The 1,080,912-nt window shown below is 35.9% G+C and overlaps 65 protein-coding genes, 3 long non-coding RNA genes and 1 other non-coding gene across 126 annotated transcripts; 32 read left to right on the top strand and 37 right to left on the bottom strand.

Annotated features, from left to right (window-relative positions):
* Window positions 1–3,954: 3,954 nt before the first annotated feature.
* LOC135682868 (homeobox protein Dlx2a) lies at window positions 3,955–15,336 on the top strand. Of its 2 annotated transcripts, none has more exons than XM_065197947.2 (3): window positions 3,955–4,684; window positions 11,371–11,661; window positions 12,559–15,335. In XM_065197947.2, exons 2-3 carry the CDS (start codon window positions 11,397–11,399, stop codon window positions 13,014–13,016), a joined length of 723 nt encoding a protein of 240 aa, XP_065054019.2. In that variant the 5' UTR covers window positions 3,955–4,684; window positions 11,371–11,396; the 3' UTR covers window positions 13,017–15,335. The 2 variants fall into 2 exon arrangements, with proteins under 2 accessions (XP_065054019.2, XP_065054018.2); XM_065197946.2 differs by lacking the exon at window positions 3,955–4,684 and adding an exon at window positions 7,251–10,924 and having other exon boundaries at window positions 12,559–15,336.
* Window positions 15,337–17,132: 1,796 nt separating this feature from the next.
* LOC135682863 (ubiquitin-associated and SH3 domain-containing protein B) lies at window positions 17,133–27,095 on the top strand. Its single transcript, XM_065197940.2, has 8 exons — window positions 17,133–17,271; window positions 18,008–18,217; window positions 20,600–20,653; window positions 21,283–21,469; window positions 24,065–24,260; window positions 24,591–24,763; window positions 25,143–25,345; window positions 25,835–27,095. The coding sequence occupies exons 2-8, from the start codon at window positions 18,114–18,116 to the stop codon at window positions 26,991–26,993; spliced, it is 2,076 nt and encodes a 691-aa protein (XP_065054012.2). The 5' UTR covers window positions 17,133–17,271; window positions 18,008–18,113; the 3' UTR covers window positions 26,994–27,095.
* Window positions 27,096–28,722: 1,627 nt separating this feature from the next.
* Window positions 28,723–29,597, top strand: LOC135682871 (putative peptidyl-tRNA hydrolase PTRHD1). The gene is made up of 2 exons (XM_065197949.2): window positions 28,723–29,021; window positions 29,361–29,597. Exons 1-2 carry the CDS (start codon window positions 28,767–28,769, stop codon window positions 29,529–29,531), a joined length of 426 nt encoding a protein of 141 aa, XP_065054021.1. The 5' UTR covers window positions 28,723–28,766; the 3' UTR covers window positions 29,532–29,597.
* Window positions 29,598–30,396: 799 nt separating this feature from the next.
* Window positions 30,397–34,455, bottom strand: LOC135682869 (ORM1-like protein 1). Its single transcript, XM_065197948.2, has 3 exons — window positions 33,990–34,455; window positions 32,125–32,276; window positions 30,397–31,125 (listed from the first exon to the last, which is right to left on the bottom strand). The coding sequence occupies exons 1-3, from the start codon at window positions 34,236–34,238 to the stop codon at window positions 30,990–30,992; spliced, it is 537 nt and encodes a 178-aa protein (XP_065054020.1). The 5' UTR covers window positions 34,239–34,455; the 3' UTR covers window positions 30,397–30,989.
* A 68-nt stretch (window positions 34,456–34,523) lies between these two features.
* On the top strand, window positions 34,524–44,440 carry LOC135682865 (UBX domain-containing protein 4). Its single transcript, XM_065197943.2, has 11 exons — window positions 34,524–34,690; window positions 36,586–36,635; window positions 37,871–37,926; window positions 38,567–38,595; window positions 38,796–38,914; window positions 39,322–39,561; window positions 40,519–40,787; window positions 40,988–41,090; window positions 41,625–41,756; window positions 42,492–42,679; window positions 43,292–44,440. Exons 1-11 carry the CDS (start codon window positions 34,606–34,608, stop codon window positions 43,425–43,427), a joined length of 1,407 nt encoding a protein of 468 aa, XP_065054015.2. The 5' UTR covers window positions 34,524–34,605; the 3' UTR covers window positions 43,428–44,440.
* A 420-nt stretch (window positions 44,441–44,860) lies between these two features.
* LOC135682867 (dnaJ homolog subfamily C member 9) lies at window positions 44,861–47,298 on the bottom strand. The gene is made up of 2 exons (XM_065197945.2): window positions 46,674–47,298; window positions 44,861–45,409 (listed from the first exon to the last, which is right to left on the bottom strand). The coding sequence occupies exons 1-2, from the start codon at window positions 47,250–47,252 to the stop codon at window positions 45,191–45,193; spliced, it is 798 nt and encodes a 265-aa protein (XP_065054017.1). The 5' UTR covers window positions 47,253–47,298; the 3' UTR covers window positions 44,861–45,190.
* Window positions 47,299–47,351: 53 nt separating this feature from the next.
* Window positions 47,352–64,419, top strand: LOC135682864 (stAR-related lipid transfer protein 3). The gene is made up of 16 exons (XM_065197942.2): window positions 47,352–47,762; window positions 49,714–49,794; window positions 50,204–50,281; window positions 51,647–51,709; window positions 53,655–53,741; window positions 54,255–54,309; window positions 54,882–54,927; window positions 58,798–58,850; window positions 59,233–59,300; window positions 60,295–60,387; window positions 60,569–60,628; window positions 60,871–60,966; window positions 61,476–61,555; window positions 62,055–62,159; window positions 63,050–63,143; window positions 63,600–64,419. The coding sequence occupies exons 1-16, from the start codon at window positions 47,517–47,519 to the stop codon at window positions 63,699–63,701; spliced, it is 1,407 nt and encodes a 468-aa protein (XP_065054014.2). The 5' UTR covers window positions 47,352–47,516; the 3' UTR covers window positions 63,702–64,419.
* Window positions 64,420–66,154: 1,735 nt separating this feature from the next.
* On the bottom strand, window positions 66,155–87,123 carry LOC135682862 (reversion-inducing cysteine-rich protein with Kazal motifs). Of its 5 annotated transcripts, XM_089113300.1 has the most exons (32): window positions 85,025–87,123; window positions 84,148–84,206; window positions 83,557–83,651; window positions 81,812–81,877; window positions 81,501–81,546; window positions 81,196–81,311; window positions 80,353–80,386; window positions 79,742–79,800; window positions 78,895–78,988; window positions 78,252–78,272; window positions 77,829–77,893; window positions 77,462–77,554; window positions 76,935–76,977; window positions 76,750–76,820; window positions 76,408–76,479; window positions 76,053–76,080; window positions 75,524–75,587; window positions 75,067–75,214; window positions 74,841–74,905; window positions 74,355–74,515; window positions 73,887–74,056; window positions 73,170–73,320; window positions 72,737–72,841; window positions 71,500–71,584; window positions 70,897–70,986; window positions 70,158–70,219; window positions 69,561–69,661; window positions 68,796–68,934; window positions 68,431–68,526; window positions 67,209–67,327; window positions 66,917–67,006; window positions 66,155–66,445 (listed from the first exon to the last, which is right to left on the bottom strand). In XM_089113300.1, exons 3-32 carry the CDS (start codon window positions 83,557–83,559, stop codon window positions 66,236–66,238), a joined length of 2,667 nt encoding a protein of 888 aa, XP_088969426.1. In that variant the 5' UTR covers window positions 83,560–83,651; window positions 84,148–84,206; window positions 85,025–87,123; the 3' UTR covers window positions 66,155–66,235. The 5 variants fall into 5 exon arrangements, with proteins under 5 accessions (XP_088969426.1, XP_088969425.1, XP_088969423.1 ...); XM_089113299.1 differs by having other exon boundaries at window positions 83,557–84,206; XM_089113297.1 differs by lacking the exon at window positions 83,557–83,651.
* Window positions 87,124–88,445: 1,322 nt separating this feature from the next.
* Window positions 88,446–99,631, bottom strand: LOC135682866 (uncharacterized). Its single transcript, XM_089113301.1, has 13 exons — window positions 99,441–99,631; window positions 98,341–99,027; window positions 96,919–97,063; window positions 96,362–96,452; window positions 94,069–94,754; window positions 93,322–93,419; window positions 92,914–92,982; window positions 92,075–92,208; window positions 91,610–91,726; window positions 90,529–90,559; window positions 89,605–89,667; window positions 89,015–89,070; window positions 88,446–88,529 (listed from the first exon to the last, which is right to left on the bottom strand). Exons 1-11 carry the CDS (start codon window positions 99,570–99,572, stop codon window positions 89,653–89,655), a joined length of 2,205 nt encoding a protein of 734 aa, XP_088969427.1. The 5' UTR covers window positions 99,573–99,631; the 3' UTR covers window positions 88,446–88,529; window positions 89,015–89,070; window positions 89,605–89,652.
* Window positions 99,632–100,648: 1,017 nt separating this feature from the next.
* On the bottom strand, window positions 100,649–129,564 carry LOC135682587 (E3 ubiquitin-protein ligase mib1). Its single transcript, XM_065197548.2, has 18 exons — window positions 129,400–129,564; window positions 117,179–117,406; window positions 116,348–116,513; window positions 115,123–115,360; window positions 113,688–114,074; window positions 113,112–113,222; window positions 112,773–112,889; window positions 112,343–112,487; window positions 111,985–112,079; window positions 111,026–111,133; window positions 110,300–110,457; window positions 108,400–108,520; window positions 107,038–107,310; window positions 106,522–106,694; window positions 105,270–105,501; window positions 104,658–104,769; window positions 103,193–103,258; window positions 100,649–102,032 (listed from the first exon to the last, which is right to left on the bottom strand). The coding sequence occupies exons 2-18, from the start codon at window positions 117,393–117,395 to the stop codon at window positions 101,785–101,787; spliced, it is 2,967 nt and encodes a 988-aa protein (XP_065053620.2). The 5' UTR covers window positions 117,396–117,406; window positions 129,400–129,564; the 3' UTR covers window positions 100,649–101,784.
* A 3,942-nt stretch (window positions 129,565–133,506) lies between these two features.
* LOC135688268 (uncharacterized) lies at window positions 133,507–135,890 on the bottom strand. Its single transcript, XM_065205045.2, has 2 exons — window positions 135,622–135,890; window positions 133,507–135,085 (listed from the first exon to the last, which is right to left on the bottom strand). The coding sequence occupies exons 1-2, from the start codon at window positions 135,757–135,759 to the stop codon at window positions 134,078–134,080; spliced, it is 1,146 nt and encodes a 381-aa protein (XP_065061117.2). The 5' UTR covers window positions 135,760–135,890; the 3' UTR covers window positions 133,507–134,077.
* Window positions 135,891–148,725: 12,835 nt separating this feature from the next.
* LOC135682148 (extended synaptotagmin-2) lies at window positions 148,726–175,926 on the bottom strand. Of its 2 annotated transcripts, none has more exons than XM_065196903.2 (26): window positions 175,733–175,926; window positions 173,578–173,927; window positions 173,407–173,448; window positions 171,255–171,392; window positions 170,303–170,379; window positions 169,820–169,886; window positions 168,682–168,771; window positions 168,162–168,217; window positions 164,551–164,671; window positions 163,683–163,782; window positions 162,793–162,863; window positions 161,970–162,055; window positions 161,127–161,175; window positions 160,701–160,790; window positions 160,176–160,244; window positions 159,393–159,467; window positions 158,718–158,804; window positions 157,934–158,083; window positions 157,151–157,182; window positions 156,622–156,648; window positions 155,659–155,739; window positions 152,130–152,258; window positions 151,424–151,529; window positions 151,079–151,128; window positions 150,364–150,410; window positions 148,726–149,031 (listed from the first exon to the last, which is right to left on the bottom strand). In XM_065196903.2, exons 2-25 carry the CDS (start codon window positions 173,881–173,883, stop codon window positions 150,383–150,385), a joined length of 2,127 nt encoding a protein of 708 aa, XP_065052975.2. In that variant the 5' UTR covers window positions 173,884–173,927; window positions 175,733–175,926; the 3' UTR covers window positions 148,726–149,031; window positions 150,364–150,382. The 2 variants fall into 2 exon arrangements, with proteins under 2 accessions (XP_065052975.2, XP_065052976.2); XM_065196904.2 differs by having other exon boundaries at window positions 173,578–173,900.
* A 4,638-nt stretch (window positions 175,927–180,564) lies between these two features.
* LOC135682149 (SH3 domain-binding protein 5 homolog) lies at window positions 180,565–191,980 on the bottom strand. Its single transcript, XM_065196905.2, has 7 exons — window positions 191,791–191,980; window positions 188,374–188,436; window positions 187,814–187,945; window positions 185,523–185,687; window positions 183,754–183,884; window positions 183,004–183,046; window positions 180,565–182,198 (listed from the first exon to the last, which is right to left on the bottom strand). Exons 1-7 carry the CDS (start codon window positions 191,863–191,865, stop codon window positions 181,908–181,910), a joined length of 900 nt encoding a protein of 299 aa, XP_065052977.2. The 5' UTR covers window positions 191,866–191,980; the 3' UTR covers window positions 180,565–181,907.
* Window positions 191,981–194,474: 2,494 nt separating this feature from the next.
* LOC135682345 (ras-related protein Ral-a) lies at window positions 194,475–196,839 on the top strand. Its single transcript, XM_065197206.2, has 2 exons — window positions 194,475–194,757; window positions 195,568–196,839. The coding sequence occupies exons 1-2, from the start codon at window positions 194,656–194,658 to the stop codon at window positions 196,060–196,062; spliced, it is 597 nt and encodes a 198-aa protein (XP_065053278.1). The 5' UTR covers window positions 194,475–194,655; the 3' UTR covers window positions 196,063–196,839.
* Window positions 196,840–196,979: 140 nt separating this feature from the next.
* On the bottom strand, window positions 196,980–202,710 carry LOC135682346 (uncharacterized). The gene is made up of 5 exons (XM_065197207.2): window positions 201,008–202,710; window positions 199,963–200,061; window positions 199,014–199,091; window positions 198,729–198,767; window positions 196,980–198,066 (listed from the first exon to the last, which is right to left on the bottom strand). The coding sequence occupies exons 2-5, from the start codon at window positions 200,003–200,005 to the stop codon at window positions 197,786–197,788; spliced, it is 441 nt and encodes a 146-aa protein (XP_065053279.2). The 5' UTR covers window positions 200,006–200,061; window positions 201,008–202,710; the 3' UTR covers window positions 196,980–197,785.
* A 162-nt stretch (window positions 202,711–202,872) lies between these two features.
* LOC135682340 (uncharacterized) lies at window positions 202,873–209,006 on the top strand. Of its 3 annotated transcripts, XR_010515684.2 has the most exons (9): window positions 202,874–203,073; window positions 204,397–204,681; window positions 205,075–205,197; window positions 205,449–205,660; window positions 206,098–206,401; window positions 206,701–206,921; window positions 207,208–207,250; window positions 207,787–207,813; window positions 208,455–209,006. XR_010515684.2 is itself a non-coding variant. In XM_065197200.2 (8 exons), exons 1-8 carry the CDS (start codon window positions 203,019–203,021, stop codon window positions 208,509–208,511), a joined length of 1,281 nt encoding a protein of 426 aa, XP_065053272.2. In that variant the 5' UTR covers window positions 202,873–203,018; the 3' UTR covers window positions 208,512–209,005. The 3 variants fall into 3 exon arrangements, 2 of the variants coding, with proteins under 2 accessions (XP_065053272.2, XP_065053271.2); XM_065197200.2 differs by lacking the exon at window positions 207,208–207,250 and having other exon boundaries at window positions 202,873–203,073; window positions 205,452–205,660; window positions 208,455–209,005; XM_065197199.2 differs by lacking the exon at window positions 207,208–207,250 and having other exon boundaries at window positions 208,455–209,004.
* A 637-nt stretch (window positions 209,007–209,643) lies between these two features.
* Window positions 209,644–223,137, bottom strand: LOC135682337 (cleavage and polyadenylation specificity factor subunit 2). Of its 2 annotated transcripts, none has more exons than XM_065197191.2 (23): window positions 222,986–223,137; window positions 221,625–221,834; window positions 220,986–221,145; window positions 220,500–220,605; window positions 220,231–220,360; window positions 219,900–220,015; window positions 219,503–219,591; window positions 218,767–218,865; window positions 218,163–218,230; window positions 217,331–217,385; window positions 216,774–216,941; window positions 216,256–216,362; window positions 216,027–216,141; window positions 215,528–215,628; window positions 214,940–215,003; window positions 214,030–214,066; window positions 213,638–213,692; window positions 212,991–213,078; window positions 212,568–212,708; window positions 211,634–211,825; window positions 210,993–211,073; window positions 210,289–210,342; window positions 209,644–209,882 (listed from the first exon to the last, which is right to left on the bottom strand). In XM_065197191.2, exons 2-23 carry the CDS (start codon window positions 221,771–221,773, stop codon window positions 209,790–209,792), a joined length of 2,268 nt encoding a protein of 755 aa, XP_065053263.1. In that variant the 5' UTR covers window positions 221,774–221,834; window positions 222,986–223,137; the 3' UTR covers window positions 209,644–209,789. The 2 variants fall into 2 exon arrangements, with proteins under 2 accessions (XP_065053263.1, XP_065053267.1); XM_065197195.2 differs by having other exon boundaries at window positions 223,020–223,122.
* Window positions 223,134–234,289, top strand: LOC135682343 (phytanoyl-CoA dioxygenase domain-containing protein 1). 2 transcript variants are annotated; one of them, XM_065197203.2, is made up of 11 exons: window positions 223,134–223,290; window positions 225,975–226,115; window positions 227,085–227,160; window positions 229,184–229,231; window positions 229,471–229,526; window positions 230,430–230,492; window positions 231,495–231,516; window positions 232,028–232,153; window positions 232,750–232,866; window positions 233,275–233,401; window positions 233,959–234,289. In XM_065197203.2, exons 1-11 carry the CDS (start codon window positions 223,228–223,230, stop codon window positions 234,011–234,013), a joined length of 894 nt encoding a protein of 297 aa, XP_065053275.2. In that variant the 5' UTR covers window positions 223,134–223,227; the 3' UTR covers window positions 234,014–234,289. The 2 variants fall into 2 exon arrangements, with proteins under 2 accessions (XP_065053275.2, XP_065053274.2); XM_065197202.2 differs by lacking the exon at window positions 227,085–227,160 and adding an exon at window positions 226,819–226,894.
* A 493-nt stretch (window positions 234,290–234,782) lies between these two features.
* LOC135682339 (actin nucleation-promoting factor WAS) lies at window positions 234,783–243,359 on the bottom strand. Its single transcript, XM_065197197.2, has 11 exons — window positions 243,132–243,359; window positions 242,425–242,565; window positions 242,012–242,098; window positions 241,070–241,169; window positions 240,443–240,520; window positions 239,657–239,801; window positions 239,188–239,230; window positions 238,448–238,637; window positions 236,970–237,454; window positions 236,429–236,528; window positions 234,783–235,286 (listed from the first exon to the last, which is right to left on the bottom strand). Exons 1-11 carry the CDS (start codon window positions 243,246–243,248, stop codon window positions 235,234–235,236), a joined length of 1,539 nt encoding a protein of 512 aa, XP_065053269.2. The 5' UTR covers window positions 243,249–243,359; the 3' UTR covers window positions 234,783–235,233.
* Window positions 243,360–243,440: 81 nt separating this feature from the next.
* On the top strand, window positions 243,441–553,705 carry LOC135682338 (aladin). 2 transcript variants are annotated; one of them, XR_016144695.1, is made up of 19 exons: window positions 243,441–243,574; window positions 244,249–244,385; window positions 244,887–244,939; window positions 245,428–245,513; window positions 246,599–246,645; window positions 246,876–246,942; window positions 247,577–247,608; window positions 252,076–252,141; window positions 252,457–252,540; window positions 253,715–253,835; window positions 255,405–255,526; window positions 256,856–256,916; window positions 257,572–257,662; window positions 258,025–258,118; window positions 259,126–259,193; window positions 259,749–259,830; window positions 260,196–260,280; window positions 260,934–261,718; window positions 553,692–553,705. XR_016144695.1 is itself a non-coding variant. In XM_065197196.2 (18 exons), exons 1-18 carry the CDS (start codon window positions 243,458–243,460, stop codon window positions 261,072–261,074), a joined length of 1,554 nt encoding a protein of 517 aa, XP_065053268.2. In that variant the 5' UTR covers window positions 243,441–243,457; the 3' UTR covers window positions 261,075–261,796. The 2 variants fall into 2 exon arrangements, 1 of the variants encoding a protein (XP_065053268.2); XM_065197196.2 differs by lacking the exon at window positions 553,692–553,705 and having other exon boundaries at window positions 260,934–261,796.
* LOC135682334 (uncharacterized) lies at window positions 271,141–279,957 on the top strand. Its single transcript, XM_065197184.2, has 2 exons — window positions 271,141–274,374; window positions 277,759–279,957. Exon 1 carries the CDS (start codon window positions 271,420–271,422, stop codon window positions 274,372–274,374), a length of 2,955 nt encoding a protein of 984 aa, XP_065053256.1. The 5' UTR covers window positions 271,141–271,419; the 3' UTR covers window positions 277,759–279,957.
* On the bottom strand, window positions 280,935–290,610 carry LOC135682344 (uncharacterized). Of its 3 annotated transcripts, XR_010515686.2 has the most exons (10): window positions 290,464–290,610; window positions 287,309–287,583; window positions 286,838–286,883; window positions 285,520–285,648; window positions 285,141–285,200; window positions 284,847–284,962; window positions 284,452–284,533; window positions 284,077–284,164; window positions 283,550–283,649; window positions 280,935–282,940 (listed from the first exon to the last, which is right to left on the bottom strand). XR_010515686.2 is itself a non-coding variant. In XM_065197205.2 (8 exons), exons 1-7 carry the CDS (start codon window positions 290,476–290,478, stop codon window positions 284,455–284,457), a joined length of 720 nt encoding a protein of 239 aa, XP_065053277.1. In that variant the 5' UTR covers window positions 290,479–290,610; the 3' UTR covers window positions 283,432–284,164; window positions 284,452–284,454. The 3 variants fall into 3 exon arrangements, 1 of the variants encoding a protein (XP_065053277.1); XR_010515685.2 differs by having other exon boundaries at window positions 283,550–284,164; XM_065197205.2 differs by lacking the exon at window positions 280,935–282,940 and having other exon boundaries at window positions 283,432–284,164.
* LOC135682348 (uncharacterized) lies at window positions 291,905–302,489 on the top strand. 5 transcript variants are annotated; one of them, XM_089113209.1, is made up of 3 exons: window positions 291,905–292,212; window positions 299,105–299,169; window positions 300,751–302,489. In XM_089113209.1, the coding sequence occupies exon 3, from the start codon at window positions 300,797–300,799 to the stop codon at window positions 301,463–301,465; it is 669 nt and encodes a 222-aa protein (XP_088969335.1). In that variant the 5' UTR covers window positions 291,905–292,212; window positions 299,105–299,169; window positions 300,751–300,796; the 3' UTR covers window positions 301,466–302,489. The 5 variants fall into 5 exon arrangements, with proteins under 5 accessions (XP_088969335.1, XP_088969334.1, XP_088969336.1 ...); XM_089113207.1 differs by lacking the exon at window positions 291,905–292,212 and adding an exon at window positions 297,696–298,112; XM_089113206.1 differs by lacking the exon at window positions 291,905–292,212 and adding an exon at window positions 297,696–298,112 and having other exon boundaries at window positions 299,105–299,338.
* Window positions 302,620–309,995, bottom strand: LOC135682333 (uncharacterized). Its single transcript, XM_065197182.2, has 2 exons — window positions 309,855–309,995; window positions 302,620–308,624 (listed from the first exon to the last, which is right to left on the bottom strand). The coding sequence occupies exon 2, from the start codon at window positions 308,605–308,607 to the stop codon at window positions 303,919–303,921; it is 4,689 nt and encodes a 1,562-aa protein (XP_065053254.2). The 5' UTR covers window positions 308,608–308,624; window positions 309,855–309,995; the 3' UTR covers window positions 302,620–303,918.
* Window positions 311,970–316,491, top strand: LOC135682335 (major facilitator superfamily domain-containing protein 6). The gene is made up of 2 exons (XM_065197186.2): window positions 311,970–313,608; window positions 314,318–316,491. The coding sequence occupies exons 1-2, from the start codon at window positions 311,970–311,972 to the stop codon at window positions 315,214–315,216; spliced, it is 2,538 nt and encodes an 845-aa protein (XP_065053258.2). The 3' UTR covers window positions 315,217–316,491.
* Window positions 316,324–341,044, bottom strand: LOC135682336 (signal transducer and activator of transcription 5B). 4 transcript variants are annotated; one of them, XM_065197187.2, is made up of 28 exons: window positions 340,881–341,043; window positions 340,035–340,131; window positions 339,623–339,676; window positions 337,468–337,557; window positions 333,269–333,370; window positions 332,641–332,722; window positions 331,841–331,884; window positions 331,405–331,485; window positions 330,911–331,059; window positions 330,448–330,499; window positions 330,116–330,225; window positions 329,584–329,652; window positions 328,905–328,970; window positions 328,541–328,582; window positions 327,659–327,698; window positions 326,362–326,415; window positions 325,516–325,557; window positions 324,931–325,005; window positions 324,348–324,440; window positions 324,066–324,204; window positions 323,460–323,515; window positions 323,040–323,134; window positions 322,347–322,483; window positions 321,808–321,874; window positions 321,457–321,539; window positions 319,821–319,881; window positions 319,408–319,447; window positions 316,324–317,707 (listed from the first exon to the last, which is right to left on the bottom strand). In XM_065197187.2, the coding sequence occupies exons 1-28, from the start codon at window positions 341,009–341,011 to the stop codon at window positions 317,486–317,488; spliced, it is 2,373 nt and encodes a 790-aa protein (XP_065053259.2). In that variant the 5' UTR covers window positions 341,012–341,043; the 3' UTR covers window positions 316,324–317,485. The 4 variants fall into 4 exon arrangements, with proteins under 4 accessions (XP_065053259.2, XP_065053261.2, XP_065053262.2 ...); XM_065197188.2 differs by having other exon boundaries at window positions 317,593–317,732; window positions 340,881–341,044; XM_065197189.2 differs by lacking the exons at window positions 337,468–337,557; window positions 339,623–339,676; window positions 340,035–340,131; window positions 340,881–341,043 and adding an exon at window positions 337,610–338,397.
* LOC135681914 (translin) lies at window positions 346,418–352,152 on the top strand. Its single transcript, XM_065196564.2, has 6 exons — window positions 346,418–346,580; window positions 347,209–347,299; window positions 347,459–347,558; window positions 348,726–348,841; window positions 350,033–350,112; window positions 351,709–352,152. Exons 1-6 carry the CDS (start codon window positions 346,500–346,502, stop codon window positions 351,946–351,948), a joined length of 708 nt encoding a protein of 235 aa, XP_065052636.2. The 5' UTR covers window positions 346,418–346,499; the 3' UTR covers window positions 351,949–352,152.
* On the top strand, window positions 353,861–360,959 carry LOC135681913 (beta-2 adrenergic receptor). Its single transcript, XM_065196562.2, has 2 exons — window positions 353,861–355,068; window positions 357,030–360,959. The coding sequence occupies exon 2, from the start codon at window positions 357,333–357,335 to the stop codon at window positions 359,058–359,060; it is 1,728 nt and encodes a 575-aa protein (XP_065052634.2). The 5' UTR covers window positions 353,861–355,068; window positions 357,030–357,332; the 3' UTR covers window positions 359,061–360,959.
* Window positions 361,099–377,781, bottom strand: LOC135681912 (aspartate--tRNA ligase, cytoplasmic). Its single transcript, XM_065196561.2, has 20 exons — window positions 377,409–377,781; window positions 375,913–375,997; window positions 375,144–375,173; window positions 374,576–374,633; window positions 374,194–374,286; window positions 373,468–373,570; window positions 372,323–372,425; window positions 372,131–372,205; window positions 371,681–371,737; window positions 370,948–371,059; window positions 370,401–370,448; window positions 369,740–369,826; window positions 368,952–369,043; window positions 368,575–368,630; window positions 367,857–367,925; window positions 366,520–366,597; window positions 366,059–366,182; window positions 364,306–364,417; window positions 363,943–364,014; window positions 361,099–361,272 (listed from the first exon to the last, which is right to left on the bottom strand). The coding sequence occupies exons 1-20, from the start codon at window positions 377,681–377,683 to the stop codon at window positions 361,181–361,183; spliced, it is 1,821 nt and encodes a 606-aa protein (XP_065052633.2). The 5' UTR covers window positions 377,684–377,781; the 3' UTR covers window positions 361,099–361,180.
* On the top strand, window positions 367,350–367,421 carry Trnae-uuc (transfer RNA glutamic acid (anticodon UUC)). The gene has a single exon. It is a non-coding gene; the product is annotated as a tRNA-Glu (tRNA).
* On the bottom strand, window positions 382,357–408,472 carry LOC135681997 (SWI/SNF complex subunit SMARCC1). Its single transcript, XM_089112957.1, has 32 exons — window positions 408,257–408,472; window positions 407,589–407,664; window positions 405,844–405,887; window positions 403,126–403,211; window positions 402,347–402,428; window positions 401,136–401,228; window positions 400,582–400,651; window positions 400,088–400,157; window positions 398,997–399,072; window positions 397,283–397,363; window positions 396,790–396,879; window positions 395,685–395,753; window positions 394,807–394,819; window positions 393,964–394,084; window positions 393,447–393,492; window positions 392,250–392,280; window positions 391,692–391,751; window positions 391,189–391,211; window positions 390,642–390,802; window positions 389,892–389,963; window positions 389,426–389,539; window positions 388,851–389,004; window positions 387,983–388,062; window positions 387,403–387,442; window positions 386,952–387,008; window positions 386,483–386,618; window positions 386,042–386,164; window positions 385,391–385,531; window positions 384,458–384,738; window positions 383,863–383,997; window positions 383,347–383,680; window positions 382,357–383,094 (listed from the first exon to the last, which is right to left on the bottom strand). The coding sequence occupies exons 1-32, from the start codon at window positions 408,365–408,367 to the stop codon at window positions 382,490–382,492; spliced, it is 3,675 nt and encodes a 1,224-aa protein (XP_088969083.1). The 5' UTR covers window positions 408,368–408,472; the 3' UTR covers window positions 382,357–382,489.
* Window positions 399,398–431,843, top strand: LOC135682306 (uncharacterized). Of its 2 annotated transcripts, XM_065197144.2 has the most exons (12): window positions 399,398–399,520; window positions 417,193–417,335; window positions 421,367–421,498; window positions 422,521–422,655; window positions 423,051–423,197; window positions 424,184–424,327; window positions 424,547–424,690; window positions 425,149–425,526; window positions 427,190–427,342; window positions 427,959–428,144; window positions 429,851–430,204; window positions 430,874–431,843. In XM_065197144.2, exons 2-12 carry the CDS (start codon window positions 417,236–417,238, stop codon window positions 430,957–430,959), a joined length of 1,959 nt encoding a protein of 652 aa, XP_065053216.2. In that variant the 5' UTR covers window positions 399,398–399,520; window positions 417,193–417,235; the 3' UTR covers window positions 430,960–431,843. The 2 variants fall into 2 exon arrangements, with proteins under 2 accessions (XP_065053216.2, XP_065053217.2); XM_065197145.2 differs by lacking the exons at window positions 399,398–399,520; window positions 422,521–422,655 and having other exon boundaries at window positions 417,127–417,335.
* On the bottom strand, window positions 429,512–436,646 carry LOC135682307 (uncharacterized). Its single transcript, XM_065197146.2, has 3 exons — window positions 435,999–436,646; window positions 432,120–432,840; window positions 429,512–429,939 (listed from the first exon to the last, which is right to left on the bottom strand). Exons 1-2 carry the CDS (start codon window positions 436,311–436,313, stop codon window positions 432,154–432,156), a joined length of 1,002 nt encoding a protein of 333 aa, XP_065053218.1. The 5' UTR covers window positions 436,314–436,646; the 3' UTR covers window positions 429,512–429,939; window positions 432,120–432,153.
* Window positions 445,320–450,896, top strand: LOC135682310 (uncharacterized). The gene is made up of 7 exons (XM_065197149.2): window positions 445,320–445,468; window positions 446,270–446,363; window positions 446,667–446,803; window positions 447,313–447,400; window positions 447,592–447,704; window positions 448,237–448,363; window positions 449,306–450,896. The coding sequence occupies exons 1-7, from the start codon at window positions 445,320–445,322 to the stop codon at window positions 449,366–449,368; spliced, it is 771 nt and encodes a 256-aa protein (XP_065053221.1). The 3' UTR covers window positions 449,369–450,896.
* On the bottom strand, window positions 454,487–480,218 carry LOC135682311 (uncharacterized). 2 transcript variants are annotated; one of them, XM_065197152.2, is made up of 7 exons: window positions 479,810–480,218; window positions 473,511–473,610; window positions 472,134–472,273; window positions 471,481–471,565; window positions 470,507–470,577; window positions 468,784–468,910; window positions 454,487–455,314 (listed from the first exon to the last, which is right to left on the bottom strand). In XM_065197152.2, exons 1-7 carry the CDS (start codon window positions 479,977–479,979, stop codon window positions 455,297–455,299), a joined length of 711 nt encoding a protein of 236 aa, XP_065053224.1. In that variant the 5' UTR covers window positions 479,980–480,218; the 3' UTR covers window positions 454,487–455,296. The 2 variants fall into 2 exon arrangements, with proteins under 2 accessions (XP_065053224.1, XP_065053223.1); XM_065197151.2 differs by lacking the exon at window positions 454,487–455,314 and adding an exon at window positions 466,881–467,888 and having other exon boundaries at window positions 479,810–480,213.
* Window positions 457,212–467,584, top strand: LOC135682309 (uncharacterized). Its single transcript, XM_065197148.2, has 7 exons — window positions 457,212–457,590; window positions 459,936–460,035; window positions 461,381–461,514; window positions 462,097–462,181; window positions 462,721–462,830; window positions 464,320–464,446; window positions 464,922–467,584. Exons 1-7 carry the CDS (start codon window positions 457,424–457,426, stop codon window positions 464,985–464,987), a joined length of 789 nt encoding a protein of 262 aa, XP_065053220.2. The 5' UTR covers window positions 457,212–457,423; the 3' UTR covers window positions 464,988–467,584.
* On the bottom strand, window positions 482,731–489,127 carry LOC135682308 (carbonic anhydrase 12). The gene is made up of 7 exons (XM_065197147.2): window positions 487,201–489,127; window positions 486,606–486,629; window positions 486,319–486,497; window positions 485,758–485,892; window positions 485,119–485,211; window positions 484,399–484,465; window positions 482,731–483,757 (listed from the first exon to the last, which is right to left on the bottom strand). The coding sequence occupies exons 1-7, from the start codon at window positions 487,313–487,315 to the stop codon at window positions 483,555–483,557; spliced, it is 816 nt and encodes a 271-aa protein (XP_065053219.2). The 5' UTR covers window positions 487,316–489,127; the 3' UTR covers window positions 482,731–483,554.
* Window positions 489,267–504,168, bottom strand: LOC135682312 (leucine zipper transcription factor-like protein 1). The gene is made up of 12 exons (XM_065197153.2): window positions 504,055–504,168; window positions 503,024–503,148; window positions 501,555–501,749; window positions 499,951–500,017; window positions 499,288–499,362; window positions 493,892–493,957; window positions 491,975–492,067; window positions 491,616–491,681; window positions 491,117–491,176; window positions 490,948–490,992; window positions 490,413–490,516; window positions 489,267–489,567 (listed from the first exon to the last, which is right to left on the bottom strand). The coding sequence occupies exons 1-12, from the start codon at window positions 504,055–504,057 to the stop codon at window positions 489,543–489,545; spliced, it is 924 nt and encodes a 307-aa protein (XP_065053225.2). The 5' UTR covers window positions 504,058–504,168; the 3' UTR covers window positions 489,267–489,542.
* LOC135682539 (protein unc-45 homolog B) lies at window positions 507,134–510,275 on the top strand. Its single transcript, XM_065197472.2, has one exon. The coding sequence runs from the start codon at window positions 507,241–507,243 to the stop codon at window positions 510,094–510,096; it is 2,856 nt and encodes a 951-aa protein (XP_065053544.2). The 5' UTR covers window positions 507,134–507,240; the 3' UTR covers window positions 510,097–510,275.
* LOC135682318 (uncharacterized) lies at window positions 517,598–532,852 on the bottom strand. The gene is made up of 7 exons (XM_065197162.2): window positions 531,991–532,852; window positions 527,576–527,834; window positions 526,833–527,116; window positions 522,990–523,172; window positions 522,087–522,256; window positions 521,348–521,560; window positions 517,598–520,021 (listed from the first exon to the last, which is right to left on the bottom strand). The coding sequence occupies exons 1-7, from the start codon at window positions 532,390–532,392 to the stop codon at window positions 519,724–519,726; spliced, it is 1,809 nt and encodes a 602-aa protein (XP_065053234.2). The 5' UTR covers window positions 532,393–532,852; the 3' UTR covers window positions 517,598–519,723.
* LOC135682313 (cadherin-23) lies at window positions 543,674–598,105 on the bottom strand. Of its 4 annotated transcripts, XM_065197154.2 has the most exons (36): window positions 597,739–598,105; window positions 592,838–593,066; window positions 580,621–580,853; window positions 579,867–579,994; window positions 579,263–579,482; window positions 578,671–578,948; window positions 577,516–577,635; window positions 576,971–577,127; window positions 575,555–575,757; window positions 574,799–575,001; window positions 573,780–573,888; window positions 572,348–572,497; window positions 571,302–571,727; window positions 569,994–570,343; window positions 568,487–569,456; window positions 568,061–568,210; window positions 567,439–567,700; window positions 566,619–566,779; window positions 565,365–566,303; window positions 564,752–564,914; window positions 564,302–564,541; window positions 563,528–564,123; window positions 562,472–563,007; window positions 561,388–561,559; window positions 560,983–561,227; window positions 560,185–560,510; window positions 559,831–560,038; window positions 559,063–559,276; window positions 557,606–557,737; window positions 556,180–556,251; window positions 555,333–555,506; window positions 552,303–552,497; window positions 550,376–550,526; window positions 549,337–549,729; window positions 548,632–548,867; window positions 543,674–547,421 (listed from the first exon to the last, which is right to left on the bottom strand). In XM_065197154.2, exons 1-36 carry the CDS (start codon window positions 597,944–597,946, stop codon window positions 545,436–545,438), a joined length of 11,535 nt encoding a protein of 3,844 aa, XP_065053226.2. In that variant the 5' UTR covers window positions 597,947–598,105; the 3' UTR covers window positions 543,674–545,435. The 4 variants fall into 4 exon arrangements, with proteins under 4 accessions (XP_065053226.2, XP_065053228.2, XP_065053229.2 ...); XM_065197156.2 differs by lacking the exons at window positions 592,838–593,066; window positions 597,739–598,105 and adding an exon at window positions 591,167–591,909; XM_065197157.2 differs by lacking the exons at window positions 592,838–593,066; window positions 597,739–598,105 and adding an exon at window positions 588,307–589,181.
* A 13,741-nt stretch (window positions 598,106–611,846) lies between these two features.
* On the bottom strand, window positions 611,847–614,327 carry LOC135682320 (uncharacterized). The gene has a single exon (XM_065197165.2). The coding sequence runs from the start codon at window positions 613,419–613,421 to the stop codon at window positions 612,063–612,065; it is 1,359 nt and encodes a 452-aa protein (XP_065053237.2). The 5' UTR covers window positions 613,422–614,327; the 3' UTR covers window positions 611,847–612,062.
* A 149-nt stretch (window positions 614,328–614,476) lies between these two features.
* Window positions 614,477–630,103, bottom strand: LOC135682319 (acidic amino acid decarboxylase GADL1). The gene is made up of 17 exons (XM_065197164.2): window positions 629,945–630,103; window positions 626,547–626,731; window positions 625,976–626,212; window positions 624,767–624,857; window positions 624,325–624,431; window positions 623,917–623,962; window positions 623,034–623,103; window positions 622,141–622,220; window positions 620,591–620,645; window positions 620,159–620,275; window positions 619,944–620,008; window positions 619,343–619,421; window positions 618,740–618,892; window positions 618,149–618,198; window positions 617,678–617,729; window positions 616,881–616,970; window positions 614,477–615,402 (listed from the first exon to the last, which is right to left on the bottom strand). The coding sequence occupies exons 2-17, from the start codon at window positions 626,710–626,712 to the stop codon at window positions 615,229–615,231; spliced, it is 1,632 nt and encodes a 543-aa protein (XP_065053236.2). The 5' UTR covers window positions 626,713–626,731; window positions 629,945–630,103; the 3' UTR covers window positions 614,477–615,228.
* Window positions 630,104–633,519: 3,416 nt separating this feature from the next.
* LOC135682323 (uncharacterized) lies at window positions 633,520–653,277 on the bottom strand. Of its 3 annotated transcripts, none has more exons than XM_065197168.2 (7): window positions 653,044–653,277; window positions 651,469–651,551; window positions 647,829–648,149; window positions 646,085–646,135; window positions 644,951–645,069; window positions 644,013–644,052; window positions 633,534–634,555 (listed from the first exon to the last, which is right to left on the bottom strand). In XM_065197168.2, exons 1-7 carry the CDS (start codon window positions 653,160–653,162, stop codon window positions 634,449–634,451), a joined length of 840 nt encoding a protein of 279 aa, XP_065053240.2. In that variant the 5' UTR covers window positions 653,163–653,277; the 3' UTR covers window positions 633,534–634,448. The 3 variants fall into 3 exon arrangements, with proteins under 3 accessions (XP_065053242.2, XP_065053240.2, XP_065053241.2); XM_065197169.2 differs by lacking the exon at window positions 633,534–634,555 and adding an exon at window positions 641,815–643,180; XM_065197170.2 differs by lacking the exon at window positions 651,469–651,551 and having other exon boundaries at window positions 633,520–634,555; window positions 653,044–653,236.
* A 233-nt stretch (window positions 653,278–653,510) lies between these two features.
* On the top strand, window positions 653,511–657,257 carry LOC135682327 (uncharacterized). The gene is made up of 2 exons (XR_010515683.2): window positions 653,511–654,844; window positions 655,315–657,257. It is a non-coding gene; the product is annotated as an uncharacterized LOC135682327 (long non-coding RNA).
* A 2,573-nt stretch (window positions 657,258–659,830) lies between these two features.
* On the bottom strand, window positions 659,831–669,445 carry LOC135682326 (sorcin). Of its 3 annotated transcripts, XM_065197174.2 has the most exons (11): window positions 669,308–669,445; window positions 665,847–665,888; window positions 665,252–665,293; window positions 664,553–664,600; window positions 663,622–663,691; window positions 663,239–663,282; window positions 662,877–662,945; window positions 662,420–662,498; window positions 661,145–661,258; window positions 660,683–660,741; window positions 659,831–660,129 (listed from the first exon to the last, which is right to left on the bottom strand). In XM_065197174.2, exons 1-11 carry the CDS (start codon window positions 669,326–669,328, stop codon window positions 660,103–660,105), a joined length of 615 nt encoding a protein of 204 aa, XP_065053246.2. In that variant the 5' UTR covers window positions 669,329–669,445; the 3' UTR covers window positions 659,831–660,102. The 3 variants fall into 3 exon arrangements, with proteins under 3 accessions (XP_065053246.2, XP_065053247.1, XP_065053248.1); XM_065197175.2 differs by lacking the exon at window positions 665,252–665,293 and having other exon boundaries at window positions 669,308–669,406; XM_065197176.2 differs by lacking the exons at window positions 665,252–665,293; window positions 665,847–665,888 and having other exon boundaries at window positions 669,308–669,407.
* Window positions 669,446–669,473: 28 nt separating this feature from the next.
* Window positions 669,474–674,738, top strand: LOC135682322 (protein FAM221A-like). The gene is made up of 6 exons (XM_065197167.2): window positions 669,474–669,586; window positions 670,714–670,887; window positions 672,394–672,652; window positions 673,151–673,325; window positions 673,910–674,058; window positions 674,503–674,738. Exons 1-6 carry the CDS (start codon window positions 669,477–669,479, stop codon window positions 674,626–674,628), a joined length of 993 nt encoding a protein of 330 aa, XP_065053239.2. The 5' UTR covers window positions 669,474–669,476; the 3' UTR covers window positions 674,629–674,738.
* A 147-nt stretch (window positions 674,739–674,885) lies between these two features.
* Window positions 674,886–681,416, bottom strand: LOC135682325 (metaxin-2). Its single transcript, XM_065197173.2, has 10 exons — window positions 681,271–681,416; window positions 680,588–680,641; window positions 679,840–679,883; window positions 679,503–679,575; window positions 679,155–679,228; window positions 678,511–678,603; window positions 677,644–677,682; window positions 677,054–677,176; window positions 675,686–675,762; window positions 674,886–675,124 (listed from the first exon to the last, which is right to left on the bottom strand). Exons 1-10 carry the CDS (start codon window positions 681,317–681,319, stop codon window positions 674,971–674,973), a joined length of 780 nt encoding a protein of 259 aa, XP_065053245.2. The 5' UTR covers window positions 681,320–681,416; the 3' UTR covers window positions 674,886–674,970.
* Window positions 681,411–689,261, top strand: LOC135682317 (GTP-binding protein 4). Its single transcript, XM_065197161.2, has 16 exons — window positions 681,411–681,540; window positions 682,250–682,308; window positions 682,749–682,860; window positions 683,509–683,612; window positions 683,901–683,984; window positions 684,339–684,391; window positions 684,588–684,651; window positions 684,993–685,185; window positions 685,501–685,723; window positions 686,273–686,485; window positions 686,793–687,093; window positions 687,555–687,645; window positions 687,905–687,994; window positions 688,375–688,515; window positions 688,643–688,709; window positions 689,006–689,261. The coding sequence occupies exons 1-16, from the start codon at window positions 681,490–681,492 to the stop codon at window positions 689,089–689,091; spliced, it is 1,932 nt and encodes a 643-aa protein (XP_065053233.2). The 5' UTR covers window positions 681,411–681,489; the 3' UTR covers window positions 689,092–689,261.
* Window positions 686,147–718,249, bottom strand: LOC135682314 (GATOR2 complex protein MIOS). Of its 2 annotated transcripts, XM_065197158.2 has the most exons (38): window positions 717,100–718,249; window positions 714,342–714,378; window positions 713,930–713,997; window positions 713,649–713,728; window positions 713,156–713,208; window positions 712,517–712,575; window positions 712,240–712,309; window positions 711,782–711,812; window positions 711,130–711,179; window positions 710,683–710,784; window positions 709,809–709,909; window positions 709,316–709,366; window positions 708,740–708,804; window positions 704,386–704,459; window positions 703,846–703,917; window positions 703,209–703,283; window positions 702,701–702,741; window positions 702,369–702,434; window positions 700,950–701,033; window positions 700,425–700,497; window positions 700,071–700,094; window positions 699,715–699,780; window positions 699,176–699,220; window positions 698,691–698,772; window positions 698,351–698,416; window positions 697,779–697,924; window positions 697,375–697,469; window positions 696,592–696,663; window positions 695,890–695,955; window positions 695,062–695,134; window positions 694,684–694,730; window positions 693,907–693,998; window positions 693,634–693,675; window positions 693,058–693,176; window positions 692,059–692,108; window positions 691,728–691,821; window positions 691,305–691,416; window positions 686,147–690,748 (listed from the first exon to the last, which is right to left on the bottom strand). In XM_065197158.2, the coding sequence occupies exons 1-38, from the start codon at window positions 717,199–717,201 to the stop codon at window positions 690,646–690,648; spliced, it is 2,748 nt and encodes a 915-aa protein (XP_065053230.2). In that variant the 5' UTR covers window positions 717,202–718,249; the 3' UTR covers window positions 686,147–690,645. The 2 variants fall into 2 exon arrangements, with proteins under 2 accessions (XP_065053230.2, XP_065053231.2); XM_065197159.2 differs by lacking the exon at window positions 699,176–699,220 and having other exon boundaries at window positions 717,100–717,577.
* A 744-nt stretch (window positions 718,250–718,993) lies between these two features.
* On the bottom strand, window positions 718,994–736,951 carry LOC135682150 (zinc transporter ZIP10). Of its 3 annotated transcripts, none has more exons than XM_089113199.1 (9): window positions 736,409–736,951; window positions 730,087–730,662; window positions 727,700–727,880; window positions 726,263–726,432; window positions 725,913–726,059; window positions 725,351–725,611; window positions 724,489–724,714; window positions 722,406–722,596; window positions 718,994–721,573 (listed from the first exon to the last, which is right to left on the bottom strand). In XM_089113199.1, exons 2-9 carry the CDS (start codon window positions 730,504–730,506, stop codon window positions 721,445–721,447), a joined length of 1,725 nt encoding a protein of 574 aa, XP_088969325.1. In that variant the 5' UTR covers window positions 730,507–730,662; window positions 736,409–736,951; the 3' UTR covers window positions 718,994–721,444. The 3 variants fall into 3 exon arrangements, with proteins under 3 accessions (XP_088969325.1, XP_088969326.1, XP_088969324.1); XM_089113200.1 differs by having other exon boundaries at window positions 736,423–736,951; XM_089113198.1 differs by lacking the exon at window positions 736,409–736,951 and adding an exon at window positions 736,149–736,402.
* LOC135682154 (uncharacterized) lies at window positions 728,110–735,511 on the top strand. The gene is made up of 3 exons (XR_010515670.2): window positions 728,110–729,043; window positions 733,964–734,078; window positions 734,958–735,511. It is a non-coding gene; the product is annotated as an uncharacterized LOC135682154 (long non-coding RNA).
* Window positions 736,952–737,099: 148 nt separating the features above from the next.
* On the bottom strand, window positions 737,100–753,712 carry LOC135682151 (26S proteasome non-ATPase regulatory subunit 11A). Its single transcript, XM_065196909.2, has 16 exons — window positions 753,565–753,712; window positions 750,423–750,524; window positions 749,771–749,898; window positions 749,274–749,345; window positions 748,974–749,031; window positions 748,035–748,146; window positions 747,577–747,637; window positions 746,890–746,911; window positions 746,575–746,639; window positions 745,917–745,993; window positions 745,603–745,726; window positions 744,368–744,415; window positions 743,221–743,298; window positions 742,533–742,568; window positions 740,804–740,855; window positions 737,100–737,337 (listed from the first exon to the last, which is right to left on the bottom strand). The coding sequence occupies exons 1-16, from the start codon at window positions 753,665–753,667 to the stop codon at window positions 737,195–737,197; spliced, it is 1,281 nt and encodes a 426-aa protein (XP_065052981.1). The 5' UTR covers window positions 753,668–753,712; the 3' UTR covers window positions 737,100–737,194.
* Window positions 753,713–753,726: 14 nt separating this feature from the next.
* On the top strand, window positions 753,727–759,879 carry LOC135682152 (uncharacterized). Its single transcript, XM_065196910.2, has 9 exons — window positions 753,727–753,882; window positions 754,184–754,316; window positions 755,163–755,196; window positions 755,442–755,475; window positions 755,891–756,013; window positions 756,739–757,061; window positions 757,795–757,852; window positions 758,170–758,241; window positions 759,117–759,879. The coding sequence occupies exons 2-9, from the start codon at window positions 754,186–754,188 to the stop codon at window positions 759,335–759,337; spliced, it is 996 nt and encodes a 331-aa protein (XP_065052982.2). The 5' UTR covers window positions 753,727–753,882; window positions 754,184–754,185; the 3' UTR covers window positions 759,338–759,879.
* Window positions 759,880–761,271: 1,392 nt separating this feature from the next.
* Window positions 761,272–771,966, top strand: LOC135682153 (uncharacterized). Of its 3 annotated transcripts, none has more exons than XM_065196913.2 (10): window positions 761,272–761,387; window positions 762,453–762,498; window positions 762,611–762,666; window positions 763,112–763,171; window positions 763,380–763,415; window positions 763,791–763,966; window positions 769,642–769,810; window positions 770,232–770,377; window positions 770,985–771,156; window positions 771,385–771,964. In XM_065196913.2, exons 2-10 carry the CDS (start codon window positions 762,453–762,455, stop codon window positions 771,451–771,453), a joined length of 930 nt encoding a protein of 309 aa, XP_065052985.2. In that variant the 5' UTR covers window positions 761,272–761,387; the 3' UTR covers window positions 771,454–771,964. The 3 variants fall into 3 exon arrangements, with proteins under 3 accessions (XP_065052985.2, XP_065052984.2, XP_065052983.2); XM_065196912.2 differs by having other exon boundaries at window positions 761,299–761,406; window positions 771,385–771,965; XM_065196911.2 differs by lacking the exon at window positions 761,272–761,387 and adding an exon at window positions 762,053–762,166 and having other exon boundaries at window positions 771,385–771,966.
* A 742-nt stretch (window positions 771,967–772,708) lies between these two features.
* Window positions 772,709–816,933, top strand: LOC135681926 (dynein heavy chain domain-containing protein 1). The gene is made up of 63 exons (XM_065196579.2): window positions 772,709–772,844; window positions 775,221–777,242; window positions 777,712–777,886; window positions 778,499–778,717; window positions 779,616–779,738; window positions 780,204–780,260; window positions 780,653–780,757; window positions 781,176–781,277; window positions 781,473–781,670; window positions 782,344–782,514; window positions 782,762–783,019; window positions 783,813–783,908; window positions 784,501–784,635; window positions 785,297–785,389; window positions 785,729–785,860; window positions 786,275–786,506; window positions 787,160–787,366; window positions 787,873–788,077; window positions 788,353–788,501; window positions 788,804–788,932; window positions 789,405–789,628; window positions 790,085–790,342; window positions 790,580–790,681; window positions 790,837–791,136; window positions 791,331–791,468; window positions 791,766–791,886; window positions 792,798–793,021; window positions 793,398–793,649; window positions 794,101–794,353; window positions 794,859–795,024; window positions 795,664–796,008; window positions 796,876–797,059; window positions 797,442–797,540; window positions 797,777–798,044; window positions 798,437–798,696; window positions 799,281–799,534; window positions 800,130–800,380; window positions 800,703–801,052; window positions 801,296–801,388; window positions 801,706–801,871; window positions 802,162–802,676; window positions 803,065–803,331; window positions 803,988–804,133; window positions 804,596–804,866; window positions 805,427–805,549; window positions 805,676–806,159; window positions 806,441–806,641; window positions 806,993–807,126; window positions 807,651–807,750; window positions 808,035–808,435; window positions 808,680–808,805; window positions 809,078–809,348; window positions 809,677–809,828; window positions 810,179–810,277; window positions 810,565–810,660; window positions 811,512–811,668; window positions 812,122–812,318; window positions 813,214–813,408; window positions 813,761–813,867; window positions 814,060–814,254; window positions 815,034–815,296; window positions 815,565–815,839; window positions 816,524–816,933. The coding sequence occupies exons 2-63, from the start codon at window positions 775,276–775,278 to the stop codon at window positions 816,812–816,814; spliced, it is 14,127 nt and encodes a 4,708-aa protein (XP_065052651.2). The 5' UTR covers window positions 772,709–772,844; window positions 775,221–775,275; the 3' UTR covers window positions 816,815–816,933.
* Window positions 816,934–818,634: 1,701 nt separating this feature from the next.
* LOC135681927 (dynactin subunit 2) lies at window positions 818,635–872,631 on the bottom strand. 8 transcript variants are annotated; one of them, XM_089112946.1, is made up of 21 exons: window positions 872,497–872,631; window positions 869,791–869,856; window positions 869,049–869,145; window positions 868,414–868,478; window positions 862,698–862,793; window positions 862,009–862,068; window positions 860,162–860,182; window positions 859,297–859,335; window positions 859,075–859,115; window positions 858,555–858,618; window positions 858,190–858,252; window positions 857,720–857,785; window positions 857,086–857,130; window positions 855,738–855,815; window positions 854,941–855,012; window positions 854,584–854,646; window positions 853,492–853,531; window positions 852,311–852,402; window positions 847,813–851,684; window positions 846,649–846,811; window positions 846,498–846,558 (listed from the first exon to the last, which is right to left on the bottom strand). In XM_089112946.1, exons 1-19 carry the CDS (start codon window positions 872,527–872,529, stop codon window positions 851,589–851,591), a joined length of 1,197 nt encoding a protein of 398 aa, XP_088969072.1. In that variant the 5' UTR covers window positions 872,530–872,631; the 3' UTR covers window positions 846,498–846,558; window positions 846,649–846,811; window positions 847,813–851,588. The 8 variants fall into 8 exon arrangements, with proteins under 8 accessions (XP_065052654.1, XP_065052655.1, XP_065052656.1 ...); XM_065196582.2 differs by lacking the exons at window positions 852,311–852,402; window positions 853,492–853,531; window positions 854,584–854,646; ... (13 more) ...; window positions 869,791–869,856; window positions 872,497–872,631 and adding exons at window positions 818,635–819,551; window positions 820,162–820,283; window positions 821,104–821,245; ... (7 more) ...; window positions 831,124–831,342; window positions 839,859–839,985 and having other exon boundaries at window positions 846,501–846,558; window positions 847,813–851,593; XM_065196583.2 differs by lacking the exons at window positions 852,311–852,402; window positions 853,492–853,531; window positions 854,584–854,646; ... (13 more) ...; window positions 869,791–869,856; window positions 872,497–872,631 and adding exons at window positions 818,635–819,551; window positions 820,162–820,283; window positions 821,104–821,245; ... (7 more) ...; window positions 831,124–831,342; window positions 839,859–839,981 and having other exon boundaries at window positions 846,501–846,558; window positions 847,813–851,593.
* Window positions 872,523–894,693, top strand: LOC135681932 (uncharacterized). 6 transcript variants are annotated; one of them, XM_065196595.2, is made up of 4 exons: window positions 872,528–872,658; window positions 873,712–874,022; window positions 880,788–881,091; window positions 881,421–886,276. In XM_065196595.2, exon 4 carries the CDS (start codon window positions 881,473–881,475, stop codon window positions 882,475–882,477), a length of 1,005 nt encoding a protein of 334 aa, XP_065052667.2. In that variant the 5' UTR covers window positions 872,528–872,658; window positions 873,712–874,022; window positions 880,788–881,091; window positions 881,421–881,472; the 3' UTR covers window positions 882,478–886,276. The 6 variants fall into 6 exon arrangements, with proteins under 6 accessions (XP_088969076.1, XP_065052667.2, XP_065052668.2 ...); XM_089112950.1 differs by having other exon boundaries at window positions 872,523–872,658; window positions 880,788–894,693; XM_065196596.2 differs by lacking the exon at window positions 880,788–881,091.
* LOC135681937 (protein lifeguard 3) lies at window positions 880,661–949,572 on the bottom strand. 4 transcript variants are annotated; one of them, XM_065196601.2, is made up of 13 exons: window positions 949,200–949,572; window positions 946,549–946,562; window positions 945,830–945,894; window positions 945,434–945,487; window positions 944,909–944,959; window positions 944,267–944,306; window positions 942,600–942,637; window positions 941,784–941,829; window positions 939,968–940,009; window positions 939,402–939,491; window positions 938,705–938,752; window positions 935,721–935,882; window positions 880,661–880,797 (listed from the first exon to the last, which is right to left on the bottom strand). In XM_065196601.2, the coding sequence occupies exons 1-12, from the start codon at window positions 949,459–949,461 to the stop codon at window positions 935,727–935,729; spliced, it is 906 nt and encodes a 301-aa protein (XP_065052673.2). In that variant the 5' UTR covers window positions 949,462–949,572; the 3' UTR covers window positions 880,661–880,797; window positions 935,721–935,726. The 4 variants fall into 4 exon arrangements, with proteins under 4 accessions (XP_065052673.2, XP_065052675.2, XP_065052674.2 ...); XM_065196603.2 differs by lacking the exon at window positions 880,661–880,797 and adding an exon at window positions 918,923–918,945; XM_065196602.2 differs by lacking the exon at window positions 880,661–880,797 and adding an exon at window positions 925,600–925,872.
* On the bottom strand, window positions 906,577–910,377 carry LOC135681931 (serine protease 23). Its single transcript, XM_065196592.2, has one exon. It carries the CDS (start codon window positions 908,823–908,825, stop codon window positions 907,596–907,598), a length of 1,230 nt encoding a protein of 409 aa, XP_065052664.2. The 5' UTR covers window positions 908,826–910,377; the 3' UTR covers window positions 906,577–907,595.
* Window positions 910,427–923,097, top strand: LOC148958266 (uncharacterized). Its single transcript, XR_016144665.1, has 2 exons — window positions 910,427–910,720; window positions 915,445–923,097. It is a non-coding gene; the product is annotated as an uncharacterized LOC148958266 (long non-coding RNA).
* A 1,932-nt stretch (window positions 949,573–951,504) lies between the features above and the next one.
* On the top strand, window positions 951,505–953,479 carry LOC135681929 (arylsulfatase B). The gene has a single exon (XM_065196588.2). It carries the CDS (start codon window positions 951,557–951,559, stop codon window positions 953,084–953,086), a length of 1,530 nt encoding a protein of 509 aa, XP_065052660.1. The 5' UTR covers window positions 951,505–951,556; the 3' UTR covers window positions 953,087–953,479.
* A 1,618-nt stretch (window positions 953,480–955,097) lies between these two features.
* On the bottom strand, window positions 955,098–963,368 carry LOC135681928 (coiled-coil domain-containing protein 148). The gene is made up of 11 exons (XM_065196586.2): window positions 963,208–963,368; window positions 961,684–962,449; window positions 961,386–961,530; window positions 960,937–961,143; window positions 959,911–960,051; window positions 959,078–959,196; window positions 958,241–958,358; window positions 957,918–957,968; window positions 957,721–957,810; window positions 956,485–956,624; window positions 955,098–955,415 (listed from the first exon to the last, which is right to left on the bottom strand). Exons 1-11 carry the CDS (start codon window positions 963,269–963,271, stop codon window positions 955,406–955,408), a joined length of 1,851 nt encoding a protein of 616 aa, XP_065052658.2. The 5' UTR covers window positions 963,272–963,368; the 3' UTR covers window positions 955,098–955,405.
* A 13-nt stretch (window positions 963,369–963,381) lies between these two features.
* LOC135681930 (KRAB domain-containing protein 2) lies at window positions 963,382–968,342 on the top strand. 3 transcript variants are annotated; one of them, XM_065196590.2, is made up of 5 exons: window positions 963,383–963,670; window positions 964,510–964,650; window positions 965,535–965,633; window positions 967,055–967,448; window positions 967,909–968,342. In XM_065196590.2, exons 1-5 carry the CDS (start codon window positions 963,416–963,418, stop codon window positions 968,340–968,342), a joined length of 1,323 nt encoding a protein of 440 aa, XP_065052662.2. In that variant the 5' UTR covers window positions 963,383–963,415. The 3 variants fall into 3 exon arrangements, with proteins under 3 accessions (XP_065052663.2, XP_065052662.2, XP_065052661.2); XM_065196589.2 differs by having other exon boundaries at window positions 963,385–963,670; window positions 965,436–965,633; XM_065196591.2 differs by lacking the exon at window positions 964,510–964,650 and having other exon boundaries at window positions 963,382–963,670; window positions 965,436–965,633.
* Window positions 968,343–968,614: 272 nt separating this feature from the next.
* On the bottom strand, window positions 968,615–974,163 carry LOC135681935 (serine/threonine-protein kinase DCLK1-like). Its single transcript, XM_065196597.2, has 3 exons — window positions 973,597–974,163; window positions 969,374–969,910; window positions 968,615–968,869 (listed from the first exon to the last, which is right to left on the bottom strand). The coding sequence occupies exons 1-3, from the start codon at window positions 973,879–973,881 to the stop codon at window positions 968,687–968,689; spliced, it is 1,005 nt and encodes a 334-aa protein (XP_065052669.1). The 5' UTR covers window positions 973,882–974,163; the 3' UTR covers window positions 968,615–968,686.
* Window positions 974,164–977,853: 3,690 nt separating this feature from the next.
* On the bottom strand, window positions 977,854–1,059,295 carry LOC135681938 (semaphorin-5B). Of its 7 annotated transcripts, none has more exons than XM_089112941.1 (27): window positions 1,059,203–1,059,295; window positions 1,042,283–1,042,386; window positions 1,039,417–1,039,640; window positions 1,026,777–1,026,872; window positions 1,014,814–1,014,971; window positions 1,004,113–1,004,206; window positions 998,294–998,339; window positions 995,354–995,413; window positions 994,035–994,133; window positions 991,602–991,695; window positions 990,753–990,875; window positions 988,701–988,780; window positions 988,285–988,317; window positions 987,468–987,579; window positions 986,691–986,748; window positions 985,707–985,839; window positions 985,219–985,403; window positions 984,768–984,841; window positions 984,272–984,351; window positions 983,785–983,832; window positions 983,008–983,084; window positions 982,419–982,493; window positions 982,198–982,250; window positions 981,680–981,820; window positions 980,989–981,219; window positions 980,418–980,609; window positions 977,858–979,466 (listed from the first exon to the last, which is right to left on the bottom strand). In XM_089112941.1, the coding sequence occupies exons 4-27, from the start codon at window positions 1,026,824–1,026,826 to the stop codon at window positions 979,018–979,020; spliced, it is 2,745 nt and encodes a 914-aa protein (XP_088969067.1). In that variant the 5' UTR covers window positions 1,026,827–1,026,872; window positions 1,039,417–1,039,640; window positions 1,042,283–1,042,386; window positions 1,059,203–1,059,295; the 3' UTR covers window positions 977,858–979,017. The 7 variants fall into 7 exon arrangements, with proteins under 7 accessions (XP_065052676.2, XP_088969067.1, XP_088969066.1 ...); XM_089112940.1 differs by lacking the exon at window positions 1,059,203–1,059,295 and adding an exon at window positions 1,044,504–1,044,535; XM_089112942.1 differs by lacking the exon at window positions 1,059,203–1,059,295 and having other exon boundaries at window positions 1,042,283–1,042,404.
* Window positions 1,047,775–1,053,240, bottom strand: LOC148958265 (uncharacterized). Its single transcript, XM_089112956.1, has one exon. The coding sequence runs from the start codon at window positions 1,053,238–1,053,240 to the stop codon at window positions 1,047,775–1,047,777; it is 5,466 nt and encodes a 1,821-aa protein (XP_088969082.1).
* LOC135681941 (uncharacterized) lies at window positions 1,053,942–1,055,485 on the top strand. The gene is made up of 3 exons (XM_065196611.2): window positions 1,053,942–1,054,132; window positions 1,054,416–1,054,683; window positions 1,055,085–1,055,485. The coding sequence occupies exons 1-3, from the start codon at window positions 1,054,057–1,054,059 to the stop codon at window positions 1,055,389–1,055,391; spliced, it is 651 nt and encodes a 216-aa protein (XP_065052683.2). The 5' UTR covers window positions 1,053,942–1,054,056; the 3' UTR covers window positions 1,055,392–1,055,485.
* A 3,183-nt stretch (window positions 1,059,296–1,062,478) lies between the features above and the next one.
* On the top strand, window positions 1,062,479–1,069,309 carry LOC148958264 (uncharacterized). The gene is made up of 2 exons (XM_089112955.1): window positions 1,062,479–1,063,311; window positions 1,064,943–1,069,309. Exons 1-2 carry the CDS (start codon window positions 1,062,693–1,062,695, stop codon window positions 1,065,194–1,065,196), a joined length of 873 nt encoding a protein of 290 aa, XP_088969081.1. The 5' UTR covers window positions 1,062,479–1,062,692; the 3' UTR covers window positions 1,065,197–1,069,309.
* The last annotated feature ends 11,603 nt before the right edge of the window (window positions 1,069,310–1,080,912 follow it).

Below are 1,080,912 nucleotides of genomic sequence, written 5' to 3'. Positions count from 1 at the left end.
TCCATTTCAGATAGTTGTAAAGTGGCGTTCACGAAAGAATGCGTTGCAATTAGCAGCAGAGAATTCTTGGCAGGAACTCAGGAATGTCGAAGATATTTTCTCTTTGACGTAGAAAGCTTATAGAACTCTTGAAGCCCTATACATAATATATTTATCTATAGAGTGAGATAACTTTATTAAGATAAAATGAAAGACTTTGAGAACGGGATAAGATGATTTCATATTTCATAATTTGCACTTTTTAATAATTGGGTTTGTTTGCTATATATGATAAGAGGCTTCGTCCATCGTTATCCATTTTTGACAAACTTGGTGAATATATGTAAATTTGTCTTGTTTATTATTTGGCAATATTTATAGCAGGAATTTCACTCAAATCTTGCAACACTCAGTAAGCTTATGTCTTGCTGTAACCAGCTAGAGGAATTTATTGAGGTCTTCTGTTTGGCAAGAAATCGAAACCATTCTTTTAGAATTCATAATTACAATTCCTGGTTTGGTTTACAGATTTATTTTTTTACTTGTCTTGGAATCATGATGAAATAATATATCTTGTTAAAATCAAATCTTGCAATTGTGAATCTTATCAAAAAGTGAAAATGGGCGTCACCCAATTTTGGAAAAAGTCAAGGGCGTTGCCAGAAAAATATGGGACCACGCCCATATTGGAACCCACTCAAATTTTTGTCTAGATCCGCCACTGGCTGGGACCAAGTTATTCTGGATCTGGTTTCTTAATCTAATTCCTAAAAACATAATTACTCGTTGTACATCTTGAAAAATGACCGATTTTTTCAATCAAATTCCGATATTCAATTTTATATATGTCTTCAATGGTAAAGACATAGCAACAAAGCTAAATATATTTAAGGGATTACTAAGCACAGTTACTTAGAGAATGACATAGTAGATTTCTGTCCACTTTTGCCTCAAATGAAATTTCATTTGCTCAGCAGGAAAGTGCAGAAGGAGAGTCGCCAGCTCTCTGTAGGAATCACGAGGTGAGGTCACATCGAGAGGAAGGATCAGGAGGACACTGCTCGATAAGCATAAGCTTCTCAGTGTCCTATAAATTACCTTCGGATACAAATATAAGAAATATTATTTTTTTGAAAATCATAAGAGATTTTTCTGATGTCGATGACCGACACCAAAGATATTTCTGAGTTTTTAAAAAAATTGATTTGAGAAGCGATACTATTGAATTCTCCAGGGGTGTCTGTTATTTTAAGAATATTGTTAATAAGAGCATACGGGCTAAGAATCATCCAATTTTTTTAAGGAATTTCATAGAAATTTTGCTCAGCCTCAGCTCACATATTTGTGTCTAATTTTTCAGCAGTCCATGTTTTACGATGTTTGTAACAGAAAACGACATATCTGGTTCTTCAAAAAAGCATGTAGCCTGCCTGGGGCGTACGCGATTATCTTGGAGCAACATGCCCCTCGTACATACTAGCAATCAATCAAAATGAAAATTGGCTTTTTACAACTTTATCTTCTAAGTGAAAAAAGCGCAAACTCACGCAGAGCACAAACACAGCGCCATCCAATTCAATTCATTAATTCAAGCGATAGTAACAGTTAATTACAAAATGGGTGACCTTAAAGCAAGAATAGAGTTCTAAAGTTATGATGTCACAAAAATATATTTTTAAAATTTTTTAAGTTGGATCCCATAACATGAAAGAGCATCATGAAGTACCTGTAAATTTGCATAATCAGGCAAGTGTATTACGAAATGGCAGAGATATGGCCACATGTTTATTGGTTCTCTCCCCATCAAACCTCTGTATTTTGGTCTCTGTTCATAACTTTATGAACAGAGCCAAAATAACAGTGATTCGTTAGCAAATTTAAAATCTTTCATTAGCCATATCTCGACCGATTTTAGACATATTTGTCCAATTTTGCGTGGTATAAAATATTTCATGGTGATCTTTTACGCTATGTGGTTAAAATTCAAAAATTCTAAAAAAAGGTTTTTGATGACGTCACACTTTAGAACTCTATTCTATCTAGCTTATAGGCAATTGACAGATCCGTCATTTTTTCATTGAAAGATGGCTTGAGTCCCTTGAGTACCTGTCGAATGCCTTTAAGATTGAAATTTCACGAATAATAATACCTTGGTAGTTTGATACAATAACAACCCCCTTTTTACTGCCCCCCCCAGCCCCACAGAGCTTACGTCTCCTCTGCTAAAGAAGATATATCGATAATTACAGTGCGTCAGTGCGTGTGGTATCAGTTTTGAAAAATCTCAATTCTGTGGAAAAATAGACTCTGTTGTATTGCTCTTTTTAAAAAAAAATTGGCTTGACTTTATATTTGCTTTCACGAGTTAGTAATTAGATAGTCAAAGGGCGCCGCAATATCAGAGCTGCTGTGTATTCACATTAACTAGCTCTGTCTGATTGTTTCAAACCTAACCTTGATAATAACAGGAAGTTTTGTCAAAGTTGTAGTTATTTTGTTTGAAAAGAATCTTGACACTGTAAGAATCTTGTCTTGGCCCTATCTTTTTTAAGTGTAATAACTGCAATTCAGATACACATAGCATGTAGCACATGAAATTTTTGCACTTGCAGCACAAAATGCTATCAACTCACAGTTGTATTTTTAAATTAGGTCCTTTTACAGTTTTTGACCTAAAATTCAGTGAAAACAATTTTTTTTCTACTGTCATCAAACTGTGATTTCCATGGCGTTTATAATGAAGAATCAGATCGTAAAAAATGCGGTATTGCCAGTACCTATTGCTGTTAAGGCCTCTCTAGGGAAAAATCTTTTCCACGTATGTTGTTCTCTCTCTGGTTGGTTGCCAGAGCCTCCGTGAAAAGAGGTTCGCTGAAAGAGAGGCTCAGGCAAAGTAGACCTTCCATTGTTTTCAACGCACTTGTTCACTGAGGCCCTGGTATCCAGGGTACTCTTGAAGTTTGCCTCTACGGGACAATTGGAAATCATCTTAAAGTTGGGAACCTTGACTAGAAAGGGCATTCATAGGTGATACTGGGCAACTTCCCGGCTCTCTCTAGCTGCAATATCTTTTGACTTACCAACTAACAAGCTAAGAAAAAAACTATGAACCCATTTGATGGGTTTTGCTGATACGTTCCTCCTAAAAGAATTACAAGCGAAGCTTCGTCAATTATCAAAAGCTGGAATTGCGGCAGCAAAACTTTGCTTTATTCTGAAACGCCTTGAAAGATGACCATTGCCCACCAAGAAAACACGCGTTCGTAAAAGTCTTTTATTTCATCTCGCTTCAACTTAACATGTGTATGTGTTAAGAGATAGCTTGATGTCAATTAAAAACTTTATTTCTTGTTTAGAATTAAAAGTATTATTGCTCCTTTTTAGAGTAAAAACTCTATTACTGCAATTATTCTAATTAAAAAAAAGATATAGCAAGAAAAAAGCTAAATAACTACTCTCTCATAACAACATAAGTTGATGATTATAATTCAATTTGAACCAAATATAAATCTAGAGCGGGTACACAAAGAGTTAAGACTGCGTACTGTTCCAATAGCGTTCCTAGATTTCCCCCCACCGTCTCAAAGTCATAGCGATACCAAAAGCATGCGTAAGAAACAGCATATATTTTGCTGACTATCGACCATCGACCAGGTACTATAATGGTTTTTAAGCTGCGCTGCGAAAGAGAGTTTCATTGGTTCAAGTCATGCTATGGCCAATTTCAATTATCGAATATTTACTTCGCGCAACAGATAACATTGGCCTTCCATCTTTTTATGGGTCGAAACCCCCATTTTGATATTAGTGATGCAGATCGAGGGGCGATTCACTCCTGCAAATAGCGTACGAGATTTTGCCTAGAACAAAAGGATTTCTGGGGATTTTCGGATTATCCAAAAGGTGTACGAGATTTTCTTAGAGCGATTCGCCCCTCGATGCAGATTTTATTCAGAAAACCTAAGGCTCTGACCTAGGTTGTCAGATCAACAAATGATGATGTCATAAAACCTTTTTTTAGAACTTTGACCACACAACCAAACAGAACATAACAAGACCCCTCTATATGTGCAAATCAGCTATGTCTCTTTTAAACTGGCTGAGAAGCAAAATAAAAAATTCGCACATTGAATATTCTAACCTCTGGAACAATTTACAAATGGACCTAGAGCTTTTCAATTTGGGGTTCTCTCTCTGTCCCATTGTGGAGAGGACAGTATCTAACTTGGCTCCATCTCAAAACCAAGTGCTAGCAAACTTCAAATGGTCGACACTGCGAGTATGGCATATTTCAAGGTAAATCCTTTAAGCAAACTGTCTAATTACAAGGTCTGAAAACCCTTCCCGTTGCGGTTGTTATCTTGCGCGCGTTTGAAAAGTCAGCGATCATTGCGATAAAGCAAACGAAAGCATGCTTTATCTGCGTTTTTCGCTTGATTGCCGATTCACGCGACTATCGCAGCTCTACTGTCTTGAAAGGAAAATCTCGTTTTTAAGCTCCGCCCATACAAAGAAATCAAGCAATTTAATTTTAAAGCAAAAGCAATCAAAAGACTGTTTAGTCAACGGGAAACATTTTGTCGTGAAGATATTGAAACTTGGTACAGCGTCTTGGAAGAATTTGAGCCAAGCAAGCTGAAAACCCTTCAGCAGTGTTGACCAGTGGTATCTTGTTTGTCAGCGTATCAAATAAGAGTGTCTCTAGGTACGTAGACGATAACAATTGCTCTGAAACAGATTAATTAAAATGTAATTAAATCGAACCAATCTTGTGTTTGACGTTAATTTAGCGGTACTTTAAAATAAAGAAGATGGATAAACACTGATTTCAGCGTTTATTATCAAATCCTTGCTCCAAGTAGATTTGCTTCAAATCAATCAACGTCAGATGGAATTTTGTCTGTCGTGTATTTTGATTGGAACTTAATTGCAAGTGAAAAAAGCCGACAGTAATCGATAATTGCTATTTTTACCATTGTTTTGAAGACAGTTAACCGTGGTACCGACCGTGGTTTTGGTCTGTGCTCCAATTCACGGTTACTCGTGACATGCTTGTTCAACAGCCTTTCAAACATTATTCAAATCGGATGCAATTTTCAGATACTGATACATGGCAGCTTTTTGCAAGATCTTGGGTGTTCAAAGATGTTTTCTCATTCTTTTCAACTGTGCCATTCCTAAAGATGTTTGATGTTAAAGTGTCATACTATTTATGTAGCATACAAGGGAAGGCCAAAAACGATGTTCCCAATTTTGTAACACAGCATATGACGTCTTCTTGCAGAAAGGTTTATTTGTCTATCCTTTCGTAGAGTGTCAGGTATCGGTTGCAATGGGCTGAATCTCGTGTACTGAGCTTGCTATCGTTGATACTGAGGTTGTCTACGAAAGCCATTGGAGACGTCTCCATGTGACGTAACTTCACTCCTTGAAGCGACCGAGCTCGAAAGATATCTTCAAAACACCATCTTAAACATATAAAAAAATTAATAGACTGTGACCGAATTAGATTGCATAGATGAGTTAAGGTACAACAAAGCTTATTTACTATACTTCTACGACTCGAGATAAAAACCCTCAATTCTGAACCATAATACTAAAAAAGAGGCATGTTTATCAGATTTCCCAGTACGTTCAATGATAAATGACTTTTGACATTCATGAGTGTAGCGGAGGCTAAACGTTTATGGGGGGTGTGTTCCTGAAGATCTTGCCCAAATATTACTACTGTATTGAGGTAGAGCTGCCCGAATGGAGGCTAAAATTCAAAACATTATACCTTCTGTATTTCTCCTACGACTAAGAACAATGTGGAACACCCTTATTCTTAGCTTTTTAACTGCATAGTGATAAAAATCTTGAGACCCGTATAAGCTATTGTTTGAGTCCTGACCCAAGCCATTGGCTTTCTGGGCAGCAGTTTAAACTTGCTCCCGAAATAAACCTTTATTCACTGACACCCCCCATTAATTGATATCTCCCAGAAACAAATGCTCCCCAACAACGAACAAACTGTTTAGTACCAAAATGTCTTCTCTGCTGTCAGAGCTTTTAGAATTTCTAGCAGATTTCAATGTCCAGGGTAGCTTTCAAAGGTTTTCAATTGATGAGAAAGGGATACCATTTAGGTCGTTCAAAACCAACAAATAGGATCAGCATTGCAACTTTGCAACATATTCGGGGCTAATGCTGCCACTTAAATATATTTTGTGGTCCTACATTTCAAATTAGAATTGTTCTATAATGCTTTAAATTCAATAAAACTGAAGCTGCATAATCCAATACAATTTACAGTATGGCGTGGTTTTTCTTTAATTGAAGGCTTCTGGTTTTTTCAAAGTCTTGGCTAGGTCAACACTGGTAAAACAACATCAAGACTGATTTCGTGGATTCATTCAAATGAATCACAGTGAGATAATTTACAGCTAGGATGCCCCATTTTCTGTTATCTTTACTTCTTGTAATTTCGTCATTTTTGAAGACAAGTTGAAACGAGTCGTCTATTCAGGGGTTTAGTTTTTATGCAAAATTTTGTGGAAAACCTTTGAAGAAGAGCTTTGAAAAAACTGTTTGATTGTAATTGCATATTTCAATTTAGTTGCTACAGTAAGTTAACAATTAATCAAGACGTAACAATGAGCATAGTAGCAAACAATTCCTCTGCAGTCTACTGCATATATGTTGGACACGATTAAACTTTTTACTCTTTTTGATACACTTTTTTCGTAGCTACTGAATTCCCAAAAAATTCAAATCCCTTCCCAGAAAATCAAGTACAGTTCAATAAAGGTATTGAAGCAACTTTAGATAAAAAGCAAGAGGTTTAGACCAGATGCTTGCACCATAAACACGGCACGTTTATTTAGAGAATGGAATTGGGCCTGGATAAGATCCCTGTCAAGCATCACGATCACGTTACTGTTGCTAAAGTGAAGTAATTAAAAGTCGTTAATAAAGATTTCTTGTAGCCCTTATCCTCCAGCTTCTGCCAGGCCTCAATGTAAGATATTTTCAAGAGGGGTTTCCAGGACCCATTTGCCCCCAAAGTGGGTGAGCCATTCTTAATTTGTTTTTATATTTGAAAATTTACCTACTAACCTCCCCCCAGGATGCCAAAAAAATTCCCCGTCTTTCGCAACGGAATTTATTCATAGGGGTGTCAAACCCCTCACGCTTCTATAGTTAAGACCCTGCCCCTGGCAACAAATGATCATTTCAAGAGTGATAGACAGTGATAGACTGGTATATGCTACCTTTCTAATTTTAGGGACCCAACCCAACCTTTCCCTGCTTGGTACACACAAATGCTATCACCTATTGCAGACATCAAAAACAAAAGCTTATCAGGTTATCAGATTTTAACATCATTAATACCAAAATGAAGTCTTTCAAGTGTATCTTGAAACAGGTAATATTTCAAAAAAAACATTAGATCAAAACATTTCCTGTTGTAAATTACCCATTGACTTTGAACGAAAAAAGATATCGCTTGTCTGTAGCACAGATAACGAAAAACAAAGATTTTAGTAGTCGTTAATACTTTGACTTGGTCTAATCTTAATCAGTTCTTACATGTTTTCAACGAATAAATTATCGTAGAAGATAGAAATATCATAGACCACCGAGCATAAGAAATTAGAATCTTGTCCATTGTGGTTCCGAGTATGTTTGATAATTTCCAACCGAAGGAGGTTGGGGATGAGGAGGGAAATGGGGGATGAAATGCTATCAAGATAAAATAAAAGAATTAGTAGTAAAAGTTCAAAGATAAAGTAAGAGTTCTGTTATTTTATCTTGATGCTATTCAGTGCTATTCGCTTTTCAGTGCTATTTTAAAGACTCATTGCTAGCAGCGAATCTTTGCGAGCGTAGCAAATTGTCCAGTCGACGATCCAAACAATGGCAGTAAACTTATACGGATTAACCAAAATTGATTTCAGACTGTCCTTATGCGTTTCAGAAAATGCATTACAGGATGCTTGCGTAGCGCAATGGCTCATTGTTAGCAATGAGTCTTTTAGGAACAGTGTTAAAAAATAGCAATTGAACCATTAAAGGGACATTTTTTCACCTGATGACCTAGCTAAACCTGATGACAATGTACAAAATACATATCCAAAATGAGGGCGTTGATTATGAATATTTAATCGCAGTTTTTGACTAGAGTAATGCAGTTTCTCCAGCTGTAACATTAGATAGCGTTGGCTAACACAAAGGATATCTTGATTTCAAGAAAGATAAAAAGGCAAAGATAATTAGTCAAGTGCGAGTTTATGGTATATTTTTTTTGTGGCTTTAGGGAAATCAGCTTCACCAGAACTGGAAGACGTGTGTTGGATAAAAAGTTTGGCGGGTTGCACTTTGCCCCTTCCCTACAGCATCTCTGATTTTTGATAAAAAAAAAGGCAAATGACCTATACAGCATCATCCTCTTGTATGAAATACTTGAAAACATGTTTCCATTCAAACAATATTTTCTAGTCACACTAGATATTTCTACAAATTGAGGCAAAATATGAATCCATTTATTGAATATCTTTATGGATTCGATCCATTTTGGAAACGATACAAATAAGAATATTATGCAAAACTTTTTTATCTTGAAACCTTTTTTTTTAATCCCTGAGCCGTGCTCATCTCTTTTTCATCGACTTGACTACAATGCTTGAAAACTTACATCTTTGATAACGCAACTCGCAAGCCGCAATCGCAGCAATGTTCTTTACTATTATATAGATATATAGTTATTTAGCCTTTTAGGTTTACACTTGAACAGACAAATACAAGGTTCTTGTAACAGAAAACACTGTCTTAAGTAGCCTCATGCTTCGATAAAAGAGCGGATTTTCGTGACGGATAGTGAGACTTGCGTAGTACATGCTGAACGGCAAATCGTGAACGGATTAAAATACAACAAATGAGCATTAAAAAATGACGCGGAAATGAAGTATTTGAAAATGATCTTCCTTGCCATATTGAGATGAACCTGTAAGAGAATATTCTAAAAAACGGAGAACTTTCAGTGTCAGCATTTGTCAAGCTGTTTTTCGTTCTTCCCTTTTCGGTATCAGTTTAGAAGTTTTTTGTGCCACACTCAAGAGCCCGAGCAAAGGGGGGGGGGGGGCAGTTGTCCTTGCAACTGAATCAAGTTCCCTTGAGGTGGGTGTTGTAATGGAGACGAAAGTCCGCTCCTTTCGAATAAATCAGGAAATGAAGACACCAACTCGTGATATGAGTACGTAATTGGCTGGATTGGAGGTTAATGGTTAAAGTATATCAACAACCGTAATCAAGGCTGTAATTACATAATCACGTGAGGTTAGTCCTACTACAGTGTAAGGGGGGGGGGAAGCAATATATTTTGGTAAAAAATGACAGTAGTTATGCTGTAATAATTAAAAGAATATTTTGCTGTAAACATAAAATAATAAACTTTGGCAGCGAGCAAATCAACGTTTACTGATTTCAGGGACAGGGGGGTCTTTGGTGTCTAAGTATGGCTAGGGATACCAATATTTCGCCCCGGCATACAGGAGCTCATCAGAGTAAAAAATCTACGAATAGCATTCATTTCTGATCATACAAATAAGTCAAGCTTTTTTTTCACTACTGAGAAACGGGAGCCAACACTACCAGCCCGTGCGGAACCAAAGATGGCGTGGCGTTAGGGAGGGTTGGCGTGATTTTGATATCGTTTGCATGATCTACATATTAGTGTTGAGCTTTTCGCATCGTCATGTTCAATGTTTTATCAACTGAGTGTCTTTCAGGTAATCTATTTCTTTGTCATTTCATCATAAACCTAAATATTGCAATGAAGCTTCCTCTACCTTTGAAATTCGTCCTGATCAACCAGACTTATTTCTTGTAAAACAAATTGGATATTTTAATAAGATTTTCCTGGATCTCCTTGGAAAAGCACCCCATCATTTGCATATATTAGAGTAAAGCACTGTTGCAAAATGTCTCACAGTAATGCAACTTTTGTTAATCGACTGTGCTTACTGTCCGTGTGAAAAAGAGAATTATAAAATGACAAACCAAAAGCAGATTTTAATCACTTTAGTTAATCCTGGCTCGATATGAAAATACCAAATCCAAGCAAATTTCAAATTCACAGTTGTTGTGCTTTTCACCATTACAATTTAAAGCTGTTCACATAATCATAATTAAACGTGATTTTTTAAAAGAAACTGCTTTTAGTAAAAAGTGAAAAAGTACTAAGTTTCATAACGTGGCATCCATGTTTTGGCGCTTTAGTACTAAAAGTTTCTTTGTTGGTTTTTTAGTTTGGGTCCTAAAATTGCCTTTTTATTCTGAAGTTGTACTTTTTGGAAGGACATAAACGCAGATCGTCTGGAAAAAGCCAACGCAGATTGAAATCGAAAGCATGCTATCTTTTTCCAAAGAAAAATCAACAAAACAAAAACTTTTGGACTCTTTCTTTAAAAATAAAAATCTTTCACAATCTTAATTTTTCTTGAGCCTAGTACTAAAGTTTCTTAAATTTTTTTGCATCCTAGAACTAGCATTAATAGAAAAATGTGTATTTAAAAACTGAGAATGCTTCTAGTACAAGTAAACTTGCATCTGAAAACCCGATTCAATCTCTTATATCTTACAATAAAATTTAACAAGCGGTTTAGCACGTTTTAGGCTGACGATCAACTACCTCGACTCTGTACTGAAACAATCGGATCTCCTCAAACATTATACGCACGTCTTTAGAAACGACACGAGCTATTTCAAAGTCATCATCAGAGCGTTAGTTGAGCGGCAGGTGATTACCAGAAAGCTGAAATATTTTGCGCGCTACCAAATCCGTTATTGTATCGCATGAATACAACTTAGTAATCCGCACGAGCCGCTCGTACTGGAAGACACCTGGGCTTTGAATGGCCTACTGTGGAATCCGCTCAACGTATGCGCCAAGCAAGTTTTGGTGGTATTTCAAAGCTTGTTTGCTTCATTTTCATCTGCCTTTTTCACCTTAGCTCTTTCTGAAACTACCGGCAATTATAAAAGACATTGTTTTACCTATCAAGTGCTATCAAGTCGGTTTTGCTAGATGAGACCAATTTCTTGTGACAAGTGAAGAGAATGGTCGTTAGTGAATAATAGCGATGTGGCATTTTTCACAAAGGAAATTTATCTGCTGTAATCTTTAGCTAATTCAACAAACTTTTTTCTTATTGCTTTCTGAACTTCAAGTTTCGATTCAGTGACACCTCATGCCGATATATACAATAGAGTGCACGCGAGTAAGAGTCTCGTTTTATGACAGCAGAAATTGCCAGCCAAAAAAATGCGTGAAACCATTGATCTTCCAATTAAAATATAATATTTTGTTGCAAATACTTTCCTGTCTATGAATCATTTATTTTCCTTTAGAAAAACGACGTATATATGAATCTACAATGGAGCAATTACCAGATACAAACAGATTTAAGTTCAGGACTGAGTGTACCATGGATACAAAATCTTCTTTGATGACATCATACGAGAGTAAAGAAGCTCACATAGGAATGAACTGTTATAGCCAACAGCAAAATGGGCTGCCAGCAATCAAAGAACAGACAGCAGTAAGAAGTTATGAGCAAGAGTACAAATCACAGAGCAAGCAGAGTGAGCTGAAAATGAAATCGCCATTAGGAAAATGCAGTTTGATGGAAGAAGATTGTGGTGAGTAAAATTTGTAATTTGCGTGCATCTTTTTAATGTTTGTCACGTCTCAGCATCTCAGTCATTCATTAAATCAATCCTTTGAATGAGCAAGATTTGGCTGAGACCAATAAAAGTAGCTTGACCATTACGTTATGAAGCAGACAGGCTTGCTTCATAACATTGTTAATTTCATATTAAGAGCAACAAAAAAGAGCATTCTAATATGTCTCACTGTCAAACTTGGTTAGGGCAGGTTCCTTTGCCTTTTGTCAATTTTTCCAGACCAAATGCAAATTTCGATAGCCTCCCCTAAAATGTTTGCTTCAAAGTCGCTGGTAATGAATCCAGTTGTCTAGAATGATTCACAAACTTCATAAAACAATTGAAAAGATAGTTGATATTGGTTCAAGGATCAACTTGTTTGGGGAGGAAATTCTTTCTTGAATCTCATTATCTTTCATTCAAATTTCATGATAAAAGTAGTCATGATTAGACTGATGTGCCTATAGATAGAATTGTTGCTGCTTTATTCAGCACTACAATTTATCACAACGGAATGTCAAACATCCCTCCCAGTGATCATCGTGACGTCAACCAATGTTTTGTGTACCCTCTCTAAAATCAAAGCATGCTAACAACAAAACTTGTGCAAGGCGTGGTGGAAGCATTTAGGTTGGGTAATCGTATATATTTGCTTCAAGGAGAGCTCAGATCACTGATTTCATGATAGCGTTTCATCGTTAGATTTAACGATCGTGCATGCAACTCCAGTTTATTTGGAGATGCTGCCTGTTATTGTGACAATATTTGATACTCTGTAGCAAAGCTGTACTTATCACTAAGCAATAAAAATAGCAATAGAAACAGCACAAAACGTCAATGAATCTCGTTTATAAAACTTATGTTCTTTTTCAGATGTAGACAAAGTGCAAGATGGCAGAGGAAAGTCGCAAAGAAAGCCTAGAACTATCTTCAACAGTTTTCAGTTAAGAGAGTTGAATCGGGCCTTTGAAAGAACTCATTACCTTTCATTACCTGAACGGGGTGACCTGGCACTGGCCCTAGGCTTAACCCAAACGCAGGTAAAAATTTGGTTTCAAAACAGACGCTCTAAGTACAAGAAACTGTTAAAAACAACTGGAGGGCAGGGATTTATGAATGTCATTCCAGACAACGCAGCAGCTTGGGAATACAGCAAGTCGATGTATGGCGGTCCACTGGCACATTTCAACGCAATCCCATCTCATGGTTCACAGATACAAACACCTGAATGGTACTACAAAATGAACTATAGTAGCCATGAAAATATGTATGGATACACTCCTAGTGAACACAGACAGTACAGTAGATCTGGCTATCCTCTGCATATGTAAAAAGCCGTCGTTTTCTTTATGCGCTTAAAGAACTCACTGCAGTGAAAAACCTGTGGGTAATAAAGAAGAAATATTTTTAATTCACATGCTTAGGTATACCTCCAACGATTTAGACAGAAAATTTGATTGGTAAAGTTGCCTTGGATATTACCCAACCCATGTCTTAACAAAGCCTGATATAGCATTGTTATAACAAGGGGATTCATAGGCGTTGCCTTCGGAGGATTCATCGTTAAATAATGGGATTTAAACCAGTTACTCTGTGTACGTAGGATGCTACAGCTAGGTATGGGTCGATATAAGGCAATTAATTCACCGAACGGTAGAATTTTTTGTCAGTTATTGTGGATACAACCCCTTATCTGTGTAGCGGGATCTTTATCGAAGAAGTGAGACGAAGTGAAAAGAACTTCGTTTATGTTTTCTGCTTCATCATCGAAATCAAAAGTCCTATAACTAACTACGTGCTGAAATATATATCCTTAAGTTAAGTGCGTCATAAGTAACACGATAACGAGGTTAATACTGAAAAGGAGAATATTCCTATTACATCTATACGGGCTTGCTGTCTTCAACACTGACCATCTGCGAACCCCATCTACGGTCTGTGTTCCTCAACTTATTAAGATCTGCAAGTTACACCATAGAAGTACTTTGTAGTAGGAATTAGGTTTACTGCTGCCCTCTTCTAATAAAAGAAAACTCTTTTGTATTGTAAGATCATAAAAAGCGACAAAGATATCTTCTCGTTGAGATCGGCATTTTTTACAGACATTTGCACCAAGAGTTCGGGTCATTTTATGTGTTACAAATATTATTTCTATAACTTAAGGGATTTGTGAAGACGGGCTAATACGCTTGTTTGTTAGGGCTCAATTGTGTCGTATAATTATATATGATTATGGCAAAATATCTAATAAATATTCGCTATGCTATTCTCAGTGGAAGAAAGCTAGGATGTAAGAAGGAAAACAATGGCGAATGTTTAACATACGTCACTCTTTAACAGCGACTATATTGGTAAACCCAAGATTTCCAAAAGACGATATAATAAAAGTCAAAACTCTTCCCCTTACCCGTTGGAGAAGTAACAGGGCTATCCGTGCAAATAACTTAAGTTTGTTTTTTAACAATGAGCTACGAGTGAGTTATGTCAATAGTAAAAATAAATTGTGGAAATAGTGTATTGGTAGGTGACTTTAATGTCATTCTTAACCATAATAACAGCTACAAGTTGATTTTCTTGTGTCTTTTTCTCCTTGAGACAATGGCTTTTTGGCATTTTATACTTTTTTACACTTTCATACATATTCAATATTTTCCTCGAGTTCCAAGGCAACTTTTCTTTCACAGCCGGCAAAACGTATTTGAAAGTGAAGGGGCCAAGATATCACAGTTTTTAAAGGGTTTGGTTAGGATGTACAGTTGGGTTATTATTCTGTAAAGTCTTATCTTAGAATTTTTTTCGGGAATAAAGTGCTTCTAACAAAAAAAGAACATTTGAAAACTTTCAAATTGTGCTGGTCAAAACGAATTTTTATAGAATAAAACTTTAAAGCTTTCGTTTTTAAGGGAATACTAGGCACAGTTACTTACGGAATGGTGGACTACATTTCTTTCCACTTTTGCCCAAACCATTTTATATTGTTATGCAAAAAAGTGGGGGCATGAGCCCTTGTCATTTGTAACTATCTACTTTGAAAGTTTTGATGCATATAGTATTAAATGCCCCCCCCCCACCTGCTGCTCGACAAACCCAAAAAAGTGAAATCCAACAATTTTCTCATACAGTTTGAGACTGTTATTTCAGTGAAAGATTTTCAATTGACTGTTAAAAGCAAGAAGAAAAAATAATTTTTTTCAGTTTTTTTTGGAAAAATGATGGAGCGACTTTTGCAGCTATGTTACAAAAAGAAATAGAATCTTGCTTAAAGGATTTGGAAAGATTTAGTCTTACCCCAGTCATGATCCTTTTATGCATTTATCTATTTTAACGTATGAGCTTACTACAATTTGCAAATTTCTTTATTTGATCTGATAGAATAAACAAGATTGCTTTTACAGGAGAAATTTCAAAATTGTTCTAAATCATCCTCAAACCGGACCGGTCCGGTAGAGTTTTATTCAAAACAACACAACACATTCTAGATTGAACTAAAAGATGAAATGCGATGGACATCCGAACCCTAGATTTAAAAAAAGATTAATTTGATTAGTTTGAACATACATTCGCAAGAACAAACAATTAAGATACAAACTCAATTAATTAACAACGCAGCACCAATATCCTTCATATGAACAAAAGATTTCTAATAAAATCAAACTTCAAGTCCTTCCCCTCTCACTTATCCTATTGAAGAATATAAGAAGTTTTTTTATTATCTCTCTGTCTATTTATGACAGTATATCTCAGGCACCGTAGCCTGTGCTCCAGAGAGCAAAATTGCGCACGAGGATTGAATTGGATTCTTGGCATAATTATCACAGATCTGTGTAATTATGCAAGAAGAAGCGGTCATATTGCAAGAGACGTTCGTGGCCGTGCGATATAAATCATTGAAGATGCTGCTGAGCTAATCATTTTTGAAAACTCCGTTGTGACCAAAGCTACTAAAACACAGCATATTGAAGGGGTTGTGTGAGTGTGTGAGAAGTGAGAACCGCAGGATAGGCTGTACGCCGGATTCTGTAAATCTTGCAATGAGTATAAAATAAATACGAGGATAAAATTCAGAAACAAAGCAAAACAGTGACAAGAATCTAATGTTATGAGAAAATTTTTCAAAATAAATTAAATCAAACGATCACTAATATTTCGCTCCGGCATACAGGGCTTTATCAGAGTAAATGAAACGAACCACGAAATTGAAAGGGTTGTCGGATCACTGTGATTGGGGGTGAATCTACAGCAGGAATCGAAGTAGAATTTACTTGTAAGTCAGTCGAGTCGATTTGTATCGAGTAGAACGTTCAATTTTGCATGGTAGAAGACTGTTATTAACTAGCTAGAATGTGGAATTGCTTAGCTAAAATTGCTAAAGATTTATGAAACATTTGACATATGTTAAGATAAGGTTGTCTACCAAAGTGGACTAAATTTTGGGCGCAAGGAAGGCTACTAGGCAGTGTATTGCGCTGGGAAACAATATTCTAGGCGTCAAAGTATTTCAGGCGTCATTGTGAAACGGTCCAACTTTGAATATGAATAAAAGGATACTCTGAATATGCATTCGTTTTTTTTCGCTGTTTGAATTTGTGAATTGTTACACGCTCTGTTTACGCAATTGCTCACTTTTGTCATGTAGATGCGGCATATTTTATGTATATTTATTTTTCTTAGAGATCCTGGGAAAACGCTTATACACGATTTTGCTCTCGGTTACACACATCCCAATGGTCCTTTATACAGGCTGAGCTAATATGCGGGGTAACAGGGTAACAATTTTTTTCGTACAAAACAAATGTATGTCGTAATCAGACTCCTCTCCTTCATGGTTCTAATCAACGAATGTTTCAATATTAAAGCGCAAGTAACTTGAACAAGCTACCAAACAAAATTATAAATTAATAAAATTACCACAAATACAAAACTGTTGTTTACAACTATGTTAGAAAAAGAACCTTTAATAATTAATAATATTTTATCTTTAATGACCATCAATTCATCATATTTTACTTAGCTTTTTAAATTATATCATGTATTGACTTGATGCTTAGGTTTTTACCATTAATTTTTGTAGGTTTGTAATTTTTTAGCGCACAACGAAATCCAGGTTTGAGCAGGGGGGGGGGGGGGGGTGGCAAAACGAATGAAAAGGGCACAAAGATGTTTTTCAAAAACATTTTTAAGTGCCAAAAATGGTACAGCTTTCATGGTAATTTAGACATTTATAAAAAGAATAAAACACATTGCACATAGTGAGAACTGAAGGAATTTTCTAATTTTTGTCTCTATCTCCTTTAAAGCGAATTCCAGTTCAGTCTCTATGAATATTCAAAGCTGATCCTAGCAATTTTTACATTTTTTAAAATCAAGGGGGAGGACGCCGGAATATCCTGTAAGAAATAGGAGAACTGGTCAATCGGTTGCCGCGCCATTTTTAAGCGGATTTGTATCCTGAGAACTCTAGTCCCCTGTGCTTGTGCACCCTGTGCAGTTTTCTGTGGTCGAAAGATTTCGTCATTAATTTTAAGATGCGCAAGAATGGAGAGAAATTATTGTTCAGATGATTGAGAAGATTTCTCGGATTAGAAGGTAAATCTTGTTTTTTTAACTGGTGACTTGGCACTACATCTACAGTCTTTGACTGAAGGCTCTAACTGTCCTTTCTTAGCACACTCCGATTAGGCCCTTATTAGCCCTTAGCACCTCTTCAATCAGAATTATGTCGATTCTAATGTCCTTTTTCATAAAATCCATGATAGTATTTTTCCAGAGATTCTAGCTCTAATATTTGGCTGGAATTCTTCCGTTTCGGGAATTCTCAAGGTAAGGACATAACCTCTTCCATTTTCTTTAAAGCTGACTTCGTGAGATCTATTTTAGTTTTGGTATACTTCCTTCAAATAAAGTATTAAAGAGCCGCGTCCGAGTGTTTTTCATTTGAAATAAGCTTCAAGATGCTTCTATTATTTACTGTCACACACACCTTTAGTAAAAGCAGCTCGCAATAGCTTTTCATTGCAGACATCAAAATTGGCCTGTTACACTTCTGGCTCCCCCAACCTATAAAGAATATTTAAAGAACTCTAGGGGGGCTAAGTATCAGATTTAGTGATGTAGGAGGACCATGGCTGTCAAAAATAATGGATGCATGTTATAGACCAAGAAACCTAATGATACAGTGCCAGACCAACGTCCATGGCAAAGAGAAAGCCCGAAATATAGTCTCCTTTTATCAAAACCGCCAGTTTTTTCAATATGAAAGGTTAAAATCTTTATTCTGTACTTACATGAAAAGGTGCTCATTCCTTCAATGCTTACATTTTAGGAACTGAAGTAACACAGTGAAAAACAGAAGCCTATGAATCCTGTGTGATCCTACTAACACTGTGTTACTGATCAGAAGGAAGGCAACATAGCAGAATGTTTGAAATATGAATGAAAAACAGGAATCCAGCAAAGTAAAACAAGACAATCTGCATTGGCACAAAAGTCTGTTGAAATCCTTAGAAGATGCAGGATTTCCCAAGGATAGAGCGTGAGTAATTTTTATTCCTTCTCAGAAGAAGTGGTGGCAATATTGTGTACGTCCCCATGCAAATAACTAATGACTTACATTTAAGTTTATAATGGCACAGACAGGGATTTCAGACCAGGAATGTTGACCAGGAATGTTGACCAAGTTGTCTTTTTTAATAATTTTTTTATGAAATCAAAGTTAAACTTCTCGGAGCTGGGAGGTGCTTTTTGTGAATCAATTGCTGTTAAATAGAGGCATTAAGAATGCATTTAGTTTCTAACATTATCAGGCTATTCTTTTGAGTGATTGGAGGAAAGGTTTATTAAAAGGCAAAATAATTGGGGGGTATGGGATGTTGGCTTTCCCCTGAAAATACTTTAAAACTATGCCCTTGAAATGCAAGAAATCTTTAATTATGCAAAGATTTCTCAGCAATTGTGAGCATCAAAAGTTTCTTGTAATATAGCAGCTCAAGTTAAGAGCAGCAAAATCTTTAAACCCAATTCTTCCTTTTTTACATCATACATCAATTGAAGTATCAGCATTTGTCAAATTCTCACAATGTATTAAGGCTTTATTTGCAATGAAAATGAACTCCAAAAAATGTCAAAACAATCTCTAACTTAAGCAATAAAATTGATACAAAATCTCATACATTCAAATCACAATAAATTTCAAGTTATTGCATAGGTGAATATCCAGAAGGGAATGCAAATACTAATAATATGCAGCAACAAAAATTTCCTCTTGCCTAAACATAAGTTTTTCAAAATTGGTTGTTTTCCCATGCAATGCCTTTGACAATGGAACATTTCACTTGACAATGTGCAGCATTGAAATTCAGTTGAAATCCAGTATATTTGTCCTCTATATATTTGTCCTGTATCGTTATTGACAGAGCATTTCTTAGTAAAAGTTCAATTTGACTCATTGAAAGTAAATGGGCAGAGATTTGTAGTGGCATGTTCTGTTCATTTTTCCACTAAACACAAAGCACTAGTCAAATGCATATTTGTGCAGACCAAGTTTTGATGACATTTCCTCCAATTTATTATCAAAATGATACATCAAAGTGTTCAGTAGAATATTTAGCAAGCTGTTCAGTGCATGCTCAGTGAAATGTGTAGTTCATTCATCCAGGGCTCTTTTAAACACAACATCCCATCCTGAGGAACATTATTTTACTAAATTTGGGACAAGGGCAATATAACACAATAAACAGTCAAAGCAACTATATTGTAGCCTGCATGCAGACTCAAAATTTTCTACCTGAAATAGTAGAGTCTGCGCAACAAAGTCAAAAAGCTTTGCCAGCGTCACTTCTATTTGATGAGCCGCAGTGTAAAGCCAACACCCACATAAAGTTTTTTGTTTTTGTCAGTTGTTTTCCTTTGAGCGGTGTTGGTTAAATTCTGGACGCAAACTGATGAAAGAGCCTGCACTTCCTACATCATTGTATGGTGTTTATACTGCATCACTTTTCTTATTTGCATGGCAAGGTGTCTCTTATGTGAAATTTCAATTTATACAGTTTCCAGTCAGCCTAGAATGCATTATAAAATTAAGCTTTAATCCTTGGGGGCAATCAAATTGAACAAAACACTACCTTGCATTCAAAATAGACAATATGAGGTTTCATGTAAGCAAGCATTTTATATAGATCCAAGGAATAAACAAAAAAGATTGGCAAGTTAAATTTGGAAGATACCAGAGTCAGAAGGAAACCTCACCATATTCCCATTTCATGGTTAGTTTTAAAGAAAATAAGAGGATGGGTCCTAAAACATTTGAAGTGCAGCAGTGGTTTAATAGGCAAAATCAATCAGCACCCAAAACCATCATCCTTGTGAAAGAGATCAACTCAAAGCTATCACATCACTAAGGCTCAAAACCTGTTATGTACTGTGAGGCAAGAAGCTAAAAGAATAAACCAAAGTGAAATTAATATACCAATAAGCATGCTAGCAACTATGAGATAAATGAACCACAATATCCCAAAATTTTCATTATGCAGTTATTGTTAGCAGCTGTAGCTGGCTTTTAATGAGTTCTGTGTGATATGTTGCATTTCATATGTAAGTTTTTGCTTTGAGCGATTATGATATTATATATCTTATATCTCTTTCAAGGCTCTCAGATTATAGAAATGTTCTTTAGTTCCAGTTTTTTTCATTGTTTAGGACATATAAATAATATTTGTCTGCTATTTTTCTAATTTGCTAATTATCAGGTAAAATAGCAGAATTACTGAGAAAAATGGCGAATTATTTGTGATTTAATAAATTTTGTACTCTAATGTCATGACTATCAGTTACCATGTTAAAATTATTGATTATACTTTATTGAAGAACATCAACAACCTTTCAATGACTGATAAATCCTTTAAATTTTTTGCCACAGTGAAAGAGCCATAATTGCATCAGGACAAAAAGATGCCCAAACAGCTATTCGATGGTGTGTGGATAATGGTTTTACCTTGTTTTTATAAAGGGATCAGATGTGTTGAAATATACTTGAAAACCTTGAATTTCATATTTCTCATTTTCTGGGTTGCTTATCTCCTATTTTCGCTATTTGTTTCATCTTGTGACAGTTTCTTATTTAATAATTAGAGAATATTTCTCTAAAGATCCTCATGACAAACAATTATTGTGAGATCTGTATAATACTTCTCAACAAAGCCAACATAAACTATTTAAGACCAAAATTTCTCTTAAAATAAACTAAGACCTTAAAAGTAAGTAAAAGGCATGATAACATTTGTTAGTGAAGAAATGGTGCAAAAATATTTAAGAAACCAAGTTTTCTTGGGACCTGAATATTTATTACGACTCTAATCCATTTATGAAATGGCCACATGCACCTTTGAAATGGGTGTTTACTTGACACGTTTTCAAATCAAACTGCTTTTTCTCCTGATTTAAATTTTTAAAAATTCTTTTACATGACAGAAAATACAAAAATTTTGCATGCTAATACTAGAGTTACTAGAGTTTATGCTTTATTGTTATTTTTAGTTTCCTTTTGGTGCAAAGTACATGGTATTTAAAGTCAAGTTCTGAATGCACCTTGTTTTTTCTCAGGTTGAAGTACCACAGAGATGATCCCTCGGTGCTGGAACAACCGTACAGGCAGTTTATTCTCTTTCTATCCCCAAAAGGGCCTTTTTGTGACAACCTTAATAGGTTCTGGTCATCATCTTTAAAACAATGTGGTCGTAATGCAATTCATGAGTGTTTTCCACACATTACTCTTACAAGATTTTTTCAGGTTTGTAATTTTATATTCATATGATAAATGAGGTATTTCAAGGATATATTTGATACTTCAAAAAGAGTGTATTGTAAAGAGTCAGGGAAAAACTTGTCATTTTAAAGTGCATGAGATGGCAAAACAGACTTGCATGGCAAAAATGTGACTATTAATTACTCTTGAAATGAAAAAAAGAATTAGAACTGCGATGAAAAACTTATTAGGAGGCACGTTCTTCCAAGGGTCAATACTAATGGCCACAGCATATCCGTCTACGTACAATATGATTCGTAAAATCTACCTAAAAATCAGATATATCAGCAAAGGAAATAGAAGAGAAAAAGCCGCTGAAGTGACTGGTTCCTTGCGCTTGCCCCACCTCTCAGAAGTCCCAATTTCTGCCACTGCCTTTTTTTGAAAAAATTGTTACTTTCTGAAACTTTTATATTTTCACCACTTTTTATATATGTTTACAGCTACACAAAGCAAAGTATGAAATACAACTGCCTGGTTGCTTTTTCAAAACCATCCATATGTTTAAATTGCATATTCGCGTTCTCGTTTTAATCTACTCTCACTTTCGTCCCTTTGAAATTTCATTTTCAATTGCATCCTTTTTCAAAGCAAACTTTAAAAGGACTACTTTAGGGTTCTAGTGGCAACTGCAATCTTAAGCTGGTCATTTCTCTGTGTGTTGCAAAAAGTCTTTCGCGGAAAAACGTATTCGCAAGGCGATCAACGGTCCTAAAACAAAAGGCTAGATCTTAGAAGACGGGGCAATAAATCGTCCAGAACTCCCAATAAAAACTGAAGAGAAAGGTCCTGAAATTAAGAAATATAATGTTTAAATTTAAAAGTGTAAAAATTTAGATTTTGCGATTTAACGAGTGAAACATAGCCTTTACTTTTGCGATATCTCGCTCAGGCAACGGCCCGTACATGTGCCTCTGGAAAGGGACTGTTTGAGTTATTATGTTTACAATCTGTACACATCCTCTCTAAGACAGTATGCTAAAGCAGATTTGATTAGCTGTTTGAGAGGGGTTAAACATTCAGCTATTGAAAGATAATTACAGTTGCTTTCATTACAAATTGAACTTGCAAACAACCCTCAGTACTCTTTGATACGATCATTGTCCATAGACATTTTGGAATCACTGTCAAGCTGTAACTTTGTCAAATTTCTTTTTACCCAGAGAGTTTTTAAAACCGCTTATTCTAATTGCATTTATGTACACGAGGAGCGAACTAATGACATTAAAAAGAGCTCAACAATGCAATTCTATTAAATATTTTTTATTTTTACTTCTTAAAAAATGCTTGTTTACTTAGCTGTGTAATGAAATTGCAAATCTTTGAACATAAAAATTCCTGGCTTAGACATCTCACATTGTGATACAAAATGCTTGTGCAGATTGTTTCTATTTTGATCTTCTTTGTGGAATTCAACTGCCAACAGAATATTTATAGAGGCTGCAATATCTTTAATCAAAACAACAAAAACCTCGATTGAAAAATACAACAATGTAGCGAAACCTTGGTTTTGTTTCCTTTTTTGCCATTGATTTGTTACTTGTTGTGTTTTATTTATTGCTAAATATAAATGATATAAATGTTGTTGACATAAACATTAAACAATATTTGTTATACAAATATTGTGAGTGCTATGTATGGAGGGAACTCGACGAATTTATGTATTTCCCCTTCGTATATGACACCAATGCCTAATTTAAAGTTTATATCTTGTTATAAAAAACCACAGCTCAAAAACCTATTGCACAAACCAACCATCCTCTTTTTAGAAGGTATCAAAATCAGACAATGCATCAAAATCTATAAGAAAAAAGTTGATTTTGATATTTGATTTTGATTTTGAATAAGTATAAATTTGCTAGCATTATATGCCGTGATGGCCTAAAATGTTTGATTTAAATGATTTTGCCGTTTCAACGACAGTTCTCTTTCGTCATTACTGTCTGTGTTTGCCTCTTTACTGACATCGTTCCTGAGTATATTGCGGCAAGGAGATTGATTGTTTTATATAGACTTATTTTGGGAATCTTGAATTGGTTAAAGTTTTGTTTCTTAGTCTGACACAAGATAACACAGTAAACGAGCTCATTCTAATAGTGATGATCGTACATCTAATAGTGTACTGCTCTTATACGATGTCTTCTTCTAGCCAAATCCACGATGTTAGGGATCATACATAAATGATGTTCTTGCAGAGGGGGGAGGGGTGTTAACGGTTTTGGTGATGGAGGTGACACTTTGAGAGGAGGGGGAGGGAGGGGTTTCCAGCTTTGATTATGTCACCTTGGTGAAAGTGGTACCATCTCCTCCAAGGAAAATTGCATTGAGCTATATCTATAAGGACTCAGACTCGAGTTGCTATAAGCATAAAGGAAGGGTTAGTACGTAGCAACAGGTTTATCTCCAGCAGGCCGGCTGGTTTATCTCTCATTTTACATTAAAAAGTATTTATGGATTATCGTTCATACATTTAAAGTAGAATGGTGAATGACAGACAATTTTTTCAAATGAATTTCCCAATGTTTTCATATTTTCTTAGTAAATTCATGGTTCTTCATGTTTTATACTTTTAATTCATAGGTAGAAGATTTTAGAGTCCCTCCACTGCTAGATTTTCTTGAAAATATAACAGAAAAAATGCTGCAAAGGATGCCCAGTTTGAAGTTATTTCCACACAAAAGTAAGGGGTATATGGCACTCTTTTTAGAAGAATCAGCTAGCAATTGGTTATCAGATTTAGTCAAAAGCTTTTCAGAAAGGGTTCATGCATCGTTAGGTGAGATGAGGTTTTTTCATCGACTTTGTAATTGATTTCTTTATTTCATCATGAAAATTTGTTTATTTCTTCCTTACACCAGTTATTGGTTGAACGCGTTCAATTCAAAACGAGAAAAAATTGTTTAAATAATTGAGTCAACAAACTCCGCCTTCCTTTCTACTTACCCCCCCCCCCTTTTTGCTTCGACAGGGCCTTGCTACAGGTCTCTAGGGTTCCCCAAACATCCATAACTAAAAACAGTATATTAGCTTACGTTTGATTGATGTATTATTACTCATGAAGATAGCCCTAAAGGTCTTGCTTACGCTTTCCTACTTTTAATTTTAGGTATAACGGCTCCAATTCATAGTGGACAATTCCATTTGACACTGGCCTATCAGTTTGACGAGAGCAAGCAGAATATTTTGGAACAGCTTGTGAAGAATATTGATCTTGATTTACCATCTGATTGGGAGTTGCAAGTTTTTTCAAGAGATGTACGCACCGCAAAGTCAAGACAGGTAGAATAGATTTTTTCAAAAAGATGTGCATTTTTAATTAGAACATTGTTTTACTGCCGTCGAGATTAACGAAAGAGAATTAGGATTTATGGGACATGCCTCAAACTCTGCCAACTGTCCATAAACCTCTCCCTCTAGTTGTGGTCATATTTTGAATAGCTGTTGCCTGTGTCCTTTCTAAATTGAGCATCTTCCGGGCTCATTACCAGTCTCACTACATTTGAAGGGGTCTTCTTTCAGATAACATTTTTCGAGTGATAGCCCGCAGGAAGTACTAGTAAAACATCCTAATGGTGGCGGTCTCGAACTGTTTCAAGTATAGGATTAATCAGGAATATCCTAACTTGGGATAAGTCAATGCTTCTTTTCTGTTGTATAGTTTCGTGCAGTCGTGCATCCATATGCTGCAGAGTCAAAGGGAGAAATATCAATGATCCATGGTCAGCATATTATTCTTGATAATGAGCAAGATGGATACAAGGGTTGGTTGAAAGGCACTTTACACGAGACTGGAAAATCCGGACTGTTTCCAGCCAACTACACCGAAAGATCTTTAGAATGGAAGTGCTGGACGTTACATTGGTAAGTTATATTGATGAAAATGGTGAAATTTTTCAAAAGAAGTCACGTGCAGCAAACACTCTTTCACAAGGACCTTGTTTTTAAGAGCCTTTAGGTCGAAGTTTTGGAAATAGATCTCCCCTCTGATAAAACCCAATCAGCTTGAAAATTCGCTGAAATTTGCTGCGGTCCGGAGTTTAAGAATGGCTGCTTTAAGGTCTATATGGGTTGTATTTTAGTTTTTTTTCTTCTAAGCAGTTTTCTGTAGCTCCTTCGGTTTGTTGATAATCTAAATGAAACTGAGTTGGATACTTAAAAGGTGAAATTTTGTCAGTTAAATTTCATTCTTTGCTTAGTTTGAGTTTTCCTGTTTTTGTTTTTGTTTTCAGAGGTAGTCAGTTATAAATTCAACCGTTTTTTAAACCCTGCAATCTGGTCATAAGTCAACAGTGTCCAGTTTGCCTTTTATTACCAAGACTTGGTATTCTTATAGCCGAATTTCAATTTTAGGTCTAGGAAGCTGCTACAAGATAAACAGGGAGAACGATCGGTCGATGCACGGAGCTACCCAACTCACGAACATGTCAAATTAAAGGCAATACCTTCAGATAAAGGGGGAAAGGCTGCACAACCTGCCTCAATGACGGGGTCGACTAAACATTTAGAGAATCCTTTGCGGAGTTCAGGCAGCGTAAGCATGCAGAAAAATGTTGTACAACAAGCGTCTTTGTCAAAGGCGAATTCCCTTCCCAGATCATTCAAGAAATCAAAGCCGCATCAGCAAACGCCGCATCAGCAAACGCCGCATCAGCAAACGCCGCATTTATATAAGCAACCAATGCAGCGAGCTCTGCGTCGAATTTTCGTTATAAGGCATGGCGAAAGAGTCGATGTTACATTTGGGCATTCATGGATTACCCAGTTTTTTGACGAAAAAGGTAGCTATCATCGTCGAAACTTGAACATGCCTAAGCGTTTGCCTAATCGCAGTGAAGGCCCACAGTCTTTCGTGCAAGACTCGCCCATCACAGAAATTGGGGCTTGTCAAGCACGACTTACTGGCGAGTCCCTTTTTGCGCATGGGATAAACATAACGAGAGTATTCTCATCGCCCGCGTTTCGCTGCATTCAAACCGCAGATGCTATCATGGACGCCCTGAATATTAAAGGCAAAGTCAAGATACGAAAGGAGCCTGGGCTCTATGAATGGCTTGGTTGGTGCAAGGGTAAGCTTCCTCGTTGGTTATCACAGGAAGAGCTGTTGACTTTTGGGATTAATATGGACACGAAATATGAGCAATTTATGACAGCTGACAACTTTCAAGTGACTGAGTCTACCGAACAATTTTATTATCGATCTCATAATGTCATGAAATGGATTCTTGATCACACTGGTAATGGCGACGAGAATATTTTGATTGTTGGTCATTCAGCATCGCTTGATGCATGCACCCGACAGTTGACCGGGCACCCTCCTCGTGTTCCAGAAAATTTCATTAAGATTGTACGTAAAGTTCCATACTGCGGCGTAAGTGTTATCGAAGAGACAAAGCCGGGCCATTGGTCATTGGTCCAACCACCAATTCCATCGCTTGTCCATAACGGCAACAGTAAAACGGATTGGAAGATGTTGCTGGAATCTGATGCCAAGGAACCATTAGCCGTTTAAATTTTTTAATGTAATCTTTGTAATCTAATTTTCGAATTTTTTTATATTGCAACGTTTTATTTATAAAACGGTAATTTATATACGTATTTTCAACATTTGAAACCCTTCAAACGTTTTTTTACTTGTCGTTCTTTATGTGACTGCATTCATTGACAAAAGCAATCGAAAATGCGTCAACAAAAATATTTCAGCTGAGTTCAAGTACGAAGCTTATAGTGTTGGTATCCTCTCTCGAATTGGACGTTTATCCTCTTCCTTGCAGCCTCAGTGACCAAGTCCAAGTGACCCAGTCTGTATACTCGCTAGACTACATCGTGGGAAGTACATCTCTAGACAAATTGGCAAACTTTTATAGTAGTTTTCACCCATAATCCTTGATGCCACTACATGAATATCAAAGTTACCGATATTTTTATATTTACAGTATGAACAGATGTGATTAGTTAAAGTTACAGTAAAAACAAATATTTTTAGCTTTTTTGTTATAAAAGCTATTTATTTTACTATTTTGATAATTCAGTTCATTACTATTTTGAATCATACAGTTCGTTAGATAGAGGACCTTGATGAAAAGCACTCTCAAGTGATTTAGGCTTCCTCTGTAAATAACCCTATTATCACTATTATTATTATTATTCTTGTTCAGCAAAAAAGTAAGGGGGCTATAGCCCTGCAGTCCCCCCCCCCTCCTCTGGCTCCGGCGTTGCTGATAAGGATTTCGAAATTGCCTTCTGCTTTAGCCATACAAATATTTCTGAATGTTAAAGTTCAATGGACATCTCATAAACTGGACATTGATTTTGCTCGTAAATTTGGTGCCTCTGATCCCCGTCTGACATCATACAACCGAGTATCGAGAAATGAGGTGTTAAAGGATCTATTTTCCAAAGAAAGTCTTCTCTTTTTGGCATTAATTGTTGAATCTCATACAAATGTAAAAAAAACCTGAAAATATTTATTAAATCTTGGGTTTTTATGCTATTGTATATTCGTGTAAAACAGAAAATCCAATATATTTTTTGATTAAATTCCCTGAGTTACATTTGCGACAAAGAGTTTATTTGAGTCAAATGATCCAAATTAGAGTGGGCGTTTAAAAGAACAGCGCGTAGGACAGAGCTTTTATCGCACGTGTCCCCTGAATTCTTCTTGTTTCAGGCTCTTCTTTCATGGATTTTGCTCGTCCTTTTACTGACACTACATTGTGCTGCATACTGTCAGTGTTCTCATTTTGCTTCGTGTAATTTTCTTAAACTCGCACGAAAATTTCCTCAGATTTCGGAAAATTCCTTAGATTTATGATAACCTGCCTTTGTGTAAAAGATATAGTCAAAACAACTTTGGTCATTTTACAAAAATATCAAATTGAGTTATTTGTATACATAAAATCCAAAAATTTCGGACCAAAATTCGTATGTAACTTTATTCGTCCGAAATCTAAGTTGGTTCGTCCGAAAGTTTTGTCTAAAAGTTATTTTTCCGAAATTCTCGAAAAAAATTTTAAAGACCTATTTGATGACTCATATCCTTTATCATATCCTTGACCCATATAATTTACTTTTGATTCAATGTTGTGTTTAGTTGGAAATGTATAATTTTCCTTTATCTTAAAAGAGTATAAAAAATTCTCAAAATTTTGAAAATTCCTTAAAATTTCTTTAACAATTGAAATTCCTTAAAAAGTTCCTTAAAAAGTTAAAAAATTCCTTATGTCAAGAAAATTTCCTTAAAAGTGAAAACACCGCATACAGTTGTTGTCATACAGTTCTTGCCATGCGTACAACTCTATTTCAATTGATTTCAATGCTGCATACACGGAGGACCCTACGTGCAATCAAAATGGCTTCCAGACTGGTACAGTATGTGGTTGTGAGAAGGGACTTAATGGATACTCTAAACTGGCCAACTGGGGCTGTGATTGCACAGGCATGTCACGCATGCATAGCTGCAATTCATGTGTTTTATTCCGAGGAGTCGACAAAAGAGTATTTGAAAGATCTACAGTCAATGCACAAAGTTGTTCTAGAGGTTGGTCTACTACTAGTCTCTAGCTTTTTCTTCAATTCTTCGAAAACATTCACAACAAAATCAGGCCTGAACATTTTAAAGACTCTGGAGTGAAATGACCAAAATTATAGAAATTTTTCTTCCTATAAGGAATATATGCTCTTCGAATCGCCGACGCCCAATTTCCTACCTTTACCCGTATCAGCTACTTTTTTTTGTTAGACGTATATAGCCAACACGTGAGCATTACCGAACTAAAATTGGTTTCTAAATTTATGGATTTTAATAAGTTTACACCTTTTTTCATTCCAAAGTATTGGATTGTTACTCTTCTAAAACCATTTCTTGGCTTATCCACAGGCGAAGGACCAAGAATCACTGTCAACATTATCAAGGACTTTGACAGATAATGACGTTGATCACAAATTATGGGTTGAACAGCCTGAGAATTTTCCAACATGTATTGCAACTAGACCTTATCCAAAGGATGCGATTCAAATCCACTTCAAGAAATTTAAATTATTTAAGTAGTTGCTATAGTAATGTTAACATTTTATGGTGCCACCGTGCTATCAAATATCAAAATATCAATTTTTAGATGCCTGTTTATGGGTTTCCATAGCTCTTAGTGTCTAATCCAAAATCCATGGGTATATGATTGGTTACATGACAAGGAAAGTGGCAATTGCACTCAAGACTATAAAGGGCTTGCTTGGGGCTTGGATGACAAAGGGTTTTAAATACCAACTTTGATGATAGTTCTATCAATTAGAAGTAGTGCATGAAGTAATAGAACCAGATGAAACCTGCTTTTACCTGTAAAATATTCAGTGGCTGAATATTCACATGTTACAAATTCACTGACATGTCAACTCTCCCAGTTTTGTCAGGATACTCCAAGTTTTGCTTAATTTCTCCTGTTATTTGAAATCTGCTCACTGTTTTCCCCTTTCCCAACTTTCTTAATGACAACAATTTTTTTAAAATGCCTATGAATTGTCAAAAAAGACTTAAAATTATTAATTGTTTCTCATGATTAATCTTGTGATACACTGTTTGCACAGCATAGTGTTTTACTGGTATGTTGTTTGTACAGTTTCAGCAAATTCCAGTGATCTCCCAGTTTTTGGTAAAATCTCAATTTTTCTTAAAAAAATTAAAATGTACAGGTTTGAAAATTTTAAAGTGATTTTAAAGGGAGTTTGAGTGTTTGCAAATTCTTTGAATACTTGATCCAAAACAGTATATTTATTTTTAACACATCTACTGAAAGTTTAGAAGCTGTTTTTTGATAATTTCTTAAGTGTAAATAGATATATTCAAACCGCCAAGCTCATATATAGTGGTAAGTTTTAGGTGATATAAAGAGAAAGCAACACCAAAAATAAACATGGTGTAAATAACAAGACTCTAAAAGTGAATCTAATAAAATTTTATGCATATCTTAGAAGATAAACTTAACTGGTGTTGATAATGTCACAGTAATTAAAAGCTGAATGAGTAGTTTCGATTGTTTAAAATAATTTAAAAAGATATGTCATAATACCTTTATTTAAAACAGTCCAGAAAACAGAGAGATAATACAAAACCCCTTTTTGCACGACATAATAGTTCATATTTTTTAAATCTTGTGGTACCAAAAGCTTTTATGCTTGAGTTGGGCAACTAAAAGGTTGAATGTTGGCTTTATAAATGTGTTATTGGAAAGCAGCATCACTTACTCAAAGTGCTGGTGGCAATAATTTATCAGAAATTTCGGGTTTGGCATTAATAGACTTAAAATGCAAGTAGATTTTGGTTGGCTATAATATCAAATATATCACAAGCCACAACTAGGTCCCAAAATATTGAGATAATTTTTCTCTTAGTTCCAAAATGTTGAGTGTCTAATTGCAGTTTCAAAGTTACTTCCAGTATTAGGAAATAATGTATCTAAATATAGAATACACAATAAATTGCAGTTTATGATTTTGTTTACAATACAACAGTTCAGTACTTGTTAATTCCAAATAGCCGGACCTTGTACAGTTGAGGCAACTTTGGTATTACTGCAAGTGCAAGCGTGCTGAAATTTAGAATAAAGTGCCATTGGCTGTAACCAGAGTAGAAGCTTGCCAATATGAACCTTTGTAAAGAGATACAAGAGAGTCAATAATACTGCATTGACTACATTAACTGCTGTTTACTCAAATTTGAAACTGAATGAGAGGAACATCAGACAATTATCAATTTTTGTACTAAAAGGCACAACATAATATTTTCATATAAAAATCATTTATATTCAAATTTACAATCCAAGAAAGGGCAAGCTTTAAGCCATGTGTGGTTACAAGGCAAATGCTACAAAAAAGTGAACAGTGGAAGCACAAGATTTGTTCAAGCTTGTCTTAAAAACTGAAGGTGAGCAAATTTGTTCAAAACTAACTCCATTTTCGATTTTTTTCACTGGCAACACAAAATTAAAAATGATTCATTCAGCTCTGTGTTCATACCAAAATGAAGAAATGGGAACATGGCATGATTTGCAATGGACTAACACATTATTAATTGCCTTTGCTTTTGTTGGTCAAACGGGGGCTGCTTTTGGTTTTCATTTGCTAAAGCTATTTTGTCTGTTTTTTCTCAACTTTGCTGAACAGAGCTGTAACCTTGTCACAGTTCTAAATTCACTAAAACGTTTTTATGTCGCACAAATACACAAACCTCTCTATGGTTTGTGGAAATTGCTTTTTTTGGAATAAAGACAAATGGGAAGATGTCATGAGAGAGCTCGGATAAATGCCTCAAATAAAAAAGGAGAATGAAAATAAATCATCCAAAGACCATCCAAACTTAAAAAATCTACATCTACAGCCAATTCGTCGGAATCAGAGAGTGATGATTGAATCTAGAAACTTGGCCTTGCAAGGGAAACATAACTATATATACAATGTAGCATTTGTTAAAGTTTTGTTAAGTTTAGTGCTTAAATAGAAAAAACTTTAATGTGCTGTGTTATGAAATAAATTTGAATCCTACACTCCACTGTAATCATGCGAGTTTTTTGCAGGGCACCTTCATTTTTGAAAGTGAAAGCCCTGAAAGCCCAGATGTAACAAATCCAAAAACAAACTTTTGTACTTACAGCACAACTGGGACGAACATCAAGAATTTTCTGGTGGTAGTGTACATCTCTCCATGATCAATTTGCTCCCAGTGGGTAAGGGTTCTAGCTTGGCCTTGATCAAATGTTTGGAATGGGGCTCCTTTCACATGGTGGAGCAAGAAATAATTTCCCTGAAATTTGATGAATTTATATATAAAGACAAATCATGTAAGTTTAAAAGCAACATTGAAAGATAATGAAAACATCTAAAAATCCAGTGAGTCCAAAGCTAAGATTCCAAAGGAAAGAAATTTCTAAAGAAAGAAAAATTTTTTAGCAAAATTTTGCTGAGATTCCAAAGGAAAGAAATTTCTAAAGAAAGAAATAATTTTCAGTAAAAACTTTGCTGATCCTATCAGATCAAAAACATTGATACTACAGGTTCAACCTTATAGGCAACTTATTGACAAAAAATGACTATATAAATGATTTACAGTTCAACTAAGAGCTTCCAATTTTCTCATTTGTAATTAATCAAAGAGAAAAAATAGGAAGTACCTACTCTCTAAAATAACTTTTTAGCAACAAGTATGAAAAGTAAATAAAATCTCCTCAAGCAACTAGCGTAGAGTCATTGGAAAATACTCAATTTTAAAAATTTGGTTGACCTTATATATTTCTTACCAGACCACAAGAACTGTCAATCTTTCATAAACATATCAATGTGGCATCCTGGAAAAACCAGAGCCCCATGACTTGACTCCAACATTAGTTTCCCAGCTTAGCAAATAAAATTCATTCAAGCACAAAACTTCATGCAAACTTGCAATATTAATTTTACAGAAATGTCTGTACTGAATGACAAAAAGAATTTAATTGAAATAATGGCAATAGAATATATTTATAGGGCAAAAATATTTCACGGAGGAACAATTTTAATCAAGGAAATTGTTGACAAGAGGGATTGACTCATTAAAAATTATATTGCTTTTTAAAAATTGCTTTTAAGGTATTGATTTTGAGATTGAAAATTTCCTAAATATATTTGTCCACATGTACATATATTTTCGGCCTGTGTAGGACATCATACCTACTCAAAAAATCATTTTTGAGCCCTGTCCAGGCATAGGATTCAACAAGGTCTAGTAATATCCGAGCAAGGACCATGACACTACTTGACAAGCATAGCTTCTCCATATCAAAAATGAAAAAAAGATAAAAAATAGCTCAAATGCCTTCCCTCCCAGCTGAAAGTGTGCTGTTGATGCCAGCCATGCCAAAATTATACCTGTTTTACAACCTATTATTTATGTGCCAGTTTTATGAATGTTCCTGCTGTCTTTTTATGCATCTAGCCACTCCATTTGCCACCATATGCATTCCATTCGCATTCCTTGTATTGCCAACATATCAGATTTCATTTGCAGTCGAGCAATATTTTTATAAAAGCTCTTCTTACACCAGTTTTTTCAAATCATCAATAAGTGTATAAAATAACTACAGTGGGTTACCAGTAGCCTGTACAAAGAAGCAATCTATGCCAATCTAAAAGGGTGATATTTAGAATTTTTCCTGGGGTTTTAGCTCCTATCCCCTCCCTCCTGCTCCAGTCAGACTTTTCTTGGAACACACACCGCAAACTTGCCAGAATTTACCGTATAATGGAATCACCTTCGCCAAAATCAAGGAATGCAAACTGGGTCATGTATATTATACTATTGGCATGAATATATGAGCATCACATGTTGCTCACATGTTGTAGCTAATAGTGTACTGTTGCTGGCAGCAACATGTAGCCAAAATCATATGTTTTCCTACCTGGCAGTAAGACTGAAAAATTGCATTATAAAACCCTAGTTAGGCCTAAATATGGACAGAGTAGAAATATTAGTTTTTTCAATTACCAAATTATGTATGACGTTTGTCATTGTCCAAGCCGTTGCTGTATCAAAGAATGGGACACTCAGCAGCACCAAATGCAAGAAAACTACGAGAATGAAGTACGTCAGCCAAGCTCCTTTTTCACTCAACCAGGTTTCATTTTGATTGTACAGACTATGAATATTATGTTGCTCTTTGGTGGTTTCCATCTCATCGACGTTGCCAAGCAAAATATTACAAGTCTTACTAGGCCTAGGCAAATATGGTGACATTAGAAAGGCTTCAATCTTTTCGTCTACCTGTCTGCATTCACAAATCTAGAAAAAAAAAATTTTCTAGGTATCTGTTCTTTTTAAGCAGTAGCAATATACTCCAAAATGAATGTAGGTTTAGCGATCCCAGGTAAAGACGGAACGAGACTACATGGCCACCGTGTTTTGAACTTCCACTTCACCTGACCTTCACACTATTTTCGGGTCCACTGGTACACTAAAGTTACTGCGCATGCTTATACTTTTTCTTTCACCAAACATTCAACAGGAGGCTGTTTTCAAGAAGAGGCCTGATTATAATGAAAGTTTTGGTGGTGGTGTAACGTAGTCTGTAAATTTTGATGAATGTTTGCTGAAAACAGTCAGAATGATGATCTGGTTCAATGGTCTCGTCGAAGAAGCTGTTCAGAAAGCCCTGAAGGAGAAAAAGATCTTCCTTGTTTATGTTGAGGGTGAGTTTTTGTATCAAAATTTGCCTTGGGATTACGAAAGGTAATTTTGTCTACAATAGCATACCTAACTTTTTGCTGACTGATTCTACAATATACAGTTGTAAAAGATGGAATCTTCCTTCCAAAAACACTTAAATTGTTTTTCTGAAAATAATTTATGCTCGGGATTTTGTACATATCCTCGTACTGTAGTGTACAGCGCATCACTGTGTGCGCCTTGTGTGTGCCCCAGCGGCTGGGGCCCAGCCTATCTGTTTACGTGTACAATTACTGACCAAATATTAGATTTGAATCCATATTGTTCTACTCAGATAAGGTTTAGCTTTAATAGAATTGGAGATCCCAATTCCTAAACTTGAAAGATGGCCCACTTTTTGAGGTGTCCAGAAGTATAAACTATGAACATTGACTTGAGTCTAATGCTTGTTATCCTCAAGCCTAAACCAGCATAAACGGATATTTTTAGAGGAGGTACAATGACATACACATGCATAGATGCAACTAAATTTCACATTCAAAAAATTTCAAATCTCAGAACCAATACTTTGTGACTTGGAGTCAATAAAAGCTTTGTTAGAAAGAAAATGAGACAATGATTTTGTTGTATAAAATTTTAGCAGTTAAAATGTTTTGTCAGTGGAACACTTTTGCTTGCATAACACATTTTTGTCACAAATAATGAAAAATTGATATGTAAGCAACAAGTTTTAGTGCTTGAATGAGTTTTATTTGCTAAAGGTTAGAGATGGATCAAAAAGTAACATTGATGTTGAGTCATAAGAGTACTTGGCTCTGATATTTCCAGAATGCCAATCTCTTCTCATTTGTTCCACACCATATTTTTATGACAAAATGCATGCAGGGCAGACAAAATGTATTAAGCTTGTTATTTTCCCATCCACAGTCTTGTATAATAACTTCAATTCTAGGAGTCTTGTTCTAGCATTTAGATGTAAAGTTAGGAACTTGAAAAAACAAGTACCAACAGAGTTTTGTTCATGTCATGGTCTGCCCCACAGGGAATGTCTTTTCCCTTTAATTCTTGCCAGAAGAAGAATATTCTATTAGAATCAGATTATAAGAAAGTGATGAAGAAGACCTTTTATAAGGCTTTTTGTTTTGGGCTGAAAAATGCTGACACATGAATTGCCCAGTACAGGCCTTTTTGTTTGATGTGAGCGATCATTTGTATGTCAGCACTCACGCAACCCCAACCATGCAAGGGTCTGAATCACAAAACAGTAAATTGTGAGGTATAAATATTTCATGAAAAAACATGTTTCCAGCCATCTTTGTGATCAAAGCAAGTGACATAGCCAGTATATCAAAACATAGAAAACACAATTAAGCTGAATTAACCAAATCTCAATGGAAAAATGCAATTATATATCAAATCCACGGTGAATGTTTAGAAATACTATTGGTGCTTAGTATTTGAACTACATTTGCCCTGGTAGCATCACCTAGGCAGTCAAAGCGTATTTAAAAAAGGTTTGGTACAACACTTAAACCATAATTTGGCAATGATGTCTATATGACCTTTCTGATGAACATAGAATTTATAAATTCAAAACCACATTTATATTGCATTAATAATCATTGTAACAATTCATTTTTATTTGATATTACCTTGTCCCAAGTTACCCTATAAATATAGATTATTTTGGTTTTTATAAACATTACAAGCCCTTTTAGTGCTGTTGATATTTATTATTAACATTTGTTATCTTTCCCTGGAGCAATTGCTTATACAAGAGAAAACACACAAGTGATAGCCCAATGGATTGGACTTTTTCTTACAAAATGGTCTGCCGGTATATGTTTGTTTACTTATACTTTTAAGCATTTGATCAGTTTGACTGGCTGACTTTTTTAAAGTATTTTTCCCAAATCAGGTGATGATGATGATTCAAAGAAAATGGAAACAACATGGAATGATGAAAAGGTAGAGCTTCGTTTTGTGCAATATTTTCAGATTTTTGGCTGGATACATTTGATAAAACATTTTCCAAATTACTCCTTGAATAGACTTCTGGTAGGCTAAAACAAATGTATGGGCTTTAGGTTTTTATGCTTCGAGGAACCATTGGTATACATTTTATTTGCAGAATTGATGACTGATAATGAGTAGAATATGAAGAAGTATTGCCTCATAAATTTCTAGGAGAACAGAATTATGACTATAACCAGCTCAGAGAATGAGAGGAGCTGGGAGAGTGGGGTTGAATCTGTTGGAAATGTAAAAGTTTCATTGTAATAGTGGTGAATCTGCTACTTATGAGGTTATTGCACAAAGCTTCTAGATGAATAGATCCAGAAGTGAATATGAGCATGTTACATTAAACCATTGTAAGATTATTCAGCCAAAGTGTTTAGATGTGACAGTATTGGTAGATCTCTCATTGTATTTACCCAACTATAGTTATCTGCTGTCCTAAAAATATATTTGTTTTGTATGGGGTGCATCCAAGTATGATTGCACATTATTTTATAATCTTATCATGCTTTTAATTGACAGTGTCTGGAGTTAAAATATAAACTTACATAATCCAGCTTTTTGTTTTATTTTTTTTGCTGATTTTGAAATTATTTGATGATCAAGAAGAAAAGTATAATATGTGAAAGTTGCTTTGCTACATTCTATCCTCAATCCCAAGTTACTTTCATTCCCACGCCTAGCTCCAAGGCAAGCTACCTCCCTTACCTCTCATCATCATCAAAAATGTATGCACTCTAGTAGTTTCCTTTCATTGCCTGTCCAAACAAAAATCTTTTCTGTAATGTTTCTCTCAATTTGATTAATATGAATTTTAGCTAAGAGAATTTTGGACATTTGTATTTTACCATCCCTAGTTGTTATTTTGGAGCCAATGTTGTGATCACAAAGAAGGTTCTTCACCAAATCACCAAAAGTATGTTTCTTGTCTGCCCAGGGGAAAGCAATCTGGCATCCTTTAACAGGGAAGCAAAACAAAGGGAATGTCAACCCAAAGTCATGTAAAATACTTCCAAAAACAGAGAGTGCTATTGCTTTGAATTGGTAGGGCCATCCGAAGTGAAAACCAATGCAACATCCTTTAACTCAGGCCTAATAGTGTTTTTACATATTAAATGTTTTACAAAAACTTACAGGCTCATTTATTACTATCAAAATTACAAGTCATGTTTGGTTTTGGATAGGTTTCATCATGTTGTTCTCCTGCCAAGTGTGTTGCTATCAGGATCAAAGCTGGGAGGTATTCATTCTCATTATTCATGTTGTTTTTGGTTTTTGTTGATAACTGTGATCATGCAAAAAAACTTTTGTAGTACTGGCTAGTTGTTCACAACCAATACCCATAATCACACGCATAATACATAAAGTCATTACATTCCATACTTTTGATTCCTTTAGCAGTTTTTGTCATTTATAAAGCTATTTGTACTGACTTGTCATTTGAAAATGTATCCTTGACCTCATTATAAACTTTTGGTTAGCTTACACTTGTGTCATTTGCTTGGAATTCCTCATTAAGCTACTTTGCAGCTAGCTTTGATGCAAGGGTCTTACTTGTCTCAAAATTGGATCTTCAATACCCCAAGCTTTTTGAGATTTGAAATGTTTCGTTCTCCCATCTCTGATGAATTGAGGAAAGATATTGGCACTAATCCAGCACACTTCACCTCAGTTATAAAGCTCATTACATTCTAGTGTCATTTTCTTGTTTCACCTTTAACCAGAATTTTTCATTTTTTCCCATTTTTCACAGTATTGCACAAAAGAAATTGAATTGTTATTTCAAGAAAAATTTGGTCAACTTACATAATATTTTTTAAAAATCTCATCTATAAATTTTATATCACGGTAAATAATTTAACTTTATGCTTGTTTTTCAGTTTGCAATGTGAACAATTTGCACAATGCTGTATCCTTTTCTATATGTAGCCTGCTGTAAAAATTGTAACAAGAATGAAGGTTGTCCAGTTATATTTGCATTTGCTTTGCTCTAGCATATCTAGCTTGAAATCTTGCTATTGCATAGAATCAGGAATAATAGCATCTGCACTTTTGCAGTATTTCAGGTTTCCGTTTTATATTATCAATTACCTTGACCTCACTGACCAGACCCTCTGCTGTGCATCCCATCAACGTATCTAATAAACGACCATGGTGTTCCAAAGGAAATAATTCCAGGATATTTGGACGTTCCCACTTTTCTGGAAAAAATAACACCTTTGTTTCAGGTAACAAAGTTAAATTTGCTTTATTATTATTATATGAGCGTATATTTCTTTCGGTATAGATATTTTAATTATTTATGATCTTAAAGACACCTTGTCATGATTCCTGCCAAATTTCTTTTTTTGTTAATAGTTTTCTAGCTATATGCAGTAAATACAACATATAATACAACTCTGCCAACAATTTTTGCTAGCAGTGGCCTAGTGCCCTTTCCTATTTGTTTACTTCACGAAAAAGGGATGATTTGCTTTACTAATATTGTGCCAAATTAATGACGTTATAGTGCCATATTACTGACGTTCATGGGACATAATGTGATTGATCATAAAAATTATTGCATGGAAACGTTGATCTCATAGTCAGTATCTTATCAATTACATTGACATCTATCAACAACTTTATTGTTAAGGAAACCGAAGATCACAACTACATTAACCCAGAAAATGTCGATTGCACTGGTAGTGAAACAGAAAGTGCACCAACAGCAACAAAAACTGAAGCTGAGAAGGATGCTGCCTCTGAACCAAAAGATATGAAGGAAATTGCGTCTCAAAATGATCAAAGTGAGGCAAGTTTACAAGACAGAGTGGCACGAGCTGAAAGTCTGATAGCTGAGAAAAGAGACAAAGAGAAACAAGATGAGCTAAAAGTAAGAGTAACTTTTCGCGAGAAAACTCTCTTCGCAAGTTAAGTTCTTGTCAGGTTTAAGTATTAGAATTAAAAAAAGGAGACATCCATAGCATATAAAATTAGTCAAAGTGTTGAACAGGTCTGATGGTTTCTTGATAATTTCTAATAGTGAATAGTTGTGCCTAGTTTCTTGTTGGCTAGTTATGTTTTCCTTACTTCATTTTTCGTGAATTTGCCTTTATATGCAGGCTTTTTATGCTCATTGATTGCTTGTCATCTGGCTGCATTTTGGTGAATCACGTTATTGGTGCCACGATTCGAACCATCCTTATTGTTTGTTAATTTCCATGTTACGCTACTGTCCAGTTTTTCTACCATGTACAGCAAACCTGGAAGAAGCTTTGCTTTCGTAAAAATTCCCGGAAATCTCATTTCATAGAATTTTCAAGGAGAACCTAAGAATGTTCTCCTTCTACAATTATCGAATCTTCATGGAATTTTGCCTTAAAGATTCCAATGTCATTTTCCCGGTCCAATTTCCATTAACTGCTTAGGGCACCTTTTTTGCAAACATTAATTTCTGTTCAGTTCATTCAGTTTTTGGAAAAACTTTGTTTGTGTAAGCGATTTATCGCCTTCTTCTTCTTTATGTGTCATGTGCTAAGGCGTTGAAGATCATGTTCCTCCAAACTTCTCTATCTTGACATGCTTGAATGAGATCATTTCCATTTGTACTGTTAGTCCATTCTTTGATGTTGCTCAAATACGACATCTGCCTCTTTCTTTTTTACCTTTTATTTTTCCGGGTAGCAATAGGTTGTCGATGCCTTTTCTCCGCATAACATATCCCAAAAATGTCATTCTTCTGTTTTTGATGGTCTGTAACAATTTTCTGTTTTTGATGGTATGTAACGATTTATTGCCTACATAACCTATTTTGAGCATATTTAGGAAAATACCGATACTTTTTTCCTAGGAGGAGAAGAGGAGAAGGAATGAGGGTCACCAATTAGGACTCGCGAAGAAAAATCGAGAAGATATAGAATCAAAGAAGTGGATTGATGAGCAAGCCAAAGCTAAGGCCGACGCAAAGGCAGCTCGGGACGCAGTCAGGCTGAAATTGGAACAAGACAAGGCAGAGAAAAAGGCCAGATACCAGAAGGAAAAAGAAGAAGAAAGAATGAAAAGAGACGTAAGGAGGAGAACGATTGAAGCCCAGAAAGCTCCCAAGCCCAAGGAACAAAGGTCTGCATTATGATCATCCTCTTTATTTCAAGGGTAGCCCTTTATTTTGATATATACAAAGAAATCTGGACATTAGGATTGCTAATCTGCTGTTAAGGTGAAACCTTTTTGCTCCTATAGTTTGAAGAACTAAACAGTTTTTGTTTGTATGATGAAAGAATATATATACTCTATTTGTGACTTGGGTTGTATATTTGTAGGAAAACAACAAGAATTCAATTTCGTTTGTCGAACGGATCGGCCTTAACCAGAGAGTTCCCATCAGATACGAGACTGGTAGATGTTGTCACATCGATTTCGCAAGTGAGATTTGCACTATTTAATTCTTGCTTTATTCGTAGATATCTTGTCTTTATTCATAGATGGCTTTATTCATAGATAGCACTATAGACAGCAAGTAATAAACGAATTCTTTTGAGCAAACCTTTGGCATTTACTAGGCATGTTATACTGTTTTTTTGAATGCGATTGCATCTATTAGCTCCGCCAGTACTTAAGAGTGTGTTGTAGGCCATACATTTTTCTTGTTCTTTGATAAGGATCTCTGAATCGGCCTTTGTTCCATTAAGTTAAGCAAATCATTTGATTTTTTGAAAGATCCACAAAGAGACTCATTAAGATACGATTTGAGAGTGACCTGTTAGAAAGGTGCAATGATTTTGGGTGAAAAAGAACCCCCGAGTAGTTCTATTTTGGCCAAAATGATACTTGTTTTCATGATGCTTATAATTTAGGGTCAGAAATTCGAATGAAATCAAGTTTAAATTTTGGATCTTGCGGTAGATCACAAAATATTTGAGGCGAACTGAGATAACCGTTATCTCAATTTTTTTTCAGGACGATATGATTGGCACTTCAAATATCACCTTGGCAACGGTGTATCCCAGACGACAATTCAGCACAAACGAATTGGACTGCACGCTACTCGAATTAAATCTCGTTCCAAGCGCAGCTCTAATTGTTATTTCGGTATGAATTCTTGGAATTTCTTTTTCATGGTAGAAGTTTTAGTTGCTGCATTGTATTTTAGAGGGTAACCGTACATATTTTTTAGCATCGTGACAACATTTGAAGTGATCAGAGTTTACTTTTCATAACTGGGAATTATTTTGCATTTAGAGGCATTTGGAATCCTCTCAACTTTGTATACGAAGAAGCATTTTCACCAACTGCTACACCAGTTGTTGTTTTTGAAAGCAAAGTGATTCATGCTCACAGAATCACTGAATCTAAGATTAATGTGTACCACCAGGTTTACTTATGAAAGGGTCATCAGATTATTAATTAGAAAATAGGACGGAAAAGCAGAAGCAGATCGTACTTGTCGTCCAACACTCGTCAAAGGCTAGCATACTAGAGTATAAACTTCGAATAATGTCAAAGGTTAGCAAATTATATCCAGGTTCAGATCGAAAGTAACATGAGAGGAAGAATGTTGCGTTTCATTCGTTGTCTTGTTTTCAAATGCACCATTCTTCCTCTCACGTTGCTTTTGATCCGTGTCTAGATATAAATATTCTGCTCACCTTTGGACATTATTCGACGCTCATATTCTAAAGAGTGTCGGGGGGTAAAATCCTTTAGTATGATTCTTTTCCTCTTTTCAGTGCTTTTTCAGTAGATGACTAGACAACAATAGCATTTAGAGTTAACATGCAACAAAACTTGAATGTTACATTCTCATATCAATTCTATATTTTGCAGCAATGTTCAAATGAAGGAACTGCAGGTCAAAATTCGTTGTTGGATTTCATCAAATTTATACTTTCGCCTCTAGTCGCAATTTTACTTTACATAAAAGCTCTGATTTTCGGTCAAGCGCAAGTGAGTAATACAACAAACTCGACGTCAAACGTTGCCCAAAAAGATGAAGGTGTTTCTCAGAAAAGCAGGTAGGTTTATGTTCATTTTTGTTATGAATTCCAGTAAGCAAGGCTGCTTAGTATGAAAATGTTATTACAGTCTTCAGTTTTGATGTCCAATGTTGATATATTCAGATTTTTATCCGAGGGTATGATAATGAAATGCATGAATGAAATGTCTGTTCAAATAGCATTATTTGCCGTGTTAATTTTAGGCGAATCAATTTTATTTTGCAAAGCAAAATTTATTTACTACCACTTTTTTAAGATTTTATATTGTCTATATCCCATCAGAGGTTTCTTTTACTCTAAAAGGAATTTGGATAACAAAGCCAAACTTTGCGGAAATTTTATATTCACAATTGTACCAACTTCTCATAGATTTCCTCAGCTCGCATGATGTTTTATAGATCAACGACAAAACGTTTTTTTCTACCCCACAACCTCCCGGCTCTACCTACCCCAGTCGCTTAGCGAGCCTTTTCGAAATAAGGAATTTCCGGCCTAACCTGCTTATTTACTCTGCAGTTCTCTTATCGCGGACCAGTGTTTGCTATGTCGATAGCCAGTGACACTTACTGAGGTAGGACTTTAGAGCAGAGCCTGTAACATTTTATGTTACCAGTCACATTTCTCTTATAGGTCCGACGACAAAAAGACCAGGGACAGTGCCACGGGGTACAAGAAAGAAGGGAATGTCTACCAGTTTAAGCAGGACGATTCTGATGATGATGATGAGAAAAAGACTTGGAATGGAAATTCTACTCAGCAAATGTGAAGCAGTTACCCGTCAATATAATTATTACCACCAGGGCCTAAAGCTAGCTAAATTTATCATAGATTAATAGTTTAATATACTTTACTCTCAATCATACCATGCGTTAACATTGTTTGTTCTCCTGAAATCTCGCACATTTATTGCAAGAGTAGTTTGCCCCTCTCAAGCGACACTGTGAAAAACAAATTGGTTAAATGAAATGGTAGACGTACTCAAAACAACTCAACTTATTGAATTTTCGTGTGTGAGCAACACTGTTACCATTTAATGTTTGTTTATTTATAGTCAGAACACCCTTGCGAACAAACCCCGCCCCTTAAACCAATTTATTTAAAAAGGATCCATGGTGACAAAGATGGGAATTTTTCTTCGTTTTCCTAATCTTTGCTGCTGCATGCCCCTGCTCACAAAATTGACTGAATGTGTTCTCTTGAAAAAACCTTATTTCTACATCATAACCGCCAAGTTTTGAAGAGTTTTCTCGAATACAAATCTTAGTCAAAAGCAATTAAAAGGTTCGGCGTTACATGATTGACTTGGTTGCCATCACTGAAATTGTCATTCTATTTCTTTGAATGGTTCTGGGTCTTCAAAATTGTTCTGAGAGACAAGTTACCCATTTTATAATTATTCAATTTGAATAATTACATTTTGAGATAATATTTAATAAGCATTTCGAGAATATATAGAATTACATAGATGAATATGCAGTTTCCAATTGTTACGAGAAAAGAAGACGTGAAGTTCTGCTGAGAAATTGAAAGAACAGAACTGAAAGTAACAATTACATGGCTGTGAGCAGGGGCATGCAGCAAAACTAAGCAAAACGTTTCTTCTGAAGAGGTTTACATTCCTCGACAAAATATTTGATTTATTCAGTAACATCTAAACGTTCTAAATTGTGAAAACATAGTGAAACGGACAGACGGAATTTGATAATTGCTGCGTTATTGTCAAACTAGTTATGAGGGTATCATAGATAAATACTCCTTATTTATGACTCCAGTTAACAACGGTTTTTCTTTTGAGGTTATTCTCGGTATAAACGTTATTCTCGGTAAAAAGTGAGAAATTTAAAAACGGAGCAAGCGCACTACAAATATATATTCAGCCAGAGAAAGATTACAGTGAGTCTCTAGACCATTAATATAAACCCTAATTGTAACGCATGGTTTTTTAAATGTTGGATTATTGAAATGCGCAGACCTTTTTATAAACATCAAATTTTGTTTCAAACCACAGAAACTAAAAGTTTTCATTCGCGTGTCATACGCATTCTTAGTCACGTGCCTCATTTTTGAAACTTGAAGCCTTGCATCGAAAAGACAATACAAATTGACAGGCATGTTTTTACATGTTCCGCGTGCCTGTTATAGAAGTTATCTTCACGAAATTGAACACATAGGAGATGTATTAATCACAGATGACAACAGTTTCATTTCAAAATTTCAAATAATAGAAATAATACCTTTTCAATTACAAAGGAAAATCGCAGAAACAGAAAATTAAAAAAAATTGAATGCTTACATATAGGCTGTGGCTTGAGAGTGTCACTTATGCGTCCTGTTGTATGATACATTAACAAACGAAATTTGGTCTTCACAACAAAATATTACACATGCCCAGAATAAACCATTTTATGGTACTGACACAATCTCAATGACATCAATGAACAGTGAACATTACAAGGAACATCATGTATTTGAAGTTAGTATGTTATGTCATGTGAATTTAAATTTCAAGTAGATCTTCCTACATGCCAATCATTTTTTAGCAGTTTTTGATTGTTTCTTTTTCCCTTTCCCTCCAGAGGCTTTTGCCTTTGGCTTGCTATACTTTGCTTCCAAATGTTTGAAAAAATTGTTTGCTTCATTCTCCCGGACTTGCTGCCTTTGCATTATCATCTTTGTTAGGTCATCCTCGCTGTTACCAAGACCAACTTCTTTTGCTGCCTCAGCTGCTTCCTCTGCCTCTTTTTTTGCCTGAAGATAAACATACATTAATAATGCTGCACCGTATGCAGCTAAAATAGTTATTGGAAAGAACTTGCTGGAAAATGGGTGGAAGCTAGAACACAATGTTATTTCATCTCCACAACCAAGCCTTGGACAGAAAACAATACATGATATTCTCTTCTCACAGCCCTTCCATATAAATGTTGTTTCAAGAGCTGTGACCAAAATAAATCTTAAAATATGAAGCCAATAATATATTAACAAATCAATTTTAAACCAGCCTTAAGAGAAGCAATAAAACAAAGACAAATATGAAGAATATTGGGCAATGAAATAGAGCTGGTCTGCGTATAAGGAGAAAAAGCAGGCTGTGTGCCAACAACTTCCACTCTGTGCCAAAGAAGTATAGAATTTTAGCAGGGGGCAAATTGCCTGAAGATGTTGATATCAGGGGGGGGGGCACATAAAGTAATGAGTTCCATTTTTATAATGGATTTAATCAAATGTAACAAAAGTATGCCTTAAAGAATAATAAAAATGTTGAACTTAAGGGTGTAGTTTCAAACATTTTCTGCTGGCTTTGCTTGCACTGGGCCTCCTTTTTGGCTTTTACCCCAGGTCCCATAAGCCTCTCAGTGGCCTTGTTGTGAGAAGGAAAGAGCCGTTGCTCTACAGCCCTGCTTGGCACACCTAGAATGTGCACAGAGGAGACTTTTGCATATTTAAACTTGCTTTGAAATCGCCCTGTTGTCAAAGACAAGTACAGGACAATCCAGACTACTGTGACTGTTGTTTGAGTGGAAGTGTGTAAGTAAAGTTGATTTTGGACACTTAATTGAATTTTTGCCAAATGTGTTTTCCTCAAAACATCTTTCATGTGATTCAGACCATTACAAGCATGTTGTTAACAAATAGCAACTCCTCTCTTGAACAGGCTCTTTATAGGATTTCAACAAAAAGCCATCAAGATTCCAAGATAATTGAAATTTCACAGAGAATTGGAACATGCTGGTCTTTTAACAGGAGCACAAGGTAAGTTTGAAAAACTCAATTTTACAAAACCTCCATTGACCTGTCCTCAACTGTTGCAAGCCAAACAAAAACAGTGTTGGCCTATACTCAAATTGCTGTGAAATAACATATCAAAGTGGCCTATTAGGGCACAACTTAATGAAAAAGGGGAAAAATGACTAAATTTCTTCCCAAATCAATTTCTCCCTGATTTCTCTTAGCCGACTAGTGATTTTCCCCGATAATTTAAATCCTTTGTAGAACTTTAGACTTGACCTACTTTCTTTCTTCTCTTCTTTTGGTTTTTGTGATCATCATTATCGAAAGCATCATACATTTTGACTTCTCCTGCCTTTATCCTTTCATTTATAATTTCCTTGAATCGCACATCATCTTCTTCATTGCAGCAAGGAACCCTTTCTAATATCATGTCCATATCTCCTTCGCATTCATCGTATGCTGTAAGAAGGTCTGCAGTTTCTTCTTCAGAAAACCGATACTTCGATTCAAATTCTTCAATATCTGCAATAGTAATCTTTTTGAACAAAATACGCCAATACGAGTCCCAGTTCCTGTTTTCTTGTACTAGTCCAAACTCTTCATCGATCTCACCAGACTCGTCGTACAAAGCCCTTTTATCTGAATTTGAAAGAATTGCGAAGACCTGACTTAAAGATTGGAATTTTCGGGTGGCCGTTTGTTTCTCTTCCTCGGTTACTCTATCTGGATGGACTTGCAAAGATATTTTGTAGTATGCTTTTTTCAAATTAGCTACTGATGCATTTGACTTTACGCCAAGTACCTCGTAAAGATTGCTCGTCCCATACAATTCTTTGATGCACTCAAGCAACTTCGCCATGTTTACTAACAAAATTTGGCGCGGAGCAAATCATTGGCGCGCGGTTATCTCCAGCCTCGTATTCATTTAACAAAACGAGACCCGCTATTTCCTCTTCCTAGTAAAGCTAAAGCTGACAGATATTGGCAGGTAGAGAAAAGGCCCAAACAGCATCAATTTTGAAATAGATGTGCTTTCAGAGACCAGGAGACATACATTATGATATTGAGTAGGAGCATGGCAATTGCTTAGTTAGGCTCAGGTGAAAAATAATCGCAGACAGAAATGAAGAATAACTGGGAACAGCAGCCGCTTTTAGGCCCTCACTCTGCCTCAACTGCTATGAGGTCGCCAAATGATGCATTTGTGAAAGATCTGACACGATCACTGGAAGATATAAAAAGGTCCTTGGATAGAGAAAATATTGGAAATGACGAAAAATTTGGACTGAGTCCTGTTCGAAGGATGTTCTGCTTGTTATCATTTTTTGATTTCCTTTTGATTGTCCTTTTGTGGATAATTTATGCTCAGGTAATTCAAGATTTTTGAATAAAAGTCCATGCCTAATGTCAGAGGTAAATCTTGTAGCATTTACAGTCAGCTACAGGGTATAGTATGCTCACACACCAAGGCAAATTGTAGCTGAAGAAACCAAACAGACATATTAAGAAAAACAACTGGTTGCTTGAAGATGCATCCATAAGGTCTGGTTTGCTAAAACAAATTAAACAATAATCAACAGCTACAAGTGCCAAATAAGTCCAATCAATAATTAGCAAAAGTAAATCAATAAACAAAGGCTAAAGATCATCTGCAATGTATGCAGCAAAACTGCAACAAGATATAGGATTAACTTACAAACAATAAGTCCTTTTGGTCTTAAAATTCCATACAAAGAGGGGACAAGACCAAGAACCAGGCCAAACTTAGCAAGAAACCAGGCAAAACATATCTAGAAACCAGGCCAACATTTGAAGTATACTACTCATCTCAGTGCATAAGGAAAAACAGAACTGTTCTTACTGATTTTATCTGTTCTTGAATCCCCAAGACCATATGCATGAAGCTTTTAAAGTTGAATCTATGGGAAGCAGGCTACCTCCTTGAACTGTAAAAATCAGGCACACTATTTGATAAACATCACAAACATGGTCAATCTATGTGACCTGACTGACACATAGGGATCAAAGATAAAGTCAGATCGACTTAAAAGTCAGTTAAAGTCTAAAGCAAAGATAATGTTTACATTTAACAAACAGTAGGTAAAAGCAAATAATGAATTCACATTTGTAACTATCAGTATGTCAAAGAATATGTGTATGTGCTGTTTGTTTATGAACAACATGAAAAAGTGCCTTTGAAAATCCCTTGACAATCAAAATATCAGTTGGTTGTGTAGGCAACATCAGCCAGTTCATTTTGTGATCATAGTGTACCATAATAATTTTCAAAGCAACTACAGAATTGAAGTTTTAAATGAATGTCTCATCTGTGAATGAGTGCTTGCTAATAGTAAGCAGCAAGTACCCTTTAATGTTGCATCATTTAGAATATCTGCCAAATGTCTGTTGAAGTTCTCCAATGCACATTATCTTTGGGAACAGTCTATATAAGTACCTTACACACATTCCTTGACATTCTGTCAGTTAAAGATACAAATCCATTATTTGCTTTTACAGGCAACAGGATTTTTTTAAAGATAATCAGTAATTAATTATCTACTAATTATTTGTTTTTACCTTTTAATTATTTCTTTCAAAACTAATAAACTTTTACCTGTACGCTTGGTACGATTTATAAGCTTTCTTTATGTTTTTTTGCTTCACTCAATTTTGTTCATGAAGAGGAGCACCATTTCCCTCTTTTAATCAGCACACATATATACATAATCTGTGAGTTAAGCTGCTGAAACACTTTATAGCATACCAGCTTGTGCACTTTGAGAAATATGCATAGAGATATGCTTTGTTTAAAAATAGGAAAAAAGTTGTTTGTCAGATTCTAAGAATCTTTCAGTCAGAATGTCTATAGAACAGTGAGCCCACACTTTGTTTCTTTGTTTCTTGCATTGGCAAGTTTATTTTGAAGATCTGCAACTGAGTGCCTGAAATCATGCACATTTTGCGGCAAATATGCTAAAGCATGCAGATGAGCAATATATTGCAGATGAGCAATATAGAAGAAAATTATGTATGGGCAATTTATTGCAGGTGTGAGACAAAGTTTCCAGTCTGGCAGTGAGCAGGAATTATGCAAAATGACAAAAAAACAATCAAATGCTACAAGAAATAAACTGGCAAATCAAAGAAATAGTTGACTAAACTAATGTTTTACTCTAGCATTCAAGGCTTTTTCAATGTAAAGATCATTTCTTGTGGGTCACTTGGCACTCCCCAGTTTGATTTCATATCAGGATTCTAACTAGTTGTACTGCAATTCGCAATTCATAGACTTTATGAGAATGATCTATTTGTTTCTATAGACAGCAATGGATAGTCTGACGAAAATGTTTAACAAAGAAGTTGAAGAGTACAAATTCAAAAGCTCACTCTTTGATTTTGTGGTATGTAGTTCAAAAGCTCTCTTAACTGATCAAAAAGCAATTCATATTTTTGGCAAATTTTATTTATACATTTATCAATTGTTAGGGTGATGTTTTGCAAGCACAAAATAATTTTTAGTGGGTAGGGTCATGTCTTAAGAATTGTTAAGAAGGGTCCTCTTGCCATGTGATCTTGCTATAACATGAGCCAATGCAAATATGTTAATGCAATATTATCTGAGAAGATTCCAACTCAAGGTTTCAGGCAAATTCTCGGAGTGGGGCAACATTTCTAAGATCTGCTTTTTTTTGCAGGAAATAAGACATTGCCTGAAAACACTAAAACTTTGTTTATTTCAGTAAATCTTTTTTCAAAGGTTTTTTATGAGTGTAACTAATTTTTATTTTGTTATGTTGTTTCCTTTGTTAGGTTCTGGCATTTGTTAGATGTATTCTTCTTTTATTCACATATGCACTTCTCAAGAGTAGCAAATGGTATTCAGTTGCAGTAAGTATTATAATTGTTTTGAAATCTGAAATTATTTAGCAGAGTAAAAACCGCATATGTATAATACATACAACCATAATGTGTCCATAATCAGTGCACCTTAGAAGAGACAACAGGAATTTGCAAATTCTATTAAGTTGATTTGGTTTTTAAAAGACAGCACAACAATTATATGTTATAAATAAAAAACTGAAAATCATGAAATTTATCCTATAAATAGTCTAGAATCAGAGACGTGACACAGTGTTGGATTTTTGGAACTGTTCTAAACTAGAGGCAATGCAGTTTGTCAAATGAATATATGTTTATAGGTCCAGGCTTTCGTTTGAAAGGTGTGCGATTGCACACGCATGCCCTGGCAAAATATCACACGGCGCCTTCTTTTATTTTGAGATCAAAAATTCTTAATAATTGGATTTGTTTGTTTTTGAGACAGGTTTAAATGTTTATCTTTCCTTGGTACTTTTTATTCATGCCACTTGAAAAAGGCTTAACACCTTGTCAGGATTGTGGGTTTACTGTGGGTAAAATTTGGACATAATCTAGAACTAATCTACATTTGTATGGATCATAGGACTAATCTACAGTGGAATCCCAATATTATGAAACCTGGGTATAACTAATTTTCTGGTATAAAAAAAGAATTTCTGGTCCTTTGGATTCTACCGAACCCCATACAAATTCTTTTGGTATAACAATGCTGGTATATAACAAACTCACATTATTACGAACCTAATTGTAGATCCCTTTATCATAATTTTCCTTGATATGACAAACTTTTCTATGAAACTGCTCTTTTTTCCAAAGAAAGCCTGTGGATTTAATTATAAGATCATAATTGCCAGATATTTCTTAAAAATTTGAGATTTACTGCTGCACCATGTTAGATATTTTTCTTTGTTCTTATTGTTCTTTGATCGTTCTTTCACCCCTAAATACAAGAGACACCTGCTCGATGTTAGAGACTAAGTAACTTTGGTATTTTGAATGAGAACTGAAGCATGCAATATAGGGTTTCCCTGATTTGAATGGAAAGATACCAAAAATTATCAATAGTAGTTTATGATATTGCAAATGATAGGCATGTATTAGCTTATCTGTAGCAGGGGCGGACACTTGTTCAAATATTGGGGTGGCAAGCCTATTGTTTTAATAAGATGACGTCACATTTCCCATTGTTTTAGAACAAAAGACCATTGTCCTCCAAAGTATTGGGGGGGCAGTCGCCCCCCTCGCCCCCCCTTGCCTCCCCCAAGTGTCCGCCACTGATCTGTAGTTATAATTCTGTATGCCTATTGTATATAAATTGATAAGTGATAATAAAATAAGCCTTTATTCACTTTTTATTGTAAATTTTTCCCTGAGGTGACAACAATGCTTTCTACCCTCATGGCCATTTTGAAAGTTGTGATGAATGAAGGAACAGTTGTAAGTTTCTTTTTAAAATTACATAATCAGGAAGAGATACAAAATTATCTGACCTTGTGCAATGCAAGAAAGTATTGGTCCAGCCAAAAAATTCAATATATAAGCATTAAAATCGTCAAAATCTTTTTCAAGCCTTGAAATTAAATCAGTGATACAGAACCAACTAGGTGAGTTAGCTCAAGTAGAGTTCTCAAGCATGACATGCTGAAAAATTGATTTTTAGATAATTTTTTGACCCTTGATCGCCCAAGCCAAAATAATGCAACAAAATACCTTTAAAAATTTAAAACAGACTGGATCATCTGCAAGTTATTTAATTTAATGCTATCATGCACAATGTTATGAAAAGTTTCATTTCACAAAGTATGCATCCTACATACAATTGCTATATTATTTTGCTTCATTTTCTTGCATTCTCTTGCGTTAAGATGCTCTGAACAGGGAATGAATCCCTTTCAACAATTTTCAAAGCTACATTTCAAACAATACAAGAATAACCCTGCTTTTGGTATTTTGCATGTTTAGCCCCTTCTCCTCCCTTAAGAAGGTTAAAGGAGGCTAGACAACATTGAATATAATTGTTGAAATGCTTAAAAATGTTGAAATGCCAATATAGGGCCATCACAACTGATTTCCTGCCACTTGTTTTGCTGTTTCAGGTAACTCTGCTTAATGTCACACTCCTCTTATAGTCATACACTACTAGGACAAACGTATTGCAACACCCTTATCAAAATGGCATCCAAAAAATTGAAGTTTTGTGAACTTTTAACTTTACGCTGAAATATTCCCCTCAAAAATAAGCATAAACATGCTAAACCAGGAATTTATTGAAGATTTCGAAAAACTTAGAGTTACAATATTAATGTGAGAAATTATACAGTTATAAGAAAAATATCTGCAGTGGTAAATTCAAGATATTGACAAGATAAGGAGCGAGTAGTTGTGATAAAACTTTGTAACTGGTCTCTCGACTCTAAAGATTTTGCAACTTTTGGTAGAAAATGATAGCAAAATAGTGAAAGTTTAGGAAACAACAAATGAATTTTTTAGCTCTGACTCTTTTAGCCTCGAAATTCTCCAATACAACTTGGATAATTTCTTGGGTACATTTAGGCCTATATAAATTGGTAAATCGTAAACTAGCGATGTGCGAGTTAATGCAGTGAAACATGTCAAAATAATGCATAACAGTTTTCTTGGTGGAATCAAATTAATGCTAGGAAAATGAGGAAGGCAGTCCTTTTCATAAAAAGCAATACATCCCCCATACAAGGTCATCTTAACTCGAATTTACCTGAAAATCTGCAAACTCTATGTCCTTCCTCGGCCATCACAAAGACCTAACCTTAAAATAAGTGAATATTTCTTGTTGCCAATGAAAATGATCTGATTTGAAATCCATTAGGTTCTCTAAGGTCCAAACCAAAACTGACTTAGAGAGTTTATTGAGAATGAAACAGAATCCCAGTGCATTTCATCAACAAATTCTGTGCATCGATTCCAAAGCAATTTTCTGCATTTATCAGAGTCAGAAGCATCTCCACAAAATGTCTGTTTAATTAAAAGTTACTTGAATTGCTGATTTAAAATTTTCAAAAATGAAAATGGAATATTCGAATTAACACTTCACTGAATTTGCAATTTTATTTGCGCGCCATTGGCTGATTAAACAATAGCTTAAGCTGACAACAACAAAAGTTATTGCGTGATCCGCCATTAATCACCTTCGCAGGTGTTGCAATAATTTTGTCCTGGTAGTGTACTTTTCTGGGAAATATTTAGTGTGACTATAAGCGTTGACTATAACAAAACTGCAGTTATGCTTCACCTACCACACAGAAAAACAGAAAAAAACCAATATTGCAAATTCAATGCACATCCTTTCTAGTGTATTGTTGTCTTTCCTAGCCATTTTGATCTTATTGTTGTATTATGCACTTAGATAAAGAGTGGACAACCAATGAGTTATTTAATAGTCATTGCCACATTTGTTATCTGCTGGTCGGAAGCCTGGCATTTTGATTTCCAAGTAAGTCACTCAAAGATTCAAAGTTACAAAGATTATGATAATCAAAATGTGTCTGATAGAAAATGATAATTTTTAATTGACTTTTCTTTGATTTTTCTGTGCATTACTTAAAGATCTTTTATTCTACCTTTAACCAAATAATGAAAAAAAATAGATGGCAAATATGCATTTCTGTGTGCTATGTTGATTTTTAAAAGTTATCATGTTAAAATTACTCTCATCTTTTGAAAGAAGAAAACATTTATTTCACACTAAAGAATTGTTTTCTGAACATAGAATTTTAATGAATTCTGCCACATTTTTCACATTCTATTGTTTCAAACAGTTTGCAAGGCCAGTTTAATATTCAATGTTGGTATTTGGAATAGTTTTTTTCTATCAGGTGCCCCTATTATTATAGACAGTTTCTGGATTGAAAGGCTACCATGATGTGGCTATCATATTGTGTTCTATGAAATGCTAGGGATTAGATTAGCTCAAAAGATGACATGAACTTTTATCTTTATCATCCAGGTGATACCTACAGAATTAAGACTAAGACGGGAAAATATAGCAAATACCCTCACAGGTAAATAATTCATCATTAGACTATAAGACCTACTTTTGTTGACAGATAAGTAGTGGATTTTCTGTGGCAGTGCCCTTCTACTTCCTTTCAAGAATATCATGGAATTTCTATCCTCTTCCTATAATCAATAGTTAATTTGTTTTTCTTAGGGACATTTAATGTCTGGCTTATTGACATTTATTTTATATTCAATCTTTTGTAGTAAAAATTGATGTTAAAGGCTTAATGTGATTCTATACTGTGATTCTATATTCTATACAATAGTTTTACGTGATTCTATACTGTTTAATGGTCTGTTGTCTAGCGCTTGATGCCATAAATACAACGTTACATGCTTAGATTTGTTAAAAACCACCACAAGGCAGATAAAATGGATAACATATGTATTCATTATAGCATCAAATTCATAAGCAGACAAATCTTTTGCTGAGAATTCTCACAACATAACAGCTGATTATTTCTACTACTTGAATTTTCATCTGCAATTCCCCCATATAATGATTTATTTTATGGGTAAAATCGTAAAGTTGCAGCCTCTTTGACAGGAAAACTTCTTTTTTTTCTGTCTCCAGCCTCAATACCCACATTACCATCAACTGTCAGTGACTGGCGTTTAGGGTGAGTGTTGCAGGCTTTATATTCTACGATTTTACTTCCACTAAACAACTCCAAATACCTAATCTTCATATTAGAAGGCGCTTCAATTTTTTTTTGTTAATGATATTTGTAAGTAGTGACTGTTTTATGGTCCTGATACTTTTTTATAAAAAATTTTTTTAAAAACAATATTAGATGTTGATAAACGTGGTGAAGACAATACCTAGACAGGCGCGGATCCAGACGGGAGCAAGGGGGGCAAGCATTCATATAGTAAAGGGGGCATGTCATATTCATATCGATTCTTCAATTGTTTGAAAACTATAATGATGATATCAGATAAAAGTTTCTGGAAATCTGCAAATTTTTGATTACCTCATTTACACTCATTTTTTATAAGAAACTGGCTACAAGAAACGAGTACTGGACAGTCAGAAAAAATTAAGAAACTCCAGTACTCGAAGCAAACAATTAAGAAACTATTAAATCGTGATAAAACTGAGAACAACGAAATTTTGTTAAACCCAAGAACATTATTGCCCTGTTGGTCTAGAACTTGAGACACAAGTGATAAAAATATCGTCGTTTCTAAAAGACTGAACACTCCAAGAACAGGCTGAACACCCCAAGAACGTGCTTTAATTTGAATGCTTTATTTTACTGCTTTGACAGAGTTAAAAAAGTACAAGAATATTAAGGCATCTATCTTTAGTTGATGTAGTCATGTTCATGCTTTGTAGCGTATGTGGCGGCAATTGCGTGCTTGGGCACAGACTAAACATTTTTTTTTCGTTTTTTCTCTTCTCCATTTTATTTTGCTTTCATTCAAATGTAAAAAATATGATTATTCGCAGCCATGCTAAGATTATTCTAAAGCTTTGCAAGACCCTTCATTTTTCATGTCAACATTAAAAAAGCGAAGAACTTTTGGAACCTAGTTATATAAAACCTTAAGAATATTTCCTTAAATTCTCTCTCATTAAAATCTATTTAGATGCTGTTTCTTGACATTTCTAGATTTACCTAACCTAAATTTTTCTTCCCGCCAACCATGGTGGCGGCCTTAACAAAGCAAAGCCAGAATAATTACATTTTGGCCCATCTTTAAATTACATTTCGCAGTTCCGGGATCCTGGATCTGACTTCATGCGCTTCAAGTCGACTTAACGAAGACAAATGTCCTAATCTAAAAATAGCACAGGCCGTGAAACAACGACCATGTAAATTTTGAAAACTCAGTACCTAGGGTATCAGAATTAAGTCCCCTGAACAAAATCCACATGTTTTTCTGGTTTTCTGGCTCGGCACTCGAAATACTTAAAGGCATTAGTCATGGCTAAAGCCCCCTCAGCCCCCCTGTGCCTGATTTGAAAAGTCTTTGTGGCATTTGAAGGGAAAAATGGGGGGAGAAGTTTTTAAATCTTTTTTAGAGAGCAAGATAAAAGAGAGAGAAAGAAAGAACCTTTAGAAACGGCGGAACAAAGAGTACTTACAACATCGTGTGTGCAGTTTGCTTGACAGCCAATCAGAATATCATAATGACTCAGCATTTTTGCAATTTGGGTATACGCTTCCTATTTACCATGACTCAATGCCTTTAAGAACCCCTTTCATAGATTCAACTCCATAATAAACTTAGTTCATAAGCCTGGTTCCCACTTGGTCGTTTGGGTCGTTTGGGTCGTTGGAAAATACCCAAACGACTGAAAAGACTCAGTGGAAACATACCTGCCAACAACCCAAAAGACCTGAAAGACTCAAACGACAGTTGTCACAAAGATAGAAAATTTTTTATCTCCGCGACCCCAAATACCCACGCATTAATTATTTTTGCAAGTGGAAGCCGACAAACGACTCAAACGACTCAAGCGACTCAAACGACCCACGCTTTAGTAACTATTTCTTCAAGAAAAGGGGATTTTCTTGTAACCGCGTGTTTGACTAGAACAAGAACAAGATTTATGGAAGCTTTATGGAAGAAATTCAAAAATACGAGTGCCATTATATCAATTACTTGAAAGAAATTAAAAATAAATACAAAAATATCAAATCATGGCAAGCTATTGCACTGAAATTTAGTGATCTAACATTGCCGTCTGTACAAAGTCACCAGAGGTAGAAATAGTTAACTTTGCAACATCAGTTGTTGTTTATCAAATGCTACCATCGTTCCTTCCACGCATGCCGCCAAAATTAAATGAGCGATGCATGGTGCAAGCAATGAACAGCATCAACAACAAAACGACTCAAAAGACTTAAACGACCAAGTAGAAACCAATGGGTTCCAACCACGTAGCTGTAGGTGTCGGCTAGGGGGGGGGGGGCAAACTCGAGCAAGAACCATACCTGAGGGGGGCAGGCTTTAAAACAAGAAAACAGATATATAACAAACAGATATATTTGGACAAAATCAAGGTCATGGAATTATAAATATGCCAAATTTTCAAAATATCTTTAGGAAAAACTGTAGCCAGAGGGGGCAAGTTGTTGTCAAAATGTTCATTGCCCCCTCTGCAGCTACGTGGCTGATGTGTTCTTTGGGTCGTTCGTGTTTTTCAGGAACGACTCTGACGACTCAAACGACCCAAACGACCAAGTGGGAACCAGGCTTAAGCAAACGCAATGCTGTGTTTTCACACACATGACGAACACAATAAGCAGTTATGACAACCCTTTCACCATTAGAACAATGAACGACTATTTCCGCTAGTTCGGTTTCTAGAATTCGACCATCATTGACCAAAATTATTTTCTTAGCCTAGACTTTCGGGGGGTTGACTGCTTCTTGGTGACAATGTATAGTGCCTGTGTCATATGCGTTTCAGTAACCTTATGCATTTCGGTGCGGCTACACAAACGCATGACAATTTTGGTTATGCAAAAGACGCACAAGGTGAATAGTCTACCTCTTCAACATGGCGAATCCAAAGGCATTGCTGCATATAATTAGAGAAATTTTTCTCAACTCTGAGGCAAGAAATGCGCAGAAATTGGAAAAATGAAATATTCGAAATAAAAGATGAACTTTTTGCAGTGACTGAATTTGAGTCGAAAAACATCAAACCACGACCTCTGAGAGTCAGGTAACATTCTTTAAGTCAGTAAACAGCGATTCTTCTCCTTTTCTGCTTTGCCCACTTTAGAGCTATTTACTGCATATAAATTTTATCTAAAAGATCTTTTTCATCGATATCTTTGAACGAAATGAGCCTTTCATATTTTGAATTGATTCCCCCTCCCCATTATTGTCAAATTGTAGTATATTTCCTTAATAACAGTGCACTGTTAGAAGGAATACAATGAGCATCTCCCCCCCCCCCAATATGAATTTCGTTCCGACAGCACTGGATTCTGCTAAGCCTTCTGGCTTCTCAGCAGCTTCATCAAAGCAATTTATAAGAAATTTATAGGCTGATGGCCCCCCAAAATCCCTGTATGAAAATGGGGGAAGAAGTTTTGAAATCTTTTGTAGAGAGCAAGAGAAAAGAGAAAGAAAGAAATAACCTTTTTAGAAACGGCGGAACAAAGAGCACTTACAACATCGTGTGTGCAGTTTGCATCGTGTGACACCAAATTCAGATTTGTTTCTAGATCCGCGCCTGCTAGATCAGACTTCGCACCTTATGCGGAGTTAAAATATTTATTATTGGCCATGATTTTTACCTGCCCAGTTCGTTAAAAATCACAATGAAAAGTCAACATGACATAAAAGTAAATCTTGCTTTCATACGACAGTAACCGTGAATTTTGGAGCATTGCTCACTGGGTTCACTCAAAAAAATAATTTTGGCCTAAAAGCAAGTACTTTGGGATGTTTGTATTGTACAACAACAGCTTACATTTATATATTCAGTGATGATTTTCTTGAATGATTTACATTTTAATTCTCAGTGCAAATTCAGAGTACCAGTCTTGTTACTCCCCTGGTGGAAGAAGTCCGAAAGGTAGTTCTTAATTTATATGATTATCCTTTAATATGATGTGCCATCTTAGTAATGTTTTGTTAAATATCGAATGGCAGCAACTAGAAACTATACAGTTTTAGCAGTTGTTCTTATGCCACTTATACTATCATTGCTAACTGGTAGGATTCTTGGTATTAGACGGCCCTGTAATAATATTTCACGGTCAATCGATAGCCTAAAGCATCCTCGAAACTTTCCGTAATTTAGAAGATATACTTTAATAGAAATGGCATTATTATTTGATATGGTAACTAGCCTTTGTTGAGCCAAAAATGTCGTTGTTTTTAAATCGACTAACATGTGAACTCAGCGAGATTATTTTTGCGACTTTAATCATTATTTGTTGGTTGTGCGTTTATAGAATCTGGAGATTCGGATTCGGACACCGTGAGCAATTTTTCGAGGGATGATTTCAATCGGAACTCAAAGGTACTACAACCTTTTTATACTAGGCTGCTTAACAATACTAGTTTAACATCAAAAGGACAATTTGGTGGCTTATTGTTAATATGTTTATTATCAAATTCCTATCTCGGATGTTTTCCATTTTGCTTTAGAGGGAAGGTGATGTACTCAAATTAAGGCATTTTTCGTTACATTCCCCGAGTGAAGTTTAGCCCCTTGAATCGTAGTCCTACTTTAAATAAGGTTATTTTCTAATTCATTTCATTCAACCGAAAATAACAACATTTATTTAGTAGCTAATTAAAACAGTAGTACTAGTCAGTTTAGCATTTTGCGAGTAAGCATCGGCATATCAAAAATAAATCAATTAACAAAAAGTATTAAAAGAAAAAATATCATCAACTTAACACAATATTGCTAAAGCTATAAAGACATTCTAGTTAGAAAATGAAAACCTAGACATAAGTTTGGCATCAAGTAAAATGAAAAATCACCACTACAGTACAGATACTCTGATATCCTTAGGGGAGGGGTGGGAGGGAATACTTATCCGCAAAATAGCTATCGACGTGTGAACTTAAAATTTCAGTACAGACTATTTATACTGACACAACTTCACGTGTGAAACAACTTGAAATCACTATCACGCTTGCAACACAACACTATTGTAACCTTCTTAAAGACTCTATTCTCTATCTTTCTCCTGGGACTAAATAAATTCAGTCATATATGTAATTTGTTTGTGTTTTGTATTTTGCCAATCATTCAGCGTGATATTCTACATCAAACTGAGGCAGATTTGAAATGGCTACCACTACCAGCTCCTTCTTATCATTAGAATCGATTCTCCCATTTCTTTTGCTTGCTGAAGATACACTACTCTATATCCCAAATTGTCAATATAGTTAGTTCTGCATTGTTTTACTAATGTCTAGGCAGAGCTTTAAACAAGCGTGTCATCTCACCCCTATGTCAACATGAAGTTACCGCTCTTGCTGTTCGTTTTTATCTTTATCAGCAAGGAAGACATATAAACCGCGGCAAAGAGGCAGTAAAACAAGTTCAGAAAATGCTTCACATCACAGAGAACTGGAAAAAAGAAAAGGAAGATGTGAGTTGCATTTTGTATTTTTAACATGTTGGTTAAAGAAGTAAAACGTAGTTTTTTTTCTTTGAAGTGTTTTCGTAATTCCTATTTTTTCAAGTGAACCTTTGAAAGCTCAAAAGAATGATAGTTCAGAATAGTTTATTGTCACTGCCAACTGAGTCACCCAATCCATTTTTATTTTCAGAATGGTATACTTGTGGAAGCAAGACATTTTGATGGCATTGGTAAAGTCTTCCGGTGCAAGGTAGTATTCAAAAATAAAATTTGTCTATTTGCTTTTTCATAGCTGTCGAACCTTGAAATCCACATCACCATGCAATATTTTATAACTCAGAATGAAACTTTACGTTGTGTACCATTTCCAATTAGACTACCAGAAAATTACTATTCAAAAAAGCTGTTTTGAAAGCAATCTGGATTATGAAAGTATTTCTATCATTCACATCAATGCCAGTATCTTAATTTCTTCTTTGTTGAAATTGATAGAGTCTGTTAGCGTGCCACTCAAGTCTTCTGTTCAACATTCTTTGGAACAACGTGGAAAGCCAACCCTCCTGGAATCCTACAGTTTCAGACTGCCAGGTAATGCAGGCTTTCCTCACCTCTTGTTTTCACATCAATGCTACCCAGTATTTTGTTACATTTTTGCTACGTGTATAATGTTATGTTTTGAAGTCATAGAACCAAGCTTTCGGTATGTGAGAAAGTTCTGTTACTCCTGGTCCAGCGAACCAGGAATCCGTTGACGGTTCTGAGGATGCTGGGAAAAAATTCCTAGGAGATGGGTAATCAGCTAAGAGATACTCCCTGCTCAGTATTGCATGGCCGGATATTACATTCATTGCGAGAATCGCTAGAGGGGGGGTTATTGTGTCTGGTAAACACTACACACGATGCTTCTCATACTACTGTGACTTCTAGATTCACGAAGCAGGATACACGGCTGCCTTGGCGCTTGAGCCGTAAAATGTTACAATTTTATTCCAAACTTAGGTAATATTTCTTAACTTTTGTCCACATTTTTTTAAGCTCATAATTGATGCTAAGATGGATATTTTAATTCATCAATTTGTGCTTGTTTGTTCTGTTAGATCATATCCGTCATAAACAAGAAAACAGATATTTGCTACGTTGTTGCAGCAGAAGCCGCTGGCGGGCTTGTTTCTTCGAGGTATTTGCTAAATCTTAGACCTTCATCGTCTTCTACAATTTCTACGTTTTATCTGTTACCAATCAGGGTGGACATGAAGAATCCGGATAGGTATCATGTTTTGCTAGATGTCATATTTTTCGGAGAGCGTTCCCTAACCCTAGGCGATATGTGATTCGTTGATGCAGTCAAAAATCTCCTCGACTTGTATGACACGAAGTTAATCGGATTATCCGAACCGGATTCCTCACCTTCACCACTAATCAGTTTATGAAGAAATCATTGCTAAGTATTCCATCATAAAAGCCCTGACATATTGTCAGTAATTTTTTGCTAAAAGCTACATTATACGCACATTTTGGCTTCTTATTTGTATATGATTGCTTTTTTACACCCAAGACCAAATTTTCTGTCGTACTGATTAAAAAATGTTTGTGTGAAGTTTACTCCAGCGATCTCTGTTTATTATTTTGAGCAAAATAATTTTGATAGGAGATTAAAATGATGATTATTTTTGTAGGGATTTTGTGTCAGTGAGGAGGTATGAAAAACAGGGAGGTTTGTTTGTGCTAGCTGGCGAGTCAACGACCTGCGATACTGTTCCTGCGAGGAAAAATATTGTGAGGTATACTCATTCTACTCAATTTATTCTGCTTACTTTCAAAACTCTGTATGGAATAGCATTTATTAAACGTGTCGTTCGGCGCAGTTACTTTCATTTGTTGTAACGTAAGTGTAATGTTGTAAATCTATTTTTGTCTGTTTTATGATTAACTGTAATTGAAATCAAATGGTCAATTCTTGTGAAGAGGCCAAAACTTTTTTTCTACACAATCGTATTGTTTTCGTTTTACTCAAATACAGAACCCTCTCGTTTTTGATCCAGCCACGCCCTCTAGCTCCCAGCTGACCCAACATTGGATCTGCTTTTACTATGCTAGTTAACTTAGGTCTAAACACGGTCCAGTCAGGTTTGGTAAAATCATTTAATTTAACTATGCTGGAATATCATTTTAGTTTAACTAACTTGAGCCTAGATAGATATATTAGAGTAAATGAGGCTTTATTAAAGGTTGAGATTACTTATAAATGAATTGTGTTAACATTTAAGCCCCGAATCCTTAACATTTCCCATTGGTTAGACTACAAAATAGACCTATTGTTACGTAAACAATCGGCAACGTGAGGGTTTTTCTTAATGTTTTCTAGATCATAAACGCGCGCGCGTTAACTCTGAACGGTTGATTGGCGGGACATAGTGACGGGACAAAAATATCAAGTCGAGGTCTCTGGAAATGTTTTGCTAGATGTCAAATTAGTATCAAGAAACGATACGAGTTTCCACTGCAACTTTAGTTTTTCTTAACCTACGATATTTCAATTCCGCCCTCAGCATAGCAAGTTTTTAGTTTGAATATTCTAGTGTAATTATGTCAGTCCTCAGATCGGCTAATCAATGAATTTTTGTCGACGAATGCCTATAGTTTTCAACTGTTTGTATTTTCTCCTTTTTAGAGGAGAAAATGGTCCTGGAGGATACATAATAAAAGTTATTCCTAATGAAGCAGATCGATGCGAATTCATCTGGTTCTTAAATACAGATATCAAGGTATGGAAAGAGAAATTAAATTGTCAGGTTTTCAGTAATTTTCTCATCATTTCAACCCCATGATCTGTAATGAGATTAAAGGAGGTAGAACTAGAATTATAATTTAATCGCTTTTCATTGCTGTTCTTTCCTCTTAAAACAACAAAGTCCACTTCAGTAGAAAAAATTGGGTTAAAAAAATTCTGTGAAAACAGTTAGTATTAAAAATCATCTGTGACTCGTATAAGACCATGTGAAAATATGATGACAGTGTAATATGTTAAATGAACTGCAAGCAACTTCAACACGAACACTTTTTATCATATAGATTTTACAACCCGTCCTAAATTGCCGCTTTATAGTTAGAAGACTAGGATTGGTACATAATGATTGCGAGGCTCCGTTAAAGTGCAATATAGCAGCTGCCTCTTTATCGTTATCCATCGAGAAAGCTAAACGTGCATTATTTACTTTCAGGGTTGGATTCCAAAGTCCGTAATCGACCAAACGATGGCTTCAGTCATGATCGATACTGTTCGAGCATTGCAAGATCATATCGAACGTATGCCAAAACTATAATTTGTTTGTTATCATTTGAATTTGAATTTATTTTAAATTTTTTTATCGATTTTGATACAATGTTCGAATTGAATGCCTTGATAATTCTGGCACTGGTGTTCATTACTTGCAATTGTGAAATTCTGAATTGATTTTAAAATTATTTACTTGATGTTTGATAGTTAAAGTAAAGCTGAGTATAGCAAAGTATAGCTTAAGGTTTACCTATGAACTGGCGGGGCTGATGAACTTAGGCCATTGTTTTAGAGTACCCAAATTTTGCAAAAATTAACGGATTTATGAGTCTCAAGAGCAATGAAATGACACTAAGCTACACATCCAGAACATTTTACAGACATGGCCCACAAAGTGGATGTCATATTCTTTAAGCTTTCTCGTCGGTAAACCCAAACTTGAAACAGGTCAAACCGTGTTGCACAGAAATCTATTAATAGTCTTACTGGAAAATAATTTGGCTCGATAATTGTTTGCAATTCTTTGAGTGATTAGATATTCGAAAGTACAAGTGAGTTTAAAATTGATTTATGAAATGTAAAATTTATCCAAATGTAGGTTGTAAATTATTTTTTAGAAGTTTTTGTTTGTATTTGTAAAAAACCGTTTGAGTTGATTCAAGACGGTAATTACCAATTTGATACCAAGAACTTATCTTTGTCTTAATCCTTAAGTATCTTTCTGCAACTTTGAAGTGTACAAACAATATAAATACTGAAGCAAACACGTCTTGTCTTTGTTTATAGCCTTTCGATACTGAAAAAAACACGCCTTGTTCCTGTTTATAGCCTTCCGGTACTGAAACAAACAAGTCTTGTTATTGTTTATAGTCTTTCGATCCTGAAGCAAACATGTCTTGTTATTGTTTATAGCCTTTCGATAATGAAACAAACAAGTCTTGTCCCTGTTTATAGTCTTTCGATACTGAAACAAACAAGTCTTGTTATTGTTTATAGCCTTTCGGTACTGAACCAAACAAGTCTTGTCCCTGTTTATAGTCTTTCGATACTTAAACAAACAAGTCTTGTTATTGTTTATAGCCTTTCGGTACTGAACCAAACAAGTCTTGTCCCTGTTTATAGTCTTTCGATACTGAAAAAAACACGCCTTGTTCCTGTTTATAGCCTTTCGGTACTGAAACAAACAAGTCTTGTTATTGTTTATAGTCTTTCGATCCTGAAGCAAACATGTCTTGTCCCTGTTTATAGCCTTTCGATACCAAAACAAACACGTACAGTCTCTGTTTGTAGTCTTTGGCTTATGTTCTTTAACCCTATCACCTTACTAAGACCCAACATTACGCTGTTTGACCTTTCGAAATGCTTACTTTATCTGCAGCTTGAATACTGATTAAAAATGTTAGACGCAAAAATCACAAAATTTCTTAACCCTATCGGTAGCCTTGCTCTTGTTCGAAAATTGAATATTGAGCTTTGTTGATGTTGAACATTAAATTGTCAACCTGTTTCTTAGGTCTGCTTTAAATATTTACAGCATCTACAAATATATTGATAAACAAATTTAGAGACAAAAACAAGAATTTTCTTAAGCCTATAGCCTTACTCTTCAGTCGAAAATCGAGTGCTTAGCTTTGTTGATGTCGGATATTCAATCTTGATAGAAACAATTCAAGTATGTTTCCAAGATCTCTGGAATTTTTTATCATCTGCAACTTGAATATTGATAAAAAGATTGCGACACAAAATCAGTAAATTTCTCAAGCCTTATTTTTTGATTGAAAATTGAATGCCCAGCTTTGGTGATATCCGATTTTATATTTTGACAGGAACAGATTAAATATTTTTGCAAGGTCTATTTGGAATTTTTCTATCATCTCAATTTTCAATATTTACAGAAAATTCCAGATACAAAATTACGAATATTTTTTTTGTTTTTACTAGCGATTGAAAATATTTCGAAATTAATGTTATTCCAACATAATTGGAAGATACACGTGTTTTCTTTGCTGTAGAGCTGCCCTCGCTTTATACTTCGCGATGGTCAGTTGTGTCTGAACGAAGGCTAGTCTACAATCAGCAACTTTCTACGGGACTTCATTAGGCGATTCCCCATCCCAGTACTTAATCAAACACTCTGCATTGTAACCATCCAGCATAGTTGTATTAGTGAGAGCTCAACAGGTATCGATTTATTGAGGGATGAAGCTGTCAACTCTAATACTGAAGTTCACTTAAATACGTAGTGCCCATAAAGGTAAAATGCTTAAATCTAATATCTTTCATTAAAAGAATTTTGGAGACTATTTCTTTGCATACCAAACAAATGCTTAAAATCAATGTATTTTCGCGTTGTGTCACTCTTTTTCTCAAAAACTTCTTTACGTTTTGTTACGTTATCAGAATTTAGATGATACAACATTTTTTTTACTTAAATTTCACCACTTCGTAACCAACCGTTTAAGCATTTTGTTATCTTAAGGATAAAAAAAATTTCAAATCTCGAAAAACTTTTAAAAAAATATATAAAATTTTGTACAAATATGAAATTCAATAAAGACATCTGTTAATAAAATATAGACATTATTTTGTCAAAATATAAACAACGAACAATGTACAAGGAATCAATAATAGAGCAGGTAATCGTCTTTTAGCTCTATTTGGGCTTTTATTTGAAGGATAAATAACAAACGCTGCCCTTGCGATTGAAAGGTAATAGTTTGTCGAAATCAAAGGACTTCTTGAATTTATCAAATTTGTAATTCTTTCAGCTTCTCTTTCACAAATTTTAATCTGTTTGGATATAAATGAGAAGTAATCAGAACAATGGATAAGATCAGCATATAACAATTATGGCAATAAAGTTTTGAAATGCTTTCAGTGCTTGTCCACTTGATATTGCAGGATGCACGTGGTACAAAACACGTGGTCGCAGGATTTGCGTGGTACAAAAAGGATCATTTTTATACATTTTCTGTAATATAGCTAAAAAATCGAGTATTGGACATTAGGACATTTATAGCAAATTCGATAAAAACAGTGAAATTTCAACCACTTAATGGTTCAAAAGCCTACTTACTCTTATTGCCTAACTTTCACTTTACTCGCAACCTTTAGATTCACCAAAAAATCAATCTCGCGGGCAGCAAAGCTGCCAAAAGCAAAATAATAAAGATTCTAAGGAATTGCCAACAAATCAGGTCTTCGCTGTAAGAACTCCCGATTCATTGCCAATGAAATCAAACTTGCCATAACTCGACATACCTGAAACATATTCTTCAGCTTCAAATTGGATTTTACAATGACAACAATATCACCTTCGATACTCAAATACCCTCGGATAATACATTCACTCTAAAAAAAAGTTTAAGTATATAAATAAGTGAAACATCGAGCCAGTTTTATGACAAAAAATTATTCAAATCACTGTAACGAAAAAGAATAGAATACCCAATACAATAATTAACAGTTAATAAATATATATATATATAATAATTAACAGTTTATAAATATGCTGATCAAGGTGCAAATATAAAAAACGATGCCTGTACATTACCACGAGGAGCTGAGTTGAAAGCTGTTCTAGAAAGTCTCTCACAATGACTGGCTTTGGGGATATCTTCTCGATATGGACTGCTGCATCCCTTTGGCTGTACAGTATACGAATCAGCGGTTCTAAAGTTAACAAAAACAGAATATAGCAAATGATTTTTTCATTACTTTGAAATACGTGAGGTAGTGATTTTATTCAAACAAGTGAATTAGTAGGTATGTTCAATTCAAGGAAAATACAATAAGATTTCATTTTACTTAAATTCACCAAGCGCTATTTTAACCAAACAGATACCATTCAATGATGCAGTACTATATGATCTACTGGGAGTGCGAAAAGTTCGCAATTTTGGTAGGTTTTCTCCAAACAGTTATTTTTTTCTTTATTATCCGAAGCATTTCTACAAAAGAGGGGATGAAAATGAATGGAAATTTTCAGCACCCGTTGTATCACCTCTTAAAGCGCCGGGGATAAAAAGAGCATGCGGAAAGTGCAGATAAAACATACCAACCAACGCTAATACCTCCAATTTCTGAACCACAAGGGACTGTTGCTTTAGGAATATCCCTTTTAGTAACACTACCTTAGTCCGTTTATTATGACCCTTATTTTATTTAATTATTGAGGTGGAGATAGATCCTCTTTTATTAAAATCAAATAGAGCTCCTAGAGAAAAAGAGAAAGAGAGAAAGAGAGAAAGAGAGAAAGAGAGAAAGAGAGAAAGAGAGAAAGAGAGAGAGAGAGAGAGAGAGAGAGAGAGAGAGAGAGAGCATCTGAAAGTTACAGCGTTCAATGTTTATGATTAACATACATCGGTTTATGAAAACGACCTTAAATAGGGGATGAATCAGTCTCAACTCGAATCTAACAAAACAATTAACCAAAGGAATTTTTCATGACCGAAGAAGAAAAGACAGAATGTTGCGCTGCCAATTTGGACTCTTTCAATTTATATATATATATATATATATATATATAAATACTTTCAAAAGCTCATGCACCGAGTGTAATATAAAATAATATAGATTTTCAGAAAAAACACTATCTCAGTAGCACTTTACAAATCAAATAGAGCTAACATATACAAAATCAATAAAATAGAATTAATACAATAGAGTTGGTACAATAAAGTAAATATATATTCTGCTTTGAAGCACTCCAGGTAAACAATACAATAAACAAAGATTTCTCATGTCAACAAGTAGAAAAAGAGATTCGAAAATACCACAAATAGGGCAACATCCGCCAATTGGTATATGAGTCTTGCAATTGGAACTCCCTTTTGTCGTGCATTTGATACTTTTGCAACGATCCCTTTTCGCTGTTAGAAAAAAGTGAAATTGCGACTTACTTAAGAGACCTAGCAAAAAATTGTTTCTGAAATAGTTAATTAAAACCACCCGTCCCCTAGAACAGTTGTACAGACGCGTAACCAACGCGTGTCGAAGGTACCTTGCAAAATTACTCTAGCTGAAGTTATGGAAACAAATCATATTGAAGACAAATACAAAAATTAAGCTAAGATCAAAGAATGATGAAATGTGTCATATAGAAGGAACGATGAAAAAATCGAAAATAAAATGCAATTACGAAGCTCGTCTTGATCAGTTACACACTGTCCTTTATAATCAACAAGAACCAGAAAATTTGCTGCATCGCAGTAGCTGCTATATGTTACTCCATCTACTCCGCAAACTGGAGCTCTATTGAACTTGCTATGGCAGCTTCCCTGTGAAACAGAGGTCACAGTGTTTGGTAAATTGGTTCTTATTTTGAGAGACATAATAGAGGCAAAATAGGAAAACACAATGAAGTTTACAAATGTATTAATGTCTATAGCTAGATTTTTACTTAGTCATCTGTAAGCATTCGAAACAAAGTCAATTTTTGTTACAAAAATCTTGTAAATTGCTTTGAGAATTAAAATTTTGATTGGTTAAAGTGATTCGTCCATTTTAATACCAAGCCCTTTCAAGACGGATGTTTTCTAAAGAATCTCATTGTATCCGGCTTGACATTGAGACTAAGAACGAACTTAGGCCTTAGTGCCAAGGTTTCCAACTGTATGGGTGCTATATATACAAGTTCTGGCGAGTTCTGGTCAACAAATTTTGCAACTAAGGGCAAGTTACCAAATTAAGCCAGCGACCAAGGGCAAATTAAGTAAAAAATTCCCTCGACAGAACTAAACTAAATGATTCTAAGCTACTGGTAAAATATAAATCTGATATTCGATTCTCTGCACCTGGCGACATTTGCTTGGGTTACTCTTTCCAAAAATGCCAAAGTAGCTTTGCAGTCCAAATATTTTTATGTTAAAAATGGGATAAAATGAATTCTTAAAGCAATGCTCACTTTGCAACAGTATTTGAAGAGCGGCTCCTCTTTGCACTCTTCAGTTTGTTCATAGTCCAGTAAACAAGGTTCAACCATCTCTAGCGTCTGTTGTGGTTGTACTGAAAAATTACATGGTTGCATTAAATACCAGAAATGCTTACATGCTTTTCTATCGCGGTACTTCACAGCTTTGCTATCTTAGTTATAATAAAATCTCTATACAAATAGTGCCACTGTGGGATCAGAATCACTGTTTTTTGTGGATAAATCTCCGTTGGTGTCCGTTGTTTGGAGGTAGTATATATTAATTCAGGCTAATATTGCCTATAAAATCATATAAAATTTTGTACTGCATGTAGCATTGTTTAGAAAATTCATAAAGGACTTGACTGAAAATAGCTTCATGAAATAAAATGTAAAAACCATTTAACTTAAACTTTGAATAATTTTTTGGCTTTTAATCCGAACCAGAGCTTCTAATTTAGTATAAGTATGTTTCAAATATGTCTGAAATGATGACGTCATACAATGTTGTTTATCTGGAAGAACATGCGATTGTATCTTGAGCTAACATTTAGTTCATAGGTGTGTTGATTAAAGAAAGACAAAGCTCACCACAGTCGTATTGTGGGCATACCAGAGTTGACAGCAAACACACTCTTCGATTCGGCATGCATCTAGATCATTGATACAACTTCAATTTTGATGCTTTGCAGAGGTATTGAATTGTTAGAATTGTCATTTCGCGCTTGGGGCATTGCTTCAGTGTTATTGAAGTATAATTTAGAATTTTTCAGACAAAGTGACGCAGATTGCCGTTAAGACTAGCAGGAGGAAAATGGAAAACTGTTGTTGACGTAAAGTTCTAAAAAACGGACCTTGAAGTGGTATTTCATTATTTTTATGCCCCATTTTCGATGGATCCTTGAGAAAATGAACAGGAGATCACAAATACTTCACAATCTGAAAATTGCTTTAAAAAAGCAAAAAAATTTTCTACATGCTTAAAACTTTTTCGTCTGACTTTCCTCAGAGTATGAAACTTCAGAATAAGAAACTTTCTGTATGTAGAATTTTTTTTGTTTTTTCAAAGTCATTTTCGAATACTTCATAGCTCTACGCATCACCCTAGTTCAAAGAAATTTAGTGCCTTGGGCATTGTCTATTCATACCAATTAGCAAACATTATTGCAAAATTTTTTTATTCATACCAATTAGCAAAGATATGTGAGAATCCCTCCCTTCTTCTAATCCCTCCTACTTCCCTTCTCCAAATTTGATGATTCAATAAGACATTTCTCAGAGATGACAATTTAGATATTCAAAATATAACAACTGATATATTGATACTTACACGAGTTTCGAAGGGCAAGGTGATGTGCTGCAAGAATTTTCAAGCATGCACGCGCCGGGAAGAATTTGTTCATCTTGCAACCCAGTGCATCTGAAAAAAGTAGAATTTTAAACTACGAACTAAGAAAATAAAACATCACTTCTATCTGTAAACTCACTATAAATATTAATAAAAGACAACTCGAGGCAAGCTTTTTATAAGAGCACTCTATTTTTCAAAAGCAGAACATTTAAAACATCGACAAGTTTTGAGTTACGCTCAAATTCATCCACAGAAGAAAATGTCTAGCAGGGAACAAAAAAACGTTGAAGCTCAGAAAGACGAGAATTAAGGATGTCATTTATGTACCAGAGCTACAAGCTAGATTTTTTGGAAAAAACATCATCTTGCTCATATAGCAGATGTAACTTAAAAATATCTCCCAATATTTAGATGCTACTCATAAAACTACAGGAAAAAGCAAAAAATGGTTTAGATTAGATCTCTACACAAAATGGAGCTTATACTAGACATGAGTCCAAAATGACGTATACCGTTGTTGCTGGCTGCTTTCAGCTTAAAAGCAAGATTAGGAAAATCCACTGACGACAAAGTTTTAGATACCTGGCATGACAAATGCTTGGATACGTCATTCCGTTTATGGCACATACGGGATTGTAGACATCAGAGTCACAGGCACAAGCAAACCCTGAGCAAATAAAAGAGTGCGTACAGTTGATTCATTGCACTGTCCTGGGATCTGAGAAATGATATTGACTTGTTAAAAAGTGGCAGAATCTATGGTAACTCTGTCTTCAAATAATTTTGAACATAGTCAATAGAAAGGACGCCTTGTTCCTCCTTTCTATTGACTATGTTTGGAAGATGCTAGAACAAATTCACTGTACAAATGTTCAGCTCAAGGACCTTAGGTTATCGTACCACTTTAAACGAGAGGTTATCCCCCCCACTATTTTGCAAAAAAGTGTTTTTAAAAGAATAAAAAAAAAGAACAGAAAAATAGAAATAGAAGAAAAGAATAGTGCGATAAATCCTTTTACAGTTTTGCTTTATTTGAAAGGAATAAGCCGGGGTCTAAGGTGCCCCATAAAGTGACGAAGTCAATCTAAGACTGGAATTATTCAAACGTGAACAACCATGCCTTAAAAATAGCAAAATGTTTGCAAAAAAGGACCGCAAGGAATATTCTGAAATGTATTTTGAGCTAGTCTAGAGGGCGTGGTTGCAAAGGTTTTCTGCTCGCTCACCAGGAAGCCTCCTCTTTGGATATTCCTAAGGCCCCCGACAACCTCTTGCCGGTCTCCCAATGTACCGCTAGCATAACGAGTGCCCTATAAAATCATAGGCATAAATTATCGTGAAGCCCTTCAGTGTGTTTTTCAAAAGTTGGATTTTTACTCTAATAATGTTATCAACTGTATTTATTTTCTTATTTGGTATTTAGTTGTAAGCTGAAGGGAGTTTTGTGTATAAAGAATATAAAATGAAAAAAAATGAAACTCGAGCCCCTCACTTTGAATTTCTTGGCGCCGCCCTGAGAGTGTCTTTATCGGAACAAGATTTTACTATTTAAGATATTACTGTTTTACAGGACTATGTTGTATGAAGATACCCCTATGAAATCTGATGACAAGAATGGTCTTGAATCTAAACTGAACGGTGGTCGTCAACCCAGAAAGGCCTGATAAAGATGATCCAATGAAAACTCTTGAGTCATTCTCATCAAAGGAAGCAATAGGTGCTATTACACCGCGTCTACCTGATGCTGGTACAATCCGAGATAATAAACAAAACTGAACATGTAGTTCCATGTAGGATACAGTTAAAATGCTTCTGGTACCTGCAAGTTCTTGACCTTCATTGAACGCAGAAATCTTTGTACAAATAACTTCACCATCATAACAAGTACAGATACTCCCATCTATGCTGAATGAGGATTTGTGGTCTGCAAGGAAATACATATGTTGGCAAAGGTATTGGCTCAAATACATTGGTTTATTTGAGAGTATTAAAGATTGTTTGAGTCTTGTATAGTAATACTTTTTGGCTATTTGATTGCTATCTGTGTATTAGTACCACTTTTTGATAATTAAAATTGACACATTCAAAATTATATACATTGGGATATATAAAATAATACACATAAATATACATTGCATATATGTAAAAATATCAAAGAAATTATAGAAAATCAAAGAAAAATAAAGATTTACAAAGCTAGAAAAGCTGTGAAAAGTTTAAAACGGGAATGACCTTGAAAAGTTTGCAAATACCTTTGAATCCATTTCGCACTTTGCAAGAGGCAGTGTGATGACATCCTATCTGAGTGCACGATGACGCACTATCAATATACTTTGAATGACTGTCATCGACAATGCATTGACAGACCTGGTAGCACGTCTTGCCGTTCTCTGCGACAGGGACCTACACAATAAACACATCAAAGTGAATGGAATGGATGGATGAATGAATGAATGAATGAATGAATGAATGAATGAATGAATGAATGAATGAATGAATGAATGAATGAATAAATAAATGAGTGAATGGATGAGTGAATGAATAGCTGGATGAATAAAGGAATGGATAATGAGCGAGTGAATGAATGAATAAACGAAGAAACGAAAGAATGCATAAGTGAATGGATGAATGAATGAATGAATGCATTAATAAATGAATGAATAGATAAATAAATAAATGTATGAATGAGAGATGGGTGGATGAATGGATGGATAATGAATGTATGAATGAGTGAATGCATAAATGAGTGAATGGATAAATGAAGGAATGAATGCATGAATTAATGAATGAAAAATGAATGAAAAAATTAACTAGAAAAGAATTGAAAATAACGAGAAGAAGAAAGAGATGGAGATAATGTCCTGTTTAACTTGAATTTAGTGACAAAAAAATATTGTTAACTTGCAAAAAAATTGATTATAATCAGTATAAATACAATATAATATCATATAAATTGACAAAATCAATACCTTAAAGAAGTCTAAATGCCTGATCTTAACATTTGGCGAGGATCGCAAAGCACAGCCAGGCAAGCACTTGTATGGACGACAACTCTCTGAATTCCTGCCAAAGCTGCATTCTTCGTTAATTGAGCAGACTTGTCTTTCTTTGCATGGATCATTTTGACACGGAAATGTGGCTAAAACAGTCGAAAACAGAAAAATTAAATTTAAGCAACACTGAATATGATTATAATGTCGACAGTGACAGATCAGAGGAATATATAAAAACTCTTGAAAAACTGTAATCGCACAATTCAGATCTTTTGCAAAAAAATCAGAGAATAAACAGTCGTTAAAAACTGTTTCTAGAAAGCTTGACTTGCAAACAATAGGTCAAAAAAGAATGAGATCCTAGAAACTGTCTGGTCAATAAGCTTGATTACGGCCCACTTTTCCTTGATTCCTTTTCTCAGATTTTAAGTAAACAGTACTTACCAAATTTGTCAATAGATTCGTTTCTCCCAGTGACATAGTTGATTGACGTCACACAATCAGTTTGGTCAGGGTTTGGCATTAGCATCATGCAGGTTTTTTCTGCTTTGCTGATCAAGTGACTTTGCTTCAGACATTTCTTTAACAAAGAAACACAGTCACTCCTAGGAAAAAGGGAAAATCAGATATTGTCAGCTCGGGTCAGCGAAACATCAAAAAATGTGTTTCGTCTTTGAAGTTGATAAACGAAGAAATATATGGAGATAGCGTTATTTAAGACTATAATACATTTTTAGCTACTTTTTGACATCAAAGAAATCAATCAAGGCTTCTAGCCAAGAAAAAAGATTAGGCAGCGATTAGAGGCGTATTTAGGGAAATTGCCGCTGAAAAGCAAATTGCATAACAGATACAGATAAAGATTACATATATATAATGTATAACAGATAAATTGCATAACGGTGAAAAATAGCAATAAACGATACTAACCTGCATATTTGATTTCGATTGGACGTTCTACTGCAAGGTTTGATCGCCAAAGTACATGCTAATGCCTATAAAAAACGTTTTAAACAATTCAATATCAACAAAAAACCTTTAAAACAAATTTTATCACAGCCAACGTGGCAACATTTCAGAAAATGAGGAACAAAACGAAAGTGATCACAAACAGAATTACAGACTTCTATTAATACGCCGGCTGGAGGATTCTTACCTTCCAAAGCTCGGGTTCACATGAAAAGATTTCTTTCGCGGAGGAGGGAAGAGGTACATACGAATGCTTGCCCTTTCGCCATGAATCATATATGTTCTTTGCAGCTTGATCTGCGACAGAATCGCACCTTCGAAAAAGTTCCAATGGCCTGCAAATTGTTAGCAAATTAGTAAAAATCATGATTTTAATATCATGAAATTACAATGATATAGAATAAATGACATAAATTTTCGCAACTGGCGGTTCTTGAATTATAAAATAATTTTTTGACTGCCATTTAAAAATAAATCTTCAGGTAGAGAAAAATTAAATAAAATGAAAAAAAATGACAATATCCAATTGAGTTATTTCTATCAAATATTTCTAAACAGCTTAATGTATAATTCTATAAAAAAATTGAAAGAAAGTTGAAACAACATCTAATTCCCAGCTTATCTTACAAGGAAGAGCAATATACCTGTTGTTGAAGTTTGAGCAAAATGATAATTTGTCTTTACAACCGAATTTGCAAGGCTCAAGGACTGAAAAGAAATGAATAATAATGAAGTTTTAACATCACGAGATACCAAACTTGCAAGCTTTGCACTCTCTTGTATTATTCTATAATAAAACATAAATTCTTGCCTGCTCATTAAACTGAAACTCAAAATCAAAGACAAAATCAAACAGCGATTTGGATGGCAACGTTTCACCCCAATTGGAGTGATGGAGTTGGCATTTGAATCTTTGGAAAACAGGTGCTTTAAAAAGCTATTTTATGTTAACCAGCTAAATATGTAGATACAAAAAACATCATAGAAAATAAAGGTTTATATTAGACTGGAAAGTGATAACTAAAACCACATTGTAGCACCATTAAAATCAACATTACAAAATCTACAAACTGGACTACAAGCAAAAGAGCACGATTCTTAATAGCATGCCACCATATTCTTTTGAGGAGGCCTAAAGCAAAATAGGTTTTAAAGAGCAAAAATGATACATACCATCTGCAATACACGTCGACAGCTCATACTAAAATTGTCAAATGAAGGTTTAAACATAAAACGGTCCTGGAAATAGTTCAGACTTTCAAAAAATTTTCTTTTGCAAAATGCAAGGGTGAATGACATTGAAGTCTTTAATTAACTTCTTCTATGTTTTCATCACTCAATGCACGTAAGAAGCTACTTCGAAAATATAAAAATTTGAAAGGTTGCCACCCGCCCAAACCTACTCGCAAAATGTAATGAAGAAATGAAGAGTTTTTAAAAGTTATCAACTTGAAGTAAATTCAATATTTTCCAGAAAACTTTTTAAATTAGCAAACAATTAGAGGAATACATACTTGCATTTCCTTACCTCTGATGGATTTTCCATGCATTGAATATACAGAGGGTCATCTGAACCAACGTATAGTGTTTTTGAAAATCCCTGAAAAATGAAAGCCGCTGATGAAAATGATTCGGAACTGATATGAATTGAGAACACACTAACCGGGTGAGTTGGATTTGAAGACATCAATAACAAAAACAATAAATAGAAGAAAATGGGAATAAGTGAAAAGATAAGTGAAAAGGTAAGTGAAAAGATAAAAGATAAAATACTAAAGTTACAAATTCTAAAGCGTTATATAATTCTAGCACCTTTATAATTTAAATATGGGTGAAAGAATAGTTCTTGAAATAAATTCTGTGTACATACTCGGCTACACCACGACCTGCAAGTACGGGATTTGGCGAAAACACAGCACTGATCTTGCAACGGACGCTCATCTTGATAGAAAATAATCATAGATATAAGACATGATTGAACTAGGAAAAACAAACATTTAATGAGAGAAGGGTGCAGAAATCATGGAATCGTACTTAGATAGTAAACATGGTCACCTTTACTGGAAACAACATCCAAGAGGCAGTGGTATAATTCGTCCTGTTGAAAGAGAGATAAATCGTTGGAAAACATCAACACAGCACAAGAGAGGCTTATCGAGCGGAATAAGGGATGCTTTTTATGTCTCGGCATATTAGGTTGTGTTCAGTTGTCTCTCCTTGATAGAAAGTTCTTGATAACTGGGTTAAATTCTAGTCAATTGTTAAGCACTCAAAGTACATATGATTGGAAGTACTTAGAATGGATTAATTATAAGACCAGGGCTACAGCTCTTGCTGGAATTCCTAGGAACGCCAAACGATTCAGTTTTTTTCGTAGCCTTATTGTTTTTTAGAGGGTGTTAAAGCACAGAATTCAGATGCATCAATTTGTAGAAAAACACATTCTAAGAAAATACAGTCAGCTCTATAAGACTTCTTGTTTGTGAAGACTTCTGTAAAATTTGAGGAAAATATGAACATGATCGCCCAACCATGGTTTGTAGTATCGATTCCATTTGTAATGAGTATTATGGGATATTTACCTGAGGGTTTGAAGGTCCACAAACTTTGTTAAGCTCTGGTACCAAATTCGATTCTTTGATGTTTCTAGTAAAGAGCTGTTGACAGACGAAATACTGCACTTAAATAAACTAGACATTTGAATCAGTTTAGATTAAAATAGACTTTAAAAGGATGAAATACGATCAATATCGAGCAAATATCAAAATCTATGGATTCGCTGATAAAGTAAAATTATCAAAATTACAGAAACATGTTGTAATTCCTCGTAATAAGGCAGATAGCACATTGCCCATCAAACAAATGCTCTTGAGATTATAACAGCATGTAATTTCTCTCTGATATTTAGAACTTCTCAAATAATGCAAAATAACAAACTATCATCCTCACCTTTCGACAACTTTTTCTACAAACAGCAGAATGTCCAAAAGCACAGCATTTCAAATACTTGCTGCCTTGAGAGAATTAAAAAAAACCAGTTGATATTGAAGTACTATTGAAGCAAGTGAGTTATACAAGCGAAATGCCATGAAAATCCCAGTTCTCATCTGCTTCAGTTTAACTATTTAACAAGATACCTAAAATAACAAATTATAAAATAAAATACAAAAAAAAATTTTAAATACATCAAAATTAAACAATCTTTATAGAAAAAGGTATTAAAATATTTAGAAACCCACAAGTGAACATTACAATTTGCATTTAGAGTAGCAGTATAAAAAAGTATTTTCAAAGTAGCTAAAAAAATCGATGTGTTTGAAAGATATGTTTAAAAAAAAATTATGAATTTTCTGCTACGTATTTGGTACAAACCTCGAATTCCCTCATAGTTATCTAAAATAAATTACAGCGATTTAAAAAACTCGAATAATTAAAACAAGAGCTTCAAGCAAAGCAAAGGACATTCGAAATAATTTATGCAAATTTAGTCATGTTTTAATCAAGGCAAAAAGGTTGGATCGTGAACGTGAAAATGTTCTGGGAAGAAAAAATAAAAACAGGCATTCAGCTATCTTTTTTTGACTTATTTGTGTCTTCTAACCTCTGATTCACTGAATATAGCAATTTTAATTTGTACCTTGAATGAACCCTTATTTCAAATATCCATATATGTAACTATATCGCATTGACGTTGTCTACTTCAATCAAGAAAATAACAGTGATTTTAAATAGAGATCTAAAGAATGTAGAAACATATGTAAAAAATATTATAAATTGTTAAAAACCACGCTATTTTATTTCTTTGCCATAAAAAATACCTGATATTGCATGTATAACGGCAACCCATCCGTGAATCAAATTTTATCAAAAGGAAAAATTATAAAAAAAAATTATTTTGAGATAAACACTTTGTTTGGTAATATAATATTTAAAACGATTATATAGTAAGTCTGCGTTCAAATACTTTGCAAAATAGAAACAATGAGAAGAAATCAAAATATCAAAGGCAATCTACCAAAAATACAGTTTGGGACCGAAGTAGAATTCTGGCAAAATTTATCAAAGGATGATTCCAACCAAGAATTTCCATTTGAGTTTGACATAATCACCTTGTGAAAAAAATCAATAATTTTAGTATCAGTCATTGACTGTTAATCCTAGGAAAGAAACCGCTAAACCCACGAAAGCTTTTTAAAACGTATATATCACTTGAAATTCCCAAAACGTATCGATTACCTTAAAATATCAAATGCTATGCCTTATAGACCTTATTAGAGAAGATATGGAAAGGTAGAGGAAGCGAAGAGGAGAGCCACAGACAGAGAAAAGTAGAAAATTTCTATTCTATTCTAATAGGAAGACTTAAGTACTAAGTCGTGGCATAATCCAAAATCTAATCTTTCAAAATATAATCCAGGTTGATCAAAATATCACAGCAAAATAAGTCCTTCTCATCATTCTTTCTCCAACATTCAATCCTCAGTTGAAAATCGTTTTAACGTTTCAATTTTCTCGGAAAATTTTGGAGATACTGCCCCTATGCCTTTTTCGGTGTCGGCCATTGCATGCAAAAGATATTTTAACACTGCATAGCACGCAAGGAGTAAAAAATTAAGAAAACCAAAAAGGATCTTGAGGCAGTCTTCAGTCAAGTTTTCATAAAAACAACATTTTCACCAAGGAGCAACGAGTAAAAACTTCTTGACGTCTAGAAATTAGCATTCATTTCCACGTAGAAACGTTACGCGTGTTTCAAACAAAACTGTTCACCTGAGATTTGTATTAAAGTGATTAAATCAAGTGTTAATGTAGCCGGTATTAAATTTGAGAGAAAATAAGGACAGGAAAAGAAAGAACGTCACCTCGGTACAGTGTGACTTGCACTCTTCTGTCTTTGCAGTACTGCAACACTCATTAGCAACTAAAAGATTTTTTTCTTTTCAAAATTCATCAACAACATTAACTGACTTAAAATTACAAACTAATAACAAAATGTGAAAATCATCTGGTTTGTCAGTATTGGTTCCTCTCTTCATAGATGAACCTAGTAACCTAATAGCTGGTTATTCGAGGAAGTGGCAATAAAATGAGATTATGCGGGCGGGGGCTGAAATGCGTATTAAGATTGGATTAGAAGCATATTAGGCACGTGAGGTTATACTATTACCCAGGCTCCCAGCAATGGTGGAGTACGGGGAGCCAGCACCAACTTTTTTGCAATACATGAGGACTTCGGTTAAACACCTTTTATAATGAGTTTGTAATATGTTTTTGTGATTAAGTTTCGAAAATGGGTTCAACTCCTTCATTACATAATTTAGGCCCTTTAGGAGAAACAGTGCTGAAACAAGTGAATTCTGTTTTGCTAAATTATTACAAATATCTGCCTTTTTCTTAAAGATAATACACAAATAAATGAAAGCTTCGCAAATCAAACTTCTTTGTTAGAAAAATCCTGTATTGAGACACTTACTTTCGTATCTATTGAGACAAGATCGGAGATCAGCCTATATCGAATTAAAGAAATCATGTTATAAATGAACCTGAAAGAAGGGTAATGGAAGATAGGGTGAATCAAAGTTCCTATGAAATTGTAAAAACTCTATTTTTAAATCGACGTGCTTTAGACATATTAGTTAAGCTTTAGACATATTAGAGCAAATAAGCACTCTCTGCCGGGATAAACAAGGAGGGGTACTAGTTCCCTCAATTCTTCGAAAACTTGGTCCTCGAGATTCATGTCAAGTCCATGAGCAAATTGATGATGTTTGGAGGGATAACATTTTTTTAATCCCAAAAAGCAGACATTCTTGTGCAGTCATTTAGATTAGCTTTACCAATTTGACTTTTATTGGAGAGACTGCTCAGCAAAAATGTGAAATTTTCAAAATTTGTCACAGAAAGCTAAGGCGGGATCAGATGTCAATTGTTTGTATTCTTTTAATTTCTAGACGATATGTAAACCACACAGCTCTAAAAGGGCTCATACGGCGCATTAAATAAAATGAGGGAAGGGGGTATTCAAGGATTCAATGTGGCGTTTCCTTAGAAAGATGTGGTTAGAAAGATATCTCCCCAATTTTGGCCGCTGGCACCCCTGCTGCTGGTAGCCACTGTGGTACCCTTGGTAGGATGAAAATAATAGTTTTAGAAAATTGGCTCTCTCAAAGACCATTTGGGAAATACCCTAGAAGATTTGCGAGATGTGACGACACTCTTAGATGCGTCTTTTCTAACGAGCTTCAGGTAGACAAAAAGGGGCGGGACTTTCATTGTTCGAGGTAAGTACTGAAAAAGTTTCTAAGGTTCATCAAACCTCTATTTGATGGCTGCAAAAACCTTTAGCGTGATTGACGTTTTCTTCTAGAAAGCATTCGACAGCACAAGAGGCTGTTCTTGCGGAGAAGCAACAGGTATTGTGTGCAAATTTCGCTAAAAAATTGGAGAAAAAATGTTATACGCATATGACCATATTCATTTTAAAAAAGGAGAAAAATAGAAGTTCTTTTAGAATTTCTTACAATAGAAAATTCAATTTACAAACATTTGATGAGGCTGGAGATTTTCTTTAAAAAAAAGTTTAGTATTGTCACAGCAAAAGGTGAGTAGAAAATATCTGACCTCTTGCAATTTTCCATGTTGTATTAATGCAACTCCAAAACTTACGCTAAAAAATAGATGACAAAAATTAACATAAATACTATCATTGAAACTTCTTGCGTCCCAATAATCAGGGAACATTGCCCACAATTTTAATGCAGTGTCCTTTTTGCACAAACCAGGAACTTTTGAGAAATATCGAGCTTCTGCACCAGAGAGCAATATTATGGATACCAATTACAAGAAGGGCAATAATGAAAAGCTGAAGTTGACTTTCTAATTTTTGAAAACAATTATAAAATAATAAAATGATGGATGAAATAATTTCCAACCTGACTACCAGAACAGGCTCGTTTTATTCGATTGTATCTGTGAAGTAAACGACCTGACCTTCCAGCCTAAAACAGGAAATCCTAAAAATCACCAAAAATTAAATCAACAACTGTCAAAGAAATGGATTCATCAATTCTCCGCACCTATTTAGGCATTTGGCTAGGAAGAGCCACTGCGTGTAGCCATGTATTTTGTAGGGACTGAGGTTGGGATGGGCTCAAGAAGGACCAACTCTCAACAGAGCCGTTGTCAGGGGTGTGGGTCGTGTTCTAATATTTGTTTGATTTGTCTGACAAATCGGAAAAAATGTTTCTGCTTCTGTTTCTCACACGCTGATGCTATTATTTGATGGAAATACGGTCTTTGAGGCCTTATCAACACAGGCAATAAGAGAACATCCTACAGTTAATGGCAATAAGCACCAATACTGTTCATCATTAATTCATTCCAAGCTCACTATTTTAATCATTTGGTAGATTTGAACCCCGTGCACCCCAAACAATCTATGCCTTTAACCATTCTGTTGAAAAATCTTTCAGCTGTAGCTCTCATCATGGAAACTGTTCAAACAATCTTGTAGAATTTAATTTCAATACTTCCTGAAATAGAAAGCATGTTTTAAACAAATTAGAGCATGTTTTAAATAAAGGTTTTTTAAACAAATCTTTCTAAGGGCCAAATACAAAGCCAGCCATAAAGGTATGACATCTTGGTGGAGTAGTGGCTGTCAAATGCATGATAAGGAGGAAAACAACCATTGTCAAGAAGACATAAAAACCTATGGCAACTTTGATTATTCTTAAAATACAAAAGAAATTGAGAATTTGATTCAATCACACAAGATAGTTGATAAAAAAATCAATTTAAAACCAGGACCATGGAAGCTTGGGCTAGGGGGATGGGAACTTTAGCCTTCCAAAAATAATCTTTCTTTTAGATTTTTTGAGTGTTTAGCCCTCCCCCCGAACGTTTTAGAATCCCTACCCTGATCAATAATATGCTCAGCAATCCCAGATTTAAAATACATGTTGACACTGATGATGCAACTTTGTTTGCAAAAAGGCAGGCCTACTAACGCCTTAAATGGAGCTTGGAGCACAACTGAGAGAGATACATAATACTGCCAATATGGCCTTGGTGATGCCAAAATAAGATGTAACCCCCCCACCCCTACAAGAAAATCAAATAAACAAAGATACTTCTCACTTTTAAAGCCTTGCTATTTTGAAGCAATTCTTCAATTTTGGGCCTCACTTTAACCCAGGTGTCTGCCCCTTCTAACCCATTTCTTTGCAGACCCGAACTGAGGTATTGTGAAATTATAGATATGTATTTTTATCAGGCCCCTTTTAGAGGAGCAGGGTCTTTAATTCTTGTTTTGAATATTGATGCTGATGACCCTATCTTTGACAATTCATAATGAAATTCACACAATATGCAAAGTTCAAAACTTTGATGGGCACCTAAAATAATCATATATTTAATGAGCCCTAGGCAAAGACTGAGATACAACTTTTTGTTTAGGGGGCCCGCCCTGATAAATAAAGTGAAAAATTGCTATATTTTACAAAATAAAAGTATATTACTTATAATGCTTAATTTTTGAGGGGGCCAAGGCACCAAGACTTCTATGGTATCTCAGTCCTTGGCCCTGGGCGCTGCCCCAATTAGTTGACTCTCACTTTTGCTGACCTTCACATAATGGGAAAAAAGAGTTGTGCAATGCTATTAAGGTTTGTTGTACCATGTGAGGTGACTCAGAATCGATTGGCACTCAATTCCATTACAGGGCCCATATCAACAACATGGCTGTCCTTCAACTATACTCTTCAAGTGCCTCTGTGCAAAGTTAAAAGAAAATTGAAATTGGTAAAATAGATTGGGATCTGCAATAAATTTGTATTAGATTGATTCTGGACACAGGGGGACACCCTTAGAGTCATGTAGCATTAAAAATTACTCCTGTTTATGATCACCCATTTTTATTCTGGGATAGAAGTGTTGTCATTTTGCTACTCAGTTAATCTGCCAAATACTGCTTTGTAATCCTCCATATTCATACCGAGAGTACTCCAATATGTTACTTGACTGAGAAAACAAATACTGTTTATCCGTATTCCTATACATCCAGGTCAGATGCTGGTCAGCAGGCAGGTTTATATTTATACTTTCACTAGATGACAAAATTATGGGACAAAAAAAAGTGAAAGAAAAAAAAATGAGTAGAAATTCCCACTACTGCTGTGTTCATATTTTCTGCAGCACAAATCTTTTCTAAAAAAATTACACAAAAAAGCTTCTTTTTAATAACAAAAGTAAGGCAAATTATACATACCTGTAGGCATGCCCGGTTGCAAAGTGCCAGGTTGGTTTGGCTGCAGCATCTAAAATCTGCTACAGGTAAAGAAAAGATACACAAGAGATACATTTTTTGTAGAATGACCTTTATATATCTTGCATTATTCCTTTAAACTATTCTTAACTATATTCATGGGCTCCGACAAAGGTTGAAAAGTGGGGGGGCCAAGGGAAAATTTAACGCCCATAACAAAAGATTTTGAAAAAAACTCTATTGTTTTCCAAAAAAGTGGGGGGCTAAGGCCCCCACGGCCCCCCTTCGTTGGAGGCCCTGATATTAATTCTCATATTAATTCTATGATAAACCTTAACTATATTAACATACAAAAAATGCCCTAAGAATTGATATGCAAACAGCAACAGTGTAAACTAATGTAAACAGAGAAAAAACCAACTTTAAAGTACAGTTAACCTTTTAGTTGTGCAAATTCCTTTGCCTGTAAAAAAACAGCTTGATAAAACAAAACAAACTTTTTTGATAAAATGATAAATGCATTTTCCCCTAGTAGTGTAAGATCAAAATGGAAGGGAAACGTCATTTTTGTAAGGAGGAGAAACGTCATTTTGATAATTTAAAATTCCTTGGATAAAATTTCAGGGAACTGTCGTTTAATAGCAAAATCCATTCTGTCTGTAAGGTTATTTATTGATATTCAAATGTTGATAAACGTCTTAAAAACAAACTGGTAAACCATGTTGCACGGTGTTTCCTATTTGCAAACTTACAAGTAGCATATAATCAACTTTTCTAGGATTGTTGATTTCTTTGAACAGTAGTCATAAATAACATCAAGATAAAAATGATGATAAAGAGTAGAATCTAAATAAAAGGAATAATATATAGCTGAACCAACCTTGGCTGTGACAAAGCAGTGCAAAATGCGTTAATGTAAAATATAGAGCGAAGGATGACAGCATGTTCTGCTTCTAATCTATCTTGGCTGTTACAAAAGCCTGAAAATTTTCGTTGGATCTCATTTCAACTTCGTCATTTGTACAACAAGTTTTGAAAAACCAAGTTTCTTATTTCCTCAACCGTTCCTGGCATACAGGAGATATTTTCTGAAGATGTGGGTTTTGTAGAAAACGCAAGAATGTCTCGTCTCTCCACAGCCCGTCAAACCCTGTTGTGATTTTCTATTATAAAAAAAACGGTTTCAAGCTGTGCATAAAACCATTGCCCCGCCTCTCGATTATCAGGCATTGTCTGTGGCTGAAAACTAATAACATGTCTGTGGCTGAAAACTAATAACAAACTTTGAAATGCAATTAATGCACTGTATGTTATTACACCTCTACACACGCGACAGGCCTATAATTGGTTCTGCAGTATATTGTGGATCGATAAAGGAGTAGAGCGATATCAACATTCAAATTTTTTTCAGAAAAGCCAAATTAATCCGAATAATCCAAATGGGCCACAATCTAAACACACAGTTCTTTGGATAGACACTACTATACTGGAATGTGCGGCTAGAAAAAAGAAAACGGAAAAAGAAATAGAAAAAAGAAAGAAAAATACATGAATTCCTTTGCGATAAAACAACTGAAAATTTGAAAGGTCCTTCAAACGCTTCTTGTAAGAGATATAAAGAATTGCCAGAAACTTCGTGCCAAATCGAACCCAAACTATGGTATTTCTCCAGAAAAAAAACTTTCAGCTCGGAAGTGACATAGAAAAGCAATGCTGCAATTATATTTATTTTTCTCTGGGCTGGCTCCACATTCAAAATAAAAAAATTAATTACTTTAAACTTTCGTAAAGCAAAAGCAATAATGATCTATAGCTGTATGTGAAAGATCCTTGGGACAAAGCACCTCGACTGCTAAAATCACCTTTTAAAAATTTGAGTTTCTAAAATTGAGAAATTATGCCACTGTTTATGCTTAGAAGTCAGTATAAATTGAATTATTAGCAGTTTAAAATAATGTTAAGCTTTATTACAGAATTTGATCTAAAGAAAGCTAGAAGCCTAGGATTAGAGCCAGGAGGTTCGGTTTGGGGTATGTGCTTCTTTTCAATGCAGAGAAGAACTCTTTGGTACTTTTTGCCATCTATTTTGTAGAAAATGCTTGCGAGGTGAGGTCACCCTTTGTTCTTTTCACAGCCTGGTCACTACACCCCTGGTCAAAGTTGTTGCTTTTAACAGCACTACACCCGGATTCCACGTGGTCTTCCTGGATCATTTACTCAGCTCAGTGGTATGGATCCAGGAGGTACACAAAAACTTTTGCAAACACACCCATTGGTTAGCTAGGGGGCCTCATAAAGTTATGAATTCCATCTCAGAATGAAAAGAATGGAACGATTGCAAAAAAGGACTGCAGAGGTATTCTGAAGTGTATTTTAAGCTAATCTGAAGGGTGTGGTCGCAGTACTTTTCTGCTCGCTACGTTAGCAAGGATCCTCGTCCAGTGTGCTCCAGGGCCTAAAAACCTCTAGGTTGCCCTGTCAATCCCCCACAACTATAAATATATTCGCCAATCATCACGGATTAAACATATGGACATTCAATTTAATGTTTATTAATTCAATGAAACGTTCGACACGTTCCATGATTTAGAAAAAGAGATTTTAAAAATATTTAAAATTGCAATCATATAAATAAAGTAATCTTCGATAACCATTTGAAACAAATTGTTTAATTAGGGTGATTTTCAAACCGTTTCTTTATTAGTCCATTGCATGGCATCACATCCGTTTGTCCGTTTCAATTTGCCTAGGAACGACTTCAGGACTTCATTTTCCAATATCTGGTCTTTCAACCTCAAACCACGATGGACAATTAACGAGCCCACCAAGGACAGAAAAAACTTTTTCTGGCGAAATCTTGTCCAATGGTTCACAACTAACTGGGTTGTCTGAGAATAAGCCTGCTTGGTGCTTTTCTGCAAGCATTGCACATTTGATCATTCAATTTGGTAAACTTTGGTACAGCTTACTTGTAGTTGCCCTGTGAAGAATTTAGCCAAATGGTGCATTAAGTACGACGATTACTAAACACAGGAACATTAATTATGAACTATCAAGGTTCGTCGTTCCTACGGAATGACAAATCACAAAATGAAATAAAATATGCGAAAATATGGGAAGATAATATGCTTAGCTATAATAACTGAAAATTTCGATGGTGTGCCTGAACATAAGTGTTTCAGTTTAATGTTCTTAAAAACTGTAGTAATTTAGAAATATAATCACTCACACTGATAGTTTATTTCTGATGGAATTGATATATAAATGGTTTTCCGTGCAGGCACATTATTTCTTCATCGATATTATTATTAAAAGAAACTTCTTGTGCCAATTCCCTGATATCTTCACTCGTAAATGAGTTCGTTGTCGACTGGGCAATGCGAAGAGATTCGGCCTAGAAAAAAAACTCACTTTATTGGCAAAGGTGAACATGAATCTAAAATGAAAGATGCAGAGAAAGAGAAATTTTGGTGTGAAATAACAACAATATAACAGATAAACTGGCATATAACAGAAATTTAAGCTTATAATTAATTTTTAAAACAATTTACAAAACAAACTTCCAAGGCTTCTCTTTTAACGTAAGAGTATTTCAGGATGTAATGTATAGGCTAAAGAAGTTACTTGCTATAAAACCGTTTATTCGGCTTTTAAAATGAAAAGTAATTGGTTCACTATTTCACATTGCAAAATCCCTATAGGTCAGGTCATCAAACAAAGCTATTCTAATCAATCTTTTCAAAAAACCTTTAGATATTCCAGAATTTTCAATGGCCGGTAGCATTCTAAAGACAAACTGTCCTGCTCTTCATCAGGTCGACAAGATATTTTATCTGCAAACGAAAAGTATTATTCGCAAAAAAATTTGCTGAAGTGAAAGGTGTAAAAATCAGACTGGCAACTCGAAGCCAAAGTTAAATAATGTCGAGAAAAGGAGGGTAGACCTGTTGACAATGGTTGCTAACAGCTAATATGGTTAGCAAATAAAATTGAGTACAAGAATGAAAACAAAATAGTTTGAGTATAATGGAGTAGTTTTCCAAAAGTTTCAATTTACAAGAAGAGACAAAAAGACTCTAGCACAATTCTTTAGTATACGGAACTATGTGTGCAGACAATCAAAACATTCCTAAAGAAACTTGTCAATATCATATTTTTTTTAACTTTATGCAATTATATGTAGATGTTATTGGAGGTGTAAAATCATTTGCCAAGAGAAAATTATATCTTATAGGTAGAATTATATTACATATCTTGATTGTAGAATGATTGCCATAACAAAGTCAAAAACTCACCAAGAACCTCGTCAAGCTCGGATACCCCGAAATCCTGGATGACTGGTGTCACTTTGACTATTTCGTAGACAGTCTCGTCTGTACTAGCATCTAGATAAGTGGCAAAGAGGTTTGACAAAAGTTAGATGACTAAAAAAGTTTATTTCACAAAGAATGAAGAAGTACAATCAGCCAGCATTGAAGATTTTGGATTAAAATGAATGCAAATTATATTGTCAACTTTCTTTTCGTTGGATTTTTCCTCATTTTGCGTTCTTCTAATACTCCGTCACTTCTCGATGCACAATGTTTGACCTCTTCAGTCACAAAATATTCCATACCTTAGAAAATTGCACTTCGTGAAATCAAGAAATTCCGTCGAATTAGTAAAAGATTATCGAACAAAGACATATTTAAGCAACATTTATAAAAAACATGATGGCGTCTGCAAGGTTGCCTTCTATCGCCCATCTTTCTTACTAAGAACAGGGTAAAATTCTAAATATCGATTGTAAGCGATCGTCTAGTTTGAAATTCTAAAAAGCAGCCAGAATGAAATGATAAAAGATTATTTGAAAAAAAGCAAAATATATTACTTTTCCTTTGGCGAATATGAAAACCATTGGCTGTAATTCGTCGGTCTACGAGATACCTAAAATACGAAGGTGGTTTTTGCTGATACTGAAAGAATATAAAGATACAACATGTCGAGAAATGCTCGCTGTGGAGCGATACATGGCGTTTATGGAATAGTTTAAATTCGAAGTGCGATAATTCAACTCCATAATTATTAGTGCATCAAATGTTTCCCTCTACAATTATCCGCGATTAGATTTGTAACTCAAACTTTCGGTAAATCGAATAAACTTCGTTTTCCCTTTGAAAGATTGAATCATCGAACGTTTATTGTAGATTTAAATATAAGATAAAAATATAAACATAATTGACTTTAACTTTTGCCAACAATCTACAGAATGAATAATTTTTTTCTTTCAATTACTAGAATAATACAATTTATGAAATTCAAAACCAGAAATGACGTATTTTTATCCAAGTTCTTTTCAAAGAAAAGAAAGGTAGAAATTCTGGAAGACAACTCAATTATTCGTAGTATTTGGAAGTGTCTGCTGGAAAAACCCTACAAGAAACAGCTTTAAAAATGTAAAATGTTCTAAATAGATTCTACCTTCCAGTGTCTGGAGGGATGCTTTCAAACCGAAGACTTCGAAGCTTTTCAAAATTTTTCAACCTAAGTGAAAGCAATCAATTTTTCATATTTCAGATTTGGCAAATACATTATCTCCTACCAATTGGAAGTTAATCATACTCTGATAATCTGTTTACATTCAATATATATGCGAAGAATGACTTGGATCAGGAAATATTGAAAAAAATTGAATAACCGTAGATGATAAATTTACATTAAAACTGGATAATCATCATAAAATTGGTACGCAGTGAAAAACTTCAAAAATCAATTCGGTGCTTTAAGGTGGATTTAGCAATGAAATATGAAACAATAAAAGAATGAATGAATGAATGAATGAATGAATGAATGAATGGATGAATGAATGAATGAATGAATGAATGAATGGATGGATGAATGAATGAATGAATGAATGAATGAATGAATGAATGAATGCAATGAATGAATGAATGGATGAATGGATGAATGGATGAATGAACGAATAAACATAGTCCAAACACAACAACATAGAACAATTAAAACATAGAGCAAAACGATGACTAAAGCCCTGATAAACATATAATTACTTCTGCCAAGGCATAATAATACAAAAAACCAGAAGATTGGCAAAGAGACAGCTTGATGAAGAATTGACCTCATAACTTGTACCCAGTATCAAGAAGAAACTTTCCTAACACTCTAGCACTCTAAATTTTCTCCTCTTAATCAAAAAAGTCTTACGATTAAAATGATAATTATGCAGGATTAAGATATTCTCAACAGGAATGGCATAGGTATCATTAATCCTTACCAAGTCTGCAATGGCATAGGTACCAAGTCTGTAAAAAGAAGTACAGAGCTTTCAACAAACCTTTGATCTAAGGGTATTGTGCAAGAGATTGTTGGCAAGACGTGCTTCCTTACCAATTCTCGGTAGACCAAATCTTCGCGAGCCCTTGAAGAAAAAAAATTCACGAATAGTTAACAATAAAGACAAAAGTCGTTTAAAACTTTTTTTCTAAAATTGCTATATAAAAGTAAAGGTTTGACATTGAGGGCAGAAAATTGTTTCATCGACACCATTGTTGATGTCTCTATTTTCAGTCTTTTTGTCTGGCGTTATGAACAGGACAGCAATGCATTACTATTTGTGCTTTGGTGCAGAGCAATTTTTGCCAACAATTGAAAACAGCTGCCTTACAATACTTGGCTAGAAACAGCTGAAAAACAGGAATAGCTACCAGTGCGTGTGGAAAATAAGACTTTTGAAGAAAATTGGGATTTAAAATGAAGAATATATCAGTAACTTTTTGATTTCTGGCATAGAGTTGTAGCATTCTCATTTGAAAGGGAGTTCCTTTTTATGTTTCTATTTTAACAAAAAAACTCAACTCAGCGATAGCCAACGATGTTATGGTTTTCAACATCTGTTGAAAAGCTGTATTTTTCTCTCGATTCTCAGGGCAGAGACAAGGAGAGAACCTTTGATGACGTTAAACATTTATATATTTGCACTATTTACTTCAAGCTTTTATATCGACTATCAGCTTACTTTTACTATTTTATATTTCCGCGTGAGTTACTCTCCACCACTCCACAGGCCTACGCCAGGGAGTGGACGTCTCTTTACACTAAGACCTGTTTCTAGAAGCTCCTTCTCGTAACTAACAATAATTCATGTTATCGGATCTATTATGCCCATATATGTGTGTTTTCGTTAATACCTGATATGGCATGATGACCTTGGCCTATGACCTTTCACGTGTTTGCATTGTTTCCTATACGAGGGTAGCTGGACTGTCCTTAACAGAAGTCTATTCGTGCAAAAAGACTTCAAATGATGATCTGAAGTCTCCCATAATGGCGACCAGCCGTGGTTGGTACTGTGCTTTCAAAATTGTGGAAATGTTTCTATCATTAGGTGTACTGATGCTTCGTATACTTTAGAAATGACTGGAGAGATCGCCTTGCTTTCTTATCAAACTATGAGTAAGTAAAAAAATACCTAAACGGATTGAAGAAGAACATCTTCCCATCTTGACCGATAATCCACGAATTCCATGGGCTTATTTTCCCAATGACACTAATATTCTTTGATGCTTCGTGGTTCGCGCAATCTTCACTATAAAAAGAATTCAATTGGCGTACAGAGAAACAACAAGAACATAAGTAAAGACAAATTTTAGTCCTTATTATCATTATCACACTTTACGTCTTAATTTAACTACATTATCATCATCATAACTTCATTTCGTTTTAATTTAATCAAGAATATAGTCGCATTCGAAGTAGTCAAAATAAAAATTGCTTTGTTTTGGAATGATTGCATAAAAAAACTGAAAACTTTTGTATTAGCCAAATCCAAAGACGCACAGCAAAATTTAAACAGATGAGCAAGTACTGCAAAACAAATATCAAGTTTGCAGCTGCACTTTGAGACATAAAATCGTTTGATTTCAACTTTGATTACCTTTCTGACAGCTCGTCCTCCTCAAAGTGTTTTCGAATGTCATGCAGTTTAAACGATAAATTGTAATCTTCAGCACGGGAGACATTTCTCATTGAAGCAGACTTATTTTGTCCAAGGTTCATTTTACTCTGCACCTAATGATAGAGAGAACTTTCGTTGTAGCACAAAACATGCAAAAAGGCTAGTTCGAATTAATTCCTTTCCAAGTAGTTTACTGACAATATTAACCTTTCATATTATGTAAGTAGGGGATTGCAATATATTCGGTTAAGGTAGTTTTTAAAGCTGGGCAGGGGGGTACTCCAAATAAGGCTGGGCAAGGAGGTCAGTCGGTTTCAGGGTCTTGTCAAATGGCTTCCAAACGGCCCAATTTAGATAATAACACTACCAGTTGGGAATATTTTAAGAAGTTGCTTCCTCATGGGAGGTATTTCTGATTGATTGCTGAGTTTAGATTTCGACTTACTACGAAAAATGAACAAGACTTTATCTTCCCGAATCAACGACAGTAAATGCGTAGCGAAGGAATTAGTCAAGTAAATGCAGAGCGAGAACTAAAAAATGTGATTGGTTTTTGTGCTACCAGTTAGGAAGGGGTATGAGTTCTCGCAAAAAATTACTGTGTAAAAAAGGGGCCTCTTTGTCCCTGACTGGAACTGGGTTATAAAAGGAGGTAATTTCGGTGTATGTATAAAAAATTCAAATTATTTGTTGTCAACTGAATATGTATTTCGGGATGAGCAATAAAAAATTAAACAGAGACATAAGTAAGAGCGAGAGAGAATGCAAATTCAAAAAATATTCAAGAACGAAAACAGAATCAAATCGCAGCAACCTACGCTCATAGACATTTTGGGGCCAAGTATCTTCTTCGGAGCTTTCTTATGCGGTTGTAGGATTATAAATGGCTGCAAAATATAATATAAAATAATAATATAGTTACTTATATCAGGTAGCCCTGTCAGCAACAATAGTACTAATATCAATAAGAGCCCTGCTACTCTGATAAATGTAAGTTTTAAAAATCTTAGAAGTAACCTTCTCAAAATTTTGAATCATCTTTTTTGTTTCTTTAAGTAAACATGAACAATTTCTGCACAGTTTGCATGGCATGTCACAACACAGAATTCTATGGTCATAACATATTCATAATTATAATCTTGAAAATATTTTTTTCTAGCTGAAAACTTAATTTATAAATATTCAAATGAGAAACAAAGCTGTATGATTGAATGTATGTATTTTACCTCTACCGGTGCTCCATTGCTGTCATTTATACTTGTGCCTCTGCTCCAACTGTCAAGTGATATCTGCTTCAGTCTAGACGCTGAAATTGTGTTATCTTCTTGTAGCAAAATATCAATTTTTTACGCTATCTGGTATTCATTCGTAAATAAATAAATTAGATATAATTTAAGTCTAGTTTCTCATATAACAAGTGTCAAAAAGCAAGAACCACTCATTTCCAACCAAAATATTTACTCAACGCAACCGGAGAACGGGTGGAAAAATTTGGTAGCGAATATTATTGGCGCAACTGAAAGATTTCTGGTAATCAGATCCACATCCAAGACAAAAGGACGACAAGAAGGCCATTGACATGAACAGTATAGTGCAGATAAGTTCAAATTTACTAAAAGAAAAGGAGCAGACCTAGTTTCTTTAATCAAGCTTGCGAGGTGATATAAAAAGATGAAGTTATCAAGTGCCCAGTTGACCTCTCTATAAGCATGGTTGTTTTTAGCAAGATCTTTTTTTCTAAAACTCCAAAAAAGTCAAGTTACTGACGTCCGTAATGTGGGTAAATAGGGTAAAGGACATTGTACAGGCTACAACTCACAAATTATGAATCTGATCAGAACATTTGTTGACAAGTCACCTAAATTACAATCTTAAGAAGGAGCAGTCGAAGCGTCAGTATCTTAGTAAAACAACCATTAAAGCTCCACCATCGCAAACAGTGACCCAGATTAAAAAAAACATCAATGTTTTACCTTGGGAAGAATTGACTAGAGGCTCATCATCAAAAATGCATTCATCTTCATCCACACTAAAGAACTCATCTAAATCACTTCCAGGGCCTCCTTCTTTCTGTAAAGCATGGCTATTCCCAGTTAATTTCTTCCTTGATGCTTCTTCTTTCCTAGAAGTTTCTCTTGAACCAAACAAAGGGATTGATTGATTACGAACAGTCATTGATTCATCACTATGATTTCCTAAAGTGTCTGATAATTCAGAGAATAATGACAAAGATGTGTCAATATCGCTGCAATTAGATTGGACATTTGAATTCGTGTTTGTATCATGATTACGCGATGACATGCTGTTTTCTTTTACAAAATTTCTGATGTTTTTATCACACATCTTATTAGCCTCGACCTCTTTGGTTTTTTGACGGTCATCCTTATCATCCTCTGTTAACTCGTCACTCCTTTCACATTCAGGATTTCTATCTAAATTTCCAATTTGCAGAACATCAGCTGGAAAATCTTTCGATAATTCAAATAAACTTCTTTCTGAGTTGGGTATTTCTGGTGTCGTTGGGAAATAGTTCTCTATCAAAGGATCGGATACTTCTGCGGAAAATGAAGGGGAATGGCTTCCTGATTCGGCGATTTCCTGAGTTCTCTTGATCGTCCCATCACTTTGATCCTCCAATGCCACGCAATCACCATCAGAACTGTGAAATTAAAAATTTGCAATAATTTCAAATCAAAAATCGTGGTATTATAAAATGACATTTGTGATTAGAAAAAGGGTGAAAAAGGAAAGAACTAAGTGCTTTTTCAATCGGCGTTAATCAAGTTTTCATCAAAATTTACATTTAAAAAAATGTTATATGATCGCTAACAAAGCTCTCTAAATATAAGATCACAGTTCCCCTGTACACCTTGGTTTTGTCACATTATTTCTATTTCAAAAATTCTTTCTTTACTGTCCCAAGAACCGGCAAATTCTGTGTTTGTTATACGGGACTTTTTTACCGGACCGGTATAAGACTAAATTTGACAATCCCCTAGGCATAGAGGAAACTTTTTTAATTCGAATAAAAATTTGCTTGTGTTTGTTGCTGTCCACATTCAGGGTATAAATTACTTGGTGTAATGACAGCTTGACAAGATTTCATTCAGGGGCGTGGCTACGGTGGCTGTAGGGGGATGTAAGGGGGCATTACATCTCTTATGCAAAGAAATTTCATTGTAAAAACGTAAAGCTTTTTTGCCATTTAGGGGTGCTTCGTCGGCCAACTTTCAGATACGTCGGCAAAGAAAAGATGGCTCACCCACTTTTTCGGCAAATGGGAAGCCCTCTATTCGGGGCACATCTCTTGTGCAAAAAGGTAGCGACGGTCCTTATTTCATTCGACCTTGCAAAATCCTTCTTTAACCAAATCTTTCTCAGACTGACCATTCATCCTATTTTCTTTTATGTTGACGAAAGTCTCGAGCTGTAGCATTTAATTTTCCCAGCAATTTACACGGAATAGAGTATGCCAATGTCATTTAGAATAGAGAGTGGTGGAAAATCAGCGTTGTTGTACAACGAATTTTGTCTCGTATTCATGTTTAATAATTTATGATCATCGCTTCTTGATGGTCGTCGAAAAATTAGAGCAGTTTAGTACGAAAGATTTGTCGCAGTTGCCGCGAATGTGAGAGAGTTGAAAGTGATTAATCCACCTTTTATAATAAATTCAGAGGAATTAACGTTAGTTAGCCATGCCTGCTTCTTGGTTATTCGAACAACACCACTGTGCTTTATGCCTTGACAAACATGTTTGTCTAGTCGATGATTGAATTAATGATCGAGAAAAGGCTAAAAAAATTTAATTAACGCCAAAATCTGAAGGTTTAAGAGAAACACACTTTGCTCCAGCTGCTGGCCAAAGGGGACGCATTAGAAGCTAGAAAAATATCAGAACCTGATGAGAATTTAAAGCAGGTATAATCGAGCTAAAAACGTGGGCATGAGTGGTAAACTTTAATTGTGCTTTTTCGTGAAAATAACGTTGCAGTAAAAGCTAATCTAACCCTCTTCCTGACATATAAAGTTAACCCAGTCTTGATTCGAATCAAACTAAATATATCTTGATGTGACTCATAAAAATTTCTATTCGTGAACATACTATATTTTCCTGCACGAAAAAATACCATGGCCTAGCACAAAACTTATGAATTTCTTAATATGTCTAAAAGCGAGAGACTTAAAAGATATTTCATGAAAATATGCAAAAAATTATTGATTAATGTAACAAAATTTATCAAATGAATTAGAACGTAATCCCACCAATTTTTGTTTTCGCAGTCGCTGATGTTCGTAATTGGTTTACAGTCTTCAAATATCGATCGAATCGTCTTCTTGATAATGTCGATAACCTCTTCCTGCATTTTTCAATTGATGTAAGTAAATAAACACAAATCAAGACCAGTTTATTCCTTATAGAAAAATAGTTTATAAAAGGTGCACAGGAAATTGCAGAAGCAAAAGAAATTAATTATTTTTAAAAAGACCTCAAAGGTCAAATTAAACTTCCTTCAGATAAAAGAGATTCATAAGCGATAAGATGGGCTGAAAGGCAAATGTGTGAATTACTATAATTCTAGAGTAAATATAATTCAATAATTTTGCATTAATTGTTTAGGAAAACAAAGAAACTTCGCAAATAATATTTTATCTCTAAGATTATTCCCTGGCTTTAAAACCATATATTTTTGAATAAAATTTTATATCTATACAAAAATTGTACATGCTTGCTCCTATACACATCTGTTCTACTTTAAAACATCATTTATTCAAGAAGCTGAACTTTGAAATGCACATATAAAACATACAAAAAAGGGTACTTGCCAAGTTTTCCAAAAGAACCAGAGATTTATTTGGCTCCATGTTGACATCAACATTTTCGTAAGGTACAGTAATTGCCATGAACACAGTCGGATATCTATTGGATACTGCAGCATTGAATTCAAGATATGTTGCTTTAATAACCTAGAAACTCAAACAAGTTAGCATAGAGTTAGTACTGTGATGCTTCAAATCATTACCAGTTTTTATCAAAAGGTCTCCTTGTCTCATGACCTGAATTTAAAACAATAACTGCAAGGTAGAACACATATTTTTCTTTATTGGACAGGTCCCACCAGAAAATTATTCTGGTTTATGACTCTATAATTTCTTAAAAGTGGAAGCATAGATTTTTCAATTTATTTCACCTGTTACTAAAAATTCTCAAAAGCAAAAAATTGTTTTTGAAAGCTAATCAGGGGAATTTTAGCTTAGCGTCTTGGTTGCTAAGGATACAGGCAAAACTGATTAAATCTGTTTCCCCTTTCTGTTATTTTCTCTAAGGATTTGTTCTAATCGATGCTAGACAGCATGCCCAGGGTAACCTTTATCCAAAAAGTAGGATATAAGAATGGGGCCAAAAGAAGTAAACAATCAAAAAGCAAGAAAAATGTGGGTCCTCCAACAAGCATATTTGAATAGTTTACAAAAGGTCACCCTGCTCATAAAACCAAGAGATTTCACATGTATCTTTCAAAACTATTTCATATTACAATATGAGTCCAAAGTACATTAATGACTTATTTGAAAAACCAAACAAAAGATATATATGATCTTAGAAACCATAAAACCATTAAGTATGGAAAGCATTGAGGTACCTAGGAACTCTTGTATGGACTGAACTGAATGAAAGAGAAAGGGCTAGTTCAAATATTGATAACTTCCTCAACTGTTTTAGACAAAAGGACCTTGAGGCTTTACTTAAAGACAAATTATGCAATGAACATTGTAGGCTCTGCAACTTTTCTTGAATTTTCACTTTGATATATTATTTCTAATAGATTAAGTTTTCTTTTTTATAGACTGTATGTCAATAGTGTCCAGAATTAGCAGAAATGCTAAATCACCTGACACTGTAATAAAGTTGTTAGTTATAAGCTATAACTTGTTGTAATCAAATGGTGCTTGTAAGTAGATGTATGTATCTTTTACATAGTTGCATGTAACTTGTATGTAGTTTTATGTAGATTGTATGTTGTTTTATGTACATTATATGGAGTTTAAAAGTTGATGTCCTTTGCCTTATGTAGTGGTATGTAGCTTGCATGTGGCATTACATAGCTTGTACATAGCCTGAAAGAGGATGTACATTGTTTTACAAATCGTGTCACAGCTGTCTGAGCTTCTAAGTCGCTTGTATGTAGTTGCTTATGCAAAACATAATAGAAAATGAAGTATACAATTAGATAAAACATACAAACCTGGCTAATGGTTTTGATCTCTACCAGCCTCTCATTAACAAAGACAAATGTACGGTCATTTGAAGCCCTGAACAAAGTCTCCACACAATCCTTTCTTGGCAGAAGAAATCTTATTGTGATATTTCCACTCTTATCTTCAACAGTTCCTTCTTTCATTTGGCCAAAACAAGCAGTGCCAAAAACAGAAATAAAAGAATCTTTAGTTGTTTGATGTTTTGATTTTTGCCATATAATGGATTTATTGTGTTTCAGAACAACTCTCAATTCTGGTCTAATCAAACCATATGAAATGAGCAGGTGCTCAATTTTCTTCAACTCTTCTTTGTTTTTTCTAACACAGCTATAAAATTGCCTTCTGACTGGAAGGTTTTTAAAAAGATTTTCAGCTATCATGTTCACGCCATTTTCTCTTGAACAAGGCCTAGTCTTGATAATACTGCCATTAGAATCAAGAAAAAACATCTTGCCAATCTGCTGATTCCCTGTTTTGGTTGAAAATGATAAATTGCTCACAGTAGCTAATGAATGGAGAGCTTCACCCCTAAAACCAAGTGTTGACAATGTTCTCAAACCAATATCATCTACCAGCTTTGAGGTATAATGGGGCTTTGCAACAAATTCTTCATCACCAACTGCAATTCCACAGCCATTATCTAGCACCTCAATTCTTCCAAGACCAAAGTTTTCCTTCAAAGGCAAAGATATATTGAACCTTTAAGCCCAAAATCATACACTGTATCAACCTAACACATATTATAGCAATCAGAGTCCATCCCTTCACTTTTAGCAAGGTTTATTTACTCTAACAATACTATAAAATAATAATGAAATGAAATGAACGTAGGTAAGATATGTTCAATTTTAAATGAAGGCATGTTTAACGCGACCCAAAATTCAGAGCATAGGGTCTTTTTCGCTTTCAGGAATATTAAAAAAGACGTGCATATTTCAGACGTGCATATTAAAAAAGACGCCCGTCGATGTTGAAAAGAAATGAAGAAACTCTGATACCCAATAATAGAGAGTCGTCAGGGTGAATCTTCAGGCTATATTACTGCATTTGCGCTCATCATAATCTACAATATTGGAATTATGCTTACCAATCTCACTTCAATATTAGTTGATCCAGCATCGATTGAGTTTTCGACAAGTTCTTTAACAGCAGAATAAACTGATGTTATAACCTGCGTGCTCGATATGAGCTGTATCGTCTCCTTGGACAACTTTTTCATGCTGGTAATGTTATGACCTCAACATTTAGGCCTACATATTCTTGGAACGGTATACAATTTCTTCCCGCCAAATTAGCGAGCCTCTTTTTCATTCATGACTGTGCCGTGCAATGCCGGGTTCAAATTGGTTCCAATCAGAAAAAATTGACAGAATCCCTAATTGTAGACAAAGGCGAATCTTAAAAGTGACAAAGGCGAAGGAAGAAGAATAACGTTGATTCTCCAGAATAAATTTTTTGCTATTTGCCTATTTTGTTTTATGCGCTAATGATGAGGGTATATTTCTCTCATTAAGAATTAGACTTTGAATGTTCTAGTAGAAATTTGAGTCTTGTTATGAGAAAGATCAAGGTATCTAATTTCAGGGTATCTAAAACATTATCTAAGTGTTCGTTGCTTATTTCGGGAAGTTTTGATTATATTTAAGAGGAAGAGGAAGGGAGGACATTGGCGAACGAGGCATATATCTGTTTAATTTAAGGCTTTGAATAGACTGTAATAAACATTTCAATTTCTTAAGCCCTTTTAGTTTCAATCCTGATTCTTTATTGCAGCACTATTTGAAAAATTTGTGTTGGAAAACTGACTGACTTTTGAAGCACATATGGACACGGTCTGAACTGGTCACTGAATGAGTTTGCTAATGCAATAATCTCACTCAATGGGATGGCACACTTTAGCGTGCGATGAGAGCAAGCCTTCAAATGATCTGCATGTTAAACCGTAGGCAATCGAAAGAACTTGCAAAACTATAGTCAATAGAAAGAACTTATCGTCAAAAAACGTTAGTCAATAAACTAAGGTCAGAAGTTCTTTAAAGTCTAATAGAGAATGTCTTTTCTTTTAATAACAGTGTGACTCCTGGTCTTATTTTTATGTTGATTGTGGTGAAACTGTGATAGTGAACCATGGCGGCAGTTTCAACAAGATTATTCTCTTGTAATGCGATTAATCTTCAGAATGATAATGGTTTGCAAGAGTTATAAGAAACTTCACTTGAGAGTATCATTTAGTATTCGTTGTTTCTGTAGAACCCAATCAGTTCATAAAAACACTAGACATTTTTTATCCAAGTTAAATATTTCATTCTTACATTGACTCTTATCGTTTTTAAAGACTTGAAAATCGGCTTTTAATCGCTCTGCTTACCAGAAATTTCCCCTTTACTTTCGTTGACTTTCAGCAATCCAATCTTCTTTAAATACAAGCTCAAGACAAAAAATCCAATATTTTAATTAAATGAAATTAATTAACAAAACTGGTACATGTCTAGCCACGATAATTTACAGATGAACTAAAGTTTTGTTCAAAATTAACAAGCTTTAGAAATTTTGCTAGTTTTAGGATTTATTCAACTAATGTTACTGATGCAAATTCGTTTTAATGTTCACCCTTGACGTTTTGCTGTTCAGCAAGTGTTGTCTAAACATGCTATCATGCATAAAGGAAATGTTCCTACAGTAGCGTCTTGATGAAATGCGTTCTTTCTTGTCTGTTTGTAGCCGTTAATTTTAGTATAATATGACATGCTTTATTGCTCTCATTGGCGTAGTACTGTAGTTTTGTAGTAGCCTTAAGCTAACCTTTACTCTTAATCAGGAATGTGTTGCTATCGAAATAACCAGGACGGGAGGGAAAGGTTCTTGCCAAAAATGTCGCGAAAAACAATAGCAAAAGTAGAGATAGATTACTGTTTGCCAATAACAAGGGGAGACCAGCCCCTCTGATTTGACTTCGCTTAGGGGGCGCAGGATACCTTCTACTGCTATGATCTTGAAATGAATCAAATTTTAATGAAAAAGCAAAAGTATATGTTTGAGGTTTATATCTTCGTTATGAGTAATATATACACTTTAAATTCAAATATTCTAGTTTAAAAATCAAAATTCTTGTTGCTTTCTCTACCAATTCAACACAAGAAAAATGTTTATTGTTTAGTGTACTCACGTATTATAAACTAAATACAAGACAAGTTTCATACATTAAAATGAATACTTTAAACTAAGTCAATCAAACCCCAAAGACAAATATTCCACCAAAAACCTTATATCTATTAATAACATCCTTATTACATTTAATTACATTATTAGTTAATTGATTAGTTCGAAAATACACCCATAGTACACCTCAACTGTTTATATACAATGATATCATAATGTGATAATCCCTAAAGTCTATATAATGGGTAAAACGTTGTTTGACTTCAGAATGTTCAAAACATAGGGATCTTCTTTTCGATAGGATCTCTGCAAATAGGGCACATCTCAAGCGACGGAGAGCAGATGTCACATGTTCCATGGCCACAAAGGAACATGACGTTCTTCTGTCTGTCAAGGCAAATTGTGCACGTGTTAACAGACTCGATTTCCTTCACCTTTGCCTCGAGGTTTTTCAAAGATGCCAACAAGTCATCATATCGTACCGAGTCTGCATCATTTGGTGCAGTCAATGGCTGCATGTCTAAAACCAAAGCAGAACATTCTCACCATTTCATGCAGTTAAACATAAGATAAATACAGAAACCGCAGAAGAGGGAGCTGAGGGGTTAAAGGATTAGCAACTCCCTCGAACAATTTCCAAAACGTACTTAAAACCGTGTAAAAATTGCCTTACTCTTGATTTCTATCATTTTAAGCCATTGTGTGGGTTGTAATGATGACATAAGAGGTGATTTGTTGCATTGTTAAGTTAACTACTGTGGGTACCAGAGCCACATTAATTCGAGCTATTATTGTATTAGCTAGTAGAATGTAATGTAGTAGCGTGGTGGCTCAAAACTGGCTAGGGGGCACACATTTTTGCTCCCCCTAGAGAAATATGTCCTTGGTACATCTCTGTCAGGCCTGAAAAGACTTCGATGTTAAGACCGATCAAGGGCTTTGTAAAGACCGCTACCATGGCAGCCAGGAAGAAACCTTTTTTGAAATATATCGCTTTAGGGACGGTCAAAAACTGCATTTTAATATCTACAGTGCACGTAGGTATAACCTCAATGAAGATGCTAGGAAATATTCACTTATTGCTATCATTATGTCCAAAAGTTTTATCTGTTTTGAATTGGTCATGACCACGACATGATAACAGTCAAGGTCTAACGAATTTTAGGAAGACGTTAAACAATTATACTTGAAAATGGTAATATCATACTACAAAAAATACATCGCTAAACAGCTTTGTAAATTTGATCGCTTAAATTTCCGATATGAGTTTTGTCTCGTATCCTATCCAACTTTTGTACAAACTAGGAGGGCAAGCTAGGGTAAAAAAATATGTATTGCAAAGCAAATAACATATAATTTTCAAATCATCAATTTACACTTTCTGTCATACGAGCGCTAATAGCTTGTGCATCATCGAAAGTTTACTATTCATGGTTGGAACTGTTGTGACCTGTAGTTAAGCTTTATAGACTAGTAATACACGGACTTTGTTAACTGTAGGCCCTTTAATCCCTCACATAGACTACCAAGTCCCGTATGTGGGGAACTGGGCCGAGCACATAATGATAATTAGAATGATAGGATATGACAGAAATGTAGGCTTACGAAAATTTTACAGTGGTTCAACAATCGGCCCATTTGATCTGATTATGATTAGATCTACGAATAGCTTTTACATACTTTTATCAAACTTCTGCCTGATCTCCATTTTGCAATGAACACATTTTGCCATTCTCCAAGCACATGCTGTAAATTCAAAACATTAATTATAAAAGAATGGTTTACTTACAAAATAAACAGCGCTATAAAAGAAGCCTGGTTGCCCCTGACAGAGTCTGGTTACCTGTCATCTTAAGATACATGTGCCAGATAAATCAGAAGGATGAAATTTGCCTTTTGTGATCTTTAACTGGTTTCTGTAACCGATCTAAAAAAAAACTGGATCGAGCTTCCAGGGGCGTCGCCAAAGAAGGGGGTACAGGGGTGCAATACCCCAAACATTTTGTTCGTCGGCACATTAAAGATTTTTGCAGGGCAAAAGAAATAATTTTTGTACTCACTCTGTAACCTTTTGCAACAATTGTAGCATATTTACATTTCTGTGTAGTTAAATTTTAAAGTATGGCACTCGAGTGAGTATAAACTTTGAAACAGGAACGCAAACATTAGCATGTAAAAGTACTTTTTTTTACCACACCTTAAGAAGTGAGACACGCCCTTTTTGTTGGCAAAATTTCAGAAGTGAGACACGCCCTTCCAAACAATTTTCTTGGCGTCTTCCCCCCCCCCCCCCCCCGCAAGCTTCTCCAGCCCAGCGTTGATTCCACCTTGTAGCGTCCATCTGGGGACCTCGCCGAGTTGTATGAGACTAAAGAGCAATCATGTTTCAATTCAACTTGCTTTTTAATAGCGAAATTTAAAATAACCGTTGAAACAAGAACTTGCAGCATTCATAAGTGACGTTAAACATTTTTGCCGCGGTATTTAGTTCATGAAAGAGATAATCCACTGTTAATTTTTTCTTAGGCCTGTTGCTTCTTAGATTACTTAATAATTCAATGATTAATGCATGGTTCACAGCGCTGCACTGTGTGTTTACCATTTCTACCCACGGCAGCCCTAAGTTTTAGGCGCGAGAGGTCTCAACATGGAGAGACTCGATCGCCTCCTCGTGCTGATGTAGGAGAACAATAGGTTGTTCGATCCAGTCTTTTTTAGATCAGTGGTTTCTGCATGCTTCATGACAGCAATGTCTACTTAGCTCACTTTTATTTAGATCACAATAAAGTCACCACATTGCTCGACTTCGTCATGACAAAATGCGACCAAACCTACTCAAGAATCTAGGAGTAGGTCTAGAGAAACTGGCCTTTTGGAGAAAACTGTTAAGTGAACGCCAGATACAGCTTATTTTGAGCTTTGAGATTTGTTTTGGTTTTTCTTCGGTGTTTGAGCAGAAGATTTATCGCTTAATGATATTTTTAAAGATTGTTGACGGTGTTGCAAAGGAACATATATACTAGCAGTAAAAATTATAAGATGTAGACATTGCTCTGTGAAAAATGTTCCTCTACACTCTAGAAAAACCCTGTGGTCAACTTGTTGACAAATCTTATTTCGTTCACAATACAGGGTTTTTCCATACCTGAGCAACAAACAACATGCTTGCACGGCTCAAAGAGAACTTCGGCAATCTTCTCATCACAGATTAAACAGTCAGAAACCGCAACCTTCTTTGAGTAAGACAAAACATCTTCCTGCAATACATAAAAGATTTTCATATTTCAGGGTATTATATGATTATTTAGAAGACATAAAAGATCTGAGAAAGAGGAAAAACCAAAAAAAATTCTTATTGATTCCTGTAATATTTGATATAAACATTTCATTATCCAATGACCACCCTTTACTTGCGCAACGCAAGCCGCAACACAATATAGGCTACGTCATATATTTTAGGCCTTCTTTCTATCTTTATCATTCATTAACCGAGTTCTGTTTTCACTACGATAGTTTTTTCTGTTAGCCTTTACAAACAATCTTGCTTTACATTACTTATTTTCATAACGTCTTTTAACGATCTTGATATCATTTATCTATCGCTTTTTCTGTCACATTGTTTATCTTATCACATCAATCATTTCATTAAACACTACAATGCGAATATTTTTGAAGAGCCACCTAGAATAAGATGATCTTTTAACCATCTCTGAATTAAAAATGATAAAAAAGTGCAAATTTTGAAAGCCAATCTTACCTCGCAAATGAAACACCTGCAAAAATAGCCGGCACAGTCCAAGCAAACGGCGATGTCACCACACGGCTCAAAACAAGCATCTGTGCCGTTCTGTCGGCATAATCTGCATTCTTGATAGCCAAGTGAGCCTTCTGAAGAGATGGAACAGTACTGGTTTTCGTTACTGTGACCGCTGCTCGAGATGGACTGCATACGATTTTCCGTGGCTTCTCTTCGCATGTAGTTGACGTACCTGTCACAGAAAATGCATATGCGTAGATAGGAATATTCATAGAAGGAGCGAGAAATTAGATTTTCCGACAAAAGTCTAATTACACCCTTTTTTATTATAAGAATAAAGAATATTAGAATATTGAGGCTCAGAATAATTGAAATTTGAGAACAATTTAAGATGATAGCTCAAGCTTCAGCAAGAATTAAATTTTTTGTTTATTTGAGCCTTTTTAGAATGCAAAACAAATGTGAGTTTCACGCTACATATCTTGAAATAAACGTATTTGGCCTTGAAGTCATTACCACTATGATTCAACCCGGTTATACATTCAAGAATGATTTAAGGAGTAATCTTACGCTAAAAATAAAAAAATTCAAGAATATTGTGGGTCAGCAAAAACGAGGTATTCTTATTAAAAAATGTATGCATCCAAAAAGCATGAAACTTCACCATAACATAACGACATTAGAACTGAAGTAAACAGTAGATGAAGTCTTACCGTTTGCTCAAAGTCAATTATCATAAATCATATACTACTACAAGAATTTATGGTCTTGTATTTTTAAAAAGGCATTTATAGCTACCATACCTTATTGAAAAAAATGCTTATCTCATTAAAAATAACGGAAGAAATCGTTAGATTCAGCTCTAAGATCCTTCCACTAAAATTCTTATACAGATCGTGAAGGCAACCAGAAGATATTTCTGACAAGATCAAAAGTTTTCCGACAGAATCACTGTTAAGCTTTAGGGGGCGGATTTTTGCTTTCTCTGAACCCCCTCCCCCCCCCAATTACACCACTGAATAAATGGCCTCTTTTTCAAGTTTATGTTCAATAGCTCGAAATTTGGAACAAGTTAACGAACTGAGACACACAGATAGAGAGGCAGTCAAACAAAAACAAGCAAAATGACAAAGAAACCATTCTGAAAGAAACGTTATTTCCCTTTTATGAGAAGTTATATGCCTTATCATGCGTTTCAATTAAGTTGGATCGCAATAATTACATAGCCTTTATGGTGCTTTATGGTACATACTTTTCATTGTATTTCTTTACAGCACTCAAGACTTCGGATCTTGGGCATGCACCAAGTGCAGTTAAACCATTTGCATTTTTCATGCCGACATCTGCTCCATTTTTTACAAGATAGCAACCAAAGACAATATCGTTGCTGAGCCACGTCTTCTTCAAATCCAGCTCTTCCAGAAGCTAGAGTAAACATGCTTAGATAGAGCATTTGTAATCAAACCAAGGGCATCAAGGATTAGAAATAGTCTTAAGTTGTTAATTTGAGAAAAAACATTTACTATGACGTCCAATTAACAGGACTCAACTGCAAGGATTGCAAGGTCTGCAAGGACTTAAGGTCAAGGACAGGGATAAAAAAAATGACAAGGACAAAATAGAGTAATGGACAATGAAAAGGACAAAAGAAAAGTACTAAAACAGGAGAGAAGGGACAAGGAACAAAGAACAAAGGAGAAGAAGATGATTTCTAATAACTCTCTCTATAAGATGTATCTTTACTTTGGAAACAAGTTCTTTAGATTACCTTCTTGATTATTTGTTTGTTCTCAATCCTTAGTTGATCTTTTTTGCCAATATAACGCTTCAGAGGAACACAATACCAGACATGCTCCCTCAAGGACTGTCTGTCTTGCGATGATATTGTCATATGTAACGCAGTGTTGCCACGCATATCACTTGCATTGATATCTGCACCGCTCTGGATGAGGTAGATTGCCGTCGCAAGATTGCTTGTCATAATGGCAATATGAAGCGGTGTGCGTTGATCAAGATCTCTCGAATTGACATCATACCCTGCCTAACGAAAGCCGAGTGGAGAAAGTCATTTTAAAAGTAGCAAACAAAGTGATTAGGGGAAAATATGGAGAAAGCAGAGATAATGGTTGCAACACCCTGAAGCAAATATTTAAGAACCTGATACCGATTGTTATTATACTAGAGAACTATCATATAGATAAATTACAGCACTGTTTATATACCGATAGGCTGCCGGTTTACAAAATGAAAAGAGCAAAGAAAGTTCTAAAAACAATGTATAAACTAACAAGCATATTGTTTTTAATTAGCGATGCTAGACAAATTGTTTCTAGTGTCAAGGTCTCCCATTTCACCAATAGGGACAACATATTATCGATATCGATTGTTGTGGATTTGATGAATTCCTAGTTGACATATCATGAGTTATAGGCCTATAATCAGTTGTTCTGACTTGCTGGAGATTTGATGTTGCTAAAGAATTATACCTGAAGATTTTTCGGCACCCTTCATACATCCGCAGGCTCACTAAATCTGACAAGTTTTTACAATTACTACAACATTTGAAAAACCAAACTTCAGTTACGATACTTTACTCAAATTGATTACTGACTTGTGTATAGAAGTTTAAATATTAATGTATTTCAGCTTGCTTTATTCTCGAAAAGTATTTTCACAACAATATTCAACTACCATGTACAAAGTTGTACTTTGGTTATATTAATTCGTGTATTGAACTTCAGATCTGGTGTGATTGCCAAATGTTTCTGCGAAATAATACTTTCTTCCCAATAGTTAATCAGTTTGTTTATTTATTTTCGTTTGTATACTTCTTGTGAATCTGTTATGAGATTGTTCGGTTTAAATATTCCGGAAATCATTATTTAGTATAACTACTTGGCAATGCTCCCATCATTTCTTGGTGCCTTGACCAGAGAATAGGTGGGTTAAAATTTGATTTTGCTTATTTTAAGTATTTGAGTTGGACTACGAATCGTTATATTGTAGTTTGAAAGAACTGTGGAGATCCACGCCAGGGACAACTATTTTGGCAGAAAGTAACGTTCCATATAACTTTTTTTGGCAATGTTTCTCATCATGGTATTAAATTGTTATGAAGATTACCACTTACTTCGTTGACCAGAAATTTCACGAGTTCGAGGTTTGATATTACAGCATAATGGAGTGGAGAAGGCCCGCTGCTGGGGCGCATCATCTGATTCGACATAAGCTTGAACAATATCTCAGTGCCACTAAAACAGAAAAACCCTACAGCACTCATCGAAAATTAAGAATATCATCCTCGCATAAATAATTGAAGCTAGGGGATTTCAAAGCAATGTAGACGAGGAAAAGCTTTGGGCAGGTAAGTATAAACTTTTTGCCAATTTTTATATTTTTAAACTCATTGGTGCTTGTTAGACACCTTGAAGATAATTTATATGCACGTGCAGTCCAAAACAACAAACCTGTCAAAATTTTCTTAAGTATAGTTAGGCCATTTTGTTAAATACCCCTTAACCCATTCATTGTTAAGCCTGGTTCCCATAAAATCGTAAGAGGGTCGGCGACGTTCTGCGACAGTCTGCGTCAGTCTGCGTTATTCTCCCGTCTTTATGGAAACACTTTCTTCCGATCATTACGACTGCGCCGACTGTGAATCGCAAGGGTCGGGAGAGTTGATATGAGTTCAACTTTCTCGACTCTTACGATTTTATGGGAACCTGGCTTTAGGATTTTCTCTATGTGTTCATTTTTGCTTATGATGATATATATTTAGCACAAGTTACATTGTATACGGCCTGTTCGTACGTCATATGGCCCGCGTCATAGCGTTACGTTAGCGACGTCCCCTTCCATTGTTTATTTTATGGGTGCGGGATTTTCCCAGCATTTTTTAGGCCTAGTCATAGGTAACTCATTCTTTACCATATGTTGTTGTTTTACCATTTGCGTAGTTTTCTATCATTTTTGCATACTTTAGATTTAGATATGTTTACGTTGCATGGCATCATTTAACCTAGCCCTTCCTTTTTCTTGTTATCGGCTAGTCACCATAATATTCGTGTATCACTAATTTTAGATGCCATTCGTACATATATAATAATTATATACAAGTTGTAGTTTAAGTTCAGTGAGATTGGGGCACGGGAAGCTGTTTGAACGAAACTCTGTCACTCGTCGTAAGGCTTTGGGTTAGGTTAGGTCCTAGTATGCTTCGTAGCTATGTTTTAGTTGTATCAAAGTGTCTGGGTTATAAAAACAGTGTATTTCTGGCGTTTTACTCTCTGGGTTCGTGACACAAAACAACAAACTAATGAGTCTTGTAAATAAAAAACCAAGAAGGCAAGAAGGCCGAGTTATCCTCGGCTTACTGAAGTCAATAAGACGTTACTGCTACGCTTTACCACACCCAAATACCTCTCAGTTAATGTTCTTATTACGATCTTTAATTTGTTCTATGATTCAAGGCTAAAGCTCAGTTCAGTTCAGATTGCCATAGCTCTAAGAGATCCGTAGACGCTCAATCGCCATATTCCGCGCGTTGCAGAAACCACGACACCAATTTCTGATGTTATCATCTTGGGCGTCCAACTCGGTTTTTCCCTTGCAGCCTGGCGTCTATAACATTGCACACTTAACTCTCTGGTCTACGTCTCCAGTGTGCATACAAGCACGTAAATTTCCGTTGTTTTATCGAGTTCAAAAACACTTTCAGATTTATTCCAATCGCCTGTCTGACCCACTCATTCGTTTTCATGTCAGTCCAACGGATATTCAGTACTCTCAAGGCTTAAACCACTCCAGTAAACTGATATAGTTCAATTAATAAATGTTCACTTGATAGGGCACAAAATGTGAAAGATGTACTGGTTTTCAAATGACAAATGTAAAGCGATGGTATAACCACCTACAGTATTCAATGGCATAGCCACCTAGAGAGAGTAATGGCATTTAATACACATGTGATATTATGAAAGAGAACGTTGTTTCAAAAAATCCATTTAAAATCATTAGCCAACATCACTTACAACAAACTTCCGCAAACAGAGGCGAATTGCAAGTAATCGAGGTTGGATTTTCCCGCCAAAATAGTGGTATCAAGGCGCTTGCTGGAAGTAACAACTTTGATGATTTCTTCATTTCCAACTGATAATGCATGATGAAGAGCAGTGTGCTTGTTTTTATCCTGTATAAATTTGATCAGTGGCCTTTAAAAAAGTTGGTCATGAAATTGTTGGCAGTGTAAATAGATAAACGGATACAAGATAGTCACCGTGTGGTGTGATCGCCATGATGTCATAAGAAAAAGTTAACCAATAGCTATGACAATTCGGTTTGCTTTTGGTCATTCCTTGCAATGGTGTCAAATGAAGCAGTTAAGTTCAAATGCAAATTTAATACATTTGATGTTGTTTTTCATCAACAAGGGTTTTCCGTGACCTGACAATTGATGAATAACGAGCTAGGAGCTGCGAAATCACTTTGAACAAAAGTGGAAGCAATCTGGTCCTAAATTCAGTTGGTTCCTTTCCTTTTTGCAATACACATAATGATGAAAAATCAGTACGATCAAAAAACATACAGAGCTCGGACAGCTTTCTCTTAGGTATAAGTAACTTGCAATTTCACTTCAATTAAATTTGAGACAATATGAGTGGATCTATATAACTGACACATAATATCAGTGTCCTACAGAAAAAGATCGACCTTTAAAAGTGAATAAAGGCCCCCTACTGCTCTACAAGGACTCTTACCAACACATTGACATCTGCCCCCTTGTTTATCAAATATGAAACAATGTCTTCTCTTTCTTCAAATATAGCTGCATTCAAGGGAGTCCCGTCCAAAGATGGCGTATTCACCTAAAAATAAGGAATTTACTTCCTTAAAAATTTTACCAGTAACTTCTTTATATAACACATTTCCTATACTGGGTAAAACAGCTGCAATGCAGAGGAAGAAAGAAAATTGTTCTCAAAAATAAGATGTTTACTAAAAAATAGCTCTGAAGCTTGATCAAGAATTCAGAGTGATTTTCGCTTCGAACTTTGAGGTGAAATGAGTTAAAAATTTTCTTTTCATTAAAAGAAGACATGCAAGAGTAATGAAAAAGTTTTTTTAAATCTTGATATGAGGTTTCATTTGTGAGCTGTTAGAAATGTCCACTTATAGTGACAGATTTAGAAATGTGACAGATAATGACACAATAATGTTTGCAAAAAGGTCTTAGAATACAGGAAAATGGCAGTGTGTCTAACAAAATCATAGTTGCAACAGAGAGGGTATTCAAAATGACCTGTAGGATAATTCCTAGCATTGCTGTCACATTCACTATCTGTATTGAATTGTTTTTCAAAATAAAACAGTTATTATTAATGTTAAAAAAATTGCTGATACTTTTCTTAACAGATTGCAAACAAAATGAGGTCATCAGAAAAAAAATCAAGTATTGAATAAAAACGAAAAGATATGCAGCAATCTTGTTGTAATCATTTTTCTTTGTTGCAGATCTTCAGTTTTGTGTAAAAGGAATTTTCAATTCATTGCTTCTTTTTCTTTCTATCTACTTTTTGGCAAATTTTCTTTCGAAATAGTTTCGAAGAAAATGTATGCTTGCAGCAGTCATAATATCTGTTGAATGGCGCCATTAAGATGAAAATCGATTATTGTAACCATAAGTGGACATTAAGTTACACTAATAGAAAACACTTACATCTTGTGGATTCGCGTCTAACATATCTTTTAGTTCTTGCAAATCACCACCTTTTGCTGCTTGTACTATTTTGAATTCATTTGACACCTCAGAAGCTGGAAAGATGTATGTAAAAAGTTCTTTACTGGTTTTAAGCATGCAATAATTTTGAATGCAATATGATGGCTGCAATGGAAGAAGCAACAAAGACAGTTTTGTCACGTGATATCGGAATTATCGCATTTCAGCAGATTTTTCTTAACAGCATTTTACAGATCCCCGTTTTCTATGTAAACAAGTCTCATTGCAAGACATCTTGTGCTCGAAGGTACAGAATAGTTTGATTGGTTAACTGGTTATGCTGAAAATTTGAACTTACATTTGCCAACAGAATCACCGGCAGCAAGTTGCTGGACTTTTTCATCAATAAAATCGCCAGGAATAACAACAGAACTGTGACCGACTACAACACGATAATTGCCATCAACATATGATTTTGTGATTTTCCCGATCTGCCCTATGCACTGTAAAGCGAATTGATTGAAATGAATCTTCGAGGAAACAATGATTTAAGAAGAAACTCAAAAACTATCTGCTCATTTTGCTTTATAGACTATTAACACATCTCTTCTGAACGTTAGATATGTGCTAAGTTCTTTCACGCTGAAAAAACGATTGGTAGTGCGAGTGCACAGTAATTTCTTACAGCAAACTTTTCCTTGGTATTTTACCCAATAAAGGCTATGGAAGAATTGACTGACTTCTGCGAACATCGACTTTCCAAATGATTTGCTCAAACAGTAGCTTACCTTGGCGATCTCCTCATTCCATTCTCCAATCTGAGAGGCAAAGCTCTTCTTTGCAATATTGATGTCTGAGAGAATCTTTATGCTGTCTCCCTCTTTCAAAATTTTTGGAGCTAATACCTATGAAATGGTAAAAGAAAAAATGTAGAAAGATCACAATTTTATTAGCCTGCGCGCAGATCCAATATTCTGAGGAAGAAAGCTATTACCTTTCTATTTTATCTGATCTAGTATTTTGTAGATTAATTCTATGATACTCCATTTTGAGTTTCAGAGTCCTCTCCCGCAAAAAAAGAACAAACTTTAACACATGCATTTGAGAGTGGACTGCACCATATTCACCTTTTTCAATACTTGAGGATGCAACGCCATTTTTGAGACACTCCCTTCCATGGTAACCATTATATCCCCCTTCTCTGTGATTGAATTAACAACTCCAATCTTTCCAATTTCCTGAAAAGATACATTTTAGCTTTATTGTCACTACAAGCTCTAACTTGAGATCCGTTTATAAACAAACAAATGTGTACACACATGCGATTCCAGTGAACTTTATGAAAATTTAGATTGACTTTTAGTGATTTGATTATAGATTGATTTGTCAAAAAATCATTTGAACAATATTTGATAGCAAGTTGGATTAAAGAACCTTCTTAGTCACGCTGTAAGAGTAGAACCCTTTTACTTGGTGGTTCCGGAACAATATTGATTAAATCTAATAGAAATCAAAGAATAACACTCAAACCCTGCCTTGCTGCAAATGAAGGTAGGTATACTGGGAAAAAGGGGTGTTGTCAGAAGGAAGCTGCGATTCGATCTCTATGATTCGATCTTCTTATTATTGGCCCTTCAAAAAGTCTTATAACTTCTTTCAAAATTAGCATGATATAGAGATTCCTGTAGAATCAGGATACCTACATCTGCCATTGCAGAATTCCAGCCACCATGCCCTGATTGAAGCGTCATAAATATGTCCTTTGGCGCGCTAATGCGCACGCGATCGTTGACCTCAAACTTATGGCTCTTTTCACTCATTTCATTTAGCAAGCTTAACTCTGATGTTTCAATGGACCGCTTTTCGTTGGAGTACGAAATGCTCTTAGCAGCCACAGCTTCAACATTCGAAGCTGCTCCTTGAGGAAACGCGTCCATGGGGAAATTCGGTGCAGCTGCTCCAACAATCATAGTAGATGGCCTCGCAGTCATAGCTGATGCTGCAAACATCTCACTCTTTTCTCCCAAAACTGGCAAGTGATGCTTGTAATAGTGCCCTCCTGCTGTAGGCTTAACACACTTCAGATCAACCTTTAAAACAGAAATATATCAAAAACAATCGAAGAGTTGTAGCAAATGAAAGCAGAAGTGGGAGAGGCTAAGTTTCTTGCTGTTTAGGTTCCCATCCAAAGTAAAAGATCCTTTGACTAACTTGATATTTCAATCTGGATCAACGTTCTTGCTTGTCCAATCGACAGGAATGAACGCCGTTTAGGGATTCCGGGGAACCTGGGAACTTCCAAATGTTTCCAGGGAAAAATAAATACAAATAGTAAAATTTCAGCTGTATGATTAGATAGCTAAACTGTGGCAATAGTTAGTATAAATGTAATTCAGAAAGCAGTACTTTCATGGAAGTTTTTGCAAGGTTATATTTGTTTCAGAAATTTTTTCAATTAATGCAGCTAAAGGAGTAATTCACAACATAAGTCCCATTTCTGATGGTATTTTGAATGAAGGAGGGTAGATAACTAATTACCCTTTTAATTAAACCACTCTATTCATTAAAAAATTTGCCAAAGCTTCGCAAATCTAAAACAGTGCATCCATCCAAAGAAGATTGAAACCACAAAGAACTATAGAGCAGATCCTTGTCAAAATATTCCTCAAAAACAGGCAAAACTAGTTAAACAAACGACAACGATAAAACTATTTCGTCAGGTGAAAAACTACCTTGAAGCCAATCGAATCGGAAGTTCCATCATTAGCACTAAATGGCGCTCAAAATATTGATTGCATTGAATCAAAGAGAGTGAAGATTAAGAAACTGTTAGCTACACAATGCTTTGTGAGGGCGCGATTATGTTTTTGGAGAGAGATCCATTTAGTAAAAACATATTTTGTCACTGAAAATATTGTCTGACGTGTTGAGAAGATGTCGAAATCAAAAGATCAATAAAATTCGACCATCGAGAAGAACTGTATTATAATCACATTACACCTGGAAAAAAAATGTTTTTACTCAAAGGCCCAGGGCAATAAGCGGGACATTGACTGGGTTAAGGAAGTATGAACCCCCTAAATAAGGGTAATCGGAAAGAATGGTAAACCAGATTTTACCTGGTAGTTGATGGCTTACCTTGCCGTTATGTCCAATGCGATAGACATTTGACAAGCCATTCCCAATCCACTGCACACGTGCTACATTTCTTCGGTACTTGCTGTGAAATTCCTGGATTTCTGTGACTTGGCCTACCTGCCCATCGCCACCATCCTGGTCGTCCCATTCCCAGCAAAGACCACGAACAACCATTGCTCCGGGGAAGAACCCAGTGGCTTCGACTTTCACAGACCTTGCCCGTGCGGGTAATGGGGTCCTGAAAATGGATCAAGCTTTATTGGATTTTTCAAAAACAGTTGTTGAAAATCCGTTGTATGGGACTTGATGCTATATAGAAAATGCAGTACACAATTTTTGTGTGTAGAACAGGGCAGCTCTAAGCTGTAGCTCCAAGCTGCCTGCAGGATTATGAAATTAAGAGCGGTAAATGAAAACCTTCTGTTTTTCGCGCTGAATGATCTTCAAAAGATAAATGTTAAACAAACATTGCATTTAAAATTCACAAATGGGTAAAACTACCAGTAGTAAATTCAAAGTTCTTAAAAAACTGCATTCTCTAACACCTCTTTCAAAATGGCATACACTCATTTTACTTTACTTTTGTTGAAATGGAGAAAAGCTTTTTCATAGCTACAGGACTCCCTCGGCCAATTGCGAGTTCTCTAATCAACATTTGAAATAAAGCTACTCTCTAAGCCTCGGCACTTGTTTTGGACTTTGGAACGTGCATCTCACAACTTTTGCTAAGGTTTAGTCACCTGGTAGCCAAATAGATCAAAGTAAAAAAGACTCTTTCACTAAATAATTTCATTTTTTTAATATTCTAATTAATCGAATCATTGACAAATCAACTAGTGATTAATTCAAAGCGCAGACTGTTCGAGTCATTTTACAAAAATATTAAATTCAAATTTCGAGTTGAAAGCCAAATTGTCCATGGACCCTATGTCACCTCTTCCCTCTTCCTCTCTCTCCTCTTCCTTTCTCCCCCTCTCCCCTTCTCTCCTTCATCCCTTCTCCTCTTTTTCCTCTTCTCCCCTCCTTCCTCTCTTTACTTCCCCCCCCTCTCCACTTCTTTCCCTCTCCCTTTCCCTCTCTTTACATTCCCGAAGTAGAAAAACTCGAGCAAAACACGTATGCCTCTTAATTTCTATGCGTAACTTTCTCTAGTCCCCTTTCTCTGTACTTGTTGCTCTTTGTTTCTATACAACATACAGGACGTAAAAGATAAAGAGGAACATACCCTTCATTGTCACTAGCATCAAATCGATCAAAAGCATGTTGCAGACTGTGCTTATCATTCATGTAACACGTGGTGCAAAGATTCGTTAACGGACATTCCTTGCAACTCCAACGAGTGCCAATAACATCTTTTAGGCAGACGTCGCAACCTACACCATGTTTTGATACTGTAAATAAAACAGTAACAAGTTTAATTGCTGATTATATCTGAACAGGGACCGCAGAAGCGGGGGCTACGGAGGATTTAGCCTTCCAAAAATTCCAAAATCATACCAAAATCGCCATGCTCTTGGTTTTAAGCATGTTTAGCCCCCTCAAAACGTTTTCGCTCCCTCAACCTGTAAAATGCTCCGCGGTCCATGAATCTAAAAGACCTCATTTCTGTGTTGGCTTTACGCTTCATAAAGAAAAAGAATTGGTAAGGCACTGACTGCGAAATTGATTGCTACAGGTTATTGTGCGATAAGTCAGTCGAAGCTGTAAGGTGATAGGTGTACAGTACAACAAAACTTATTTTTGATAGTCTAATGTCCTTCCAATGCAAAATAGTCAATCATAAAAGACATTGAAATACTTGTGGATTTTGTTTGAAAAGAATAATGGTATTTCAAACATATGAATAAGAGATGTTTTAATTCTTGAAATAGGTTTATGTTATCCTTAGACATTATTTCGGGTAGTAAACACAAAAACCCTTTAAAAATCGGTGCTTTACCGTTAACAATCCCATCTGTAACAGTTCGTTTCCTTCACTAGAGTTCTCATTTGTCAAATCTTTTATCTGATTCAATTATCTGAAGCTCGAGTTTTAAGTTCTTGAGTAAAGACTTACCAGCAGGTGAACAAAACACGAGAAGATCACAGGCGTTGTTTTCTCCACAACGGTACATTCCTTGGCCACCATGATCCCAAAGAACTTTCACACTGCCTGCCGGTGGGTGGTCGTTTTTTATTTGGACAACTGTTCCGAGCATCCCCTCCTCACCATCTTGATCACCCCAGATCCAATCCAAGCCACGGACAATTCGAGTTCCCAGTTCAACATGCATTTTTGCACCAACTAAAAAAATACATGTAGCTTAATATTCTGTTGGTGTTCGTTTTACTTTATTGGCAACGAAAGTCAATATCAAAGACTTTTTATTGGAGGAAAATGTGAAAAAGGCAAAGAATAATGAATTAGACACATGGAGCAGTCATCTTTCGGTTCAAGAGGGGCTTACAAAAAGTTCATGGATATTGATATTGCAGTTTCCACAATTGTAGACGAATGGGAAGTTAAAAGATTCACAAGAAAAGGTCGGAGCTGAATTTCATTGATTTGAGGCTAGTTTTCATTTTTTTTGTATTTCGTCGGCGACTGTCGCAGATGCTCCTCTGCGACCACCGCAAATCACAAAATCCAACTGAAAATTGTCAAACGGCGTTATGAAAGCATTAGGACGCAGTTCAGCAAATATATCCGTGCAAGGAAAGACACGTCAGGTTGTGGAAGTGATGATATCTCATTCACTGCAAAATTTGAACACCTTAAAGGCATTGAGTCATGATAAATAGACTGGGTATACCCTAAGTGCCAAAATCCGCCGAGTCATGATTTCCATGACTGCGATGCTATTGGTTGACCTTGAACTGGTCACATGAACTCACCTCGTACTGATTAACATAACAGTTTCCATCAATAGCAAGTTGTCAACAACGGATGCCAATATCACATGAAATAGCAGCGATCACGCCGAAACCAAATAACCCCCTATAGAGAAAGCCTATTTACCATGACTCAATGCCTTTAAATGGTTGAAAACATTCATAATTAGCAGAACAAGCACAGCCAATTTGTCAAAGGGGAAATATCAAAACAATCAACCAAGGCAGCACTCAAATCATAATCAATTTGTTGATTCTCTTTCTGGGGAAATTTGTTGTGAGGATGGCCATGACAACATTGCAGAGTGGACTGAATATGAGGAGGAGATGTCACAGGGACAAGGTGTAAATATTAGCTTGCAAATATCAACTACAGTGTCAGACAATGAAGCTGAAAGTACATCAGAAAGTACACAATCTCTGTCAATGAGAAGACAAAAAATAGCAACAGCTGCACCAATAAAAAAGGTTTGGGCGAAGAAAGAAACAGAAACGGCAATTAGAGAGAACCAATGAGGAATTGTCATTTATAATTGCAAAACTATGCGCATATAGTTTCAATGAAGATGCACTTGTTCTTACCTATTCGTATCTTAAGCGACAAAAACAAAGCGTTTGGATAAATAATACATACAGTTCTTTTCTAGAGGTCATATCTGGTGTACCCCAAGGATCTGTGCTAGGCCCCATCTTGTTTAATTTTATAGAAATGATTTATTCCTTTTGATAAAACAGAGAAATCTCAGTAATTATGCTGATGATAATACTCTCGCTTATTTCCCCAAAAACATGCCCGATCTTGTCAATATTTTGGAAATAGAAACCAGAGTTGCTTTAACCTGGCTAGAACAAAATGAAATGATTGTCAACCCTGAAAAATTCCATGCTTTATTGCTCAGAAAAACCAAACAAATACTAGTGGAGAACAGATGATTATCGGAGGTAAAATATTCAAATCTGAGGAGACCGTGAAGCTTTCAGGAGTCACTTTGGACTATAGATTTGATTTCGACCCACATATTTCAACTCTTTGCAAAAAAGCTGCAACACAATTAAATGTTCTCAAAAGATCAAAGAAGTTTATTGGGTTTCAAGAGAAAAAGATCCTAGATCAGAGTTTTGTGTTTTCAAATTTCTATTATTGCCCCTCGGTTTGGTACTTTCTATCTTCCAAATCATTGCAGAAGATAGAAAAGTTACAAGAACGTGCCCTAAGGTTTCTCTATAATGATCATAAACGTTCGTATAATGATTTGCTTCTTAGCTCGTGTAATTGCATGATGCACGAAGATTTTTTTGTATAGAAATACTTAGAACTCTGAATCATTTTAATCCACCTTTTAGGCCCTTTTATGCAGAGCGTTTTCAAATTACGCTTTTCAAATTATTCTTTGAGAAATCCAAACAACTTGGCCAATTTCAGGGCTAACCAAACAACTTTTGGGGCAACAAGATTTAAACCCATTGGACCCCAGATTTTGAATAGTTTACCTAGTGAACTAAAATCAGCAGAAAATCTGAAAGGTTTCGCGATTTTGATAAAAAAATGGGATGGTCTCAACTGCAGATGAAGTGCCTGTACCTGCCTACCAACTTAGAAATTTGATTCAGATCTTTAAACTTGTAAATTTAGAAAATATTCTTTTTTTCTTTTCTTTGCTCTGTATATTCGATTTTGATTAGTTAACTTGTATATACTTAAATAATGTATATATTGTTATCTATTTTTGTACATCGAATGAAAATAAAGTAACATACACACACAAGCCTTTATTATGCTGTCAAATGAATTCTAAATGGTACTGAGTCTATAATTGAAAATTATCTGTTCTTCATTGAGATTTTTTCCAGGGTAAGGTTTCCTCAGCCATGTCTTTAATCCAAATATCTCATCTGAAACCAAAACATGGAGAAAAATGAAATCCCCTACTTCTGTTTGAGAAGGGATAATCATATTGCCACTCATGAAAGCTTTGCCCATTTCTGAACTGTTGAAAAACTGTGCATCATTATCTCTCCCAAAGTTGCCAGTTTCAACAATTGTAAAGCAATATTGGGCATCATTGATGTTGGGTTGATTTTGCAGGTCACCTGACTTATAATACCCTTTGCCAAGTATGGAAACTTGTTTCTCTTAATGGTATGTCATTTGAGATCGGTAGTTGAACCGCTAGGCTCAATAAGGCTATAGGTGCGTTCTAGAAAACTGCTTTATTCAATTTAAAAGAATTCTGTCCATAGGGTATGACTACTTTTCTTGACAGGCTGTCACCCTTTCCTCAAAAAGGGAAAATATACAGAGCCTCTACACAGAACATGCAATACACCAATTCGTTTTAGTTCATTTTCACACTTTCGGTCAATCGATCTACGGCATGTACAAGAAATCAAACAAAATAAATCATTTGATAGATCCCTTGCTGGGTCGGCCAAGGAATCTTTCGCTTCATTCTTTATCGAGCCATTGGTTTGCGAGCAACTAGAATTCAAACCGTGCTATGAAATGTCCGGTTTCCGTAGCTTCGCTCCATCAGAACATCTCTATACTCATGCAATGATAATGATTAGCATGGCGGTAGAATCAAACTTTAACGTTTCTAGTAAAAGCATGAAGGCCTATTAGGCTCTGTTTCACCTCGGGCTCTAAGTCAATTTTATTCAGGCGTAAACCCTTGCCTTTTTAGTGTTCTCAAAATCTAAATTTTTTAAATTAATCTAAAATCTAAATTAAATCTAAAAATCATTGATGTCTATGTTTGCGCAGGATGATCGAGCAGTGGGTGCTTTTTCAGGTGATCCATCCAAGCATAGGACCACTTTAGCGTCCGCTTCTTCTTGGCTACTGATAAGGTCATTACTCACCAGGTTACTCACATGGTTAAATCTTACACTTCCATTCTCCGTAGAGAAGTAAATTTCATTGCGACCTACCAATTCCAAGCATTGCACTATGCTACCCACAATTACTTCTCATTATCAGCTTCTCTTATCACCGGTCTGGTTCTTCCCACTATATCTACCCTACTTTACCCGTTAGGTATATATTTTAAAATATCCATGTAAGCTGTTCATGTGTTTGAGGAATCTCCGTGAGTTTCCGTATGCTTGCCATCAGTTCGATTATAAACGCTGAGACATGTTTCTTGGAGGCTGATTTTCTCTTGGATGGGTCAATACCAAGCTAGTTTTCTTGAAAATGATTTATATTAGCTTGCTCTTATAAACTGTCTTTCGTTGAGAACCATTAGCATTTGCATTACTAACAGGCACAGTACAGAGGGGATAATCATTTCTCTTTTTGCTGATATCGCCATTAGTTTTTCTAAGATGTCTCTGTCAACTGCAACTGTTTTAACCAATTTTTTCTCTTTACTGTCGGCTTCTTTAAAGACCTATCAGATAAAACCAGTTCTAATGGAACAAAACTTCTCTCTTATCTAATCTTTCTCGAGCAAACCTTTCCTGTCGTGTTTCTCCTACCTTTCTAGTGTTTAGTGGGCCATTTCACTGAATTCTATTCACAGGCTTATCAAAACTTAAGGTGGATTTGTGTATTATTCTCTTATTTTTAGCAGGCGTACTAGCGAAGTGCTCAGTTTCAAGATTTTCAAAGGCCGTAATTATTTATAAAAGTCTTGAGGGGGGGAGGGGGGACTCTATATCTGTCATGTTTAGCAGTTTTCCCCATTGATGATGAAGGGTGATGTAATAAACCCAACAACGTGATACCCAAAAGATAAACTTTCCCGAAATAACAGCATAATGGCAATAAAATCACATATCCTTAAGATTTTTGCTGATGCCTTAAAATAGAATGGCAATCGTAAGGGTTCTTTAAGTCATTTTCTTCGGGCTCGTGTGGTACTTATCGTATTCACAGCCTGGTCTAAAATGAAAACCAGCCTTTATGAATAAGATAACACCGCTTATCAATTTGGATGTCACTGCGCAGAAACTCTTTAGAACACACAAGGCTACAAGGCAAGACAAGGGATGCGGGGATATGGCTGCGTTCGGCTCAATCTTTCCACTTACATCAAGCTAGTCCTTCATTCTGTTCTAAAGTTTATCGACCATACCATACGAGCCCCCAAAAACTCAGATAGAGCACCTATTGGAAAGCGATGCATGTCTCCGCTTGTAGGAACTGTATTGCTAACAAAATCAGCACTGCAAGTTTTCAAAATGGCGTAAGTCTGAAAATAGCTACTTCCCTTTTTTGACAGTTTTAAGTTTGTCCCTCCGCTGTTGCAATACTGGCTCGTTAAGTCATTTCTTATCTTCAACAAATTCTTGAGCCATTCACAAATGATAAAACTAGTGCCTGTTGGGAACGCTTCTGTTTTTCTTCAAATTGCGTTTTCTCCAATGTCCTTTATAAAGAGATCTAGCACTTTCTCACAGCTATATAAGTGGTTTTGGAAGTGGGGGTCGTGTCTTACATGTGCCCAAAGTGTCACACTTGATTTACACTTTTTTATTTTCTAAGAAACTAGGATTAGCAGTACGTACTAAAAGTTTCTCAATTTGGCATCCAAATTTTGACGTTCAAGTACTACAAATTTTTTAGCTGGTTTCTTTATTCGGGACCTAAGATTGCCCTAGTGTTTTGAGGTTGAGCATTTTTAAAAATTGTATAAACGCAGATCGTCAGGAAAAACCATGCAGGTCAAATTCCAAGGTAGCCTATATTTTTTTGAAGATGGGAATTTTACAGTTTCTTAATTTTTCTTGAACCTACAGTACAAAAGTTTCTTAATTCCCAGACCCATTGCAGTCTTCAGGCTAACCACGGATAATGTAAACTTCCAGCGTAATCTGTATGTTGAAGAGATCTTCTAAACAAGCTTTTCGGGACAGCTATTGGACCAGTCAGTCATATAAATATATTTCGAACTCCAGTTTGCTGCTTCAAAAACCAACGCTCATTTCACTGAGCCAAGCGGCCAAATGAAATGAACGTAGAATCTCCGGAGCCTTGCCTGTAATGATTAGATGCAAGCCAGGGCAAAATATCAAAAAACAGTTTTATCTAGTTGACTTAAGGATTATATGATTATTGATAGTGCAAATCCGCCTTTGCAAATCATCGCTAACCTAGCTGTGGGATACACAATGTGCACACAGATAGGCCCTGCATGTCCGCCATTACACTGCAAAACCTGAAACGCATGTGTATCTCAGCCCTTGCAGAAACTTATGCCCATGCAGAAACATATAGAACACCGGTACTTCACAGAGGTGCTACAAGTGGGGGATGTGACGCTCGTTCTGAAAGGCAGCAATGACGAAAAGTATCTGTCATTGCTTTCCTTGAAGAGAAAAAATAAAGAGGAGGCGGTGATTGTCTTTCCTTTTCTCAGATCGAAATTTTTCGAACCCTTCTTTGCATTGCAGCCTTAGCACGAGCTTTACCCAGTCCTATTCGATATGTGCGAGAAAATTTTAAGTGAAACGTTGGGTGGAATGTTGAATCGTTTGACCAGGGCTTAAGTACAATCATGGCAGAACATTTGTTCAACTGGCCGCAGCCGGTGCTGTACATGTGTCAAATTCTTGCAAACAGATATCTTATGATAAATTTCGAGACAGATTATGGAACAGCAGCAGACTAAGTGAACATCAGGCAAATGCAAATCAGTTCTATTGTCATGATAGAAGCTACATTCAAAATTATATGCTTGTGGCACACCCACAGTGGTGATTTCTATCGTACAAAGAAAGCACAGACAAGCTTTGCCATCTGTCTCTCTTTCATTAGAATGTGCAAATTGGCAGAAACTCTGAAATTGTGTAGATTTTGTCAAATGGATTGATGAAAATGTGTCAAAAATGCTGCAAAAGAATAAGTTGCCTTGTTCACATTTCAGAAAATTGACGTTCAAGCTAGCTGTTCTTAAATTTTCAAAACTTCTTATTTTCTCCTTGGAAGGTGTAAAGTAAAGATATCTAGATTAAAGCAAAATTCTACTGCAGAAAAAACATCGGAAGAATAAAGTGAAGGAATCGTGTCTTCATTAAAATTAGCAAATACTAAATCCTGTTAGCAATATTCTTTCATTCTTCCATTTGATACTTCCTCAGCCTCAGTATTTCTTTATTTTTGACCATTTTTTAAGCTATTTTGAGGTTAACTTATGAAAAGGCCAGAATAACGACATTGGTAGATACTTGTTGGGAAAAATAAGACGTCAAATCGGACCCCTTTTAACAAGGACAATTTTTTATAACACAAAAAGTGCATGATAAATATCTCAGAAAATCTTGAACAAATACTCGTGGACATATGATGTCTCAAAATTTCGTTGTTTTGTTGTTGTTTTTTGCAGTTGAGTGCTAGGGAAATGGCCACTGTTTCTGTTGTGTTGGGAATCTTTAATTGTTTCCGCCGTACATCTTTTTGTTACGTAATTTTTTGTGATCGTTAAAAATTAATCGTTTAATTTGCAGCTGGCTTTAGCTTTTTTCTATCAAGAATTCTAAAACTAAATACGCTATAGCTTAGATGTGCCAGTCATAGCGAAAAAAGACACAAGGTCATCAAGTTATGAAAGGCACTTACAATATTAATTAGTGTTTAATACAACAAACACAAAAGCAAAAAGAACACATAACAAGCACATGGCAAACAGTTACTGTACTTACACGAAACATTTTGTTAACATTAGCGTCAAGATTGCATCTTCCAAAAAGTAGAAGGTTACAGAGTGATCTAGAGTCCATATCCGAAACAGTGGAATTAGTGATCTTTTCAAGATGGCAAAAGAGATCTTGCCGCAATATGTCATACCTAGGGCAGTGCAGGAAAAAATGTTCATGATCTTCATTTGCCTTTCCGCAGCCGCAAAATTGTGCAGAAGTTTGTCTTCATTCAAATCGCTAAATTTAAAGCGAAGTTTTGTCAAATTACTTATGCCAATAATGTCATGAACATTAAACGTCGGATTCCTCAATGGTCTGATTATGGCTAAAAGTTTCCTTTTGAATTCGCCAAGGGAAGCCGCGCTTCTTGTCTCATCATCGGGCAGGTTCCATTCATAAAGTACATTATCGAAATAGGTATTTTAAAAACGACCAGTTCTTGGAATATTTGGATTGTATGTTCTTGCATATCAGAGATCTTTTTTTTTAATCACAATAAAAACAAAAACAAGAGAACTCAAGTTGAACATTGTTGAGATGGAGGCAAAAACATATCGTTATCGAGTTGCCTCCACACCCAACACCACAAATATTCCAGAACTTTGCATAATACAATATAAATAAACTATAAACACACAATACAGCACAATATAATACAATACAAAACAATACAATACAATACAATAAAATACAATACAATACAATACAATACAATACAATACAATACAATACAATACAGTACAATACAAAACAATGCAATGCAATGCAATGCAATGCAATACAATGCAATGCAATGCAATGCGTTGAGATTTCTTGTCAGGCCTAAAGACATATTTGGATCAGTTCTCTGATAAATTATGTCTCCATAATCCAAATGGGGTCTCACATATAACTTGTAAACTTGGTGAAGAACTTCCCTGGAAACATACCTAGAAAGATATTTTGGATGCCTATGCCCCTCCTTGCCTTTATAATCGCTTCACGAATATGACTTTGGAACATAAACCCAAGTGTTTATGTTCAAACTTCCTGTCAATTTCATCATTACCAAGAAAAAGTTAGCATGATGAGGTTTTGTCCTTTTGGCGGAAAAAATGACTTCTTCGCTTTTGCTGGCATTAAAGTCCATCTTCCATTGCCATGCCCATAAACGTATCCTTTCCGAATCCCTGTTCAATTGTTCAGCACTGGTGGCCCCATCCTCGACAACAGTAAAAGTGATTGGTCATCAGCAAATATTTTCACATCACTATCAACATTGTCGATTAATTCATTGATGTACACTAAAAAATAAAGGGACCAAGTACTGATCCTTGGGGTACTCCTGCAGATATTGTTTCCCATTGTGAATTTTTTCCATTTAAAAGAACTCTCTGTTTTCGGTCTCTTAGAAAGTTTCGAAAAAAGATGATAAGTTTTCCAAAAATGACATTGCATTCCAATTTGTAGAGCAGACCATCATGACATACTCTGTCGAAGACCTTTGGGAGGTCTAGAAAAATGGAGCGTGTTTCTTTGCTTGGAAGTGCTTCAAAGCCCAAGTATATCTTGTGCGTTATGGCCAGCAACTGATTTATTGTCGAGTCACCTGGACGGAAACCCGACTGATTTTGAGTCAAAGGTTGTTTTTAGTAATATGAAAGTAGAGTGAATCAAATAGGAGCTTCTCAAAAAATTTTCCAAAAATTGGCAACAATGAAATCGGTCGATAATTAGCTATGCTTCTTATGGATGGGACTTTCTTTCTTATGGATGGGAACGATATTAGCTTTTTTCCATACAGATTGGTAAATTCCTGTTTCGAGACATTTCTCAAAAATCAGCCAAAGCGGCTCAACAATTGAGGCATCGCAAATCTTGATCATAGCAATCGATCTATCACATCCGTGGGCTTTCTTTGAGTCCAATGATCGATTAGTTTGAAGACCTTTTCCCTGTCTATATCAACCTCTTCGAGAAGGGTCCTGCATCTGGGGCAAAAAGAAAGGAGACTGCTCCTGGTGGTCACTTCTGAACATTGTTGAACAAAGTAATTATTTAAAACCGTTGCTTTATTTTCAAAATTTATTAAAAACAATCCATCTTCAAGCAAAGGGGGAATCTTCATAACTTTTTTTTATTGACTAGTCTGTTTGGTGCGGTCCAGTATGCTTTGACACCTTGTGTAGGATCAGAAATTTTACGGCCTAAGTTAGAATAATAGGTCTCTTTTGCTTTAATTATCAGTTTTGGTATATTGTTCCGTACCCTTTCAAACAGTTCCCAGTCTCCTTGACTCCTACCCCTACTTATAAATATATTTGCTTCAGCGTGCCTTCATTCATTCCGCTTGACAATGCCGCCCTCGTCGATCGATTAAAGGCAGTCTGTCCACTCAATGATTGGCTAACATGAACAATACGCAATTTGCTTTGGCTGGCCCAGCTGGGGTAGTGGATGACATTTGAAACTGCAAGCAAAAATTTATCGGAAATGTCTAGAAGACTTAATTACTGGAATTGAATGATGATAATGGAAGCATTACCTTTCTGCTGTTAGCACATCTGTCGCACAAACCAAACAGAGAACAAAATTTTTCTAGCCACAGCTTCACTACAACGGCCATTTGATTCAAAGCTCTGGAATCAAAGTTGTTTCTGATTGGTTTAAATTGTTTCATTATCGATCAAGCTCAACGGCACGCGAATTTCGCTCCCGTGAAAATAAAGATGAGCACAATAGGGACAGACTGCTTTTAACCCTGCAGATTCCTTAGGCCACCCCCCTCAGATCACTTTTCGCTGTTCAACCATCTATTTTCAAATCTAGCACTCACCAGCTTATCCTTATATTGCTTCTTACACCTCACCTCATTGACCAAGTTGATATTTCATCTGTATTAAACTATCCCCGAATCCAGAAGGCGAAGCTATCAAAGCGCTTTACGTGCGTGTAGTTGACAAGTTCTGTTGAATTTGGTAAACGGTGCTTGAATGTTGAATTTGGTAAGCGGTGCTTTAGCTTTGAAAGTCAGAGTGCGACGTGAAGGAATAAATTGTAAACATGTATGAGTTCTCCTGATTTCAAAAACGACATGTTTTAACTATTCACGCATTTTACAGAAGACTGAGTTTTCGGCAATCTTTTTTGGATTATCTTGAGTCAAAATCAACTGTGTGATGTCATACACATTCTTTTTAGATTGGTTGTTTAATTCAGTTTGAGCATTTTCGAAGTTCTTCTAGCAGTTAGAAAGCCATCCAAAAAGATAGTTGTGCGCAGATGTACTGATTTTAAAACACTGGGTGAAAGTGTGTAGTAAGAAAGAAAGGAATTAAGGTGATGAAAGGGAAGTGGGACTATGAATGCAACAGAGTATAACAGTGGTGGGGTGATAGGTGGGTGCGTTACTTGAAGGATTCAGATGTATGGGAAAGAAGGAACACAATGAAGTGATCAAGGTCCCTAACTCAGGACCCTAATGACAACAGTACATATTGTACTGATAGGTTATCCTGTTAAAATATTCGATTTATTATAAGGTGAATCGAGAAGAAACAAAACAAGGGGAGTGTATCTGATGACACAGGGAAAAGAAAGCACGTAGCGAAAGAAGCCAAGGGAGAGTGGTAGAGGAAGATGGAGCAATAAAATACCGAATGAACGGTGAGGAGTAAAATACAAGAAGATAGGAGAAGAGAACAAAAGAGGGTGGGCGGTTAACACGAAATATGAAAGATCAATGAAAATTCTAGGCAGATAGGTCACACAGAGCTACATTATTATGTATAGAAGCGAAACGGCAAGTACATTTACAACAAAATATTTCGTCATGCCAAAATTTCTATATATAACATAAGAAAATATACCTTATTTATTTTGATTTTTTTGAAATGCTGTTTTACATAAAGAAGCCCCCTCAAAATATTAAAAAAGGGTTTGAGTCCCCAAACCCCCACGAAAACTTAGGAGCATTTAGAAGGAGGCATGGCTCTCCATTTCAAAAAATGAATAATGTGCTTTTATCTTGGCTGTTTTAAAAATCCACGATGCAATTAACTGTATAACTTTTTGCCAAGATCACAAGGCATGCAAATAAATTCCACATTTCTGCTTAATAGGTGAATGGAAATTTTTAGTGACAGGGTCTTGAAGGGACGAAGATGAATGGGCAAAGCACGCTCTTGGTTTTATCAATATATGGCTGGCTGAAAGCTCCACACTACATTTTAGTAAACAACAGGTTAAGCTTCAAGTATTTTTGAGCATGAATAATAAGTGAAGGGCAAAAACACTTGTTGAAAGACCAACGGATAGGTGGAAAATTCATCAATTTGTTTTGCTGATATATGGGTCGTTATATAGAAATAATTCAACCGATATCACTACTCAAATACTTCACAAATTTCCACGATATTTACCATTTTCCGTCGCACAATTCTGTTTATCTATAATTAACTTCACATGTTATTTCATCAATTAATAATGTTATTTTGAAGCTTTAAGCAAGCAGTTCCTATTTTTCTTATTTCAACGAGCAGATTCCAGACTCATAACACATGTAGCCTCTTCGTTGTCTGCTGGTTGAAGAAGTTTTTGGTATCTCTTAAAAAACATAACTAGAATCTTTCTTCGAAAGTGCAATATGCTATGCTGATGCCTCTTGCTTTTGTGCTGATTAAATAACTCAGTCCAGTCAAAAACAATACAGTATCCTCAAGATTTACATGATATAAAAAATTCAGGAAGAAGTGCATGCATTATAACCTTGAAAATTTCACCCACCTTGTGTTCCTGAAAGTTTCAGTAAGGCAATTCTATTTGTTTTGCAGAATTTGTGAGCTTTGAAAACTGTGATGAATTCCTAGCCGTACGAACAACTTGCGCGCACGGTTTGATTTGAAGACGAATTTCTCGGTCATACAAACGGCGAGGAACAGCTGCCTTAGGTACAGCCTAGTGGCTGAGAAGCCATATGTTCCTCTTGTGTTATTCACACGAACTACAGAGGCTGCTTTTCAAATCACAACTCTGATGGAAACAGCGACTGACAAACAAAATAACAATTCCCTTATTCTTGCATTCTTCAGTTTGATAGTAACAGAATGTAGATTGAACATGCCCAGATGAAACCTGAAATGGCGATTTTCTATTTACTAAGCATGGGCTCCGATGCAAGTTGGAAAGTGGGGAACCAAGGGAGATTTTAACAATCAAGACATAAGGATTTTTCAAAAGCTCTATTGTTTTGCAAAAAAGTGGAGGGGCCAGGGCGCCCCCGCCCCCCCCCCCCCCTTTTTGTCGGAGGCCCTGCTAAGACTATTTTAGTTGGGGAGCTGAAATTGTGTTCAAATCGTCTTAAAAATCCAACCTGCTAATACAGCAAAAGGACAAGCACTGTTCTAATTTGCCCCAAGTCATAGTAAAGCTTTTATTGGCTTTACAAGAAAGGTGATTACTTTTGATATAGGAAAAGCCGTAGGAAAAGGATAGAGAATTTTACGAAATTTGAATATCAAAATCTTTCCGAAATTAAATAACGCAGACTACTGAAAAGAAGGCAAAAACTGTGAATTCTAATATCTTTGAGATCTATCTTCGATTTTTTAACAAATATAAATTGAGAAAAAATTAGCAATTTTTTTACCTTAAATATGATAGATATTCCCTAAGAGTAAAAGTGGGAGATTGAAAGCAGAAAGAGTGCTTGCTACACTTTAAACAGAGACATTTTTTCTAAAGAGCAAAAGATATGAACAAGCTTTTAGAAAAAAAAACAAGAAAAAACTTTTTCAAAACAGCTTGAAGACCTTGCAGTCACAAGATTCTTATAGCCAATTTCTTACTAAAAAATGAGTGTATTCATCACTTAAGAACTCTATTAGGCCCTGGGCGCACTGAACAAGATTTCAGGACAATCTTCTGACAAACTTAATCTCTAGTGTTCATAGAGAAAAGGGATTAAGCTTCTTAGTAAACAAATGCTGATTTTCCAGTGCGGCCACCCAAATTGCCACTGAACCAAATTCACCAATCCTTCAAAGGTTCCGTCGTCCTGCCCCAGAGCAGGACGAACTCTAGAAAACGGAAATGATTAGCAATTAACGCATTTTTCTCACGCCAATACCCAAAGTCAAATCGTTCTTTTGTTTTAAACCACTTTGTATAAACCAAACAGCAAACGACAAAGATTTATGTCAGATTTTTGTGAGTTTTAAGATTGACAAAGATTTATGTGAGTTTTATGTCAGAAATCAGAGCATTCAGAGCCTTCAGGCCGGGTTACATGATCACTTTTTACCATCACTTGTTTCGATATTGGACCAACATGCTGAAAAGTGATCGTGTAACATACTAAAATTGTCAATTTTTGCTGTAGAATTTAATATGCTTATCAGGTGTTAATCTTCTATCATTGGAAATTTTACTCTAAACGAAAGCAGATTATAATCGAGTTCATCACTTTTTTCAAAGGAACCGACAAAATTTTACGTCATATAATGTTTTGATGAGAAGGGAACGGCCTAGAGTTTCGAGAAAAGAAGAAAGAGATGTGAATTGTGCTCAGAAACATAATTGTGCTCAGAAACATTTCAGAAACATAAGCAGAAAACGAATATGAATAATGATTTGGAGTAAATCGAAGAGCAGCACATTACAGAAAAATAAATGCAGTTTAATAAAATCAAGATTAAATAAGGAACTTTTATCTTGATAAAATACACTCATTTTTTATAAGAAACCATCCTCGACAGTGAGTACCCCAGTTTTTTAAGGTTCACAAAATTTTAGAACTCAAGAGTTTTTAGAATATTTCTATTTAATTCTCAAAAAACAAATGCCTCAATACTTTAAATTTGGTTTGCTAATCACTGTGTAGTTTTCGGCCCATATGATTTTGGCTAGATGAGATTCTATGGTTTTTCACCACTACCCTCGATTCTGCGCACCTTGTCAAAATGGCTATTTTATTTTATTCGACAAATTAAATGTGACGTTTGACGTAGACGTAGCGCCTTCTTCGGATCGCATACAAGTCGAATAAAATTGCACTGTATTTCGACACAGGTAAAATGTGACGTTTGATCCAGGCCTTATTTTCTTATCAGCCATATTTCCACAACATTCAATAAAATAAGTGAAACTTTTTCCTCATGTTCGCAAATAGAATCATACGCACTTTAATGGCTTCATTTACTCGGGAAGTAATCTAAGCCTAATTTTTGACGGGGACGTGCCATTTTGGTTAAAAATTTGGACCCATAATTCCGCAAATGTCTGAAATAATGAGACTCATAATTCCGCAAACATGATAAAAACTATACCAATAATTCTGCAAGGCAAATAAAAATTTTAAAGCACATAAAAATCATTAAACAGATTTTGCATGTCCTTTGCCCTAAAATCTAAATATTACACAGACTTCATAGCTTTATTTCTAACTGGTCATTCATTTTGTTAATGCTTAATATCCCTCCTAATTATTTGCAATATTTTTCTAAAATGGTACCCATAATTCTGCAATGTTGAGGTACCCCCTCCCCCCCCCCCCCCGAGCTTCATTCTTCTACATCTGCGTTACGTTATGGCTTTAATTAGAAAACCATGCGCAAAACAATGGTCTCATTAAATACAGGTGCGAGATACAGTCATAATGCTTGAAATTTTAAATCAGTAACAAAAATTTTCGTCAGATAAATTTTCGTCAGATAAACTACGTCACAATGTGCGGCTCTCGTTCGCCATGATTTTCATAGATCTTCCACTGAATCGTGAAGAAGTCATGGTCACGCGTTGATAACTGCATGTAAATCTACAGCAGGAGCTTTTTAGGATCGAAAAATATCAAATGTTTACAATGTGTCCATGCTGTGTCACGACCTTGTTTTGATCACCTGTGTAGGCCCACAAAGCTATGGCTTCCTGTTCCAGCTCTTTCCTGGCGTATAATTAATCGAAATTGATACTCATGCACAGGGGCGAAACTTCACTATTTTCATTAGGGGGGTATGAAGCTTAGTTGCCCGACGAAAGGGCGTGGCATGCTTGATGAAAGGGCGTGTCCTACATGAACTTCATTTTTAGAGCACATCGCCTCAAGGGCTGAAATCATCGGGAAGCCCGAGAGAGGGTCTTTAGACTTAGGCTGTTTGTTTTAAGTCAAAAAATATGCCTCTAGTTTTTTTGGTGTTGGCTATAAACATTTGTTTCCGAAAAGCAAGCATTTGTAAGGCCTGTCTTTTCTATAAAAGAAAAAAAGTCTTCACTTTCTAAATCACCTAGCTTTTAACAGAGCAATTCAAAAAAGAGATTGAAGTAGGGTCTCAATTTTATCAAAGTGGAACACCAAAACACAGCTTGGGAATTTCGGAATTTAGAAACAGCTACGCAGATTACAATGTTTCAACAAAAAAGAGCTTCAGTTGCATTCTCTGAGTTTCATTTTCAATTTTTGGTTGCTCCGGAAGCAATTTCAATATTTTTAGACACCCAAGCACAAAGTACGTATATCTAAATCATAGTCAATAGAAAGGAGGACTGGTCTGGAAGCCTATTGTTCTAACTCTTTGTTCAAAGATTACGTGGTCACGTGCCAAACTGAGTGCAAGGAACTTTCCCGCGCTAAGTCAAAAGATAAGGATTCATAAGGAAAACCGTAAATTTATGTTCGAATATTGTTAGAATGAACCGTTGTTTTTTGTAACTATGCCTGGAGCGAATTGCTCATTTCAGGCTGTCACACTAACCGAGGAGAAAAGTACGAAGGGATCGCGATATTTCGAGTCTCACAGCGGAGTCTTCCCAACTATGTCGCTTGGCGAGAGGTTAACAAAGTAGTAAAACATACGTACATACGATAGTCAATAGAAAGGAGGAATTAACATACGAAAATAAAGTAGTTGAATCATACGTACATCAATAGAGTTTTTTTAACTATATTTTTATTTTTCAGCAATTGATTTGTCTGAAAATTTAATGATGTAACCATAAGTTTTTTAACTTCCCAACACAGAACTTTTTTCACTGAGGATGTTCTTGCAAAGTGGTTCTTAGATCATAAAAAAGTGGTTCTTAGATCAAATTGACACTTCAGTAATTTATTTTTACAAAAGTACTATTTTTCTGAATAAATTCCCACATTCTTGTAAATGACAACCTCTGATAAACACCCATCCTTTTTTATTTCATTATGAATTATTTTATTAATGCCAATTCTATGATCTAGTGACTGGAAATATAGTAGTAACAACTTATTTTGGAATACAATTCAGGGAAGGTTTTGAACATAAAAAAGATATCATGTATTTATGATACATAGACTAATTTATAAACAAGAACCATAAAATTGTGCATTTACACAGATACATATAATTGTGTGTGTTGGGAAAGCAGTTAATTCCATTTATCTGCCTGTTTGCTGTGGGAAAAAAGTAACTTGACTTTGATTTATCTTTGCACTTTGTTAAACACCTGTAATATCTTTGTCTGATGACTTCTTTATACCTTTGTGTAATCCTTTTACTCGTTTTCTCTCCAGTTGTGTTTTTGTTTTTGTTATAGAAAAGGCTCTCACTCGTAGGTATAATTTGATCATATTCTCCAGTAGGCTTAAACTTGTCTCCTTTTCCAAGATGTGTGCATCATACTCTTTGATGGTATTGAACAAACTTGTTATGTTAATGTGCTTCATTAATTTTTGCGTTATTTCTTGGCAGTTAATGGACACCACATGGCTCTGTGTTTCTCTTCTAAATTCTTCTTCAACAAGTTTGAATAACTCAATAACTTCTCTCTTAACTCCCCATAAACCACCTCTAGATTGGCATTGGATCAATCTCTGAGTGGTAATATCATCACTCCGGCAGGAATTCAGCAATAAAAGCACACCCTGGACAGCTTCAGATTTAGAATCAGTTTTTCTGTTATATTTTCTGACCAGTGAGTGAATTACATAGCCAGCTAGGTATTGCAGCCCATCAAATTCACGTTCTGAAATTGGCTTGACCACAACAGGTTGCTGAACAGGTTTCTTATAGAATGCTAATATTTTATCAGCAAGTTGTGATGCAAGAATAGTGCACACAGGCATTTCCAACTGGCTGAAATATTTTTTGGCATTTTTGACAATAAGAGAATAAAATGCAGAATAGAATTTTTCTGCATCTCCATTTCTTTTCAAGGACTGATAAATTTTCAGAATTTCTTCTTTCAAGGAATTGTTCACATCTTCTGTAACATAAGCAACTGCAATACTGCGGATTTCGTCAGGAAAACACTCATCTTTGCTTATATCTTCTTTTGCTTCTTCAATAAAAGATTTAATGGTCACACTATCGAAACTTATGGTATCTCCTTCAGTCTCTGTTCCTGTTATTTCAGTGTGTTTCAGATCCTGATGTTTTTTCAGCCCTCCTTTGCTTTTATAACTTTTTCCACAGTGGGAACAACATAAACTTTGAGTTTTTTCTGTCTGCCAAGAAAAAAAGATTGGCAGTTTAGACTATTGACAAAAATATTTATTTTAAATTTCAAATTAGATAAAAATATACTTTTATTTAAAAGAAAATAGGTGATAACAGAAAACAGTTTCAGGCACGAAGTGTTGTATCTCTTCCAATAAATACCCACCTGTTCATAGGGTGGTCTTTATTAGAAACATTGCATATATCTAGCGTTTCAAAAAATGAATAAATCTCTGGGTATTTATTGGGGGAAATAGATACAGTTTGTTCGTACTCGTAAAAAACGTCTACCCGAGGCCTAAAGTCTCCAGCGGCTGACTGGCTTGGACTTGCAATTGATGATAGATTTAAACATTTTGACAACTCTGTTTCAAAACAATCTAAATACATTTCAAGTACAAAATATAATTAATATGATAAACAAGCCAGAGAGGCATTCCAAATATTATCTTCGGAAACTAAACATCCAGTCTCATGGATGTATGTAAATAGGCCTATTGAAAATGAAAACGTAATAAATGTTAAAAAATGTTCTATGTTTCACCTGTTGAGGATCTTCAACCAATGCATCATCGCATTGCAGTTTGAATTCATCATCATCCATGTACTCGAACAAAAAATCGATTGTTACCCCACTCAAAAAGTCTTCTTCATTTGTGGTGTTTCCACTGTAGAACGCCATTTTAAAAAACAACTTGCACTCAGTTTGACCACGTGACTGGATTTTGTCCGATCGCCGAGTTTCTAAAGCGCAAACAAAGAAAACAAAAGAGAGAGAACAATAGGCTTCCAGACCAGTCCTCCTTTCTATTGACTATGTCTAAATTCACCATAACAAAATCCCTCAAGCAAAGAAAAGTTTTTTATTGGAGGTATTTTACAGGTATACCTATCATCAAAGCTCAGTTTTCATGTTTTCGTAATCATGGATATTGTTCAGAAATAGAATAAACTCGAAAGATTTTTGCATTTCATATCTTAACTACAATTTCTTGATAAATTTTATATTATTTCCCGCTTGAACTGATTAAAACTTCCTGTTACTTGTTATGGGTTATTCAAATTTTTTAGTTAAAAAACTTTGGCGTCTGTATGACCATTTTCTAGCGAAGGGTGCAATACTTTCGACCCGTAAGTGTAAAACCTTAAGATTTTGGGGCATAACTCCTTATGGATATGTATTGTTGTGAAGGAGCAGCACGCGGTTAATCCTTCACTCTTTCCTAGACCTCGAAGTTGCATTAGTCATTTGTTCACGCCACGTTGTAATGAAAAGGTGTTCACGTTGGATCTTGTTTATTGTAAATAGTTTTATTATGTTCCTGTTGATGTTATGAAATGTTTAAAACCCAAATGATGTCTTCTTCAAATGCCCTGACCTAAATCTCTAAAACATGTATGATTTCATGAATGAAAGTTTCATACATTTGGAAAAGAAAATATTGATTGATTTTCTCAATAACTTATTCCGAGATGGTATATCCTCCATGCTTTGATTCATGATGCTTCTAAAACTGTCAGTGTTCTATGGGCTCCGAGGCAGGATGGAACGTGGGGGGGGGGGCTTTTCAAGGGAAAATTTAGAAATCACAACAAAAGATTTTGAAAAAAGCTCACTTGTTTTGCAAAAAGTAGGGGAGAGGGGTATGCACAGTATTCATTTCCTTCTCGCATCAAACACACTTTACTTTCCGTCTATACTTTTGCTGTCGATCAATACTTCAGACTTCATCTCGAGGCGAAGATAAACATGTGCACGTTGAGCTCCAGTTGAAAGCGCTGATCGGTGGACGGACGAAACACAGAAATGTATATATGTTGCTGTTCCTTGCCTCGTTTCTGTTTTGTTTTCCCAACTGGGAGGAGATTGAAAAAAAGATGGGGGAAAAGACTATGAATTAAAAAACCAACCTAGGGCAAAAAGTAGCAATAAAAGTGCGACTTAAAGAAAATTTCCAGATTTGCCCGACAGATACGCTGGCAGCCATAAATTTGCCCGACAAAATCTGCTTTTTTGAAGATTGGGGGGGTGCAGCACCCCCCCATACCCCCCCAGTAGTTTCGCCCCTGCTCATGCAGGGCCGTCGCTACAGACCCTAACCTTGTCGGCAAATCTTCGAAAATGTTAGTTTTGTCGTCAACCTCTTGAAAACTGGCAAATTTTCAGAAGAAAGACAGAGAATTTTGCCATTTTCATATAGATATTATCGGTTGTTGATGACAGCACCAGTCACAGTTGAAATTTATGATACCCTAACGAAAATCATTGAACTCTCTCGTGCTAAAGGCCAGGCGCAGTCTGGCCCGGGTGGCAAAGTGGCGATCCCAACCGGGCCCCCAGACATGTAAAGTAAAGAAAATTACGGGCCCTTTCTGCAAAAGTTGGAGTGGAGAAGACAGTTTTCATAAACTGGAAACTACAGTCACAGCTAAGGCCCCTAACATGCGTGCTGGCTACACAACTAAGCATCAAAATGAAGTCTGCGCGCAGGCCAAAGGGCCCCACTATGACCAACATCCACTATAAAGAAATTCTGTTTCAAATTTCGCACAAAGGCAAATCTGACCTACTTCCTAGAGAAATAATTTGAAACTGTATGTAGAGATCAAGGAGCTATTGTTTTTAGTTAGTTGTCTAGAGTCGCCATTGCTACATTTCTAGCTAATAATGACCTTCCACGCATGATCGAACGTTCCCTAGGAGCATAGGAAGAAAGTTGCGCAGGAAGAAAGCTTCTCAAATTGGGAAATTTTTGGAATCAACTTTGCGAAAGAAGCGAAATAGGAGCTTTGCAAGAACAAACTTTCGCGTTTTAGCGAAAATCATGGACTTTGCGTGAAAAACATTTCTATTCGATTGAGGTTTTTTTTCTATTTTTATTCCACATGATACCAGCAAAACAACGAAAAAGATGTAAAATTCGTCCAACAGCAAAAGGATCAACAGCAAAATTTTGTGGATATTTCACAAAAATAGATTTTCGCAAATTTAGTATTTCAGGAGTTTTTGCGTATCAATCATTCGTTTCTTCCCGTGAAAATTTCTTTCCGCGAAAGTTCCTTCCTTGAAAGTAGTAAGCAACAGTTAAAGGCCTTCCCCTACTACCAAGTTTTTCTTTTGTCTGAAACCCTCTGCAAGGTGCATATATATTAGGTTCGCTTGAAAATATTGCAAAAATTGTCAGACTAGGATTGTTATTTTGAACTGTTATTAGAGTTTCTTAGAGTTACAAAAATAACCATTGTTTTGCTGTTATTGTGCAGAGTTTAAGTACATACATAGAATCCTCGATTTAAATAGAGAACCACAACCGTCAATAATTGATTTGAACTGAGCATATTTTAGCCTTTTCTCGCATTAGTTGGTGTGGCTCAAAAAAGTTTATCTGCCTCACTCTGAACCGGGACCTTTTGGTTTGCTGGCCACCCTGCAGTTATGACACTGAGCAAAATTGAAATATAGCAGTTCGAGAAAAAATATTTGCGAGTTTTATCAATAATAATTATAATTTTTTGAGAACCACGCCCGTATCTGTTGCCACGCCCATTTTGTCGGCAAACCACTGGTTTTGCACCCCCCATGAAAATTTTCTAGCGACGGCCCTGTACTCATGTTGTTCTCCAGAAACGATGAACAACTAAAGGCTAAAAAATTGGTGTCTGAAATGCTCAAACTAAAAGCCGTTGGAACAGAACTGAAAGTACCATCACTTGCAGTGTTAAATTTGCGAACCGCCGTCGTTCGATTCGGTTTGAGGCGAGACCAACGAAATACACTGTGACGTCAAAATTGCGTCACAGTGTCACCAAACCGAAAACTTTTTGTCAGTTCATTCAATTCAACTATCGAAATGCAAAAACTTATATCTTACAAACTGTAAAAAATATCGAAAAACAAATAACGAATTCAGCAGGTTCAACTCCTTTAGATTAGCCAATAAAATGCAAGTGCAAAATTTGGCTGGAGAGGCCCTTTAAAATCATAACGATGGAGTTTTCAAGCAGAGTATGAAGCCTTATGTTTTCTTTACATGGCGGCAGAAGACTGAGACCTATAATATCTTTTTATTTTTCGAACTTCCGCACAACCAACTTGTGTTGGAGAAGATAAGCTTAGGATATTCTTTTATTTCTATAAAATAGACGACAAAGTATGGCTGGAAACATCTCCCTTCGTTTTCCAGCATCATTATCTATGCGAATATTCGCACCACCCAATTCATAGGACAAGAACACTTTTAGAATGCCGGTGGTCACTGGCCCAGTTTTTAAAAACTCTAGTACACTGAAATTTGTTCGAAATGATCACTGTCCGGCTAAAGAGTTGAGTGAGCAATATTTCTTACCTTTCTTCGTTTATGTGGAAGCTGTTGAAGTCATATAGCACCTTATATCAGGACTTATGAAGACGTAGAGCTAATCTCTCAACTCTTTTAGCATCTTTATATGCATTTGTTCTTGTATTTCGCAAAGACAGTAACAATCTTTGTGTACTTGTTTGAGATGGTAGCAGTATTTCGGTCTCCATTTGTCTCTTGGTAGATCTAAGGCAAACCAAACATTCGGCTGCAGCAAGCTCCAAGTTGTACCTGTTCAATTTATCTGCATTTAATAGTTCATCGGAGCTAACATTGGTCACTTGTGCCAGTTTCATACAATTAAGCTCTAACAGTCCTTCTGATGGCACCATCTACAATGCTAAGAGCCATTGACACAGGTGCAAGTGGATACGATAGCGTTGTCTTGAGATCAACACCTGCAACGTTCTTGTTCAAATGCACAACTTAAGGCCAAGAATGTCTCTCTAAAAATTGTGTTTTTCTTCCTTTAATCTTCAACTTAATTTTACTGACGAATCAATGATTAATTTTGTTGTAGAAAACAGAAGGCAATTATTTTCAAAGGCACTGTTAGGTTTTAACTTCTCTCGTGCTTTAGACAATCCCAACAACACTGTCAGGTGAACCCAAGCTCATTCGGAAGACCTCTGATAAAGGGGTGGGCTTTGAAAGAAGAGGTAACTTTTTGAATCTGGAATAATCACTAAAAAAGGGGTTTTCTACAACAAGTCTAGGCCAAGATTTGGCTACAGGAAGCTCTTTGCTGACAATATCACAGGATCTCAAAAATTTATTAGAAACAGCACCATCTCAATTTGCTTCAGTGCAACATTTGGAAGACAAGATTTTTGTATGTATAGAGGCTATTCGCACTTTTTGACTCATTATTATAAAAATAAGAATCATATAGCTTGAACTTCAGCCTTTTACAATAAGTACAGCTTTAGCCAAAATAGTGTGACAGAATCGTAGTGTAGCAGAGCAGGAACTCCGGTTCACTTTCTCTTTTATCTAGTATTATATTTAAGTAAAAAGGATATAAATAGTTCACAGAGAAGTCAGAGGAAAGGGGTCTTTTCTTAGATCCCAAGCTGAAGTAGAAAATGTCTTTAAGGAAATTTGAAACAATAAAACCATTTTTAGATGATCCGGTAGTTTTTCCTTTAGTGTTACTTATCAGTTAGTAATGAATACTATTGCATAGTTCCTATGGACGACAATTAAAAAATTAGCCCCATCAAAAGTATTAAACTTTTAGATGTCTATTCAGGGATAAAAATCACTGAAGATAACGCAATTTCCTTGTGAGAACGAGGCTTTTGGCCACCCTTTACAGACAAAAATTAAATTTTAAGCATTCATGCGCAAGGAATATGCTAAATCAACTTCAAAATTGAAATTTATTTCTTTTTAAACTGTTTTCTCGTTGATTGCCTTCATATACGCTAAGCGAAATTTCAAACACGAGAAAGAGGCTGATGGCCCTCCAAAATCCTCCTTTTCTCCGCCAGGCCTACCTTGTTCAAAATGGCGTTTACACCAAGGGACAGTAAAAGATATGAACCTCGACGCTGAGCAAGGTTTTCAAGCTCGAAATCCTCCCAAAGAAAATATAGCAAATGTTTTGCACAAATACAAAAGAAAAAGCTTTCTGGGTAAGGCCAAATATATGGATCCAGTTCAAGGAGGCTTTTTGCGGTTTCAAAAGTTTGGGGCTACCCGTCAAAATATTGATATTTGAAACTATTAAAAGACCTTCGGCATTTTTTTTAAACAAATACTCTAGATAGATTGAAGTTTTGATTGATGGTTGTTTTGCTTTCGACCAATTGCCATTCGCCAATTAAAAACAGAATTAATTTGCATAATAAAAGATTTTGATCATTCATGCGCCATTTCTCCACCTTTGAGGTGGTGTAATATTTTTGATACCCTTTGTGCTTGTTAAATAACATAAGACGAATTGGGCGTAGATGTAGCCTGCGTGCAGACTTTCTTTTCATTGCGAAGGAGAACCAATAAAGAACCGCTTCAAAGTTTTGCTGAATTTTTCCCCTCAAAACAGCAATTCAATTATCAAATTTTCCTTAAACCGAAAGTCGAAGGAATGGCGAATGCATTTTCCCGCCATAACTTATCTTTCCAAGCCCCTTCACCTCACAATTCTAATTTTGATATTGGTTATCTTAGGCCCGTGGTCAGTGTGAGCCGCCATGATCTACCGTTTCCATACTTTTGCGACCCCAGTCTACAAAAACAAACACATCAGAAAAAACAAACAAATGTTAATAAAGATGACGCTCAAATAAAACATCGTTTTTGAGTCACTCACACACTAAGCTCGAAATTGATAGCCTCAAAGCAGGAACCCCTTAAAACTCATAAAATAAAAGACAAAAACTTTGTTCGTATAATGAGTATAATTCAGAAAAAAATGACGATATTAAACTTTTGCAAACATTTTCTATTAACACGCTATTAAAAGTCGTTCCATAAACACAATTTTGTTTCTTGAAATTGGCTTCTTGAGATTCTAAATAACCATAAACTCACCATTTTCTTGTATGTTTGAATATTTGGTTTTCTATAATAACAAACTTTATAATTTTCCTTCCAAGTTGGATTGAATCATATTGTGCAAATTGACATAGCATTGCAAATCTAATGGGTAGGATTTTCTTTGAAGAAGAGTGTTAGATATCAATTTTATATGAGCATTACTCGAAGAAATACAAACGATATTAAAGTTTTGCATGTTTTCAGCATGTTTAGCCTCTCGAAACGGTTTAGCCCCCAAAATCTGATGATCCGCGTTCCTGATCGAAATGAAGCATGCATAATTTCAGTGTCTTACTCCCGAGAATAATGTGCGACTTATAGTGTGGTGGAATTACAATTTTACCCGGACAAACATAATAACTTGAGTACAAGGCTTATACTATCAGACTTGAGTAGAAATATAGACAACATTTGAATTAAACGAGGACTGCATCAATAAATATGCTCCCAAATTCACAAAGGCCTGCGTTGTCTTCCATAAGCAAGAAGCACGTCATTAAGCCATGACCTTACGCTAGCCGCTCCGCAGCGCTCCGTCACAAGGGCAGTCAAATATTAATTTACAATATTGTTAGGATTTGGAGGTAAAATGTTGCCTAAGCTCTGCCAAAACGAATAAAACAAACACATAGCATCATCACAGTGCTAACATTGGCGTTGGACCTAACACTTTCGTAAAACTGTCCCGAATCGATCGAAACTTGACAGAGTTGCTAGATTAAATGTACTTAACATTTTTCGGGGTGGGTCTTATTGTGTTTTCCTGATCTTCGCGAATATCTGAAGCGCCCCTCATGGCGAGCTCCATGCTTAAAAACTTGATTTGATATCCATGCAATGTTTGACTCTAGGTAAATTTATAGTTTGCCCGCCTTGATACTTTAGAATCACATACTTTAGCGTCCTCAAGTTCCGATAAAATATTTACAAGTTCTTTCTTGTCAAAAGAAATAACTTTTACTTGCCATATGCCCTTGTTTCTGAATAATCTTGTCAATTATACAAGCAGCTACAATCGGATGATTGTTGAAAGAAATTGAAGTCTTATCTCCTTATTTGCAATGCATTTCTTTTCAGCTGTCGCAGAGCAAAGTGGCACAGTTATACTTAGTTGCTAGCGTAACAGCGACGAACACTCTTTCGAACGCAAGTTCTTGAATATCTCAAAAAATGTTGATAATCTTGATCAGTGGCGTAGCGTCCAGGTTTTCAAGGTATTCAGTGAATACCCTGAGGTTTCTCAAAAAAAATATTAATACGACGTATAATTATAATAACTAAAAAATGTTTTGGGGCTATTGATTCTGGTTGATTTCGTTACCTTCGATATTCTTCATTTTGTACAAGTACAAAATATCAGGAAATTCATGGAAACAATAACGCTGCGAAGCATAGAGAAGCCGGGAGATCTTTGAAGCTAATTTTGAAGATTGAGCTACTTCATGTTGAATGGAGATCGGTCATGAATACGCAGTGAATATCCTAGTCGGTACTTTAACCAATCAGAATGCTCCTTTCCATGAATAATATTCGCCGTTAATCAGCTAAAACAATGGTCCTGTACGCTGCACGCTGTGAAATAAGCAAACAATGCCAATCCAAAGATTGCAAATTCTATATTAATTGCAAAAATGAAAGCCACTACCACTGTAATTTATGCAATTTTGTTGTGAAAGGTCTTAGAGAACAGACCAAGGAATTTCATCTAAAGTCCAAAAACTCTGCAGATGACATGGTTTCACAAATTTATAACATTGACAGTCAATTTAATATACTGTCAGAACGTAAATATTTCACCAAACCCCATCAACCTTCAGATAATTTCAAAACTGAAGTTAATGAGGAAAAATTGTGTGTAGCCCAACAAGACTTACAATAGCCACAAAGAATAAAGTTTCTACACCTTTATCATCAGATCCTGGAAATATTGTATTTAGGAGGTCCAGTATTTCACCTCTTTTTCATAAGTCTGTTGGCCATATATCATCTTTATCAGCTGAAGCAATATAATAAAACATCATAAAAACTATTTTCACTTCATATCATACTAGTTCGGTTGGTTTTGCCAGTTTTGTTCATTTCATTAAGTTCAAATAGAAAAAAAATTATATAAAAACTGTTTTCACTTCATATTATAATAGATCTGTTGGTTTTGCCTGTTTTGTACATATCAATAGGTCCAAATAGAATGACATTGTAAATGAACTATTTGCATTCATGGTTGCCAAGTGCTAGCAAATCCTCAATCCCAAAGTTTCTGAAACTCAATCCCAAATCAATCTCAATTTTTTCAAAAGTAGATTCCTTCGCACAGGTTATAGAAAGGGATAGATATCCTTTTGCAGCTTTGCCTTCTATATTTCCTGGGCAATGAATAACGCATTATTCACTGTTACGGTTGCTTAATTTGACATAAATAGTCTAGTTAGTTGCCATAAGAATTGAAATATAAGTATGAAGGCTTGAACTTGGGCATTGTGGAAATAAAATGTACTCTCCCTTCTCGAATATATTTGAATGGGAGACAATAACAAAAACAAAAGGAATATTATATGGCTTATATTTATAGAATGACAAAAGGAAGCACTTTACAATTTCAACAGATCATAAAACAAACTATAAATTTCACAAAATTTCACATTCAAGTCAATCATTCTTCATTTTGTGGCTCACTCCATGGACCAATTATAACAAATTATCCATTCTTGTCTGATAATCCCAAATGAAATCCCAATTTTTACTTTGAATACCAGATAACAATTTCTGATTCCAACGGCTTTTCCACAGTCCCAGTTTCGTGAAATCTGGGATTATATAATCCCAAATGGCAGCCCTGATCGGTGCGAGGAATAAGATTGAAGCAAACGCTAATACGCTTGCGCAGAAGTAGGGTTTTTTAATCGACCTAGGCTCCTGGTTACGCGGCCTAAGAATTTCCTTGTTCGTCTCTCCAACAAGATCTTTTTGTCAATAAACTTAACATTGTCAACTTTGATGATGCACTAACCAAAGCTGTATGAGAGGGGGTGTCCGGGAGTGTTCGGCCTCCTTCTACCTCTCGAAGAAGTGCTGGGCCCCCTCTTTTTCTGAGTAATTTGAAGTTAATATGACTAATTTTTGCCTAAATGACCATATTTGATTAAACCAATAATAGTTTTTACTTAGCCAGCACTTAAGTCCTTACAAGCCATAGAAGTGAAAGCGTGAGAAACCAAACTAACGCAAACATTTTTTACAAATAAAATATAGAGAAAATTATATGCCCTCCCCCCAGGCACATCGCACCAGCCTTAAAATGAGGGGGCTTAAAAGAGCGTGACTGAAGTTTAAAGGTCACGCCCTTTAGAACTTCGGGAAACGCCCTTTTAGAAGATACTTGCTTCTGTCCAATTATTATTTATACACAGTCCGATTCATATATTTAGCTTGAGGACCATTAAACAATAAGCCAACAAAGTTAGAAAATACAACTATCATTATACAAAATCAAAAACAAAGAAAATGTACAGAAAAGGGTTCCCAGTCAAATAGACCTGCTACTCTGCGCTTCAGTAAACTTTCTAAATATTTTCTAACCTATAATATCAAAAAAGTGGAGGGGCTATAGCCCCTGCTAGCCCTATGGCTGCGCGGTACCTGCCTCCCTCTCTACACTATTTGGCTCTACACCACTGACACCAACCCCAAAAATAGAAATATGGTCCCTAGAAAGAGGCATCACGATTGACTTTGGTGAAAGGGGCCCTAAGAGAGATCTCCCCGGCCCTTCTCTGACAGCTAATCCGCGCTTGTAAACAAACGTTAAAAACCTGAAACATAATATTAAAGTGAAACAAGTAAAACGAAAGATTTTTAGACCAAAGTTATAAATTTTCTAAGAGATGTTACCTTCTTAGCTTCAGAATCTAGCTTATCTCCCACGTTAATCAGGCTATCAATAATGAACGTAGGGATTTTAATATTTGGCTATGAGGTTTTTTTGAGCAGACTTAAAGTGGAAAATAAAATTCTAAAGCCTGACTGTCCATTAGAAAGAAAAAAGCTGATTTTTGTCTAAATATTTGTACAGCTGGTTGGAAACAAGCCTTTCAAACAACCTTGAAACAGCAGGCAGCACAGAAATTGGCCGGAAATTCGTTTGGATGGACTTGTCTCTACCTTTAAATATTGGAGCAACTCTCGCAGATTTCCAAGGCTCGGAGAATTTACTAGTTTCCAAAGAAGTGTTGAATATCGCTAAGGGAGACTTTGCTACATAAGGGAATGCAAGTTTTAAAAAGAAACTTGAGACGTTATCATCAAAAAGTGTTTTGTATTTTTTGTCTCCCAACTGCATCTTTTAGCTCCTGTTTCCGGATAGGGAAAAACTTGAACCTCTTTTTCTGGACGTTAATTGTGTAGTCCCCCGATAGGAGAGTATTGGGATTATTATCAATTCCACTTGCTAGGTCCTTACCCACAGAGCAGAAAAATTGATTCATACTTTTAGCAACTTCTTTTTTGCCAAAAAATACTCTTTTCCTGTTATTTAAGACATTCTATGTTAGTACTAGGATGTTAGACTTCTGGGATTCTTTTATTCAAAAGCAGGTTTAATATTCTTCAAGATTCTTTCATTCTACCTTCCTGAGAGATAATTTTGTTCGAGAAACAGTTCCTTTTTAACTTGACATTGAGGTTGTTTACCTTATTGCGAATATGCATAAATGAATCCATTAGAATTTTCTGACTTCGCTTTAATTGCAGGTTTCTTCAAACTACCTCTAAATCGTGTTAGTTTTTCTAAGTTCTTCGTTAATCCAAGGGCAGAAGAGAAAGAGGAGAAGGGGGCGGGTGATTTTGGCAAAAGAAAAAAGGATTTTGGCTACACCTTTTCAAAATTCCATGCCATACACTAAACATTGAGCTCAATAAGAAAACAACACAATACACCATCTCTGAGTCTGCGACGCCATGACACAAACCGCAATAAATACAGTATCTGCATATATCATCAAGATTTATTAATTTCTTTGTAACGCAAACAAGGTCAACTTTTAATCAACGAAATTCAGATTTTCATTCTAATTCTTAAAGTATTTATTCTATTCTAAAGAAAGTTCACGACCAAGAAGGGGAAGAACAGTCTCTATCTACCATGAATTTAGTTATATACTATCGAGCAAAAGAATTCTATCATGGCGTCGCAAATTCCGAAATTTCCTATAGCTCTTACCTTCTGTAATGGAATGAAATACTAAAGCGTGAGTTAAACCCGTTTCCCGACATGAAAAATTTTCGTAACCGAGTTCTGTGCGCCATTACACCGGCATTGGGTCTTTGCAGCGGTTCGAAAATCGATACGGTGATTCAGAAATAATTGTGCACCAGGGCCTTTTCAACAAACTAACAAGGGGCAATTGCACACTAGCCCCAGTGATTTCCATTGTTTAAGAAATTGAATTTTGTCCACTTTATCATAAAAACAAAGGTTTATCTCCCCAGTTGATTTCCCTGCGAAAAGACTATGAGGTTGAAAAAATCTATTACTTCTTTTTTCATGCAAGGACTTTTAGCAAGTTATTTTTTACTCCTTAACCATTAAAGTTAAAAAATTTATTGGAAAAGTTTGGATCTAGCCCTGAATTGTCCTATCTGAAGATTCGCCTGCTTCACAAAACTCCCGGCACTTCTGGGTGCTGTTGATACAGTGAAGTCTCAAAAAGGACTGTGTCTGCTTCAAATCAAAGATGTTCAGTGTTTAAAACGTCAAATTCGAAATGTCTTTGGTCATACGTTCAATTCAACTTTATTCTATCTGCATTCTCTAATCAATTCGGGCTGCATAAAAGTCTCAAAATCAAAGAGAATGAAGAATGACTGTCTAAATCTTTCGAGTTTTGTCTGCTTTCTGGTCATTTTCCCAGCAACAGAAACTCTAAATAGGTAAAGCATCTATGAATAATATGCTATCCACTTCAGAATTTTTCTCACATTTTTACCAAATGTTCGCTATTTTGACCAATGCAACAACTTCTGTTTTACCTGTTAAGAGGACAAAGCTAGTCTATGTGATAGTATAGAAGACTACTTGTCTAAATGTGAATACCTGAAAATTTTTGATCATGTTGGTGCAATTTTTGTCAATGTGATAGCAAAGAACATTTCTTTGCTTAGATTTTTGTAGTACAAGGCAGAGGACGAATCTTCTCCGTCTGATATTACAAAACAGTTCTATCCTTGGTGTAAACACAGGACATTCTTTGTCTAAGGTGAAGCAGAGGACGCTCCTTGATTGTGTGATTGTAAAGAACAATTCTTGTTTTAGTGTAAATACAGGACAATTTTTGGTCTGTTTGCTTCCGTTTAGGTGCTCCTGGTAAGCAAATTTGATGCTCTCTTCGTTTGCAAGTTCTTGAATAGCTACTAAATATAAAAACAGGGCAAGCTTTGTTTGGTAAAAAACCGAAGACTTTATACAGAACAACTTTGTTCAGGCAAAAACGATGAAATTTTTAGTCTGAATAAAAACATGTGGCATTTCTTCGAGAGGTGAAAACACAGGACACTTTATGACAAAGTGTAAGTTTCTTAATTTTATCTTGATATTCTGTGTTAAAACACAGGTTGATATTCTTGTGTAGCGACAATACAGAATTATTGTGTTATCAACAATAGAGAGCCATTTTGTCCCTGTGAAAACTCTTGTTTTTTGTCCCTGTGAAAACTCTCTTTTGTCGCAGAAACAATTATATAAAAGAATAAATCAATTTGGATACTAAGTTGATAATGAACAAAATGATGAAATCTGCATCATTTTTACTATCAATTAACATGGTATCACAGCATTCCTTTATTCAAATCTAAACTCAATCGTTTTCAGAGTAGATCTTTAAATAGCTTAATATCATTAGTACATTTCTCATATTACTATCATAAACTATATATTAATATGATTAAAAGCGTTACTAAAACGCACCAAAAATAAAACTGTCAAATTTTCAATACAGCAAAATTTTGTACAGTTAAAACAAGCCCCAATGTTAAAATCCTCGTAGTTAAAACCAGGACAGCACCTACAAGTTACAATGAAAATTTATAAAAAGGACTAATTACAAATTCAAGCCTTAGATTCCCTTTATTTGTTTTGTATAATATCAAGATAATTAATATTTACACATAAGTATTCATATTAACTGCATACACCTACGGCATAAGAGCGAGAGGACGCCAAAGAACCACCTTCACAGCCTGCTTGGCGGTGGAATTCTCCAACAGGAGTGTTGCAGAACTATTCAAGTTAACGAAAAATAGAACGGAGTGTAGCCGCGACCGTGTAGCCGTCAACGTCAAATAAAGACACGAAACTCAGAGAAGAATAAGAAGAAATATGGAAAATGGAAATATTTTCGCCAGACATTCCTATGTTAATAAAACCTCGATACATAGTGAAACACTTTCCGTGCGTCCGTCCGAGTATAAGATGTAAGATAATGTCCTGAAGTAAAAGTTATTAACGATGTGCCGATCGAAAGTAACACATAAGTGAAAATGGTGCGTTTGATTGGTTCGTTGTTTGCCACCAATTTGTGAACGTTTACATTTCGCAACGTAGAAAATGAGAGAAAACAAAATCTTTTGCTACTAATCTGAGTTCCGAACTTGGTAAAATCAGGCTTATTTTTCTAGAAAATGAATACACCAAAAGGGTCATTTCAGCCTATTTTGGAGATGAATATTATCAGAGGCCTATCTGAAAATGCATTTAGAAGTGTGGACGATGATCTCGTGGATTGACAAAAAGTTTTAGCATGTGACACAAAGCAACTAAGTGGGCGTCCTTTACCAACTGTTTATAGTCAAATTTGCCACATGAACACAGTCACAAGTCAATAAAACATCTACAACAGACAAGCTAAACTTATTGTCAAGATGGTGAAAGAAAGCTGCTTCAAAACGACAAAATAGTGAATCCAGCGTGAAAGGAGCGCTGTTTTAATACTAGTACTCTTTATTCTCGGGCCCTGCTCCCATTAATCCATTTGCTTATATCGCCTTTTTAGATTATTTCCAGGTCATTTTAAAATACTCCGTTTTCGAATGACTCCACTTTGAATATCGTTTTCAAGTGACTGTGGATTAATATCAAAATTACTCGGTTTCCGAGCGTATTAATGCAAACGCGAATTCCAAAATTGATTCATCCAGCACCGTAAAAGTGCGAAAACAGATCAGTGAGGGCAGGGCTTTGTATATTATTTTCAAAAGACGTGTTATGCAACTTTGATAATTGCTTTGAAAAATTGGAAAAATTAAGATATACAAAATTGTTGTTTCAGTACTCCAATCTCAACAAAACTATGGGGACAAATATTTTGATAAATATACAGAAACAAAGAGAATCATACCCTTTTGGATCCAGTCTGGTCAGTTTGGAACACTTTTCAAGCGGTACCTAGGGAAAAATACAATCGTAGGTGATCCGACAAGTGTGACGTCATATTGAAACTTCAATATCATCAAGGAGCTTCCGCAGAATCTTTAAATTGCCACTAAAAGTTTGAACATTTAAAAATTTCACCAATAAAAGCATTGTAGCATACAAAAGAGAACTTGAATTACTTTGGCGTTGATGGCGAAGGAAAAGGAATGGATGATGAGCTGGCCCTTCCTCTCGATGAGAACCCGTCTCGTGATTCCTACGCCTGGTGTTACAGAGAGCTGGCGACTCTCCTCACTTAAGTGAAAATTTGGTCATGTCATTTTCTGAGACACTGGAACAGTAGTCCTCAACTCAAAGTACTGAGCCATCCCCACATCTCACGAATCATTCCCGCGTTCACAGAATGACTTTCTTGATCAAATGAACTGCATTTTCTTTCCTTAACAATAACAAACGTAGAAATCCAGCAGCTTAGTCTTGACAAGCTGATTCTCATCTTTACTTATATTTACTGAGATTTTAAAAAACCCAAGGATTCAAAAAAATTTAAGCATCCTCCTTCTTGACTATGTTGATCATGATTTTTAGCGGATTCAAAGAATTAATAATGATATTGGAACCATAGAAATAAATTCTTATTAACATATTTTTATTTTGTTACAAAGTAGAAGTTCACTCACCAAATTTTCTCGCCTTTAAGAATGCCCATGTCTTGCAACCCCAATGTAATCTATGGCAAAAATGCAAAAGACGATAAAAGGCAGAGTGACAGACTGAGCAAGTATCAACAGCCAAACGTAGTGCATTTGGATCTACAACACTAAAGAATTAAAGGAATCATAAATGATAATGTCTTCAATATAAATGAAAAAAAAATTGAAATCTTTAGATTGTTGCACATTATGCAGTGATGACAATCCATGATAAAGCTTGGCACACTATTTTCCTTTGGCAATTATCTATTTGGACTAAATTCTTCTTAGATCAATATAAAAAGCATAAAATGACAGCAAGTAAACTTTTGCCTCTCCAATTGTTGTTTCTTCTTCCTTTTTCCCATTCTTTAGCTTGACCACGGTAACCTGAAGCGAACGAGCTTTAGCTTCATCGTATCCAATGAAGAAATCAAACCTGGAAAACAGTTTGTCATTCTTTGATTCTCATTTCGCTGCATTTTATTGCAAACCATACATTCTTTATGTCTGTTTGATTATAGGCAAATAATCACAAAAATTAACAGCGGCAAAGCTGCAAGGCTGTAGTGTCTACAACATATCTTTTTGTATAACTGGTAAAGTATAACCGGGAATCTTGCCAATTAATCAAATTTTTCGTATAATGTCTTCAAATCTTCAGCCAGGTTAGCCCTTCAAAGTGAAACTTTTGTTACCTATTTTACTAAATGAAATGCTTATCCTATCATGTATCTTTTGCATTCAATTTGGATTTCAAATCTGACTTTACATGTGTTTTGGGTTACATGGTTGAAGTCATTTACAGTACCCTCAAAAGCATTTTGCTATCCAATACTTGGAAAGACTTAAGAGAATTACTTTCCTCTGTCTTCTGTACAGAGAAAAACTTTCGAGTAACCTTACAGGGTAAATGAAACAATAGAAGATATCCATATGCTTAGTCAGTAAGAATTGCAGTTGCAAGCATACACATTTTTAGAGTGTCATTGTGGAGGCACTTTAAAAAGGAAAGCCAGAAATGGCGAGAATAACTTACTCTTGATCAAATCGCGGATCCTTCTCTTTCACAGGTTTTGTCTCTCGTACCCCCGCCTCACTTTTGTCCGGAAGAAACATTACTCTAACATAGGTCTCCAAAGCACCATCGCCATCATGAACTAAATCACTAAAATTAAGAGCATTAAATATTGGTTTTCAAGTAGTAGATGAAAGCTGTATATTCGATTTGCACATGTTAAATTGTTGTCGATTTACCAAAGAGCCGGGGCTTTAGGATTGAGCATGTCATTGTCATGATAATTATTTTAATCATTACATTTTTTCCAACACAGTAAATCGTCGAGCTGTCTGCTATAAGCCTGCCTCGAAAAAACCCCACCCTGGAAGAGAAAATTGCTAATCAGTCCTCCACTTCGAATAAGCCCCATCTCTACATGTCAATTTTTTCTTTTTAGTAAACCCAATGGAGATAGACAAAAACATTTTTTCCCATTGACGAAGGGACAGTCATAGATTTAAATATATACATCTATCAATATTTATGGACAAAAATACCTCTTTGTGCTTTGATTTATACTTTGGTTTGACATTTCGGAAACTTATTAAACAAAACTAGAAATGAAATGAACTTCAAAATTGTGAAAAACTACAGAACGAATTTTCGTATGGCAACTTGGAGTTGATTTTACAAATCCCCTTCGAATAAGCCTCATTCCAATGCATATTAAATTCATATGCCCCAAAAGGCTATTCCGAGATTTTCAGGTATAGGCACATTAAGCTAGTAGAAAACAAGCCAACATGTCAGTACTAACCAGGGGTGTAATGCTAGGGGGTCCAGGGGGCTGAGCCCTCCTTGTTATTGCCAAAATACCACCAATTTCTTCATTTGCCATTGTTTTTAGCAGCATTATGTGCAAGAGCACCCCTTGTTCTTTTGATAGCACTACAGCACTGGAACTAAGTAATACAGAAACTTTTTCTGTACTTGAACATTAAGATGAAATGAGAAGGTCAGCTGACACGATAAGCAGTACCAGAATTTCGTACGAAAAGCAAAACTAAAAGTACATTGCAGCAGCACTTCAAGTAATACAATGTGAGTTATTCTTACAATTAGGATAAGAAAGGTTAGAAAAAGAAGCTTTAAATGCCTAATATAATGGATTTGATGTTGCTTTGACCTGGTTGTTGTGCAGAACCTGTCTATAGGTCGTTGCTAGTCATGCAGAGAGCAGATGTTTCGTTTCACATACGAATAGCTCAAAGGAGGCATGGAACTGTGTCGGGTTGCGTTTCAATACGTAAATGCGAAATGACAGGAGAATATCATGGTAGACTGTCAGGACTCTTTTGCATGGAAGATTAGCAAACTACGCTGGCAAGTTGGCATTAGGGCAGAAAATAAATTGACTTAAAGATAATTATATCTTTTTAGCGCAAACTGTTTTCCCAAGGAAATACAGTTGCAAAATGCGACATGAGATTGCCAAATTGAAAAATTTTAGCTGCTGATAAGGCTAATTTGGGCATGTTTGTGTAGCCTCAGTGGAGAAGGCAGCTGCACCGATTCTGTAATTGCTGGGATATAAGTATGATTTATGGTGGAAAACACATCAATATTTTAAAGAGAGCACAGCAGTGTGATGCAAGCAGCTGCCTTTTCTCAAAAAAAATCAGCAGTGAGTTTTAAAGATTCAAGAAAGTAAATTGACCAACTTCCTATGACAATTTTTAAGGTTAAATGGAAAACCTATTTTACTGCTCAGTGCTTGAAAGCGCTTTCCGAATCTGTAGTGTCACAAAGAAGATAGCAGTCACAAAAGGTAAAATTGATCGACCAGGGTTCCGATAATGACAATTTTGTTTACATTTTACCTACTGTAGAGCCTCTACATCAATCCCTACAGCCCCATCTGATATGGGGTAATAAATATACCATATTTCGAGACAATCATGGCATTGATTTTCATGGCCCTCTAATATTTTTCGTCTTCAGCAGCATGCAGTGATTTACGAGTATTTCACTCCATCTTCTCTGCTATGTTCTTTGGAAGCATTTTCTTTGTCCTAATTTGCTTTTTGTCTATTTAACTTCACCGTCGTCATCGCACGTCATCTTATCAAATTACAAGAATTTCCTTGTTCGTGTCAAATGCAACAGTAAAAGTTTGCGCATATTTGTTGAACTACCGTATTTATTTAAGACTTCGTCGCCATTAGCCGTTGTTCCTTTTCTGACCAATGTGACAAAATTGGAAACACGTGACACTGCATAATATCTAGCTGACAGCTTCTTGCAACTCACTATACAATTAGATACTTGCAATGCAATTTTAGCTAATCTTATTCTTCACTTGATAATTTTTTTGTATCTATGGCATGATGTTATTGCCTCCCAAACTAAATCTAATGCTGATAAGTCGGCAAATTCTCTGAATAGTATATCGCCCTAGTTATAAATAAATCTAGGTTGGACTTGCACACCACTATCTTACGCACCACACCCTTTCCATTCTGTAGAACTTGTCATTTAGTCATGAACTTTTACTTCTGCGTTTGCAGAATATTAAACAGTTGCTCATGGCTCCTCTTTTAGAAGCTTTTTGACAGTATACGAAACGAAACATATGCATCATCACTTTCGTTCTTCCAACAGATGTAGAATTTTATCTTTATTTAGTTGATCCTATACATTTCTAGCTTTTAAAAACTTACATTTGAAATTGCGATGACGAAATCCTTTCGAGGGGTTAACGTACGCTCTTGAGCTCATTTAAGCACCCTTAAACCCTCTCTTTATATTCTTCTGAACATTCTTCGATTCAAGCATATGCTTCAATTAATGGGATATCGAAGAACATCACATAAATCTTCCGAGCAAAAGAGGACCTGAGAATATCACACTAAACATGTTTCTTCCTCACTATATTTGGTTGCAGTGTTGCCTCAAAAATATTATTGAGTTACAATAATTATAAAACCTTCCGTATTGCCAAATTTTGAATGAAAAAGAAATTTAGTATAAAGATTTACGTTTTCGTCTATTTCGTGTAATTTTGATGATTTGAATATGCTCTCTCGCAGTAATAGCTTTAAAAGTAAAGTGTTAGATAACTGGAAGCAAATATAGACCCCGATACTCTTTTTTCATCACATTTACACTGAAGCAAAAAGGAACGGATTTAAGTTTGAGCACGTTGAGCACATTTGAGTAAAAAGAACGTAACATTCATGTGAATCATGCGCAGGGGCGCGGCAATGACGTCTAGCATTTGCAGAAAGCCTTGCCCAAACACTTGATTAAGCCCCGTTTTATATCGTTACCAAAGAGTTCCGTTCCTGACCGTCTACACTAGAAAAAACAAAAACGAGCTCGCAACGGAACTAAAGAGTTTCGCATTTAGCGAAACAAAGGAAGAACGGAACGCTTTCAAAACTAGCACGGAACCAAGATGCCTAGTATTAACGCAAGGCCTATCTATCGTCGCTTTATCTATCAGACACGGAACCAAAGAGATCCGTTCTTTTTTCTGCAGTGTAAACGGGAACATAGAATCACTTACCGCACGCGGTGTATCTTTATGAACAGTTTGTTGCTATCAGAATCCCATCGTATTGATAGCTCGATCTCTCCTTTTACAGAGCTACAACAGAGTAATACCTTATATAAGAAGATTATGGAAACCTGCTTTATTAAGATACATACGATGTGTTCTGTTGTTGTGGTACCCTGGAGCTGTATCCTTCTTATACACCAAACCGAAAAATTGCCGCCCAGAGGGTTAAGAAAGGCCGTCGAAAAGAAAAACATAAGAGAACTACGTAAATAGCAAAGGAAAATTTATCTTATTATCGAGAAAGGTTTTCGAATTTGTGTCTCATTGTCAGTAGGAAAGATTGAAACTTTTTGGCACTCTTCATCGTAGAGGATAGGCAGGAAAAAATGATTATAGAAGTCAAAGAATAACGATTATTTTTACGGATACAGGGAGCAAGGTTTTTCTGCCTAGAAAATACGCCCTTTTTGAAGGCTTAAAAATGCATCAAGGGTCAGGAAGGGAAATTGTGCATTAATGATGCTCATGTGTAGGAAAAATAAAAGGTGCGATATACCCACAAGTATGTTTAACGCTTTAAATATACATTACAAGAAAACTCCGAATGGATTAGGATGCAACGCCTTTTCGGCTGGATTTGATAAATCTAATAAAAGTCAAAGGCGCATTAACTATTAATCAAACAGTACGTGTTCCTGAAAAATATGACGTTTATTCGGTGCTTCATGGGGACACAATGGACTCCGAAATTATTGCAAAACAAAAGAGCTGTTTACAAAACTAATTGCTGTGAGTCTTTAATTTGCTCTTGGAACCCCCTCACTTGCGTCGAAGCCCATAATCAAATGCCCAATAGCCCTACAAACCCCTCGGGGGGATAGGTATTAATGCAGAAAGACAAAACGATGTAATAAAGAAATTTAAATGTATGTTATAAAAGTCAAAAGTAAAAGCACTTAAATGCCATACCTGTCCCATTTACCGATGCCAGTTGTCCTAGAGAAAGGGGAGGACAATGTGAAGAGTACTTTTGTTAATGGTTTCAGACAGTCACACTACAGACTACAGACTACAACTAAAGGCAATCGCAGTGTATATAGTTGCAAACCAGGATAAACAGCTATATACCATCACAACTAGAGACTGATGACTATAAATAATTGCAACATATATCTAGAACATGACCATCGCACCTACAGACAGTAGAGGAACTATTCGCAATTATGTGTCATAAAAAATGTGACTATAGTTAAAGATCAATGATACAGGAGTCTTCTGAAGATTCGAAAGGAAATCTGAATATGTTACTTTCTCAAATTTAAAACTTTTTAAGCCTGAAGCTTTTGAATCAAGTGCAATGGAAAGTAATCTGTCTTTTGCTTTTTAATTCCAACACGTACCAGAGGACTAAAATTCCTTAAGATTTAATTTTAGTTTAGAAACTATGATTAAGATGAATGCATTCCTATGGTGTAAATTGACCAGTTGAAGAACTCACCCTGCAGTCTGCTTTTGAGATAATACCAAAGCCTGGGGAATAATGAAACAATCTATAGGTGTAGAAAAGTCAATGCCACTCTACGGAATACTGGACGTTTTGCTAATAGCATGGGCTCGATTTGCAGATCTAAATGTATTCTGGAAATTTAGATAGGGGAAGGTTTAAGAATAAATGTAAAAATATATGACAATGTACATTTGGTCTAAATCCTTAGGGTCGTTTGGCAGATCTAAATTAATTCTGGGATTGGCGTGCCTTGAAAGTATTCGTTGCACTGGTTGAAATACATCGTAAGGAGTTTTTCCTATGCGAGTTGACACTGAGCTTTGTAGACGTAGGTCACTTTACAGCAGCTTTTCAAGTTTTTGATAAATTGCCATAAATGCAAAACAACGAGAATAATGAGAATAAAAATCATGAGAAAGCAGAATCCCGATAAATACATTGATGGAGTTCATATCAGGGTGAAGACATGGGTTTCATGAAGTAGGCCTATTCATTAGAAGTTTGAAAGAGTTTGAAAACATGGAGATACAGATAGAGTAAACGAGATAACAATAAAGATCATTTATTGCAGCCAGCTCTTTGCATTCATGCAGGATTCGACATGTCTTCGCCAGACCTTAACATATTTCTAGATCACACTGCAATTCATCTGAGCGCCTCATAGGCCCTGTCATTCGAATAAAAATTGGCACTGGAAGCTGCAATTGGCAAAAATAAGTAAGAATTCATGAAGTTAAGGTCACAATCACTGTGAGATTTATATCATGAGAATACCTTGAGTTCGACAATCATATTCAACGTGCTGTTATCCTTAGCTGCAGTCAAAGTGAAAGGCTGCTTGAATCTCATCTCACGGTTCTTTAACAAGCGGTCAATTGGAAAGTCTAAACGGCCAATCGATTTATCATGCTTCCAGTCAAACACCTAGCAATAAAAAAGGAGCTCTAAGGTAAATACACAGAAAGCAAAACATATATTAGAAAAGATAATTTCTTTAGGCTAAATTGCCAAACTAAATGGAATGATTATGGCAAAAATCTTTCTTGTATCGTAGTTGCTTCTACCTAGCTCAAAAAGTTAGTTTTTATGACGCTGAGAAGCTGTGCTTATCGATCAGAACCCTGGTCCTGGTTCTAGGTGTGAGCATGAAGAGCTGGGATTCAAGAGGGCTGACAAATGCCCCCCCCCCCCCTTCCTCTAAGCGAAAGTTTAGTCATGTCAGTGTCTCAAAGCACAGAGACTTGGACCTGTAACCCGCGTACCTAGACACTGAGCCATCCTCACACATACCGTGGTGGTAGACTTTAGAATTTTCTGAAAAGGGAAGCAAAACTTTGAGCCTCCCTACAAATTTCACCTGTATAACAAATATTGTGACGGGTTGACAAATTTTTAGCAGGTCAGCATGGATAGCATATACTGAGTTTTATGTGTACTGATATCGGCTAGGTTGCCTATAGCCTATTGTGTTTCTAGTCTATGATTATAAAAGAAAAAGAAAATCGATGAACCTTTTCGGTGCAAAAAAGAATACTGGCAAGGTAAAAGCACTACTAACTTCGATGTTGAGCTCTTGCATTTTTGGGTCTTTAATAAGGAATTGAAACATTTCTTCCCAAACTGGTTTTGCGGTATCTTCGAGTTTCTATAAAAAAACAATATTTTCAGCAAATTCTTCTGTTGCATTACCTATCCAGCACAAAAACAATGACAGATGGAAAAAAACATAAACACAGCATATTGACAAAAACAGGACATGCAACGGGCAAAAAGCTAGCAAAAATAATTGCAAACACTGTTGTCTCAGTATCGAGACATCTGAAGCATATGTCCCAATTAAAAGAACGAAATATAGCGCTATGTTGAAATTAGACTTGCGATGGTTTTGAAGAATTGCTTTCATTAGGATATGAATTGATCATCATCTAATACTTATCGATTCACAATTTGATTGATTGACCAACGAACCAATAAAATACAAATAACTGGTCACGTGGTGAAAAATGATTCCTGTATTTCAGTCATACTTCAGAAGATAAGTTTGGTCGTAGATTTTTGTCTCTTTTCAGAAAGATCGTAATTTAAAAAGTCGATTTTCTGCCTATGTTTAAAGCAGTGCTTTTGATAGTCGTTAGAAAGTAATAATAACAAGTACCCGAACAGACCTTAGTGAAGAAAGCAGAAATAAGAAGAATAGAGAAAGCTGTATAGCGTAGCAAGAAAGCTAAATCACCTTCGATGCTTCAACCTGATTTCCAACTGTTACGGTGCAAAAGGGAGAGCTTGTGTCATCTTCTTTGTTAGTAACCTATGAAAAGCCAAAAAAACCACAGACGAAATACAAAAATGTTATCAAACTGATTTTGCATAAAAAAATTCCAACCATATAGGCTATGACAAACAATGTACAATTAAAATAAGTTCTTAGTAACCCATAGCAAACATAAAGCCATAATTTTCAGATGCTTCGTTTGATCATAGTAATGGTTTGATCTAGTTGTGTATAAACCAGAGTGAACCTACTAGTAGCGGAGCTTGGGTTGCAGCTCCCGCAACTTGGCAATTGCCTAAATTTATATATTACAGGCTAATTAAATTGCAAAAGTTGGTCAACTCTGCCAAAAATTTGTCAGCCTGTTTTATTTTCTAGCGCCCTTACACGTTAATTTAGTAGATCTCGGTATAAACCAAAGACTGATTGGTTTAATTGATGGACCAACAAATTTCACCTGTCATCATCTCGACCCATGCCTGAATGTTAACTAGATACGGTTAATCTCTTTGGTTGTACTTTACACACCACACACGATGGATTTTTCAAATCCCTGTGGACACCCATCCCGATTAATTTCATCAATTTTCATGTATTTTAAAGTAAGCTAAACACGTCAAAAGAATTCCATCTTCAGAAACATTGCTACATTCTATACAAACCAAAAGTAGGTGTCTTGTTATGTAAACACTAGCCTGATATTAACAGAAATTCTATCAAGATTTGCTTTTAAAAGGACCCTACCGGTAAATTCTTGGCTGAGTCAAGCTTCACAAACAAAGCAGCAGTTGCCAGCTCTCCATCTTTATCAGCCTTTGAAAATTAGTACTCTGATTAGAATCTAAAGCAGCCAATATTTACACAATTGAAACATTTAGAAGCAGTGCCTTCAGAACGAAATTCATATTGGAGAGGGGGGGGGGTGCCCGTTGTACTGCTTCCCATTCATTCCACTGCTATAATGGGAAATATAACAAAGTTTTAGAATTATTAGGAGACTCCGACGGCCCTGAGAAAACTGAGCTTACATTTGAAATTTGGGTATGCAGTTAGAAATATATCATTAGAGGGGACAGAGAGTTTTGCTACATCTGCACCAAAGTAGAGGGACTGAAATGAGGGGGCTGCTAGTGGTAGTAACACTATGGTACAGCTACTGACAGGAGATAGATTGTAAGAATATGAATTAAATTGTAAAAAGACATTATTTTTACTTCTTGTTACAGATAATGATAATTATGGAAAAAACTGAATAAACTTTTTGAGTACTTTTTGCAATTCGGCTGCCTTGCTACTCAGGTTAAACCAGTGACATCTGAGGTGTATTCTTCCAGATTTAACACCCTCTAATGGCAACCACTTGAAAAGAAAAGTAACATAATACAAAAAAGAAGAAAGTTTGTTTTTGTCTGCCATAAAAGTTCTATTTTCTATCATTTTATTAACGTATTGGTTCCCTCTGGTCCTGTGATAGCTAATGTCAAGGTTTTCAAGCATGCTTTAAACTTTAAAAAAGCCTATCTTGTCAATGTCAGTGTTTTACTTCACAGCCTTACTTGTGTTGGTAAGAAAAAAGTTTGTTTTCTTTCATAAATTGCTAGGATATCAGTAAATGAGATCATTTCAAGCAATTCCTCTTCTATGATTAGGTCGAGCTTGCAACAATCGTTCATTTAATAATTCTTTAAGACTTACAAAGTCTGATGACCCAAGCTTTGCAATCTTCTCCACACCAATTTCAGTCCTACGTAAAAGATAAAATTAAACCAAAATTTTATGGCCCAATAGATATTTTAATCCGATTTCTATAACACTAATTCTAGTTTAGATAGCCCCTTGAATTATAATACCCGCTATTCACTGGTTTGACAGTGACCTCTTTATGATAAGGAGGCTATGCGAGAGCATTATAAAAAACCAATGCTGGCACACGATGGCAATAATACAGATGGCCTCGCCCTTATCGCGTCAAAAGAGTGGATACTAAAGATGCAATTTTTCCTTTTGATTTGAAAAGCAGCAATGATACGCAACAGTTTCAGCTGCAACCAAATCCGGTGTGATACGCAACAGTTTCAGCTGCAACCAATAATTAATTCCTCAAACGGGACCGTCAAAATATAAATACCTATGGAACATACTAAATAATTTAGCCATGGGAAAGATGAAAGACAAACAGACGTAGCTGACTCATTACCTATGCTGTCTTTAAAAATAAATACCCTGATTGACTTCAGCAGGACGGTCAATTGCATGGTAATTCCATTTTAAAAGACTTGCCGCTAGCCTTCATTTATACCTTGTTTTATGAAAGATTTCAGTCAAACATGATTTTCTTAATGCAATTGAAAAATGATGCTTTTTGAATGTACATCTAACGATTACTCTAAAGATTTGGCAAAGTCGATATGAAATGAAACTGATAGAGAGTAGACCATGTTTCTAAATATGCAGATTCTAAACCATTATTAATTATCATGGAAACTATTCGGGGTTCAAGTAGTCTACCACGGATATTAATTTAGAAAAGTCACATACTGGCCGAGGCTTTCATCAGATGAACCAACGTCATGGTCAAAAAGTTGAAGTTTCAGCTTCCTTCCATGAATGCTCTCAACAAAGATCTAGGAAGAGCAAATATTGCAAATTGACAAAATGACTAAAACAGAGAATAGGGTGCCAAAGACTGCTAATGACCTAAACATACAGGATAAAAAAATGTAAAATGTCAAGTTCTACATATCAATAAGTTCTATTTTTTTAAACCAAATAGAGTTAAAATAAAATAACTACTTCAAAAGCGGATTCATTCTTTGATAAGTTTAGAACTTGAGCGCTGTTACACACTAACAAGTTGCGGATCAAGCTAAAATTTGGATCAAATTCGGGGTGCTTTCCTCTATTTCCTCTTAGGTTTTGATTCATATGTAACCTTTAAGGTAAATGGTACATAAACATTGCTACCATTATGTTGTCTTTGTGAGCAGTGTAAACGGACATCAATGAATATTTTTCTACATGTTTGACACAAAAATGGAGCAATGTGAAAATTTCTTGAAAATAAGCGTGAATAGTTATTTAAATTTTTCGTTTCAAACAAGAACGTTGCCTGACTTGCAAAATGCAGCAGTAAGATTCAATGATGGCACTGGATTGTGCAGATGTGGATTTACATTGATATCATAAATTAGCCAGCACAGATATTCTTAGATTCAACTCAGCAAACTGGCTCCATTCAAAAACACATTTTCTAGAGCATTTGTTTGGCATGGCGGGATTGGATATCATTTGTTTCTATAAACCGATTTGTTTACATCTGATGATTTTAAAACGCAGTTTCGAGTACTCAAAAGTCTTCTACCTCAAAAGTCTCATTCCAAGCAGGATTCAATGTTTCCTCCTTTGCTGCTGTCTTGAGCGTTTGAGTGCCAACTAGGATTATGAAAATGCAAAAAGTAAAAACTACAATTCCAAACAATGCAACTTTGATTGTTGAAAGGGCATGTGTCGCGTTAGCAGTTGGCTAATACAGAAAAAACATTTCGTTTTGTTTCATGAATTTTTACTGCCGTAAAAATTCAACCTCGATCCCATACTCTGTACTAAACAAACAAGATAACCGTATTGCGTTAGTTCACGACACATGAACTATAAGTAATATGGTCTCTAAATTTGAATATCATATTCATAACTAAGTCTTGAGATCTGAACGCAAGGCCCACCTTACGGCTAATGATGCGCTTTGAAGATTCTGAGCCACAATGAAGAAGGCAACAAAATCTTAACTGGACATAAATTTTGAACGTTTTGTCGAGATTCTACCAATCGTTAGGGTTTGTCGAGATTCTGCAAAAAACGTATCAGTTTTCTTACTCTTTTATAAATCTAGGCCGTGATGAAGACATGAAAGAGCGGAATTTAAATGAACCTAAACAGTGCAAAGACTTGAATTCAGTTTATTCACAATTTGATTTTGTTCTGAATGAAATAAACAGAGCACGTTCGATTCGTCAAACCAAATTCGATGTCTGAAGACGTTTTTCAAGCTTCGATTTGTTTAAAGACAAAATAATTCAGCCCAAATCGCTTGGCCAAATTCGACAAAGTTATACTGTATCATAAGAACTTAAATACGTACTTATGCAAATCTTTTTCATATTTTATCATAATCTTCGAATCCTGTATGACTAGAATTGGTGGACACTGAAAGACTTTTCTTCAGTGCAAATGGAAGATTGGCAAGAAACATACCAGTCAATATCACATAAGGATCAGACGTGTCTTTGCTGAAAACATTTGTGTCCTTCGCCACCAAATCTTCAGCTTCCACTACTTCAATTCGGAGTATTCCCTGTAAAGATTGAAATTGACTTATTTCTTGTAAAACATGATCTCATTCCATTCCAAACATATATATCTTCAATGCGGTTGCATAAAAATTTGGTTTTGATGTTAAAAGGAAGAAGTTACAAATTTATTCATTATTGAATTTACCGTGAGTATTACCTTAGAAATCTAATGAGCCATTTACCTTAAATTACTTCTACCTCAATGAAGAATGGTCAGTTAAAAATATGAAAATGACATGTATATTCAACAAATATTGTAAAAGTAAAATGCAACAGTTTTTGAGCCATGGATTATGTGCTCCTGCTGGAAAAATGTCTCGTACTCTAATAGGCAAATTTCTTTGTGAAAGGATGATATTGAGCAATATCATCGAACTAAAAATGCAGCTGAACTATCAAATCAATTTTACTCATTTTCAAACAAATTTTTCAAACAAAGTTAATCTAACAAAAATAATTATTTCTGAAAATTCTCCATCCTTCCTCCAGCCCATGGGTCAAAACTTTCAAAACCATCCTCAGAACACAAAACAAGAAGACCAAGATTGGGGAGAATGGAACTTTCTTCATTGACCTTTCTCATGATAGTCAGTTGTGGGACCCACATTTGTGTTTTCAAATTTTGCCAACCGAACAAATTTTTTCTCTAAATTTCACTTCTTCGACCACTTTCAACAGATTATGATAAATCTGCTAGTTTCGTGAACAGCAACAAAAAATACTGTCACAATGAATTCATTTCCTGTAAATTAGCATAAAAATTTACTTACATCAGGTAAAGGATATTTCAAGGATTCAAGATCGACATTTTCGCCAATTGGAATCTTGATGCGATTTGGCAGAACTACAAAGCTTGAGATCGCTTGTCTTACGCAACAGTGAAGAATGTCGCTAAGAAAGAAAAAGACTGATTGCTGAAAATGGATTTGAGAAAAGTGTATCCATATTTTGCTGCTAAAAACTCATCGGCAATAAATGCTTGAAAACATAAGAAACAATTTAAAATTGATATGGCATAACATCTTATTGTAACCCTTTTCAGAAGCCAAACGCTCACGGAGAATTAGCTATGACATCTTTTGAAGTCTTAGGTCTTATACTCAACAGAAAATAAATGGTTATGTAAGGACCACTAAGCATTAAATCTGAATCCTCTGACTCTGAAAATTTCAATCAAAGCCTGATTATGAGATGCTGTCATTAAATTTCTCTTGATTTTTGATAGCAGTAATAATTTAGATGATAACATCAGATGAAATAATATGACAAGGTGACCTTTGAAAAAGGTCTGCTGAAAATCAAGTTTGCAAAAGTCGATCAATGTGCACCAGAAGACGCAGCTTGCGATGTCACTGCTTTATCAACGTGTATGCTTTATCAATGAAATTATCTCTGAATATCTCCAAGTCTTAAAATCTCGTGGGGGAGAGATTAAGGAACAGCTGATAAATTATCAAAGTTTTATCAGATAACATACACAACATGCTTGATCGACAAATCTATACGAAAATCCTTAGGTTATATAACAACACTCGTGATTCACTCGTGATCGTAAAGGTTAGCCAGTAGGAATTATAAAGTGATACAGAAAAGAAGAGAAAAATCTAGGGATGAACCTTAGGGCTGAACAGCCATTATTTCAATCTTGGGAGGGGGACAATAATATCACATCTCCAGTGTAGCCAATATTACAGAGGTGTTAAAAAAGCATAATTATGAAACGCTCATCTGTAACTTTCTGTAATAGTTCAAGTAGCCGATTCTAATGCCTTCAAATAACAATAATTCACATAGCTCAACAACATAGTTCACTCTGATTACATAGCCGATCCCGACAACAAACTTCACACCAATAATACAGCTTATTTTAATTTCATTTTACTTTAGACAAGCTTAGATTCATATATATATAATATGTTTTTCAAACAGGTCTGTTAAAACAAAATTTAAATTAAAGTAATAACCTAAAAACAATATAGACGTATAACAGAAAAATGTCTTATTTAAACATCGTATGAAATAGAATGAAATAAGAAAAGAAAGGAAAAATAGATTTAATACTACACTCTTCACTCTCTTCTGAAGTGAGACCATTCCAGAAGTTCGCTCCATAATAAGAAAAGGCCTTTTGGCCATTTACCATTCTTAGTTCCGATATCTTGCGATCAATTTCTGATGAGTGCAGAAACCGTTCTTTATCATCCGTACATTTTATGAATAATTTTCTCAACTAATCTGGGACAGGTTAGCATAGCTGATTCTTTCTTACAAGATTAACAATATTTGAACAGCCAAGATTGTGAATGGGCGGGCAGCAAAAAGGTCATTCGGGCTACTTGTTACAATCCTTGCAGCTCTATTTTCGATTTTTATTCAAGGCATTGATTTTTGATTCACTACAATAGTCCTCAACAGAGCAACAGTAACTCAAATGTGCCTCGACAATTCCTCTATACATTTTGTTGAGTACATTGGTTAGAAGATATTTATTGAAATACTCAACAACTCCATCTGTTCGGTCTGGTTTGTGGTCTTAATAGTACCAACATGTTTGTTCTAGTATCTTGTACATACGTAATCATTTCGATTTTTTACTATTAATTGCAAAAGATAGAAGAGCATCAGGCTGGCTTTTGATCGATGGCGTTTTGAAGACGTCCAGAGAAAGTTTGACAGCTTGATATCAATGCTGCAGATTCAAGAGATCTGAGTTTAAGTCATTTTATATGTCACCAATGGAATTTAAAGAGAGAAAGAGAGAGAGAAAGAGATAGTCCTGTCATCAGCAAACATGCTGACTAAAGACTGAAGAAGGCAAATCAGTAATGTGATCAGGAATGAAAGTGGACAAAGACAAGAGCCTTTAGAAACTCCACAACATACTTCCTTCACATCAGAGGAAGTGCCAGGTATACTGTGAAGTTCTTCACCTTAATTCAAATATGACATAAATAAGGAATATTTTATGTGAATCATTATAGAAATCAATGAACCATTATATAAATCAATGAATCTTTATATGAATCAATGAATTCTTATGTGAATCAATGAATCAAGGTCGGTCAACTTGGAACAACTCGCAAGAACTCCTGTGATTTTTTATTACGATCGATTAAAAAAACACAAGAAAAATACAACTGCTGTGCCTATCAAGGTGGTAATGGACAATTTCGATGACCCTGTGTTCTGTCAATAGTTGCCAAACTATTAATACTAAAACTCATTCTGTTTTTGATAAATACACTCTTTTTATAAGAATAAGGCACAGAATCATGCAACATTTAATAAAATTTTAAGAAGATTGCTCAGTCTCAGCTCGCATTTTTGTGTATCATTTTGAGCAGTTGCCTGTTTTGCGATGTTCATAGCAGAGAATCGCGTGACTGACATATTCCATATTTTCAAAAAGCGAGGTTTCTATTCGAGGGAGGGAGATGTTCCTCAGATTGGAAAAAATAAGAATACTTTAAGAATATATTCAGGCTCAAAACGAAAATTTCTTAAGAATATCGAGGCTATATCATTCTTATACAAAAGTGTAAGAGTAGAGTAGTTCATATTAGTTGATTTTCCGTAATGTGAAAAAGGCTGACACAAGATAGACCTTTGATAGGATTTCAATTTTCATAGAGTAAGAAAAGATATCTTTGCAGAAAAAGACGGCTATTATAATCTGCGTAATGTAAATCATTTGCAACTGCTGGAAGTAAGGACGACAATATACGGTACAGAAAATATTCAGTATAGAGGTTGCCTTTTATGGTCTTTACTTCCAAGTTTTTTGAAAGACTGTCGCACAATTAAAGAATTTAAAAGAAAAATAAAACAGTGGAATTGCGATTCATGCACCTGCAGATTGTGTAAAGTTTTTATCAAAGATTTGGGGGTTTTAGATTAATTAATTTTGTCTGGGTATTGTTTTTCTTTGTAAATTATAATGTATTTTCTTTTAGTTCTAGTTGGCCTCAATGAGCTGTTATTTTAGCTATTTGAATTATAAAGCCAACTATAAATAAATCGATAATAACAATAATAATGGAAACATTTCATTTTCAATTCAACTTAAACTACAACTACAAATCTCACTATTACAAGGTAATTTGCAATTGGCTAGCCTGGTTTTACAAGAAAAAAACTATAACAATCGTAAGGTAAAATGAAAAACTGAGAAAAATAAAATAAAATAAAACAACTAAAGTTAAAAAGGATGTAATTCCGGATTTGTCCATGGCTTATTTTTGCAACAAAATATGAAGTACGTAGCTAATAGTAATAATAATAATAAGAGGGTCTTCGTTTCACTCGCCCATCAACTGTGATTGTGATATTTTAAGAGGACTGTTAATGAGAACGAATAATTAGTTTAAAAAGAAGTGATTACCTGAGACCTGGGACGTCAAGTAGATTCAGGAGGTCGGTCAGGTCGAAATTTATATCCTAAAAACAAATCATGAGTATTTAGGCGTTACAATGGATAAAAATCTGGCGCGACGACAGCATTTCTGAAGCCTGGGGCGAAGGATAAAGATGGTACTGATGATGATGTTGTAAAAGTTTTCTTTAGATTACGAAAGTTGCATGTTATATAATTGTTAGCACCATTCGCAATGACGGAACTCAATGACGTTCTCTCTTTTTCCCCTGTGAATGGTGCATTTGACTTTATAATTGGGGTTTTAATTGAATAAAAATATCCGATCCATAAAAATAAACCCATTTTAACAATATCTACTCGATAGCAACTATAAAATGTTTGAAATTTCATAGAAACACCATTTTTAAAATTCTTTAAAGATATTCATGAAATATATCACTTAATACTTAAGCAACTAAACCTAAATGTTTCTTTCAAGATCTTATTTAAACTATTTCTCAAAATTCTTTTTAGCTATTATGCATACCGGTATGTCGAGGAGATACAATGACATTCCACCAATCAAAGGAGGCTGGGAAACCAGTGGATTCATTTCAAAACGAACCTTAGCACGAACCTACGAGAAAAATAATCAACCAGAGCAATAAACATATGCAACTCACAAGATTTTAACAATCAATTAAACCACTCAGTTGTATACCACGTCAAATATATACCACAACAAATATCAAACTGTAAAGTCAAGGGAAAACAAAGTGCTGTGGCTTTTCCCCAATACAAATAACAGTGTCATCCGGGGAAAGAAAGATATCACGGCCCACAGCCACATGCCAGAGGAAGATTGCAGAAACAAAAGGAAATTAAGGAAAGTGGCCGAAAATTTGGAGACTTTAGGAAAATGAAAAATCCTATTGCCTTTGGGCTTTCAAAATGCAGTCAGGCAAAAATGAAAAATAAATAATAATTATAAACTTTTTGTTTGTTAATATTAAATTAGCTACAGAACTGCTTTGCACTGTAAAATTTAGGCGCAAACTTTCTATAACTTATATAATTAAATTATGACACGCATTCGTTATTAACTGACATAAGGATGCTACTTCTTATCTGTTCCAAAAGTATCCATAATTTAAAACAAACTACAATTCTTAAAAATGTTTTGGAAAAACAGAGTTGCAAGAAAAGGGGTTAAAACTAGTTGAGTTTTATAGTAAGCTTTTTTGTCCGGAGGAAGATTGAGAACTTCTCTGGACTCTGGTGTCAACTTTTTTTGCACCAAAATAACTTGGATTAAGACATATTTGTGCTAGAATTCTGAAAAAAACGTTTCAAGAGAGTTTTTTGTTAATGATTTTAAAGAAAAATGGTGACAATTGTTAGAGGAAATATCTTTGCTGTTTAAACAGATTTGTATTTTATAAACGCACATATAAATTTTCACAGAATTACGATATACAAGATTGCTTCATCATAGACTTAAATAGCTTGCCAGAAAACAACTGCTCATTTATGGGTTTAATAACACTGTTTTGAAAATGATAAAAATGCGAAAAATCACCAATCAAAGCCTTGGTTCCTATCAAATTTTATTACATACATAACGTGCCATGAGAAAAGAAACTTCGTTAAAAGACTCTTGTCAACAATGATGCATGAGGACTCACTTGAATATTCGTTATTCCAGCAGATATCCCTTTTACTTTTACTTTCACTGTTGCATCGCCAGCATATCTGTAACAAAGAACAGGCCTGAATTCTCAAGGTTCATAATCAAGAAATACATAATCATTTGAAAGTACAAATGCAAAGCTCGATAGAACTGCGAAAAAATCATAAGCGTACTAAGCAAGAACGAAGGTGACTTTATATGACGAATATACCTATTTAGATTGCTTCAATTGCTTGATATTCGAGGAAATTTTATTATTATGATTTTAATGATATTATTAATCATTTGAAATTCCAAGTATCATCTGTATATTTTTAAAAGAATATATGGTAAAACATCACTAAAGTAAACATTGGTAATTTGCGATGGCAATAATGAAAAACTGATGTCAATTTTGCGAATAAATGCAGATATTTCCATTTCGATCAACAAGGCAAGCTTTATGTTCATCGATTAAATTGACATTTTGGCAACTGACATCAAATCACAGTCCAGGATGATTTCAGATCTTTCAATGTTCTTGGAGTAAACTTTGATCCCACCAAATCTAGGAGCCTGTCAAGGTAAGGTGTGACGTCATCACTAAGTAAATCTTACAAAATATCATAGTTAGCATAAGAATACACATTTTTTTTGTCAAAGCAATCTAAAGAAGGAACTACATGTTCGAGATTTTGCATAAAGTTAGATTTAAAGACACAGAACAGATGAGATAAGAAGATCATTTATTCAAAACTTGAGAAGGGAAGCGACGATAAATTCTGTTGTTCAGTCGATTAGAAAATAATGAATGTGAAATGAACGATGTTATGAAAGCTGAGCTTTAAGAAAAGGACAGTTGGGTTTCAGTTTCATTTTCTCACAGAAGGTAATCATCTGTCTAGACATATGGTTAAGAGTATGATAGCTACATTAAAGGAGCTGAGACAAACGTACAATCTCTCTGTCTCATCTTTACATGGAATCAAACAGATTATAGTGGGGATGACAAGATCAAGAAAGTAATCATGACTGTTTACGGTGGTTTATAACAAGATCGGTCTTACATATGACGATATACCTCAAGAAGGAAATGATTGAAAATAATTTTGATTTTGTACAAACAAATTCAAAAGAGACAAGCATGTGTAAGACATGAAGTTGGATTTTTACCGAATTATACTTTGAAGGATCACTGGAGAAAGATACGTCTCTAATCATGTTGTGGTCAAGCCACCGATTTTTTTTCAAAATTTAATTTTGAAGATAATCAACATCACAAGCATCAAGAAAGATACACACAGAGTACATTGTGGATCTGATCATGTGTTCAGATTGCGCGAAAAAGACTTAAGAAGATTTGAAAGATTATTAAAGATGTTAAACAATTAATATATAAACATATAAACATACCACAGTTGTTGCAGCTAAAATAAAAGCTATATACTCACCTGGTCACCAAGATGTATTTTTTCAAAATAGAACGATTTGATGATACTGGGAAGCTTTTCTTGTATTTTTGGCTCAACCTTCTCCTTTAGGATCTGTCTCACCATCTTGTCAACAAAGGGCCACATTTGGGCAATGATCTAGAATAAGCATTGGCCTAATTAGATATTATTGAAAACTAATTAACTAACAGCAAAAATTTACTAAATATAATGTTTCTTTTCCATAAATAATACTCGGGTTAAAGGGCAGATGCTCGTCATCAATGTATGAAATGGTTTAAACTCATGCCTCTTGAAAACTATCCTTGACCATACGTAAGGTACACATGCAAAATTTGGAATAAAAGCTTTCCGAAGGACTAAAAGACTGAAATCATGTGGATCAAAATAGGCCAATCAGAAACACAAGCACATCACTGAGGTTGACCAATCGGTGCCGCTTGCCTATTGAGAGTGTTACCAATGGAATCCTAAGATGAAAACGAACTCCTTTTGTCTACACACTAGCGGTTTTTCGTGCTTATGTAGATAATTCCAAAACTGCTAGGTTGAACGACGATCGGGCTTTACCAATAATCCGAAACATGTCGCCATTATAGTTTTTTGCACAATCTGGGTTTTTCCAGGAAATGCTGCCTGATAGCAGAATCGCAGGTTTTCGTTGTACTTTTAGATCTGCAAGACCGAGGTGGCTGTTCTCTTTGGGGACGAGTTTTGTTTCTAATACTAGGCGGAACATGTTGTTTTATTCTATCCTCCAATCTTTGGGTAGTGCGTCCTACGTAGCCAGAAACACACTGGCACGTAAATTCATATACAACGGAACTTTTTGTGTGGCAGGGACGCAGTCCTTTTGAATGGACGGAAGGGCCTTTTTCGTACTATAAACAACACGTGGGTTGACTGCAAAGAAACAATTTGTAATGGCCTGTTTTATTTTACATTCAAAACGTAGGGAACTGTCACCGATCCAGGGTAGTTTTAGATTGACCGGGCACTTTTGAGGACCAAATTTTACGTCAGCCAAGAAATTTCCTATCTTCTCCTTAATGTAAACTGAAATAACGTCCTCTGGATAGTCGTTCTCCAGAAAGAGCTTAGTTAGTTTTTCAAGTTCCGATGTGTTTTGATGAGGCTGATTTTTCTTTGTTTTGGGCAAAACGAACTCCATCGAGTGTATAACCCCGAAAATGTGGGTTTACGGTATACACTAGTGAGAAATCCAGTGCCAGATTTTTCAACCAAAATATCTAGAAATGGCAAGGAGTTATTTTCTTCCTTTTCAAATATAAACTGTAGGGCTGTGTGAAGGCCATTAAGGCGTTTTAGGAAAGTATCACACTCAGCCTCTGTTTTGAAAATGGTATATGTGTCATCCACATACTGAAAATAAACACCTGGCTTTTGGTCGCAGTCAAACAAACGCCCTTCATGAAAGCCAACAAAGATATTGGCCAAGGCAGGTCCCAGAGAGCTACTCATGGCGACACCATCCTTTTGTTGGTACATTTCATTGTTAAAGCTGAATTCAACTGAACGTGTTGCAGTTTCCATCAGTTCAATGAATACTTCCTCTGGGAATGGTGGGCTATTAAGCTCGCTCCGGTACAAAGCGTCGGCACATATTTTGATGGTCTCACTCAAAGGGACATTTGTGAAAAGGCTGCTAATGTCAAAAGAACACATGAAAGATGTTTCGTTTTTGATGTTCAAGTTTTGCATGAACTCAGCGAACGTAAAGAGTTATTCAAAACATTGTATCAAGGACTCTTTTACGGTATTTTTAATGGGTTTAAAATGGGCGTGGTCCGGAAGATGGGGGTACTCAACTAGTTTAAACCCCTTTTCACAGGTACATCACAGAAACTATTGTTCAATACTGAATCACTTTCAGGCTTCTCTTTGATAAAAATTGCCTATTTCACTATCTTAATGGACCACAAATCTACTACCTCATCTAAGCAACAAAAGCCAAGAAACCTCCAGGGAGTAATTTTTGTGTAGCTCCAGCCAGACAAAAATTTGATTTTGTTTTTGCATGATTTCTTACAAACAGAATGTTTTAGCTAAGGTTCTTATCATAGTTAACATATTTCCAACAGGGTGCTTCTCTGTATTATCTAAAGCACTTGGAAAAATTGTCAAAAATTACCTCATTGAGCCATTCTGCTCGTTGCATATCAGGAAAATCTACCTAAAAATAAGAAAAATTTCAATACCTTAAATTTTAAATCGACAAAAAATATACCAAAGATGTTAAAACCTTCTAAAGTAGACATTTTATTAAATTGATTGATATTGTTATATGTAGATGACTACTTACCCAGGATGGAAGGTCTCGTCTCTGTATTAAGGCATTCTGCTCATTTCTTGAAACCTCTGCCAGAGACTTCATTCTTTTTTCCTTTTCTTTCTTGTTCAGTCTCCACAAAGCAAAAATCATTAACCCAATCAAAACCCAGACATAGTGCAATCCAAGCCATCCAATGGTCCATATGGCAAGTGCTGCAGCAACAATCTTGGCATGGTGAATTACAGCATTTTTTACAGTTTGACCATCAAAACCGGCATATGTTTCTCGTTCTTTCTTGGTTTCAATTGAGCCACTTTCATCTTCTTTGTCCAACATATCCTAATTCTGTTTTGCTTAAAGCAAATTTGTATATGTTTAATCTGGAAAGCAAGGAAAAAATTAGTGGACAAATGGGATTCTAAGTCTCCAAATCCTATAAGATGGTATTTCTTATAAAACCAGAAGTGCTGATACCAGACCAGACCTGTCAAGTTTCAATTTCAAAAAATGAATGTGTTTTTGTGAAAAGGAGGTAAATGTGTCAGACAGCTATGGGATATCAAGGCCTTGGGCAGGTCTGGAATCAATCTTGACTGTCACAGGGACAAAAGGGGGCCAGTGGCATAGCCCTTAGAGAATTTTTCATTGAGATGCCTTCCAGCTCCTTGTAAACATCAACTTCGAGTAAACATCCATTACAGGCAGCCTTTTTGCAGGATGCTGTGACCCTCAGTCAAATCATTCAATCCTTTCCAATAGAGCTAAAGTGTATATGTAGGCAAGAAACATGTTAAATATGTTGAAATAGCTCTATGATAAATATGACTCACTTAGACTGTCCAGATCTGTTATTCTCTAGTCATTTAACATTCTGTAGCTAGGCCTTATTAGGAAAGAAGACTTTTGCTTGGAACTGAAAACTGAAAAAACTGACTTGTGTAAATTGCTCTAGGGTCATTTCTAGATATAACTGGACACAGGCCCAAGGACATATGTCTTTAGACAACTATCCTTCAAACTCAGAATGATTAACAGCTTTTAGACAAGCTTTTATCTTTTAGTGAAGTTTTTATGAGAAAGTACCAGTAAGCAACCATATCAGACTGTGTGGTTTGTTAAAAAAGCCCAGCAGTGTAGCAGAAGTCTTGAAGAGATTAAGTACAAAACTCCAGCATCTACAATAATTAACAGGTTATAAACAATAAACAATTGTGTTCTCTTCAGGTCATTAAATCTCCATATCCTTCAAACTAACTCTTAATACCTTTTGTGAAGAGGAAATCTGACAGGTGGCTGCAATCCAGCCAAGTCTCATAAAAATGGATTTCAAATTCCAATCAGGTTGCAGTAAATGCTTAATGCGCACTAAAACAAAATCTTATGATAAATCTATCTGTATTTGTGGTTTTCACATGCATCACACAGAAATCAATCAGGGGTGGACACTTGGTCAAATAGTGGGGGCTAAAGCCTATTGTTTCGATAAGATAATGTCACATTTTCCCCCATTGTTTTAGATCAAAAGACCATTGTCTTACAAAATATTGAGGGCAGCCACCTTCTCCCTCACCCCCCCCCCAGGTGCCCGCCAGTCTTTGTATTGTTGAAAGACTTATCGAAATAGACTTTCGAGATAAAAAATGTGTACACTTGTAAACATTAAGGATCAAGGACATGTAAACATGAAACGTTGTAAACTCCGCCATAATCTACAGATTGGAAGCCTCAAGGCAAAGATAGGAGCAACCATCACAGATCAGTTACAGAACGAACCAATCCATTTATCGCAAAAACTTGCACTATTTTGCATTGCCCCCACATCCAGCCGCTGTGCATTTCCCGGTTCATTTTCTGGAAAAGGCGGGAGAACGGAGGAGGTTTGTTTTTGTTTCCATGTTCAATCAAATCGCCTGGCTGTGGAACAAACATTGAAATAGGAAGAGAAACTAGACAGGCAGTTTTTTATTTAAATGATCGATCCCAATACAAAGCTTAGATTCTCTTGTTTCGTACAATTCAACCAATTGATCATCGTGATTCTCTCAACAAGGAAAACATCAATAAACGAACAGCAACGTAGCTTCACATCCTTTGGCCTTCGCAAACTGTTTAGCTTGCAACAGAAATACCTCATTATTTCTAACGAAAAACAGTGGAAGACAATAGCCTAAACTTCTACACTTACCGAAACAGACTTGAAATGGAGAATATTACAATTTGAAATGGAAATCTCCTTTAGCCCAGTATTTCTGCGGTGAAAAGTCTTTACGATCACAAAACTTATTTACCAGCTGCGCAAGGCCACCGGTCTTTCAGCTTTTAGCTAGACAATGCGGTTGGCAGGTTACCGCTATAAACTATGACTTGCGTTGAAAAGCGAGTGAACAAATATTTATAGTTTAATGCGGTTGAAGAGTGTTGTTTTCGGTGGATCGACACGAGGCTAGACAATGTTTTGTTTTTCATGGAAATTTCAACAGGAAGCAGCTGCTACGCCAATGTGGCTGTCTTGGCATATAGTGTTGTTTAATTGCGATAAAACTTTTTATCGAAACCTCAATGTTTCTAAATGTCAACTAATAACAGACAATTCTTTGAAGAGTTAAAATTAGAATCTGTAAAAAAGTTTCTTGTCAGCTCTCTTTCAGTCGTATCAGGCTCTCTTCGTTGGATATCTAATTAGGGAGACGAAATACGTCAACAAATCAAAAATCGGTCATAACAATTTCCTTGTAGACAGCAAACATGACAATTGACAATAGATTTTAGCGAAAATATGTAATACAGAGCAGAAAACGCCAATAAAAAAACAGCTAAATCTGCAGCAAGAAAGAATTATAGCACATTTAAATGGGTGATATATGGATTCTGAAGTAGTTTTAAGGGTGAATTTCTTACTAGACGACTATTAGATGGATCCAGCTGTAATCACTGAACATCAGCAGACGATGTTAGTCTAAGCAAAGCAGTAAGTTTTAGCAATGATAATCCATTATCTTTGATTTTAGTAAGAAAAATATAAGGCCGTCAAGAAAGAAGACCTAAATTTTCCAGACAGTATTTTAAAGGCCTTTAAACGGATAAACACTGACAGGGCATAAAATAAGCGTGGATCTGACACACTTTGTGGAGTTGTAAATTAAAATTGTGGAACTGTAATTGTAGAAAGTGCGGATTTGTAAATAATGCATGTTCTTAAAAGTGCAGCATAAAATACCATTTGAAACGCCTAAGAAAGAAATGGGAACATTTTTTCAATTCGAAGTAAAGCCCAATCCAAGCTTTATGTATTGCACTCATTTTTTATAAGAAAATTGCGATAAGAAATAAGCAATGGACAATAAAAATGAATTAAGAAACTTCAGAACTCAAAGCTTCAGTATATGCGGAGAGAAATCAATTGCTCTTTCTGATATTGTTGCGTGCTATTTTGAAGTAAGATGGACTGTGTATACAGCTTTGATTTCAAGACATCATCTCAATTTAGTTTGCTTTTATGGTTTGCTTCAAAAAAGACACTGAGCTTAAAGACCAAGACCGAGATTATGATCTCCTGCCCGTAATGTATTTTGGGGTCTGTGATATCTTTCAATAGATTTCAGAAAATGTTATAAAGCAATTCAACTAAGGTGTTTTAAATTGGAGAAGCATTGGAAAGATTCCTCTCAAGGCTACAGCAACTGAACGATGATAAGCCTCTCGGTGGTAGCTGGGAGGAACATTCAGTCTCCCACTTGGTCCTCCCCAACTTTTTTGCAATAATAGATTAGAAAATGTTTTGAAAATTTATGCTAACGAACGCATTAGTAGCAGTTCTGCTGGGAACACGTTTTTGTTCTTTTTGATGGTGCTTTATCTTGTGTGATCAAAGATAAATTTGTATTTTTTCTAACTCGGTTTTGTATTTTTATGTTAATTGAAATATTCTCTAAATTGTAATTGTTTATGAATAAGGACAGATAGAAGCGAATATTTTCTGAAAGGAGTGTTTTCCGGTGTTTCTAAGGGCGTGGCCGTAAAAAAATTTAGGGGCAAGCCTTCTACGAGCTCGGCCTTCTAGTCCCGTTCCAGCCCCTCCATTATGGGCTGGTGCCAGTGTGACCTGATCTAGCGTAATATTAGCATAATATTGGGCAAAAATCGTCATTTCGCATAAAATCTAGCATAATTTGGAATCTAGCATAACTCTGGCATAATTCTGATATTATTTAAAAGAATCATTGTTTCCATTGATCCATTGTCTATCGTTACCAAATGGAAGCACTTTAAACCAGCATCTGTGGTTTCATTTAGAGGTAAATTGTGACTTTCCACCTTCAGGATTTTGTCAGTTTTGTATGGTTGGCAGCCACATATTTTGTGGTTGGCAGCCAAATGCAGCCAGCTAAACGCAGTATACAAAAAAGCTAATTTTTTGCTAATTATTGGGAGTGATACCGTAATCAAAATTTGCTCTGTAGGTTACAAAAGTTTTCACTTGCTTATATTAAAAACTGTCTGTTATATTTTTCTTTGTTTCAACATTCATCATTTGCAATTTTGAAATTTTTTTAAAAAGTTTTGAATATTATCTGTTCAAAAAGTTTTTGCTTCTTCGGCCAAATCAATTTGTGGCGGCCAAGGGGTTTTGAGAAACTGCCAAAATGGAGAAATTTGGCCATCAAACCATGAATCTAAATTGCCTTTTTGTTTATGAAGAATGAGTACACTGGGTTGTCAAAAAGGCCAAATTGCAACTCTGGCCACTTTTGATATTCTGAGCATGCACTAACCTCTTTCTCGAGCAGGGTTGCCTTGCTTTGAAATCTAGCATAATTTTTGTAAATCTAGCACAATCGTATGACAAATTTGGCGTACTTCCAATTATGAGATCTGGTGCGTGGTTTCTGCATTACAAACAAGATGGGTGTAAAGGTCATGCTTCCAAGCTGGGGGAAAAGAGAAAAGAAGAAACAAGCACAATTGTACATTAGTGAGATAAGAGTTTATTTGCCATCTGTAACGAGGTTTACGTTTATAGTATCAAAACTTTTTGAAGAACAGATTTGATGGCAAAGAATTTGATGAGCTGAATGCAGTTAAGAACTTTTCATAAGTAGAAGAGACTTGAGAAAGCTTCACCCAGCTTTTGTCCCGGACAAAATATTTCATTCAATCATGCATTAAATTTTGAGAAATAAACGAACAAGATTGCAGAGATCTGACAATGGCTCAGATTCTCGCAGCAAACCCTAATCCTGTCGATGTAGAGAGACTGATTCCCACCTACAACAAGATAGAGGCAGGTGGGGAAGGCAGCAAAGCTCCAGGAAAACCTAACAAATAGATAAATATTGCAATGAATATGCTTGATCTTGCAAGTTTCGAGTTATGAGAATAGGAATGATCAAAAGGTTCGAGTTTAGTTTGTAAGAGAAAAATTCAGTTGTACAGTGCACAGCACAGCGTATATAAGCAATTATATGTGACACTGTGGTGCCTTAGTTTGTAACTAAATATTGAGCTTACTAGACTAACCATGTGCAATTGATATAGTCCTTAAGTGCGTGGTTATACGCTACAAGAAACTGTTATAATGGGATCCACCCGTACATATTCACTGCGCTGGTATTGAACCATGAGGTCCCGTACAAACATAACAAGCAAAAATCGTTATGCAGTTAAGACTGGATTCTCCAGAACGGGTGATTCGTGTTTTGTCCTGGCTAGTCCTGGCTCTTTCCCAGCATTTAGAAAATTCTGGGTCATAAGCCTGTCATAAATTCCATGGTAAATATAACTGCTTTTATAAATGGGCTTCTAAAATACTTTGACTATCAAGGCAATTAAAATGTAAGCAAATATTGTAATGTTGTAAAAACATATAAAGTCGTTTTTGACGACCCTTAAACAAGTTGCTTGTGATTATTTACCAATTTTTCACCGGCAAAATAAATAGCAGGCTCTAAAAGTAAACAACTGGTAGTTTTCAGCAGTATTTTGTCATCCAAATCGCAGGTTAACGGTGGATGTTGAGAAAAGCAACAAGACAAAATGTGTTTCAGCTGTTGCAGGTGCAAGACTTACTTAACAAATCAACAAAAAGCTGAATTGCAATCAGGAGTGCATTTATCACATTTATCAGGAGTGCGTCAATGCAGCTGCTGTATGCGATTCACCTTAATTGGATTGACAAAAGGCACGTAAAAGCGAAGATAAAATTGTGGAAACAGCAGCTGTGTTTTTTGGTTACTTGCAACTTAACAAGATTTATACTAGATTTAGAGATGCCACAGGCTAAACGTTGTAATGACACCGATAGAATTAGGCAAATATATTTCATTACGCCTCTTTCAATGGGTTTGGAAAAGTTGTTAATGCAATTATGTTACAAAAGAATGAGTTCTTTTGATGGACGGAGTTGCGTGGCAGATCAGTTTCAATGATTATTTTCGCATACTAAATAACAAAACTAGCTGCATACACATTAAACAAAGGGAGGCTACAAAAATAATTTTGATTGCAAATTCTGAAGACACAAAGGTAAAAATGATTGCGTTAATGAGTTATATATGATGGCTAGCAAAAATCTTCAGATGGCATTAACACTTCAAAGATGCCCTTAAAAATATCGAGATATCTCAAAATACGGTTTCCTTTTAATTGCTTTGCAAAAGCAAACATTTCACAACATATTACTGAAAGATTTTCGTCTGACACTCTTCAGAGTATAAAACTTCAGAATCATAGGCGTAAACTTAGGGGGGGCTCTGGGGCTTCAGCCCCTCCTGACGAAAACCTGGAAAATAAGGAAATGCTTAACCAATTTTTAGATTAGTTTGTTATATTATTGGTTTCACGCATAAGATTTGTTGCATTAGATAATTGCATTTATAGCAAAATAAAGTATGACCTTATTCTGACGTTTCTGATGAAATGCTATGAAGACTTTTAACATATTACGTAACAATACTGTGGAATAAGCTTTTGAGCAAACATAGAAACAATGAAAAAGGACTCTTGATTATTTGGAAGTTAATGAAAATAATACTTTAGCTGTACAATTATAAGTAAAAATATAATTTTCTAATGGTATAAACAAACATGGATAACTTGAAATCATCCTCATCAAAATTTGAATTTAATTTCATAAGAAAATATACGAATTATAATTGACTAGTTAAAAAATATAGCATCATGTTCTGAAATCAAAATTTTACGACTAGTAGCATAAGAGCGTTCATAAAAAATTAACATGTGACACATTACTAACAGAGTCAACTAAAAGACATAACACATCTCAATCCGATTTGACTACTGACAAAGGCACCTTAAAATCACGCCACTGAACCTCACCTACCATGCTCCATTACAAAACTCAAGCTATAAGAGGGTGGTATCGAGATTACGATGGCCACTTAACGAATTCCGTTTTACGTTCTGTCACATCCGAACAAATATGCTTTTTTCAAACAACAGCAAAACATAAGGCTTTTTATCGAAACATTAACACACGTTTGTAAAACGATCTATGAGCTGAATGAATCAAAAGGGCGTTGCCAACTAAAATAAGCTTCCATTAAGGGACATTTGCACACCTTCATATTGATTGGAACATCCAAACAAAGTGCAAATAATATTATCAGAAAATAAATTTTCTGCAAAGGGGAACCTATTATTATTACCCACGACGGGCAGTCTCTGATCCTACATGTTTTCAATATGACAGGATTTCACAAATTGCGAAGAAAATAAGTCTTATCTATGGTCAAAGTCTTTTAACAGAATCTAGATGTTGGCCTGCCATGCAAAACAATGATTCTCTACAATTATCTAGCAGTGCCGTTTAGCTATAAATTTAATTGTTAAAAAAACGAACAGAAATTCTAATTCGAACAGAAAATCATAAAAATGTACAAAATTTAATAAAAAATAGGATAAAAATGATCGTAATCTAAAACCTTATCATTACTATAAAGATGAAAACCTTCTGCTGTATGCCTGATATTAACCTTTAAAATGCCTGCTTTTTTCCTTCTTTACATAAACTGCTAGTTTTGCTGTTAGGATTTGGAGTTGGTCGTTGGGGCAGTGGTATAAAGACCTTCCACGTGAAATGCAATAAACTTAGACATTTGCTATTATCAAAAACTATAATCGAAAAAAATAAATAACACTCTATCTGTTCACACTATATCTCAATGTTAAGAACGGCTACATATCTTTTTACAAACAAAAAGTTTTTGAGTTTACTTCATTGAGCGAAATCTACAGCGACAACGTGTTTATGTACTGCGGGAAGGAATCTAGAACAAAATATTTACCATAAGGTATAAGCACCATAACGATGAAGAAAACTCACGTTTAAAAACACATTTAGTCTAACTTTGATTATCATCAGCAACGTTGGCAGGATCCTCTCTATAACTGCTTTTTCTATCAGGTTTAGTCATATATTCAGTTAGTTTTTGCTTTTCTGTTTCATTCAACGATGCTTCATTCATTGACTTTCGAAAATTCTCATTTGAAGCGCCCTCTTTGCAATCTGAGCGGTGTTTACGTTTCCGATGTATCTCCTCGCTAATGTTCTCTAGATTTCCTAAAACTTCAGAGTATTGCTCCTTTGCAAAGCAGATACCTTCCCCAATTTTCTCAACACGTTCCCTTTGTTGCTGGAAATCAATAATTCGATGATCAGATTGATACAAGCAATGCAGATCGGGAAGTTTATAGCATATCAACAGGAAAGTGATGTGTCGCAATCACAATAATTGATAGATGCCATCATATTTGATACTTTTGCAACATATTTGATACTTTTTAATATACACCAGCTACATGAAAAAGATGGCACATTCTGGCCAAAAAATTTCAAATTAGAAAAGAGTCCAGGAAACACCTCAAATAAACTTGCCTGTTCTCCAATTATGAAACTACGATGTGGGACATGGTGCATAACAAGCCCAGAAAATTCCGGGCGACAAAAAATATTCAGCAATTTTGATTCTGTCAGGACATAACTTGATCATTATTAAAAATACTGATATCATTTTTGCATGTAATTTTGAAACATGAGGATGTCAGGAAACGTTTTTCATAAGATTTGAGGTGTTACAAAAAATTGGCGTTGATAAATCTTTGCATTTGATCGTTGAAAATATAAAAATAGGCCGTGAAAATAGCTTTGAAACGTCGCAATTCCCAAACATTGGAATTTATTACAATTACAATAGCTTGGATTGGGCTTGGATTGGATCATCCTATATTGGCTGACTGCTTTTAACTTTCTGTAAAAGCAATTGAAGTGTGATGCTTTTGATTGAAAGCCAGCAGCAAAGCTACATTACGTAATTATTTGCAATCTTCTTCAGTCATAATCTCGCCATTGTGGAAAGCAGGTTTTATCCAGGATCTGCTTATCACCACGATTTGATCTGCACTTAGAAGAAAATAAAATTACGGCTGAAAAGTTAATACCTCTAATCTGTTGTATAATGTGTCTTTTAAATCGAAGTAGGATCTGGAAAATGAATAAACATTATAAATTTTTTTGAAAGTCTTGTGAGATAAGGAATCCTAGAACTCGAGCATCAGCTTTTTCATCTTAAATTTGTCAAAGTTTGCAAACCAAAAGCCTACGTGTTTGAAATTAGGCCATGATTGGTTAAAAATTGAATTCAAAAACCTTATTGACTCTCGGACAACAAAACAAGAGTGCCAGCAGAAAAGAAACAACAGCTCAGGGACTTGAAACCCAGTACAAAATTTTAGCGGTTAAACAATTCACTATCACCTGGTCCCACAACAAAGATGGATAAAACCAGTTTTATGCAACTTTAAAAGAGAAGTGTAAACATAGCTGCAATTCATGAAAATATATGTCTACTTTTGAAGAAAGAGCATCCTAGAAACTCACAAGTTTAAGTTTTTTTGGTTATATGTCAGCCAGTTTAACAAAAAGGTAATGAGCCTCTTAACAGTAAAATACAACGTTTGCACAAGGAACAGGTGTCTCATAGGGAGCAAATTCTTTGATCGGTACAAAAGTGATCAATTTCTTAGATAAAGGAAGATTAAGCCTTTTCCGTATAACTATATCGCTTCTGTATAGCAAAGACAAGGTCAATTTACAATAAGTAAAAGTTAGGCTGATTGAATGAAAAAATGGCGAAATCAATACCATGTGTATGTACAACACAATCGCATTTTATTGTCTAATGGTAATACCTGGATTTCTTAACAGCCTTTTCAGCTTTCTTCTTGCAATTTTCTTGCTGCTTTTTTAAATCTGTATATATCTTCAAACAGTCTACTTTTCTCTTCTCGTATTCGTTTCTTCTATTTACAGCCTTGGCAAACTATAATAAAATGAGCATAAAAAGTCAAGCAAAGTCCCTTATATGCATACTTTCTGCACTTCCAGTGCTAGAATGGAATATCGACAACTTTGCTACCGATTAATTAAACCCAAGTTTGAAAGGGATTTGACTATCTGTTAATGCCATCTGTAATTGTCTTTTTTACACAGTAAATCTCTCAAAGAACAACCTGTTTTCAAGATTTGGACTGGTCAATTGTTCTGTTGTACAGAAGGAAGCTTTTTGGTCAAAGGTTCTTACATTAGCTCTGTATTTAAAAGGTATATTTTGCTGACGAACAAAGCCCGTTGTGCAGAGAAACAGTTATTTCTCTTCGTGAATACATATGGTTTGGTGTCAATGTCTTTTAAACGAAAAAGATTTTGTTTTCTCAGACTACAAAGGCTCTTACACACACGGTTCCTAATAAAAGAAGAAATTATGTCGTTTTTAAATTTATATACATGTTTTTCTTTGCGGGAATTCGCCGCTCTTCATAACCGTCAGAAAATTTCCAATCTCGGAAATGACGCAAGAATATAACAATTATAATTCAAAATTAACACTAAATGAAAAGAAAGAGTCAGAAATAAACACTGTAAGAATTTTCAGCAGTGATACAGGAATGGACTTCGGTAAGCAATAACCACTTTGAGAGGGAATATGGTACAACTTAAATAAAGTCAAATGATGGAAAGAGATAAGGTAATCTGACAATAGGAAACGGTATTACTCAATAACGTTTACAAAGAGATAAGGAAAACAGTTCTACCAGCGCAAAATCAAGATGAAGAAGAATGTATGGTCTTGTCGCATATGCTGAAGTGTCGGAAATAATACTGAAAGGTTCTTTAGATGGTAGGGGCAATAGAAGTTGAAAAAGGCCTAAACTGCCTTGAGTTTTTGTATTTATGTATCTTCGGTTGTTTATCCCCTATTTTATATGATGAAAACACCACATGTGGTTAAGCAAAACCATAATCTCATATCAAGATGAAAATGATGGATGTTTAGGAAAATACAGAAAGAGACGCCAACAACTTCAATATGTAATGCCTCCAGGGGTGTAGGTGTTGCACCGATAAAGCCAAAAAGTCAGAGTGACAAACCATTGCTTAAATTTGAAACAGAAGCAAGCCGCAAACAGGAAGCGCTTGGCAGCCATTTAACAAGCAGGATTTATTGGTATGTCGGAACAATATTGCTAGATGCAATTATGCAAGTGAAGATACAAGATTGTACGATGGAGATGTAAAAGCTTTCGCGACAAGCAGTCTTAGCAAGCTACCGAGCATTTTCTTCAAGAGGAAGAGAAAAATATTTAAATATGTTTATTCGAGAAATTAACAACAGTTGGGCAAAACCGATAACTTAGTAATAAAGATTATAATAAGTGTTTAGACAAAGATTATTGCACCTCTAAGAATTAGAAAATAAATCGTTATTCGTTATCCAATAGACCATTACACAGATTATGGCTACATAATTTCAGTAAATACAGCTGTCCTCGTAGATTTTGAAAGACTGCGCTATCTCTTAAAATCTTTTAATTAAAAAGGTCTGCCAATGAAGTAAAAATAAATCTTAACCAAAAGATCAGGGAATTAAGTAAAAAATATTCTATACAATCCTCACAACCTCAATATTTGCTTGATTAATTTCTTCCTGGACTAATGGATCGATAGCTTTGCTTTCAGAAGACAAAGCAACTTTTTCGATTTCACGGACTCGACTTTTGGCTTCTGAAACACATCTCTCCATATCTTCACACCAGTTTTGAGCCTCGCGTAGTTCATCTTCAGCCTACAAAAGAAAACAACCTTTCGTATGCAAAAATGAAACTTTTGATATTGCTCTATTTCTTTCTCTTCTATGCAGCTTTATTTTACAGCAGATATAACTCAGTCGGTGACCTATTGTTTTTGCTGCTTGCACTATTCACACAAGATAACTAATATATCAAATATGAAATAATATTGTTTTTAAATCTATGAAGCTAAAAATAATATATGTGCCAGTATAATTACCTTTCATCTTAAACAGGATTTATAAACACATGGTGGATAAACACAACCCCAAGCTCTACGACGATTCCTATGTCAGAAATCATCACCATTAGGAACCGTCTTCTATCATGACACACCACTTACACGTATCCTCAGACACCCCTCTCATGTCGCCCAATTCTATAACACCCATTCCACTCCTTAATATTATCCCTCGAGTTCTTTTATGTCTTCCTCAGTCTCGCTACTCCTCTACAATATCCCCTTTCTCTGTCTAACTTATTCATTATCCGTCTATAACACCACATCTCAAGAGCATGAAGATTTTCAATAAACGCTATATTGTAAGTCCAAATAGCAGCCTTAAAATCAAGTTGAGGTTGTTTTAAGCCAAAAAACTCTCTGAACTATCAGAAGTTACTTTTGCATTTCAAATGCTTCCACTTACTTCTTCGTTCATTTTCCATCCTAAGTAATCCAGCTTTTCAGTTGTCTAAATTATGTTATATGTTCTAGTTTTTTGTTACCTACATTATAATGTTTTATATTTAACTTATACACATATATTACATATTTAATTCTTTCTCGGTCGACAATTTACCCTTTTCTATTGGTTAATGCTTCTTCTATTAGGTATTCACTTTATACAAATTGCACAGAACAGGGGAATATTTTACAGCCTTGCCTCTTTTAATTCCAATATCTACAGAATCTCATTTGTAGTTCTTAACATAGCCATCTGTTTAAGAGACAATTCTTCTAATCTTTATGATGTCATATCCTACTCTGCCAAATGCCTTGGTGTAACTGACAAAACAAAGATAAATTTATTTATAGCTTATAAAGAAATTTATTTTATGATGTCGTACCCTACAAAGCTATTTTAATTAAAAATTTTGCAATAGTTTATGTTGTTCATATCCTTTTAAGCCAAGTTAATTTTCACTATTTCCAATTTAAAATAATGATGGAACCTATTTTCCATAATTGTTAGAAGAATTTTCACTGCACAAGAAAGGAGGATAATTGTTCTGTATTTGTCACAAAGTAGCTCTTAGCTATAAGACAAATATACCCTGCATGATATTCTCTATTCAGGTCAGAAAAATGCTCAAGATCTTATTCACAATTTCAGGTCAGAAATCCAAAATTTTGCAATGTCCAAAACCCAAAAAAAAAATATTTTATTCTTCAGACAGATTGCTATTCATTAGGGATGCCTATTTGTGTTTTTTTCCTCCAAAATAGATACTTAAAACACTCCTTCACATAATATGCTTAACTATAATTTTTCAACGTTTTTTCAGTGTGCTTCAGAGAGAACCCAAATATATTAAATTCTATTAATTTCTTGTATCCCATAAAGGTGTTAATAATACTCAGACAGGTTCCAATATTGTATGGATTGTTGGATCATAGTGCAGGGTTACCTGATGTCTGACATCCCATCCACTGGTCCTAGGATTACCCTTAAGTGTTTTGAAGGGCCAACGACCCTCCTTTTAAGGAGCTCTTTTAATCTAATCTGTTGACTCCAGAAGCCACAGTACTCAACAGCTTTTTTCATAAGTACTTACCAAGTCAGCCTTTGATCATAGTAAACAACACTGACTTAGTGGACCCCAACGCAGGTGGTATAAGCCAGGCTAACTGAAACTGCAAGCTAATGAAGGGAAGGGTTAATTTTCCATTGTTATCCTGTTCAGAACATGGCACTGCTCACAATATCATTATGACAAGAATACATTGGCAACTAAACAACATAAGACTGGGATGATTTGATGTCCAAAACTTAATATTTTAAAAGAGCCTCAAATTTATAATATGCGATCAAAAGGAAAATGCAGCCTAACATGGTACGGCTATTAAAGTGAGAGGCAAGTCCTGCAATATGAGAGTTAAAAATATGATACAATGAATCACCTTAAGAATATTTTCTTGCAGCTCAAAGTAAACTCTTGCTTTTCTAAGATTGGAGTCACCAACTTTTTTTGCACTGACACTCAAAAGGTCTAAGGCTTCGGTCACCATTCTTTGCATCAAAGCTTTTGCTTCCTAGAAATTTAATTCAAGTGACAAGATAATTGGCTAAAAACCACACAATTTCTACAAAAAACATTGACATTTGCTGAGCCTCAATTTTTTAAAAACTTATGATTCTGAGCCTTATTATTCTTAAAAAAAATTTAAAAAGAATATTTCTGCAACGTCTTTCTTTGCCAATAAAAATTGTAGAAACTGGAACAAACTTTAACAAATACACCTGGTGAGTATTTCTCAGACTTTAAATTTATGCTTTTCTTGTCATGAAAGTCTTCTTTCAAAGCAAATCAGATAGATAAAAATCAAACTTTTGAATTTGACTAATATTCTCAATTAATTAATTTTAACAACTTAAGCCTCAATTTTTTTATAAAATTTATGATTCATTCTGACAGAATTAGTGGGTACTAATAATTATCAGGTTTTTCTACAATGCTTACATCATACTCTGTCTCCAAATGATTGATTCCATCTGTTGCAGCATTTAGTTTTTCAAGTTCAAACTGAGAAGAAATAAATATGTGTTTCAGTACTCAACTAATTTATGAATGAGAGGGAGTGGTATAAATTATTCAAACTTATGCATAAATACCTCAGAATTCAAATTCATACCTCACAATAATCAACTATAGTCAAAAATTTATTGTGTGAAAGTGAAACAAAGAATATTTTGTTAATCCTTTTGAAGAAGTTGCAACACCAGCAAGGTTTGTAGGTCTTGATAATGATAGCTAGATTTTATAAAGTGCCCAATATTATACAATACTCTGTGGTGCATACAATAAGTAAGAGTAATAAAAGTAAGAAAAGTACAATAGATTAAAAAAACTTAATATTACAATCAATTGTCTAAAAATTACAGTATTTACAATAACAAGATATTTAAGAATTAAATGCTTGTTAAAACACAAGTTTTTACTGCCTTCTTGAAAACAGTAATGTTCTTAGATTGTCTGATGTGGAGAGACAAAGAGTTCCATGTATAAGGTGCAGCCAGGGGCGGCGCTTAGGGGTAATCAAGGTAATCGCTGATTACCCATTTTTTTCCAGAACTTGAAAAAATTATGCTTAAACCTAAACTGAAGTATTTTTATATTACGACCACAATGAATGTTATAAAGTCTTGATTGAACCTGTTGTGAATCGAAATCCATAAGGACAAGCTCGTCCAGGGGCTGTTTTACGGCGTGTTGACATTTAGATCTTCATTTGTTTTGGCTTTTGTTTCATGGCAGGCGATAATTATTTCTTAATCCTCTGACGCATGTTCTTTTTGTTCTATTGCTCAAACGACCGCCAGAACTACGAGAACCGCGAGGGCCGCGAAACTGCAAGGTAATCAGATCCCTGTTTGATGACCTTTTTGTTGTTTCTGTGACGTAGGTCTTATTGTGCTGATGGCTTTTGAACAAAGAGCGCCACGCAGCAACGTAATCATTCCGCAGTTTCATTACCTCGAGAGCAGTTCCCCATCCTTCATGATTAGTAGAGTGCTTACAAACGACTATCACTGGGGGTATTTTCACTACATTCTGAGCAAGAAAATCATGAACAGCGTTTGTAATTAAAAAAGGATGGTTAGCCATGCCCCAGAATAAAATAAAAAGGATGAACCAGTGAGTCTGTCTAAGTGTTTATTCATGGATATGTGGATGTAACAACAAAGAAGGAAGGAACATTTTTTATCGCTGGTCTCTTTGTGATGGGTGGTTTATCAACGGTGCGTTTAGAATTAAATAATTTATTTCAGGAATAATTGCCAAATAGGAAAGTTTTTTTTCATATTTTGATAAAAATTAAAGAGATTAAACAATTTAAAGAGGCTTGTAGTAAATTTAAAAAACTTTTCAAAAACTACTAATAAGTGTTCTCTTGGAAAATTATTGTCCAGAAAATGTGCAGAATCGTTTATCCTGGACAAATAAGTCTGCATGGAATCTTTACGTAGCGATTCCTGGTCATTCCTTTCAAGGTAAGCAAATCCACTTTTGATTACCTTGCCCTTTTTACGGCTCACGAAAATGGGCTTTTGGCCGATTTGAATAGGTCTGTTATTTCAGAATCGTTTACAGGCTCAAAACCTGTGGCATGAACTGTCAGCCGTTCACTGCAACTCCCAAACAGAACCTCAAGGCATTTGGTTGTTGTGTTGTGCGACGGAGTATTCTGTGGTTGTCAGCACAGAATGGGAACTCAGACATTATGTAAATAATCAAGATCGAACTTAAATAGGTTGGATGTTTAATGATGATTCTTTATTTAAATTTTAGATGAAAGCGCCTTTCGTACTAAGACGCTTTCGTGTTTTACTTCGACAGGGTACAAATGGCAGTCATCAAGCATCCCAAAACCAAATTCTACCCAACGGCACAGCTAGGTTATATCGATGTTGCTTGTGCATTAGATGAGGCAAGGCAAAGAGAGGTTGTTAGGCACAACAAAAATGCATCAAGATACGCATAAATGGTTCATAATTTGAAATTTACAATTGTTTTCGAAATTGCTAAAACAGTTGAACCATTAAGCATACGATTCTTCACTTTTCTTAGGGTTTTTGAAAAGGCGTGGTCCTGAAAATTTTTCTGGGGGCTCCACCCCCGGGCCCCCTGCTGGATTTGCTTGCTTTGCTCGCAAATTTTTGATTACCTACTTTGCGACGCTTCGCGCCGCCCCTGGGTGCAGCATATCCAATTGCTCTCTTGGCAAAAGTCTCTGTCCTAACTTTTGGAATTTCAAGAAGTGATAGCTCTGCTGATTGAAGCGCCCTGGGAGCTTTTTTACTGATCAGTAACTCCTATAAACAACCTGGCCCACTATTGATCATGCACTTAAATACCAGTAATGAAAGTTTGTACAAGATCCTATGCCTGATCGGTAACTAGTGTAACTCTTTCAACATTTCTGTGCCACTATCTCTCAAGCTCCTCTTTAAAACCAATCTAGCTGTAACATTTTGGAGTCTCTCCAATTTTTAATTGTGACATCATGTAGTCCAAATAACATCATGGCAGTAATTCTGAGGGAGGTGGCAAGACTAGAAAATTTTCAATGTCTAGCTATCTCTGAAACATTTAAATTGTTCAGCATGCAGTTGAAAATATCTTGAGATCAAGAAGTGTACACCCCCTGTGCATCTCTTCCATATTAATAAGAGAATTCTTCTTCTTCACAACTTCCAACCTCATCTACTTTCTTCCTTTGCCAGCAGTTGTGTGGCACAGTAATCTAACATTGTGTTGACAGACTTTTTGTGTCACACAAATATGTGAAAACTTGAACCTTGATTGGTGAGAATTGATAAATGATTTGCATCACAAAGAGCCCTGCATATTTGTCATGCTTGGAAATTATCTTGTTCATGGTCTAGAGGGTTTTTTAAATTATTACATTGTAGCATTGGGTTACGATCGACCAAGGTCGGTCCTGTGTAGATTGGGTAAAGAGAGCTAAATGAAGTAACGGTAAGGAGGAAAATTAAGGGTTACGTTAAAAGTGGTTGCCTGATTTCAAGACTGAAGATGAAAACTCAATTCTGAAAATCTGATGGTCTTCCGTGCGACCTGTGTGACACCCTGTATCCATCTTGAGCTGCACAAGAAACATATATAGAATAAATGCAAACCTATATCGCTTAAGACATTTTAGCATTTGACATCGAATGATCCAACAATAAAATTTTCAAGCCTTGCTAACTGTACTGGGCTAAAAGCTAATATCTGTGATAATATTATCAGACATTTCTTGTTAGTCTTAATAACATGATGAATATGGTGGAATCTATGCATTAATAAGTTCTGAAGAACCGCGAAGAAAGACTCGATTTGAATTAACTCAGTAACTCGTCGCCGCACCCTTACCTTAACATTTGGGTTAACTTCTGAGTTTGACCTCAGTTTTTCTTGGCTATCGATATGATCGACTGCAGTTGCCATTGATGGCAAAAAATCCGGGATGAAGTTGGTTGATTAAAGCAACAAATTACCACAATACGATCGAACCGAGAAGTAAATAATATTTTGGAGGGAATTTGCCCTAACTGCGTGTTGAATTGAATGGTACAGCCTCAGTCAGACACAAATCTCCCTATCGCTTTCTTGCACCAATCCCCACCCCCACCTCAACCAGTTATATTTATAGTTTATAGTATATACCTATATATTTGTCGCTCCCCTTTGAATAGGGAAATCAAAGTTCAATATGAGCACAAGATATCATAAGCCTAATCATAAAGGCGTAGAAACATGGGGCTTGAGGGGGCTGTAGCCCCCAGTTATCACTATCAGACAAAATTAATCACACTGCAGGCTCCATTTGGATATTTCTATGTATTTCAATGAAGCAATAACATTCGGGCAAGCCCCCCCCCCCTAAATTAAGCATCCGTTAAATATTGATTTGATATGCATATGATTTTATTTATTTACTTTTAATCTATATTTGCATAGCATTGTTAACGTTTTCCAGTAAATAATGATTTGTAATAGCCATTTCATTAAGAGTCATAATTTAACAGGGCCCTCTTTGCTTACGGCCCCAAGGGCAATTGTCCCTCTTGCTCTCCCCTCTCGGTGGGCCTGAAGGTTCATGATTTACACTGGCGTGACCAAGGTTGTGAGGTTGGGGGCAAAGTCGAGTGGGTGTTTCTAGAATGTGGGATCCGAACAATTTATGAGACCACGCCCATCATAATGCTTGAAATTTTGACCGCCAAGAGTTTGGGCGTGCCAATAGTTGGTTAACCAAACAAAACAACAGTTATCAATTATAGTTTTTGACTGTGGCTGGTCCTATTCATTACACAACTGGGATTTTGCTCCTTGGTTGTCCTGATAAAAAGAGGATCAATAATTATGATATTACCGTAGACTTTCAAGAATTAGCTGGACTGTTTTGACGTTAGAATGAAGGTAAATTTAATAAGCCAAGAGTTGAAAGTTTAGAAGACGACTAATAAAAACTCAATGCAGCCGAAATCAATTAATGAAAAGTAAATTTAAATGAAAATATATAGAGAATTCGTTTTATTTTTTACATCATGCTAAAGTGCCTATGAAATGAAATTTCACATATTATAGTTTTATTGATAGAAATTGAAACTTTTACATGCTGTTGCAATATAAAACGAAAATTCACTTGAAAATTTGCACGGGAAAGTTTGTTTTGGGGTGTTTAAAAACAATCGGTGCAAGTGACAAGCAAGAGAATCAATGATGTCACAAGGTTTGCAGTTGGTTCAGTCTTCACAACAAACACACTTACCACTTAGTCAGGACTGTTAGTCAAACAATAGTGCAAATTGGGATACCAGCATGAAATTTTGCAAAAAGGGGTAGCTTGATACGCTGGAAAAGATAGGATATAGAACCCAACTTAAAAAGCCCCTAACCGCGTAATTACAATATCTCTTTTGAAATTAGGTACAATAGCACGAAACTTTACAACAGGGAGCAGTTTGATACGGTACAAAATATAGGATATAAAACCTAACTGAAAATTGTCCCCTTTTTCTATTTTTAGACTGGGGCACTTTGCTCCAGAACCTTTAAATACAGTGTTATCGCATTTCAGTCGTACTTTAGTACTACGGCACAAAACTTTGCATTATAGGACAGTTTGATACGCTGAAAAAGATAGGATATAGACCCCGACTAAAAATTGCCCCCTTGGCAATTTTTATATCTCTGCTGAAAGGAGGTACAATAGCAGGGAACTTTGCAATAGGTGGCAATCTAATACGCAGAAAATAATAGGAAGTAAACCCCATACATTTTTAGCCGATTCCGCAAGAAAATTATCACCTCAATATATATCATTGAAATCAGCAAATTTTGCTTATAAAAAGTGTGCTTTTATCTAACCTTGTCATATTTTATTTCATATGCACTTTAAGATTGTGTAGTTTGCTTGTTATTTTAGCAACACAGTGAAGAAAGGGGGAGGAGGGAGGCAGAAATTGCTGAGTTTTGGTCAATAGTGTTGACCGTTCCAGCACATAATAAGTTGGTTGAGTTCATGCTGGAATCTACTGTCCCTCCTCAGAGCACAGATGCATTTGAGAGAACCTTATATTATAATGATCTAATACAATTGAATAGAATTAACTCTTTGTCAACACTCCACAATGTATGTTAAGAACATGCAAACATTTCCCTACCATATTTACGGTTGATGTAAAAGGTTGATTGCCCTACAAACAGACGCAAGATTAAGCAACATGTTATACTTTGTTGAAGAAGAACCTAGAGTTTTGTAAATCAAGGAGGACTTTCAGCAATTTTCTCTTGTTGTCTGTTTTATGGCCTTTGATTACCATTTAATTTTTTTTCGTTGTTTTGTTATCATATTCTCCATTTCTGCTGCTAAATTAAAACTTTTTTATTTTAAATGAACTATTGTTGCAATCTCTCTACATTCCCCAAGGTTTCCCCTAATTTTTCAACTTTCCCCCGTAGGTTTCCCCTACCCCATACAAATTCCTTATTTCGCCTGAACACAGGGAAAAAAGGGGCAGAAATCCATTAATCAGTGTGAACTCTACACCCGCTGCGAAGCACACCAACTGCTGTCGCTTAGAGTTTGTCTGGGCGTGGAAGAGAAACTGTGACTTGCTTTCCTTGTCGGGCTAGGAGATTGGGTAACGTCACTGATGAGCATTTCAGTCCCGATTTCATAAGAGGGAAGATTGAAACAATCACGGAAGTTCCAGACTAAAAAACTGCAACATGCCTCCGAAAGAGAAAGCCGGTGGCGTTCACAAAATCATCATGGTTGGAAGTGGCGGTGTTGGAAAGTCAGCCCTCACTCTCCAATTTATGTACGATGAGGTCAGTCATGTTTTTCTTACGAGTAAACATAGAAATGGTACATTTTATCACCCAGGTCGGTCTTTTTATTGTTTAATTACTTATAAGCCTGGTTGGAATTTCAAATGGACGTAGATTTCTATAACATATGCTTAGCCTATCAAAATACGAAGGCGACGCAGATACCTACTAGGCCGCTTTTCGTAACTATATGATGCATGACAACTTGATTCCACCGAAATTCTAGATTTCTACCGACTCTATACCTTACGGCAAAATATAGATTTATAAGGAACCATGTAAAAAATTATCCTCAACATTTGTTGCCCTGGAGACGACAAGTATTACTCAAGTTAATGAGTCATAAATCTATCGACCAAAGGCAGACGAGTTTCCGACAATTCTCTAAATGTGATGGTAAAATTTCAATTTAACATTTTCTATCATTAATTATACCAAATTCTAGATAAGATGAATGCCTTTTCGTTCCCCAGGAGAGGTTTTTTCATCTAAACTCAATTTAATACCTCCAAAAGGAAGTCTCCATTTCCTTTACAAACAGCCCCTGCATAAAATTTTCTGGTACAAAAATTTTACTAGGTATCTTGCCATGTCTAACAAAAAACATAAGTATCCTAGGTCAAACAAACTTTATACTATTTTGGTAATTTATAATTAATAACTCAGTCCTCTGGAATAAATGTTGTTATGGAACAAAACTAGGAAGTAGATATAGATAAGGCCATATTCATTTACTTCACATTTGTACACAGAATTTTGCCTTATCAGATTTCCTTCCTTTCAATGCCCACTGATTTACCCTTTTTGTAGTTTGTGGAAGATTATGAACCAACAAAAGCAGATAGCTACAGGAAGACAGTAACATTAGATGGTGCTGAGTGCCAAGTTGACATTCTTGATACTGCTGGACAAGAAGATTATGCTGCAATCCGTGACAATTACATTAGAAGTGGTGAGGGGTTTCTTTGTGTGTTCTCCATTTGTGAACCTGAGTCTTTCAGCTCCACCTCAGAATTAAGGGAGCAAATCTTAAGAGTAAAAACAGAGGACAGTATACCTTTTATTTTAATTGGAAACAAAGTTGATCTTGAAGAGAAAAGGCAGGTAACACATGATGAAGCTGAATCAACTGCAAAAGAATGGAATGTCCCATACATTGAAACATCGGCAAAGACCAAAGTAAATGTTGAAAAGGTCTTTTTTGATCTTATGAGAATGATCAAGTCCCGAAAAACAGACGAAAGCTCAAAGCCTGGAGCTAAAAAGAAAGGAAAAACAAAGAAAAGGAAATGTACAATTCTATGAAAGCTCATATGTGACTTCTTTACAAAGGACAGCATTAGTTTTTCATCATCAAGTGTGGTGGTGACATTTAATTTTGATTTTCAATATATGCACTAAGGCCAAGTCTGTGGTTGTAATTTTCTTACCATATATAAATATAATACATGTGAGTTTTGCTCAGAAACCCCATTTTGTAAAAATATAGTAATCCTTTATTATGTGGCATTGGCCCCTTTCATGTTGATTTATGTTTTAGATTTTTGAAATAAGACTATTGGTCATAAAAATTCACTCCAAAAAGTGATTTTGATATATAAGGTTTTTTCATCAAAGAAGCCATATATTGGCTATAACAAATTTCACCTATGGAATGGGATTGTAATTTTCTTACTGCTTTGGTGTTTATTACTGATTCAATTATAAAATTTTGCAACTTGAGAGTGCTATGCATAAGCAGACACTTGATTATTTGAAGAGATAAAATGCTGTGCTACCACAGAAGTAAATTGTGGCATGCATTTAGTTGCCTGAAGCAAAAACAGTATTTCCTATTTATCTTTGAAAAAGTTTGCAGTGTTTTTTAAAATTATCCTCACTACATGGTCATTTTGTACCTTCATTACAGTCTACACCGAAATTACTTAAGGTTTAGAGGATGGTGAGGTTTCAATATCAAAAGCTGTCTTTTAGCTGTCTTGCTCATGCTCTCTGTAGTTACATACTGATAAATATTTATTTGAATCTTATGTAATTACTTTAGTTTAGATCATAGATACCTCATTAAAGAGAAGAGTCTCATTTATCTTGTAATCTTTTTATACTCTCTATCTTGTTTTTTTTCCAAACAACATTGTTTACAAAAATAAATGAGTCTTCTCGTGGTCCTCAAATATCTGTGTGCTTTCCCTGTCCTATTTTCTAATTGTGATGCAGTTTATTTACAGCCCTTGATAACACGCTTTAAAGATGCTAGCCAAGTCTAGTGAAAATTGATCCTACCAAGAGACAAACATGTTTTGAATTGGTACTTTGCCACTTTCTTCTTTGTAAACATTTACCTTTTGACTCCTGATGTTGTTTAATTTGACAAAAAATTATTTGTCTACATTTACATATACACTTCAAAATATTAGCAATGGTTTGTGGAGCTGGACAGTTTCAAGGGATAGAATGACAAACACAGTTTACCATAAACTTTGTGTATATGTTTGTTAAATAAATTTTAAATATTGTGTTGTGTGTATTGTTAGTCATTTACTACAGCATACTAAATATTTTTTTATAGAAGAGTCCAAAATCTTTCAACTTCTAATGATCAGATACTCTCAAATGGCTTCTTGCTAAAAGTTTTTACCCTAGCAGCAAGAATTGAAGTTTGAACAACACTGTAAATGATCAGAAGAAACCAAGGACTTTAAACATCACAAGCACTAACATCATCAACTACCCCAATTCTCATGTAATGTAACATAGTGTAATGTCCTGTAATTTTCTTGTTACTGCCTTTTTTCTGGTTTTTACACTCAGAATTTGCCAAAACAATTTCTTTATCATTCTATTCATTTTCCCTTTTCTTTCATAGAGCCTTTCGTTACATTACCTTAACATTTAAAACTCCCAATGGAAGCTAGGCTCTTGGATCTACCCCAACCAAAAGAGCAATTTCAAAACAGATTCAAGTTGTGTATAGACGTGTAGGGATGCTCCTGACAAACTCTGCCTAAACTCTGACTTGAAACAGTTCTTATATAGAAGGCAAAGGTCCTGCTAGCTTAGCCAGATGATTAACTGCTAGTATCAGTGCTTTCTTTTGCTGCTGGTAGCTTGCCTCAGCATTCTTGTCTGCATTCATGATTATATCAGCAACCTTTCCCTCTTGCTTTTTGTATTCTTTTTTTCTCAAAGAATGGCAGCGTCTTAAGATTATTTCCAGAGTATCTTTACGGGCATCCATAAGGCTCTTTGGGCATTTAGGCACAAACTTTGTCTTTCTAATCTTTCCAATAGTTGCCTTGGCAGTTTTTGCTGGAAGTAGGAAATTGATTAAATCTAATTGTATATAATTTGTGCCCTTTTGGACCAGTTAGCTGTTCATTATACAAAATATAGTAGAAACAGACTGCAAGAACCGTAAAAGAAAAATTAATGTTCATTTGACTTTTTTGTAGCTGTTGAGTTCCGTCCATATTGTTGAAAACATAGAATGCTCCTTATTTCATTTGCAGAGTTATGCTTAGCGAAAAAGCATTGCTGGGGAGTTATTTCAAAACTCTTATTTAGACTTCAAATTAATAATTTAATCTACTGTTGATTAACTGCATACCCTCTCAAAACAACTAGCGAAAGTTCTGTCATCTCAGAAGACCTTGCATCCTATTTCGTTCTTTCTCTAGTTTCATGTGCTGTTTCAGCGAGATTCTCTCTGATTTTGTCTTGTTACAATTCTGTCATGATATAGTTGTGTACACCGAGTCCAATCCAAACAATGGTCGATTGTGCCATCCATTTCCTGAATTACTATGTCTGGAATTCCTTTTCTATTTTTGCAAGGTATGAATATGACAGGGATGTAATATTATTAGGGATAAATTATAAGGATGTGCAGAATTGTTCTAAACTGAATATTGAATCGAGTAGGGGCAGAAACTGACTCATGAATGAATGATATTAAAAAAGCAACTTCTTACCATCTCCTATTGGCCTTCCAAGAAGGTCTCTTAATTTTCCTGTGAAAGAAAAGCCTTTAGGTCAAACTCAGAGTAAAGTTGAATTAGAGGAGGAAGAATTTTCTCTGCAAATAAAAAAGAGAAATAACGATTTTACATTCTCACACAATTTTGGGCGCCAATCATGTTCCATGGATGCAAATCAGAATATCTGTCTTCTGTGGCGAATGAATTAATATGAAGGGACGGATCAAGAATATTACGAATGATAAACTATACAGTAGATAGAAAATTGAGTGAACTTACTAAATTCTCTAACATTGTTCTCTTGAACCAAAAAAGAACTCTCTTTTTTCTCCATTTCGACACATGATAACATTTTCACTATAAAGCAAAATTCATTGATTTTAGTATTTAGATCTGACTTGCTGGCACTGACTTCTGTTGCAATATTTTTCCTGCATTGATATTAACAAAAGGTTTGTATAGCGGAATGTTTATCTTTTAGAGGAGACCCATAATCGTTGCACATTTTGCAAAAAAATTCTGTTGGTAGTTGTAGAGTAGATAGTCTTTGACAATGCATGTAAGAGTTTTATTTTTCAAAAAAGGCACAATCAAAACTAGAGCCAGTGAAGACGTCAACCCTAGAATGAAATTGGGATGAAATTTTAAAGAAAGAAGCATAGTTAGGAAATATGAAAAACTTTGACTGAATACCACTTAACGTCTTTATTGCATATCTTTCAATGACAGAAGAATTTGAAAAAAGCTACTCAAAATTTATTCAAACGAAGATTAAACTGTAAAGCTAAAGGAGGTTTTACAGCCTCCTGTCACGGACGTCAAAAACATTACACACAAGACAATTTTTCTAGTTTCCTGTAATGCAAGCTGCATAAAGCAAGAATATGGTTTGATTCGCAATATGGGCATATCATTGTCTACCGTACCATTTTATCTTAAGAATTAAGTTGAGATTTCGAAAGGGCCTTTGTCGTGAGTGTGTGGGTGTGTGGGTGTGTGAGTGTGTGAGTGTGTAAGTGTGTGAGTGTGTGAGTGTGTGAGTGAGTGAGTGAGTGAGTGAGTGAGTGAGTGAGTGAGTGAGTGAGTGAGTGAGTGAGTGAGTGAGTGAGTGAGTGAGTGAGTGAGTGAGTGAGTGAGTGAGTGAGTGAGTGAGTGAATGAGTGAGCGAGTGAATTGGAAAGCGATGGTGAGGCAGTGTGTTTTTACAGAAAACCTATCATCTCCTTACCTAAGCCACCCACTATAAGCAGAAGAATACTGATTTTTGTCATATCACAGCGCTGATTCACATCACTGTTTGTTCATCACCATCTGCATTGGAAGCTATCTGCAACCAAAAAATAATTATATCGAATATTTTTCTAAATCAAACAGTCATTTGGAATTCAAATCATCAAACAGTGATTTAAGTTGCATGAATTATCATGCTCCGGGGCCTAGCTATAAGAAAACACTGAAATAAATGCACATTATTATCCTTATCAACAGAGGCGGATGCCATGGGATGCTGGGTTGTGAAAGCATCTCCGACCAACCTTTTCACTTTCATTCAGGGGCTCTTTATCCTATTCTAAGCTTATTGATCATCCTGTACGCCGTACGAGCCCCTATAATCTCATTGTTGCCTGTCCGTCTCTGTCAGTCAGTCAATAGCTTGTGTCCACTGGCCAGTTTTGAGGCACATTCTAGATTTGGCTTCAAGGCATGACCTGCCTCAGATTTTTATGGGGCTGTTAGTTGCTTTCCTTGTGGTGGTCACCGCGAGCTTCACCACCATACCACTGTTATCGGCAGAATACCTTGCGTACCAGAAACTCAGAGAGTCAGAATAAGTAAGAACTAAGGGGGATATTGCAAAGGAATGTTTTAAATTAGAATAAGTTGGCAATGATATGCTTTTTGCAAAACGGTTTTCAGTGAGAGTCACCATGCTGCCCTTCGTAGCCAATAAGGGAAAAGATTTTTCAGAAAATGTTACAACCCGTGAAAATGTCTTCAGACTTGCTGTACTCATCAACAAAAATCTATAATTTTCCTCATAAATATGAGCCAGCTATTTTAGCTATACCCTTAGAAAGAAAATACCAAATGGATGTGATTTCTAAGCTTTATGGATAATTCAAAGCCACGCTATTGAATTGTTTATAAAAGAAAGGGAGAAAACTTCTGACAGTCCAATATATGGTAAAATTAAAGAGGGATCGTTGGGAGAAAGTCATCTACATATTAAGTATACAAGATAAAAACTACTGTAAAAGCTGTAAAATACATACCGATTCTCTAAACTTGAAATATCGTCTTTGGTGTGTCTGGATCTCAGATGAACATGATCAATGTTATTGACTCCGTTTAATGAACCATAAGATGTTGAAATATGATCCGAAGGTAGCTCTAGCCAATTCAAATTGACATCACGTATGTAAAAAACATTTCATTGTTTTTGAAATATAAAATCTTTGCAAAAAATAATTTTCAAAACATAAATTTTTATTATAGATCTATGGTAACGACCCGTTTGTTTTTCATGCCCATTCTCCTACGGGTAGTCGGTCAAAGATCAAGGTGGATAGAAACTGCCCCGTATCATTCCTTACCAATAGCAAGAGATAAACTGTCTTTGTATACAATTACGGTTACATGGATATGATTATTAAATTAATCTGAGAACTTTTAAACTCATAACCTCGATGACCTGGTGATTCTTGTGCTGTTTATTCAGTTATAGGGGAAGCATATAAAACGCTTTTATTCCAACATTCTTTTACCTTGCTGGGTACAACAACAACATATATTGATCAGAAATTGAGCGGTCTTAACTAAAAGAGTATAAGCTTGTTTGTGAAGCTAGAATCAATCAAGAGTACTTTCCAGTACAGCAGACAAAATTGTGATAAATGTTTTGCAGTGACACACGCAAATATGAAGGCCATATACCAAATAACTGTTCATACTTTCTCAAGGAAACACACTCAAGCTCTGAAAACTTCTTTACAAAAACGATGTAACTAAGGCAGGGTTAGGGCCTATTAATTTTCTTTCAATAGCCTTTCATAGCCTTTTTTGCTTCATTACTCTTCCTTGTAGAGCTGAAATGTTTGAGTGTCAAGCTTTCTTGGCTTCTACGGCGACATTCCTTTCAACCCAATGGTGATATTATGGCCATGGAAGGATGCCCCCCCCCCCCCAATCACGTTCTTGACGAAAAATTCGGGTTCATGTGGGATACTTGACAAACGTTTAACGTGCCGAAAGCCCATGAAATGCTGTCTTGTCGGAAAAACTGTGAGCCTGTACCACCCTCCCTAACTTAAAACCTGAATTTTTACCACTGTTTTAACGCATGATAGTGTTATAGTGTAAACCCCACTATGTCTGTGTCAAAGTAACGGTATCATTCTCAAACTGATAAATGTTTTTAGCTGATAGATAACGCAAAAAGGCAGGCAAAGCGTAGTATTTTCGGCATTGTTATTAGAATTGACAGGAAATTTATACGCTTTGCTTTCAAAGACGAAATGGATGAAAGGGAAAACGTGACGTTTTGATATATTGTCTGAGCATTTTACGTTGTTCTTGGAGGAAAAGGGGGTTGGTATATGTAATTGGGAAAAGAAATACTCCCATTGGCGGTTCTTCTGTCCGCAACACCCAGTAAAGTTGCTGAGTTGGTAAGAAATTTTTCCCCAGTTTTGATGCATATGCCCTTAGCTTTGCCCTGAAATAAGGACTCCATTCCAACTGCAAAGAAAAACGAAAGTTATTGTGATGTAACATCTACAACCAAATCGTCAGACTTAGTCTAACATAACAGGAACACACTATCTTGATCCAACGTATCCTATCTTTAACATCATCGGGACAGGGTGTGACCGTGATACAACGAGACAGTGATACAATAGCATCGAAGACATAACATTTTACCTAAAGGTGATGTGCCGTCTTTTAATTGTATTAAAACAACAATGTTAGTTTTTCATTGCCGTTCTCGATACGAAATAAATAGTTTGCTCAAAATAATAAAGCCATTCATGGTTGTGACCTCAACTCAAGTCTGTGCAACCAAGCGCATAAGGCGTTTGGTATCGTCACTGCATCTGCACAAAGTTGCTGTAATTTTTTAAAATATTATTCTCCTAAAATTTTGAAGTATTCATCTTTTCAAATCTAATTTTTTTCAAAATGATGACGTGAAAAGAAGAATAAGATCTTGTTCATTCAAACTGGACCAACGCAGTGATTTTATTTTCATGGAAACTTGCTTAGTGCAGCTCTCTGGATAACACAATGGCAAGGGAGAAATGTCTGGTTATTTTTGTTTTCATAGTAATATCACAATTAGGTGAGTTACGTTTTTATTCAATATTAAAAAAAATGCACGCATTTTTATAGGAATAAGAAGATTTCGAATCGATTATCTTTTTGCTGCAGTAAAGTGTTATACGAACGTCCTGTTACAATACACTCTCCCCTTGTGCAAGAAGCATCCATCACAATATGAGGCAAACTAAGAAAAAGGCGCTGGTCTGCTAGCACTTACAATTAGAAAAATAACATAGATTTTACAAGCTTATTTTCCGCTAGCAGAGTATCTTATCGCTCAACCAGGCATCTTAAAATGGTGTTTTCAATCCCTTTAAAACCACCGTCTTTGAAAGTATATGATGTTATATGAAGTTACACATAAATCTTAACGTGATATGCAAATTAGGTAATAAATTAAGATAACAGATAAATTAATAAATTTATGATAAATTGAGCTATTCCCCTGATTTTGCAATCACCCGAAATCCAGGTTGGGCAACCTTTTCGATAGTTTGTGTCAGGAGAAAATTCATTTCATTCCTGACATTTGCTGTAAAGAAGGACCAGTTGCTGTTAGTGGCATAAAAGCCAATCTAGCCTACTATTAACAACAAACAAAAATAAAATGTTGGATAAGGGGCTAGCTACCAGTTCCAATGAAGATATCTAACCTAGTATGACAACCATTTTAATAATATCACCGCGACACAATGTACAATTTTACATATGTGTGTGACATACGCTACGTATGGACATGTGTGACAAATGACTTTCATGCCAGCAAGTTCCTCGTAAATGGAACGACTTTAGTCCCCTCTTTTCTTTATGGTAAGGCTTGCTTAGTAATTGCTTCAGAGACCATTTTGAAAGAGAGCTACTTTCACAAAAAAGGTAAGTAGCCTCTCTTCTTACGTACGTAAAAGAAGGAACATTGAGTTCCTATAGAAATAGGTGCTCTTACAATTTGTAAAAATGCTTTATCCGCTATGAATATAATAATTATATATAATTATATAATAATTGAATATAAAAATATAATAATTAGCAGGGACTTCTGAGTAAGAAGGCGGGAGAACTTCCAATTTCAAGCCGAAAGTTGTCTTCAAGGTACTTAAGAGCACGCAGAAGGTAACAGGACAATGTTTTGCAATACCCCCTCATTGCTAGCAGTTAAAGAAAAAAGTATTCATCTGTTTCAGTAAAAAGGGTCTCGGAATAGTTTGTGTTCTGTTAGCTACATGCTATTTCAGAACATTTACATTGTCACAAGATTATGATTTGTAATCTCGAAAGGAAGTAAATATTGCTACAAAAATGTAATTTTTCATGCATTTTACAAGCTGCTTTTTACTTTTCATAGTATTATCGACACCGCTGACCGTTGTGTCAGACAAATCTGGTGAACAGCAAGTGAAAGAAGCGTTGCGAAAAGCCGAACAGGAGGCCGAGAAGGCAGCCAAGGAGGGCAAAACGACAGAGAAACCAAAGGATCAAGGGACTAAGGAATCAAATATCCAAGGTCATAAAAATGAGATGCTCGAAGGAATTAATAACGATAGAGACGAGCAAGCAAATAAACGCATGAAGGCTATGGCAGCCAAACTGAACAATTTAGTGATGAAATTCCAGAGAAAAGTGATGGCAAGTAAGAAACATTCAAAGGAAAAAGTTTTGTGTCCTTTAAGTCCTTTAAAGTTTCAGCTTATATTTGGAATTTTAGCTTAAATTTCGACCAACCAGCAAATTTTCAAAAACCTGTCGCTAACTATCAGGCATTGCTTCCAGATCCCCTACAGTCTTTTAAACTAATCACCTTTCAATTGACTCTCTAAAACTTTAGCAAGGACTAACGGATGAAGAAAATTAATCAGAGTTTGAAAACCATCCCTGCTCCAAAAGATCCATCAGCACTTAGGTTGTTATTGTAAGCGTGCGGAGGCTCGTTGAATCAGTAGATTGTCTTGGTTGATTGTCTTGATCGTGATTCTTTATAATGATACTGTGATTTGAGTATCTAAATGAACCTCTCCTATTCTAGATAAATTGCACCGTGCCCTTGAACGAAGAGTTGCCTTAGCAAACGTTGGCAAAAAGAGAGGTCAAGCATCTAAATCTTCAAGTGTATCGCAGAAAAATTCTGCTTTGGATCTCAGTGGACTGGGTACAAATTTTATCTTCTTCATTGTTTGCAATTTTGATCAAAGTATGAGAGCTTCTATTGGTATATTTTTAGATGACAGAACATGCTCTTGACAAATTGCTGTTGGCCTAGCTTTAACCCCTCCAATTTCGGGAATGCCATCTAGCATATATAACATTTCTTTGGCGAAGAAATCTCTGTAACAAAAAACCTCTGCCTTGTATACATAATATTTTACAACAAGTTGACAAATCATTTTTGTTTGACGGTAGCAGATCCTTTGTCATCACCCAACAACCCCATGGCAACAGCTTACAAAGAGGATACAAGACTAGAAGACCGCTTAGCACTTGAGGCAGAAGAAGAAAAGAAAGTTAAAGATGGAGAAACATATGATGAAGATGCTGGATATGGTGACTCAATGAAGAACTACGCTGGAACGACCAGTCTATCCCCCAAGGAGCAGGCATCACAAGAAATGCAGGTACGGTATCACCAAGATGGCATGAAATAAAATTTATCGATATTTTCAATGTTTTGGAAGCATTTACTTCACGTTACTGTCTGTTGTAGCGAGCTGTCCATTTTTATGAAGTTACTAGAAGCTATGATCGCAGTAAATAATTTTTTCTATTGTTTGGGGGTCTGATAAAGGAGATTTTGCTGTATTTCGCTCTACAAAAGGAGAAATCTGCACAAGAGATCAACTGTATACTGTTATTCAAAAGATTTTTGATTGACATTTAGGTTATTACCTAATGATTCAGTGACGTTCGCAACTTAATCAAGAATACAAAATGATGCCCTATGTTAGAATATTTTAATCGGGGAAAAATCCAAAAGATTTAAGCAAATGGGATGCTTGTGTTTCTTGTTGTTTATTGCAAGATTCCTGATTGTTTGAATATATATCTACTTCAGCAATACAGTGCCCTGATATCATCAGAGAGTAGCAGAGAACTATCTCAAATCCAAGACGAAATCTCAAAAGCGACACAAAGCAGCATGGGGAAAGTTTCTGTACAGGGAGAGAACTTGAATGCACCCTTAGAATCCACATCACCTGCAAAAGGCCTCGATTTAGGAGGGCTAGGAAGTCTGGGTGGTTCAAGTTTTGCTGGGTTTGGAAACAATCTTGGAGGGCTTGGATCTTTGGAAAGTGGAGCAGCGCTAGGTTCACAATCACTCAGTCCACAGTCTCTCACAGGAGATTCTGGCTTACCAGGTAAGAAGCCTGGGGTTTACTGGCATCTATAGTATATTGTTGGTGTATACTTGCATTATGATCAAGCACCGTGTTTCATAATATAATAAAAACCCAATAACTCGAAGTCCCGATAACTCGAATCACTGATAACTCGAAGTCCCGATAACTCGAAGTCCTGATAACTCGAACACCTGATATCTTGGAACTCCGATAACTCGAAAATTCATTAACCTCGAACATTTCATCGTTCCCTTGGATGCTTCTGTTTTTGGGAACACACTGTATCGTCTCAATACTTCAATATCATACCTCACTAGGTTTAAACCTTGGCGGACAATCTGATGCAGCAAGTGTCTTGGGTGGATCGTCGCAAGACCAAAGTCTCGCAGGTGCAATCGACATAAATCCAATGTCTGGATCTCAAAATGCAGAACAACTGCCTGGTTTGTTAGGCGGAGGAGCAGGGCTTCAGGGTGCAAGTCAAGATGCGGGGCAGAGTCTTGGAGGAATGCCTGTGCAAGGAACGTTTAGCAAAAAGGTGAGCTGGAATCAAACATTATTTGACAGAAATGAGTAAATTAATTTTATACGTGAAGATGTCTGAGCGCAAAATCGAATTATGCGGATGTCTGGAGGAGAATTCTAATGATACCTGCAAACATTGCTGGTAATCTCCAAAAGCTTGAGTTTCCCTGTTATATTTTCAATTTTTTCCCGAATGATACTTTTGATCTCTCCCTCAAAACAACGTTGATAGTTTAGGCAAATTTAACACAAATCACAATGAAAAAACATACTTCATAATCTCCTACATCATTTTGTAGTAAACCAACATTGTTTGAAGGTGATGGCTGAATTCCACTTGACGTAAGTGCTCCAAGACTTTTGGCAATGATAGTACTTGGAGATTCTATGTGACGTCACAGAAAAGAGAAAGAGTAGAAAGGAAACTCCTTGTGGCACTGTTGTTGTATTTTATTTCATGGAAAGGGCGATAGACGAAAAAAAACAATTCAAACATTGTGAGGAAAGGCACCCTTCGCTATTCTCAACACAAACTTGCCTTGAGTGAGCTTCCTCAACGAAGGCAAACTGGGCAAGCTTGAATACATTCGAGCATGAGTTAGCAAAAGGCGTCGAGTAATTTAAATGGAGTTTCCTTTCTGCTTTTTCCCTGCTCTTTGGTAAAGCGTATCCATGAAATAATTCCCTGCAGAAGAAAAATAATTTGCAATGCTATAAGAATAAAAAAAGAAGCAATGTGTACACTTTTATGTGCTATGCGTACAAACTTGTTTAGGCATGTTACCCATGTTGTTTAAATATTAAACCAAAGCAAATTTTGTTACATGATCTTAAAGATAACGAGCAAAAATAAAAATTGGATCTAATTTCTTTTGCAGTCGAAAATCACAAAACAAAAAGCGAAGGTGAGTGTTTCCTGCAAAATTCTTTCACACAAGCCAGAATCGTTTATTCCAAGGGTTAACGAAAAATAGTTAATGAAAACAAACTCGGTAAAAAGGGACGATACTCTTCTGCTATTAATATCTTCTTTAGTCACGCATATAGCCCACTCCATATCCAATGAAGAATAGATATTGTTGACATACAAACAAAAATACCGTAAATCCTCGAATTGGCCCCCCCCTCCTTGAAAAAGCCTCCCTTCGAATAAGCCCCTATCCTAGAACCATAAATTGTCAAGAAGCCCCCCCCCTCCTCGAATAAGCCCCCACTGCTACCACAAATTCTCGAATCGGTCCCTTCCATTTGTTTATTTTTGCGATCTGAGGTTGCCTATGGTGTTTTATTGAATTACCATAACAAATTCATACTTTTGGCAGTAATTAATTAAATTGTCATAAAGAAATTCCTACTAAAATAAACGAGGTCTTTTAAAAATGTCTTCTTTATGTCTACAATAATTTTACAAGCCCCTCTCGTATGAACCCCCTTTGAATAAGCCTCCATCCAAAAATATCAAAAATTAACAAGAGGCTAATTCGAGGATTTCAATATGGTTCTTTCATTTAAGAGAAATCACTGAGCATATCTGAATCATTCACAGGCATCCAAGTCAAAGAGACGCAACACACATAAAGCAAAAAAGGGAAAAAAGAATTGAGCGAGATTTATTCCCAGAAAGCAGAAAACAAGGCAGTGAACTAAACACTATAAACTTCTTTGTATGCAGCCCTATACTTCTTAGAAGCCGCATTTTGTAACATTTTCAAGTAAGAACTAACGATTTGTAGATTGACAACTACATTGAATTAAACACATGTAAAAACTGTCTAGACCATGTAAAAACTGCTTCGATGAAGAATCCTGGTCTGGGCTAATTAAAACTAGAACCAAATTATTATCGATTCTTGCTTTACATTCAATTTTTTCTATCAATGTTTCTGGGGATTGGCATACTGTGTTCTGAAGAAAACTGTTGTTTTTTGATAGATCGTTCACGAATACAGAGTCTATATCGTTTTTAGAGGTTATGAACCAAAATTCATAATTTGCTTGCACGTTTAGAAAATTTATTAATAAAGCTATTATTACTTAAGAATATAAATATTGGACATAATTTGTACCTTAAACCCGAGATGCAATATTCTATTTAACTACAAACTATAAACCATATTTTTTCTGCTTCACGTCTCAAACAGTCTTAACATCGCGGTATGTTTGCTCATAAAGCAGCAGAAGTTGATGGTGCTTACGTTTTTAGGTTGCTTGAGTTTTTGGACTGCTTGGGGGAAGAAAAGAGGAAATGGAAAACTGAAACTTCTAAATATAGTTAAACAACTTCACATACTACAGAATTCTCTATAACAGCACCAAAACTACCGCGACCCATAGGCATTTGGAAACCTGTCGAGCAGTACACTTCTATTAGTGAATCACATTAAGGTATTTCAGCGATATTTGAGATCATTTTTTTCATCATATCGACTTTGAAGGGCATTTTTCCCACACCAGAAACCCTCATAATTCCACTTCCCAATCATTCAGTTTCCGAGTGCCATTCAAAATAGGATTTTTCGTTACTTCCATTAAAAATTTACAAATATTCATAGCAAAATTCAAGTTTAACACCCTGCAGCCTTATGTAACAAATATCGAGATTCTCGTGAAGGTATGAATTTAGGCCAATCGCCTCTTTAAAAATTCAGTTTGAAGATTCGTTAGGTGATGTGCAGGCTTGAAATTAGCACATAATCTTATAAAGAAAAGAATCAACAGCATTGAAACACAGCATACAGAGTCCGTGAATGTTTTAAAAAAAACATGCAGTACGGTTATTAACAAAATATTGTAAGACAGGTTTAAATAAACAACTAATAATGAAAGAGTTAAAAAAAATTCCCCTTTGGCAATACATGCAGTCTCTACACATGCCTGTTTCTCATACTATGGCGTACTGTTGGTAAAGTAAGTCCCTTATAAGATAGTAGTCTTCGCACAGGGCTCCAGAAAGTCCTATTTTTCCAGCCTCACTCTAAAAATGAATTAATTTCATTCAAAACAAGGCTATACCGTACTTGACCGATCACTAGAGTTAAACTAAGATTGATAATAACAAAGAGAAGGCCCAAGAGCATTTATTAAAAAATTAAAGAAGAATCATAAAAAATCGTAATCGTAAATTAAAGAAGAATCATAAATAAACAGCACTTTATTAACAAGAAAAACAGTAATTAATGCAATGGATTCCTAAAAACATGGAAGTTTCAAAACAATTTACAGTAGGATCAAAAAAATCAGTCTGGTTATAATGCGGCTAAATAAATGCAATCAAAAATAAGACTCTCGACGAATATATCTGTTTAATAAAAATATATCTGTCTTTAAGTAAAATATTGAAGAAAAAACGCAGAAAACAGTTTTCTAGAATTTCAACTTACCCGCCTGACTGCAATAATGTTATTACAAACGAGAACACCGCCGGCAAACTCAGCCTAAGAAACAAACAAGTATATTGCAGAGGAGATTCACACCTTGCAACGAAAAATACAGCAAGAAATCTCACGTCTGTGCGAGCAACTAAACTGAGGTAAAAATTGTCGTAGTTGCTTTTATAGACTAATGCCTCGGGACTCAATGCTTTATTAATATATAAGGCTCAAATTCTTTAAACAGGAATGTTTCCTCGTACAGGAAACAAAACGAGATATCTGATACAGTAAACATGGAATAATGGATAATTTGGAAGGCAAGCTAAATATCTTCGAAAGCTCATAAAAATGGATCACACAAAGACAAATATGAAGAGAAAAAAATTACATAAAATTCAAATTATCAGGAAGTCAAATTGTCGATAAAACTGGTTATTCCTTTTGCTATTCCTTTTGGCATTTAAAATAGAAAAACATAGAAACTGCACATTTTAAGGGAATGAGCATTTTTGGTCAGCACCTATGTATTCTCGTCTCTTACCTTTATGAAAGTTTAATAAATCCTATACTAGGCTGTATAATGTTCAAATGCAGTATCTTTGAGTCTAACCAAAATATTCTGAGGGTAAAACAGAGCTAGAATAGAGCTAGATCTAGTAAAAAAAGGAATTACTAGCATAAAGTACACAAAATTGTCGTATTTGACTTCTCACCTGAAATCCGGCTTTAGTTAAAACTTGCTTGAAGTCTGACAGCCTTGGCTCATCTACGAATACGCTTCGGTGTCCAGGCACCTATTGATAAAAGACTTAGATGGTAGCCTAGAACACTTAACAAGGATGTTCGATTCAAGATAAGATCCGTGAAACAATCAGGCACGTGTAAAGAGATAGATAGACCCATGAAATGGAAAATCAGGCACATCTGTAAGGAGCTTGCTACACAAAAAGAGGAGAATCAATCATCTGCTCGTCGACGAAATTCACTCTCAATAAAAACCACGCGAGGCTGTAACTGCCTTAAGCTTGATATTACAAAGAAAATTTCAACGAAAAATACATGATAGAAGTAATGAAAAATATAGCATGAAAGAAAAAAGGCCACCTCCCCAAGAATGGATTAAGAGGCTATTCCTGGGACAGTCCATGATGCCTTGCGAAGTAAAGTAAAAAGCTTGCTGAGCCTATTCCACTCAGAGCAGGGCATGGCTTTAAGGGTCTCCGATCAAATTTTCTTAAAACAGCCTTCTTTGATAAAAAAGAAACCTTTTCCTAGTAAAACCTAGTAAAAAGTAATAGTATTGAAGAACAAAAGACATGATACTGTAATATATAAAGCGAGCAATAAACCAGACCTCTTCAGACGGAAGTTGCTCCAGCACTGGAACTACATCCCTGCGATGATCATCATCCGTTTCCATTTTCTCATCCGATCTCGCGTCAATTTTAGAGCGTTCTATTACCAGTCGACCATCTACCCAAGCTAGCTCCGCTTCACGTGTCTGAGCAAATGAAAGCGAACTAACCAAGGAGTCTTTAAGCTTCACCTGCAAATGAAGAAAAGTATGAGCAATTCATAAAAGGATATTTGAACGTTAGGATATGGGGAAAAAAGTTATCAACAAATATATTGATATTGTGATCAGAAGTGAGGAAGGATCCTGACTGTTGATGCAGGGGCCAGACATGAATCTGGATTGGAGAGCGAGTAAGACACCATTGGTATCGTTGATAAGGCAAACCACTTGTGTAGATTCTAGTCAGCCATAACTTTGTTTACTACAATCTCTCAAATCTTCATTGTATTCTTTGAAAGCATTGCAATAAAATATGCTGCTGACAAATTGAACTTGTTACAAAGCATTTAAGGGTTGAGTGCTGCTAAACAGTTATTGTACCGTAAGCCGGAAGACGTTTTCCTTTCAGCGAATTGCAGCTACATGTGAAATAATATTCAAATCTAGCCAAACAGCTGTCCCATTAACAACATTTATGTACAGAGACCCACTTACGAAAGCAAAAAAAGAAGAGAGAGTATTTGCAAGAATAACAACAGGTTTCACATCCTACACCCAGAAAGTTAAGACACGATATTACTTTGTTGAACATATGACCCAAAAATTTATGAGTCGAAAAGTCAATAATCAGTAAAAAACAAATTCTCGAAAACCCAATAAAACATAGTAAATATACTTGAGCAGCAAACAAAAGGGTGAGTTAAAAACATGCTTTGCAGCGATATGACTAGGCTTCGAGAAAAAGGACTTTTCTAAAGAAGCCGAAAATTACCTGATAAATATGACTTTCTCTTGTAGCGTCTATCGTTTCGCCAATTCGAGGAGCAAACACCGTTCCTGACGTCATGCCTAGATTTTTCTTACAGTACTCCAAAAGATGTTCCGTCGCTTTTTCAGTTCCATGAACTAAAATCTGATTTAAAATTATGTCACTTGAATACTACTGTACATATGGAGAATTTCAATATTCGATAAAAATGGAAGCTTAAATAATGTATGGATGGAGACAGCAACGAACACAGAATGACATACATAGACTATAAGTACTATAGCAATATCAATTGGTTTTTTATGGAAACAACCAAAAAAGTAAATAAGAAAGGTAGGAAAATCAAACAGAAGTGTAAAGATTAAAAGAATCCCATTTATACGAAAAATTAAGATCAAGTAAAAAGAATAGGTGACGTCTAAGTACCAGTTGTCTTGGTTTTACCAGAGAAAGGATTCTTTTGATAGATTCACCATCAGACCTTCCTTCGAAATCTATATACTTTATTTGACATCTGAAAAATAACGGTTTTTGAAGGCAAAATAACAAGATTGTCAAAAACAATGGTTAAAATGTTTGAAGGGATCTGTTTTATTTATCAGATTAATACAATGAAAAAGAACATTAAATTTGTTTTGACTAGGCTAAAATATATGTTCCGAAGGCAGTTACCACAATGTTAGTAGTTGTGATATATTTTTCTAGGAGCGCCAGAAATTCAACTGGTAGTTTGGAATTCTTTGGAAAAACTTTCTCAGAAATGCTATAAAAATCAGCAAAGCCAATAGTAAAGAGTTTAGCGGAGGGAAGGGCGTCTCTTTTAGTTGAAAGTCCAATCTTTGGCCATGTTTTTTCACTGGAGAAACCAAAACCAACCCCACTCACTAATAAAAAGAGCCAGGCTTCGGTCGAAAATCAGTTGCCTAAATGATTTCCCAACTCATGTTTTGAAACATCTCTCAAGTTTTCATATTTTTCGATCACTCCTTCTTTGCGCAATACTCTCGCAAAGCCAAAAGCAACTAAATTTCAAAAATTGTGTTAGTTAAAAACGAAATAACATGAAATCTCACCTTATTTCAATCTTCTCTTTGGTAATAACACATTTTGTTGGAATCTTTGAAAGATCTGAAATTGAGGATAAATTTTTCACCTAAATTTTAGAGCAAAACAAACCAACTCCAAGTATATGTAGACAATTTTGCTGTAAGAAGTTTCCAATTTCCATTTTTTACCTATTCAATATACCAATGTGTGGATTACATTGATGTTGTATTGTACACACGATTAAGCACTCAAGGCAAATACATATTTCTCAAAATTTAGGCTTTAATATACGTACAGTGAACGTACAAAATTGAAGTTTTTTCGGGATACATTGAGTAAAAAAAGTTCCTCTTATACAATTTCAGTTCTTTTAAATAACTAAGATTACTTATTAAATTTCAACTTCTTCAATTCATACCTTTAATCGGAACTGATGTTTTTTCATCCTCTTCTTCCTACAAAAAGCGAGACTCAAAATGAAATAGCGGAGCTATGGTCACAAAGAGTCCAATAAAATTTTTCTACCAATGTAGAGATAGTGATGAGATATTCAGAGAAATTGAAAGAATGCGTGAATCATTTATAAAAAACAATAAACTGAACACATAATCCTGACTAAAAAAAGAATAAATATACACAAACAAAGTTACACGAATATCTATTTGAAAATGGCTTTGAAAAAAGGAAAAATTGTTTATATCATATAAATTTAGACGAAAAAGCTTTTAGCCAACATGATACAAAATGTTTGCTTTTTTCAAAGCCATTTTCAAATTCTGTGCCGCCAAAAAACTGTTCAAATATATGTTTCAGAGGAGTAGCAGGTACGTATTGTTCAAGGGGGACACAGTCCTTTTAAGCAAACTGATTGCATAAGAATCTTGTCATAGCTACTCCCAAGACCAAATGTTAGGAAATTATAGGGGGCGGTGACCATGCCCCAGATGCTACACATCTTTAAGTAGCTCTTCACTGTATATTGTTTGTCACACTCATTTCTTTTATTATCCTCTTTGAGCTTGATCGCCACATGCACAAGTGTTTTATCTAGTCTATTTACTCATTGAAAAGAGCGTGTTGATGGAACCTTCAACTTTCTTGAGTCAGAAAGGGGTGTGTCTAGGGCAGTGAATGGAAAATTCCATTGCAGTTAAAGACAGTCTGACTGTAGAGTTTTCTGTACTCAAAACAGCAAGGAAGTCTGTTTCTTTTTAAAAAAATCTAAATTTTTCCAGCTTTGATTAGCTCTTATCGACAATATTTCATCATTTACGAGTAAATGATAAATCATGCAGGTATTGTTTTCAATTGAATAAAATTTGCCATACATCTTGTACAGCAGTATCCTCTTCCATTGGTGTTGAATCTTGGATTAAGAAGTAATCTTCTGGTCTGTGAAATGACGGAGAAAACTCAAGACACATAATCACGAGAACTTATGAAGTAAAAGCAACAATCCTAAAACTTCAATATGTAAATATTAAAGGAATACCCAGCATCATGTGACTTTATCCATATCCAATAGCAATTAGATTATAATTTTCCTAGATTGTGGGATTATTGCTGTAACTATGACGATTATGCTTGCAATCTATCAAGCATTATGATAAGAATTTTAGGCCTACACTGATACAATGCAAATTGCAAACAGTAATGCATAAAAATATCCTTGCGAATAATGCATACTATTTACAACAGTCTTGTTAAATGGGCTTTGAAAGGAACTGCACATTTAATGGTGGGTGAAAAAATCTGTACTGCTTTAGATATGCTTTGAATCTCATTTCCGTACGGTCTGATTACAAATATACAAATTAGCATTATCTCAAACAACATAACACAATTGCTGCTCAAGCAAAGAAATTCAAGCCTATTTCTTTACCAAGAAGGGCTACAGTAACAACATGCTTTCATACTTAATTATTTCACCATAATCATCCCATTTTAGTCTTTCTTCTTTGAACGGAAACATCGGAAATGTCTTAGCTTGCTTGAAAAAATTTCCTTTTGCTCTTAGCTACAAAAAATAGAATGGATCAATGTATTTGTTTTCCAATGTTGCAGATACCATATGAAGGAGTCAAGCAGAGATGCCACTTTTGTATGCCTGGCTTCTGAGTACTATATCAATTGCTGTCAATTGCGTGTCAATACCTTAGCCATACACAAATTTTCAAATCAATAACATGTTATAGCAAAAATTTATAGCGTTGAGAGTGTATTAAAAATATTTTTGTCCGTAAGGGAAAAATCTTGTCCGCACGATTTTAACAGAAGCTCTTAGAAGATTAAAACAACTGTTGATCATCAGAACAATTCAAATTAAATTAGCAAATGGATCAAAATAGATAGGGGAAGAGTAACAGTTTTTTAAAATAACATAAATCAACTCCAACTAGAAATGAACGGCTTTACCTTGTCATCAGAAAGCATCAAATCGTATTTAGATTTCATTCCCATATTGATATTGTTTTGTGTATCCTCCTCCTCGCTTTCGCTGTCACTCTCCTCCTTATATTGGCTGGCACGTCTAAAAGCAAATAATCACGTGATTCAAAACAAGCTACCAAAAAAGGCAACGGAAAAAGGACAAAAAAGACGGTATATATAAAAAACTTCAAAAATAAAACAAACAATACATTACCTCTCAGCCTTTAGTTTCTCTTGTATTTTTTCTAATTTAGCTTTCTCTCGCTCAGCTTCTAAATATTTTTCTAATTCCTCTCCTTCAAGTTTCATCCGTGTTTTTATCTGCAAAGCATAAAGTCTTAATGGAAATTGAGGAAACAGAGTTTCAAATGAAACGTTAAGTTTGAAAAGCCTAATTACTTTCGCCAACGATTTTCAGTAACTGATGACATCTTTCTTTACCTAGCAGTTTTTAATTGCAGGTAACACCAAAAACTGAAAAATGAGGGCAGCACAGCATAGCGGGTGAAATCTTGATTGCCCGAGATGTCTCACCAACCTAGGTTTAATCTGTGAGCTAGAGTCCTGTGAGCTGATTGGCTAAATAGTATTGGTGAGATCGCTCAGCCAATCAAAATTTGGTCGCTATCACGAAATCCTTTAAAAAGCCAATTCGCTATCAGAAAAAATATCGTTGATAGAGCAATTCAAGGAATTAATTAAAAAGGAACAAAACAATATGCTGAAGCAGACCTGGATTTCGATAGATTCTAAATTGGGATTGTCAATAAGTTTTCTAGCCAAAGTTCCTGGAGGAGTAAGACTTGTAAAGATGATGCTATTGTTTGCAGAGTCAGCCCACTGTATAAAAAGACTTCTTGCAAAACCACAATTTAGATCCGCAGTGCTTGCTAGAACGACCTAAAGGGAAAGAACATTTCATTTTATTGCAGTACATAGGAAAGTAGCGAGATGCACACGAATGTATAAAAACGTGAGAGGGTATGGCAGGAGATCTTTAGAGATCTTTTGAAGACTTATATAAGAACGTTAAACGTGAGGTAATACAAGAAGGAACTTATTCAAAATAATACTGGTACATGTTAAGATTTATATTCGTATCTTACATCCTTGAAATACAACTAATTATGAATGTCACCTACTGTGTGGGGTGATCGATGCACTAAAGTACGAGCGCAGTCAACCAAAGAGAGAGTGAAACTCAGATCGATAACTGAATCTATGTGCTGTTAAGTTGTAATAAAGTGGCTTCTTGACTAATAAATTTTCGTTGAAAGAAACGGACTAACCTTTGGTGAAGACACCTTGTTGACATCTGCAAGACTATGACAGAGTGTGATATGTCTAGAAAATAACCAAAGCAATCAGCAAGTTAATAAAAAGGTGGCCTATGCAATACTGTACGACTTGAAATTAACAAAAGAAGAGATTGTAACTACTATACATACATCAGAATAACAGAGCATACACGATCACAACTTCTACAAACAAGTACTGTTTTTCTTAATTGAGCTCTCCCAGGAATGGACAAGCACCTTTAGTTAAATACCTTGGTTACTGGACTGGAGAAACAAGTCAGTAAAGAGGTCGGCAAAAAGGAGAAAAAGTCTAAAACACATTATGTTGTAAGCTGCAGGAAGCACAGAGGTTTGAAGACTTTTCTCAAAGGGCAGAAACCCCTGGGATAAAAGAGTTTGGCAAAGAATGTGCCCGAGGTTTAGAAAAGGAGATCGAGTCACTGTCGTAACATTGATGTAACAATAGTCCTGGATAGTCAGAAAGATTAAGAAACACAAGCATTCAAGCAAAAAACTAAGAATCAATTGAATTCCGAAAAAACCAGAGCTGCGAAATTATGTGAAAATCCATCAATATGGCATGCTGGGTGAACTTCACAAACAGAGAATAAAAATACACTTCCCTCGTCTAATTACAGCCTTAATCTCTGTCTAAGGCAGCAAAACTCGACAGAAATGTATCGAATATTTAAAAACAAAAGAGACATTGACGGTTATCGACGTTTACATCTGCAAAAAACATTTTTAAGAAACTAGAGCATTCAACGTCAACCTTGAGGGTAAGTTTCTTATAAAAAATAAGGGCAAAAGAATAAATGCTTACTTAAACTGGAAAGGGTTATTTCGCCCTGCTTCAAAGGTTTTCATCATACGATCACTCATCCATTCAACCTGAAAGAAGATGCAAAAGGACAAATTTAAAAAACCTTCAACATCAAACGACAAATAATGGAGAGGTCTCAACAAAGGATTGGTGGCAGATCGGTTAATTGGAAGCTTACAAAAGTGATCACATGCAAAATGCACATTTCAAACTCTTCATTAATCGAGGATCCAGAATTCCAAGAAGCTATTATGATCTGAGAGCTAACAAGAAGTTCAAAGAGCCAATCTTGTGTGGACAGGCGTCTGCCGTCTTCTCAATCCGAATTGTGTGAAACATCAGTACTCAAACTTAGCAAACTGATATATTAAACATAGCAAATTTCCTATGCTATCATTTTGTTTCACATAGGTATAACAAATTATATAACCTCTTCTTTCAAGTATAGATAGAAATAACACTGCTTTTGTGCAAGCTATTTTCATATTTTAAGTGCAAACGCCTACTATTACGATTAGCCATGATTTCGATTTGAAAAATAACAATACAGATTACTGAAAACTCAATTTGAATAATTTACGGAAAAAATCTTTAAGGGAAGCACCTGAGATTTTGCGAATTCCACTACGTTATAACTAACATTGTTGAGAAGACAAAGAGAATAGGCAAAAAGTCCAGATTCTTGGGTTCTCCAAAGCTGATCCTGGAAACAAAGTTAAAAGTGTTGTAATGAAAAAATAGTATAAATTGCGATTGACCAGAGCTTTGAATATGAGAACATTAAAATGTGAATTTAAAAATCTTCCTTTTTTCCGAAGTTGATCTACTCAGGCTTTATCACGGTGTTCACATACTCTATTTGTTTCAAAGACCAATTTCACGATTTAAAGTGTGGAAAGACATTTTTGAATCTGATAAAAATGTTGCGATATTTTTAATATAACTCAGTTGAAAGGATTATTATTATCTAGCAGTGGCGGACACTTGGTCAAATATTGGCGGGGGGTAAGTCTATTGTTTTTATAAGGTGATGTCACAGTTTACCTTTCTTCTAGAACAAAAGACCACCCCACCCCTCTCTCGCCCCCAGGAACCCGCCACTGCTATCCAAATATTAACGCAGATATACAAGTTTTAGTTTATTCTGTCTTTTCTTTGATGAAAGGAATCGACCTTTTAAACGAGGTTCTAAGATTTCCTGCAAGAAATAATGTTAATTGCCTATATGACAACAACTAGAACCATTCTCCTTATCATCATAACGTTTCTCCTGAATGCCTAATGACCCCAACAAGGTACATTTGGTCAGTTTGTGGCATGTGAACAAGAAATCCACTCACAAGTAGCTGTGCTAGCTCCAGTACCCGTCCAGCTGTATCAACTGCTAACAGTACGTTTCCATTTCTTCTCACAGCTGTGTGAATATTGTCTAAAGAGTAAAAATTAATAAGAAATTACATTCACCATTTCGAGTAGATGAATGGCCATAAGTAAGGGGAAAGGAGAAGGGAAACGGGAAGAGGGTAGACTCAAATTACATTGATTTACTGAAATGCACAAAGTTTTCAATAAATATAAGATTTTTTTTTTAATTATATGGTTGCCTGATAATTGTAATAAATGTGAAAATGGGAAACTTAAAGAATAAATCGTAAATTGTTACATTTTTAAAATATTATAAAAGGTTTGAAAATGTTTAACAATGTTATAAGAATAAATATGAAGAGCATCATCTACCCATTAGCTGAATGTCCCTCTCTTTCCTCCGTGCTTGTATGTTTAAAGCAGTGAAAGAGTCTGTTATCAGAAGTGATGGTCGACTTAGGGTTTCTAAAACTGCTCCATTGAGATGGCTAGAAATATCAATGGTTAAAAACAAACTAATTTCACGTAAAATTTAGAGGAAAAGAGACCAGAGGAAGTGTTGAATTCATTTTCTACAAGGTTTTTAAATTTGATTTCGAAGAGTGAAAATTAGCAATGTTAAAAAATACTTTCAAAGAGTTTTCTGACACAAATACTTTCCTGTCATAAAATTTTAATCTAAATTTGTAATCTAAAGCCCTACATTTCTTTTTTGTGATTATAGTCAACTGCATAGATGATGTCTTCTTCTCCTTCCTTCATAATTTTCCACATGGTTCCTCCAATCATGTGACCAGCAGCATATGGTGTGATACTGAGTCCATGGCCTCTTCCTACCAAAAACCATTGCATATAAAAGACTTGTGAACTGAATATTACATTTTTTCTAAGTTAAACAAACATATCTGGGGCAGAATTTTCTTGCTAAAAAATGTCACAAAACGAGAGTGAAAAGTATCCAAATATTCAAACCTTTTAAGCTAACATGCTGTGAATACTTCAACTGGATGATTTTTTCAAAAGCAGTATCGACATCATCAAGTGAAAAGAGTTCAAAGTCTTCTTCATTCTGATGTGACTAGCAAAAGATAATATGAAAACTAATGTTAGCTGCAGTAAAAATGATACATCTACCCTGGCAGTTTGTATGTAAAATAATTAAAAAGTTTATCACTCTTCTTTACTGGAAGAAGTTGTGATTCAGTCTTAATTGCCACACATGCTACTGATAAGATATCCTGTGGGCTCCTTTAGTTGCTCTTTCTTGCTTCCATACATGTTGTCCTATATAATGGACTTGAAAAATGTATAAAAAATGGCTTTCTTATTCTTTGCAAACTATGTTTTCTGCATTTTAAACAATGCACCTATATACAAATTTAAGCAAAAAACTTAACATGGTAGTTTCTATCCTACACAGGCAGACCTATATAAAAGAAAACACCAGAGTGTGAATACCTGGAAAAAATCATACAAAAACATCTGACCCATTTTATAAACTGGAATGGTTGCATAAATGGGACAATTGAGACCACATTTTCCAAAGACGTATGGGATAGCACCTAGATGATACAAGTCTGGCTGGGACAGTAAAACAGCATCTATTTGACCAATGTGCCTGAAAATAAGGAAAGAACAAAACATCTAATACACAAAATTTAACCTTGGCATGAAGATAACATTAAGATAACAGTGTAAAGAAAACACAACTTGTATCTGAAGGTAACATGAAGAAGCAATCAAAAACAATACAAATTCTAAAAGTAGATATATCGCAGTGCAAGTGTGAGGATCACAAGACCAGAACTATGCAATAGGCAATAATATAACAGAACAATAGTAAAAAGCATAATTAGCCATAAATATATAGAGGTGATCATAATAGATAATAATGAGTTCTTAAAAGGCATAACATTGAACACATATGTAATGTAAACATGTTCAGCTCTTAATTATGTTGTCAAAAATGACAACAACTATTTGATGCTCAAACTCTAACATGCCAGCAAATACCACCAAAGTTCATATTTTCAATATCAGCTAGAAGTGGGCAGTCTGTGAATGCATAAAACAAATACACAAAAGTGTAGATCTTACCATTTTATATTCTCAATAGAATCCATACTTAGAAGTTCATTCCATCCACAATCAAGTAAAAACCTGAATTCATCTACTTGCAGCAAATAGCAAAGTGGAGATTCATCTTGAGCACCAGACAGAGCGGTGAAGCGTATAATTGATGTCATGTTCTTATATTTTCCTTTGCCTCAACTAACAGATGTCAGTCTGAATAAAACCCATATATCGCTGAAAAAGATAAAAAATGCTTTTGAAATAATGCTACCAATTTCAGAAGACAGCAATGTTCTTTAGTGTAACAAATGTCCACACATTTGTCATCACAAGCTTGCAGACATTTCATTTATCTGAAATTACTTAAAAAATATTATTCCAGGAAAGTATCTTTTAGATGAAAAAAGAATGATATTTTTCCTGAAGAAACCTTTGCCTAAAATATTTGAAACAAATAAAAGGAGAAAATCAGAAAAGCTAAATAATTTCAAGTGATGGCTTTTTCCATTCAATTTGTATAGTTTTCTTTATCTTTGGTTGAAGGGGATATAGAAATATATCTCAAGTGGAAAATCATTGGAGTAAGATTCCTTTTACTTAGGTTTTTTAAAAAAGTTATTGGAAAACTGAAAGGGATGGTTCAGAAACCATACATATTTTGTCTAGGTTAAGGAACTTTTGTTTTACTTTGAGTTTTTATTTTTCTATAAAAATATTAAAAAAACAGTAAAAAAATTGGATCTGTTGTTTTATAAACTTCACATAGGCCCTTTAGATAAATTTGATGCAAAATAATGAAGTGAAGCAGGAAAGTGGTTTGCATCAAAATGAGAAGAGCGAATTTTCTGAATTGCATTTTGCAAGGTCTGTATGTTATGCTTGACAAATTTTGTACGTATAAGCACTTTCCATACAGGCCAAGAGCAAAAACTATAAGATTATTTGTGTCAAAATTGTATGATATATTTAATCATCAAGATTTCATGAACACTTTGAGGCATATTTTTGACACAATATAATCGTAAACAGGCACCACGGAGTAAGGAGGCTGGGAGGCTTTAGCGCCCCCTCCACTTTTTGCAAGAAATGCCAAATATTAAGTACTAACCTACCAGTAAAGCTTTTTCTATACAGTTTTAGCTCCCCTCTACTTTTCTCACCGCTCCGCGGTGCCTGTTAAAATGATTTAAATTTGCTGCAGTTTTTCTTGAAATGCCAGCTTCAACTCATGGCTATATTCATTGTTGATAAGCAAAGAATTTTAGACTGTCTTCATATCATATTTATATATAGCCACTTCATTGAGATGTTATGACCGATATTTTTGCTCTAGCAAAACCTATTGCTTGAATTGTGCTCTATAAAAGTAGCTTTTCTGGTCTTACACTTTTTGAAAATTTTCACTTTATTGGCAATTACATTCCCTTCTTCAGTCAATTCGCCAGCCTTTGACTTTCTTTTAACTTTCTTCTTTCATCGTAGTAGCATGTTCTTGAAATCACCACCGAGGCGCCATTACTGATAGCCTCGTTTTGGTGCTGATCTTTAACTCAATCAACTTAATCTCCCAAAACTGCAACAACGGGATTTGAAAAGAAGAAGACTTTGCTGATTGATGTGTTGATGTATGATTTCTGTTAACATTCTGGATTGGTCTCTGAAAATGCTATCTAAAGAACAAATTGACGAGGTATGTTTGAATTATCATGAATTTGATGCCTATTGATTATGTGAGACTTTAAGAAATATGCTGCAAAGAATTCGAAAAGTAACACCCTCTTGCAAAAATATGGAATGATCTTTCCGGAAGAAATATAAAATTCTCCATATACATTTTCATTTCAAAATTATATTCAACCTTCCTTGTTACAACTATTCAGTTACAACTATTTTGTTATGGAAATGTACAATACATCCTCTGAGTTTAATAAATATGTTCTTACTCCCTGTTACTTTGTTCTTTAACTATACGCTAGGGGGAGTTCCTCCTTTATTTTAAGAAATTGTGGTATGTTCAAATTAGACAAAACTTCTCTGTATATATTCTAGTTAACATTTAATACTTTTATATTAGATTTATTTATTATAATCAAGATTAAAACCTTAAATTTTTAATTGCCCCATTTTTGAAAAGAGGTGTATCGCAGTCCGGATCCACCCTCTTGCCTTTTCTTGAAAATTCAAAACATCAACAAAAATCTCATTCAATTTGAGTAATATTTTCAAAAGTTTTTATATCTTCAAGTCAAAACTTCAATTAAAAATTTTAAAAACAGAAATTAAAGCTATTTTTTTCTACAAATAGGCGATTACCTTTCTTATTAAGCAAAATTTTTAAAATTCAAAATGAATATCACTACCATTGCATTGATGACGATTTTTAAAAAAAAGTGAATGCAGCATGGATGTGCATATAGTCTCATGCATGGTAGATGTTGCTATCTTGAATTAATTTGTTTTGGATATCAGAGGAGACTCCTCCAATACAGCATTCCTTCCCTCCTGACCTGCTTACCATCCTTTGTGTCTATGGAGACTGAGTTACAGTCACAGAAAACAAAATTTCCCAGATGTTATCATGCCTGCTCTGTCTCCACTGTCTTGGCATGAGAAAAAACATAAACTCTCTCTATCTGCAGCATCAAATTTTTTTCTACCATTTATATAGGTCTTTAAACATGACTTCCCTTGCTTTTTGCACATATCATGTTTCTGTCTGTAATATTATCAAGTGACAACGGTTTAGGCCTTTCTTGTTGAACAAAAATATTTTCAGTGGAATCAGTAATAAATCACATATTGTTACGGTTAGTTTGATCCTTGATATCAAAATAATTCTTTCCCGAAAGAAATCTTGGCTATTGTCTGTGATAAAAAAGTTTGTTGTGATCACAAAACAGAAAATCATCAAATTATACCAAAACATGGGCTCCCAAAGTTTAAGTCTTGCCTTAATGAAAGAGCAGGACTTGAGATTCTGCCATTTCTGAAGGGTAGGAGTGTTATTGTTTTCTTCTATTGTGAATAAGGACCAAACACAGGGCTACAAAATTGTTGCCCGCTTAGTCCTGCCTACAAAAGTTGGGCAGGACTTGCTACTTGGCTACATTTCAACAATATGCAATTGAATATAGGATACTCAAAATTATGTTAGAGTTGCAAAGTGACACCCTGTGTCTCCAAAGTGGAAAATGGGCACAACCTTGAAGAATATGGGTAAAAAATAATAAAATAAGATAAGAGAAGCCTAGGAATCTGGTATAAAATGATTTCAGAACACGATTCAACTTTTTTCCTTTTTTGATAATTGCTACCTTTGAAAAAATGACCATCCTGCTGGCAGGACAAGCAGGACTTTTGGCTTTGCCACTGACCACACTTCCTATGTTATGTAAGGAAGAGGGTGTCATATTTATATATTTGCACAAAAATATGACAATTTCTTTTTGCATCCCATAGCTAACTTGCATTTTGCCGTTTGGATCAATAAAATAAAAAATCATCAGATATCAATGAAAGTTGGTTGTCCAAGAAAGATCAATTCAAAAAGCAAAAATTTCATTTAATTGTCTTATTTCCATTTCACAAGTTCCCTGTGTATGAGATTTTTGTTGTTGCTTACCCCCATTTAGTTGTTTATCATCATTTATCTGATCCAGACAATACGGAGTTGAAGTAAAACTTTGACTCATAGAGCCTCTGCAGCTATTTCAACATCCTGGATTGTATCTTTTTGAAAAGTAGCTTCATCTTTTTTTATTCAATGAAACATTCCTTAAAGACAGGGGCAGACACTTGATCAAATATTGGGGGGCAAGCCTATTGTTTTGATAAGGTGACATCATATTTCCCCATTGTTTTAGAAAAAAAGACAACTGTCCTCCAAAATATTGAGGGGTGACTGCACCCCTTGCCCCCCCCCCCTCCAGGTGTCCACCAGGTAAAACTTTGACTCATAGAGCCTCTGCAGCTATTTCAACATCCTGGATTGTATCTTTTTGAAAAGTAGCTTCATCTTTTTTTATTCAATGAAACATTCCTTAAAGACAGGGGCAGACACTTGATCAAATATTGGGGGGCAAGCCTATTGTTTTGATAAGGTGACATCATATTTCCCCATTGTTTTAGAAAAAAAGACAACTGTCCTCCAAAATATTGAGGGGTGACTGCACCCCTTGCCCCCCCCCCCTCCAGGTGTCCACTACTGCTTCAAGAATGTAACTAATTGAAGTTAATTTCTTATTGTCTTCTTTTAATACTTTCTGTTTTCTACCTCTTTCTTTGTTTCTTTTTTAAAAAATTATAGAGATATTTTTAACCTTTAAATTTAAAGCTTATTTCTTTTTACAAAAATGTTATGCTTTCCTTTATCAGTTTCACTCAAAAGGCTATTTGGTGCTGAAGGACCTGTTCACCCCTGCTGAATGTGATGCACTGATGAAAAGATGTGGCGAGTTTGTTGATGATTTTGATTTCAGTACACATCCAAAATCAGTTTTTTCAACAGTATCACCAGTATGTATGCAAACCATTTTCAACTAATCTCTTGTGTCTTTTAGAGCTTATATTGCGAAACTTTTCCTTTGCATCTTCCCTTTTAGAATTTGAATTCCTGAGTGCCACACCCCCACCATGTAAATGTATGTTGCTGTAGCACGTAAAACTTGGCTATCGATATGAGAAAATATTTGCAAAACAACCTTTCTTGGTCATTGAGCATATTTTGTCTTTGTTATATTATGGTGCCTGAATATAGTTATGTTTTGTGCAAAAGGTAGAGTTTTTTAGTAATGGGCTAATTATACTGTAGTAAGCATGTTCAGATACCTAGACTATAACAAAAGTGCAGCTATGCATTTCCACCAGAGCTATAAAATTGATGATATGTGAATATCGATAATCCAAGGTAGTAATATCTAAATATTACTACAAAATGGTCATTCCTCTTTGTCCTGAAAATGGTAGGGTAACTTTCTCCATATGGGCAGCTCCTTTCAATAAGGCAATGAGGAAATTGGTGTAAGTTTTTCAAAATACTGACATTTCTGTTTTAATGAATATTAAACATTTTAAAGTCTATAAGATTGCTATTTTAGTGTGTTTTATTAAGTATCTTTTAATATCACATTGATTTGTTGTATTCTATTCATTATATGAAAGACAGGGTATTATAATATATCCTGCAAATAATTATATTTGTTATAAAAATTCATTCTAGAAAAATGATGATTATTTTATGGCCAGTGTAGACAAAATAAGATTCTTCCTTGAGGATGGAGTTTTGGATGAAAAAGGTCAGTTGGAGAATACTGACAAAGTTTTTTATTTTATTGTGCAGTGGTAGCATATTAAATTTTTGGTGCGGCAAGATATTTAAATTTATCTAAAAATTAGATTTTTTGTCTGAATGAAGTAGACAAAAAAGGAGGCTCAGAAAATTCACTGTCTTCATTCAAGTTGCATTGCTATTAAAATTCATCCTAGAAACGTGATGATTATTTTATGGCCAGTGGAGACAAAATAAAATTCTTCCTTGAGGATGGAGTTTTGGATGAAAAAGGTCAGTTGGAGAATACTGACAAAGTTTTTTATTTTATTGTGCAGTAGTAGCATATTAAATTTTTGGTGCGGCAAGATATTTAAATTTATCTAAAAATTAGATTTTTGTCTGAATCAAGTAGACAAAAAAGGAGGCTCAGAAAATTCACTGTCTTCATTCAAGTTACATTGCATAATGATGTTTTTTTGTCCATAAATCAAGACAATTAATGATTTTTCAACTTTGAGATATGTTTGCTTTGCTTTGATAGAATATCTAACTTTTTGGTTCCTAAGTCTATGACATCTCAAAGTATGATATGATATGTTTCTGCTTTTCAATGCTTTTTTCAAAGTTTGTGGTACAGAAGGCTTATTTGACTCTTCAACAGAAATTACAGCTTTTAAAATTTAAAAAATACATGGCTGCTCATTTGAGTGAAGTTAATTTTCCTATTTTAAATGATGCAAATTTTTCATTGAAGTTGTCTATACTTGAAATGAAATTTATATGCATTGCTAGCATGACCAGCGCATTAATCCTCCTGGTGTGGTCAACAAATTGTTTTTAAGTATTATAACAATTGTAATATTGAATAAGTCATGTTTTTGTACTGAAGAAGTAGTCAAAATCATTGAAATAGGGATTATATAAAACTTCTCCTGATGTATATTCTCTGTTTGGGATTGTCTCTTTGGCAAAAAAGAATAATAGAGTTACAAAAAAATGTCTATGCCTGGTGATACCAGTAAGTAATACCAGTTCATCAGAGAGTAAGTTGCAGGTTGACATATTTTCGACATAGGACCATGTCTTGGCACAAATACCTCTGCAGCCAAAGATTTAAACTTTTTTGCAAGATAAAGCAAGGTGATAAATATTTTCCAAATTGGGACCAATATGAACCTCTCCATAGGAAAAAGTCACAAGTGATCTTGAAGGCCTTGTCCTTGATCTATTCCTGCCTAAAAAGATGTCAGAAAAGTGTCAGAATCAATTAGAATACATACAGCACCTTTCAAAATATAGTGTCTGGTGTTCCCCAAGGTTCTATACTAGGCCTAATTCTTTTTAACTTCTACCTAAACGACCTTTTCTATTTATTAAGATAACAGAAGTGTATAATTATGCAGATGACAGTATGTTAGTGCATTTCTCAAATGAAATCCTTTGCTAGATCTTGTAAAAATCTTAGAGAAAGAATCAAATGTCACTTTTCATTGGCTTGAAAGCAAAAAGATTATAGAAAACCCTGAAAATTTAATACTTTGATTGTAAAGAGAGACCGATCCGACACAAATGGCATACCAATCAATTTGAAAGACCACACGATAAGAACTTTATGCATATCTCTCGTTCATGAAGCTTGCAATATTGAAATTCATAAGACTTTGAAAAACAAAATCCTACTTTTAGACCTAATCAAGTTAGTTACATTTGGTACAAACAGTCTCAGATCTTTAGATCCCAAGGTGTGGAATAGTTTGCCAAACAAGATCAAATCCTTGAAAACTGTAAACATATTCAAACAATTGATAAAGCAATGGTCTGGCATTCAATGATATTGTAATGTATGTAGATATGAAGACTCTTGAAACCAATAATTCAAACAATTGCAGCATCATGAAAATCAGTTCTGTCAGCATAATCGAATGGGGGGGGGGGGGAGTTTTGGAATTTAGTATTTTATGAAATGTATCATAATCTTCATAAATTTTGTATTTTAGAATTTTTCGTAAATTTGTTTTTACATTTTTGTAAAAGTTAGAAAATAAGAAATTTCCGTAAATTTGCTAAATTTGTTTCAAGTTTTTGGGTGGAGTTTGAAATGTAGTAGTTTTATGACTTTGTTATCACTTTGTTATTCGAATTAGATTAGTTTCTTTTCATTTTGTAATTAGAAACTAGAATTATTTGTATTTGAATTATAATAAGATTACAACAGCAACAAAGACCTGCATCTATACTAATCATTGTACTCAATGTGGCTAAATGTAATTATTATTTATGATATTTCACTTTGATTTATTCTTCACATCCATAGGTAACTTAAACAGAAGCAAGCATCTGGCAATAAATAAAATGGGTCATGGTAAGCCATATAGCATGAAATACTTTAGGTGTCATGTCAATGTTTGCAGCATTTATTTAAAGTTTTGAAATACATGTGTATATGCTAAGAGAGTTTTGGGAAAAAATATTCAAAGCTTCCATTCTGATGATTCCAAGGTGCTATATGATAAAGTTAAGTTATTGTTAATGTATATTGAAAAATGTTATCAAAGTTGTTTGCTTTACTGAAACTAGTTCTTTTTCAACATTTCTTTCCAGGCTTCCACTATCTTGATCCCATTTTCAAAAATATGACTTTTGACAAGAGAATACAGGTGACATTTCAAGCTTGGTACCTGTTAAATTAAGAAAGCGCTTCTCAAATTTGTGATTCAATCATAAGTTAATAGCTATCGGGAAACAAAATTACTAGCACCTAAAGATAGCACATGTCAAGATGTTCTCACATATTGTAACTTGTAAATATTCTTGATGAAAAATGAAATTTATTTGGGTACAGTACCCCAAACAGTATCACACCTAGAAATTTTTAAATATCCTTGTATAGCAACACATTTTCGAACAATCAAATATATCCAATCATATTATATATGTTCAATTGAGTTGCTGTTTTGAAGTGACCAGTGTCTTTAAAGTACATCCTTGATTTCTTGTTCAGTAACTTTACAAGCTAGAAGAGTACTGAGTATTTTGACAGTTTTCAAAGTGTAGTTGTAGCCATTTCTTGAAGGTATTGCACCCTATTGCAAAAAATTGGTCAATGTGCTAACTTTAATTATTCTTCAAATCCTTTCTTTTGTGGTCTGATTTCTCTAATTTATAGTAGCTTCAATACATTTGAGAGAGAAAGAAAAAAGCCTAAGAAAAAAAACATGTCTGTAACTCTTCTGTAGTTGAAAATGTCAAAAATATTGATGAAAAATATCTTATGATTTATTTTATGTTTTTATTTCTTTTGTCATTTAACTTAATCTTATCAAGTTCTTTTTAAGGTTTCAAGTATCAATGGTATTAAGAAATGGATGACACCACTGCCCCAGTGTCAGAATTATGTTACCCTAATTTTGTATAAAACATAGCTCCAAAAGTCTGTCTAGGTTAAAAACTGTTTAGTTTGCAATTTGTTTGCTATATATCAAATCTCACTTGTGCTGTTAAATAATTTTTAGATTATTTGATAAATAAGTAATGTAATATCCTTATGTATCTTTTTCCAGAATATAATCAAGTCCCTTGAATTTAAGAAGCCAAAGATTCCACAAAGTATGTACATCTTCAAGGTATGAGCACTTCTGTAATTAGGAACCTTTGTTTAGACAAATTAATGTCATATCCAAATGAATAAAATTTTCTTTAGTTATTAGATTTCTGAAGGCAGTGAAGGTGAAAAAGTAGATTGTTCTGGTATTGTGACATCCGAATGTAAAAAGAAGTTTTGAACTGTTTTGACTGCATTTGGAGATTCCAAGCAGTTTCTTAGAATTAAGTTTACAATCCCTGCCAGATGTTTGTTGCTAAGAGTGAATGACCTTGGTTACAGGCCGTTGCTAAAATCATTGACCCTTTACTTCCATTCAGGCATGCTCCGATATGCTGGTGACAATTTTAATCAAAGAAAAGCTTGCATGAAATCTAAACAAAGAAATTTTTTTGGATAATAATCAAATATATTTTTGTCACAATAGGAAACGTTCAGAGATTTATATTTTTGACAATTTTTTTTTGCTGAAGCTATTCACTTGAAATTCAGGCTATGCATTTTTTTATTTAACTGTGTGCAAATATTTATTTAACTGTATCCGATAGAAAGACAAACACCGCACCCCCTCTCCCTCAAAACAATGTTTGTTGCAGAGTTTAATATCATAGATAAATTTATCTTTTTTCCGATATCGTATCTATCAGAAAAGAATCCATTGAACTACACCGAACCTCGTCTCGTTGCATATAGTGTTTCTAAGACTTTGGTGGTATAACGACTATTATTTGTATAGTAGGTACATAAATACCTACTTTTTATTTCCTAGCCATAGAATTTTGAGCACTTAAAAACTCATTAAAAAGATCACGATCTTTCTATTGCAAAGATGATTTTTTCAGTTGCAAAGAACGTGGACATGTTTTTAATTCGTCACAAATATCCACAGAGCATGAAATACTTTAGGCAGAGCCATGAATTCCGAAGTAACTTTGTCATCCAAGTATTGATTTCCTTGTCATCAATGACGTAACACTAGCATATTTCATTGTCATACATTCAGATATTTTCGTATTTTTTCTAGCAACCTAAAATTGGCGGAGTCGGTGAGAAATTTATTTAATTGTAAGCTTTATTTAAATGCAAAATTATGTTGTTTGATATATCATATTCGTAAAATTTTTATTTTCTTAATATTATGACAAACATTAACTGTTGCAAAAGTTCATATAAACTGTTTTTCTATGCTTTTCAGAACAGTATAATAGGAGGAGGCAAGCCAGGGGCAGGGCAGGGGGCAAGGCAGGGGACAGGGCAGGGGACAGGGCAGGGGACAGGGCAGGGGACAGGTCAGGGGACAGGGCAGTGGGGCCGCACTTTTCAATGAGATATGATGTTGATTATTCGTATTGATATAAAAAACAACTTTGAAGGTACAAATCCTGCTGTGTGGTTTCACCTCTGAGCTATACAGATACATATTGTAATTCTTGAATCGTGAGTTAGAAAGTCATTATGTGTTATAAAGCGTTGTGTCCTTATGAGCCTGGATATGAAATCGGCAGCTATATCAAAAAGTTAAAAGATGTCCTTTAGTAATGCATTGTTTTCTTTTAGTCACCCCGCACCAAGATGCGACGTTTTTGATGACAATACCCTCGAAGGTGGTCGGGGTATGGATAGCCTTAGAGGATGCAACGCTTGAAAATGGATGCTTGTGGTTTATACCTGGCTCTCACACAAGTAAATTTCTTTCAATCTTAGCTTGCTTTAATTAAACGCAGGGTGCAGTTTTGCTTTGCATTTAGTCTTAAGGAATTGTTCTTTACTAAAGTGCACATTAATGTGGCCAGGGAGGGGATAGTAAATTTGAATCAATATAATAAACCAATATCTGGTGAGGTATAAAAGGAGATACCAATCCAGTAAAGGCAAGCTCAAATTCAGGTCCTCAATTCAAGGGGTCCATTACGCGGGAATGCGCGGGAAACGATCACCAGGCACAATTACACGTCCCGCGCAGCTTTCCATTTAATTTCCCCTTCACGGCAGGATCATTATGGGCTAGCATCATCTTGCGCAGGCACCTTTCATTAAATCGTTATTTACAAATTGCTAGTTGTAATATAAAATTATCTAAGAAAGTTTTCTTTTGTCGTCTTAAAATTTGTTAGGTCTCTATATCAGGGGCCATTTTCAGGGATTGAGTTTTACGGGCCATCCTCTGAGCTGCCTTGCATTCAATTAAGGTCTTCCAACGTTTATTACCATATCCCAATCCAGTCATTGTTTTCGTTTGGAATATATGTCTATGAAAATTGGAATAATTTCTTTTACAGAGCAGGTCACACGAAAGATGATAAGAAACCCGGAAGGTACATCTCCACCAACTATATATGTTGGGAAAGAAGAGGATTACGACATGTCAAAGTTTATTCCTGCTGAAGTCACCAGAGGTATTTGTTCTCTTGTGTTTACGACTCAGTGTCGTGTTTTAAGAATGGTGATTTCGTAGTGTTTATCTTTGCTGCACAAGCAATGACTGTTCTATCTCTGTCACAAAAGCAATTACTTTGATTATCGCATATGTTGTCACTATTATTCACTTTAAAATATGAATTTAAATATTTTTCTGGAAAGAAATTACTCAAAATTTCACCAAAACCGTCAATTAACTAACATCATCTTATGATTTACTTTTTACGTCCCTGTGATAAAAGACCAATCCTGTAGTAACAAATTATCAGTTTTGAAATTCAGTGGTTAGCTTCGTAGATTTTCATTAAAGCCTAACGTTAGTCAAGTTTTAAGCTGCTGCACGAAAAATGTTTGATGTAAAATGAGAGCAATTTTGTAAATTTTAGGTTCATGTGTTCTTATTCACGGAGAAGTTGTTCATAAAAGCGAGCAAAACACGTCCGATCGGTCTCGACAGATTTACACATTTCATATCTACGAAAGCGATCAAACAGAGTGGACAAAAGAGAATTGGTTTGTATAGAATCCTCTTCAATGTTACAATACATAGTCCAGTGATTTACCATACTCAACCGGGCCTAAGGGGAGTGGACCGTAGTGGTTTATTCCCATATTACACTTGCGTATATTGTCATTATTTGATTTATCAACAGTTATTCTATTCTCAGAAGTTAGCCGTATGAATAGCACGCCTCGTTTCGAGAGCCTCCAGGGCTAAAATATGACACAACATCCCTCCTCTTTTCCATGCCAGGAAACAAACTTTGTAACCAACTTCGTAACCAAACTATCTAAAATACTAAGCAGCCATGGGCAGATTCATAATTTAACATAATTTAATATATCACCCCGATTGGCTTGCTTTACGTTCCATGGCTGCATCGAATCACATTCGAAATCATTGCTAAATGTTCTTCGCTTTTACACAAATTTTTAACAATTTTCATCCTGTGGTGGAAATTAGTTTATCTGTAATCTTCATAAAATTTATAACAAAATGCTGATATCTTAAAATTGCTATTGTTTTATGTGTTGTGTTTCTCTAAATATCTTCTAAATTTTTCTTACAGGCTTCAACCCACAGACGAGCATCCTTTTCCATTATTATACACAAATGAAGACTAAGGACAAACCTTCTCCAAACAAGGACCCATTGATTCGCAAATTTTCACAATCTATAATAAAGCTTTTAACAAATTAAAAAATTTTTTGCAAAAATTTTCCCTTTTATCTACTTTTTAAAGTACCATTGTCTAGGCTTTGTTTCAGCTATTGCTTAACTTAATCACACAAAATTTTTATCGGTAATAAAATTGAACAGAATTTAGATCAGCTTCTAAATAACTGAATATCATATTTTCGCTTGTGGCTAGTTTCGTAGATTATTATATAGGTTTTTCATATAGTTTTTTTCTGTTTTCGGAACAACTTATCTTGCGTTTGTACATAAGGTGAAAAAGAGGATAGACACTCGCTCGGTCCTAGCAATTGTCGTCAGAGTGCCGTAATAACTCAAGAACGATTGCAATGATGCCATCACTGCAGAGGCGAAAGGGGCGTTGCCTTTCATTTTGAGATCTAGAGATTCTTGCCTACACCAACCTGACCAAGTTAGGTGGAAAGTTCAGCTCGATTAGCGGCCATTATGAGTGGCGAATCTTAGAAAGTACTAAGAAAGTACTAAAAAGAAAGTGCTAATAGCAGCTAGCGGTGAATTATGTTACTGCAAATTTAATCAAGGAAACGTAGACTAGAAGCTTTACTGAAAGGCCAAATGTATAAATTTGCAAATTAATAAATTCGACAAGACTCTAACAAACCATTCAGTATTTATTGTCGAAATCTAGACTCTGCAGAAACACCAGAGGTACACATTTTGAATCAAAGTCGGCAATGCTTATCCGGTGAAGGAATTGCTCATTACAAACAATTTTTAAAAATCATTACACATATTAGTTTAAATTGTGCATGCACATTCATCCATATTATGTACTCCATTCCTACTTAGAAACTGGCTGTGTACTCTTGATTGGCTCAAAATTTCATTGGGGGCAGTTTGGCAAAGCTGTATTATTGCCAACATTCACACCTTAGCTGTGCCATTTCTGTCGGGCAATTGGGGAACTGTAACCCCCCCCCCCCCGCATCCCCACAAAAACTTTCTTCAGCTTTGCCTCTTTTCTCTACCTTCTCAGTAAGTATCCCATCACTTCTAAATATTCTTATTACTAATCACAGTTTATTTTTATGGATATATGTAAGAGAAAGTAAAACGATATACAAAGGATTTATTCAAGTTATTCAAATTGTTTCTCTCAAGTTTTTACTAAGCTTGTAACAACCAACTAGTCTGACCATTCGTCATCGAAATCGTCCTCTTCCTCATCGTCATCTTCATCTATGGTAAAATATAATGATGATTAAATCAGAGTTAATTTAACGAGGGACTTTTAGGCTTTAACTAATTCGCTTGGGATTGTTATTATTTCTTATTCATTATGGTCTCTTGTGCCACGACTCCTCGCGTTTTTCTTGTATCTTCTCTACTAGTTTATGGGCAATGCATGGAGTCCTTCGACCTCCTGAGGATTTGATTTGTAAAACTAGGGTAAGATGTGTGTTTCGTGGCGTTTTCATTCCCTTGGTTAATCTAGGGATGTTAAAGGTTGAGGACTGGCATTCACCTTGCATGGTGAAGCCTCAATAAAACTAGGCTGTTTGTTTTTCAAGCCCTCCTTCCCTCATTTTGTTTTTTATGTGAAATTCTTTTTCAGTATAGCCTTGGGTGTTGAGTTTCTTTTACGACATCGTACCTTTAGGCATCTTTTATGCTATTTAGCGTTTTTGATGCTTTTAGGTAGGACTGGTGCATCGCCTATTAGTGGGGAAAAGAGGCTTTTCCTGTCCATTCCTTCCAAATTATCAATCAGATTTTGGGGTTATAGTAGGTTGAGCGATTTGCGCCGATGCACCAACAGCCTAACTCGCTCTCGATGATGTGGGAACGTAGCCTCATGACTTACCTTCTGATGTCTATAGCAGTTTATCTGAGGGAGCTTTATGCCCTTATTTTATCTTGATATTTCATTCCTGAGTTAGTAAATTGACGTGATTTAAAGAAAAACTCAAAACTCCACTTGAAAAAACGCACACATTGCGTATTCACTACGGCATAAATTTCGATATGATCAAAATTAAATATTGCGATACCAAACAAACAAAAGTTGCTACTCGGTAATTCAGGCCTGATGAGAACTGGCTTGATGCGATCTGCTGGAAATCATGCCCGGACTTGCGTACCTATAATTATCGTCGAGGTACAAAATGCTCAAGTAAAACTATTAAAGATAAAGAATACAACTAAGTACTTACGCTTGCATAGGGCTTCGCATAAAAAATAAGGAAATGGTGGGTTCCTATCCATGAAAAAGGCATATTTCGAAGGGGTTCAGAATGACTTTTCAGTTCCACTGATTTATCGAGGAAAATTTGAAGAGTGTTGAAGCAAAATAAGGGGAGGGGAGTGTAACTGCATCTCACCTGATGACTGAATATGCTTTTGCCTGTCTTGCAACGCCTTCATTAAAGCTCCTGCCATTCCAACAGGCTCTTCTGTTGAAGCATCATCATCATGGGAAACCTGAATAGAATAGTTCATTTCGTTAAGTAAAGCACTAAGTAGAGCTGATACAAGCTAGGAGAAGGTTTTTGTTAATTCAAACTTTGTCGCATGCGTTAACAACAGGTAAAAATCCTGCTATGTGATTTTCTTGATTGGCACATTATGATAGAAACTGCCCCTACACAACGCTACCGATAAAATTCAGAGAAAAAAGATTTGAAAGCAGTTGGGTCATCTAAGATTCACTGCCGATGATCATCTATTAATCTCTCGAAGAAATCTTAATCATATAATTCAATAAGGGTATGGTATAGAAATACAATAAGGGGTATCATCCAAATGTATTGAAAAGGAAGTACCATCTTGTATAATGACTACATGAACAACGCACATATTTTGTCGCCAAAAGGATTGATTGATTCAGGGTTTATCATGCTCGAATATTCATAAATTTCATACCGCTTTAAGCTCTTTTCCTTTTCTAATTGCATCTAAAAGAGCATCTCTACCATCAACGGAAGTAGACTTTCTTTGTTCATTGTCAGTCTTCTTTAGCTTTGCCCCCAAATGAATCTGGTCCAAGAGAGCACCTCTTCCGCTTCCTCCAGAGGGAGCTGGGGCATTGCTTCTGGCACCACCCATTGCAACCGGAGGTGGCGGGGGTGGACATGGGGCTGGTGGTGCTGCAGGAGGTGGTGGTGGCGGAGGGGGGGCACCTCCACCCATTGGTGGTCCACGAGGTGGCTGTGGAACGCTTCTACCTGGTGGGGGTGGTGGAGGAGGACCACCACGAGAGGGTGGTGGTGGTGGTGGGGCACTAGAGCCTCTTGAAGGAGGTGGTGGTGGTGGAGCATTCCCTCTTGAAGGGGGTGGTGGTGGTGGTACACCGCGTCCTGGAGGTGGTCTTGGCGCCCCACGTGAAGGTGGCGGCGGTGCTACAAGACCTAAAAATAGACAGTAAACATAAAAACTGGAGTAAACATCAAATTTTTTTAATTTTAATGTGCGCAAATTTACAGTAAGTTCTAGCCATAACATGAAAAAATGCAATAAAATGCAGCCATCTGGTGTTTAGTGGCGTAGATATATTCCCAGAGCTCAAATCAAAACCTGACAGATCAACGTTTGATGCTCTTCAAATCTTAAATAGATTCAATGAATAAACTGTTATTTACAAAGTATCTTAGGGATTTTATCCTGACCTTCCTGATGCATCCTGTACAGTTATTGATGGATTAGACTGATAGTATTATTATATGACGCATTAAGAGCTCTGACGCTTACTTATTCATTGCAATTTTTGAAGATTCAGATTACAAAAACTCGAGCAAATGTCATTATATTTTACCGTATTGCTCGGTGTATAAGTCCAATTTCTAGTTCCATAAAATACTTGTGAAACGTAGTGGCATAATTTTGTGAAAAATTGCTCCGTGTTCGTAGGTGTAGTTTAAAGAAAAATTTATGCAAAAGAGATTTGAACAACTTTCGATGCAGGAGTGAAAACTGCATTTTTAGAATTAAAATTTAATGTCGTTTTTGTCAGCCAAAACTCAAAATGCAAAAACGAATGAAGTAGGAAGCGAAATACGAGACAAAAGCTGTGGAATAAATAGAGTAACTCTTTAATATAGAGCAGCACAATTTTTTTCAACCATTTCCACAATAAAATATTAAGCAGTCGCAATTATAACAGCAACGTTTGTTATACGCCGGGCATTGCTAAAAGTCGTGAATTTCTGAACAAAAATTCAAGGTCAACTTATATGCCGGTTTGACTTATACGGCAGGTCGACTTGTTCGCTGAGAAATACGGTACTGGTTTTACAGTTTTCACGATTACTCGCTTTTTTAGCTTAATATAAAGCATAAACATTAGACACTGCAGGGGCCTTCTGTTTTTGTTCTATGCTTACAGATCTCCAAACAATACTTACTATCGTCACGTGATGGTGGTTGGGGAAGTGGTTTAAAACACTCCTCCATTTCTGCAGCAGCTTTCTCTATGCCTCCATGCTTTTCCACAAAATCATAAATGAATTTGGAGGTCTCTTCATCCTCCAATTCTTTTTCAGTAATACCAGCACTGTCAAAAAGTTTCTTCCACTTTGGATCTATGTTATTAACCTGCAAAGACAAAATCTTTCATTAGCAAATGTTTCTCAAGCGGTCCTTTCTAAGGCAAATCCTTTTATAAGTTTTGGCTTTTTGATGCTGTAAAGAATAGTAAAGTTCAAAAATCTGTCATCAGTTAAAGGATACGCTACTGACCTTCCACAATACCCCCATTTCAAAAGCTCAGGAGCAAAAAGTATGACCAAGGGCACTTATAGCTATGGAACAGTATGCCAAATTATTCTCCTGGCTGGAGACAGGCAAAATTTGTGTCGCACTTTGTCCAAGAGTGCTCTCCTTATAAATGGTAATACAAGTCAAAAACTATAAAATTTGCATTCACAAATTGTTTTTTCGTTTCAAAATCCTGGCTTTTCTGTTTTATATTCTACTAAAATGACATAATGAAATACCCATATACTTAGTTCATGCAATATGCTTCCAAAACAATACTGTCATAAAATCACAAGGACCATTAAAGATGACATCATACAAGCTGGAGAATAGGGATTGGAAGAAATCAAATTTGCAAGATTCAGCAGAGTAAAGTTAAAAATATTACATCAAATCCTCCTTTTGGGTCCCAGCCAACATGCCCTACATGCCTGAAAAAATGACAAAAATGATTAAACTAATCAACAGAAAGTTAATATTTTGATCATTTAGCAAACTAAAATCGAGCTTTACAGAAAGGAACATATGTTTTGTCAAGCCAGGTTAAGGACTAAGATTCAAAAGCTCCAACCCCTACAAATGAAACAACAAAAAATTATTTTAATCAATTTAGTCATACATTTCCATATCTGAAAAAAGATAATATCCTCAAAGATGGCACTTGAAAAAAATTGTTATGATAGAGTAGAATGTTGGCTTTTGGCAAGTTAAAATGTTGGCACATAAGTTGAGAAGGCGAGGCAGGCTATTTTAACAATATTTTGTAGATAGGCAATAGGCTAAAAGCATCTTTAAAAAAGAAGAAATGAATGGATCTTTAAACTTAGCTTGAAGTAAGATCTATCTACTATCGGTACCTGAAATCAGAAGGTAGACCAATGTCTGCTTTTGAAAGTTTTGTTTTCTTCTTTTTGTCATTTTTACCCCCTTTCTTTTTGCCTCCTTGAGAGGATGTTACACTTTGGGCAGGTGAAGGACTTCTTGGTGGTGGCTCCGTATTTGCTTCAAGATTTATAACAAATGTATCTAAGATTGCTTTGAACATAATTTTAAAGATGACCCAAGATACCAAAACTAATTATATAAAAACATAAACAATTTGAACAATTGCTTTGTGGTACAGAACTTGAAAATGGCTTGAAAAAAGCAAACATTTCACAAAATATTGCTAAAAGCTTTTTTGTCTGACACTTCTCAGAGTATAAGATGTCAGAATAAGGATCCGAAAGAACATGATGGAAAGTATATACCCAGTTGTGGATCAAAATAGGCCAATCAAAAAAATGCAAGCACATGATTGGCATGGTTGTCCAATCAGTGCTGATGCCTATAGAAAAATTACCACTGGAGTCCAAGAAAAAAAAACTTCTGTTTCTGCCATTGGGCAAAGACAACCCAGATTGTGCAAAACTCTATAATGATGACATGTTTCAAATAATTGGCAGAGTCCAGTCGTCTTTTCATCTAGAGTCATCTTTTCATCTAGAGGTTTTGGAATCGATCTTCATACAAACCAAAAAGTTGCCATTGTGTAGACATAATGAGTTTGTTTTCTCTCTTGGACTCCAGTGCTAATTTCTTTATACACACGCAGCACTGATTGGATAACCATCCAAAAAGATTAAGAATTTTCAGGTACTTACAATTTATTGGCTTCAAAACATTATCATTTCTGTCTGCCAATGATGGTGGAGCTGGAGCTTTGCGGGTCTGTTTCCTGTCTGTAAAATACAATAGTATTCTATGTTCATTACTTAGGACTGAATTTTAGAAAATCTAGCTACAAAAGAACATGTTTTGCTTTCTCAGCAATTAAGGGTAAAATTCTTTAGATATTCAAGAAGAAGTGAGACATTCTCTTTATTTAAAACCTGACAAATTGCTTTCTTAATTTTCTGTTAAACAAAAGAACAGCAATACAATGATAAAAGGTCTTCATAAAGTTTTACTCATTTATAAGAAGCAAAAGATATAAAACTTGTTATTTGCCTTATGTGACTGTCAATACTTTGGGCAGAAAGAATCAACAAATGTAAAAATGGGGCATGTAACATGAATTAAATAATAGTATTGGCAAGCAAAATAAAACAAATATGAACAACAAATCAGATCAAAATCAAAACATGTTGTACATACACGCAACAAGTCTACTTTGGTTAATCAATTGATAAAAAAGAATATCAACATTACATATTATTTACCTGTTCTTAAACTGGGAAAGCCTGCTAACATTTAATAATTTACCTGTTAACATATTAATAACATTGTACCTATTTTCCTTTGTTCCCTTGCTTTCAATCTGTCCTCTAGCCTGGCCCTAAACCTGTCTGCTTCCCTTTCACTTGCAAAATTGAATGCTGCATTGCATGACTAAATGAAAATATATTGACTCATGTATACAAACACTACCCAAAAAATATATATTGAATAAATTAAAATACAAATGTGTGTGTATTACCACAAAATCTAGTATAAAATGTAACATGAATATATTAATGTTTTTTGTGGAGCAGTTGAGCATTTAAAAGCTAGATGCTCTCTCATTGGTAAGATAAACTATGAAGAGAGTTCCCTCTTGCCCTCCATACAATATAGCTTATTCCCTTGTTCCCCATTTGAATATTGTATTAAAGTCTGTATTATTGTAGAATTAAAATTTCTTTAATGTTGTCTTATATTCTTGTTGTTTAATCTTTTATTGTGTTATTCTTTTTTATGATGAATTGTATTGTAGTTGAATCTTAAACACAAGCTGATGCATAAACATAAGCACTTCCTGGTGTTTAGTTAGCTCAGGTACAGAGGATCTTCCAATCATGAATAACTCAGTTAACTAACTGAGTTACAGCTGCTCAAATGTATTATAATAACAGATTTTTAAAAATACTCACAAGTGAACCTATCACCTTTTTTCATGACATTTGAGTTTTACTGATGTAAACAGTAAACAAAATTTTAACAGCAAATAATTAAGCAATAATTTCACTTATTGACAATACATACCCAAGAAGTTTTGCTAAGATAATGATTTGCATGAATTTCAGGAATTCAGAAAAATCCATAGAATCAGGCCTATTTTTATGAAATCAGTAAACATGGAAGACATTGTGCTGCCTATTACAGATCAGTCTTCAAGAAAAAATACATAATTTTCAAAAGTCTAAGGAGAAGAAACAATAACAATTTACAAAATAAAATCAAAAGGAACTTACATCTGCTTCAAAAACATGAAAGTAGGGACAAGCAGCATGATAAGTAAAATTTGTGTACAGTTCTTGTTCCCATACCACCATTTTACTCTAGGGGATAAAGTATTAGCTTTATTCACCATTATTTCGTGATAAAAATAGTTTCTGAAGCAATGAAACTTAACTTTCAAATTTAAATGCTGGGTTAAAAAACTTATGTACAAATACACTATACAGTTTACAACTGAGCACAGAAAAAAAATCTACAATCAGTAGTATATTCGTAAAGTTCACAATTCTGATAATACTAAAATATTTTTTGGTTTCATGGCAGATAAAACAGGGGAGATTAAAATAGCTTCTTTTATCAAGCTAGCAAATAAATTAAAACAGCACATTTGATTGTCTAATAATATAAAACAAATCACAAACTTTACCAATAAATCAACAACTCTGAGAAAGTAGGTTCTTTTTCCATTATCCTTTGATAATGTGGCAACCCCAACATGCTGCTTTGTCCACCTATCTCTATCTGTTGGGACTGCCATATAAACTTGTACAACAGCAGTAGCAAGACTCTGCAAAGATATAAACGAATGATTAAACTCAGTAAAAGGAAATGCTTAAAATTATACCCTTCTTCAATTAATCATCACAAACCTATATTTGAATACCACATTTTCATTGAATAGCACATAATTTAATACAACACGACTGCCTCAAGAACCAGAATAAAGGTTTGATCCAGCATGCCTTTTACTGTATATACCCCCTAAGATACTCAAGTGATCCCATCTGTTTACTCAATGAACTAAAGAAATGAAACTTTCAAAGCAATATAATGCAAGTATCGAGCGATTTTGTGTTCGAAGCCAAAGGCACCGGCTGGAATTCGCGTCTTTACCTGATCAGAGCCTTCCCAGTAGTTCCCTGCGTTTCCCCCCTTCCGCGTTCGAAACAGCTTATCACCATGCAGTATTGGCTAGAAATCTATGTTAGAATGAAGCAACTACAAAAGCCCAAAGTGGGCTTAACTAAGTCAAAACTGATAACTGACGGTTCACATTGCTTCTTCCTGTGATACAACAGTTAAAATTTGACAAAAAAAATAAAAATGTCGTCGACTCTTGTCTTATTTACTCACAAAGCATCTTTTTCCGATTATATCAAATACTTCTCTGTTCTCATTGTCAGTCAGTAATTCCGAGGGTGTATTAACATTTTCGGCCCTAGCACTCATTGTTCCACGACGATCAACCATCTTGCAATTAGAATACTCTCCTCTAAGCAACTTCTGGGCTTGGTCCTTTAATTCTTCCGGCACCTGAGTCTCAAGTTCCAAACACCACTGAAAATGCGAATTGACGTTGCTGTTGTTCAATATCATGAAATTAAATTGAATTCCCAAATCACAGGGACCCGAGGCAAGCAATTTAACATAAGGAAGGCCCGCGGAAAATTAAATTCGCCATGAGTTGCTTTCTTGGCACGCCTGCTCCTCAGATTGAAAAATCGACCATCGGGGAGCAAAACGGAGAACTTTTTAATGAAGATGTGAACAAGGTGAAAGGAAAGAAGACCACCCGGGTGAGCAATTGATTTTTAAGTGTACTAAAGCACAAAACTTGATCCCTTATTCGACAAACATAGGGAAACTTTTAGGCCAGTTCTACATTTTTGCTTAATAACACGGGACCTTTTAGTGCGTTTTTAATACCCCTATAAAAATATTAAGTGTCTGAAAAACTTCTAGTAGCATCTACTGGGTAATAAATCTTAATGGTAAGTAGCTAAATAATATTGAATCCTTTTTGAAGTTCGCAAGAGTTATTATCCACGGGGGATGAGCTTGCAATGCTCCCCCTCCCATGACCCATGCCCTCTTCTTATTTGTATATTCTAATGATAGGTATTCTAACAAAAGCTTCACGGTTCATTTGAATTTCTCATCATCTTTTATATAAAATGGCTTTATTTGAAAGCAAAATCCCATCCTCTCCCATGTAGTTTTTACTTGTAAGCTTATGTTTGCTGAACAACTTTGTCTAGTATTTAGGCAATTAATCAACTTCTTAGTTCATACCTGATTAAAACTTGATATTGAAATAATTTGTATGATAGTTTAAGACAAAAAATAATTTTTGATTAAAAACATAGGGCAGAATATACATAGTAATGACCCTTTATGATTATAGAATGAAAATTAGCAAAAATTTCTGGTTTTTCTGTGACTTATTTGTTGTTATTTTTAACTCCTAAAGGCAAGGTTTCAAGAATATAGAAGATATGACTTAACTGGTACCGCCTTGAAATCTCCTCAAAGTTTAGCCTGTGATGTTGGGAAGCCTGCTTTTATACAGAAGGATGATGAGTTCCTGTCAAGTCTATGGAGTAGTTGGTATGACAATTCATTGAAGTTCAAATCAGATAGATTAATAGATTCTGTTTCTTGTTTTACAAAGTTAATCCCAATTAATCCCACTGTACATAGAAATCAAACAATTTATCAAAATGATCTGCTAGTAAAAACTTTGCAACAGCAAACAGCAAGGAAAAATTAATTGAAGATCAGTTGTGCTGAATCACTTTGCCTATTTTTTAGTGCCTCAGACTATTTATAATTGCAATCAAAGTGATTAAAGCAATTAGAATCTTTTTGTAAGGCCAAATCAATCCAGCCTAAGAGCTAATATGAAATAAGTTTTATTTTATAAATTATAGCTACTAGAAAGCTATGTTATTTATATATAACCCAATCAAGTAGAGAAATGTTGAGACATTGAAGGTGATGAAATATATATGTGTTATATGCTAAGCAGTAGAGAGCTTAACATGGATTTGTAGCAAGTAAAAAATGTATGTCAAGGATAGACCTAGCTGATGCTCTTGCTTCTTTCAGGGAAGCCTCTGGTTTTCAAGGTGTTTTTTCTCATCTGTCAGAATCTTCAAAAGGTCAGGCTTCCCCTATACTTTTTATATGGTTTTCAATTTGTGTTTTGGATTTTAGGATAATTGTAGGCTGCTTCTAAGAGTTACACTCTGGATGTTACCATCATCTTAAAAATCATAGACATAACAAAGAAGCAGCCTTTTCCAGGCATTTTCAAAAAAAGCTAGTTTGCTTGTTTAAAAAAGGTGTAATTCTCTGGAAAGCCAAAATAGTAGCCTTCAAAGGTTGTTTGTAGTAGTCCGGTATAACCCAAAGAAACAATATTATACCCCTGAAAATGGAAAATTGTTCAACTACATCAAAGTTTGGGTGAGATATAGCTATTGAAAGTTTTGAAACCAATTGTAATCTGTCTAATTATGCTGAAGATATTTTCAAACAATTGAACTATACAATTTTTTCTATTTGAAGCAAGATTTATCTTATTTTTGATTTGATTACAGGAAGATTATCAAGTTGCTAACAGAAGAAATTTTTGGCTTTTTTGTAGTTCCAAATTCAGTAAGATTAGCTACTCAAAGAATTCATCAGCTGCTTCTGCTACTGCAAAGATCTGGGGAGAATTTGTCAGCAAAGGTTTTTGCCCATTTTATTGGAGAATTGTACTAGAGGGAAAGGAATCATGAGTGTTCACTTTTATCACTATTCAAAGTGAAATTTCACTGCCATGCTTGTTTTAAAAAAAAGTACCTTGAGTGCATCGTTGCTAAAGAAATCATGCCAACAGGATATGGTGGAGTGGATTGAACCTCTAAGTGCTATTTTGAATTATTTTCTCTCAGAGCTAGGAAAAATAATCATTTTTTAGTTTGCCATCCAAAAAGTGCTCTTCACACTTTCAAATATTTCAAAATTATGCAGTAGAACTATAGATGGGAGTTTATATAACAGTTTTGTTGGGAAGTGATTGGCTTTTCAAACCCAGTTTTGCATTTTGAAAGGCCTGTTTTGTTTCAAATTGGAAATGAGACAGACTGCTGTTATAGATCTTGCTTCAATTCTACTGCTAGATCTCGATCATATAAGCTTTATTTTATTACACACATGTATGATTATAAAAACAGAAATATTACTGCATGGTAATATAAAATGATTGTTATATCTATGATTTTTATTTGTTTTTTGATAGAACAGAATATTGATGATTCTTAAAAACCAGAGTGCTTTATTTCACACAAAATTAGCTAGATTTTTTGTTACTAGAATGATTTTTTGGATAGGATATAAAGATTTGAAGATGACACAAAATAGAGGAAACATAGCATACTGAATAATTTTTTTGTTACACTCTTCAAAGTATAAATATTGGATGATGACAGGAAAAAAGTTATGTCCAGGTGTGGATTGAAAGTAGCTTGAGAGACACATTTGATTGGTGATAGAATCCAGCCATCTATTTTCAGCCATCTTCAAAATTTTTGGTACAAATAGCTTATTAGGATATAAAGAATAAAATAGCAAAGAAAAGGCTAACAAAAACAGGAATATGAAATATGAAATATAAGTCACTTATTACACTGAATTCAATATTTTCTCCATTTGAAATTTCACTGAGCTTGTGATATTAAATCTACTTACATAAAGAAAATTTATTTGATTCTGGCATCTATGTAACAGAAATTGCTATTGTGTTGCATTAATCAATTCTGCAACTGTTTTAGGAAGCAGGAGGCAAGGAGATAGATACCTGTAGCCTGATACCAAACAGGTAGCAGTGTTTTTCTTTTTTCCATTTCTGTCTTGTTACCTTTCAGATCAGCTATTTTTTGCTGTTATTTTGAGAAAATAAGGAAATTTGCTTTACATTTGTTAAGATGCGTGAAACCTTAAACATAACTGGTGGGGCCTTGTGTATCAGAAAAATATAAATTTAGGAATGTCATCTTGTACCTTTCACCAGTCAGTGGAAGGTGATGAATCTTTTATTATTTTTTCCAGATCAACCAGCGTTATCAAAGCTTTTGGTGTACATCCACAAATAAATTCATTTGCAGTTGCTTACCAGGTGAGTCACCTTAGAATTAAAAAAAACTAAATGACAGTAACTTAAAATTATGGGGTAACACACATAAGAAGTATAATGTGAAGATAATGTCATAGTAATGTCAGGAGTGGTGGTAAATTTTGTTTTGTTTCCAAATAGCTGCAACTCTTAGATGATTTTTATGGGGCCAACTAGTGAGATCTTTGCCCATATTTTCTAAAGTGGGCATCTTAACTTTTTGTCTACACTAATTGTCCCACTCATTGGATATAATATAATACAAATGTCTTAGCTTGTAGTTGATAGTTGAAATAAAGGCATAATGTTTGCAAATTATGGTAGCGAATTCCAGTTGGATTTAGCAAGAGTTCCAATTTAAATTTTCTGTTTATTCAAAGCAAGTCGCCAACTCCAGGGATTTTTCTCGAACCGCATTATTCTGATAGCGATTTCTGTAAGCTTGTGATAAGCTTAAGGTAGATATTGCAGTGCATGTTTAGTTCAAAAAGCAAATCTTTTAGACAAAATGGTCAAAGTTAATATCTATGATTCTTTGCGTCGTCGTTACGTTTTACATTACGAGCATATCAAGTCGATTTGAGTGGAATGAGAAGCATTTCGCGTTCTAAGCTAGGATTACAATATTTTCTCGTAGGATGATGTTGTGAAAATATTATCTGCAAGCAGGTGCAAAGCTTTGTTGTTTTTTTCTTTCTCGATGCACTTCTTAATTAAATGAAATTCCTATTCTATGAACGAACTTTTTAAAGGGTACATGTTGTTGCTTGCCTCAAAACTATTGAAATACAATAACTTTGCAGAATTCAATCCAATTCACAAATTTCATGCCTTCAAGCATATAAGCAAATGGATCTCAGCACCTTAAATTTGAAGCAAATTTTGTGGTTCTTTTGCAATCTTACTATTACTATAGGCAACGAGAAAAATAATATTTCTTTCGTGTCTTGCGAGAAAAATACTATTTCTTTCGTGTTTTACGAGAAAATACTATTTCTTTCGTGTTTTACGAGAAAAATACTATTTCTTTCGTGTCTTACGAGAAAAATACTATTTCTTTCGTGTTTTACGAGAAAAATACTATTTCTTTCGTGTCTTAGGAGAAAAATACTATTTCTTTCGTGTCTTAGGAGAAAAATACTATTTCTTTCGTGTCTTACGAGAAAAATACTATTTCTTTCGTGTCTTAGGAGAAAAATACTATTTCTTTTGTGTTTACGAGAAAAATACTATTTCTTTCGTGTCTTGGGAGAAAAATACTATTTCTTTCGTGTCTTACGAGAAAAATACTATTTCTTTCGTGTTTTACGAGAAAAATACTATTTCTTTCGTGTCTTACGAGAAAAATACTGGGTCATTCCATATCAAATCATCAGATATTTTTAAGATTTGTAACCCATGGTCTTAGAATTTCCTGATTTTTTTACCACAAAGAGCCATTTTGGAGAAAACAGCACATACAAAATTTCATCATTATATCTCTTACGGTTGCGATTTTGTAGCCGTTTCAAAAATGACCCGTTTTAGCCAAATATGCCACACCCAGTTTACCAAGCGATGGGCGGGGCTTTCTATCAATAGCTGTAACTTTTCTATAGTTATCAATATTTGCTTGAAAATAATGTCAATTATTGATTTGATACTGTAGATTTCAAATATTGCATCAAAATCTGCCAATTCGCTAAGGTGAAGAAGATAGTCATATGTTAAAGGTTATCACTTGTTTTGAAAACATTCCCAACCGATGTATATAAATATTGAAAAAAAGTCCTGTAGCTGGAATCATAGCATTAGAAGCTTGCTATATTCTGAAAGTGTATTCTTTGGGCTATCAGAAAATGTTTAAGATTACAATTGCAATTGAAGTATTTTGAGTTAATTGCACCTTACAAAATGGGTATAATCTTGCAAGAATCGTGAGCAAAAACAAATTTGTAATTAAGGTAATATTGCATGAAATAAAAATAGCTGCTAAAAACATTGAATCAATCATGATTTCACATTCAGAGACAACAAAGAATAATTAAAAATGATCCCTAGCCATGGACAAGCTGAGATACTGCTTTATAGTCACTGTAGCTGAAGCTCTAAGTTTGACTGGTAATTGTTTTGGATGAATCAGTTTTGCAAAGCATGTAAATGTGATACCCAGCATATGTCTGATCTGCTTGATCATGTAAAGTTCTGAGTGGGTTCAGGTGGGTGCATGAAGTTCATTTGAAAGTCCCCTTCATCTTCATTAATGTCATAGCAACCCACCCGTCATTGTCATATAGGCAAGCAACATACTTCATCGTTCGAGTCCCAATGCCATTCTCTCCCTTCTTAGAAAGAAAAGCAATGTTTTCTGCAAAGTCTCTGTCATCAGAAAATTACTTGAAAGTAATCTTTTCATCTTTAAGTAGATAAAACTGTGGTGTAGCATGCAATTTTGCTTGTTCCAATGGGCTGACTGAATTTCATCTTAAAGGTAATGTGTCCATATAAAAGGACTGCGTATGCCCAACTTGTCAAGCCACCCATCAAAATAATGGTTTGCGATTGGTTAGTATTCTTGCGATGCCAAACTGCTCACATGAAAAGCTTACCTCGCAGCAGTATAGATAAACAAAACGACCGTAATGGCTGGGGCGATGACATGAAAAATCACATGTTTCTAAAAATGCCCGCAGAGTCGCTTGCCTTAGTTGGACACATTCCCTTTAATTGAAAAATTCATAGTTTTCGGCAAAGTCAGCCAAAAAACAATCATCTTCATTTCTTCCTTTCACTTAAGGTATTTTGACTGCCATTATGTAAGAAGAGAATGAGAGGTCAAAGCAACAATACACTTTACCAGCAGCTCAACAAAATGGCAAAACTCAAGAACCTTGTTACTATTTTTGATCTTCTAGTGTTATCACCTTGCTGAAATAGAACATCACTATCACCATCATGTAAACACTGATCAAGAAACCTACTAAGTACAGACGTCCCTGAACAGTTGCCTCGTCTGTGCGCTATACATTGCTTACTGTCCTTGCAGCAGACAGTCATGTCTATCATATCTCTGTATGTCTTGTTAATGGCAACTGGAATTAATAAATTTTGATATGTAGTACAACCACAAACAGAATTTTTACAATCAGTTTGTTACACTTAAAGATGAACAGATTGTTTTCAAGTAATTTTCTGATGACAGAGACTTTGCTGGAAACTTTGCTTTTCTTTCTAAGAAGGGAGAGAATGGCATTGGGACTCGAACGGTAAAGTATGTTGCTTGCCTATATGACAATGACGGCTGGGTTGCTATGACATTAATGAAGATGAAGGGGACTTTCAAATGAACTTCATGCACCCACCTGAACCCACTCAGAACTTTACATGATCAAGCAGATCAGACATATGCTGGGTATCACATTTACATGCTTTGCAAAACTGATTCATCCAAAACAATTACCAGTCAAACTTAGAGCTTCAGCTACAGTGACTATAAAGCAGTATCTCAGCTTGTCCATGGCTAGGGATCATTTTTAATTATTCTTTGTTGTCTCTGAATGTGAAATCATGATTGATTCAATGTTTTTAGCAGCTATTTTTATTTCATGCAATATTACCTTAATTACAAATTTGTTTTTGCTCACGATTCTTGCAAAATTATACCCATTTTGTAAGGTGCAATTAACTCAAAATACTTCAATTGCAATTGTAATCTTAAACATTTTCTGATAGCCCAAAGAATACACTTTCAGAATATAGCAAGCTTCTAATGCTATGATTCCAGCTACAGGACTTTTTTTCAATATTTATATACATCGGTTGGGAATATTTTCAAAACAAGTGATAACCTTTAACATATGAGTATCTGCTTCACCTTAGAAAATTGTCGAATTCTGATGCAATATTTGAAATCTACAGTATCAAATCAATAATTGACATTATTTTCAAGCAAATATTGACAACTATAGAAAAGTTACAGCTATTGATAGAAAGCCCCGCCCATCGCTTGGTAAACTGGGTGTGGCATATTTGGCTAAAACGGGTCACTTTTGAAACGGCTACAAAATCGCAACCGTAAGAGATATAAGGATGAAATTTTGTATGTGCTGTTTTCTCCAAAATGGCTCTTTGTGGTAAAAAAATCAGGAAATTCTAAGACCATGGGTTACAAATCTTAAAAATATCTGATGATTTGATATGGAATGACCCAGTATTTCTTTTGTGTTTTACGAGAAAAATACTATTTCTTTCGTGTTTTACGAGAAAATACTATTTCTTTCGTGTTTTACGAGAAAAATACTATTTCTTTCGTGTCTTACGAGAAAAATACTATTTCTTTCGTGTTTTACGAGAAAAATACTATTTCTTTCGTGTCTTACGAGAAAAATACTATTTCTTTTGTGTTTTACGAGAAAAATACTATTTCTTTCGTGTTTTACGAGAAAATACTATTTCTTTCGTGTTTTACGAGAAAAATACTATTTCTTTCGTGTCTTACGAGAAAAATACTATTTCTTTCGTGTTTTACGAGAAAAATACTATTTCTTTCGTGTCTTAGGAGAAAAATACTATTTCTTTCGTGTCTTAGGAGAAAAATACTATTTCTTTCGTGTCTTACGAGAAAAATACTATTTCTTTCGTGTCTTAGGAGAAAAATACTATTTCTTTCGTGTCTTACGAGAAAAATACTATTTTTTTCGTGTTTTACGAGAAAAATACTATTTCTTTCGTGTCTTACGAGAAAAATACTATTTCTTTTGTGTTTTACGAGAAAAATACTATTTCTTTCGTGTTTTACGAGAAAAATACTATTTCTTTCCTGTCTTAGGAGAAAAATACTATTTCTTTCGTGTCTTAGGAGAAAAATACTATTTCTTTCGTGTCTTACGAGAAAAATACTATTTCTTTTGTGTTTACGAGAAAAATACTATTTCTTTCGTGTCTTGGGAGAAAAATACTATTTCTTTCGTGTCTTACGAGAAAAATACTATTTCTTTCGTGTTTTACGAGAAAAATACTATTTCTTTCGTGTCTTGCGAGAAAAATACTATTTCTTTTGTGTTTTACGAGAAAAATACTATTTCTTTCGTGTTTTACGAGAAAAATACTATTTCTTTCGTGTCTTAGGAGAAAAATTTTATTTCTTCTTTCTGTTAGGCTGAATGATTTTGAGCCAATTTTGAAAGACAAAAAGCAAAATGATGTGACATGCCTTGCCTTCAGGTATCCTCTTATGTTTTGACTTGATAACCTTAAGTAGATGTAAACCCTTCTGCGAAGCAAGCTTTTTTTTCATGCTGTTAGAAAATGGAACTATGCAATATCACAGAATTTATATCTATTTTTCTATGGTGGATAATTTGTCTATAGTTAGAAGTCTTTACAATCAATATTCTTTTTAAGGAAGGTAAAATACGATAAATCCTTAAACAGTCATGCGATTTATATACCAGTTATGCTAATTGATGTCCAAGTAACACCTTATATTGCAACGTCTTTTCGGTTAACAGTAGATTCTATTCCTGTGCTTTCTTTTAGGCCGATGTCTTCTGCGCATATTGCAGTTGGTTGCAAATCTGGCATATTATTTTGGATACTGGATCCAAATACCAGCGGTGTTAGGTGTGTAGTCAGCACTTTGTTTCTGTTTGCCGTAACAGTATTTTATGCAATAACTGCTGATGAGGCCAGTCTAGGAGCAATTATCATTTCCAATTGTATTACTTCATTTCGAGGAAATTTTGAAGGCAGTTATGAATAGATAGGAGTTATGAAGGCAGTTATGACTTCTAATTTGAGTTTTAAAAGTTTGTATTTAAAGACAGAACAGATAACATTTATTTTTTTCATAGATTTACTCTTTGCTGCTGGTTAAGAAATAAAATATGAAAGTTTGGAGAAATTATGATCACAAACATGCGAAAATGGGATAATTGAAACCAGGTTTTAAACTTCATTGGCGTATCGTTTTGGACACAAATTATTTTATTAAAACGAAGGGGAGGGGTTGAAAACGAAGAAAGCTTGATTAAATGAAATTTAATCACGTTTAATATGTGACAGGGTACGCCTTTTAGGTGCCCCTTGGGCTTTTGTTTTTGGGCACAGATTGCACAATTGTGGAGTTTGTGTTTATTGTAGCAGTGCTCGAGTAAGCTTTACATTGTGTTTTTATACGGCTTAAGCAACCAGCGTGCAAGTGTGCATTGGCTTTGGGTATATATACTTTGTCTTAGCACAGTTTCATTCTCACACGTTGCACGACAACTTGAAGTTGGACTTTGGAGAGGAAAGGTTTTTCCTTTGCGACCCTGCCCACCCAACCCTTGTCTAGAAATTTTCAGGGGTTTTTATTTACATGCATGTTGACTTTCTACTTATTTTCGTGCATTAGTTAATGGCCGTATGGCTTGCGACTTTTTGCATGAACAAGGTGCTGCTAGTCGGCGGAAGAAGGCCATTGTTCTTCTTCTCAACCCCCTCAAAAACGGTTGGGGTTTTATTTATGGCCGTCTTTGCGATTGGCGCACCGACAGCCCAAAACTAAATGGTTCGAATGATGAGAGAACACCACCTTCAGTCTTATGATTGACAATGGTAAAACATTCTGAGGACCATCCTACCCTTATTTGCTAATGGTTTTTGTTTAGTAACCTGGAACAAATATTAATTGAGAAAACCCACCAATGAGGACTGCGCGTCCTGAAGCTACATCACAACCAAAATTACGACAAAACGTAACTACAGCCACAATATGTAATGTGATGTACATATAATGATTTTAAACTTTTTTTAGACCAGGGGCCAATCAACATAGATTTTTATCACATGCTGGACATCATCCAATCACCTCTCTCTCCTGGAGCGGAGATGGTCATTTGTTGGCATCAGGATCTTGCGCAGACTCCTCTGTCATAGTAAGAGCAATCTAAACTGCAATCTGTCTTAGCAATGACTCTCAGGTTGATTATTAATGATATTATTTAGCCAGATATTGTGTTAAGAAATCCAATGTAGTTACAGTAAGTACCCGCATATAAGAAAACCCTTTGTAAGAAACAGGCCTTATTTTCTTCAAAAGGGGCTCATTTTATAAGAAAAAATTTAGTCTTGAAAATAAAATGTTTCTTATTTTCAATTATAAAAAGTCATGTTTTGTATCTATGCTCTAGGGTGGTTATAGTGTGTGTATTCTACTGATATGAAAAATTATACTGTAGATTATATGTATTAAATACTACTACGAGTAATATTGAATACACATTAGTACCTATTGGTAAGGATCTTAGACCCTGATGATGAAAAGTCTCTGTTAATTAGAAAATTTCTGAGGCCTCAGTTATAAAAAAGCGGTTTCTTATATGCAGGTACTTAATGTACTTCAAATTATCTACAGAATCTCTGACCATGGCCCCAAATTCGAGTCCTATACTTAAGTATTCTTTGAAGATAGCGCGGAAAATCGGAACAATAGCATACTTTGGCACTTTTCGCCCACCTCGTCGGTATGAATCACTTTAGGTAAGCATAAATTTATATCCAGACATGGATCGAAAGTAACATGAGAGGAAGAAATGTGGGTTTGATCGGTGTCCTGTTTTTGACCAACTGACAGTCGCTAATGTCTTATCTAGTTGAAGAATCTAAGAGCGAAAACGAACTTTTTCTGTCTACTGATATCGGTTTCCTTTGTTTTGATGAAGACAGATTCCAAAACCGCACCATCAGTTTTGTAGAGTACCCTTAGGTGTCTATAGGTGTCTTATGTTTCAAAAAATAAATTATTTTTTATCTAAGAATCTTTAAATTAGGGTTTAGGTTATGGTTAGGGTTAGGAGGTTGAATGAGGACGAAAGAAGCAAACAAATTATTAGATAGATAATTTGATGCAATAAGAATCCCTTGGTACTGTGATCTTAAGCTTCGTCGGAATCAATGAGTCGCGTTGTCACTACCATGAAACTGTTTGAATTAGGTTTTGGATAAGACCTTGATTTATGTAATATCAACCGTCAGTTTTTTGTTAAGTTATAATCTGTTCATTTTGAATTGATTTTTGTTATTAGCAGATTCGCTCGTATAAGGTCTCAAACGTCTTGCGTGTAGTTCCACAAAGCCAAAACAATCGGCTTGATTTTCAAGCACATCATGACAATTTTTCATGCCTAAAAACATCCCCCATTGCATGTAATGTCAGCTGTCTCAAAGGGAAGAGACCCCCCATTACGCAATCGTTCTACTTAGAACCCATTCCCCTACATTTACAGATGTAACAAAATTCTGTTCTGTTATATCTAAACAATAGCCTTTGATAGTCTTGTGTATTACTTTCATATGACGATGTTATTAAACCTATATTTTTCTTATGATAGGAGACCCTTTCTGCAGTCGGAGTAACTTGCGAAATCCTTGTTTCTTTACCAAAATGTATTTTTTTATTGACCTGTTATTTCCTCTGATATTACTGTTGTGTCTACTTTGAACAGATATGGGATATATTCACTCAGAGATCAGCTGCACTGAGGAGATATGGGCCAGGAACTGGATTTATTTGTTGGTCGCCATTGCAAGATTGCCTGTTTGCTTCTACTTTGAAAGATCTATTCAGGTAGCTTGGTTTTTTGCCATTAATTTTTGAGAAAATAGTCTCTGACTTGTTTACTCCGAATAAATATTTGTTGAAATTTATGAATGATTAATTTGATCTTCATGGTATATACGAAAAATATAATATTTTTGCTGATACTAGTAACATCAGTAATTGGTTATAATTACAATTGTACATATGTAGAGATCTTTAGAAAGAAACGCTGCTTGATGATCGCGTTAAGCTTGAAACTCGAAGTAGCTTCTTAGAACCATCCTGTTCTATACACCAAATAGTACGAACAGATCTTTAGATTATTTTGTGACTCCAACTTGTTTTTACCGAAAGTCTATTTTGTGCTGCAGATATTTTGCGAAAATGAATAGGAATATTCTATCATTGAAAACTATAAATACCGACATTTATTAATGCCTTTAAATTTAGTGAATCGATGACTTTGACCTTCGGCCTTTGACTTTGGGCCTTTGACCTTGAGTATTTGACCTTGTTTTTCCAAACCTAGGACTTTTCCTTATCGTGTGTAACTACTCAAATCTGTTTATAAAGCCAAGCTCCCTATACGATAGGCTACTCATTCAACCAAGCTGTCTATAAGATCAGCTAGTCATTCGTCCAAAACTCCTACATCCTTTCTACCATTAAATCGTCTGCAAGACTGCAGTAATTCATGTCCACATGTGCACTAAACTCTTAAACATCGTCAATAAATTTTAAATAGCAAAATCAAGCTTTCTCATACCAAAGCCTACATTTAGGGAAAATTGAAAAGAACCTTGTTCATCAGAGGTTTTTTATCATTAACTTCGTTTATGAATGCTCTGTGTCATCGTACATAGATACACATTCTCAGCCTGATTTTAGGGGACTTGCCTTTTGTCTGGTTACAGCTAAACAATTTTTTACCAAAGACAGTTCCGTGCTTATTAAGATTTTTTCAATCGAAAACATTCCATATTAGTTGGTTTTGTAGCACTTTTCATGTAAGCCTATTGATAGCTAAACACATATTCGCTCCCAACTTCTACTGCAATTGGCAAAAATTGTAAAGCTTCGTATCTTGCTTAATCGCCTTATGTTGATAAGCCTTTTTGGAATAAGTTAGCATACAATGGATTTAATGCAGATAACCTTTTATCAATCAGTTTAATCTGAACTATCCTGTCTTATTTACCATTCACATAAGCCTATCAATTGTTTATCAAACATGTGAAAGCTTGCTGATATAAATTCCAAATTGTTTACTGAAATCAACGAAAAAAATGCAGTATCTATTTAAATGCTTAACCAAATCACGAATCTAAGGTTTTATGTTACAATGCTTGTTTTCAGGATTTGGGATGTCAACAACTGGACATGTGAAAGATGGTCGAATTTGAATGGCAGGTGTAGGGTATGTCTAAAAAGCAATAATTTGTGTTGTAAGAAATAAAATCTTGCACTAAAGAAGCTTCGTTTATTAAAGGCATGCAGCCTGAAAATATATGCTTTGTATATAGTAAAGAGCATTTCGTCCTGATATCGAGAATAGGTACAAAATAAACCATTTTATTCATTCATTCATTCATTCATTCATTCATTCATTCATTCAATCGTTCATTCATTTATTCATGTCATTTATTATGTCATTTATTATGTCATCAAATTATCATGTCTCATTTTATCATTAAATTATCATTTTATCATGTCATCAAATTATTCATGTCATATAGTCATTTATTCAATCATTCATTCATTCATTCATTCATTCATTCATTCATTCATTCATTCATTCATTCATTCATTCATTTATTCATTCATTCATGTAATGATTAATTTAATCATTGACAAGGACAGACTTGAGAGGCAAGGATTTAGGGGTGTTGGATAATGATTGGATTTTGGTGTCTTCTGTTGCATTTTCATATTTTGATACACTTTTATAAGCCAGTAGGAACTCTTTTGATAAAAATAAAGGCATTGAGCATGAATCATATCTACCATTTTGTAATGTCCATTCTTATCAAATAGAATTGTGATAGATTTTTATATTAATAATTTATCGTCAGGTTGCATGCTGGAGCCCGTGTGAAAGATACCTACTGTTTTCAGTTGAGAATGAGTCATCGTTGTATTATCTCTATTTTCAAAAGCAACAAGGTTGGTAATGTCTTTAACTAATTATACCATTTTGAAAATACAGATAGCTTTATAAATATTGCATCAGACAATGCTAATAATAATATTTATGAAGAATTACCTTTTGAGAACTTTAATGAAACATTAGGTAAGCATAGGCTTTTAACCATATCCATTTCCCGCTTCTGCTTTCGTCCCAGCATTTTATGCCAATCGTCATTCGTCATTTTTCTCATGAAAAAGAAACAAAAAAACTTTTCTGTGTCTGAACTTTTGTTTCTTGCCACTTTCTCAAACATGTTTGGTAGGCTTCAGATCCCTCTTCTTTTGTTATTGTAGTTTTCTCTCATTGTTTGCAAAGTGTCCTAACTTGGCTTTTTTAGGAGCAACTGGTTTCGTATCTACATCCAGTAGCGTTGCCGTCAAATGTCTTGATTTCTCCGCATGTACTTGGGAGACCGACACGGGTGACGTAAGGTGAATTATTATTTGTTCCTTTGTTACTAGCTGTCTCATTGATTTACGAGTCCATTTTTCTGTAGTCCGTATTTTACTCCAGCTCTTCGCTGTAGCACCCTGCAAATTGATAGGAAACGTCTCAGTGAAGTTATTTTTCTTGCATTTTATGATCCTTTTGCAGCAGTAACGTCGTCATGCGTGAAGATGTTCCTTCACAGTTTTTAGACAATTGCTACCGAATCAGAAAATTTTCTGCCATGGAAATGGCTTCACACATTTTTTCTTTGGCTATGGGTCAAGCACATGCATTTCACAAATGGTTGAATGCCCCATATAATAGCTATTTCAATTTTTGATGCAGACCTTTGTACAAATTTTACTATTTCCATTTTTACTATTTCCTATTTCCAACGGAAGAGGTTTTGTATTCTAATGTTGTCTTATGTAATACTGAAGTTTTTTACATCACAAATTTTTTTAATTGTGTTTGACAAAGGCATGTGACATTTAACTCTATTATACTAAGATATTTTCATATTAATCGTATAAAAAATTTTGCAAAGGTAGGTCTTTTCTTACTCTGTTCTTTTTGTAACTCGCAGCTAAATCTTTTGTAGTTCCAAAACATTTAGCTCAGAAGTTTATGTTTTGTAATGTAGCTTAAAAATGCTAAAGTTTAGAATGTAATTTAGCTTTCAAATTTTCAGTTCCAGTGGAACTTTAACTACAAATCTCTCTGATACGTGTATGATTTCAGACTAGCAAGTAGAAGAAGATAAAGATAATTTTTCATTTCTTATTAAATTAAACTATAATTATTACATTGGTTATTTGCTATTGACTGGTTTTTAATGGCTATAACATTTTTTAAGTGCAAAATTTCAATTGTTGCACTCAACAAATTGCACATTGTTGTTTTTGCCAAAAAGCTTTACTTAGTGGACAAATTGACATGTTTGAATGTTTGCAAATAAAATGCAACAAGCCCACTTCGTCTTAGATTGATTCTTTTTCCATTATAACAGCATCGGAGGGACTCTACAGTCAATGGCCTGGGACCCAACTGGAAGTAGACTGGCAATTGTATTCAAAGGTATTAGACCTGCCCTTATTTAAATATAAGTCGTTGTTAAGTGTCTTTTGTTTTTTTAAACCCTTACCCTATCCTGAATCAATTTTCCATGTTACTAAATAAGGATCGTTGGCATGTAAGCAAAAATTTGACTGGTTTGTAAAATGACACTGATATAAGTACATCTATATAGTTTATTTTAACCTGGGTTAATTCTGTGGTTATGTGTACATACTTCCAATATTTTACATTGCAATTGTAGCTCAATTCTACCTTCTCGTACGTCTGTGACTTCCGCCGCAAGAACCAATTCATGTCCTTGCAGTCTAGAGCACGAATTATATCCTCAATGCGCATGGTTTTTGCATAAAGAAATGTTCATCCAGACTTTCGTGTTACCTCCTCGACAATCATATTGGCTAGCTCAATACACAGCTTTTTCAAAACCTTCAACTATTCAAATGTGCATCAGCCTTAGCCCTTTCATTATCTTTATTTCAAGTTTTCAAGAATTTATTTCAAGTTTGTTACTTTTTTACCTATTTTTGGTGAGGTGTGAAATTGTTCTAATTGCAGATAAACAAAATGTCAATGGCACACAAACACACATTGGTCTATTTCGCACTGCTTTAGAGCCAGTTTTTGAGATTTTACCTTGGTAAGTGCAATACATCTAAATCACCAACATCGTTGTTGGTGTATGTAACAGCATGGTCCTAAGTTGCTAATCGGAGTTTCGCGCTTAGTTCGTTCATCAGGAACAGTTGCCTAAACTATGCACTTTAAGCGTGTACAGCTCTGCCTATATGACATCGAGCACATAATGACCGACTGGTAAACAGTTTCCATTACATTGCCAATAACAACACTTAAGTGCACCATGTCCTTATTTATTAAGATTCTTTTCACGTAGCAAAATGCTTATCAAAATCTTCTTCATGGTTCTACATAACATTCCTCCTTATCACTTATTTTAACCACATCGATTTTCTTTTGCTGATGGATGATAAAATTTGTTTACAGTGGTTTTGTCACCGGCCACCCCAGCGAGACTCCACTTGCTATTTCCTTCTTGCCGAACTTTAATAAAGGCGCTTTGTTACTTGTGGTAAGTGAAAATTTTGCCTTTTTGCAGATTTTATCATTTCTAATATCTTTCTCTTTCACAGCTTTTCATATATTTTCTTGCTTTATATTTCGATAAGAATTCAACAACTTTTAAAGTACTTTTTATTGAAACAAAGTCGGAATAATCACCTACCCCAAAGTTCACAAATCATTGATAATAAAAAGACGCAAAAATCTCAAATCATTTGATTCCCTTTTCAAACTTTTTACAAATGGACGAAAGCAATTTAAATTTTAAATTTAACTGCTTTAGAGCCTCACTAGATTGATTAAGATTATTGTTTTAGACCATGCTTAGATGAAAGATAGTCTTACATTCGTGGTTGTATCGATTTAATTCTTTTAAAGAGTGAAACCCCTCCGATAGTTGTTCCTTATCAATAGTCTATAATTTTTTTTTCATTTTAATATATCTTCTAACAAATTAAGAAGATGACGTGACTATGGTATGGAAATTTTCCATTTAGGGAATGTTTATGTGGAGAACCCCCAATATGTCATCTAAATATTGGACCTGAAATCACACGTCTTAAAATAAGTCTTAAAAATTACAATTTCTTTACAATTCTATCATGTATTGTTTAGATTATTTGTTTGCTATTTGTTTAATTAAATACGTCTTACCTTTTACAGTGTTGGTCATCTGGGATGGTATCACAAATACCGTTGCTATTTTACACAGAAAGTATAACTGCAATTCCTAATCGAGAGCTTGCCTCTGACCGAAAAGACTACGAGGAATTTACAGAATTTTACCAGAGTGTGACAGAATGAACGAAAATGTCTCATTTGAAGCTCTGTTAAACTCGAGCATTTGACCTCGAGTGATAACAAATACGTAATGCTAGAAAATATTGAAGCGCCGGTAATCCCAGCAACAACCAAATTCTTCTGCGTTGAGCAAATCTTAGTTTATGCAAAGTGATAAAAATAATAATCCAGATACTTGTTCTGGAGTTATCGTTGTTCTTTTTAATTTATGAATTTTGTAAGCGCAGGACTTGAGGTTTCTATTCAGAAAGCAATTTTTTTAAAAGCAATTTATGATAAAAAATCTCAAGCTTTCATTCAGAAGGCTTTTCTAGAACTGCCGTAAGGAAAGATGGCGGCAATGTCCAATTCTAATCCAGCTATGTATTACCCAACCCCTTTTAATAGGAAATAATTCTTGCTATTACACGTTCCCTTTCAAAGAATTTACTTTAGGTGCGGTCAATTCAAAGGATTTCCAAGGAGTTAAGAAGTCTGACTGTGAAAAAAATTCGTCAATTAAGAAACTGTTGCAAACGTTATGTCAAGCCGCTATTACAAATGTTTTAAGCTTATACTTGTGAAAACATAATGATTTATGCAAAAATATTTGTGCACAATTCAAGTGTAAAGGTATGTAGAAGATATGTAGGGGATATGTAGAAGATGTGCGTCATATCTTACTTCTGTTATTTTATAGTAATACAATATAATTTCCTTTGATCTTCTGACCTGATGACTACTTACCCTCTTTCTTCTCATTTTCTTACTCCCTGTTATGCATGGCTTCTATGTACAGCTGTTGCATATGAGGTATGTTGACTCATAAATGGTGACTACATTCACGCTTTGATTATAAAACTTGACAACATAAATTACCCATTCCACAGAATCTTGGTCAAGTTTCCATCAATTTAATCCAACAGTATAAATCCTCGGTCTAAGATTATCTAGGATTCTTCCCGATTCGTGGTTTCTTGCGATTGTGACACTCGTCACTTCTGGTCACTCAACACTGCTCTTTGACATTCATAACTAACCACAATGTTCCTTTTTCATGTTGTTGATTGAAGCATAAATTCAGCCAACGCATTTAAGATTTTGTTACGGGTCAGGCCACAATTGTTAAACTGAAAATGAAGTCTATCTAACTTCAGTTAAGATCCAGTTAATCTGTGCTTTTCTTTTGAATCAAGCCTGCGAATGACGTACCAATGACGCCCAAACACCTCGACCTTTTCGTGGTTTTCTGCTATCTACACAATGTTTTGTTCCATTTTGAAACTCCAGTCACCAGTGACTGGCAACATTTTGTTTGTTTGAGTCACCAATCCACGCCTTGCCTTTATCAAATTTGAAATAAGTCCCTTATACACTACTTTATTTGTTTAAATCTCATTGATCTAAGAGGAAGCTAGTCCGCTTTTAGATCAGCGGGCACACCCACAGCTTAATTCCCTTCAAGTTCAGGTGTCCTTGTACAAGTGGCTCAGACCTCTCTTGTACGAGGAATGTTTTTAATGTTCAATCTATGTTTCAGTCAACTTAAATCCCCCCACCCATCCCCCCTTCCCCTATCATCAGATTCCAGACATAGCTGTCTTTATGTGGCACTTTCGAATTCTGTGGGATTTGGGAATTTCGCTTACGTATCTCGAGCACTTATTTTCGGTTTTTGAAGGAATTTTTAGCTTGCGAGGAGCCTTACAGCCAGGAGTGTCACACTCTGTGGTTAAAAGACGGAGGATCGTTCGAAGGAGGCCTTGGGTTCAATGGTTTAATCGAGGAAAAAATAAGATTTCTGTGCACCCCCCCCCCCCTTGACCTTTTTTCCTAAGATTCTATTGGGAAAGTGCAGTGTCGCAGCATCTGTTTTAGGGTGGAGGTAGAGGGCGAATAATTAGAACAATTTTAATGAAATATATGTTTACGCATGCGCCATTTTTCTGGCAGGACTTGCGTCGTTGCTAAAAAGTGTAAAATGCAACAACGCTTGAAGACAAAATGGACTTGAAGTGCATTCTTGTTCACTGAGAATGTACGCTTACATAACAAACGAAACGTTTTTATCAAAACTCTTATCTCCATATCAAAACGAGGCTCTTGGACTAATAACCAGTGAGGTGGCTAAAAATTAGTATTCATGATTCCTGTACTGCCAAGAATAAATTTAGTTTCTTCTTTTGCAAAAGAAAAAATAGGGTCACTCAACCTAACCTTCCTTCAGCAAGCTTTTAAGGTGCCCCATTTCAACTTAAACTCCTCTCTTTCTTCATCGATATTCTCATTGGCCTTCTTTTCAGCACGTTGCCCTTTCATGGTATTTACCAAAGTTGACAATGTGCTAGCCTGCGTGCAGACCCAGAGCCTCTTCTTTTAAAGTATACAAGAAGTTAAATGTTTTGTTCTACGAAAATGGGATGCATCAAAGGTGATGGCACAGCTTTCATCATCATCACAGAATAATGAAAAAGAACTTTTTCCCTATTCTGTGCCATCTTCATAGACGTTATCATCACAGACGTTACATCATCATCCTTTTCATCATCATTCGTCACCTTTACTCTATGGCCACCATTCTGAATGAATTGTGCAACACGCTGGACCTCCTTGTTTATGTCTAATCCAATCCATTCAAGACAAAGCTCTTTGGACTGGTGCGTTAAGTTCAATTTGCCCAAAATACAAGATCACGTGAGGCACCTTAAAATAACGCCAGTCCCTTTGGCAGCAACCTATTAAAACATTTCAATGAAGCTTGATCAAGTAGGAATTATTTTTTCCTTATTCATTCCGAAAGGAATTAATGGTTTGTATTTTAGCTTTAGTGGTATCTAGTGGTTCTAGGTGCCAATAGTAATCTTATTCATTTCCTCGACCGAAGAAAAACACAAACCTGCTTATTTTAACAAAGTCTAGTGTGATAATCCCTTTTTCGCAGCGACTCTTGTTCCTTATAATGCTTTTATTTGCTTGAGTCATATGAGAATCAGGCAAAAAGTCAAGCAGAATGAATAGTTTATTCTGTCGTCTTTTTATTAAAAAATTTGTCACATTTGACTTCCGAGTGCTCTTTCAAGATTTCAGAACTTATCACAAGCTCACAAATGATTTTTTCTATTAAAAAGATCAATTTCAGACATCACATGATATGTAAAGTTGAGCATACAGAAAAAACAACATGACCACGTTTTTCGAATCAGTGAACACAGACCTTTAGGTAGAATCTTTTCTTCATCAGCTTAATTATACTGTTATTATTCTATTCATAATATATATTCTACTTATTACGTTAAGTAACTTAATATCAAGGGAACATTTTTCCAAAGAGCAAATCTGAACCGTTTCAACTAATTCAATGTGAAAAGCTGAAACACAGAATAGAGAATTACTATTCTGTGGGTGAACGGTCCTTTATTTCCAGCAAAGCCTTTTTCTAGATATCTAACAAAAAAGGTTAATAATTTGGAGAATGCTGTTATATCATATGAGAGAAAAGACTGCATAAGGATTAAACCAGAAAGCTCTCCCCATCTTTTATCAACCTCGTATGTATAGTCCCCCTTTAGGTTTTCTGTACTAAGTAAGAAGCAAACGAATACACGATTTTTGTACAATCACATATAATCAGAAATTGTAAGGAACATTTGTTCTTTTAGACATGGTGCGAGTTGCTCTCAGTGGCGGCGCAAGCCCCAAAAAAGTGGGGTGGACAATGAAGAGGAGGAGCTGATCAAGGGGTCGGGGCGAGCAACTGTTGCACACCGGGTGAGAAATTGTGCTCGTTACTGATAACTATGTTTGACTTATTTTGTAATCCTCAATGAAAAATTCGATTTCATTGAGTAGAAGAGTTCAATTTCATAGGCCAAGGTTTACACACAAAAAGCTAATATCAGTGTCATCAGAGTGGTAACTTTTAGCTAGCTGTGGTTTTAAACTTATTAACGAGGCTTGCTGTGTGCCCTTTCACACGATGAAGCTGTGACAGGTGAGGCTGCAACTTTACTATCCTTACAGCTTAAAAAATGTTTGGGTACAAGCTTTAAAGTTATTTACAACAAGGAAAGAAGGCAAAGACTACACTTTAAGTACCAACTTTTTGGCATGATAAAGCTGTGTTTTATAGATCATCTTCATTATAGTTTCTCACTATTTACGAAACTGATGATCCAAAACACCATACTCTATGTCAGCTAAGATCTTAAAAAGACCATCAAAATGAAAAGAAGTTCCAATCTCAGAGAAGAAACTTACATCCTCCCCCTAATTCCTTTGCCCAGTTTCGAAAAAATTAGAAAATCAATCTTAGAAAAGTGGAGTGAACTTGTCCATCCCAGTCCACCCCCTGGCGCCGCCCCTGGCTGTTCTATTTCTTTGATGCTTTTATTTTGCATGATCATCTGCATAGTTTAAACCTTGTTTAGCTCTCTTTTGCGGGAAACTGAAACTCCTTTCATATATCAGAGCACATGGTTTCGACAACGTTTCAGCTTCCAATAATGTAGTTGACAACCAGGCTACAGGGTTCCCAAATTATATATACCCAATCCGATCCTTGGTTTTATTATTCAAGAATACATGGTCGTTGGCTATGGAGGACCTGAGGACTACAAGTCCCCTTTTTAATGCATGATTCAGGGGAAGATCTTCAGTTTCTAAAATCAAAATAAGGCTCGCTATAACACTGTATGTAAAACAAATTTCAGTCTCCTCGTCGGCGTGGTTGGCTTTATCGTAATTGATAGCACTGCCAAATTAAAAACGCGTGTTAAGGTAAAGATACATGTGCATTTTGTTATATATCTTCCAACAATAGTTGTGAGTCCTAGCGCTATAAAGATTGTTAACCCAAATCTTAAAGTTAACAGAAATAATTATTGTCCACATTGTTTACAGGTATATTGTGCGTTTCTGCATGGACTGGGAGTTATAGGAATATGCAATTCGCGTGCCCCAGTGTAATGGTGGATGTCTAGGGCCTAGCTGTGAGTACCTTCGAAACAGCACATACAAAAATCAATAAGCCTCTAGATTTCTAAGATATAAAAGGCCTCCAGAAACAACCATTACACTGCAATTCACGAAACGCATATGCATCTCAGCCCATGGAGAAATTCATGAAACACGTGCATTTAGCAGCATACGTGAAGAGATTTTTTTACATTTCCTAGAAATCCTGATTAAAGAAGACATCAGAAATATACCAATCCACCAAGCAGCCTCGGAAAAATGCCCTCATTTTCGCAAAACAAAGCCTTTTGTTACATAAATCTAGGTAAACTAGGTGTTTACCTTAATTATTTGTCACATCCTCTCCAGTGGCGGGGTGGCTATGTTTTCCCTGGGGTGGCCACGTCGATTTTTGCGCCCTATCTATATATCGTCACAGAATATCGTGGTTATATAAAGCATGTGTTTCTAGAAGGGAAATCGATTTTTGCAACTTGAATACAAAATTTCATAAATAAAGTTTGACTAAAAATGCAAATATGTATGGAAAAGTTATGTTATCCTAACATTTGACCTTCTCGATCGTGGTTCGGTAAAATATCAAGCTATTTTGAATTGGCTTATAAGCGTGTCATCGCATATATGATGTATGATATACAAACATGGTTCAAGTTTGTTATTCTTTAGTAGTTATTAAATAGTAGTTTTTTCAACAACTTGAAAGTTTCAAGCATTGAATCGCACTATTGAATCGGACAGAGACGGCTGCCACAAAATTGAATCTGGGGTTGAGCTAAGGATCAAGTTTAGTGACAAAGGAGGACCCACCATGGTTGGGTCCGACGCGGAAGAAAATTTTTGAAATCAAGCCCTCTAGAATGGCTAAAAATTTATCTCCCATAATAAAATTTAACAAATCACTACACCGCTCAGAATAGACAGTTCAACGATGCTCGGAAAGACATTGATTTTTTATTTTTTTAAAAAATTTGGGAAGGGAGGATTCATGCGTTGGAAAAAGAAAGAAAGGGTGCCCTTTGGTTCACATCGATGTTAATAACAAGAAGCTACTGTATTGATTGCCAGGGTGCATTCCATGTACTTAGGCCCGAAGATCTGTGGCGTTCACTCAGGCTTTTTGGCGTTCCGAGTACAAACTAATAGAAAACATTTTTGGCATACGTAAAATCTTCGTTAGTTGGCGTGCTAAACATGAAGCCACGTACATAGTTAAAACGAAAACATATGAAACAAATGTTGATTGGGTCATGGCAGCACAACATGCTTCGATTGTAGAATCTCGCGTTATTTTAGATTGTTCACAGCAAGTTATAGCGAAGTGTTCTACCCGTGTACGATCACTTTTGATGTTCCTAGCCAAATATTACAAGCAAACAATTTTGGCGCCCCCTTATCTTCATTTGCGCCCCTATTCAGGGGGGCCATGGCCCCCCTGGCCCCCCCTGCCACCACGCCACTGATCCTCTCTCACATGCAAAGTTCAAGATTTCTCTGCTGGATTCCTACGTATTTGATTTTTTTAAAAGTCAGTTCATAGCATTTTCTATGTCTGCTTATATACAGCTCGGATTTACTCTTGGCATACTTATTTAGATCCCAAATTTTCAAAATTCATCGTTCGTTGGATGATTGTGAAGTTTCTAATTGATATCAGTGGCTTTACTGTCCCCCACCAACCAGGTGTGCAAAATGAGAGGTTTTTACGGCTCTTGTTCTCTCCGAATCTTGCCTATTAACAAACTTAGAGATTCTCATTTTAGAACTGCCTATTCATAACTTTCTGGTTATTAAAGCAATGTAGTGCTTATTTTTTCACAATGAAAAAATATATTATGAAAATATTTGAAGATTCAAGAACTGCAATTGCCAATGCACACATACGACTGGGCGTGGTCAGGAAGCAACAGTTTTATCACCGTGAAATCAAATTAAACATATGCTACTGCAGACGCCATTAATTAGCATTCATGAAAGGTGCTTTAGCGATTTATCTAAATTATAGCGGAGACCTGTTAGGTCTCTTTTATAATCGCAAAAAAGCTAGTCATTGCTTTATGTCCATCTGTAGCCTCTATCGCAAGCTCGCGGATTTCGATCAATGATGCGCAGCGAAGATGTAAAAGATGTCTCTATGCTAATGAAATCTTTTTGCCATGCCGTTTTATGCTGCTTTCCTAATGCGAGTAGTATTTTTTGTTCTATGTTATATTCTGCGTTTTAGTGGCTTACTAAAAGTGACTGGACGTTTTGACTGCATGAAATTCCCTTGCAGTCTTATTGATATTTTGAGCTTGGTTTATTGAGAATTTCCAACGATTTTTGATCAGCTTTAGTTATATCGTCAGCTTGTGAGCCCGTGCAGAGGAAAAAACTGTCAAAAGTTAATGGTTATGTTCACCATGTTTAATGTCGGCGTTTGTTTATGATCCATTTTTAATTCTAATTACAACTAAGATCATGAATAATTCTACACAGTGCCTCAAATTTGTACTTAACCTAATTGTAAAGCTTTGTCTGGTCAACTTTAGTATTTCTTGTAATACTGCCGCCTGGATTTTGTTTTAGTTGTAAACATTAGGAAATTTTTAAAATACACATTTTTTATCAAAGCCTAAAATTGCTTTCAAAATTGTCGCAGAGAAGTCTGTCAGCGAAGTATTATGAAAAGCACCGTAATTCTTTAGATATTGAGCTTTTTGTAAGAAAGAAATTGTTAGTTCGTTGAAATTTCTTAGGTTTTCCAATGGTTGAAGGATTTTTTGTACAAAGTTCGCTGAAATTAATAATATGGCGGCACAGGAGCCATTGATGGAGAAAAGAAGTGAAAAGAGGTCCTATGACGTCATAAAATCTATTTTATAATTTCCAAGTTTTCAACACAAAGCCTAAAAGAACTAAAAGAATACATTGAAAGTGCGAAATCAAAAACCAGTAGAAAAAATTGAAAAGAGACGCAATTATTTTCAAAAAATCACCATATACATTTATATACTCATACTACATTATATATGATCATTATATCTGCAAATAGATGTTTTTAAGATATCTATCATATATACTCTATTCGAAAATTTCAATGAAATGCATTAGAACGGACTTTTAAACAAGAAGTTTTATTTTGATTTTAACTTAGTAAAATAGCAAGTTTGATACATGGTTTTAGACTCGAGCACACGACTGTTGCAAAGGGGCTTAAATAAGGACAACCAAAAACTTGGGTTTTGCTAGTAGGTTACTGATTGTTACCTGGTTCATATCTTTTAGAATCAAGACTACAGTGACGTATTAGCGTGCTCATGTTGCCATGTCTCAGCTGATTTGCTCTTTGAAATCATTTTTTTTTATCTTCGAAATACTATCTAAGATACCTGAATTTTCAAAATCTGGTCCGAGGAGCACCAAAGTATGAACGATTCCGTTGGAAACCACAATGAAAGACAAAGAAATTTTAGTTAGTCGGTTATCATTAAAATTTAACTTTGAATTATTTAAAAATGATATACTAATTATATTTCTGTAATACCGTTAAAAGTCCAAAAAGCATATATTTAAAGCTATTGGAGCATGTAAGGATGCAAATTCCATAAAATGAAAAGCTTATTTCTGCAGACGTTTTGTTGATTTTTATCATAAATAGTTAAAGAACTTTTTAAGAGAACTATGTTGCAAATATAAGATGATAAGCATTTTTTAGCAAATATAGTCATGAATACGTCATAAGCTAGAGGACCTTTAACGATACAATTTTATGATCGGATTTCAAATTCGCTTAAAAAGGCAACAATTTCTAATCTTTAGAATTCATTGATTTCAACGGAATATTTACTTCTTTGGAGCTTCTTTTTAGCAAAATTTTGATTTTATGAGCAAGTTATAGCCTTTTACATTAGTTTAGTAATGTCAAACGATTAAAGCCCGAGCCTTGTCTGATTTAAAATTCCTAATTTCATGTAAATATTTTAAAAAGAAAAATTGGAATAACGCATCCTCTGAAGCTCCAGAAGAGCTAATTCTTTTGGCAATTTGTTCCCAATTCATGTTATTATTGTTTTAAATTCTTTGAAAAGCTCACTTTGGTATTCAAACGAAGGAATACGATTTTTGATAAAAACGGCGAATCATACGATCGTTTCTTATCTGTTATTTTTTATTAGAATAACGGCATCCTTGATGGCTCTAAAGGAAATAACTCAATATTTTTCTGCTCTGACATGTCTTACTTAAACAAAATTCCCCACTCTTGTGATTTCCAATGCCGATGAATCCCATGGGCTGGGTGCTTTTGGTACAGTTAAATATAACGCATTAAGTGGAATAAGTCTTCCTTATGTGCCCCAATCCAAAAAATTTTTGCGTCAAGATTTGGGCAACTTCTTTCGTCACAAGTGTACAAAATTTCATGAAAAGAGCACCACGGGATGAAAATTTATATTATATTGAATATTTCAATCATATCACTAGTGGAATTTGTCCATCCTTTGGGGCTCCTAATTTCAAACCTACATAGCCTACGATCAGAAACTGCTTTTGGAATCAGGGAAAAAAGCATGGAATATTAAATCCTTTGTTAATATGATGGAACTTGGGTTTTATATGGCAAGTACTTGCTTTGTCACTCAAATCGTGTCTATAAATTTGTTGAATACAAAGACACTTTTTGCCAAATTGAAAAAAACACTTACCATTGTTCGTTGTTTTTCGATGCTATTATGCTTTTCGCGTTCTGTTATTCTGTTGCTATTCGTCTGTCCTTTCAATTTTTCCTGGTATTTTATTTCTTTAGTTTTGTTGAGTTGTTCTTAGCTTTTGGGCAATTCTCAGCCTGATCAATTTATCTATCTGGGTTGTTGGTAAAACAATCGTATATGTTATTTTTACCAAGCTAGGTTTTCCTGTCAAGGAAAATTTTAGTGTTGACAAACTTAAAACTAACAATTTAAGACTTTTGTGAAGGTTAAAATAATTGATGTTTTCCCCCGTCTTTAACTCATAAAAAAGACAGCTCCCTTCGGTTATTTCCGAGATAAGAACACAAGAGTAACTTGAGGAAAGGCATTTTATCAAAAGGAAATCAGTTGCTATGTCGGTCGTCTGGTGTGAATCCGGATTATTTTGGGTTTTAATCCAGTACTGCTTCACGTCACAATCTGCACTTTGAAGGAAGGAAGGTTGAATGAAGACATCACTGCACATGGTTGTGTGAGGAACCAGGAGAGAAAATCGCGGCACAGATTTCCTTGATACTGTGAAATAATTTGCAGAAATGTGTTGTGGATAACTCGCAGTTGTGGATATTTCTTGGCTTTAAGTGCGCACCTATTGCGAATTAGGAAATCGGTTGACACGGACGACCAATCATTATATCATGGCCTAAGCTCGCTCGAAATACCATCAAATGGCGACCACTTTCGACGGCAGCACTAAGAATAATGCAGATAAGTCCATTTTTATCAAAACTCTTAAAGACCCTCACATCCATAGGATGCAAGGGTTGCTTAAAAAGATAAAAAAATCTACTTTGTCACGGCCGAAAACGATCGTAACACAGGAGGATAAACATGTCGCTTCACCCGTAAACAGCAAGACTCCAACTGCCAAGCAAAGCACCGAAACTGACGAAGAGAAGTTGCTGCGTTATCAGAAGGATATTAAAAGTGCCTTACAATACTACAAGGTGATATTTGACAAGAAATTTCCCGAGAAACTGCCGGGCACAGCAACTGTAGTACTCGAGAGCATTGTTAGTATAGAAACCATTTTCAATGCTTGTTTGCACTACTCGAAATTGGTAAATGAAAGTTTTGACGATTTAGAGCCAACTCGCGAGACTCTACATCGAAACGTCACGAATCTCATTCGACTTTCAGATGATGTTTTGTTTGATTCAAGTTCGAATTTTCTCCCGGATAAAAACGATGCTTTCCGAGCCGTAGACTCGGTATTACAGTCATTGAATAACTTATGTGAAGCGATCCTACCGCGATTACAGAAACTGCAAGTGAACGAGGAATTGAAATCCTATTGTCGGTCAAATTCCACACATTCTAGCTCCAACTCACTCGATGATTTGCTAGACTCGCAAGATGAAGGGACACCGGGTAGAAAGTCACGTAAAACTTCGAGTAGTTCGAGCCAATTCGCTGTCAACGGTAGTGCGTCACTATCTGACAGACCAGCGTCACAAAGGAGCACTGAACGAGACTCAGGTTTTGCAAGTGAGATGAGCAATGTGAGTTTAACTGCAGAGAACAGAACAGATGATGTAGCCCCAGCTAAACCACCCCTACCACGAAAAGAAGATCGCTCTTACTATGGCAATCAGCCTTTCCCAGGGCAAAGTCATATAAGAAAGACATCAAGTAACCCTGTGACTCTTGAAACACCATTTTCACCAGTTCATTTGAGACCAAGGCCAAGCTCAGACTTCCGTTCTGGCAGTAACCACAGTGGTCAGTTCTTGGATGTAAATAAGCAATATAGTTCTTTTTCAACTTCTGTATCAAGTTTGAACAGCAGTAAATCATCTTTTAGTTCAGTGGAAGATTCAACGGCAATAAGTCCAAGAAGGAAATACCTTCTTCGGAGGTCATACCTTTCTGAAGCTTCAAGAGATTCCACTGACTCGATTGCTGAGCAAATTGACTTGGATCAAGTTGGCATGAGAGATGAATTCTATGCTCAAATACAAAAGTGCTCTGAAAGGTACGAAGTGCTCTATGGAAGCCACTTGTCTTTGTTTCCAACTGATAATGATGAAGAAGACATTTTTGGTACTGATAAACCTGCAAGAGACTCACTGCCACCAGTTCCTCCTAAACAGAGAAACAAAAAGTCAATGAGCAACTATCTGAAGTACTTTGACATTGACAAGTATGGTAAGCCTTCAAAAGGGGACCGACCTGCTTCATACTATGATAATGTCAACTGCCCTGTACCAAGTGCATATAATATTAATGGAGAGCAGTTCATCAAGGCTCTTGGCAATAATGAGGAGCCTCCTAAACTACCACCCAAAAAGGGAACATACAGACGTAAAACCATAAATCATGGTCATAGCACCTCACCCAAGTTGCGAAGTGATAGGTTGTCAACACGTAGCTTCAAAGCAGACTCAAGGGGTAGCCACAGGGAACTGAGACGAAGGGAGTCAACAGCTACCTATGAAGAAGATAATGTACCTGCTCTGGATTGTACTGATGTACGGAAATTTTTGATTTCCAAAGATGACAGAAATGGTCCATTGCTTGTTGGAGGAACTGTGGATGGTTTACTTGTTTTTGCAACTGAAGCTGAGGTGAAAAATAATATATTTTATGAAGCTTTTATTGCAACATATAGAACATTTATGTCTCCAGTTGACCTAATATGCAAGCTGTTGTACAGAGCAAATCGCTTCAGAGACAAGGGAGAATCATATGCGTCACATGGAGCATTGTCACTTTTGATAAGAATTATTGATGAAATGTATGAAGAGCTGGACAAATCTTTATTTGACCAACTAAGGGCAGAAGTTCATCGACTGTTAAACCGAGGAGAACTCGAAGTTGCAAAATTGTTGAGGGACAAAATTGTTAATTATTGCCTCAAGTTGCAAGAGAAATTACAAACAAAAAGCATAATTACACTTGAAGTTGGAAGCAAATATTCACTGTTAGATTTTCCAAGCCTTGAACTTGCACAACAGATGACTCTAGTGGATTCAGAGTTATTCATGAAGATTGGTCTTGCAGAGATTTTAGCATGGGGCAAGGAGCAAAATGAACTTGTAAGCCCAAACCTTGCAGAATTTATTGAGCACTTCAATAAAATGTCATATTGGTGCAGAACTCTCATTTTGAAGGAGGCAAAACAGCAAGAGAGGGAAAAGCTGTACAAGAAATTTTTGAAAGTGATGAAGCATTGTCGACGGCTCAACAATTTTAGCTCTTACCTTGCCATATTATCGGCCCTTGATTGCAGTCCTTTGAGGAGGCTTGAGTTTCCTAAACCACTGACAGATTTATTGCAAGAATTCAATTTGTTAATTGATAGTGCATCAGCTTTCAAAACTTATCGCCAGGCACTGTCAGAAGCAAAGCCACCTTGCATTCCATATTTAGGTCTTATACTCCAGGACATTACTTTCATCCATTTAGGAAATCCAAATGAACTTCCTGATGGCAAAGTAAATTTTGTTAAAAGATGGCAACAGTTTAATGTCCTTGACTCTGTGCGGAGGTTGAAAGAGTGTCAATACGACTTTTCAAAAAATGACAACATCATGGATTTCTTCAGTGGCTATGATGAGTATTTATCAGAAGAAGAGTTGTGGGAAAAATCACAAGAGCTGAAGCCAAGAAAAAAAGCTTAGGTATGTTGCACTATTTTGCTTTTTTATATCAAGAGCACCTACATTTATGTGCTGTAAATCCTTTATTGCCCTCTCCCCTTTGTATAAATCTCCTGGGAATAAGCTCAACCTTAAAATCAGCCTTCATTTTAACATGCTGATAAGCATGCTTTGAAAAAGCCACTATGGGCACCACTTAATTGAGATACAACAGAAAAAAACCAATAGTGCATTATAGAGAATTAAAACTAACATAAACAATTCATTGACAAAGGGACTTCCAAAGACCTTGAACATGTCGATGTTTTCAGCCGATATTTTCTGTGTTTATTTATATTTTGCTTTGATATTTTAGGATAATGCTATTAAGTAAAATCGCAAATGAAACAGGGGTGGATCCAGAGCAAATTTGAAGGAGGGGCAGTTGGTAGTGGGGGCGCTGAAAAATTTTCAAAAATTGGCTACGAGAGTACGCTGTATACAACAATTTCAGATACCTTTTTAGAATAAACAACATAACTTTGAGGTAATCCTTGAAGCAAATTAACCTATCAGTCCAAGAACATTTTTCATTTGATTCTCATTCTTCAAAAGGGGCGCACAATTTCCAAAAAAGGGGGCCAGATTTGCTTCAATTCGTTGAGGGATAGGCAACTGCCCCTAGTTACCCCCCTTAAATCCAACACTGAAATGAAATGATATTAAAAATCATTAAATGGGCTGTTTGTATGGCAATTTGGATAATACCCCTCTCAACCCCCCCCCCCCCCAATTAACCCCAATCTAAAACTGCCTAAATGATGAGGCTCCCAGGGGGCTTTCTCAAGGATTGTAGGTATATCAGTTGCTCATTGGCCTGATTTATAGTTTTTGATTATTTCCAAAGTACTTGCTTTATACTCGATGTTTGTAATCACTAAGCACAGCTAAAAATTCTTGTATGTTCTAGGAGGTTAGCAAGTCTGTAAAATTATTTTGGTCATATCTTAAAAGTTTGAGAAATAATTTCAGTGGGTAAAACTCTGCCCTTATGGTTTTTCTACTGGTTTCTTTTTGGTATGAATATTCTATCTAACTTTTGTTTATATACTTTCCAGTTGGCAAATACAATCGTCTGATTTGTTTTTGTCCTCCTTTTGTAATGCTGATATTTAAAGTTGTATGTTGTGAATTATGAAGCTGGAAGCATATTTTGAAACTCTCTTTTTGGTGGCTGGAGATATATTTCAAAAATTAAATCAAGAACATGCTTTCTTTGAATACTTTTCATGATATCAGGCTCATAGATTTGCAAATTCCTGTTGTATTGTTTTGATAGTGAACTGTAATTTTTCAGAGTCAGTAAGCTTGTCATTTCATGATATCAATTCCTGTTGTATTGTTTTGATAGTGAACTGTAATTTTTCAGAGTCAGTAAGCTTATCATTGTTGGAAAACATTATAATAACTTTGGTAAACATGCAATAATTCTAACTTTCAAGGAAAAACAGACTCTGAAGCTTGTTTTAGTTTGGCAAGTGAATCTCTGGGTGTCATCAGGCAACTGTACAATTACTGCACTGCTTTATTGTATACAGCACTTTACTGTGATATTGTATACAATACTTTACTATGATATTGTATGCAGTACTGTCCTGTACTATTTTATGCAATGTTGAACTGTAATAATATTGTTAAAAAAACTGTACTGCAATATTATATGCAGTATTGTACAGTAATATTGTTTCAAAAATACTAAAGCCAGAGGATGACAGGATTTTTTTGTGACATCAAATTTTGTTTTCTATTATTTCCCATCGTTTTGAGAACTGATGTATAATTTATCATGTATTATTAGACTCTGTTGCTAAACTATAAAAGCCAGCAGTGTCGGGACTACTTGGAAGCTTGTAAGATGTTAAGACAAGCAATAAAAAACTAAATTAGCAAGGGGGTTAATGTTTTAAGATTTCCAATAATGCCAGTTGCAAAAATTTCAATTTCCCATGAAGCTTTTTATTGATCACACCCCTAATGGTAAAAATCCTTTTTTTCAAGCTTTTGTCTCAATAAAATGACCCTTAAAGTGGTAGCACTCCATCTGTATTTTTACTACTATTTAAATTTTCTGGCTATCATTCTCCCCGTTGTTTATTGATGAGTAAAGGTAGGGCTATTCAGTTCCTCGCTTTTCCAAAGGTCCTATGCAACTGTGGCATTTTTATGTAGCATGTAATTTGTTATGTACTTTTTGCATATCTTATTCAAATACAATCAACTACAACTCGACAAAATCTTCCGACTGCCTCATGGCAATAAATTTGACATACGCCCATGCAAGCTCGCATATACGGTTCTCCGACATGTGGAAGTTAAGATAAGGACATCTTTCGATGTTCATGCTTTTCTTGTTGATTCACTGTCGTAGGAAGCCAAGCCGAGCTGTGCACAAGGAAGTCACTTGACATGGAGTGCCGACCATGTGTTCTGAACAGCTTTCTCTCTGATTAAGGGTGTTTTTGTAGTGATATTGCGCTGTTGTTTTGCAGTTATATTGTAAAGTAGAAATGTCGCTGTTATAAGCTCTTATAAGCCTGTTGCTTAAAGATGTCGAGAACAAATGCAAGGCCTTTGTCTGGACTGTTTGTTGTCTGCTCGAACGCTTTTTTCATTTGGCAACAGCGAATGTGGGAATTTTCTCTTTTGATTTTTGCTGTCATAGCTTAATGGGATGTTGATAGATAATTTGTTAGTAGATCTTATAGTTATTCTGCTGAATTAGCCAATGATTATCCAGAAAAACTGGCCATCAATTCCAAGCACGTTTGGTTTTTTGTTTTAGCTGTTTATTGGTTTAAGATTCAGTGTGTGGGCTCTTGTTTTAGTCATGAATCGGCGTTTTGTGGCGTTTGTCTCTAAAATAAGTCTTGATTCGCATTCAAAACACTTTAATTATAATGTGAAGAGATGTTTTCATGTTTTCATCGTCCATAAAGTATAAATGATTTTGCATTCCTTTTTATCAGGCTACTAAATTATGACACCGCAAGATTCCTCCAACAGTCAAATTCTGCCTTTTGATCCAATGCCTCTCCCGTAAAATGTATGAGATGTTATGTTTAATGCAGTGAATAATTTAGTATCGGTATTTGAAATATTTAGTTTTGTATTTGCTTTGTACATAAAAAGACAAAAATACTGCATAACTTCATTTTCGGGAATTTCTTGCCTAACCAGAAAAAGGCAATGCTTAGTTGTTTTACTTTTTTTGTGTCTTATCCTAATTTTCCCCGTTCTTTCTATAATGAAACCCACTGCCTTAAAAGCCATTTTCAAATTTTGTAGCGCCTAAAAACTGTTCAAGTTTAAGATTGATCTCTTGAATGGGCTAACTTCTTTTAACCTTTCCTTTTTTCTTTTTTTCAGAAGCATGCGATCATCCAAACGCAGTAATGGATGCCCAACAGCAAACCATTTCAGTGGCCATGTTAACGAACGCATCCACTGCGCCGGACTGGTCACACTAAATTTGCAGATGGTTCACCGTGTTCCTTGTGGTATGGCGGTTCTCAGTGCGTAACATTTCAAATGTATGATCGATATATCACCCATCGATTTAGAATAATACGCTTTGGATATTCTTTATCAAAATAAATACTGTTTCATATTTTGGGAAATAGATTACCTCTGTAAAGTTGGGTAATGTATCTTTTGTCTTTCTTAGGTTTGCTTAAGTTTTTTATCGCATGTCCCACCCAGATTTGTGTTTGTGGTATGAGAAATATCCGAAAATGAGCTGCAAATCAAGTTTTAAGATTTTCATAAACAATTCAAAGTGGATTGTGGGATGTTTATCCGTTGAAGCTTGTGAATTAGGCTTTTGATGAAGCCGTTCTAAGACATCTGTAGGTATGCTATATTTTGAAGTTGTTGTTGTAAACACATTGCGATGGACTAGACTTGACGTATCATTTTTGTAAAATAAGTCATATGTTCGTTATTGAGGTGTAAAGGCAGGGAGCAGTTTGGCTGTATTTGTGAGGCCCAGATACCCACTGATTAACTTTGCATTTTATAGATCTGGACCGCTGCACGTTTATTAGGAAATCAATTTGAATTATGTAAGTAAAGCTACTTACACGGCATATTGTCATTAGATGGGCTCAGGTCTGATAAGAGGCCTTTCATACAGAAAAGTCGATTTGTCATAATCACGTAGGAATTTCGATGCATGTACTCAAATCAGCTCTCTGTACCAAGTTATATGTCATTGTTTTTTAATGAAATGACAAATTAATATTGCCTGGGAATTTTTTACACAACATAAATGTATAATGGATGATTTGTACACTGTGGTGCTAATTATTTATTTATTTGAAGCTACGGCTCGTGAAGACTGTTTCAAATTCAAGGAACCCAACCCATATTTTAGACTACCATATCTAAACTATCTTCGGAACTAAGACTACCAACGGTATCTTTGGAACGCTTCTCAATCGTGCCTACTTTCAAATCTCAAGATGGCCTAAGTTTTCAAAAGAAACAGTACTATTAAAACTTGCCGTAGCGGATCCTTTGGCCTCCTTGTTTTTCACCCAGAATGTTTTCTTCTTTACCTTCTTCTTTAACTGTCGTTTCATTCTCTTTCGACGTGGTAGCCCAGCCAGTTCTTACATTTTTACCGTTATTGTTAACAGCAGTGTAATAATCAGTCTGTATCGGTGCTCTGTAACCTTTACGCATATTTTGTCCCTTAACCCTCTTTATTCCATCAGAACTAGTGGTCAACAGAAATCATCAAATTGTTTACTTGTGCTCGACAGATATTAAAATTCTAACTAATAGGGTACTAAATGTTTTTCATACGAAGGGTCTTTACACGAATTGATTTTTCACCCAAGAGCTTGTCCCAAGAGCAAATGAAGGCATATTTATAACACCTGTATGGAACTAGAAACCAGTCTATTGTTGACATCACAAGTTACATCTTATAATAGAAGTATAAAGAAGTAATAACATAATTAATTCTGTTAGAAATAAAAACCTTAAATGAAGCTTATCTCGTGTACTTATGCGCATGTTTAGGGCTTCAATCGATCACCAAAAATAATCACAATGCAGATCATTGTGTATTCCCAACACTACCAAATCTTCAAGACTGATACCCAAAGATCATCGGATAGACCTCCGAAGGTTTCCTCTCCCCTCCTGGAGTATAGTATTCTCTTTTGAAGGCAATATTAAGTTAATACGATTATGATCACTGTATTTTTGTGTTAATATGATACAAGGAGGCTCTCTCACCCTTTGTTTTGTTAAGGCCCGTATCCCATCATGCACTGTTTAAAAGTAAGCATTGATAGCAGACAGCAAACTGATTGGCTATTTCGAATATTGGCTACTACTGATTGGCCTCATTGTTGTCAGTCGGCTAGGATTTGATTGATGCCTCCTTGCAGCCATTTTCATGTGTCAGCCTACTTGCTCGTGGTGTCAAGCAAATACAGAATTTATTTCCTGGATTGAGTGATTTTGTTTATAGACTGTCTTGAAATAGAATTTGTAAATAAAGTTTACTAGCATGTAGTTGCTTTAAATTTTGGGCATAGCATTATTTATACCTCTCCGCGGCTTCTTTTCTTGTTTTCTTAGCTTGAAATTGTACGAAAGACCAAATTAACTCATACGTTATAAATACGGAATGCACGAAGCAAACACATCTACCGAAGTTGTAGAATTCACTTTAATTAAACATTCTTCGTTACAATATAAATTCACAGTTAAGTTTGTAAACTAAAAAAAACAGAGCATATCGAGAACCAGGCGCTAATATTCATAATCATTGATAAACATTTTCATTATCAAATTCAAGAAACTCTTCACCCAAATAACAAGAAACATGCAGTAAATCTTGTCCCTTCAAAAAAATTGTTAATCCAAAAGTGTTTTAGTGTTGCACAATTCTTTTGAAAAAGCAAGCCTATAGGCTTGTAAAAACGCCAATGTTATTAAAAGTCAATGTTATTGACTCAAATTCGACACATTCTCCCTCCAAATTAGAGGAAATAGGCGATGAATTTTGTGCCTTGTAATGCGTTTGGAACTAAAAATCCAAAAAACCTTCTTGTAGGGCAGCTGTATGGTGGCCCATTAGTGCCACACGGTATTTTCTTGTTTTCAATCTTGTTTTCAATCTTGTTTTCATTATCTTCGCTTTTAATTCTAATTCTTTATTTCCATTTCATTTCTGATCCATTTTTATTTAATTCGAAAACTTAAAAAAAAAATTTTGAAAAGAAAAAAAAATTTAAAATTTTTTGAAAAGAAAAAAAATTTAAATTTTTTTGAAAAGAAAAAAAAGTAAAAGCAATTGGAAAAAGACAGGTGGCCCATCGGTGCCATCGCGAGAAGTGCCATCACTGATGCAAAGGAAACGTTAATTTTACGGGTAAAATAAAACACTGATACACAGTCCATACCAAGGGAATGCAAAATAGAGTTTTCTCCATTCCTGCTTTGAAAGTCTTTTTATTCTGAACTTCCACAAACACGAGAAAAGCGGTGTTGCGAAAATATTATTGTAGTGTGGCTCAATTTTTGTAAAAGATGAAGCCTACAGGCTTGTAAATTATTTACGATCAAATTAAACGAATTCTTTCTCCAAATTCAAGGAAATATGCAGCAAATCGTTTGCCTTGAAATACGAGGGGCAAATGTCGTATACCTTTCGTGAAAATCCTATTGTTTTATGTAAAAAATCCCCAGAAGTCCTTTTGTTTTAGGCAAAATTTCGTACGCTATATGCAAGAGTGAATCGCACCCCGTTGAAATAGAGTTAGCTTGTAATATTGCTCAATTTTTGTAAAAAAGTAGCCCTTGCAATATTAATAAGTTTTTATTGATAAATATTTTACAACGAAATCAACACATTCTCCCACCACATAAAAAATAAGCAGGAAATCGAGATTTACCTACTTTGCTTGAAAAAATATCTGCAGAGCTGCTGAATCTTTGCCAATACTCTTGCCAAATTGATCATTTTCTGGAAATTCATTCTTGTTTAAAAAATTGGTAAAACCTGGTTTGTTATAGAGGGAGCTAAGAGAATAGCATCGTAATCATTCGACCCAGATAATTTTTGCCCAGATGATTGTCTGTTTTTCCAAAGCTCGTGTTTGAATTCTGAATTTGAAGCAGTGGTAATTTTTTTAATTTTCATATATCATCGTTGACAGCAAGTAAACAGAAATGAAAGTTTTACATTATAAACTATAGCAACGAAGCTATGTCATAATTTTAGAATATGAACGCTTTTTGTTGCTTGCAACATGAGATTCTGCAACAGTCTAAGTTCTTGTTTCCATTCTGCAGCTTTCGTTGAATTGTTCTTATAAGTATGGACTCTGTGAAGGTATACAGAGAAAAACGGTTGACATTTAGCCCAATTTTCATCTTTACTAAGACGCCCTTTTTCGGTACCAAATAAAAGGGACCCCGTCCTGATACTTTGCAATGCAATGAAATACGGTCTTACTTCCTTCCTACAACTTCTTCCTTGTCTTGAGAATTTCAGAGATCGACTTGACTTACCAGAAGAAACTTCCCTCGCAAAAAAACTTTCCCGAAAACCTTCTTAGGCTTTTTTGAGAATAACTGCAAATCTGAAAGGCATTTTAAGTCCATGCTTGGAGTGAAAGATCACGGTTAGTGGAAAGCCATATTAACTAAACTGTTGTAAGATTATAAATATGGTTGTCTCTGTGACGAACCATAACATTGCATTTGCCTATACTTCTTTAAATTCGTGCGTACTTAGAAGTTATATATTCTTAATGTATTGTAGTGTATTCCTCAAACCTTTAATTTCTCATGTTATGTTTCATTTTGTTATCACCAAGCTAGACGAATCTTGCCCTTTTCGGGTCACGTATAACTTATTTATCGCTATTTAATTGTTGTGTTAAATAAATACATTTATATTTGATACCGAAAATTGATAATAAGACTTTCTGAAAATCACATCCATCCGAAATATTGGTAAATAAATTATATTATATGAAACAATATACAGCAACATTATAGAGGTTTGATTTTAAGATTCTTTCAAAATATGCGTGTAATCAAATAATAGTTTCGCCAATTCGGGCTAGAAAAAGAACTAAACAGGGATAACAAAAAATGGCACTCTGTCATCCGCTCCAAAATGCAAATTTGATTCGGACATTAATTTCTTCAACATTAAGTGTTTAGTTATTACAAAATCGGGATCTTCCTCTCATATCAAAATCTTCCTGGCAAATGAGACATCTTCAATTCTTCAACAAACCCTTCACAGGTGTATCCCAATTTAAAAAGTCTTAAAACAGATTCTCATTCACTTCCCACAACTCTTCTAGCAAATCTTCATTGAAAGCTTCATGGATTGATCACCGAAATCCTTTCAGAAATCGTCAGACAAATCTTGAAATTTTAGTAGGCTTCATTATTATATCTTCACTTTCTAGCAGACCATCCCTTCAAAGGTCTTCATGCTTAATCTTCAAAACTTCGATTCTCCACTATTCATTTAGATGTTTTCATATCTTCTCAAATATCTTCATTCTTCATGCTATGAAATTTATAAAGAACGTCATGAGAACAAAACAGACCTCAAATTCATAATAACATATTACTCCTCCAAAGGAAAAAACCCAAAACATTGGGCTAAAGGAATTCAACAAACTGCAAAGAAGACCACAATTTATCATAAAACAATTTTTACAGGAAAGAAAAACAATTCAAAACAGCATCCTGATAAGGTTTTGTTGGGGGAAAATGGAAGACCTTGTCTATTATGTCATTAAATTGACAGTAGGTATATATGGTAGATTTCAAATGATAAATTCTAATAATAAATGATATTTATTGACCTGATGGTTTTGGGAATTGTTCAAAATCTCTAGGCCTCAACCTCAAAGAAAGTTTTTACATACTATTTATTTTAATCTAACCTGATTGAAAAATAGGAGAAAAAATATTCTGTGGTAAAATAAGAACCAAAAGAATATGTTGGGAATAAACAAACATGAAAAGGCTGATGTCCATAGAAAGACTTTCCAGTAACTACTAACTGATAAAATTTCGCTCTTAATTAGCAAACAATGCAAACTACAAAATGAAAAAATTTAAAAACAAAACAAGCTGTAACAAAGAAATTGACTAAAATTGAAGTAATTACTTTGTGAACAGCAAATCTTCAAGTCCTCATCAAACTACTTGAAGATGCAATTCTCAACTTGATTTTCTTGGTTTTCAGAAAACTTCATTCATAAGTTGCTCTAAAGAATAACAGACTTAGTAAAAGCCAAGAAATATATAAAATTAAGACAACCTTTGCAATCACTAAAATTACAGAAACTTATCAGGGCTGAACTCAATGTGTCAAAAAATGAACTAAAAAGATTTATTTATAACATTGAGTTTTCAGTAACACACTGTCTGTGTATTCCCAAACTTTTGTGGGTGTAAACTTGTTTCCAGAGCATGCGTTTTAGAAACAAACCAAACTGGAAATAAGGATGATATGATTAGATTCAGATGGCATCTTTGCCAGAATCTTCCAATGATATAATATCACTATATCAGCTGAAACTACATCCACCACTGAAGTCCCCATTTATGAGAAACTACTAATTTTATACTGGATGTTAAGTCTGAGTGTTGATAGGCAGTTCAATAGACTTAAGTGTTAAATGTCTTAATAACCATCTAGAATTGCAATCAAAGTTTCAGCAAAAAGGACAACTCTTTGCACATCTGCTACAATCAAATAGCACAATGCTTGGATGATGGCCTAGAAAGAAATTAGAAAGTTGGTAAAATTTTGGTCTTTATTGATAAATAATCTACAACTTTAGGTATTTTAAACTAGAGTTCAGATTAAAAAAGGAGAGAAGAAAAAATGTCTCAGATGTAAGAATTTATGCTGCAGTTGACAAAAATATTCAACAACTTGAATTGTAAAATTTATTCTGACACTTCTGATTCATTTCTTCCCCTTTGCCATGTCAAAATGTCATTGTGCAACCAAGACTTCCCATACTGTAAGCTACTTGAGAATTGTGTAAAAAATTGGCTTACATTTTATCGTGATCTTGATCTTGAGTAGGACCTTTTGCGGTGTGAAGACCTGCTATGCTTTTCTTCATCTTCTTTACGACTGCTACGAGGAACAAAAAACCAATTTTTGTTTTAATTTACACTCAAATGCTCAAAGCCATTAAAATGTATACAAGCATGATTTCCAGTATTGGTTCAAAAAGGGAAAAAATCTTTATAAGCATGGAAAAGCACAATAGATCAAAAAATATAATCAAGGGATTTAACTACTGAGACAAGAAATACATCGAGCACTTGAACAACTATGCTGGCATTTATGGCAAAACATGTGTTGCCTTGGCAAAGGCTGAAAATAGTCACAAGTATGACAAAGAATTTAATGTGACTTTGGTTTCAATGCGACAATCTTCACATACTAGGTAGGTCTTCCCATATAAACTCCAGGTGTTGGAGTGTGTGGTCTCTGGGTGATTGAAAAATCCACTCTAATTCGTCTACCATCAAGCTCTTGCCCATTAAGCCGCTCTTTGGCCTGTAGAAAGAGAAACCATGTTGAAAACAACACACAGAAAGACAACTTTGATCTTCAAACAAAAATCTTTAGGTTGGATTTAATTTGATAAAAAGAGATGCTTACTGCATAAAAACCATTGTCGTTCAGCCTAAATAGATAGGGTACAAACTCTAAAGCAAGAAATATAAATACCAACCTCAACGGCTGAGTCAACATCCTTGAAATACACAAAAGAGAAACCTCTTGACCTTCCAGTCTGCAAACCAAAATGAAAATACAAAACTTGAGACAAAAGAAAAGCATAAAAGAATATTTCTTAAAAACAATTACACTTCTACAACAGCATTTTACAGAATGCTTTACATAAATATATATATATATCTGTCTAATATTTAACTTGATATGTTTTATGTACTGATGAAGAGATACAAGTTGAAGACCATTTAAATGTAATGTAAGTTCAAAGTAAGCTTTGGATTGCTATCTAATTTTCATACACCTAAATGGCCTTACACCATTATAACAATATTGAGTAGACATAAGGCATAAGAAAGTAGCTAAAAAGTAGTTATTACCGCATGGTCATAGACAATCTGGCAGGATTCAACCTCCCCATAGCGATCACACATTTCTTTAACTTCTCTTTCGGTTGTGTAAAGGCTTAGACCAAAGATGCCAAGGCACTTTCCTTCTGGTGGTGCATCCTATAAAATTTAAAATAATTACAAACAAAGGTGAATTCCTAAGAAAAGAATTCTATAACAAGTTGAAAACCATATATTATTCAGAACAGAAGCAAGTGAGTTGTAATTTTAAGTAAATATATATATATATATATCAGTCCTTTTCGTTTAGCGCGTGCGATTGCACCCACATACAACTGCACACGCGCAAGTTAAATTGCGCATGCTTTTCAACACACGCGCAAACAGGTGTTTTTGCAGTTTTCTGTTATCATCAATTTCCCATGGTCTCATGATTGTTTATCCTTTTCCCTTGTTACTTGATTAGCACTTTTGACCACAATATGAATTTTCCAATTTTAAAAAGTGATGTTTGGCTTTTGACTGAATGCTCCTTTCAACTTAGCATCTTGTCTTTTAGCTAAGTCACAATTAGCATGTTAAGTGTAATAACTGATTTCCTGTCAAAACCTAATTGTGCCCTGAGAGCAAGTAGCTGTTGGAAACAATTTTTATTTGCTCTTGTAACTTTGGAGAGTGACAACGACTTTCGAAAGATGGCTGCTAAGGGCAACAAAATCTGTTATGTATTGATTGAATTGAGTTCTTTCACGTATTCAAGTGGCTTTTACCTTTCTTGTTTCTTTTACCAATTTTATCAGGTTATCACTTCAAATTTTCTTACAAGTGTGATCACACACGCAAATTTGTTTACATGTGCCACACACACACGTAACTTTGCTCACAAAAAGGACTGATATATGTATGTATGTAAACTGGTTCTTACTGGTAAATTGAAAGATTCATTAGCTTTAACCATTAGATTAACTCTTTGTTATAAGAACAAACTTTTCAAGAACACTGAAGCACAATCTGCTTAAAAAAGAACATCATAAGAACATGACCAACCTAAGATGAAAAATTAGCAGAGAAAGACAGAGTTTTTAAAAATTTTCTTTATCAGCAAACCAATCTTTTAACTAAAAATATCACACAAAACTGAAATTTAGAAGTCTTAGAACAGATTGATAGTATATAGGTGTATATAAAAATCAATGTTGAAATAAGGAAAATTGAAGAACACCTTAAAAAATGTTGGGCCTGGGCAAAATTAATCTGGTTCTAATAAAAAAAGAGTGTAACTTTGGAATCATCTTTAAAAACTTTTTTGCGATTCATTTGAGTTTTTTTTAAGTAAATACAAACATACCCTGTCTCCTACATGCCTCTTTCTATTTGACATTGGTGATCTGCTCCTAAAGAAAAGCAAGATGAGTTAGAACTGTATTGCAATTTCAAATGAAGAAAACTTTAAACAAAATAAAAGTACAATGATAAGAAATTCTGACAAACAGAAACAAAATCCTTACTTGTTGGAGTTAGAAATATGAACTGGCAAATAAAAAACATATCTCTTTTAACAGATAATTATATTGAGTCTAAAGTTGCACAAAAAAGAGAAAAACAAGTCGCATTATTATCACTGCCAAACAGGGAAATTTCTCTTCAAAATCTTTTAGGCTCCATCAAATTGAGATTGATCAAATTAGTCATCATATCTGAGGTGGAATAATTGAATTGAAACTGTATAAATTACTGACTGGATAATGAAAATCATGTGTCATGACTGTATCAACTCAATCAATTTGTGGACACAATCCTCCTAAATAATGATTGTTACCTTCTGCCATAGTGGCCACCAGACCTTCCTCCACCATGTCTCCTACGACTGTAAGGTGACCTGGACCTTGACCTGCGATATGGTGACCTTGACCTACGGTGTGGTGATCTTGACCTGGACCTTGAGTATGATCTAGAATATGATCTGTTTCGCTTTCCTTTATATGACCGAGACCTAGATCTGCTCCTTGATCTTGAAAGTGATCTTGAGTAGCTTTTCCCCCTTGACCTTGATCTTGAGCGTGAATAGCTTCCAGATCTTGACCTTGAGCGACTCTGAAAATAGAATAAAAGTTAATAAAAAATAAACATAAAAAAAACAATCCAAACAATTGAAAGTGCTACAAATTTCAATGGTAGTCATTCATAGGCAAGCTTACAGTACTGAGGGGTAAAATATTAAGTTAGGAACCTTTTAGCATAAAAAATAACTTGATAAAGCATGATAAAAAATCTAGACAATATCAAAAACTACCATAAATAAGAATTTAAAGAAGCTGTTAGGTAAGTCTACAACTTTGTTCCAAATTCGAAAGCTGAAATGATGCACAAATCTGGCTGCATTGCTATCTAAAGGAAAAATGTGAACACCCATCATTTTTGCAACAAGTTTTGATTTTGATTTGGATTAATTTGAACTAAAAGTATTTTTGGGAAACTGATCAACAGAGCTACAGCTCAAAGGAGCAATGTGAACATAGTCTTACATGTTCCTTAGGACCCTGAGGCATTCTTTACTTTTTTACATAGTTTGATAGGGAATTACTGGTCATAAACTTTACCATGCAGGGAAGTACACTGAGTAGAGCAGTACACTGTCCCAGTGTAAATATGGTACTCTACAGTATTAATATAGAACTCTTCTTCTGTAGAATACAAACAAGATTGAATTGAATAGATTTCTTCATGACAAGGCCTCGGTTTCAGGATGTTTTTCCAGTGTAGGCTAAACTGGAAACTTTGCTCTGTGCCCATTTAGTATGCTCTACTTAATCAAATGTGCAAACATTTTTCTCTGTTCAAATAACCATGCTAATTTCCAGGGCAACAGGCTGGGATATTTAAGTTATATATATATCTGTTAATACCAACTCCTTTTTGAGCAGGTGCTTTTAATATATTTCAAAATCAAAATCCAAATAAAGTTATGTACTTTAAAAACCAGTGATTTCAGTGATTTGATATTGTGTTTGTGGAAAGTATAGAGACTTCTTAATTCCTTTTTTCCAATGGGGCTATCGGCAAGCAGTCAAAATGTATTCAGGGACCATCCTGAATACATATGCTTTGTTTTTGACTGACCTTGTTGTCAGTCACAAGAGATAACTGTGTGGCTAAATGAAGAATTTTGAAAGCGAATGTATTCAGAACATTTTTGAATACCTGGAGAGTAAGCATAGCTTCTGTTTTGGGAACCGATTACAGCTTAGACATTTGCAAGCTTCAAAGTCAGCTCAACAAAGATATTTAGAGCAAAAAGAATTCCTTTTGAAAAAGAGTACAGACTGTCTGTAAAAGAAAAAGCATTCTTGAGGAAAGTTGAGTAAGCAAACAGTAAAGTTGAGGAAGGAAACTTGTCTATATCAAGGGGAATTTTATTGATTTGCAGGGTTATTCTAACAATTAAATCTAGATGACAAAAAACCTTTTTTCTTCTGACTTTTTTAGTAGTTTCTTCTGGCTTTTATGCAGGCATTATCTGGTTATTTTTTATTTTTATTGCATTATTCAGTCATTGCTTCAGCCTGTAAACCTTTTGGTGCTCAAATGAAAGGTGCAGATTTGTGGCCACACACTATTCAGAAACCAATCTGAATACCTTCAAAATCCATGGTGCTTCTTATAAAGGCTTTGGGCCATCCTGCTATGTTTGATATAAGCCTTTGATTTTTGATTCGCCTGCCCCATTCTTGTTTTCACTGTGCACGCTAATTTCTGAATTTGAAAGCCCTGGAGTCCTGTGAACTTTGTTATGTTAATTATAGTAGCTTCAGCCTTCTACTATCAACAGTCATCTTATTTTCTTGGCACAATGTGTTTATTTCATTTTCAAATATTCAAATTGTTCACACTAACATCTGATATTGATGTGACCTATGTGGTGATGTCATCTGCATAAAAATGCACTTCTCCACAGTTGACACTATCAGCTAAATTATGTAGATAGAGAGTAGTCTAGAACCCAATTACCCAATAACAATCCTTGTAGGCCCAATAATTGTTTTCATTTCTGACTTTACAATTACACCATTGATTTCTTCATATTTCTTTCTTCCATATCTTCCAAATAGCTTGCTCTCACAAATACCAAAGTTTTCAGATGGGGCTTGCAAGTATTGGCTTGTCAACCAAGTCCCCTGCATCAATGAGTCATTTATATTTTTCATTAGTAGGTAGAGTCTGTATTTTTTTATTTTTCCTCTGTAATATGTCCTTAATGTAATGGTCTGAGGGTAGTTGTCAATTTTTCACCAAAGTATTGTTGTGGCAAAGAGTACAAAGTGGTAGGGTTAAAATTCAAAGGGATCTTATTGGTTCATGAATTGCTTACATAAATTATTATACCAAACAAAAATTTGCTTTTCTAAAACTTGGGCAACGTTGACGCGAAATAAGAATTAACATAGTTGAATTATTTCCATGAAAAACTTTCTGAACAAAGCAAAACTTTGAAGCACATGTGCTTAGGCCCTAGATTGTGTTGGCTAGAAGGTGTGTTTTTTTCTTTTTGAATGCCTGATTATTAAATTTTGGCTGCCTGTTTAGATTAGGCACCTTATCTTTAGTCATTGGATGTGCGATTCGTGTTTCAGGTGATCAGTTAGCTACAGCGTGGCGGCGACCTTTTCCAATGCCTAGGCCAAAGGAAAAAATGATACCAGTCTACTAAAACGGGACCGATATAATGTCCTTTCCCGCCTCAATAATCAAAGTATTTGTCAATAATAATAATACCATTTTACATATTTTATGACGTGAAATGCACTTTTGTATCCACATTTGCAGTGTCATTTGGACAACCATATCACCTGGAAACCCAACACATCAAAGAGTAGACAGCAAGTTTCAGCCTTGTTGGCAAGGATACCAGGATTTTCAAAAACTGGAAATAATAACTTAAGCATAGAATCGAATGATAATGTACAGAATACTTACATAGCTTCGTCCCATTTTCGGAAAAAAGGCACAACGCTGCGACCTCAAAGTTAAAAACACAACTCCTAGGTGAAGAAGCACGTTGCCCACAATGCCATGCGAATAGTAGACCAAGAGTCTGGAAACTAGCCAGTGATTTTCACTATTTTCATGGTTGAAGATGAGCACATTTAGGGGTGGTTGGGGGGAGGGGGGCAGTGAGACTAACTAACTAAAGAATTGACAAAGGTTTCAGAAAAAGAATGTTACACGAAGAATCCCCCTTTTTCTGTGATTAGTGTCCGGCTTTCTATTGCTTGCGGTTAAGTTTCGTCGTCATTTTTTTCACCAAGTTAAGCAGAGTTTTTTTATATGCATGACTTCTTCGAAAATGGGGAGTAGTATTGAGCTTCCTAAGCCCTCTAATCACCATTGTTTCTACTGGAAGAGAAAAAAATCCAATTTCAAAGGCTTAGCGCTTATTCTCCAGCAATGTATAAGCGTTTAGCTCAATTTCAGGCAGTATTGCGATCGCAAAAATACATTAAAAGAATGTATAATGGAACACCCCTCTGTGTTAATCCTGGCTTTTTAACCTTCGCTGCTACTGTGAAATAAAGATTTTGTACTTTGAAATATTCCCCTTGTATATCGAACTTACAGTACAAAGAGCTCCCCCTATTCCGAACTTCTTTTCTTGGACAATAAAAATCAACTCCTAGAGAACTGAAAACCTCTGTTAGCAATCTATTTAAAGCAATATTACTGAAAAACTTCTTATTTCGTGCAAATTTATCAAATCAAAGTAAAATAACTTTTCTCTAAACTTGTTCTTATCCAAACAATTTTCTTTAAGCTTTGGGAGAAAATACTTCAATTCAAGAATTTCGTTTCAAACTCCACAAGCAAGAAATCAAATGATGTAACCATAAACGATCGTCATTTCGACATTGATCTTTATTGCCTTGCCTTCATTCTTGATTCTGGATTCATGGGCTGATCTTAGATTTCTAGAGTCATGTGCACAGAACCAATTTATATCCTCGACACTGGATAATCACTTCTACTCTTGTGGGCCTTCCGATGTATCAAGAAATATCAAGAACGTCCTGGAGTAAAAGGTACCGACAGAAGCATTCAAAGCATAAACAACAATAGTCTTTTATGTAGAGGAAAAATCTTCTTTATTCCTCGTATTAGTTGCTAGAGAAGAGTGATGTGGACATTGAGCCGACTTTGGCATATTCATTGATTTCAGGTGGGGAGGGGTTAAGCCTTTGTTCTTTCGGAAAAGGAGCATTTATCCATTACCTTAAACAAAGAAGTGCCACCAGAGCTGGAGAGGCAGCTGCCCCCTCCCTCTCTCCTGCTTATGCTAAAATTCCCCTGGACACATGTGTAACATTGATTAAGGCTGCTCACGTCAGACAGAGGCTGTTAGCAAGTGTGTTCTTTATTTGTCTTTCGAGGTCGTTAAGTTATCATATTACAATGACATAAGTTCATGCTTATCCCAAACGACCACACTGTTTACTAATTATATTTGTAAATTTCAAGACTGGAACTGAGGGAAACTTGCCGTCAGTTGTAGAATTCTGCATACGTTTGGAGTAATTCTGCAGATAGTTTAAGTGACACGAGCGTCCGCTGTTTACATCAAGTTCTCGTCATTCGTATCGCACTTCTGCTCACGTAGTCAGCAGGTGCTAAGGGAATATTCTTTTTGGTGCATTGCCGTTAACAAGTTTGAAGATGCCTAACTATTCACTGGTAAGTTTCTCTTGCCTGGTTTGTTAATTGCTAATTTGCTAATTTGATGTTGCAAAGCTTTCAGATGAAGCAATATTTTGTAGGAAGTAAACTGGAAAACACGGGAGGGAAGCGATGACTTTTGAAACTGAATCACGCATGATTTTATTCTTCATGATTGCTAATATGCTTAAGTTACAAGATTATAAATAAATCAGCTTGGACTAAAGGATGTAGACCGTTAAGGCCTTTGAAAAAATCGATTTTAATTGTCGTTTTCGGATTCAAAGACTAACCATTATATAAATATTATGTGTACACTTTATTGACTGGCAAGGGTAAACCAACCCAGAGTGTTTTGGGAGAGAAAGGAAAAGAGGCGTGGAAAAACTTCAGCAAAAATTTGCTAGAAAAGTGTAACTTTTCGTGGGAGATATCTTGTTTTATAAAATTTGTTTTATAAAAATCAAAAAAGACAATTCTAACAAATTTGAATACTGTCAAGGAAAAGAAGCCTGGCGTCCTCATAACAAGAATCACAAAGCTTTTTTGTCACAGGGCTCTGCTTAGCTAGCGACTTGAACAGCGCATCAGACCGTTTCTTAAAACAATTTGGCGTTTTTCTTTTTGGATTCCCAGAAAACCGAAGAGGACAACAAATCATTATCAATTGTTTTGTAGTCTGGTTCCTTTGTGATATGCTGTGAAACCCAACGAATACCTTGCAGCTATACAAACCCATTTCCAGATCAGGTACCCTACTTCCTCCTTTTCCCAACCCATTTGACCCTCCCTTCCCATAGCCACACTTTACCCTTACCACTTCTCCCAGCCCTTCGTTCCCAGAGCCACGCCGTACCATGTTTATCTCACACTCTACAGTACTTTTATAAGCACTCCGTGTCGATTGCTACTTTTTGTTAATCGTTATAACATATATATTTTTATTTGTATTTACTAACGTTGGCAACCGTGATTCTGGACGCAGGATTGCGAGGGGCGCCTACAAGAAATGGACATACCGAATTAAAGCTCCGAAATGTCCTTTGTGGTTTTCTGGCTGATGAGCTGCTTTCTTATCATTTTCTGCCCATTTTCAAGCTAATTGCTCAAAACATACAAGAGGCACACACAACCACCCCCATCTGAGTTTGAGGCTGTAACCAGGTGATAACGACTCCTCCTTATCTCCTTTTTTCTCCTTTTTCCATTTTGGATTTTACACTTTTATTCACACATTGTTTTTTAGTTTTTACCTTCTATGCCTATCAAAACATGCTCTATTGATTCAAACTAAATCTCTGAAACTACTAAAACTCGTGTGTTCAAAGTCTCCGTCATAGTGATTTACACATAAAAGGCGTACAAAGAATGAAGTTAGCAAACAATTTGTTACAAAATGTCTTCCCAGGTCCTAAACTCTATTAGAGGAGAATTAGAATGAATTTATGAATGTAGTTGATAGACATCTATTTTGATAGTTATATTTTCTAATTTCCTATGGCCTCGTTCTTTTGTGTATTTGGCAACAAATTCGCTGTATTCCTCTTTTCAACTACATTTGATGTCCACTGTCTCGAACTTTGGCAGGAAATTTAATTTTGTTCGAGATAGCGGGTAATCGAGCTAGTGAGCAATTTTTCTATCATTAGCCCTATGCTAAAACGAGAAGAAGCGAAAAAACGATTTAATCAATGAATGCTTGAGAATGCGGGTATTCGAGATAATGGATGCCGTTTGTTCCCCAGAAATGCCTTCTTATACCATGTCAGAAAATAGAAAGAAAAAGTACAAGATCGATTTCTTGTTTGCCTTGACCTAGCCTAGAATGGTGTCCATATTGTAACCTATTTTTGAAATTCAAATTGCAATGGAATCTGTGTATTAAATAGGATTATGAGTGGCTGGAAGTAAACTCTGTACTTAACGTTCCATAGCCCCCTACACAGAAAATTGATCCCAGAAACCACATAACCGTAAACGTCATTTACTTGACTGTGTATTCAGGGGTCATTGCAATGTGCGTTGGCAGATTTTTGTTCTTGACACCGTAACATTCGGTGTGGGCGTTGCGATCACTCGCCAAAAGCACAGGCGGCTGCTTAGAGGAGATAAAAAGGCGTTGGAGTTGGCAGCTTTAGAAAAACGTGATACGCCATGCTGAAAAATACTTATGCATGTTTAGAGGCGCATTTACTGCCAAAATTAGTTCTTTATTATTTCACATTTGTTCTTAAGTTTAGTTTTTATATGTTAAGCATATTAAGTATGTTTAGTATTTGAATTTAGTATATTAGCTTTAATCAAATCAAAACTTCAGTTTCAAAACAATCAACTTTTAATTTACTTGTAATCATACTCTTATTGTAATCATAAAATTATGGTATGATTGATAAAATGCATGTTCTTGTAAAATATTTACATGCTTGATTTAGTTTTAATGCTATCCTTAAATTACCATGTACATTAAGATCGAAAACGTTTGGACGGAAAACTTCCTGCAAAACAACTTCGGACGAAATATTTACGGACGTATTTTCGAGAATTTCGGACAAAAAACGTTCGGGCAAACTCGTTTTGTATGATACAAAGATAAATGCCAAAATCAGCCATGGTTTTACGTTAATATGGATGTAATAGAGAAGCTAAGGAAAAACTAGACTTGAAAAGCTTAAAGCTGCATCATAGCCCATGCACACCAGTGGCAGAAATTCATTTTCAATACAACAGCCCACAAAAACAAGGACATTTGCCGACACATAACATTATATACCGGAAAAAGCGTCTCTTAACCAGCAATTTAGCAAAATCTGGGGGGGGGGGGTAATTTCCCACCACACCCCTGAAATTTCCACCACTGCTGCACACCGCCGCGAAAAAAAAGAAAGCTTGAAAAACCTCAAGAGCTAAGTGTTTATTTCTTTAAAGAGGTGACACGTCCTCGATGAAAAATATCAAGTCCTCGTGGGGAACTGAATTTGTTAGGAGTACAGTTTTGAAGATACCAGACCATAGTCGCAAGAAAAGCTGCACAGGAGTCCTTCTCTTGTAACTATCATCAAACTTAAAGAGGAGGTACCTCTGTCGACTCAAGGACACTTGTTTCTAACAACTAAGATTCGGAAACTAACATGGAATGCTGGATGCCGATAAAAACATTTAGCATTTTAAAAGCGTTACGAGAGAAATTGAAATTATGATTGATGGAGATGGCAATGATCGAAGAATCGATGATCAGAACGATGTTCTGCTGTTTACGATTTGACATGAAGGTTCAGATTCGAACCATAAAAAATCGTCGTGAAAAGCTAAAACCAGAAATTATTTGCATCGATGACTGAAATAGGTCCCTGCATCATGTGTTTTCATTCTAAATTATAATATTTTATGTACAAGAAAAAGGAAAAGATTATTATCCACTGCATTTCTTTGTGTTTTTCTCAATCTTTTGGAATTGGAAACTTTCGAACGAAAAAACTTTCAGACAAACTTAGATTTCGGACAAATAAAATTTCGGACGATTGATCCTAAAGTTTGATCGTCCGAAAGTTTTCGGTCTAAATGTAACATCTAAATTCTAGTCTCGGCCTCGATTTCACACAAACTCATTAAGTCAAGTTTTAATGTCAGCCTCTAATTAATATTTTTTTTCGCGCCTTCTTTCTCTCATAGTTTTGTACTGTAGTTTTTTAATACTTTAAAAAGTGCGCAGTCACATTTGAAAAGGATAAGTAATAAGGGCACACTATCACGATGAGGGGAAATTACTGTAGTCGGGAACAGCGGAACACGCATTATTACTCGCAAGGGCCGAAGAGCACATTACAGATTGAAAAGACCGACAAAACATGCTTTCGGGCAATATTACAAGCGCTGGCTAATAAGTTTTTACTAACTACAACACTTTGAAATTACTGACAATGTAAAGAATCTCAGCCTACAAAGAACTATAATAAGTAACTAATGGCAACCACAACAAAATCCTTGTAGAGTAGTAGAACAGGTAAACATGTAAAAATGCAACAGCAGGCAATTTTTTCTATTGTTTTAAAACATTTTGAAAATTATTTGGGGGCTAAAGCCCCCGGTTCCGCGGTCCCTGATTACAAGACCCAATTAAAGTAGGCCCACTTCTTCCACTGTAAAACCACACTTGTTCCACATTGAAAATACTCTAAAGATCTATTAACTCTGTGCTTATTAACAAAATGAAGTGCATACAGATGTATTGACAATGCGATTAAGATCCTGTAATAGTGCTCACACTTACGATAAACATTGAAATCTATCGTTATTAGTGATCTCATAGGCTAAAAATTGCACTTTTGCAAGGCTTTTGATGAACCTGAACAGAGAAGGTTAATCAAGGACTAACAAGGATATGCAGTAGAGCCACAGAAAAAGCAAACGGTAAAACAGGATTAAAAAACTCCAAGCTGTTGGCGTAGTGTGTGTATAGGGAGAGAGAAGGTCACGAAGAGCAAAGGACGTTGTTGCCAGGAGATAATGATAGAATTCGCTCTTTAGAATGCCAGAAAAATCCCATTTTTGACATGAATCAACAAAGAAACGTTTAAAAAAATGCTTGGGCTAACCTCTCACCTTTTGTCTTTTTCTCCTGCTTCAACAATCCCTAATGTAAAACAAAAATGTCAGAAAGCATTGACTGAATAGCAAATGAACAAATCAAACAATCAAGCAAAGGTCAAGCCTTTGTAAAGTGCAGCATGCGTTACTTGGACAAAGCTGTACGTGAGATACAAAAGAGTTTTAAGTGTATCGTCATAAGAATTTTATTTATAATTTCTTTAGTTTTGACTACAAAACCTGAGCGAAAATCATGAAACACCTCTATAAGTGCAAAATCAGCTACATTTGTTAAAAATTGGGTGAGCTACGGGCAATGAATGATTTTAAGTTAAGTTTGCTAGTAGATTAATTTTATTTCGCCTTGGCTCATAAGATTTGACTGGGAAAAAGCCTACGCTCATATGGGCATATCTCAGCCAATTTGCCAAAAATTTCACTGATATTGCACAATTAAATGTTTTCTAATGCTCTTTAAAGACCCTTGCATAACCGGTTGCGTGAGATTCTTCAAGACTATGAAGTCCAAATTCAAAAAATTCTAAAAATCTATTCATCACTAAAAAAGTCTATAGAAAATTGTAGCTACATACGTCCTAGACTTTCAGGAGGCAGCTTGGATCTCCTGCCCCCTTCCCATCGTACAAAACTATTAACTCATTGGAAAGTGCTCATTAGGTGCCGAATAAAGCATGCCACGATGCTTGTAGTTTAAACTTTTAAAGTCCATCGAAACACAAGTTTTTTCTGGTTGAGCAAATCATGAACAGTTTTAAAGTCAGAGGTCGTAGCCCAAAATATTCAGATACTCGAATTTTAAGAAATAATGACACTTGCGAGAACATTTTTGCTCCATCAAATATTCGACCATTTTCAAAAACTTGCAATAATTTTATTTGATAAAGAACTTGGAAATGCTTTGACAACATTAACTACGTTAGCATGTTGCTAAGATACGCTTTAAAGGCCTTTATCGGCGATTGGTCTTATGTTATATTGATTCATTATATAACCCTTTGCATTGAGAGTTGTGAATTAATCATATGAAATTATCTTATTGAATTTCTGCTGTAGCCATCAACGGTTGCTAGAAACAGTTAGAGTTACACAAGCGGTATTCATTAAAGATTCTAGTCCTAAAAAGTGATGCAAATTAAAATAAGCCACAAGAACTCAAGGAAAGGATCACAGTTGTCTGAACACATTAAAGCCGGTATAGACTTGCGCTCACTTTACTGACCCTTGCAAGCAACAAGCGATATCATTGACACTTTCAAACATGAATTGTGACAAAAATAGAGGCAGTTCATATTCCATGGTGTGAAAAAGCACAGGTACTTACATTCAAATATTTAGCCGGTACTTAATTTATTAAGAAATACAGTTGAAAAGGTTGCTCGTAGAACAGGCCATGGCAAATTTGACGATAGTGGTAATATAATCTTCTTTCCCGATTATAAGAATGCTGGCGAAAATTTCTCAGGTTCTTTTGTGCATTTTCTTTCGCTGCTATGTTTTGGACAGGACACATTTACACGTCTGATGATCTTTCTGCAACGTTCACTCATGCGACATATTCCTAATAGTAAAATCAGCTTTTTGATTTCGCAGATCTACAAAAGATATCAAAGCTGCTAACTGCATATCTGAATAGAGAAAGATTATATAAAATCTTTTGATTAAAGCTTTAGCCTCGAAAGCAAAGTAAATTTATTTGAAATTGCAGTGCTTTCAAACGAAGATTTATTGACAGAAGTTTGGTGATTTTTTGCAAGCGAAGTTTTTACAATGAATATTTAAAACGAACAGACCAAAATCAAGGCCGTTCTCGCCATGAAGGGTCAGCTTAACATAAAACGTCTTCTCAAGGCTGAAACAAGAATGAACGTTATTAACTGTGACTCAAAATTAGATTGACTCACTTGTGGGGAGCAAATTTTTGTTGAATAAGAAGAATCTAAACCATGATTGTTTCAAAGATAAAAGATTCATCATTTACCATGCTAAGACACCGTATAATTAATATTTCATCATCAGCAGAACAACACTGTTAGCAAACTAATAAAAAATTTAACGTCTTTTGACAATGACCTATTTGAAAACAGGCTGTCTAAATGATAGGATCTTCGATCAATGTTCACTGCCGATATCTGGATAAAAACATAATACGCGTTCAAAGTTTTTACCAGCCACAAAACCGCTAGTTGCATTGCAAAATGAATCCAAATGATAATCCACGTAATGCTGTATCCTAGATATCAGGAGGTAGCCAGTCTAGACAAAATAATTCCAGCTTGGTTAACCTCTTTACTGCTTTCATTTGCAGTTGAAATTACTTGAGATTGCCAAGAAAGAGCCTAAAAGACAGAATATAACTTGGAAACCTTACAGGTAGTTCTTAACTGTTACTATGCATTAACAGAACTGCATTGATGGTACAATCTTATTGCCGTTTTCGTGTCTTCACATAACGTCGTTTGTCAAGAAAAGCTTTTCAAATTCCGTCATCTATTCCTATAAGCCAGAGAGTCAAGAATAAAAGCAAAGCTATACGATAAAGGTTTGCAATTAGTATCGTTACTTGTTATAAATAGTCACTTACCATGATTATCCTAGGACAAAACTACGCTCTACTGAAACTTGAGGAAGGAATGGTACATATGAAAACGGAATAAATATATTCGTTTACTTTTTACGTCTAGGTAGTCCGTGATATTCTTTGAAAATTGGTCATCCGTGTAGTTGTAAATAAGATAAACCATTTGCCAGACTGACCGTATCGATTCAACGTAAGCATTTTAAACTCACAGTGCGACTGAAGACTTCTTCACTATTTCAACAAAGTAATGAGAGTTTAGATTCTATTATTTGAAATTTTGGTCGTTTCTACTTTAGTTGGGGTTGCTGTTGCTGCATATAAACCTAACTGTCCCCGGTTGAGCTTTAATTACATTGACGAATGACAGACAACATTAAAATCGAAAACATTCGGACGAAAAGGTTTCGGCAAAAGAACTCAGACGAAAAACTTTCGGCAGAACAACTTCGGACGAAAAATCTTTGGACAATGTTAGATTTTGGACAAATTCTTGATCAAATGTTCAGTTTTAATGTACAAAAAAAATTTAATGCAACTTTGCTTCTGAATAATGGATTCATACAGCTGCTTCCTATATGCTCCATAAAAATTTCTGTATCAATGAAAGAAAAAACGACAAATGTTACGCAAACAATACATTGAAGGCCAGACGGTTAGCAAGAGAGAAACGTTTCGTTCAAATTGCATCTTCGCTGTTGGGGAGTATTCTATAAATATTGTTTTTCTCTTCAAATATCATACGTCTATAACTGAAATGGAAATGATGAACTCTATTGTTTAGTAATGTTCTTGATATTCTTTAAGATTCGGACTGAATATACATAGAAAACCAGCCTTAATTATGTATTCAGATTTCACTACTTATATGAAATTCTAGGGATTCTGGTTTCAAAGCATGGTGAGATAAAAATAAGTTGTTTTCATTTCTTCTTAATCTTTTAGCAGCTTCTCTCTCGCATTTGCAGCAGGAATTGCGATCAAGATGATGCACCAGAAGTTAGGCCCTGGTTTTCATGGTGAAATGGTGAAAACAAAGGACAAGATTTAGCGATGATATTTACGTATCAATTTTCTGGCTGTTTAGGTCAGGAATTCTAATGTCCACTCCCGGGGAAACAATAATCAATCCAATTTTCTTTCTATGCTTGGTGTAGGATAAGAGGATAAATTCAAACTGTTGCTAATTAATTATATCAAAATGTGGCAGGTAGCCATGACAACGAACAATTTAGTGTCTGGAATCAATTACTTTTCAGACACCTCTTTTATGTTTTTCTTTGGTGCGTTTCAAAGAACTTTCTTTCCTCGCCACCTTTAAACTAGCAAGACAACCTGGACAAATTTGTTAATGATATTTTATCACCTGTTGATAGAAATTCAGTAAAACCTAAATGAGGATAACAAACGACGACTCAGTGGATGGAGAAAGTACGACGAGAAAACTTCTTTCCGCCTTTGGTTATACCAGACGCGTACAAGAGAAAGAAAGTGTGCTCGACATTGTCAAAGGAAGGGGAAAAAGTGAAGACCGAATTAGAGCAAAAGAAGATTTTCCATGAAATGTTCCGGAAACGATTCTCCCAAGAGCTTGGTTGTGGTATAAGTACAAAACAAGAGTGTTATGGGAAGGCCAATGCTGAAGACTTCTGTGTTGCCTGTGCACAAAGGGTGTCTTTGCAATCGTTTAAGAGGCCTTTAAAGGGAGGCAGAAAAGCGACTAGTCTACCAAACGATGCCATGAAAGGGTGCATTTGCATCTTATGTAAACGATCATTGCCACTCTCACCGCAAGGGGTGGGCAATCATCACATGGTCGTGGACAGAAAGACTGCTGAAGGAACTATAAACAAAACTCAAGAAGCGAAATTAGGACGAAAGGAGTATATGAAAATCTACGAGGGAGACAGGGACTTTCAAATAAGCTCGCTACATTATGATTCACGATTAGAAGCAACAAATTATAAACTGGAAGCAGAACAGTACCTGCCTCCGAGGGAAGTGATGAGAAGATCGGAGAGAAAATGTCAGCTGTGGCTGTTAAAGAATGAAGAACATTTGAAAATGGAAGCAAACAGACACAGGCCGTGATGCATTTTTGATTCGTGTAAAGTATGATTTCAAAAAGGAAATACACCTTGCATTAATTAAAAAATTTGAAAAAAGCCAGAGGGTTGAACATTTGCAAGAACGGACTAGGGATAGCAAATTAGTTGGGAAAGCTTGTCAGTTGATATTCGTTTTTCCAATGTGAGTACTATGGTTATAGGTTAATGTAGTACAGCAAAGGTACGTTAATTTATAAGTGCCCTGAATTTTGATCGCATTTAAGTTCATAATGAACATTCAGGAGGGTTTAAATAGAACGGGAAGTTGGGAAATTTTTATAAGCTTGGAATTACTCATTGGATTGGATACACTTTTTAGAGAATAATTCGATATTTAAACAATAAAATTAATCACATCCTAATTAGAACGTATCACTTACAAACACGTTCATTAAATAGTGGTAGAAGATACCCTCTTTCTAATTGTGAGGAACAAATGTCCAACAAAGCTAGATTTTGTAGCGGAGGTCCCTTTTATTCGAAAAGGTGACATTTATGCTCCTTCATTGCTACCTTATGTAGCAAAAAGCAAATAAGGTAAATTTTTAAGCACGCTAGTATGCTAACGCATAAGAATTGTAGCAATATAAATTAGCATGAACTAATGATATACACAAAGCATTTGTTTGAAACATGAACTTATTGTAAACATTACACAACGGGAGCGACAGGGAACCTTTACCTCTCATTTTGTACATGTTATGGGTCACCATGAAAAACTCCAAATAAGCAATTTGTATCAAACGAACAATTGTTAATTGTTGTAAATTTTCGTGTAGTGGTTATGCTTATGTTTATCGATTTTTTAAATGTAGATAAAATGAAGCTAATACAAATATCGAAAAAATTTCAGTCAAATAACAACTTTGGAATTTTCACTAATATAATCATTTTGTTTCAGAGGATACGACAAATGTAAATGATTACTTTCCCAGGATTAATGAGGAGAAAGTTTTCAGCATGGCCAGATGATTTCTCACTTTAAGTGAGATTCTGTTACCCGGGGCTGCCTTCAGCTTACGCAATTGATAAAAATTTACGGCATTGCTCAAATTTTTATACGCATGTCGTGTGCCAAAATGTAAGATATTTAGTTGTCCTCTGATGTGTAGGAAAATAAAGAGATTAAAATCAGATTGGTTTCAAAAACATATTTACAAAATTACATCAATGCATTTTAATGACACTGTCTTTAGCAGAAACATTTATTGAATACTATTGCAAAAAGGCTGTTATTCTACCAATAACGATGTTAACTTATACTAGCTTTAGAATCAGAAAAGTGACATACACCCATTTCATTAATTACTAAGTGCTGGCCTGCTGACAAGGGCCGTGACTGAGAGCAGATGGGCCCAGGGCCCTTTTAAGACTTTGTGGGGCCGAAAGCGGTTATTAGGTATGAACTCAGTTTATATTTACTGTTTTTAAATCAAATAATGAAATTTGAAATAGAATCAGAGATTTTGCAGTTTGGGAGCCCTACATAGAATAGTTGCCATCAATAGTAGCTGTAGCTTTATTACGGATGTCCCAGGTCATTTTCCAGGCCACATAGAGGCCGTGAACCAGCCTGCATGAAGACCTCAACAGAGGCTATTGGGAAGGGAGAAGGGGAGGGAAAAAGGATAAAAAGAACTGTGGAATAACAAGATAGTGTTTGAGCTGCAAAAGAGAAGGAGAAAGAACAAAGGTGCTATTGTTCCTTTTCTCTTCTTCTCCGCTCTCCACCTCCTATTCTCCACAGCTCCACCTCTTCTTACTAGGATAGTAACGGTTGTCTTTCCATAAATCCTTAAAACAATTTCAAATAAATTCTTTCCCTTTAAAACCTATAAATCATAATCTGTATCTAATATTAAAGGTTTACAAGCATAGTCAGGTTAAAAAAATCCCAGAGAAAGGATAGATCGTTAAAAAATTTAATTATGAACTTCATGAATAAAAGTAGCCTATAACATAAGTTTCCGAATTAAAACAATGCTGATACCAGGCCTAAAACATCGTTTCTGCCTATTAATACGAGTATTTACATTAAAAATCGACGGAAATATCACAAAATTGAATTTTAACCAGTAACTTAGCTCAACACATTGGGAGATGCTTGACTGCAAAACAAAATATAAAATCAAGATTCAGTCCATTTCGCTAGCAAATGACACGGCATACCAAGAAAAGAAACTTGAAAAATATATTTCTTTATCGCTTGCACAAGTTTTAGATGAAAATTTTTTTCATCATCTACTCTACGACCCGAAATGTCAGTTCTAAATAAGTTATTTTGTCTGTTGTTTTGTATCTAATTTAATTGCTATGGTTTTTTCTTGCTGAATAAGAACAATTTGTATCTTTAAAACTAAATTTTAAAGTTTAAAGGAGGTAGAACATGTCACTGAATCTAACACACTAATGTTCAACTAGTGACAAATTTGTCACCTATCCTTTCGGAATATACGGTTTCAAACATTTGAAGACCTCCTCCGCCATTCTGTCGTAGCCTCGTGGTGTCATGTGTAAGTGATCGTCCCAAAACAAGGCCTCTTGCTGCGGTGTTAATGAATGTCTGGGTAATCGTTTAGCTAAATCGCAGAACAAAATTTTATCTCTATTTTGATTGGCAAACTGTCGTAAAGCGTTATTAATTTTAGTCCTCATGGTCATCAATATTCTGTATTCAGGCCACACCTCGATAGCATTCTCAGGGACTGTTAGTAACATCGAGCGGGCGCCATAACTATGTGCAATGTTATGGAGTTTTTCAATGTCCTTGGTGATTCGTGGTTGCCAGACGCTTTCAAGTTGATTGAGAAACTCCTGATCATCAGCGAAATTCTTCACATGTAAAATGTCATTTGTTCCACCGAGAATGATAACCCAGTCGAAAACTGAATTATTGCCGAGTATTTCAGGCAGCCTGCTTACCATCTGTTTATGAGTCATTTCTCCAACAATGCCCTTGATTGTCGTCGATACAGGTATCCTTGTCGCATAAGAGATCAGTTGTTTCAAATGATTTCCATAGGGTGAAAATGCTTTCCCATGATTGTGGTAGCCGGCAGTCAAGCTATCACCAAAGCAAAGGATATTCATCATAAACTGATTATGAAGCTTAGCAGGCTTTGGAATTGGTGGTGGTAAGGGAGGTTGTTTAATTTTGGCTGCTTTCACAGTTGGCTTGACAGACTTTTTCTCGGCCTGGTTAGTCGGCAGTTGATCAGTCTTTGCTCCTGCTTGTGATGGCTTCCCCGTTGATGTATGTTGGCCTAGTGAAGATATGCCCAAAGCTTTAAGCCCTTTGATGATCAAAGCGAGGTTAGGTGCTGACGTGGTTTTTGGTTGAGGTTTCGAATGTTTTTTCGTTGACAGATGCTGTGCCATCGATGTATGATGTGCAGTTGTATGGTGATGGGTTGTCTGGTGAGGCGTAGGCCGCACCTTGGTAGTAGTCACGGGCTTCGTTGTTGGCGTTGTCTTAACTGTTGTTGTGGTTGTCGCGTTAGTGGTACTGGCGGATGCTTTCGCTTTTGTGGGAATCGATTTTACAGTTGTGGTCTGTTTTGTAGTATCTTGCAGCAGTTTTGAAGTTGTTTTCGTGTTAATTGGGCTTGTAGGCAACTGTAATGGTTTTGTTTGAATTTGCTTCATTATTGCTGGGACGAGTTGTGCAACCATATCTTGTATTGTCCCACTATTAATCGCATTTTTAGATGTATTTGTTTTCTCTTTAGTTTCGTTCATTTTGCTACTCAACTTCAGACCTTCTTTTCTATTTAACGTCGTGTTTGCCGCCTCTACAGATTTGTTAGCCATAACTACAGAAGTATTTGTAGAGCTCGCAAATGTCTTATCATTTGTTAAGCCATTTTTCATCATTGTTACATTTTTTATTTCTTGTTTCATTTCTGCCATCATATCTGCAAACTCAGCATAAAGCTGAGAACTGTCCTTTCGTATTTGCCCTGAACTTTCAGCATTTCGAGTCCTGTTTTCAACATTTTTTGTCGCGTTAAGTGCTTTTTCATGACTCACATCCAATTTCTTCTTTCGCTTTCTTTCCATCTTCCTTCGGTGCCTTCTATGATGTTTTGTTTTATTACTTGTAGATGTGGATCTTTCAACCCGCTCCTCTTCGTCCCCACTAAATTTTTCGTCTGTTCCACTCCCACTTTCTCCGTCATTATCATCGTCATCATCTTTGCTTTTCGATATCTTCTTTTTGTGTTTTCTGTGTCTCTTGCTGCGTCTGTCATGATGCTTTCTATGTCTTCTCTTATGGCCCTTCTTCGACGATCTTGACTTATGGCGACTGATATGACTTTTCTTTGACAAGGTTTTCTCACTCTTTTTATGTCCTTTTCTTTTGTGCTTTCCTTTTCTTCTTTTCTTTTTACTCTTCTTGGCATCATGTTCCTTTTTGTTTGTATACTGAATATCTGTTTTCTTTGTATGCTCTAGTCCTCCTTTGAGCATTTTCTCAAGATTTTCCTTCTTGTTGCAAACAATCAGATATAACCGCCGTTTCTTACCACTCTTCGCAGGTTTTAGCCCTAAATAACCCTGCGTTCTATAGAATGTCCTCCTACACTTGACACGGCGTTTATGCCTAGTATTTGAAGAGCATTCTGTCACAGCAAAGGTATTCTTTCCACTGCTCCTCCACAGCTTGTTCAATCCTATGTAATGATGATGGTCAAACTCTCTAAGAATAGCGCACTTTTCAAGTGACAGCTGCCCCTGACGCCAATGCTTTGGTTCTTCTTTACGCAAAATTCTTTTATCGAGTAGCTTTTTATCGTGACTTGATCCAACTATACTGTCTCTTTTATTCCCTTTAACTTCTTTCTTGCCATGCTTTTGTTTACCAACATTTCTCATTTTGTCCTGCACCTTTTTGAGACGACTTGCAATCTGATTCTTTTGCTTCATGCGTAGGAGTTTGTGCTGTACTATTTTCATAAACTTATGTTTGTTACTATGTTGACGACTTGTTTTTCGTTTCTTTGCTTTCGTTTTTTTCTCTCCATGAACTTTTTTTGAGTGTTTACTTTTACGCTGTGCTTTGTGCTTTGATTTCTTTTCATGATGGTGTTTCTTCCTTGAAATAACATCACGCGTAGTACCCTTTTCTTGGATATCTTCATCTTTCGATTTAATTTTTCTTTTGTGTCCTTTAGTGGTTTTCTTTTTCCTTAAATGCCGTAATCTTTCGCGCAGTCCGACGTAAACATGGTTGTGGCTTTCTTCCATCGCTGCAGTTAAGTTATCAGCAATCGACGCACTTTCTCCTGATCCACTTTCTCCATGACTCAACCCACTTCCAACTCCACTGCCACTGCCGCTCCCTCCTTCATCCACGTTAAGAGAACTAGCAGCATCACTGCCCAACCCTCCAATGGTAGCCATTGGAAGATCAGAGCCTTGTAAACGATAACCTTTGCCTGACTTCTTTCTTTTCTTGTTGCTTCCATGTTTTTCAGCTGCATCACCATTTGCAGCATGATTTTTCTTTTTGCCCGAATGATGCCTTTTTCGTGAATGATGTTTGCGACTTTCGTGGTGCTTTTTCTTCGATTTCTTTTTCCTGTTACTTGTTATTGTTTCAGTACCTTTAATAGTCGGCTTTGTCGATGTCGTAAGAGCTGTTGTTTGTTTGGTTGTTTTCATCGTCGTTGCTGTTGTCGTTTTCATCGTTGTTGCGGTTGTTGCTTTAGTTGTTGACAACGTTGTGATTTTTCTTGTGGTTGCTGTTGCTGGTATTGTTGTCGCATTTGTCACGGATGTTGTAGTTCTCTTCGGGGTTGTAGTCCCATTTGTCATTAAAGCTTTTGTAGTTGCAGCTGTCCTTTTTGTAGTGATATTTGCCAGAGTAGGCTTTTGTGTTGAAAGTCCTAAATTACTCCTTCCACCGTTGCTAGCTCCGTGGCTCCCGAATTTTTTTTGCCATGCTGAGAACAACGATGTCAAAAACGAACTATTGGTTGAATCAGAAACACGAGGACTTGACTTTGGCCTCACCGGTTTTACCGTTCCTTGCATACCTCGTAATGCAGGCAATTTACTAAACAGGTCTTTTAACAACTTGCTATAAGCACTGGGCATGGTCGTTTTTGAGCGAACCTGCTCAATTTTAGAATGTTTAAAAAATTCATTCTCACCCGGTTTCGAAATCACTACTTTCGGAATCAATTCAGTATGTTCAAACGCAGGAGGTAGTGCCTTGCTCAAATCGTCGTAGACAGGATAGATGCTATCATTCTTTTGACTTTCTTGCAAGTGATTTCCCAGAAATGGGCTCCGTGTCGTATACCTAGACATGTACCAAGCTTTCCAATATGGACTTTCTGTCGGGATACTAGAAGCCGTTGTTAACTGCAACCTGTTTTTTAATAAATTATATCTTATAGTCCGCCACTGCTCTAATTGATTTTCTCCACTTCCTTCAAAAACGTTATTTTTTTTCTTATTATCATTCTGACTGCGAAGGTACGAAGGACTAGGCGGTATAATGTACCTCTTGTCTCCCTGTACATCTTGCGGGTTTTGGTAGTTTTGATTCCATGGTGACGATAACCATGGCGGAAGGTGTCCTTGTTCATTTTTTGGCTCGAGGTTTGGTCCTAACATTTGTGTTTTCCATTTTTCATTGCTGGATAAGCCAGAATTTTCAGAAACGTCAGCTGTTTTAGGGCTTGTTTTCTTTAACAAATTTTCATTAGAATTTTCTTGATAGATATGATGGGCTTTTGTCTCATTTCGGTCATCTTGCATGGACTTCCAGGGACTTTGAGAAGAGTTGTTAGTTTTTCCATCATGCAGCTGTTGGGCCGTTTTGTGAAATCGTGTTGCTAAATAAACAACACTGAACTTCCAGGCGGCGTAAATAAATAACGTCACAAATATCAAAAGTACTGCGTAAAGTATTACGGAGTAAACAGTATTTTGACAACAAAAAAGACGGTACAAGCTGGTTTTCGCCCGCCATTTCAAATTAGGCGAAGGTTGCTGTGGAGCCTCTCTAGGCTCGTTTTTCTTAGGCCTGGTTTTCGTGTACTTTTTGTTCCGAGTCTTTGTGGCTGGCTCCTTTGCCTTAATTGTTTCTTCTTTCAATGTGGAGTGCTTGACCATTAACACTCGTCGGGATCCTGAAAACATAAAACATAGCCGTTAACGAAATACTTTTGCCGTTACTAAAAAGTTGTTATTCTTGAGAGAATTCACTAAGAGAGGAGCTCATGTGTGCTATAAGATTATTGACCCATTTTGTAACACAACAAACACGAATCTACTTGACTGTTAGGCTTTTACTTCAGGGACGCCGGAGCACAGAGGCGCAATGGAATGGCTGTCTCATTGCTCTAAAAATGTAGCCATTTTCATTATTTCACTACCGTTTGTCCTTTTTCTTGGCGCTTTTCTCCCTTGCCGTACACCCCCCCAGTTTTAGACTTTGCTTACAAAGGACCATTTGTGTACAAGTTTAACCAGCTTTGTTCCAAAAGTAGAAGGCTAAAAACTGCATTCACACTTAAACGACTTAGATAATATTGTTCCATTCAGAAAATTCAAACACTTCTAAAAATGAAAGAAAGGTGGAACGGTGCGGCAGTGTCCCGTTATGTTCCCTTGTCAGTAGTCTCAGCACTGAACAATTGCTTTTTCTCATTGTTTTGGTTGCTTTTTGGACTGTTGAAAAATGTTTCACGGGAAATCTGCCATAAAAGACATGCATATATGCAAACCTATTGTTCAATATTACGGGTAAAAAGTAGAATGGAACGATTTAAGTAATTGGGCTTCACCAACTTTTTCAAAATAATATTGTTTTTAAGAATATTTAGGCTCAGAGTCATTGAACAGTTAACAATATTGTAAGAATAATGCAGTTGCCTGTTTTGCGATATTAATGACATGATTGGCCATTCTATTTATTTTTCCAAAGTGCCTAGTTTTCATTCAAGGATAGGCAATGTTCAACTGAAACAATATCAGATTCTACAAAAATAAGAATACTTTTAAATATATTCAGGCGCAAATGAATTTTCCTATCGAGGCTGAACAAAAGTTTTTAACATTCTTATAAGGATGGTGTAAATTCAAAATAATTGTCAAATTAGTCTTAGAAATTCATTCCTGAAAAATGCAAAACATTATATTCTTGATACAAAAGGAAATTGGCAAAAACTTCTTTGAATGGTCAGAAATAGCTTATCATATTTATAAAAGGTTGCTAACAAACAATATAATTTCTGTAGTAAATGTATTTCTTGTAAAGAGGCCTCAACTAACTGCTAAATTGTCCCTGAAGTTCGATAACTCAACAACAAGTGTAAAAAATGATAGAGTCAGATGCTTGATTATCATGTGCAACTTACATGCCCACAGCCTTGTGGCGATGCTCCACTTTTCTCTCTTTCATCCGGTAGAGCTAATTCTGCAAGCTCTTAAAACCACATAAACACTAAAATATAATTTTAGAAAACCTAATGCAAGCCATTGAAAGCATTTCACGTCCTCAGGTTTTCATTTTTATAAGAATTGGTTAATCTTAATTGGCAAGCCTCGATGTTCCTGGCCAGGAAAAGAACAGCGATTTTCGCGCGTCTGCAGCCGTTTTGGCAGTGTCGTCAGATCCTTTGCAGACGTTTCCATTCATGTTATTCACGATGTGGCCATGGTAACAATGAAACCTGTCGACAGAGATCATTTGCGACTTGAAATACTTTGAGCATCATTGCGAGGGTAAGTTCTCGATACGAGAAACGGATTCAGCTGCATAGCCCCGTTTTCAAATTATTCATTTCATTCTGACGAGCTGTAATGTTGTTCTATCTAGCCAACATTTTGCGGCCTAGAATTACTTAGTTTACTAATTTTTCAGAATGTACTAGAACATTGTGGAATTTTTGGGAAACAGCTCTTCCCTGTCACATTTTGTGAAATTCGCTAAATCTAAATTTTGTGCGAGAAAATATATTATTTACACTCTACAAATATCTTAAATTTTGTTTGTGTGGATAATAAGGACAGCAAAAAGAAAGCAGATTAAACTCGCAAGACGATATTGAGAAAAACGTCGTGTTAGTTCAATAAAGCAACTGTTCCAATTTGACCAGCAATTCAAGCAAAGAATATGAATAGGAAAAGGCCTCCTGTAGGTACATTGAGCCACAGCTGGTCGTATAAATGAACCATTGTTGTTGATGTTTAGGCCAACTGGTCACCTGCAGTTTATGGTCAAAGATCATAGCCGCTTATTACCTCGTTAGAGGGAGAAAGCCGAGACAGCTATGCATCGTGTTAGATAGAACTAGGTTAATGTTTTTCGGAAATTAGTAAAATCAGCCAAAACTTATTATTTGCAAGTGTATTGGAACTTTGTTTTGTGTTTAAGACACACCTCCCATCATTGCATCAAACTCATGAGAAATCAATCTCAAGTGTTGTTGATAGATAATGTTTCTTGGAATGAAATTTGAGGCACCGTCTAACGCTTCTCCTGAAATCAAACATGATCAGGTACAACGTAATTACTCCAGTGCAGAGTTTAGGTGTATTTTGTTGTCTCACGTATAGGACTAAGGAATATCAAAAGTTGGATCGTTAACACGTGACTTTTTAAGGTTTCTATTGGCTAATTCAAATGCACTCTAAACTCGATTGGTTGACTGGGCCTCTTTAAACAAAGTAATTGAAATCCACTAAAGGCCGACAATCGTAACGGGTAATGTGCCTTTGAAACAACAGGTACTGTAGCACAACACACATTTTGCTAATTCAAAATAACAAGAAACCCATGGAAATTAACAGTTTAATATTGCCTATGGAAGTGAATGAATATAGACAACACATTTGGAGCAAGCGGAACAATTAGTGTGGAAGCTATGCTAGTGAGCAAAAATGATGACATTTGAAGATGAAGAAAAAAGTATATACAAAATCAAAGACGTATTTTCATGGAGGGGAAAAATAACTGCTTTATTCGAGCCGGAATTTCTATCCAAAGTAAATCTCAGTGTTCAAATTGCTAGCCGTATAGAAGATTGAAATCACTGGTTTTGAAAAGCTGAGCAAATACCTGTCAGTAGGATATGCTGAAATTCGCCTTAAAATAACAAGTATTTCTGGAAAAACAGGAATGGCACGATTGTGCAAGTAATTACAAATCAAAGGTATGATATCTTAGAGATGATCTCTGTTTGATTGCTGCTTTAAAAGCCGCCCCAGGACGGAAAGGAAACATTCGATGACAAAATGGCCTACACATAACGGAAATCAGCATAAGGCCTACATATCAAAGTCTGAAGCATTGAAATTAGTTGATGGTAGCCTAGCTAGCAGCAAAGCGGATACGTCGTTGAAACTTACTGGCAAGAAATTCACTGTCATTCGTTGAAAGGAAAATATTTGTTGGCTGAATCTTTTCAGAACGTTTATTTTCAAAGCTTTTTGTAAATTTCAACAACGGTAGCGCTGTATTAATTGCAGGTATGTTCAAATCTACCAATTTCAGGCCGATGGATAGAGGCTCTTCAGTAAGTTTAATGGAACAAAATGAAGAAGATAGAGAATTGTCTTCTTATTCAGACGAAAATGATACTACCAATCTATCGAAGATTTATCATTATGAAACATCAGAAGACGTCGATGAAGAAGCAAATGAAGAAAAAAAGAAATGTTGTCCAGAATTAAACAGAGGGTTGATTGTATACAAAGCCTTCTATTTCTTATTCTTCGGTGCCATTGGAGCACTTTTTCCTTACTTGGCAGTGTTCTACAAACAACTTTGGCTCTCTCCTCATCAAGTTGGAATCTTGATAGGCCTAAGGCCATTCATACAGATGTGTGCATCACCTCTATGGGGTGTTCTTGCAGATACATACAATGTCAGTAAATGGATCCTGCTCATGTCAATTGGGGCTTGGTTAGCCTCAAATTATAGTATATCATTGGTCAAGCCTTCACAGTACGAGCCGGGCTGCTCATTGAATTTGACGTATTTGCCCATGATAGATGACGTCGATGATCAAGATTTTAACTGGCCGAACATCGAGCCAGTGGTTTTAAAGAAGGACAATATTTCCAAGCCCGGATTCGGTACAGACGAAGATGAAATAGACAGGTTAAGACATTTTGGCGATAAGCAAAACGGTAAGCCTAGCTTTGATAACAAAGATTATGATGTACCCGATGAGGACTTGGAAAACAGCTTGGAAGACGAAGGAGTTAGTAGCTACAGGGACGATGGAAGACTACAAGCTGACGAAATAAAAGGCTATCTAAATGAGAAGGTGAAAACGGCAGAAGAAAGCATAAAGTCATCACTATATGAAAAACAAACAACATTAGATAAACAGCTCCTTAAGACGCAGCTAAATAAAGATAAAGATTCGCGGCTTAGCATAAATGAAACATTAAACAAGGATATCATAAACAAGCTCAGTTTAAATAGAAAGCTAAACAGCTCAAATAAGGAAAGTAAACAGAAAAGAAATGGGAAAAATTTTGTGAAACTTCTTAAGATTATGTTCCATAGAAACAGAAGACAGTCTCATCAATCAGAAACAAATTCAAAATTTCATGATAAAAGCAGTATAAAAACCAACAAAAATCCATACACGAAATTGAAGAAGATGGAACCCAACCAGGTATTAGGCCATTCAAACGAGAATGCAACTTTGTTGCCAAAAAAGAAGAAAAGTGAAACTGGATTACTCGGTGATAAAGTTACCGATGTAAGGATGCGTCGTGCTGTGGTAGACCTCAAAGGCGACAACGATAGCCCATCTAATGATGATTTTGTTGATGAAAAATCAGATGAGTATATGCAAGATGTATTAAACACTAACAAAGGGGGAGAGTATTATGCAGAGAGCATACTGCCCAACCAACGAGTACTAGCGAAGGAGGGTTTGCGTGAAGAGTTTGATTCACTAAGAGCAGCTGGTGAAGTATTTTGGCCAGTTTTGAATAGAGCTGATCCTACAAATTCGTCAGAGATCGTAAATGGCGCGCAGAGTATCGAGACAACAAAGATATTCAACATATTATTGGCAATAACAATATGCGGAACAATCCTTTCATCTCCAGCTGCAACACTGTCAGATACAGCAACCCTTCAAGCTTTAGGTGAGTTAACGACAGTTACTAGAGAAGTTAGTTAGCATTACCTTGCTGCTGAGCTTCTGCCTTTACGTACTGTATGTATATGCATTTTTGTAACAGTTGAACAGAAAAAGGCCCAGAATACAACCTTGTGTAACACCTAACTAGGGGGTGAATTCGAATCGATGCCATCTGTTTAGAGGCACTGTGTCCCGTCAGTCAACCGTTCCGAGGTCATCGAAATTGTCATTAAATGGTTATCGAAATGCGTAAAAAAATGCTGCATTTTAATGAACAATTAAAAACGATTTCTGGAAACATGTAGGTTACAATTTGTCAATTTTTTGCACGTCACTATGCATAACAACGACATTGGGGACTAATCGGTCGTTTCTTTATTTACACTAGTAGTTAAGGTTCATTAAAGTGATACTTACTAGTGACGTCCTAATCATTCTTTTAACTGTCAAAAACCTTCCAAGCCACCAAAATGTTCCTTTGGTAAGTGGACAGTTCTATCACGAATATGTAAGCATTATCTACATTTTTGATTATGTTAAAACATGGAAAACAAGAATTCTGTTAATTGAACTCCGCAGAATGTTCTAAATTTGCTGAAGTCTAGCTTTAAACAAAAGTTTTCATGAAAAGAGAAATACCAAAAAAACTCACCAATCTGACTCTTGATTTGATTTTTTCATACTGTAAACAAATTTTGTTTTCTCTTCTGCAGGAGATGATAAGTATCGGTACGGACAGCAGCGGCTTTGGGGGGCTTTTGGATGGGGTATTGGAGCATTCATTGTGGGGGCAATTGTCAGCGTCACACAAGAGATAAACTTATGCGCAGATCCAAAACACATCGATTACGTGCTTTCGTTCTATGTGTATGCAGTTGTTATGGTGCTTGCTTTTATTTGTGCCATGTTCTTCAGATTTGACCCGGTAGGGGATGCGTCATACCGCGAGTCGTTTTGGGAGGCGTTCACGTTATTTGCCGATTGCCAGCATCTTTGTTTTATACTAACACTTTTATGTTCTGGTACCGCAATGGGATTCACACATACGTTCCTTTTCTGGCATCTTCACGACATGGGAGGAAGTCAATTTCTGTTCAGTATTATCGCAGCGGTACAATGCACATCCGAGGTCTTCATGTACTTTGTCTCTGGCTATTTGATACTCAAAATAGGCTGCGACAGTGTACTTTATATAGGCATACTGGCCAATGTTCTCAGACTGTTTGCTTACTCGGTAATAACCCAGCCGTTTTACTCTGTGCCACTAGAGATTCTTCAAGGCATTAGTTCAGCATCTATTTGGACGGCAGCCGTGTGTTACGTTGGACTAAACGAAGGCGTCCAGGTAACACTTCAGGCCATTCTCCACGGAATCTATTGGGGTTTAGGCCACGGAGGAGGCGGTATGCTTGGAGGAGTGGTCGTGAGTAGCATGGGCTCTAACGCAACATTTATCATATTTGGGATATGTTGCATTGTGAACTTGGCAATGCTTCTCATAATGAAATATTGGAAGAAACTATTCGAATTCTTAAGCGGATACACAAGTGTCGAGACTATTCCCTCTGGGACATATATATTGCTGGAAAGTCAGCGAGCTGGAAAAGGATAGCAATGTCATGGAGCTAGAAAATATAGTAAAAACATGCACCATAGTTGTCGTAAGTCTAAATGTAAATAGGTTGCCTTTCTTCAGAAAAATTCCCGCAATAAATCTTCAAGGATATGCTAGCTTTGAACAATAGAATAAAAATTTGAACAAATGTGGATTAGAATTTTATTAATGACAAAAGTTTGTTTTGCGAAATCGAATTCGAAGTCGGAAAAAGGCAAATAAAACACATGACGATAGACAAGCTTGGAGTTAACTTCGTAACAAATGTGACGTAATAATTCCACTGAGCATACCTAAACATCAAGCGAGAGTAAAATGATTTTTTCTGTTGTCATCTCATTTTCTAAAAGCCTAAATGAATTTTTAGCGACTTGCACGGTTCTTTCCCGAGACGAAAAACCACGTATACGATTACATTACCGAAATCCCCAATACTGAGAGTCAAGATTTATAACAAAATTTGAAATATTAGTTGGTTGAGAATCTTTGTTAGTGTCGGTGGTTTTCAAAGAAAATTTTAAAGTGGAAGGTCGCAAAAATTCCTTCCACTGCCATTTCCAAAAGTCGAAGGCATTGGAGTGTAATTCGAATTTGATTTGTCTATTCTGACTTTCTAAAATCAAGCCCTTCTACTTCGTCTTCCATATCTTCTTATGTTGATCATGTGACATCTCGCTAAATTGAGCTGGCCCGCTTGCCAGGGCTGAAAAAATATCGCGATCCTATTTAACTTGTCAGCCGGCTTCCTTGATTCAGCATTCTCATGTGATATAGCTCTGAATACTGTTAGAACTTATCTCACTTTCAACTCATTTGACCAGGACAAGTACTTCAGAAAAGGGCAAAGCCGTGTATCCATGGTAAAGACATGAGGTAATCAAAATCTGAAACATTGTCGGGAAAAACGTGCGCCCATAATAATCACACTGGGTATGAGTGACATTGCAAAAAGATGAACAATCTTAAGACAAATTGCGACATAACGCAAAGCAAAAAACACGAATGCCAAAACTGTTTGCGCAAAACTACGTTTTCTTCTTTATTGCACCCGTGAATAGGGAAGTAGTTTCATTTAGAGAATGCTGCTAAGAAAAAACACTTCAATCATTCTGATAAGAAATCAAAAACTTTCATACACAGCTTTATGGCAGCTTTATCTACAACTTTTTATTCCAGAAATGAAAATAAAAAAATTAAAAAAAACTGCGGGTTTTGATAATACCGGAAACGAGTTACAAGTGCAGTGATAAAAATAAAAACTATAAATCCATAGATGCACTATTCTCATTTTTAAGAGAGACAAGCTCATCTTCTTCAATACATATCAAGTCAAAGCATAACTTTAAACTTATTTCAATGGACACAGTCTGGCCATGCCTCAGATATTTCAGGAAAGATTCCCTGTTTTATGACGAAAAACAGTCTCTCTTTCAAACCAACTAAACTATACAAAACTACAAGACAGAGGCTATTAATTACCTTTCTAAAAATTAAACACGTTTGCTGTCTGAAGCAACTTGACGTTTGTATGAAATCAAAACAAAGTTTATAACGAATATCAAAATCACGTGATATTTAATGTGGAAGGGCAGAAACGAAATCATATCTCTGTGGGGGATCTCTCAGCGGTATCTTTGTTGTTTGTTAGAGGTGAGGAGAATAATGTTCATTGGCTAGCCTCGTTTTCGGGAAAGGGCAACAGGCTATAAAAGCGACTTGATCGTACCTTCCTCAAGTTTCATTGTGCCAAACAGTATTTGACTGACTGTGTGGGAAGGCGTTAGCACCACAAATTTGTCTGCAATGATCTTCCTCAAGGAAGACAAACTGGGTAACATTGAAAACATTTGAGCATGGGGTAGCACAAAGCGGCAAATTCTAATGATCGGAGTTTTCCTTCTGTTTTTCTCCTATAATGTAATTCAACCAAGTTTTGCAACTCTGTACCACAGATATTTGATACGAAAACATTTCAATAATCAAAGCCTTTCATTTTTAGTCGCAAGGCACAATTCTTTTTTCGCAGGAGGAAATCAGGTAAGGTTTCCTAAAGTTATCAGATGGCATATTAGAAATACTTCGGTTTATGAAACCATGAAATTCCTTAATGAAATTCCAAATTGTGTTTTGCGCCTCAAAAGACAAAGAAAAAGTTAATAATTATTATATCTTTATCTACCATTAGCTTATAATTTTATGAGATACAATTCCCAAATCGAACTTTTTCTAATATTTAATAGAATGGTTTCCATCGTGTTGATTGGGATTACTCCAGTTCCAAGTTGCGGATAAAATCTTCCACACTAGGCGAATTGCCATCACCGTTAGCCAAAATATCTTCAATGAAATGTTGAACAGCTGGTTCGTCATAAATATCGGCATTCTGGAACATGGCATCGCTGTCCCCAGATAAATTCATCATGGGATTGAACCTGTTTATCAGTTGCGACTCGAGCATTTCACGAGAAGGAGGGGAGGGAAGCGAGTCCTATGATGGAGGGATAGCATGGTTACTAGGAGAAAAGGACGGAACGCTCTTTAGTGTGAAATAAGGCCACAAAAAAGCTACCGCAAGAAAAAAAGACGGTGCCACTTGCATCTACGAGTCTGAGATCGGGTAAATGTTAAGCAACGTGAAAGTTCGTCGCTGCAAGCTGTAGGCAAGAACGCAAAAATACATGTCCTTTAACTCTCATGATGAAACAGAAGTATTAGGACCTGATAAGAAGTATTATTTTCCTATCACTTAGCATACGTTACAAGATTTTTTTTATCATTGGGACATTCTCACTTTTAATACAGGACAAAATGTATATAGAAGCAATTTTAGTCCCATGCATTTATGAAGCCGCATGGCAATTTTACAGCTATTGAATGTCTGAGGTAAAACATGGAGTTAAAGAAGTCTATCAAATGTTGGAGCTATAAGTCTATACTATTTCCTATTATCTTATCTCATGAAAACCATGTTACGTAAACTCTGCGTGTTAGGGTGCGAGTAATGATCTTCTTTAGGGGTAAAAATTTGCAAATAATACCAGGAGCTATACATGGCCATTTTCATGAAAAACAGCGAAAAGCTATAAGATTGAATACTACTCTTTGAAATAACTATGAACGGCAAAAACATGGCAAAAAGACTCCACTTTTATGTATTGATTGTCTTTGGAGTGTTTGAAGACCGCAAAAGGTCATATAAGATCTGTTATAACTCTATTTTCAACACCAACTATTTTTACTTCCAACTGCGTTTTAAAAGAAAAGAAATGACTTTCCTAAAGACACTAAATTCACACCTTCTAGCGTAAATATATATTGAGTAAGTTTTTGAGTAAGAAGAAAACATCGATGTCAAATATAAGATTTAAATCAATGAGATTTAATTTATAGGTGTTGTTTACCTTATTGCGATGAAAAATACCAAGTCATTTCATGACCGTATCGCTAATCATTCAACGTATGCAATTTTTAATTGCTTGGAAATTTGCTTGGTTGAAAATAACTTCTAAAACTATCCGTCTTAAATAACACTTGACTTAATTAAATTGCATTCGACAATATAGCTGATAAATCATTAATTCGCGAGATTTTTACTTCCCTCACTTCGTGCCGAAGAACAACAATAAAAGACATTCCCTTAATAATCACACCTGACAGTTAATAGTCTTATTTTTATGTTTGTTATATTTGTAAGATTACATTTTGATGTTGTTTCACTCATTTTGAACATTTTTGAAGCTTAAAATTGCAATACTTCTAATTAAGTTGGAGCATGGCTGTGATTCTTAATTCATTTCTAAAATGTAGCAGTTTCAAGCCTCCATAATCAAACCGTGTGTTACTTGAAAGTTCGTAGCTTGACCTGCCACAAACCCTCGCTTCTGAATCACTTTATCGATGTTCTGATCCGTTGTAGCGGCACAACACCACGGCCAGTGTCGGATTAAGCCTGAATTGGGCCTGATACTGCAGCAGAAAAGGGTCTTCTTTTAGGCCTTTTCAGCTTTAGAATAACTCTTGTCTGTTTTATCTAAGCCTATTGCGGAAAGGGCCTAATGTTGCAGCACCAATTGCACCTTGCTTAATCCGGCCCTAACTGCGGCGAGAAGTGGGCGTCCTTGCTCACACCGGTCAGGAAAGTGACTAAGAAACAAAGCTTGTGGCGAGGGCAGTCTGTTCCCTACTTACCATTCTTGACGCTGCCGGATGCTGCTGCTGCTGATTGCAACTGAAACAGAAAAAATACATTCAATGTATTAATTGCCCGGTTTGTGTAATGACAAGTTTGCAAGCATTGGAAGGCCTGGCATAGCCTTATATAACCAATAGCTAATCATAATGCGACACTGTAAAAGAACTGATGATCGAAACAAAGTTAGCTTAGCATTTTGCTGTTATGAGTATGGGAAAACAAGCAAATCATCATTCTAGAACAACACGCACAATTTTCATCATGAATATCATCTATTTAGAATCAATGTGGTCATTAAAATGCGTTTATGTAATGAAAATGCCTAAAGGAAAAACAAAGCGAAGTTTGAAATGGACATTAAAGCTATCAAAATAACGCAAATCTAAATATGAGTGAACAAAATCCTTACTTGATTCTCGCCATAATGCTGGCCATGACATATCCATCTGGGCCAGGTTCACGCGGGTAGTCTGTTTTCAAAAGAAGGACTTTGCATTAACAAAGCAGCATCTAAACATGAAGTAACAATGAGGAGATCGCAGCTGTAACGATTAGCCTCTAAATTTCGTTAGGTTGAAGAGATACCAAATTCCTTGTCTTTGATGTTGTCAGAAATATCAACAATAGATGGTATTGACATTGATAGTGCGAGGAAGATAGATAGAACATCTAGTAGTGACAGGGAAAATTGAAGGCAAAAAGAGCAGAGGAAGACCACGGCTTACATATATCTCTAGCCTGAGCAAATGTACTGGATAGAGGGGAAGTGGAATTGCTTTGTAACACCAAAAACAGGGCAGTGTGGAGAACCATGATCGCCAACGTCCGGATCGGATAAGGTACCCACAGAAGAAGTGCGAGGAAAAATCTCGCAGGAAAACTTTAGCAATTTTTTCCTTGATATGTTTCACATCATATCATGTTTAGTTTCTTTCCTTTCAAATTACCTTTTTTCCTATTTCGTTATTGATCTTTCCTTTAATTTTCCTCGCTAAATTTGTAACGGTTTTTGCAGGTACCTCTTAATTGACTACTAATAGATACTATTCGTAACTGCCAATAACAAATACTGATGGCTCTGACATCAAATAATTTGGTGGGAACGACTCATTACAAAGAAAGGAAGAAATTGCTTTTCAAAGCTTTTGCTTTTCAACGCAAAAAGAAACAAAGGAGATGATTTGGAAGGTGTTGCAATACTCTAACGGGATAAAAAAGGCATCATCAATGCCGCAGTACTCTTTTCCAAGCGTTTTCGTATATGTGAGTGGCGTATGTGGTGATGTAACGGTGAGCGCAGCTTATAAGAAAGGGCTTTTAGAAGCAAGGGCGTTTTTGAGAGAGGCGCTTATTTGAGTCTAGGTGTTTACTAGAGGAAATAAAGCAATATTTGAGTCGAGGTGTTTACTAGAGGAAATAAAGCAACATTTCATGAGTCTTTCCGCATCACGCCCCACTTTCGCATGCACTACTCGCTAATAAAATGTCTTCAAAAAAATTGAGGAAGAAAAGTTGTACCATAATGCATAAGGAAATACAGCATTTTCAAAAGGCATAAAATTACTACCAAAAATTCGTGCCGCTAATGAACGACTTTTTAGTCCAGCACACTTCAGAAATATTCCACAAGACAATTAATGAAATGTGACACACTTTATGTTCGGGATTTGAACCCTCCTGGTGGTTTGCAGTCCAGAAAAAAATCAGGCTTTCTTACAAAAGTGTCACACAAATAAGTATATTAAGAAAAGTTTCAAATTTTCAGTATGACCGATAAAGGTTGTTTATCAATGTTACTAAGTAACCGAGAAGAAGTCCTGAAACAAGTATGCAGAATAGGGTGAACTTACGGGTGTAGGACTTTGAAAAAACCTTCCCAAAAAATGAGAGATTCACAAAGAAATTGTCCAAAAATCAACAAAAAAAGTAAATAAGGGTTACTTTTTGGCGTTATCAAAGAGGGACTCAGCCCCTACGCAACCTAGCTCTAAATCCATGGGTAAACTACCAAGATAGCTACAAACTTCGTTGTGTTATCTACTCACAGTCTTGTGATCTGAATTTTCCAAACGCATGCTCCTTCTCAACACCAGGATAGACGTATTTCAACAGATCCAAATCAAAGATCCTTAAAAAAAATAATAAAACGGCGATAGAAACAGAGAATATAGCGAGTCATTCTTTATACTGGAGCACTGGGTGTGTGACTGGAAAAATCATAGGGATGCATGAATCATTGCTGGGATCAAGAGATTTGAATACTTGGATGAGTTTGTAGGCTAAATTCAGATTATCATATGAGGGGGAGATCTTTCCTATTTTAAGAACAAGTTCTGGAATTTCAATATAATTTTGCATAAAGAAGAAATTAGTGTTATCATGAGAGCTTTTCATACCTGTCTGCAAGAGATCTGATGTTGAAATCCTTCGTAGTCCACGGCTGCACATTCCATATATCAGCGCCTAGAATAAAAAAAAGGCGCAGATTCATTTTAAACCGAGTCCAGAAGAAGTTGAAAGAGTACGGCTGACAATCGTGAACAGAATATCAAAAGCAAAAGGATTCGTTCCGTGCATTGCTTTCAATTGGAGAACAGTTTTAAAAGTTTTGGCTCATTGACAAGAGAAGGGTTAACAGCTTTTCTACGCCGTTTTCTGATGAACAAGGTTTCGAGTAGTGGCATAGCAAGGGGGTGGCAAGAGGGGGCGGACGCCCCCCATCCAATGGCAAAAAACTTCTCTTTGAAAAAGAGCGTTTTCTGATGTTCAAAAGGGTGTGGTCCATTAATTTCCCCCTGCTCAACTCGCCTTTGCCCCCTAAGCTCACCATTCTGGCTACGTTACTGGTTTCTAGCAGTGTTCATTCAAGAATAAAATAAGCTTTTTCCACGTGAAATCCACGTGAAAAAATAAAACAGCAGAAAAAAGGGCTCACCTCCCCCTTCTTTCTCAATAACCCAAGCAATGCTGACCCCTCCAACTTCTCCGTCACTGAATCTTATTATAAACGTCCCAACACACATGTCATTCAGTTTCTTGCGAGCCTCTTCTCTTGACATGAACTCAAGATATCTAGATGTGGCAAAAAACAAAGTATAAAGCAACAACTATTTTTCATCAGGAAATTTGTACTATTTTACAATAAGCCTGGGTCAAGGGTCTACATTTTCAATGGTAGCTAGGGTAGGGGGGGATCCTTCTGATCCTCTCCAAGTAATTCAGCTCATGATAACTATGGTAAAATGTCGGATTAAACTTGATAGTATAGACAAGTCATTCTGTACAAAAAACTTGACTGTTTATCAGGAAGTCTATGAAGAATATCGACATTTGTCTCTTTGGAAAGGTTCCATGTCGTTTCATAAAATAGTCTTGTACATCTCTTTGTCTTCTTGCAGACAGGATGAACTAAACTGAAAGAGACCTTTACTATGCCTTTTATGCCATCAGGGGTCATGTAAAAAGAGATAAACACCTAGATAGGGTGTTGTTTTGCAGAGTAATCCAATTAATCCTTTTCATTAAACTCCTGAGAACATTGAATCTTTTCGAAAGTTTTCTGTCTTTTTTTACTGAATAGAATGACTGGACTTAACATTCAGAAATACAAAACAAAAATGCAAATCACCCCTCTTTCCAATGATCTTTAAGATGCCTTTTCACCACCTCCATTCCTGAATGAAACCATTCCCAGAAAGTAAAATTGCGACCCTTCAACGGCTCCTAGCAACAAGAAGCAAACCTTAAATCACAACAAGTCTTGGATAATTAAAAACATATTTACAAAGGATTTAACAATACCGATGTTGGTTTCTAAACAAAGTAATGGTTAATGTAGTCAGACCCCCGAGAGCTTTTCTGGGGCCTAGGGCAAAATGAAAGATGAGGCCCGTGATGACGGTCGTTGAAACTGTGATAGTTATCGTTATTCTTAGAAACATTGCCATAATATTTTGAAGTCCATATAAGACTCAGCTCGAATGCCTTTATACAATACTAAAAAGTATCTTTGCTAGCAAGCAAAGGCTTGAAATAGTCTGGTTCTTACCTTATTAAATGCATGCCAAGATACCTTCTTACGGCTGCTTTGGGATTTCTCACAATCTAAGATGCGAAAACTCAAGATTCAATAGGAAAAAGGTACATGCAGATTAATTGTTTGATGAAGACCTTCTCAACTAATACTGAAATAAATGGTCCTCAGATTAAGTGCCTCTCTAAGGGGAGGGCAATTTTAGGGCACAAAACAATCTGTAGACGCAAAAATCTGTGGCCAAAAAGACTTTTGCATCAGACTGTCTTTGCAGTCAATTCCCGCTTACGAATCCTACAAAATTCAAAAGCATGAAACTTTTGTCTTTAAATTTAGGAATTACGCTTGTATTCCTCTCTGTATAGGCAAATCATATGGCAGAGACAGCGATCCGCCGGAAACAACTGCCATAATCTGCTACATGGTCGAAGTCATTCGAACATTGCGTTATTCGTGTGGCATCATCAAAGCTTTCCGGAATCAGTCGTTTGACAAAAATCTGAATATAAAATCGTGATCATAAGATACACTTATCTCACTGACTGCAAACCTGACACCGTGAACAAACAGAAAATGTTGACATTCCTAAAGATTTCTGCTAAATTACAAAAAACAACATACTTTGAAACAATTTCGAGCCTAGATATTCCAAATGCTCTTCTTTCAAGTCACACTCTGTCGTCATTGCCCATCTTGCATTAAGAGCGAAGGACATTTCATCCCAGTCGACTTCCTCTGGCACCTCGAAAGGTTCTCGGTCCTGTTGAGTCCGGCACAAAAATCTTAATACAATCTACGATGTTGTCAAATGAAAACTGTTCACAAAAATTGCATCTTTAGAATCAAGGGCCATATTTGGCCACAAATTCTACTAACACACATATACCATTGAAAAATACCAACCGGGTTTGAAAAAAAGTTGTCCCAAAATATCGTTGCTTCAGAATTTGGGCCTTGGTTGCCATGCACAACAACCACAACTGGTACAGACATACACTAAAAGAAAAATAGAAACAGAAAATAGATAATTGCGATGGTATCTAAGAATTAGCAGAAACTATTATTCTCGCACGTATAAATAGTACTGTAGCGACAGACAGAAGGGCAATTATTGATCAAATTTGGCTAGTCGTTTTAGTAGTGTTTGAAAAATACCTAGCTATTTAAAGGCATTGAGAAGTTTGGTTGAGAAAACATTTCAAGGCAACCAGTTAAAATGAGCTCAAGTTATTGGCAAACTTGATAGCAAATACGTTTCAGCACAAAGTTGCATACATAGCTTAACTACAGAAATAAGAAATATAATACGAAATAAGCACTTTAAGTTTGCCTATACGATGTTGTTCAACATGTATTGATGTATCCGGGTATCACAGCTGATGCACTAAACAAGTTCACATAAAATTGAATGTTTTCCTACCAATTAATACCAACACAAAACAAATAGAAATTGTTCTCATGCTCAATTTTGATGGAGCTTCCTTACCATAACTGGAAGCTTTTCTCCTCCAATTGTTATCGCTGCAGAGAACACCAAACAGCTTTTCGCTTCTAGCACAGACTGAATTGAGAAAATATTCACATAAATACAGAGATGGAATCAGGCAACAATTGCAAATTTGTTCTACTCCGACCACAGCAACACATAAACGCATTCAGTAAAAATATTCTCACACCAAAATTCATAAAAAAGAAGAATAGTAGGGTGCAGTTGTACACTGAACAATTTAAACATCATCTAGTACTAAAATTTTCGAAGATTAATGATACAAAGATCTAGCCATCGATTACGTCATTATTGTGACAAACCACTCCCATTTTTAAGGAGCTGGTCGTTAGAACTTTCAGTTGGTCGACAAAACATTTGTTGTCAGTAAGATCAGTGGACAAAATAAGAGGCTTTTTTCGTCTGCTTCTTCATAAACTAACTTTTCATGACCCTCTCTCAGATACAGCCCCCTGTCTTGACAGTGAAGGTATGTCACAGATCATCATCTCATGAGGACTGGGCAATCAAATAGCTAGAAAAACAAACGGTTAAAACGGTTGAAACGGTTAAAACGGTTAAAACCTCTTGTCCTTTTCTGTCCTGACGCTTTATTTTCTTCAAGGACTAAAAGAAACAAGAAAAATTTTGTCACCCTCAAATGATTTATTCTTTAATAAATGGTCAACAAAATACATTTGAAGCTTTAAAAAAACGTTTTTCGCAAAATTTCCCTGCTTTTCCATCACAACTAAAATAAATAAAGATCATTAAAGATCCACCTAATGAAAAACGATTTAAGGAGCACACGCAAAATAGACTCAATTGTGTGCTTCTTAAAGCACTTTTTATAGATATACCATTGCAGTCAAAATTTTCCGTTTAAATATTTCTTTGTTCCTCAAAATGACGCGATTGGGAAAATTTATAGAAGAATACAGATGAAATCAGTGTCTGCAAGAAAAGGGTCAAAAAAAGAAAACAAGTATCGGTTCTTGAATTCTCATGACTTAATTTTATCAATCGTGATATCCACTGAATGCCTTTAATCACATCTCCTAAATCATAAGTTGTTGAATTTCAAATTCAGCCTGTTTGACATCATGTCAATTGTAATGCAAAATGTATTTGTTGTACTTTTTCTCCATCAGCATCCAAAGGTAGCTTTTAGGACACTGAGAAGCTTATGCTCATCGAGCAGTGTCCTGGTCCTTCTTCTCGGTGTGACCACACTTCGTGATTCCTACGCCTGGAACAACAGAGAGCTGGCAACTCTCCTCACTCTCGGTGAAGGTCTGGTCATGACAGAGACACGAACCCAGACCCTCTAATCTATAGTCCGTGACCTTAGCCTCTGAGCCGTCCTCGCACCAGTAATTGAAGGTATAGGAGAAACACGACAAAATGAATAGTTTGGAATGAGGAACTTACCAAATTTTTAAAGTCTGCATGTAGCGCATTCAATTGCTGGTCGTACTCCATTACCTAAGAACGCAACATAAAGTCAGCTCAAAGCAAACATACAATACCCGAAGCATATCCTACTAACAATTAGTAGCATAAAAGCTCGAATCTTTCTTGTTTAAAGTATATTGTCTGGTAATGTCACCTTGAAATGATAACGCCAACAAATGCTAGCACTTGGTGTAAAATTTCCCTACACAATATTTTCGATTGCTGATATAAAACTGCTGCAGAATATCAAAAACTAAACGTTGGCTTGGTTATAACTTGATTCGATATAAATATATTCAAGAAGGGTAGCCCATCAGCTAGTGGTGATTTTGAAGGTGCATTCAGTCTAAAATACAATACATTTCTAAAGATGATTCTGAAGAAAAAAAAAGTCAACTTTCTAGTAAAGCGCTAATTACAATATAATTGAATATGAAACATTCAAGTATTCAAAAATATTTTCCTAATTCAAATTCTTCATCTAAAATGATTAGAATCTTTGATTTAAAAAAGGCCTTTTGAAACATAAATCGACGATGCCTGTTTAGCTGAAGGAGAATTAGGATTTACCATTTTTGAAGCTCAGAATAGGGTTTACCATTTTACTTTCAGTCAACGGACAGTTTTTCATATAGCATATGCTTGTATTGAAGTTTGATTGTCTAAAGTTTAAAAACTTAGAAGGGACAAAAATTGTTTCAGATGAAACTTTTCACCCGCAGTCGCTAGCCACAGTGAAATCCCTTAAATAAATATGAACTGACATAAAACCAACAAAACGTAAATGTAGACTAAAAATTATATTTCTTAATTCCAATTTACAGTCCAAAACTGAGTACAAAGAAGTTTTCCTGTTAAAAATTGTTCAAAATGTAAGGTGAATAGGGCATTCATTTATAATGTATTTCCTTTGGCTACCTAATATCTTTTCTCAGGTCTTAATCGAAAGCCAGCCTTGTGGAATTGTACTTTGTCTCTTGGCTGGTATCATCAGCATAAATTGTCATAAATTGTCATGATTTATCTTTTGTTGAAAGTTTTTAACACCCACGGGTGCAGATCTTCCGTGTCAGGCCTAGCAAAACTTTTTTCGTGTATGAGAGAAACTACTTATTACCCCACGTACCTGCATTTTTTGGGCAAGCCAATTAAATATTACCCTTGGGTTACCATCATAAACAGATAACTGATTGACGCTAGTGTTAACAATTATTGAGCGACGCTCTAACAAAGCTCGCTTGAAATGTCATAATAAATAGCAAAGTCAACTCACGCTTCTGTTGTTCAGAATTTCACCACAGCTACCAGTATCTCTATTGAAGATAAACAAATATTTATTACAGACCTGGTAAGTGTCCTGGTTTTTAATCTAAATCTCCCGGTTTTTAACAAAACTCCCCATATTCCGGTACAAGTAATGTCGCGGTAATACCAGTAAAAACTTATTTCCTGAATGATTTCAAGCGAGCAGTTTAAAAGGTCTATCCTAGACTTTCACATAATAAAAATTCTTTGAAGTTTGGAAAATTATCTGTAATACCAAAATAGTAAAAAGTGGACGTTACGACGTAAGATATAACGTTTAAAAGTTGAAAAGAAGCTTTCAATTCGTCAAGTATTTTCAAACAATTCGTCAATTCTTCTCCAAAACGTCAGGTTCTTTCTGGAAAAATTAAAGCCCTCCAAGTTATTCCGGTTGCTCGGAAATCTCGAACATAGGCTCAGTAACGATTTCAAACGACAATCTTTTATGATGCAAAATATAACTGATAATATATTCCAATTATTTGTTTTCTTGTGTGACTTCATTTGACAAACGGTTTTTTAGCTCCTCATAAAAAGGGTTCTGGATACATTCACAGAGACAAGAGTTCTTTGATGGAGCTATCACAAGATTTTGATAAATCGGCAAAATTATTAAAAACTAAAAACTGAACGATGAAATATAAAAATCAAGCGAATGAAGCCTTTATTATTTTTGGGGTCCAACAGAGTAAAATTCATGCTGGATGGACATTGAAGAATGATTAGCGATTGCAACCAATCAGAGACAGCGTTGGATGATTAGAAACCTTATTGTTTAAATCAGCCAATCGTTGTGTAGATATATTGCCTTAAAAGGCATAGCAAACATTAATGAAAAATACAAGCATACTCTATCGTCTTTCCATGGCATAGCTCTTTGGCTTGCTTCTCACTAAAATTTAAACAAAATAGTTCAATGTTGATGTCAGTTCTGTTTATAGTACTATAAGAGATATCAACAACATTAATTCACTTCAAATCGAACAAACCCTTAAAAAATATGTTACAATACATTAAATTTTCGCACATTGTCATTAGTAGCTCTCATTCCCCATCTCTCATATAAATGATATTTCACATGGTAAGAGTTTCAATATTGTCCAATTAGATTTTCATGATAGGTAACTCTTTATATCCAATATTATTTTGAGAATAACAAGGTGTTCCAAGAAATATAAGCTAGGATAGAAGATTAAATAAAAAAAACGATCTACCTCAAAATGGTTGTAACAACTTCTGGGCAGTTAAGCTGCAAATTGAGCTTGGTACCAACCAGCAATCTTAAAGAAAAAACATATCAATAAAAGGTGTCGTAATAGTTAGATACAAGGTATGGTACACATTGGAACACGAAACTTTAAGCAGAAAAAAGTGCCAAATACCACGTCTTATAAAATTGCTTTTGGAAAATCCGACTTTAGATAAAAAAAACCTGAAAACAAGCATTGAATACTTCTAAAAGGGCAAAATTTGTTTAATCTGTTGCAAATTAATTGAGATATGGCCAGTTAAAGAACTGGGATTCGCAAAGAGATTTCTTTTACTTTGGCCTGGTTTATAAAGTTTCGAAAACAGAAAATTAAAATTATTTCACAGGAAAGATGCTGTGCTCATTCAATCATATCCCAAGCAATTTGCACACAATAAACCGGATTTGTCTATCTAAAAGTATTTTATAGTGCTCCAAATTCAAAAACTATAAAATATCTTTGTGACGTCACGAGTTCGGAACTCTAAAAAGAAGAAATAATATAACTAACAATATAAATAACGTAAACGAAACGAAGCAATTAGAATGAAGATAATTCCTGTTTTAATGAATGAAACAACAAGCAACAAGTAGGCCGTCTTGATAAATTTTACAAAATTCAACAAGGGTAGAATTTCGCATACCTAACAGACGCTTGAAATTTTGTCTGGGTTTTCAGAACCTGTGGTGGCTGCTTGTCAACAATAAATGACCTAAAATGGGAAGACATGACATACAGGATTAATTTAATAGATGAAACACAAAAACACCAAGCAAAGGGAACGATACACTTACAGTGTGGATAGAAAGAGGGTGAGAAAGGTGCAAAAAAATTGATATGTTCTTTACTAATTAAAAAATAATTAAAGAAGGTCAAACTTACACAATTTAGTTTTTTACATTAATAGATTGAATGGAGACGAAATGGGAAAGAAATACGAAAGTTTGCTCTGAAGAAAAAATATGATTAACTGAACCAACGATAATAAACAAAAAGTATGCAGCAAGCCAAAAATATAAACATGCGAAAATTCCAAACCTACCATTACTCACCATTAGCAACACTTTACCAAGAAAACATTGCTACTTTAAAGGTGGTCTCTTAGTTAGCAAGGGTAAAGACAACTCATGTTCTTTTTCATGCACGCAAAGGAATCGTATTTCAAGAAAGCATACCTCTGGATTAGCTTTGTGAGGCTTGATACTGCGTCTGCTAAAACCCTTTCGGTTTTATCCTTTTCATCACCATTCCTTATAATTGGTAGAGCATCAAAAAGTAACTTGAACTGCAAGACAGAAATAAAGTGCTCAATGTAACGTCAACCTTTCCAAAAGTCACCGTTCTTTGCTTTCCACATTTAGGCCATAAGTCAAACATTAACAGACATTCTATATAAAGCCAAAAATACTCTGTCCTTTGTTACAAACACCCATCAACCAACTCATGCATGCCTCGCCTTACAAAACTAGCCATGAAACACAAACGAGTAAAATTTGTAGTGGAATACCTGCGTGCACAGTTGGTACATGGACCACAATGTGTCTGTTAAGGCTTCAAACCTAAAATTAATACAGAGATAAGAAGCATAAATAGATTCTGCCAAAAGCTGCCAATTCATCAAGCTTTAAATATGAAAAAATAACGGAAAAGTTGTAGAGTGGTTGAAGCAAATAAGAGTTTAACAGAAGTAGACCAAAAAGCAAAATTAAAAAAGCTAATTAAAACAATTTCATAAATTAAAAATTAGTTCTCTTTTTCACTCTAAAATAGACGATATATCACGAAAACTTTATTAGCCAAATAGAATATCAGCTAGAATATGATGATATATCACACACATTTTATTAGCCAAGGTAACTTTACATCCTTCAGATTTGACAGACTCACACAACTTCTTATATCAATGCATTTGATATGTTTTTTTGCTAGAATATAATTGCAGAGGCAAGTAGGTCAGTCCTTCGACATACCAGTTTTGCAATTCGTCAAGTGGGTCTGGCTTGTCTCCTCCACTGAGTGACTTTTGCTGATTCATACGCCACAAAAACAATTCTTGGTAAACCTTTTGGGAAACCTGTTCTATCTTCAAACTAAGACTTTCCAGCTGTATAAAAATCGCCTAAATGAGAAAATAATTTAATGAAAAGCTACTTATCAAATTTAGAACAGCGTAGTACAAAGCAGATAATAAATACTGTTAGAGAGATGACACTTAAAGTGAAATGATTGTAATAAATAGTTCATTCGAATATGGGTCCAGAAATGAAAAAGGACAAATGAGCATCACATGCAAACTTAATATCCAGCAATACATTCAAATGGAAAACAGCTGTTAACAACAGGCTCATAGGAAAACAATTGTATTATCTACCAGTATTTATTCCGTATATCATTACAAGACTATAAACAATTCTGCAGTAATATAACACTTTCAGTATAACAGTACCAATTGTCGAAAGCATACCTCACGGTCATTGAGGATTTCAAGGGCTTTTTCTTTCAACATGTTTTCAATATCAGCTTTCCTCTTTTGCAGTATAATCATCTAAAATAAGTGAGAAAGATATGAAATTTTTTATTATAGCAACAGGAGGCTTACAATTTTCTATAATTTATTTAGTTATTATTAATACTGTTCTAAATGGCGTTTTTTGCTGACAATAATCATCTCTGCCTTAAAGGAATTAAATGCTAATAAATATTTCTCTGACAAGGAACATTTTAGATTTAGTAACAACAAGGGTTGAAAAAGGTAGCAAGGATATCTAACAAGAGGCAAGTCTCACTTAAATTTAATAGGTATATTCTCAGAAAAAGAATTGAAAGACAGCCTCTATGAATAAATCAATTAGAATAACAAACAAATGTGAAAAAAGATGAAAATTTTCAGCATCACTAACCTGGTCTTTAGTATCACGGCGCTCTGTGGCCTTGCTGATTTCCACTAAAAAATCGATATCAGTCATCTCAATGACGTTTCAAAGAAAGGAAAGCGTTTTCTAAGAAATTCAAATGAAACGTTGCTTCTGAATGGAAAACACAGGAAAGGACACAAACTAGATATAATTGAATGAAGTGAGATGTCAAATAATGTGAAATGTCTTCTTAAAAAATTAAATGAATTGATATCTTCAACTGATGACTGCTTAGGTCGCTACTGCCACTAACAAAGGTGATGATAATTGACACTGATGAAGATTTGATGATTATTATCATTGTTATCATCACCATGAAACAACAACATGGTTTCTCTTCCCACAGTCAACCAGACTGCATGTTCACCCTAGAGAACTGGTTTCAGTTTTCTAGATATCACGAGAATCATCTCCGTTTCATGATCTCCAAACTATCCAGCAGAAATAAGTCTTGGAATAATCCCAAACTTCTTCAATTCTAACGATTTCTCCTACTGACCACTTCCAAAACAAACCAAGGACAAACAAAAATTTTTGTGTGCTTGTAACAATCTTTTATTTGTAAACCCAGCTAGCCAGCCAATTGCAAATCATTTTTGTAATTTTGAAATTTGTAATTGCAGTTAAAGTTGAATTGAAAATGGAAAGTTTCCATTATGATGAGTATGACGATTTGAGATAATGATTATGATGATAAGCATGCATATATTATGATGACTGATGGTGATTTTAGTAAAGATGTTGATTATGACAATGATCTGAACATTTTCTAGCCAAGGACATACCATCAACTTTGCATATCTCTTGGTATCGAATGACAAAATCTTCCTGTTGCTGTTTATAGTTTTTCAAATCCATGTCAGTTTTCTGCAAAAAATTAAGCACAAGTAAATTTCAATGAAAAAAGGCAATGATATGTTAGAGCTGTGTCTCAAAATTTCCTTTAAGTCAAAACAATATTCTGATAGTTAATTAAAAGCTTCATACAAATCATAAAGAACCCCTATTAACTAAGAAATATCAAATATCAGCTTTAATAATTTGCCCATCGTGACAATGCTATCAACAAGGTTACTGTTTATAATACATGGGGATAAGAAGTAAGGTAAAAAGCCAAGGAGTTTGTTTGATTTGGAGCACTAACGTCAATTTTCAAAAGGAAATTTAGCCACCCCCTCCCGCTTGGAAGAATGTTGGTTTACTTAAAACAAAGGAAGATATTAGTGAGGCTGTTTTTTATTGCAACTTGCATAATATTTGTCATGTTTTTGGCTGAAGGGGGCGCAAGTAATTAAAATTGAGAAAAAAATAAAATATCAAACTACAACGCAAACCTAAAGATGTTCCGAGTATTTTTACAGGCATTATCGATGCAATTTTTAGCAGAACTACTAAAAGGCAGAAATCAATTACCTGCGCCGCAGACTTGAGATCGTCAATGAATCGGCCAATATCTAAAATTGATGGGCTTTCTGGTGTTTCTATCTCCATCATCGGCGATTGCACGCTCATCGGCTGCAAATAAACATAATGGCTGAATTCCATAGCTATGCCTTTTCGCAACAAGTTAAACGATCAAAATGGATCATTTTCAGTAGTATAACATTGCAGCTCGCTATAAAGTTGCTGATATAGGTAATAGCTTGATATTGCATTGAAAATTACAATACACAGCGTCTCTAGCAGAACGTTTCATTCACAAGGGCCCTCTCTTTGAAAAAATTCGCAAAAAAGTCATTGTGTGGAAGAATGATTCGAATCAGCAGCGTGACTATTTGTTAAAGGAATTCAAGCACAGAATAGTTCAAGTTTGCGTTTTCTAAGAAGGAACTTTTATACTTATAATCAGTTTAAACTATCATCCAAGCATATAATGCCTATTGTTAACCTACTGTTATCGCAATAACTCACATATTTTGGAAAGTAGAATAAAAAAACCTAGTTGAACTTACTGATTTGCCTATTTCGATCCCTAACGGGATATATAAATTTCCAAACTTGGCATTTTGATCATAATCCGGACGTTTTATACTCTGAAGAGTGTCAAACAATTTGGAAAAGCCATTAACTTTTCCTATTTGCAGTAGACTTGCTCCAAGTCTATTTCATACTTGAGAAAGGATCATTTACTTCCCTCCTTTGGACTTCTATAGCAACTCCCCATAGACTACAGCTAACCAGTTTTAAAAAGGGTTGTGCAGGGCCCACGCCATGAATTTCAAGGTTGAGGGGCTAAGTTCTATAAATCGAACTTGAATTTAGTGCTCAAAACAGAGCCTCTTTGGAAATATTTTAGCTCGCCTAGACCCCTCCGCCCCCCCCCTCCCGGTAGCGTGGACCCTGCTGTGGGGTTGTTATCACCTACGCGAGGCTATCTGCACTAGCAGACATTCCTGTCAGTTAGATAAGGATACTATGAAACAAGAAAATACACAACCAAAAGAACTTTTGAGTGCGTCATTTGGGGGAATCATACAATTGAAGCTGCCTCACGAGAAAAAGAGTTTTCCTTTCCTTGCACTCCTTTGGTTAATCTACAAGACCCTCTACCTAAGTGATATTCATTTTAAAGACCGGGTGCGCCTCTCAAACTGTGCCTGTCGCCTATCGGAGCTGTTATCAGGGGGGGGAGGGGGCTTAAAACGAGCCAAAGACACTCAAGAGACATCTTTGTTTAGCCTTGAATCTCTGCCATATATAACAAGATGGGATACAGTTTCACTAAGGAACAAACTCTTGCATTGCTCTTAAAATGTGCTCTTAAAGAAATCAAGACCAACTCTGCCTATTTGTGTCGTGTCAAGTCAAACAATTGATCGGACAAGGAAAAACATATCAACCAGTTATGAAAGAAAATACAACAGAATTGATACCTACAGTATCTACATGAAAATTGGTTGATAAGCCTAGCTTTCAAACAAGCGACCTTTCATGATGGTGGCCTGCTAAATATTTCAAAAAAGTTCATGCTGTTAATTTTTGAAAAGCACCTTGCAAAATATAAAACAGTTCCCCATACAGATGATACATATATACTAGAGGTTTTTTCTCAACGACAACCTTCAAAAAAGGAAAACAGCTTCTGATCAAAACAACTCACCCTATATCGACGGATTCTCCTGAACTTCATTTTTCTTAAAAATTATGTCACTGCTCGGGTGTTTATAACAACTTGGCAAAAAGCCTTCTGATATTAGAATAAGCAGGTTGATATAGGAAGTCGCACTGCAAGTTTTTAAGGACGCTGCGAGGGATTAAGGAACCAAAGCAGGTGGATGTGGAAGAGATTGTCAATTGCGGGCGAAGAGGAACTTCCACAAGGAACTGCAAACTATTTTCGTTTCATTGCTATCTTGGATTCGTATTTGCGACGACATTAAGCGGGATTTCCAACATCATATGAATAATTTAGTCGATCAGTTCACAACAGTTACAAATGAATAATCATAATAATGTTCACAATCTTAGAAATCAACACCAGAAGTCGAAAATATGATGAATGAATCGTCTTTCAGTCGCGACCAATCATAATCATGATCAATATCAACAATAATGATTGTATGATAATGATGCGCATTTTTGTTCGAGAGTGATGCTCTTGGACTGCAAAGACGGGGATACCTTGTTCAACCGAAGACAAGCTTTACACGTATTTTAGTAAATTATATTGTTGACTTCGTTTTGTTCTGTTTGTAACTTCTGTCAGAAGCTGCTTGAAGTATACAAAAGTTATTTGTAATTAGGTTTTTGATAGAAAATGAAATTCTGAAATTCAACAGAGACTCATAATCCAAGGGAGAGGGATGGTTCATTGAACAGAAAACTTTCAAAATGGCTTTAAAAAAGCAAACATTTGAGTAAACTAAAGCTTTTCGTCTGAAACTCTTCCGAGTTTAAAACGTCAGAACGTAGATCTAAAACTCTACGCTAGGAGATATATATACCCAGTTGTGGATCGAAATAAGCCAATCAGAAACGCAAGCACATGACTGTGGAGGTTGCCCTGAGAAGACTTCCAGCATTTTTCTCAACGCAACAAACTTGGCAATTTTCAAGCCGCCTTCAAAGGGATAAGACAACCATGAAACTGATTTATTTTTTATTTCAACAAAGCAATCCAAATGCCCTACCAAACAACTTGAGTTTTGCTAAAGGTAGAGGACAAAGTAGTTTCACAAAGATTGCCTGGTATTTTTCTTGGAGAATGAATAGCTCCCGAAGGTTGGGTAAATGCATGGGTTTTTGTGTTATTAAGGTGCTTATTTTCAGGAAGTGATGTTTGGGAAACGATGACATATACCCCGGTCAAATGGAATGAATGGATCTCTTTGTAGCGACGAAAAGGGGCTATGCCCCGAAAGGGGCCCATGCTTGAAATTTACGCAATTTTTTTCTTTTCTAACGATTATGAAACAAGGTATATTTTTCTTATGCATCTAAGGGTAAGGATTTTTCCTGTAAGGTCTCCTAAAGGCCTGAAAATAAATATCAAAGTATTTGAAATTATTTATGTGTTATTTATGTTTAAAACCTCTTTTCGACGTACTCAAACTCAGGAATGATGTCTTAATGAATGACATGGCTGTGCTGAGGTATTGAGAGTGATTTTGCTAAAAAGATTGACTTTAATGATGCTATCGAGGTTGTTGTCTTAAAAAGCTCGTACGTGGTACTGTAAAGGTTTTGCAAATTAATGGGTGACAGTTTGAAAAAAATTTATCGGAGCGAGAAGGACTCAGAAATTGACTCATTTTTATTGCCAAGTAGATAATTTTTTTGAGCAAATTGGTAACACTGCATTCATACTTACTTTGTATAAATGCCAAAGGTTCGTGAGAAAGATTTAAAAAAGATGTCAAAAGATAAACATTTTAACCACGCTACAAAGCAGGGTGTAAAGCCCATTTTAACGTTCAACTTAAGAACAAGGGCGTTTCCAGGAACGAAAACAGGGCGGAGCCCAAAATTGTTTGCGTCTTCGGCCAAAATTGGGGCTCGTCAAGGCTTCTGCCCCGAGGCCCCGAAGCCCGTCCAGCCTAGCGGCGGCCCTTCTTGTACTGCCTCTCTCTGTTCTTGTACTGCCTTTCACAATTTTAAATATTGTGGCTGTAAACCCATGAAATACCCTTTTGAATTGGACATATTGCTTATAATTGACGACCAAACTTTTTATCCTACAGCTCCTCCACTTAGAAGCAAGAGACGCAGTCCTTATAACGGAATATTGTAACGCGAGAAAATGATGGCTTTGGAAAATTGGGCGATACCCAGTCGTTGTCCAATCGATTTGTCCTGGATTCATAGGTTTGATTTGAATCTTGCCCTAAAGAGTTCTAAGCGTTGATGAAACCATTCAGGAAACAAATAAGCTGCCTTTCTTTTGAATAAATCAGCCGCAGATATGTTGCTAAGCACTTTTGATATTAAGTTCGGTCAAGGTTTAGCCAGAGGAAAAGCAGACAATAATTTTACTCGCTTAGCAAATTCGAAATACTTTGCCAGAAAGTGAGGCCAGAGTAAGTTCTAGATCCATCAATATTCAGAAATATCTGAGAGATCCTAAGATATAACAAAAGTCTGAAAAAGAGAAAACTATTGAAGCCTAGCCTCACCTTTTCAGCTTTAATGAGGAGGTTTTGTTCGGCTGTCAGTATTTCCTTTATGGTAAGGACTAAGGACCAAGGGTTGTTTTGATATAAATCCTACAAAAAAGAAACAATTCTCAAGGAAATTGAAAAATATTAATTGACTTACTTTATTCTCCGCAGACTTCTCGTTTTTAGCATCCTTAATCATCGTGAAATCTAATTTCTTAAACCAACAATATATGCTTAGTGAACTCATTGAAGTAACCTACACAGTACTGACTAAAGTAGATATACACACAGCGCCTTATATACAACATTGCAAGCTGCTTCTGAGAATCCAGGAGGGTTTCTTAGTAATAAAAGACTAATAGAAAAGAGATTTGAAAATTTATGTTCTCGTTGAATATAAGCCGTTTAATCATATTTTTAACTAACTTCTTCAAATTTTTCAAGCTATTGTTGCAGTGTTTATAAGCCTGAAATTACTAATCAAATGCAGATTTTTTAGAGAAATGCGCAAGATAAAACCAATTGACATCATCAACACAAAACAAAGACACAAAGGACGAGACCTCAACATCATAATCGAGATTTAAAATTTTCCTCAAATTGCACAATTACTATAGATTTACCCTGCAAGCTATATTTCTGCCTTATCAACTGTGTCGCGTTCATAAACAATAACAAATTTCGAAAGAATGAAAGAATTGAGTGGAATCGTGAAAGACTGAAGACAAGAAAACATTCTTAGAAAACATAAATATTCACGGAATCCCCATAAGAAATTCTTGGAAAACATTTTGACTCATGACTAAATTATAAGGTTGAATCTGCACATTGGAAATCGCCCTAAACAATACTCAAAATGCAATCAATAATTTCATTCATTTCTGAACAGAAAACAAAAGTTGGATTTTGTGTTGAGCCATACCTGGTTGTTATGTTTGGGGATTCCCCTACCGACAATCAATATTTATACAAGGTGGAAAAAGTGTAGACTAACTGAAAACAATCCAGTTTGAACTTAAGCAAACCATAAACTAATTTGATGATTTGCTTTAAAAATCCTTTTGTATCTGGTGACTAAGAAATTTTTCCAGTGTAAATGTATTGCCATTTGTTTACTGAAAAAAGTGATGATAGAAAAAATTCACTAATGTTTTGAATCAAAGAACTGTTACTTTTCAAGAAAACAAGCTAGTTGATTAAATTTAATCAGAGCATAAAGGAAATGAAGAATTTAAAGCTGTTTGGGGCTCTAAGAGGATCTGAAAAGTCCCACTATTATGCAAAATGCCCCAGTTAAGCAAATGCCCCAGTATGATAAGGAAGTCCATGGAACCAAGAATATGTGCCCAATTTATTGGCCCCATATATTTGGGGTACAGCTTATTGACAGTATACTTTATTAACAGTTACAGGACAACAGGGACATGAAGCCTGCCCTTGTAATATTACTATTTCCATTAGTTTAATTTCCTATTTTCTCATATATTTAGCATTTGGCTCACATTTACCTTGACTCATGTATAGCAGAGCTAGGGAAATCATTGTACTCTAAAAAGTGATATCAAAGTACTCTAAACATTTGTGATTGGTGATAAGCCAAGCTTAAATGATATTGGAATCTTTACAAGAAATAATTCCTTAAAAAAGAAACTGCTATTTACTAAGGTTTAAATTGAAGAAGCTAAGGCTTAAGGAGGTCAAATTCCCAGAAACACCATGAATTTTATGGATTTTATTTTCCTTTTTTAAAATTTTGGCATCAATAACTTTGAGAGCTAATGTAATATAGGAGATAATTTCATTTAGAGACATGTGCCTTGTCAATCATTGCAAATAAAGACAGGCCTCAACTGCAAATGTTGGGAAATTTTTTCAAAAAAGCTACAGAATATAACTCTGTTAGCTGCAAGACTTCTGGATTTGAAAACAAAACCCACATTACCATGCAATCAAAACTAAAAAAATTAAAGTGCAGTAGATTAAGATACAAGGATGAACATTAAATCATTGTATCTGCAATGTGGCATCAAACAATAAATATTCCAAAAGCAAGACATTTGTGGGGGAGGGTAGGGTTAAGAAAAATTGTTTAAACAAAAATATTCACCACAAATAATAAGAGGATGCACTTAAGTCAACTGCTTTGATCAAACATTTCAGGAAGACAAACCTTTATTTGCTTCTGTAGGTCTTTAAACCTCATTTGAGTAATCAAGTCATGAGGCTAATGACAAGAGCAAAAGCATAATATTTTATTCAAAAATATAAAAGGAAAGTTTAAGTAATACACTGCTTTTTCTATTATTGTTAATGCAATAAAAATAGAGGTTGCAAGCTTGAAGGCAGTGCACAGATTCAAATTTTACCAAAATTACAAATATGTAAATAATAAATTTTAAAATGTATTGAAATATATATTAATCTAGAGGTATATTACTGAATAAGATGTTAATAGATGTATATGGCAATTTGACCTAATACAATCAGATACATAGCAATAAGTATATGTGTGTCTTGTGGAAAGTATTAAGATATTGACATGGAATTGACTTGCAAAAGAATTAACATTATGTCACATATACCTGCTGTTGAGATTTTTCCCCTAACTTTTTGATTAGTTCATTCACAAGACTCTCTGCCTCTTGGGTATGTTCTGGTATGTTCTGATCAAATATACTCCTAGAAAAGCAATGCTTGGTTTAAATATACCTATCAAGAATGTGAAAGTAATAATTAATATATTTTTGCCATTCAAGTCTTCATCATGCTACAGAATACAATAGTTTTAAATAAAAAGTATAATTTTGGAATTTCAAAAGGTTTCTCCTATGCTATTTCAATTTACATCTTGAAAAATATTTTCAGTTGAATGACTGAAGAATTCTCACAGAGCTACCCAGGCCTAGTAAATTTGGAATTACATCTTGCATTGTAAACTTTAAAAGTATCAGCACACTCTGTATCACAATAATCACTTTCTCCACATAAACGGTCATCTTTTCTTAACAATGTCAAGGCTAATTTATAGTAGCCTATACTTAAAAAAGAAATAGTGTAGCTTTGTGGTTTTTCTTATAAATTTATCTGCATAATCATTAAAACCTGCTGGATTTTACCTTAAAAAATTTGATTATTTTCCATTTCTGATTATAATAAAGACAACAACTTTTGGGAGAGAAAATTTTGGCTATATAAAATTGGACAGAAATTCAAATAAAATTCAAATTAGGTTGAAAGGCAAACATTTCATATAACTTAAAAAATTTATACATATACATTCTATGCAATGTTGCTATTGTACTTGAATTATAAATTTTTTTAATTTGCTAGATTTGTCCTTGAGCTTCAAGGAAGATACCGCCGCAAGGCGCACTTTAGGCCACCCAACAAAATTCTACGCAATGTGTTCAAAAGTTAGCACTGCATACCATGACTGCGATTCAATCCATTCAGCAAACATCCCTCTCACTTCTAAAGGGAAATTATTACTCCCATAAATTTCTCCAAGCTTTGTACGAGCCTCATCATCGAGAGTTTGGAGCTTGTTCCAGAGCGCCATCTTTCATCTCTTCTGAGGCGGCAAGGTGGGGATCGAAATAACGCATGCGCCAGTATCTTCATGGAAATCAAATACGTCACCGATGATTTCCCGGACTCAGGATATCCCCTTCCAGTCCAGTTTGTTCAGTTTAGTAAAGTTTAAAATTCTGTTTCATACAAATGCCATAACCAGATTTTTGTAGAATGATTTAAAATTAAAAATCATAAAAGTGCGATAAGGAAATATAGACTAATAAATTAACAGCTTCAATGCTCAATGGATAAGTATCGAAGAGAGAGTACGCGACATGTTCAGTCAGTGGAGGATTGACTAAGTCTCTGATAATTGTATTTATTTTATCTAAAGCGCAATATCAAATTCCAATAGTAAATTGCATACGACCTAGAAACATAAATTAACAGCATGCAGTACATCTCTAATAAAAGCAACGGTTGCAAATAACAAACAGCAGTGTAATATATGCATATAAAACACAACAAAACTGTTTTTATTGGTTTTTGCAACAGACTCGGTATTAATGTGTATGGGCAAGTATTTTCGGGTTGCATACTCAACGCTTTGTTCTGAATTCTGCTTATTATTGCTGCAGCTTATTTCTAGAGAAGTGAGAGATTTTTCTGCTCGATATCTTGGCATGATATCACAATATGTCGATGAGCCTGTGTTCTACAAGAATCGAATCCTGTTTAACATAGGTTCTAGAAAAGTCTATCTTAAGTGGCAACATGATTCACACTCAAATTGAACGCTGGGATGACCAAAGGGCAAGATGCAGGCTTCAGTAAAGAGAGGGTATTTGAAAAGTGATTCCTGGCTTCTACTAAATCTTCAATAACTCTCATTTTATTTCGATTTTCTTTAATAATTACATTATTTCAATGAATCTCTTACAAAAGATTGAAGTCAAGGTCACTTTTATAAAAGAGTACACCCTCTTGAACCCCCTCCTCATCAGAGGGCGAGAGGGGATGTTGCCCCCGCGCCCCTCTCTTCGACGTCCCTGACACTCAACCAGAAAATGAATTTCATTTTCAATACTACTAGACTTACACATGTCGCAGATTCTTTTTATACCTTCAATGGTTGATGGAATATTTTAACAAACCCTGGTTTGCTATAACTGGCGATTGGAATTTTTCCATTTCAATTTTGGTTGCTCACTCAATTTTGGTTGTTCAATTTGGTTGTTCAATTATGGAATTCACTGACTCATGAAGATTTTGTTAGGTTTTTTAAGAGAATTTTCTAAAAAAAACTTTGCATTGATTCGCACTATTGGTTTTCTTAAAATAAATATAGCAAGTAGAAATTCTAATCTAGCAATTTCTGGTACTAACTATTAATTCGACAAGGAAGTTTCCTCAAGTGGTTTCCCTAATCAATTGAAGTTCTTACATTGGAAAGAGCCAATTGACGTCAAACATGACGTTAGTAAGTACAAGGAGCCAATAAGCGGAACTACGAGGAACATCTTTGGAATAAACCAAGTACCAAAGGCTCTAATAATTCAAGAAACGTTTGATAAAAAAATTGCAAAGTTGTAGAGAATCAGAATTTTAGTTGAAAAACTTAAAATATGCATATTTTGGGTATAATTCACCAGGTAAACTTGTAGATAGCCTCACGCTCTCCCATTTACACAGGAAACGATAAGGTGCAGGCACGCCGGGAGGGGGGGGGGGGGGCTGGGGCTGTAGCCCTCCACTTTTTCACCAAAGTATGCTATCAAGGTTGTGGCATCAAAGGTAGTGGTGGCAACCTACGTAAGGAACCTGCCCACGTTTCTAGAGCTATCCCCTACCACTCTAAAACACCCCTGAGATATGGTGTCATTAGTTCCAAGCTGCTCAACCCACCACCTTGTGCAGAATCATTCTTGCTTTACCTTCGACCATCTTTTTTTTAAATTGACTTGCCCAACTGCTCCTTCCTTTCAAAGCTAAGACAAGAAACTAAAGGAGAAACTTTAGGCACCACACAAAGCACCAAAACTACTAAGCAGTTCATTCGTTTCCTAATTCCTAGAAATTCAAACAACATGACATTTGATTTGGCTAGAGTTTTTCGGAATAAATATGCTTACTTGACAAAAGTATTAGGACGATTAATAAGAGAATGAGAAGCAATAAAAAATTTGGGTCTAGCGTTTCATTTGTTTGCTGAAACTGCAAGTCAGTTTGGTTGCAGCAAGTCTACGACCCATGTTATTTACAAAAACAATAAGTTAACAAGGCAGACAAAAATTCAAAGAATGGTAGGCCAGAACAAGCCGACTATTAGTTGGGTCTAATGACGTCAGCAAGCTGGCGTTGTGTATAAATTCAATTAATGCTGAATATTTTGTCAAATTATTTGTGGAAAGCGCCCAAGCAAATACGGAAACAAGTAACGATTCTTTGCAAAGACCATTCATTTCTAAGCAAGACAATCCAAAAACAAAAACATCATGGTCTTTCAATAACCCAGTCAAAGTCAAAGCCTTGATGTAATTGAAAACAACTAGCTTTCATAAAATAATCCAAGAAATGAAATCTTCTAAGGCCAAAAGTAATCTCTTTTAGGATTTTCTTTAGATTTCCTCCTGTATCCGAAGATATTTCGTTGCAAAATAATTTCAGTGAGTTTCAATGCAAATGGTGGCTGCCCAGTGGCGTACCCAAGGGGGGGAACAGGGGGGTCCGGACCCCCCCCCCCACTTTTCTAAAGTATGGTTCTCGAGATTTGTCCAAAAACGATGTAAAACTCATGGGGGGGGGGGTAGTATACTGTATGCTTGTGTCAATAACAATTGTAAAATACTTTGCTATTTACCGTAGCTAAAATGAATCAAACAATGGGGGAACATTTTGCAAAAAGGGCGTTTCCCCACATTTGCGAGTGTTTGAAGGGCGTGGTCCAAAAAAATTTCTCCAGACCCCCCCACTACTACAGCCCTGGGCAGGGGCGAAACTTCACTATTTTCATTAGGGGGGTATGAAGCTTGGATGCCCGACGAAAGGGCGTGGCATGCTTGATGAAAGGGCGTGTCATACATGAACTTCATTTTTAGAGCACACCGCCTCAAGGGCTGAAATCATCGGGAAGCCCGAGAGAGGGTCTTTAGACTCAGGCTGTTTGTTTAAAGTCAAGAAATATGCCTCTAGTTTTTCTGGTGTTGGCTATAAACATTTGTTTCCGAAAAGCAAGCATTTGTAAGGCCTGTCTTTTCTATAAGATAGTCTTCACTTTCTAAATCACCTAGCTATTAAAAGAGCAATTCAAAAAAGAGGATTGAGGTAGGGTCTCAATTTTATCAAAGTGGAACACCAAAACAAAACACGGAATTTAGAAACAGCTACGCAGATTACATTGTTTCAACAAAAAAGAGCTTCAGTTGCATTTTCTAAATTTCATTTTCAATTTTCGGTTGCTCCGGAAGCAATTTCAACATTATTAGACGCCCAAGCACAAAGTACGTATCACTAAATTCACCAAAACAAAATCCCTCAAGCAAAGGAAAGTTTTTTATTGGAGGTATTTTACAGGTATTCCTATCATTAAAGCTCAATTTTTGTGTTTTCGTAATCATGGATAATGTTCAGAAATAGAATAAACTCGAAAGTTTTTTGCAATTTAAATCTTAGCTACATACAATTTCTTGATAAATTTTATATTATTTCCAGCTTGAACTGATTAAAACTTTCTGTTACTTGTTACGGTTATTCGAATTTCTTTAGTTAAAATACTTTGGCGTCTGTATGACCATTTTCTAGCGAAGGGTGCAATACTTTCGAACTGTAAATGTAAAACTTTAAGATAATTTTGGGGCATAACTCCTTATGAATGTATGATGAATGTTTCATACATTTTGAAAAGAAAGTATTGATTGACTTTTCTCAACAAAGTATTCCGAGATGGTATATCCTTCATGCTTTGATTTATGATGCTTCTAAAACTGTCAGTGTTCCATGGGCTCCGAGGCAGAATGGAATCACAGCAAAAGATTTTGAAAAAAGCTCTCTTGTTTTGCAAAAAGTAGGGGGGAGGGGTATGCACAGTGTTCATTTCCTTCTCGCATCAAACACACTTTACTTTCCGTCTATACTTTCGCTGTCGATCAATACTTCAGACTTCATCTCGAGACGAAGATAAACATATGCGCGTCGAGCTAGAGACGAAAGCGCTGATCGGTGGACGAAAGACAGAAATGTATATATGTTGCTATTCCTAGCCTCGTTTCTGTTTTGTTTTCCCAACTGGGAGGAGATTGAAAAAAAGATGGGGGAAATGACCACAAATTCAAAAACCAAGCTAGGGCAAAAAGTAGCAATAAAAGTCCGACCTAAAGAAAATCTCCAGATTTGCCCGACAGATACACTGGCAGCCATAAATTTGCCCGACAAAATCTGCTTTTTTTAAGATTGGGGGGGTGCAGCACCCCCCATACCCCCCCAGTAGTTTCGCCCCTGGCCCTGGGTACGCCACTGTGGCTGCCTAGATTGGAGGTCATCTGACAAAATATAGAATAAAGCAAATGCTACTTGTCTAAAAGTATATTTTCTACAATTTATTAAATTTATGTTTATTTTTACAATCGGGTAAAATTGCCATCGAAAATCTCAACCAGCAACCTCGTTATGTTCCACCGATTTTATATGTTTTTCTTTGAGCAAAGGATTAACAACATTTGCTTCGAGACGATCGTCCTGATACTTTTGTCACGTAAGTGTATGTCCACTTGGGAATAAATATCATGCAAACAAAGCATCTGATACATTTCGAAAAATTTTGATAGCAAGAAGATCCAAAACGACAGAAAAGAGTCTATTATACAATTGGATTCCCAACAAATTTACTCAAAATCAGATAGCAACTTGTTTTAAATTGAACCGTAAGTCATGTTACCTCAGAGGAAAAAATATAATTTGATTTACATTGTAAAACATTTACATAGTCAGAAAAAACATAATTTGATTTACACAGCAAAGCGCACGATGTGAAATTTTTAAACCTGTTCTCTCTACCAACATATACTTCAACTATATTGTCTCCACCATAAAATTTCTCCATTTGCTGCACTTTCTCAACTCTGTAAACTCAAATTTCGTGGCCAAATACACTCATTTATTTAAGAAACAAGGTCGATGATGAGTACTCCAGTTTCTTAATGTTCTTGAAATTTCAATACTCATTGTTTCTTAATTATGAAGTTATGAGTGATGTTATGAAATGTTCGTGACCTTTTTTGTCACGTCAAAAGATTCGCTTTATACTTTGTGTCTTAAGTTCTTAGGCCAACAGGGCAATCATGTTCTTGGATTTTACAAAATTTCGTTGTTCTCAGTTTTATCACGATTTAATAGTTTCTTAATTTTTTTTGCTTCGAGTACTGAAGTTTCTTAATTTTTTCTGACTGTCCAGTACTCGTTTCTAATAGCCAGTTTCTTACTAGAATATCACAATTCTTATGACGATGTTGTTGTTGTAACGATATCAAGGCGGGAAAATGGCGGCAGATGAATACAATATCCAATCTATATTTCAATCATTTAGGGAGTACTTGAGTACTGAACAACAGAAAAGAGAGGTAATCACGAAAAGAAAAATGCACATGCTGTTATTGTACTGTATTAATGCTTATGTATTTGAGGTCATTACGTATTTGCACCCAAGTGCGTCACGCGAAACAGTTTATTCTAAGTATCTAGAGAATATGGAGATAAAAGCGATAGAAAAAGTTTTCATGGTCGTGCTAACTTGACATACAGGGACGGATTTAAGCAACAATGATTGGGGGGGGGGGGGAGGGGTGTTAGACACTAATTGGATTTTGCTTGGTGCCGCATCCTTCAAGTCAGTGATCATAATGGAAACGCCCATTGTCAAAATTCGGTTTTTAACTTTAAGGTAAAGAAGATAAAAAGATAAATAAAGTAAAATCTTGACGTTATTTTGTTACTACTGACTACAATAAATGATTTTAATCGAACGGAAGCAAAATCTACCAAAGGACACAGAAATATTGGGGGTGTTGCACCCTAACGAATTTGTTCGATTCATTTCCAAGCATAGTTTTGCATTTTGAATTGCCCCCTTGGCTGATGCTCACCCCTATCATACAGCTGTAAGGTTTTTGTAATGAAATAAGTTTATTTTGATCACCATAATTATAAATCTATAGGAAAATATAATGAAAGGGATATTGCTACTTGCAGGAGATAAGAGAGGCAGTCAAGGAGCTAGAGGAGACAGCCAAAGAAATGTCAGCCACCACACAGAAAATTCACCAAACAACAAAAGAAACTGGTATTCCTGAACAATATATCTTGTTGTTAAAATACAACAAATGCTTACTCTGAATTTCTGCTACCATTTTAATGGCTCGTTTTTATGACACCAGCTAAAAATACTGTTATAAACTTGTTGAATGCTGTATGATTTGCATAAAAATTTAATCCCTTGTAGATATCAAAGACATTTGCAGCAAAGTTAAAGAGAATTTTTCAAAATGTCAGACACAGATACAAAGCCTGGATAGTAAGATACCAGTTGGACAATACTTTAGGTAAGATTTTTAAGCACTTTTGCAGTGTCTTCATTCTTTAACCTTTTTATTCTGATAAAAGAATCATTTCTAGTAATAAAAAGGCAAAAACTGAAAGGTTCAAATTGATTTAAATGGTCTCAAAGTACACCTCAAAGGAGGGCTCTCTGTAAAGATTTTACCAGGTGCATATAGCTGGTGGTGCACCTCCAAGCAAATTTTTTATTGAGGCACTTGATTCATAACTTCTGGTTTTAAATCATATGGTAAGAGGAAATATCAGTGCTGTCAGCTTTTCCCTGCAATTTTTAAGCTTTTTGGTACCAAAAATTATGTAACAATTGTCTTTCAAGTTTTATAGACACCCACAAATAAAATTTCTATTATTTTGATTCTAACATTAGATTTGTAATAGTAATGTACTGAACAAGCATAGCTGGACTATAAACATGTTTTTAATCTAAAAATGTCTTCCTGTAATGATAACAGTGGCTACACAGATTTGAGAAGCTCTTTCTTCACTAGAATAATTAGAATCAAATATGGCCAAAGCAAACAAAAAAATTGTTTAGCTTAATAGGTATCATCTGTTTTCAAACAAACTAAGAAAGTACCATCAATTTTTTTGTTATGCCAACATTTGTAAACAGAAATTTAGCTGCCATGTTGCTTCGCAAAACACCTTGAAGCCTTGAATTTGTTTACAGAGTTTTCGACACCTGCATCAGTCCATTGTTTATCATTAAGAAAAACATCTACCAATTTGATTTCAAAAGGAATGGAAGTTTGTAGGACAGTAGAAGTATACACATTGTTAAAATTTAAACAATATGCACATTAAAATTATAATGTTAAAATCAAACAATATTCTTATTGTAATAAGAATATCAATTCAGTTGACAATTGTCTTTCCCTAGATCGGTCTTTTCTTAGAGAGAATGAACAAATATAAACCTGTTTAACCTACACATCTATTGATAGGCAGCCAATCACAATAGAATTATGTTCTTTGGTAGAGCTAAATGCCAATTCAAATTGAATAGAATTTTAAATTAGTTATTTGTCTGTTGACTCTTATTGTAATTAGTGTCTTTTAATTATTGTAATTAACATCACTGTTTAAATTGAAAGCAATAAATTTGTAGGGTTTTATTCTTGCTGCTGCATTAATTTAGATATGTTCTCTAGGTACTGTGACCAATGGCGAATGACAATCCAGCGGTTGGCATTTCTGTCTTCCTATCTGGTTTATCTGGAACATGACCGACTGCCTACAAGAGAGGAAGTAGCTGACAACCTTGGTGGTATGCCAACTATGATATTTCAAGTAAATTGTTTTGGGCTGTAAGCATTAACAGGAAAGTACCAGCAAATTTTGCCTAGTTTTCTATCTATTTTGGTATTTTAAGTGCAAATATCAAATATTCTTTTACATGCAACACTACTTCTGTTACTTTTCAGGATTTCCTAAATTCATCTTTAAGGAAAATTGATGCTATTTTAAGATGGGGGGCCTTCTCCTTGATAAGTTTACCTGATTTATTTGTGTATTTTATTAATTTCTTTAATCAATATATCAATTTTTGTAATACTGGCTAACATTCTTTGTCTTGTTGTTCCTAGTATAGTTATTTCTACCTAAAATTTATGTAGTGGAATTTAGAATATTTACAACTGAAACTTAGATCTAAGTCTTTGACTTTGCAGTAAAGGATAAAATTTTAACAATTATGAAAATGAATTCTTATAATAAATTAAGTTTTATAAGTCTGTATAAGTTTTATAGCATTGACCCTAACCCTCTTTTCGTTTGACACAGGTGAAATGAATTCTACTTTTAAGTTTTGCTCGGGAATAGTGGAATCATAATATGTTTAAGCATAGTCCATTGGCTCTCCATAGTCCATAAGCATAGTCCATTGGCAGGGCTTTTTCAATTGACTATGGTTATATGTTTTATGTTTCCACTTTCTTGGGTCATTGTAAAATGTTATGGTTGGAAGGAATGGTGCTAAAGTTGTGATAATTTGCTTATTCATCATTACCTGTTTCATAATCAAGTACTTAATCCAATCAGTGTCAAAAATGGTGCTCAAATTAAATTTCCTGTTATTTGATATCAATCTTTCTTGAAAAGGTCAAATCAATCAAATTCTTAAAATTTGAGGCTTTTCATTCAAGTACCTTTTGTGGGCGTTCAAAGTTTGATAATTTCAAACTTTTGATAAGGTAATAACATATGCGTTTCAGCAGCACCAAAAGTTCGGTTAGAAGTTTTCTGCACCCTGCTTTTTCTCCATATTTACAAAGAGAGCTTCTCCTGGCTTTCTAAAGATACCATTCAAGATAAATTTAAATACATTCTTTATTTTAATCTGTTCTTGTTTTGGTAAACAATTTGGATGGAAGGGCAAAGACAAACCATTTTTTGCTTCAAAATGCGTAGGCTTTAATAAAGCAGTTTATACCACAATGACTTGTTTACTTGTTTTTAGTGAGACTGGAGTGGAAGGATGGTTTTTTCCTTCATCTTGATGACTATCTTATTGGATTGCTGCTCCTAGCAAATGAGTTGGTAAGTTTTCACTAATAAACACATAAGTTACAAAATGGAGCCAGCATTTTGAAATTGAGTTCAGCCTCAATTCTCTGTTCAGCCTGATCTTTATTTTTCATCAAGTAAATCCCCAGATATCTAATCAAGTAAATCCCTGTATTGAGGTACTTTATTTAGCAAGCAACAGGCCTTGCTCTAAGTAAAATGAAGGTGCTCCATAAAAAGAGCCCCTTAGAAACTCTAGGCGCTCTATTGCGCACCTCTAAGTAAATTTCCTTGAGAGCATCCTTCGAGAGCTTCATATCGAGAGCTTCATATCAAAAGCTTCGGAAGAATGTTAAATATGAAATTCAACGGTGATACCAGAAAGCACCATAACATGAAATAACAAAACATGCAACAAACACTATGTTAATGTAAATATATAAATATAACAGAACAAAGTCGCAAAATTGTTCAGATTTTTCTAGATATGTAAGTTGCCATCATTCGATTGCTTCTATCAGTGTCAGTACCACTACTGTTATGTTCAGTTTCACATATTGCTTCATCAAAACGCATGGCTTTAAATCGAACATTTAACTTTGTTTCCTTTTTTCATGTTATCCATTCTATAAGAAACGCTAGAACATTTACTACTCGCAAAAGCAAATGAAAAATGAAAAGCAATGCGACGGAAACGTGATCGCTGATTTGCACAGGCGATTTCAAGTTATTAAGACAAACAGAAAATAATATATACTTCAGTAGAAGATTAACGCTTGCTCGAAAATCAAATAAATCTGCCGGAGAATACGCTTGATGGCCTGTGTCCTTGATGGTTCTTAGAGGGTTATTAAATTAAAAATGATATCGAAAACCCAACGTTGAATTTGCTGAATTTTTCTCAAGGGGTAATCTTACGCAAATCAAAATATTGCGGTCTGTTGGGAAGATTGTTTATGCTTGATCAAGTTGATTCAACAAATTCCAAAAATTTATTTTGCTCCGTGTTAATATTGTTTTTACGTTTTGAGGGGCTCTATAAATTGCTCTCCAAGGCTTTTTTGGGTGCGCTCTAGGCGTGCGCGCTCGATCGAGCGCCTTTCCGGGCAAGGCCTGAAGCAAGGTGCTGTCATATTTTCATATAAAAATCTTCACGCTTAAAATCACTGTATAAGGACATGAAATATACGTGGAAGTTATTGCTGAAGATAATAATACAAATATAGACTACACCCCAAATTAAGCTGTACCAATACCACTAGAGGATATGTTATGAACAGAGAATTGATTAAAATTTTATTTGGCTTTAGCTTGCCAAGTTACCTTTCCAATTATTCTTTTTTTCTTTATCCCCCATGCCCCCAGAAGCTGGTTCAGATTTCTAATCAGAATTAATAAATTGAATTAGCCATTAACATTATCTAAATTTATACAATAGTTAGAAATCATTTGTTAGAGAACAAACAGAACAAAGGTTCCTCATTGTAAAACAAATTCTTGTAACTTCTCCGTGGCTCTAAAGATTTATTTTTTAGTCTCTCTTAACAGACCTTATCATGGTTATAAAAGCACATTACCACAATTCACAGCATATCACCATAATTTTTATCTATCATTTCTTTATTTTAGTCTCGACTTGCTGTCAACAGTGTAATATTAGGCAACTACAGAAGACCGTTTGCAATAGCTGCTTTACTTTCAGAGCTTGATGCTGCATTTAGGCTGCTGAATCTAAAGAACGATCCACTGCGAAAAAAGTTTGATGGACTAAAGTACGATCTTAAGAAGGTTGAGCAGGTTGTTTATGATTTAAGTATCAGAGGATTAAACAACTTCGAAACAGATCAAAAAGATGATAGTTCTAATTAAATAAAAAAAGAACTGTTACCATGGGTCGCAAATAAAGGAATATATTTTCAGTTGTGCACAGTCAGATGATTGTTGGTAAAATCAGAAAAAGTGACTAGTTCACGATCGCTTTTGATATTGGAAAGTAAAGTTTAACATATTTTGTAGTTTTTAAGTATTTCTCAATGACAGACAAAAGAAACATGTTTTGTATTCATATTTATTGCAATAGTCTTAAAATTCATTTTATATATATCTCGGTTAAAAGAGAGTCCTTTCATACAAAGTGCAAGAAAGGCATCAATTTATTATGGGCGGGCAAAGTTACAGTATCAAATGCGCAAAGTCGCAGTTCATAGCAAAAGCAACTTGAATAGTTGCGCAAATGGCAGGGTAGCAACGCTGGAGTATCCTGCCTACTAGTTAAACTAAATGTATGTTAATGAGACTAAACATTCCGGGTCAACGCAGCGCACAATGCAACATAGACTGGCCTAAGCTATCCAATACCCGAAATGTATGATTTGAAATTGAAACTTTTAGATTTTGGCCAAAAAGCTGTGGCCAAAAATATCCCCGTCAAATTTTATTTGTTTTTCCTTCACAAAAGAAAACTCTACGCTCCTGACATGACACCATGTATGCCCTCTATCAAGGTATTCTATTGCATGAATTGGATTTGATGAATATGGCGGTAGAGACTCAGTCGACAAACGTATTTATCCGCTTTCCCAACTACAATAGCTGTGCACCGTAGGTTTAACGATCTTGTTTACCAAAACCTTTAGCTTATCATTTATTGCGCCAATCCGTCTCTGTTTCGGTTTACAGTAATCTCCTTTTCATGCTCTATATTTGTCAACCCTGATTTCAAAGCAATACAGAACGCCGGCTACATATCCAGCGAGGATTTACCAGGGGGCCGTTGCCCACCTTATGTAGGCTCTGGCTTCCCTGTCGCGCAATTGTCCTTTGCATTTCCATTTACCGACTGAAGATCGACTTTGTGCGGCTAATATTCTTCTAAAGTGCCTCCAGAGCGGTTTAGCGATTGCTTGATAATTTGATTAAATCGAGAATCATCCGCTTTGCAGAAAACTACGAGACTTGTAAGCCCCTTAATTGAAAATATTTGGTATTCATTAGGAAATGCATGCGATAAGTTTTTGTTTGGAACTGTCCAAACATCAATTCCCGCCAAAATCTGCTTATTCTTATGCACAAAGTTTTTCATTTCCAACATAGGCTTGCTGTAATCTCCTTCAAGAAATTTGGCCAGATCCGTCTAATAAACGAATTACCTTTCATTGGATACGTGTCAGTTAGAACGTGACACGATATTTGGGTTTGACTCTGGGTTTGACTGTCCACCCAGTGGCGCATCTAGAAATGCACTTCGGGCGTACGTTTAACATTACTGTTACGTGATCAATCTTAAACGGAATCGAGGGAGCTTTAACCAATTATAAGAAATCAATCTCCTTAGGTTAAAATGATAAAAAATCATTCCGTTGGTATTGAGGAATAACGAACGATAAGAGAATGTTTAGGTGTTTACAGATGCAAAATACTCCTCGGTTAATTTTCTACAAGACTACAAAACATTTCCTGACAATCCACAAAACACTCTTATAAGAACCAGTAAATTTAGGTTCAGGCTGACTGTTCTTAATTTTTTCGAAAATCTGAGGCTGGATTGTTCTTAATTTGTTCTTAAATTAAAAAGGTGTAAGCAGTACTATTGCTAGCTTTTTTGCTCTAAGGATGTGTTCAGGCCTCACTTGCCAACAAAGTGAGTGAGACAGCCTTAATTTGCTGACAAATTTGAATATTCACCGAAAAAGCACCCACACCGCTAAAAATCCTCGATTTTGAGAAAAAACGTTGTTCAAAACTGCATTTTGCAGAAGCTCAGCCTCAGCTTGTTCTTAATTTGTTCTTAACTTTTGACCAGTTTGGAGGCTCGTGTTCTTATAAAATTGTTCTTATAAAAAGAGAGAGTGTATTTTACGAAATGGTTGTCGATCAGTTATTGGCGGGATTGTATAAATCTTCCGAGGTTTTTGGGGTATGGAAACTTGAACTCGAGGGTTTATGCCTCTTTCCAAACACATTACAAGATTTTTAGATTAAGGTTTTTCTGGAAAAAGATTTTGTCAGTCAGAGGCGAACGAGACCTTAATGGAGTGTTGTGCTCCTCGCTTGAACCCATTTCCACCTTGGTTAAGAACAGTGTACAAAGTATTAAGAGCATACAGTTTCAAGCTCAGAGTCACAGTACCAGGTGCTCGTTACAACTAACGCAACACAAGATAAATTAGGCAAAATTCTTTCATTTTCAAATACATTTGCAATAGCATTTGTGAGAATGAGATTATTTCGTTGACAACAAGAAACAAAACATTATCAAAGAGTACGGTTGCAATTATCAAGCGGTTTGGTCACAAAAATTTTATAAAGCAGGCCGAACAACCTCAGCTGATTTGGTTTGATTGTGCTAAAAATTGTCATTGTGTAAAGATAACCAACGCACCAGGACAGAAATTAAAGCTTCGAAGAAAGCTGCTAGTGGATTTGGCAGTGGCGTTGCAATCGATGCAGTTGTACGCATATCAGTGTATGTAAGGACAAAGTGGTTTGCCAGAACAAGCAATGAGAGCAGAGCATATGATCGAAAGCAACTGCTAGCTGTAGACAAAGTTGTGAGATAACAGAGAACGCCTACAGCAGAAAGCAATGATCTGTAGATAATTCCTGGCGTGAAAAATGGTGTTACAACATTGAGCGAATGAAAGATTAAGTAAAAATTGTGAGGCTGAGAAAATGGATTTTTTCTAATGCTCCGATTGTTTGAAGAGGGTCTGATTCTGCAACGATGAAGTCATAAAAATCTATATAGTGATCATCATTATTTATCCGGCTAACGTACCATCTATGTGAGGCTGTTTTCTACATGGCACGCCCGTTTCTATTGGATTAGAGCGTCACCCTCAACAGTATGACATTTAACTGGTGTCGCTTAAAGTAAGACGATACTGGCGGTGAGCAGAGCAAATAGTTGCTAAAGCAAGTAAAGATCTATCGAATTCAACATTTCTACGACGTTAAGCTTTTATCATTGACAAGTCAACAATATCTGAGGTAAGAGTATCTGGATAAGCATTCTTTCTGTAACATGTGGTTAAAAAATTGCAGAAGCAATAGCAGCCAATTTGATAGGTGCAGCACTTCCGAAATGAGAATAGAGGGACATCTTAAACTTAATAATACCTTTTTCAATGTTAGTTTTACCATAGTCTAGACACTAAAATACACTGACATGAAGCAATTCAGGAGAGGTTGCACTATGAAGTTTATCGACTGTAAGCATTTATTTTCAAGGTACTGATTTCTGATGAACATCTTAAAGTGATTCGCATTTTATGATGTCTTGAGTTCATTTTGAAGCAAATTCGAAATGTTTCGACCTAGAAAGCTAAATAGACTTTATACCTCAATTTTTAGTTTTGACCTTAGGAAAAAAGAATCATTTTTCGAATATTATAGCTAGTGGATAGTGAGAGGAAAAAGTTTTTCATAAAACCTGGGTTCAAGTTGTGTAAAATTTTGTCAATTTGAAGTTTCAACATCGTACTAAAGTAGAGCCAGCGTTTGTTAGGAGATTGATGAAGAATAATCTGTGTGCGCTGAGAATAGGGCCCTTCATTGAATTTTACAATTTATTTTGAATTGCATTCCTGCAGAACAACCAGATAAAAGGGCATCAATTTAAGTGACAAAGGCATGACTGAGTTGAAAATAACTGGAATCTACCGTGTAGTCATAATTCCTAGGAATCGCAAATATCACTCTCCAGATACACTGGAACAATCTGGTTCCCGTTCGATATCCGCTGAACGTTCTCCTAAGATCTGGTAACACTAGATGGTGAAAGAGATTGCTGTATCAATCTAGGATTCCTTTTTCTTACTATGAAATTAACGCTACCCAATCACTGGAGTTCCAGAGAGGTACAGTTCTGAAAAGAAATATTCAAGTATGAAGTGTGTTTCGTACACAGTTGTCCATAATGCACTGATGTTAAAAATAATGTGGGGAAGAAATTGCTTTTTGTTAAAAAACAAAATAAACTTCAAGAAATTAGTAAATCTCGAAATTCAATCCAATCAATATTCGTAACTGAATCTATAATTCCAAGAGGTATTACTTGGATAAAGCAAATGTGCCATGGTACAATACAAATCTGTTATGTTCTTTCACGAAATGGCCAATTTGCAGAAAATTTGAAACTGCTTGTATAGCTAGATTTGGTATTGATTGTTTTACGTATGTGTGGGAAGCACTTTGCAGTAAAAATTAACTGTAGATGCGTGGATAACAAGAACTAGAAGGTAATACAAGCCCTGTCCAGGTTTAGAGGGGCAATTACCCTCCAGCCATTGTAAAAGCTTTTTGTTCTAGACAATAAACGATTTTAAACATTTCCCCATTCCCATTATTCATCTAGTTGCAAATTTGGTCCCTCGTTTCAATTGAACAGAGCAGGAAGTCACTTTTTTGTCCTTTTTGCTCATTTGGCACATGCCCCCGTCCCCTTCCCAGAATTTTATCGTCGGTCCAGCATTTGAAGTCACGTATTATGATTAGAAAATCAAGGTTAAGATCTAAAGAGATGAGAACTTTCGAAGGACTTGGCAAAGATGTTGTTAAACATCAATAAACAGAAAGAATTCAATGCATCAGAAAAGTTCAACATCATTTAGTTAATATAAAGTCGGTTTTTGTAGTCGAATCTGAATTAAAAAATGCATAACAGTCTTCTTAATAAAACTTAGGCTGCATTCCAAAAATGCAAAGTCAAACGTGGCGGCACCAAATGAAATGGTGTCTGGAGCGTCTACCTGATGTTTGGATTAAATGTCTAAATCTGGTTATTGCCGGTGCCTTGGGTTACAAGCCAAAGGCGTCAAGCCTGCTACTAAAGCAATCAAAATGGGATTTTAAGCTTGGTAAAACCAATACATCTTGTTTACACTATTCCATTTACCATTTAATCTTTTTTTTGTTGTAAAACCACTGACCTGGACTTTAATTTTTACTAGGTTGTGTTTTTCCAACGTTGGTAGAAAGGACAATGTATTGGCGGCAGCCTACTCGACACAGACAGTGCCATGGAACACAAGCATGAAAATCGAACAGAGATCAAATATTTGAAAAACGCAAACGAAGGCAATACGAGTTTATATTCCAGTCATAATACAGATATCAGAACATTGAACATAAATCTTTGGTTCTAGGACAGTAGCAATTGTGGACTAAGTAAAAAATTCGAACGCCAACTACAGAATTTATGAGTGACAATTTTCAGGAAAAACCAGCCAAGCCAATTGCTATTGAATATTAAAATGGAGATGTTGAGTAACTCGTCAAATGGGACGACAGAAAAAAACCTTGCATCTGTGCAACGTTCTACCAATGTTTACTACGGATTGAATTTATATGACTATATTTTGATTGCTATAGCTGTTTGTATAGTAATCATGAACAGTTATGTTGTTTCAGTGTTTTTTCGTAAAAAAAACTTGCGAAGGAATTCAAGCCTGCTCTTACTCAGCCTGGCATTGGCAGATCTTTTTACAGGACTGGTCACTGTTCCTCTTATAATAGCAGGGACTGTATTAAGACAAATCGACTTCAATCGGTTTATAATTGTGTTTCTGTTAGGCGACGTAGCAACTGTATTATCCGCATCCCTCACTATTCTAAGTTTATGCGCTATAACAATGGACCGTTACGCGCGCCTTTGCTTTCCAGTGCGACATTTCGTGTTACTCCAACGTCAACGAGTCATAACTGTATTTTGTATGATTTGGGTTGTGGCCATTTCTTATTCTCTGATTCCATTTGCCTGGCTTTACATGATTCTGCAAGATAACCCATCAGAAGAAACATACGAAGCAGTTATATCACACGATACAAGATACGCAACTGCTGGAGCCATCATCTTCATAGTGCCAGTGTTGGGCCTAACTGCTGCGTTTACGCATATGTTCTACGCGATTCAAAAGCTCGGTAGCAACGAGCGCAGACGATCAATTAGGCAATATGAAGAGTCATTGCGGCGCAAAAGGGAGCGGAAAGCAGTTATTATATTTGTACTTATGTTTGCGGCATTTGTCATCTGCTGGGCACCATGGATCATACTTAGGCCCTTTAGTGATGACGTCTTCTCCAAAATCCCGGTTCACTTCCTAAATGTGGCTATGCTGATTCGGTTTCTTACATCTATATTCAATCCACTTATGTACACGCTTCAAGAAGCTGAGTTTTCTCGGGCATTTATGTTAGACAAGAACATATTGGTGGCCTTTTTTCGATGTCAGTCTTATAATAGCAGAAGGGGGACTTTCTCAGGGGAAACGGATAGTTTTTACAAGAGATCGTTCCTAAAGTCGAGTGGAAAAGGTAGTTCGATACATAAGGATGAAAGCCACCATGAACCTGCGAATATTGTGTACTCACCCGTCGTTCACAATGGACATTTGCATCCAGGCGATTTGCAACGTGAAAATATAAAGCTTCAGTCACTGAAACAAAGAGAAGTAGAGAACGATCAAAACCTTCTCGACTTTCCATACGAAGGCACAAAGCTTTTACCGCAGTTAGTGCTGCGTGAACCAAGCCTGGTGAACATATCTGCTGTAAATGACCCATCTGGAGAAGAAAATTCAATAAATGCTGATGAAGTCAGCGGTACAACTGACAGATTCAAAGCCCAGATTGAGTTACCAAAAAAACTTATGACTCAAACAAGCATATACGATAACGTAGAAAACATCTCGAAATGTGATGCCAAAACTGAATCAGTAATGTTCAAAGCATCGGAGGACATTCTCACGTTTAAAGACTGGGGCAATAATGAAGCATTTACTGATGAAACCGAGAAAATGCTACAAGACGGTTGGGTCTTTGGCAGTGGGGACTGCACGACAACGCATAAACCATCACTAGATGCCCATGTGGAGAATATCAAAAATGACAGGACGCAAAAAACTGCTGAGCTACTGAAGATTTCATTCATAGGAAAATTATTTGACGCTAACAATTTGCAATCTCAGGTGACACGAGCATAGAACGAAGGAGACAAAGGTAGCAATTATAAAATGTTTGTAAGATTTTGCTTTTGTTAGAGAATACTCTTCAGGTTCTTCGTGTAGGAGTAAACTGGCATAAATCACTTTATGTCCATTAGTGACGATAGAAAAATCTTTTCTCGGGTATGAGTAATTAATGAAGTTCATATGAATTTATAGGCTGTTTCAACAATGTTGGAAGGAAGTGCTAATAAGCTACAAGGGGCGATCGTACATTAATGCTTCTTAAAAAGAATTTGTATTGCAATTACACCATACTGTTGGATTTTACAGAAATATAGAAAAAACAGTCCAGAAAAGACATCAAATTGGCAAATGAGTTTTTACCTGTGAACCGTCCTAACTTAATGGTCAATACTTTGATGCCCACCTTAATTGATTGATACCTGTATGAAGGAAACAAGTCATCAAACGTTTGATCGTTTTCAAATGTTTAACAAAAAGTATATAACATGATCAGTTATGAAGCCCTTTCAAAAATCAGTTATAAGTGTCCTGATTAAATGTGATCTACTTTTAGATTGTTTTGCTTATGATGCATTAAACATTGTAGAATCTCTAAGCAAATTATAGAGTTGGAATAATAATCAATCGTATAATCTACAAAAATTGTCATCGAACTACAACAAATGCTTACCGTAGTTTTATACAAAAGTGCTTCTGAAGATACAACATCCATTTTTTGTATTTATCTTTTGAGCATGTGGCCGTTTTGTAGAATATATCTACTGATTTGATAACAAATAAATAAATGTAAATAAAGTGAAATAGGGTTGAAATTCCAGTTTCTCCAAAATTAAATTAAACCAGCTAAACCTCCTTTTCCATTTCGCCTAATAACACGACCAAAATATTTTACGAAAGTCAAATTTAATGCTAAAAACTTTTAACGATCACCAAACACCAATTACTATCCCCTTGGCCCTGTCTGCGGATAGAACAGAGACACGTCTATATATTTAGGGATGCACTCAAAGAGATCCATCGTTAATAAAAGTCTGTCCAAGAAAAGATACCGTAAAAGCTCTATTAAGTCTCCCTCTCTATTAAGTCCCCCTTATCAAGCAAAAACTTTAAATAAGCCCCCTCTATATTGAGCCCCCCTCTCTATTAAGCCCCCCACTTTAGCCTTTGATGTCAAACATAGAAAACATGTGCATTTAGTGGGTCTCTTGAAGGGTGTGATGATAATAAGATCGTGTGCATTAAATACGGCCTATGTAAAGTCTAACTTGTGTGACATAGTAGTCAGTTGAAATTATTTTGAATATGTCCAAGGGTTGGTTATCAATTTATCCTGGTGATGTTGATGAAGATGAGGACCTTATAGTAGATTGATTAAACTTTCGAAGCTGCTAGCGAAGTTTTCTGAGAACATTTGTATGAGGTTTTTATAAAAAAATAGACAAGGGCATTTTTGAAACATTACTTACTTCAAGTTTTTAATTAGCCCCCTCTCTAATAAACCCCCCTCTAGGACTGAAAGATTTTACGGTACCTTCGAAACGCAAAAAAATCATATTGATACTTTTTCAAAAAAGAGAAGAATTGTTTTTATGAAGATAATCAACTTGTTCTTATCAAGTAAAGGCACCCTTGAAATCTGTTTTTTATCACGTACGTGGCGAAATTACATACAGGCGCTGATCTAATTTCTTGCAATTTTTTTTAAGGCAGTTGGCGATAAAAAAGTTTTTTTGCCCCTAAGTAAAAGCCTTTGCTCTTTTGCAAACGTCCACTCACATTGATTTAAACAACTTTTTTGAAGAAAATTGGGTGTGAAATAGATGGCTTCAAAAAGGGTGCAGTACATGTGGAAGCTACATCGCAAAGCTTGAGGGGTGTTTCACTCTTTCATAAAAGCGTACGAGAGTTTATAGAGCAAAAAGTTTTTTAGGGATTTTGCAGGATTTCAAAAACAGAACGATTATACTCGTACATATGATATGCCCCTCGTGAAAGCCTACCTTAAAACAGCGAGAAAAATCATGAATGCAAAAAACGCTGGAAAGCTATCTTCTTCCATTTCACAAAATCTATTCAGAATCAACTACATTAATGAAATTATGGTTGATTTTCAAAAGCAAAGTCACGAGTCTTCATGGTGTTAGACGCTTTGGATCTCGCGGGAACATCGATGTCTTGCGAATGTTTCCCAGGCCAAGATAGAGCATGAGAACTCTCTCCAAACCTTCAAAGAAATTAAATCACATATGAATAGCTAGTAACAATTTCCTGTCAGAAAAAAGAAGCAGAGGGCAATATCGAAAAAAACGAAAGTTAAATACAAAGTGATTTTCTTAAAGCCACTTTCGCCACTGGTATGTTTGGTGATAGCTGTATTCTACACGAGGAGGAATGGGCTGTATTTTGTATCTTCATGCAGTACGATATTACGTCTGTTTTGAAATTACAGTCGCAAAGCATGTCGGTTGCACAAGAGCCTTTAATAATACCCCAGTGTCTACAAACTAATATAAAACTACTTGACGTATAAAACTAATTGCATTGATGTCTTACTGAATTGGAAGTTAAATTTAAGGCTATTATCAAACTTAATGTTACCTTGCGGTTGACTAAATTGGACTGGAGTCTAATCAAATTATCGTTAAAATAACTTAGCAATGGCGGGTAGGAAGCAATTAAACTTATATGTCTTTGAAATAAATAATTTCCTCAGCTGGGGCTAGGTTAGACATATTAGTCGTATTAAAATTATATCCAGTGGGTAAGACACTGAAGGAAAACTGTCTTGTTAGGTAAATCGATTGTCAGCTACACAAGTAATTTAATAAAAGAGGAATATACCGAAAAACATAAAAAAAAGCATTAGTGTAAACAGAGTGTGGTTTATCAGGGCCGCATTTACGTCTGTTGGGGCCATGGGTCCAAAGTTGCACTTGGCTAAACATAATCAAACATAATCAACCAACTATAAGGTACGAATAAACTTGTATCCATTTCGCATTTCAGTACATTTCAGTGCAAACTTTTAGATGATTTTATTGGGGTTTTAAACTCCCAGGACATCATAATCTGCTGCCACTAAACATAAGGAAACAACGCGCTACTGTGGCATTGTGGACCTTAGTTCACACTCTTTTTATTTACCCTTTTCAGCATTGTGAAACATTTTTCATTGGAGAAACCTCTGTATGACAAATTGAGCAACAAACTAAGTGCAGTCATTGTATTGGGGGAAGCTCCAGCCAGGACAAGCGAAAGTTTCAAAAGCCCTGGGGTAAAAACAAAATATGAGGCCCCCTGCGAGCGGAGAAAGCAAACACAAGATTGAAATCAAGAGCACTTAAAAGGCTTTTAAAATTTTGCACGGAGCCCTCTAAATCGAAGAATTTTAGGGGGCCCCTGGGCCCATGGTTAAATGCATCACTGCGGTTTATTCTTTAATAAAAGCGAATTTCATCTAACAATATCAACATATGGCATTAAGCAACATAAAGTGATTCGCATTAGCCACAAGCGAGCAAATACTGCTTCGCCTATTATGTATGGATACTCATTGTAATGAACCACTACAAAATCTTGCATGTATATCGCGTCGTTGGATCTCAAAGGAGAATGTTTTAATGTTTTCTAAATTTGGTTCAAAAGAGTAGTTTTATTTTTCTAAAATGTTTGTGTTTCTTAATCTCAGAATACAAGAACACCGATAAATGAGACAAATTAATGAATTACATTAATGACAAACATAACTGTGTCTGGTAAACCTGATACTACAACAAGTATCGTGTGTTTGATCACATCGACCACTTGGCACCTGAAATGGTGATGGATCCAGAACAGCTGCATTGAATATAAGTTCATTTCTTATGTCTATATGGTGTTAACTTTTTATTCTCTCTTTAAGTGTATTTGACAAATATCTAATGGCAAGTGGATCACAACAGCTTCAGTTGACAGACCGAAAAGAACCGCAGTTTCAGAATTAAAAATTTAAACGCCTTCTATATTATTTCATTGTTTGAGAGGCTCTAAGAAGGTGAGAGCGTGAACTTTTTATCATACAGCTATAAACAATACAGCGATTAATAACATATAGACCACTATCACCAATGCTTTACAACTCACACCAGGCTTGACACTAATCTATTAAAAAGACTGGATCGAGCTTCTATCGTGACTAGTGTATCGCCATCCGAGAAGAGGGCCCCAGAACAGCCCATACGAGTAGAGGGCCTTCTCTATCAATCCTAGCAATGTTTTCAGCTGCTTTGGCCTTTTTCTTTTTCAGCACTCATACCACACAGCATTGTAGCTCTCGCATATCCATATCATTCAAGTATTGATTTTGAGGAATGTCGTTCCCCTTTTGTTTAAGGTGCTCTTTCCTTTGAAATTGAACGGGCTTCAAACTTAGGTGTTTCAAGACAATAGGAAGCTCGATCCAGTCTTTTTTATAGATCAGTGGGTTTAATCTATTAATGACAGATACAAATTAATAAAGACAAGTGAGAATCGTATCACTATTTGTTGATTCGAACTATGATTACACCGAGATATAATGTAAGCGAGTGACAAGACAAGGACAGGACTCGCCCGCGATCAATGACATTTGTGCTCTATCAACTGAGCTGGCCAGCTACGTTTTCAAATCTGTACCCAAACCCAAGCCACTCACACACAATATCCCCCCCCCCCCCTCTTTACCAACAGGGGAGCCATTGCAGCATCTGTCTCAATGAAGACAGAATCTTCCACGAGGGAGGACTTTCCACAAAGCAGGGAGGAGGCCCCATTAAAGAGTGCATTAAGCTCTGGGATATCCATAGATTTTTGACCTAATCATGTAGGAAAATATCATTTCCAAGAACTAGGTACACTAAAAAATATCAAAACTTACCTATGCCACCTCCACCATGAGGACCACAGCCGAATCTGAATGAATCAATGTACGATTTGATTTTATCCAGTTCTGAAAAAAAATTATGTATTTAAGAACCGAGCAACTTCTATTTTACAATATAACGAAGTCTAAAACCTTCCAGAAAGACAGGGATCAAGGAGGATGAGGAGGCGTGCAAGAAAGGGAATAGATCTGGCTCATTTTCCAAACCATATCACTTCCTACAAAAGAAATGGTAACTATTCATTGTTGCAGGTCTTAAGAAGAGGCCTTTGCAACGTACATGCGAAATATAGTTAGGATACCTTTGACATTTTGCAATTGCAAACAAGAGAAGACAAAAAAGGCATCAAATCCTACCTAGTCCATGATGAAGAGCTCTTTCTGTGAGAAGGTCTGGGTCGTGAATTCGTTGGGCACCAGACAAGATTTCTTCGCCGCGCATGAACATGTCATACGAGTTGCTGTACATCTAAAATTTGAAGAGAATCATACAAAAACTGGTAGTTGAGCCCACTTATCGGTGCTCGAGCCATTCTGGCACTATTGGCTTTCTTAAAAAGCGGTGACAGCATCCTGTTTCAAATTTCTCACTTTCTAAGAGCATTTCCAGGAAAAAGACAGGTAAAGCGGGGCATAATTTCCACCCTAGGGAAAAAGATTTAGTGCAGTACCAGATGGATACACAGACTCTGGTTGCTTGGTGGTGGCTTGTAGAACAAATTTCAATGAAATTTAAATCCTTTGATTAAACCTTTTTAACGGATATGAATCGATTACCACGCCACTAAGCTATGCTATTAATACAAAAATTCCTTTCTCATCAGACAACACGTCAGTGAAATGGGATTTGAAAATTTTACTGGATTCATTTTGAATAACTTTATTCGCTGCAATTACTAAAGATATTCGTGCAGTAAATTGAAATTCAAGAATAGATTCACAAAAGCCTAGTCGACAGGTAGAAATTCCTGTACCTCGAAAAGAAGACAAACAAAACCAAAGCACTTTTCTGCCATTGAAAACAAAATTTATTGAAGTTCCCCCAATGATTAACTGGCTGAACTTTTTTTAAAGTTGAAATAAACCTAGCATTTCTAGAAATCTTGACAATAGACAAAATCATTGAACTCGCACGACATTTCAAACCATTAAAGTTCATCAAACGTTGTTTAAATAATGTAGAATGAGGGAAATATCCACGTTGCATGTTAAAGTGATATGAAAACAGATAAAGAAGAAATATTGAGACTTATGTTCACTCATATCGTTCTAAAAACAAATTCCCACCCGCTGAGAGTGTTTCAGGGAGCAGCCTTCACAAATAACACCTGATTTTATCAAATCATTATTACAAACAAAATTGGACAGAACTTAACAGCTACACCCTAACATCCCTACCAGTGGCGGACACTTGTCGGGGGGGGGGGGGGGGGGGACGGGGGGGGGGGGACGAGGGGGGGCGACCGCCCCCAATACTTTAGAGGACAATGGATTTTTGTCTTAAAACAAAGGGAAATGTGACGTCATCTTAATAAAACAATAGGCTTGCCCCCCCAATATTTGATCAAGTGTCCGCCCCTGATCCCTACTACAAGATTTGGTCAAATAGTACCAAGAAAATGTTCTAACTACACTATCAACAATGCAATTTTCATATTGTACCAGGCCTCTGGCCAAGTCTTGTATACGGCCTAAAATTATAGTGTTAAAACCAAATCTGAGCTTAAAAAAGTTGTATAATCATGTTTGGAGAAATGGCATCTATCAGTGTACTGGCGTGCATATAGAAATACAAAAACAACTTTCTTTTGAAAATACTTAACGAATTCAAGATTTACTAGAAAGAGATGCAACGACAGAGAGATTCAAGAACTGACTCGAGGCAATCAAGATGCTTATTCGATTTATCACCGTCTAGTTCTAAAACTTATTATAGATTTAGCATAACTAATTAAAACATTTGCAATCACCATTTCAAGAAATAAATAATAATTGTTGGGGAGAAAAGAGGTGTTTTTTGACTTTCCCGCAACAGCGTGCACAAATTACTTTTAAATAGTAAAAGACGTTTGATGTTAGTCTCAAAATTGACTCAAAATATAAATATTACCTTTGAGGCTGGATCAGGCATTGTGTAGAATGGTCTTATTGCCAAAGGATATTTGTCAAGTATGTAGAAATCAGTACCATACTTGGCCTTCACCAACTTCCCAAGAAATTTCTCATTTGGAGTGCTAAAACAATATTAATTTTTATTAATTTTATTGCATTTTTTACAAAAAGAATGGTAGAAAATAATTCGGGGTTCAAAAATCTCATTAATTCCCTTAAGAGTTTTGTTTTGGAGGTATTGTTGACAACAAACAACTTTTCAATCTTAAAACTTGCTTATAATGTTTATTTTGCTTTATGCTTCTAAAGATAAATTTGCATTTCATGTGAAGGTCTCTTGAATTCCCAAAAATATTGAATTACAGAGACTGGGCTTCAGGATGTTCCGTCGTATAACGAAAAAACTGCAGCTATACATTTTATAAAATTATTCGGTAACTCTTTAACTCCAAGACATACCTCAAGTCGTCTTCATCTCCCATCTCGATACCATTTTCTCTCAACATTTGCACTGCATCTTTGAATTCAAGAATGAGGCTGAAAGGGCAAACATTGGAACCTCGTTAATTTCTTTGATAAAAAAAGAGTAGCAAAAAAGCTTAAAAGCATGTTTCCTCATAACAAACTCTTTTATCGAAACTCACAGGTCAGAAGTCCCACGTAGAACCTTATTTAATGCCAGGCGGATTGAATCAGCTAGCTTATAACATAATTACTTATAAATAACAATAAAGCTAAGTTTCCCTCGAGAAATTAACCTGAATTTCGTTCCAGAATAACTTGAGAATATATTTAGGCACACAAAAATTTAGGTGTTCTAATAAAATGTAAACATAAGAAAAATATTCATATATCTAATGAACTTTTCTAAAATACACGCGAAAAACCTGAGAGTTTTTATGAAGAATATGTGCAATTTGTTTCCGTTCATCATTTAAATGTGTCCCGTGAAACTGATCGAAGTGATTTTGAAAGACATAAAACTTTAAGTCACATGTTTTTAGAACTTAAATTTTTTCATTGAACTTCAAATTAAAGAACTTTTTGAGATCTATTTTTAAAATGAATTCTTGTTTTGTATTCATACTTAATAATTACTAACGCCTAAAGATACTCGCAGACCTTACAAACTTAAATGGCAGCGATTTTAAATGTTTGGTCCAACTAAACCTGCAGGTCAGACAGAATCCTGGAGCAACAATATACCTATTCTTATATCAGTTACTGTTGCAACGGAGCAAGCTAGCAGCCTGAAAACCAATCCACTTTATTCTCAACACATCGTCGAGTCCCGTGTGGTCTAGTGGTTAGGATCCGGCGTTTTCACCGCCGTGGCCGGGGTTCGATTCCCCGCACGGGAGTTCATTTTTCTCCGCACTAATCAAGTTTTGACAATAATATTTTCCAATAAACCGTGAAAAGAAACCAAGAAAATTTATGATAAATTGTTATTTACCGGCTTGGCTAGGCTTGGCTGACATACTACATTTTGTAGTTATTTTGAAAAAGCACGGAAAAGCGCAGATATTTTGTTTTGCCAAAGGTTTTATTTGTAGTCATTGAAACAAATACTTTCAAAATTTGGAATGAATATTTTTGGGTGCAGGGGGACTTGAAATGGTTTCTGCTCGACCTTTTGGCGCGACCAATGCTAGGTCTCTGATTATGGTTTTTTACCATGGTAACACGAGAAAATTAATTATTCAGCGGACAAAAATAACGACTTTCAACTTTCGCTTGCTGTGATAGACTTGCTTGAAATGAATAAAAATTGCTTGAAATTATGAGATAGTTACCTTGGCTCTAAGAACTGGAAAGGCTCAACTGGAAATTGTTGTCCAACTTTGTTGATTTCGTCTGAATACCTGAAGAAAATAGAAACTCCAAAATTTCGATTTTGTTAATGAATTTAAATTATTTTCCTTCGTGCGGTAAGAATTTTAATCACTTTCTAAAAAAACCTTTTATCTGTCTAAAAAATACAAATTAAGATTTTGTGTTCGCTAAGGTAACACGAAGTGGCGGCACCAGATGTTAGGGAGGAAGCCAAGTTTGCCAACACATAGTGCTCATGACAAAATTTGGCAACGGAATGGCAAATTTAGAAAAAGAAGGAGATCACAAAGTATATTTTGCCAAAATAAAATCCTCGTCCAATCATTTTCTCGGTGGATTTTGATTCTTTTACTGATTTCTACAGTATACAGGTAGAATAAAATCAACATTCTGTTACTTTGTGTCAGGATAAACTAATACAAAATTTGAAGCAGTTGGTAAAGACATCGGATATATATGTAGTAAGGAGTCGGATAAAAAAGTAGTAGGTACAAATAAAGTTGGGGAGGTCGCCAAAACAACGGCCAGATGGAATTCAGCGTGTCTGGGCAGCTACTTAAAAAGCTCGACTTCTGCTACTGGCCTAAGTACGTCACTGAAGCCAACAACCATTGTCAAAATTGTTGAAAAACTTAAGCAACGCTAAAGCTTTTTTAGAAAAAACAGTCAGGCACCAACCTATCTCTAAGTCCTTTGAAAATATGTATGAAGGTATCTCCAATCATTCTGAGGACCTACGAAGAAATTTTTCGGATATTCCACAATTAAGTCAATTATTTGAAAATGTCAATTAGGTATGTAAAATCGTGACATTATAAAATATGAGCAATCGAGAATTAGATACAATACTCCCTGGAATTAATCTTAAAGTAGACATAACAGGATTATTTTGATAACGTTTCAAGATCAAAATTTCATTTTAATGATTCTCTCTTGCGAGGCTTACAGTGCGCATCTCGCAGGAGACGCGAATAGCCCGAAATGCAGTTCACCGAGTCTCCTTATTTGGAAAGAGAGAAATCCATTGGTACATTTTGTCAAGAAAGGTTCAATACCTCGTGATAATGTTCGTAGAAATTCATTTCCAGATCAAGGCCCACAAATTCACAGAGATGGCGATGAGTATTACTGTCTTCTGCTCTGAACACTGAAACAAATAGATCATCACTAGAGAGTATGAAAATCCCTTGAAAATCCAGCAAAATAACAGGTGACCCAAGTTTATCATCAGTATATGTACAGGATAAGTTAGATAGTTAGATAGTTAGATAGATAGATAGATAGATAGATAGATAGATAGATAGATAGAGAGAGAGAGAGAGAGAGAGAGAGGGAGAGAGAGAGAGAGAGAGAGAGAGAGAGAGAGAGAGAGAGAGAGAGAGAGAGAGAGACAGAGAGAGAGACCGAGAGAGAGACCGAGAGAGAGACCGAGAGAGAGACCGAGAGAGAGACTGAGAGAGAGAGAGAGAGAGAGAGAGAGAGAGAGAGAGAGAGAGAGAGAGAGAGAGAGAGAGAGAGAGAGAGAGAGAGAGAGAGAGAGAGAGAGAGAGAGAGAGAGAGAGAGAGAGAGATACAGAGAGAGAGAGAAAAAGAGAGAGAGAGAGAGAGACAGAGAGAGGGAGAGAAAGAGAGAGAGAAGGTTTGGCCACGAAAATGTAGAGACTTGTAACACGCAGTAACGGGTCTTTTCCTCGTTAAACGAAAATTTGGTCTTAGCCTGTTGAAGACAATCTGTTTGAAGTAGTGATAAATCTTTTATGGTTGAAAGGGCCATTGACTCTCCGTGACACCATGTCTTCTCATTGAACCCTACCTCATTACAACAAAAGGGGTAGATAATTACCTGCCCCAATAGTAAAGACTCGTTCAAAGTCAGCCGCTATTGCCATTTGCTTATACAGCTGTGGAGACTGGGCGAGGTAGGCGTTATCTAAAAAGAATGAGTTAACTATTAGCAACAACAAGAAAATTCCTGAAATATACCTTATCGTGATGATAAAACATGTAGAAATCAAAACCAAGTGAACGGAAATACTTTCTTCTTTCTCAAATAAAAAGGGGCTTGGAGCAATGTCTTGAAAAATAGTAAAACAGAGTTCTTTGAGTGTAATAAAAAAATTGAGCAAATCACTATTGGACATTCACGAAAATAGAAGAATGCAATCAAAGTGGTGAGATGCATTTAGAATTGACTCAAGTGATTATCAACTACCATACAATTCCTTCTGGTAGACACCTCAAAAAAGCACTTACTACTTTTTTATGATCGAAACTTGGTACAAGTAACCTACAGACACTGGATACATCCTTACAACCGACATTCATTAGTGTTCCAGACTTTCCAGTTATAAAGTTAAACAATATTTACCAAACGTAGATGTCTAAACAAAAACACACTTGGAAAAAATGTCAACGTGGAGGGAAAACCGTTCTCTAATACATCAAGATGTGGCCAAATATTGCGTTGTGTGATATGTGAAGACGTTTAGAAATTCTCTACTTACTCTTGAAATAGGACACAGTGAAAACATTCGCACCACCTTCGCTAGCAGCTGCAAAAATCAATTAAAGCAAAATTTACACGATTTAGAACATTAAAAAACTAAACTGGAGTAACAAAAAAATTGCTTTAGTGTATAGCATATGAAAAAATTGCTCAAAACTAAGAGTTGAATTTTAGAAGAGCACTGCTCAACACACCCAAGCGTGTACAGCTATTATACGGCACTGAGCACTATTAAACAGCCCTGTAACTAGCAATCTTCATAATTTATTTTTTCAAACTAACAACGTTAACCAATGCTAGTAACTTGCGATCGCCCTAACCCAGCGGTAATTTTTTCGAATGGATATTTGGCATAAAAATTCCCCTATAATATTATTTAATTGCAGTATTTCTTGATAACGTTAAAATATTACTCTGTAACAAATGAACTATAACTCATGTATACAGGTTCGCACAAGAAAAAGCATTGAGTCGAACTTTTTAAAAAAATTTGCATATCATCATGAGACATTTTCAATGTAGACAAGAAAAAGCAAGAGGCACACCTGAAATTATCTTTGGAGTGTGAATTTCCACGAAATTCTGGCTTCCAAGATACTCTCTAAAGAGCAGGCAAACAGCACCCTGCAGTCTGTATAAGGCTTGGTTTGTGATTGTCTACAAAAGAGGATTGAGTCGAGCTGTTATGTCATTGGCTTGTTTAAGAATTAACCAAAAACCTACTAAAATACAAAACTTTGGCTTGCTAAAAAGAAAAAAAACTATTTTTTGAACAACGGTAAAATGTACTTTTAATATGGAATAGCTAATCAACTGTACATGAAACGGAGGGCATCTACGATGCAGGCCTTACCTGTTGAGACAAAGAGCCTAAACATATGTCAGGAAGCATATAAATGTAATCCCAACATCTACCTTTCACCCTTACCACCATTCAAACTTGCAGTATAAGTACATTTAAAGCAGAGACATACTAATTTTGGGGTAAGGGGGCACACAACCTGAACAATGTTTGTTCAAGGTTTCAGATGGCGATCCACTAAGATTGTCCTTGCAGCAAAAGGGACTATTCAAAGAATTTCTTTCCTGACAATTATATTTATAATCATGAAAAAGGAATTGTCACTTATTCACCTTGTTGTTAGTTTTATGCATTCGAAAGCAAGAAATTTTTCGCTAAAACCAAAGTTTTACATAAAAGGTAAATGCAGGTTGAAAACAAGCCCCGCTCTAATCCTTCAAATGTAAGATGAAGAAAAGAACTGAAATGATACTCACTCTTAAATCAATAATCCTGTTATCAAGCCTCGTGTCTTGGTTGACATGTGCCAAAGCCTAGATCAAGAAAATATCAATAACTTCAAAATATAAATATAGAACAAAAATTATAAACCAAGGAGTTCAACCTTGAAAAACCCAATGCAGAGGGCCTAACAGAAATGAGCAAATTAAACAAACCGAAAAGATGTAAGGATAGAGAGCCACCCTGTAAAAGTTGAGAATACCGCTCAATTTCCCTTCGCCTGTGTAATATTCAAACTAGAAGATAATAACTGTTCTCAACTTATTGGGCTCATGAAGCATTATCAGTACTCTGATACCACATTGCCCAGCACTCAGGTTTAACTATTCTAAAAATCACTGGGGTAGTAAAAGGGATAACAAATAAGGACAAAAAACACAAAATTGCTGATAGTTTAAACGAAATGAAAACCACAAAATTAAAACCTCATCTGTTTCTGGCCTTGAAGCATCTTCTATCAGCAATGGCAATCTTGGACTTGCAGCACTTATCACAAAGATCTAAAAAAAATTATGTGAACTAAGTAATGATATTCAATTGCAGATTCTAGGTTGCCAAATATAACAGATAAACATATTAATGAAGTAGTATTTTGTGATGTCAACTATTAAACACACCTTTTCCACATGTACTTCTACGTCATCCTGTGAACAACTTTGGACTTTTGGATCAACAGATTTAATGACACCTTCAACATCAATGATTGACTCCTTTGTAATACTGTAAGGATAGCAATGAGTGAATAATAATTAGACTGAAAAAAAATAACTTATAATCATAAATTCGGACTTTGGAAACCGCAGCTTGATGAAAAAATTAAAAATTAGTACCAAAACAAAGAAAAAAGACAACTTCTCTGGTATCAGACAATTCCTTGTTGTACAATTAAGTAGACAAGTTCATTATATTGAATTAACTTAGAGATTTTGACTCTAGCTAGAGTCATCTTCATTATATTATTACAGGCAAAAAAACAACTCTAAATATAGAAAGGTTAAACAAAGGGGATTGTAAATCATGTGATAAAGTAGTAAGGTATTAGCTAGGGTCAAAACGTTTAATTTACTTTAATATAATGGACTTGTCTATTTAATTGTACAACAAGGAATTGTCTAATACCGGATTTGTCTATGTATCGGGTTGTCATAGCTGTAGCTAGAAGTTGTCAAATGTTCCAAACATTATGTCTTTTTTCTTTGTTGTAGTACTAATTACTAAGTTATAATAAAGGTTAACAATGGTCTTACATTTCATAACTGGAGTATTATGAGTTTTAGGGTCTGATAATGAATAATATTGTCACCAAACATCACATGGTATCATTCAGTTGTGTATTCAGGTTTGGAGTCTTCTTGTAAATTATATAAAAAGCTAAAAGAGCTTATAAACCTGTGCCAAGTGCCATATTATTATTATACAAGATTGCATCGAACTAAGAAGAACTGATAAGTAAGGCACTAAATAAAACATAGGACGACAGTTCAACCAATCTGTAAAAATTCCTTCATCTGAAATACGCTGTTGACACCTGACAATAATGACTTAAAAAGGCCAATGCAAAGAACTTAAAAATATCAAAAGTATTCCATCTTATTAAGCAAAGGCTATTAACAAGAATTGTAGTGCACAACCAACAGCAACTTATTTAAACCCATACTTAAATATTTATGTGTCACAATTTACAAATAGTAGATAACTGTTTTAACTCAAGCCTCCTGGAAAGTTGAAAATACACCTGGCATAAAGCATTAAAGGCACTTACTTGGTGGCAAACTTTACCATCTGTTTGCTGATAGAATCACCAGCAGCCACAATTACTTGGATACTGTACTGTTGCTGTCTAAGCACAATAAAGCACTGCTTGCCTAAATAAAAAAGAAGGCAATGCTGTAAAAATAAAAGAAAGATGATCTTTCTACAGGAATCGAAACATTTATTTCAGACCAGTAAGAAATTGCTTTTGGGTATAAAAGTGCATACATTTTGAAACTACTCCTAGTTGAAAAAATAACAGCAGAACCTCTAGTTAAATGATTTGTAGAGACATATACACTTACATAGTTTACAAAGATTTCAGTAACAAAATGGAGATCTAAATGCACCTTACAAATCACTTTGTAATGGTAGGCAGTTCAACTTTTTTAATATATAGATGCAATGTTATGGTAAACCAAAATCTATTCCGCAATTGAGGTATGCCCCAAGTTGTACAATATCAGCTATTTTTCTGATGAAATAAGAAAAAAGCTTCCTGGTTATATAAATGCTAATGTCTATAACATATAATACTGTATTTTTGATGGCTTTGAGAGGGCACTTTTTCAAGTGAGGGGCACTTTTTCATGATAGGTACTTTATAAATTTTTTGCCCTTTCGCTCAGTTTGTCATTAAAAATAATTCTTTGTGAGTCTAACAGGTTGAGCTTTTATTTCAAATATCATCCTTTGAAACTGGATACATATCATAACAGGACGTTTTCATCAATACCTGCTCCTCTGCTTGTGTGAAGTCTCCCTCTTACCAAGATCTTTTTACCAGCTTTATCAAGTGTAATTTCATTCACTTTCGTCCAAACACGGTCTAAAATGAAAAGATTTTTTAAATGTGTACTAGGGAGGCTACAGTTCTTTGTTAATTGTGTACCAAGGAGGCTACAGTTAAATATAACTTTTAAAAATTAAGAAAGAAAATTAGATATAAACAAGCAAAATTATGATGCAATATGAATTGAGCCCTCAAAGATCAAAATTTTATGCAGACAGACCACAATCAAATGGAAATTTATGTGCTATGAAAAGGAAACAAAGAGCTAACATATGCCATTTAAAACAAAAAAGACTGCATATGCTCTTCAAACACAATCAAATACCTGATTTCATTTGAGATTGAATCAAAGGAGCTAGGCCATAATTGTCTTTGGAGATGTCCTGCAAGGTTTTATATAGAATAATAGCATTGTTATATATGTAAAAAGCAATAGTACAACATATATTTCCAATGGCAGAACATGGAAAGAACTAATTCTGCTGCATGCTTGAGCAAACATTTGACCCTTATGAACAAAGACAGCTAACCTAAAAAGACCAATTTTAACACATGAGTATATATATTATTACAAACCAATAACAAAAAGTAAAACATCATCCTATTTGTTTTTAATTCTCCAGCTGGCTGTCATGTTGTGATGTTCAAGCCCTGCAAAATCCTAGCATACATAAGGCATTAACAAGTGTTACGAAATTCAAATTTCAGTTCTACATAGAACAAGTTTGGCTGTTACAGTTCAATATTCATTTGAACATTCCAGGTTATTATTGCATTTATAAGATTTCAAACAGTAGTGGAATTCAGAGTAGCAAACAGCTCTGGACATGTAAACATAATTTATAAAAAATAATAGGAATATGTAATAGTAGAAACATCAAAAAACATCTTACCTCACCGGCTGCTTGAGCTTCCTCTGCAGCCTGAAAAAATACTGAAGTTAATCACATCTTCATAGAAACTCTGATGTTTATATAGCTTTTGTCAGACATATAATGTCAGACATTCATGAGTTAAACTCAAGAAAAGTTCTGCTCCATACTTACATGCATGTGCATATAGATTAAACCTGTATGTTACACCATTGAAAATGCAAACAATATTGAGAGAGAATTTCATAAATTGAATGAAAACTAGATGCAAAAAAACTAATTGCCAAATGTGGATGCATAAAACATGAACAGTAGGTGTTGTTCTCTACCAAAAAATAGAGGGAAAAGGTTTGCTATATGATACATATAGTATTACCTCAAGTATTTACTGAAATACTTTGAAGATATCCTTCATTAATTATCATATGTACCAGCTTAATGATATTTTTCATAACAAATGTAAGGGAGGTGATGAAAGTATAGACCGTCTAACATCCTAAAATTTATCATAGAGATTGTCTGCTTGATTTGGAACTAATATTACCCTAAAGTGTAAATGAAAGTCTTAAGCGTGACATATTTTCAGGGACAAGTCTCTATCATGTGCAAGTTAACTTCCGGACAAAGTTTGTCAAGCTGAAATTCCTTTTACTTAGTGTCACTCGAAATATAAGCTATTACTTGTGGACATTGTCAGTATCTATAGAAATGGTAATTGCCTCAGAAAAAAGCCGCCAGTACATTATGGTATTAATAAAGAATGATATTATTCCATGTTACATGATAATACCTGTTTTGCTTGCTTCTCTGCTTTTACTTCTGCCTTCTTCTTCTCTTTTTCAAGTTTCTTCAAAGCATTTTTCGAGAGAGGTTTTCTAAAAAAGAAACAATATAATTCCAATCAAAACCAGAACCATACAAAGTTGAAGGCCAGCCTTTTGTTTCACACAGGCAACCTCCCTCGCATTTGCCAATCCCCTCATCAAACGCTTGGGCTTTTGACCTCCCTTGGGGCAGGAAGAAGATTTAGGGAAAAGTTAGTTCCTAGTTACCTCAGTAATCAGGCCCTGCGGCACAGGGGTGGCCAGGGGGGCATGGTCTCCCCACCTTTTTGTGAAATAAAATATTAAAGTCAACTCAAATTATTTTAGATAGATAAATCTGTAGATTACAACAAACAGATTAAGCCAAAGTCCATAGTTGTGAAGCAAAACTTTTGCCACGATTGGGGGTAGATAGGGTAAAAAGAAACTTTCCTTACATTGTTGGTCCCTCCAGTTTAGAATCAGTGGCACAGGCCCGGGTATTATAATTTGCCAATCTCAAACAGTTTATGCTTCTTTGAAAAGGTATAATTTTGCTGATTTACACAGAACTATGAAGTTTGAGCATATAAGGGATACGGAATTCAAAAATAGATTCAAATCCAATATATCTTTAAAGCCTACACAACTCAAATCAAAAATGAAAACCCTTTTACAAATGCATCAACCTTTGGGAGCGATATTATTTACTTTTCATTGTTGATGTTTGTTCTAGTCTTATTTAACATACAGAGAAAACGGAGCCAGTGAGAGAGACAGTGTGTTGCTGTATAACTTTGATCTGAACTGAACTAACTGACTGACATACAAATTAACATACATATATACAGAAATCTAATTTCTGACTAAGGATGAGTTAGGATGATGTAATGATGATGCAATGGAGAAGGAAAAATCTAGACTTGGGAAGCAGTCAGCAAGATATAGATGAGTGAACAAGCCGTGAATGACGTAAGTGGATGTCATGGTGATGGCATGATCAAGAAAGGAGTAGGAATATGGCCTATCTTACAATACTAACTTCACTACAAACCCCCTAATATTTGTCAATTATCTATGTAATTGGAAATTCATGATAGATGGTGACATAAGGGCACATCTAAAAACTATATATATTCAATTTAATTATGGGAAATCGGTAGTTATGGCGCACCTGACATTTTTGGGATAATATTGCGCACCCTCACTTGAGGTGCGGGGCTATTGGCGCGATCAGGATCTTGTAAAATCGTTCATATTCTGCAAACTGGGTTGAAAGTATAACATTCTTTACGTTCAACCCTGATTAAAATTAAATCAACTATATAAAAAATTAAATGGAACTAGCTTAAATATACATTGAATAGGCTGTGAACAAAAAACATGCAAAATTGTTGAAGGTTGTAAAACTTTATAATAAAATAGAACGAAAATACGATGTGATTTCGCAAAAACGTTTTTAAAAAAACAGCTTAAGGCTTACCCATTTTCATCTAAGGGCACATTACTGTCTTCATTTGTCGACATTTTGGCAAATTTCTGGAAGCCTGTCCGCAGGCTAATGTTGAGGGCGGTGCTTTTGCGGGGCTTTGCTATAGAATGCAACGAACCGTTCAGCCGACCCTCTGCAACGGGAATAGTTCGCAATTTACAGCAGGAATATCGTACACAGGTTTGAGCTCTTTGGAAAATATTCCTATGTAAAATTTCTCCCAGTTGAAAACACGCTCTTGTAAGTCGGTGCTGAGTTCCTAGCATGCAGAAAGGCTCGTCAGACTTTGCTAGAAGCTGTTCCCGTTCCAAGTTGAGGTCTAAAGCACGGGGACACGATCGCTTAGGCCGTAACCCCGTTATCGAAACAGCTTCATTTAAAGCAACCTCGTGTACAAAGTGGCTATCTTGAAAACATGGAATGTGGAATGTGGGAATGCTGGAATTTTGGAAGTGCTGGAATGTTGGAGTGTGTTTTCTAAAACCTAAATAACAACATGCCTACGAGTTTAGTTGTAAAAAGTTTTAGGTCAATAGTATAAGATCTCATTTTAGAGGAAGGTGCTACCTTCCAAGACCTAAATTTCAAGGTTTATGCAAACTTTTGCCAATAAACAGACTTAGCAATTTCAAACAACTTTATGTTGGTAGTTTAGTTTGTTGGTTGAATCAGTCTTTTGTATCTACTGTATTTTGCATACCCTAACTTGAAATAAAGGAACGAAAAAAATCACAATGATTCTTCCACATTAAAATCGATAACCTTATGACGATACAAACAACTGTTTTTACAATTTTTTGATTTGCATCACATAAACTTAAAGATCTCTAAATGTGTGAAATCAGTTAAATGTATTAAAAACTGGCTGAGATATGGCAACTTGGGCACAGGTAGGCTCTTTCCCCGTAAAATAACTGCAAATTTTATCTCTGCTCTAAACTGTGGCTGGAATTATGGGGTTTTGGGGGGCTCGCCCCCCCCCCCAATTAGCGATGTCGCCGGAAAATTCGGACTTTCGTCGGATAATAGACAACTGTTTAAGTTGTCAAAATTACTCCAAGAAGTCGTTCGGAAAGGGATTTTAAGCTAATCTAAGGGCGTAATTGCCAAATTTTCTGCTTGCTTCGCTCGCAGGTGATCCGCATTTTCCCATTTTACCCCAGGGACCTCTTAACCTCTCTGTGCCCTTTTTTCAAAATTTGAACATAGCATAGCTGATAAAATATTAGCCAGTGCTAAAAAAATCAATCAAACTATATATGACCAAAATCAAAACTGCTTGTGAATTGTATATTTAATTTCAATTCCGTAAAGATTAGCCGAAATTTCCCTCGGATTCTTCCGAATAAAAGTTATTTTCAAACATATTTTCCACTGACGAAAACAAGATAAAATGCATAAAATTAACGTAAGACTTGTCAAAAGTGTGATCGGTCGACCTCTTGTATCATCAATTGCCTTAGATGATATATCGATCTTGATTTTAAAGGTCATAAATGAATTGTTCTCTTGCTACTTTTAGGGTCCCATCAAATAAACATCTATTTTGATCCAAATGTGCAGTTTCTTTAAAATTAGGCATGATTCAAGATGTTATCTTGTCGGAAAATCGTAGGCCTGCCCCCCCCCCCCAAATGAAAGCCTGAATTTCAGCCACTGCCTCTAAATTTGATTAACCATGCTAAAAAAGCAGAAAACTGCAGTTAACTTTCAATTTAAAGGCACTGCGTCCCGTCAGTCAACGGTTGTTTATAATCGTGAAAAGATTGCGAATTTTGTAGTGCCTTCATTATTTTTAAGCATACCTTTTTAACTGACATTTTAGAGATAATTCGTGATGTTCTAATAAAAAAATATGGTACAATATCAAAAGTTCTAAAATTAAATTTTATGGCGTCACACTTCACAACGCGATTATCGCTACACGCCAATCCTGGATGCTTCAGAAGTTTCCGAGGGGTGAATCCAGAGCAAATTTGAAGGAGGGGCAGTTGATATTGGGGGCACTGAAAAATCTTCAAGAATTGATGACGACAGTACGCTGTAAACAACAATTTAAGACTCTTTCACCTGATTTTCATTCTTCAAAAGGGGCGCACAATTTCCAAAAGAGGGGCACCAAACCTACTTCAACTCTTTGAGGGAGGGGCAACTGCCCCTAGTTGCCCCCATTAAATCCGCCACTGGAAGTTTCGAAACTAAACAAGGAAAAGTTTCAAAACTAGACAAAAGAAATAACTTAATCACGCTTGTGTATTTAAGGGAACACAATGAACAATTTCTTGAGTTAGTGGAAGGCAAAAATAACGGATAAAAGTCATTTATTTTTTAAGTCTAGCAATGGGTAAATCTGAAGTATTTTTCGTCAATTTCGGGAAATCGGTCGTTTAAAAGTGGAGGCATTGATCATATGATCATATCAGTTCACGGTTTTGCATGTTAGCCTGTGGCTATGGAAAAAACTCGTCTGTTTCTCCTAATTGGCAGTCAGCATGGGCTCCTACAATGGCTGAAAAATGGGGGCCCAAGGGAAAATTTAACAGCCATAGCAAAAGATTTTGAAAAAGCTCTATTGCCACCAGGGCCGCCTTCGTCGGACGCCCTGGTCAGAACTTGTTGAAATTATGTGTATCAGAAACATGTGCCCTAGCCGATAAACAGGATCTCTCTGCTTTTGAAAGAAATAACCTAAATAAATACGGTATTTATTGGGGGTGAATTTGACTTGTTAAGTCAGTGCTGCACGGCCTGACCAACGCTGTAATAAAGCTGTGGTTTATTTTGGGGGCTTAGCAAGAAATTAACAGAAACCTAAGAACATTTTGTATATTATATGCAATTCCATAAGAAGACTAGCCTTAAAATTGGCGAAAAGATAAGAACATGAATGAATCTGTTAATAGGTTTTTTCTTCCTTTTTTTCACAATTTCTTTGTTATGTTGTCAGATGTTCATCAATATAATACAAGGCTAATACAAGGTTTGTGAGAATGGTATCTTCTGAGACAGAAAAGTACCTTGCATTACGGTTTAAGGTCTGTCAGATATTCTGGTGCAAAATCTTGGAACAGCATTCCATTTCACACTAAACGATCCCCCTCTGTGATGATTTTCCATCGTCAAAAAAATTACAGTTTTTCTCTACTAAACATTAGTAATATCTACCGAATATTAATTATCAGTCTATCAGCAAAACCAGCTCTTTGGATTATTTAACCTCTGATATTTGATCCAACAAAACATTTTCTGACTGAATAACATCATATGATCTTTTTAAAGGGGATGCTCTCTACTCGATTAGTTTATCTAATGAGAAAACCCCTTATTCCCATCCATACAAATTTCTACCAATTTTCTCTAATTATCGAAAGTAATTTTCGGTCTTGCATCTTTTGTAATCTTGTTACCTCTAACGTCTTTGTTATCTATTGTTGTTAAATGATTTTCGTAAAAAGTGGAATTTTAAAATGAAATGAAACTGAAACATATTAAGAAAAACCCAGGGCTGATAATTGGTGAACATGCATGTTCTCACTTTTGATTTGACCTGTAAAAATTCCCAAAAGTTATTCTTAGGCAATCTAAAAAACTGCACCTCAGAGTGGAGGCCACATTTTTTTACTGCGAGGGAGTCAAGCCCCTAGTGTTCAAATTGCACTCATAGTAAAAAACCTAGAACATCGTATAAACATGTTGCCATTCCCTCATAGTACTTCTATTTTAAATAGACGTCAAAATTTTATCATTGGTTCATAAAATTAACAATGACCCCGATTAGGGCAGGGCCGAGTCGAGAGCCAGCTCAAGCCCAGGAGTGATTCACAAAACTATTCTGTGACAACGACCTTCAGTCTCTTGCAGAATCAGGGAATGCACCCTTTAGGTACAATTGTTGAAAAGATTCTGAAGGATTCTTAACAAATTTCAATCGTATTAATGGATCATGGACTCGGTTTTTCTGTGACAATTTTACAGGTATTGACTTCATACAAGTAGCTGAAAAAATACTTTTTCTGCGTTGTAAATAGATTTTTTAGCAATCTGAGAGTAACAAGGCATAACCATATGGGAGTTCCATACCTTGATTTGAGAAACAATTTGAAGCTTGGTATTTATGCATTGCAAGCTATGTGCTACCCAGTGGCAAAAACAATTACTTTTGTGATCATCAAAGAAATAAAAAAAAGCTATTGGTATTCTTGTGTAAACACAAAATCTACTACGATCATATAAATGACGCTAAGACCATTCAGACAAGGATTCTTCAAAGATCGAGCTGAGGAGTATATGACGTAATAATTTAGCCCAATGCAAATAAGAAGCTTGATATTAGTAACAGAATAGTTTTGTGAATCACTCCTGGGCTTGAGCTGGCTCTCGACTCGGCCCTGCCCTAATCGGGGTCATTGTTAATTTTATGAACCAATGATAAAATTTTGACGTCTATTAGTAAGAAGCTTGATATTAGTAAGATTATCTTTCTTGATGAATCCGCAAAGGTGGTTCTCACAAGCACCCCCCACATCGCCCCCCACATCGCCCCCCCCACACATCGCCCCCCCCCCCACATCGCCCCCCAAATCCCGAGTTGCAAATTGAAGACTGTATTCAAGCGGCAAAAAAGGAGATGCACATTCCCTGCTGGACCCGGAAGAGCTCGCCGGTGAATGGCCGCAGTTTTGCCACCGATTCAAATATTCAAATATGAAATGTCCACTACAAATTAATCTTAATTAGTTCTTTATGCCAAACTTGTCCCTTATTGAAAACCAGCTTGTACTTGTTGGAAGGCTTAAGGCACTGTGTCCCGTCAGTCAACCGTTCAGAGTTAACAACAGGCTTTGCAGCGCATTTATGATTGAGAAAACATTTAGCCTTACGTTGCTGATTGGGTACATAACAATAGGTACACAGTAATATGTAAAGACAAAGACTGGAATAGAAAAAGTTACTTTTGATTATAATCTTACCTGTTAGTCAACAATGTCTTGCTAGCACTACGTTTTAGACTATGATCTAAAGTTAAAGAGTTGAGAACAATTATTATGGCAATGTCAATTATATATATATTTTTACATCTGGGGAAAGGAAGGCCCGTATTGACCATGCTGATACTGTCCGGGTCCCATGTTCATTGGTGGTCCACCTTGCTGCATCATGTTCATACCTGCTTGCATCATCGGATTGTTTTGGTTTGGGTAGGCTGGGGGTTGCATACCCTGTGACATCATACCCATTTGTTGATTCTGAAAGCCACTGGCATATGAATATTGCGCTGAGGTCCCTGGTGCAACAGACAAACCACCCGACATTGGGCCTGGGACCATCTGATTAGGATTAGGATACCCCTGGGATTGCATTGGGGGTCTCCGCTGTTGAGGCAGCCGCTGTGGCCCTCCCATATTTGGGACGCCAGGTGGGAACTGCTGCATTTGCACAGGGTTAGAAGAAGGCGGTTTTGCTTCCTGTGGCATCAAGTTAGGTGGTTGGTCTGTGACTCCCCCGCCACTTTGGAACATGGGGTTCGTTTGCGATATTGCAGGGTTAGGCATCATTGATTCCTGCGATTTTGAAAGCTGTTGTTGTTGAGCCTGCTGTTGTTGTTGGTGATGCTGGAGCTGTTGCTGTTGTTGCGACTGAGCCTGTTGTTGTGATTGTGGTTGTGATGTCACGGGTTCTGAAAAGGAACAACATGATTCAATATGTCTCCTTCACAAAAACAATGACTTGTATCGAATAATGATTCAAAACAATAAGACCGACACTTTGATTTTTTGGGAATTTTTGCTTGACAAAAGAAATAGATCTGTCTGCTATTTTAATTCAAGTATCAAAAAGTCTCTCTTGCAAAATACATAGCAGGTTCTCGGACACAACATCATATATTTCATTTTTTACCAAATTATGAATAAAATCCAGCTCTCTCTACCTGAAACTTTATCAGGAGCTGAAAACGGAGAACTGAGTGACGTAGGCGTGCTCTTGGATGATGCTACAGATGCCACGGGCAACGAGTCTCTTGATTCCTCCTTCTCAGTAGCTGGTTTAAGTCCTACGGGTTCCGAGGCAGGCTTTTGGGTCTGCAAGGCTGTTGAGTCCCACGTAGAAGACGTCGCAGCCGGGGCGTTCGTGAGGACAGCAGCTGGTGCTTGGGGGTGGCTTACTGACTTTTCTGCGTTTTTTGCCGATGTTTCTGACATTTGAATTTGTTCCATGAAGAACTGTTGTCTTTCGGCGAGCAATTGCTGCCTCTGCTGTTCAAGCTACGAACAAGTAACAAAATTACGTACGGGATTGTGTGCCACAACATGGTTTGGAAACAGAAAATGCAAAGCGGAACAACTGACCCCCGCCCCCACCCCTTCACCTGTTGGGAGAATACTACAAGACCAGGAAATGAAGTACTTAAGCCCGCGGGAGAAATAAATGCAAAGAAAGTACTTACCAGCTCTCGTTCTCTTTCCATTATCGTTTCAAGTTCTTCAAAATGGCGCAGTTTAATTTCTAGCTTTTTCATTTGTGTCTCGACCAGCAGTGCAACCAAACTCTTGATTTTGCGCTCCTCTACTTGTGCAAGGTGCTTAAAAATGGAGATATAATATTGTATAAAACAATATGCATAATGAACAGGAGGGAAAGGAACACACATGAAATAAAGAGATGAGTTTTAAATAGAATAAAAGAATCTGATATGATTGAAAAAGACACACCATTGCAGATGAATGACACACCAAGAAGTATACAAGTATAAAACACACAAATTGTGGATTGATAGCTGATACATATAGTAGATGTAAGATTCAACTTGCTTATAGCCAGCAGTTGGACGTGCTAGGAAGATCGTGAAACGATCGTCTCTATAATTGCAAACGATTTTGCTTTTAAAAAAGCTGTTAACAGAACGGCAAAATAAAGCGAAACTCAGAATTAAAAATCTCTTGGATGATGGAAATCTAAGCTGCACTGAAATACGTTACCTGGCTAGCATTTGTATTGTGGAAATATAAGGTGAGTTTTTTGTGAAAAGCAACTTTACAAACCTTCGCCTTTACAGCGGCCGAACTCAGCGCAACCGAAGCTGCTGTCTTGATGTTTCCATCTTTCAGTTCATCTCTCTTCTGTAACAATTCTTCCGACCTTTTCGCTAGCTCTGGAGATATTTCTTTAGGTTTTTTCTCTTCTTTTTCTTTCTCGTCTTCATTTGGCATCTCTTCATCCTTATCCTCATTTTTAACGGCACTTTCTTCTGGATGGTCAACCCCATTTGTCACAGTCTCTCCGCCCTCTTTGCTGGAATCACTTGTAGTTTTTGAGTCTTCATCTAAGGGAAGTGAAAATACTACCAAGTCAAAACAGGCAGTCATGAAGTAGTACTTCTGTCAGAAACATGAATTTATTTTAGCCGGGACTATAAACCCCATGATAGATCTCGGACTGTAATCCAGAACTTTAGGCTTCTATGTTGTTGCTATTGTTATGCAAATAAGTAGGGACCGCATGAGGAGTTGAGTTTAGTTTTTGTAGATTGCGAGAAGAGAGAAAGAAAAAGCCTTTGGAGAGGTTTGACGATTTAACGATCATTGGCCGTGACATAACAATTTGTAATAATCTGCTCAGTATGACTTTCGAATAGCAAGTAAATGTGAGCAAGTCATTGTAATAAGACTTTATTTCAAACCAAAGACTTCAAATTATTTTTGCTGGCTACATTATTCCGACTAAACATGTTCTCAGTTGTTCAATTTTTTTCCTCTTTCTTTAATAGTTTGCGAAACGCCTGCAGTATACGTTAGTTAGATTAAAGGTAATTTTTGCAAACTTTTTTTAAAAAAAACAAAGTTGTCTAAAATTAGGAATCGGTATCAAACCTTAGTCTGATACATTCTTTTGCCAAAACTATTGATTTCTCAAATGACTAATGGCAAACGATTATCAGATAAAGTTGATAACGAATCAGGTAAAGAATGATTAACCTTTTTTCTTTTTGCTGTCTTCTGACGTAGTTTCAGCTGTTTCTGGTGCATTTTCACCATTTTCAATGGGCTTCTTTCCTTTTGTGAGGTGTGCGTCGATCAAGCTACTTGGAATCTCTTCTTTTAGGCGACTGAACTCTTCTGCAAAGAAAGAATGAAATGACGGCTCCCTTTATTTTATTACAAACAAAACAAAACGACAAGTGTTTCTCAATACAGGCTTTTTCATTACAATATGTGTTAATACTAGCAAGTCCTCCTGTGCGGAGAAACTGCATATAACAAAGATAACATGTTAAAGGCGCTATGTCCTGACGTAGTTCGATGACCATTTAAATTCACATTGGTTGGACTATACAAAAGACTTATTCTGAATGTTTTTTCAATCATAAACACCAAACAGAGCTTGTTGTTTACTCTGAGCGGTTGACTGACGCGAAATAGTGTCTTTAACACTGTCTGAACTATAAATTTTTCAAATATCACATTGCTGTACCTTACAGGGAAACGTCAATGAAGTTGTTTAAATGAAAAAAACATAGCTACGATCTACTAAATGTATAAAAAATTAGAATTGATCCGCAGCTTCCACATAAAAACGAGCAGAGACAAAACCAAGGTATCATAAATAAATAACAGAACCACACTTACCAATAGCAGCCTTCGCAGCGGCACTAGCAACCCTTGGGTCGACGACAGAGGCAAGAAATGCCACTGTTGACATGATAGGATTGCCAGCTTGGCTAAACGGAATTGGTTGATACGATAATGGGCCTACGCAAGCGAAAAAGAAAAAATCGTCAACTTATTGTCCCAAACATACGAAGCAAAAAAGGGCGATTTGAATTGAATACTAAATTGTTGAAAAGATGGTTTAACGCTTGTTTGCTCTTATTTTAATTACAGAATATCGAGAAGAGCAGCGGATATAACAGGTGTGCGAATAAATATAACATGTAATAAACAGTGTTTTTCGCCTTTCGAATAGTTTAGGAAACCATAATTTCTCAAGCTGATAAAAGTTCAGTTAAGAAGTAGCTCTTCAACAGAAAATTCCACCAGATACAAACTGAGTGTCTATAAACTCTTTACCAAGGAAACTGGAGCCCTCTTCGACGTATGGATCTTCAATGGGAAGACGTAAAAAGTGCAAGATGCATTCGTCTTGCGTTCGGCTCCCAACGTGCTCTGCTACTTTGTTCCAGTCGTCTTTGTACAACTCGAGGCCCTGCAATCGTACAACTTGCTTAAACAACAGATAAAATATTTGCTAACAAATAAAACGACAACATCAGCTTAGTTGCAATGTGTTCTACCAATACACAAGTTTTTTGTAAATAGTTGCTGGCGTGTTGGAAAAAGCAATCTCTGATGGATGTTATCACTAGGAAGGTTCGATGAAATCATTGCAGCAGCCATTCAGAAAAAAACACATTCTTGAAACAGAAAATATCAGGTATATCCAATATTAAAGAAACTAATTAGGTATATGTTGATAATAAAACTTAGCTCAACATTAACTTGGCTTTTTAGCGATTATTGTTATAAAATAAAGTTTTACCTCTAAAAGCAACAGCGTTTCTTGGTCCATCCATTCTTTGTAGGCGGCTGATTTGCTCTATGATATAAAAGATATTAGATGAATCACAAGTTCCATTTGAACTACATAAATGGATTCTTCTTATAGCTTTTTTATTTTTAGATGAAAGAATTACTCTGTATAAACAATATTATTCTTATCGAAAATTAAGAAGTTAACATATTAATTATTCAGCATTCGCATCAATTTTCTAAGAACTTTCCTTTTTCAATTGTCTCTTTCTGCTTATCGAAGGAAATACACTTTTTGAGTCTGGAATTTTCATAGACTGACATTATTAGATGTCAACATATAGCTTGTGAGTAGATGAAAGTTGAAGCACATCAAGTACTCGGACGTCTACTACATGCGACCGACATTCGGTAATGAAACATTATAAAATAGAAAAATATATGTATACAGATAAACATACTTTAAGATTTTTCTTGGTCAAGTAAACATCAGTTCTCAGGCTAGAATGAAAAACCATCAAAAATATGAATATTTATTGTTAATTCAATGCAAGCCAATCTAGACACAAAAAAGGCCTCAGATTTCCAGACTGGCAGTACCCAACAAACAGTAGTATCTATTTCTATTCGCTAATTTCCGTTTATATATGCATCTCCTTCCTCCTTTTACAAACTAATATGAATATTTCTATGAACTATTATTTTAAAAAGTACTAAACCATCTGCCCCTTTTTCTCTGAGTTGGCAAGAAAGTACTTATTGAGTTCTTCAAGTTCCACATGCATAATCATTCACATATTAGAAGTCAAACAAAATTGAGAGATGAAAAAGTCTTGTTTTAGACCGGCAAAGTCAAATTTCCAATGCAAATCATATATGTCTTACCGCCTTGATGCAGAATAATTGCATGGGGACATAGAAAGCCTTTAGAAACTGTCTTACAGGTATGGATGTTTCTGCCTTTTAGGTTATGTCAAACCCACGCCCTTGCTTAATGCAGTCAATTCCTATAGTCCTGTACCTTCCAAAGAGGAGACTCACCCGAAGTTGTTCCCATCTTGTACTTTAGTGCCATTACTGTCTTTATCAGCTAAGTTTATTAATTGCTGAGCAGCCGAAATCTTAAAAAAGTGGAGAAAAATTACATGAAGATCACCGTCAACTGTCCTTCGCTTTGTTGGCAATAAAATCAGTAAGGTCAAAAAAGGATGTGATAAAACAAAGAAAGTTTCTATACGACCATGGAGTTCTAAAACACTTGGAAGTTTAAAGATACTAGCCAAGGAGCGAGCAGTCGCATGCGCAGGTACTAGCCTTTCTCTCAAACTCGACAACTCCTACCGAAGAATTTTAAAAATAGATAACAGAGAGTACTTGCAAATTTAAAACTCTAGCGTTGAATAGCTGGTATCGAGCCATGAATAAAGAGAAACATCTCAAGGCTAGGGTAGTGACTAAAAGGGATCCACAAATGTCTCTATCAGGAAGGAACATTACAAGATAAGGGGCACATCAACTGTTATTTTACATCAAGTGCCATGTTGCCAAAAAATGTCAGATTTACAAAATTATCACGATCACTAAAATATGCTTTATATGCATGCTTAATTTTAACTTCCTTCTTAACCTTTGAGTAGCTCAACATTTAGACCATCCACATTGGAAGGGCCTGTGCTGCCAAATAAATTCTTAAAATATTTATTGTTGAGGGTTTTCATAGCATTTTTAAGGCTTTGAGAAAATTTGCTCCTTAAATGTGTCGTTCTAAGATCCCGTTTGGAAGGGAGAAACAGGCTTTACTTGGCACCAGTTCTGGTACCAAATGGAGTCAGTTTCTCTAGTGTAAACAGGATCAAACATACAGTCCTGTTAAACAAATACCAGTATTGTGCAATCACTGTCAACTCACAGGAGGCTTTGATCCACTCAAAGGCTGTAGGCCGGATGGTGTGTCGCATAGGACATGAAAATGAGAAGTCGGAGGAGGTCCCATTGGCAGCGGCCTGTTGTCTGCATCTACTTGATAATTTATAAGGCCCCATTGCTCCAAGAATGCATGCACCCTGTTCAATAAAGGGAAAGCAAATATGATCAGGATTACTGTTTTTTGAAGGCAATCATTATATCTTCAATATCGTCTCCTTTCTATGACGACTGCATGAAAGACATACAGCACAAAAGCGTTTTAAAATAATTTGCTTGCCAATATGCTCACTCATTACTGAATGCGACACTGCAATTTGAATAATCTGGAGATATTTAAAAAACAAATGCAAGACTTGTAGCAATAGCCTGCAAAACGAGTCTAAATAACTAGTAATAAAGCAAAGAGCACGAACAAAGGAGTGTAAACAACTGCAGCTTCCTAAATGTATTTTTCTGGAAGATTATTGGTAAAACCAAACAATCATTTCGTACAGCAAAAACAGAAATGTGTAAATATAGTGTATTGTGTGAAAAACAGGAGACAAATGGAATATTTACCTAACAATGGCACAAACATCACCGGCAAGGTTCCTCCTTGCAGCTGTCGCCGTAAAGTATTCAGTTGGGTTCAGGCGATAGGTATCAATCATAAAATTTCTCGATGCGAAATATCTACGGGGAAATGCATGCAATTCAGCTTTGAAATTTGTATGATTAAACTAGATGGCATAAAATAGAATTAGGCTCATAATTTCAAAATTGTTAATGAGTTATAAAGTCATTAAAATAGTCAAAACACGGTGATGAGGTCAATTATCTACTTCATGTTATTTCTCTATAAGCAAACAATAAATGTCCAACGAAGGGTTAAATTCTAACAATTTCTTTATGAAATCCATCACATTAAATTTGAAAGCAAATAATTTGCAAATGGACTGCATAAAATTACTTGTAACAAAATAGCTGCTTACTCTATAGCAAGATTGAAAGAAATTAAAATGATCTTTGTAAGAAGGTATCTTACATTTCAGGAGTCTTCGATTTGTTTTTTCCATTGAAAAACTCAGGTAATGCTCTCCGCTCAATTGCGTGTATACTATAAAAAAGAAGCATAAAAAATGTTTCTTATACTTGAGAGAAATGTTGGTGAATTTGAAGATTTATTAATTTGATATGCAACAGGAAAAACGTGAATGAAAAAAGAAATTGAATTAACAAAAAGAGAACAAATAAATCCGAATATTTCAAAAAAATATCATGGCTTCGGCCCATATCTGTGGAGCAAATTAAAGAGAGCCATCAAAGGGGGTGCCAACAATCAACCAATTCAAAAGAAGTATACGAAGAATGGACATAGAAATTCTTTTAGACTGTAGTCATTTTCATTTCTTGGTTTTGCACTTCAATTTGACATGCCACGTATTTTGAGTTGTTGCAAAATACAAGTGGAGTTAGTACAATATCTTTACAAGATATGTAACTAATTTTTGTGCGAGAAATAGGTACTGCCATTGAAAATGACAACTGCCACTCATTTCCTGATATGAGTGGCTTGGTGATGACGTCATGAAAAACTGATTTTAGAAATTCTTAATTTTGACCATACAATCTGATTGAGAACCTTGAAATACCTTTAACTATATATAAAAATAACAATTCAAACATTATTGTCCAAATTGAAAAATTAAAAATATACATTATCATGAAGTCACCAGTTTACCACCGCGGTGAAATAGTAAAACTTGGCGATGAAATAGCATGACGTCAAATGTACCTGCTGTAATCGAACCAGGCAGCATAACTTGGAATGATAATGTGTCTTGTTTGTTCAGGCAGGTTGTCGTCATGTGGCACCTCAGGCTCTCTGTTTACAGTCTCGTTCAGCTTTTTGCTGTCCTTGCCATCCTGTGACGGGGCAGGTGACGCAGCAGCCATCTTAAAACGACCAGAATAATAATGATATCATAAAGGTAGTAAGTAGTATTACATGTGGACAGTTTCGACCGTAGACAGAGTGATTCATTTCAAAACATAGTGATGACTACTATGATCACGAAAACCTTTAAACTCAGAAAGATTAGAAGTCGCTAAATGAATTAAAGAGTCTACATTAAAACGTTTTTCTGGACCAGTAAAGTTAAGATCCCTTTGGTTACTCGTACTTAATGGACCAGTAGAGTTAAGTCCCTGTTCTTGGTTGCTCTCAGCCAAAACATGGAATACTAAAGCGTCATTCTTAATAACATGTTTAAAATTAAAGTAAACTCGAGGCATTTCATGTGTAAATCAGCTTGTAAAAATTTCAAAGACAAGGGTATCACCTCCTGATCTTGGTCTTTGGTGCCTAGAAGACAAATTGGAAAAATTCTACCGAAATTCAATACAATCTAAGACAACAAACAAATGCTTCCCATACATCTAAGCCTGCTTCATGGATAGCAAAATACAGATTTGCTACTTCAGTGAGACTCTTTGTTAAGCTCTATTTTAACTCGAAGCAAACCTCTGTCACAACACAGCCTCATTGAGCCTATTTAAACATTTTAAACTATACACTACGAGAAAGCATAATCATTAATAACACTAGAAGACACGCGAATGTTCGACAGCGAACGTCAATCGTCAATCCAGGGAGAAAAAGCACTCACTTAAAATGACAGACTGGATTGCGTTGTATGCAAAAGATTTTAACAAAGCAGGAAATAACAAACCTAAAGTTAATATTTTCCTAAGTCAACTTCTATTTAACGTTTTCTTTATTCAGACATTGCTTACAAATTCATCGACGCTTATTTACGAGGTCCAAAAAGATGAAACATCAAACCTTTACTCGGTGTATTACTTGAAATGTCTTCCAGAGTATTTTGCTTGTTGATGTTTGCCACTGAAATGAATAAAAAAATCTTTTCACTGCAACTTATCTTAAAAAATCACACCATTAATATACTGGATCCCCTAGCATTATCATAATATGTCTTAATAGCGTACATAAGCCAAAAGATACCTATACGAAATAAATGGCCCATTGAAGAATGAATTGACTTAAGTTTAACTAACTTTAATTGGATTAATAAACTTCATAAGCGCAAAATGATATTTTCACTATTCAAAGCATATCAAACTTTGAAATACAAAACGGCTTTTTACTTCTCGAGGTTTAAAAAACAAATTTCTATCGCTGTGAGCTTAGCGTGAATGTTTCTCTCAACATGATCAATGAAATTAGAAACAGGCATTTGAAAAGAGATATTGCTGGTTCGAATCAATACTATTTTGTTTAACAACAAGATGAAATCAATCTTAAATTTTAATAAAACACGAAAGTATTAGTAATTGTTACAAAAAGTCATTTAGATTATAAATTTGTAAAGAATTAGCGTACCCAGGCCACTATCCATTTCTTCTTTCGTCACCTAAATGGCAAGAGATAGGGGCGTAACAGATCAAATCAAGGCAAGAGATAGGGGCGTAACAGATCAAATCAAGGCAAGAGATAGGGGCGTAACAGATCAAATCAAGGCAAGAGATAGGGGCGTAACAGATCAAATCAAGGCAAGAGATAGGGGCGTAACAGATCAAATCAAGGCAAGAGATTGGGGCGTAACAGATCAAATCAAGGCAAGAGATTGGGGCGTAACAGATCAAATCAAGGCAAGAGATTGGGGCGTAACAGATCAAATCAAGGCAAGAGATAGGGGCGTAACAGATCAAATCAAGGCAAGAGATTGGGGCGTAACAGATCAAATCAAGGCAAGAGATTGGGGCGTAACAGATCAAATCAAGGCAAGAGATTGGGGCGTAACAGATCAAATCAAGGCAAGAGATTGGGGCGTAACAGATCAAATCAAGGCAAGAGATAGGGGCGTAACAGATCAAATCAAGGCAAGAAATTGGGGCGTAACAGATCAAATCAAGGCAAGAGATTGGGGCGTAACAGATCAAATCAAGGCAAGAGATTGGGGCGTAACAGACAGATCAAATCAAGGCAAGAGATTGGAGCGTAACAGATCAAATCAAGGCAAGAGATAGGGGCGTAACAGATCAAATCAAGGCAAGAGATAGGGGCGTAACAGATCAAATCAAGGCAAGAGATTGGGGCGTAACAGATCAAATCAAGGCAAGAGATTGGGGCGTAACAGATCAAATCAAGGCAAGAGATTGGGGCGTAACAGATCAAATCAAGGCAAGAGATTGGGGCGTAACAGATCAAATCAAGGCAAGAGATTGGGGCGTAACAGATCAAATCAAGGCAAGAGATTGGGGCGTAACAGATCAAATGAACTATACATCAATGGAGATTATATTTCGACAAAACGAATTGGTTCACTGCTAAAAATACAAATGTTTTTCAGATTTTCCAAACAACAATTATAGTAAATACCAGGACCTTTTTAACATACAAACTGGGGGCAATTGCTCTTCCAGCCCTAGTGACATTCAATTGTTTTAAACAATAGGCTATTGTCCTCCTCTCTATCTAAACAAAAGCATGCCCCCGCAGCTAATTTCCCTTAGAATAGACTATAGTAGGTATATTAACTCAAAGAGGATTGTGAAAACAATATTTTGGGACACTCACATTTGGGACAGCTTCGGGCTCCGGTAGTTCATTTGTGGCATCATCGCTGAAAGAGAGACAGACATTTATGAAATCAGCGACAAAAACCAAAGCAAAGTTCGTATCAACAAAGGATCCGTTATGCATTCGAAAATAAAATACATCAATTTTTCAGCGAGGACAATCTAGAAGTATTTCCGATAGAAGAATTTCGATAGAAGAAAGGTGGATATATAGGATGAGATACAAAATTTGAATTGAGGGAAAATGTATCAAGCATGGAGTGCGGTGATTCAAGTTCTCTGAAAATTTCTGAAAATAGAGAGATTCTGGGTGTAGAAAAACATTACTAAAATTTCAGTTGATGATCATTTCAGGAAAAGGACCATCCCATCGAAAATAGGAAACTTGAAACGTCGAAAATAGAAAAACCGGATTCTAAAGCAATATGAATAAGCCCTTTCATTGCCCCTCATCTCAAAAGAGCAGCATGAGCATTTATTATTGGGCTCAGACATAAAGAAAAACAATAACTCACTGATCCTCATCTCTTTCAGGTTTTTCATCGTCTTTCTTCTTTGGGCCTTTCTTTTTCCTTTTTCCTTGCTCCGGTGATGGAGAAGGCGAAGCTTTGCGTTTTCGAAGTTCCTTCTTCTTTTCTAAAATAAATATTAAGAGATTCTGGTGAAAGAAGTAACGCCAATAATACTGGCAAGTCTCGATCAAGCAGAAAAAGACCTTTCATTCAGAAACAACTTCAATCTATCAAAAACGTAAGCTATTTGACAAAATCCAACCTTATTTAAAAGGAAAAAACAGTATAAAGTTTTCTCTCGAGCAATCCTCGAATTTCTTATTACAAAAGGCTGATATTATTCTCTAAAAAGTTTGAGTTATTTTTGGATGAAATTTAAACCTAAATCTTATGCTATCATTGCCAACGAATTTTGTACGATTTCAGCTGACTTTCTCATTAAGGTGACTGTAACTGTGACACAATTAATCATAAAGATAGAGATAAAACCCCAGTCATAAGGATAACGCTGAAAATAAGCCAGAAAAGTTTATTTCTAGTTTCAAGCTTTCAACCACAAACTCACGGCAACTATAACCTGTAGTTTAACCAACTCAAGAAAATAAAATATTTTTCATAACTAACGATTATCTTACGGTTATAATTACATAAGCAAAGTAAAACAATGAAGAAACCAAGTAGTACGAAGGAACTCGTAAGTCAATAAGTAACATTACATTAGCATATCATTATCATATAATTATCATATCATTATCATTTCATTATCATTTCATTATCATATCATTAGCATATCATTATCAGGTTATTATCATTTCATTGAATATAACATAATGAAACTCTGCTTACCATCATTGTTGACCTGCAAAATATAGGAAAAAACAACAGTTTATAAAACAAGATTCATTCTTTTTACACCTTTCAACTTTAAATGAGAAGTAAACTATACAACAACAACTTCTTACGAGCTTTAGGCCTTACACCAATACAAATGAGTATTTTTCTTTTCCCATTAATAGAGACAAATACCGGAAGACTCTCCATGAGACTATGCTTAATATAAATATTACATCTCAAGAAAAGAGTATCTAATAAGCAATGTGCTTAAGTTGAGCTGTTAAACTAACACGTAAATTCACAAGAGTTTTGACTCAAATAAAGGCTACAACTGATAAAAGATCATAAAAACAGGGGCGGACACTTGGTCAAATATTGGGGGGGGGCAAGCCTATTGTTTCAATAAGATTACGTCACATTTCCCATTGTTTTCGAACAAAATATCATTGTCCTCTAAAGTATTGGGGGGCCGTCGCCCCCCCTCGCCCCCAAAGTGTCCGCCACTGCATAAAAACAAAGGGGTATATATATTTGTTTGTATTTGTTTCTACCTAGCATGCGAAGGTAGTTTTTAGGACACTGAGAATCTTATGCTTATTGAGCAGTGTCCTGGTCCTTCCTCTCGATGTGACCACACCTCGTGATTCCTATGCTGGAATTACAGAGAGCTGGGACTCTCCTCAATCTGGGTGAAAGTTTGGTCATGCCAGGGACTCGAAAACAGGCCTTTACAAGTCTGTTGTAAGAGGGTCTGTAGTCAGCGCCTCTAACAACTGAGCCACCCTCGCACCTGGCTAATTCATTTTTTTGCAAGTCAATATAATCTTCACTAATACCTTTGCCTTAATCTGCAAGTGCTTAAATTCTAATTCTGGCTAAACTGCTCTTACCTCTTCCGCGTTCGGTTTTCCTTTCAAACATTTTCGGCGCGTTTTTCCTGAAACACGACAAATAAAGCACTGTGACAATAACAAAAATTGAAATTATACAATTTTTAAGGCTGGGTGGTAGCTAAAAAGCCAACATAGCATGGTTCTGCTGTTTGCATTTTAAGAAAATTTTAATAGATAGGGTACGAAAAAATGATTCAGGGCACCTAGCCACTGGTTCATGAGCAAATAAATATTCATATTTTCAAAAAAGCATGTGGCTAGGTATGACGACGCGATTGCAATAAACACATAAATATACAAAAACAAGTTTATTCAGTCGTTTAAGATCTTTTAGCTGGCAGAACTTGGCCCCGAAATGAACAGACGAAATGGCAGATTTGGTTGATTACAAAAATCGAAGGTATGGCTAGAATCCTTGAGACACCTAAACAAAATATTCACAAGATTCATTGAGATTCTTTTTTTTCCTTTCTGTTAGTTCTTTAGTTTGTAAGTTCCTAAATGCTAAGCAGGGCCAAGTTCCTCTCGACGCGTTCACATCTCGTCTCTCCTACACCACGAGTTATAAGTAGCTAGCGATTTTCTTTCCTCTAAGCTTCATGAAACGAATCTAGCATGCTTCTCAAATTTCAAGATTAAGGCTCTTTATCTTGGGGGATGGATTGCAATTAAATAAAAACACAGCAGAAATCTAGACCAGACCCAAGTAGACCTACTTGCACAGCATATTACATTATGATAAAAATACTCGCGATATGTCGCCTTATGGTAGATCTGAACCAACCGCTAATAAAAACTTATAAAAAGGATTTTCAGCTTCATGCCGAGAAGAGAATTAGGAGCATAATTTCATTTTCATGCCAAGGCTGATTATCATTGCTTGTTAACTTCTTATTTGACAACGTAGATCATTTTCGCTTTACTATCAACCAACTTCCCACTGCTTTAGATTGCAAACACCTCTTAAAAGAAGTTGATAATAAAGAAAAGGTCCACACAAAAATTGACCATAAGTGAATCAGCGGCAGATTGCAGATTACATAGTATCAAAATCGTAAATTGGGTACCGTGAAGTTGAAGGCTAGGATTGTGGAATCAGCACTTTTGTATAGAGACAAAACAAATTAGTTGAAAACATTACCAGAAATCTTTTTGTGGCGTTTGTCCGCGAATAAAGTTGAACCTTACCTTGCTGGAAAAGACAATAGAGGTATTTCATAAATTTGAAAATTTTTGCGGCCAGATTTTAAAACACTATAATGATGAGAAGATAAATTCCTAATTTGCTCTTGAAACAGGATAAAAGAGCGGGAAGCTTGGAGCCAGCTTTTGATTTTCTCCGGATGTGGATAAAGATAGGGTTGCCTAGGAAACAGCAAGGCTTTGGACAGATAAAAGATAAGCAGGAAACCAATAACAAAATGGTGGTAAGCCAATGTACCAAAAAGAAATTCTTCAACATGGCTATGCAGGAATATATAAATTTTTTAGGAAAATAAGAAATGCAGATGGAAAATTGAGTCCAAGGCAATATCTATTGAAAAAAGAACAATTAGAAAAAAGTGTTAAACAGGCTAACAAATTCTTATATTTACATCTGGTGTCTCTATTTCATAGTCTTCTTCGTTCATCCATTCATTAAATAAATCTAAATCTGACAGCCATCTTGCATGTAACTAGAATAAAATAAAAAAATTATCACTTATTCTAAAATCATACAGATTTACTTTCGTTGTGCTCCATTACAAAAGTAAAACCTTTCTGACCAAATTATTACCAAATAATTATTACAAGATAGCATTACCAGTCTAGGAACATAAGGGGGGGGGGGGAAGCATTCCGACAAAAGTGTACGAGGCTTCAATTCAGTAGTTTGCCCCGGGACCATAAGCACAGGAATGCCAGCTATTTCCGCCTTAGGTAGTAGGCTCTTAGAGACCGGAACACCATCAACCCATAAGGAAACTTTAATTAAAAAGAAACCGTAGTGTAAACTTTCATTACTAAATACCACAATATAAATGTGAATTACTATTCATCATTATTATTATTATCTATTTATTTAAAGTAGGTGTATAAAAATAGCTAAAAAATAAAAGCTAATTCAAGCCTACTATAAAGTAAAATTGTTTAAAAATAAAAAATAAAAATACATATAAATCTAACATAAGAAATAATTAAGTATAAATAGATATATATATATATTTCACAATGTTTTTACAGCATTTTTGGCATTCACAACACAATTATCCGTTCAAGAACCCAACCTGAGCCATGAAAGGTCTACACAGTCTACAGTTGCATTCCTCATCGGAAGTGCCTGCCACAATCTACTCCCTAGAAACGATATCGTCTCTAAGCCATAGAACGTAGTGCGCGCCTGTGGCAGCTTCCCAATACATACGTACTGTGTTTTTCAATAAAGATATCCTTCATGAAAGTAGGATTGAGATCCCATTTTGTTTAATAAATTTCAATCATCAGCAATTGTAAATTCCTGATGTGGATTGGGACAGCATTGTCTATGAGTAATATTGTGTCAAAATCTGATTTCATATCTTTGTAAGTTATTCGCAATGCCTGTTCGTGAATACAATTAACTTTACTTTCAAGTGTTCTATCGCAGAACATCCAAACAAAAGGACAGTAGTTGAACTGGGACAAGCAGAATGCCTTCATTATTCTCTTTAGTTGTTCAGTATCAAGAAAGAGAGAGATTCTCGAGAGAGCATGTAGCTTTTGCCCAACCTTTCTGCAAATGGAACTCAATTGCTTTTTAAAGCATAATGCTTTGTCCAGAATCACTCCAAGCAGCTTTTCTTCCGTGCTTTCTTTTATCCTGACACTTCCGATATTTAAAGAATATCATAACTTTTATTCCCAAAGACCATTAGATAGCATTTTTGTCCTTATTTAACTTCATACAGTTGTTCGGAAACCATTCTGCAATTATAAGGGCATCACTCTTTAATGTTTCAATGATACTATCAATACTGTTGTCACAAGCATAGATAGTTGTATCGTCTGCATAGTTACACATTTTAGCATCATTCACAAATATGAAGAGATCATTGAGGTATATGTTAACCAGAAGAGGTCCCAAGACCGAGCCCTGTGGTACATAAATTGTGAAATGACAAGGGGCATAATGACCTCATCATATTTTCCGGATTAGATTATGGATCCATCCAAACTGTTGACAAACGTCTGTAGCCTGTATAAATGAATCGCAGATCAAAGAATTTGTTGATCATTGTAAGGCAGTTATTCATCGCTGAGATAAGTAAATGAAAAGAGAAGTAAATTTACCTCCCAAGGCTTAGATCTTTCAGGAGTTGGCTCGGGTTCTTGTGATACTTCAGATATGGGTACCCAAGAATCGTAACTAAAAATGAAATTATCATATAAATGTCTCGATCATATAATGCTGTTGGGTTTTTATCTGACAGGTTCGTCACATAACAAAATCGTATGCAATGGGGATATAAGCAGTAAAGGACTGCTATCTTACAAATGAGACAGCAAATAGATAGAAAAATGATATATCGAGCTAACAAAATAGTTGAATGTGCAGGAACATAAATAGTGAAACTAGATAAGATCTTCATCCCCTTCATAACAAAACACATATATCACATATCTTGGTTACGACACCAAATGACACAACCATTCAGGTCATCATGGAAAAAACAGAGCAGCTTCTTCAGTTTCGCATTACATCTCTCTAAAACAATTCCTCTAGGTCATAGCCCGAAACCACAACAGAAAGGAAGGATAACACTTTGAACTGAGGACGTGTCAGTTGACAATTTCAAGAAACATCCGGTCCTTGAGTAAGTTTTCTAGCTGATTTCGATTTTGAGAAATGAAATTAGATTTATGCGCTTCTACTCCCTAGCTTATGAATGGGTTTTAAACAGTGCAGAAAATACTATTTTATAAACGAAAAAGCATTGAAGGTGCTCAAGATACTCGTGGAATCTGAACTGATAGAAGTGAAAGCAATGAAGGTGTGAAAATTTATTCTAATGTCACAAATCCTCGATGTTCCTTGTCTTCCAGACATCTTTCTAAACAATAATCTACAAACTGTTAATATTCTAAACAGTGAAAGCCGCACAATACCATTTTCGATCGCGCACATGATGTTTTAATAATGACGTCACGACCATCTTGAAATTGCTTTTAATTACATTTTCTTGTTATTCTTCTGTCAGTTTTACTCATAAAAAACTCCATGCTCAAGATCTAAATAAAACTGGTTTCTAAAACCTTCCTGTGTAATACTTTAGTGACAAAAAACAAACTAGCGTAGCGGTAGAACACCAATCTTTTATTCGCCAATGAATAACTGTAACTGGATTATTGACTGTAAGTATGTTTTGACTGTCAATACTAACCTATCAGGATGGTACCACCAATGAACCAAAACTTGTTTGTCTCTTTTCACCAACGGACGTAGCCACTCCTCTATAATAAGCAATGAGCAAGACTTAATCTGCGGAGTCCATCAAATCGAGGGTAAATGTGAGAACTGCCTTTGACCCCATAGGCAGAGAGAGACATACACATGTCCTAATTCGTATGAATGCAACATTATACTGCTATTCGTTTGTCAGGCTCTTAAACTGCTGCTTCCCCAGTCATATTTCTTAGCAGCTGAAACTCTTGTAATCATTCTTGCCTTTTGTTTGAATTAGAAAACATTAATTAAGTCTTTAAAGTAAACTTATATTATAAAAACTGCTTAAGAGAACTTTGAAGCTATGGTTTATCAATCCTCCTGGGCAGCAAAACTTTAGTACTCTATACAATGGTTCATGGTTCCAATAATTTAAAACAGTTATAAAGAAGACATAATTGTCATCATGAAATGAAATTGAAACCAACAAACCTTCTGCAGTCAATGATGGTGCTGGATGTATAATATGTGTTGCTTTTTCTTTGCTGTCTACTAATGTTCCCTATAATATGCATAAACAGAAGAATGTTAATTCCAAAAAATTGGTGAAAATTTAGAAAAGGGGAGAAGAGCAATTAGAATAATAAATATAAAGAAAAGGGGAGAAAACAAGAAAAGACAAGTATATATAGCATAACTAATCTTTGAAAATTGAATCGATGTCTCAGTTAAAATGAAGTCTTCACATTATTCAAGCAACAAAACAAAACATCAATGGGAAACTACACTTGAGCAATAAGTTATTGGAAAATACAAATACAAAAAAACTGAAACTGTCAAAAAAGTTTGAGATCATGCTTAAAATAAACACAATATTAGCCATATTCAAAGTAGAATCTTTAAAGAAATGATTTTTTTTCTTTATACAGGAAATCAAGTTTCCTCTTTCATATAACACCATATTTCCTGGCAGAATCTTGTAAAAAGATAAAGGTGAAGCTAAAATATCTCCAATTTGGTCACAAAATAGATAGTCAGAAAGATACCTGATGTCTCTTAACTATATCTCTTAATTTTGAAGATTGCTTGGAATCCATTTCATTTATAATGAAAACTTTTGGTCGTTCAAGCAGTTTGTTCTACCAAAGGTAAGAAACATATTAATTATAACATATCATAAACAAATAAGAAAAGCTTATATCTTTTGTGATTAAATTTTTCAAATAAAAAAGAGCAATCAAGATGTTCTCAAAATAATCTGAAAAGCAAATTTACAAAATTTTGTTTTAGAGAAGCAGCCTGTTGCTTTAAAAATAGATGGTGCATATTCACTGAAAATCAATCATATATGTGATAAGAATTGCTTCTTTAAGATGTTTGAATGAAAAGAGCTGTATACACTTAGTGAATAAAACAGAGCAGTTCTACCATACTACTCTTACTGCAGTAGCTTCGGTGCTTAATGTGATCATCAAGCAACTGTTACAATTAAATTCTCTATGAGTGTTATATTACTTGGTTGTTATGTCCCTGGAGGCATCATTAAATTTCACTATTTGTAGCTGAAAATAAGGGTGCAAATAATTACTGGTGGTTAGATAATAGAAACCTATTTTGATGTTGGCATTTAGAAATAAGTTCAGTTCTTTTGTTTTGACTGGAGTTCTTACTAGAATTAATGATGGCAGGAATTTCTTCAAAACAAGGTTGATATAGTTTAGATTTGTTAAAAAAGGTTCCTCCCCTTTTCTTTCTGTTTAAAAATATCCCTTTTTTCTTATTAGTTCCCAAATAAATTTAGATAGTTCTGTACTGTTTTTGTACTTCTCATGCTTGTTGGATCTTAGATTGTTAGATTATAACTGTTTAAAAGTTTTTATAATCAGACCAATGTATGATTTATGCTCATTACTTTCTGTATTGTGTGCCTCATGCCTTTTGAATGGAGTGTGCCAGGCAAACAGCAAAACATACCATGCTGGGGTAGACAATAAGATAATATTCATAGGAAGAGTAGTTTTAACAGTTGCCTGATAATTCCATTAAACATGAAACTGTTAGTAGCAACTTAGAACCATCCTGTTATATACAGCAAAAGTGCAAAAATGTTTTCATGTTTAACGACAGGATTTGGTGCAATTGTATAATTTGGATGTTAAATATAATAAAAGATCTTCATAACTGCACTTTGAGTTAGAAAAGTGAGAATCTTAGGCATCTTTGCGTGACTTTGCATGAAAATTTTCCATAATATTACCTCTCTAAGAGTTTTTTCTATAGTCAAACACAGCTCAACATTTCTATCCATTCTTGAAGGTGATTGAAAGTCAAATCTTCTCCTACAATGCATAATCACAATATTTTCATGTATATATCATGAAAACTTAATATAGCAGATTTGCAACAAATAAATATATCAATATGTTTTGGCAGATTATCAGTTACAATGAATATAACCCATATGCTTTATGATTTCGCTGATGAGATAAAATTTAAAATACAAATCCCTTTCAGAAGAAATTTAATGCCAGCCTTATTACCAAGGCTTCTAAATATTTTATAGAAATCCAGGAAAAATCAAAGTTAGGATGCAACAAAACCAAGTGTAAATATATAAATTGAAAGAAGATTGTAAGCTAAAAATAACAAAAAGCAAATTTTAACATCTTTTTTTTATAGGGCAAAAATGACTGAAAGTATACAAGGTAGTTTTAAATCATAGTTCATTTAAACTGATAACAAATAAAAATAATTTGCCTATTTCTGTCTAAGCTGCAAAGAATTTCTGCCGCCAGAAAGTTGACAGCAATAAGGAGCATAAAAAAAGCTGAATTTTGTTACTGAATTCCCTGAAAATACAACATATATAAGGAAGATAATTTTTAGCTCTATGTCAAACACACAAGGAACAAAATACAGACTTGTGACTTTACAATGCAGAAATTATCAGTAAATGCTGAATATACTTTGTTCGGGGATAAAATATTGCTCATGTATGGTCATATCATTAAAATTGGATTCATTCTATACACTTACCATCCCTGATCAACTTTGAACTTGTAACATGCACCAATTATGTGACAAAGTGATCCACCAGATGAATAATCTAAAAACTGCTTCATCTGTGGGATAGAGAAAAAAACTGCTTTCTAAATGGCTCTTCTTTTATGTTACTTCATTTTACAAAAAAACTTTCTATCCTTATACATAGGCCTTGTGAGAAGAAAAAAGCAGCAGGGCTCATTAAAAGTATTTTGTGCCTGCGAGCTGAAAGCTGAGTAAAAAATGTGTCTGCAAGTAAAACAGGGTGCAACATATGGTCAGATATTGATAAACTGCGAATTTTCCTTTCTATTGAGTTCCACTCAGTACTGTTACACCATCTTAAATTAATACCACCGAGTTTTTTCTTACCAAATATTTCAAACGTTTGAAAATTCTTGTTTTTCACCAATGGAATTTCAAAAAAGCAAGAAGCCTTTCCCTTGATACTATTTTAGTTTTACTTTACATCCAATACATATCAATTTCCAGTTCATGATTTTCCTTCATCATCAACAAATAAGATATCCAGCTCATCTTTACTTTTTTCCCTTTCGCCCTTTACATCCAAAAAACTTTAGATCCATATGGGCGGAAATAATGCTTCTACTGGCTCTTCATAATTTCCACTAATTATGTCTTTCTATCGTTCTAGCAGTTCCAGTTAGACACCTCAATTTTCAACTTACACTCAATCAGAATTTCTAATCACCTCATGTGATTGCCAATCAAAAATATTGCGAACTGTAAACGCTTTCAGTAAATATTCATCCATGGGTTTTAAAAAATGAAATAAAAAAGATGTGTAAAAACCACACAACTCTTATTTGCATGTCTTTCTTATTTCATTTTTTTAACCCATGGATGAATATTTACTGAAAACATGTTATTCAAAAGCAAAGTCTCCTGAATAAGACATCTAGATAAAAAATTTAGGTGCCATTTCACCTATCGACCAGCAATTTTACTAAGGATTTTTGGGACCAACTAACCAACAACCACCTAATGACCTATTTTGGGTGTCACATGATCTACACCCCCAAAAGCTACACCCCTAACTGCATGTAAAACCTAACAAATAATAATTGCTGTGTGCGATATAAACTGATCAGTACATAAGAAAGAAAATGGGGTGGGCGATTTGGGTTATTCAAGCAGTCTTACCGTAAATCTTCAAATAAGCCCATAGGGGGCTAATTTGAAAAATGATTTTTAGGTGGGGGCTTATTCAAGGGGGGGGCTTATTGCAGCGTGGGGGCTTATTTAAGGATTTACGGTATTGGTATTATCGATTTCATCAAATAAGGTCATCTTCAATAAAGAAAGCTTTCCAATACTTTAAATGCTTCACTTTAAATTGAGAAGGCTATTGGTTCTATCTACAACATACTTCATCAGGGGCTAGCTTTAGCTTTTTACCTTCATCTCGTTAACAAGAGTTGTAAAATCTCAACATTACACAGGCTTTTTCTAATTTCAAAGTTAAAAATGTTAGCTGTAAAAGATTCTATTCCAATCAGGTTCCTTTGAAAATTTGTGTTGATGTAAATCGTATGAACTTTCTTCAAGGTGAATTCTTTAGAGGCGTACCTTGTAATTTTGCTCGTCATGCCAACTCATTTACTTTCTTTCCCTTACTCCCACACTATACTCAACACCTTTAGACACTATACTCAACACCTTCAGTTTAAAGGAGTGCAAGGGGTGTGTCACTTCTTCCAAGAGGTTTCTAGGATTTTTCGCAGAATTTTTCGAAAACAAAAGGGTTTTTGCCAAAGGTGTACGAGATTTTCGTGAAGTGATAAGCCCCTCAAAGGCATACGTTATGTTCGGAAATAGAAAGATGGAATAATTGTGAGTGGTCTCTTTCAGCATGAGGAGATATGTGATATGTGATATGCAAACTCGCGCAATTAGAGTAATGATTTTGGGTAAAAAGACTTGCAATTTTATCCTTTGAAATTCTATTTGACCTTTCAATTGATACCAAGAAAGATATTAAGAAAAAGCATGATTGTAAATTAAAAAAGGTGAATAAAATTTGAGTCAGAAAAGTGTCTGCAGAAATTCAGAAAAGTGTCTGCAAAGAGTATGAACTGCAAAGAGTATGAGCGCCCCTTGCACGCTTACAATTTTATTCAAGGAGGTCTGAAAAGCTGGCACTTGACAACCTTAGCACCCTCAACTTTCTAGGCCCTTGATTGAGCATCATCAAATATAACAAAATTTGGCTTTTTGTATTTAGTTTCTAGACAGTAAAATAGGCTAGGTGCTCGATCAATCAAATTTCTAGAACTTTCTAGACACATGAAGCGTTGCTTGATCGAGCTTGAGTGCCTCTCCTTGCAAGGCCTCCTTATACTACAAGGCAAATGCTTGCCATCTTGTAAGGCTTAATTATTTTTGACTTGTGAATAAAAATGCATTAAATGAGGTGGGACTTGAACTAAGATAAATGAACAGAAAATATTATCTTGTTGATGAATTTTCTTGTAAATAAGTAGAACATGGAGGGTAAAGCATGCATGTGCACATAAAATATGACATACTTGGTGGTTCAAATATAAATGACTGATGAATTAACAGCAATTCCTTGGTTTGAGGTCAAGATTTCTTCTGCATAAATGGTTTGAGAAAAGTTTAAAGCCTTGACAAAGTTTCATAAGAGTTTGAAAAAGCAACAAAATTATTAGTTAAAGGAATCATACTTACTGGTAATCTTGTTAAAGCTGGTTTGCTTACATTTTTGCCAAATGCTTCCTACAAAAACATCATATATATAACTGTCAAATAAAATGACTTTCAAAAAATTCCTCCATGTAGCTATTTGCAGTACTAAACTATCATTTAATTATTGCAAAGTCAATTTATTGACTTGGCTTGACTTGACAAAACTTTCAGTTGAAGTTTAGAGATAGATGCTGCCATCTTCAAAATATAATTGCAAGCCATTGATATTGCTAGAAGCCAGCTATATTTGAAGGGAGGCTACTGCATGAGAAAATCGGCATGAATTAAAAGAAAAGGTTGAGTCTAACAATAAATGCTTTTGCAAATTTCTCACTTTGCAATTAGGTTATGCATTAATTCTGCCAGCTTCATATGTAAAATAAAAAAGCTAAATACACTAGGGTATCAAAAGTATTGCACCACCTTGTTCAAAATGGCGGCACTTTTTGTAAACTTTTTGGCAGTACAAAACATTTGAATGCAAGAACTGGTTGAAATAGGCGTATTTTGTACCAAATTTCGGCGGGAAAAAGTTGCAAATTTTGCTGACGCCATAGAAAACTTAGTTAGAAATGTTTAAATTACGCAAATACATTTTGGTTTGTAAAAATGTAGACCATGCCTAAGGAAGCGAAATTGTCAAATGAAAGGCGAGTCGCTATGAAATATTTACGGGGAAGTGGTCTTCAATGTTCAAAAAAATGTTGACCAAGTTAAATGCAGCTACACAACAGCTGCGGTAAATCAAAAAGATTTCTCGAGAATGTTACAGTAGTAAAGAAACCGAGAAGTTGGTGACCAAAATAAATTTGATGTTAAAGGGGAAAGAATTTGTCGGTTTTATTTCAGTACGTACAGCACCAAGGGGCAGTAAAAGGCATGAAACCCAACACTGCGCAAGGTTTTGCAGCTCAAAATCCGTCCACAGAAAATATAATGAGTGTTTTGCACAAATACAAAAGAAAAAGTTACCCGAGTAAACGGAAACCATTTTTACAAATATTTATTTTCATACAAGAGAAATTAAAGTTTTGGCATAGCCAGAATCAAGTCCAATCTTTAACATCGCTAAAAAAGTTTGACTTCAAATGAAAAATGTTACAAACTGTGATCCAAATGGTCGTCCAAAAGCCAGAGAATCATTAATTGTAAGAATTTTCCAGGCCTATTACGAAATTCTACAAGAATACGTTGACCAAAAATGTGGATCCATTTCAAGGAGGCTTTTTGCGGTTTCAAAAGTTTGCGGCTACCTATCAAAATATTGAAATTTGAAACTGTTAAAGGACGTTTGCTACTGTTATTTTTTAAATAAAAACTCTAAATAGATTGAATTTTTGATTGGTGGATGTTTTGCTTTCGACCAATTGCCATTGGCGAATTAAAACACAATTAATTCGCATAACAATAGCTTTCGATCATTCATGCGCCATTTCTCCTCCTTCGAGGTGGTGCAATACTTTTGAAACCCTAGTGTACAAAAAATCTAAAACATGTTGACCATCATGTAAAACAATAAATTCAAGTACATGAATTATGATCTTTAATTGGCTTTTCTGCCTTCATTGTTGGTTTGATTGTATTATCCAGTCGATGAACTAGAACAATTTTATAATTCTCTATTTCCAAATCATATTATAACAGTAGTTACTAACTAAATCCATTGATACAGATCTGACATAAATTTCAATCCTGGCAAAATAGAGACAATTAAGATAAAAAATAACTTGCCTCTTGAAATTGCACAAGCTGTCCAGTCAAAGTAGCAAGGCTTTTGTTTGTTGGTGGATCTGCCTGTACATACTAAAAGTTAAACACAAATTGTAGCATTAGTTTATTCTATTACTTTTTATGCATCAAATGATATTGAAGTTTTAAAAAAAGGGACATAAACACATGACATATGCAATTCCAAAATCTTTTCTGCACTTTCATATATTTCACATGTCAGACTGAATGTAATTGGCGCACTTATTGGAGAGATGAGGCTCTTCCATAAAAAAGACAAAACACAAATGGAAAATTGTGGTGTTGAAAGTATCTTGATGCAAGCCCCAAATGTTGAAACAAAGATTGTTTTCTTTTGTTTTGTTGCATGTTCTTTCTAAGATTCTTAAAACAACTATATTTTTTGTCATTTCAACTAAAATAGGTTACACTCATAGCAAATGTTTCTCTAGCTATTTCATGATAATTATGTTTCATAGAGTCAGATTCATTTTTGTTTGAAAGTGAAAGCACAGGAAATAAAAAAAGGAAGACACCAAACTTGAGCCTTAACATAATTTTTGAAATTTCTGGACAAAAACCACTTGTTTTTCGTGTTATTGTTGGACTCGTGCCACATGATGAATGAAAGGGCCTAAAATCAACTTGTGCATAACAAACAGGTTACCTTTTTGTAATTTTTGATGAGATGAAGCCGCACAGGATCGAATAGCTCGATGGTATCCAATGCTTCGTAGTATTTCCAGTTTGTTCCACCATCCTTTTTTCTAACAGCCATGACTGTAACGTCAAAAAATTTGGCGAGAAACGTAGCTTCTGATAACAAAGAACACACTTTCACAGTAGATCAGCCATGTTGCGCAGATAGGGGACTGGTATCTACTCCGGTCGCTTCCAAGAGCGCGCGCTTTGAAGAGAAGGAAGGCGCAAAGAGGCTGAATCTCTTGCTTCCGACCGACCAACCTCCCACCTTTTTATTATTTCAATCTGGTGTACTGTGTACATCTTGAAAATTGGGCAACTTCTGCCATATGAATTTTTTATCATTTATTCCTGTAAGGAGATTACAAACAAGGACAGCGGAGCATGTTTTAGATCGAGGGGGCTAAAACGTTTTGGGGGGCTAGACAAGACCTGACCAATAGCAGGGTGATTATTGTATGGTTTAAATTAAATTTGGAAATTTTTTCGTAGCCCCCGCCTCTGCGGTCCCTGGCTACAAGGCAGTAGAAGAATTCGGGGTTTCCAGAGTTGACATCATCGGCTTGCGCCTCGCTATCTACAAAAATTTGCCAAAAAGAACCTCAGATTTGAAACGCATGTTTGGTCGCATTTTGCTACATTTTGAGTTCTAAGATATTTCTTAAGATTTCACCTATATCTACGGGATTTTATTGGAAGTTTCATCAAAACTCTTCATTTAGAAACAAATTGAGAAAAATCCTGGACCCACTCTCCTTTCATCTAGTGGTAAGATCTCCAGCCAGCACCCAGGACAAACAAGTCAAATTTTCTATTTCGTATGCGGTGGTTTCTTAATAATATTGTTCCATTATATTATAGCGTCCGGTATCCTCATAACCGCACATTTTTTACTTTGATTTTAACTAAACTTGAATTTTTTTTCGGCATTCAGTAACCGCTCCAGTCACAAGAAGTTTAAAGAAAGATGGTCATTTTTGTACATTCATTTTTTAAATGAGATTTTTATAATAAATGAGTACTGGAGATGCTAAAAAAACTTCCCTTCTGAAGATAAAAAAGCTAAGAAATAAACTGAAAGTGCAGATCCCTTAATTTTTTCCCCGCAGAAAAAATAACCCAAAAAATAGAATCAATGACATTCAAATCAGAAGACTCCTAAAAGGAATGAGTGTAAATGTTTGCAGTGTTCAGAAATTTACTACTCAATGTTGACCTTCTCAATTTCTTTAATAAATGAGCAGTTTAATCACGGACAGTAACAATGTTCCTTTGTAATGAAATGATATGCAGCTAGAATAAATTTCTTAGCAGTTCTTGAAAGAAAAACACATTGCTTATAACTTTATTCTCGTTCGACATGTTGCTGAAAACCACTTGAACTAATATTCCCCAGCACCAAATACAAGAGACGTTTTAAAAGTTCAATTCAAGTGGATGCTACTATTTTAACGAGTAAAAAGACTGACTCGAGTTTTAGCAAATATCAGTAGGTATTTTCTCATTTACCACAAGGTTCATTTAGCAAATATCAGTAGGTATTTTCTCATTTACCACAAGGTTCATTGTAAATTTTTAGAAACATTCTCAGCAACATACAAGCTTAAAAACAAAACAATGACCACACACAGCGATGGTACAGGGAAAGTACGCAGTTTTATTATTCCAACATTGAAAGCTTCATACTTTCTATAGAGGTTTATTTGGACAATTTCTATCCACAAAGGTTAATGCGGCTTTGACTCCTCTCACCCAATTTTTGAGGGAAACTTTTTCTCTGCAACTGCAAAGAATTTAATTAACCGCCTACCAAACGTAAATATGAAAATATCCGCTAACTGGACTTGAATTTAGGCCAAATCTGCGTCACTGTGAAGCTATAATGGACCCAGTTTAATTACAATCTCTTCTACTTTTTTGTGCTTTGCCCTAAAATGATGCGCATAAACTTTTAGTGGGCAGTTGAAAACAAACTTACAAGCTTTTTTCTTCAATAGATTATCTCCGCTTGAAGTTCCCAGTTCTCCGTTCTAGGGACAGACTTTTTAGTGATCATTGAAAATCTTTTGAAAATCATAATAAGTTTTAAACATTAGAACTGAGACTGTCATAAATGACAGGTGGATTAAGAAAAGTGGTTTTGTTTTATAAAAGCCAAACTGCTGTTAAAAATTATCACGTTATTTCTAAATAGTTGTGCTTTTTTCCGCTGTGTAAGGAATTCATTTCGATCTTAAGTCTCAGGCGCGGATCTAGGCCGGTTGCACAGGTTTCAAAAAACCGGACAAATTCTAAGAGCTATGTTTCTCTGTAAATCTTGAATTTTTAATCTAAATTTCAATTGCAACATTTGCTGCATTTCTCCCTGACTGACTAAAGTTCTTCTGTTTATATACTGAATTGAACCTTCACAAGGGTTTGACAGAGTTCCCAGCCTCCTACTTCATCTTTTATCTCAAAGTATCCAAGGAACTCAAAATCGAGGAAATCAGCAGCCATTTGATGTGACAGCTTGCGCCAATATTGTAACCGGTGCCCATATGTTTCCCTTATGCGAAAAAAACCGGTGGCTAAAAAGCATATTCGATATCGATATCTATAGCTCGAAAGGATGGACGCTCTGAAACAAAATGATACATAACGGAATACAGATGCAAATAGGAATCTGACGTTTTTCTATTTAGGGGACTAGATGTTTTTTCTCGGAAAAATTCATAAAAATTAGAATCGAAGTTGCAAGAAGAGGATCAAAGGCCGTGCTGAATGGAGTAAAATTCTGACATATTTGATGAAAATGTGTGCAAAAACACACAGGGATGTAATGGGATAAAGTACACCAAAACCGGTTAAAATTTTGGCTAGATCCGCGCCTGCAGTCTAGTTCTTTCTCTTATTACTGCAAATTGACATTTGAACTTCGCTCGTAAATCTGTTAAGATTCTGACGAAAGTTGAAGCCATTCTTTTACTATCTCGTTTGCCACACCCTAAAATTAAAACCTATCTTAATCCTATTGGAATCTAGACTTGCTCCAAGTCTATTTCATGCTTGAGAGAGGAGTATTTACTAAAAGGGAAGTAAATACTCCTCTATCAAGCACGAAGTAGACTTGAAGCGAGTCTAATTGGTGTCTGAATTACCATCGAATTTGTTCTTTAGCAAAGTAAAAAGCAGTCGAAGTGAATCGCGCAATTATGGTCAAAATCGAGGGGCAAATCACTCCAAGAAAATCTCGTACATTTTCGGTGGAAATCCTATTGTTTAATCTAAAAATCCTCGGGAATCCTTTTGTTTTAGTGAAAATATCGTACGCTATTTGCAAGAGTGAATTACCCCTCGGTAAAAATGCTATACAGAATCACAGTATCAGTTTCATTGGTATCATTCCCTATATAGACAATGCGCAGACAGGAATAACAGACGGGTTCTTTATGTCTCCAGCGAGTCTTAAAGGTTTCCCATCCTTGGACTGACATCAAGGGCCGCCGAGAAGGGGAGCAGGGAAGGGAAAATTCCCCGAGGTCTAGGTGGCCTCAAAATGTCTAAAAAAGCAAAATATTCCAAACGATTGCTAGAAATGACTGCAAGAGGGATTTTGCATGATCGCAAAAAATTTCTGTTTACTACGCTCGAGGAGGGTCTTGACTTCCTCCGTGAATCTCCATGAGCTGCAAATAACCACTTAACCTCTTATTCTGAAATACATCCCTATTTGTCTACGTTCCAAATGCCTCCAATAAAAAACCGCCACCTTTAGAAAAGGTAAATTTCTATCTAGTTTATATCTTTTTACGCTATAAAGTTTTATGAAATGGATTGAATGTTGTGAAGAATTTGTTGTTATATTTATCGTTATCATCATGCTTTTGTTACTATCGTTTTGTTCGTTTGAATTGAACTTTACATCAATAGGACTAAATAACTTGTTTAATATCACATACTAATTTAACCGCCTTTCAAATTATGTTACATTTGTTGAAATTTAATACAGCCCTCTGGCAGGCGAAACAAGTCTCGTTCTTCTGTTGTCATCTGAACTTCGTAAAATAATTCATTTGATATGTGAAACAACGCATAAAGTTCTCAACGTAATTTGCAAGTGATAATCAACAAAAATTAAAGAAAGTTTTGGTATTCTCTATCTGTTAGCTACAACTTTCTCTTAAAGGGCTTAACAGTTTCTGAATATGCTGCTAAATGTCTGGAAAGATTAAGCTAAAATTCTGTTGGTGTGGCGAATTACACTGCTATCTTCTCAATCCATCTATCTCAAGTGAACAGCACTACATCATAAAAAAATTGATTACTGAAAAGAAAAGGCTGAGAGTTTGGTTTGGTTGCATAAAATCATCCAGGATGATCCTGCTCACTGATTCTATGTCCCAACATAAAGCATCTATATTGGTTAACCGAGGACCAAAAAAGCACCTTTTGTGCCTTTCTCTTCTCCACATAGAGTAACACCATTCAAGCTGAAATATCCTACCATTGTCGTAAAAAGTTCTGGGAATCCGCGTGGGTCGTTGATGCTTGACAATAAGCTTTTGCTTGCATTTTACTTACAGAGCACTGCCTCCCATCTCGTGGATCTACATTCTGACTGGCCTGTAAAGCCAACAAATTTAAACACATATTCCTTGCAAAAATGACTTTAAAGAGGGAAATTCTGAGATCTTTGCTTGAATATTTGTAAAGTTGGGGAGTACTTATTTCGTTTGAAACTGGTTCTAAAGGAATCATATCTTTCTATTATTGTTACTTCTGAAGCGAGACAATTTTGCTTCAAAAAGGCTACAAAAACTTGATTTTGAAATTTCAGATTGCACCAGGGTTCCTATAAGGATCTCATAAGAAACCCAAATCGATCAAAATCTTTAAGAAACTTTTAGTATTGGCTCATAAAAATACATGTGCATTCAAGCACTGCTTACCAATCTCAAGAACTGGAGGGACGCGTCTACCCTAGTTCTCAGCAGAATCGATTTTGTATTTCGTCTAAATTCGATGAGAAAATGTTGGAGGAGGGGTAATATTTTGACACCGTACTTTTTGTGATGTTATCCTATGATTTTAAAACTGCCGATTTTCAAACAAAAGTTAGTCATAGGCGTTCCCTTCGGATAAAATTGGCGTTCTCTGTTGTTTTCTGGTGGTTAAAAGTGCGTGGCTTAAACTTTTTGGTCCCTCCCCCCCCCCCCCCACGGCTTAATGGCTGGCACCGCCATTGGACAGATGAAGCCCTTCGCGAGCCAAGTGAGCAGAAAAATTTTGGCGACCATGGCCTTTATTATAGCTAAAAATCCATTTGAGAATATTTTTTGCAATCATTTTCTTGCAATCGTTTAAAAAGCTGTACAATTTGTTATGTCTCACTAATTGTTTTCACAAGCTGGAAACCTTGAGGGCCCCCTAAACCTCAATGCCCAAGGCCAATTTGCAATCGACACCACCTTTCGGTAACCCTGGTTGTGATCTTTTTCTTGGTCATTCTAGATCTCGGCCCAAAAAGGTCACCCATTTGCTCATTTCGTATAGCACCTAAGCAATTCAAGGGCACTTTTTGATGATGCAGTTGGCAAAAACAGAATCTCGGTCCGCTGCAAAGGGGCAGGTAAACTGAATTTTGGAAAAAAGGGGGCACGTACCCACTGTGCTCCCCGGGCCCTACGCTTTTGCCCGAATTTAAGACATCCTGATGCCTTGACTGATATATCGAGCATTTGCAAACCAACATTGACAGCAATCTGAAATATCTTCAGCATGATCATGAAAGTTAAAGAGAACTCATCAACGAAAAGTTTTGTGGTCAAATTGCTTGGCAAATCGATTTTCAGTTCTTATCAAAATAGAAAATATTCACTTTTCTCTTGTATGTAGGTATCAAGAGATACTCGAAACCTATATTTAATTACCATTCAAAATATTGATACATATTGCTATTCCTTGAAAATCGATTTATGAAAAGGGCACATTGCTGCCACCGTGCTGCCCCCTAACCATTAAGGTAACGTGCTGCCCCCGCTCCGGCGCCCCCGAATGTCTCAAGAACGTGAAGGACTTTTCTATACAAACCCCAAAACGAGGGGAAATTGTTAATATTCTGTAGAGGTATAGAGGAGGCTCTCCTGCGAGCAGAAAATTCTTACGACGATGCCCTTGAGATTAGCTTAAAATATATTTCAGATGAAAATAAGTTAAGTTAAATTCTGGCTTTGCTTTGTTACTACTGACTACCAGCAAATGATTATTACGGAATGAAACAAAATTTACAGAAGGACACAGAGATGATCCGGAGGGGGGGTGTCGCACTCCTACATCCCCGCTAAATCTGTCCCGGGTAAGGGGGGCCAAAGTGCTCTTTTCATTGGAGTGCTCTTAAACCGGCTTTTTTATAGCTATCAAAGAAATTCAGAGACGCCGGAACGGCAAGGGGGCAGGTTTGAGTAAAAGGGCATTTAAAAAATAATTGACAGCTACTAACAATCTTTTCGTAACCGTCATCTTGTTTCAATTTTCTGTAATTATTTTGAAAATCGGCTAATTTTTGGCACTAGTAAAATCTTTACAAGTTTTGAGACATGTCGTCAGGAATAAGGCGGTACAGTCATGATTTCATACGAATTTTGATAATCGCAAACGGCTGGCACTTTGACCCCTTTGGCCCCTCCTACCAAAAGGCAACTGGGGCGGTTGACTCCCCGCCCCGCCCCCCTTACGGCGTCTCTGAAGAGACGACTGCAGTGTCTTATTCATGACGACATTTCTCAAAACTTGTTAATAGAATTTTTTATACTAGCCAATTTTCAAGATACCCACAGGAGATCGAAATAAAATGGCAGGTGCGAAAGAATTAGCAGAAGCTGGGAATTATTTAAAAATGATTTCAACCCTCTAATGGAACCAGCTGACCCGGACTCGTGTAGAAGTGATTTTTTTCTGAAGCGGGTTGACCTGACCCGGAGTGGAATCTAGCCTGAGCTCATGTAAACGGAGCATGAACCTGGCCAGCTCAGGTGCTGGGTAGAAAAAGTGAAAAGCAGTCAAATATAATAATCCCTCTTGTAATGGAATCCCGTGCAAAATTTCGCAAGTTAAAGTAACGGGTATTACGTTAGAGCCACTTTGGATGGCTGATCTGGTCACTCAATAAAGTCAAAGGGACGCCCACAGGATTTGGCGTCAAGTGTTCCTCAGAAGCAAAAAATACATTACCGACAGTTCATAGTCAAGTTACATGAATAACCCTCTAACTATTCGCAAGATAAGATAATAGATAGATAATTGGTAGTTGCTAATAGTTTAAATAACTATTTTCCCACTGTTGGAGGTGCAAGGCAACGCGCTTCATGTTGTTTCAACCTTTCCGGCCATAAGCATTGGCTCCGACGCAGGTTGGAAAGTGGGGGGGGGGGGGGGCAAGAGAGATTTTAATGATCATAACAAAAGATCTTTAAAAAAGCTCTATTGTCTTGCAAAAAAATGGGAGGGAGCATGCCCCCAGACCCCCTTCGTCAGAGGCCCTGATAATATGATTTGATAACGATAATGTTGTCAATCAAAGACGATAATGTTTTTTTATGACGATGATGACCATTGATATATGCGAATGAGTTTCGGATTCCAGCTGACCAATGATGTATGCGAATGAATTTCAGAAAAACTCTCATTTACAGCAATAATTATATAGTAAATTTTTATTTCATAGATGAACTATAAATTACAACAAATGCCAGTTTCCCATTGGGCAGGTTGTTGTTTATATTGGAATTTTCAAATAATTTGGCATCATGAACGCTGTCTGGCCAGCGGCACTCCACATCCATGAACTTTCCTAGGTAGTCACAGACTGCTTGCTGTTTGCACATTCAGTGAATACATTCCTTTTTTAGCTGTAGTAGACTTGGGAATTTAAACCAGGACAGATGATTGGAACATGTGTACCATAATTGCACCCAAAAGCCTGTATCATTCCAAATTATATTTCAAACTCTGAAACTTTTGTTCTTATTTCGTCTTCAGTTCTTGGTATGTATTTAGGCCCAAGAGACTGCTAAAGCTTCGCGAACTTTAAAAATTACTTTGAAACTGTGCATATGGCAAGCCCAAATGCATTCGCCGTCAAATTCAATGAACTAGTGTTTTTCAATAATACAAGGTGACTGCAACTTTTTTTTCTACTGCAAAGCACGATAGTTAGATGATGAAAAATTTGTGGAGATATAGGGACTCAATTGTTGGACAAGATCATAAAATTCTTCTCTTGTTAATCTAAGGCTTTTCTTCCAAGAATCCTCAGGTGCTTCTCCCTTTAACATTTTCAGCTGAGGGGCAAGTCACTCCAAGAAAATATTGTACAACCTCGTGAAAACCCTATTGTTTTAATTGAAAATCCCTAGAAATCCTTTTGTTTTAGGGAAAATCTCGTACGCTATTTGCAAGAATGAATCTAAAATTCTAAATTGTCCCTTGTTTTCAGCCACCATAAATCAGTGCTTTCTGGTCTGAACCACGATGCTCTCTTTTCTCTGAAGCCTTTTGGGCCCTTTTGAGTTTGCCCTTTTCTAACTTACGAAGGCTATCTATATGCCCGATTTGACGTGTATAAAATTGAAAAACGCACATTTTCTAAATGAAAGGAAGGTCTGGAAAAATGTAACAGCGAGTTCAAAATAAGAAAAGAATGTGAATGAAAATATGAAAAGAATGTGAATGAAAATGAAAAGAATATTAATATAGCATTGGGTTTCACACTTTATTAATTACGTCAATGTTTTGTGCGAAACAGAGGTTAGTGTCTTTAACATCCTATCAAAACGGAAGTGACTAAGATTGCTCTTGCTGTTTTTTGTTTTGGTCCGCTTGAATTCAGACCAATGGCTTAATCCTCATTATCTTGATCAGGGTTCCTTCTGACAGCGTGACCAAGTTGACGAATCCTACAGAAATGGCAAGGACGTTGTTGATTTTGGCTGTGTCGATTTTCGTTGTAACAAATGGCTTTCTTCTTCGAAGAAATCACAGAAATTGGAACGGGAGATTCCGAGGTTTGTAAGCGCGATATTTTATATTGTCTGAATCAGTTACTGCATCCTATGTCAAAAATCTTTAGCAAGTAAGCCAAAGGCGAAATTATCAGCTTGGGCCTTGAAATTCAGGAGATGGGTGATGCCGACATGGTTCTAACTTTTCGAATGCTCTGAAACGATTTTCCAACGCAAAGTTTGGATTTTCGGGGAGACCAGCCTTACAAAATATTTATTTCATTCATAGATAAATTAGTTTATTTTACAGTTCGTTTGACGTATCTCTTTAAGCCAGGGCCGCGGAGAGGATTTATCGTGGTTGAATCACGCTGGTGGCTATTACTTCTGTAGGCTATTTTGATATGATTCAAACAGATGAGACATATTAACGGCTCAAAGGATAAAAAATATAAACATCTTAGCCATACGTTAAGCATTTCGTTATGATTGCAAAAAAAACCGGTAACATGACGCACTTTTCGTCCGCCACTCTTTAGTGCATAAACGTTGAATAATGATCGAAACTAAGCTGATTTCCAGGTGTGGTCGAAAGTAACTTGAGTAGAAGAAAGACGCGTTTGATAAGAATTTATCCTTTTACTAATCAGCAACCACTAACCTCGCACCTAATTTAAGAGTCCAAGAGAGAAAACTAACTTTTTTCTGTCTTTACAAGTCAAGATCTTTTTCATGTAGTGTCGGACGAAAAGTGCTTTAATATGCTATGTTTCCGGTATTTCGTGCAATCTTCAAGTTTTGGCGTACCAAAACTCATTTGGCAATTGTTTATATTTTGATTTACTTTCATTTACTAAATTCAAACAAATCAGGTCCACTGTTGCAAACAGATTTACGTGCCACAGTTTTATTTATGTGTGACTCTAAGTCACCTTCTGCTGAGTAGTAGAGTTTTGGGAACCTCTTAAGATGAAGCACAACTGTTTTGAGGTAGATGCCATTCGATCTCGGTCAGAAAACCAAGAAACAAGAGAGAAAACCAAGCAAAGCGTCAGTACCGTAAATCCTCGAATTGCCCCCCTTGGAAAAAGCCCCCCCCTCGAATAAGCCCCCACCTTGGAACTACAAATGGTCAATAAGCCCCCCCCTCGAATAAGCCCCCACTGCTATAGTAAATTCTCGAATCAGTCCCCTCCATTTGATGATTTTTGCCATCTGAGGTTGCCTATGGCGTTTTATTGAATTGCCACAACAAATTCATACTTTTGGTAGTAATTAATTAAATTCTCATAAAGAAATTCCTACAATAACTTTTTAAGTCCCCCCCCTCGTATAAGCCCCTCCCACTCGAATAGGCCCCCATCCAAAAATATCAAAAATAAATAAGCCCCCAGGGGGCTAATTCGAGGATTTACGGTACATTTAGGGGGTTTCAAGAATTTAGGAGCTTTGATAGAAGGAAAAACAGGGCCAAGGTGCCTTTTTCTGAAAAGTACACTTGCTCAGCCTTTTGCCAGTCTTGAACAAATTTTAATTTTAGTTCCTTTTTAGCTTTTATGAACTCAAATTGCGTGAAAAAAGTTGTACTCTAGCAGCATGCTCACTGGCCATCAACCCGAAATGTGAATTAAAAAATTGCTCCTCCAAAATGGTTTTAGGCGCATGTATCCTATCCCAATTGGGAAATCTGTGTCCTGATAATTGCTATGAACATAGATTTTCTTGTCCACGTTAGCAAATTCAAAGACGAAAAGTGTGCAAGAGATTCACGAATTGCCGACGTTATTGGAGAATTCAAAATATATTCCATGTGGAAGGGAGGACTAGCGTTGATTTTCTAGAGGGGCGAAACGTAAAGAGAGGATAAAGGAATATTTATATGGTGTATTTAATGGTGCAAAGACTTTAGTGAAAAGCTGTCATTTTGATATAAGTATAGCTTTAAGAAACAGGCTTGTATAAAATCCGTAAAAGTCTCATTAGTCTAGTAGTCAGTGGCTGTCTCTGCCTAAAAATAGACGTTGTAAATTTCAAAACATCAGAAAGACTACTACAACACTGATACAAAGCAACTCGAAAAAGAAAATAATCAGGCCTCAGCTTCTGGAGGCAAATGGCCTAAGTGACTAATTGATGGATTTGAGATTTCAGTAAATTCGCTTGCTAACTTTGCCCACGGAGGTCTGGATGGTTGACCCACAAATAATTATTGAATGGATGACCGTACGTCACTTGATACGAGTGCCGGAACCTAACACAAGCACAAGCTTAACGCGGAAATTCCCCAAAACTCGGAATTTTTTAGTGACAAAGAAGTTCGAGATATGCAGAATTTATCAATTGAATTTGGAATAAGGAATACAGTGGGACTTCTGATGAATCAAATCAGTACACCCCTTAACGTCCTCTTCTGGGTAGTTCATAAAATTTCTTCACATCAAACTTTTGACCTCCGATTACGATCGAGTGTCTAAATTTTAGTCCCGCTACAGGTTTTAAAACTTGTGGTGTCTGTATTATGACATCCACAACGACATAAAATTAGAAAACTTATAAAGGATTTGACCACAAAAATCTTTGTACTATACGTAATTGTACTATACGCATTTTTATAGGGAATCTAGTTCGAGACCTAGTCCATGAACTTCCTTCTTTCTTGCTCTTTTCGATCAAATCGTAGTCCTCAAAGTTTCTTAAAGGTAATGTGTCCTTATAAAAGAGCTGCGTGTACCCAACTTGTCAAGCCATCTATCGAAAAAACGGCTTGAGATTGGTCAGTATTCCTGCGATGCAAAACTGCTCACATGAAAAGCTAACTTCGCAGCAGGGTAGATAAACAGAGCAACCGTAATGGCCGGGGCGATGAAATGTAAAATCACATGTTTTTGAAAACCCCCGCAGAGTTGCTTGCTTTAGCTGGCACGTTACCTTTAATAGTTCCTTAATTTACTTGCACATTGGGTGCCATGGAAATTGGTAACTGTACTTTTCTTTTTTGTATAGATTCAAACAAGTATTACACAATGAAACACTCGATAGCTGCCTTCATAGACACATTTATGTTATTTTTAATTACAAATAAATGGAACCGGCTTCCTAACTCTTTGTTGTTTGCAATGATAAAAATATTCAAAATTGGAAAATTTCTTAGGGATTTGGACTTGTACTAATGGTTCTTTATTTTTAAGCCTTCTACATGTAAGTTCCTTACAAAGTGGTTCCTTATAAAAAAGCGTGTATTGGCAAATGCCCCTCCATTCGTACATTTTTCTCACTTCTCTCCTACTCTCCTCCTCCACACTCTCCCGCAACATTCCATTTCCCTATCTGCTACTTGACGCTCTGGAACCCAGGGTACTCCACCCCTCCATCCCTAGTCACGTTTCTTTAAGAGAATCAACTGTTGTCCCCTTTTATTACAAGAAAGGCAAGACATCCAGCTGAAGCACTTTCTCTGGATATGAACTGTCTAGCTCACTAAATATTAAACATTTTGTACTCTTATTAGGATGTTTTGCAGTAGAAAAGGTAATAGCCTGATAAACCGGATTCATGAAAGAGCAATGAGAATAGCTCATGATGATTATGAATCAACTTTTGAACAACTTTTAATAAAGAATAAAACAATAACTTCTCATAAGAAAAATCTACAATATCTTGCTAAAGAAATTTAAATGAATGCCCATATTACTTAAGAAACTCCTAATTCAAAACAGCGGAGCCACATAAGAAAATATATGGATTTAATACCGTATCATACAGATGTAGCCAAATATGGAACTCGGTCCCAAACGAGACAAAGTACTTCCCTACTTTACAAATATTCAAGATAAAAATTTCAGAATTTACATCGTTTAATTGTACTTGTAATCTCTGCAAGGAATACGTTAGCAACATCGGTTACATTTGATTTACATTATATTTAGCGTTGGTAATTCAAATTAGTTGGTTTTTATTAGCTTGAGTATGCATAGCTAGAAATTGTACCAACCTTAGACAAAAAAGAATGAAAAATAATAGATTTTACACATTTGTGATTGTTAAAAGAATGGTGCAGGTAGGATGATGCATTCTCTATTTGAATTCACTCACAGGACGACAAAGGTGCTCCATTTACGGAACCAAAGCTGTTATCGACGAGCATGGACTTGTGAAGAGCTGTGTTTACCACTGTGGACCAAACCACCAAGAGGCCTATTCATACGTGTATGGAGAATATTGCAAGCGTGAGTTAACCTCAGTTTTGCCTGTTTTGTCTGATTAACTTTGGTTTAAAACCTTCAATAATTCAAACATTAATCAAATTGCTTCATGATAAACTTTCCTTGGATTCTAATTCAGTTTCGATTTGATCAGTTTTCGAAACTGCCCATGTTGGCAAGTTCACGAGTTTCAATACTGTGCTCTAGGCGATTCTCCTGAACATAAAAATCGAAGTCACCAGTATAACCTGAGGCAAATCTTCGATAGCCTTTTGATTTTCTCTGATTGTTGTCTTAGAAAATAGTTTTGTCAGGATGTGAAAGGCTCGCTGACCCAAACGACCTGGTTGAATGGCCAAGGCATTTTGATTTGTAAAAATAAGCAGATATTTATATTGGATATTTCGTTAGCAGAGCGTTAAGCCTGGTACTCACTGGACGATTATCACTATTACCACGATAGCGATTATCACGATAAAATATTCCTTGACAGTAGGATGCTCAGCTAAATCATATAGTCACTGACGCGTTAATCGTTTACTCAAAATGACTGTTCACAGAAACAAAAAATTCCTTGCTATGATGAGCGTTTTATACATTTAAGAAAACGTAGACAGAGAAGAGAATAGGTAAAAGATCGAGAGAAAAAGACGAGGTTGTAGGTCAGGGATATTTTGAAAAATAAAACTTCAGTGAATATCATGGATTGGCTCGAGAACAGCGACTGAAGGGCCGCGAATTTCATTACGGATATTTTCTCACAGCTTCAGAAAGTTTCTCGTCGAATTGAAATTTGTGCTAAAAAACGACAAAGCAAGCCTTCTTCTCTGCTGCCCTCCTTTGACAACCTGTTGCTTTTTTGACAAAATGCACGCAGAGGTGTTTCACTAGATTTTTGTCTGTTGATCACGTGGAGGGAAAAGTTGCCTTGAATCAAACTCAAAAGATAATTTCCCTTCTTGACGTGTGCCTTTAAGCTGTTACCTTGATATTTATTGGTCAGTTACCAGACCCAAAAGCCTGAATAAGCCCTTCCTTGTATGCAGCACTACCGCATGGATGTTTCTCCGGCGACTGTACTCGATGCGTCGAAGGTTTTCTTCGCCTCTTCGATCACGGCAGCAATCGATGCGTCTTGCATTGCCCCGATGGCTACGAGGAGCAATTTGGAATCTGTATAGGTATGGGCAATCTCGGCTTCATTCCAAGTATTTGGCCATCTCCCGTCATCGCCATGTCATTGTAACCTGTAAACGTTTCTTCGTTGCTTTGGTGGTCGTCGGTATCTTCATCGTAACCATTTTCGTCGTAATCGTCGTAGTCACCAGCTGTCGTTACCGTCGTCGTCTTATTCGTCGCTCTTGCCGTTTACCTTTGTATCGCATTTAACTGTAATTATTATTAGTTGTGATACCAATCGCCTCTGAAGTTACTTTGGCCCCATCATTATCAGCTCAACCCGAGTCATACTGGTTGTGTTGTAGGCATAGTAAAAATGTACTGTTGTAGCACAGAACATTGAATAATTACATGGATCATGTTATCTTTTGATTGAAGCAATGTTGATGCCTTTTAGAATTACCTTATGGCTGCAAAGATTCTGGCTGTACACAATGCAGAGAGGGGTTTTTTTATTTGCCGTACCCCCTGTTTTTTGGAACCAGATGCAAACGAGACTGCCCTAAAGGATACTTCAAAGATCACTCGAGAAGTCGATGCGAGAGTAAGTCTCTTTTCTAATACCAAGCCTTTAATAATTTGATACAGTTTCCATGGGGGTTTCGGGTGCCTTTGGCAGTAACATTATGAGATGTGCTTTTTTAGTTGGTCTGAATTCTGAGTACTTTAATACCAAGTACTTTAATACCTCCAATGCTTACCAAAATTACTAAGAACACTGAGCAATTTGCCAGTTTTTTTTAGTTTCGTTCCCAAATGTTACTGCTCCCACTATTCCTCCCTCTCTAGAGCAATGTTGATACTTTCAGCAAATATCATACAAAAATGGCTTTGAAAAAGCAAACATTATAACATAGTTAATTTTTCGTCTTACACTTATCAGAGTATAAAACATCAGAACGTAGATCGAAAACTCTACGCTAGGAAATATATATACCCAGTTGTGAATCGAAAAAGGCCTATCAGAAACGCGAGCACATGACTGTTGAGGTTGCCCAATCAGTGCCGTTTGCCTACTGAAAATGTTACCAATGGAGTCCTAAGATGAAAATGAACTCCTTCTGCGTTGTTCGAGAGCCGAAACCTTCAGTCCTTTGTTTCGAAACAGCACATGCGCATTAATAACAGTATTCGTACAGCTGTTCTGTCTGGGACCACACAACTCTTGAACTTCCCGCCAGGTCTTCAAGTGATAATGCGCGTGTGCAATTACCCGGAAACAAGGGATAGTGCATTTCTGGAAGACAGGCATGATCCATCTCCAGAACAAAGCGGCTTTTCATGATTAAATGTAGATAGATTCCAAAACTGCTATATGGAATGACGATCGGGCTTTACCAATTATCCGAAACATATACCGTAAACTTACATTTTCTGTCTGAAGGGCTGAAGCATTGATTAGATTTGGCGCAATTACTCTCGCATAGAAAGACAACTGTTTTATCTTTCGATAATTTCAGCTATCGAAACGAGTTAATTAAGGGGATATTTCTTTCATCGAGATTTTAATTTTTAAATTCCTAATTCAAGAAAGCAGACGCAAGGAAGGATGTGCAGATGTTCTCTGCTACAAATGTAACAATGGATACTACAAACACGTCGACGAAAACTATCACAACAGATGCGTCACGAAATGTCCTGAAGGATATGGACCATTTAATGGGCGTTGCAGAAGTAAGTCTCCATTTAGCCTAATTAGGATACCATGATGATAAATATAAAAAAAATTCATTTTTCGCACCACAATCTCTTTTACTTGGCACCGAGTGGACCAAATATGTTTACAACACAAAATGTCACTTTGTTTTTAACATGAAAATTCTTTGATTTATAACATTAGTTTAAGGTTTAATAGATCAAGATTAACATGGAACATTGTACATGCATTTGTAGGTATTCCAGAAGGGTGTTTAACTGCCAACTGCTCCGAGTGCAGAGATGGCTACTTCTATTATGAAGGAGCGGTCTTCTTTCAAAAATGCAGAGAGAGTTGTCCGATAGGATTCCATCCTGACCACAACCTCAAAGCTTGCATTCGTAAGTTGAATTTATAAGCAAGAATATTTCTATGTTTCAATATTGTTGGCAGTCATATAGGCACTATATATCCCATTCCATGTACAACATTTAATGCTATAATTGTATCACTGTTTATGCTCAGTGTACTGTGTTTTTCTAAAAATATATACAAGATTTGATAATTCAAACTGATGTTTCATGAAAATTGTTTTTGCACTGGTGCATGACGACAGATAATGCACTGCTGCCGGATTTGGACTATTGGTCTAGTAATAACCTGTGTCTATGTTTGTATGCCCAATGCCAAAACCCTAAACTTGCATTTTTGCCTTATCAAGTTTGGATTTATTTACAAAATCTGAAAATACTAACGGCGATCAAAGATGCTCCTTTTTTCATGAGTTCCTTCGAATTGTAATGGTTTGGATAGATAACCGGCAAAATATGGATTGTGCTTATTTGTAATCATCTCTTAGCATGTGGGGATGTTAACTGCAATCAATGCGATGAAGTCCCTTTCAAGTGCAACAAGTGTCGCAGCCCATACTCTTTGCTGATGGATGGCAAAGAAAGTGAAAAACACTGCTTTACAGCTTGTCCAGAAGGGTACGTGCGCTCGTTTGATTACCAAAAGTTTGTGTTTGTTTGTGAGTCAATTGAAGGTAAGAAAGAAGTAACAACTACAACAGAACCAGCCTACACCACAATTCCAGATACAACACCCCAAGAGGTTACAACTACAGCGGAACCAACAACTGCTCCAATTGCGTCGACATTGGAAGAAATCAAGACGAAAAAGCCAATTATAACAACAAAGGGACAAGAGGTGACAACAAATCCTACAACAGCTCAAGGTAGTACTTTGTTATATGAAATACATACATGAAAAGGGGTCCAACTTTTGGAGCGTTGATCGAATTAGTATTGGATATGATTCCTCAAGTGACCAAAAGGGTTTTTGGCGCTACACCCTGGACCAAAACCTTTCTGTATTTATGTACAAAACAACTTTAACATTATGGATAGAAGTAAAGTAAACAAGCAATTGAAGAAGTCACAGAGGAGGAAGTGGTCGAAGATCTCTGAAAAACTGATAAGGGAGCTGATAAACTTGCAGCATTAAGTAATAGAGCGTTCCAAGCCCTCTGCTACTAGAAAACTGAATGCGCTTTATTTCAAGCCTTTTAATTAAATTTTTCTTCAATGCATCTTCAGGAGGAGTGCAAAATGTTGCAAAATAGTAGCTCCCATAACACTACATCCCTGAGTCCTGGGTACGATATCGTGTGGTATTTTTTTGTATACAGTATCATGTGAACAGGTCTCAGGCGATATCTACACACAAACGTTTTAACCTAGGTTAGCGGGAATTTTTTAAATATAGCAAAAATCTTGAGATACCTCTACCTATGGTAGAAAAAGCAATTCTTAAATTTCCTGGCCCCTCTGTGAATGTATTATTGGACAAAAATGGTTTGCGTTTGAGGAATCTTTGCGTTTCCAAATGATTCAACTTTCAAATTGTTTATATGTTTGTATTTTCTATGCATGGAAAGTAAAGTTTTCATTTGAAAACATATTATTGTAGACGTGGCCTTGTAGTCAAAAGATTTGCGGTAAAAACTCTTGTACAAATCTAATAAATGATAATATTGTGGTCTTTTGAGAGGATGGTTTAAGTTTGATCAACATTATTTAAAAAACAATGTTTTGCTTCATGGCAATGTCGTTTTACATTCCAGGCACTCATTAAATCGTTCTCCGTGGTTGTTTTGATCGAGCGCCTTTCCGGATAAGGCCTGTGGAGTAAGGGTTTGTGGAAAACAACATGGGGTGCGGTACTTTTGTGACTTCTGTCAAACACAGCTTACCTAAAACTCTAAAAAGTGATAAAAATGGGCAGAAATGGGTCATATTTAGGTAGAGGTTGTTAAAACATGTGATTGAGATCTATGAAAGCATGCTTGTTGCTAAGAGACTTAAAAGCGTAGCTGGCATTGACAATTTGAATTTGAGTTCTATCTTGGAAGATCAACTACTGAAGCAAGATTTGTTATAAGACAAATCCAAAGAAATGCCACCAGAAGAAAAATAATTTTCTTGTGTGGTCAGAAAAAGTGCTTGATCGAGTTTCAACGGAGTGTTAAAATGTGGCTGAAGGAAATGATAAGGAGGAAAAGGATGGTGGCTATAGTGGTACTAGATAGTGTGAGCGGCACCCATGGGAACATCAGAAGAGTTTTATACTTGGGAGTCCAAGCACAAGGGTTCTGAATTTGCTTTTATTTGAGAAATTTTAGAAGACACGAACAATGTGGCAATATTTTGTCAATTCAAATGATTTCACTATGTTATCTATTTAATAGTTTTTAATATATCTTGGTGATACATTAGAATAGAATATATGAAAAATTTTGTCATTTCTTTACAAGTATAATATCTTTTTGTTTCTTTAGTCACTCCTTTACAAGTATAATTAACAAATGTTGCTAGTATCTTCTTAATTTTGATTCCCAGTCACAACAACAACTTTTCCACTTCCTGAGGGATGCAGTGATCAAGAATGTACACAGTGCTCTGTCGGTTACTACAGGCTGGTCACTCATGGAAAGTCTGGATGTCTTAAGTCATGTCCTGGGGGATTCTATAAATCAACATCAGAATGCCTTGGTAAGTTTTGCATGAAGAGTTTCTCTGTTTATCACGAGAACAGTTTTTCAGAAGACTGAATTCCTACCCTTGTGTCCTTGACCCCATTGAGTACACAAGACTTTGTGTAAAAACTTTGACTTCCTACAAGTCTTAGTTCTGTGTTCTGTTCACAGGCTTTATTTTTGAACTTCTGCTGTGAAGGAAAACCTTTTTTCTTCTGGATCCTGGCTTCCTGTCATTGCTGCTCTCCTACAGTAGTTGTTCAGAAACGGGGCCCATGAATGAAACTCAGAATGAAGACTTTTAGCAAGACAAGTAAGAAGCTTGCTTTTGAGTTTTCTGTACATAAAAACAGGTAAATACAAGTACTGTAAAAAATTATGCAGTAATTACAAACAACATGAAACATGAACAGTTTATTGAGATATTATAACTTGAATGTGCCTAAAGTATATTCAATATCACAGTTTCATTTTAAGGCATTTTAAGGACATACTTGTAAATACCAGGCCACTCTTTGGCACTAAAATATGTTCATTTAGCTTTGCCATTTACTGAAGTTTAAACTTTAATCCAAATAGTTTCTTTACTTTAATCTAAACTTTAATTATTTGGTGGGTTATCATCATTTTAGCATGTTCTGAGCCGAGATGTAGCTCATGCTCAAAGAGTCCTTTCCAGTGCGAATCCTGTAAAACAGGATTTTTCCAGTTCTCATCAAATGGAAACGAGACAGTCAAATGTCTGGACAAGTGTCCCTTGGGGTACCAATCTGTTAAGAAGAATGGGACAATATTCTGTGAAAAAGAGCCAATCCCAGGTAAATAAGAAAGAGCAGAAAGTGATATATTCTATGTCAATTTAAATGCTCACAATTATTGTTGGGGAATTTATATGTAGGGCAAAAAAGATTTGATTCTGGTTTAATCAAGCAGATGATAAGCCTGCTTTTTTTAACTTTTTTTACATGGATTGATTACAATCAAGGATTATAAGCTTGTTTACAATGATAGTTTATAAAAAGAAAGTTTATAAGCTGTCCTCAGAAACAAAAGTGGCACCTCTGTGAGTGGCAAATAGGTACTTTACCTCTGTTTCTGAAAACCAGGGTGTGTCCCCTGTGCCCTTAGTTTTAAATCTCTACATTTAAGTATCTACTTGAAACATGGAATTCAAAAAAAATTAAAGTTACTAATATTTCGCGAACTGTAAAGAGCTAAGGATAACCAGTGACATGGTTGTAGACTATACTGGGCACAAATATTGGCATCTTGCATTCATGGTCAAAGTTTGGGTTTATCAATTTTCCTTTTGAAGAGAACTGCTCCAAACGTAAGGTGCTCTTAAAACAAGAGACGATTCCAGTGAAGAGGCAGACCTTGAGTAAATTTTGGTTTTAGCATCTAGATGCTGGACATGAATTGCATTGTAGTCTTAAAATGTTTGATTTTAAAATTATCCTCCCCTTTATAAAAATCTTGATTGGAAGTTTATATTAGTCTTAGCTGAGTTGGTCAAAAACCAATGATTGCTTGCAGGCCAAGAGATTTGTTACAAACACATAACAAATACTTAAGTTCCTAAAAAATCCAGACCTGGAATATATTTGAACAATTTTTTGGTGGTACAGAATTTGAAAATGGCTTTGAAAAAAGCAAACATTTTACAACATACTAAAAGCTTTTTCTTCTGACACTCCTCAGAGCATAAAACGTCAGAATAGGTTCCGAAAAAACACGATGGAAAAATATATACCCAGTTGTGGATCGAAATAGGCCAATCAGAAAAACGCAAGCACAAGACCGGTATAGTTGACCAATCAGTGCTGCGAGCCTAAAGAAAAATTACCAATGGAGTCCAAGAGAGAAAACGAACTCCTTTTGTAAGGAGTTCGTTTTCTCTCTTGGTCAAGTTGGTCAAAAACCAATGATTGCTTGCAGGCCAAGAGATTTGTTACAAACACATAAATTCTTTCAAAGCCATTTTCAATATATTCGAACTTACATAAATGAACATGCAGGACTCTCATTTTATTATCGGCACTTCCTTGGCATGATAATTAAAGAGAGATGTTCTTCAGACCATGTGAGGATGGCTCAAAAGGAAGGAAAAGGACTCTCCTTTATCAGGATAGCTTCTCAGTGTCCTAAAAACTACTTTTGAGTGCTAGGTAGTAACAAACACACACAAATTTAAAAACTTTATTTCAGGTACACCTTTTACAATAGTACAGTGGCTTGGAGGGCTGCAGCCCCTTTTTTCCAAAAGCAACAGTTTTGTTGGAAATTTTTCAGAAATTTTATATCTTACATTTACAAAGAAGAAGGGAACAGAAAATCTTAAACGAATTATAGTCTGTTGTTAACTTATAAAATTGACTTAACAGGGAATATTTGTGTACAGTGATACAAAATTTTGTATTATGGGAAAGCAAATTCAATGGCATTATTTAACTAAGAATAAAAAAATCACATCTTATCATATTAATTCTTAGAAAGATTTTTGACATGGCAAAGTACCTTTCAGATTGTGCAATTGAAGATTGTGAAACTTGTGCTAGTCATGAACTGCATGGCTTTCACATTGGGTGCCTTGAATGCAAAGCTGGATACCTCCTGAAAAGAAACATTTTTAAAGATCAATGTGTTGCAGTTTGTCCTGACAGTTTCTATGCTGGAGTGAAACCAGGAACAAATATTAGTGCATGTCTTGATTGTGATGTACAATTTTGCCAAAAGTGCATCAAAAGAAAGAAGTGTGCACAGTGCTTTGAGCCATTTGTTTTTGACTTCAAGAAAGCAAAATGCACACTTTGCCCTTCAGGGACAATCTACAAAAGAATAACCAGGTCATGCAAATCAGTTATCAAAAAAGGTGGAGGTAAGTTTATTTAATGAAAGTATACATATATGGGGTGTTTATATGAAGATAAGCTGGCCCAATTGACAGAACTGGCATGCTTTGTTGAGGTTTTGCAATTATCTTGGGATCCTTTTACATTTCAAAAGTGTTTGGATACCAATTATAATGATTTGTCTTTACTTTTAAAAGTGTCAATAGTAGCTTTATTTTTTTGTACCCTTGTGAAGTATTTTGAAACACCTTGGGAGTCGTTTGTCGTAAATAAATACAGATGGTTGTTCAGGAGGAGTTCTCATGGGGAGGTTTTCTATGGCTTATGATCTTGGTTGTTACACCAATGAGCCAACCTGCTTGACAGGGATCTCACATCCAAATTGCAGTGGTCTTGACTCAGACTGCTAGAGGTAGGACAAAATCAATCTTGAGAAAGTGACCAAGCCTACTTGACGGGGCTGTAAGTTATGATTTAGTAAGTGGTCAGCAGCATATATAGTGGTGATTTGTTATTATTAAGGAGAAAAGAAGGTGCTATTCAAGGAAGTGCTCCCAGAGGATATGTGTTTTCTTAGTGTATATAAATATTTTTTCAGGCAGCCAATATTTCACCTGCATCATTTAAACCAATCTTAACTTTTTTTGCACTTGTGCTGTTAGTCTAAACAGCTGTATTTCCTCTTCAATTTCTAGGAAAGCCAATAACAATTGAAGGTCTTATTTCTTCCTCCAAGAAGAAGAAAATGGGGATCAAGAAAAAAACTGTGATTTATTCTTAAACTTATTGCTTGAGCCATTTTTGACTGAAATCAGCAAATACATATTTTTATTTCAACAACTTAACCTTTCTTGAATGCTTAATATTGTTGGGAATAACTCATTGTGTGCTTATGGAGTTTGATGGTGCACAAGAATGTTAAACATTATGCTAGACTACAACATGGCAACATTGTATTCTGCAGCAACTATAAAACGATTAAAAGTCTCTTGCAGTTCCCAAAAATAATTTAACAGTGTGTATGTGATAAATGAAAGCAAGTTTTGTGGGTCTACATATATGCTCTGTAATACCCCAAAGTCATGTTTTTCAACCAAAAATTAAGGGCTGATTTATATGCTGTGTTAAGATATAGGCTGAGAAATAAGGGAACTTAGAAGAACAAGGGTTTAAAACATCCAGGAACAGGTATTATAGAGGACCATAATTTCAGTCTGCCTCTAAGTTTTTGAGATGTTAGTGCTCACGATATTGATTTAATTATGACATAAAATTAACAATTAAAGTCAACAGTTCTTTGGATATGACCATCATTAGCAACTGACGGTGAAAAGTTTTAAAAAGAACAAATTTTCCTGGGTCAAAATTTTCTGGATTAAAGTACAACACAAGCACAAACGAAAATTGCATCCTGAATCGAACATGATAAGAAAATTTGCATCCCTATTCATTAGTATTCTATGTGATATTATATGGATTTTTAGCAGCACTAGGTATATACACGGTTTAGCATCAGTTGTGCAAGGGGTTTTACATTGGTTTCATAAAGTTGAATGTTAACTAATTGAAGAAATTTATGTTGGTCCTAACTGAATGAATTTATGTCATGTTATGCATTACCAGAAGGTAAATTGATTTTTTTAAACTGAAGAGGCAGACATTGAAGTTTTGCAATTAATTGAAGTTTGAATCAAAAATCGCAATTATTTGAAGTTTGAACCAAGTAAACTGATTTGAATGGATTCTTAATGGCCACGACAGGATAAAGAGTTTATTGAGTTGATGAAGGTTGGAAATGGACCACACAGAAGATTTTCTGCTTTGTCAGTATTGACATTTAAATTTACCTATCAAATTAAAAGATTGAATGTTTGTTAAAAATGTAAAATGAAATTACACATATTTAAAGATTGTATCCAACAAATTGTTGAAAAAATTTACCTAACATGGCCATTACTGCAAGATAGAAGAACCCCTATTCACCATTTAATTTCTGCCCACTCAGTTGTAGATCATGCAGGTATGTTAATGGTCCTTTTGGGACAACCTTGTTCCATGTATTACCAAAGTACCCTTGTTTCATCTGATCAAGAGGGCATTCTGCCTTAACAGCTGGTATAGCATACATCATGCAAAGCCATTTCCATAAATTTGGATATTCCTTTATATACTTGTGGTTCAACTTCATTCGTAAATAGTAAATTGGATCATGCCGGAAAATTGTTGGAAACAATCTTATATCAGTCAGGGTAAGTTGACTACCGCAAACAAATGCACTGTTTGCCAGCATGGCATCAAGCTTATCAAGTGCACCAAAGTATTCATCAAATGCATCTTCGTATGCTTTCTGGGATGATGAAAAACCAGCTTTATAAGCTCCATTGTTTATTTTGTGGTAGATCCAGTCATTGCACTCAGACATAAAAACTTTCTTTTCAGCTGGAATCAAGTTGATAGGATTTTTGGCAAGAGAAATAAAAGATGTTGCCAACATCTCAATTATTTCAGCACTCTCGTTGCTTACAATGGTTTTTGTTTTCTTATCAAACAACACAGGAACACTTGGTCTTGATGCATTCAAATCAGCTCCTACCATTTTGTAAATCTCAACAACTGTAGTTTTACCATTGACTGTGTCATTTGTACAGCTATCATACTGAATCTAAAGAAAAGGAGAATAGTTTCTATTAGTAACACGTTCATCTCAAGGTCAAGCAAATTATGCTCTGAATACAAACATTAAAGGCCAAAATTTCTGGGAACATTCCAGTCCTCTGGAGTACTTCTGAGTTTCTGTTGATATTCTAAAATGGCTTCTCAATAAAGGAATTGCCCATAGTGAACAACATGCATAAAAATGTCTGAATCAAAGAAGCAGGCCTCTCCGTGAGCATTTTAGCGGGCGCGTGCTCAAACGCGCGCCTCGCTTTGCTAAGGTGCGCGTTTTATCAAAAAAATATATTAACGTCAAAGTAGGCAAAAATGGCATGTTTTTGCATATAAATACTTTGTATCTAGAAATATCTAAAAAAACTACTTAATAGAGCACTAAAAGCAAAAAAACACATTATTGTTGCAGTTCGATAATGTCCAGCTCAAATTCCGATGAAGAATCGGAATCAGAAGAAATGGAAGAATCAAAATTCGTTCCATTGACGTACGATTCAATTGCTTTCCTGGCACTTCCTTTACAAAGAGGATTTGATAAAATAACGCTTTTGTGTTTTGAGCAAACTTTACACCAAATCGAAACCATCATTGTCTTCCCATTTCATTTTTCGGTCTTTGATCCACTAACTTCGTCCTTGCGATACTTGCGAAAGCAGATAGCTCTATGGCTTGACCCTTTGAATTACTGGCCATTTAAAAAACTTATAACAATCAGGAATCGCAATGACAGTTTATTGGTTATTGACCGGAAATATATTCAAGAGGCTTTAACTTGGCAATAACAATTTCCTCGAAAGAGGGATTAAAAGAAGCAACCGTTTATTTTGATATCAATCGATTTCGAATCCGCAAGGCTCTTGGTATAATAATTGTTCAAAACCAAAACACAAGGAGCGTGATTCAAAGAGTTCTTATAAACCAGGCGCGTGATTTATTGCGCGTCTCGGCAACGACAGGAGCGTGCCAAGGCGCGCGCGCGTGATCGGGCGCCTTAAACGGAGAGGCCTGAAGAAGATAATATTTTTAGGGAGAAATACTGATATTTTTGGAGATATTTTTGCACACCCAAAATCAATCATACTTTGCACCAGGGGCATGGTTGGAATTTTTGTGGGCTGGGAAAATCCAATTTTAGGGGCCCACTATACAATGTTTTAAAGGCACAACATTTTGATGCTAAAGGGATGCTTGAAAATGAAACACCAATCTCCCGAAGCTGTGAATATGAATCAACCATGCATAAAATATATGACAAAAGTATCCATTTCATTAACTTTGTTGTTGCTGCACCTTGTTCATAATTTAATCAGGCATTAGGAGGCTCAAATATTCATGTTGTATATGGTTGGGAATTTGTAGCAAAATCATTTTATTCAGATTCATGGTTTTTTGTAATCATTCATGCTTTGTATGTTTATATTCACACATTTTTTCATTCATATTCACGCTTTTTCATTCATTTTAAAGAGAAAACCTTGGATTTGTATCTGAACGTAAAAAGCGTGAATATAAAAAGCATGATTGAAAAAGACATGAATGTGAATGAAAAAATGTGCGAATTTGAATACAAAAAAGTTTGAATATGAACATACAAATTGTGAATGATAACAAGAAACCATGAATTAATAAAGTGAATAAAATGATTTTGCTACAAATAAGCAACCATAGTTGTACACTCAACAGCATCAAGCCCTCAAGGTTTTCTTGCATCATTCTTGCTCGTAATCTGGTTGTTACTAAATTCAATTTTGAACAAAGCTTCTTGCATTCCACTTGCATTACTGGAAGAGTAAGCAAATACTGCTTTACAAGGAACATATGGATCATTATGTGAGGTGCTGTTCAAGCTGTACCTATAAAGGATTCAAAATGTGCAAGGATTGCACTGCCAGCATGCTATTCCATATTGTCTGTCATTCCATATTGCCATGACAGTGTCCTTTTCCTCTTTGTTCACTTGCCTGAGAAAGGCTCTCCGTTTATTATTTTATTATCTTTCTGTCATATTCTTCTGGAAGAGTCTTGTCAAAGTTCTGGAAACAACTCAAGTTGATTTCTCAATGTACTGCAATCAACTATTCTTCTTAATAATCTGCAAATATTTTCCAATAATCCGTTTGGAAGACCATGCAGAATTATGTTCTTGGTGAATCTTTTGGGCTAAAAGCATGCAAAATCTTTGTACAATGCTTCATGAATTGTGAATCGCTCATTCAGGCTCTGTACCACATTATCCATCACAACATTTTTCTAAGATCTTTGAGAATTTCATGTTTCCCAAGGTTCAAAGATCTTTGAGGGGTTTGCTTTCCTTTTTTAAAAATTTCTCCCAGACATTCATAGGGTTGTATGATTCCTTGACAAATTGTGATGCAGTTTGTAGCATATCAAACATAACATTAATGCTTACCCATGTAACAATGACATCACTAATTTTAATATACAGGCATAGCACCAAATGTGAACATGACTTTTATTGATGCTGAAAATTTGAGATGACAATCCTTTGTGTATGCCATTCATGAATGCTGTTTCCTGAAGTTGATTCAGCATTTACTACCAAGGCTCAAAATTAATAAACAGGGGTTCTGCAATTAGGATGATGTGGGTGAATTTTTTCAGCAAAGTTGATAATAGAGGGGGTAACCGTGAGAAAAGTCTACAACAGAAAAGAAACTGTGTATCCTGATTGTCTCTTGTTGTCCATCACTTGTTCTATGTTGCAAAAGTGAGTGTTGCTGAGGCAGCATGGGAGCATAGGGCCTTGTCTTTCATGGGAGCACTTATCTTTTCTTTAAAATCTGATATTACTAGCTTAAAAATTATAAAAGTTAATGAAAAGACAAATATAAGGGGTCCACATGAAATACTTTAAGGGGCCTACCGGAAAATTTCCTGAGTCCCAGTGGGCCACCACGCCCCATCTCTGCAATGGCATAGGCCTCTATTTGATTATTTTTTCATTAAAAGGGGTGTACAAGTAGTTCAAACTATGAGTAGTTACAATCAGTGAATCGCACCTCGGCAACATGGGCTTCGACGCAGGTTGGAAAGTGGGAGGGGGATGCAAGGGAAAAATTATAATTCATAACAAAGGGGGGGGGCATGGTAACTGCAGGTCAAAAATCGACTTGCCGCCGTCTGGCTCACCTTCGTCCCTGTTGGCCAGTCAGCACCTTGAGGTAGGAATTGCCAGAATCCAGGCCCTTGCTCGTGGCTTTCGTCGGTCCTGTTTGGAAAACAGACATCCATGGAAATTACATCTTGCAAACCAAGCAACGATCTTGCCAAGATAACTCGATGGCACCAAGGGCAGTTGTAAGCAACGTACAAATGATATCGGTCCTTCTCTGCTGGGTATTTCCCATCTACTCCACCCACCCAGTCTCTGAAAGCAGCCTTGACTCTGACGAACTCACCAGCCTTTTTACGATCCACAATATCTGCTTGGCTCTCTTCAGTCATTATGAGACGACTTAACTGCTCCTACCAAGTCCTAATCAAAAGTTCCACACCAAGGATGTTCTCGCCCTTTCACCTGAATGCAAATTGCGCCTCCGCATAGCCCATTCTCACCCTTCTCAACATGACATTCTCTCTGAAATGGTCAGTGATTTGTTTTCTCATCAGGCACAGTCAAAATTGCGTAGGAAAACCCCTCGGGAAATCGGCTGGGACCGGTTTCCGCGTTTTCGATTTTCACCCTCGTTAGAAATCGGAAACGCGGAAAACGCGGAATTCTCATTCCTTCAAAAATAAGGTCTTATATCTCAATTCTTGAAAGAGCTTTGTTGCTTTGTTTATGTCTTTCCATTCCAGAAGCTTCAAGCAAAATTTCACTTTTCCGCGTGTTCCGCGTGTTCGACCTGGCCCGAGTTTCTTATAAGAAAAAAATGACTTTAGACTAATAAGAGCAAATATGAATGAAAATATCTGCATCCTTTCAAATGAACAGCACTTTCAAGGGGGCTGGTTCGAGGGGGCCACTTCAGGTGTAAAATAGAACTGTTGTTGGTTTTTCAAATTATTTTGCTATGGATGTTTTATTTTGCCTAAGCCCACCCCCATCACTTTCAAACCTGTATCAGACCCCACTATGAATTTTCAAGTAAACACTTACATAATTCTGTGCTTTATCACAAAGAGGGATAGGACCAAATATGGAAGAAAATTTTTTTCTTTTAATTTGTTATTTATAAGTAAGGCTAGCCTTTGTTACTCTGATGACCTATTTAAACCCTAAAAGGAGCCAAATAAGTTATATCTTTTAATTGTCAAATTTGTGATAACATTTCAACTTTCAGACAGGAAAACTAAAAATTTCTGGGGAAACAGCATCAAAAAGCTTTTTTAACATTAAACTAACAAACCCTACAAACCAATAAGATCTGTATCAGTTAATTTGGAATAATTCTCTCATTCCATTTAACACCCATCTGCTCCTATTTTTAAAGACTGTAGAAAATCATCATCTAAAATTTAAGTTCAATGGGTGAAAACATAAACATCTTTAAACAGCGCTAACTCGTAACATTGGAAGTGATTGAGACACTACCACACTGTTACATGTTTTGCATATTTTTTCCCTCTAGATACTGTCGACGAATCAAATCCAACAGAGAAAACTTCACTATTATGCATTCTACATTAGATACTTTTTCTTAGATCATCTCTAGTATGAAAAAACCTGACCGTGTTTGAATATATGATATTGGCCAAATAAGGCATGATTGCTTGATAACAAGGAAATTGGTATACTGTATTCTTACAAAGAGAAGGCTGCATTTTACAAGGGAAAAATTAGCAAAATGTCATTTGTGGCTCAATTTCTGTTCTTTAAGTAAGGTATTTAGGTGAAATTTACAATGTTTGAGCTTCAATATCAAATTTTTGAAACAGATTTCTTAATAAAATTTCTAGCAGGTATTAAAATATTCCAAATTTTTGTCAATGAAATGATTTAAGAGTAAGATAGAAACTGTCCTTTGGTGGCAGCTGTAATTTAGTGTCGACTAAAGAAACAAACAGAAGATGTGCTTAAGAAGATCATAGAAATGATCAAGGAATGTACCAAGCTTCATGACAATATTTCCACTTCAAGTGTTTGTGAAAAGGTTAACAGAGCAACCGGAGAATAACAAGCCATGAGGCTTGCGAAATTTGCAGCATTTGAAAAAATGTGACAGAGTAACTTTGGTTTTAGATATTTATCGTATCTATGGTCATTTTATTTTACTACTTTAAAATGTTTTTGCCTCCTTCGCTTGATATAATTTAAGAGCTTTCTATTTGATAATACACTTCACCGTTTTTTTAGACTTTTTGTCTGATGTATCCAAGCTTTTATCCTTGCAAGAATTCATTAGTGACAAAATCATCGAGGATATCATTACCATACTCATCTTTTTAAAAAATCTTTTAAATAGGACCAACTATGGAAAGTATTTGCAGTGGCCTACATTTTTAAAAATCCTTTTCTTTCAAACCCTAACACTATAAAATGTGGTATGTTTATGCATAAGACACTGCCACTTTGAACAGCACTTGAAAAATTAAAGAGAACTTCAAAATAGGGCAGAAAAGTGGACACACTTGAATTATACATATATTTTAAAGCATTGACATTGTGCAGAACTAGAAAGAATGTAAATCATCTAAGCTAGCCAGGAGTAATAAACAACAGCAACCAACAGATACATGCAGTTCATCTTATCATCTAAAAACATTTTGATTTCATGAGATAATCCCCTTTTACATTTTCGCAGTTTTCTTTCATCAAGTACTTTGAGAACTGCAAAAAGTATTGAGTTTAACTTGAAACACAATGAAAGAGAAATACAAAAAACACTTAAAGAAATTTAGAGAGCTTTCTTTATATATATTCTTGCAACAGTCTGTACAAAGTCTCATTCTCAGTGATAATAATTGTCTTTCGTCATTTTTCTAGAAGAAAATAAGGTAAAAATAAAATGCAAATCTTAAATTCTATCTAGGTAACTTGATACCTTTATTGAGTCCAGTGACCCAAAACATTTCAAATTCAGTCCCTTTGATTTGATTTTGATTTAATTCAAATTCTACTACATTTCTAAAAAGCTAGTTAGTTACATAAATTATAAATAAGTCAACTAAAGAACACAACAACAACAATGACAGTATTTAAAAGACAAAATGAAACAGAATTCTTAAGGATAATGCTTTGGTATATTGAAAAGGATAACTCTAAGATGCCATGTGTTGTTTAATTAATATATTAATGAAATTCCATTTAAATTAAGTTTTTGGGAGTTAAAGGGTCTGTCAATCCCATGGTTTACAACTGTATTGATATTTTTCAAGATATCACAATGAAAATGAAAAAAGTCTTACCTCACTGCACAATGATATTATTGATTGGGATATGAATGAGTTTTACAAAAAAACCAATGAATCCCATGATAGCAAAACCAATTGCTGTTGCAACTGCTATTTTTTGAAATTCTAGAAAATAATTGGAAGTGAATATATTGTAGAATTAATAACAAGCTTGCAAAATAAAAAAATTAAAGCATTAGATAATAACAATATTAAGCTTAATATTAAGCTATGATATTAGATAAACATATCTACATATACAATATTACAACAGGTTATGCCCATGTGACATTTAGCCACATTTATTTGTAGAAATTCCTCAAGAAAATCTTTAAGCTTCTGATTCCATTACAAAACAATGATTCTCATACAAGACTGATTTCATGTTGACATCAAGTTGTATGAAATATAAAATAATTACTAATGGAATAATAACATATGAAGCTAAACATAAATCTTAAAAAGTTGGTTGGTGGAGAGAGATGAGTGCTTAAGGCAACGTCACTTTTGGTGGTCACATTTGATAAAATCGCTTGTTTTTATCAATGGGAAAAGCCAATTTTTCATACTTTGTCAAGTCTGCTAACTATTAAAGTCAATAAAAACACGAACTTTCGATTAGATAAGAAGTTCTTTGTTTTGATGATGACAAGAAATGGTCACGTTCTCAAAAACGTGCCCGGCATGGTAAAAATAGTTTCGATTAAAAAATAGGGTTAGCATAATGGAACTCAAACCTTAAAAAAGAAAATTTCTTTGATAAACGTTAAAAATTAAAAAGACTTTCCAGTTTTCCTTCCCCTCCCGAAGTTACCGTAATGCTACGTAGCGTTTAAGACAATAATAAATTTCGGTTAGTTTCACTCACACGTTCAATTTATGAATCGAAATAGTTTAAAAGGATATGCCCAATACTATTTGAAAACAAATAAATCAATTCAAATAAGCCTTTTTTTAACTGGCTGGTAATCTATCAAAATAATTCCTACGAGTCACTTTTTAGGCCAGGAAATATTTCCTTTACCTTTACGGTCGGGTTTTGTACATCTTTTCACCAATCGAACTGAATCTTTGACGAATTCTTTGCATGGCTCCAGGGACTTTTGTACTTGATCCATTATAGCTTTGGTTTTTTACGGAAAAATGCTTTAGATAAAGAAAATTTTGCTTGTAAAATTTTCACGTATTTCCAGCTACTGCTACGTCACCTAACAAGGCTGTAAAGAGAGAACCTCGGTTTCAAATGACAATTATAAACAGAGACCGCTGACCAAAAACCGGATATCCAAAAACTTGTGCCTCTAAATGGAGAGGAGGTTTTCAGAGAAGCTAACACTCAGAAAAATTGAAGTCCAATAAAATCAACCTATAATGAAGTCGTTAGAAGTGGCAATAATTTTATTCTGCTTTGTTTTCACATTGATCCAAAAGACCGATGCACAAGCCTGCAGTCCTATTGACCAGTGTTCTTGTCGTATTCCGGACGGACCAGTGATTTCCCTATGGGATATTGATAAAAGGTAGGTGAGGGTGAATATGTTTAATAGATTGTAAAGGTGTAGGTGAGGCATAAATTGTAATCTTTTTCATAAGAACAGCAAAGGTCGATTTGTCAAATAGAACTATTAGAGAAGAATTATAAAAAATGACATAAAGAAGCTTGAAATACTGGAAATGCGTTTTCAAGCTCCTGATTTTACTGGGTTGGGATCCGGGGAAATATTTCTTCTATCCTGTTGTGTTCAACTGATGTTGTTGTGTTCTATGTTGTTGTGTTAGAATGAGAAATACGGTTGTAGGAGAAATTAAATCAATCACTATCAATGTTTGTAACAGGATGTAAGAGCTGTTCACCCAAAGTAGGCGTTACTGAAGAACTAGAGAGCATGACAAACAAACAAATTTCCTAAGGGCTACGCCCCCATATCAATCAGGATTAACTCCAAATCTGCCGTGGCCTTGAGATCACATACCCTGGGTACCAGAACCTGAGATCTCCATTCTCCTCCTGATTTCTTGGGCTCCGGTACCAGAGTTAGAGATCATATAGCAGCCCAAACATTTCCCTACAATTTCAAATAATCTCCCGCATTTTTTAAAATGAAGCTTGACAAGTCAGTCTATTGGCTGATGTTAAGTTTAGCTTTTATCCCTTAGAGCCATGAATGCCTTAGTAGATGTTTCCTTGTATAAATTTTGGTTTAACACTACTGAAGGCAACCCACATATGCATGTTTTGTTTTCTAAATGAGTTAGGAAGTAGTGGCTTGTTCTAAGAAGTTTATAAACCTTTTCAAATATAGATGCTATTTTTCTTTGCTCCTAGGTATGAAATTGGAAGTGTTGAGCCTGGCTTTTCTTATCTTTATCGCCCATGCACAGGCCGTAAAATAAAACTGTTGTTGGTTTTTCAAATTATTTTGCTATGGGTGTTTTATTTTGCCTAAGCCCACCCCCATCACTTTCAAACCTGTAACAGACCCCACTGTGAATTTTCAAGTAAACACTTACATAATTCTGTGCTTTATCACAAAGAGGAATAGCACCAAGTATGGAAGAAAATGTTTTTCTTTTAATTTGTTATTTATAAGTAAGGCTAGCCTATGTTACTCTGATGACCTATTTAAACCCTAAAAGGAGCCAAATAAGTAATATCTTTTAATAGTCAAATTTGTGATAACATTTCAACTTTCAGACAGGAAAGCTAAAAATTTCTGGGGAAACAGCATCAAAAAGCTTTTTTAACATTAAACTAACAAACCCTACAAACTAATAAGATCTGTGTCAGTTAATTTGGAATAATTCTCTCATTCCATTTAACACCCATCTGCTCCTATTTTTAAAGACTGTAGAAAATCATCATCTAAAATTTAAGTTCAATGGGTGAAAACATAAACATCTTTAAACAGCGCTAACTCGTAACATTGGAAGCGATGGAGATACTACCACACTGTTACATGTTTTGCATATTTATTTCCCTCTAGATACTGTCGACGACTCAAATCCAACAGAGAAGACTTCACTATTATGCATTCTACATTAGATACTTTTTCTTAGATCATCTCTAGTATGAAAAAACCTGACCGTGTTTGAATATATGATATTGGGCAAATAAGGCATGATTGCTTGATAACAAGAAAATTGGTATACTGTATTCTTACGAAGAGAAGGCTGCATTTTGCAAGGGAAAAATTAGCAAAATGTCATTTGTGGCTCAATTTCTGTTCTTTAAGTAAGGTATTTAGGTGAAATTTACAATGTTTGAGCTTCAATATCAAATTTTTGAAACAGATTTCTTAATAAAACTTTTAGCAGGTATTAAAATATTCCAAATTTTTTTCAATGAAATGATTTAAGAGTAAGATAGAAACTGTCCTTTGGGGGCAGTTGTACTTTAGTGTCGCACTAAAGAAACAAACAGAAGATGTGCTTAAGAAGATCATAGAAATGATCAAGGAATGTACCAAGCTTCATGACAATATTTCCACTTCAAGTGTTTGTGAAAAGGTTAACAGAGCAACCGGAGAATAACAAGCCATGAGGCTTGCGAAATTTGCAGCATTTGAAAAAATGTGACAGAGTAACTTTGGTTTTAGATATTTATCGTATCTATGGTCATTTTATTTTACTACTTTAAAATGTTTTTGCCTCCTTCGCTTGATATAATTTAAGAGCTTTCTATTTGATAATACACTTCACCGTTTTTTAGACTTTTTGTCTGATGTATCCAAGCTTTTATCCTTGCAAGAATTCATTAGTGACAAAATCATCGAGGATAGCATTACCATACTCATCTTTTTAAAAAATCTTTTAAATAGGACCAACTATGGAAAGTATTTGCAGTGGCCTACATTTTTAAAAATCCTTTTCTTTCAAACCCTAACACTATAAAATGTGGTATGTTTATGCATAAGACACTGCCACTTTGAACAGCACTTGAAAAATTAAAGAGAACTTCAAAATAGGGCAGAAAAGTGGACACACTTGAATTATACATATATTTTAAAGCATTGACATTGTGCAGAACTAGAAAGAATGTAAATCATCTAAGCTAGCCAGGAGTAATAAACAACAGCAACCAACAGATACATGCAGTTCATCTTATCCTCTAAAAACATTTTGATTTCATGAGATAATCCCCTTTTACATTTTCACAGTTTTCTTTCATCAAGTACTTTGAGAACTGCAAAAAGTATTGAGTTTAACTTGAAACACAATGAAAGAGAAATACAAAAGACACTTAAAGAAATTTAGAGAGCTTTCTTTATATATATTCTTGCAACAGTCTGTACAAAGTCTCATTCTCAGTGATAATAATTGTCTTTCGTCATTTTTCTAGAAGAAAATAAGGTAAAAATAAAATGCAAATCTTAAATTCTATCTAGGTAACTTGATACCTTTATTGAGTCCAGTGACCCAAAACATTTCAAATTCAGTCCCTTTGATTTGATTTTGATTTAATTCAAATTCTACTACATTTCTAAAAAGCTAGTTAGTTACATAAATTATAAATAAGTCAACTAAAGAACACAACAACAACAATGACAGTATTTAAAAGACAAAATGAAACAGAATTCTTAAGGATAATGCTTTGGTATATTGAAAAGGATAACTCTAAGATGCCATGTGTTGTTTAATTAATATATTAATGAAATTCCATTTAAATTAAGTTTTTGGGAGTTAAAGGGTCTGTCAATCCCATGGTTTACAACTGTATTGATATTTTTCAAGATATCACAATGAATATGAAAAAAGTCTTACCTCACTGCACAATGATATTATTGATTGGGATATGAATGAGTTTTACAAAAAAACCAATGAATCCCATGATAGCAAAACCAATTGCTGTTGCAACTGCTATTTTTTGAAATTCTAGAAAATAATTGGAAGTGAATATATTGTAGAATTAATAACAAGCTTGCAAAATAAAAAAATTAAAGCATTAGATAATAACAATATTAAGCTTAATATTAAGCTATGATATTAGATAAACATATCTACATATACAATATTACAACAGGTTATGCCCATGTGACATTTAGCCACATTTATTTGTAGAAATTCCTCAAGAAAATCTTTAAGCTTCTGATTCCATTACAAAACAATGATTCTCATACAAGACTGCTTTCATGTTGACATCAAGTTGTATGAAATATAAAATAATTACTAATGGAATAATAACATATGAAGCTAAACATAAATCTTAAAAAGTTGGTTGGTGGAGAGAGATGAGTGCTTAAGGCAACGTCACTTTTGGTGGTCACATTTGATAAAATCGCTTGTTTTTATCAATGGGAAAAGCCAATTTTTCATACTTTGTCAAGTCTGCTAACTATTAAAGTCAATAAAAACACGAACTTTCGATTAGATAAGAAGTTCTTTGTTTTGATGGTGACAAGAAATGGTCACGTTCTCAAAAACGTGCCCGGCATGGTAAAAATAGTTTCGATTAAAAAATAGGGTTAGCATAATGGAACTCAAACCTTAAAAAAGAAAATTTCTTTGATAAACGTTAAAAATTAAAAAGACTTTCCAGTTTTCCTTCCCCTCCCGAAGTTACCGTAATGCTACGTAGCGTTTAAGACAATAATAAATTTCGGTTAGTTTCACTCACACGTTCAATTTATGAATCGAAATAGTTTAAAAGGATATGCCCAATACTATTTGAAAACAAATAAATCAATTCAAATAAGCCTTTTTTTAACTGGCTGGTAATCTATCAAAATAATTCCTACGAGTCACTTTTTAGGCCAGGAAATATTTCCTTTACCTTTACGGTCGGGTTTTGTACATCTTTTCACCAATCGAACTGAATCTTTGACGAATTCTTTGCATGGCTCCAGGGACTTTTGTACTTGATCCATTATAGCTTTGGTTTTTTACGGAAAAATGCTTTAGATAAAGAAAATTTTGCTTGTAAAATTTTCACGTATTTCCAGCTACTGCTACGTCACCTAACAAGGCTGTAAAGAGAGAACCTCGGTTTCAAATGACAATTATAAACAGAGACCGCTGACCAAAAACCGGATATCCAAAAACTTGTGCCTCTAAATGGAGAGGAGGTTTTCAGAGAAGCTAACACTCAGAAAAATTGAAGTCCAATAAAATCAACCTATAATGAAGTCGTTAGAAGTGGCAATAATTTTATTCTGCTTTGTTTTCACATTGATCCAAAAGACCGATGCACAAGCCTGCAGTCCTATTGACCAGTGTTCTTGTCGTATTCCGGACGGACCAGTGATTTCCCTATGGGATATTGATAAAAGGTAGGTGAGGGTGAATATGTTTAATAGATTGTAAAGGTGGAGGCATAAATTGCAATCTTTTTCTTAAGAACAGCAAGGGTCGATTTGTCAAATAGAACTATTAGAGAAGAATTATAAAAATGACATAAAGAAGCTTGAAATACTGGAAATGCATTTTCAAGCTCCTGATTTTACTGGGTTGGGATCCGGGGAAATATTTCTTCTATCCTGTTGTGTTCAACTGATGTTGTTGTGTTCTATGTTGTTGTGTTAGAATGAGAAATACGGTTGTAGGAGAAATTAAATCAATCACTATCAATGTTTGTAACAGGATGTAAGAGCTGTTCACCCAAAGTAGGCGTTACTGAAGAACTAGAGAGCATGACAAACAAACAAATTTCCTAAGGGCTACGCCCCCATATCAATCAGGATTAACTCCAAATCTGCCGTGGCCTTGAGATCACATACCCTGGGTACCAGAACCTGAAATCTCCATTCTCCTCCTGATTTCTTGGGCTCCGGTACCAGGGTTAGAGATCATATAGCAGCCCAAACATTTTCCCCACAATTTCAAATAATCTCCCGCATTTTTTAAAATGAAGCTTGACAGGTCAGTCTATTGGCTGATGTTAAGTTTAGCTTTTATCCCTTAGAGCCATGAATGCCTTAGTAGATGTTTCCTTGTATAAATTTTGGTTTAACACTACTGAAGGCAACCCACATATGCATGTTTTGTTTTCTAAATGAGTTAGGAAGTAGTGGCTTGTTCTAAGAAGTTTATAAACCTTTTCAAATATAGATGCTATTTTTCTTTGCTCCTAGGTATGAAATTGGAAGTGTTGAGCCTGGCTTTTCTTATCTTTATCGCCCATGCACAGGCCTCAAAGAACCAAACTCAGTGTGTGATGGTTCATTGGTGTGTTTTCTCTTTTTATTTGTCACATTTTGATCATAAACTTGAATCTGTTGGGACAGAAAGTTCACCATCATACATCAATCATTGATGCATTGATTTTAAAAATCCAAAATAAGCCAATTTCTGGTGGGTTTGATGGTATGGTTTTGTGATTATGCAATAATATAATGTCTTTGGATTCAAATTTTTTTATTTTTAGCAGTCTTCAAGACATTATTTCATATTACCACTTTCTTAGAAAATTTCAAATTCATGTCCAATACTGACATATATAAAATGATGGGGAAATTATTTAATTCACAGGGATGCCAAGTCACTGAAAGTGATAAATCCAAGGTTTTGATTGCAAAGAAGCCAAAACTAATAGATGCTGGAAAAGATTCAGGTACAGGCCTGTATTACTTTACATACACAGGAAGCAAGGATCAAGAAACACAACAGTTTGTATCACTATTTAACTTTTTGGATGTTGCCATTGACAAATGGCATGTTTGTCCATAATTGCAAAAAGAGGTTTCACATTTTCAAATGTTGAGAAAATTAGCTTGAAAGTGAATAAGTGTAAAATGGTTATATTTACCAGGGTGGTGCTAGGAAAACATTTCGAGCTGCAAACACGGATATTCTATGTAACTGCCAACAAAGACCAAACTATTGGCAGAAAAGTATGAAATTAAATATAATAAATGCAGGAAGTAATGTAAAATATAATAGAAATGTGTAGATTGAATTTCAAGCAAATGTTGCATAAGTGAAAAATTCTGATAATTTTTGAAAAAGTTGTATATGTTTACAATAAAGGTTTTTTAAGTCACGTTTGAAATGTATTATGTCCCATGAAAATGGTTTTCTTTAAACGTAAGCCCACCCCTTGAACTCATTCACATTGTTGTCTAAATATCTATGAATCAATTTAACATTTTTTTGTAACAATAATATTATGTTTTAGGACTATCACCTTGAAAATAATTCTACAGTGCAGTGAGAATGAAGTTGCAAGTTTTACAAAAATGTTTGGTTGCCTAGCTGATAGCTGTGTATGTTATTGATTTGTTTTTTCCCTTTCCGTGTTGCTGATTTTGGCTGATTTTGGCTTTTTTGAAGGCATATTTACACATACACAATCAAGATACACATATTTAGACAGAAGAGTATTTTTTTAAATTAAAACAATTCAATTTGAGTGTTGGTGTGATCCAATATTAAAAAGTGTTCATTCTCATTTTAGATTATAACCCTGACTTCAAAATGTGCATGTCCAGGTCATTGCAAGGTTCCAAAAAAATCATCTGCGGCAACAACCTCTCACAAACTGAGCATTGGTTCAACTCTTTGTATTGTGTAAGTTTACTGTGCCCTTGTGGTTCTAGCCTGTGTTGAATGCGGAGCAGTGTTTTTTTTGCAGTTTCTGTTATATCAAAAATATTCCATAGACAGTTATTTATGTTCCATGTCAAATTAATGCTAAATGAAAACATTGTTTCATTTTATGAACTTCTCATTGCCTGATGCTTTTAATTTGATAAATTATTTTCAATCAAAACCCAATGGGAAGTCTCATCATTTCCCTGGACTTATGAAAATATTGCACAATAATCAATGGCTGATATTTTCTGATTTCAAACCCTCCACTGATATTGGTCAATCAATAACAACTTCCCTTCATTAAGAATTTCCAAAAATGAGCCTTTACCCCCTGTCAATCTGTTGAAAGGTTTTTGGCTATAAAAATGAGTAAATCCTGTATTTTAGTTGTGAATTCAGCCTACTTAGCATATTTCTTCCTCCATGCTCCCATTGAATATTCTGTTTTTGAAGTCTTCATGATATTAAAATTGATTTAATTTATTGCTATGCTTATTCACCCTTTCAGTCTACTTGCTCTACTTGTTGCATACCTTGTTTTTGGTTTGCTGTTAAACAAATATGCCTTTCATAAGGAAGGTTCAGAAATCATACCTCAGAAAGATCTTTGGTCTGGCTTTCCATCACTGGTCAAGGTATGTTGATATTTTTACCAATTTCTATGTGCAAAGGTTATAAGAGATTTAGGAATGTCTTGAGAATCTATTTTAGCATTGGGCTACCATGAATATCTAAATGTATCCGACTTGTAAAAGTATATGCGACAATAAATCAGTATGGAAAAAACGGAGCCTTAAATTAATCATCAGATATTCAAGGATCAAATGAGGGAAGTTTCAAGTCAATGTAATAAATGCTTTGGTCTTTTCTAACAATTGAAGAAGTGAATTTCCATCAGCTTCTTTCCTTCGAGTGTCTTGCCTTTTTCAATCGATTAAATGATTTAGAATTTGTAAGCTTGTTGAATGACAAACTCAATAGCGATAAAGCGACTTGTTTTATATTCTTGTTTTGGTTCAGGCGAGTGTAGTAAATTTGTATCGTCAGACTTTCGAAACTACTGCAAAACTTTGTTTCACATTTTCGAAAATAGACATACAAATAAAGCAAATACAGGTACATCTCTAAATTTGATTTTAAGGAAAACTGGTAATACAAAAAGACACATCGCTTTAAAGATGATCGATATTGGCATTTTTATCACGTTCTTTTATTTCTAGTCTGTTTCTTTTAAACTTCCATCCTTTTCATATTGAGCTGAGGCTTAACGCCTCTTTACTGGTAATCGGAATATCCTTCAAATTAATTTGTATAAAAAGTTTGTCCTCTAGCACTGTATTTTGATCTTAAAGATGTTAAAAAAGTCGAAAATCATTTCTTGAGATATTACGTAAAACAACCACTTTATCTGGTCTACTTTCCTAATGACATCAGTTTATGTTACCCTGCTTGGTTTTGCAAGTTTCAGATATTACGTTTGCATTACTTGGCATTGATTGATTCTTTGATTGATTGAAATGTAATTTACATGAAATTGATTGATTGACGTATAATACTTGGAATTGATTTTTTGACAGGACGGCTGTGTGTTCACTTTCCATAAATTGCGGAGAAAAAAGGGTGAATACCAAGAACTTTAAGGCTGATTGATGCCTGATACATATGGGGAATGCTCTGAGTTTTGCATATATTAAATGGAGATGATTTTGCTATTTTTTATCCTAATTTATACAAAAATGAAATTGAACATATCGATGCCACCAAAAAATTTTATATTTAGATTGTGCTTAATTTTTCAACCTTCGAAAAAAATTTTAACCTCGAATTGCATGTATTCTTTATCAAAGTACCACTACAGTTGCTATTGATCGTGAAGTTCTGATTTAGAAAATATTTTTTTTAATTTCATTGATTTTCTTAGCCTATCTTACATTTTTGACATTAACAATATTAAAGTTCGAGCTGTTCTGTAAATTCATTTGTTTGCTCAGTATTGATATTCTGCAGCAAAGAGCTATTCATTGTCATTTTGATTCTTGGTTTTAAGAAGCTTAACTTAGAGATGTTCTTTCAACAACTTCACGATTCAGTTATGAACAGTGATACCCCCCCAACGTTTATTGAAACCATTTACTGAATGTTGGGACTATTCAATGACCCTCCCCCGGTTCATTTTCAACCCCTGTTTAGTCGCTACTTCAGTGTAAGCTTTTTAGATAAAAAATATTATCCTTTAGTTACGTTCAACTTGCCTTATACCTCGCCTAGAAAGTTATTATCGTTTCCACCAATCAGCAGAATTGGGACGTAGAATAAAGGTAGTGCCTTTGTGATAATTTGAGATTAAATTGCTATTGAATTAACTCTTAGATTTAATTTATCTTTTTATGGTATAGTTATCTCATCCAACACAGTTTATTGCATTGATTATATTGTAACATTACATTGGAATATAATGTAATATCCACATAGAAAAACATGTAGAGAAATTTAATGAGCAATCGGGAGCATCCTCGACATTAGAAAATTAGCAGCTAAGCCTAGATGGTATTGATGTTGTTGTCAGCAGCATAGCCAGGGCTTCAATTCTGGAGGGGCAAAATAGCAGAACATTTTTCTTTAAGCTTATATCTGAGATACTATCCTATCTAAAGATAAATTCTCAGTACCCTGAATGCAATTTAAAGCCTGAGTAAGACAACACCAGATTTGTTGAACTATGGAATGTCAGGGGTTTGGGTGCCATGATGTTGAGGCAATCCGAAATGAAAACGAATCCGTTGTGTAACTTTTGCATTTACCCGACTTAGTGTCAAGAAGCAGTTCTATTCAAACTTTTATTCCGTAGTTTCACTGACAGAATGTAATCCAAACCCACTGCTTCCACAGTCCATTCTTCCATAATGATGCTAATAATGTTTTTGCTCAATATTCTTACTTGACATTGTGATTAAGAACAGGATTATTCTGTTGATACTGTTGATATTTTTATACTTATTAATTCTGCGTTAATTCATTAATTGAATTCGTTCAAAGCAAAATTTTTATATCGATACTAACTGAATGAATTCCAAGCATTTTAAATTAAATTTGCCGCATTTCTAATTTGTAAATTGTTCCTTTGATTAGAGAGAGAATCAAATCATTGTCTTCATGAAGAGTATATCCTCTACATTCTGTGATTCCATGTCTGCTTTTTGCCTCTTATTGGAGATGAAATTCTTAGTCCATGACTTTTCTAATAAAATGTTCTTCACGATTCTAATAAAATGGATTCATCATCTAGCTATTATTTCATAAATGTCTCAAGATCAATTTCGAAAATTTGTTCTTTATATTTTGATGTTGTCTTTGTTATTAATGTTAAATATGACTATACTTTTGATGATATTCTTTCTTGAGACTTTTTCAAAGAATAGATATTGAACCCTAAGTTCAGTTGTCGTATTTGATATAGCTATAGCAGAATTGCTCACGCACATTATTTCTATACTGTTCTACGTTATTTTGTGGAAATAAAGCTTACCTTTGAACCAGAGTCTTTTTATCAAATTGGCAAAATATTAAAAGATGATCAATATTTGGGTTGTGTTAATCTTAAATAGAAAAAAGTCTATAAAAGTGACAAATTTTTATTTTTAAATTTCCTGTTCATAACAGACCCTGATGTGGTAAACATGCCGAAGAGCTTGTGCAGATTAATACTATCTATAAACAGGGGTGCCGTCCTAAAAAGGTAGGAAGGGGGACTTTACTGCAGGCAAATTGAAGAGGCCACACCCAATATACTTGCATTTGTGAAACTCTTCGATGTGTATATGGAAACATTTAAACTATTCAATGACACAAACAGACATAAAAAATTGCTAAATCAATTGCTAAAACAGACAGATAAAAAATTGCCAACACAGAATTCGTCCAACCAAATATTAACTTACTTGTTTAGGGGGGCTTAGCCCTACAAAATCTCTCTGAATTTTAAGAAGGGGGGCTGAGTTCCCCCATTCCACGGTACCATAGCCTATGAAGTTGTATAGGTAATCTAGTTCTGATTTCTCCAGCATTATTTCTTTTATCCCTTAAACTATAATCATTTTTGGAATGTAAAAATACAGAATAGAACAAAGTCGACACATTTCGAAACAGATCGTATGTGACAGATTCTTAGCTAAGATGCCAACCAGCAGAAGAAGTACTATTTTCATATCATCTTTGTGGTGAATTGTTTTCTGGACAGTAATGCCCTTGACAATAATTTTCAGTTGGCAAAAGACGTCGATTTACGGCATCACTAGCAGCATTTCTTGCAATAAATCCAAAAGGGTAAATACCTGTTGATAAGCAAGGAACCAGTATGTTTCTGTCGCTGATAGAACTTATTTCAGAAGCAGTCAAACTTCTTTCCAACGAAGCACGTGGATTCAGTGAATAAGGGTGAAAATCTTCAAGCATCATGGCAGGCTGAAAATCTGAAACGAATAATTAAGTAACATTAAACATTCAATCCATCTTATTCAATCTAAAGTAATAATATTCAATCTGAGACAAATAATAATTTAACGTTGAAAAATCCTAATATCATACAGCGTAGTCACAAAGCAGAGAGTTTTCTAAGTGCTTTGCTTTATTTATTTATTTATTTATTTATTATTTGCTTAATACAAACAATTTCAAGCAGCTGCAAACACTTGATTGCAATTTTTCTTTGCAATAACTTAGAACATACATTTGTTACTCTTCTCGCTCTTTGGCAGAGCCAGGACTAATTGATTTTGATTTTAAAACAAGGGAGTCTGTTATATGTTGAGGCCACGCTAGTTACGTAGGCTCAGAATACTTCTACATATCCCATAGTTATTTTTAAGGTGCAGTGATAACCAATGTGCTTTGATATATCGGTTTTGCACACAGAGGTCAGGCGCGCATCCATAAATTTCAGAGGGCAGGGGTCCAAGACACAAAAAGGGCACATTTGTTTAGGTACGCCAAAAATTTGAGCAGTTAATAAATCTGTTAATATTGTACGCTAGACATGGAAAACTGATCAATAGAGAAAAATTGTGGTATATGGTTTATTTTGTGGTGTGGTTTATTCTTTCATTTTAATGTGTAACTATGTACATGATTTCTTCTCTCTGTCTGCCATCCAGTGCCGCCGAGAGGTTTAGGAGGCCCGAAGGGGGGACGGAAAATACATGATTCAGTTATGAACAGTGATACCCCCCCCCCAACGTTTATTGAAACCATTTACTGAATGTTGGGACTATTCAATGACCCTCCCCCGGTTCATTTTCAACCCCTGTTTAGTCGCTACTTCAGTGTAAGCTTTTTAGATAAAAAATATTATCCTTTAGTTACGTTCAACTTGCCTTATACCTCGCCTAGAAAGTTATTATCGTTTCCACCAATCAGCAGAATTGGGACGTAGAATAAAGGTAGTGCCTTTGTGATAATTTGAGATTAAATTGCTATTGAATTAACTCTTAGATTTAATTTATCTTTTTATGGTATAGTTATCTCATCCAACACAGTTTATTGCATTGATTATTTTGTAACATTACATTGGAATATAATGTAACATCCACATAGAAAAACATGTAGAGAAATTTAATGAGCAATCGGGAGCATCCTCGACATTAGAAAATTAGCAGCTAAGCCTAGATGGTATTTATGTTGTTGTCAGCAGCATAGCCAGGGCTTCAATTCTGGAGGGGCAAAATAGCAGAACATTTTTCTTTAAGCTTATATCTGAGATACTATCCTATCTAAAGATAAATTCTCAGTACCCTGAATGCAATTTAAGGCCTGAGTAAGATAACACCAGATTTGTTCAACTATGGAAAGTCAGGAGTTTGGGTGCCATGATGTTGAGGCAATCCGAAATGAAAACAAATCCGTTGTGTAACTTTTGCATTTACCCGACTTAGTGTCAAGAAGTAGTTTTATTCAAACTTTTATTCCGTAGTTTCACTGACAGAATGTAATCCAAACCCACTGCTTCCACAGTCCATTCTTACATAATGATGCTAATAATGTTTTTGCTCAATATTCTTACTTGACATTGTGATTAAGAACAGGATTATTCTGTTGATACTGTTGATATTTTTATACTTATTAATTCTGCGTTAATTCATTAATTGAATTCGTTCAAAGCAAAATTTTTATATCGATACTAACTGAATGAATTCCAAGCATTTTAAATTAAATTTGCCGCATTTCTAATTTGTAAATTGTTCCTTTGATTAGAGAGAGAATCAAAGCATTGTCTTCCTGAAAAGTATATTCTCTACATTCTGTGATTCCATGTCTGCTTTTTGCCTCTTATTGGAGATGAAATTCTTAGTCCATGATTTTTCTGATAAAATGTTCTTCACGATTCTAATAAAATGGATTCATCATGTAGCTTTTATTTCATAAATGTCTCAAGATCAATTTCGAAAATTTGTTCTTTATATTTTGATGTTGTCTTTGTTATTAATGTTAAATATGACTATACTTTTGATGATATTCTTTCTTGAGACTTTTTCAAAGAATAGATATTGAACCCTAAGTTCAGTTGTCGTATTTGATATAGCTATAGCAGAATTGCTCACGCACATTATTTCTATACTGTTCTACGTTATTTTGTGGAAATAAAGCTTACCTTTGAACCAGAGTCTTTTTATCAAATTAGCAAAATATTAAAAGATGATCAATATTTGGGTTGTGTTAATCTTAAATAGAAAAAAGTCTATAAAAGTGACAAATTTTTATTTTTAAATTTCCTGTTCATAACAGACCCTGATGTGGTAAACATGCCGAAGAGCTTGTGCAGATTAATACTATCTATAAACAGGGGTGCCGTCCTAAAAAGGTAGGAAGGGGGACTTTACTGCAGGCAAATTGAAGAGGCCACACCCAATATACTTGCATTTGTGAAACTCTTCGATGTGTATATGGAAACATTTAAACTATTCAATGACACAAACAGACATAAAAAATTGCTAAATCAATTGCTAAAACAGACAGATAAAAAATTGCCAACACAGAATTCGTCCAACCAAATATTAACTTACTTGTTTAGGGGGGCTTAGCCCTACAAAATCTCTCTGAATTTTAAGAAGGGGGGCTGAGTTCCCCCATTCCACGGTACCATAGCCTATGAAGTTGTATAGGTAATCTAGTTCTGATTTCTCCAGCATTATTTCTTTTATCCCTTAAACTATAATCATTTTTGGAATGTAAAAATACAGAATAGAACAAAGTCGACACATTTCGAAACAGATCGTATGTGACAGATTCTTAGCTAAGATGCCAACCAGCAGAAGAAGTACTATTTTCATATCATCTTTGTGGTGAATTGTTTTCTGGACAGTAATGCCCTTGACAATAATTTTCAGTTGGCAAAAGACGTCGATTTACGGCATCACTAGCAGCATTTCTTGCAATAAATCCAAAAGGGTAAATACCTGTTGATAAGCAAGGAACCAGTATGTTTCTGTCGCTGATAGAACTTATTTCAGAAGCAGTCAAACTTCTTTCCAACGAAGCACGTGGATTCAGTGAATAAGGGTGAAAATCTTCAAGCATCATGGCAGGCTGAAAATCTGAAACGAATAATTAAGTAACATTAAACATTCAATCCATCTTATTCAATCTAAAGTAATAATATTCAATCTGAGACAAATAATAATTTAACGTTGAAAAATCCTAATATCATACAGCGTAGTCACAAAGCAGAGAGTTTTCTAAGTGCTTTGCTTTATTTATTTATTTATTTATTTATTATTTGCTTAATACAAACAATTTCAAGCAGCTGCAAACACTTGATTGCAATTTTTCTTTGCAATAACTTAGAACATATATTTGTTACTCTTCTCGCTCTTTGGCAGAGCCAGGACTAATTGATTTTGATTTTAAAACAAGGGAGTCTGTTATATGTTGAGGCCACGCTAGTTACGTAGGCTCAGAATACTTCTACATATCCCATAGTTATTTTTAAGGTGCAGTGATAACCAATGTGCTTTGATATATCGGTTTTGCACACAGAGGTCAGGCGCGCATCCATAAATTTCAGAGGGCAGGGGTCCAAGACACAAAAAGGGCACATTTGTTTAGGTACGCCAAAAATTTGAGCAGTTAATAAATCTGTTAATATTGTACGCTAGACATGGAAAACTGATCAATAGAGAAAAATTGTGGTATATGGTTTATTTTGTGGTGTGGTTTATTCTTTCCTTTTAATGTGTAACTATGTACATGATTTCTTCTTTCTGTCTGCCATCCAGTGCCGCCGAGAGGTTTAGGAGGCCCGAAGGGGGGACGGAAAATACAATGTCTCTTGCGAGCGAAGCGAGCAAAAATTTTTGCCACCACACCCTTGCGAATAGCTTAAATCCTTAATATCAGTTTCTTTACCTATTTATTTTTTCTAGGTTTAAATCATCTTCCAGTGTCTACCTGGTACTTGAGTAGAAAAATCTTAAAAACAAAGAATTTAAAGCGGTAAATTTTGCCAGCATTTATTAAGTTTTGATCCTGGCAGAAATAAGCTTTGATATTGCAAAATTACCCAGAAAAAAAGGCGCAACCCCCCCCCCCCTTTGAAAAGTAGAAAAGAGGCTCAGCCCCCCGAGCCCCCTCCTCTACAGCCCTGGGCTGAAACAAAAAATAGCAAAAAAAACTGCAAACAAATCAAGCACTTTTTTAGAACTTCAATTCGAATTATACCTTTTCTAATGATGAATTAATCATTTTTCATTTTTTTAATATTGTATAGAAATATTTAAAGTTACGTGGATATAATCCATAAGGTACCAATCATTAAAATTAAGCCTAAATTTCTTTTTGCTTTTTATGCATTGCTTTTGACTTTTCTATTCCACATTTTTGTGTACAGTGTGAAATTTGCAGTTCAGTGGCAGAAATTATGGGGGTTTTGGGGGGCTCGGCCCCCCCCCCAATCAGCGATGTCGTCGGAAAATTCAGACATTCGTCGGATAATTGACAACTGATAATGCGTCGAAATTACTCCAAGAAATCGTTCTGAAAAGGAATTATAAGCGGATCGGATTTATAATTGAATCGGATTCTTCCGAATAGAAGTTATTTTCAAATGTAATTCCCACTGGCGAAAACAAGATAAAATGCAGAAAATTAACGTTACATTTGCAATCATGTTGTTATTATGAACGACTTGTCAAAAGTGCAATCGGTCGACCTCTTGTATCATCAATTTTTCAATTGTCTTAGATGAGATATCGTTCTTGATATCAAAAATCATAAATGGATCTTCTTGCTACTTTATTATGGTGTGGTTAGCAAAGATTTCTAAAGGGTCTCGTCAAAAAATCATCAATTTTTATCAAAATGTGCAGTTTCTTTAAAATTAGACATGAGATGTTATCTTGTCGGAAAATCGTAAGAATCAGAAATCCGTAGAAAGTTCTGGAACTTTTCCGGAACAAGGAGTCTAGCCCCCCGCCGCCCCTTTCATTGGCCCCGCAAATGCAATGCAATGCGGCGAGAAACTAGAAAACTAAAGTTCTGTCTTGTCTATCTTCACGTAAAAGATATCTCTCTACATTATTTCGTTCGACTAAGTCGCCTCGCCCTCGACACTTAGTTTGTTGACTGACTTACATATGATTTCCACATGACTTGTTCGCGCTGACAGAGACAAAGGGAAGTGAGGCTTTACAACAACTTGGATCAAAATGGAGGGTGCGCAATTTACGAAACTGTTTTGCATCGTATTTTTAACAATGCTGGGCGCGGAAAATATAAATACAGCAGAAGATTGCATCCCTGTAGACCAATGCAGCTGCAAGCTGAAAAGTGGGAAGTACATTAGCCTTTGGGACATAGATAAGAAAGGAGCTAGGTAAGGAACAGCCTGTTCCGAACAGGAATGGTCTGATTGCTTTACGCTGAAACATCCGAATCTCCTGCTTGCATCAACATTTAAATTTCAACGTTTCGAAAACAGGTGAAGGGACGCGACAGAAACGTAGAAACGTGTTGAAAAATTGGTGGGACACGCACGTATTATTAGAGCATGCAACCGGGCAAAAGTTGGGCGAGGGGGCGGACATTGCGAATCCGGATTGAACGTCTTGCTGCATCTGAAATGGGTAGTAGGGTTCCCAGCCTGAGCCTGTGATTTGTTAATACACTCCTCGACGTGTATGACAAGAGGTTAAATTTATTATCTAATCCGGATTCTCTTGTTCCACCATGTCCACGAAAACAGAAGGATTTCCGGGGATTTTCAGACAAAACAACAGTATCTTCTCCGAAGGTGTACGAAATTTCGATGAAGTGATTTGCCATCACAGCATTTCCAGCCCCAGCCACCCCGTAACGTTCTACCTGGGCCAGTTTTTTTAAGAAAATTTTTAAGTATATTAAACAAAGGTGATAATTTAGTTTGTATAATGATAAGTTTGATGATTTAAGATAAGAGGGTGGTCTGGTCTTTAAAATTTTCTTTAGGATGTAGACTCAACACGTCCCCACTATTCTAGTCAGATTTCACTCTGGAATAATTACTTTGATGTACTAATCGGTAGCTACGTTCGATTTTCATTAGTTAACATTGAAGATTTATGTATATATTGTTAGCTATTGTTTTATATCGAATTAAAATAAATTTACAACAACAACAACTCAAACATACCACAATGTACTGTATAAAAACATAAAAAACTACTCCGCAACAAAGTCAAGGAAGGCAAACTGGATTCAACCACAATTATGATACTTATGTTTAACAAATAATTACGTTTTATATCAAAGATAAATTTAAAACAAAAGCAAAATGCTCAGTTTCGATTATTCTATTGCACAACATTGTGACCTTTTTGCTGTCTTTCTAGTTGTTGCACTTGTTTTGCATTAGTACTAAATCTGCCTGCCTGCACAGTCCCACAACAAGTCCACATGCACCAATTTGAATTCACCTGCACACCTAGCCTAAATTTCACCACACTGATCTGAGTCTAACTGTAATCATCAACACCAATTTATTTTTTCCAAATTCTTATTAAGGGTAAATAAGGGTTATTGGTTACTAAGTTTGCAATGATGATTTCCAAAAATAGCTCTTTAAGTAAAAAATATGTGCTATATATATTTTTTATGTACATGACTACAAATATATCTGTTTGATGATTAATGGATTCAATTGTGCTGGGGTTTTCAGCTGTTTATGTTCGTACTTTAAAATTACAGTTTAATATTCTACTCATCAAGCATATTTTTGTCACTCTTGCTAATATGGGCATGCGCTAGCCTATATTTCAAACTGGATAGTCTTGATTTGAAATAGCATAATATTTGTAAATTTAGCAATTTCATCCATCATATCTTTCGATCATGTTGTTCATTGATCCCATAGATTTTTGTCCAAAATTTTATTTCTTTACGTGATTCAACTCTATTAACTCCACAGTTTGGCCTTATTTTTTGTACTTGGTATCAAATTTTTTGGTCATTTCTAAGTCTGACTGGATTGTACAATTTTTATAGATTTTTGTGGATCTCTGGATTTTTTATGATATTTGAGTGGATTTTTCAAGATTTTTGGCAGGGTATACAAAAGAAATACACTCTTTCAGTCTATTTTCCCAAAAATCCTGTTCTGCTATCACTTTTTGATTATTAGGAGTGCTACCCCAAAACAGTACTCCAAATAAGGACAGCTTAGAGATTTTAATTTAGCTAAGTGATATGGGAGCAAGAAAAACTTGCACAGGAGCGTTCTAGGCAAAAAAATTGTATAGCTTTTTCTGATTGTTGCAGGGGGGGGGCAAGGCTATGATGTGATGTGACAGGAATCGTTACCAGAAAACCACTAAAAAGCATGAAATAGCGTTCCACCTGCAGATATTAATTCTAAGAGTAAGGTTGTATTGAAAGGTAGTAAAATTGCTTCAAGGAGTGCATTTTCTAGTGAGTGGATTAAATTCTGTTTCATTAAATTTGCTTTCTTTGTTTGCTTAATCAACATCATATGTTTGTCACTTTTTTCAAGCACTTTTTTTATATAAAACATTATATACACACATAGCTATATTTAGAAACATACAGCAATTTGTTGTGTTTAGCATATCTCTTTACTCAAAGGTATAAGATATAGAAGAAAACTTAGCAATTTTAAAAGTCAAGACTTGAAATACAGATACAACTATGAAAAAGTTAAAATTTCATTTTCTTTTTCATCGAAAGTTACCCAGCAGAAGATGCCTTGTCTCGTACTGGCTTTAATTATCTGTACAGTCCATGTTCTGTGCTGAAGAAGACTGGTACTGAATGTGACAATGCTCTGGTAAGTGCCAAAATATTTATCATCTGCCAACCTGGAATGTTGTGTTTCATCTAACAATTGTGTTGACATGTTGGCAACTGGGGATGTGCTTATTTGGAAGATGTTCAGCAAATACATGTTCAACAAACTACCTTTATTTTTAATGTAGATATTGAGTACTTCAGTCTCTTAAGGCTTTGGAAATTCCAATACTCATTGTTTCTAAAGACTTTCTTAATTAAGAAGCTAATAATTTTAACATTCGGGGCCCTAATTTAATTTTTTGTGCTAGAAAAATTTCCAATAGAAACTTCAAGCATGGGAGGGTTTATGTGGCAGCAAACAGTGAGAATGGTTAATGTTTCATTGTTTTCAAATGCTCATGCCACTTTTTCAAGACATTGGGTACTGTGCTAATGCTTTTGGTGGATGAGGGAATTACATTTTGTCTGTCTTTATGCTTTTTTTCTTTATAATTTGAGGGAAGTTCTGTGTCTAGAGTTTTAAGCAGACCAGTCACCGGCATGGGTAGAATTTCACAAAATTGTGAAAATCTGAGTTTTTTCAGATTCAAATGTTTCTTGATGTTTTGGCTTGAGTGCTTAAGTTCCTAATTTTGAAAGGAACGTATTCTGAAAGTTACTTAAGATATTTCAAAATAAAAGCCATGCCTACGAATGACATGAAAATCACTTTGCAAACAAAGATTAGAAAAAGTGACCAATTAAGTAACCAATCAAATCAAGTAACTGGAAAATGAAGAATTACCAACCAAAGGCAATATCTATAGAAAATGTGTGGATGAAGAAAAGGTCACTGTAGCAGGCTGCTCGACGGGCTGCAAGGAGTTCTTGCGGCGAAAAGTCGATAAGAATGTAGCAAATATAAAAAACACCACAATACGCCGAGAATAAACAACAATAAATACACGTAAATCAGTGAAGGCTAATTTTTCGCCCGGGCATACGGGGCTTCATCAGAGCAAAATTTAACGGGCTAAAAATGTACACATTTAAAAGAGGCGATGGTGATGTCGGATTGGCTGATGTGGAATGGTGTGAATGCAGCTCAGTGGTGGAGGAGGGAAGGGTGGCAAATAAGAGAGCGTGGGTGGTGGTGGTGGAATGAAAATGTAATGGGGATGAAGTACTTCTATAGAACATCTTCCAGTTTTTCTATAGAAGACCCATGTAATCACCCATGTAATTTTTCTGTTCAAAGATAATACCGATTTTTTTACTGATAGAACTTCCGGCATATTTTTATAACTGATATAAAGGTTGTATATAAATTGTTTTTATTATTATTATGCTAACAAAACAGAAGCAAACAGAGGTAAAAGAACAGTGCATATGTGATTTTTTAGGTTTGCCAAAATGTAAACAGCGACAGTTTTGCCATTGCTTTGAAGCCTAAAGCTGTTTCAGTTGGTTATGATGTAGTATTAAAGCAGTACACATTCGTATATACGGGAACCTCAACGCAACTGTCTAAGAACAGGTTTGGCTTTTTATACTTCTCTTTGGTATTTTGCGATCTGCCAACATTTGTTTATATAAGGGAGGCCCTAGAAGGTTAAAAAATTGTTGGAGATATCGTTCTCGACTCGAAACAGTCAAAAGATTTTTAAAGCTCTACTTTTACTGCCCTCTAAATAGACTCTCTCAAGATAATTATCTTGTAGACAACCCTTTAAACAGACATTTGTTTCAGATGGTAAATTGGTGATAGCAGAGACAGAGATTCCTGGGGCACCCCCTTTTCATCCAGGCAAAAAATTGTCCGCACATACGAGACTTTTATCTGTAAATTAGTGGATAAGTTTTAATCTGGTTTTGGGTAAAACGAGCTTCGTTTGCCCAGGAATGAAATATTCGAGGGCCATCTCGACGGACAAACCCAAGTCGTTGCGCTGGTTCTGGGGGAGGGGGGGGGGAATAGACCCCTAGACATGTCGCTCTCTCATTTTTTAGGTTCTATGAGATTTTGTTGTATATTGCTCTTTCTCTGTAAAAAATTCTAGTTCCAGTTGCTATCAAAAGGGTCATTAGCATTGGTCCTACCTTTTTCTGCATTTTACAGGCAAACAACCATCAACTTGGCTTGTGACCCAAACATTAAGGCCCCTCTTCTTTCTGTCGTCTTGGAATCACCAGAAGGGGTATATGTAAGTGACGTTGCGTTATTTGTATTTCACCATTAGCGATGTATTATTTTTTTACTAAGTTAATGGCAGGCCTTCGGTTTGAAATGCTGATGACGCGCAGGGTTTCCGAGAGAATGAGAACCCTGCGAGCAGAAAAATTTTGCGACCACGCCCTTAAATTCGTTCATTCACTTGACATGTTTACTGTTTACGGGCATAATTTTGTTACTTTAAATTAATTTTGTTTCAAAACAGAATTTCATTATTAAAAAACCGCTATTGTGTAGACAGAAGGAGGTCGTTTTAATCCTTACGACTCCATTGGTAACATTCTCACTGGCGGCACTGATTGGGCAACCTCAACAGTCATGTGCTCGCGTTTCTAATTGGCCAATTTCGATCAACAACTGGTTATTTATATTTCCTATCGTAGAGTTTTCGATCCATGTTCTGACGTTTATACTCTCAAGAGTGTCAGACGAAAAGCTTTAGTATACTCGAATGTTTTTTTTAAAGCTTCTTTACAACTATCTCACCAGCCTGACTATTTTCCTGTGTAGGAGTTGACAGTAACAACTAAATGTGCTTGCCCTGGTGCTTGCAGCCATCTATCACCTCAATCAGCGTCGTCGTCGACTGGATTAAGCACTGGCTCTGTCCTATGCATCGTGTGAGTAATTTGGATTTTTTCAACGCAGCTGGGATTTTACAAGTGTCCTGTGACCCTTTTTTCGCTTCCTTCGTTTTCAAACTTTCTTCTTACTATCCACATTATTATCCATCATTTTTGAGTAAACACCTTGCTTTTAGGATGATTGCAAAGTGCAAAGAAACTACGTCATGACTTATACTTACGAACAATTCTTCCTTGAAAATTTCCTTTGAGAAGTTTATTTTGCTCGCGTAGATGGAGGTAGAGTGAGGAAAAATTACAATTTTTTCCTGGAAAAGTATACTTTTTAAAAAGCGGCCGTGCCCGTTTTTTAGCAAGTGCACTTGTCAAGTGGAAAATTTTCATATGCAAAATTTGACTCAATTGACTTAACAAATTTGACTCAATTCAAGAACCTTCTTTCACGCAATAGAGTGCCAAAGTTATGACGTCACAAAAATATATTTTCAGAATTTTAAAATTTTGACCATATATCCTAAAAGAGTATTATGAAATACCTCTAATTGTGCAAAATCTGTTAAATCTGTTAATAATTGGCTGAGATATGGCCACATAAGCTCAGGCTCTTTCCCCATCAAACCTCTGCAATTTGGTCTTGGCATTTTTTAACCAGGTCAGAACTGAGTCTGGTACCCAGGGTAGGATAGCAGTAATCTGTTCGCAAACTTGAAATCTTGCTTTGGCCAAATCTCGCCCGATTTTGAGCATATCTAACTGATTTTGCACGTTAAGGGGTATTTAGTGCCATTCTCTCAGAATATGTGGTAAAATTCAAAAAATTCGAAATTCGATTATAAAAATAGATTTTTGGTGGCCCCACACTTCGGTACTCTATTGCTTGTTCTTGACTGCTTAGGCTGCCACAAGGTGAATCTGGACTGATCAAGGAACATCAATGCCCTTAGAGGCAATGCAAAGCCGTGAAAGCCTTTGGAATACGTGACGTGTTAAAAAAAAGGAACATTAAGAAGACTTTGTTTGCGATTACAGAAATTCCAGGGGTATCCACGCACGAATAAAAGTTTCTTCTTCGTTAAAAAGAGCCATTTTTGCAAAAAAAATTTGCACGAAAAAATTGCCGCGTCAGCAAGCCGAGGCTAATCGAAAAACTCGGCTGGCCAAAACGATTGTCAGAGCAAAAAACTATTGTTGAGGAGAATTTTTGTCTTCAACACCAGCAATTAGAACTTGTCAAAAATAAATTGTCAAAAAACTTGTTGCTACTCTACACGGGCAAGGAAACTTTTCTAGGAAAATGGAAAGAAAAGATTGCTGGTGTAAATGCGGCTTTGGTCAGGTTAGTTAAATGCACGATTTGGTAGAAGCCGGGGGCTAGGTCCCTAGCTATTTCCCAATAGTTTTCTATTATCTTTAAACAGAATCTTTAAAAAGTAACAACCCTGTAACAACTCGATCCTTCCCTTCACACAATATTAATTCCGATGCCCATCAATAATTCGTTTTTTAACTTTTATGTTTGTTTTAGTCTTCTGGTCTTGGTAGTTGTTTATCTAATTGGAGGTGTGTTAATCAATAAATTCGTTCGACATGAAGAAAATTCAGAACTTTTTCCAAACAAAACGTTTTGGAAGGGCTTTCCAGTTTTGGTAAAGGTAAGTAAATTGTTCAAATGTGTCATGTTACTATGAAAAATTCCAACAATGTATTTATACCCAAAACAACAGGCAATCGAAAAACGCAGAAAATGCACAACCTTTCGATATATTAAATGCTCCTATATGCAATTTTTAGTAAATGCTTCACAAATTGAAACAGGCGCCCGCCCAGAGACCCTGTCTTCTCTTGTCCGATTGATGAGAAAGTTTACTGGTCGGACATTTGACTGTTCTTTTCAATTTTTGGTTTACCTGATAACATGTGTGTGTATCAAAACGATGAAAGGCCATATTTAACTGTTGAAGTTGGCTTTTACAAACAATTCAAGACAAACATTTTAGAAAACATATGGAAATTTTAGGAAATATTATAGGTTTTTAAATACAGACAGTAAAAGACATTTGGGCATAAAATTGTTTATACAATTTTGCACAGTCAAAGACTTTTTCTAATAATTTTCTGTTTTTGCAGGATGGTTGCATTTTTACATTTAGAAAAATTAGAGCTGGCAAGAGTGATTACGAAGCCATTTCATAGCATCAAATCTTTCTCTATCATGAACATTTTTAAATTAGCTGCCTGGAATATTGATTGCACATGTCAGTGATCTGATTCTAGAACTGTAATTCCAGAAAAATAAATCAGTTTCAAAACTCTAGTCTAATATCTCCGCAAAAGGCGAACAATTTCCTAGATAGGAGTTTAAAGCACTTGCTCTATGTGGATTCTGATCCCATGAAATCACAATTTCATCCAGGTGAAATTTCAGAAGTCATTTGACAGTGGTAGACAGGTATTTTGTACATAGGGGTACACGTGAGGGTATGTTGGGGGTAAGACCTCAATTGCAACCAACTATCGACGCGAATGGGCCGAATTCCCCACATCAGTTGATAATTCGCTTGGAGATAAATTCTTTGCAAAGCGACTTTTCACCAAAATTTGTGTCTCAATCAGTTAGTGGTGACTACCCCTACAATTCCTATAATTTATACCCCTGCATCGTTGAGGAATGTAATTCATAAAATAATTTCAATTTGATTAACTTATCAATCAACCAGAAGCTGTTATCATGGGTTACAGAACAAATGCTTCTTTGTTCTAAGGGACATCCAAAATGCCTTGTAGAGAAAGATCACACCATATGCTTTCTTTTGTAAAATCAAAGGCATTATTTAATTTAGTAAGTGCTTTAAGGTTTACAAAGTATTTTTAAAAGATAGTTTTCGAGAAAATCAGACTATGCAATTTGGTTGAATAAGATGAATCATTTTTTTACAATTTAATATGAAAATTTTTTAGTGAAAAACACAGCTTCAAAATTTTTTTACTTCTGCGTCGTTGAAATTCTTTCGCTGCTTCTTCTTCAAACAATCTGGCGGTATCAAGAACATACCAAGCGTATACACACTTTTTTATAAGAATAAAGTCTATAAGAATATTGATGCTCAAAATTGCTAAAATTTAAGAATAATGCCAGGCTCAACCTTCATCAAGACGGGGTTGAAATAATGCTTTTGGAATAGGATCGTATTTGTATCATTAGATTTTGCATTTTAATATCACATTTGTTGTTTTGTTTTTCCTTGTTGAAATTTATGATGAAGCAACACATCAAAAAAGATTTAAAATTTTTCTTTGATCTTAGGGCAAGAATAATTTAAGAATAATCTTAGGCTCAAAATCGAAAATTTTTAAGAATATTGAGGCTCGGCAAAAAATTTGATATTCTTATAAAAAAGTGTGAACGTGGTTTAATGTAGCCTGCTTGCAGCCTCTGAGTAGAGGCTGCACGCTGGCTAGGTTTAATGGGGCTTGACAGAAGATAGAAACTCGGTCCCTTCCGTATTGCCCTACACGCTTCGATAAGAGTCTAGGAAGAGTCTCTTCTTGAAAGATAAGAATCTCTCCTCAAAAAGTGAGGGAAAGTCAGTTCCTTAAGCTGGGTTTACATGATGGAATGTTCCTGGCAACTTGTTTCTCAATTGTAACTGAAAGGGGTAGACAATATTTTTGTAGGGCGTGTTACAGACAGCTACGATCAAGACAATTTGCTGCGACGGAGGCCGGGCAACTGTCTTGAGACTGGGGAGAGTCTGCAAAACAAAGGCGCCAAACCTGAGGTTGCAACGCAAGTTGTAAAAACCGGTGTTACACTGTGCGATGACCATGAAATCACCGGCAATCGTTGCATGAAGAAGAACTGAGTTTACTGTTTAGCATTAGCTTTACAAACTCCTCAGAACTAAACCCCTAAGAACTAACCCCCCCCCAGAACTAAGATCATCAGGCACTCAGCTCAGTTTTCAAGGTTTCAGGTCAATAACGTTACCAGTGAAAATCGTATTAGAGATTCTGCAGTTATAAATTTTATCCATATCACTCCATACAATTATATCTAAGTCATGTTTCAAAAACAGTATGACAATATCATGATAATAAAAATCATTGTTTACTACAATACAAGTCTAGACGCTAACCAGAGCTCATCCTCAGACTATATATAGAAAAGTTCTAATTCAAAGTCCGTCAATACCCAGTTGTTAATCCACGAGTTAGTATAGCAAAACTCAATTCAGAACATCTTGGCGGAACCAGATCGTCATCTACATTGGTAAATTTTAATTATTTTGCAATGGCCATTTCACAAAGGTTGACACTGAGCAGCAACTATAATTATAAACTTTGATATAAAAAACCTAAACTGATAGTTAGAAGATGCATGAAATACTATTTAACAAAACAATCCAGTTGTTTTGATTTCAAATGATGCGACCAATGGATACGAGTGAGTTGAAATTGCAGCAAACACATTACACGACAAATTAAAGTTGCTACACGACGAAGAAACACAACAGTTAGGGTTTTGGCCATAAAATGTTATCTATCTAATGATTCATTTCTAAACTATTGCCATTTGAAAAACATATCCCAAAATTACAATAAAAGATAACGGTTTTGAAAGGAAAGATAAAAATTGAAATTGGTACAAAAAATAAATGCCAAGGGTCTTCACATTCTACCTTCACAACTTTCAAGAACTCCAACCCATCATTTTTTTACCAAAATAAACACCAGCTTATCCAATATCGGATATCTAATATTCTACCTATTAATTCCATTATACTACGTTTTTAACAAAAAATATCTGTCTTGACAGAATTTATTTTCACAAGCATTAGGTACGTTTTTCGGAGTATGCATAAACAGATCACAATTAATGCTGGATGCAGCTAAATAAAGAAAAAAAGGTTCTCATTTAACAATGTTTGTAACCACCATATCCTGATGTAACGGAATACTGGTTTTGCATTCCGTTACAATTAATTTCACATTAGATCACACATTAGATAGTAGCCTAAAAAAGTTTCTAGATCATAATGTTTCATACTGTCCACCCTTTCCTCTGATTTTCCGATATGTAAATATGCTACCGTCCTGTAAAATATAAAGAGGCAGGCTTGACAAGAACATCCAAGGATGGGAAGAAGCCTTTAAGATATTGGATGCTCTTTGAATAGTCTTTATTTGTGCAGAGTTCTCTTGATAAAAAATGGATTGCGAAGTCAAGCTAAACTGTCTGTGATTTCCCCATGTTTTTCTGAAAACTTTATCGCTTCTTGTTCACCCATAGCTTAAAGATGTTACAAAAATTTCAAAGGTAGATGTAGATGCCTTTTTTTTCTGAAAATAACAATTCGGCAAAGGCATCGGGTATGTACATTGCGACTTGGATGAATTACGCGCGTTTAATCACAAACTGCCGCGCGACATGCAAACAGGCGTCTTTCTCAGCCTTCAATGTGGAAAAAATACTCGAAGAAAAGTTAGTTATTTGAGTGTGACAATTATCGAATGGCTTTGACAATCAGTGAACCATAGGTGCGTAGCTAGCGGGGGGTGAAGGGGGGTGTAACCCCCAATTCTTCATGAATTCGTCGGGAAGTCTTCGTCGGGAAGTCTTCGTCGGTAAATTTTTCTTTTTATGACCCTCCACCCCCCCTAGTCTGGAAGGTCAAGCGACGCCACTGGTGAACCAACACGTTGCTTTTTCATCGTATGATTCTCTCATATTACCCGGCTGGATTGATCAACTTGGCCTAACCCTGTTGGAAACAAATGAATTCCGGAAAGCTTTCATTTTGCGTCTGGCCAATTGACCAAAATTTCCAGCCTGCCTCAAAAAAATGAAAAGCCCTGTTTTTAAAGACCTCTCTAGCGGCTTTGATTCTTGACGAGACATTTCCACCACTAAGCTTTTATTGAACGGTAAAAACGCATAGACAAAAACCTTCAAAATAAGATATTTAAGTTTAAATAGAAATAAACGTACCTTAACAAGGCCTGGAAACTTTAGCCAGAAAATTCTTTGAGGTATTACATCTGACCCTTCTTTGTGGAATGCGAATTTATTTAGCAGCGTTCCGATCACCAAATATGCCAATAGTAAAGAAAAAAACCTTTAGAATGAAAAAATTAAGAGTTTAAAAACATTCCATGCAAAAGCAATACTGCATAAATTTTTCATTTACTTAAATTTTAACAACAAAATAAATTTTAGGACTATATAATGAAATGAAGTATTTATATCACTACCCCTTTTATTTAAATTTGCCAAAAGTTCGAACTAGTAAAGCCGGCTTTTCTAAGAGGACAGACAAAACATAGAGATCGAATAGTAAAGGCTTTGTTTGGGGATTTTCCAGGGACCCGGAAATTTTGTTCGAAGTAGTAAAAGTTCGAAGTAGACGAGATCGAGTTAGAGAGAGTTGATTGCATTGGGAATTATGCCGCGATTCTGTCATGGAGCATGTTAACCACAAAGATGAGTTTGTGGGGGGTACTGGGTGACCCATGCATAGCATTGACCATTTCCATCTCCAAAACAAGATTCTTAGATTTCATTCATTTTTATTTGATTAGTTACCGATTTTGATTTGTCATGGCGTTTATTTTAAAATGCAAATTTTGGATGCGGCGTTTAATAGAGGGTGGCGTTTATCAGAGGACGCCGTATAATACAAAATGAAAATGTGTCAAGTGAAAAGTGACAAGACAAAGTGCGATAAAAAAGATAAAAACAGACTTTCGAAAATGTTCTCTTTTCCCAAAAACATGTAATGATTTTTAAAATGGCTTTGAAAAAAGCAAACATTTTACAACATACTTAAAGCTTTTTCGTCTGACACTCCTCAGAGCATAAAACGTCAGAATAGGTTCCGAAAAGATTTAATCTACATAAAAACGACAAAGCCGCCATCGTGTAGACAAAAGGAGTTCGTTTTCTCTCTTGGACTCCATTGGTAATTTTTCTTTAGGCTCGCGGCACTGATTGGTCAACTATACCGGTCTTGTGCTTGCGTTTTTCTGATTGGCCTATTTCGATCCACAACTGGGTATATATTTTTCCATCGTGTTTTTTCGGAACCTATTCTGACGTTTTATGCTCTGAGGAGTGTCAGACGAAAAAGCTTTAAGTATGTTGTAAAATGTTTGCTTTTTTCAAAGCCATTTTCAAATTCTGTACCGCAAAAAAATTGTAATGATTTTTGTGAAAAATGTTTTAAGCTCACAAAATATGTGTTCACGTTATGTAAATGTCAAGGAATGTCACTGTCTCAGTTATAGTCCTCGTCTTTATGACATGAAAACTTTCACACCTATCGAGTATTAAACATGTAAACTATTCGTTATTTCTTGTTTGGACTGTTTCTAATGAACGCCACTTTTCAAGATGCGGCATTTAAAAGAGGGCGGTGTTTATTAGAGGGTGGCGTTTATAACAAATGGATAGCTGTAAGTGAGGCGTTTAATAAAGGGTGGCGTTCATAGAGGAAATACGGTACATCTTGAAGATTTCATCAAAAACACCACTTCAAATATCGTAAGATACTGTTAAAGAAAATAATGAAGAGCAATTTTCGAAAGCTTTTCTAATTATGAAAGCAGTTGATTCTACAAGCCCAGTTTACATTCAAACTCTGCTTGACAGAGAAATAAAAAAAGATCTAATTTTGCAAAAAGTGATTCATCTTATAAAATGCCTATATACTCACACTATACATAAAATTGAACCAGTGCTTAGAACGCTGGAAGGGCAGGCATATTTTGATGTCAACGTTGCTTCCTGAAATTGAAATTAGTCTCAGTAATGCTTAGTCGTCAAAAGGCAACGAGGAAATAGAATGTTTCTGGTGTTTGGTCGAAAGTAAGCCTCTCTAATATCATTTTTCTTATTCCTCCGGGCATCAAATTCCACTTAAAAGATTAAGGCTTTCCACAATTAGGCTCCATAAAGATTGCCAAAGATAGTAATGCAGATTAAGATAACCAAAAACACCAAAAGAAAATATGCTGAAGAATCTTTTAGCTTTGTTGAATTTAGATAAGGCAGATTTAACTCAGTTAACTGGCATTTGCGATATTCTTGTTGACAGTTTCATATATTTTAAAACTTGTAAGTATAAACTTCTACGGATAAGCTATGCAACACTTCACCCATAAACTCTCAATTCCTTCCAAAAACAAAAAGACAGTTTTCTCGACAAATCCATAACAAAATAATTTTTTCGTAGATATACTCATAGTTTCTTCGTATGTGAAGACAGCAAACAACTGTTTAGACAAACATGCAAACCCATTATAATCAAAGTATATGGCATCAATGCAAGCAAAACAGCTGTCTGGATAACAAAAACTAGTGATACATTCAGCTTTTCTTGCTGCTAACTTTCTTTACACAATGTTGATTTTTGTAAGTTTCTTACTTTAATCAGAACTTTAAGGGCTGTATAAACAGTGGTGGACACCCAGGGGGCAGGTGCAGGCAGTCCCCCCCCTAATATTTTGGAAGTCAATGGCCTTTTGTTCTAAAAATGGGAGAATGTAACGCCAACTTATCTAAACAATAGGCTTGCCCCCACCAAATATTTGACCAAGTGTCTGCCCCTTTGTTTTAACGTTGCAGTTGTGCTGTAATTCTGAGAACAAGCATCATAACAAAAGAGTTAAATACTTGGAATATACATACGTATGTAAACGCTTCAGTGTATTGAAAAGACGTGAGGCTTGGACTATCGGCCTTCTTATCACAATTCAGCACGAGAATGGTTTTACTAGAAGGTTAGAGAAACATTGAATAGAAAAAAGTTTTCCTTCTGGGGAAGAAAAATGGCCCTAAATTCTTAAAAATTCTGCAATTTTAACAACATGGTAAATAATATTGCTCTTGCTTTTGCCAGCATAAATTCTCAGGTGGTGTTGTCTCCTATACCTTTTCTTTCTACTTAAATTGAGAGTTTTCTTAAAGATTTGATGGGAGGATAAACTAACTTTGAACTCTGCCCTGACACTAACCCGGAGAAGACAAGCCATTGCCAACATGATGTTGAAATGAAGGAAATTTTGATGAGCCAACAGAAATTCTCCAAAAAAAGTTCATAACTTAATCCAAATTTCATAAATTCCACATTAAGCACCTCTCCTAACCTAGAAAAATGTAATAGAATAATACGGTTTGAGAGAACACACATTGTATTTACACACGTACATTTTGAAAAACACATGTTAATTTTGGTAGGTTACGTTAGAAGTTCAACAGTTTTACTGAAACTTGTGACATGAACTGTTCTACTGTAAAATTAAAAATGAGTACAGCTTTAATAAAAGAGAGAAAATGCTTACTATCTAAGGTTTTGACTACCAGTCGATCCACCAGTGTAAACAAAGGTATATTTGTCTTTTCTACTGTCGTACTTGCTGGCTGTGGAGTTTGGGTAGGCCAAAGCAATTGGGGTGGCTCCAATCAAGCCGCTTTGACAGGCCTATCATGCAAAAAAAAGTGTTAGGAGGTATCAGATCAACAATTAAACAAAATCGATGGTCTGCTACCGAGAATTCTTCCGAAATCCCTTGTGAAACAAGCATGACGAGCTTTTTTCTTCAGGGGATAGCAGATAAAAATATGGCAGGGAAAGCACAATTGGTCCTGAGCTAGCGGGGGATGGGAGCTCGTGCCAACAGAGAACTTTAGACTGACTGTGGACAACAAATCTCGCAAGGGACGTGGAGAAATGTAAAAAATATCCAGATCATCCGATTTTTTAAAAGGGGACTCCCAAGTCGTGATATTTCTCACAAGCGACGGTATCAACCATGATGGATGTTTCAGAAGATATAAAGCCCAGATTAGGATTCCTTGCCGAGTTCCTATGTTATCAATTTCAACAAGCCAATATCAAAGTTCAAGCCGAATATATTTGCCCTATTGAACGCCACAATTAAACAGACATCAAAAGTAATGGTGGAATGAAAACTTGTCTGTGTTTAAAACTCACGAGGAAAATTTAATCTCCAGGCCTAATTATTTTGTAGAAAAAAAAGATATAAAAAACGCCACCTTTTTTGCATTTTCTTCACAAAACATGCGTGGGTCTGCTTCCGGATTTACACCCAACCAATCAAAGGGGAAGGGTTAGCAGAAAAAGCATCTCTGCTCTCTTTCGTTTGATTGCTAAAAAATTTGACCAATCAAACGTCATAGGTTCAACAGATTACCCACTTTTTGCTGTTGATATTCAAACTTCACAATCATTTAAAGTATCTTAAGGCCTCTGAAGACTAGTCGGCAAAAAGTTTAAACGAAACGTTTTGTAGGCTCACCATGAAAATTAGTACAGTAAAGTAAGTGAAGTTTTTTAAGTATTTTTTCAACGCTTGGGATACTTACATACTATAAATTGCTTGTATTTTTTAAACAATCCATTAAGTCGTGGAAATTTGCCAATGGAATCCCTTTCTTGGACCCCACTACTGAACTGAAATATTTGTAACAAATTCTAAAGCCGTATATCTACACTATTACACTATTTTTAATTCAAAATTTCACAAACTACTTTTTACAAACTTTAATAGCTCAGTTCCATGACAGCCCAATAACGTAAATCGACGAGGAAACTATTCAGATTACATCGCCATGTCACGATTGTTCGGAGGCCTATGTATAGTTATGTCGGTATATTTTAGAAGTTAGGTGACTACATAGAATTGGCTTGTTCTTACCAACACATTAACACATTGCCCACTGGGTTTGTCTGCACTGAACGGTGTACAAGGGTTGTATTTAAATGTGGCTCCCGTCGTAGCTGAAATGACAGTGAACCTGCAAACAGAAAATATTGCTAAAATTAAAATTAAAAAAAGTTAAAAATTTAAAAATTAAAAAAGTCTCCACTTCTACAGTACGTCTTAGTATCTCTCCGTTTCCAGATCATTCCACTTTCGTACTTTTTGAACCGTTCACATCGGGGGTGCCGTCCTAAAAACAATAGGAAAGGGGCTGTGTTGTAAGCAAATTCAAGAGGCCATACCAATGACCACACCCTTACTACACCCAATATTCCTGTATTTGTGTCAAAGACTCTCCGTTGTGTGTTGGAATCATTCAAATGCTTCGATGAAACAAAAAGACTGATAAGAAATTGCTCATTTATGAGAAATTGCTAGTGAACTAATCCGTATTTGTGCACTCTAGTCTGAAACGAAAATGAATGTGCTCGAATTACTCAATTTTCACCCGTTTTCATATCCTTTGTTGGGACTCGTTTTGAAACTGAAAACGACTCATTATGACTCCGTTTTCGAATGAAACAGTTTTCGCTGTTCCCATTAAAAAGATTCGTTTTCAAATGACTCTGCTTTCGAATCCACTTCAAGCATCATTCTAGAATATCTCCGGTTGGGTATTAGATAAATCTGTTCTTGAGTGTATAATTGGGAAGGAAGAATCAAAAAAGGGATCAAAGAGTTTCGTTTTCGTACAAAAACGAAGTAATGAAAGGTAGTGTTGCCACATGGATCTTCCTGCAAGCAAAATATACGTTTCAGATTTAGAAACAAATTGCTTGGAAAATGTGTTTTAGGCCTACATCTTAACTTGGACAATTTTGGATGCAGAAGAAATTTTGAAGACATTTCTTTGATAAATTTAAAAGCCAAAGAGCAATAATAATACATAGTGTAAATCCTTATCTAACGATTAGCAAAGGAATTTTTTGGAAATAGGAAGTTTCTCTATTTTTACTTTGCGTTAGGGAAGGTGCGGGTGGAAATATATACTACGCTACGTATTCTGGCCGGAGTAAGTTACCCGTCTGCCCTTCTTTTGTAAATTCCATATTTTTGTAAATTTTGTAAATTTTAATGAAAATGTATTGCTAATGAACAGACTAGTAATATGTAATAAGTAATTGGTGTCGCGATGATCGACTGATGATCGTCCGATGCAAGGTTAGCTGCAGAAAATACTGCGAACTCCAATAAATATAAAAAGACCTTACTTATCTTTCATTTGGGTGCTTTAGTTAGAAGTATAGAGAGAAGCCTTCATCTATAAACTGGGAGATTTTATACGCTATTCACAATTTGCCGTTAAAAGGACACGTACAATTGATATGCAAAGAAGGCCAGCAAAAAGCTACATGCCTTATCCCGAATTTCCAACTACAAGTAAAACAGACCGTGCATGTCTTTATTTTATCACAATTCAGCTACTGTCCTTTAATTTGGATGTTTTGTGATCGACAGATAAACAACAGAATAAATAGAATTCATGAAAAGTCTTTGCGTCTTGCCTATGAAGACTATGAATCGAACTTTCAAACTCTTTTCGACAAAACAACTCGACGTCTATCCATGATAAGAATCTGCAGTTGCTTCTTACAGAAATATAAAAAACTTTACATAATCTCAACCCAAGTTTTATGAAAGAAATCTTTACTGAAAGAAATTCATGCTATAATCTTAGATACATATCCTGAATATCGCTATCAAAACCAAAAACAAATTGTTATGGTATAGAAAGTGCAACCTATATGGGATCCAAGCTCTGGCAAGAGCTTACAAATGACATTAAAAAATCTTCTCGCCTCGCAACATTTAAGAAAAAGATTAAAACTTGGAAAGATACAAAGTGCAACTGCCAAATATGCAAACCTTACGTTGCATAGATTGGATTCTTAAAATGGTTATCGAATAATTGTATATTTTTATCTAATGTGTAATTTTATTGTAAATTATTATCATCGCTGTATTTTGTACATTTGTAAAATTTGCTGCTATATATTTGTAAAACTTCTGACACCATTCGTTGTTTGAGCGATTGACCGAGCGAATAAACGACACGTTTTGACACACAAAATCAATTTCTTTTGTTCCATCCAAAGCTAAGACGTACTTTTACACAATATCGAAACTTAGGTACTAAACAGCCTTTCACAAGCACTGTTACGCCATTAAATTATATATATATGAAACGAAACCTCGAGTGCTTTCACAAGCCACTCGGGTTGAATGCCATCAGCCCTCTCTTAGCCTTTCCATCCATTACCGTTCTGTGTGTGTGTGAGTTAGTGTCTACATGTTTGATAGCAGTGGCCTTTCGCAAGCACCACGCTTCTCTCTCTAACTAACTAACTAACTCTGTTTCTCCGTACTCTACTTTATATAACAGCATTACAATATAGCAAACTAATATCAATAATTGCCGGTGTTATTGTCGGTATCTATCGTGCAATACGTAAATGAACTATTAGGAGGTGTTAGATATATTAGGATACGCGGGGGAACTTTGTAGAGCAAAAGGGCATGTAAAATATTACTATACCGGAAAACATGAAAAACTAACACGCGGCAAACTAATATATCCTAAACAAAGAGAAGCATGAACAAATATAAGCATAAACGCAAGACTGACCTAAAATGAAATAAGTACCTATATTACATACCTCCCTATCAAGGAAAATGAATCGTCCTCGATTCTTAAAGTGAATCTAATGAAAAATTAATTAAACGTCCAATGAATATTTTGTGTCCGTAAACTAGAAATCGACAAGTCCTGTGATTGAGATATTTGCCAGCTACTGGGTTTGACTATGCATCTCTGGATGGTATGCAGGGTGTTCGAACTGTCGTCTCGTGAACAGTTGTTCGTCGCCTTCCATCTTGAGGTACATGTCCTAAACTGATTCGTGAATCTGGGTTCTGGTCTGTTTCCAGCACCATATAATCCCACTCCTGTCACCATTGTAAAATTTTCTGCTGGTATATACATTTGTAAAACTTCTGACACCATTCGTTGTTTGAGCGATTGACCGAGCGAATAAACGACACGTTTTGACACACAAAATCAATTCCTTTTGTTCCATCCAAAGCTAAGACGTACTTTTACACAATATCGAAACTTAGGTACTAAACAGCCTTTCACAAGCACTGTTACGCCATTAAATTATATATATATGAAACGAAACCTCGAGTGCTTTCACAAGCCACTCGGGTTGAATGCCATCAGCCCTCTCTTAGCCTTTCCATCCATTACCGTTCTGTGTGTGTGTGAGTTAGTGTCTACATGTTTGATAGCAGTGGCCTTTCGCAAGCACCACGCTTCTCTCTCTAACTAACTAACTAACTCTGTTTCTCCGTACTCTACTTTATATAACAGCATTACAATATAGCAAACTAATATCAATAATTGCCGGTGTTATTGTCGGTATCTATCGTGCAATACGTAAATGAACTAGTAGGAGGTGTTAGATATATTAGGATACGCGGGGGAACTTTGTAGAGCAAAAGGGCATGTAAAATATTACTATACCGGAAAACATGAAAAACTAACACGCGACAAACTAATATATCCTAAACAAAGAGAAGCATGAACAAATATAAGCATAAACGCAAGACTGACCTAAAATGAAATAAGTACCTATATTACACATTTCGTATAATATTTCATCCATTCATTGTAAAAAAAATTAATAGTAGGCTTCAATTAGCTGTTATATTACCTATGTTAATTTGCCCTAGGTTAGTTAAATAATGCTATCAACTTGAGCATCCCCCCCCCCACTTTGAATTTCTTGGCACCGTCCCTGTTAACATGAGACATGCATTGCATGACTACAGATGCAGGGGATGGAAAAACTCTCCCCACAGCCTTAACATTGGAGCACACATCACCCCATCCCTAAAAATACTGCTGGTATTGGCTCTAAAAATCAGTTATCTGTCATCAAGGATTGTACACATCTTAAGGATATTTATGACTTTTGATACTTTTTAGAAAGATTTTATTGTTTTCTTACAAGGTTAGGTCACAGATTAAATATGCTCTACCTTGACAGTGGGGTACTGATTTAACAAAAGCTTTTATAGAACAAAACTTCCCACTGTAATGAGCCAAGCATCTGGTTCCTTAGGTGGGCTAGATGGTAAAGGTCACAGTTTGTAACTGAAAATGTACATGATTTACTTTCGGATTATTTATAATTACCTTTAAGGGATGCCAGAGCACGTGGGGGGGGCCTAGAAAAGTGGGGGGCTCCTTACATAGTTCATCGCCATTATCTTTGATGCCACAACCTTGATATCATACTTTGGCAAAAAGTGGGGGCTATGCCCTCTAGCTCCCCCCAGCTCCAGCATGCCTGCTTTTTCCTCTTTGTTTTACTCACAATCTAAAATCACTAATACATAAGCAGATTCACTGGAGCCTGCTATAGCAACCCATTTATCGTTTTGCCCATATGTCATATACAACATATCATATAAAAAAAGTAAACTCAACTTCAGGTGGGGACACTTAAAAGGGGTACCCCACTTTTGTCAATGGCAACTTAATTAGAAATATAAATATCTACTGTGTAAGAATAGGTCACATTTTTCATTTCTGCTTTCGAAAACAGGTACAATATTAATAAAATAAATCCGTCTTGAGTTTTTTAATACAGAAAGGCTGTGGTGTATTCCTTAATGTATATGAAAGAATGCCCAACTTCAAACTTTGTTCATGGGATTTGCCGAAACTAAGCCCTAACCTCTCCTTTCTTCATGCTGGTACTGCTGCTAACTGCTTCTGTTTTATATAAAGCCATCAGCATAGCATAACAGCTGATGTTTTAAAATAAAACTGAACTGAACTGAAAACAGCACTTTTTGATTTTTCAGCTACTGGGCATTAAAAGCATTCCAACTGCCTCAGGAAGAAACTAAAAATATATTTCTAGTTTAAGAGTGGAAATAAAATAGGGTTGTTTCAGTTCCTTCTTTAGTTTATGGAGTCCAAAGTTATCTTTGAAAAATTGTGTTACTTCACAAATGGCAGAATTACATTTTGGTGTTCTACAGGGATCTTTTCATTGACCTTTCCTATTAATAATTTGTATCAACGAGTTTCCGTTTGGTCAGAAAGCTGCCAGGTGAACAGGATCTCTTCTTCTACAAAGAGTATTAACGACTTGAACAGGACACCAAGAAAGCGCTTTTTCTTTGAGGAAAATCTTCAAACATTCTTCTGTCTAGTCTTAACAAAATTCATCCTTTGAGAAAATTGGGCATATCTATGTGGTACTTTTTCCTTAGCTAGATCACAAAGTACAGTACAAGATAAAAGTGTTCTCGATTGTAGGCACAAAGCTAGATTAAAGGCTTTATTTCCATTGATCTATACAATTGTTTTGGGTTTGATTTAGCTTTGATAATTGTAGAGCAACATCACAAAACCGCTTGAATATTCTATGTGTTTTGATTTAAGTGTGGAATTTGGTTACCACAGGAACATATTTCAATTTAATATTAAACCTACATTTGTTTTTAAAATTTATATTCACCCCATCAGTTTTAATGAATCTTCACTAAGCAGTCTTGCAGCTTACACAACAAATGTTGTGGAAACTTTGACTGCAGGAATTGATATAAAATACATCAGATGGGTGGTCTCAGGTTAAAAATTACACTTGAATAGGGGGAGGGGGTTCAGTCAAAAAAGTAACCTGTGCACCCCTATCCTAAATATATATGAGTATCCCCCCTGGGTTTGATAGTCAGAAAACCAGGGGCAGATTCTAAGCAAATTTGAAGGAGGTGGTAGTTGGGGGGGGCTGAAAAATTTTCAGAAATTGGTGACGAGAGTACACTGTCTATAACAATTTCGGACCCTAACTACTGACACAATGCTCTCTATTCCATTTTAAAGAAAAATTTCACAATAATTGTGCCAAACCAAATCCAAAAAGGGGTGCCTCTTGATTTTGTCAAGCTGATAGATCATTACATTCACTATCACCAAGATACATGTACTACAAAATGGAAAATATTTTGTGTATAGAGGTTGATAAAAAACTTATCAGAAAAAAGTGTCTCTCAAAAGTTTAAATCTGTTTATCCAGTTTTTGAAGTGTTGATACACTGCTCTCCGAAAAATGGAAAAAAATTCATTTCCAATTCCTTTTAGATACCTATATTTGGTTTATCGCATGATCTGCTTCAACATTCTTCAATAAACGTAGGGCCTAAAAACTGCCCCTTACCTTGGCGAACCCTTTCTGTCGATGGGTCTCAGTGATATCTTCCTACCATCGTCAAACCTGCATGAGCATGGGTCAGTTACTTTGCATTGTTCTTGTGCAAAAACAAATGCATTTCCAATCATTACTGCAAAACAACATTGCGCACAAATGTTGGATGCTGATAACCACATGTTGATTACCAAGTTGGGAGAACGCGTTGCTCAGTCTCTACTGAAATATGATCCCAGTCTTGCCCTGCCTCACATGACTAAATCAAGATTTGGATACATATACCAGGAAGCGATACTAGTGGACACCTTCAAAAAGCTGGAAATTGTGAATTGTGCAAAATTGGTTATTCTAGTAAGGAGACTTGTTATGTTCTGGTTCAAGCCCCACAACAACACCTATTCGCGTCGTACAGTTTTCGCGCGCAAATGAAGGGACTGTATAGAAACAATCCAAAATCATCAGTAGATACGTGCCTCTGAGGATTTTGCTCAAGGTTACTTTGCTTACGTGCTCCATTGAATGCAACTCACCTTCGGGGTTTGCCGGGGGCTAAGTCAAAGGGGAGCAGAGGAGAGGGGAACAAAGCCATGGCCAAGTAAGGATAACCACAGGCACCGCGGAGCGTTGAGAAAAGTGGGGGGGGTCTAAAAAAAGTGGGGAGGTAAAACCGTAAAAAAGAGGCTTTCTGGTAGTTTGATACTTAATAATTGGCATTTTTTGCAAAAAGTGGGGCTAAAGCCCCCCAGCCCCCCCCCCCTGTTCCGCGGTGCCTGTAACCAAACTGGTTCTTCTATATAGCCTATCCACTCTAAATTTCAAGGCCGAAAAAATCCCCTGCTTGGCCAATAAAAGATTTCAAGAATGAATTATATCATTTCTATTGTTGAAAAATATTGTCAATTTTTTTTATGTGATGTGTAGGCTGCCATTAAAAAATTAAAATCTCTTCTAACATATGCAGACCTTGTTTTTTCTTCTTTTCACCCATTCATATGAAATGTGATGACAAGCAACTACAAGCTTACATTTTGTGCACAAATTGAAGAACAAGAGCATATATTGGTTGCCATACGAAATAGTAAGCTGTGCTGGAATGAGTGTCGTAATGCAGAATGTCCCCGACCAAAAGCGGCCCTCCAAATTCGATAAAGCGTACCTCACTTCCAGAAACTTGTGAAGCTTCTTTAACTCAGCTTTCCCTAGTTCGCGAAAAAAAATTATCATTTTTAAATCTAGCTATTGTGTTTCACATGCTATACAGCGTTGGATAGGACTTTCTTGCATTCCGGTAATATGGGGGCCCGTCTCGTTTTTCCTTTTTCCAGATGCCTCCGTTGCACCACTGGGTTGGACCTAAGTAATTTAATTCGAGAGGTGGTTGTTCGAGTGCCAAAAGAACAAGCTTCCCTTTTATTCTTTAAAGCCAATACAAAGAGTCCTAGAAGGGAACCTTGTGCAAGGTCATGTAAATGTCCTAAATCTTAGTTCAATTGAAGTTTTTCGGCGTTTACATTTTTCACCTAGCTTCATGAAAAGTAACACGATATATTTTCTGAATAAGGGCATATGTAAGACAAATTTTTTGTTTAATTCTGACACAAAGTTCAGAAACTGTTGCATAGTTGTAAAGAGTAAAGATGTATTTGGTGGGCAGGTATGACAATAAATTTTGATCTTTCAGGGTTTAAAATCTCGTGATATGCTCGATAGCCAACAATTGGCTTGTACACGCTTCATCACTTATCACTCAAGAAAGCTATTCATTCACGAAAGCCTGACGTTTTGGTTTGCTGATTAAATTTCAGAGGAAAAGCGAAGAATAACAAACCCGATCAATTTATCAAAGGTTAGTCTTCTTTTTCTTCTCTTCCTCTATTTTTATGCAGAATTATCTGTTCAATTAGGTTGTCCACGACTAATACCTTGAATTTTGTTTGTTTATCAAAACTTGTCACAGATAACTTGTTACTGGAACAAGGAATAGCTTTCAATATGACTTAGCAACAAAGAAAGCCTCTTTTGAGCATGCTCTGTCCTCCACATTTTACGTGGCATTATATAAACTACTGCAAAATATTCAGCAAAATCAGTTATATATCAAAGACTTTTGCACTGAAGATAAAAGACTCAAATTTACATGTTATAAGCTTATCACGACACAAAATTTTTTGAAATGTTGTGAACCCTTTTTCTTGAATAAATTTTCTCTCAGAGCTCACAGAAAATCTCCACGACATTTAGTTTCATTTTATGAATGAAACACAAAATGATTACATTTTGATTCGTGGTTATCTTTGTACTCAAAACTACACTTTGTTCCTTCCCTCCCTTCTTCTTTCTCGTCAACTCCCAACCCCTTGCAAAATGGGAACTGGGGCGAGATCCCTAATACTTATCATAGCCATTTTACCACCCTTGCCATTACCAAAAATCCTTAATTCACCCTCGAAGTAAGACTTTGAATTTAATCCCCGACCTTCGAATATAAGCCCTCACCTCATAATTAGCCTCAACCCTGGGATGCCACTGTTACAGAGCATTGTGACGTAAAATCTACGATATATCGCATATTGAACAGAAAATGAAAAACTACACAAATGATAAATTTTCACATAAAATACCCTATATATTTGAAACATTATCCTCTAGAGTCTAAGAGCTTTAAAGAGTAAATCTGTTATTGTCAACGCCGATTCACAGAATTTATTCGTTTCTCAAAGTAAACATGAAAAAAGTGAAAAGCTTTTAATGCAATCTAGTTGTTTGGCAAAATTTAGATTTCTTTTAAAAGCCCCCACACTTCTTAAAACTCTCCCTCCTACAAAGTTGTCCCTATGCCTATCAATAAACAGTGCTAAACACCCCCCCCCCCCCCCCCATAATTATTAGCTCTCGGAGGGGGCATATTGCCTCGTAATGGTTCGTAAGCCTCTTACTCAAAAATGCAATTCAACTTTTTAACTTCTATATTTATGGGAGTATGGTCGGTGAGAAAGAGTTGCGCGTTTTTCACGGTATTTTTTATTTAAATGTGGATGGATTGACCTAATTTGTTTTGAATAACATCATCTAAGGCTTAACCATTTTTTGCAATTTTATCACCGATTTTAAAGAAGGAAGCCCCCAAAAAACATGCAGCAATTCAAGGAAGGAGGAGAGGGTACATTTCCTGGTAAAATCTTTGCCTTTCGCTACGCAGGAAACCTGAAGAGACGGATTGGGTACACAGCCATAGGAATTTATTCATGCACGATTTTAGCCATGATGGCAGGAATTGGGCTAGAGTATTATATAAAGCAAGAAAACAACAAAAAAGCAACAAGTATTACTATGAAAGCCCAATTTAAAGACAGCAGCAAAGACAAGGACGATTTATAGCATTTACCAATTTACTGAGAAGTGTGTGCCTGTTGTTTCTTAATGTTTGACTTCAAGTATAGTTTTCTGGTATTGCAGTGTTCCGGTATCCATCAGCTAGACCTGAATGTAAAAACTATCTTGCAACGGTAAACTTGCAGTGATCCTTCTCCTGAACATTCCTTGGACTGGCCTGAAATTGTCTGACATTTGTTGCACTTGAAAATCTGAGTCCTTTGTTTGCTTTAAAGACCTGAATGACTCAAGCTGATGGAAGAAGATTTATTTATTTAAATCATGAGAGCACATTAATAATTGAAAATTTGCAACTTATTTTTAACCTCAAGCCTTAATAAGAATATTTCATAATGTATTTTCATGGTCTCTTATAAGTTTTTTAATATCTCTGCAAGTTTTTACAGCACAAAAGCAAATCACGTACCTGATCTGCTGATATTTTTATTGGGTTATTCAAAATAGTCCAACTAACACATTCATTACATGGGGGTGATGTTAGTGAGCCAGTGTATTTGTAATATTTTTGTGTGTCATTTGGAAACAAAAATGCCAATGAAAATCCTGGTATTTCAGTTTCTTGTCCTGGTAAAAAAACAGGAGCAGAATTAATGAAAATTATTGTTATCAGGTCAGTTACACAGTTCTTAGTGCTGTAGACAGAGCTGTTTATATCTGGTGTAAAGAAAAGGAATATTCCAAGTTGCTAATTCAGGTTCCCCAATCAAATGCTTTTTCATGTATCTAATCTTGTGATTTCATTGAGTGTGAAACTACACACCAAAGCCAGCTCAACATCTTATGGTTATCATGATTGTAATTATCTATATCTGTAGAGCATTATAGTACATGGCACAAATTTCTTAAAAAGGTGTTTTCTTGTGGGGGATGCTTTTGGCTCAATACAAGAGGATCAGGGTAAAGCATGCTCTACCCAACTTTTTCCACCAATTCTTACAGTTGGTGCTTTTGACACCATTTTTCAAAGGGAAAAATCAAAGTAAGCTTTGAAATGATACCTTACTGAAACACTTACCAAATGATTACTTATTGCTATTTATTTTACGTGAAGGTATATAAGATTGGCAGAGCTATATTTATTCATGATACCAATAAATGATCCAAATTCAAGAAAATCTGAGAGGTTATGGTACAAGACGGCATTCAAGTGTGATCATTTCATATGGAATGACCCAAAAGCTAATTGTATAGTTTAGTAACAGTACCTGCAAACTGTACATTTTTCAAGTGGTTTATGATGTTTTTTAATCCGTCATGTTCTTCTTCTCCTACCTTTGTTGATGAGAAAGACGTGTTTGATTGCAATATAAATGATTGAATGCTAGAATGACAAAGTGCTCAAGAAAAAAGGTTGCAGTCTTAATTGATCCTTAAGGAAGGAGTTAAGGGATAATTTTTCTAAAAGTTCAAACACAAAAGCAATCTTTTGACATTTTCTGACATATTTGCTGCTTCAGAAGGAGCTGTAGTCTCCCCTAGCCACTGCATTCCTGCTAACCTTTGTTGGCTACCATTTAGAAAATGTATCATCCCTCTCACTGCCTTAGGTTGATATTTTGCCTAAGTATCTGGCAGTCATTATGAGAGGTCACCAGACAGGGCCTGAGTGGCAGTTACCTAGCAGCTCATTTTTGATGAAATATTGGCACTAAAAATTATCACACCCTGTAATTGAGGTCAAGCAAATATTTTTCATACAGGTTTTTTATTTCTTTTATCATGAAAATTGATGAAAACAAGTAAACATTATCTGATTGTTCTTTGATTATCAAACTTCAGAAATTTTCAGCCATCAGCAATTATTGTAAGGGAGTCTATTTAGCTTGAGTAAAAAAGACAACATAAAATGGCTATCACCATTGCTTGCATAACATTGGGGTGACAATGGCAGATTAGAGTAATAAAGATTAAAAAAGCAATTTCACCTCTACAAAAACTGCAAGAGCTTTAATTCCATCCAATTTATAAAGAACATCTTCATTTTCACTATATTTTATGTTTTTGTGCATGATCTGTATCTGGGAAATAAGAGCTATATGGCAGCAAACTTAAAGCATGTTGTTATGCGTTCATTATTCAATCTTTGCTAGTAGTTATTACACTCAATATGAACAAAGAATTCACTTCAGCTATGTGACACCCGATGGCGAAAAAGAAATTACGAAAGTTACATCATTTACAATCCTGGGTCAGTAGGGACAACCTGAGGTGGACTGGGGTGGACATATTCACCCTACTTTTCCCACAGGTTGATTTTCCAAATTTTGGAATCACTTAAAAAACCTTTGAGGAGTATGCATTGACAACAATATTATATTGAAGTTCTACAAGTTCTTTTCAAGAACCCATTATATTCACCATATTTACTTATACTCAGGCTTTTTCGTACACCATCATACAATGATATGGTTAAAAAAATGAAGTGATTCTAATTAATGAGCAACCATGGTAGGGTTTAGGGTTTTGTGATAATGCTTGATTGTGAAAGGGGGAGGGGTTGAAAACGTTTGGGGTAATATGTTGAATGATCTCATACTTGATAAAGCGCCAGTAGATGTACTTACCTCCATAGGAAATGCCCTCTGGTCAAGCAAGTGTTCAGATCCTCGGTCATCAGCGCTCCCCCAGTGAAGTACGATTGAAGTAGCTTCATAACAATTGCCATCCTCGATCATATGCATATCCCCATGCAAATCTACCTTAAAGAAAAGATCCTGGGTCACTTGAAATTTACAAAGTTTAGCCAAGTTCAACAATTTTAAATCGTAACCAAGTACTGTGAAACCCCAGTCACCTCCATCTACGTGAGCTCGACATACGTCTTTCCCTCAACTAGGCTTCGAATACTATAAACATACAATGAGAAACTATTAACTTGCAATATGATAAACCCTAATTACAGCAAAGCATACTCACGTGCGCGAGATTGAAACATCTTTGACTACCAACATCAAATTAACAGCTTCTTTAGCTTTCGTTAGATTTATACTTCAGATAAAATATTCATGTCGTTAAATCTGGTGCAAAAAGTCAAAAAGCTACCTAAAAGCAGCACGAAAAACAATTTTTACAGCAGAGCTCCAATTGCATTCTTGATTAATTATGGTATCTTTAATGTGACAAACCTTCAATGTATATCCTGTATTCCTTAGTCGAAAGTTGACGGTCTTGCCATTACAGTGGTAACCAGAAAACTTTAAATCCTCAAGAGATGGGTCGTATATGACGTCATGAGTGTCTATATTGATTGGGCTTTGATTTTCTCCAGCTGCAACTGGAAAATTCTTGTGCCAGTTTTCAGGACCTAGAATTGCAAGTAAATTCTATTCTAGTGGTAACGATAACTTTAAGTTTAATTCACAAAGTGAAAATGGAAAGTGCAAAGATTTTTCTATAATATGCATATACATACCAAGATCTCCACTGTAAGACCAATCTGCAATTGAAAAAATTTGATGTTTTATTTTCTCATTCATAGCAACAATGTGTCAAGGTAAAATGTCAATTCAAATCAAGAAACTAATACCAAAATATATATGTATTCTATGGCGATCAATATGATCAATAACAATTATTAAGATTTTCGTATCATTTAATTCTTTGTTGCCAAGGGGTGTGCGGCGCATTTTCAAAGTAAAAGAGGCCAGCACAATGAAGCTACCCTTACCACAACGCCCAGTCTTTGGGCCCATTTAACCAATTGCTAGCCGTAAAGTTGTGCAATGAAATGCAATGCAATGAAATGCAATGCAGCGTATCAAATGCAATGAAAATACACATTTATAACGGAGAAAAATGTTTCGGAAAAAATAAGACACGCATCTTTGTTTTAAAGAATAAACATTAATTACTACGATGGTTTATCAATATAAGGTATCAATATAAGGTTTTTCTAATATAGTAAGAAAGCAGCCTCATCCTGACAGCCAAAAAATCGTCAATTTATTCGATACCATGAGTTGGTTCCTTGTTGGTGAAGAAAAGGTACAATGGTTAGGATTGCTTACCAGACCCTAGGCTCAGACTTTTGCGTCTCCGTCTTTCCATTCTGCTAAACATGCGAAGGAAAACCTGCCTCAAATAGGAGCTCATCGAAATCAAATGCACGACAGCATGCAACATGGGTGCAAGTTACCACGTCAAGTATGGGGTCACCATCATGTCTGGCACAGAACTGGCACTTAACAACAAGAGTCACATTTATATTCCGGATAACTGTACTGTACGAATGCTAGGTTGCTGCATTGACAATCGTTGCGATCATCGAATTTGGTTAATGGGAATACGAATCAACGAAGCACGCGTTCGAATGCACTTGCTCAGAATAAAACAGTTAGCGGCCGCGACCGTAGTGAATTGAACAGCCATAAGCAGTTGCATATGGACAAGTCGGCTGAGAGTAGTTTGTTAAAGCTATGCTTGAGATTGGTCTAAACAAATCGGCGTGACTGCATATAGGCAATAATAGCCTTATGGCAGTTTCAAGAAACGATTGGAAATTTTGATCATACAGCAATGGCAGATAAATTGTGGATTGCTTGGGAGAATGAAGTCATGTCATATAAAGGAAGGAAACGTTTTTTTTGTCAAACACACCAGAGTTTTTTTACTATAGATGATGAAAAGGTAAGTATTGATTGGTCGAAGCAAAATGAATGCAGAACATCGTCTTTTGTATTGAATAACCTTGATCTTCAATCTTCAATCGTTAACTCCCAAAGGCTTTGCAACCAATCTGGAGCATTTACTCAAGGAGCATTAAAAAAAAGGAAAATTAACTCAGGAGTAGGATTAATACCATTTCCACCCAGCGCTCCAGTTAGTTTGATAAATAAGAAATGACCATAGTAACAAACCGTTACTCGACCAGTGTTGGACAGTTTAAATATTCGCACACCTCGTTTCCCTTGCAAAGTTTTCGGACATCTGTCTGTTGCAAAGTTTTGGTCGTTTATTGATGTTCCTAAGGTAGCTCCTCAGCCTGCTTGATTGGGAATTACCTACGTCTAAATCATCTTGCACTGTCTTTAAACACATGGTCATCAATAAAGCTTAAGCAGAAATGTATCCTTTTGAATTGAATCCATGTTTTCACTTTAGATTCGTATATAACGAGTCTTTCATTGTCACTGTGAGATGTTCGTACGGTTTGTACATAGACGACCTCTTAACGTAAGTTTATCAGGACAAACAGTAAAAAATCTTGTAAGAGCCTTGCTTTGATAACTTTCGCCCTGAAAGATTTCCCCCTTACATTTTATAAATTTCACGTCGTTTTAAAATTAATATCACAACCCATAATAGCGTCATGAAAACTTAAATATAACCTAAACTCTGGTCCTTTATTCGAATCTAAATTCAAAAATTTAGTACAGAAAAGTTTTCTAAACGAGGCCTAATGGCGCTTTGTCAACCACAACCAAGTTTACTGAATAAAGCAAGTTATGCACACGGATCCTGCCATTCTTTGAAAAATTAAAGCAATTTAAGTCTTTCCTTCCTCGGGTAAAGACGCTTCGGACAAAAATTTAATGCTTTTATGTAGCCAGGCCTCAGATCATACTGTTTCAGCGGGAAATATTTCGGTAGCTGCAGGGTATTTTTTAAGACGAATTTTCTCAAATCACTGATGGAAAAATTCAGCAACACTTAATGTTCGTAAAGGAAAATCAAATTTAGCGATCTAAAGTGATAAAGTGCAAAATAAGTTTTAAGAATTTTTTTAATTTGGATCACCTCACCTAGATGAAAATTACTTCTAAAGCTAAAATAACTTCTTCTCCTATCAAATCGTTGTAGTTCGGTTATTACTATTTAGGAGTATTCTATGGTTATCTACAAGATAATATGATCCAAATATTAAAAATTCTCAAGATATAACAGGCCCTGTTCTATACACCAAATGGCGTGAACAGGTCTGCCTATACGGTATCGAGCACTCTATGCAGACCGGTAAACATTTCATCTCTATATTTCATTCTCATCTATAATACATTTACGACGTCATCATGATTCGGACTTTCTTTTGAAGGAGAAGCAGTTCATGTTTGAAGACAGCAAAACTGAACTTCCGTTTCTAAAATATTAACTAACTGAAAATAATACAAAATTAAGAGGGTGCTCAAATTCAATTAATCGCATTGAATATTTTCATTGCTTTCTATGTGTTGAGAATAAACATTAAACATCTCCAGAAAATTGTACGCTAAATGTCAAAGGTGACTTGTGAATCGGCTAACTGCCAATATTTGAAGACATGGCCAGTAACAGCTGCAATATCCAATAGCCAGCCAAAAATAGAAGTCGATTCTTCAAAAACGGTTTAGATGCTGGTGCTTTAGCTCATGCCCTAAATTTCAGCGTTTGGCTCGTGCCTGCAAGAAAACAATATTTTAACTTTTAAACATATAATAATTTAGCACAACTTACAAGTTGTCGGTACTGCCAGATTTGAAGATGACGATAAAATGCATATGCTTCCACTATTTCGTATCATCTTCAAAAATTGCACAACATGTTTCTTGTTGTCATATGAACTTTAAGTGAACTGACATCAGTGACTCATGATATCACAAAGGAATGAGACACAGAAACTTTCTAGATGTCCAAAGAATGTCTTAAGATCACGAAAAAACTAGCTTGAGCGGATAAGAAATGCTCTTCTTTGCTTAGCAATTGTCACACTTTCACAATTTTGTTAAAGGCAAACTTATTTGGTCATTTTTATCAAAGTTGTTTCCCTATGGAGCTATTTTTATTGTCTGGTGCAAGATTCATTTCTAATAACATTTGTATGATAGAATTGAACAAGTTCGGAACTAGCCGCTACCCAAAACAGTGGATAGCATTTGACAAATTATTGGGATGGCAGGGCTGATTCCCCGAAAAAATTGCATTGCTTTTTCTGTTGCTCCGATTAAAAAGCCGACTTTTTTTCTTAAATTCTTGAAAAAGGTACATCCCCTTGCTATCCAAGCATCCAATACCGTAGAATAGGTACTTTTTCGAACAAACAAAGACTGTATGCCCAAACCAATAGGCACAATGATGAAATTAGTCAACATGGCAACATACCTTTTTCCAACGGACAAATTCAAAACGTATTGAGTTAAATTTCATTAAACATATTAATACGTTATTTCATAGCACGTCTGTGCACTCTTAACTGTACTTTGTATCTTATCTTAAATGAAAGTCATCAATCTAGCAAAATGCAAACCTTCTAAGTCTTGCCCGAAGATCTTTAATTTGCACATTCTTCGTCTCCAGCATCTTCTTCAGATTTTTATACTGAGAAGTTTCTGAAAATTTCTTATCAATTTCCTAAAAAAATTAATCGTATATTGAATAAGAAAGCATGAAAAATTTATTTTAGGAAAAAATACTCTTTAATGTTCATGGAATTCAATTAAGGAATATAAATGTAGAAATAAGATTTTGACCAAGGGTTAGAGATCAAGGGTTACTCTTTTTTTGAGACATATTTCTTAAGATTTATGCATTTTTGTAATGCCTTGCTTGTGTTTCATATTCACAGTGATCTCACAAGAAACCATGGCTTAAGAACAGGAGTCAAGCTTTAACACTGATATCAAAATCTGGAGCGTTCGTTTCCTTAAAAGCACAACTGTGTGCACTAGCAACATTATAAAGTTATATTGCCTACCGTTGCATCTAGCTTTAGCCAAGGAACTTCTTCAGAACTAAATCTAACGTGCATGAAATATAAACTATCATTTGACTGATTTAGTTACCTTGTTTAGAAGCTCAATTTCATGCTGAAGCGCCAACACATAGTGCTACAATAAAAAGTTGAAAATAATCAAAAAGTGTCAGATTTCAGTCAAGAAGGTTGAAGGGATGTCAATAATACGAGAATGAATCGTTCTTCAAAAGTAATGCTTCGCTGCAGGCATTCCTTACTTTGGTATTGGCAAGCTCTTCTTCGGTTGTCTTACATTTCTTCTTTGCAAGATCTTCCGCCTGCAGAATAAAGACATCTAATAGTGATCTGGTCACCGCTCATGCATTGAACAGAACTTCCTCTGTTCACAAATAACATATTCATGCTTAGTTGGTTTTTAAGGTAATCTTCAACGCCAGATGGAAGGAATAGCTATTTATGCGTATATAAGAAATCAAGGCAGTGATAAATCTAATTATACTTTAATCATACAACATAAGCTCAAATCGATAAGCATACTGAAGTCTGCTTGCACTTTTACATCTATCCTTTCAAATCAGCCTAGCTCCTTCTTTTGGGGGGTTTGAAAATTTTTAAAAACATTCAAGCATCAGGGATGTAAGAACTTGAATTTGCAAAGGAAAGTTGCTGAGAGAAAAACAAGCCAGCCCTTTAAAAAGAAAAAGTTGGCAAAGTGAACCCAAAGGATCCTGTAAAGAATACAAATTGCACACATACGTTTCTAAGGTCTTGATTTAAAGTAGCAACTTTGTCGGATAGATCTTGAATAGCGCTTTCGTCAACCTTGGAATTAAAGAAAGATTACGGTGATAGAAAATCACAAATTTGAAAATCTACCAGATTAATCATTGATCACAACACAATTAATTATACATTTACTATCAAAGACAAATGGTTATTTAAAATGGTTTTTCAGAGATCCAAAGCCACATGAACATATGGTAAAAAAATAAACAGTGCTCGACTGTCGAAATATTGAAATGTTCGTTATAAGACGCGTCCAGCTAGGCCTTGTATATATCGTCATGCTTTTTCCGTGACAAATATACTAAAATTATGAATCTTTTCAGACATACCTTAACCGATGAGCTACCTTTGGTATTCAAATCACTTCTTGCTTTGCTCAGATCAGAGGATAACTTTGTCTTTTCGTCAAGAGCATTTGACGCCTTAAATGAAGTTTTAAAAATTCAAGATAACTTTACCAAAATTGATGCTCTCAAGCAGATATTCTAAAAATGATGCTTTCACGTATTATTATAACACTGTGTTCAGGAAAAATTTAGGAAGTGTCCGTTTTGGCATTTTTTAACAGCCTATTCTCCCTATTAACATTCCTGAACAAAATGTTAAAATCTCATTTTCAATCTGTCGTGCATAAAATGAATACCTTCTTCTATAGTTTTTAACTTTGCACAGAAAATGCCCCAATCTGAAAACGCTACTGACGATTTCTGGCAAAAAACGCCAGTTTAATTACATCTTTACCAGGGATACGGAGAATAAAAAGTATACGACAAAACGATTATGAAAATGTGTAAAAAAGTTGTGAAATGTTACTTTTAATTTGTAAGAAAGAAACTAACCAAAGCTACGTGGAACGAAACACGAGGCTTCATGGCAAGATTGCCAAAAAACAACAACTATAAGTGGCTATACAGGCCAAGTGTACGTATTACTAATCATGGTCTAATGACAAGGTTATCCATCCAATTAAGTCCATTGACAAATAATGTGATTAGGTATAATTATCTAAGTCTAAACATTTGACAAAATTAGTTAAAAGGAGATAGAAATGATGTGATATTTTAGACATGAATAATCGTTGTTTGGGTGGGTGCCTAAGCCCAATTTAATTGGCGTTGCCAATGTCTGGGTCACATTATGGATGTTTGGCAGAAATCTGTCAAAAAAAGTTACTGTGCTAAAGAAGTAACGGTTCTGACAAAAATAAAACCAGAAAAGTAGAGGGCGAGGGACTAAAACCAATTGTTTCTTAATCATAATTCTTAACACAAGTACAGCTTCTTCAATTTCAATGTTTTATTCCTACCAGATAAGAGACAAAACCTTTGATAATGAAAGATAAATCTAAATATAGAATAAAATTAGAAATCCCTTGAAATAAAATTTCCACTACCGAAATCTTCAATCAGAATTTATATCTGGGAGATTCTTAACAAGGACACACCTCGCTTGAGGCCGCGAAAATGATTCAGTGGCAATCAACAATTAAATAAGAATGAATTAAAATGAATGAATATCATTCAGCTCGGAGACAGAATGCTCCAAAATGCCAAGAAAAAGCGACGAATTGTATTAACAAGGCGAACGTATCAGATAAACTTAACTAAGCATGTTCACTGAGTGGAATGTCCAACCCAGACGCCGCTGTAACTTGTTTATGCATTTAAATTATTTCATTTCATACATAAAAGACAAAAATTGTGTGCGGTTAATCGGTTTTTCTTCCCCTTAAAAATCTAAAGAAGAACATCGATGTGAAAGATAATGGAATGCTAAAATACTTGGAATACTTTTCATGTCGACCTACATTCAGGTCCCATTTCTGAACAAAACCGAAAGTATAAAGACTGGAAAACAAACAGTAATTTAAATGGCATGAATATTTTTTGCAAAATGTTTTTTGCCATTGAAAATATTTTTGTCATGAAAACCAAGAGATGACAGCTTGTTTACTGTTTAGATAATACTGCATAACCTATACAGCTACAACTCCTGCGAAAATTCTACGGAGAAACTTCGGAAAAAGCAAGGAACCTACTTCTAAGTTGTTGCTGGCTGGTTGTCGAGTTAAGTCTCATAAATACCAACCAGGAATCAATTGCACAACACCGAAAATAATCCAAAACAATATTCTTTAGAGGAGGAGAGGGGGATAACAACAATAACTTTAAAAAATCTACGGAACTTGGCCTTTAGCAGGTGACCCGTAGAAGTTTTCAATGTAGAATATTCTAACTGAATCTCACCTGCTTCTCCAGCATCTGAACTCTTTCTTTCAGCTTTACATTATCTTCTTGTAGCCTATTTATTTCCTGAAAGAAAATAGACATTCTTTAGATGTCACAAATGGCATTATGACTCCACAAGATAATTTTTGGGTACGGAAATAAGAGAAATCAGAAGGAAAAGTTTCAGTGGAAGTTTAGTGAAAGGAAATGCGATTCAACTACAAAGTTGTACAGACGGTAGAACATAAAGCAGTGGTGTCTAAGTTATTCTTAGAAAAAGAGAGGGAAAAGTATTTTCGAGGACTAATTTAGAAGTTTACTTTGTTTGTGCAAACTCTATCCAATACTTGGGACCCTAAGGTCAGTTTTCAAGAATAATTCAGCCATCTCCCCCTAACCTTGAGAGCAATGTTGGTTTACAATAAAACGACACTACGATTCACTGTACGGTTTACTATAAATAAGCAAGTACGCTTTTTTGTGTGACCTGTATAATATTTGCCTAAAGTATCAACAGTGCCCTTGGGAGGGGGGGGGGGGGGGGCAGTAGTAGTGATATTTTGGAACAGAGATGAAACAAGCGAACATGCAACGCAAATTGCTCGGTGATCCAAGTAGTTTTTCAGGCATTGAAGTTGCCACGAAAAAGATAAGGAAAGACAAAAACATTCTTTACTGCTAACGAGATTGAAATTCGTAAAATGAATAATGAATTATGAAAATAAAATAGCCCTCAAATGGGAAACATGCTTCTAAGCACCTTCTTAGACAATATTAGATATCATTTGAAATATTTCAATCTATGACCCAGAAGGCTTTCTGAAACCAGGTCCTCGATTGCTTTGCAACCTTTTTTTGCATTGTTGCAATGTGATCAAATATGCTTTTTTTAACCATGAGTTGATGGCTGCACTCCAAAAGATCTTCTTTTGCTTACAGACATTGATAAAGATATATGGTTAGTGATACGGATTGCAAGGGCACATGTTAATCACTATAGGCGCAGATATTTTAAAAGCCTCACCCCTTTAGTTACCGGAATTTCCTAAACCTAAGAAATAGTATGAGACAGTTCCCCTTGTCCTTAGACGTGGACTGCTACGCTTCTGCATTGCATTTTATACACAACAGACATAAATGATTTAAACAAAATTGTTTCTCAAATTCAAATTTAAACAAAATAATTTTTTAAAAAGCAATAGCAAGCCTATGAGACCAAAAATAGAAGCTGAAAAAGGCAGTTCAAATTAAAGATGAAGTGGTTACGTGCAGCAACTTTAAAACACAGCCCCGTTGGAAAATAATTGCAAGTAACTAAAGTGAAAGCAACTTCGTTTATTCTGGGCATCATAAAAAAATTTGAACACAGGCAGCTGAAATATGGAGTAGAAATATTACCAAAAACCTAATTTATAATCACAATCGTAGCTATCATGAACTTTACTATCATTGGAATAATTACTGATATTAATCACTTACTGTCACTTATAATCGTTAGCATAACCATCATAATCACAATCATTAGCATAGCCACTATATCACAATCATTACCATCACTAATAATCGTTAGCATAACCATCATAATCACAATCATTAGCAAAGCTACTCTATCACAATCATTACCATCACTAATAATCGTTAGCATAACCATCATAATCACAATCATTAGCATAGCTACTCTATCACAATCATTACCATCACTAATAATCGTTAGCATAACCATCATAATCACAATCATTAGCATAGCTACTCTATCACAATCATTACCATCACTAATAATCGTTAGCATAACCATCATAATCACAATCATTAGCATAGCTACTATATCACAATCATTACCATCACTAATAATCGTTAGCATAACCATCATAATCACAATCATTAGCATAGCCACTATATCACAATCATTACCATCACTAATAATCGTTAGCATAACCATCATAATCACAATCATTAGCAAAGCTACTCTATCACAATCATTACCATCACTAATAATCGTTAGCATAACCATCATAATCACAATCATTAGCATAGCTACTCTATCACAATCATTACCATCACTAATAATCGTTAGCATAACCATCATAATCACAATCATTAGCATAGCTACTATATCACAATCATTACCATCACTAATAATCGTTAGCATAACCATCATAATCACAATCATTAGCATAGCTACTCTATCACAATCATTACCATCACTACTATATCACAATCATTACCATCACTAATAATCGTTAGCATAACCATCATAACCACAATCATTAGCATAGCTATAAATAATAATCATAATCACTAGCATAATTTCTAATCATCAGCATAGCTACCATAATTACAACCGTCATTTATAACTTAAATCATTCAAGAGTTTTGAGACAGATTAACATATAATGATGGGTGAAAATGTGCGCTATCGGATGATCACCAAACCTTTTGTTGCAGTTGTATTAAATCCACGAGAATATCTTTCTCAGAGGCAGTGCAAGTGTCACTCATAAGCTGCATCATGCCGCATAGGTCGATAGAAAACCAAAACCAAGCCAACACAAAATAACATGACAATATCAACGAATATTTCTAAAATGGCCAAAGATATCTTGCTGAAAAAATACTTTCTTGACAGAGCGACTAAAATTTTCGTTTATTTCCAAAACATAGCAACAGGGTTAGTTCTGATAAATCTTTAATCATTCCGTTACTTGTTTTGTAAAGCTAGAATGGATAGAGTTTTTTGTGGAAGCAAGTCGAAATAGAATCATTGAAAACAGTTTGGTAGCAAAACACGAAATTTAAAACCACAACTGGGAGATAAGAGCAACAAAAGCCGCATTACATTGTAACACAACTTTGGTTTAATCATTGAAGACACGTGGTTGCTGATTCACATTACAATAGTCGATCAATTTGGTTTAGGTAAAGTTCAGTATTAACAATACTTGCTGAATTGTAGGTGGATAAGTCTTGTTATACCACGCTGTCCTTCTTAACTGGATGCAAGTAATGATGCAATTAAAACTGATGCAAATACAGAGCATCCCCTTGCTAACAAGGGTTCGTCGACATCATTGCGTGCATGGTTCCAACATTTGGCTACGCAATCGTGAACTGACATTTCAATAATTCGGGGCTCTCTTGTTTTCTGATTTTGGAAACAATCCCAACCCTTAGAGTTTCAATGAATGAAAAATAAGTTCCACAGGCTCAATTTAAATCTAAAATGTAATTACGGTCGTCACATACGTTGTTGCATATAGGTACTAGCGCTTCTACCTAAAAAAATTTCCTGAAGGCACACTTTTAGTCAGAAAGTTATTTTATGTGGAAGAGTATTGAGGTTTTTGAACCCTTTTTGCCAACAAAACATGGAAGCACCCAGGTTTCGAAAGTAGGCAATGTAAGAATGTCCACATCTCTTAAGTTCAAACTGGAGTCTCTGATCTCCTAACGAGGCAGATACCCTGGGTACCAGAGCCTCATGAATCCAGGGATAAAGTATTGCAGACAGCTGCGGTAGGGGTGTACCGGATCAGGATTTTCAGAATCCGGCCGGAACCGGATTTACCGGATTTCTTTGTGGAATATCCGGCCGGATTCTACCGGATAATCTGACCATTTATAGAATTTTAAGTAATAAAAAGTTTTGAGCCACTTTGCGAAAAAATGTATAGCGAGAAGATCAAAGAGACCTATTCAGGGTTGCCAGATTGAATTTACAAACGAAGGCTAGACTGGTGAGCAATTTAAGTCAAAATGCTCATAAAAAGGCCAAATCAAAAACTCTCTCAAGAATCCATCGAGCAGGCACTGGTTATATTTCTACGCTTGTGCCTGTTAGATAATTTCTTAATTTTGATAAGAATCTTACTTTTTTCCAAAACCCTTTGCTAATATCAAGATAATATTTAGGTTAGGTGATAAAATTTGAAATTTGGTTAACACTTTGTAGTTAACTACTAACTATTCTATGAATGTAGTAATTATTTATTAATTTTGGACGTCTGCTGAAAAGGCCAACAAGGTCAAATTTTTCCAGGCAATCTAAATCTAAAAACCAAAAATGAAAAATTTGGCCTAAAAAGCCGATCTGGCAACCCTGGATCAAATTTGTGAATTATATCATCCAGTCTTCCTGTTTCGTGATGACGAGCACTTTCATTTCAAATCTGTTTTCAAGGCGCTTGTTTTATCATCGATATTGTTTAGTTGTGGAAAATCCATTTTTGATCACTGTATGAAGGGAGTCTGACTTGGTTTTCCAAATTTTCTTAGTTTCGATTAAAGCTTTGGAAAATCCGGCAACTGGCCGGATTTCGGAAACAAATCCGGCCGGAACCGGATTTTCAAAAAATCAGCGATCCGGCGCCGGATTATCCGGCCTACCGGATATCCGGTACATCCCTAAGCTGCGGTGGCAAAGAATAAAAACTTTTTCTGTGACTATTTTGTAACTATTTTTCTGAGACAAAATAATGGAGACTCTTGTACGAGGCAGAGTAAGATTGACACAGTGATAGCTATAAACCTTGTAATTGTCGTTCAGCATTCTACACAATGATCGTGTGGTCCTTCTTTTTCATTTTATTCCAGCCATGACTTAACACCAATTCTATATGTCAACTTTATCTATTTCGATTAGATTTAGAAAAAGTATCTCGGTTAATCTGCCTCAAGAAGCAGAATGATGTTGGCTTCAATGTCATACTCTATATGCTGCGAAAGTCTTCAAATTTTTATTTTAAAGGTTTAGAAATTGGATATAAATTAGCATTTGCATACATAAAGCTGGCAATTAGAAATGTGAATCTAGCTTTTTATCAGCAATTAATCAAGATGACATCAGGACTAACATGTCTTTCTTAATATAAGTGAATTGCTAACTCTACATCACAGGTCAATCTATAGGCCCCCTAACTTTCGATATCTCATTTTGAAGGCACCAGAACAATGTTATTTAGGAATTAAACTTCAGAGGTAGATAGAGCAAGACCATAAGATAGACTACTGAGGAACCTATCATGGCTTGACCAGCTTCAGACAGGAGAAAAAAAGAAATCCTACATAGAGTTACATTTACAGAAAAAACAGCAAAACAATGCATGCATAAAGTAAATATAGCATGCATTGTTTTGCTGTTATTTTTACACATAAAGCAAGTATAGATATCGATTTATCCTTGGACTGTTCAAAAAGCTGATTACCAATAAAATAAAAAATGATTTAGTCTACAGGGATACAAAATCACAAGGATAACACAGTCTATTTGCTGTATTTATTTGTAAATAATGTATTTGTTTCCAAATCTAAGCCTAATAGGCATGACCTAATTTCCACTGGTATACAAATTGCAATGTTCTATAAACCAAAAAGCAGAGCAAAGAAATTGAAGAGAAAATCGTCTAAAAACCCCTTACCATTTGCAAAAGAGCAGTGTTTCCACCCTCATTCAACGGCTGTAATTTTGACTTTTGAGATAAATTGGGCGCTGTCTGAAAATGAGGAAAAATTTGCATCAATTTATAATACCTGTTGAAAATTAAAATATGACAGAACTCCAAAACATAAATGGCAAAAAATCAAACTACATCATCAGACAACCTTTTTGGCAATATTCAAGCGAAGAACAAAATTATCACCATATATCAAGAGTTGATGTGAATATATGTTTACTAGTCTACAAGTTTTAAACTAATATTAGTCTTTAAGTTTTATAATGCCAGCTCTACTTGAAAGTCCCATTCAAACCAAAGGCAATATCAATAATACAAATATATATATATATAAATATATTCAAAATTGCTTTCAATAGGCAGTTAACAAAACTTAAGTATAAGAACTATGAAATTACTTAAACAACAGTTCCATTCCACTGAAAATCATATAAAACCACATTCCTTCCCAAACTTTGGAGTTTCTGGGAAATCCCTACTATACTAGTTGGTTCTTTTCATTGAAGAGTATCATTTTCCCTTGAAAGATGCAGGCAATCACTGATATGGCACACTTCATTTTCATTACGTTTATTCATTTAAAGCAATGTACATTATTTATAGCCTTAAAAATATATGAGATCTTACCACTGCTTTTGACTTTGAAGCAGAAAATTCATTCTCCTCAAACTGAGCTATCTCTTCTAACAATTTCCTAAGAACATAAAATTCTCATAAAATTACTCTTGGAACAAAATACATTATAATGAGAATTCTCTTGAAATTACATTGGTTTGTGTTAATGACAAATAAAAATGCAATAGCAAAGAAGAATGCTTGCGCAAACATGTCAAGGTGAAGCTTTCAAACTCAATATTAAGTTTAAAATAAACAAGAGACATAAAACATATTTTTCAGAAACCCCCTACAAAGTGAGAGTGGTAGAGAAAAAAAATTACCATTCTGCCAAGGTACTGAAAGCTCACAGTCTACCCTCTACTTTTTTACCAGTTTTTACAGCATTTTGCTCCCAAAGAGCTGATAAGCTACTTCAGCCTACTTTTGTCAATTTATTGAGAATTCTTGCAATTTTTAGTCCCTTCAATTTGGTTGCTCAGAAGACTTGCAGAGAGCAAAAACATTTGCTGCACCTTATCAATCATTAGTTTCTTACTTGGCAGCACTATGTCAATTCCTGATATACCCTAAAGGTCTTTTCCTAGCCTAAGTCAGATCATCAAAGGTTATATCAAAATATTCTCTGACGTTTACGTTTACTATCTAATCAAAATTTTTCATTGCTTCTGATCTTCTTCTCAGGGCTTAAAAAATGACATTTTCAAGCCCTGCTTCTTATAAACAGTTTATGTAAACAAGCTAGTCCATAAATGCAGGTGGAATGGTTTTAGAATAATATGATTCAAATAATATATTTGCATCTAATGTGATCATCAATTTAAGGAGACAGAAAACTGATCTTAAATATTTCTCTTTCATTGCTGTCCACATACATTTCACCTCTCCCTTAGCTACTCCCTTCTTGCCTTTCTTTTCCACTTAGGCCATCTTACCTACCTTAAAAAAAGAAATAATTTCTGCAAAGTAACTTTTTGCAATTCAAACCCTTGAACAGTCATGCTCTGCTCAAAAATCTTTGAGGATAAGAGCCTTAGAGGATAAATACCATATTAACATCTACAATCATAGCAATTAAGGCAGGATTTCCACAAAGTAAATAAAATTGCACTACAGTTAAAATTTTTCCATGTCATTTTTACTTGTTTTTGCTTGTTTCCTAGTTGTTTCCTACTTGTTTTCTAGTTGTTTCTTTTTGTTTCCTAGTTGTTTCTACTCATTTCCCATTATAGTAACTTTGTTTTTGCGATTGACAGCCTTCTTCAAAATATTGTTGGCTTACAGTTTGTGATTAAAAGATTTTTGCACCACTTGATAAAGATGCAGAGACAGAGTTTTGGTAGCAAATTTATAGCAATTTTACAACTAGTTTGAAAATTTTGATGTTTTTTAGGTTCTTTTCTTCCAGTTCTTTAAAATACTCCTCTTTTGGTTTTTTTCTACAGGTAGAAAAGGTATTTTCTTACTTTTTCCCCTTACTCTCTTTCCAATATTTCTCCCTCTCTCTCTTCAAATTTCTTTCCCTCCCCTTATCCTTCCCTCTGGACAAACTTCCTGCAAAGCCTTGCATTCTTTTTCGTCTCTGTAGAAAAAGTGTAATAGATTTAATATTTTACCTATTTTCTAGCTCTGAGATATCAGCCTGCAGCTTCAAATGCCATTTTTCTGCTTGACTGAACAATTGTCTAAGTAGTAAAACATTAGTATGGGCTGCATTTGTCAGCTCAAGCTCAACATCCCCCTTGACAACACCACAGAGGCCCTCCAACATCTCAATAACTTCATCAATGGTATATGTGTCTTCTATAAGCCTGCAATTGCAAAGTTACAGTATTTCAACATTCAATGATATGAAATAATTAACAATAATTTGCACTGCAGCAATAGTAACAAAAAAGGAGCTTTATATCAATCAATTTTTTTATTGAGAGGTATCAGTAGCAACATGAAAACACAATTTCTTAGCCTAATTACTTATTGTTTACATGGTAATCTGTATTCAAAAAAGCAAAGTTTGAAAAAGCCCTTGAGGTCTGATTTTTTGAAAATGCAATTATGTTATATGAAAATGCATCATTCCTATGTAGACAAAAAGACATTCTAATTGCTTTTTTTGAGATAAAGCTGGAATCTTTTGAAAAGGTATCCAAATGTGGACTAAGCCTAGGGTCATGTTTGATACAACTGTTTGATACAGGGTCATGTAAGAAATAGAGAGCCTTGAGTTTTTTAGGAAATTGTTTAAAAGACTGAAAAGCCTGAAAATGCTTACAGAGGAATATTGCATTGAGTACATATTATATTTGTCAGTCAGTAACTCGTAAGTAGCTAACTAACTAACTAACTAACTAACTAACTAACTAACTAACTAACTAACTAACTAGCTAACTAACTAACTAACTAACTAACTAACTAACTAACTAACTAACTAACTAACTAATTATCTAACTAACTAACTAACTAACTAACTAACTTACTTACGAACAAACAGATTTGTATTAAGATAATGTAAATGCTTGTTCTAAGTTGTCAACAGTTAAGATAATTTTTTAACATTGGCAGAGAGAGAGGCATTTCAATACCTAAATTGTAACTTTAAAGACTGTGGACTTTTTTAGATCTTGTTTTGAGGGAAATCAGCATAGGATCATCCAAAATTTTGCACCCATGTCACATGCAAATTCTGATAACAGTACATGAAAGATCAACACGGGTGAGAGAGAACTAAAATCAAAAGAGGGAATCTTATAAATTTAGCAACTGTTTACTTCTAAAGACCTTAAATACTTTTCTAGGAAATTCCTCCAAGATCCAACAATTAAGAAATGACATAATTGCTGTTCTTAAACCATTGGTGTGTGATATATTGATTCTCTTCTTGGTTATTAGACAAAGAAAAACACTTCTTGCTAACTGTATAATTTGAAAAATACTTCTTTACTGAAATAGAAATCAAGACAAATTCAAATTCAAAAACTTTGGACATGAACTTCCTTGCTAAATATTTTTCAAACAAGCTTTTCTGAAAAAATTCTACCACCAGAGGCAACCATTATAAACTTTTTAGAACAAGCAATTGCTTTACCTGCTATCTTTGATGTCACTAAAACAGCTATCAACTGACTTGATTGTCTGTCCTCTATTGTACCTTGCAAAACGAAGGTAGTTGACAATTTCATTCTGGTGGTTTTCATTCAATCCAATTGAGCTCTGTATGAAATAAAACACATTTAGCCACATGCCAGTGATGTTATGTTTAAGAAATTTAACTTAATTTTGCCTTTAATTTTCATGTCTCAATATATCTAAAGTCATAGAAAAAGAAATCTACTAAAATTACCTACAATCATTGCCAAAAGATTGATTTGGAGATTAGAAAATATGCAGTGATGCTGGAAGCATGATGGGGCAAAGGGGGCAGACAAGGCATGAAGATGGTAATTAGGGAAATAAGTCATGTAAAAAGGAGGGGGTACAAGATAATATTGTTTATTTTAAAGAGTAAATTTTTGCTATTTGACATATTTCATATTTCATTTCTAGGGTTGCCCTTCAACAAAGTTGATATACAATAACATCTAATTTTTGCATCCTTTGATCAGACGAAAATTTTAAATTTCTATGAAGGTTCATTCTTATTCTTTTAAAAACAAACTTACAGTCTACAGTCAAAGGTAAATAAAAAATAGGACATCAATGCCTGCCTTTTGCTTAAATGTTTCTTCTTTGATTTAATTTAATTTTTGAATTTTTTAACAAATCAATAGAAAAGCAAAATAGTCAAGCCAAACATTTAAAGACAACTAAAAACTACATTTTTTGATATGCCTTGCTTAATCCTTCAACCCTCCCTGCCTCTTTGGTCGTTGGCAATACAACTTAAAAATGCCAAAACGTCACTTGTTCTTGGATAATTTCTAATCCGTTTGCTTTTTAATCCTATTAGATTCTTACAAGGGAATGATATAATTTAAGTGACTTGGTTTGGTTGACTAAGTATAGAATCTTCTAGAGCAAGACCAAAGGTTTGTGACCGTTATACAACAGCTATAAGCCTGCTGGATGTAGGCAAATGTGTTATTTAGAGATCAAGGTTGTGCAGAAATTGGTACCTACCATTTTGCGGTGGTAGAATGTTACTTCAGACGGAAGAACAGCTGCATGGGATTCTAACAACGTCCCCGGAAAATGTTTTGCCTGGGTAAGTGTTGCGGACTGTTGTTGCGAAGCACCTGCAAAAATTGTGAATGAATATTTTACAGAACAGCTTTGCAGACCAGCCTCCTATTCAGCCGATTGTTATGTGACCAAGTAGAGGCACGCAGGATAAGTTGAACGAACAACATTTTACAAAAAAGTATTGAACGTTTGTAAAATTTGAGCATAAAATGATGAGTAAAGGTTTATTAAATGTTTCGAAAATTTCTGGCAAGTTTAACAATTCTGGCACAAAATATGAAATGGTGCTTGGTAAACAGCTCGAAAAAAATAAACAGTTACAAATCAAAAAGAGGAAGGCCTAAATGAAGTCCCATTCACATGAATGATTTTTGCTTGAAACTTCTTTTCAGTTGAAGCAGCCTGCCATTCGGTTGGGCCGTGGCATTGGCAGAGTAAATGCAGTAGCTGGGGGGGGGGGGCAAAGGTGAGCTTAGCAAGGGAAAATTGGGGTCCACACCCTTTTGAACGTCATAAAACGCGCTTTTTCAAAGATAATTTTTAGCATTGGGAGGGGCAGGGACGCCGGAACGATCAAAGGGCAAGGGGACAAGCTTGAGTAGAAGGGCCTTTGAAAGAAAACTCCCAGCTACTAATTCTTTCTGCTAACTGCCATTTTATTTCGATCTTCTGTAGGTAACTTAAAAATTGGCTTACTTTTGGCATGAGAATTTATTTTACAAGTTTTGAGAAATGTCGTCATGAATTAAGCACTGCAATCAGAATTTCATGTGAATCTCTCTGATTATTACAATTGGGCGGTTTAAAGCAGAAGTGTAGTGCTAGGGGGGCTCAGGGGGGCTCACTTAAATGTTTGCCAGTTAGCAAAAAAAATAAGGACTGATTGAGTAACAAACTCGGCGTTAACTTGTTCTTTGACTCAAGCCATAGCATTAAAATAATGCGATGTGAATGATACTTCAACGGGGGTTGCTGCATCGTCTTAAAGATTCATTTACCGAATAATCTAGTTTTTTGCTTGCGCTGGACTGTCTAGTATAAAACACGAACAGGTAAGGTATTGCCTCATGGAATGAAAAATTGACATAAAAAAAAGTCAATAAAATGGCAAGAATTAGCCAAACATAATGGACGAATAAACTTCGAATATCAAATGGTTCTCAGAAAGGAAGGCAAAGTTGATGCAAAAAGAGAAAAGGACTAATCACTGGTTTCTTGGAAAGCAAATTAAAAAAATGCAACTTCTGGTAGCATTTGATTGAAACGGTCTTCGAAATGACAAACCTTAAAGTTTTGTGAAAAATACAGACAGCAAACCAATTTAGAGGATGATTACACAAAAATTAAAGGAAACCTTCTTGCTATGATTTAGCTGTAGCATCATGATTAAGATATCAAATTTTCGTATATAGAAATGATTCGCTTTGGCTTTATTTGTCGCTAACCAAGTTTTTCCATTTTGAATTTTTGATAGAAATTTGTACAATCCGATAGACGTTCAATGTATTCCGCATGTGAGCCAAAATTTCTAAAAATCGAATCTGTGCACCTTCCTTTCTAGTTTGCTATTTTTAGGTCTACCATCTTTAGTTTAAGTTTCAGTAAAGATAAGGCTTCCTCACACCTCAGATATTCTGTAATTTAAACTTACTATCCTTTATGCATCTTAGGTTAGTTTTCTTATAACTTTTAACTCTTCGAGAAATCTCTTGTGTAAATTACTGAAATCCATATCAGACAGAATTTTTATTATTTAATATTGAATTTCAATTAGTGCACTCAGCGCCATTTTGTAATCAACAGCTCAACTTTGCTATTAGTGCTACATATGTTATGTTGCTTAGAAATTGATCGATTATGATGAAATGCTCACTTGACCACGCCCTGATTTTCAGACCACACCCACCTGGGGCCCTCCAGGTATTTGTGGCCGGGTAAAAATTCTGAGCCAGTCCGCCACTTCTCTTGCCTCTCTTGCCCTTCCTATCAAAAGGCAACAGGGGTGGTTGACCCCCGCACCCCCTTCTCTAGCATCCCTGGGGACCGTCTGCCCCAGGGGCAGATCCAGAGCAAACTTGAACGAGGGCCAGTTGGTAGTGGGGGCGCTGAAAAATTGTCAAGAAATGGTGACGAGAGTACGCTGTATACAACAATTTCAGATCCGTTTTTGGAATAAACAACATAACTTTGAGGTAATCCTTGAAGCAAATTAACCTATCGGTCTCAGAAACTTTTTCGCATTCTTTAAAAGGGGCGCACAATTTCTAAAAAAAGGGGCGCCAGACTTGCTGCAACTCGTCGAGGGAGGGGCAACTGCCCCTAGCTGCCCCCCTTAATCCGCCACTGGTCCGCCCCCTCTTGCATTCCCCTCGCTGTGCTACTGAGAATCTTGTACTTGGGAAAATCCAGGGTGCATTCCATGTAGTTTACGCCGGAGATCTCCGGCGTGGACTTAGCTTTTTCCTCGGCGTAGCGGCGTGAAATTTGCTATTTGCGAGCCTTGGCGCATTGGCGTACGTGATAAATTTTCGCGATCGGCGTAGCAAAAACGGTACTTGTACAGAATACGTGAGCAGCCTGATTATATTGATATGGACAGTAAAAGCAATGCAAACTATAGATTAATCGAAAGCTTGTATGTTTTACAATTGGCGTAGCAACTAGAATAGGTTGAAATTTCTCTGGCGTGGGTCTAACATGGAATGCACCCTGGGGGAAAATTACACCCATTGCTCAGTTCCATCATGCGCGACAATGTTTTCATAAAGATAAATGCTTCTTCGGTTTCAATTTCATTGACAAATTACCTAACTGCATTGCTATCCAAAAAGAAAAAGAAGCTCAATGAAAAAGACAGAAGGGCGTAAAGATATTTAAAATGTTTTGTTTAAAAAATAAGAACGACTGCCTATAGTTTTTCGGACCCCTTTGATTTGTAGGGCTGCGGAAACTTCTGGAATCAATGAAATACATGAAATCAGCCAATCAAAGAGCATTCAATTCAATATGATATGTTTCCGGCCTAGCCATTTGGTTGTTTTTGTACAGAACTTTTAGAGGGGTGAGAGCTGTTGCCCACCTGGAAGTGAAATTTCGAAACACAAGAAGATTTCAGTTTCAAAAATGACAATCGATAACACTACAACAACCGTTTTATTAAAAGAACAAGGAAATACGCATTTTAAAGTCGGCGAATATGAAAAAGCGACAGAGTTTTACTCGAAGGCCATCGAAGCATGTGAAAACAGTGGTGTTTCGCAAATGAAGAATGACTTGGCTGTTCTTTACAAAAACAGATCTGCTTGTCATTTGAAGAGAGAGAAATTTGAAGATGCCGTGAATGATGCTACTAAGTCTTTAGAATTGGTCAAAAATGATCCTAAAGCGTTATTCCGTCGAGCTCAGGGAAACGAGAAGCTTGGGAATCTGGAGGATGCATTGAAAGATGCTAAAAATGCATATCAGCTCGAGCCTAAAAATTCGGCACTTCAAGATCTACTTCGGAGGATCACAGTCACGCTGCAATCGAAAGTGGGCAAAACACAGTCTACTGAAGGGATGGTACAGGAAATGATCCAGGCTATTTTGGATTCAAGCACAAAGGAGGAAAAGAGACAGCAAGCATTGAATAATCTAACAATCCTTGCACACCAACACGCAGGGAGTGGTGTGATGTATGAGACAAAAGCCCTTCAAAAACTAAAGCCACTGATATTTGGTGAGATTCCAAATGATGTTGTTTCATTTTTGAAAATGGTTCATGGACTGTGCAAGGAAAATTTCGAGAGGTCCATGGCAATGATGCAGCTGCTGCCTGTTGAGGAGCTGAGAAAAAGTTTGGGAAAGTTCACTGGAAATATTGATGTTGTTTCAAACTTGTTGTCTGTTGTTACTGAGGTCATTATAACAATGGTTGACTTTGCAAAGAAAAAGCATCCAATATCACCTGAAGATTGGGAGAAGTGGGTGATGAAGAATGAAAACAATGAAGCTGTCAAGGTCTTCTTAGAAGGTATGACAGAATATAAAGATCTTATGATGTCACTTACTGGGAACCTTACAAATCCTCATTTATCAGCAGATGCAAGGGACTGTACTATTGATGCATTGGTCAGACTACTTCCACTTCACAAAGCAATAGCAGATTTTGTCCTTGAAAATGGAGGTGTCACTAGTTTATTACAAGTAGCAGCATGCTCTGGAACAGTAAGAACAAAAGGGACACCAACATTAGCAGTGTCTGAAACAACTCACACACATGTAGCTGTTGCATTGTCAAATATCTACACTTCTATGGTTGTCATTCAAAAACAAAGAGAAAATTTCAATAGCCAGGCAAATACAACTATTTCAAAGTATTTTGACGAGTTTAAAGTTTCCCAAAATGTAAAAGGACTTGCAGGATTAGTGACTATTTTGGAAGGTTCACCTGAAACGGCTGAAGAAATTGCTTCAAAAGATTCAATTTTGCAAAGGGTATTAAAGTTAGCAGAGTCAGATGATATTGAAGTTAAAATTCTGGCTGGTGAAGTTTTGGCCTATGCAGCTAGTGTGAAAAAAATTTGTGTTGCACTTCGCAATGATGGTATGGGCATTTTGAAGACCCTTTTCAAATCAGATGTTGAAAGGCTTAAGGCTAGAGGACTTGTGTGCATGTCAAAGGTGGGGATGACAGGTGCAGGAAATATAAATGAACAGCATTTGTCTGAGGATGGCATATTGCAACTATATAATGCTTCGTTAAAGTTTTTGATGGACAAGACTAAAGATTTCCAGTTTAAGAAACTGGCAGTTGAAGCATTGGCATTTCTCACAATGGATGCAAACATAAAAGAAGACATGGTCACAAATACCAAAGCACTTGATGCCTTGTTTGAGTTAGCAAAGTCTGGAGATAGTACTACAGTTTATGGTGTTTGTAACTGTCTTGTCAACCTGACAAACAGTTTTGATAAGCCTGAGAAATTTGAGGAACTTGAGAAAATAGCAGAGTATGCACAGCATAGTGTTCCTAAGCTTGATGAGAAAGATGGTGAGGAATATGTCAAGAAGAGAATTTCTGTCCTTGTAAAAGCAGGGATAACTACAGCACTGGTACATTTGGTAGGAAAAATTGATAGTAATGCTAGCAAAGAATCAATTGCAAGAATATTTCATGGAATTGTTACAGAACAAGAAAACAGAGGAATTGTAGTTCAGCAAGGCGGGGGAAAAGCTCTTATCCCATTAGCCTTGTCTGGAACTGATACTGGAAAAGATCTTGCTGCACAAGCTATTGCCAAGATTGGAATAACAACAAATCCAACTTTAGCATTTCCTGGGCAAAGATGCTTGGAAGTTGTAAGGCCACTCATCAGATTGCTTGGACCTGACAAGAAAGGCTTACAACAGTTTGAAGCTTTAATGGCATTGACAAATCTTGCACAAGTTGGTGATGACATTCGCAGGCGCATCATAAAGGAAAAAGGCATTATAGGCCTAGAGGTTTTTATGTTTGAAGAGCATGAGCAGCTGCGTCTAGCAGCCACAGAATGCATGTGCAACATGGCAATGTGTGATGATATAGTTAAATTGTATCTTGATGAAACATCAACAACTGAAAGACTGAAACTGTTAGTTTTGTTTTCAGGAGAAGTAGAGGAACCAAAGCTGGTTCGAGCAGCAACAGGTGCTCTAGCTATCTTGTCAGCCAATGAGGAAATATGTGGTAAGATATTGACTTTCAAAAGTTCAATAGATATACTGAAGCAAATATTGGTATTTCAAGATTTAGAAATACAACACAGAGCAGTCTACATTGTTGCAAATATGCTGGAAAGCTCAAAAGATGTTGCAGAAAAGTTGATAGAAGGAGAAGTATTTGAAATTTTGCTAGCCTTGATGCAAGTTGAAGGAGAAGGAACCAAATCTGTGAAAGAACATGCAAAACGTGGACTTAAGGCAGCCCAACATTGGGGTCTTATCAAGGAAAATAAATAGAATCTTTTCAAAGGGATTGTTGACTTTTTTACCCTAATGCATAACATAATGACACACTTTAATAGTTTTGTATTTTAGTAGTGAAAACTGATGGTTGTTTTTAGCACTTTTTACCCATTGTTTCTGGAACACAGTTGTTGGAATATTGTCTAGTGTTTGACTCTATAGTTTGAAAGAAATGTCTTGAATATATGTTTGCAATTTGTTCTACATGGGAGCAATGCTGTCGAGAGGGAGATATGTAAATTCCCAGGGCCCAGGTCTCAAGAAGGGCCTGCAAAAAGTTTGCTGGCGCTGAAGCCCCCTCTCGCCCCTGCTACTACTCCTGAACAAGACCACATATTGTTTATAGCCCCAGGGCCAGAGCTTGCTCTCTACAGGCCAGCATAGGAGCACCAGGGCTTTAATTTTGTAGAAAGGGAAGCCAAAACTAAAAACCTGGGCCAAATAGTATATCCTGATTGGCTGTTACTTGAAAAGGTGTTGACATTTTCTATTTAAAGGTTTAGTAATGCTTACTTCCTTAATGTTCATAAGTAGCATAAAATAGTTTGTCAATTGCCTGTGGTAAGGTGCAAACATTCTTGATAAGATGATGCTAGGGGAACCAATTCAGGCTTTTGGCTTTGCAATAGTATGTTTTCACAATAATTGTTGGAAGAAAATTCCCCTGTAGAATAATACATGTTTGTAGCAATATTTCTGAATGCTCTGGATCGGCAGGGGCAGATCCAGAACAAATTTGAAGGAGGGGCAGTTCGTAGTGGAGGGCGCTGAAAAATTATCAGCAATTAGTGACGAGTGTACGCTGTATACAGCAGTGCAGACTCTAACTACTGACAGAAGGCTCTCTATTCACTTTGTAAGGAAATTTTCAAAATAATTGTTTTTTACTTTGAGGTAATCCTTGAAGTGAATTAGCCTATGAGTCTTAGAAACTTTTTCACGTGATTGTCAAAAGATGCGCCAGACTTGCTTAAACTCTGTGAGGGGGGGGGGGGGCAACTGCCTGACGACTGGCAACTTTGGGAAAACTGGGGGCAGTTCTTGGCGGGATTTATTTTATATTTCGTCTAAATTCGATGAGAACATGTTGCAGGAGGGGTAATATTTTGGCAATATGCAGTTTGTGATGTTATCCTATGATTTGGAAACTGCCTTTATGTAACCAAAATTTAGTTATGGGCGTTCCCTGAAAGTAAAAGAGCATTTACTGGCGGTAAAAAAATTGTTTCGTCCCCCTAGAGCCTAATGGCTGGCTCCGCTCTTGAGACATCAGCACTAGAATATTGTAAAAATTTCTAATCCAAGGGCAGGACCAACAGGAGATGAGTGGAGTGCTCAGAGAAGCGTTAGACTGAAAACGCTCTTTCTTAAAGATATTCTGAAAAACAGTAATGAAACAGTTTATCTCATCCCGGGGGGGGGGGGTTACTCCCATTATAGCCTTACAGGGGGGTCCAGCCTAAATGGTAGTATTTTTTGACAATAACCCTCAAATGGTAGCATAAAACAGATGTTATGTCCATGGTAGCATCCATTTCTTTGTGCTCCCTTGATCCTTGTTTGACAAATCTCTTCACAATTGACTGTTGTTGTTTCGAGAAAGATCAAATCTTGTTCATTATCTATAATAAATTGTAAGCTAAACTAAGCAGTTGAGTTATTATCGAAAATGGGCCATTTGGTAAGACCCTCAAACCGACTGGACCCCCTGTCAGGCCTTACTAGGAGTACAATTGTGTTTTTAGGCACAATTGCTTTAAAAGGTGCATTTCCCCGTGAACTTGAATCACTTATATTCAAAATTTTCTTCACCCTTCTGCGGCAACCATGGTACCGCCTCGGGCAGTAAATTGGCCGAGACGCATACTTACCACTAAAGAATTGAGCAAAAAATTCTATGTTTTCACATACATAGCCCCCCTTTCATCCGCCATTTCACGTTCTATACTGATTTGAACAGCACTATCTAGTCTACTATCAGACATTGAAACACAAATGTAGCTATTGATTATCAGGATGAAGATGAAATTGACACGAAACTTTTCGATGAGACAAAAAACCAAACTTTTCATGTAGGCTTTTAGATTTTTCTTCCTTCTAAGCTTTTATCATTTGTAACATCTGATTTATGAGAAGAAACAAGTGACGAATGACAACAAGAAGCAATCAGCATCAAAATGGTGTGTCCCTAAGAATTCAATTTTCCTGGCCCATTAAACCATTCCACCACAATTTTTTCGCTAAAATTTTCATAAGTGGATTCTACCATCTTACACCTTAAAATCTAAATGTATTTTTGGGGTTGAACTCAATGTCAAGTTTTTATACTCATGTTTAGCGTTCCATTGTTTTCACAGTTTAGTATGTCGTTTTTGATACAGTTTGATACGGTAGGGAGCGGTCGTGAAGGATCTCCTATATAGGGTGGTGGTGGACAATATTTGAATGGACCATGAAAAATTTCGCCAAACCTTTCTGGGGCTATAAAAAAATTTTGCTCATTTGTAAGGGGCCATAAAAATTTAATTATAAAAAATGATATTTTCCAAATTTGCAAATGACGAATATTGCGCACTTATGCTAACAATTTGCACTCTTGTAACACCAAATGTTGGAAAATGTTTAATAGAAATAAGGAAAGGAAGACGAAGTGAAAGATTAAGGAGCGCAAGGAAGATGATAGGAAAGTTATGTCGATTATGACTGGCAGGAGTGGCCAAATATGTGGCCGGCCGAAAATTTGGCCTGCTGCTGAAGTCGACCACATTACACTTTCGTGACAAAAGTATTAGGACGATCGCCTCGAAGCAAATGTGGTTAATCCTTTGCTCAAAGAACAGCATAGAAAATCGATGGAACATAACGAGATTGCTGGTTGAGATTTTTGATGGCAATTTTACCCGATTGTTAAAATAAACATACATTTTATAAATTGCAAAAAAGTAAACATTATAGACAAGTAACATTTGCTTTATTTTATATTTTGTCAGATGACCTCCAATCTAGGCAGCCACCATTTGCATTGATTCTCACTGAAATAATTTTCCAACGAAAAATCTTCGGATACAGGAGGAAATATAAACAAAATTTTAAAAAAGCTTATTTTTGGTCTTAGAAGATTCCATTTCTAGTATTTTTGAATGAAAACCGATTGTTTTCAACTACATCAAGGCTTTGACTTTGAGGGGATTATTGAAAGACCATTATGTTATTGTTTTTGGAAATTTATGTCACAATTGCAACCTAACAAGGTTTAATGTCTTGCTTGAAAATAAATAGTCTTTGCAGAGAATCATTAGTTGTTTCTGTACTCTCCTGGGGACTTTCCACAAATAATTGGACAAAATATTCAGCATTGATTGACTCCGCATACAACACCAGTTTGCAGATGCCATTAGGCCCAACCAATAGTTGGCCTTCCCTGGCCTACCATTCTTTTAATTTTAGTCGGCATTGTTAACTTATTGTTCTTGTAAATAACATGTGTTGTAGACTTGCTGCAACCAAACTTTCTTGTAGTTTCAGCAAACAAGTGACTCTCTAGTCCCAAATATTTTATTGCTTCTCGTTTTCTTTCTGGTCGTTTTTGTGTTTTCGGTATTGAAATTAAAACATTGATATTTTCAATTACTCCCTGACATTTTGTTACTTTTCTATCATAGAAAGGTAGGAAATAAACTGAATTTGTTAGGAATTGCGTTTTTGCTGACGCCATTTCTAGAATCCCGCCAAAACAGCAAGATTTGTTTAATCAATGTTAGAACGCTAGTTTTGGAGCCGCCATTTTGTTATTCATCGTCCTAATACTTTTGTCACGTGAGTGTAGTCGTTGCGTTTACACGGGGCCGCTTATGACTTTCGCAATGTGTCAAAAGCTTGGCGCAAGAATCGTTATAAAGAAAAAGCTAACAAAAGAGCTTCTCTCATTCGCTTTCTCTGTTCCCGTATGCTATCTTTGCAAAATGCTTTTTAAGGAGGATGGCTGACATATTTGCTATCAATGATTGGAAATTTGCGCCGTTTGCTACGCTTTTAGAATTGTTTTGAAATGAATCTTTCGACGAAAGTCGTTCATATTTCCAGCAAAACAAACAATAAGCAAAAGTTACAAACGAAAAATCATTAATTGACTGAGCGTTCATTGTCAAAAGATTTTTGTGTGTGTATTCTCTTAGCATTAATTTTTATGAAGTCATCGCCTAGTCACTCTGTTCGATTCAAGTTCATTCTAAGAAATTCTGGCTGCCAATGTGCTTTGATGCGTTCTATCTATTAACAATATCGTCGGTACTTTGGAAAAATTTATCTTTTCAGAACTTTGTAAAAATAATTTGTTTTTACGGATACTTTGATGATCGTTTGCTAAATATTCAACGCAAACCCGTCATTCTAATGCTGCAAAAATTAATGCCAAACTGGGAAAAGCACACCTGCAGTCATTCCCAAACTTTAAAACAGCGAGAAGCATTTCGGGCTATGGAGTAACGATATCCTCCTCGTAGAGAAAAATCTTCAAAATATAACATCTACAGTTCCAGCGTCATAGAGCAAGAGAGATACCATGATACTTAGTACTGATTGACAGCGTCAGGGAAGGCTAAAACTTTTAATCCTTCTTCAACGACCTCCTTATTGCGATAAGTAATCGCATTCGTGGGAATATACTCGAGATGAAAACGCCTTTTATCTTTCAGGCCATGCACTTTTTTGAACTAATGCGAAGGCCCATAATTTTTGAACACTGGAAACCTCGCGTGAATGTTTCCTAAAACCCTGATTAAAGATTCATGAGACGAGATAGACTGAGTGCAAGTTTATGTTATTGTATCTGTGATTTGTCCACATTTCTCCATCAAAAACAAGTATGATCTGGATGAGGTCACCAAGCGTGATCTCCTTTACCTGAGAATAACGCAGGTGATATACATGCTTGAGGCGATGCAACTTGACCCACTGAGAAGAGATTCGAGAAATGTTTAGAAAAGCGTTCAATTAGCATTGCTGAAAAGCATTGTCAAGCAAACTTATGAAAAAGGTGATCCCCTCTCTGGGGGAAGAGCCTGAGTACTTGAAGAATTTTATAAGTTCTTCCTTATCTGAAGAAGTGAAGTTTAGCATATAGCTTGTGATGAGCTGATAGGAATGAAAGATTGTTCTTTTTGGCAAAATTGAAGTAGAAAAGTTATTTCTAAAGCCATTGGCTCGTGAATTAATGGCTCACTCAGATCTCGATAAGCATAATTCTGGACGGACGTTGAAATATTTCCGACGACATACAATACATAGAATACATATCTATTTATCAGTTTCCATTTGCTAGGCATAGGTCTCGTGGCCCACTGTGCAACCAAATTTGCTTTATGTAGATGTAGTTGTTTTCTCGCTGAAGTGAAAGCGTTTTTCAGTAAAATTCAAAAGGTTACAACTTAAGAAATTAATTAACAATATCAACGAAACATGATAGCAAGGAAACCAGGCTACATGACACAATAATGCCAAAAAGTCAGTTTTTTCAACTAATAATCTTCTTTTTCTCATGGCTGCAAACTTTTCTAAAACCTCATTGAGACTTGGGCTCATCATATTTGACATACCTCTAGTAACATTTAGAATGCTCTTCTATATGAAACCAGTGGCGGATTTAAGGGGGGGGGCAATTAGAGGCAGTTGCCCCTCCCTCAACGAGTTGAAGCAAGTCTGGCGCCCTTTTTGGAAATTGTTCACCCCTTTTGAAGATTGAGAATCAGATGAAAAAGGTTTTGGACCGATTGGTTAATTTGCTTCAAGGATTACCCCAAAAGTTATGTTGTCTATTCTGAAAATGGATCTGTAATTGTTGTACACAGCGTACTCTCGTCACCATTTCTTGACAATTTTTCAGGGCCCCCAATACCAACTGCCCCTCCTTCAAATTTCCTCTGGATCCGCCCCTGTTAATGAAACCTGGTTTTTTCATCAAGGTTCCTCTTTTTGGTAGATGTTCAAATTTTAACAAATTCCCGTCGAAATGTTGAAACCTTCGGTCCATTTCTGTGCATATTCTATCCAGAATCGAAAAAGGCAGCACTTTGCTTGTAATTTGTACTCGAATCAGTCTCCATTTTTCCAGGTAGACATGGGCCTATATTTAAATCTCTGCCGCACATTCTGGTGTCACGGGTGCTTTGCTGATAGAGACATCTTCAGCATAAAGCAGAATTCTGAATATATATCTTAATTATCGTTTTTGCCAATTGCTTCATGCTTCCCACTGTATAGACCAGACGGAAATGGCGGGGAGTACCACTTTGGAGCGGGGAAATTTTGATTACCACTTTCGAGTTCTTTATCAACTGGTGATATTGAATTTTGATGGTAGACGGGGATTTTATCCGCTGTTTTTTGGGGGTAAAAGGGGGGTTAAATCAGGAGAGGTTTCTGCTTATCTTCTGCGAAGGAGAAACGTCGCTGGAATGACGTTTTTAACAAAATAAATCTTGTTTAAGCAGTGGAATTTGAAGGATAGCCAAGGGGGCCAAGGCTTCTTACCCCTTTTATTGCAGCTTTAAACTGCTTGCTTCGCACAAAAGTGGGGGGGGGCATGGCCACCCCGGCCTCCCCAGTGGCGCGGGCCCTGCCATAGTGCAAACGATAAGTGGCGTTTCTGACAGACGAAGAGCAAAGCAAGCGGCACTGGTAGCTTACCGAATCGAAGGAGAAAGATTATCTAGATTGGTGAAAAGTAATGTTAAAACAATAGGGAAGTTTGCATACATACTTGCCTCACTTTATGTTCACATCCTACATATAACAATCACTTCTTATATCGTCGACTGCATCGTTAGGGTCCACGTCAACATCGTAATGGCAGCTACTCGAACACACTCTGAGGGCGAATGGCCTATGACTAGGGCCTTACGCCTAGAAACAAGGTGGTATCGGCTCTAGTTTGTAGAGGAACTTGTAAGGCCGATTGATAGATTAACTGCCAGGAAGCAGTAAATATCCATCATCAAAGTTTTACTCTGTGGTTGCCAGCGATGAGAAATGGTCAAAAGGAGCAGTATCATGGAATTTATGCAATTACACCCCAGATGATATCCCACCGAACACAAATCGCTGAATTGGAAAAGTGAACATGGTTTAATCTTATTACCCTTGGGAGTCCTTCAAGAACTGGCAAAGCGAGAATATTGCAAATTCGACTCCTTTGGCATTTATTGGATGGTATTTTCCTTTTTTGACGCAGCTTATCCCCATGACGTTGGCAATCCAGCCAAATGAATATGAACAGATTCAGTGAGCAGTAAGACCTCAGTTTAGTCAAAGATTCTGTCATTGCATGTTCATTACTTCCCTCCCCCTCCCCCTCCCCCCTATTGAATCAATCTTTATAATTACAGATTAATCTTGAAACAATTGCGAAAAAGCTTCGATTAAACCATGTTCTGTTGGGTGAAGCCAACACGTTTGAAGGGGAAACGGGGATATGAAAACGTCACTATATACTGCCATTGCTCGCAAACTTGTAGAAGCTATTAGAGATGGTTGTGTTGCAGTTAACTGGGTTGCTTGACCTTATTTACCTTTAAATACTCATAATATTTGCTAACTATTCTAGAAGCATATTCATCGACTGCAGACGAAAATGCATCACAAAAAGTTCCAGTTTCACCCATTCTACATTTTCTCAAGTTCCTAAAAATTCTGCGCAGTTGCAGTTTAAAGATAGATCTAGCATCAGAGTCCAGAAAGGTGTTTAGCCTTCCCAGGGACAACTTCCTGACGTTGTGAAAACCTACCTTAAAAAAAACCCAGATTACTGAAAGATACTTTATCTTCATTAGTCCATTTCACGGTCTTCGACAGTTTGACCTCCATTTTGCTGGACTTTCAGGGCACATGTCGCTGCAATTTCCGAAAGGCGTCTCACTAGCCTCATTATTTATCCCCATCTTACTTTTGCTGGCCATCCAACTGGACATAGACTGAAAAAAAAACTACTCTAACTCTGAAATAAAGGAGGAAAACACCACAAATAAGGTTTTCAGATTTCATTTAAAACTTGTTTGTTGAAATCCAAACAGTCAATATACATACACTGATCATACATTACATTTGAGCGTTTCCATCGAACATTTAACTAAACAATTTATTTTTTATATATTTATTTATAAACTCTTTATTTTTCTGCTACAGAAGAAATTATGGCTTATTCCTAACAGCTAAGGGAATAAAGAAAATGCAGTGGCTGTATTGATTTAATTCTAAAGAATTATGCGAGTATCGTTGTATTTACTGCAATGCAGTATTCACTAGCATATAGCATATCTTTGGTGACGTCATAGATAGGATGTAGATTGGAGAGGCAATCACGTGGATATATACTTGCAAACGTCTTAGGAAAACAATATAAATACCACGATGGGATCGTCCCCCATTTTCATGTAAGAAAATCTTCTGGTAGCAAGATATATCACGGATTTTGAACAGTAATTACGGATTCATAAGCTACCCTTATCATGTTGGACGGCCTTTATCAAGAGCCATTTAATATAAAATGGGAAATGAAAAAAGACAAAATAGAAGAAAGGTGCGCTTTGGGTCTTTGCCTGGTTGGCATATAATAACCTTCATAGGGGTGTCTGAGTCCAATTTGAGGTTTCTTCGTGATTGTTTTTGACATCGTGCTTATTTGATAGACAATATTGGCAAGGAAGTTGGGGCCACGTGCAAAACGGCATAGAATAAATTAAATTCAGCACTCAGCTGTGATGTAATTTATGAAACTTTGAGCAATGTATAATGTATAAAGGACATAGTTTTTAAGTACTACTATATATAAACCAATGCCTGAGAGTGATTTGAGAATAGGCGGGGCTGTAGGATGGGGGTGGGGCTGTAGGATGGGGGTGGGATGGGCAATAATCTGTTTAATATTCTAATCTTGACTTCATAGATTCAATTTAAAAGAAATCATTTTATTGAATGAACAATACAGCAAAGTTAGTTTCTAAATTTTTCTAAAATTCACATAATCTCTACTCCATAAGAATGACGTGCATGTTACGAAAGACACGACTTAAAGATGCACTAACGTTTTTAATTAACCCAGACAAGAATCAGAATATCTATTATTGTATCTATACTTCATTTGATGATTTTGAATAACAACGATTATAATTATATAATAATCAAGATTTTTTTATTTACATTAATAATAAAAACTCTGGATGTATCAACATGACGGTACGAAAATGACAAGTTCAGCTGCTATCAGAAAGATGAACAGTGTTCAAGAAAAGCGTATTCACACCTCTTCAATAAAGCAAAAAAGAGGAAGGATGAAGGATGCCTGACGTGTCTTTATCTACACCAAAATAGCAATATCGGATAAAATTTGTAATAAATTAAACCGAAGACTTTAACAAATGCATTTCCAGTTATTTGAAAACTCGATAATTTTTAACTGTTATACCCTAATCAGAATATCTTCAAACGAAGAATTAGCTGCAGACATGCACACCGACTGGGGTGATCATACGCGTGTGTTATTCACCGCGCGAATCAGCTGTTTCTTCGAATACGTTGAATTTTGTTTCCTTCCACAGTTATACTTCATACAATGCCGAAAGGTTGCGTTTAACTCGGATGCCCGAGCATCATTCGAGGGTCCATGGGAAACTTTGGCATGTGTCCTCTGCAATGATAGTATGGCGTTGAGTTTCGATACATCATAGGTGGTGCGCGCGGCATTATCATTTTCCGCGGCCTAGGACGATCAAAGTAGAAATGTCTATCCGCCCGTAAGGAGTCCGCACAAATTCCCTCTTGCATATTTCGAACTTTATCAGCTAGAATTCGTATTTGTAAATTTGAAATGTCCACAAGTTTCATTCTAATCTTATTGAAGTCTGATGGAAGTCCAGTTTCTAGAAACCTAAAACAAAAATACACATTGAGATAAAAAGGATGTTAAACTGAATCAGTGGGGGGTGAGGGACAGAAACGATGAGAAATTTCTTGCTATCAAACTGAGGACTAACTCAGTATAGTCGGAATAGCATAAATGGAGCAAAATGTGATTTAGGAGGCAACATGCCGTTTTTTCTTACTTGCTGCATTATCTTCGAGGCATTTTCTTAGTTTAACAAAACCATAAATTGGAAAGACTGTAGCAAGTAACGGCCTACTATGAATTTATAGTGTCACTACCCTGAATCTTTTCAAGCTGTAAGTTTGCCAATCAATAAAAAAAGAACTATTTAGCAAATATACCAAGTGTTGCTCAAGGCCATGAGGAAACAACCCCCGGTGAAGAAGGACCAAATAAACAGCATTCATATGAGTTCATCAATCATGGATCACTGGTCACCGAAAGGCAAAGAATTTAACCTTAATGTTACATAAAAAGCTTATATTCCCCTATTCGGACGAACAAAATGCACCAACCATTAATACGCGGGCAGCAGGTTGATCGCCTTAATGCTACCGGCTGATTTAATACTATTGTCGATTTACCCAATCAACATGAAAGGACGCTGCGTACAGAACAAAGAATTCACAGGCAAAGCCAATCAGAAGCGTCTCTTGACTTTGTCCAGTAGAAATACTTAGTAACGAGATGAATATTCTAGAATCTTCTTTACACGGGTCAATAGCAATTACGCCTCCGACCTATTCGCATATATTCTTAATACTGTGTAGAGGTTAAGTACATTTAAAACTTATTGATAAACCTGATTTATCTCTATACACAATCCCTACTCGAAATCAAGAAGTATTAACAACACGCGATTCTTAGCCTAGGATTTTGGGGCTCAAGAAGAAGAAACAAACGATATTAACAAACAGCTTTAGAGATAAAATTCTTAGAAGGGGGATTCCTTTGCACGAAAGCTCCTGCGTCTATGTTAAACGCGCTGATTTACTGCATCTACCGCTTGTAACATTCCCCATACTTCACTTTGTTTATACATAAGAAACTTTGCTATGACAGTGTTTAGAAAATTTTTCGCGATTAAGTGTTTTATAAATTCTAATCTTTAGCCATCACCTGCACTTTATGTCTTTAGACTTCAATATGAGCTCAAATCTATCATAAAATCAATAACGGACAAAATCGTTGGACTTTTGCAGGTTTGATGAGGGCTTGTTAGCCGTTAGCACAAGAGTTTAATCCAATGCTGATACGAAAAGGTAGCTGTGTTTTGTCAAAAACGACATATTCAGTCAAACGGCCTTTAACAACGAGCCAATAATTTACCTTTGCACAAGGCATGCCACAGGGTCTCCATTTAGAAGTGGTACGGGGACTTCTGCAGAACACAAAGGAGGCCGCAGACTGTGGATGGCCGAATCTCCAAGCAGGGAGACGAGCCACATATTGTCTTTGAGCCAATGACTGAGAATTTCTCGCCTTTCAAAATACAATCGAAGCTTGACCCAGTCGTCGACGTGGCCCTTTTCAAGGTATTTTCTACGAAAAAAAGCAACAATGTATTAGGTGCTATGAAATTTCCCTAATTTTGCTACAAATCATTATCTTTATATATACTACACATATCTAAATATGCAATGCAACTGCCGAGGAGCAAGGTAAAAAGAAATAAACACGAATAGATATATATATATATATATTGATACATATATATTCAGAATTTGCCTGCTTCCCTGCCTTTCCTTAATTTTTCATCCGGGTCTAATTCCACCCAATCAATGACCAGGAATTGTTAAACGTTTCTTTAAATGAACACTTTGGAAAAACAAACTCAAGGATACTGAAGGTTTCTAGCTATCTAAACTAAATTTTTTGTAGAAATAGGAGGCCAATATACTTTTTGTTGAAAACAGATGACTGTTGCTCTTCTCTACATGACTAAGGAATAAAAGGGCTAGCATAATTACGTTTTCAGTTAGGGACCACGTCGAAAGAACCCCACAGTTCAACGCTGCCCCAGTTACGACTCCCGACTCAAGTTTATGTATATTAATTTCATAAATACCTGAAGCAGTCGTGTCTTCGAACAAGAATCGAAGATCGATGTTCCTTTCTGTACTGTGTCCCATGTTGGTTTTGCCACAACCAAACTTCGTGAAGACGTTTTACAAAACTACATGCTTTGTCCAAGAAATCTTTTACGGCTAATTCCTGCTCCCCGGCAACAAGTGAAAGCTATCAAAGAAAAATAACAATTATATGGCGGTCAAAAACAGTTTTGGACATCACGTTAACAGTGTTTACAATCAGTCGCAAAAATTCTCAAATTTATCCAAACTACGAAAGGCTTGCAAAAATTCAATTCTTGAGGAAAATGGTAGGCTATATTGTAATTGGCTTAGGAAATTAATATTTAGAAAATGTTTAACTCCTCTAAAACACCTCCACAACACTCCTTTGTATCTTTACAAATTGTGCTGATGCTTGATTTCCTTCTAAAAACATTTTGCTTTTAACATGTAGTAAAGCATGATATAGCTGTTGCTGGACTGATATAAACCTCTCAACTAATTTTTTTAGAGGTCATGATACTGTTTGACAGTTAAAGTGTACATCACTTTAGGAGAAAGAGATTCCAAAATGAACACTTAAAGGCAATCTGTCACGACGTTGATTGATAATAAGAACAAAGGGATTTTTTATTGTTTCCAGTCCCCTTTTAATCCATCGCATTGTAAAAAATATGGCGGAGCCCTGGAACTGTGTTTAGGCTATTGTTCCAGCTATTGTTCTCGTAAGCCAATCCACAACGAGACAGATTGCCTTTAACAGAATGTTACAATTAAAGATCACAATTGCAAGTTTGGAGAAGTCTAGACGCCAGTCTTGACTACAACCAACTAAGGGAAAACCAAACTACATAAGAGATGAACCCTTGTATCTTGACTTCAAAACATAATTACATTACCTCTTTGTTTACATAGTCTAACGCATCTCTGTAATCTTGTGCTAAAACGTCTCCATGTCTAGGTGGCCATAGCTTTAGGCTTTCTTCTTCTAGCCAGCTCTTGAATCTTCCACAAAACTCTGCATAGTCCTTAACAGTTTGGAATCCTCCCTTTAGCTGACCGTCAATATACATAGCAGTTATCTGCGTAAAAAAGAAGATTGTCAATTTAATTTACTAACAGATCCACTTGCAACTGTGTTAGTTAAATCTCACGTAACGCAAACTTAGCACAACGAAATAGGTTTGTAGAAAAATTAGATTAGCTGTAGAGTAGAAATTTTAAGGTTGGTAGAAAAATACACGATTATATGTTTAAGAAGGGAAATAACGGTCATCAAAGTTGACAGTGCAAAGACACGGAATAAAAACACTGCTTATCTTTGCCAGTTAAAATAACAGAGAATTAGTTAGAGATTTAGACAATATATTGTAAACTATATCTGACTTTTTTGCCTGCAAAGGTGCTCTTTTAACGGGTCATACCAGCTTTGACTAATATCTTACGCTCATCAACCATATTTAATTTTGTTTTTCATTAAATTAGGTTTTTAATTCAATCTCATTCTTGTATTCTACATTTTGAGAAAAGGAACCTTCTTATTTGATTTAATTTTCAACAAAACACAACTTAAAACTCAATCGCAATTTGTATCAAAGTCAAGAAGAGTCGACTGTAGAAATTATTAAAAATACGAAGCTAATAACCAACCAAGTCTCAACAAGAAATCGTGACCCTGAAACTTAACTATTAGCACAGGCGCTGAAACAGTGAAGGAAAATTGACCCGATTCTGTGAATGAAAATCTTTCAAACGAAAATTCACCGTACTGTGCACGAAAATACAAAATATCCTTTAGATTATAAGACATGAACCTCCATGCTTTTTCCTCAAATACGTCTAGACAGATAAAGATCGAGAGCTTGCTCAGATAAATTGTTATCCTAAAACTCTTATGGCTGTGAGAAAATTTAACAACGATTCTTTGAGCAATAAATCCGAAGATATGCTGGGATTTAGGGCGATCAGAGCTACACACACGAGGTTAGGTACTGGGAATAGCCCGAAAAACAACCAGGAGTACTTCATGTTACACATAACTGACTTACGATTCGTTCTGGATAACATGTCAGACAGTTTAAATAACGAAGGGTGTTTGGTTGACTCCATGAGGATAGTCATTGTTGAATCATGCATATATGCAAACAGTTTTTCTCCTGATGTGACCTCACATGAAGATTATCTGTTCAAATATTTGTCACAGTTGTACTTGTTATATAAAAAATTATCGTGTTTTGAAAAGAAACATATGATTTATCGAGAAGAAAAAATTAAGGAACGAAAATATTGGTAAAAACATGCAAGGGCGAAAGTCATTACAACTCGTGTCACGAGAACTTATTCAGACAGTTCGCTGGAGCTTGTTCGTCATTAGTTCACAACTAGTTTATAGCTTAATGGCTCAAGGGTTGCCCGTAACCTTCTCTTACGAAAACCATAATATAGCAATTGGCTCATTCGTTGAAATGAAGAGTACCGAGTACTACGTGAAAATTTGACAACTCGATTTCACGCAAAACATAAAAACCAGGAGAAAAAGTAAAAGGAGGAAAGACTGAATAAAATTCAAAAAGATCGTTTTATTAGAAAATTTATCTGAAATTGCTAATGAAAAACGCTATCGACTATTTGGAAATATGCTCGGTCGGGAGGACTGCGAATAGAGAAAGGGGAGACTGGCAATCACAAAAGTTATGATTTTGAAAAACTGTCTTGAAAAATTGTAACAAGATCCGGTTAGTGGTAGACTCGCGGAAAAGCCATAATACGGAAACCGATATGGAAAAGGCCTGCTATTATTTGAAAAAATTAATTATAATTAAAAAGTATTCCAAAAAGCTTTGGTTAGACTGCAAATGAATCGTCCCGAAATCAAAACTGTCTTTCAAAAACCGAGTTCTAACATGACAAAAAAAGAAAGGAACAAGAGTATTGATCAGCCTCAACCTTAGAAACTGCAAGAAATCCATCTTTTGAAGATAGGTTGATAAATAATAGAAAGCAGAACTCTGATTGGACTGTTCGGGTGGTCTATTTCATGCTGTCTTATGTTACGTTTTTGTGTTTCAAAAATATTGCTCTTTTAGCACTTTCTAATTAAGAAACCTTTAAAAACATAAAAGCTAGACTAGACTACTAATCCTAAGCTTAGTTTCTTGAAGAAAGCTCTCGTGGGCCTAAGGCTTTTGAAAAGTAAAATAAAAGTACAAGACATGTTCTATAACGAAAGGTATACAGGAACAAAGCAATACGACGACGAGAATCCAATGTCACGAAATAAATTTTCAAAATAAATTAAATTTAAGAGTATACTAATATTTCGCCCCGGCATACAGGGCTTCATCAGAGTAAATGTTCTATAACCTCTTGTGCCTTCATGGGCTCTCTAAATAAGCCTCACAGATAATGTTACTTTTACATGTGCGAACCATTTAAACAAAACGCGTTAAGTCCTAGCATTGTAAACTGGTTGGGAGAGATCTTGAAAACGGGACCGTCGAAGAACATTAAGGCCGTTAGTTGGCACCCACACTGGATCTACTTTAATCGATGCAAGTAAAAGCTATTTCTACAGGATAATCCAGAAGAATATTTTGCGTTGCAAAGATCACGACGAAGCTTGAAAAGATTATGCCCCTCATCAAGTTAATTGATGTGAATTAGCGCAACGGTGAATTCTCTTTCCTTTTTAAACTCGTTATTTATGCTGTGGTTACGACTATTTACATTATATAAATCTTTCACTCACAAAAGAAGTCTCGCAATACCTATGACTCAGTTTTAACGCAAATACGTCGAAGAACCTGGCGCCAGGTTCCATCGAAGATTTACCCTCCTTTGCTAAGCATCGATAAAATCAAGGTCAGGCATAAAATTCGGAACGGTTAATAATTAATAAGGAACAGAGAACAATGAACTCAATACCTTTACAATATTCAATCTTAACAACAGATTTCTCTTGTGGGAATAATCAGTTCAAAAATTTGCTTTCTATTTGGTGGAAACAAAATTATGATTTTCTTTCTAAACAACAATATGACATTTTTTGGTTTTAAATTATTTTCATTTCAGCAGTTGGCTTACAATGAAACCATTTATAAGCAACAGGCTTATCTATTGATTCAGTTGATAGATGACACCCTCGGGCCTATTCTTAACATATATTAAATGGCTGTTCGGTTTTCCAAGTTTCAAAGGCCGCCACAACGAACGATATCTGCAATTTCCTGATTCTTATTTGTGTGTTTTTTGACAATAAATCGCGGATTATGATTCACTGCTATTTACAAACTGCAATAAAAGAAATCTCTTCATCCAGAGAAATGTTGACTCGCAGAAACAACACAACGCCACCTGAGTCTTGTCTACCCACAAAAATGTGTTTTCCGTCTTTTGTGATCCATAAACAAAATCATTACTATACATTTGCTTCAACTATTACTATTATCCAATGACAGATTCGTTGACAGGTTCATTATTGAACCCAGGCCTTGTGACGCACAGGCCTAAAAAGATCGAATCTTACTAAAAATGGAAGATACTGTGCATCTGTGGATCATGTCCTAAATAACGAATGAATATCAACACAGGCAAATAATCACTACTATCGAATTTTGTTACCCTGAGATCCTCAGTGCCTGGTTCTAAAAATCTATGTATATTCAACTGGCTCGTGCTCTTAAACAAGCTATCCACGTAAGACTGTGAAGGAAATCAACTAAAGGTGGTTCTGTTTTCCTTACCTTGTGTAGCATGTAGACATAGGTAACTTTTGGCATATGCTCTGTAAGTGCTCGCAGTGCATCTCGGTTGCCGACATCCCTGTCTTCGAGGTATTGGTACCATTTCTGCCGTCGCGAAGTATGCAGTGACAGTCGATAATGCTCTTCTAGAGCTTGTCTATTTCTTAGGCATCTTTTTAATACATAGTTTTGCATTGCGATACGACCTCCGTGCTTTTTGACAAATACCGAGTATAATTTCGTCCATTCATAATGACAAAGTGGGAACATATCCGGCCTATCATCTAAATTTGAAAAGAAAAGAATATTTGTTACATATGCTTGATTTCCTAACTAGCAAAATCTATGAGTTAAACATCAAATGTGCGATTTGTGACTAGATTGAAGAACTACCATTGCTTTCGATGTTGATAGCCCAGAGAATAAAAGCAAAAGTTAGAGATCACAGAGGCCAAACAACATTAGAACAAAATCACTTGGAAGGTTACGTACCCCCTCCCACTACCCCCATCACCTGTAAAACGTCCCTAACAAAATTTGCCAGGAATTCCAGGCGAAAGGTAGAGAATGAGGTATTCTGACCTCTATTGGCGACTGTACTTTCTATTGTTAAAGGCTTTTAGATAATGTTTATTAGTAGGTTCTTACTGAGAAGTAGGCCTAGTCACTGAAATGCATTAAGACAAGGACTGTTCATTGCAAAGTAAACTGAAAAAGCAGTACATCGATAACCATAAACATACCAGATTCGTCAAAGTACATTTCCTCTAATTCCTCCTCGGTTATTCCCCAAATTGACTTTACTTGGCTAGCCGTCAAGTGACCGACAACATGACAAGGTGGTTCTGGGGTCATTAGATACCAAACAATGACAGAGGTTTTAAGCTGACTGACAGGCTTAAAAAAGTTCTGATCGTAACGAAGGGCATCAGCTTTGTAGAACATTTCGTACAAATAAATAAAGGAGAATTCTGGCCATCTTGTGTGGAGACCGAAATCAATCTGCAATGAAAAGGCCGAAAATGTCAAAATTTTTAAGTCATCATATGTTAAATTACTATCGAAAAAAATAGAAAGTAAAGAGTAATAGTAACAATAGTCATGTGAAAAGTAATAACAAATATCAAACACTTAGAAGTACAGAAAACCATGCCAATAATGTTTATAAGACTGTTTTAACAAATTCAGCACTAGTTTCCTACTATGGAGAAAAATTGATTCTAGAGGATCATCAGACAACAGAGGAGTCCCTTTATCTTGTTTAGCAACTACGTTGTTGCTTCACCAAAGTGGTAGATACAGGTTCTCTAGGCCTTGCATTCTTTACTGGGACTTCCACTTAACATCAAACATAATCTTTAATTGTCTAATAATCTTTATGTTTCATTACAGTTACAATCACTGGCGGTTTTAGAGACTGCGGGGCCCTTGTTCTTTACAATTTCCATCTTTTTTCTTAGGTGTGGGGCCCCTTTTGGCTATCATGGCACCCTGGACCCCCTTAAAACCGCCACTGGTTACAATAGCATTTTTGTAGGACATTTCCTGATTACAAGCTTCATAAAACCAATAGCCTTTGTAAACATTTGCTATCACTGGTTGAAAAAAGTGGGGCAACGTTTCCTAAAGAGAGTCCTCGTGTAGGATGGAAAACTCTGCGCACTATGTATACAATCATTTTGATTTATAAGAAACTAAACTCGTGATTAGAACTGAGCTCCTTAAATTTTTTGATATTGGAAGCAAAGGTTACGTAAACTCTAAATGGTGTAGAGTTAATTCTAAGAGACGCAAAAACGCAACATGAGAAAAATCTTATCAAGAGATAGAAACACCTAATTAGTCTAATCGAAATTTTTATTTTTCTATGTCATTGAAACAGGAAATACGTTGGTTCCAAGTCGTCAAAATCATTCCAAATCCAAACCTATCATTAAAACAATGTGTTTTAGAGCAGTTTATTGAAGATGTTGCGTGACATTTTGTTACAGAAACAGGGTTTGAATAAATGCAGCAGGACTTAGAACAGGGTCCTTTCCGCCTCTGTTTTTCTCTCTCCCGGCAAGACCGCATAGGTATAGCGGAGCCAATAATATAAGAAAAAAGCCAATCAGGGAGAGAATAGAGACTTTGAAATTGCAATGACGCGAAGTCGTTTGTGATGCGCGCTTCGTCAACAAGTTGTTGAACATAATCGACTTAACAAGCACCTCCTACCATTTCATGAACACAGAAATAAAAGGGTTGGTGTGTGAGACATATTGCCGACTCTTTTCAACTTATCTCCGCTCCTTAACACTTTGTGGGCAGTTTGCCAGTGTCCAAAGGAAAGAAGCAAAACAGATATTGAAACGACAACATTTGTCCTGACAAAAGGAAACAGCTTAGAGAGAAAGGAGAATCTTCTATTGTCAGCTTACCGTGGCTTTTGCTTTCTTCAAAGTCAATAGTAATAAAACCCATGAAATTGTCCATTATAGTAATAGAAAAGCATTATAAACTAAAGGCATTGAAAAGGATTACTCATAACGACGCTTAATTTTGCATGACCCTTGACAGAGAAAAACAAAACATCAACAACCTCGGAATCTGTAATTTTCCCCAAAATGAAATTAGTCCTTAAAGATGGGATTTTACGCGCAAAACCATTGTAATGATGATAACATGCATGGTTCGCCCACTTTCATCGACCCATAATCTTCCAATAATGGCGATTTTGGTATCCTTTTCTTTCTCTTTTGCTCTGTATATAAATTGCCTTATCAGTAACTCTTCCTTTGCTGGAGAAGGAGTTTACATAGTGCAGGGGGATTCCAGCTGCCGACAGTGAGGCGCACAGGCAGTCCATACGCACAACATCGAAAGAAGAACCAGAAACTTCTCCAAGCTTTCTCACTTGCTTCACAAAATACAAAGCAACTGCCAAGATAGATACTGCACATTCAAGTGACCCTCAAAATACATTCAATATATGTGCATTATTATATTCAAGTTGTAACTGGTGTGCATTTTATTTTTAACTTTGTTGACTGTTCTGTTGCAGTATTGTTAAACTTTTGTCTTTAAAATTCCTTCAAAACAGATCTTAAGAAATCCTTGAAAATAAAATAATGTAGCTCCGACACACAAAGAGAGACATCTAAAATGGCTATCTCAATAACGATTTTCTGTTCTTTAAGTGCCCATCTTGAAACACAACCTTTGATTCGTGTTATTTTCCATGCCTTTTGATTAATTATTTTCAGAGTAGCTGTTAGGAGGAGGGATAAAAACGAGCACAATGAAGTAAAATACTAAACTAGAAAACGCCACATAAGGTCAATGCGGAACAAGATTAATTATGACGTCACTTATGAAGACTTGAAACGTCACAACTGCGAAACATAATCGAGCAGTGATGCGTCGACTTGCATTGTTAACTATGGCGTCACTGGCGACATTATAGCTCAAAATGGCAGACATAGACCCATCACTGCCTAAAACCGGGGCATGTAAGACATGTGGCCAACACCGGACTGGAATACGAAATAATGTGCCAATTCACTTGATTTCAAATGTGCAACCAGTTGTATTTTAATTCAAATTTAATCAGGTATTCGCAACTTGAAAAATGCGTGTTTGCTAACCACCTTACAGAGGGCACAATTCCATAATTTACACATTCAGACCCATTGAATTGCCAATGCGGTCACTGGTGCTCAACTATTTAGTGATCAAATCTCCTTTGACACTGATGTAAATATAAGTCGCTGGTGCCTCATACACTCAACATCGTGTTGCGATATTCTTAAAGTCAGAAAAAGACTAAGTATGAAAGGGAACCGCGTTATATAAATATTTTATATTATAAGAAGATCTTTTCCAACAGCGCTTATCCTTGGCCAGAAGAAAGGACTTAAGTGATACACGACAAAACCCCGAACTACCGTTCGCCTCGCGTATTGTTATCTGAGAAATAAAGGCTTGTGGCCTTCCTCGGAGGCTTTTCTTAACGAAAAATATATTAGGATATACAAAGATTGCTTCTCTATAAACTCAACACTTATTTCAAATCTTTTTCTTCAAAAGCAAAGCTATGAGACCCTAAAATTTCCAGTATAAGAATCGGTCTGTCTTTGGAGAGCTGAAAACTGCTGAAAAGTCAACAAACTTGAAGTTGAACTGAAAAATTATTTGTCTCGACCGGTCTCGACAAAGCAAATCCCCTAAATTAGTTGCATTTACTGCAATGGTTTTCACATCGCAACCAGAGTAATATCATATGCTCATAGATACATATTGAATATAGAAAATATAAGCAAATGTAATGACTTATATGAGAGGCTTTAGATGAACATTACAGAAATAAAAATGTATTTTTAATAATAATAATTTTTTACTGTAAAATTTCAGATCCAAGTCATTGACATACACGTTTTAAGTGAAACGAATTTTCAAAACATCAAGTGATAAATTTTGCTGTTCATGTGAATCATCAAAAATGGCTTTTGGCAAACTGCGATTAATTTCCGATAATGTTTTTATGACAAAGATCTGTCCTTATTCAAAGGTTGGGTAAATTTACCTTTGCCTCAACTGAATTCAGTAATCTCCGTTTAGTATATGATCAGTTCGTTCAAACCATAGGAGTTTCTGAACGCCTTGTATTTTAGGTTTAGGTTACCATGAAAGGACTTAGCGTATCAATTTCCCTTGTCACGGAAGCAGCAAACTTGGGACTAAAACTTCTGACCCGTTTCCCAACTAAAAGACAGGCTTCATCGATCACATTTAACTAAAACTTTAAGGGGTTAATGAATGAAAATAAAGAACACCGTTAGTCGCTATTTCTCCAGAAAAGACACAAATGCCTGCTTGCTACCATATGCCTTTATTTGACGACAATTCTTTTGTTGACATCTGCATAGCGATCCTGCTTAGGCCCGGATCCCGCTTGCCCATAATCGTGGTTTTGCTAAAATCAACGACTATTCCGACCATCAAACTCCTAATGAATCTCGATAAAATACATATGAAATATTACAGTTAGGATCTTTTTGCAAGCATGGGCTTTCCGTGGGGATACATCTGAGAAGTATTCGTTAATAGGTGGTGGCTTGAGAAGGGTAACGAAAATTATTACGAAGACTAGGAATAATAACTCGGTAGTTCAACTTACCTTACATCTCTGTTTCCAAATTGTATCCATAACACATAAACGATGAAACTGTGTCGAAGTTTTGCTCAAATTTATCAAACCGAAAGCCGGAATTCGCTCTAAGATCAGAAGTAACACTTCTTCGCTTAAGTCACAAAGTTCTAAAGATATCTCTTCAATAATTTCTTCTTTTTCTACACATTCTGTTTCTGTTTGTGCATGACTCCTCAGTTTACAAGAACTCCGTCTCAATTTAGATGAAGTTTGTTTCCGTGACATCCTAGTTTCCGAAATTTTCCTCGGTGGTACAATACATTGTGGTATGATTCCATATCGTTCAACTTGCTTTCGGATTCGTTTCGGTCTTTGCTCATACTCCGATGAAAAATTCTTGCGTTTAGAACTCAAACTTCGTTCTCCCATCTCGCCCAGGATCTAGGCAAGCTATGACTGAATCACCAGGCGAGATGTCTGTTTAATCTTACCCGAGTAATTTATTGAATTAGGAGAATAATAAAAAGCGACCACTGTGAGCGTGTATAACTTGTTATTAAGCCTTGACAAAGGCTTTGCCGTACGTTTATCACCGTGCCTGTTATGGTTGGCAATCACTTCTTATTCTCTAAAACAATACGGAAAAAAAGAATAAAATTTCGGCGTTATTTTCACACGTGCATAGTTGTAGTCATCACGACCGCCCAATTATTCCGTGAGATGGTTTTTAAAACCCCTACAGCCCTCTAAATACAATACGAACGATGTAAATAAATTCCGCGCTATTTTCACACGTGCCTTGATTTGACAGCGCGGACATCTCCATTTAACAATCGCGAACTCCCCATTAAACCATGGTTATTGTATTGAAGAATCCCTCAACAATGGATTGGAATGAATACGAATTCCGCGCTCTTTTCACATGTGCATAGTTTCGCCATTGCGCATGCCAATTTCTCACCAGCTGGCACCGACGGGTTTCCTTTTCCAAACTTGTCAGCCTTATTTACTGTTGACTTTTCCGGGGGCGATGTCTTAATGTAAACAGCTACGGGTGAATGAATGGCGACGGGAAATTAATACGGGGGATTAGCAACATAAAGGCCATCTCACCCGAACAGAGGGAAACGCTTATTCTAACAGGATTTCGGACACGTACTTCTGCTTTCGGACAATAAAACTGGATTCTCAGTGGGAAGGCAGTGTCAGGAGGTCCGCCATTGCTCATTTCACGAAAAGGGAGTTGTTTAAAATTGGACCTTGGCCAAAATTGATGTAGATCACCAGATTGGAATCGAAGGGCGAGGGGTCTGGAGGGCCGAATCGCCGAAGCCCGAAACCAATAGAAACAGAGATAGAGAAACAAGGGGAATATACGGCGGACGATATACGCAGATACAACGTCAGATGTATCACTGTTTTTGCGAAAAACCTCTTTGACAGCATCCAACAGAGGCCTGAAACATTTGCCCGAACTCCAAACCCAACAAAAAAGTCCGGGGCTCAACTATGAGACATAAACTAAATTTACAGAAGTATATAGTTTTGACAGGGTTTGATGTTTTTATTTTTTGATAATCTGTGGTTCGGGTGTTCTAAATGCTTTTCTCATTTCAATATTGCTTTTACTACAACTGCATACTGTAAATTGGTTCTAGGCCACAAAAAATCCACATCAAGTACTTACTCCAGTTTCTTGACGCTTTGGGAAATTTCAATACCGTTTATTTCTTAAGAGTTTCTAAATTATGATGTCATTACTTTTGAAAATTGGGGCTCCACATTCACTTTTCATGCTCATGATTTTTCCATTAGAATAAAACGTTTTTGGGGAATGGTTTTCGAGGCTGCGAACAGCAAGACTCGATTCTTTTTATGGTTTCTAATGCTTGTGGCATTTCTGCCAATCAAGACCGCTTCCGTTCTAAAGCTGTACTTAGATAAGGAAAATATAATTATTTTGTTTTGGGTTTTTTTAAATTGAATTATTTCTTTGTTTTTATTCGAGAACTGAAGTTTCTTAATTTTTCTGATTGCTTTTCTGTACGAGTCAGTTAGTTATAAAAATGAGAACAATTTTTTGGCGGTACAGAGCTTGAGCATAAAGAGTATAAAACGTCAGGATAAGGGTCCGAAAGAGCACAATGGAAAATATATACCCATTTGTGGGTCGAAATAGGACACTCAGAAAAATCCAAGCACATGACCGGGAAAGTTGGCCAATCAGTGCTGCGTGCCTATAGAACATAGCCTGTGTCCCAGACCCCTCTACTTTCAAGTTAGGGGTCTGGAGCACTGGCACTTGCTGTACGTCTTGGCCGCATCTGCCCTTCTTGTCAAAGGTCATGTGCTTCATTGCCCCTATTACACTTTTGGTGCAGACATTATCAGCAAATAAAAAATCGAAAGTTATGTTGAGCAGTCAAACGCAGCTTTTGCCTAAGAAAGAAAACAGGTAAGTTTTCAAAAGGCTTTTTGGGTAGCTCCACTTTTCAGGGCAGTGGCGTGCTCCGACAGACATGAATGGGGAATTAAAGCGTGCCTTCCCTCCACTAGCTTACAGGTCCAGCCTGACCCGACTGGTACCACCTGGCAGGGTTCCCTAGCTCAGGGCTACGAGCGATGGCCAACGGCTTACTCGGCGGGAGACCGGCAAGGAGGGCGGATGAGCTACGGCTCCAGGGGTCAACGGCTTCGGGCGGAAAAACTCCTGGAAAGAGGGATGATGTCCCTTTAAAAACACTGTAGAGGTGGTTCTGGTGGCCCATCTCTACTATTAGCCCTTTAGTTTTATCTATGACCATGACAACAAACCAAAACTCAGATTTTGGGATAGTTGGAGGGTCATGGTAGCCAGCCAACCTTCTGATAGAAGATGGTACCTGATGATGATGATTAGTGCCCTTACATTCCTTAGTTATGCTTTAAACAAAACACAGCTCTGCTTCGCTTTCGCAAATTGGTTTAAAGAAGACAACACCATATCGATATTCCGCCAGACTAAAGGAACAGCCTGCTCATTTCCTCCTCAAAAGCATTTTCGTCGACGTGCAAAATCATTTCGAAAAGCAAATATATCTCGCGGATCGGTGTGATGATTTGCTAATTGTTGTGACCAAATTGTCACGAGGATGCAACGGGAGGTTATATTATCTAGATTTGAAATTCTTCTACGATATGGAAATCAATTTTGGGACGGTCTTCTGTAAACGGAAATGGCATGTCTGTTTTCATCACGGCCTGCCGTCGTCATCACTGCTCACTGCTACTACCATGTCAGTGCTGTCGGAACAAAATTTATATTTGGGGGGGGGGGGCTGCCCATTTTATTTAAGGAAACATACTACGGGCCTGTAAGTATTCAATTGTTTATCACGAGAAATCAGGTAAGATTGCTCAATCTATTTCTGTCAAAGCAAAAAGGAAATAAATTGGAAACATTGCCCCGTTGATTTTGTGGCTGAAATTGAAGCAAAGGCAGGAAGGGTATACTAGCCTGTGCTGTCGGAACGAAATTCATATTGGGGGGGGGCTGCCCATTGAATTCCTCCTCATTTTGTACATTGTTATAAAGGAAACATACTACAGTTTGACAATCATTGGGGGGCTCCAGCTCCCCCACCCGGTAGCTGAACATACTACACCAAGAGTGCAACGCAACGAGAATGAACAACCACAAACAGCAATGGCTAATATTTCGTCAGAGCAAAAGAGCCTACCCTACAGCCCTGAAAGCATAGAGATAGGATAATTAAAATTATCCTATCTCTTTGCCTGAAAGCAAGACAGCAACAACAACAATATAACTTTTTACATGCTGCTATAATGCATACAGTGACATCTACGTTATAAGAATAAGCGAACCCTATATTTATAGAACCCAGCAATTATTTGTGATGACAACCAGATTTCGCGACTTGCCCCCGGAGAAAGGCGAAAGTGTAAAGTTTGAGAAGCCTATGCTACATTGAGGAAAGACAAAAAGGTAAGAAGGGAACTTCCGATCCTTGGCTTAGAAAGCTAACAGACAAACCAAGGTTAGCAAAGATCAAACCAAGTGTTGATAATAAAGCACTGTAGGCATAGAGGTTCTGTTTGTGCAGTAAATTGTATGGTCGGAACAACTTGCAGAATTGGTGTGGGTTTAGATCGCCTCCTTCAATGTAGGCCAACGAACTGCACAGTAGCTTGTGAAGAATTTCCAAATAGGTTTTGGTTTGATCACACATTTCAGTAAAGATTTGTATAAGAACCAAATAAAAACTGCTGAAGCTCAATGTTCTTAAATTTAAGGCTCAAGTGTTCTAAATTTTGTTTTTATTTCAACAATGAATTTTCAGTAAAATGTTTTATTGTTTCTAAGGCCATTAATTAATAGTTCTGCGCTGTATGCTCTTTTTCGTTTTTTACTGTGAAATTTTCAAATGAGAGTGAAATTTCCAAAAACTCTTCTTTCTACTTCTTGTTTTTTATCTGTCATGGCATGTCTTTAATGTCTTTATGTTGCTCTTTTTTCTTGGCTTATCAGTGTCTTTATAATGTGCGTTTTTATAAAATCATTGAATTCGGAAGCCCAAACCAAGTGCAAAATGATATCGTGGTCGACCATATTCCCCCAGTGCCCTATGATGGATAAACAAATTGGGGTGTAGTTATGTTTAATAAACGTTTGCTTAAGACAATATCGATGAAGGGAATTGGTTATTTGAGACCAAGATTTGTGTACGTTATGTACGAACCGAAATTATCTGGTTCTTAGAAAAAATAATTTATTGTAGTTTAATCAACAAACACCCACAAATCTTGAAATAAAAAAAATGGTTCGGTTCCAAAAAACTCGTTATTTCCAATTTTTTTTAAAAATCAGATTGGCTGAATAAAAATATATTAGCAATAAATAAAAAGGGAATGCGCGCATGCAGTGCAGATTTCTTGAGGAAGGTTTATTACTCTGACGGTTTCTTCTAGAAATCACTAACAGATCTTGAAAGAGACAACAGACTTTTCTTGGGGCTCCATAACCAGATCTTCTTCTCTGTTACCCCCTTCTTTAGTTTCAGCTTCCCATTTAGCTTACTCTTGGTGATTTCTGCATTGGCCATTGCTTGTGCGTCCAGAGTTACGCCTTTCGTGTAAAAAATTCAGAAGCAAAAGCTGTTGTGGGATATTTGAAAAAGGAATGACGGAAAGATAGGCATAGATTAATTCAAGAAGACCTATTTCATTTTCAAGAAGACCATTTATGTTTCATGAACCTCAGTAAAATTTTGGAACGGTAAACTCTTGCAGTCGCTAGTAAACTGTACGTAACTTGCCACAAGAAAGAAGGAAAAAGATAAATGAAATTCCAACGAATTTGAAAGATGGGGTCCTTCTTTGGGGTTACATTTGAAGGTATGCCGTTGGAAACATTGATTGGCACAACTCGCCCAAGACACGCAGCCATCGCAAACGTTGTTCAATAGAACAAAATGATGCACGAGCGGACAAAGCGGGGGACTGGGGGCTGGCACCCCTTAAAGTCGCAAACATCGATAAAATGAACAGCTAATCGGACTAAATGCGGGATACACTAATGTAATGATGTAAACCTATAACAGGATTCGGGCAAGTGTCTTGTTCTCTACTTATTTGAATGTTACAGAGGGATATGCACTGGATGAATTCTGTGTGATAGAAAAGACAGGGCTTGGTGGTGACCATTGAGAGATGGGGGATAGGTTCCGATGACACTGTTGGTGAAGTTAAGGAGTAGTCAAGCTAAAATCCTAACTGAACATGAAGCAGTCCATTCGATATCAAAAGGCACGCAGTTTAACGTACAGAATGCAGATTGGGGAATCGTAGGATTAGAACCACCTGGAAGCCAGAGTCGCACTGAACAAGAAATGGAAGCACCCAACAGTGGAGGGGTAACGCGGCATTGTGCCGTTATGCTTCCTAAAATTTTGCGACTACACCACTGCCAAGGGAAGGACTAGAACCGAGTTGCAAGGAAGCGTAGGCCGACCCTCACAAGCCGTGGCTTCTCCCCGTTAAGAAATAGCCAGAGTCATTCCCCTTCACCCCCCTGGGAAGTATGATTTGTATCAATCAAGGTGATTGTATTCTTGTGGCTCTAATGAATATCGATAAGGACAAACGCACGTGTCGTTCAGTTTCATGAACTTGAATATCCTTGAATTGTGCTGACCGGTCTTGCAATAATGAGTGAAACCTGTGCATACAAAGCAGTGAATTGCCGATTTCAGGGAATGACAGGTGCTCCGTTGCAGTGAATTACATTGAAATGGGATAACTGGTGGTGCAAGGCTTCAATGCACAATGGCAATGTGTGTATATCGTTTAGGCAAATTATGTTTCAGATGAGATAAATCAATTCAAATAGAGGCGACATTGAAAAGAGGTGGTCATCAGGGACATTAGCGGCACTTCAAAGTCATTGCTAGGGTAAAGGCATAAAACGAGCATGCATTTATTGGGAATTTTGATATGCAAAAGCGGGTAAATAAGGACACAAAGAAAAATATAAACAAGTTTTAAAAACCCCACAAGAATGTTCTTCTGTCTTTCTTTGATCTTTATTTATATGACTCATACCGTCACGAGATAGCACTGAAGCCCCTTTACAAGCAGGTTTTTCCTAAAATTACAGGTCATTGCTCTGGAAAAGTGAAATCTCAATAACGTATCCTGACTGTACACGTGTCAGCAAATTAAGAAGTTAATTAATTTAAAGGATTCGTTCTCAGAATCCCCAACGTACTCAAGATATCGAGCATAGGCGTAGCGGGTGGTACATGTCTACGGGGGAGGGGGGTTAGTGTGCATCTTGTCCAAATATTATCGATGTGGGGAATAATGAATGCCCGAATGGAGTGTGCATGTCCCTACCTTTTCCTGAAAATGGGGGTAAAAGCCCTTCCAGCCCTATATCTACTACACCAATTGTATCAAATTCTTTTATGCATTCTAATAAGAAAAGGTAAACGGTCAATTTTGAAACATGTCATAGTCGATATTTCTAACGTTTCGATGTCATGTATCAAATAATCATGAGTTACACAATTAATGCTTTTGGCACATTTTGAAGAAAATTGGCATTCTGACACTTTTTCAAGTAGAACTCGATATTTCTGCATGGTAAAAAAGTTTTTAATTTTTTCGCAGCATTTTTCGTGGAGTTTAAATGGGTTTTCTTTTTATCTCTACCTTTATGTAATGGTATCAGGATAGACACATTTTTCTCTTTGGGATCTCGTCTTAGTAGAATTGTATTGGAATATATCTTAAAAACAGTGCTTCTCTCTTCTCTCCTTCGTGCAATGTTTGTTATGTTAAAAGGAGCCTTTGGGTATATCAAGAAGGTAATGCAATGAATCAAAAACCGAACGTCTAAAAATGGCAATTATGCTTCAATTCCATATGCTCATAAGCAAACGTCATGTCTCGTCGAGTCTGTGTGTCTTAAACCTGGCATTAGTTTGAAATTCAATACACAACCAAAAGGCTTTACAAGAAAATACTGTGGCATTTCAATAGATGACCTGCTAAAACGAGGAATTCAAGCATGATGAACTTCAAATGCTTCAAAGACAGGTTTAGGCCCAAAAGGCAATACCCACAACCTTGATATTTCTTTTCGATCCATCATGTTTTTGAAAGTAGCGATGGGCTCAATTTATAGGAGACAGATTTTTGTGGGTCTTCTAATACTGATTCCTGTCTTTCCTTTGAAAAATGACATTTTCAATTTTTTTAGAAGTGTAGCACTTGTCCTTTGAAAAATGGCATAATTCTGTTCCACTGGCCCCACTAGCCAGTGTCCTGGATATTCTTCATTGGCTAACATAGCACCAAGGGGGAATAATCTTTTTCCAGGATAGGGGTGCTCAGGCTAGGGTAGAAACCATCAGCTCAAAAAATAATTACTAGAGAAAAAGTTAACCTCAAACTGCAAAAGAAAGTTTGCTTTTTTCTCTGTTTTTTAAAAATTTCCCCATTAACGATACCCAAAAAAACAATTCGGAATTTCATGAACCCTACAAGTGATTGTACAATTGACTGATCCAAAAAAATAATCATTTTTCAAATTCAAGACCCAAAAAGTAACCCAAGCACCCCTATCCTAAAAGTTCACCCCTCTGGAACACAGAATTATATTATAAGCCCGTACCAAACATTTATTAAAGTCTAAGGTATACCTATTTCTAAGCTCGAAATTTAAAAACAATCTGGAAATTTGGTAAATAGTCATGTACAAAGAATCTGCGAGGAATGGATGATATCGAGATTATTAACGTTGGCAAGAAAGAACATAAAAATACTTTACAACGTCCATACGAAACCTACAAAAACCCTATATCTAACATTATATAAGAGAAGAGAGAGAGAGAAGAAGACCAAGACAAATGTGGTACACCAAGGTATGAGAACCTGAAGAAGAGTGCTCAAGACCAGCCAAGATGGGGATCCATTTTCGCCAACCTTGTGGAAAGAGAAGGCCCTATTTCCTGACATATACACAGCCGTTGGTATTTTTAACGTGTTTGTTATGTTTAGATCCACCTGTTGCTTGCATGCGTGCAAGCATGCATAGGAGGTCTGATCTGGCTCCCGAATCTACATAAAATAGTTTTCCATGCACCCTCCATCTCCCCCCCACCCCCCACCCCTCCAGAAACTTTTGGTGTGAGATTAGCTAAGAAGGAGAAGTAGAGGTACTCCGTTTGACCATGGCTCCAAGTTCCCATCTGTATAACGTCATAGTAGAAATAGTATATCTTGTATCTTGCTTCGAGGGATGCACCAGATTCTCGAAATAATTGACTCATCGAAGATTTGCTCTTATTCATCTAAAGGTGATGGGGTCAAAACATAGGGATAGATGAGTATCGTTTTGATGAACGGTGACAGAACTTTGTTAAGGTAGCGGAATATAATAGCCTTATCTCATAAACTCTTATATTTCAAATTTTGCGAAAAGTTCACGACAACAGTTAGGTTCTAGTGATTAAACAAGTATCATATTACATAGAAATGACATTTCACAATAACAGTAATCTTGGGCAATGGAATAAGGCGACTGGTAACTATGAAAGCAACATAGGGAGAGTAGATTCCTAAACAATGTATACTTTTTACTAACATCAAAACATATGAAACATCTTCTAGCAACAATCCTTTTAGGCGTGGCGCTTGAGACAAACATTCAAGGTTATGACATCTTTATTCAAGGTAACTGCCGACGGGCTTAAGCCCCCTTGCCCTCCCCCCGTACCGCCATTCCTGCACTCTAGGAAAAAAATGTTCTATAGCCTTCAGTTTGGTTTTAAAGAAAAGCCCTCTGCAGTTCATCCCGTTCTTGAGCCATGCAAGTCCTGATGACAACATTTATCAAAACCCCGTTGATAACAAACACCGCGTAGTTCTAACTTCAGCTTTTAGCACGAGTGGCCATTGTACACAAAAAGCTCTATCATTACGGGGCATACACAACTGGCTCTCTAGTCACTTAAAAACAGAACTCAGTAGACAGTAACTAAAAGCAAAATGTTCTAAATAAGCCAAGAGTGCCTCATGGATCCATACTAAGACCAGTTCTTTTTACCCTTTATCTGAATGATATCCCAAGTCAAGCATGTTAAAAAACTGGTTTTTCACATATGATATTAACTACTTGCATCACAACTGATACTAAACTTTTCTTGAAAACGCAAAATTACAAAAAAAGAAATTGGTAAATATGAACCCATATTTTGTCAAACTAAAGCAAAATATTCTTTAAGAATGCCAGAAATCATTTCATAATTTTGTTGTGTATTCAGAGGTATGTTACTGCCTTGAGACTTATGGGCTGACTAGAAAGAAGCAGTTTAAGGATTTGCAGACGATGGGAAATAAAATATCAAAGAACTTACTCTTCAGAGAACTTTATTGCTCGACTGATTACCTACACTAGAAATCTAACTGCCTAAAATTGAGATGCGATTCTGCAACTAATGCATCGAAAAAAGCAGACAAATGACAAGGTGCCACAGGCCCTAAGAAAACAAATATCACAGTATAATTTCATATGACTCGTTGGTACAACTTTTGTAGAGAAATACTATTGAAAAAAAGCAAAAATTTTGATAAAAATATCATTATGGTTTTTTTTACATTTTACCACATATAACCTCATTCTGTCACGAATAGACTGAGATGTGGTCTCATGAGTATACGCTGATTCATCATCGAATCACTGTGATTAAGTCTTGATTTTAAATTACAATGAACAAGGGCTAATCGATGTTGATGCTTAGGGCAGGATTGCTTCTACTGTAAAAAAGTGCCTTAATTTAAATAGATCAATTCGAGCTAATCAATTTGAGCCTTCAAAACAGATACTTTTAAGTAAAATTGATTGCCATCGTTTGGCTCATTGCAATCAAACGTCTCTGCTTTCATTTTAACTTGAAGTTAATACCTTGTGAAGGCAACAGTAGAGTTGAAAGTGATGGACTGCAAACGATGCCTTTCTCAAGCGATAAGAATGCAGAGGTCTTGGAAAGCATTCTTGAAGCTTTTATCTCTGTTTGTATTCTAATTATTTTACATTCCTTCAAATATATCTACACTTGTTTTCAGGTTAAACAGAAAACTCTTTTACTTGGTGTGATGGAATATATCAAAATTTTGATTTTTCGGATTTTATGAATTATGTATTTTGAGTATTAGGATTTAAAAAATAGACGATTAAAAAAACAATGTTTTCCCAACTTATGACCAACTTTTCCAATTGAAAGGATGTTCGTCACAAATATTTGGCAAATTTTTATTTACTTTCTAGCAAAATAAATGCAGGGGTCTCGAAACGATAAAGAAACAAAAAACAGCATTTCAAAACGATGCAACATCGAAACTGTGATGATTTCACAGCTATCTCTTTGCGTCATTTGACGGCAATTGACTCCACAGCAAAAACCACATTAAACACATATCGTTTTGCTTAATATTAACCTTTCATTTCAACAGACTCGCAGCATTAAAGATTTAGAGATTTGAAACTTTCTTTCTCCGAGCATCCGCGCGCTTTTCGTGATAAAGTGGTCAAAGGCACAGCAAGCCACTAGGAACAGGTGCAAGCAAATTAGGCCTAACTTTTCTGAATCTGGGTCACGGGCAACTCTCGCCAATATTTGCATAACAATGTTAGAAAGGATGACGAAGAGAACCTCAGTCGAGCTTTGGTTGCAACTAAATCAAATTTTCTAATCGGATATAAAAATTGCTCTGAAACTACATCAGGAGAGTTGACGGAGGGTGGGCAGAGGCCTTTTGATAATCTCACAATCAGAAAAAGTGTCGTTTCAAAGCCGAAAACGTGCACTATTATCAGGAACCTTAGATTGTCTTTCAATGACTTTCAACTGATTGTTGGTTTTGCAAAAACCTGACCCATGATGTGATGTATTCAATTCATATCGAATGAGGTGTGCAGCAACAGATCTCAGGAGCAGCATTGAAGATCTGTCGCAGCGCAGCAAAGTAGATGTAGCATCTGCAACACTGATTGAAATGAAATAGACACAGCATTGGGAAAAACAGCAATTTGGATGAAAAGCACTTTCTAGAAAGTTCCCTTGGAGAATAAACCAAGGCCTACTGTATTTTCAATGGCAAATAATATGGGTACATGCCCCATAGTCCCTACGCCCATTACGGCAGTATACATTTACCAGACATGGTGATTGATGGATCACGATGAAATAACGATGGCCTTTGACAGTATTCGAATGAGTATTTAGGAGCCTTTGCGAGACAGAAAAATACAACTTTTTTTATAAAAATCAAGTAAATCTAAAATCTATGAAGTGCAAAAAGTGTGTGTTTATGCAATTGAAAACGAGCTCAGTAGCTGTAACTTTCATAAGACTACAAATTTTAAAAAGCTACCAAACGTTTTGATACGTGTAGGGCAATATACTAAATAGGCAGCTCTTTTTGTTAACTTGAATTAACTTATGATATATGACATTCATGTTCTCCAATTTTTCAAAACAGACATAACTGGTTAGTTTTGAGTCCTAAAGCGTACTAGGGGAAAAAGATTATATTCAAGAACTTAGTGTGGATATCAGACCCAACTCAAGAATATGGCCGACAAAGTTAAGGGTTCAGGTGTATGGCCAACTTCGTCGTTGTCTAGGACCTTAGATATGACTCATGAATTGAAATTCAGCTCCAAAGAACGAGGCTAATTAAAAATTTCAACTTTAAGCTGCCTAGCAGTGCCCTATCACCTTATACGTCCATTTACAATACAATACGAAAATGACAAAATCAGCCTAAAACCAAACCAGTTGGTGCTGTACAACATTAATCAATCGAGATAATCGATTCAAGAAATTTTAACATTACTTTCCCCAAAAACCAAATCATCGATCAAATCTTGACAGCTATGGCTGAGTCAGACTTTTACAAACTGGCTAAGTCAATACGGAGATATTGCTTGAGTTAGCTCATTTCAACTGTTGAAACATTATTTGGTCAACGATTATGCATAGCTAAGATTTGATCAATGTTCTACGTATTGCAATAATGTTGTGCTATGTGCCTGATCTGGCAGTGCACACAGAACAACCATTTTCCCGGAGTCCACGATTTAAACCCTAAGCTTAATCTACTTTTTACAATAGGTTTTGCAATACTATTCAAGTAAAACATTACATATTAATTATTACAACAGTCAAGGATATTTTGCTTCTCAAAATTTGATAACTTTCATTTTTCAATTATGAACAATTCAAAATTAAAAATAAATTCTTTCATTTCTAATATTCCACAAAAATCCAAACAATGCAAGAGACATTGAAAAGCGATTTGTAATTAAAACAACTAACAAAACTACGTATCAAATGCACAAATAGCTCAAAGCAAAGAAGGAGACAAGAATTTCTTTAAAGACCTACTATGTTTTAACGTGAAATTGCTGCTTAAAGTGGTGTAATAGACTACCAAAAAGGAATATGCCTTAGCGAAAAGGAAATACTTGAATTGGGAGTTTTTAATGAAAAACAGAACATAACCTTCCATAAGTAATTGGAGTTTTTCCTTACAAAATAGGCCACCAAATTACACTTAATCAAAGACATTGGTCTTAGTTTGTATTTTGGAGAAACATCGTAGAGAAAACACCTGCAGAAGGGCTGCAGACACATCGTACAAGAAAATAAGCAACAACTTTCAGACTGGTTACACTATAGCGCGATGCTCTGGGTTAAGCGACGACTGGAATTTTTCTGACTAATGATCATGTCAAACGAATCCCCTTCTTTGCAATCTAATCACAGGAAATAAAAAATGTCTATCATCACAGCAAATAATTAAGATAATACTCTAAAACGAAAAAAATAAACCCTAAGCTTACTATCTACAAAATCAGCACCAAGCTTCATTGCAAGCAAGTTGGAGCAGTCCAACCAAACAGTTTAGCAATCAGAGTCACTGGGCACTTTGTTTGACCTGACTTCATCACCATACCACTGCACTTGGCTGTACAAAGGATTAGTTAGGCCAGGATCCTCACTGGTTTCAGTGTTGTCATCTTCGTCGTGAGTAAGGTTTGTAGCTCCATATAACGGGTTAGAAAACATTTTGCTGTGGTTATTGACCTCATTTTCATCTTCGCCGTACATTGGGTTTACCATGGCAACATCTGTGTCACATCTCTTAGCTATATGTCTCTCCATTGCATCATAATAGTTAACGCCAACATCGCCAGGAAATTGTGTCGCCTCCGCAGCGGCATTCCTACGTGCGTTTCGTTTCCTTATTCGTGCGATTAGAACAAATGCGACCATCATTAATAAACCAGCTCCACCGCCAATTAGAATGTAAATGTTGTTACCCTTAAGGATCTTGAAGCCACCAACGTCTCCCTCTTTGTCTTTCGAACTCTTTCCTGTTTCGGCTGTAATACCAAGTTCCTTGATCCGCTGGTAGGAAGCATCGCAATAAACCCAATATATCGAAGACTTTTGCAATCTGGAACAAGTTTTATTGACAGCCCTCAAGAAAGAATCTTGCGCCACAAGGTTATCTTTAACTCTGATAGCCAAAGGAAACAAAACATGCTTTGATTCAGAGAGAACATTTCTCTTCGTCTTTGATGACTTTAAGGGATACATAACAACATCAGTAGCCTTAAAGAAGCCTCCATTTGATAAATCTTCGTCGAGGTCAACAGCATAGTACGGGATATCAACCAATTTTGTTATAAAGCTTCTAAATGTGTATTTCCATTTGTTCTGCAACAGGGTATTTTCTGGAACTGACGTCGAAGGAAAAGAAAGTGTCACTACTTGGTTCTCAGTGGCACAAAGAACCTTTTGACCACCTTTATCTAAGCTTTTAACATCGGCATACCCAGGAGGGACGCAGACATTATTACCGCATGGATTAGGATTACAATCTTTTTCCAGTCTGTTACATACTAAGCCCCAGATACCTTCAGAACACGAACACGAAAATCCTGCTACAAGATCTGAACAGTCACCTTTCACGCACTCTTTTCTGTTGCATTCATTTATATCGATCTCACAGTTGCGACCCTCGTAACCATCGTCGCATTCGCATCGATAATTGTTAACGAGATCGAAGCATGTGCCATGCTGACATGGTGCTCCTGCACAGTCGTCAATATTTGTCTTGCAGCGATCGTCAGTGAACCCTGGTTGACAAACACACCTGAAGCTCATCAGCTTGTCAACACAAGTTCCGTTGTTGCTGCATGGCAAGCAAGTAGCTTTGGACTTGCATGCCTTGTCCGGATCATCGCAAAACTGGCAGCCAGCCTTGCAGTCGTCTATTTGCTGACAAGTGCCCATTTTTGGCTCGTAACCACGCAGACATCCACAGTTTCCGTGGGTGGTGTTAATGCGCTGGCAAAGCTCTTCTCCGCAGTCCAGGGTGCCCGTAAAACATGGGTCAGACCGTTTTACTTTAATTACGACCATTCCTTGGGCCGAAAGCGGTGGCACGCCATTATCACTAACATTCAAGCTTAGATTATAATTCTGAACTGTATCAAAATCAAGTTCTTTTTTAAGGGCTAAATAAGATACCTTAGCAGGTCCATGGGTCTCGACAACTTGGAATGTATCCCGCCAGTTCAATGCAGAAAAGGTCAAAAGTTGTTTGAATCCTTCTGGGTTATCGGCAAAAAGTTCTCCAATGTGTGTGCCAACCGTTGTGTTTTCTGGTACCTCGTTTCCAACAAGGTTCACCATACGGATATTAGATGGGAACTCGTTAACATCCGTGATTTCCACTTGGATGTCGGCAGATAAAGACAGACTAGGCTGGCCGTTATCAGTCACTTTTATGGTTATTGGGATGGTCTTGGAAGCGGGCAATGCCTCGTAGTCCAGCCGAGACGCGTTTTTCACGCGTAAAAGAACAGAATTCTCATTAATCTGCAAAGAAAAATTGGAAGTTCTTACAACAATTAATAAACGATATAGGTTTAATGTTTAAGTCCCAAAAAAGGACCTATTATGATTTTTCATTCAACAGTTAAGGCAAAATAGATTTTTTTAGATAAGGTTCCTCAGGAACGGGGTTGTTTCCACAGCAAAGGGTTCGTTACCTCAGCTAATGGGTCATCTCTTCAACAAAGAGTTTGTCGCCGCAGCAAAGGGGGTCGTCCTTTCAACAACAGGAGCGTTGGGTAAGATCAGTGCTATTTCATTCTTGCATAAAAAGCTCGAAGGGAGGGTCATACGCACTTATGGCCCACGAGCAATCAGATGGTCACCCACTAGAATGTTTCTTACAAAAATATGCATATTTTTCTTGTTTGAGAATGATAAAAACTGAAGGAAATGACCTTTTATCAGGTCAATTTATTGGGGAGAAAGTAAAAAAGTTAAGCAGTGTCTGGTCCCCTGAATAAGGATTTGCAATATTAGTGGTACTGCATTGACAAACGAAACTGCTCCTAAAACACTACATAATGTATCATTCGGTTGCCTGTTGATCGCGTTTAGCGTGAAACTCGGAGTAGCAACTTAGAACCGTCCAGTTCTATACACCAAAAGCGTTAATGTATCATTCGTGTATCGCCCTAACAAAAAGATGGACAGTCAAAACAAGTGGCAGAGAGATGAACGGTAAAGATGCCCTAGGATGGCAACCGATTCCAACGTTCTTGATGGTCGGATTTCAAAACTTTCGTTTGTTACAAACTTGTCAGATTCATTCAGTAATTTTTGATCATCAGGTAACTTTTTTGCTGAAATTAAAGCCTTGAACTTGTAGCAAAAAGGGACGTTGAGGGCAAATGTTTCGATTAAAGGAAGCTCTAACAAAAGTAATGGCACTTCGCAATATAAATTTTTTTCGTAGTAATAACTTTACCAGTAAGTAGAAAATAAGACATAATTTCTTGCGACCCCCGGTAGACTGAAATGAATTATTGACCCTCACTTTTTCTATTGAGAAAAGAAGACCCGATGCATATAAATTTGCTTGTCAGTTTATCAAAGACAAATTCAAATCACTGGTACTTTATTTTTTGGCTCGAATAGAAATAAATTTCTTCGAGAAGATGTCAGGAGTTGCAGCAGGTAGGACAATAATGTGGCGAATTAATCTACGGGAAATTGTACAGCAGAAAAGCATTACCATGAAAACGTCATCCTTGGAATACATTGTGTACGTGTGTTTCTGGCTTTTGTCTTGATCAATGCATGTCAGCTGCCCAACCACTGCTTCTGGTGGTGAATTCTCCGGTAACAAGACCCGACTTCCTCCATTGATCAAGATTTCTGTTGGTTTATCATTGGAATCAATAACAGCAATGCTTATCTGTTTTTGCACTGATAAAGCTGGTGAGCCATTGTCGAAGCATTGTACTGTTGCTGGTGGAAAAATCGTGTCAAAAGTCACAAAGAGGTGAGTGACATACTCTTTCCAATAAGATAGCAGCGGTGTCAACATACAGTGTATCAAAAAATTCAATATGTAAACAATGTACGAAGTAACATATCAAGCAAGAAATCTCTAGTAGGACGATGAAAGTAATCGAAATTTCTGATTTTTCTACGTTGTTTTACCAGATTCTAAAGTCAGCCTAGTGGCGGTAGAGCTCCAAACTTAAAAATATCCCATAATGGAAACAACGATGAGATTAGCAAAATTGGACACAGTCTTACAAGAAAGTATACAAATTTTGCAATTTAAAAAAACGTTTTTCACTGAAATAGCAATTTCCCGAAACTCCTAATCGCGGGGACATTACAAAAGAAGCTGAACTTTCTTTTCCTGGTCACAATTAGACTTTGCAATATAACAAGGAATTGTCAATAGGTGGGAAATAACAAAATATACCATTGATAACTGGAGCAGTCTCAAAATCCAAGGTAGCACTTCCCCTGATCCACATATCGACAGTATCGATACTAGCTCCACTTCTGAAGAAAAAGAAGCCAGGGTTGTTGACAACAGAGCATGAGCGAACTCTGTGATCTCGATCTTCGTCGATTACTTTAAGATTAGCCACGGCCCTGTCAGCTGTGTTGTTCTCTGGTACTGGATAAAGTGTGACGACAATATCAGATGGTGCATCATTGGAATCCGTAATGGTTATGTTGAAAGATTTTTGGAAACTCAGCGCTGGATTCCCGGAATCAGTCGCATTTATCATTATGCTGATTGATGCTTCTATTTCAAAATCGAGTTTTCCAGCTACGATAAGATGCATTCCATGTATCGCCAAATTATCTAGAAGCAAGAAGATATGTGTGAATTGCATTTCAAGCATTAATGCACCGACCAGTTTTTTTTAGTCGGTTATGTCAGGGAGAGACCTGGAGGCCTATATCAAAGCCCTAACCAGGGAATAGAAGGAGGGGATAAGAAAAGAGGGAGACGAGGTTAAATTTTTTGATTCTAGGTTGGAAAGAACAAAGGTTATAAGGGTCTGGGAAGCAAGAAGAGTTTATAGCGTTCCAAAATTTCCGAGTTCTTGGAAGGAAAGATAATTGTTGGACACTTTTCATGAATTTAGTAAGGGTCAGCAAGAGAAGAATTTGTCTTAGAGGACCAGGGATATTATCTTTGACCTACAAGAACTGTGAGTACATCCATGGGCAGCATCCCAACGCCGACGAGGAAGAGTTTGGAGAGACTTTGTTGGATATTGTTGGAATTAGAAGAAATATATTATTGGTGAAAAGGAAGAATTAATCAAATACACAAGAGATGCAATCGGGGACACTGACAGTCTTGCTACCCTGGGTACCAGAGCCATAACATCACTGGCGTGAACAGTAATGTAGTAGATAGATAGGATATTTTTAGTGGTAAAATGGAAAAGTTTGCATTTCCACACCTTTTTGCCGCTTGTGTATCTAGGGTATATCCTTACCTATATTGTTGATGAGGTTGAAGATATGAGTTTGTCCAGCATCTTCATCAACTGTGCTCAAAGTACCAACAATTGTTCCAGAGGGCGAGTTCTCCGCCACAGTTGTTGAAGACAGGGTGATATCTTGAGGACGGTCATTGACGTCTTGTATCTTTGAAAGGGAAAGAAATATCTACATTTAGGATATCGCGATTACCTTAAGGCAGTCATACTTAGTACTCAATGGTAAAAGCAGTTGAGTTGGCATCCTAATCTTTCCGAGATGGATATCGTCACAACGACAGGGAAGTGATACCAACGTACCCCGGGTCCTTAGCATCTTTGCCATAGAAAAAATTCCTGCAAAAATTTTATTTTTGTGGTCAAAGTTTATGCCAAAGCCCATAAAACCCTCAAACAAGACGCACTAGTAAAGCCAGAAAAAAGTCTTTGATCTCTCCGGATCAAAACTTTCTCTCTGGTTGTCTGGATAGTGCGTTAGGTCTGGGACGGAAATTTCGACTTAATATCACTAGATTGTGTAATATTGATGGGCTTGTCAATTCAAAGTAAATGATTTATCGTATTATCATGCTTGCAGTCTGACATGATGCTTAAGTATGATCTCGCCAGAGTTCCGCGCGTAACATCGAAGAATAAGATATCTGAATAATGAATGTCTTAGAAAGAAACAGTTGAATGATGAAGGGGATGACAGGAGCAAAGGTGGTTCAAGTCAAAACATCGCATTATGCTTTTTTCATTCGCTGTTAAACATCATCAAAGCTACACGCAGATATCAGCAAGCCACAGCGAAAAAGGAGTCTGGTTGCTCTCAAAATATATTAAATTTAAATTAACATCTATCTAAAAAACATGTTTGTGAAGAGTATTAAGAAAAATAGCTTCACTACCTAACTTTTTTATTGTATACAAGCCATTGATTACACAGTTCTTCTGTAAGATAGGCTCTATGTAAACAGCAGCATAACGACTTCTTAGTCTAGCGCACCTGTCTGGCATGCGTTTTCGCGGTATTTCAAATAGTGTCCTATTTTTCACTCATTTCCTAAGCAATTTTTAATCGTTTGATCCAATATCACACAAAGTTCTTATCAATTTACAATCATGAGGGATGCAAGTTTTAAAACCTGACACCGCATTGCCTAGAATGGTCGCCAAAAGAAGTTGGAACACAGAGATTGGGCTTGTAAAAATGTATAATTGTCTTCATTTTCCTATTTCGAGCGGACGCCCCCCCCCCCCCGCCTTTATCGTACTGAAACCTTGAAAATGTCAAGAAGCATCGATGAAGGAACCGGGGATGGCATAGGGGGCATGTGCCCCAACTCTTTAGAAACAGAGGCCAAGTACCTTTTTCAGCTCACGGAAGTGCTCCTTTTTGCCTTACCTTGGGAACAAGAGCCACATAAACTCACGCGCGTAAATAGAAAAAAAGGAACAGAGAAGCGTCTATATGTTTTGCCTACATATGTCCTACGCCCGCTTTTGAAGTTCTTCCATGTCTTTATCAACAAAAACTTCAAAATACGAAATTTTTCGTTTTTCAGGACTGCGGTTTCTTCCATTCAAAAATAATGAGAGACCCCCTCGATCTCATTATGCCCGCCGACACAGCACATTGAACTTATGAATATTATCATTTGCTGTAATTTCTATTACGCAAGACAATCCTAGAGGCCATTAGTCCTGCGTGTATCGAAAATTTCATAGGAAACTGCAAGGAATGAGGCTCTTTCGAAATAGGGAATCCCCATTCGACATCACAGGCTGACCAGCCCTGTGTAGAGGTTTTGGCAAACTGTTGAATCCCCCGGCTAAGATAACATCTTAAAAACGATTATCACTGTTAAGCCGCATTTCAAGGAGGTGAATGCGTACCATAGTGACTAAACTAATCAGGAACAGATGTCTGAAGAATACCTACCGTTATATCTAGGATTTGTTCTGTTGAAAGAGGAGGGCTTCCATTATCCGTAGCGCGAATCTTGACAGAGAATCTGCTCTTAGTCTCGTAATCGAATCGCTGATTGGTTATCAGTGACGCACCGCCAACCAATCGGAAAGCAGCTGAATCAAGCCCAGGCAATAAATCGATTGTCACATTGTCAACATATGTCAGCTGAAAAAAAAGATTAATTCAAATACAGCGAGAATAAGAACAAGGCATGTTTGAAAACATTTTTCGAGTTATTATTTCAAAATCAATGGCTGATCACCTTAAGCAGTTTCTGAATCAATAAAAGAAAGTATTGGCGTGAGAGATCTGATCAAAATTAAAATAAAAATAGGATAAGATAAGTTTAATGCTTATCATACGATGGATTAAGGACTGACAAAATACGACATAACAGAGATGGACCCTCGGAAGTCAGGGGGGGCCTAAATAAGATATTTTCGTTGTGAAAGTAAATGAAATCTGGCAGTACACCATGATGAATTATATGTATACTCTACGCCGAATGTATGCCGAAAATAATCACTTGCACGTCGCTAAGCCGAGAAGAAACATAACTCTATGTCGACGATCTTCAGCCGTACATATATGGATTGCAAACTAGGCAATACACCGGCAAAACACTGCAATTTTGAAAGATGTCGTAGGAAACGCAACTAAATTCTGCAATTGACGAGGAATATAATATTTGTGCTTATGTTATGAAGCTTAACGCCTAGAAGTTCAAGGATTTTTAATACACCAATGTCGAATAAACATTGTTTGTACAGAATCAATGAGCAAACAAGGTCTTCTCTTTATTTAGGTGTTCCTAGGTGTTAAAATTACAGCGATGCAGATTCTAGCTGCATCGCTGTAATCCATCGAAGGGCTTTATTTTTATGCATGTTTTCAAGGTTCTTTTTCATTTAGCATCTTGACTGGCAAAAATTTTCGCCCAGATCTACCCCTTTCTACTTCTACCACAACACTGTCTGTCGTTAACTAACTATTGGTTTTGAAACAAACTTAGTCAAAGTTATACAAATGCAAGCACAGCAAACACCACTCAGTATATTATTATTTGTAGCTGATTTCTGTTCAATTCCACAACTCTAACGTGGATACATTAGTACAGTAAGCGGAGAGCAGAAAAGGGTAAACAATGTCCCACTAGAACATTTCAAAACTCTCTAACATCATTGTTCTACATTTTATGCTGGAAAAAGCCTGCTATCGTGTAAACGAGAACAAACTGAAATCTTCATTAACAAACTACCATTATCGCAACTTCTCCTTTAAAATTAAGTTACAGGATCAATATTTTTCAATTTTAGCACGACTGTTTAATAGTGCTAATGAGAATGTGTAGTTTTGAAGATGTAGAAGATATAAAAAGAGAGCAATGGAAAGGAATAAAAGGAAACAAGGCAACTACTACATATCCGAAAACAATAGACGGTGAAACACAGATGACGAGGAATCACAGGACAAAAAATTAACGATTGGACATTGGACCAACTTCGAAACAAAAATATTTCACTTCTGGCAAATGTTCACGTATTTTGTTGTACTAAAAAAGGGTCAAAAGTAATAAAATTTTGCTTTGTTATTTTATCAAGCATGATGATGTGTTAGGTCATTACTACGTTTTAAAAATATTAATTGACGAAAATTCCAAATTGCGCAGCAGAACACGTCATTCCTAACTTGCTTTAAAACAAAACTTCCATACTTTTTCTACGAAGAAAATATTACATACGAAAAGATTAGAGGTTAACAGATCTTCGGTGATAAACTGGGAATTTCTTACGTGAAAATTTTTTTTCCTGCTGTTACTAGGCTGTTAGTTTGTAATAAACCAGCTTCAACTTAAAAATGATATCAGCTTAAATCTGTACATGTTCACTAGCAGAGTTTAAGCAGTAACGTCGAGAATGTCTATAAGATTTCTTGTAGACCAGATAGAGAAATTCAGATATCACAAAGCAGACAAAACAATGCTGCTCTACAAGGCTGTTTCCAAGCCCCTATTATCTTTACTATCAAACTTGTGCTTCTTTCTTAAAATGTTTTTGTAAATTACGAGACTCTAGTCGTTAGACAGTAGGCAACACGATTGTAAGATATACCTTGCAATGTCTCCGCTCTATTTCCGGCAAAAGCATGTCTTTAGAACTAGGTTGACAAGGTTTTTTCGGGAAAGTGCATTATGCTTTTTGCACCAAACATTATCAAATCGCCTTGGAACCTTCATGGTGACTAAGAATACATCTTTTTGACTTAATGCCAAATTTAAATCATGATCAAATTTAAATTGGAACCACGGGATTACAGGACGCTTTAAAAAGATTAGATTGACCGGTATATAGAATGACCTAGAATTTTAAGCATCACATTTTCGCCTGCTTTTTGAGCCTTTTGGTTCGGCAATCAACAGGAAGTTGCTCTCGTACGCTGGCACTTCCTAAAGAAAATGCTAACAAATTCATGAGCGGCGATTTGCAGTATACACAACTAACGGGCCTCCCTCTGGCCTACGTGGTGCAACAGCTGCGATTTAAAAAAAAATTCTACACTTTATCTCACAAACAATCGATTCTCATTAGAAAAGCATGTAATTGTTACTCGACACGACATTCTATTTGCGTCATAAAATTCTCTTTGCTATTGATTTCATCAGAAAATCGTAAAATTATATTCCTTTTTCATTCATTTCAGGGGGAATGTAGGGATAAGCGTTTTATGGTAACATTGTTTCTGTGGATAAAGTTGACACCGCACCAATAAAATGGGACATTGCATAAATGAAGGAAGTTCTGAAGAGTATATAGGCCATGGTTTGAACTGAGCACGATAGCATGATGACGATAATGATCATGATGATGATGATGATGGATGATGATTTGAGAGGATGAGAAGACTTGTAATGAAAATCAATGATGCAGTGATATGGCGGTTGATGGAAATCACGAGGCGAGAACACTAGAAATAGGAACAAAGTGGTGCTTCACAGCTCACCTCGTTGTCTGGGTCTATAGCAACGATAGTCCCAACAAAGGCTCCTGGGTGTTGGTTTTCCGGTACAGTCTTTGATGATATGTTGAAAGTTGGCCGTTCATTTATGTTCTGAACATTAATGATAAATGTTTTGGTTACGTTGTAGGGATTCACATGGTCCTCTTTGCAGGTTACCTACGGCGGGAGGAATAAGAAAAAAAGCTAAAACGAAACAAACTCAAATTTAAGCTTGGAAGAGAGAAAAGAGCTGTAATTCATACTTTGAACAATACTAATAAAACGGATGGGAGAAGCGTGTATATGCAATCGTCTAGCATATGCTTCACTAGCGAAAGCATTCAGAAATTCAAAATTGAAGAGCTGTAGAAATGCATTCATGTACGTGGTTACTGGTTTAGCCTAAAGTTCGTGGTTAAGTTAGGGAAGAGGTGCATAAAATTTTTTAATACGATAATCTTTGGTGGTCTACCATATAAATTGTAAATTCACTTTGTGGATTAACAAAATAGCCAGCAAAGAAAACCACTTTGAAAAACCTATCTTTCTTTTCTTCAAGAAGACATCCTGTCACGGACTGCTTCAGTAACGTGTTAGCAAGTAGCCTCTCAGTTGAGTTAAAAAATGTTTTGTTCTAAATACTATTAGACTTTGGATACACATAGTAGCTGTAATTGTTGCAAATTGTACTATGATATATTTCAACGTTGCCCTCTTTGTGTTCAACAATAGATTACAATTAGGATAAGGTCATTTCCAACTATGCTGAAGGACAACTCTCGTTCAACATGAAAATGAATGAAAACAGGTGTTTACAGTATCATTTGCTTTCTATGAAATCATGACAAACCTGAAGTGAAAAGGTCTGTTGTCTCTCGTAATTCACAGCACCAGAGACGATCAGCATAATCTTGTTAGCAATCTACAAGAAATTCAAGAATTGCAAAGGTTTGCCTTCCCATAATACGCAAGGTTCACATCGTTATCTTCAACCACGCTGAGAATATTAATTGTTTCGCTCCGGACTTCTAATAAGCATTTCTCACTTTTGTAATGGCGTTTGATGAAGCAAATTGCAATGCACTTTTCTTGTCCTGCTTTGAAATCTAGCAAATAGCAGTGTTGAATAGGCACAAAATATTCTGGAGCGTAGGGCACTTAGTAGACAGTTCAAATAGCAAATATAAGCGGGAGGCAAAATGGAGCTTGCAACAATTTTGCATAAATTTCTGGAACTGTTAGTCAAGGAAAGGTTTTCTTTTTAATCGAAGCACTACATTCAGACACTGTAAAGTTTCATTTCAACTTTTGTATGTTTCTAAATGAGCAAAATAAAGTTCCCGTTTGTATGGTATATATTTAGAAAAACCTGTCTACGATTCAATAGAAAACAATATATCTCGGATACTATAAAACCGAGCATCTTTAGGATGTAGTTATACAGAAAATTATTGTCGGAGTGAATTTGTTGTACTATCACGATTTTCTGCCAAGAAACTTTGAGTAGTTTATTATCATGTAAATCAAAAAATTGCCAACCCTGAGAATTCTCTTAAGCAAAATATGTGTCTGCTATGCTGAGAGGGTTCTAGACAGAGCTATTCGCATATCTTCCATTGACACGTTAATGAATCATTTTGGTTCTGTGCTTCACGTTTAATGCTTATCCACAACGCAATACTCATGCACGACGCAATGCTTATTCCAAACGCAATGCTTATTCACGAGACCACGACGCAATGCTCACCCACAACGCTCATTCACAGTCTTCTTTGAAGACCAGAAACAAACACAAAATCAACTTGATTTTGCAAATTTCTTTAGTTATTCCTAAGGGTGCCAACTCTGAATCTACGATGATTTCAAGCAGACCTTTTCTCTACGTCAACTCGTCTTTGGTTCGTATCAGCACAGTTTCGACATGATCGCACGCAAATATGAAACAGGCCCCAGTATCTTAAGGAGCCAAAAGGTATTTTACATCTCTTTAAAGACTCATTGCTAACAGTGAGCCATTGCGCTACGCAAGCATCCCATAATGCACTTTTAGACAGTCTGAAATCAATTTCAGATTAGGAAACTGAGGACGAGGAAGATGAGACAGAGCACAAAAACGATATTATCAGCGTAGTGAGTAGTTGCTTAGCAACTGCAACAGTAAAAACGTGCTGAAGTGCGCATATTTCGTTGCGCACATTACAAGCCTTCGAACCTGAGCATGCTATAGTGACAGGTTTGTATGAATATCAACAGATAGAGCCTTAAGCTACTCTTACCGTGAAGGGAATATCAGTGTTTGCTGTCCTATTCAGAACACAGGAAAACGTCTGCTTAGGACCAAATTTGTTATCAGGATCTACGACTGTCAAATTGCCGACGACTGTGTTCAGTGGTGAGTTCTCAACAACCTAGAATTCAAATATATTCATGTTAATTGACCTGACAGCTGTCTGTTTTCATCAAGGTTGCTTTTTTCTGATGACTTACTTCTCGTGATATGAAGTACGGTCAAAACGACCTACTTTGCATGGGTAGGGTCAAATAAATAGTAAATGATGATGAAATAGAGAAAAGGCCATATTTTCCTTTCTATGTAATATACTACTAACTGCACTGAGGCAGAGGATAGAATATAAAGTAGGTCTCAATACTCATTTACGCAAGCCTTCCATTCCCGCTGGTGAATTACTCAGTAACAACTTCTCATTCTTAACATATTCAACAAAACCTTCCCATTAGTTGAATGGTCCTAAACCCTATTCTCCCTTTTAATACCCCCTTTTAACTTATTTAAACCCCCTTCTTTTTTGAAATGTTCTCAATTCTTCTCTCCCTTTGAAATGCTCAACTTAGAAAAGAGAAACTATCTGAGAGAGCAATCTCTCTCAAAGTAGGGTCTGGGCTTTACTCTGCTCGGCTGTGATGCTCCCTCAAAGCAACTGTAAATGACCAGTAGGAAATACATTCATGTCACCGCAGCACACATTTAGATGCTTGAAAAATTAATAATGGATCCCTGTGATCCGATTAACGGCTCTTCATCACTAGCGCACTGGGATTTCATAAAGTTACATTGTCCACCAGGATAAAAAGCTCATCGGTTCTTCATTACAATCATATCGAAGTTTTTCTTACAAACACTGTCAATAGAGCATTATAGCCACGTGGAAAAGATGGTCAAGCTGCTACTTAAAAAGAATTTTACTCAATCGGTTCCGAAACTGTGAAATCTCATCATCACTCACAGGATTTCACCCAACCCGAAGCAGAGGTTCGTTGAATTAAAGAGCATTTCAAACAGCCATATGGGCCTGATTAGCGCTGGAAAGCAGATCTTTTTCATTAAAACATTCTTTTAATAACAGATAAGCGCAATCGTTTCAATCTCTTTAAAAACAACGGGCCTATACGTCTGAAAGGAGAGAAAGGCCTTATTTTTGTAAAATGCCCTGAGTCTCTTCCCTATATTTAAATCGAAACTCTTGAAAGTGGGATCGACAAACGATTCCAATAAATGTAATACCGACAATTTCATCAAAAGTAGCAACAAAAATGAAAACTGGTATAAATTTGTTGTTTATTTCACCATGTTAAGGAAGACTTTCGCCCTTAATTATAGTATAAAATACCGTGCTACTTGATATGTAACCTGGCGGCATATATGCAAATGTCTGGCTTGTTAGCCAGTGGAACCCAAAATTATTATTGCTAGGTTAGAGCACCAAGCACTTACCACTTGTCTACCACTCAAAATAATGTCTGTAGGAGGATGATTAACGTCACGCACATGGATCGTGACGGCGCTGGAGATGCTTAACGGGGGAATCCCGTTATCTGTTGCAAGCACCGAGATGTTTATAGCTTTGAATTCTTCATAGTCTATCGTTGATGATACTGATGATATTCTCCCTGATGAAGACTCAATTGTGAAGTAACCAGGTAGTTGCCTAGAAAAATTAAATATCAAGCTTAACAATCTTTTAACTGTAAAGATCGAAGTAACAGAGACATTGATTCATAGACGTTGATGTGTAATGTCTAAGGGACTGGCAAAGAGAGGGCTTTGGGATAAGTTTGAATTTTCTCTTAGAAAGCTAAAGCAAAGTCTATTTATCAGTATTTAACGCTTATATTTGCGTACCGTTATGATATGTGACTTGATTTTTGGGAAACAATTGGTGAAGAAAAATTATTTTATTTTCTTACTGGAGAAATCGATTCTGAAGAGGCACCGATTATTTAGCTTTTCCAGTTGTATATAGATGTCAGGATGAACTGAGAGCTGAATCTAGGCCTACACAGTCTTTACAAGTACGATGGTGATGAGTGAAGGAAGGATGTACCCAATTTTGTTGTGCTTCACAAAGCTACCAGGAAACGAAGCAAAAGATGGCTTGCATTACTTTGGCTGGTCCTTTAAAGTTATACTAAAAACCCTTTCGTTATACATCCAACAAAAATGATACTGTTCTTAAAATGTAAACAAGAAGATGTTTCTTACATCACAGTTTGGGCGCCATAGCCAACGATTCCTGTAATAGAGTAGGTATGCGTCTGATAGAAGTCCTCATCGACAGCTGATGCCGTTGCAACAAGCACGCCTGGCGCCGAATTCTCTTCAACTGTAAGAGATCCAGTGAAAAGGACAGACGATGGGCGGTCATTTCGATCCTGAACGTGGATGGTGAAGTTTTCAACAACGCTCAAACCTTGAAAATAATAAAATTTACTGGTTTAACTATGGCAAAGATTGTTAATTTTTCAATGATTAAAACCTCGTCAACGCGTAGAGGATCAAATAAGGCAGAAAAATTACATTTGGAAAAGTGCGTTTCAAATTCAACTCTAAACTCACTTCCTTGATCGATTCCTTTCACGGATATTGTGTACACATTTTGCTGTTCGTAGTTCAGCGGCCGAGTTGTTTGCAGAGAGTTTCCAATAATTTTCAGAGGCACTCCCCTGTTCATGATAGCAAAGGTAAATGTCTGTGGCGTGGTATCTTCGTCAGTAACAACGAGCCTTCCGATCGTCACTGGCCCGACATTTTCAGCCACTGACCCAGCAGAGAGGATGATGCTTGTTGGTGCCTCGTTAACGTCCAATATCCTAACAGTAACATCTTTCTCTATGCTTTTGCTCGGAATTCCGTTGTCGTCACATCGCAGTCTCATACTGTAGCTATGAAGATGAAGAGAGTATTGGTGACAAAAATGCACTCCTTCAAATTATAGATATAAACAATAGCTCCTCGAGCGATATGATTTAACCAGAATAATTGGGGAAAAATGCCAGACAGGATTTCCTTGAACAAAGTACAACAACAGTGTGATTGCTAAGTTGTCCAGAGACAAAACCACAGAACATTTCTCTTTTATAGTTTATTTTACGCAAGAAAATGGCAAATTTAGTAATCGTGGTCTACCAAAAATATTTGGATGTAAGTGGGGTAGAGATAACAGAAATGGTGCAGAAGGGGTGCAGAAGAGGTGCAGAAGGGGTGCAAATTACAAAGGATTGGAGATGAAAATAAAAGAGAAAATAAGATTGAAAAGTGTTAGGATGAGGAATAAATATGATGTGATTAAGTGAAAAGCGCATCCAGTGGCAAAATGAGCCAAGAAAATGAAAAAGACAGCAGAGAGTTACTAACCTTGCTTTCCTTTCGTAATTCAATTTCGCTCTTTTAACGACCAATTTCACATCATCTTTTACCTCAAATGAGGCTGACGTATCAACGATTACCCGGCACATTGCCTTTTGCCTTCCACTGAATTTTCCCTCGTTGTCTGGGTCATTAACAGAGATGTTGCCCACCAAAGTACCAACCGGACTATTTTCGTTTACGGATAAACTTGAAAGGCTTAATGAAGTTGGTGCTTCGTTTATGTCAAGAACCTTTTAAAAGAAACAGAAAGAAATCACTGTCTTTAGGCTACGTTTTTTTAAGCAGGCACACTACAGGCTTTGACTCCAATAGTCACATTTAGATAAGTATCGTTCAGTAAAGAAATTCATCTGTAAGTAGAAAAAGAAAGTTAAAGACAACCTGACTTACCTTAACAGTTAGATTTCTCTGGTAAGACATTGGAGGGTTTCCGTTATCAGTTGATTCAATTCCAATTGTATACGAGTTCTTGGCTTCATAGTTGAGAGATGCGTGTGGTGCGGTGTACAGCTTTCCCCCACTTATGACGAAAGGCACACTGCCATCATTTAGTATTCGATAACTAGAAAAATCATAGAAAAATCACAAATGCTTCCCATCAAACGGGTCATTTTGATGAGAGTTGCCAACATTTTCAGATGAATACTTGTTCAGTCTGCCCAAAGTCGTTGCGCTGTTTGTAAACTCTCGTGATACAAGCTGAATTTTTGTGTTCTATTCGTGTATTTGTTATAGTGGTTGCTTTGCACATCTTTGCATATTCTTATATTAGGCTTATTTTTTAAATAAAAATTCTCCAAAAGCTATGCCATTACCCGCATAGAATATACAATAATAATGCGATGTAAATAAAACATGCATTCTATACATGAATTGATTAGGGACCTGGAAGAAATCACCCGAAAAATAAAATTTTGGGGTTTGCCCTACTCCTTTATTTGTCAAAACTCAGTTCCACTCATTTCGTAAGACTGACAGGCCAAAGGAAACTACGTAAAGCATAATGTTTTTGCATAGATAACATTTAATATTTTGCTGTTCGTTTTGACATTCAAATTTGGACATTAACAAGAAATGGGTCTTTTTAAATCTATGATACGATAGAAAGGTTTCCCAACTAAACGTACTGTCTTCAAATTATCTATTTAGAGGCAATGATTTCAAAAACGAAATCCCCCCCCCCCCCTCCCCAAATGCATATGCTGGATAAAAGCATAAATGGATTGCATCTACCACGAATGAAACAACATAACCCATTGAACAATATAAAACCAGTCATTGAAATCAACTAGCCAATCAAGCCAGCCATCCAAAGCAATCAATCACCCAAATAACCAAAACATCTATCAATTTAATCAACCAATCACTAAACACCACAGATTAGTTCGCTATGATCAGCAAAACCAGCCAGCCTACCGTTGGTGAGTTCTAACTTAAATTGAACTATGCAAAACCAAACAGATTGATGACTTACCTGTAACTCTGACCAATGTCCTCATCAATGGTCTCGAAAGTTGCGATCAGCTGATTGTCTTCATTTTCGTTAACATATCCAGTATGAAGCCCATTTAACCATATATCACTTGGCCTATCATTCTGATCCCTCACTACTACGGAGAAGAGCTGTGAATGGTGCAACCCTTTGTTGTCCTCTACTCTTACTATGATCGTCTTTGTGCTGTCTTCTTCATAGTTAATAGCACCAGCCACTTTTATAAGAGCTGTACACACTGTATGTAATGTCTTTTCACTATCACTGGAGTTAGAGCAAGAAGCCGTATTGTCTACTGAAAACGTTCCATTGCCGTCATCGTCAAGGGAAAACCTCAGACTTTCAACCGCATCTTCATCGTAAGCATGTAAAGTACCAACAATCGTGCCTACAGCTGTGTTTTCGTTTACGCGAGGTAAATTTTTGGGGAAGGAAATCTGGCCTCTGTCTGAGGTGATTTCAATCTTTGTGGGAGCTTCATTTACATCTTGCACAACAATGACAAAATCTTTGGAAATCTACAAGTTAAAAGAAGAAAGTAATATCTGGTCCAGTCAACACAAGAAAAGGCGGAAAGCTCATTAGGCGCCGTAGTATTCTAACTAACGGATAAGAACACCTAAAAACCACTCGCTGTCTAAATAATACCATTTCATCAACGCCAGGGCATGTTAGTAGACAGAAATTTCTTATGGCATGAAACAAAACTTTTTTGCCTAAATGTTTACTTGCAAACTTGGAGATAAAGCATCCCCCTTCTTTTGCGCATGATTCAGATGCTGCTATTGGCATACCTTTGTATCTTGTAAATTACGATTTCTGTTACACCAAAACTGTATAAAATATTCTGCATTATTTCACGGTAATCGTGAAACAACAGTTCATACAACCAAATTTGTTCATGATTACACCGTTAAGACCCCAAATCCCCAAAAAATGTCGAAAGAGACAAACTTAAATACTGAATCTAAATCTCCTTTTTCACTTGCACAAATTTCCTCCATATTGCTCTTCTAATAAAAACAAGGAATAACTTACTGTCAGAACTGGGTTTCCATGGTCACTTGCTTCAACCGTTATTTTGTGTGTCTTTGCGTTCTCATAATTAGTGTCCTTCGCTTTGACAACAAAACCGTCACCGGAAAGTGCAAACCTTCCGTTGTCATCATTTGTCAATCTGAATGTAATATTCTGTCCATCTTCGTCATTCGCCGTCAGACTACCAATTTGGAAACCTTTGGTGGCATTCTCAGGAAGATAATTGGCTGAGAGTTGAATATCACGTGGCCTATCGTTGATGTCTCTAATGGAAATAGTGAGCGTTTTTTCAAAGCCTAGATTCGGGGTGCCGTTGTCTTCGGTTTTCACTCTAATATCAACGCTTTGCTGTTTCTCGAAGTTGATACGGCAGAAGTTACCTCCGTATGCAAGGCAATTCCTGTTGTCTACTGCTACCTTTAGCTGGTTGTTGTGGATACGGAACAAGCCCCCTGCATTATCGACCAAGCTGTATGTGAATGATTGCCCATTGTCAGGATCGTGTGATGACAAAGACCCAACGACCGTTCCGAGAGGGCAGTTCTCATCCACAATGGATTGGTCAAGTATAATGTCGTATGGCTGCTCATTTACGTCTATAAAAAAGGCAACAATTACAAGTACTAAGAAAATGGCAAAATACTTAAAAGATCGAAGTTAGTTCCACACATAGTTCCACCACACACAAGCACTCAATTAATAGATGGCAAGAAGTAAAGAGCAAGATTATTGATTGCAAACAAAGTGAATTCTATGACGTAATTGATAACATACCGGTTATATTGATTACAAAGTCCTGATCGACGAACAATGGTGGGGTTCCATCATCCACCGAGCGTATCTTCAGCATCCAGGAGGTCTGGTTTTCATAATCAAGGGATCTGCTTGTTTGTAGAATATTTCCAGATATCTCGAAGGGTAAATCAGAGTCACTGTTTGTAATTGAGTAGGTGAATGACTGTACATCAGATGATTCAGGATTTGTATTGTCTGGGTCGATTGTTGAGAGCATTGCTGCAAGAAAATGGGAATTCTTAACCCGATTAAAGGTCTTCAAAATCTCAGTGTATTTAGGCAAAAACTGCACATAAAAATCGAAAGGGGTTTCAGTGGACGTTTGATCGTGTGCGTAGAAAGCCTGTGCGCAGAGAGCGTGTGCGCAGAGACGAGGTTCATAGCAATACTTCATACTTTGCGACGTTCAATAAGTAAACATTGACAAACCTATTCCTCCAGGCGGCGTATTCTCAGGAATGACGTTACTGGATAACAGGATATTTGATGGTTTCTCGTTCACATCTTGAACTTGGATAACGAGCCACTTCTCCAAAAATTGCTTAGGGCTGCCTGAATCTTCGCATCTGATGCTTATGTTCATGTAACTTGTCTGCAAGAAATATTTTGTATTTTATGGATAAGGGATCCTCAAATGATCAGTAAAGTACACCGTAACTACGCCATGTACTGCAACAGAAAACTAGGATTATCTACAGAGGCATCAGCAACTTTTTACATATAATAAAACGGTTTCAATAGAGATCCTTAAGTGTAGGGATTCACGAGTTGGGGTCACTTAAGCATATAAATGTATCTAATATACAAAGATAGTGCTCTTATTTCTTTTGATAGACACAAGGCAAAAACATGTCTGATTATTGGGTAAGCGACATCTGGTAGCTAGTAGGTTCCAAGTTTACTACTACAGGTGCGACACAAACAATGCCCAGCGAAAATAAGCTGTATTATGCAATCGAATTTGTATGTAACGAGACAAACACTGTTTTCCAAGTGTAGAGTATATTACTACAAGGTTGTTTGTGAAAAAGCGTCCTTGTACCTTTTCGTAATCGATCCCGTTATGGGCTACAACAAGCTGCATTCCTGCAATCGTAAGAAAACCAGAGGCTCCGGAAGCAATAGCACATGAATGACTTTGCCAAGCACCTCGCGCTCCTTCGTTGTCTGGATCTGAGACTGATAAATTACCGATGCCAGTGCCAACTGGGGAATTCTCGTCCACGGTTGCTTTATCCAGTACTATATCAGTAGGAGCCTCATTTAAGTCTTGTACTCGCAGCTCTAATGTTCCATTGAAGCTCATTGGAGGCTGCCCTGAATCAACAGTGCCCAGTGTTATCATGTGAGAACTCTTATCTTCGTAGTTAAACCCATTGCCACGTGAAAGAAATAGGTACGTCTTATATATAGCATACATTTGTGAATTGTTGCCATGAACTGTGTACGTGTGAGTTTGCGAGCGATCTTCATCGATTGTTGTCATTTCGTCAACCATAGTTCCTGGTTGGTTCTCAGGAACAATAGCGTAGCTTAATCCACCAATCAGAATGCCAGTTGGTGCGTCATTTTTGTCAACAACCTTCACAGTGAACTGCTGCACGTGGAAAAGTCCCTCCATATCAATGGTTCGAATTATTATGTTGTAAACTGACTGAATTTCAAAATTCACATTCTTGTTTAAGAGGAGCTTTATCGAGCACATTGATCTTGCTCCGACCATTCCGGTTGTATTGCTGCATAAAATGTTTTTATCAAGGCTGAATGTACCAGCACCGTTGTCATCCAACACAAACCTTAGACTCTCTACAGGCTCACTATCATATGAAAAGATTGTTCCAATAACTGTGCCAATGGAAGAGTTTTCTTCTACTTCCGGATTGTCGTCCGGGAACTTCAATTTCCCGCCGTCATTTTTAATACTAGATTTAATTGGTGCTTCATTCACATCAAGTACTTCTATCTGGAAACTCGCCACAATCTGCAAAGGATCAATCATTGTTAATTGATTAGCAGAGTTTGAAAGTAAAATAATACATTTGACCCACAACCTTGAACTAGAAATCGAGGTAATAAAGTTAGAATGAGGGAAGCCTACGGAGAAAACCTGTTTAAAAACTGCCAATGATAATAAGGCGGAAATGCTTGCAGAATTGTATATTCCAGTACCTTTGTGAAAAACCAAGACAATAGAAGATATCCAGAACAATAGCATCGCCAAAATAAAACAAATTTTTACAGACAACAGTGACCCGTACAGATAAATAAGTTATAATTCAAATAAGCCCGAGCATACCTCAAGCGGTGGACTTCCATTGTCCCTCATTGTAACTGTAATGCTGTGTGTTTTGTTTGTTTCGAAATTCGTTTCATTCGTAGCCTTGTACAAATAGCAGTTACTATCGACACCAAATCTTCCACCATCGTTTTCCACCAGCAGGCAATTCAAAATTTGCCCTGTAAGAATCGTATAAAACCAAACCTATTAGCTCAAAGATGTCATGTGCATAAAAAGCTTATCTCAACCTAATCTCAGAAAAAGATCTGCGAGCAAACGCTCTGCTCGATATGGCGAAATATCAACCTTGGTGTTTTCTGAAAAAATCTCTTGATGAGATTTTCGACAGACTGGGCGGGCGATGTGCATAAATAAAACAGATGTGAAGCTGGTCGTCAAGAAGAGCAAAAACCGCCACCCAATCCCCCAACCCGCCACCACTTGTCCTATCTATCCAACGGGATGAGGAGATTACCACTTTAGTGGATCTTTATTCTTCACAAATCTGTGATCACTCACACTTCACCCAGCTAGGGATTTCAAAAGAGAAGAATAACTCTTTCTCCTTACACAAATTAAGATTTGTTTTGCTTTGGCTGGTTCCATAACAGATTCAATACAGATAAAGGAGAAGAAGACCTTGCTGACTCAATAATTCGAAATAGTGGTCTTCATTTTTTCTAGAGCACTCTAGATTGACAAGTAAATGTGACGCATCCATAGATAAACATTACCCTGAGTACATCAAAACATATTGTGGATATTACCATTTCAGGATCATACAGAGAAAATTCGAAACTAACTGCTATATTTCTACAAAGAGGCAATTGGAACATACCCTTGTCTTCATCCGAAGCAGTGAACCGTCCGATAACATAACTCACTGGAGCAGTCTCCGGTACAGTGTAATTAGATAACCGTATGTCACGAGGCTTGTCATTGACATTTCTTAGAAATATAGTTATATTCTTGGTAAAGGACAAGGAAGGCATCCCATTGTCAATTGTTGTGACCTGAATTGTATGACTTGCTTGCTCTTCGAAATTCAAACGACAAAAGGTTTTGCCATACTTCAGACATTCTGCATTTGAGACAGCGACCTAGGAAGAACAGCTCATTGAAAAAAAACAGAAAAATTTGTAATAGTAATTGATACTGATGAGTTTTACAACTGACCGAAGCTCGATGCTAATATGCGAACTTAAAGTGGGGGTGAAATATTGACTATACATACAAGCTACTCAAAACGTGGTTAGTGGTTTGTCTCAACAGCAGTGTCCAAGATTTTATAAGAAAACGTTTCACGTTTAGAAAAGAGTGACATTTTCAGGCAACAAATCTGAGGGAAATGTTTTTAAATTTGGAAAGTAATTGATAAACCTGATGTTTGGAATAGTTTAGACGAGTAATTTATGCAAAATAACGCTATGAAACGTGGTTATTGAAGTGATTTGGCCTACCTTGACAGAATCTCCTTCTATTTTGAACCTCCCATCTGCACTGTCCGCCAAACTGTAGGTAAAACGCTGATTTAGATCTTCATCTGAGGTGGTCAGGGCACCAACTACCGTGTTCTCAGCACAGTTTTCCGGTACAGTGTCACTTGATATCTAGTGGTTTTTAAAATAGATACATATCAGAATGCGTCTTTAAAATAACTTTAAATCAAGCCTTCAATAGAAAAGAAAATTTGCATTTGTGTGTTTAAACAGATTGGGTATTACCAAAGACAATACGTTGTTGTGAACTATTCAAACATTTTAGTTGTCCAGCCCATGAGATTTCACAACTTTTTCAGTTTGTAGGCAACAATCTTATTACGAATAGCCACATATCTATGTCTGGGTAAACCAATGAAAAATACATGGTGTCTTCAATAAACTTACTGAAATGTCCTTTGGTGCATCATTTTCATCTGTCACCTCTATACGGAAATTCTGAGCCTTGGTTAGTGCTGGATCACCGTTGTCTGTTGCCATTACTTGCACAATTAAGACTGGATCTGTCTCGAAGTCAAACGGTATTGTGCTGAATAACTGATTGGCAGTTATTTGGAAACGTGAATCGTTGCTAGGAACACTGTATATAAACGTCTGGCGCTCGGAGACAAGATTATCCGGGTCGATCGTTGAAAAAGTGCCAATGAGTTTATTATTCTGAGCATTTTCAGGGACTTGGTTTCTTGACAGTCTAATCACCGATGGTGGTTCATTTATATCATTGATGTTGATAGAGAAGCTCTTGGAAACTGACAGCTTCCCATCCGAGCATTCAATAGTAATCATTTGAACAGAATGTCGCTCAAAATTAAGTTCACCTGAACCGACAGCTAGATACAACTGATCCACTACCTTGAACCTACCACCAGCACTATCGAGCAGCCTACACGAATGATAACTTCTCGGCACGGCCAGTAACGCGTCGTCCGGGTCGGTAACAGTTATATTCGCCACAGTCGTTTCTTCGGGCGAATTCTCGTCAACGAAACTACCCGACAGCTGTATATCGGTGGGTTCCTCGTTAACATTCGTTACTCTTAAATCGACTTTCAACTGCACTGATGCGGCTGGTATACCATCATCTGTTACATTCACAGTCACCGTGTACAGTCGTTTGTTTTCATAGTCAAAGGAGAAATTCGATGCAAGTTTCAGCATATCGTCTTCCAATACAAATGCGCCATCGTTGTTTTCAATCAAAGAAAACTGGTGTGTCTGATTGTGATCTTCGTCGACTGCAAATAGCTTCCCGACCACTGCACCAGGACTGTTTTCACGTACCTCTTCATATCCTTTACCATTTATCAACAACTCTGATGGCGGGTCGTTGGTATCTTCAACGACGATGCTGAAGGTTCTGCGTTTAGAATATAAAAAAAAAGATTACTAGAAAATATGATTAAGATTATACATGCATAAATGGAGTACATACACCACGAAGACGTTTTAAAAAGAAAGTCTACCAAGTATAACGCATTCAAGTAACGCACTGAAGAACGTTCGAGGAAAATGCAAGAATATTCCAAACAAATGAAAGTGCCAACTTATGTGTTCTTTTCTAGTTGAAAAAGCCCTAACGTGAAGATATCATATGGAAGATCATAATGTTATCGTGTCAAATTCGGAAATTTTAGTCAGTCAATATACACCACTTCACACCCATTCTGCATCAGCATTGACTGAGCCAGAGACTGGACACTGGTATTTGGGTGTAACTCTAAATACCATAGGGGTGTCATCGTGCACTAGCGTTCATCCCATGTAGGCTTTATCTACGCCTTAAAGAAACTAAAACTCCTGCAGATTAAGTCTCTCGCAGCTTGAAAAGCTTACTGAAATGTCTTGATTGATGCATTACCGCATCTCAATTTAAATGAACGACTCAAATACTTGCCTGTGAATAAAATGTCCTCGATCTTCCGCTCGCATTGTTACTTTGTGCGATTTTGACTGTTCAAAATTCAAACTACCACTGACTATCAAATCGGCACTACAAACTGTTTTTGCATCATCCAAAGACACATTTTTACAGGTCTGACGATCAGCAATTTTAAACCTTCCACCAGAATTATCATCCAAAATGAGGTTAAGGCCAGTGGTAAAGTCGCTGTCGTAGGCCTCGAAAGTTCCAACAACAGTACCGGCAGGTGAATTTTCTGGCACTGATGGTTTAAGTGGGCTAATAGTTATGTTTACTGGAGGCTCATTGATATCAATAACAATAATTGTCAATTTTTGAGTATTCTGTAAAAGAGAAAAGATAAATGGTTGCTTACAACTCAATCCAACAAAAATTTCGAGTTGTCATTTAAACAAGCATCTTTTAAAAAAGACTAAGCAAAGATGCAAAAAACTGATGAATAATTGTCAATGTTGAAAACATAACAATCGACAAATTTCAAAATGATCTTCTGTTTAACTTTTCTAGCAATGGAAATATTTTGTCAAAATGTTTTGAGGCGAATGAGTTTCGTTTCATTTACAAGTGTCTTTTCATGATGTATCTGAGACAAGAATTACGGGTATCAATGTTAAGGACTGAGGAAGAGATCACGAACTTCGAAAGAAAAACAAATTATAGGATCACAGCAAGAAATATTGGAATGAGCAGCAATAAACACTCACAAAAATGATAAAAATAGGCTATTGGCCTTAGGGCTGCCGGATTGGCCTTTTTCAGACCAAATTTCCCAATTTTGGCCCTTTTTAGAGTAAAATTGCCTGGAAAATTTATTTTTCGTCTACTACTTCAATCTGACCGTTTTTAGCATTTTGAGGTCATTCATTTGTTTTATTTAAACTTGAACACCCTAAGTAGCAAACAAATTATGAATTGAAAGAGCACAACTGCACAGTGTAAACTCAAATTTCAAATATAATCAGTTAATCTAACGATCAGCAAAGGAATTGATTTGAAGGAGAAAGCTTCTCAGTTTCTTTCTCGAGCTTGGAAATTATCTAAAAGGCTCATTTATGGGAATATATACTTCACTGTGCGCAGTGTATTTTTTTGGGAATTTTCAAATTGGCCTTTCTATATGCATTTTGGCCAGAGACAGTGTCACCTGTCTGGCCTTCTTTTGTAAATCCCATCTGGCAACCCCGATTTGCCTTCGAAAATATTCGCCCGTATTTATTAGGGCCTTTCAATTTGTTTTTCCACTTTTCCATAAAAAAATAGCAACTGAAAAAAGGGACTTGCCGATGCTGGAGGTGATCCATTGTCCGTAGCCCTGACCTCAATCACATGAGATTTGTCAGTCTCGTAATCAATATCTTTTGATTTGACTACGCTTCCATTACTCGTCAATGCAAATTTTCCTCCATCGTCATTAACGAGGGCAAAGCGCATTGACCCTGCTTGACCCGCATCTTCATCGCTGGCAATTAACTGCCCGACAACAGTGCCATGAGGGTCATTCTCTTTGACTGTATTCTTGGAAATTCTAATATCATACGGCGGATCATTTCTGTTCGTTACAGTTATATTAAACATTCGCGTGATGTTAAATGAGGGTGTTCTATCGTCTGCACTCTCAACTTCAATCTGGTATTGCTTCGTACTCTCAAAGTTCAGTGGGCACTTTGGGCTACCTGAAGTAAGGCAGTTTCCATTTGACCTGGCCACCTGAAATTGAAACTTCAGTATTAGAAAGTTAATCAGTAACTGGAGAGCAAAAGAAACTCGACAATTCATTAACTTGGCAGCAGGAATTTGGCTTTCACTTTAAGGACAAACATAACATTTTCTTTATTTCTACAGACCAGAGGCAGAGACAATCTAGTAACCATTTGCTCAAACGGTGGAATTTGGTTGTATGTTGACTATGAGAGTCAGGTAATCACTTTGGGATACCTGAACAAGCTGCATGTTCTCTTTCCACAAGACTCAAAGGAAGCTGCCAATTCCTTGCCCTCTTACTGTATTATTATTGATTTTTGCAATTAGTAACTTATGCAGGCAGCTTCTATAACGAGCTCGTTGTCCACGAAGAGCATCTGTATTCACTGCAAACTCAGCATTGCCACAAAACAGGGTTTTTACAAATTAAATGGCTTGGAATATTAACAGCAAGACGACATTTATTACAAAAGACGCAAAAAGCCAACTTTGGCTGCGGGCAGTCTACCATTTACTATAATTTTCCGTAGGCATTTTACGTAGGGGTATGCTCGGTCCCTTGAACATCACGGAACCCATCTTAACGTCACTTTATTACGACACAACAACCAAGGCTGATTAGCTACCTCAAGTGTGTTGTTTTGAACCCTGAACATTCCATTCGCCGAGTCAATGAGCTTGTAAACATTTCTCTGTCCTACATCTGCATCGAGAGTATCAAGTACACCAACAACAGACCCCGCGTCGCTGTTTTCTGCAATCTCCGTGCTGGAAATCTAACAAAAAACAACGTACGTATTTTTCATCGTATGCAGGATTCATAGGTTAGACATTCTTAGTAATATGGCATATAATGCCGGGAAAAGCGCATACTTCAAAGTGAAATTTAGGTCAAGATTATTCTAATGCACATGCTCAGCTTATTCGACTGCCTCGGTTGAGAATAGATACCGCCAATGTGAGGCTCTCTCTTTAAAATGTATTTAACCATTAGCACTCATAGAAATATTGGAAATAGCTTTGAAAAAAGCAAACATTTAGTAAACTAAAGCTTTTCGTCTGACACTCTTCAGAGTTTAAAACGTCAGAACATAGATCTATGTTCTGACGTTTTAAACTCTGAAGAGTGTCAGACGAAAAGCTTTAGTTTACTAAATGTTTGCTTTTTTCAAAGCTATTTACAAGTTTTGTACCACCAAAAGAAATATTGGGCCCGGCAAACAAAAACGTAAACTGAAAATGTAAACAAAAATAGGAAAACTTAATATACAAAATGATGTGGCTAAACTTTTGAAAAGGTAAGTATGTTAAATATGAAATAATACATAATCATAACAAAGGTATAACTTTGATAATAAAAAAGGTTTATTTCTACCAACTTATAAAAAAGTTTTAGCAACTGAGATGATACGAGATAATTTTTTTACATAAGTGAAATCTTCAGGATTTATTCAGGATTGTTTTGTATACCCAAAGAAATTTATGTTGCGGGCTGACCAAAAGAGACAAGTAAAGTCTTAAGTTCGCCTCCTTTAGAGTTTATCTATTTATCGAATAATTTTGATTTTTTTTGTAAATCAACATTGATTTGGTTGGATTCGGTTCAACTTAAAGTCTATCATTGACGATCATGTCTGCAGATTATAGCAAACTAACAAACTATAAAGAGATAAAAACTATAAAGAGACAAAACGCGAAAGGTATGGTCTCTGGTTTCTTTGGAATATAACAAAATGTATATATATGGCGAAGTCCAGAGAGGTTTTTACCCTAGTATCGGGCAATACCCTCGTGCTGTAAAAGCTTTCGTCGCAAAAACAAAGAAAACAAGGCAGGATTGGGAAATGGGACTTTAGTTTACTGGGCTCTTGGTCCCGGGTGTATGCTGAACCTGGAACGATTTTCCGAGGGCGTTCGCGTTGAACATGGTTTTGGTTGAAAGCGATCACACAAGAGTACAGACAGCATACCTGGTACGGATCTACACTAGTCTGAGAAAATATCATTTTAGACCAACTTGTAAATCCATTTCTTGTAAATCAAAATACATGTACTTACAAGAATATCACTTGGAGGCTCGTTCACATCAGCAACGTTGACTGTAATGTATTTGGTGAAGGATAGTGGTGGATTCCCGTTGTCAGTACTCATTATTCCAATGGAGTAGCTACAAAGGAAAATTGTTTCCAATGTGAAAGTACCAGGCTGATGAAATGGTGCTAATTGCTATTATTTGGCAGCGGCGATTATTTGGCAGGGGCAGTTAATTCAGCAGGGGCGCTTATTACTTTTTGCTCATACCATGTAAGGGAGCAAATTTATTTCCAGTTTTTTCTAGTTTTTTTTCTGAGAACCACCATTAGCCACGAACAACCATCAGCAACTTCGACATGATGTACAAAATTGACTTTACGTGTGGCAATTACGTATGGCAAAATTACGTGTGAAATCATGTTTATAAAACCAACTGCACTCCTGTGCTCAAAGAAAAGTTTGACTGCAAAAAAGACGACCGAGAAAAAGCCTTAGGCCACGATAAGCATCCAATCGGAGTTTATAGAAAAAATGGAACCATTGTTGGTCATATTCTTATTGAATTCTCTCGTCTCATGGATTATTTTATGATAAACAAGGAAGGAAACTTTGTTTTAGCTGTGGTTGCCGGACCAAGAAAACGCAAAGTTGGACTTGTCGTTCCAGCGAATTTTTCAGCCTTTACTGACGATTTGAGGGTTGCCACTGTTCTCTCTGCAGAAATTTTGAAGATTAAAAAGAAATATTCTCATTTATAGTTGGTTTATACGGGGGTCAAGATCATTAAACGACTATGTTTTTTAGTAAATTGAAATACATGTTGACAATAAGATATGTTGTTTTTGCTTAATTCAAAAAAGCGCCCAGTCTTATTTTTGTATTAAGATTAGCGCCCCGTTTGTTTAGGGGCGCTTATTCAAGCAGGGGGTGCTAATTGAAAAAAATTGACTTAATCCCCGGGAGCTTATTCGGCATTGGCGGTTATTCGGCAAGGGGCGCTAATTTCGTCATTTACGGCAAGCAAAAACAATCAAAGCGGCTACCTTGTTGCATCAGTCTCGTAATCAAACGGAGTCCGGGCCAAGAGTTGGTTTCCAATGATAAAGAATTTTCCTTGCAAGAAACCATCAGATACCAAGACGTAAGTGTGATTGTCTTTGGAATTGACGTCAACAGAAGAAAGCAAGCCGATAAGTGTACCAGGTGGACTGTTTTCAAGAACAACATGTCTACCCGAGAGGACAATCTGGAATAAATTTGACAGAATAAAGAATTGGGGCGAAGTTATGAAATAAACGTTAATTAACATTGATGTAGGTCAAACAGCAAAACGGGATACAGAAAAAACTTGCCAGGAGAAACGGAGGGATAATGACATCTGCACAAAAACTTTGTGGTACAAACACACTTTGGGTATTCATTTTCCACCCCACAATGTATCGGTCGTCTGTCTCTGAAGGGGTGAAGGGGGTGTCTTGGGGCAGGGGGAGTTATGTATTGCATGGGTGTAGCTATGTGTTAAATTGGGAAGAGATACGTCGAAGAAATGCGTCATCACTTGTTTCACTGGGCCATGCTAAATGGGCACTTTTTAGATAAAAAGAGGGATTTTGCACCAAAAAAGGGAAAGCATTTTGTATAAGGGAAAAATCCATATCTCTGATATCGTTTATTTCACTATTCACAAAGAATGGAAATACCACAAGACCAAGCCCAGCCAATGAACACTGGGGGCTTGAGCCTCCGAAACGCTCATTATACAATTCAATACAACGAGAAAAAATTAGTTGTACGCTTACATCCGATGGTGGGTCATTGATACGTCTACAGTACGTTGTTTTATGTCCCGCTGACCAATCGCCATCGGCTTCACAAGATACTGAAGCTAGCCCTTTCAGTCGATATGTAGAAGGGCACCCAACAGTACATGTGGTTTGGAAAACAGAAGCACCATTTGGGCAAGTGAACCAGGGTTGTCGGCACACAGTTCCATTTGCTTCTCCTGTAAATTTCAAGAGAGCGCAAATATGAAACGCAGAATTCGCAGGTAGAGTTTAATTGTGATTTATAAAAAAGATGTTAAATAGCGTAACGGTAAACCAAAATATCCCAAATCGTGACCCTAAGCTTGCGTTTGAATTTTCCAAGCCTTATTTGCGCCATTCGTTAAAGTTAGTGTTCAGTTTTCAGCTTTCGTTATTCGGGGATCCTGATTTACGTAGGTTGCAGGTTGAAAAAATCATAGCCCTTACAGTCAAGCTAACAGACAATACATTTTCCCTTCTAAACTTCACTTGCATGTGCGGCTAGGGTATAAGAACTAGAATCTGCAATTTCGACAAATTCATCTAATTAAAGACTTCCGAGCTGAAAAGGCAGTAGAAAGATCAAAGGTGTAGAAATTTCAGCAAGCGTTTGCTTTGTAAGTAGAGGATACCGATCTTGCTTTTGAAGAAATTAGAAATGGTATGCGCACTTTCAACGTACCCCTTATACGGAAAATACACCCTTTTTATAAGAACAATTTTATAAGAACACTACCCTCCAAATTGGTCAAAAGTTAAGAACAAGTTACGAACAAGCTGTGGCTGAGCTACTGTAAAATGAAATTTTGAACAACGTTTTATTTCAACAACGAGGATTTTTAGTCATATGTGGGTGCTTTTTCGGTAAATATTCAAACATGGCGGCAAATGAAGGTTGTCTCGCGCACTTTGTTGGCAAAAGAGACCTGAACACCCCCCAGAACGAAAAGCTAGAAATCGCCTCAGACTTTCGAAAAATTTAAGAAAAATCAGCCTGAACTCAAACTACCCAACCTTGACAAAGTAAAGCTTTAGAAGAAATCCTCTATAAAGTTATAACCTTATAATCAGATCCTAGTTCATAAAAATACTATTCTAATAAGATCGATTTGTTGATGAAACTGTAGGTAAGAAAATTGGGCGGAATCATTTCTTACAAAAATATTATTTGCGTTCCAATCATGAACCAGCCAATGACTTCACTCGCACGTGAATCATAAATCTTTCGTCAAACTACAAAACTTGGTTAACCATTCAAAAGGTTATTCCGAAAACAGGATTCGATCGGGCATGTCTTCATGAATTATGTTTGCAAAATTTTGCAATGGACATTTCAGTAACATTTGAACAAATCATGAGATAGCGTACTGGCTTGTGGTTTAAATCCGAATGCGGGGCGCCTGTACTCACCTGGTGGGCAATAATCAGCGACTGGCCTGCCGCAGTCCTTCTTGTCACAATGGGTGCCATTGCGCAATTTGTAACCGGGCAAGCAGTAACATGACGCATCTGCTTCTCGACAAAGCTGTCCACAGCCACCGTTCGGTAACCCACAAGTTTTCGATTGCTGAAATAAACAATATGCATTATATTAAAAACCACGAACTGTTATTTCACTAAATATTTGCTAGATGCCATTGCTAAGCAAAAGAGGCAGTGAAACTTGATACCCTCACTTCTGACGTCACATACCCAAACGTTAGCACCCAAACGAAACATGACGCTTCGATCTAACATTCGATATGATAAAGGGCACATAAAGACTTTACGTAACCTAGAAAAATAATACTCTTTAACGTTTAGATTCTCATTGATTGCACAAATGCGATTTTTGCATGACAGCCTCCAGAGAAAAGAACATAGGATACTTCCAGAGTGAATTAAAATGCTCCATTTTTGTGCCATCTCTAAATATTACAGTACGGAAACTTGATTGGAACTATTTCAGCACCCACCTGTAAAGGGGGACAGCTGGCTCCATTACATCTCTTCGTCTGGATTACGTTTCTAAGTCGAACTTGAGTTCCATATGAGCAATTTGAGCTGCATTGTGCCCAAGCTGACCAACTGCTAACCTACAAAGTAATACTTAAAGCATGAAAAACAAAATAGATTCGAATGGATAATGGACTACTTCAGCATATATTTATATATTTACTTTGCGTAAGGCTCTAAAACATTGGGAACGTTGGGGTACAGGGTAAAAAATATATGTTTTAGACTTGGAAAAAGGGGTGGTAAATGCCAAAAATAAAATAAATAAATACCAGATTAAGCACATAGTAAATAAAGGAAGGTTTAAACGAAGTAGTAAACTATAACAGAGAAAAGTACAGAAAATAAAGCTAAAATAAGATACAGATACATCGGAAGGAAACAATTAAACTTTCGGTTGCACTGACATCATGATCATGTGAATCACTGGATGCTACAAGCCAGAACTTCATAGATTTAAAATTCAACTGAGTTTTCAAGCGAATAAGAGAAGCCGCTTTCTAAATTGAATTAATATTCTTGACATTGACGAAGAAAATCGTTAGGCCTTTAAGGCTAGGTGATGCCGCTATAAAGACAGGTGATTCCTTGGCAAATAGAACGCTCATGGAAAACGGTTACCGTGAGATCAACGCTAATTCTCAGGTAATCTCATATGAAACAACTTATATTTTGCGCAACAACCAACCTATAAAATTCGATAAAACTAAAACCGTAAACTACCTTTAAGTAAAGGGCTGAAAAGACTAACAATATGTGTAAGCATGTTGCAAAATATTCAAGAAAACCTACGGAACCTGAGCTTGCCTACAGGTGTACTTGCCTGTAAAGAGGTATAGGGATGTAGGCCCTTAATCGAGGCCGTCCAAGGTCACTGGACAGATGGCGCTACCGGTATTACTGAGTTCTCTAATAAATAAATAAAAAATAAACCCTAATAATGGAAGAGAAAATGAAGAGCCATCCAACTTCGAAGTTTTGAAAAAATTAAGAAAAGCTAGCCTGTATCTCAATTTAGTGGTTCTCAAATATAAAAAAAATGAGAAGCTTAACTATAGAATTCTAAGTCGATTTGTCAATACCATAAATTTCACATAGTTTTCAAGCTGACTGACCTGACAATCTCTGTTCTCTCTGTAGCTTTGACACTGCCTCGTTTCAGTTAGGTTCCCACATGGCACCCCACATGCAGTTGGTTGCCTCGTTATGGAGCGCGTTCGTTGCTGAAGACCGTTGCCACAACCAGAGCTGCATGTAGACCAACTAGACCACGGACCTAGCTGACAATCAATTTTCTGAACAACGGTGCACTGTTGGGCTTGGGATAAGACTGAGCTGCAGGCACCACCGCAACTGGCAAGGGTGGCCACTTGGCGTGTCCTTACTTGCGATCCTGGCGACCAGAGAACATTCAATTAAATTTACGGTACGTTTCGAACGGTACGTTTCGATAAAACTAAATGGTTTATAAATGTGCTTAAAAACACAACTGCAAGACAAATATCCGATTGATTGCTTTATCAAGAGAACTGCCCCCTTACCACTCAGAAGATATGTACCTTAAAGAAACCGTTTCCATTTGTGTTCCTTACAAGGTTTTTTTCGTTTGTTTTTCAGAGGTTTATTTGCTGGGACAGCATGCCTCAGATAAGCCAACTTATCATCAAGCTGGATTTACAAATTATCATCTATAAACCATATTCCTACCTTGGCCACAATTTGCTGAGCACTTTCCCCATGCAGTCCATTGCGACAGAGTACAATCAACCGGGCAGCAGCTATGAACGCAGTCCCTTCTGTCCGTTGTTGCTGGACAAGCGGAGGCACAGTATGGCTGTCTGACAATCGTTCTTGTGCGGGCCTGAGTGCCAGCTCCGCAAGACCCACTTTTCAGTGTACATGTGCTCCAACTGCTCCATTGAGAAACCTTACAATGATATGAACCGTTACTATCGCACTTCTACAACTATTTGACATATCAATAGGAAGCTACAAAAATAAGCCAAATTTTCATTATTTCCAAAAACAGTTATTTTCAGTTATGGTTTCCAGCTACAACGTTTGAATAATTGGATTGAGCTAAAACAAAAATAAAAAAGAGCTTTGAAATTCTAAAATATATAAATTCTAAGGCTGTTAATTATAGGGAATAAGTGTTTGGTGAGGTTCTTTGGTAGAATAGTTTGAACAAGCACCATACTGGTTCAGGTTCAGAACAAGCACCATACTGGTTCAGGTTATACTGAAAAATCATCATAACTGCTACATCGTGTAATTCACATTAGAAGGTTACGACAAAGCTCCCCCGAACCTGGCATTGTATAGGCACTGGTGTACATGCTTTTGATTCCTGCAATGCAGAACAGGTGCCTCCACAAGACTGTGCTCTAACTACAGTTCTGCTTCTAGCATGAGTCCCTGAATTCGTACTGCATTGACCTTAAAGACAAACAAAGGTCTTACATAATGACCTAGCGATGCAGCGAGCAAAATACATGCTCTGTTCAGTAGACAAATGAGATCGCCACCTGATAATGTGAAAGAAATTAGTAAACATTGGTACGAAATTATGATGTAAGCATGTCATGGAAGCGTATCAATAAACTGATAAGAGTAAGTTAACTAGATATGGAGACAGGCTCAACAATCTCCTGCAATTATCCGTCCTAAACTTTGAATTAACTATATGTTTTACATATTCACCACAGCATCAGTTATAAACAATACACAAATCCTTTCATGGTTTGCTCAGATTGATATTTCTTCTTTAACAGAGGCATTTTCTTTGAGCATTAATAATTATCTGCTGATTAACTCATGCAAAATCACTTAAATTGCTAGACGTAAGTTTCTGGCACATAAAGGTCTAAATATTGTAACAATGGTCTCATATGTGCTATTTAAACTTGTAGAATTCTCATTGCAAAATTCAGTGGATACAACTGCGGGCAGCTCACAAACTGCGCTTATTTAGCTACTTTTCCCGCACTGAATTGAAACGAATATAATATATGGCCTTCTGGAACTAATAAAAAGAAAATATGTAAACAATGTGGGGAACCAACCTGCGGGGGCTGAGCACGTCCCCCATACTGTCCAGTCACTCAAAACACAATTCCTCAGGCAACATGGTCCGTTGCACGTGTTGTACTGTGTGAGACCTGGGCAAGGGGTTCCATTGCACGATACAGCTGTCACAACTGTCCTTGTTCGTGATCGAACTCCCATTTTCTCGCATTGGGCATTGCATGACCCCCAGCTACCCCAAGAGGAGACCGCGCAATTCACCGGGCAGCATCTGGGACAGAAAAAAAATTTCATCAAAGAATGGCAAGAACTGTTTTCAGTGTCTAATTACTGAGTACATGGACAAGACAATACAGATCATCAACCATACACGGTACTTTTAAAATATGTGACACTCGGTGTTCCTTCAAGTACTAAAAACACCCTTTGAGCCTCTATTTATTTATATATTTTTAAAATAATTTTGACCATAGATTTTACAAGCATATTTCTGATTAAGATACATTATGGCAATGAACCAGACTGCGGAAATGTATGAAAAGCTTTTCTCATGGTCAGTGGAAGGGCAACACTAATTGCCAAAAAAGAACAGACAAAGAGAAAGCCTTGCAAAACAAAGTAATGTCATTTGTGATGATGTGATGATTTGTGATGATGTGATGATTTGTGATGATGTGATGATTTGTGATGATGTGATGATTTATGATGATGTGATGATTTGTGCTGATGTGATGATTTCTGATGATGTGATGATTTCTGATGATGTGATGAATAAAGATCCTATTTTAGACAAAGCTACATTAACATTGGAAAAGCGTAAATCACTATTTACTTGAGAAAACTGGCAAGCAAGCAACTGCATAACGGAATGAACTGAGGGCTTGTTGTCAAAGAGGTTTCAAAGAAAACCACCAGATATACGCACAAAGAAAAGTAAATGCTGGTTAAATAGAAACAGCTTTTTCTGCTTGATACCACGACATTGTTTATTTTGAGCTTAACTGGTGTATCAGCGAAAGAGGCTGACTGTTTCTAAAACGGGCACTTCACAGAAAGCGTAAGGCCTAAAGAGCCCTATCGTTGTGATGTATTTCAACTACTTTCTATCATGAGGATTAAAATGCAATAAATTCTAATACATCAGGTTAAGCGAGAAAGCAGATCCGAGCGGAGATATTTCGAGGCGGAGATATTTAACTATTTGTGCATATTGTAAACCATTATTATTTGAAAAATTTTTTTTTTTAATTGTTATTTTTTTATTCTTACTGTTATTATTCAAACAAAACTAATATTAAACTATCGTCATTTCACGTCAAACTGGGCACATGGCTCTGATAGCTTCTTCATGAGTATTTTCCGTGTGTCCATCAGCTGATCTTATAAATATCTTATGTTCTTCCCTGTAATGTAATCTTTATTGTTATTAATGATTGTATCTTAACAACTAGCATGACGTATCTTGTAATTAATTGATTTGTTGCTGAAAAAAAGTTTTGATTTGATTTGATTTGAGGCCCACAAAGCATGTCATAGCAAGGTTAAATTGAATTTGGGATAACGCAAGGACACACTGTCTTTCGATGAAGTGCTTTAGGCAAAGATAAAATATAAAAAACGCATGTGAAGCATAGAATTAATTATTCCGTTTGAGACAACAGGGTGTTTTGAGTACAACACATTTAAGCCCATTTTTTTAAGATGGGAACTTCGATTTTCGGGTACCAAACCGGCCACTTTCACAGGCAAAGTACAATGTTCACTGTAGAAGAAACTTTTAACTACACTTTGTGTAATAGGGAACGTTGTGATACACCTTGCAAACGTTCATATACTGCATATATCTTTTAGAGTCACATTATACTCTTTTAATGAACAACTTTTAGGAACATGAGCCTCAAAAAAGAATATACCTGCACCTTACCCGTCCATTGCTTTTTTCTACAGTAAAATATAATCTCGTGTCTAAATTAATTTACCGTGAATCCTCGAATTGACTCATACTTTTGGTGATAACTAATTAATTATTCATAAAGAAATTCCTACTAAAATATACGAATATTTTTATTAATGTCTTCTTAATATCTACAATAATTCTATAAGCCCCCTCTCGTTGAGCCCCCCCCCCCCCCCGCGAATAACCCACCATCCAAAAATTTTAAAGATAAATAAGCCCCTGGGGGGGGGGTTATTCGAGGATTTACGGTAGCTACAACCCCAAGAACAAATTAAGAACATCCTGCCTCAACGTTAGAAAGAGTGTTATATGTAAGAAAGAGTGTTATATGTAAGAAAGAGTGTTTTACAACTCTGTTCAATCCAATGACATCGAAACAGTAGAACATGTACTCCGACGCAGGTTGAAAAGTGGGGGAGGGGCAAGGAACATTTTAACAATCATAACTGAAGATTTTAAAAAAAGCTCTACTGTTTTCCAAAAAAGTGGGGAGAGCATGGCCCACCCTCGCCCCCCCTCCTCTTCGTCGGAGGCTCTGTAGAAATGGTCTTAACTTAGACCGTAGTTGCCGGGGCTTTGACAAAGATTGAAAGTTGGAGGGCCTAGGGCCATTTAATGATACGCAACAAAAGATTTTGCAAAAATGGCTATGCCCCCGTTACTTCGGGGTATAACCGGAAGCAAAGATGTTTCGGAGCAAAAAGCGTTTTCGTTACTTTCTGGCCGAAAACCTGTGTGTAGGAAATGATTAGGATTTCTGGCTTTGAGGAGAAGCTTCTAAAGACTGAGTCATCCTCTGTGGACGTAGAATATGCACAACTGCAAAAGCATTATTAAATTAAATTAAACGACTGCAAATACCTCTAAAGGTCATTGGAAATGGGGATAAAAATAGTAAATTTGAAATTACTAGTATGCTACCAAAAGCTTAAAACTTTACTTATAGACATCGAGGTATGAATCATATAAAAACATATAGTTGCTTGTCCCGGAAGCATTTCGGAGTTTGAGGCAGTGGCTATCAAAATTTCCGATTGTTAGCATACCTTACATATCTATTGACTGTTACTACGATGAATTACCAAAGTTGCTATGAATGAAAACCGAAGTCGCATTGCTTTAACATTCCACAGCGTGTGTCACAGAGCAACAGATCATTATAAAATTACATATGACCACGATATGATGATGATTCGGCATTGTTTGTCATGAAATGAAATTTGTGGTAATGTTTTTGAAATAAAAATGGCTCCCTTTTTTAGTCTTTATTGTTCTCCTTTTAAATGCGTTTTTTTCGTTGATCTTTAAAAATTTTTAATGGCGGATTATTGAAAATTGTGCCAAAGCATCAAGAATTCAGGTTAAAAGGTCTTAGAACGGTGAATGTTATGTTATGAATAGGAATATGTGTGGATAAAACATGCATGGAGAGACAGAGGGACGATACAATGAATAAAGGAAAAGAGAAGAGACAGTTGAGTTTGCACTTGTCGGGAACGAAAAGTAGACGCTCTAAAGATTCAAGGATATGAAAATGAAATTGCCAGGATACAACATTTATACCAAAAAGTATCGAATTCTGAGACACAATTGCAATTTTTGTTGCATTCTTACATTACATGGATGAACATTTATTGCATCTGAATGTAAACTTCATTCAGTTCCACTGCACGTCCGGGTTTGCACAGTTCGGCACATCGCTGCAACGTCCCAGGATCGGTGTTCTCAAGGGAGCTGACGACAACAGTAATAGCCAGCCCTTTTCTAATTGGATTGATGGATCAAACAGATAACTATATGGATTTGGAGGACCAAAACGAATAAAACGAGCCAGAAGGTTGCAATTAGTACACTAAACTTTAATCCCTCGGCCTTCCAGGATATTTTTTTCAATCACAAAAACTGAATTACAAACTGCCGTGTGAAAATACCTATTTTCATAACTTTTTGTATACTGTAATCATTACAGAATTTCTTCACTTCTTCGCGTGTTAAACTTAAACTCGGAAACATGTTGAAAGTAACATTCAGTTACAGGACCAGAGAGATTAATGATTATAAATGATGATTAAGTTAAAAACAAATTAAGTGTCCAGCTTTAAACGAGCTTTGGTGCGAGGTACTTCTGCTCTGACGAACCATGGCTCCCAGGGTTAGAGGGCCTTAGATTCGGAGAACTTTTGCCGAGCTCTATTGGTTGACATATAGTTCAAATTAATACAATTTGCGAAAAGATGGTTTTCATTTTTCAAAACGGAGTCAACACCAACACATCGTGGTATATAAAAGTAATGAATGGCACAAGATCTAGACACTTTTCAGGATCATTTCCCCGACATATTCTTACCTTCCAGTATCACAGGCCTGTGATTGCGATTGAGTTGGACAAGCAGTGCCCCCACAAGATGGATTAACAGAGACAACAACGCTTCTACTCTGCGTTCCCCTTCCACAACTACCTTGGCAGGAGCCCCAGTTGCCCCAGCTCCAAGAACAGCTAACAGGGCAGCAAACACGATTGCAGTCCCGACCTTCTGATAAATGATAACAGCCACCGCCACAGCTTTGCACTCGTGTGACATGACGTTGCCTTGTCTGACGTCCGGACGAGCCACAAGAATGACTACAGCCAGTCCATTGTGTCCAGTTACTAACTTCGCAGTTTTGAGCAGAGCATCGCCTGCGTCTTCGTCGTGATGTCCACCAGCACTCGGTTTCGTCGAATAATAACCCAGCGAGAAGCACAAAAAGAATCCAAAGAGTATTCCGATTCATTTTGCGCTGTAGCTTGAGGTAGCTGGGCAATTCACAATTTTTGACCCGCTAAGCGAGTCCCGCGATTAAATATTGGTCAGTATGCCGCTAATAATCTTACAACACTGACTTTGATGGGTATCTTTATGGTAATGAGAGATCGTTTACATAACAATCCATTGAAGTCGCACTATGCTGCGAACAATGAATGGCACACACTATGGTTCGACTTTCCTGACTGGGCAAGTAAAGCAAACATGACGTAGCACAAATCATTGCACAAATTTGCCAAACATCAACAGGGGCAGTGAGTTGGTTGCAAGGGGGAAATCTGCCAACACTGTTTCCGTAAATTTGAAAATTTCAATTTCTTATGGATGTTTTGTAACATCGTAACGTAACAGCAAGTACACCCTTTTTTATAAAAACCAGATAATTTTTGTTTAGCCTCGATGTTCTTATCATTTGGATAATTTGTGTATCGTGTTTTTTAAACATCGTTTTTATTTCTAAATGAATCTTTCTTCACCTACATACTAAAATTGTTTCCAAGACCACTAAAGAACAGTTTTGCGTGACATTTCTGGTAGCACGGTTGATTAGCTAATAAAAATTGGCTCTGTTTTATTACCTTCCAAATAAAATTGTTTTTTTCCGATTTGCGTTTACGAGCCTGGGTCGGGGCCAACGAGCACATTACAGATTGAGGGGACTTGAACCTTGAGCAGAACTTATGACGTCATATAGATCTGATAGTTGGCATGAATTAGCTTTTGCGTAGCAATTAGATTTTCAAGCCATACGCAAACTGTAAAGAAATTATTCATTTTATTCGTTTATTCATCTGTTTATTTTTTTTTATTTATTTATTTATCTATTTATTTATTCATTTATTTATTATCAACGTTATTTTAGAGTCGATGCTTGCGTTCCCTTCCGAAGTAAATGTGAAAATCAGGTGACCATTTGTGCAATGGGGTATTCCCAAACCCTCGTAGCTTGGGCTTGCACTTGACATGAAACAAATTTCTGCCGACACTTTCCAAGCGTAAAAATTAACACTTTAGTTAGTTCCGTACGCATTTTTCTTGCTGTAACGTGCTGTAAATAGTGGGTCCGTCATTGCAAGCAAGCGGCCTTGTTTCTTGCAGAGGCCTGTCCGCACAGATGCTTTGGTTCCAGTCAGAACACTAAATACATCGGTAAAAAGCTAAATACATAGGTAAAAAGGAACTGGCAAATCAGTCAGAGAGATTACCAGTCAGAGGAATTTTCCTGTTCTGTGGCTCGATTTCGAAATACACTCGTTTGTATCAAAATCAGTAAATTGAAGTTCAGGCTGGCTGTTTTTAATTTTTCCAAATTTTGAGGTTGGATTGTTCTTGATTTGTGCACAAATTATTAAGGTATAAGCATGTAACTGTTAACTATTGTGCTCAATGGGAGTGTTCAGATTTGCAAACAAAGTGAGTGAGCCATCCAAAGATTGAAAGTTTACCTACAAAGCACCCCTAGATGGCAAAAATCTCCTCGTTTTTGAGATAGGATTTTTAGGAGGTTTCACAATTCTGTTCAAAATTATATTGCCCTAGCCACAGCTTGGTCATTGAGGCTCGTGTTTTTATCAAAATAGTCTTATAAAAAAGAGCGTACCTAAAGTTGTCATCTGCAAAAATTTCTGGACTCCTTTAAATGCGTGGTTTCTTTATGATTTGCCTATTTTAGTGAAATTTAACAAGTTCAAATACACTCTTTTTTTTATAAGAACAATTTTATAAGAACACGAGCCACAAAACTGGTCAAAAGTTAAGAACAAATTAAGAACAAGCTGAGGCTGAGCTTCTGCAAAATGCAATTTTGAACAACGTTTATTCTCAAAATCGAGGATTTTTAGCGATGTGTGGGTGCTTTTTCGGTGAATATTCAAATTTGTCAGCAAATTAAGGCTGTCTCACTCACCTTGTTGGTAAATGAGGCCTGAACACCTCCTTAGAGCGAAAAAGCTAGCAATAGCACTGCTTACACCCTCTTAATTTAAGAACAAATTAAGAACAATCCAGCCTCAGATTTTCGAAAAAATTAAGAACAGTCAGCCTGAACTTGAATTTACTGGTTCTTATAAAAAAAGAGTGTACTTGCGATCTTATGGACGCTGATTACGATTATGCATAAAAATATAAAACATAACATATAGCATTTCTATACTGGCAAATGCCCGTGTCCTTCGGGTATTCTGATTAAACAACAACCTAGATCCCAGATCTCCTGACTCACAAGATTGTATGACAACGCCAGGTATGATTTGGCTTGTCTATTTTGAATGGTTTCAAAAAATCGTAACGCGGAAATGGGGGAGCAGATCCACCAAAAAGTTTCTTAGACTACACTCCTTCCTTTTTTTAAGAACAATTTTATAAGAACACGAACCTCAAAATTGGTCACACTAAAGAACAAATTAAGAACAAGCCGAGGCTGAGCTTCTGCAAAATGCAGTTTTGAACAACATTTTATCTCAAAAAAGGATTTTAGCCATATGTGGGTGCTTTTTTGGTGAATATTCAAACCTGTCGGCTAATGAAGGTTGTCTCATTCACTTTGTTGGTAAATGAGTCCTGACTTCCTCTCTAGAGCGAAAAAGCTCGCACTGCTTACACCCTAGATTTTCAGCCGAAAAAATTAAGATCAATCAGCCTGAACTTAAAATTACTGGTTCTTATAAAAAAAGAGTATAGTTCGTTGATGCTACCGTCTGACCCAACATTTCTTTATCTGCCCCTACAATTGATTTTAAATTGATACGAAAAAACGTCACGGCGAAGAAGACAATCGTTTTGCAAAAGAAAATGTGACTGTGGATAAAAAAGGTAACCCTTTCTCCTCTTCTTTTGATTCAAATCTAAGGGGTCCTAAGGCCTCCTAAGGACTTCATGCAAAATGGAATTTACGTGAAATGAGAAAGTGCGAGAAAGCATACTCTCCAACAAACAACTTCAAGACAATCTAAGTGTCTCACCTCCCAGTGTTGCATGCCTGTGACTGGCTTCTTGAGTTCGGACATGTTGTCCCCCCGCATGATGGATTACGCAACACAACGACAGTCCTGCTTCTACTTCCAGTGCCACAACCTTGACATGCACCCCAATTACCCCAATTCCAAGCACAGTTAACTGGACAGCATTTCCTATTGCAAGCTCTTGCTTCTGACAAATGGTAGCAGCTGCCCCCACAGCTGTGTATACGGGTGACGGAGCGATGCCTACTTTGCACCCCAGCGCTGCCACAGCTATAGCTACATGTACCCCACGATGACCAACCAGTTACTTGACAGTTTGTTGGAGAGCATCTTCGTCTTCTCCTTCTAGAGAGCCACCAACCTCTTGTGGTATCAGTAAAATACAAAAATACCAGGCAAAGTATGAAAAACGATGTCCTTACTTCCATCCTTACCACGGTTTCCTTGGAATAGCTGACACTTTGCACCTCGCTGTGAGTACACAGTCATGATTGAATAAAACACACTGTTATCAATATGATCTGCAAACAACTTGTTTTGCAATATGCACTAGATATGTTGTTTGTGCTGCTATTACGATCCAAGTGTAAACCATTGTGGAACCGTGGAAACAGCACAAGTGACAGCTTCGTTTCCTTGCTAGAGATGTACTTGGCATTCGTAAAATATGGCAATTCATGTTAGGGTTTTGATCAAGGCCCGTAGCCAGGGGGTTGCATTGTGGCAATGCCACCCCTGGAGCAAGAGAACACCAGTTGTTTGCCACCCGGAGAATTTGTCTCCAATTTTTTTTTTTAATGCACTTTTTCGTCGTTGGATTGTCATGACAATTTGAGACAAGATAAGTTTGGCGGAAGAATAACTGTTTACTTGGGGCATTTATTTCGAGACCCTGATACCTCCATACAAATATGTAGCGTCAATATTTCTGTTCTGGAGAAAACATTCGAGGAGTTTTCGAGGATTTGCACACTCCAAGCAGTGTGCAAATCTTCTCTCGAATGCTAACATTTAAAAATTTTCTAACTGAATAGAAACTAAGAGGATGAAAGTTGTTTAATTTCTGCTACAACCTTTTTGCTTCTTTGTTTCCACTAACTCTCCGCACCCCCTCCTCTCCCTCATAAAACTTCAGTTTAAACTTTGCCTGTATTTGCCACCCCTACGCCAGAGGGCTGGCTACGGGCCTGTTTTGATCTGCTGTGTATATGGAGTTCCGTTTGGCAAATTAAATTAATAAAATGAAACTTAACTATATTGATGCATCTTGAATTATTTTTTGCTTTTCTTCAATATCTATCAAATGATACCAATTTAGTGACGTTAGTTTTTCAATCACTTACAATACATACTAAGAATTTGTTTTTGTTTATCCTTAAAGATTATCTACCCTTAAAGACTTATTTCTTTATATAATAAAAGATTTATAGGCCGAAATAGCCCTTAAGGCTACAATGTTAATCATTTGTTGAAAATTTCATAAGCACAAATTGTTAACTTAAAATTATATACAAATTGCTTTAAAAATTTTATTGTAAGACAATTTATTAGGAAAACATTTTACTTCGAATTAAAATTGTTTATATTCAAAATATTCATAGTTAAGCTAATCATAGTTAAGGCTTATTTTTAGAAATTGCAATGGAAAACGTTTACTTTCTTTTTGATTGGTAATACTATGCCTGAAACAGTTCATTAGCATAGTTGATTAACAGCTAGCATTGGCTTTCAGCATTAGTGTGATAGTAAAAATTCAGGGCGTCCGACAAAGAAGAGGCCGGGAGGCCATGGTTTAGAACTTTTTTTTAAAAACAACAGTTGGATGTTCAAGTATTCCTTGCCCCCTCCCCCACTTTTCAACCTGTGTCAGAGCCCATGCCATAACCGAATTTCAAGGATTGATCCGAAAGAAAGCAATGCTTTACTTAGGGATAGCGATGTAGGGCTGCAGAGGGCTAGTTGGGACTGAGGGGGTCGAACCATAGACTATGGTCGAACCCTCCCGTCGATTTCCCGTGATTCTCTGAAAATTCTTTTGCAACGTTTTCTGATGAGGCATATAAATCCGTTGTAGATTTCACCAAAGTCCAGCAGATAACATTTTGGATTGGGGAACCATAGCGAGCGAAAAGGACCAAAAAGTAATTAATGCTATTAATATCCAGTAAAAATTGACATCTTTTGACAAAAAGCAATTGCTTTGCCCCGGCATGTTTCCCACAGTAATATGAGATGGTCAAGGAACAGCAGCCGATTTTATTCTCTGCACATTTGATAATAAATGTTCAAGTAATGAATTGATTTTCTTTTACATTCTTTTCTATTGTTGATAACTGTAAGGAGCGATCAACTTGTAACGCTTTCGTCCCTAAAGAGTTCCTGTCATTAGCGACATAATTTTGAGTGGAGCGGACATTAAAAATCCGAGGGCAGGAATTTTGCTGAAATTACATATAGAATTTAGTATCTCACCCTATTCTACAATAATAAGAATCTTTAAAAGAGGAAGGCTATGCCTTTTCAGACATATTTGAGTGTTCTTTTTGCCACCAACATTTTGCTACGGTCTCGAAGTGCGCGCTGTTTTTGATATTCACTTCTTTTTAGGGCCCATCGTGGTTAATGATTAATGTTCACGCTAACCCTAACCCAACCCTAACCCAACCCCAACCCAAACCTAACCCAAACCTAACCCAAACCTTACTGGCCCTATTCTTGTACAGAAATAAAGAAAATTTCCTTTGGTATCCTATTGTTGTGCCAAGGTTTAACCTTCTTCCTCAAAAGTTTCCGGTTTTCTTGGTAATCTTTGTCAATAAAAACATTCCTGAACGCAAACAAGAAAGGAGTGATCTCGTACCTTAGAGGCGTACATTTTTCCGTTTGGAATAAATTGTCAGGGCATGCCATACCACCACAGGATGGGGTTCTTGTTATTGTTGCATTTCGATGCCTGCTTCCTGCCACGCACCCACTGCATGCTCCCCAGTTGCCCCATGTCCATCCACAGTCGACGGCGCAACAGTTAGAGGTACATGCTCTAGTTTCCCTGAGCCTGTAGCATCTCCCCCCACAGGTCTGGTCTTTAATAATAGTACGCAACCTCTCTTGACGACCGCCACCTCCACACGATTGCAAGCAACCACCCCAGCTGGACCAGGCAGACAACACGCAGTCTACAGAGGTGCATCTCCGCCTCCTTCGTCTTGTATTCCACCAGGATCGGACATCGCAGATTAGAAATCCAAGTATAAGCAACGAAAGGAGCAATAAACATCCCCTTTTCATTCTTATGCTCCTTATAAAGACACTGGGTCGTTTCCAAATAAAATACAATCTAATTCCTAACCTGATAACTTAGGATTCCAATAGGGATTGTTGCTGTGACACCACTACCTTCTTTTCGCCATCATGACCACAGGCAAGCCTTTATCACCACAACATACAAGTATCATATATCGATGAACATTTGCGTTAGAACAGCTTGCATTCAAGTGACCTCAAAACCGATCTCTAGCTTTTCAAGCTCAAAAATGTTTATAAGAAGATTTACATAAGAACATGAACCTCGAAATTGGCCAAAAGAACACATTGAGAAGAAGCTGAGGCGGCTCCCAACAACATCTAACAATCAAATGTTAGATGGAACGAAAATGATTCATTTCGCCCATCAAGGCACTCGAAGGCACCTATCAATTGGCATGGATAATAGAAAGAAGAATTGATTTTGTGTTTTATGTTACATTCTATTATGTTGCCTTTTTTGGGTCCTTAAAAGGAGCCTTTTAGTACTTAGTATTTAAGAATTTGAGAAATTTTTAAAACTAAAATCAACAACAACAAATTGAGTAGCTAATTGTGTACTTCTCCAGGTTTCAGTTGATCATATAAATGCGTCCACTCTATGCTGTGCCTCTATGTGATTTTAGCAAAGAACCGATGCGGAGTAATGAAACTCCAAAACTTCATTCAAAAGTGAGGTTAAATAGATAGCACTATCGCTAACATTGATGACAATTTGTTTACATTAATCTCTCCCCCTTTCAGTATTGTCTCATTGAATTTAATATATGGCCTGATTTACACACCTCAAATGTGTAAAATTGTACCCATGCCCCACCAAGGACAACAGAGCATAGTACAGATTGAGGGGGCTAAAACGCTTTTTGGGGGGCTAAACATGCTAAAAAAAGCAGGGCAACTTTTTGTATGGTTTAAGTGCATTTTGGAAATAATTGGGGGTGCTAAAGCCCCCTCAGCTCTACCCCCCTTGCTTCCGCGGTCCCTGTGCCTCTCTGGAAAACCTCGATGTCCGGGGCAATCGCAGCATTTTAGAAAAAATGAAATTTGAAATTATTTGACCTCGTAATTATCGCAAACGTTTCAATCGAATCCGGGCTTAACGGTCGCAAACGGTTGCCTACAGTCTTTGGAAACTCCGCATAATTAGATGAACTTATATTCTTCATTGACCTTACATCAGCCACAAAGTCAGTTAGGAAGTCATTCAATACAGTTACAAACTACTCACTTGGAAGACACACATGACCTTGTTTGGGATCTGCTCGTTGGACAGGCTGTTCCTCCACAGCTGGGGTTTCGAGTAATTGCCAATGATCTTGTCTGCCGTCCATTGTTACCGCAACCTTGACAGGCCCCCCAAGCACTCCATGAAGACAAACAGGCGACTGGGCAGCAAACACGGTTGCAAGCTGCATTCTCTCTCAGACCATAGGGACAAGAGCCCCCACATGATGCACCTGTTATATAAATTTGGAAGAAATTAGCACTGGGAGGGGTTCTGAAAAAGTAGTCAAAAAGTATATTGCACTTAACTTGTAAAACTTGTTAGGTAGTGGCAGTGGCGCAGAGAGGGGGGCAGGGGGGGGCAATTTGCCCCAGGGCCTCGGCCTGAAAGGGGCCCCGAAATTATTCTGAAATTTTTTTAAAATGTCTTCTTTTGAGAAACTGAAAATGCATTTAAAGATATATTTGTTAATATCGAAAATGATGGCAGTAATTTCATTGGGTACGTTTCATTGAGTCTTATCCGAATTTAAGGCCTATCAGCTTTATTTATCGAGTCGGGGGCCCCAAGAAAAGCTGAATAAACCTTAGATCACATATTTTACGGATTAATCTTTTAAGCTGAGTTTCCCTGAGTTTCGCAAAATCGTACTTATTGGGGGAAGGGAGCCCTGATAAAAAATTAGGTAACCCACATAATCTTGTTTGAATCTATGGCCCGTTCAAGTGAGTTATTTTTGCATTTAGACTCGTTGCATAAAGCTATATTATATTTTTGGGGCCCCTTTCAGCAAACTAGCATTAATAAAGAACCGCTTACATTCAACAATGACTCAAGACAGACTATCAAGCCTCGTGACTCTTTCGATCGAGCACGAACTAGCAAGACAAATTGATTACGACAATATCATTGATCAATTTGCAACTGAAAAAGCAAACGTGCGCAAACGTTTGAAAAAATGGGCGTTTTCCATTTTATAAAGGGCGTGGTCTCGAAAAAAAAATTTATCCGACTCTTGGGCCCCAACCGGGACTTTGCCCCAGGGCCCAGGCCGCCTCTCGGCGGCCCTGGGTAGTGGTAACCCATACGCATTGTTAGATGCCACTTCCACATCAATGCTGAAAGCAAAGAACATATAAGGTTTATAACTGAAAGGTGTTATATTACAGCCCCTTTGAGGTGGACAGAAGTGAATAACGCACTGACAGCCAGTTTTTATCAGATATTCTATGAGTTCTTGGGTTTTACAAAATTTAAAAATGACACGAAAAGCCAAAATCTAGCGAATAAAGAAGAAACGAAAACATTTGCAAATTTTTGAATTCAAGTTGAATATGTCCAATGACAGACCTATACAAATTATCCTTCACTGCCTAGTTCAGTCGCAGAATTTATTAAAATGGCTGCTTGTAATTATTCTTTTAATTTTCAAAACGGATAATACATTGTGTCACCCATTGTAGCTCTCTCATCCACTGACAGAAAATTCGAGCGGAAGAAAATGGAGGATGCCCTTGTAGAAAGGGGACGAGAGGAGCCTTTCTCCACAGCGCTTTCTATCTTGCTCAACATGTCCTCTCCCTCTCTTGAACCGAGAAACATTAACCCAAGGCTGAGAATTGCACTTCTACTTGACTTCTACTTCATATAGAATTTTTTAAAAACGTAATATTTGTATTTGAGGCCCTGGGCACACTGGCTTCTGACATAAAATTCATTGTCTTTGTCAAAGAGGGAAATCAAGAATTCTTTCTCGATTAATAATGATGAACGAAAAAAACGTCTTTAGGGCAAGTGAAGAGGTTGCAAATAGAGTAGGAATCATAGGCTGGCTAAGCGAAAATGTCTCAAAATCTCAGTTTAGAACTTTTGCATTTTTACCGCATTACCTGAACAAGCACTACGAAAATTATTAAACAGTGCAATATCAAATGAATCTGTTACACATTAAGAGGTATTGTATAATGCTCACTGGGTCCAAATTAAAAAATTCTTGAAAAATAGATCTTGCTGACGTCATCATTTTGCACAACCATCAACCTCTATTGGATGTTTAGTCCTTTTCGTACGTTTCTCAGTCATTCCACTTAACGAGTTGAAGGTCAACGAACCAAACCCCGGAAATCTCGGAATTATTTAAGATGACGCAGTGAGGTTTGTCAGTCTAGATTTAGGATGAGGAAAAGTATTTACACCGTCAGTTACTACAAGTCACTGCAACAACTATCGCCGCAAGGCATAACCATCACAAGATCAGCTATCGTCAGTTATCACCCTACAACATTGCAAAACGTAACAATCAAATTATCAATTACTGCTAATTACTGTCTTTTGAGACCATCACACCAGAAAGAATAACCATCACAAAGTCAATTACAGTTATTTACCATCTTGAAACACAGGCAAAGAAAATAATCAAATAGTCAGGCATCACATGATTTTTTTGGGAGGAATTTTGATTTTTTTCTGGAAAACAAAGCACCGCTAAACGCAAATTCGACCCAATTCTAGTCAATCGAAACAATAACATGTACGAAAACTGCGCGCAACTAATCAAAGACAAATATAAACATTATAGAAAGTTTCAAGAAGGGAGCAACCTCTTCAAAAATTCTGATAAAAATTTTGTAAACTATAGATTAAGTTTAGCCAAGAAATATAAATGAAAGAAGCAGAAGATATCTTTTAAACTAGCTAAACAGGCGTTAGAAGAGGGGGGTTTAAAAATAGTTCTGTGAAGAAAATTGAAAACTGGTGTAATTTTTTTATAATCAAAGAATCAGAAGAACTATTTTGGTTTAGTGTATTGGGAGTAACCATCCAAGCCTGCATGTCATGACATCAGTTTTAGCTATAATTCCGGTTGAACGTATAAGGTTTGCAGTAACACAAGAAGGTTGCCAGCAGGAATGTGTTGCATCCCATCCTAGAGATGTATTGCGAAAGAAAGGATTGAGGAGTAACCACAATACGTTTTAAGAAAATACAGGGTAATCACCTAACATGGTTTGGTGACTATGTCGGTGAACACGAAAAAGTTATATCATAAAAGGAAAAGATCTGTGAATCAATTAATTCGGTGAAGAATTGTGTGTTCTTTTCGGCAATCTTCTGTTTATAAAAATTCAAGAACTATTTTTTCAACAAAACAGATGAAAACCCGGTGTTTACCAGTTCTGGAAACACATTTCAGGTTTCTATAAAGTTTTTCCACATCTAGGCTATCAAGGGCTGCTGGCTCTGCACATATTAGAAATCGGCTTCGAATGGAGTTTTTTGGTTTTTTACGTAAAAAGTTACAGTAAGTTTAATTAAACGATGGATTGCCTTAAAAGTTTTACCTACATCTAAGTAATTTTGAGCTTGAAAATTTTTCTAAAACTATGAAGGCCATCAAATCAGAGGCGCAATCAGAGGATCTTAAAAGGTTTAAAAAATGGATGAAAATGGGACCTCAGATTTTTTCTGTCGTGCGTATTTAAACCTAAATCCTAAGGAGGCTTAGTGTTGCATTTGAGATTTGAGCTTTGAAAGTTGCAAGCTACATCCAAAGCTCTTTAAACATACATTCTATTTAGAAAAAGAGTTGTGGACTGAATTTCTGGATTCTAATGCAAATATTCCATGAGAAACTAGAAAGCAAGTTATATTGGCGCAGGATTTCTATGAGGTAAGGTTGGCTGAAACTGGGCAATGTTGTCAGCCTTTCCATTGCCACTAAAATTGGAGAGTCATTTGAAAATGACAGGAATTAAACATCAAAATGGGATTTCAAGATGGCTGCAGACAAGTTCAATGGAAAGCCACACTTGATGATGGGGCGAATGTGAAATACCGTTTATTGACTTCAAAAGAAAGTGTTACGTCACTGAAGGAAAATTATGCGCTGCTAGCAGTTACACGGGGATATGCTTGATCGTATTTTGACTAAATGCAGAACTGAATGGGAATATTTCGTTGATGGGTGATGAAATTTGAATTAAACCTTGAATTTCCACAAGGGTTTCTGCTCGCCCTCCGTTAGATATTTTCTGAACTTCTCGGATAAATTTCATTTCTTTAGAGGCAATAATCTCTATTTCCTGGTTATCAATTTTCTGGCGCCTGACATTACAGGGCAATAATTCAAATATGCTGTATTCAAGTCTTACAACTACAATTACAAAAAGTCTAGAATTTTATCTGCATTTTCACTACCAATATCTGTGGTTTCAAAACGTCACAAGCATGTATGAATGTCACTACAAGAAGTTGATGGTACTCTCTTCCAGTCAGCTACGCGAAGTCGAATTTATCAGAGAGAGAAAGGGCCTTTTTGACAATCGAAAAGGTGGGTTTTGATAACGCAAAATAAAAACATGCAATATGCAATAATCGACTGCAACTATGAAAAGACAGTGTAGCCAGTATCGAGAAAGGGAATTCATGTCTGTTTGGGCCAAAAATCCGAGATTTGAAAAAGTTATGAAATGGAAACTGAAGAAGGCTATTAAAAACACACATACACGATTATGATATTTCAAATTAAACTTCAAACTACATTTTTATCAATATTTTGAAAAAAGTCATTAAAGCTGTTTTCGCAAGTGACACAAGATTCGATTGGAGTCTTTAATATCACTTGCAATGTTTATTTATCTTTAAAAATATGAAATAAACAGTAAATATGTGGTTTTTGATGCTTAAAATTGAAATCGGTTTGATGGATGAATTCCAAAGTTTTTAAAGAAAAACTGGATGGTAGTTTGCGTGCAAATTGTCAGAGCCAATCGCCTGAATCGTCGAGCCTAAATGAATCAATTTGTCAATCAAGAAATCCGTCTTAAACCGCTAAAACTCTAATGATCCAAGCACTAGAAAAAGCAGCAGTATAGAGAAGAATAAAGGTGACAAAATGGAGATACCTCGTGTCACATATCTTGTCCTATATCTAAATCCATATGATCCACAAGCATGGGAGCATCCAGACCATGAGGACCAGCCGCTAACGGCACAGTTTGATGGGCCACATCTGCGCCTACGCCTGCGTCTGCGCCAACCTTCACCGTGATCAAAATTCTGCATGGAGATAAGGATAGTCAAAATAATGGCAAGTACGAACTTGTTCGTCATCTCTTTTTCTTGCAAAACCGTAAAGTACTTTCAATGTTAGACAGTTTACTGAATTTGCCGACCGACAAAGAAGACAATGTCATCTGATGTATTTCAGCGCAACTCGTTTGTTTCTGTGTGCTTCGGTAGACCGAACATGCGAGGGTAATTACTTCCTTGTACGATCACTGCGAAGCGAATCAGAAACTAACGACGAAAGAGGCAGTGTCCCTTTGTGCACTCATCATTGGCTTGTCCATGCAGGAAGGATTCTATTTATAGCTTTGTATGTGCCTGTGCAAGTCCGAAAAGCCTATCGTCCAATGCACATACAAGTTAATACCACATATGGCATTTACAGATTAAAACACGACTGGAGATGGGACATTGCATGGTATAAAATGTCTGCAGTGTATCAACCAATGTACCACTGTGACTTCCAGTTCCTTCAAAACTAAGGTTTTCTTTCTGTTGTCTTGGCACTAAGAATAAGTTTCCACTTTTTTGCGGTGCATGAAAGGTTATATCATTGGCATTAAAACGGATCTTTAACAGAAAACATGAAAAATGAAAGAAATTGAAGAATTCCATCACTGACTCCCCTATTCAAGCAGGCCAGAGAATTCCATCACTGACTAAAATAATAGAAACCTGATGGACAAAGAACGTCTGTACGCCAGTATGACAAACTTTTAGTGAATGTAAAGACATATTATCGAAGAAGAACAAAACTTGAAGTTAGAGAAGTGGAACAGAAAAAAATAGTGACAACAAAACAGAAACTAGAAAGGAAGTTCAAGGAATTAACTTGAATGCTAACAACTAGACAGTGCATTGACACTATCGGTGCAAAACCGTTTTTCATGACAAATTTGCATGCATGTGTCTGGTCAATATCGGGCATTGAACTTGAAACGCAAAGCACTCATAAGCCATCGAATGCAATATTCATCCGTTCAAGGACTTAAACAATTCATTCGAGAATTTAACAACTTAACACTTGGCAGTTATTCTAATCGTGCCCAGACACGCTTCGAGGCCTTGCAGAACATGGCATACCGTAAAAACCAGACCCAGGATCCTTAAGTACTAACATCTTAACACCAGAAGGGTCTTCACCTCGATAAGACAATAGTTGATCGCAGTTGACTGTCATCATCGCACCAAGAGGACATATCAACTGTCAAATACGCTTTTGTGCCAACTACAGCGTTCTTCCGCATTCGAATTCTCTTGTTGGAGTCACCCATAAAGAAGAGACAAATATATCTCGCAAAATCTCCGCTTCGGAGCAGTTACTATAGCACAAACACAGAATTGCCAGGAAAGACGTCATGTACTCGGGCTAATTTCACTTAGGTTTGAATAAGTTCAACCAATCTCTCGATTTCTATCAGCTCTTTTGCGTTGCTTTTTCGAATTTGTTCCATTCCTGGAAGGTGTCTTTTGAATTTTTCGCATTGCCATAAATGTTCTTAGTTTCTTCATGTAATCCACACTTTCTGCAACTTATATTATCATATTTTCCTTTGTAGTTAGCTTTTAAATCGGTCATGTTTGGTTTCAATCTTAGTAACGTTGCTCCCTTTTTATGTTTTATATATTTTTTTCTTCAAAAATTGCCTTTTTTAATGAACCTCATCTTTGTTTTAACGCTATTTAAATTGGATTTTTTTTATTTTTTTGTTCATATTAGTCCATGTTTCACACCCATATAAGATTTTAGGGATAAGTACCCTTTCAATAAATTTTATGCTTAGTTCCATGCTTGTTTTTATTAATTGATAATCAATGAAGTTGTGCGCGTTGTACGTCGAAAATGAACAAAATTTGATAAAATAAAATAACGACTTTGTACAATAAATGAATATTTGGTACAAAGTTTCGAGCATAACTCTTCATCAGGTAAAAAAGAATAGAAGGAGAAATAGTTAAGAAGAGAATAGAACAGTAGATAATCGAAAGATAAACTATATGGAAGGTAGTAGGAATACGACGTAGAACGTAAGACGAGATGGAAATATGTGAGGGGGTGGAAAGCGTAAAGATAAGATAAGATGAAAATAAATAATAGCTGCATTAGGAAAGAAACAAAAATTGTTTATTAAGACCAGTAGGAATAAGAGTACAAAGATTAATCTTTAATCTTTAATTTTTTGAAATATCCTGCAGTGATATAAATACCTTAAAATAAACCTTGTACCTTAGTGATAATTGGTTGACAGAATGCAATTATAAAATGAAGGACAGAAAAAAGGGAATACAGGCTGATTCAAAAGTTTTATCAACAAAGATGACTTGATTTGCCAAATTTTCAAAAAACTCAGTCATGAGATCTAAGAGGCAGATGTAAAGGAGCACAACTAATGTATCAGGCCTCCTTCAGGGCCTGCGAAGGAGGGGGGCCGGAGGGTCCTTGGACCCCCTTTTTTTGCAAAACAATAGAGTTTTTTCAAAATATTTTGTTATGGGTGTTAAATTTTTCCTTGGCCCCCTCCACTTTTCAACCTTTGTCGGAGCCCATGTCCTTTTTGAGCTTGATTGACTTTCAGATCAAAAAAGGTTCCTAGCAAGCTGCTTCTTGCCTGTATTATGGCTGCAGAAATATCCAAAAACTAAATTTTGCAAAATATAAAAACTCTGATGTTTTGAAAACCTAATGTTGCTTTTTATAATCAATTATCACTAAATTTGCTAATACAGAGTCAAGTTTTGCTTCATAGAACTTTGCGGCTTTGTGATTGGTCCAAACCAAAAATACGGTATAGAAGTAGGTAGATACTGTATATAAGGCTTGAAGCGTATACATCGTATTTTGGTTCTGGTTATAAGGTAGAGATTCTGGTTTTGACATGGATCCTGTTAATTACAATAAATTCTAAGAGCCAAAATGGTAGAGACATTGTCTTTGCCTTTGGTAGACTGTTTGGTAAATTAACAGTGATATTCATTTTGTTAGACATGTTGCATTTGACTTAACAGTATTCATCATCCTTTACGACTAAGCCTGTCTAGTCAACTAATCATTTCTCTTTTACTTCAGTACACAAAGATAGTAACTGGCAAGATTCTGAATCATTATTGGACATCTTTTGATTTTCTTCAATTCTAAAATATTTTACCATGAACTTATTGATATCCATTTGATTCAGCTTTTGCAAAATGCCCAAAACTGCACTTAAACAGGCTTTTTAGCTACACATCAATATAATGTAACAAGCTACCATTGTAATGCATTGGAGGGTCAATCCACTGCCAAATCTCACATAACAAAAGACTAAATGGATTTCAAAGTGGTCTCACTTTTCAATGGATGCTTTTTTAATGTTCTGAATATCTGAATTTAAAAATACAAAACTGAGCAGAACTGAATTGAGCTTTACTAGTATTGCGAAAATTCAAACACTCTTCCTTCAAACAAAGTACAGTAAACACTATTTTATAAAAAAAGATAAGTCAATAAGAATATTAAAGGCTCAAAGCACCGAAATTTAAGAATTATTTAAGAATAATGCATGACTCAAGCTGCATCATTAATTAAATTTTTTGTCTATTGGAATTTTTTGGAAAGCAAAAAACAAATGGGAGTTTAACAATATATGTTTTGAAATAGATGTATCTGGCCACACTATAATGCAACCCAGTTACACCTTGTGTTCAAGGCCACTGAGATGGGGGCAAGGGGGCAAATTGCCTTGCCCCATTAAAACATTCCAAACGATTGCAAAAAACAAATGCAAGAAGTATTTTGAAGTGGCCGCAAAAATTCTTCGTGCAGAGGGCCTCGTCTTTCTGTTTTGCCCCCGAGCCTCTGAAACCTCTCCATGGCAATTTTTGATGAGATCTCGGGAGTGCACAAGCTATTACCAGGAGTGCAAGAGTGCATTTGTGATAAGTGTGCACATTTGAGTGTGCATCAAATTTCTCAGTGATTCTTGAGTGTGTGCATATTTTGTCTGGCACTTTTCCTGTTTACATCAATTTTACACCTCAGGGAATTTCATGATTAAGAGATGAAATATGCTTACCTACCACTACCATCAGTGGTTGTTATCCAAAATCCTAAAGGTTTGGCAAGTGAAGATATAATTGGAATAAAGAGGCCAAAAACTTTAGCATCCTAAGAGTATCATGAGGATGATCTTAAGGGCTACCAAGTGGGGGATAAGGGGGTAAATTGCCTAAGGGCCTCGATGTCTAGGGAAGATGTATATAGTTCAATGATAGAAATCTGTTTGTAGAATGGAAATAATAGTAAAATGTGACAATGAAACAATTGAAACAAAGTAATATTGAAACAACTGCAAAAGAATGACTGCAAAGAATATTTTGAAGTGTATTTCAAGCTAAACTAAAGAACGTGGTGCCAAAAATTTTCTGCTCCCTCCGCTTGCCAGGAGCTTTATTTTCAGTTTGGCCCCAGGCCCACTGAAAGTTTTTGGTGGCCCTGATCTCAAGTGAATCACTCCATTTAGAAAGACAATCTCATTTGCGAACAAATTTAGAAAAATTATTTTGCTGTATTTGAAAAAAACTTTTTAATTTGAGCCACATCCAAAAACATGACCAAACCATGCCCATCTTTTGGGTGAGCAAGAGTGCATCCATTATTTTACAAAAATTTCTCGGGAGTGCAGCTGCCATGGAATCCATACTGGAGATCCCTACTTGTACTGCTTTATATTAATTTGAGAATGATCTTAGACTTAAAATAAAAAGATTAAAAATATTTAGGCTCAGCATAACTTGGGTATCCTTATAAAATTAGTGTGTACAACCATCTGTTAATTTTCCTTTTTTCGAATCATAAGTTTAGTAAATTAGGCATACTCTGCCTTGTTAGTATGTTGTTGGGCAATCAGTAAGTTCAAAGTAATAGAGTTTACCATAATAAGAAAAATCTTGCAGTTGATGTAATAAGCATGATAAAAAAATATTTCTAGGGAGCCATGGCGCCCAGGGTGCATTTAATGTCAACTGTACGCCGAAGGTCCACCGGGGCATTTGTTTAGGTACGCCGAAAATGTAAAAGCAGTAAGTAAAACTGTAAACATTATTGCACCAGACAAAGAAAACTGATAATTAGAGAAAACTGTGGTGTGTGAGTCTATTTTACGTGCACTATGCAGGGCCTCCGACGAAGGGGGGGCCGGGGGGGCCGGGGGCCCACTTTTTTGCAAAATAATAGAGTTTTTTTTCAAAATCTTATGTTATGGGTGTTAAATTTTCTCTTGGCCCCCCCCCCACTTTTCAACCTTTGTTGGAGCCCATGCTATGTACATTACTTCGTATTTAGCATGCCAACTAACGAAAATTTTAGGCATACGGCAAAAAAAATTTATTTGTTTGCACGCCGAACGCCGAAAAAAACCTGGGTGCACGCCGAAGATCTTCCGGCCTAAGTTCATGGAATGCACCATAAAACACAATAAAAGTAGGCAACTATGGTGGATAGAGATCTTAATGGATAACTGTCTTAGGGCCAGCAAAAAAAGATATTGCATTGTAGCTTTAAAAATTCATACCTAAGTGAATTAGCCGTCTGGCTTCCTCAGACGAAAATTGAATTCAATCTTCGCGCCATTTCTTGGGCCACCTCAAGAAACGGCCATTGATCTACTTTGTCCCCCTGTGACTAGCGTCCTTTTATCCGGCTTTGAAGACTCACATTTCTGTTACTAAACACTTTTTTAAAGGAATATCTAATTTTTTGCTGAGCCTCAATATTCTTAAATTTATTTTGATTTTGAAAGGATTTGATAGCCCTCTCCCTTCACTTTCTCGCAGCAGTGCCGCCGAGAAAGGGGGCAAGGGGGAAAATTGCCCCAGGGCCTCGAGGTCTAAGAGGCCTTATAAAGTAATGAATTCCGTTTTACCATGGAATTTATTAAAAATAGCAAAATTATACCCAAAAAAGTAAAACATTTTAAGCTAATGAATTATTCTAAGCTAATAAAAAGGGTATGATCGCAAAAATTTTCTGCTCGCTTGCCTCGCAGGGGGCCATCTCTTTCCCTGTTGCCCCAGGGCCTCCAAGACTTCTCGGCGGCCAGTTTCGAAAATGCAAAGGTTGACATAGATAGATGTGAGCTAGAGAGAGATTGATTCTCAGACGTTGACAACGATTTAGATAACAACTCAGACTGTTCTTTAATCCTATCCAGGAGACAGCGTTCTGTCACAAAGAGAAAGATCATCTATGGGACTCCCCCTTTCTTAGAAGCATTTACGGGACATCATTTTACTATGCCATTATAATCGTCCTTTCTTAATTGCTTTAATTTGCCCGTCTCTAGTGAATTTTTTCAATGCATCGCGCGCTAATTGAATCTGCAGTTCTCGATCGACCAGGGAAACGAGTTGTTGAATTACATTTACCAGTTATCTGTGCAATTTCTTTATATAAGTTGGTGGCTGTAGTGAACATCAAATCATATTGTTATGTCATGAAATCATATTGCTTTAAGGGGATTTTGAGCAGAAGCATTTGAAATGAACCAAACATACAAGACTTACTTCAAGTGTTCGTTCTTGTGGCCACAGAGAAGCAGCGATTCTGTTCCTGTTCCTTCGATCGTAACTCTGTCATGTATTGGACTGCTGGCGTTTTTAAGTAACGCAGGGCTCGTTTACTGTCTAAGAAAGACCAGACAAACAAATACAACCGCTTTGAAGTTTATCATGGCCATGAGTTTCTCTGACTTACTCCAAGGAGCCATCGCGTTACCCGCCACTGCGATGGTGCTCGCTATCAGTCGCATTGACCAGTACTGCATGATGAAAGTTATCACACGCCATATGTTGTTTTTATTTGGGTACTTCTCTTTTTTCCTCCTTATGCTCATATCATTTAGCCGTTGGTTCAAGCTTATCCCTGATTGTGGAAAGAATGTTAGACTGACTTCATGCCATGAAAATATTATCATATTTATAACATTCTGCGCTTCAAATGTAGCTGCCTACTATATACCGTCAAACACGTATTCCTTTCGTTCGCAACTTGTGATTTGCATTGGCAATATGCTTCTTATTTTTACTCTTTTCACAACGTACTCCTGCTTGGTATGGAAAATACGACAAAGCAAAAAGATTCTGTCCGAAAGCTTTTCTAACGCCTCAAGGTTACAGCAAATGAAGACAAACACGAGGATCACACACACCATTTGGACCTTACTAGCGATGGTATTGTTTTCCTACTTACCTTTTAATACGACTGCTCCAGTATTAGCCTATTATACAGAGAAAAAGACAGAGTTTCTACACATGGCCACTATAACTGCATACAAATGGTCATATTATCCTATATTCCTCTACAGCACCTTAAATGCTATAGTTTTTGCATATACTAACGTAAGAGTTAGACGTTACATCTCCCACATAATATTGCCTCATGGAAGAGTCCAAGATGTTTCCCAGTCAGTATTTTAAGCCTGTACTTGATAAATGACACTGCGAGGTCCATTCAAGGAAGCCACCAAAAAGAAGAAAGGCAATTATGCAAGTACCTAACAGCTTCAAGAGTTCTTTCTCGTAGCCACAGAGAAGCGGCGATCATGTTCCTGTTCCTTTTTCAGCATTCCCAAGACTGCTGGCACTTTTGATTAATGCAGAACTCGCTTATTGTTAAAAAGACCAACAAACAAATACAACCTCTTTGTAGTTTGTCATTTCCATGAGTTTCTCTGAATTACTTCAATGAGCCAGTCCATCAAGTATGTTTTTTAGAATACTTGATAAAGTTTTCTTATATATTGTGCAAATGCAGTTGGGCAGAAAATCATTATCCTCCATAACCTCTACCCCTGACAAAAAATTAACCTTATGCTCACCTCTAAAAAAGGAATGTCTAAAAAAGCAGTAAATTTTCCTTGTAGAGTGATGGGTAACAAACAGAGGCTCTGAGAGGTCCCCCCTCTCTTTTAAGCCCCCCTCTCTATTACGCCACTCCTTATCAAGCAAAATTTTGAAATAAGCTTTCACTTTATTAGGCCACCCTCTGTAGCCAATAGCCACCTATGTCAAACAGAGAAAACATGCAGATTGAGTGGGTCTCTTGACGGGTGTGGTTTTGATAAGATCATGTGCAATAATACAGCTGAAGCTGACTAATATCTTTTTATCTAAAATAAAATAATTTTTTCCATGGCACGACTATGTAGGTTGGCTTCATATGCCATTTAACATTGTTGTCACATCTCATTGTTTTTCAAAGACTCCAAGATAACCCTTATATGGTAATATCCAATGATCGAGGTCAAGTTTCTAAGTCATGTAGTTCTGTCATAAAATGTCATGATCACCAGAGACGCCTGCACAAGATTAAGGCAGGAGGGGCAGTGTTGGTGCCGAGGGCAAATCGTTTAGTTTTTCTATTTACATTATCGTGCATTCCTAGGTGGGAGGGGGGCGAGGGTGAGGTAGCAGAATAAAATATTAACTTGAATATGTGCCACCCATACAGCTGGGATTTTTACCATCAAAGATTTTAAACATAAAGAAAATGTTGACGAAATTATCCATAAATGAAAATGATTATTAAATGGCCTTGTCATTCACTATTCACAATATTTGGTTTTATAAAAATCATGGCTGTTATAAGTGGGCTGGTTGTAAAATTTTGATTGCCCGCTAAGTTTTTATACCGATTTATCCTCCTTAGGTTCCTGGAGTACTTCTGAGGGTACACATCTTTTGTTTATCATTAATTACCTTTGCCGCTCTCCCTCTTGTGGCTGACCTTGTCACAGACAAACTTTTCATTCTCTGCATTTTTGTGCTAGTGTTTACATCTTTCTAGTATTTTCTAATAGATATTAAACATAACGAGAGTAGTCGAAGTGGTCATCATATTTCAGGGCACTTCTTGCCCCCTCTGCCCCTCTTCGAAGAGGGCAGGAGGGGCAGCTGCCCCTGAGTAGGCGCCCCTGATGATCACGAAAAAGGCAACCAAACGGAATTTCCTGCACATCATCAGCACGAGAAAGAAAAGAGGCTTTAGCAAAGGATTTCATTCCAGGTTCATAAACTTTATAGTTTTTAACGGAATGAATCAGAATTTTAGTTGTGACTCTAGGTTTTACAAAATTGTTATGCGTATGCAAAGATTCCTAATTGCTAATTTGACAGAAAAATAGAACATTGGTTAGTTTAAGTTACCAAAGAAAGTAAAATTATAGGGCTTCGATTCCAAATATTGCTATCCAAAGTAAAGAAATCTACTCAAAGTAAGCTTATTTTTTCAGAACAGACTGTCCAATCTCTTCTTGAAGGCATAGGCAATAAATACCTTGAAAGAAAGTAGCCAATCAATAGGCTGAAAGCTCGTTTACTTTTGAAAAACTGCGTCTTGCATTAATCTTATGCCACAACTTTTATTTTATTCTATTTTGACAATACTAAAAAAACACTTATTATAAAAACTGGAAAAGGTTCAGGTCAAACAGATCCTTATATTTTGAAAATGTCACCTCACAAAAGGGGCAGATAACTCTTTTCAGGAAATATTGAAGCAAAACCCACCTTAGAATGTGGAAACCACACCATCAGGCTCCCTCAACCCATGGGATTAAAAGCTATTTTCAAAGATAGAGATATATTTTTTATTTTAACTTTTGTATGCATTTTGTGGTTTATAAAAATAATGATAATTTGAAGTTATAAGAAATGAGATGCTGCCTCAAAAGCTTGAGACATCACAATCAAAAATGGAACTCAAAGCAACGGTAAATAAAACTACATCAAAGAGACCAGCTCTAACCATTGCAAGCCATAAAACAGTTGGCCCATCTTCAGCCCTTCAGTTACAAATTATGAGTTTCGTTAATTCGCACTAAATTTTGGATCATAACTTCATTGCAACACATAACCTAGGAACTACAAGGCAACACCTAACGTTTTAAGTAGCGTAACAAAGGCAAATGCGAATTAAATTAAATGAAAAATTTTTTCTAAGAACTTGAACAGAGGATAAAACTTATTTTGAACAAAAGCTGTTAAAAGGAGTGATGTTTAGCTTTTTGCATATAGGCAAATAGTAGTAGGAAGCTGTGCGGCAGCGTTTGATCACCAGAGATATTTTTACAATCAGTGGCGGAAACAATTGCGGGGTGTGGGGAGGAGGGGGTAAATTACGTCATTTGTCGGAAAATTTTCTTGTTTTTGTGGACATTGCCCCCACCCCTCGACCTGAAAAATGAATTTTCACCACTGTTTACAATTGCTTGATTCGTTTGGCCAGGTCATAAAACATCGTCCAACAATGTTGGGTAATCTTTTACGGATGTTTTATTCATTTAGCCAGGCCTTTACAGACCAGGCGGAGAATAGGGGAATGGTCATCCGAGAGCAAAATTCATGGGACCAAATGCTTTTATTCACTTCAAAGGTGCTGATTTTCAAAAATCGATGTTATACGGGGATTTTAGAGGCCATCAGCCTCCTTTTCTTGTTTGAAATCTCGTTTTTGCGTATCTAAAGGTAATCAATGAGAAAATAGTTTAAAAAGAAATAAATTTCAATTTTGAAGTTGATTAAGCATATTTCTTGCGCATAGATGCTTCAAATTGAATTCTTTTCTGTTAAGGGTGGCCAAAAGTTTCCACAAGGAAATTGCGTAATCTTAAAATTTTTATCCTTGAATAGACATCTAAAAAGTTTAATATATATATGATGGGACCAATAACTGTCGTCCATAGGAACTATGCAGCGGTATTCATTACTAACTGATAAATAACACTAATGGAAAACTACCAGATCAGCAATCGTTTCAAAGTTCCTCAAAATCGTCACCTGAGTTGGAAGTTCTTGTTTACTTCAGCTTGGCTTTTCGAAAGTTCCCAGGTATGTTTTTGGTACTAGGAAGCCCAATCGAAGCATCAAATCACCTTGAAAATCATAGCGATTTAGACTGCATGCAGAATATGAAGCCTTTGGTTTTCTTTGCATGGCAGCAAGAGATTGAGATGTGTGATTCCTTTTTGTCTTTCAAACTTCTCACTAAAATTTTTCTTTATTTTCTATAAAGCACACGACAAACTTCGCTTAATCATTGCCCGGCTTGTTCATTCTCAATCAGTTGAGTACCCAAGCTCACCCGAGTGCAGGGGCGGACTGGCCGGTCGGGCAACCGGGCGAGCATAAAAAGTGATGCAACAAACAACTTTGGGGATACCCGCAAACTTATTTTTGATTTTCGAGGCCCTTTCCCGACAAATTGGCCCGAGCCCTAAATTTGGAGACTGTCCGCCCCTGTCCGAGTGATCTAAAAAAGACCCTTTCCTCTGACTTCTATGTGAACTTGTTATATCCTGAAGTTCAAGTTATATAAAGCTTATTTTTATAATAATGAGTCAAAAAGGAACACATTGTAAAACAAAACTGCCAACATTTCTTTTGTAAATTGCAAATGACCTCTATACATACAAAAATCTTGTCTTCCAAATGTTGCACTGAATCAAATTGAGATGGTGCTCTTTCTAATAAATTTTTGAGATCCTGTGATATTGTCAGCAAAGAGCTTGCTGTAGCCAAATCTTGGCCTAGACTCGTTGTAGAAAACACTTTTTTAGTGATTTTTCCATATTCAAAAACGTACCTGTTCTTCTAAAGCCCACCCATTTATCAGAGGTCTTCCAAATGACCTTGGGTACACCTGACAGGGTTGTCGGAATTTTCTAAAACCTGAAAGGAGAGAAAAAACCTAACAGTGCCCTTGAAAATAATTGCCTTCTATTTTCAAAAAAACTGGAAACCATGTTGTTGCAACCTTCAAGGATTCGTCAGTAAAATAAAGCTAAAGACTAAAGAAAGAAAAAAAAACAATTTTAAGAGAGACATTCTTGGCCTTAAAGTTGTGCATACGAACAAGCATGATGCAAATGTTGATCTCGAGACAACCCTATCGTATCCACTTGCACCTGTGTCAATGGCTCTTAACACTGTAGATGGTGTCATCAGAAGGACTGATTAAGCTTAATTGTATGAAACTGGCACAAGTGACCAACGTTAGCTCCGATGAACTATCACGTGTGGGTAAATTGAACAGGTACAACTTGGACCTTGCTATAGCCAAATGTTTGGTTTGCACTAGATCTACCAAGAGATAAATGGACACCGAAATACTGCTACCATTCCAAACAAGTACAAAAAGATTGTGACTGTCTTAGACAAATACAAGGGCAACAGCATATAAAGATGGTGAAAGGAGTTTAAAAAGGTGAAATTAGCTCTACGTTTTAACAAGTCCTGACATTAAGGTGCTCTATGACTTCAACAGCTTCTATATCGAAGAGGAAAGGAAATAATTGTTGTTTAATCAATTTCAGCTTGCTATTAAAAAGGATCATTTTCAACTCTTTAGCCGGACAGTGATCATTTCAAACAAATTTCAGAGTACTAAAGTTTTAAAAACTGGGCCATTCTAAAAATGTGCTTGTCCTATGAATTGGGTGGTGCCAAGATTCTCATTGATAATGATGCTGGAAAACGAAGGAAGATAATGGACATAGTATCATTACTTGGCCTGCACGCTTTCTCTTGCTATAACTATGTTTCCAGCCATACTTTGTCGTGTATTTTATAGAAATAAATAAAATATCCTAAGCTTATCTTCTCCAACATAAGTTGTTTGTGCAGAAATTCGAAGGAAAAAATGAGATCATAGATCTCAGTCTTCTGCCGTCATATAAAGTAAACACGAGGCTTCATATTCTGCTTGGAAACTCTATCGCTATGATTTTAAAACTTGCTGGTGGTTTGATGTTTCAGTTAGGCTTCCTAGCAGCTATATCATGGTTGGGATTAATGAGGATTCGTTCATCAGATTGATACTTGTCACAAAGAACATATCTGGGAGCTTTTCTTGAAATAAACTTAAGTAAAAAAGAGTTTTGCATTTAGATATCGTGTGCAGTGACCCAGAAGATGATCTTGAGGTGCTTTGAAACGATTAAACTATGTTTAGATGGTCCAGTAGTTTTTAATTAGTGTTGTTTATCAGTTAGTAATGAATAACGCTGCATAGTGGCGGCTCTTGCTAATGGGCATCTGGGGCAATGCCCCCTCAAAAAGATTCAAAGGAAATCTATGATATTCATATTTAATTTTGAAAGTAGTCTTACTGTGGTTAATTATATAAGTTTGTATCTCTTCTAGAAAAAGCTCCTTGCTATCCCGTCTCGTCCTTAGCCTCGCTTCTGGCCCGCTAGTGCCTTGAGCGATGATGCCATTTTACGGGCAAAGTTTTTTTTGCCCCTAGCCGACATGCGCACAAGCTAATTTTCGACCTCGAGCATTGCGAAACGCGGCCTGTGATTGGCTTATTTGGAGGAATTCAGGGCAAGAAAAATTTTGCCCATAAAATGACATCATCGCTAAACAACAACTACATCTATATATGCCTTTTCTTCTGCGCTCCATGTCCATAACGATCAACATCGAACCATGAATAAAGGGAACAATTTGCAAACTCGACCTTTCTATCGATTATCGCAATATTGATGGTCTGCCCTCCCAACTGTGAAAGTCACGAGCCGCCACTGATAGTTCCTACAGACTACAATTCAAAATTTAGTCCCATCAAAAGATTACGCAATTTCCTTGTGAAAACGAGTCTTTTGGCCCCCTTAACAGGCCAAAATTCAATTTTAAGCATTCGTGCGCAAGAAATATGCTTAATTAACCTAAAAAATGGTAATTTGTTTTCAATTAAACTGTTCTCTCATTGATTACCCTCATACAGGCAAGGACAAGGGTTCAAAAACGAAAAAGAGGCTGATGGCCCTCTAAAATCCCCGCTTAACATCGATTTTTGGAGTCAGCACCCTCGAATTGAACAAAAGAACTAATCCTATAAATTTTGCTCTCAGACGACCATTATTAGGTTTGCTTACATTTCAGAGGTAGTCGTCAAAAAATGACACCGTTGATGGTATAGTATGGATTAATATTCAATTCAATACAAATTCAAATTTGCTCATAATAACAGGCACGCGTCCGCTCGTGTGGTCGCGTGCCGTAAATTCAAAAAAACAAAGTTGGCAGTTTACATTTCGAAATATGAGACGGCAATTCATTGTCTATTTACAGTCATCGAAAATCAGCTGTTCTGTATTTTTTCGTGTCCAAACAAGCGTTCAAATCAAAATGGAACAATTTGATCAACTGGTTTTTCGACGATGTTCATTTTCCCTTTCATCAAAAATAAATCTTTAACCAAGGCAGCTTTCTCAGTCTCAAGTTGCTTGATTTGCCGTGCCTGTCCTTCAACCATCTTCTCTAAAATCAACGTCGTTGTTGATTTGCTCGGCGAGGAAGAGCACTGGCTGCCCTCCTTTTCTTGGACACCTTGCAAATGCTTGTTATAGTAACTAATTGTGTCTAAAGATCTTTTGACATCTTCGTACCTAAACGAATCCCAACTATCTTTCATTTCTTTCACCTTTGTTTCTGTGTCGCTCACTGTTTTCCCCAGAAAAACCGAACGACGTAGATCCATCCTGTTCTGCTGCAACGTGGATATTTTCCTCACGTACCAATCTCGCGTGTTATCGACTGCATCTAAACATTTCTGCATCATTCGTATCTTTTCACTAACCTGGCTAACAATCTTGTCCAGGCTCGTCTTTCTGAACCCTTGGTATTTTGGGTCTTCAAATCTTTTTGAGATTTCGTTAGACCTCAAGTCTTTAGTAACATTTTCCTTCTGTCTTGGGTTTGTTTTGAGATAGGAATAAGCAGCAAGAAAACTCCCGTCATTAGCTGTGCCGTCCAAATTCTTTGAAGTGTAGTCCACTGTATCACTAGCGCTGATGAAGGAGTCTAAAGCTAAAGACTTGCGAGCTTTTGAGTCGCTATACGTATCTGTTGAAACACTCGTAAGCTCTTTCGATTCATTCACCGTATCTTCATCTTCAATAAGAGGGCTGAAAAAAGTCTTTCTGGTTTCTCGTAAAGGACGATTGGTAGGTTGCAAGACCTTTCTTCCAGCGTAGCCAGCAAGGCTCGTGGATCTTAGCACTGACCTGCTATCAGATTTTACCTTACGTATGAGGGTCTCTAAATTCGTAGACTGATTCCCAAACGACTGGGTGCGTTCGCATGCCTTCAATTTTGTACCACTTGACAATTTCCTGAGGCGCTCGTTTTTCGCTCGGCTCACAGCCATCTTCATCCCTCTGATGAAACGCCTAAAGTTGAACATGCCATTGGGAGGGATGATCTGCTTCAAAGAAGAAATGACATTGGCACTTGAAACGCCATACTGATTTTTCAAGAACGTGTCATAGCCTTGCTCGTTTGATTTCCAATGCCTATCCAAATCTTCAAGAGATATATACCCCGTTTGTCCAACATCCAGATTTGTGAAAATCTTGTTCATGTATTCCAACAATTCAGGAGCAAAATTCTCTTGGCCTGATAAAGAGTCACCATTTAAACTCTTGTACTTAAACGAATCCACTCTCAGAAGACTGGAATTTGAGATCACGTTCCAACTCATTTTGAACGTTCTTCTTAGCGTTGGTCGCGTGTACTAACTACAACGCCCAACCTCTTTTGAATATAAAACGTTTTTCTAAATTACCGGCACGTGCCAATAAATTTTTCGCACGCCTATCAGTCGGAAATCGGGTGAAAAATTCAAGCAGCACCTGGCTCCTATTGAAATCAAGACCAAAGACAAGATCGTATTTATGAATAAAAATACAACAAGCGCTCCCAGGGGCAATGTATCAAAACAAGCTGAACATTGTGATGGCACCCAAAGACCGCAACGCGACACCAAAAGCCAGTTGAAGTAATCTTTAATAACAACGATCAAAATTGGATTGATTTTACATCTTCTAGCTGAAGAATATGCTGCTAAGGTACAAGAAGGATTTGCATAACATTTCAGCCTCGCAAGAGAGATCAGAATTATCCAAGGCACGTGTCTCCAAGACCAACGAAGGTCAGAACGATAAGAAAGAATTCCGGACAATAAACAGACCACTCGCAGAACGCAAACTTTGGCCCCATACATTTTAAAACATGATAGGCGTACACAATTGTGGCTTTGGGCAACCGGTCACCAGGGACAGGGAAATACCCGCCGACAAAGGGGGCGGAAATCGACGTACTTGAGGTCAACATAGAAAGACATGTAACTCAATAATTTGAATAAGCCTCCGGGAAGGGGGGAACTTGTTTAACACCAATAATGGATTTTGCGAACAAAATTTTTATCCCAATAATAGGATAAACAATTTTGGGTTCTTAAAAACTCCTCATTCCTCCCGGATAAGTCTTCTTAGTATGTCTGTTAAGACTTCACATCCTTGCAATGTGTTTTGTTTTAATCTGTTTGGAAGTACTAAAGTCTTTTACGAGTTTGACAGTTCGACTCGAGTCCTTAGATGCTTTTGTACTAGGATACCGTTGCTGATAAGCCGCCCTTGACTATTCGTATTAAAACGAAACCGAGAGAAAAATTAAAAACCTCCTTTAAATAGAAGCTAAACTTCCATTGCCATATCACAGCTAAAACACAAAATGTAGAAAGGCCATAAGAGAAAATTTCGTTTGAGATTACAGTTTCATTTATATGGACTGGTATGCACTGGTATACATTGTTTACTCGTGCAAGATAAGAAATACAACGTCAAGACACAAACTAAATTCAACAATACTGTTTGCATTATGAGACAGATTAAACTAAAATAATAACCCCTATAAAAATTTATTCGCTGTTTGAAGTTTTTTTATCTTGAGGAATCGCAAAATATAGAGAAATAAATTCTTTAGATAGTACAATATAGGTGATTATGGACATTTTGTTGGAGACCGCGAACAAACCCTCCAGAAAATCAGATTTTTGCCACGTATAGTTCTATCCTTAAAATTCCTGTAGATCCACATTTGTAATACATTCAGAATGATAAATTCTGTAATAACAGGACGAGACACTTATCGTTCGAAAATGACTTCCTTTATCAGTCTATTAAAATTAGAAAATATATATATACCTTCTAATCAACATTAACTCTTTGGAATTCAGTACCAAAGACAAAATTATAATACAGAGATTTAACATTTTTTGCACTGAGATCTAACACCCTAAGCACACGGGGCCTTATAAATAAAAAAATTCGGGCAAGTAAATACCATAAAACGGCCACCTGATACGATAATAACAAAAAACAAAAAACCCCTTTACATATAAATTTAAACATTATTCAAGTCATGTTTTTTTATAAAAAATGTGAACACTCTAGTATGCATTAATGTTTGCACTCTTTTATCAGCAGTTCCCCAGCCTGGAGATACAATTAAAGATCTTTACCGAGTCTCTCGATTTCATCAAGAACGAAGTCCATATCCTCATGAGTAACAACCGAACTGATCACAATCATGCGAAAGAAATTCACATGGTCTTTCAGAGGCTGGTATCCAACCATCATTGATCCTTTCAGAGTCATCCTCTTCTTTATTTCTGGTGGTATCTACAAAACCAAACGAATTATTTCATTAAAATGTTTTTTTATAGAAAAAGTTACATGAGTGGTACCATTTAGATATAGTAATCTATCTTGATTAGAAACACCTAGAAAATTGTTAGTCAGATAGCCGATTACTATTATTATAATCAAATCTAAAGTTCTTTTAATTATTGTATAACAAAGTGGTGTATAACAGACTAGCCAATTACACATTTTCTAACAAGAGTGAGGTGTATAATTGAAAAGTAAGTTGTGCTATCTATGAAATGAAGTTTCAAAATTAAAGTTATCATTTTTATTATCCTTAACAGTCAGTCTCTTGTATGTTGGCAAAGCAAATTAATTTATGTAAAGCTAGTTAACGCCAACAAATTAAATTAAAAAACATTAATCTGCAACTTTTTCACTTGCAAATACCCTAAAAATCTAAAATTACTCTAAACCTTCAATGAAATATCTGCACAATATGCATAAAAAATTGTTATCCTTCATTTTAGTTCAGAAAGTATTTTGGGTTCTTTAATTTCCTCCGGCCACAAAAAGTCCACAAAAAGGTGACCTCTGTACTGGACACTTCTCTATTTCATAAATTGTAGTTTTTTACTTAAGGCAACTAGAATGATTTTTCTTCAAGTTATAGCAAACAGTTCTCTCGGAACAAATAATTTTAATAGAAGTGTGCTTCAGATGGTTTCTCATTTTCAATATTTCAACCATTAGCAAATGCAGATAGGCTAGATTCATAGGTAAAAATCTATAATTCAACTTTTCTAGATCTGAATAACCATCTTTGTACATCAGTCGCAGTTCAAGAAGAAAGTTTTCACTTCGATTTGAACTATGGTTAGTATTGAGAAACTAACACAGTGTTTTGCAGAACTGCTCGATTTTCACAAAAATAGTCATGAGGACAGAGACAGCAGTATATCAATAACAGAAAGATGTTTTGCAAAAACATAGTTGTAAACTTCAAAAGGGAGTGTTTTATTACAAAAAAAAACATTCTTATATCTTCTTTGAACATTATCGCCCAGAACAAAAATGTTAAACGTACATTTATCATGTTGGGTTTTTAACAAAAGACTATCAATTCCATGATTAAACTTAAACAACCTCAAGTAGCAAAATTTGACCAAATACAAATAAAAAATTTTCAATTCGAACGCATATTACGCTGCCTGCATGGGAGCAGAGACAGTATTTTCAGAGAAGAAAAGTGAGCTACTTTAGAGTGAATAAAAATAAACGAGACTTTTTCTGAAACATATATTTAAAAGCAGGGATTATGCAAATATGGATAAGTAGGGAATAGCGTTTTGTGGACATTACGCTAAACCAAACACTCATTTGACAGCCTAATTGCAGAGAAAAGTTGAATTGGCACTTTTAGAAAAACAAACTCAGTTGAAATAGCCCAAGTGAAACAGCATAGGTGAAAAAGTACAGATGAAAGAGTAGAGGTGAAGAAATAGGAATCTTACCTTGTGGAGCCGTTGCATTTTTTCTGGTCCATCTGGCATGTTCGTAAGACTTGGTGGAATATACCGAAAGCAAACATTGGTGCACTGGGGCTGGAAAGACAGAATAGGCAACACAATAACCCTTCAATTCCATACTATAAATAAGGCTGCCTTGCAACTCGTGCAAATTACTAATAAATATCTGTACTAAAAAACAATGAATAACTCCGAAGCAATCATAATAAGAGCCTGTTGCTTCTAGTCCTAATAAGGTATGAAGAATTTTCTTAAGAGGAAACAATCATTAGAAATTAAGCTTTTTAATAGTGGCTGGTTTTTTACAAGAAAAAGGCCTGTATGAGCATTAGCTATGTTGGATTTAGAAAGCTTCAGTGGTTACATTATTTCATATAACTGTGCTACTAAGAAAGTAACATTTATATTTAAATGAAAATCATTTGCACATACCTAGATTAAAAGTAATGGTTGGTTGATAAAAAGGAGATCAGAGAAAGGCCCTAACCATTGAAAAACATTTTATTGGGTCACATCAAGTATTGGATACAAAATTTCAATGCTGAAGGTACTTCAAAAATTAATTTAAAAGAAGGAAATAGAAATAAAGAAAAACAAATCACTAGCATACAATAACAAACACAGAGCCAAGATGTTTAAAGTGTACCAATGATGTTATTGTGGGTAGCAAGTCTACCAAAGTCATCTAACTGGGCAACAACCCCTGACATGCAGTTACAACCATCCTACATGAAAATCAAATAGCTTTCTGTAAAAAATAACATTCAAAATTTAGAAATTACCTCAATCAACAACTCAAATCCATCTCTCCTCTTGATTTGTTCTGCCAGATATCTACAAAAATTATTATGTTAACAAAATTCATGAGCATCCTGCATAAATCTGCAACATTTTTGGCTTAACAGTAAAAACAGCTTCACATAGTATTATATTAATAAAGAAGTCTAAAACATTGAATTTGCTTAAATATTTTTTCAAAACAACAGAAAAATAGCAACAAAGTTATTCAAGCCACTTAAGCTAAAAACCATTGAAGCATTGTTGTTGTAAAAACACATATACCGTTCAAAAGTTTTTGGAGAAATTGTTTGGGAGAAATTGGCTGTCATGCAGAGACTGTGTGGAGTCATCAATGAAAATACAGCCAGCAAATTTTATTGTACTGCATTGATATATTTTACCTCTAGCTAATGTAAGCTATAAACTGAGATAAAACTTTTGCATTGAGCAAAATGCTGGCTTAAAAACAATACCTTGAGTTATCAAATGCTCTGTCAATATGCTCCTCAAATCCCCTAGTGCCCTGAAAATGAAGTAAACAGATATTTATTTATCCTTTTCATTGCAAGCCATATGACACTTGATCCCTTGCAAACAAGCAGATTCAGAATAAAGTGACTAATCAAAAAAGATTATTTGCTCAAAGAGGGAAAGTATTGGGGTACCAATGTGAGTTCATCTGCAAGCTTACTGGATGCTGTTAAGTAAAAGGGTCAGGAAATGATCATACCCATCGTGCCTTAAAATCTACTGTTACCTCTACAAGATATTTTCAATCAAAAAGAAATAATAACAAATCAAGGAAACTGATTGGGAAAAAAATCAAGAAAGATAAAAGATTGATCTGAAATTAGTACAGTCAGAGAGATGTCAAAGATTTCAAAACATTTATGGAGACCATTTTCCAGCTTTTTTAGCTTATCAACACAATAGTGGCTTTGCCATCTTCCTTTTAATAAATCCCAGGATAGCATTTAGAAAAGTTTTCAAATACAGAGATCTACATTAGATAACTGTGTACACATCAGCCAGAAAATTTGACAGTACAGAAAGAATTGCTTTACCTTTGCTTTCCACATCAGCCAAAGCTTGAAGGCATCATTGGGCCTACCACATTGGAATGTTTTATCTCCTGTGTCCCAAACAGCATTGTATAATTTTTTGTCTTGCTGGAAAAGATACTTTGCCCCTGCTTTGTTGCATTGCTGAAGAAGACCCTGTTAAAAAAAGTTAAAGCAAGTCATGAGCAAGGACTGCTAAATAGAGAAACACAACAAAATGAGTCTAAACTAATCCTTGAATTGTTTCATATTCAAGAAACTGTGTTCTTTCTTACATCTTCATACCTTTTATAAAGGTTTCATCCTTATATTAAAGATAAATATACAGTTGAGGAAAGAAAGAAATTTTCATGTAATGCTGTTCCTTATATATAATTCATAAATTTGACTCACTGTTATCTAACTTCATCTGTATCAAAAATGTTTATCATTTCTTAATAATTTCATGCTTCACTGCCATAAACTCCTTTTAATATTCTGACAGAAAATTAGCCTCAAGTTCCAGTTAAAACTTTTATATTGGACAAGCATTAATTTATATATCTATAGCTATTATACACACATCTTTATACACAGGAAAATATGTCAAAATGAGAAAGAACTTACATGTTCCTTAATAAGAAGCACAGAGCATTGGACTGGTACTGACATCAATTTATGAGGATTCCATGTTGCTGAATCAGCCCTGGAATCAAGAAACTACAGATTAAACCTGGCTGATATTAAATAAACTTATCACACAAAAGTTGCAAATAGATGTGATACAGCTATCAGACAGACAATTTATCTAAGGACCTTGATGTAATAGATATCAAAGACTGCAAAATCTTAAAGAAAGTTAAATATGATATAAATATAATATGAACAGAAGCCTCAAAACTGGTCAAAAGCACAGATTGACATAAATCAAAGAAAAAAGCTCATTATATATATCAACAAATGATGATTTTTTTCTGAAAGGATGATTTTAGTCATTAATTCTAAAAGAATAGATAAGTCAGTTTTACTGCAGAGATGCAGCCACAAAAACATATTGGGGAGTCAAATGGATTGAATCTTAGGAATCAAAGCATCATAAAGGTATTTTAGCAACTTGTTGGGGGCACAGTCCCCTTGCCTTATTCTCTAATATCAAAGGAAAATAGTCTACAGGCATTTGTCTATAAGAATCCTCAAAATCAAAGAGTTTGTTAAAATGAAAGCAAACCTTTCTATTCCTTTCAGAAGATGCTTGTATTTTTTTGAAAGTAAAGCACCTCCTCCCCAAGCAGCCTGAGGTAAAAACAGCATAAAATAAGCAAAAATACATTTATAAACTTACCAATACAATTTTACTCCAAGAAAGAAAATGAAGAAAAACAAGTTAGAAAAGGCCAACTTTTATAGAATATAAATTGTAGAAAAATTATATTGATAACTCACATCAACATGAAACCATAGGCCAAATTCAGAACAAATATCAGCAATTTCTTCAAGTCGATCAAAAGCACCCGCAACTGTTGTGCCAGATGTTGCACAAACATAGAAAGGTCTTTCTCCCTATAGAGCAAACCATCTCTGTTCAGTGTCTCAATTTCCATGTTTATTAAATTTTATTGTGAAAAGCTTGTTCAATTATGAATTGCACTTTAAAACTTTTTCAAACAATTGGTACAAATTTCTTCATTTAATGACTGTATGTACATAAAAAAGAATAAAACATTTTAAGTATGAAAAACATAAACACATGATACGGTGAAATTTTGTGATTCCCTGTAACTTAGAACTAAGAGATATTACAGACAATTGTCAAGAATAGACTTTTAATCAGAAACAAAAAATTCATTTCAAAGTTTGGGAAACTGCAACACTAACCTGCGATTGGCTGCTGATGATTTGTGCCCTCAAATCTTCAAGTATCATTTTGCCACTACAATTTAACCATAGAAATTAAAGATATCATTTTAAAGTTAAAAATTTAAAGTGAAAACAATCTGATTTGCAATTAAACCAGCCAAATCGATCTATTACCTCCTAAACCCAAAAACTTAGCCAAAAGGAGCTGAAGCTCCGTGTTTACTATAACAGGAAACAGCAAGAAACAACTTTAAAACGAATACAAACGAGAAGAAACGATAAGGAAACAACTTTAAAACGATTTGTGACTTTTTAGAAACGACTAGATCTCCAAAACGAGGCAAGCTTATCCATCCACGTGGGCATTGTCATCTTCGTTGCAGTGGCCTAAGTGTCCAGTCATGTCGTTCTCCACCCCAAAAGCTGTTGTCTTAGATGAGGTTACGGAAACTCAATGACAATGCTTATTTATGTTTCTACTACGCTAATTTTAGCAAAAGAAACAGAAACTAAAAGAACAAACTCCAATATACTAGAGGAACAAGCTGTATAGGTTGACAATCTACTGCTTGAACAATGTTTTGTTTGGGAGCCTTACCCTAAAGCCTCTATAAAGTTTCAGTAAGTTCCTAAAGCAGTTGAATTCAGGGGGGGGGGAAAGGCTTGATTATTAGCCGAGAATTTAAATTGCTTTATTTCGACCTTCCCGGTAGTTGTTCCATGTTAATCCCAATGCCAGTGAGATTTGCTCTTACAATGCTGGCACTTCATATCAGGCTTTCATAGTTTAATTCCTCTTACAAAAATACCATATCAACATCTACTATCATAGTAATTAATGCAGGATTTCCACTAAATAAATAAAATTGTTCCCCAGTTAAAATTTTTCCAAGTCGTTTCTACTTGTTTCTACTTGTTTCTTAGTTGTTTCTTACTTGTTTCCTAGTTGTTTCTACTTGTTTCCTAGTTGTTTCTTACTTGTTTCCTAGTCGTTTCTACTCATTTCCTGTTATAGAAACCATGCTGAAGCTACCCTTAACAAAGTTGATGAATAAATATTTGCAGCACCAAGCAAATGATATAAATCAGGCTACAAATTTGGATTGGATACTCTTCCTGTCAATTAGTTAAAGGAACTATGTCATGGCTTTGTAAAAATTCTAGCAATGGACTCTATCAATGTGAGTTTCAACCGTTATTTTTAAGACTGAACACTTAAAGAACAGACTGAACATCCCAAGAACATCCTAAGAAACGCTATAAAATCCCCATTAAGCGACTGAACACCCTTTATAACAATTGGCATATCATTCAAAAATAAATGTGATAGATTGAAGAGAGAGCCTTTATTATTTGTTTCCTTTCATAAAACATACAATACAAACTAGACTAAAAGTGATTGATTTTCCAGCTTTTTTAACTGCAATACTATTGCAGGCATCTGTCTACACAGGTGATATACTGGACACCTGCCAATATATCCTGGCAAATATTGCCACATTTAAGAAGGTTTAGTGGTACTTAAAGAAGTATTCAATGAGAAAAATGAGGTTTCAAATAGTACTTACTTTTCATCCGTTTTTATCTTCTTTACAGATTTGGTTCCGAGGCCAAGGGTGGCAGCTGCCTTCATTGTGGAGTAATGTGCCTACAAAAAGATTTTTCCTATTGACTGATAAGCAGAAAAGCAGAAACTTCATTCAGAATACTGGCAGCTGGCAGCATCTTAGCTAGAACCACTGTTGTGCAAGATAAATCTTTAACATGTTCATGACATGTTAAAAATTTCTGATTTTTTTAACCAAAGATTCTTGAGAAAAAATATGAATGAGAGCTTTTTTCAGAACAAGCAGTTTCTCTTGCAGCTTTAGTTGATGGATAACAAGACTTTGTTTGGAACATGCTTTCAGGCAGGACAATGTGAGCTCAAAGCATTTACATATTCCTGGTAGCCATGAAGTTTGAATGGAGAACTTTTGGACCTATTATGGTTAAGTCACCTTTGTCACTTAATATCAAAGGAAAACATTACCTACTGTGTAAACTAACCTAGATGTTTTCAGCTTTAATTGGTTTTCTTTTAAACTTTATATTAGTCTCACATTTAGGGCAGCAAAACAGAAAAGGAGAATCAAAGATTTATATATTGCATAGGCTGTGGATAAAGATGTTACGTATCTTTCTGTATCTTAAATTGCTTTTTTAACAAATTATGGTACGTGCTTGCTTATGCTTTGGTTGTTTTCCGATATCTATCAGAGTTTTTTTTCAATTGAGTAATCACATTTGATAGAGTTACTCGCTATTTTTGGTTGACAATCTAAGTTATCCTAAACCCATAGTATTTTTGTTTGTTAGACACTACTAGTGATATTCTATCTTGATATATGAACATTGAGCAACTGGTTATTTTACCCAGCAATGATTGTTTCCCTAACGTCAAATAAAGCAGATAACACACCTCCTCTGATGCAAAAAGTGCTAGCCTTGGCATTCCAAACAGACCCTCTTCCTTGATGTTTGGGTTAAACCTAAGAGAGAGGATAGGTATTAAAAACTATACCAAAAAGAGTTGAATCATTGTACCCCTTGATCAACACACAGAGGTATAAGACAAGAAATTCTACTTACCCAAGGGCCGACATAATATAAAAGAAAACAGAACAAACATTTTAGAATTAAATAACGTTCTCAAAACTAAAAACACAATTCTTTTATAATATCGTCAGTAATAACATGGTTGACATGCATAAAATTCTTGAATATAAGGAATTCTGATTTTGAAATATTGTTTAGCAAAATCAATTTCTAAACATACAAATAGAGCCAGACAAGAATTTTCTTAGCAGTAGATTCGTTTTCAGCCAAAAAAGGTTGAATTGCAAATTATTTTGCCAAAAATGGATTGTTGCATAGCATAAAGAGACAGTGATCAAGAAACATATTTTTGTATTAAAACATTTTCCAAAGATTTGAATCTGCAAATGAATGATCAATTTAATGAAAATATTGTATTTTAAGCCCATATTTGTCAATAAGAATTTATGACCTGGGCACCTTTTAGACAGAAGAAAAAGTAAAACAGTGAGCTAGGGTAAAATAAGAACAGATAGAAGTAGAAATACATTAAGAAGGAACACCACAAAGAACTTCAAATTCTTCCCATAAAAGAGTCTCTAAGAGCATCATAGAACCTTTCGAGGCTTTATTGTTTATCAGAACAAAAAAGTGACAAGAGCGGAGTAGATAGGTTTAAAGAAAACACAAGGAAATAGAAAGGGTAAATAGTAAAAAGAGTGCCTGAGCACTGTTGTGTGGAAACATCTAGGTACCACATATCTTACTTGTATCTGGCAACGTTCATTGATTGCATGTTGGAGATGGAGCCACCTAGCAGATAAGAAGTCAGTCAACAGTGAAACTTTGTTTTACAACAATCGGTAACATGGAATGTAGGTTACTGGTCAGGAGCAGTAAGCAAAACAGCAGTAGCTATAGATGTAATTAGCTGCATTTTGATTTCTTTAACTTTTCAGTTTTATTTTCATAAATACAGATTGGAGGTTGGTAAAAATAATGAAAACAATCTATCCTACAACCAACAAAAACTTGTACGTAATGAATGATTTCAAAACACAGCTATGATAGGGTAAAGTATGTAGCTAACTCCATCACCAGTAACTCTACATTCCATGTTCAAAGGTCAGTTAATTCATTTTCATACATTTACAAGCTAAAAGTATTATCTTTACCTGGGAAAAGCATTCCATCACCATTTTTAAAACCAACAATTTCCAACATCTTTTTCAGAACTGATTTTTCCATAGTTCCAAACACAGGTGACATCTCATATGTATACCTGTGATTAAACATAAGACAAAAAATTACCCATTGAAGGCAGGATATGAAATTCACAGGGGATTTCCTTTTAATGAACGAGTACTGACAGAGCAAAACATTGTTATACGCCTTGAAAGGATCTTGATAAACACAGTAAGTGATGATAAGGAAGTGCTGAGGGTCCTCGATGTGGAAGGTCCAGAAAAACTCAACTTTTGCCTTGGTTGGAAATGTTTTTAAAATGCAAATTTTGAAAATAGAGGAGGCCATACCCCCTGCCCCCGACCATGATGCCCCTGGCAGTTCCATATCATTGACAGTTAGATATCTAATTCAAAAAGAGGCTAAACACACATGGAAGTATTGGCAGTTGTTCCAATCCACTGTCCCATAAGTCCAGTTATATCCAGTCCCGCAAAAAGTTGGTTGAAAAAGTGTGGATGACCTACAAAATCAAATGCAATTACTTTTTAAACACTCAAAAAATTAGAAAACATTCCTAACATAAAAATAGAAGACAAGATAAAAATTGACATCTGCAAAGAAAAACTCCATATCCTTGTCAATACTAACTTTTAGCACAAAACAAATAAGTAAAAGGATTACCAAAATATCAAAGCAATCAAAAAGTTGAAATATTTTTGGCATTCTTTCCCCTTTTTAAATATGACTCATGGGTTGAATTTGCCTTATCAATTTACAGCTTCATTGACATTTTATGACAAGAAAAACTAAGCATAGAATCTTCATTGAAAAATGAGATCCTTTTCAACTGTAACATAAAAGCCAAAAAGTTTTAAATGTTCTTTTGTCACACTCATGTGTATTTCTATATACATGCTCACTCCTATCAGTATTGTCAGATGTGCGAAATTGTTGGTAACCAAAGACTTCAGGACTTCACTGCCAAAGTCAGCCAGCCAAAAAATATTAAAACTCAGATAAAATTTCTTTAAATGTGTGGAATATTAGTTCAATAAAAATGGCTTTGCACATTCAATTGACATACATTTGGATTTTTTCTGTTGTCTGTTATTTTTAACTTTGTTTCATCACTAGAAATTTAGACATGATAGCAAGCAATTCTTGTAGAAAAATAGTTTATTTGCAATGCATCTTTTTGGTTTTTCAGTTTTGACCAAAAATCAGCCAACTTCTGCTTTTTCAGCCAAATCGATAATTGACAGCCAAGGGCTTTGAAAAAAGCCAGAATGAAGGAATTTGGCTGTCAAAACATGCAAATGGCAGCCCTGACTCTAATGCGAACCAAGCTTAAACAGTGAAGCAAATTCCCATAAAGAAGAAACAGCAAATCTTTTAACACTAATATTCTGAAATAAAAGCATAATTGTATTGTAATTGAAGCTGCCATTGTATTTTTGTAAACTCTCTTTCACTGTAAAAGCTCTATAAAGCCCCCTCTCTATTAAGCCCCCTGTGTGTGTGCATTGAGTGGGTCCCTTGATGGGTGTGATGGCGCATTGGATGGGTGTTAAGTTTGAAATCCTCTTTCGCTAACTTACAACACACATGGTAATTTATAAACTTTAAATGTATAATTACCTGTCTTTACACTCAAATCAAGGGCCTTTTTTGATACATTCAATAGCTCATTTAAGTTTGCCCCATCATCCTTCACCTCAAAGTCAATTTCCTTCACAACATCTTCTGGACTTCTAAAGTCTATAACTTTTGAATCTCTATTATATGTTTCATGAATAAAATTCGTGAGAATCTCAACAGTCTTCTGGATAAACTCATCAGTAACTTCTGAATTTTCACCACTCCATGGCAGCATATCTAGTAAAAAAATAAGAATACAATCTAGTGATACAGTTAATTTTTACCAATAAGCTACAATTTATCCATTTAGTAAACATATTGACCAGGACTTTTTATTTTGTAAGGCAGGGTCATATCCCATGACACTTTTAATGATGTCCAGTTTCAAATTTCGCAATGCATTCAACTGCATTTTTCTATATATAGCCCTTTTAAGTCCAAGAGGTTCCCATTTCAGCAAAGGAGAACAATGTATAGAAGAATGACCAAGGTACCTCACCTATATAAACATTGAAACATCTCATCTTCTCTATTTCTTAATAAATAAATTAAAAAGAAAATCACATCAAACCTTTAAATGTTTTTCCTTCAAGTCCTTCACATTGATTGTGACTCTTGATTTCCATTTTAAGTTTCTTTGCAAGAGATCCATTTTCTTCTTGCGACATCATCAACGATGTTCCATTTCCATGGTTAACTCCATTACCATTGTACATTTTCCCATTAGCTGCTGACATTGTTAAGAGCTTTTTTGTGCTGTGAAAATGAAAAAACTTTGTTAATAGAAGTTGCTTATTTTTCATTTTGGTTTTATTTTGCCCAGGAAAAATTTATGATCAGCAAAATGTTGTTAGTTCGTAGCACAGAATTCCATTTCTTAGGCTGCAGGCTGGTGTGTGTTTCACACAGGGTCATCTTAAACGAATATTTATGATTTTGTTAGAGTATCATGGCATAATTTGTCAATATTGCTGTTTTTTAAATTTTGCAGTATTTTGCTCTATTTAGTTTTGTTTCATCTTGTTTTGCTGATTAAAATAAGCCCTGCGAGTGTGGTGAGTCTTCTTTGTAACAATAAGCATTCCTACTCTGTATGTGATTTCTGTATGTGATATTATTTTGGTGTTCTGAATCAGATTGGCCATCCCTCTCAATAAGGTATGGTCATTGTAAATTATTAAAAGGGATTTATTTCCTGTTCAAAGCACCTTAATGCGAGAGAATGCAAGATAATGAAGCAAAATAATAAAGGAATAGTATGTAGCAACTCTTTATAGTATTGCGCTTGATAGCATGAAGTTTTTAGAATTCATACAGTCTAGAGTGGGAAAACATCAAAACAGAGGAAAATGTAAACAGGAAAATGAAAAGCCAGAAAAATCAGGGGGAGGTATGGCCATGTCCCCCTCCTTTTTTTGCAAAGGAAGCAGTTTAGAAGGTGCACTGAAAGGGGAAAGAAGCCTTGACACCCCCCCCCCCCCCACTTTCATTTGTGGTGTGCACACTGAGAGTGAAATAGCATAGCATAGCGAAGCGAAGCAGATGAGCGAATTAGCATTCAGAGAGTTTGTATTGAAATCAATATGCCTGTTCACATCAAGAGAGAGTGATAGCGACACAAGCAAGAAGATTACTTCTTGTGTATTTGCTCGCTGCGAACGGAAAGGAATAACAGCAATGGACGATGATTTTACTGTTGCCATACAACCGATTAGTAACTGGGAATAATCTGATGATACTGGCCTTTAACCAGTGGCATACCCAAGGGGGAATAGGGGGGTCCGGACCCCCCCCACTTTTCTAAAATATGATCCTCAAGATTTGTCCAAAAACGATGTAAAACTCATTTGCTTGTGTAATAACAATTGAAAAATATTTTGCTATTAACCATAGCTAAAATGAATTAAATTATGGGGGAAAATTCTGCAAAAGGGCGTTTCCCTGCATTTGCGAGTGTCTGAAGGGCGTGGTCCAAAAAAACTTCTGGGGGCTACGCCCCAGACCACCCACAGTTACAGCCCTGGGTACGCCACTGTCTTCAACCAGACCAGTATGAAAGGACATGGCCTCATATTTGGGGGAGGGGTGACCATCAATAATTGCCAACTGTACTTTATTTGGGAAGCAAAACAATGGACATCCCCCACCAATAAAAATTTATTTCCGACTACAATAACGAATCAAACGTAGATGACTATGTTCTGAATCTGAAATAGCCTCGTAATTTCTCAACTGCGGCACCAAATGACGATATTCACCAGATAAAAGCAAATATTCATGAAAATCAGGTCGTGCCTCTTTTATTTCGTGAACCCAAAATCGTCTTCGTTTTGAAAATAGAGAATATTTAAGAAATCAACTTTCAGATAAAATAATTCTTTTTGTTTTAAATCAGCAACTGCGTCATCAAACTTCACTCTGCAAAACTGTTCGATTCGCGATTTTTCGCTCACAGCATGTTGTTCCGTTAGCTTCTGTTCGCCCCTGTTCGCTTCGCTTCTCTTTTTCGCTGCAGTGTGAACGCAGCCTGAGGCAGTTTAACTAAAGGGTGTTCTTTGCCAAGATTTTCTGATCTCTGCGCTCGACGGGGGTTTCGCCTCGAATTTTGTCGTGCCCTGGGCCTTTTAAACCTTTCGCCTCGGCAGCAGTTGACACTTGACACTGCCAACTCGGCACTGGTTGCCTGAACCAGGGTTGCCAAGTGCTAGCAAATCCTCAATCCCAAAGTTTCTGAAACTCAATCCCAAATCAATCTCAATTTTTTCAAAAGTAGATTCCTTCGCACAGGGTATAGAAAGGGATAGATATCCCTCTGCAGCTTTGCCTTCTATATTTCCTGGGCAATGAATTACGCATTATTCACTGTTACGGTTGCTTAATTTGACATAAATAATCTACATAGTTAGTTGCCATAAGAATTGAAATATAAGTATAAAGGCTTGAACTTGGGCATTGTGGAAATAAAATGTACTCTCCCTTCTCGAATATATTTGAATGGGAGACAATAACAAAAACAAAAGGAATATTATATGGCTTATATTTATAGAATGACAAAAGGAAGCACTTTAAAATTTCAACAGATCATGAAACAAACTATAAATTACACAAAATTTCACATTCAAGTCAATCGTTCTTCATTTTTTGGCTCACTGCATTGTCTTTAGCAGTGCTCAAGGGGTTACATAACAGTCAATTTGAGCAATCCATGGACCAATTATAACAAATTATCCATTCATGTCTGATAATCCCGAAAAAATCCCAATTTTTACTTTGAATCCCAGATAACAAGAAACAGTCCCAGTTTCGTGAAATCTGGGATCCCAAATGGCAGCCCTGGCCTGAACCAGCAGCGGTTTTAGGGACTGCGGGGCCCGGGGCCAAAAACATCTGCGGGGCCTTTGTTCTTTATAATTTCTATGGCTACCATAAACGCCATGGCCCCTGGACCCCTCTTGAAACCGCCACTGCCTGTAATGGACGGTCCAGCAACGAAATTTTCGAGAAAAACGTAACAAAACTCTATGAACCCTCAAAATTGATACACTTCTGCTATTATTTTAGTCAAGCTGAGGTTTTTCGTTATTCTGCTGTGACGTTTTAAAACAAATTCAAAGGATTTTCTTACATATCAACAGCAGGTCGGTATGCGTACCATACTCAAAAGAAAAATACTACTAGAAGGAAATAAGGAAGTTTCAAATGCAACAACAACTAAGGTTCTTGCGTAACAAGCATCATTTATGTATTCTTCTATCGGTCTGGAATTTCTTTAGTGTCCTCAATATCAATTAAGTAATGTATACTATACTACAGCCATGTATATAGTATTAGCGTACAGGTATTTATGTCTTCGTTCCAAAGGTCGCAGCTTTGCTCAGGATTAGGCCTAAACACTTGCTTGCTACCAAGTTTTGCTAAATATCGATGGAAAAAACTTAAATAATGCAAAAAAGATGCATGGAGACATACGTGATTCTGAATTAAGACTTTCTTGATGATTCTACTCTTCTGACCCTTACCAAAGATCTGACGTGCTTCTGTCCATTTGCATGAAATTGGGAGGATTGTTCTTTATATATCCGCCCTTAAACATCTGCGCACGTTTTCAGTAATTTCCCAGCTAAAAATTTGATCAAACAATAGTGTGATCAGTTTCTTGCAGCGCATGTGATCAGTTAGCCTGCACCAATGGAAGCGCCTAGATGCCTGACTGAAAACACTGGCCTACACCAGTGCCTTTACGAACGCCGCAGCAAGAATTTTTTTAAAAAATCTTAAAACTTCGTTTACCAAATCAATTTATAGCAGGCCCTATTTTATGGAAATGTTTCAAGACCACAATTTAAGAAATAGAGGCTGTATATGAAGCATGGAATTTCAAAATATCGACTGCTGCCGCAGAAAGCGTTTTTCTTTATTCGCATAAAACAAAAATATTCAACACAACACGATTACAACTACATATGTTTCTATTATAACCTATTAATTATGGTCAGTAACAAGGTCGACCACAAGAGGGAGAGCGGCAAAAATAATAAATGATAAGCAAAAGATGTGTGCCCTCAGAAGTACTCCAGGAACCTAAGGAGGATAAATCGGTATAAAATCTTGTTGGGCAATCAAAATTTTACAACCAGCCCATTTATAACAGCCATGATTTTTATAAAACCAAATATTGTGAATAGTGAGTGACAAGGCCATTTAATAACCATTTTCATATATAGACAATTTCGTCAACATTTTCTTTATGTTTAGAATCTTTGATGGTAAAAAACCCAGCTGTATGGGTGGCACATATTAAAGTTAATATTTTATTATGTTACCCCACTCTCGCCCCCCTCCCACCTAGGAATGCTCGATTATGCTAATAGAAAAATTCAACGATTTGCCTTCGGCACCAACACTGCCCCTCCTGCCCTAATCTTGTGCAGGCGTCCTAGAAGCTCTGTAATTCACACTTATTTTAATATTGAAGGACACACTGAGCCAAAAAATTCAAAAAGCGCAGGGTTCTTATAAGAGCAGGGGCTATAAGATTTTTGAAAAATTAATAATGGGGGAGTCCATTTATTGGGGGCCTTAGAGTAAGCTGATTAGTTTCAATTATTTCAGATTTCAGAAATCGACATCAGGTTTGCCTTTTTATTTCTTCTGATCCTTCTCTCTTTGTAGGCATCATCTGCTTCCGGAAATTCTTTAAGGAACCATTCTTGCTCCTTATCCAAAACAAAGCAGCTGAAGTAGGGTCAAATTCTGATACGCTTGGATTTTGGCATGTGTTGGATTTTGTTCTTTTTTATTACTTCGGACCCCTGTGGTCAGTCGAGGAGAGGGAGTCAAGAATCGAACATACACGGAGCGGTCACGCAGGGAGTTGTGTCCTCATTTAAACTCAACGAACGGTTTTTTAGCAATTACGAATCATACATTGTACTATCGAGTTGTGTAAGTCACCCAATTGGTTTATTTTACGATATATAGATAATATAGCACTTTGGGGCATTTTTCAGCTTGTGTCTGTTCAGCATCATTATCAATGTGTCAAATTGCCCCAGTGTACCCATTTTCATGCTAGTACCACAATTTGCACAATTCATGTCAAATACGGTGCTTAGAGCCTAGACTATGAAGGTAAAACCTAAATTCGAGAACTGGGTTCCAGTACCCCATTCTAAAAATGCATCAAGAGGTAAGATTGTCAATTACATCTTTTCGTATTACTTTTCAGTTTGTTGAAAGAATGGAGAAAGCTACATTTCATATTCATATAAAAGAGAGTAATTATTTAGAGAAGAATGCCTAAATAGAGACATGGGTACCAATTTCATATTTTAAAAATAGCATAAAGGGGCAATTTTTCATTTCCTTTTCTAAAGATTGGCCCATTTCGAGGACTGGGGCCAGGTACCCCAGCCTAAAAATAGCACTTGAGGGCATTTTTCGGCTTGAGTCTGTTCGGCATCGTCATCAGCGTGTGAAATTACCCCAGTGTACCCATTTTCATGCTGGTATCACATTTGCACTATTCATGTTCTAACAGCCCAGACTATTTAGATTAACCAATAAAATAGTGATGTCTGCAAGATAGCCAAATATTCAACAGCATGTTTTAAGGCCCTCTAAGGGGTATTTAAAATATGAAATAAGTGCGATTTTTTGAGAAAAATATAAATATTTAGGTTTTTTAGCTTTGAAATATGATGTAGAAAAAGCCCCTATTTACGGAAGTCACGTGCTATTATTGCGACATAGACGCTCGTCGAATCATGCGCCCTATTAAACTCATTATTCTGGTTTGCCCAGTTTCAAGTAACTCGTTAAAATAACTTGTTTATATCCTGTTTGTTGACTTGTTTATGCCTGTTTTGTTGATATTGCTATTACCAAAGAATAGAGATTACTATTACCTACTGCTATTACCTATTATATGTAATCTCTATTCTGTGCTATTACCTAGTGCTATCCATATTTGGTTATCGTAAGTCTTGTGTACGCTGGTACCACCCCTTTCGCGCTGTTAACTTTATGTTTTTTGGTAGTAATTTTTATGTTAGTATTCTTGTCACGCCGTTAGATAGTTAGGATGTTTTCTCAGTAGTCAGTCGATTCTCGTAGCCGAAAGTAGAAGACATGCCGCGCATATAGACGTTGTTAGAAGCTTTCTGAGGTCGTAAGTCCTTTGACGTTTCTCTTTTATGTCCATAATTATTTGTGAGGCTCGCAGTAGCTTTACACTACACTACTTTTTCCACACTCCCCGCGCGGGAATGTGATTCAACATAACAACAACACGGAATAAAATGAAACAAATTAATTATACTGATTATTGAATTCTTAGTGCAGCCGCTTAATCTCAAAAAATGGACGAATTGTGTGCTATGTTTAGACTGGGGTACCTGTACCCAGTCCTTTTTGGTCTTCCTCCATATCTTTTAAACTATGCAAGTCATAAACTCGAAATTTAGTTTTCTGACGTACTTTAACATGCTAAATAAGATGAAATGAAGAGCCCACTTTGAAAATACCCCCAAGAGCTATTTTTAAACTGGGGTACCTGTACCCAGTCCTTTTTTGCCTTCCTCCATATCTTTTAAACTGTGCAAGATATAAATCTGAAATTTAGTTTTCTGGCGTAATTTGACATGCTAACCAAGATGAGATGCAGACCCTATTTCAAAAATGCCTCCAGAATCTATACTCATCAGACAGCGTTAAACTTCTAGGCATCACAATCGTTGCTGGTCTTAAATTTGACCAACATATCAAAACCCTATGTCATAAGATAAATCAAAATGTGAAAACATTTTCTAGGGTGGCGAACTCCCTAGATATAGGCAAGGCAAAATTACTTTACAATTCCTTTCTGCTATCAAATTTCAACTATTGTCCTCTCATTTGGACTTTCTGTGGAAAGCAATGTAATAAGGAGATCAGGGCCGTCGCTAGCGGGGGGGGGTGCGGCATAGAAAATTCTTGTCGGCAAATTTTCTAAAAGTAGAGTTTTGCCGGCTTTTACTTTCTCAATGCGATAGCTTTAGCAAAAAGTTTGGGTAAGATGAGGATAGGACCAAAAAAGTGTCACCAAAAAACCCTCAGCAATTCAAAATAGGTACAGATGGCGCTATGGGTGTCACGGAGGGGCAAATGTCCACAAAAAATTTCAAATGACTTCCTGTCGGCAGCCGGAGTCTAGAATCTAATGTCCAATATCCAGGGCGACTTAATTTCTACCTAAAGTTTGGGGACAAAGTTAATTGAAAAACTCTGAACGTTGATCCTGTAGGTACTGGAAGCCACTGTAAGCAGGGCTGCTGAGGGGAGCAAGGGGGCAAAGTGCCTCAGGGCCTTGAGGTTGATGGGGCCTCAAGGAGTAATGAACCCCATTTTAAGAATGAAATCAATGAAACGTAGAAGAAGTATGCCTAAAAATAGTTAAAAGTTTTAGACGATTGCAAAAAATGACTGCAAGAAATATTCTGAAATGCAATTTAAGACAATCTAAAGGGCGTGGTCGCAAAAAATTTCTGCTCGCTCCGCTCGCAGGGGCCTCGTCTTTCGGGTTTCTTTCAAGGCCTTCGAAACCTCTTGGCGGTCCTATTAGTAGGATCTACTCATGCAAACTAAGTACCCACAGTCACTCGAAAATTGAAGCGATGATTGACTAACGAGAACATACCCATTGATAATCAAAATCAATTGCGTCAAAATACCACACCCAAAAATTGAAATACCTTATGCCACGCCCTGTTTTGTCGGCAAATTTGTGACTGGCACCCCCCTAAGTGAAAGTGATTAGCGACGGCCCTGAAAGAGATAAATTGAGTACATAAACGTGCACTACGCGCGTTGTTTTGTGATAATGAATCCACCTTTGAATGTCTCCTCGCAAAGAACAATGAAATAGCCATCCACACCAAGAACTTACAGAAATTAATGACAGAGATATACAAATCATTAAATAAGAGTCCCTCATTCATAATTTGCGAATAAAAAATACGCTGCAACTTTCGTCTACCAAAACGATATCATTTGGGATAAACTTATTGGCATTCCGGGGGAGCATTCTCTGGAACACCTTGCCTGATACGATAAAAAATGTGGAAAACGTATCTAAATAGACAAATGTAGCTGTTAAATATGTAAATAGATAGATTAATATCATACTCTTCTCTTTTTATGTATATAAATAGCTGGTATTAATAAGTTTTACATAATTATCTATGTATATTAAAGGCATCAAGTCGTGGTAAATACTGGTTCTTCGCGGGGGGTTTGTCTGTTTCCATGTGATAAGTTTGTTTTCATGTGATCAGACATTCTTGGTCGACAGCGAAAGTCATTTGAAAAGCCTTTGTGGCATTTGAAAGGTACAAATGGGGGAAGAAGTTTTGAAATCTTTTGTAGAGAGCAAGATAAAAGAGAGAGAAAGAAAGAACCTTTAGAAACAGCGGAACAAAGAGTACTTACAACATCGTGTGTGCAGTTTGCTTGACAGCCAATCAGAATATCATAATGACTCAGCATTTTTGCAATTTGGGTATACGCTTCCTATTTACCATGACTCAATGCCTTTAAGAACCCCTTTCATAGATTCAACTCCATAATAAACTTAGTTCATAAGCCTGGTTCCCACTTGGTCGTTTGGGTCGTTTGGGTCGTTGGAAAATACCCAAACGAAAATAAAGAGGTTATTGTTATTATTATTATCAACATTTGACAATTTCGAAATATTTTGCTTTGGTAATTTTGAAGTATGAAATAATTGAAAGATATCATCATGAAATATGAAATAATGTCATCCCCCTTATAGAGCCTCATAGGTGGTCAGAAAATTGAAATGGTTACTAATAAAATATACTTAGGTGTTCAGATTGTCAAGTAGACTAGGACAAACCAAGATAACACTGTTATTTTATCTCGGACAAACAAACTGACAATGTTAAGACAAGGCTAATCGAGACTTTGGACTTATTAAGTATTCAAATAGATATCTTTCGTCCGATCCAGTCAACAAAATGCATATCTTCCAAGAAATGTACTCAACAAAATGTATAGAGGAATTGTTGAGCAGCATTCGAGTTAATGTTGTCCTGTTTTAGCCTTTGCAGTGGACCAAAAATCAAAGCCTTACAGAACATGCAAAATAAAGCTGCAAAGATTGTAACAAGCAGCCCTTACGATCTTCCTGCTACTCTGCTCCCTGTCCAGAAAAGTTCCCTTCAAACCAAAAACCAAAAAGACACTTTCAGACCAAAAAATAACTCAAGATTTTGCAAAAAGCCCAAGAAAAAGTGCAAGATTAAATTCCAGGGGCATCTCAATGCATTATTATAAAATTTTCACTCACGAAAATAATATTTTTGACAGTGCCCAAAATTCGGGCAAGAAGCTAGGGGGGCAAAAACTGAAGCTTCAAGTCCTTTCACAAAGGAAAATCCTTAAATAAAATCTATGAAGGATAATTCAAAAATGGATTTATAGCTTACTCTAACGTCATATTAGAAGATTTCTTCCTTCTAATAGATGTTACTGGCCTGTCAAAATGAATTCGAAATGAGTAAAAAGTTCAGAATTGGAAAATAATTGCAGGAAATATCATTATTTACGGTTGGCCAGTTCCAAGCAAATTATCACGCCTAGCGTTGATTGTTTTTAAAATGACGTAGGCTAGTGACAGCGCATTTCGGAATTCTCATTTGGCAAAGCTATGTTTGTCAATAATGTATGACATTCATTTAGTTATATTTAATTGCAGAGTCAGGAAAATATTACAGTCTCACGTCCACAATAGAAGCTACTATGACACACCCAAACCACGCCCACTTTCTATTGTTTTCTGAGGAAGGTTTGTTTTTGTCTGGAGGAGGTTTTACAGCTTTTCTGGACTCTGTTTAATTGTATCATCGAGCTAGCAGAAAAGAGTTCTAGTCTAGAAGTTAATTAGACACAACCGATATAAGGCCAGGGTTTTCAAAATAGCCGTAATCCAATTCAATATTTTGTCTACTGACAACCACGCATGATGGAGCATACTGATCAGAGACCCCCGAATCCGAAATGCTCTGCATTGGGGATTAGCTGACAAGCTAGCATAATATGTCCAGATCTGCAATATTGTGTAATATAACTACATATAATAGAAAATTCAGTTGTCATACAATTAAACACCTTTATGAAGTATTTTTATATAACCTTATTTAGTTAGAAAGACGGCGTGGAGTCACAGAATAGGAATCAGGCAGAAGGGCAACTCTTGCCAGTCAGGTGAAGCCTTACCACTCTAGCGCATGCGTTAACTTACTGTATGTGAAGATTAGTATGTAATTTGCTTGGAATCTATCGGAACAAATTGGTCCTGTCCCGAGTGAGTCTGGTACCCAGGGTATATGTCCCCTTAAAGCTGATAGTTTCCGTCCCCAGCTCTGGTCCTTGAGTGATTGGGCTCTCCAAAAAAAGTTTTAAATTGTCAGACCCTCCGGTCTCCTGGAGAACTAGGGAAACACCCTTTTAGATACTATTGTTGAAAAGTTTTTAAGCGTTCTTAATAAGATTGTAGATAATCATTGCATTGATGAATCAAGAATATTTTGACATCGTTTTTCGCTTTGATAAACATACAGGCGTTGATTCGATATAAGTAGCTGAATGAAGTAGCTTTTTGTGTTGTAAATAGAACTTGGAACAAGGGATTATTGTAGGCCCTTTCAGAACAAGTGCCCCGGATCTTTTGCCCATCCTTATCCCCAGGGGCGCCGGAAGCACGGGGGCAGCTGTCCCCCCTGCCCTGACTCTACGGGGGCAGCGGGGCAGCACTGTGCTCTTGTGAAAATGGCACTGTGTTTTTGCGAATGGAATAGGGAGATATAATATTAGTGTGGTTTCGAACAAAATGAAAACAATTAAAAACTTCGGTGCATTTGTTTTGAACTTATGTGCAATAATGTTTTTTTCGGCAACACTCTAAAATGTAGGAAATTACTGTAGAATAAGGTGAGTGGCGTAACGGAATCATCTGGGGTCCTAAGGGAAAACGGAGATGGGGCCCCTTTTAACGGACTCTAGTAGAGCATGTCAAACACTAATGAAATACGCAATACTAATTCAAGTTAACTAGTAGAAACTCCAATCAATGCCAACAGCCCACGGGGTGAGGGGGGGGGGTTAACTAAGCCTAATTTTGAACGGGGACGTGTCATTTTGGTTGAAGATGTGAACCATAATTTCGCAATCATGATGAAAACTATATCCATAATTCCGCAAAGCAAACAACATTTTTAAAGCGCAACATAATCATCAAACAAATTTTGCATGTCATTTGCCAAAAATCTCAATATTGCACATATTTCATACTTTCATTTCTAACTGGACATTCATTTTGTTAATGCTAAAACTCCCTCCTAATAATTTTCAATATTTTTCGAAAATGGTTCCCATTGTTCTGCACATATTTCAAAAACTGATGCCGATAATTCCGCACTTTTCAGGCATGTTAAGGTACTCATAACACCTCCCCCTACCTTCAAGCATGTTAAGGTACCACACCCACCCACTCCCTCCCACCAAGCAAAAGCCTAAACAACAGACTGACCTTTTAGATTAAACGTCTTATCGGTACCAAAGTATTATGTTACATCATTTTTTGTTATAATTCTAATATTAGTCATTGAAAATGTGCCCTTTTTGAGTAACTGCCCCCGCCGCCTCAAAATGCTTCCGGCGTCCCTGCTTATCCCTCCTCTCGACACCCATGATCCCCAGTCAGGCTTTTGACTATATCTTCTTTATAATGTTTATAATATAGGACCTTTTGAGATTATATACATCCATTTGCTAGATGATTGAATAATTGAAGCTATAGTTGAGACTTTGAGCCAAGGCTTCTAATAGCATAAGCTTTTCTCTCTCGTCTTGAAATGAAGTATTTATGAATTTCCAGATGCAATTTTGAACAAAGCATTGTATGGTTTCACTCGTGAATGCTTGGTACGATTATTTGTGGCCCAGTGCAATCTAAATCCAACATTCAAGCAAGACCATCAATGACAATTAAAAGCGTAATAATACACTTTATGTGGCAGATTACATTTTATCTATTGAAGTTAAAAGGTATAAACCCATGAAATTAGCCTTTCGTGTTGGTGGAACAATTAATCATGCCATTGTTGTTTTTAGGTATGCTACGTTCTACCCTTCTATATCAAATCTTTCTTGATTAAAACATTTGGATAATTCATATATTAACTGCTGCCCTTTAGAGTCAAAAAAGCGATGAGTTGGACATTAGATAATTTTTCAAGTCTATTTGCTAGAGTCGAGGCTAGATCAAGATAAAGTTGTGGACAATGTATGGGCCAAAAGAAAAGAAATCATTTCTATGGAAGAAAAAATACTTGGCTGCTTTGCTGAAAAAGTGAATTGATTAGAATGCCGACAGTGGCGTACCCAAGGGGGGGGGGAATAGGGGGGTCCTGACCCCCCCACTTTTCTAAAATACGATCCTCGAGATTTGTCTAAAAATGATGTAAAACTCATTTGGGGGAGGGGGGGTGCAGTATACTGTATGCTTGTATCAATAACAATTATAAAATACTTTGCTATTTACTGTAGCGAACACTAATCAAATAATGGGGGAAAATTTTGCAAAAAGGGCGTTTCCCCGCATTTGCGAGTGTCTGACGGGCGTGGTCAAAAAAATTCTGGGGGCTCCCCCCCTACTGCTGCAGCCCTGGGTACGCCACTGAAAGCCGATTACCATATGTTTAAAGCCAAAGCTAAATTGTACGATGAAATGGTACTATGCTCTTCTAGTTGAGTTCCAGAAATCTTACTTTATTTTTTCATATCAAAAATTTCATAATAATATTTTATATTTTTTCGAGAAAAAGCATCAACTTGCATGTTTCGTTAAACGCATTAAGCATTATAAGCATTAAATTTTTGTTTTTTATATTTTTTCTATAGGCTGCTCAGCTTTCCTAAAAAGCCCCTCCTATTTCACATTCCTAATAACCCTAGACGAGGCTCATTTCTTCCTACGTTGTGAGTAACGCGTAAACCCAAAATCAATAATTACATATTGGTACAATTTGCCTACAGAAGTAAATGTTTACTGTGAAGCGAAATGAAATTATCTTACATTTTCAACTTTTCAAGCTTCCAATTGACTACCAGAGTTTCTGAGTTTTTGCATAGTGGTTTTTGAGAGTCTGTTTTCGCTTAAGATAATTTTCACTGCATAGCCATAGCAAATGTCAGCAAATTTTTGGTTAAAACTATTAGAAATGATTGATTCCCAAGTTCAGTCAGTCCCAAGGACGTGTTAAAAACATCCAACCGTTTTTGAGAACTTCCAAATTGACTTTTTGTTTGACAGTTGGGGCGCCCTAACAACCCTCTCAACAGCCCGGTTTTTGAGATATGCTGGTATTCAAGTCTAGAGGAAAAACATGACTTTTGGTAGCTTTATTTGATTGGGCTGGGTGATAATGAAACAGCATTGCTGACATCTAATTTCCAATTATTCATCATGACGTTGGTTTACAGAGATTCCTATTATCTTATTATGCATATGGTAACTGATTGTTAGTGGAACAGTAAAGCAAAATTTAAAGCTTTTTCTGTAAATAATTAATATATGCCTCATTTTCAATGGATAGAGCTTAATTGAATGAAAACATTTTCCTCCGCTATAATTTGATTAAAATGCAGAGAAATATGATCGTATGAACGTGTGAACTACCATTATTCTGCTTTTGGTCGAGTGAATGTGGTCGGCTAGCCAGTATGCAGCTACTGCCTTTCTTTGTCGCGATTTTTACTTTAACCTCCATTTTAAATCCATATGGGGCAAGAAGTTTCTCTATTGGTATAGGAGGACAATTTTTCAAACGAGACAAGATCAAAGTAAGTCATTTTTTTGCATTGATATTACCTTCGCAAATGTCAATCTATTAAATCTCATTTCTTTCTTTCTCCATTTCTTGAGGTGTCAAGTCACAGGCAGAGTTTATCGATTAATGTAGGTGTGTATTTGAGTATTGGTTCTGAGTGTGGAAGGTTCTTGAAGTATCGCCCCTCTTTTTAGACTTTGATGACTTATAAGGAATGGAACGGAAACCCGTTCATAACCGTAAGTACCCAATAACGGTCGCTTGACGGGCGCACTTTTAACCAAAATTCATGATAAAATATTTGATAAAAACTTAAGCTTACTTTTTACCGAAGATTCTGAGAAGAGGAAAATATAAAAAGTTAAAATGTTAAAACTGATCTGAATCCGAAACAGCGAGATCAGTCATAGCAAATGAACAATAACAAAAAGCATAGACTACACAAAATGACAGGGAAAGCAATTCTTGGTTGTAATCGTATAAGGGCAGTGCTAATTAAGAACCTATACAGTTGTAATTATGAAGTCTATGAAAGGCTATTGAAAAATGCGTATGAAGACTGACTGAAGAGGGGGGCTTGCGGGCTGCTCCTGTCAAATATATGACAAACCTTGTTCTCAATGCTATCAAGATAGGGGGCGTGTGATACCTTGAGAAAAAACCCCGTTTTAACAAAGAAAAGTTATTTACCATCTAGGGGTGCTTTGTCGGCGCCAACTATTCCGTTAAAAGGGATCTGGAAACCCCCCTTAAGAACAAAATCTAGCGACAGACCTGCTTTTTCTATCATTTTAAAAACGAGAAATTAAATGGGAACACTTGTATGATCAATGCTTCTTTAAGAAGGCTGAAAGTTGACGAGAGGTTTTCATTCTTAGTAATTTTCACTTTATTTATTATTGATGACATAACACTATAATCTAGTGCAGTACTTTTCCGAACAAAAAGGCAGTCATGTAACGCGTGCACAGAGCTGTTATAAAAACATCCTCGTTTCCATTTTCAGCCTCGTTATAATGTAACTAATGACGCGTTTGATGAGTATCTGAATTTACAACATGTATTTCGACACCTTGTCAGTTAAGGACTTTTATTGACTATGAAACTGGAAACATAGTCAAAATTATTTTTGCGTCGTCGCGCTTTTTTTATCAAGATTGAAGATCGTATTACAACCTTTATGGGGGGAAGGGGGGCAGTTTCTGGTTCAAGATCAACCAACATCCACTCGGCTGGTGGCTTTTCAAAGCTCTTTTACCTTTATAAAAGTTCTTACATAATTTTAGACTTCATTATCATTTTCACTTCATAATTTCTCTGGGCTAGGCCAATTTCAGTAGAATTTTTCTTTCCCTTCACAGTTCGCAATATCGGGCTTTACCTGACATATCTTAAAAAGGATCAAAATGCGAATTTTGAAAGGACGTTCACCAAAAAATACACTTTAAATTTTATAAAAATTTCATCAAATTGAGAATCTGTAGCAAAAATAAAATACTTACTTCTAAAGAGCTACTACAGCAACACTTCTAGAAAAACATTAGATTAAATATTAGGAGTATCAAAATATCGTTTAAACGTAACGAAAAACAGTGAACAGGCCTTGGTCCCACCAAGTTCCACTCTATTTTTAAAGACAAGTGCAGGGTCTCCGACGAAGGAGGGCGGTGGGGATGGGGCGCTATGGCTTCCTTGCTTTTTTTGCAAAAATAGAGCTTTTTCAAAATCTTTTATTATTGGTGTTAAATTTTCCCTGGCCCCTTACTTTTCAACCTCTGTCGGAGCCCGAAAACGGAATTTTAGTACAAAATTTGACAATTAAATAACAGCTCAAAAAGCCTTTTGTATTACAGTGTTATAATATTACTCGAAAAACAACATCATTTTGCAACTTATTTTTTAACAAGAGGCTACGTGGCTAGAGGAAACGAAGCAAGATGCTCAATTACTCATAGGTTTTAGAAATATTCCTGATTGAGCTGTCATTTAGGTCTGGGCTGGCCGTTAAATTGAATTTCAAAAGTAGATCTACTCTGACTGGAAACAAGGGCACTTGCAGTAAAAGGGAACAACGAAGAAGGTGCTTTCATTCTTTCCCAGTATTGTCATAGCTATGTGTACACGAGGACAAAGACGCATATTTTCAGGGTTGCAACGGGCTAGTCCTCAATTTCAGCCACACTTGATAAGCCAAGATTGAGTTTATGAAGAAATTCAGTCTTAATTACTGAATGCTATTTATAAGGTTGAATTGCTCTGATTGGAGAGTAATGTTATGTGGTCAATGTCATATGACTATGCCAGGGAAAAGGGTGTCATTATGCCAGGGATGGATTTCATAGGTTTATCATATCTATTGGTTTAATTTTTTCTTGTAGCATCGACAACATGCTGATACTTTATCTTTTTTTGGGAAAAGCGCGAGGATGGATGATAACAAGCGGAGAAGATATAATGGAAGCCTTCTCAGTACGCTGTTGAAGAGTTTTATCGGAGAAAGCTCCTTCACAGAAGGAATGAAGAAGGTGTTGAGGCGAAGCTCCACACGGATAAAGTCAACTGAACGGTAAAACGAAAACTGAGAGAATAACTGAAGAAAAAGAGATCGATAAGGAGATGTAGGACCACAACGAAGACTCTGTAACATTGCTTTTGGAAATATGCAATTAGAATGTAGATTTTGACTATTGGGTGTCCAGGGTTCTTCTAAAGTCATCTAAGTTGTGAAATAATGACAATATAGTAAACGAAAAATAATTTGTGTCGGGTTATGCTGTAGTTTCAACGTAACTGATCCTTGACTGCGGCATTTATGCTGAAAGATATGACAGTGTAAAAGATAATGGCATGGCAGAAGTAGCCTGCGTCGCAGACCTTCTTGCTAAGCACCTTATTCTTCTTTAGAATATGGTCTGCGACGCAGGCTAAGGCAGGAGTGGCAGGTCAGAATGTGCCTAATTGTGTGTGAGATGGTTGAGCTTATGAGAAATGTGGGTGTAAGGAGCGAATATTTTAAAAATCCTGTCTGACCGAGACTTTGCTCGCAAGCAATCAAAATCTGGAAACAAATATCTTTTTAGCAATGTTTATCAGCATGATTTTCAAGCCATTGCAGGCTAGCAAGTAGATATCGTGTTGGGAAGGATATTGAATTTCAAATAGCGGAAGTTCTGGGGCTTGGCACAAACTTGCCATCACACTTTTCAGATTGTAATCGCCAGAGTTTTGGGAAATGAGATTGCCCACACCATTCTCTACTACGAAACACAAGAATTTTGCCGAAACAAATGTCTATACTACATTAAACAAATGGCATTCAATCTCCTCTCTATGTTTGCAAATGCTCGTAGTAGAAGGACACAACATTAAGGCATTTTGAACACCGACATGAACGTCTTACCAAACGAAGATTAATGTGATTTTTCAAACCCCTGGGAGTATTTGGCTCTTAGAAAGTTTATGAAGCTTGAATTTGACAATGTCAGAAAAAATGAACTGGTTCCTAAAATGCAACAAGATCCACTAAAGTTCAGTATGGTATAAATTCTGCAACTTTTATGTATTTTATAGACCTTGTTTAATGATAAAAACAATTTTTTTGATCAGGCAAGAGAATGTTTTTAAACAAAAAAAAACAAAATACTTACCAGTTTCTAATGACTCTGGTGACAGCAACTTTGAACTCATCTACAAATGTTTTGCATTGATTATAAAAGGAATTTCAAAAATGTATTAAAACAAATTAGGATATATGCTAAAGGTCTAAATGCTTTGGTGAAGAGAGATTTTTAGGAAAAAATCTTCTTCCATACATGCTTTGTCTGGATTTCCTTCAAGGGTTTACAGTATCGAGACGTTATAGAAGGATTATTTATTAAAAGGGAAAGTATGCTTCTATTTGTCTTTTAGGTATTTGCAAGGTTTTTTGGACCATTTATGCAAGTTTTTAAAGATTTTAAGGCTTTTATTTAAAATAATTTTCTTTTGAAAGAGAGGCAAGTCCCTGTCTTTTAAGATTTTTATGCCTAATTGTTCTTGGATATGTAAAATTTTCTGGAGACTAAGACATTCTAACAATGTGGATCATAACGGTGTTCATGTTTTTCAAAGCGGGGGTTACCGCGCACGAAACAACTTGAAAACAAGAAAAAAACAGGTATGTCCAGTTTCGTAGATAAATAAATGAAAAAAGGCCATGTACAAATGCCGCATATTTGTAGTTTTAAACAATTAGTTAACAGTTGATAAACTAATACTACAATGTAGAAAGTAAATAAATATTTGGGCTCCGATAAAACTTGAAAAGTAGGGAGACAAAACGTGGGGTATACCAACCCTTCATCATCTTTCCCTCGTCGGCAGAGGCCATGAAACGTAACTTTCGGTCCTTTTGTAGCTTCTTTTACAATCATGCTAGTTGCGTTTTGCACCACATAAAATAGCAACATCGCTTCCTAGCTACGCTTCATAACTGGTTTTTCACCACAATAGTTCCTATCCCTTGATAAACTTTTACTGATTTAGAATAAGTTGTAAGCAAAAGAAAAATCATATATAAATCATTTATACAGCTATAGGTACTTACATTTACAGGTTGCTTTTTCGAGCTCAATTTCCATTTTAAGAGTAAAACAACCGCAACTGCACCAATGGCTACAGTACCAATGGTTATTCCAATAATTTCATGGATACCGAATGAGTGAGCTGCCAAAGATATAATGCATGGTTGTTTTTTTATCTCCTTTTGTATATATTTTCAGCAAAAATGCTTAAAATACAGCACAAGCTATTATTCTCTACAAATCACTGCGAAGTTCACAAATTAATGTGAAAAAAGTAAAACGGATTTAACTTTTTCACACTTGAATATTAAAGAAACTAAGTTGAGACATGGTTGAGAGATTAATTTCTACATAACTATTTGACTATTCATAGCCTCAAAAGACTGTTACTCTCAACTGCCTAATTATTGAATGAGTAATAATTATGAAAGCCTTTCTATACAGTCATCATTAAGGGGGTCATTGAAAACATGTTTGATTGGGTAGAGCAATTTATTGATTGCAATAACAATTGTATAAGATATTTCTTATGCTTATTCCTAACCCTGAATACCCAGAAATAAAAGAGTGAGGTAATTATGAAAGACTAAAAATTGGTGGTGAAGTTTTGCATATAAATTATTGTAACCGGCCCCCTCTTTAATATGCATAGGATAGAAAGACAGTGGGTACGTGGCCAAATGGTTCTGCAATGGTTATTCCTACAAATGCATATTTCGGTAAATGTCTAAGCAAGTAAAACTAGTGTACTACCTACAAATCTATGGTCTAAATATTTGTATTCTATGACGTCATCACGACGTCATATTCTTGTATTTCGCTAGATCTCGTATCAATATGACTATTAGGTAATAAAACCTATAGGAGGTTGCAATTTTAGGGATCGTGTTTACGTTTCTTTCTTAATGGCTGTGAGGCAGTTTCATTGGCCTATAAGTATGAGAAAACTACATTGGTTAGTTGTTAGTTGGCATAATTTACCAACTTTAGCAAGAGCCTTTTGTTTTTACGAGCAGATTTTTGTTCCGACAGCGTTACTTTACGCAAAGATGTTATAAAACAGTGTATATTGCAATTGAACCTTTTTCAAAATAAATTTACAACAAAATAAATTTCTAACTTCAGTTTCGCAAACGCTTTAATTGAAGGATACTTACATTTCGTGTGCTTGAGAAACGAAGCTGGTGACCCTGTGCCTGCTGATTTATCTGAAATTTTAATAAAAGTTTTACTTCTGCAGTTTCAATCAAAGCATCTTTGTAATGGGTAGCTTTACGCTGTTTAAAACGATTCTAGGACATAGGACATACTATAAGTTCATAATAGTAGCTACACATTGATAAATATAATTCTAAACGTGACAACCACTAGAGACATTCTTTTCCAAGAGCATTTCTTCTTTTAATTCAAAGAAGTTTCGCCAGGGGTTCTTTTTTAGCGTATTTGTATTATTCTCATTTGGGTGTCAATTGTCATGCTTCAGTTTGGTATTTAAGTTCTTATGTGCCATTGGGAATAATATAGAAAAAAGGAGTTCTGTAGTTTGGGCTTCTGCGCGAAAGTATTGGTCCTTTGACTCAGATGGGTGTATTTAATTGCTTTGGATCGGAATTATCGTGCTTACTTCGTATGCTGTTTCCATGCTGTTCTCTTCTATAATTAATAACTAATAATTATAACTAACAACTAATAATAATCAATAATATAGGAAATTAATTATTATGTACCCGAAATGTCCCTCGTGGGATTCTGGTTGATGAGTTGCCTGGATACAAATTTCATGTTATTTTCTGTCTGGCCCAGGATAATCTGATCTACAAGATTCAAGGGGCAGTTATACCCGTTCCCTGGCTGAGCTTGAAGTTGTACCCAGGTGGCTGTGACTACTGCCTCTCCCATTTTCCTTGTTTTTTTCTTAACAACTTGCTTTTTCTGTTTTTATTAAGCTCTATCAATTTCTGTTTTTACAAAGCTTTACAAAGCGTCTAAATTTTTCACAACAAGGATTGAAAACCACATAACGTCAAAACCATCCAGTAAAATTACGATGTTCCACGCAGCTGTCATAAATTTGCGTATTTAAAAGCATTTCGAGCAATTCAACTCAAATATTCAACTCAATTCGGTGCCCAACTAAAGTAAGGTCTAATCATCAATGTACGGACCTGGTAAGCAATTTATGTTAGGCAGAAAATACCATTCGCGTTTTGAAATAACATGGCTGTTTGACACTTCATTTCATGATGCAAAAATAAAGCACTGCAAAGGTTCCAACTCTCCAGATTAGTGCGGAAGTCTCCCACTTTGAGACTTATTTTCCTGCTCTCCCGATTTCAAACTCCCGCTCTCAGGAATTTTTTTATATATCTGTAATCAAATCATATCTTGAAAAAATATTGAGCAAAAATTGAAAATTTTAAACCATAGCAGACAGGAAATGCACACTTTTCTTTGGTTCAGACGTATTCAGTACCGTGAGCAAGGGTACATCTTGTTTACCCAATCAGATGTGTTTTACATGTAGGCCATTCAGCCAATCAGAGGCCGCCATTCACAAGTAGCCTGTGTCCCAGACCCCTATTCACAAGTTGCTACGTTTTACGGCGTTGTGACCTGCGCTTTCTGTGGGAATTTAAATAGAAAAAATACAACCCCCCCCCCATTTTTTGGCGACCAAAATATGCTTGGCTTCTTGCAACAACAGGGTTTTAAAGAATTGATTATGGCAAGACCTTACTTCTGTGAAATTTTCTTTTGCATTTTTGGGGATGGACCAAAATTCTATATTTTGATTGTATTTGTTAAAAACTCCCGTTTTTCAATATTCTAAAGATGGAATGTCTGGCACTGTTAATAACTGTTGCTTATCCTACCTTCTTTCTATCAAAACGTGAGACATACCGAATAGAATTATCCTCTGTGTGACGTTAGCACAGCTGCGACTCAGCATTGATCCAAGACACGTGACAGATATTGACGTTTCGTTTGCAAAAATGTACCTTCTTAAAGAGATGGTTAGATTGTAACTCCCTTCAACCAACGCAAATTTATCGATTTTAGCCACCTGCATCTTATTTGAGTCTTTTAGAACCGTGAGAGAACTGTGTCTAACAAGGTAACCATCTTCGAATGGCCTAACAACACATGTCAACGTGATGTTGTCGGAGCCATTTTTTACTGGAAATGCTGGCTTGGCTATAAAGATTTCCAGATGCGGCGAATCTTAAAGAGAAAGAGAAGAATGCTGTTATAAGAACAAACAATTTTCATCAATAACAGTCATCAAAAATTGACATATTTTTCTCTCTCAGAATACATCTAACATAAACGTTTACAAGTACATTCTTTTTTATATAAGAAACTGACTATAAAAATTAAGAAACTTCAGTACTCGAAGCAAAAAAATTCAGAAACTATTAAATTGTGATAAAACTGAGAGCTACGAAATTTTGTAAAATCCAAGAACATGATTGCCCTGTTGGCCTAGAACTTAAGACACAAGGGATAAAAATATACTTCCCACATCTGAATACAGCATCAGAACGGAAGCGAATTTTTTGACGTGATAAAAAAGGTCACGAACATTTTATAACATCATTCATAACATCATAATTAAGAAACTCTTAAGAAACAATCAGTATTAAAATTTCCAGAACATTAAGAAACGGCGTACCGGAAAACAAGGACCCAGGACCTTAAGGCAGGACCCGGGACCCAGGACCCAGGACCCAGGACCCAGGACCCAGCACCCAGGACCCAGGACCCAGGACCCAGCACCCAGGACCATATATGTTTTCGATGGTGCACTCGTTGTTTCATTTATAAGAATGCCAAGTTATAACATCACGTGACAATTGTCCATAAAATTCAAAAGTTTTAAACATCGAACAGAAGACTGCACATCATAGTAAGGAGGAATACTACAAAGAATACAGCTGATTCTCATTTTTGGCCCTGTGTGAAAAACATTTGCTGTCTAGGTGATCAGAAACTTTTCCAATTCATTGCTGCTACAAGTGTTCAAAAGTGAAACTAGGCGAAGTGTCGCCACTGTGCTGGTCTCCACTTTTTTCTTTCAGAACAAAAACGCTTTCAGAAAGAAAAAAAATTTTTAAACTTTTTTCAAATCAAGATCATGATTTCTGATGCATGTTTCAGCAGGCAATAAACATACCAATAAGCAGCCATTCCTGCTTCTAGAGCAAAGAAACTTTTAAATGCCTTATCATTCCTGCCTTTAATGTCTAGCATCTTTTTGAATATATCAAAATTATTTACGCTTTGACGGCTTGTTAATGATGTGGGCTTACTAATGATGCACACATTTAGTTTAATCGAGTTTTCGTTTTTCCCACAAAGCCAGAAATAGAAATCAGATTCATTTCTGCATTCATTAGAAGTATTCCCCCTTACAACGTCCTGGGTCTTTGTTTTCCGGTATGCCTTAGGAAACCGGAGAAATCAACATCGACCTTTGTTTCTTATAAAAAAATTGAGTGAATTATTCTATTTAGGCATTGTGCGACACAGAGAAGATTCGCTGACATCATCACTTCAATCGATGGCCTCGTTTAAAATAACTTTTCCGTGCGAAATTTCAGATACTTGATTCGAGTTTGATTTTATACTTTTAAAACGCTCCGCTATTTCATCTTTATATAACCTTTTATATCAACGTCAAAGAAATCAAAAAGAAAGTTTTAGAAATGTCATAGCTATTCTTTGGTGGCAGATTACAAGGTAAGTGGAGACGGAAGATAAGAGGAGGTTAAGAAGGGGAACAAAGGAAGTGCCTTTGTTTTTCTTTTCTCTTGTATCCTTGTGGCTGTTTCTATCCTTCTAAACATCTAAAAATCTTTTTTCTTTTGCCTGATAAGTGAAGTGGAGTCCAAAAATTTAGAGACAGTGTCACGAAGGAGTTCACTATATTCTGATTGTAGAACTGATTTCATTCTATTTAATTATTCTTGACGATCAGGTCTGTCGGAAAAGGGATCGAAGGGTATATGCCCCCGACACACTTAAAAAATATTAGATTCTTGAAAACTTTAATTCAAAATTTTCTGCTATGGAATTATGATAAGCTCTCAATCCCCACCATGCTCGTTTATGGATTTTATACACTTTCCTTTGTTGAGTCGACCACTAAAGGAAATACGTTAGAGTCGGCACATTTTAATTGGGGTACATATTTGAATTGTGTATATATTCTAAGAAATTTTCTTTCCTGCTATCAAAGTTAAGATGATTATGTTTGGAGTTCAAGCATGATACTATTTATCTAATGTTCACTTTTTGACAAATAAACCTATGACTCACTTGATTTATGCCAATTAACCTATAAATTTAAAGGCCTAAAACCGCGACTTGGAAATAAACAGCTTCCTTAAAGTTCTCGTCTCCGCATCTTATGAATTCCGATATTTTGTAATCGTGTTTGGGCTCTTGGTAAAGCACAGGCAATTTTTTACAAATATTGTGAGAAAATCAGAAATCATTCTGACGATATTCAATTTTTCTTATTACATAAGATCTAAGCAAGATTCAGACCTTGAGTATAGGCGTTCAGTAAACTAAATTTCGAGTTAATTTTGTATGTCTTAGAAAGCGGGAATGTTATAGCAATAATTGATTGGCTTCTCAACTTGGGTTTGCTTCCATGATTATGATACAAAGTATGAAGGCTTAAGGTGATTGAGGGCCTAAATATGAGTTAAAAGAGCGTTAAGAAAATCTTTCCCAAACCAAAACTTGAAGGACGGCTTCAGAATGAATGCAAACACTTTAGATAACCTCGGGTTTTTAGTGCCAGCTACTTTAGTTCTTAGGGGTTCGATCTTAGGGAAAATTAAATATAAACCCATTTAACAGTAATGCAATATTTTTCTTAGTTAGAGCCGCACCCGGCAAAATTAAAATCTGGTACCTTTGCCATATAGATTGTAGATTTTAATAGAGCTTTATAATTATTTGTTAATGGAGTATGTTTGTAACCATGTAACATCCAGTATCGATTCTTTAAATGATTAGAGGTGGCATAATGAGAAAGAACATTATCACTCAATCATATTTCCTTTACTGCGTTCGAGGTCCAAGCCAGTCAACAAACAGTAAAGCTCTATTTACACTACACAAACTAACCCGGGTTCACCCAGGGTTAAACTAGCCCGGTTTACTTTTTCGTAGTGTTAATGCAACTAACCCGGGTTCACTCAGGGTTAAACCAACCCAGTTTAAACTAACCGGGTTAACTTTTCAAAAATTTAATCTAAGCGCGAAACTGGGGCGAACCCGGGTTAGTTTTTATGATGAGCATCCGCTCTCCTGTTTGAAACGAAAAGGCGGCATTTTGACGAACTATCAGGCATGCGTGTTATTGTTAACCCAGTTTTGCCCCAGGTCAGCGCTTACACTATAAACCAAAACCAACCCGGGCTAACGTAATCCGGGGCGAACCCGGGTCAAGTTGTGTAGTGTAAATAGGGCTAATGATTGTTATTCTACACCATAGGTTTTGAATAGAAAGAAAAGGTTAACCTACCGTAATCTTTGATACATTCAAGAGAGCTCACAAAGTTGTTTTGCTGGACCAGTAAAACAAAGATAATTGCAAAGGCCATCATTCTAAAATAAAGAGTAACGTGTACAGCCTTGTTCTAGAAAAAATTTTTGACACTGCTATAAACTTCACCTGTGTGAGCAGATCGAAAAAAATCAGCATAACTACTCATCTAAATGTAACAGAGCTGATTCAAAAGACATTGAATAAGCTCACTCATTGCAACTATAGTGCAGGGTATAATCTTGTCAGTACCTAAAGGTAGTGTTATTAACTTGGGGCGTGCTAAAATGAAGAATTAATGAAAATGACGAGAAACTTTTCAAGAAATTGCTGTAAAACATTTGTTCTCGGCTCATGCATGCGCGAGGTCAGGATAGTGCTGCACGCTAAAATTTTCTGATTGAACACCAAATTCAATAAATCGCTATTAAAGAAACTTAAATTTGCACGCAAAATGAATAGTAAAGAAAGGTTTGCACGCAGAATTTGCACGCAGAATTTGCCCGCAAAATGAATAGTAAAGAAAGGTTTGCACGCAGAAGTTGCCCGCAAAATGAATAGTAAAGAGACGTTTACTCAGCAGACAGGAGCAGTGGCAAACAGAGAAATGTGCAATTGTGAAAGAAAGGGTTGCGTTTGCAAAGCTACGTTCTTATAAAAAGAAATGTGTAGTTGAAGATTCGACAACACTGCTTTCAATTTCTGTTGGTTTCGTTCAGTCACGCCTATGCAAATAAGTTCAGTTTACTGTCACAATCTGCTTACAGACAACTTCTCACGCAAAATTTGTCTAGTGTACCTTTTTGGTGTCATTTTGGCGATGGAAATTTCATTCGCTTCCGAAGTAGGTTATCTTTTTACCTTCGAGCTTTTGATAACCGGAGATTAAGCAAACTTTGTTTACTTGCCAATAATCTCTCTTCTGATGTACCTGCCTATGTACATTTACTTAAATGAACACGTAGAGAAGATGTAAAGGAATTTTCATAAAATATCTCAATGGCATTAATCCATTTGTTATATACTGTAGTGATTCCATTCATTCTAATTTTTCCTCACCTATCGCCATCCATTTCTACTCTGTTTATTTTACCTACAGTAATTTCTTCACATCACTACCTCATCACTACACGCTACGAGCATATCACTATGTCAACATTTCCTCTCTTTTGTTTAGGCCCTCATCAACCCTACACATCTACCTAAATCTTTATTCATAAACTATTCACACTTAGCCTAGCCCTTCCTTTCCCACGCTACCTTATTTATTTTACGTAATAAATCACCGCTTATGTATATACCTTTCCAATGGATTTTTAGTTAGTTAGTTTTCATTTCGCTGGAGAAAAGACACAAAAACACATCAGATTTGTTTTCATTGTGTCGATGGCCTAAGGCAGCGTATAACAAGAATCAAGATCATAAAGATAAAGATCGGTGAGATCGTACAATTATAACTTATTTATTAATAGTTCATTGTTCCTGCACAGCCACAATTTGACCTATTAAAATACCTAATGCCTTCAAAAGTGTAGAAAAACAGAAGGGACTTACTTAGGCCATGATTCAATTCCACATGCCATCTTAACATTGCGAACGATATGGTGCGAGAATCCTTCCCCGTTCACAATCATGAGTACATACCTGAATTCCAGCGTAAAGTAAATGTACATTCAATATTGTCTTTAAAAATGCACAAGAGACATGTGGACCTATAAGGTAATGAACGATCCTCGACTTGCACCGCAAATATTTGCGTAGACATGGAACTGTTTCTTGGAATTGCTTTGTTCTAAAACAATAGGAATTGTATAGGTTTCGATCAAAAACCATCAATTCTTCATCCCAGTTTGTTTATATGCTTGCTCTTTCTAGCGACTAGCTTTTGCGATAAAAGGCGTCTGATAAAGGTAGAGCCAGTGTTTCTAGTTTGTAAGAGGTGATACATCACAAAATAGCTTAACATCGCGTGAAATGATATGTACATGCAGGCCCGTAGACAGCTAAACTGGATTGGGGGGGGGGGGGTGCATGGATAGAAATATAGCTTTTTCTATACCTGCCTTACGAAATTTTTTCTATACCTGCCAAGCTGCGCGTATAAGATCTTCAAGCACAATCTTCGCAAATTATTTGGGGGCATTGCCCCCCAGCCCCCCAGTGTCTACGGGCCTGACATGTCCATTTACAGAGGTGAGGGGAGGCGATGGAAAGTGAATAGAGGCAATGGGAGGATACCAAATTTGTTTTTCGGAGAAGCGGGAATCACAGAGATCGGGGATTGAAGTTCGAGAATCGGGCGAATCGGGTTAAAAATGTAGCAGGAATTTGGAAATCAGGGGACCTATAACGTTTTATCGTCTGTTCCCAAACTCTATAGGGGGGGGGGGGCATTTAAATTACGAATAAAAATCATGCCCGAATAAAAGTCATCTCGATTTATATTTGCAAACTATGTACTTAAATTAAGGTTCAGTGTGAGTGCAATGTGGTACAGCTAGAGCAGTCTCAGATAAAGGAAGCAGGGGGTAAGAATAAACGAATCCTCGAAGAGAATCTTCAAAACTCGAAGAGAAACAGCAGTTTGTCTACCACAAATTTCAGTCTTGGGGCCTCTGATGCTTAATATATACCTTCATTACCCTTTTATACTAGTGAGACATTGAAGTTTGTAACTTTGCAGATGAAGCAACAATCTATGCTTGTGATAGCAGTATCGAATGTGGCATCAAAACATTAGAGAGAACAATGAAAAAAAAAATGAAAAAACATCGCCAGCTTGAAAAAACTGGGGTGGACAAATACAAATTTTCTCGGCCACGCCCTTCAGACTCTTGGAAAATTCTTTTTTAGTATTTTTTATCTATTTTGAAATATTTGGACAAGCAGATTTCTCAAGCAGCATTTTCCTTAACGGTGGCCTTTTTGCCATTGCAAAAATCGAAATCGAACTGATCAGCCCAACTCACGTCCACCCCAGCCCACCGTAGAATCTTTTATGGTAAAAAATATTTAAATATGACAGTATAGTAAGGTTGCGGCCCCTTATCCATGCCCTCCCACCACTAATTGTGAGTCCACTCTTGGACCTTGACAAAGAAACACATCTTACACCCTGTTTTAGTTCGGAGTATTTTAAAAATTCATGAACTTGGAATAGGTAGTTTAGGATCCCGCATTTGCTATTCGTGCTAGTGGCGAAGAGATCATTTAACTCAAGAACATGCGTGTCATCTTGATAGCCGTTTTACAAACATATCTTGTTGCAACCCTGATTTTTATTGTAACAGAAAATGACGTCGCAGCATTTTCCACAGGGCTAGGAGGGCAGTTCTTTGGAAAGAAAGAGCTCAAGGTATATAAACATTCACTATTTCACTTCTAGGTAAATCCATAATTAGTTCATACTTATTCATTTGGCTTATCATTTGGCGTATAAAAATTGATCAATACAATTTAACTCTTGACTGCAAATGGCAACGGAAGATTGAGACAAATCATTATGTAAACAGCAAATCCGATCCCCTTCACATTTCTTGTTATCGAATGTGAACAATCATTAAAGGTCCAGCATGAAGGCAGTAGTAGATCAGTGAGTCTTTAAAAGTTTACTGTTTCCTAGAAGCAAATTTAAAATTTCATGGGACTTGTTTTGAGCAAAGAATTAGCATTCGTGTAGCGAACGTAAATACAAAGCTCGAATATATGCTTAAATTCAAAGTAGGAAGCAATAGATTGAAAGAAATACTGATTTTGATGAACTTGCCATCACATTCCTATACAGGATTCCAGGAGAGACCTCACTTTCTTCCCGTTGTTTCCCAGGTTCCAAAGAAACCGAGTTCAAAGCCGGAAAATAGGAATAGAAGATTGAGAATAACAAGTACAAAGATTTCGAGAAGATGTCAAGTTGCAATGCAGCTATTCTTACGGGGACTTCTCGGTGAAGATGTCAACATTGCAGGCAAAGGAAACTTGGACAAAGCATAATCACATTATGGTCTGAAAATGGTGATTTCGGATCGTATCATGCCCAATTTGTTAGTCATGGATTACTGATTTAGAACCTCATTGGTGTAGTATTAAAATTTCTCCATAAAAATCTGGTGTTGAATGTGATTCTAAATTAGATGACCTAAAAAGTCTGATTTGATCGGAGTACATTTTAATTGAGCTGTAACTCTGCAAGGCTCGAATACTGAAAATAATGGAATCTCATGAATCGGTACGTAGATGTTTTGCGCAGCACAGTATTAATAATGCTCAGGGCAAATGATGCACGTGTGACCTGTCTTGTATTTGTTACTGGCTAGCCTCCCAAGGTAGGTTTGAGAGCCACTGAGAAGCTATGCTTATAGAGCAATGTCCTGTTCCTTTCAATTTGACCATACCTCGTGAATTCTACGCCTGGAATCAGAGAAACCTGGCGAATCCCTAAGGGAAAGTTTGGTCACGTTATTGTCTCGAACTTTTTGATCTGTTGTCCGCGACGCTAACCACAGATCTTCATATATGACATAAACTCCTTTTTACAAGAAAGATTACATAAGGACACGAGCCTCAAAACTGGCAAAAATTTGAGAACAAATTAAGAACACGCTGAGGCTGATCTACTTAAAAATGTTATGTTTAAGCAATGTTTCATCTCAAAAACGAGAAGTTCTTGCCATCTAGGGTTGACTTTTCGATGCATTTACTAACTTTTTAGCAAATACAGGATATCTCGGTCATTTTGCTGGCAAACGAGGCTTGAGAATCTCTCTAAATTCAATAGCTACCAACTGCACTGCTTAGACCCTATTAATTTAAGAATAAATTAAGAACAATACAGTCTCAGTTTGTCGAAAAAATTAAGAACAGCCAGCCTGAACTTACATTGCAGATTTCAAAAGCAAACGGTTCTTTTAATTATACATCGGCCAGTTGCGAGAGGTGTTTTCGAAAATACCTCAACAGAGAGAAGCTCGCCTTTACAAGGGAAGTATTGTCTGTAATGACCCAATTCGAGGGCTGCGTACAGATTTTGCAAGCTTTAACAATTTACTGTGAATAAATAAAAACCCAATATTGCAGAAATTGTTATGAAATAATGTCTAACAACACTTATCTGGATGTATTAACACCAGCCATCTAATTCTAGCCTAACATAAACTAAAATTATGGCAACATGCTAATTCTTTCCCCCAAAGAAACAGTAAGAAACCGAATATAGTTACCCAATATTGATAAATTTTTCATAGTATTTGAAAACATCATGCAAGCTAAACTTTTCTAAAAAGACTCCTTACGGTTTGAAGGTTTAATGAAAGCAGTGGCGGAGATAAGGGGGAGGGCAACTAGGGGAGGTGCCCCTCCCTCACCGAGTTGAAGCAAGTCTGGCGCCCCTTTTTGGAAATGGTTTGGCACAATAATTGTGAAAATTCCCTTTAGAACGTGAATTGAGAGCCTTCTGTCAATAGTTAGGATCTGAAATTGTTGTATATAGCGCCCCCACTACCAACTGCCCCTCTTTCAAATTTGTTCTGGGTCCGCCCCTGAATGAAAGTACATCTCTAGTCTAGTGCCAAATTGACTTTGTAAGTACCCTGCGTACCAGAGCCTCGTTGAATGAGATAGTCGAGCAGTGGTCAGCGCTGACCTATTCCCTCACTGAGGCTCTGGCACCAAGGGTACTTTGTAAGAAACATAATGTCGCAAGTTACTACAAGTTCAACGTCAGTCCAATCACTTTATGCCCAAATACACCCAAAACCTTAAAGGTATTTGATACAGATAAAAGTGGCTTACAGCCAATCGACGGTTGACCAATCGAATTGCGCAGGGAGAATACCATGTGAACAGTTTACGCCTTTCTGTAAATAGGCGAAATCCCAGCGCAGCGCAGTGGCTCAAAATGGAGGATGAAGTTATGGCTTCGTCTCCACCAGAGACTGTCGAGAATCACCAGAGAATCGATCTATCGTTTCAAAATCATCAATATCGGTTGTCTGGAATCTTCGAGCAGCCATTTTCTCACTTAGTGTCTTTGGCAATGGTCTGAATTTTTCCCTTTCACGTGCTCTGACTAATTTAGTCTAAGTCATTTTTGAATTTGCTGTATTTATGCATGTCAAATGCGTTTAATTGAATCACAAGCAATTATGATTCGATCTAAAGCTGAAAACGTGCTTCTCGCTAGAAAAAGCAGCTGAAAATCAAACTTACGTTAGTACCAGAAAAGACTTCTGTGACATTAGCAAATATAAGAAATTAAACAATTTCTTGTGTATAGAATAAAAACGTAAAAACATTATCGTTACTGTTCGATTTCCCTAAAAATCAAATGAAATAACAAAACCGTCACCTTAATTGAACTTGAAAAACATCATAAAGACATGGCTGTCGTCACTTGCAAACAGCACAGCTAGGAAACAAATTAGCAGTGGGCAGATTTAATGAATGTACATTTTCGGGTTGTAAAAACGAGGTCAACAAATCATCCGGCGATAGATTTGTAGTTCATGTAGGCCGTTCGAAACGTTTACGGGCGGGATTTTTCAGAAAGGGTCAATCGACACGAGGAAGTGGAATGCCAGATAGTTTGAGGTTTGCGTGGCTGCTTTCGATGCCAGCGTCAGCTGTAGTTTTTATGAGTATCTTATGAATCATAAACGTAAAAGATTGCTCTAATCATGAATAAAAGTCTTACATAATCCACCATAACTGTTCTTTAAGGCAATAAATAAAGTGATTATTGTTTATACAAAAACTAATGTTGGCACAGTAAAAGAAACCAGGCTTGGCAGGGAATCTCAGGCCTCCCAAAGACGGAAGGCCTCCCAAAAAGCAAGCAAGCAAGCAAGCAAGCAAGCAAGCAAGCAAGCAAGCAAGCAAGCAAGCAAGCAAGCAAGCAAGCAAGCAAGCAAGCAAGCAAGTAAACAAGCAAGCAAGCAAGCAAGCAAGCAAGCAAGCAAGCAAGTAAACAAGCAAGCAAGCAAGCAAGCAAGCAAGCAAGCAAGCAAGCAAGCAAGCAAGCAAGCAAGCAAGCAAGCAAGCAAGCAAGCAAGCAAGCAAGTAAACAAGCAAGCAAGCAAGCCAGTTTGTGCAGAAGCAATACTGAGGGCCCTTGATGCTGATGTAAATTGTCTAAGTACACTTTTCCCGCAAATTATCGATTGGGACTCTGGCAGCCTTTGCCATACAAATGAGAAAATTTTAAATCAATATGTATTGTAAATGAAGAAATGATACGAAGAAGGAATGACATTTTCTTGATACAGGAAACAAAGGATTTCACTCCGTAAACAACAAAAGTCTAATAGGTTTGAAATCAAGATCAAGTAGCCCATTCCCCTTTCATAAACAAACTGAACGTTTGTGAAATGAAAAAATGATGGCACAGAGCGAGAACATCTAGGGCTTTAGTGATCTGCTGGGGTTAAAACTGGAAAAAGTGGGCTGATGCTTGTGAAGGTGACCATTAATGGACCAGGTGATATGAAAACCGGAATTATATTAGGACATTGGCCATTAGATTGACTCCTTTCATTTGACCTAGGATTAGCGCTGTCCATTTCATTATTCGGTCTAAAACCTTACGGTAATTCGTTTATTCAGCGAATATGAGCGTGGCAAACATAGGTGTGGCAGGGTAGGGTAAAAAACTACCCACATCTGAAAATGTATTGTCATTTGACGAAAATAACCAATAGCAATTAGTCATAACTCTTTGATCAGTCAGACCTGTTGATTGTTTTGGTTTTATTATTGATACAGTATTTGATCAACCCTTCCGTGCGCATTGTATTCGTGTGTATTCGCAAAGTACTATTTTTATAATTTCAAAAGGTATGGTGCATAAGTATTTTGAAAACATACATGCTATCTTTCTGTCTATGCAAACGATAACCACGTTCAGATATTCTTTTTAAAAAATTAATGTTTCCTCAATCTTCTCAAAATAGCAGAGAGGCTAAAATCAAAATTGAGCTGATGCGAGCCCAATGGCATACATTACTTCTGACTAGTTTTAAAATAGTCGTTTTCCAGCATTTTGAAGGGTGAAGTCACAAAAGTGTCCCAAGAAAAAGCCCCCTGACCTCCACCCGTTAAGCTCGCTCTACTCTCCCTGCACCCAAAAGCCCCTCGCTTTATATTCATAGGTATGATAGCGAAATGCTCAGAGAATTTTCGGGTTTACAGCACGTTGGGATTCATGAGGACCTTTTCTGGACATGTTATGGAACTCTGGCTAGTAAACATACCAAATATTTTTGGAACTGTAATTTTTTGCGAGTCAAACTAGACATTGAGCGATAAACGTAGTAAGCTTGGAGAAATGCTCACAAGGAAATCTACTGAATGAACAAACATCATATTCCTGATAATATTAGTTATTCAGTCTTAAAGAGGTATAAATCAAGATAAAGTACACAGACTGTTTCTGAACATACAAGGTTCTAGCTTTGCATACATGCTTGTACATTTTCTCGTTACCGAAGCCACCCTATTTATCATTCAAAATCACATAATCAGTCAAGAGGAGTCCGGTGTCTTCTATCTCCACCGAAAATATGACAAATAAGAAATAAATGCTCTCAGCTAGTACCAACCAATCAGCGGCCTGCAGCTGACTCAACAGTACATTGATACTTGAATGAACTGTAAAAGGAAAATGGCCAAGATGATTAATTTGTCAAAAAAACTTAACCGCCACATTCAAATTTGGAGATTGATGCCTTAAAAATTATTCCCTCCTCTCTCCGGGCAATGAAAATTATTTAACAACAAACGTTTATAAAACCATGCTATTCAGGTAGACGAATAAGATATTGCTGAAGAAAGAGTTGTTTATACAGTCAGAAAGATAACAATGGGACTTATGAAGACCACCCGGTTATCATAAATTGTTTCTGTATTAATAGCAAGGGGCTGAAAACATACAATAATTAATTCCGGGGCTGGAGGCTGGGGGCTGGGGGCTGCAATGATAAAAAAGTTATAGCATTCAGGCTCCATTCGGGCAAGATCTATACTAAGCCCCCTCCCCTGCTCCTCAAACGTGTACCATCCGCTACGTCCAAGCGGAAACCAGCCCTTTTTGCGAATCCAAAATCGTTTAGAATAACATAAAACCAGTTCGTAACGGCAAAACTGCGACCTGATATAGCTACAGGCAATTTTGCGATTAAATGGCTCCAAAGTGCTGGCTTACATCATCATATGTGAACTGGGCGTGTCCTGTTTGGGTTGCATCACGTCTTCTGAAATGATCTGAAGGAAAGGAATAGAAAAATGACAAAGACCATGACGCTTCAAAATTTCAAAGTTTTGAATAAATAGTCTGAGGTCACAATTTGTATGGAATGAGCAACTCAACAAAGGCAATACACTATAATAGCAACGAAGTCTTCTAAGTTCTTCTATCAAACAGAAAACACAAGATCCGTTGAAGGTTTTTAAAACTCGTTTTATAAAAAAATGATGGAACCCTTGGAAAGGGCGGAGGGTAGATTACATTTGATGTATATACAAAGCAACTTGGGTATTAAAAAATTACAGGATTTGCGTTTCACGAACTATTATGACAAAAAAATCAATTTAGCAACGACTCTAGCCTTCTGTCATCAAAAGGTGACGAAGAAATCAGCAAATGTAGCGGTAAGATCTTACATACCTGTCATTAACCTTAAACGAACAGCAATGGCAATGAAATTGTCAAATGAGATTCTTGAATCTGTTGAATAACGCTTGACTGTTATGTTCAAGGCTTGAGGAGACAGATTGTAGCCTACAAAACAGAGAATGAAAGATAAAGGATGAGAAAAAGATTAAGTAAACATGGTTAAAAAAACAATAATTGTAAAAATTACAAGAAAAAGACAAATTATATACCCAGCTATTCCGAATTTCTGATAATCTAATGCAAAAAACAGCAGATTCAAATTTAATCAAACTCAAACAATTTTGCCGAAATTCTTGCCTAGCGGAATCAATAACGTCACTACCATATGTTCATAAAATTTCCGCTGCATCAAGTTAACAACAATTACTGCGTATTGCTGAGACAGTCACGCGGTCACAAGGGAGGAGGCGCTCTCTAAAAGTTGATTACTGATTGGTTTTTCAAAAGCACACACCTAGAGGTTTGAAAGAAGATTTCTACTCCGTGCCAGGGAATTCCACGTGCTTTAAAAAACAAGTAAACGACCAATCACACATGCCATTCACCTTAATGTTAACGCTTAAAGTCATAAATACTCTGCTCTTGGTGTTTTAGTAGACAGGTTGAGTGTAAAAAAATACAAGTAGTACTTCTCGATTCCATAGAAAAATGGAAATGCAACCTTATTTCAAATTTATACTGGTTTGATATAAATTATTCCCAAAATGACTAACAAACAGTGGAAAGAGCAAGTAGAATCAACGAAACAAATATAACTGTCATAACAACCATCAATACAACCAGTTCCGAACCTCCATCTCTGGAAAATCAACTGTCACAGTCAATTTGCAGTTAAAAAAAATTTTTTACAACTTAACAACTGTATCTAATTTTCTCTGACGATTTCTTTTATTTATCATCTATCCATATCATTCCGTCTTTCTGACCTTCTCTCCGCATTATAACGCCTATTTTCCATGACTATAAACAAAACAACTGAACCACGACACATGACGTAATCAATATTGCCTCGATTGAGTAGCTTTAAATGTTCTGCCGCAGATACAGTTCTGATTCTCGCATCAAACGCACAGTTTTGGACAGGGTCTCAAACACTTTTTTCTCTTCTCGATGTTTTATAGTTTCGTAGCTTGTGGAGGATTTCCAAATTCAACCGTGTCAGGAATCTTCATTGGTTATCTCTATTCCCTTTTTATTCCTAATTAACAATCCAAATAAAACAATCTGAAGTTAGCTTCATGTTGCGAAAAAGCCAAGTTCACTCACCCCAGCTCTGTATAGCTCGGTGTAGCTCATGAGGTTCCACCGTTCCAGACCGATCGGAATCATACTGATAGAATGTGCCCTAAAAATTGATTTTGACGACATAAGTTTATGTTCGTGCATAGAAGCACAGGTTCAGTACATGACTGTCCTAAAGGAACACATTTGAGATGTTCATTAATGCCTTTCTTTCAATTAAATTTTCAAGTCATTCCAAAATTGTGTTAGCAGCCTGACGAGCGCAGCCCACATGTTTCAGAATCAATCTTATAAAAACGAGGCAGAAAAGCCTGACAATAACAACGTACATGATCCTGTTAATAACGCTTGTAAAAAGATATCTCGATACATAGCAGGATTAAAATAGGTATCAAAGGACAACTGCAGCAACTAGAATACTGTAGTTATCCAACATTGCAATATTGCAAAATGGCCGACATAAAGAGAGTAAATAACCAACCCTCCACTGATTGAGGCAAGTCCACAGCTCTTTGAACTCGTTGAATCCCATTTTACCACTGTAATCTCTCTGTTAGCATGTCAAGGAAATCAGAAATGTGTTGACTGAAAGTTGCAATAGGTTGAAAAATATTCCTGCAAGCTAAAAAAACTTGTGGGAATCAAATGTGGACCAAGAAGTGTCTATAAAAAGCTTGAAGCATGACGCATCGGCCAAAGAAACTACACCATGCCTAATCTATAAAAGAAACATGCAAAATAATCCCTTGCAAAATAAAATTCAGGGGTGATTATCTTGCTTTAACAACATGCGGTATTCATTATTTACTAGCTTTTCTGGAAAAGAATCAGTGAAAAAGATACATCCAGCATACTTATCATAATCCTGCATGTTTCCAAGCTGAACACTAAAAAATAAAGTACTTTAGTTCAATACTGCAACAGACAAATTCTCATTTCTTTCCCATATAAGAGCTGCTTTTACAAGAGGGAAGAATAAAGGGAGGGGGGAGGGTTGGTGTCTATGATTGGTGTTTGTCACAATCAAATGTGAAAGACAGGCTAAAATACATGCAAGGGGTTAAAAAAATTAAAACAAATAGCGAGGGGTTCAAATTCCAGAGGTGTGGAGTCTATCAATTCAGGACTGCAGGTAAAAGCCCCTTCAATAAAAAAACTGAATCTGAATCCAAACCAGTAAATCAAACATTTAAAATGCCATAAACACTACAAAAAGGTAGACAAACTTTGATAGGTTCCAGCGATTCCAGACTGAGTTAAACATCTTTGCAGTTCCAAAGCATCAATCTGTTGATCCTAAGGTGCAAATAAAAGAACAAGATGAGACAAAAAAGTTGTAAGACCAAACATATGAAGATGCTTCAATCCTAGTTCAGTGTTTCAAGTCTCCACAAGACATGTTTGTGGAAAATCCTAGTTTGATGAGCAATGGAGAAATAAAACATCACTCAAAAAACTGTACAAGCTTTTGTAGAATCTCATGCTCTATGTCAATGGGACTTTTGAATTGGATGAGACGTGCTTTAAATAGTTAAGAAAATGATATTAGCTTTTCAATGGGGTTTCAGTAAATCTTGATATCAGTGGCATATGCTAGAAGGACTGGGGTGCGGTGAAGCCCCTAATTCTTCATTAGTTAGTCCTATTCTTCAGATGGTCCACACAATTCTTAGTTGGTTGATCAAATCTCCTATAGGTAGAGGTGGATAATTACTTTCTCTGTTTTATCCATACCTTGGTCAAAATTTTACCCAAATGATCGACCCCCCTCTAGCCTGGGAGAACAAGCTACGCATCTGCTCAATATGCTGGAATGAGCTTGCTAAATGGAATAGCTATTGGAGGTTTAGTGGATTTTATTGAATACTTTATACATTACTTTCAACTTACATAAAATATTTGTACCCTGAAAAATGGAGAAGCAAAAGTAATGCCTAGACAAAAGCTAAGGTGGCAGAATTTTTGAGGAGATTTATAGTTGCTTAATATCAAACTTGACCGAAGAGATTCATATCAAACTTGACCGACTTGCAATTCGTATTTCCCCAGCATAGGTTATCTATATTGCCTAACCACAAAAATTTTTTTTCAGGTTTAACATAACACATGTTGCAAAGATCAGTCAAATTACAAGGAGCAAGCTAAAATTGCACTTACAGCACCAGCAACTGCTGAGAAATAGCCCCAGAGTGGGTCTGCGCCACCCTACATGAAACAAGTGACGATAAATAATTAAGTCACGATACTATTTCTTGAGATTTAAATGGTTTTTAGGATGCAAGATGTACTGTACTATACCATGAAATGTCACATGCAAAGAATTAAATTAAAACATTACTGCTGATATTGGTATAAAAAAAGCAAAAATAGCTTCAAGCATCTGATTTCATATTACAAGATTCCTTGAAAGCCTTGGCAAGGAAAAATATTTCACTAAAACATGTATTAGAGAAAACATAGGGAATAAAGTGGCAACAATACTGGGGAAAAAAGATTTAAACAAGAATTTCCCTATCCTCTCGCACCATTTGTGCCATTTTCCAACTACATTTTGATATTCCCCTCCCAAAAAGGTCTGTCTACTTTTGGGTAGCTTGGCTTATCTTAACAGTTGTTGTAAAATGGTCAGATGCTTGAAGCTTTTTTGAAATTTACCAAATAATATGTTTACTACAACAGACAACCATACAGAATTGATAGAACACATCTGCGTTGAAACATTTAAACATAATAATTCCTGCTCTGCAAACAAATAAAGGTTCTCTTGCAGTTTTGTGTGGATCATTTTGTGTTGAGAAACAGGTGAAGTAAATTTATCCACTCATAATACTGACAATTGTTTCTTAATTTACATACAGGGAATTGTCCAGGGTAACCTCCAGGATATCCACCAGCCATCTAATCAAAATGAGAGTTAAGTTTGATAGGACAAAGACACACCAGCAGCATAATAATTGACATTACAAATTTAAGAATAATTTAACATTATTTATACAGCACGATGTTGTCCAAAAATAAATTAAGAGCACATGAAACTTAGAAAGGTACTTGTAAAATGTAAAGCATGTAAAATATTACACAAACACATGACTCACAATAAACTTTTTCTTCAGCCAGGAATCTTATTAAAATCAGAGACCTTTTCTGCAAAAGACTAGGTAGGTCCTTTTGGAACTATCAGTTTCATAATTGGCATGGTAATTGGGATAAGAGGACCCGGGGCAAAGGCTAAACAAGACTTTAGGGTAGGAAATTTGCAAAAAAATGCCTATCAATAGAAGAAAAATTGCACAAATGGACAAACTTTATGTGATAAATGTCAGCAAGTGTCTTTATTCTCAATCACTCTTATCTTACTGTAGTGACAAAAGTTTGAAAATATGTAAGAACAATGTACTTGAATAGAAATCTTCAGAAAATCAATAGAAAAGATCTCAAGTGCTCAACATACAGGTTGTCCAGGATAACCTCCTCCAGGATAACCACCAGGTGCCTAATTCGAAAAACATAATTATCCTTCATAAATATGAATAATGGTATGACAAGGAATTCTTTTGAAACTTAAGGTCGTAAATTTTAGCAAACAACTGACCATTAAAGCATTATCTGAAATGTTACTGGCGAATTCTTAAGTTTTACTTTACTTTTTTATGAAATACCCCTTGCTTTTAATCAAATTTTGCACCCCATGAAAATTATTTCAATTATATATTATGACAGCTCACCAAATTGCCTCATTGCAGGTTTTGCTTACCAGAAGCTTTGGCTTCATTTACTTAAATTACTTTACTTGAATTTCAAATTGCAGGTAGTAAGCAATAATTCATGCAGAGGAACGGTTTGCCTTTTTATTTTTATACAGTTTTCATGTTTTTATCTAGAATGTTTAAAAAGTAGGCTTTAGGTCAGTAAGCAGCAAAGCTTATCAGTCAGTGACTCAGCCATTCCTTTTGAGCTGCAAGCCTCATGTTGGAAATGAGATAAAGGACAACGTATAGGCCTTAACACAACCTATGGTCCCATGGGTTTGCTTTTAATCACCCATCCTCAACCAGGTTTTGACCGATCATTCTGGCTTCCCTTCTTTTTTCTTTAATTTCTTATTGCTTTTCCTTTCTTTAATCATCTTCATAGCAACTCTGGAGGGCATAATCACTCTTCAAAATCTTGTATTATTTTTGCTAAATTATTTTGCTTTCAAGAAACTTGATTGAGACTTCCTCCAAAATTTATTTGGTTTGTAAAAACCTCATACACTTTTTCTAACAGTAATACCTCCCTCAAGCATGTTCACAAGAGTATAAGGCTATTAGGTCTTCATAAAAATTGCGAGGCCTTCCTTTAAAGGTCATTGCATGCCTTTACTTTTCATGTGGTGTGATTACCAGCATGACTGAAATTGTGCAACCTTCAAGGACTATTGTCTTTGAAGATACCATTCAAAAATAGAATGTTCATTGAGAAAAGGTTGGTTTGACAACAGTTAGTAAAAAGGAAAATGAAACTGAGTTATGATGATAACAACACACTTGAATTGATTACCGGACCATTACTTGATTTTCAATTTTTACTTTCAAGTGCAAGAAATTTAGTGCTTAGGAAGAGGCGTCCTGATAACACACATCCAAAGGATCTATGTCCACAAGATCACTTTATCACAAATTAGTTAATTAGAATAATCCATGTTACTCATATTTTTCAGATGAATATTCCAACATTTGAGCTATTTTGAAAATTAGACAGATAATAACTAGTTTATTTATTTTCATACTAATCCTGTAGTACAACACAATTCAAAATGAATGGAAACAAAAATGGGATTACAAATTATATATACTTCCAGAATTAACAAGCTTTGACTGTTGTAAAGTGTGATATATATGTGATTTCTGAAAATTCAAGATTTAATTTGGGTATTTAGCTGGAATACTGTTTATAGCAGTCTGTGCAGCAGAATTTTTTAGATATTGTCTCCAATTTTCCTTTACACTCAACATTTATTATATATGCTTATTATGTTAATGGGCTTACAATTTAAACAACCAAGCAAAATACATAAAATTATAAACTAAATACACATATAACCATGAAAAAAATTCATCACATCAATAATAAAGATGCAAGGAAATTGCAAAATTTTAAAAAAATGCAAAAACTAAGATATTAGACAACAGATATGTTTATAAGTCTAGTACATAATTCACTGAAAAGATAATGAATTCATTCAGCCACGAGAGATAAAAGAAGGGAAACACCTTGTGTCCTAAAAGGTGTAGAATCTTTATAAGGTTTCCTTTTCTGATGTATACAAATATCACATGCTCTCTGGAGGTTTAAACAATGGTACAGGCATACCCATGTTTAAAGGTGAAGTGACCATTCAGTTAACAACAGGTAAGCTTCATGGCCCATCATTTAATTTACCTGTTTCTTCGTGTTACAAATTTCAAAGGGTAAAAATGATAAAAAATAGTGCTGTTTGAAAACACATTGAAAAAGAAATACAGATTTTATTTAACCATTTGTGGTTTTATATTAAATATTCCAAATGTTCTCCCATATAGGGTTTCTACAATATGAACCTATAAAGAACATATAAATTCATTTGTTAAAAAGCTCTCAGCATGCATTGCCAGTTAAAGCAGGATTTTCTCACATTGCTTTGGACGATGTTATGATTCTAATAGGTCAGCAGGAATCCCAGATTTGGTTGTTTTTATTTTTGCAGGTGTGAATAACTCACCTCATTAGTTTATAGCAAATATCATATATACTGCAAATGGCCTAGAAGTTGATCAAAATAAGAAAAATCAATGTGTCATTTTTGTTGAAGTTCTCTTCAATCTCTGAAGTTAACAATTTTGTTACCATCTCTTCTCAAGATACATGTAAGCAGATCCTGAAAATGAATTGAACTTTGAGGGGAGCAAATCTTTATTAGTGGTTATGAAGTGACCCACAGTTTCCCTCAGCTTTGGGATGAGAACATGAAGGAGAGCAAAGTGTTGCTTGCTTCAAAAAAGGCATACTCTGATTTGATAAACCAAGAAAAAGGGATACCTTTGCCATATGTCGTTCATTGAGGAAATAAGTGACCTCTGTACCTATGAAGCAATTCACTTTCTTTGCAAAAGAAAAAATAGACAGTTAGGAGCACACCCAAGTTTACAGAACTCCGACACATCTGGCCAGGAAAATATTTGCCTTTTATACTTGAACAGCTAGCTACACCATGCTGGAAGCATGTTGAATTTTGTGGATGCAAAACCATTGTAAACCTATGCAAGGTTCATGTTTGGGGGAAGGGTACGCTGGAGTCGCAATTCTACGTTAGTCAAGTTTAATATTATTATTATTATTATTATCACATCATGTTCATTGATTGCAGGTACTGGAAACATCTTTTTAGACTGGATCAGTCACCACGGAGCAGGGAGGGCTGGGGGGCTTTAGCCCCCCACTTTTTGCAAAAAATGCCAAATACTGAGTATCAAACTACCAGAAAAGCCTCTTTTTATACGGTTTAAAACCCTCCCCCCCCCACTTTTCCCCCCACTTTCTTTAGACCCCCCACTTTTCTCAACGCTCCGCGGTGCCTGAACTGGATGTTTTATTATTTGTCATGAAAATGATCACCAATTTGAGGACAATACTGCGATAAAATTTAATTCTTTCCACCGTGCTGTCAATCAAAGATTTATACATTTACAATATTTCTTCTAAGCATACACTAAGTTTTCATTCTACTTCACTGAATGCTCGCGAGTTCGTGGCGTCTTAACACAAATGACTAACTGATGGAGCGTTCATTTACAACAAGCGTGCTACTTCATATCGGATAATATAGCAATCTTAACAGTTAAATTCTTACTCTACACATATCTGCTTAGTTTGGTAACATGAAATACTCACGCCATAGCCAGGATATGCCATTATTGAAATGCTATTTCCTCAACCTCTATAAGAATATTGCAAACGTTGCACTCTGAAGAAAGGATGGAATGGACAAGGAACAATTTCAAACAAACCCAGGGCGTAGTTGTAGTCTCTCATCAGACAGTGGCCTCGTTTTCCAAACTCCATGACAACCAAAGACCTGCGCTTCGTTATTAAAATGGCGGAACATCAAACTACCTTGAAAATTGACAGCTATGGTGCTGCATCCATTGATGCATATCTTGAATATAAGAGGTAAATAACAGGTCAAACATATTAGAGAGTACAGCTATGCTCATGGCGTTCAAAGCAAATTGTTTAGTTTTAATTTATTCTTATGCTAAAAATAGACTTAGGCCTACTATCGGTAATTATGTAATTATTATATAATTCATTGTTACATTATTCATCATAAACACTAAATGGATTAAACAATATTTATACTTCAGAGGAATAGGTAGATCAGATTGCAGCTGGCTAGCATCCGTTACGTATACAACCATTATATGAGAAACAGACAGACTGAGCTGTTTTGAGAAAAATTGATAAAAATTACAATGTAACAGTTGTTGAATTTCTGGATTGGTCTGTTTTCCAGTTCTACAACAATAGATATAATTAATGGTACGAAAACCTATGACAGAAAGTTTGAGATATAATATAATAGCATTTGTGTTTCTGATAAATAGAGAGAATCACAGATTTTGCTGAGAGGGTTTTATTAAAACTTCTAAAATCTGAACGGAACAGAGTTGCAAAACTCAATGAGATAGATTAATGAGTAAGACAAATTTGAGCTGATGTTATAATTCGGAAAGAAACAATTTATATTCCTTTTGTTTCCTTGCATTGTTAGTGTCAATATTTGTTTCAAAGCTGATAGGTAACTTGATGGAAAGGATACTGAGACACATTTATCAGGGCTGTCGAAGGAGAAGCTTGTGGGATTGAAGCCCCCCAATAATTGTCAAGCTGTACTTTATTCCCTTCATGACAGGGTACTGAATTGGAAGCAATACAATGAGCAGCTCCCCCTCAATATGAATTTCGTTCCAACTGCACTAGTTTATATAAATTTATCAAGGCAATTTTTTCAAATGTTAAAGTTATTGATGAAGTAAAGCAAGGAAAATTGGCAACAAGAAAGAAAGGAAACACGAATGGGGTAGCAGGAAAAGTCAAGATAAAATTGAAATGTTATCAATTTTGCACAGGAAGATTTTTTACGACCAGTTAATGAAGTTTTGGTTAGGTTTTTATTTCCATGTTCTTACCAATAGGAAGGACGTTTTTAAGGTTCAAGAGAGTAAAAATGAAATAGTTGTTTTGTAGAAAAAGGAAAAATAGTTGTTTTTTGGGATAAAATTAATGTTCTTTTGTAGAATTGTTGGTGATGATGATGGGGGAGTTCACTTCACACCTCAACAATATGAAGCATACAAAAAGAAAGTTATCCCACTGAGAATGAAAAACAGATTATTTGTAAGCTGGGTTTCACCAACTGGCATTGAATGCAAGATGATAGGTCCTGAAACTATGTGTTTTTGCAGACACAGGTATAACAAATTGACAAGCATTTTTTTTCTAAAATACTTTCTCAGTTAAAGGGGCTGTGTCACGGTTTTGTAAACAAACCAAATCCATGATAAATTGTGCGTTTTTTGCACATTGGAATAAGGCAGATGGTGCCCTGGTGCTTCAACATGTTTGATAAATTGCATCTTAAGAAGGTATTTACCGAAAATGGAAAAGCAATTACTTTATTTCCAGATTTGTATTGACTATCGACACAAAATCTGTAAAGCAATTTGTCAAGGAAATGAAGCTTCATTCAATCAATGGCGAAAATATTCAATTTCTCTTGGTGAATCTTGATGGTATTAGACACTTTACAACAAATGATCACTCCAAAATTGTCCTGCAAACTTTAAAACATGTTCTTGCTCATAATTTGCACCAGTAATGTAGGTTTTTGGTGTCATGTCAGCCCATTTCTATTAACTGCTCCTTTCCAGTTGCTGCATCAAGGCTGTAAAGTAGCCTTTGTTTTGTGCATTACCATCATTTATCCAAAGAAATCTGGTGATAAGACTGAATAAAGAGCCCTTATTATTTGTTTCCTTTCATAAAACATACAAAAAATGCAAAAGCTTAGCATGATGTGCTCGGATACAAAACACTGTTTTGCTCCATATTTATTTTCCAATTAATGCTTTCACCCAAACAACTTTTGCTCAACTGGCATGTTACCACACAGGATGTCCTTTGTGACACAGCCCCTTTAAGTTTGCTTAAGATGGCACCAATCTGCAGAGTTTGCTTGCTGGAAATAGTTATTGTGTGATGAGAATTTTTTAATTTGAACTACATTAACCTATTAAATACCTATGTGTTGCAGATTTGAAATTTGGTCACATAAGCATAGACTATTTCCCCACTAAGTCATTTTTAACTTGGTCTTCTTTATACAGTCTACCAACCAGGCTAAAATACAGAGTATAACCTAAAGCCAATTCTTTCACAATCCATATTTTGTTCAATCTCAAACAAAATTAACCAGCTAAAATTTTATCGAAAGTACTTAATTATTTTTATTCAGGCTATGTAGTCAAAAAAAAGAATTACAAAGACTTGACATCAAATTTTAGTACTCTAAAGCATAGCTGTGAAATTAATTTGATATAACAACATTTGACATAGAAATTAACAACCAAAAGTTGACTTTCTAGGTTGCATGAGCTGAACCTATCTAGATTTGCTTTGGAGTTGTTTCATCATAAGAATAAAAGCAATAGGATTTTAGTAATATCAATTTATTCAGCATATCCCAAATTATATTTATTTGTAGGCCTTTGAAAGGTTCTGTTTAGTTTTGACTCAATCACCTGGTTGATTAATCGCAAAAATTGTTAGATCTTTAAACTTTTAGTTGTGGTCAATGAGGTTGATAGGCCATATCTTTGTTTCAAAGAACTGGATATCTACTTGCATAAACATTCAATATGCTTCAATCTCAATTTGACTTGAAGAAGCTCCTTTGACATTAAAAAGGTTCTTTGTAGATACCGACAACACAAAACTGATCTAGAGAAAATCCCTGAAACAAGGCCAATTCATGTACCATGTAAAATTCGAGGTTGTGGTTGCAAATCTTATGAATATGTCCCATTAAATGGGTCAAGGACAATCAAATGCAAATGTAAGCATTTTGCTGATGAGCATGCTGAAAGGGCACCACACAAATGTAAAAATGATTGTGGATGTAAAGCATTTCATAGCTCATATACTTGTGGGTGTGGAGAACCAACATACAAGCATTCAGTAAGTGTTATTTTGATTAAAAACTTTTCCAAAACATGATTTCTAAAGTTTCATAATACATGAGGCATGAAAATAATAGATATGGGTATAGAAAAGGGATGTTATAGGCTGGCTTTTTCCAAAAATTAATAAGCAGAAGTATTGGACATTTATTCTTCAGTTAAGAGTGAGTAAGAATGGTAATTTCCTGTGGATTAATCGGCAGATAAATTGACAAGTAGGTTCTAGATGATGCTTTCCTGCATGATACTCAAAAGTACTGTCTACTTCCCAACCTGTTGCTTTAAACAAACCTACTGCTAAAAATTTAAACAAATAAATTTAAAGGCTAATATATTGGAAGCAACATTTGGATATCAGGAAACACTTATACTCTATCTACTCTATTAATCTAGTTATGAAAAACTTTAGGGAAGAGCTGGGAATTTAAAACTTTAAAAATCTGAATTTGAAAGGGCCAATGGTTTAACATATTTCCTATATTTGGTTAATTTGCAGATGCTCATAGAAACTAAAGAAGAGAGGGCAGCTAGAGGGCGACCAATAGGAAACGCTGTGCCTTACCAAGCAATGGGTGGCTTGACTGGATTCAGTTCACTAGCAGATGGTTATATGAGATTAGATGACAGTGGGGTAGGAATCCCTTCAAAAGAATTCTTAGAACAGCCAATTGGTAAGAATAAAGATTTCTCCTTAATTGGGGTCATGTTATCCCTCAAAAAATTTAAACTGAAAAAAGATTTCTCAATCATCTACTGGACAGGCTGCAACATTTTATGTGGATTCAAGCTTACTCTTTAGATATCTGGCATTCTCTTTTCCTTATCCTCTAAGAACCCAGTTTTGCCAAGTTGCAACTTTACTAGGGATTTGTTTTTTCCTCAACAAGTCATTTAACTACCACTGCATCAAAATATTTGTAGAAATTCATATATGTAGAAATATCACTATAACTGTAGAAATAACTATTACTGCATCTAAATATTCAAATATATAGAAATTCACATATGTACTATCATTTATTTTCCAAAGTCAACCATGTACAAAGAGAAATCTGTTGCAAACAAGTTTGTAACTGTGGGAAGTTATTGGAGGAAGGCAAAAATGGGGACGACCCCCCCTGGATGCCCTTAGAGTGCTTTATTTTACTTTGATATCACAATGTTAGTCAACATTAGAAACAAGGATGTTTATTCTCTTTGTAACTTTCATTCAGCCTTTTATAATTCATCAATTGGTTCCTGGAAATTTTCACAGGTGCAGGGGATCATCCTTTTTTGCGCATGTATGAAGGAATGGAAAAACTTGGAATAAAAGATAAAAAAGGTGTTGCTGGCCCTTTGGTCCGAAAGCAAACTACAGAAGAAGAGGACATGGCATTCTTTGAGAAGAGATACCAAGAAAGGGTACCCAATTTAAACTATTTCAAACAGTAGAACAGGAAGGTTAAAATATTAAGACAGGTTTAATCATTTTAACAATGGAAAAGAACACTTGCCTGTAAGTAGACTTTACAAGTAATCCCAGAGAAGATGAATTAAAACAAGATAAGGGTAAGAGATCAAGGGTCTCCAGGATGTTATGCCTTGCTGTAAATGAAACTTAGCTCACAGTCACTACTTTTGCAAATAAATTGAAGTTATGCAAGTCAGAGATCTATGGATATACAGCAAAACACTGTGCAAAATGTCATTTCTTCACAGTTATTTTTGATTCTGCATTTCTGAGTTTCTACCACAGAAAATTCTTTTACTTTACATTCAAAATTAACTTACAGACCAAATTGGTAATATATATATATTTCATTTTCCCTGGAACCTGGTAAAGTTTGGCATTGTTAAATTTTGCAGCTTCGACTTGAAAAAGAAAAAGCAAGAGAACAGGCACAAAAAGTTGCAGCTAGTCGAAGAGAGAGGGCCAATGCTGACAGAGCAAAGACAAAAGCACAACATAAAGGAAGTGCTGTTAAACGATAGCACAGTATAAAAGAGGACCCAAAGAAAGAAGTTTTCAGCATTCATATTTTGAAAAACAGTGTTGTCAACAAAAACAGCATTTCTATGCAATATTTAACCCAGTCAAACTGTTTCCAGATGATGTTATTGTAATGGCTATGGCAGTCATTATAATAATCATATCTGTTACATAATCAATTGTTTTAAAAATACGTTATGTTGATTAGTTTGAACCTGAATAATTCTTTAAGGGAACAAACCAAAGAAACAGAACCATATTTAAGATAGAATTTATTAATTTTAAAATTGGCTATAAGAATATGACTTTTTACAAAGAAAAATTATCAACAGCCCTTTGATTTGCTATGAAGCAAAGCCGCATAATTTACCTATAGTAACACAATATCTAACAAGTTGAGGAAAATCCTCCAAGGCATGTACTAACAATTTGCTGCTTTGCTTTGTTGCCAAAATAGCTTGAAGATGACCAAAGAGGATAGCATCTGCTTCAGTCGCACTGTAAGTCAAATAAAGCTCTATCAAATGTTAAATTAACCTTCTACAGCTTCTACAACACAGGGTTAGCAAAAAAAATTAATCTTACCTCAAGAAAAGACAGATCTATGAAGAAGTTGAAGCAAACGAATCTGGATGACAGTGCAGAAACATTTTCATATGGCCAAAAAAATTTAATCCATAAAAGTTAAGATTAACATTAAGCAAGGGAGTGCTATTCAGTAACAACTTTAAATTCAGAGAGGTATCAAAAGATAATTAGACACTGCTAAATATGTTTAAGTGTTTACATTGCTAAATATTTCGTTAGTAGTTTAAGTTACCTAGTATACTGTAGTTGCATAATGTAGATAATTTTATATAACTTCACTTCATAGCTAAACTTTTTGTTCTTTGGTGTTTGCTATTCTACTTAAAATCAAGGCACAATTTGAATAAATGGATGTTAGTATGATGTATTTTTCATTAATGAATTTTCTAAACCTACTATCTCTACTTTCCCTTATTCTATACTGTAAAACAGGGTTCAAGAGGTTTGGTATGAAATGTACATATAACATACTGGTCTCCAGTAAGAAATACATTCTGATCCAGTTTCACTGATGCCACACTGAGAACTGTTATTAGTTCCTTCTCAACCTAGATGAATGAAAAGTTTACAGTGAGGTGCAAAAGGTTATGTTATCACCACTTTTTGATAAAGATTGATCTATATGCTTACACTAAATTTAAGCCCCTGTCAAACGAACCGAACATTGAACCCAACAGTTCAATGCCTTCTTAATGTTGTCAAAATGGCAAGCTTTCATGACACAGTAAGAGGGTTTTAGTGAGCACAATGTCAACAAAATCTCTCAATGTTTTCTTGGTGCAAAACTTGAATTCACCAAGCGAGCTAGGCATGTGCGAGTTGAGTAAAGTTCAGCTGGGTTGTCAAACGAACTGAGTATCAGTCAACGACACCCGGAACAAAATAAATGTTTAACGACTCTCTCAACATTTTTTATCGCTGTCAAACATCTCTGAGCAGAACTGAGCAAGACTGAGCATCGCTGAGCACAGCTATGGTCAAATAAACTGAACTTTTCACTGAGCAGGCATGCTGAGCGTTGCTCAGTGAAATGTTAAGTTCGCTTGACCGGGGTTCTAAGTTTTTTATCAAACATACACAAAGTAGTGCAAAACGTTTTTTGAATAAGGTGGTATAAAGAAAGAAGATATGGAAAATCATTGTACAACCCACTTGGAAACCAGCACAAAATTTTAACCTAAAAATTTTGTATATAAAATAATTGAAACAAAATTTTCTATACAGAAATACTTGATCATAACAGGGACGGTGCTAGAAAAATTTCTTAGGGGGGTGCCAAGTGAAGTCGAAAATGAAGGGGACCTTCTCCCCTGTTCACTAACTATTGAGTTGTCATTCTTGAACAAATTTCCTACACTGTAGCGCAAATAAAAATTTAAAAATATTCCATTTATTTTGAAAGTTGGCTCTTTTTTAAACCCTCATTTTATCACCAACCTTGAAACATCATCTGAATAATATCTTAATAATAACAGTCTAAAGCAACATAAAATAAAAAAATTAGGCATTGGCTACTATACTTTCATTTGAGAACATAATCGTAATGTTGAGTTGGTTCTCACTGGCTTCAGTTTCCCAATTAACAGGTTGAAATAGTAACATGCAGAGGAGCGAAGAAGATCAAATGTACTTGAATTTAATGAAGAACAAAAAATTATTTAGGGGGGAGAGGAAATTGTAACCCCCCACACTGCAGATAAATTTGTCTCTGTTCATCATCATCGTTTGACAGATATTTTGAGTTGAAAATACACAAAACACATACAGCTAATGTTTAATGACTTTCTACCTGGTTGTATAAAAATCTACACAAAACTAATTCAACTGATATCAACTTACATCTTCCTTTGTCTTTTTATCCCATCCCCTTGCCTTCAATAATGATTTGACTGCTGCTTCCTTTTTATGTGTAAGTAGATATTTTAATGGCTGGGGATACACAGATCCATATGTAGCCTTTGTCTAAAATGGGGAAATCCTAAAATTCTTATTGAAATTCAAATTAAGTAAAATGAAGCAACGCTTTACAATAGACAATACCTCTAATGAAAATTAAATAACATTGGCGAACAAATAGTGGAATTTACACCCTTAGCATAATTATTTGTTACAGATTTTAAGTGTGGTGAAGAATGTGTGGTGAAGTAGAAAGAGCACTCTTGAAATCTAGAAAGTCTTTTGTTGTGAGCACCACGTTTTAACAGCCCTTCTAGTCAAAAGCAAATAGTTAAGGCACATAACTGTTTTTGCTTTTCTTTCAGAATTGAGTATTCTTTTGTACATTATAAAATATGATTTTACCATGATAATAAGATGATAAAGGTTTTCAAATGGGTGATCACAGTTGATTGAAAAATAAACCTCATTCCTTCTCATTTAAATTTACTTGGAGGTCTGGCTGAACAGGGAATAGTTATTCTAGTTAGTACCTCTTTGGTATTTCCAGTGTCAAGCCAAGTGCAATACAACTATAAATAAGAACAAAGTGTAAAAAAGACAATAAATAAGCACCATAATTATTTGCAACAATTGATAATCAAATAATTTTTTGTTAATAATGTTAGGATAAGGCCCAAAGCAAAGTAGTAACAAAGGAAACAAGGGAGGGGTTTAGAAGAGAGGAAGGAAAGATTAAGCTTTTTAGTTTAATTTTTGAAAATAGACAGGAAACAAGGGTCTTGGGGGCAGGAAGAAGGAAAAGTGCTCAAAATTTTACAAGATCTTGGTTGGAAGGACGTGTTGTGGAAAAGAGTTCACGAATAAGGCAAAGAGACTTGAAAAAGGTGATCACTAGAAGAGTTTTTGGTATTATGTCCATGTCTAAGTGGTTAGGGGTCATATCTCTGATCTCCTGAGAGCAATTTCCATGTTAAAATCTTTATAAAATCAAAATACTGACAACACAGCATCAATGAGAGAGAAGTTGGAGAGACTTTTTAGGGGTTGCAATTGATGATGAGGCGAATGGCTTTGGGTTGGATTTTGTCATGGAGACACAGGGAAGGTTTAGGACACAATCCCAAATACAAAAACAATACTCTAGGAAAGGACAGATTTGGGACTAATAAATTGTTAAAAGTTATGATGGTGAGAAGAATACGTGCTCTAGAAAGGAAGCAAAGTTTGTAAGATGAATGATTAAGAAAAGAAGAAATGTGAGAGTTCCAGTTAAGGTTAGAAACATCTAGTTGCGAAAAAGAAGTAGAAATGTCTAGATCAGCTACAGATAAAGCCTAGCAATTGAAATAGAAATTGAAATATTTATTAATGAAAATTTCAAAAGAATGCAATCATACCTCTGCAGGCACAAGTACTGTTTCAAACAGAGAAATTAAGGCCTTTACTTGTAGCTTTTGACTGTCAGGTAAATGATTCATCAGAGAGAATCCCTGTTCAAAAAATCATATCATTTCTTATTCTAATAAACTAAATTATATCAGTTATTTCATTATCCAGTTTCCATAGAGTAATAATAGGTTTTGGCTTTTGCTAGATTATTTAAAAAAATGGAAGCTAGCCCCCTCACAAAAATTACTTTGAAGTAGTTTTTATCAAACATATTGGATATAATACACAATTTGTAACCTATCCAAAACAAGATTTATAACAGAGCATAGAATCACAGATTGATTATCACATTTATGTATACTTTCATAATTGATCACAGATGTTGTTTTGTTAACCATAGGAGTTTAGCAAAGGTGGCTAATTTTCCTGTACCTCCCTAGTACCAAACAGACTGGGTAAAAGGAATAAAGAGATCATTGGTGAAATTCCTAACAAAAATAATAGATTCAGCATAGCTTGGACTGGAATTTCAAAATACTAATAAGGGTGAATGGAATTTCAAAAACTTACCATCATTCCTACTTGAAAAATTTCAAGGCAATAAGTCTATTCAATATAAAAAACATTCATTGAAATATTTTATTTCATTCACCTTCTTCTGCAGCCAAGAAAGAATTGACTCTTCTGAAACTACCTCATCATCTATTCGCAATAAGGGTACCTTTCCTGTCATTAAAGATATCTAAATATAAACTTGCTGTAACAATACAACTGGCTTCCACATTAGTAGTTTCAAGGACTAGTTTTTCTAACAATGTTTTATTTGAAATATATTTTCAGACTGAATTAAAGTCATTAATACAAGTCAAAAAATGTTTTGAATTTTGCAGTCATAAGGCTACAAAGCGGCAATTTACAGCTTCTCTTTTCTACACACAAAAGTATTAAATGCCAACATGCACTTAGAGAGAGACTGGGAAACAGTAATTTTCATTAATACCTGATGGAGAAATATATTCTGCATTTGATCTCATCACCAAATCATATTTCAGGTTTTGAAGTCTGAGAAGAGCCTACAAAGTGATAATGAGCAAACATAATAACATGTATTGTAATGTCAACTACAATTAATCAAATAATTTCACTCCCATAAAAACTTGTTCCAAATGCCCCTTGGTCCTTTAATTCAAACAAGAAAATCTTTTTCAAAATACAACCATGGGTCTTATATTGAAATCTCATATTGAACTATTAAAAATGGGATAGATTATTCCTGTCAATATAAATTCACACCATAAAAGTTGTGTCTTCAACAAAAACATTTTCAACAAACTTACCTCAATTCCATAGCATTTTGCTTGCTCAGGTAAAGTCATTTGACCTAAGAGAATTTAAAATTCTTAACATCTGTTCTTATGTTCTCAAAGCATTAAGGTTATAGCAAGCAACAGGTTTTCTGCATTACTAAATAGTTATCAAATAATAAGAAAAATAAGGTTTTTTTCTCAAACAAATATAGATTGATACTTATTTCCCTACAGGCTCTGAAAACTATCGTGTTAACCTGAAAAAGTTTACTTTGAATTAACAGAGGAAGCAGAAACAACAGTTTGGGTAGAGCTTTTTGATTCATTAAAATAAGGTTTATCGTCATCTTTGTAAAGAAGATCACAATATGTTACTCAATCGGTAAGCCACAAAAACCTGAGACCACACCAATACTAACTACCTGGACAGCCATTTCAAAAGAAACAAAGAATAAAGAATGGTGTTTTAATCAACCTTTTTTCTAACTCTACATTCAACATTTAAGTATGAATTTACCTATACCAAACATAAATATTTTTCTCCAATACAACCCTGTAAAATACAATTACACGCCACCTACCCAGTAAAAGGTAAAGGTTAGTCCCATATTTGATATCAATTGTTGGGGAATATGCTGTTGGGGGCACATAATCCTGGGTCAGAGCAATGTGTGGTAGGGTGACCAGTTCCTTTCCATGCTGCATTTTACCTCCCTATTATGTTTGAACTCATTGAAATTCGGTTAATTAAAATATAGGTTAATAAATACCGACCTACCTAGAAGAGGTTGGTAAATCTGTGCATCTTCAGGCCATTCACTGGCATTGTCTCCTATGGAAGAAATTATAGTCTAAAAATTTGCTAGAACAGATAACAAAAAAGAATACAGATAAAAAAATTGCAGTTCAGAAAAAGGCTAACACATATCTACAGTGAAGAAATAAGATTATCAAATTTAATTTATCAAGCTTTTTAAAAAAACTATGAGATATCTGAAAAAAATAATGCAACCTAACGGGTAACGAAGCCCCAACACCATTAGATACTGAAATTCTTCCCTTTCCTTGAAACTGGGTGAAAGGACCTTTGGTTATTACCTTTTTCGGTTGGTTTTGGTCAAGAAGACTCCAAAATCATTTATCAAACCAAATCTACCTCATTTGAGAAGACATTAATTGCCCCAGTTTGTGCGGTTATTTGCTGAAAAATTAGCCCGTTTTTGACCTGATAGTGGTCATAAAGCTTCATTAATTCCACGCAGGGGTAGCTTACAGCTTTATTAGTGTTATTAGTCTAAAAACGTACTTTTCCATTGCTTTTGGCGTTTTATTTGATAGTTTTTACCTGGCCGTCAAAAGTTGCAATCACACTTACACAACCAAAGCAGGTTGAAAAGGAGTAAAATTTCACAAAAATACTAATAGGTTCAAATGTTCTATAAAAGAATCTATGCAGAATACCTTTAGATGTAGCAATGAATGCTTGGGATACAAGGGAAGAACTGCTCATCTTCGACCTTTTGACTCTTGTTAATTTTTTATTAATTTTGCTAGCATCCTGAAGTGACCTCGTTCAGGTGATGTCTGCCATGATGATTTGACCTCGTTAAAAATGGCCTCGTTCTTTGCACATGTTTAGAGAATTCCTTTTCCCATGGCCAACGTAGAGAAGGATTGAAAATGGCCACACAGTACAACTTTAAGAAGATCCAGGTCGTTCCGACCTCAAAGGTAATACAGAACTTTATATTTTTAAAACAAAATCCTGGTAACATCTTTACACTGACTGATCTCTATTACACACTTTGGCCAATTAGATTTTTCAATTTTGGTGGGTTTTTGTTTTTCCATAAAATTTATTTTTCTGTTCCTCCAAATCGTTTACTTTTTACTGTAATTGACGAACCGTTGCTAAAAATCGTTGGAATATCAAGATTCCTTTGCAATTTTTAAAGACTGCCGTAAAGTAAAGTGACAATCTGATGTCCTATCAAGTTTCTTCGTAAGTATCCTCTTCGTGCGACTTGTATTGTAGTCTGACAGTTATGTCCGAGTGCTCCACAGAAAACACAACACAACAAGTAAAATTCACCACAACAATGCAGAATCTGATCAGGATATGAATCATCCTGTGAAGAAGTTTTTTGGCTGAAGTAGCAAAATAACGATCGTCAAAAGTCAAGAAGCTAAGAAATATCAAAATTTTGTTTTACCAAAGGCTTAAGCTGTTGTTGAAATGCCAGTGAGAATGATTGAGCTACAAGTTTAGACCCATGTAGTAAATGTAAGTTTTGCAGCTTGGGTAACAGTCAAGATATTGTTACAAATTGCTACCAATGTGTATCATTATAAATAGTTTCTGAGAGAAGCTGCAATGATGGGGGAAATCACGAGTCTTATATAAACGCCTTTTTACTCAAATTAATCTTACTTGTTCTAGGATTTTATTGACATAATTTTGTCAAAAACTCAACGAAAGACACCAACAGTTGTTCATAAGTAAGTTTGCTTATAAATTTATCAAAGGGTTCCTCTGTTTTTAAGGTTCATGTTTTCAAAATAGACTTAAGGCTGATAGTTGATGACTGAACATTATTTTTGATTACTCTATGATACCAATTCATTTAGCACAATAATGTATTCTCTGAATAATATTACCGTTAAGTGTTAAGTCAATCATTGTTCATTTTGATTGTTTAAGTACCACAGTAATCTTATAAGCAGAGCCTAGTCCTTCTTCAAACAACAGTATGCAGATAAAAATCTTACTTTTGTTCTCTTTGAAAATTTTATGAAATTCAGGATACCTATAGAAGTATATTATCTTCAACGGGAAGATATATCTATTTGTACTTGGGGCAACAAGGACTCATACCTTTTGTTATTTTATATTGCTATTGTTATATTATATGATGCTACTGATTTTTTTGTTTCTTTAGACATTACAAAATTTCAAGGATCAGACAGTTTTATACTAAAAAGATCAAGTTCACTCAGCAAAACTACCATGACAAGCTAACTCAAATAATTACAGATTTTCCAAGACTTGAGGTAGATTTAACTTTATTTTTGAATGATGAAACAGTTTTTTCTAAGGATTGTTATTTTCTTTAGCATTATCCACACATAACCACTGTATCAATGAGCCAATGGTCACATTTAAATGATAGTTACATTAAAGAATTTTTTTTTATGGAGTTGCATTTCTTTAACTCAAGTAACTAAATGATATAAGTGGAGTCATTTTTATTGAATATAGCTTTTAAAAATGAGGCATTAAATCTTTTTGTCTAATACTTTCCAGAAGCTCCAGAGCAATCCTGCTACTTTTTTGCATATACAAAGGGCACTGATTTGACAACTGTACTTGCTTTTCTAATTGGCCTATATCAATCAACAATTGGGTATATAATTTCAGAGGCCTGGAGTTTTTGCTGTATATTCTAAAATTTTATGCTCCGAGGAACGTCAGACAAAAAGCTTAAGTTTATCATAGATGTTTGCTTTTTTCAAGCCGTTTTTATTTCTATACCAAAAAAATTATTTGCTAATATTGTAGACAGAATATCAATCATATTTTTTTTCATTTCATTATAATACATTTTATCATAATACATGTTATAACATTGGAAGCTTTAAACTTTTGGCAAATAAATTATTTTAATGTATACCTGACCTGATCTAATCAATCTGTTCTAGGACATCCATCCATTTTACAGTGATCTCCTCAACATTCTGTATGACAAAGATCATTACAAGCTTGCTCTTGGACAGATTAACACAGCAAGACATTTGATTGACAAGTAGGTAGCACAAGGCCGTCTGTGCCAGGGGGCAGCAGGGGCAGTGGCTTCCCTTGCCCTCAGGAATTTGAGCATTTTTCTTTGTTTTAACATTGTTTTACCCTTTGTTGGTGCTTTGCCCCTGTTGCCCTCTTTGTGTGCAGGCTTATTTGGGTAGCACCAAAAATAACATAATGACCTTTTCGATTGATATGCTTTTTTGTTATGTCAAAATTTGTATTTGGTGGGCTTTGAAACTAATAATTTTTATTGTTGGTGCTATTTGAACAATTTTGGTCTTTTTTCTAGTATTGCCAAGGATTACACAAGGCTGATGAAATATGGTGATTCACTGTATAGATGCAAGCAACTGAAAAAAGCTGCACTCGGAAGGTTTGTTTGCCTTTCAGTGAATAAGAAAACACAAATTTTAGTCCCTTTCAGTATTACATTTATTACCTATTGTTATATGTTATCTTACATATCATGTTTATTACTCTAAATGCATGTTATATATTAAAAGTAACTTTGAGTTTCATTTACTTAATTTCTTTTGCTCTACCATAATATCCAGAAATGAACGACACAGGTTTAGACAACTGTTGGACTTGTAAAGAATTTTAGTTGCATTAAAAAAGTATAAATATCATTGCCCTGTTTCATTTGAAGTGCATAGCTATTCATAAGGCTATTTCAAGTTCAATGAATCTAATTATGCCTCAATCACTTTTTAATTCTCTCCTACAGAATGTGTACAATAATGAAAAGACAAAATCAAAGCTTACAATATTTGGAGCAAGGTATTTATCCAAGATCTGTAGATCAATATCGCCTAGTAAACCTATTGAATGAAATAAATTGAGATTGGTCAATTAAGAAAGAATATTTTTGCTTTTGCTGTTTAACTCTTTGCTATGATTTTTTGTTTTAATTGTTCACAAATTGTTTCAGTTTTCAGCTTTCAGTACAAAATAAATTTTATTGAATTCTTTCTAGTAAGGCAACACTTGTCAAGATTACCCTCTATAGATCCAAACACCAGAACTCTCCTCATGTGTGGGTAAGTATGGTCACTATTGTGTTGATTATAAACTAATGGTATTTGTTATTCATTATCAGCCAACACATAGTGTCAAGATATAGGGTAACAAGGATGTCACACCTATCTAAGATCTTTATATTACTGAATGTAGACTGTTTACAATTTCTTGGAAACAAGAATGGGAAAGGAGTAATTTTACCCATCAGCAGGGCTGCAGGAAAATACATGTTTTATCAGACAACAAATTTTGCCTTGAAAATTCCTAATATTAATGAATTATATTTCTGTTAGTAGTCTTAGCAAAATTGTATGAAGTGCTCAGCCGACATTGGAATGTTTGTTTTTTATTTCACTGACAGGTTCCCTAATGTTGGAAAGTCAAGTTTCATGAATAAAGTAACAAGAGCTGATGTTGAGGTACAGCCATATGCCTTCACTACAAAGTCACTTTATGTTGGACACATGGATTACAAATACTTAAGGTGGCAAGTTATTGACACACCTGGTATTCTTGATCATTCCCTGGAAGAAAGAAATACAATTGAAATGCAGGTAAAGAAACAGTTAACCAGATAACTTTTCTAGTTAGATTGTGCTTCAGTGTGTTTTAAAATATTTTGCTTTTTCAAAACCATTTTCCAAATTTGGTACTTCAAAAAGATTGCAAATTTCAAGCAGAGCTGAATTAAACTATATTACTGGCTCCCTACTTCTTAAATGCTTCATTTAAATTTAAATTTTTATAAACTTTTATAAATTTTTACAAACTATTTGTAAATTTTATGAATATGTAATGACAGAACTTTTATTTTTTAAAAAATTATCTTCATTTAGAAACTGTTTTGCATACTGTTTTCCTTTATTCAGGCCATCACAGCTCTTGCTCACATTAGGGCAGCAGTTTTATATGTCATGGACCTCTCAGAGCAGTGTAACCATTCTATCGAAGAGCAAATTGCCTTATTCAACAACATAAAACCGTTGTTCACAAACAAACCAATCATTGTCTGTTTGAATAAAATTGACATTGTTGGAGTTGATGAGCTATCAGAAGAGAAAAAGAAGTTACTAGAAGTTCTCGATGAGGACGGTAAGTTTCAATAGAAAATGATTTAAGCCACCATTTAAGCTTTTATTAGGTACCTCTTTTTAGTAGTAAAAATATATGGGATTTTTGTTCATGCATAGAGATGAGAACGTCTTTTGCACTGATGATGTCATATGAGCACTCTTATAACCCTCTGACTATTAACTTACCACATGCAGAGACCGCGGAAGCGGGGGCTATGGGGGCTCTAGCCCCCCCCCCACAATAGTTTTAAAACATACTTGAAACCATACAAAAAACGCCATGATCTTGGCTTTTAGCATGTTTAGAAGGAAGGCAAAGGTATCTATTTTAAAAGATCAACAACAGCAAGCTATACCAGATACGTTTGAGAATGAGTCAGATATTGCAAGAATGCATTTTAGTTTAGTGACACAACTTCTTTTATTTAGGCCTCTTTTTCTAAAAAAAATTCCGTCTGTAGTAATTCATTGTGAGTTTCATGATTAGATAATGTTTAACGGTAAGATGCCATCAGATCCAAGTTTTTATGTTTAGAAACATTTAAACAAAAAACAACGTTATTTCAAGGTGTTTCTGTGATACCAATGAGCAATGTAACTGAAGAAGGTGTGATGCAGGTGAAAACAGATGCTTGCGAGAGACTTCTTGCCCATAGAGTAGAGGTGAAAATGAAAAGCAAAAAGATGGGAGATATCGTGAATAGGCTGCATGTTGCGGTGCCAAAGCCACGAGACAACAAAGACAGGCCAGCTTGTATTCCCGAAGGTGCATTAAAGAAAGGTACTGTAGCTTGTTTTTAATTGATGCCTTAAACCTCTTATTTATTTGCCTTTATGCCTGAAAACTTATGCTGTCAACTTTCGTGGAAATAGTGGAACTGTTTATAAAATCCTCAAAAATTACCATTTAACTACACGGGATAAAAGTGAAAGGTTAACACAACACCGTTAACATTAGCATTAATGTTAACATTAGTTAACATTAATGTTAGTGAAAGGTTAACATTAGCTTTTTTGCCATTTTTCGTTAAAAATGAGGAAAATTCAATTTGTTTTCTTAATTATGCAATTATTGATTGTGCTTCAAGGCAAAAGCATGGATGTTGATAAACAGTACAAGAAGCTTCAGAAGGACTATGAAAAGGAACTCGGTGACGAGTACAAATTCGATGATAGAAAACTTTATGTTTTGCAACCGGAAGAAAAGTATGACGTTATTCCAGAACTTGTTAATGGGAAGAACATCGCCGATTTTATTGACCCGGAAATTCTTGCGAAATTGGATGAACTTGAAAGAGAAGAAGAACTGAGGGAAGCTGCTGGAGTTTATGACTCGGACATTGACGATTTGAATTCTGAAGAAGAAGAAACGCAGAAACTCGCTGGAGAGTATGTAAAGCAACCTTTTCAATCACGTGTTACCTATATGTATTACCTAATGAGTTGCATTCTAGGTTAGTAGAAAAAATTGAGAGCTGTATTCTTTGCATGGCGATTATTCGTAAAAAAACCGTGGATGCCACTTCAGTTTCTAGATTCACAACTTTTGGTTAAAGTTTCCTTGATTTTTCAAAGTTACTAAGTAAAGGGTTTGCCACATTGGTTTTGTAGGGGCTTAATTAGCCTAAGAACATTTGAAATCGGATATTTTTAACATGTCAAGAGTCTATTTAGGTTATTTTGTTATTATTTGGTCGTATGATTGATAATTGTATTCCAATGATGATTGCTCTATTTTCAGAGAAACCTTTCTCAATAAATTTAAGCGGGGACAGTTTTTGTTGAAAGTTTTTCTTTTTATCATATATGAAATTAAAGATGTCTCAAAATCCTTCCCATTTCAATTTCAGAATCAGAAAAAAGAAAAAGATCAGAGTCCAAGAGAACAGAGAGAAGAAAAGGAGAAATTACCCGACCCTTCCAAGAAAAGCTTCCCTCAAAGTATGTTCAAAATAAAAGAATTATTTCTCTTTGACATGATACACCTACACGATCTCGGTTACATCTTTAATATATATCAAATAGAAATATAATGTCTACATCATCTAAAGTATAAATATCTTACTCATCAACGGTATATATAAAATAACTTTTGTTCCCTTTTCAGCACCTATTAGGTTACTAAACGTTTTTATATAAACTGTTTTCCCTCGATTAGTCAGTGGTCAGTTGTATAGAAATCTTTCGTTTCTCTTTATAGCTTGATAAGTTCGGGAAAACTCGGAAAAAACCCGATGACGATTTTGATGATGATATGGAATACAACCTTGATGGAGATATAAATATGATGGTATGGATTTTAAATAAACAATCAGCAATTTTTGAAAATATCATTTATAAAATTTTATTGAAAGAAAAAGAACCCATTTTGTATTTGGTATCCCAATGTTTCAATTTTTTGCCATGGAAATTCCAAATAGAGTTTGAGATACTTTCGTCCTTGTCTTCTTCCTTTTAAAAACCTGTCTACTCTCTAGTTTGACTGATAGTCATAATACTAGGTATGTTTTGAAAATTTGAGGCATCTTTGGCACTTCAATTAAGATATTTTTATTATGGTTTACGGATAGAGCATTTTCTTTGAGCGTTTTAAGTTTTTATTAATCTATTGGTTTTTCTGTTACCTCAATTTAATCGTATTTCTATCTACCGCATAATGTTTTCTTTTAGAACACCGACTCCAGTCGAGCGCGATCCCTGAGTCGTAAGAACAGAAAGCGGAAACATGAAGCAAGCGTCCAGGCCAGTATGTCCCGTGCACATAGCTCATCTAAAGTGCCTCGAGACCAATCTGGCATTCCAGATCCTAAGGTAACAAAATTGTCTTCTAACTCTTCCGGGAATCGTTATGCCCACATGCCTTATATTGTTTTATTTTTATCTTGAAATGACGATTTAAAAACCTTAAACATTAATTTAACCATTTTTTCTCTTTTAGAAGCGTGCTAAAGTACGGAAATTGGCCAAGGTATCGCAAAGAAAGTTAAACCAATTTGGCAAAGCAGGTAAGTGTTTTTCTTTTCAAAACTTTTCCTCTCGTTTTAATTTATAAAACATTCCTTTATAGATAAGATAGATATAGATAAATATGAAAAAAAAGCATTTTTATGGAGGTCTTTTTTAAATTAACCTAAAATGGAGTCAAAACAAAGTAAATTTCTTGGCAAGGGAAAAATTCCTCTTCAAACTGCACTAGTTTTTATTAGGTATACATGTAAGAAGTCGTGCTGAATTATATATTTTCATTTGTAGGCAATATTACTTTTTGTAGATGTAATATTTCAAATGGCTTGTATTATAGGAGAGGCTGACAGAAAAATTCAATCGAAGATGCCAAAACATTTGTTCTCTGGAAAAAGAAAACAAGGAAAGACTCAGAGACGATGATCTTGAACTGGTATCAAAACCAATCTTTGAAAAACCTTTTTCAATTGTAAACCAGACATAAATGTATTTGCGTTCAAATTAACCGGATAAAGTCGCATTAATTTGTAATATGCTATTTTTAATTGATACTTCCAGGAACTTTGGCAAATTATTTTTCTCTAGGCTGTTGACTGGATGTGTTTACTATTTCTCTGTTTGTCTATTTGGCTCTTTATATTTTTTTAAAGGGGTAGGCCTTATAATTTATTGTACAATTTTTTTGGTGGGGGTACAGAACGAAAAAGCCGCTATTATTTAGACAGAAGGAGTTCGTTATCTCTCTTGGACTCCAGTGGTAATTTTTCTATAGTCATGCGGCACAGATTGGGCAGCTTTACCGGTCTTGTGCTTGCGTTTTCTGATTGGCCTACCGTATTTGATCTATTTAACGGGGCGTTAATTTAATTTGTTAATTTTTAGGGCGGATGTAATTAGAAAGGGCGTTAATTAGGAAGTGGGCGTTAAATTAAAAATTCCCGAAAGCAAATTTGTGTACCTTATCCTCTGAATTTCTTCCAAGAATCTCAGAAAAAATATACAACGGAGAAAATAGAACAACCTCAAAACAACCAAACAATAATTTATCAAACATTTTTATAAAGGGCGTTAAATAGAAAAGGGGCGATAAAAAGGAAGTGGGCGTTTATTAACTTTTTTCACTTTTAAAGGGACGTTAAAAAAGAAGAGGGCGTTAAATAGACTAGATATGGTGTTTCGATCCAGAACTGGGAATATGTTTTTCATCGTGTTCTTTCAGACCATAATTCTGACGTTCTATATTCTGAGGAGTATCCTCGAAAAAGCTTTTCGTATGTTTGCCTTTTTCAAAGCCATTTTCAAATTTATTGTACCATAGAAACACAAGGTGTGCTTATTCGATGGGTAACACTCGGATAAAATAGAAATTACTGCAAATACCATGAAAGTCTCTGGATAGATGTACAAATTGAAATTCATCGTCACATTTTACAGATCGTATTGCTATTCTTTTATTAACAAAAACGAGCGGGTCTTTTTATGAATTCACAGTGCAGCGCAAAGTTGTACGAAATATACTTACTATTCTTAAATAGCTGGAATGTAATCAAAAATTTCTAACTATTCTAACAAGCAAAATTTAAGGATAAATTCCAGAATTTTCTATATAAATTAGGTGATAAAATAATGGTATTACAATTTCATGTTTTTAAAAATTCAGCACTTTATTCTCAGAGGTGCCCAGTACACGTGGAAAAAAGACAGCAAACGATTCCGGTACTTCTTAGATTAATTGGTTCTACATAAATCAAGAGCGATTCTTTTCAGAAGTAGCTAAAATGACATAAAACGAAAACTGTAATGAAAAGAAAACAAGCGCATACCAAGAACTTTCTAGGAAGGATTAAGCCAACTTGAAAACTTCTGCAAATTCTAGCACCAGCCCTGCCCAGCCTACGACTCTTGCCCTCAAACAAAAACCTAGCTTGGTGGTAATTACAGAAAGTTGTTTATTTTAGAACAGCAATCACAGCAAAGTTATTCATTTGTGTTCTGAACTTCTTTGTTTGATAGCTGACAAACGCCATCTTGGGAATTGCAACGGCATGGGCATCCAGTCACAGGACATTCTGTTTCCTCCCTAAGGACACAAAGAACAAATTAAATTCTCGCCATGAGTACCCTGCCTCGCAGACCCAGTTCTGAAGTAGAATATGGTCTGTGACGCAGGCTACGCATTGTGTGGATTTGGAAGAATTTCACAGTTACAACAATTCAAGGGCAATTCCATTAGCATTAAAGGCAAAGCTCGATCATTTTCACAAGATATGTAATAGAACGTCTTTTTACTTGAATTATATTATTCAAATTTGGGTGTTAAGGTGCCGTTGGGAATAATAGAAAAGTAAGAATTCGTTAGTTTGGGTTTCTTTACGAAATTTTGTCCCTTTACTCAGATGAGTGAATTGAAATGTTTTGGGTAGTTCTTATAATGTCTGGTTGACCCCCACCCACGCTGTTCTGTTCTCCCATTTTCAATGCTTCTTTACTAGGTTCCATTATGAACCGGCTGCTGGCTTTGTAAGACCGAGATTAAAGACGAATTTTAATTTGTTTCTGCTCGGTGATTCACGAATGCCATCTGCAATAAAGGTGATATAAGAGCCAGTTCAAAAATAACGAAAAGTAATGCATACTTGAACCAATCGATTAGATGCACTGCATGTCCTCCATGCTTGCAGTTCTGACACCACGTGAACCAGTTGTCAAAGGGGTTGTGCTGAAAGTCTGTTTTTGGTTTCGTTCCAGCTAAGATTAATGGCAAACAATGTTAAGAAACCTAAAAAACCTATAGACAGTAGACACAGTAGACACCTAAAGTTATACCTCGTTGTAGATATGTGTATGTTGTCCGAAAGAGTTTTTTTCTTTTTAGGCCGGGTAGAGGTGCATTAATTAACTTGGCCTTTACAAATGTATACGATTTTTAATTCCATTTTTCACTTTAACCAGTTGCGAATCTGATTCGACACGATTTGTACGTGGATGAATGATTTATACTTTTATGCACAAGGTAATTATTGTCTGTGCATTGTATTGTATCGTTTAAGAAGACTCACTTTGTCGCTGCATATGAGATGAAGAAGTGCCCATATTGATAAGGCAAACAGCACAACGGGGAAGGGGTCTTCTGCAGCTAGGGCAAGCCATAACCTAAAATACACAAAAACCCGATAAGCGAGAGAAACGCAATACAAAAATATCCAAGCATATATTTTAAAACAAAAAATTAATTTCATTTTGAAGACCAAATTCAAAATTCTCTGATCGCTCACTTTCTCTGCACTGAACTCAAATTTTGATTTTCAGTGCCATTGGACCAGTGTTGTAGCAAGAAATATTGGCCGATGTCTCGCTAACTGTGCAAAATCTAACAAGAGTCCCTCATACCTTTGGTTTACTTGATGACATCCCTGCATATCTTGAAGATCTGAACATACCTATAAACCAAGAAAACAGCGATAAGTGCAAAACTAATCTCTAGGTTCTTTCTCTAGGTCAACAAAACAAACCACAATCGAAACCCTTTTCTTACACTTTAACTGAAACCTTTTAAGTTTAGTGCAGATCCAGATTTTTCAAACTGCATATTCAGACATATACTTGAACGGGTCAAATGTTTAATTCACTTTCCGAATAGCATTACATTCTGCAGAGATGGCGTTGCAAATATGCTGCAAGTGCATTCAGAGCAAGTGCAGCATAAACCCAATGGCTATTCATGCTAATTTTTGTAATGATCCGAATTGGTCCGGTACTGTGTAAAAAAGATCACCACTATTGACTGATGGGAAATATGATAACAATACCAAATGACCGCTGCTGCGATCAGGGCGAACTTTCACAAGTTGGACATGCAGATAAAATGTTAATATACCTCATTGGCTGTCGATGACTGAAAAATTTATTTTGACGAATAAATTTGCCAGATGTGAACAGCTTTGAAGTTTTACAAGTAAAAAGTACTAACACAGGGTATGGAGGTTGATGAATAACGAAATTTCAATAAATTATACTTTAATGATATCAATAATAGTGATCGAGTATCTATGACTTGTTGTTAGCAAATATTACTATATGATTATATCATATCAATATAAGCTCAACAAATCCAAATATTGTAATGGGTGGTATATTGTTAAGCATCTCTCATAGTAGAAACAAAATTACATCGGGTCTCTCTCACTGAGTAGCATAGCTAAATTTAAATGGAGGTCTGCTGAAAAATGCTTTTAAATTCAATAAACAGTATATCCTCTAGCCACCATGAAGTAGATGTTTATAAAATGAGTGTAACCCTAATTGACTGCCTCATCATTTTAGAAAATCCATGAAAATGTGAAAAGACACAATGTAACAGAAAAATATACGTTTCATACTAGCTCCTACCTCCAGATGAAAAAAGGTTCGCCGAAACAGGTTTCCCGCAATAATTACAGCTGATACAAATTTGGTGAGGCACCTTCTTGCCAGACTCAGCGCCGTAAATAAACGCATCCAATTTTGCTCTAGAAATAAAATAAATTTATACTCCATTAGTATAGCACAATCTCTGTTCTGTTTCAACAATCTTATTTTTTATGAAGTGAAGCCAGGAAATGGAATCCTTGGTCACAGTATAGTCCAAATAAAAGATCACGTGACTGTCGATAACATAACTAGTAAGCTACATTCCAGACTAGGGTTTTCATTTGCCTTGGAGAGACGGGCCTAAAAAAACAATGGCAGCGCATATGTATTTTCTTTAGGAACATTCCCTCTTGTAATTCTTTAAAGGCATCCCATTGACATGAAACTACTGTTGACGTAACGACGGTAGAAAAATAAAAGGTACTTAATAGCATATACATCCAGTTCCTTTTACATCTAAGAACATTTAACAAAAAGACAACGTTTCCTTCGAAGAAGACACTCGCTCTCAAAACTTCATTCTGAGAAATAGCACGTATCTTAAGTTCCACATACCTCTGATGCCACAAGCGCCAGGTATCCAAAATGTCTCGATAGCTAGAAGTGGAAAAATTAGCGTTATCTACCTGGTTTAATAATTTTTTTACTAAACAACACATTGTGTATACCGTCCAATAACCTCAATGGTAGAATGAAATAGGGTACGTCCCATTTTCCATTCAAAACTGTGCATGATGTGCATTGGTGAAAGCAAGTGAACACTCATCTGAAAATAACAATTGTTTGAAAAGATCATTTTGCATCAAAAAGGGCACCATAAATTGTTACCTGTCCAGCCAGCAAACGACTCTGGGATCTCGTAATGTTTCTGATACTTTTGTGTTTACTATGATTAAACTCGCAGTTTGTACATCTGAAGTCTGTGATAAAAAGAGACGGAGAAAGGTGGATTAGAAAGGCAGGATCAAATGTGTAGCTACACATAATAACAGTCCTATGATTACCCTAAATGAATAAAGAAAGAACTTGAGTGTCAAAAGTACTGAAATTTCCAGCAACAACAAAATAACCGGCAACATTCCAATTTATAGACACAGGGCCAAATACAGGGTTTTAAACAACATTTGATTTCAAACAGGATGAAGTTTGAGCTAATATTCTCTTTTGAGCTAACATTCTCTTTTTCTTAGTATGAAAATGCATCGGCAACATATCCAATAGTTACTCAAATATGAAAAAGTTTTTGCAAACAAGAAAAAATTGGGAGATAAGAAATATTCTGTAATCCCAAAAAGACTGGACGTGTCATGTTTGACTAGCCTATGTTAACATGAGGGAGAACAAGTTATATTTTCAGATAATAAGATTCTCATTCGTAGATTCTCATGAGTAGGAAAGGCCATTTGAAATAAACCACAATTTTTACTGATTTAGCACAGTTTTAGAGCAGGACGGGTCATTTCATATTTGTCTATAAGTATTAAGATCGGGAACACAATTATATCAACGAGGTGTATCTGTACAAAGCACAAAAATCATACATGATCATAATACTATGGATCTAGTAAGACCACAGTGAATAATTCCGATAATGTTGCGAGTTACCTTTGTGACGTATTTTTCCAACAAATTCAAGCCATCAGAAGTTAGCCCTAAAAATGAAATCCACAGTTCAGAAGAGAAAATCCCGAGAAATAAACTAAGTACCCTACATGAAAATGAGAAAAAAAAGTGTTTCATCCAAAAAGAAGAATCTAGCAATGTCATTACAGAAATACTAAAGTAAAAGTTGGGGGAAATCATGAAAAATACTCAGGGGAATCAGAGCTCTTGATGTTATTGCTTCAAACGATATCACGATTGAATGCCATTCGAAAACAGATTCATGCATCTAAAAAAGTAACCAGCAAGTGGCACAGAAGAATTCATTTGATTGACATACCATCAAAAGGCATAAAGTAAACGTAAGAATAAAGCACAAACCAGTCAATAAAAGTCCTTCTAAGCAGCCTTCTTCGACCAATGTTGCAGTTAAAGAGTCAATAAAGGTGACAAGCTTTAACGGAAAAGACGAAACTTCATAACAGTATTCATTTCTCAAAAGAACCAATTAAGGAAAGACAAACGAACGGAGATGATCAATACTTCTATATCGAATAGTTGCCCACAAAGTTTTTAAATTATCCGAATTTCTCTTATAAACTCATTGGTTTGTTTGAAAGAGTAATAAATGGTTCAAAAAGGATAAAGACATTAGTGTAAAATGCATACAAATTTTATCAAATATTTTAGGACATATTCCAAATCTTAAAAAAATTATGAAAAAAACAATAAGGTTACCCCCTTCAATTAAAAATTAAGATGGGATGCCAGAGAGAAACTAGAAAATGATAGGTACTAACAATTTCAAGGTAAAAACACATGTATATACTGTGTATAGAATTTATCTTTCAGCAAATAAAATCCGCTGCCATTCACCGTAACTAGTATCGACTGCAGATTTTGAAATTTTGAAGGAAAAATCCGCGGTTTCAATTGCTGGACTGTCATGCTATATAAAAGGATTCCTGCTAACAGGTATGTTATAGACAAAGCTCATCAACAGTGCTATAACTAGTCAAGTTTTTTACTGCATAAAGCGTGATAATTCTATATACATAAGGTTTTGAGAGCAGTAAAAAGGGATCATGGGTAGAAATCGTTAATGCTAGGTTCTCATCTCGAACCAGGTTCCCTTAACAATGCCTGAAATATTGAATGCAAGCATTTGAACAGTGTTCTGAGCTGAATAAAGCATAAATGACTTCATACCGTGGAATCTGGGAGGTATTTACAAGCAAATGCCACACGGTCCTCTAAATGAATTCCAGGTTCTCGCTGCAAATTAAACAGATTTCAAAACTTATCTCATTGTTATAACGAAAGCCAGCTAGCATTTCGTCTGTTTTGTCTTGTGTTCTGCAGAGTGCGGGGAAACTGGATAAGGATCTTTGTCTCAGGAAAGCTAGATATCTGCAGTTTTTGGCATCTCTATAATATTTGGGCTACAATTACATGCAAACAGGCTGTACAAATGTAGGTTAAATTGAATCTATTGCCCACCACAAAGTCTAGGTTAGATTAAATCAAATTATCAGAAAACGGAGTAATTTGCGCAACGAGAACAACAAGATAAATGCAAACCAACACAAAACGAAATTATTTTACAAATGGGCCTTCAACTTAATTCTTGACACAATATGATTATTGACAGAATTGGTAGCTTATTATTTCCGAAAACGTGCATTAAAACTATTTATATCAGACTTTGTGTGAAATTAATAATATCTTTGGGAACAAAATGTCGGCTCAATGCTTAAAAGAAAGATTAAGAAAAACTTAAAAAGCAAATTAAGCTATTTTCTAATTACAATGAAAAAGTTGCTTCAATCTAGGAAAGCTTCGAAAAAATTCATTTGATTACAAACAGAAAGCTAAATAAAACAAAGGTTGGAATATCAAACAATTAATTACCAGTATTGAATTGAAATTGTCATCCTCTTGCGTAAGAAATGCAAAAACAGCGCGTAAATATGGATTTTTCAGCTATAAAAAGAAAGATAGAAGGGTGTTGCGAAATGAACTTTTTTATAAATGGTACCACTACAGAATAAATATTCTCAATGAAATAGGCTTGCATTATAAAAGTTAGAAAACCGAAATTATGCAATATACAGATCTTTCAAGCAGGTTTCTATTCTTATTGTTTGCCAAAATGTGGTAGAAGCCCAAAGTCTGCAATGCCATCATTCAGTTCCATGTTTGACGGTTGTAATTGGCTCCTGTAATCATCTCAAAATCTGACGTTAGGACAGTTATGTATAATATAAGACATTTTCTCTAATCCTCCTCTTTATCGTTACATTTGTCATTATGCCACAGTAATATTCATATGTCTTTATAGTTAGAATTTATAACCCTGATTAAAGAAAATAACTTAAATTAAATTAAGCAACTGAAAGCAATATACAGAAATCAAACAGAAAAAACCAGAGGGTAGTAGCGAGGGCAAATTCAAAACCTAGAATAATCGATTAACAACGTGTGTAGGCAATTTAGGTAAGCTCCTAACGATACGATGTGATGAAGTTTTATCATCTAAGAAATCAAATGAAGCAGAAAAACGATACAAGATACACGCAAGAAACCATTAGATTAAATTAACTATTCAGAAATCACCACTAAAATGTTTACGTAAGTTTCTTCTTTAAAGCAAACAATAAAAATTGTGATAAAGCAATAATGAAATTCTCAAACCTGAGGACTGAGTGCTCCACACATTTCTCGCCAAAGAGAGCGTTTTTCTGTTGAGTAGCCTGATAGAGCCATTGCCACAAGATTCATTGGCGAGTCTGTAAAAAAGGGCCAAAAACAAAATTAGACAATTACAAAATTCAGTTTTTCAGTTGAAAGGAAAATCCTGATATTATGGTTTATTTACCAATCTAAGCAGGAATATTCTAAATAAATCAAAACATTTGACAAGTTATCTGTTACGGTCTTCAGGAATTCCGGGGTTTTTTCCTGAGAGCTTTGGGTAAGACTTTCTATGTAGTACTTCAGATTCTTCAAGTATGATATAAGTCTATCGCCAGACGTTCCTCGAATAGCTACGGGGTTAGGCTTTTCCCTTAGTGCAGCAAAAATTACAGAAAAGTAACCTTGGCTAGGCCGACCTTCCCGTGGCCCATTGTCAGACTTGTTTTCGCGGGTGTTTCTCCCACTTAGGATGTTGATTGCCAGCCTCATTTGGTTGTTAAACAATGCTGTTGCTGCTGCCCTTTCGTATTCACCGGCTCGTTCTAACCTGTCATTGGTCGAAACGAACTAGGTCTCAAAACAAGTTTAATAATAACAAGATAAATCATATGCATATTTTGCTAGGCCTTTTACGACGACATTTAGAGCAGGGTGCTTGTAGAAAGTTATATGAAAACAACATTTCGGTGGCATAAATTGCAACAGTGGCACAAAAAGTTCAATATCACAGAGCCAAAGAATCAGTCATATCCGCAAAATGTTAGACTTCTTGTGTAATTTACAGTTTCCCCATTAAAAATCTTTTTTTCTCCATCTTGTTAATTGGGAAGAGATTGTTGATAACAGCTATGAATTTCTGAGAGATTCGCGAGAAGAAGCTAAAAAAAGCAGCATCAAGGATAAGTTGACACGAGAAATGCAATGGCATGCAATAACAAAATTATAAATGTAGTACTTATCAAAAAGTTCATACTTGGTTAAATGCTCTGTCAATGAGCTTCCACTGAAATCCCAGAGACAAAGCTGCAATGCCAGCTTCCTAAAGGAAAGAAACAAAGATGGTTGTGGTAATGGATTCTTAAATACTCTAAAATTTAAATAATATAGGATCAAATAGGTCTTGAAGGTTTGCGGAGCCAAGCCAAGTTCTTAAATTAACGCAACTAGTAACGAACAATACTGGTCGGCTAATGAATGGCATACAAAGCCAAAATGATATTTTTATCTGCATGTTTTGAGAATGTAAGACCTCGCATGAGAAAGAAAGAAAAAAATTGGGACACGAAAGGATGCAGAACTCGAAGAGACAATACCTGTCTTCGCTAAAATATGGACTTGCTGCATACTGACTCCCTCCTTTACTCGACTCCTCCTGTTGGCCTTTCTCACATTTACCTAGAAAGATTTAAAACAAACCATAGAAAGAGCATATGGACGAATAATAATAATTTTCTAATAAGTTATTTCCTTCTTAAGCTGTGAACTGTTATCACTAAATAAGCTTTTAACATTATTTACAAATGCTATAGTTTAAAGGTTTATATAATCACAATTCCATATACAATACGATTAGCTGATGGCTATACGTTTAACAGTTTGCTTCGTTTAAAGTGAAAAAATTCTACTTTAATTTTGATACACAAAACTGTTGGTGAGGCAAACAGGCTGTTTAAAATTAAGGATTTTGGCAAAGTTACTCAATTTCATGTTAATTGTTAACATGTTAATAGCTTTTTGATTCAATATTTTAGATTACATTGATTTCATTTTAAATCATTAAAATTTTTATCAACAGTACCTTCATTTTTATTTCTACTTCTCGCCTTCAATCTAAGTTTGTCAGCTGGTAAAATAGAATATTTACATTAATCAAATATTTTAATATGAATAGAATATTTATAGACCGTTTTAAATATTAATTTATCAGAAAGAAAATTTATTCAATATATATTAATTTAAGAGACAAAAATAAGATTGTAACTGCCAGTATAGCACGATCTTATGAAGGAATCTTATAAAGACACTTTTCATAAAAAATATAATAATTATAAAAAAACAAAATAAAACTGATAATAATTGATAAAATTAAGAAACTTGAAAGTGAGAGAGAAAAGCTCTTAACAGTTATAAAAGTAGTTAAATCAAAATTTGCAGCAATATTTTTTTGAGTATTGCTTTTGTATGATCTTTCAGAAAAATACATTACAGGTTCAAGAAAAGCAAACAAGGCTTTGTAATGGCTTTTCTCGAATAGGTTCTCCTATCATCATTGTTTCATTTCTCAAATACTTAAGAACAAAAAGTCCTACTCGTATAATAAAAGGCATGTCTGTTTACCACTCATATTCATCTCTCCTTTGATGATTGACCTCACACCGTAGAATCTTCTTCCCTTTCGAGTATCTAAGCATAGAAAATATGTTAATATACAACGTAAAGGGCAAATGTGGTTTAGGTGTGTATGAATGGTAAATTTGTATTAATATTTCATCAATAGACAGACAGACAGTGTTGTTTTTTGACTCGCTTACTTCTTGAAGAGTGATGAAAAAGAAAAAGGAACATACTATGTATTACAATAAAAGTATTTTATATGGTTTAAAGATTTTCGAGTCATAAAACTACTGAGTACTTCAATATCGTACAAATGTTATACAAAAATCAATATGAAAAGTTGTCTCAGAAAACGTTACCTTGGTCTTTTGGTTTTCTAACATCTGTTAACATTTTCGTTAAGGCTAATCAACAAAATAGTGCCATTGTCCTTATTTAAATATAATCCACTTTGCAGGCTCGATCACCATAATTACAAGTCTTGCAGGCTCACCAACAATTTAAGAAAATTCGAAAAAGTGCATCTGAGGGAGGGGTAGTGGAAGTGTAAAGCTGTTTGACAGTTGTCACAGGTTGATCGGGAAAATCATTAGATGATCGGCAAATCGCACGACAGTGAGTAAAAAAGAAACAAAACTGTTTCCTCTATGTCTTCAAGGTGAATTTTATTTCTAAGAAAAGAACAAAAGATCAATGAAAATTTAAAAGGATACGCTTCAGCCACGTCCATAGTTTTATCAAAAAAGGATCATTCAGTATTTCTCGCAGCTTTTCAAGGTCTTTCATCTAGGAAAGATTGTAAAGGGAAACAAAGTAAAATCAACCCTGGTGGTACAATATTCCTATTGATAGACTGCTTCACATTTTCCAGCCTATTTGACATTACATCACTTGAAGCATGTCAACAGAAATAAGTGAAGTTACCAGAGTTGCCAGAGGAATGCTCCCTAAAGATCATAGAGAATAATCAAGTACCCATAGCTCAAATATTCAGGTCAAAAGCTTAGATTTATCAACCTGCATAAAATTTTCAAATTATTTTGCTTATCATTGTACCTCTTTTTCTTTTGAACAGCATCCATTAAGCTTTCCCTATTACTTAACATACGCTTAAAAAGGCTTCTCTTACAGGAACACAATAAAAACAATCCATTAATTCTAATTTTCGATGTTTGGAAGAATGAGATAAGGGTGTGAGATCGGAAGCGATTGTATAACAACATCTCAAAAAAACATACCACCGACTTTTCGCCATAGCCACGAATCGCTCTTTCTTTCATAATTGAAGAAATATCTTTAAAATCTTTGAATGATTCTTCATTCTGTTCAAAAAATTGATTTGAATATGCATTTGCTAACATATTTTTAGTGATAACTGCTAAAATGACTCTGTGAAAAACTTAATAGTGAGCAATACGAGCACTTAGGTTGGTAGGCTATAAAGGTCATCATTTTCACTCCCTCGTGCAAAACTGCGAGCTACTAAAAATTGTCTATCAAACGGGTTAGGACCCCGACCACTAGGACCCCCCGATCACTCCCAGGGACTTGAGAGTAGTAATAGGGTGGTTTGAGATTGGGGAACCCCTGGTGGCAATTACCCAGTAAGATATTGGACTGGTGGTGATAAACGAATGTTAAGTTAAGCCGCTATAGAGATCCTGCAAACGTCAATTATAAAGCACTAGTTTGAGGTTGCCTTGCGTTCACACTACACTGCTACGAAAACTGAGTCATATGAATACGCAAATGAGAACGGACACTTTTGAATACGAAGCGTATTGAATAAGCTCCGTTTCCAGTGTGAACACCAAAAACGGAGACATTTGAATATGCTAACATCGGCAACAAAATACGTGCTTTCTAGCAAACCAAATCTCAAAAATTTTGAAATTGAGAATTCACAATTGACTGGTAGCTGTTACAACAAAGTTTTTCACGATTTGCTTTTATTTAATTTCATTTATTGAAGCCAATTTGTTGAGGATTCGTGAACGCCTCTTTTCAAAAATGAGGCGACCAACAGCGTTTTTGTTGGAGTAGTGTGAACACTTCCTGTATTCAAATCGTATTTATTTGAAAACGGATAAGTGTGAACGGACAGCGTTTTCATCAACGAAAACGGAGCGAAACGAATACGGAGTAGTTTGAACGTAGCCTGAAATTACTGGAGAAAGTTTCGGACGTAGATTATTTCACTTGGGAGCACTGGACTGGGCAAAAAGATTCTTAAAAATCGAGTCTATATGGTTAAACTTTTTTAATGATACTGAATCAAATCACATCAAAGCGACTAGACGCTTTTACTCTCATGTTGTTTAAAATTGAAAATTGAACAGGAGAAATACTTGTACTTGCAATCTTAAAGGATTGTATACAACCTAAGTAATAAACCTGAGAGCGACTGGACAGTCAAAATTCCACATAGATCAATGAAAAAATTCCAAACATTCGAGGAGATATGAGTTAAATTAACCTTTATGAGGGGCTGAAACTGGGCATGGAAATGATTCGGGCGTCCCTGCAGAGGAATATTACTAGATATCCAGTGTCGTAACGGCGATACACCAAAAAGCGACCTACATTCTTGCAATTCTAAGGTGATTTGAATTTCCGTATATACTAATACTCGTAGTGTTTCTAATAAACTAACTCACGTTCTCTTTGCAAGCCAGCATTTCTTTTCCACATCCCCAAACAAGACCATTGCCTGATGACCAACTCTGCGAAACAGAGATATCAAAAGACTAAAACTGCATCTTAGTTCGAAATGAAAACTCTTGTTTCCAAAAGAGAAGTATAACGATTGGTAGAGGCTGAAGTTAGGTGAACCTTGTCAAAGTGAAGTGAACCTTACAAAATATGTCATTGTTGCTAAAACAGTCAGATTAGGCAAGCTTGACAAACTTTAGCGGCTAGTCAGTGCCTTTTTGACTTACTGACCGGCTCAAACTGCAGAACATTTACAGAAAGATTCTTTCGAACTAACCATTGTAATTCTTTCGTAAATTTTCGTGTAATTAACATTTCCTGTAAAAGTAAAAGATCACATTATTAAGTCGTTATGTAATGACACCAGAGATTTTCTGAAGTTTCGAATTTCGAACATGTTATCTAATAGAATGTATTGATCAAAAATCGGCTAGAATATGGCAACATGATCTAAGGTTTCTTCCCTTCAAATCACTGTACTTAGCTCTGAAATCTTAAGCCAAGCTAAAACAAAAGTAGTAATCCTTCAGCAAAGTTAATTTCTTTCACTGCCCAATGGCACTTTTCTCGTTTGACTTTATCGTAGTAAACAAAAAAGACTGTTATCAACAGAATTAAAAACATCTGGTTATTAAACATGCACATAGTTTCGAAATTGTCTTTTAAACTGGGGAAGGAGCATATCTTTCAAAAACAAAATATTGAAGTGTTGACTACATGTCTTTATTCCTTATCGGTTAAAATTTTATTACACGTTGACTTTGAAAAACAAATTTAAAACAAACCTGTAGCATTCGCAGACAGCATCACGTTTTCTTTCGTAGGATGCCAGCTGAACGACGACAATGCCCCTTTCGATGCTAAAATTTGGTGGTGATATTTACAATTAGTATATTTTTGGAAATAAGGGTACGCGGTCAACGAAGAGAGGCAATTTGGATGTAGAGCGTTTATGTCTAGGTTGTTTTCATCGTGCCTCCCAAACATATTCTAGAGGTCTTAAATGTCAAACCTAAAAAAAAAACTTCACATGAATCAATCAATCCCCTCGCAAACCCCTTCCTCATTCTTGGGAGCCTCTTGGCGCTGTAGAAGGGTGCTGGTCAATTTTTTAAATGCCATTAATGCTTGACAGTTTGCTGACGCTTTCGGTTTATTATGCTTTCGTTCGGTTGGAGGTCAGAATTATGATCGACAGTGAAATACCTAAGTTTTTACCTAGATGTCGATCGAAAAATTAAACTGACTTTTGTTTGAAGTAGTCAATCATTGTCGTCAGTACAAGTGCTAGACCAATGGCAGCGCAGAGGACCCCAAAGAGACTAAAACATTGTACATTGAACTAACTTCCTTCACGATAATTTCATCTTGAAGAATTTCACAAAAAGCAGCAAATAATTTCAAGAATACGAGGAAACATACGCTGAATTTTACGCTCCATTATAAGGGATTCACTTTCCTCGTCCATCACAGAAGGAAAAGGCATCGATTGCTCTGTGAGAAAATAAAGACATTATGATCAACGTCAAAGGCACCACTGAAGTTTTCTATCAGTTCGTCATGTAATCACTTGAATTATAGAAGGTATCTAAAATTCATTCATTTAATCACTGAAAGTTTCTACCAGTTTACAGATCAACAGACTGGGCGTAACAATCCAAGCTTCAAACAGAAATCTGATTTTGGGAAACCACATTATTACAAATAAAAGAAATGACAAAGATTAAAGTTAATGGACTGGAGTAAAAGGCAGTGGTTTTCTCAAAATAAGTGGTTCACAATTATCGGGACATTAAGTGGTTACGACGCGTAGTTGTATCACAATCTGGATATGGCCGGCAGTACTCGAGTTTAAAAACCCTGCCCTTGTTATTGGTGAACTTGCTTTGCTAGTTAGAAAGATAATATTGATATGATTGAATGAGTGTGCTTCAAGGAGTAATAATTAAAAAGCAGACGAACCAGTGGGCAAGTGTATCAAGTCTGATAACTTAATCACAGGACTGTTCCTCTGTAAGGTTGCAAGCATGTGACTCCTGGAAATGGAACATTAAAGAAAATTGTATGCAAGTGATGTCGGAAATCGCTAATACAAAATTGGGTTGACATTAAAGGTTCTTGCGCAACCGGCATGCTTTGCGACGATATTCTCAAAACCGGCCTAATATCATACTGCATGAAAATACCAAATTCTGATTATGCCGTAATGATTTTCCGTACTAATTTAGTTGAACTTTGATAAAAGCTGGTTACAATAATTTATGTCGGAACAAAAATATATCTTTTTTTCGACGTAGTTGCTATTCTGTTTATTATCAAGCTGCGCTTCCCAAGATCTGAAAATACCAAATACAATGTGGAAGAAAATACCGCAGATCATACCGGTTGCGCCTTTAAATAGGGCAAGAATTTGCAGAAGAACCAAACATTACGTCACTGATGCAGACCAGAGTTTGCAAATAAGACAGAAGACTCAAAGAATAATTTTTCTACTATTTTGTTTTTCCCCAGGATACTTTTAAAATATTAGAAACTAAAAGGGTTTAACACAAAATTGCTTTCAAATAGGTATTGTCATGGTTAATAGTAGCATTGAAAGAGTATGAATTCTTGGTTAACAAATGAGTTTTAAGATTGTTTCTGGGGGATACAAGGAGAATACATAAAAATATAGACGCTATATGGCCATGTTGATAGCATGTTGGGAGTGGGGGTGTTGGGGTCGAGAGGTGTATCACCCTCTCCCAAACAGTGATTTTTCTAGAAAACAAAATGGTTTTTGCAAAAAGTTGTACGAGAATTTCGTAGAGTAACATACATTTCCTTCATTTTCTTTTCTCTGCTTGCTAGATTAGACTATAGCAACAGAGGTAAAAAAGCAAAGAAATGATGAATGTTGGTACAGCAGGAGCTATAAGCTGCAAGACAATGCGAAGCGTGGTGTCGTTGGCTACGCGTGTAGATCTTGTGATAAACAGAAAAATAAACTGCCAGTGAATAATGACGCAGCATTCTGGTCTTTGATTGACGTTTCAAGTACAAAAGTAGACTAGTACAAATGCTTCTGTATAAACGTAGAAGGATGAAGGCAGGGTGCATCTAGTTCTACGAGAAGCTATATTTTATGTAATTAACGCTCCGGCGTTTATTCAATGTATTAATAACCAAACTTAAGCTACTACATGGGGCAATATTTAACATGAAATGTATGCATAAAAGTTAGTGGGTAAATCGTTAATATGATTCAATGTGTAACTATAAAGCTATTATATTCAACAGGGCATAGGATCTCGTTAGGTCCAGAGAACCGTTTTCACTCATAACGACTTAGTGGCATAGGTATTAAATACTATTGAATTCAGTCTGGGGATGTATCCTTACAAAATGAGAAAAAAGGCTTGTCATTTCTGTACTGTGTACTGTTTTTACTTCAAAATCGATTGCAATGACCCGTACATTTATACAGAAAAGAAAAAACTGTGATAATTTGGAATGAGATATGAACTACATAAAGCGGGATTCAAAAACACCTCATTTCGTTTCATTTTTATCACAAGGAAATGAAGAATAGATCTGACATTTTTAGTATATATACTCCTTCTTGCGTTTTCTGTAATTGTTCTAATACAGCATGGTTCGTTTGCTGAGTGTTTATTAGAAAGAGGCGTGTGTTTACATTATTCAGTGCAAAGGAAAGTAAGTTGCTTATTTGAAAGTGGCATTAATTTGCGCCCCAACTCGAGCCTTCTTGAAAAATAGCTACGCAATTGCTAAGTGTCACTTTGCAACTTTTTTAATAAAACGTTGATCAAAATTGGTGACTAGAAAAGAAAATTACACCATCCGTGGCACGATTTCTACAAGTAGATGAGGAAAAGATACGTCATAACTATGAATGGCCACTGCTGCAAAACCATGGCTGCAAATGCACTAGACAAGAGCAGTACTATGCTTCGATTACCTATCAAAACATTAATTAACATCCTTTAAAGCCTTTGTTTATACAGCATTGATAGCGATTGCGATTTGAACAGCTGTTTGTATAAATTAAAATCCTTTGATATCGCACAGTATGTCACAGAATAACATCTCTTCGTAACACGACGTCAACAAACAACTTTCTGCATGCATCATGTTACCGTAGGCTATGATGCAACTAACAATTTCGATTAACAGCTCGATAAAAAAAAAGATCAATAAAAGCTTCAAAATACACATGCCCCTGCACAATAAGCACATGTCACGTGGGCTTCCGTTGACGGGGGAGGGTAACGAAATGCTTGCAGTTCGTGCATATTACAACGTCACTTACCAGACCCTTTGTTTTGGTAATCCATTTCATACCAGAGCTATATATAGATATTAGGTATTGATACCAACGTAACAGACAAAGTCTTATCTTATGTAGCAAAGATGTTGATCATCAAATTGAGTGTATCTTTAGCGGCGTTCTAGTTGTATGTCTACCTTTTGATTCTTCTCTTTTGCTTTGGTCGTTTTATAACAAATAATTACCCTTCACATCTTTCATATCATTCATTTCATATCCGAGAATCGAAAAATATCCTACTCCAGATAGTATCTTGCAGTTAAACGTATTAAGAAGGTAAAGTGATGTATGGCTACTTGTAGCACGGCATCAGTTACCAGAGCATTCATGTTTAGCTGAAAATGAAAACTCCTGATCAAAGTTAGGGTGACATTGCTTTACCATTTAGGTATATTGTGTTTTGATAGCGATTATGGCCAAACCGATTACAATTTCTACACAGTGGAAGATTTGGAAGCAGTTGTAGGCTGTAACTCACCTGGCATTCCACATCAGTCACGCGATGATTGGATATCTAAAATTACCCCCGGTACAATTAGAAACAGAGCTGAAGTGACGTAAGTTCAATGTTCCTTTGTCAAGTTGAAAAAAGGATTGATAGCTGTGCAATAAATAGGAGGCAAAATAACAAGGATAGTTCTCAAGAGAAAAGGCAAAAACAACAAACCAAAGATCAACAGCGCTGGACAGGAATAAATCTGGAGCATCGAGTGTTGTTAAAATAAGAGTTATACACATTGTGTATATGAATGATTGGCATTGTTACAAACATGGCTCAGCTTCAAAAGAAAATCTGGTCGATTTAGTTTAGAATGGTTTGAAACGGGTTTATATAAGTACAGACAGCCAGACAGAAACAGACAGTCAAGATAGAGTGGACCAATTCAATTGATTCTTGTTGTACAAATTGATGAAAATATTTTAAAGTGCTGTGGAAGAAAAACGACAGCACAGCTACAAAGTGTACCCTCTAGCAATGATGTTAAATCCATCAACAACCTACTTAGCTGTTGATTGTCTGATAAACATATTAGTTGGAATCATTGGTTTTATTCTAAATGTAGCTCAACTATTACTGCTCAAAAGGAAGAAAGAATGGAGAATGTTTGACTACACTCTAGTCAGCCTAGGCGCATCGGGCGTGATTGCCGCTCTTCTTTTTCAACTCAACGGAGTGATACTACTGTTGATGGCAGTTGATGTCGACCTAGGGCTTTCCCTCGCTGCATATAAATGCATACATCATGCAAAATTTTGTTTTGCCTTGAACTGCTCCTTCTTGCACGTTTTGTTTATAGCAGCACAGAGGTTGGTGGCTGTTATGTTCCCCTTGAAGTCCAACCTTATCATGACGAAAACACGTTGTGTCATACTTCTCGTTTTCATCTGGGTGGTATCAATACTCTTTGATGCATGGAGCACATGGAAATTTGTCGGTGTCCCATTAAACAGCCTTCCTGCCATTTTGTTTACATACGTCTCTGTAACCACAGGTTTTTTGCTTCTCCTCGCATATATTTTCATTTGCTATCGACTAGCTAAACGGAGCAACATCATAAATACACAAAGTAACACCAACCAACACCGCCGTGTTGTCAGTTACACGATTGCCATAACGATCCTGTTTTTCATCTCCATCATGCCAGCCGCAGTAATGATCTTCATGAGATATGAAACCGAAAATGCTTATCTGTCTGAATTCCCCTATTGGATGCTCGGGTTTAACGTACCTCTGAATCCAATTGTCTACTTTTGGCTTAGTTATTACAAGCGAGAGAGATGGTCTTCGTTATGTATCAGTTGCAGAGGAAAAACCGAGCTAATGGTACCAAAAACGACCGGCCACCATGCTTTTTCAATGCATACTGTCTTTTGAGGATAAATTCAAACTTACATTTCCAATTAGGTTAAGATCCTCAAAGGGCATTTACGTATCTGTGAACAAATTTAGAAGTTTGAGAAGTCAAGATTATTACATTCCCTTACCTGGTAGGACACCAGCCAATCCGTGATATCTGCTTAGTCTGACTGGCTTGATTAATCGTAACAACATGACAATGATTAAGGAAAATTCACGGATGAAAATCTCTAGTCAGTTGAGTATCAATCAGGCTACACTATAAAAGTGAACTGGCAAAGGCGATGCTTGATAAAAATCTACAAAACCTCACCGTTATCGAGGCAGCATCTGTTTGAGTAAGAATTGTAAAAAGCAAAGCCACATAAGCAGAAATAACTAGTTCAAATAACATACATACGATCACTTTACAACAAAAACAGTCGATAAAACAAGGCAGTCAAAAAGAGTTAGATTAATAGTAATCAAAAGAGATAACGATTGCAAATAATAACAGCAGTCACAAACTACGTCATCAAAACAGGCGAGAAAAAGGAAGATAAAGCCTATCTACGAATCTAGCTGGCATATGTTAATAACAGTAAAGACCAATGATCACGTGAGTTACAGGCAAAGAAATGCTTGGAGAGACTAATAATAATGATAATAATAATAATACTTATAATAGATATATATTCAAACTTGTTTTTAGATTGAAAAGATATTGGTTCCTTTAGGTTTCTGGTATCCCACACCAAAACAGGACCTTGTGCTGTCTAGAAATAAACATATATTTGTAACTTATACAGTATATCTAAGAATATAGTTTTATGTTATATTCAGAATATACAGTTTTATAAATCATCTTGAGAAGTTTAGGTCTAAAATATCGGGATAAATTGCCTTAAGCAAAGCAGATCTTCTTGGTATCAAAACAGTATTATTTTAATTAATGCCTTAAATAGAAATATATAATACCTGAGCAATGTCAAGGGAAAGCAAAAACGTTTTCTTCCCATACACAAAACCGAATTTGCCTTTACAAGGAAGGGAGATAGGATCGTGTGACAAAAATTCTTGTATTCAACACTTTTTAACGCATTAGGGGCAATGTTCATTTCAGTTCCTCGTTTGGATATAAAACTTTGTGAGGACTGGAAGGGGAAGACTATACGGTCAGCATGTAGTTAAAACATAAATTTGAAAATCCTACACTACCTCTGCGAATGAAGCGAATCTGTGTTCACTGAAAGGATCCACACATACGCCGTTCATTGCTTTGCAGTTCGTTACACCGAAGCTAACAAGTTTACCAGAGTCTGAATTAAAGAAAGCATCTGTTAATTTGTAGCAAATACCCAACGCAGAGAATTAGTTTCCGTTTCAATATATGGAGGCAAAAAGCTCAAGTGAAAACATAGCAAGCTTTGAAAATTCTACAATCATCTCTGAAGCAAAACTGACACCAAGTTATTGACTGAAAAAGTCATTTTTTTAAAAGGCCTTCTAGAACGTATGTCTTTAACAACCCGAATATCTCTGATAGCAGAGAATTTTTCATTTAAGAGTTGCATAGAGTTGTCTCCAAAACACATTATCCACATTAACCTTCTCTATAGAATTTACAGCGGATGGGATCAGCATTAAATAACAACATTCTAGTTACAACATTATGCATATTCTAATAATTGCCGGGTTTTGTTTCTAAGTATGATACTGTCAACACTTGCAAAAAAGGCAAGTATGAATGTGATTAAATACATATATCCTTATATTCTTAATATACATATTCTTAATATGTATTTGTATTGATAGATATTTATATAATGAAAATGTCAGTATAAACAGCATATATAAAGTACTTATTGTCTGCAATTTGCTTTGCCCGATTTTCTTTCTGTTATCCTCGAGCTAATATGTTACCGTACGGACATATATCAAATTAGGTTCCTTTGTTGTCACCTTCCGCATGATAACAACTTGTTAAATTACAATTCTCTAAACATATAGCGTAGTAGGAAGGGAAGACGACCTTCCTCTAAAAGGATCATATCAGAACCATGAATTCTCTACTCAAAAACATTGAACTTACCACGAAGATCGTAAACTCGCAAAAATTTTTGACCTTGACCAGCAACCAAAGTTTTTGGATGCCTTGGAAACCATGCAAGTGAAACCGTAGATTCCTTTAAGCCTGTGTTGAAGAGCATAAATACATTAATTAAATGAGTTTACTCGGCCTCAAATTAATGAATATAGTTGCAAAATCTTTTAATCCAAGCTGAATGAATATCTCTTAAAAGCGAGAATGCGAGATAGACTGTTTATGCATCTTCTAAGTTTGCCAAGGCAACTTTTAAAAGATCGACGTGTCTATTCTCATTGTGGCACCACTTCAGGTTTTTTTGTTATTCATTGGTACATGCTGTTAGATAAGCATACAAAACACATCATAAATAACGCTGATGGGTGTTATAAAAAATTTGTATGCACAAAAATGGTTATGCTTTTCAAAAAAATTAAAGAAACCAGCTCTCACCATTTTTCTGCGTTGGTGTCATAATCGAAGAGCCATCGCTTCTTGAATGTCTAAAATTATAACCGTGAGGAAGATATACTGTTTTATTGAATTTTACCCGGTGTTGCAACTCTACCATTACGTTGCTGTTTTTGTACAGCTTTTTTTCGATTGTAAAATCATCATATACATGAAAATTCTCTACTTTAATAATGGCTGTTGAGTTTATGCTATATTTTAATGAAAGCAGGAACCCTGTTTGTTTCTTGTTATAAACAAATGGCTTCTTAACAAAACCTTATCAAACACAAGGACCTTAACATAGCTTTATATACTCCGTTAACAAATCATTATATTATTATACTCCAGATAGCATTATATACTCCAGATAGCGCAATCAATAAGTATATATTTTATATATCTAAATATAACAAGCATCAATACGAATTTACTAAGGCAGATCTTCGATATTTTGACGACATAATACTTGAATCTAGATTAATTCACACAGAGAATACTAAAAACCGTAGACAATAGAGGATAAAAGGAACATAAAAGGAAAGATGGTAGCGACAGTAAAATAAAAGAATGAGAAAAACCATTGATAATGAAACAGAAGAAGGGGAAGGGCCTAAGCGATGTCGCATCAACATCAGAAACATATTGTAGTTACCTTCCTTGCATACTTTTGGTGCCCATTGAAACTAAAACAACAAATAAAAACTTATTTATTTTCTAAAGCATTGAAAATTTCTAAAAGCATAATTCAATATTTATTTTCGCTTTGAAAAATATTCATATGCATATTTCATCGAAATACTGTACAGAAATTTGGTTTTTTTACTCAACAAAATAAATAAATTACTACAGCCTTTGTTATGGGAAACGTTTTAAAAGGATGTGCGGTTTCACAAACACTAATAGCTTGAGAAGCACAAATAAGGCGGTCAATGTTCACATTTTTCTAAAAATTTCATAGCATTCCTTAAATATTCTCTGGATAAAGGCTGTAAAAGAAATAAACCCATTGTCACAAGAACATGTCAAATAGTGAAAAGGAAGACTGATTTTGCAGCAGTTCTAGCAAACAAAAATCATTTAAACAGCTTAAACATTTAAACATTTTCTTACCAGGTGCTGATTCAACATCCCAGACAAGCAACGAGTGATCATCTCGCACTTTATCGAGAGCAACAGCAAGCTGAGAGTAAAAATGAATGAACTATTAGAAAAAATTGGTTACAGTGACAACAAGTGTTGGAATAACAATGAGGAGGCTTTCAAGAGGAAAGACATACATGTTTAAATAAAAATTAAAGTAAAGACTTAACTACTGTTCAAGGAACAATATTAATTGATTTCAGAATGATAAAAGTTCACTTTAAAAATGACATTCAAACAAGCATACCAGATTATGTTCAACTGGATTCCATGCAAGATCGGTACATGTTCGATCTGATTTTGGTGCTAGAAATGAAATCCGAAATAAATATCTATCATCTTTATAATGGTTAGAATTATCTGCAGGGCATCAAACGATTTTTAAAGCTAATCTGTAAAATGGAGATAGTTTTTCAATCCATTTAGCTTTGATTTGACTGATTAGCATTTAAAAAATAACTTTAAGGCAAATTGTTTGCATCAGTTCCATCTATAACCAAGATTTCATAAACGATCATTTCATGCTCTTTATGATTTTCAAGCAGATGAAAATACATATCACTTGTGCATACAAGCAGAGAAATAAGCACTATATTATATAATGACAAACTTCACACTTAGCAACCTCATCTCATCCTAAAAGCCATCCATAAATTTATGTTGTTTTATTGAGTTCAAAAGCTCGTATTGAGTTATTCCAATCACCTGTCTGACCCACTCAGTCGTTTTCGTATTGGGTGGGCATATATTTTTTTATTTCAATCAAAAATTTCATCCATTTTGTGTCCAGAATAAATTTTTCATTTTTACCTTAAAATTATTTCAAATATCCCTACTATTCTTACAATTTTGATATTTTCTCCTTCCAAAAAAGAAGTTTACTCACTTAGCTCAACTCCAAGAAGGTGGCTACCAGTTCCTGAAATTTCATGGCCAACACTGAAATAAAAGAATAATTAACATATATTTCTGGATGTTACTCATCACATTAAAATCATTTGGATCTATTTAGTGCAAAAATTTCTAGACATTAAAGTTCCAAACCAATACATCAGCAAAGTTATATTTGGAGGTTCCTTAGATTTTCAGACAAGTCAATTCTTTGGACAAAATTAAAAAACAAAACTTAATTAAACTTTTATATTAATGGATAAAATAGACGTTTCAACTGTGGGAGAAAATACTAATAAATTTTGAAGGAATTTTTTACATCTTTAGGTATCTACTCAGTTCTACAGCAATTATAAATGTTGATAAAATCTGGAGCAGTCATAAGAGGTTATTCAAAATTCTAGCTACTCAAATTCATCTTAGACTCTTACCATCAACAAATCAATCCAAAATAAAGCAAAAAATTCAAAATAAGACATCATACATACTTTGCTAGCACAACATGTCCATTTGACTGCCCAACAGCCAAGAGATGCTGTGCATCAGGCCTCCTACACCAAGATACCTCCTACGAAAATATGATTTTTTGGTCATTAATGCCTCTATTGTCTTCTTAAGTGATTCATTCAACTGCACATAGCAATAGACTTTTAAACAAAGGCATATCTATCATGACATAAATTTAACTAAATTTGACAATAAAGGATGCTAGCTTGTTACTATCAATTGTAAGCAAAAAAGATAGAAGCAGATTCTTGCAAACAAAAACCTTAATCGCAGAAACTTCAGAGTTCACAGCAACAACTGTTCCAGACATGTCATCTGATAATTTCATCACTAAAACAGATAGGAATGAACCATTAAAACAAACAAGAAATCAAGCTAACATTTGGTTTTTAAACTAAAAGCCATCACATTTCAATATTTTTACAAGAACCATCTTGCAATCAATGTAAATTTGAAGCTTTCTAATATGTCTTTCGTTATTCAATTAGAAGAAAAAAATCTGAATAGACAGTATTTTTCAATGCCAATACAGCTGAAATTGTCATTATAATTGACGCTATCAATAGATTCTATTAAAAGACTTTGAAAAGTTATGATTAATATATAGTCAGCTCTAACAGAATTCAGGCTTAAAATAAGGATGAAGTAATTGAAAAGGACATCACAAGACTTACTCTGGTGTTTTGAACTTGAAGGCTTTTGAAGGTTCTCCTGAAGATAAAATGAGGTATGGGTATTAAAATCCTACATAGAAAATTATGTATATTAAAACAAGCCAGCTGCAAACATACAAGGGCTTCATCTAATGATATAAAAATGGGTTTGTACATCATCTTTGCAAGAACTGATTTTATTTTTAACAAATTTTGCAATACCAACCATATTTCTAAGAAGTTAAGAGGGACAATCAAGCAGGTGATATTGCATATAATTATTTTTTGGTGGGTCACAGGAATAACAAGTGCTTATTATCAAGCATCCTATTGAAACATGATAGAAATTGAGTTGAATGGTACTACTTGAAGGCTAGGGGGCTATGCCCCTAAAGATGGAGATATAGCCAAATGCATAAGTTTTTTTATTAGATGGTATTAGTAGCTGTTCTCTGAGAATCCATCACTGCCTCCTACATCCTCCGTTCAAGGTTGGTTCATGCTTTCACTCCATAGTTTTAGAGAAAGTTCTATTCCTTTAAAGTGCATGGGAAAAAATAGTTAAAAAGCCTTGACATATACTTAGTAGGGTGAAGGCAAGGTTAGAATATCTTCTGTCTAAATGTTTTGCACAATTGATTAAAACTAATAAATTAGTTATTTTGGACATCACTGTGAGTGTCATATCTTTTCTTCAATGTTCTAAGCTCTTTTACAGAAGCTTGTTTAACATCTCAATCACACTGGCAGAGTAATGATACCAATTTAAAACATATCTTGCAGCTATCTTTGGATAATTCTTATCTGGAAATATTCTATATCTGGAAACTCTTTTTAAGAGGATCTAAACTTTGTTGTCTTTAAAAGTGATGTTGTCTATATGCATGTTACAATCAAGCTGGTTTGTCAGGTTAAGACCAAGAGTTTTCATGATGTTACTCGCTTCAATACAACACACGCTGGTGTGTGGGTGAATTGTAAAAGATTTTTCATTTATTTCACTGTCAGTATTTGCTCTTTGAAATTCCACTCGTCAGTCATCCTTCCATTTACACATTTTTTCAAGATATATCTTGAGCTCCTGTACATCTCTCTCTCTTTGATGCCACTGCTCTTGTATCATTTGCAAATAATCCTACTCTGGAGCTGAAGGCCACTTGTAAATCATTTATATACAGAAAAAAGCAAGGGCCCAAGATGAAGCCTTGTGGAACTCATGTCATTGGTAATGTGAGATTTTTGTCTTCAATTACAACTGTATGTTCTTTATTACTTAGGAAGTTTTTAATTTATCAATAAGGCGTGTTCTATTCATTGGTGTTCTAAGCCCCATTAAATGAGGCAGATCTTAACACTAAATAAATTATCACAGTACCCTATTTATTATGTAATTAGAATTTCAATGATTGTATAATTCTCCTATCTTATCTGATTTGAAAATCCTAAAGCTGCATGATCTTTTGTTCTGTATACGCTGCTGTTCAAAAAATCTCCCCTATTTGCTTTCATAATTCTTTAAATCTTTGGAATCTGTTCATCAATATGGTACAAGACAGGCTGGCAAGGATGACATCTTTCTAACTAGGAAAAACACCAGTTAATATGGTCTCAGATCAGTATGTTACTATGGAGCAAAATGAGATTCCTGTAGAAATAAAGGTCGCCATCATTCAAGATGTTTTGTCAGAAACTGAAAACTTCCCTGTTTGAGGACAACTATTGAATCAGATTATTGATAGTCAATAATTATCCATAGTTTCTTAAAACTTATCTGAAAAGAAGGGGTGCTCTCTCCTCGATTAGCTTAGCTATTGAGAGAGTTCCTCCTTAAGAATTCCCCTTCATAAAAATCCTCTGGTGTCATGTATCTTTATCCCTTTATGTGTGTTATTGTCTTTTTAAATTATATGTAGTTATTAATTATTGTTAGTTTTTAATTTAGAGAGTGTTTGTATGTAGTGGAATTTAAAAATGAATGAACTGAACTGAGAATGTGGAAGCTGCCATGAAAAAATTGTTTGCAGCTTTTATTTTTAACAACAAAAAGGAATTTAAGAAAAGGCCTCAGTGCTCTTCCAATAATAAGGTTTTGTTCATTAAACCCAACAAGCAAGCACAAATTGAAAAACATAGGCACTTTTGTTTTAATGAATTTAAACACAAAATAATGGGATTAAGCTTGTCAATATTTAGTCACATTTTAGTTGCTAGTGTTTCCCAGCCCAAAGGCATTCCATTCCAGCCTGGCTTGTATGTGGATTAACAGTTGTCAAGCCAGATCTCCATAGAAGCATGCTACTTGTAAAACATACTGTTGTAAGTTGTTTCAAGACAAAAGTTTTCAATGTAATGAGTGGTACAGGGTGTTGAGGGAAAATTTTTAGTTAAGCCATAACCTTAGTCAAATTTATTGATGCTTTCAATTTTGTATTATCCCTGATAGCTTCAATTTCCCAAGACTTGGATTCAGCTTCACACGTACAATCATATACTGTTTATATTGTGTGTGGCATTTTCTATACAATCAGCATCATCCACTTAATTGAAATCATAACATTCAATTTAGACAAGCCAATCAATGTACATTCTATCAATCTTTAAACAACAAAATCAGTCTACTGTTGGAAATTATGAAAATTTAATGGACTGATGAAAATTTCTCTGGCTGTGCAATCCTAACTGGAAAGAGCAAGATTAAATTATAACATTATGATATTCGTAAAAATGTACTCAAGCCATATCAAGAAAACATCATAAAATATCTAAAATATGCACAAACCTCTTCACTTATTATTTTGTATAGAAAAATGTCGTTACAATATCTGATGAACTCGTTTGGGTTGTGAGGTGACCATATGACCTCCCAACTTTTGGCAGCCATTTTGATTTAGAGAGTCTAAACACACGCTTATTCGAATCAATCCGGTGCCAACCAATCCTCTCAAGATAGGGCTAAACAGCCAATTCCTTCACGAAAGTCATTTCTTTAAGAATATGCTGTTACATAAAAGTTTTCTGGTCTGTTTCCTTATTCCTCAGGATGGGGTACAGATCTTTCCAGCCACCAAAGCCTTTGTAACATGAAGTACCTGTTAGATTAGTTACCAACTTCCCACACTGACAGTTTAGGGTAAAGGTTTAGGATATGTCCAGGTTCATTACTTTAGAATTCCACCCTATGTACTCCACAACACAGCTTTACAATGCAATAAATTTACAAAATATTGACAATAATATTAACAGATATTCTATTTATGGAAGCAACAAGATACTATGTAGAAACATTCTTAACGGGTGAGCTCTCTCAGTAGATTAAAAAACTAGAAAAGAGTCATGGGCAGACTACAGCTGACACCTACAGCTGAGGAAATCTATTTTAAGGAATGTTAAGGCAGCATATGTACTATACAGTCAATGGCAATTTGTGTAGAGTATGTGGAAAGATATCCCCGTACACATAGTGTTGGGGGCATAGAGCCCTTCCCCTTCGTTTAATGACAATCTTTCAGTTTCTTGTATATTATCAACCATTGTGTAGTTTAGCTGCTAGTTGGAAAATCTCTCAACATCTAACTGCTGACAGATTTATTTTCCTAAATTTTCCATCAAGGAGCAAACACTTTAGTAGCATCAAAAAACAATTACCCGAATAACAATTAACTAACATACCTAATTTTAAGGTTTAATTTGGGCAGTGATGTAGTGGTTTTGTGCAGTGAAAAACAGGAAAACTGCGTCGCGATAAATCTAGAATTTCTAGTCATAGCGGGCAGATTTGACGCCTTTTCTAAAAGTTTTTGGACTATTAAAAAGAAATTTGATAGCCTGAACATACCCAGGGCTGCCAAGAGAGGGGGCAGGGGACAAATTGCCCCAACATCTCAAGGGTTAGGAGGGAGGGCCTCGTAAAGTAATGAAATTAATTTCAAGAATTAAATTGATGAAAGGTAGCAAAAGTATGCCTACATAACTGTAAAAAATAATTCTGAAACGTATTTTGAGCTAATCTCAAGAGCGTGCTCATCAACATTTTAATGAATTGTCACAAGTGTAATTGCACGTCTTCTTGTATCAGCACTTGCCTGAAAAGATATATCAATTGCGATATATCGAGATATCTTTGTGGCAGAGTAGGGTTTTTCGCATTATCAAGGGCGTAGTCAGAAAAGATTTCTTGAGGGCACCGCCCAAAAGATCCCCAATTCTCTTGAAAATATGCAGTGGTAAATTTCCTTAAAATCACGTATGCTCCCTAAAGAATTATCCGGTAAATTATCTGTTTAATACTTGAAAGAGAATCCTTTAACTTTCAGAAAATGTGAAGTGTATCCATGTTCCTTCGAATTTTTTCCACGTCTTTTCGTCGAAAAAAGATGTGTACGTAGAGACAAACTTTGTGAATTTGATAACACATGGGCTGGTGACGACGTCAAATACTCTTCGGTTTAATCAAAATGAAAAGCTACCACAATGTTGCATTCTGATCGACCTGAGCCCGGTCGGTATGAGGGACGTGAGGCAAAGCAAAACAACATGACCAGGAATCCCTTTTGTGCTAAGAAGACGACCATCACCAAAAGATTCCTGTCCACGGGCTTTTACTTGGTAAACTGTGCAATGGAAAATTTCGTTCAAATACAAAACAAGAGGTCAAGTAGGTATAGAAACGAGAGTTATGAAATGAGAACATCTATTTTTCTAAAAATTATTTAGTATCGTGCATATTGCATATTATTTTTATCTCATAAATCAAGATCTTGAATATTCGTAAAAAGCCTGCTATTTAAAAAGATCTGTGTACCTCAAATTAAAAAACGTACTTTTTGACAATGATCTCAACAAAAATTTCGTCGAGGAATACAGCGAAAAACTCTTAGAGTCTCGTACAAAGTCTAGCGAAAGACTACATACCATATAAAATTTTTTCAGATTCTCAAAGGTGCCCCGTAGTCTTAAAAACAACATTGTTTGGTGCGATTTATAATCTTCAGTGTTATCCAATTTGGCTCTATGGTATTGTGAAGGAAGGGTTTCAACCAACGAGTTTCAAAAGGGAGGGGTGTCATGTGATCTAGGTACCGGTTTTTTATATCATAGTCTTAGGACATTTCATCAAACAGATTGTAAAGTGCATATTCTAGTGTACACAGTTCAAATAATAGGCACAAGTAACAGAATTAGCCTGTCACTATTTCTTATCAGTAGATTTTCATTTGTTTTCAGACAAGCAATTGATTGCATTGATTGCATTCAATTACCCTTATGAAAAACGGAGCGCTATCCACACAGATTATTCTTACAGATATCGTTTGGCAAATGGATAGGGATTTAGGCGATTGCTGCAATCACAACTCATGTTAAGAGGCCCTCAATTGTAGCAGAATAATTGGAGACAAATACTCATTTCATCATTGTCTCCTGTGAAAATGGTGAAAGGCCTTGGAAAAACAATTTGCTTTACTATAAAGCAGCTTCATAAGAAAAGGGTGATCAATTTAGCATCTACTAACACACGTTGGTATCCAAAAACAGCGACACCGTACAGCGCAATCTAATCGACAAATGTTATGTTAGCAACAGAAAATTTAAGATGCATGTTTCCCTTCCTGTGCATCCTTAACAACATACTTTGAATTAAAATCAAAAAGTATTAATAAGCAATAAGCAATGTAGCGCTTTTTCAACAATTCTCGCCAAACTATAAAGGTATGCATTTGAACTCACATGGTTACGCTACAGCTAGGCCATTGAAAACAGCCGAAAGACCTTCACTATAAAGTCTACAAACTTTAGTTCAAGCGCATGATTTTATAAGCCAATGATGAAAAAATCTTTGTTACGTAACACTGAGGTGTCTCCTGCATGTTTCGAAGGGGGAGGGGGATGGCACAATGATTTTTTGGCACAATAGCTAATAGCGAGAGCTAATGTTAGAAAGACTTTGGGCCACCAGTCCCATTGCTCTATCTTAGACGATACCCTCCTATAACATCGAGCTGGGGCGATGTAATGCCTTCATCAGTTTTCTTGTCGAGTTCTCCCAGTAAAGCAAATTTTGAGACGACTGGCTGATCATATCATCTACTCAAATTTGCTTTAGTTTTACAACCAAAGCGGTTATTCGGTACCAGATAGACTGTTTTATATGCCAATCTTATCATATCCGTGGCAGTGAAGGCTCTTAACATAACAATATAAAAAAACCATGATACGATCTTCAATCAAACAACATTCAAAAGCTCCGCCAAGCTGATAATCAATACGACATTAATACTTGAAAAAGGTATCAAATTACAAAATAAATATAATCCCAAATTATCCTATTAAAAACTCTGTCTATATGTCTTGGAACAAAAATGACATGACAGATCCCCAAAGAGGCGAAGTTAATCAAAATGATATAATTAGATTGAAATTGAAATCTAAATTCTAAAGCAAGCAGAAAATAAATAACATCCAATTAGTTGTCGAAATATTAAGCAAAAATGCGTAAATTGTATCAAAGGAGTATACAAAAAATTGGGCTCTTGATATACGAAATTATATACCGTAAATCCTCGAATTGGCCACCCCTTGAAAAAGCCCCCCTTCGAATAAGCCCCCACCCTAGAACTAAGATTGTCAATAACCCCCTCTCCTCGAATAAGCCCCCATAGAAAATTTACGTCCAGTGACCAATACTCGAAACAGGAAAGCCTTTTGCATCTTTGGTCGTTACATTATTGTGACATCAACCATCAAACAATGTAGAAATGCAGGCATCGCGGAGCGTTAAGAAAAGTAGGGGGGGGTCTAACAAAGTGGGGGATCTAAAAAGGTGAGGGGGATAAAACCGAATAAAAAGTGACTTGAATGGTGATTCATGGGTAAATTTTTGGCAAAAAGTGGGAGGCTTTAGCCCCCAAGCCCTCCTCCCCCCTTATCCGCGGTGCCTGAGATGAAGCGCTTCTGGTTTCAAAAGTACCAATGAGCTGAATCAAAGAAGTCGTGATCTTCAAACAGGCTGGCAGCAAAGTAACAATAATGATAATTAGTCAAAAGCCAGCAGCAATCGTGTTTGTTTCATGGACAGAAAGTTTGAAACAATAACCTGATGTCGAAACCAACTGTTTCTTGACGCTTCATTAGAATTTGTCTTCGTAAATGGAAATCAGCAGCATAATGGCAATGCCCGTCAAAATCCCAAGATGTGGTGAAACGAAGCTCCATAAATCACCAGGATCATCGTCAATAGTTGACGTCAATTCCGGCAGCTGTATAGAAACAAAATAGAGGGCTCAAATGAAGGGATGAGAGATGCAGTTTAGGCTTCGTAAATAAGATGAAATAAGCATGATTGAGACGAATCCGCTTCTAAATGCGAAAAGATTTTATTCTGACCAATATCAAAATAATGCTAAATTTGTTTCTTCTTCCTTTACTTCATTATTGAATAAAATCTGAAACTCGTAGAATTTACAAAGAAACTACATAGGAAATCATATTTAAAGTAAAAGATATAAATAATGAAAAAAAATTACAAAACCATTGAAAATTAGCAAAAACACTTAAGAAGGAGGGATGAGCTGAATCAAACTTTACAATCACAATTAACCTCGATTTTTCTGATTTGAAAGAATGGTCGATGTAAGAAAGAAATGGTTTACTAACTGTCTCCTTATTTCAAGTCACTACGTGGAAACGATCTACTTAGTAAAAATTACACTAAACGCAAACTTTGCTAATGACATTATATTTTGCAAAAGAAAAAAACCAGAATATCTTGGTTTCCACATCCCCGCATCAACTGTGCATGCTTAAAGTTTAAGGATCGTCCAGAATGGCGGCATCATTTACATAGAATTCAGAAAAATCTATTTTCTTCCTTCGACAATGGTGTCAAAGTTTGTAAAATAATGCTTAGTCTGTGTCGAACTAAAAATTCTTTGCTTTTATATTTCACGATCGTTTTTCAGGACTTTTAATTTAGTGTTGAGCAGCATTTTTCATTAATAGTTCATCATTACGTTATGGTGTATAGCAAGCTCGAAGCCTGGCGACTTTCTCGTGCAGATTTCAACAAAGGAGGAGGGACAATAAACTTACCATGTTAGCAAGGGCGACGTAGAGGAAAAGTCCTGCAGTAAGTGCCAAAGCAAACTGCTTGCCATCCGCAGAATAATTTCCCACCAGTATTCCAATCACCAGACCAATATAACTCAATACTGCTGATACAAGGTTGTAACATATGGCCTGCCTGATGCTCATTCCAGACTTAATCAAAACAGCGAAATCCCCTGTAAATATTGACAGATAAATTTAATGATAATGTCTACAATATAGTCATTCAACACTTCAAAGTTGATTGAATAAAAAACTAAACCACTAAATGAGGACTAAAATTGGACGATTTCAAGAATACGTTGCATTACTGGAATATATACAACAATTCAGTAAGAATACTCATTTTGGAATACTCTAGTGTGCAAATTTGAAACTAGTATAAAATTGTGACGTAAATAAACCAGACTGATGTTTTAACACTTTGAATGAAGTTTTTAATTATATTAACATAGTAATGTTGATAGCTGTTAATGGATTAGGCAATGATGAATACTGGCAGAATTAGGTTTGTCTCGTGCGGGTTTCTGAGTTGTAACATATTTCGTTATTGTAAAATCACAACGAAAGCGGTTATCAACAATCTAGATTCTAAAATTCCAGACGAAGTCATTAATTGAAGTAGCGTAAGAGGCAATGACAAATTGAAGTGAGACGAGCAAGATCCTTTATCACCTTAATTCGAATGGTCAGGTCATCTAGAAACCTAAAGAGTCCTAAATCTAACTAGCTGTATATCACTTCTCTATTGTTTATTTGATTACGTCTTACTGAAAATCCAGGAAATCTATTTAGAGGCTTTACAGCTGCAAAGATGGAAACGTAATAAAGTTTTCTCAAAAGAAGGTACAAATAAACTACAAATCCAATAGATTTGTGGCATTTAAAGAGGTTTATCGTAATAATCAAATTTCATGAATGGTCATGAATGGCTCCTAAAGACATCCCGTGAGCAAAAGAGAAGTTAGACAATTTGGCACCCATGCCAACCATGTTTCTGTGTGTTAAATAAGGCAAAAGGTTGCAGGATTAGTATGCTCGGGTATTCTTAAACCCGGGCATCAACACCCACTTGACCATGTGACCAGACGGTCGCAGGAAATATCTCATGAATCAAGAAGAAACGAAGAACCGATTTTCAAAATTCTTCAAATTCTTCAAAATTCTTTTTTGATAAAAGTTTACAGTTTTTCATCTGTCTTAAGAATCTTTGTTATAATCTGCAAAATTCTTGGAAAATTTGCAAATCTTTGCCATGTAGATGCGTGCAAGGCCCCTCCATATCGCCTATTACAGTGATTTTTACTTATCAAAGCTTATTAAAGCAAATTTTCTCTTATGCTTTTTCCAATTGATTTCTTCTCAGGGAGCTGACCTATATCTTCATCAAACAGTTTGTTTAAAACTTCCATGGATACACTTCTAAAGATAATAGCTACCCCAATTTTTTCTGCAATTGTACTTTTTCACCTGCATTCTAGCAAATTTCAATATTCTGATTGTGAATATTCTCAGCAGTTAGTAGGTAAATATTATAGCTAAGCCCCAATTCCAGATCAATTTTAGGCGTTAAAGAACAAAGAATAATTTTCAGTCACAAAAATATAAAATGATTTTGAAGTGATAGTAAACGTTTAGTAAAGTGATAGTAATGCTTAAACATTTATAAATGTAGCTTCTACTTTCATAAAACTGTTGGCACATCATTACAGTTTTTGGAACGTTACCCTTTTGTTCTTTTATCTGCCCATTTTCGCAGGCAATTTATGGACGAAAAGTGTCTTCATGCCTTGACCAAAACCAGCAAATAGTGATCAAAACCTGATAATGGATCTAATTGTAACCATAAAAACGTGCAAACAAAGATTCGCGGTTACATTCTTCCATATTTTTCGATACGAGCGCAAATGGAAATGTTTGATGGGCTGTTACTGTTATAACAAAACTACATTGTTCTACTACATTGGCATGGCTAAAAAAATAAATTAATAATAAGGTTAGGCAATACCGTCGATTTACAAGGCTACTTGCTTAAACAGACTTTGTTATTGATGGATAAAAAACTTGCCTAGTTCATGAGGAAGTTCATGGCAAAAAACAGCAATCGCTGTACTGATACCGCTTGAATACGAGGCAGCAAACGCAGCACCAATTGCGAGGCCATCACTGAAATTGTGAAATCCATCGCCAACAATGACCATCCAAGCTACCGTCGCCACTGAAGTATTCTTATCAATCGTACCATGAGAATGACCATGGTCTATACCATGATCGTGTTCTAGATTGTGTACAGCCTAAAATTGCGTAGAAGAAGTATGAAATTAAACGTTTTGACAAAATAGAACTCAAAAACATTTGGGAGAGTGGAGAAAATCGATGCACCTTGACATTGAATACATGCAGTCAAAGCTTGACTATTCGAATGCCTGATGACTAAAAGTTTCCTGATTTGATAAAAATATATTTTTGGTAATGATCCATATTTGGGCCAATTTTAGATAGTTTGAAAAAATGTGGCTTCACAAAATTCTGTTTACGAAAGTTCTTAACAAACCGTTCTGCAAATATGAGCTGATGGTTTTTATGATAACTAAAGCAGATTTACAAAGTTAGAATAAAAAAATTACAGAGAAAGGAAATTTCATAAATTAGATCACGTTGCATAGTTTTCATATAATAACTCCAAGCAATTTAATGCAGAAAATGGATTCAGTCCAATATCAAACTATGGAGATAACTTCAGATTTAAAATAAAACTTTACATAGAAAGTAGAGCGGATAATATCAACGACGTTTCGAGCATATCCCGTAATCACATGAAGAAAGAAAACGATAAGCGAAACAAGGAATATGGGATAGTTTTTTCAAAGTATGAAAGTTGTATAAAGATATAACTGTGAGATCACGTGACACAAATTATAGTTACAAACCTCGTGATGGTCATGACGCTCGAGATGATTGTATGGGTCATGATCATTATGTTTAACAATTGGATATGTTAATAATTCGGTATTCGATGCAGCGCTTGGTGACTTTTGCTCAGAAGGGTACGTCATAGGATCGGTAGAGTCATCGCATGAAGAATTGTCCTTTCCGCCGATTGACATATCTTTTTTCTCCATGTCCCTTAAACTAACTAATGCGTTGTCTTGCAGCGCAAACTTTTCCTCCGTTTCATGACTATGTTCTCTCTTCAAAAAGAATATACGGCAATATACGAAATAGTAATTTCTCCCCATAGGGCATCAGTATTCTTAATCATTTCCCTGAAGAATCAGCATTATGTAGGGTTAAGGGACCAGAGGGGGAGGTTGGAAGAAGTAATTCGGGAAAAGTATAGACACACACCGTTGGCTGTTCTATGAAAGACATCGTTGTGACCTGGAGTACGGCAGACTTTGGAAATTGTAATTGAAAGAGAAATATATACACCTTTTTCTGCAGCACGGAAAACGACAAACTTTGGAAATTGCAAATTGAGGGGACATATACCTTTTTTCTGCAGCATGGAAGATATTTCTTAGCTTTCATCATCTGTTCCACGAAAAAAAACGAGTACATTCCGAGAAGTATGAAGCAAGATTTCCAAATATTCCTCTTGTGGTCTTCTTCTGAACGTGCTAACAAACTTTCGAAGGCCTAAAAATATTTAGAAAATTGTTTTAGATGACTAAAAGTTGTAATTTTTTACAGTACCTAAAATCTAGTTTACCAAAAGAGTTTTGCTTTGTGACATTATCGAAGGGAGTATGTATTTCTTGGAAGAAGGTAAGTACAACCAGAGAGTAGGTTTAGGTAAGGAGGAGAAAACAAATTCAATAGTTTTGCTAACGGATGCTTACGTGAGGGATAAGATGTAGCAACGCATCGCCAGCCAGCGTGCCAACAGCTAGGGCAACCAGGTATCCCATAATCCTCTGATAAAACCCTTTCTCCAGACATGGTATGACTGCAATTATGCATAAAGAAGCAAGGCTTACGAGTGTGATTGCCACAAATCCATAGGCCCAAACTGTAAAAAAATACAAAACATCTGTTTTTTATCTTTAACAAACGGATGTTGTATGATCAGCTCCCCGCCGTACGACAGCCACCAAGGTCATCTAAAAGCTATGCTGCACATCCTGGGAGCTTATCACCCTTTTGCGATGATTTCGGATGGGGAAGTATTCGAAGAGGCTTAACTGAAGCAGACGGGCTAATGGAAAACACCACAAAGTCGCCATACAAAGTCGCATGGCTATCAGTTTTCATCGTATAAGTCGGATCTTTTAACTTGGATATTTCGGCAGGTCGGACCTTTTTAAATCTGAACTTTAATTAACATAACTAATACATTAATACACATAAACATCTCAATGGCAAAAACTATATAATCTGATCTTTTTTAGATTCTGTACAGGTGTTTCTGATATAATTAACGCCTTTTACATAATGACATTTAACGTTAATCCTCTTTTAAGCCCCCCTCTCAATTACGCCCCCCTCTTAATTAAGCCTCTCTTTCTTATAAGCCCCCCTTTTCAGGAGGAAAAATTTAACTAGTCCCCCTCTCAATTTAGCCCCCCCCCCCAATTTTCACTGATGCCGAAATAAGTAAATTTGACAAAAAAACAGAGATTTCCATTTTATTCATTGGTCGTTCAATACTTTGCATCAAATCAAAATTCACACCATATCTCTTCCAGTCACAACAGATTCGAAGACAAAGATTTAATGTGCGTTAAGCTATTTACCAAAATTACAGACCGTTGGTACTCCGAGGGATGAAGTCGACCTTTTCGAATGCACGATTTCAGAAGGCGACATGGCCCAAGAGGACATTTTAGAATAATTGATGACGATTACAATGACAATATTATTGATATAGAAAGCTGATTTGATGTGTTCTATTTCGCAAATAGCAAACAATTAGTTTAGCACTATAAAACGTTTATTAAAAAAATTACAAAATATTTATTAAGCCCCCTCTCAATTTACCCCCTCTATTATAAGCCCCCCTTTAGGCTGCTATAAACAATAAGCCCCCTGGGGGCTGAAAAGAGAATTTACGGTATTATGAAAATACATTTAATTATAGCTATGAAATATTCACTGTGGTGCTTGATAATGTTTTTATGTCCAATTTTGGCTTTTATGCTGTGATACTTCATTTTAGTTTTTCATATGCGTATACTCGTATGCACAAGTGCGGCTAGCTTGTCCTGTCAAAAGAGATCCGACTTTGACTGTAGAAAGTGACTTGAGAGGAATCGAGGCAACTATCGATTAAAACTCACCCATGTTGGGCTCAACCACAAGCCTCAGATAGTAAGGCTGCGAACAGTTGTGTCTATGGATACAGAAGTCCCCACTGATTTGCTGAATCAGTGCAGGACACATCTTAACGAAGGCACTCTTTGTTATAGGGTTTGTTGCATTAATACCATGCTTCTGCAGTAGTATCTTTTTCGACATGCACTAAAATGAATGAAAGTAACATGCAAATCAAGATTAATTTTCTACAAAAAACGTCAAGGTGCTATATTCTCAAGCTGATAGAAATTTAGAACTTAATTCCATTACAGCCTCGTATTGTGTTAATAAACATATACATAGTAACAAAAGGGGTTTTACTATAGTTTAAGGTTTTATAACTTGCAATTTTGAGGCACTCCGTGTTTTTCCAGGGCGTAGGAAAAAGAATTCATTGAAATAAAAAAGAAAGTGTTTATGATCAGTGGAACCCTTCTAAAACCATATCCCACTGGCAGGATGTCATCCTATTCTTAGAATTGAATATTATCGAAAGCCCAGTGAATAAAGAGGGTCTAAGCTTTGAATGGGTAAAGACGTTAAATCGTGCCTAACGGTTGAATAGCTGCATGTTGATAACAGAGATCTCAAATCCACTAGGTCAAATCAAACTACAATGACAAAAGAGCCGACAGCAGAAAAAGGTTTGAAACTCTTTAAGAGCATTATCTCTAGCTTCATTGGCAGAAATAATATTTGCATGTTAGGTGCACCTTCACCATGCTCTGCAAACTCTGCTAAAATGGGGTTAAATCTAATTTAGCTAGTTTCAAAAGTCGGACAGCAAATCTATCCATTGCTACTAAAAATATAACAAGCAAATTCTAGAATGGATTTTGACAAAGAGAGTATGGATTGAAAGAGTATCAAAGCTCTCTTTCTCGTTAATTCAAATGTTATTGTTTTCTATTAGAATTTGTTTAGCATTTTTTCTCGTTTTTTTATTATCGTTGCAAATGTTAGCCATCAATCTTCTCAAACATTTGATTTTTCTTTATTTTATGAACAACACTTGACATCACCCCATCGAAAAGGTACCAAAATGTTTCGTGAGAACCACCAGAAGTTCAAGAAAGCGTATAGATAAGACATTTCCACTTTGTATAATTAATCCGTTCGGCATATGTATCGACTGCACGGAAACTTGATCTATTTACTAAATAACTAAACTATTCATTCGATTGTGGTCTTTGAGGGTATAATGTCACAAATAAGAGAAAAACAGACTTAGTTTGTCGATAAAAAGAAAGATTTGAGACAAAACAAAGTTGGGGGCACTGTTTTGCTTTGTCATTGGCGAAAGAGGCAAATGAAACATCAGACATAGAGTTAGTGAACAAAGAGATTGCACAATATCAAAGAATACTTGAAGTTTTGACAAACTGAATTACGCTTTGAACAACTCTGTAACGATAATTAAACAGCATGCGAAATGACCTGAAATCACCATAGACAGAGTGATTGTAGATTTTCAGCGTTCCTCACCTTGACAAGATGGAATATAAAACCACTTTCGTCATTTATTCATCAACAACGTTTATAAAACTCAGATAGCGTAACCATAGGGGCCTATACCATACTTTGAATGACTAAATATCTATATACATATGTGTATAGATGTAACGATGGAGATATCTATATAAATTTTCCCCTTACAAAGATGTGCCGCGCATAAAAAACAACATTGGAGTTGGATGTGAAATAATAGGTGTAGTTAGGGTGTGGCATGGAGATATCTCTCCAAGATTATTATGTTTTTGTAAGGCTGGAATATGAGTTTCTGACCATGTTAGTAACAATGTTTTTTGAGGATTTGGCGAATGTGAACGGTGCGATTGTCATACTTTATAATGAAGGTAAAATAGGAGCCTTCGATGCAGACAAAGTCCCGTTATGTGTTTTACTAGATTCGAGTAATTGTGACTGTGATAGCCTGATGACCTTGTTGAATTTTTCATTTATATTATTGATCATATATCCTCTTATGATCAGGTTGTTTTTTAAACCTGCTATCGTGGCCTCTCCTTTATTCGCACACTAAAATTAAGTGACAGCTAGGCTGAGTCTTGGACTGAGTTCAAGAACCCGAGGGGCAATTCACTCTTGAAAATAGCGTACGTGATTTCCCCTAAAACAAAAGGATTTCCACGGATTTTCAGATAAAACAATAAGATTTTCACAAAAGGTGTACGGGATTTTCTTGGAGTGATTTGCCCCTCGCAAGAACCCAAGGACGAGATATTAGAGCCTCCACTATAAATGCTACAAACATGAAGGGAATGCTACATGCATAATCTTGACGTCAGCTGCGCATCAGATAGGTTTAATTAACTTTGTTACTTCTTGCATAGAAATGAATGGACGGGCATACCTTACTGAAGTGCTCCTCCAAGTGCAACGAATGCCTCGGACTCTCTGTGGTTCCCTTCTCTTCGCCATGATTGCCCGACCTTCGCGTTCGCTTTAAGACGCTTTCCTTACCTCCTTCATTCGACAAGGGATCAGACCTTGATGGTTCTTGTGTAAAGCCATTGTGTTCTCCTTTGTGTAAACAAAACTTCTCCAATTTTTCTATGTACACATTTCCAAGAGTGAGTTGCTTAAGAAGGGCATTAAATCGTCCCTGAGACATAACAGTTCCATTTTTTTCACCGAATTGCTGAAATATTTGATTGAGATAAATCTTTGTTCCAGCAGAATCAACTACGTCGTCCACATTTTGTGCCATGGATTGAGCAAAATACAGTGCAGTAACAGCTACTGTGAGATATAATTGTCCAAGTGACTTCATCTTACGGCTTGGTTAGTTTTCCTTTTCGATGTTAATATTCTCCTAGTTTGATGCAAATGTGACGCTGAAATATTGTTCGGTTCTATCTGCAGAGCTTCAATAAAGGTACCGTGCCAATGCAGACAATAATATGGTTTCTTCCTTTTGAAACAGGCTCTGAAATTGACAAACAAACATAAATTAACTGTTTGTGGACACTGGCTACGATGGGATGTGGTTGCAGCTCGTGTTACGACAAATAATCAAATACCAGCAAAAGTTTAGTATCTTCTTACATATCTAGATATTTACAAGAATCTCAAGCAGTGGTGGCGACAAGGGACGGGGAATGGGAGGGTAATTACCCCCTCGCTTTTGTCAAAACATGGTCTACATATTTCTTATAGAAATGCATAAAAAGCGCTAGGTAGGGCGTAGGGGTGGATCATATTTCCAAAGAGAAATTAACCTTGAACAAAGCATGAAACGAGGCAACAGGCGTCCTCTCACTGGCCACACCCATTACCCACTGATCGCGAGCCGCCTGTTAACAAGTCTAATCCATTTTACCTTCCGCTTCATGCTTGGAAAAGCACTACGCTCCTCTCCCAATAAAACACAAGATTCTGTCATTATTTCGCCAACAAAGGGTGTCTTTGAGAACTTCTGTGCAGAAGAGTTGATACGGTAAATGTGAAAAAAGTCCATGTGATTCAACAAATAAGTACCCAATTTGGAGCTTTCCAGTGAGGAAACGCTAGAGCATCCACGTTGAAGAGAGGCATCTTGTTTCAAATTAGATTCAGCGTTGTAAATTTTGTCACATTCTGAGAACTTAAATATGTGCTATCTTTTTCGTAGTAACAGGTATAGCTGTTTCCAGAATACAGCTCGAGATGATCTCTTCGTATGGAACTTAAATATACGCTTATAATGCCACATGGGTCTCTTTCTAATTTTTCCTAATTCCTTCTTCAACGTGCTTTTGTTAATATGCAATTATTTTGCAAAACTTATTTCATTTATGTTTCATGTCATAGCTGCCTTTCATTTTATAAAGTTTATTTGGAAACAGTCGGCCCGACGTATCCTTTTGCTAGGCGTGTTATTCTTATAAAGAGGTTTGAACATAATTGTCAACAATGGTTGAGAAAACTTTCATTTGTTGTTAATTATTGTGTTTTCCAAATAGTGTTAAGAATTTCGGTAGTTTTGCCAACCTTTATGCACCTTGGCATTCGGCTTTTGTCTCCGATTCAAAAACTTTAGGACCACAAGAGACTACCAGTTTAGTAGTAGATAACTTATCTGGCGATTATAAATGGCAGATGGCAACGCAAAATTAAAGTTTGTGCCGAAATTGTTCGATGAGAAAATAATAAATTCACTCGATAGTTTTCTTTTGGGGCTGTTTAATAATTACGCCACGCCTTTGGGGGGGGGGGAGTTGGGGTAGGTGGCTCAACACAAATTTTCGCGATTCTCCGTGACAGTAAAATAAAGGGGGGGGGGAGAGACTTGCTTCAAGTTCATGGCGTCACGGTAAAATAAATCCGCCCATCACCAAACAGAAGTGCTTTGTGCGATAGAGTTTCAAAGAGCGGATGGCATGCTATGGATGACGTCGACTTTGATAATGAGGAAGTTGATAGTCCAGAAATTATTCATGAATGAAAGTGGAACCCTGTAATGCATGATATAGAACCAGTTTGGACAAGCGACTGACAATAATGGCATGGTGTTTGCTGTTGATACGTTGACACTGTTTTTAAACATTAATTTTTTTTGTTTTGTTGGTACTTACTGTAGTTCAAAAAACATATGAAAGAGGAATGAGATTTCTTTACTTCTTCTTCCCTTTTATTTTCCTAAAAATTCGATTTTAGGAAGGGGGGGTGTGTTTGTGCTGAACGTGAAGTTAAGCAAGGGGGGTCTCGTGAACAACCGTGATGGAGCCTGGTGATAGGGGGTTGATGGGTCAAAAAAAACTCTAGCGGACGTGACTATTGAACAGCCCCTTTTCTTCGAAATTTCAGTTGTGACGTTCGGAGGAAAGCATACGAAAAGTACGGGGAAAGGTTCCTGGATTAGTCAAATAAGGAACGATAAGGAAAACGAGATCATGTCCTAACATGAATAATATCCTTAGGTGAATAATATCCTTAGAATAGGATTCTAAAATCTACCCCTTATACTTTTTGCCCGTTTCATAAAAGTTGAACTTTTGATTTAACCGTGAAAAGTCTAACTTATTTATCAAACATGTAGTTTCCCCTTGGCAAAACAAGTGGTACTTAATGTAAAGGTCAAGTATCATCAAAATGTATGGAGCCCTGAGATAGTGTTACCATCAAGTATGACGCCTAGGCCATGTGAATAAATTTTTTGTCAATGGATACACAGACACAGAGGAATCCTGTGGTTGACTATTTGTAAACTTCTTTTGTGGTTGAATATGGTTAAAATCACTTGAACACAAAACCAGCCTCCCTCCTGTGACAACCCTATTTTGGCTTGATAGCTTCCCGGGTGTGTGTGGAATCTTACAGTAAAGCACAAAATGAACTAATGAATATAAACACTAATACTAGAATGTACAGAAGTAGAGATAAAAGGGATGAAATTAAATTGCGGAAACACAATCCTATGTAGTGTTGATACTGACAAGTTTCTGTTGGGAAACATTTTACAAAACATGTATTTGCACCAGTGCCAAAATCAAACATTGGTCAGCAATATTTACTGAAATACAGATTGTTTGCTTTGACTTTTCTGTTACAACTGGGAAAATGTTATATTCAATAAACAGGGTGACACCTTGTGCAAACTGGAAAAATGCTTAAGATTTGGTCTTTTAGGTTTGATAGACTTTAAACTATCCAGATATCTGTTGAGAATTAGTAAAGAATAATAAACAGGGAAAATGGATTTGTGGAATTAACATTTTAATTCAGGGAAGGCTTGTAACCATTGGCTTGTGGTTTGGCAATGCTAAGATCTTACTGTGACACTATGGGACTAAATCTCAATCAGTGGTGTCAGTTTCCATTAGTTAATCCATCAAAAATTCCCTACCCCTCTGACATAAGCAAGATTATGAAAAGAAAAACCAGGAAAACAGAACACCAAATAGATGAAAATAAGATAGATATAAAATTAGGCTCTGATTCTGACATCATCACCTGAACATTTTCTTCTGCGTGAAGACAAAGCAGGCATTTCTTTGGATTGCCTCGAGCATTTTCAGAAAACATCAAGATACAACTCCATTTCAGTAAAATCATTTTCAAAACATATTGTAATAAAAATGTGGATCCAACCAATATTCAAGAGTGCATATCCGACTAATCAACATCAAACTTCATAATATCCATCACATAGGGTGTAAGAAATCAGAAAAACTGATTCAAAATTCTATCAACTTTTACTTATTAAAGTGTTTTGGCAAGTAACTAAAAAAACCAACTCATCGCTCTAGTCTACCATCCCATTTGTTGATTGGGACATATGGTGAAAAGAATAATGAGAACACTGTGAATCCAGCAAAAGTGGCAGAAGAGCTGCCTTTATCATACTGGTCCTTTCTCCCTCAGGTAAGTTTTGAAAATTTTTTGCAACCACTCCATTTAGATTTTAGCTTAAAATACTGTTTAAAACATTTTACCATTTTCAAGGCATCCTTTTATTATGATTGATTAATTCCAATCTTAAAATGGAATTCATTACTTACCTCAACTATTCCTTGAGGAATTAAGCAATGAAAGGATTTATCGCACCTTTCTTTTCTTCTTTTTCTTTTATTTTTTTGATTTTATAAAAACATGTATCTGCAACAAAGTGGGGGGGGGGCTGAAGCTCTTTTACATTTCGTTCTGCATTCTGCTATGCTCTTTCAAAGATAGGGACGCTGGAGTGGAGGGTGCAGGGGGTCAACTGCCCCTGTTGCCTTTTGATAGGAGGAGCAAAGGGGGCCAAAGTGCCCTTTTGTGAAAGTGCCCTTGAAACTGGCCTTTAGTCACAGAGATTCATATGAAATTCTGATTGCAGTGTCAAATTGATGACAACATTTCTCAAAACTTGTAAATAGATTTTTTTAATGCCAAATGTTAGCCAATTTTCAATCTACAGAAGATCAAAAGAACATGGCAGTTACAAAAGATGTTAGTAGAACCTGGGAATTATCTATCAAATGCCCTTTAATTATGCCTGCCCCCATACTTCATGGTTCTTCCAGTATCCCTGCTTAAAGAAATCCTGGCTTGACAACTAATTTTAGTAAAATAGATTAATCATTCCATGGACAAGGCAGCCAAACTAATATAACTAGACCTTCTGACAAATACCCCAGAATTCCATTCAAAATAAGCATGCTAAAAGGGACTTTTTCAGGGCCAATTAAAACACTTCATGCATATATTCTTAAAAATACTTTTGTTCACAGACAATTCATAATTTTGGGTTTCATCTTTTAGAGGGTGGAAAAATTTTCAAAAATTTCAAAAAGAGAGTGGAAGGAAAACGATATGGTAGACAGTGAAAGAAGAACAGATATGGTAGACAAAACAGAGCTTGAAAGTATATTAATCAGCTGGTTTACAAAACCTTCCACATGAGGCATATACAAACAGGTTTTGATTGTATTTCATGTTGACAATAAAGTTGTGGAGAAAACAACTCTTTCATTGCCATTTTCTTTATAATACTCTTAAAAATGGCTTTATGGGACTTCAAAAGGCGTGGTTTTTGAAATTTCAGGGCAAGCTTCCTGATCCCAAGCAGGGCCGTCGGAAGCTGGGTGGGAGGCTGGGGGGGCTTGAGCCCCCCCCCCCCAATTATTGTATATTTTCTTCATTACAGTGTACTTGATGAAGGAATACAATGGGCAGCCCCCCACTATGAATTTTGTTCCGACGGCACTGCCCAGCCTCTCCCCGCATCACACCACACGTACTTCTGGCTGGCCTCGCCTTTCAGAAAGTTGGCATACATTACATGTTTACCAAATGCTAGTCCAATTCTAAAATAGCAAAACAGTATTCTGCACAAAATTTATGCTTGAGGTACGAATTATGGAGGAAGTTTACTTGTAATCATATTTTCAAAGACACTGACAATAAAATTTTTTTTTCCATATATCATCGTGGATGTGCTCAATATACCCAATGAGTAAGGTTCCCCTATGCAATTGAAAGTATATCAGAATTAATATCAGTAAGCCCTTTTTAGATATATCATATCGCTTCCTCTGTTAACAAGAAATATAAATTCATCTTCATCTTATTTATCTTGTAGTAAACTCTATGGCACTAAGGCACTAGCGCCTCAGCGGCAGATTTTTACTGATGCATTTCGCAGACAACTTCAGCACAAATTACTAATTATTGCAAAAGGTCAACTACTTTTGTCAAATCTCAAACAGGATATTACAAGTTTGAACTGCGTGAGGCCAAGCCGTTGAAATTGTGGAAATTGATGGAACTCGTTGATGGAATTCTACAACACCTCGAACATCAGCCGCGATTTGGAAGACTGGATCGTCCTAACATGTCCGTTAAAAACCCCTAAAACTTCAACATTTAACTGCAAACAACAAAAATACAAACTGGACGATTTCCACGATGTAATATGCAACGGTCAATGTTAAAACATAAAAATTTTCTTACCAGATTTCGTAAATATCTCCAGTCCGGAAAGTGATCAGAAGTGGGCGGATATGGCGATCGTACGTATTTTACATATCCAGTTGGCAAGAACACTTACCCATTTAATGCTGATGGCTAATCTTTTCAATGTTTCAACCCCTTACCATGTCACAAACGTGTAGACTCAGAAAACTAACTGATAAAGCTAGAACAATATATCTACAAAATTCCTTTTGTTTTCATGGATTACTACAAAACCTTTTATGTTCTCTTCTGTTTACCTCCTATGGTTTACCTCCACTAGTGGTCTCCTTCACAGCTCCCAGTGGTGTTGTAGCAACTTCACACATTATTCGGTCATCATCGTCCGCCTTCTCCGCCTACGGCAGATTGCGTATCAACATGTGACAATTCCGGTCTTTGACTGCGTTGTTCAGCGACATCAGGTTTCGTCCAGTCTAAAGGCTAATGTTGTCTCGCCATCGTTTACGTTACTTTCCTCTACTTCTCTTGCCTTTTGTCATTCCTTCGAGGCAGATTTTGCTTATGCCTTGAGTACAGCGTTTGGTGTGACCGTAGACCGTAAACAGAACGTTTACCCGTAGCCTGCGTGACAGACCATAATTGAACCCCTCCACCCGCAGCCTCCCCTACGTATTCAGAATAAATTTTGCATTTAGTGAGTTTATATTGGATAATATTGTGATGGCAATGACAAAGCATTCTGGAGGTGGTGGTCTGCAAAAAATATTTCTCGAGTAATTGTCCTCAGACGTGCCCCTCCTAATAATTTCCCTCTCGCTATGACCCTGATGTTGTAGGCTATGACGTCGGAGGTCAGTGAGGAATGAACTTAAAAATCTTATTGTTTGTTAATCGTATCCTCTGGAAACTAAATTTTTAAGATTACCAAAATACAAAAAAGCACCAGGTGCGCACCAAAGAAGACAATAAACACAGACAGAGGAGTGATAACGTTTACATGTAAGTTAAACTGGCAGACAAACAAATCAACGAGATACAGAAATAATGACAAACATCGCATTAATGTCCCTTTGTGATCAAGTTTATGAAAGCTTCTTTGCTTTATTGTATAGAGCATCTACAACTTTTCCCATGTTTTGAATAATTTCTAGTGAGTTCTCATATGTCTTGTCAACAGGAGTATCATCGAATATGATAAGAACACCAGAGCCTTGATCGAGAATGCCTACAAGAAAGAACAAATTCATTATGTGAAGTACATAATCAGTTTAGTTCTGGGCCGGGGGAATAGAAAACTGAAAGGGTGTGAGCTTGATCAGCATGCAAAGGACTGCTAGGCCAGTTGTCGCATTTGTTAGAAGTTCTTTAGAGTAACAGGTATTAGGGGAGCCGAGTTTAATGTTTCCATTTTTCTAATAAAGTAACCTTAGCAGGTGTGATAGTATAAAAATACCAATTAGACATAAGACAAAGTTATGAGCTACAAGAAATTATCTTCTTTCTTGTCTCTACCTATCTGTACAGTATAAAAGTGGTCCTCTTTTGATTTGGACAAGATGCTAATAGACAGTGTTTTTTTTCCAACGTGCAGCAGTAACCTATTTGTGAATTGATTAATTCTAGTTGTGTAATGGTAAACTGAAATCAATGCAATTATAACTCTTTGAAAAATTATTTAAATAATAGTTGAAAGGTTTAAAATTTTGCTGTTTGAAGGTTCAGACTGAAATTCAAACTATTATGAAATACCAGGATGATATTTATTTGCATCATTCCGATATATCTTTATTCATAAGCTCAATCATGAACATCAAAATCCTTCGTTCATGTCAAAAATACGTCCTAACATAATAACGACGTTCAATTCAAAAGCCTTGCAATGTCTACATGCTCATTCACACAGTTCACATAAGAGCGTTCCTAACGAGATTAAGATTGATATCACAGTGTTGTCGGAACGAAGTTTATATGGGGGGGGGGGGGGGCTGCCCGTTGTTTTCTTTCTCACACATTACATTGTTATAAAGAAAACATACTGCAGTTTGTATTCAAATCAAATGTATCACCACAGAATAGGAATTAGGAATAGGAATTAAGAAGAAGGGGAACTCCTGCCTATCAGGTGAAGCCTGAAAAAACTAGCGCATGCGTTAACTTATACGAGGCTTAGCATGTATCTGTCGGGGAAATTTTAAAAAAGAATGAAAGTAGACAACTTTATTTGAGACGAAATGCCCCATGATAGTGAACAAATTCAATTATGTACCATAATTCGTTTATATCTGATTAATGAATGATAATTTGTCATGGCTAAGTTCGTCTAATGAAAGCGAGTTTAAAGGGGAATTGTTGACTTCAGGCTTCTAAAACAACAAAGAAACCGACGAGAGTGACCCTTCTGACCCGTTTGTACTCATCATACCACCACAGAGTCATTCAAAGCACCTTGTGTGAGCACCAGAATAGGCCCGCCCCTAAAGAAACATCTTCCTGCTCTATGCACACGTTTAAAAGAGTGTCAAACGTAAAAATAGAACTTCAATAATTTTGCAAATGGCAACATAGGGAACAGGTATTTTTCGGAAGAAAGCTGCTCTTATATTTGCAAAAGGACTTTCTTTCACGTTGATGTACCTGGCTTTCTACGAAGAAAACTAAGATGGGATGACAGCTTTTCAATTTTTCTTTAAATGTACTTTATATGCTAGCTTTCTGATGAACTTTTCGTAATTTAGCATTGATTAAGATATTCGGTAAATGAGGCCTACAAGATGTAATGTAACATTCCGTCAAAATTAAGAAAGGATTTTGACGAGTTTCAACACAGATGGTTTTAACCACCTGACCATCAACACTTTCCATTATTTTGGTAATTAGAGGATTTGGAAGATTAGTTGTAACTTAAATGAGTGTACAGCGGACAGCCAATAAATTAAACTAAAATTATCGAGAAAATGCCTAAATAGGCATAATCATTAAGCAGCAAAATTCTTTGCACGAAATAGAGAAAATTTGAATTATTAGGCCGTAAAATTGTCGAACTTCGATTGTATAGACTGTTCGGAAAAAGTTGTATATTCCATCGAATCCTGTACGAATTCAAATAGCATTTAAACGCAATTTTTAATTTTTAGATGAAGCTTAAAGAACGGCACTTCAAGTCGTTCAAGCCTTATCAAACATTGCCACAAGGTAAACAAATTAATGGTAACAGAAACCAACGTAAAAGGGCCGAAAAGGCAGCTTAAATTTGCAAATAACCAGCTTTTTGTGAAAGGAACAGTTATAGACATCCGACTAAGAAAATATAAAGGATTATTAATGAATGATAGCAGTTATTTAAATGAAATGCAATCTTAGTAAGAAAAATGCAAGGATCAAAACACCGGCATGATTATTTTTCGCGCAGAAGAGCAGACAAAAAATGGGATATGAATGGACCTATGACCATACGTAATCAAGAAAAATATAAGGGAGCAATACGCATTTTTAAATGCTTGCAAGGAACCGCTATACCACATTTTGCGTTATAATTGAGAAAGTTGAAAAACTACAATACAAGGGGAAATTCATTGACGCTTTCGAAAAAGTCAAAACGGAAGCTGCAAAAGAGTCATTTAGGTCCTTCTTGTTAAAGGAAGCAACCTAAACTCGATAGTTCGATTCAAGCATCACTAAAAGGAACACTTCTTGGACCTCTAGGCCATTATAGTGGCCTTTAAAACGATTTTTTGCAAAGATTCAAAACGACAAGCTTGAGATTGTCCTAACTTAATTATATGCAATGTCCTTCATTTGTAACAATGTGAAAACTTTTGTTTGTAATCGGGCCCGTATTGAAATCAGTGCCTTTTGCATTGAAAAGGTTTTTAGCCTGTGAAAAGCCAACGTCATAAAAGCTCATTTGACATTTATCTTTCAAATTATCAAGGAGATTTCCAGGCTAATTTTTCAACCATTTTGCTGCAACTCTTAAAGTTAAAAATATTCCTATATTAGAAAATCATTGAAATTTTAAAGAAGGGTCAAGAAGGGACAGGGGTTACAACTACAATTTCAGGGTATTCAAGTCCTAATAAAATGTATTGCCAAAAACTGTCGAAAAAAGTACAAAGAGGCACCTATCTTGATATCTCTGCGGCTGACACGAAAGGAAACTGCTGTAGACAGTGAATAACCCAAAAGAAGCTTAATTTCAAAATACAACGAAAAGTAGCAATACTGGAATCATGTCATCTTGGAACAAAACAGAAATCCAATAAAAACCGGGGTCCAAATCAAAACCAAGGGGAGTATTACAGCCCACACGACGATGATTATTATCATATTGATAATGATGCTCAACGATCGATTATGATTACTACTGATAATTAGTAAAGGCGATGGTACTTATAACGTAGGTCTATGACGATTCTTTGTGATTCCGATTGAATGGGGATGATTCTTGGTGATTCCTGATTACAATAATTAATAACGATGAAATATGGCTGTGTTGTTGAATGATGGTTATGATTGCAGTTATGTTGGCGGTGACAAGTGACGATGGATGATTAAGAATCATTTATCATTTACTCGATCATGTTGGATCATTTACTCGAATGTTTGCAATATGTTAGAAGATAAAAATATAAGTAATAAATAAGATAATAAGCAATTTTCTGAGCATTTTTATTATCAAATTAAACACCTACCATTAAGTTTCTTATCAAGAATCATCTGTGAGAGTTTCTTTTCGACAACATTCTGAAAAATAAAATCTTAATTTCAACTTTTTATTCATAAAGTGGATCAGCTGTTTTCGTTACTCCGCTGTCAACAGGGATGTAGAGCTAGGGGGGCTCAAGGGGGCTGAGCTCTCCTTGTTTATGCCGAAAATTGACAAATTTTTACTTTTGCTATTGTTTTTTGCAGCATTTTGTGCAGGAGCCCCCCTTGTCATTTTGATAGCACTACACCACTGGCTGTCAATAACAACATTCCGCTGAGGCAAGTCGGTTCGTAATTTTCACCTCAAGCTTGGAGATGGAAAGTTTCTGTTTAGTCAACGAGAAAAGGTTTAAGGGTGAAGAAACGTCAGTCAAATTTGATTATTTTATGGGTATTTTGCTATAAAAAATAGCTTTGCTATAATCAGGTCACAAGAAAGTTATAAACTGAAAATTCCTCTTAATTACTGTTTAAACAGATGTAAAATCTTTGCGATTGAAACAGAAAATGAAAACCTGCACTGCTCCTGAATTATCAATAAATGTATTGAGTAACAACAAAACGCCTGAACAAGAGGTCTCCAGACAACAGCTTCATAACCACGTCAATGTGGCTTCCTAGAGAAATGGTTTAATACATTTCCAATCCTATAAAGATTGCTTTTTTGAGATAAACAATAATCAATTCATCAATCAGCATGGATGCAGACAATTTTTATACAAAAACATTCTTACAGAACAGATAAGTGGTTCATTGATGCTCGGTTATGAACAAACTGGATACAAACATGTTCGATAACTACTCGCTTTTTAAAGGATATCGCTATCTCAAAAAGTAACCAGCCTTATCTAGATGTGGCAAAAATAATTCTTAAATTAAATTTTAAACTCGCTGAAAGGCAGATTGAGTAAGAAAATTTCAATATTCTTTCTTCGAGCCTGGAATGAGGGTCATGAATGACTCAACTGCAGAAAAGTTGTAGCAAGTTTTTCTTAAAACGTTGATGATGCAAAATATGCAGTGCTATTTGTCGAGTAACTTTCCGATAAAGCATTGATAATATCCCAGTTCAATCTATTGCACCGACCCCACCGCGTAACAGCTGAGAGCTGGCTAGAACAAAGCGCTTCAACTACAAAAGTGTGAGCCATGACTTTAAAATATCTCACTATCTGCATAGGGAAGCCAGAGATAAGTATGCTTAAAGGTGCAACGTAACAAGAATTGATTTCGATGTAACAAGAACCTGATTTTAGAAGAGGCACGGCAAAATGCAGTGAGTAGATCCTCGGCTTTAGATGACGTACTCAAAGTCTCTTGCTGGAAAGTTGTAGCATGTCAGTGGTGGGGGGGGGGGGGGGAGGGGGATAAGGGTCTGTGTTCGTTACTATTTCAAAAAATAGTTTGATGACATAGTCATATACAATGCAATAAACCTCTTCGGTGCAGATCTCCGTCTAGGCTCTTTACAAGTTTAAAGTTCCAGACAGTTTTGAGAGGAGCTAGAAAAATTTGTCATGCAAACACAGTGATAAACAAGTTTCACGTTTACCGTTAACACTCACGTTTAAAGACATCTCAGAAATAATATTGTTTGTTTTTTTACTCATAGACGAAGATTAGGTGTTTTAGCAAGTCACAAAGTGCATCTACCAGTTTTCGACATGTCACCTTATTACATATAACTGCGTATGGAATGATAGAATGACTTACTAATGGCAACTTGATAATCTTTGCTATATGATCCACCTGTAATTCAGAATACGCCAATTAGTTATAACAAAGGAGTTTGCTAGCGATACGTATTACCAGGTGGATACAGGTACAAATATTCAGGCTTCATCTACTAGAATATTCAATAGAACACAATTAACTTTAACGAAGTATTCTTTTACGATCTTGGTAATAATTGTTTCCATCGGGTGTAGGAAATTACAAAGAGATAAGTTACAAACTCCAGTGTCTCCCATTATACCGATTGGAATATTCATAATTCATCAAGGGCAACACAGAGACTTATTGAATTAGATGAGTATAGGAGCACTATAAATTAAGAAAAGAAATATCAGCTGCCTTATCGGGATAGGATTGAGTAACATATATCGAGGAAGGTTTAAAAACATAAAAAGATGAAACTGATGAGCAGGTTATTATCAAATTAAGGCTGTTCAGATTTCATACGACAATATTCAACAATTTCTCCCCATGTAGCATCTTTGGAACCTTAACTTGCAGTATTATCTAATATTTCACTCACTACTTCTTCTAATCAGCATATCTTTCACTTAAACTGTTCTTATCTATGATACCTGACTTTCTTCCTGGGGCTTCCTGCCATCCGTGGTCTTAAGCTTTCATCAGTCACAAAGAAAACAACAGTCAACTCGTTGACGATACAAACCTCAACTTGAGAAAAAGGTTCGATTATTCTGCACAGATTTTGCTCCAAGAGATTATCGTAGAGTTTTCCAAAGTGTCTCTATAAAGTGAAATAAGCAGATCGTAATGTCATTCCAATGCTCATAGACAAAATGGTACATCCTTATTAACCATCAACGAATGAAAATTTCTATGAGCGGGGCAGACATTTGGTCAAATTTTGGAGGGGGCAAGCCTATTGCTTTTAAAAGATGACGTCACATTTCCCATTGTTTTAGAACAAAAGACCATCGTCCTAAAAAATGTTGGGGAGGGGCGGGCGCCCTCCTCGACCCCCCCCCCAAGTGTCCGCCACTGGCAGAGGGGGGAGGGTAGCTTCCACAAACGCGTAAAATCGGGTACAGAGGGAGGGGATACAAAAATGTGAACGTATGTACATTTACAAAATAATTTGATATCATGCCTTAAAAAAGATAAACGAAAAGCTTAATCTGCAAATCGTGATAGTAAAAGTAGAGAATTTGTTTCAACTTTAGCTGAGAGGTTGCACAGCCTCTTTTGTCTGTACCCTTTCTTTCTCTTCGGGGATCCAGATTGACTACAATGCCTGCCAAAAGTCTTGGAACACTGACGTCAATTTCCAAGGTCAAAATCAATCATCCCCCTCTCCCCTACAGAACAATGTTGGTTTACTATCAAACGGGTTAGGATTTTAGGGAGCACTTCTTTTGCGCTTCTTTTATGATATTTCTCTAAATCATCAACATTGTTTTAGGAGGAAGGGGGCGGAAGTAGCAATTTTTTTCATGAAAGAAATGAAAAATATCAAATGCAGCGTAAATTGGTGGGTGTTCCAAGTACTTTTGGCAGGCATTGCACGCTTGTACAAAATCGAGAGGTACGACGTGCAGTGACTGGACTTGTATAGGAGGAGAGAGGGTAGGGAAAACACGATTTTTGGGCTTAGGTACTTAATGGCTACCTCCTCCTAATAAGTCAAAGAATGTCTAAAACTTCCCTGTAAAATCGCTACGCCTAAGTCATAATTCTTGAAATTGCATGCTAGGTCTTATCTATTTCCATTCTCTAATCGCAGAATACTGACATAAATTCGTCTAGACTGCAGACTCTTCAATGAAGGTGAAAACGTTAGTTAACTACGTGCTTACCAGTATGACAGGGTCGGATGACAACTCTGTTTTGTACTTATTCAAAGTCTGAAAAAACAACAGTTATTCAAAAAAAAGTAGAAAATTGTTTATATTGATAGGGAAGAGCCTCAATTTCAGCTCGCTTTGAAAACACGGGTAATTCTTCAGCAGAATGTTGTGTGACTACGCTCGACTTTTTTAAAGATGTTCAAATTTCGCTCGACTTCGCTCGACTTCGCTCGAATTCGTTCGACTTCGTTCGACTGCTCTTGAATTCGCGGAGTCGAGCGGAGTGAAACAATATTCCTATTGTTCAAGGTGTTGTTGAGCGTAGTGGAGAGCTTGCGCATGAGTTTTTCCAATCATCTCTTTTTTCTCACCAAAACATAACACAGTTGAATACATATTTAATGTACATAAAGCAGCGAAAGTTTGGCGTTTTTTGCCCTCAATCGATCCTACTGATTCAGCTATTTTTTTTTCACAATTTAAACTATTTGGCGCTAAACTATCAGCATTTTCTCACCGCAACTTGCCACTACGAAGGAGCGATATCAGTGAAATCGAGTGAAATCGAGTAAAAAGTCGAGAGCGTTTGAGCACTCCCCGGCTTCACTACACTCAACACTGCTCGACAAAGCTCAACAAAAATCAAATGTAGTCGAGTAAAGAGTCGACAGCGTTTGAACAAGGCTAAATTGGATGCCACTCCTTTCAATTGAATTCATTGATAATACTTAAACTTGAGTGTTGTGGTTGATAGTACAAGCAATGAGTAAGGAGGTAGTGACATTGAAAAAATAAATAATCAAAAAAGAGGGGGATAATTAAAAAAGCAGAAAAAACGAGCGGATTAAATGAAATGGGAACATAACTATGGGAAAAAAATTTGAAAAGACTTAATTTTAGAAAGAAAGAATGCCCTTTCAACGCAATGGTCAGATCCTCTAGTGGCTTCAGACAACTGTCAATCAGTCAATCAAAATTAGCCAATCAGTGAACGTAAGATAGTTGATTGGCTAATGTTGATTGACAAATAGCTTAAGCCACTTTAGCATCTGTCGATTGCTTTTAAGGAGAAGTTGCTGCAAGTAAAATGTAAGCTGAAGAAAATTCAGTGAACAACGCTAGAGCAAGACAAAAAAAATTAAAAGAGATTTCGTTGCTACAAATAAGCCTGAGATCAGAACACATGCTAATAAAAAGCGAGAAAGTAAAAACAAGGGCGACTAAAGCTTGAAGGTTGTTCATACCTCTTGGCATTCCAAAAGTGATCGGTGCTGACTAGCTGTAGCAACACTTTTCATTGCATCAATCTGCTTGCCGGCGTACCGCAATGCAAGCTTACCACTAACAATCGACTGGACATCCTCGGGGCTAGAAGCGAGCAAGCAAGCAAGAAGGTTTTGATACATATGTCAAAGTAGTGACTGCCAAATTTAACGAGACATGCACTAAAAACAGCGCATTTTGAAAGTATTTATTCACTGATAAAAACAGATGAATGGACTGAAGGAGCCTTGCTGGCTACTAATTTATGCTAAGATAATAAATATACTTAACTCACCTATTCAACATAATCTTGCTGAGCAACATGTATTTCAAAGCAATGATCGCCTTTGGGTTGTCAATAGAATCATAGCCCTAAACATGAAAAAATATAGGATAGCAACTTTAAAGCATCGCACAATTAGGCAGATTGTATATAAGTTTCAAAACATATAGGTTTATAGGACGCTTACGTTATTGTTTCTGGAAAACATAGATCATTTGATAGCTGTAAACTTCAATCGTGAATATATGTCAAAAAAGGATCAATAAACAATTATGGGAATCATCAGCATCACTAGAGAACGTTTTCCTAATCTTAATTTTCCTAATTTTCTAATAATCAAAAGGCATGACCTGCATAATCCACCAGAGAAAAACATTGAGATACAGAGCTTTAGTTATGAGGTTACAACAGCAGTCGGTTTAAAATGAAGCACCACAGTATCCACTTGTAGTATAAAAACAGCTTTTTAAGATTCAAAGAAATCCTGTTTAAGTTCTTCCATACAGAAAGTAAGGCCTGTACCCGGAAGTTCACTTCGATTTTACATAGGATATGACTGCTGAACACGTAAAATATTATCAACACAACCTTCCCATCAAGCTACTCTACTTTAGCACCGCAAAAAAATCTAATGAAATGGAGACAAAATTAAGCCGATTCAGTCACAAACCTCGAATGCTTCGTAAAAATAAGAGTAGGCAGTTTTAAAATCGTTTTCTTCGGCATGAAGAATACCTTTAAGGAAGTAAGAAAGAGGAAAGCTGTAGAAATAACAATAAATTAATTACTGGCTGTCGAACATTATTGGTTGCTTACACAAAGATAACCAACATAAAAAGCTATTCGGTCAATTTTGCCTTTTTCATGAAATTCTCAATTTTAATGGATTGAAATTCGAGCAGTCGAGCATTCGCCTAGGTGTAAATATTTGAAGAAAGGATGAAAACTGATAAGTTAGGATTTAATTACAACAGTTTACACATACCTGACTGGAGATCCAGTGAAGCCTAAAAATAAATTTATAATTACAATTAAAAGGAAAAAAACAAAAATACAGGTTATGAACTATAAACATCAATCTTCCTACCTTTAATGTTATTTACTTTTACCAATATCAATACATCAGAAATAGTTAAAAAAGAATCTCAATGGTGAGAATTAAGTATTTCAAATGAATTTAGAGTAGGTGAAAGGTTTACACATGCGACCATGAATTTAACAAATAAGCAAATAGACTAAACCAAGACTCGTGACGTTTCATGGCGTTTCAAAACACGGAATGCTGAATTTTAAAAGTTTAAGAATAGAATCAATACTGTACGACATATACTGCATATCAAACTGTGCACATAAAAGCGTCATTGCTTTAACAATTGGTTTCTACATTGATTGCCTTCCACATAAAAGGCTAGTTTTTAAGAAATACGCAACATTTTTGGAGAGTTCAGCATATGGAAATTCGTTCCACAAGTTGGTGGCGAAGGCCTTTTCTAAGAATTCTAACACTCTTTGCATCGTTTCCCCATTTGTATCTCTGTCAGAGATTTTCACAAATGAAACTCTGCTCGGAAAATTTATAATCACGTATAATAAGAGATGAGATACGAATGAGAATATGGCTCTCAAATGACATTCAAAGCATTCACTAGCAAATATTTCATTTAATGAGTACCTGAAGCTTTGGAGGACAGTAAATTGCATTTGCAGTGGTCCTTGCCGACGTAAGAGCAGCCCTAAGGAATAGAGATAAGATTAACATATATCGCTCTTTACAAAAAGGGTTAACAAAAAGTAGACTGCTGTTTTCCGAAATCAGATCCAGGGTACACCAGAGACCCCTATGCTGGAAAACATTTATAGTAAGAAGGATTGAGTCAATAAAAACATAGTAAATTTGATGGTAAATACTGTGGTCAACTTTTGTTGAATGGAATATCTTGGCCTGGGAGGTAGAAAATAAGAAGACCACTCAAACAAACGACCTGGGAACTAAATTGCGCTCCCCCCAAGCCCTCTCTCCCTACTCAAACAGCTTGGTTACTGCTACTGATTCTATCTATAAAATAGCAATAAATTCTACCCTTTCTAAATTTTCAACAAAAATATTGAAAGATATGACGAAGTACTTACCTAGACCTTGGTACATTGTTTAGAGCATGGTATGTTTTGCTTTCATTGAGCTGAACCTCAACCAGCAGGGCTTTGTCGTCAAGTTTCTTCAGCTCTTTCAACAGTACAGCGCCTACGTTGGTAAGTGTAAATTGTAAGTACGATGGAAATTCAATAAACCATGCTGGATTTCTCAAGCATTTGATACATTGACTTATAGCCATATATGGCCTTTTATTTTATAGCTAGGTTATAAATACATTGTGCACAGATAAAGGGCTAAATTTGGTTATGAGAATTGATCAAAATTGGTCATAAATTTTATCTTTATTTGATACTGAAAACCGGGCCAGTGCTAATTTAGTGCCTATCACCAGATTTTTGAAAATGTTGTTCCAGATTTGAAAATTTATGCAGTTATGTTGTGTAACAAGAAAAACGTCGATCAAAACCATCGCTTTACCCAAGTGGAATTTCAATTTGAGAATGCGATCTTATTCTTAAAATTTGCTTCAAAGAATGCAATTTCCAGCGAATATGAAGCTTTCAATTATAAAAAATTTTCCCCTTTGGCGGCAACCATGATCTCGCCTCAGGTAGTAACTTAATTCTATCCTTGTCTAAACTCTCTTTAATTCTATTTAATTCTACTTAATTCTAATTAATTCTACTTAATTCTACGGATGCCAGTGTCGTTTACTGTAAAGTAGGAGAGAAACAGAGACAAGATAAAAAGTGCACTTTAAACATCTTTTCAGCTAAGCCAAAAGTTATAAGATTTTTTGCCCCATCCCCCACTTACATGAAATGATTTTATTTGATCTAAGAAATTTTGTCAGAAATTTCTTCTTTCTGGCCCCCTCTAAAATTCATTCACCATGACGCCCCTGAGAAATTCATCAATTTTCCAAAAAAAGGTTAAGATATAACTCAATTAACTGAAGTCTGGATCATACTTACAAAGATTTAATGCCTCTGTATAAGCATGGGTATCATAGTATAGTGCTATGAGTCGAGACTAAAAATATAATAGAGAAGATTTTGTGTTAATGCAGAATAAGCTGATCGTAGTTGTAAGATATGAAACTCTGAAAAATGTACATCTGAAGTTAAATTGACGAGAAAAATGAATGTTTTTGGGGTCTACTTAAAATTGGTATCTACTTATTTCAACCAAATTTCAATAAAACAGCAGAATTGACTTTTTAAAGACAGATCAAAAACAAGAGCTGTGACATAAAAAATACCAGGAATGCTCACCTCTAGAGCTTGTCTTAAAAAAGACCTTTTTTCTTCTTTTGCCCACTGAATACATTCAAGGCAAAGTTGGACCTGTGTATGTAAAGAGATAAGCAATTAACTTGGCAGACATACATTCTTTGTATAGTTGGGTCCTTTTCTCTGTAGCACCATAAGAATAATACCAAGGCTTTCTTATTCTGTATGAAATTTTGTGTAATGCATAGAGGGCTGAACATAGCCTTGAAATAATGACAACTTCAATTACATTCTTCTTAGTAAGAGAGGTACTTGAATTTTAAAGAATGTTTATTTTAGAGCCATTGCGAGAATCTTTCAGATTCATTGTCAAAATGTTAATCACATGAGTTGTGTTGCATACTAGAGGTAATTGACTAGCACATATTCCTTTGTTTTTTATAAGACATTTTGACTCATAATTTTGCAAGAAATGTATAGTTTTTCAGCCTTAAAAGATCTGTTTGTGACTCAACCATAGACAAATGTTTGATACTTACAGCAGCATTATTTGACTCCACATCAATTTCTAAGAACAGGTCTACTAAGTCTCTGACCAGTTTTGCAGCTTTTGCCTTTGATATGCATTTTAAAAAAGGTCTTGTGACTTTGACAAGGTTACTAAGCTCTGGAAAAAGATAAAAAAATTACCAAAGAGAAAAAATATTACAAGATGGCATAAACACAACTTGAGATACACAGTGATTTCAAAAAGCTTTTCATCCTCTCAAGATAAAGTTTTGCATCCTAAATTAGCAAGTGCAAAGAAATGCTAACTTTTTTAGTTCACCATCTATCCCAGATCTATTTAACTATTCAACTACTAAAAATACTTCTGAACAATGATTCGGTAGTGAAAGATGAAATACTCTGTTCATTTATACAGACTTGGTGTTGTATCAGTTGTTGCTGTTTTTTACCTATATCGTTGGGTTTTGTTCTATAAACACCTCATTTTTAAATTATCTTGCTTAGCTTCATTGAATTGCTCCCTTTTTCACTGTGAATGTTGTGATCTGATTCCAAGCTCTTCAAAAATCCTAATATGCAAATCTATAAGTTTTTAAATTTTGAATACAAAATCTTTAGCAAATCTAGATGTCACCTGAAGCAATAATAGTATGACCTGTTGCAAAAAAAATTAGCAATTACCATCAGCTTTTCCATGTTTTGAGTACAGTGATCCAAGTTTCAAAATGGCTGCTTCTTGTTCTTTCAATGACTCCTCATTGTCCACCTCTGCATTTCTTTGAACTGGAGAAAAAGCAACAACACTTCAATACTTTAACAGACAATAAACAAATACTTCACAAACACCAGAATTTCACAATGTTCAGGTCAAATCTACAATTCTGGACAAAAATGTTGAGAAAAAATGCAATTTTTGCAATTTTCTACTTAACCTTGCCCTTGTAAATTTGAATCCCCCCACTTTCCCCCCAAAGCAATGTTGGTTCTACCATTTTTTGCTACAAAATCATGCATTCAACATTGAATTTGGGGAGGAGGAGAAGCTATTTTTCAAAGGAAAAAAACATAAAGTTTTCTTGAAAAGGCTCAACTCTTTTTGTCCGGGATTGTAGACCTGCCAGCCTACAAATTGCAAAAATATTGATAGGAGCAATTCATAAAATGTATTGGTTTGCAATGAGTTAAGCATGGTTTGCTAGCCACAAATGCAGCTCTTAATTGATTCTGAGGCAGCTCATCAAAAGAAGCTATCTATCTGCACATAGGAATTCCAGCTGCTAATTATTTTGCTGACCTAGTGTATAGTTTGATACATTAACCCTAACCCAATTGTTAGGAACAATTGTTTGTCAGTTGCACCTTATAGCATAACAGGGGTGGACACTTGGTCAAATATTGGGGGGGCAAGCCTATTGTTCTAATAAGATGATGTCACATTCTCTATTGTTTTGGAACAAAAGACCATTGTCCTCTAAGTATTGGGGGGCAGTTGTCCCCCTCCTTGCCCCCTCAGGTGTCTGCCACTGTAGCATAACCCCTTATTGGAATATTGACTTCACTATAACACTGGATAAATTTCCCTTTCCTTTTCTATCTTAAACATGTCTAGAAAAAAGTTTATCCCTAGTGAGGTTCTATGAAATTTACTCAATCTGCAGTTCAGCCTGGAAATGCTTCAACATATCCTGTAAAAATGCTTCTGAAAGCTGATCAAAAGGTTGAAAACCTAAAATTGAGCTTCTCTTGATAGATTTCATGTTCAAAAAGGGTCATCAAGAAGGGCCATTAAGAAGAGCCCTGTGAAATAACATCTAAAATCTTTTCTTCAGTTGTTGGCTATTTCTGATATTTTTTGCAAGCAGTTAACAAAGCTGCCTTTCAGTGTGTGAGCATTGGTCCATGAGATTCAAAAAGTTAGAACAAATCTGGGGGTGTTTTGTAAGACCACTGTTGATAGGCCAAAGATCACCCACTTGTTTGCTTGAGAATTTTGATTAGCTTTACAAAATTCACTGGGGTCAAAATCATTTGGTTTCAGAATGGTTGGACGAAATAGTTTGAGAAAAAGAAAGCATTAACATTGGTGAACTTTTTCATTTACTTGATTTGTTTTTACAGAAATATTTATTCACAAAAATTGACTAATTTTCAAGTCTGTACACGTTGTGATTTTCGGGGGTGACCACAAGGGCAACCGTCGACCACAAGGGAGATTTCGTCAACGAAAACAGTCAGTTGTTTAAGTATGTACTTTAGGAAACAGTTGTGAATATTGACTTTGGATACTAACTGATATAAAGCACTAATTTGGAAAGTTGCAAATGGTATATATTCTTTTTATACATTGATAATAGTCTTTTTAACAGCTTTATTAGCAAAAAGGGCACCTAGAGATTTGGGTTAGCTTGATCCAGGGTCCTCAGCTGGGCTGGATTTCATGGCAGATTTTGACAAGATCTCAGGAGTGCACATGCTATTACCTGGGAGTGCAAGAGTGCATTTGTGATGAGTGTGCACACTTAAGTGTGCACCAAATTTCTCAGTGATTCTTGAGTGTGTGCATATATTCCTGATACTTTTCCTGTTTACATCAATTTAACATCTCAGGGAATTTCATGATTGAGAGTTGAACTATGCTTACTTAACACTACCATCAGTGGCTGTTATTCAAATTCCTAAAGATTGGCTAGTAAAGAGATTTAAAAAATAATGCTTGAAAAGGCCAAAAACATTAGCATTCTAAGAGCACCATGAGGATGATCTAAAGCAGGGCCACCATGAAGGGACAAGAGTGCAAAATGCCTAAGGGCCTCAATGTCTAGGGAACCTCATAAAGAAAGGAATTCCATTTTAGGAATGGAATTAATCCATTTATAGCTAAATGATTGTAATACGTTTATAGAATGGAAATAATAGCAAAACATGAGAATAAAACAATAGAAACAAAGAAATATTGAAACAATTGCAAGAAAATGACCAACAACTTTCTGCTTGCTTCCCTCACAAGGAGCCTAAATTTTCAGTTTTGCCCCAGGCCCACTGAAACTTTTGGCCAGTCCTGATCTTAAGTGGATCACTCAAATGAGAATGACACACATTTGTCTAATCTCAGTTGGGAACAGATTTAGAAATCATTTTGCTGTATTTGAAAAAACTCTCTTATTTGAGCCACATCCAAGAACACACCCAAACCACACCCATTTTTTGGGTGTGCAAGAGTGCACCCGTTACTTCTTGGGAGTGCAGCTGCCATTGCCTGCGCCGCAGACAAGGAATCTTCAATCTCCAATCGTTTACTCCTAAAGGCTTATGATACTGATATCCATACTGATACTGGGCCCTCACTCAGCAACCAGACTGGAAACTTTGCTGCGCGCCCGCAATATATTGCCCGCGCACACCTCTGCGCGCTTTTGCATATTGGCCGCGCAAAATCCCCTAGATCCCTTGACAATAGGATTTAACATTATTAACAATAAAAATAACTAAGAGTGCATGATTTCAGGCGCGCAGTCTCAAATTTTCAAAATAAACTTGCCCGCGCAAGAAGCAAAGTTTCCAGTCTGGCTCAGCAATGGTTAAATTACTTTTTACTGCCGTCTTTGTTATTTAGCTTATGTTTTACAATAAGAACTCTTTTATCATTTTCATAAATTTTATCATTTCGTGCGTTACTACCAATTTTACATAAAAATTATATATTTATTGGGATATTGGTTTGACTTGTTTTTCGAGCAACTGATTTTATGGTATGCACCGATATTTTAGTGTTTTCTTTTTCTGTAATATTCAAAAAGCTTATGGTTCAATAGGCATTACTTACCAATAATTTCCAGCATCTCGATAGCTTTCTGGTGTGAAGTCGTAAGAAGATGCTCAGCTTTTTCTAACGTTGCAGTGGACGCCATGATGCCGTTGTCTATCATTTCCTTTCGCTGAGCAGAATTGAGGTAGCGAATTGAAAGCGAGGTCGAATAAATATTGGGAATTTGTATAGCAACAAAAAAGTTACCCAAAAAGTTTTGTTTACAGAAGTTAAAACTGCCTTATCTAGATCATTTGGTCAAAAGTTAACTTGATATCGATAAATTTAGAAAATGTGTGGTCCAAAGTAGCAGTGGATGGTTCCAAACATCAAAGGGTAGGCTAGTAGTTAATGATTTTGTAAATATTTTGATTAAAACTATTGAATTTTTGTAGTTAATTACTCATTAATTAATGAGAATTCCTCTAAATGCATTATCAGGAGGAGTTCTCAATTTACTGGCATTACTTTTAAACGAGTCTATTAAAGAACCCTTTTCTTGTCATATTTCTTAGGTATAGCTTAAACAAATCCTAAAAGTGAGATATATTTATTTTTTTCTATACCATATAATTTTTGCAAGTAATGACATTTTTTCAGCCAGAAAGAAAACAAACATTTGTAAATTGTGTTTCAGTAATGGAAGTTACAACAGCTGTAAGCCTTACTCAAAAGGAGAGAGTCCTTTCTCCGAAGCGTAAAAGCAACTTTGCAGGAGAGCTTGTTATTCTGAATGAAGGAAAGCCGGATGTGATACCATCAAATAACAGGTAATGTTTTGTATCTAATTTCCAGATTTAGTTTCTATGAAATTATTACAACCAGATAAACTTTGCTAGTTCAAAATTATTGGAAACCTTAAAGTCATAATGAAGCCAGTTTTTCCACAAAAGCCATGAAAATTAAAACCCTTATCAGAATTCAACTATCATTTCATTTGTTATAATTTGAAAGGAGAGTTATGTACCGTCCTTTGAACTTTAAAGATTTTCTTTTACTTAAATAAAGGGCTAATTTTTGTAGAAACCAGATTTGTTGGTTGAAACTCCTGATTTCATGCAGGATTATTAGAGAGGCAGGATTATCAGAGAGGTTGGATGTGCGTTAGAAAGCCGATCCAACTTTCAACATATCCCCTGTTTTGGTGCAGGAACTCTGCATGTAAAATGCCAAGAACATTCATGAAAGTTGGTCGGAAGTGATGCTAAACATTTTCACACTTGCTATCATCAAATAAACACTATAGGATACTATGTTCAATGTTCTAAAACCAATCAAAACTCCAAGCGTTTTTGCAATGTATTGTTTTCTTATATTCATCAATCCTGCATGCAGAATTATCAGAGACAGGGGATTTTTTTTTCAAACCGTAAAACAAAGGCAGGATTATTAGCGAGGTGGAAATATCAGAGAGCGTGGGAATACAAGAGAAAATACACTATACTCTAAAAAATCAAAGGTACCAAACATTTTATATTGGTTATTTGGTACCAATATGTTTATCTGGTACCTTTAATTTTCAGAAAATGTATGTTTTTGTGTATAGCAAAATATATCTTGTTATCATACAGCCCCTTAGTCTTGCTCCGATTTCTACTTTCTTCTTTTTATAATAGGCCAGTGTCTGCAGGAAAGTCTGCATTGAAAAGGGTAAGCTTTCCTTTTAATTTTAAGTCTTTTTCTTAATAATTATATGCTCTAGTATATGTATGATCTCTTTGTTTTAGATTTTTCAAGTGATCATTATTACTTGGGATTTGCAAGACTTTAATTGAGTTTAACAGAGCATAAAGTGAACTTGTTTGCTTATGATTTCTTTCTGATGAATAATAGTTGTAAAAGTAGTCATCAGTATGTGTGCTTTTATTTGCTTTGTAATTACATGTCTTTTTCAGCCATCAAGTGGAAGTCTTGAAGTTCTGAAGTCAGGTTAGAGCCCTAATATTTGTTGCAGGATCAACAACCATAGCCAATAAATTTTAATTTGCCATCAATGAAACATCTTAGAAAAAAGGGGCCTTGCCTTGAAATTTAGTTGGTAAGGGTGGAAAGTAGCTTAACAGTTCAAGGGCAATTTTCCCCTAGGCATAACCTCTCACATCTCCACGCCAAATTAAATCATGTTAAAAAGCTATATGCATGCCCAAACAGGATATTTTTGAAGAATTAAATGAAATGGAATTTAGGATTTTCAAATGAATTTCCTTTTAAATAATCATGATCTTCTATATCAGGTTTGTTTTTAGACTGTTAAACAATCTCTTGTCTCATCATTTTTTTGCTGATTTGCCTGGCACACTTTAAGTAGATTGTAACTGCTTATACATTTGGTTTTCCATTTAAGATGCATCCATGCATTCAGAAATAAGGAAGACAAAGTTTCAGTCACCTGGAACAAATGCTGTGAAACAGGAGAAGCAATTTCAAAGTACAGAGCAGAAAGAGAAACAAAACTGCAGTTGTTCTGGTAGTCTGATACATTGTATAAGTTATCAATCATACATCCTCTTTTCTTTCAGGATTGAATCAATATTTTTAGTTTAAAACGTTTCATGATCTTGATTTTATATTTTAACCCACTTCTTCATTACTGAAATATACATGATAAGTAAGTGGTTAGTTCCTGGAAATCTGAAGTCTGTATATTCTTTGAGATTATGAAAAGATACAACTTCTTTTCCAAGATGATCTTCATAGAAATCTGGACCGGTATCTAGGTTAGCTTTGCTAATTATTTTGGGATTTTTAAGCAATGTAAAATATATACCTCTAATCTTCAGTAAAGTGAAAACACTTGTCTTCCTTGATCGTTTTATGTTTAAAACAATAGAATTAGTGAGCCTTATAGACCATTACTTTTCCAGAATAAATTTGAAAGCATTTTGACAATTTCAAGACCACTGTGGTTGGATAATATTTACAATAAATAGCAAAGGCCAAGGTGTTTTGAATGATTTAAAAGTATCTGTCTTCTTTCGTTCTGATAGTCTGGCAGGCTTACAGTTGAATTTAATGATTGTATTGCTATCTCCCATACCATGTCCACTTGGCTAATGCTATTTGGCTATTGTAAATGATCTTATTACAGCGAAATTTTTTAGAAGCTGAATGTAAAAAAGATATATCAATCAGTTTTTGAAGAATTGATTTCTTTGTCGCTTGACGTTCATTTTTCGATTGTTTTTCTTAAAGGAACCAAGCTTTGCCAATACTGTGTTGGCGTCGAAGAGAAAATGAAAGAACTAACTGTTAGCGGTGTTTGTTTAAACAACCAAGATATTAAATCAAGAAGTTTTATGGCGCCGAGAGCAGTTCCTTCAACGAAATCCTTTACCCCCTCAAACACACCTGCAACCGGAGAAAACAGTAATGCTCCAAACGAATCTGAGAGTAACTCAAGTGAAGATGATAATGATGATGATGATGACCAACAGGGTGGTGGAAACAGGGAAGAGTTTCTTTCTAACGGTCAAGCCCCTGCTCCAAATAAGGCTTCTTTAGAATTACTTGGTCAGGTGGGTAATTGATTTATTTCTGCCGAAAAAACAAATGTGCTGAAAAGATTTTGTGAGCGGTTGCAACCTCTCAATAATCTATAAATTATATTGTGTATTTAAAAAATATCCCGTGCATCTTGTGAGATAAAGTAGGCTAGCATTATGATTTTAATGCAAAAAATAAAATCATAGGGCATCTAGAGGTAATGCTCTGCGAAATTCTCTCGGTACACATCACGACAGAACCAGTGATTGGGAGCTAAAAAATGTAAAGCGGGGACCATAGCGCTTTCCCTATAATGTATATATAATAAAGGTTTCAATTGTTTTCGTTTGCATGCCTCCCCAACTGGGGAGGGGTGTGGACTACTAAATTATCTGATGAAAAAATAATTTAGCAAATAAGAAACACCGTAATGCGACGAGAATGAACAACAATAAATACACGTAATTTCGTGAAGGCTTATATTTCGCCCCGGCATACGGGGCTTCATCAGAGCTTCATCACTTTTGCTCTGATGAAACCCCGTATGCCGGGCTGTTTTGCATTGCACGCTTGGGCTGTTTTTGGTAGTTCTGAATATAGGCGAACTGATGCTGCCATTTTCCCTGTTTGCAACTCTTAAGGATAGTTTCTTACTTTGTAATGGCTATCTCTACGCTAAAAAGATAGGTATCGTTAATTGCCTGCTAGAATATTACCTTTTAATAACGAACAATTGTTTTTTGACGTGTCTGATTGCGGTTTTAGTTTCTTACTGCATTGATGAAGAAGGATTACAGCGAAGCACAGGACCTTTGCGACCAAAGTAAGATAGCTTCAATTCTTTTCTATGGTTTTTTGACATAGAAGTTACCCTCTAGGTAACATTATTTTCCTCTTTAAAGTATACTCATGTATATCCATTGCATCACTACATATTCAGAATAGTTGCCTGATGATCGAGATAAGCGTGAAACTCGGAATGGCAACTTAGAAGCGTCTTGTTCTATACATCAAATAGCGTATATTCACTAGATGTGTATGTATGTACTTCAAGGTCTGTGAGAAAAATGAAATTTGTATCTCGATTATCAGTAGAAATTGCACTGAAGCCTAGTTTTAAAATTCTCGTTGTCTTTTCAGTTCTTGAAGTGGAGCCTACTAACCCTACATGTCTGGAATTTCGTTCAACATTAAAAGAGAAGATTCAACATGGTTTGTAGTTCTTATTCTTGAAATCTTCTAGAAATAAGCAATGGAATACTTTTTAAAAACTACATTTGCCAGAAGCTTGACATTATTGTCCAGTGTAGTGTTCATCTCTCCTTCAGACAGTACTCTGAAGTTCTGAAAACAAGTCGGATTTGGGGTTGGCACCTTCCACTTTCCTATGGTCTTTTACGGTTTGACCGCCATATTTCCAGGACTCCATTTAGCATGACGATTTTTGAGGAATTTTCTCAGCTTAATGACCCAACAAGGTGACTCTTAACAGGACCCAACAAGGTGACTCTTAACATCAAATCTTAGAAGATTGTTTGGAAAACGGCCTCAGATCCTTTGTCCTCTTTGGCGCAAAATGCTACGCCACACCCTTGATATCTCAGTTTAAATATGAGCTGCATTTTTCATGGGTATCATTTACTGCGTTATTTATTTGTTAACATTACTTGGGCTGTCTTCTTACACGCCAAAGCACTTCCGGTATCAATTTACCTACAATTTGGGAACAGTTTTTAACAGATATAGGTTTCATTCCAATGCATTTAGGCGGTAAAATTACTAGATTAATGAAAAAGTTAGGGGCGAATCAATGTTTCACCAAAATATCTACTGTCCATTTCTACAGTTCACAACTATTGTCTCTGTTTAAAAATAAGTAAAGAGCAGATGAATCAAATTGGAAGTTCGTAACTTTACAATTATGTAGAATCAACGTGCTGAAAGGATTCCATTCGTAAAGAAAATATTTGTGAACGGAAATGCTGCGTGCTTCTTTATTTATCGAGTAAAACATGGAAAAAATGGTAAACAGTTAATTTTCGTTTTATACTTACCAATTTTTTTTATATATTCATGCTCATTTAAAGATGAAGAAAATAGTGGCAGCACTGATGGTGATGATGATGACGAAGAGGAAGAAGATTCCGATGAAGATGGTGACAGTGGGGAGGACTCATCTGAGGATGCATCAGATGAAGACAATGACCTCTCAGAAGATGATAAAGACGATGAATTAGCTGGTATTGATGTTAATAAACTGAATTTGTTTGTTGGTGGAGTACCTGTAAAGAAAAAAAGTAGATCTTAAGAAGTTACATGCAGAAGTTTTTTAACCAACAACGATATTGCCGTCTGCTAACATCTTCGACCTTTAGAGACGGTGGTCTGACGTCACACAGCGTTAATCAAACAGTTTTACGAATTGCATCATTCTAACTAATTCGTATTTACCAAACTGTATATTTCTTTGCCAGGTTAAAAAGCCCTTGTCAAAATTGAATGTATAAGTTCATATTGGTTTGGCATGGCTCTTATTAGACACTTGTTGAGTAACAGCCTTATCCTCTCTGTTGTTCTGATGCATTTCTAAGAACTGTTATGAAACCTTCCATTTTTTCCGATTAAAAATCATCAGTTATATTTTGCCAAAGAAGGATACGTTGATTTGATTGTCAGAATCTTGCATCTAACTTTATATATGGACCAAGGAAAACCCCCAGTTTACGAAGAATATTTAATACAGCGAGAAATTCATTTTTTTATAAAAAAAATAGAGATTTAATGATAACCCATTTTTTGCCACGGCTTCTAAAGAGAAACTCGCATAGAATATAAAGAAATATGTTTGATCTTTGATGCTTCTTGAAATGCCTTTCTATAGGAAATTTTCTATAGATTCTATAGGATTTTAAAGAGTATCTACTGTACTGCTTTAAATCATAGGCTAATATACCCTCGACACAACTCATAGTCTTGATACAATATATCAAGGTTATGTATGCTAATGATGAGGCTCACCGGTATACCTTGTTTGCGGCTGGATCAAATCTTCTTTCCGTTCCGTAAATCTCATGTTGAAAGTGACATTTTGCCTTCAATTGTATGTTATCTTCATAGTACTTACCCACTATCCACCCAATTCAAGCAAAAGTAAATGATTCACTACATTGAAGCATCATTTATGAAATAAGTTCGTGAACATTTTTTTTGGCGGTACAGAAATTGAAAATGGTTTTAAAAAGAAAACATTTTATAACATATTGGCTAAAAGTTTTTTCGTCTGACACTCCACAGAGCATAAATTGCCAGAATAAGGGTCCTAAAGAGCACGATAAAAAATATATACCCAGCTATGGATCGAACTTTCATTTAAGAAGTTCAATGTACCAAGTAAAGATTTATATCTTCTCCTTCTGTTATAAAAAAAAATAAGGTTTTTTCTTACTTGACTGATTACTAATAAAAAATATACGTTATGAGATATTTTTAGGGGGTACGTTGTTTTTTTGGGGGGGGGCATTGTTCAGTGGGTACGTTGAGTTGGTACGTTAGGTTTGGTGGTTATATATGGGTCAAACATTGTGAATGCTCATTTCTATGTCACAAAAATGGTTAAACGATTGTACTAGTCTATGTTCAAGAAGTTATACATTATCTGCTATTGTGAATTTGTGACAGCAAAGCTGTTGGGTATTGTTGATCGTCTCAGATCAGTGGTAGATGGAAATTGGTAAGGTATTCAAACCAATTAAAGGTAATCAATGAGGCTTTAAATAATGGTTGCAATAATGCAGATGTTGTTTACTATTTAGTTGGCGAATGAAGATTATAAAGCATTTAAGTCAAATTAGCAAAATAACTTTTTCAAAAAGGCAAAGTTGCAAAAAGCTTGAAAAAGTTAGGACAGCGATACATTTTTCTGGAATACTGTTGTTGTTGTATCATTCCGCTTTTGTTGTTAACAGAACATAATTTCAGTTTTTAGAAAAATTATTTTTTTAAATGATTATTCTTTCAAAGCAATACCTACCTATTTAATTTTTGTTCCGCTGGGCACCAACAGATAATTTCAATTGAGCAAAACATCTTAGCAAAATTTATTTAATGTTTGGTCTATTTCTGATACGCAATTTTAGTATCTGCGAATTTTTTAGCATGAAAATAGATAACTTTTTAGTATGACTAACTGAGACAACATAAGTTCACTGATCAAAATATCTTTTGGATAAATAGCTAAGTGCTGGAATTGCGAAGGCGGTTTGTGTTAGTTGTTTTGGCGGGTAAATTGAACGATCAGCCAGGGCCTAAGAGATTCAATGGTAGATTGGTGAAAAACACATCAAATAAAAACCTGCAAGGTAGCTCAAAACAGTAATTGTATGTATATTAAAAAATGTTTTCATGTTTTTATAGGTAGCTAATGGGATTTTTTTTGAATGAAATGAAAAGATTTTAAAATTCGTCTAAGTTTAATTACCTAACCTATAAAAAATATTCGGCGCTATTGCAGTTTCGCACCTCTCAGTAACCATACATCATATACATTAATACTATATACCAAACGATAGCTCTTGATAAGACCATTAATATGGTATATAGTTATCTGGATATAGAACTAGATATCTGATTTATATTGCACCACCACTTAGCCTGTGGAGATTTGCTGTTATCTAGCCTTTTTTTCTTCTGTAGCTAGGCCCACTATAAGCACCTAACAGGAAGAAGGTACTAACATCTAAATAGCACCATTCAATCTTGCGTGGGATTCGACAAGAAAAACCCTTTTCCTGTGATAAATGCAGCAGTCCTAGCTAGAGCATCAGAACCTCAATGAAAATAACCAGTTAACTGGCAGCACATTGAAAAATTTTTGCCAACCATTGCAAGTTGGCATCTGCAAAATAACTCTTCTTTCTTAGGAACTATAGTACAAAAAAAACCAATTGAAAATTTTTCCCTTGGAGGCCATTCTTGAATGAATGATGAAGAAAGGAAAGGAAAGGGAAAGAAATTAGACCGAATTAAAATTTTATTAGGGGGATCGGACACTTAGTGAAAATGGAAAAGAAATGGAAACACAAGGAAAAAGCATTTGATAAATAAGTGTGTGTTTTGGAATGCATGTATGAAATGTGAGGTATGGTGAGCTAGCTAAATGACTGAGCAAGAACGAGGAGATTTGAAAAGCTAGCCTAACTGATTTTTAGCATGCAACTACAAATGATAACATGATCATTGTAGAGAAGCCAAACTCGAGTGTATCTGTCGGGGGGGGGGGGGGCATTAGGTCTGCATTGCAGAATTCCAGTCTACCTCAAAAGGGTTTCTATGTATAATCTTATGTAACCTATTAAGTATCATGTCATATTGTTCTTTGTTATTACATTTTGCACAAATACAGCTTATTACCATTTCATTTCTAGATGGATGATTGTTCTTTGTTGCCACAAGATGAAAAACATATCAAAGGTATTTCTACTTCATATTAAAAAAGAGCAACTTTATATATCCCCAGCAGTTGATAGTGATAGTGAAAATTCAAGCAATTGATGCTTTTTGTTTTCCATTTATTGTTTTTCAGAGTATCAAGAATTGCAAGAAAAGATAAAATGTGCAACAGAAACATTGGAAAAGAAGGTTCTCCCTGCTACTGATAATATTTCAATCTCTAACTCTATTTTATGAAATGATGCAATTATGGATTTTTCATGTTAAAAGTTAAAATAAGATCTGATCATTTATAAGTATCATATCAAAAATTATGCATTTCCTTTAATACTATGGTTGGTTTATTTATATTCTTATTCAGTATTTGAGTGTCAAAGCGGACTGTGGATCAATTAGCAGGATGTATTGTAACTTGAATTAAATATCAATTTTCTTACTTGGTATTCAATGTACTCCTCATAAGCTATGTGTCTATATCATTCCACTGTGATTGTAAAGCTTTTGGTTCAAAAAATCGAATGCAAGCCCTTGTAATTTTACCATCTTTTATTAATGTATCCTTAAACCCCTGTTGTACTTAATACTTAACCAAACATAACATCCACAAATTTTACTAAACTTCTTTCCAAACCAGGAAAAAGAGCTGAAAGATGCACAAAATGAATTTGGACAGAATTTACGAAAGTGTCAACAGGTATAAACTTCTGTTCTTTTACAGACCAAGAAAGAATAGCTAATTTCCCGTGTCTGCTAAGTTATCCAGTTTGTAAGCCGTTGTAGACATTATCCATTGTATGCCAAATACCTTCTTCTCACCTTGTTAAATCTTTATTCTCTATTTCTCACAGTATCTTCTTAGGGAAGATTGCCTTTTTAATCTTAATTTTTTTGTAAAATTGCAGATGAAATCTGATGTCCAGGAAAGATCAAAAACATTGGTAAGTGACTCTCATTATTGTTGGATAATGACTCTGCTTAGACCTTAACATTTTTTGTCAAATGCCAATTTGTGAATCATTTATGTCTGTTTCTCTTATTCAAAAGAAGACATTTTTCTGTTTATTGACTCTTTGCAAGTCATTCACAAGCTATATTAAGGGCCATCAAGAGGGGCGGAAAGTGGGAAAATTGTCCCAGGACTCCAAGTTTAGGGGGCTCATAAAGTAATGAATTCTGTTTCAAAATGGAATTAACTAAAAGCAACAGAATTTGAAGATGGCATGAAATAGAGGAAATTTTCTGCCCACTTAACCCCAGGGCCTCCAAAACCTCTCGACAGACCTGGCTATATCATGTTGATTTTTTAATTTCAGAACAAACAATCGATTGAAATCGAGGAAAAGATACGTTTGGAAGAAGCTGAAATATCAACATTGCATGAAAAGTGCCAAAGAGAGCAAATGAAGATACATGAAATGGAGGATGAAGAAGCAAAATTACTGGAAAAATTGAATACCAAAAGTGAAGCAGATAGCTTTGTCTCCGAAAAGTTTGTTTCTTTCTAATGTAGATATATTTCATCATCAAATGTTTAGTTTAGAATGTAATTTCAAAATTTCAAAGTGTTTAAATGAATTTACATATTTGAGCAAAGCCAATAGACATGTGTAACGTGTGCATGTGTGCATGTGATGTCATGTTCGAAGGCACATCTGTAGAATCATGAGTTTTCTAATGGTGTCATTAGGCAATGCTAGTTAATGACGTATTGCTTGTGCTCGTCATGTGATGACATGTCACGTTTATCAATAAATTGGAAAACCGTGATTGTTCGAAGATTAGAGAATCGGAATATGCACTAGAGACACGTCTGTTTCTGTTGTCCGTTCTGCCCGGTCATAACAAATTGGTGACAGAGGTAAAAGCAATGGCGAGTAGCATTTTGCCGGAAAAGTTTGATTCTGGTGATTTCCCGACTTGGCTTCGCCAATTTAATTGTTGTGCCTCCGCTAATGGCTGGACAGACGACCAAAAGTTGCAAAAGCTGCCGGCATTTTTGCGAGGGTTGGCGGCTACGTATTTTCATACATTATCTGATGATGAAAAAGATACGTTTGCACATTTAGCAACCAGTCTCCAGACTGCCTTGTGTCCTGCTGTCGGACGTGAAGGCTATTTTCGAGAATTTGAAGATCGTGTTTTGCGTAATGGTGAGGATCCTAGTGTTTTTCTGTGGTCTCTTCAGGAATTGCTGAAAAAGGCGGATCCGACTTTGGAAAAAGCTGCCACTTCTGCCTTGTTATCCCGACAATTTATGAAGGGACTTCCCAATACCATTCGTTATAAACTTCTTGAACATAACCCGACCCCGAAGTTGGATGATATGCTCTCCTTTTCCAAACAGTTTCTGGCGATAAGTGACAATCATGGACCTCACCCTGGTTTGTTTGCAGCCACAGATGTCGTCCCTTCACCGACATCTATTGAGGGACGGCTGGACAAGCTAACAGCTGCAGTAGAGGAGCTGAAAATGAACAATAGTTTGTACGTAGCCACTGTTCAAAAAAAAGAACCGACCTCCCAATTTGCTGGACGTCAACAGCCAGTACGCCGTGTGACATGTTACTTTTGTTCTAAAGAGGGTCACATAGCAAGAAATTGCCCCCTAAAACGCACAAGCAGGGAACAAGGACCCATTGATGGTTCATTCAAATGCCAGATGTGCAATGGCTCGGGACATATTGCTTCGCAATGTGCGAATAACTGGGTTGTTGACAATCCGAATACTAAGGAAGGTAATCGTGTTGCTAATGTAAAAAATATTCCGAACCGATTTGTGTCGACTTTAAACTCCAAAGGGGTGGCCCAATAGAAGGCTGGGATGGTCACCCCGGATTATATATAATTGGAGACAGTACTGTTTGTAGTAATCAACAGTCTATCCAGTCTCTTACCCAGCCCTTTGTTAAGTGTTTGTTAAATGGGTTGCAGGTCGAAGCTTTAATTGATACTGGATCTGCAAAGTCCTTTTTGAGTAAATCTGTTTATGCTGCTATTGTAGAACAAAAGTTAAACAAGCTTGAGGGGGGAGATGTAGGAACTTTCAGCAGTACTGCCTCCGATCGGTGCATTTCCGTGACAGGTCAAGCCCTGCATATAACAGGAGTTTTTGAGGGTAGTGTTACTTTACATGACAGTAGTGTTTCTTACTTTCATCGATTTGTTGTTTGCGATAATATATTATCACCGTTGCAATGTATTTTGGGTTGGGATTTTATTCAAGCAAATCGATTGCAACTAGTTAATGATGGAAGAATTTATTATTTATCTGGTCCACATGGAAATTTACCCTTAACCCCTGTTTATGAAAACAGTAAAGGGTCTTCCGAAACTTTATCTCAGTCATCTACTTTAGGCCCAGTACCTGTTAAATTAACTAGTGCTATAGTTGTGCCTCCAATGTCAGAACTTGTCATCAAGTGCAGTATTTCAAGAAGTTCCAAAAATTTGGTAGGTATGATAACATCGAATTGTGACCCATCCTCCCTTCCCACAGTCCATGTTGCTCATGTAGTTTGCTCTGCTAACAATCGTGTTGTACCTGTTCGACTTTTAAATAATCATACTAAAGAAGTTGAGCTTCAAGCAGGGCAAAAGATTGCTGAATTTTGCCCCCTTGTTAGTCAAGGAGTTGAACTGGGCACCTCGAGTTGTAGTGCTGCGACATTTAGTAATGGTGATAAGTCTCACGAAGAGCTCGCCGCGGCAATAAGTTCCTCTCTATTGCCTGAGCAAAAGGCTTCCATTCTGGATGTGCTATACCGGTATTCAGAGGTATTTGAGGATACTTTAGGCCATTCTTCTGTTGTTACTCATTCTATTGACACGGGGAATGCAGCCCCTATTCGCCAGCACCCCCGACGTCTTCCATTTGCATACAGGGAAGATGCTCAACAGCAAATCGCGAATATGTTAAAACAAGGGGTTATTAAGCCAAGTACTAGTGCATGGGCATCCCCAATTGTTATGGTTAAGAAGAAAGACGGTAGTTATCGATTTTGTATTGACTATAGACGCCTTAATGCAGTCACTCAGCGAGATGCACGCCCTCTACCACGAGTCGATGACCTTTTAGACTCTCTTCAGGGTTATAAGTACTTTAGTACTTTAGATCTACGCTCAGGGTATTGGCAGCTTGATGTCAACCCGAAGGATAGGCATAAGACAGCTTTCGTTACTCCTCAAGGATTGTGGGAATTCGTTCGCCTCCCTTTTGGATTGTGTGGAGCTCCGTCAACGTTTGACCGAGCCATGAAAATTATAATGTCAGGGTTAAATTACGAAAGTTGTCTGTGTTATTTTGACGATATAATTATTCCGTCAATAGATATAAATCAACACTGCGAGCGTTTAGAATTGGTTTTAGAGAGACTACAAAAGGCAAACTTAAGAGTTAAAGCTTCTAAATGTCTTTTTGGTGCAGATAAGGTTGTTTATCTAGGTCATACTGTTTCTGCGGAGGGAATTCATACTGAACCGGGCAAAATTGAAGCAGTTCAAAAAATGTGCCCCCCAAATAATGTGGAACAAGTGAGATCCTTTCTTGGATTGGCTGGGTATTACAGAAAATTTATTCCCAATTTTGCAACTATTGCGGCCCCATTGACGAGTTTAACCAAAAAGGGTTGCAAATTTCAGTGGTTAACGGTTCATCAGCGATCTTTTGACTTATTAAAACGGCAGTTGTGTAATGCCCCAATACTTGTTTACCCTCAGTTAGATGCACCATTTATTTTACAGACAGATGCTTCAAATGTCGGGTTGGGAGCTGTATTAACCCAGAAAGATAGTTCTGGAGATGAGCGTGTTATTTCTTACGCTAGTCGTGCTTTGACTGAGAGGGAAAGAAATTATTCGGTTTTGGAGAAGGAAGCCTTAGCTGTTGTTTTTGCTACTCAACACTTTCGGGTGTATTTACTTGGCCAGAAATTTAAACTTGTTACCGATAATAATGCTCTAACCTGGCTACATAAAATTGAGCCTAAAGGTAGGATAGCACGCTGGATAATGGGTTTACAGGAGTTTGAATTTGAAATATCCCATAGGCCTGGGAGGGAAAATGCTAATGCTGATGCGCTGTCTCGGCTAGTTGATACAGAAGATAAGCATAGCGTGGAAGAAATGTCTGACAAGTATACTACTTGTTTTGTCAAGTTGACACCTGAGTTGACTTTGCACCAAGCTCAGTTAAATGACCCGGACATTGCTATAGTTGTAGCTCTTAAGGAACAACGGCTACCTAAACCCCCTCTTTTTGTATGGAAGAAAAACGAAATTTTGCGCACTTTGTGGTATTGTTGGGATGAGTTATTTCTCTCAGACGGCTTGCTTGTTAGAGCTATTTCGACAGGTCAAAAAGTGCCCCGACGTGTGTTTGTCGTTCCACAATCTGTCGTAGGCCAAATTTTACATAGCCTTCATTCCGGGCCGTCTGGGGGTCATATGGGAATTACACGTACTTTATATCGTGTTAAGCAACGCTTCTTTTGGCCAAAAATGCAAGAGTGCGTGAAAAACTATATCACATCTTGTTCAGAATGTATGCAAAGTAAACTGTTACCTAACCAAGGGAAAGCTCCACTTACGCCCATTTTGGTAGGTGAACCCTTCGTATTTTGGGCTATTGATTATATGGGCCCACTTCCAGAGACATCAAGGGGTAATAAACATTTGTTGGTTGTCGGAGATCATTTTACTAAATGGTGCGAAGCATTTGCAACTAAAGATCAAAAAGCACAAACGGTAGCTAGGCTTTTAGTCTCAAAGTTGTTTTCTCGTTTCGGTCCCCCCGATATATTGCATTCTGATCAGGGACAAAATTTCGAGAGCAACTTAATGCACGAAATTTGTCAAATTATGGGAATAAAGAAATCCCGTACGACTGCATATCATCCACAAGGGGATGGGCAAGTGGAAAGGCAAAATAGGACATTGCAGGAAATTTTGTCTTCTTTCGTGAGTGAACATCCTGAAAATTGGGACTTGTATGTTGATCAGGCTGTTTATGCGTATAATACCAGCCGGCATGAAACAACCGGGTATTCCCCCTATGAATTAGTTTTCGGACGAGAGCCAAGGATGCCCATAGAGGTGGATTTAGGAGTGCCTTTGCAAAATCCCCGGAGTCATTCAGAGTATGCTCGTGAGGTTAGACAAGCCATAAGGAATTCTACTGAGATAGCACAGAAAAATTTATATGCAGCTAAGAAAAGGCAGGCTCTGTATGCTGATCGGAAAAGTAAAGAGTGGAAGCCCTTTGAATTAGGGTCATATGTGTGGTTGCGGCGACCAAAAAAGTGGAAATTTGGGAGGAAGTGGGTAGGCCCATATAAGGTTCTTGTTAAAATGGGTGTTAATTATAAGGTGGAGTCGCAGCACGGAAAAGCCATGGTTGTTCATCATAATCAGTTGAAACCTTGTCCTTTGTCTTTTAATGATGAGGGTAAGGACATTTGTCCAGTTTCTGAAACACCAGATTGTGAAATTGTAGAGCAGGATACTGATGATGACATGGACGAAAACCCTGGGGAAATAAGAAATCAAGTTTATGTACGCCCCCCAAGATTACGTCAGGTTGTTAATCCCCCTTTAAGGTATGGTGATTATGTTTCTCATTAGGCTTGCTCTTCATCGAGAGAGGGGAAGGTTTGTAACGTGTGCATGTGTGCATGTGATGTCATGTTCGAAGGCACATCTGTAGAATCATGAGTTTTCTAATGGTGTCATTAGGCAATGCTAGTTAATGACGTATTGCTTGTGCTCGTCATGTGATGACATGTCACGTTTATCAATAAATTGGAAAACCGTGATTGTTCGAAGATTAGAGAATCGGAATATGCACTAGAGACACGTCTGTTTCTGTTGTCCGTTCTGCCCGGTCATAACACATGGCTAAACTGTTGTTGTGACATCAATGTTTTAACATATGGGTTTTTGTTACAGATACTTTAGTTTGATAGAGGACACAATATCACAATACCATCTATACAAGATTCTTTTCTAGATAGTTTTAAATGTTTCAAATTTAAGAAGTGTATCGAGATGTTTCTAAGGATAGTTTTATGATGCACCCTACTCTGAGTAACCTTTCTTAGTTCTTCATTTGACGACTTTCTATATCAAAAGAAACACCATGCAATTTCTTATCTCCTTTTCTGTTTGCAGATTAGAAATACTGCAACACCTATCTGGAATCACTCTAAATTACATTGAGGGCCCTGTTGCGTCCTTTTCGATTGCAAGAAAGAGAAATACAGAACACGAAGAGAGCCAGGAGATTGAAGTCGTCCTGACATTTAAAAATTCTGTCTTAAAAACACTTGTTGATGTTAAGGTAGGCCAATGAAAGAATCATCTTGCAATAAAAGAATTAAGTATGGGTTCCATTGCAAATTTGATGAAAAGTGGAAATTTATAAACGATTTATGCAGGGCGGCAAAAGCAAGACCTGAACAAATATTTCTCTATTCGATAGGACAGCAGAGCTGCACTTTAGATGTTCTTATTTTGGTTTCTGATGGAGGGTGTTATCCATTTTTAATTGTTTTTGGTTGACTGACCCGGATATCTTTATAATCGTATTTTGATGTTTGTGTTATTACTTAAAGTTGCAAAGCTATGTCTATTCCATGTTGCCAAGTTATGAAAAGTCTCTGATATTGTTTTATCCGTTTTCTAGATGACATCATCAAGAATTTACTTAATTGCTTTGTTTGTCAATCTAACTAGCCCACACTTGATCATTTCATCTTCAGGTGTATCCTGAGAAGCATACATGGAGCGAACTAATTGACTCTGCTTTACGACAAGAAATTTCTGCAAGTGAATTATTGCATTGCATGCAAAGAATGTATAAAAATATTGATGGTTTGGAAGAAGAGATAGAATTCCTCCAAAACAGGTGAGTATATACTTTGCAGTGCGTGTAATATTATTGTTATATCCGGTTGCAGTCCAACGCATATCATCAGCCCATTTTTTATACTTGTTGGTCAACCACCCTTGCCCCAAAATGAGCTCGATGGCCCTAGCATTGTCCCGTGCAAGCACCATAGGCTATCACTTCCACACCGTGTAAGTGTAAATGATTGCATGATGTATGCTCAAAATCTACAGTTTGCTAGAAATGGCGTGAGCTTGACATGCCCTATCAAACCACAGTTGTATATTGTGCTCCTTAAGCAGCATGGAAAAAGACAGAACAATTGCCTGATGATCGCATTGCCTGATGATCGCAAACGTGAAAATTGGAGTTGCAAATTGAAATCGTTCTGTTCTATACACAAAAGGGACAAATACAGAACATGCATGAAGCTGTTCCCATTATAATATGCAATAAGTAACAAATTTCATGTTTCGCCAAGAAACGCATTGTAACAAAAATTGCATTGTAAGGTTCATGGATGTATTGGTATGGATATTTTTTACCCATTCCACAGTTCAGCTTCAAAGAGAACTATTATTCTCAATGGAGTCTGGGATATCATAGAATTTTTGTGTGTTTGCAGGTACGCGATCGACTGGCAACCAGAGCAGAAACTTCTTACAGTGATCCTGCCAAATGAAGGACAAGCAATGTGTAAATTGCAACTGAATGGGGATTACCCAGGCAACCAAAGCATAGAATGTACTTATACAGATGAGCTGTTAAAAGGGAAAATTGATGATATAAGCAAACGAGTAAGTATTTTCTTGTTTCTAGTTTCTTATTGCTTGCTATTAGATCAATGACGGAATAATTGCATTTCATTTTATTCCGTATGTTGGCAGAATCTTTCTGTTGCGTGTGTGCTACACTAATAGGCCATAACATGATACAGATATTTGTACACTTTATTCACCTCGAAAGATTCAATGTGAGTGAAATAATCAACATTTTCATGTTCAACTTTTTTCTTTGTATTTCAGGTGAGGGATGGACAAGTAAAGAATCTAACCGAATGGCTTGAGCTTCTACATTGCCCGAGCAATGGCTGACATCCAAATGCAAATAAGTCGAGAAGATTTGCAGAAACTGAATTATATGCGTTTTTTGATTTAGTAAACTTGCCTTTGCTTGGGTTACTTAGTTTTGTGTTTTTTATTAAATGATGCATTGCTTGCAGCATGTTTTGTTTGTGTATAGCTAGAATTAGCAAAGAAAAAATTTATTACTTTAGAAAATTGAACGTGTTACTACCAGTCAGCACTGGCCTTCCAATACAAGTCAAGGTATAAAAAAACTCTTTATTTTATATCCTTCTAATTACAATAGCATATCTGGAGAACAAACACTGGAAGATATCTGATATGACTGCAATCAGATGTGACATAATTTTATAAGGATTGAACGATGAAAGCTCTTTTCTTTAAAGCAACATCATATACTGGGAGTCAATATGTAGCTCATTTGTTTTTAGAATTATTTCTTCTCTAAATTGGTGCTGAATTCATCGAAAGAATTGGCTAGGTACCGAAACTTGCACTTAGATTTCTCAAGGTTGACGTCCAGGATAAATATTTATTGACGAGTTTCTACAGCCCTCTCAGGTCTCAGGGGTGGCTTATATGTTTGAAGGTACGGGAACGTGCCATAATTTAGGGGTACCCTTTTCTGAAAAATGCGGAACTATCGGTATCATTTTTTTAAAATATGTGCCAAAATGTGGATATCATTTGAAGTAACATGCATCTTTTTGGGTACCATTTTGGGAAAATATTGCAAAATTATTGGGAGGGAAATTTAGAATTTTGGCAGAATGAATGTCCAGTTAGAAATGAAAATATGTGTAACAAGATTTTGAGGGAATGGACATACAAAATTTGTTTGATGATTTTGTTGTGTCTTGAAAAATGTCCTTTGACTTGCAGAATAAGGGGTCAAATTTTTTTAGACATGTGCGCAATTATGGATCCAAATTTGTTAACCGAAATTGTACGTCCCCGTCCAAAATCAGGCTTAGTTACCCCCCCCCCCCCCGATTTTTTGAAAAATCAACAAACGGGAAGGGAAGGGGTGAAGGGGTTAAACGAGAAATGGACATACCGAATTAAAGCCCCGAAATGTCCCTCGTGGGTTTCTGGCTGATGAGTTTTTTATCACCCCCATCTGAGTTTGAGGCTGTAACCAGGTGGTAGTGACTACTCCTTATCTCCTTTTTTTTCATTTTTCTATTTTAGATTTTATACTTTTATTCACACATTGGTTTTTTAGTTTTTACCTTCTATGCCTATAAAAACATTGACTCGAGAGTTCCTTAGACACCCGACACCGAAAGGCTTCTTGAGCCAGGTTGCCAAGGCCAATACGAAAACGAGTCTGGTTGTTAACAATAACTTCGTTGAAAAGATCAACAAAATGGCGGATAGCCTGGCTGCTCTTTTCACAGGTAACTCTAAACTTTCTTCAGGTAGCCACATATTACAAAGGCACTATTTATTGACGGATTTATCGATAGTTCAAGAAGTATTTAAATGCCTTTGGTGCATGAACAAGCCATAAAATGTCATTTTACTTCAAGAAAATGAAAGAGTAACCCATGGCTTGCTTGCTTGTTAGAATTGTTGCTGTCTGTCGATACCTTATCTAGCTTTAACTATAATTTATTTTATTTCCGCTCATTTAAGAACTCGGCTACTTAACATAGTAATCCTTTTAAGCTCAATATATTTTTCAAGCATGTAAGCTTTATACCCTGTATTTTTCACCACGGACAACAGCCGACAGGGTTGGAGAACAATTTCAGGAGCTGTTATTTTGATCCTAATTAGCTACGTGTCTCAGCTTCCATGGACTGCCCTTGCCATCTTCTGTCTTGTTTCATGTGTAGATAACTGTTTTAAACGTTTTCAGGAAATCATTATTAGGACATTGAAAGTGGGCAAAAACTATATTTTAATGATCTTTTTTATTATATAATTAATTTTCATTTAACTTTAGGAACAGGACTTTAGTGATAACAGTGCATTTTTGCATTGATAGATTATCCTGTATGAGAATTAGATTTGAGTTATTTTTATTATCATTTTATTGAATTAACATACTTATGATAATAATAATTTTCTAAAATTAGCAAATTGGCAAATGAGAAGGAAACAAGCCTAAGCAGAGTCAACAAAACTGGATACAACAATGATCCTTGAGATTTTCACAAAATCATGTAAAAGTGAAATTTGTTGTAAACCCATAAAAATTGTGATTGTGGTAAAAGCATAAAAATGCACCACATGAGTGATTTATGCAAATCCAACATATTTTAATGCAACTTAATTATCTTTGATTATGTCTGAACAAAAGTGTTTTTCTTTGTTTGGCTCAATATGGGAGGTATAAATCAAGGTTTTCGTATCTATTCACTCTCTCATACAGACAAAGTTACTGGACACGACCACTTAAAAGTTTGCAAAAATATCATCTTTGTTGTCTTATTGGTACTTGTTTAGAAGCCTCTGTGTGTTAAGTTGCAATAAAAAAATGAATGAAGTGAAATAGCTAAGGATAAGAGTCAAAATCAAATTTCAGAAGACTATTGTAATGTTTACAGGAAAAGGTAATATGCAATGCTCTATCCAGTTGTAAAATTTGAATATGCGAGGAAAGATTTGAATTGACCGGATTTAATTCAGATAGCTGATAGGTTAAAATTTCTCACTCTAATAAAACCATTCATTTTAGACTTCCTATCACAAAGCATTATAAGATGATTGTTGTTTGAGTGCTTTTCTTTGATTGAGTTTGATAGCCCTCCAATACGGTTTAATCAAGATTGCCTGGCATGGACATTATTTGCAACCACGCATCTTTTGATTTATAGAGCAAAATTTTTCATTCGTCTCTTGTCTCAAAGTTGGATTCCTCATCCACACAATTAATATTGTGCTTTTGGGGGGGGGGGCAGCTTCTTCTTATTTTTTTGCATTGCAATTGAAGCTTTCTTGACATCCAGAAATGAAAAGTAGACAATAAGCCCAATAATGTCACCTGATAAGGTGTGTATCAGAATTCAGCAATAATATGCAGTTCTATCATACATTTGTATTGTACAAGTCAAAAGTTTGGCTTGTATATTAGAAGAATCTTCAGGCTAAGTAGGGGTCATGTCGCTGATCATCCATTTCAATTTGCATAAAGTTGCCAAGTATTATCACCTTTATCTAAAGCCTTTTCTCTATAGGCTCTAAAGAATGCATGCTCAAACTGGAAACATCAAACAACTTGTCAAAATACATACTTTATATTGATGTACAACTCTGCCTAAATGACATCAAACACTATATGAAAGAAACGTAAAACAGAAACTTTCATACAAAAAATGACAAACTTGAACATAAAAATATCTGAACATAAAATGACCAGTTAGAAGAGGAAAAAATATCATGATTTTGGTATCTTATCGAAAAGTAGAGTTGGAGGGATATTAATGGTTTTGATTTGCTTTAGTTAACTGGTTTATACTTGTAAACAGAAATTTTCTATCTTATCTTTCTATTTTTCATCTTTGGTCGGAAATCACGTGGCAGGTAGATAAATCTCATCAATATATTGTAAATTAATTTCAACCTACAAATTTGATAAGGTGAGGCCATTTTCATACTCGCTAAAGAAGTAGAAAATTAAGAAACCACAATGTCTTTTTCCATCTAAGATTACACCCTCTTGCTGAGGCGCTAATTAATCATTTATCACTTTTTATTCGATTAAAAACCAGTTCGCTCCTTCTTTTGATCCTTCAGCTTTCCACACTATCAGTTTTGTATCGTCTTAGGTCAAGTGTTCAACAGAAAAGTTTTAGATTTGCGCTAAAAGATCCGCTCTTGAGAATGCCAGTTTCTGTGGCGGAGGGTGAGCCATTGGAGCGCGAGGAGACGGGAATAAAGCAGGAGGACGTCGAAGAAGAGAGTGAGCGAATCCAGATGGAAGAGCTTGCATTTCTTGCAAATACATTTTCAGGGTGTGCTGCGACTGTCTTGCAAAGAGGATTCCAGGGTGACTGGATACGATTGCGGGAATTATTACAGATAATGCAGCCTATTGGAACAGCGTTACTTCAGTTCCATGAAGTACAACATTACGTTCAACGTCTGTTTCAGTTCATCGATGAAAATAGCAAAATCGCTGTTGAACTGAAATTGCCTGAAATATTAAAAAGTGTGTTTGTCGACTTCCAATATGAAAAAACTCAGCTATCGTACCCATCTGAAGGGAAAGACAACGAAGTGGCTGATTGCAGAGAGCAGCAATGCCGGCCACGAGCAAAGGAGATTGTAAATAATAATCCTGATAACCTCTTTAATCTTAGTTGGAAAGATATCGAGAAGAAACTTCAACCGAAACAGCTCAGTCTTATTGACATTCCAAGGTACTTGCCAAGAGTCATATCTGAGATTTCCCGGCAGGAAGCTGTCTGGAATGAAGGTTTAGGGTTAACACTGATTGCAGCAAACACAGACATACCAGCTGACATACAGAGCCATCAAAGATCCTCCAGTGTTCAGTCTGAGAACTCAAGACTAACATCATCGCATGACACTCTTGAATGGGCTGCAGCGAAGGTGCCAAAAACCGGCCTAGAAGTAGTTGAGTCACTTGTAAAAAGTCAGTCATTGGAGCTAACAAAAATATGGTACTTGAATTTAAAAGAGTCGAAGCAGTACAATCCGTATGATTTAGTCGTTGTATCGAAAAACAAACTCAATCCAGAACATTTTGTTATATCTGTATTTGGGGTATTGCATGTCAAACCAGGGGGCGAATCAGAACTGGTGTCTTTAGGCCAATGGTTCAGAGAAGCAATTGTATTCAGGACAATACAGAAAATTGACTTTTTCAAAAATTTTCAAATATGCAAAGCTCTAATGCTTTGGAGAAATAATGTGAATTATTTGAAATTTCTAAAGATTCGCAAGCAGGTAAAAGATATGCATTTACTTGAAGTTCCAAGTATGATGTCTGCAATTCTCAAAATCAAGTCATTGCTCTCAGAAATGCAAGATGTAAGCTTACTTCCCAGTGACACTGCAAGCTGCTATTCACTTGACAAGTTCAATCAAGCCGTGTTTTTGATTTTGCAAAATGCCAAAAAGTATGCGGGGAAATTAAATAGCCATTGCCAAAAGATCCTGTCAAAAGTTGAAAAGGACTGCCTTGAGTTTTTACAGTACTCCGAGTTTCAGATTGAGCAAAAGTCAAACAATATCAAAGAATCGATGACTTTAGCTAGACAAAGACGGAACAAGCAGCTAAAGAACTTGAAGGTTGCCAAATACATTGGTCAGAAACTCCCTTGTTTTGTTAGGCTAGTTGAAGAGCTACTCCATCAGTTTATGCTTGTATTTATATCTGAAAATATCGCAAACTTTGTTCACGGTGTTATGGGTGCCAATAGTATTGAAAGGAAGGGACTATTCAGTGCATCGTTTGTGTTTGATCCCGAATCAAGCTCCCTCGTTTTGTCTCCAAGCCCAGAAGAATTTATTAGATCACTCAAATTGAGCTTTGATAACATACCAGTAGTCCTGTCGGAAAGTTGCCTTCCTTTTACTTTGGACCAAACGAATCATACTGGAAGCAAATCGGTGATAAACAATGAAGACCTTAGCAGTAAGCTAACAGTTGATCAGCTGCGAGTACTGCTTAATCATGGGCCAAAGGAAGCCCACGAAGCTTTTAAACAGGGCAACTTGAATAGTACGACAAAAACAGTCCATGATTACAATGCAAATGAGCCAATGAAACAAATTGGTTACAATTCTGCTGGATTTTTGCTTGAAGTAAGATTAGCTGGCGAGTAAGTATTTTGTTCTTTTAGTATGTCATAGGTGATCTATTCCTCTGGGAAGGTGCAGATATTAGCTTTAAATTACTGGAAGAAAGAAATAGACTAGTACGTAAATACTAATAAAGAATTAGTACGCATTTTTGATCAATTCCCACTGTTTTGTCAAGTCTTACTGGTCTTGATAGGTTTAACTTGATGTGTAGCGAAACATAGCAAGTGTGACGCATTGTTTGTTTTGGTAGACGAATACCATAGTTTTGATAGATCAATATAGAGGGCGACAGTGTGCCTTAAAGCTACTAAATTTTATGCATGGGCCTTTTGGGTACTTCAAAGGTATGATTCCAGCATGTTTTCAAATTATGCATAGTTTTGTGATACCGTTGTGTCAAATTATGCAAAGTTTTGTGAATTCTTGTTATATACCGTTTTACTAGAGACAATTCTTGACATGCATTGAATATTTTATTTATAATAGCAAGGTGGTGCAGAATTGTTTATTTTTGATGCAATCCTTGATGCGAGACGCGTTTGCTGAAGTAAATGAATTTGCTGAGGACCACAAGTGGATTGCTGCCATTCATTCATTTGTTAAAACATGGAACCAGGAAACGCTGGAATCCTGGAAAGGCCAAACAGCATCTAAAATAGAGGTGAATATTTAGTCAGATCTTGTCTTGGTGTTAGTTCTTTTTGGGGCTGGAAAAATAGAAGTAAAGATTTCCTTGTATCTTACTCAAAGTTCAATGTTACTGAACTGACTGTAATGATATTCAATGTTGTACAAACAAACGAGCATTCGTTTCAGCAATTTTAAAATTTTATGTTAAATATAACATTTCTTTTCTTTTCAACGGAAGGCTTAGCCAAAGGTGTATTATCTTACTGCCAAATATGCTTAATTTATCTTTGTACTCTTCACTCAGGCGGGCCCAGGATTCAACAGGTTTATTTTTAGCATCATCTGGTTTGAGTTTATTGGGCACGTGAGAGGCTAGGTAACTTGACCACATGTACTACGCAGTGATATGAGTTAGTTAATATGGTCAACCAACACTTATAGTTGTAAAGATCACGAAACCCAAAGCCACTATAGATTGAAATATAAAATGCATTTTCCGTTGGAATTTCAAACAATTCATTATTTTAGGTTGCAAGAAATGATGCAAATGTATGCGATTTTTGCAACATGCTATCTATCTTGGTTTCTATAAAAATCAAGTAATGATTGTATCTTAAAAATGCGATGCCGAATTATCTTCTAGAAACAAGTGCAGCAGATCAGAACCTGGATGGATCAGGTCGAGGCAGTCGAAAAGTCAATGGCAACTTCAAACGGACTCCTTTTTGTCGATGGTTCAAATATTCAAGACATCATTGTTCCGGGATTACATAAAATATTTATTTCGATGATGGACATGATATCGAATAATTGCTTGCTTTCATCCGAGGAGCTGATTGCAGAATTGCATGAGACATCAAAGGTTTGTGATAGTTATCCCTTGAATTGCATAAGCGAAGGACAGAAATTTTGTTATAACTAGTCACAATGCTCAACCAATTGATTTTTGTGTGCTTTACATTTAAAAGAATGAGTCTAAAATATTAGAATGTTGCATGCAAACTTATATAGCCTTTTCGTATCAGAGTTTGATTTATTTTTTCGAAATGCACAATCAAAGTCTGCTTGGTGTCTGGACCAGGCATGGACTTATTCAGAGCTTGTGACTTTTGTAGAACTAAACATTTAGATAATAAATTTAGTGTAAGGTGTTGAATTTAGGCTTAAAGTGGTAAGGGCCATCATAGATAGCAGCTGCTGTAAAAATGAATTTGCAACAAGTCATATGATTCAATAATTTTCATATCAGATGTGGAGTATAACATTTTTTCAATATTATGTGTATTGATAAACAATAAACAACTTATTTGAAGCTTTCCACCATTTGAATTAGTACATAATGCATGGCAGTTTTGAGCGGTCAAAACGTAATGGACTCAAAAAACCATTTATTCTATCTATTTAAATAATCATGTCAGGGTCATTATGTAGACAGAAGGAGTTTGTTTTTTCTCTTGGAATCCATTGGTAGTTTTTCTTTAGGCACGCGGCACTGATTGGACAATGTTACCGGTCTTGTGCTTGCCTGATTGGCCTATTCCGATCCACAACTGGGTGTATATTTTTTATCGTGTTATTTCGGACCCTTATTCTGACGTTTTATGCTCTGAAGAGTGTCAGACTAAAAACTTTTGGCCAAAATGATACAAAATGTTTGCTTTTTTCAAAGTGCTGATATTCTTGAAAACAGCTGATTCTGATGAAGAATAATTCAATTTTTTTGTCAGGAAAGGCATATTATGGACCTCGTTTTGTCGTAGGTATTATCGGCCAAAACAACAACAATCGAAGAATTTGCTTCTTTTTACAAAAGCCTAAAACAATGCAAAGAACGTACGGTGGTTTTGCAAAACAAAGAAGAATATCTCAAGTCTATTTTTGAGGTAATTTTTTACTTCGATGCACAGTGAGAGGGCATGTTTTATAATATTTGTCCTAGCTTGTCAGTTTATTCACCAGTAATATGTGATGTTTCAAAGCATGTAAATTTACCTTATCCAAACAATTCAGTTCGCACTGTTAAGTTTGCTATAAGTTTGTGATAGTCTGTTTTCATCAGCCCATAATGGGTGGACACACTGAAGATTCTTCACAGCAAAGTTCGACTTGATATTATTACATGAAACCTAGGTCTGTTATTCTAGGAACGCATTTAATATTTGAAATGAACTGATTTTTGTAGCGCTTGCTGCAGGAAAATACCTTTGCAGAATTTTGAATATAGTTTTGCGTAATTCAGCATCCTGTGCATTATGTAATTGCTACTACGATTCACCCCAGATATGTTTTGAGTTATGGGTGAACCTAAAGCTTACACATCATAAACCTAATATTACCACTTTCTTTAGGTTGTTCGTCATTGTTATCGCCAGCTGACATCCGATGAAGAGGATACAGAAGAAAGAGTAAATTACTTAGAATTTGAATTTGTTATGCTTGCAAGTATCCATAGGCCGGTATGAAGGCTTAATGAGAGAAAAACTGCTACCTTACAAACTGTAGCTTTTTACAACCCTAGTCAAGAGGAACGTTCGTGGCCTTTTTAGAAACTAGGTAGACTCTCCATTGTCAAAATCCTTCATGTTTTTAAAAGCAGCCCATTATCTGTTGCATAATTTCCTTTTTACGCTCACTTTCACTTTGCCAAAATGTCAATTTTTAAAAAGTAGGTCACTCTTATAGCATTGAATTGCATTCAATTATTGTAGTGGCCTCCAAGCCAGTTTATGTTGTCATGAATCAGTATTTATGCTGTTTTTTTCTCAATCGAGACTATGTAAGCTGCATTTGATTCCAGCTGAATTCGGAGTGGAATTCATACCTGTATATTCTCCAAGATGCAAACAATCGAGTGAATGAGCTGCTACCTCAGATGTTAGAGAATTTGGAAAGTAGCATTTCTGTAAGTCTGCCACACGCTTTGATCATTTAAAGGTTTTGATCATAAGAAAAAATATCGAAAAATGAGATGTCAATCAAGGGTTGACATGTGATAATTTGGTAATATTCAAAAGACCGAGAAAAAAACAATTTGGTCTTTGAATCCTTTTTTGCTCTAAATGCACATGAAGTTTGTAAAAATATACGTTGCTGTTTAGAAAATCATGTTTTGCTTATTTCGTTACGAAGCAAAAGGTGCGATGTAGCATGAACAGTTTTATACAGTTGTACGTTTTGGCCTCTTTTTGTCTACCATGTTGGTTGTATGATGCGTTTTTACTTCAAAATAGCAAGGAAAGAATTTTTCTGAAGTTACTGGATGATTTTTTGTATGCTATGTTTCCAAAGTTTTTATTTAATTGTAACTTCACGTTTTGTAGAATTATGAAGAGGAAGAATCAGCTATTACTGAGAAAGTCACTAGTGGGAAGTTTCTTGACGCAACTGAAGATCCAAAAATTCTTTTGCCAGAGTTGAAAGAGGTTTGTACGGATCGACATTCTCACCAGCTGCCCCTTTCGTTGTATCTTTTCAAATGTTTGCTTTTAATCCCCTGGCTGTGTAGAAAACAATTTTATTTGATTAAACCAAATGTGCATAGATATATTCCTCTGTTTCTCGGCAGCTCCACCATTAGTTTTTATTTTTACACCTAATTGCAAATTTCTTTGGTTTAGTTGCACACAAGATTTTTGGAAGTGAAAGAGGAACTGTTAAAGCTTGTGAGATGCAAAGAGATCATAGAAGAAACTGTTCATGACCTAACATCTTTATCGGTAATGCATTCAAAGATCATTGCGCGGCACGAGCTCTGGAAATACTGTGAAGTCACCGCATATACGATTAAAGATTGGCTCCAGACACCATTTACCAAAGTAGGTACATCATCGTTAACTGATCAACAGAACATGATATTTCGAATTGTGGCGATGATAGAGACGACAATAAATAGATTTTGAAATATTCTATCACTGTGATTCAGTTTTCTATATTCCCCGTTGCTGTTATTGGCTATCTACTGTTTTACTACATAGAGTATAAATGTTAACAGATGGCACCAGCCAATAGAGTTTATCAGATAAGAAAATTTTAAAAGGTGCTTCTACAGTTTCAATAATGTGCGTTCTAGTGCAAAAACTAGTGCTATTGTCTTGAAAGCGATAATTTATCATTTTATATATAGCTCCCTAAATTTTGTGACTGTAGATTAAAAAAAAATGCTTTGGCTTTTGAAAGAATCAGACGAGAAAAGTACTGACATACCAAGTAGCATATCACTCAGAGATTCTGGAGAAAATGGACCAATATCTGTTAAATATGCCCTGTATTGCACATTATATTGCACATCTTGAGAGCCTTAGTTTTTTATTTTCGTGTATAAATTTACTTAAAAACGTACTTCCAGATTTCAATGTTGTGTGACAAGTTTTGTTTATGCTTCTTATTAATTCTTGCATCAAATGAAGAGCAATCATCAGGTATGACGAGCAATTTTCTAATACATTGAGGGGAAAATCTAGCTAAATTAGAAATGTTTTATATTTGCAGTTTCAAGTAAAAAAAGTCATTGCGAAGGTAGCAAAATGGAGAGAGGCAGTCATTAAATTGAAGAAGGATATAGCATCAAACGACGAGGTGCTGAAATCATGGATCGAGAAAGTTGAAGGATTTGGTGTAGAGCTGCCTTTGCTTTTGGAACTTTCATCTGTATCATTGAAGGTACGTTTTTATGTTTACATCTTACAAGCACTCTGTAGTTTTTTATGAGTTATGCTATTTTCATATCTATTTTCATTTTGCAAGAATATTAAATTCAGTACCTTTTGGTTTCGTTTTTAAGTGATGCTGTTTTCAACTTTTTTGAAATGCTCTGCTGTATCCTTCCTGTACAGATAATTTTAATAATTGCTGAACTGAAAATCATAATGTATGTTTAAAATTTTTGTATGTTGAATTGTTTTTTCAGGCAAGACATTGGAAATGGTTGTTTGCAGGTTTAGGGCAAGTCTATGACCAGTCATATCAGTATCTCATATCTGATCTTGTCGAATTTGGACTAAGGGAAAATTCCCAGCTTATAGTTTCGATTTGTGACAGTGCTGCAGCCGAATTTGCATTAGAATCGCATTTAAAAAAGATGATACGACGCTGGGAAGAAGAGGAGTTTAGGTTGATGAGGTATTATCAGGAAAGTAAGAATAAAGCACCGAGTAAGGGAACCAAGGTTTGACATACTTTTGTTTTTTTATTTTAATGAGATGATGCTTCTATCTGTTCGAACTGACTGATTTTTTGTTAACTTATTTGCAACCGAATATTCAGAGCAGGAAGTTTTTGGCTATGCTAGACAACGTTTATTAAAGCACATTTGCTTTAACTCAGGTAATTGAGTGGCAAAGTGAGTACATCGTAAAACCTTATTTGATAATTTTTGAATCTTTAACCTACTTTTCGAAAGACCAACAGGAGAAACCTCTGCGTGAGGAAATTCAGTAGATTTGTTTCAAATTGCCTGGGATGTGACTACAGGGGTAAAGGCTACTTCTCAATCAAACCTCTGTAATTCAGGCTTGGTTCTATAACTTATGAGCCAGGTCTAAATAACAGTAATACATTAACAGGATTAGTGTTTTTTTACCATGCCTCGGGAAATCTGTATAAGATTAATTGAATTTGCACATTTAGATGTATTTATTGTACCGTGTACTTCCTGCTTATATGGTCAAAATCCGAAAATTCTTAAAGCACCTCTTCATGACGTCATTATTCTGTCTCTCTATACTAAAAAATTTAGAAACTAGCTGTGCAGTTTGGTGGGAAGTTATTGTTGAAAGAGGCTTGAAAGTAGTGTTAGGATGTAGAACTATAGGCCTGAATCCTTTAGATATCCAGGCTCGATTTCTGTATAATCAATTTTGAAATCAGGCGGTCTGACAATAAATGGCTAATTTTTGCATTTAAATCTAAAATACTAGTATTTCTGAAAATTATCCTCTATAAACAAATTTCCATTTAAGGCCTTATCAGGAAACAAACCAAGATTCCATAAGAGAGCTTCATCTGGAGATATGTTTATTCTCACAGGCGTGAATGAACTACAGGCTCAAGTTGAGGTAAGCAATTTTTTTGATTGTTGAAGAATCTGTAAGTATGTCAAAAGGTCCCGCGCTAAGATCTGCAAATATTTTTTTTGCAGATTCATCCTACCAAAAACCTAAACTTTCATATTTATCTTTCATATTTACCCAATGGGCTTTTACAAAGGTCTGGTATTCTTGCCCGTCTGTCACAAAAAGGGTGTGGTAAAAAGGTAAAATTCGTCATGTCCCTGCAAGGGCCATTGTGTATGGCCTCCCTGCTTTGAGGAGTTTTGAATTGTACAGTATCATTCTTTCTAGCATTTCGTAAATATTTCAGTGATTCTCTATCCACCTAAACTCTTTCTCATCAATCTCCCTTCCCTTCCCTTTCCTTCCCTTCCCTTCTCTTCCCTATCTTCCCTTCCCTTCCCTTCCCTTCCCTTATGACATGAACTTTTGACATTGTGCTTTAAATATGGTGACAATCATAATTTTTGAAAACAAGAAAAATCAAACTGTTTGTTTGATGCAATGTCGTCTACAGATGTGCTATTTTTGCAATTTTTGTTTGCGGCATGCCAAAGATTAAGATTTGATGAAGGGTTTGATTAATAATCTTTTGCAGGACAATCTGGTTACATTGCAGTCAATGCTTGTATCTCCGCATTTATCAGAAATGAGAAACCAAGCTGAAGCTTGGACCGGATATTTACACCAACTTAAGGAAATTTTAGATACATGGATCTCTTGTCAACAAAAGGTTTTTTGAATTTTTGAAATATATCAGGCCCATTTTAGATAATGAGCTGCTATTACTGAAGCTTTTGATAGATGTTCGGTTATCATGACTCTACCCTACTCACTCGTGTACTCCTCGTTTCTATAAACTACAAATTTTACTATTCGGCCTACTTGGCACATCTTTAGAAAATAGCTTGATACTTACTTTAAATTGCTTTCAGGAATTATGGACAATCATACAAATGTAGCATTTCTTTTGTAGCACTTCACGTTTTTGTTGCAAAGTAAAAGTTGTCGTCTCTAAACAGGAAAATTAAAGAAATCATTGAAGACCAATTTATAGCACCATTTCAAGAATTGCTTTTTTTGCTTTTGGATATTTGATTACACGTAAACTTTAGTAATACATATAATAGCAAGTACGGCAATTTTTTTGAAACACCGTGAGAGGACTAGTGATCTAGAACTAGTATTTATGAAAGCTTAAATCGTAAAAGTGATACAGCGATAGCTTATATTTGAATGACGCCTAAATTATCGAGTTTACTTATATCTTTCAACCTGTTTCTACTTAGACAAGCTTTAGTGATACGTCATCAATTATTTTATCTTTTTCTTTTGATAGTTTTAATATGACGTTAATTTAGGTTTTAAAGTTATGTTACCTAATTTCATTTTAGTGGCTTTACTTGAAGAAAATATTTGACAAGTTCTCCTCATCCAACCTTGAAGAACTTCGAGTTGATTTTTATGATATCGACGCTAAATACAAGGTATAACCTTAATATCGAAAAGATTGTTTATTTTCCATTTAATTGGAAAGCGTATTTACTTTTGCATTTAAAAACAAAATTCTCAATGCAACAAATTTAATCTTCTTGTGTCTCGCTTACGAGGAGAAGCCGCATGAAAAACACAAAGTTGTTAATATAAATAAATTTATAACAGGTCAACATCTGAACTGAGGAATTACACAATCCTCAACGATACACAATCCTGATAAGATCTAGTAGTGCAATTCTAAAAAAGATTCTTGAAACTAGTAATATTACAAGCATTGCAATTATGATCCAACTCCCTCGATAAGATTGCTTAAATCTTCAATATCATAGGAACACATGTCAGCAGTATTGAAAGACCCCAAAGTTCTATCGGTGCTGGAGAAAAAGAGAGGCGATCGTGGCTATAGAGAATTGCAGGGTGAAAATCTGAGAAAACTGCTTTTCCAGCTTGTCACAAAACAGGTAACTAAAGGAATAGCAGCTTATAGTCTTGGTGAAGACAGTATTTCCCTTTTTATTGTTTTATCGCTGAAATGTCCTCTTGTCTTTTCAATGCATGATCCATTATTAAAATAATCAGAACAATTTCAGCATTCTTAACAGAAAAATGAAACACGCCCCCATATAACGAACACTTTTGGAACGAGAGTAATTGTTTATTTGGAAGTGTTCATTATTGGACGATATCAGCTGATGGTAATTTCACTGTATTAGACGTATTGCAAACTTGCTATTAATTAATATTGACAAATTGGTGTTCAGCTGTTTGACAGCAATTATTAGGAGGGTTGTGAGCGTCAATTTAGAAGTCTTCATATTTAACATACACGGTAATTTTCTTACTGAGATTTTACAGTACATCCATTTCTTTTCAAGGAAAAGGTCATCAAAAGTCTCGATAGCTATCTTGACGAGATTCGAGCCTCTTTTCCACGATTATTCTTTCTTAGCAACAGTGAGATGTTGGAGCTTCTTGCAATATCGCAGGATCCCAAGGCTCTTGTTCCGTTTGTAAGAAAGTGTTTTCCTGGCATTGTCAATTTGAAGTTTGTACTGCCAGCCACTGTATCCAGTACGATAAGAACGCAGTTAGATGCCGCTTTAAATGGTATCTTATCTCACTTTCATTTTCGTTTCAAGTATCGTAAAAGTCTTATTATCTAAATGGAACCCTGGATTATGACAGTGGTGTAAATTCAATGTACATTATATATTTCTTAATACTCTAAAGCTAAGCTTAGGAACTGTTTATTATTTTTGGTATCCTTGCCACGAATAGTTGTTCTATTCAGTGTATGTAAAGCTAGTTTTGCGATTCAATGATAAGCCGAAACCAGCAGGGCACTTCCTTAGACATTATCTTTCTATTAATGAAAAGTAGAATTTTCAAATCTAAAATTAAAAATACTAATAGTTATGATTGCACCACATATTACTCCAATGCTAGAGATACCGTTATCAATTCGGGTCTTGTAAAAATAAAGTACTTACCCTAAGTAAGATTAAAAGGAAGGTTAAAATTAGAATCTTTAAGTTTAGAAGAAAAGTTCAAATCGTTTTGAAAAGTCTGATTAAAATATCTTGTCTTCTTTTCAAAGTGATATTGTGTTGAAACACCCTTTTCCCAAGTTTGCAGGTTTTCCCAAAAAAATAACTGCTTCTGCAGACTTTTCTTATTTACGTAACAATGCACAAGTTTTCTCTCAAAAATCTGTTTCATTCTATAAGATCTGACATTTTTAGTTCCTTATTTTTTCGTAGCCCATCTTCTTGAAGTCGTCTGCTTGTATGGTCATTGTGGTGAAGAAATGAATTTGGCAGCTCCTGTTCCACCTTGCAAGTCGGTGGAAAAATGGTTCTGTGACTTAGAACTTGCAATGAAGAGTTTGTTATGGAACAAAATGGCACGTTGCATCGAAGAAAGGTTTCTATACACGCCATCGATTGACGGTTTATTAAGCGCTCTAGGTAAGGTAGTTTTGTCTTCAGGATATAGCGCAAAATATAATGCTACAGGGTCTATATAAAAATCTATATAATTTTCCCTTTATATAACACTATGAGCATGCATATACATACATACCTAATTTTATTTTATATGCAGTTTAAATAACTGGCAGCATTAAGATGTTGTGGACCTAGATCTATTAAACGCTTGAATGAACATGGCTAAAATATTGTTCTATGCAACACGTTGCTCTGGTATGTTTTTATGACTCTTGAAATCGAAGGAAGGTATTACATCAAAGTCAGACATCTAAACGCTTGACGTGGTAACCCAGAAAATGTCATTGCGACTTTAAAAATTGATTGGCATCTTAGAGGAACTTTAAATAAATGTCTTGTATTGCAAATGATTGGAATCAACCTTAAATGTTTTTATTTGTTATCTGGCCTGCTTGTGGCTATTTAATGAGCTTCTTAAAGAATGGTGATAAATTTTTCCCTTTGGTCACCAGTTTTTTACCTTTAAGGAGTTATTTCCAAGAATCAGCAGCCGGGTGAAATATCAAGACCTTCGTCTGCTCGTATGAAGCTAGCAATTGAAGAGGGAGAAAATGCCTATTGGTACATGGTATACCCTTTTCAATGTGTCTTGGCGGCTGAAGAAGTTATTTGGACCTCTCATTTGAGAAATGCCGTAGAAAAGAGAGGTTTTGAAAGCATGGCTGATGTCAGGTACTTGAAAATTTTGCATTTGTCATCCTTCTGTCCTGGGCATTTATTTGGAATATGAATTGTTGTGCAGCATAAACAGCGTTTTTGATTATGTCCTTGCTCTATAATTTGACGGCCACTAACTTCCCATTGAATGGGATTGGTCTGTCTGCACGAATTTTTTATCGTTAGGTAGTTTGAAGGCAGATTTCAAAACGTTTCAACAATAATACGATCTTGCTTGCCAAAATAGTCTAAGATTGTTGTTATTGTATCCTTGCTTTTTAATTATCTAGGAAAATGGTGGAAACAAATATAGATCAATTCACATCTGCTTTGAAATCAAGCATGACAGTGGAAAGCAGAAAGCCTTTGCTTCGGAAATTGATGATTCTTGTCCAATCCTTGCTGACAAGAGCGCTTCATCAAAGGGAGATTTCGAGAGGTATATTAGCTATTCAGTGTCATATCTTATTTCAGCTTTAATTTTTTTAGGCCATCAATTTTAGATTTTGAACTTTAACTGGTATGCTGAAGATGAACACCAATCTTAACATGCTATTTGTTGGTGATAAAATTTTGACGGTTATTTCATGTAGACTAGTTCTGCTGTGAAGCTCAAATTATGTAAAAAATGGTTTATTGATCAGATTTACTACAATATCATAAGTAGAACAATATCATAAGTAGACATACAATTATATTACAAATGGTATCTGAATTGTTTTTTTCTACAAATGATTACAGATCTCGACAAAGATTGCGTATCAGTAAAGAGCTTTGAATGGCTTCAGTGCTTAAAATATCAAATAGAAATATCTCATGACAACAGGCAAAGAGTTTATGACCGACAAGGATGTGCTGAGATATACTACGGTAAGTGGAGAATTGCCTGTAAGCATTGCAAATGGCTATACGTTACGTATTGATAAAGTAATACATATGGTAATGAGAATCAATAAATTAAGCGCAGATTATTATAAATCTTACAATCGTTTAAGTGCCTGTTCAGAATGACCATTACCATTTTTTTGTACCCAGCCCAGAAGTTTACTGTGTTTGGTTTATGAAGCTTACCAGCTATTACCATATACGACTTGGTTCTCTTTTTATTTCTACCACGGTATTGTACCAAGATGCAGCATGATTAGCATTTACAATAGATTTTGCGATAGTATTAGCATTGTGCGGTAGTAAATATAAATGTTTTGTCATTATGTCAAACATATACTTGCTGTAAATAATTGCAAAGAAACCACTTTGAGCTAGCTACTTCAAATGAAAGAGAAATGTTGTTGCAACGAATTTGCCTCATTTCAAGGTATCAGCACACATGTTCTTGTTCCAGGTGCTAAAAATTCTGCACAGTTTGGCATGCTAAGTGCAAGTCAAATGGGTCTCTCTTTTCCTTATGGCTACGAATACCAAGGTCCTACATCTAGACTTGTAATCACACCCATGACTGATAGAGCGCTTTTTAACCTTTCTACTGCACTTAAGCTGCACTATACGGCTGGATTATTTGGACCAACTCAAAGTGGGAAAACAGAGACAATTCAGGAGGTTTCCAAGGTATGCATCGAATTTTCCGATCTGGTATTCTACACAAGTTGAGAGATGTATATTTTGCCATGTTTTTACTCTTAAAGAGACTTAATTTTCCTTTGTTGATTGAATGCATTCTTCTTCAGAAAAATAGGGTCTGATGTGAATGTGATTCTTCAGTTTTATCTTGTTCCTGATCAGCTTGACATTCATTAGAAGTGCTATTGCTATTTCTATGAGAAATATATTTACGCAACTTTCTCACTTTTTGCAATTTTTGTGGACATGACGAAAAAACCACAATAAGCTGATACCAATCTGATTACAAATTCCATTTATCTTTAACTGCCTTATTTGATAGATATTTGCTTGAACAAAAACATCCTTATTAGATGTTTGTGCTAACTGCAATAAGGATTTATTGCTTGATTATTGCTTGTGACACAAAGCAAATGATGATTTGTTCCATTACTGTCTATTTAGATAACTGGTACACAGTTGGTGACTTTCACGTGCAACCCGGCATTATCCTTATCACGGATTCTGCATTTCATTTCTGGTGCTGTCCAATCTGGTGCTTTGCTGTGCTTCGAAAACGTCACGGTGCTATCAGATGGTATTCTGTCAGTGCTTGGCCAGCATCTTGATGGTATCAGACAGGCATTTTCTGCGTTACAAAAACGAGAGTTTAGCCAGTTTGAGGTCCGGGATCCTTCTGTATCAAAAGAAACTTCTGAAGAGGTAATGCTGCTGCTTGTTACGCCTATGTTTGAAAAGTTATCAATATTTTCTTGAGATCTTCTATTCATTTGATGGTATTTTTGGAATACTTTCCACTAACGCAGCTTTCTGACTTTTCTTTTTAAATCTATCTGTTGATATGAAAGCTATCTAGCATTATTTGGTACGAGTCTTCAGTCTAAACATATGCTTGTTCAAATGTTTATTTAAATATAACATTTTATTCATTTGCATAAGGCTGTGACCAAACGAAGAAGAGGAATAACTGTAATTTCATTGCATACATTGCTGGTGAATGAAAATGCAGCTGGACTAAGTACTCAAGAGAACGACTTAACGGTAAGCAAGTTTATTCGAGCTTCTTCTTTGTTTCATTGCATAGAATTATCGAAAATTATTTTTATCTTACCAGATACATTTGCCCTTTTATGTTTGTGTAAAGCTTCTTTCAAGATAGGTTGTTTTTGAATGTCACTTATCGTTCTTGTATATAGATGACAAAAACACAGAAGCCCCAGAGAAGACATTCTATCCACGAAATCATAAACATTAACGACCCAAAAAGTATTCCGAATGCTCGTAAGAAGAACCTGAAGGGTGTCAAATCTGAGATGAATTTACCGAAGAACAATTTCGATTCAAGCGAAGAAACAATCAGCGAATACAAAGGCGTAAAGCCCCTTGGCAATATAATGGTCGCTGGCAGCTTAATGAAAGCAAATCCTCTTTATGGATGCTTGATGACAATTAGTCCCGTTCATCACAAGTACCATAGCATTCCAGATAACTTGAGGGTAAGAACAATTTTCAACAGCATATTTGGACATTACTGATGCAAAAGTAGAACTTGCACTGTCATATATTGGTGTATACGGAAAACCTGTTTACTATATCACTTTTGTTCTATGTACTAGATCTATAGATCTAGCAAATGTGAGTATAAATACCGTATAGGATGTTAATCTTTCTCAAACATTTTCCCGCATAGAATACTACAAGACTGTTTGGAATGATACAACCTGATTATCGCATAGTCACAGAAGGATGGTTGATATTGAATGGATTCAGGACCACTAGCAAACTTTCGAAAAAAATAACTGTCTTTCGAGAATTGCTCCGTGACCAGGTAGATATTTTTTCTTGACTATATTTAGAGACCATTATTATTTAGAGATATTTGGAAAATAACAAAAACTCTTTTAACATGGCTTAGAAAGGCGAATGTCTAATTAAATAACAAGATTTATAACATTGGGAGTGCCTAAATTTTCTAGGCTTATTAGCGCCAAAATGTTAAATATTTGCTATTGATTAAAGGTATTATGTACGAAATATACAAAGTTTGTTATGAATCAAACTTTTTGCATTTTTATTAGCAAGCAAGTAGAGATTACAACATAATCTTTTGTATAATTGTTCATAGTTTCTTGACGATCCGGTGTACACAATGTCTTTGACACAAATAAAAGCTGTTGTGGTTTTGGCGGGAAAAGGTTGCCGGGACTTGAAAAGAGAACACGTTGATTTGAATAGCGTAACTGAAGGTGAGCTAAAGAGTGTATGACTCTAAAAAGTTGTTTTTTATTTCAGCTTTTAACTTTTTGACCTGTTTGTAAGTTTTTATATATAATGTATCTGGTTGCTATAATTGGAGTTCCATATTGATAAAGTTACTCAAATATTTTTGTAAATTTCTTAAACAAATGATTTTCTGCAAGAACAATTGACTCTCGTCGTCACTAATTTGCTTCATTATTTGTTGCCTAACCAATCTTTAGTTTTTAATTGTGATATACGATGCACACTGTCTCAAAGCGCTATGTCACATGAATCCGTATAACATAAACCTTAGGAAATGTTTTAGAATTCTTTGACATGCATCGAATTGACTATAATAGAATTTATTAGTTTAGACTTACATATTCTCTTTGTAAACATAAGAATGTTTCATATAGGTTTGAAAAAATCCCTTAAAGCAATGTTTCCTTGTATTATTTTGTGTTCGGCCTAGAATATACAAGGCACAAAAATATTTACCCAAAGATAAGAGGCTGACATCTTCTCGATCTTGTCCTTACAATGTGTTGAAATTAGTTAATTTACAACACTATCCGCTGTTGATATTCTGAAATACTTATATATAGAATAATTTCAGTCTATATTTTTTTATCAGTTAAGAATCCTTGAGGCCAATATTCCTTTTCAAATAATATATTAACCAAAATTGCATCGAAAGATATAACGCTACATATTATGCTATATAATTGCTAGGGTTTATTCTAAAAATCTAGTTTGATTTGAATTTAGTCAAGTATGAATAGTAATTCTGGTGTTTCCCATAGCTCTATTACGTATCTCTTTTAGACACTACGCCATATATCATCGGTACAAGAAATATTGTTCCTGTTTTTGAATTTCTAATATTTCAAAAGTTCATATTTTTTATTCCTCTTAGCGAAAATTGAAGAATCCTGCGTTGCACAAGCATTGTACTCACTCATGTTTACGTCAGTGTATCCTCGAGATCTTCCTAATTTCATCCGCCTTCTTAAGGTCTCTTTTCCTCAAGTCAAAGACAGTATTGCAGAAAGTAGCCCCGAAGACCAGCTTCTACTTTTGTCAGTTGAACAGCAGATCGATTCTGACAATTTATTAGACAAAGAAGATTTTGTCAAAAAGGTAGGTGGCGATTTGTATATAAAAAGCTTTGCTTTTTACTTTGCGATTTGCTTTAGACTGTACAAAACAACTTAAAAGCTTTTGCGTCTAATACTCTGTAACGTAAAAGTGATAAGTGTTGTTTGTTATTGATTATAAGTTAAAAGCAAAAAAGTTATTAGATGAAAAATGATAATCTATGTACCTAGTAAATTCGTTTTGACTTGAAATTACATTGTTACTTTGAATGCCAATTTTCATTTGTAGCTAGTCCCTGAATGTACTGAGTGACATTCTCTACAGACCTTTAATGCTTATCTGCGCATGCCCAATGATAATCCAATAAGCTCTTGCCACCCACTTGCCATTCGTTTACAATTGAATTTGCTCAAAACAGGTCATGCAACTGCATGCGACAATGTACCTCAATCGTTCTGTGATTTTGCTGGGAGATAGTGGCTCTGGTAAGTCTGCTTGTTACCAGACCCTTTGCCGTGCTTTGTGTCAATTTTATTCAGTCTGGACTCAAGACGTGAAGAAACAAAGAGATAAAAAGAATGGCGTCATCAGCGATTCTGCAAACCAGAGGTCTTCTTTCTCCAAGGTTCATCTCTCAACCTTTTATCACAAGGCCACAAACAACGATGAGGTAATTTTAAATGTTTCATATTTATCATGCTACGTATAATTACATTTTATTGCATTAAGTAAAACGTGTTACCTGTATCAATCTGCTTTCCGTATTGATATTATTTGCTTTGAAAGAGAAATATCCTATACTTAAAGATCTTCTACTTGAATTAAAAACAAAATGTCGCAACATATTCATGGAGCTGAGTAAGACCTTTCATTGACAGATAACAAGAAAGCTTGGTGACTGAATTAATACAAGCCATTTTAACAATTCGAACTAGTGTTTGTCTGTAAGTGGATTTTTGCTCTACATATGCCTCTATCTTGCATTCGAGCCCATGATAAAATAGATGTAGGGCAGAAATAGATGTATTATTTTCTTGTTGTAGTTAAATTTTTGTTGTGATAGAAAACCCTTGATCCTTTATGCGTTGGTATTGAACTTTTTGTGTTCCATCGCCTCGTAGCTTTTCGGGAATTTCAATGAATCAACGCAAAACTGGTCAGATGGTCTGTTATCAAAGCTCCTCCGCACTGCTACACAGTTGCAAAGTGTCAAGGCACACGTTGAGCGCAACAACGAAATGCCATACGATGATATACATTACTGGTTTGTTTTCGATGGACCACTAGATATGAATCTTACAGGACCCCTTGAATCTTTGCTGGACGATCGGCAAGAGCTTTGCTTAGTCAATGGAGAGCATATAAAACCACCCAGTACGTAATCTTTCACATAGAAAGTTGCAAAAGATAAACCTTAATGTCAGGTTTAATCTGAAAATCTTTAATGAGCGTTGCATCAACAAACCGATTTAACATTAATTGTCTTCATTGCATTCTTTTTCATTTAAAACAAAATGTATTCATCGGCATACTTGGATATGGAACTTTGAATTACATAGCCCTCTTTTGTGCTGAAATCAAGTTTTGACTCTGTGCTAGAATACATCTAAGTGAAGAAAAAATATTTGAGTCAAAACCCATTTTTGCTCACGAGGTACTACACAACGTTCGTTTTTCTCAATTGACCGTTGTGATGTATATTCATTTGTGACTTTGTATTTCCAAAGATCGAAGGTAAAATAGAAATAAAAACTACACCCTTCAACAGATTATTGCTAACCATTCCATTGGTTTGAAGAAGATGTGAAGCAAATATATCCTTTTTTTCTTATACTTTGTAGACTTCATTTTGTTTATTTCTTTATCATCTTTCCCTTAGGCTCAGTAAAGTTTCTGTTTGAAACAACGACTTTGTCCAATGCATCGCCTGCAATTATCGCTCGTTCCGCGATTGTCAACTTTGAAAGCAAACTTGTGCACTGGACTTGTTTGTTTCATTCCTGGAAAAAGACTGCACGAAACAAACTTGAGATCTCTACAAAAGGGTAATTGGAGAATTTGTAATCAGATCAAATTCTTTGCAGTTTTGCGTTCAGAAACGCGAGCCTCTGCGCCTCTGCTCGTAATGAAAACGAATATAAACTTCTGTGCTGTGCATAATATATCTTGCTTAATGAAATAGTGGTTAGGTGCGAGGATGGCTCAGTGGTTAGGGACGCTGACCACAGATCCAAGGATCCGTGGTTAGAGTTTCTGGTATGACCAAACTTCCACCCAGATTGAGGAGAGTCGCCAGCTCTCTGTAATTCCAGGCATAGGAATCACGAGGTGTTGTCACATCGAGAAGAAGGACCAGGACACTGCTCGATAAGCATAAGCTTATCAGTGTCCTAAAAACTACCTTCGGATGTTAGGTAGAGACGAATACAAATAGCTAGGCAAGGATGTCGCAATACCTACTGATTTATGGATACTAACTTTTAACTGTTTTCATAATTTATGGAATACTAACTGTTTTCATAAATGACTTCATGTTTGTGATTCTGTTCTCCATAGAACGCAAAGTAATTATTTCACTTTTCAATAGATAAGAATCAATAGTGGCAGTTTCAAAATTCTATGCAACGATGTGACATTTCTGAAATTCATATCGTGACATTACAGAATTCGTTTTTTTCTTGTAGCTTCAAGGTCATTGAAGCAATGTTGGAACACATCTGCGCTCCCCTCGCTGAGTTCCTTTCCAACGATGGTGAGATGCTTCTGAATAATCACTCTCAGATGGCAACCGAAGATGCAACAGTTTGTTCAATTGAAGTAACATCCGTACTGCAGGTTTTGAGCGCATTTCTTGAGAAGTTCATGTCTCGAGAGATTGCTGAAAGAAGACTCAGAAAAGAAAGCTTGTCAAATGTAACTGATGTGGATTCAAGTGCTAGTGTAACGAGGAACAAAGAAGAAGTCAAGTTTATAAGCAATTCATTGGCATATGCATTTGTTTGGGCAATTGCAGGCAAATTGCATGAAAGGTATCTCCCCTTGCATTTTTTCAAGTGATAGATAAGTTGTTTCTTTTACTTCGAGAGCATTGAGATTAGATGCGCTATTGTCAAAGGCGACTTGAGGTTATTGCAATAACTTTGTGTGATTAGCAGGGTCTAATTTCTAATATCACATATCCCATATCATATCATTCTCGAATGTCCCGTTATTCCAAGTTACTTTGGCACCCAAGGCTGTCGGAGATAAAGGAAACAGGGAGAGGTGGCCCTAAAATTCAGTAAAAGGCCGCTTTTTTACAAATGCGCCCTGTGGAACTTTTCGAAAGTGCCCTGTTTTCTGAGACATGGTCCCTCTTCTTACCTGTACCTCTTTACTTTGAATTGCTTCAGAAATTTCTGATGAGTCCAGATAAATGCACAAATATCAGAATGGCATGAAGATTGGAGAAATATTGCCTGGAAGCTCAATATATTCATATTTGTCGCACATTAATCTGGTGGTGACAAATATGACAGTTGCAAACAGAGGCACGTACCAGTCGATTAAGAGGTCCTCTAAAGATCAGTAAATCAGTCAAGGAAGAGGTCTTCTAAATGGCTTTTACTTGAACTGGTTTTTACCAGTATTATTGTAGCGCAAAATATAGCACATTCCATAAGTGATTTTTAGAAAAACAATTTCAACCCAGCTTAACATGAACCTTATTTTTTCACCAGTATCTGTTTCTGGAAAGAACAACATGAGAAATTCTCTCAGAGTTGATATGTGCGGTTTGAAATATTTTCATAGTTTTGTCGCACTTACCTCGCGTACATGAATTACCTTAACACAGGCAAAAACCAATGTTCAAAAGATAAACAACAGTTTCTGTGCAATCCAATCCTTATTTTTAGGTGTTATCCAAAATTTGATGTCTTCACCCGACAGACATTTGCAACTTGTCCGTATTCAGTCATCTTTCCTTGCTCTGTTTTTGACTGCATGCTCAATCCTGTCAGTGGAGAGCTTGTCAGGTGGGAAAGCTGCGCGGACATCCCAAAAGCATTGCCATCACAGCAGTACGTTGTTACACCGGAGGTACATTCTTTCAACCCTTAATTCAGCATAGCCTTGTCTATACCTTGTCTGCATATATGGGCAAAGTATCAATAAACTCTTTATACAAGGATGTTTGTTAACCATTAACAATATGCAATTTATCTAAGAAAGTTTCCGAGCCTATGGCACCATGGTGTTACAATCTGTTGTAAGAATTTTTCTTTATTTTCTGAATACTGCTCAGTTCCTTGTGAGCCAAATGAAGCCCCATTATAGAAATGTAATGTCTATGTATCTTAATGCTATTTCTATTGTGCAGTAAAGTCATTTTTGCTTAAAGCTGGTACATTTCCTTAAAGCGAGTTGGTCTGTTATTTGATTGCTAGTTAACTGAGGCTCGATATTTGTCTGTTTCAATTAGATAGAAAAATGCTTCGTCATTGCTGACTTATTGATTGCCTCTGGAAGCAATGTTCTTATAGTAGGAGAACGTGGCGTTGGAAAGACAGCATTCGTGAAGGTAGTATAAGTTTCTTTCATTCTGTTGAGATATTTTATATACACGAATCTTAAAACAATGTTAATTGTGAACTCTCTACCTTTCGACGCGTTAGAAGTACTGAAAAAGCCCGAGGATCAATGCTGTCCTTTAGTGTCATAAATTTTTTCTCTTAAGAACTTCCACAAAATTTATGAATGCCTGGAAATTTGAAACAAGAAATCAGCAAACCATTCTAATTAAACATTCTTTCGTAGAACCTTATACAGCAAAAGTACAAAATGCATCGGATTGTTTTTACCCAAGGCCTGTCCTCGCAGTCCTTCCAAAAACGAGTTCAAAGCCATATCGAAGAACATATCAATCGTTTTCGAAATAACCCTTTGAAGCCACCACCACAGCAAAGAGGTCTTGGCACAAACAAAAATGTCTTCTTTATTGATGATATTGGGATGGCCACCGTTGACCCTAGCTGTGGCCAGTCGCAACCTACGCTTGAAATACTAAGGCAAATCATCTCAGAAGGTATACTTTGATGCTTCTTCTACTTACTTTGTGCATCACTTTTTAATGCTTTTATTTACTTTGCTACTAAGCATTCAATGCAGATTTAGAACAAAACTTGCAGTTTTGACTTCGCTTGATCATTTTTTATTCACTTGTCATGCATAATTTTTTTCAAAAGCTATTGTTGAGTAGAAAACTCTGGGACAAAAAAATTAACCCATTCTCAAGAAAGCAGTGTTTGTCAGGTCAAAGATAGGCTGTACTGTCTACATTTTGACGCGATCCTCTTCAATTTTTTAAAATATTTCCTATTCAGCTACTCAAAAAATCATTGGTTCTCAAACGCTTTTACTCCTAATTTACTCCATTCACGAAAAAACAGCAACTTTAATTGACACTGTATTTCACAGGCGGAGTTTTCAACTATAAAAGAAAATATTTCCAGCACTTCCCTAACCTACAATTTGTAGCAACGTGTGTGCCGATTTCTGCTCATGGCCAAGAAAATTCCAACTACACATTGAGTTCTCGGCTGACAAGACGGATGAATATCATAAACATGGCTGCCCTGAAAAAGGAATCCCTGGTTACTGTTTACGCAAGTGTTTACAAATCGTGGCTTGAGGAGTTTCCTGCATACTCCCTCACACACATAGAACCATTGGCAAAGGTAAAATCTGTTGTTTTGTTATCATCTCAGACTGGAAGCCAGGGTCTCTTTGGTGGATTTTGTCGTCTTCTTAGCAAAGGGATTCATTCATAACTCATGTTCCCTTCTAGCTATACGCGTTCGTTTCAAATACTTGCTCTTTGTATCTTTTTTTTTAATTTCCTGTGAAGAATTGCCAATGCGCAATCGCAAAGAAAATATCATATTTGATATATCTTAGCTGTAGTGCTGCTTTTTGAAAGTAGTTAAATTTTCTACAAAAACATCGAGAAGTTCATAAGGGCTGTCATGTGATTACTACAAAGAGCTAGTAAAGAATTTAATTTTTTTTAAATTAATGTTGCAGTGAGTCAATAACCAGTCAGATTTTGGCATTATCGACCGTGTAAAAAGCTAGAGAAATTCTTTACTTTATTAGAATATACTATCATTTTTTATATAAATTCTCATAAAATTTAACTAGGTTGTTTTTCAACACTCACAGCCCTAATTGTAGAATTTTCAATGTTTTTTCATATTTGATATTAAACAAGATTCAATTTTTGTTTTTATTTGTTTATTATTTTATTTCATTCTATTTCTAGGCCCTTAGCCGTTCATCTGTGGATATTTTCTGTAAAATCAAAGAAAGTTTCACTCCTTCACCTACAAATCCACACTTTGTATTCTCACATCACGACCTAGCACGGATAGCCAAAGGCGTCTTTATCTACTCTCCAAAAAGCAGATTGAAAGCTAGAAAAACAGAAAAAGGCTTACTTGATAGAGCACATTCGGGTGTGAACCAGAGCCTTCCAGATCTCAAAACTGCCGATCGAGCAATACAGCCAGACACAAGGTTTGCACTTGTAATTAATATGTTACGTTTCTAACTCACGAAGACTGTCATATCGATTTAGATGTGAAACCGTACCCTATCAAGTTTATAAGAAGTGAGATAATGCGATGAAGTGTAATAAAGGTGGCTAACCTAGCTAAAAGTCAATAAAAAAGATGGAAAATGAATATGATGCTGCCTCTGGTTTGTGTTCTAGGTGGCTTCTGGTCACAGTTTGATAATGTTGTATCTGGCAGTATATTTTTCGAAAACGAGACTTCGACGTGAAGAATGTTGTAGGTGTTTTGATACATTTACATAGCGGGAGTGCTAATTGTTTGAGTATTGCAGTATTTTCAGAGATAACGTATCACGGCTTTAATACTCATTCTTGCGAATTTGAGGACAGGACAAGGAAATAGTAGAGGAGAGAGGGAGAAAGTAAAACAATCGCACACGGTTTAACGAATGTTAAATTTCATAATTAATCAATCCTAGAGCCATTAGTTACTTCGATGGAGCTTTTCTTATTGTACTTAAAAATGGGGCTTTCTATAGGGCTTGAAACTTCTTTCGCATGATCTCGTTGGCTCTAACACGTCAAATTTTATTGCAGCCTTTCTCTGAGCAATTTGCCAACACATCTTAGCACAATTGATCGATTTCCAGCCTCTGTCTCACCGCTGATTCGCACAATCATTCGATTATGGTGTCACGAGGTTTGCCGCTCATTTCAAGACCGAATGGTTGAAAACAAAGATCAAGTTACATTTTCTGCCATCCTGAATGATACAGTTATGGAAAATTTTTGTGGAAATATCGAGAATCGAATGACTGACCCAAATGAACACCAGATCTTATCAAGAGGTATATAGCTTGTAGTAGCTTAGAAAAGTTTAGCAATTGGGTGTGAAAATCACCTCATTAGGTATTGAGATAGGTTACAGTTTGTTTGTTTGTGATCTAATTTTAAATCGAATATAATTTAAGCTACAACATAGTAACTAGTCTAATTCGATTATTTAAAATAGAAAACAGTAATTTGTCATAAGTAATTAAAAATGAATGCCCTATGGATTTTTAATGTATTTTCTTTGACAACATTTAACGTCCATTTTCTAAAAGTTATATTCTTAAGATTGATTCTTCAAGAGCATTTCTTTATAAACATGCTACATCTTCATTACAGAATCATCAAGCTTAGAAAAAAAGACTGGCAAAAATCGCGTAAAGTTCAAAGACATAGAGTCGAGTAGGACAGCTGATTATGCGGGCCCATTGATCACCTTTCAGCATTTGCTCGGTGAAGAAAAAGCATTAACAGATATCAAATTCACTAAGCACCTATTTCTATATGGCTCACTTGGGGCTGAAGGTGCTGGTGAACACGACAAGGGCTACGTTGAATGTCAGGATCAGCATGTTGAAGAGGCTCTTAGGAAATCTTTGAACATCAACATATCATCTGATTCTAAACAGGTGGATTTGGTTCTCTATAAGGATGCAATGCAGCATGCTGTACGAATTAGTAGGATTTTGGTGAGTAGCAGTTTTATTATCAATATGATCCGCGAATTAATGCATCATTACTGTCATTTTTTCCTTCTTTATTCCTACTTTTTTCAGTTAAACAGTCTGATGTGTCTTAAATAACCAGCTTTGAGAGTTTAGTCTTTTTGCAAAAAGTTGTTTGTTTTCAGACAATATTTGCTATATTTGTAGATAGCATTTTGAAACTTTGTATTTTTACATTCTCTCAAAGACGACTTTTGTTGCTTACAGGCGCTACCAGGCGGACATGCTTTACTTGTTTCTACCAATGGGCATGGGCGGGCAAATATAGCAAGCCTCGTGGCCAAACTCGCAAATATGAAAGTAAGTGCTATAAATTTTGCTTAATTACATCATACCATCTACCATACTATACCATACCATACCATACCATACCATACCATACCACACCATACCATACCATACCATACCATACCATACCATACCATACCATACCATACCATACCATACCATACCATACCATACCATACCATACCATACCATACCATACCATACCATACCATACCATACCATACCATACTATACAATGGATAGTGGATGATTCTGAATAATTTTTATCTTTGCTCTTCATTGTTTCGCATTTGTACCTATTAATCAGGAAATCTCCATTTTTAATACAGATGATGACTGTATCGGGGCCTGCCCTTTCCACCCAGAGTCATTTCCGTTCGATTGTGAAAGATGCCTGTTTTGTTGCTGGTCTTCAAGGAAGGCCCGTCGTTCTCTTCATTCAAGAAGGACTTTCCAAAGAGGGGATGAAAGACGTTGCATCTTTAATGGTTGAAGGTAATTTTGGATGTTGTTATTAACCTTATCTGTCGCATTGCTTTAAGTTAGTTCTCGCTTTCTACATCATTTTAGCGGAATTGTTTGCTGTTTAAATTCTAATATGTAGAACTAGTTTCTATTTACCGACTCGAAGTACTGCATCATCTCACTTTGCATTGAATGATTCGTTTCTGTACTTCTTTGCACAAATTAATAACTTAATTAACTCGATTTTTTTTACTTGTCTTTTAATGTAAAATCGATTATTGTTCAGTAAGAAAATTGCGCGAGTGATTTTAATTTTCCAGGAACCTGCCCAGATTTATATTCGAAGGACGAGCTCACGGCGATTGGCAACCATTTATTACCTGGCGGACAAGTTGGCCAGAGGAGAACCGAAAGCAAAGTAGTTGCACAGGACCGTTTCCTTAGACGTATAATGACAAACCTACATATAATCCTATGCACTTGGCATGGAAGTTTAAGTGATATAGCGGAAGAATATCCCAATATCTTGACTCGTATTGCGTGTGTAGACATATACTGTGAGTGGACTGTCGATATCTTGAAAGAGGTTGCCGAAAGATGGCTGCTATCGAAAGGAAAGAATGAATTCTTCTTCAAGGTTTTGTGGGAAATGGACAACAGAGATCGACAGCTCAGTGCAATTTATATAGCAATGGCACATTTCCATCTCTCTGCACGGAATTCGTTGGATAAGGATTTTAAAGACCTTGGTTTGGACATTTTCTCTCCTCTTAAGTTTATTGAGCTTGTCGAGCTCTTTCGGACACTTTGTAATGCGATTTGTCAGACCAAAGAGGTGAGCCTAAAATATTATAGTATTTACTATTGTTCTAATTTTAAAATTCGTTTTTTAAAAGGTCCTTTCCGCAATATGTTTTCTCGCATTAATACACTCTGAATGTTAGGTATGTGGTCAGCAACAAGGCAGATAAGATTGTTGATTGCTATGATATTAAACTATTTTTATGTTTTTTTTATTTCCAGACAAACAGTGAAAGTCTCAGGTTTTTTATATGCAAATTTGCTATTTGAAAACTTCCCTTCGTGTTATCTTGATTTTTTTCATTATTAGTCTAAGGGCGATATTGAGACCCCGTCTTCCATGGGATCACCCACATTCTGTAACAGAACAGAATGATTGGAGCGATTTTCTCAGATATTTTAAGAGTTGTAATTCATTTCAGGATTTGTTGGCTCGTCTGACTGCAGCAACGGATAAAATTAAAGAGGCAGAAAGATACGTTGACAATGTAGAGAAAAGTATCAATGATTTGACGCCATTACTAGAAACCGCCAAGTCAGAGCTGAAGACTTCAGAAGATAATGTAAAAGTTGCTACGCAGGAATATCATAATTCAAAGCAGGCATGTGTCGACCAGCAGAAGGAGGTAGAAAGCCTTAAGCAGCCAATACAAGTTTTGAGGGAGGAGGCAAAAGAAGAGTTTGGTAAAGTACGTATGGTAATACATTGCTTTCCTCTTAACAGCTTTGTAGGAATGACACTGCTGTCTTGCCTTATTGCTAGCAAATGCTTCTAATTACAGTTTAAATGCGCGAATGCTGCTAAAACCCGTTAATGTTTTAAATAATTTAGATTCACTTCTTGCACTATATTTATGTCTATATCCTTTCGTTTTGAAAAATTTTCGATGCTTAATCTGCGAAATCTACAGAAAGTTCTTGATGAGTTTTTGCTTAAAGGTAAGGACACATTTTAGTGGAAGGATTGGGGAGGGCGATGTTTTAATGGTTGGATTTTATTTGCCCGAGGGATAATGGTTGAATTTTGATGCCACACCCATCAGGTGACTAGCAAATGTATGGCATGCCCATTTTTTACAATTTCATATTTAACTTCAAGATAAAGAAGATAAAAAGACAAGGAAAGTTAAATTTTGGCGTCAATTGATTACTATTGACTACCGAATCAAAGCAATAAGCTGTGAGAATGATTTGCGTATATGGTGAAGAAAAATTGACTTAAACGAAGCAAATTACTTTTCCAAACATTATGCAAATAACTTTAGGCAGAGCAGCAATGGAAGAAACCATGAAAAGGAAATAAAAAGTAAATAAATTTTCACACATGACGCTTTTCTGTACGTAGCTTACTCCTGTCTACGAGGCTGCTTTGGCTGCTCTGAAGTCACTGGATATTCACGATGTTGAAGAGATGAGGAGCTACAGGGCGCCGCCAGTTGGAGTCAAGTTTGTTGCTGATATGATCTGCCTAATGTTTGAAAAACCAGCCAAGTAAGTCGCTTTGGTGCAATTTTTATGAATGTTTGACAGAGATGTGTAAAGGACGCTGGTAAGAGTGACTCCTATTAATTATCAGGGGATTCGGGGGTTGTGACTGTTAGATGTGACAGTTTCCTTTGAGCAACAACAAGGTCCAAGAATGGTTTAAAGTGGGGCTGATAAATATACGGTGCAAGTAAAAAAAATTAACTTAAAGAGACGATTGAATAATGGAATAAGTGCCAAGGGATATTTTTTCTGAATTGAGGGTAAAGTTTTGACTGTTGAAATGGGGTTCATTAGAATAAGAATTTTCTCTGATGTTGAAAGTAAAGGCTCTCCTTCCAATAAGCTATCTTCAGAAACTATGTTTTGTAAGTGACTTTCTTTCTTCGTGAATTTATTTCTTACATTTTAAGAACTAGACATTTGAGTCTACAAACGATTATAACAATATTTTTCGCTTTCTTTCAGCTGGGAGGACGCAAAGCTATTGCTTATCCGCGAGAACTTTTTCCAAGACCTTGTTTTCTACGATAAAGACAAAATATCTGATGATCTCTTCAGGAAACTTGAGAAATTCAGCCAATCTGCAGAATCATCACCAGAGTTTTTATTGGATATAAGTAAAGCTGCAAGCTCCCTTTCGGTTTGGATTCGAGCTGTGTATAATTATTGTAATGTATTGCACACATTCAAGCCGAAACAAGAGGAAATGAAAGAGGCTGAGAAGCGACTTAACAAGGTGAGCTTCGTCGCCATCTTTTCAGACTCGTTAATTTTTTATCATGTTCTTGAATGGACAGTTCAATTGTTTTTAATTGATACTTAGCATCTATCTTCAAATGACAAAAAGATTTCGATCAGTTTTACTCGTTAAACGCAGAATAGACTTCTTTTTACATGGACAGTAAAATTTGTCACAAAAAAGTGTTTGAAGAAATAATCCACCACAAATAATCGTATTGCACAAAGTTGTAAAAGGGTATTTAATACCATGGAGCCCCAATCATTTTGCTACTCATAATATTTTGAATGCAATTATGATGAGTCAGAATGGGCTACAACTTCGATTATTTACAATATTTGTTCACAAATTAAAAGCTGCAAAATAAACGTAAACCCAGCACTGGAAATTAATAGGGAAAGAAATTAATTTTCCTTTCACTTTATATTGCCGTGGCTCAAATAATATTTAGTTAAAATTTGGCTTTATTTCAAAATAAAGCCAAGTTTTTGGACTAATTTTCACAAATTGTTAATACTCAGATTCAAGGCCATGTTTCTTATTGTTGTCTCTTCTAGGCAAAGGCTCTGCTTGGTGAAAAGCGTGTTTACTCTCATAAAATGAAAGCAGCTCTTGAAGATTCTATAGAGGTGTTTAAAGATAAGATGAAAGAAACAAAGAGTTTGGAAAAGGAGCTACAGGTAAGAGGTTCTTTGTTTGTGAAACCTCCTTGTAGTTTTTCCAACGCATTTGGAAGGATGTTAGTTAAGTGAAAGGAATTTTTTTTACTTTACTATAGATATTCAAAAACATCTTTGCTTTTTCAGACACTGAAACGTGGAAAGAAAAAAGCTGACAATCTTCTCGAAATCATGGGTATATACACAAAGCATTGGAATGAGAGGATATCAGATTTGAAGAAGAAGCTTCGCACTGCAGCTGGAGATGCATTGCTAACAGCAGCTACTGTCTGCTACCTTAGTGCTTTTGGAGACGAGGTCCGAAATAGATTAAAGAACGAGTGGGTTGATTTTTGCGCGAAGGGTATTAGGACTCTGGATGGACAGGTGCAGATTCCCTTGGACCAAGAATTTTCAGTTGCTGATATTCTAAGTAGTGAAGATGAGCTGATTGAATGGAGAAGGAAAGGGATTCCCAGTGATATTGCCGTTATCACAAATGCACTTTGTACTAGGACATGTAGCCTGGCTGCCAAAAAATGCTGGCCTCTCTTGATAGATCCTCAAGAGCAGGCTCCCTTCTTAATACGGAGCATAGAAGAAGGATTGTCTGGAGAATGGGATAAATCAGGTAACTCAAATTTTTTCTCGAGCTTATGTAGGGGATTATGCAGAGTTCTTCTCGTGATTGCTTTGCAGTACAGCAATTGAAATAATAACAAAGTGGAAGAGGTTGATCTTGTTTTTTTCGCAGTTTTTAGAAAGTATCTTGCTTCAACTAATTTTTAATACAGATTTTTATACAATATTTCTATGGTTTTAGATTGTAGTATTTCTTGTCTATATTGCCCTTTTCAAGTCTTTTCTTTTAGAATCTAGCCATTTTATTACAACTTAGAGTTTTCTCCGTAGACCCTACATCCACAGAAAAGAATTATGATTTAAAAGGGACAGTAACGGATGTGTTGGTGAAAAAATCTTTTGTGCAAGGTGACCTACAAAATGAAAGTCCACCAAGACCAAATACTAAAGGCAATATCTTGGAATCTAGCATTATGTCAGAGAATCTTCTCTCTCACGAAAGAGAAAGAGGAAGACTTTCTATATTTTCTAGTAGGTGGTTTTGTAATATCTTGATTTGTAAAATTTCATTATATGTAGTTCAATTTTTAGCAAGTTCAGAAACTACGTTGGGACTATTTTTTATTCAGGTGCGCAATGTCCCCTCTAGTCCAAGTGAAACCCCGTCGTTTATAAAGATGCCTAGGCCATAGATAATTTGATAGGTCAAACATGCAGTGTAACTTTTGGTTTTCTTCTTTGTCTTCGTAAGATTAAATATTACATTCCCAAGCAAAGCTACCCGGTGGAATCGATATCGGCAAGCACGAATGTTCCAAAACATGTTTTAATACTAGTTTGTCTGCATTACTTAGTCTGTTGATGTGTCTGTATTTTCAATAGCTACTGATGATGTCGAGTCTGGCACCCCAAAATTAACGGACCAATCAGAATCAAGAGCAAGTTCACAAAGACCAATCAGCTCTTTTTCCGCTATTACAAACGAATCTGCATTTCTCAACAAATTCTACACTAAGGTACTTTCAAATATACAGTTTGAATAATAGCAGGACCGTCGCTAGCATATTAAAGCTGTTGCTCCTTTTGGGAGACCCGTGCCTCTGATCCCTCTGGAGTTCTCTGAAATACACTCTTGGCAACAGGCCTATTGGTTTCTTTGCACATTTCGCAATAGGCTGGTAGCACAAGATGTTTAAAGAAATGAATGTTGATGCAGACGAAAGTTCCAAATTGGCGTGAAAAATTAAGTTAACTTGGTAGTTAGGGATAAAAAAAAACTTTACAGTGAATAGTCATAAAATTAAAGCACCCAGCGCTCGCGTGAGAAATATGAGCTATAAAGAATTATCATAATATGAATTTATGCCTATTCGTTTACAAGCCGGGGCAAACTATTCGTCAATTCAGCAATTTTATTTTTTATTTGAAGCTTTGAAGAAAATTCAGTATTTTTGTTCAAAAACCTCCCAGTTTCAAAATTCTTTCAAGATTGAAATACTTAGTCGAATTTAACTTGATAATCACGCTGGTGATTTTTTAGACTGGTCTCAAGGAAGTTACTGACATACGTCCGCCTTCGCCGCTCGTGGAGTTAACTGAAAATACATTAATCATTGTTGATGCAGATGCAGCAGATTTAGGTATGCTTTGTGTAGCAGTTTTTAACAGGTCATTGGTTAATAATAGCTAAACAAAATGCTTTAGCTTCTTTGAGAACTTTGTTTGTTTATTATGCCGATGTGGTTTCCTTCCAGTCTTTTTAGCTAGGAATTCAGTTCATAACTCTTCAAAAGAACTTTGATATGCGTTATGCAGTACATCTTGACACCATTCTTTAACAAGAATGAATTTTCTTTCAGAAATTACAAAATGGATAAACTGAGCTGTATTATTACGACAACCATCTTTTATTTTCTATTTCTAGACCAGATGTTGAAAGCTGCTGTTGCGAAAGGCATACCAGTGTTAGTAAATCACATAGAAAGGGGTGTAAAAAATACATTCCTCGCCTCAATTCTTAGTAGAACATTTTCAACTCCAGAAGGTGATGATATTTACATTCAACACGAGAGCGCGAGACTTCAGTGCCATCCTAATTTCAGACTATACCTCAGCGCAGCTGTAACCATGGACTTCAATAAATGCAATAGATTCATACTGCCACTGCATAAAGCGTTGGTGATTGATTTGACCATGAGCAAAGAAGGCCTGGAAAACAGATTCACTTCATTAACTTTACAGTCTGAAAAGCCTGAACTCGAAAGCCAAAGGCGATCATTGCGTTTTGACTTGTTTTACCTTCGACAAGAAAAAAGGAGAATACAGGTAATGAATAAATTACTAGAAGGCAGAAACAGGACTTTTGGGAATATAGCTATTGAATATTGAATTAACTGAAATGAAAGTATTTGTCTGCTTCCTTGTGTCTGAGAATTTTACGGAGTCATCTTAACGAGAAAGGTAACTTTGTCTTGTGGTGAAACAATATAACTATCATCGGTTCTTGTCAGCATTTTTTTTGTATTTAGTTTGTTACGTATTTTCACCTTATTTTAATCTTTTCTTTCAGGAGTCCATTTTAGACAGAGTTTGCAACATTTCCGGGGAAATTTTGGAAGAAACGTCACTACTTGATGCTGTAATGGAAAGCCGAAAGCAACTCACGGTTACAGAAGAACGTCTTGACGAAGGACTGGTGAATATTCCTTGCTTAAACATTTACTTGTAAATCAATTTTATTCCCAACAAGCAACGTACACCAGACGTCTGTTGCAACTTGCAAATCGCCATTAGATAAAGCTTTTTTTCTCAGATTTGGAAAAATGTCTTGGATTGGAAATTTTGCTAATAGATTTAAAAAATTTAAGGCTAAAAGTTCCCTTCAAATGAAACGCTTTTGCGTTCAATGTATTTTCTTCTCTATCTCTCTATCTTTTGCGTTCAATCTCTATCTTTTTCAACACATAGATTTTCCAAAGTGAGTTGGAAGCCAGACGCCAAGATTACTACCAAGTTGCTTTTCATGCTTCGATGTTGCATAGGGTGATCTCAATGATCGGGCAATTGGAACAATTCTATCGAATGCCGTTGTTTTTCTTTGATGAACAATTAAGAAGAACGCTGGAGGAGGCAAAGAGGAGAAAAGCCGAATCGGGATCGATCAGTGCAAGGGCAGCTGAGATTAATGCCAAATTTACTTTGGATCTTTACAAGCGTGTTTGCCTTAATGTTTTTAAAGGTAACCTGACTTTTCTAGAGGCCATTTTTTTAAGTGCTTAATGTTGCAGGGCAAGAAAAACTTTATATACGTGGCATTAACTGCAGACTGTTAAAATTTGTTTTACTTTTTGTTTACTTCTTCATTATAATTTGGTATAAAGATATATGTCGTATTGATATAAAGAATTTCATTATACAGTTGCAAGTCTGAGGGTAAAGCTTTATGAATTTAAACAGCCGTAAAATCACATTAATATTATAAAAATTTTGCCTGATTTCTAATCGATTAGATTACTTGACTTGGTTAATATCCATGCTCTACTTATCTTTTGTCTGCCTTTTTTCAGAGCATGTGCCATTTTTTCCACTACTAACAATTTTGGAAGGACATCTAAAAGATGGAAAGATTACAATTACACATTACAAAGTGTTATTGAAATTATGTTCAATTGAAAATGAAGTGCTTTCATTACCAGACTCAGACTGGATGGATAATGATGTGAGTAGATTCTACTAAGTAAATAAAGAAAGATAAAAAGATTATGCTATATTATCCTTTCAAAAATTTTCGTTCAAATATTAGGTGTAAAATGTTCCTAAATTGTCATTTTAGCTTGATGTTTCAGTTTAATGTCAACTAAAGTTAATAATGTTGATCTTTTATTGTTGATCATTATATTTAGATTTGTTTTTTATATTCGCATTAAATTTTTACAAAACATGCAAAAGTTTACCAGCGATACCACGGGAAGCAAGGGAATACATAGCAACCCTGTGGCATTTGTTTTGCTTATTCATAACGCTAAGCCTTCAACTCAGATCTATCTCCATGCCGCATTTATTTTGCAGCTAAGACACCGACTGACATATATTAAGGAGATTGAAGAGTTCGATGGTATCCTTAAATCATTTGAGAAGCATCAGAGCCAGTGGAGAGAGTACTTCAGTGTATGCTGTTTAAATTTAGTGACAATGTCTTGAAAACTTCTTTTTTGAATCTCTTCTTAAAATCAAATCTAGTTTATGATAAAAAACGCAAACAGCTGTGTTTGCTTACTTCAGTTAGCCCTTATTGCCTCAAGTAAGTTAATTAGCAACGTTATTCCTTGAATTTGCGTTTCTATGCCTATGGTTTTTCATATTTGCCATCTTCATTTATTTCGAATACCTAATACAGTTAGCAATAAGCAAAAGTTTTTTACTTGTTTGACGACTTTCCTCGTGCTACATTTCAGATGTCTCCCAATCTGATTTGCTCTTGCCCATGTGGATATGAAAATCTTAGTCTGTTTTCCAAAGCATTGCTCTGGCTTGCCGTATTACCGTCAAAGGTAACTATATGATATTCGTACCGTATACTACCCTGGAATTTTGATTTCTTTTATTGAATTCAAAGTCAACCGCAGAAAAGCAATCTTAAATCTTTTGGAACCCAGTATTGTCTCTGTCTAGATTCAGCATACCTATTTTTTATGATGCTAGGATTTATAGACTTGTAGCAAAGCCCACCTGTCTTTGTTATCCTTTTTCATCTCCCATTTATCAATTGCAAGGTGAGTGTAAGGAATTAATATTTATGAACAGTTTTTTGGCGGTACAGAATTTGAAAATGGCTTTGAAAAAAGCAAATATTTTACAACATATTTGGCTAAAAGTTTTTCGTCTGACACTCCGCAGAGCATAAATCGTCAGAATAAGGTTCCGAAAGAGCACGATGAAAAATATATACCCAGTTGTGGATCGAAATAGGCCAATCAGAAAAAGGCACGCATGACCGGATTTTGACGTTTTATGCTTTGAGGAGTGTCAGACGAAAAAGCTTTTAGCCAATATGTTGTAAAATGTTTGCTTTTTTCGAAGCCATCAATATTTACATTTAAACTAAGCAAAGTGGGTAAAAGAAAATCATAATACTTTTCTAAGATTTTCTGAAAATATTTACTGATAGGTTTTTTGAATGTTTCGACACAGTTCACCAAATTTTACCCTTAGTAATTTGTTCTATGGAAGGTTGCGTTTAAAAACTTTCCCAAACTGATTTTTGTTATTTTACATTACAAAGCTCTCTTTCTGCTTTGTTTTCATTTTGATGTTTTCTTTGCTTTATTTATTCTTAAGTTTTTGAATCAGTTATTTTCTATCATGAATCTATAGAGAAATATTATATTATATTCCCTTTTAGCGAGCAGCAATTTTTCAGAATCTTATTCTCAACATCCTTGGTCCTCCTTTTACTGAAGTAATCAGCCGAAACATTGCAGACGTTGTTGAAGAATCTTTGCCAAGTACACCTTTAGTGGTTCTTTTACCTCAACGACGGGCCAACATCCTCGAAGAAGGTAGGAAAACTGAGGCTATAGTTTAGGCTTTGCTTAAGTCACAATGTGTTTTGCAGCTCTTCAGTCTACTAACATTTATCATTTCTAGCAAACAATTTATAATCATGCAAGCAATAGACCCAAAATTCAGTAAAACCTCTTCAAAATTGACACCTTTGTCACTTAAGTGACTGTCAGGTATAAAGAGGTGTCTATTGTCTTCTCGTATTTAAAAAAGACCTTAAACGCAGAAAATTTTTTCAGGAAAAGAGTTCTGTTTCTTAGTTGTCAGTTGCTGAGAGCCTTCTGCTAATTAGTTTTCCTGCGTGTATCTATCCAGATAGTAGATTCATTATTTTTCCAACATGTTGAGTCTCTTTTAATTTAAAGTGCGGGTGGTCTTTGTCCGATCTTTTATGTTTGTCGTTAATAGTAACTACATGGGAAAATGCTTGCTCTTTACTTGGCTTGCAGATGCTACCTTGACGATTGAGAATCTTGGAAAATCGCTTAATGTGCAAGTAATAACAATCAGTTTTGGAGTGCCAAGTCAATTGGTTGAGGCCGTGAGAGTGTTGAGGGATGTGAAGGGGACCTCAAAGAAGTGGCTTATTTTGGAAAATTGCCATCTTGTTAAGAGCTGGAATCGAGAGTTCCTGAGACTGATTGAGGTAGGAAACAGTGCAAGAATTCGCCATCATGAGCCTATAAAAAAATTTTGGCAAAGCTATTTGAAAGACAGATACTTGCTTAACCATTTCAGTTAAACGATGAGATGCAAATTTTAAACCGACATTGCCTAGCTGAATTATCTACTTTGGTCTCGGGGGGGGGGGGGGGTGTACCTTAATAGGTTTGAGGTAAGGGGACGTGCCATTGTTTGGGGGTACCTTTTTTCTGAAAAGTGCAGAATTATGGGTATCACTTTTTGAAATTTGTGCGGAATTATGGGTACCGTTCGAAGAAACATGCAGAGTTATGGATACCCTTTTGGGAAATTATTGCAAAATTATTAGAAAGGGTAATTTAGCATAAACAAAATAAATGTCCAGTTAGTAATGCAAGTGTGGAATTTGTGTGAAATTGAGATTTTAGGGGATGGGGGAAGGACGTTAGAAATTTGTTTGATGATTTTGCTGTGTTTTAAAAAATTGTTATTTGCCTTGCGGAATTATGGGTATAGTTTTCATCATGTTTGCCGAATTATTGGTCACATTTTTTCAGAAATATGTGGAATTATGGGTCCAAATTTTGAACAAAAATTGCACTTCTTCGTTCATGACAAGGCTTAGTAACCCCCCCCCCCTCCCCGAGACTTTGATATGTTCTACACAAGAAAGACATCGACACCAAAGACCGCAAATGTGTTGTGCTACTTGCCCATCTACAATTTAAAGCTGGTACTCGTTCTTTAGAAATTTTCAATTATGTTAGAAAAATACTTCTTTTAGAAACCTTTTGAAAGTAATTCTAAGAGCTTTTACTGAATCAAAATTCTAAATATCAAAATATCTCTATTCCTTAGCCAGTCTATTCATTACGTGTCTATTTTGTGCTTAAACTTAGGAAATAACTGAAAACGATCGCACCAATCAACACGATTGGAGACATTCTACTGGTCAAAGAAGAATATTCCGGCTTTGGTTCATCTTCAAATGCACAGCTGATTTTAAAATACCAGTGGCAATTTCCAAGAAAGGACTGCTAATTGCTTGGGACGAGAAGATATATGGTCATACGAAAGGAAACAATAACTTCAAGGTATTATTTGTTTTCTTTAAATGATATCAATCTTTGAAACAAATTCGATTAAACTCGATCATACCAAAACGCTGGGAATTTTCTACCTGCCGTTAGCTTGCTTTGACCTCTCGATGTGTGAAAATGACTGGCGGAGTAGCAATGACTGCTAGCTATGTAGAGATGTTAGATTACTCTAAAGTCTACTAAAAAGAAGGTAGAATTACTATTTTTAAATAATATGGTTTACGCTAATTCATACTTAAGACGGATGGTCGAAATAAGAAATCGCATCCTGAAAATTGAAGCCTTTTTTATATTTGTTTCTCATGTAATACTGTTTCATATCCTTTCTTTTTGTCTTTCCTAAAAGTTTCAAGCCAAAACCAACCAACAGTTGAATGCATCGATCCACGAAAGTGGTTTCAGAGATGAGCAACACGATGAAGAACAGGATGGTGAAAATAATACGTTTTTCGGGTACTTATGTCGCCTTTTCTGAAGCTTTTTATTTGAGTTGCAAGCTATTGTTAGTTTTGCCAAACAAACTTGCAGATTTGCTTCGTTTAGTTGGGTTTTGCCCTTGAACCTTGGCAGCCTCTGAACAGTTTATAAAAGGCTCATGAAAGGGGCTTCAATTCCATATTATTATACTGTTTTACTGTTTTATAGATTCACTGCCTATCGAAAATTCCGAAACGAGATTATGAAACACTTAAAAGACAGGAATGCAGTTACCGACCACAAAAGCTTTGCGAAAACATTCGCTGCTCACATCAGCAACCAAGCACCGCATTTCCCTGTGGCTTCTGAGTCCAAAAGTGAAGTCATTTCATCTATAATAAATGTGATTGCACAATCTGAAAGGTAAAAATTTGGATTTTGTTTATACACTTAGATGTTGTTTTTGCTGTTTTAGACGGTTATGAAGAAATACCGTGCAATCCTTGAGAAAAACTAGGATCTCTATCTGTGGTGAGGATAAGTAGGTAAAGAATAGGGCTGAGAGCTATAGTATGCATTCATTTTTTTTATAAGAAACTGGCTATAAGAATCGAGTACTGGACAGTCAGAAAAAATTAAGTTCTTCAGCACTCGAAGTAATAAAAATTAAGAAACTATTAATGATGAAAAAACTGAGAACAACGAAATTTGTAAAATCCAAGAACATGTTGGCCTAGAATTTAGACACAAGGGATAAAAATATACTTCCCACATCTAAATACAGCATCAGAACGTAAGCGAATCTCTTGACGTGATAGAAAGGTCACGAACATTTCATAACATCATTCATGACATCATAATTAAGAAACTCTTAAAACAATGAGTATTGAAATTTCCAGAACATTAAGAAACTGGAGTACTCAACATCGACCTTTGTTTCGTATAAAAAATGAGTGTAAGCTGTTCTCGAAGTTTTCAAAACCTTCCTTTAGTGTTTCTTTTGTTTAAGGGGCTCATAACTGATATCTGGCAATTTGACTCTAGCCGATCTAGTTTTTTATCCCATTTCATCTGAAAATACTAAAAAGGTACACTACACGCTTTGATATTCTTTTCAAAAATTAAAATTTATCTGTTTTTAAAGTATTCTCTTGGATTTTCGATTTCGATTTTGTTGCATGTTAGCATTGAATCTCTTTTAGAGAGTTCGAAAGAGGCTCAAAATCTCTTACGATGTACAGTCAATCAGGGCATGACAACAACGATGGCTGTGGATTTGAACAAAATGACAGCAGAGATGTATTAAAACAGCTACAAAGTATTCACGAGGCATTGGCAAAGAAAACCACTTCACGTTTGTCTAAGGCAGTTTACCAGTTTTTTCACCGAGAAATCAAGACGATGAAAGAGTTCTGCGAAAAGGTTATGGAATTTCTTGGTAAATCACAAACGTCGACGAAAAAAGGTGCGATTTTTCAATTGCAATTGTGTTATGCTGACTTAAAAACAAAACTGTAATATTAAGTAGTGTAAGCAATCATGGGTCTTGAAATATTAGCTTGATTTGCCCTGTATTGTATACAATCAATAATTATTTGGGCTGGAAACTATTCTTTGTCCTTCAAAACATCACACAGCACCATGAACTCTATCCAAATTATTAACGAAAGCTACTTTTTTCCAATTTTTTTGTCACTTTTATCCAGTCTTCAGTCTTCAAGTTTACTTTACAGGTGCCTCTAGAGCGAAAATATGTGTCTTGGAAAAGCAACTGAGGGAGTATAAGCCAATTCTGAATTTATTGCCATACAAAGAGTGGCAAGAATGGGTCACAGGCCTGGGTGCAATCGCCAATGCATTGTTGAGTTACATAAGACCGAAATCTCGGCAGCCTTTGGGATTCGATGTAAATATGATACCGCATCTTAGAGGATTTTTTGCTAGTGTAATGGAAGATTTTTGCCACGAAAATTTTGCAGAAGTTGGAGAAATACATTGGGAAGGAAAGGTAAGCTGAAAAAAACATCAATGATGTCATCATTTAGAACCTGATACTGAATTCAGTTTTCATCTGTCGTAATGTATCTGATTCTAAACGCTGCAAATTTTCTGTGTTTAGCTAAGATGATCATCGGTATCGTGTTAGCTAAAATATCACGGTATCGCTTGGCTGAAAAACTTGAATTTGAATGAAAGCATTCCACGCCTAAAGGAAATGTTTTCTTTGCGGATAGATGACCTTTGCCTATTTTTTTTAAATTGATAGATTGATCCTTTTAAATTGACCCTTTTTTAAAAAGAAATACAGGCTCACGTGCTTGGTAAGGAATTTTCGAGAGCATTTACAGAAGAGCGGTGCAAACTAAAGTAAATCTGATTGTGATCGTATGACCAATCAAGATTTCGCATTTTGTTTTGGTACTAAATGAAAAGTGGTATGATTGGACTTCTGGGACTCGGTTTTCTAACAGTCATGTAAAAACATTATTTCGTAATTGATCGACGACATAACGCAGCACAATCGCAACCACCCTTACGGATCCTCCGATTAAACAAGCTATCTTAACTGCCAACGTCAAATTTTGCGTCACTTACGGCGTCAGTTCCAGAATAAGGATCATTTTTATTAACGTAAATGTGATTTACACAAACACTTTGGATTTTGAAAGAATGATGTTTTCCTTTTTTGTAGGTACTTCAAGAAAGCGATGAGCTATTGCCACCAATTAAAGGCGTGTACTTGAAAAGTCTGGAGTTGCGAAATGCCGATTGGAAATTTGATACGAAGGAGCTTATTGCTGCAAACAAGACAAATAAAGTCTACATCCTGCATGTGGTACCGAAAGAAAGGAGCTCCAATGTAGAAAGCGTTGACATTCCAATCACAAGCGCTCAAACTAACATAATAAGTGTAAATATCAATTCGAGCTTAAACCAGGATTTCGTAAGTAGGAATTCGGTTTGTTTTGTGAATAAATTTTGATTATATTTATCTTTTTAGTCTGACTTGTGTAAATAACAATGCTTGTTGTAAGGATTGTGTGTTGATTGCGTAATTTTTCCAGCAAGAGCAGGGCCTGCAACAAAATAAAAATTGTAAAATAGTTGTTTTAATCTGCCTATGAGCGAAATTATTCATCAAAGAGTGCCTCCTTTGTCGAAAAGGAAACATGTCACTTCAGTTAATTTATTTTGCACCGCCTAAAGAACCTTTCGAAGTTAGTGACTTATTAAGCACGCACAAAAGAGATGACGTTCAACCAGTCATGTTGCTTGGACCCAGCAATGAATTACTTTCTGTTTTAATAAACTGATTTGTATTTTTTCCTGTTCTCTGTTTGCGCGGCATTCAGAAATCCGGATATCAGTAAAGTAGGTATTCTCAAAATGCTTGTAATGTATTTCATTCTTGTAGAACCGTTAAGCAAAATCTTCTTGATGTGGAATTAGGTTGGGGCTAGAAAATTTTGTAACAGAAATTGTTCACAAGCTTCAAATATGTAGCAAAACATACAATTTTTATGTAATCAGAATCTGTGATTTTAAGGTCAGAAGATGCTTGTTCAATATGTGAAATTTTTGAGGTTATAGTTTTGCATTTCCATTGTAGGTATTAAAGTGCAGCTAAGTAAACCTTTTTACTGGAAATAATTTCTGATCAGTAGATATTTTCTCATTAATTTTCATTCTATTTAAAAAAACTGTTTGAAATATCTTGGTTAGAGAGGCAGGAAAGGTGAGCTTTGTGGTGTTCTGGGAATGTTTGGCAGTTTGTTTTGTCATCAAGCCTAGGCCCTCATGACCAACTCTTTCGTTACCGAACTGTTGACAAAACGAATAAAAAATATGTAGACAAAAACGAATTTAGAATTCACTTTTGAGAAAATTTAGTGTTATTCTAGATAACTAAATCGACATCAAAAGTTTGGATGCAGCATTAAAAATAACTTGCAACCTTTCTTTAGGAAGAAAATCAAATATAATTTTGATATCTTTTTTCAATATGATTTTTCATTATTGCTTTTTTTTAGAAAACCTTTATCATGAAAAGGATTTCTAAAACGTTTTTCAGAGTTTGAAAACATAAATGAAATAGTATTGCAGTCTGTTTTATATGTTATAAATTAACTGTCAATTTGCGAGTGTTCAGTTTTTCATAAAAGACTTGACAAAATAGCTATTTGTTGAAAAATTTTCATGAAAAATAGACCAACTTTGATGTTAACAACAGTAAGTTTTTGTGCGATGTAAAACAAGAAAAAATGGTATGTTTTCATATTGTATAGGAATAATAATGTCTTATGAGATCGAATTTTGGTGTTTTAGTTATTATCAATTTTTGACGTACTATACATGATAAGGTTGTAGAAGTTATAAGTAGAAAGGGTTATGGCCCCTCTGTCACAGCATGTTCGTGTCCGATCGCAGAAAAACTTAATGTTTTTTTTAGCAAATGAAAGTTTGGTATAATGGATTCAAATGCAATGCAGAAAACTTTGCCTCATACTGGAGAGGTCAGAATTATGATAAGAAAACTTCAACACAAATTGATAAGAGAATGCCAAAAGGAGAGATTTCGTGCTTCGTTTGTCTTCAGTATCAAAGAACTTTTGAGAATCTCATTCTATAATGGCTTTGATAAATAGACCTTCCTCGGGATTCTGCGAACACACACTGTTTTACCAATAGCAATTCCACGTTAGGAGCCAATCGATAGTGTTCATCAAGGTTCAGCACCGTCGACTTTTATACTTATTATCTAATATTAAGGATGAATCGCAGCAAAACAGCAAACGATAAATATAATTGAGAATAATTGTCATTAATTCATTTATATTGATATAATCTACTATTTGACAAACTAAAAATCATTATATCTTAAAATAACGCTTATTGACAAGCGTGCAACGAAAATACCAATTAATTACAGTCTAAAAGTTTAGATCCAATTAGTCATATTCAACCAACAAACTAAGTTGGATGAGAACTGATGTATTTTTTCTGAGTTGTAGAATATGATTCGAGCATTAAGCAAAACAAAATATTTCTATTTACCTAAAAGGGCCTTTAATTAACATAAAAGATGAAAATGATGCTTTCAGAGTAGCAATGATTATAGAACTGGAAAGTGCTCGGTTTTCGTGCTTAGTTCTATTGTTCAGAAAGCAAAAGCAAGAAAAATCTTTTGTTAAATTTTGCAAGCATGCATAAAAGAAAGTCTTATGATAGGCTTTTAACTGACATTTTATATCTATGTCGACTCATAAAAGTTCTGTCGTAAAGAATTCACTCTGCTCACCGCTAAAAGCTTGTGTTGACCAGCACCATGAACATACTGAAACTCCCAACCATTATGAATAAGAGGAACTTGATCCATCTTGTTTCAACCAATCGTTGCGATAAATTGTTGGCTCGTATTGGCATCAAAACCCAAACAGCTGAATACGGTTATTTCTGAAATCAGCTTCTGCAACTCGACCATCTGAAAGAACAGCAAGTCCATGTGGGTCGTTGAGTTCCCCTTCTCTCTCCCCTTTGGAGCCAAATTTCATTAGAAATTCACCCGAAGGCGCAAATACTTGAATTCTATGGTTGTCTCTATCAGCAATTATCAGTCGGCCTTTTTGGTCCACTGCAATTCCCGTTGGTCTTTGCAATTCACCATCTTTTTCGCCTTTTCTGCCATAACTCATCCGAAAAATCCCCTCACCGTCGTACACCTATAACAAAACTCTACTCTAGCAAAGCAGACGAGAAACGCTTGAGGAATTTAAATCTAGCCACCTATAACAAATCTGTTAAATAATGCAAAATTTCTGTTTTACGAATTTGGCATATCCAAAACGGATCCTTACACTAATTTAGCAGGAATTGGTTCGTCTCAACTATAAAGGGTATAAATGGCTTCCCTTGGAAGCTAGAAGACTTCTTTTCACCATCTTTTTTCAAGTTAGGGCAAGCAAGCTCTTTCCTTTCCATATTTAGTTCCAACAATGTAAAAGAAATCACACAATGGCAACAGTGAGCTACATGCTATTTTGTTTACTCCAATTCCTCTCCCTACTCCCCAGTGCCTAGACAAAGAAATGAATTTTTTTCCATACCGTCGTAGAGCACGTTTGATTTTCGAAAATGTGAATTCTAATAATCTAATGATGATTACAGACGTTTGATTAAAATGATTTGGCATTCCGACCAGCATGTCAAGAAGCTTCCTCTTCTTTTAAGAAATGTGAAATTTCACAGACAAAATTTATTATGTGAAAACATCTGTTTTATAAAGTTTTATATTTCATATTTCTGATTAAAAACCAAAAATAGGCAGCTCACCTGGATTTTGCTGTTATGCATGTCTGATACAAATATATGACCATCCTTGTTTGTTGTGACATAACACGGGTACTGAAGCTCACCAGGCCCGTATCCAAAAGCACCAAATTTTGACCAACGTTCTAAAAGTGAAAAGGGGGATGATAGTAATAGGGTTCTTAAACGAATTAGCATTTCACTATCAATATGATCTGAAGTATAAACAGTTTAAAAACAAAACAATGCATGTGGTACTTATCACTTGAATCCTACCAGACGTACGGCACTTTAAGGGTAACTGTTTTATCTAAAGGTATTCAGGCCCAGAATCATCCAATTTTTAAGAATGTTATAATGAAATTGCTTAGCCTTTAGCTCGCATATTTATATCTCATCGTTTAGCAGTAGCCTGTTTTGCGATTTTCATAGCAATGCATGACTGACATGTCTCATTTTTTAAAAAAATGTGGTTAAACACAGGCTGGACAAAATTCGTAGTGTGTTTTAACAAAATAAGTGTAGAAACAGCCTGCTTTTATTGGAAGGAAAACAGTCCTATTCCTTTGACACTAGATGGAGCAAACTACAACAAAAATGTTGGTAATTGCCTGAAGTGAAAGATGTAATCTTGAGAAACTGTGCTAATAGGTAGGTAGAATTTTTTCAAAATAAACCATAACTTTAGTTATCACTTATAGCCCAATTATAATATATAATTAAATGCCTGGAAATGATTTTTTCTCTTGCGCCGTTGCCGGTTGAAGTCAGATAGCAAGCTGGCTGTTCAATTTAGCTTTTCAGAGACAGATAAAGAGCTTTTGATCAACGAACAAACCCTTACACACATTAAGAGTGCAGTGCAAAGCATCTTTAAGACAGTGACTTGACTGTTATTAATTCTATTTCCCTATATGGAGTTTAAATAAGGACGCTTTTAACGCTTTATTAACTCGTTTTTCGTACCTAAAATCGGATCCAGTATATAAATGCAACAGTTTGTGTAGTCAGCTATTATTATCCTTCCGCTAAAGTCGACTGTCAGTGCCGAGGCTTTCAGTTCATTGAGCAGGTATCGTCTTTGAAATGTTCCATCGTTTCCAAATACCTTGAAGGAATTAAAGTTTGATAGTTGCAAATGCAAATTCACATTAGGTCTGACAGATCTAAACAACCTACTTAAGAATTAAACGGTCACTCATGAGCTTTTTATCTTAGAGTTAAGGATAGATAAGTTTGAGAAGAGTAATACGATGCCTGATAACATTATCGTTAAAATGGATTTTGATGTTGAATTGAATCATACAGTTTGTGGTTGAATTGAAACAACTCAGTTAATATTCTTGAAGCCCAAGAAAATCATAGAATCAATGCCATTTCAAAAATATTGAGAAGGAACAGAATAAGTCTTTGATTGGAATTTTGTACCCCTTTCTTATTTATGAAAGTTTTAACGACCACATTTGCATACAATTCTACAGTTCCAATGAATTTGATAGGTTGCATACCTGTATACGCCCTTTGAGTCTCTCGCATACAATTATCTCTCCACCAGGGCCAACACCTATGCCAGTCGGGCTCTGAAACTGACCATCCGCCATTCCTCTTTCGCCAAAAAGAAACAGGAAATTCCCTTGCTCGTCAAAAACTTGCACTCTGTGGTTGTTGTAATCTGTTGCTAGGATACGCCGTTGGCGCACATCAACTGCTACAGCAAACACACCATTAAATTCTCCAAAATTTTGCCCTTTTCTGCCAATCGACTTCACATATAACCGAGGCTCTACGTGATTTATAGGAATACTTGTATGTTGCTCGTAAGAGTTCTCTGGTCGTGAGTAGTTCGGTATCTTAATCGGTGAATGCTTGCTTATAGCGTTAGTACTATCACTTAATGCATTTATGATGAATGGACTTCCAGGTATATGCTGGTTATTGTATCGTATAGTAAGCTGTAAAGGAAAAGTAACATAGCTTCACTATGTGTCACAGCAACTTAATCTACCTGCGCCTTAGTTTGAATTAACACTAGCAATACTGATTATGCCGCTTTATACAGAAAGACCTGCAGTCAACTTTCTTTTGCTCATTCTCAGATATGCAGTCCTTTAGATAGCAATTTACCCATTTCAACGTAAGCTATAAACCTCTCAGTTTCAAGATATCAAATCATTTAAAACACAGGTCTCTCCCTTTATTTCCTTCTCGCAAAAACGCATATAGCTTTATATCTCAATAACATATTAACCAATGCAAACGATTAAAAGTTTTAGTTGAGTCATTTCACCTGATGTTGCCCGACGGAATATGTTCTGTAGGACATTGAAAATGTCCCATCTGACTTTTCTTTTATCTGAAAATAAGATATTTGATGCATCTCATACCAATTGTTATTCACATTCTATGGACATCTTACCATGTTATGTGTACTTTACGTTGCATATGCAGATCATTTTTCTTGCACTGAAAAGCTATGCTTGTCCAATGATGCTCTAATTTGTTGAGCGAATGCATATGCATGTCTCCCTGTAAATTCTAAACTCTAAAATTCTTCCTCATTTAAGTAAGCAAGCCGTTCTAGCAACTTTATTTGATAATTCCTTTTAAGAACATTGAGATGACGCTCGCGTAAACCTTCCCTTTTTTATCAATGTAACAAGATCGAGTCATTAAGTCATTTATTCACAGAGCACTATAGCATTGGGGGGCTCTTTCCAATCAGAAGTCAATAGTGCTACAGCTCGTTTAATATGCCAACATATTTTTATCATTTTCCTGTTTGTTGATAATGATGAAATATTACCTCAGGAATAATTATACCAGTATCTGGGGTTCGCAGCTCTGCTGTTATAGAGTCTTTGCTTGCTCTCCTCTCTATCCCAAATTGATTTCTAGAAAAATTATTGAAACTAGAATTAATACTTTTTCGTGAATTGCAGATAAGTAATCGGCTAACAACAAGAGGCGGCGCCAGCCACAAGGCTCTCTGGGGGGGGGGGGGGGGTTGGGGCAAAACAAACAATCTTAGGGCACGCCTTTTTTACTGTCAGAAAAGGCCTGTTTACCAACAAGGAATGCCAATTTTGCGAAAAAGCAAAAGGCCATGACTAACTTCTGGCTACGAAAGGCAGTTCAAAAATCACAGGATTACATCAAAAAAATAAATTGCCAAAAAATTACCCCTCCCCTAACTTTTTCTCATCGAATTCAGACGAAATACAAAATCGATTCTGCTGAGAACTGGGGGGATGTCTTCCCAGTCCCCCCCCCCCTCTCGTGGCGCCGCTACTGCTAACAACAGTATAAGGTAGGAAATGCGGTGGCAAGATTGAAATACTTAAAAATATGATTCAGATCCTTCAATATTAAATCAATTTCACAGACATTGGCAGCCATTTGTTCAAAACAGATGAGATTAAAATTTTTGGATTCGATAAAAAATATAGGATTAAATCTAGAAAAAAGATCTAGATTGAACTTATGGCAGTATCAACAAAAAGTGACTTACCTTACTGCCAAAGACAAATTAACAGTTTTTCCTTTGCTGACATTCGACTCCATTTCACCATCAATGCTACAGCGCAGTATTTCGACTTCTTTTGTTGCTATCTGTCCAAATTGCTGTATTGACGATGTGATGGAATCGACGTTGGTATCACAAGACAAATGGTCATTTTCGTCAGGCTCTAGTTTTAATTGCAATTTTAACAGATTTTTCAAATTTTCACAAAGCTGCTTTTTGATAGTAAGAAGCTCAGCTTCACTGCTGAAAGATAGCACTTGTTCTGCAAAAAATGGAGCAAAAAATTGCAATGAGGATAGCAAAAGCATATAGAAGATAGCAAAAAAGGAGCCCAACTTGTAATGAGGCCACAAAGAAGGTAGCAAAAAATTAAGCCTTGTAATGTAATGAGGCCACATAAAAAATAGCAAAAATATTATTTTCACTGATCTTACCAGTAAAATTAGTCGAAGTACTAAGCCGTTTAAACTCTTGATCAAATAGGTCCATTTGCTTTTTCAGTACCTTCTTCTTATTCATCACTAGCACATCCAAATCGGCAAGCAGCTGACTTTCTCTTTCTTGAAGAAGTCGAATAAGCCTTGGTGTTCGTTCCTGGATCTCATTTCGAATCAGGTCCGACCTCGCATCAAGTTTCCGAGCTGTTTCATCAATATCCTGACAAGCCCTAGACAGTAAAGGCACCTTTTGCTGCAGAGCTCTGTGCAAGCTCATTATGTCTCCTTTCTGAACATCAACAGCTTTTGATAGGATTGTATATTCATGATGGGAGCTAGGGTGTTGTGTCATTGTACATTCGCGGCAAATAGTATCCTGACACGTTAGACAGAAATATCTAGGGGATAACATTGAATCGTGTTCATGGAGCGAAATAGAAGGTGGTTTGTAGCATTAAGGATGTCATTTAGATTATGCTATGCTATGAAGTTTCCTTGGTCAATCGACAGACTGAGGTCAAAAAGTCAAAAATCATGATTAGCGATAGATCAATTTCATATTAATCACGACGGACATTTCCTGCAGTAAAAGAATTTCGGAACAAAATAATCTGTTCGTAGTTTTGGTGTACACTGTACACTGCAGCTCAATTCCATACCATCTGGTTTGGGTCAGCAGTCTTTCCTTTTGAGTCTAGTCACCGAAGTTCTTTCAAATGAACATCATGAAATATCTCAGTGAGAATTTTCATTAATATTCGGTTAATAGAACCCTACGGGGTTGTGATTATGTAGGATCAGGATGACGTAGAGGCAGAAAACACCAGATTTTAACAGCTGTCGTCAGACGTAAAAATTGAGTTGGGCCGATCCTTTCCAAAAAGAAATCTCATTAATGGATAGAGAAGTATTAATATTCAACAGATGAATTATTAATGTGTAATGCCGTTTTACAAAACAGATTCGGGCACTTTCATCTGCAAAACAATTTTGAGTTTTTTAACGCGATAAAAATAATAAGGAATTTCACAAAGAAGTTAACGGGAGCCATATGACATCACGGGAGCAGTTATCAAGCAGGAAAAGTTTATCTAAACAACAGTATCATATATATCAATGTTTATGTCTGTCTGTCTTGCGAATGCCTAAGTATTCCAGCTTTCCGATATAGTTTACACGTCAAAAACAAAACCTTTGTCTCAAATATGCAGCTGCAAGACATGACCTGCAATATGTACTAGAAGCGAAATAAAATTTGTGCAAACAGAAGTGCACACACCACTAATGCTGAAGTATAACTTTGATAAATAAAGCTGAGATTTTGCATAAGAATTTCATATCTTCTGATGCCGAAAGACTTTACATCTTACGATTTGATGTTTCATCACAGCTGACTTTTCACAATGCAAATCACATGTCAAGGTGTTGCTAAGAAATTCCTTCATCCTTAGTTTAGGAAAATCTTCGCTTGGATGCGACAGATTTCATATAGAATCTCCAAAATTTCATATAGAATTTCTTTCTTCAGCAATTGAAATCTTTGATAAAAACGTAAATACACAAAAGAAAAAGAAATGAAAATTCTAAAAAAGAGAATAATTAAAGAGTTTAAGTACATGCTCTGATATTGGTGCAAAAAATGCAGTTTGAATTTCTGCACAAAACAGATGCACCTAATTGAATTTTCATGGTAACTTAGATTGTTATTGCAGCCACTTCCAACGAGGCAGATGTTTTGCCTGACGATGCTATTAATAGCTCTAGATCTCACAAAAAAATTAAGGCCCGAAGAAGGTTTTTTGAGAATGAAGAACTGCAAGTACAAGAAAATACAAGAACGTAAAAAATACCGTTGTTTAGAGAATAGGGCCTTCTCTTGACTTGTAGTCAAATGTAGCATATTGTCAGATTTATTTGCTCTCGAGTTAAGAACAACTATTCATCTTTAAGTCACTAGCCCTATAATACCTCTTAGAATTGCAATTTGTGAGGAGGGAGTGAGTGATAAAATGGATATGTCCAGAACTTTCCTGCTTTATGCGTCCCTTTGGAGGGTATATGGCAAGGGGTTGTGATGATGTGATACCTACATTTTTGAAAGTCGCCTGAAAAAATTTTCTGCTGGTCCCAAATCATAGGCTAGACATATTTGAGACAATACATTTACTCATTGGTGTTATCGTTGTGGGCGTCACCTTCTACACCTCCGTCCATTCAGAAAAGTCAAGGTACGCTATTGTCAATCTATGTATAAATCTCTAAATAACCGTACATACTGTATCTTTTCAACCGGGTGTACTGCACAGGTTATTGGTCGATGTAGAAGCCTCCAGGCATCCTCGCTCATCTTTATTTGTTCGAGTGTCAGAATCTAAAAGCAAGAAATGATGCTTCAATGAACCGTCAACTGACATTAATGCTAGACTTTATAACATAACTTATTGTATTCTGCAACTCATGCAGAACTATATACATTATATCATTGTAATATGTTGCATCATCATGGAACTTGCTTTGGGTGCTCTTTGAGATTAGAAAAGTAGAAAGCTCGAACGATATAGCAAGTAATGAGACTGTTTCCAGCTCTACGGAATAACACGTGAAATAAACTCAAATACATTACTTAAAATCCCTCTGCAATCACATAACATACTAGAGATAAAATGCAATAATCATTGGTAGCTTAATTAAGAACATTGTCCAGCAAATATTATCCTCTTATGTGACAGGTGTTCTGTGACTGCGCCCATCAGACAAGCCGATTCTAAGGTCAAGATAAATAGATAATATCTCACTCTTACTTTTACAGCAATTCAACTTGTAAATATGAAGAGTAAAATGGCAGGAAAAGTCCAAGAAGCTGAGGATGAGGTCGAGTAAGAAAAAAATATCAATTTTCATTGATTCACATAAAAGGGTTCATCAAAAAAAATTTGACACATTTTTGTTATCGTCAAATTGAAATCTGTAAAATATCTTTTTTTTATTTTTTGTCATTCGTTTGCGTTAGTGTAGAGCAGTGTAGATTCGAGTTTCACAAAACATATTAAAAAATACCAAAATTTGTGACCCAAATGGTGATTAAAAAATTAAATGGGTTAAAAGCTCGTAAGAATAATATATGAAAATAAAAATAAATATATAAATGTAAACTAAGTTTTAATGAGAAAATTAAATTGTTCCTTACAAAAGGGGGAGGGGTTAATAAATACGGAAAATGAATTGACATTAGAAGAGAAATCGATAAAGGTTTGGCATTAGCAAAAAAGGAGTAGAGGCCCTGGTACAACAAAGAGCCTCAGCTACCCTTACCACTTAAATCCTGGTTGTAAACACAAAAAATTGAAAATTGATCAAGGAACAAGAATGAAATGTAATGAAAAATAAAACATTACCTGGTGATCTTTGGTGATTCGTACTCTTCCATGGGCGCTGTGGCAAGCGTAGCATAGAAAATCCATACAGTCGATGCATCTAGCGGTAGCAGGAAGCTGTTCATTGCAACTGCTGCATAATATTGGCTTCTTGTCACTGTTCTTTACAGCAACAAAGTCAAGCATATTCAGAATGATAAAATTTGGAGGAAAATCTTTAACACCTTTTGCCTACAAGATGAGAAACCAAAAGAGTTTGATGTAAAGAACATTTGTTTTGATTTTATTTTTAAAAATACTGCTGCTTCAATTTACTGTTATGTGTAGGCAAAGTTTCCTTTCTTAACAATAAATCTCTAGGATTAAACCGTTTTCAGGAAAATTTCCAACGCCATGTGCCATCCATCAAGCCTATGGTGGTAAAGTAAAACAATTGCGCCATGACCTAATTCTAACCATAACCCAAAGAATGATGCAGTATTGGACCAACTATCTGTATCTTCCCTTCTTAATCTAAACGCAATTAGAATAACGAATTAAGAATATTTCTTTCCGCCTAGCATTCTTTGCCTAATAATGCTAGCCCTTTGTTATGTGATCTACTTACTCCCGTAAAGACTGCAGAAATGAGGTAAAATGTAAAATTTGATATTAGAAAGTTGTAGGGTGATATTTTCTGCCTTTATATTGGAAAACGTCTCATCTATGTTATTGATGGCTTCATTTAGCAAAGAAGGCTAAATCTCCCGATTTTAAATCTGGAAGTCTGTGGAAAAAATTTTGATTCCTAATTAGGTCTCTGTGAAAAAATCTAAGCACAAATATTGAATTAAACCTACATATATATCAGAAACAGGTGCTTTAGTTATAGGATAAATAAAGGGGTTTTTGCATGAGGTTATTTAGCAACCTTAATTCCTAGTTCTTCAAATGGATTAAACGAGAGGCAGGTGAATAGAAATTATTAAAATTGCTTTTGTTTTACATCGTCTTTAATTTTCAAGTGTGCATAATTTATGTAAAAATCAATAGACTATGTAAAAACATTGTCAAGCATTTATGAGTTTTACAGCAAACGAATTTCTCAAAACACTTAGTGCAACTAAACATTGATTTAAACCATAAACCAAACTAATACAATAAAAAGACAGAGTTAGCTTACTTAAATTCACTCGCATTTTCCTTTACTCAGTTTCACAAGAAATTAGATTATATTTCACTGTGACGTATATTGACATATTTTCCACAATGAAGTAAGCCTTTGTACTGAATAAATGTTAATAAATCCGAAACCTTGTGAACTGGAACGAGGCAAGGTGAAAGCTGATAACCTTAAAAACATCTAAAATGAACTCTTATAGCAGACAATAATTTGTAACCCCAAACTGCATTTTAATGCTTTCACAACCACTATTAGGAACAAGCTGTAATTGTTTTTTATTATGCTAGGGAGAGACCCAGAAGGCTATAGTTAAACCCTAACAAGGAAAAGCGGAGGGGGGCTTAGAAAAGTATGAAGAGAGTGTGGTGAGATCAAGTTTGTTGATATTTGTTTGGAAATAAAAAAGTTGCAAGAGTTAGGAAAGCAAGAAGACGGAAAGTGTTCTAAAGTTCACAACTTATATGAAGGAAAGATTAATTTATGGATAAATAAACGATCTTAGAAAGGTACATATCAAGGACGAAATGTATCAATAAATAATCACGAACAAATTTTTTTAGGTAAACAGGGAAAATATATCTGATCTCTTCGAAGTAATGTCCATTAAAACACGTCTAAAACATTATCTGAACAATATAAGGTGCTTAGAACAGATCTGAAGCGTTCTGACTTATTTGTCTTCTACAAAAGAAACAGCCTTTAAAAAATCTTCAATGTCCAATGTCCTAGAATTTTAGCTTTCGCCGAGTTTTCGGAACTCACATGAGATACGTTAGACTAACTGTCTGAGCCCGCCGGGATCAAATCAATAGGTTCAAGTTAAACTTTGTCAAGTTGAAGTAGCAGAGGAAAAGATATTATACCAATGTTTTAATGTATTTTCCTTCGCCACTTCAATGTTAAAATTTAATATGGCTCTCTAGCTCCAATTTCCAAACGAGGCTAGAACAGCCAAGTGATCCCAAGCTTCTATAGGATAGGAGATTCATCGCTTCAATTTCAAACGCTTTGAAAATGAAGCAGCAAATGCTTTTAATATGCCTAGGAAGGAGAAATGCTGAAATTCATTGACACCTTTCTGAAAAAAAAACCATTAAGCTTGAAACGTAGGTCACTAGGTTTAATTTTGTCACATAAATCTTTGCTAGATGAATTGGTGAAATATCAAGACACTGTTCCATCATCGGTCGGAATTCTCAAGAAATCAAACCCTAAGACGTTTTTTAAGGTGAGTATAGTTTAAGAATTTTAGCAATAAGGTATGAAAGATATATTCTGAATAAGATTTGCTATTCAAACGCCATTCGGACTCATTAACATCTATATCCCAACTTAGAAACAGTCAGACAGTCCCGGTAATCGACTCGTTCCAGGTGCCCCTGCTTGACAATGTCATTGAAAAAACTAAAAAAAGGACTTTAGTAAACCTTACGTCACAAACAATAACTGTTTTAGAAGAGTGAACAGAGATAGGTCTCACAAATCAACTCTCCTTTCATAATTCGGCAAGTAAACTCAATAGATTGTCTGACTGAAGAAATAGAGAAGAATCATTTTAGTTTGCTGATCAATAATTGTTTGAGTAAACAGTGCATTAAAATGACAGGTCATCTATGTATTATTAATGACTTCCGTTGTAAATTAAAAATTTTTAACGGTTCTTCGAGTTACTGATCAAGCATTTAAATTGCTCTCTGATCGGAAAGCTAAGCCAATAAGATGCTAAGCGGAAAAATTTTGACAAGGCTAGAAATTTACTAATATCAATAAATTTAATACATCATGAAGTTATCTTATGTAATCTTGCTCTGTTTGAAGATGTAAAAAACCACAATATACTAAAACCACATCGAAGTCATACTGTTAAAATGGTGGACATAATCAATGCCAATGATAAAATGAAATCGCGAGACAATATCAAAATACTGTTCATTTATCGATCAAAATTGTAAAATAAACAAGCTCTAAGACCTTTTTGCGAATTGGGAGTTGCATTTGATGACCAAGAAAGATGTCAGGACTAATTTGAGCTCCCAAAGTGTCTGAAAATCCCAGAGAAATAATTTTGAAAAAATTTTGTACGAAAGCAAGACCTGTCTAATGTTTAATATTAATTGTAGAATGTAGATTTTCTGATATTTTATTCGAATAATTGCATGTTTTTGTATGATAAAACCAATCATATTAGACTTCATTTTTCCATCAATTCTGTTCTAGACTGTGGTACTGTTATATTTCTATAGATCATGGTATTGAACCATTAATGCAGAACCAAAAATACAACAAAAATGCATAAAAAACCTTGATTCTTTAATCACGGAAAATAAAGAGAGTAAAGGAAATTTTATTATATCATTGCAAAGGTAGGAAAAATCTTGCAATATTCATTTGCTAAATTTTGACACTGAAATTCTTAGCAACGATTTTCATAAGAACAAGAGGAAGTATAGGACTTCAAATAGAATAAAGTGAACTTATAGGTTAACTCACCATAAGTGAAACTTCTTTTCTGCAGCTGTGACATGTTATTGTGGCAGATCTTGGGTTTACTGTGTGCTCAAGGCATCTTTTGCAGAAAGTGTGTAAACACGGTAGAAGTCTCGGGTCGTTGTACATCTCGCCACAGAGTGCACATATCAGCTCTTCTGGTATTTTGTTCGCGAGTCGATGTTGTGGTTCTTCTCTTGCTGAGGCCATGTTGGGAGGTTCCTGAAACATAGAATTTGTACCATATAAAAATTCTCTGAGGCCGTTATGTATCAAGCCTGTCTCTTGAGTCAAATGTTCCATCCGCTGTTGTGGTGGGAGAGAAACAGAGCTATGATCCATTGCTTGGTGTCGCGGTGAACTATGTTTTAGCGGAGAAGGCATATTTCTTTCACGAATTCCAATGCTTTGACGAGTCTCAGACAGGTATCTAAATGAGTCTGTTGTTTGCGTAGAATCAGCTTGGCCTGAATACCGGCTTTCCATTGCGCTCGCCAGGTAGTTGCCGGATATTCCCTCCTGGCTTGAGTTCTGTCTATGGTAACTTGGCCCTGTTGCCATCACCGGCTTCTTTTGATACATCTTCAAAGCATCGATTATTATTTTTTCTGTTTCTGGATCACATTGTCCTTTGTTTTGATCCATTCGAACTTCATTAGCACTGGTCAACCAAAAGCTGCACGGATTTTTATGTGAAATTTTTTGGCTTACCAAGTAACCGTTTTTACTCGATATTGAAAATACAATATTTAAGCGGTGATATTTCAGCGTTGGGGAACTGATCGCATTCTACAGGTGACCAGATTCCTTCAAAGCTAAATGCAATGTTTGTATTTTGCCAGACTTGGTAAGTGAATTAACAGTCTTAGAGCACCATGGCTTCTATCAAACAAACCAAAATTCTTCAGCAGTCAATATTGCTGCCGCCATCAGCAAATGTTGATGAATAAAGTGATAAGGCAACACGCCAGAAACGTTAACTGCAACAACTAAAAGCACCTCGCAGATTGTGTTGTCTCTAAACCTGCTTTTTTATCCTAGAAAATTCAAGTTTAAGGGCAGAACCTCCGTTTTATTGCGCCAGTGGTTGTTTAACAGAGCTCCCGGCAGGTTTTTCCCTTGCTGCGAAGTCGTTGCTGCCCTAGCAGTATTGTGCTGCGGCGAATTATCTATATCTGTTAATTTTCTTGTAGAAAGATTATGTTTGCAGGAACATTCCAGAAGTCATTTTACGTCTCTTTTCTTGTAAGAAATACTTGTTTGCTTCTTCGTGATCATATTTGCACTACGTAGAATATCTTGGCAAACAAATGTTTTACCAAATTATCACGCTGATTTCCACCAGTGAATCTCGTTGGCTAAATTCTTCCTGTACCTTAAGCCGTATTCTTGAAATTACACAATAGTCTTTCGTGTCCATTCATTATCAAGACATAATACGAATATACATAATTCTCAGGCCTTTAGCGCGATAATGTATTGCACCTGTGTCTTCCTCTCTTGCTTCTCATGAAGAAACAGACCTGCATAGTCCCTGACTTGAAGTATATAGCACTCTCCTAAGTGGGTAGAATGCAGCCGCAGAATGTTCTTCCAACACAATAAATCACCCGCAAGACCGTTAATAAAGCGAAATTAAACCAAACTGTCAAGCAGCGAAATAAAATCAATTTGGTACTGGAATTAGTCGCAAACGTATTAACCTCATACGATGAATATGGTCTAAAGTCACCTCGATCTTGTCTTAACCAACCATAGTTGGGGATATCCAGCTCTTTATTTATCTCTCATATCATGTGGTAACACATGGCGCGCAGATAGCAACATATTGCAGAAGTTAAGGCTCTTAAGGGCTACAAAGATCTGTCTGACTCACGATATTTGGCTAAAATGAAGCATTATTTTATGAAAGAATAAGATAGTAATTGTCTATTAAAAACTGTATATCACCTGGTCCCATTTCCGTTGTTCTCTGTCGTAGAATAAAAACATTGGTGAGAACAGTGTGCTTAACCATTAAAAGTACCATAAGGCGAAGCACAAAGAGGCAGATTTCCAAGTCGATGTAAAGTACAAAGTGCAGGATATCAAAGTTGAACTACTCCTAGCTGAAAACTTCATAAATCGACTTCATTGTTCAAGAAAGAACTACTATTGAACAATTGAAGTGGTCAACACCAAACAGCTGTCTTCAAAGCTTTCTGTAAAAGCTCTTTTCAGCACAATGACGATAATAATGGCGCTTTCTTGAAAGCTGAAGTAGTATGTAGCTGTTTGGTGGTTACCAGGTCCCCCGGAATGAAATTTATTGCATAGCTTTCCATGGTATTAGGATTGGGCGAGATTGGCTTTTCAAAGCAACCATGAGCTAACCAAATCAATGATAACCGCTAGACTACGACACGAAGTGCTGGCCGCTTGAATTAGTCAAATTTTTTCCAGTATTTCAAACAAGCTGCGGTGCTCATTAAAGATTCATCGAGTGAAGGTTTTGCTGAACTATTTAGATGGGAGTACTGCTAAACTTTGACGCATGAAATCGCTAAATTGAGTGAAGATCGCAGCTGGTAAACAAAGGCTCGCATCTTACATTAAGTCAAGTCTATTTACAGAATCTGTTTGTTTTGATGCTTGCATACGAAACTGCATTCTACTCTTGGTATTGTAATATTTTCATCGAGCAGACTTGTTAATGGAGGAGAAATCTTTCATCTCACCGGTATTGCGAATTCTGTCAGTAAAATTCGAATCAGAATATTTCATGGCATCTTCATTTCAAAAAGAAGCAACATTTCCTTTTTTTAATGATGCTAAAAATGTTTCAACCTGAATTACTGCTTTTATCCTCTAGTTAAAGAGGTTTTCCTACTCAAATAATACTTTTCTTCCAAGCAGAATTTCTGCTATGATTAACAAACTGCTCATGTTTCACTAAGAGGAGGATAAAGAAAGAACTAAACCATTGAAAAACAAAAAATCACTGCAATTTGTTCCAACCTTAACAAAAACTGTTGATGCTTTCATACAGTTGTTGTTAGTTTATTGGCAAAAGTAGTAACGTTATGTACTCAATAAATGTTTGATTCTGAATTGCAAGATATTTCAAGCCTTTGCTAGTAAGGTCTAGTCACACAATTATTGTTTTTCTTGGAATGTCGATTACTACACCGGATAATCTTTTCTAAAATGAAACTCGAGTTTTTCGTCGTGTTCCTCATACCAAAAACAATGTCAAAGCTATACTTCCCAACAAATGTTTCAAACGCAAAAGAATTTTTGCCTTCACTAATTTAACTTATCATATCCTTAACTAATTCTGAACTCGTATATCACTTACATTGTTTGCAAGCATAAAATGGAAAATACAGAGGACTTTAAAGCTTTCTTCATACCAAATAAGACATTTTTGAAAATATTTAATGTCAGATCAATATCATTCTCTTCTCTTGGAAAAGAAGTCTTGTTTTAACCAATCTTTCTGCTTTCTTTTTTAGAATGGCAACAGTGTTTCCCACCTCAATGGCTTCAAAGTCATATCTACAAAAATCTTGCGAGGCTTAACTTGGTTACTTAATATTTAGCCTTTTCCAGTAACTCAAATGTTTATAAGTGCGCGATACTCATTTATGAATTTTTAAAACCTGTAGCAGCTAAATCGGATTATCTATATATGTTCTATTCACAGTCTTCAATAACTCGGAAAAATTTACATGTTTTCTCACAGCGAATCTGTTAAAAGTAACATTGTATCTTGACCTCTAGAAGTGAGAAAGGTTTTCTATGACATGAGGCCAGAAAGAAATAATGAACATTTTTAGTGATTGAAAAGCATTGTATCCATAGAGATAAAATGAGATGAGACACAAATGGATATGTTGGAAAGATTCAGAACAATACCTCATTAACCAATCAGATTTCAAGAATATGACAGCAAACGTGCCTCGCAGCTAGATTTAGGCCTTTTTTGCACGTTTTTGCCACTAACAATACAAAATAAACGCGGAATATATGTTCAAAGATAACCTAAATTTTTTTTAAAAAAATTTATTGTTTGATAAATTTATGAAAAAATTGTACTCAGTAAAAATGTTTTCGCAATCGCTAGTTGTGAACACTTGAAACTGTCCTCTTCAAACCCTTCTAATAATTAGAGGGGAGAAAGCACGAAAAATCACAGTTTTTAAACCTTACAAGTTGTTTTATTTAAGTCATTAACAAACATGAACTTACCTTAACAAGCTTACGATAAATCAATTCTTGTATAAAACGTTTTTTTACACCAATTAGTCGGAACAAGGAATATAAATTTTCATTAGGAGGTCATCAATCGGGAAAAAGTTGAACTTCTTCACGAGTTAAGAAGTTGGCTTATTACATATGATGAAATGTAGTATAGTATATGTTTTTAAAAGATCAAAGCTCAGAGTAGAAGAAAAATATAAAAAGCATTGCAAATGGAGCCGTACACCAGTAAATTCTAAATATATCAGAAGGTCAAGCAATCATAATGGCTATCATAATTCATAACTTAACGCGTCAGTTTCATGAAAAGACAAGATCATCAATAAACGATAACGATAATTAGATATTAATTATATAGAAAGGAAATAGGCAGTAAGAAACCTCTTCAGGTGCGGTCAAAACTAGCAAGGTGTTTACTGTCTGGCATGCACGTTAACAAGAAATGCCAGCTCGGGAAACCATCCTCTAACGTTTCATTGACCTTACACATAATTTGCATTCATTATGAACCCTAACAATATATTTTCTCAAAATCGCAGCAGGATACAGATAAAATTGCTAAGAAATACTTTAATCCCTTGAAGGCCTGGTTTGGGACAGCTGCCATTAGAATCGCTTTCTTTAAAAAGTTATAGGTTGAAATGAGCGAAAATCATCGAAAACATCTCCATGAAATTGGGAATGCGAGCCTGAATTAAAGCATCGATGACTGTTGATAACTAACAGTAACCGGGGATTTTGCAGTTGGTTCTTTAGACATTGTCAATTAGGATATATAATGAAAGACGCAGCATGTAAATAAAATTTTGTTCACTACAACAGCTAATCTAGTTGAGATAAACTGATTAAGACGGTTCTTCATCGACTGGGAGGTCGTATTGAATTCCGAATTAAAGTCAGGAATGCACGTTCTCCAACGGCAGCTCTCAGTACAATTCTATTTAGAGCTATATATTTTAGCATCTTATTATAACATCTATCATCATGTTTCGTCTCCTTTGTTTTAAAATCAAATTTTCAAATTTCTGCAAGAACTCTCTCATTTCCAACTGGAAAAAGAAGAGCAACCTCTGCATTTGGTATTTTACGTTGATGACTTTTTAACAAGACAAAAGGCAACCTCTTGAAAAAAGATTCATACTTGAATAATGTATGTAAGATATTTTGAGAAGAAGTTCCTCGTTGATAACATAAGAACCTATTCCTCTTATCTTTGGAAGCCAATCTAATCTGAAGCTGCAGAGACGGACATGAGGGAATATCTTGTGCATCCAAATTGAGTTTCAGCTGCCAGATATCAGCTATCATTGACAAGATTCTAGCTGTTTACTTAGAAATAAATCCTAATACAAACGATAAGGACTACAAACTAAGCAGCGAGAAAGAACTTTTTTGTTTGATGGAAATGAAACACATAGTATGAATGCAGAGGACCTTCAAATTCGGAGCTAATTCAAGTTCTTCAGTCGGCCTAACTTGACTGTTAATATTTCAATGAACCAGATTAGAAGTTGCCTGTTTTCCATTCTGATATTTTGCTTTAGACGGTACTCACAAAAGGTGCATTTTCAATGAAAACCCATTTTGTAATCTACTCACTTTCTGACCTGTATTAGTTTCGAAGAGCTCCGATGCATAATATGATCATGAAATAAGAACTCGTACGGCACAAGAAAATTGAGCTGATTAAAAAGATTAATTTCAAACTTAATAACCACATCTTTTATCGTATCGACATTGATCGTTCATTTTTCTGATTATCAAGAAATAACACTTTAGAGCAAGCAAAAAATTCGGGCATGGTTGAAAAAATTATCGGGAACCGATTAACTTTCTTGTACATGAATGAAAATAGCCTGACACCATCATACAGTGCATAACATGTTGTAAAACAATGCACGAGGAGTTTGGGCAAGAGTACAACGCCTTTCGGAAGGGTCACATACGCGTGTGACATCTGATCTGTACTGTAAAAGTACGCTCTGACGGCGCCCCGTATACCAAGGCGAAATATCAGCCATCTTAAATATATTTGTGTTTGTTGTCATTTCTTCTAGGCGCGTTGAGGTGAGGTTTCATTTTCAACTCTAAAATAATCACTTTTTTACTACATGGTCCATAGACAATCTTAGTATTCTTATAACACGGCCACTGATAACACATTAATGGGATTGATTTAGAGAAATATGTGGATATGCAATTAAATGTTAAATCAATCTGTATATACCCAGGGGGTTGTACAGTAACGTGGAATGTCTTCGTGTTGGCAGCAATTATCATATCTTTGTGGGGAATCAAAAGCACGTGGAACACGCAAAATTGTTTTATTTTACAAATGAAGCTGCTTTTTCGAGAAAGAGGTTCCGAAGCAAAACCGTACCGTACTTATGCGTTCAAATGAACTTAAAAGTTACCCGGTATGGCTCCATACCTAATTAAAAGTGGAATGGTTTGATTCCGCAAAAATGATAGAGAGCGTATCGGATTTAAGCGTAACTAGATGTCAGTTCCATAAGATATGATTTTAGAAGCCATTATGTAAAGAGACTAGGCACAACAAGCTCGACGATTTTTGTGAGGAATCAGGTAAAACCTGGAACAAAACAAACATTAAAAACCACACCTGAGGCAATAGCCACTTTTCCAAAGATATCGAAAGGATATTCTAGATGGAAGACCTGTGACTGCATTCCATGGACCATTAACAAAAAAATAATGGTTTGGTTTTAATTCAATGGAGAAAACACTAGGAGTACATCAGTAGGTATCATTTTGCATTTAAGAAATAGAGCTACTAGCACGCTGAAGAAATAGTGCTACAAAAATTGACATATAATTTCAAGCTCTTCATTTTTGCATCATCATTTCACTTGCGTTTACTAAATTTTTTTGCATGTTATCAATAAACTCTTTTTTATTCCTGCCCAGTGCACTTTGAAAAGCCACAAAATGACAATTTTGAAAATTGCAAATAAAGCAAAAATCATTGCACATACTCAGCAACATTGGTTTCAGTTTCAAAAGTCTTCAATCTGCCATCATATTATTCACCAGAAGAGAATTATAAAAGATGAAATACAAGTTGCGAATCACAAGAGGCGAATCGCAACGACTTAATCACAAGAGTCGAATCACAAGAGTCGAATCACAAGAGGCGAATCATAAGAGGCGAATCGCAACGAGTTAATCACAAGAGTCGAGTCACAAGAGGCGAATCACAAGAGGCGAATCACAAGAGGCGAATCACAAGTTGTGAATCACAAGAGGCGAATCGCAACGAGTTAATCACAAGATTCGAATCACAAGAGGCGATTCATAAGAGGCGAATCGCAACGAGTTAATCACAAGAGTCGAATCACAAGAGGCGAATCATAAGAGGCGAATCGCAACGAGTTAATCACAAGAGTCGAGTCACAAGAGGCGAATCACAAGAGGCGAATCACAAGAGGCGAATCACAAGAGTCGAATCATAAAAGGCGAATCGCATAAGACGAAGCATAAGAGGCGAGTCACAAGAGGCGAGTCACAAGAGACAAATCACAAGGAGTGAATCATAAGAGGCGAATCAATAAAACAATACACGTATATATTATGGATTGCCCATAATGCAGTGCGAACCTTGATGCACGTAGCTCACCGGCCAGGAACTAATTCAGAAAAGCTTTGTATTATCAGTAACCAAATGGTTAATGAAAGTTTTTCCAACTGGAAACTGACAAACAGAGAAATTTTCTGTCACCTTGAATCAATTGATGAAAGAATGACATTTCCCTTGCCATCTAAGGCAAATTCCATTTCTAATCGGACAATATGAAGTGTACTTATATGCCCATTTCATTATTTCCTTCTCATACTTGAAAAGACTGACGTTTCATAGTTGGTGCAAAGATGGTTATAGCATAAGCAGATCCTTTCAACTGATTTTTTTATTATTTCTTACAAGAGAAAATTTGAAAGGTGGCTATGTAAGGGTCTTTATATATTTAGAATAAGTTCGTAAAACTCCTCCAACAGCTGACATTATTTATGCATTAATATGACGTATATATTTCACTGTACTGTAAAACATCGTGTTTCAATGTATCGTAAAACGTCATTTCTGCAGGTAGCTTCTGTCAAGGGCATTGGCCATTCATCCCGAAAGATTCAGTGACTCAATTTTGCGATTCTATTAAATCTCTATAACTGAAAAATGCCAGTTCAAAGCAAAGCACTATCCAACTCATATTGCACGAGGAGCTTTAGTTCCAAAACATTTGAACAAAGGTTTCATCAATATTGAGTAGTTGCTTACACATCAAATTATTCAAAAAATGACTAAAGTTTACAACAGGGATGGGCAAAATTAAAAAAAATTCTTTAAAAAGCAGGTGCTGTAGAAGTAGACTACTGTACATAATTCTAGCTTCAACTGTATGTAAATTAATTATAACCATTAATATTATTACATGGTAACAGAATTAATGTATATTGTTCATAATTAAAATGAGGCATACCTTTTCTTTGATTACAGAACGATTTTCCTCGCTGTTGTCGGGAGCCGATATCCGTTTGAAGAAGTTAATTATCATCTAGGCTGAAGAAGCCGAGTCTCTAGAACGAGACGACATTCGTGCTAGCTGCCTGGAATGAAGTCAATAGCACGTTATCTATTGTGTCAAAAGAGACAGGAAAGCAAAAATCTTACCAATATATGTATACAATGTCAAAGTAGTTTATACGAATTGCAGAACTAAACTTGTTCCAATTTGCTAACAGTAAAGGAACGATTCTCACTCTTTGCGTTAAGAAGAAATCATCCCTTTGAACTGCTGAGTTTTATATTTTGCATTGATATCATCTATTCATATACTTGCATATTCTTGGATCATTTAAGAAATATAACTGATATTTCTAAAAGCTTGCTAAAAAATCCGGCTGATCAACTAAGGATAAAACTTCGACTTCTGTTCTCAGGTTTAATGAGGAGACTTCTGTTCTCAGACTAAGCGGGTTACAGATCGCTAATTTACGCAGGGTTAGCTGTCGTTAACACCCTAAGTAAAAAATCAAAATCTTGCTCAATCAAGTGGTAGAATACCCTAAATAATGAATCCAAACAGCAAGGCTCTAAAGTTAGAAGACATTGACAAGCATATACTAATCCATTGTATTATGCTGCGAAAGATTCTTTGCTGTTTTGCTGCTTAGGGCAGATTTCATTCTACCTTAGGATGTGAAATTTTCTGTAAAGACGTATTTCATGCAAAAAATGTTATGCAATGCTTGGTGATATTTCTTGGTTTTAAAAAGCTTCCGATTAAGCACTCTATCTCTGTTAATGCCAATGTTTCAAGAAATTTTATATAAAAAAACGAATCTTGTGCTTTCAGGATTTTAAAGTTTTCTATAATTCATAATGACCCACTGATCTCGAAACTCTAGGCCATATAAGATTTAAAAAACTTGACATTTTAAAGTACGGTATTGTCAAGTGCAAAATCTAGCCTAAATCCCTAAAGTTTGTTACTGAGAGAATATAGCGATTTTTCGACTGAAAAGGTTAATATGCATGATTTGACTGATAGTGTAAAACAGTATTGTCCTGCATCTTTGAGACTTTATAATTTATTATGTATACTTATTAACCAAGTTATAAAAATCTGAGAAAATACAATCTGGTGAATCTATTCCAAACTATTGTTGATAAACACAATTAATTATAATGATTCATTCACGTCACAATATATTTTCACTCAGACAATAATAATTTAACAATAAGCCTGAAGAGATATAAAAAACCGAAATTTCTCCCCAGCATCAAGAACCAAACTAACATTTGGAAATCTCTTCAAGTAGCAGCTACATGAACTGATACCATGCCTTGTAAATTGCTACTGGCTTTATCTAATATGGCCCTCTTTGCACAGTGGAAAAGCAAATCATATTGAAATCAGAGGAATTGAACAAACTAAATGATTCAGATATCTTTAAAATTTCCAAATAGTTCCATGATCACATGTGACAGAATCGCTCCTGAAAAAGCGCGCCATTTTCTAGTTAACAGAACAAATGTTTTAAGCAAAACAAGAATTTTTTTTGATGCTTTGGCAGTTTAAAAGACGGTGGAGGAACTGCCAAATGCATGAAATTTCTGATAGTATTTTTATATTGTTATGTTCTGTTAGGCTGGTAATTTTAGAGCAGGCCTGACTGCCTTGATGAAACAAGAGCCCTGCCCGACCCAATTTCTTTGTTTATCTGGCACATAAAAAACCAAATAAAAGGGGCCGCCATATCGTGATGATGTTTATGTTGAGTTTTTAGCATTTTGACCTCAAATTGCTTTGAACAGTATTGTAGAAAAGCATCATGTAGAAAAGTATTTCAAAAAAAAGAAGACCACATGATAAATTTCGAGTCCGAAATTCTTATCCTTTTTTAAAAAATGGCTGAAACAATGTTTTAAGAGATCACATAGAGAATATATTCTAAATGCTTTAAAATTCTAAATTGTTAAAAATTTGCACCCTGGATCTCCCTGTTTAGAGAATAGCATAAGAATGAGATTGGCGTTGTTTAGTTATGATGCATGAAAAGTGCATCTATCATTTGCTAACAAATATGAAAATGTTAATTAGGCTTTCTCGTTGAAACTCTCTTGGTCATTTCGAATCAACATATGCAAAAAACAGTTGTAGGATGACAAGCCATTCTAATGTAAAATGCCTGCCAAAAGTATTTGGAACACCCGGCTATTTACGCTGCATTTGATATCTTTCATTCCTTTCATGAAAAAATTACTACTTCTGCCCCTTCCCCCCAAAACAATGTTGATAATTTAGGGAAATATCATAAAAGAAGCGCAAAAGAAAGTGCTTCCTAAAATCCTAACCCGTTTGATAGTAAACCGACATTGTTCTGTAGGGGAGAGAGGGGGGATTTATTTTGACCTTGGAAATTGACGTTAGTGTTCCAAGACTTTTGGCAGGCATTTTAGGTTGACGATTACTTTCTGTTTTACTTGGCTGTGATTATGGAATTCTTATGAAGCCTACTCCTCACGTATCTCTTTGATATATTTATGATGACATCCTCCCGCTAGTTTATATCTTATAGTTTTTGTCGCCAAGTTAAACAAAAAACAAGTTAAACACGCGTTTCTTGATTACGACTATTGGTGGCCTTTCTTCTACAAGGGCAGAATGAGTCATGCTGTAAACATAACAGGTAGCTGCTATAATTTTGTTGCTTAAAAGTGATTTTGTTTTTTGTATACAAACTACTTATAGGGCGTGATTATCAACAATAGCTTGTTATTGCGTTAAGGCCTGCCTTAAACCTCAAGTTATAATATTTAGGCCTGCCTCAAACCGCGATGGCTTTGGGGGGGCTTGCGTGCTTATCAATGATAAGTTGTAAAAAATTGTTTTACTATGCAAGAAGAGTTATTTTTCAAATGAAACGCTTAGATAAAACTCCAGGTATAATGAGAACATTTTGTTGGAAAAAGATAATCTGACCGTATTGCTCTTCAAGGAATACCGAGTTTCTTTGTTTCAGGTAACAAATACAGCATGGGTATTCTAGCAATGGCATCATCAAACTTAGTTTACATGGTTGATTGTAGATGTGTTTTTCAACTTCTTAATTGTAATGGAACAATTTAGAAATCTGGGATAGTTTTAATCAAAGGTGTCTTTTTACAGTTCAGGCCGCTTAATTGTTTAATATCTTTACACAGAGGCATGATGAAGAGATGGCTAATTATTCAACAACAAACAGTAATTCACTGAATCTATCTTTGAATACGTTCAATTGGCTAAGTCATTTTGCAAACGGGTATCACATTCCCTGCATCTTTCTCCTTAGCGATGGTCCTGAAAATGTAGCAGTGTGAAACGCAATTGACATGACACGTAAGCTTTCGAATCATTTCCTCTATTTACAACCGATGAACAAGTCCCGCCTAATAGTACCCTATCCCTCAAAAATGGAAACAAACCAGAGAAAGATAACGTTTAAATAGAACGAGAAGTTTCAATGATGTCAGAAGTGAGGGCTAATACATTGTTTAAAGGAATGGAAGGTGAAAATTGAACAATAAAAGCATTAAAAGCAACATTCATATCTGGAAAAGAAGGCGAGAAAAAAGGAAAGAAAGGCGTAGGCACAGCCATCTGGCTACAACCCCAAGCCGATAAAGGAAGTAATCGTCCCTAAGAGGCCCTAGAATGCTACCCATAAGAGTCTCTTGAATGCTGCGAAGGGATGTTACTTGGCGTAAGACACAAAACATTTGGCTCGTGGAGAGCACCCCTTTTGTGAAGCTCACCGAAATCTTTACCACGAGAAAACCTAATAAATCGCTCTCATGCAAAAAGGTGTCAACGTTAGCAAAGGATTTCACTAGAAAGGCTTGATCTCCGAAGACAACGATATCCGAATAACAAAAATAGCTCAAATCAACCTATCACAAGACGTTATGAGCCCCAATAGTATCACTACTGAATTTAACAAATAGCTAGCCTAAAGTCTAAATCTAAAAACCACCAGGAAAACACAAAAAACGGGTAAAAAACTGTTGGCTAAGTCAAAGATTGGCCTGAGCAAATGTTGGCAAGCCACATTTAGACTGTTGCTCCTCAGAAAAATGAAACCAGAAGCAAATGCCCCAAAAATCAACTCTGGTGAAATTCAATATAAACTTACTTGATTCAATACATAAAAAGTTTGTTAATCCAGACATAAATGATTTCAAAATGTATTCTGCCAATCAAGCCTTTCATTAGGGCCTAATCTACCTTCTCATTATTCCACCTGACCATAAACGTATGCGAATTTCCATCAAACAGATGTATTTGGAAAATAAGCTGAAATATGTGAGAATATTTGATCTATATGGTCGTAAAAAGGTGAATCTGCAAGTAATTATTTAAGGGAGAAAGAAAAACAAGATTGAAAAGCTGCTGGTTTGAACTTTTTTAAATGATTCTAATTAATTAGAGCATGAATAGATCTATTTAAAGCGCAGATAACATAAATTGATCATTGTCTTTCCGATCTGAGTTTATTTTCTTTTCTTTTCAAGCTGGACTAAAAGTTCGTCGCCACCATTCTCACGAGTAATGCAAAAATTACACATACTATAAGAATATGACGATTTCATAAATTGTAAAACCTTTATCAAGAATGAAGAATGAAGGAATATTTCGCTTTGAGAAGAGTGCACTGGAGTTGTTGAGTTGATAAGACCGATATTTATCATAATGATATTTGAGCTAGATAAAAATGTTGTGAAATTTTTAGAATGATAACAAAGATAGTTATCAAATCTACGAAGAAATCCCTCCACGATAAAAAAGGCTTTTTTCGAGTTTCTCAAGAAATACTGATGGCTCAATTTTTCCCTATCTAGTTCAAAACCAAATAACATTAATAATTCTTTTTGACATATGTTTGAAGGAAAGTCTTCCCATAGCATGAAATTCTGTGCAACTTTATATTTATATACTCGGATTAATTATTGGTCTTCGGCGGAGTTAGTCACCTGTATTGGCATATGCAATCTGGCAATCATGTTTACAGTTTGTGATAAAGGTGCTGACAAAATCACAGAGTTGATTAGCAAAACAGACGTTAGCTTTCCTAGATTTGCGAATAAGGCAGGTGAATGGTCTGCATTTCTCGAAATATAATGACATGATGTTTGTAAATTTTTGCATGTTATGCTGATCAGTAATCCTATATCACGTTAATGCATCTCGTACGGTTCACCACAGCAGATCAAGGATACATCGAAGTGTATTGAAGAGTACATCTAGGTCTAGAATCTGTCAAGGCACACAAATAAGCTGGGCCAAAATCTTCCTGGCTTTTAACACCAGAGAGTCTAAAATCCATGACATAGATTTCAAAATAAATTGCAGCAAGACTTACACAAAAAGTAGAGTAATGGTCTTTTAGTTAAAATTGTTAATTATGCTTCTAATAAAAGCCTCGTCCACTATGATCATATAGCCAGACAAATCATCATATGTTCAAGATTACTTTTCATTGCATTTTCTTACAAGCGTCTCAGAATCGATAGGGATCATGCCGTCATTGATGTTGCAAAACTGATTTTGAAATCATGGTTGATGGGACTAGAAATCAGGGAATGATTAGGGTAGCATAGAAATTAGAAAAAGTGAGAAAGGCGTTGTTAAGAATCCCTGATCTGTATCATAAATAATCTCAACCCCGAAGGAAGTGACACACACAGTTGGTCACATAATTAGAAATTTTGTGCCTGCAATTTAGCAAAAAGTGCAAAGAAAAGAAAAAGTGAGATTTACATGCAATAAAACAGCTTGAAAATATAACAGAAAGAAAAATTGAGGACTCCCTGTTCTCTTTACTTTACTAACAAAGGATGGTTTGTCTGTGCTTGTTATTAACGTGCCATAACCTGTCTTGATTGACCCCTTAGATCTATTTTTGTAAAATGCTCTAGATTGTTTAGAGCAAGTAGCAAGATAAATGCCAAACACGTCTCCATCAAAATCACTATCACAATGGCAGCAATAACCTCAAACTCATTTAAATATCACTATGACAACAGTCAACCACCTTCAGCATGATCGCAATAATCATTACCACGATTAATAGGTAGCATGACATAAATCACTATGAATCATTTCAGATCATGGTCATCCACAACCTCCAAATGACTGCAATAGCCTCAACAAGAATCGCAATATCATAATCAACACCACATTGGCTTCAAAATCAAATCAAATCAAATCAAATCAAAATCAATATCATCACTCAAATCGTTACAATCGCAAATGACATCAACGGTAACAGAATCTCAATAATCTTTATTAGCATTTGTCAGATTCGATTCTAATCCTTATCGTCCAAATAGTTTTTTCTCCATTCTCGCTAACGACTCAATCAAAATGATTATCTGAACCGAACTAAAGTGCTTAGAGTTAACAGAAAGAAACGCGACAAGTAGTTCGTGAATAACTATTTAATTAACGGTTATACAGTGATTTCCGCGAAACGCTCAGGAGGTAGGTCAGCTGTGGCAAAAACAGATTTGCGGACGTTTTCATATATTTTCACCACAAAATAACATTTGAAAGAAAAACAAGAAAAATCGAAGAACTCACGTTCTAGAAATGGTTGTGATGCTCTTGTGATTCTGCTACCAAAGCATTCACCACAACACTGCAAAAGAACAAAAGATTTAGAATATTGGAAGACAGTCGTTTCGGAATAAATACATCATCAAATGACAATTTAGGAAATAGCGCCTACCGAAAGCTTGTTGTCTTCCAGACTGAAACGGGCCTATGTCAGTTGGAGAATTTTCTATTCAACGTTGTTTGATGAGCAGTGAAATTAGCGATCCTCCGGCATCCTTTTGTTGTTCTGTCCTTTGTACAACTTGAAGCAGGTGAATGATCCACTACACTTGCACCTGCCGGGCGAAAATAATGGCAGACGTGACCACGCACGACAACTTCTTTTTAAAATACTTGTGACTATAGCAATGATAATTATCAGAATTTGTAGTCTTTCCCATGTAACTTCTTCAGAGTCTTAAAAATTGGAGGTTACACGGTCGAAAATGCGAGAATGGGGATTTTGAGATGGAGAAAACCTATTTTGGACTAGAATGCTTTCCACATCAGAAATTAAAGGGAGTTAAAAAAACAATGACAAAGCATCTTGCTTGAAAACCTTAAAATATTCACAGCTCGCCGACTACAGAATATTCGAAACTTCAATCTTAGAGAGTGCGCCTTAAAGGGCGAGTCTTTAGAATAGCACCTCGGATCTGCATTAAAAAGCTTTTATTAAAATTATTTTTCAGGAGTTTATCAACCTTTAATGCTTGATATTAGATTAAAAAATGTTTGGAGATTGCATTGAATAATGCACCAGTTTCGTGCATTCTATTTTCCACAGTCAATTCATATGCATTTTCATTATAGTGACTAAACAATAAGAACCTACATTGAATTATTATCGGATAGAAGCTAAAAACTCAACCATCTAAAGATTAAAATATTCTTGATCTAAAGGTTAAAAGATAATTGTTGAAGCTATAACAAACTAAAAACTAGACGGCCTACATGACCCTAACGAAAGATTTGCGCATCAGGCAAATATTTACATTTGCTGGACAGAGAAAGTCTTTCTGCAAGTTTTGCCTAATACCGTCTTGATGCCTGTATCCTTCCCAATTCAAATGTTTCATTAGTTCTGATGCTAAACACGACAGCCCGTAACTTTTGGGATTGTCTGGGAAAAAAATTCATCCCCATGCTTGTACTGCTGGCAATTGAACAAGCAAAGTAAATAAATCTTGCAAAAAATTCTCTCGCGTTTCTTAAAATATTAAATGTTTTTAAAACAGCAGGTTGGTTGTGCTAATTATACATGTTAGAATAGAATATATCCGTTATATATACTTACAACTTCACTTGGTAAAAAACATCGTCTTTGAAAGATATCAACACCATTCTTTGTCCCAGTTAACTGTATGCGTCAATGCTGTCAAAATTCACAACACTAAAACGTTTAAGCTAAAACATACTCAGCTTAAGTTAAAAAGTGGTTTACTGGATCTTGATGCTTCGTTCACATCAAGAACAAACGTGGCGTAAAATATTACTTATAAGAAAACAAAGCGTTCAGTGTAAAATAAAAAGTCCGCGTAGGAAGAAACAATAATACAGCACTGAAATGCAGGTGTATATTACAAACATAAGACCTTGAAAATTTTGACATTCCGCAAGCTAACCTCGTGTAGCTTGGTAACAGTATTTCATTGAGGTAATGTTCTATTCCAGATGGCACAAAAGCAGAAACATTTCGCTTCATACTACAGTACCTTCCTCTGTAGAAACATCAGATGGTGACAAAAAGTAGAACAAGAATTTTGTTTGTACTTCAAATGATCAAGAAGAAGACAAACAGGAAAATGAGGTTAATTCAAGCCAGAAAGTTTAATTTCAGCATTGAAGCTATGAATGCCAAACCTGTATTGATAACGTCCTAGCCTGCATTGGTAGCCTGCATTGTGATCGAAAGCTGAAAGCGTTCAAGAAATGAAATCAACGGAGAATTGACCAACGGGCTCCGGAAGCGCCATATAGCCAAAACAGTATAAATCTAATGAAAAAACTGGCACTCACTAAAAAAAGGCATTGTTACACCTTTGTATGCTAGTTCACTGGGATGTCTAATGTAATTATATTTTTAGTTCTATTTAGGTATCAAACATCCAGTAGCATAACAATAAATGCAAATTATGAAAAGAAAACATCAAATGTCAAGACAGTATACAATCTACAGCTAGGTGAATCGGTTATTAGTGCTATTACTACCCCCATTGACTTGCCTTGGTGAAATGAATTCAATGGGTACTTTAGGGTGTCTGAGCCTAGTGGGTTAAGGCGAGTTTTGATTAATATCTTTGTAGCTCTTTTGCTTATATAATTGGAAAAAACAGTCTTTAAACGAATCATTGACTTGTATGATGCGATGCTGTTGTCCGAAAAATTTTACATTGCACAAATAACAAGTAGAAGTAGATTTTGTATCGGGTCTGTCCCGTATAAATCTCGCAATTAATACCTGTCTCAGTGAATATAAAAATCTCTTTTTCCACCTGCAGTAAAAATTTGGTACAGTAGTCCTCTTTTTCAGAAATATTTGGAATAATTTTTAGTAAAACTTGAAAGGTGCCTCCACATCCAATTTTCTCTTCATAAAAACCTGACTTTCAAATGTACTCTATCTGTTCTCTTCGATCGATCTATCAGACTTAGATACCGAATCCCATTCTCTACCTGTGATCCAATAACCTCAGACTAATGATCATGTTTTAAATTCCAGATAAAATAATAATAATTGAAATGATAATTGAAAATCTAGCAAACCTGTAAAGAGTTCGGTCGTCTTTTTGGGTTCATAGAAAAAGGCGTAAAACCAGTTTGCTAACATCTTTTGAGCCATTATGAAAAAGTATCAAGTTTAGATGTATACCATAATTTGAAAGCGTATGGCATTATTGGAGTTGGCTGGGTTTACATGTCCATTATCAAATCAACCAGGTCCACTGCAAGAGGCAATTTTGATGTTGAACTTTATGGCTGAGTATTGTTGAATTTCAAATCGAAGGAACAGGCTTTTAGTGTTAGAAATCGCAAATGACTTATTACATCATCAGTGAGGATTTTAGAAATTTCGTAAAGAGGAAAAGATAATCTACAATGTTTATAAGGGAAAGTGGATGGATTACCAAAAGATTTAAATCATTTGCCCTTTGACTGTAATTCTAAAGCGAGTGCAGCGTTTTAAGCAACTAAATTCGCAGTTTCTTCGCACAACAAAGCTTCCAGTGGCACAACAGATTTTTCTAAATAGTTTAATAAGCTGCTCACCACTGTGTGAACTTTACTAGACTTCTCCGCGAGAAGTGAAAAAAAGCTTGCAGGCACATAATAGCTTTTAGGAAAAGGAGAATACATCCGAAAATTGCTACTGTTTTTGCAGTTTCTTTCCCATCTACTGTGACAAAATCATCTTTAAAATCATGGGATCGTGCAACAGCGAGAAAAAATCATCCCAGTTTTCTGACGTTCTTTCAAGTAATACTGTGCTCCTTAAGAAAAAATAAACGAACTTGATTGCATTTATCATACTGAATAGAAGATTAATGTTCACAATCACTAGTCAGTTTGTCAATTCGTTTATACTACATTACATCCAATGTAATATCAGGATGGTGGTCAGTAGAACCATTTTCAGATATGCTACGACTGTCTTTACAGCAGAGTCAGTCTTCATTCTTTTGGCTACTTCTATTTCAGTATATGCGAACTAGATGTGGATAAAGATTAATTAAAAGAAAAGAAGGCTAGCCACTTTGGCTTTGTTTTGGCTAAGCTTAAACCTTTGGTTTGTATAAATTGTGCAAGTGAGGAAGTTAATTTTCTCTGCCTCTTACAATCTTCAGTTCCTAAGTCAGCCTACAGTTCTTCAGCCTATCAAATTCTTCACCCTCAGCCAGCTATTCATACTCTATCGCTTCGATTGTATATTAAGACAGATCGCCCTTTAAAGAGAGCATCTGATGGTTTATCCGAATTTTTTTAGCTTGGAAGCCTTGCCGCAACATAAATAGAGACTAGTTATAGGCCTGACCTCACTGTAGGTTCTGTATCTAAAGATCACCGATGACTGGAGTGGAATAGTATAGAAATAGAATGTTAAACATCTTGACCGAAACGAGCCCTTTTTAATTCTGAAGCATTCGGAATCTCTCTGAAACTTTTGGGATCATTAGTAGTCTTAAAATGTCTCATAGGTTAAAAAAACAGTCGCTATTAATTATCAGGCATAAGCAATCAAAGCCCCTTTACGAATATAGATAGACCAAGCCATGCTAAAAAATTCATCGAGGTTTAAAAACTTTCAAATATTCAAGTAGGTGTTGGAGATTTTTTTATGAAGCGTTATATATATATTTGACGTCAGTGTCGCAAATCAATATCAGATGTTTAAGCCAGGCGCAGGAAAGACATGACAGTTTTTTTGTGGACAGCTCAAAGATAATCATACTCTATCTCAACTACAGAATACTATCTCATGAACCATTTCTACCAATAAACTACCAAATGTTGCTGAATGTACTGATTAAGACTAAGAAGATATTATATTCCTTGAAACAAGATCATTGCTCTGGAAAAGACTGGATCAAATTTTTCACACATGAATCCTGAAGGAACATATTATCAACAAATGTCTTTGACGCTTATCAGTATCGCTTTTTCAAGTTACATCAAAATACTGTTTCTTTAGAAAAATACAAAGTAACATGATGTTTACCTGATCACTATCTGTTAAAAAAGGAATGTGCCAATATTTGTGATACTTAGTAAGCTCAAGGAAAAGCGAAAGCTGTGGGAAAAGCAAAAGGGTGACACTTTGCAACAGAATAAGAGGAACGGAGAGACATTTGATTGACAGGAAAAGCAGTAATTTAAAAGAAAAGGCAGCTACATCTTTAGAGAAAGGAAGAAGCAGTGTATTTTGACGAGGCACAACAACATTCGATTACATATTCAAAACGAGTGATCTTAGCAATACACTTTATTTGCAATACACCATATACGACCTTGTCTGAAATTAAAATTATTTAAATAAATAGAACTCGCTACTAGATAGTCAATACAACATACTTCCTAGCCAATTTTCTCTAATAGGCCAGTAATTCTTGCATCAATACTCTCACAGTTGGACTGGATAGCTTTCATGTTGTCAGCAAAATTTCCTTCCATCTGTTAGAAAAAAGGAAAAAAGGTTTAATGAAAACTGTGAACAAACTGAAATAAGACAATGATCAAAAGCTGTCTAACTAATCTTAAACGAAAAGTTAAACTTTGGCGTGATCGGGCCTTACTGAAATCGATTATTCCATTCTCAAACAAACAGCAATATGCCTTTTTGATTAAATTAAGGTGACAATTGCTCATATTGAGAGAAAAAGAAGACAAGATAGATTATCCCTCAAAAGTAATCCTTTTTCTTCCACATCATGTTTTGAGGTGCTTCTATGCCACTCAAATTTTCTTAGATTTAAAAAGAAAAGATGACTTTTATAGGTTTAGGATTCAATTTGCACCATTTCTTTTCTGTCCACATTCTTAGAGGGTAATGTTTTTAATCACCTTGAAAAAGCAGCCATAGAGTCGAAGAACGGCCTTCAGTAGAGAAAAGCTTTTTGGAAATATGTATTGAAAATATGACTAGATGCACAATGGAAACCTCTAAATTAAACCAAGAAAACGATGATAATCCGTTGAAGAATTAGTCTGGACCATTCTTTGTAGAAAGCGGTCATGGTGTGAAGCTCTCTTTGAATTAATGAAGTTTATAAGCGGCATAATGGAATAGAAAGCAATACCTTTTCTAACATTTGTGTTTCAGATTTCAGTTGATCTTTGATTTGGCTTTGAGTGGATTCTAAATGTACTAGAGACTTTGCGAAGGTGCTTGCTGCAACAAACATAAAATAAAATGTCTGATGATTGTAATAAATGTTAAAGTCGAAGTTGCAACCCGAAAAACTCAATTTATAAATCAATTAGCACGGAACTTCTGTCCTTAGAGTACTGTGAATCATAAAACTAGTCAATATAAAGAAGCAAGGTATTCAAAAATCTGTCAGCAGCGCAAAGTATATAACACAAAGCATTGCTTAGGAATTCATGGAACGTTAAAACGTTGGTATTATAATCTGCCGATCATAAAAATTACTGTTCACCGGCCTGTCCTAAAGTGGTCGATACCATAAAGGGAGAGGTGTAAACGCTACTTTTGATGTAAAGAAAAGGATAGTTCTAAGATGCTGCCCCGATTTACACGCTCAATGCGTTAATCAGGCAACTGAACCGTCCTCTTGTATACACCAAACAGCATAATCTGCTGTAAATAAATCGAAATCTTATCAAAAACAAACTTAGATCCTACATCAATTTTTAGAAACAACAGTTTCTTCTAGATTTAAGTTCGTTTCATCGTTCATGATTTGAATTGCTTGAATACTTAAATTTCAAATTTCATAAGAGATATGACGCGATAGCATTGCAAAAAATTATATAAAGCAGAACGGTGGTGCGCAACAAAAGCATCGAGAGTTGGAAATTTCTTGCAAATGATTGGTTCTTTGCTTTTGACCAATCAGCGACTAATAACCCTTCAGTTTTAGAGTCCTGATGAGAAACCGCGTTCTTTACGTCAAAATAAACATGGATCTTTGCCTTGATGTACAGACTTCAAAACGCCAAAATGCAAAAACGACCTTGCTTGCTAAATTATCATAAATTTGCCGTCTATGTATGCTTTGGCAAACCAGGGATTCCCGAGCAAAATTTGTTTCTCTTTTTATTCGCCCTGCACACTGATATATGTAATTCCGAATAGGTGTGATCCATCTATTTCGGAAGACAAGCCTACTTCCTTTCTACGGTCCTTGGATACCAAAAGTCATCTCTATAGGTAACTGTTGTCTATGAGGTAACTGTTGACCATCTAAACAGGAAATAACTGGGCTGCTTCCATAAACAGAAAGACACAAGAACTCACCTTGTTCGTGCAAGGACGTTAATGCTTTGAGGCGATCTACCTACAAAGGTACAATTGATTCAGCAAATAAGCCTTTGGTACCACAAAATTTGAATCTAGCACAGAAAAGCGGAAGTATAGCATACTAAAAGGTTTTCGTCCGATAATCCTAAGAGTTTGACATCGGTAAGAAGAAATTTAAATCAAGATGCGAATCGAAGGTAGATTGAGAGAAACAATGACATGTTTGATTGGTTCCTTATTTGCGACAAATCCGCTGCCGCTAAACTCTCACCCTAAGAGAGTTGTCAAGTGATGACGTCATGAAAATTTATTTTTAGAATTTCTGAATTTTGATCCCAGAACCTAAAAGAGCACTATGAAACCCCTCTAAATCTGCAAAATCAGTTAAAGGTATTACGAATTGGCTGAAATATGTCCAGATGAGCACAAGCTTTGGCCCCATCAAACCTCTGTAATTTGGTCTTGGTTCATAACTTTGTGAACTGAGCCAAAATAAAAGTAATCAATTAGCGAATCCCAAATATTGGCCAAAGCTCACCTGATTTTTGACAAATTTAACTGATTTTGCATATATGGGAGTATTTCATAGTGTTTTTTATGTTATGTGGTCAAAATTTGAAAGTTCTAAAAATTTTCAATAGGATGGAAAAATACATCCTAAGAGCCTACAACTAAAAACGTAAGAACTGCAGGTTTGTCAAGTATCAGAACTATAGGGTTGTCAAGTATCAGAACTATAGGGTTGTCAAGTATGAAATTAAAGCTGACGATTTGTCTGACAATGAAAAATTGAATGGATATTTTTACTAGTTTACCAAAAGCTAAAATAGCCTCCACAAAGGGTTATGCTGTTGAGGCTGTCTTTGGCTCAACAAAGATCGTTCCTCCTTATGATAATATAAAAGTCTGTATAGGCATCTAAAACAAACTTTGAACTGCTTAACACATGTAAGAACAGAAAACTCGTTAGGTCTTACTCCAGGAAAATATTCATGATAGAATATCGCCACTTTCATGATAAATAAGCAGTCAAATTGTCGGCATAGATGTAACTGGCTTTGAAAGAATGCTCAAGAGGAAAAAACATACCAAATCTGGAACAATTTCAGCGATACCGTCCCATTTGCGCATCATTTCGTACAATTCAGCGATCTGCAATTAAAATAAAAATTTCTTCTAGCATTCAGTGATGTATGTGGCTATGACGGTAAATGTACGAAGATTACAACTTCCGGTTTGTTATCATTTTATCGATGCTGTATTGGCAGAGCAGTATACACATTGGAGTGTTGAACAGGACAGTTTAAAGTTGCTACTCCGTGTTTCCAACAAAGGAATCGTTGAGTGGATAAAGTGCCATTAAACCTATCCATGAATTTTTTACAAACGAATTAGTTGCTTACCAAAAAAAATTCATTCTTAATTTCAACTTATTTCCTGACAAACCTTCGTCTCCTTGTCGGCATTATCCACAGCCTCCTTTTTGCTTCCGACTTGAAGGATGTGTTGTAGAACACCCTATCAAAAACAGGCAAAATATCTTCAACTAACAATACTTCTCCAAAAAGTCCTAAACACAATTTATCAAGTTGAAAAGCTTCATGGCAAAATCTGTTTGGTCGGGCCTTGCCGAAAGACAAGGTGATCAAAATATTATTCAAGTTGTCTATTCAATCCTGCCAATTAAAAGACTCTGGTCATTTCTACGTGCCGGTTTGAACAAAATTCAAGAATTTCAAGCTTCTAAGGCAGAATTTCTTCAGAGCACAAAATCAAGAACAAATTGAAGTAAAAATCATTTTGAAAACAATTTTTAAAAATCTGGTTGAAGTACGCCAAAAACAGGAAGTAATCCTACAATGCTATTTCTAAAATATTTATTTTTAAACCCCAGGGCAAAATCAATATTTTGAGGGGAAATTGCTTTTACTAAAATAAAAAATTACTATACAATAGATTTTTAAATAAATTAAAACTCCTTGCAACTATACAAACAACATGTTAAGTTAGAGATGACATGATTATGCTTTGAAATTCTATAAGATAACAGTGTATCAAGCGCAACAAGAAATTTCATAGCGATCAATTCAGGTGCTTCCCAAACCAGGAGTCTGAAAAAACGAGAACTCACAGAGACATTTCATAGAAAACAGGCTTAGTAAAAACGAATAGATGGAACAAACTTTCTGTCAACTTGACAACAAGGGGAAGTGCAGGTGCACGAAGAAGGATTGAACACCGACCTGTAAGCGAGTGTCGACGATATCGATGTTCGTTGGGTCAAACAGCGACATTTTTGTTCTTAAAACTGCCACAATGTCCTAGAATTGTAAAGCCAAGATAAAATGAAATGGAAAATGGTATAACATGCGCATGACATGATCAAACAACTAATTTGGATTCTGAAAAACAGAAAGTCGAAAACTGAATGCATTTCCTTGAAGACAAGATAAGTTTGTTTTAACATAATAGGTCAGTATGAGCAGATAATTGTACATTTTTAATTTTTAACATTTCTGCCATTGGCATTTAAAGATACGATTTATAGCTACCTAAAGTATACAGCTATATATCATATGATATAAAAAATATAATAAATATACATAATTGAATATAAATTGATAATTAAACAGTATTTTTATATAATGTTCAGCCTTGGTAGCTTCACCAGCGTCATGTGCTTATTTTGAGAGTAAACAGGGAAATACTTTCATGGTTTAAACTACTCACAAAGTTGCTACAGATTTATAAAAAAGAACAGTTTGAAAATAGTTTGGACAATATTTTTAACTGGAGTTTGTTCAAATGTAGGAAAGGGATGAGTTTTGGTGTTGGTAATATGGTCTCTAAAGATCCTCAGGCCGAGAATAGAGAGAGTTTTCTGTCCTCTAATTACATTCATTTGACGAAATAAGCTGAAGAATAAGAAAAAAACACTGGAGGCTATCACCAAAGAGCTGGGCATCTTAATGGGAAAAACATATTTTGGCAAACATATTTGAAAGTGTTACACCTGTCGACCTCACATTTTGAGGAAAACAATATCACATGTTCTTACTACATTAGAGTGATCGCTCCAACATTCGCAGCAGCTAATCTGCACTGCCCAGCAATAACAACGAAATTTGCTTCATTTCAGCACCAGCATTTGCGACGTATTTCAAGCTGTACGTGCAACACCTTAACTTATTGAGTACTTACGAAGGAAACAAAAGCAAAATTATGAATAAGCGAAGAATGACCGGGTTTCGTAACAATCTGATCCTTTCTTAATCTATGAAAACACGTGTTCTCATCATGCATTTTCAATATTAAATAACAGTATCAAAGACAGGCTTTTACGTGCTGAGGACTTCTGATATATTTGAAAGGATTAAGTTTAAAGAAAGAAAGTCATTTTTGGCGTCGGGTTTAGCCTGTAGCCTATTTATTCACAATAGAAAATTCTTTTACAAGTTGCTTGTCGTACCTTCTGCAATATAGCTTCTAGCATCTGATAGCTTAAGATTCCTCTTCGCATATTACGATATAATAGGGGTGTTGTTTGCAACAATAGTAAGGATAAGGATTCTAATGAAAAATGGAACTCACCATTAACGATAAATTAGTGTTTTCTGGCTCTGCTATGATTGCAGTCTGCAAACGAATCATATCACGGATTATTTATGCAAGAAAGCAAAAACAAAAGACAGACGTCCTTGAAGAATGTCATTAGGCAGAAAGGAGGGCGGAGCAATCTTACAGAAGACAGCTAGAGAAGCATTGTTACCGTTTCCACATGGGAAGACCAAAGCCAGCCTCTCCCTTTTGAGCCATTATCTTAATGGGGAACTTCTTAAATAATTTGATTGCAAATATGTCAAAGCAACAAAGATAAAATTAATTATGAATGAGAATGGCACTTGACGTTGATAAACAATTTCAAATCTGGATTAAAAAGTACATAGGATTTTAAATTTTTAGCATACACTCATTCCTGCTCACATGTCTCCACGAAGCAATGAAATTAGAAATCTCAAATTCACTTACAGACTATGGAAAATGGGGCTGAAGCTTAAAAAGGCTTTTAATCGCCCTGTTTCTATTCAACAATTTATTTTTACGATAAATCTTAAAAAAAGGACAGACCATTTTAGCTATAAGTAAGTAAAAAGCAAACGTATGGCTGCCAAAAATGCTTAAACATTAAACACTAAATGAGACAATGATAGAAAAATATAACTACCATTTTTTGACTGTCCTTTCCTATGAGGTCTTCCATACCTTTGAGCCTTTTTTCTAGTTCTGCTATCTAGAAATAAATGTCATTGCCACATCATAAATTCACAAATAAAAATGAAACTGAAAAGGATTTTTTGAGTGGAGACTGAATTTTAAAAATTTTAAACCATCCTTATTTGAAAGTTTTTTTAAATTTTTGTTATCAAAAGTACTTGTTGCTTGAACTACTTGTTTTTAATGTTTATAGTTTTTAGAAAATTAACATTTATCACTTTATCAGGAAAGTTAAAAGCTAATAAATCTTTATTGATAATGTGAGGGTAATACTGATTGGCTCAGTAGATCAAGAAAGATCAGACCTGACTGGTTAAGAAAAGTGATGAGATAGGATGTCTAGAATGAGCAAGTTTCCTGTTTAAATGGAACCCGTAAAATTCGACAGCACGAAGACAGCAAAAAATTATAAATGAATACCTTGGCTGTTTGACTAAACTTGGCATGTTCAGGTCGACAATACATTTCGTATAGCACATGATCCTGTAGGGAAAATCAAATGACGTCAAATGTTTTTAGCTTGTATATTGAAGAATACAAACCCTATTGATAAAACCAAATTGATATAAATTGAAACAAAAGCATTGTATCGCTGTAGCTTCTGGCAAGATTTGAGAGAAATAACAAGTATTTTTAAACTTTTTTATATGAGAGTACAAGTATTTTTAAAATCAGGTAACAGTTCAATGTCTGACATCTTAAGTTTGGAAGTTTAGCAAAGATATACAGACTTGTGACATTTCAACAGGTAGCTTAGAATACAAATTGAGGCAACAGGCACCAACCTTCTCAGACGGATCTTTACTTGCAGGCTTTGACTTAAAAGACTCCAGTTGATTTAGCACTTGTCTACAGGTAGAAAATATTACATATGATATATTTTCAATCGCATTGTATTGTTTTTGAAACGAATGAATATTCCACACTTAGAATAATGATTGTGTGACATAATTATCAATAGCTAAGTTTACAGATCACGAAAAAACGAATTGCTATTCATCAACCGGTAAAGTCTACTTGTATCTATCAACAACCTGAAACAAAACAATTCAGAGCAGTAAAAAGATTCCCAAACTGATGACCAAAAAAGAGCTCAGCATTGTTACAAAGGAAAGGATTTCTCCCATAGAGGCCCCGTCCACACGTAAATGGGTATTTTTAAACACTCTAGCAGTGATAAAAGGCGACTATCGTGATTGATGTGTCTGTATTTTAGTCTGCGGGATCCACCGCTGCTCTCTTTAAGACTATCAGTTACGGGATGCTCAACCAATAATGAACCAGCGTCATGATCAATCTACTTACCCTAGCCAGTTCCCTTGCAGCCCTGCGTTTCCGGCTAGCGTCTACAAAAAACAGACCAGTGGTATATGAATTTTAGCTGGGTTTGAAAACACGGACAACAAAACCAATCTGTACTATGATTGCTTCCAGAAAATAGATTCGCCAAAACTTTTCACCCTTACTTTAAAAATACTTTAACAAATAAAATGCACTGGATACTTTTACGATTAGAAGCATTGTTACCTGTGCGCCAAGAACTTTTTCTAGATGCAAACCTTGGAGCTGAAAATTAAAATAAACGTCACAAAATTTCAAAAGGAAAACCTTTTCATTGACTATCGAGTGCTTCAATTTATATAAGTGATGCGTGGGATGAAGTATTAAAATAAATTCGTCAGGTGAGGTAAGCAAATTTTGTCAATACAGAAGTGATAGTAAATTCATTTTAAACGATTTTAGGTAATTTCAAACGAGTCTGTAAACCCATTTCACATTGAAAAAAAAACAGATGTGTCAACAAGTGTTTCTAAATGAAAATTTTGATCGAAACTTTAAGCTTGAAATGGGGCAAAAATAATCATTGGGACATTTCAGTATCCGTTTTTAGCTATCATCTTCTTGGAGATTTATTAGATTAATCCATCAAATGGCTTTTAGTTGTTAAACTGTGTTTGTGTTTGAATAGAGTGGAAGAGGGACGACATAATAAAACCTATTTCTAGAGTTTTATAACTCTGCTTACAAATTGTCTAAGCTTAGGCCACATGGACATGAGCACAGGCCAGTGCACCATCAGACAACTGAAATTTTGTCAGGTCAAAATCAAACAAAAACGACATTGATTCATTAGAAAAACCAGCGTCGTCCCTGACCATACTCTTCCAACTTGCAAAAGATTTAACTGATATATCACATCACGAATCTCTTATCTTATTCATTCTGTACAATTGGTAAATCTTAAAAACTTCGAAGAAAATATTGTTATGACGTCATAACATTCTTATTCTTTTAAGGGGTCTTAGAGCAAATAAGACCCAAAAAGACCCAAAATCAATATGAAAATACTTCAGAATTATCAGAAATACATGCAAAACCATCCAAGACTTACTTGCTTCTGCAACTGCGATACCTAAAACAAAGAAAAGACTTTAAATAAAAATTCTTGCTTCCGAGTTGCTACACTATTCCAATTAATTTCTGACAATGAAAAGTAAACGACAGCAGGCCACAGAGGACAATTTTTTAAAGCTTTTCTCGACACGCACCCGGGCTCGTAAGGAGCTTGTACCCCGTATTCAAAGAAGCTGAATATAAAGCGGCCTTTTCAAGGCCTGACTTTCACTTTGGCGAAAAAGATTTATAGAGATCACATCATTGGTGCCAAACCAAAAAAATGGAATGGTAAAAAACAAAAGCATAAAATTCTTTTTGAGAAACATTAAAGAAAAGGCTTTTGCTTGTACGGATATGGAAGTGGCACTACTCTCTGACAAAAGTGCACCATTTTTAGAAGAGGATAAAAGAGGTAAATTGCTTAGGGGCGAGGCAACAGAGTGGAAATCACTGCGGATTGAGCGCTTACACGGAATAAATGCGGATTGACATTCACTTTATCTCGAAAGCGGAGTGACTTCCACAACGGTTTGACAATCTGAAGCACTTTTGATTGCCTCAGCGTTGTGCAACTGAAACCCCTATCCGGATCAAAAACCAGTCCAGAATGAACCCAATTCGACGTCGTGGAACTCAGGCTTCATTCTTTTCGATAGCCCTTTTCACGATCGTTAGCAATGCAGCCACCAATTTTTAGATGCACTTCAATTGTCTCAATAAGCGATGCCTCACAAAAAACCTTCTGATATGTCACACTCTTTGATCTTCACAAAAATCAACAACGATTCTAGATGCTCAAATAGTACCCTCCACGGATGGCCTAACCTCCCTTAGTATGTCATAAATACCCGACTAAAGGTTATTTGAGATTGTATAAATATTGAAATGTGTATGATATGACACATTTGGACAAAAAGAAAAATCAAATAGCTCCTCTTTGTGTTCTCATTTCTGACCAAAATCAAGTGTATTTCACGTAATAATGAAGCAATAACATTAAATATCTTCTGGTAAAAATTCACGAACATTTTTGAAAGGCCCGAAACCCTGAATGCATGAAGATATTTTTAAGACTCTCCTATGATACAGATAGTTCTGGGAAAACAAATTTAATCGATGGCATCTATGTGGTATACATCTTTTTTTGCATTTAATCTCACAGTGAAGATAAATAACGGATCAAGACTTGCCTACATACTGCCATTTATCGTATGCTTAAAAAATAGGAAAATGCTATTTATCGGAATCAGAGTATTGATATTTTCGAGTATTTAATCATTCAAAAAGTTGAAGCTGAAACGGAACCTTAAATATGAGACAAGAAGCGCAAAGGTCAATAGAAGCTAAAAGATGTTAATCGTGGATACTTAATCGGTGGGACTATCTTATTTTACAACCTTAGTCTTGACGGATATGAATAAAGTAGCCCATAACATTAACTTAAGAAGTTCATAAAACATTGTGGAAAATTCAATTCCCTCATACTTTGCGAGCTGGTTTTCTATTACTGTTCATCAACAAAGTTTTCAATAAAGCACTCCTCTTCAGAGGCAATTAAAATATCTTGCAACCGAAAATGAGTTAACCCTTAGTATCATTCGATCACTGAGAGGTTTCAAAGTCTCTAAAGACAGTAACTTCTACGAAGTCTAAACTTTCAGGGTTAAAACGAGTCTAAAGTTCTGATTTAAAAGTTAATGTTGTGCATGAATCCAAATAGCTATGCACAGTGGCCATTTTGATTGGCCTTTCGAAGTAATGGAAACATGAGGATATCAGATATATTCATTACGCTCGACTGTAAGAGAAGAAGGCAAAGTAGCAAATTAGGAGATGTCATACTTCATTCGCAAGCACCACTGGAGACATTTGACCATCTTTTGCTGATGACTCAACTACCTCCTAAGAAAAAGAAGCGAAATTTCTTAGCCGAAGGGAAGTTTCTTTAGAAAATATTCTTTGCACTGTAAATATAAAGATTATCTAAAGAAAGTAATCAGCACCTGAAGCTGGATTTCCCCTTATGCACACATTCTTTAATCAGAGCGAAATACCTTTACGGAAAAGGTTATCGTGCACATACATAATTTACCCTTAACGTAGAAAGTTCTGCGGTCTTTAAAAGAGCTGAATTAGAAAAAAGACAAATATGCTATATCGTATAAAAGAACATACAGAAAAAGAACGATGTTTTATAAAAACGATTTTGCCTTCTGCTTCGAAGGGACTCATCGTGGTATTGCATTAATGATACTAAAATGAATTAATATTGCTGACGACTGGATATGCTATTCTTAGCTAAAAGTCAACGATTAGAATAAAGATTAAATTTCGAAATTTCCATTGCTAAAACGATGCTGCTTCGTTCTCTCATTCATTTACTGAAATTATATACTCAAAGGACAAGCTTAATAACCGTAATATTTGTGCCAAAGGTTGCTCTGATATTTCTTACATATCCAACCATTCTGTGCTAAACATATGTATTTACTAAACAGTACTAAACATGTGTAGATAATGAAGATGGATACCGTTAGTTGGCCGATCTCTTCTGCGAATGACTGCAGTTCGTGTTGAAGTCTCTGATACTTTTGATGTGGTGTTTCTTTTGCTACAGCTTCTCCTAGCTTTAAGGTAAAAACATATACTGAAGACAGTGTCAGTCAAAGATGAAGGATATTCCAATTAGTACAGAGCTTTGCCTTGTAATGTTCAATTTCAATCTATTTAAAGAACCGTTAACCTTAGAAGGCAGCCTGCCATTGCCTAACTATATAACTCAGCATATTGCTTGCTTTTTCGTTATTTCTGAACTGGCAATGATTTCCAGAAAGTAATTTATAATAGAAATATTGTTTGCAAACTTTGGTAATGCCCTAAAGAAGTATATGCAATAGGCAAAGGGTGGTGGGATTAGAATTTCCTCAACTGAGGCTCAAAAGACACTGCCAAAAAACTGTTTAATAAATCGGATTTAAACTTCTATCTTTAAAAACTAATTAGGCATCATTTCATTTGTAATTTATCTGTCTCTTCATTTGTATGTCTTTAAATAAAATTTAATTTTTAACAACAGCAAAATAATTTGGCAGCAGGGTACACAAAATCTATTAATAGGAGAAAAAATCACAGCTTATCGGTGAATAACAACATTTAGAAAAGTTAAACTTGCATTTTAATCTGGGTATCAGCGAATTTCTGACTTGAATTTTAAATAAATTCACGTAAAAGAATAGCCTAATTTTTAGCGTTAGGCTGTTCTTGGCTGTTTTCCCAAGGTGCATATTTCTATTTCAGGATCAGAATATCTTATATATCTTATTTATCTTTCATATCCTGTTTATATTAAACATCTCATACATCTTATATCTTTGACAGCATGCAAAATTTTACGACCTTACGTATCATATAAAGAGTCTTATAAATGCCAGCCTAAAAAGGTCCGTAACTACAAGATTATCGATCAAAGGCCGTTAATTGGCTCCTTCACTTTAAAGCGTTCGTGAAAGGATTCACTGCTCAGAAAAGTGAGATTCCAAATGTTCAAAGTTCAGTTTCTACAAGAGACATTTTATACAAATTCCGGTTGAAATGTTGACAAACGCTATCGTGTATACTTAAATGACCAATAGTTTGTCTATCCATTAGAGCCGCGTGGACGGGGGGAGGGGGGGGGGGGGGGGACTTGGGGGACACGTCCTCCTCCTATTTCTCGGCAAGATCAATTTTGTATTTCGTCCAAGTCCGTTGAGAAAAATGTTGGGGGAGGGGTCATATTTTGGCAACGAATTCTTTGTGATGCCATTCCAAGATATTGACACTTCTTTCAAGAAACAAAAAGCTAGCCATGGGCGTTTCTAATCGGTAAAATTGGAGTTCTCTCTGGGCAAAAGGGTTTTTCTGCCATTAACAACGGGGGGGGGGGGCAAATTTTTTGTTTTTTCCCCCAACAGCGTAGTGGCTGATACCATAGATTGTTTTTGAAAACATTTTTAAATATTAAAAGAATAAAAGGCATGAGATCCTGTCCAGTGGCGAAGCCAAAGGTCCTGCTGGTCCTGCTGAGCAGGATCAAGAATTTCCAAAGATAAGATTTACTGTAAACAATAAACAATTTCTTCTTTGCAAAAAGGAAGTTTCAAATTCTTTTTGATAAACAGTCCCCAGTTCCGCCAGCTGATACAGGCATCCCGTGCTAATCTCAAGGTCCTGTTCTCTTCTACGGCAACCCTGTATTTCGGTCCTGCTCATAACTATGATACCCTATGTTTGGTCCTGCTTCACAATGGGCTTTTGTGAATTTAGTCCTGCTTCACAATAGTCTAGAACAAAGAGCAGTCCTGCTCAATCTCGGGAGCAGGACCTCGTCGAAATGACCATCATAACATTTCGTAAGCAGTTGTGATTTGATTGGTCGAGGGTTCACCTACGTAGGTCAAAGAGCATTGTTTTGAAAACCTTTGGTCCTGCTATTTCTGAGAGCAGGACTGCAAGAATTGCCCTGTGCATCCTCGTTTTGCTATGAGATACTAGCAAGGAGGCCAGTTCAAGTATTATGGCGAGGCGATGTGAATGCAGATTTTCTGCTTGCTTTGGCAATACCAATGATATTATTATTGACAGCAAAACTTGCCTCAGTTGAGCTGCATAAATTTTATTTGTAACAAGACAGAGTCCAAAGTTCGCAAGAAAGAAATGTAAACAACAAGAATTGGCTGTATGAGGCACTCTGATTTCGGCCTTTGTACGATCGTTCGAGGCACGGTATATCATGGTGGCCTAAATAAAATTTTCTTAGACTTGGACAAGGACGATGAAAGCATAATTGAATTTACTGTTGTGTGATTGAAAGTTTTGAGTTGGAGAATAAACCAATTTCAGCGGAACTTGCATTTTTCTACCTGAATTGTTTTCTCGTCTAATGGTTTATCTAATAAAGTTGTTTTCATTAATAATGTGACACATTATTCGATTGTATCTCTTTATCAGCTGCAGAATAATTGTTCTGCAGAATATGTGAACTTGCCCCTACAGACTTTAAACTCTGTTGTTTATTAAAATTATTTTAATAGAGTATCTAGATTGGTCAGGTTTATAAGACCAAAATCTGGAATACCACAAATATATGATATGCAACTTCAAATGCCACCCCTACCCCCTTTTATCGTCAAATTTAGTTATCACCAATTTGAACTTTTACTTCAGCTGTAGAGGCTTACTACAATTTAACATAGATTTGTTTGAAAAGTAAGCACCCTAAAGCACGTCTTTAAGTATGGATTTATTTTTCAAAAGATAGACATCGATTTAAAATTTGCTTTTTACTGAATTTAAGAAAAAATTCATCTGCAAAATAGAATTTTTATCCATAGGCTTTTCCAATTGAATAAGGGCGTGGCCCTGTCCATATAGCAGGACCAACAATTTTTGGCTAGCTTCGCCACTGATCCTGTCTACAGAAGCCGGATAACAAGAACTGAGACATTGAACTGCAATTTGAGCTCCACTGACAACGTCGCAACTCAAAATGTTACGAAAACTAATACCCCCATGATGCTCCATTATATAAATACTTCACGGGAATAAGTATACGCCTATATTAGCTTTGCAGGAGATCTGCTAACAATCTTTAAGGCTTAGAAAGCAGTTGTCAGTTTTTACTGAATGACTCTACTGTGCTCATCAAGATAAAAAAATTCGAAAATTGATGTAAGTAGCCTACTTATCTATTCGTGGTATGACAAGGTTAACCCTTGGGTAAACTAGGATGACCATCTTACGCTGATCAAACTCTTAGAATATTTAAAACACGCTAATGCGGGAGACCTTGAGGTGGAAGTGACCCGCCTTTCTTAACTTTACTATCAGTGCAAACTTGCAGTGATGTAACGCAGTTTAGGGCACCTTAGTTCGACGACCAAAAGGGGTCCCCAAATAATCCTTATAAAAATCACCTATATTTCACTCAAGTGCTCCTTTTTTTAAAAACTTTTAAAGATCTTTGATCGAAGCTTCTCTAACTCAGCTCCCACTAATTGCCTGGAAAAATATCATTTTACTTGTCGCTATTTTGTTTGACATGCTCTAAAGCGTTGGGTGGGACTCTCTTGCAGTCCAAAAGTAGAGGCCCCGTTTAGTTGCTTTCTTCAAGGGCCCAGATGCCTCCGTTGCGCCACTGCTCACTTGCCTTGGATTTTGAAGGAAACAATGTCTTTATTACCATTTCTATACGGGTGTTGATTGCTAAAGAAAGTTAACGATGCATGGAATAGAAAATTGGCCCATTGCTTTAAGAAGAAACCTATCTAAATATCCGACAAGCCAGTGGCGGATCCAGCCAAAAATCTGACTACCGCCGAAATGAGATAGAGGGTCAACCACACCCTTTAGACCACACCCATTTCCTGGTCACACCCGGTTTTCTAAAATGATTATTGCTTTCTATAATTTCTTATGTAGACCATTTTCAAGAGACAAGCGGTGCTTTACTGAAATTCCATGTATTCTTACAACAAGCTTGAGAAGAAATAAATAATCTTATTCAATATTCTGTGGATGGATATTCTAAAAAAATTTACGGCATTTAGCCGAGGAACACCATAGAATTAGAAAAAAAGATACATTTGGCAGAATTTGGAAATGTCGCCTAGAACTCGCATTAAGTCGCACAATTACATATGAAAATCAGCACTTTTGGAAATTTTAAGTTTAAAAAGTCAGATAAAATTTGCAATTATTGAGAGCAACTTTTGTTAAACAAAGAATCATACTTTTGGCGCACTTTGTGGGCCTGACTTTTAATCCTGATGCCTTCTTAAATTTTAGAATATTTGAGTCTAAATATTCTTATAAAATATATTCTTACCAATATTTGTGTATTGTACAAAATACACATCGTCTTTGAGGTTACAGTTTGCCCACTTGCAGAATATGTAGGCATCCCCCCATCTTTATGTAACGTTTGAGCCGTGTTGAGCGGCAGTACTACTCAACCCCCCATCTGAGCGGTAGTCAACCCGGTTGTTCATTGGTTGTCAACAAAATTTGTATGAATCCCCCCAGGTTTGCTGTGATTTCTGATGATTTGATTGGTTTAGGCAGGCTGACTACCGCTCAGTGCAGCTCGAATCCGCTCTACACCGACTCAACCCCCCTAGCTAGCAAGCCATGATTTCATCATGCTAGCCTTTTATTTGCAAACATGTGACTCAGCCAATAGAGTTCTAAAGTGATGACGTCACAAAAATCTTTCTTTAGAATTTTTTTAATTTGGATCCCATAATCTGAAAGAGCATCATGAAATACCTCTAATTTGCAAAATCAGGCAAGTGTATTACCAATTGGCAGAGATATGGTCATATGTGTATTGGTTCTCTCCCCATCAAACCTCTGTATTTTGGTCTCTGTTCATAACTTTATGAACAGAGCCAAAAGTGATTCGTTAGCAAACTTCAAATCTTTCATTAGCCATATCTCAACCGATTTTAGACATATTTGGCCAGTTTTGCGTATTTGAAAGTATTTTATGATGATCTTTTACGCTATATGGTTAAAATTCAAAAATTCTAAAAATGGTTTTTGATGACGTCACACTTCAGAATTCTATTGGCACGCAATTTCCATAGCGATAAGGATTAAAAAGTATTTCTGTCTCTGTGGAAATTTCAAGCATGTTTCTAGGAAGGAATGCTTGGTTTGCAGCGCGATCAAATATTTTCAATTTTCAACTATGGTTTAATTAAAGTAGAAGGATAAACATGAAAATGATCCTTGTTTCTATAATTTTTTGAATAATCTGACTACCGCTCGAGCGGTAATGGCGGTAGTCTGGAACCGCCACTGCAAGCCCCCTTCAGTGTAGATGTTTTTGTAACACACTAACTTATACACAAATAAACTGACATGATTGATCAACATATTGGAAAAAAATTCATTATTCCATTTTAGAATTACTGTTACAAGGGGGTAATGCAAATGCTTGTTCATGCTACCAGTACAAGCAGAAGGCAAACTTTGTCAACTCTCCTTATGTAAAATGTCAACTCGACCTGAAATGCTGGCCTTAATGAGAGAATTAAACTTATATTAGCGAGATAAGATTTGGTGATGGTTAATTATCAAACTCTTAAGCGTTTTGTTGACAAAAATTGCATGCCAAAGAGTGTCAAGCCTTTTAATGTCAGTACCAAAGAAAAATGTTATCAAATGACAGCTTGACAAACCAAATAGCAAATATCAGCAACTCACAATTTCAAAAACAGTTCTCGTGTCATAACCAGTCCTTCTTGAGGACCCAAGTTTGTCTGAGAAGTCTGGAAAAGAGACACAACTTCACAATTAGATGAAATAGCTCAAGAGACATAAGTTGTGCATATTTGCCTTCCAACTGTTGGAAATGGTTATGAATTCTAATGCAAGGCAATAACAGGAAAGAGCCTCTATCAGCCCATACATTTGTGATTAAGTTGAATACTTGTCACTATCATTGCAAGTTTCTCCTGCAAAAATGGATTGGAAAACGAAATTACGACAATACAAACGAAATTATGACCAACAAATTATGACAATAAATAAACATTCTGTAAATATATGATCACCTGAAGCGCAAGTCAGTATTCATAAGAAACTTTTACACAGTATCTGGTGTATGCATTAGTGCTTATAGCTGGAGGGTAATAAGTTGCATTAAACAACTGGATAGGGAAAGTTCAAATGCATTTGAGTAGAGAGCACTGAAATTGAAATTGATGACAATTTGTACCAAAATTTATTCTGACATAGAATCCCTATACTATAATATAGCTAACTATGCCAGCAGGCAAACTTGAATTGCCAATATAAACATAAAATCAGCATTATAAAAAAGATGATGAAAAAAGTACCTAGTTCAGTTGAATCAACATAGCGATCCTTGAAAACATCAAAAGCAATCTTCTGGTCTATCTTATAATGATCAACTGCTTCACTGCCTAAATCATTCTGCAAAGAGGAAAAAGAGGTTGTTATCTTATTAAAAAATCATGTAAACCTTTAGATCTTTGAATGGTGCTTGAATTAAATAAAGTATCAAAGTATTAGATACTGATATGCTAAAGTTTTTAGAAACAAAAACATCAGTTTGAAGCTTGTTAGACTATTTCTTAAGACAAAATGATGAAAACCTAGAGAATGACCTTTTCAATGTTTAAAATTTTTTTTCAGTGTTTCTGTTTGTGTACAGAACATGATGGTTCTAAGTTGTAATTCAGAGTCTCATGCTTGATACAATTATCAGGCAGCTGGGGCCTATATGGCTGATAAGCTCATTAGAACCACCCTGTTCTGCTCCAAAGAATGTACAACCCTGCCTATATGACACAAAGCACTATATAGTCAATCAGTATACAGTAATTCTCATGAATTAAACCTTTAAAAAATTTCCAATTATATCTGATTATCCAGTTTCCAATATCTACTGGCATAGACTTTAAGCTGCCTTTTTTGTATTTTAAGAGACTCTTAAAGACAGTATCTATGGGTTTCAAGAGCCCTTCCCTTAAATTTTGAATGATCATTTTGAATCAGGCAATTAAAGCACCTTAAGGATATGTATTTTCAAAATGAGGCCTATCAAATTCAAATTACCCCACTGGTATTCTTTCCTTCATCAATGGTCTCATCAGTTTCAAATGTATCCTTCCCATTGCTGTCCTGTAAAAAGGAATGCACAGATCTAAATTTTTACACAAAGGAAGGTGTGAATTTTTTGACTAGAACCTCCCCCCTCTAAAACAAGTAGCTGTAAATTATGTAAATAAAATATGCGTGCAAAGAGTAACCTAGGACTTGGTACACATGTTAATTTAACTTTATTAAAAATCTGTATATCTCAGCTTTTTAAAGTAGGCCTTGTGAGGAGCAAAAGCGCAGGTGCTTGAAAAACTGAGCACCACCAAACTTCTAGGCGCTTCATTGAGCACCTACAAAAAATATGGCTTAATTAAGTAGCTTTCTTGTTAATAATGGTTTGAAAATAGTGGATTATTTGCTCAAAATGTAGAAATTAACTTCTTTCTAAAGTTGTGATTTGTGCTAATTCATTTTTCATGATTATGTAAGAAGAATTAATTTTAAATAAATTATGTCTAAGATGAAAAGGATGAACAGGGTGAACAGGGTGAAATGTTCGTGTGAACAGGATGAATGGGCAGCACACATACAGCCTGTATATTTGCCTATATGAAGCTTTTCCATTTAAAGTATATGTTTGCAATTCAGTTAAATAATTTCAAAACAAAAATATTATTATTATCAAACAAAACAAAATTGTAGACAATTAACAAAATTTGGTTTTAGGCATTTGGTTTTAGACAGCAAAAACATGCCAGGTGCTCCATTAATCAAGCTCCTTGAAATTTCAAGGCATTGCGGAGGTGCTTTATAGAGCTGGAGCATCTCTCCTTGTAAGATCTGATTCAAAGGGATGATCTGGGTCAATCTACTAGATTTGAGTTAAATGTCCAGAGTCATTTTAAAAGGAGAGGGTATAACCAAATATGTAAGTCATGATTTTTGTGCTCCAACACTACTGGTGGACATGACCTTGATTGCATGAGGTTTTGAAAAGAGGTTTCTTCAACAGAATGCTCTAGAATTTCTTCTGAAATGGGACCATATTTGTCGGATTTTTTTAAGATAAAACATGACAGAATAGTTTTTTTGCCATCGGCTTCTGCCTATACATTTACATTTTTCACTGCATAGAAAGCACAAATGAAGTACAATAGTACTTTTGGCTTTTGATCATATATAAGAAAATATTCAGTAAAAGAGACATCTTTTTGTCACCTTGATGTGATCACAAAATTTCCAGGCCATGTGTGCAATTTATATTTCATCATTCACATAAGCATGAAATTATTTCTTTCAATCTCATTTTAGAAGTAGATTTATAAGGTTGAGAATCGGCCCTTGATTTCTAGAAAATTATAATATTTCCAATCCCAGTATCCAGGGCATGGTGATGGCAAACCCAAGATGCAAACATGGTATCATTGAATGTGCACCTAACAACTTCCTTGGCACATTTGAGATCTTGTGAAAAACGGTCACACTCTGCAAACTGGTCCCTGTGATGCTTGGTGTACAAATAAATTCATTGATCAGTTTATAATTTTGGCATGTTTTTCCACATACTGGATTTTTCTCATTCAAACAATCCTTTGGTGGTACAAAACTTGAAAATGGCTTTGAAAAAAGCAAAAATTTAGTAAACTAAAGCTTTTTGTCTGACACTCTTTAGAGTTTAAAACATCAGAACATAGATCAAAAACGCTACGCTAGGAAATATATCTACCCAGTTGTGGATCAAAATAAGCCAATCAGAAACATAAGCACATGACTGTTGAGGTAGACCAATCAGTGTCGCTTGCCTATTGAGAATGTTACCAATGGAGTCCTAAGGTGAAAATGAACTCCTTTTGTCTACACAGTAGCGGTTTTTGTGTGCTTATGTAGATAGATTCCAAAACTGCTCGGTGAAATGACAATCCGGCTTTACCAATAATCCGAAACATGTCGCCATTATAGTTTTTTGCACAATCTGGGTTTTCCAGTAAATGCTGCCCGATAGCAGAATCACATGTTTTAGTTGTAATTTTAGATTTGCAAGACCGAGGTGGCTGTTCTCTTTGGAGACAAGTTTTGTTTCTAATACTAGGCGGAACATGTTGTTTTATTCTATTTTCCAATCTTTGGGTAGTGCGTCCTACGTAGCCAGATTCACACTGGCACGTAAATTCATAAACAACAGAACTTTTTTGTGTGGTAGGAACGCAATCCTTTTGAATGGACGGAAGGGCCTTAGAGTTTTTGATCTATGTTCTGACGTTTTAAACTCTGAAGAGTGTCAGATGAAAAAGCTTTAGTCTACTAAATGTTTGCTTTTTTCAAAGCCATTTTCGAGTTTTTCTTATTAAAATACTTCAATGCTTGTGAATTGACTCAAAACTCTTTCAAACTGCTGTCAATTCAGCTAATTTCGAATCTTATACTGGATGCTGTAATTTTTGAAATAAGTTTCTTCCATATGTTTGATTGAATTTCTCTACTGTTGCTGGCAAAACTTTTAAGCATTACATCAGGCTTAGTGGTGCATACAATTTTAAACAACACAAAGCATGCCGGTAGGATGCAGTAACTCATAAATTACGATTGCTCTGCTGACGAACATGACACGATGTGTGAGAATGTAGATTAAATATGAAACAAGAATCTACGTCAGACAGATTACCTACGACTTTTATTTAACCACAAAATGGTAAACTTTGTGTCGTACATAAATTTACTCACAATATAAGGCAGGTTGGCATATTTCTCACCCATTTCGAATTTGTGATTGATTTTGTTTTCTAGCTTTATCTGCTGCTTATGTTGCTTCGCCCAATAGCCTCGCTCTCGTCGGACAATCTCTACTTCGTGATTGGAAATGAAATCAAAATCAAAGTACAATCAGTGAGTACAATACATGATCATTTGTAATGGGGCGACAAAAAACAGAACAGGGGGCCGTCAATCCCCCTGATCACATTAGCATCACTAGTTGCAGCATAGAAAGCATCAACAGTTATGAATGGTCCATAAGAGTTGGGAGCAATTGAATAACGATGGTCTCAAACCCATGCTAACAACCAGGGGTGGGCCCTAAAAAGTGAGAAGGGGGCTATGCTCCGGAAACTTTGTTTCTTGCGCGGGCAAGTTTTCAAGCGCCTTACTCTGCGACTGCGCGCCTGAAATCAAGCACTTTTAAGAAATTTGTATTGTTATTAATGTGAAATGTATTCAAATAGCGACTTTGCGCGGCCAAAATGCAAAAGTGCGCGGATGGAAAATTTGAGTGCGCGGGCAATATATCGCGGGCGCGCGACAAAGTTTCCAGTATTAAGTGTGTGAACATGGGTGTAAACTTGGGTGTGGCTTCTAGAAGTTTCCTATATCATAGCCTATTTATTATGTATTTGTGCATCTGAGGCGCTTGGTGACGTATTTGTATTTCAATGTATGAAATCTGTGGTCCGTAAATCTGCAAACTTTCCCCACCTGAGAGTCCCTATCCATGACCCTTCTGAAACAAACTGATGATCTCAATCAGACGATTGATATGGTTTCAAAAAATACTAGTCTGATGGTACTAACTAGCTCGAGGCCGTAATGATAAAATCGTGCAGTTCCTTAATAGTCCTTATTAGTTTCTTAATTTAACTGCACATTTGGTGCCAAATTGCACATAATTCATAGAAATTCTGTATAAGTTTCGCTAGATTCTTAACTGTAGCTAGAAACATAAAAGACGTTTGATATATGAAAAAGTGGAAATTCACTCAAAATGAAAATGAAACACTCGATAGCTACTTTCGCAACACAACTGATGTTGCTTTTAACTCTTGATGAATGGAACTGGCTTCCTAATTCTTGATCGTTTGCAATGATAAAAGTATTCAAAGTTGAAAAGTTCTTTAAGGATTTAAACGATTCTTTAATTATTTTTCCGTCTTCTTCGTTTTTTAGATTCCTTATGAAGTTGTTCCTTATAGTGTGTTCCAGGATGTATATTGGATTTAAGTGGATTTCACTGGATTTGGATTTGACAAAAATCACACCTGGACAATGATCCTGCAACTGATTTGATTTCTTCTCATCACAACATGCCCACTATTTGTTGTTTGACAAGTGACTGCTGTAACCACGTGTCAGTCATTCACTTTACGCGCTCAAAGACCCTTCTGTATACGCGCTCAAAAGTGAAAATTTTCTACTGGCCTAAACAGAAAACAACCAGGAAGTTGTGGAGGTTTAAGATTTCGCTTCGAAAGGAATAGGTAATTATTTTATTGTCAATGATATTGATTTAAATTCATCATGTTTCGAATTTACTCTGTAACTTGTTTATCTTTTTTATGCAAGAATCGTTTGACACAACAAAAATCGTTGATATACTGGTGTGATATCAGATTGAACGACTAAACATAAGCAAGCCTTGTTTTTTGGAACCAGTCTCTCTGAGTTTATTACGTTGTTTCTCGCTGTCTCCTTCATTTACTCAGCATTTAGAAGTAAAACATCTACTACGTCTACTTTAACCGGAAGTCATTTTCATCGCTACCTCCGGTGTAAATTAGGTTCGTGGAAGATAGTGACGCTTTTTGGTTTTGTTTCGATTTCACATTGACAGTGCATTCAAGAAGTTGGACTAGGAATAATGAAAAAAATGTATTTTAGGGGCTTTCGCGGCCGACTTTCACATACAAAAATCATGACCTGGAGTGGCATGAATTTTTGGCAATGGTGTTGTTTATACGTATTAACATTGTAATTATCATCAGCAGGTTTGGGTGTCAAAACAATTATGGTGCATCGTTTTCTAGGTTCTCAGCCAATTCAGTAGCTACCATGTTGTTAACTTATGTTACTCAAATTTTTTCTGTGAAGCTCTTATCTTAATTCAGGAAAGAAAAGATGGGTGTAACTTAAATGATTCGGTTTCTCCTTCTTCGACCATGGTAACAACCCATGAGGAAAAAGAAGTTGCATCGGTATGTCTGGGTTTTAGAAGGCCCTAATCTGGGATAGGAAGCTCTTTTGTGCATGACATAATGGTTCATCGGATGTGCTTTGTGGTTGACTACAAAAAACTGATTGCGATTGACCACGCGGGAAATTGGCTTTAATCTTCCTATACGATCAGTTTTTACCAGTTTTTTGACTGACAGTTTTCAGTCTCTCAAAGCAGATGTCCTCCACACATGATCGGTTTTCTTCACCTTTTGACTGACAGCTCACTCTGTTTTGATATGGAGCTTGATCGTGAACGAACTGCAGTTCTTTTTGCTACAGTTTTGCACTTCAAGAAAAGGCGAAAAAACCGAAAAAAGAGATCATTTCCAAACTATTCGCATTTCGAAACTACTTTTGAGTATGACGCCACATTGCATAACGATTTTTCGTACTTCCACGCATATACATTAATCTGTATAAATTAATCTGTGTTTGTAACTTTATAACATTTTGAAATCAACGCTGCTCTGAAAAAATTTGCATCTTGCGTTAGGGTATTAGAGTGGCGCCAGATTAAGACAATAGAGTCTGCTCCAATGAATAAAAAAAACTGGCGAAGTTGGACGTGTTCAACTTCTTCAGTCAAAAACTGACATTCATTAATGCATCAGTATTTGTCAGTTTTTGCTAAATACAAGATCAGTTTTTGACTGAAAACTGAAAACTGTCAGTTGAAAACTGATAAAAACTAATCGTGTATTTTAGGCTTTAGCCGAAGAGTTTTGCCAAAAGTCACAAAAATGTTTAACTTCCGTGCACAAAGTTGTTATTTGTACTTATTATTATTTCGATGTACAACTGAATTGATTGTATGACCTCGTTTTCCCTGATATGACGTCAAATTTTTATGCCCTGAAGGAATACTGAAGAAAGGTGTGTAGGGAAAATCATAACAAAACATCGGCATTGTGGCTGAGAAAAGGTTTGGGAAAATTAGCCCCTGTCGAAATTTGCAAGCAAAAGTTTCCGAATTGCATCCAGGTAAAAGTAGCTTACAGCCACTCGACCATCAGCGGTTGTCCAATCAAATTGCGCACAGGGAAAACATGTGACCAGTTTCCGTCTTTCTGCAAATCGGTGAAATCCTAAAGCAGCGCACAGTGGTTTCACGTGAGCAGTTTCCAATTCCTTTCATACACGCGTGCTCTGATCAAAGGCCTGTCAAAGGCCTTTCATAACACGATTTGTCAGTTACTCTGTGGTCTTGCCCCTTGCCCCTTGCTCCTTGCCCCTTGCCCTGGAATTCGATTGTCAAGATGCCTATGTAATAACTCTAAAACACAAGAAACTAATCGAGAAGTGGACTTTTCTCGAAGCAGTTTACGGAAAATAAATACTTTTTTCAGTCCCAACTCAACATAGTTTTAAAGGAGCCCTTTTGCTCACCTTATTCCCCTCGTCAAACAACAATGGTGATATTGTCAAAATTAAAATAATGTATTTTGCTAGCAAATTTAAATATTTATTTATATAAGAATGGTTAACACGACATCTTGGTGGCATAGTGTACAAAGTTGTGAAAATTAGTGTATAAAGTTGTTAATTAATATTTTGGAGAAATTTCAAGTCTGGTAGTTTTTGTAATTGCTCAAAACATTTCCATAAACGGAAAAGTAGTTCATGGGATATTTCTAAGCTGATATGTAATGTAAGCGATCTTTTTTAAAAAATCCTCCCTGGAAATCTGAATAACCTTTTGTTGCTTTGGTAGGATGGATATTATCATATGCATATCTTATTGAATCCCTATGCAGCAAAGCTAAAGGAATCAATGCAAAAAAAGAAAAAAAATTAGACTGATTAAACGATTGCCATCCGGTACGCATCCAGGAAAATATCTGACTTATGCTTAAAAAGGAAACTGGGGTCCGGGGGCACCCTGGAAACGTTTTAGAGTGACGCTCTCTAGTATACCGCAGAACGGGTCTAGACTGATTTCTCTTCTAGTTAGCCAGTCTATGATAGATATTGTGTTTAGGTCGTTTTTATCATTTTAGAGAATTTTTCTCAAGTACAGTCTTTCAACTTTTTGCAAAAGAACGATGGCTCAAGACTGCTTATCTTTAAAGGAGAAAGATCGAAATTCTTGAAACATGAAAAAGAGCAAAATTAGAGTCCAAATGAACTGGAGATTTTTAATTTCTGGTACTTGCCTAATCACAACTACCCTTTGGTATGCCTCTTTTCTTGCCGTCTCTTTCCTCGAGCAGAGCGAATTGTGTTGGCAGTTCATCGCCGTCAAGGAGTTCGAGGTGAAGCAGGATGTGCTGCCATTCAGGGGCGGCCTGGCCTTTTTTCGTCCGGAAAGGGGGGTGATAGTAGCAAAGTAGCGTCCTTCATAATTGAAGTTGTTGTCTTTTTTCAGACAAAACTTTCATTTATCAGAACTACCTTAAATGAAAACATGTGTATTCATTTAATTAGTTAATTTTATCTTGATTAACTGGCTCCGACAAAGATCTGACACATACTGAGCTGGCCAAAAACTGTTATAACAGTTTGAGCTGTTATTATTAAGGATGTCGAAGCAAAGAGCTTTATACCCCTGCACTCTGTTCAAGAAGCACCTTAGATCCTATCTAATGCTGGCTAAGTTTTCAGACCCTATTTAGTACAATTATGATAGCTATTTTCAATAGCTACTGCATTTTCAGGCTATTAATTTTTATATTTTCTGATGGGAAATCTCATGACAACGTTGCTGCATCCTTTTATTTAATAGCAAATAATATTGTCTGTCATAAACGAAAAAAATCAAGTAACTTTTTGTTAGTTGGCCTTCGATGAACCGATCAGCTATCAAAAACCTTCATCCTTCCTGCCCATGTGTCTATAGCCTTGCAGAAATTATTGGCTCACCTATTTATAGTTTTGCATTTCAACCATGAAGTCATTCATTGTCAACGTTGATATCTTTAGCTAACGTACATCAAACGTCCTTTTTGTTTGATTTTATAGGATGTGTCGTTTTAAAGTACAGCTTTATGTGCAAACTATATGAGTAGACGATTTTTCTACTGAATAAATCATGCTACATTGGAAGTACAAGGTCGTTTTATGCTCAAAACTGATTTTTTCTAATCATATCTTCCGATTAATTGAAGTTCTGATATTTTCATATCTCTGTTGTCGGTGAAATTAAGTGGCTGTTTTGTGCATGTATTCACTAGATTGACGTCAATGTAATGTACACCATGGTCACCTTATCCTACTTCAACATTGTCCCATTCATTCTTTTATAGTCAACAGAACCCTTGCTCTCAAACTAACATTAACGAAGGTTGTGTTATGTGTGTCGAATAGAAGATACTTCAAGAGTACCTTGTGGGGCTGTATCAAGTATTTTTTTGCTGTATTCCAAACGGGTCGCAATCCTAACCCTTAAAATATATTGATGTGCCATTTTGGTCATGTTCCCATGTCAATATACTTTCAGTTCCCGAGCTATATTGCGTATTGCTGTCCACATGCAAAGTCTGTACATCCTAAACAATAAACATCACTCTGATACAATTGTCTACCAGGGAAAAAGCAAGGCGTATTTTTAAAACGAATCAGACCTAAGTGACAAACACTAAAATCATCACTGGAAATGAAGAAGGACTAGTATGTATTGCTTTTGACTGTTTTTTGTATAAGGTATGCTTTATTGGTATCAATCGTCTGTCAAAAGTCTTTGGACCAACTTGTGGCAAAGGGTACCATAGTGTACCAAGAAAATTGGCAGCTGTTCATATTAGGGATAACCCAATTACGTATTACGTAGATGTTTGCTCGCACGATATATCAAAAGAGGTAGTTTTGGCGTTTGGATAAATTTCAAATCGAAAATCATTGAGTACCGACATATAAATAAAATAGCAATGACTCGAAGGACTCGCTTGAAAAGAAGCCTGAAACAACAGCCTCGCATGCATGATATAAATTGATGGCATTGCATTTGATTTGCTACTATCAAATTCTATAATCTCTAATTCAATAACTTTATAATTCTTTGAAAATCGTCCATATTTGTTTTAGTTTGATACGTTTTCAGCTGACAACTTAAAGTTTGGCATCATCTGCTCAAAATGTTTCCGACAATACTTATTTAAAGCTTGATTCTATAAGCTGTTTTTGTAAGCAATGCATCATTACTTTTTTTAAAGTAAGAATATTGCAGAGAACTGTATTGGTTTTTAATTAGCAAACTAATCACGCATCTTAGTTGTATTGATATTTGCTAAACATGTTAAAGCAACTATAGCGGATTAGAGTTCTGTGACTTCCATTTAGATTATCAATTTCCGTGTTATTTATGACATTGTTTACTGAAAAAAGCGACAGAAGCAGAAGATGCAGTTTATTTTTACGCATAATTCATATCCCTTTGATTTTCGTGATTTACGCATAATTCATATCCCTTTGATTTTCGTGAGAGAGACTTCAGTCTTAGTTCAGCGATGCCGAGAAAAGCATACACACAATGAACTGTTGACTCCTTTGCAAAAGGAAACACTTTAATCTCATCCATACATTTTTTAATTATCTTATTTATTTAAGATGTTATGTGAAGCGGTTTCTATATATAGAGAAAAACGGACCGCCCCTTTAAGGAGACTTTGGCCTTTTAAAACAGGGGGTAAGGGCATGAAGAAAAATCAAGATATGGGCATTTTTAGAGAACTCATCTGATATGTTGTTTTTCCTGACAACTTTTCTTCAATGATTGACGAAATCCTGAAATTGGAATTATTTTTTTATCAAAACAAATTCCCTTCTACCTGAAGAGAGACTATCCGATCAGTATTCTATGCCAAACTTGAATGAACTCCTTATAAAAAGAAGGTTATCTTGATGTTCTATTCTAATATCCTTGAATATAACTTGCAAAACATCACCCAACACTAAATATTCTATAGTCCCTTCTATTTCTTTATCAGACATTTAGAAAATTTTTGAGTGAGGTTTAAGAGAATTGAGAACATTTTTTGAATTGTTGAAAGGTTCCAGAAAAGACAATTCAATTTTTCTTGCTGTGCTTGTGTCAAACAGGGGCAGTTCCAATATGTTATTTTCCTTGTTTATATGATTTTGATGCCGGTTCTCTTACTTCTTGTTTCGCCAGTTCAGAGTACCTCGTTACTGCTATGCAGTGTAAGACGTTCTAGCGAAATCTTCACATCAGCTTAGAGCATTAGAAGTTTTCATCTCAACATTCAAGGTTGTTGCTTTTCTATTGTCTGTCTAAAGATATAATTTCAGGGCTCTGCGCGAATTTGTTTGAGATTTCAAGATTACGTTCAGTCAGTGTTAGAAATGCACGTTGCCTGCCTCTGAAGTCCAGAAGGCATCAGCTCTACGGCACTGACGCTGCTACGCAGTCTAGTCAAGTTCCAAATGAAACCAGACAGTCACGTTAAACGTAAGGCCCATCTATGCCAATTTCAAACGGTTTCAAATAGAACCGGTCCAGCTTTTCCTAGATAGCATTGACTCGTCAAATCAGAAACGCCACTTTCGCCTCTTCTTAATGCAAAAAAAAACGGTTTTCTAGCAAAAACAATATTGAGCAAAGACATATCACCTTTCCTAATAGGAACAAATATTCCTTCCTTTAGTGAATCTTGCCCACTGACAGGGTCTGAGCAATGTTTTGAATATTGATCATTACCCTCCTGGGTTCTTCCTACTGGAGAATCTTCCTTTGAGCAGTTAACTCTCTTCAATAAACTTTTTAAAAAACGGCCTTTTTTGTTTGTCCTTAAAAAATAAAGATTGCTTGTATGAAAAACAAGCAATCTTTATTACAAACTACCTGTATGAAACTTTCTGCATGAAAAACAAACTACCAGTTGCTTGTATGAAGAAGCTCGATATCATTAATATCTTAAACAGATTCTATTTCAATTGCAAACTCTGTAAATAAGTTCTGATTACAGATTTAAAACAGTTTATAATACCAGGAAGTCCTTTGTTGCATCTCCATTTAACAGTTGCTTTGGTGTTTATCTATTTGCTGTATCGTGAAATTTCACCTTTGTTTCTAGGGCTGCATACCTGTTGCGAAAAACAAAGAGCATTGATTTCTGATTACTGTTCCAGAAGAGTAAACTCTGAAAGTATTCTTGTTTAATGACAGAAGAATTCATAAAATTCACGCGAGTTGGCGCTAGGGATTGTAACAGGGCTGTTTAAGATATCAACAAAGGGTCTCCAACTTTGGTGCTTAAACCTGTGAATATCTTAATTAGAATCATTGATTCAGCTGACAACAGACTTCTTAAGCAGGGATGGTAAACATTTGCTCATAGGCAAGATCGAATTCACGAGGAGACAACCAAGACTTATTGTGTATGAAAGCTAACATTTTCTCAGCTCTTTGTAAGCGCTTCAATTGTGCTTGTTAGTCCAAAGCGAAAAGGATAAAGTTTTGACACCGATTGTAGACCTTCTAATCAATTACAGGAGCACACTAGAGGTCCTCTTTGGAATGCCAAGTGATAAATTAGTTTAAAGAGCAACTTTTTAAACATTGATATCCATATTGGACAAGAAATCAGACGATTTGAGAAAAGGAGTTTTGCGAGAAAGTTCTTTGTCGAAAAGCCAGAAGTCAGTGGAGTGTGTTTACACGACATAAACACAAGTTGGTTTTATTGAACTCTAAATTTCGATCGTAGATAGGTCAAGTAAGAGCATCTCATCGTAAAGAGAAGAGAACACGAAACTAAGATGACAGATGCAAGTAAATGTGGAAATTTCAATGAAATACCCGGAATATCGTTCTTCACAGCCGCTGCAACGGCCGTCCTTACAGTTGCAACAACAATTGCACACTGCCTTATCCTCTACGCTATAATTAAAGACCGCGGAAAGAAGTTCAAGATATTCTTCTACAAACTCCTATTGAACATCTCGATCGCAGACGTTCTTTCTGGAATTTTTAACGACCCTTATGCCGTTATTTTCCACGCGCAAGAGGGTCTGAAAAAAACGCCTATTGACATACGGGTCTTTCACGTCTCACTGTTCCTGTTGGGTAGTATTCCACTTTTTACAATGGTTATGTTAGCTGTTGATCGCATTTTAGCACTTATGAGCCCGACAGTCTACAGGCATGGCTTCCAAGGCTTGAAGTCCTGGTTGATTTTAGCTGCTATTTGGTTCATCTCAATTTTACAGATTCTGGCATATTTCCAAATGGGCTTCATTCCTTATCTTGTGCTGTTCGCAGGCATCAATATTGCTGTTGCTGTCATTGCCATGTTGGTAACTTTTGGGTTTTATCATAAAAACCTCGGTCGCAGCACAAAGACATCCAGTCAAAGCATGAACAGCGGAGAAAAACCCTCACGCCGTCGCCAAGAACGAGAAAAAAAAGCCACCCGCACATTTCTCTTCATGTCTTTGGTGATTGTGTTCAGTTATATGCCAACATGTTTTGCTACAGGCTACATGAATTCGTGCACAAGCTGTGATTGTGCCATTGTTCACAGCCTGAGGGACATTGCTATTGTCTCAATTCTTGCAGGTCCCTTGTTCAGGGCGATCAACTTCATGGTTTGCTTGAAGTCATTACGTACTGGCTTATGCATTATCAGGATTGAACGAAGACCAGCAGAGTCATCCCAGGTATCGTCTGACCAGCCAAAGCTAAGGAATTCAGAGGCAGGAAAATTGTCAAACAAAGAAGATGTGTCGGATAAAGAGGCGAAGAACAGGGAAACAAGCATTTAGACTTTGGACAGGGTGATAAGGAGAAAGAATTATAAGTCAATCTTTGTGTTTAAAATTAGCCATAAAATTTGAACTTCATAATCTAAAGGGGTGTGAAACAAAAAGATATAGTTCAGTATAAGCTGGCTTTGAAAAATGAAAATCAATTCAAATTTTGTAGAATTCTACGACCCTATGAACCTGAAAGTTATTTTAAACTTACAAACATTTGTCTCGTACGTGAGTTAACACCATTGATAGTTTTTTTTAGCCTTACAGACCACGATCAAACGATTCGCTTTTAAAATGGCTTCGATTTGCTCTCTTAAAACATATTGTTTCCTAAAGCGCATCATTGAAGGCTATTAGAGATTAATTCGCCTCATATAGATAGATTAAGGTGTATAGATTGAAGCTAGTGACACCCTCGGCTTGATTTGACTTTTCAGGCTGGTTATCCTTCAGAGGCAAGTGTCCTTCTGAATTGCAAATAGCAAAACGCAGTTTCACCTACATTTACGTGCTTTATTTCCAACCTGTCAAAGACATTAGATAGAAAGAGTTAGTCTTACATCTTTATCAGTCTATACATCTCTATCTAAAAGACGTTGGTGGTCACACTGTGATGTACCAAGTTTAGAATTGCGCCCGTCGACATTGGCACTTAATCTGTACACCTCTAGGTCTGTGGTGATAGATAATATCGAATGCACAAGAGTATACTTCGACGCTAAGTGTAATTATGTTCATGTAACTCAAATAGAAGCAATTGTATTCAATTTCTATCGAGTATCCTTTAAAGTACTTCTGCTATGCTAAAAGGTCCGTTCAAATCGTGGACACAAAGCTACTTTGATGCACAGTTATGAAAAAATCGACTAGAAGGGTCAGATTAAAGCGATTAAAACGAATTTGCTCGAGGAAACTCAAGAAACGAGAGTAAGAAGGATAAAGGTTGGAGTAAACAGAGAGAATCGTCATGGTTAATAGGCAAACTTTTGTGAATTAACAGGTTAAGCTGTGAAATGATCAGGGCAAGTTCATTTTGATATTTGTCACTTGAAAGTTAGAGTTTCGTTTCACCTCTGTCTTTAATCAAGGTGCTTTTAAATGAAAAACTGAGTTGCCCGCGCATTCAAAATGACTTATTTTGTGTTCGGAGACGTCTGATCTCAAGCCAACGACCTGTAAAGCGATATTTTATCAGATTTCATTAATAGAAATCGTAACGATTTTTTGAGTGATGTCGCTGTCTTAAAATTAAGATTGAATACTCATAACTAAATTCAAGGCATTAACTTTAGACATCGAAATCTCGTTTTTGGATACCGACGCATCCTGTATTCGAAAAAGATCTATAGAGTCCTTTTACGTCTTTTAGTAAGATTCTACGAAGATTTATTCCTCTCAGAGACATTTTCTCTATGTCGCTCAGACATCGATGGTTACAGACGCAAAGAAAGATCTTGAGCAAATGCTATGTAGATGACTGCTTCGAAAGGGCGAAAATGACAGGCATGAAAAGTTCTTTCAAACTTCTTGAAACTTATATAAATTGAATTCTTGACTAATGCAAGAATAATTTTATCGAACTAAACTTTCTAAAAAGTCAGCTTAAAAATCAGGATCGTAAGAGAAACTTAAGAATGCATGCATGAGTTACTTAGTGATTGCTTAGACGTTCATTAATGCTATGGAGCAAAATAAATTTAGAACTTTTACTTTCGGCCTAATTTAAGTGGCTGCAACTGATTACTGCCATCTAGTTTTGTTAATATATGTCTCGTGAGGAAATGCAGATAAGGCTTTAACTGATAATTGAATATTGCGCGAAAATTCAGAAACTTAACATACTAATCCTCGGAGTATAAACGTCGGAAGTATCTAAAGATAAGCAAAAATATTACGTCCATATAGGGATCGAAAGTCACGTGAGACGAGTTTGATTGGTTTCTTGTTTTTGACCAAACGTCGCCAGCTGGTAAGTTTATACAAAAGTTCAACATGGTAACCAGTTGCAAGAAATTACCTTGAATGAACTTTTTATCGTTTCAGTTAATCAAGTTGTGACTGGGTTTCAAACGACCCGGTCCATTTGTGCTTTACCTTTTTACACCAATAAATTCAAAAGATGTAAAGGTTTTTATGACATATCATGATTCCTAGTGCACTCAACTTTTCATTTATTCGAAAAAAAACATAGATGACAATTTTACATGACGTAGACAATGCCTCCGGACATCACGACAACTGATGTGATCTTGAGGGGACAATTCAAATATAATTTGCACAAGGCTTCCAAAATATCAGATTTGTCTTTAATGGAATTACGATGGGCTTAGATTTCCGCCAACCAACAAACCAAACAGATCTATGATGAAAGAAGTATTCATAAAATATATATTGGATTCATTTTACGTCAGAAGTGAAGTGAAAAGTCGGCCTTTATCTTCCAAGCTTACATGACGAGCTTCGATCAAAAGATCATTCATGACTTTCTGCATTGTGGTGTATAAGTGAGTTAGGATACAGCATTTCAGTCGGTATTGCCTCGGATTACGTGCTTGTTAGAGAATCGGAAAATAAATATGCGGATCCCCTTGGTAATCTGCCATGATGTGTTTGGGATTAGGCTTAAGAGTTCAGTGTCAAACTGGAGAGAAATACAATCCTCTTTTTCTTTAATATAAACAATTTGTAGATATCTGTCCCTCGTTCGATTGGCCTATTCTTACTTCGTGGAAGAATAACGTGAATTTAAAACGCCGCCGTCGACTTTGTCTAAGTAAAACGCATTGCTTTTTATATTCTCTCAAGACTATGGCGAGTAGGCTATCCAGCAAAAGTGCTTTAATTAATATGCTTAATGATTTATAGTTTCAAGTTCAAAAACTCAAAAAAGTTTTTAAGTAAAGGAATATAAAAATTTGACCTACTCCAGAACCTCAGAATGACACAGAAAGAGGCAAAATTTTGTCTCCATTCTTTTTTCAGACTATGGGCTAGTGAAAAGCAGAAAGTACTCCTTTTAGGCCCCTATGAGATAAGACCTAAATATCTCTTTGATAAGTACTTTATACTTGGAGGAACATCTTAGCTTGCACTCAATAGCGCTATACGAAAGGAACGAATTTTGAATCTACAACCTAATCAAACGAAGTTTCATTTCCATATGCCCAACGTCTTTCTCTACAACCTAGGATAACTGTTGAATGCAATTGTCTTTAAATCACATATATCAAGCTCTCTTCGATAAGAGATGATATTTCCAAAACGTAATTAGTGAAGTGCATGTGAGCTAAAGTAAAACGATCTTGTTTAAATATAGTGAACTACTTTTTCTTCATAATGTCATATTACACCTGGTAGAGACCATTTAATGCTTCAAAAATTCTTGAAAAATCTTCATTGATCTTGTACATGACTGAATAGGTCAATTTCAATTTTTCAGAAGCTGGCAATATCACGTAAGTGTGAAATTTTGAAGCAATTATCTTAAATCTTCAAAGTTTACAGATTGTTTGCTCTATTTATTTAAGCTATACGTTTTTACTTAGAGCATTGCCTTACCACCTGAACTTTTGTTTGCTTTCTACGCATCATGATATTGAAAAAGCTGCAGCTGAAATCACCAAGTTCTCACTTTCAATTACAACTAATGGCATTGATGCAAACTATCTTTCTCAAGAAACAATTTAGTCAAAAGCATCTGCGAATCAGAACAACCAGTCTAAGAGAAGGGCACGACCTGCAAAACTTTCATGATATTTATGTAAACCGAAAGTAAGATTTTCATTGTCAAATATCAATAGAAGACATGACAGACGCCAGCAAATGTGGAAATGTGAACGTGATTCCTGGTATTTCATTTTTTACTGCTGTTGCCTCCATAATATTAAGCATTTGCACAACTGCACTTAATGGCCTAGTTCTTCGCTCGATCTACATTCTTCGAGAGAAGAAGCTAAACATATTCTTTTACAAACTTTTGCTTAACATTTCAGTGTCGGACATAATTACTGGCATTTTCACAGACCTGTATTCTGCAATTTTCCATGTGCAAGAAGGCCTATTGGTTACTCCTATCGAAATCCGAGTTATTCACGTGACACTGTACCTTCTTGGTAGTGTACCCTTGGCAACACTTGTTTTGCTTTGCATTGACAGAGTTCTCGCATTACTGATGCCGCTTTCCTATAGGCATGGGCCAGCAGGGAGAACAGCGTGGTTAATTGTGCTTAGCACTTGGGTGATATCAACCGTCCAAATTGCAGCGTACTTTCGCCTCGGCTTTATACCGTATTTGGTAATTTTCGCTGCAATAAACATAGCTGGAGCGAGTTTTGCATTGTTTCTGACGTCATACATCTTCCATAAACGGACGAAACGAGAAAAGCTTCGTAAAAACAATCGTCGCGCAGATGGCAGGCTGACTGTGGAAATCAGTGGCTCTCCGCAAGGGCGTAAAGATGCAGAACCCACAGTGAAAAAGAAAGAGAGGCACACCTCGCCTGAAAAAAGCGCAACGAAGGCATTCCAGATTATGTCCGTGGTTAACGTTGCAACTTATTTGCCTACATGTTTTGCTACAGCATATATGAACGCATGTACTGATTGCAACTGCATGGTTGTACATAGCATGAGAGACATTGCAATAGTCTCCATTTTGTCTGGGTCACTTTTTAGAGCAATCACACTTCTTTCATGCTTAAGACCACTCAGATCAAGCTTCTGTAACCGAAAACCTGCCAGGCAAGATGCCTCTGGATAGAATAGTAAACAACAGTCTAACAATTGACATCGTGATATGAGAGATTTTTGCATAAAAACGGACAAAGATATCCCACACTATATCTTGTAGATAACAATTGGACAACTAGCAGTTAGGGTGATTTACTTTTAAAATTGTTACAGTATTCAACATAGCATTTGCTTTTAAGGTTTACACGGAGGCAAACATGCATTGAAAAAAATGCTTCTGCCGCATTAAAACTATCCTCGTACCACATTAAAAAAATGTTTTACTCGTCTCTAATCGAAAGATGATAGAAGAGGTAAATTCTGATTACTAATCAAGATTTTGTTTCTTGAAAAGACTTCTCAAAGATATTTTATTGCAGTCTGGACTGAAAAGCATTCTGAGTCAAACCATATTTCCACGATAGAAAATGAATTACAACGCCTCTTTGTAGCTGCATAGGAGACATTTCCCAAAAATGTGTTTGCAAAGACAAAAAGAGAGAATATGGTGAAATAGCCGTTAATCGTAACGACTACGGGGATGTAAAATGTAGCTTGTTTTAATATCGAATTTTGTCATGAAGGCAACCAATTAGAGCATTGAACAGAAATATCATTAGCAAACATTTAACATTTATTAAATCATGTTTTTATTATAAAATCAATGTTTCTTGTTTAAAGCTCACACCATGAAAAATCAATTAATTAAACAAGACGATCAAAATGTTTTTAGGTTAGAGTCTTGAAATTTTATACTGAAGTGACCATGAAAATTTTTGACAAAAACAGTACAAAGAAATTAGTCTATTGAAAAGGAAAATAAAGCGACATCTTCATTAAAAAGTCAGCGTTGCTGTTATCCAATAACTCATTAGCGAATTTATTTGAAGTTAGCTACTTTGTACTAGAATACATTTTGTCCAGTTAAAATTTATTTTCATTGAATTGAAAAGTTTTTCATGGTCTCAAACCTTGCTTTGTGTTTTAAGTGTCATTTCATAACTTTTTTGTCAAAATGTTCATAACTTTTACAGGTTCTCCGTTTGGTCTTGTATGATACTGCATGGTTGAAATCGTATATAAAATCTATAGAAATTATTGCAGGGTTAAACATGTTTATAACAGTGTAATTTTAACACCGCTTCTTAAGTACAGCTATACTTGCAAAACTTTGAAAGAATGGTTAGAAGGATTTTCACCTATGAAATTGTAAGAGAGCAAACAGAGATACTAAATATGAAAATCAGAGATGTTAAAAGCTGTTCCAGGTGTTTCTCTTAGAGAACAGCAAAAATGATTATATTGATACGGCTTTGCCACTTAGAGGGTTATCACGCAAAATGGGAGGAAAGTTAGTCAAAGGAAGGTTAAAAAATATCAAATGAAGTAAAAATGCCAGATTGAGGCGATGATGAAAATATCTGAACCCTTCCAGAATGTATAAAAAATGTATGCTAGAGGTCTGAAATATTATTTTTCTAGGATCTGAAGGAGCTTAGAGCTTGTAGGTTGTGAAAACGAACACAGAAGGCTGACTGGTTGAAAAAAGGTAAATATTGAAAATATTAAATAGCAGCAACTATTCAACAGTTTCGAGGGCCTAAAAGTCTTGAAAAGCAATCTTGCCGGGAGATCTTGTGCTCTATTTCTACACTACCGACTGTTTCCTCAGCACAGAACATACGATAAAATAACTTCAGGGACGCACGTGTGTTGACGTTAAACTGACACCATCGAAAGCAAAGACCCTGCCACTCGAGCAGTGATGATCGCAGGAGATCCCTCAGTAATTGAAAGACTAACTGCGACAATAAGCAATAATCCGGGCTACTTGGAAGAGTTAATCTAGAATCAACAAAGAAAGAGCTTATTAGATTCATCCATGCCTAAAATTAAAAGGCTATAGGTACCCACATAAGATAACGGACAACAGCATGGCTCTTTTGCTAACGCTACTTTGCTTATTGTTAAACAACTGTAATTGCATTCATGTAACATCTTTTCCAAATCTACCCTCACTAGTTGAAATAATTTTCGAGACCGCATCTGTAGAGTGCCACAAGACTGTCGTTCTCTGGTTTTGCCAGGAAGTTCTTGCACCATTCTTGTGACTAATTTAAAACCTTCTTTCTAGTTGTTTTATTCCTGTCGTAAGGGTGTTGACCCCTTTGAAAGAAATATTACAACTACAAAATACAATTCCAAAATTTAACTGCAACTTCTAAAGGATATGATTACATTATTGATTTCAGGCACAAGCAGACATGATCGGGTTTATTCTAGAAAGACTCTTTCTGTAGCTCCTTAAAATTTCTAACTATAAAAAGCAGTTATCGTTCACAAAATTCAAAAAAAATTTATCAGTAATTCCTCGCAGGAAATTGATTACTGTTTGGCAGGAAATATTTAGTGTGAAATCTCCATTGTCATTAATTTTTTGCTGTGACATAAAATTTTATTCTGTAAAAAAATAAGGATAGGCTTTCAAAATACAATCAACATGTATTTTCAGCACTTCATTTTCTATTGTTTTCTTGTCAAAAATTTCCGGCATTTCTAGCACAATCTTCAATCTTTGAATCAATTCACATAAGCTACAACAAACAACTCTTTTTTATATGGTCATTGTAGATAAGGGTAAACCACTCAAAAAAATTACATCGACTTTACATGCCTAAATACCTATGTGGTTGCAGCCATTTTTATTAATGTTTTTCATTGGAATTTTATAAATTTGCCATCGGCAGCTTAGGAGAATGTAAGTGTCTTGGACCTCGATTTTCTTAAATATCACGTAAACTACCTCATTTGATTATGGAAATGACCAGGGAACATAAAACTCATATTCTGCATAGATCGATCTAGGATACATCGATATTTCAATTGTGCCTAGTTTGCTCGTAATCATATGAAATTAAATCAAAGCTCTTAGAGAATGCAGATTTACTAACTGTATTCTTGAAAAAGAAATGTGAGTGTTGTGTTCTGTTCAATGTAAGTTCTCCTTGGTTACCCATTACAGTATAAAAAGATGAAAAATCTTTTGCTTCCAGGAAGACAAATCTTTTTTCAAGCCCTGTCGTTTGCGATACTCAAGCACGTGCTCTTGATAAAGTTTGGTCTTCAAAAAGTGGTTGATGATGTTTTGTGGGCCTTTATTGTAGTCAATCCATCGAATAAATGATACAGCAGATTTTTTTCGTATGGCCGATAATCATCAATCATCTCAGGGGGGATTGCTAATCGAGCACACTTTTCAACTAAACTGTGTTGAATCGTGAAAATCACTGCATGCAGCTGCTGAACGATCATGGTGATTAAAGTTACTTTAAACTCAACCAGCAGCCAAGCAAGAAACGCAAATGAATTCGGCTTCGTATCAAACTTTTCCGTTGATTTCAATCGTCTCTTTACATCTGTAGGTCAAGGTCGAGGAAGGAGAACACTTCTACACGCTCCCATAAATTTCAAGAAATTTTGATATAAATCTATTTGCCCTTTGCTCGGGAGTGACATTGCAAAAATAGCCATTAACAGTATTCAACAATTTGAAAAATTTCAATAATTTTCTTCTGGATGTAGCTAATTCTCGTCTTTGCAAGTTCACCACATTCAGAAACTTAATTTTTGTAGAGTAGGACCAAGGACCGCGAAGCATATTACAGCCTGAGGGGGCTAAAAAGTTTTGGGGGGCTAAACATGCTAAAAATCAAGAGCAAGGTAACTTTTTCCATCTTTAAGTACATTTTGGAAATTATTAGGGGGGTTAAAGCCCAAACAGCCCCCCAAACAGCCCTCCGTGGACACCATTTTCTAGCAGAATTCTCAAAAACCCTAAATCGCTGTTTCTCGTTATATGTCACATAGCCCCACGCTCATGTCCTGAGCATCAACTCCTTCGTTAGCCAAGAGAAACTAGGCATTATGTTCATATATTTGTATAAAATTTCATTAAAAGGATATTGTTAGGGAACGGATCTTAGGTAAAAATGTTACCATCAAAAAGAGAGACTGTTGACATTTCATTTGTCACCTGAAGCAAACAATAGGGTAAAAGGAACATTAGGGAATAGACGACGTAGCTCAGGTGTCAAGAATTGGCATTCAGTCTCCCATTTCTCTCTTTCCTGCAGATGTCAGGCCTTTCACTTGCAAGTTAGACTAGCTTTCACGCCTTCAATAAATTCTCCTCTTCACTAGCTTCACGAAATGTCTTCTCCTCTAGCTTCGTGACATTGGCTTTGAAGTTAATTTTAAGCTCTTTAGCATGCAAATACCAATGGCCTAAACAATGTAGGCGGTGCCAATATGCAGAGGTCTATTCTGCAGCTTTAAGACTTTTGAATACTTTTGACAAACTTTTGACCATTTCAGATGAGAAAGTGATTTGACACAGAGAGTTCTCCTTGATCGGATTCAAAGAAGACAGTGCTAAAAAATGAATTTTGCATGCATAATACTGGTGCGAACAGTATAATAGTAAATGACTGCAATTTCTCAGGTCAATGATACAGAAATTCGACCGTCATTTGTACGAATATATCCCATTTGTCTAAGCACATCTTTGACTTTGCACACATTCTAATTACATAAAGAGGATAAAGTAGAAGAGCCTATTTCACAATACCAACATGCAAAGAGTCTTAATACCGTAACGATTCACACAACTAAACTGCGTTGCCACACAAGATGCACTGACAGCACTAAATTAATCTAGTTCTAGCTTTAATAAACTTAGGATGCAATGGGATTGCCATTTACGCGAGCCTGACCCAAGCTGCATCAGGCCAACTAGGACAGGTCTGATGCACATATCATGTTTTTAAGGCGGCATCACTATATATTTAGCAGATAAGATTTTCCTTGGTTCAAAGGCAACTGAACCCAAGTTAATTTTATGAATTCATGCATAAGTAAGACAAAAGACCTAATTCATCAAAGTAATAACCATTTCATCAAAAACACTGAAAGTTTGTGACTTGCAGTAAAAAACCTTGGATAAAAGTCTCAGAAGTGTTAATCCAGCATATGCAATATAAAAATGACTGCATATCTTTTTATGTGTTAATTTATTCAAGCATCAGCATCACTTCTTCCTTGGGCGTCAAATATCATAAAACAAGCTACATTTTGAAGAAAAACGTAAACTGACATCATTGACTTTTCTGTAAGGACTATTATAAGTGATGAAAGTAATCACGTTTAAATGTTAATCATGAACTCGACATCATACAAATGTAGCTCAGTAATCAGAAGTTAAAAAAAATGGCAAAAGACGATCAATCGGTATGTTTTTCGGTAGAACAACCCATTTTGGAGCACATAAGAAGGTTGGGTGCAGCAGCGCTTCAAGGAAAGCTTTATTGCTCACTATTGCATGTTTCAAACAAAAAGAAACTCAACATAACCATGCTTGATCAAGTTTTATCAAAAATATAAGCAATGCTTTGAAAACTTAACTTTCCAAGAAAATACAAGAAAGCCTGCAAAATTTTATTTCATCCAAATTTTGAATTTTTTGAAAAATACGAAGGTATACAGTTATGTCACGAGAAACCATAAGAAGTTATTTCCAAGGGAAAACTCAAATATCGATTGGAGTAATGAGACAGAAAATGGCAGTATTTGATCCTTTGAACACAACTGTGACATTCACATTTGGCCGACAACCTAACATCTGTAAATTGACAATTTAGAGCTGACCGGTACCTGAATTCGTCTTGCAGCAGGATCAACAACCCTACTGCTGCTCGGACCTCTCTCTCAAGTACATATGTTTCCAGTGAGAAAACTGAATGTTCTAAATAATGAATGACTTGAGGGCATCTCTGGTATGTTAGATTTGCGTCATAATGTACAACCTTAATATTTTTTTACGTGCCAAAGACTTGCCAACAAACAAAAAGTTAAAACAAGATGAAAAATTTCCTATTCAAGCAGCCACATACATCCTTATTAGACAACCAGTGGAATCGCAACTGCCGTCGCAAAGGTTGCAGGGAAATCGCAACATAATGGCTTCGCGGAAGACGCAAATCATGAAAGAAACCTATGCTCAAAGTTAATACTTAGTCACATACCTCACGAATGTCCATTCATTTATCGCTTGTTTTTTTTGTTAATAAACCGGTTTAATTACTCTAACTAATCATGAAACTATTTTTATACGTGACATAGTTCGGTTTTGAAGGTTCATCTCTGAATGATCTTCTTATCATCTACTCTTTGAATAAGTAATTGCAATTATGCTCCTGTCTATTGGGTTAGGCGTTGAAATGGAGGCATTTCCTTGCGATAACGTACAATAAAACGTGTTGCTCAAATACTGGAACCCGACAATGGTACATCATCAAAAACACAAATTTGAAACACAAAAAATAAGTTAAACAGACAGTATGAGGTAATAAAAAGCTAATTATTTTTCAATCATCCGGACGAATCGAGAGCCTGCGAATTATTTCTATCTAAGAACGGAAAAGCAGAAATAGATTGCATTGCTACACTTCCCTGTCTCGTCCCTAAATTAAGATTTGTTAAAATTATCAATGCAAATCATCTTTAATTGGCTTTGCTTTCTGAAACCACACACAAAGAAACTGCATGCTTTTTCTAATAGTTTTCTTCTTGAACACAACCCAAACTCCTGAGGCAATAGATGGTGGTGGTTACAAATACTTAAACATGCACGTTATTTTTATGCAATTGATGTGCCATCAACCTTATCATTTAAAAAATGCAGTCTACACACATTTTTATGAGAATATAGTCAGGGACGGATTTTGGCAGCAAAAATAAGGGAGATGTGCTAGACAATGATTGGATCATGGTGCCACACCCTACAGGTGCCTGGAAAATGAATTCATGTTTTTTAAAATCAATTTTTAGCTTTTAGATGAAGAAGGCAGGAAGATAAATAAAGTCAATTTTTTGCATAAGTTTATGATTACTGATTACCAAAAAATTCTTTTGACCGAATCGAAGCAAAATTTTCCTAGGAACACAATTATATTGGGCGTACTGTCACGCCTTCGCACTCCCCCGGTAAATCCGTCCCTTACCGTAGTTTTAAAACACAGTAACTCTAACAAACTAAAAAATTAAGAAAAGGAAGCCTTAGGTTCGACAAATGCTAAGAGCATTCTATAGCTTGTAGTGATGTAAATATTACTGTAAGTGGATGGAAATGATGTGTAGATGTCGTTCTTTAAAATTTTTAAGAACGCGAGGGCTTTATGCCAATAGGAATAGAAAACTTTTTCATATATATAAGAATTCTACATTTTAAAGACGACACAGCCTGCTGACCCCCATACCACCTTACTGCTAATATGAATACTGCAAACTCTACATCAATGTTTGGCGACTATGCAAAGTGTGTGCATTAATATTTGTTTTTAACCTTGTGGCCATATTATCGTAGATAATGCTACATTATTATATATGAAATGAGCTCACTTTAGATCCTGAACTATCCGTTTATGTATAACCAATGTTTCACTAAATGTATATAAATTATAAATAGTAGATGAAATTCACATTTAAAAATCGGTACAAATTCAAACAAAGCATCAAGTTTAGATCCGTTTTTACTTTACAAATAGGTTAACTCGTATGATTCAGTTGGAAATTCGAAAATTGGGAAATATGGCATATCCATGTCCTAAACTAGGCATTGCGATTAAATTCTAATTTTATAAAACTATTTCGCTCAATTTTTCAACAAAGAAGTTATATATGTGTTGAAAGTGTGACATTTGGGGTGCTAGACAACCCACCAAGAAAAAGAACTGCAGTGAAGTGTTTGATGAAGTCAATCCCTGATCAAAGACAGCAAAAATTTTGCATGATTTTCGATTATCAATCAGTGCGATTAATCATCTATGGATTAATTTACAATCAAAATTGATAGTTCTCAAATGACATGGCATGTGATCGAAACTGTTGCTTTCTTCTGCAATACAGCACTAAAGAGCAAAGGATTGTTATGTCAAGACTTCAGCTTAAACTTATCAAAAATTTGTTATGTTAAAGAGATCTCCCAGTCCATCGGCAAACAACCGCTTCCCTTTCGTATAAGTTCCACCTTTCAGAAATTAACTTTTGTCTCGGGACAGAGTCACCAAATCCAGCAAAGGCTTAGGACAACAGAAGCTTTATTCAAATTGGAATAGGCAGCCATATGGTGAACGTGAAAGCCAATGAAAAATGATTGGAAACCGTTGAACGTTATGGTCTCAATTAAGACCCAAAACAGCGGAAAGTAGTGAACGGTCATCTATTCACCAGGTACTGTACAAAGATGACTTGGGCATGGTGTATTTGTCGAGCACAATTTCAGTATAGCCGGGACACCTTAAATCTGCTAGCTCATGGGCATTGTACGAATGACAAATCAAGGAAAAGAAAAATGGGAAGGCAGAAATTATAATTATAATTACATGCAGATAAAATATTGGAAAGGGAGAACAGTATTTTACACTAGGCATAGAAGGCACGAGCAAATACTCATAGAAGGCACTGGGCGCAAAGTAATTGTACAGATCATTTGATGTTAGTTTTTACAATAATGAATGTACCCTAATTAAGAAGAACATAAAGCAATTTCAAGGATTACATAAGACAGATAACTTGCTGCAAAAAGAGCATGTGCACTTGTTTTTAAGGAACAAAGTCTTAATAAAATTCTTGAATTGTCTAGTATTTTGCGCTGTCTTTATTGATTCTGTGTGTGAATTCCAGTCTCATAGCTATTTTCGCGTCTATGTTGTACTTTTTAAGACCAAAGTGTGATTAAATTGCCAGTCGGATAGGTCATATCAAAATTTCAGTTTATACATTAAGTTGCATTCTAATGAAATTTTCAAATTCGATAATTTCAACTACAGATGGAGCAGGCACGAGGCCAGAAGGGGGCTTGGGGACTTAGCCTGGGTACAGTTACTGTTAATGGCTTTAGCCCCCACCTCAGGAATGTTTCTCCTAGCCACAGGCTTTATCTGCAGTTAAAATTTATTCACCTCGTATTTGTTTTGCGCGTTGACTCAGCAGCTGCTTAGGTGTTTGTCCCAACAGCTGTTTTAGGGTTTAAGATAGAAGCAAGACAATAAAAGCAATCACAATCAATCTATTTTTTAGAAAAATTGTCGCATAACCCGGCTGAACAAGGTGTCTTTTTTGATACACATACACTTAGGGTACAAAAATATGGAAACCTGTTTATGGAAAGCTATTTTGGCGGGAAATTACCGATGGCGTAGCATTATTTCAAAATGGATATAAGAAAACCCTTTAAGAAGTTTTGCTGAAACCTCAACGGTCATTTTTGTTCAAATTTTCTTGAAAAAGGCGTATTACGATACTTTTCGAATAAACGTAATACGACCAAACTATACTTTTTGCGAGAAGGTGGCCATTCGTAAGCAGTATTATCATTTCTACTTGGTTACAGCAAATCTTATGAGCATGAAATTTATAAAAGAATGAAGAAAGTGGCTTTTCTGGGAAGTAAAGACGATCTGACCGTTCAAATGATTTGGGCGATATGAGCATATGTTGCAGACACTTTATTTTTGAAATGATAATGGAATGAATTGCGACCCAAAAAATAAAAGGTATCGAAATATTCTCTTCATTTCTAATTTCCCCTTAAATAATTTTCTGGTTCCTGAGTTACAATCTTGGACAGAGCTATTGAAACAAACCCTAAACACAGCAGCATGCGTGTACAGTCCAGCCTCTACCCCAACTCACCATTAAAAGTTGGGGTGTACGCCCTATAGATAACAGAGATATCAACATTGAGCTAGGAGAGGAAGGGGGTGAAAATCTCAACATGCTCTGTCCAAGATTGTAGATCACGTGGGCCATTGAAGCAAGCTATACCGTCGTTCCCATACTTTCTATTACCTTGTCCTATTAGTGTAGTTCTTCTTAATAGATAGGGTTACGTCGCAACTGCGATGAAAATGGCGGTTCATCGGCATAGAAGACCTTTGGCAGTGGTTTGATGCAGTGGAAAGACGCAGAGCGTTTTGCTATGAATGCTGGTGCTGTTATTTCATGACACTCTCTCAGTGGCGGATTTAAGGGGGGCAACTAGGGGCAGTTGCCCTCCCTCGACGAGTTGAAGCAAGTCTGGTGCCCCTTTTTTGGAAATTGTGCGCCCCTTTTGAAAAATGAGAGTCAGGGGACAAAGTTTCTGAGACCGATAGGTTAATTTGCTTCAAGGATTACCTCAAAGATATGTTGTTTATTCTGAAGATGGATCTGAAATTGTTGTATACAGCGTATTCTCGTCGCCAATTTTTGAAAATGTCTTCAGCGCCCCCACTACTGACTGCCCCTCCTTTAAATTTGCTCTGGATCCGCCTCTCACTCTCTACAAACACATCAATTGGCCTTACTTGTTGCAGCTGTAGTGAGTAAGGTCAATGAAACACCTAAAAGCTAGTTCGAAAAATTGACATTATATAGAGTGATATACTTTAATCGAGAACAATTTTATCAAGACATAAACTCTGCCATCAGTACACTACCTTGTCCATCTGATTTTAATGAAAAATCTGAAAAGATCTTTGAATCAAAATGATGTTTTTTGGAACCCATGTTTTGATGGGATAGTTTTTAATTCCAATTTTGTTATAATTCTTCGTGGTAAAAAACAGTTTTCTGTGTAATGGGTATTTCTTATTGCCATAGGGCTTCGCTCCCACAAATTTGCTTCATCGCGAAACGAATCACAGAATCACAAATTCAACTGACCGCACATTCCATCAAAAGTTATGACTATAGCAGACTATTAAACATTCAATCATGCTAGATATTACTTCACAATCACTTGTACACTGCTATTCAAATCTTTGCGGCTCCCCCAGTTTTACACTTGCATCGAAGGCCCTGGTAATTTTTACCATAGTATACCCTTACATTGAATTTAAAATCAGTAATCTGCAGATGGTCACAAGAACTTTGAGAGAGAGAGAGAGAGAGAGAGAGAGAGAGAGAGAGAGAGAGAGAGAGAGAGAGAGAGAGAGAGAGAGAGAGAGAGAGAGAGAGAGAGAGAGAGAGAAGAAAATTAAACATTATCCAAGCTGATGGTAGGATATTTACAAAAAGAGGCGTTAAACGAAGATCCTGATTCGGCATCGTGATGCTCTAAGGATGACCTATTGGTGTAAATAGGGTGGAATGCCTCATCAAGCTTGCACTGCCTTGCGCAGTCTCCTATTTCCTTTAAACGTCATTTAAGGCTTATATGCGAAAGCTTCGTTTCCAGCCCCTGCCGAGATGCAGAATGTGTGGTGAACCACGTCGATGCATGCTAGTGCAGAAGAAAAACCTGGATATTCCCAGAAACGCCAATGAGCTGATAGAAGGCAGAGACGTCAAGTAGCCTTCCAAATGAGAATGTGGGGATATCCCAGTGGTTAGGGTCATGGCCTATTAATCGAAGGGTCTTGGTATCCATGCCATTACTGGCCTCTGCGCAATTGTTTTTTTATGTAATTTTATTTTAAGATAAAAATTTTTGGCGTGACAATCTTTAAACCTTGGTGTATGGTGTCTGCATCATTCTCACAGGACTGCAAGTTAAAATAAATAACATCGTTCTCATCTTCTATCAAAAAGTCACCTTCGCTTTCTCCCCCTCCTTTCTATGTCGCATCTGACTCAACAGTATCAATGTCTTTGAGAAATGCCTGATCATAACTTCAGCCAGAAGCAAGCCCAAGATGAAGAAAAATACTTTTTTTGAGTTTATATATTATGTAACAGTTGTGGTTTTGCATGAAACATCCAAAAGACTGGTCGACATTTGTCCGAAAATTTATGTGTCTTAAAATAAAAAAAACATGTCTGAAAATATTTTCGCCGAAGTTTATTGTCTGATAATAATATCAGTACTCAATGTATATCATAACTTGTTATCTAACAAAGTGCAAATTCAAAGGAAAATCAAGCATTTCTTGGCCGACTTTATGCGTTGTTTATATCTATTGGAGCTTTTTTCAAGCTTAGCTAAAAGATAATTACAACACACAATTCAAACTTTTAAAATATCGAAAGAATTAAGGAATCTTGTTCCCCCAACGTACGTATGACCTTGAGTACCCCCACTTAACACAGTAAACAGCTTTGAATAGTTTGAGTGAATAAATACTGTTTAAAAATTAAAATTTGCTATTCTAGGCCAGTTACTCTTCTTTCATACTGAGGCTATGTTCACATTGCTCCGTATTAATTTTTACCCGTTCTCGTATCGATCTGTTTTACCTGCTCACGCTGCTCCGGATACATTTGAAAACGGTATGAAAACGATGAAGCGTTCACATTGCTCCGCTCTGGATAAAAAGGAAAACGCCACGAGCTGGTTTACAACACTTGCCACTGCTAATAAACTTTTCAAACAGCTCACTGCCACTAGTATTCCTCCGAGTAGTATGCTAACTTCGAGTGAATCAGCCATGTTAAGAAAAGTTGTTCAATTTGGCGCGGTCAAAGTATCTTGCTGTGTTGTTGTTGTTGTTAGCGTTTTCAAAAGTATCCGTTTTCGGTGTTCACCCTGCGTTTTTGCGTTTTCAAAAGTCTCCGTTTTCAAAGTGCGTTTTCAAAAGTCTCCGTTTTCAAGGTGGAGCAGTGTAAACGCAAGGCACAAACGGATACTTTTTTATCCGTTTTCATATGAATACGGAGTAGTGTGAACGGAGTCTCTTTATAAAGATATACAACAAAGAAAGACTAGCGCGTGCCACAAAAGCGAGCATAGAAAGCATAGAAACCATGTAGCCTTTACATGCAACATAAAGATAAAAATATCAATATAACATTCTAATATTAATTGGAAGAAATAAAATTTCAAATACATAATATTTTGAGCTGAAAAAGAGAGCAACTTAAAGAAGAACATGCAACATGATATTCACACTCTCGATAAAATTATGTTAATTTTTAATTGCACGCATAACAGAATAACAATAAGTGTTCCCTACCACCAATATCGTCGATAACTGGACACACATTTTTTTTGTATTAGAACAATTTTATAAGAACAGGAGCCTCAAAATTGGTCAAAAGTTAAGAGCAAATTAAGAACAAGCTGAGGTTGAGCTTCTGCAAAGTGCAATTTTGAACAAAGTTTTTTTCTCAAAATCGAGAATTTAGCCATGTGTGGGTGCTTTTTTGGTGAATGTGTCGGCAAATGAAGGTTCTGTCTCTGTCTCATTAACTTTGTTGGCAAATGAGTCCTGACTACCTCTCTAGAGCGAAAAAGCTAGCACTCGCACTGCTTACACCCTATTAAATTAAAAACAAATTAAGAACAATCCAGCCTCAGAGATTCTCGAAATAATAAGAACAGTCAGCCTGAACCTAAACTTACTGGTTCTTATAAAAAAGAGTATAAATAGTTCGAGGACAGAATTTTTATAGAAACTTGAAAAAATTTCTGCTTAACGTGTCCAATGATTAACCGCGTTTCAATTGATACATTTCAGATCGTGCACAAATATGAGCGGTAATAATTTGTCTTGAAAAAACACCGAGTTTGATGGTTTAACCTCTAGGTGTAATTTCTCCCACTACGCTAACTCGATTTGAACCTTTCTGTTTCCACCAATCATCATATATGTCCTCTTTTGTAACCCAGAGTTAAATTCTTAATAGTGTTATAGTAAAGCAAAGAAGAACTTCATGTGATAGCGATATGTCAAGAAACCCAACGAATACAAAACTGTCCTTTCTTTACCTTGATGTATAGTCATACAATTCTTGACCAAAGTCCTTGGAACACCCTGCGACCAATGAAAGATTTTGAAGAAATAAAAGGTTTCCGGCTGTAAGATACAGAAATATCCCCCTACCCCCAAAAAATGTTGGCTGAAAAGCCATTACTTACCCTAGCTGATAAACTGACATTGGGCGAATTTCAAGCTTTGAAACTGTTGTTATTCAACATTGTTTCAAGGGGAAGAGGGGGATGCTACTGAAGTTATGCAAAATTTTAGCTTGGTGTAACAAGACTTTTGGCAAGGATTGTAGATACTAACGCGGACGGAAACAACTTTCTAAATACAATATATTATCTGTTGATTGTGTATCTTTCAAATTTCTAATGTCAAATTAATGCAAGGCATTTTGGTTTTTTGTCGTATTATCAATTCATGACATTAATTTTTCAGTAACATCGAAGTTTTACAGTCACTCATATTGAGGTGAAAAAGATATTAGTTTGTAATTACTTCCAGATCAACAATTTGAAAAAGAAGTACACTGGAGACGGAAGTTAACTGGAAGATTTAACCAAAGCAACCAGCTGGCTAATGTTATCAAGTGGAGGGTTAGCAAAATCCTTGATCAAACCCAATTGATACAAAGTATTTAACTTTCCGATCCTGAAATCCTACCTGTGCTCTAAGCGCACTTTGAGAAGTGGTTTTTCCTACATTAGTGTTGTCCAATCACAGGCCAGCATATCAAGGTAGAAACCATAATGCTTTGAACAAACAGCCTCCCTCAATTAACCGCTTCCATTACGAACGCACTTTCCAAGCCTGTATAAAAGCATTACAAGATCCGCTACTGTTATAAAGATGAAAAGCTCGTCCTTGAAGAAGGCAATCGAGATAGATTTCTAGTGGGAAAAAGATGTGATCATGAAAAATAATAAGATTCTGTGCCTTTATAGGAAATGAGAAGCCCTCTTCCCTACCTTCTCAGTTTTCAGCTATTCAAGTGACATTGTTGTCCAGTGCAGATGTCAAGGTGCTAATGTACAAGAACCACGCAGCATATTACATTTTTTGGGGAGGAAGAGGTAGGGGGCAGGGGGTTCAGCATGCCAAAAGCAAAAATCAATATATCTTATTGTATGGGATTCAGCGCATTTTTAGAAATATTTAGATGGTTAAGCCCCCTTACCCCCTTCGCTCCCACATTTCCTGCCAAAGTATTTGATAACATGAAAACATAACCATAACTATAAAAGAACTAGGGAGCACAACATAAACTACATCAAATGTCACTTAAAATTTTTCACTTTCCTTATTTTGGCAAAAAACACGCGAGATTGAAAGATTTCTTGAAAGAAAGAAAACCAAACTACAAAGAGCACTGACAACATAAAAACTTTCTAATATGAACTACAAAGACGTTACCCAAATCCCTTGAAGATGGTTTATTGGAAAATACGGTCGCAATGATAATCTTTCATGAGAAAATTGGAAAATGTTTGCGTTGGGATCCATCACGAAATGAGTGAAGAAGGACCGGTACACCAATGTACAATCAAAACTAAACAAATAGAGTCACTTTGTATTCCACATAAACATCTTCTAATCAACGACTCTGGAATCCACTTAATCTATCAGGAAACGGCCTATAATCCTTTACGATAATCGTATTGGCCAAAGAAGCCATCCAGAGCACGCAGAATTTCTTATGTCTCCCTTAAGGTCTCTTCCATTGGTAATTCAAAACTTCCCTTCCTCATAAAACACGTTAACAAACTTCAATTATAATCCAAGATGCAGTTCTCACATAGAAAGGGTTAATGTCAAAGTCATGATTCTGAGCACAAGATAAACTAAGAAAATGATGATATCAAAAGTTGCAAGACGAAAACCCTTCTCTATCAGAGGATCATCGGCCAATTGTTTTGTAGGGAGATGTGCGGTGGAGGAATAAGAAATATTGATGGATATGTTTCATTTATACCCGCCCTCTGCGGGCATGGAAACGCCTAATTCTCACACATGGGTATTTAGAAAGTGTATTCTGTCATTAGTACCAAATATTTTAATCGGTAATATTTCCTGGTCAAGCATTTCTCACGATCTGGCTATTACAGCGCCCTAGATAGTAAGATGTTACTTTTACGAAGCTGTTTGACGTGATACAGTATACAGAAATTGGATTTCCATCCTAGGAATCAGAATTATGAATTATTGTATGACTCTTTAACAAAAATACGAAGCTTAACACTACGGGTATCGCATTATTGAAAAGGGTGTGGCTCCACCAAAAAGGGTGCATCCCCCTAGGAGTTAGTGGACAAAACTAATTTATAGAGAAATAACGACATTAAAGGCCAAATAAAAGCTACATCAAAACTTATTAGCCAGTACAAAAAGACGCTTTTTACAATCAAGATATGGTTTTTCGAATAAAGGCAATTTCACAACAAAGAAAAGAACAAGACTTGCAGTGAAGGATCAAAATCTAGGGCTAGGATCTGTGTTGTAATGGAGTGATCTGGCCTTTGGGAACAACATGTTAGGGGGGAACAGGGGAATGAAATACCTACAAAACACTTTTAGTTATTTTAAGAATTTAGCAATTGCCAAATACCTTCAAGTACGTACCGTGCATTTTAACCGTTATAGGGTTGGGGGTGTGGCCTGAGGCACTGAAAATTGATTGGGCATTTCGTCTCTCGAAGAAAGATCTCCATCGTCGTAACAAGATTCTCGCGTTCCTTACGATTTAAGTTTGCGGGTGCCCGCCAAGGACAAACTTTTTGCTAACTGCAAATGCATGCACAAATCAGAACACGTTAGAATGCGTGTATGCATGTGAAGTAACCCTAAATATGTAAATCGTCAACTTTCATCAAGACCGTAATATTAATGTTCGTAGAGGGGGGCTCGAGCCAAAAACATGATAATCATAAAAATCCTTCCGTTCTTATTTCCAATGAATTGTTTACTCTTCATGACACAACTCCTCAGAGTAGCAGCCATGTGGCTAGATTTCATTTGGGGGCAGGGTCGAAGCCACAAATCACTGAAGGTCAATACTGTCTGGCCTAAGGATAATCGCAAAGTGGCTCAGTCTGTATCCTTCAAAAATTGGTGTTGGATGCCAGCTGCAACTCTTTTCTTCAAAACGTCCATTAACAGTTTATGAGAAGTTGAACATGGCTCCTGTTTATTTCTGCTCCGTCTTCAGAATAAGCCACGAGTAACTCGAAAAATTCAAGCCATCCTATGATTTACCCCTGTTGTTGTAAACTAACAGGATTTTCATTAAAGCATGAAATTGTTTTCTTTAGTCTCATGCGAATAACCAAACTTTAACACGGCCCAAATTTCTTATAAAGACATAAAAGGTATCCTCTCATCAAAACGTTATGTGAAATCTTTGATATACCCACGTCTGATGGTTAATTTGTTATTCCAGTCGATCGAAAACAGGCTGATCACTAGTTTGAGTCAATATCAACTGTAAAATGTCAAGGTGAAGAACTGGCGACCAATTGATTGCAATGATACTGCGAAAAGCTAGTGTTGTAATCGACACTGTGACTTTGCGAATAACGCGTGGTTGACAAGACATAAAATCTTTTTCATTTTCTATCTTTCGAAAGACAGTCATCGCTTATTTACCGCTATGTTATACTCCTTCATGAACCAAAATACTGCTGCTTCACTTTTCTATTGCATCTGTTTTTATGAATCTTTGGTTAGGATTCAAAATGGAACAACTTGAATCATTCGATCAAAATAAGACGAACAACATTGAATTATAAATCCTTACCAGCGTGCATCAAGAATTTCGGTCCATCCATGGCCTGGGTACCTGAATTGAATTTGTCATTACTGACCAAAAATTCCCATCTATTATAGGTTAACCAAAGACATACTCGTATATCTAAGTTGTGGCCTTGCTCCTGAGAATGGAATTTCATAGAACACTACAAACGATATGTAATGGAGATGTGGAAACATTCGAAATGGTTTTGTGTGTGAGAAAGACAACCAGACGGGAGAAATCTAAAGGAAAAACTTCCTAACGAAATTCATATTGTAAAAAGCATTATGTCTTTTTGACATTGAGTTGATATTTCCCATTTCCCCTTATCCAAAGTTCTCTAAAATTACACTCTTTTTTATGTTCTTAAATCAATAGGGTTTACGCAGTGCGATTGCTAGCTTTTTCGCTCTAGGGAAGTGCTCAGTTCTTATTTGCCAACAAAGTGAGTGAGACAAACTTCATTTGCTAGCAAGTTTCAATATTCACCGAAAAAGCACCCATCCATTGCTAAAAATCCTCGTTTTTGAGATAAAAAATTGTTAAAAAGTGCTTTATACAGTAGCTCAGCTTCAGTTTATTCTCAATATGTTCTTAACTTATGACCGATTTTGTGACTCGTGTTCTTAAAAAAACGTTCTTATAAAAAAAGAGTGTAAATATTTTATTGGAGCTGGGGTGTTTTTCTGACCAACGGAAGCACATTCCGACACACTGAAGTTGAAACCAGGTCCAACCACCACTATCATCGTAGCTCGTAATGAAACCTTTTTTAGATTTTTAAAGTACCTGAAATAAGATGGGGGAGAAAAATAAACGAAACACTGATTAATTAACAATATTAACGTTGAAATATCAACAGACGAACTATCAACTAGAAATAAAAAGTTAAGCAATTTTGTACATTTAAGATATAACTTTGTAACATCTGATCCTAACTTTTTCGGAAATGCAGTGCTTTAACAAAAATTTGAAAAACCTTCAAACTGGGCTTGTCAAAATGAGTTTAAATAGAATTTATAATTGCGTCGATATTTTCTCTTTCTTAGTAGGAATGGATTATCCAAACGATCAAACTCTGAAGTTTTCTTGATGATACTTTTTAAGAATAAATCTGCCCTTAATTTATTTCTCATATCCTCAAAAAAGTTCTTTCCAGCTGTTTCTTTTCCTTCAACAGCTGATTTCTATCTTTTTGTAATGTTTCTGAGAAAGTTTTCGTTAAGAAATAGACCTTGTGTGCCAAGTTTAGGCAATGGAAGAAACGAAACTCCGTCAATTTGTGCTGGCACCAAGTTATTCTGGACTAGGTTTCTCGATCTATTTGCTAAGCCAAGCTGCTACTCGTTGTAAAACTTAGACAATGACCGATTTCTTCGATCTAATTCCCATATTCAATTTTATGTATGTCTTCTATGGTAAAGACATAGCAACCATGGTAACGCTCAGGACACATTTAAGAGAATACTAAGCAAAGTTACTTACAGAATCATACTACATTTATTTCCACTTTTGCCTAAAATTTTTCTTTAGCTCTGCAGAAAAGTGGGGCATGCCCCCCCACCCCGGTTTCGCCGCCCTGGTATCTCTTTCTGGAAAGGAATGTTTTATTGAAGAACCAAACAATTTTTTGCATAATTTCTGAAACAAATTCTCCGGGAACAAGTAATAAATAGAACTTTGATTCACTTTCTTGTTCATTGAAGATGAGATCATCTGTGAATTCAATTATACACAGACACTCGTTGTTTTCTATTTTAATGACAATCAAATTTAGTGCTTTTCTTTGAAAAAGGACAATTTTTGAGATCAATTAATTATAGCAGTACAGATGACATTAAGAGACAGAAACAATTTGTGTTGATAAAATGCAACTACTGATTCTTCTTGATTGCTACTGGCCACAAGTTAAGTTAATAAGAACTTATATATTTATACAAAAATTACAAAATATTATAATGGTGATGAAATTTTTACTAATTGTGCACTAGTTTTAGCATGCACACTCGATAAATATCGTTATCAGGATTAAATACAGACATTTTGTGCCGACGTGTGGTAAGGCAAAATTATTCTTCTTCGCTGGTAATCTTTTTTGATATAGTGGAAGAGTCTAGCTAGAGGGGTGCAGAGTTTTGTCCAAGCAAACGAACACAAACATTGACATTTACAAAAAAGTAAAAAACCCTACATTGATTCTTAAAGTTAGAAGGGCTGGGTGAAGTGAGGGGGAACTGAATTTGAAGAACCGATTTCAGCCTTGTCTTGGATAAAAAGTAACAGCTCCACATTTACATGTTAGGGAAAATTTCTATAAAAGCCTCACTTTTTTGGGAGCGAATAAAACAATACTGCGAAAGCAGGACTGAAGTTAGTTTAAAAACATCAATAACGTTACGGTTTGCATTTCTCCTAAACGGCGCACTTCGTTGCTAAAATATCACAAAATACGACAATAAGCCTGGATATTGGGCAATATTATGCTGCGAGTGGATTAGGGAGTTACAAACAACACAAGAACGTGGAATATGCGAGTGAAAGTTTTCAACTTACGAAATTATTGTCTACCAAAAGGTGTCACTTATCAACAATTGGTTCCTTGTCTTGCAACACGTGCGCCTGTCAATGCCTGATAACATCAAATTAGTCACGGGAAATTCAGGTGTCTTTGAGACGTTTTCACCTTATGTTCCGACATTTTGCTTGTGGCAAGCACTAATGTGCTGACTCTGTATGGCGACGGGAAGGATGCGATCAAGGCGCGGCAGCCAGCGCACATCGTACGACCAAAAAGCCGTTTACTCATTGGCGACGCGTCGTTGTCTGCAAGGTTATGAAAAAGGTCTCCTCGCCCCTTCTTTCACGATACAACTCTAATTTCTTAGCCATCTGCAATCTCTACCGGCTTTTATCCAATGGCAGATCCTCTCAACTTTTTTCTTTGTTAGTCTTGTGGCGATGTTGTGTCCCTGGGTGATTTTTCCATTATTTTTCTTGCCCCTAAATGCCGAGAGTACGGCGACAATCTTCCTGTCAAAGTCATTCACTTTTGAGGCAGACCGTGAGTTTGGCATCTTTTTCTGGTATATATACACCCCAGAGCCGGACATACCCTTATACGCATCACAATTGTTGTATAGTCTTCTCTTCTTGAGCATCATGATTCTACATTGGGAAAACCACATTTCATTTACCGGTTTGTCAGAGGGGAACCCGGCAAACTGAATCGTTTTACCCGCTGGTGTCGGTTCGTATCCGAACCTCATGTAATCACGACCATGGTGTTTTTGCAGTTCGATTACCGCCAAATCATGCCCGACCTTTGCATATCCTGATTTGCGATGCCATTTATTTCCAACGAAAACCTTTTTCGCTCTGAACCACTTAAACGTACCACCCTCTCGCAAGATACCCACTTGCAACTTCCTCAGTGGCAACAATTTTTCCCCATTGTGAACACAGTGAGCAGCTGTTAAAACATGCTTGTACCAAATTAGGGTTCCTGAACAACCGTACCCGATTCTCACCACAGCTGAAAATGGGAGTTTTTCTGTTAAAGTTGTCGGCAAATGGACTCTGTTATCTTCCCCAAAGATGTGTCTCTTCAGTCGATCGGCCATACTTAGACCATCCAAAATCGATCTGCTTCTGTAATGGATCATTTGATAATCATCATCCGAGTGTTTTTTATCTGTTTGTGTGTTCTCGTCCATTTCGGCAACGTCTGAATCAGGTAAATGAAAACTTATTCCGCCAATTATTGACGATTTAGGTTTTTGCATTTGAATATAAGCTCGAATTTCTGAGTCTACGTCTTTCATTTCGTAATCAACAACTGTAGTTGGCGTTGTCACGTTGCTCTGTTCTAAATTGCTCTCGTTTAATCGCAGCATTCGTGATAGTATAAGCGAAGTGTTTAATTGTTTTGTGTGATTTTTTTCTTGGAATTGCTTAGTGTTTGATGCCATTGATTTGTTGTTATTCAATGGGGGCAGCAGTGCCATACCATAAACGTTGCACCCTTTTGGAGCAAAGTACAGGGCAGCATAAACTATGAAAGATACAAACCAAACACGGGGTAATCCCTTCGATTCCATCCTCATTTTCTGTTAACCAGATTCAAGTACTTTTAACCACAGTCGGTCGGCACGTAACACTACCATATGACACTCGGAGCAATTGATGTAATCCACGCGTATTATTGTTCCGTCCTTGTATAGCTGATTGCAAACAGTTCATAGATTGGCAATATAGTTGAAACGAGCAAGTGAATTTATAAAACCCTTCAGCTTTCGATGCCGGACAGTCAGGCAATCAAATGACCATTTCTCTTCTGATGTTGATTATCCCAGGTAGTGTTCAGCTTTTATTCTAATGATCCGCTATAAATTACCAATTCACACTCATCCAACAGAGTGGTTTGTAAAATCTCCGTCAAATCCTTCAAAAAAGTGGAATGTTTTCATAACACAAAACAGGAGTCCAACTGCACAATTGAATAGCCGAGCCAATACCACGTTAACTCGCTGGGCGACGTTGATCTGGACTGTGACGTTACGGTGACAGTGCTGAAGTATACTGAGTGACCCCAACAAATCAATACGCTTCATAAGAGCTTGACAGCTTCTTTAGATTAATCGAGTCAGATCTAAGGATGTTCCTTTGCTCGTCAGATTTCACAAAACGTTTAAATGATCTGTCATCTTGAAAACCACAATGGTTGTCGTGGCAATCACTCGACTAAATGATCGCCCGTGCTTTATAATAATCAGTTTAAATGAGCATGTGTTGCAGGTTTCCTCGGGCGTTTTAATTGGATGAAAACACACTAACTCACATTTAATCGAGTTATACACGATACGATGGTCTCTCTAAAGGCTTCCACGCATGCTACTAAGAAATTTCGAGTTGGTAATTCAGGCTTTAGCATGTCCTGCCATAACCTGGGAGACGAGAAGTATATAATTACTGTCTGGTAAAACTTACACCGGTAGGACGTGATTACGTAATAAACATAATGACAAACATACCAAACAATGACGTCACAATTGCACGAGTGCATAAGGAACCTATAGCTCAGTGATGAATGAGTAACCTAAGAAAATATTTCGTTCCTCAATTTTTCTGTAATAAATGGCGCATTTCAACTGCAAATTCCGATCTAGGAAATATTATTTCCATCCAGGTGGTTGATAATGATTTATAATGATTCATCTGATTCAAATGGACATAAAATGATTGATGTTGATTCTCTGTCACTGACATTAAAGATCATGCAGGTGCTGATGATTATCATTACATAGAAGTCCCTTTTGAAAACCCGACTGTATTTCTGGAGATTGAAAACAGGCTTCGTTTCTTTGGAACAAGATTATCATGTGATAAATGAAGTAAACAAAAAGATGAAAACTTAAATAGAATATCAATATTCCATTTCCACGGTTGACTTTTTGTGAATATTTCTCATGAACTTAGATCTTGCCTTTTTTCTTGAAAGCCTCTACCCAAATACTGATCTCGATTTTCACATCGTCGGTAAGCAATTTCAGTGGTTGCATCCATCATTGTATCAATGTTGTCATTGCAATGAATTATAAACGATCAGAAATGCACCGTCTTTTAAAAAGGGGGTAAAACAATGCTTTTCAGAAGAGCAGTGCGGTTCTTTTGTGAGGGCCCGCGCCACAGATCCTATACTGGAGGGGCAAGCAATGTAAAGAAAGTTTCCGCTTACATGAAATGTTGGACAATCGATGGCAAAAGTTGAAATTGACTACTTTTCAGCATTAACAAAGGTGCTTTGCCCCCTGAGACACCCTAGCACTACACCCTTCAAAAAACATATACAGTTTCACGATATTGATAAAACCTTTTGTTGGGGTGAATGTAAATATGACAAATGAAACATGCAAATGAGACATCGTATTCGTTTTAGGAAATCTATCTGGGGCACAAGCAGATACAAGCTGCCAGTGACTTCAATAACCTACGTTTACAAGTAAGTTTTGCTTGCTTACATGTATGTTTGAGATATTGAGATTGCTGTATTGGAAATCTTGGGTTTTATATTCAAATTATTTTCCAAATTAAGTAAATAGCTTCTTTTAGTAGTTTGTAAATATTTCGAAGCTATATAGTATATAAAATTTTTCCTAATCAAGTAAAATGACGCTTTGTATGCCAGTGTTGGTTTAATTTTGTTCATGTAGATTTACAGCTGTTATCAATAAATCAAGTGCAAAAGAGATAAACAAAAAGAGACTTGAAGTATAAAATGAATAATAAAACAAAGAATAAAACCAATGAAAAGCATATAACGTACGAATAGAAAGTAGCAGAAACCCTTAAGAAAATAATTTCTGTTTTTGAAAATTAAAAGAAAAACGAAAGGAGATTGAAGAGGCAAGATAAGAAAGGGAGAGGAAAGGCAAGGAGCTAGCAGAGGCGAAGAAGTTTGGATGGAAAATTTTGGGAGTAGGCCCTTGGTAAGATGAATCTGAACACACCCATTTGGTGTGTAAATATGCATCTGTAATTTTAGCTTCGTCATTGGCTTTGCTTCACTCAGGTTAAAAGAGAAAGAGTGGCGTCATTAAGCTGCGATTGTTAATGTTGTTGTTGTTATTGTTACCAACTTTGTTATTACGCCTTGGGGCTCCTTTAAGCACAGGGCCCGGGGCAGTCTGCCCCTCTTGTCCTTCTAACGGCAGGCATGCATTAACTCATTGCAGGTTTTTCTTTTCACCACAGCAATATTTTTTTTATTATCCTATCTCTATGATTACATGCCAGGCAATACCAGGCAGTAAATATGAAAGTTTCCATGGATGAGTGCATTTTTAAAAGTAGAAGAAACCCTACTACCAAAGCTTGATAAAAATGTAAGCAAAATTGCTACCCTTTTGAAGCTTGAACCAATGTACCATAGAAATATCAAGGTTTTTGAATCTCCATGCAAGCGGGCGTGATGTCGACTTAAGTACTGAGAAGAGTGCAGGTACATGTTTTGAAGTGTTAGCAGGCCATTAAAATGTATGATTGCCCATGGTAAAGAGTAAAACACATTAGTGTCTCAGCTAAAGATACGATTTACGATTTACGCCCTGAAACAATTTACGCCCTGAAAGACTAAAAGACAAGAAGAAAAACAACTCTTGAAAATATTTCCTTTCTAACAATAAATGTTCCTGCTGTGAATGTACTGTTTAACCATACAAACCTCGCAAAATGATTGAATTAAACTCTTTAGAAACCGAAATATCTAGTACAGTAAGCAAAGTTTTATACTAAATTTTTTTGCTTTCAGAGATACTAATAGGACAATAGTTAAGACTAGTGATCTTTTCAACAATTCATTCATGCACCTTGAATGTCTTTTAAACTGGACTGCAGTAAAAACATCAAGTTGTTTGAGTTTTAAAATCACATTTTGAGTCATACTTCGTTAAACCCCACTTCTTAATGAAATAGAAAATGAAGAAACTTTATAAAAATGCACCTTTCATTGTATTATTTAAAAGTTTCGCCATCGTTTGAGCTCTAATCCAAGTTTTTAAAACCTGAGAGAAAAACGGACCGACCACACAGCCGCGCGGCCATTTCCTGCCGCGAAACAGGGAACGCACTTCACCAGTGTTAATCACTGCGCTGAAGGAACAGTGAAGGAATGATAGAGATTACACAGCGCAGAGATTGATTCAGGAAAAATTTTTGCAAATATATTAATTTCCTTCATGTTCCTTTTCTCGATTTATGCCCTTGCATGAATACGGAAACAAAACTATTTAAAATTTCCCGGCCGTTCAAGCAGATTCTTTGGCGGTAGAGTCTTGGAAGAAAGCACTATAGCATCTATCTGTGGCTACACGGTGCTTAATTAAGCGATCTTTCAATGTCAATTGGAAAGGCGAGCGAAAGGATGTGGGATCCACTTGAGAAAGTAGGCCTACAGGATGTTTCAGAATCTTCAAAGATTAAAGCCAGGATACAAAGATGTTTCAGAAGATTCTTTGAGCATTCTCTAGGATAGATGATTACTTTAGAAAGACAAAACAGTACAAGATAAATAGTATTCCTTAAATCTTTTCGTACAAATAGACGAGAAGTCAATGGTAGTCTGGCCAGATATTAAGAGCTTATCATTTCTAAAAAGACCATTTACACTTTAGCAACAGCATAGAAACCACTTTTGTGCAACGGCGTGCGCCCGATGCAATAAGGTGCAATATAGAAGCCACACCCTTTACCGCACTCATCATTTATACACTCTTTTTTATAAGAACAATTTTATAAGAGCACGAGCCTCAAAACTGGTCAAAAGTTAAGAACAAATTAAGAACAAGCTGAGGCTGAGTTTCTGCAAAATGCAATTTTGAACAACGTTTTTTCTCAAAATCGAGGATTTTTAGCGATGTGTGGGTGCTTTTTCGGTGGATATTCAAATTTGTCAGCAAATTAAGGCTGTCTCACTCACTTTGTCGGCAAATGAGGCCTGAACACATCCTTAGAGCGAAAAAGCTAGCAATAGCACTGCTTACACCCTCTTAATTTAAGAACAAATGAAGAACAATCCAGCCTCAGATTTTCGAAAAAATTAAGAACAGTCAGCCTGAACTTAAATTTACTGGTTCTAATCAAAAAATAGAGTGTAATCATAAACGCAGCAAAAAATTAAGAAACGGTGAAACTGTCCTGAGCTTATTTTCTTGAAAAAATGCGTGCACCAAGGCGCAGCAAGAAATGGCGCTGACTTAGTCCTGAAGGTAATTCTGTGGTATAAGCAACACTTAACAAGACTACCGCCTCTTTCAGCAGCTATTTACGAGGGAGTACACCCAGAACCACACTAATTGAAGTATTAGCGCATTAAGATTTATGACGTTTCATAAAGCGTTACTAGGTAGTGCGATTGACTCGATGGTTTACACGAATCCACAATGAAAAACTGCTCGCAAAAGAGCTGCTTTAAAAAATACTCGGTAGTTTATATTGGTAAGACCTGTGCCACAATTGACCTGCCACCTTCAAATTGACCTGCCACCTTCAAAACGTTTACAAATACTATAATTTTCGTTAAGTCAATGTGTGCTGTTCAAATTTATCAACGAATAGTGCCCAAAAGTTTTCTAAACTACGACATCGTGGAAAATGAAAAATTCTTTTTTAAAAGGCAAGTTGATATTTCAGTCAAATAGCACAAAAAAGTCATGTTTCAAAAAAATCAAAGCAAGTTCTTGAAAAGTCTGGAGCAAACTCATACCATTGAAATTGGGCTTAAAGGCAATCTATCTCGTTGTGGATTGGTTAACTAAAACAATAGCTGGAACAATAGCCTAAAAACAATTCCAGCGTTCCGCCATATTTTTTACAATGCGATAAATTAAAGGGGGACTGGAAACAATAAAAAATCCCTTTGTTCTTATAATCAATCAACGTCATTACAGATTGCCTTTAAAGTCGGGGCAATTCAATATCAACTTAAAACAAAATCTAATAAAAACATACATCACTAAAATTTATAGAGAAGAATAGGAGAACAGCATTTTTTTATTTACTTTTCTTGTAAGATCGAGGGGGGGCTCATTAGAAATGAGTAGGGTAACGTCAGAGAGAATAGCAGGGCATTTAAGAGCTCATTGCATGGTCAATATGATCTGGTTAGCGCCGCGGTTAAAAATGAAACTGACTTTAGAGCATTTACAGTGTGCTATACCTGTTAGTTGACTGCTTATAGACGCAAAATCAAACTCAGGTAACATCTACTAAGCAAAGGTTGAGTTTATTTATCTTTACAACAACAACGAGCAATCATAACAACCAGCCACATGGCCTTTGATGTTCTACAATTTTTAACTTCCTGTTTTACTAACTTATAATATTTTTTCATACCTTTTTTACTAAGAATAGAAGCTTGGATTTACATTGGATTCACAATATGTCGTATTTACATTGCAACATGTCTATAGAAATTTACATAAAGATACACGAGAGCGCTTTGCAACTTATTTCAAACCTTTTATGGTTAATGAATTTGCAGTCCTAAGAGAGGAATTCTTGTGCTAAGCAAGCATACGTCATTCTCAATCTTTTTACTATTTTCAAGCTTCATAGGCAACTTTTAGTTGAACTCAAAAGATGAAAGATCGCGGACTATGAGGCGTGGCCTTACCCGTTCGAATGAGTTTCTTGCATATTCTCGTATCATTATTTGTTATATTTGTGATTATTTTGATACTTGAAGTTCTGTTTTCTAGCTTTGCAATTAGGCAAGGATTTGATTTGATATGCATTCTTGTAATTTCAAATGTCATCCAGAGCATTTGCACAATTCGTAGACACTTTTTGTATAAAAACGCTTGGTTACAGTTTCAGCTTGGCGTTTCTTATTTTTTTCGCAAATTTCAGCCTCACGTGTTTCATATTTTGTTTCTTATTTCTGTAATGAAACTTCCCGTGCATAGAAGTGTCCGGACATAACCTGTGCTTGATAAAGTTACTAATGCTATTTTGCTTATCGCTTTCTGTTTTTTCTGTTCCTATTCTTTCATTTTTCAAATTTGCTGCTTTTTTATTCCTGGAGCCTGCTTGTTTCTTACATTGTTCTTATATTTTGGGCAAATCTCATTATTATTTTTTAAATGTTGTCCTTATATAAAAACTTGTAGTCTCTACTCTAGATAATTAATTATTGTAATAATCAATTTGCTTGTAATTTGTACATAGATCGAGTGTCGTTGAAAAGTGCGATCATAAGAGAAAATTCCAAGCCAAAATGGCTGTTGAGAACCTTGAAACTAGCAGGCGTTTTAGAAGAAGTCGTCACAGAGAAGCCAGCACATCTACAACCAGCACGTCTACACTGGTACACAACCAGCACGTCTACACTGAAAATATTTGGGAATGTTGAGGTAAAATTTCTGAAAGACCTCAAGGTAACCTTCCTGGCCTTAATTGTAGGAAACATGTCATTAGGTATGGCGACGACGGAAACCCAATAATGCGAAATGCAACCTGTTTCTCATGATATGTAGAACCTCAGGAAAATATCTTTGTCGCAAGGGCTTGGTCCTGAGCAACCTTCGTAGGGCTCTTACGCACGTATGTATAAACATGTTTTCCATCCATGCTTTGACAATGTTTATAACCATGATGTTATGCTTTCGTCTGACGGCTAGCTATATTAATCCATGTTTGGTTGTATAGATTATAATGGCTATTGAAAATAAACTGTTAAGGATTTTTCTATTAACCAAGGGATAAACTATTCCGTATGTCTTTATAAATGAAAATTCCATTCTGCTAAATGACTTCTAACCAGTCACTGAACAAAAAAAATTCTGTCAGCTTTATGAAGAACAAATCTATTTGACGCTTGCATTTGTTTTAATATATTGACTCCTATTTTCTGGCTAACAAACAGGAAATAGCTGAAGGTTTTTGCAGAATTGTTTTTATTAATGTCATGTCAAAACTAGCGCACGTAGAACATGTGCTGGTCTAGAACAAAGCTGAACTAATACTAAGAGGTGAGGTGATGAAGAAACGCGTTCAATAGTTGCTTAGAAGTCAACAGAACCTGATACATACATACATAAATCTTTTCTTGACTGTGCTGTCGAGAAAGGGGAATCAAGCTGCTCTGGAACCCCAGAGTTGGCGTGGCTTGATAAAATGTGCCTAAAATTTGCATTCATTCTAAAAGACTGGCTGTGAAAATACACTATTTAGCTTATACAGAAATATACTTGCTCGATTCATCCACAAAATTCTATTCTACCAAAAAGATGTGGTGAAGAAAATAGATTAGGTAACCACAATTGGTTGATTTGCTATTTTATAAATCTGCTTTAACTGGAAGTCCACGTATTAGCAGCCATGGGGTAAACAATATGGGCTTTTGGGGGCAGTATTCGTAAAGCTTATTTCTTGCTCTTTGCTTGCCTACGTAATTGCAGGTAGTTTTCTAACGTTTATGCAAATTTTTTATTTTCTGGCTTGAGCATTGAAATTTATCACAGGCTTGTTTTTCGAAGGGAGGTCGACATCTAGGCACTGTCTTATGTGGCAGAAAGGAAGATGACCCACTTTTGATAGAAAATTTGCACTAGCATCCTTGCAACAAAGTTTATAAATATTGTTTTAACTGATAATGTTATATTAGAGTGTTATATTTTTGACTTGATTTATGAAAATGAGCAGCCTTTTAACACAAAAACAAAACCCAAACTAGGCTAGCAGCCCCATTTCCGAGTAACTTGCCTATTTTCAAGGGCGACTTACAAAAACCGGAAATTTGTCTGTTGTAGACAGGGGTCTGTTAATGCATGTGGTTAATTTTTAGCAAGAAGTGTTGACCACTGAAAGAAACTTTGTAACAAATGTTTCACTAAATATCTAACTACTGATATGATAATTATTATGATTCAATGTGCCAATAGTCACGTGTCAATTGTGCCTTTCTACGCCATTTCCGTGAATTTGTCTGAAGGTCCATTTTCTAGCTTCAAAGAATCATTTTGACATAAAATACTAGATTAGCCAGGTATCTATACCATCTGTGGTATGCATTGTAAGCTGCAGTGAGAAATGTATTGGAGTGATATCAAGGACTGAAAGAGCGATGTTCCTAAGTACCGACAAAATTGTTCATCAGAGGTACCTAAAATCCTTGCAAAAATATTTCGTGAATCGTTTTGAATCACAAATTAATTCCAGCCTTGTTTCCATATGATTCTAATGTATTCTGCAGCATTCGAAGTGCTGATATCCAGAAACCCATTCCATTTTGACGTAATCCAAAAGTAAACAGAATTTTATAGAATGTTTTGACAAGAAATCCAATGAAGAAAAACTGTAAAACTATCATGATTGGAAAGGTAGATCCGCGGTTATTGCAAAAACACCATAGAGGTCATATGATCGATTTCTGTTTACATTTAGTTCTAAACGTCATCTGCAAATCTTGTTTTCCCACGATTGCAGTAAAGGGCATTCTTACCATACCAGATGAAGATGAAAAATTTGTGCCCTCATAACCATCTGGTTTTCGACGTAGCCTTGAACTTTGATGACTTGAATGTGTAACATTACAGGCGTCTGTGGAATTCTTTCTTACAGAATTCCAACCTTCTCGTTATTAAGAAGAATCAATCACAATATGATAAGGAAAGATCCAAAGAAGTTGCTAGCCAGCCAGTTAATTCTGTCTTTTTGAATTTCAAACCAAGACAAGTTAGAGCTCTGTTTTAAAATTAAAGTCTTTATGATATAAATTTTAGCTTCACACAAAGAAGCACAACATACAAAAATACTTGTGACAAAATGATCACGTGGACAGCAGATGCCCTCCTCCATAAAGTGGTCCCACTCTATCACTCTAATTTCTGGACAGTTGCTTGGCAAACACGTTGCTTATTTGGCAAAATTGTTGTCTGGAGGTGAAAGAGTCTAAAGGAAGGTGAAATTGGGACTAAGTTGTATGTCTTCATCGGTAGTTTTTACTCAAATTACGCCATTGTCTATATCAATAAAGGTCTTGTTACTTCTATCGAAGTTATAAAAACAACTCTCGGGATTGGCTTTTGCTTGAGTTGGTACCACTCAAGGGGCAAGAGATACTCGTCTTGATATCCACCCTATTTTTTAAGGTATATAAGAACACATTGTGTACAAATTGGTACTTGTTTTTGGAATACACTTAAGAAATGGATAAAAACAAGAAGCATTGTCAAGAAAAACCGATAACGTCATGATTGGCCTCGGTTTAGCCAAATAATCTGTGAAATAGGAAAACGGCTTTTCTTGCCATTCATGATATCAGGCATGTTCCTTATAACAGGAAATGATTAAAAGAAAGGGTGGTTCACTCCAAAGCTCAAGATCCTTGAGATATTTGTGAAAAGGTAGGCCGGAGCAGAGCTTGCTTTTAATAAATGGCACAACAGTTAAATGCAAGCTAACTTTCGTTTTTGTTTTATGAAATCAACTAAAGTCTAAAGTCTAATATAAGTTTTTATTTGCTTTTTTATTTGTCGAGCAATTATTGGTTCTAGAACTTATCAACAAAGAATTTTTCAGCAAAAGAATGAGAGACAGATAAAAAGTCATTCAGATAAAAAAGACAGACAGATAGAAGTCAATGAGAAACATTAAGACAAACTTCCGTTTTGGTTAACTTCAGCTTGTATTTTTTCTACACGGTTCTTTCCGATTCTTCAAATGGTCCTGCAACAGGAATAGGTTGAAGTCTCAAACAACAAGTTTTTAGATTCTCAAGTTTCTGGATTACACAATTTTTTGTTTCAGGTTTTTGCGCCAAAGAAAGGCTAAAGACAGATACAATGTACCTTCATGAAAACATGTTGTAATGGAGATGAATGATTCAAACAACAAACAAGAACCCACATTACAAGATTTGCAAGGTACATATACTAACCACTTAAAACCAGCCATATCCTTCACAGAGCGCTTTGCTTATTAAAAGAGCAAACTGTATGGATCATCCATATTAAATGTTGACAAAGCGGTAATAAAACTCCAAAAAGGACGGAAAGCCGTTTAATGGCGAGCTAGGTTATGTCCCAGAGGAGAAGAAGAAAGAGTGACGTAAGAATTTTCTTACGAGCTCATATCCTGCTTTCGCACAAAGGTATCTATTGCTGCAATTCGGCATAAACACAACCCATAATGGGACAGTGGGGAAAGCCACCAAGATGTAGACTCAACTTTCTCCTTTTAAATTGAATGCAAAGTGGGAAGGAAAGCTGTAAAGCACCTCTACCGGTAATAAATACGTTGTAGTGTTAGAGTCAATTCATAACATTTTCCTCAAGAAACGGCTTCTTATTCTGGCCGGGGGCCAGCTTTTAGTTATAGGGTCCAACGCTAACTATTACTTTGCGAACTAGTAGAATGTAAAGCAGTAGCGTGGTGGCTCAAAATTAGCTACAAGGCACCGATTTTTAGCGCCCCTTAGATAAGTATATTAGTAGCGTAACGAGCAGCTGCGTCCCCTAGGAAAATTAACAGAGAAAAATTGTTGCTGGGGGCCCCTAAAGGTTCGGGGCCCTTTGTTATCTTGTTGTTATTCAACTAAAGGTAACTTTGGTCCGTTACTCCACTGAATTTTATCTCTTTAACAATAATGCATGAACATTTGAATATCAACAGAAGAACTATACTTAAAAACAAATGGCTGATAGCTTTGTAAAGTTGGTTGGTAAAATTTGTCCATAGTAGTTATGTCCTAACCCCCTTTTCCTTCACGGTGTTGCTGCTGCTAACTGCTTCTGTTCTATATAAAGACATCAGCATAGCACAACAACACTTTTTGATTGGGCGTTAAAAGCATTCAACTGCCTAAAGAAAGAACTAAAAGATTTATTTCTAGTTTAAAAGTGGAAGTAAATTTGGGCTGTTTCAGTTCCTTCTATAGTTTCTGAAGTCCAAGGTGTGCTTCGAAAAATTGTATTACGTCACGAACGGAAGAATTAGATTTTGGTCTTTTCTTGGATCTTTTCTTGGATTTCTCATATTGATAATTTGTATCAACGAGAAAGCACAGTAGAAGATAAAAATATTGTCGATTGTAGGCATAAGCTAGATCAATTTCCATTGCAACTTTAAAGGCCCTACAATTATTTTGGATTCAATTTAGCTTTCAGATTTGCAGAGCGATATCACGTACTGCTTGAATATTCTATATGTTTTGATTTAAAAATGAAACTTGGTTACCACTTTCAGAAACATATTTTCATTAACAATTATACTTGAATAGGCAATGGGGCGCAGTCAAAAATGAACTTTTTTGTACTGCGTCATTTAAGTATTTGTCATATAAGTTCTTAAGTATTTGTAAGTTAAGATGGAAGATCTGAAAATAATGAGCCGTCGAGAATTACATTAATTTTGAGGGGTTATCTAATCTTCCCCTAGCGCAACACCCCAAGGATTCATAGACAAAGTGTAATCCACATCCAGTAAGAAAATATGCTGTCATAAATGAAATTAGTGAAACTGCAAACACTAAACTGTTTCGCAAACTGCAAACTTCTAAGCTTCAAAGCACTAAAGGAAAAATAGTTCTGTCCACCAAGAAGATTCTGAAAGGGTCAGAAAGATTGAAGAAAATACCCCCCAAAGATCCCCCCAAATAGTTGATGATTTGCAGGGAACAACTTTCTAAAACCATTACACATGAAAGCATCTTCAATCCTAACAACTCTCAAAGCTCATTATTGTCATCTTTGTTAACTATGAGGATGGAAAATGAGCAGAAACTTAGGCTCTGCAGTGCGTTTCACAATTTCGCAATGTGGAGAGCTCCTCTTTGCGGGAATCCCCAGATGCATTGTAGCATCAAAAATTCTTGCATTAGGTGGGCATTAGGTGATGCCTTTTCTTGACGAAGATGAATATGAACAAGATATTTTGCGAAAGGGTTTAGCACTAGGAGTTATTCTAAAAAAATTGCAAAACAATTGAGCTTTTTGCAAATCAAAAACTTTTCGCATGGGTGATAATTTTTTCAACCTGTGTCGGAGCCTCTGATACAGAGAATAGATACCTTGATTGATTAGAATTTGAGCACAAATAATTTGATATTTTCAAAATCAAAATTTATTATCACGATAATCATTAATTGCCGCTTGTATTTTTAAGAAGCTGAAACTACGATTTCATTCATTCAACACAACCGTATATTATATGTTACACTGAGATTATCTAGTTTGAACTACCCACGCTCATTACAAACGTCTGGTTGCTTCATCCCTGTTTCGGCGTTTTTGTATAGTCAACTCAACCAGGTAAGTACACATACCCGAACATAGGTTTCTCGTTCAGGAGAATTGGATTGACATTGGGATTTTAACTGGCAGGCCTTAATTCATAGGATAAAGTTGTCCGTTGCGTTACACACCAGGGGATGGAAGCGATTGCTTTTTTAACCAAACAGCAAAGTTTTGATATATCAAAAGGATCTTCTGCCTTTACGAGATCTAGGGATTATTTGTTAAGTCCTGCCTGGTAAGCCGCAAAAATGTTCAACTTTCGCAAATAGTTAATTGAGATGACAGATTTCAAAACACCGAAATGGTGTCTTTCATTTGCACAAAATAGCAATCTCCTTCGTCAACCAAATCAAGGAACAGGTATGATGAATTTTTCTTTGGAACATGGGATGCTGACCCATTTTATGATGCTCGTGTTTTGAAGACTTTAGAAGAAAATACGGCGATAATCGGCATTAAAATTTCCGACATTTGCTTCCAAAAGGCTGAATGTATGTTTAATTTGCATTGAGATTGATATAGAGAAATGTGATTGTACGCAGCCCAGCATAGAAAGCTGATTATCGAAGTTACGAGCCCACCGTTGCCACCAATGTCAGGAAGAGCGACATGGTGGCCTACTGTTGGTATCTGAATGTTGCTAAGATGTTAAAACGAACTATAGGAGGAAAATGCTCCCTACATTGAGGCATCTGGTTATATCGAGATGAAAGGGGGGAATATCATCTATCACCAACATTTAAAGAAATGGTTTCAAAGAGATAAACGTTTGTTTGAGCAGCCTGAACGTCAAAGATTGCTTGTAAGAATAGCTTGAAGACTGTAGACAGGGAATATAGGTTTCATAGAGCTTAACATGGTCAAACATAACGAGATAGCCGGTAATTAGAAATTGCAATTTTGATTCTTAAATTAAGCTAGAACTTATGTATTTAGAATCTTAACAATATGCCATTCATAAGCAGAAATCTAGAGTGATCTCTAGAAGCATTAGTGCTTCCCGCTCTACTTAATTTAATAGAATTTACAAACAAAGTTTCACAGGAATAAAATTGGAGCTTGACCTATGTGCCATTGTTGAAAAGATGAATTCAAACATTTTGTAAAAGACAGAGATGTTGTATAACATACTGTTTATTGTTTCAAGACTGAATGATAACCATTTTGAAAAGATAGGGTCAAGCATAAATTCGAATGAATGAATGTGACGCATAAATTCAGCAAGCTCTGAGGATTGATATGCTTTAAGAACTCCAATACACAACAAGATTGACTACTTAAAAGAACATTTTATCTAAGGTCCCAGGGCCATTTCCCGTATCTTTCAACAAGAAGAAAGCTGTCGAATATCAATGGTAAACTTTTACGAAAGCTTTTTAACACTTTGACCTCTAGAAACTTAGGTTAATGCAAAGCTTTCCTGAGTTTAGACAAAGAATGATTGAGCCGTTTTGTGAGAATTATCATTGACTTGGGTTTAATTCGAAATTTTGTATCAATTGATGTATATCTTGTTCTTGAACTTTTCTCAGAATCTTTCTCTGAGGCAACAGTTTTCTCTCTTATAGATGCCCCCCCCCCCCTTTGAACGAAAAAATTGTCAAGAGCAGGGTAAAGGGTCTGTCTTTTTAGCATATAGCCTCTTATTCAAATATGTGCATGAAACATCTGTGAAAGGACTTTGTTTTGAGATGCAGGAGCGGATCCAGACTATAGCAACTGTAGCTCGAGCTATAGTCAAATTCTCAGTGTTTGATTTTCGAAATACAAAGTTTCCTTCCAGTCCTTAAAAATGTGTTTATGCCCACAAGTGTTTACTATCAACATTTGAAAGCAGCGGTATAGGTTATCAAATGCGATTAACAAACATGCAATGCTGGCAATGTGTCATCACAATGCCTCTCCAGATAAGAAATAAAACACTGAGCGCAGAATGGTCTAATATCAAAACTTAGACGAATCAGAAGTTTCGTTCTTTGTTGACAGTAACCAACCAGAATTGAGCTACAGTGGATATTCCGAGCTATAGTCGGTCTGGGGATTTGCTCTGGAAAAGGCATCGAAGACAATGAAACCCGTACTATAATTTTTGGCGCGAGCTATAGTGAAGCTATAGTCAGGTTTTAAAATGGCCTTTTAACCAATAGAATATGAGTATCCACGTTACTTCTCCGCTCTCTGTCTCCTGTAAAGCAACAGTGGACTATAGCTCGTTTTCACATCCTGGGTCCCCTGTAATGTAGCTTCAAAGGCAAGGACCTACTAGGGAATAGACAGGGACGGCGGAACGACCAAGCGGCGAGAGAGGGAGGAGGGGGTGGGGGGGCAGGCTTGAGTAAAAGGGCTTTTGATTCATACGTAACTGCAATTTCATTTCGATCTTCTGTAGGTATCTTCAATATTGGCTAACTTTCGGCATATAGAACTATTTTACATGTTTTGAGAAGTTCAGAATTTTATATGAATCTCTCTGATTATTATAATTGGCCAGTTTCAAGGCAACTTTATTAAAAACAACCCTTGCCCCTTCTGTCAAAGGGCAACAGGGGCGGTTGTATCCCCACACCCCCTTCTCTGGCGTCCCTGGAAATAGAAAAAGGATGTTCGAAGGAATATTTATTAATACGAAGCAACTATAAACACACATGGTTATATCATTTGCCCATATAATGGGCGTGTCCCACAAGCAAGGAGGGTGTGGTCTCGATCCCAAAAGATTTGAGCTATAGTCACCAAAAATCCTGGATCCGCCCCTGAGATGTGTGCCATTATACTCTACCTATTAGTTTATGTCACAAACTATCAATTCAATAATATGAGTAATCATCAGTAAAACCCTTGTATATATAATCTGTTATATGAGGACGAAGTCACATTAATAGATATTGAGTTTTCCGAAATTTGCTTTCAAAGTTGGGTGTACCAGAATCTTTTGGACTTGTCTATTTTCATTAAACAGATAACATGCTTCATGCTTGTGATACCAGTTCAGAACAAGTTAGCTGATCAGGTACTCTAAAAGTACGTATCATGAGCTTCCTCCGTAGTCTTCCGGTCCTACCTCTTTCAGGACTCAAGCAAAAGGCCAACTACATAAATTAGCAAAGGGCCTAGGTTGTCCTTAATCCGGCGCTGTAAGCAGTGCGATTGTCAGTTAGGTATCTTCAGGGCTCAGTGCAAAATAGGTAACATGGATTTGCTTGCATTGAATTATAAAAACGCTTAAAACGTTGAAACATAGTTTTTCAAAAGTGAGCACGTCAAGGCGATCGTTTCTAAATCAGTTGAAGACTTTCCATGCAGAATCACCGTGACGCAGATCCATGTGTAAGGTCCGTATCCCCTGGTGAATGCAGCCTTAATTGGATGCGACTGTATATCTTGCATTTACAAGTATTACACTCAATTACATGCATTCCTGTGGAGATAGCAGTTTCTGAAAATTTGTTTCTTGGTGTTATAATGATGCCTTCCAAGTAACACATGCTTAAACCGTACCCACAAAACCATTTTGCAAAGGCCGTCGATCTCGAACAGTTGTTAAAAAGGCTGTTAAAGACCCAAGATCGAGTCAAACCACCACTTCAGGGTCAAAAATGTATGCCTTTTGATAGTAACCACTGGTCTAAAAAAAATTCATTAGCGAGTACAAAACAACCTGTGCACACTACCTATTCTCCTGTCTGAGCGTAAAATCCTCAGAAACCAACAAATCCCTTACTTTATGTATAGCTATTTGTGGACTCAAAAAACATGTGCTAGGAACGATCTATGCCAATAATATTTAAATCCTTTGCACAGAGCCGTTGCTTAAAATACACAAGAAAACGAATTGAAATAATTGAATGAAGAACATCGACGGACCACGAGTCTGTTTGCAATGAAACGACTGGAACATAAAGAATTGCGGCAGAAATAGTTGGTATTGATAAATTTGTACTTGCTTAAAGTGGCAAATAACAAACTAAAGAAGTGTCTTGTAGACATCTTGTAAACCCAAAAAAACAACACAGAGATCCCTTTGTCCAAACCTTGTTACGGGTAGTGCCCATAGAGATCTCTATGGTGGGGCCTAATCATTAAAGGGGAACTCCGCTGAAGGGTCTTGATTTCAAGTTACCTAGATTCTGCTTCATATGCAATATGGCTAGGCCCTGGCTCTACACCATAAAATTTGAAATTTGCATAGTTCAATGTTTAGCACTGAAAGGCCACTGTATACCTCAAACTTCAAACACTTATTACAGCAAATCGTTAAATATTTCCACATTTAAGTCACACTTCATAAACATAAACGTGCAATTCACTACTTCCATTTTCTTCCAACTGCAAAATGACATGAAACTGCTGTTCTTTGGAGCTAAAAAGGAAGGATGAGTTTACAATGCCTAAAAATGAAATTCGTGGGCAAGGGTTGCTTTCTATCATTGTGTCTGCTGAACAATCATTAAAAGATGGTGAAAAGAAATCAAACCTATTGTACAAAATACAGAATGGAAGAAAACCCTTGAAAACTGTCACGGTTTCTACTATACAACTTGCAGTTTAAGCATTACTAGTTAATCAAGAAAACGGCTTTTTCAAAAAAACTTTGATGGTGAAGGCGTGGTTAAGGGTATGGTACCTATTAACTAACCACAACATAACTTCATTTTGAACTTGCGTGATGGCACCACTGTCGCAACCATAAGCAGGAGACAGCTGTGCACCCGGAGGCTCTCGAGGGTCTTTGCACTTGCATCGCATGGGCACATTAGAAGGGTATCAGTATACATGCTTATAAAGGCGCCATAAAAGATCGCAAGTCGTATGTCTTGTGTGAACAAACATATAGGTTTGGCTGTCGCTGGCAGGCGGTGATCTAGAAGCTTTTAAATCGAGACACAATTAAGCAGCAAAATGAAAGCATCTTTTGAGATGTGAAACATGTGCCAAAATGTAGTCGTCAGTACCAGATCCGTGGGCTTTACGTATTCTTTGATGGCGCTGCAATCATAGCAACCACTCTGCTAGTAGGATAACAGGGGAAATGTTAAGGATAAATAAAATTTATTGCGTGTAAAGCAATTGGGGAGAGCTTCTCATCAATAGAGCATTCATACCAAAGGCTACACACGCGTGTGTTGATCGCCTTATGATGTACCGCTAAGCAGAAAATCCTAACGGCGTTGAAGAGCTGATTCTGGTTCAGATGCTTAGAGTTCAGCTGTTTCGAGTATCGCTGTTTCGAGCTTTGCAATTTCGAGCTTTAGAGTATCGAGCTTTGCTGTTTCGAGCTTAGCTGTTTCGAGTTTAGCTCTTTCGAGCTTAGCTGTTTCGAGTATAAATGTTTCGAGCTTTGCAATTTCGAGCTTTGCTGTTTCGAGTTTAGCTGTTTCGAGCTTAGCTGTTTCGAGTATAGCTGTTTCGAGCTTTGCTGTTTCGAGTTTAGCTGTTTCGAGCTCAGCTGTTTCGAGCTTAGCTGTTTCGAGTTTAGCTCTTTCAAGTTTAGCTTTTTCAGTTCTAGCTATTCGGCCTAAGTAGTTTTGAGTCTAGCTGTCGAGTTTGACTTGGGTTGTTTCGAGTTGAAATGTTTCTAATTCGCTTCGTTTTCTTGCAAAGAGCACAATTTGTGACAGACTATAATATTGTTGAAAGTAATTGTCAAAAGGTTTTTCGAAAACGCGTTTGCCAAAACGCAGCTTTACAGACTTTCGCCATTTTATTTCTCAGCTAAGATCTTAGTTTGTCCAAAGTCATAAATCAGTTTAAGGAAGGTGGCTTAGAATACAAAGTGAAACAACGAGCTCCCTTTGGAGAGTGTTATCTTGTATCTAAGGTATTATAATAGCTTCTATTCTTTTTTGGGGCAAGCCCTCTAGGTTAAGGGCCTTACAGTCAACATTATCATATGATCTGTTCAATGTGTTAACAAACTTTCCTTTGATAGGGCTATCAGTCTATTTTGCTTTTCTGCAAGATTCGCATTGCTATCAGTTTAAATTACATGCACCAGATATAGCAGACTGGTTCGTGTTTTCAAGAGTCCTTGTAGAAATAAACAACCACTTAGGACTTGCTCTCACACGTGTTAATATTAAATTTCAGTGTAAGATCTACTGTCTTTATTCTATAAAAACTTCCCAGCTGAACAAGGATAATCCGAATTTGAAATCAGCGGGAAGAGAAGAAAACTTCATGACCTTCTCCCTTTTGGTGTCAAAGTAACGGTTCTTCTGTCATTTTGAAGATTAACCTCAAGGAGACCTTGATTACGTAGTGAAAGACGAACAGTCTACAAGAAGACGAAAAAGATTTGTGTAATTTGTCTCCTTCGTGTCAAAGATGGCGACACTCTGACAAACAAGAAATATTGTCCAAGTTCTTGCAGAAAAAGGCGGATACGCAAATGATTGACGTCTCTGTAAAGGCACTGAGCTTGGGTTATCTCGAGATTCGCATTACTAATTCCCAAAGGCCGCAAGGTCATATGGAGGAAAATTAAGCATGCTTTTATCGGCAAATTTCGAGCAAGGGCAATTAAAGTGGATTTATATATGAGAGCTATTTAACTTTTGAAAAGATACGAGACCTTGAGTTGACAGTTGGGCTTGATCCTTTTTCGATTATACCCGATCAGATGCACCTACTAACTGTTAAGGTAAACAGCATATAAATACACCTACAATCCCTCTCCCTTATGGAACAATGTTGATTTGCTATGAAACGGTTCCTTCGCGCTTCTTTTATGATATTTCTCTAAATTACCAACATTGTTCTGGGGTGAGGGAAGCGGAAGTGGTATTTTTTTCGGAAAAGGAATGAAAGATATAAAATGCAATGCAAATTGCTGGGACTTCAAAGTACTTTTGGCGGGCATTGTATGTTATAAAAAGCATTTGTAGAAATCTTGCCTCTTAATGTGTCTGTCTGAAGTGGCCTGTGGCTTTACAAAAAAGCGGTACTTCGCCTCATCGCTTTGCCGCTTTAGCAGTTAACTACAGGTTGAATCTCAGTTATTAGACTTTAAACGTATAGCTACTGGAGCTAAAGGATAAAGATGTTCCTCAGGGTGCTTTTCTAGGGCGTCTACTGTTCAATTTTAGCATAATTTATGTCGATCTAATTTATGGAATCTAAGATCATGTTTTCAGTTAATAATCTGTACATGGCCTATAAAAATCATGCGAGACACTAAGAAGCTCATAGTTTCAAGGGTACTTCAAATGAATAATCAATGAGTAATCATGAACCCATAACTATATATCTTTGCCGCAACTGACTACCGATTTCAGGTATAAATGTCCAGGTATTCATTTACCCAATGTAGATAATTTTCGAGTAAATAAGAGCTTCAAAGGACCACCTATAGGAATCGTGAAATCCCTTCTACGATACAGTGGTGTCCCACTGAATCAAAAACGGATCACATATATCAATTAACCCAAAATCTATTATTTCATGGTGCTTGTTTCACAAACGCCGATAATAAGCATAATAGCACGGAGAAAGGGTTAATTATCCATAAAATTACTATCTCTGCCTTAAAAATCCTTAGGGTCAAAGCTAATTCTAGTCTCTCTCGTTTGTCTCATTTTCATCCCTCTCCTATTCCCTTTTGCACCAATTGTGCCAAACCCTCCCGAATTGCCTTTTAGGAAAAGGGTTTGACATTTGTCTGGATAGACCAAGATATTGTAGTTTATTTAATCCACAACATCGATAATTAGTTTCAGTTTCAGTTCATTCTTACGTATCAAAAGAAATTTAAAATGACCTTAGAGGTGCCCATCATTTTATCTGGTGTCTGCTTGGACAAAATCAAAATCGCGGCATTGAAAAAATGAACTTAATAAAACAGGTAAGTTGATTTCAATGAATAAAAGTTTTGATTATCAATTTTTAAATTGTACCTGCAGATCCTTTCTGGGTGCAGGATTTCACTGAGAACCTCTTTCCTGCGCATGTACACTTGAGCAAGACCTCATTAAAAGTAAGGTTCGACTGATAGCTTATGAAGAGTCTGTAAAGAAACTTCCGATGACTGCATGTCTGTCGGTTCTGGCGTGGAAATAGCTAATAAAAAACACACAAACTTCACAAAATAAATGTGTGTACGTCCCATGAAAGAGACTTTTTCTCCTTCAAGTCAAATCTATTTCAATTTCCTGTCTTACAGGCCATATATTTCGAAGCAGCTTCTTCATTATGAATACCTTAATTAGCACTTGGCATAAATTGTTGCAATAATATAACTGCAAGCAGAAAATATGATAGGACTTTTTTGTAGGCTTGTGTTGACTTCAGATAAAGAAGAAAACCAGGGCAACCTGGGTCCTTCCATGGACTGTTTCATATATTAACATATTGACAGCAAAGAAGAATGACTTCCCTGTCACGCCACCGCAAGTCAGTAACAAGCAATCAAACATCATAACATGTGCCATACAGTACAAGATTTGAAAGGGAGGCGGGGTGATTCAGTTGCATATACTGTAAATCCGAAGTGAAAGCCTCAGTAAGGCTCCATCTACTTATTGTAAATGAATTTGAATTTGGAAGCTGTATAAAGATCTTATTATGAGGAAGAGAGGGACTGAGAGATGTCAGACTGGTCAGACATTATGCAGCCTCGCACATGCAACACAAATCTCATGAGTATAGTCAAACTAAAAGGCCTAATGTTAGGCTTCTACGATTTCGTTACCTGTGGGTTTACTTGCGGCTGAATACCTTATATACTATCTTTATATATAGTGTATCTTATATACTATCTGGAACAAATAACATACAATCACTGCCAAAAGTCTTGGAACACTAACGTAGGTTTTCAAAGGCAAATTCAGCCATCCCCCTCTCCCCCTAGGAACAATGTTGATTTACTTTAGAAAAAAGAGAGGGGTTATGGAGTACGCTTTTTCTTGTGGATTGTTTGATATTTTTCTATACTTTCAACATTGTTTTGGGGGGAAAGGGGGGCGGAAGTGGTAGTATTCAAGAAAACAAATGAAAAATAGAAAAGCACAGCCCAAAGTGTTAGGTGTTCCAAGTAATTTTGGCAGTGATTGTCTGAATGGAAATTTGAAGCTTATCAGATACACTATCACATGTTATGTCTACCCATAGGTTTTCGATGGTGCTGAGTCCATTTACGGCATTTTCAGAACCGTACGTATTACTAATAAGGAGATATGGGGGTATTCTTTGTTTTCAGGGGCTGGGGTAAGCTACCCTCATAGAACTAGGTACCATGTTTCAAAAATGGTTTAAATTGAGAAAATTAAAATTGATTTCTGATCAGAATGGTCAAAATGACATTTTTAAATTATTTGAAACTTCATGGATATTTGAACATTAATAAAATAATGGGACAGAAGAAATACATGATTACAGGGTAGCAGCTAGTAAAATACTTGAAAAAAGAAAGGGTGCCATTTTAAAAGATGAAAGTCGATTTTTCTTTTGCATTTCTAAAATTGTAGAAAAAGTCTTATTTAAGAATTATGTTGGGTAGCTGCCATGATTTAACCACGAATTTACAAGCTGCCGCTGTCACAAGTTGTTCCTATGCATTTCACTGCCCAAATGGAAATTTTCAAGGAACATATCAAACTCGTAGAGAAGAACCCCGTTTTCCCCGCAAATGAGCTCTCAACAGGCTTATCTACGATTCCACGTTGGCCTTTAAAAGAGCTAAAGTACAACTGACGTCTACTCATACTTCTGCGCCCTAAAATTCCAGTTTTAGTTGCACGCCAAGTAAAGGCTCCGTTTCTGCTTCCACTGTTTTGCCAAAATGCCATTGCAACCATGACTGTGCCTCCCTCTTTTTTATCCATAAAAGCGCTGGACCGATTATTTCAACAATAATAACTTGCTGCTTTTGTTTGCCTGTCATTTAGCATACCAAAACACATTTCATCACCCAATGCAAAATGCATCCTTGTCAGAGGCAAGGCCCCGCAAGCCCACTGTCGTTCACAGATATGAGAAACTGTAGACCGTACTGTTAACCGTGGAGGCTTTTTGCAGTTTTCTCTATGGTCAACAGCATTTTTGCCCCCAAATTTACCACAAAGGTGTGTCATAATTTAACTTACATGTAGGACTAAGTTTTGCATGAATTCCGTGATGAAAACGGCAAGATTTTAGAAAAATCCCACGGTTAACACTTGAAACGAGAAAAGATCTTGAGTTCTTGAAATTCCTTCTTCAGAAAAGTGTTAACCGTGGACATTTTCCCGCATTTCTGGAGTTTTGTAACTGGAATGAAGCTGAAAGGCTACAGACACCTGTAAAAACACATTGCACACATGCTGGCAAACTATCGTCTATTTTTATTGAACAGTACGATTTTTATAAACATTTTAAAAAGTGTAGACCGTGACTGTTAACCGTGGGCAGTAGACATTCTCATACTACACAGCATTCACATTTGGGAACGAAGGCTCTCCTAATTCCTCGCATACGTTGATAATGACGGACACAGAAACATAATTGACACACATTATTTTGCATTAGTGAGACAAAGAAAGAACAGAAATGAAGAGGGTAGGATGGGGGTATCTTTGAGCACTACCTTGTTGCCACGCGTAAATGCGAAGGAGCGTGCTTTCAATTCAAGTCCTGCATAGTTTTGGAATGTTTTGGAAGGGTTATGATAAATGAAGACGAGTCATTTGAATCTCCTACTAGCATTTTATTCAATATCATATAAAGTTACTTATTTATAGAAAAACCTACGTATTTCATCTTCTTCAATTAATAAATAGAGCCGTAAAGAACGGAAGTTGCTTGTAAAACACATTTCTTAAAAAGTTCTGCAGTGTACTGTTTTTGCTTTTTACATGGTAATTTTATTCTATCCAATCATTCTGTGCTAAGGTTTGTTAAATAAGGATAGTTGTGATGATATTAACAAAAAATTGAAGTATATCATTGCTATAAGAGAAAGCTGCAGAGTCAACCGTAGAAGCCCTCTATACAGGCCTCTCCCACCCCCACACCCCCCAAAAACTACATTGCGAGTAAAAATTTCGAATTTTTATTTGCACCAATGAATTCAGCACCATCGAAAACCCTATAGTAAGACCAACTTTTCCTGTCATAACCATTGGTTTTCGAAATTGTCTTCAGACAATCACTGCCAAAAGTCTTGGAACACTAACGTAGGTTTTCAAAGGCAAATTCAGCCATCCCCCTCTCCCCCTAGGAACAATGTTGATTTACTTTAGAAAAAAGAGAGGGGTTATGGAGTACGCTTTTTCTTGTGGATTGTTTGATATTTTTCTATACTTTCAACATTGTTTTGGGGGGAAAGGGGGGCGGAAGTGGTAGTATTCAAGAAAACAAATGAAAAATAGAAAAGCACAGCCCAAAGTGTTAGGTGTTCCAAGTAATTTTGGCAGTGATTGTACTTCAAAACTCTCAGCAGACTGGCAAATCACAATCTCCGGCAACTTTGCAAAGTCAATCTACCCATAATTTGGAAGGAATGCTATTTTGAAAAAGCATGTGGAATTGATACGTAGACATTGATCAGGGACGATTGGTGATTGATGAGTGATTCATGATGCTGATTGAAGATAATGAAAGTTGATGCTGGTGATGATAATCATGATCATTAGGACTGCAGTGCTTAACAAGAGTGAATAATAAGCAAACAGAGCAGTGAATAATCACAAATAAACGTTGTGTTAATAAATGAATACGGCTCATTATGCACTAAGCATCACTTATTAAATAATACTTGTTAATTTATCATTCTAATCTACGAAGGCTGCAAACTTCTTAAATATCAAGCATTTGTGATGAAAATTTCTACATTCTAATAAATGCATTTGACTTGCAACAATGACCCAGCTGAAAATACTAGAGTTCACTTTACATGCATTACAGGGAACTTGCAATATTTGATTGAAGATAAGCCGAGTGAAAGGTACGATGACTACAAAAAATCCATCAAAGGATGACTAATTTCCAGTTAAATTGATACAACGGTTGGTTTGTTTTACGACATATATTCTATAAAAAAAGTGATAAAATATAAGCATAAATTGTCATAATAATATGAGGTCTTAAATAGCAGAAATAGAAATTATGTATAAGGAAGCGGAAAGTAGATAAATCAACGCAGCAGAATTAGGGATAATACGTCAGTTTTATTTCATTGGATGGTAGATTCGTATCCTGTGAGGTTTCATGAAGAAAAGGAAGCTGACCATTGACACTTTCAATCAAATATATTTGCCTCTTTTTCAGGGTACCTTTGAAGTATGCATAATTCAAAGTATAGTATATCCAAAGTTTTAGACGCTTTCGCAATAGGTGGGGCGATCTATGTCACATTTAAGACACCTGCAAGAAATGTGTCACAAGGTACTTAGCGTTCGCTATGTTCTGACAAAGCTATAATCATCTGATTAAATGAAACACATTTTATGATAATGATTTAATTATGATTGTAAGAGTCAACAAAGCCGAGAAAAATGATGACTGGATCCAGATGACCTCTACAAAAATAGAAAGGAATTCTTATTAAAATGAAAAAAGGAATTCTTATCGAAATAGAGAAAGAATTTCTTATAAAAATAAGGAAATGAATTCGAATCAAGGTTTTGCTACCAAAGTCAAAGCAGTTTAAAGCTGATCAGAAAAATGAAACTGGCATAAGAAAGATTTTTTAAATCTATAAAATAGTTGGAAATGAAAATGAAAAGATAGGGAGAAATAAGTTGAAGTATTTGTATAATTTGTTAAGAGAAAGAAATAATTTAACTGCATGACTGTTCTTGGGTGTCAGGATGAAGATTATTTAAGGTTACCCCAAAATGATAATGGAATTAAAATATGGCAAAAAATTTGAATCAGAAAATACGGTGACAGCTGGACTGGAAATCATGGAATTATCACTGAACTACAAACAAAGTAGGAGAACTGGCTACCTTCTATCGCCATTTGAAATGTTCTAATGAATTAGTATAAAAATATGGCACAGTCAAACTCGCATATGTCTCCAAAAACAGCACGGTAAAGTCAAATTTACTCGCATCAAATATGGTTTTGTTTAATCTTGATATCATTGGAATTTCGATTACAACACCGAATGATCGTTTATGAAATTAAGCTCGTGTCTTTCTTTGTGGTTCTCATACGAAGCTTATATTAAACTGTGCTTTCCAGTAAATGTGTCAGTCTTCTAGTTCGGTTAATTGAATACACGAGGAGCTATAAGAAATTCTACCCTTGTTTTGACACAAAACCAAAACAAGAGAATTCTCCATGGGCAAGATATCAAGATTGGGGTTGAATAGTCGAGCCACTATATTTTGAGTTTGGGACACAGAGCCATGAAGAAAAGAATTGTCAAACACAGGATGAGGACTTTGTAGGCAAACTTTTTGAAACCAAGAAATGCATATCACAGGTAATCGATACATACGTTGATAATATAAGAAAGATAATAATCGGAATATGAGCTTATGTATTCTAGCCTTAAATAATATTAAGCACAATACCAGCGGTGCGCCAACTCCCATATACAAATTAAATATATAAGAGCTGCAAGGAAGATGTGAAGCAAGGGGCAAAAGACTCTTGATAGAGATATTATTTTGCATCTGAAAAATCCTTAAAAATCCCTATCTTTTTGTGGAAATCATATTATGCTTTTTGCATGAGTGAACTCTTTCTAGGTGTGATGCTTCATATAAAAATGGGTTTCATGATGGCGGACAAATCAAAGAGTCGATCTATTGATAAGTATTACCCATCACTAAAAACATTAATCATAAAGAAAAATCCCTCGGCATTCTCGTGAACTTGATATTTGTTTGCATCTTACCAAAACCTTTCGGATTTTTAGACTTCTATTACCAGCATCTTATACAGAGCGGTAAAATGTTTTTTAGCTTTAAGATACACTGTTTGAATTAATATTATCTTTAATCTAGTACGTTGTTAGTTGTCCCGAAATATGACAACTTTCACACAGCGTTGTATCTTTAGGGATTGGTAGTTGGATATGATTTGGATTCGAATTGGATTAATCCTTTTTTAAGCGTCACGAGATCTGTGTGTGCCCAACAAGTCCTTCATGTAAGCCAACTCCATTTGTTGAGCAGAAAAAACAGTACCGATTTTGTCTAAACTTCTGGGATAAATTTTCAAGACCTTAGAGATAACAAGAAAATTGGAGATTTGAAGGAGTACAAAAATGATACGACTTACGATTTTCTAGTCTGCTCTTGCAAGGCCGATGATTGACAAGATGTAAATGAACAACGTGACAATATCGATGTACAGGTTCAAAGCCGCAAAGATGTACTCTTCAGGTGAAATTGAATAGGCCTTCCCACCGCCCATCATGATTTGTGTATCAAAAACGAGGTACTACAAGAAATAAACCATATCAAAAGAAGAATGAAGGATCAACTCAAATTATCTATCAATCTCTCACGCTGCAGTTAGAAACATTTTTAAATGATTTTCTTAAGAATACAAAACCCCTTCACATCTCCAAAAGAACAGATCACAAAATTTTACGAGCTTCTATAATACTATGGCTAGTGGATAAAATTCAATTAATGCCGCCATTACGGATAATAACTCGGAATTATGAACGTGAGAATATTCTTGATACAAGGCTTATCAACTGCTGTCATGGGAAGATGACAGGGAAAAGCTTTTTTCCTCTCAAGCTGGTCTTTAAAGATGTCATTTTACTTGGTTTCAAAAACGAGAAATTATTACTTCGAGTTACGCTGCAAAATTATAAAAAATTGTCCATGGAAATTGAATGGGGGGGGGGGGAGGGTGGGGGGTGGGGGTTGACGAAAACGTTGCGTCTTAAGATATCGATTCAAGTTGTGAATCCGGACGAGCAAGGAAGCGGTATTCGAATATGATCAGTAATACCCTATCACTTTCAATATGATGAAAGCAGCAGAGTGAAAATAATACATTTCCGGATACGATGTCGGAAAAATACACAAAAAACAGAATTTCTTAAAATCTAATATCATCAATTGTTAAAAGAAAGCCAGCTAGCAAAGTGAAAAACATCTGAAAAATATTTGACGAGCTGATGATAAAAACATGACATGCTGGAAGAACAGCATTCCATTGGGCCATTTTCAATAAATTATAAAATTTACCAAGTATGTAATGTTAAGTATGTCAAATAATTCTAAGCCGAAGAGGTTTTTATGTGTAAAAAATTTGAAGATGAAAATACGAATTAGAATATAGTTTCGAGTAACAGAAAGACGTTTGGTGTTTTGATTTCTCTCAATGGCCATTTAGTAAATATAATGAAACCAAATTCAAAGATCCCAATGCTTCAACTGAGGCATAAAATGTTCATGATACCTGCATTTTGGAGAGAAAATAAACAATTTGTTTGATTAATTGATTCTTTTTCAGTAGCATCCACGTGTTTCATCTTAAAGACCAATGTTTCATGCGCTAACCCAATTCATTCATCAACAGGAACTAAAACATCATGCTTTGACAGAAACACCTAGGCCTAACATACAGACTGTACAAGCATTGTCTATTTCTTTCAAACATCTTGGCATTGCTTTTTAAATCTCTAGCAATTAGCAAAGGATTCTTAAAAAATTAAATGTAATAAGACTAACTTAAAATTGAGTGAAATTCGGTGTTACATATTTCGGCTACGGTGTAGCTGTCTTAGGTCGCGATTGTCAGTTCTTAAAGAGAATTTACGATACTCCTAAGGTCAAGCCATTGTTGAAGAAAATCCTCTAGATTTTGGAGATAACACCAATATATCATTTTACTATGGTTTTGGGCTTACATGACTGCTGAACACTTGTCTGTCTGTTTATAATGTTTGAGAAATCCCAATAAGGAAATTTCACAATTGAATCAAACTTCTTTTCAAATACGGAGGGCGGTGAATTAGGAAGAGTAGCATCTGCATTTGCTTTGGTAAATAAATTGAAAACAGCTAATAAATAAAAGGAAATGATTGTGTTGAGTATGACTCGGGAAGAAAATCTTAAAACCAAGGGATGTAGTTAAACAATCACATATTTAATTCTAAAAGCCAATTTCCATCTGAAGTTTTGGACTCGATTGCAATGCTCGTTCCACTTTATAGAGGTCAAAATGATTAACAATTAACAGTTCCTTTAATTTTTAGGATATCAAGTAAAAGCATTGCATAAACAGGTCTCGGAGTGGAGCCAGAAAACCGCGTTGAAAATCAATGACTCTCGGCATTGGTTTACACTTATATGATGACAGATGACGCAGAGACTTCGATACTTCGACCTTCCATCAGCTTTTGATCTGGGAGGAAGTCAAGCAAACACTAGATGTATTTCCAATTAAAGTAATTCATGAAACTTCAGCAACTTCCTGTTTGTAAATTCTATAGCTAAGGACGAGCTTTGTCCGAAACGAATCAAGAACACACTGCCAACAAGTCGAAATGAAGTATTCTATTGCCTTGAGAACAAGAAAAGCGGAAAACGGTTAAATCTGATTGGAAACAATAGCACGCAGTGTTTCAAGCACCGGATCAAGGCTTGCATTGGGTTCATCAATCAAAATTTAAATACTTTTCTCCCTCCACAAATTAAATATTGAGTAAAACGTGTTTTAGTTCTTAACAGAATCATCAATGAAAATCATTAGCCGTTAAACATAATATGAGACAAAAAGCGCCTTTTAAGAAATACGGTCTGTATGTCTGGACATCTTTTGAGGTTTTTACAGCTCATTATCAAGACTACAGTTGGGAGATCTGAGAAATTTCAATCCTTATAAACTGACTGAATGTATTGCTCTACACTTGAAAGGAAGGTTCTTAATTTTTGGAAAACGAATTGTAAAGAGATTTTTGAAGGCAGAAGATACGGACTGAGAAAGAGCAAACGGAAAGTGCGTCAGGGCAAAGTTGTCGAAATTATTGACTAACAAATAACGTTTTAAAAAAAGAAAGAATTGCCAGAAAAATTGTTTAAAATATGACCAAACCAATGAATAAAGTCAGATTGGTTTTGATTTAGAAAAAAACTACTCTTGATGAGTTTGATCCATCTTGTGACAAATTTCTTGGAAAGTAAAACCAAGAATCTTTTCACTGGTTTGAAAATAAATTTAATTTGTGTGAATAAGATTGATTAAGACGTGTGAATTTAAGACTTGCTATGCCAAAAATTAAAAGAAGGGAGGATTCTTACCATAGCAAAGATCAAAGCCCCCAGGCAGGCGTAAATCAGCGACATTATCTAGAAAGATATCAAAATTCAAATCGATCAAAACCAAGATGCGATTTTCAGGAATTAAAACTTTTCCTTCTAACAAGCCGAGAGCGTGGGAATAGAGAAGCGGCTTCTCGAGCTATTTTCCCACGACAGTGAAGTTGGTTAGTGCGTGGTTAAAATCTAGCAAAAAAGTCTGATCAGGTTCTGACAAGGGTAATACCGATTAAAATGGATAAATGACTCTTGCTTTTATTCCTTGAAAAATCTTACAAAACGAAATGTTACTATGCAAGCGGATCAGCAAAGTATTTCCCTCTTAAAAATGTGTAAAAAGCAACATTGCGAAACATCGTAACGCTTAAATGTATCTAGTACTATATTTGACACAATTCAAAAGCTGTTTTGTTAAAATCAAATCTTTAAGACATTTATGACATGGCCGGGTTTATAAAGGTACTCTTCTGAATAGGTTGTTGCATATAAACAGCTGAATGGCGACAGTAATTTCTTTGGTTTGGTTCATTTGGCCAGTAAGAGTATTGCTAAGTATGGAAATTTGTTGGCTACATTGTGAGAAGGTTGAGATAAAACAGTCCTTAAGTCTTTCTACACATAGAAAAGGACCCAATAGTAGCAAGGATTACAGCAGTAAAGTTACAAAATCTTTGCTTACTCGGCTGTAGAAGAAAATCGTGAGGAATCCGAAACAGATGAGAATTATCAAGGCCACAAAAAGACAGCCACCCATCATCGTGAAATCATACTGTAAAAAAAATTTTCACAGTTATAAAGAAGCAATAGCTTGTGTGTTTTAAGTAGTGAAGGCTGTTTTAAGAAGAACGACTATGTTCTTAAGATGACCAATACACAACAGAAAATAATACTGACGATTTTCAAGCTTTTAAGTATTAAGTTTAGAGACTAAATTTAAAAGGAAAGGAACTTTTAAGTATAAAGTTGCAAACTTCAATAGGCAATTTAAGAAGCAAAATAATAAAATAAGAAAATATTGATTAACTGATGGCAAAATCCAATATTAAAAGTTTTGGCTAAAAATCTTTAATGCTGGAAAAACTAAGTACTAGCTAGAGTTTGCAATCTAATTCTGATTTGACATTGAAAAAATTTGAACTTGAAAATACGAGCCATTGCATTTTGACAAATCAAAGTGAATAAGACAAATCATAGTGGGCTTATCAAAAACAAAGAAATAGGCAAGCTTTGAAGTATAAATATCACCTTGGTTTGGAAAGCAAAAATCGTGATTGCTAGCGAGACAACCTATGAAAAAGAAAACATTGAGAAATCACCCAGGGTATAATAATAAATGCCATCTCTCTTCATTCAATATATCACTAAATTCATACAATTCTACACCTCACTTTTATCAGGCAGTGTACAATTGGCGACTTATCTTTCGAATAAAAGGTTGAAACTTGAAAATGACCAAAAGTTAGAATAAACATCACAACGAGAACACTATAGAAGTCCATTAAATCGGGACTAGGACAAGGTTTATTTCTTTTACAGAATACATAATAAGAACAGCGTATTGCTATGTTCACGAGTTTAGATAGAAGCCGGCGCTGAAGAGTTTTATTAAAATCTAGGTCTTTGAGTATAGAGAGCGAATCAGAGGAAGAAGAAGAAAGAATGCCAAGGGTTCCCATCGACACATTGACAGAGTGGACGTGGCGATATTTAGTTGACAGGGAGTGGATGAGAGACTTATACTCTTGCGCTTTGCGGTCGCCGTTGATTTTTAAGTTGCTCTCAAATCCAACAGTTATATAACTCAAGAAGATAGAGAATACTATTGTTAGCAATTAAGACAAGATCAGGCCTCAGTGAATCTCCTGTAATTAATGTGGATGAAGAAGAAGTAAGCAAATTGACGTATAGAGAACATTGTGGTAAAGATGAAAATGCTTTAGCAAGACAGAATAGAACCGAGTTATGCCTCCGAGTATATCTACCATGTTCAAGATAGGACTTGCAGCTTGAAAACATTTTTTGTAATGTTTCATCTTGCAGGCAGAAAGAGCAACAAGATGTTTGGTAAATGACCATTTAGGAAAGTTTTCCCTTGTGGCGAGTGTATTATTCAGATATTTGATAGAAAAGTTGAAATGAAACCCTGCGACTTTAGTTTGTGGTGGACTCTTTCTTCATGTTCATTTTGAACAGGCTTGATGACCTCCATAGTGTTTCTATATTAGTCATATTGACTGTTCGTATGGTGGCTGGTTTCCTTTCATAGAGAAGCTATATCGACATCAGGAAAGGATTTAAGTGAATTTCTTATTGTAGTTTGACATTGATTGAATTTGGTGGAAGGAAGGATGAGGCTGATACCATATTTTGATTTGCGTAATATAAGTGAGCTTGGGGTTGCACTGATTGGTAACTCAAGCCATTATCTGATATATTTGGTGACAATACTATCAAGATTCTCCACCACTCAAGTTTTGCTAAGATTTGCAATGGCGAGGTTAATAATAATAATAATAACACAAATACTTAGACAGGATAACCTATCAGCATAATAACAATGCTGTTATTTTAAGGGTCTTGTTATGAAAGTAAAGTAAATGAAGAAAACAAATTTTTGCTACATGACATATTAAATGTCAATAGTTTCTTCAGGAATAGTGTTCCTTTAAAAATGCTGTGAAGGCGATCTTGGACTCAAGCTTTCTTGCATCGAGTGGCAGATCATTATAAATCTTAAATCTTCTATCGCCACAAACTTAACAACTCTCATAGATGTCTACGTATTGTAGTAACCTCACTAACTTTTCAGTGTAGAACAAAATCTGCGATTGATCGAGCTGGGGAAAAGAACTAGCAATGCATCGGCAGAGTAAGAAATGAATCAAAGAAAAGAATCAAAGGCAAGGCATCACTCCTTCCACTTATAAGATTCAAAGCTAGAGGAAAACTAGGAATTAATGGAAGAAAACCTGAAGAAAAGTTATATATCTATGATAAAATTTGAGGATAAAACCTATGCATAGAAAAAAGATTTAATTAAGAAAGTATGATGCTAACGTACAGCTACGATTCCCATTGCCAAAAGCACTTCGTCGCGTTTGTAGAAACTAAAATTAAAAAATTACATCATATCATATGTGAATGATCATATTGCTGAACACTGAATAGAAATGAAAAGGGCTAAAGTGGAACACAGAAATTAGAATGGAAAACATACCAGTCATCTGCAATTTTCAAATTGGCCTACAGATATGTGTTGCTGATAAAAGGCATTAAAAATCAAACAAAATATGGTGGAAATGTGTTTAATGGTGGGAGAAAAAAGAAAACATTGATATTTGGCAATCATATAACCTTCAGCATGAAGGTTCTCAAGCGAGAGTGTTGTGTAAATTACAGTATTATAACATAATCTATTTGTACAACTGTCGTATAAAATTAGAATTGAATGGAACTAAGTGAGCTAACTGAAATTATAACTGCTAATTAGCTCATTCACAATACCTTAAACAAATTGTAACAGGAATGAATTTAGAAGACACGATGCATTGTTAATAAATCATAGGTCGTGTAAGTTGATAAAAAACAACGGCACTCGCGAAGGATACACATTTTGTCAGAATTATTTAGAAATTCGAATTAACTTCGAATGCAAATCAGGTTAAAGAAGTATCAGTAAAGACACATGAAACGTATTGAATTCAATATAAACATTATCAAAGAGTCTTAAATACGTCTATCACGGTGCTTTCTTCACTGCCCAGTTAAGATTAAAGATTTCCAGTTAATTTTCGCGCTTTGTTTATCATGCACGTGTTATGTTATATAAGATATGGAAAGACACGTTTGCAAAGATAAAAACAGCAGAGATACTAACGCAGAAATGACGCCAAGAAGATAGCCTTCAGCCAAGGTCTAGAAGAAACAAAATTATAACGGGATCAATGGAAATGATAAACAAATTTTCATTGATTATTTAGATTATAGTATGACACTGTTGTAACTTATGGCACTGTTGAAGTAGCGTAGAAAAAGTTATAAAAATACATTCAGATGCTGAAATATACTGTAAAAGATAGCCTCGAACGTCGAACCACTGTGTAATCGTGTTTCACTTGGCCAATAGACCTCGAAGAACCATTATTTTCGAGATTCCTTTCATTTTAGGCAATCAAGAAGTTTGAGTGAAAAAATCAACCTTTGCATGTGTGCTTCGTGTGGCTGATTCGAACTTAAAGCCTTCTATGTAGACTAGCCCCAGGCTTCGTTTTCATGAAAATTTTGTTGCTAGTCTCAAACTTAAAGGGCCTCTCCAGCCAAATTAGCATCTGGTGCGTGTATTATGGCAAAGTTGTCGTTTTTGCAAAGTTTCAATTAGTTTAGAAGTTATAAGGCTTAAAAGTTGCACCTTTCCGAGAAAAAAACGACAAAAGCCGAATCAGTTTTGTGACATTCTGACGTCACAGTGTGCGGCTCTCGTTCGTCATGAATTTCTTATATCTTCCACCGAATAGTGAAGGAGTCATGGTCACGCGTTGATAACTGCATCTAAATCTACAGCAGGTGCTTTTTAGGATCGAAAAATATTAAATGTTTACAATTATTCTAAGTTTGCGGGTCGGAATGTGTCCATGCTGTGTGGCGACTTTGTTTTGATCACCTGTGTAGGCCTACAAAGCTACGGCTTCCTGTTCCAGCTCTTTCCTCGCGTATAATTAATCGAAATTGACACTTCAAGTTGTTTTCCAGAAACGATGAACAACTAAAGGCTTCAGAATTGATATCTGAAATGCTCAAACTAAAAGCCGGTGGAACAGAACTGAGAGCACCAACAATTGCAGTGTTCAATTTGCGAATCGCCGACGTTCGATTCGGTTTAAGGCCAGACTAACGAAATACACTGTGACGTCAAAATTGCGTCACAGTGTCACCAAACCGAAAATATTTTGTCGGTTAATTCAATTCAATTATCGAAATGCAAGAGCTTATATCTCACAAACTGTACAAAATATCGAAAAACAAATAACGAATTCGTGATCAGCAGGTTCACCTCCTTTAGATTAGCCAATAAAATGCAATTGCAAATTTTGGCTGGAGAGGCCCTTTAAAGAAGCTTTTCAGTTAAAATTATTGCTTTTAAATAAAAAACACCAGTGGCTTTTCGCAACGAAACGAAATTAACGAAAATGACATTGTGTTTTCTGATTGAAAAAGAATGAATGAATAAATGGACGAAATATTTATTTGCTATTGAAGTTGAGAGCCAAATTGGAAAACTGCATATCTGAAAATTGCACCTTCCTTTTCCTGACAAGCTTAGGAAGCTCAGCATCAATACAACATGCCAACCATTTTCTTAGTGGAAGGCACTTGTTACAAAGATACAGCATTCAAAGATTTTCAGCATTTTGAAATTATTTTGCTTTTCAGCAAAAAACATGTCTTTTGAAACAAGTATAAGTTCGAAATAACAGTTAAATCCTATAGAAACACTAACGTCACTTTTTAAATCAAAGTGGGAAAATATTGGAAAAGGGTACTTACAAATAATCCAAGCAATCCGAGATTCAGTGGAAACTTTCGCCTACAGAATGAAAGAAAAAGAACTTCTTGTGACGGGAACTTCTTGTGATACAAAATAATCATGCAAACATCTTGTTGAGGCATGAGTAATTTGCATTTTCAAAAAAAACTAAATGAGGTATTAAGAAGAAGATATAAATAAATTATATTACTTGAGGCACTTTGGTTCTTACTATAATCTAAACATCTTGCAGTTAGAACTTTTTCCCTGGAGTGCTTTGCTATTCTCAGAAAAGGGCAGAAACTACTAACCTCAAAATACCTAGCATATAGGGTCAAAAATGGAACCAAAATTGTTATTTAAACCTTTTCAAGGTTTTTTACTTTAAAAGCAGAATCACAAAGCAATTGTATATTTAAAAGTAACAAATCAAAAAGCAATTTTATTTGCCATTGTCAAGTTCTTTTTTAAATATTTGTGAACTATTACAAAGCTGAATGGATTTGTGCTATGCCTAATAATAAGTTTGTATTCAGCCAATTTTATTAGATAAAAGATTTACCTGTGAAAACCTTACGAAGGAAAATTTAACAAATTTGGGTGTGAAAAAGATTTTATAACTGCAATTTCAATTATTATTGTAAAGACATGGTTGTATGTACCTTGGTTTTTCGAAGCAAGCAATAACAATCATTATTACCAATGTGACACCCCTGTAAGATTGAACAGATAATGCCATAAAATCAACTTGAAGGAATCTATTGGAAACATGGACTAAGGAAATGTAAGGAAAAAAATACAACAAAGTCAACCTTAGGGCTATATTACTTTGGTTTATGTCAAACATAAATGGACAGGTGATTTCTATCAAAAGCAAATGAATGAAGTTCTAAAGTTGGCAAACAAAAAGTAAAAATAAGAAATTTAAAAGTGGAAAAGAAAGTACATGTTAATGTAGGAATGTTTGTGGTGGCTTACAAACAAATTTAACAAGAATGAGCTTTTGAATATGAGCTGATTTAAATAAAAATAGATGGACTCAATAACAGAAATTTTACTAAAGAGTCACCAAAATTCTCTGCCCAGATCTTTTATTCAAAAGCAGCAAAAAACATAATATTCAGTCAAAGATTGACAGAAATTTTGATTTGGCTAAATTATTAGAAAAAAATCTAAAGCAAATGTACCATGCTGCATAAAATGTTCCAGGATGTCGCTTTACAAAAACCTTTGTTGGCGTACTGAAATTGGAAAAAAAGTGTGAATTAAAACAACATGTAATCATCCCTATTATAAAGTGTGTTCCAGGACAGAGCAAAGGGTGCTTGAACACAGAGCAGCAGCAAGATATTGAGAATTAAGATATTATCAAACACACACACAGGCACACAGGTGATCAAGATATTAAAAAAGAAAAAAATTTGTTTCCTTTCCCAAAAAGCAAAACTAGCAAAGTGTATTGAAAATCACATAATTTAGCAGTGGAAAATGACTACTGAAAATCTCAATTCAAAATGTATGAGCCCTTATTCAAAACAAACTAAACTTTTCTGAAATTGATACACACTGTTTTTTGTACTTACTGAAAGATGAAAAGACAGACAATGCCAATAGAAACCAGCAGCTGGCCACAGAGTAATGAGTATACCTTTAAAAGGAAGAAGTTTCAGATATAGAGTTTGAAAACTTAACCAAATCACATCACAACTTACTCACATTGGTATATCATAAAACTAGCACCTAATAACTGTAACTTGCTTCACTTAATGTGACAATTTGATAATTAAAGCTAATGTTGTAAACAACCCTATTTATCATGCTCAATAACTAGCTATAAATCATCTACCATTCATTTCAGTTTAAACAACAAATAAAGCCAAGAACTTCTGAAAATAGAAAAGGATGAATGAAACAAAAATGAAGAATCGTGTCAAACTTAAATAAAAATTACCAAATAAAAAATTGCTGCTCAAACCAACCTAACATCCAAAAGCTTCAAAAAAAAGGAATCAAGATTTTTCACAATAAAATAAATGTTGTAACACTGCAAAATTATTGTGCTTAGGACTGCCCATCAAAAGCAGAATATTCTGAAAATTAGATTCTTTTGAACAACTCACTCCTCTATAAATTTGCTATCCTGCCTTGTGATTATAACTCTTAGGAAAAATTTCCCAAACCCTTTGAGTACGATGAGCCTATAATCCCTAACTAATTATGAAAACAAGAGTTGCCATATCAATGTTCGAAACAATTGACAGCTATGGGTTATGAACATATGAAATATAAGATTATCATTTACCTTTCGTAGAAATGCTGAAAGAAAAAGGATATAAAATTATGAAAATTTGTACCAGTATATTTTTACTGAATGATAATGAAGACATGATTGTACAAACAAATAATGAACATTCCAAAAAAGCAGAACTGATAAAAGAAGATGATCAATACTAAAAAAGTCAAAATGAAGTAAGAAAATGTAAAAATAAAGTGATATTTTCTAAATCCTGAAGGATTTTCAAAAATGTCAAGATTAAAAAAAACAAAATTGAAAACTGTAATTACAATATGTGATAGCAGCTTTATGGTTTGCTCATTTTCTTTGCTCACTCAGAAAAGCTTATATTGTAATAGATTTAAATATAGATATTCATATACATATATATTGAACAACATTGTTTGAGAACAATAGAAACAAAAGAAATTGTTGATTGGAAACAATGAATGATACTATTATCGATTTGGGGGGGGGGGGTGCTTTAGCCAATTCAAAGTTTTTCTTTGATAAATCAAAGACATTTTTCATAAATGCTCTTTCAGGTTAACTGGTACAAATTAACAAATTATAAAAATGCTCATCACATCATTATGACTTAACTCTATTTGGCAAAACATAAATCTATATACAGTTCTACAAATTAAAGTAGCAATCAAAGAGATTCTCTCAGATTATCTCAGACCTGTCAAGTTTTAGCTTTGAAAATGAGTGAGTTTTGTGAACAGGTAGGAAAAAGTTTGGGCTGACAAGGGATCTCAAGGTCAGTGAAAGACCCAGAATGGATCTTAACAGCCACACAGGCAAAGGTAGGTTATGGGGGCATGCCCCAGAAAATTTTTCTGCTTCTATGCTCTTTAGTTCTTTGGAAATGTCTACTTTCAGTAAACACCTGCTACAGAACCCTTCTTGCGAGATGCTGTCATCATCAGTAAAACTATGCTCTAAGACTAAGTTCAAACCAATCATCTGGTTTTTTTCAAGCATTGCAAATAAAATCTATTCAAAAAACAACCCTACATGATATCAAACTCAACTTAACATTTTTTGTAAAAAAAGCTAATTTAAGATTAATAGGATCAATAAATGATCAGATTTGTGGCAGTCACATTAATCACATCAATTTGCTGTCTTTTACAATGCAAATTATGTTTGTTAAAACATTTTTGGCCATTTCTAAAATATCCAAGAAATTCAAAATCATAATCCTTGATGCAATCTTCTTCTTTTTATATATTGGAAACCTCCATTACATCCTTTTTGAAGCAGTACTTTTTTAGAGCCCACAATTATCCTTTAATAAAAATGTTATGGAACCATAAAATGTTCACTCTGTCATACAGACCAATTGCTTGATGCATAGTTCAGCACACATTTTTTTCTATAACAACACTTAGCTCCAGTTTACAGCCTGGTGTTTCTTGTTTTATTGCATTATTTCAGCCTCACTTGTTTCTTATTTTGTTTCTTATTTTTGTAATGAAATTTTCTGTGCATATTAGTCATAAAGTAATTAATGCTATTTTGCTAATTGCTTTAGGTTGTTATGCTGTTATTCTTTTATCTTTCAATGTATGGTGATATTTTATTTCTCAAGTTTTGTTGAATCTCAGCTTGCCTTGTTTATTACATTGTTCTTATTTTTTCAGCAGATCTTAGCCTGATGATTCTTGTAAAAAACATGTATCATAAGATATAAGGTTGGCAGAGTTCACAATTAGCCTCTATGTTGAATGAAAGGTATGTTGGAGCCAGACCAGAAATGATGTAGACTTGTTTTCCAGGATACTCTTTTTAGCGTTGTGAAAGGAAGACCTTTTTATGTACTAACGTTTAGAGTATGGCCTATTTTGACAAGATCAGGGGTGTGCCAACAGCCCCTTAACCATGTGTGGGTGTGCGAAAATCATCTCAAAATGCCAGATGCACCACCAGTATCAACAATAATTTAATACATCTAGTTTTGGGTGGGCCCTAATATTGCAGAAATGCTAATGTATCTGTTTGACACTTTTTAACAAAGCACATGATCTGACTGCCTGTCTAAAAAATAAAGATTCCTAAAAATTATCATTTAAACGGTAGATCACAAAAAATCATACTGAAACAAACTTTGCGTCATAAATATTACATAATACCACATCACATGTGTAGATGAACTGAAGACGCTCCCACCAGCTTTAAATTTTACAACTGGTGCAGGTGTGTGAGAAAATCAAGTTGTTTGTTGTTATGTTACAAATATGTTACAATATCTTTGAAAAAACACATATTTTGAATGCAGAATTTTTTTAAAAGTTTTTAAGAATAAAAATATCTGTAAACCATGTTGCTTACTGCGCAAAATCCAAATATTTCAAATTAAGTAAACAAACAAATGGTGTCGTGCCTGAACAACAGGAAGATCTTTGACATCCAGACTGGAAACTTTGCTTCTTGCGCGGGCAAGTTTATTTTGAAAATTTGAGACTGCGCGCCTGAAATCATGCACTCTTAGTTATTTTTATTGTTAATAATGTTAAATCCTATTGTCAAGGGATCTAGGGGATTTTGCGCGGCCAATATGCAAAAGCGCGCAGAGGTGTGCGCGGGCAATATATTGCGGGCGCGCAGCAAAGTTTCCAGTCTGGTTTGACATGAGATGGGCCTAAGGTGCCCAAGACAAAATGTTGACATACCTGCTCGAACAGACTTTTCACCAAAGTCAGAGGACATAATTCCTCCTCCATCATCATCTCCATCTTGGTTGATGGGTGTTCCATAATCGTAGGTATAAGTGGTAGCAGTTGGTTGCGTAGCCGGCCCACCGGCAGCAGAGTAAGGAGGTGGTGCTTGCTGGGGTTGACCCGGCGCGTAACCGTAGGCATAATTAGGTTGCCCTGGCTGGCCGTGAGCTGGCTGCCCATAGCCTGGCTGTGGGTTGCCTGGTTGTCCGTACATTTTTCTTCAATTTTGTTGTCTCTGCAGTAAGATTCGCTATCTGATGAGCTATGCAAAAGCTCGAATGTTCCAAATAAACCACCTGTCGAGCAACCACTTGCCACAACTCTTCTAAACAAAAAACATACGTGTAATCGACTCCAGCCTCGTTCGTAATTTATTCTGCTTGTTTTTTCTCGGAAATAAAATAATGCGTCTAACTTCCCAAGAAAATGGGCCAGGGGCTGACGTTTTTTGAAGGACCCCTTAGAGTACAATAACAGAATGCGCGATTAACTTCATTTAAACACAGTTTAAATTGTTTTCAATGTATTTTTAATATTTCTAGTCATTTCCTTTACGGAAAACATAAGCCTCTGTAGGCACTACATTACAGAACCATGATAAACGATTTTGAATAAAATAATAATTGCCGAGATATCTTCTTAATAAGCCATGTTAATTCTTACTCAGTTTCCTGGCAAAAGCCTAAGTATTAATCAAATCAAGTGCAAATCTGTTGTTTGTCATCTGAAAATTCCGGGCCTTTGACTAAAGATATTGTTAATCTGGCATGATGCTAAATAATATTAGCATTTTGTTAATATTTGTTTTAAGCTCATGTAAAAAAATCTGCCTATGACGAATTGCTTACCACTACTAATATGGCTCATTGGTTTTGCTTTATTGTTTGAATACTGTTATAGTAAATTTCCCATTTGCAGTTATGCAGCGATTTTAGAAAGGGTACTTTTTCCCTTTAAATGCACACCCCTTCACCATGTAAGAGATATTTTCTAGTTTCTTTAAACTGGAAGTGACAATTTTACAAAAAGACCAAAAAATTTGACGGATATTTTTAAAAAAATTCAATTATGTTTTAATGTTCCGTCCAATTATGTTTTAATGTTCCTCTAGAGAGCGTTTTCGGTGAAGAGTGGACATTTTTGAATCGCCGTTTCCATGTTCACGTGTGGACGGCAAAAACGGAACTTTTCGAAAACGCTGACGTCACAAACAAGCAACTTCCAGCCACGATGCCGAGTGAAGAAATCGTTCTGCTGGTATCTTTTTTGGCAAGCCTGTTAGCTTGCTTGCAGATAAAAATTTCATTCTTTAACCTTCTCAATATACAATCATATCGAATGGACTTTTTAATAACAAGCGACTTTCAGTAATAGCTCAACTTTGTCGCCTGTCCAAGCAAACGACTCACTACTCTTATTTTCTGAAGGTTTCTTTGCTTTGCCATTTATTGTGATTTTCCTGATGTTGAGTTGAGCGTGAGTGCGGGTCAGTGTGACTGTCACGAGAAAAAAGCCGCGAGAGTCGATAGGTTATACTCGTTTTCGGCATTTTAGTTACCTCTTCAAGCAAAATCAACCAAATGGCAATCTCAAAAGAAGCTTTCTAGCTTTTGACGGTGTTAAACTTGACAATCGTGCATTTATTGTCTAATCTATTTTGCTTATTTTATTCATTCTTATAAAATATTCATTTGTTTCCAGAGACCCTAGCTTTTATTGATTCTTGTTTTGTTTAAATATGCCTATGGTCAAATCACGTCGAAATTTTGCATGTAGTTTTGATAGTGTCTAAGTTTTTTTTCAATGTGTCCATCAACTGACAATGATTGCGGTGCGGAGCATTAAACAGACTGAGGGAGCTAAACATGTTAAAAACCAAAAGCAGGGCGACTTTTTGTATGGTTTTAAGTATATTTTAGAAATTTTGCGGGGACTAGAGCCACATTAGCCCCCCTGCTTCCGCTGTCCCTGTCAACATATTTATTCATTTTCAATTTTTCCAAAGGTTTTTTGTAAATCACTAATTTTAGTTAATTTAATTTTATAAACAATTAATTTGAGCTTTTTACATATTTTAAGTTTCAATAGATTTCGTACTAAAAATACCTTTGAAGTCAGTAGCTTTCCATATTTAGCCTGTGCTTCAGACCCCAAACTTTTGGCTATCCATATTTCGTTTTTGTTTACTTGTCATGCAGCAATAGCCTGTGCTCAAAAGTTAGGGGTCTGGAACATAGGCTATGCAGCAACAACAACATCAGCAAGGTAGATGCTGAATCTCGAAGTGAAGGCAGGGTTCAGCCGGCGAAATGGATCGAAGTCTCATATTTACATTTATTTTCCATCATTTTCTGTTTTCATTTTCATGCGCAGCAAGTAAGCCTAATATCGTTATGATTGTTGCTGATGATCTAGGATGGAACGACGTCGGCTTCCATGGCTCCAATCAAATACCTACACCAAACTTAGACAAGTTAGCACTGAACGGTGTGATACTTAATAATTACTATGTCACCCCGATATGTTCTCCCTCAAGAAGCGCGATTATGACTGGAAAGTATCCAATCCATACTGGGATGCAGACAAGTACTGTTTTTGGACCAAATGCATGGGGCTTGGACCCAAAGGAGACTCTATTACCAAGGTACTTGCAACTGCAAGGATACAAAACGCATGCTGTTGGCAAGTGGCATTTAGGAATGTCGTCGCGGAGTTACCTTCCACATAACAGGGGGTTTGACACATTCTATGGGTACTACCTGGGTAAAGGTGACTATTGGGATCATTCAAATGTAGAAACATTTTGGGGCCTTGATTTACATGATAATGACAAACCAGTTTTCAATCAGTGGGGCAACTACAGTACTGACATGTACACTGCAGAAGCAATTGATAGAATTAGAAACCATAACAAGTCAGCACCACTATTTTTGTATCTAGCTTACCAAGCAGTACATAGTGCCAATCGCCAAGCTGACCCTATACAAGCTCCTGATAAGTGGATAGAGAAATTTCAGCATATTCAAAATATTGAGCGAAGAAAATTTGCAGCAGTGACTGCTGCACTTGACGAGGCAGTTGGAAAAGTTTATCAGTCAATAAGTGATGCTGGAATTCTTGACAATACAGTTATTGTTTTCACAACTGATAATGGAGGCCCTGCCAATGGGTTTGATTACAATTATGCAAATAATCACCCATTGAGAGGTGTCAAGGCACATTTATGGGAAGGTGGTGTTAGGGGTGTAGCATTCGTGAACAGTAAACTAATGGGAAAACCAGGAAGAGTTTCTCATGAATTGATGCATATTACTGACTGGCTTCCAACATTTCTTGACTTGGCTGGTGGAAAGTCATCAACCTTAAAGATAGATGGAAAAAACATTTGGGGTGCTATTGCATATGGTGAACAGTCACCAAGAGAAGATATCTTGCTTAACATTGACCCATTATTATACAAAAATGCTGCACTAAGAGTTGGAAACTATAAAATTATCCAAGGAGAGAAAGCTGGGCCATGGTCAGGATGGTTTCCACCACCAGAAGTGGACTTAGCTCCAGAACACCCAAACCCTATTATAAGGGAAGCTACCATCAAATGTGGTCCTAGGCCAGCCAATGCAACAAAAGACTGCTCTGATGCATGTTTATTTGACATTAAAAAAGACCCATGTGAATATAATGATTTGTCAAATGAGCAGCCTGAATTGATGTTGGCTCTTCTTGACAGACTGAATGGCTACAAAGGGGGTATGGTAAAACCAAGGAACAATTTTACAAATGACCCACTTGCAAATCCAAAGATACATGGAGGAAACTGGCAGCCCTGGCTCCCTTGAAGTTCATTTTTTATGCTTCTGAAGGAATGCAGATCCATAAAAATATCAAATGACGATATTTTTTTACCAAATATGACTAATCAGTTAATTTCTAAGTAAAAAAGCAGTCAAGTCATCACTCAATTTCATAAATAGGGTACAATGGCAAACAAGATAATATGTTGATTATTCTTTTTATTGTTGGTAACCATCTCTATAATTTTGATATGAGTAGGAGCAATATTGGAATAGTTTATAGTGATTTATGATAAAATGGTAAATAATGATAATCGTACATAATGAATGGTAATGGTAAATAATAAAATAATTTCTAGAAGCTGTTTTTGGGAACTGGTTTTGTAATGTAATTTTTTTATTTTATTTCTATGAATTTTTCTTCAATGAAAAGAAGTTGATTCTGAAGTTTTTATGAGTTCTTTGCTATGCAGCAAAAAATTCCATAGAAAGGGTTACATATACTTTACTACTTTATTACATTCAATTTGGTTAAGTGCCCAGTTCCTTGAACTTTTCCTCAATTGAATGCCCCATTGACAATGTTGAAATGAAAAACTCCCTCTTCTTTTAAATGTCCCTTCTTTGGAAACAGGATTTATAGAAAATAAATAGAGAAAGAAGAACACATTTTCTACTTATTGAGAAAAAAATTTTTTGGTGCAGTCATGTTTTCTCCATTTTAGTGTAACTGTAGGAAGCTTTTATTTTATTTTCAATGCATGTTTTCAGCCCCAAGTGTATTTTGATAGAACAACCAAACCAACCTTATATCTTTTATTGTTGCAGTGAAAATTTTTCTTCTTTTTGGCTAACAAAATATCTACTAAAGTCAAATTCTATCCGATACCCGTATTATTAGCAATGCTTGTCAATGAAATTGCTTTAAATTCAGATTTCGTATTACTTATAGACAATAGCTAAATAATTCATGTAGTTTTTAATTCTAATCTTTTATGAAGACATATCTCCAGATGGTGTCTTTATCAAGACAGAAATTTAAAAACATCATTCTGTTAATAGTTTTAAAAACATGTCATAGTTCACTCTATGAAAAAAGCACAGATCATTGCTGTTATTAATCAAAACATTTGAATATTTGCTCAGCCAAAAAACAAATTGTTATCAATGCTTTCTACAAGTTTTGATGTTATAAAAATTACAAGGTTGCCAAGTCTCACGGTTTGGCCGTGAGACTCATGGAGACACCTTTTCACAAAGTCTCACAAGGGGAGTTACTTTTCTCACAGATTTCTTCCTGGGTCTCATTCTTCTTTCAATTCAGATCAAACGCCTGAGTGGTTGCTGAACACATTTCATTCCACTACATTGTTTATGACAATCACTTGCCCAGACCTATTGCGCAAATGATTGTCAAATGCTTTAAATGTATCAGTCTAATAATAAGTCTGTGATCATTGATTGTCGTTGGCTTACATTCCCCGACCTTCTGATGATTACTGCTTGAGTGACTAACAAAGGTGACAACAGAAAATTGGACCGAACCGAGGCATATGAGTTTGCACCTGATATGAAACTTAAGAGTGAGGGGAAAAAAGCAACCACAAAATATAATACCCTCCATTCGTCATAGTCAAAACTTTAGACTTGTGGTCCCTTTTACAAGTGCACATTCTTGTCAATTCATTATACATTATTATCGTTCATTGCTTCGATTGTTTATTCTTACTTTTAAAAGCCTGTTCTCTGTGTTTTTTCTAGGATGTTTCAAATGTGAAATAAACAAATGTTTAGGTATTCTGAATGGTCTAGTTTTAAGCCATTTGAACACTCCAGATCTACTGAAATTCAGAATTCTTATGCACCCAACCCTGGACCCCAGTTCCATTGCTCACTAGCTGCGCTCGTGAAATCTCACAGGTATTGTTTTTCAAAACTTGGGAACCTTGAAAAATTAATTGCCTCTACAGAAGCTGAATTATGTAGAAAATATGCATCACCAGCCAGCTGATGGCATTTCTGCACAACCAGAGGAAGCAAAGCAAATCATCCAAGATTTATTCAATTCTGATGTTTCATTAATCTGTGCCTTTAAATTCTTTTTACAACCGTAAGCAAGTATTTACATAAAAAATAAGCATTTGTGCTTCATAAGTCATTGTCTGAATGTTCACTTGAGGAGGTGAATGTTTTTTGGAAGGGAAAGCTTCATCTTTCAAGCAAGGCGACCTCAGTATACTTTGTAGCATAAGGTTAAATTATATCACCTCTTCTTCTATCTTTAAACAAAGTCTGCTGCCTTTCTGTGACCATGATACAAGTAGATCCAAACAGCTTCAGGACCCAATGACGCTTTCATGCTGTTCAACTTTGTCTAGAAAATGGTTATTCCTAGTAATATGATGCTTAAAATCCAAATGAATATTACTCAAGGCTTTTAAAAATTCAGACAATCATCTGTCCCCTTCCGTCTTTGCATCATTGTATATTTTGGTTTTCAGAGTTTCAATGCTGAAACCTTTACAGAATTCTAGCACACAGATAAATTAACCAAACAATCAATAACAAATACAGTGTTTTCAGCATACAATATCAAACATTTTCAGTAATCGCTTATAATGACACGATACCCCTCGAAGATAAAGCTTTACATTGAAATATATATATGGCCTATCCTCAAAATCTAGTTGGCACCCCATCCTTTCTAAATAGGTTTGGTAATTAACCAAAAAAGGCTATTTGAGTTTGCATACACTGCTTTCTGTAAATTATCAAACGATATGCGAAGTCTCTAGGGAGCATACAATTATAATGTTGAAAATGGCTTTGAAAAGTGAGAACTGTCATGACGAAAAAGCTTTTAGCCAATATGTTTAGCCAAAATGGCGTTAAAAAATAACCAGGCAAGACAGAGTACCCAACGAAGCGCAGTACTCCTTAAGAAAATAAGTGAAGAGCATGTACTTCTAAATGCATTTTAAAAATGGAAACATAGAGGTGCTGATCTTTATGATACTTCCGTTGGCTTCTTAAAGATGCGATAGAAGGCCCTATGGTTGAGAAACGTGGGGGCGATAATGAAGAGTGCGAGATGGATTCAAGACTGGCAAATGATATGAATATGAAATAGCTGACATAAAATACAGCAATCTAGAGGCGGCAATATTGAGCTTTTTAGGACAAAGAACTTTAATCGTATTATCTGCTGGTTAAGAATCAATATCCTTGCCCCGTGCAACATGGTCATCAAACATGCAAAGAAGCGTCTCCCGGGGTGATCAATTGATCACAGCAACATTAACATTCAAATGTTTCCGAGGATGTCAGTAGCCAAAGTAACTAGATTATTGATCAATCTCTTAAAGTGGAAAGGGCCATGGAATAGTTAGCATCTCTTACTCTCTTTCACTAGTTTAATGAAAAATAATAAAGCTGGTACAAACTTGAATAAAGTCGATACTGCGTCTTTCCGTGGGACTGTAGGAGGGGCAACGTTCGACATGACATGCCTGGCATAGTCAGAGTTGTGCAGACCAGCTTTCCTTAGAGCGTTCTCCATTTTGAGTCTATTGTCTGACAAAACCTAAAATAATAATGTAAATTGGTATGTTTTTATTTTTTCGTGGGTTCTTTAGCTATTTAATGTTTATAGGAATGAGTCTCATACAAAGAGTCATTCTATTATGTTTGCTCTCTTCATTCTCAAATACAATTAGACTAAATCTATCTCTGTTAAACCTGAATTTGTAAACTAAAGGCAAAGTTGTCTGATTTTGGAACTGGGATCTTAAGTCATGCATTAAATTCTTTAGGCGAATGCAGTAACCCTTCAACGGAGGATGTTGAACTCCGCAGAAGAATGTCAAAATGAAAAAATTACAAAAATTTACTTTCCATTCGCAATTGAAGACAGCCGTAGATAAAGGTAAAAGCCCATTCAATACACGTAGGCATTCACAATATTTTTTAGAATCATCAAAATATAAGATTAATTTTGTTTTGAGAAATGTTTTTTTTATGATAGATATAAAAACGGAAATGGCATTTACCACAACACAACACAGCGACAAATGCAACACAAAAAAGATTAATTCAAAAAGATCAAAATGCTTATAATAAGTTGAAACATAACAATTACACAAGCAATGAAATATTTCACACTTTTGGGATGCTTGGCTCACAGTTTTTTCAGAAACCTGTATTAAATCATAATCCTCTTGGCTCATAAACCAAACAGATTTATTTTCGATTATAAATCTTCTATAGCGTCTTCCATAGCACGAAAAAAGATAAAATTGCAATATCTATACTGGTTTTATTTTTCTCCGGGACAGGCCTTTTTGCCAAATCTGGTAGTTGTGATACGCAATATAAAGATAGAATGCCTGCCAAAATTAATTGAAAAAACTATTAGCCTGGACGTTTTGCAAAAACGTTAGCAGTGTAAACAATGATCATACCAGCCACATAAAAACATACTTCCTAATTTATCATTTTGTATTTGACTAGCATTGTTATAAGGGAAGGGGATGACTTGAAAACTGACGGTGGCTGGTGCAGCAATACTTCTAGCAGCAGTTGTAGTTGAAATTATAGACAAGCACAAGTTTATACCTTGAGAAATGAAACATATTCAAGGCAAAAAATTAGAAAAATCTGGAACATGCCAGTATACAAACCTGGTTAGTGTTGAAAGTATTAATCACAAATAAAGGTTCTTGGAGCTCTCTTTCCTCATCAAATTTGGCGGCTTGCCTTGCCTGATAAGCCTAAAATGATTTTAGATTCATTGAGTAATATTTTCTTTGTAGCTTTAAACAAAACATAATAATAATTACGCTCAACTGTTATCAGACAATGTATAAAAGTTGATTACCTCTGTCGGCTCTAGCACCCTGGCTGCATCGCAAGTTGCTTCAACACGAACCTTAAACAATAACAAGACACAATAACACGAACAAGAAAGGAAAATATCATATGCAACAAACTTGCCTAGAACTGAATTTCAGCTTTTATTCTCTAAAACGATAAACACTAGACTATCAAGCATACGCTGTATTGCATTGATCATTTCCATGAATCGAGGCCAGCCCCTGCAGTTTTCATAAAGAAAATACCTTCTTGTTTGTTTCTGGAAAAGATGTTAAAATCAGTGGCTTTGAAAAAATTATTCGCAAATGTAAAACCTATACACCCTACCTGTTTCCTCAGTTTTTCAAGCCTTTCTTCTTTTTCTTTCTCTTGCTCTTCTTCCCTTTCCTTTGCCTGTTTCCGTTTTTCATCTTTTTCACGTAACAGAACTTCCCTAAACTCGACCCTGTTAATACCGCAATGTGATGATCATTAGTATTCCTATTATTTAATTTGAATTACATTTGATTTTCGTCGCCATTTTGCTTTGTTCCTGAATTTCATATTCGTATTTATATTCATTGCGAAATTCACAGGATCCGGCGGATAGGCTATCCTGCGGTTCTTACTTCTTACACATAACAAAGAATACTTTGAATTATAAGCCATTTTGTATATTCTTGACATAAATAGTCACCTCTACTCGTTATGAAATAAAATATAAAAGATATAAGTTCTTCAATTAGGTCTTCTCTAAAACTTGATTAATCATCACAAAATCGCTTAAAACAAACTGGCATCATATGATAAATATCCTCAAAAGACTAACTACAGAGTATATAAACCCATTTTAACTTAAACTTTAAACTATGTTACAGGCCTATGTTACACAACTATACAAGAAGGTGACCTAGATTTTATCCCTCATTTTCTTAAATTTTGCAACAAAACAGACCTCGACTAATAGGGAAACATCTCTCTAAATTTCAAGGCTTTTGGGAGCAGAAAGTAAAATTAAAGCCTTTTGTTATGCTTGTTAGCCTCACCCAAGACCGAATTTAATTTCATATTTGTTCACTTGTCAGTAGAATTTTTGGGCAATTTTATGCCGTTTAACGTGTAAAAAACGATTGAATATTACTTTATTGCAGCTTAAAAAAGTGTGCAACATGGACAACAACTTACCGTTCTTTGTCTCTAATTCTTTGCTCCTCCAGCTCTGCTTGCAGCTCCATAAGTCTCTCTTGTTCACGCTCTTTTTCTTGTTTTAGTCGATCTTGTTTTTCAGACTGGTATGTTTCCAGCTGTATAGAAGCAGAAAGTCACACTACATTAAGAAAATATCTTGGTACAAAACTTTTCTTATTACGCTCGTGATGTTGGAGCAAAAATCTTCTCCGCCATTTTCAATTAACAATGCAAAGCATTTATCAGTCTCTAATATGGGAAACACGAATGTCATGTTAACTTAAAAAATCAGCACAGTTGGCGGAGTTTCCCTCTTCCTTCTCCCCCTCTCTCCCCCTGCCCTTTCGTCCTCACTTTTCTCCTTTCTCAATCTACAATCTCTTTCTTTCGTGTCTCTTCCTTCTCTCTCTTTTTTGTCTTTCAATCTCCGCTATCTCCCTCTCACCAGCATGAAGAATGCTACAATCAAAACTATTAACTTTACTGAGCCTCAGCAAAATCAGCTGGCGCTAGCTCCATAGTAATCCACTGATTACAAACTAGTTTGGTACACTCAACAAATCATAGCTACGTACAATCCAGAAATGAGCCTCCTTCTTTCCTTTTTCTTCTCTATTTCTCCTCTCCACTTCCATCCTCTCTTTCTCCCCTTTCTAGCTCCCTTAGTATAATTAAAACAATTTGCTTCATCAACTACATAACAAAACAGCACAGACTAGGAACTATAGCCATGATCAAGCTAATACTCAAGAAATTTATGCCCATTTGCTCATTATATGGTTAAAAGAAAATTGCACAAATTACTTTCCTTTTCTTGACCAAAATCCTACCTTTGATTTTATTTTCTGCCGCCGATTCCTTTCCTTTTCTTCAGCTACCCTCCTAGCTTCTATTTCTTGTTCTTCATTTTTCAGCTTTATTGCTGCTTCAAGCCTCATCATTTCTTGTTTCTTCAGCTGGAAATCCAGGACCTGCAAGCAAGAGAAACAGCCCTGATTAAACAAAATTATATGCAAAAAAAGTAGAAAAAGAAAACCGCAAAAAGTATTGTAATCGGTATACAATTTGTTTTAGCAAATAGTTAGCAATTACATGGCAAAATGAAAAGCGTTCCATTGAAAGATTAAACAAAAGAGCAGTATTTTGATAATTTTCATGAGTTCACAACCAATATAGATATAGAGTAAATTTAAACAAATATATGAAACCATATGCACAAGCAGCTCTTTGGTACGTTTGAACCTACTTTTTGGAACAAATTTTGCTGTTTTATTAGCACTAACCCTCTTTTGAAGTTTCTATTCATTCAAAAGTTAAGAAAATAAGAGAAACACAAAGTTACCTGCATCCTATCTTAAGAAAACAACTGTCTTGATTGACTAAAGCAGCTAGATTTATCAAACAGTTAAAAACATATATACAAGAATCATAACGGAGATAAATCAATTGATAGCAACCCACATTTGTGAGTTGGGAGTCATATGCAAATTCAGGCAAAATGCTCCTATCACAAATGAGAGATAAAGAAGTATCAAATCACTAATAACGGCATATACAGTTGTTTCTATCTTAACTTGACAATCATGCTTTTTTGTTAAAAAAAGTGTATGTTAAAAAAACAGTTGCCTGATGATAAAATGAAACTGGAATCACAAAGTATCAACTTAGAAATGTCCTGCCCTATACACCAAATGAATTTACAGCTCTCCCTTTGGGTCATATAGCACTTTTTGACAGACTGGCAAAACAGCAATTTTCAAAAACTCCAAGTTCAGATCTCCCTATATGGCAAAGAGCACTTGATCACTGACCAGTAAACAGCAATTTTCACAAACTCAAAAATCAAATATCATTACCTTTTGATGCCAGTCTTCGCATATTTTCTTTTGCTTCTGACGATCAGTAAACCTTTCCATCTCTGCTTCATTTGCAGCATTAGCCTCTGCAAAAACTGCCTTTATTTTCAAAAGGAGATCAGTTCTGTCACGCTGCCATGCATGTAATTGATCTCTAAATTGATTTTGGAATGATTTGAAGGCAAACCACCAGTCTTCATGCTCAACCTGGAGGCAAAATAGTTATGCAAAGAGCAGATGATTAACACTTCTCCTTGTTTTTACCATCAGCTATTGCCAAATCGAAACAAAAGGGTAGTACTCAATTTCATCAAGCTTGCATAAACAAAATGGTTGGAAATTAGACACTAAACATCTATAACCAACTTCAACATCGAAAATGAAGAGTTAAATTATATAAATGAATTAACTAAACAACAGGAATTGTGACAAAACAACAGAAAACTCACAATTTCTTGTCTTGTTTTGTTTGGAAGATTCCTTATCATTCTGTCAATGTAGAGCATTCTTCTGTCATGCTTTTCATCTGCATATTGTTCAAGAATATGTTGAAATGCCAAGTGGTCATTAGCTGACCATTTACCTGAAGGAGCTCTAGAAAAAAATAAAGAAAATGAGCTAGACTGTTAACCATATCAAAGTACCAAAACTAAAATAACTTAAGAAAATAAAGACTTTTAATAAATCAATGTGCACCAGCCTTGCCATATTTAATGAATATTGGTAAATTTTCTCAAATCAACATACCTTCTGATAACGTCTGCATATTTTTCTTCCAAATACTTGAAATGCAACTCATGTTTATAATCCAGATTGTTAAATTCAGATAAACAGTTGGCCTTTAAGTTTTCATCAAAACAATCATACTCAATTGCTTCATTTGGTATTCCAGAGAAAACATGTGGTAGTCTAAAATCAACTTGCTCAATGCCAAGCTCTGACATGACAAGCTCTAATTCATTCTCTAACTGACCTTTGTCTTTTTCAAGTTTTTCAATTATTTCCTGTTGCTGCTTTTTAACTGAAGTTGCAACATCTGAAATTCTGGCATGATCGTCTGATGCAATTCCTAAAATCAACTTTTCTCTGTTTTCTTCCACCCAATACTGCAAATCTTCTCTTAAATCAAATATAGGTTGAACCGTTGATTCCTGGAAGTCAGCTCTGTTGTCTTTTAATGCTTCTATTAATGAAGTTATCTCAAAATACAAATCATTCAGAAATGTCCACTCAGAATTGCTAAACTTTGATATACATATTTCAGTTTCATTTTCTATTCTTTCTAACATATGTTTCAAATGCACATGCTCTTTTTGCCATACTTTTTTATGCTGTTGCAGCAAAGCAGTCTCTCTTTTATCTTCTTTTGCTTTTGTTATTTTCTCAAGCTTTTTCAAAGAAGACTTTCCACTACTTTTCTTGATGCTTAATAATGCATTCATTTTGTCATAATCAACTGCTTTATATGTTCCTACTTTTGAACCAGCTATACATCTTGAAACCATTTTAGGGTCTAGAAAGGTAAAAACATACAAACTTTAGCCACTCTTAGCTGTGTCATTTTTTCAATTTGAAAATAACTTAAACAGAAGACCATTATACATGTATTTTGATCTGCTTGTTATTAGATATTATCAGATCCCAGCATGCCAAGCTAGAGCATATGTGTAGTTGCTTCTTACCAAATGCATTTGATATAATATAACAATACAATAACAGTATCAAAAATTGTGGAGGAAAATAATATCAAGCAATAAATCAGGATCTAATTGTAACCTTATCTTATTCTCAAACAGTTAATTGCTACTCAATAAAAAATATGACATTCATGGTTGTTGATACAACCACAACTTATTTCAGCAATCACATAAAGTTTTTCTTGATTTTTAGATCTATTATTCTATTCAGACATTAAACGGCCTTGTTAACACACAACGCAGTCAGTTTTTTTAACAAAGAATGATATCTTTCCTGTTTTGCTCATCTTTCAATTTTCTGTAATTTCTTTTTGTCTTTAGGTTGGTTCTGTTACTGTTCTTTAATCTTAACAGCTCAAGTCCTATACAGATTCCTATGCAAAAGTATTGGCTTGCGAAATCTAGCTTTTTGTAATTCTTGTCACTTTTCATTATCCTAATGAATCCTTGGGATCAGTGCTGTCGAAACAATTTAAATTTGAATTTTGTTATTACTGGTGGTGCCAAGAGCAAAAAGTTCTCATTTTCATCTTGACACTTTCAGCACATTTTTAAGCCATGAAACCGTTCTTACCTGCAGCTCGGCCCATCTGATATTGGTGGCATGACAGAAAGCTTTTAAAGTCTCTTCCACTCATCTTTAATAGCTGTCTGGCAGATAATTGCACTGAACCTTACACAATATTTTGATCGTTTAGGCCCGAAAGCTGTTGTTGCATAGATACACCTCAGCCTCGTAAGCATGCGGGTACATTGGACCACAGAGGCTGCTTTATTGCAAGATGGAAGATGAAAGTCGAAGTGCCTTTCTGAAGTGGTTACTTACAGAAAAGACGGGGCGACAATCTTGCATGATAGGGAGACCCCAGGGTGAAATGATAATTAGGTATCTTCGGGAGAAGCGGGAGAGAGGAGAAGATGACCCAGTACTTCGAAGCAATTTTGATGCTGTCTTTCGAGCTAGTGTCAAGAAAAGGAACTTTAAACTTCTCAATGCTGTTGGACTTGGAGACATTCTGTGTCTTCCAGTCAAAAAAGTAAGTAGATCTAGATGCAACATGAAACCTTAATTCGATAAAGGGGTAATGAGGGGGCTTAAGCCCTCAATGTAAAAATTAACAAGCCCCCGGGCCCGGCTTTGGCCCGCGGCAGCCAAATACATCTCGGCGTTCCAAATCATCTGCCTTTAATTGATTTCGAATTAAATTATTTTACTTAAAAGTATTCAGTGACAATCATGCAATGATTTTACAATACATGTTTTGTATAAATAATAGATGCCGTAAAAGCTCTATTTAGCCTCCTTTCTTTAAGCCCCCTCTCTATTAAGCCCCCCTCTCTTTAGCCACTGATGTCAAACAAAGAAAACAAGCATGTTGAGTGGGTCTCTTGATGAATGTGATTATAATAAGACCCTGTGGATTAAACATGGCTCATGTAAAGATTTACTTGTGTGCCTTAGAGGTCAAGAAAATACAGTTTTTTATCCTTTCGAAGGAGTCATAAAGGACAAAACTTGTTTAGAAGATGTCCCAGGGTTATCATCAATTGATCCTGGTGATTATTTTGAAGATGATGAAATTTTGAGACATGTGACCACAACCGCAAGGCAACGATAATCGGCTTAACAGGTCAAGAGATTTTCAAACCTCAAATAAAAACTTTGATAAAAAAATTATGGAAACCTTCGTTTACAGGACTTTTTGCCATTTTCAAAACTTCTGTTAGTTTCAAACATGGTATCATTGTGTCCTTAAAATGTCCGGCTACTAGAACCTGAAAAATTGAAAAATGGATGTTTCCATCTAGAAAACGTTTGTTAAGACATCTACAATGATTGTTAAGATTTACCTTAATTTTATATGTTTTCCTCAAGACTGCAAATAAGGGCAGAGAGAACCATGCAATGCTTGGTCAAAATAGACAAGTAATATTCAAAGAAGATATGTATGATGTAATCCAAAATGCTCACAAGAATGGAAGCAAACACAGAGGATACAAAGGAACTTTCAATAAGGTTTCTATTATCAAATTTTGCATTTTAATGCTGAAGGTTATAGTGATTTAGCACTTCAACCTAGAGTAAGGGTGACTCCTTTAAGAAAGGTTCTTTGAGTAATGATTATCTTTTTAAAGTTGGTGGAAACTGTTCTAGACAAAGCCACCATGGACTGTATCTCAGCTTATAAATAATATTATCAAAAAAATTAGGATTGTCACACAAGTACATTAGGATTTTCAAGAGAAGGTTGACAATTTATTAAATGGGAAACCAGTTAAAGCCAAGTGATACCTATTGGCACTCAATTTTCAGAATTTTAAGGACTGGTCATTAGGGTAAACTTTACGCTATTTACCTTTACAATTATTGTCAGGATCACGGCTCAACCATGGTATGACCATTGCAAACTAGGGTTGGGCCATGAACCATGGTTGGGTTTTGGCAGGGGAGGCTCTTGCAAGTTTGCAATCGTGTATAGCAGAAGACCCCTTGTTTTTTAAGACAATTTACTAGATAAGTCCAAGTAAAAGAGGAAAGAAACCAGGAGGGCTAATAAGTTTTTGCCCCAAACTTTTATTCTTGTGATAAGAATTTTTTATTTGAAGTAAAGTTTATTAAATTAGCCTTTTTAGAGTACTGTAAAATTGATCCCAAATGTTTACTTACTGTTACCTAGTTGCCAAAGCAAAAATTTATGTGAATGCTTGAATTTGCTATCTTAATGTTTTACAAGCTTCTGTTTTAATGAACCATAATTTTTATCATTGAAATTATTATCGTGACTTTCTACTACCTTTTAGATAAACGAAACCTATTGTAGTATTCCCAGAGAGGTTGTTTACAAATATGTAGAACTTTGTGAATTTTGTGCTGTTCATCATGCCTGTTACACCCCAAAGCACCACAGAGAGTCAAATGGAAAAACTACAAGTGGAAAAAAAGTCAAAAAGCAAAAGAAAAAAATTGAGTTTTCTGATGCATTTCTCACAAGATGCCAAGTAGGTTTATACAATGTAGTTACTTTTCAACAAATATAACATTCTGTCTCATTATGGTTTATAAAAACCTCATATGCATTTTCAATAAGTTATATACCTCTCAAGTATATATATATATTATGTTTGAAAGTCTAGCAAGTTGTTCATAACAATTTTAATATCAACATTTTATGGGTTTCATGCCATTGTACACCTTAACATTTTAAGCCATGCACTTACACAGAGGCAGATCCTGACTACAGTAACTTATGCAGGAGCATAGGTCAGATTTTCACAACAACAAAATAAAATGGAAACTATCAAAGTTTTTAATCAATAGTTCCTTTGGCAAATTCGTTAGCAATATCTGTCCTAAATCTGCCACCGTTGAGACCAACAACATGCAGAAAATAGGACACATATTTTGCTGACCATCTTTTGGCCTCTGCACAGAATAGTCGAGTAGCGATTCTAGGCATTTATCTGGTCCATATTTTCTGAATCCAGAAACTTTGTCCCTCAAGGGCCAACCACCACTTGTTTGACCTATGCAAACATCTTGTTAGCCAATCAGAGTGTACTTCACCTCTGCAATCTTTGGCACGAGTAAAGGTGAGGTTTGATGTATCGAATCAAAAATTGAGCTTGCCTGTGCAGCGGTACAGCCAACAAATAGGGATCAGAGTTGACCTATGCAATTGTTTACAGTGGACCTATGCAATTGTTTGTTCCAACCAACAAAATGAAATAGTCAGTGGATTTTGATGTGTCTATTCTGTAGCGTTGTGGTATGACCACTACATTCAGAAGGTGGGTGGCCCTGGTTTGAATCCTACCAGGGTTGGGCAACTGTTTTGTTCGTATTGCAGGTAAATTTAATCTTCTCTTAGCAAGTCGTTTCCTTAGAATACCTTTTTGGAACCACCTATGGAATATCAGTGATACTGATTTTATTCAGAAAAATATGTGCGTTTCCAACACAAAAGGGCGTGGCTCTGTTCCTGACAACCTTTGCATAGGTCAGAATTCAGGCTGGATCTGTGCCTGCTCACTAGCACACAAGAAAATTTCATATTACCAGGATTATCATAGCATCTTAGGATTGGTTGCACCTAAACAGTATACACCCACAACAGCCAAACCTTTGTAAAACCCTGAACACAGAGTATCCCAGAATGTACCATAGCAACACAAACTGATTAGAATGTGATATGATATTAATTGCCGCAAAACCACCGCATCACATCATATTGTAGGACATGATGCTGTGTAACATGAAAACATGACGTTTTGTTTGCCATTAAATGCAAAAATAATATCAAATATGATATGTTATTTATAAATTAACATTTTACAATAAGATTGTTTAATAGGGCTTGACATAACATTTTTCTTTAAATTCTTCTGTACATGCTTAACATTCTTCTCTTTTTTATATTTAGATTGATATTATTGACATGACCAAAAATGCAGATGGAGCATTTTCTTACATCGGACATTTTTTCGACCATCATACGAAATACAATGTTTTGTTCCCACTAAAGACAAGAGAACCAGTATATGTTGCCAAGAAGCTTTGTAGACATGTTTTTGGTCATTTCGGATTACCTAGAATTATTTACTCGAACATGACCCGTGAATATATTGATGACCTTACCCATTGGATAATTCACTTTTGGTCAACCGATGTTCCAATTATCAATGGTGATCCAGATAATAAGAAATTGCTCCCATTGATTCAACAAAGACAAAAGACTGTAATGATTCTTATAGAAACTATACGCTCAAAGCAAGGTAATTCTAACAGCTGGTCGTCCTGGCTTCCAGGTATCCAATGTAAGTGTTTCTACACATTAAATCTTGGTTTTCTGTTACCTGTTATTACATACAATCCCATTAATCCGTATGAATACTTTACTGAAGATCTGGTGTAAAACGTGAAATCGATTCCGCTCAAATTTCGGGTCTGGTCTAATTGGACCTTCTCTTGTGACGTAATAATGTCACAATATTATTTGTAAGTATTTGTAATAGTATTTGTTTCATTCTCCCTGAAAGTCGATCGTCTCAAATGTTTTATAACTTTTCATGTTTTAGGGTAATTCACTGTGTACATTTGATAAACTTTTATAGTTTTTAGAATAGTTTTGTTTGACAAATAACACTGAGGCTGTCCATGTGACCAAATTTTAATAAACCCTAGATAATAAACCCCCGGTGTTGTTGATATTTTATTCCTTTCTTGACATGACCCAATCTTAATAAAGATCACAGTTTATTTCCTGTCTTGATTCAGATTCATTAAATACCAATGAATTCGAGCAGGAATTTCCTCCGTCATTTGATGCTGTTTTCAAAAGCCGACCACGTTGTTACAGCTACTCAGCGTCAAACACACAGACACCCAGAGAAGAAGACCTTGCAGAGTCTGAAGAAGATGTAGTTAATGATGACGTTGCTGTGATCAGTATGGGAGATGCTTCGCAAGAATTTATTTGTCAACCCAGTGTAGCAACCCCTTCATCAGAAAATTCTTCCCCAAATTTCAGTTTGGCTGCACCGGGAAGTCTTATACCTCTAAATATGGTGTCTGGGAAGAAAGACATATCTCATCTCGATTTACTTGATAATTCAGATACTGCGCATGACGTTAGCTGCAACGTTTCGTTGGAAAATGAAAGCAAGTCGTTAGGTATCCTCTCAGTGCCTGCTGACGATGTACAAGAATAGCTGAATTCACCAATGTGCTTTGAAACGGAAGCTAAATCATTTGTATCTTAATGTTTGTAGAATTTGCATTCATATTTTCTGTAATACAGAGTCTATCATTTTCTTTCATATTAAAAATTTGCAGTTGAACTTTGAAACGCATTAGTTGGTTTTTCATAGATTTTGAAAAGAAAAACGAAATAGTCTGACTTAACTTTTTTCCTTGGTTGAAATGTTTTATCCTTACTTTTGTTGTCATTTTATTTATCTATAGAAGTTAGGATAGTTTTATACTTGTTTCGCTTATTATTTAGTATCATACAATTCCTCATTCATTAACAAAATAATATCCATTTCTAAAGAATTTACTTTTCCAATTCACAACTTTTGACAAACGATACTGAAAGTATTGCCTGTTCCCTGGCAGGTTTTCGCACTGGCTCAGCGAACCTTTGCATGCATCTGACTGCAATTGCCACGCCCCTTAAGCTCATCGATGATGCCTTGCGTTCCGTTTCTGCCTCTCCGTCCTCTATCGACACCTTTTCCTAGAAGGAATTAGGTTATTGTCTTATACTATCAAGTATCTTTGGTATGAAAATGTCAATTGTGCCTTTAGTAGAAGTATCATCAAATACCACATTGGCCTTAGGTATGTCTTTCTAGAAATAGTTTTAAGGGGGGGGGGGGCAGCGAAAGGAGTATAGGAAATTTTGAGTTGGGAATAATTTCTTGCAAGTTGGGAAATTATCTTTTTGTTGTTTAGTTAGTTTGGCATAAGTGACATAAATCATAGAATGCCTTTTAGAAAGTATCCGTTTAACTTTTATTTTAAATTATAAATTTAATTCGTTGATTTTATAAATTGGAAATTCCCCCAAATTTGTTCATAGGGTGTTTGTAAGCAATAAGATCTTACAGTTACAGTAGATGGAAGGAGTGAAAGAGAAGTATGCTTACAAACACTTCAAGTATTTTCTTTTTTTATAAGGGGCAGAATGATTTGCTCGGCTCATTTTGAGTAGACGGTTAAACGCACAAAACATACATACCTCGTTGAACCAGGGGTGTCGTACAACTTCCTCGGATTTTATTCTCCTATCATCCTTGACAACGAGCATCCTTGTTATGAGATCCTTTGCATTTTCAGAAATATCATCCCAGTAAGGGGATGGAAAATCATAATTTCCTCGCATTATTTTTGAAAACAACTTTTTTGTGCTCTCGCCGTAAAATGGTGGGAAATGGCATAGCAAGATATAAAGAACAATGCCACAAGACCAGATGTCCACAGGAAGGCCATAATTCTGCATTCTCAAAACTTCAGGAGCAACGTAACTAGGCGATCCACAGACCTCAGTCAGAATCTGTCTTGCGTCAACAGCCAAACCAAAGTCGCATAATTTAACAATTTTTTTACTCCCTTCATTTGTGGGGAAAATTAAAAAGTTCTCTGGCTTGATGTCTCTATGGACAATTTTCTTCGAATGTAAATAGTTCACTGCGCTGACAATATCGTACATGACAAATCGTGACTTGTCTTCGTCTACTTCCTGTGTATTTATTATGTAATCGTACAGATCTCCGTCCTGTAAAGAACGAGAAAGGAAAGGGTCTCATAGTCGTCAACATCAAGTAAAATCTGAAAGAGCTAAACATTAAAAACAACATTAAACGAACAAACGAGACTGTTATTTTGAAACTAGGACAGAACGAGCTGTGTTAAATGACAAATTTTCTTACAAGAATATCTTCCAGATTTCAATGCGAGGCTCCTTCAACTTCTGGGAAGTCTACAATTACCTTGTTTAACCATTTTTAATGCAATAAAGCCTTTTTTAACCAATCACGTAGTTGTAGAATTCAACCAAGTTTTTCATAGCAGCTTTGAGTAAAGAATAAAACATATTAACTACAAAATTGTGAAAAAACTGCAAGATTTCACGAGTTCGGTTTTTTCATCGAAGAAAAAGTGAGTCAAAGCCTTTCAAAAGTGAGTCACCTTTTATGGGCATCAATGTACGTCATGGACGAAAAAGACATTCAACCCTCGCTGAACATAACCGCACGCCAGTCCGATTCTGTATATCATAATTATAACTGGTGGAGGTACCTTATAATTTTCAAACAAAATATTCATATGCTTCCGATGTTGTTATTTTTCTTGCTTTTTGAGTGGCTGAAAATTCATAAAACTTTGCATTCCCTTTCCAAATTGTTGATTGTACCAGTACATGCCTCCTAGCCTGGGATGATGTGCTATCAAAACAACCAGGGGGCTCTTGCGCAAAATGTTGAAAAAACAATAACAAAATTATAAATTGGCTACATTTCGGGGTTAAGAAGGGGGGCTCAGCCCTAGCGCTACATCCCTGCTCCTAGCGTAGTTCTTTTAAAGTGACTATGCCAACAGGAAGCTAGCAAGTCAATCTAGCCGAAGAGTTCCCATTTGAATAAGCAATTATATTTTAAAATCATAATTATGCCAACTTTCCATAATATCAGTTAAAGTAACTGTAGTCAGAGAGGGCAATTTGTAGTAAAAAATCTCATTTGAGGGGGGTGGGGGGGGGGGTAGCTCAGCCTGCCGCTACGTGTCTGTTTTTAACTCAGGTGACAAACTTAAGCTATAATTATTGGATGACAAAATATATTGTTAAAGCTTATCGCTCCTCGACGTATCAGAAAAAATTGTGTTTTGGACAACAGCCCGAGATTAATGTTTCAACACCAAGTATTTCGTTGCAGTTTTACCCGAAAAAGCATTCAGGCAGCTGGTTTAGTTTAATGATTAAGAAAGTTCAAATAACATTACCTAAGCAACAATTTCAGATGAAATTATTCCTGGAGCAGTTAGAGGCATAAAGGTTGCTGTGAACAAAATTCGATACATTATTGATCACATGTAAGTACAAAATTGCTTCAAAGATTGATAACCGCATAACTAGCTTCTCTTCCGTTTGATAAATTACTAAGCCCTCTTTTCAATATTTAATGCAGTGGCAAAGCTCATTATGCTTCTAAACTAATGAAAAATTGCCATAAAATACCTTGGATTATAAATCATTTTTGCGAGGAAGGATTCCAGCATACCAAGCCTGTAGTGGATTTATCAAAAATGCTTGAAAGGTCGGCTTAAGAGTACTGTTGTCACTGCAACATTGGTTAATTTGATAGAAATTTATCTTCCCGTAGAAACCATTATTACTTTGGATTTTCGACACAGCAAATGAGATTATAGTGACACGAATGCAAGATTAATATAAGAAATATACATAATACTTGAGCGTCACAGACCTGTCTCTTGTAAACAGTCCAATCTCCGAATTTTCAAATTTCTGCATAAGTTAGTCATTGTGTTTTGACTTTTTTACATGAAAACAGAATGTGTTTTCAGGTTTATTGTAAAATTATTCTTTTACCAAAAATATTTTTAGGTCTATGATAAAACCAATCGGCCTAATGCTTTTTGGCAAAGAATGTGATTTTTGTGACAACACAGTAGCCTGTTGACCGTATGCTGCGTAAAACAAATGTAACGAGAAGTATAGTTTTATTCTTCCCTTTTTCAATTGGCTGGTCCAGTTGAATACTGTATGTCATAAAAAAGAAACACATATCCGGTTACAATTTCTTGTATGTCTTTTCAAAGCAAATTCTTAACAAAAAACGTTTCTAAAATTTGCAGTTTCTATTTGGTGTGTTGTCATTGTACATTCCCAGTTCATTGCAGCTCCTTTTCACCTTCTTAGATCGGGCTAAAGGAGCTCCTGCTCTGAATGTAGTTGTTTTTGCGCCCAATCTTTACATTGGAAAGGCCGATCATAAGTGTTTTGAGTATTGCACATTGGAACAGCAACTGATTTTAATTTTCAAATGCATATGCAAACGGTCCTGATCTAGCTAGAGATCTCTTCGCTGCATGCATTCTTTCTTTCATTTAAACGGATTCTCAGCACAGTTGGCAATTTCGTTTATAACGATTAAGTATTTTAACAGAAAAGAGCTACTATTTACTGCACATTGTTTGCAAGGAAGTCCTTTATATAAAAGGCAGTACTTGAATTGGCGAAGGATTTTTAATGCATGCGTAAACATTGAACTCCAGAAGCTTTTTTATGAAATCTGACATGTTTTTAAGCTTATATTGTTGGATCCAAGATGTAGTCACTTAGCTACTATAATTTACGATTTTTGTCGGTGGCCTGGTAAAAAACATGACCAAACAATGTTCGACGAACATATGCCGATAATGTTTTTCAGATGTTTAATTCGTTTGTCCAGGCCTGCATGAATTTAATAGTTCGATTAGAAAGATAAAGTTTCTTCAAGTTGATCCTTGGCATATATGTAATCAGTCTAAATAATACCAATCACCAATCGTTACTTCTTACTTGTCTTCTGATATTTTGATAATTTAAAATTTATTTGTTATTGAATCCATTTTTAAGAGAAGCAAAAAAGTATTGATTAATTGGATTTAAATTCAGATTGTTTATATTCTGAGTTTGTATTACGTTTGAAAGAACATCATGCTTGGATCTAAATTCGTGCATCTATGAGCGTTTAAAGTCGCCATTTAAAGTCAAAGCTTGTATTTAGGTTTAAAAGCCTGATACGCCACGTCGATTCAGTAGGGTCATTGCGTGATACTGAAAGTTATTTTTTAATTATGAATTCTGATTTATCTTAAAGTAATAGGCACAAATTTTGTTGATTCGTTTTAAGCTGACTTAAATTTAGAAAATCTTTTGATCCTGTTAGGTAAAAAGCTACCAAACATATTTCTGTTCTAGATTGAAAGTAAAGTTAATTCTCAGCTAACTGGCTCGTATCAATAAATGCTAATTGTTTGAAAAACTGTTCTTAAGGCTTAAATCTTAAAAAAGCTCTTTACATTTAAAATATTGATCTTAAAACCAATCGAAGCTTAGTTTCTTAGTTTTGAAAGGGATCTGGAAATTAAATTTGCTATCGGAACAGAAAAAGTTTTATCACAAAGCTTGATAACACCACGGCTGTTAAATTTATCACAAGGTTTTTGCTTATACAAAATTTATAAATAAAACACCTGTTCTTGATCCCTGGCATAACAACAAGTTTGGTAATATATTTAGGCCAGTAAGCTAGCCATCATAAACAAACAATTTGTTGAAATAAAATAACAGTAAGAATCCGTCGGTAAATATGTAAAACATGAAGAGGCTATCTTTGCAGCATTTAGATTAATCTACTTTCTTAGAATTTTAAACTGAAAAATTATAGAATATCTCACCGATGTAAACTCCAGGACGACTAAGATCTCATTTGTACCAAAAAAAGCATCGATGCATTTGATAATGTTTTTGCAATCCAATTTTTGCATCACGCTCACCTCGCCTTGCATCATCGACTTGATGTCCTCTTTCTTTTCTTTGCTCCCTGACAACTTCACCATCTTTACTGCATACTTGATTCCTTCTCCTTTTTTTAGAATGCATTCTCGCACAGAGGAAAAGTTTCCCTCTCCTAGCAGGTTTCCAGTCTTAAATGTTTGGTAAAACTCTGAAGTTTCCTTCATTTCGTCTGCTTAATGCCAAAAAAGTATAAGAACAGCTCTCGATGAAAACTCACTGTTCGCCACTGCTATAAGATTGCGTTTTACGGAAGACATTAGATAAGAAATTATATTGCATCAAATTTATTGATTATTAATCGCCGAACACGGTCATATAAAAACTTATGCAGACAAGCTGTTCATCGACTAATCCTTTGAAACCACAACCTGCAATAAACAACTTTGAAATCATAGACTTTGATTTGAGAAATCGGTCAATATTCAACACTGACCTTTGGCTTGTACGACTCGTAAGGAAAGCATAATTTTGCGGCATCAATCATGTGTAAACACTATTATGACGTCACTTAATAATCCAGTCTTTCTATAAGTCGTACATAAATATTTGATTACCGACGTTTGTGGCTGTAGCAAGTAAATGCGCTGATTTTACTAACTCTGTACAATTCCATGAATATCAACTTCTATTCCTGAAAATTAAAAACAATTCAGCTAATAACATGTCTCCAGAATGAGACTTCATCGCTGATTATTTATCGCCCCCTCTGCAAGATGCCTGAAACTTAATGAAATACCCATAGAAAGAATAAACGGGTAAAGCTAGCTAACTTCACATCTATAAATAGGCAACCAATCAGAATGAAGTTGCTTGCGTTACCAGACATTCCAAACAGTTATTATTTTAATAGGTAGAGCCTGAGCTCTGTTGTCGTGAAAATGTTTCATCTTGTCTAACAAGCCGCAAAACATTCTATTTAACATAACTAGAACAATTCAATTTTAATGTAGGATGTAACATAAAAAACGGGCTCAGGAAATTCAGCTTCAATTCTGCAAAGTTTTTATAAAAAACTCCAGATGTAACATATCTTTATACGTAAAAAAGAAAGAGAAAAAACCAAGCGAAGTGAGAGCTGTTTTTGGAGACCCGAACGCAACAAAAGCGGTAGCACGGTATTCAGCATGTGTGCTTTCCGCTTGCGGGTTCGCGTAAGCGTTATTGCGTAAGAGATGGATGCTGGAAGACATCGATTGGGGTTGATAAGTATAGCATTCTGACTCATTCTTGAGATTTACAAAACAATGGCCCTCCTCATATAATAGGGTTGATTGGTAATTCTCTGAATCGAAAATCTAGCATAAATGCTTTGTTGGCTATACCAAGAGAACTTAGAATATAGGTGTCAATCTAACTAGCTTTTACTTCCTTGCAGAATTAGCAGCGTTATTTTAAAATCTCCAAAAAAGTATTATTCATGTTACCCTGGGTACCAGAGCCGCAAAAATTAACGGCAGCAAAAATTGAGAGCTGCGGAGCCGCAAAAATTAGCAATACCCTGCGGCTGCAGCCCTTCGACCTTCCTCTTCCATGTTGTGTTCATGTTATGTTCATCGACAATAAATGAAATTGATGCTTTCATATTGTGTCATTTTATAGCTTCGTTTGATCGACTATAGGGACATACCCTTAGGGGCTGAAGTAAAGCACCAGAGTTTGTTTCTTTTTCATAACGCACCAACCTTTCTCATGAATACTTGTTTCACAGGAAAAAAGAAAGTTAATGTTTTATTTCGTCATTATGTGCCAAAAAGAACCATGCAAAATATAAGACTCTTTTGTCTCCGCTCCGTTCATTGGCTTCGCACAATTATGAAACATGCCTCGCGTTTTAACTGAACTAAAGCAAACAGTCTAACTTTCCTTTGAGAAAATTTCAAAATTAATATCGTACAGATACATGGCAAAGCAAATAAAATCAAGCTAGCTAAATACCTTGCTTAACAAGCGAACTTTGCCAGGCGTTCTTGCAAATCAACCGCATTGCTATATATACATTTTCGACTAAATGTACCGCTACTTAACTATCAACAGCATTGATAGGAAACAGACAGTCAATAAAATATGGCAAGAAATCAGCGCGGACAAGACAACTAAACTTTGTACCAAGGGATATGAATTTAATAGCAATCAGAAGTAACACGTCAAGTTTTGCTCTCAGGGGCCGAGCAGTATCCCTGGAGTAAAATGTGTGAATGCTTTTTTATCTTTCATACACATTCCTTGAGGTCTATTTTTTAAAAGGTTCTCTCAGAGCACACTCTCATTGCAACAAAGAAAAACACACGTGCTGGGATACATTGAATGAAGTGTCTTCATACAAGAAGCACGTTTCGAAGAAAAGTTGTGTCGATCGAAACCAATCAACGTACAGGCAACTTGGCCTGAGCCATGGAGTCACAGAACGGCTCCAACTTAAATGTATTCCATACCCCCAATAGCTTTAACAAATTAAAAAAATCATACATGCATCTACCATTTAGATGGGCAAACTGCTCTAGAAATCTCTAAAATTTCAGGATCAATGAATCTATATCAGAAGGTGCATACACCGTGTGACTAATCGCAGAACCTTTGCAACACTTGTGCAAGTTTCGTACTCAGTCATCTCCTCTTCTCTTCAAACAGTATTGGTTCAGTACCACATCATGAAAAATGTTTTTGTGATATATTTACAAATATACCTGTTTTGGACTTGGGGTAGCGGTAGCGACATGGTAGTGGTAGCATGCGGGAAATGACAAATACCAAAATGAACGGAATCTCGTGGGTTTTGTAAGGATTTTCGAGGGATATTTAAGCGTTGTAAGAGACAGATGGCTTGGCTTGTAAAGAAATGACCGGAAAGTCAAAGTAGGTGGCATCGTAAAACCATATAGTTTATCTTTCGATTCTACTCTTCTAGTCTCTTTTTAACCGCTACTTCTATTCTTTTATACCTGAAGAACAGTTATACTTGAAACTTCGTACTTATCTTTAATTCAAATACAAAGTCATCATTTAATTGTAATAATACGTGGCATCTTCATGAAATTTCGAAAAAATAAACTGCTCCTTGATTGTGACAAACAAACACAGCATAAAAATTGTCCAATATCTTTATTGATTGCAAGAAATCACTGCAACACGATTAACCAACAGAACAAACAAATCATAAACTCTTGAACTATAATTACTTATTATTTTTTAAGTTATTTACAGTTTATATATAACATCGGTTACGCATGATAAGATATAGGTTTACGTAAAATATTTCTCGAAATTCAATGTTAACTGGAAATAAGTTAAATTTAACAAATCCTTCTATAGAAGGAGTTATACATATTTTAAAAGATGCCTTGATAATTAATCGAGACATTGTTTTGGTTGCATCGTTCGCATATCTACTTATTTTTCATTGTAAAGACTATTGATTCTATTTTTGTAAATCATTTTCTATTTAACACCTTAAAAAGTTAACATCGCTTTGGCTGTGTAATTTCTAAACCTGAGAAAGATCACGGCACCATACTTAGTTGGGAAAATCGATGCGCTTTGTACCTGGATAATGTCTTTGTTGATTTTTACAATCAACCGTTGATTTGAACGGTGTATCAGATCAAGGAGCCTCTTAAATTAGGTAAATCAAGTATGCTAATGTTTCTCAATACTTAAATGCCACAGGTTGCTCTCTTCCTAAGATGTTTCATTTGTTCACAAAGTGGCGAATAACTTTTTTGGAATGTAAAAAGAATAAAGGCTTTTTCGCAGTAAAATCTGACCAGCAGGAAAAAGCCTTTATCAGAGAACGGACTTTCTAGAAGGAACTTTTATAAAGAACCTCATATTGTCCATCGCCACATCATTCTCATTTGTCATCTGTTTTGGAAGTCAACGTTCTGCTCCTTGAGGAATAATCACAGAAACGATACACTTAACTTTATAGGGATGTAGTACGGGGGGGGGGGGGGGTGCGTTCGACAGTGTGCGTATTCTAAGTCGCAATATTGATATGATACTTAGAATATTTGCCAAAATTTTTGGAACACCTACACAAAATCTTCAAAGTGTTAAAAAGTCTTCCCTTCCCCCCTCCTCCATCAAAATGTTGCTTACAATCAATATTGCGTTATTCTTAGTAACAATTTAGGATCGGAAACATGAAACCTTTTAATGAAAGGGGCAGCCTGGTACGAGGGATAAGAGGGAGGAATGCAGCAACAGAGTTGACGATATGAAGATGCAATTAAAATCCTGGGTTGTCAACTTTTGAACGTGAGTATTGTGGTGTTCCAACTATACTTGGCAAGTATTGTGTCTTGTTTATTGTGGAAAAATGTGCGAGTCTCAATAAAATAAAGAAAAATTTAGACAATTTTGATCTAAGTTTCTTGGCTCCAAGGAAAACAGTGACCTGGCAAAAGCTAAAACTCAAAGTTCTATTGAAACCAAATCGCCACTGTCCAAGTACTTCCTAAGCTCCCAAGCTTCCTAAGCTAATTGTATTTCCTAAGCTACTCTAGTAAAAATATTTACTGTTATTAATAAATACATAGTCGAAAAATTCTGTAAGTACAATATAAAATCCTTTAACTCAATCCTCTAACTATAAAATTAGTTCCGTCTGTTATTAACATTTCATTTGCTTCCAAGCAGTGTGAAAACCTAGCGCTAACATTCTAGTTTGATAACTAAGTAAATAATGGCTTTGCTCTTTGAAAAGTAGAACATGTTTACCTTTCGATAAAAAGGAATTGGGAATTTTATGCAGCTCTTCTGTTGCCTCAGCATCTCTAGTTACATTGTAGATGTAATACACGAGTTTGGAATCAATGGTAAAGGTATTGCTTACTACGGGTGCAGCCTTGATTCGGTATTCTGCAACATCAGATCTGTAAACATCATTGTATGCTCTTCTTCACAAGAAATGCATGACACGAGACAGTGCCTTTACAGTGAGCAGAGCTGCAAACATAGCGCAATTGAAGTCATTTGCAAAGCATTAACTAGCTTGGCTAAATGGACAAATTTTGAAGCAATTTCCAGCCAGCCCGCTTTACATCGTGACTTTTATGTTTCACTCATATGATAAACACAAAACACGTGGATACCCTTGTGTAAATCGTAACAGGCGATCGCAATCAAAAACACGCAATCACTGTGTTGTAGTCTTCCGCAAAATTGACTTGACCAATTTCAGCCGAAATTTGTTAACCAACTCCGAGCAGAGCCGCTCTGCGCTGGACCACTAAAATGACGCTCACGTGATACACAAGGAAGATGATAACGCTCCTTGTACAATTTCTAGGAGACAATCGCGATCAAAAAGACGCTATTCCGTTGTCGTAGTCCTTGTCCTCTCCAAACATTTTTAACTTGCCCGACTTCGGATGTCTTCTCGTTTTTTGCATTGTCAAAGTTGCAACCGGACTTTCTAAACTTTCAGCTGGAATGTGTTTGCCGTTTTCAAACGAACTTTCACTACTACTACTAAGTGGTCTCTTTTCATCTTCAATATTAGAAATTGGAATGTCACCATTATGTCTTACAGGATGTAATGTAAAATCCTGACCATTGAAGGACTCCCGTTGCCTCCTTGACTTCCTTCGATGTCTCTTCTTCATCATCCAAATCACAACAACAACACATATAACAATACACAGAATGCTAGAAACAACAACAGCTACTATCAAATCAGATACTGTGAATCCTCTTTTCACTGTATTGCTACTTGTTCCACCGGCTTGGGCTCCAGCTGTGTTTATGGGACCTGAAAAGCAAGGCAGAAGGTGATCAGAACCACGAAGGACAACATGCAGCTTTGAGACAATTACACCGATTGCAATATAATGAAGATTGGGCCTTTGTAATTTCCTAGGAAATCAGTTTTCATAACAAGAAGATGTCTACACTTAAATATTCTAGGTTGCTTATGAAAGATAAACTAGTTTTGGTGCTATGTTATAAACTTAACTTGTACCCTGGATTCCTTACTTGGCAGTAGTAAGGTATCTGGGACACAGGCCAATCACACTGGGAAGGGAATAATCCAGTAAAGAACCCAATATTCGAGTAGCAGAGCCTAAACCACACATTAATAAAAATACAATTACAGAGCTTTCTATACAGAAATGTGAATTTCAGATGCAACACATTTTTCTAAGGTTTTATTTTCCAATTCGATACAAAGATAAGAACGAATAATAGAAGGTTCTCTGCTTGTGAATACATTTGTTCCGTTTTTCGAAGGACAGGATAATTGAATCAGTTTTAGTGAGAGTTGTGAAAAAATATGCCATTTGGATGTGTGCTGAAACCACTTTATGTGATACTGCTTAGATTTGAATTAAAGAGAATCAGTTGTGCAGTGGGGCTCAGTCCCCTTCATAAAATTAAGAATTTTTTTGGAGGGGGGGGGGGGGGAATGTTAGGTTGGGTGAATTCTATTCTAGGCAATATGACTAAACCCTTTATTACGCTACTTGATTTTCCATGAATAAGCAATTTCTTTCAGCCACTCAGAGTTGTCAAATATTTTGAATAATATTATGCAGAACATAATATGCAAAACAGAGAATCTTTGACATAGATGCAAGTATAAAGGGTGAGAGTATGACAATGGGTATGGTCTTTGGATCCGGCTTCTAAAAGTTTCCCAACATAGGACGGCACCTCTGAGGAGGATATAAGGTAACCAAATGCAGGTAAAGAATGTGCTTACTTGGCTTTGTAGTTGGTTTCGCTATGTTGTGACAGGTACATGTTCGATTTTGAATCCGATCCGAAGGACAACCTTTTTTATTTTTGCAACTACTGAAGCAGGTCTTAACACGAAACTGAACACCAAACGAGACATCTCTACCATCTTCAACAAAGCAAATGCAACTGCTCCATGCACCAACGACGGTTTTGTCTGGAATTATATAAGGGGAATTTGTAGATTAATGCTTGTTGTGAGAAAAGTAGGTTTAAAGTAGAGTTTGGGTGGCATAAAACATGGTCATAAAAAGAGTAAGGTCGGAATGAATAACAAAGCAGCTGCGAGATGCAAAAGTGACCTACGTTCAATGTATGTATTATATACTTGGTTTAAAAGAAACAAAGTTCATTCGTCTTGAAGTTTCAATGGTTTTAAAGTTTTAAAGGTGCAGAAATAGGCAAGTTAAACAAAACTAAAAATGGCTTTGATAAACGCAAACAAAATCTTCCATCTCATATCTCATACAAACAAAGTCTTTTCCGTCGCATATCTTTTCCGTCTGACACTCTATCAGTTAGACAAGCATACTTACGTATACAGGATGATGCTTTTGATTTAACTTGGCACTTGCGACATTCTCGAGAATCCCCAATGCAAGGCAGACCCCCATTTTGAGGATACGGGCTGTTACAGGAGCGGCCTCTAGTCTGGAATCCTGAGCCGCAAGAGTCATGATCGCAGACCGACCATGTGGTCCATTGGGACCAGCCCCCGTCAGTTGGGCCGGTCGTGATCCAAGATGTCTCGTTTTTTATTTTCACCGCTAAAAACAAAATCATTTACACAAAACTCTAATATTGCAGCTTAAGAAATCTTGGTTTTGGAAGTAGTTGAAATGGCACTCGCAGCCAGGATAGTGGGAAACTAATAATCAAGATAGAATTAATCTCAAAATTTTGTGCTAATACAACAAAAGCAACATTTAAATTAATTGATCATAAGCATTGCGCCTGGCATAAAAAGGATCCCTTTGACGCTCTTCATATTTTGCTCTATTAACTAGAATAGTACTTTTAAACCATTTTCCTATTTTCAATCAGTTAAACTGCACACTTCTTAAGTATCTGAAGTGTATGTTTTAAATGTGAATGCATTCCACTTCTCCACGCACTTTCACCCTTAAGAAACCTGGCTTATACCTAGACAACAATAAATTATCTATCTACAAAATAACCCTCTTTTTAGATAAGAGTATTTGATAGATTACAAAATTTGATGACTACCTGAGCAATTTTCAATGTCTATTGCACTTCCTTGGCAGTCGCCTTCCTTGCATGTCCTACATTGCCTTTTCCTGCATCGGCAGTTTCTGCCATTGCCAGAATCAAGACACGTATGCCATTGAGACCACGCCGACCAATAACCTATGATAAATTTAAATGTTTCAAACAATGTCGTACATGCCATTTGCAAAGGGGATAAATGGGTCTTGAAATGTTTTTGGAAAAGGCTGAAACATAGTAAAATTCACCAAGAGAAATGTTCAAATGGGTTATTAGTACCGCGAAATTTAAAGATGGCACAAAAAAGCAGCCACATAACATACTGAAGTATTTTCGTCTGACACTGTCCAGAGTATGTCCGAAGTTTTTATACTTTCGAGGCTGCAGGATTACAATCAAAGAGTAAACAATATCTTTTTTATAATTACGTTTGAATCGTATAAAAATAAAATGTTTAACTAGCGATATCGTTCAAGAATTAGCTAAATGAGGATCATCAAAAAAATGGAGCTGCTAACCTTTTTTCTCCGGACACTTCGAAAAATCTTGAATAATATCCGCAACTGATGTTCTGAAAGACCAAAAAGAAAGAGTATTTAACACACGACTAACATTTCTTTTAAAATCCTCAACCCGCGTTTATATTAAAATCTAATGACAAACTTGATTCAAACTACCAGTAGAAAAAACACTAGATCGACTACCCATGTTAATGTATCCAAATCATTGATCAACTTACACATTCCTAGTTGATATGCATTTTCCAGTTGTTTTACTCCAACCACAATATGGATGACGAGCTTCAACACAAGAGCTGGAAAACAGTGTTAAATATCTTTAAACAGATTATTAGAATAAAAGGCAACAGCAAACAACGCTCATGGTGTTATCCTGCTGTATTTGCATGATACTTCGAATCCGACTATTACATTTTTAAATGTAGCCTGAACATAACAACAAATAATACAGAAATCCATTGAAAAACAAAAGATATCCCTTTGTTTAGCTGTGCTGTACCCAGCTCTAATAAATCAATATCGTCTAAATATCTAATTAAATTAGATTGAAATAGAAAGTTGAAGATAAATTTGATTTCAGTTAGTATAAAAATAATAAGAAGGATAGAAAGATTGATAGTTAAACTTGAAATTTAGACAATCTAGCTTGCTTTAAAATCTACAATCTACAAATTTTAAAATCTTGACTTTCAAATCGATTTTACAAATCAAATATTCTAAACTGACATGGATAAAAAATGATTCTAGACGACATCTTCTCTAAATAATGGTCTCGTGTTATCTGTGCCCTTGACAAGATTAGATTTTTACCTTTGATCGGGGTAAAGAGAGCAGTTTTCAAGTTTAAGCTGCAGTATACGGGTGTCTGTACTTGCATAAAGCCGTTGCTAAAGAAAAACAGAGAAAAATTAAAAAAATCATCCCAAAACGTGGTTATGTCAAATTAGTCACCGGTGGTATTTCAGTGAATTAGTTTAATCAGATAAGCCGTGTTCACATTACGCTAATTAATGCAAATTGAACCCGGGTTGAGCAAGCACAGGCTAACTTTTTTGCAATGCATATGCAGTTAAAATTACCCACATCGACAGGCGGGTTAAATCTATGAAAGAGTTTTCAAAATGAAGTGTAAACTAGAAACAGGGTTGAATCTTGGTTCGCTTTCTGTGACATATGCCAATAAACGTTTAATTCTTTCTTTTCTCAATTGTACGCATGTGCTTTATAGTTAAGTAATCCTGGTTTCTTCTATTAAATTGGAAACCGCATTAGTATAAACTACATTTAACATCTTAAAGACACTACAAGAACATCGCCACGGCATGCAACCGAGGCACATCTCACTTTCTCGTTAACACTGCCTCTTTGATTCCGTGTAGTGCAAACGCCAGTTCGTTTAACTAGGAGCCCGGGTCAATCTGAATGGATTTATTATGGTTGAAAGAAAACTATTATGTCATCAGTATCAATGAACTGAATATTATAGAAAGATAATGCAGGCAAAACTAAAACTTATCATAGTTATACAGCTTTCTCGAGCTCATCTGTTTTTGTGTTCAATAGAACAAAATATATATTTTAAATCACCTTGTCTTTCCAAAGCACCAGCTTTCGAATGATTTCCTCTTTGCCTTTCTGCAAACGAGACAAAAAGCTTATACAGTGGGCCCTCTTAGGATATCTTTTACATAACGGAACATTGTTAAACAAATTCCATATGTTCCTATAATTATGTATCAACATGATATAATATGAAGATTACTGTATCGAGTGTGTGCTCGATGCCAGAAACAGAGCTATGCAGTCTTGGATGTTTTGAATAGGATTTTTCAAAATTGTAACTCCGAGTTAAATGGGCCCTCTGCCGTTAAATGGGTTAAATGTGATTATCAGGCTACAATAGGTAAATCATCTGTAGATAGATCATTAGGCACTTAAAGGCAACATATTACAATAACATCGTATCCAGTTATAATGTGTTTCGAATGCTTTCTTATCCCATTATCCCATTACAGTGTGTTTGACTGTTTCTTCATTAAAAAGTTTGTTTACATTTGCAGTTGTAAAGACTTACTTGAAAAAGTACCAACTCATTCAGCAGGCAAGTAAGCTTCTTTGACGCCAAGATGTGAAGAACAAGTACTGTGCCACGATCTGAGAATTGATAAATATATGAGCATTCTTTGCTTTATTTCTTTGATGAAGACCTTTCAGGTGTAAAGATTGCTCAAAGCGGAAATGATTTAATGCATATTACGAGCCAATCCTTTACACAGAATGAAACGTTGGATAATGACCATCAGATTACGTGTTACAAAATTACTTGGCTGGCAATTTTTCAAAATTGTGAAAGGATAAGATTAGAAAATGTCCGATGAATATGCAGTTAGTTTCTCTTTGATTCGCAGGAAATTTTTCTTAAATATGAAACTGATTTTTGCGGCCTAATGTTCAAACAGCACGAGATTCGATTGTAAATTGTCGAAGCACATAGAAAACAACAGAGCACTTGGCTTCATAACCTTGATTACAGCCACAGTACTGCAGTGATCTAAGAAATAGCAAAATACCTGTGCCAATATATGCCAATACACTGTTTGCATTGTTATCTTTCTTGACATTATCAACAGCAATAGCTGTAAATCTGAAATGAAAAAGTTTTTGTTGAAAAGCCTGAAGGATTTGTCAATACTTTCATGATTTCAAAGTATATTACCTTTTAGGAACAAAGATCGTGAAGAACAAATTTGTGAAACTGATAATTGGACTTGCAAAATCGATTGCAATCTGAGGTAAAATCGAATATAACCTTAAAGCATTAGTCGAACCGGTTTTGTTAATACCAGATCGAGATACCGCACAGGTTGTAGGAAAGGTTTCGCGTTAAATAGGCGATTTTGAGAATGGCTTACTGAAGGTGAATGGAGACTCCTGTATCGATGAAATACTTCTAAATACAAAGCAGCAAGCATTAATAAACACACAACAAAGGTACAGATACGTATAATTGTGTAGCCAAACCTTTCCATTTGTCTATGAAATATCAAATCTGACACTGCTATCATTGGGTCATACATGATCTTGTAGCGGTAGGAATCAGTCAATGCCGAAGAGGTCATAAAATTCGTGGGCTCCTTTCCAGGACGAACAGTTTCGTTGTAATCTTTCATCGAATATCGGCGAAGACTCTTTGGGTTGATTTTGCACTACAAAAGATTATAATTTGCGGATTAAATTTGAGAATTAAAGTAAAATTAAAAATCAATATGGTATACTGTTAAACTCAATAAAAGGAGACTGCATGTTCAGCCTATAATTGCTTCATACATCCTGAGTGCCTGGTTAAGATATCGTCAACATAAAAATGACAAACAGAAAAGCAACTAAAATAGAACAAACAGAACCGAATGAGGGAGAAGTTAAAAACATATTGCTACAGGCTACCAGCAATATCATACTTACAAAACCTGACAACACATACTTAGAATAAGTCAAACAGAACTACAAACCTCGGTGAAATGATGCGGATTAGGTACTCTTTTTGTGACTGAGTCGGCACCTTTATATAGGAAATCTCCATTAAAGACTTTCTTGAAATCCGCCAATTTGAAGGTGCAAATTGCAGATCCTTTGAAACTGAGACTAGAGAAAAAATACGGTTTTATCAAAATCTGAAAATTTTTTACGATTTCTTGGTTTTAATGATATAAAGTATTATCTATGATTACATGTAGATGGACCAAACTGGTTAGCAACACTAAGTATAAACATCATTGCGAACAAATCGTATGTGGACGAACATGGTTTGCATTCAAAGATCCATACACTGCGATTGAACAAAATAAATTGACAATGTTTTAGAAACCGGTGCTAATCTTAAGCAAATTTGATAAAACTCTTTATTTGCCTCTGACCATAGTGATAGAGGCCCATTTCATTCAATTAAACGTATAGAAAGTTTTGATGCCCGCAAGATTCATAAGACCACACTGAATCTACAGAGAAAGGAATCAAAAGGAGAAAACAAATATTCTGCTTGAAATATGAAAAAGTTGTGCATCTCGCAAATACGCGAATCTGTTTGGTTTCTTTTTGAAACTCCCTTACCGAACAACCTACAAAAAGCAGCTCGCAAATACTATGCATTGAAATTCACAAATCAACTAGGGCACCTACTTAACCAAATCAACACGTGACTTTGCATTTGGAAGCTATTACGAAGTTACTCCTCACGACCTCCATGCATCAAGACCGTACTAAAGTCACATCGATCTTAAACAAAAGCAAAATCGCAAAATGCACAATACATATCCTGCAAATGCTGCAAATTTTATTTGAATGAAAAACTGAGAAAATTACAGTTCTCTGGAACAATTTTCATTAGCAGTTTTGCTTCTTTCGGAGCAAATCTTTTTAGTGTTACGGTAGCGACTCAACAAATGTTACGAAATTTGTCATTTGAAAAGTTAGCAAAAATAATATTGCGTTCTCACCTAGATGTTCTGAATGCTGCATAAAACGTCTCTGATTGCTCAGAATAAACGACTTTATCTGCCATATGATAAATAAATATTAAGTTACGAAAATAATGATTGCTTTGGGAGTAAAAAAAGCAATAGAAAATATGATGGGATGGTCTGCTAGCATACGTCTAAGATAAAATTATTAAATGCGTTATAAATTGCAAAATGGTTGAGCTTGTCTGTTACTTAGTCTGACGTCATCATGACCTCAACTTGGATGTTAATGTAGAATCGCAAAGAAACTGTGCTCAATGCTAATTTTTGTTTTATCTGTCTATAATTCCACTATTTTCATTGTTTATTACTACGATCATCCAAGCCTTTGATGTTCTTATTGTATATCATTTATGAAATTATTCTATGTTATTATGTTATTGTCAATATATGTCTTTGAAAGATAGCATTACAATAGACTAAAACATCATTAAATTTTATCATTAAATTCAGATCGTATATGACGTCAAAAAGCTCATGTGCATGATCAGAAAAAAGAAGCTAAGACAAGTATTCATCATCGTATTATTAAAGTTGCTTTCCTTTCCACTATAATGTATGCTTTGAATGCTGAGATTTTGTTGCTAAGACACGCAAGAGAATGGTGTAAAGTGATATCCTACCAGTTTTCTAAAAGGTCATGAACCATTTTGAAATGGGTTTTGAATGACTATTTCCTCCCTGTAAACTTAGATAAACATAGATTTTTTATTTTTTTCAGGACTTCTATTATGCTTTATTCGAGAGACTCACCAACGATGTCAAATTGCATATCTTCGTATCCTGGTACTTTACAATCCAAGCGTGTCTTTCGAAATGTTGTCCATTGATTCTCAAGAATATACTGTGATCCGCCATTATCATTCTGAAAAAGAAAAAGGTATTGCGCTGAAATTGTAATGACTTGTAAGATTTTCAGAGAGGCCCTAAGGAAATTCTCGAAGTGTAGCTCTTACGACTATTGTCAAATGCGAAATAATTGTATCAAATTCTTATTTATATTAACGCTGAAAATTATTTTGTTATTGAAAAGTTCTGGAAGCCAGTCATTTCGACTTCAAATAGCAAATGCACACTCTTTTTAAAAAGAATACCTAAATTTTTGCTGAATCTCAATATTCTTAAATTTGTTAGACTTTGAACCTATATAATTCTTAAAATACTCTTAAGCGAAACAAGGTGTAACCGGGTTACATCATATTTCTAATGACTTCGAGGCAGAATACGTCTATTTCAAGACATACAGTGTGAAACTCGCATTTATTTTGCTTTCCAAAAAACTCGAATAAACAAAAATTTAACTCTTGATGAAGCTTGAGTTTTGTATTATTCTTAAATCATTCTATAAATTTCAGCGATTTTGAGAATTAGTATTCTTATATTCTTATAAAAGTGTATAACAGCTTCCTTTGCTATCCTGCTCACAGAGATTCAAGATTCTGCATTTGAAGCAGATTCTACTTAATGTACATGCGCATCAAACAGCCAGCATATTTTACTTCTTTTAAGAAAGCATTTGCTTTACAACCACTATGAAAGTAAATAACAAAAAAACCAAATTATAGATTACCTGACAGATTCTAGCAACTGTTGCATGTCGTTTCTATGAAGAAAAGGCGTATTTCATTATAAAGAGTTCAGATAATACTAAAATCTTGTATAAAACATTAAAGATTTTGGCTGGAAACTGAATACAATCTCTGATACCACGAGCCAGGACTATGATAAAATTGGACCGCCGCTTCATTTGAAAATATTTCTACTGCATCATCTCTGTTTTTTATTGCATCGATTTAATTCGGAAAGAAACTCTGAACAATCCAGAAAGAATATATCGATGTTTATATATACACTTGTGTACGCGTGCATTACATTTACCCAAGCCCACCTATTCAAAGTGACATCTCTGCCATCTCACAACTTAAACATATGTTAAAAGACAAAGATTTGTTAAGAATTCATAACTAAACCTTTAATAATACTTACATTACTCCGTTCACTTGAAATCTCATTGAAGAATATGAATACATTGGGGTCTACTGCAATGCTTGCAGTAAACTGTGGGTCTGCAAATAAAACGATATTGAAAATGATCTAATTTGCGTATAACTTTGTTAAAGAGGTTAATAAGTGGTTTGTCAATACCACCACAAAAGCTCGAATATAGGCCTACCATCATACTTTACTTTCATAGAATGTTTAATACTGTTTCACATTATCCATCAACTTTAAGTCATATCAAAGCACTTTAGGCGCAGTTAGAGACTCATTGCTAACAATGGGCCTTTGCGAGCGTGGCGACGGTCCAAACAATGACAGTAATTTTCTACGGATTAACCAAAATTGATTTTAGACAGTCTAAAAATGCATTATGGGATGCTTACGTAGCGCAATGGCTCAATGTTAGCAATGAGTCTTTAACCATTTGAATCAGCTACCAAATCATATGTACGATAATTCCCATTTAAGAATTTCTAGTTATTTATAGATGCTCCTCGTTTCGTTGGCAAGGAAATGTGATAAAATCAGCCAAGTCAGGCATTTGCCTTCTGGGTATAATTTCATTATCTCAATAGAGAGTTTTGCTAATTTTATTATCCGAAATAAAAAAGAGATATGACATTCTCGAAAATTCCATCGATTTGATAGCAAACCTGAGACTGTTTGAAAAACATCATAGACAAAGGGACCATAAAATAGCAAAAAACTATTCTAAAGATAAGAGTCAAAGGAAGACTTTTCTTTGAAGTAACATGCCAAAACCTGGCAGTGGTATGATCTATCTATTGCAATGCTCCTCGTTTACAGCTTGTAACGTTATGCTTTTGATCACATAAGCCGCCCCTTAAGGACATGATACAACGATGACTGTAAAATACGTGTGTGTTGATTTGGTGCAAATCCATTGCATTTCAAAATTAATCGATTAAGCCATTCCTTTTGCTATTTGTAAGCGACACCAAAAAAGTTATGAGAAAGGATTGGTGGGCAGATTAAAATGAAAAGGTTGAAACTTAATCTCATTAGACGTTTTATTAGAGAAAGAGCAAGCTTGGAGCAATGGATCATTGTCCATGGTAATCCAGTTACTAAGAATGGTCTTGCAGTGAGAATTTGCATCGCATAACATAAAAAACTGACAATGACTGACATAAAAAACTGCTTAATGCAGAGCAGAATGCTGAATGCTCAAGGCTGCTCGTATAGAGTTCTAAAGTGTGACGTCATCAAAAAACTATTTTCAGAATTTTTGAATTTTCACCACATAACGTAAAAGATTACCATGAAATACTTTCAAATATGCAAAATTGGCCAAATATGTCTAAAATTGGTTGAGATATAGCCAATGAAAGATTTAAAGCTTGCTAACGAATCACTGTTATTTTGGCTCTGTACATAAAGTTATGAACAGAGAGGGACCAAAATAAAGAGGTTTGATGGGGAAAGAGCCAATACACATATGACCATATCTCTGCCAATTCGTGGAAAAATTGACTGATATTGCATATTTAGAGCTATTTTATGATGTTCTTTCCGGTTATAGGATCCAAATTCCAAAATTCTAAAATTAGACTTTTGTGACGTCATCACTTTAGAACTCTTTTGCTGTGCACCAAATTCGTGTGACACTATACGAAAAACAGATGCAATATTTCCAATTAGTATTTTTAGATAGAAATCCTACGTCAGGGGGGCCTCCAGTCACCTGCAACACCAGCAAGAGAAGATGGCGAAGGAGAAGGTTGGAAAATTCGTTCCCTTACAAGAGATCAAGCCTCTTTTCAAGAGTCTCATTTCCATAGAATCGACTGTGAATATGTCATCATATGGAATCATATGTAATCATATGTAAGGCGTATGTTAGGGTAGCCTGTGCCCCAATCCACGAGGATGTGGCAGCATTTGTGGGCTGGGGCGCAGGCTAATGTTAGGGCAGAATAATCTGTTTACTTAAGTTAAAGCCCATTAGAAAGAAATCAACAAGCATCACCTTTGCTAAAGACAAATGGAAAAATATGTACTAACGAGTAACCTTACCATTCATATCCATTCTGGTCGATAACATTTCCCACCTCGACTCTTGAAGTAAATAGGATCCACTTATGACTGCTTGCCTGGCATTACGGTCCTTGTATGTTGCAGCCATAAGCTCTCCATTCCCTTCAAAATAATGATTCAGTCCATTAACACTCATTCTTAATTTGTGGAAAGAGAAGACAATTGGATTGCCAAAAAATGGCTCAATTTGTCTTTCTGGTATAGTTTCATGGCTGATATTGAAAACAATTCTACGGAGGCAGGCATTCAAAGGATCTCCGAGTCTGAGTGTCACTCAAAGAACATTAGACTGTTTATATCAGAAACCCATGACGTCCAGTTTTCAGTATAGCTGGGGCCAATTTATTTCGACCTGCACATTTGAACTCATTCAGAACTCTAAACTACTTCTTAAAAGTGATGAGTCGGTCGGTTGGTAGTGAAAATAAAGATTTTTGACTTGGCTTTCGCAAAACATTGAACCTAACATTTAAAACAAATACTGCAATAATTGGATAGTTGACGCTCGCAACTCAGGCTGAGCCACAGATAGTCTTAAAAAGCAGAGCTACAGAGCTACAGTTGCAGAAATTTTTAAATCCAAATCTTTTTCCAAAAGGCCGTAGCGCGAGCAGCCTTCCTTTGAATATATCATCCTTTAAAAGCGAGTTTTTGTCATTTAGGAGAGCTCCGTCGTTGAATTTCCAAAATCGTCGGAAAAGAAATGAAGCTCCCCCCCCCCTTGTCGCATAATATGACCTGGATACCCCCTTGAGCTCAACAGCTAGTGACGACCCTGGGTACAAATGCTTCCTCGACAGCTGAAAAATTGAACGAATTGGCACTTACTTGATATTGCGCCGACTGGTTCCAAATCAACTTTCGGTGAGCATCTGCTTCTGCCATTTTGGTTTCCCTCTAAGACTACACTGGGGTCATCCAGCTAAACAAAAAAGGTGTCAGGTAAGTTCTATTTTATCGTAATTATGGCTTCCTTTCCGAAACATTATTGTCTTTTCTTTATGAATTGTGCAAGAACTCTAACAGTTCTCTCGAATTCAAATACAAAAAGGCCAAAATCAGTGTCACATAAGGTCAGTCTGGTGTAACATTGACAAGATAGTCGTATCGACAGAAACTGAAAGACTACAGAGATCTAAGCATTGCATCGTACTGAAGTGGGACCATAGAAGACAAAATGACATGTGAACCAGTTTAAGAAAAACTTGAATTTTTAAGTTTGTAAGTCTAGCTTGCAAAGGCTCTTGAAACCTTCAACTCTTACTATAGGCATCAGAAAATTCACGCTGAATTTTTAAAATTCCCATTGAATTCTACTTTTTAGAATGATTTAAAGTAGAGTGACTGTAGCTGTAACTTGAGGTGATTTAAGCAAGGAAGAGGTGATTTAAGCAAAGTTACAAAAGTTGTTTCACATAATCATTAGAATTTACCCCCAATATCAGCGTCACTAGCAATAAGCTGGAGACTCTTTACTTTGCGTTTATGTAAAAATGAAAGGGGGCACTACTAACAACAATTCTTTACTCGCCTCTAACAAATTTTTAACAAATTACATAGAAAAGGACTACATACCAATACAGATCACATAGTCATTAAGAAATGGATGGTAGAGAATAGAGCAGTAAGAAAATAGCAAAAGTACAGTTCATTGCTAAATAGTTGTTTTTTTCGTATCATAGTTAAAATGCAACTTATCTGTCATCCTTTATGACAAGATTTTCTGATACCCAGATAGTTGTTTGAGGCGAGCAAAGGATTATTGTCAGCAACGAAAATTCAATTCCAGGAAAAAGAAGCCGTGCAATTTCAAATGAAAAACCTTTGCAGGTTTTAACAAATCAATTTGTTTCAAAAGGAGCGTTTTCCTAGCCTGTTTGGTAAATATTAGACAAATCTTTTACAGCTAATTCAGTTGGATTAAAATAATAATTTAAGATTTCGGGCCAAAAAGGCCAGTTTCTTCACCAGTGGTTTTTCTTTAAATTTGCTACAATTACATTGCCAACGATAAGAATCAGGAGTCATTCGTGTTATATTTTGATTTATTCTCTTCCAAGTAACAATAAAACCCAAAACAAAAGTCTTTTGAAACAAGGAAAGAATACTTAAATGTTAATCTTCAATGTTTCTGCAATGAAGCGAACGTGGGAAAATCATCCCTAGGAGAGGGTTGACTTATTTTGAATTTGGAATTTGAAAAAGTGAAGCTCTTTATAGGAGATTCAATTAGAAGAGGGGGTGTCTGGCAATTGAAACTTTTTGCCCTTCTCACTTCTTTTAACAATTATTTACCGGAGAGTAGTTACTGGATAATATACTTTTTCTGTCTGAATTATTCACCAGTCTAAGAAACGATATCTCCTTAAAGTCTGACTTAAGTTACAAACAGTTGTGCCATTCAAAACTCTCCATTCTCGAGATCAGCGTTAAACAGACCTTCGTGATCATAACAGTTTCGCGTCAACAGCCTAAAAAATGTCTATGTTTCCCAATTGCGAAAAACTGATCATCGCAAAAAATTCCTTGACTAATTTTGTTACAGTTGGTTTACCCTACAAAAAAAGTTTTGACAATGACAATTAACTTATTTATCAAATATCTGTAGAATACAAATATCTGTACCCTACAAATTATTTTGACAATGTCGATTAACTTATTTATTAAATATCTGTACAATAATTGAACTGACCCTTTAAATTCCATTTACACTTTCTTTTAAAGGTTGAACTTAAAAGAAGACAAAACTTTTTTCTGCAGTTTCCGCTGTTGATTTAACAACCCGTTGAAAACGAAACAAAGTTAATTGAAAATAACTTATTTTCGATAAAAACATAACACCGGGAAATTTGGATCAAAATTATTTAAACATTCGCAATTCGCTTACAGCTCTGGCAGCTCTAAAAGAACTGTAAAACAAAACAGCATCTGCCCTTTAGAGAGAGTCTTCAAGATAGCCTATAAAATCATGATGAAACACGTTCGAAATGTGCAACAAATTGATTGAGTTACGACAAAATTAGCATAGACTCTTTCCCTATCAAATCAAATTCTAAAATATATGAACCAGGCCAAAACAACAATATTCCTTCATTCTCTTGCCCACCTCTGTCAATTTGCAGCATAATTTCTCTATTCTATTTTGCACTTCTTTCAGGTAAAAGAGTCAAAAATTAAAATTTCTAAAAAAGATTTCTCCATGATTTCAAACGTGAGAACTCTATTCTGGCATTAAATTAGAAGTAAAGAAGACAAGCTTACCTTTGTGATGTTATAAACTGGCTCTAATGAATTCGTCCCACAAATGAAAAGTTTATCTTCAAAGGGGATGATTAACTGTACGTAATTTTGACAATCAGTCTATTAGAAAGAAAGCAGAAATTGATTTTGTTGCATCGAAACGTCTGAGAATACAGAAAACCTCTACATGTAAAAATGATGTAATTTTAAACCCCTAGCATCGACATTATGGCTATTGAGTTTTATAGAAAACAAAGAATATGTTTATCCTCTTTCGAAGAAAATGTGAAAATTACACCCAATTCTGGTTTCGAAACGATCTAGAACACTATGCTTTTTAAAGGATTCTTCAAAAATAAACAGGAAATAGAAAGACGAAGGAAAAATCAAGGGAAATGATAATTTTAAAGTAGAATATTTCAAAGAAAATTCAAAAGGTAGAATAGGTACGTTGTTCATGCTCAAGAGATCAATCATAAAAATATGCTACAACTTTTAGGGAACAATTGGCAGTTAGCAAAGCTTGATATATAGGCATCGGCATAGCTTGCTAAAATTATAACAGTGGTATGTCTCAATTATGGGCAAATCTGTCCCTATTTGATTAGGTAAATTCTTATGAGCTAAAATCAGTCCTTGGTTCAGGTTAGGATGAGCTGCCCGATTGCTCCGAGGTCTTCATAGTCAGAGATTATCCAAATTTTCCAGATGATCCAAAAAATGTCCAGAAAAGGCTATTTTTGACTTTTTGTAATATAAAACTAGCTGAAAGTTACACGAAATGGGCAATCGTTAGAGCAAAAAGCATCAGAAAATGACAAAAATGACTGCAGATTTGTCCAGATTTGGATAAAAAGTGGCTCGTACAAAAAAGCAACCTATTTTGTGTTTTTCACAATCAAAATTAGAAAACCTGATTGTTGAAGTTTAGATTCCAACTTCGTCAACATGCCATTTAGATTCCTAAAAATCACAATTCTGGAACTCGAGATTTTCACATTTATACATTTTATTCGTTTTTTCCCAGCTTTATGCTCACATATTTACCTACACCTATTAAAGAAAAAAAAACCACAAAGATGGCTCCAAATATGTTTTTTGCCCATCATTTTAAAATTTGTAATTGTTTCAGGCAGCAAAAGCCTGATTAAATCTGAGCTGAGGTTAGAGTTTTTCATGAGCTATAAAAAGAATGCTGTTTCAGCATCTGTTTCCATGGGTACTTCGAAGCGGTATCTCAATGGAATGACTCTGATTAAGAATAAGTGGAATCCGAATGAGCGAACGCGAATGAAAGAAATGAAAAGTAACTAAAACAAATAAAAACGAAACAGCCTTGCCTTGATGCGGCCTTTGTTGAGACAGCTCTGCATGCTGCTAGACATTCGCCATGAAATATTCTATAAAGAGCAAGAACAAGTAAAACTTCATATCTTTTAGAAATAATTATCTAAATATTTAGCTATTTGAAAATAAAACGATTGGTTTTGTTACTGTTTATGTAGTAAACACCGCTTGCACGTGCCGGTAATGCAACTTCATTGGCAAAATTATTGTGGAGGATTTGCTACAACAAGGGCCATAATTTGAAAAAACTTCCTTAAGAACTCTTGGGTAAAGAGGCCGCACTTTTCCATTGATAGCAAAAGAAACATTGAAATTCATAATGAAAACTTTTGGCTTAAAATCTTTTTAAGCAACAGTCTTAGGCTAAAAAAACTTTGAAAAACTCGTTGTTCGTATAAAGGCCATACAAAATTGCCCACTAAGCACTATTTCTAGGAAGAAATTGCACGTAAAAAATTTTAAGCACCCAAAATAGCTTAGCTGCATTAAGTGATGGTTAATTTCAGCTACTTTAGACAAACAACCGTAACACCCTGAGGAAGGCAGAATGATTTTACTTTCCATTTCTATCACCAGCATTGCTGTCCTTGGGCTGCCCAAGGTAGCTACCCTCGTTGCCCAACCAACTATGATAAGGGCGGCATTTTGTCCTGTTTCGTTCATGTTCTTGTTGATATATACTATACATGCTTTGAAGTGAAAAAAACATTGATAGCTAGCAATTCATAGGTTCAGTAAAGTGATACCCCAAAGCAATACACGGTAGGTGCGCTGAGGTTTGCCCCCTAAGCATACGCTCAAACGTTGGCATCTTTTCCAAGAATCATGGGTTTGGTAGATTATCTGAAAATCCTTGAGAGAATGAATTAATGCCTTTATCAAGTGAAAAGAAATATCTTCATGTTTAATTAGAACAATTAAGCTAGCAGGTGTGTGGCTGGACCCTTACCGAGACACAGTTTGTTTTCGCATAGGGGATTAGTATAAAAGGAAGTCAACTAGTTCGTGGATTTGCCTACGCGATATCTTAGATTGAAAGAATGAGCTCAAAAGGCTTGAAAGGAATAGCAAATTGGACCCTACATCAGAAGGAAAGATAGCTATATTGGATATCCCCCTATACCTTATATTTCAAAACCTCAGCGGCTTCCAGAAGGCAGGAGTGATTTCTTGGTACACCCCATGCTGTTCCATTAGATTTCACGCAAGAAGGGGAGCAAAAAAAGAGGGCAGCTAAGATATAAAGAAAGAGCCATGGGATGAATGTTTCTAAACTCTACAGTTTTGAAGAGCATGATCCTGCTGACCCTCTATTCTAAGCAATTAGAAGAAAGAAGACACGCTGTTAAACAATACAGCGGTGCTAATCTTCTTTAACATTGTTTTGGTCAATATATATTAAGAATGCTTTCACATTAACCCCAGGTTACAGCAAAGTTTTTACACAAACTAAACTTATTCAGAACACAAACTTTTACAAACTTACTCAGAACATTTACACAAACTTAAACCAGCAATTTAGCTCTTATTCTCATTAATCCCTTTCCCAAGAATAAAACTGTAACTCCCTACTGGAATTTTTTATATTATTGTAGTATCAAATGTGGTGATAGTTTATACGAAAATTTGCTGATCTTGGATTTTTGAACTTTGGCATATAAAAATCTTTCAATTAACGCTGTTCATTATATTCTTTAAAAAAAGGCCTGGAAAAATATGGTTAGGATATTCAAAAAACTTAAAAAACAGAAGTCAGAGAATAGATGGAATGGAATAAGCATGGTATCTGCTAACTTAAGCAATCTTCCATCATCGATGTTAAGGTAAAATACAACAAAGGCTTGCCATGAATCACAGATGCGTCCATGAACTGCCTTTCAAGGCATTCTTAGGCAGGGCTATTGACTCTACAAGCATGAGATCATACTTAAATGGATGGATCAGATACCAAACGGAATAATAAGCGAACAATAACATTTAAACAACGAAGAAAAAGGCAAATATTTGAAGAAAACAAAGCAAATAAAAACATTGTCGTCGAGTAAATTCTATCCGGATCCTTGTGCAGAATTTCCTCTTTTTAAACATAACAATAAATAACAACGCTCTGGACTCCTTAGTAAAAATCATCTTAGCAACACTCTTGAAAACATCAATTTCAAATAGTTAATTCACTGCCTATCTTGCAAGTACCAGAGGTTGAAAACCGAGAAAAAGCGGAGTCAAATTGATTGTAGTTGCAAATTGTATTAGAATGACGATGGAACTTGGGGAGGGGAACAAATTAAGTTACTCAAGGATTTTTCCCAAGGCAACCAGCTAACAAGGTGTCCACTGTCTCATTCTTAAAAGCAGTTTTGTCATTACTAAAAATTTACAGGTATGACGTTTATGGTTGATTTCAAAATTAGTGTCTTTCCTGAAATAGGAATACTGACAAACACTCAGATAATAGTGTAAGCTAATTACGAGATTTTAATATTTATGCTTAGATGTCTTTCTTTGTTAAAAATTTGCTACAGGCCCACTGAGAGAGAGATCAAGGAGGGGAATTGCCTCTGGGGCCGTAAGCAAAAAAGGACCCGCTAGAAATTTAACGGTATTTATTCAAAATGCGGCTTTTGATAACATTGTAACTACAAATCATATATGCGCTGGGAAAGTTCAACAATACTTTACGAGTATAAACTAAATGTAAACAAAGAAAATTCTCTGCATTTTAAGTCCATATTAAACATATTTTGGTTTATTGGTTTAGGCAGGAAAGAGACCAAGAATTTAGCCTGCTCCCCAGGGGCGGAATAAAAGTAAAATTACAGTATACGCAAAAGCGAAGACGAAATGAGATCAGTAAACTTAAACATGAACAAGACATTGAATGGTTATTAGGCAAAAAGAGAAGAGAGGCAAATCTATTTGCAAACAATACATACTTTCTTTGAAATGAATGTTTCTGCATCAATAACAAACAGGTAGTTCCTAAAAGAAGATGCATTGATTTAATGAAGTAAATAAAACCTTCTGTTTGTCGCTGTAATTGCAACCGTGATGGAAACATTTTAAATGAAAAATGAAACAAGTACGTGAAGTATATCATCAACGGGTGAATATGACTTAAATATAGTTCTGAAGAATTTTTTATTTCTAAGCAAGTGAGATTAGTTGGCAAAATCGATTTTAAAAATATTTCCTAGAATTGCTATGATATGTGGTAAAGATGAGTCCTCATACAATATTTACGAAGAAGAAGCGCCTGTTGGGAAGAAAATTAGTATTGGTCTAAAAGCATAGCGTTGGTAGACCAGTCCATTCTACACTGCTTTGACTTTCCTCAGTACTAACAATTGTCCTGTGCCAGCACGTATTGTATGGTGGCCTAGTTAGTTTTTCGCTGCTCTGCACTACCCTAGGAGTACCAATGGGTCTTTTGTGCCTTGATTGGAACTCACAATATAAAGCGCTTAAAAACTTGACCAAATAGGCCCACAAAGTCCTAGCGCATAGCTACTATAAAAAGTTGTGGCTCATCACTGAGATCAGGACTATAAGCAAAGTCAGATATTTTACAATAATTTATCGATTTCAAGAGATTGGATATTCGTTAAAACTAATCTCTTCTTTATTGAAATGAATTAATCATACTTTTATATTTTTGAAAATAGATCGTTGATTTGTTGTGCTTTCGAAGTATCAAAAGATTTCAAAATATCACTCTCTATGATATACTAATTTGAAATCCTCTTCCATCAAAATGCAATATATTAGTCCTAGATAACAGTGCCCAGTAGTATTAGAATGATCGAATTATTAGAGGGGTACCATTGGTTGAATGCTTTAGAAACAAACTGATTATAGATTGGAAACAAAGAATTCTTATCATTTTGGAGCTGAACGAGCCCTTCTAAGAAAAATAGTAGTTACAGCCCAGCTATGTCCACCTCCGTATTTAGTTCGATCTCTAGATTCACTGAATAATTTCATACAGGCATTAAAGACATACCTATTTAAATCCTATTACTCTAGGTAAGATTACCCGAGATACCTAATATAGTGAAGCGACTTCAAATATAAATGATATTCAGTAGATTAACTTATAATAATGTCAATAAGGGTTATTTTGTTAAGCGCATAGGATCATGTATATTTTATCAACCAATGTAAATTATACTCAATAGCCTCAATTTTCATGTTAATTATTTTTATGTAAATTTTATGTTGTTTAGCGCCTATAAGCCCTGGGGAAATACGGCGCTATAAAAATGCCTTCCTTATTACTATTATTACCTTACTATGCTAAGCTCAGTATGCCAGCCCGGTAAAAACGAAAGAACAATTTTCAGAGAATGGATATTTTCGAATCTTTTCGTTGACCCACATAAGCCAAGCAGGGCTGTAGCTACCTACAATCTTGGCCAAAAATGCTGAGACACTTGCAAGAAAGGAAGCTACTTACAAATCACCCGCCCCCCTTCCCCTCAAATCAATGTTGTGATTGGATTGGTAACCGATGTAGTAATCCCTACTTATTCCGTAACCATCTTAACCAACATTGACACTGGGGGGAAGGGGGTTTAGGTCACCAGCGCATATAATATGAAGGTATAGCACAAAAATTCCTTTTTTGTTCAAATGTCCCAGCTATTTTTGGCCAGGATTGTAGTGTGGTCAAGTAGGGTTGATATGTCCCATTTGTCGATAAGGTGGATCACCCACACTTAGAAGGCATGAAACTTCTCGTTTTTGCAACAAATATTTTTTCAAAGGGGATTCACATTCCTCTCGGCCCCAAAACGACGGCCATGAAGCCAAGTATAAAAGTGACTGATGCTGGCTGAACTCTTGGTAAAAATTGAGTTTAGATGCAGCTTGAGTTTTATGTCTGTTGCGACAACCATCTAAGCGTTCTTTGAAAATGTTTGCAACATCTTTACATTTTTTCCTTTTACATAAATATCAGTAGATGACAGTTTTTACATTAACCAACAGTCGATTTCAGTGTGGTTGCTACAAGATTAATTATTTTGAGCAGTAGTCAAATTAGATAAGGGGATTTTGGTACACCGTTGAAATAAATATACGCAAAAGTCTAAAGACTTGATACGTGGGAAAGACCGAGAGTATTGCTAAACAAAGTACTAATACACTGGAGGTTTTGCTGAAAAAAACGGATCGGTGAAAGGGAAACCAGAAAAATCTATCCGGATGGATTTTAATTATCCATATTCATTAACAATGATAGATTCTCGCTTATTTTGTATCCTTTATAACTGAATTTAATGAAAACGGATTGACATTCAAGTATGATAAGGAGAAAATGCCAGTGAAAAGTTATTTACAAAAGACATTGGCCTTTTGCCAGAGCCTTCATAACATGGCAGTCACGTGGTTAACGACCCCAAGGGAGACCAGTGAAAGAAATAAAAAAAAAGTGTCACAAGGATACCTGCCTTGTTTTCACAATTTTCTGAGAAGGTTTTCAGTGCTTGAGGTTATCTTTAAAAGACGGAATTTTTTTCTGGACTTAGGCCATTTAATATGAAAGTTGAGCGCTAATGGCTGAAAACATCCTTTGAAAACAGATAAGGTTACTCTCTTTGTACACATTTAATCGAAAACTAACTTTATTCATATGATTACAAAGAACAAGATAAGATGTGCAACGCTTGAGCGTGTCATTATGGAATATATATATAGTGAATATTAATAATGTGTTTGGTTCCTATCTTTTTCCTTATCGTCATCACCTTCGTAACGCCGTCTTTGAATAGATGTTTGGCTGAAAATATTTTCGGAAGCAGGCCTATTTGCCAACCAAATTTGGACATAAAGTAGAGCGTTCCTTTTTGGGAGCTATGCATAAAATAGGTTTGGTTCGTGTAAAGTGTAGCCTAGAAAAATAGATCAGGAATCATAACCAAGCTGGTTCAGGGACTGCGGAGCCTATGATGGACTGGGGGAGATTGTTGGGGATATAAGGCTGTTAGGGCTACACAGGCAACAAGCCAAAAGCAAGACAGGGTTAATTCTATAGTTACAAGTACATTTTGTGAGATTTTCCGTGACTTAGTCTTTTCAACTGTCGTTTTGCAGTCCTTGGGCATATTACATTACCTTCAGGTTAAAATAATAGTAAAAGCTGGATTTGCGCGCAGAAGCACTCTTCTCCGAACAGACGTTTGGTGGTTTATTGGCGTTTCCTCAGATGAATGTGGCTTTAGATGCTGTTTCGTCTAGTATAAATTTCAGTGAGGCAAATGGATCCAGAAAAATAGATTTTTCATTACCTTTATCTTTCAATATCAAAACAATGAATTGTTACAATGAAATATTTTTCAAGAATGTACCAATGCGGCTATTGCCGGTTCGCCTAGCCTTTCGCTGTTTCGCTTAATTTCGCCAAACTTTTTCCCATTTCGCCTAACTTTTCGCCTTTCACCTAACGTATCGCCATTTTTGTGGGCAATAGGATGGCAGACAATGGGATAGGTAATAGGATCCTCAGTTGTTTAAGTTTGCAGCTGCATAAAAAATGTTTAGATAGACATTATTGCAATAGACTTTCACATGGAACTGTCATGTTATCGAAGGTTAATAGCTTATCAAAAAGTTTGAAACTATGTAAGATTTTATCAACCTTTGAAACTAAGTGCGAGACAGGTTGTAGCAGTGCGAGACGAGCCGAGCCCCAAGTGGCCGCTTGACAAACGGAACATCACGAAAACCATAATAAACCATATTCGGATGACAAGCATTAAATTGAATTTGCTTAAAAACTAACAGACCCTGTGATAAAAGGTTATTATTTTCAGATTGAAAGAGCGTGTTTAAGTCACAATAAAAGACATCTCAATGTCAATAAGGAACTGATATGAAAGCAGCTTAAACTTGTCTAATGTGTAACAACAACAGAGGTAAATCGGGAAGGTAAATCCACAGCTTATTTGAGGGAGGGGTACTTGAATAATTCTTAGACTTAGCAGGGACTGGGACAAAACCATGCAGGAGATAGAACGGGCTTGACCATCATAAGGGCAGATTAATCAAAGAGTTGATTTAAGACATCCCTTGAAATGTATGAAAACTTTGTATGCCTAGTAAGGCGTTCTCAATATTTGCCTCAACAGGGCTTAACGTTTGTTGAGCATAAAAATTCAATTTAACATCCAAACGGACAGGCAGAGTCCAGAAAACATTACGGTTCTACGGCTATAAAACGGAGGAAGGTTACCCAACAAAACAGTAGTTTAGAGAAAGGTCACTGCTTTTCTTTTTTCCTGACAAGCGTAAAGAACAGACCATGAATGATTCTATCTAAATTCCAGGTTTAAGAAACTTTCAATCAAATGATACAGAAAAATTCGAGAAAGGCACCTAGGGTAGAATTCGTCTGGGGGAAGGTTGGGGCGTTTTCCAAACTCTTCAATGAGAGCGTCATTGGTGGACTGGCAAGGGATGCTGGGATGCGATTGTGCCCGGCCGCACGTTTCCACTTGCATTCAGCGTTCGCTTACTGTAGGTCGTAGAGAAGAATTTCTTTAGTTTTTTATTAAATACGCTATACCTTCAGTTTTTTGGGTCATGTTTATATTGTTAATGATAATATGAAGAAGCATTTTTTTTACAAAAACATTTTGCCTGGAGCAAACATATTTCTATACGTCATTTCGTTAAGAAGGAAGTGACACATGAGGTTGTTTTCATAAATTTTCATAATAAACATCTAAGAAAAGCATTGATGCATGCCTTGAAAAGCAAGAAAAAATTCTTGCAAATAATCTCTAAATCATCGTTTGGAATTGTTTCAATTTATTTTAAAGGCATAGATTGAATGAACCCAACAATGATGCGATGCAAAAATCTGAGGGAGGTCTCACCGAAAGAAAGTCATTGCTTCTATTAGAAGTAAATAAAGCTGTTGAAATAGTGCCTGGCGCTCAAAATCTTTCGCTGCTAAGCAAAAAATTTGAAAAGTTGCTGAAATATCTGCCTGTAACTTTTCTGGGGAGTTTGCCATCCTTACCCCACAGGCCTGGCTATGAGTATGTGTTATATTGTGGATAAAAAAAGTATATCCTTGTGTTCGAACCTCCGTTGTAGACTTTGCCTTTGTACATCCAGAGGCCAATGGTGGCGCCAGCCACTACGCTTTTGGGGGTAAAACCAACAAAACTTAAGCCACGCCCTTTTTAACCACCAGAAAACGCCCTTTTATCAACAAGGACACACCAATTTTATCCGAAGGGAACGCCTATGACTAACTTTTGTTTGAAAATAGGCCGTTTGAAAATCATAGTATTACATCACAAAAAGTACGGTGTCAAAATATTACCCCTCCCCCAACATTTTCTCATCGAAATTAGACGAAATACAAAATCGATTCTGCTGAGAACTTGGAGGACGTGTCCCCCCAGTCCCCCCCCCCCCCCGTGGCGCCGCTACTGAAGAGGCCATATAAGTGAATCATTGTGACACTCCAATCCAAATTTACATGTTACTTACCTGCCACAACTAGCCTTGCATCTAGTTATGCCATGTGTAGTGTTTTAATAGATAGAAAACGAAAGTGTTTGACCAACGAGCCCTTAAAACTATCAAAACTGTCAACATAATCCAATTAATTTAACCCAGATTATTTAATTAAGCGGCATATATGATTAAAATAATCATAAAAAAGAAAATTCGTTTAAACAGTATATTATAACTCTTTATCTCAAGTTGCATAAGAAAATGAAATTTAAAAAAGAACCCCTACCTTGCCCCAACTATGAGGTTTTTGTTAGCTTCATCGACGACCACTTTTGAGTAGTGCCTGGTTTCTGGGTGGTAGAATTCTACCATTTTGTAAACTGAAAAAAAACAAAGAAGAAAAATTGAATACAACAAAAAACACATACAGCTTTTGGACACCAATAGGTTTTTGAAACAAGAATTTTTTCTTTTATATATCAGAAAATTGGTTTTCCGCAGGATTTCCTGATAAACATGTCTGGGTTTCTATATTTCTATAATTTTGTTTATTTTTTCAACTAACAAATGTCGTTCACAGGTGTATGCATGCAAAGTAATAAATGAATAAAATGGCATTTCTTTGCTTAGAATTTTGATGGTGACGTTTGAAAACTACTTTTGCAATTTATTGTAATAACTCTTTGTGAGTTGTGGATAAAAAATACAACTATCTAGAGCAACGAAAATGCCTTTTATGATACTTCCAAGCTGTTTGTTTAAAGAAGGATACGCTGTTTGTTTAAAAAAGGATGCAACAATATTGCGTTAAGAAAAACAATCGTTTTCTCTTTGTTTATAAGGAAGTGACACGTAAGAAACAGAAATAAACAATTCTATACGAGAGAAACATTGTTCACAGTGCTTTATCTGCAACATTGCCGCTTTTTATGGAAATATGAGGAAACCAATCAAGTTCAATTCTTGAGAATTGAGATGCCGTTATTTTGGTGTTTCCGGTAATGTCTTATGGTAGACGGTATCAAATCTCTTTGAATTTACACTCATCGACGTTCAGATAGCAATCATTTGTGTTTGACATGAGAAATATCAGTGTGCAGTAATCAAAACCGAACTGGATTTTATTTATTAGCTTTCTAGAGTCAAGCAATTCGTATACCGTAAATTCTCTTTTTAGCCCCCCCGGGGGGGGCTTATTGTTTTTCAGCACTTTAAAGGGGGGCTTATAAAAGAGGGGGGCTAAATTGAGAGAGGGGGCTTAATAAATATTTTGTAATAGAAAACCATTGATAGTGGTAAAATTTGTTGTTATTTGTGAAATAAAAACATCAAAGCAGCCTTCTATATCAATAATATTGTCATCGTCATCGTCAACAATTATTAACTCTGGAGACACGGTGTGAATTTTGATTTGATGCGAAGAATTGAACGACCAATGAATGAAATGAAAATCTCTGTTTTTTGTCCAGTTTACTTATTTCAGGATCAGTGAAAATTTGGAGGGGGCTAGATTGAAAGGGGATTAATTCAATTTTTCCTTCTGAAAAGGGGGGCTAATAAGAGAGAGGGGGCTTAATTGAGAGAGGGGCTAAAAAGGGAATTTAAGGTACCTGGTTTAAACCAGTTTCACAAATATCCTTGATACAGGGGGCAGAACAGATATTAATATAGTTTGTCACCACCGAATAGTAATTGTGGTTAAAGTCATCGGGAATAAGTAGATCGTTTCAAAAATATAGGAGGGTTATGCATTTCTAGATAGAAAATTCATTTGCTTTATAATATTTTATAAAGCAAATGAATTTTACTTTAATTCATTTGTATTTTACTTTATAATATCAAAAGCACTACACACTACAAGGTACGATAATAACGGCCGCAAAGAGAAGCTACGTCTACTGAGAGTTTACATACAATGAACCAATTTTCCGAAGAAACACCAAGCACGTAGTTGTTTAGGAGACGAACCAGCATGTTTCGAAGGTCCGTTGACTTCCAAAATTGTGAATCATATGCACACACGCAGCTAAAACCGATATGTTTTGCACATTCAACAATTTGTTGTGTGGCACTTATGGGAATAAGCCAGTATCAACCCAAAAGACGAAGAAAATTTCGAGAAAAGGGTTTCACAAGAGTGTTAAAAGGTTCAGGAGAAGGCTGTTTTGTTTATAATATGCAACTATGACATAAACTTATTTGATCAATGTTGCGAACAGCCTTGAGATGCAAATTTTGTCCAAAAGCCTTTGCCCTGATGCGCAGGCTCATATGATGCACTTTCTCATTGGCTCAGACAAATGAATAAAGTTATGGCCCTAAAGAAAAGGAATCTAGACTCGTCTCCCAACTAGTAGCCTGCGTACAGACAGCACGCTACCAGCTACAAATCGTGGGCAAAACTTGAAAAGTGGTTTTGAACGTTAGATACAGACCATAATTCCTCTTTTATGTTTATTTTCAGTTGCACCTAAAACATAGCGAATACTTAATGTAATTAATGTCACCATTTCCCCTGCCCATACCACCATGACGGACCCCCTCTAACATGTCCAGTTAAGGACAAATGCAAACCCATACGTGAAGAAGATAAGATTTGCTGAAAATTTGATTAACTTGATCCCAATCGCAGCAACGCCAGTCACGATGGTGTTGTTCCGTTCCTTTATCAGTACGCAACAAAGTTGAACACAGCAAATGCAGTTGAGATGGCGATAAAACAATGAATTGGCTTATGTGCACCGAGGGGCGAATCACTCTAAGAAAATCTCGTACACCTTTCGTGAAAATCCTATTGTTTTATCTGAAAATCCCCAGAAATCCTTTTGTTTTAGGCAAAATCCCGTACGCTATTTGCAAGAGTGAATCGCCCCTCGATGTGCACTGGCCTAATTTAAATGCAAACTAAATTCAAGGACGTTTACATTACTGATTTATAGCTGAACAGAGATAATATTATCAGGTCGCTGTTGCCCTGTCTGTCTAAGCCAGGATCAGCTAACTCAAATTGTTGAAATTGGGATTATCGGTGCGATTTCAAACAATTGAATATTTAACGTTTTAACAAAAAATCAAAATCACGTTCTGGGCACCATCAGGCACGCGATATATTCAATTCAAGGACGTGATAGACACAGTAGGGGTGGCACGCAGACGTGACGCAGACTATAGCACACCAACGGTTGTTGAAAAAGGAGTTTGTAGTGGAAAGGAACGACATCCCATTACTTAAATGATGACACACCTTCGGTTTACTTTGGAAAATTTTGAGCACGTATCCAATCCACTTTTCTGTTTAACAAAAAATATTTTGGTGTACGATCTGATCCTCCATCAAGGCGAATCTTCGGATAGACAATGAGTTGATAATTTGTTGTGCTTGGTTAACAGATCACATTGAATTTGGTTAGACCTGAGTGGTAGGAAACGTTCTACAAACACTTTTCATAATTGAAACTGTATAATACTACCCTATGGTAATGTAAAATTTTGTAACTTAGATATAAGGGGGTGTGGACATGGACATGACATGGACACAAATAGGAGGATGAAACGGGAGGATGAAAATACTCTCCAATACTCTCTAAGGCCGTCGCCCCCCCCCCCCGCCATCATTAATTATCAAAATGAACTTTATTTCCATTTATAATAGTGTACTGAATTCGAAGCAATATTCAACACCACCCCCCCCCCCCCACAATATGAATTTCGTTCTGACAACAGTTTTTTCAGTGCCCTCTCAGACAGTTTTATTCAGGCCTTTTTGGCCTAAAAAGAAGTGTTTCAGCAGACCATTACCGAGACAAAATCTACAACCGCACTTCCAAAAACCTTGGTTGGATTATGCACGAACTTAAATCTGCTATCAAAGGCAGGTGGCATGCAGTGTATGAAGTAAATATAATCCCTCTAAGTATTGTGCTATCATGAAAATGAACCTCCATCCGTTTATGAATCATGCATACATTAAGGAATATACAATAGTATAGCAAACTGTTTTGATTTTTACACTTAAGCTAAAATGAAAGCATTCCAAAGAAATGAGCCGTTAGGAAGTAAATACCTCAGTCCTTGCTTTCATGCTGAGCTGCTTTTTGCAGGTTTTTAGAGAAAAGTTTATAAATAGACGTTCTTTTATATAAATGTAACACAAATAATATCCAAAGACTCGAGAAATTTAAATTTTTCCTCTCACAACGACTTTATACCTTTTACCACAAGGTGAACCCAACAAAAACTGGAATCGAACCACATACACTATATGTACAAAGAATATTTAAAAAAACCTACATGTGATGGTGGATGACTGGTCAATGGATGACTGACCCCTTCGTATTAAAATATTCTTATGAAGAAAACATATAAAATTATGATAAAGGAAATGCGTAATTCCACGTTACGTGAAAGACCAACAAGAAGCAAGTACATTGAATTCAAAACTTTAAAGCGGGTACAATTTCGGACAATAAACTCCTGTGAAAATATTTTCGGACATATTTTTGGAATTTCAGACAAATGAATCTTAAACCAATTGCTGACCAGTCATCAACATGTATAAAGCAAAACCATGTCAGGTTATTGATTCACATGAACTTTTGAGAAACTTGTACGAAACTCTGAATACAGAAAATGTGGTTGTGTGAAGAAACTCTCATTACCTAACTTTCATTCGCAAATAGCAAACTATCTACAACAGTTGAACAGGAATAATGTTTTTTAATCGTCGTAAAAATCACTTACATCGCAAGCGTCATTTTAAAGTAGTTTTTTAAGGTTGTGAGTAATCAATACAGGGAACATCAGGGAACGACTTGACCATATAAGACGAGAATGGCAACGTTAGGAAACTATGTTATATTTTATACTCTACCCAGCTAAGCTCTGATTGACCAGTCAAGACTTGGAGATTTTACTGGCAAAATGTTGTTTCTTGAGGCACTGGGGCAGATATTTTTTGGTGGTTTAAAAGAAGTAGTCGGCTGATTCCACTGGTGCCCAAATTGAGGGGAAACAATTTGAAATAGTCCAATTGAAATGCAAACCCATAAAAAGATAAATAGATTTGCTCAGCTTTACAAAGATCGGGTAGGTTGGGACAACTTTTATAAAGCAATGAAGAAATTACAGTTATGGTGCTAGCTACAGTTTGTTTATTTGAAGTCTGATATGTGACTGAAACCAACCTTTGAAACAAATACCAACACCTTCAAAAACAGTTTTTTGATGCAAGAAAGCCTGCTACATTCATGGGCGCCAGCACTTAACCGCTAAACCCTGATTTTATCAACATGGTAAGCAGACAAGGCTTTAGGTTGACGTTTGCAACAATTAGTGGGACAACGAACGCATTGAAGGCTAAGTACCAATGATATATGTAGTTTCATTGTTCCACGCGAGAAGCTACCTTCGTTTAAGATCGTGTCATTAGTTAAGTAGAATTAAATTAATTGATCATGATAACGATTACAAAAACACGAAAAATCAACAATCCTTAAATGCAAGAAGCAGGACTTTGGGTCAAACGCGTGTGCAGCTTAATTGCAGAGGTTAAACACTGTCTCGCCCAATTGCAGTTCTAGATTTCAGCTCATATCTCGTATGATCTAATTGCCTATATTCTTACTGAAATTTCTTGTTAGGTTTTCATGAATTTATCAGCATTCTTCAGTACGATATATTGCTAATGATTCAAAACCAGATTCTTTCTATTCTAAGGCTCCTCTTTTATACTTTCTATTTCGTTTTTGTTCCGTACCTTAATTTCAGAATGGCCAACAATTTTTTCAACCAAAACAACATCGAAAGCGTAAAAGTTACCTGATTTTTTCAAACGACAGTCTCACTATTTCTTAAAAGCCTTGTTTCTTCGACGAGAGCTGTCTGAGATGCATTAATTAACAAAAAATCGTTGAATTGAAACTCATGTAAAAGCTCAGACTAAGGATCCTTTTCAAGAAAGAATTCTTCGATGGACGTCTGCAAATACAGTAGAAACCCGCATAAAAGAACCTGTTTTTATAAGAAATTTAATTTTTCAAACCCTATAATTAAGAACCCTCAAAAGGCTAAAATTTCGAAAGGGTTTTTAGAATGGTATCTTTACACCCTATTCACTTTGGCAAATTAAACCAGCTCAGAGTAAATTATGTTATGGTATGTTGCATTCTAATTGGACAATCTAACAACACGAATAAATTTGATTGGTTGAAATTTACATCAAAAACAAAGCTGGTATAAGTGTGTCTGTTAGAATTCTTGCGGTGGAAAACATTGTTAATATCTGCAAGGCCTGTACGTATATAAGAACCTTGTTAAGAACCTTTTAGACTGGAATTCCGAATAGCAGCCTGTTAATTAAGAACCTATTCAGGCTGCTAGATAAAACCTGGGTTCTTCTTTGCAGGTTTCTATTGTACTAAATATTGACTCTTCATTTCAGCTTTGCGCTACACATTTCAGTTTCTTATTCATAGATAGTTCAAAACTCGAAAGGGGCATAGGAACCTACACGGAGGCTGGCAGGAACAACAAATTTTACATTACCGGTAAATTAGTCTGGTCTCAAGTACTGACAAGCACTTGGCCTCGAAACTGGCTTCGAAAGGTTGAACTCCTATATCTTTTTGGTAACGTGTTATTTGAGTGACGCCTGTTTAGAGGAAGCACGCGCAAACATGTTAATATATTTAGCGTTCATTTGTACGAAAGAAAAGGTTACTCTTTGTTTACAAGGTAATAAGAGGTCGCCTTTAAAATAAGCGGTCCCGTTTCTTTAGACAAAACCTATAGAAATCGCATAAGAGAACTAACCAGAAATGGACATGAACCGTTTTCTTGTATGTTCGCCATGTAAAATTTTCATCGGATAAGGTGACGCCGCCTTGTGTCGTGCCAAATACCCAACGCGGAGTGCAATTAATAATGTCTTTGTCATATAATTTTGCGGTTATTTAAAGTCTTAAAGTGAATGGCCAGAGCTTCAAAACCTGATGCTTATGATAACCATCAGTTCGCTTCAATTAAGGCATGCGCACACAAAAAATTTTGATCAAAAAATTTAGTTGGTTGATGATCAGATTCAGTTCTATTTTTGGCATCACATGAAACGCTTGGTGGTCTCCACTTTTAACTTGAGTTCTCAGCAATTTTGCGGTGCCAGACTTCAAATCTTGATACGAGAGAATGCCCCCCCCCCCTTGTGTGTGTGATTTTAAAAAGATTGTCAGTTCACCAAAGGATATCAGAGACCAAAGTAAGACTACTCGAGGATGCCAACAGAAACCTTTTCCCATCTCCGAAAAGCTAATACGCTTCCCAAAAGCAGTTACCACATTCCAAATCCCTGTTTCATTGACATCGAAACGAAAAAGTCTTATGTCATTCATAAGTTCGTTACCATTCTTCCCTCCAATCACTAGCCTGTGAAACTGAATCGAATAACACAGGCTAATACCATTCAGTTCCAGTAGTTTCAAGACACTCTCCAATTGCAAACCCAGATCTGTATTTTAGTTCCGAGAGAAGCTTCCCCAAAATCGATCTTTAATTGAAAAATTTGAAAATTATTCACTAGTCCGAAACTTAATTCAAAAGGAAAACGCTGTTTCTTTACACTGAATTTCTAATAGTAATAAAACTTGGTATAATCCTACCTCGAGTAATAAATTTGCAGATTAAAATTATGCTTATTGTATTTCATAACACTTGCCATTCAGAAAAAAATTATATTGGAAATTTGCTTATATTAAGACTGACTTAATTGAATTATCATTACATTTCCTTTCTGAAATTAGGTATACTGTGTTCCACTTTATACAACAATAAGAGTAAAACGGAAAAGTGTCCCGACAACAAAGGGCTGAGTTCAAGTAAGACTGAGGAAATTTATGCCAACAGATATTCACAATATATTGAATTTATAATGTTCCGACAACAAACAAACAGCTAAGAACGTAGCTAGGTGGTGTCTGATACGTAACAGGGTCCGCGCCAAAGAGGAGCTTGGGAGCCACGCCCCCACTTTTCTTGCTAGCTATAAGTATTAAAATCTATCTTTCAAGTATTAAATAGGTAGCCCCCTTTCTGCCTCCACTCACTTTAGAATCGGTGGCGCAGGCCCTGCGTACAGTAGACCAGGGCGGTCGCGAAGATCGAGAGTGAAGCTCCGAGTAGCGACTTGAAATCCTCCTGCTCTAAACACAAAAGCGCGTAAACCTCGGATAATATAGTCATCAAGTTTCTTCCATACATTGACAAAACAGTAATCTATAAATAAGTTACCTATGGTAGCTTGGGTAAACATATAGAAAAAACGACCTAAAATATGGGAGGTATTGATCTGATAAGCACCATGGGGGTGGTCGTCCCTCCCTGCACTCGCATAATTTACCGTTTATTTCCCTTTTTGCTGTCGCTTGGCTCATTTTCTTGGCGCTTCTCTCCCTTACAGTTTGAGTGCGGGCGTCGTTATCTTTTTAAACTACAGAGAAGAAGGCGAGCTTGCAACTCAGAAAACCTAAAAACAACCCCAAGGTAAAAGCACCTCTTTTCTGATTCTATAACTCACCAAAAAGCAATAAAATATTAGCCGACAAGAGAATGTTTTCAATCAGTTCATGAAAGATAGTCTTTTAGAAAAGATTTCAAATGCCATAAATTGTAAGCTTTAATTCCCTAAGAGGATCTTTTAGTCGTTGTCTTAAATAAAAACAACAAGATCTTTTTGTCACAGTTTGTACACAATGCAGCTAGCGTAAACACGCGAAAAGAACAAAAGAACGCGAGACTGCTTAATTTAGTACACAACAACAGAAATGCTGGAACATTATGCAAAAAAAGGATTTCACTGCCAGGCACCGCGGAGCAGGACATCAGCTTCAGCGAAACTTTTTGCGACAAATTCAAAATATTTAGAGGTAAAACATAATTAAAGCCTCTCTTTATTTGGTCCTAGCCTCACCCCCTTACGTTTTTAGACCTTCCTTTTTTCTCAACGCTCCGAAATGCCTGACAGGGTTCAATAAAACGGTTTTCTGGTCACTAAACGGTTTTCTGGTCTCTCCTACTATCCTTCATTTTAAAGCAAAGTTCTCCCTTGCTTTGAGGCCATTGAATTCTACACCATTTAGGTAATAATGTTTGCAATTTAGCTTAAAAATGTAAGGGTAAATCAAATCTTGATAACACCTAATATCAAAATAATATGTCGAAGTCACGAACGCCCAAAGATCGCAAGGGTCGCCAAACACCGGGAACCTTTAAAAAAGTACAAATGTATTATGGAGGCAAAAGAGAACAAATATCTTGCATAATTCTATCAGCCATGCTGGCTTCTTACTTTCGACGTTCTATCAGCTTGATGGGCTCCATAATGCCTGGGCAGTAGAAAAAACTAAAACGGTTCTGTCACAGTTTTTGGCTAAGAGTTCTGAGTGATCAGGTTGCATAACTTGTTCTTCCGTGCAGCTTATTTTACGAAAAGGCTTTGAAAAGAGGCAGCAGATGCTAGATATTACCAGTATTTGGTAGTTTGCTTTTATGCGAAGAAGCATACGAATAAATACAACAGCAAAACTGGAAGGCAACCTTGTAGCTAGCTGTATTTATACGTCTGTGGTTTCCTGATGTTTACCAACAAAGCAAACCTGCGTGGGTGCTACTCGTTTCTAAAAAAACTAACCCAAAAGAAGGGCTGAAGCCTTGAGTCAACCACTTGTGTTTTTTTATGATTAATTGAAATCTGAGAACAAAAAGCCAGTTTCTCATATATGGGGCCGCGATACGATCGTCAAAGTGGAGAGGCCTCAGAACTGGATAAGATTGGCATACAAATTTTTGCTAGGAATGAAAGCATACCTGACAAAAAAGAGCGAGGGCCATGCATGCACCACCTCCCCTCTCCACACGCTAGGCGCGACAAAAACTTTGAAAAGCTTGAATCTTGTTTTTGATACTGCTAACACTTGCAAAACAACACTTGAATCTTGAATCTACACTTGCAAGGTACAGATTTAACCATTTAATGAAAAACCAAGTATTACTGAGGTCTGGTTGTGCATGATGCATCTTCATTCTTTGGAACCAAAATCAAACGACCACGATCTTATGATGCATGCTTATGTTCTTTGCTGACGTGCAGATGGCATCGAGCAGCTTATCATGTAAGGCCATAAAGTAGACTCGATGCATAAAACAAAAGTTGTCGGGTAGCATTGCCCCAAATTAATAACTTACAAACACAGATATCAAATTACATCGGCTGAGTTCTAATGGCTGGATGGTTATTGCATAAAGACTTTTTCAAAAGAACAAATTTCAGCATCTGTCTTGGATGAACGCTTTTGACGTACGTAATTTTCTGGCATCAATTACATGCTTTTGAAAAACAAAATAAAATTGAAGCTACTACTGTGGAACGAACTTTCAAACTTCACCTTATTGTCCGAAATTTCCAAAGAAATTTTATTAGGAATTGAAGAAGAATTGCGTTGTTTAAAATGAACCTCCAGAGTATTTTGTAATATTTCTACTATTTGGTTGAAAGTAAACAAAGAATTTTACCTGCAATGAAGTCCATAATAATAAGATATTGATCTACTTGCTTCAAGCAAAATATATCCACACCACAACAAAATAAAGATATGAAAATCAGTTGGCATGATATACGAAATGATAATATGAATTTTGATTGAACAGAAACAGTATTTTGCTTAGCATGTCTCAAATTCTACAGAGACATTATTTTGCTCAGAAGTATCTATAAAAGAATATTTTTAGATTGATGCACGTGTCTTTCACGTAAGGTGTGTGTAGGGGCTCCGTTATATCAACAGAGGCAACAATGTCGTGTAAGCGGGACGAAACATAGATATGCGTTTGAGTTTTCCTTTTGAGAAATCAGATCAGACAAATGCCTAGATAGCTTACTAGGAAGATAGTTGATAATTGAATAAAAAAACGGACAAAATTACAAGATCAATATACTCACCCTTGACCATTTTATTGAATTCGGTGAATCGATTGTATTGAGGAACACAGGAACTGCCATCCACATTGCATGGGCTCAGAATTATTAGCCAAATCCCGGTTAATATCCAGCAAACGTTCGCCATTTGTGGTCGGCAAAAGTCCATACTTAACTGCTTCCTGTGACAGAATTAACAGTGCTTTAGGCTACGATTATTTCGTTACCAGCATTGAACAAATATTTTCAATCCAATGCCAACAGTGGTCAAAGAATTTTACTGAATCCGAGAATCAGAGCTGTCCTTTTGACTTTTTTGTCTTCAGTTGAAATGAATACAGCGATATGTGCTTTGATTTCTACAAAAATTTATTTAACGTACTTCTGTAATTTTCGTCATAAACTGAAGACAAACATTGCGAACAGCCCTCTTGATCGCAAGTCGCGGCTGACAACGTATTCCCCTTGCTAGCAGCTTTATTGTTGACGATTTCTATTGAATCCAATGGTTCTTTCTTTGCTTACAAAGGACAGCAAGGGGGTTTGAAGACAGAGCAGGTTATTCACAAAGCTCAAGTGAATCATATCAGCACAAAGAGCTATAAAGCAGAAGTTGGCAGCATTTCATGTAAAGAAACCTTTCCCCTTATCATCAAAGCCAGTTTCCTAACTGGACAGTGCGATCTGAATATGACACTATCTATCTAGCTGTGTAGTGGACCCAATAAAAAGCATCCAATCAACGAACCCAATTTAGAGGTTTGGCAGCGTGGCGGGACAGAGAAGGGCGGCGCAAAATCTGGCGGCGCAAAATCTGGCGGCGCAAAATCTGATGGCGCAAAATCTGGCGGCGCAAAATCTGGTGGCGCAAAATCTCGCGGCGCAAAATCTCGCGGCGTAAGAAGAGGCGTGGCCAAAATGGCATTACTTTGCAAAAACATTTCACCTCGATTTTCAGTCAAGTCTATTTCGCCGCAAGATGCCTTTACATAACATTTCATCTTTTTCAAAGGGGCTTTTTGTCTTTTTTCTCTATTTATATCAATTTGTTCTCCGTGGTCACATTTGTTATCTCTTATACCTCGTCAGTTTTTCCCATCTCGTATTTGTTAACAGTACGCATTTTGGAAGTAAAATTCCAGAACATAACACTATACTTATCTATTTTGCTGAGTTTTATTGACGTTGCCGTACCGAATACAAATTGATTGTCCTCGCTCTAGCGTGGATCCCGCCCTGCTCAAGTTGGCAATAAATGTCATTAGCAATTGCCAGGGGGATTATAAGGAGTAGGTCGCATATGCATTTATAGAGTACCGAAATGTGATGTCATCAAAAATCTATTTTTAGAATTTCTTAAATTTGGCCGCATAATCTGAAAGAATGACATAAAATACCCCTCAGTGTGCAAAATTAGCTAGATATGTTCCAAATTGGGCGAGATATGGCCAACGAAAGATTTCAAGTTTGCTAAGAGATTACTGTTATTCTGGCCTGGTTCTTAAAATTATGAACCAAGACCAAATTACAGAGGTTTGATGGGACAAGAGCCTGTGCTCAAGTGGCCATATCTCAGCCAATTCTTGATGCCTTTAACTGATTTGCATATTTAGAGGTACTTCGTGATGCTCTTTCAGGTTCTGGGATCAAAATTCAGAAATTCTAAAAATAAATTTTTATGACGTCATCACTTCGGCTGGACCAGAGAGGAACACTGTAGTGATTAAACAAATTGGTTTGTATAGAACTTATTTAAGGGAGGGGGGCAATAAGAATGTCTGATAATTCACATGCAAGACACTGTTGTTGGGAAACAATTCAGGGCTTAGAGAGCTTTGTTGGGAAATAATTGAGCACGTACTTCTCTAGGAACCGCAATGCATGTGCCAAGAATCAAATAATTGTTTAGTGGCGAAATTTCGTTTTATTAACTTATAATAATAGATCTTGAGCCGGGCATTTCTTTCTCAGTCAAAACCAATGTATCTAAGACATATCAAGCACTGGGCTGCTGAAAGATAAGTTTGGAACAACAGTGAAACGGTATTAAATGAAAGTTAAGCTGAATTTTGCAAGGCCTTTGTGAGATTTGTCAGGCTCCATCTAATATATGTATTGAAGTAAATTAATGTGTACTTGAAACATATATATGTAAACAGTTGAATTTGAAATAAAACTGAACTTAACTGAAAGTACCGAAAATTAATCTTAAATGTCTGGTTTAAATTTGGGTCTTATTTGGCCATCTATGGAAAAAATGTATTAAAGTATTAGGGCGGAATCATTCTAAACGACTTGAGGATCATTGTAAAGCGAATATTTTCTTTCTTTGATAAGGACACCAAAATTCCTAAGCCCAAACCAATTTGAACATATTCAGCACGTTTTTTTTATTTCTTATATGTTGGTGCACATCCCACCTCCAACATTATTAACGGCCCTATAAAAAGAATTGATGCAACTTCAATTGAATTGGCCTTCATGATTGTTCTCAACTAATTGAGCCAAGATATGACATTCCTTGCTTACATAGAACTAGCGCCTGTCTGTTAACTGTTTGCAAAATACCTTCTTTCTAATCCATAGTAACTAATGGGAGCATCACTTCTTTCCAGACACGTTATGTCAGGCATAGTTTCTCCTTTTTGTTCCCTAGGATACCTACAAACATCATAAAGCTCTTTCCTCATATGAAGATTCATCAATCAACTTCTCTATTTGCGTTTTAGCCCGTTACCTGAAAACCTTACACAGCCATTTTATTCACCAAAGTTTCAAATTCCAGGATGATTTAATAGTGTCGGAAATCAATATGTAAACTTTTTAAATCCATTTTGTGCATCATTTCGGTATTGAAGTTTTGCTCAAACATCAAATCTTAGCAATTTAATATTCAAAGAAAAGAAAAGTCCTTTTACAATAATATCTAGGGAGATTGCTTGGTGAACCAGGAGGATTACATTAATGTGTTGATATGCAACGACTATCTCTCGTTACAAACAAATAGAGCCTAGAATTAGATCTGGAGGGATGTTTCAAGGTTTGAGAAGTTACTGTTCGCTAACGCACTTTATAAATACATGCAAAAATAACCATTGTTTCATGTCAATGCTCAAGACTTTGAAAAATAAGAATTCACCTAATGAGAGGAAAATTGAGGTCTATATTCAGAAAGATAATTTCTCGATAGGCGATTGATGAAATCAAATACGATTTTCTCCTTGAGAGCCAATCTGTTTTTGATAGAATGAAGAACCTACAAAAAAGAGTCCAGAGTGGATACAAAATCATTGTGAACGTAAAGTGAACATTGCCTTTTCATCCCGGTGATAGCCTGATTTTCGGTATGCTATATTTCATATTTGCTCAGTACTAGAACTCATAAGGATGCCGGTAGAATACTTTGGTCAGGATCTTTCAGTTTCGGTAATCAACAGCCTTAAATAATTTTACCACATTTTTTGATGTTACTATGCAGACGAACAAGGCTGGCACCATCATTTCAATAACTTATGACAAAACTACCAAGCCAACCTATGACGTTCTATATAGCTCAAGAATGATAACAGGTTTTAGGTAGAAATACTCTTTTTCAAAAAATCAAATAACTTCTTAATTTATGTCCTCCAAGATATCAAACAATAATATTTATTCTCGGTTAACCATGTTTGATAATTCAATCTGCACTCATTGCTCGCCAAAAAGAAAGGATCTCAAGTGGTTGGTTTTGCCTTTCGAAAACAAAAAAAATTCTTATTAAAAAACTGGAATTTAAACAAACATTCGAATCAAGGTAAGCAGTCGATTAAGATGAAAATATTATTAAGAGGCAATGGCGCCATCTTATAAAATTTCAAAATTTCGTTAGGCAAGACCACCGCAGGTACGACTGAGACGAATTGTTACCGTAGAACTGGCGCCTTTAGCGACACAAAGAAAACAGGTTTCCAAAGAACATTATCACGATGCAAAGCACTGATCACAGATAGAATGCTGATTGTTCATTACCTACATACATATATGCCTTACTCTAATAATATATATCCTTCAGAACGCTGATGCTCAAATTTGAAAATCATTTAGGGCATATTAATCAAGTGCAAAAGTTAAACTTGATTTCAACACTTGACTGAGAAGCAAATAGTCCCTCTCGCCTCCAAGTCATATTTTATCAACAGAGAATGAGGAAAAGAAATGATAGAGAAAGAAAGGAAAAAGAAAGAAGGGAAGAAAGAAAATGAGAGCAAAAGAAAGGAAAATGAAAAAAAGGAAACATGAAAACGCAATAAAGGAACAAGAGGAAACTAAAAGAGGAAAAAGAAATGAGAAAAATGCAATAATGGAAAGGAAAGAAAGAAAGAAAGAAAGAAAGAAAGAAATAGAAAGGAAAAAAGATGGAAAGGAAAAGAGACAAAACGAAGTTAATAAGGAGAAATTAAAAATGAGAAAAGAAAAGAAAGGAAATGAGAACAAATGAAAGGAAAGGGAAGGGAAGGGAAGGGAAGGGAAGGGAAGGGAAGGGAAGAGAAGGGAAGGAAAGGGAAGAAAAGGTTTACATATTACTTTGAAAAGTCACGATCAATTCCTACAATTTGCACTACCACTTTGAGCTGCAAGTAACGTAGGGCGTTCTTTTAAAATTGAGAAATTTTCAATCAGAAGAAATCTTAATGAAATTCTATTTTTACTTAAAATTCGCTGCAGCGTGCTTAAAGAAAATGTACTGTAATTCAAAATCAGCGCACTTCAAAATTTATCGGGCTTTAATGCTTATGTATTTGTAAGCTGGAACGATAAAAGAAAAAACATAATTGATGCCATAGCTTTTGTTGCACCCTTATACCTTTATTTGTCTTTTTGGAAGTCAAAGTAACTGATTTTCTGGACAAACAAAACAGCGCAGCGGGCAGCACCAGTAGCAGCATGGTCACTAGCAACGATTCATTTTGAAATAACTTTCACTTATTCTCGTCGATAATAAAAATACAACAAAGTGAAGCCGTAGATTTGATTATTTGGTTTAAAATATCACCAAATGTTAAGCAAGACTAGAATTGCTGCAAAACATTATTGAAATAAAGACCTTGGAAGCTGATTCGCCTCCAAGCTGATGCGTATACGAGGCTAAACATATTTCAACAAGGGTAGAAGCTTGCTTTTTAAGAATTTATTTTTTCTTGTCCATTGGCCTAAGTAATGTTGAGGCCCACTTCATGCTAGATGTTTAAATTAGGCTGCATCATCGCTTGATCGGCACAATTTCCACTCAATTACATGCATTGAACATAAGAAATAGGGGCGTCGCGAAGACGGTATGGGGGTGCGGTGTCCCCCAACATTTTGTTCGTCAGAACATTAACGAATTTTGTCGGGCAAAAGATGGAATTTTTGTACTCACTCTGTAATCTTTTTGCAAAAATTGTAGCATATTAACATTTCTGTGTAGTTGAACTTTCAAAGTATGACACTAAAGTGTAAACTTTGAAACAAAAACGCATAACAGTAGCATGTAAGAGTATTTGTCTTTTAACCACACTTTTAAAGTGTGAGACACGCCCTTTTAGTCGGCAAAAACCACCTCTTGACCCCTCCAAACAATCTTCTTGGCTCCGCCCCTGATAAGAACGTACCATGGGACAATTCACCCTTGCAAGTACAGTCTTGCAAAACTACGAGATCTTACAAAACATCTTCACGGCATTCATGGTGTACCTTGCTTTGGCATTTTACACATGTTTAAAAACAGTTTAGACAAGGAATTTTTCGAATTGTATCTATTCAAAAGAATGAAAATTAAACACAGCAAATTAATTGGATGGTAACATAACGATTAAAACTTATTAAATTATAACTAGAATTTAGAATGAAAATGTTGTCAAAATTCAAATCCAATTTCAGATGAAATGAACCATACTTATTTCTTATAGATATTTGATCAGCTCATTATTAGAAACATTTTCAAAAATTAGCAGCTTCAACTGTACATAATTCCGCCATCAATTTCACAATCTGCATAAACGGATACATTATTGAATTTAAGCTTAAATGTAATAGAAAAATTTTTTAACATGCTCAAGATACCTTCAAACAATGCAATTGACAGGTATTAATGCTAGATATGCATCCAGCTCCTATGTATTTGCTCAAATATTTTCATTCATTTCTTACTCATTTTTATGTTCGCTCTCTTCTATTGAAGACCAATTCTGTGTAGGAAGGTTTGAAACGCTGAAATGTACTGTTAATAAATACAAAGACATCGGTAGCTTTTGTAGTTGGAAGGGCACAGTTGGGAAAGGACACAATGTCCAGAAAAAGTTGCACTTTTCCAAAAAAGGAATACTTTTGAATAATGGGCTGGTTATCAGGCTAAAATAGCCCCTGTTGTCCTTCTGAGGTCCCAGGAATGAAGGACGAATATAAATATTGGCTTGCAAATCAAGTGTGAAGTTTAAGGTTTAGTGATTAATATTGTATTACTGATGAACAGCTAACACCCTCTGACTGAAAAGCAAATGTTACTGGGAATGGCTAGGCTATTACAACATAACTAGTCTAGCAAACTTTGAAATAGATTTGTGCATTGCTGTATACTGTTAACTTATGCATTACTGTATATTGTTAATTTATGTACACTGTTAATTTATGCATTGCTGTATATTGTATTACTCTCTATTATCTGTATATCTGTATTACCCTCTGACTGAAAAGCAAATGTTACTGGGAATGGCTAGGCTATGACAGCATAACTAGTCTAGCAAACTTTTAAATAGATTTATGCATTGCTGTATACTGTTAAAGGAGTTAAAATTACTACTGGCTTAAGTAATATTGTGTGAAAATTAAGCCTCAATCTTACACGTGATTATATGTCTATAACCAGTTTAGAATTTAAGCCTCCATTATCTGGTGGATATTCTGTCCGTTGTTTGTGTTTAGCATCTGTGAAAATGTTCTGAGGCATGGTATTTTGGTCGAAATTCAGATGACAAACGATGGTACCCATGCCTATATCTCTTGAGATTTTAAGAGCAAAATAAGCCATAGAGCAAAATAATCTGGTTATTGGGTCAATAGCACAACGTATTGGGTTGGTAGTGCGTAGCTCTAAATGCTTGAAATTCACTTTTCTCCCGATATGTTATTTCATATGCAATTTTATAACAAAAAGCAGGAGCCAATCTAGATAAAGTTTCCTATTACTAGATAAACAATTTTCAGTGGTCATTTACTAAGGAAGAGAAAATAATTTTTGAGCTTTGCACATTACTGCATGTTAACTTGCTACAAGGGAAAGAACAGAGTGGTAGACTTTGCCTATTGCACAATCTAATGAATACTCGAGTAAACTTATTGTAATAATAATCTGATATTTTTGATAGAAAGTTTTGATGATGTTTTCATTCACCAAAGAAGTACCCCAGAAGTTAGAAAGTCTCTTATAGTTAGTAAAGCTCCATAAATTTTTACAACACAGTGTTGTCTAGATCCTTTACTAGTAAGTTTCTTAAAGAAAAATACCTTTGTATGTCTTTACTTGTTTTGAGAATTTCAGTTGGTGTCCCGCACTTTATAATATTATTTAAAAATATATCAATTATTTTCGCATGAATCTTCAAATATTTGAAATATCTGTCAGCTCCGATAACCGCTGATGTTTGGCATCTATATCCAGTGAACATTTGCTAATAAGGAGAAACGATAATAAAGATGTTTTGCACATGTAAAATAAATTGTTGTTTCAGAAATATTGGGAAAAATTGTTGGTTGTTTTTGAGCGACGGAACTAAACAATTTGGCAAATGGAAACGGGTATTTGGATTTAGACCTCGGGTCCTTCCTTAGCTTGTGCATATATGTATCGGTCGGTTGTTTAAAAGACAAAACATTTGTAGAAATTAAATTAGCTGGCCTATAAAGGCATACTAGAAGTTTACACCAAATCAATATTCGCATCCTATCCAATTGATATCTGTACTTAACCCTGTTTTGCCAAACAATTTTCCTTAACTAAAACATCACGCACCTTCAACTATTTCTGAAGGAACGTACCAACCAGGATGCAGACACTGTAATAAAAAACCTAGCACTAAGACATCCAGTAAATTAAAAAACAATTGTACTGATCAAGGGGAGAGTCCTTCCACGAAAATCTCGAAAATCTCGAAAATCATTTGAAATTTTTTTTGTATCTTTAATATGTTTTGAATATGTTTAATAAACGACTCTCAAAAATTCAGATTGAAATTAAACATATGGCGTTTCTCCAGTTTGTAACAGAATAAGAAAAGTATATAAAAACTTACAGGTTTTAGTGTAAGGTGTTCTTGCCGAAGCAATTTACTATGATTGGATGAGTGGTAGGCTTTTTAGGCTGAAGTACATATTCGAGAGATACAAATCGCATTATCCATTATCTCTGACCAACTTACCATTTCCAGAAATGGTTCTTTGTGATTTGGCGATTGGCGGTCTTATTACCATTATAAATATTCAAGATAAATAAATCGCATTAAATTTTATCTGTCACAAGCTTATTGCCTATAGAAGTGATTGCGGGTGTTCCTCTTTATGTAGCAAACCAAACGGTCTTTCATCAATGGAATCATTCGCCCCTCAGTTTTCAACATAAAATCTGAGAATTCTTCTGACTTCTGCTTTATTTTCAGTAATGAAAGGACCCCCGGTGCTTGGGCAAAAAGAAAAATCGAAAGTTGAAGCACAGGGACGCCTGAGAGGGGGTGCAGGGGACAATTGTCCCCCCTGCTCTTTGGTACGCTGGGCAAGAGGGCCAAATAGCCCTTTTCATAAAAATGCCTTGTTGTAGGTTGTAGGTTGTCTCACTCACTTTGTTGCCAAATGAGTCCAGTCTACCTCTCTAGAGCGAAAAAGCTAGCACTCGCACTGCTTACACCCTATTATATGAAGAACAGATTAAGAACAATCCAGCCTTAGATTTTCGAAAAAATTAAGAACAGTCAGCCTGAACTTAAATTTACTGGTTCTACAAAAAAAAGAATGTACAGAAACAGAAAACCAGAGCTTCTAAGAATTTGGAGAGAACAAGCTTTTCAACAGATTGCTACTGAATTTACACTGAATCATTGAAAAAAGGCATCCAATAGAAAAGGCCAGCTCTATTAACACACCAAGCAGAGCTATGCATAGCTGCCAGTTGTGAAAACTAACACGCTTTTAACAAGCTATTAGTGACCTATATTGATACAATGATGGAAAACAATTTTTATTTTAGTGAGGGAAGAGGGAGCAATATTTGGTACAAAACCATCTGATAAAAGCTATAAATTCAGGCTGGTGGTACCTTATTATATCAGGCCACTATGACATGATCTGGGTTCCTGGTACGATTACATAAACTGACAAGTTTCAAAAAGCTTTTTCTCGGCTTTTACTTTGAAAAAACAGTTGACATCCGCTATCTCGACTGCCCGATCTTTCGAACATTCGCTATTTCGAACCAATTTCTGTTTCCATTGGTTTTGCTATAGGGTTACGTATAAAAAAACCGTTCGCGATTTCGACTGCTCGCTATTTCGAATATTCGTTATGTCGAACCGTTTTCTGTTTCCCTGGACGAAAAGTGTTCGCTATTTCGAACTTTTTTGTTTTTGGTTATGTGAGAAAGTTAAAAATACGAGTGAAAAGTCTGTTTAAACGGCAGATGACAGTTAACAGATTAAAAAGACAGTGCTATAATACAATTTAAATGTTCAAATCAATGGATCAAGGGGTAATCCGAAGTTTAAAGGCAAAGTAGCCAACAGTTTTGGTGCAGAAATACTTCAGAGCAATTGATCAACAAAACTCTCTAGAAAAAATTAGCATTTTGGATGAAATGGACATATCAGCCGCAACGTGGTCTATGGTATCTGAAACGACAGTCGTTAACTGCTTTGCCAAAGCTGGCCTTTCTTTCGAAAAGCAACATCAAGCAGCATCAGAGCCTTTTAAAGAGTTGGTGGAAGAATTGATGAAACTGCGAAATAGAGATCAAGAAATTGCTCCAGCCAGCAGAGGACAATATTGACTGCGACGACCAAGTCTTAGCAAAAGCAGCATTGCCAACTGAAGATGAAATCATAGCTGAGGTAATTGGTGAAGAAGTTGTTAAAGTTAAGGACAGGCAAGAAGACAGCCAAGAAGACAGCCAAGAGGACAGCCAAGAGGACAGCCAAGAAAGCAACGACAACCCTTTGACAAAGCCAACAACGGACGGAATAAAAGATGCAATGGAGGTAATATCAAGATATTGCCTATTCTCAGAGAATGGAGAAGTGCTCCGTGAGCATTTCATTAAAATGAATGGTGTTATAAAGAAGGAGTTGGTTAGAAAGAGAAAACAAATGACATTAGATGCTTATTTTTCTTAATGACTTAGTTTGATATGTAATTTTGTAATAGTGACTACATATCCATGAAAAAAATTGGATTTTTTGATCATCCGATAACTCGAACATTCGCTATCTCAAACAATTTTTCATTTCCCTGTAGAGTTCGAGATAGCGGATGTCAACTGTAGTTCAACATTAAACAACATTAAACGTTATAGTTAAGCATAAAATAAAAAAGGAATAAGACCACAGTTTAATGTCTTTATAGTCACAAACATGCCAAAGAAGCAATAAACAAGTGATCAGTGACAAAGCATCGAAGGGTGACCAATGAAATTGAAGTCCTGGTGCTTTAATAAAGCCATTCCAGTAACAAACATGAAAACATTATTGACTGAGCAGATTCATGATTTTGAAAACAATTGGAAAAGTATGACAAGTAAATTCCCCGTAACGAATTACTGTCGAGAGAAGGTTAATGTCCGTAGTACTTGGAAATGGAAATAAGGATTATTCTATTTCTGGCAAAAACACGGCTGGCTTGTACATTAAATCTTTCAAGATTTTGAAAGAAAAGACAAGGATACTTAAACTGCCTAATATTCAAATCATATTGTAACGCAAGTTTACAAGAAAAAATGGAAGCCCTTAATATTGAGGTAATTTAATGTTGTTTGAAAAGCGCTTCTTGAAATATAAAGAAAAAACAACCTCAAATGATAACACCTTTAAGGATGGAGAATCTAGGGGGAAATTTTGTTCTTCGCTTAACGTGCCCTAAAAACCTCAAAAAGATGGTTCTTTGCCTAAAGAAAATAAGTGACTGAGATCACTGAAGGTAAAATGGCTTGTGGAAGTTAAAAGACCCAACAACAAGATCACAAAAACTCACGAAAAACTTATGAAAGTAAATACACACAATTGATTATACAATAGTAACCCTGTCCAACTTGATCAGTCGGCTCATTATTAGCAAAATTTCTGAAAAAATCTAAACATTCGGTAAGATATCAGAATTTTCATCGTTGAATTGTATTTCTAATCTTTGCAAGAAATATTTGAAAGAAATATTTTTTATAAAGATCGGTAATATTTGATTTACATTATATTTAGCGTTGGTAATTTAAATAAGTTGGATTTAGTTAGCTTGAGAACAGCTAAAGATTGTAGCAACTCTAAAGTAAGAAAGAAAAAACCTCGTGATTCCTGCGCCTGGAGCTGTAGAGACAGAGCGCACGCAACCAGTAGGGTCGGGGTGGCCATGGCCCCCCAATTTTTAGCAGGCAAGCGATTTCAAAGCTGCCATTTTGTTTTTGCTTCATATCGCAAAGTAAAAAGCAGTTTTAAATATGATTAAATTTCAAACCATGACAACGACAAGTTGTGTTTAGGCAGTATCTACCAAAATGGATTTTATAAGGATGCTTTTTGGACCTGATTGAAATCAATTAATAAAAACATCTCGAGCTATGATGATAAACGCTCTAGAGAAAATATGCTTTTATGAAATTTTACAAAAATAAAAAAATGTTTGCCTACTTCGAAGAATTTTTTGTTCGTTTGCTAAATTGAAAATACAAATAAAATGAATAACGGAATATAAATGGCATATGAAGGGAATGCCTGGCAACTTACATAATGGTAATGAAACCTTGCCGATGAACTAGCTCTTCACGACAATTCATTTGATGCGGCGTTGGCAAGACGTCTGATGAAGTCAAAACGGTGAACCTGAGCAGAAAAAAAATTGTTAAAGGGCTAACGGTTTCCCACGGGTAAGCGAAATGTACTCACCGCAAACTTCTGTGATTAACAAGAATTGAAGACAAAACGTCATGAGTACCACAAATTGACGCAAAAGAAGACAAAAGTTTGTGCTAGCCTTGGGGTTGTTTTCTAGCCTTGTCTTTAGTTTACATGCTTATCTAACTCTATCGAGACAAAAAGGAGCCCACTATTCAAACTCGTCACAGATACACGACCAGAAGGATTTTCCAACCAACCAATTAGAGACACGATCAAAAATGGCTTTTCTAACCACTCCCATTTTTCAAACAAGAACTTTTTCTATGTTTGCGTCACAGACAACTTGTCCTTCGAGATTAAGCAGTTGTACGATGAAAGCAGTTACACTTATTTTTCTAAAAAAACCAAGGTCCGGTGCTGGTAGCCATCCCCTTAATTTTCTGGCCATTTTGCTAGCAAAAGTTTCTTACATGTTTTCTAAATTTCTTAGGTAATGAATTTTTTAAACATACTTCCAAGGTAAAGTAAATAGTTCACTCACATTCAGAGATAAACTTACAAAGTGATCAAGGAATTTTGTTTTCCTAGAATGACTGTTGAGATCTGTAAACAGTTAAGCTCATTGAACTTCATCAATGTCAAGTCAAAACAGATCTTTAAATGAAAACTTTTTGAGTGTACAATTTACTGAGAATGATGCAAACTGCATTTCAATGGTAGTGTTGCAATATACAGTGATGTTCAATGTCAAAACTGTTTCGAGTGTCAACTCAGAAAATTAAAACTGCAAGTTATAAAAGTTTCTTCACTTTTTTCAATTTGGGTAGGGTTGTTTCTTAACTTTCGAAAAATTGGACCTACCGTTTCTTATAACCTGTTTCTTATTAAAAAAATGAATGTGTGTATATAGTGCCCCTCCTTGGTTATCAACTGAAGAGCAAATGGCCATTGTATATAAATCTTGACTCTCTTTTCTTCGTGTTTCTTTAAAAGTAACGTTGCTGCTCAGCCCTTCCTTTTTATGTCAGTAAAAACAAGTACAAAGCCTATGCGTTGCCCAGGGCCCTGGTCACGAATTTGAAAGTGGGGGGCCAAGGCCAGCAAAAGAAGGGGACCAAGGCTTCTTTTCCCTTTTACTGCAGCTTTCTAACTACAAATTTTCAAATACATTTTGTCTACGTATTATAACCCTCCAGTGTACCCCTTCATGCCAAGTTAACCAGTCCCAGGTTTTAAGATAAAACCCAAATAAACCCAAACAAGCCACTAAGCAAAATGAGTCAAAAGAAATACATAGACTCGATTACATCTCAGATAGATCTGAGGTCGGATTTTTTCGATTGGCTAACACCTTGCTTCATAAAAATGGGTTGAAAACTGCCCATTTAATTTTTAATGATCTTCTATCTTGGTTACCGGAGCAAAGTAAAATTTTACTTGATCAGAGAAAATACATTCTCTTTCCATCTTTTGATTACAATACATAAATTCTCGAGATAACTTTGAGATATATTCGTGCCCCAGAACGATTTCGATAAGGTGCTGTTGAAATCCTATTTGTGTTTCTTGTTTTCTGTTAGTTTCTGTAATTGCTATATTTGTAATATGCAATCTTTGATGTTTAGATCTATATTTAGCTGTGAATTGTTACGCTAAAGTTATGGTCGCAGGGTTGCTATGTATTTCCATGCTCCCTGCTACATTGTCTTGTAACCTACGTATGTTATGTGTCAAATTTTACAAGAATAAAATAATACATTCATAATGTTTTCTAAATATCTCAACGTCGCCAATTTTCAGTTCGTAAAGTTTGGTAACACCACTCCGTCTTTATGTCCATGCACATAAACAAAGTTTTAATGTGCAATTCTCTGATATCTAAGTGTGACTCAACATTTCCAGTAACGTTAAATGCAAAATTTCCAATTAAATGCAAAAAGACATTTGGCAAGAAAAAAAAATTGAAGAAGTTGGGAAAAATAGGATTTTTCAGGTCAGACAACCCAACAATAAGGTAAAATCATGCGTCAAAAGGTCAAATAGACTAATCCAAGCCTCATTATCTCGACATGGGTTTTCTTATAGTGCTACTACTAAGTTGGCTCATGTAGCGAGTCCTGTATATCTGCATCTATGACAGTGATTTTTCAACTGGAACTTGTATATAAAACAAATTTTGCCTTGTGATGCCGAAATGTTAACTGATAAGCACCCTGGGTGCCAGCGCCTCAGAGAGTCAAAGGATGAAGAACGGGGGAAAGGAAATGCGAAGGAGAATGGAAGAGGAAAGGGAAGAGGAAAGAGGAAGACAAAATTACACTTTTACTATTCCATTCTCCTTCGCAATTCCTTCCCCCGTTCTTCATCCTTTGACTCTCTGAGGCTCTGGCACCCAGGGTAACTGATAAGATCCAATAGTGCTTTGAACGTATTTCTTACTACGCCAGTTACTTTGATGCTGCTTAGAAGACTTACCGTAAATTCTCTTTTTTAGCCCCCCGACTTTTAAGTCCCCTTCAAAGTGCTGAAAAAGAATAAGCGCCCCGGGGGGTGGTTAAAAAGAGAATTTACGGTAACTGTGTTCATAGTACCGTTTTCTCGCCTTTACAATGAGTAATGTAAAATTAATTTGAAGTCATTTGATTTAAAGACAATCGGAAATCGAAGATGCAAGTAAACAAAGGCGACTTCGTACCAACAGATACCCAAAATTACACTTTACTAGATTACTGACCATCTTGTATTATTCCTCCCTGAAATCATCGCTTTAATTAAAAGTAAATTGTGAGTTATAGCTAACCTAATAGTTTAATTAAATCTTTTATCTTGAGTTTTTGAAAATCAAATGAGTCTGCCACGGAGATGACAGTGCTTTCGTGGTTTAGATGTACAAATAAACGCAGATAACTGAACTAATCGTCATTGCTTTTCTCACTTTCCCAAGCAATTGAACAATCGTCTATCTGAGTTCAACAATTTGACGACATTTCGATCTTTTCAAGTCTGATTACTTTTCAAAAACAGATCTTCGCTGATATCTTACTTTGATATGACGAGACTTCAGATGGTTCATGACCGAGAGGGTGGGCTCTAAGCCAAGCCGAGTGAAGGAGGTTTCACAAAAGAAGTACCAGACCAATCGATGGTAGCCTGCGTGCAGACGCTGTTGACAAAAACTTGCTCTCCTCTTTGAAATTTCCGAGTCTGCACACAGGCTAGATCGATTGGGGCAGTCGAAGCTTTGTGTCTATTTTTGGGTATGATATTATCTTGATTCATGGTCAAGACGAACTCTATTGTGACACAAAAGAAATTAGCAGACGCCATCTGGCAAAACCGCAAATCGCTCTCAATCAAATGTCTATCAGAGAGTTTTACATGGCAATGAGCAACAATGTTTTTTATGCCTGATTTGTAGAAAGCATGCGAATAAAAATAATTGTTTATATGTCGAAAACGAGGGTTTATCCTTGTAAGATAGATGATATTGTGCTTGGAAACTCTTTTCAAAAGGAGACACCAACGCCAGAAAACAATATTTACCAAATAAAACAGTTGAATGGTTTATTGGTAATCCTTGAAATGGTTAAATTCCAAAACAAGTTCTCAACAGAAATCATTCTTTCAGACAGATTTATTACTTTTAAAATGTTTTCGAAATTTTAGAAAAACTAACGAGTTCGACTTAAATTTGGAATCAGAAATAACATTCACAAATTGAATACTTAACATAGATATAAATTATGCCACACATGAGCACTTGCAAAATGACAGGATGATCTAACAGACTGGAAACTACATTGATACAATCGTGGGAATAATGCATCAGCCTGAATAATTTGTTTTTGACCTGGTTGAGTTAGATTTTTTTGTAACTTGTCATGTCCGCAACATTTTACCTGATTCGAATTATGATTCTCATGATAAACGGTATAGTTTTCTATGTGAGCTATATTTTTAGCTGATATTTTTAATCTCTTGGTTAATAGAATTATCGTATTATTGGAAAAAACCTTCCACTCGATAATTTTTCTTATTAGTAGGGTTTCTGATGTAAGGGTGCCATATCTAGGAAGAACTTTTTAGTGATCAAAAAAGATTCTATATTGAATATAGATTGTTTTAGAGAATAGATAGAGAAAATAGTTGTTAAATTGAGCAAAACAGACTGGAATTTTCTTGCAAAACATCAATGGAGATCTTAGTGTGTGAAGCCCTTTGAAAAACTTCAACGGCGATACCTGCGATTTTTTATAGTTAAGTTAGAAAAGAAGCGAATAGAGTTCTTAAAGTTTGACAACCAATAGCTATCTCCAGGCATTGACGAACCATTTGGGGTAAGTCGTCCCAAACCATCTATGTCCTGTGACAACATCATAAAAAAATTTAACCAAAATTGATATCCATTGTCAAAGAAAAATATCCCAGATGTGATTTACAAATGACGGTAAGCAAATTGAGATTTGCTAGAATAATACTAGATACACTTCGATTTATTCTTAAGAGTAAAAGCAAAAGCAATCTCTCAAATATTGGTTGATGTCGTTCCTCTGCAATAGAAACATTTCTTTCACTTTGGTGAAGTAGATAAAACACAGGGTCGTTAGAAAAAACAGAGAGGCAGTCAGATAAACTGTGCTTAGTGCAGTATCAAGCGCTACAATCCCTGCCAAAAGTTTCGGACCACTAACGTCAGACACCCCCTTCTTCCCCTAGAAACAGTGTTGATTTACTATAGAAAAAGAAAGGGGTTATGGAGTTCGCTTTTTCTTGTCACTTGTATGATATTTGTCTGAACTTTCAATATTGTTCTGGGGGAAAGAAGATGGAAGTAGTAGCTAGTATTCGGGAAAAGTGCTGGGTGTTACAATTTTAGCAGGCATTATAGTACGGTCAACCCCAAAAAGGAGAATACACTGTATCCCCCCCCCCCCCATTCAATGCAATCCTATCATGTGATCGCCGTTCGCTCAGCATGCGAACATAACATAGTTGGTGTAACCATCGTTTAAAGATCATTAGTACGACGTGTAAGTAATGAGAATAGGAGCAAATAAGGAAATAATTGAGAAAAGCTGACCGAATGCTGCTTCAAACAGCACTCGAGTAAACATTTGAACTTATCCGAAAAAGTCTTACAGGCATTTGGTTGACAAACATTTGCACAGGTTATGGAACTAACTTGTAGGAGGGTGGGCGTTTGGTAATTGAATAACTTGAGAATCATTTCTGCAAAACAGTAGACAGTAGACAGTGGTAAGTAGGTGGCTCTTCTGGACCACAGGCTGGGGTGCTTTGCTCTTCCTTACAAATCTGCAAGCATCTTCGGGCGTTATGACGTATAGGGTGTTAAATCTGTACTCATGACGGAGGTAAAACTTAGAGAAAACTCATTGGATTATTGGTAACATAATGCATTCAACATAAACAAATGTTAACATAAGAATATCTTCTGCCATCTTGCTAATCGAACTAACAAAAATGTGGTGCGCGGTCAGAGAACTAGCAGGAGTGGCGGCATGGGGGGGCAAGGGGGGGCTTTAGCCCCCCCTAGATTTTTGTTAGCCCCCCCGTCGGCAGCCAATCAATTTTTGCTTTCTCAATACCGTCGGCACTTGATGGATGTCACCCGGTTTACATGTTGTTTGAATGACATAAATAATCGAGGAGAAAACTGCACTGGCTGGTTTATGGTTTTCTCAATGGCTTTTCGTCGGCAATTTTACTATCATAGTGGCATTATATCCTGTCGCTTCTGTGAAAGCTGTGACTTAATTTCATGGTGCTCCTTCGCATGACCCACAATACCATCGTGCTCCTCTCGGTTGAAATCCCTGTTTCTGCTTGGAATTCATGCGAAACGTGCAGATGCTTGATTTGGATCATGTTTTGGACCGGTTCAAGGAAATCACGCTGTCATAAATAAAGTCTTCAAAAAATTTTCTTCTTAAGGGATTCTCTTTTCGTTTCAAGACATTATTATTGCCAATGAAAACATTTCGATCATGAACACATTTTGCGTAATAAATTTTTTAAAAAGCATTTCTTGTCCTTTTTCATCAACTATTTTTCAACAGCATTGTTCACCGCATAGCTTGCGACAAACAAATGGTTTAGAGAAAACCATCGATTAACTTCTTCCAACATAGATAGGAAGAAATATTCAATAATAGGCAATATTTGCGAATTAAGTTTCTTACAAGGCACAAATTGCCGAGAAAATCTCGTGGACTCCGACACAGGTTGGAAAGTGGGGGCGGGGAGGGGGCAAGGGAGAATTTTGCACCCACAACAAACGATTTTGGTAAAATGCTCTATTGCTTGCTCTATATGCTTGCTTGCTCTTGGAAAAATGCTCTATATCGGTGCCCCTTCATTGGAGGTGCTGCTCAGGGGCGTCGCGACTGGGGGATTGTCACATCCACCCCAATAGTATCTCAATAGGAAATTTCAGGTAAATCCGCTCGGTGGAAGAAACGCTTTAGGTATTTCAGAGACCTTCCTGTCATAAAATCAATAAAGGATCAAGCAATCTTAGGTAAAATTGTGCCTCGTGTCCATTTCTCCTAAAGTCTCTCAGTAGAAGCGTCAACTGCAATTCACTATGAGCTCCAGATTTTTCTTAACATTCATAAGGCATGCTAAGATGGAGAGAGGGATCTAAATTTAAAAGTAATTGACAACCTGGTATTTTTCAAGACCACGGCGAAATTGTTGTTTTTATCTGCTGTAAAAAAGTTTTGCAAAAAGACAATAATTTTCAATAGGATTAGGAGGATTGCTTTAGTGAAATCTGCTTAAAAGAGTGCATTTTCCAGGGAACTAGAAGCATCACAATTCGAAAATTTCCTGCCCCTTCGGCGGCAACCATGGTGCCGCCTCAGGTAGTAACTATATATTTTGCCCGTCCCGATATAGAGATTTGACAAGACTATTAGTAAAGTCGGTTATTATCATACAGAGTTAGATTGACAAAATGTATTGCAGAGGTCTGTGACACCAGCTAAAAAGTTTCAGGCAATAATTTTTTAATCATGTAAATTTGCATTCCACATAACCCCCCCCCCCCCAACGAGGCTTGCCTCGCGACGGCCCTGCCTGCTATATGGGGCAAATCGAATTTTTTTTCTGTCGGCAATTTGACACATCCAGCGTCGGCAGTTACGGAGAATATAAACTTCGGCACCTTGAAGGTTTGTCTCTAGCGCCACCCCTGAGAACTAGGCACCACTGAAAGGATAATGTTTCACAATGGTAAATGTTCATGTTCATACATAGGTAAATATAAGTCACATTTCAACATAGGGTTCATAAAAAATGTTTTTCTTTTCTCTGTCGTTGCATCATTTCTCTGGCGCCAAAAAGCCACGGATTACATATTCAAACTACCTTGAACCTAAAAATATTATATTTCACTTTCGATAAATAATGTAGACGGATCCGATCTGGACCAGATCCATCTGTTTACACGGGATCCGGTCCAGATCGGATCCATACAGGATCACCTCTGAAAGCGATCCAAGAAGTATTGGGATAGCGGATCTAAAAGTATACAGATCCAGCAGTTCCCGTGTAAACGCAAGGCCTATCCGTACTTTTTTGGATTCGATCCGGATTAAAGGATCGAAACAGTGAGGTCACAGAACAGATACAGATAATATGCATTCTTCGGTTCCGTTGTGTTGATACTCGAGCAAACCTTGTTTGGTGAGACGACCAAGAGACGTTCTTTCAATGAGTGAGGCAACCTGTCTGTCTGTCTTGAAGTCAAAGACCTGTCTTGAAGTCAAAAGAGCATGCGCATGGAACTTGATCATTATTACGCATGTTCTTTGACTCAAGATGGGGGTTGACTCACACATAATATTTTAGTCACAAGAAGACTTTCGCTCGTTGGTCTCCACAACGAAACTGTACTTTTTGATGAGTAAAATATGTTTAATGTTTGACCTTACAGTGACCCATGCGCTGAAATAACTATGTGGAAAAACTGATAGGTGATAATTTTCGCGCGAGGCGAAAATGTCCAAACGTCGGTACTAGAAAATGTTAAATTAGCGTCTTTTCAATTTACAAGTCTATCTTTCACATGTGTAAGAAACATAAATCACCCTAAATTCGATAATGTTGTTTCTCCAAGGCTGACCTACCCTTAAAGAGATCGTACCAACGGGTGCCACTGCCAGGAAGCCATATCCCCTGCACATTCAATACAATGTATTGCTGAAAATGGATAATGAAACATCTCTTCTCCCTGAACTCCCACATTTTGAAGTTTACAGCAGACCCCTACCTACCGAGAGGGCAGTGACATGGCAGAAAGAGGGCGAAAACAAAGAACTGTTATAAAATTTGACATGTAGGTAGTGATTCAATTTAGGTAATTTTATACAATCCAACATTGCTTTTTCTGCATACCTACGTAAGTCTATATTCTTCATTCTCTATGCTAATTAAACTTCTTTTTCAACCTAATCTATTACCTCATTGTTAGCCATCAAGCACCTCCTTTCCTTTGTATAACGCTTAATTAAATTTGCTAGTTTTCTATATCAACACGCACTGTTGTAAATGATAATCAGTCAGTAGAAATCACGTTACACACTGCACAAACATTCTGCACGTTAAATAAGAACGCACTGGTTGGAAACAGCACGTTTGTCGTTTAATGGACATTTTAGTCAATCGTCGATTGATGTTCCGATGAAAATTTCCTGAAAATTGATTTTTAAAAATATGGACTGGTCTGGAAACTTGTCACGCAGAACGTTTTGACATACGTAAAGATAAAAATCCCGGGTAGTGGAGCGAGAATGCATAATTTACAAACGCTTCAATTAGAAATTCGCACAAAGGAAATAATATTTTCTCTGAAAATTTATTTGCCGAAGATTTAGCATGAAAAGTTTGAGAAACGTCCAGAGAAATCTCAATTTTCTCTGAAAATGTCTCAAGTTTTTCATCTGAAAATCCTTGCACTTTGAAATGGAGGGAGTATACATGTGCATTTGGTTGATGATATCTAGTCCTGACTTTCAGAGGATCAATAAGTCTTGGGAGGAGAGAAGGGGAAAAGCGGAGCAAAGGTGTTGCAAACTGCATTGCAATTGCCGAAGGAGGGGGGGTCGTTATTGTCAGCCGCAAAGTGTAAGGGCTTGTACGAGGAAAGGGGAGGATTGGGAATTCGAAATTTTCATGATCACGTGAGAAATGGGTACCTCTTTGGAAATAAACCTTAGCACAGAATAGAAATTGACTTTAGACAGCAGCTATTGCTCCCCACTTCCCCCAATCCAGCGCTACCCCGAGGTCTGCCTCAAGGTAAACAAATACGTTGCAAAGTATAAATAAATATTTATTCTGAAGTTGAGAGGCTTGCTTGAAGCTCAAATAACCTTGATCCTGAAAGCAAATGTTCATTTTGACCTTTGAATTCAGTGCTAATAACAAGTTTGATATTAAGCGACTTGGCAAAAGAATGCCAGGCTACACAATGCCTGCCAAAAGTCTTGGTACACGACACTAAATTTTTGAATATTTTACATTGAAAACAGTGGACCCAGACATAACAATTTTTCCAAAAATGCATTGTTTCCAAATGCTTAGCTGTTTACTGCAGAAAAAAAGAGACAAAATCAAGTCAACTCTTTTTCATAGATGCCTATATCTATTTTACAACCAGCTATAAAACTGGTTTACGAGGAAACTCGGGTTAGATATCTTTTATCCATGACTACAACACACAATTCAAATTTTGAATGCTTAAATATAGCATCTTGAGCACTGTAGAGTGGGGCACTTCAAAGATAACGTCACTTATTCAAAAATTGTATCCTCCTCTACCAGAACAATATTGTTTAATTCAAAGTTAAGAGCTGTAACGAGGCTCGGTCTGGTATTGTTCTTTTGGGAGGACGGCTGCGGAGTCGGTCCTTTTATGCCAGAAACTGTTAACTGTTAATTTTACAGTTCTAGTCAACTCAGTTAATTTTTATAATTCACAGAATACAAGTTTCAATATAAAATACATTAACTATTTAGAATTCAACTTGAAAAAATATAACTAGCAGATATATGAAATTCCCGATACCTATATCCAGGGACATAAACCGTCCAGTTTTACACCAAATGTCATTCACTATTGTTTTCAAAGTATTCCAAGGACTTTTGGAAGATATTGTATGTCACAAGTCTGACTCACACACAAAGCGTTTGTGCAAATTTCAGACAAGAGCCAAAAATAGCAAGCATACAAGAAGTGTTTTCTGGTGCTTCAATGAAATCCGTGGGTCGATAGAGAAAAAGTGACATTATCTTGCGTGCAGTTGTAGCGATAGATTTCATATTCTCGAAGAAATCTGAAGTTTGCTAAAGTATTGCCTACCTTTTGATGTTTGGGGTTAGCAACTGCATAAAAATGTGCCTTTCGTCTCTCTGTAATCCAAACAGCATATTTACTAAGACCCAATGACGATAAAGAAAGCTTGCACAAGACATTGAGATTTTCTACCATTTTCTACGATATTTTTTCTTATAGGAAAAGAAAGGATAGCCAGCAACTGCAGGTGATAGAGCCAGAGGGAGACGGGTGGTCATTGGATGAGAGAAATCTTTCTTCCACTCAGATGCTCTTTGTCAAGATATTGCAAGTTAGCATTAACAATTAACACGAGAACAGAGTTAACTCCGCTTCGAAACTATTTGTCACAAATCTTTGGCGCTGAAGCTGAAATTTAATGGACTAAATGGGAACACAGGGCGCAGAATAGGGTCTAGAAGCCAATACTCATTTCTGACAATCTTTCAACACCAGTCCATTAAACACTACGTTGGAAAAGACACTTTGTACAATTAGGCTACTATCATTGATGTTTATCATATCATTGATGTTTATCATATCATTGACATTATTGTTTTTAGGCTACTTTCATTGATGTTTATCATACTTGCCTATTCTAGCTAGGTCTCTACAATCATGATCCTTTTGAAAACTTTACAAAATGTAGGCAGACTTTGAAGGACAAGTTGGGACGTTGTATGGGGCTGGAAATATATTTCTGGTAGGTGTATCCCAAATCCCAGTTGATGCATATAGTCAGTTATGCCAGTCTCCAAGCCTTGCCTTTCCTCTACAAGGCCGTCGGAAGCAGGGACTGGGGGCTGAAAGGGGAGGCTGAAATCCCCAATAATTGTAAAACTGTTCTGTATTCAATTATAGGTTTTATATATCGTGTACTGAGTCAGCCAGCGCGCTTACGTGCTGGGGAAGTGCCTACTCCTCAAATTTAGAACCTATTCGAATCTCCCTACGCAAAGCAGTGAGGACAATAACTTTTGCAAAAAAAGAGATCATTCGAAACCAATCTTTGAAAAACTTAATTTGCTTGATTTTGATAATACATACAAATGCGAACTAGGAAAATTGATGTTTGACATTAACTCATGAAAATTCACTTGAACATTCCTTCTCTCTTCGGTAGCCTGTTTAAAAAAGCAGTGATGTACACCATCAAAATACCCGTCAATCCTCTTTGGATTTGTTCTCCCTTCCTTTTTGGGCTACTGACTATCGTCTAAAATTTATCTCTTATCAGGGTGTTAAGTTTTGGAATTCTCTTCTTCTTGAATTGCGTAAGAAAAAAAATAAACAAACGTTTAATAAGCACCTAAAATATATCTCAAAAAAAATTAACAGGCCTTCAAATAGCATCTTATGATCAACTTTTGAATTGCACTCCCCTTTTCTTTCATTCTCTACTTCCTTTTCTTTTATATCAATTTTTATTTTTTACTTTCTTTAGATTGTTTCCATTATTATCGATTTTTGCTGTTTTTGTTTTTGATGCAACTTCATATATATATTTTTCATTGAATCTGTTTTTTTAAATATATACAATGTAACCTGTAGAAATACAAAAGGGCGTGTAGCTCGAAAGCTCCTCTGAGTTATTTCTACGTGTCCTTCAGTATTTCATTTTTTCTTGCTGACAATTCCCTGTAAAATATGCTTTTTAAATCTTTCAATCGTTTATGTTAGCACTATCGTATCACTTGTAAATATTTAAAATATACTGATAATGAAATGTTGAAGTTGAAGTTGAAGTTCAAGCTGAGTGGGAAGCAATACAATAGGCAGCCAAAATATGAAGTTCGTTCCGACGACACTGCTCTAGGGTAGTCTTGTTAAAATGAACAAAACTTACAACCTCTTTCTAAAAATCCTAAACCTGCTCTGAATGCCACTAGAACCGACCTGACCATTCTATACAATGTCCAGATACCCTTCCAGTTACCATTTATCACTTGTTAAGCCGTTATTTCTGTTTAGTTTTCTTTATAACAGACTGGCCATAAACAAATTGCGGTATGATATGGAAAAAACAAATTCTGTTAGGTTGGTAGATGACCAATTTGGGCTTTGCAAGGCTATTACTACCGGACTTTGTGTTCTTTATTCCGGTGGCTGATATTGTACCGGTGTCTGTGAAAAACAAGATTAGGTATAAATTCATAAATAGGGTACCGGTACCTTATGTATCAACCTTCTAGTTGTATCTCTCCAGTTTGAAAACTTTGTTCATCAGTTGACAGTCAGCCAGCGCGTTCATAGCAGTGCAGAATGTATCGGTAGCACTCTTTGTTGCTAGGAATAACTGAATTCGTTCATAATTCATTCACTTCCTGAACCATCCAACTGTCTCTCGTCCAAACATGTCAGTCAGCACAGCATGGGATTCTATCACTGAAAATTCCCTTAAAAAACAAGGTAGACATATAAAGTGCATCGTCCTGTCAACACCGAATCGGATAAGCAATACCTACTATCTATCCTTTTCATGACTAATTTTCTATTTTTTGCAAGCATGCCAACATTTCAAAATACCCAGAAGCAGATTGGTACGCAAATAATTATGGTGGCATTTCACAAAAGCCTGTTTGATTCTTTTCTATTGCCTAATTGAACCAAAATAGAATATTATTTTGATTGAACCTATTTGCATCCCCAGACACAAGTTAAAACCGGTTCCATTTTTCATTTCATCCTAGTTTTTAAGAAAGGTCACCTTTCTGCATTGTCATCTCAATTTTTCTAATTTCCTCTTCCAAGGTTCCCAGGATTTCTTTTTACCTATCCTAGAGCTTGCCCTAGAACCAGTGGTGGCGCCAGGGGAGGGCTAGGGGGGCTACAGCCCCTCCGTCGAAAGCATCTAGCCCACCCCCCCCCCCCCATAGGAGCAAATTTGACAAAATAACGTACGAAAACTGCTTATTTTAGTCATTTTAGCCCCCCTGTCGGAAGCTCCAGCCCCTCTGTCGGAAGATTTCTGGCGCCACCCCTGCCTACAGCTCGAGCCCAAGGACCACAGGGCCTTTTCAGCGTACTTTACTAGTGGGCAGGGCCGTCGCGAGGCAGGCTTTGTTAAGGGGGGGGGGGGGACTGAGAAATTACCTAATTAAAGAGTTACCTGAAATTTTTTAGTTGCTGAAAGAAGCCTCCACAGTAAATTTTACTCTATCGATTGTAATTCGCAATATCTATTTACCTTCCTGTGGATCAGTATATCGGGACAAGCATAAGCTAAAATAACTACTGTTAGAACACAGGGTTACCATTTATCGCAGGACATCACATGCCAATTGCATCATTGCGCTGCAATTGCATCAGCCTCTGTACATTGTATTCTTCTTAGGGTATATAAGAGGTGGCTTTATAGTTAGGTTCAGTCTTGCCGTAAGATTGTCGAACTCAGTGTACCTTGTCGCTAGTTTGCAGAATTGTGTTTGCCGTTACATTTTCGCTGTTAGCCATTTAAGATACTTTTAGTCGTTTGCCGTGAACTGATGAATTAGAAGAAGTGTAAAGAGAATTGGATAACAGTTTTCGCCGTATTTATCGTGTACGTTCCTGCGAACGACCTACGAACTCACATTTGTAAAACCCCCTTTTTAAGTGGTTTTACACTACCCTAAGTAACACCTAACTTATTCGTATTGCGTATTCACAGCTTTGCTCCTCAAAAAAAATCGTTTTTGGAGAGTTCCTGATTTCTTTGGCAATTCTAAACCAGTTCTATATCTCGTGGGGATACAGGAAAGTTTTTCTAGCTTTCATGCATAGGTATTGTGAAACCACTTTGTTGCGGAACGTGACGCAATATTTTTAGGCTCATCAGAAATAGCCCTCTGCCTAACCCTTTGCTAAGTCTTCCGCTCAGGAAATCAGTCTGCTGTGTGTGATTCTACCTGTAAGATTTCATTTATTGCTGGTGCTTGATTTCGGTACAACCAGCAAAACCCCAAACAGAACAAATGTATCAAAAGTGGGGCTCAGCAATACCCGTATAGAGAGATTTCAAAGTTCCCTTAGGCGGAAAGAACTAAGCAACTGGTAGTATCAAACCTCAAAAGACACTGCTTCGACTTATTCCTTCCAATCAAAAAGTAGTAAATTTCCATACCAAAATATTTTGTTTTTTGACCAGTTTGATTATTGCGAATTTTAACAATCAAAGTTTTCTTTTAGCGCAAAATCTAGCTCAATGTAACAGACACAAAATCTGTGGTGAATTCTCCTCTCTAAAATTCTAATAAAATCAACGAATAAAACAAGAGGAACATTGAAGAGCTGATAACGGCAAAGTGAACAGATTTACTGAATGTGGTGCTCAGCAAGGATGTGCACTAAGGCCGCTGCTTTTCATATCGATTTCATTTATTTATGTAATACTTCTTACTATTTCAGCTAACTTACATAATTCTATCATTTTGATAGATATTTGCATAGAATAAGAGTGGATCTGACACATTCGGATCTTGAAGACGTATAGAAATGTAATTTTAGTAATAGTTAGTTAGAAGGGCATAATATGGGTTTGCAGAGAATGGATTGCATTCAAGCAAGCGAACAAACGGTCAGGACATGAATCAGTAGCATCATAACATTAAAAAAACATATCATCATTCAAAATAAATGTAACAATTTGTGTCATCAAGGTATAACTGCACAACATTATCTAGTGCGAAACATTTACAGATTCAGCGTTTTTTAACTACACAACATGGCAAGAACCGAGTTTTCCACAAAATGAGTGTTTACTTGGAGGAGATGGTGAGCAGATTTTATTCCATGCGAGTCAGAAACCTGGGTTGGCGAAAAGCCAACGTGGGTGAGGCTACACAGGCTTAACCCAGCGGAAGCACGGTCGTTTTGTAAGCCTCTCTTGCCCTTTTTAGCAGTTGAAAACCGTTTCCTATCTAATTGACATTAGTCATAAAGGAGCTTATCAAGTCTAGCGAATATTATATATCCGCCGTTACATTTGGAGTGGCAAATTGGTGACGTCATTAAATACGTTCTTGAAAATTTTTATAGTGAAATGTGAAACAGGAACTACCTCGGAATAAAAACTTTGATATTGTTACAAGTTTGGCTGGAATATGGCCAGTAGAAGATTCCAGGTAGAAGGTCCACATCAGCACAAGCTGGCTTTAGCGTAACCTGCAATAACAAATATCGCATGTATGTATGTATCGTGTTCCAGTCAGGGACGGATCCATAGCAAACTTGAAGGAGGGGCAGTTTGTAGGGGGGGGGGGGGTTGGTTGCTGAAAATTTTCCAAAAATTGATGATGAGAGAACGCTGTATACAACAATTTCAGATACATTTTCGGAATAAGCAACATAACTTTGAAATTATCCTTGAAGCAAATTAACTAATTGGTCTCAGAAACCTTTTCACCTGATTCTTTTTCTTCAAAAGGGGCGCACAATTTCCAAAAAATGGGCGCCATACTTGCTTCAACTCGTCGAGGGAGGGGCAACAGCCCCTAATTGCCCCCCCCTTAAATCCCCCACTGGTTCCAGTTAATTTTTCCTCTGTCATAAAGTTTATGACAAGCGCGAAATTGCAATATAATAGGAAACTTTATGAACTTTGTTTGCTACCCTTCTGACTTCAGCCAAATTCCATTAGATTTGACTGTTTAATCGCAGGTAGGACTATTTCTTGGTATTTGTTCCAGATGATACTTTTTAAATTTAACGACTCAAAATCTATTTTCAAGACATCAACTGCCCCTTAAGCCAAATCAACTGCACGGATTGAAGAGTGATATAAACATATTGATACGACCTCTATTTTTCACAAAAGTTGTCAAAATTTCAAGCTACCGAATCTCTTGAAGTTTAAAGGAAAATGAGCTTAAACATTTAAAAAAGCGTCGAGACAATGCACAAATGTTAATTGTGTACTAAAATCGCTACCCTGGGTACCAGACTCACTATATAAAATAATAGTGAGTCTGGTACCCAGGGTATAAAATCGCCACTTTATTCGTTTTTATGCATTGAGACCTTGGTATGTATTTTTGCAAAGGCTTGAAAATAGAAGATTGCTGCAAAATATTGTTACAAGCAAACATTGTCTAGCTGTGCAACTAATTAGGACGTGGGACCTTCTATGGTGGGATCAAATAACATAAAAGATTGCGGTGGTTAAATTCAATACATCTAAGACCCCGTTTACACTGTCCCGGGACAATTTTGTACCGTTACGGTTCGCAAGTGTTTACACTGTCGCGGTTCCAAATTGTTCCGTTTAGCCGTTCCGTTTACACTGTACCGGTACGACCTTAATTTAATGGTAGAACATTGTTTAGAAGAAGCTGTATTTAGTCAACCAAGGCTTTTATTTTGCCGCTGAAGTCAACAATCGAATTTTTATTGTGAGTTAAAATGGAGCGGAAGGCCGATTAAAACTTTACTTGGACGAAAGACAAGGTGGCTTTAATTTTCAGTGTTATTTTAGACTACAAAACTGCAAAGTCCAATCAAGGCTTGTACTGGGAAACACTACAAGCCTTTTCTGTGGTCGTCTTTTCTTCAGAATTTCCTTTTCTTCAAAATTTGAGAACGTAGTTACGCCACAATCAAAGCCTCGATTACCTGAAACAGCCATACAAAAGACCTCTTTGTGAATCCGTGACAAAATCGTCTCGGATAGGTGTTTACACTGTCCCGTTCAAAAACGGAACCGTGACGGTACAAAATTCGTTCGCTTTCAAAGCAGGGTCAAAACTGTTCCGGATAGCAGAGCAAAATCGTCACGGTTCCACAGTGCTAGTGTAAACGCAAGGGCGAACCGCGACAGTTTTGTCACGGTTCCAAACTTGCACGGGACAGTGTAAACGGGGTCTAAATTCTGTAACTTTCAGCGATTTCAAAGATGTTCCAGACCCTTTTTGTGAACAAAAATGAGACCTTTATAAGGCACAGCTAACAGCCATTATGGAGTTTGATTATAAACTTATTACTCGAAATGTTGAGAAAACAGATATTTAACCAATCAGGGTTATCTTATCCTCGAATTTTAGTTGAAGACGTGTGCAGCAGCTAAAAAAGTAGATGACCGCGTCAGTTATCACAGAGTTTAAAAGTATTTGTTTCATTGTGAAGATTTGAATGGCAAAAGTTTGGTAACTTTTAGCATTCTTCCATTTTCAACACGTTTCTTGGAATATAGAATGCATAAGAATGATTCTAAACTAAAGATACGATATGCAATTAAGAGGGCAGATATAGCCAGAACTATTTATAAAAGTGATAAGTTTACTTACAGCAACAGCAAATACTTGCAGTTTCAATCAGCTAGTCATTTCGATCGCCTAGGCCTAGTTCAGAACATGTGACCAATTCACAACATAACCAATCTACCTGCATTGATTGTTTTGGTAAATACCATTCGACAATCGAGCAGTGAATAATGATAGGAGCTTCATCAATGCAAACATAATTTAAAGAAAATGTTTCAACAGTAAGTGGTTTTATTTTGGTCTTGACAATTACCTGGATAACTATAGAACGATATGTATCATTGTATTTTGTAAAGGACCAGGGGAAAGTCTCAGGTCCGAAATTTTGTTCACATTGTGCATCCAAGTTAATTTCTGCCTGGATTTGCCACAGCTGCCTTTTCGATAAAATTCTTAAAAAGTTGTCTTGTTAACACAAAATACTATTAATGACAAAAGGTGACTAATTAAACTAAATAAAGCAAACATATTAAATGATAAAAAACTGACAAAATAGCTACAGGGACACAATTGTGGTTAAGATTATCTGAGGCCGCAGACGTCCGCCCATTTTGTAAGCATAATATAATGCTTTGCCTATTCTGAACTTTCCTGCTGACTTACAACACCGTTGGTCTTTTCTATTCATCAAGCAAAGTTTTCCCATTTTTTAAAGACTTTTATACATTGGGGGATGAAATGAAGAGAAGGAATGTGAAGACAAGAAAAAAAAGGGGGCATTAGCACAACTCTTCAGAAAAAGCTAGCATATTTCTAACTTTTGGAAGGCAAGATCCAGCGAATTGAACTCTGTTTGAGATTTGACAAATAGCACTTCGAATTTGCATTCTAACAAAAATTATTCTTACTTGCTTCACATTTGCTGCCATCTTAACCAATCGCTGTTATGAAGCTGATCACGATGAATAAAATAACCAACTTGGGGGGCCTATTATAGGCTTGCGGCTTCAAGGTTTCGATCTTATTTCTACATGCGGTCTACGGATTTGGCAATGGGAATCTGCGGATTGCGGGTTCAGCATAATTTGCGTCTTGCATCCTTTGGTGCAAATTTGCAACGGTTTAAGGCTTTTAGGAGTTGGATGCATTTCCAAAGTGAGTGAAATCATAAGAACTTGTCATACAGTTACATAAGGCAATTTTTCCCTTTTACCAAGGTGGAGGGACCAAGTTTTGTGAAACAGGATCTCCTTTTTGCTTTTTTGTAGATGGACAACCTTTTCTTATTTTCTTTAATTGTACATTTTATGAGGAAAGTGAATTTACATTTGCCTGTCTTATGTATGCAGAATTTGAAGCAGAAGCTATAAGATTTTGTTGAAATAGTTGGATCTATATTGAGGCCCTCCCAGGGGTAATGGGGATCAAGGGATCAGCCGTGTTTTTGAATGGATGATAGGGACATTTTGTATTTTCAGATGGGGAGCAAGACAGCATTTTGACAAGATTTCGAGAGTGTTGGAACATTCAAGAAACGCTATTAAGAATAGGGAATACTCTCTGAACATTTTTAGGGAACATGGGGACACAGCTTACTCTTGGGCTTTAGATATTTCCTAAAGAGAATGACAAAAAGAAACTCCAAGATGAATATTGTTTAAAAGGGTCGTTTTTCCTTGGGTTTGGCCTCGGTCCCAGTTCCCTCTCTTTGGGTATCTACCTGCTGGTCACGTCTTCCCGTAGTGACGCCCGATAAAACACGCTCGCTTAAGATCAGAAGAAAACACGCGCCGTCAACATGTATCCTCTTAGATTTATAATTAGTTCGCTTGTTTGTTGCTGAATATATCGTAAAGGTGAAACCACAACTATTATATGATTTATTTCTCGGTATGCTCAACCCTACTTCACAACAAATATAAATCATCTATACGCCCTTCTCGTGCAGCATCTTTGGAAAGAAAGAGAATGACAGTACTTTGGAATTCAAAAAATTGAGCGAATCAATGTTTTGCAAATATTAGCTGAATTATGCTGAGCATTAGCTGAAAAAGTATGTCGTATCATAAATATCATAAATATCATCATTAATCTAAGCATTTTAGCAATCCTGACTTACGAGGCCATGCATTGACAATACGTGGTCAAGAGATACGTAAAACATTTCAAGCTTTCAACCAAATTCGACTGAGGTTAGTTAACTACAGCAGCCTAATGCACTATGCCAAAACCTTGGATATGTTAGAGATAAGCCTTTCAAAATACTTTGTTCTTCCATTTTTAGTATGATTTGGAATTTCTTAAGCTTATCAAAGAAGTGAGGCATAGCGCTTTAAATACTTTAAATGTACTTTATTCGTTGTATTTTAAGGCAACAGTGACATATATAACTCAAAGGCATTTAAATCAAGCAAAATATTTTTAAGAATATGACATTTGTCATATCAACGCCTTTTGGTTTTCAATACTTAAAAAAAGAAAAAATATAAGCATTAGTTGTCTGGTCTGCTGGACGATAGAAGTTAATAGCTTCTGTATGCTGTAGTGGAGATTTTGTTTTGAAAGCAATTCTATCCTAATTTCCAATGGTAAGACAATCTCAAAAGAAGGAAAACTTTGTTTTGAAAAAAAAGATATCTTAAGAAGGTTGACAAAATTTATTGAGAAGATATGAGAGACCGGTCGTTATTATTTCTTTGAGAGCTTTTCTTGTTATCTTTGAAAACAGAGTATGAAATCAAAAGAAAACAGTTTGTGAGAGAACTGTTAAATATGATGTTTGTGATCATGAAATGAATAATTTTAAATGCTTTCGTGCGTTTCTAGTTCAATATTTAGCATTCAAAAATTCAATTTTAAAATTTTTAGCCCCATACTTTCGAATTTCAGCTGCTACAGAAATGTAAATTCAAAATCCTTTATCTGCCAACGGGCAAAGCATTGGGGGGTGTTGGGTAGTTGGCTGAGCATCCTTGTAAGGATACACGGAAGGTCCTGCGTCCTTAGTTTCCAACATTTACGACAATTGTAAATATTAAGTCCAGCTATAATGACTAAAAGATTGCCAGAAGACGATGATAATAAAACAAACAGTTACATTTTAGACTGTGATGATTTGTGAATGAATAAATGAAATACAGCGTTTCGTTGTGATAATGCGTTCGTTCGCGATGATTTCAGGCGACAACAACTTTCACAACTTTAAAGATAACACCTTATACAGAAAAATAAGAAGGCCCTTACGTAGGCGCTTGTACATAGGGTGACCAACTAAACAAATTCAACACACTCCCCCCGATTGACGAAGTCAATCTTGGAATAATCTATTTACAAAAAAATGTACGTTAGTTGTTATTTAAATAATGTTTGCTATGTGTTCTCGAATGTCTTCATCCCATACCATAGTAATCGATGGTTCATGTTCTTTTTGACCATTAAGGTGTTCAATTTCAGTTGAGTTTTCTTCGTTAGCATTAACTTCAAGTGGGTATAAACGTTGTATCGGTCTTTTGATATAGATGACTCGTCGCGACTTATCTAATGTTTTGATTTCTGCAGCTCTAACTAGTCCGTCTCTTCCAGTTAGAAGTTTAACGACTTTTCCCATCGCCCATGTATGTTTGGGAACCTTATCTCTGAAAATGTGTACGATGTCTCCGACTTGTATTACGCGTTTCGGGTTTTTCAAACAACGATGTCGTTCGTGTAACGATGGAATATATTCCTTTTTGAACCTTTGGCGAAAATGTTCAATGATTAATTCTAAATAACGAGCGCGTTTTGTTAATGAAGTTTTATCCGAGGACAACGATAGTGATTCCGACTGATCGAGGATTCGTCTTCCGATGACAAGACACGACGGCGTTAATGGTGGTTCCGATATCTCTTCACCAACGTATGTTAAGGGTCTAGAATTTATGATTCCTTCAGTTTCGATCAATGCTGTTTCCAGTTCTTCGTACGAAAGCTTTGCGTTTCCCAGCGTTTTTCTGAGACATTTTTTCGTTAATTTTACGCATATCTCCCACCAGCCACCCCACCAGCTGGCAGTAGGAACGTTGAATTTCCATCGAATGTTCATATTTTGCGCATACATTTGAACGTTTTTATCCAGAAATGTTTTTCCATTGTCTGAAACGATAAGTTTACTTAGTCCTCTCCGAGCTGTAAAACGTTTAAGCGCGCGAATGAATGTTTCTGCGAAAAGATCTGGAACTAACTCAAGGTGTATTGCTCGCGTATTTGCACAACTGAATAATGCAATGTAGCATTTATTCATACGATCAGTTTTGGTGTAGATATCCTTTACATATAAAGGACCTGCAAAATCGACTGCAACGTTGGTAAATGCTGCATCTTCTGATAAGCGATATGCAGGTAACGGTGGCGCATTTGGTGTTTCGTATGGTTTTCCATGTATAGCTTTACATCTGGAACATTTCGCAATTAAGGATTTTACAATCTGACGACCTTTCGTAATCCAGTAATTGGATCGTACTTGCGCGAGTGTTTCATTGACTCCATTGTGTTTGACTGTTAAATGGCTATGCCAGATAACCAATTTTGTAAAATGATGCTGACGTGGCAATAATACGGGGTGTTTACTGTTATACGAAATCGATGCATTTTGAAGTCTACCCCCTACTCTGATTATTCCTTCTTTGTCGACAAAACATCCGAGGTTATTTCTAATTTCTTTATCATTTCCAGATAGATCAAAGACCTTTTGCACTTCTAAGTGCCACATGATTTTCGCTTCGTTGACTTTGGACAAAAAGTCGTCACTTATGTCTGTTTGTAAATTTTTAACCTTTCCTTCTAAAATTGCCACGAATTTCAATACGAGCGCAGTTACCCGTATTAAGCGAATGAAGCTACTGTAATTTACGCATGGAATGATTTTGTTCAGATTTAGCTGATCGTTATTTTCAGTTACGACAACGTTTGTATTAATTTCGATTTGCTGCGAGGGCGCGATTTCATTTACAGGCCAAAATTCCGAGTCGTTTTCCAAAAACTGTGGCCCGTTCCACCAAAACTCGTTTGATTGCATTTTAGAACAATCAATGCCTCTTGAAGCGATATCAGCTGGATTGTTAGACGTTGGACAATATCGCCAATTTTTCTTTTCGGTTAAATCGCAAATTTCATGCACTCGATTTCTTACAAATACTTGTTTGTGTTCTTTGTTACCTAAAACCCAGTGAAGGACAACCTGTGAATCTGTCCAACAAAAGATTGATTCTAAGTTAATTGTGCTAATCAAGGCATTGTGGACTGACTTTATAAGACGCGAAAGTGTTACTGCGGCCATTAGTTCAAGTCGCGGTATTGTTTCACCTTTCATAGGTGCTACTTTGGTTTTCGCACAAATTAATCGGCTTATTACTAGTTTAGATGATGATTCGACGCGAAGGTATACACAAGTCCCATATGCATATTGACTTGCATCAGAAAAGCCGTGTAGTTGAATCGAAATAGCGTCATTACTGATAATATCTCCCATTAGGCTTCGTGGAAATTCAATTGGTGTTGTGTTTGCAATGTTGTTTACGATTTTGAGCCAATTATTGCAAATGTCGTCAGGGAGTTTTTCATCCCAGGCTGTTTTCAATTTGCACAATTGCTGAAATATCATTTTAAGCGGAAGAATTACCGGCGAAAGTACTCCGAGCGGATCAAAGAACCGCGCGGTAGTTCTTAAAATATTGCGCCTGGTTACTTCAACATTACTGCTAGCGGCTTCGATAAACTCCGAAAAGTCAAACACAAATTTGTCGTTATTTCTGTTCCAAGGCATTTCTAGGATTTTAGATTCGGTACCATTGCATACTGTATTAGAGATCGATTTTGTGAAGGTTTCATCATCGTCGAAAATGACATTACTTTCCTTCGAATTTGCGGTTTTACTATGCATATTTTCAGCTAGTTCAATGCGTTCAATAAGCGAATCACTGTTAGAGGCCCATTTCCTCATATTAAACCCTCCAGAAGCAAAACAAAGTTTGAGTTTACGATAAAGTTCGAAACTTTCCTCCTCAGTATCTAATGAAAACGCAAAATCGTCGATATATAGAGATTTTTCGACGGTTTGCACAAATTCGTTATCTGACTGTCGATAGTTTTCAAGGTGGTGACGTACAGTAGCATTAAGAACATACGGCGAACTCGTAAGTCCAAAAACTAAACGTGAAAACCTCAATGTTGCAAGCTCAGGATCTTTTTCAAAAACGTTATCGTACCACAAGAATCGGAGAAAATTCCTGTCGTTTTCTTGTATAATGATATTCAGAAATGCCTTTTCTAAGTCACCAATTAACGCTATTCGTTTAGCTCTGAGTCTCAAAAGTACATCAAAAATGAGAGGTACCAGATTTGGGCCTGGTTCTAAGCAATCGTTTAAACTTACTTCGCCGTTTTGTTTAGAGCTTGCGTCGTAAACGACTCGAAGTTTTGTAGTTTGCCGCTCTTCTCGAACTACTTCCCTGTGAGGATTATAATACACAGATCCAACAGGAGCCGAGCATAACTCCGTATCCTCTACCTTTTCTACAACACCGGAATTTAGTTGTTCAGAAATTACTTCGTTGTATTGATGCAAAACATCGGGTTTTGAATTTAAGCGTTTTAACAGGCTTTCGAGACGTTTACGTGCTACTTGATAATTGTCTGCAATTACAGGATGATCTTCCTTGAATGGGAGCGAAATCTCATACTTTCCGAGTTTTTGATTAAAATGAATTTTTCCCTCTAATGGATTTTCGCTACAAGTTAGTTCTTGCTCATTAGACTTGATACCCATAGATTCGATATCCCAGAATTTGTGAAGTTCGTTTATCAAATGTTTATCGCTATCAACGACAATATTGTCAGTTTTAAGGACATGTGAAATGATAATGTTCGATGAGTGTTCATTTGTTGACGGTATTTCTACGGGACCGTTAAGTACATACCCGAATCTGGTAAGTGTAGCTACGGGGCCATAACCTTGCTCCCCCCGTACTACGTGATCTAACATGAACTGCCAAATGTAGTCCGCCCCAATCAATATGTCAACTTCAAATTCATCCATGCCGCTACCTTTATCAGCTAAAGGCAAATCTTTTATGTGGGGATATTTCAGTTTGGCTACGTCTATGGCTTGATTAGCAACCGGGCTACAAATATTGTCTACCACAAAAGCATTAATAAACACAGTTAGGTTATCTGCTCCTTCGATAGCAATTTGGATTGAATCGCACGTTTTTAATGTCCCACTAACGTTACCGAATTCTTTAATGATTACCTTTTCTGTGCTTATGGTGGGCAACTGTAACTTATCCCTTAGCCTGCGTGAAATATACGATTTCTGGGAGCAAGAGTCTAAAATAAGTCTTACAACGCATTCTTCTGTGTTACTGTCTACTCTTCTTACTTTAGCTCTTGCAGTTTGTAATAAGACAGCGGTATTTGTGGTGTTATTGCGAGACGCTAGTAAAGTACTTACCGATGGTTGTGTGGGCGGTGACTGAGGCGCGGCGACGGTTTCCTTGTACGCTGTTTCTCTTGCTTTTGCAAAACTTGCGGAACTGCCAGCTTTTGAGCCACAAATTGCAACATGGTGCTTTCCTTGGCATTTGAAACATATAGTATTGCTTCTGCAAAATCTGCTAACATGTCCACCACGTAAACAAACAAAGCATCTCCGTTTCTCGCGTAATGTCTGCTTCCGCGCGTCAGGATTCGAAACCGTTGTGCAGCTCGAAGAAAAATGTTTCTGCCCGCAAAATAAACAAGATGGTATTCCATCGTTTGCACTCCTTTCTCGTTTCTGGTTGTTGATTAGCAGTGTAGCTGCTGTGGATTGCTGAAAGGATGGTTTTGATCCAACTGTTTTTGTATTGGTAGCACTACCAATAGGTGCATAAGCGCACTTTTCTCGAAGTGAAATTTCTTCACCGAACGCTAATAATAGTCCTTCTAAATCCCATTCATCCGATAGTTTCCTCGAGATAAGAAGTCTTAACTCTACCGGTATTTTTGACATTATGATAGGCGTCAAGATAGTTCCGTAGCTTTCTGCAGATACACCAATTCCATTTAAGCTGCGAACAGTGCTTTCAACTTTGTCGTACATTTGACGCAATTTCTTTAAATCCGCTCCGTTTTCAGTCCTTTGTAAATCCATTAAGGCTTCAATATGTTTTGAAATAATTATTTGACGATTTCCATATCGTTTTCGCAATAAGTCTAGAGCTATTTGATAATTTTCACTTGTGAGTGGAAGACCTGATATCGTTTTAGCGGCTTCGCCAAGCAGCGATTTCTGTAAGTATTTGAATTTGTCGATAGGAGCCAAGCCTTGAGATTCATCAATTGTTGAGGAAAAACTATCCCAAAATGATGGCCATTCTGTCGGGTCTCCATTAAACACCGTTAAAGGTAATTTTGGTAGCTTCACTTTTCCTGCTGTGGCAAAACCTTGTGATTCGAAGCTGCGATTAAGTTCATGTTGCGGGGCGATCGTGTCCTTTCTGCTAACTAGATCTATTTGACATATTATGTCTTCCATTTCTTCTTCCAAATCGCTACGATCTACTATTTCTTTCTCGATATCGACTTCTTCCAAAAGATCCTCAATTTCTGTATCTAGTGTCGTGATAATCAATCGTTTTCGTTCCAGTGTGTTTTTGATTGATTCGAGTTTCGATTGTTGTTCCGGTGGAAGATTCTGACCGCGCGGAGGCAACAGCTCTCGGGCCTTCGCGACATTTTTGCGAACAACCAGGCGATGACCGTTTCGTGCCTGAATTTTCTTCTTTAATGTTTCTTTTTCAGACATTACAGCTCCCGGGTCACGGTACCAAAATGTTGGGTAGTTGACTGAGCATCCTTGTAAGGATACACGGAAGGTCCTGCGTCCTTAGTTTCCAACATTTACGACAATTGTAAATATTAAGTCCAGCTATAATGACTAAAAGATTGCCAGAAGACGATGATAATAAAACAAACAGTTACATTTTAGACTGTGATGATTTGTGAATGAATAAATGAAATACAGCGTTTCGTTGTGATAATGCGTTCGTTCGCGATGATTTCAGGCGACAACAACTTTCACAACTTTAAAGATAACACCTTATACAGAAAAATAAGAAGGCCCTTACGTAGGCGCTTGTACATAGGGTGACCAACTAAACAAATTCAACAGGGGGAGGGGGGGTACAAAGCCCCTATTGCCCTCTTACTCGATGCTTTTGGCTATTGTGCAAGTTATTGGAAACTTGTCAAGCACAAAGATGATGTACATTATTCGTTGAGCACCTGGCTATGCTTAAAATCCTAAAATGGATATTGAAAGAACTCAATGGCTAGATGAAACTTACACAAGCAAGAACATTAATTTAAATTGCTTGCAGGTTTGCGGGTTACGGTTTTACATTCAAGGAAATGAGCAGAAAACAAAGGTTGCAATTGCTTTCACCAGCAATAATTTTAAGGTAGCAGACACTAAGCAAATCTCACCAGCAAACATTTTGCAGTGCATTTGATCATGCGTGTGATTCTACATGCTTGAGATATCTTGTTTTCGTCAGTACACTATTCAATAAATTTGAATTTAAAACAACGGCCATTTTGGTGTGCAATTACGGCTAGGGAAATGAAGTTTTCAATATTTGTATTCGCTCTCCTTTTTGTCAAAGACATTACGTTGATTCTCGGCGTCGTTTCAAAAGGTAAGCTCGCTATTTGAAGTAAATAAAGTCCATATTTTTTTGTTTGCAAGCAGCAATTTCATTTTTTTCATCATATTTGTAAACAACAACAAATATGAATTTTTATTATAAAAATGTGGAGCAATTCGTTATTTTACGTCAATAAGCATAAATATTAAATATGAAAAAATTGATTGCTCTAGAATCATTTATACATTTCAATTGTTCTAAATTTCACACATTTAACATTATCCTGCATTTTCATAAGATTATTCTTGAGGATATAAATTTCTTATTTTGGCAGAGGAAGACGTTATAGAAAAGGCAAAGAAAGCAAAAGATGAATACAAGAAAGGAGAGGGATTAACAAGATTGAAAGACAAAATTCCAAAAGAAAATACGATGGGACTGATATTCACATGGATAAGAGACGAAAAAATATGCCTCCGTAGAGGAACTGAAGCTAAGAATGCATGCTATGCTCTAAGTGACTTTGAACTGCCAACAAGCACTGAACGCATGTTTTGGTTCCTGATGCCGTATCAAAGAGCTACCGACACTACTGAAAATTGGTAAGAATAAAAGTTCTAAGCATCGAACTTTCACACTAAAATCTTTGACAATTAGGTGCTTTTTTTAACCTAAGGGACGAGTCATTGATGCAAACCGTCATAGCTACAAGCTTCAAAACAAGATTAAACATCTTTATTTTTTACTTAAAGGACTTATTTCTAATATACTTTTCTAGGCCAGATGAACTGGAGATGAATGAAAATTCTAGATAATGAATTTATTTATTGAATTTGAGAAGGTAACGTCAATAATACACAATGATTCACCGACGAAACTCCCCATTTTGGGATGCTGAACTCTGGTTAAGAGTTAAGGCTGAAAGGTCTCGAGCAATCGAGTACATTTATTTCTTATTTACTATTATGCAAACACCATTTGACACAAGTTGCTTTTATTGTAGGTACGAAAGACTGTATAATTCTGTTGCAAAGATTCTTTTAACTGAGAAGGAAGACGAAGCACCGATATTACTTGCCAAGGGTGGGGGAATTAGTGGAAAAGAAAGATACAAGGCTCTTGAAATAGGAATTGGAGAGGGATATACATTTATGAAGAGCACAGTAAATGGAGAGCAAATTGGCCCAAAAATGAAATTGAATGTGAAGGAATCTTTTAAAGATCTTGAAGATGCAGTTGATAAGGTGCTTGACATGATAATAGCGGCTTATGAAGTTGATTTGAAGAAAGGCGTTGACCTCGAGAAATAGAAGAGACTGTTCGTGTCAACTCTCAGATATTGTATATATGAGATCTTAATAAAACAAAAAATTAAAATAAAACCATACCAAGAGCTAAAAGAAATTTATTTTTGCATTTTTACACTACAAGGTCATTTTTAACTAATTAATTGCAAAAGGCACATGCAAAACGTGTCAGCTTTTGACTAACAGTAACATGAAATTAACATTATTTGGTACGCGCTAAAAAGATTGATATAAAATAGTGTATATGTTTGAATCTTTTCAGAATGCTATGAAATACCGCTAAATATGCTAAATCAGCTAAATTTGTTAAAAAAGTGGATAAGATATGACCAATGAAAGAATTGAAGTTTGCAAACGGACTTCTGTTAGTTCATAAAGTTATGAACAAAGACAAAATAACAGTGATTTGATAGGGAAGGAACCTGCACATATGTGGCCATGTCTCACAGTGGCGTACCCAAGGGGGGGAATAGGGGGGTCCGGACCCCCCACTACTAAGGCCCTGGGTACGCCACTGATGTCTCAACCAATATTTCAGTCTTTTAATTGACTTCACACATCAAGAAGGGTTTCACTATGCTTTATTGGCTATGTGATTTAAATGAAAACGATTTCAAACAAAGTTTTTGTGAAGTTGTCACTATTCTTTGAGGTCCAAGCCCGGCTCAATTTAATAATAAATATTCTGAAATAATACAGTTTTGCTATGTCTCCTCAGATATAGTTAAGTGCCTATTTGACTTGTAAAAAGGTCACCAAACTCAGAATTGTTTAACTCCTCAAGGGCCTGCTCAAATTAGGCGCGCTAGGGGGGCTTCTGTCTTTTGCGCCGGGGTCCCTACACTCCTCCTTTGATGTCATACATAAACATGTCATACATGCCTGCCAAAAGTACTTGGAACACCCAGCAATGTACGCTGCATTTGAAACCTTTCAAAAAATTACTACTTACACTTCCTTCCCCCTAAAACAATGTTGATTATTTAGAGAAATATAATAAAAGAAGCGCAAAAGAAAGTGCTTCCTAAAATCCTAACCTGTAACCTAGATACATTAGCAAAAAAAATTCGTCTTTGTCGATAAACTTTGTCGAATAAAATTTCGAACAACTTTTCAGAATTTTGTCGTGACAAAATTTTGTCGTGGATTTTTAACACAAAAATAGCAACATATTACCAAAATATTAAAAGACAAATCCATACAGGTTGATTTACATTCAATCCTATAGGTGTCCCGAATTCGTGGAGACAGGGGGCTTGAGCACCCGTTCGGACTTTGGCCTAATCCCCCAGACATCTTTTTCACACGGAACCTCATGACAGGAAAAACCAAATTAAAGCGGTATATGTCCTAAGTTACTGCAAGGTGGAGTCAAAAGAGTTGATTGTTTACATACAGAAGTTTTGTAGGCTTATTACATTTGTTTAGTTATATTAAAACGAAAAATGGGGACTATCTGCTAAAACTAAATAGTAGCTTGAACGTCAAAAACTTTTTTCTAATTTATAACTGAGTTAGCTGAGTTAGCTTGTATTTTTAACTGAGTTAGAACTATTTTCATTGAACGAGGGTGAAAAGGAAAGTTAATTCAAGAACCGACAATAATGATGATGATGATGATGAAGATAATTATAAAGATTATGTAAATGAGGAAAAGACGTAAATTACATGGAATAGATCAAAAGGAAAAGGATACATAAATTTGATTCTCTACCTTGTGCTATAGTTTTTCAATGCGAATTTTCAAAAAGCTTGAATGCAAAAAATTTTGTCGTGACAAAATTTCGTCTCATTTTGAATTTAATAGTATATTTGTTTGAAATATTTGTCTGAAATTTTGTCACGACGAAATTTTTTGTAGTTAATGTAGTAAACCAACATTGTTCTGTAGGGGAGAGGGGGATGATTGATTTTGACCTTAAAAATTGACGTCAGTGTCCCAAGACTTTTGGCAGGCATTGTAGATATAATAATAAGTTACATGTTTAGATCAATGTTGAAGTAATTTGCCTTATTGTTCAGACGACTGGCGATTAAAGGGATATACAAGGGGGAAAAGTAAAGGAGCCTATGAACTGTATTTTTGAAGTTGATTTATTCATGCTGTAATCTTTCTACAAAATTTTTGGACGGTTGCTGTCACCGTGCGTAATGTGGGCGTCATTTAAAGAAGGGACACAGTTTCAAAGTAAGGCAAACCTTGAATGGGTGCGATGGAGCTTTCCTTTGAACAGTTTTTGCATAAACCTTCCGATGATGCAAACTCTTGTTAATTTGATATTTCGTTGAGGTCTTTAAAAAAAAGTTTAAGCTTACTTTGTTGCGAGGGCAGTGGCGGTGCCAGCAACTGCAGAGTGGGAGGGTAATTGGCGTGACCAGTGAGACCACGCCCTTTTGCCTTGTTTCAGAATTTTGTACTAAGTAAATTTTCCTTATGCAAAAATATGATCTACCCCTACCCAAAGCTTTTTAATCAGTTTTTGGAAAAAATATGCAGACCATGCTTCAACAAAAGTTGAGTACCCCAAAAAGTCCCTTGGAGCCACCACTGTGTTGGGGTGCTTAGGTCATTTCATTTTACATAAGTTTTTTGTTGAGTTGAAGAGAAGAAATCTGAAGGCATTACATGGAAAGAGGGCCGAGAAAATAAATTGTGGGGGAAAGAGGCAAAGGATCTGTGTGCTACCTCAAAAACATTATCTTGGAATGTGCCTTTAACTTTTACTTAAATTGTATCTTTTAAATGCAGGCTTGACGTTACAAACTTGTACATTCACAATATGTATCCCAGCCTTGATTAACTTTTGGGATTTTTTATAATTAGCTCCTTGCAGAAACAGTTTCGTAGACATGGCCATATCACTAGCATTATAGACTAGTTTCATTTATTTTCAAGCTATGATATCGATTTATGTGTTACCCATCTCCTATCCTATTAGTATTCTTTCAAATCCATCATGATTTATCAGTTAAGAGATTTGACCGTGCAAAATTTACTTCTGTAGGGAAAAACATCTACACCCGGCAATAAAACCACGACTATAATAGCTCTCTTTGAGTTCATTTACTCCTCTATTTTGGCCTCGCAGCCAAGGTCTCAGTGGCGTAGCGTCCGGGTATTAGCCTGTGCTCCAGACCCCTAACTTGAAAGTAGAGGTCTGGGACACAGGCTACCGGGTATTCGATGAATGCGAGTAAAACGTTTAGGCCAAACTCCTGTATTGACACCACACAACTTTTGAATCTATCTATATAGCCTAGTTTAACAAAGCCACACCCAGCCCCACCCAACCCAACCCAGCCCCATCTAACCCTACCCGGCCCAAAACAGCCCCAACCAGGCCAACCCTTTCGTAGGAGAAAACCCAATTGAGAAAGTCACGCTACGCCACTGCAGGGTCGCTAGCTTTGGGCGGGGAGAGGGTAATAAGTTCCTATTTGCCGACAACGTGGGTGAGCCATCCTTTATTTGCCGACAAGTCCAAAGTTTCACAGATAAAGCACCCGTGCATGAACAAAAGTCCTCGTTTCAACAATTCAATACTATTCAAGGAGGCTCTCACATCCCAAGCCTCACCCAATGTACCGTAGACTTGCATTGTCAAGTAAAAAAAAGTTCTCTGGCAACAGCTTATCCATTAAAAATTATTCATTTGGTGACCAGACTGCATTACTCAAAACACCACACTGAAAGTATTTTGGTATGTATGTTCAACAAGTTTGTATGTAAGGCTTTTAGTGTATGGACTATAAAGCAATTGCAACTTAAAGATGAAATTGCCAACCGGAGCGATAGATGTATAGATAAACGTACCTGTGAATGTAAACCCTTATCAATTTATGTCCGTCTTTAGTTTTTTCGGTGTGTTGTGTTTTGATTCAAATCTTTAGACTATTCCAGTCTTAGCTAGAAAAGAGATTTACTGACAATGATATCAGATTTATAAAAAAGACCATCCTAATTGAAATGCTTGTACATTTAATGTCCTATTTATCGGATAAAGCAGGATTGAATGCAGTATGCAAAAATGTCATTCAAGTTTGTGGTAGGTGTGTGCATTCTAACCGAAATTCCCCGTTTGAAAAGGGTAATTGATTTTGTTTATATGTTATAAGTAATAACACTTATTTCACTTAAATGTGTCTTCATTACACAAAGGTGTTTTAAGAAATAAGGTCTGCGCGCTTAATATCAATTGCCAAGCCCAGGTGTAGGTAACAGGCAAAATTAAATATTCCAAAAACAAGTCTGCTCTTTTCTTTATAGGGAGAGGGATAAAGGGAAGGGAGGAGCGGAGATAAGGGTAAAGAGAGGGAAGGAAGGAGATGGGAGAGGAGAAAGAGTAGGGAAATAAGGCGAAGTGGAAGGAGGGAGAGGAAAGCTCTTTTACCAACAAAAAACACCAATTTTACTTAAACAGAGGGCAAACGGACTAACATTTTGTTATTTAAAGGCAGTTTTAAAATCATAGAATTATATCACAAAAAGTGCGATGCAAAAATACTACCCCGCCCTAACATTGTCTCATAGAATTTAGAAGAAATACAAAACTGACCCTGCCAAAAACTAGGGGGATGTGCCCCCTCCCCTGTGGTGCCGCTATTGAATACAATTTATTTTTCTTGGCTAAATGGTGATATAAACTGTATTAAATTTCTTTTGCACCATTTGTGAAGTTAACATTATGGGTAATCAGAAGATAGAATTTGAAATAAGCCCCAAAAACAGAATTTACAACAGGGCCCACACCACGAATTTCAAGGTGGAGGGGCCAAGTTCTTTAATTCAAACCTGAATTTAGTGCTTCAAAAGTGGGGCTCTTTGGAAATGTATTTGCTTACCAGAAAGGTGGGGGCCATGGCTCCTTCGGACCCCAATCCCCCTTTATAAGGCAGCCTTTCCACTAGCCTGGGTTGAAACATATCCGGGTTAAAAGTTATCCGTTTCTGCGTCGCGTTCCCACTAACCCACTTGAAAAACGGATAAGTTTGAAAACGGGTCTCAAAGTGGGTCAGTTTTTACCCGGGTATCTTTTGACTCACCTGCGAGTTAATGGAAACGCCGAACCTGGATAACACATTTGTACAAAGATGTGATTTAGTTACTTTTTCTTTGTTTGTTTACAGAAACTGCTATGAAATATCTAGGCCAAACTCTAGAAAAAGCCGAAAATAGGTCATAATTCAATGCTTGGATATTAATAACAGAATCTGAATATGGTAACCAATTTTTGATTATATATAATCATTGACATTTTCAAACTATTTCAAAACCACACTCAGGGGTGGTCTGGCCTCAAAATCGCAGGGTGGCTAGAAAACTCAAGTGCCCGGTTTAGGGCGTGGCGGGGAAAATTGAGCCACACCCCTAAAAATGTGGCCTAGAATACGATTGATTCAATAAAAATTGATAATTAAGCAATACGCTAAACACCAGCAGTATATGGACTTTAATTCCTAAATTCGGACCCAATTGGATCCATACCTTTCCTCTCGTGTAAATAGGCTTTAAAATCCCACGTAGAGTTAAGAATCAAGATCAAAACTTATTTAAATTCTCAGAGTTTCAACTCTTTTCGAAGAAGTGCAAATGAATCAGCAAATTGGCCAACGACTTGCTCGTAATCAAGCGGAAAGGTTTCTCTTCTTTTGAAATTATCAGTAGCGCTGAATAATCTTTCAAAGGAAACTTGGGTGCAGCTAAGTGTCATCAAGCATTTATACGCGTTGTAGAGGGAAGGGCATGCTGCTAGGTGCATGTTGTATTCACTATTTTTTTTATAAAAACCAGTAAATTTAGGTTCAGGCTGACTGTTCTTAATTTTCGCAAAAATCCGAGGGTGGATTGTCCTTAATTTGTTCAAATTAATAGGATGTAAGCAGTGCGATTGCTAGCTTTTTCGCTTTTGGGAGGTGTTCAGGCATTATTTGCCAACAAAGTGAGTGAGACAGCCTTCATTTGACGACAACATTGAATATTCACCGAAAAGCAACCACACATGGCTAAAAATCCTCGTTTTGGGATAAAATGTTGTTCAAAAATGCATTAAACAGTAACTCATCCTTAGCTAGTTCCTAATTTGATCTCAACTTTTGAGCAGTTTTGATGCTCAAATTCTTATAAAATTGTTATATATGATAAAAGATATAAACATCATTGCATCATTGCTTCTATATCATTGCATTGTGAGGAGTGACTTCGATAAAGAGGCTAACGTTGTTCCGCACAACAATCGCAAGCACTGTGTTTTTCAATATTTCCTGATATTATTTGCTAATCCATGGGCTCCGACAAAGGTTGAAAAGTGGGGGGGGGGGCAAGGGAAAATTTAACACCCATAACAAAAGATTTTGAAAAAGACTCCCCGCCCCCCCTTCGTCGGAGGCCCTGTAATCTGTTGAAAAATTGTCGGTAGCAATATGAGTGAGAATACTGAGAAACCGATAGCTAATATTCATGTAAAGAAGAAGAAATCGCTAGGGAGACAATGCGCTGCTTTTGGTTGTTATAATTTTTCCTATAACACAGATGGTTCACCCAGTGGCCTACATTTTTTTAAATTTCCGCAAAAGAATCCAGAGAAGAGAGTGTGGTGTAGCTTGATCAAAAGAGTGGATGGTTTGGATGGTTTTAAAGATACTGCAAGTACAGTGTTCTGTCAAGAACATTTCAAAGATGAAGATTTAAAGCGAAACCCTCAGCGATGGAAGTTGCATCATGGCGCAGTTCCTTCGTTGAAGCTTTATAACAGTGATGCGAGGACCAGCAAAAATCTCCCGCAAGGCACCAAAGGATCGCAGCCACTATTATGAATTTCGCCAACAGCAGCCTTCTTCTTCTGCTACATCTGGACTTAATGATTGCTCTGATTCCATTCAAGAAGATGTTTCTAATTACAGCAACAGTTCTACGCAAACAAGTTTTTCTTTTGTTGTGGCCCCCGTTTATTTCGATGATGATTCCAGTGATGATGAAAACCAGTCAAGAAATGAGCAAAGGGAGTATTGATTGATCAACTTTCTTTCCAAATATCAAATTTAAATGCTGAACTGTCTGTTGCAAAAACGGCATTTTTTTCACTTGAAAGTTACAAAATGATGATTCTGCTGTAAAATTTTATACTGGTTTTTCTAATTATTCTTCTCTTCGATCTGTTTATGAGTATCTGGAACCAAAGTTGCAGAACATTTCTTACTGGCGTGGCTCTAAGTCTCATGGTACATCCAAACAAAGACAAGAATCATCGACAAAACCAGGTCCTAAAAGAAAGCTATCGCATTTTGAAGAATTTATTTTTGTTTTAATGCGTCTCAAAGTTGGCTTGTTTTTGAACGATCTTGCAGATAGATTTGGAATCTCTGTTGGTCATGCATCCAAAATATTCTCTACCTGGATCAACTTTCTATACCATGAACTGCCTCTTCTTTTTCCTTTTCCTCCTAAAGAACATATTGAAGCTTTAATGCCTGATGAGTTTAAAAAGTATCCTTCCACAAGAATAGTCATTGATTGCACAGAAATTTTTACTAAAGTTCCCTCATTCATGAAAGCTCAATCACAGACATGGTCTGAGTATAAGCACCACAATACTTGGAAGGCTCTCATTGGAATATCTCCTACTGGTGCTATTACTTTTGTCTCAAAGCTTTGGTCTGGCAGAGTGTCTGATAAAGAGATTACCCAGAAAAGTGGCCATATTGATCTTCTTGAGCCTTGTGACAATGTCATGGCAGACCGAGGATTCGATATAGCTGACATTCTACCAGTTGGGGTTACACTCAATATTCCACCTTTCAAAGGAAGCAGATCACAATTAACCAGTGGCGTAGCTAACGGTCATGCTTGTCATGCCGGGCATGACCATCTATTTCCAGAGATTACATTTTTCAAAAAATTATATTTTCGTAAGAATAAAGTCGCATTCTCCTGATGAAATAGCTCAGGCCATTCGCCTTTGGAGCCCTTTGGTTCCACGCAAGAATATGGAGCCCTCCGAAGGCGCTCTTCTATTGTCGGGCATGACTAAAACAAAGGGTTTCCAATTTAGTCATGCCCATAACATAACGCTGGTTCCCTATGTTTGGTCATGCCTAACAATAGGAGGGAGTGACGCAAGAGAGAGCAAAGGCTAGTCATGCCATTTCGAGAGGGCATGACCATCATTATAATCATCAGAACCGTCCTGTGTTATTTCGTGAACGCGAATGCGAGGCATCGATGGCGGCGCTGCTGTGCCTAGATCCACGAGCTGGGAGGTAATTCTCTGTAGGTAAAATGCAAGGAATAGCTTATTGCCAAGCAGCCACTATCATGTTAATCTCCAGAACATTTTATGGCAATGACAGGGTTTTTCAGCCCTAATGTTGTTGCACTATGTGGAGAAGTGACAGGCACGAAAGGCCATTTTTGGACATAAAATCAGCGAGCAGGATCATTTTATGCAACCAAACGAAACTCTCAGCCTTTTCAGTAATCAATTGTTACTAGTTGAGCATTTGCAGAGAATCTTCTTGATTTAATGAATGCCAAATCTTGGTGCTGTTCACTGGAGATGGATGAAAAAATAGCAGTGTTATTTTCCAAACCAACAGATTTGAGAGCTTAAACTTTCCAGCCATTTAGCAGCATATTCAGAAACTGTTATGCCCTTTAATAGCATTGTTACCATATTATGATTAGGACCATACGATTGTAATTAATGGATATGGAATGCCAAAACTTGCTTAAAGTTATTCTTCAATTTTTTGTTTATTATCACATGCAATAACACTGTTTTTACACACAATTAAAGTCAAACTCAAAGCTCTACTGACTTCACTTGTAGTTGAAAGTACCTTTTTACTACTTATAGCTGTTGAAATAAAATGACCAGAGACAAGTCAAGCATGTTACTGATCTTGTTAGTTAAACAGTTTTATTTCATTATTACAACTTTTGATGTATTTGAAAATTTACAAGATCAAATTATTTCATTTACAACCCTTGTTTGCTAGATTTAGTAAGGACAATCCAATCATGTGGATATTTACCACAAGTATATGTGGAAACATCAATGTTTTTGTTAAGCTAAACTTATTTTGCAAGATAATAAGACTATTTGTGGAAAAGATGACCAGAAAGCTCCCATTCAGTTTCATGTGATTTATTGTTTCATTTACAAATTTTAGCTTATCTCCAAAATTTACAAATGTATTTCAGCCTGCAAATTGAAAGAAATTAGGAGAGCAACACAATTTTTGATTTAAGCTAACATTATCTACTATACTAAAACTAATGTTTTTCAATGTCTTTTGTACCGTTCTGTTTGGAAATTGTCAGAACTCTGTCTGTATAAATTACCAACAAACCAAAACAGTGTCACAGCTATAAGATAAAGGTCATTTCATGGTGTAACAAGATGATTGCTAAGAAATAAAAAAAGCTCATTCCAAAAGTTAATCAAAAATTTTTTATAAGTCACAAGCCTTAAAATTAAAATTTCCAAAAGGAACTAACCAACTAAAAAATTGGGCGTGGTAAATTTTGGCCACACCCATATTTTTTCAAATTTGAGGGGAGGGCATGACCACTGCTATTTGGCTAGCTACCCCACTGCAATTAACACCAGCAGAGAGTGAAGAAACAGCCCAGATTGCAGCTTTTAGAATTCACATGGAAAGAGCCATTGGTAGAATTAAAAATTACCACATTCTCGATGGAGTTCTACCATTATCCTTATGCCTATTAACTAATCAGATTTTTACTGTTTGCTCTCTATTAACTAATTTTTTGCCATTTCTAGTGATACCCTCAATTCATAAGAAGTAATTTAATTGTATATAAATGGACAGCGCTTTTTATCTTTAATTTTTTATCATTTCACCTCTTATATGCAGCACCCATAGATAAACAGCTATAAGTAAATCATAATCTGTCAGTTAATCTGTAAGTAAATCAAAAATTCCGAAGCACCGCTCGTGTATAAAAATGGCTGAGCTGTGGGAGAATAGAATTATTTACAAAATCTTCATCAAAATCATGTTTCTGGATAAACAATGGCTGCTGATCTTCAAACCACACTACCAGATCTACTCTTTTTAAACCTGTACAAAACATTTGGCCTTGGATCTAGTAGAAGAACTTGTGAATTTTTGAATTGAATCTTGCCTTTCTTTGTCAGAAAAAAATTCTTGTCATCAAGAGCAGTTTCAAGAGACATTCCAAATTTTGAAGATGGGCATTTTATTTCAAGCCCCCATGAATCCTCTCCATCCCTAATAATACCATCCAAAGATGCACCAAGGAAAGAATGCATGCCAGAAATGATCAGACCTGGTTCATCAATATGTGCATCACAAATGCCTTTATTGGTTAATGTTTCCAAATGCAAAGAGCATACATGTGACTCATTCAATTGTCCATGCCAAGTGCTTGTTGAAGAGAAAGAAGAATAAAACATAGATTTTAACTCTGATGATGGCTCCACTTTGTTAACTGCTGCAGAGTAAAAATTAGAGGCAGTAATCAGGTATAGTCTATGTTGTTTCCAACAATCATTGGATGATTGACCATGTGTAGCAGATTCAATATTCTGTATTACAGTTTGGCTGAGAATCATGTTATACTGAGCATAGAAATCAATCATTCCTTTAAAATTAGCGCATGATATGTCGTAACTGTCACTGAATGGCACAGGCTCCTCAGAATGAGAAATAGACAAAGTAACAAAAGAGTCATTGAATGGAGAGTCTGGAGAATTAGGATTGGTCTCAGGCATTGGATGAAAAGCAAAATAACAACTTTTAGGTGTGGATTCAGCAAGGCTTTTCTTCAACTTTTTAAAGCTTTCCTCATTCAAATGAACATCTTTGGCTTTGCAAGGATCATGGCAAATGTTCTTTGGCTCTTGTTATTTACCACTATCTCCTCCAAATTTATTTTTTTCAATTACAATTTGGTCAATTGGAACTGGAGATATTGATGTAAATGAAGAAGGCAGATTCCACACACTGATAACTTCGATGTAGAAGAGACAGGTTGAGGACAACTTTGATAGCCTTTTCTATTGAAGTCTTCCAAAGCAAAAAGGACACCACCAACATGGTTAAAATTACCCGAACCAGACATGCCAGCACCAGCAGGACATGTACAGGCTGCACAGCAAACATCACCAGAATCGTTTGAGAGGACAACGATGACTTTGTATAAAACATTCTTCATTGAAGCTTTGATACGCACATCAAAAAAAGTAAAGTTAATATCTTTAGCAACAAAAAATTTCTTTCGTCCTTCGTAGAAAAACTGAAAGGCTTTGAGCTTTTTATAGGCTGTACTCTTCAGCTTGATATGCTTGAACTTCGTTGTTCGTACAACAAGATAGTCATACAGCTGAACAAAAGAAAAGGCAGGAGTCCCTCTTAGATCTGATGTCCAAGGCAAATGGCTACATTTTGACTTGCAGGTAGCTTCATATGTGCAATGAAAGTCATTTCCAATTAATGGGTGCTGCGAGAAAGAACATTCATACTGGGATTGGTTTTGCAACCGGCAAAAAATGGCGTAGGCCCTTAGGATAAGGTCTGCCTTCACACCAGATGTCTTCTCCTTGTAGCACACCAAGATCTTGTTCAACTGCTCAACGTTCAACTTCTTTAAAACTTCAAGGGAATCGACAGTTTTTCCGCCAGGCAACAAGGTCTTGAATTGTTCCATAATTATTATGAGCTAGCGTTGTGCGGAACAACGTTAGCCTCTTTTCCGAATCATGTCTCGCAATGATAATCGAATGTGAAAGGGGTCTGTTTACTGCTTAATACTGTAATAGTGCTAGTTTGGATTTCGTTTGTTTTGCATCCTGTAACCTTAGTAATTTTATCACCGTTCGCACATTCGATTGTTTATAATTCCTTTTGTTTTCTTATTGCACCTTTAGATTCATTAACTATTTCTTTTGGGATTTTAAGGATCATTATTCAGTTTATGTAATTAATCTTCGGACTAATATATTTTGTATTCATTATTATTATGTAAATTTACGTAGCTATGTAGCATTACAATAAGTTCTTGTTTAGTCATATTTTGGGCGTGTTTCATATAGAGTTAGTTTTTGAGTTGGAGTTGGAGTTGAAGTGGGAAATGGAATTCGGTTAAGAGCGATTAGGTTAAGTTTTGATATATGTATATTTAGGTTCTCGACGTTACACTTATGTGGCAAGATGCTTGTGAAAGATCTTGTCGACATGAAGTATGGATTTATAGAATACGTATTTGCATTTATGGAATCGCGCGTGATGATTTATTGATTGTGCATTATTATAGTATAGTTTGAACGGACAGTGCTTGTGAAAGACTGTGCCTATTAGAGAAACATTGTGAAGTTTATAACCTTTCGCGGAAAGATCACATGATCGGAAGATGGACGTTTGAAACATTATTTATTTGTCTCTTTGTCTCAATTCTCATTGAAGGACTAGTTTATATCGACGGTAACGATAGGGTGGATGTATTCATTTGGCAAAATAACCCTATTACATTTGGTGTCAGAAGTGGGATATACATTCGAAACGATACTTGAAATACAGTATTCGAAGGTGCTGGAAACAGACCCGAACTCAACGCGACGAAACTCAGCTCGGACAATCATTCAGGTTTTCACTTACTAAAGGCGACACCTATTTGTCATTGGAGCATACCAAGGTGAATACCCTAAAACAGTATTTGGAGAATCTGCACGTGAAGAGACATGCATTTTATTGATGGAAGGCGACGAACAACTGTTCAAAGAGACGATAGTTCGTATACCCTAAATACCATCCAGAGATGCATTTGGCTAACATTTATCTTACTGGACTTGTCATTTTAACACTAACGGACAGATAATTTCGGACAGTCGTTTATTTATAGTATTTGTATATAGAATCGAGGACGATTCCTTTTTTCAAGATGGGGAGGTATGTAATAGTGCTAGTTTGGATTTCGTTTGTTTTGCATCCTGTAACTTTAGTAATTTTATCACCGTTCGCACATTCGATTGTTTATAATTCCTTTTGTTTTCTTATTGCACCTTTAGATTCATTAACTATTTCTTTTGGGATTTTAAGGATCATTATTCAGTTTATGTAATTAATCTTCGGACTAATATATTTTGTATTCATTATTATTATGTAAATTTACGTAGCTATGTAGCATTACAATAAGTTCTTGTTTAGTCATATTTTGGGCGTGTTTCATATAGAGTTAGTTTTTGAGTTGGAGTTGGAGTTGAAGTGGGAAATGGAATTCGGTTAAGAGCGATTAGGTTAAGTTTTGATATATGTATATTTAGGTTCTCGACGTTACACTTATGTGGCAAGATGCTTGTGAAAGATATTGTCGACATGAAGTATGGATTTATAGAATACGTATTTGCATTTATGGAATCGCGCGTGATGATTTATTGATTGTGCATTATTATAGTATAGTTTGAACGGACAGTGCTTGTGAAAGACTGTGCCTGTTAGAGAAACATTGTGAAGTTTATAACCTTTCGCGGAAAGATCACATGATCGGAAGATGGACGTTTGAAACATTATTTATTTGTCTCTTTGTCTCAATTCTCATTGAAGGACTAGTTTATATCGACGGTAACGATAGGGTGGATGTATTCATTTGGCAAAATAACCCTATTACAATACTTTGTAAACTTTTATCGTTATTTTATGTTTTTTCCATTTACATTTCCATTTACGCAATGTCTGATGTCATTTTCAGAATGAGAAAAATGTATGTGAGGCTTGAAACTGTTGTCTACAACAACAAGCAACATATCATAAGATTAACTCTTGGCACAATTAAATGGAATTAATGTATTTCTCCTATCTGCAACGCTATCGGAAAGATGGGCGACACCACTCCAATCACTTTTGTAGCTTATTATTGTAATATTTGTGTCTCTATAGTAAGTGTAAGTCTTAGGGTTGTTATGCATTTCCATGCTCCCTAGGCTTTTATATTGTAATTGATTGTCGTTTCAAATTTTATGAGAGAAAAAAAAAAAAAAAAAAAAAAAAAAAAAAGACCGAGGACACTGATTGTTATGTTGAAACAAATAGCAAAATGGCTACAGTTCTTACCGATCATCTTTCTTTCCATCCTTCTACTATCGGTACTAGCATTTGTTCATAATCAGTAAGCATTTCATGTTGTTAATTAACTTGATATCCTTATATTTTTAATGTTTTACCATCTGCATCATGTTGGAAATAATAGCCGATAGGACTTAGCCTCACTGAACGTTATAATCAAAGGTAACACGCCAGTTAAGCATGAGTAGGCAAGACATTTACAAACAAAATATTCTGTTTACCTAATGCTATACAGATAGTAAAATATTCTCTTTCGACGGTCCGTAGATTGTAAACTTTTCTAATGACAGTCAAAGAACTGCAGGTTGTTATCAGATTTCCACGAATAATTAGAGTCACAACATCGAAAAAATCAATGAGGTGAATCTTGGCCCTCGGGCGTCGGTGATGGTTTATTTTAGATCGTTATCAGGAGCGAAAATACCGGAGGAGTGTGTGGGGGTGTGACACCCCACCCTCCAATCTAAAAAATAGTCGATTTCGCAGGGCAATCGAATATTTTGTAGGGCGCTAAGAAGAAGTTTATTGCAGTGCAGAAACCCCACCACTGAAGTTTGTTAAAGGCCGTTTAGGGATTTTTAAATGGAAATATCATATTTGCGATGAACTTCCCTTCCTGACATTGCATTCAAGCGAAAGGAACAAGTATTTCTGAAAGAGCTCAGTTATTAGCAAATAAAAACATTTCTTACCGAAAGTCATAGCCAATGGATGCAATGATGATTGATGCATATGTTTATGAGGGCAAGGTTGAGTCCACGTAAATTAATTTAAGTTATAAATTATTTTCATGACAGGTACGGTGCCACTGGGGGGCTAGGGGGCTGTAGGTCCCCACTTTGGTCAAGCTAGAAATATCTTATCATTTTTTAATTACATTTTAAAACAGTATATTAAAAATAAAAAGAATAAACTGTTAAGATGCCGATTTTCTTTGATTTAATTAATCATGTATATTTCTTTTATTTTTCTTTTATTTGCATTAATTCAGTAAATCGTTTTCTGTATCATTGCAAACTTTTCATTTTGGATGTGTAAACATGGCCTTCTCGGGACAAGAAACTGCACATTTCTATTCAGGAAATGAACTTCTCCAAATCAAAACAACATCTTCCTCTACCATTCACAACTGTGTGCAATCTAAAACGAAAGGTTACCGTTTCTTTCTTTCCCCAACGTCTATCATTAGAACTTTAGCATGACATCCCCCTCCCTATTTTTCCAAATAAACAATAATAATTATATTTTTAGCAGTATAATATTTTGCTAAATTTTAGTCTGGGAGATGCTTTTTAGCCCTTTGCAAGGTATTATTTCAGAAATTTTCTTTCACGTTGGACCTAACCATGGTGGGTCCTCCTACCCGAGCACAAAACTTTTTCCTTCGTTCCCCCCCCCCCCCCTTCGGGCTCAATTTCGTCGTCCCGTCCACATCATGTACCAAAAATCATATGCCACGAGATACAAGCTTTATTACAAAGGATAATCAAATTGGACATTTAATTTACGCTCATGTAGAGAAATAGATATTGCATAGGCAATGAAGTTTCAAGTTTGCTTTTATTGCTTAGAAGTTTATCCTTGGTAAACCTATAGACAAACCTTTGCTTCGAGGTCCGCAGGGCACCACACAGTTTTGCAGGGCAGAAACCCTTTTCATTCAGCTGCTGTTGAATTCAGAATTTTGAAGTAAATAAAAAGCACATTCAGTGCAATAACCTATAGGGAAATCTGAGAATCATTCACTGCCACCTATCTTCTTCAAATTAAAAAGATAAGTAATTTACCACCGACTGAAGCCTCTGGTCGCTTCATTTTTGATTTAACTAAATTTTAGTATTCTATTTATGTAATCTTCTTTATTGTTTCCATGAAAAGGGCACCCACGGAAAGGGCCCATTTAAACATCATTGTGTTGTGTATACAACCAACGTTTGTTGGCTCACGCTTAGAACAGCTTACTTTTAAAACGGGGCCTTTTGAAGAGAAACCTTGCGAAGAGATTCTCCTTATTAGATGCTTGTGGAGCTAAATCAAATTTGAACAAATGCAATGTCATGAAGGAAACTTCGATTTTATGATCTGTGTCAAAGCCTTTTGACTGCAAAAGGAAATTTGTCATTTGATAAAACCAGTACTGCTTTAACACAAAAGGTTTGACTCACCTTTTCCGGAGAACAGCAGTCTTATAATGAACTACACTTGTTAGTAAGCATACTTTTTTTCTAGCATCTGCAATTTTGATCAACATCAACTGGCTATCAGACAGATAAATATCAAAACACGCGCAGATGATTGCTGAAATTACACTTTTATTGGCCCTGGTTATTTTTAATCACTTCGTTTCGGTGTTCCTCACGCTCGATTATTTCCGTTTCTCTCTCCAAAAAGGAGCTGCTTCAAGGCAATTGCACCTATTTTTTGTATAAAAAACCGTCAATAAGAAACCAGGCTCTAAGATGACCAAAAAATTAGGAGACACTTAGAACTAATAACTCTTAACCTTAAGCATCCGCTCGAAAATTTATTTTTCAATGATTGAATGGAAATTGCTCTTTCCAACGATTAGGCATATGTTTCCTGTTTAATCTGATAAAATATGTTAGTTGAGTGTGTTACTTTGTTCAAATAACGGTAATATAATGAGTAAATAAATCAGCACCAAAATGAAATAGGATGCTAAAAACACGACATTTCCAGTATTTCCTCTTTAAGTCATTCGACAAGAACTGAGCAAAGCAGACAGGAGGCAAAATTGAAAAGAATGCAAAAATGTAAGAATGCAAGAATGCAAGAATGTAAGAATGCAAGAATGCAAAAAACAACACTAACTACCGTGACCCCATGAAACCCATTAAATAAAGTCAATGAAATTTCTCAAGACGATGCCCTTCTACAAGCGGACAAAGAAAACAACAACAATCGAATTCCCTTCACCCTGGCCTAAAACACTATTAAACTCCGCAGAAATAAGAATACAATATCCCGGTACTTTTTCCTGCCAACATCACCTTTGTCGAACCGATTCTTCAACATCAGATCAATTTTACCTATTCTTCATCCTGCGTAATTAATTGTATCATCTGCACCAATTGCCAATCTTTCTACATCGGCAAAAATTCCCGCCAAATTAACAACCACTTTGGAATGGAGAATAGTTCCAATTTTCAAGTTTCATATAATTATCTACCCTGGGTACCAGACTTACTATATAAAATAAAATAGAGAGTCTGGTCTAGTGCGCCCCATTCTCGTTCTGGTGTGCTGATCAGGAGCGAGTGTACAGATTTCTGTACGTTCAAAGGTCACGGAGAAACAATGAACGTAGCTCTGGTGTAAAACATTGAACAGAGATCTCTATTCTGTGACAGAACATAAATAAATGCTAGCGACTGTAACGGTTTAGTTTGAAGATGCTGTTATAACTGTACTCAAAGAATATTTTCCGCATGTTGTGGAACTTAACACAGAACAGCATTGAAAGCCTTGTTTGCAGAGAGAAGAGACACCTTTGTCATATTGCCAACTGGCTTTGGAAAGTCTCTGATATTTCAGGCTGTGCCTCTCGGTGCAAAGAAATTAGGCCTTGTAGTGAAAGGCAGTAAATAAGAAACACCGCAAGGCGCCGAGAACAAACAACAACAAACACAAGTAAATCAGTTATGGCTAATATTTCGCCCAGCATACGGGGCTTCGCTTGTCGTATTGGCCATATTTCCTGTGGTGAACTTCCAACGTGATGATTCTAACCGCCGCGATGTCCAAGCGCGCTGCCTTCACAGTGAGGAAGTAGACTTTGAAAGTACACACAATTTATGAGGAAAATTACAAAAGACTTATTTTAAGTTGTATACGAAATTTAATAATGATTAACATTAAATAACTGCATTGTGCTAACTTTAATTTCATGCTTCGCATATGTTTTTTGCTACCAAATGGCGTTTTAAACCTGATTTGATTGGAATCTTGAGGCAGAAAAGTCTATTACTGCTGTATTAATAATGTCGACTTTACAGAACTATATAAAATACATTTGCTTTGAGATTTCCCAAAACTCCTCTGACTACTGATTATCTTTGTTATTTATCCGACAGTCTTGTTTCACAGGCCTAGTCTGTTAAATAGACTTCAGTTCTTTCAAGTAAGTTCACCAGAACGAGAATGGGGCGCACTAGACCAGACTCTCTATTATTTTATATAGTGAGTCTGGTACCCAGGGTAATAATTATCAATCCATTCTACATACAATTCTACACAACTACAATACAATTAAATAAAATACGACCCTAAAATTGAAAACAACGATGCTTACAAAATTACAAATTAAATAAAGAAACAGACATTACATGATTGTATATAAGATGGATTGATTAGGAGGAGCTCTCTATATAGATAAACTAATCAAGAGAGAGCCCCCCTCCCTCCTCCCTATAAAAGCAAAGAATTTAAAAACTTTATAAATAAAGAAACATAAACCAGATAAACCAATACCCAATTACAACACATAAGATTCGATGAAATTAAGTTTTGATTTAAAGCAAAACATTGAAACAGAACCAGCAACACGAATAAAAAGTGGAAGAGTGTTCCATAATTCAGAACAAAATATTGAACTGTTTTTTGTCCATAGAGAAGAGTCCTTTTTAATGATAAAAAATATCACCTCTTGAGGCCTGACGAGTTCCAAACATGTGGATAAAGGAGTTTGGAGCGAAGTAGTTATGAAAATAGATTGGCGAGAGCTTATTGATAGCTTTGAAAACAAATGTTAAAATATTTAATTAAATCATATCCTCGAGTTTCAATATCCTTAATGAGTGAAATAAAGGTGCAGATGGGGCAGTAGAAGGTTCCAATTTTATGCATCTGAGGATTTTCTTTTGGAGAAGAAATAGTGGATGGAGGTAGTAATAAAGGCAAGACCCCATACAATTATACCATAATTGAGAAAAGACGAGAATAGTGAGTTATACAGATGGACAAGGGTAAACAATGGAATATAATGCCTAAGTTTAGAGAACAATCCACATGTTCTAGAAAGATTTTTGCAGAGTTCACTGATGTGGTATTTCCAGGATAGATGTTCATCAACCAGAACACCCAAGAATTTCACATATTCAGTCCTTTTTATAATTTCCTTGTCAAGTTGAAGGTTCATCAGGTCTGATACCTTACTTCTAGATGTATGAAAGGATACAAAATTTGTTTTATCAATGTTTTATGCAAGCTTGTTCCAATCTAGCCAGGATTTAACTTTGGTTAATTCCTTATTGACCTTTCTGGTCAACGTTGTGAGATCCTCAGATTCAAAGTAAATAGTTGTGTCATCAGCAAATAGGAAGAAAGATAATAGCTTAGAAGAGATAGGCAAGTCATATTTGTAAATAAGGAAAAGTGAAGGATCCAGCATTGATCCCTGAGGAACATCATATATTATGTTACATGTTGGAGATGTGAGACCGTTAACTGAAACAAACTGCTTGCACTCACTCAGATACGACTGAAACCAATTATAAGCCGTTAGAAACAAGATCCATCTCGAAGACGCCCATCAAAGAGATCCTGCTACACTTTTTTCTATTCATAAGAAACTGGTTTATAAGAAACTATTACTAGAATGGCCAAAACGTTAAGACACTTAAATACTTGGCTCAATCAAAATTAAGAAGCTGTAAAATTTCCATTTTTGATAAAACAGCCTTGAAGTTTTTATTCTATTGATTTATCTTTACACCACCAAACATAAGACTTTGAATAAATGTCTAATTTTCCGCTTAAAAACTCTTTAGCAAATTTTCTATAATTTCATTTCATTTCATTTTCAATTATTTAAGCATGGTAGCCCATTCAGCAGTGCTGGTTTCTAAGGGACCATGCATATAAACTAAAAGAAAAACTAAAGTGAATTAGAATAAAGTAAACAGTTACAATAGATCTAAACATGATAAAATACGCTACACAACCCCTTCTAGCCCACCATACCCTCACAATTTTTGATATTCTTTTACATTATTCTAAATTCTATTTCCCTTGATGTATCAAATTTACAATATATACATATATATAAATAGTTGAAAACATGAAAAATGATATCAAAACGAAAATAAGCAAAGCAAAAAGGTTTTTAGAGCAAAGTTCTAAATTTTCTAAGAGTGTTGCCTTCTTAGCTTCGGAATCCAGGTTATTCCAAAGTTTAGCTCCCCTAAACGAAAATGACTTCTGCCCGTTGCTTGTGTTTTTCTTTGGAAGCTTTAAGAAAGTGCCTGTATTACGTAGCTGCCAAGCTGCACTTCTAGAATTTCTTATGAACATATCGCTCATACATTGGGGGGCAAGTTGTTTAAAGATTTATTTGCAATGGTTCTTTTAATCGCTATTCTTATATCCCTCCTATTCCCTATAATGGTTTCGGTTACGTCGTATCTTGAATTCTTTCGTATTTGTCAAATATTGTCTTCTCTTTGCTCGGCTCTATTCTTTTCAAGTCACTTGGTAACGAGTAAATGCTCGAAACATCGAGTTTTTAACAGTCTATTTCATTTTGGTGCTTAATTTGTTTACATTCATCTTTTTTTATAAGAAACAAAGGTCGATGTTAAGTATTCCAGTTTCTTAATGTTCTGGAAATTTCAATACTCATTGTTTCTTAAGAGTTTCTTAATTATGATGTCATAAATCATGTTATGAAATGTTCGTGACCTTTTTCATCACAGCAAGAGATTCGCTTACGTTCTGATGCTGTATTTAAATGTGGGGAGTATGTTTTTATCCCTTGTGTCTTAAGTTCTTAGGCCAACAGGGCAATCATGTTCTTGGATTTTACAAAATTTCGTTGTTCTCAGTTTTATCGCGATTTAATTATTTCTTAATTTTTTGCTTCGAGTACTGAAGTTTCTTAATTTCTTCTGACTGTCCAGTACTCTTTTCTTATAGCCAGTTTCTTATAAAAAAATGAGTGTACTCGTTTTTGCTTAGTTGACATAGCTAACTCACTGTCCCGAGCTTAGATTATTGTACAATCAAAGCGTGTTTATGTTTGTTTTTCCGAAACCCTTTGATGGATACATTGATCAAGATCATAGAATTGGTTCAATGTTGGGAAAGGATTTACAAGCTTCAAACCATTCCTATGGCTGTGTGTGTGCTACCAACCTAGTAAATAAATGGATGACAAATAACGCGTCATTCTTCTTGTTGGTTTTCGTAAGTATAACGACTTTACAGTCTATTTCGTATTGTTTAGGATTTTTTCTTAAAACCTGGCCCAGTAATGTTTTTAGAAATAGATTAATGCTTTGGCGAGGGGCAAGTATTTACATATGGAAAATGCCACTGTTAGAAGGGTGTAGCACAGCCATGCAAAAGATCGTGCTTCTATACTATAAGAAGGGCGTGGTTTTCACATTTTTTCGAGGGATGTGCTAACTACTTTCCATGAGCAACCGCTCAGCTCTTGAAATTCCACCAAACATATTTTCAATAGGGAAAGATTTTGAGAAACCTATAACTTTCAACATCAAAAATGCGTTTTAATACCCTTTTTTGGTTGATACAAGCATCTATGCGTATAGAATGAAAAAAAGTAAATATAGGTTTACTTTTGCTGAGTACAGCGGTAAGTCCTACATTTGCTGCTCTAAAGTACATCTTAGTTACGCCACTACGCTAGTTCACAATGTAATAGACAGTCAAGCTACAGTATTCTCTCCAATTAAATTCCCTGACAATAGACAGTCAAGCTCAGTAAATCTTCCGTCAGAGGAGTTCTAGCTTCCGACAGGGGGGCCGAAATGACAAAATATGCAATTTTCGTACGTTATTTTGTCAAATTTGCTCCGACAATAACCTAAAATTTCCTCTGATGGGGGGCTAGATGCTTTCGACGGAGGGGCTGTAGCCAGGCACGTAAATAATAGGGGGCGTGGGGGCGTGGGGGCGTGGCGGCGTGACGCCCCCCCAAAGGTTGGAAAATCCAAATGCAGATGGAAAACTTAAAAGTTAATTTGGAATTTTTTCTAACTATTATGACCAAATATGTGAATTTTATAGCTTAGGACTTTGGGATTTTAAATGTAAAAATCTTAAATCTTATTAAAATTATAACTCTGGAACAAGGACATCTTCTAGTCGTTTTTAATTGCGAAGGCCTGTCTCCACTGGATCTCAAATTGCACCATTGCATCGTTTGTTTCCTTTTTTACAGGGGTTAAGTTGAATTAAATTATTTTGAACAGGCAAGGTGAATTTCTGGATAAGACGTTTGAATTTTACTATCAGTATTGATTGAGCCTGAAGTTTTGAAAAATCATGTAGCCCCCCAGAAAACTCAGGTCTATTTTCAAATTTGGGACTTACATTCCAAAACTTTCCAAAAGTCGGACACTTCCAAGTAGCGGACACTTTGCTCTTGCCCCGATGGTGTCTTTAATTGGAGAGAATACTGTATTCCATACAAAGATTAAAATCGAAAGCCGAATTTCTTATTCAGTTACTAATTTTTGCTTCCTATAAATCTGCTGCAGATTTTTAATTGAACAAATCAAACTTCGAAAAACGGACTAGCCGACTATGCCTTAGAGTTAAAATCTTTATAATCCAGAAATATTAGAAATATGTGAAACAAACAAGTGACTAGAAAATGTGCTAGACTCACGGTTTTCTTTATGGCAGTTCACTTGAATTTTTGACAACATCTTTCCATGCAATAAAAATTTAGAATTTTTGAAAACACGTTTGTTTATGATCCCTCTTGTTTTTAAGTTGCAGTTGATGGTGACAGCAAAAAGAGTTTATCAAAAGATAGCGCGAAAATGTCACGTGATGACGCCTTCGCAGTGGTGTCTATTTATTTCATTGATACTGAAAACATTTGGAAAATAAACGGCCAGAATCATGAAGACCACAGTTGTAACGAACGAGTCAGTAACTGCAACTTTGGCATAAATCTTTATCTTCAGTTACACTTGATGCTCGAGACTAGCAGATTTAAGAAGGAATTGTTTCAAGCCCTCAGCTCACTCTTAGAAAACATGAAGTCTCTGCGAAGGACACATTGTAGATAAAGAGTATTGTTTTGCTTATTTCCGTGATGTATATAAAGGGCTGGGGGAGGATTGTAGGATTGATAGATAATTGCTGGAATGTAGATTGTTGGGTCTCGAACGCGTTTACGGTATTAAAATTGGATATGTTTTGAGAATTTATTATTTGAGAATTATTCTACTAATACCGCTGATTGAGAGAAGGACGGGATCATAACCAGTTTGTTTTTGCTCGATTCAACTATTCCGGCAGAAATTGTTACTTCAATTGATGATTTGGCAATGTTACCTATCACACCTTTTTTGTGACCCGTTTGATTTTCGCAGTTTTTAAAAAGAAAAAATCCAGGTATGAAATATCATTAGAAATCCAATGGAACAAGGGTAATGTGTGTGGCTCTTGGCGTTCTCATTGCTTAAAGAGAATTGGTTAACCTAGGGTTATTTAAGGTTTTGGCACAGTGTGGGTCGCACTTGGCTTGGAGACGCCTCAATAAATGTGTGCTGTTTATTTTCCCAACCCTTCCTCCCTAATTTTGTTTCTTTATAATGAAATTGCTTTCCGATATATCTTAGCATTCTGAGTTTCTTAATTCCGTATTGCTAAAAATCTCATACCTTAGAGCATATTTTAAGCTGTTTAGTACTTTTTGATGATATTAGGTAGGACTGGTGTGTAAAAAAGAAGCTTTTCTTGTCCATTCCCTCCCCATTATCAATCAAATTTGGGGTTATTGTGTAACTTCCCTTAGTAACGCCCTCCTGTTAGAGATTTATGCTAGGTTAAGCGATTTGCGCCGATGTAACAATGGCCCAACACGCTCTCCATGGTGTGGAAACGTAGCCTGATGATTGACTTTCTAGCGTCCAAAATCTCCCTTGCCCCCCCCCCCTTTCCAACCTGCGTCGGAGTCCACGGAATAGACTCGTCATATTCAATACATATTAGCCATTTCAACTGCCCAAAATGATTTCCTCCTTGATGCAAAATTTTCAATTTTTTTTGCAAATTCTGGTTACAAGAAATTTTTATGCCAATTTTAAGGAGATGAGTGACACGTACGACAAGTTTGGACTTATGGAACCTACCTATACGCTTGGATAAAGGTAAAATCGCACCTAGTAAACTAGGCCTAACAGTTTTTTCAAAATAAGGTGACTCGGCCTCAGGATTATATCCGTCAGGAGGCCAAGAGATTGACCAAGATCTACTAAGGCGGTATTGTTTAATATAGGATTATTGCCCGAGTAACGTCATCCTTCCCCTCGAAATTAAATAATTTGTCTACATAAAAGCTAAAGCAACGTTGCCTGTAGACAGATAAAGTGTGTTTTCATGGGACACAGTGTTATTGTGGGCCAATAAATAGGCATTAGCGCTGATTGGTTGCCTGAAATAATCCTATAAAACAAAAGTGGTGTATCTGGGTCATAATACTGGGATCTTAACACATAAAGGGTGGATATTGCGCTATGTTTGGGCGGCACGCCTCAAGCCATTCCCTGGCTTGAGCCAACCCCTCCCCAACCCCCGGGCTTATTACAGGATCACGCCGAAACAAGATTCAATGAAATTAGTTCTATCATTTTTGGACCGGTTCCTAAATTCAATACAGTCAATTTTGAATTTTAACCACATAACATAAAAGATCACCATAAAAAAATTAGGTATGCAAAATTAGTCTAATATGTCCAAAATCAGTTGAGATATTGCCAATGAAAGATTTGAAGTTTGCTAACGAATCACTGTTATTTTGGCTCTGTTCATAAAGTTATGAACAGAGACCAAAATACAGAGGTTTGATGGGGGAAAGAGCTAATACACATGTGGGCATAACTCAGCCAATTCGTAACACGTTTGAATGATTGTGCATATTTAGAGGTATTTCATGATGCTCTTTCAGGCTATGGGAGTCTATATGGCTATGGCTATAGACCTGTGTGACGTCATCACTTTAGAACTCTATTATGAGGCATCTAAAGAACATATCATAAAAATTCTTGATCATGAAGCCTATGATGAAACATCACTTTATCTTAAGAACATTGGCGTTTCCAGCAATAAAGACGGCATTGCCTCTAAAAAAATATCTGGGCAAGCCTCCTGATTCTCTGTCAATTCCACAAATTTCCGGCTGACGCTGCCCCTGTGGAGGAGAGAAATAAATAAATCACGGTTTAATAATAAAACATGAACATAAGAATAGCAACAGAAAGAATATCAATAAAGATTCAGGGATATTGGAAGTTTTGGGCAATTTTTTGTAAAGTTTGACAACAAGATATTCGGGAATATAGTGCTTTTGATAAAAACGTCTCCAGACTTACAAAAATTTTCATCTGGGCTGGTCAAACGAGTTCCAATAGAAATTTTAGTGGA

Source organism: Rhopilema esculentum, chromosome 16 (genome assembly GCF_057945365.1).
Source record: "Rhopilema esculentum isolate cy_ngs chromosome 16, ASM5794536v1, whole genome shotgun sequence".
Taxonomy (NCBI): domain Eukaryota; kingdom Metazoa; phylum Cnidaria; class Scyphozoa; order Rhizostomeae; family Rhizostomatidae; genus Rhopilema; species Rhopilema esculentum.
The sequence above is the reverse complement of the archived record's forward strand: the minus strand, read 5'-3'. Positions and strand labels throughout refer to the sequence as shown.

Excerpts from the sequence above, each read along its gene's own strand:
- LOC135681929 (XM_065196588.2), top strand. The coding sequence starts at position 951,557 with ATGGATCGAAGTCTCATATTTACATTTATTTTCCATCATTTTCTGTTT.
- LOC135682313 (XM_065197154.2), bottom strand. The coding sequence starts at position 597,946 with ATGACGAACAAGTTCGTACTTGCCATTATTTTGACTATCCTTATCTCC. Across the intron at positions 580,854-592,837 it reads AGGTCATGTGTGTCTTCCAA|ATGCTGCCCGGTGAATTGCG; the intron begins GTGAGTAGTTTG and ends TTTCTGTCCCAG. Across the intron at positions 577,636-578,670 it reads GAGAGAACAGAGATTGTCAG|GTTAGCAGTTGGTCAGCTTG; the intron begins GTCAGTCAGCTT and ends ATTACTTTGTAG.
- LOC135681912 (XM_065196561.2), bottom strand. The coding sequence starts at position 377,683 with ATGCTAGGAACTCAGCACCGACTTACAAGAGCGTGTTTTCAACTGGGA. Across the intron at positions 372,426-373,467 it reads ATGGTAAAGTTTGCCACCAA|TATTACAAAGGAGTCAATCA; the intron begins GTAAGTGCCTTT and ends CTATCCTTACAG. Across the intron at positions 366,183-366,519 it reads GGAGATGAAGACGACTTGAG|CACTCCAAATGAGAAATTTC; the intron begins GTATGTCTTGGA and ends ATATTGTTTTAG.
- LOC135681935 (XM_065196597.2), bottom strand. The coding sequence starts at position 973,881 with ATGAAGGAAACTTCAGAGTTTTACCAAACATTTAAGACTGGAAACCTG. Across the intron at positions 969,911-973,596 it reads TCGTCCTGGAGTTTACATCG|GACGGAGATCTGTACGATTA; the intron begins GTGAGATATTCT and ends CGTTCTTTACAG. Across the intron at positions 968,870-969,373 it reads GACACCCCTGGTTCAACGAG|GAAAAGGTGTCGATAGAGGA; the intron begins GTATGTATGTTT and ends AATTCCTTCTAG.
- LOC135681932 (XM_065196596.2), top strand. The coding sequence starts at position 881,473 with ATGACAGATGCAAGTAAATGTGGAAATTTCAATGAAATACCCGGAATA.
- LOC135681930 (XM_065196589.2), top strand. The coding sequence starts at position 963,416 with ATGGAAGATGAAAGTCGAAGTGCCTTTCTGAAGTGGTTACTTACAGAA. Across the intron at positions 964,651-965,435 it reads ACAAAGGAACTTTCAATAAG|ATAAACGAAACCTATTGTAG; the intron begins GTTTCTATTATC and ends ACTACCTTTTAG. Across the intron at positions 965,634-967,054 it reads CATTTCTCACAAGATGCCAA|ATTGATATTATTGACATGAC; the intron begins GTAGGTTTATAC and ends TTTTATATTTAG.
- LOC135682310 (XM_065197149.2), top strand. The coding sequence starts at position 445,320 with ATGAAGTCGTTAGAAGTGGCAATAATTTTATTCTGCTTTGTTTTCACA. Across the intron at positions 447,401-447,591 it reads GTTGCCTAGCTGATAGCTGT|ATTATAACCCTGACTTCAAA; the intron begins GTATGTTATTGA and ends TTCTCATTTTAG. Across the intron at positions 448,364-449,305 it reads GCTTTCCATCACTGGTCAAG|GACGGCTGTGTGTTCACTTT; the intron begins GTATGTTGATAT and ends ATTTTTTGACAG.
- LOC135681931 (XM_065196592.2), bottom strand. The coding sequence starts at position 908,825 with ATGAGGATGGAATCGAAGGGATTACCCCGTGTTTGGTTTGTATCTTTC.
- LOC135682335 (XM_065197186.2), top strand. The coding sequence starts at position 311,970 with ATGTTCAAATCTACCAATTTCAGGCCGATGGATAGAGGCTCTTCAGTA. Across the intron at positions 313,609-314,317 it reads AGCAACCCTTCAAGCTTTAG|GAGATGATAAGTATCGGTAC; the intron begins GTGAGTTAACGA and ends TCTCTTCTGCAG.
- LOC135681937 (XM_065196601.2), bottom strand. The coding sequence starts at position 949,461 with ATGTACGGACAACCAGGCAACCCACAGCCAGGCTATGGGCAGCCAGCT. Across the intron at positions 942,638-944,266 it reads TCGGATTGCTTGGATTATTT|ACCTTGGCTGAAGGCTATCT; the intron begins GTAAGTACCCTT and ends TGTTTCTTCTAG. Across the intron at positions 940,010-941,783 it reads TGGCAATGGGAATCGTAGCT|GTTGTCTCGCTAGCAATCAC; the intron begins GTACGTTAGCAT and ends TCTTTTTCATAG.
- LOC135682864 (XM_065197942.2), top strand. The coding sequence starts at position 47,517 with ATGAAGAATAACTGGGAACAGCAGCCGCTTTTAGGCCCTCACTCTGCC. Across the intron at positions 53,742-54,254 it reads CCTGGCATTTTGATTTCCAA|GTGATACCTACAGAATTAAG; the intron begins GTAAGTCACTCA and ends TTTATCATCCAG. Across the intron at positions 62,160-63,049 it reads GCGAGGAAAAATATTGTGAG|AGGAGAAAATGGTCCTGGAG; the intron begins GTATACTCATTC and ends TCTCCTTTTTAG.
- LOC135682307 (XM_065197146.2), bottom strand. The coding sequence starts at position 436,313 with ATGACTGAAGAGAGCCAAGCAGATATTGTGGATCGTAAAAAGGCTGGT. Across the intron at positions 432,841-435,998 it reads ACTGGCCAACAGGGACGAAG|ATTCAGTATGATAGCTGTAC; the intron begins GTGAGCCAGACG and ends CCTTTTCTTTAG.
- LOC135682339 (XM_065197197.2), bottom strand. The coding sequence starts at position 243,248 with ATGGTTGATCGTCGTGGAACAATGAGTGCTAGGGCCGAAAATGTTAAT. Across the intron at positions 241,170-242,011 it reads TTCATGTTTTTGAAGCAGAT|TCATGCAATGCAGCATTCAA; the intron begins GTAAGTTCCTTT and ends ATTTTCATTTAG. Across the intron at positions 240,521-241,069 it reads AAGGGAACAAAGGAAAATAG|ACAGGAAACAGACCCGCAAA; the intron begins GTACAATGTTAT and ends TGTATTTTACAG.
- LOC135682149 (XM_065196905.2), bottom strand. The coding sequence starts at position 191,865 with ATGGCAACTGCAGTCGATCATATCGATAGCCAAGAAAAACTGAGGTCA. Across the intron at positions 188,437-191,790 it reads AAGTTAACCCAAATGTTAAG|TTTGAACTTGAAAAACTAAA; the intron begins GTAAGGGTGCGG and ends ATTTCTTCTCAG. Across the intron at positions 185,688-187,813 it reads TGCAAGAAAATATTCTTAAG|GCTGAAGATGAACTACGCGA; the intron begins GTGATTCATTGT and ends TTTCTTTTGTAG.
- LOC135682343 (XM_065197203.2), top strand. The coding sequence starts at position 223,228 with ATGATTTCTGTTAACATTCTGGATTGGTCTCTGAAAATGCTATCTAAA. Across the intron at positions 227,161-229,183 it reads TGGAGTTTTGGATGAAAAAG|GTAACTTAAACAGAAGCAAG; the intron begins GTCAGTTGGAGA and ends TCACATCCATAG. Across the intron at positions 232,154-232,749 it reads TATACCTGGCTCTCACACAA|AGCAGGTCACACGAAAGATG; the intron begins GTAAATTTCTTT and ends TTTCTTTTACAG.
- LOC135681926 (XM_065196579.2), top strand. The coding sequence starts at position 775,276 with ATGCCAGTTTCTGTGGCGGAGGGTGAGCCATTGGAGCGCGAGGAGACG. Across the intron at positions 781,278-781,472 it reads TTTTGCCAGAGTTGAAAGAG|TTGCACACAAGATTTTTGGA; the intron begins GTTTGTACGGAT and ends TCTTTGGTTTAG. Across the intron at positions 791,887-792,797 it reads TTTGAATAGCGTAACTGAAG|CGAAAATTGAAGAATCCTGC; the intron begins GTGAGCTAAAGA and ends TATTCCTCTTAG.
- LOC135682866 (XM_089113301.1), bottom strand. The coding sequence starts at position 99,572 with ATGAAAAAGTTGTCCAAGGAGACGATACAGCTCATATCGAGCACGCAG. Across the intron at positions 94,755-96,361 it reads GACTGCGAAAACAAAAATTG|TTCTGATGGTGATTGCGTGG; the intron begins GTGGGATTACGT and ends TTAATTTCACAG. Across the intron at positions 93,420-94,068 it reads TCTAGTCAATTCTTCCCAAG|AAGATAACACAATTTCAGCG; the intron begins GTAAAACATTGA and ends TTTTGCTACAAG.
- LOC135682311 (XM_065197151.2), bottom strand. The coding sequence starts at position 479,979 with ATGTGGTTATCAGCATCCAACATTTGTGCGCAATGTTGTTTTGCAGTA. Across the intron at positions 471,566-472,133 it reads GGTAGTCAAAACCTTAGATA|TAAAACCATTCTCGTGCTGA; the intron begins GTAAGCATTTTC and ends CTAACCTTCTAG. Across the intron at positions 468,911-470,506 it reads GGTTCAATTTTATGTATAGT|GTTTTTTTCTTTACTATTGG; the intron begins GTGAGTATATAG and ends TTCATTCTAAAG.
- LOC135682539 (XM_065197472.2), top strand. The coding sequence starts at position 507,241 with ATGACAATCGATAACACTACAACAACCGTTTTATTAAAAGAACAAGGA.
- LOC135681997 (XM_089112957.1), bottom strand. The coding sequence starts at position 408,367 with ATGGCTGTTAGAAAAAAGGATGGTGGAACAAACTGGAAATACTACGAA. Across the intron at positions 400,652-401,135 it reads ATATAGTTAAGAGACATCAG|GGAACATTAGTAGACAGCAA; the intron begins GTATCTTTCTGA and ends TGCATATTATAG. Across the intron at positions 387,443-387,982 it reads CAAGATGGGAACAACTTCGG|CCTGAGAACTGATGTTTACT; the intron begins GTGAGTCTCCTC and ends TTTTCATTCTAG.
- LOC135682309 (XM_065197148.2), top strand. The coding sequence starts at position 457,424 with ATGGAGGGTGCGCAATTTACGAAACTGTTTTGCATCGTATTTTTAACA. Across the intron at positions 457,591-459,935 it reads ATAGATAAGAAAGGAGCTAG|TTACCCAGCAGAAGATGCCT; the intron begins GTAAGGAACAGC and ends TTTCATCGAAAG. Across the intron at positions 462,182-462,720 it reads AATCACCAGAAGGGGTATAT|GAGTTGACAGTAACAACTAA; the intron begins GTAAGTGACGTT and ends TTTCCTGTGTAG.
- LOC135682306 (XM_065197144.2), top strand. The coding sequence starts at position 417,236 with ATGGCAAGGACGTTGTTGATTTTGGCTGTGTCGATTTTCGTTGTAACA. Across the intron at positions 423,198-424,183 it reads CTCGAGAAGTCGATGCGAGA|AAAGCAGACGCAAGGAAGGA; the intron begins GTAAGTCTCTTT and ends TCCTAATTCAAG. Across the intron at positions 424,691-425,148 it reads CAACCTCAAAGCTTGCATTC|CATGTGGGGATGTTAACTGC; the intron begins GTAAGTTGAATT and ends ATCATCTCTTAG.
- LOC135682869 (XM_065197948.2), bottom strand. The coding sequence starts at position 34,238 with ATGTCACCATATTTGCCTAGGCCTAGTAAGACTTGTAATATTTTGCTT. Across the intron at positions 32,277-33,989 it reads CAAACGTCATACATAATTTG|GGAAATTATTTCTTGCTCCA; the intron begins GTAATTGAAAAA and ends ATCAAATTTCAG. Across the intron at positions 31,126-32,124 it reads ATGTTCGTCCCAGTTGTGCT|GTTCATATTGGCAAGCTTCT; the intron begins GTAAGTACAAAA and ends CTCTTTACAAAG.
- LOC135681913 (XM_065196562.2), top strand. The coding sequence starts at position 357,333 with ATGGAGATGTTGAGTAACTCGTCAAATGGGACGACAGAAAAAAACCTT.
- LOC135682318 (XM_065197162.2), bottom strand. The coding sequence starts at position 532,392 with ATGGGAGAACGAAGTTTGAGTTCTAAACGCAAGAATTTTTCATCGGAG. Across the intron at positions 523,173-526,832 it reads ATGTCTACATGCTACACAAG|ATAACTGCTATGTATATTGA; the intron begins GTAAGGAAAACA and ends TTTTTTACGCAG. Across the intron at positions 521,561-522,086 it reads CGAAGACACGACTGCTTCAG|AAAATACCTTGAAAAGGGCC; the intron begins GTATTTATGAAA and ends TTTTTTTCGTAG.
- LOC135682319 (XM_065197164.2), bottom strand. The coding sequence starts at position 626,712 with ATGTCAGCAGCTAATGGGAAAATGTACAATGGTAATGGAGTTAACCAT. Across the intron at positions 623,963-624,324 it reads TGATGGAATGCTTTTCCCAG|GTGGCTCCATCTCCAACATG; the intron begins GTAAAGATAATA and ends CTTATCTGCTAG. Across the intron at positions 622,221-623,033 it reads CACTTTTTGCATCAGAGGAG|GCACATTACTCCACAATGAA; the intron begins GTGTGTTATCTG and ends ATCTTTTTGTAG.
- LOC135688268 (XM_065205045.2), bottom strand. The coding sequence starts at position 135,759 with ATGGCGTTCTACAGTGGAAACACCACAAATGAAGAAGACTTTTTGAGT. Across the intron at positions 135,086-135,621 it reads TGGTTGAAGATCCTCAACAG|ACAGAAAAAACTCAAAGTTT; the intron begins GTGAAACATAGA and ends TTTTCTTGGCAG.
- LOC135682323 (XM_065197168.2), bottom strand. The coding sequence starts at position 653,162 with ATGTACATTTACTTTACGCTGGAATTCAGGTATGTACTCATGATTGTG. Across the intron at positions 651,552-653,043 it reads GGAATTGAATCATGGCCTAA|AATGATGGCCTTTGCAATTA; the intron begins GTAAGTCCCTTC and ends TCTTTATTTTAG. Across the intron at positions 644,053-644,950 it reads CGAAAAAGCAACCTGTAAAT|ATGAGTTCAAAGTTGCTGTC; the intron begins GTAAGTACCTAT and ends AAACATTTGTAG.
- LOC135682338 (XM_065197196.2), top strand. The coding sequence starts at position 243,458 with ATGAGTTGCTTTCTTGGCACGCCTGCTCCTCAGATTGAAAAATCGACC. Across the intron at positions 256,917-257,571 it reads ATTTGAATGGCAGGTGTAGG|GTTGCATGCTGGAGCCCGTG; the intron begins GTATGTCTAAAA and ends ATTTATCGTCAG. Across the intron at positions 259,831-260,195 it reads GTTTTTGAGATTTTACCTTG|TGGTTTTGTCACCGGCCACC; the intron begins GTAAGTGCAATA and ends ATTTGTTTACAG.
- LOC135682865 (XM_065197943.2), top strand. The coding sequence starts at position 34,606 with ATGATGATCTGGTTCAATGGTCTCGTCGAAGAAGCTGTTCAGAAAGCC. Across the intron at positions 38,915-39,321 it reads AAATAACACCTTTGTTTCAG|GAAACCGAAGATCACAACTA; the intron begins GTAACAAAGTTA and ends TTTATTGTTAAG. Across the intron at positions 41,091-41,624 it reads TTGTCACATCGATTTCGCAA|GACGATATGATTGGCACTTC; the intron begins GTGAGATTTGCA and ends ATTTTTTTTCAG.
- LOC135682325 (XM_065197173.2), bottom strand. The coding sequence starts at position 681,319 with ATGAGCAGTTCTTCCCTTGTATCCCAAGCATTCATTGCTACATCTAAA. Across the intron at positions 679,576-679,839 it reads CAAAATGCTATGGAATTGAG|GCTCTTCTCAGACTTCAAAA; the intron begins GTAAGTTTGTTG and ends ATCACTTTGTAG. Across the intron at positions 675,125-675,685 it reads GTATTTCTTACTGGAGACCA|TGCGACTGAAGCAGATGCTA; the intron begins GTATGTTATATG and ends TTTGACTTACAG.
- LOC135681928 (XM_065196586.2), bottom strand. The coding sequence starts at position 963,271 with ATGAGTGGAAGAGACTTTAAAAGCTTTCTGTCATGCCACCAATATCAG. Across the intron at positions 962,450-963,207 it reads TCAGATGGGCCGAGCTGCAG|ACCCTAAAATGGTTTCAAGA; the intron begins GTAAGAACGGTT and ends TTACCTTTCTAG. Across the intron at positions 958,359-959,077 it reads AGAATTAGAGACAAAGAACG|GGTCGAGTTTAGGGAAGTTC; the intron begins GTAAGTTGTTGT and ends CGGTATTAACAG.
- LOC135682314 (XM_065197158.2), bottom strand. The coding sequence starts at position 717,201 with ATGGCTGCCAAAAGTTGGGAGGTCATATGGTCACCTCACAACCCAAAC. Across the intron at positions 699,221-699,714 it reads AGGAGAGATGAATATGAGTG|CTGACAAACTTAGATTGAAG; the intron begins GTAAACAGACAT and ends CTATTTTACCAG. Across the intron at positions 694,731-695,061 it reads AGAAGGACTTTTATTGACTG|GGCTAACTTCTGATGGCTTG; the intron begins GTTTGTGCTTTA and ends TTTCATTTTTAG.
- LOC135681914 (XM_065196564.2), top strand. The coding sequence starts at position 346,500 with ATGGCGGCAGATGAATACAATATCCAATCTATATTTCAATCATTTAGG. Across the intron at positions 346,581-347,208 it reads CTGAACAACAGAAAAGAGAG|GAGATAAGAGAGGCAGTCAA; the intron begins GTAATCACGAAA and ends TGCTACTTGCAG. Across the intron at positions 347,300-347,458 it reads CCAAACAACAAAAGAAACTG|ATATCAAAGACATTTGCAGC; the intron begins GTATTCCTGAAC and ends AATCCCTTGTAG.
- LOC135681938 (XM_065196604.2), bottom strand. The coding sequence starts at position 1,037,384 with ATGTCTTGTGCAAGCTTTCTTTATCGTCATTGGGTCTTAGTAAATATG. Across the intron at positions 990,876-991,601 it reads ACCAGTCGGCGCAATATCAA|GGAATGGAGAGCTTATGGCT; the intron begins GTAAGTGCCAAT and ends ATTATTTTGAAG. Across the intron at positions 985,840-986,690 it reads GCAGCATTCAGAACATCTAG|TCTCAGTTTCAAAGGATCTG; the intron begins GTGAGAACGCAA and ends TTTTTTCTCTAG.
- LOC135682868 (XM_065197946.2), top strand. The coding sequence starts at position 10,903 with ATGCGCCAAGCAAGTTTTGGTG. Across the intron at positions 10,925-11,370 it reads GCGCCAAGCAAGTTTTGGTG|AAAAACGACGTATATATGAA; the intron begins GTATTTCAAAGC and ends ATTTTCCTTTAG. Across the intron at positions 11,662-12,558 it reads TTTGATGGAAGAAGATTGTG|ATGTAGACAAAGTGCAAGAT; the intron begins GTGAGTAAAATT and ends GTTCTTTTTCAG.
- LOC135681927 (XM_065196580.2), bottom strand. The coding sequence starts at position 831,765 with ATGGATCAAAACAAAGGACAATGTGATCCAGAAACAGAAAAAATAATA. Across the intron at positions 823,923-824,094 it reads TACTTCGACTAATTTTACTG|AACAAGTGCTATCTTTCAGC; the intron begins GTAAGATCAGTG and ends CATTTTTTGCAG. Across the intron at positions 822,491-822,940 it reads CTGGTATAATTATTCCTGAG|ATAAAAGAAAAGTCAGATGG; the intron begins GTAATATTTCAT and ends TCTTATTTTCAG.
- LOC135682871 (XM_065197949.2), top strand. The coding sequence starts at position 28,767 with ATGCGTACAACTCTATTTCAATTGATTTCAATGCTGCATACACGGAGG. Across the intron at positions 29,022-29,360 it reads TGCACAAAGTTGTTCTAGAG|GCGAAGGACCAAGAATCACT; the intron begins GTTGGTCTACTA and ends GCTTATCCACAG.
- LOC135682151 (XM_065196909.2), bottom strand. The coding sequence starts at position 753,667 with ATGATAGACAACGGCATCATGGCGTCCACTGCAACGTTAGAAAAAGCT. Across the intron at positions 746,912-747,576 it reads ACTGTCCTCCAAAGCTTCAG|GCTTCACTGGATCTCCAGTC; the intron begins GTACTCATTAAA and ends ATTTATTTTTAG. Across the intron at positions 744,416-745,602 it reads CACTTTTGGAATGCCAAGAG|ACTTTGAATAAGTACAAAAC; the intron begins GTATGAACAACC and ends TTGTTTTTTCAG.
- LOC135682337 (XM_065197191.2), bottom strand. The coding sequence starts at position 221,773 with ATGACATCAATTATACGCTTCACCGCTCTGTCTGGTGCTCAAGATGAA. Across the intron at positions 217,386-218,162 it reads AATAACCCTTTCCAGTTTAA|ACATATCACACTCTGTCATA; the intron begins GTAAGCATTTAT and ends GTTATTTTCTAG. Across the intron at positions 211,074-211,633 it reads AGCAACTTCCGTCTGAAGAG|GTGCCTGGACACCGAAGCGT; the intron begins GTCTGGTTTATT and ends TTTTATCAATAG.
- LOC135682863 (XM_065197940.2), top strand. The coding sequence starts at position 18,114 with ATGAATGAAAAACAGGAATCCAGCAAAGTAAAACAAGACAATCTGCAT. Across the intron at positions 21,470-24,064 it reads CTCTTACAAGATTTTTTCAG|GTAGAAGATTTTAGAGTCCC; the intron begins GTTTGTAATTTT and ends TTTAATTCATAG. Across the intron at positions 24,764-25,142 it reads GCACCGCAAAGTCAAGACAG|TTTCGTGCAGTCGTGCATCC; the intron begins GTAGAATAGATT and ends TCTGTTGTATAG.
- LOC135682152 (XM_065196910.2), top strand. The coding sequence starts at position 754,186 with ATGGAAGTTACAACAGCTGTAAGCCTTACTCAAAAGGAGAGAGTCCTT. Across the intron at positions 756,014-756,738 it reads ACAAAACTGCAGTTGTTCTG|GAACCAAGCTTTGCCAATAC; the intron begins GTAGTCTGATAC and ends TTTTTCTTAAAG. Across the intron at positions 758,242-759,116 it reads AAAAGAGAAGATTCAACATG|ATGAAGAAAATAGTGGCAGC; the intron begins GTTTGTAGTTCT and ends GCTCATTTAAAG.
- LOC135682862 (XM_089113297.1), bottom strand. The coding sequence starts at position 85,088 with ATGCTGTCATCCTTCGCTCTATATTTTACATTAACGCATTTTGCACTG. Across the intron at positions 81,312-81,500 it reads AACATGGAAAATTGCAAGAG|CGAAATTTGCACACAATACC; the intron begins GTCAGATATTTT and ends CCAATTTTTTAG. Across the intron at positions 69,662-70,157 it reads ATGCCCACAATACGACTGTG|TACAACCACAACAGACGCTA; the intron begins GTGAGCTTTGTC and ends GTAATTTTTCAG.
- LOC135682334 (XM_065197184.2), top strand. The coding sequence starts at position 271,420 with ATGGCGACCACTTTCGACGGCAGCACTAAGAATAATGCAGATAAGTCC.
- LOC135682587 (XM_065197548.2), bottom strand. The coding sequence starts at position 117,395 with ATGCATGTTGAACTGGGAACTCGAATTGTCCGTGGCTTGGATTGGATC. Across the intron at positions 114,075-115,122 it reads GCATTGGACATAACGGCAAG|GTTGATCTGAAGTGTGTTAA; the intron begins GTAAGCCATCAA and ends TCTGTTTTAAAG. Across the intron at positions 105,502-106,521 it reads GTAAAGAAATACAATGAAAA|GTACGTCAACTACATGCGAA; the intron begins GTATGTACCATA and ends TTTCTGTGACAG.
- LOC135681941 (XM_065196611.2), top strand. The coding sequence starts at position 1,054,057 with ATGAAGTTTTCAATATTTGTATTCGCTCTCCTTTTTGTCAAAGACATT. Across the intron at positions 1,054,133-1,054,415 it reads TCTCGGCGTCGTTTCAAAAG|AGGAAGACGTTATAGAAAAG; the intron begins GTAAGCTCGCTA and ends TTATTTTGGCAG. Across the intron at positions 1,054,684-1,055,084 it reads ACCGACACTACTGAAAATTG|GTACGAAAGACTGTATAATT; the intron begins GTAAGAATAAAA and ends CTTTTATTGTAG.
- LOC135682348 (XM_089113208.1), top strand. The coding sequence starts at position 300,797 with ATGGAGAAAGTACGACGAGAAAACTTCTTTCCGCCTTTGGTTATACCA.
- LOC135682150 (XM_089113199.1), bottom strand. The coding sequence starts at position 730,506 with ATGAAGTCACTTGGACAATTATATCTCACAGTAGCTGTTACTGCACTG. Across the intron at positions 725,612-725,912 it reads TTCCATGCTGCAGAAAAAAG|AGAGAACATAGTCATGAAAC; the intron begins GTATATGTCCCC and ends TTCTTTTTGAAG. Across the intron at positions 721,574-722,405 it reads ACGTCGCCCTTGCTAACATG|CTGCCGGAATTGACGTCAAC; the intron begins GTAAGTTTATTG and ends GTTTCTATACAG.
- LOC135682346 (XM_065197207.2), bottom strand. The coding sequence starts at position 200,005 with ATGACAAAAATCAGTATTCTTCTGCTTATAGTGGGTGGCTTAG. Across the intron at positions 198,768-199,013 it reads GAACAATGTTAGAGAATTTA|GAAAATTAAGAGACCTTCTT; the intron begins GTAAGTTCACTC and ends TTTCTTTCACAG. Across the intron at positions 198,067-198,728 it reads TGGAAGGCCAATAGGAGATG|CAAAAACTGCCAAGGCAACT; the intron begins GTAAGAAGTTGC and ends TCCTACTTCCAG.
- LOC135682312 (XM_065197153.2), bottom strand. Across the intron at positions 493,958-499,287 it reads ACACTGCTCTTTTGCAAATG|GAAATAAATAGGCTACAAGA; the intron begins GTAAGGGGTTTT and ends ATTTTCTTTCAG. Across the intron at positions 489,568-490,412 it reads CTTCGGGCAAGACTTAGAAG|GCACGAGCCAAACGCTGAAA; the intron begins GTTTGCATTTTG and ends GTTTTCTTGCAG.
- LOC135682320 (XM_065197165.2), bottom strand. The coding sequence starts at position 613,421 with ATGAGTTGGAACGTGATCTCAAATTCCAGTCTTCTGAGAGTGGATTCG.
- LOC135682153 (XM_065196911.2), top strand. Across the intron at positions 763,172-763,379 it reads ATTTACGAAAGTGTCAACAG|ATGAAATCTGATGTCCAGGA; the intron begins GTATAAACTTCT and ends GTAAAATTGCAG. Across the intron at positions 770,378-770,984 it reads ATAGAATTCCTCCAAAACAG|GTACGCGATCGACTGGCAAC; the intron begins GTGAGTATATAC and ends GTGTGTTTGCAG.
- LOC135682308 (XM_065197147.2), bottom strand. The coding sequence starts at position 487,315 with ATGTTGCATGCTGTCGTGCATTTGATTTCGATGAGCTCCTATTTGAGG. Across the intron at positions 485,893-486,318 it reads ATACAGGATATACATTGAAG|GTAGATTTGCATGGGGATAT; the intron begins GTTTGTCACATT and ends CTTTTCTTTAAG. Across the intron at positions 483,758-484,398 it reads GAAAAATGTACAGTTTGCAG|GACAAGAAACTGAAATACCA; the intron begins GTACTGTTACTA and ends TTTTTTTACCAG.
- LOC135682333 (XM_065197182.2), bottom strand. The coding sequence starts at position 308,607 with ATGGTCAAGCACTCCACATTGAAAGAAGAAACAATTAAGGCAAAGGAG.
- LOC135682317 (XM_065197161.2), top strand. The coding sequence starts at position 681,490 with ATGGCCACACAGTACAACTTTAAGAAGATCCAGGTCGTTCCGACCTCA. Across the intron at positions 681,541-682,249 it reads AGGTCGTTCCGACCTCAAAG|GATTTTATTGACATAATTTT; the intron begins GTAATACAGAAC and ends TACTTGTTCTAG. Across the intron at positions 687,094-687,554 it reads ACGCAGAAACTCGCTGGAGA|AATCAGAAAAAAGAAAAAGA; the intron begins GTATGTAAAGCA and ends TTTCAATTTCAG.
- LOC135682340 (XM_065197199.2), top strand. The coding sequence starts at position 203,019 with ATGGCAAGGGAGAAATGTCTGGTTATTTTTGTTTTCATAGTAATATCA. Across the intron at positions 203,074-204,396 it reads CATAGTAATATCACAATTAG|TATTATCGACACCGCTGACC; the intron begins GTGAGTTACGTT and ends TACTTTTCATAG. Across the intron at positions 204,682-205,074 it reads CCAGAGAAAAGTGATGGCAA|ATAAATTGCACCGTGCCCTT; the intron begins GTAAGAAACATT and ends CTCCTATTCTAG.
- LOC135682322 (XM_065197167.2), top strand. The coding sequence starts at position 669,477 with ATGACAACCAAAGACCTGCGCTTCGTTATTAAAATGGCGGAACATCAA. Across the intron at positions 670,888-672,393 it reads ATGTGTTTTTGCAGACACAG|ATACCGACAACACAAAACTG; the intron begins GTATAACAAATT and ends GGTTCTTTGTAG. Across the intron at positions 674,059-674,502 it reads AGAAGAGATACCAAGAAAGG|CTTCGACTTGAAAAAGAAAA; the intron begins GTACCCAATTTA and ends TAAATTTTGCAG.
- LOC135682326 (XM_065197174.2), bottom strand. The coding sequence starts at position 669,328 with ATGGCATATCCTGGCTATGGC. Across the intron at positions 664,601-665,251 it reads GTTACCCTGGACAATTCCCT|GGTGGCGCAGACCCACTCTG; the intron begins GTATGTAAATTA and ends TGTTTCATGTAG. Across the intron at positions 662,946-663,238 it reads TTATGATAAGTATGCTGGAT|AGAGATTACAGTGGTAAAAT; the intron begins GTATCTTTTTCA and ends ACATGCTAACAG.
- LOC135682344 (XM_065197205.2), bottom strand. Across the intron at positions 285,649-286,837 it reads AGAGGCATGTAGGAGACAGG|GATGCACCACCAGAAGGAAA; the intron begins GTATGTTTGTAT and ends TAAATTTTATAG. Across the intron at positions 284,534-284,846 it reads TATATGGGAAGACCTACCTA|CAGTCGTAAAGAAGATGAAG; the intron begins GTATGTGAAGAT and ends TGTTCCTCGTAG.
- LOC148958264 (XM_089112955.1), top strand. The coding sequence starts at position 1,062,693 with ATGCGTCTCAAAGTTGGCTTGTTTTTGAACGATCTTGCAGATAGATTT. Across the intron at positions 1,063,312-1,064,942 it reads TCGTAAGAATAAAGTCGCAT|GGGAGGGCATGACCACTGCT; the intron begins TCTCCTGATGAA and ends TTCAAATTTGAG.
- LOC135682867 (XM_065197945.2), bottom strand. The coding sequence starts at position 47,252 with ATGGCGAAGTTGCTTGAGTGCATCAAAGAATTGTATGGGACGAGCAAT. Across the intron at positions 45,410-46,673 it reads AAAAGAAGAGAAGAAAGAAA|GCAAAAAAAGAGGCAGAGGA; the intron begins GTAGGTCAAGTC and ends GTTTATCTTCAG.
- LOC135682336 (XM_065197187.2), bottom strand. The coding sequence starts at position 341,011 with ATGGCGCTCTGGAACAAGCTCCAAACTCTCGATGATGAGGCTCGTACA. Across the intron at positions 332,723-333,268 it reads ATCTCAAGTCTGCGGCGCAG|AAAACTGACATGGATTTGAA; the intron begins GTAATTGATTTC and ends AATTTTTTGCAG. Across the intron at positions 321,540-321,807 it reads ATCAGATCTCTTGCAGACAG|GATCTTTGATTTGGATCTGT; the intron begins GTATGAAAAGCT and ends ATTTTTTTTAAG.
- LOC135682148 (XM_065196903.2), bottom strand. The coding sequence starts at position 173,883 with ATGTTGGACAAAGAAGATGAAAGTGGCTCAATTGAAACCAAGAAAGAA. Across the intron at positions 171,393-173,406 it reads GAGCAGAATGGCTCAATGAG|ATCATTGCCCAAATGTGGCC; the intron begins GTAATTTTTGAC and ends TGCTTATTCTAG. Across the intron at positions 158,084-158,717 it reads TGCAAGAGCTCAACATCGAA|GTGTTTGACTGGAAGCATGA; the intron begins GTTAGTAGTGCT and ends TTTTATTGCTAG.
- LOC148958265 (XM_089112956.1), bottom strand. The coding sequence starts at position 1,053,240 with ATGTCTGAAAAAGAAACATTAAAGAAGAAAATTCAGGCACGAAACGGT.
- LOC135682345 (XM_065197206.2), top strand. The coding sequence starts at position 194,656 with ATGCCTCCGAAAGAGAAAGCCGGTGGCGTTCACAAAATCATCATGGTT. Across the intron at positions 194,758-195,567 it reads TCCAATTTATGTACGATGAG|TTTGTGGAAGATTATGAACC; the intron begins GTCAGTCATGTT and ends CCCTTTTTGTAG.